Source organism: Pseudopipra pipra, chromosome 1 (assembly GCF_036250125.1).
Source record: "Pseudopipra pipra isolate bDixPip1 chromosome 1, bDixPip1.hap1, whole genome shotgun sequence".
NCBI lineage: Eukaryota > Metazoa > Chordata > Aves > Passeriformes > Pipridae > Pseudopipra > Pseudopipra pipra.
The window spans coordinates 65,515,228-66,562,029 of record NC_087549.1 but is presented as its reverse complement, the minus strand read 5'-3'; the positions used below and the strand labels follow the sequence as shown (position 1 = coordinate 66,562,029).

The 1,046,802-nt window shown below is 38.9% G+C and overlaps 11 protein-coding genes and 4 long non-coding RNA genes across 50 annotated transcripts; 6 read left to right on the top strand and 9 right to left on the bottom strand.

Moving 5' to 3' along the window:
* Positions 1 to 26,001: 26,001 nt before the first annotated feature.
* Positions 26,002 to 243,451, bottom strand: MOCOS (molybdenum cofactor sulfurase). 2 transcript variants are annotated; one of them, XM_064659925.1, is made up of 16 exons: positions 243,141 to 243,451; positions 216,697 to 216,786; positions 214,016 to 214,082; positions 152,212 to 152,850; positions 118,458 to 118,534; positions 80,372 to 80,571; positions 64,724 to 64,840; positions 60,987 to 61,430; positions 54,136 to 54,298; positions 48,014 to 48,095; positions 43,724 to 43,848; positions 43,085 to 43,190; positions 39,112 to 39,238; positions 36,737 to 36,841; positions 29,496 to 29,685; positions 26,002 to 29,329 (listed from the first exon to the last, which is right to left on the bottom strand). In XM_064659925.1, exons 1-15 carry the CDS (start codon positions 243,274 to 243,276, stop codon positions 29,539 to 29,541), a joined length of 2,625 nt encoding a protein of 874 aa, XP_064515995.1. In that variant the 5' UTR covers positions 243,277 to 243,451; the 3' UTR covers positions 26,002 to 29,329; positions 29,496 to 29,538. The 2 variants fall into 2 exon arrangements, with proteins under 2 accessions (XP_064515995.1, XP_064516000.1); XM_064659930.1 differs by lacking the exons at positions 214,016 to 214,082; positions 243,141 to 243,451 and having other exon boundaries at positions 26,002 to 29,685.
* Positions 243,452 to 263,967: 20,516 nt separating this feature from the next.
* Positions 263,968 to 277,020, bottom strand: LOC135416639 (uncharacterized). The gene is made up of 4 exons (XR_010431636.1): positions 275,438 to 277,020; positions 273,532 to 273,582; positions 265,987 to 266,072; positions 263,968 to 265,353 (listed from the first exon to the last, which is right to left on the bottom strand). It is a non-coding gene; the product is annotated as an uncharacterized LOC135416639 (long non-coding RNA).
* Positions 277,021 to 366,747: 89,727 nt separating this feature from the next.
* On the top strand, positions 366,748 to 370,104 carry LOC135418101 (uncharacterized). Of its 2 annotated transcripts, XR_010432324.1 has the most exons (3): positions 366,748 to 366,877; positions 367,817 to 367,919; positions 368,257 to 368,470. It is a non-coding gene; the product is annotated as an uncharacterized LOC135418101 (long non-coding RNA). The 2 variants fall into 2 exon arrangements; XR_010432322.1 differs by lacking the exons at positions 367,817 to 367,919; positions 368,257 to 368,470 and adding an exon at positions 368,477 to 370,104.
* Positions 370,105 to 373,966: 3,862 nt separating this feature from the next.
* On the top strand, positions 373,967 to 877,039 carry LOC135416490 (poly(rC)-binding protein 3-like). Of its 22 annotated transcripts, XM_064659698.1 has the most exons (17): positions 373,969 to 374,441; positions 477,319 to 477,456; positions 567,988 to 568,044; positions 644,134 to 644,284; positions 701,500 to 701,596; positions 814,387 to 814,537; positions 827,967 to 827,990; positions 828,086 to 828,118; positions 830,798 to 830,914; positions 836,272 to 836,403; positions 839,078 to 839,206; positions 841,315 to 841,458; positions 846,131 to 846,187; positions 846,674 to 846,749; positions 848,538 to 848,590; positions 856,496 to 856,665; positions 862,438 to 864,647. In XM_064659698.1, exons 6-17 carry the CDS (start codon positions 814,460 to 814,462, stop codon positions 862,784 to 862,786), a joined length of 1,362 nt encoding a protein of 453 aa, XP_064515768.1. In that variant the 5' UTR covers positions 373,969 to 374,441; positions 477,319 to 477,456; positions 567,988 to 568,044; positions 644,134 to 644,284; positions 701,500 to 701,596; positions 814,387 to 814,459; the 3' UTR covers positions 862,787 to 864,647. The 22 variants fall into 22 exon arrangements, with proteins under 22 accessions (XP_064515807.1, XP_064515810.1, XP_064515768.1 ...); XM_064659737.1 differs by lacking the exon at positions 644,134 to 644,284 and having other exon boundaries at positions 373,967 to 374,441; positions 841,315 to 841,389; XM_064659740.1 differs by lacking the exon at positions 644,134 to 644,284 and having other exon boundaries at positions 373,968 to 374,441; positions 841,315 to 841,389; positions 846,131 to 846,172.
* Positions 847,595 to 854,429, bottom strand: LOC135416633 (uncharacterized). The gene is made up of 3 exons (XR_010431629.1): positions 852,061 to 854,429; positions 851,689 to 851,810; positions 847,595 to 850,830 (listed from the first exon to the last, which is right to left on the bottom strand). It is a non-coding gene; the product is annotated as an uncharacterized LOC135416633 (long non-coding RNA).
* On the bottom strand, positions 871,943 to 882,799 carry ZNF830 (zinc finger protein 830). The gene is made up of 10 exons (XM_064659858.1): positions 882,668 to 882,799; positions 882,435 to 882,534; positions 881,238 to 881,358; positions 880,664 to 880,697; positions 879,491 to 879,696; positions 879,054 to 879,144; positions 878,341 to 878,404; positions 875,808 to 875,888; positions 874,381 to 874,457; positions 871,943 to 872,616 (listed from the first exon to the last, which is right to left on the bottom strand). Exons 1-10 carry the CDS (start codon positions 882,787 to 882,789, stop codon positions 872,433 to 872,435), a joined length of 1,080 nt encoding a protein of 359 aa, XP_064515928.1. The 5' UTR covers positions 882,790 to 882,799; the 3' UTR covers positions 871,943 to 872,432.
* Positions 882,800 to 882,923: 124 nt separating this feature from the next.
* On the top strand, positions 882,924 to 896,620 carry LOC135416626 (uncharacterized). Its single transcript, XR_010431628.1, has 3 exons — positions 882,924 to 883,010; positions 890,167 to 890,278; positions 896,153 to 896,620. It is a non-coding gene; the product is annotated as an uncharacterized LOC135416626 (long non-coding RNA).
* BAG1 (BAG cochaperone 1) lies at positions 883,573 to 898,732 on the bottom strand. 3 transcript variants are annotated; one of them, XM_064659883.1, is made up of 7 exons: positions 898,623 to 898,732; positions 894,734 to 894,862; positions 894,499 to 894,581; positions 893,684 to 893,797; positions 893,078 to 893,185; positions 889,117 to 889,179; positions 883,573 to 886,897 (listed from the first exon to the last, which is right to left on the bottom strand). In XM_064659883.1, exons 1-7 carry the CDS (start codon positions 898,663 to 898,665, stop codon positions 886,808 to 886,810), a joined length of 630 nt encoding a protein of 209 aa, XP_064515953.1. In that variant the 5' UTR covers positions 898,666 to 898,732; the 3' UTR covers positions 883,573 to 886,807. The 3 variants fall into 3 exon arrangements, with proteins under 3 accessions (XP_064515953.1, XP_064515963.1, XP_064515971.1); XM_064659893.1 differs by lacking the exon at positions 898,623 to 898,732 and adding an exon at positions 896,137 to 896,227; XM_064659901.1 differs by lacking the exon at positions 893,684 to 893,797.
* A 248-nt stretch (positions 898,733 to 898,980) lies between these two features.
* CHMP5 (charged multivesicular body protein 5) lies at positions 898,981 to 909,100 on the bottom strand. Its single transcript, XM_064659871.1, has 8 exons — positions 908,934 to 909,100; positions 904,296 to 904,400; positions 903,509 to 903,555; positions 901,844 to 901,937; positions 901,692 to 901,763; positions 900,561 to 900,669; positions 900,065 to 900,177; positions 898,981 to 899,578 (listed from the first exon to the last, which is right to left on the bottom strand). Exons 1-8 carry the CDS (start codon positions 909,000 to 909,002, stop codon positions 899,528 to 899,530), a joined length of 660 nt encoding a protein of 219 aa, XP_064515941.1. The 5' UTR covers positions 909,003 to 909,100; the 3' UTR covers positions 898,981 to 899,527.
* Positions 909,101 to 909,902: 802 nt separating this feature from the next.
* FH (fumarate hydratase) lies at positions 909,903 to 929,417 on the bottom strand. Of its 2 annotated transcripts, none has more exons than XM_064659671.1 (10): positions 929,236 to 929,417; positions 920,580 to 920,714; positions 919,714 to 919,824; positions 917,342 to 917,518; positions 916,358 to 916,540; positions 915,454 to 915,619; positions 913,459 to 913,662; positions 912,728 to 912,855; positions 910,649 to 910,802; positions 909,903 to 910,110 (listed from the first exon to the last, which is right to left on the bottom strand). In XM_064659671.1, the coding sequence occupies exons 1-10, from the start codon at positions 929,356 to 929,358 to the stop codon at positions 909,968 to 909,970; spliced, it is 1,524 nt and encodes a 507-aa protein (XP_064515741.1). In that variant the 5' UTR covers positions 929,359 to 929,417; the 3' UTR covers positions 909,903 to 909,967. The 2 variants fall into 2 exon arrangements, with proteins under 2 accessions (XP_064515741.1, XP_064515750.1); XM_064659680.1 differs by lacking the exon at positions 929,236 to 929,417 and adding an exon at positions 928,824 to 929,056.
* Positions 929,418 to 931,149: 1,732 nt separating this feature from the next.
* SDHA (succinate dehydrogenase complex flavoprotein subunit A) lies at positions 931,150 to 947,237 on the bottom strand. The gene is made up of 15 exons (XM_064659635.1): positions 947,083 to 947,237; positions 943,408 to 943,494; positions 942,944 to 943,105; positions 942,057 to 942,200; positions 941,760 to 941,924; positions 940,403 to 940,551; positions 939,024 to 939,148; positions 937,799 to 937,967; positions 937,035 to 937,230; positions 936,062 to 936,233; positions 934,626 to 934,744; positions 934,166 to 934,277; positions 932,954 to 933,084; positions 932,273 to 932,386; positions 931,150 to 931,494 (listed from the first exon to the last, which is right to left on the bottom strand). The coding sequence occupies exons 1-15, from the start codon at positions 947,146 to 947,148 to the stop codon at positions 931,408 to 931,410; spliced, it is 1,998 nt and encodes a 665-aa protein (XP_064515705.1). The 5' UTR covers positions 947,149 to 947,237; the 3' UTR covers positions 931,150 to 931,407.
* A 545-nt stretch (positions 947,238 to 947,782) lies between these two features.
* Positions 947,783 to 952,528, top strand: CCDC127 (coiled-coil domain containing 127). 2 transcript variants are annotated; one of them, XM_064659649.1, is made up of 3 exons: positions 947,783 to 947,859; positions 948,170 to 948,298; positions 948,945 to 952,528. In XM_064659649.1, exons 2-3 carry the CDS (start codon positions 948,178 to 948,180, stop codon positions 949,616 to 949,618), a joined length of 795 nt encoding a protein of 264 aa, XP_064515719.1. In that variant the 5' UTR covers positions 947,783 to 947,859; positions 948,170 to 948,177; the 3' UTR covers positions 949,619 to 952,528. The 2 variants fall into 2 exon arrangements, with proteins under 2 accessions (XP_064515719.1, XP_064515729.1); XM_064659659.1 differs by lacking the exon at positions 947,783 to 947,859 and adding an exon at positions 947,862 to 947,898.
* Positions 952,529 to 961,495: 8,967 nt separating this feature from the next.
* Positions 961,496 to 983,784, top strand: LOC135416422 (sodium-dependent neutral amino acid transporter B(0)AT1-like). The gene is made up of 12 exons (XM_064659562.1): positions 961,496 to 961,869; positions 969,959 to 970,099; positions 971,585 to 971,722; positions 972,774 to 972,955; positions 973,684 to 973,794; positions 974,551 to 974,663; positions 976,979 to 977,107; positions 977,872 to 978,028; positions 978,607 to 978,811; positions 979,443 to 979,602; positions 981,808 to 981,970; positions 983,103 to 983,784. The coding sequence occupies exons 1-12, from the start codon at positions 961,668 to 961,670 to the stop codon at positions 983,307 to 983,309; spliced, it is 1,908 nt and encodes a 635-aa protein (XP_064515632.1). The 5' UTR covers positions 961,496 to 961,667; the 3' UTR covers positions 983,310 to 983,784.
* A 1,994-nt stretch (positions 983,785 to 985,778) lies between these two features.
* On the top strand, positions 985,779 to 1,013,034 carry LOC135416425 (sodium-dependent neutral amino acid transporter B(0)AT3-like). Of its 2 annotated transcripts, none has more exons than XM_064659577.1 (12): positions 985,779 to 986,257; positions 995,890 to 996,030; positions 997,565 to 997,702; positions 999,423 to 999,604; positions 1,000,009 to 1,000,119; positions 1,004,774 to 1,004,886; positions 1,005,176 to 1,005,304; positions 1,005,956 to 1,006,112; positions 1,007,443 to 1,007,647; positions 1,009,240 to 1,009,399; positions 1,009,863 to 1,010,025; positions 1,011,095 to 1,013,034. In XM_064659577.1, exons 1-12 carry the CDS (start codon positions 986,101 to 986,103, stop codon positions 1,011,305 to 1,011,307), a joined length of 1,869 nt encoding a protein of 622 aa, XP_064515647.1. In that variant the 5' UTR covers positions 985,779 to 986,100; the 3' UTR covers positions 1,011,308 to 1,013,034. The 2 variants fall into 2 exon arrangements, with proteins under 2 accessions (XP_064515647.1, XP_064515655.1); XM_064659585.1 differs by lacking the exon at positions 985,779 to 986,257 and adding an exon at positions 986,402 to 986,651.
* A 2,355-nt stretch (positions 1,013,035 to 1,015,389) lies between these two features.
* TERT (telomerase reverse transcriptase) lies at positions 1,015,390 to 1,046,480 on the bottom strand. 8 transcript variants are annotated; one of them, XM_064659519.1, is made up of 17 exons: positions 1,045,775 to 1,046,278; positions 1,043,668 to 1,044,684; positions 1,042,800 to 1,043,466; positions 1,039,634 to 1,039,829; positions 1,035,208 to 1,035,397; positions 1,034,040 to 1,034,222; positions 1,032,616 to 1,032,777; positions 1,032,133 to 1,032,228; positions 1,030,137 to 1,030,222; positions 1,027,628 to 1,027,741; positions 1,025,808 to 1,025,879; positions 1,023,771 to 1,023,956; positions 1,022,113 to 1,022,239; positions 1,021,767 to 1,021,828; positions 1,019,950 to 1,020,074; positions 1,019,461 to 1,019,598; positions 1,015,390 to 1,015,895 (listed from the first exon to the last, which is right to left on the bottom strand). In XM_064659519.1, exons 1-17 carry the CDS (start codon positions 1,046,000 to 1,046,002, stop codon positions 1,015,792 to 1,015,794), a joined length of 3,753 nt encoding a protein of 1,250 aa, XP_064515589.1. In that variant the 5' UTR covers positions 1,046,003 to 1,046,278; the 3' UTR covers positions 1,015,390 to 1,015,791. The 8 variants fall into 8 exon arrangements, 7 of the variants coding, with proteins under 7 accessions (XP_064515589.1, XP_064515561.1, XP_064515608.1 ...); XM_064659491.1 differs by having other exon boundaries at positions 1,042,800 to 1,044,684; XM_064659538.1 differs by lacking the exon at positions 1,045,775 to 1,046,278 and adding an exon at positions 1,045,341 to 1,045,603 and having other exon boundaries at positions 1,042,800 to 1,044,684.
* Between the last annotated feature and the right edge of the window lie 322 nt (positions 1,046,481 to 1,046,802).

The window sequence follows — 1,046,802 nt, the reverse complement described above, 5'->3', positions numbered from 1 at the left end:
GATCAAGACCTGTATCAGCTTCACATCAGGGCACATCTTGTAGTACCCCCACAGCAGTTCTCTACTCCTGCTGCTTTTGCAAGCTGGTGATACCATCATTGAGTGCAAGTAAGGCTGTCGTAAGTAAGGCTGTCGTTAGCAAGGAACCAAAAAGCAGGAGACGCGGGATTTATGCCCGGCTCTGCCTCTAATTTGCTCTGTCACCTCGGGCAAATTGCTTTACCTCCTACTGTTTCTGTTTGCCCATCTCTAACACATGTATAATTATAGTTCACTTTCTTTGGAAAATGCTTTGATATCTCTTTACAAAATGCAGCATGAAAGAGGAAGCTATCATTATTGCACACTTGTAAAATATTGGGATGAGGCAGAAAATAAACAGCAAGCATGTGAGATTTTACACATGTAAAGTGTTTTGTTTTAAGAGGAACATGACCTTATGGTAATAATGATTTTAAAAAAGAGAGACTCCTTTGGCAAAAGTTCAGATTCTGTTTTTACAGTGGAATGATGAGAGAAAAATCTAAATCAATTCTCACGTCTAGGAACACTACACCCTCCTGGAAACAGCAAGTCCACCACAGGTTCCTCAGTGGAAAATGACATAATATGGCAATTTCCTGCTTTTCTCTCACCTGGGTAAATAAAATATCTCGTTTTACAGCCTGTGAGTACTTACATTATACTCAATAGGTCTAAATCCTCACCCTCTTTTTCTTTCTCTCTCTTTGAAAACTATAACTCAACAAAGCTTGCAAAGATTGTGGGATGTTTTTTCTCATATGCAGCTAAGCTTGAGCAGATTGATTCAAAGTTGTATTTCCCAGAGGTTGAATTCACTCACGTGGGAGCCTTGTACTTATTTTAATACTTCAGTAAACGAAACGAAAGAGGAACTCAGAGAAGTTGTGGATGCTCCACCATTGGAAGTGTCCAAGGTCAGACGGTCAGTGCTACACCACTACCTGGTGTAGTAAAAGATGTCCCTGTCCATGGCAGAGGACTTGGACTAGATGCTCTTTAAAGGTCTCTTCCAACCCAAACCATTCTGTGGTTCTGTGCATGTATTCGGCCCACTTCTACAGAGTTGCTCACTGAGGAGCCTTCCTCGATGAAAAGAATTGCAAAGGGCACAACAGTGAACTAACTTTCCTCTGGAGTGTAGAGAATATAATTTTTCACCTGCTCTACTTGGGAAGACAGCAGCTGCAAAAGCTTTCAGGAACTATATTGTCTGTGTGGTCTGTGAAGAAGTGAAGTTACTAATTTGTTCCCTCTGCATCCTCTTTCTGTAAGACAGTTCTCAATAGATATTTATTTATCCATGCCCTCCTTAGACTGAAATCCTGGGTAGTCCTTAACATGGGTGATAGCCCAGAAATTAAGATGGGCAATGCTGAATTGGAGATAATTGGATGTGGGGAAATAGCTTTTAACAAAATGCCCCTTGATTGTGCATTAATACTGACACATTCTGAAACCTTACCTGAGTCTTAAAACGTAATTCTCTACATGACTTAACATGGCCAGCCAGCTTTATTACAGACCAGGTTAATAATGTATATAATAAATGTATAACCTACTTGCTTCTTACTCCATAATACATTAACTTCAGAGTCATGTTCTAGGATGTCCTAAGGATACTGCACTGACAATTTACAGTAAGAAGTGAATCACTAAGAGCTGTAAGATCAGAAACTCTTGGAAGTGCATTTGCAGAGGCGTGTGTATTCATTTGTATTATCTGAATACATACAGTTGCAGTAGAAGAGTTCTCAATAATCACATTCTCAAATGAGTGACATTATCAAACTCATATTGGGCATCAGATTAGCGTGGTCTGATTTGAATTTCAGTGGAAAGAACTCAGAGGAAAAAAGAAAGGCTTCTTGTAGAGAGATAATATAAAAATTGCACAATAAATAGTTTGGAATTTTTTTTCTCTCTCTCTCTGTGTTGGGCTGTAGTTCTCCCTGTGGATGGAACAAGTAAGGAAATAAAGCTCTTAGCCAGCCTTTGGACATGGAAGGCACAATGTGAGTTTATTCCAACTTTTTATAGCACAGAAGTGAAAAGTATCAATTGAAGCTAGGCTGTTTGGTGCTAGAGATAACATTTGGATGAGTGAACATGTTTGATTAAACATCAAATCCTAAAATTTGAAAACTTGCTAATAAGCTAAATGAACCAGCACTGTCAACTTCAGCAAAAACATTATGAAGAGTTAGGTTTGTACACAACAGCATTCTGTTGTAATCATGAAATTAGAGTATGAAGTGGTATCAGCCATGTGTCTTTGGACAGACTCCAAACATTCAAACTGATGCATACATTTGTGTGTGAGTTATTGCAAAGACCATTCAAATGACAAACATCTCGTAATTGTGGTCCTTGCTCTTCCAAGAAGCTCATATCTATAATTATAATCATTGTCTGAAAAAAAAATAGTGCAGGTTTACAATAACTGTGCAATTGATGCTTGTCTCCACTTCTGTCACCGAAGTGACAAAATAACCAAGTCATCCTCTCATCTGCTTCCTTATAATGCTACATTTGTCTTCACCTCAGTATCTGTCTGTAACCTACAATTATGTGTCATTAGCTTTCCACAGAACTGATCAAAGTTTGTTCAATGTAAGACTGATTTGGGAATATGCCAAAAGTATGAGGGCAGACACTAATTGGCATTTAAATGGAACAGGTTTAAGCAATTGTTTCTTTAAACACCATAGATTTCCCACTACAGGTAATAATTCTGTTAGCCAGTGCAATATGAAGATCAAGTCCTGAATACGTTAGTGCAGAGAGGCATGTTATGGTGTCATCCAGACCATTTGGGTAATCTTTGCTTTTCTGTTCTGACCAAAGGACCTTAAAATGCTCAATTCAGTAGAATAATGTTTGTTTGAAAAAGGCTTCCAGGTATTGCTGTAAACATCTGCTGTAAAGCAAGTGTATAGGACTGGGGCAAGGAGGGGAAAGGGAGCCAGTGCTCTCTTTGGAAGGGATGAAGCTCACTTTTGAGAGAAACAGTGCTGAAACTGCTTCCTTAACCTGGAAGAAATGAGCCGTGAGGTTATGAAACACAAAGATACCAAGCATGGCATTAGTGAAGTACACACCCACAGCAACTGCATGCAGATGAGAGGAACAACACATGCTGGACCCAGGACTGCTATGTCTAAAAGGCTTTAGGAAGTGTTCTCTTGTTACATCCATGTTTTTAGAGTAGAGGTTGTACTGAGTTTTGGACACCTGTTGTGTAAATCCCTGTATGTGAGGTGGTCTCTACAGTCAGTGGAGAGAACTAGGCACACTGAGGGTGTAAGTCGCCGAGCTGTTCCTAACTTCTCTTTTAGGGGGGAACCATGCCCTAGTTCCCTTTGTGCACTGATTCACTCATCGTTGTCTGTAAAGGGGACACCTCATGACCAGTTCTGAGGTGAACATTTACTGATACAAATTCTGCTTTCCAGACACTGCACAGAACCAAAAGGGTTACATTTGTTTCTCTAGCTGCATTTTTCTATTCCTTTTCTCAGACAGGGGCATGAACAGTTTGCATTAAGCTATGCCCTGCAGACTCCAGGATGACCCTGGGACATCATCTTCCTGAGACCTACTCCTTAGAACATAAAAAGCAAGAGGAGCCACAAGGTGATACACAGCAATGACAGTGCTGAACATATGACTGCCTAGAAAAATTGGGGGATCTGTGTAGACCACTTGAAATTTATCCCAAAACAAGATTTCCTGATACAATACTAAACTTTTAATGTGTTGTTGAGGTTTTTTTGTTTTGTTCTGTTCTTTTAAATTAAATTAAACAGTAACTCAACATTTTGATTTCTCAAGATCACAAACCAAAGGTCATGGCATACTTTTAGGCAAAACATAATTCAAGCATCCACTGGCAGGGTAATTTCTGTGTGACATGTAACTGCTGTCAGACACAATGCAGATTTCCGAAAAGCAAAGGGTGGTAGGATAACTTGGCACACTAGCAATTTTAGCTGGAGAAATTTCAAGGAATGCAGCTTTAACTACTAGCCTATTCAACATTGCTATCAAAGTTTTTTCTCCTAAACTGCCAGTTCCTTTAAATTAATGAACAAAATCCATCAGGACGAAAGGACCATGGGAGTGAAGTTAGCTTGCTGAGCTGCTGCAGAAACCTGAAAGGATCCACGGACTAAAGGCTGTGAGGAAGTGAAGTGCTTTCCCACTCTGAGGATGATGCAATGTGTTGTTATCCAACACTACTTTTTTTTCTAGCTTCAGCTCAAGGGATCAACAAACACACCTGAAGGCATAAAGGATGTATTTAAACAAAGGAGATGTGAATAGATTCAAACCTTAGACTTAAAAACAGGCAAACAAAAAGACTGCAAAAGGCAAAAAGGAGGCAGTCGTAGTAACTGCAAGGGAAAAAGCATGCAGAATAAGGAATCCAGTAATACGTTGCTGCCAGCACACACAGATTTCCAGTTAACTCTGTGAGGTGTTCCACTGCCAAGTCCTGCTCATTCAGAGGGGCACAGTCAAGTAGAATTTTTTTTAAGGATTGAGTTCTCTTTCCAGCTTGTTTTCTCTCCATATTTGGTTATGCTGTGGTGTGACTTCTTGGTTCATGGGCTGGTGAAATCTTGGTTCAGGCTGATGCCTGCTAGTCTGGTTCTGCCATACACTCCTGCTTACAGCAGTTTCCCTCAGAGCCCTGCTGACTGGCTTCACTACTTTTGGCTTTGAATCCAGAATCAGGATTTCCCGGGGTTCATATGACCATTACAGATGAAGGTGTACTGAGGTGCTTGGCGGGCTGACATCGCTCAGGTCTGTAGCTGTTTGTTTTGTCAGTAGTGGATCATACTGGTCTTATACGGATAAAAGAAAGTCAGACGTAAACTGTGAAAGTCCCATGTTAAAGTAAAAAAAATCATACTCTGGAGGTAAAGATTGTTCTTGCCAAAAAAGTAGGAAGAGATAGATACTCATGTGTCAGCCCTGAAACTCCTTATAATGACAAATAAAGACAACACTTAATAAGTTTTGTTTTAATACTTCTACATTTAACAGAAAAGGAAGGACTTCACTTGTTTCCATTCAAAATGTATTGATAGAGAGCAAGGTGTCCACCACTGGTTGTGCTTGGGCCCTTTTCCACAGTTAATCTCTGCAGACCATCCTAAAACAAAGGAGTCAGGAAGCACAATTAATGCAATTCAAAAGGAGAGAATAGATGGAGAAAAGAAGATATAGATAGACCCCTTGGTTGTGAAGACCCTCAGTTAGGTGGCCTCCTCAGAGCCCATCTGCAGCTCCTTCCATCTCTTAGAGCATCTGAGTGTACATCAGGGACCAGAAGCCCCCTTGAGCAGTGTGGGGTCAGTGAAGGCAAAGCTGGCTAAAACCAGTGTTGGCCACATGTTCCTCTCACTGCTTGTCTTTTGAAGTGATTGCTTAGAATTTCATCTCGTTTTCAACTACAGTTAGCATAAACTGGCACTTCCTCACCATTAGTGCTGAAACTTATTTTTGTCACAAACAAAAAACCCAGAAAGGTATAATAACAAGAGGAAGAGGATAGTCTTGAGTATTAGTCAGTGCATGTAGCCAAGTTCTCTTAGAAAACAGTAATTGAGCATTAAGATTAGATCATAGAATCATAGAATATTCTGGGTTGGATGGGACCCCCAAGGATCATTGAAGTCCAGCTTCTGCCCCTGCACAGGACAGCTCCAAGAATAACACCATGTGCCTAAGAGTATCATCCAAATGCTTCTTGAACTCTGGGAGGCTTGGAGCCATGACCACTTCTCCGGGAAGCCTGTTCTGATGCCCAGCCACCCTCCAGGTGAAGAACCTTTTTCTAATATCTAATCTAAACATCCCCTGACACAACTTCATGCCATTCTTTTGGGCTCTGTCACTGGTCAGCAGAGAGAAGTGGTCAGTGCCTGCCTCTCCCCTTCCCCTCATGAGGAAGCTAAAGGTAGACTCCAATGAGGTCTACCTTCAGTCTTTTCAGGCTGAACAAGCCAACTGACTTCACCCACTCTTCTTATGTGTTCCCCTCAAGGCCCTTCACCATCTTCGTTGCCCTCCTTTGGAGAGTCTCTAAGAGCTTAATATCTTTCTTATATTGTAGTGCCCAAAACTGTACACAATATTCAAGGTGAGGCTGCACCAGTGCAGAGCAGAGTGGGACAATCCCCTCCCTCGACCGGTTGGTGATGTTTTGCATGATGCCTTCCAGGACACGGTTGGCCCTCCTGGTGGCCAGGGCACTGCTAACTCATATTCAACTTTTCAGCAACCAGGACCACCAGGTCACTTTCCATGGCACTGCTCCCAAGCCTCTAGTTCCTCAGTCTGTACATATATCCAAGGTTGCATTGTCCTGGGTGCAGAATCCAGCACTTTGTTAGGGTTCGTACAGTTGGTAGACAATTACAGTCTTTGCTGGAAATGATAGGTTAAAACTAAAGGACACATTGAGGGTATTAAATGTACAGGAGATGCCTAGTATAATTTTATATGTCAACTGAAGGAAGGGGAGGAAAAAATGTAACCACAAACATTCATTTAAAAAAAAATCATAAAACTGATCATTTAGGGTGTAGGAGGTTGCTCAGAGTTAGTTGGAGGGTTTAATTACCCTGCATTTCTTGCATGAGTAAGCTTCTTGACTTCTTTTCAATGTGCTGACCAGAGGCCATGTGTAAGCTTCACTGTATTTAGTAAACACCTTGGGGTAGATGAATTCCAAGAGACATCCACATGTTCTCATGCAGCAAAATGGTGACATGTCATCACCGTCAAGTTATCATCACGCAAGTTGTCAACAAAAGACATGGCCATGTCATTTGCTAGCGAGTGTGCAACACCTTAACAACATGGAATCACATTTTCCTTCTTTTCCTCAGTTATAAGTCTCGTAAATGAGGCTGCCTTCCTATTTAGTTTCAAGTCCAGTCATTTCTTTTGTATTGACACACAAGTATGACTCTTGCAAACCCACTACAAAGCAAGCAACCTATTAACCATATCTCCAGATTTTAAGAAGGCCTAATGCAGAAGGAGCTGGGCATCAAATAAACCTAAACAACGAAAAGGTCCTGCAGAAGCAACCTAAATTTAGGCAATCTCTGACAAAAGTTTTAATCCTACTAGATTATTTGTACCATGCCCCACAGTTGAAGTGAATTTGAAGCTCCAAATGCATTAAGCTTTATGCTTAAGGAAGAAACTAGGTTGGTGCAGATTCAAAAATCAGGCAAGTGCTCAGTTAGATATTTGTTATACTTAGATGAAAGGAAGCGACATGTTTGGTAAAAATTAGCTTAGAGAAGAATAGCAAGAAGCTGTTTTTAACACTGCATATGATCAGTATTTCAAGAATATGATTTTTGGAGATATGTTGCTGAATTTAATCAGTCTTCATTTATGTTCATTATATATAGACAGATGCTGCTTCATCTTCACATAAGACTCCAGATTGCTCACATCTAAGTGTGATATGGTTAATAACTCATCACTTTGAAGTGCTGTATCCATTTATGTCTTTGCAGCCAGCCATAGACCTACAATTTTAAGTATTCTTCTATATTTCCAAATGTTTTCTGCATCAGGAGATGACATTTAGCTTATTATCTGTTCTGCTACTGATTTCCCTGTCATCTTACTGGGGATCAGGAGATCCAACCAAAGATGTAGATAAAAAACATAGTCTAGGCTCAACTTTATTTTCTTCATTCAGATACAACATGTTGCATAACAGATGAGGTTGTTGGGCAAAGTAAACATGACAGTTTAAAAGAATATTTTAATACTTGATCTGACATTAACTTTCAAAAGGTGAAATATTTATTCACATAGCTATTCAATTTAACTTCACTAACAACACAATTTCAATTCAGTTTCTTACAATTATGATACTGGTTTTATGGTAGCATCTGAAGGAAATAAGAAAAGTTACAGCTCTATTTTTTATGTATATTTACATAAAAATATATACTTTATGTACATATATAGTTCTAATATTATGCTTCAACTTACCAAAAAATGTCACCCCTTTGTGGTTTATCAAAGGAGATCTGTGATACAATCTCAGCATATACCCCTCAGTATGTCTGCTGTTAATTTCCCTAATCTTATTGATCTACACCCATGCCATGACTAAATCTTCCTGTTCTTGATGAAGTCACACACACCAATATGGAAAGTAAAGGCATTAGCTAGTGGGTCTTACAACCATTTCATAAAAATCTTTGTGAACACTAAATTTTAGGAGCTAACAGAATGCCCTTAAAGCAGAGGATGTTAAAATTTCTTAGAAAACAGATTAAACTTGCTTATTATCCACACAAGTATACCCTTCTGCCTTTGAAGAAAGTGCCTCTAAAAGAAAGCACAAATATAACGCTGATGAGTTTGAAATACATTGTCTTAAGGTGCTTTCTCACAATGTCCTCATCATCTTAAAGGTAATTAGTGTTGCAAAGTTTCTTCAAAATTTGAAAATTAGAAAGATTTTGTGTTATCTGGAGTACATCTGTGGTATGGTCCAAGTGATGCCTTTAGTTAGTTGTTTCGAACAGTATGATATTTTGTGACTTTGTAGAACAGCTTTAAACTTCATTAGCAGTGCTGCTGTTGGCAGTCAAATAAAAATAAGAGGTGCTTGTTCAGTTTGTTGTATTAGTTTTGTAAGAGCCACCAGGTATTAAAAAACAACCCTTAGTTTTGAGACAGGCACATGAAACTTGAGTACTCATCACATAGAGTGCAACAGCTGATTTAAGCATGAAGAAGCATAAGAACTCAAAACAAAGGCAGTAAGAAATCCAGCCAAAGATGTTTTGAGCATGAGGCACTGCCATGACAGAATGAAGACAGATGTTTTAGTATCTTTCTAAGTATGGCTGAAACAGACTGTTAGGATGAGGAAACTTCAAACAACACTTGACTACCTGTAGTCAGAAGTGATGGGGGGAGGATGTGTTTTCATGTGCTAAAGTGTAATCTCACCAGTATAATTAGGATAAATAAAAAGATTTGATTAAATTCAAATCAGAAAATTGTTAAACCGTTATTTCTAACCAAAATACCTGATAACACAGGTTAATCTGTGAGATGATGGAAGTGTTTCATTACTCTTTCTTTGATAATTTTCAGTGCCTTGCTCTTACAGTGACAGTGTCGATTTTCTGTTAGTTGTGGGATTTTATTATTTGGGAGTTTATTAATTTTTAATTATTTTATTATTTAAATAGTTTGTGGCTTGCAGTCTGATCTTTTTTGATATGCCCCTGAGGATCAGGTACAGTTTGTAATTGAGTAAGTCTGAAAAACAGAAGTAGAATTATGGTTATGGTCCACTGGTAATTGAGTAAATAAAGGAGATAAAGTAATTAAGAGGAAATTGATTCTATTCTTATTTAGCATATATTGTATGCTTTAAGAAAAAGGAATCTTTTTCTGTGTTTGCTGTTAGACATAAATATCAGTGATCCCTGAAGTCTAAGTGCTGTGTAGTAAGGCTTTAGAAAGAAGAGTAAACTACCACCGTGTGTTGTGCATTTCTGTTTTTAAGGCTAGATATTTTGTTTGGTGATTTACATCAAGATAATATTCGTTCCATTAAAAATATTTAGAGTGATACAAAACCAGATATAAAAATATGAGGTAATACGGTTGATACCCTGTCTTTGAGAAAAATCCATTAACCAAAAAATCCAACCCTTTTATAGGATTTTTTTCATACTTTATTTTAAATTGACTTGGTTCCAATTTCTTACAGGAGTCTAGCTTTTACTGTATATTAAGCTAAGAATTAGAGTATTTTAACTTTATAAAAAAAAATTTCAAAATTATTTTTCTCTTTCTAAATGAGAATATATTGCCTCAAAATAAAAACCAACCAACCAACCAACCAAAACAATTTATCACCTAAATCCATGCTAAAGCTCCCATGCTTTTGAAATACCACAGTTTCTTATAGGACTAAATTTCATTTTCAAAAAAGCTCTTTTTCTCAAACTATTGCTGAACTGGCACCAGTATACTGGATACGGCTGAGCACATTTCATAACAAAACCATATACTCTAATTCATTAGCTGCTGCTACCTTGCAGTCCCTCTATCTGTTGTGAATCATTATTTTCCAGGAAAAGGCAGCAAAAAATTAACCTGTACATCCAGACTTGTGGTAAATGCCCGAGGAGCCTCACCCTTGCTCCCGTTAGCTTGTTCTCCTGCAAAAAATGCTACAGTGCTCTGTATTAATGAAATTTTGTGCATTTGCAAAGAGTCAAAGGAAAGAAAATTTCTTTTTAGTGGTGCCAGGCTCTGTCGCTTCCAAGGAAGCACATTGCTGAGCAGGCAGAACAGCAAATATTCCCTTTCTTTCTGTGCCTAATGCCCTGCCATCACCCACAGCATTTGGACTCCTCCCAAGGTCAAAAATGACAGTCATTTCTCTTCTCAACCTGAAAGATGTGGCATTAAAAACATTAACATGAAGGTGTGTGAATCTTGGAGAGCATGGAGCTTACCTGCTCTGCCAAGGCAGTGGAAAGATTTATAGTTTCTAATTTATTTGGGTTGCACCACTTTTAATGTGGTAAAAATTATATTGCTTTTTTAATCCTGCTACTGCTGTTCCCAGACAGGAATAAGTAGATGGTATAATGCATTTTTTAGGATAGTTGATAGCAGTGTGCACAACCAACTTTGGGCTTATACAACCAGTTGATTAGTTGTCTTGGTACTAAATCTCTGTGCAAGGTTTTGGACATTCTGGTAGAGAATCTTGGATGAGAAATGGGCTTTCCGATTGATCCCAGTTATGGCTATTTTTCTGCAGGTATTCTGGTTTTATTGGACACTGTCTTAGTTTCTGTGCAACTTCTCTCTCTTGCTACTCAGCAGATGAGTTAACATTTTCAGTAAAACAAAATCCTCCTGTTATTTCAGCTTGGACACTGAGAAAGAGATGGCGAGAGGGATCTCCTCAATGAAGCAAGGCCTTGGAGGGGTGAAAGATGTTCAGGATTAGGGCAGTGATGCTCACCTGAAATGATTCAGGCACAGACAACCTAAGGGAAAGCAGAGGATGTTTTTTATCATCATAAATACAAACTCATCATCATGAGTGATGGCAGCTGAGGCTTGATCTCACGAACATGAGACTCAATGGCATGATCAGAGACCGTAGAGGGCCTGATTCAGTCTCCTGGTCAGCAGGGGTGGAAGTGCTGGGGCCAACCTGATGCAGCTGTTCGGGTAACCCAAAGGCAATAACCTCATCTGGGTAATTCCAAAGCTTTCAACAGTTTCCTAATCTGCAGGCAGCCACCCTACTGTGGCATGCTATTAATGAGAGAGAGGCATCTTCTCCAGGAATGGCCACCTTCCTTTTCTCCTAGTTAGTTTCAGCAGCTGCTTTTCCTGCCTTTGCTGGGCATGGAGAAAAAAAAATTATCTGTATGAAATAGCTGTTTACACTGGAGAGAAAGGAGAGGGTTGATATATTAACAACAAATTAAAGAACTTCCTGAAGATCATGTTAAGACATGGTTCCTGACACCAACTTCAACTAGTGAATGGAGTCTCAGATTGCTTTGGAAATTTGCCCATGTCTAAGAGCCTTGTCTTAATCCTTGGCTTGACTAGTTTTCAAAAATCAAATTACAAACAAATAAAATCAGTTTGCCAACACTGAGGAAAGCAAATGTTCCTGCGAACTCTTGCTAAAGAACAGCCAATCACAATGCCCTGTGACTCAGTTATTAATGAACTGGTCTAATTTTCCTATGAAAAATATAAAGAAACTTTCAAATTGCTCATACACCTCAGCAAATGCATTTTTGATTAGCCCAGCTCTATTTTTGAATAAGCTCTTATAAGCACATAAGGAGTCAGTCCTTCTCATATTTATATTTTTCATTTTGTCTGAGTTTAGGGGAAACATGTGTCATTTATAAATTATCTTATTATAGCCCTGTGCTGAGCTCATATGGAGAACACACCAATATAAATTAGATTCCTTCATTATTTTAAATTGTAGCCCTAACAGAGAAGCTAGTAGCTAAGTACACAATTATATACTCATAATAACATGACTCTGGCCAAAGGGCGGTGAGACGATGTAAGATGCTGAATGAGCCAACTGGTCAAACAGCAACAAAAGTCCTTTGTACAGTCAGCCGTTTTCCCAAGGGCTTCCTTGAAACCTAAAGAGCACTGCTTACATTAGAAAACCCTCTTACAGAGGAAGCCCAGTATGGGTTATGAGCACTGGCTGGCCCTAGGTGGGGACTTCCTTCCTTCACAACTCTAGCGGTACCTGTCGGCCCTGGCTCAGCTCTGAATGTTGGACTGGCTTTTAGATGCCAGCTCCTGTCCATGATGCCCGCCTAACCCTATGTACATGATTGTGATAGTGCAACTACTGATAGTTTTCCAACAGAATATTATGCTGGGTCCCTGAGACTTTGGGTTAAAATTTATGATGCTGTTTTTAATGAGATCTGGGATGGTTCTGCTCTGGGAAGCTGGAATATGAGCTCAAGCAGGCAAAAGCACTTGATACTTACTAGACATCCTGAAAGATAGGTCCTTCTTGGAAAAGTCTCATGACCTGAGAGTTAATCATTCAAAGAAAAAGGGGAATAATAGCAACAAGATGTAGTTCGTGCTCTGGAAGAGCAGATTAGGGATGGATCATTTCCAAAAGCCATTCTACTGGAAGCCATTCTTGCCCTCTTGGTAATGAAATACACTCAGCATTTGCTATCAGTATGAATACAATTTAAAATTACATATAGGCTGGACTTGCAAAGCATGACTTTTCCAGAGGCACAGAATTTTTTACCTTGTCTTCATTGCACATTTAGAAGTATGATATACAGCCATCAATATATACTGAAATGCAGGATAGGGTAAGACATCCATCACATTTGTTATTGAGGTGGGTAAAGAAATTCTTTATTCCAAAGCTCCATTTCATCAGCATTTTGAGACATTTCTGACTTGTGAGAAGTCTCATAATATACCTACACACATGCATTTATTTAATGTTCTTAAAATATATCTCTCCAAAAATTTGGTGATGAATCCAACTCATGAAGAACTGCAAAACTCCACCCTACTGCACATTTAATGAAGGAGACAGCAGAACATGAGCTCAGATTTCACTCATGCTGTGCCTAAACTGCTTCTCAGTTAGAGCAATACAAGGGAGATTAAAATGAGCCCAAATTGTCACAGATGCATTGCCTACTGTTAAGAGGAAGAAGGGGATTGTAACACCCTCCCAATTCATTCCTCCCTCTTCCTATCGGGCTCAAAAACTTACCTACGCACCCCAAAAAAGGACAATACAGCCTCCATGCACTGAGATCCTTGCGAGAGATCCTGTTCTCTGCATCTACTCCAGCCCCAGGGAACAGCCTGAAGCAAAGGATGTAAAGGTGTTTAGTTTGCATGACCTGCTTCTTTGCAACTAGGCTAAAAATAATTTCCTCAGGGTCTTTCCATTGATTCTTACTTGAAGGTGCTGTAAAAATACAATTCAAGATATATAAATATTCGAACACTGCTCACAGATCCACTTCCAAATGGCACGAAGAAGAGAGGAAATAAAAGCGCCTAAAAAGATGGGGCATGGATTACACAGGTATTCAAAGCACCAATATGAAAAAAGTAAGAAGGAAAAGGAGAGTTTAAGCTTGAGTAATGCTCAGCTGCAATACACAGCAACCACAGCATATTTCACATACAAATCCATGAGGAAATATATCTTCTTCTGAAATCCCCTAGCTGGCACATTGTCAGAAGCCACTGTTTTCTTCACTGCGTCTTCAGCATTAGAGTCAGTAACATCACCATTTTGCTCAGCAGTTACACATATCATTTGAAAAAGATTTTCCAGCACTTATCTGGATACTTTGGGACACTCTGAACTTGAAAGAGTAGGTCTACATGCACCTACTTGTCAGTCAGGGGCATCTTTCAGGTGAGGTGAAAAGAACACCTGTAGTGGGAGAACAGGCAGTTCAGGTGTTGGGGATTCCTCTCTGCCATGAGGTAAGATCAAGGCCATCTTGCATAAGAGCACATTGCAGGGACCTGTGGAAGGTTCAATCCCACAGCACGTCTCCACCTAACCCCTGGGAGAAGGGGTTAGCTCGTCGCTTTTCAGTCACGCTGAGGAGCTGAGAGCTGGAGGGCAGGAATTCCCACCATGCCATGTCAGTTTAAAGGGGTATGCTAAACATATGCAAAGGCTATGAAATCAGATGCAATACGGAAAGGGAAGGCCGATTATCTGTGGGCCTTCTAGAAGGCTGCACTATGCCATTGCCTCAGGGAGGAAGACTAAGGCTCCTTGGGACACTATATGCACTGGGTCACTCTTGCTGTGTCCTCGCTTCTAAGCAGAGCCAGTTAGCCTTTTCTTTTTTTTCTCCTTCAGCTTTAAAACTGGAGGGAAAATCAAGAGAAAAGAAAACCTGTCGGCTCAGATCAAGACATTAAGTTTTTATAGCTTTCTTGTCAAAATAGGGACAAGTAATTGTTGTGGACAATACAAGAATTCAATCATATTTATGGATAACGGTGGCCAAAATTGTATTGTCATGCATTTTATGTGTTGGCATTCAAGGTCATGGCACATTCTCCTGTTCATTATCAGTCAAAACTCTGATTCAATAAAAGCTGGAAGAGTAAGATTAATCCACTTCCCCTGCTATTTTGGAGGACAGTTGATGTCTGATCACAAAGTACTCAGAGATGTGTGGTGACCCTAAGCAGAGGAAATTGAGAAAACAGGTCTCTTGGTGCCCTGACTGGAATAGGTATGCAAGAACCAGGCACAAACCACTTCATTATGTAGGGCAGGCACAGTCCCTAGGGAAGGGAAAGGCAAGGAGCTCAAGGCAAGAAGGAGAGGTGTTGTCAGCGATGGGAGTGTGCGATGCAATGTGGCAGCAGAAGGCAGCCAACCAAAGAGGCATCTCATCAGGAAGGCAGGATGAGCAACTCCCTCCAAGTGACTCGGCTGAGGTGTGATCAGCACAACTGCACAGAGGTCTGGGCATCCCTCTGCTAGGAAGAAAATCTTGCTTTCTAATTTATGTCAAAAATCTGACCAGAGGGAGGTCAATTGGTGCCAGCAATGATCTCTGGACTGGGAAGACCAACTTGAGGAAAATTAAGAGAGCTTGGGTAAGCTATAGGCGATTTCTGAGACAAAACTATTTGAAGGGTGAGGGTGAAAAAGGGACAAAAAATCACTTAAGGCAAGCAGTATGAGCAAATCACTATGTATTTGTGCAGCACTTAAAGAGTGCTCAGACATTCTATAGAACAAACAAAAATCTATTCAGAAGCATGACAGGATGCATGATTGAAAGAGTGGAAGGCAAGAAAATAGAAATTGTAGGATATAATAACAATTAATGTGCTGAAACTAAGACAGGACAAACTTAAACTGAACAGTAAAATTAAAATAGATCATTAGGGCCAAAGCAAAATCACCTAAGAAAATTGATTAAATATTCCATTTATCACACCTGAGCACAGTGTCATGTACAGTATCACCTGGGAAATGTATGAAATGTTCTCTCCCTGGAGGAATTCACAAAATGTTTCATGTGGGAAGCTCTTTCTGTTGTATCAAGCATAAGGGCTGAGACTGTTCTGATTTCCAGAGATATGGGCTTGATTCTTTGTCATCTTGCTTCCCAGTAAATCATCTAATACCATGAATTCTGTAATACAGTTCTGTGTTCCAACACTACCAATCACACTTAACTTTGTAGCTGTTCAAAAACAACCTAGGATGCAAAATAGCTGATCATTACTATAATTTTTCTATAAGATGTAAATAGTGGATGCACACAAGACCAGACATCCTACAGTGATTTTATGCCAGGAAGTCCACTGGAGTAATTGCTAATTACACAAGAGCTACATCAGGATCAGTCTCAGGGCAATTTTATTGATTTCCTTATTCTATTTTTATTTCTTACACTCATTCCTCACTGGCTTAGCAACAGTGAAAGTAATGATCAGCTTTAATACCTAGAAAAGAGAGAGAGAATTTCCCTACGTTCAGCACAACAAAATGCCACTGGAAGTAAATTGGTCAACATATTCATCTCTAGGTGCATTAAGGATGTTTGTAAAGTATGTAATCTTTCAAACAGAATTTCATTATTGTAGTTTCTAAATCATATTCCACCAGTAAACATATTTCTCAAGAACTTGGTGAATCATTCACGATTTTGTTTCCCTACAGAAATTTGCTTAGGAGCTGATGTTCCAGAACTGACTGAATGGTCTGAGTAGGATGTTTTTTGCCAGTGTGGCTGATCCTGAACATACTCATTTTTGAATAGATAAGATAAATATAACAGATAAAGCTTGCCATCTAGAGGAATTGTACAGAAATCCACTTTTTACTGAATCTGTTCTTGCAGTTACTCATGTGAGGGTGAGCAAAAAAACAAAAGCAAATGACACATTTTGGTATTGATTATAACTACCTAACTATCAAAGAGATTGAAACAAGATGATAGGGAGACCTGCCTTCAACTCACTCTTTTTACCATCCAACTTCTCCCTCCTTTCTCAAGCAGTATAAAGATCCGGGCTCCATCTCGTTCCCAGAACTACTCAATGGTGATATCCCCTTCCTACCCCTTTCTGTGCAATAGTGAGAGGAGGCAACAGAGGAGTGAATCTCTGCCCTGACATTTTGGTAAGGTGGAGTCTGAAGCATAGGCAAGATGCCTCTCCTTGATATACTGAATTATCCCATGGTCCGATGGAGTCCTGAGGATGTTTCCCAGACAAGTGATATGAGAAGCTCTGCTTTTCCAGAGCTTGCCACTGCCAATACTGACACTATGAAAGCTTGGGGCTCAATTTCCTCATCTGCTTCAAGGGACTGAAATATCAGTCTTTCCCTTTTCCAGGACATCACTCTATGCTCACCACAGAAAGACAGTCTTTACACCATGTAGGGGGTCATAGGAATAGAAGAGGATCCAGGCCACGAGGAGCTGATGGGATGTCCAACCCTGCAGCAGTGCATGTGGGATGGAGTGGAAGGAAAGTGACTATGGTGGGCGTGCATGAATGCATCCAGTCAGCAAGGCGAAGGGAAATCAGGCCTCCTGCTCTTGAGGTGAAAGCAAGCTGCCCTGGCTGTGTGCAGTCCAGCTGAGGTTGCTGTGCCACTCACCCTTGCCAAACACGCAAAGTGACTCCCAGCTACTTTCTCTTGCATAAGAGCGTGTTACGTAAGCACTGGCATGGAGCACAGTGGTGCAATTATTTGTCTCCATGCAGTGCTGGGCACAAGGTCATTGACGCTGTTTGTTAAATTGCCTCAGTCTCAGACCTTGACTTCCGCCTCGAGCATAGATGCTTCGAAGAGATTATGAGAAGAGTGAGTACCACTCTCATTTCACTGGATGGAAGGCAGTATCTCCTTCCAGATTCAGGCATAACAGGGTAAAACAGTAAACAGAGCTTCATGTTAATTTCCATTAGATTTGGTAGGGAGAGCTTGGTGTAATTAAGTAAATGGCTCTGTCCTGCTTCTTTTGAAATCAAAAGGAGTTCTGCCATTTACAGAAATTAAAAATAGAAAAATGTTAACTGTGCTTTTGCCTTTTCACAGTCACATTGATATCAGAAGAGTCACGTCTTGATGGAAGTCAGTCAACTTACACCAGAGGTGAACACAACTGATCATGAGTTGTCATCCCTCAGGCTAATTATGAACTTGTCTGTTCAAGGATTCTTCTCAGTTCACTTCTAGGGATCAGTGTGGTTAATCCTCTGAACTGTAATTTTTATCCTTGCAATGACATACCTCAGTACCTATGTTTAACTTCTGAATTACCACTCTTTCGGGCTAGGAAACTGATAACAATTAGATGAGTAGTCCCAGATTAGTACTGACCTCATACGTCACCCATCCTGCTGTACCCTATTGTTTAATCATACCTCACTCCTCTTAATAAGACTCATTTATCTTTTTCTCAAGTTTCATACTATTTCCTGCTTTACTGAATTTTGTGATGAAAAAAGGAGAAACATTGCTAATTGATCCCCTTCAGGTGACATTAATTCTTGCAAGAGCCTCAATCAGTGGTGGCAAACATCTGTTTGACAAGAAATTTGCTTTTTATATTCCACTTCGGAAATTTTTAGAATAGCTAAAGCTCTGCTGATAAAGGATGAGCAATACACAGGCTTCATCTGAGAAATTACAGGCACAGGGAACATGGCAATAGAAATCTCTCAGATCTCTGGTGGCTTGGTGGTGATTATAAGACCTAGTTGACCAGACTGACAAAACCTTTTCATCTAGAGCTGCCCTTTGAACATTAACCTACATGTGCATAAGCCTGTGAACACAGTATTCGTAATAGTCTGTGTGTATGGCTGTGTCAGACTATGTCAGCCCTGAGACAAGAAGAATTTCCAACTTCAGATGTTTATTGAAAGGCAATCACCTTGGTCCTTGGCCCACATCAGTTACTTGGCAGACAGAAAAACACAGAGAGAAAAGCAGTGGACCATGGCATCCAGGCTTGTGCAGAGGCAGACTAATGGCTTTTGTCCTTAATCAGAGTAGTTATTGCTGCTTTATGGACCAGATGGAAAATGATCCTCAACGTCAGAGAGAGAGACTTGAGTGTTTTAATCACCAATTGTCACTAGGTTCAGGTCTTGAGAGCATTGATATGTCTCGGTTGCCCCGAGCATTCTCCCAGGACCTCCACTATCCCTGCTCAGCCCAAGAGATCTGTGTCAGTTCCATCTGGGCACCCTGTTCAGGCCTCCCCTATATTGCAACAGTAAGGGGCTGAAGAATGCTGAAACTAGGGAATCCTTTTTGATCTCTTTGTCACCTGCCAGGTGTTGTGCAGCTATATTTAGAGCTGGCCTAGGGCTGAGGGTCATATTTGATAACCTCTCAAGGACTCTCCTCCCTCCATTTTGCTGTTCTTCCCTAATATATTGGGATGATGTTCATCCTTGAGATCAATTGCACTCCACTACAAATATTGAATTCTTGGGAATCTTCCAAGTCATCTGCTGCAACTCTATGCAGCTTCTCTGTAGTTCAGCTAGGTAACATGCATACAAGGGTATCGCATCGAAGGGAAGAAGAGCCCATAAGAGTAAGAAATAATGTCTGACTTACTAACAATCTCTGCCTAGTTATAAAGGACTTGGGTGAAGGATTTTCAAATTCACAAACCTCAGTCGCTATGCTAGCAACATTAGCCTAATACAACAGAAAAAAAAAAGAAACTAAAAAGTTGGAAATTATTTCAAGCTTTGCAGTCTCAGCAGACAAAGGATTTTGTCTCTAACAACTTCTTCCCAATAAAACCATCCTACTGATTCTGGATCTTCATCATCTTGGAATTAATGTAGGTTATTCATCACCAAGCATGGGGATTTCAGAATGATATTTGAGAGAGGATTCTCTGCTCCCACATGATTATAGTTTTTATCCATGGGTTGCACTGGGACAAATAAGCATGTAAGGTGTCAGGGAGAGAAAAATGAGGCTGCTCAGTGGTTCAGCCCTTATTTCATTCCTGTGATTGCCTGAAAATCTCTTTGACCTATTCTGCCTGATTCACATTTTTTGCATTGTACATGCTAAAGAGAGAACCACAAAGATACAGTTGTGAACAGCTGTCAACTTCCTTTGCCTGCTGGCAGTGAAACAGCTGATTAACTGCTTTCGGATGCAGTTAATTTACTAAATTAGAAACTGGTACATCTTTGTCTAAAATTTCAGAAGTGCTTGGGCTGCATAGATATTTGATCATTGCACTGCTCAATCAACCCAATTTTTATTGAGTGTCAGCTCATACTTCTAGAAAATCAAATTTGTTAGGTATCCAAAACTAGGCATACAGAAATGGAACTGCGTCAGTCACACAGCAACTTTCTGATTATTGTGGAGATCCATTTAGGGCATATTGAGGGAAGCAAATATTATTACTGCCAACCTTCTAGATGAAATGTGAGTTTACCCAGCAGAGAGTTTAATTCTGCTGTTGACTTTACTCAGACCAAGATTTCAACCACGTTCCAGCTTTGCAAAGAACGTACTAAGCATTCTTGAAAATAAAACTTTTCCTTGACTGAGTAAAAAAGAGAATCAGCTAGTAAGTCAATGGTAATAGACTTATACTCTAAACTCAGTGTAAGGTTTCATTTAAAACGAAATTCAGAGTCACTCTCTGAGGAGAAAAAGTGGATACATCACAGCCAAGCCTCTAAACCGAAAATAATGTAACTGTTTTGACCCAGCTTTCCAAGATGAACTGCATGACCTTTCTCACTCATTCACCGAAAGAGTGAATGGAGAATGCTGTTCAACCTCGCAGCTCAGATGGCAATTTGTTGAGTTCTCTGGTTTAAATCCTTCAGCATTCAGCAAAGGATTTTTGAAGTCATTTATCACACTTCTCACTGGAGAAGAAGGTTTGAGGATTGCAGCACATGAGGTATCAGGAGAAACTGAGGGAGCAGGTTTCTTCAGCTTGGAGAAGAGAAAGCGAAGGGCAGGGTGTACAATTACCTATGCTTTGAGGGTAGAGAGAAGATCAGAGTCTTCACAAAGATGCACAGTAAAAGGGTAAGAGGCAACAATCAGAAGCTGAACTTTAGCCTAAAGAAAGATTTCTTCATCCAGGAGAGGCAAAGCACAGGAAGAAGTTGCCCAGAAAGGTAGTTGGAGAGACTCAAAACTCAAGTTGGATACAGCCCTGAGAGACCTGATCTAGTCCTGAAGCTTAGAGCAGCATTTTGAACTAGGGGACCTACAGAAGTCCCTTCAAAACACAGTTACCCTAACATTGACAGCTTCATAACCAAGAGGCTAATCATAAATTAATGAATGTTAATAGCATTCAAAACAAAATTTCGCATGAATGAATTCACATAAAGCCCATCATATGATTTTAAAAAATATTAAGTTGCTATTGCATTGCAACACAGGTTTTGGTTGATTAGATGCAAAACCAACTCACCTATAATGAAAAAGGAATCACAGTGAAATCCACATATTTTTAGTCTCATGATGTTTTCATGCAGCTTTATTTTTAGACAGAAATGAGAAATAACTGAAAGCTAGAGGCGAGAGCTCACTTTTAAGGCAGCATTTCCCAATTCTCCAGTCCATTCATGAATCTGTAGCTGCATTTCCAGCTAGATTACTGGACTCATGGCTCCTAGTGTCCTAAGGGCACCAGGGAGTCTTTTTCTACTGACAGCCTCTTAAGTGGTTTCATCTTCTCTGCCGTTTGTGATCACAGTTTCTGTCAGCTGCAGTTACTTCTTTCACAGAAGATCCAGGTTAAGAAAGGCTGAGTGTATATCAAAATAATGCCAGCATCAAGAGGTCAAAACCCACGATGTTTCTTAACCAGTAAGACTTGCTATAACTGGAAAGCTTTTCAGCTTTTCATTGCAGGATTAAGGTCAGAAGTTATCTCTTTCCTTCCTTTGTGAGGTCTCCTCCTTATGATTTTAAGGTTTACTTTGTCATGTAACTACACTGATTAGCAGCTTTATCACGATCTCCATATCCAGCATGAGTTTCTTTGTCAAGAATAATCTGATAACAACATTATTTTGGTGACTTCTATCCATGACCTGGCACTTACGGGGCTGTAAGAACAAGAATTGTTAGGATGAACTATGGTTTAGACATGCAAAACCCAAGGAATTGCTTTTATTTATATTAATGTGTTCTAGAAGGCTTAGATAATTTTATTTAGTTCCATTATTCATTTTTATATTTATTTTCATACTATTTAAACTGATTTATTTTTCTTCAAAAAATGCTGTAGAAAGTTAAAGTATTCAATTTATTTTCATTTTAAATATATTCCATTGTTGTGGTACTTTGAATCTGATACCACTTTGCCTCTCAATCTTTACCTGTTCCTTCTGGCATAAAGACCAGAGACTTCAGAAAAATAACAACACATACTTAAGAAAATTTCCTAAGTTGGGCAGTTTCTGAGAGATATGTGTGTGCATGTTAAGGGATTTCTCTCTCAGCAAGCATTCCTCTCTACATGTTAAAGTAATACCTGAATACCTCTCCTCTTAACTGCTGAATCACTTTGAATTTTCTTCTCTTTGACAAGTGACACAGACATTTTTCCAAATGACCTATTGTGCAATATCACCATATGGCTAACTTGTAGCCTCTCAACTCAGAAAGCTGTGTCTTGTTTAGGCTTCTTCAAAGCTCAGCTTCTCTTACAAAATGCAAATTAAAATTTTGAAAAACATTTTGTCCATCGGTATTTTGGAGCTAATGGATAAAATTAGACATACAACACGGGTTATAATGACCCTCCCAATCCAAACATTCTTATTCGAAGTAGAATATTTAATTATAAATTTGCTAATTGCAATACTTGACAATCTCATTTAGATCATATATAGCTTTTTAAATATGTGATTGAGGGTTTGTATGGTCTTTGCACTATGCAAAAAGGTCTGGTAAGAATCTACTTGCATTTTTTGCAATGTTTCATGCATGTTCCTGATCCAAACAGCTCTCAGTCTTGCTTGACTGAGTTAACCAATTGTTTCAGATTACCCACTCAATGAAACCTCAGATTCTTTCTTCCTTGACATATTCTTCACTTTTCATGTAAATAGCTCCAAATTACCATGCTGTGTCAGGGAGAGAGGCAAGTGAGACTGAATGAATACCAAGTGACTCCATAATGTCAGTAGGAGACATAAAATAGCATAAATACGAGACATAAAATAGCAAGGACTTGACAAAGTCCTTTCTTCAGATAAAACTATGCACAACTAGTTAATGAAAAGTCCTCCAAGTCTGGCAAGCTAAATCATCAATGTCTGTTGGCTTTTAATTGTTCTAAGAGTTTCTGGCCACAATACACAACTCCTGTGCTACAGAGTGTGCTAGCAGTGGCAGCATTCAAACAGTGTCCCTGGGACACTGTGCTTTAATATTCATTTATTTCTCTCTCATTTATTATCTCTCTCTATATATATATTTATATTTGTTTAACGAATATTTGTAAGCTCTGCCCAGATCCTGTAGCTTAGATCTTCTTTTCTAACTGAGCAGACATCACTGAGGAATACTGTAGCTTTTTTCAAAGTATTGGCTGACAGACAAGAACCTTCTCTTTTCAACTGTATTAAATCATTGCATTGAGCTTTGGATAGCAAGTTAAACACAGAAATCTTGCATTCTTAGAATCATAGAATCATTTAGGCTGGAAAAGAGCCTTAGGATCATTGAGTCCAACCATTAACCCAGCACTGCTAAGTCCACCACTAAACCATGCCCCTCAGTGCCCATCTACATGTTTCTTAAATACCTCCAGGGATAGTGACTCCACCACATCCCTGGGCAGCCTATTCCAATGCTTGATAACCGTTTCCATGAAGAAATTTTTCCTAATATCCAGTATAAACCTCCTGTAGCATATTTTGAGACTTTTACCTCTTATTCCTTAAAGCAGAATAATGACAAACATTTGACCTAAGACAAATTTAATTTAATTTCAATATTAAAGGGTTTGCTAGAAGAAACTTTTCGAATATGACAGTAAATACAAAGGCTCCGAGAATAAGAAACGATTCAAAGCATTTGGCTAAACCAGTGAAAACACAAATATCTAATACATGACTAATTGGGAATTACATCCATGAAATATGGATACTTCAGAGGCTCTTCTCCATTTGTAGAATGGGTCCAGCAGTGCAGGGCCTTCTGTAGTCTTCTAGTTTTCTGTAGCTTCTGGAAATAATAACTTAAAAACTTTTCAACAGCTTTATCTGATTCAACTATCATATGTACCAGGAAACAACAGACTTGATATTAGATCATTGCTGGCTTTTCATACACAGCCTCATGGAAAACAGTTCCTTCAGAAATTAAAAGCTGATTTCACTTCTGGACTGAGGAATAATATCTGCATTAACAATCCTGGCCAGAGTACTTTAACCCTGATGGGACATTTACCTCCAAAAACCATCAAAAAGCATGACGGGGCTCAAATATGGAACATACTGTTTATCTAGGAGAAACTGATGTTGAGGACCAGATTTAGAGTGTGCTGACAAGTTTTGGACGTCAGTTTGGAATAGATTGGCTCACAGAAGGAACTGAGTTTAACATAGAAATGCACCTACTTATAGGCTATGCATGAGCCATGCAAGGCAGGAGGCTCTTCATTTGAGATCAGTGTCATTTCAATTTTGCCATGAAACTGCTGTACTAAATCAAATTCCCTGATTTCTTACATTTTGTCTTACTTGATGGTTATTTAAGAAACCCTACAGCAATTCTGAGTGGCAAATGCTACAACATGCATTTTTTTTGTTTGTCCTCTTTCTGCATCCTGTCTTTGCCACGGTCTGTTTTCCAACAGCACAATTTTCTTGTTATCACCCTTTCAGGAAGACTTCACAGTGTGAGCAGAAAAATGACTAGGTTTTCTGTAGCACATATTCATGGGATTATTAGGGCAGTTTCTGATGCACCTCTTCAAATGGCAGTGATGCTCAAGGATGCCCCATCTCAAACCTCTCTAATATCTCTTCCTGTCCATAGTCCTAAGTTAATCATTTCACTCCTTATGAAGGGCACCTGCTTATTTTCTTTTCCACTGAAAAGGATCCACAACCACCACCACACTGAGTGAACGGCAAAGCAAGCTAGTTTACATGAAAGGGAGGGAAGAGAGGCCTCTTAAGTGGTGCCTTGTTTAAGAGGCACTTCTCTGTCAATGACTTACTCTGAGTTCTGAGCCTGAAGATACTACATCCTTTATTTCCTGAAAAAAAACCCCACAAACTGGGTGGTGAAGGCATGTATATCAAAACTTTCTCATAAACTTTGACTGTAGGAGATGCCACTTTTCTTTTTCTACCACATTTTTTCCTATTCACTCTGCCCTTGCCATTAGTACACCTAGAAAGAAGTCAGAAACGTGGATTCATCGCAAATTTTAGCTTTTGTGGGCTTGAACACATTTCCTCTAATAGCCTATTCCAAAACACACTTGGGGCATTCTCATCTGCTCTTGTTGAAGTTCCAATCTTGTACTTAAACACTGGTGGCCAAAAGAAAGAGACAAGCCTGCTTCTGTAAATGCACTGTCTCAAAATGCCCAGTGGAGAGGAGCACTCTCCCTTCTCATCACTTCCCTGGGGGCTGTGACTATGTTTTCCCCAAGCAGTTGCCTCATGACATCTGTATAATCAGAGAGACAGGGATGTACCCACATCTTTCACCTCCGTAAGAGTAACCTACCTGTTGGGTTACAGAGTCATGCTCTTCTTTCCCCACCCCCCACCAGTGAATCCAAAAATGCATGAACAAGCAGCTTGCAGTCGCATGTGGATACTGCCTCACTGTGCTTGTGTCCATCTCTTGCCCAGTGAATCATAGATCATTTCTATGTAAACCTCAGAAGGGAGGGACAAACATTCCCTGAGATTTCTACACACAGCCACTCCTCTTTAGTCCCCAGTCTCACCTACTGGCTGATGGGTTAGGCAGGGGAGAAAAACAGTGTTGGATCCCTCCAGGCAAAGGAGACAGAAACAAACCTTCTCTTTTCTGACACTCTCTGTGAGAGTTCCAACCTCTGGATAACAGAGGCAGCTCCAACAGGACTGACTGGACATATTTTAAAGGAAACTGGTGATTATTCATTTTGTGCAGGGCCTAGCTGAGTGTGCAGCTGATTGGCATGCTGGCCAAACAGACAGAGGCTGTCAGTGCAGTAGCTGGGGGAACACCTCACCTGTGAATCCCTGCAGCGATGAGACATCCCTTCAGTCCTAAGCCACACACTCACTCTGTGAGCCTGCCAATGCCTCCAAGCAGAATTTAGCATCTCATGAGCTCAAAGGTCAGGAATGCAACCACCACCAGTAGACACATCAAGCACAACATATATTTTATTGGTTTCATTTCCAAGATAGTTAAAAACTAGATTGAAGATGAGTTGCATAGCATAATCTCTACAATTTATGAGGAATAATCACATTTTTTATGCAGTCCTTTATTTTGATTTGTGTATAATTTTGAGGGAAGGATGACCTAAAATTTTGGCCATACTTTGAAGGAAGCCATTGAAAGTATATAAATCATAAACTGTATCTGAAATATCTAAGTCATATCAGAGAACACAGAGCTCAGAAGCTTCTCCTAAAAATACTGATTTCTGTTTTGTGATTTCAGCCTCCTGGCTATTATTAGAGCTTGTAATAATCACTATTTTTGCCTTGAGATTTGAGAAGGAGATAAGTCCCACAGAGAATAAAATGTGTTTGAATAATTCATTGCAAGGAAATATGGATTTGGTTTTCAAATATATAGAGGATCTTCTACATACAGCACTCTGGAAATAGTGTATTAAGTACATTTATTATCCATAGAAGGCAAACATATATCTGCAATTAGTCCAAAGACTTAATTTTGCAGTAATTGGAGTATTTAGATGAAAGAGCCTGCATTCATATGAAATGCTCTTTTTTTCTATATACTTGGAAGGTTAAGAAATAAATCCATATAGAATATATAATCCTTCTATACAGTGTTTCAAAGTGTTTATGCCCTTTTTGTACCTGCATGACCTGGAGTTGCAGTATGTTAAATTTCTTCTTTCTTTGAAATTTATTTCACATGATGGGAGGGATGTTCTTTTTACAAACTTACAGTGCATGTCATTTAGAATTTACTCTTCCTATTTCAAGATTTTCCACTGAGTTTTGGCACTGAGAAGAATTTGTCTTCATTGATGGAAAGACATATCAATACTGGCAGGAACACTCCACTTACTAGAAGGGAAATATTATTCTTTGCTGAGATGAAAGATTCCTTATGTATCTTCCATCAATCTGAAGCATTGTGACATTTCCTATCACTGCACCACAAGAATGTTCCTTCTGGGAAATGCATAGTCTATACTAATGAGTATGTTCATACACCAGAGCAAATCTTTCTTTTCCTCCTATAAAATGGCAAAATTATTCTTAATCTAATATTACTAAGCTACAGCAGAGAGAATGTGTAATTGCCTGTAAATAATAGGTCAAAATGACCAAGCATGACATTTTTAAAGTTCAAATCCTCTCATCCGTAGTTATCATACATTGCATTACAGCTATTCACAAACAGTATTTGTCAAGCCACTGTGTGCCAAAGTGACTTATTTTGTAGTAAATCAAATAACAAGTGAAACAGAGCTTGTTGAGGTTTGCTTTCAATTTCCTCTTCTAACTTCTGTGTCATTTTAAATAAATGGCATAGTGGTGAGGTGAAGAGGACAGAGTAAAAGCACAAGAGATCACCTGAAGGTCAGCATACAACAGGTCTCTTCATATTAAATCTGTCAATGCTGAGCTGGCTTTCTATCCAACAAGGCAATATTCTGCATAACAGAAAGGCAAAGAGTGAAACAGTTAAGACATTTAGATACCAGGAAACTGCTTTTCAACGTTCCAAAAAGCCTGCTCATTACAACCTCAAATAATTGACTATTAGAGAGATAAAACTCCTGCTTTTCAAAGCAGACATCAAGGACCAGACCTTGGGCTCTGAAGTAGAAGGTACAACTCTGAAAATTGATCCTCAGTTTACATACATATGAAAAACCTCTCTCTTTCCATGTACTTTATGGCAGATGGTAAGAAACTGATAATGTCTCTTCTCATTTCCATTACAAAGCTCTACTGAGAGACTGTTCCAGCTCAAGTGAGTAAAACAAGTTCTTCAAAAGAACAAAAGAAAGAAGAAACCATTATATTAAAAAAAAAAGAGAGAGAAAGAAGAAGGACCATTTTTGAATTCTGATTTGTGCTTCCCTTTTCCCATTGTACGCTGCTCTGTGGTGGTTGTCACTCCCCTTTCAGAGTGACTGTTTGACCAACTTTTTCACAAAGCCACCTGCCTCCCTCCAGGGATATGCTCAATCAACTCAAGGACTGTTTCAGCCAGAAGCAGTTTCACATAGCTGGAGCCAAAACTGCCCCAAGGAAGTTCTAAATCTTGGATGAGAGTTCTGAAGGTGCTTTTAATGGGGTCAAAATTTCACTTCCCAAATGGCAAGAGCGCAGCCAATTTAGGAGAATTTTTTCTTCCAGAAGGACTTTCTGGAAGCACAAAATCATCCCATGGCTGGCTGGATGCATGCTGAGGGTCATAAAACAGCTGCCCTCAATGTATTCAGGCTTACATTACTTTTTTTTTTTTTTTTTTTTACTTTCAATGTGGGTTTTTTTGCTCTGTGCCTTCCTTTATTTATTTTTTTAATTTTCACAATAATCAATATTCCAGACTAAGTCTTAGATTTCAGACATTTGCTCTCAGAAATCAGAAAGCATGAGTCTTATTTAGGAGCTTTCAAGAGCCTTCTAAAGAGGGCACTATCAAATGAACCAAGAGTAAGAAAAAAGAATACTTCGAGCTATTCATGATGGAGAAGCATCCAAACTTTTAAGAGTTCCCTTAAGTGGCCAGTAGAGACTGCTCAGGATAAACAAAGTTGGTATAGAAAATTACTGTTTTGGTTGAAAAATCTCTAATTAGAAATAATGTGTCAACATCCACAGATATGTAGTAAAACAAGAGTGGAGGGATCATAGAATCACAGAATCATGGAATGGTTTGGGTTGCAAGGGAACTTAACAGATCATTTACCTCCCAGTCCCCTTCCAGGGGCAAGGACACAAAAAAACCCCCAGGGAAGTCATCACATAGAATAAATCAGAAGGAAAAGGAACAAATGGAAATGAGAGAAATAAGTTGAGAACAAATGTATGGAATTCCTGCATCAGGAATGTGTTTTGCAAATGGCATCCTGAATCTTCATTGATCTTTGAGCCTTGTTGACATCCTCACACATCACTTCTGAAGGAGAAGACACAGGTTTCCCAATAATTCCCTCTTTTCCGGTGCTTTCATACTGTCTACACATCACCTTCAGTTTCATTTTTGAAAAGGTGAACGCACTGCTACTCTCACGCCGCTCTCCCACTGTTCCTTCCCACCCACATTGTTTCTAAAATATGTCTTGCATCCTCTCTCCTCATTGTGGTTTTAACAAAGCAGCATAAGGAAGTAGTGTATTGTTGTATTTACTTTCCTTCACTGAGATGTGGCTTTCTGACAATGAAGCTGGGCTTGTTTTGGGAGTCATCCACCAGTAAAACTTGATCAAACCTGTTGCATCCTGAAGCAATTGTGCAAAACAGAGGCTGCTGTAAGCTAATCACAAGCAAAAACATGTAGGTGAGCTGTAATTATCAAAAGTTTTGCCATCTGATAACATTTACAGCAAACAGAAATTAAAAGACTTAAACAAGAAGCAAATGAGTGGAAGCTTTTTCTTTTTTTTTTTTTTTTTTTTTTTTTAGAGTAACTGACTACTGACTTTTCCCTGAAGTTGCATAAACATTTTGTCTCCACCAGAGAATCTATCCTGAACATTTTTCTTCACTGGATGTTGGAGGCTGAATTTCTGTATTCTCCTTCAGCACTGGCAGTACTTGAGACCCAACTGATAAAATGTCTGAAAAGGATGAGTGCAAGGGCTGGTTCATCAGGTATATGCCGAAGTTTGTCTGAAAAAAGCAAAATATTTATTAAGATGCAACGCATGTTAGAGTAATCAGATCAATAGATGATCTCACAATCCAGATATGCTTAGAAGAACAATATTGCTTTAAGAATAAGGAGGTATGTACGATGTCCATGTAATTAAAAACATTCTTAACTCATTAACTATAATAGACTCATAAACAAAAGCTAAGCCCATGCTACTCAAGAAGAATACCTTAAGTAAGTGGATAAAGAATGTAGTATTTCATCATGAGCTCCACAGTATCATGTATATAATTTACACTCACTCACAATCTAGTTATTTAATGACTGTTCTGGCTTCTTGACAAACACAGTTAATGCATTATCACAAGTAAAGGCTATGCAGCGCGAGGACGCACGTGTGTTCCAACAGCAAGGAAGTCTTGCATCTTCTACCATGAATGATTCGCTTTGTTAACAGAACTTTTTTCTGTCTAGCCTGTGTGAATTTCCCTTTATTTGTTTTTATGAATATTTTAGTATGTTTTACAGAAAATATTCAGAAAGTTTGTTTTATTAGGTCTCTTCTTATCTGTCGTTACCCACTATCTGTGAATACATCCTACATAAATATTAGAAATATTTAGAATGTGTCTTTGTGATACTGAGTAATAAAGAAAAGAAGAACAGAAAAACCACTTCACCCATTGACCATGCAACCCTCAGAGGCACCAAAAACCTGATCTGAGCGTCTGCACACTTATGTGTGCTCTTGATCTGAAGCAGTTGAATGTTACAGTTGTAGTTGTGGACAGCAAGGTGTGATCTGAAAATGTGACAAGAGACTGGTGTGGTTTTGTAGTTTTGTTTTCCAACAGCGGAGAATTTAGAAGTATGCAAGAAAAAGACTTGTCATCTCATGATAATATTTTCCAAAGGATTAGATAACAGTTAAGATTAAAAAAAAAGTAAAGTAGGAAACAAAGAAATGCTGAAGACCATGTTAAATAGATAACTGATTTTTAGACTTCAGAATGTCTTTGATCCTCGAACTGAGGACCTTGGAAACCCAATACTAATTTTCTTGTCCCTTTTTATGGGCTTCAATAAAAAGTATTTTGTTTTGCTAGACTACAGCCAAAATGTACACGTGTAAAATAAATAAATAAATAAGCAAATGAAATTATGTAAAAACAAAACTCTATTATCCTTCGCTATTTCCTGATTACATTTACTACCACTGTTCAGATCAATGATGTTGAAATCGAGGGAATTACATTTAGAGCAGGTTTAGAAAAAAATACTAGGTAAAAGGAATTGAAATAAATTAAAAAAATAGTGTTAGGTGAATTTTATGAAACATATTTGAAAAACTAAACACAAAGGCAGTATGTATTTTTCTGTTCTTCCACTGTATAATTAAATAAAGATACAGCTATGAGGTAACACAGAACAGATTTTAGTCTTTGAAGAATTAGCAAGAGGTAAGACTGAGACTTATGCCCAAGTAGAGAAAGATCTATCAAAAATTGCCCTCAGACTCTGAATTTGGGTCTTTCTGTTTAATTTTTAATCCTAAACATCAAAAAGAAAAACAGGCCCCAAGCTGAGGGGTTTTCAGTTACTTCAACTATTCCTTCATCTCACTGGCATGTCACATATATAGGATATGAGTGGACCTATCAGACCTACCCTATTACTGACACTTTTTGGATACCAGTGATCATAATAGTGCCAATGCTTGGTGGACACAGGGTATATCCTTATGGTCAGTTTTCTAGTATTTAATGCTGAGGAATGACTGCAGCACAGTAAGATCCCAATCATCCAGCACAGTGACTGTTGGATTAACCATGAAGCTAAAATGGTAAGTTAGTAACAGTTTCATTTAAAATATTAAAGTATATAGTGTTATTTTTCCATTCTTGCTTTTCTCTTATTTGTTAACAAGCTGTGGGTTCTCTATTGGCATAAATGATGTGTTTCTCAGACTTGTAGTTAACTGGATTCACTTCTTGTACCCTAGTGCAAAAATGTCAGTTGCTATAATTCCATTGTTTTAAAAAATCAGGCAATCATAAAACAAATATAGTAAAATTACTATTAGTTCATGCTACACTGCATTTCACAGAGGAAGGAATTTTATAACTCACGCATGGAAATCAACTTATTTGATACGTGAGAAGTTTCTATTTATATTTACTGTATCATCATGCTGATTTAACTTAAATTGAGAATAAAATAAATCTGGGTAGATTGTTCACTGTGGAGAACTTAATTTACCAATTTTTCTATTATTGTGAAAAATTTTTTATTATTATTATTATTATTGTGAATAATAATTTTTTAAATGCACAGAATTATTGAAGAAAAGGCATGTGTGGAACTGCTGAACTCTTTTTTTTTTTTGATGAATGTTCTTAAGACCAAAATTTAGCTTGTGATGACCAGAAGAGGATTTAACATCTTTTAAGTAAATTTCCTTGTTTTTTCAATAATTACAAATAATGACTCAGCAGGTACTGATAACAGCAATAACACACAACCCCACCCCCCCATCAAAAAACCACAAAAACTGTGCATCTGCCACTTGAGCTCTGTTTCAAGAGAAAGATAAAATGCAGAAATCGGCCCTTCTCACATTTCACTGATGAAAAATGAAGCTTTCAGACTCAGAGATTACAGCCTGCAGAGTTATTACAATGAAACTGCATAATCTCTCCCTGCTGCTCCTACCTTTTCCTGACTTCAAGAGCATTTTACTCTGCATATAATCTCCCCAGAACACACCAAGAACTGGGCAGGGAATGCTGGACTGTGAGCTCCATGGCTTTATCTGCTCAGTATTCTGATGGTAGTAGAGACTCTTTCCATCACTGTTAAACTTCAAAGGGACAAAAAATGTAAAGTGTCTTGATTAGGAAAAAGCACAGCATTTCACTGCTGGGAGGAATAGAGAAAACATACTTATTCTTGCCAACAGTGAATCATATGATAGTCATCACACTCACTTAAAGGAGGAGCTATGAAGTGCTGTCATTCTTGCATGTTGTTTCACGTTCATTTACTGGATCAACAGCAACATGCTCTGCTCAGATATTCACTGACAGAGAAATACCCTGGGTGCACTATCTCCTTTTGTAAGATAGTAACCTGAGGTGCTATATCTGACAAAGGCTGAGGTGAGATGTCTTTAAGCTACAGTTCCTGAAAAATCAATTAACACGGACCAGAACTTGGTACCCTGACAGAATGTGTAACAAGCACATAAATCATATTGCGTGCTAATACTTAGCTTTGGATGGATAAATTCTGGATTTTGCTCCCAGATGTAGCTCTTAGCTGCCACCTCCCAGTAGATAAATTTACCTGTTCAGGTTTGCTCACTTATTCATACAATAACGTAACCTCTCTCTCATGCAAAGGTTTGGGAGATGTAGTTATTAGAAGTGGGGTTTTTTTTAATGTAAGGATGTTTTATTAGCTTTAGATTGACTTATTAGTGAAGCCTTACAAAATAGGAGAGCGGAAGTATTCACTTTCAACACGCTGACTTTTTATATTGGTAAAAAGGAAAATTTTTAAGTTGGTGGCCAAAAAACCCATATTGTTAAGTCAAAAATATCTAGACAGCAGAATGTTTTCTTAAGGACCTATTTTCCTTTGCTCTACCTTAAATAAATGCATCTTCCAGTTCAGCCACCAATAAGAAAATACAGCTATATTATTTCAGAGGACTATTAATTACAACAATCACTGTTTTCAAATGTTCCAGATATTTGAAGGAAAAGCATTGCATAGTTAAAGCCCTGCATCACTATGAAAATAATGATAATGATGCATAAGATATGAGAAGTCATTTGCTATCCTTGCTAACATCTCAGTAAGCAATCCAAAGGCATGGCATCTAATTCTGCAGGATAAGAAACTCTCCCAAGGCACAATGAGACACATAAAGGACTATCAACAGCCCACTGGGAAAAAAAGAACCACAAGCCTTTTAGTGCATGAAAGCATGTGCAAACATAATGCAAACAATTTCCCTTGATGTACTGCTATCCATGCATTTAGACTGGGGCAGATTGCTAATGCAATTCCCTTTGCTACCTTGACTCCAATCCCACCTTATAGCACTGCTGAAAATCCACAGGGCTTCTGCTATTGTTAGTGCTGAACTGCATCTGCAAATTCTCGAAGACAGACAAGAGTTCAGTGTTCTCCATTTTCCATCCATGTGTGTTTTGCATCAGGTGGTGAGGCATGTGAAACAGCATGTGGCTATTTTTATGCCATTTGCTTAATGTAGTTATCTAGTCTTTTGTAATCTCCTGCAGTAACAGAGAGCACTCTGTCACACAAGGAGAGCTTATTTTCCTTTTCATCAAAAATTACAGAAGGAATCCTTAATGAGTGTTTCTTCAGAAAGCAGAGCTCAAGTTCACTTTGTGGAGGTGTTTGCAACTTATTTCAAACAATGACATGAAAGGTTTCATAAAAAGCAACTGGCTAGGCTTCAGCACCATGCTTTACATATATCAGGAAACATGCAAATTGTCTCTGTGACTAGTTACAGTAGCTGGTTCTGACTTTCCGCTGCAATCCATCAATGCAAAGTTCCAATCTCTCAGCTTGGAGCAACAGGATCTCACAGTCTCAGAGGGATGGAGAAAAACAGGATTTCAGAAATAAATATTGAACTACCTCTTACTAGCCTTACATTATTTATCTCATTATTGAAGTTCATTGGCGGTGCTGCTATGTGGGCTACGAGTTTGATAAATTTCAATGTATTTGTACAGACTGGTGTTCTTGGAAAAAAAAACAAAACAAAATGGTAAATATTGACAGCTGGCTCAGTCTTGTATGTGCAGAATCTTTAATGTTTTGACAACCTTTCAAAAAGCTGGGAAGTTAGCTTAAATGTTATTTTGCTGCAATAGTTTTTTTTGTAGTTTGAATCAGATTATTGACAGATGGAAGCAAACACTGCTAAATTCCTGCACTGAATCTGCATCTGATAAAAAAAGACAATGAAGTCTATTAGATGCCTCCTTAGCAGAAAAGCACATCCTAGATACATGAATCACCAAAGCATTAGCTCTGCAATTTAACACAGTCACATGGACTCAGTGTTCTTTCTCTCTCCCCACTGTGAACTGTGAAAGTTTTGGATCAATGTTCTGCGCTAGGCCTGCTGAGCACGCTGAAAATGTCATAGTCCTCTGGTGCTGCTCACTGATAACCAGCTGGTGATCATCACCCCACAGATGACTTGCAGCAGGGATGGGCTCTGAGGTCTTCTCAAACTAGTTCAGGCAAAACTACCAGTCCAAACTATCTCTTTTAGCTGCCTGCTAATAGAGTGAACTCAGCCTTATGCAGAGCAGGGCATGCTCACAGGATCCCATCTACCAGCAGCACTGAAGGCTGGGAAAAATTAAAAAAGGCTGAAGGTCTGTTTCTTTGCAGCGCGAATACTGCCGTGCTGCTGAGGGAAGCAGAGCTCTCCCCTGCGGTGATCAGCAGCGCTGTGCTCTGCCTCGCCTCGCCAGGCGGCTTTTATCCAGCGCCAGCTTGTTCTCAAGAGGCTGGATTGCTCTTTTTGCCTTGTCCTGTTTGAACGAGTTACTTGGTACTAGGAGTGCTTGTATCAAGAAAATCTTTGCATTGCTGAGTTAATCAGAATGAAAGAGGAGCTCATATTTGCTGAGGGAAACATGCAGAAGGTGCTTTGCCTGTCCTGAGAATCTGTATCCCAGGTAAGGTTTTGTAGCCATTGTCTCCCCGAGTACAGAGTGCTTTCCCTCTACAGAGGATTTAAGTCATGATCCAGTAAAACCCATAGGGGCAGAAAAAGTCCTCTGCATACCACACCCCACGTGGCAGCTGAGCAGTGTCCCTGCCCAGAGCGTCCAAATGTGCTCTGAAGTGTCCCAGATGTTCCAGCTGTGGCTTAGCATTACCCAGAGAGGGATGTTGTCCTCAGACTACCCACCATGGCACATGTACGGTGGTGATCTGGATACCAGAGCCTGCTGTGCAACTCTAGGTCACCTCAGGTCAGTGGGAAGCTGTGCCTAGACAGCCAGCCCTGCCTGCGTGCCTCTCCCCAGCTCACTGCACCAGGCGCTGGCTCTGAGGCGGAGCCAGAGGAGCTATTCACCAAGGATAACATTCAAGGAAAATGTAGCTCTTTGTTTGCTTAATGAGTCACTGAGACGAATCAATTTATTATTTTTTTTCCCAAACATATAATGCACTATTTGTAAGTTGTTTGTGCATTGTTTGGGTGAATGATTTTCAACCTATTTGTTATTGCTTTGCTCCAGTGCTGTGCCCAGTCTCTGGTGTTTGGTGGGTACTGGTGAGGCTCCCGAGCCCTGACTGGCTGAGGAACTTTTACAACACAGGCTTAAAGAACAGGAAGCAATGAATTTTGAATAAAAATTTTCAGCTAAATAAATACTTCTGAGGAGATTTGTGAAGCTTTTGGGATGTCGAACTGTCTAGCCATCTAGCTGTCTAGCCATCTGAGCACTCTCAGTTCCAAGAAGCAACACAAACTTAGGAAGCAGAAGGACTCCAAATGAACTTCTGTATTTCACACTAACTCTCCAGTCACTTTCTTACATAATTATTCTCCACTTTGACTACATTTATATCTGCTCTGTTTTTCCTGTTAACTTGTTTCTCATGGTAAGAATAAAGTTTAGCCTTACAAGCCAACTGTATAATTTCAAACACTTTCAGATTTTTCTGCATATTTCTTTTCTTAGAAGATATCAGTGCATCAGCTTGTGTTTTTAAGACCAAAATAAACACATTGTAAGGAGGTACATGCTGAATAAAACAAGCACAGTTAAAAAGAATGCATTTTAATAGTCCCTTTCTGAATAAAAATGTGTGAGTATTTTATGGAAATAAACCAGGTAATATTTGGGTTGTAAGTGCATCCTCTTTTTACAGAAAAAACAAACAGTAGCCATTAGCACAACAACTTAACTGTGAATATTCTCTCAGCAGATATTTCATTACACATGCCATAAATTCACTACATCTTTCATTACAGCCATTTTGAAGTACTGTACTGACCTTTCTGCCTCTGGCAGCAGACAGAGACTGCAGAATTTCTTTGTTTCGTTCCCCAGACTGTTGATCAATGCAGATTATTTGACATCTGCTACATGGACCCACAACCTGAAATTTTTGTTAAAGAAAGTTCATGGCTGTATATCAAAGCAGTACGACATTGAACAGTACAAGCTTCTGACCATCATAATATCTTAAATGCATACCTTTTGCATACCTGTCCTGTGGGCTTTTTATGCTTTCATTATGTAAAAGGTCAGGCCTGTTCATGTAAGGTGGTAGGCACATTTTCAAAGGGTCTACTTGCAAAAATCTCACAGAATTTTTAATTGACTTTTTTCTTTTTTTTAAGGAAAACTTTCCCAGAGACAGAATCTGAGAAATACTAGACATTTACATGTTTGTATTTCCTGATGGCTTCACTTCATCTCCAGGGCTGCTCATCCAAAGGAGAGCTGAATACAATATTAAGCTAGTGCCTCAGGATTTTCTTGGGACTGTTTTAGTGCAGCCGAGATGCACAATATCTTTCTTATATGCATGGTGCTTGTAGATAATCAGAATGTAAAATGTGAATTTTCATCAGTTTACATAAACAGAAGCAATAATGGATCGATCCTCCATCATGTATTACATGTGGTGTTAGCATCCATATGTAATCATTCTTAAGTTAATTGTTGTTTGAACTAAGATATGCTTTTAGGGTTAAAAAAAGAGGAAACCTGCAACAAATTTCTTAATAAGGCATTAAAATGAAGAAGGATGACATATTGCACTTTCACTTACCATTGCATTCCTAACTTTAGCAAAGCTGTACATTATAGAAACTCTTACAGTATTCTAGTATACAGATTCTATTTTTGTAAAATGTGTCATAAATTTCAAATAAGGTAAATAAGATACTTCGGTTTTTTGAGATGCATCTAGAACTGCTTGTACAACTCTTCAGTGTAATCATCAAAACCGTACATCAGCTTTTTTTCAGAAAATTATTTTCCACAGACTTAATTTTTTAATTAAAAGAGCAACAAGGCAGAGAAGGAAATATTTTTCCCTGCTTTGCTTTGTTCAACAGCTTCTTTACCATTTTCCTCACATCAAGGAGTATTAGCATAATTTCTACTGCTACTACATAAGTATCTAAACAAGGACCTAGCAGAGACAGGAAAAGACAATACAAGTTCCATAAGCCTTTCTATTTTTGGCTTGTGTTCCTGAAGTATATCAATGCCAGAAACAGGAATGCCTTTTTATTTTGCAGTTTTAGAGTAACTTCTCAACAGGATCCTCAGCAGAGCTCCCTAGTGTAACTCTAGCCTCCAACAAGCTATACACCAAGGATTTTGTCCTTTTTGTTCCTCATCTCCTACTTATAGGAATTTTTCCTCAATTTTCTGTAACTCATCTTACAGCTTACTGATCAAAGTACACATAAAAAGAGAGCAGATCAGCCATGCTTTCCACCCCTGCTCAAAAAATTTCTTACAGTATGCTGATCAGAAATAAATAAGAGTGATTTCTATCACAGCTTCTAGATTTGACCTTGGCACTTCTGTAATTCACACCTTAATTATCATCTCTAAGAAAACAATGAATAAGCCACTTCTTTAATTTTGGGCAATGACTCTTCAAATACACATTTCATATCTCAGGGCCAGACAAATTCAACAGAATATGTAATACATATGTAATACATGTGTACATCATTCCCTTAAGTTTCATGTGTAGCTTCTACAGATTTTTTGTTAAAAGGTTTTCTGAAGAGAATGCATTTGCAAACAAGTCTGACTCTTCAGCATTTTCCTCACAGTACAAAGCACATTGTGTTGTTAGATATAATATAAAGTACAACATGACAAAAAACCCTACCAGGCTAGAATTAGAAACATTCTTTTAACGGGGCTTAAGGCAAGATGTATACAACAGAGGGCAATAGACCATGAGTGTTCACTGGAATTCATGTCCAGTCTTTTGGCAATAAGTTGCTTGATGTGCTTGAGGTTGCATTTGGACTACTGTGCTTAGCAGCAACCAGTATTCTCTCATGACATGCTGGCTAACTATTTGCTGCAAACTCTACCTCAAAATAGTGATTATTATTCAGTTTAGATGGACAGAGGTGGGAAATGTTATGAATTATGAAATTTAAAAAAAAAAAGGTGTGGAGAAATACGTCAAAATCTCTCAATTGTATTGAATTATGTTTGTCACAGGTCGCATCACATTAGTTGGTTTTTTTTTCACACACTTCATAAATTTCATCTGCACAACCCATGCTGCCCATGTTTCAGTCAAAGCCTTGCAAAAATTAGTCTGTCTCCAGGGGTCAAAATACTTTGTGATAGACTGGGACAAGGACAAGAGAAAAAAGTTCACACCTGGAATTGCAGGGCACCTATTGAAATTTCAGCCCACTCTTCTTCCTCAAAGGACTCTGGTGCACTGACGACAATGTTGGCACGGAAGCGCTGGATTAATTCCTCTATTTCCAATGGCTTTTCCAATCTGTCTCATAGAGTTGACAAAGAAAAAATAAGATTTGTTAACTATTTCTGTATAGATGTGTTGTAAGAATGAAGTGCCTCATACGATTAAGTAAACACTTCTCCAGAATAATCTGGCCTGTTTTATTACAAAGGCTATGGAAATGGCACAAGGTGTTTAACTATAGCTTTTAATCTTTGATCTATGATATGTAACCCTCTAGGTGGCTTTTTCAGAGGTGTAACCTGGAACTGCAGGTATGAAAGCATATAGACAGGTGACTGTGAACAATGCTTATGAGAAAATTCCTTATTAATTATCATATGTAAGGATAATGGTAACAAATGAAAAGATCTTCTGAGTTAGCAATCATTTGACTTGTTAATTGTTCCTAGAAATAGAAGCTTCTAGAATAGAAGGCAAATAGAAATTTATTCTGCACATGCTGCAATGGCAAAAGGGACAAAACCAGCAATTGCTGAAGGTAAAAAAGGCCAGTAAAGTCATTTTATGACAGAATATATCCCGCATATTATTATTATTATTATTATTTGCCTTTGGGATGCAGCATATTGCACCAAAGGATAGATGTTTAAAAAAAAAATTAATTTCTGTGTGGTGATATTTCTGCCTCTTTACAAGCATTTGAACTGCCAGAGTGTTGATTTGTGTCAGTGTGGAGAACATATATGAGACAGACAGAGCAGAGGACTGCATACAAATATCAGAAATCTGGTTGCATCTTTGAATTGTCATTCATTTTTCTTCTACAGGAGAATTTGACCAATACCAGGGAAAAAAGACAGCCCTAAAATTTGCAAGAGAGTTCTCTCAATGCCACTGTTAGTGGGGTAGAACATTTCTTTTTGCATTATGTATTAAGGACATGAACAATTTTTGATACCCCATCAGCTGTAGTTTGACAACTTTTGGATATGACACCCTAAAGCAGAGGCAGAAACCTGGATAAGTAATGAAGAGAGAAGTTTCTGTCCCCCTCCCCAAAAAAAAAAGAAATAGTAAGGACATACATTAAAATGAGGAATAACATGCAAAATCAAAATAAGAGGGAAAATAAGTCTTGGCAGAAATGGCATGTAAGGTGAGAAAAGAGCTGGGTTTTATTTCAAATAGTCTGGATGATCTTTAGGAGACAAAAGTGCATAAGGATAAACTGCCTGTGCAGACTTAGTCAAACCACAGAAGCCCAGCCCCACCAAGCCTCTGCTGTTCACAAGGGCTCTAGAAGTGTGGAAGGTAGGATGGAAAGCTGAAGGGCTACAGCTTTTCCCTCTGCCACAAGTAATCCCACCGTTGAGACACAATCCATAATAACTGCAGGAAGTGGAAGCCAACAGCAGGTGTAGATTATGCCAGTCATCATACAAACAATAGCAGTTACTACGTTCAGTTATGCTGCTGTGCTTCCTGGCTTTGCTGTGGGCTCTTGGAGCTTGGGTGTTATCTAGCCTCTAGTTTTGAATGTATTTTTTAAAATATAAGTGCCTGCCACTCCAGCCTGTACTAGTATGGTCATCAAAAACCCCAGTAACCTCAGAGCTGGGCCTACAGTGTCCTAAGCCAGCCGACGAAAATTGCTTCTAACTTCTACTAATTTATCCCCTGCTGCTGAACTCAAAGACTGCAATGCCCCTATTCTTAGTCTCGCTGCCTTCAACCTGCTCAGGTTCACTGCCAGAATACTTCACCTCTCTTGCACCTACCTCCACCCCTCAGAACTGCTTACAATTACTCAGCAACATGTATCTGAGTAAATTCCCATTATTTCTTCTCCCTCAAAGTAGGCATTAGTTGGATGCAGTGACAGGCACCTTCATCCTTCAGATCTCAACAAGAATATGCTTTGAAAATCAGTGTAATTTGCCAAAGTCAGTCTAAGTACCTTGGACTTTTCACGGCAATGGACTCTGCAATGAGGAATGCACTAGCTATATTTAACAGGCAAACTTTAAAATAAATATGTATATCTTCTAACAAGAACATTTGAGCATTAGGCCGGGCCATGGGGATTTTCATGGAGGTGATCAGTAAATGAAACACCAGAGAGACTACTGTCTGCATGTACATGTAACTCTCCAACAGTATGATACGTTCTAATTTTTAATTGAATTGCTGTTTCTGTTTTAGGTCACCTCTCAAGAGCCAAGTGCAAACTGGAAGATTCATTTTTACTTATGGAAGATGCAAAGAGAAATTATGAAAACTTATTTGGAAATTGAAATGGTTTTACAAAAATTAGCAACTTTCCAATGAACAAAAACAAACCCACATGCTGAGAAGCTAAATAATACTTTCCACAAAACCTCTAACTTTTAATGCAGACCCATATGTGCAGATTCTTGAAAGTATATTGCCCAGTTCAGTATTTGGAAAGCTTATACACTATGATTTAATAGCAGTTGCAGAATGAGGATGCTGCATATCTGAATTCATTTCTCCAGCACCCTGAGAATGGCAAAAGAGGCAGGAGATTTCCAACTTCTGCTGCAGAGCAGGAAGCAAGATGCATCTCAGTCACTATGGCAGCTCTAGTCACATCTGGAGTGTCCTTTGAAGAAAAGGAGATTACAAGCCTAGTGGTACTGGAAGATATTAGGTGTAAAATCAGTGGATCATCTGACATTGCATGTTTTACCAAAGTTCCTTGTACTCCTTCGTCCTCACTTGCTGTTCCTTACTCTTCATCTTTGCACTCAAATCCCACATCTGGAAGGTTCCTCACTGAGTCTCACAATGGTAAAAGTCCAGTCTGAGTAAGGTATGACTGTAAGAAGTGTCCTCTCAAGTAGGTGTAACCCAGCCAGTCAAGAGTTAAAAGAAGGCAGTAACTCTCACTGAGCAAGGGTAGTCAAAATGCTGAGATGGACAGATTCAAACCTTTCCCATACATTTTTCCCCACAATATTCTAAAATTGTCCAACTGTCTTCTCCCAAAGTAGGAAAACCCTCAGACCTCCAGTGGTCTGTATTGATGCTTCATTCAGTCAGTGAAGATACTGAAGACACACACATATCCTACAGATATTCCTTTTCTACTCATAGCAGAAACTTCAATGCAGGGGGCATGTTTGGTGGGTGACTAAGAGGAGGTAGGATGGCTCCAAGAAGAGGCAGGGAAGTTTTGTGAGACAGGAAAAGAGGGCTCAGAGACAAATTCCGAGGCTGTGGGATGCACAGCTATGATAGAGGCCTTGAGGGAAGATTTTCTGTGGAATTTGAACCTGTCTTAGTTATATTCAAGAAACAACAATTTCCTATTTTCATTGTGTGAAAATTTGGTTGGTAATGAGTTTGCTGCCTTTCAACTGTGGGCTGACAGTGTTTCATTTGCTGCTTCTGTCTCCTGCTTTTGTATAAGTAATATCAAATTCAATTAAGAAATTAAATTATTCCAGTCCTGAAAGTAGTTTTAAAGTATTTCTGTTGTGCATGTTTACTCTAAATCCTAATCATTCCCATAGGAAAGAAATAATTTAGCCAGTAGTAAGATCTTGTATTTTTACCTGCCAGTTTTTTTATGCTGAGAAAACCTATTTATCCTTGTTCTTCAGACAAATAGAAACTGGCTGGTTCCAAATAATCTCTTGCCACCAAATCATTTGACAAAAATTTCATTAAAGTTTTCTTAAAGATGACTGGTAGACAGATTATGTTCATGGATTTAATCCAAATTTTCAGAAGTCATAGAAGAGTTAGTAATTATAGAATTTTCGTAGCTGTATATTTGTTGACCGCTGAAATGTAACTATTCATAAATTTCCACATAAAACAGCTATATTGGCATCTTATGAAAAGATTCTGGAATCCTACATCACTAAGAGATATTTGGAGACAGAAGGCTCTTACCTTGCAGAAATGTGTTCTTTCAGCTGCAGAATGCTTGCCACGTTTATCAGGAGGTATTGCGCTTCATTCACGAGCGAGAGTGAGATGTTTTTAGCAGATGACAGACCTAAAAAAATCAATCCAACATTCTAAAATGACCATTAAAATTAGTAATTTCACCTCATCTTTCCTTTGACCTTACTTATTCTCATTAAAAATTTATTCATTGATTCCAGATACTAAGGAAATACTCCAAGAATCTCCTCAAACCTGTAAATGATAATGATGCAATATATTTAGAAACTGACACAGAGCTGAGATTTTACCAAATTTGTGAAACAACTTACAAGAGCAGTATCTATGTATTTTCGATGCTCTTTCATTTCAATCGTCTTTCAAAATGATCATGAGTTTCCAGACAAAATCATGGTCATGATGATTACCACCCCCACTGCCCCCAGACTGGTGTATCTGTACATTTTCACCAAATTTAAGAAGTAGAAGGGCAGCAAAAAGTCAGTTTTGGTATAAATGTACCTACTAGATCAAAAGTGGATGACTCTTTCAGCCTTTATCAAGGTAGTTATATACTCAGTAGGAAGTCCATGAGCTTGATGTTTGCATGAGGAATCACAAATATTTTTAAGAATGACAACATACCTTTTGTATTTTTCTGATGTGACTTGCTTTTCATGTCTGAACTTTGTCTTATCAAACGACATGGACGACCAAGAAACATAGAGAACCAGCCAGCAATTCTTTCTCCACAGTCATATGTTTTTACCCTATCATAAGAAAAGGGGAACTTCAAACTGGATTGCCCAAACATTAATTTGTAAAACAGAAGGCAAATTGAAAAGATGTTTATTCTGCTTCTTCCAATACAAAATAGAGAATCCATATGGTCTGATGAGTGTCTGATGTGAAGTTACTCTTGAAGTTAACATGCAGGAGATCTAATTTAGTTTTATACAGAAAATTACTATGGAATAAAGGATTAAATAATGATAAAGTACAAGACACTGACTCTCAAGTACAGGAAGTGGTAGCCCATATAACAACATTACAATACAGTACTATGAAAAAGTCACACTCTAGTCTGTGCTTTTTACTAAAACAGAGAGGAGTGATCTGAGGTGAATTTAAGATTGTCCCTCTGTATGTAATTTTTAATGATCACATCAGGTACAATGATGTCACTTCCCTAATTTAATTCATGCCAGTACAGACATTCCACTCTAAAACATGGCTCCACTTACAGAGCCCATGTATTTCTCTGTCTAAAGATGATTTACATTACTTGTAAAATGTTTAGTGAGTTATGCAAGCTAGCAACAAAATTGCCTTCTTTATCTGGATGCAAGCTTTCCTAGAGGGATTTTGAGATCACCTCTCTCAGTCCAAGGAAGCCACGGATCAGACATTGGGAAGTGATCCTATTTGACATTAGATTCCTCAGCCCTGAGTAAACTTACTGTCAATCTTCCAAAATTCAGGCATCTAGTTTAAGTCAGTTGTCTGGGTTCCTCCCACGGATAATGGAAAGAAGTAAGTAGTTCCCATTTATATTAGATCTCAGGATGGGATGACTCACTGTGGGAGTGTTCAGCTCTCTCTACTGACTACAAAAGGAGGTTTGACTGATACTGAACTTTAAAATTGCATAGGCAGGTAAGAGGAATGCAAATTCTAATGCTGATCTAGGGAGGAAGCTTGTAGCAAGGAAAGAGAAGTAGCTGTGGTCCTATGCTCACCTTGTTGTCCTATCCAGCCAAAGAAGTTAATCTGCATGGAGACCATCTGCTCTGTGAAACAAGTAAACAGCTACTCACAGCAAAAGATGCTAAGCCCAGGATTGAGAGAGGAAGTAGCTTGGCTTTACAAAATGCTTTGTAGGGTTCAACTGAATTACACTGGTAGAAAGCCAGCACAAGTGAAATCAAAGAGATTTTATAATCCTGCAGGGATCAGGTATCTCTTCAGAACTTGTTCTGAATTTTGAATTATGGTGTAGCTTTGTATTCCTCTCCCCACTCTGAGACTGGACAGATGTCAACCACAGCTGCAACTAGCCAGTGATGTCCTAGAATGGAAATGGTACTCTGATACTATGAGATATAGGGACTGTGTCAAGAAAGAGGCCAAAAGGTGAATGTTCATATGAGATTTCACAGTCTGAATTGAGTGGTTCTTGTGTCCTTGCCAGTCACTGTGCTAGGGAGAAGGCTGCTAACGAGAAGACATGAATGTTCCATGGTAACAGTACAAGTGGAAAAAAATCCCCAAATATTTTTTCCCACCCTAACAGAGGTGCTAGGGGTGTTTAAACTATCCCCTGAGCCAATTGCCCCTAGTAGCCTGTTGAGGATTAATACTGTATAAATCAGGAACATAATTTTGCCCTCTATTTGTATACTTACTATTTTGAGTCACTGTGGCTGAGTTATACTCACACCATTCTTGGTTTTTCATCAAATGCCATTGTGTAATTTCTGTATCCCAAGACTCCTGTGTTTTCAAATTGCTTTCCCTTATTGTCAGACCATTTTTTGAGCATGTACCATCATCTCTTCAAGGTCTTAGTCAAAGTCATTCTGTTGTAGCTCAATTCTACTTGTTTTCTGCTTGTGTTTATTTTGCAGAGTATAACTTTACATCTGTCAGCATTACATTTCATTTGGCACATGTCAGGCAATTTATAAAGGAGGGCCTATTTCTCTCAGATTTTACTTGCTCTTTGCCTTGAGTTCCCCACTCATCTTTCTATTATGTCATTTAGTTTCAATGCGTTACAACTGGTCCCTCTAGCAGGGTAATTTACAGAACAAGAAACAAGGACAGATGAAGTCTGAATATTGATCCCAAGGGATATAATACACACAACGGGCTCAGTTCACCTTGTTCTTAACTACACCTTTGTCTTCTTCTACCGCTCATACCCTTCCCTATCTCTTTGATATTGCAGCCTGTCAGAGAGAGTTGCGTAACTATTTCAGTAGAGCAGTAACCTTGAGCATTTAGGGTTTCTGCAGCATCAATAACCTTAAAAACACTAGCTTCTACTTGCATCTGTCCACTGTTAGATATTATACCAGAAAGCCATGTCCCTCTGATGTATCACCTGCTGATGGACAACCCCTGCTGAGACTAACACTGATGAACTGCTTCAGAAGGGAAATTTGGGCTCATTAAACTTTAGTGGCTGCTGTAAAATTACACTTCCTCACATGACTGCTTGCAGATTCTACATCACGTACTTTTCTCAGGTATCTCAATCTAAACTCAGAGTAAGCTTACAGAACCAGACGACATCATAGCGTCAGAGTGCAGAATTAATAAATGGAAAATGCCCTCACTAGGGGTTTCTTTTGAATAGAAGCCTTTTAAGAAAGACTTTTAGTCCCACTACTCACCTCAGACACTTTGCAGAAAAGACCCCAGATCACAAATCACCTCTTGTCCTACTGCAAAGCACTGCTTTTCTCATTTTTTTTGGCCCTGGAGGCTCCCCTGCTGAAACACTGGAACCTGTCACCAAGTACTGTTGGATCTCTGAGGAGTTTCAGAGCCTCATCAATGTTGTCCACTCATTCTCCCTTACTTCCTGTTTATTTATTTGCTAATCATAGTCCAGTCTCTGCAATTTGCCTTGCATATCCACTTTCTTAATCACTCTGTCCTTTTCTTCCTCTTCAGAACTCTAAGCAGTTTTCCATGAAAATTTCCAATTTGATACAATAAAAATGACACAGTCAGTTACACGAAATAGAAGCTACAATAAATAGTATGGCAGCAAATTTTATGCACACAAAGAGAGAGAGAACCTAGGCTATTTTACAGCCGGTAATAGATGGGTTTACCATGGGGAGGCTAGGGATGAGTCAACACGAAGGGAAGTGGGACAGATGGTTAAAACAAATGACTCTTGGGTGAATTCCACTACCTGAGGAAAATACATTTCTGAGAAAAAGATCCTCTTTATCATCTGAATAGTTAGTAGAAAAGAAGGAGAAGATAATTTTCTGCATGGCTCCATGGGGAAAATGCCAGGTCTTCTGCTGGTTTGTTTATGTGTTACTCTCAGAGAAGCAAATGTAGAGGGTTAGAAAGAATTAGTATATCTTGGTTAAAGGAAGACATAAATCTTTAAGTGGCTCTTTAAGTGGCTCTTTTAGTTTGAGTTACCAAGAGGCTCGTTGAAAAGAAACATAGTAGATAATGCAAATGTACTTTAGGAGGGCACTTGATACACTGCCACTCAGAAAATGTAATGAGATCGGGGGAAGTTCTTACAAAATGTGATGGATAAACACTTAAGTTCACTGATAGGAAATAAATTTATTCATAATGCTATATTTTAGTGCAGTGCTATGTCTCTTGAATAGAATTAATGTTATCTAACATACACATCTGCAATCATCCCAGGATTGTTAAGGGAACACTGATCAATATGGGTGGTCAAAAAAAATTAAAAAGGGTTGTAAATATGGAAAGTTGTTTATAACTTCAGAAGGTTCTAGCAATTATGAATCCATGTAGCATGAAATGGGCAAAGTTGCCAACATCATTACTATTGAATGAGGGAACTGAATTCAAGTCCTGATGAGGCCCTCAGTTGGCATTTGGAAGTAACTGGGGACACCTCCTTTTCTCATGCTTGGAGCAAGTGAAAAAAAAAAGATTTCCCTCATTCAAGTGAGTACTAAGTCAGTTTATTGTACCATCCTTCTTCCCCTTTTCCATTTTTAATATTTTTCACTGTTTTCTATCAGACATGCTGGGCATGCCAAATTACCTGTTTAAATGTCTTCTCATAGTCCACTAAGACATTCATTGCTTTCCACTTCTCTGCCTCTTTTTTAAGGACTTCTGCTCTGTGTGTTCATCTGTTCATATCCTGAGTGTCACTACAGTGATTTTCAGCTTCAATACCTCTCTGTTCTCACTCACCTGTGTGAACAGACTTTACTCTCACAAACCACAGCCTCTTTTTCAGTATTGTCTTCTAGCGATACAGATACTGGGTCCATGCCTAGATGGGCAGAGAACAAATCATATTTAAATAAAACTTTTATGAAAACTTGTAGGGTCATGAAAAAAATTCTTATTTTTGTCCCTGCTCACAATCACACAGCCTCACAAACAGCAAATCAAAAAATCTTTTTTTTTTTTTTTGCCAGAATTATATTCTCTGCCTGCAGGTGGCTCCAAATGATAAAGCAAAGTGTAAAGGCTGCAGATGACCTTGGTACTCAAAGCATATTAAGGAATATACAATTTCAGCTTTGAGTAAATTCATTCTCTGTTTATCTCTGGCAACAAAACTGGCACAGAATTACTACCTCAGCTACAGATTCTGTTGAAAGGATGAGTTTTCACTGTTTTGGACCCTCTAGCAAGTCAGGAGATTACATTAAACACTGATGGGTTGGGGGTTTTTTGGAGTAGTGGGATTGAGTGATCCGAAAGATGAAAGATGGAGGAAGGGGGAAGAGAAAAAAGCAGCACCGTCTGTTCAAGGAAAGAAATATAACGTGCCATAAAACTACAATAATTTAAAAACAAAATGTATGGAAACTGCTAATTAGAGAATTATTCCAATCTATTTATCTCCAAGTTTAAACCAGCTGAGAAATCCCTAGTAATGGTCTACATTAACAACTTCTTCCATATTTTTCTTATCTTGAACAAAATGAGCCAAAGAGATGGAAAAGGTACTGTAGAAGCAAAAAGAAAAACTGTACTATTTTTCTCTCTGTTAATTGAAAATAATAATCTTAAATAAAGAACAAAGGGTTTTACTGTGTGGCTGCAATGAATCCAGCTTTTCCATTATACTGCAACATATACCAGCAAAGACTCTGATCCCCATTTCCCAGCATTGTAACAGCATGCTTCGATTTTACTTACTTCTTCCTGTTTACACTATTGTAAAACAAATAGGAATCAAGCCCTACCAGCTCTGCAATTTTGTGAAATAAAGTTGTTTTATTTTCTTCTGAAGATTAATGAAACATAGTTCAGATTCACTATAACACAACTATCAGCTTTGTACCATGCATGTTTTGCAAAAGAGAAAGCAGTCTACTTCTTTAGTTAATGATAGTATACTTCATAAGTGAAGACAGAGGGGGAAAAGTTAGGTTCACTCTAGAAAATAATACATGTAATAAATGCTTTGAACTAGCCTGCAACAACCTGAAAAAGATGCCAATGTTATTATTTTATTGACTAGAATTAATGCTCTTGGACTTTGAAACAATTAAACATTATTATTCCTTTCAAATGATTCTAATCCCATTCAAACTGGAAAAGATGAGTTTGAAAGGTTCCATCCTGTATGCACCCTTAGCTGTTATATCTTTTAAAAGTAGTTTCTAAGAAAGGCATACTCACAAAATTTCTTAAAATAGAACTTCAGGGCTTTAAAAAGACCTGTTTTCATACACCAGCAAGTGTGTTACATTTTTATTGAACAGTACACATTTTACAGTGATGTTTAGGTCAGTTAAACATTGTTAATTACAATTTTATTCTATCTTAAGGCAAAAAAATAAAGTAGAATATTGCCAGTTAGTAAAATGTAAAAGCTGTCATTCTCCATGGTCATTTGCTTGATAATAAAATTCACAGATGTGCTCACAGTATTAATACAAAAAATATTCTTATCTTTATAGCTCCTATTTTCAGTCAATGAGAAAAATTAGAAGTGTGTTATTTCAATAGACTGAAATATAAACTATTCATGTATATTCTTTCATCAGTGTATGCACTTAATTCCCATTGTTTTTATTGGCAGTAACACATGACTATTTGAAGGCACAATAAACTCCACAAAGTGTAATTAGTTGCTCAGTTTTGCTAGCATCTTTCTACTTCAATATTGTAAAGAGCCTCCTCAACACTCAAAATTTCTCCCACTATGCAGTAGCAAACTAAGGCCCAACACGCCAGAGTAATGCTGATTGTCAGCTAAAATGGAAAGAGAGAAATTAGTCTTTTACAGTAATGCATGCTCAGTTAAATTCTGTTTGGCTGACTTTTGCGTAGGTCAAGAAGAAACCCAGCGTAATTTGTGCCCCTATGTTTTTGATGGAGCAGGACAAGAAGATTTACCTTGATTCCCACTCAAGTAATATGACTTCTGGAAATAAAGGCACTTTTCTGGCCACCTTTAAGTTGCTGGGAGCTAACCACTAACAACTTCAGTTGAGATACAAGAAGTTGTTTTTCTCCACAGGGGCTGACTTAGAGTTAGGTACACTGATTTTCTCTAAATGGGTTCTGTTGCAGCAAGGGTTTGTTACACTCTTCACATAAAAAAAATAGGAAATGACTGTTAAGAACCATATAACCTAAGAAAATAAGTCTTACAAAATTAACAAATGCAGTTTCTCAAAACTAAAATCTCACTCTCTCCGCTGAAGAAAAGTACAGCCAGTGAGAGACTAGGTGCAAGCCCTTTCTCTCTCTGTGCTCTCACCCCCTTCCCAGGGATCAGGGAGTTCCCCAGCTGCCATGCGAGCCAAGTAGTTTTGCAGGCATGCCAGGGAAAGATCCTAAGCCTCCAGGCAGTTTTGGCCTTGTGTAGAGCCTCACTCTGCTGTTCTTGCTACTCACAGTGGCGGCAGGATTGCACAGCTGGGTCAGTTAGACAGCCAGGCTGCTCATCCAAGTCTCCTTGTCAGATGAGCTACACCGACGCCCAACATGCATGGGTTAAAGAAAGAACCTGAAATGGTGTCTCAGCACATAGAGGATTCAGCAAAAGGTATTAAAGTAGCTACTGTCACACTAAATCATGCTGACAATTTTATTTTCTTGGACAGAGAAGACAGAGAATATTAAACCATATTGAAATAAAATAGCCATAAACAAATTTTCCACTAATGAAAAGTTCTAGAGGAAGAGGAAGGCATGTGCCTGGAGGGGGAGAGAGAACAGACTCATTATGTTTTAAAAGTGGCACAGATAAAGTCTTCACCATAATCTAACAGTGTAACAGCAAAATGTGTTTAAAAAAGGCCCCGGCTACATGGGATTTGCCCCACTTGTCTTTAGGCACTTACCAGAGGCACCTATTCCAGCAGCACAGTTGCCTAAGGCTCTCACTGTTGGAGAGAGACACCTCCAGACAGCAAAGCACGCTCTAGATGGAGATCTGTGCCAGAGCCTGCTCGCACAATGAGAAAAGCGCAGATGACAGCAGCGAAACTGGCAGAGAAAACAGAGTCATTACAGCCTCCTTGCAGAGGAGCAGGAGGGAGGCAGCTGGCTTGGCTGCAGTTGTCACCCAGTCAGCTGGGAGCCTCTGGATTTTCACATTTGCTGGAGTAAGGGGATTCAGTAAATGAGAAGAACAGAGAAACTCTGCTTGGGGACTGTGAGGGCAGGGAGAGGAGAGATGGAGGAAACAAAACTCATCTTGGAAAGATGCATGCTGCTGTAGCTGAGGAAAGGCAGTTTGGGTGGGAGGCATTCCATGGGAGAAATAACTCACAAAGCAGCCAATCTGGAAGAGACTGGAGGTGGCTGTTAGTCAGCAGGCTAAGTGCTACAAATCTGAACTAAAATTAGCCACTGACACAGGCCAGTAAAGGCTCTGAGCTGCAAAACACCCAGGCTGGCTCAACCGAGTTCTACTGTTCCCTGCCACATGGATCACTGCTCCAGCTTCACATGCAGTGTTCAGCCTCAGGTCCTAAATTAGCAACAAACTACTGACAGGCTGATGACAGTGGTGACAAAAGCAGTAGTGATTAACATGTGATTTTCAAGGAAAGAGTCAACTTATTAAATTAAACTTATCTGTCATGAAATGATTTTAAGTGGTAGATATGACACTGACACACGTATGTGAAGGGATAAAATAAAAAATTATTTAACAGTGACAAACGAATCATACATTTAGACTGCTGGAAAGAGGAAAGAAAACAAAATAAATATTGGAACAACTTCCTGCAGATTTATCTGCTCAGTCTTACCCTGCTGGTTTGTATGTGCTCCCATCACTGTGCTATCTTAGGAGCAGTAAGCTCTGGAATAGACTCCCCAAGGAAAAGAGAGCCATTATCTCACTGTCAAGCATTATAAAAAATGCTGCAGGTTGCAAGAACACCATGAGAGTAAAAACCTGCAGGACTATTATAAAAGAGGTCCCAGACCACCTCATGGGCTAGGATTTTGGTATCTAGCATCATTATACAAAGAATAAAATTACTCCACTCTTATACACTGGATGCACCTAAGCAGGCTATAAATAAATGCCAAGGACATTCTTGTTAGATCACACTGGAGATCTGACCAATTACTTTTGGCTGGAAGAATAATCCATAGACTTGGACAATCAATTCTGTGTCGAAATGGTTCTCACTTTCATCAGAAGGAAGGTGACCGACAGTGAAAACTCCAAAAATGACACGAAGTAAAATGTTGGATTTAAAGGCGAATTTCACCCTGGTCCAAACTGCGGCAAGACATCGCAAATCTCAGTGAGAAATGGGTGCCTTGACTGTCATTTTTATCTGAGAAAACTTCTTTCTTACTCTGAAGTATGTCAGTACAGGTGTTATTGACAGGTGAACATACTAATGGATATGCACTTGTCTGAACAAGCACTAGCAAGGAAAAAATGAAGGACAGACTTAAAAGAGCAGAATGAAGCAATCAAAAGGCCTAACAGAGATCAACTTCTGAAAACATGAAGGACAAATGGAGAAAGTTTTGATAAGACATCACACTGTGTCTGCAAGAAAGCAGTATGTGTAGAAAGGGAGATGGTAGGGAACTGAATTTCTAGAAATAACTAATTCTTAATCACTTGATAATTTAAAAGGTTTAGGAGAAGGCTGTCTGTGCAGCTGTACTACAGAAATTTGAGGTGCAAGGTGCTCCACACAGAATTGAAATTAATTACTGATAACTTTTCAAAGAAATACAGAGGGAAGAGTAGAAAGCAGTACTGTGTGTGCCAGTGAGCAAGTCTGGAATCCCTAAGAAGAAAGTAGATTGTGTTTGGGATCGGAAGCACACAAAAAAATCACATGATTAGTGGAAGTATCCAAATGTACATTCGAGAAACCTTTTTCAGACAAAGGGAACCAACTGGTTAGATTTAATTCTACAGAAAGTTCTCAGACAATTAAAGAGGACAACAACTGTAAGGTACAAACAGAAAGGAGACTGTAGCTACAGGTCCACTCATATAGATTTCTAATAAAGGTTGAAAAATCTTAAGATAGGTTCCCTTGTTTTGCTCTAGCTGCTGAAAATGTGGGCACTTATATATTATTAATGGTTAAGATATACACGCTGAGTAAATGTTAGACCCCAAGGAAATGATGAACACCATTCAGACACATGCAAACTCAGCATTAATAATGACTTTTGTGGACTACAAACCTGCTCCAGTGTTCAGTGCCAATGGCATTGCTAGCAAAATAAATAATTTTCAACCCCAAGCAGCAAAGGGCTTTCTGTAACATTTTACATAGTTTTTTTTTCTTTTTTTTTTTTTTTCCCTCAGAAGGGAATAACACCGGTTTTGATAAATCCCAAGAAGCTCAAAAATCATGAAATATTTGCCCGCTAGTGCAAGTATTTAACTGAGCTAAATAATGTCTGGTCCTTATTTTAATTCATACTAACTTCTGCTGGACTCTACCCATCTAAACTCACAGATGGAAGGAGGAAGAGAGACACAAAATGGGAAAGTCTTTGGCCAGGGTGTTTAATGTTGGACTTCTGTTCTATTCCTTTACCTTTGCAGCAATAATAATCCCTTCAGGCTTTGGGACTTCATGACACTAGTCAGTAAATTTTCACATCTATCTGTTCCTTTTTCCATCCTGGAGCATCCACGTTATGATTGCACACAGGGAATCACTGTCTACTCTCTGCCCACCCCTACAACAATTTAGTAACTCCCCTAGGGCTGTATGTTACAGCTTGGGCTTTTATTGCCCACAGCTGGCACAGAACTTGTCCCTGAAGTCAGTAAGCATGCACAGCATTCAGTAGTTTGGTGGGTGCATGCCAATAAAGAAGGGAAGAAGAGAATATTGTTTACTAACCTTCTGCCTGAATAACCATAATTTTTTGCTTCAGATCAATCGAGGGATTTATAAGACACAATCTTGGCTCCTGCTTCTGAGTCATACAGACTCCATTCTGGTTTACAACCATCCAGTTTCGGTCGTACAACAAACCCTGATTTCCTACTGGCCATTCTGTAACCTGGGAAAGCATCAAGAAGGGATACAAATGTTTAGAAAATGTTGGTTTAGAAAATATTTGCTATATTAATAGATTCATGCTAAAAAGAAAAAAGAAGGAAAAGATTCCTTTAATGAAACTCTTTGCAATTAGGAAAGTTTGATCAAGCCAATGTCGGCCTTTTATAAGAGAAACCTTAATTGCAAATCAAAGATAAAGATATCACTGCACAAAGCTGACAAAACAAAATCAAATCACTCTCATTTGTTACATACACTTTGATTTAACAGAGCTATAAGAATAAACAATCTCCAAAACACTCTGAAAACTGTCTTCAGTTTTATACTCATCCATTTTTAGGACCTCTTCCCCCAACGATTTTCATTTAACTTAAAAAGCACAGACATTTCACAGGAGTTTTATAAATTAAGGCAAAACCAAACAAACAGAAAGCAAGAAAAATGTGCAATTTAAAATTCTAAAAAATCTTGTTTTTCATAAAATGGGAACCACTTATCAATGAATCCATTTTAGAAAACCTCCACCACTGAAGCTTCTGGTTTGGCTGGGAACAGTTTCTCCAGATCCCCTTATAACAAAACACATTGACTTCTTTGTTATCTGTGCTTCCATCACTTCTATAACACTTTACATCCAATAGCCCATACAAGCATATTGTCCTTGCTTTCACATACATTTGTCTTGTGAAAAGGACATCTGTTTCTGATGCTACACAGATGGTAATCTTGAAATCCAAAAAGACAGCAATTTTATTAATGCCTTTGGGTGATAATAATATCTGCTTTCTCCTCCAGAATGTTAAACTATTAATACCATTCTTTTAACATAAAGCTGGCCACTTAGACATATTCTTCAGCTCATGTATGATTTCTAGTCATATCGAATATGGAGAAAAGTGAACTTGGTTGAATTCTTGTAGAAAAGCTTAGCTCCCATGAATTAGCTGACAAAAGACTTTAGCAAAAAATATTGAGTAAAAGATATGACAAGCACAGCCTGATGCTCTGAAGAAAAGCATGACTGGAAGCACTGGTTAGATTAATTAAAAATCACACTTTTGTTTATCATGTGCTCTATCCAGAACTCCACAGAACCCAAAATATCCCATAAATTTTTCCAGTTTTTATAGAAGCCTGCAGCAGTAGCTTGACACTGACAGCCTGACTAGAGAAAACTGATGGCAGGCATTCTAGGACCGAAAACTTAATGCATCAAAGCTGAACTCTAAATAATTTGGCCACAGTGCTACCAATCATATTGAATACAGAAAATACATGGAAAAAATTTTAAGAGAAGAAATGTGTTTTATCAACCTATTTGACTTATTATTTGGCAGTTTTTTTAAAGCAAGCATGAATGAAAAATTCAGTGATAAAGAGAAACTTTATGTCTGACAGTGTCATCTGAAACCATATCGTCCAAGCACCTCAAACTGCCAGCACCTAAGTTATGTGAACCTTTGTTCTGTCTTTTTAGGAGAGAAATCATAGCCCAAACACTGCAATACCAGCTGAAGAACAGATTTTTGTTCTTACTGGAAATTATTCTTTGGAGAGACCAGTATTTTTGGTTATCCTATATAATTAGACTACAAAATGCATTTGAACAGCTGGTGATCATCTGAGAGCTGCAAGAATTTTCTGCTAACAAATCTCCCTTCCAAAACAGAAGATCACTAATTGGTAATAAATCCTCCCATGGATCCAACAGATCTCTGTAGGATTTACAATATATAAAGAACAGAATAAACTAAAAAAGCAGAAAAATAGAAAAAGAACACACAAATTCCTAGTTCCCTATTGTAATATTCAGCTCTTTTGGGTCCACTTCAGGACAGCAGTCTTATTCAGGAAATAGCTTTAGTGTTTGCTTACCCTTCACTGAAGGCAAGAAGTTGTATGAGCAAAACAAAACATTCTCTTTAATCAAAGATTCAGTTACCTTTAACATGCTGACAGGTATTAAAGGGTAAGCCCAGCTAACTAGGTAGCCGATATTTCAAAATAATCAACACCTTCCACTCAAAATACCTCTGATAGGTCCAAAATAATGGCAACTAACTCCATGCTTCACTCTGAGATGCAGCACATGACTTTAGGTCCTCAGCCCATTTTTCCCCTTCCTCTGGGTATTTGCCACTGTAGTAATAGTCACACATGTGCCCTGCAGTGAGTCCCTGTCCTCTCACAGATGTCCTCTGTACACTGTCAAGTGCTGTATTCCTCACTTTTCAACTTCCTGTATTGCACATGTTGCTAGAATCCCAATAAAAAAAAGTTGCAACGACAAAATAACTGTGTGCTCTGCCTTGGATGGAGAGTTGCAGATGGTTCTAAACAGTCAGGGTTGGTTTGTTGCTAATACTGACACTGGAGATGAGCATGGAATAACACACTCATGTCTGTTCTCAGCACTTAGCCTTGAGACCTGTGCAGACCATCTCCTGCTATTATTTCAAAGAGGCTGAAGGAATTGTTACATAATTACAAGCAACTGAATAGAGAAGTTCAGACAAAGTCTGCCTGCTCTGCTTTCATCTGACACATGAGAAGAGTGGTTCAACTTGGCTCCCTCTGATTACACCTGAGTTCTCTGCTGAAGACCCAGCAGATATGACATAGGCCGCAAGGAGAATCCACAACCCACTAGTATCAGCAGCAGCAGGACAGGCAGGGCACTCAAATGTCACTGAATACCTATATTCAGGCAACCAATACAGTGCAGTAAAGCAAGTGATGACACTTACTACGAAGTAAAACGACGCAGGTTAGCATATGTGGCAGTGAGCAGTACTGCATTACCTAGTTTCTAACATGATTCCCAGAAGTTGTCTGGCTGTCTCTGAGTACTGAGACAAATTAGAAGAGGGAGGACAGAAAGAAAGCAGGGAGACCATGATTTTACTGATAGATGCTAGCATACACCTTCATTACCAGCATGGCAGATGGTGATGCATCCCAGCATCATTCAATATGAGGTTCTCTACCTGTCACAAGCAAGGATCATTGCACAGTACAGACAGTACTTGGCATTGTCCTATCCACTTTAGTCCATTTTTCTTACTGTAAATAAAAATATCCCCTGCAAAAACAGTTTGGTTTTTTTTTTTTTAATTTCAGAATTTTCTTTGAAACATTTTTGGCTGCATTTCTCCCATTTTTCACAGTAATGTCATCATGAAGGCTAGCACAGTTTTTGAACACATTAAAGGAATCACTGAATAGGTTTTAAATTATGTAAGTTTAAAAATGTTAGTGGTCTTACATGTAATTTATCCACTGATCACCAGGAATTTGCATTCTATTTTAAATTACAAGCTAATTTGTCTTCTCTGTTGAGATGCAATTTTTTTTGTACTCTCCTGCAAGAATAATAAAGTTAATAATGTTTAAAGTCCTAACCTCTTTCACTAGGCACATTGCATTATATAATTATGCAAAATTCAATGACATGAGAGATGTTCGTGTTTAAAAATGCATGTTTAAAACACATTTCTGTGTTGGAAAAGTAGAAGAAAGTGGTCTAGGATAGAGGCTACTCCTGTGCTTCTCCCCATTTAATAAAATAATTGTAGGGAAAAGAAAACACATTTAAGAAGTTGAGTTAGAATATTCTGCCCTCTGCTTCCTGCATCATGTGTACAAAACCCATGGAACAACACTGAATAGAGACTGTCCCATGGCCAGGAACACTCTATAAAATGCTGCAGGAATTATCTGACCTGCAGTGAGCTGATGATCTTCATGCCAAGCTTCATCCTTCCAGCTGCCAAAGCACTCTGCACTCTCATTTTCTCTGGAGGTCAAGCACCTCTCATACTAAATCACTTAGAATAGAACAGAGAAATCAGAGTTTAGCAGAGGAGGAGATTATGTGACTCTAAGAGGAGATCAAACAGCTGGGAGTTTGTACTCACATCCTCCTCAAGTTTGTCCTCCTGTCACTAATCATCTGTCCTGCAACCAGCAAGTCAGTGGGCAGATTTCACTGGCAGATGGGCTGGGTCCTGCCCACATGGCTAGGTGGAATTTTCCACTGCACATATTATTTTAGGAAAATGCAAGTGATCATGAAGATACAATAAAGCCTATTTACTGCATGTGCTAATGCTCTGACCCCCAATACCAGTTGGAGGCCTGCACTTGAACCTACAGATCTATGAGCTTCTGATCTCAAGTATTGAAGTATCACAAGATGAATGAATTTATTACAGCCCAGTATTTAAACTATTTTCATCTTTTCACATCATCTATCTTAGAGTTACCCCATAACTGAAAAAAATGGAGATCAAATTGAAAATATTGTTCTCAATTTCCAACAACTACAAAGAATCTAGAGTTATTTTAGATTTAAAACATGAAACTGAATTTCAATTCTTTGATTGCAACCAAAGACTAGGTAACAACAAGTTACGTGATTAATACTTCAGAAGTTTATGAGTTTATTGAAGTAAGGAGATAATAAGTGTGAAGTCTGTATGACAAAGATGACTAAGCGAATGGCAAAGGAATAGTTTTGTATACAATTCAGTCCTTTCAAGATAAAGCCTAGAGATTCTGGTATAATCATTATTTTAGAAGGCAAAATGATTTTCAGGACTTCATTCCCTTTAATTGTGTTGAGGTTTCTCTAGCACATTTTGTTTCAAACTCCAGTGCATGTAGCATGGGTTGTTTTTCCTGTTTCAAGGTGGTTTAGGCTGAAGTTGCAGTAATGATGTATATAGACATATATATAGTGTGTGTATATATATATATATATATATATATATATATATATATATATATATATATATATATAGTGGAGGTTGGTACATTCTGCAGTTAGCAATGGCATGGGTATATATATATATTTGTCTATTACTCTTTGGCAATACAAGCTCTGACAGTGCTTAGCTTAATTGGTTCTAATGTGTTTGATGCTTTGTCAGAAAAAAAAATGGACTTAAAAAATTACTCTAGGGCATGAAAATTAAGCCTCATAATGTAGTTGCAGTTTTAATATCTATTTTTAAATTATTCAGATCAGCTAGTGTTAGCTCCACAATCCAAGTTGCCTTGGGTTCCTCTTGTAGTCAATGAAAAGAGATAGAAATATCCAGGAACAATTTATGTTTCCTACTGCAGATGCCTATTTTATGATAAAATGAATTAGCAGATCTGCATCTCTCACTGCTTACAGAACAATGTGCAACTTTAGAGGCATAAACTGAGGTAAGATGAACCCTGTTTTCATTCTAGGCCCATTAACACATGCCTAGCACAAGAAGTGTGCAAGAGGCATGGGGATTTTCCCCCTCCATATAAAATTGCAGTTCTGTCTGTCACGGGGTAGTACCAGGTTTGTGAGAATTTATCACTCAGAGTCATTTCCCCTCATAGAGCTTGAAGAGAAGAAACCTGGCTCAGCATGTGGGGAAACATAAGCTTTCTTTCATGCTGAGGTATGTCTTACCTGCTCCTGGGCAAAATCACTTCAAAGCCTTCTTAGCACTGAATGTTGTGGTATGTATCTCACAACACCAGCCTGCACGTTAAAAATAGAATTTAACCCCAAAGGGGCCTGAATAGTGTTACAACTTATTTCAGCAGCTTCTGTAGTGGGCTTCTGTAACACAGCTATAAAATCTGCCACACTTAAACAAAGGTTAAAAAATTTTCACATGAAATGGGCAATTAATTTGATTTTCTAAACAGTTTGATCTAGTGGGAGGTTAATAAGGGGTGGAAATTGCTTGTTCAGGTCTCATTTAATGCTCAGGATTGTGTCTCTGAATTAAAGACATCATAAGCCAAATCAAATTTAAGAATACAGATGTTTTGTTGATCATTTAACAGTGTTTAATTGCCCAACCTCTTTTTGCATTAAGAAGAAAAAAATCAACCCAAACATGATCAAATCAGCTGAGAAGCCCTATTTGAAAGGCAGAGGATTTGTCTCTGGATTTGATCCCAATTCTCGCTCAGATATGAGACAGTGGCCTACACCAGTAAGTTTCCGTAAGAAAAGTTATATCATTATTGACATTCATTAAATCATTTTCCAGCATGGTACTAAGCAGAGTCACATTTCAGGTCATGTGTGGGCCATACACCTATTTCATCGTGCACTATGTAAAAAAAAAAAGTCACTGCTAAGGTGATGATATTATTAACTTTGTAAAAAAGCAATTAAAATCTTCAAAGAGTGAACTTTCAAATAGTGCAGCAACACTTAAATGTCATATTTCTGTATGCAAATGTATTTTTAATGATAACATTTCTTTGTAATGTAAATCAGCAGCCTCTCAATTATAACGTGTTAATCAAGTTATTTCTCAATTGCTGCCTACCCATCAATGCCTACAAGTCCATCACATGTCATTCTGTAAAAGCATACTAATTACTTGATTATATTTTAGTCAAGTTTTGCAAATCCAACTATTTTCTTCAAGACAGTATATTATGTGCAGATTTGGCTCTCGTGGGGGAGGAGAAAGCAGAAGATGTATTTGCACTCTGTAACTTCAGCCTACTTGAAAATCCTTCAAAATAGCCTAACACGCAGGACTTGATCCTAGAAGTTGGAAAAAAGGAGACATGGGTAACCACACACTGCTTCCGAATATCTCATGCACATGGCCAAGAGGGGTAAGGAAAAACACTAGGTTGAGCTGAATAAATACTTCAGAATGATTCAAACCACATACCTCAAATGCAGAGCAGGATTTGATTGGGTAGAGGTAAATGCTGGCAACAGTGATGGGCTTGCCACCTTTCCTACATGTTGGCACTGCAGTCTCAGAAACAGCTGCCCTTATGCTTTCAGCCTCAGTCTCCAGTGGCTGCCAGTTGACAGTTGTCTTTGTCGCAGACAGATTACTCCTGAGTTCTCCATCTGAGATTTGTAGTATTGGAGACAATTTGTCTGCATTGTTAAAGCAAGGGAGGTCATCTGGAACAGACTCTATTGTCAGCTTCGTAACAGACTTGAAAGGAGTCTCAGTGTCCAATTTGGAAAGTCTGGTGGCTATGATAAAATTCAAAAAGGTCTGTGCATCTTCAAAAGAAGACATGTAGCCAAAGGATATTCTCACAGAACCAGTGGGACGTCCATCAACTAGGTCTATATCATCTCCACAGACATGGCCAGCCTGGTTTGAAACAGGAAGAAAAAACAGAGAACTGTGATGACACTTTGCTTTATTTCCCTCTAATTTCACCTAGCTATTAATGAGTCTTTTAATTCTCACCTGAAAAACTGTTGTAAAAAATACAAGGCTAACTCATGAATACAGAGAGAAAATGGAGAAAAAAAAATCCCAACTATCTTATGATTTACTCAAATTGAGAGAAGATAATTTTGAGCTGCTTGTCCTATTCTACTCTAAGGAAAGAGATGTTTCTCACAAACATATCAATTATCACAAAAAGGTTGTATGTCCCATGATTGCCTACTAGCTACAGCAGTCTCCAGGGATATTCCAGTCTCACCTGCATAGTTCACTGCAGTTTAAACTGGGTTATTATATTCAGATAAGTGCACAAACCATGAGACAGCTGATTTTTATGGGTCAGTTTTCTTGATATTCACTGTCAGAACAGTTCCATTTTATACCACTAGTGGCTTATTTATGGCTTGTGTTAAATAGTCCAAATGACAGACAACTAGTCTGGGATATTACCAAAGCAGAGACTTGAATCTAGAGCTCAAACATCCAAAGTGATATTCCTTGTCATTGGAATATGCAGCAAATCTCTCTTGCTGATCCAGTCAACACATTGCTTTCAGGATGGAGGGAACTAGCCTTTTCTCTAGCACTTCCTCCTTTGAAGAACACAAATTTCCACTTGCAAAACTTTTGTTGAAAAATCCCTATATTGTCACTTCTATTTGATATGTCTTTCATACGACACTCTATGGAAAACTCTCCCTTAAGAGCAGAAGTTTCTCATACCATAAGTCAGTCAGTGAGTTCTCCCACTCACTACCAGGGAAGTAAGCCAGAGTTCCCCTTTGTTCATCCATCTAATATTAGCTCACCAATGAAAATAAGATTTAGTCCTAACTCAGCATCCTATTCCTCTAAGTGCAGCAGCAGTTGTTTTTTTTCCTCAGAATTTAATTTATTTACACATTTCAGTTACATTAAAAATGGATGCATAAATAGTTTATTTATGTGAGGGGTTTTTTTTAAGTAAAAAATGTCACAGTACAATGAACACAGGTCCCATTTATGCAAAAAGAAATCAAAAAATCTACATCTATGTCAAAGCATGCAATACAGTAGTAAATATTTTAGTGCAGTGTGATGTAGTTTTTATCCTTGACAACAGAGCAGAAGCAATATTTGTGAAATTAGGTTGCATCTGTTAATATACTCTTCTGTAACAGTTCTGCCAAATATTGCTTGATTGACTAAGGGGAGAGGTTCCTGCTGTGTAAATAAGTAAACAAGTTCATATGTTCATCATGGCTGGGCTTCACGAATGAAGATTTGGGAAGGGTTCTACCCACATTTGCTACAAGCGCGCTGGTGGCTAAAGAGGCCAATGCGAGATAGACAAGATCGGTTGCAAAAGGCACAGCAGAAAGACTCCTTGGATGGTATCGGCAGGATATGATTCTTTCTGTGTTGTCTTTTCTCCTCAAGGGTGATCCTGTCTGTGTTCTCAAAAGAAGCAGCAGCGTTATGGATTGTGTCTCCAGACCTCCCGACTGGAGGCCAGGGTAGACCAGCGATGAAGATCAATGTGGCCAAAGCTGAGATGTTGCTTCAGGGACTCCTTGTATCTCCTCTCTTGTGGCAGCAAGTGGCAAGTTCACCATAGAGCAAGATCTTGGGGAGGTGGTGGTCCTTCATCCTTGAGATGTGTCCTGCCCAACACAGCTGTGTTCTCAGCAACATGGCCTCAATACTTGTTAAGTGCTGCCTGTTCTAGAACAGATGTGTAAGTTCCTATGTAACACGCTAAGAAAATTAACCATGCTTTTCCAGGGACCCTTGAGGACAGAAAGTCCCCCATCACAAGCATTTTATACACGTAAATCTTCATCAGGGAAGGAAGAATTCAGTCAGCACGCTGGGAAAAGATGAAACCGAAGTATATGTGCAAATAATGTGATAAAAAGATGCCCTCCACTACACAGTAATGTTGTAAATAACTCATCCTGATACTTCTCAAAGAACTGATGGGAATGGAATGTCCCAAAATAATGACTGTATGACTGTATAACCTCATCATACAACTTTTTGCAGTTTAAGTGTCTCTCTATGAAACTTTGGCCTATCCCCATTTAAATGATACAGACCTAAAAGAGGTCACTCCTTAGCAAAATACTCCTTGTATTAGGACATCTAAGAGCATGGCAGCTGATAATTTGGCATTTTTCACTTCAGCAGAAGGGTAGACCCTTTTTTCCTTTCTCAGAGGAGAGAGCTTCCATGGTAAATCAAAGCATCATTTTGTCAAGGAATGCATTAAAGACCTCCCTGCCTTTAAAGAACTTATCTTATCAGTCCTGCATGTAAATGTATTTGCAAAAGTTATCTAAATGTCTCTGGGAAATTATGAGGGAGCTATAATATCAGTATAGCCATTAGATTTATTTTTTTTACCTTTTTAATAACATCATTAATAAAATTTTTGATTGCTCTGAATTAATTTAGTGTAATTTCAAACTCTGACAAATATGCAGACAGGAAGCCTCCCCCACTTCACTGTAATACATCCTGCTATAGATCTTTTAATGAGTATTTATGGAAAATATTAGTAATATTGAAAACAGTCTTTACATTCATGTTCTAACAATTACACCAGTAATCTAAGTAGATGTCATCTAAATTTGCTTCATTCTCTGAGATTTGCTGTATGTTCCCATTTATTGTTTCTTGTCCAATTTGCATACGTATTTTAAACTGTAACACCCAACAGCAATAGGCCTACAATGCTTGAACATTATGAAGTACAATTAAGGATACCTAAGGAACAACATGAGATGAATTGTCTAGGAATTTCTGTTCCGCAAGAAGTCTGGATTTCATGGTATCCCAAATCAGAACAAGTACAATTTCCTATTTTCCAATGAAATAAGCAACAGATACTTCTTTGGGTCCATCAAATGATTTTGTTTCAACGTCTAATTTCAATGAATTGAATTTCAGTTAATTTAGTTCTTTAACATGGCAGGTGAGTCAAAAAGTCAGAGAAAGCAACTCAAATTTACCTTCATTCCTAAAAGTCACAGAGACTTAAAACCATGGAACAGGATGCATTTATTTTATCTTTTAAATACCTTTTTTTTACACAGAGGCAGATTTTCTGCTCCACTTCAAACCTCCCACCTTCAGGAAATTCAGAAATGATAGCCAGAAGATGTCTTCTGGGTCACTGAGTATTCTCCACGGACAATATATCTATCAAGTAATCACACTGAGAAACTAACCTGCAGGTTCCTTCGGATGTCCTCATTGCTTATATCCAAATGCATCTGGCAGGCTCCTGTGTTACAGAAGCAACCCGTGCGGACATGTATGTTGTGGAGACTGGCCATCTTGTCCACCTTCCCAATTCAGCAGTAGATATAGGAGCAGAATGAAAAATAAACATTTCAAAATTGTGGTCAACAAGATACAATGTTTTAAAGGTAGAAATCAATGAAGGTAAATGATGTCTCTAAATTATTAACAACTTACTGTAGCTTTTACCATTCCCATACAGATTTAGGAGTTTTCAGCTCTGTTATTTCAGCTAGAAGAAAACAGTCGTAGAAGCAGAAATGCTTACCTTGGCATTGCGAGACTACTACATACAAAACACACACAAACAGGGCATATAGGTTCAGGTCACGATCCTGTAAATGCCAATACATTTGCTTAATTTTAAACCTGTGAACAGGTTTATTCACATCAGTAGTGTTAATTACAGACCTTCAGCAAAGTGTCACTTGGTGTCTTGACAGAATCACCACCTACAACTGCTTCTGCGGAGACTGAAGAGAGGCCTGGGGCACCTTTTCAGTTAGCTAAAGAAAACTCTATTCTCTGGTGATCTGAAACTGCAATCCTCATTACATAAACTGACAGTATCTATGGGATTTTGGAACACAAGTGCTGGAAGGATTGGCCTGTCAGTAGGCAATAACATCTGACATAAAAGACAGTGAACTAGAATGCCTCCTTGAGTCTTGCACATACAACCACCAAGTCTACCAAGTCCCTGGTGCATTTTCCCCTTGTGCTGTGCTGTTGGGTGTTACACCATTTCTCTATCGTCCACTAAATAATGAATAAGCAGAAATACAGTACTTGATGACAAACTGGCATGAATGGGAAGGAATGAAAACGATGTGCAAAGAGAACAGAAGCACATGTCCACGCGTGCCTCAGAAGGAGATGCATATACGGGAAGACGGCACTGCAGAGGATACGAATTATCAGGGTTTCATAGCACAGCTAAGAAACAAGGGAAGCACACCACAGGGATCCTCTTAGCACAGCTAAGAAACCATGGAAGCTCACTGCAGGGAACTGCAAATGCTTTATATTGATTTCAAAATGCAACAACAGCAGTTGGTAAGGTCAGCTGAGCTGCCACCAGTTATTTCTTAGACAAAAAATGATGAACATTCCTGGTCAGGACTGACAGAAAGGACAGTCAAATGCATGAAATCTGACACGTCCTACCTCTACCACAGACTTCCAGAACAGTCTTGCACAAGTTGCACCCTCTGTGCTTTTTGCTCCTTTTCTACAAAATGGAATGCTGAGACCTCCAAGAATAACCATGCTGCAGACTGAGGGGACCCCACTCTATCAGTGACAGAATCCTCCTCGCAGAAAGCTTGGGCTCAGTTGCATGCAGAGTGACAGCTCAGCCTAGAAATGCAGGAATGGAAGTGTCAACCACCTCATACTAACCACTTCCCTAACTTTGAGCTCATGCTTTATCTGTCTGAGGTATCAAATCAACTTAGGTAAATATTCAACTTAGCTTTTCTGGCCGGTTTAATCCCTATTGGCTTTTATTATTTTTTACATAAATTCCCTCTGTACAGGATAGTGGCCCAATATATATAGCAAATACTTTCTGGTATAATTTAGTCTATCTTCTGTCTCAACATCATCAATATTTTGATGTCAGTCTATCTTCTGACATCTCCAAGTTTAACTGTCTAAGACACCAAGCACTTTTAAATTCACTATCTTGGCAGCTCGAAAAACCAAGACGTCTGCTAGAATTTACTCTGTGCTGAAATAATTCAACCTAAATAGTATTTAGCTCTTGGGTTTTTTTGGTTTCTTTTTCATGTGTGGAGCACAAGGTTCCCTCTACAAAAATGTGCTGTATATACAGTAGAAATCCTACATTGCTGTAGTGCACAAGTTCTCAAGTTCAAACTTATGTATGTTCAGCACCATTAGTTCAGTTCAAAATGGTTTGGTTCTCCAACAGAGATACAATCAAAATAACTCCATGTATGCAGACTTGGAAAGCAGAAAAAAGAATCAGTCCCAAGATCTCTATTCATAATTAATGCCTTGGAGAATATCCTGTGTTCAAAGCATGCTTCTCAAACTGAAGTTACAGTAAAAGGCATCTGTTGAGAAAGACTGTTGTGGTGTCCCTAGCTTTGTTTTGTCATAAGACTTCAATCTGGGAACAGTGACATTTTCTTGATGTCTTTTTTCCTTTAGATAAGAAAAGTTGTCATCCTGCCATAACATGTTTTGTCATGGTGCTAGTGACTCATGGGCGGATCTATCATTCTGTTAATGATGACAAGCAAGGAAAAAGTCATGACAGACACTTCACTACTGAAATTGTACAGTGTTTGGGTTTATTTACTTAGTATACAAAAATCTTTAAAATATACAATCTTTTTATTATTAATACTTCTTTGAAGAAACATTGCTTGGGCAGCCTTGCTTATCGAAGTGTAGGTAGTGTAATGAAGTTTCCATGACACAACTTCAAGAAATTGCAAATGAGATTTTCTTTTTAATTTTTTTTTAATTTTGGCAAATAAATAATTACTATTCCTTAGTGAACGGTAATTTCATTCTAGCCAAGCAACCTAATACCCTTCTACAGTAATACTTTAATTGCTGTATACATTAATCTGTACAGTAGACAATGTTTATTGATACATTGAAACATATGATCATTAAAGGAATATGGGAATTGTGATTCAGGATGTCCTCGGTTACGCAAAAATTCAGGTATCCACTTTTTATCTTATCCCTAAATATGTCTACTAATTTGGACTGTGATGGGAACTTGAGATAAGGTGGTACTATTACCCTAGGAGAAGAATGTATCCACAAGTGTGAAAGACTGGAATACTGATGACTGAGACAATCCAGGTGCAAGCTGATGATGTGCAAAGTAGTGACCCAAGTGTTGAGGGTGTGCACACCTCAGGCTACAAGCTGGGTGTTGTTTCTTTGCCCTTACACAAATGACTCAGCTGTAATAACTCCCCTGTGAGGAAGCATCAGGACAATTCACACATGGCCTGAAGACATTCATCTCTGCTGATGGACCTTAATGGATCCATAACAGGCAGCTGTAATATCTCAGAAGGTGTCAAAGACTCCTTTGATCCTGTGATGCAGTATTACATCATCTAGTGTAGAAATCCCTGCTCCAGAGGAGGTACTGGGTACATTCCCAGTTAGCCTAAGCCAAATAAAAGACCACACTCGAACTTTACTCAACACTGGGGTGTCTTCCCTTCCACACAGGACTTTTTCCTTACAACCCTGGGCTTCTACCACCACCGTGATGGATCCGAACTACGACTACAATGTCGACGGGACTACAACCACCACTTCACCCAACAGATATCGAGGTTGCAGCAGCCAGGTCTTGTCGCTGAACCCAGCAGGTGTCTTGCGGGTCCTTCCAGCCATCTGGGAGCATCTTCAGCCCTGCTCAAACTGCCTGTACCAGCACTGCAGCCTCAATCCAGCAGTGACTCTTCAGCTGTTCCTGCCAGATTTTCTGGGCGCAGGGGAGGAAAACCATATGGAAAGGCGACATTCTTGTCTCTGTCCCTTTGCCACGTGTGTGTTTTCCAGGTAGGGGAGGCTGGCCACCACCTTGATTTGATCTGCTGGGTGGGGCTTGGGAAGTTTCTCCTCATTGGTTGGTTTAACCCAGTTTTATCACTATTGTTATTAACGTTTCTTCTTGGTAAAGAGTAATTTTTTCACTTACATCCAGGCATATTTGGTGGCTCTGTATTGGAGAAACCCAGGGCATTGAATCCAAGGGAGGAGGCTTCTGTCCAAGACCTCTGTCCCTCCAATTGTCTCAAACCGAGACACAAGAGAACAAAGATAAGTTATGCATAGCTTTAATATTAACTGAACATCATTATCACCAATGTGATAATGTATGCAGGTCTTGGGAATGTGATGTACATACTGGAAACAATGACACTACATAAAGAATCAGTAAAGGTGGCACTGCAAAATGTCTGTCCCTTGCATGCATGCTTGGCTTTCCCTTGGACATACGTTTTGATTTCTTCTTCTTTAGCTTCACCCTAGAAATATGCTATTTGGGCAGTTAATTTAATCTCTCTCTGCAGTGCTACCACATAGCAAAACAAATAGAACATAAAACATCTGTTACAGTTATTCCAATGAAGAAAAGCTTACTTAAATAAAGCACATCTTTAAAATTGCCATAAGGAGCAATAATGGATATTGAGTTCAGAGTTATGAAATACAGAATGTTGCTTGCAGCTCTGTCTGTAACAGTGGTAGCTGACTTTTGGGAACCAGTAATACATTCATTAGTGAAGGCACAGAAGCATGAATGGTACTAGTGGTAAGTACACAGCTTAATGTACTCGTATCGTCAGTTTTGGTGATTCCCTGGGTATGATATTTGGAACTGTTGGGCCTTAGTCTTTCAGAGCTTAAAGGCAACAATTAAATTGCAAAACACATGCAGAAATCTTGCAGTATTTTTACTGATTTCAGTCAATGAGGACATGATAATTAAGACATCACTATGTAAGTCCCTTCTGCCTCTCGGAGCCTCTTGACACTCATTACTTTTTCTGAAGCTCTTTACTGTGGGCCTGGTCCTGTAGGGTGCCTCACACCCCAACACTTCTGATGTCACATAATCTTGACTTTTGGCAAGCAAAAGGTGCTTTTCACACTTCCAAGCCACGGTCTTCAATTCTAATAAAGATACGTTAATAAAGCTCACCCAAACCAATTTTTTAAAACAGTTGCTTTTTTCTCAGTGAGCTTTCTTTTAGTATTGTCAGATTGATCAAATGTTAACATTTGGGGTTTCTTTCATAGTTCCTTACCTGACAAATACAATTTTTTTTTCATATAAAAAATATTGAAGTGGAGAGCTTTCCGCCCTCCTTGTTTTAATGCATTACCCTACAGTAGTCCCCTCTTGAATATCTGGTATTCTAGTTGACACCCAGCAGCTGGAAAGCTCTGAAAATAAATGAGCTTCTGGTGTGTTCTGCTTTCTCATTCCCTGTCAAACAGCTGCACCGGTGACTTTTCTGCTTTTGCTAAATGGCTGACTTCTGCTACCCATTTACTTCAGGGCCTCTGGGACAGTCAGCTGAAAGGTGTAAGGTTTTCTCTGGTTTCAGGTTTCATTGAAATAAATTTGAGAATGATACTTGCTGTAGGAATATATATACTAAGTGAAAGTAACTATTTACAAACAGCACATAATTTTGCATTATTCCTAATCAACTAAGTCTAAGACTTCCACTAAGAGTGATGATTTCTTCAGAAACCCTTGCTGAAGTTATTCCCATAGGATACAATTCTGTAGTTCTTATTCAAGCAAGTACTTCTTATTTGTGTAAGTTATTTTACTGAGTAGCACAAGAATTATTCACATGAATAAAGAAACTTTTTGTAATACATCACAAAGTGTCCTGAAAAAAACCAAACATATAAGTCAATACTGGCAGGTACTGTCCTTCAGGAATCGGGATTGGGATTTCTCATTCTACTTTCAACAGTGTCCAAATATCAGAGCAGTTTGTATGTCTGATGGATTTGCTCATTACAAGAATTTCACTGCACATCACTGATGGCTGGTTATAAAACAGGCTTCATGACGCTGTTCTCCACATCCACTGGTAAATTAATTCACTGATTCATGGCATGGAATTGGAAAGAAAGTAAGCTAGCTCTTTCTGTCATCCAGCATTTGACTGTGAAACACTGTTGCTGATGCAAATGCATACTTAATCTTGTTTAATACAATTTAATAAGAAGTAGGTCAGAAAAAAAAATCAGCACTTGTTTCCAAATCGTTGGGGGGGGAGCATTTTAGTTGAGTTACAGTATCATTAAACTGTTTTAACTGCATTGTTTCCTGCAACAAAGGCATTTTTTCCCATCTCAGGGAAATAATTTCCACCTGGGCAGGTTCCCTCAGTATTGATGAATCTGATCCTCTCAGTTTTGAGTCTCTAGTTGTTGAGATAGGTTTAAACTAACTGAAGAGTGGATGTAAATCTCTCTTCGGTCTACATCTATTCATCACTCACTCTGAACAAAATCTCCTTGGTAGAAGGCAGTTAAGTATTAGACAGAGATATTGAAATTTACTGAAATTTTCAAATTCAGTGTCCTGATAGTGTAAATGCTAGCTTATCGGGAACCTTGCAGTTGATGTGATAATTTTCTCTGCTAGTTTTAAACACAATCAAATACCACGTAAGACTGCAGGGGAGAGAAGCAGCCTGGAAATTTCAGCATAATTCAGAATGTGTGAGTTGCCACTCTGCAGGAATTCTCACTTGGAAGATGCGATATACATAGCAAACTGCAGATCCTCCATGCTTAAAGGAGTGACAATAACTTTATATTTCTGACAACCAGAAGCTAGAAGATTTGGGGATGAGGTGGCTCATCCCCAAAGAATGAAAGGGAAGAAATGAAATACAGACTTTTTACTGGATGATCTCACATTTCATCTGTTTATTTTTTCCAGCAGTACATGCAGTGAATTAAGGCATGGACTATTTGAAACATGTAAACTTCATGACTCCAAAATCCAGCTGTTTGAAACTGAACAAGCTGATGAGTAGGCTAAACACCTTGATTTTGTTTCTTTGATTCTTTGTCTCAATGGCCATAGGTCTCTCCAATCAATTACTTTTTTTTTTTTTTCAGTTCAAACTGTATTAATTGACAATGAAAATCTGGTTTGCTATAGTGACACCACGAAAAGGATGGATTCCAGGAAGAAAAGAAAACAAAAGGAACTTGAGCCCTCTGTGGTTTCCTACCTCTGACTTCAGCAGAGCATCCCCCTGTGAGTCATAGGAAAAGGTTCATATCTCTACATCCCATTGAGCATTCCCAGCTATTTTGTAGGCTAAAGGCTTTGGGTCGAACTACTGCTAGTCAGAGATGTGGAAGCCAGAGGAAAACCAAACAGAAGAAGACTTAGCTATAACTCATATCAAGAGAGATAAAAGGGAATGTAGCAGACTAACATAAGTAGAAAGAATGTCTAGGAATTAAAATGTGCAGTGCATGATACTAAGAGTCTAGTGACATAGATTTGTGTCCCAGTCAAAATCTTTTCCACCTTTTCCTCCCTTTAAATCGCTTAAATTCTGTTCTGTCTGTATTTATCCCCTGAAAATGGGATTGTAAGGTTAAAATCCCATGATGGACCATGTTAGAATATTACTTTAATTATGGCCATACAGGGTCCTATACAGTATTGGAAGAGAGGGCAAGGGCAGGAAGATGCAAGCAAGGTAATAGAGAAGGTGGGGCCAGGCTCTCTTTGTTTTCAAAGGATTCAGATGGTGGACTGAAACCAGACACTGCACGCATTCAAAGGCTGCTGATCTGCTTTTACCGAGATGAAGAAAAAGGGAATCCAGTGGAAACTGCCAAAAGTGCAGTCCTTTTGCTACTGCCATGTGGTTTCTTTTTATATTTCTCCCATGTGATGAGGTCTATAGATTAGAGCCACAGTTTGGCCCTGCTACTAAACAGAAAATATTTAGCCTCCCTCATTCATCTGAGATTCTTTCATCCAAACAACTATGAGCATCTTTCTTTTATCTCCTTTCGTTTCCTTAGCAACATGCAAGGACACTCCAGAGAAGCAGTGTTAGGCAACACCTTCAGTCTAGGCTTTCATGAAGCTTTCTAACTTTCATCAGCTCTGATGAGCAGTTTAATAGCAGGCAATTTCGAGCATACTAACTCACATGTGTCTTTGTCTCCAGCAAGGAGATATTACAAAAAGCAAGTCAGCTTATACTCTGTCACTACTACCTCAGCAAGAAGAGAGCTTCATTACCAATTAACTACTACCAACAACATTTATACATTAAGTCTCTGAAGTATAGCACTTCCTTATGTTCAGCCACTGATTCCCAACCTAGATCAATGAAATTGCCTCCTGTATTGTGAGCTTCTTTTTGTGTTTGAGTACCAGTCCCACGTAACCAAAGCAAAGATCCAGATTGTAATGATATGTTTCCAGTTTGAAGCAATAAGGTGCCATTTATTGACAAGACAATGTTGTTTGCTGCATTGCTGCTATCTCCCTGCTTCAAGACATTCATAGTACAATTGAAAACTAATTGGAAGCAAGGAAATCAGTGGATGTTCAACAGGAATTTTCATAACAATATTTTTATCTTTATAATCCTATTTGCATTCTATTGTGCAGGTCCATCTGCCATCCCTGGCTTCCTGAAATCAATGGCTAAATCCATAGCTAAAATCAATAGCGAGTAATCACCTCAGCAATTTTTAGGTAGCTATTGGGAAGACAGCCAAAAATCCCATTAAGCAAGTTAGAGAACACTTTTCTTTCCCTGAGTCATCAAAATTAATATAATGAGTGGTTATGCTTCTAAAAGCATTAGTGTAACTAGCTCAGAGTCATATGGCCACCACTGCAAAGGCACTCTTAGCTGGAATTAACAAATGCTGTATTTCCATTTTCTGTGGCCCAGATGAAAAAAAGCTGCACATGCCACTTGCAAAACTGAATAACTGTTTCGCAAGGAAGTAAAAAGAAACTGATGGAAAAAAGAAGAAAGGATTAAATTTGAAGAACAACAAAGATCTCTTGCTTAATAACTTTCTATGAAAATTTATTTCACATAGATTAAATGAATTAGAAAGTATCCCTCCTCATTGCTTAACAGCTACCCACTTTCTCCTGTAGAGATATGGTATGAATTTCCAAAAAAGTACTGCCAGCTACCATCAGGTTCTGGTCAGTAGTCTGATCTAATTGACCTGGTAGCAACTTCCTGTGCCTGTGAAATGCTGTAGCTCCTTTCCCCCCCCACTTTTCTAATTCTCATCTTGTCATTGCACTAATTCCATACCTACACACCATACGTACAGTGAGCTGGAGCTGATCTACTAGTGAAACCAAGAGTATTATCTAAGACACAAACAGCAAGTATTGCATGGTCCCTTTTATCATGTAATGATTAGCAGTGATATGAATATGTATTGAACCAGCTGTGTGTATATAGAAATGTATCCGCCACTTGATATCTGAAGATTTGCCAGTATTTAACATATCTTCTCTCTACTCCTGTGAGGTTAGAATAAGTGGGGAAGACAGACATTGAATCCCTCAAGGTGACACTGAAAGCCTATAGCAGAAGTCAGGCATTTCACCTGGCCATTGCCAGGTCCTGGCTATGTATCTAAGTCCAGCTGAAACAACTCATTAAGACAGTACCTAAGGAAAAGGAAGGTCTTAAGCGAACATCATGACACTGAAGCAGAGAAAGTGTACTTTCAGTATGAAAGTGCTTTCAGAGCTGGCTGTCACCATGTTATTTACCTAGAATAACTACTTTTATGTGCATTTCCCAACCTGCCTCACATCACTTTGTCCCATGTTACTTTTGTTTTTAGACCTGTCCAAATACAAACAGATGGAATAACTTCTACCTGCACATACTGCTCTGTTTCTTCCCTGGTTACTCCTCTACCATACAACACTGTTTGAGGCTGCTTGTTCAACTCTTCCACTACCTTGGATGTTTGGAATCCTCTTTGGTTCTCTTTTCCTGCCCAAACTGGTGTCTCTTTCTTTGCCCAGTCCATGTAATAACAGACTTCAGCCGCACTGTGAGAAATTTAGGTTAATTGCTTGGAAATATTTTGTAGTACTGAATATAGCTGAATTCCAGAACTGAATTGCCTCTGGAGGCTGCAGGAAGTTCAAGTAAAGATGACCATGCAGTCCTAAGATCTATTTTCCCCCCTCCACATCTTCTCAAACCACAGGGATGAATTCAGCTTGGATGCTAAGCTGCTTACAAGGCAATTCACTAACATAGGATGCTTTGGATACAGAAGGATAAATGGGGTTAAAAACAAAACAAAATTTCTTTTGTTTATTGGAGGAATCTCATTCTGGTTTTGTCCTCTTCTTATACTCCTAGCGTGTACTGAGGGCAGAAAGAGGTTACCAGGGAACAGAAGTTGTCACAGTGAGTGGCTGGATGTAAGTGATTCAGGGCCACACATTCTGATGGAATACACTGATCTTCACTTCAGAATGATAGAAAGCAAAGGAATGAATGGAAAAAAAAACAACGGTGTGTCATTGAGTTGATCCTTCCATTAATTTAAGGGCGGTTGAGATAGAGAAAGGTGAGTGAGACAGCAGGCACACGCCATAATAAGAGCAGTCATCAAATTGCATTATGGATTTATGCTGAAGGGACACACACTAGAAGTTATCTGCTGAGAAATGTTGATTTTTTTTCTTTTAATTGAGAAATGGGTGAAGAAAGTAAGTTCAAAGTCTAGACCTCCCTTCCCTCTGTCTGGATTGATGAGAGTGAGCCAGGACATGCTAATGTAGGCTCCTAGACAAAACTGATTATAATCTTTGCGAGCAGGGTTCTCAGTCTAGAGAGGCAAAACTCATTCATATGCAACACTGCAGAAGAGTCTTCCTTAGGCAAACCAAAATGTTTACACTCTCTATCTTTGGCAGCTGATTCCTGTTTTAGCAGCTTGTCTATCACACACAAGTGTGAAGTGGTAGGCAAGAAGGCTGAGACTGCTAATGGACTGATGCTCATTCCCTTCCTGACAGGATTTTTAGGAGACATGCAAGCATATATACATATACCAAGACACTTTTGCAGGTGAGCCAATCACAGCAAGTTACTCCTACTTAGGCTCAGGCTCCAAGTAAAGGAGGCAGTATGAAAAAAACAGAACATGTATGGGTGCTGGTAATCCACAGATGAAATGTGAAATTATGGCCATTTTTCAAAAGGCAGCTATGATGGTTTCCTGACTTTTTAAAGCCTGTTAGGTACAGGAGGAGAAAAAAAATATTATCTCTGAATACCAGAGTGAAAAAAGAAAAAGTTTGATAAGGGAAGGGCTATTTTTCACTTGGGGCAGAAAACACTGAACTGGAAGGTGTGACTGGCTAAGAGCTCTCCAGTGCATGCAATTCAACAAATGTTTCAGGTGAAATTCCATCTGCCCATCTGTGCCTCTTACCCCCTTCCCCTTTTCCAGCTTCCATACTTACTTTACAGAACAAAATGTGAAAGGATTATAAAATTACTCTGCAATTATCTACTGAATGTACAAAGAATATTTCACAGGTCTCTGTTCCCTATCAAAGAGAAAAAATTTATGAATAATATTAGCACAAAAGGTGGTTGTTTTTTTTTTACATCCGCAAATGGAAAAGAACATTCAACAACATTTTCACTTCGACCCAATTTATAAGAAATCTACTTTTTGTATGTGTGTATGATTGATGTTTCAAAGCAATGTTGTTTCCTTACACCTCTTTGGCATTCAAACCAGGCTGGAACCTTGTAGAGTCCTGTGCAAGGTTTTGATAAAAAAGATGGCCAAGACGCAAACTGAAGCTGAGTCACTGCTGTCAGTGTTCCAGAGGTTGGAAGGATATGGGGATGTATAAACACATGACATTCATGTATGCTAAAGGCTGCAGACACTCATTGTTAATAAATGAGCTAATAATGATGATTCTGTGTGAAAAGTCTGCAGTATTAGCTCACCACCAAGCATATATGTAATGCCATTTTTTGTGACATCACAAATCTCCTTTAGTATCTAGGTCTAGTTGCTTCTCTTTTTCTGGTAGCCTCACAGGGAAGCAGAAGACTGACAGCTTGCTGCTTGAATGTCAGCTCTGCTGCTTCCATCCTGTAGCACTGAGTTAGCTGAGGTCCTTCATCTCTAGCCCTGCACCTTCACACCTTTCCAAACCACCAGTCTCTCATCTGTCCACACTTCATTAGCAGCAAAAACTATAATGCTGGAGAATTATCTATTCTTAGCTTGACAAGAATATATGAACAAGCCGTTTGGCAAAAAGGCCATCGTTACGTCCTGGGCCTGTCAAGTATTCAATTTAACCCCTGTTCATAAGGGGCGTTTTGGTGCTGCAGTGCAAATAAACACATACCAAAATGACAGACGTGCTGCTGCAGAGGACAGCCAGCTTCTGTGAAAAGAATACAGATGTCCTCCTAAGTAATTTCAAGAACAAATTGCTACCAACAGTAGTCTATGAGACAACTTTACTGACGGAAATAATTTTCATCGGAATTATTTGGTGCAGCTCAAAGGAGGAAATTTAATGCAGTTTTAGTGCTCAAAGACAAGAGGTTTATGGAAATTTCAAAACTGTAGTAGTTTTATTTCTAAATAAAGAAATGTTTAATGAAAAATCTGAAGAAAAACCAAAGCCTTGGAGTGACTATTGATGTTTAGAGTCTGCAAGTCCCTCTTCTTTAATTGTTTTAAATTGTCATTTAGAGAAAAATAGCTGAACTAGTAATTAAACTGTCAGTTCAACCAATGATACACATAGTGTGCAACGCAAGTTTATTCCAAGTATAATATTCTAAAACAGTGTTACCCTTTATCAATAACAAAGGAACATTTAAAGGAAAAAGTAATAGCAATTCAACTAACTTCCATAATTATTTCAGTCCCACCCTATCACATCTTTACATCCAAACATTCTATATCATATATACTGGGACAAGAGGCTGTAAAAATTGCTGCCACCCCTAAGAGTGCAAGCATGCTATGGTTCTTTGTGTATCTCACTTTAATGAAATGCTTTCCTTTGATCTTCAGCTGCAATGGTGGTTTTACTCAAAGATGAACCTAAAATTGTGGCTCTTTCCTGTTGATGCAATTGACCCCATGTATGTGATTCAAGAGTGTTTGTGTTTAGTGGCACAACCTTGTTTGCTATGGTAATTAAACCCTGATAACACTGAGAAATGGATTTCAACCATATGAGCAGGTAAGAATAGCTTTCCTCCCCATTGCTACACAGATGAAAGACACAATTTTTTCTCAGGTTTCGTTTTTCAACAGTGGTGTTAAATGTCATGTATTTCACTACACGCCTTTCACATCCTAAATATCTTGGGCTTAGTTCAGAGTTTTGAATATCATGCCAATTATGTAAATCTTGAGGCTTAAATGTAAGCTTGGTATCCTCTGAAGACAGTGTCTACTTATGAAGTCGTTCTTGCCAATCTCAAATGTTCCAAATAAACTGCTGCAAGCATAATATTTTCTCTGGAATCAGTTAGTCATATTGTCCTTTTCAAGCTACCAAATGTTAATGTCTAGTCACACTGTGCCTTATAATAGGCAATGGGCACATAACAATTGCTTGTCAGAAAGACAAATAGAACTGGTTTGATGCCTGGTTATAAGTAATTAATTATAGGTGGAATATCATCCATAAAGGAATAGGACATTCTGTCATTTCTCTTTTAATATACTAGCTGAAAAACAACCTGAGTCATTAATTGGTGTCCACTAGTATTGGGCATGTCAGATAGAAACACCATCCAATTTTCCCTTCATTAAAAATTCCCAAAAATGTTTTCTGGGAGCCTTCTGAAACTGTGTTCTTCTAACTCCATTAGATTGCATTTGTAGACTACCCAGTAAATCCACATAAATGTGCAGAACACAGACGACCAAACTAGAGGACACTATTTCACTTCCAAAATATTAATGAAAGTAATGGATTTAACTTTGATTTGAATAAACATATCTAATTTTAGAGATGCATACAGGTATAAAGATGGGATTGTATATTGTTATTTCAATGAAGCTTACTTTCTGATGTATGTATTTTCTTTGTAATCATAAAGAAGAAGTAGCAAAGATTTTTCTTCCTCATAACTTGTATAGGATGTCTATGAAAGAATTTCATTCCATAATAAAGACAATTATATATACATCACACATACTGTAGCTTGGGAAAGAATAATGCTGCTGCTTGTTAATCTCTAAAAGTCATTAAATTGCACATTGCTTTAATTAAACAAAATAATCTAAAAGACACTGCGTATGCCAGAAATTACAAGAACCTGGTGAACAGTACAATTGAGATGATAGAGATCAATAAAGAAGCTTTTTATGAGCAGCCACTGCAGCAAACAGGCACAGTAGAGGCATAAGACTATAAAAGAATTTTTTCTTCAAGGGAACAGTTGAGTTTAAAAAAGTGAAACAGGGATGAGCCATTTTTACTAAGAAATTGTGAAAATCAGAAATCAAAATAAAGGCTTTGGTTTTAACCAAAGAATAGAAACAACATCAAAGCATTTTACGAGTGTTTTACAAATGCAGTTGTGTTAATATCTCCAGTCTTTTCGGAACATTGCCATACATATTAAAGATTACCTAAATGGCTAATTCATTCCTAAAACATGGAATGCTTTGAAACGAAATGTGGTGAACATTTGTCACTGTTTGGTAGCATTTTCTGAACAAAGCTGTATGTTAAGAAGAGCATCTTGAGTACTGTATATGTTTGCTCATCCCATGTTCATCAGGATGATAAATGCCTTAAAAAAAATGTAAAACTCCACACTGACAGGCTACCAAGTAACTGCTTCAATTCTGTTTTCCCTTGTGTATATAAGGATCTCTTCTTGTATTTTCATAGATGTCTCCATGTTCCACTCATTATCCCATTCTTCTCCTCTCTGGCAGAATAGTGTTAAACACCTTTTGCAGCACTCCCATTCTTTCCCCACTGGTCCAGAATTATCAGCTCCAGGAGTAATGCAGCTCTGCCACTACTGCTGGCAGAGGGGGGTAATTCCCGAGACAGATGTTATTGGCAGTTACTCAGTTACTGACAGTTTTTAAAAAATCAAGGCCATACACTTGAACTTGACTTGTGGGTTTATTCAATCATCAGCCAATGAAAAGAAAAGAAGAATTAAGCAAAACTAGAGCTCTGTGGTTTTTCTGACTTCTGCTGATGAGCAAGTGAGCTACTCCATCCTACATGACCCACCGCCTACATGGTGCACAGCCATACACACAATTATGGTCATACACCATTACCTCTCTACTGAAGGGAGAAAAATTTAATGAAGTTTTATCTCAAAGATACTTGGTATACCTGATGGATAAAGGCTAGAAAAAACTGCTGGGAAAGACAGCATTTAAGGATTTTTTGAGCTTGAATCTCACTCTTTACACTGATCATTTAACTTTATTTCATGCTTCCTCAGGAATATTACAAGAATGTAATTATCAGAACTGAAGGGAAAAGAGAAGTCCTCTTTCATTGGTGACTGCAATATTCTGAGATATTTCACTTGTATGTCAAATCTCCAAGGTAGTCTCTTTATCAGCTTTTCCAGACTTGGTCTTCAATTCCCAATTTTGAGTACTCAAGAGAAGGGAGCCAACAAGAAATCAAACTGCCTAGTCAATATATCCTGTTAAAACAGCCCACTTCCAAACTTCCTACTTGTGGAGTATTAAATCTGTAAGATATTGCCTTTGGCTATTATGTACTTTTTATTGTACTAGCACCATTTATTGGATTTTATTTCTGCTGTAAAAATGGTGTGTATATATGGTGCAGAACTATGAAGAAACAAACCCAAAACCTCAGAAGGGAGTACTATGAATATTTCTTTTATTTCTTAGTACTACTAAATATTTCTTTTAGGATAAAGAACAATATTGTGAATATGCTTAAAATACAATCATAACACTCAAGTTAAAACAAGAGAAAAACATACCTGTGAAAAGCCGAGCACTTCTCCGTTTTCATCGAGCACGTTAAAATTAATGATTGGACCCTGGACATCAGGACTGCTGAAGTCTGTATCACTGTAAATGTGAACTACAGGAGCCCCATTGGCATATTTTAAGTTAGAAAGCACAGTATAGGTATAGTGAGCTAATGTAAAGGTATGCTGTTTTATTTTCTCCATTCCACCTACAAAAAAAAAGTGCATGTACATGTCAGATGCATTATTTTTAGGGCAATGTAAAAATAGGATGATTTTTCAGAATGGGATTGCTGTAAGGTAATTAGCATGAAATTGGTAGTTTCGTGTTTCTTTAAATGCTTATACAATTTGCAAATGTTTCTTTCCTCATATAGAAGTTTCAGAAGTACTGTTGCACCAAGGATTTATCTATAATTAATCTACTGTAGAAAGCTAGAGTTACAATGAAATGAATTCACATTAATTACAAGATTTTTAGTTCCCGTCTATACATAAAACTAAGATATTTTGGCACAAATGAATTGAAAAGCAAGTTTTTCTCCAAATCTAACTCTGGAGATCATGGGAAGGAGACATCAATCCTAACACAGCACAGAAAGCAAACTGCTATGTCTAAGATAAAATAATAAAATTCTAAATGTAATGAAAAAGTAAAAATGTAATTCTACAAGGAATTTACTTGAATAATGAAGAACTATTCTTCCAAGACTGTACTTTTTTTTGTAGAAGAAAAAGGACATTGTAAATGCTTCATGGACTATACCCACGCAATCTAGTTGCTCAAGAGAAACTTTGCAGAGAAGTTTTCACAGAACTTGGCCTGGAAAAAGCATAAAAAGGAAATATGTGCCTTTTGTTTTGTTTTTTTTGTTTGTTTATTTGTTTGTTTGTTTTTGTTTTTGTTTTTGTTTTATTCCCACTCTACACTGAGTAGTTTGGAAAAGAGAATTGCAGAGAATTCCTGACACCTCTGCTCTCTGAGGAGAGGTTGTGTCTTTGCTAGACATCCCTATTGAAGTGGCTTCTATTATGTACATTATGCATTGCGCTATGGTGGGCCTACATCATGTAGAAAAAAAAACAAAATAAAGAAACATTTCCTCAAAGACCTCTTGAAGTAGAACAGCATTTTTCTGCCTGGGTTTTAGACACAGAGTATTTTCTGTAATGCTGAGCATCCTATTTGAGGCACATGAGCATTTCTGTAACTAAAAAGATGTTTGACATTTTATTTTACTTTTTTCTTTTTAAACTATGAATCTTACACTTACTTTTGTGCATGCCACTTTTATATCTGAGTATCTGAAAACTTCTACAGTCTGATACAACCACCCTTCCTAATTTGCTTGTTGACTTTTGTGCCTTTATTCATAAAAAGACTGTGTCATTTATGAATGTATATAAAGGAAAAAAAAAATCTTTCTCCAGATATACAGAAGAATTGCACTGATGTCTGTTATTTCACTTTTCTTCGAGTTTCTGTATTATGTGTTATCTCCTTTAGATAAGCTAGAAGAACAGACAGTAAAAGCATAGAAACAGAACAGATATAAGGTGGAAGTACATTTTTTGTGCTAAATAAAGAGGAATAAGATATTTAATGAGACGCTAGCATGCAAAGCACTTGCAAGGAACCATGCCAGAAGCTAATCAGTACAATTTCTAAATGTTAGCCACAGTAAACTTGGCAAGCATCTCTAGAACATTTTGGTCTGAAAGATGATTTGTATTTTCAGAGTCTTTGAGAATAAAAGATAGCCTAGTCAGAGACGTCCTAGTCATTGTTTGGTAGAAGTTAAGAGTCTTGAAACAGTAAAAAGGAAAACCAAAACCACACACACACACAAGTTATTTCTGAGCATTTGCCAGAAAGTAGCTGTATTAAGAGAAGTCACTGCCTTGTCAGTTTCTGAGACGTCTGTAATCTCCTGATTCAGAGCTTTTCCAAATTGTCAGGAATCTTTTAATGGAAGATTAAACTACCATCCTCATGATTTGCTGAAGAAATCTGTTATTCAGAAATTTCAGTTGCTCATTCACAGCAATCATCCTGCTGTCATTTCTATATTGTTTTCAGCTACTCTCCTTTAAAGTTGCTTAATCACATTTCCTTGTTCATTAGTGAGAAGCTGATGAGCCTTTTAATTATTTATTCTGACAAATTCCGATGCAATAGCCTGCAGTTGCTTTCCTGCCCTGTGATTGGAGAGAGGAAGCCATGTTGCCAGGGTCCCGTATTTTTAAGTAGCAGAATAGGTTGTGATTAGGTCTGATGTCACAGAAAACCTTGTGGAATAACTCTCAACAATTTGAAGTTTGTTCTGATGGAAAAAGGGATATATTCAGAAAGTAGCTCTGATTTATTTTTATTTTGTTCAACAAAATTATCCATATTATGTCCTGCATAAATCCAGTGCTTACCTCATCTCCCTCTCCCTTCTAGGTAAAAAAATCTGAGGAAGAGAAAATAAAAACCAGAACAAATCTTTGGTCTCTAACATGATCTAAGGACTTGCATTATTGCATCTAGTCCCATATTTGGGGTGACAAATTAAAACTCATTTCTTGACTGAGCCTGTCTAAGTTAAATGCGAAAGTGATTTTCTGTATTATGTTTTACTTGATATTTATTAGCTTATTGCGTTCCTGCATTTTATCTTCTCTCTATACAGAACTCAGGTTTTATGAACAATTCCTTAACTCTGAACCCTTAGAGACCCTTTCCTAGCTACATGTTTGGGAATAAAAGCAGTAGCAGATCTTAAGCCTTTTGGAAGATTTACAGCTTGCAAAACCATTGATACATCATCTTGAGAAGGTGCTGAGAAGGACTCAAGTGCCCTGGCACCCTCTCGATTTATGGATTTTATTCCCTATCACTGCATTGTTTCATTAAGATGAGTTGCATGTAGTTGCTCCTAAAAATTATTTTAAAATTAAGAACAATTTATGTATTCTATAATTCGGATCAGAATTAATGTGATTTCTAAATTACACCAAATGAAGTCCATCTAATACCATTCACTGTATTTATGTGTGTTATATGTATAGGAACATATTCAGCACAAAGAATGCTCACAGTCCACAATTTGGACTCATTAATGACTTACTTCTTCCCATGGCAGAAATGTAAAGACTTCTCTGTTAAAAGGGAAACTCCTGCATTTCTGTTGATTAATAGGCCCCTTATTAATTTTTCCCCACGTGTATGTTTTGACATTACATTAAGCCAGACACGATCATTTAATTAATTCTTCTTCCTAATAGCACCAAATTTTTCAGTGTTTGTTGCCACGATAAATGCCATATATTCTTGCAGTGGCAAAGTCTTCAAGCAGAAGAGACTGACAAAGGAAACTTGTGCTTCTGTGTACTTGTACTCCCTGCCAAAGTATTCTAGCAAACCTGTGGAGATGCTGTTAAACCTCCTGTTGCTGATGAATGTTTGCACACTACAGCATCCTGACAGGTTAGCGCCATCTCAGACCTACAGTCCCATCCTATACCTCAGTTTGTATATTGTTACGGAAACTGTTATGTATACTATTCCAGTATGGAAAATTCAGAGTGCCAGTGCACTGACTAACCCACAGATAAATTTACAGTGTCAGTTCTTCCATAGGACTTGCATGTGTGCATATGCCTATCCACCGAGACTGTGGGACAGTTCAGCCATCTGGAAGAGAAGGGTAAGTTATGTCCCATTTTCAACAGGGTGCAAACTGTGTGCATTCAAACTATGCACAATTGTCATCATGGTATTGTAAATCCACTGCTTGGCTTGTCTGGTGATAACATCTTGTATTTGCATTACCTCTAATCAGTGAAGAATGAGATAAACAGATGTCCAATAAGTATTCAGTAAAGAATGCCTTTGAGTTAGTTTTGCATTTGAGTTGGTTTTGCGTTATGTAAATGGTAAACATGTAATGGCATATAATCTCCTCTCTGAAAGAACCAGGATTCCAGCAGCCCAAATGTTCAAATGCTAGTTCTTCCTGAAAGAACTGTAGACAAATAGGTATATGTCAACATCTGTAAAAGATTTTGGATAAAGAGATTAAGATAAAGCAGATACTGAAATTGAGCCTCTAGAGTGAAAGCTCTGATGTTTAAGGTTTTCAGACCGTACTCAGAAACCTCTGTGATCTGCATTCCAATACATTTTTATCTCTCTTATTATGAAAAACTAAATACTGGAGATAAGAAAGAAGAGAGCCATAAATCAAACATACACTTATTGTTCTAACTTGCTGTGAAAAAACCACAGAAATCAAGGTTTAACTGAACAAATTCTCTGTCACTCCAGTAAATCCACGTGTATGTTTGGATAAGAAAAAGATCAATCCGATTCACTATTCTTCAATATCACCTAACAGAAAGCAATGAGGCAGAGAAATGATAAGCTGAAATCTTAGCAAACCAATCAACAGGAAGTGAAACCAAGATGTAGCCACCTTCTAATAGATCCCAAACAAGACAGATCACTGTGTGGGACCTGTGAGTTAATGTGCTAATGAAGCCATGGAACCTGGAAATCCTGCCAAACATTTGGAGCCCTTCCTTCACTTCCTCCAAGAAGCGTACATTAAGATTCATTTCTGAGCTTTTCTTGGTGTTCTTTTATGCATAGAACTGAATGTCTCTGACTGAAATCTGTCATCTACTTACTGTTATTCTGCCCAAAAAAAGAATATCTCTTGAGGATGAACTTGGCAATCATAGCTTCATATATTTCCTTCGCAAATGTGAGTGCTTTGGCTTAAAACCACACAAAACAATATTCTAAACTTTGCTTTTTTTTAGCAATCCTGTTTCAAACGAAACACTGCAAACATAAAAATGAAATATTCATAAGATGATCCAACCCCCCACCCCCAAAGTGCAACCCTGAAATGTTATAAATAGACTACAAGAAAAGGAAATAATGAGAAGAAAATATAATCAGCTTGATAAAAAACATTCATCACTCATCCTTTGTTATAGCTCCTACATTCATCAATAAAAATAATAAATTTACACATTCTTGGTGGGTTTTTCCCTCCTAAATTATGAAAATAGCTGTCCTAAGTCAGACCAAATCTTGCTACTGCCTGTTTCCCAGAGTAGGAGTAGCAGATGTCTAGAGGAAAAAAATATATAAAAAATGTATGTAATTTCTATTGTAAGTTACCACGAAATAAAAAAAAATATAAACAAAACCACATGAAAATGAGCTCACAGGTAGGCTAACAGCAATTAAACATTACTTTTAAAAACAGAACTAAGGGTAGAAGAACACCTCATGGAACTTTAGCATTAAAATTAATACATTAACATTTCCATAGAGTCAACAGAAAAAAGCTCTTCTGGTGTAATAGCATTGCAGTATTGGTCATTACCAAATCTCATTCACTAAAATTCAAAATGAAACACTGTAAATGGCTTATCATTCAATTCATAAAAATATCCATCATCTACACTCACAGAAAATATATAAGGCATGAACAGATTGCAAACCCATTGTTCACACTGACTCACATGACCTATAATCAACTAGATCTATAAAACACACATCATAAACATTGGTTTGGGCAACACAAAGTGGGGTGAACCACGACCCTTCCTTCAGCTGAGGTGACTGCATGTGTGAGCAAAATGCGTAAAATCTGTGTCCTCAGATGTCATTGGTATTTGCAAAAAAATAATACCTTGTCATGCAGGCTTCTTTCTAAAGTTAAGATGTAACAAACAGAATTACAGAAAAAGAAAATTTCAGTTATGAAACTATGGGGTTTTTTTCTAAAAAGTATATAGTTCTGTTCGAAAACACATAATGAACTGGCAAGAATCCATCTCACAAGATCAGTGTCCAAGTTGAAACTTCAGAGGGACTCCTGCAACCTAATTATGTACCTTCTGTGTGTCCAAAACAGAGAGCCATGTTACACTCTCAACAGTACTAAATCCATGCAGAATTCAATGGCTAATAGGGGGGACCTTTTACTCTCTCAACACTAATTCTTTGCATAATAGCTTAAATCCTTTTATTCTCCTCGTTCTCCCACACCATCTCAATAGTTTAAGACTGTGGGAAGCAACTGCTTAATCCTCTATTCAGAATGTTATACCGAAACCAAACATGAAACACATATTCAGTGTTTATCTTAACGAACAGAAGGCTCTTTGATGCCTCATCTCCCACTTCTTTAGAGCAGCTAATTCAAGCTCTGTTTTCACACAGTGAGGGAGTTTGAAGCCTTTGTTCTGAATAAAATCAGCAGCAAATTCTGAAAGAAGCAGCTCCTGATTTTCAAACATTATATGAGGAATACTTTGCTTTTTTTTTTTTTTTTTTTTTTTTTTCAAATTTCTTGGGAGTAGCATAAGAGCAGGGAAGTTGTACATGCCAGCTGTCTGGTTCACTTTTAGTATAAATATCTTAATTACAGGTACAATTCAATTTCATTTAACTGCTTGTTAGACTAATAGCTATCTAAGTATTCAGGTAGCTCCGGGTAAGATAAATTTAGTTTACTGTTTGCTATTATGAGATTTCTCTTTTGAGCAAGTGGAGGGTATGTGTATCTGTCCATCCTTTTTTCTTCCATGTGCCCAAGCCATACTCTCAGCATAGATAATAATTTCAGGATGACTTTACAAACCACAAAACTAGCAACATAAAAGATGACTGGGGAGTCTTTCTTAAAAAGGCAGAGTGCTTTGCACAACTCATGGAAGCAGCATTCAAACTGAACCTCTGGAGTGAGCCCACAGAGGATTCTGTGAGAACAACAGAATCATCCCTGAAAGTATGTATTTATGTGATACTCACATTTTACCTCTAAAGGCTTTATCTCCCAAGGTTCTTCTCAGTCCAGCAGAACAACTTCTGCTTATGATTTTGTCATCTTAAGGACAAAATGCAAGAGAAGCTTGTACTATAAAAGCATATGAATTCTCCTGGCAGCTGTTAGAAACCTGAATGTTACATACAGGTCTTTTTTCTGCTTTATTCTAGAAGTGTCTCTGTCCTTTGTTTAATGGAGTCTGCTATGCACAATTCCTTGAAGTCCGCATGTGAAAGCTTTAATACTGCTTTTTTCCTGATATTTTTAACTCTCAACAACTAGTCTGCTAATGTAAAGCAGAGCATCTTTGTCTCAAAGCTACGTAAGATGGGGCAGTAAGTCTTATGTTTTCAAGTCAGTAAGACTAATTCAGGTCTGACTTTGCATGAACAATTATTTATTTATTTATTTACTTACTAACTTACTTATTCGAGTCAGCAACAACTTTCTAAGCACTGCAAAATAGCTGGAACAAAACCTTTGTCATCTTCTGCTCAGTCAGAGACTGATACTATCATCAGACCTGCAGTTAAGCATAATTTTTCCCTCAAATAACTTTTCTGTAAGACCCAGCCACCAGTGCTACTTGATGGTCTCATGACTTTCTAATGTCTCCACAGTTTTGTGGGTTGTTTTTGTTTTCCCCTGAGGGGAGCTGCAGACCAATGGATAAAACAACTTGCACTAAAAATAAGCTGAATATAAAGATAAATCCAAATTTTTTTGTGGAAGGAAAACTCTTCCTCAGCACCAAGAGAATTCTTTCTTTAAAATATTATGAAAACCCAGACAGCTTCTTTCTTTTTCTCTCTAAGATGAGAGATCCCAATCTAAAGCCTCGCTAGGACATAAATCAGTTCTGCATCAAAGCTCACCATGCCTGCATTAGGTGAAGAAGAATGGTTAATGCTGTGCCCAGAACTCACACCTCAGTACCCATTGGTTTGACTCTACCTCCCTATGGGTTTTGTATTAGTAAAACTTTTAAAATTTCTGGAATATTTCTGTCAGTGAAACACTTTGGTGCCCAAGGCAGCATATCGATTTGCAGTACAGATTTTCCCTAACTCGTAATTTTGGTTGGACACCTTTCCTCCTTTTCTCTGACAATCTCTGAACCAAGGCTGTTGCTGCCAGTGTATGAAGTAGTGGGGATACTCCATGTCTGCTCTTGTGCAGCCTTTGAATCCCACTCTCTCTAAGTCCCCACAGAACTTTCCCATCACAGCAATACAGAAAATACCATAAATTCATTTAATCAAATCAAGAATCACAATACACTAAACGAAAAGTTTCCAAGGACAACTTCTAAAGCATGATGCTGACTACTGATGGAGCAAGGAAAAAAAATCACTCAATTTTCCCATTCTCTATCTGTAACATTCAGGAATACAGGAAGTCAGTAAAATAATTTTTATCCATTATTATTAAAAGAACAATATTCTCCTTAGTGAAATTTTGTATTTATTGACATTCATAATTTTCTGATAGCCTGAAAGGATGTTTTGCCATTTGTTTTGCATTCTCAGACTAGGTCTCTGCTGGTACTGTTATTATAATACTACCACAGAAGGAATGGTGTCATTTATGAAATGGAGGTAATAAAGCAGATACAATGAATTCTAAAAACTGCCCCGAAATTTCCTTTATTTGATGCCTTAATCATAAGTAAACATGCAGTCAATATTGAAAAGTGCTCTGGGTTCTGTGATCTCATGCTAAATTGAATCATACCAAGACTTGCCCCAGGCTTTTCAACCAAGACTTGCCCCAAGCTTTTCAACCAGGCCAATTATTTTAATAATTATGTATAATAACACCACAAAAGAGACCTATAGCTAACATTTCAGGAATCCCTGAATTCTTTAATTTTTCTACTATGATTTTTATTGACCCTTCCCTCAGGTCACAGTATTAACTCTGCTTTGTTTCGGTCACTGTTCTTGTGAGGACCAAAAGGTGATCCACTGACACACCTTCCCTCATGTGGCTATCTTTTCTTACTGGACATGGAAGCGTCAGATCTCTTGAAGTTCATTGGTGACTTTGTGAGATGTGTGAACACACATACCATTTCACAGACAGTAAAAGGGTAAACTGAGAGCAAAAAGTGGCTACTTTGGCACAATGTCACACACTTTCAACACACAGGTTGAAGCAATGATTTTACAGTTCCAGACTCACTTCTCAATAGCTAGTTCAATAAAAGTAAGATGCCAGTACTTCTTAAAGTATACCCATTGCTGTGGGACACTCACTAATAACTTCTGTAAAACAGCATCAGAATTTTTATAAGCAGAATGTCCTGCAGTGTTAGCAGGCATAAATCAACTTTTGGCAGGTTGTCATTACATTGCTCTTTCCTATGAGCTTCTGAAACCCACTGCACCTAGAAGATTGTATAGTCTTCGAGTCATGGGGCTGATGAGCAATATGATAGTGTGGTGGACAAAGACTGACCATCTGTAATTTTGTAAGCACAGAATAGGTATTTTATCAATTGTAAGTTCAGTGAGCAGATCTACTAAACAAAAGATTGGAAGAGAAATCTAAGGCAGAAAATATTAACATTATTAAGTAATTTATTGTAGTTTTTCTTCCTTTTAAAGACTGTAGGTAGTGTGCATCAGAAAAAATAATCACTCTTGGTATTATATCAGCTTCAATAAGCTATAACACAAAAAATCAGTCAAAATCTGTACTTCAGATTCAGTTCAGAAGAGGTGAAGTATTTCAAGACATGAGCGATTCTTATGTGTTCCACTTGCTGCCTCATGCTGTAAATCAGGACCTACGGTAAACTAGGGAACTGCCTCTGAACACAGACTTAGACAAGGTTAAAAGAAAACACTGATGTGAGGAAGGCATAGGTGAAGGATGAGTGCTACCAACTCAGAGGGAGCCACTGTGAGGGAAGAGAAGCAAGGCAGCATGCACTTAGGAAGCCTTGGCCTTTTCCTATGGCAATCCATCACACCTGAACTCTGCAGAAGAGAGGCAAAAAGAGTAGAGGCTGCTGCTGTTCTGTCAAATGAGGGACTTCGCAGTTAAGGTGTAAACAAATGGTTTAAAAGAAACCCTTTTCTCCCATTGTTTCCATTTCAGTTATGTTTTACAATAGCAAGGCTTTAGAAATGAAGGTCCAGCTTGAAGCACTGTTCACAAAATTCCCTTTCCTTCAGGTAATAAAGAGAAGGCAAGATGGCAGAAGTTCCCTTCCCACCATGTAGTGATGAAGCTACAACCCTCATGAGGAGTGGGGGTTCCAGATTCACTTATGTCTTCCCTTGAGGGTCTTCAGACTCTAGTTTGACACCAGGTACAACAATAAAACAATTTATTTTACTTCCCTGGCTTCTTTGGAGCTGTCAGTTTTTTGAACACTTTTTCTTACATCCTGACACATTATTACTAAAGTGGTAATATTGGCTACTGCTCTGCAGACTGTTCTATGAGATCCATATTTTAAGATGTTACAGAAAACTATCAGGGCTAATGAAGGGAAAAATCAGAAATACAGCTCTTCTTGTGGTTTTTTGTTATTTAGTTATTATCTGCCCTGTATTTCTTTCTTTCTTTTATACAGCATATTTGCCAAAGATATCTAGAATGTCTTTATTTGATAAATGGAAATATTCAGTGAACAAAGCAATTTAAGGAAATAAATGCACAGATAATCCTTATTACTTTTTTTTTCATTCCTGCCCCACCAATGAAAAGTGAAGTCTTGCTATAGTAAATTAAAAGTATGACCATGAAAAGACTTTCATATTTAAAGTATCATGAATAGAAAATCTTCAGAAATTACTCAGAGTATATACATCCATTATGCCTGACAGACACTGAGTGTTACTACTGTCAGCAAAGAGAGTTGACACAAGCTTAGCTGCATAACCTTTGGCTACACAGAGATGCTGAGCAACATGAGATATGCAAATTTCATAGCATGCAGCAAAGAATCTGCTTTCATACCTTAGCTTTGAATTACAAAAACTTGTTGATGAAATACATTCATCTCTTTCTTTTTTTTCCCGTTCTTGAAGGATGCTTATCTCAATATATGAGATAATTTGAATGGCTTCAATGGCACACAAGACCTCCTCTTAGGCAACATTGTCTTGGCTTAGAGTCTCTAGCTGAGCAGTCAGGAGCCCTGTTGTGCAGTTGAAATGACTTAAGCCTATCAAAGACTACTATTTAGTCTATTTCATTTATTAAGTGCAACAGATATTCTTGTCTGAGTTGAATTAAACAGAATGGCTATTTCAGCCTGCCCAAGCTTCTAATATTTCTCTTGATTCAACCTCTCTACTATTCTATTGACACAACCTTTCTGGCCTTATCAGGCCTCTGGTAGTCTTACATACCTAGATGATGATCCTACAGGCATTACATCACCCTACTGAGGCACTTCACAAGAGACAGAAGACACCTAATTCAAAGCAGCAGCCAACTTCAGACCAATTAGTACTACAGTCATTAATCAAACTGTTCAAACATTTGACTGCAAACCCAACAGGAAAACTTTTATAATTAAGAAGTGTGAATTTAAATGCATGGCAATGCATTTAAAGGCTGCATGTATCAAACATTTGTGTGGCTGCATTTCATGTGGAACTAGTATATTCATTCACCTCTCTGAAACTCTTCTGCCTTCTTGGATATGGCAGGATATGGGGAAAAGCAATATGCAAACAATCAGCTCTGTTTCCTTTCATGAGAACAATAACAGTCCCACAATTTTGTGGGTTCCCATCTGCAAAATCTTTTACTAGTACTCAGTGACATTTTTCCATGAACCTCCTCAATAATTTTTAGAGTTCAAGAACATCTTCTATTTTATTATAAATGGTTTGAACTTACTGAGCAGTTTTCAATAGGAAAATTCTACTAAATCAGTGAGATGAAGGGACATCAACCTTAGCGTATTACTTTATTTTAAGGTGTCCAAAAGGGACACCATGATCAGATGAAGCGGTTATCGGATAACATTATCTTGGATAGTGATATGGATTCTCTACTCTTTTCCATTTCATTGCAATACCCTTTATGACTCTCACTGGAGATCCTTCTCAAAGGAGAAGGCATCGATACAAATACAAAGAGAGGTTAGAAAGAAGCAGGATGAGCTGGCCTTCTGTGACCATGGCAGGCAGTCAACTTGAACTACCCAGGAGACACAAAGCAGTACTGACAGCTACATAGCACGTCCTTTTTTAAAAAGGTGCTGAAACTTTAGTGGTTGGGAACTGGTCTGGGAGGTTTTTTACACTGGTTAGCAATTTTCCTTTTTCTTGTCTTCTTCCCTACTTCTTAAGACCATGCTTTCCAGAGTATGAGGAGACATCATGTGACATACCTCTTGCTTTCTAATAGTATTGTGTTCTATCTCTTTTTTTTTAATTTCCTCCTAGCTATTCTGATATCACAACCTCCACATAGTGTTGAGAAGTAATACAAAAAACTATTTTTTTTTCTCAAGAGAGACTCTCTACTGCCCCAGAAAGTTTTACTTTCTCACATGCCAACTTAAGTTAGATGTTAGATTAAAACACTCTACATACAGCTGAGGAATAAACAGATAAATAAATAGATAAGTAAATAAATGTTGGCTCAAGCACTTCTTTCCTTCTGTGTCTCTGAACGTGAAAGAAATAAATTGATTAATATCCTGAAGTTATGATGAATCACACAATTTTCTAGGATCGGGAGAAGTGGGGTTGAAACACTTCACCTCTCTTGAATAAAGAAGAGGAAAAGAAAAAGAAAGGTACTATAAATTGAAGAGTCAGAAGCATTACAATTTTACGGTCCTGCTGAGACTTGACTCACTTGTAAGGTCAGACCAATCAATCGATCAAAAAAAGCTTTCTTTTTGAGGCCTTGACAATGTGAGTCTTGCCAAAGGTACTCACTCACTACAGTTCTTCCCTTTTTCCTTTCTTTATTAGAATGATGCTGTCAAGTTCAGTATGTGATCTAATATAAAAGCTTAGATCCTTCTTTATCAGAGCAGATAACAAGAAGTGTTGGTAACAAGACAGCGTGTTGATTATTTTTTATTAAATGCTGAACCTTGAAGGCTCACTTTTTTCAACAGCCAGAGACAGGAACCACAGTCTTTACTTTCTTCGGCAACCATCAAACTTTGATGTTCTTGTAACATATGATGAGCTCTGTCACAGAGGATTTATTTGTTTCCCGTGTGTTAACCAGCTATTTCTTTTCCCTCATTTCCACAGCTCTTTATGAATAATATTCACTGAACTTGGGTATATGTTTGTTATTTTATCTGAAAATATTCTATAAGACAGAAGTTAAACACATCACTATACCGCCTAGCTATTTTGGCTTTTTGGCTACACCAGTATTACTTTCCTCCAGATTTTGTCTCTTGATCTACAGGCAAGGAAGAGATGAAGGCACATGTAAGGGGCATCAGGCAGTTTAACATCAGCTGCTTGTAAGCCAAGTTAGTCAGTAGTGTATTCAGAGCCTATTAAAGCTGACAGTATTCTTGACAGCTGTAAAGCTCTCCTGCAGTAACTAGCAAGAATATCTTTCTATACCCTCTGTGCTGCTGAGATGCAGACCCACCCTTCAAGGTGTTTTGAAATTCTTCCACGCTAACCAAATGCACCCCATTGGACTTCAGCTCTTTAGTTTTTGTATTTCACTGTTTGGCAGCACAGACAATGAGTATTTGACCCAAAGACAGAGGCCATATCAGCCTGTTTCACACAGCTGCTTGTTGAGCGGACATTTATTTAAAATTCTTCCTGTCAGTACAGAATGATCTATTAGCGCCACAAAATGGCACAATGCCCAGAGACAGATTTTGAGAATTTCTGCTTTCATGAACAGGAAGATATTTTCAAGACTAATCTATGAAAAGAAGAGCAAAATATATCTTTAAAACCACTTAACACAGCAATAAAAAAAATATATTGATTTTAAACACCTATGGTGTTATTTAAGTAATGGATTGGTATCGCTACTCTCAATTTAAAAATTCCTATCTATAAAATTCTCAGATGCTATTTTCTACCCTTAGTTTTACCCCCTTCTTGTTCTCATGCTCCCCCTTTTATTAACCTCCAGCTTTTATAGATTATTAAAGAAAATCAGGGATTTCATCAGAACCCATTGCTAGGGCCTAGTGCCACGGGACACCTGTGCTGGGAGCAGTTGCTGGGATCAGCTGCCAGGGCTTTGTGATGTGGGGCTGCATCATGTCCAGAGAAGACTGTGACACTGCGGGGCCCCACCCTGGCCATGTAGGATTTGAAGGAGAAGAAGTAGAGCCCTAGGGTGCTCAGGTCCCAGGAGAGCATCTCCCACAGGAGGCAGCATCTCCCCTTGGGTGACCCGGGACTGTCTGTGGCAGAAGATGCCAATGACAGCCATGGAGATTCTTTTGGAGAATGCCACTCCCAGTCTTGGCCGAGGAGGACAAGGAACACAATATTGAGAAAGAGCTGTCCCATGAGATGAGGGAAGAGTACCTCAAACGTTCAATGCCCTTCAAGATTTGGGAAGATTACAGCAAAAGCCAAGTGTCCCAAGATGTGTCAGAAGACCATGGTGGAAAAGAGCTGCTTCAACAGGAAGATGCAGAGGGAACAGCCACAGCAGGAGAGGTCATCAGCAACCTGCAGAGTGCATCTTCTGCCCTGAGGGGTACTACCAACACCAGGGATGACCCAGCCACACCCCAGAGTCGAGCACTGCCCCAGCCAGGGCAAGTCTGGCCCAGCCATTCTGGAAAGCAACACCCAGGCCACGCTGGCAGCACCACACACACCAGCGCTGGCCGTGCACCTTCTACTCTTCCCTGGGAAGAGCCCTCAGTGCCAGGGGTGCAGGCAGGAGCTTGTCTGGTGCCCACCCAGCTCCTTGGGGACAGATCTCCTTCTTCCACAGGCATTCACGCCCCAGCCCAAAGGCCACAACGCTCCCTGTCCAGGCGGACGCTTGGGGCTCTGCGCAGGGCATTCCTTGGCATGTGCAGCCCATGGGAGCAGGAGCAGCAGTGCCCAGCTGCCAGCACCAGGCAGGAGCCTGGAGATGATCACCCTGAGCTTGAGCAGTGTTCCTCTGAGAGAGCAGCACAGGGAGGCACGGGAACCATGGATGCAGGGACAGTGCCTCAGGCACCCAGCTGTCCCAAGGGCATCCCGCTGCCAGACTACTCTTGGCCATGGCTTATTGAGACCAGCTTATGATTACCCTTTAGACACACTATGATTAGACCTGGTTCATAGTTTTACCACCAATATTTTGCCAATATATTACATTATATATATATATGTAGTATATTAAACTTTTTCTTCAATAAAACTGGCAATTTGGCCCAATTAACTGAGTTGTGTGCATACAAAAATGTATTCAAATACAAAAAGCTAAGATAAATCACAGTTTTAAATTTCAGAGGATATTTTTATTATCTCTAAGCAGGTGACAGCTACTGCAGGTATAAGAACTATCTTCCTTTCTTGACTCCAGTCTTTAACTTTTCCAAGCTTTGAAATTAAGATGTTCTTAATACCAGAGAAAGAGGCTTTGCATATGAAATGAATTATTAAACTCACATGAGATGCAACCATTTTGGAGATGAGGGATTGCATGAAAGAAAGACAGACTGTGATCTTTCCCTTCTTGTCACTTTCATATTAAAACAAACGCTGTATCATTATTGGAACTGGTTTGTCCAAGGTCACTCAATTGTTCAGCACTTACAAGCTGGCAGCTCATCACAGGCAGAAGCAGCATATATAATCATCATTGATGCTGGCAGTCTCCACCCTTGCTAATGCTACTTGTTCTGTCAGCCAGACCCTGGCTTGTTGCAGGCAAACGGAGTTATTTTTTGAGCTGTGCCTCGGATCTGCAGTTTAAGGGAGCTGTTTGATGCTAGACCACAACTAAATACCAAATGGTGTCATGCCTATTACAGAACATGCAAGTCAACGGCTACTGTTGAATTAGGTTTAAATCCTCCCATCCACAGCTCGGCATGAATGCCACGCCATGTGGTGGGGATCTCTGAAGGAAAGTACTTCACCTCCTCCCACATATGAAATGGCTGAAGGGCTGCCTTTTCCATGTTATTGTAGCCCCTAGAGGGGGCTCTCTCTTGGATGGCATTGATTCCATCTTCAGGATATGGGTGAATGACTCAATTACTCAGCTTCTGCTGCTATCGCAAAGCAGAACTACACAAGTTATAGGATTTCTCTAGAGCCTCACAGAAAATTCCCTCTGCTCTGTAAACTTCAAAAACTTTTCCCTATTTTATTAATTCTCTTCAGAATTTGTAGTTGTAACTGAAACTGCTGAAACTTGACATCATTTAAATGACAATTAGATTTATTAACATGAAACCAGGTATTTGAATTTTCAGCCCAAAGCTTTAAATAACTTTAAAAGATGAATATTTTGGATATAAAAATGAATTCTGTTTAAAAGACTCATGACATTGCACTATCATTCTGTCCCCATTGGTCAAAATATGTATCACCTAGTACATCCAAAAACAGAAGAAATCTAGTGTTTCACAAGATGTGAAGCCCTGAAAAAGTTTTTTCCAGAGTTTCAGCAACAATTATAACATTCTCTACTTTCAAGGGATTTTATCCCTTTATGAAAAACTTTTTCTTGAGGTAGAGATGCTTCCATTAGTTGACCCGAATATATTTAGATTTTACTCCTGAAAAATTCCAGAGGTAAATGATTTAATACTATTTTTAAAATTACTGAATGTTCTTTTAGTTAATGTGTAGCTCACTGAACATGCCAAAGTGACAAACACATCTGGAATACCACACAGATGATATATAGAGGGAACAAAGTATGCACTGCTGAGCTTGTTTGTCTGCTAGGAACTGCTGTTCCATCAAAAAAAAAAATCCCATAAAGTCCACTTCCTGATGTTAGTAGAACACACAAAAGCTATTGACTACTAATCTTACAGCTATGCTTCTTTGCAGTATCTTGACAATTCAAAATTAGCATTAATCTAAACTTTCTTGGTAAGGATCAATATATAAAACATATCTCTGTAAGTATTGTTTGCTAAAGGAAACATTAAAAAGCAATAACAGAGAAAAAAGCACCTGTTTGATGAAGGTCTGCTGGACTGCTTTTAACAAGACACTTTTATAAAAAAGAATTTCTGAAAGGGACGTAAGCATACTTATTTAGATACCTTCACACTTTGCAATTGTGTCCATTTTATCATTATATATTTTACTTAGTCTGAGGAAAGCTCACTATCCACAGACCGCTCCTTTCCCCCCTTTATTATGATGTACATAAGAAATTTTAAGTTTGATGGATAAACAGGTGTATATTGCAGATAAAAGTTTAATAAATGTGCTCTGAAATGAAGATATTCTGCTTAAGAAAATTACTGCATCAACAATATACCCTTAAATTTCTTGAAAATAAAAGCTGCATTAAGACCTCGATCCTGGAAATAATTTATTACATGTCATTAATAGTTATATTCCTATAAGAGACTACTTATAGAAAAGCCCAATAAAATCAAATCCATTGGGCTTCCTGGCAATTACTGTGGAAGTCCAGATAGTTTAACAGAGAAGTTTTCCTTTTTAGAGTTTGGGGGTATTTTGTGATTTCATATGGGATTCTATATCCAGCTCATAACTCTCTTCTAATTGCTAGCACATGGTTACCAATGTAATATAAAAGCTTTTATTTTCTATTAAATCCTTGACAGCTTTTTCAGGAAGGGCTAGACCCTAAATATTTAAGATTAATTTCAATAACCATTTTTTAAATGCCCATAAAAAGCTTACAGGCTTCTTCCCTTGCTACCATTCCCATATGTGTAGCATAGATTGATTCTTCCCCAAATGGTACAATGACCTCATGAACCACAGGAATAACCCACCTCCTGATGCTGTGTTCATGGAAATAAATTAGAAAAATTTGTAGTGATTTAAATCAACCCTGAAGCAGATAGACAGTCTGCATGCATGAACGCCCATTTTTACCCCGGTACTGATACCCTTGTCCAGCTTTTCAGAAATGCACCAACTCACAGTTAGGGTTAGTCACTGCAAAAATTTTGTTTTAACCTGACAAGAAAAATTCAATTTCAGGTGAAAAAAAAACGTTTCAGGGATCACCTTCTTCAAGCTCAAGAGTGATTCATCCCAGCAAGCAGGAAGCCAAGTAAAGGCAGCAGGAGACTTTCATGGATGAACAAGGAGCTCCTCACTGAACTAAAAGAAGTAGAGAGGTGGAAACAGGGCCAGGTGATCCAGAAGGAATACAGAGACATGGTCTAAGCATGCAAGGATGCAATTAAGAATTTGGTGAGCGATGTAATGGGTAACAAGAAGGACTTCTGCAAGCAGAAGTGCTGTTGAGGAATGACATAGAAAAGGCTACAAGTCTTGATGTCTTCTTCAACTCATTTTTTACTGGTGAGCCTTGCCTTTAGGAATCCCAGGCCCTGAGATCAAAAGGAAAGCCTAGTCCAATGACAACTTACCATGAGTGGAACAGGATCATTTTATGGAACCCTTAAAATAAACTGGGCATAAACAAGTTCATGGGTGCTGACAGGATGCTCGCATGAGTGCTGAGGGAGCTGGTTGCTGTCACTGATAATCCTGATAATCTGTGAAAGAAAATGGTGACTGGAAGAAGGTCCCAAAGACTGGAGGAAAGCAAGTGTCACTCCTATCCTCAAGAAGGGCAAGAAGGACAATTTAGGGAATTACAGGCTGGTCAGCCTCACCTCAGTCCCTGGGAAGGTAATAAAGCAAATTACTCTGGAAACCATTTCCACATACATGAAAGACAAGAAGGTGATTAGGAACAATCAGTATGGATTTACAAAGAGGAAAACATGCTTAAATAACCTCACAGCCTTCTTCAATGAGATGACCAGTTCAGCAAACGGTGAGAGAGCAGTGGATTTTGTTTATCTGGACATCAGTAATTTTCTACACTCTCTCCTGTAAAATCCTCAAAGACAAACTGATGAAATATGGGTTAGATAAGTAGACAATGAGGTGGACTGAAAACTGGCTTAACTTCCAGGCTTACAATGTTATGATCAATGGCACAAAGTCTAGCTGGAAGCTAGTCACTAGTGATGTACCCTGGCTGTTTGCAATTTAACAACTTCATTAATGATTTGGACAATAGGACAGCATGCACACTCAACAGATTTGCAAATGATACAACTAATGATTGTCCTGCCAACCAGAGGGACCTTTACAGGCTGGAGAACTGGAAAGACAAATTCATAAAGATCAACAAAGAGAAAGGCAAAGTCCTGCATCTGGGTAGGAGTAAACCCAGGCACCAGTACTGGTCAGGTCTGACTGGTTGGAATGCAATTTTGTAGAAAAGGAACTGGGTATCCTAGTGGACAATAAGTTGCTCACAAGCCAGCAATGTGTCCTTGTGGCCAAGGAGGTAAATGGTATCCTGGGTTATATTACACTACTGGAGGTGATCCTTCCCCTCTCTTCAGCATTGGTGAGGCCACATCTGGAGCGATGTGTACAATTCTGAGCTCCCCAGTACAAGACGTAGTGAAATGAGTCTAGTAAAGGACTATAGAGATGAATAAAGGACTCGAGAGTCTCTAATATGAGGAGAGGCTGAGAGAGCTGGAACTCTGGAGAACAGATGTCTTGGCAGGGATATTCTCAATGTGTATAAATACACAAATGAAGGGTTGTAGGGAAGATGACGCCAGGCTCTTCACGGTGGTGCCCAGTGACAGGACAAGAGGTAATGGGCACAAACTGAAACACAGGAGATTACACATTAACATCAGAAAAAACTCGCCAGGGAGCCCTCAACCTAGAGCTGGGAGGGCTCTTGGTTTTCATTCCACTGAGCAAAGCAATTAGTCCCTATGTGGGCCTAGAGGAGACATACAGACTCATTCAAGCAAAAGGCAAAAAGCCTATCTATTTATGCTGCTAGTTTAATTTTCCAATGATATATTTGTTGTTCTTTTACATGGACACAGTGACTAACAGCTTTAATAACCTTTGAGTAGCCAGACTTAATTATAAAATTTAGCCTCTATGAAAGGAAAGCAGGTTTTCTACACAACTGATCAGGAAACAGAATTCTGTCATATATGAAATTCTAAGATACTAAAAAGTAATTCTGTTTTGAATTGCAAATATAAAGTCATGCGAAGTGAAAATTTTTAAAAGTCACTACACAGTTCATGCCAATGAACAAACATCTTAATAACTTACAAAAAGGTTTTAAGGATGTAGTTGCCAGAGTTGCTGAAGATGTTGCACTCACTGGCCTAGAGAATTGTCTTTTCATCAAGTATATTCTGAGTGATGTAACTCAAAAATTCACCATGTTGTTTTGTTTTGATTACTGAAAACTTCTAAAGTTAGTAAAAAACATCTCATTAATTACCTTTGAGAGCAGCTAACAAGATGTATGAAAATTAATATATTTTAAACTATAAGAAAACCAGATGAAGCAAAATATTTCCATACCTTCTAGGTACAAGATCAGTGAAATTTTTTACAAAAGAAAACCCTAAAACCTCAGAAATTACACATTTCCACAAAATATTTAAATTTCACAAAAATAAAATATCAGAGAATAATTTGGTAGTAAATAAATTTCTGTCCAATACATCTGCAAGTGAAGAATACATCAATGTCATCAAGAAGCTTTGCAGCAGATTTAGCTCTTTCTGGAGTTACCTTTCTGAGATTTGGTAGACTCTTAGTTAGCCAGAACACACAAAAAGAAGGAAAATCAGTTTCTGGATTGAACAGTTGAAGCAAAGGTCTTACAAGTCCTTGGGAATGTGCCTCATCACAAACCACCATGGGTTGTGGGACAAGGAAGACTGATGTCAACTTTTCTTTCTAGCTGTATTCTACCAGGCTTATCAAATAGAAAAGAGGCTCCTATGACTTCTTATGGATTTAGTGGAAGAAGGGAATCACCTATGTAAGATATTAGCTCATAGCAAACCATGTGGTCCTTATGTATTTTCCACATTTCCTGGAAGTATAGCTTCAGTAAACAGAGGTTGCTTGAACATTTCTCTTCACCCAGAGGGTGGTTGGGCATTGGAACAGGCTCCCCCGGGAAGTGGTCACATCCTGACAGAATCCAAGAAGAGTTTGGATGATACTCTCAGGCACACGGTGTGACTCTTGGGGATGGTCCTGCGCAGGGTCAAGAGCTGGACTTGATGATCCTTGTGGGTCCCTTCCAACTTAGTATATTCTGTGATTCTGTGGTTATTGTTGAGTTAAAGGGGAAAAAAGGTTTTTCTGGAGAAAACAGTTACAGCTCAGTTAAAGCCAAGAACAGAAAAATCTGAGACTAATAAAGTTTCTTCCTTATAGAGGAATCCTCCCCAGTGGTGAACTATAGAGTAAAATATCTATTTCCTAGTAAAACCCTTCTCATAAAGATCTGTAGGCTACGGGTAACTGGATATAAACTACGCTAGTTCCAAGGTTATATAAGTTGTAATAAATCCTGTACAGCTTCAAAATACAGGTGTCCTAATCTCATTTTTGCCTTTCTTTTTTTTTTCATTTCATATGCTCTAAGTTCAGTGCTAAACACAGGTCATCCAGACTTGTGTTCTACCTACATCAGCTAACTAAAACTAACCTGAGGTTTGTTATTTATACATTAATTTATGGAAATAAGTAATAAGATATTCAAAGTATCGTGAAACTTTGGCATTGAGCAGGCTCAATTAAGATGTGAATACTAGTTTAACTTGCCACAGTTATTTGGAGCAGAGTGTTATAATTTAACTGCATAGGGCAGTATGGTAAATCCAAAAATTTCTGCTACTGCTAGTCAAGTCACACTGAGATACAAATAACTAATAAGAACAAAAATAAAGTAGGAACAGTAAGGACAGCTGCAACAAATTCTTAAGGTAGTCTCAGGGCTCCTGGCAAGAGGAAGATGCATCTCAGCAGTTCTCACCGCTGGAAAGCAATGCCAGCCTCTGTCACCAGACAGTGCAGAGCCTGGCATTGCACTCAGCAGTCTCTGCTTGAGCATTCTCTCCAAGGTCCTTACAGAATTTAAATGCTTGTTCCCTCACCATTAGCTGATGGACACTGACAAAACCTGACAAAATCTGCTGAAAAATCCACTGATCACAGACTGTTGATGCACTTCACCAAAATATCTGCCTAGTAAAGAACCACATGCACACAGACCAACACAGATGACTCTCAGTCATTGTTTATCCCTGTTCTTCCCAAACATGAACCCTTTAGCCCCAGAAACACATAGGACTCACACAATTATTAAACCCTGCTATTTCATCTGCTTTATGCTACTCCTATCTAATCTCTCACAAACATCGATAAATCCAATCCAAGTATCTCAGATTATATCCATTCCCTTTAAAGGAGGCATAGAAAGCAAGTGAGAAGAGGAGACAAGGTCCCACTGCTCAGCAGCTCCTCTGGGGAAAGTAAGTCCTGCAGCAACTCAAGAGAACACTGACTGGTCAGTGGAGTTGGAAAAAGTTGGAATAAGAGTTCATAGAAGCCCTTTTGTGAGACACAGGCACACACCATTCTTCCCTACTCATGGTTTGTTGGGGTTTTTTTAGAAGTATGCAGTGTTACACTGGCTTTGAGGTAGAAGGAAAACATTGATAACATTGCCAATATTTTAATTTTCTTCCCCTTGGTCCCCTGCAGGTCTCAGTTCCCTTTTAAATTTGAGCCCAGGATAAGCTTGCAAAAATTGCTTCTAACTCTCTTTTGACATGAATGTAAGTCACAAAGACAAGAAGGTACTAAAAGATTGTTAACAGGAAGAATGGGAAGTAGTCTCCAAGTATCTCCTCCACCCTATGCTGTAAAGCAGATCTGGATGTTTTCTTTAAATCTCAAGGCACTAACACTGCTTCATAGCCATTCTGCCAGTTTCATTAATTGCACTTCTATTCCAATCACTTCATAAGCGTACTGTAGTTATAATCTGGCTATTTATCCTAATGTTTGATGTTTCTGACTCACATAAATACATTATGTTTGAATGCAGAGAAGTACTTTGCATGACAAATTTGAGATTTCTGCTGGAAACATCTGACTGAAATTTATTTTTGCTATCCATAGGGAATAAGCCTCTGCATTATTTGATTGTTATTCACATTTTGGTAATCGCATTACGAACCTCTACTAAGAAATGAAATGGCAATGTGCCTTTTTTTTTTTTCTCCTCTAAGAGCAAATGTCTCCCTCCCCCTCCCAGATGCACAAACCTTGAAAAAGCATTAGAAAATTAAAAAACCAATAGAAATAAAGTAATGTATCTACATTTGAATATTCATTAAAATACGGCTTTGCTTAGTCACTGATTGCCATTTGGATGATGCATGATACTTAGGCAAGCTTAATGCAACAATGGGAATTCGGTCTTGTGTTTACAGGATGAGTGTAGACTTTAATAGACAGATTCCTAATGGTGCTCAGCTGCCCTAATTGCATTAATATTGTTAGGTCATAAACCACTTTACATCAGTTGGTGATATGACTTTTTGTTGTAAATAAGACCTCAGAGAAATAGTAATAGATTTCATTTCTGCATTTTATTTAGATCCATCTTCGTATTCCTCATTCTATCCAGCAGCTGCTCTACCTACAATATTTTATACTAAGCACCACATGTCTGAGTTGTCCAATGGAGTTATTTGCCCTTGGCATTGTTTGCCCTTTGTTACTGTGTTGTTATATATACTCTTCTCTCCCAGAGACTTCCTCTAGCAGATCCTGCACTGGCAGAAAATTTACTGCATTTTATCTCATTCTGTATAACCATTATCAAACATCACGAGCACAAGAAAGGATGACACAAAAACATCTCTGGGCTACTAAAACTCATGAGTCAAATTCATTTCTTGTTTCACCTCACAAATCACAGCGATCTGTTAATTGTGTCCCCCACTGCTTTTAGATTTTATGAGCATCAAATCACAGCAAGTTTTTTCTCTGGAATTTGTTGAAAAAAAACCCAACAAAAACTAGAACTAAACAAAAAATGCTGCCTCTACTCTTACCCTTTTTAACAGTTTTCTAATCTGAATATCTGATGTTCTTCCTGCCCCTTGACCATATGGCAGCAGCTGAGAATCTCCTTTGCTCTGTTGTACCATCCTGAAAAACCTATTGATTGCTCTTCCACCAACTAACTAGCAGTAAGCCCTCATTTTCTGTATTCAGAAGAAAAGTGAACACAAAGTCATGATGGAAATGGAAACGAGGCTGCTTTGTCAGTGTGTGATGAGTGCACAGAGCTATCTAGTTTGCTTACCTGATACTTCTTGACTTGTTATCAATGTAATGTCCACTAGTCATGTAGTGCGTATTAGTGCCAAAGACAGATAAATGGCTTAATAATGCAAAGAAAGTGATTAATAGGAACATGTCAATCCATTTAACTGGATAATAATTATCTTCACAATATGTTTCTCACAATTAAACTAGCACAATCCAAACATCCACATGCATTTCCCATACCAAGAAAAAGATATTCTTGAGTTTGAACTTCATTGTTTTTCTTAATAATTGGATGTACTCAGCAGTTTGACGGCCCAGATCAACAGTGCATGTTGGCTAGTGCAAGGGCCCCTCATCGATCTTTTGCACACATGGTAAATTAGTCAGACAAGAGCAGCTTGCAGCCCCCAAATCCTTTTAATGTTATTGTTCTTATTGAATTAAGTGGCATTGAACAATTGGATTGTCCTCACAGTTCCTTTTCCTGTTTTTCCTCCCCTTTCTTGAACACCGGTCTAATTCTCCTGATGACTTTCTTCTAAGAATAGCAAAAGCCCTGCGGAACAGCAGGAACATCAGGCACTATGGGAATGCTTTAAACTTTGCAAACATTGAGAAACCAAACATACATGGAAAAACACATTTTGTGTTCTGCTAAACAGGGGTTTAAGTTCATACAAGCATTTTCTTTTTTTTTTTTTTGTTTTTGTTTTTGTTTTTGTTTTTGTTTTGTTTTGTTTCTTTTGATAAGCAGAGACATGTCCCTAAAGGAAGTCATTGATTATTTTAGTCTCTGTTCATGTGTGCACTCATTTGTGCTGCCACTCATTGCTGAGCACCCTCCGTTTCTGTGGACATACTCATGTGATGAAGTAATCAGGACTGCCTTACACATTTTGGATTTTATGAAACAACTGATTTATAGGGTGACACTTGAGTATCTTCCACAATATTGTCCAAGATAGTCCACGGAGCTTTTGTTCTCCACCCTCCACCCATACCATCTTTATGTCTCTAATTCCTTTGGACCTGACTCATGTTTTTTTAGATTATAATAATATGTAATTCAAGCCTCTGCTTAGCAGCCTCTGTCAGCCTACACAACACACTGCCTATAGAAGAGACTAAGGGGCCAGAAGTGGACAACTGTAACTGTCACCCATAGCCCTAACAAGGATTGTGAATTTGAGCATTCAGACACAGCATTTCATGATTTTTATTTATGGAGACAGGGGTGGATGAAATCTCCGTTAGTAGGCTGGACTGCCACCTTCCTGAGCTCAGAAGTAGGTACACTGTCTACTCAGCCTCTAGGCCAAAATTTGGGGTGTACATCTGGAAAGAGAAATCTCTTAATCACTTAATCAGCAGTGATGATGGTGAATTAGCAGATCATGCAAACCAGAGCCCAAGTGAAATCTAACTAAGTTTCATTTCCTTCTAGAAGATTATCTTATATCAAAATAAAAATAAAAAATAGATACTCTCACACCAGATAATAAAGACAGTGGAGAAGAAAGAAATTACAACAACAAACAAAAATCCAATGATACTTGTTCCAAATGAAATTGGGTTGAAAAAATAGTTGAAGCACCTTCATGAATGGAGACGATCCTTGTTTCCAAAACCCAACAAAAATGGCAACAACATAACTGCCACTAGTATGAAGAGGAAAAAGGGAAAGATAAATGTAAAAAATTAAAAATAGGTGCCTGGATGCACCCTGCAAAGGCACTGGTCTGTTGCTTTCAGTTACCCACATAACTTTTCGGATACTTTAAGAAAATAACTCACACTTAGGTCCAGGCTCTCTACTAGTTAGAAGCTGAGTTTCACTGCTTAAGATATAGTCATAAGAAGGAAAACAAGTTATTGTTGTGATTATGTGACCTATACTGAAGAAAAACCCCTTTCAAAGTAGACCTCCTCTTCCCTCCCAAAACAGGCTCAAATACAACTCTGAGAAATCAATCTACCCTGTTACCTGTTCACTCATCTAGAGTCAATTTGCTCCAATTTTTCATTATACAGAATGAAAAGAAAATCATGCCACTGTGTGTTGCCAAAATTAATGAAAACTTATTTGTATAAATCAAATCAGTTCAATAATTCTGAATGATCCCCAGCCTTGCCCTTTAGTTTCTGGAATGAAGTTCTTTTATGGTGTGAGCTAGCCATGTCCTAGGAGTGAAACTAGCTCTAGTATTAGGGGTCTGTACTCTGAAAATATTTGTCAAACCCACCTATAAATGGCAGCTTTCAAAACAGCATCTCCATGATCTTGGCCAAAGATGTAGGGCCAGGTGCTATCAACTACCATGTCTCCACTAACATCAATAAACTATGACAGTTTATATCATAGAATCATTAAGGTTGGAAAAGGTCTCCAAGATTGAGTTCAACCATTAACCCAGCACTGACAAATCCACCACTTAACCATGTCCCTGAGCACTACATCTAAGCATTTTCTGAACACTTCCAGGGACAGTGATCCCACCACTTCCCTGAGCAGCCTGTTCAAATGCTTGCACATCATGACTGAAATACTGAATTGTGCTGCTGAACACTCAGAAGTAAACAACTTATTTCCTAAAGGTTTGCCAGGGAGGTTATGGTATTGAAGTCCTTCTAACATAAATAGGGTTTATGTCAGCTCCTGTGACAACAGCTCAACCTAGTTTGCTTGGTGAAGTAATTACATATATCTGAGCAGATCTTCTGCCAACATCTCTTCTCTAAGTTTGTAAGTTTGTAAGTTTGTACTTTAAAGGAGAAACTAGACAGAAATTTTACTACCCTGGGGTTTCAATTAATAATGTGAGTAAAATACAAAAAGTAGTAAGTCTTGGTCAAAACAGTAATAAACCAGAAATTTTAGACAGAACATGAGACAACACGCTCATGCTGAAAGACCGTAAGAAACAACAGAGTTAAATCAAACCTTCATATTAAACACAGTATGTTAGAGTACAATTTTTAAGATGTTTAACAAAATACATGTAATCTCTTTAAAGTTAAAAAAAAAGGAGAAAGACATAGAAGAGAAATTTCATAGAAATTAGGATGTATATGAAAATGGGGGAATAGGAGATGTGATATGGGTAACAGATGTGTGGATCTCAAATCTGTAATTAGGCTGAGGTGCACATAGAGTCCTGAAAGCATAACAGACCTGAAATAGCCATTACAAATACATATGAACTTAGAGTAAATAAAATAAATGCTTTAAGGAATGTAGAACACAAACATACAAAGTAGGTTCAGTGAAATTTTACTTCAGATAATAGAGACATTTTACTTGAGTAAAGCTAACCTGAAAAATTTCACTGTTATAGCAGGCCTCTTATAAGAGGGACTCATCCCTTTTAAAATGATTTAACTGCCCCCTGAAAAACAAACATTAGAAGACAGGTACTTTTTAAAATATATTTTACCAGTAGCGATTGTGGGAAAATGTTCCCACTCCAACTGGATGGAACAGTGTCTTGAACCCATGGGCTACCTGAAAATGCAAAGGCTGATTTTGAAATATTTAATGACCTCTTGTTGGGGGCAGGTAATCAATTACCTGTGTTCTTTCAGTTCTGCTTTTGCACCTCTGCAAGGCCACGCTCACCCCAAGCTATGTGTGTGTCTCCTGGGAGGGCAGCAAGGCTGGACTGGAGAGGAGAAGCAGGGCTGCCAGGTGGACTCCCAGGGGCTCCTTCAGGGTCTAAGCCCAAGGAGAATTTACTGGTATCTCTGTCTGTGTGAGCCTCATGGCACCCTGATGGCCTCTTAAGTGTTTAAACTGCAACTAGAGCAGCCAGCGCACAAGAGTTGAAACCCCATCTAGAATGGCTCTATTGAGAGCCATCAACAACTGGGAAAAGGTGACAGCTGAGGTAGATGTTTACTGAAAAAATATACTGTGAGTGTGGAGCAAGCATTACACATGAAACCAGCCCCTCTAGGCAGAATAGCTCTTCTGGTTATATCCTGTAATTTCTTTCTTTCCATTCTATATTGACTGAATCAAAATCAATGGAGACTAACGATGATTTTCACATGATTTGCAATTAGTTCTGTTCATCTATAATGGATGACAAACTTCTTTATCATCTTCTTCTCTGATATGCACATTCTTGCAGAAAGTAGCCTAGCCATTCAACAGGAAGTAACCTTACCGAGAAAATAGGAAAATTTTATTTTGCCTTTATTGATTTTGTATCTGTTGATATAATGCTTAGTGCTTCTTCCCATAAATAATAGATTTAATGCCGCAGCACATCTAAAAGCTTCAAAGTAATAATTTCTATGTTACTAAGTCTCCCCTTTGGAGATGTAAGAAATGGCAATGTAGGACCTGAAGAGGAGAATGTCAGTTAACAATTTGCCAGTAGATGTCTCTGCTAAACACAATGAAGGGAAAATACTCAGTTTGAAACTTCAGTGAAATGCGAGTGGCAGTTTGCATCCTTCAGCTGAAGAGTAGGGGTAGAACCAACTAGGTCACTAGCACTTTCTGAAGACTATTCTTACATAGTCACAGTGTAAATGGCATTTACTTAAAACTTAGTGAGTCCCAACTTAATTAAATATTAATTTTGTCTCCTGATATTATCTCACCGAGTAAGAAGAATTCAATAAAGGCTAAACTTATGTATTAATATTCTTGGCAGAAGTTATGAATATGGAGTCTTGGGGAAAAATATTTTTATCATTGAAATTCTAATTTTTGTGAAAACAAGCAGTCCATTCCTACTTCCAACAGAGAATTTCTTTACTAAGTATTTTGCCTCAAACTAAAATATCATTATGTGGAAAAATAAATTTTCGTTTTAGGCTGAAATATTGCAGTACATGGTACAATAATTATGCCCCTGATCGATAACGTTCAAACGTTCTTATATTTTCTTTACATCTATATGTTATTTGGAAATGGTCTTATTTGCAAAAACACAGCTTCTAAGCAAAGAAACTAATATTAGTTTCTCATAATTGGCACTTGCCGTAAACATACAGCATGATTTTCTGATTAATAACGAAAAAAAAGATCTCAAAAGGCACAGATCAGCTGGAAAAGCATCTGCTTAAAATACACACACGTAATTAGGAGAGGACGTCAAACAGACTTGATTACATATTTCATGGGTATGTGTCAAAGAGTGTAAAGCATTTGACTTAACCCCAGGGTGACTTCAAGAGGATTTACTCTATCTAGTGTTTGTGATTAGCACCATATAATCTGGATCTGCCAAACAAGTAGAGTTTTACACAATATGCAAATTTCATTTTGCTTTAATTTAGCCCCTTTGGATTTAGCATAAAATCTCTATGTTGCATGAAGGGCTGAAACAGCTGGATCCAGTTAGCTAGGAAATTAAAAATGTAATAAGGTAATCCTTGCCATGGTAGCCAGCACACACTAGATGGGACCCTGAGATCTGCTGAGGGATGGCTGCTGAAGTGTGCACCCCTAATGCCAGCCAGACCTCCACAAATAGCAAAATGCTGACCCTTTCTGTAATCTCAGGGTGCTCTAACCTTTAATGAAACTAAATTTATCTCACCACCCTGTCAAGGCTCATTTTCCAGACACATATTAATAAGAAAACTGTTCACTTATCAGTTAAGAAAATTAGTATCCACAAAGTAAGATTTTATTTTCTTGTTAGTATATCAAGATGTGGCAAAAAATAATTAGCAATACATCGCACTGTTTAACATGTAATGGAATTAATTTATGTCTAATTTTATTTGCCATTTCCCCTTCAGTTCTGGTTTTAGCTGGAACTATATAGAGGCAATTCTTGAATACTTCTTATACAGGTTTTTAAGAATACAGCCGAACAGGATTTTTATTTCTTTCCCATTTTAAATGGGTATTTTAAGAATAACAAGGTCCCTAACCTCATCAATCAATTTAGGCATCAAAAAGTCTTTGGAAGGTCTGCACCCAAGTCTAAAAGCCCTCACTTCTGTTCTCCTTTGAAAAATATTATCTCACAGGTCTTTATCTCTTAGCAATGAAAATGACAACTTTGTAGTGAAAATGATGATTCCTTCACATCCTAACTATATCTGACACAGAAAATGATTTTGGGAGAAAGGTATTATAGACAGAAAGTACTTCTTCTCCAAAATATCCTTTGACCATGTGTGGGCAATGCTGGATCGCTGTAGGAACAAGTGGATCTGAGATTCATTAGTCTTGACTGCTGTTAATATTCCTGTGGCCTTTATTGAAGACTTGGTCTTACAGCTATTCTCTCTCAAAGGAGGGTACAACAATTTCTCCCATTTTATTTATTGAAAGTGAAAGTGACAGATTTCACCATGCTTCCTTAGGCAGAACTGGGAACAGATCCTGTATCTACAGTAAAAAAGGTAGTCCCCATCCATTAATTCAAACTTGCCTTCCAAACGCATTGTATGTGCTTGGCTGCACTTCCAGGTAGTTGCACAAGTCTGCCTCACCTACTTGCTCATTTTGTAATACTGACCATGTAATTGTTTTAATTTCGTCTACAGCCATTAGCAAATGTGTGCTCAGTTGAGCAGGCGTTTGAATAAAGTAACAACAGTCCCAACAATGGCTTTTTTTGTTGCAAAAGAACCAATTGAGCTTTCTTTCCTCCTAATCTGATGTAACCAGTCATTTGAAAATGAAAATCATCACAGACTTCTGAAATAATTTGTACATACACACTCTTTATATAAGACATCTGTTTGACTATTTTACCATAACAGGGACATTCTCACCCTGGAGACAGAATTTCTTTTTTGCCTTTGTGAGATAGTTTGCTGTCAGACTGTGAGCCTTTCCCTGTCAGAGAAAGCAACATCTATCTGAATAAACTTGGATTTGAAGCATGAAATGTGTGTTGGGAAGCAGAAATCACTCCTAGAATAATGGACAGATATGGGTTTCACAAGCAGAAAAACTCACTTCACGCTCCTCGGAGTTCTTCCAGCATGTTCCCTGTTCTGTTTGACTGGTGCATTTCAACCACAGGAAATGTAGAACCTGCCCTGCTCAAACCAAGCTGCAGATCTAAGGGAAGCAAAAAATCCCAAATCACTATTTCTACCTTAACTAATCTGACAGCTCGGCTTTCTAATCCCAAAGGGATCATTAGCAGGAAAGTTATGTAAAAGTAAAGAAATGTCCTATACCACACTAAGCTAATCATCTAAGCTCCTTTGATAGACAATGAGAAGAGCTGCTATTGCTGGCTGTAACTCCTCTCATACTAAATTTCAAAAAATTCAGAGAGATCAAGCTGGTGAAGTTACTGCCTCTTCCACTGATTTCAACGGGAATCTAAATAGTACCTCAGACATAGGTGTTGACATCAACATAAGGTAAATCCCACCCAGAGATTGAATGCAGATCTGAAAACATATACAGTCACCTAACTCCCTGTTCCCCTAATTAGTATCTAATAGATTAGTATCTATGCGATTTAATAAATGTCGAGTAAATTTTGTGGCCAAGGAAAGGAACTCAAGTCTCCCAATTCCTCATCTAGCTCTCAGGCCATCATGTTAGCTTTCTTTTCGTGGCCCCATTGACGTCAGTCAGAAGGGTGTGCACACAGATGAGGTTTGCATAGTGAAACAGAATCTCATGTTGCAAACCTGAAAGTGAACAAGTGTGGGTAATTACTCTGTGGAGTAATTCTGTAATTCTGTAGAGGTTCTGATCAGTAGGCCATGATTTAGTTTTACAGCAACCATCTTATGTAACGCAGGAAAAACACCTGTCTTATATAATCCACTATGCAGAAAAAAAGCTACACACACTTGCAAGAAATTTAGACCATACAATTGCTGTTCACATTAGTGAAACCTTGTTCAATGACTGATCTGAATTGGAAGAAGGTTCCACGACTTAAGCTAGGATTCATAAACAGTGTAATAAAAAACATATACTAGTTGCTTAGTCATTTGCTGTAAAAAAAAAGTCCATATCTTTGCTTAGGAACACAATTAGTTTATTTGGAACTAAATAAATCAAATTAGATATGAAAAAAAGATTAATCACTGCAGTTTATTAAATGTTCTCTCCTCTTGTTTTCCTGGTTGTATACTACCGTATACCTCTCCTGATTTCAGTGACAGGGAGAGAGCAGGCTCAGGATTTATCATTCTTGTTAGATCACCACAAACTATCTTGAAGAAACTGAACAACTAACATATGGACAACTCTACTCTTGCCAGCTCATTAACAACTCTGAGTCATAGCTACCCCAGCTCAATGGGGATGTCCATATTCTTATGTTACCAATCAGGGCTGGGAAAAAGGATTAGCAGAGGCAGAAAACAGACAAGAATGTGCAATTAATGGCTGTACTTCTGTGTTAAAACCTGTAATTGGGAACAATCAGTGTAGGAGTGAATTTTGCCACTCCTCATGGTACAGAACAATAGTTCTTATAAATTCACTGTCTCTTTGGCATTTCTGCCAGCTTTATTAAGTCAACACAATGACCCACAACACAGTACAGCTGAGGATACTACCATGTTCCACAGCTGTCTTATTTCCTGTGCAAATACTTCTCTTTCTATTTCTTCCCCATATCTGGTTGGTCTTGTGTGTTGTTCTGGTTTTTTTTCTGTAATGATTTAACCAACAGTTGCATGAAGGTGTATAGATCATTCTTAAAAGCAACCACATGCAGTGATCTTAATTATTATAGGTTTCAATAACTTCAGAAGTAATACCTGATCCACAATATGAAACCGTGATTAGTAGGATACACAATACTTGTAACTAATGTCTCCTTCATCTAGGGATGAAACTAGACACATATAGATGTATAGATTAGACACATAAAAAAGGATGAAAGAGGAAAGGCAAATGCAGGACATACTAACTGGCACACATGAGAGTCTTCTACTGCCAACAGGATAGGGTTAAGTCTTCCTTGGTGATAAAAATGAGATCAGTGACTCCAGCAACCTTTCATATGAAAACACATAAGGCCCCCCAAAACAAAATTATTTCAAGTTTCTCCTGTATTCTTTAATATTTAGGACTTGCAATATACACAGCTCTGCAAAGTGAGACCTCAGTAGCTGCAGAACTCAAGAACCTAGTTACCACTGATCAAGTAAAAATCTTGTCAGTGTTGGACACTGATGCTCCCTGCTATTTCTTGCCTCAGCAAACCACAGCCAGTGCAAGAGCACCTGCACAGATCCCTCAGTTATTAGCTGCTCCAGCTTCCTCTTTCCAAAATCTCCCAAGGATTGAAAGGAAAGGACCCTGCTGAAAATCTCCCATGTAATAACACTGGATGCCCCCAAATGCCTTCACTACAGAAGTCTTGTTAACTTTTGTCTGAACACAGAACAATTATCTCTTGCCATGGTGTCCTAGTTAGGACAGCTGAGACCAGTTCATCATGGTATGGGTGTAACCCAAAACTGTGTATTCTATAGTCTTTCATGCCACTTCCCAGAAATTGTTAGCAGTAGAGGCCTGTAGATGTTCCTGTCCTCATACCCTTTTATGGAATTCCCCACTCTGAGGGAAGGACTGAGCATCCTCATACCCTTTTATGGAATTCCCTGCTCTGAGGGAAGGACTGAGCATTCCTGCCTGAACTGGAGAATATATAAACTTGGAGTTTTGGAACCTTTTTACCACTCGTGGGATCCAGAGGAAGACTGCAGCTCACCACTCTCAACCAGACTGCAGCTCACCACCCTCAACTGGACTGCAATCACCACGTTTGACCAGACTGCAACAGCTCTCCCACCAGCAGGTTTTTTTTCCCCTCTCCCTTTACTTTGGACTTGGGGGGGGGGGGGCAAGAAACATCACTTTGTTCATGCCCCAGGGTGCTGGATTATACATTTGGGTTTTGTGGGTTAAAACCAAATTGCTTGTCTGTATAATTGTTATTATTGTATTATTTTATTAAATTGTTATTCTGACTTATAATCTCTCTTTTGAGTTGAGTTCATTTCCCCTGCTGGTTAACTTTTAAACCAGCACACATGGGTATATTTTCTGTTAGTTGTGCTGTGCTTTTTCTTCATCAGTTCAGTTTACAATAAAGACATCTTGTCTTTCTTTTATTTCCTGAGAAGCACATTTTCTCTCTAGCTATATTACACAAAAACCACCCAAAACATTAATGTGCAGTACTACCTTTTTCTGGGTTATCTCTACAGGTCTGAGGAATGACCGTTTCTTTCTTTCACAGATTTTGGCCTCTTCACAGATTAGGGAGTTTGTGAATGCAATCCATGTCAATATTAGCAAGTGACTATTAAAAAACCCAAAACATAAAAGCAATTTTCAGAAAGAAACCTTGTATACAGCTTAAACTCTTTAAAGGCAGCCTTGGCAGGATTTCTTCTGGCAACTCACAAAGCTTCTCAAATCATGCTTTAGCTGTTCTGCTCTGCTTTCAAGGGTACAAATGATGCCTAGTTTGCATTAGTCAAGTCACAAAAGAAAGCTAGGAAAACCTGGATTGACATAACATGCTAGCAGCAAGAGCTGTTAAGCTGTAAGTAAATAACATCCTTGTTTGTTCTCTAAACCAAGTTCATCTTGGCACAAAAAGTTAACACCAGTGACAGTTCATCTCACTATTGATGAAAGGAGAATTTTGTCTTTCGACATACCAGCAGTGTCATTATCCGGGAATCCTTTGGATTTGAAGCTCTTATGCACTCCCTTCACATTTAGAAGTCAAACTTTTCTTTCTGATGCCAGCAATTAAAGTGCCTTCTCCTTAGTGTATTTGTATTTACCTATTAAGAATGTAGATGAAGCATTTTCTTGCTACTGTAAACTCATCAACCATTTTTCTTAGAATGCCCCCCCAACACATAATCTCAAATACAGTTAGAGAAGGTGTTAATTATAGGCAGTGAGGTGACGATATTAGTACAATTAGTATTGCCCAGGTTTGTTTTATGCTCTAGTACATCTTGTCACAAATGGCTGACATAGAGAAGGTAAAAATTTCACCAATGATTCCTTCTCTCTCTTAAAGCAAGGGAAGGTTTTTCCCCCCAAATGAAGCATTTCTTAAACAGCAGCCAAAATGAAGCATCCATTTTGAACAAACCTGTATATCACATGCCAGAACACATGTATTAATGTCATCTTTAAACTCATGCTTTTTAAAAGAAAATCCCAAATCCATTAAAATTATGAATGAAAGCAGCACTGAGGATATAAGCAGTAAAGTACAGAAGCCTCACACCCATGGTCCAGATTTAGGTGACATACCCAGACAATGGTAAGATGAAGTCACAAACTCCACACAGAAGAAATCCCAGTAATCTCTGCCAATCTGATTTAGGAAAATTTTTTTTCTGGTCCCTAATCTGGATGACTTGCATAACCCTAGGTGTTAAAACACAACGCACAAGAAAATCTGTGCAGTCCCACCAAATGCAGACTGCTAAACATCCTATCACCCGTCTCTGATGTACCAGAGGACAGTAAAAATTATTACACGGCAAAACGCAACAACAGTTCCAAAGATTAAGTTAAAAAAACAAGTTAGCCTCAGCCTTTAACATTCTGCACTGTATTTTGCTTTACGTGGTAAAATTGCCTTTATGAAAGCCAACATAACCTTTACTCTCCAACAAGCAATCAAGCATCTGGTGAATTTAAAGACAACTTTCAATTCATCGTCCTTAGGAGACTTAGTCTGCATTTTAAAATTTTTCCCAATGCATATTTCCTTCTAAAGAGAATTAATGTTTCCTGAACAGACATTATAATTATAATTATAGTGCACCTTACAACAATTTAATGAAAATTATGTGCTTTAGTTTCTTTTTTAAAACAGATGAAAATTTACTCATAAAATTACATACCAGCTGAGGTTAAGTTTAAAAATCATATAGATACAAGACCTCTGAAATTGTTTAAATACACACACATCATGATGCAACTCTGGCACGAAATGTGTTTTATTGTTAAATGAAAGTTGATACAGGTCTGAGATTAAGTCAGATGGTATTGGACTCAACAGATCTGTATGTTTCACAACACTGCCTAACATCGAAACTCTGAGTTACCTTCCATTAGTGATCTCCCTCCCAATCTTCAGTAATTACACTGGTATAATCCAGGTACAGCACACCCCAAAAGAACTTCAGCAGTGTTGTTATGACACATTAGGATAGAATTAATAATAAAATTAATTTATTATTATTTTAAATTAACAATTTTAAATTAACAATAAAATTAATTTATTTTGCTTGTTTCTACTCCAGGCTATTTCCAACACAGAATGAGAATCATTGTGTTCAAGGAGTGCAAATCAAGTACTCCAGCAGCTACAGCAAAGTGAGATTCAGAAGTGATTCACATTTGACAGTGCATTTTGCCACTGAAAACTCTGACAGTTGAAGTGGAAGAAGTATTTGTAAAGAGGCCTAAAACAAATCTGCAGCCCTTCTGGATTATGAAGTGCTTCTACAGCATGCAACAGCTCTGTTACACAGAAATGCTCATAGTCTCTGTTCAAAGGGAACGGTGGGCTTTTGACAGAAATTAAATAACCTGCAAAGGCCTATGTTCTCAATGATGTTCACGGGGGAAAATATGTTTTTCAATGTTTTATGAAAGGATTATAAGTATGAAAATTTGAAGCCAAATTCACACTTTTGGCAACTGAAAGGTCTCAACATACTATTTATTCATGTCTGTTTTCTACCCTGTCCTCCACTGATATCCACTTTATTCCGGCTCAGTGCTAAGTGTTCCTTTCAACCTAGTATTAAGAGATTTTTCAATTGTTTAGCTGAAATAGGTACCAATAGGAGGTTTAGATGGATGAGAAATGTAATAGAGGAGATGATATCATCAACTCTCACATTTATGGCAGGCAATGCTCCTATACATTAAACCAAAGCCCTCTTCACAAAGGAACACTCTTGTTTAAAATTGCTCATTTTTCAGCAGCATTCTATAATACAAGAACATGTACTAAAGGCTGGTTTCTGATCCTTAGTCTCCACATAGACCAACATCCTTACTTTTTGGGTCTCCTATTGAAGTGGATGAAAACTGCTATTGATTTCCACATGAATGGGACCTGAAGAATCTAACATAATACTCCTCACAGAAGTCTTGCACTGTGAGGAAGAAGAAACTAGAATCCTTCAGATAAATCATGACAATAAACCACAGATATTAGCCAAAATTATACTAACTGGAAAAGTACATAGGCAGTGTCTCTCTGGACTCACGCCTCTTTTACATCACAATGCACTTTATGCCTTTATATAGGAAATCAAAGAGTGGACTGAAAATGGGAGGTTCAGACTTTACACATTAAGTGTGCGCATACATGAGTATGAAATCCATTCAGGAACACGCTGGCACATTCCACATGTGGTAACATGCCATGGTGCAAGCTTGCCTGGTCAGGTGCCACCTCCTACCCTTTTCAGGAGAATCATTGACCCATGGCAGCAAACAGAGAGAGACTGTTTGGGGTGCTGAGTCAGACAAGCAGCAGGCTATCCTGAAGTAAACAAGGCACATGACTGTCGCTCTTCACATACAGGTTCTGGCCTGAAGATCAGCTTAAAGTTTTATTTGGGACTTTAGTGTTAGCTACTTGTTACGGGCTTCAAAGATATCAAAAAGTGCAAGCCACTCAGTGGCTTTCAGCCACACACTACTTTCTACTATCACTTTCCTATTGCATCTTTGTGAGTGTGAGGCAGACTAGAAGTGCTCGATGTACTCAAGTCTTGCACATCCAAAACAGTCTGGATACCTTTTTTTTTTTTTTTTCCAAACCAGGCTGGAATAATCCAATATGAGGAGTAATTCAGTTACACTGAAGTCTCTTCTTCACAATGATGAACATGGATAGTAACACTAGAAATGAAAATTAAGCTACAGCCATAAGAAACAGATCAGACTTGTGCCCTGTCTATAGATCTGGAACTTTAGTTTTCAGTATTAGAGTTATATTAACTGACCTGTGAGTTTTTCCAGAACATCGAATCCATGTTTCAGAGCAATGATATCAAGAAAAGAGACTGTGCCATCTTCAAACCTAAAGAATGGAATAAATGAGCAGAGTAAACAAAACACAGAGCTATGGTAGAGACTTTAAGTCTATTGTAAGAGTTACTATTTTGTATTCTGTGACTCTAACTTGCAGAGGGGGAACTCTTCTCTTAGGGATTCATCTTCCAGTCTTGTAGTGTCCTGTAAATCAAAAATATGTTCTTCAAAGCTATAGAGGTTCATATGAACAGTTGCTTGTGCATGGAAAGTTATAATTTACCCCTGAATGGGCTACTTGTGAGTTTTTAATTTTAAAGTAATGCTTAACAGTTATGTCTTCCTCCTGGAAATTAATTTTTAACTGACCTGTAACAAGAGCACTATAAAAGAACTGGGGGAAAAGTGCAATCCCTATCATTATCTTTTAAAGGAAACACCAAATGGAAACAAAACTGTCAGATTTTATGAACTACTGCAGCCATTCCCACAGTTCAAGAGAAGAAGGTGCAGCTACAAGGTGAGATTGTATTCAGGAAGTGGTGCATTCAAGGGGTCAGAAGGAACACCATATCAAGTATCAAAATATGGTCCATTTAGGCTTTGTGTGTACCGCAGTCCACAAGAAGTTTTAAGGAGTGATTATTCATCTTGCTTCACCACAAAGAGGAACATAGAATAATGAAGACAACTGATGAGGCTGGAACTGTACAGAGCCGTACCATGTAAGATGGAACCTGGGATCACAGCAAGTCTCTAAGAAAGAAGAAGCTGTCTCCAAAATTGTAACAGTTAATGCTGTAAATGAGCCCACCACCAACAACTCCAAATCTCATGTTTCAAGTTTAAAATTAAACTCTGACCATGAGGATGAGACCTCACAGGGAGCTGGTGTTCCTTATAACTTTTTCAGAAAGGTCTGATGATATCCACATTGAAGAATGACTGGACGAAATAGAACAAAACAAAGTTTCACACTTTTGAGTAAAACACTTTACATACACATTTTTTACCAGAAAACAGGGGATTAATTTTTTTTTCTGGATGTATAATTTTTCATAGTGCATGTTAAAAGCTTTTGGCACCACAATTAATTATGTATTGTGAAAAGGGTCAAAGGTTAAAAATGTCAGAATTCAAATGCTTTTTCTTTACTAAAATAAACTTCAATAGAATAGCATAACAGCTCTCACTTCTCACTTCTACTGTAAGTTTTCTTATTTCTATTTTATTTTTCTATAGTTATCAAATAATTTAAATACTGCAAGTGACATCATCAGATGAAGGACATATAAAGCTTCCAAAATATTTGGCAAAAGTTCACACAAAAAAAAAAAAAAAAGCAAGAGTATTGTGTATATATGATAATATGTTCAGCTGTGATGAAAGAAGACAGATAGACATGGTAAATAATTACAAACCAAGTGATAAGAAAAAAGTAGTGGACTGCTACAGGGACGAACAGCCCAAGAGATACTACTCATGTTCACATATTTTATCATAGCATAGGCCAAAGAATCCATCCTAGGAATTTTTGAATCTTGCCTACTAACAATAAACAAGTGCTCCTGAACTTCAGAGAAGAAGCCTCACATGTTGTCAGTGATGAAATGTAAAATGACCATTTGTGATTTGAAAGAGACCTACCACCAGCAATATTTTCACAGAGACCTGTGGACCGGTATCTGAGGGAAGCATTACTCTATCCAAAAAGCCATAAAAAATGTGGGAGGAGGAGGAAGAAAAGGTGCAGCAGAGGCTAACAGTTGATTTGAAACGAAATACAGAAAAACATTATAAACTTGCACTGGTTGCCAGGAAATGTCACAGTGGTCCCACAAGTCTGCCCAGGAGAGATTACACAGAGGATCGTGAGGGGGAATTGACCTGCCCTGCTCAGTTACTTGCAATGGTCAGCAAAGGAAGTAAAACACTAGGAACTAGACCAGAGCAGAGACACTGGCACTGAGCCCATCAAGAAGACAGCACAATCCTCCACAACCTGATCATTATCAAAGTAGAAGAGCTCTTGAAAGGGCAACAAAGGTGCTAGCCTAGATTGTCAAAGATCTCCAAATCTTACCTATAGTAAAAGGAGAGGCAAAAATTGTATTTCTGTTCATTAGATATGATTATTAACTAAGCAGACAACTACAGTACATCCATTGCTACCCAATAGGAGAGTTGTATGAACCATGTCACTCTTCTGAGATTGTAAAGATTTTTATGGAAATAGTTGAGAGCTTAGGTATCACTTTCCATTTGAAAAAAAAAAAAAAAGGCAAGCAAACACAGTTCTGGGGGTGTGGTCAGATCTTATGTTCCAGAACAGCACTGTTCTGGCAGTATATGCATCCTTCATTGTTTTTGCAGACTCATGTTATTTAGTCTTTCTCTATCACAAAAAATTGCCTCCTTGGAGCTCCATTGCAAGAACCAGAAGCCACAAAAGAATTGAAAATAATGCTAAAAAATTTTGCTCAAAGATATGGGCAAGTCTCTCTACAATTTAGATATGGACTATTTCCTCTCTTGTATTTTGTTTGTTCATATGGCTCCTTCTATTCATACATTACCAGTTTTCCATTTCTGATAAACAAAGTATGAATATTTATTATTCCTATAATATGTATATTATATATATAATATATATAATATTTCCAGTGCACTTGACTCTCACATATTGCTGATGAGCAACTTCGTGTCAAAATTTTCAGGAATCATCTATAAATTATTATATTTAGCAAATTAAGCCTTAAGTGTTATAGCAATAGTGCCATGGCAAAACATGATGCTAAGGGCAGCTATTCCCTTCTTGAGACACAAAGAGCTGTCTGTCAGAATATTTAAGATTGGGAGCAGACATGCTTCTTGCATTGCAAAACATTGGCTTCAATGACTACTTTTCTATTTCGTGCAATTGATGCTTCAAATAAACTGTTTCCTCACTCAATGGCAGTTTCAGTGTTAGAATAATCAGTCTAGGATGATGTTCATTTGCATGCTGGTCTAGAAGCCATTTCCTGTAGTAATCAAGGTTTTACAGCTGATGATGTATAAAGGATACTTACAAAAGCTAATACTGCAAATACCAACCCAAGAAACAAGAAGCTTACCTCTCTTATCTCGATCTTATTATAATTGATCTCATTTAATCACGTCTGGGATGAGCTCAATTGCTTAGCTGATTGTGTTTGTGAAACTCTAATAGTATTTCACATCAAATTGCTATCTGACAAACTGGTTAAACAACTCATGGCATAACAAAAACCAGAGCAGCATGCCTAAAATCTATCAAGGAGTTATGAAGCTGATGAGCTGCTCTCCTTTTCCAGGTCACACAAGACTTCTGCTTCTAGAAGGAAAAATTTTTGTGTCATGAAAGAAAACTATTGCTTTACAGAGAGCAGTCCTGCCTTCAGGATCTTCTTAGGGATGGTGACAGGCTAGTCTTTCCTTGAATTCTTGTTCAACTGCTTGTTGCGACACTTCTCTGTTAAACTTCGCATAGAAATGCTATTTTCTAAAGTCATCATCCCACACTTCAGAACAACTGAAACATGGGTTGGACTTGATGATCTCGGAGGTCCTTTCCAACCCGGCTGATTCTATGGTACTATGATTCTGTGAAAGGAAATGGTGATACCTTGGGCAGATTCAATTCATCCTCTTCTTAGCCAGGTAACCTTTACATGGAAATATGATGACGAAAACCTTGGCCTGGACAAATGTGATTGGAAATAAAGTGCCTAGGGTCTATAAAAACAACTTATGTTTAAAGAGAGGACTTAGAGCTAAAATTGGTGCAAGGCAAAAATATTACCCTGGTGTTGGACAGCACTGACTTAAGTCAGGAGCCCAGAAAGACCCTCAAGACCAATCAACCAATGCTGAAGTGGTGAAATACCTTGCATAACATAAGCTATTCCATATATGGAAAGTATACAAGGCATGGCTTTTAGGGTTTTGGGTGGAAGCACCTGCTGTTGGATTATGAGAAGGCTGAATTGTTTAGCAGGCAGATGAGTGATTCAGCTGTTTGGGTGTTTTTTTGTTGTTGTTGTTGTTTGTTTGTTTGTTTGTTTGTTTTCAATTCATTTGTCCGGTTAAAGTAAATCTAGACACAGAGCCACTGGGCACAGAATCACAGAATACCAGGTTGGAGGGAACCTCAAGAATCATCCGGTCCAACTTTTCTTGGCAAAAGCACAGTCTAGACAAGATGGCCCAACACCTTGCCCATCTGAATCTTTAAAGCGTGCAATGTTGGGTAATCTACCACTTCCCTGGGGAGATTATTCCAATGGCTGATTGCTTTCATTGTGAAAAATGTTCCTCTTGTGTTCAATTAGAATCTCCCCAGGATTAACTTGTACACATTACTCCTTTTCTTTTCCATGTGAATCCTTGTAAAAGGGGAGTCTCCACCTTTGTAGACACCCTTTAAATACTGGAATATGGTGATAAGTTTTCCCTTTTAAAATCTAAAACTTTAGTCTTACTATTCACCTACAGCATGCTCAGCAGGATCCCAAACTCCACAGTATTGTGATCACTGCAGCCAAGGCTGTCACTGAGATATTGCAAAGTACATTTTCTTGGTTTGTGTGTAGCAAATTCAGCCTCATTCCTGGCTGACACATCTAACATATGTATGAGAAAGCAGTCCTTTGCACATTCCCGAAACCTGACAGATGATATGTGAGGTGCTGTATTGTTCTTCCAATAACTGTTTGGGTAGTTGAAGTCACTCATTCTATTGATTTGAAGCTTGTTTAAGTTACACTGATACTGCTGCATTGGCTTTACCGCCCTGGCTTGGAGGACAGTAGCAGATGCCTACTGTAAGATCTTCCTTGAAGATGACACCTTTCATCTTGAACCACTCATTAGATAGAGCTTCCATAATCTCTGTAGTTGACTTCTATAGTATTCAAGGTTCTCTTTAACTTCGAGTGTGACTCTTCCTCCTCTTCTTTCCTGCCTGTCTTTCTAAAAGAGCCTATAACCATCTATCACAATGCTCCATGCATGCCAGTTGTCCCACTATGTTTAAGTTATTCCTATGATATCATAACTTTCTGATTGGGCATGGAGTTCCAGTTCCTCCTGTTGGTTCCCCAGGCTGCATGCACTGATATATATACACTTGAGGGGATTGGTGTTCTAGTTCTCATCTTGGGAGGTAGCTAAAGAACTTTTGCACATCTGCAATTTGCATCCATAACACAGCCCAGAGCACTGAAACTTTGCTAAAAATCCCATCACAAGGGCAAAAATAATACTGCTCATTTGAGAGCATTGCTGAGTCAATGCAACTGCAATGAAGGAAGGTGGGGGAGAACATCACTGGCAGCCTGCTGCCACTCTCCTTTACACCTGGGTAATGACTCCATTTAGGTCAAATGAACAGAAGTCATTCCTGAGTTTCTAAAGCAGGTAAAAGAAAAACCAAATCCATAGAGAATGCACATTTCTTGAATAAGCTGCTTTTCTTTTCTTTTTTCTTTTTCTTTTTTTTTTTTTTAAACACTTCTCAAGAGTGGAGCTGTCCTTTGAAGTGAGATGTTACATGAGTTCCTTTCATCTTTTCAATTCATTTATTTTCATCTAATTAAAAAGTACAACAATACAGAGAGATTCTTGGTATGCATTTAAAAGTAGTTCATTCAGATACTATTTTTCAGCTCATAGAGATATTTCATATCACTGCCACATGAAACAACTATCTTCGCAAATTCAATTTTTACATTTTATACATTTGCTTGTTTATTCTAAAGTGAAATTTTATGGAATGACACTAGCACCTAGGGTATAAAAAGTCAATCTTATGATTGTAGGAAAAGACTGTTTTCAGCCATATTCATGTTCTTAGGTTAGTAATTGCCATCTCTCATATTAGCAGGGGAACATATTTTAATTGGTCTCACTGCTTTCTAACATCAAAAAATAACATTTGCAAAAGGAGCTATATTTGTTCTGCTTTTCTTTAACTTAAAAAATATCATTACTAGGCTACAAAACCTTTAGGGCCCTGTTTTGCTCTTTAGAACTTCCATCAGCTCTTCCTGAGACAAAGTCCTCAGGTACCTTTCCAGGGTGTTTATGTCTCTCCAAAGGACATGATCCCCTTGTCCGATTTTGTCTCCCACAGACGATACTCTTCAACTTTAGCAATTTGCTGGTTGTCTATATTGGTCACTTTCTTAACTGGGTGAAACCCTGGTCACATTAACACCAACAGCTGAACTTTAAGAGAGCGTCTCTCAAGATTAGGCATTTTCTTGTGGGCTTTTTGATCCTCCACTAGTAAATTCTTTGGAACGGTATACGATCCAGAGACCACTAACCTCAGATAAACACATCATTTTGACTAAATATCTTTGTTTCACACAGTGGATGCCACTGAAGCAAGTAAATAAAATTAGGAGATAGCTTGTTGTAACAGACATATATGCTAACATTAAACTATCCTTTCATAATAATCTAACTTTTGTGCAATTGCCTGCACAGAAGCATGCTAAAGTTAGCCAAGAATTTAGTAGGTAGGAGGGCAGTAATAAGTTACAGATCTCTGAATAAGACACCTACTCTCACCATTTCAGCAACTCCTTTTTACCTCTGTTAGTGTTATATTATATGATCATGAGCAATGATTGTTTCTCATAGAATGAAAGGAGATCCAGTGCCCTAAAAATTGCCCCTTGTGGAGGAGAAAATTGAATTAATAAGTCAATCCATATTTATTTCTCCAGTGTCCCTGTGCATCTTTCCGTTATATACAATTTGATGAACTTCTAGCTGATAACTTTGCTCACTATGTATATCTCTAGTAATCTTCCCCTTTTGCACTAAAAAGATTAGCAATCCTTGAGTCTGTTACTCAAATTGGTATGAATGACACATTCTGATTTTGCAGATTATCAACTCCACAGGACTCTTCCTTTTGACAAAAATCACACTTCTTACGATATGTATCACAATGACTTTCAGCTATATGCAATTTTTAAATACAGTTCAATTTCTTCTACTAATATAATTTTTACAATTAATAGTTTACAATATATCTAAAAAAGTATTTATACAAGAGCTTTTCCATAAATATTTAAATCACAAAACAATGAATGAGTTATATCTCAGGGATAACATACACACCCTACCTACCCCTACAAGGACCCCCCAAAGTAAAATAATAAGAACATTACTTTTTTTTTTCCTCACCAGAAGCCATTGGTCACAAAATAACCAATGCATCGCATGTCACTGGCCAAAGGTTCCCTTCCAAATTCACAAAACAGGCCAATATGTTTTCATTGCATTGCTATGGCAGTGGGGGAGAAACATAATAATCTTTCTCTTTTAAATTCCATCCTGCAAAGGGATATTTCCTTGAGGTATATTAATTTTAGGTCTTTAGGAACATGAGGCCTGCTGGTTAACTGGTCTCAAAGAATAATATGTTCAACTATCAGCTAGTTAGCTTGCAATTTATACTCATTCATCTTAACTTGTAACTTATTAATGTCAACAAGAACTCCATTAAGGTGCAATTCAGTGTGAGCAAGTGTATTGCAAATGATTTCTGTATCTGTCTGAGTATTTAACATTTGATATGCATTATACTCCCATGATTATAGATCAATAATCCAAATGTTCACACCTCTGCTTCTCATGGGAAGGCAATATCCAGATATAACCCCAAGTAATGGTTAAAGTGAGCAATTTGCAAAGTGTATTTGCATAAACTCTTCATTGGTCTGTTATGAGTAGTGAATCATTCACAAAAAATCAAAACCGTTTCTTTGATTTTCTCCTTAGGAGGCAGAAGATGAAAGACATTCTGAAAGTAAATTTTTCATAGGGAAGACTGACCAGCTGTATTTATTTGTCCATGTTCAGTATAAACAGATTTATTTCCTCATGAAGATTGAGATGTAATCTTTCATCCTGAAACAGGTGCATTTGGGGATAATTAATAACTTTGTAATGACCTGTTAAAGATTTAAATTGAAATACAATTTAAAAATTGGCAGACAAAAAAGGCTCCACTTGAACATGAATTCATTCTTAAAAATCTGCACCTAAAAATACCACTATCTAATCATGTGTGCCAGTGAGGCAGACCCAGATCAGTGACCTCAGATAAGGTTAGCAGTAACTCATCCTCAGATGATGGAGAAAAATCCCTATGATTGCTTTCCAATGGGTGGTCTCCATTCTGTAGAAAGGTCTGTGCCTAAAAGTACGGGTTAGTGCAGTGAATGAGCTTTATTTCCACTGCAGATAAAAGTGAATTCAGCAACCCTTCTGAGCACTTTATTCCCTCATCTGGGCTGTGTGTGTGAAAAGACTTCTTTGATATCATCCAGAAAGCTTCTTTCTCTAGCAATAAAATTCTTTCCGGATGTAATTTTCAGAGGAAATGTATACTCAAGATTAGCAGAATGCATTGGGAGCTGTGAATTAAGCCCGTCATGTTAAACCACTCTGTGTTGAGCCACCATGTGGGGAAGATGTGCTCTACCTTCATGGCAACCTGAAAATTAACTTAAAGAACTTCAAATGTTGGTACTGTCAGTAAGACAGAGGCTTAAAGTGTTCTCATGAACATGAGATATCTGTACAGGCCAATTGTATGAGATTTAACAGGGCAAAGTGCCAGGTCCTGTGCTTGGGTCACAACAACCCCAGGCAGTGCTACAAGATAAGGGAGTGTGGCTGGAAAGCAGCCCAGCAGAAAAGGGAGGGAGCTGGGGTTGTTTAGCCTGAAGAAAAGGAGGTTCAGGGAGACTCTTGCTCTCTACAACTACCTGAAAGGAGGCTGTAGCCAGGTGGGGGTCAGTCTCTTCTCCCAAGTAACAAGCAATAGGACAAGGGCAAACAGACTCAAGTTGCACCAGAGAACACTTAGACTGGCTATTAGGAAAAATTTCTTCACAGAATGGATTTTCACCATCCCTGGAGGTATTTAAAAGATATGTAGGTGTGGCACTGAGCAACATGGTTTAGTGGTGTACTTGGCAGTGCTGCATAAATAGTTGTACTCAATGATGTTAAAAATCTTTTCCAACCTAAATGATTTTATGATTCTATGAAAGAAAAAGAAGTTGGGGAAGTAAAGGTTCTTAATAGAAACTATTTTTTTTTCCCTGGAAGGCAGGAAGTTAAAAAAGTAAAAAGAAATAGAGATTTTTTTTTCCATCTTACTCCATAGCTGCCTATCAAAATAGCTTTCCAACTAAAAAGAAATAGAGAGAAGGTTCCTATCTATATTTTTATGATGCAGCTACAAAACAATCTAATTCAAAACTCAAAAGGAAAAACCCTACTGTTTCTGCCCTATTCTCATGCTTGAAAAAAAAATTACATAGAAAGATCTGCTACACCAAACCAGGTGCATCTTGGTAATTAACTGGTTTACTGCAAAACCTATCAAGCTAATTTTCCACTTTGGGACTATAATATGCAAATTTCTTCTAACGTTTTTTTCATTTTTCAGCATTGTTGTGAAGCTTGCTGAGACTTCACACTACCCTGTGAGGTCAACAAGTAGCATCTCAGTGATGAGGGAAGTTGAAGAAGCAAATAACTTTTCTTTCCAAAGACCAACTCTAACTGATTTTCCATGCATGGACTGGATATTGGGAGCTATCAAATCTCCAGAAAATTGAACCCACAGCAGTAATACTGAATTAGCAAGTATTGCTAATTTCTCACTTTTATAAGTAGCTTGCAGCTTATACTGCAAAAAGCCAACAACCCTTTCCATGCAAGTTCCTCTCCTCTTCAACAGGAGTGCAGTGATGGAGACCCTGAGAATATCTTATGGTCATGTTATAATCAAAGGTACCTGCTTTAGCTTTCACAGGTGTCCTGCATTGATAAGGTCAGTAACTGGAGGAAGTTCTGGAGGTCTTCCAGTTATCTGAATCCAGAAGAAAGGATCGTCTTAACTAACAATTCCTTCAAGAACTCAGGAAAATTCTGGTATGTTACCCAGCATTGCTGATGCTTGAAGTAGGGAGCACAGAGAGATGATTCCAATCCCTAGCTTTGACAGAAAAGAGCATGAGGCAGGTAGCTGAGGAGACAGCAGGGTAAAGAAACAGCAGAGGGTCAGAAGTGTCAGAGGGTTAGAAGAGTGTACATCAGTAGAGAAATAAAAGGCTTAATATGCATAGAAGCATTTGTTATGTAATAATATCATCCCAGCTCTCATCCAAACAGAAAATAGGATAACGAGTGGGTGAAAGAAGCAGAGATGTTTATATGCTAAGACAAAGTATGTGGGCTACAAAATGGAGGGATTAGAGCCTCTGTAGGATGCTACCACATTAGTATGTGGTAGAAAAACAATCATAAATGGAAAATGTGCTAAAGAAAACATAAATGTAAGAGAGACAGTGGTGAAGAAAACAGAAATGTTTTTAATTGGAACGTCTTTGGTGAGGTGTTCAAAACAAGAAGGACTAGTTGCTGAGATTCTGCTGTTGGCTATGTATGTATGTTGGAAAAAAAATGTTTCTGTGTCCAACAGATACTTTTCTGTCACTCTCACAGAAATGAATGTTATCTTAAATTTTCTTCAAGCAAAACCAAGATAACAGAAATGGTTGAGTTCAATAAATACTTAATATCAGAACCAAACCCCAAAAAACCTGCTACAAATAAAATAATTACTGCAAAAATGGCTATTACAAACATTTATACAATACACAATGGAAGACTGACAGAAATCCTGGTCAGAGGGATTACAAGTTTACATGGCAGAGACAGATAAGCAACCTCAAATGAGGTTTTGAATGTTACTGGGGCAAAATGAGACATTAATGAAGTTACTTGGTCAGGAAAACTGAACTGAAATCATCAGATACTTACATATAGAGGAGACCTAAAATTACTTGAAGCTAGGTTCAAAAATATATGGAATTTATATCCCAAAAGTATGAAAGAAATCAAGAAAATGAACTTTTAGAGGAAGCCTCCAGCAATAACATGCACTAAAAAAACCCTCTTACAAGAGATTTTAGCATTGTTTATGAAATCAGAAAAAGTGTTGCTCAGGGAAGGAAGCTATTTTTGGAAAAATAGAAAGCACAGGGTTAAAATGAGAATTCCCAGGAGCCAAGCCCTAACAAAACAAATTAAACTGAACAGCAAGCTATTCTTTATACAAAATCAAAGGAAAATATTAATGCTATATAATAACACATAAATATAAAAAAATAAAGACTATAAATAAGAAGTATTATGATCATTATTCAAGAAGCAAAGAGCTGAAAGAAAAGTCTGAAAACTAACTGAGTACTTCTATTCAGGTTTTAACATGGACCGGTGAAAACCACAGGACAAGACAGGATGACTCATGGCTGAAAGTGTGTGGAAAGTGTGAAAACTGAAGTTATTGCAACTGCTGTGGAAACTCACTTCAAAGGTTTTAATGTGCTTGAACACAGGCAGACAGATGAACTGTGGTCCAGAGTTGCAAGAAACTGGCATTAAAAACTCTATAAGCCCAATAACACAGGCCAGTAAGCAAATTTGTCAAATCAGGAATGGAAAACAGAAATCACAATATTTCTACTGAAGAAAGGGAAACAGAGTGATCCAGAGAACGATACATCTGTTAGCTTGAACTCAGTGTTATATACATCCTGAAAAGAAGTTCTGAATGAAAGCACAATTAAATGAGTAAATAAAAGCATGTTCAAAAGCCCCATGGATTGTGCCAACGGAAAATCAAACCCAGAGAGGCTGCCATTTTAAGAGCACATTATTTTTCTAGGCAAAGGAAATGCAGAGCTAATTTATCTGGATTTCAGTAAAACATTACTTCTAGTGTCATATGAGAAACTATTACAGAACAAGAAGTATTAGAACAGGCTACAGTAGGCTAAGCAATTGTGCTTAAAGGGGAACTATTAAGCTAAAAAAACGTTTCCCATTTAATTCCTCAAGCACTGCTTTTGGGACAAGTATCTCTTTTAGTAGTTTCACTAATGATCCTGGCATAAAACGTAGGAATGTGAAGATAAAATAGGTTGCTGAAGTGAAATCTGGATATCATCAGTGCTGAAGATGGGATGGTATATTGTGTGCAGTAAGAAACAGATAATGTTGAAAACCCTAAAAACAGAAACAAGATTAAATGTATAATATGCTATAATGTATGATAAGTACATCATCATGCATAAACCCTATTATGCACTTAGGGATTATTGACATTAACTTCTGCCATGAACTGGAGGACTGTCATCCGAAACATCAGATTTACCAGTCAATAAGCATGACAAACAGGAAATCATGCTAGGACTTATAGATAGAAAAATAACACTGTTAAAAAAGGTCTGATAAGATTTTCTGTGGCATACTGTAGATGATGATCAGAGGAAAGTAAAGCCCATCTTATAGAAGTGTTCAGTTCACTTAGGTATAGTAATACAAAGTTAAGTAGAATTGCCTGGTAGGTCTAGAGATGGAAAAGGTGAGTAATAACTAGGAAGGAAAAACAGCTACAGGACAAAATGCAGATAAATGACCAAACTGACCACAAGGTAATACAGACTGCAAATTAGAAGTCTTGTGTCCATGCAAGATATGAGATTATAGAAACATTTTCCAACAGAAGTATCAGGAACAAACCAAAACCAACATATCCTCCTTCCCCTGTGCCAAAGTTGTCCCACTCATTCTGCACACAAGCTCAGTATAAAGAGGGGTTTATATAGTGTGGGTGTCTTTGACAGCGAATAGGTTGATTACATGACCCAGAAGGTTTTTGCCCTTCCTAAGAATCCAGTAAATGAACACATCAAAATAGGAACTGCTCTTATCTTCTGAAACTGCATATGAAAATAACATAAATACAGAAGTTTGTAACTTTGTGAACCTCTGAAAACCCTTTTGATTTTCCCCTGACCAAATCAGTTCCATTTGACACGCAATTAAGGTGACACTGTCTTGCTCAACATCAGATGTATTAAGAAAGTACTGAGACATAAGCAAAAGCAATGTACTTATTGACAGCTTTTTTTTTTCCTTATAAATTTCCATGCATATTCTACCAGCTTGACAGTATGGCGTGTTGACTAGTTCCATATGCTTCCAGTAAGGAGGGTCTCTGATGATGGTGGTGAGGAATAAATAGATACTTTTATTTTGATTAATCGTAACAGAAGTAAAAGGTGATCTTGAGAGCTGTATGATTTTATAAAATTATGTTAACACAGTAAACATAGAAATACCCACCTCCATTAACTCTTTTTTTAACATAAGAGTACAGAAAATCTCTCTGCCTCAATCATACCAGACATAAAAGAATCATCAAGAAAGAAAAGCTGTCCTGTGACGTTGTAATACAAAATACTCATTTGAAAAACTCAACATGCACCAATACTGTAAGTAATCCATTCCCTCTTATCAATAAAAGCACTTTCAAAATTCAGCTCTTAATGAGTCTATAATCTCCTGGATGAAAATATATTGAGTTTTTGTAAATGCTACAGAGAGCATAGCAGTAAGTATAACACAAAATGATTGCATGCAAGTTTCATTAAATTGCATCCTCCCACCACAGAAAACTAAGTATGTTTTCTGTAAAAAGCCCACTGGAGAAGACTTTCTCATAGTTTATTTACTAACCAAAGACTAACCAGGACTGAAATGAAGCTCCTTGCTCTTCCACTAGTTTGACGTTTCAGGTGCAATCTACAGATATTTCAGGTACATCCAGCCAGGTAACTGATGTTTGTAAAATAAGAGGCAGTGAAGATATCTGGTATGAGTAGAAATATCCCATAGGAAAACCTGGTGACATCGCTTCAAATATTTTCTATTTGGGCTCACTAACCACTGGAGAGAAGTAAATATGGCAGAAAGCAAGTAGCTTTGCATGCAGGGAACTCAAAATATACAGAGGAAAAATAATGACATTTGAAAAAGTATGCTTTGTATACTGCACAAGTAATGAAGTACTTTGCAAAAACAGCATCCCAGGAAGATAGCAAAGAAAGCACAAAGAGAATTCACATTCATTGAGTTGACATAAGCCCTGGCTCAGCCAATTGGGTGCTGTGGTGGTGTATCACAGTGCACTGCTGAGCAGCCCACTGCATTGCTGCCCACAGGAAAAGAGTTTGCACTATCAGAATGGGAGCTCCACAACAACAGAAAGTTTCCCAGTGGAAAATGAATATGAATTTGGACAGAAAAGGTATGTGGAGTTGTCATGCACAAATACCATATACAGTCTTTAGGGAAATAAAGGAAGTATAGTAGTATGAAGACAAAAACACCACCCTTACAGCATTTTGGTGGTCAGAAGGATCCTTGATTTTAAATTTAGTTCAATACTGGTCTTCTACATAAGATAACAGAAATCTGGAACGTCATATGGAATATCTGGGATTGTTACATGCCACTTTAAAATGACACATCCATTATGTCACTGAAAAGTTTTGCCTTCAAAACAATTATTCACATAATGAATTCCAAATGTATTCCAGATATTTAATCTCTTAATATATGTAGAAAACTCCATATAAAGACCTAATAAGACTGTCAGACCCTTCAGTATTTTGATATATCAGCTGTGCTTTTGGAAGACTTCTTTTCTCCACCCTCCTTTCCCCATATATGTTAGTGTTTGCTTTAGTGGTTATAATTACTGAAAAAAAATCCAGTTGGGATTAGATTTCAGTTATAATTAATGATGAATGTGTCAAAGTATTATGATGTTGTTTATCACACTGCTTGCAATGTAATTCAGTGCAATAATACTAAGACTTGCTATGTGACAGTTATTTAGCATTTAAGTCTTCTTAAGATGCTCTGCAGAGTATCCTGAATGTTAACTATGGGAAGATTATTTTATACAAAAGCAGCTTCAGGCAAAATGTAGAGACAACTTGCTAGAGCCCAGCAAAAGCTCTTAAATCTTATGTCATCTACAAGCTGAAAGATAATAATTAAATAATCTAGACATGTTGTAAAGCTAATGAGAAATCCAAAGGATAAAACTAAAAATTGACATTAATGGGGCAGCTTAACCATATGAGGAAAAAAACAGTCTTTTTTCTTTCTGATACAATTTCTGAAGAGATATCTTTCTTTTCATGTGTACATACACACAAAAGATTGAAACCTAAGATCCTGGGGGAAAAAAAAGAAGTAATAACTTTGGATGCCACAGACAGACAGTTCAGAGTATTTTAAGGTAAGTCTTTGCTGTCCTAGTTTGTTATGGGTTTTTTGGTGTTTTTTCTTTTCCCGCTTTGTAGCCACTAAATTAATTTTCTTTTCACCTCAGAGATAGTCCTAAGAATTTCCTACTGTCAGGAGTCCCCATTGTGCATTTACTTGTATGCTTGTAAATCCTACTGCTGGACTTGGGCCTTTTTCTGCAATGAATGTGCAAGTTGCCCTGAGGAGCTGTGTCCCAGCACAGCAGAGAGCTGCTGTACATGACCTCAGATCTAAAAGGCAAGTAGTAGTTTTATATGTATTGTCCGGGATGACTAAACAAAGATAACTGATTGCTACATATCTTTACCAGGAAAATATCAGGCATGGTGGGAAACAACAAAGAAATGTTCATTATTTTTATAATAATAAATTAATAAAAAATAATGTTAAAAGTTAAGATTTTCAGTAAATGTATGGGAGTCAACCTGCTTTTGGGCAGATACACAGCACTTCATTCAGTTTATGACCAAATTAAATCCCTGCAAATCATCCATTGACGTGAAGAACTGTGACTTGAGTAATTTCAGATTTCTTTCCTATATGCCCATGAGATGTAAGTCATCAATTTTTATCCTAATTAGAGTAAATTTGACACTTTCTAAGCAATTACTCACAAGGATCTGCTCAGGAACACGTTCAACCATTCAACCTTGCGCCATGCTTCACAGTTGGTCAGTTCAGTGCTGCTAATCACAGTGAGCAGGTTATCACTTAATACCTTGTGTCCTTCCATGGACATTTTTCCCATAAAGAGATGACAATGAGATTCAAGCAGTGTACACTAACTTAAATGCAAATGTAAGTTTATCTTCATTGACATGTTCTCCTCAGTCACTATTTAAAACCAAATCTTAGTGCAGCTCTGACTGACCTTTCTGCAGTGCCCATATACAAAAAAATAGATACTGCTCTCCTGCTTTATAAAGGTGAACTGGAGCATAAGTAGAAAAGAGCTGCAGTTCCCATTTGAGATACTATGCGTTCTGTTTTCAAGTGCTGGGAGTAGCTATTGTTCTACCAACTAACATCAGTGTTGGATTTCAGAGTTTAACACAGGCTAAGGAAATAAAATCTGTGTCTTGTTTCAAAACCTGCGTTAATCAGCAAAGATACATATCCTATATTAAAACAAATAAAAATTTTATGGAACTTGAAAACTAAAGATGATCCATATATCTAAAATTCTAAGACTTTCCTTTAGTCACAGAATGATAGAATCATTGAGGTTGAAAAGGACCTCTAAGATTATCGAGTCCAACTCAAGCCAGAACTACCACCACTAAACCATAGCCCCAAGTGTCACATCCACGTGCCTTTTTAACACTCCCAGGGTTGGTGATTCCATCACTTCCCTGGGCCACCTATTTCAATGCCTGACCATTCTTTCAGTGAAGAACTTTCCCCTAATATCTAATCTGAACCTCCCCTAGTGCAACTTGAGGCCATTTCCCCTGTTCCTGTCACTTGTTACCTGGGAGAAAGAGACTAAATCATAGGTTATTACTCCTTTGTGGAGTCAAAGTACACTGACAGATTGCAGGTTGAATACCAAAGAGCAAGTGATCGGCATTATGTACATCTAAGACACACAGCTATGCAGAGAGACTGTCTAAAAACAGAATGTCATTTGGAATAGGACAAGAATTCCCTGAAGTGAGTAGAGAAATGAAAATATTTGGTCTCAGAGTCTCTGAAAAGCACAAATTAATACGACTATTTAACATGCGTGAGAAATGCTTAAATACCCAGGGACTATTTGTAGGCAACATGAAGAAGATACCAAATAAAATACATTATAAAAAACAATGGCACCATACACACTGTGCTGCAGGTAGTCTCTGTTGTCAGTAAAGCTGTGTACTGTTTCAGAGACATGTGACCAGGTAACATGGTCTTGTTAACAGTTGAGTACTTCAAGTCAGAAGCAGCAGCAATGGACCACCACAGAGCATTTCTTAACATGAAATGAAAAATAAACAATCCTTTCTTTTCTAGTCACTTGTTCTCTTTTTCTTTTAATAAAAGGCTAATGAATCCTTCCAAAACAAGACAATGCAGGTTCTTGGGAACAGCAGGTACCTACATACTTGCTTTAAGAAAACAAAGAAAGTTGGCACATCTTAGTTGTTCTACCTCCTGAAGTGTTTTGGTACATACTGATTAGACTCCTACTAATATTTATGCTAATTAAGGGCCAAGTCTTTGCACTCCTACCTCTCAGAGACACTGGGTCTTCACTCAGTGTTCTGGAAGACTCTGTGCTTCTCTGGAAAAGCATCTTCTGTGTTTAGCCAATCCTGTGACCATACTTCTCTCTTACTGCACAAGTACAAATTACCTATGCTTGCCCAGGTATAAATAATTTATATTTTAGGAAGCATTGCTAGGAGCAAACAGTCTCTATAACCCAAAGGAAGGTAAACTTCACACGAGAAAAAAAAATCTTTGCCTAGGAGGCTGCTTTGTAGTTGAATAACCTAAACTGCATTATTTTCCGGTGAGAAAACATGCTGATAAAACTCTTCATTTAAGCAAAATATGTCATAAATGACAGAAAAATCCATGTTTACTTCCAACACAGTCAGCTAAAATCTCATTCTTCAACAATGGCAGGAGGAGGTTTGAGATAAACTAAATTGAATACAGCGTAATTATATATAATTATAATTGTATTGGTAATTATTTTTCTTAATTTGAGTCTTTATCAAATGGCTGAGGAAATATTTATAATGTAATTGTTATGCACACTGGCACAATCATAATTCACACTGTAAATACAGGGCATTCTCTAAAGCTTTTCTTAAGAGTCAAGTATAATCAGGGGATTGCAAAACAAAACCAAAAAAACAATGGAGTGAAAACAGAATAATAAGTCAACAGTTCATTGAGATAATCTTACAAAAAAGATCATAAAAATATAATTTATAAAAAATCCCTGTAAAACTGTCACACTTATTCTCAATGTTGACATTTTCTACCAGTGCAGGGGTTCTGCAAACAGGATTATTACTGATGCATCTCATATATGCCAAGGAGGTCTTATTCTCTTAGGATGCTGCTATAAGGCAATGCTGAAAGGGAAAAGACAAACTTTGAACTTTTCAGTCATAAAGAAATCCTCATTTTAAATGGTAATCAAATTGCCAGGATCAAAAGGATTCAGGGTTCTATCACTCTGTTGACTATATTTTTCCTGCAATCAGGGAAGTAATTGAAATAAAAATATTAAGACAGAATGCTGGAAACAGTACAAGGTAACACTGTCTTCTCAGATATGCCCAGAGACTGCAAGAACGCCCAGCAGGGACCTGAGCTTCCAAACCTAATTGGGTCTGTAGATATGTACATTATTAAACAAATAGAGAAAACACGATAGACACTATGCCTCACCGATTATGTTGTTGCCCGAGGTAGCAGATCAAGTTCATCTCTGAGTGAAAGATGCTGTCTAAAAATCTAAGTATATTGAAATTTAAAACAATCCCATAGATATAAAATACTACTGGTAACTATTTTTTCTTCCTTTTAGGATTAGGGTTTATTCAGAGGTATTTTATAAAGGAGATTATCTTTCTTTTACTGTGCAGTTTAGCTTAATGTCATGCAAAGACTGCTAAAAGTATTTTCTTCCTTTTTTTTTCCTGCAAACTGAAACAGATGCCAAAGATATTTTTCCCTATGGAAATCTGACAAATAGTACTGCCATTGCTTTATTTTTTTCCTGCAGATCTGTAATGCATATAGTAATTATATCACCATGGGATGTCAAATCACTGTGGTATATGAAGCCATAAAGTCTCTGATCCAGTAAAAATAAAGTTATATTGTGTTTTCCTTCAGGTTTAAGAACTAAATTTCATCCTCTACAATAAGGTTGTTTCCTAGAAATTAAACTTCAAAGAATTCTGGTTTTGACTTAGGGAGAAATGGACAAGAAGCAGGAGGCAGTGACTGGATGTCAATTTATTTTCAGTGGAGTACCAGCAAACACTCTCTGATTTAATGTTGTCTAAAGCTTGGAAGGCAAGTTTTATAAAAAAGGTAAACAGATTTCCCAGCTGTAGCAGGTAGTCCCATAAATTATGTTACTGCAACTTATGAGCCTTGCTTCACTTGCATTTTAGACATTGTGACTACAAGAGGTCCCACGTCCTTGGATTCTCAGGGGCAAAAATTTGGCTGAATTCTTCTGGCTACAGCACTATGCACTGTCTGCAACACAGAAGCAGGCTTAAAACCTCCTACTTGTGAGAAGAAAACAGATGTGTTCAGTGTTTGGGTTTTGGCCTCTTCCCTAAATGAAAACTTTGAATTAGAGAATTTTTCATGTATTTAGGTTTTCAACGGAAACCGAATGGGCACAAGAATAGTGCAAATAATCTCGTATGAACACTTCAAAAAAGAAGTGTATGCCTGGAAATTTAGCAGTTTGAAATTAGGTGATTAATTAACTATTATTATAGACATAATTAAGATTCACATTATTTTTTCACAGGACAGCATCACTCGAAGACTTTTTGGATCACAAGGAGCCCTAAGACAGTCAAGCCATTAGAAGTTTACAGAGTTGATATGTTGATGTTTCCTTTAACATCAAGTTCTTCCAATGTTTTCTAAACTTTTATCTGTAGCTGTAATCAATAGGCACCTCAGCACAGCCCAGAGAAAACATGAATAGGTGACAAGGCTTCTATTTTTACCTTCTGTACAGTTAAATCTACAGACATGCTGACAGCAAGGCAGGGCAAATCGTCCAGCAAAATTAGAAATAGTTAGGAATAGAGTATTGTAGCTATTGCTCACCCTCTGATGCAGCACACTGATCAGTCTTGTTTGCCAGGTCATTGGCTCAGATGCTGCTTGGCCAGCCAGAATTCAAAGGCAAAGGTCATAAAATAGGGCTTACACACGGAACCATGAGGAATTGAAAATTACCCTGTCATGAGACACAGAGTCCCACACCTCTGTTACTCCGGATATTAGCTACAGGCTTAGATCTTCAATAGTCTTGGAAGGAGAAAGAGTTCTGAATGTAAGCTGGAGGAAAAATATTCGTCAATGCAATATGCTGCGTCCATCCCTATGGCTTAGATATTGTTTGGTCAGTAATTCTATGAAAAAACTCACTAGTGGCATACTCTCCCTCTAGTTTGTGTGTATACAGTTTTCCTTTCCATACAGATCATTTGCACCTGGAAAATGTGTTGACAGTGCAATTTGCAGACATGAATATAGTGAGTGATTATTATTCTTCCTCCAGGACACCCACACAAGAGCAAATTTGACAGACTTGTCAAGTACTTTCACATCGTTTCATATGCCACTGTAGATTAAAAAAGTATCTGAATGAACCCCACGTGGTATTTAATGATGGTTGGGCTTTCCTTTTTAAATTCTTTATGTACCTGAGGAAAAAAAATCAGAAATGTTAAATTAATGGATTATTAATCTTTAGCTTGGGAAAGCAGCAGAGATAAGAAAAATTTACTTAAATAAGATGTTCTGCTGAGAATTCTTCTGATTATATAAGTTTTAACATTCCTGTGGCCATTAAAATAGCTGAAGGTAGATCTTGTTGGTTATAACTGCTTCATTAACTACAAAATGACTTCAAGATTCACATTCCCATCTTTAGCTCATAATTTAAATAAACCAGGCTAGGATAAGAAATCTTTCTTTATCTTAGACTTACAATTCTGCATTTGAGTTCATCAGACAGGAAGGGAGATTAAATGAGAATTTATTCCATACACCCTGCATGGCAGAAGTATGTGTAAATTTACATTTTATTGCACACGGAAACTGAAATAAAACCCATATTCCCTATACTTTAACTGTAGTTATACTCTAAGTTTGATTTGTCAAATAATCTGTATTTCTGAAAATTTCATGTAGTTGATCTTAAAAGGCACACATCCACTACAGTGTGCACAGTATCACATTAAGGATTTGGTGACAATGTTAATAGCATGCAGGTATTAGAGAAATTTTCAGGGAACACAAAATGAATGTATCTACATGTATATTCCTATACATAGTTCATATGAATGAAGATCACAGGTGTGTTTATGTTGTGGGCATTAATCTTCATATACTTTATTCCATAATAGAAGTATTTACAGAAAATATTTAGGATGTCTGCTACAAACTGGCCCACTAAAAATTTAAAAAAACACGTTCCTTTACCAAGAAAAGTATAGTACAGTTTGATTAACATTTTGTAAAATCTGAACACATTCATATGTGTCTACACGTCTTCTTGGATGGAGTTAAAATTTTACATCAGTTCTATTCATAATGTTTACCTGTACTCTGCTGTGAACTTACATAAGCAACACAATATAAAGAATACAAACAAGAAAAATTACAAAGGAACTCAACCTTCTTGAAAATGCAACATGTTATTAAGACAAAGCTGGCTTCATTATGTCCTATTGTTTAAAACATTTTGCATGCCAAGTCCCTTATCAAGTTTTGGTTAACCACACCACAGCATTTAGTCCTCACTAAAATTTAAAACTGCATCTTGTACTTCTATTTGTAAAACTCCTTGTAAACCCCACCAGCTGGTATCAGACAGAAGGAAGAGTTACAGCTGCATGAAGTTGACATACAGAATGTACACTTACATGCAGTCAAAGCTTGCCAGGAGGAATTCTTCCATAGTCACCTGTCTACTGGTAAGTCTACTATGGCTTCTTGCCTATGAGTGTCCTTATTCATACATATAAAATGCCAGATTCTTTGGGAAAAATCAGCTGAAGTGCATGGTCTTACTTGGTTTTGTTTTAATTTAATCATTAAATGCCAAAACTGTAATTCTTATGAACATTTAGAGAGTGGTTTTCCTGTTCATCAGCAATTCTGTAGCAATCTGCCTAGGAAAATCAGCTAGGAATGTCTATATAGAGAATCAATGAGAATTCATGGGTTTTTTTAAAATCAATGTAAATTATTTAAATGGATTATATTTGGCATACAGAACATAATCAAAGGTGTCCTGTTGAGTCCAACAGGAGGTGAAATGGGCCAAAAGGCCCCTACACAGCAGTTTGGTAACTCTCCTCTGAAAGAGCTTGTGGCATTCACATTTACTGCATCATGTTTTTGAAAGCCTGGGAAGGCTCTTCCTAGGCTTTTAGTGCAACAGAGTACAACCTCTCTGACACTACATGTGCTGTGCTAGCAAAGGGCCATACTAAAGTAAGTGTCTGATGTACAAAGGCTTATCTTGAAGGATTTCTGCCACACAGAGGTGTGATCCGAACTGTACTAGAAAAGTGTTACAAATGTTTATCAGTAAAAGATGATTAGAGATGACTTGTTATTCACATATTGGTATTCGGCAGTGAAGGTTTATATTTCTTATATGTACACATATCCTTTCTTTAATTTGATAAAAGCTCATGCAAGGTTTATCTTTTATCTTTCTCAAGACAAAGTCAGAAAATCTAGGGCTAACAATAACTGTGGCTCTTTATTTTGATACAGTCCTTCTAAACTAACCCATCAGGATGAAACATGGGAAAAATGTATATACACAAAACTGAAGATCTAAAAAAAATAACATGACCAACATCCTTCTTTGAGGACTTCAAAGCAGTTGCCTTCATTCATATAGTGACAGCAGAAAAAATTTAAAAAAACCCCAAACAACTTTCTTTTGTAGGAAGGGTTAACTGGGTTCCTGTTACTTAGAATCAATTTATCGATTTGCCCAAGGGGACAGATTATGCTAAATCTGTCACTGACAAAAGCAGCACAACATTTTTCTCACTTAAATCGGTCACATACTAGCTACGTAGCTAACTTCAGACCAACCAAGACACCTCTAATTTAGAGCAAAACTGAGTGATAGGAAGAGTTAGATTCATAATAATAACTTTTTAGCAGTGGATGTTATGGAGAAAATCCATGCAATCTACATTGCTGAACTTACAGACTGTTGACATCAGCAATAATTTAAAAAAAAAAAAAGCGGCCACTTTAGAGTACTACCTGAAAACATAACTGCAAAATGTCTGCCATAAAGTATGAAATAGGAAATACAATCCTTTCAGCATAAGCACTATTCCTGCTGTAACTCTGAAACATTTTATCACAGAATTCACCAAAAACAAAGCTATTACAATCATTTGACACAGTTATTAAGTCATAGCAGATGTCATTTGATAGTTTAAATGCCTAGATATTAAAAAAGTAGATTATAATAATGCTAGAGAATCCCTTTGAATTTTTTAATTGAACATGAACAGACTGAAATGTGACAGCCAAGTGTTTAATCAAATCTGTGTATTTCCTGTTTTGGAAACCGTTGCTTATATGTAAAAGTCAAGAAAGACTGTAAAACCTTTTTTTCTCAAGAGCATCAATATTTTCCTTTTTCTTCTAAATTAAATCTGTTTGAAAAGCCTGTAGATGTTTCTTTCGCGGGTTCCCAAGAGCACAACTGCCAGATGTACTCTTGCATATATTTGACTAGTAAGAAGGTTTAAAAAAAAAAACAAACCCCCCAAAAAACCAAAAACAAACCCGTGCTTGTACTTGTAATCTTCAAATACAAGCCTGAGTTGTGTAATCTAAAGATTTAAACTACCCTGTTTCAATATATCTCTTTTTTACCACTAGGAAGCCACTGTTCACTAAACTTTTAAAATATGGAGCTCTCTGTAGCTTAGCTATAAATAAAATATAAAATAATACAGGTATCAAATAAGAAGTCACATAATCTTAGTCATTAAATTTAAGATAGTTTTGTGAATCTTCTACAATTAATAGAGAAACCTTTATGGCATTTCAACTTGCTTGCTTGCATTCTGATATTATTTAGACTGCAAAAACATATCCTTTTCTTAAATAAGACTTATCTCTGATGGTACGGACAAGAAAAAGTCTAATCAAGAATACCTTTCAAGAACGGTTTTAGAAGCATAATTGTGAGTGGAAGGAAGTCAGTGGACTAGAAAAAAGTCCAGTGAAGGCGAAGATCTCTTTCAAAAGATCAAATCTATGATTGCCATGTGATATACAGGGATGTCTTGATCTCCTTTGGTGAAGCCTTTATGGTGAGTTAATAGATCTCAAGGGATTAATGCACAACAGGCTAAAAACCTGGTTTTAGTCCCTTCTCCCTGGAATAGGCTAATAAAAGCAAGAATGATTACAATCAACTCATGATATTATGGTGTATTAGTATATTACATTAAAGGAGATGCTTCGTCATTTGTGGTCAGGCATTTCCTGACATAACCTCAGTATGATTTTCCATTAGAGGAGTATACTTTTTCATTGTCTAATGATTATTTGCATTAAGGACAAAATGTTAAAGGAAATTACCTAGTCCATCTTGGAATAACCAAATTTGGATGACATTCAGTCAGTAATTTTAATTGCCAGGTACTTTACCATGAATCCCTCTGCCCACTGTTTATGGAAAAAAAAGAATAAACTAAATTCACACAAGTAGTAGGAGGACAGGATCTGCTGAGAGAAGGCAGAAAGTAAGTATTTCCTAAAAGTTTTGCTTCCAAAAGGATCAACACAGAAATACAGCACTGAAATTAGCATAAACTTATTTACTTGAAGTACAAGCTGAAGTCCCTGTCAGAAGGACTAGGTGGTATGGCAGCCATGCACAGCAGTATCCTGCAGTTTGAACTCATTTACTCAAAAACCCAGAAAATCTGTGGAAACCACAGATTGCAATGGCTGCTTTGGAGCCCACTGTTGCAGCATCCATGCAGAACAGATGCCAGAAGCTTTGATACATGCTCACAGGAACGGTCCAGATCCAAAACTAATGACAGCTTCCAATGAGCCATCACTACTCATTTGCAGGTCAGAGACACAGGAAGAGACAGAGACATTGAGCTACATTTCATGAATTTCCCCACCTACTCCTAATGTCCCAGGTCTTCCCCATCCTGCCTGAAGGAGCTCCCCTCATGTGGATGTGGCAGATCTGACTCTCTCCAAGCAGAGCTGCCACCCTCACAGAAGGCACTATCATCCTCACATCACTCTATCTGGGGCTTGGTGCTGCCACTTACAGATGTTGTTTCAACTTTTCCTCCATTTTTGCCATCTCCATTCTGCTTTTTCTAATTTCTATTATCTCATGCCTTTCTCCTGCTCACATTATCTCATGCTTTTAAAAAAATCCCCAAATGGAAAATATAAACACCTTGTCATGGTCATTTCCTTCCCTGACGACCTTCTTACCACTCATTCCACTGTTTGGGCAGCACAGCTACTAGAGGACAAGGAAGGAACATGGAAACACACACATACCCACACACACATCCTCCCTTCCCAGCCCTCCCCAAAAGGTTAGAGAAAGCAATAATTGCTTTCCTGGGGAAGGAGGGAAGATGTGAGTAGGATTTCTCCCTTTTTGGGAGGTTCTGAAGACAGAATAAGGATATCCTCTGTGCAGGACCAGGTCTGCAGGCAGCATATGTTGCTTTCTGCACATCTCAGGCTGCATTATGTAAACCCAGACCAAACTCACTCTAAAGGAGCCAATAAAGCTTCAGCAGCCAACTCAGAACAATTTCAGCATTGCTGTGGAGAGTATTTAAAACACATACACACACACGCCAGAGGATTCAGAGCACACTAAAAGTAGGTTAAAATAATGTTAAATATCTAAATTGACCCCCTGATACTAGTTACAGCTCTTCCATATGCCTGCCTTAGCACATGCTTTTGTCTCAAAGACTTCAGAAGTCAAACAAAGAGCATTATACTAATTATATACTATACCGTAGAGTATTTACAGCAATTCCAGTTACTAAGAACTGCCTGAGGTAAAATGAGAGAGCAAAAGCTTTAAGTCCTGTGCTTTAAAGTAAATCAATTCCCTAACATTAACTGAACAGGACTTGTATATTGTAAATACAGTCTGGGTCAAAAAGCCAGCCTCACCTTTTTACATCCAATATCAAGATACTCCAAGTACACAGTACAAATGGTAAATAAAAAAAATGTGATTTTTATGCCAAACAAGTTGCCATTATTTTTCCTCATATGTCAAACAGGCTAATCAATCACACATGTAAAATCTACAAAGCGCAATCAAAAATGTACCATAAATTTCTCAGCAGAAGACTAATTCTATAGAATCACAATAGCTGGTTCTAGAAATTCACAAAACCTTTTAGAGAAGTCTTAGGGAAAAGGCTGGGAAAAGGTTTGATTCTAAACTTGAGCACAAGAACTCCCTCGGGTAAAACTATGTCATGACAACTTTTTAGCCACAATGACTGCAAAGATATGTCCCAGTTCAAGCAAAATTTTTACTCTATTTGATCAAGGGCAAAATCAAATCTTGGTATAGAGCAAATCTTTGTTTTATACCAAGAAAGAATTACTTTCATTCTTGCTAGCATCTCAAACACTTTATATTTTAAGAAAAATGCATTTTATAATGAGATCCACATTTCTCTTTTTACAAAATGAATGCATTGTAGCTCTCTAGAAGTTTATAAGGTTTTTAAGGTTTATTTAATAAATTAATAATTTGGTTCCAGCCATATACTGGGATGGAGTTTCCTAACAATAGAGACTGGTGCTTGATGTGATTTACATGAGCCTCTTTGCACTGGGCATGTGGCTAACATTAGGCTCATGATTACTACTGGCTTTCAGTAAGACGTGAACAATGAAAGAAGAAACATGGTTAGTTTGGTTCCTACTTCCAAGTAAGAGAATCCACAGTACAGTTAAAAAATTCTTTGCATTTCTATTTTTTATTAATTTTGTTTTGCTGAACATTTCAAAAAAGCATGCAAAATCCACTGCCTCTCCTACCTGAGGAAAATATCTTCCTCTGTATTCATTTCCTTACTGCAGATTGCAGTTTAGCACAAAGACACTCCAGGAGTGTACAAATAAATACAGGTGGAGTTGGCTAACAGAAGCCACCTCTGCCAATTGTATTGCCTCTTCAATGTTTTACCTGTATTACTGCTTTTCTTCGGGTGACTGCCCACTAATCCAACTTAGCAAACGTGTTTTTAAGTGGCTGGTTGCACTCTACAAGCATTTATCAGAGGCACTGCTTTCAGTTTATCCCAGAGTCAGCATTTAAGGTGAATCATGGTGAATCAAGATCAAAAGTGATACCCTCAGGATACTGTTTGGGTCTCTGGTGTACAATTTTCAGTTTATTATGACTATGCTGAGTTTTTGGGGAATTGGACAACTTCAGTATTAAAAATAAAAAGCTTTCTTTTGCATCAAACACTGAAGAAGCTGGCTGGCTGGCAGCAAAACATATCAAATGTCAACTGCTACCTTGGATGTGTTGAGAGGTAATAAGACAGACTGCACGAAGCTTTCCAGCAGATACTTCCAGTTCAGCAGAAAAGAAAAAGAAAAACGGGTTACTTGAACCTTCTTATAGTTACTCAGAAAGGGAAAAAGCCCCCTTTTATTTTTTCACAGCTCTTGTTTTGAAAAACAGTTGTAAAAGTTGTCAGAATTAAGTTTTATCAGTTAAATGAAAGGATTTTGTCTGCCTTTCAGAAAGGAAGAGCAGCTGTGTGACGATCCTACACAGTCCTCCTTAATGACCTCTGTCCTTTCATCTCTGCAGAACGCAGTGGCACTGGGGGCTGAGGGGAAGGAGGAGATTTGTTCACCCTCTTCTTCCCTGTTCAAGCTTACAAGTCTCTGTCAGTGGCTGCAACAGCTCTGTAAGGTGCAGAAGGTAGTCTCACGGTGCAAACACCTATTAGAAATTAGATGAAGACCCCTGTCACTTCCCAAGTATCTTGTCTGAAAGTCATCACTGCTGTTTGAAAGGGTGTTTGTTCAGGAATTTTACAGATTTGGAAATTCCCCCATAAGTGGTCCTGTTTGGAGATCTCTAAACATCATAAAAATGTGGAAGCAGCATAAAAAAATGCCTGAAAAAATGTACTAGTAGATAGGTTAATATTTAAGTCCACCTATGACATTAAAGTAATCATGGACAGGCAGAGTCCTTGTGTGTGGAGCCAATGGGTATATGCTAGACTACCGGGGGAGCTTTTACATAAAGACTGTGCTCTTCTAAACACAATTCAGACCCTAGGTGGTTTCTATGCACTATGAAGAGCTTCTACGGAACAAACCAGCACCTGTCACTATATTCTTTCTATGCTGACAGAAACAGTCAATCGTGCTAAATAGGCAACTTCAACCAAAGATCAGCTTTTTTGCCAAAGGATTCTTGAGCTGCTCCATATCCACCACCCAGCCTCAGGATTTTGTCTCAACTCTCGATTTTGTCTTGGGATCCTAGTATTCATCCTTACCTTTCTGCCTCCATTTCCCACTCCTTCCTTCCTTTCCCTTCCCTGCACCAGGCACAAACTCAGCATGCAACTGAGAATCTAAACCGTGTCACTAAACACATACCTGCACAAGCATGTGCAGAGTTGTCCCAGTCATTTCTAGCTACAGCGTCAAGAATAAAGAAACCTGCTTTGGTTAAGTACAATGCACATAGACTACAAAAGTGTGGGTGTTGCTTTGTGACTGTCAAATCATTCAAGAAGCAGAGGCAAGAGCCACTAAAACTCATCAGGGACAAAGTCATGCCATCTGGATTTCCAAAGCTTTTGAAAATGCATTTGGAAATGAAAAACACACAACAGCTAATGCACTAGATATTTCACGCTGGTAGTCTAAGATGCAGATATCCAATTTACAGATAACACAACAGCTCCTTTTCCCTTAGTCATAAATTCTGGGATGATCAGATTTTGAACAGCACTCCCAGTTACAAAAGAAAAATAGGACAGATGATGAATATTTTATCGCTGAATTCTTGCTATACATAATCATATTATTTTATTATCTCATGCTGTGCAGAAAAAAAACCATGGGAAATGAGGTTAGATTTGTGAATGATAATAATAATTTGTCAAGCTGTTTGATATAAGGATGAAAATACAATAAACATGATTTTAAAGGTTGAGATAGGAAGACTGGCTACTGACATGAAATGGGAAAATGTGGAAGTGATTTAAGGGTAATAAAGAAATGTAAAAGAGACTGTGATACAATAATTTATACAGCAGGAATCACAAAATAAAGCACAAGAAACACTAGCAAAAGCTGTATCCATTAAGAAAAAAGGTAACCATTTTGACATCCCGGGAAGGAAAGAGGAATAAACAACTTCTCATTACATATCTCCACTCAAGTTTCACCTTGACTTAGAACAAGTTATTTCCTTAGTACATTGCTCTTAGATTATGTGTGAACAGGAAACACCTTCTGCTAATGGTACTCAGATACAGATATCCAAATCCGCTTTTCCAATGACATTTGCTAGAATTCAGGTTTCTTACGAATTACCACATGAAATTACATGTTTCAGTGTATTCAATCTGAATGTTAAATACATAGTGTAAACAAGCTTTTTTTTTTTTTTAATTAAGAATAAAACCTTCTGGAATCACAAAGAAATGCCTGAAGAGAGAATGCAGATGGAGCTCAGAAGAGGTGCACAAAATCAATTACAGAAGCTGCAAAGGACCCCATGGAATCTCAAATCCCACCTCCTGCCTAAAGCATGTCCATCCAGTTGGAGCAGTTGCTCAGGTTCTTCTCCAGTTGTGTTTGAACACCTCCAAGGACGGAGGCTCCTTACTCCAATTTGACAAGGATAAAACCTGATTAGAGTTGCTGTTTATATGAGAAATAATGACCCAAGTGTTTCAGTCACTAGCAAAGAAATGGAAACATGGCCCTCAGATAAGGTAATCGTATTGTCTTTGGCCACGGTGACCTGGCATTTCATTTGAAGTGTAGTAGTCCAGTTCCTAACTTCTCTGTATTTTATTATCAGGAAAACATTTGAAAAAACATAATAAAGCAAACCCATAGCAGCTGAAAAAAAAAAGTATTGGATGATATAGCTTGGAGCACATTGACTGAGAATGTCAATACAACACATTTTTTTTTTTTTCAAGAAAGTGAAAAAAAAAAGGTCATTCCTAACTTACCTTGAAAACTTCAATCCTCTCCAGTTCTCTAGGGATTATGGACAGCATCAGTGATGCTCTAAACATGAACTTTTAAATATTAGGGTTTCAAATAACAACCAAAGGATTAGATGAGGTCAAACATAAATATTGACCTATGAACAATAACTCAGTCCGCCTGTGTGACACTTCGGTATCTAACAGGAACTAGTATCCAGCTGTCAGATTTGATTATTTTAGTTAGTATCCCTCATACCAAGATTAGACACTCTGTACCCAGCCTGACTTAGAAATCAAATTCTTTTGTTTATAACTCTGTAGTAGAAGGTTAAAGCAGGCCCTTCTTCTGATTCAGTAAAGAAAGCCCTTGAAGCAGTATGAGCCTCAAATTCCTGAAAGGTTTATAATTGATCAACCTCTGAAAACTTTTGACAAAGATACCAGAGACAGAGTACCCCTCAAGGTTCCCACATTGTTAATTAAAAAAAGTGTAAAAGCAGAATTCAGATCTAAACCACATTTCAGATATTTTTATCTGCTATGCAATCTTAGGAGTTGTGTATCACTTTTCTGTAGAAAAGCTGCTCAGAAATTAGAGCTGCCCAGATCAGATTAAAGCTGGTTTCCTCTTTGGCTTGCAGGTGATCCAGGAGCACCCCGGGATCCCATGATTTCTGTGCTCCTTCATCCTGACTTTCAGTGAGTGCTGCACTTCAAAGACTTTTTGGTTTGAAAAATCAGAAACAGAGGTCAGAATGCTGATGTTTCTCTGCTGTTTTTATTTCTAAATTAAAATATTAACTGGACATCATCTGTGCCAACATGCAATTCTGAAATGATGCATGGCCTTCACATGGCAAGAGCCACCTGAACACGGCCAGCCTCTGCATTTACCAGTCCAGGACCAAAATGCCACAGCAGCATTAAGAACACACACCTAGAAGAGGTGCAAAACACGAAGTGTCATTTTGCATTACTACATATGCAGTGAAAGGTCAGACATTTACATCTTGGGAGATGCAGGACATTGTGCTTCTGAATACACATCCATAAACAACTGAAAGGAGATTATATATACATATATTCAATACTTGTTTGAATACTATGGGATAAAGCCCTGGAAGGAAGAGGGGCCCAAGAGAGCTGGTTAAGATTCAAGGGTCACTTACTCCAAGCCTAGGAGCAATGCATCTCAACAAAGAGGAATTCAGATAAAAATTCCAGGAGACCTGTATGGATGAACAAAGAGCCTCTGGACAAAATCAAACATAGAAAGGAAACCTACAGCGGCTGGAGGCAAGAACAGGTAGCCTGAAAGGAATACAGAGAGATTGTCTGAACTGCTAGGGATCAGGTTAGGAAAGCCAAAGCCCTGATAGAATTAAATCCAGATAGGGACATCAAAGGCAACAGCAAAAGCTGTTGTAGGCACATCAGTAGTAAAAGGAAGACTAGGGAAAATGCGGGCTCTCTCCAGAAGGAAACATGACACCTGGTTACTCGGCATATGGAGAAGGCCGAAGCACTTGATGAATTTTTTGCCTCTGTCTTTGCTGGCAAGTGCTCCAGCCACACCACCCAAGTCACAGAAGGCAGGGACTGTGGTAGGAAAAGATCAGGTTTGAGACCATCTAAGGAACCTGAAGGTCCACAAGTCCATGGGACCTGACAAGATGTATCTGTGGGTCCTGAGGGAACTGGCTAAAGGTGCCTTCCATTGTATTTGAGAAGTTGCGGCAGTTCAGTGGAGTTCCCACTGAATGGAACCCCCATTTTTAAAAAGGGAAAAAAAGACCTGGGGAACTACACACTGTTCAGTCTTACCTTGGTGTCCAGCAAGATCACGGAGCAGATTCTCCTGGAAATTATGAGCAGCTGACACACTAAAGGGAAGGGATGCCATCCAGACGGACCTTGACAGACTTGAGAGGTAGCCCCTTGCAGACCTCATGAAGTTCAATAAAGACAAGTAAAAGGTCCTGCACATGGGTCAGGGCAATCCCAAACACAAATACAGGTGGTGGAGAATGGATTTAGAGCAGCCCTGGGGAGAAGAATTTGGACATGTTGGTTTATAAGAAGCTCAACATGACCCAGCAATGTGTGCTTGAAGCTCAAAAGCCAACCATGTCCTGGGTTTCATCAAAAAAAGAATGGCCAGAAGGTCAAAGGAGGTGGTTCTACTTCACTCTCATGAGACCCCACCTGGAGTAATGCATCCAGCTCTGGGGCCCCCAACATGGGAAGCACATGGAGCATTCGAGTGAGTCCAGAAGAGGGTTATGAAGATGCTCAGAGGGTTGGAGTACCTCTCCTACAAAGACAGTCTGAGAGAGTTGTGGTTGTTTAGCTTGGAGGAGAGTTGTGGTTGTTTAGCTTGGAGAAGAGAAGGCTCAGGGGAGACCTTACAGCAGCCTAACAGTACCTGAAGGAGGCCTACAAGAGAACTACAGAGGAACTTTTTACAAGGGCATGCAGTGACAGGACCAGAAGCAATGACTTCAAACTGGAAGAGGACAGGTTTAGATTAGATGTAAAGAAGAATGTTTTTGCTGTGATGGTGGTGAGGCACTGGAAAAGGCTGCCCAGAGAAGTTGTAGATGCCCCATCCCTGGAAGTGTTCAAGGCCGGATTGGATGGGGCTCTGAGTAACCTGTTGTAGTGGAAGATGTCCCTGCCCATGGCAGGGGTTTGGAACTAGATGATCTTTAAAGTCCCTTCCAATCCAAACTGTTCTATGATTCTGTGATTAAATGCCATTTTTTTGTGCAGATGTGAGACAGGAAGGAAGACCCTTTACTGCATTTATGTAAGTTGTTGCTGGCACGAAGGAGAGAGGCAGAGAGACCAAACATCACTATGAATGGTACTTCATGGTGTTAAGGGACTGGGGAAGCTTATTCATTGCCCTGCATTTTCTTATGTGTATATGTTCGACCCTCTGTAGGTGTCCTTTATTTTCTGTTGGAGAGTTTTGCTGTTTCTTCAGAACCTCATTCAGGGAATAAGAGCACCACAAATATCTGTTATATGTAACAACACTGCACATGTTATTCTGATAATGTTTCTCTTGAGAGTAAAGCATGCCACCTTTCCAGTGAAATAAATAGTCCTTACTTTGCAGTTTCACTGAGGGTCGTTACACTACTTGATCAACCTTGGCCTGGCTGCTTTGGATGCAGTGTTTCAAAAACAAATCAAAGTTCCACTGAGGTGTCTTAAATACCAACTAAAAAATGCATGGACTGACCTTTATGTCAGTGAATGAAGTCTTATATTTTTACAAGTTGTGACAAACTAGATCAGGAGAAGAAGGCAGATATTTCAGATGATGTTCTTTAGACAGGAAAGAAGAATACTAAGACAAACTGAATGAGATGTGAAATACCTATCCAATTTCATAAAAAGCACAGGCATCACAGTCCAGTGCATACACCAAGCCTAAGACATTTGTCTGATGCAAACAGTATCAGCAAAAAATCTGTTTTGTTAAACAAAGCCTTACCTTTCTGCTATCGATTTCCTTGGGAAATAAAAATCCTCTCCTGCAAGGTAGGCAGCTGCAGTTCCACCTCCGAAATAGGTTTTCCTCAAGAGGGGAGCAATCCGGTTGTTTACCAATAATGCTCCTAAACCAGTTGGGAATCCAAAGATCTTATAGAATGAGATGGGAATAAAGTCAGCTTGATGAACTCCCAGGTCTAATGGAGAACTGCTCACGTATGAAGCTGCATCTAGTAGAATAAACCACTTCCCTGGTGTTTTGATGGGGCAGAGTTTTCCAGATTTTATGTCCTGTATCCATGAAAGGGGATATTTGGTACCAGAAAAATTGCTCTGAGCTGGATAGGAGAAAAGATGAGGTGTCGTGCAGTTTTGTTCTTCAGCTGGTAACCTGCTTTCCGCTAACGAGATTTCTTGTGGTGTTATTGGAACAGACAAGACATTCATTGATGCAGTTATCCCCCTCATACCCACCACAGATGTATGGCTGTCAGTTAAGTAACAAAATCGACTGCTGGGTTGCTTTGTGCCTTCAGGTATCCAAGGGAACGATTCTGCTATCAGTTTAAGCGCAGCTGTGCATCCAGATGTGAAAATGATGGTGTAATCCTCAGAAGTAGTGTGAAAGTGTTGCAATATTCTGAAAAATGAAAAAATAAAAAGATCCATTTATTTTCTGATTTTTCTCTTTTATTGCTGTGTGATATATTTTGGTTTTCCTCAGCATAAAGTCTTCTACTCTGACACCCGATATGAATAGAAGTAGACACTTTTTGTCAAATAGCACAATAAACTTCAAAAGGAGAACCCAAATCATTTTGCCCACAAGAGACTCTTTCTAATGCTACAGTGAACGTGGCCGTGTTCTTAAGGATAGAAGCCAATTCTGCCTGGTCCAGAGTGGCCAGTCTGGTCTCTTAGTTGGATCAGAATCAAGCCTGCATATAGTTAAAATTACACTGTCCTTGAGAGAGACCTGTTCTATTTGCAAACTATTAGGGTTTTCAGTTTATCAAATATTTAGAGCAGACAGAATATGTTTCAGTTAAAATAATCTACTTAAATAGCGGGCATCGAAATTAAGGGTCACAGGAAACCTTAGCATACAGCTTTGCTCCTTGCTTATGCTATTAACAACAGAAAAAGAAGGCAGCAAGAGGCAACATAACACTTTTCATGTGCCTTATGCACATAAGGCTGTAATCTCTGTAGTCCACAAAGATAGCTCAAGCCAGAAGCAACTAATGTCTTCCAATGAGCCAGACTATGAAAAGCAAACTGCTCTCTTGAGTCATGTCTACGCTATACATTTTTTGATGTCTGAACAGCACCTTGTTGGCTCTAAACTACCTTTTGTGAACACCATCTAATGCACCTTTTGGTACCCATGCTAGATCATGCATCTGTTAGTGTTTTGCAGTGTGCAAGATGAGTCTTTTCAGAGGCTGAGGAAGAGCTTCAATTCAGTCACCTTTCTTAACTTTTTTCACCTGATGAACTTTCTCTGAATTAACATTTAAAAAAAATAGGAAATGTAACAAACATCTGAGAGACATCAGTTTCAGTGCATGGAGCAGAGCAAACAAAATTGAACCAGAGCATACACGCGGCAGCTCAGAAATGCTCTCCAAGCAGCTGGCATTCTGCTCTGTGTAATTCCAAGGTACAGACCAGCATTTGGAGAGTCTGTGAACTCTGGTTTCTAATGTGTAGCATTAAAAGTTTGCATGTTTTATGTAACAGGTTATTCCCTTACTAGAACAGACAGAAACGGAAGACACAGGTGCATTTAAATGTAAGTTGTACAAAAGGTTATGTGACAAATTCAAGCTAAGAATCCTGAAACATAGGACAGCAGTGACATTCCTTAAAATTTTAGAGATTTTTAAGAAATTTTAACATTTTCAGACTGTATCCAGTCTGAAACACAAATGCTACAGGCAAAGAGTGTCAGAGCTGGGTGGTGGGTGCAGCAGTCAAATACTAAACACTAGAAGAGAACCAATTGTAACGACTTTGACTATTTGCACCAAAAAAACACCCTGTAAAGGCCCACTGAAATGATATTATTAGTACTTTTTTTGGTTGAAGAAGACTGTTATGGTTCTGGGAAGTACAGAATGCAACAGATGGATTCCAAGGCCCAAATGAGACTTGACTTTCTACAGAACTTACATTTTTGAAAACTGATGCAAATGGTATTTTATGTCTTCTGGAAATTAAGAAAGAATTGCAGCTTTTACGAAGGAGCAGGTCATGGATTTATGTTTTAGACATTCTGAGAAACCATTTGAAAGAATTCATAAGGATCTTTCTGAAACAGACCTGCCACCGGACAGTTGCTATAAGCATTCACAGCTCCAGACATAATTTTTAAAATTGTGTTCATAGAAACCAAAGCTTTCCATTAGATTTTAGAAACCCTCTTAGGGATAAAGACAGGAATGATCACAGAAGTTTTGGCATCGGGTATCAAACTTGACAGCCTGCCCTATTCATCCCTGTGACCTGCTTTCTCTGGTCACTGAACCACTCCCCCTTTCCCAGCAGCGAGCTGTACAGCCTTTCCCTCCACCACTTGCACTACAGTTTGAAGCACGTGTATGTGACTGAAGGAATCTGAAACCCTCAACCCAAGCAGTGGCCTCTGTTGAGGACAAGCTAGCTGTAGGGTTACCTTTTCATAAGAGCAAGCTGACAACAGCAGTAACAAAAGGTACACTGAAGACTATTATCAAGTCTGCTCCTCTTTTAGTCTCTACGACTTCTCTGCTCTCCTCCACAGTCAGCCTCCCTGTGGCACACAGGCTCAGTGGGAGGCAAGACACACCTAGGTGAAATGCCAAATTTTGCTCAAGAATAACAACCTACAGTTCTCCATAGGAATTGTACACACTTACCACAGCACTTAATTTGACCAAAAGGTACTGTAAAATGACTACAGATGCGATGCAGGAATGGGATTTAATAATGGCATGCTGTTGCCCAACCAGGAATATCAGAGCCAGTGAGTACTTTCATCAAACATTTTCACAGTTTTACAAGACAATAAATACTATTTTGGGTTGGTTAGGCTCACAAATAGTGACAGCTCTGTTTAAGTCATAATTGAGCTTATTGATATTGATATTCTAACTATATTTAGTTTTAATTATTTCAAATTCAGAAATAGCTGAACAGTTCTGAAATAAAATACATGACACAACACTCATGTATTTCTCTATTTAGCTCAGTACCAGAAATTGGCTTTCACATGAAAAAAATCAAGCTTTAGGGTTAAATTTTCAAAAGAGTCCCAAAAAATTAGAGCCTTTTTTTTCCCCAAAGGCATTTAAGTTCCTAGAGCTAGATAAACAACCAAGTTATATTTCTAATTGACTTAGATAGGAAATAGATTCTTTTGTGACTCAAATTAGGTACTTATTGTATTTTGGGTCTCCAAATGCCTTATAAAATTGCTATGACTCCAATACTTGCAAAAAAGGTGGGATTTTTAAAGTCAGATTCACATTTTGACTGAACTGTTTCTAACCTCAAAAAAAAGAAAATAAATAGATAAAGCAATAGCAACTGAGTTCAGGGAATTTCCTTCTCCAGAATGGCATCTGATGTGCGGAGCAGAAAAGCTGCAAGCACCTCAGAATAAAGTTTATAAAATGAATACCACAAACTCCTGAACTAGAGCAGCACCGCCATGATAAAATCAGAGTACTTAGGGATAGAGAACTGCAATACGTCTCAATGACTTTTGCAGTCCACTGTACGACATCCTCTGTTTTGACATGAATATTGGGAAGCACTGGCTATTACACACAGAATTCCTAATGCTGTCTGTCTGCATGTAAAACATACCCCATTACAGTGAAATGCAGTTACGCTCCAGCAAGATTTATAGCCACATATAAGGTCGTTGTTGGCAATAGGACTAAAGACTTGTGGTAGAAAACTGATAACTTGATCTGCTATAGCTCACAGCTGCAAACAGAAGCAGCATTTTATAGTATTACAAATTTCCACTTTTCACAAAGGACTCTTCGGAAGAAACGACTAAGAGGGTAATTGTTTCATTAAACATATTGATACAACTGTGCCTTCATTTGGAAGACGGCAGAAAGGCTGAGAAACTTGACCCAGTACCTTTCTTTCAGGCTGGCAAGGTGGGGGAGGAAGCTGCACACTCCATCTTTGCAGAACACTGAAGACCCACCATGACTGGCCACCTCTTCTCCTTCTCTTCTCACCTCCCCAGGAGCTTACAGATCACACATAGACCATGAAGCCTGTCCAGAGAGAAGGGACTGAAAATGCCCCCACTTGGCCGCAATTCCCCATGAATGCTTATATTCTGAGACCTCTCTGTTAGCTGGTGTTTAATAATTTTAAAAAGTTGCCATAAGACTTGTATCTTTATGACAACAATTGAGCCAAAATGCCTTTCCACTCTGAAGTGGAAGGGAAAGTCAATTATTTTGAACCTAGCCAAGGCTGCTGCCTCATTTTATATATTTAGTACACACATAATTAATAATTTCTTTATATTTAAAGATTTCTGTAATCAAGCCATATATTTTGAGGGAGGAGTCATATTATCTAACTTACCTAATCCAACAGCCTGAATTAATAGTTTAATTAGAACTATCACTCCACAGTGCCACTGGCAGCTCTGCAGAAGGTGAAGGCTACTATTTGTTCAGCTGTCTTAGGGAAACTATTAGATGAAAGGGATGCCCTCCAAAGCTGCTGCCTGGCTGCCATTACCTCGTACAAGAAACCCCATGTTCCTCCTTATCCCCAGATCTTTGTAGCTTTCAGCAGCAGATCAGTAGCAGTGCTCCCAGAAACATAGGCATGTCCATACTATACCATCTCCATTACAGTCTCCAGAAATTGAGTTGATTGAAATGGTTTTTCTTTCATGCTGCTAGACTTCAAATACTTATAAAATATGTTTTATATCAATTTCTCTCTATTTAAATCTACCATTTTGCAAACAGTTCTAAAAAGCTGAAGAGCAACTTATATTGCTAGGTTTGTTGCCCTCCACACTTTAATTCCAATTGGTGCAAGCATTTCAATTTCTAGTTGGCAAAATCAAAATATGACCAAGGAGTTTGTGGTTTACATGTTTTATATTTGTATTCACATTTTTATTTAGACTCTGTATGAGTTTTCATAAATATTGCCAGTACAATGATTTTCTAGTTAGTAGCTGATCTATCTAAAAAAACCCTTACGAAAATGTAAATATTGTCATTGTAATGAGGGATTCAGATTTGAAGACAGAAGCATAGTTATCTACAGTTATTCAATGGTACAAGTTTAGGTAGCACTTTATAAAGGAAACTCTTCAGTTGCACATATACATCTAAAAAATATTTTTCATTATAATATTTTTCCAGTGTCATGCTACCCAGAAGCACAAATACATTTTGGACTTGTATTGAGAGATGTTTACCTTGGGCATCAGAAATTTCATCACATTGTTTTGTGCTCTATAGAAACACTGAAAAGATGTAATTATGTTGTTGTTTAATTAATAGGTTTTATGATAATGACAATTTAAAAAATTACTTCTGAGACAGAAAATATTTTGTTTTGTTTTTTTTTTAATTTAAATTTCATAACTGGCATTTTAATCCTTTCTGCACCCAAGTGTAAGTGACAAGTATAGACAGTGGCTGCATCTACATTTCTGGATAAGAGCATTTTAAACTTACCCATTTATTAATTAAGGGTCACCACCAGCTATCAGAACAGTCAATTGAAAAACTCCCACCAACTGTAGCAAGGGCTCCTAGGGTCTTGTAAACTGTTGTGGCTATTACAGGCAGCAGAACCCGCACTGTGATTTAAGCTTAACTTCATGTGCAGCAGCAGTTCTTCTGCACATGTTTTTCTCTCTATGTATATGGAGAAAAAAAGGAACAGAAGATGTGGCTATCCTCATTCAAGCCAATGCAGAAGGATACCATAAAAAAGGATACACTTCTTAACACAAACCCCAAATTTCTTTAACTTCTGTTGCTGACAGAAGTGACAGCTTACAGCTACATACGAGGGAATGCTCTGGTTTAACAAACTAAAAAGATAAGCCTTCTCGGTAGGAGATGTCTTATACCTTATTTTGTAAAGACAAGGTCTATTCAATCCAGTATGTCACAGCAGAAAGTTATATTCTCATTGTCAATTTGCAATCCAAACAATAGCTAACTGAAATCTATAAATATTTTAAAGAATCAAATATATTTAAGCATGAAAAAAATCTACCAAATCTGTCTTCCTCCAGCAAAACATTAATTTAATGAAAAAAGCCCTTGTACAGTTTTAGTTTTGGAGTTTTTCTTTTTCTTTTCTTGAAGAAATGTTTTCACCAGAAATCTATACCATATCATCTCTGCAACCTGTGCAGCTAATCCAGTGGGGATCCACCAAATTGAAGGATTTGCCCATGGATTAATACCTGCATGAGGAAGAGCACTGGGATAAATAATCCTTATAGTTCTCTCTCAAAGTTTCCTCAGTCAGTCCACTTTTTTGCTTCAGTTTCCTTTCTCATAGTGACAATGCATAAATTTAAACCTTTCAGAGCACATGTTAACTGTGAAATAGCTGCACACCACTCTATTTATCCTTGCTAGTTACAGACACATAAACTTCTTTTCTGACCATTTTACTTGAAAGGCACTCAATATGAACCTGTTTTTTTCTCACTGCTGCTTGCATAAGAGTGATTAAGATCTCGCCCACTGACATGACTGTTGTTTATTTGCTCCGTGGATGCAAATTAAATAATTAGCTGGAATGCACCTCATAAGCTACACTTGGCATAGGTAGGTGATGGAAAAATCCCCCCTTTCTATTTGAAAGTATTACTTCCTCCAGGCATTCATGCTTAGCCATCTGAATTGAAGCATTTTAATCCCTTACATTTATTCTCCTCTCCAGTTCTCTGGAGACACTGTAGAAATACCCGTTTGCTTACAGAGTCACAGACGGTACCAAAAAAAAAACCCTCTCCAATTCTCTAAAGCTATCAGCACAGCAGAATGCCTGGAGTTTCTCCCACATAACAGCTTTAGAAGAGCAGGAGCTCTTTAATGGCCACAAAATTATTTTCTATAGGAAAAAATGCCTTGATGAACAAAGCTTATGAGAAGCACACACCCTGATTGAGAGGCATTGACCCTCATTACCCATTACAAAGTGCACATCCAGAAGGTGTTCAGTGTCACACCCAGCACACTGAGAAACTACAAATAAGCGTGGTATTATGGCACCACATATAATCAGAAGAGCAAAGCAGTTGGAAGGACTCATAAAATCTACAGGCTACCTGTTGGTACAGTTTGTTCTAGCACACAACTATAACTCCTCTTACCGACAGAAGCCTCTAACACCTATAACTTTCTAGATGTGGCAGAAACCCCATGGTAACTGTTTTCTTTGAAATTAAATGTTATTTTTCTGTGTAGAGAGGGAAGACCAATAGCTACATGGTTTTAAAACCACTTTGTGGATATTTTTTCTAAGATCAGCGAGATCTGTTTACTCCAGTTCTTGAACAACTGCCAAAGATTTGTAAAAACACCCATGAAACCTAGTATTTTCAATAATTAGGACACAAATGGCTCTGCAAATTTATACCATAGGTTCTTCAAATGAAAATTCACCACTTGCTACTGAAGTCAACCAGGAAGGAAATGGAAAAAATAACCCATATTTTAGGCAACCGTTTCAGGTGGACTAGCCATAAACAAATAACTCATGAACAAATCATTCCAACCACATTTGCACAAACTAATTACCAAATAGAAAAACTACAAATTAATATGAATCAGTATCATTAATGTATTAGAATTCAAACTATTTCTGTAGCAAATCTTAGGAGTCACTATGAGGAAACAAAGATATAACCAAACATTTTGTAGATTTTGTACATGGCCTAGCATGTCACCTCAGTTGCTCTCTAGGCAACTTCAGCATGAGATGTTTCAATACAGTATTTTCTTCATAAGTTAACTTATGAAGTTAACATATGTTCATAAGTTAACATAACCAAACAACTAAGGTCACTGTATTTTCCCTTTCCAAACTTTTCATACTTAGCACAGTTCGTAAATTTTATATTTAGGCATCCCCTGAGCAGAAACAAAATTCTCTTCAACAAAAAAGAATGCAACAAAATTCTCTTTGATGGTGAACACTCGAGACAGCACAGTGCCAGTCAGAGGTATCATTTCTACCATTAATAGGCTCAGTATCCTATTGACAGGCTACATTAATAAATTAAAGGGTGTGCGTATGGAAATTCGTATCACTGTAAGACATCTACACTGTGGACATCAGAGCACATCACCTTTTAGAGCCACCCAAAAGCCACACTCTACAGCAAGAAGCTCATCTGACCTAAGCTAGAGATCTACTTCAGGCTGAGATGTCTCACCCCGGACATGTCCAACTTCTTTCACTGTGTGCCAAAGTGCACCATACACAGCCATACTTATCCACCTTAACTTCAGCATTTTTGGAGCACAAACCTTCTTCCCAATCGGACTTAGTAAGTCCTTATCTCTAACCTTCCCACATGCCCTGAGCTCCTGCTGGAGAGACTCAGTGTTGCAGCATCTAATTAATGCTGCTAAGGCCAGCAAGCATCACCGGCATGAGGCCTATCTACCTGCCCCAGAGATATTTGCTGGTAACTGGTCAAAAGTTACTACACATTGCTTGCCAGTTCCTGGAAAGTGAAGCATAACAGCTGGCTATTTTCCAGCAGCATAACAAGTATAAATTTTTAAAGGCTGTTTCAGAAAAAAAAAAATATATATACAAAAGAAAGCACACCTAGGTGTTCTGATGGTTCCATAATCTAAAGTTTTTACAGCGGCTAACCTTAAGTAATATCAGATAAGAAATTAAATATTCTTTAGGATGTTAAAAACTCCTTAAGCTAGCTTTTTTTTTTTCTAAATACCATATAATTGCTTTCAATCTTTTTTAAACATTATTCTTTGTTTAATTTTTATTTAATGGAATTTGTTTCTAGATCAGGTTTGGCCTTTAAACTATGTACTTCTGTGATCTCTTCAGCTATGGTGGTTTATTTTTTTCTTTTGTGGTGGTTTTGCAACCGTTTAAAAAACTAGAGCAATTTTTTCCTGAAACAATGTGTCACATACCCCAGCCACTATGACTCTAGTCAATCTCTTTTCCCTGTAGGTGCCAGGGAATGGACCTTTGACAACCAGTAACTATCCATGACCCATTTACAAAATGGATTTGCTACAAAGTTTGACTTACTTGAGTGTTGTCTGGTATTTTAGACTGTAAAGTGTGAGTAATGAAGTATAGCTTCAAAAGCATAACCCAGCAGTTCTCATACTATCCAGCAAAGTTAGACTTATTCTGTGGTGCAGAAGTCAAACACAGACACATGAGTCTTCCATTACTTATTTAGTCTTTTTGGGGTGGTACTGCCTGAGACTAAGGTAGGTTTAAAAGGCAGTAGGAGAGCAGTTGTGTAGATGAGCCTGTGCAACTCCTGTGTACTGGGGTTTCTCTATGCCAGCTACAAGCAAGTCCATCCCTGAGTCATCCTGAGTGCCACAGATGTAACCACAGTAGTTGTGACCAGGTTGCCAGTCTCAAACACTCCCACATGGGTAACAAATTTCTTCCATTACCTTCTTTTTGAAGGTTAAGGAGTCAATCACCCTTACTTGTGGTTATCAGAAGATGGATATATTGGAGTCTATAGCCTGTGAAGAGTATAGCTGCCTACCTCCTTGCACCACTTGGCAGACATCTCCCGATGCTGAAATCCGTCTGATGGTTTCTATTCCAATCCTACTCTGAAACAAAGCCTCGATCTTAATTTTGAAACATATCAACCATGAATAAAGTGTGATCACATTAGTGATCACACATGTATTGCCAACTCTTTAATATCAATGTGTTTCCCCGGGAAAATTGCAATACACAAGATGAAAGGAAATAAAGACAACATGCTTTCATGTCAGAAGGAGTAAACTACAAAAAATGGACCCATAGTGGTGATGGAGTACTCTGATCCCAAATGTCCAAATGACCATTTCCAATATAACCTTTTAGATCCACCTCTACAATGTATTGCCACAGTATGACTGATGCTCTAACTACAAAAAATCATTACAGCCCCTGCCAGAGCTTTCTTACTTAAAGGGAAAAAAAAATGAAGATAATTTCTTGCAATTCATAAAAGGCCTGTACAGTGAGTTCACATTTACTTGAGAAACAATTAGGCCCAGAACTTCAGAGGTACTCAGGCGCTTAAGCGGGAATTACATGATATTGTGAATCTGGGTCTCAGTTACTATGGTGATGGGGACTACGGCAAATGCTCACACATAAACAGGCCTTATTTCATCAGTGGTAGCTTTTCAAGTACTATGCTTTTGCCTGGAAATCACTTAGATGAAGATGTTAATCTGAAATCACTTCAGTCTGCTTTCAAAATACTGAGGGCTTACATAAATCTATTTATGCATTTCAGTAGCATTTTACTTTATATCGCACAGGTACCCCTGCAAATTAGATAAATCTTCAACAGCATTTTGTACTTCACCTTGCTCTGGGGAAAAGCCACAAGAGTGAAGGCTGGAAGACTGCTGGCCACCATTTATTTGCCATGTGTTTTTCATGTGATCTGATGTCCCACTTAGAGCATACCTCTGATTTTGCTTTCTAAGAAGAACATTCGAGCATTTTACACAAAACCACAAAAACCTTCTGAAGGGTAGTGGCAATAATATGAAAAGAAGAGCACAGCCAGTAAGTCTTGGTGCACGAATTCCTGAAACCTGCAGGACTCTCATATCTTGGTAAAACAGTAGACAATTTGATTGCTTATGAGTTAGAAATAACACGATATCATGAATTGTTAGTGAAACCATCCTGGTGACCATAATTACAGAAATACTCAAGAGTGAAAGGCTTTTCTGATTGTTTGTTGAGCTGACCAAAGGATTCGTGGTGTCAGTGTGCATTTGCTGCAATTTGTTTACACCGAACCATGTTCTTGTGTTGACTCAAACAGCCCCGAGATTTCCCAGAAACTATGAATGAATGTTTGTTTGTACGGGAAACATCATTTCTGCTTGTCAAGTCGCTCTTCATTCACCTTAAATCCTGACAATTGTGCTCCCAGTGCTCCTGGCAGTTGAGGGGAAAACTATTTGACATATGATAGATGCAACAAGGCATAAATGACTGTTAAGGGATAGTCTTGGCTTGCCTTAAAACAGAACTTGTTTGCAATCTACAGCAAACACATTCAGGGAAAAAGCAACAATAAAAGGATTTTAAGGAGCTCACAAGTGGCATTTTCAGAATCATGAAATGAAAGCAGCTTACAGGAAACTTAAAACAAAACCCAAAGGATCACAAGACCACCATATAAACATCATTGTTTTACTAATTGAACAGAAAATATGAACCAAACTCAGGAACCAGTCACTGTATATGTGAGATGGAGCTAAGAGAAATACTTTGTGACTTGGTGGAATTCTTCTCATATTGTCAGAGAATCATTCTGTTCAAACCAAAATAGACGCGAAAACTATAAACTGAAAGTAAGTAATGCTGTTTTAAAGTGTCCCATTAGTCAATCCTAGTATAAATTAAAGCTGCTATTGATTAGAAAGTTCACCCCGTAAGATGCATATTAAATAGCCTTTCCTTTTTGCAAACCTCAAGAAATCAAAAAGTAACTAATAACCACATGTGCTAACAAACGCGATTTCCTATAATCCTTCTACACTGCATCCTCATCTTGAAGAGCTGCTAGAGAGAAAATCTGAGCCAGAAGATGTAGTGGTTGCCCTGAATTTTTCTTTTTGTCCCTATCTAGCTCCTAGGAGATAGAAACCTGACCCCTTATGCCAGGAAATCCATATGTAAAACGGTCAGTCCATATGTGGGAATACCTAAGTCCCATATATGTCCTGGGAAGTATTCTGTTTAGCAAATTTACCACTACAACTTCACTGGAGCCAATTACAGCAGGTAAGGAGCAATACTTAGGAACCTGTTCCAGGCACCCTAAGTATGCCACCCTGCATAGTAAAGCCACAAAAAAATCAGATCAGGCAAAGATTCTCAAAATGAGCAAAGGATTATTCACAAGCGTAGGATATATTGCCATGCACAGGATAACACACTGTGCTCAGCTGAAACAAAACACTCAGCATCTTGTGGGAAGAGAACCACAGATCACACCTTGAAAACAGTGACAAAGTTGACTTTTTAAGTTCAAGGTTTTTTACAGAGCAAAACCAAAAAAAAAAAAACAACCGTAAACAGGATGGAAAAAATCTCATCATGTTTGAATTCTTTGAAGTGTTTTTTCTTATGGGATGATTAACATTTGAAAAAAATTCTATTTCCCACTCCAGGTATCAGCAACCTTAAAAAACTCCCAAGTAAGTAACATGTTTCAGCTGACAACTGAAATCTGACTGTAGCCTTTCAGCACTGGAGTTGACACCTACACGTGTTGAGCTAGAAAAGCAGGAAAACTCATTCTTCTTGGTTACATGTAGACACACTGAAATTGCCTTATTCAGACTTGGATAACTTCACAATATTGTCCATGTTCGTGCACCAACAAAAATTTGTTCCTCATCACAAGATTATTTAATTTTCTTGTTTAGGGAAGGGGTTAATTATTCTTGTTTTCATTTTTAAATGTGTGGTCATTGCAGCAGAAGTAATAGTTGTGGCAACACTAATGCAAATCCTATCAGTGTATGCACGTGTTGTTACATACAGTTGCATAAAAGGAAGCCTTTTACTCTTGATTAAATTTCAAGGTAAAATATGGTCTAGATTTTATTGCTACTGGGATACAAAAGTCTTGAAAGTGTATTCAAGCTAAAACAAAAGACCAGGTACATTCATTCATTACCTTGTACAGTGATGAAACACTTTTAGGAAAAATATAATTAAGTGAATAAACCTTAAACTAGACATAGATATCTCATATAACCCTCTCGCATTAGTGAATCTAGGCATTCTACAAATTCATCAAAATTGGAAAACTTTATTAATGGCTGGAAAAAATTCCACAACAACTAGAAATTGCAACAGCCTCTGTGTTACTCTGCAGCACTACATTACAATAGGCTAGTCCTTGTGGAAGTGATCTATTCTCAAATACAAACCCGAGGGGATGTGAGCAGTAAGATCTGATCAGAGTTTTAATGATCTGCCAAAGCTGTTCTCCCCAGCTTTGGGCTCGCATTCCAGCAGGATCAAGTAACATTTCATATGCATGAAATAGGAGAGCAGAATACCAAGACGTTTACTTTACAAAGTTTTTTCAGTTAAAATCTACTTACTTTCTGGTCTCTACTTTTAGACTCTACACATCATAATTTCAACACCATTTCTGAAGATTCATCATACTTCTCATGCTTTGATATTAGCTTTGGTAACATCGAATATCATGAGGAGCAGAATGAAAAGTGAATACATTTGATGAATATTTATTCAAAGTTTTAAAGACACTCAGGATATGTATGTCTGTGCCCTTTGTACATTGCTTTCTGCAAACATTCCAGCAAATGTAGAGCAAGTACAAATGATTACAGAATGTTCTAGGAAGGTAAATACTGAACTTGTAATTGTACACTAAAAATTTGATTCTAAAGGCCGAAGGCAGAAGTTTAACACACAGTCTGTATCTCATAAAAGGGTTCAAATTTTGAATTGCAAGAGCTCAAAATCAATTGCTGGTAAGCATTCCCTCAACAAGGATTTCAGCAAATTATTTGGTGAATAACAAACCACACTGAAAAACAGACTAATTTTTATGGACAATTTCCAGAGTAAGTGATATGAAATTCCCAACACAGAACAAACAATTATGTTCTTTGCCCAACTCACTGTCATCAGCTTACTAGGAATTTGTCCAGAAATGAAGCCAAAAGGCAACTTTTTTTCAGAAACCATATTTAAAGACAATTAAATCACAGAAGGATGTGTGAAAGTCCATTGTATTGCAGTATAAATTTTTAGCTATTACACTTTAGATTGCATTAAGTGTTTCTTCAGTGTGACAAAGCAGCAGGAGATAAGTGCTCTGGTGTATTATTTCCTACTTTTTAATCATCTGTCTAGACCATCTGGCTGCAACTCAACACTGCATGTCCCTAACACAAAGGTAGATGCATGAATTGTCAAGAGATGCCATCAAAGTAAGTTACCTATGAGTATTAGCAGAAGGAGTCAGAAACTGTAAGTGGTCTGCTATAAAAAGCAGAAGGGCTCATTCCAAATGTACTTTGCTTGTGAGTCAAAGACAATTAAATGTGATGGGTACAAGATACTTTATGTGTTGCTGCTCATTTACATTATAGATCTACTGGGCTCTTTTTCATTATGCATAATTTTTAAACAAGTTTTTGAAAAGGGCAAAAATTGCATACATATTTTCAAACTTACAGTTTAATTGTTTTGAAACTCTGGCATTCCTTTACATAAGAATATTTTCATAGCAATATAAAAATAAAGGTATAGTTACAGTCTGTTGCACAAAACCTTCAAGAAAGCAAATTAGTCCAATTAGCACTAGTTAGGCCACACCTTGAGTGCTGTGTCCAGTTCTGGGCCCATCAGTTTAGGAAGGACACTGAGGTGCTGGAGTGTATCCAGAGAAGGGCAACGGAGCTGGTCAAGGGTCTAGAGAGTAAATCACATTTGTGTAGCTGAGGGAGCTGGGGTTGTTTAGCCTGGAGATAAGGGGAGACATTATTGCTCTCTACACCTACCTGAAAGGAGGCTGTATCCAGGTGGGGGTTAGCCTCTTCTCCCAGCCAGCTAGTGACAGGACAAGAGGAAACGGCCTCAAGGTGAGCCATGGGAGGTTCAGGTTGGACTTTAGAAAGAATTTCTTCACAGAAAGGGTGGTTAAGCATTGGAATGGGCTGCCCAGGGGGGTAGTGGAGTCACTGTTCCTGGAAGCGTTCAAGAAATAGCCGGATACGGCACTTAATGCTATGCTTTAATTGGCATGGTGGTGTTCAGTCAAAGGGTGGACTCAATGATCTTGGAGGTCTTTTCCACCCTTAATGACTCTGTGATTCTATAAGTCTCTATGGCTCAGAGTAGCTTTGGCCACTTCTGGTGCTCCACTTTTGCAGCTCATTAGAGAGCTGCTATGAGGCTCACCAGCAAAATGTTAGAACTGGGAATTAGCACTCGGTGATTCAATCAGCTGTCGTACCATATTGTTTAGACCACTGCCCCTACAGAAATATTGCTTAGATGTCAGTACATTCTGGTTAGGTTCCCACATGTAGAGGTAGGAAGCTAAGACCCCCTGCTTTGCACCTCCTGTTCTAAATTTCCTGTTCTAAAAGAACCTAGCTGTATTTTCGTTCATTTTTTCATTCCCACTAGCCAAAATCAATAGTTACCTTTACAGCAAAACAGTAGATACCAGAAGCAGTGGGATTCACTTAGCAGACAGCCCTGTTCCAGGGCGTTGCACTTCTCAGGGAGCTTCTGAGGTTAAAAAGGTGTTTCTACACATTACCATGAGCTGGGCAATTGCTGTGCTCTACTGAGACCTCTCTCTAAACCATTTACTCCTGCTGAAATAACCACCACCATTTCTAGTGTACTCACTGTACATCTTGGTTAGATGTCCACTTGTATCAAAGTGTCAAAGATATAAAGCTCTGTTTATATTTATTTAGGAGTTACTGCTTCAAATATGTGTAGGGATGCAGTGCTGCTGATATTCCACCTTTGTACCGTGTAAAGAACCTTAAACAGCTCTCTGAATACATCTCTGAAGGCAGAACACCCACAACAGTTGGTAATAAACCAGATTCTGCTGCAGCATGTCGTTTTTTTTCTGACAGATGTTGGGCAGGATCTCCAATTCCCTGCATAGAGATGCTGATTGATTTGTATCTTTTCTTGAAGCAGGAAGGTTGCTGCTTCCTGTGCTACTGTCTGCCCCTCCTCCCTCCCATTTGGCAGCTATTACAGAAACTCCTGCAGCAACAGCTATCACTTCAAATCCTGTCTATTTTTCACTGGAAGCAGCAGATGAACCCATAACACTTCACTAAAGTTAGAAAGGGAGTGTTGACATATCTGTACTACAAGAACACTCCAGGTTTATTGGGTGCTTAAGCCTTGGTTCAGGAGAGTATTTAAGCATGTCTTTAACTTTCAGTGTTTACCCATTGTTTTCAATTTGTCTGCAATTACACACACACCTAAAAACCTTCTTGATCAGAAATATTAAAAGTAAGCTTCTCACATTCATCTTACTTCCTCAACCCCCACAAATTATTCCAATGTCATAAATGTCGTAACAATTTTATAAACTATTCAATAATTCTTTATTCAGTGTTGAGCTGAATATTTTGCTTAAGCACAGGGTCAAGCAGCAAAATGAAAGTAGTCTGCCCTCCTATTGCCTGTAGGCTGGCAGTACAGGAGGAGATGTTGAGCAGACTTGTAACGGTTTTTAGCATAGCTTTTTTTGTTTCTCTCTTCGCATCAATGTCCTGTTCTGGAGGTCTCTAAGAAACACAGTTAGAGAGATTCTAGATAAAAAAAGCTACTTTGTTTATAATACTCCTTCAAGTTGCAATGCAGATGTCTTCCAATATCTCTGTGCCTACACATTTCTTTAAATGTAAGATTCAAGGTTAGTTTTTATAAAAATAACTCCACATACTAACTTCTATTATTATTATTTTATATTATATTATTAATAAAATATTTCAATTAATATTTTTTATATTATTGCTATTTCAGTGCAAGTTTAAAAAAAAATGTAACTGTTTCCATTGCCTTCATACTTCCCCTAAAATGATTAAAAGATAAGGACTGAGATTAAAAAAAAAAACAATCCCCAAAGCCATCTCCAGAATCTCACTTCCTCTTACCATGAACCAGTAGAACAGACACACACTTACTCATTGTTTTTGTTTAATTATTTGCATTCTTTTACTACACAAGAAGCTCTGCTCACTCACAGGATCCCACTGTGAGAGAGGCTGTATGCTCACTGTACAACTAAATTCCCCAGAGAACTTTGGGATGGCTCTGATCACCTTCTGAAAGCCTGTATGTGCTGCAGAATCAGCAAGGTTTACAGCACAGCCTTGAAAAACACTTTACAACTAGGTAAACTGCACAAAGCAAAATCAAACAGAAATCTTGTTTTCTTAGATACACATCTGTGTGCATGCACAGTGACAAAAAAGCCTTTAAGCTAGGGAAAAAGATATATAAATAAAAAAAAATATTACTCCAGATTAGTTGTAAAGCTTTACAAGATCTTAAAAGTTATGCAAGGAAAAAGAGCTTCTATGTGCTCCCCAGACAAAGCTAATTGACTGTCGATTTAAGAGAACCTTATAATCTTGTGATATCTACTTTATTCAGTGCATAAGACTTCATAAGGACATATGGAGATCATTTGTGACTTTATTGTCCTTATTGTTCTCATGAGGATTAAGCTTATTGTTAGTTTCTGATATTGCTTAGCCATATAACAAAGAGAGAAAAAAAAATACATCTGCTGCCAAGTTGCATTCCTTTATTATCAACAGAGGTACTGTTATTTCACTTTGAACGTGAAACCAAAGAGTGGTTTGCTTTTAAGCCATTATACATAGGTGCTAAAAAAGTTTATATATTAAAAAGGTTTATATATTATGTACAGTAACTCAATAGCATTTTTATTTAATATATTAACAACTAAACAATCAGGGAATTCAACAACTTAAAGGTTTTTTCTCCCCTTGATCTCTCTTTTCCCCTTATGCTTTTGCATAAGTACTTGGTATCTGATGCTCTAAAGAAGCACTCCAATATACTTGCGCATATTCTGTTGCTCTTGTACAACCAGTGCTATCTGCAGCAATCAAGGTACGCTGCACTTTGATCCTTTGCTATTCTTTAGAAAGCTAAAGTATGAAGCCCTTATGCAAGATAAATTTTTGCCTTTTCTCTGTAGAGGTGTTAATATTTAAGCATTTACGCTATTAAGTTTGATATCTCAGATGCTACAAACTGACACCCTTGCTAGCAATTTCAATAATTTTTTACCAAATAAAGATTGCTAAGATAAGACAGCGTTGAAGAGTGTGAGTATTTACTTCCCTCAGACTTGTCCCAAAAAAATTACCAGTATTATTTCATTTCAAACATTTCTTTCCACAAAGTCTTTTGAAGATAAAGAAAGAAACAAATAAATAAATACATACATCACTGCTTTGAATCCCTCTGAGTTTGAGCTAATCTACATTTCCACAATTTACTATAATTTCTGAAGGCGTGCCTGTTTCTATCTCTCCACAATGACAAAATTTCTAATGTAACACATTTTTCTTAGCATGCTCTTCTCTGCCTTTGACATCACTCCCTTCTCCCATTGTCTGTTATTCCAAATTCTTCTGCAAGAATCAGTTTCCCCCTTTGGCACTTTGACCAACTCATTGCCCCAAGTACTCTCCCCCATCTCAACTGAACCAAAAAGGGAATTTTGTTCTCCACTGCCAAGGTTTTGACTCTTGATTCTGTCCCACAAACCTATCCACTCACCTAGATAATAAATTTTTCAGGAAAGAGACTACATTCCCCAGACACTACCTAACACATCAATTACCACAATATGCATCAGTGGTTTTATGCACTATCAGAGCAAAAATATAAAGAGATATATGGTAACCATTTGTACCCTAAATGTTTGAATGCAATCTGAAATGCATGTAAAACATGAAGACTTTGTATGCCTGATTTGGTAACACTTCTGAAATTCAGGCTTAAACAATATACCTCTAGCACCTGTGAATGTTGATAACAGTTTAACACATTTAATTATATTTTAATCAATAATTGATTATTTTTTAAACCGATTTTACTTTAGCTTATAATTTTATTGAAGTGATTTACCCAAGATATCACAATGAGAAAGTGTGAAAATATAGATCTCCTCTCTTCAAATTACTATATAAAGCCTGCTTCTGTCAGCAGTACAATCTGAAATGTTTCATAATTGGCATGATGCTAAAGAGGTACTTATTAGTACCCACAAAAGAAAACAAAATGGTTTTATGTGAAAGTTACCCAGAGACCTGTTTCTTAAACCATGAAACATAGCTACATCTTTGCTCTCAATATCAGAAAGCAAGAGAGTAAACTAATGGGCACAGCCAGAAACTATTAAGACAAATTATTATAAAAGAATTCAACATTAATAAAATAGGAGTGTCTCACCAAAAATCACACACAGACACATGAAAAGGAAAAGGTTTGATAAAGAAGCTTAATTTTGAGATTACAGCATAGTGGTTTCAAATGATGTATTATTTTCTTTGTAAGTAACAAATTGTACTGCTAAAATGAGACATCCACAGGGAAAAAGAAGCTTACTAATGATAAATTATTGTTATATAAGAGCAACCAGATTAAAAGAATACTCCATTAAAAGATACGCTTTTTTTTTCTGATAAGACAAAAATATAATCAGAATAAACATTCTGCAGTACAGAAAACCCCATCTCTTCCAAGAAACCTCTGAAATGCTAAACTATTATTTCTAGATACGAGATGTAATGAGAGTACAACCACTTGAAGTGCAGTCTAAACTGGATTAATCAATAATGCATCAACTCCATGCTCAAAATAGCAGGTCACTGTCACCGGGGATTAGCAGGTATCACATTCAGGAAAAAGTGAGCACAGAACATTTACAATTCACCGAATATATGGGTGACCAAAATACACAGCCTTTAGAGATTCCAGGATCAAGCCAGTCTATTAGGAGAATAATGGAGCGCTTTGTTGCTTACTGAGGTCAAGCATGTATGTAGTTAACCACCTACATCCCGCCACATGTAGGCAGTTAACCAGCTCCTACTACCGGGGGGCTTGGTTAGCTCTATAAAGTTTTAGTGACTGAGTAACATTCCCTTTCAGATAAAGATATAAATCCACAAAACAGAGTATGAGCTAGCAGGATGCCCCAACAGCCAAGAAGCCAAGAAGCATCCTGGGCTGGATTACCGGAAGTACAGCCCATCATCCTCCTCTACTGAGCAATCATCAGGAGCACCGCAATTTCGGGCCTCCAGCACAGGAAGGACAAGGATCAAATGCAGCTAATTCAGTGGAGGGACATCAGGGTGGAGCACATGACCTGCAGAGTGTTTAGCCTCTAGAAGTGAAGACTTCCAAGGGATCTAATAGCAACCTTCCATTATCTGTGTGAAGGTCATTAAGAAGAGACAGGCACTTCACAGTGGTGCAGCACGAGAGTGTGGGACAAAAGATATCAAATAAAATGAGAGAGAATCAAATTGGATAGAAGAAAAAGCTTTTTTCCCATGAGGACAGCAAAGCAAAGAAACTGTAGAATACCTGTGGAGAGGTATTCTACGGAGTGGAGCTCTTAGAGGTTTTCAAATGGGTATGCCTTTCAAGAACTGTATGGCTTTCACCATATACCAAACACCTTCTCCTTCCATTCCTAAGGTTCTCCAAGTTAAAGTATAAGGAACTACTGATATTTTTGGCTGTTTTCTTTTGCACTTTCCAGAAACAAGAAAGCAAGAAGTAGAGCAAAAACACCTCCCAAAGCAGACACTGCTTTCCTCTTTGCAAGTGTGAAAACTGGTTTGATATATGTCACATAACAAGAAAAATAAAAATAGTTAACTCTTAAATAATTAAGAACCTGAATTCTGGCTGCTAACTCCAACTGGATGTGCTGCGGATTTTTTTCAAAGCTGACAGTGCAAAACACTTGTCTAAAAATATTTAGGTTACAAGACATAAAACAAAACAGAAATTAAAAACAAAACACCTCCATGCTGTTCTTCCCTGTGTTTGTGTAATTAAAAAATAAAGCCTGCTAATAATAAAACCCTGTTCTGAAGAGCAGTTAAACACGTACCTAGTTTTAAAGGTGGCCTTTGTGCCAATGAAGTAGAGACTTGAGATTTTAATGGATGCTTACATGTTATCCCAGACAGCAACAGATAAACAGAATTATTTTCTGTATTGGAGGCCTGACAGTGTTGACCAGAAGGGAAGTTAAAGCTGGCTAACAGCAGGTTATTAAAATCTGTCCGTATCTGTGTGGGTCCTTCTGGCATCTACCACCAGAGCTACCTGCAAGTCCTACAGGAGAAAAGAGAAGGCAGTAAAAAGGCCAGTGGATCTAGTCTTCCAAACCAAAGTATTTATTATCATAATTTACTTCCTGTTCACCTCTCTTTCCTTTCTGATGGCTTCAGCTCTGTTTGCCAAATATAAAATCCAAGGTAAAGGGTTTTCTATGGCCAGAGGTTCATCTGTGAGTATATCTTTCTTCTTTAGTCAAGGAAAAAAATATGCTACTAATCCATATTTTGTATAATAGCTTTTTAATGTATTTTTCTCAGTTTCCCAGAGTTCCTTGTATCAACTTTGTGTATGCGTATTGTAAAAATTTGAATCCAAATACAAAAAAGCATGGTAATTTTTGCATATGTAAGATGAGGGTTCTGATAGCAAATGGATTTTTAAATACAGACCATTACAGATTTGCAAAAGCCAGAAGAGCTTGTCACTTCGTGTACTTTGGAGACAGATTAAAAGTTTACATCCTAATCAGTCTCTGAAATACAATTTCTATGGTTTTTAACCATTTTTCAAAGGAAAAAAATGGATGTTTTTACTGCACATTGCATAGCTTTCTCTGAAACAGCTTATCAGTAGGCATGATTGACTGAATTGCATTGTTGCTGCTAAAGAAACTGAAATGAATGGCTGATTTTAATTCCTAATACCACTCAAAAAAGTCCTGGCTAATTATAGTTTTGCAAATGTAGAAAACCCTCATGCAGAGTTCTAAAGGTATTAAGTTGTAGTCTTATTGCACCGATAGCTTATTGATTAGAGAAATGTTTTACAGAAAAAAATGTATCTGTTTGTAGGATAGAGTCCTACAAGAAATATTGGGGGTTCTTTTAATATAACTAGGAGGGAAGTAGCCAAGAAAATAGCAAGCTATATTAAGGAAAACTTTACAAGAGATAGCACATGAAAAGATTTTTTTTTTTAAAGAATGCCTAGAGCAAACACCACATATTATTAATCTACAAATCACCTCCAGTTTACAGACTGTTGTACAATCACTAGGAAAAAGCACTATTATCAAGGAATAGACTTTTTATTTAAGAGATTCAACTAACAAAGTTTTCAGACTAATAAATTTTACCTAAGTGCAGGACCACTGTTGACAGAAATCAAGCAGGTCCAGTCCTCAGATCCAGCAAGTCAAGCACAAGTTATTGGAAACAAACCTCACCAAACCCCACAGGCACTGACGTCAGTTGAGGATGTGGCTTTGGTTTGCACAGGTAAGCAAGAGGCAGAAAGATTCTGCAAGCATCTGTGTTGTAAAGATTTATGAAACAATCCCATTAGCATAAGGTAAGCTGTGTCTTCTGAGTTTCAAGGAAGTTTGACAGTTAGGAAAGTCAAGGAAGATGACAGTTTAGCTGTACACATTCTTACATTTGGATTATATTATTTGCTTTTCATTAAGTAAAAAACCAATAAATCTACACTTACAGAGACATCTTGACATTGCAATAAATTCCAAACTGCTAAAAGTTTCCCTCGGTTTCACCTTCAGAAGAAGTTGGGTAAACCACTAAGTATTTCATCAAGGGCTTTGGCAGCTGGACTTGCTGGGAGATACAGGAATACAGGATCCACAGAAAAGTTCAGCAAAAAGAGGCAGCATCTCTTTCTGTAGCAACTTTAGCTGTGTAGTGGATACCAAAGGTGTGTGTTTATTTAAAAATGTGTTGTTAATGCCACCAAAAGTTTGTGTTAACAACAACATGCTTTGGAAAGTAACATGTTAAAAGTTTAAAATTATGAAGCCCTACTTCCCTGTATTCTGTTGTAGCTTACTTATAATCAGCACCACTATTTACCCATGTTTAACTAATTGGTAGTCCTATTCAGAAATGTCAGCAAGAAATACGATTACTTGAAAGGTATCACATTTGTATAACATTAAATCAACAGCTAATTAATGTAGCAAATAACCATTTTTATTATAATCATGCAATCATTCTAAGTGTATTGGGTACAGCAACAGTAAATTTTATTGCACAGATATATCTCCGTTTCGATAACGTTGTTAAAACCTAATGATCTGGCTGGTTGTTTCATGTATTAGAATATGCAAAAGCCTAATAACATGTTAGGCTTTTGCATAACATGATATCATAACCCTTCCACCTGTTTGGGTTACGATATTCATTTAGTGGAGCTTTAAGATGCACCCCTGGAATTATCACAAGCATTAGCTGATAAAGGAAGAGAACAAGACATATTGATGGAAGACAGAGTAATGCAGTACCACAGCATGCTCATGCATAATACAAACAGCCGTTTATTTCCCTCAAGTAATAATAAAAAGGCTCATAAAGATGCTAAGCTTTGCTATTGTGCCTGTAGAGCCTATTTTAGTACATGTATATGTAGCCAAGACTCCTGCAAAACTTCCAGAGGAACCAAAAAGGCCAAATCACTAAGAGTCCTAGAGATAACTACTTTATCATGCATAGGCCAGCTGCTCCAAAAGAACAAGATACAGACTTGCCTCCCTATTGGTACTGACCAGCACTGAGACCCACTGTACTCTCTGGTAAACTGCTTTTAGTTGCCCAGAACATCAGGACTCTCTAAACTCACGTCAAAACATCTCCATACTTCCAAGTTGCTCAGAACTGCGGGCATCTATCCATTACGCCCTCCATATCTGGAGGGATATAGCATTCTCCTGCTACTCAGCAGTGGTATTACGCACTTCCAAGCAAGAAAGAAAATGCAAATCACAATTTCAGTCTGCCCATGTGTAGAAGCCAAGAAGATAAGAGGGCTAATGTGTATGTCTCAAACACCAACAGCTGGATAGATGTGGAGCCATCCAACTGTTATTACCACTGTGTTGGTAATAACACAGTGTGGGAAAGAATAGGATGTGGTTGGAGACAGGGACCACATGGAGGTAGGGCAGCACTTCTTTGGGACACGCATTCTTTTTCTGGCTCCTGGAGATAAGCACAAAACAGTACAGTGCAAGCTCAGGAATGAGGTTGAGAAGGAGGCATGGACTGTCGACCAAAAGCCAACCCAGTAGAGTGGAATCAAGATCACCAAAGACACCCAAAGCCCTCCAACCCAGAAAGGTCTAGAAGAATGGACTTTGCATGATAACTAATTTGCATGGAAAGCGAGATACTTATCTCCAGGGTGGGGAAAACTTATCTATAGAGAGGTACCCCCATGAAGCCTGGGTGTGCATGCATCCCAGGACCCTGGACACCCCATCAACTGGATTGATTGAGCCAGGACTGGTGACCTCTCTCTCTCTCCCCATCTTTAATCTATCTCTTTCTCTCTCTTCTCTTTCATGCTACCCCTATACTCAAAACCCACCACCACGTGCTAGTACTAGCAGATAAGGGACTAGCTTAGACCAATTTTCATGCCAAGTCTGTAATTTACTAATAAAACTTTGTAAACTTTTGAAGACCCTATGACTTTGATCAGGACACATACACTTCTCAAAGTCTGTTTATCAATCATTCTGGACTTAGTTCAGAAGCTTTTTTCAAGTAATACTGCATATTTTACGTGAACAAATTTCTGTCAATGGCAAAAATTCTCTACTGTTTTATAAAAACTTTGACTGTTCTTTACTTACAGGATTGAGTTCAGTCACCTGAGCCACCACTGTTTCTACAAAAGAAAATAGTTAGCTAGATATACAAAAGACAATCAGGGTCTATGACCTTGTCTGTGGACTTATTGCTGCATTTACATGGGGTGACCAGCATTTGTACAAAATGAAAAACCTAGATCATGCTCCCTTTAATTTAATTAATTTAACCACTAAATACTTGATGGAAATACAAGTAGATATGCTTCATTTCTCATGGAGCTTTGGCAAGGGTTCTTAAGGGTTCCTTAACTTCTTTTCAGAAGAAGCCATGGGGAGGTGAGAGGCACAGAACTTGGTCTCCTGAGCTAAAATTCACTTCTAAGATGTTGAAACAAAAAGTACAAGTTTTCTGGTTTTGGGTTTGTTTTTTTTCAAGTGTCTAATTAAATTTCTTGCACACACAATTCCAAAACATTCTGCGTTTGGAGAACTCAGATAGTCACCTAGTGTCAGATTCATGACAGGTAGCATTTCTACTGCCCGTGGAGAAAGAACCAAGGGCAAGAACAAGGGCAAGAACAAGAAAATAAAGGTAGAAACACTACAGAATTGTCATCAACACACTTTCTGTGGTGCTGCCTTTTCCTGTGGCCAACACGAATTTCCAGTATATTAGGAAGTAATTCTTCCCAATATTTTCCCATGGTTTTCGTGTTTCTGCCAGGAGGAAATGTAGCACTAAAGCTGCATTATATGGGAAAACTGTTGTTTAAACATGTCTTAAAATGGCTTTTTGGTGGTCTCTTTGCAAACACGTGTTTCTTCTTCCCAACACCCCCCACGACAACTGTTATCTCCCATGCAGGAATGTCCTGGGAAAGGTGTCCTGAGGTGTTTCCCATTGGTCCCTGTTAACCCCATCCTGTGATTGGGTGTTCCTGTAAGCCCCCTGAGACTTCTAATTGGTTAACCTGTGATTCTCCCTAACCCTATAAATGTAACAATCCCCAACAATAAACTCTCTCTTGCCTCCTCTCCACACCCGGTGTGCTGTCTCTGTTAACAGCCATGGGACCACGTAGGTGCGGGGGGGAGGGGAGGGCACCTCTCCCCTCCAGGCTCAGGGCCTGAAAAACCCTATAGCTGGAGTTCCCTTTCCCCATCCCTCAAGACGTCGGAATGGTTCTTCAGATGGAGATGGAACTAGAACCGGGCTCCCCCACGTTGTGGGTGGGGAAAGGGATCCAGAAAGGAAATTTTCTTCTGTGCAAACATAAACAGCCAATTCAACTCACAACAATCACTAAAAAGATACACACACAAAAACTGCATGGGAAAGAGAGAAACAATTAAAAACAACAAAAATGTTCATTGCTTGCTGTGATTGTGATTAAATTACACATTGCCACACTGCATTGAGTAGACCCAGGATATTCAGCACAGACAGAGAGGTCAATATCTGTCCAAATCTGTTTTCATTTGGCACGAGACATGACAGTTCCGTGGGATTGAATTGTCAGGTACCTAACATTATTACAGAGACCTCATAGTCATACCTACCAGGTAAGCTGTTCCAATGAAAGAAGCAGCTCATTTCAAAATCCACTGCAATCACAAATTGTTCCCTTATTCTTCCCTATATGTCTGCTATTTATACTGAGTCAATGCCTTAAAGTTAAACCATTGGTCTGGTCAAATGGTGCAACTTTCATTTTCCATGCACCTTTCAACAAACCATGTGCTCTCTGTGCTTTCTCTCAAACATACCTAGAAACTATTCAATTATCGGCATCATATTCTTTATCTGATAAGTAGAGAGTAGAGCATCTCAATAATGTTTACAGTACCAAGGCTCCCATCTCTAAACCTAAGCATTATAGATCTGTGGATGCAACACAAATCGTTGCCACTTTCTCTACTTTTAAGTAGCCACATTGTGATCCACAACTAAATACAGAATTTTAGTGCAAAGTGGGACCAATCTGAAAAGTTTGTTCTCAGTTGTATGTCCCCTTTTTATCTGGTTTTGATGGAGACATTTCCAACCCATATCTTAATACGATAGCTCAACATTTGTAAGACATTAAAGTTTATACTGATGCAAGATTATAATTACTATAAATAAACTATTTTTCTCCTACCAAAGTGTGTTCAGCTCTAAGGAAACACTTTGAAACCTGAAAAGAAAATATCAGGATCAATAATGCCTAACACCCATCAACAACCTGGAGAATGTGATGGAATGCATCCTCAGCAAAGCTTATGAATGATACCACAGCAAAGAAACAGGCCGGTATGTCAGAAGGCAGAGCTGCTGTTCAAAGGAACCTTGACAGGCTGAGGAAAGAGGCTGACAAACCTCACAAACCTCAGAGATAAATAAGTTCTGCTCCTCAGAGGGAACAACATGGTGCATCAGGACAGACTGAGGACCAACTGGCTAGGCAGCAGCTCTGCAGAAAGTTACCTAGTCCTGGTAGAAAAGTTGAATGTGAGCAACTAGTGCACTTGTGTAGAATGCCACCCACATACGGCACAGTACTATCAATTGCAAGGATAGCAGGTCCAGTGGTTATTCCTATTGCCCAGCACTGAAAAGGTGCCTGGATTACTGTGTGCAGTTTTGCATCTTTAGTCTTCGCAAACTGCATTGAATTCAGCAGGGGCCCACTAAAATGGCCAGGAGGCTGAAGCACATGTCCTATAAGGAAAGACTGAAAGATGGTGTTTGCTCAGCCTGGAGAAGAGGCTTCAGGGAAACTCCTTACTGTCTTCAGTTATTAAAGAGAGGGGAGTCTTAGATAAAGAAGAGCCAGACTCTTCTCAGACATACAGAGTCAAAGGATAAGAGGAAACAACCTCAGATGCAGCAAGGAAAATTATGATCAAACATAAAGTCTCCCCCATGAGCACAGCCAATCACAACAGGTTTCTCAGAGAGGCTGTGTTGTCTCCATCCTTGGGGATTAGTCAATACTTGACTGGACACAATTCCAACCTAGCTTGGAAGCTAGGCCTGTTTGGAGATCCAGCCTGCTCCAGAGGTCCCTTCCAATCTGAATTATTGTATGATACTCTGTATTTCAAAAGGGAAACTATGCAAAATCATTATAAAATGCTGTAAGGAGGTGGGACATTGCTGCTGCTTTGTAGAAGAGCAATTAAAACTGAACTGATGCAGAGGAGACGCAGAAGGATGTATCAAAATTTGGGATTCACATAACACTTTAAAAAAAATGGCAAGAGAAAAAACACAAAAAGATATTTGAGAAGAAACAATTTACAAAACCACTGTGGCCACAACAACAGAATTCCCGCCAACCCATAAACTCTGACTAGAAAACAACTAAGAGGACTCAAGAACCAAAAAAATGGGGGAGGCTTACAGAAAGCCTGTTCCTTCTACGGTAAGGGCTTTAAAAGTCAACAGGGTCAGTTTAAAATTGATCCATTGTCATTTTACAGGCAGTGAGTGAAAAGACTGCTGGGTGCATGTAATGTGATCACAGCTGTTCAGTCCCATGAGTAGCATGAGGCTGCACTCTGCAATGGCTGGAAGCAGCAGGCAGCCTCTTGCTGGAAGCCCTACTAAGAGAAAATTGCCACTGTTGATCCTCATGCTGCTGCTCAATTTGATGGGAATTTTTACTGCATAAATGACTGCAGGATCATAGCCTACATTAAAACAGCATAAACATAAAAAAATCCATGCTTTAACTTCAGAAGCATATGGCTCCCAGTGGTTTCTAACCAACAGTTATGTGTCAGAGGGCAAATTTGGCTCCCAGCTTATTGTTGCACTACCTAGTTGCTGTTATAAAAAGTAGGAAACAAAGAAAAAAAAAGGAAGAAGACATATGCACTCATGGATAAGTCTGACCTGGAGATGACCTTTTATTGTGATAAATTGCTGTTTTTTCAAACATTGGAAACAATGTATTTATTACATGGAAAGTGACTGATGTGTTGGCAACATCTTTTTAAAAAACCTCCGTGCCAGCCAAATGTCACAGTCTGTTATTTCATGTTAAATGATTTTATTCAATTCTCTTGCAAGTCAGTGCACAGCCTGACCTTAAGTAGGAACTGCAGTAAGGACGTCTGAGAACAAGCACAAGTGAAGTACCAAAAGTTCGTAAGTTCATTATGTACATTAAGTTCATAACTAACCTGCACAAGACAAACGTGTTGATAAATCTCTAATGAATATTCCACTAATATCCTACTTTCGTGAGCATTCTAGGTAGTTAAGCATTTTGCTGCTACTTTTCTTTTATGCAGCAACTATAAATCTTGGAATACAAAATACTCCTTTTGAAGGCAGCTCAACTAAATGCACAGTACTAGGCTGTGCTGAGCTTCCCTTGATATATCTAGTCATCTGATTATTGGGAGCATTTCATTTCATCCTACATAGAAATTTTAAAATTAACTGTTTTCTTGGGTGCTGCTTCAATATCAAAGAAGGTGACAGTTCTTGTCACACTTCTTTAGACACTGTTCTGACATTGGGACTAGAGGGAAAAAGAAGAAATGAGAAATTTTGCTGTTCATTAGATTTTTTTTGCCCCCTCTGGTGTCTGCTTCATCACTATCCTTGAGGGAAAACATCTGTTACCTGACCAAGAGTTTGTCTTCCTTCTTAGATCTGTTTCCCTCTGAAATATCCTTCATTTTGCTGCATTGGCATTTTAGATGCCCTTTATTCTTTCTTTCCTTTCAATATGCTTCGGTTTTAACCTACACAGCTTTATTTTTCACTTTCACTCTAAAAAAAAATAAAATAAAATAAAGAGCAGTGAAATGTCTTCTTAGGGACAAAATTTACATTTTTTTCTAGTCAGCTGAAGGATTTCTATCAGCATCTAGAGACATTTCATGCAAGGTATGCATGCATATACACTGCATGCAAGTTGTAAATTTCTTGTTTGCAAGAAAAGCTCATTAAACCTTTCACCTGAGCCCATATTTACAAATACTTTGCTCTGGTTTTTTTCCAAGCTTAAAACTTCCTCTACTAATAACCACAAAAGTTGAAATAAGGGACCAAACTGTAAGACTGTTTTTCTTTAAATTCAGAATATACGGAAGATATATATGTGAATGCTTTTGGTAGCCAAGAAGAAGATCAGGACAGAAGATCAAAAATCAAACTCCAGCAACGATTTTCACTCTTATGATGGATTTTAGTTCCCAGCTACAGTTGTATCAAGTCCTTCAAAGTTATTAAAAGTTGTTCCTTCCAATCAAAAATAGTAATTTATTAATTATATTTTGCCACCAGCATTGATAGCTATCCTAGCCAAATCTAAAGGCTCAGTCATTTTACTTCAAAGCTCTAAGGTTCCTATATTGCATAATCAATTTGACTTGCTTGCAGATAATTAAATACTAGCAAGTGACGTAAACTAGAAAAGATGTATTGATTTCAATTGGATAAAAAATCAGCCATGTTCTCCGAGATTGTTCAATATATAAAAACCTCTCACAACACCAGCATTGTCTTGCAGCTTAAAAATTATGGTAAATGTTTAGATGAAGGCACTGAGATCAGCATCTAGCAAAGGCTACATGGCTAGTTAACACCAGAGGCTCCATCAACCGAGCCGGCCCTGCCCAATCAGAGTCCCTCCACACCGTGGATGGAAACAAGGTCCCAGTGATTCACATGAGGGGTATGTTAGGGAAAAAGGTTTGGATTAACCCTGCCTCGAGCAAAAGCAAACCCATTCGTGGGACTGCTTTTGCCCAAGGGCCCGGTTGCACCTGGTGGATGATGTAGGAAAATGGAGAAATCCGGTGCATACCCCAAGGGGACCTTATTCTTGGGTGAACTGGCTGTAACCGTATATTTGCATCTGTATGTAACTTTGTATCTGTATCTGTTTTTGTATATATTAGTAGATGTGTACATAGTTGGAATAATGCATGTACGTATGAGGATCAAAGATTTAATCTGATAAAGTGTAGTAGCATGGGAAAGAAAAATTAGGGGTGGATAATGTTATAGATTAGGAACTCAGGGGAATTTTTCTTCCCCTGCCCCACTCCAAGGGAAAACGGAGTGAGCAGGGGGGTAAGGGAGGTCATTAGCTTTACAAAGGATGTACCCTGGCTCTGCTGATGGGCCATTTAGAGAGGCTGGAGAGAGAGGAGGGGGCTGGCTCTGTTCTGAGGGGAGAGGGGCAGACTGCGTTGTTGGCTCTCGGTGTGAAACGGGGGTCTACGTGCAGACAGGCATTTGGGGAGGGGGACTGGAGGTCTAGTTTTCTTTTGGCTGCTCATCCCGGTCAGTTCGACTTCGCATCCTGCTGGCCTCGACCTGCCTGACTGTCCCGCTCCTCAGATCTACTTTGTCTCATCAGAGAGTTCACATGGCCGCGGGAGAGGAGGGGGAGTTTTTGATACGCCATCACCTGAGACAGCGGTGAGTCCCCATCACTTGAGACAGCAGTGGGTCCCGTGGGAGTGTACTGCCTGCCTTCCCTTTCTCCCCCACGGAGGGAAGGACCCCCCATCTCCTTCTTGGCTTCCTCCCGCGGTCCGGGACCGCTCCCTCCAGACTCCTCTTCCCACGTGGTGACTGCCGGAGCCCAACAGCGCCCCCTGCCGACCACGACCGGGTACTGCAGGCTCTGCACCTCCAGGGATCCAACAGCGCCCCTGCAGGCAACGATTAAGACTGCGCTAAGGGACAGAGAAGTATTCCTTCAGACTTTTTTTTTTGTGTGTTTTTTCCTAGGACTACTGTCTAGTTTTTTGTGTTTTGTTACTGTTGTTGCCAACATACATATATCTTTTAATAAAGGGTTGTTATTTCTTCTGTTTTTTTCCCACACTTCCTCGATTAAAGCCCCTTAATTTTGGATTTACAATTGCTGAGAGAGAGGAGTTTGGTCTATCTCATAACTCATCCTCTTTAGCAAACATTCCAGTCTCATCAGACTGAGACAGTCTCGCAGCTTGAAAATTATGGTAAATGTTTAGATGAAGTCAAGGAGAATATGTGCATCAATCCTTGTCTCTTTGGAAAAAGACCATAGTCCTGTAAGTAGTCCCAAGGCAACATGTAACTATTAAATAAGTGTAGATGGTGGCTGACTTCAGTCCAAGTGCCAGATTCAAAAATCACTAAAGTTCATGGCACTGACAAAAGGCAGCTTTATTTACCCATAAATTAATAAAAGTTCCAAATATCTATTTGGATTATTGTGAAAAGTGAACAAAGTGTCTTGACATTCACTGCAAATCTATGAGGCAAAAGAATTGCTTCTAACCTGCACCTCTGAACTTTTATTTCCAGCTCAGCAAAAATAATAGAGAACTTTTCAACATCTAATACTCCTGTCACCAGTAAGTAGACTTCAGTGTTCCGTGAAGACACATCTGTTCCTTGCAGAAAGAAATCACTGGATTGATATAAATAAATAAACAACTGTACATACAAATATAATGTAATCTCATTACTTGGGCAAGTCTTAAAGGTAGCTCTTCAAATTTTAAAGGTATTTTACCTTGTTACTTAGACAATGAATAACATGTTTATTGGTTATGACTGTGTGGTGAAGTTATAAAATGGTAAACCCCCAGGGGTGGTGACCCTTGAGGTTTGAGCCAATGAGCACTTCTGCAAAATATAAACATATCACACTTAGACCAGAAAAGAAGTTAGTTGTAGTTGTTGTTGGAGAGGAGCCATGTTGTGAAAGCCACGAGTTGAAGGGGCAAGAGCCCCCTGGGGGGCCATGGCCCCCCAGCCCCCAGCTGGGGTCATAGAAACTTGGAAACAGTGTTAAACTGGACTGAGATCTGTGATTGAGAAGCTGGAAGTTTTTTTTCCTCCACCGTGAGCAGCAGAAGCAGCGGCAAAAACAACACTGGCCGGAGACAGTGGCAGAGAGCCAGAAGATAAGGAGCAGCAAACAGGCATTGCAGCCGAGGAAGAGAGACACAGAGTTCTCTGAAGAGAAAGAGAGCCAGCAGCAGAGAGAGCAGAACTAAGCTCTACAGAGAGAGAGAGAGTTTGGGTAAGAACTGAAACAGAGTCCCCAAACCCCTCTGAGACCTCCTAGGAGGAGGATGATGGACTCTTACTTGAGAAGAGTCTTAGAGTGCTACAGCACTGCAGAGAGGAGCTGAGAAGCTCAGGCGTCCTGGAAAGCTGGACCAGGACGGTCAAAGGAATGCAGAGGAGGGTTTTCGCCCCCCCCGACCGCTGCCTTGAGATGGAGCACAGAAGCTCTGTAGGGGAATTTGAATCCCCTGAAGATAGGGACCATCACGAAGACCCCTGCACTTCGTTGATATGATGTGGTGAAGTGAATTTTGTCCCGGTGAACACAGCCTACGGAAGAGAAGACCCTCGCTTGGAGTCGAAGGGCCAATAGGGCTTGGATACCCCCTTGTGTGTACTGGCAGAGATCCAGCTACAGCTGCTGCATGAAAGAGGAGAGCCTGCTGCCCTAGAGACACTGCTGCTCTGAAAGTAGAAAGGATCTCTTCCTTCTTCCCTCCTGGAGAGAGAAGAGATTTGATCCATTGTAAATACTGCTTTATCATAATAGAGATAGTTGAGATTGTATATGATGTATTATACTATTTATTTGTACAGTGTTTGTAATATAACCCTTTCCCCCCATTTTGAGTCTTGTGTGTTGTCTGGAAAACCCATCTCACACTGGGCTGAGATGTGGGAGGGGGGCTAGGACTCGAGAATTGGATTTTGGGGCTCTCAAACCATGACAGACTGGCCATGGACTTCAAAATCACCACTCCCAAATACAAAAGAATTAAAAATTATTTTGAGGAAATGGAAGTCCTGTGTCATTCTGAGTGGACCTGTCTACATAGTGATTAAAAGATGTTTTTAATTCCAGTTAAGCTAAAAAGAACCCTCCTCAGGTGTCAAAAGACACCAACTACTTGCTCCTGATGCAACATGAAAAAATGTGATTTTCATAACATGTAATTTGGACATGACATAAGGTGTAAATTATAAAATCCATCTCATTTAATAGACCGTATTAGAAAACAAAAATATTTTAATGAATATGGGTCAACTTCATTTGCAAAGATGACAACTTTTGACTTCTTGCATTCTTATCCAAATCCAGTAACATTCAAATTGTACTGAAATTCAAACAATTCTCCTTTCCCAGCCAATGTCTTCCTTCCGTATTGAATGATTCCATTACACTACCCAGAGAGGCACTTCCAGCAGTTTGTTAGAAATAAAACAAGAGAAAATCTTACTGATCATAGCTGGCTAGGAGGGAAAATATTTCCTAAGAATGCACTGAGATGTGTCTTCTTCCACACAAAGGGAAGAGGTATGGTATGCTTAGGATCTTCAGTAATGGTTTCAGGGTGTCATCTGAAGATGATATTTTCTATTTATTTACTTCTCTATTAAAAAGCATGTCAGGTCAAGCCTAAAGTCTCACAGAGGTACACTGTGTTAGAGAAGAAAAAGTTGCGATGACCTCCAAGGCATTAAGAAAAACAACTTGTCAATTGCTACAGAATGCCACGGGACTTTCAGTGGTCACCAATTTATTTTTTTTCCTCCTGTCAACAGCCATCTGCAGATGGCCTTATTACATCCAGAAGCTTTCCCCAACTTTCAGAATATATCAATCATTTAGCAACAGATACAGAGCATCCTCCCTGGTGAAAAAGACTCTTTATTGATGGCCATATGAAAACAACATTTATTTCCAGATAGATCCCTACAAATCTATGAGGCCAGATGGGATTCCTCCCAGAATCCTCAAAGAGCTAGATTATGCCATTGCAAAGCCTCCCTCATGATTTTTGAGCAATCCTGGGAATCCAGAGAGGTACCAGCTGACTGGAAGCTGGTGAACATTGTTCCAGTTTTCAAGAAGGGCAGAAGGAAGACCCCAGAAACTATAGGCCTGTCAGTCTCACTTCAGTGCCTGGTAAAGTTATGGAGAAGATTATTCTGGGAGCTATTGAAAAACATCTGAATGAAAATGCTGTCATTGGTCACAGCCAGCATGGCTTTATGAGAGGAAAGTCCTGCTTATCAAACCTGATTTCCTTTTATGACAAGGTAACCCACCCAGCTGATCAAGGGAAGTCAGTTGATGTAATCTTTTTGCATTTCAGTAAAGCTTTCAATACTGACTCTCCCAGGATCCTTCTGGATGAAATGTCCAGCACACAGCTGGATAAATACATCATGTGAGGGATGAGCAGCTGGCTTAGGGGTTGAGCACAGAGAGTAATAGTGACTGGGGTAACATCAGACTGGTGACCTGTCACTAGTGGGGTTCCACAGGGCTCCATCTTGGGCCCTGTGCTCTTCAACATCTTCATAAATGACTTGGATGCAGGACTGGAAAGGATACTAAGCAAGTTTGCAAATAACATAAAACTGGAAGGAGCTGTTGACTCCCTTGAAGGCCGGGAGGCCCTGCAGAGAGACCCCGACAAATTAGAGGACTGAGCAATCACCAAACATATGAAGTTCAATGGGGGAAAGAGCTGAATTCTGCACCTGGAATGGGGTAAAGATGTTCGTACACACTGAGGAATGAGATGCTGGAAAGCAGTGCTGCGTAAAGGGACCTGGGGGTCCTGGTCAACATCAAGTTGAATATGAGTCAGCAGTGCCCTGGCAGCCAGGAGGGACAACCGTGTCCTGGGGGGTATCAGGCACACCATTGCCAGCTGGTTGAGGGAGGGGATTGTCCTGCTCTGCTCTGCACTGGTACAGCCTCACCTTGAATATTTTGTACAGTTTTGGATGCCACAATATAAGAAAGATATTAAGCTATTAGAGAGTGTCCAAAGGAGGGCAATGAAGATGGTGAAGGGCCTTGAGGGGAAGTCGTATGAGGAGCAGTTGAGGTCACTTGATCTGTTCAGCCTGGAGAAGTCTGAAGGGAGACCTCATTGCAGTCTACAACTTCCTCACAAGGCAAAGCATAGGGGCAAGTACCAACCTCTTCACTCTCATGACCAGTGACAGGGCCCAAGGGAATGGCCTGAAGTTGTGTCGGGGGGGGTTTAGACCAGATATTAGGAAAAGATTTGTTGAGTACTGGAACAGGCTCCCCAGGGAAGTGGTCACAGCACCAAGTCTGACAGAGTTCAAGAAGCATTTGGATGACACTCTCAGGCACATGGTGTGACTCTTGGGGATGTCCTGAGCAAGGCTGAGTTGGATTTGATGATCCTTGTGGGTCCCTTCCAACTCAGACTATGCTGCGATTCTGTAATTCATTTCAGGGGACCGACTTTCAGGACTGTGGTATATTTCTATATATACTACTTACTGTAATTGAAAGAAAAAAATTAGAAAAAAAGAATTATTACAAGATAAAGCTTCTTTTGACAAGAGGCTTAAGTAGGTGATTTGAGATTTTGACCTTTTCAGTAAACTTAAAAACAAGCTTTGCACATTCCAGTGTTTCATCTGACACATTTTTGTATGGTGTGGATTAAGGCACCCCAGCTTAAACTGGGTATTATCTTTCTTCGAATACATTTTTCTTGATTTCAGTGGGGACATAAATCCACTGGATTCCACTATTAGTGGAAGTAAACAGTACAATACATGTATCAGGTTCTCTAAAGTGACTCTACCTCTTAGGAAAAATGTTTTTATAAAGATGTGTGTTCCACGGGAGTATCTTCTCTACTGTTTATGAAAGTTTTAACATACTTTAGTCCACACCTTTGCATCTCAGATACTGTCTCATATCCTGTAAACTCAGCTGCTGCTATTTAACTGTCTACATTGAAGACAAACAAAAATGTAAACTATAATTGTTTTACATGCACCCTTTCTTTCTGGAATATGCACAGGTCAGTTTTCCTCAACTGGCTGAACAATCTCTTTTGATTAAAATCCCCCATTTATTTATGCCAGCAGCAGAAATGCAGCATATGTCAGTTATATTCATGCATCTTGAGCCTTTTTGAGTCACTCATTCCAAGTTAAAGATCTATATTCTCTAGAAGGAAAATCTGTTCCTCATGTCTAGGTGCAGAACCTTTAAAATATAAAAAAAGACACAACAATTCTGTGCGGTGTTAAGTCAAATGCCTATCAAAAATCTACTATGTCAAGAACTCTTTCTCCCAATTAAATTGACAAAACGGTCACTAGCTAACGAGACTTGTTTTCCATGAGTTTGATGTGCATATAGATTTGCATTAATAAAGTTGCTATCCCTTAATATTTTACTGATTGAATCTTTTATATAGATCTCAGTACAGGTGTCAAGCTAATGGATATAAGTTACTTGAGCTTCACAGGAGAACAAATACTTTTGAACAAAGCCTGGACACTGCAAATGACACATTTGGAGTCCTCCAACAAGCTACATAAATGTCAGAATGGTACTGTACATATTTTCCTCTTTATTAAGTTATTAGCTTCACTTTTTGTCTATCCAAGTCATCTGTGAGTTGGAGAATTAAGTTCCAAATATGGGTAATTTCAAATCCTTAATTATCACAACGTGTGCAGTCAGACTTGAATTATTTAGAAATTATCAATGCAAGATACCTCACTTTACCCTTTGCAGTGTAAGAACAGAAAGGAGAAAAAAGTATATCCAATCAGTGGACTAAGTAATTGAAATCAAGGTACGAGAGGTCATGGTGAAATAATGCTGACCTCATCTCACTGCCAAGATCAAAATGCCCAGGTCACAGAGACAGTGCAAATTAGCTCACAAAGAAGCCATTGTTACTTGCAGTGTGGCTGTCAATTATTAACTTGTATCACTAGTCATAACCCTAGGTTTTCACAGATAGTGTCCAACTAACTGTGCACCCTTCTCCCTGCATAAGAGAGGGGAAAAAAACCAAAAAGTACAAAAAAAAAAAAAAAGGCCTATTCTAGACTGGCTTTTTTCCCCTCTTAACAGTTATAAGAAAGATGTAATGCATTTTAGCAACATCAATAACAAGACAGATCCTTCCAGTCAACCTCACTATAAACTAGTAAACTCCTTAAAGCAAAACAATTTACACATACATAGAGCAGTGGGCACAAGTCCCCATCCTTTTTTTTTTTTAAGTGTGGAAAGGGTAGAAAACTTCACTGATGAGGAAAGAGAAAACCCAACACCAATATACTTTGCATATCTTGTCCATACTCAAAGGCACAGAGCTTTAAATATAGTTTAAATATTTAAATATTTTATTTAAATAAAATATAAATATTTTATTTTAAAGGTTTAATTAAAATAAAGTAAAACCAGTACTCACTTTGCTAGCTTAAAGGACAAAATGAGGGGAACAAGGTCCAAGAGTTAGACCACTCATTGGGAGTTCAGAAAATAGTGGTTCATTTCCATGAGCCTCCTGGAAGCCTCATGCATCACACTCTGTTTTAGTCACTTCAAGCAATTATTTCAGAAGGGCTATCACAAAGGCAAAAACATTACCAGTTGTGAAGATCCCTTTCCCCCAGACTTCACAAGAATAAACAATAGAAACAAACTGAGCTTAAACCTCAGCTGTACATTTGATGCTTTGCAAGGACACAGCACACTCTCAAATGACTTAGCAATTTTGAGAACTGACAAGGTCCTAGGTCTTGTTAACCGACAGTGTATAAACTTTATAGAATTTTAGGAGCATTTATTTCACAGCAAACCATCAAAAGGAATATGCACTGCTTGTATAAGCATGAGACACTTATCCTAAGAAAATGTCAGTCTGCAACCTTGGTCTTGAATGGTCCAAAGATGAAAGACACACTCCTTTTATATAGCTGATCATGATAAAATTTGGCTGTACATATTTCCAAAATTAAATCCAATATATTATTCTCCAATAAAATATCTTAAAACTATAAGTATCCTCTTATTAAGCCTCAGAACACCTCTGTTTACTCAATATTATCTTCACATTTTACACAGAGACAGGTTTCAAGGAGCTAAAACAGAGACGTAGCAACACATAATTTGGTGTATTAGGAAGAATCCTAATTCCTGTAAACTCCAAACCTATGATGAGCTCTCTAACTTTTAATGTAAGTGATTTTTTAATGTTGTTAATCAACAATATCATAGAAGATTTGTAATACCTGGAATATTACAAGATCTAGAAACTGTAAACTTTTAAAATATATAATAAATAACAATAATAATCAACTGAATATCTTGTGCTACATTCAAGGGACAATGTAAAATAAAAATCTCAAAAAGTCTGAAGAAATAGATTACTTAAAAGTTTGATCTAGCATGCTACAGAAAGCAAAACTGGTTCAATACAGAAACCTCACTTAAGACTACAACAAGATAGTGTTTTAATTATGTAATACAATAGTTATTCAGGTTTTGAAGATTTAACCTAACAGAATTAAATTTCAGTAACACAGTGGAGTGTACACTTGCTAAATTAAAACAGGTTGTCCAGAGAAGTTGTGGATGCCCCATCCCTGCAAGTATTTGAGGCCAGGTTGGAAGGGGCTTTGAGTCACCTGCTCTAGTGGAAACTGTCCCTGCCCATGGCAGGGGAGGTTGGAACTAGATGATCTTTAAGGTCCCTTCCAATCCAAACCATTCTAGGATTCTGTGACTTTATACTGAAGTTCATTTGCACTGCTGTGTTGAATATATTACCTACAGTAACACATTTCTGGTTTCTGTCTTAACTTCACACATACCCTAAACCTGTATTTTGAATAGTCTAGCTTGTGGATCACCATCAATACAGCTGGACTACACTTTGCTACTACCATCAGAACACCGCAGACAGATGTATGCTAATAAGATAACAACGTATTCTCCTCCCTCTCCAGTAGTTATTATTCACCGAAGTACATTCCTGCTTTACGATGTTTTAGAATATATTAAATATACTAACAATCATGGCTGAGCTTCGTGAACAAAGATTTGGGAAGGGCTTTACCCACGTTTGTTGCAAGCATGCTGGTTGCTAAAAAGGCCAATACGAGATAGGCATGTCCGGTTGCAAAAGGCACAGCAGAAAGACTCCTTAGGTGGTATATTCTGCAAGGCACGATTCTTTCTGTGTTGTCTTTTCTCCTCAAGAGTAATCCTGCGTGCTTTCTCAAAAGCATCAGCAGCGTTATAGATGGTGTGTCTCCAGGCCTCCCGACTGGAGGCCAGAGTAGACCAGTTATGTTGATCAATATGGCCAAGGCTGAGATGTTGTTTCAGTGAGTCCTTGTATCTTTTCTTGGAGGCTCCTCTCTTGCAGCAGCCGGTGGCAAGTTCACCATAAAGCAGGATCTTAGGGAGGCAGTGGTCCTTCATCCTTGAGACGTGTCCTGCCCAATGCAGCTGTGTTGTCAGCAACATGGCCTCAATACTTGTGACTGCTGCTTGTTCAAAAGCAGATGTATTGGTCACATAATCTGACCAGTGCTGTCTACTGTCTTATACGGATCTGAATCATGGGTCATCTACCGCCACCACCTGCGTCTCCTAGAACGCTTCCATCAGCACTGCCTCCGTTCAATCCTAAACATCCACTGATCAGATTATGTGACCAATACTAACAACAATACAGCTGGCACATTAGTAGCTGTCCCATGGATGAATTTAACTCTGAGTATGAACAGCAAAGTACACATGACGGAAGTTCATATTTACATGCACAAACACGCCTGATTTCTTGCAACATTTTCTATTCTACATTTCACCAGTGTAGGTGAGGCTCCTTCACACTCACTTGTCTAAATACTTTCCTTTAGTAAGATTTTTTTAGGTGAGAAATATATTCCCTCTCTAAATTTCCTTCCCATACTTCTCAGAAGATAAAATCTACTCTCTTTTTAAATAGACCCAAACACAGGTAGAAAAATTATTCATTACATATATCAATGTCTTTGCTTCTGATAAGAGAACTGTCCTATGCAAATGAAAGATTCAGCTGAAGCTTTCCCTGTTTTATTAATATTGGCTGAGGTTCAGCCCTAAGAACCAAGTTAGGAGCCCCAGTACAGGTAAGGTTATCTTTCCTCTTTCCCATACGTGCTTGCTTCAGTTACACCAAGGAAGGTGTCTGTGAAAATAAGTGAGCAGACAGACCTCTTGGTTTAATTTTTAACACTAAAATCCAGCTTACACTGTTGAGAGCTGGGGTAAAAGTTTTACCATTTCATGGCTTGTACAGCTAAGGGTAACTGCAAAAAAGTTGCCCTTTCCCTTATCTTACACCTCCATTAAAAAACTGTCTAGTACAAGGGAAGAATATTGTAATGTATCCTGAACTCTTTCTACAACTTTAACATGTAGGAAAGCTTCACTATATGAAGCTTCACATGTAGGAAAGTTCAGCTATACTGAACCGTGTATAACAGCGTCTGATTGTTTAATAAGTTAATAAATAGTTTTATTTCTCCAATGAATTTGAGTTGTTCCAAAAATTTGTAAATTCAAAGAAAGCTAAAGAACAGGCTGTGTAACACAGATATGCTGCTATCACCACTTGTTCTCCCCTGAAGGGGCTACAGCACAGAAAAAAGCAATCGACAGGCTTCTGCAACTAAGAGCTCTTCTCATTTTCACTTATTCAGCAGAGATGCATGGTAACGCCATATATTTCCACCTAGCTACTTAAATCATCAGCTCTGCACTGAGAATTATATTGTCTCTTACTAATCTGTTATTTCACAGCCTCTGTAAAAGTAAGTTCTAAGTAGCTTTGTGAAGAGGAACAAAACTCAAGTTTTACACCTTCCTTGTTGCACCTGCTTTATTGTGAACAAAAGGCTAGACTCCAAATTTTCTGAGCAAAAGGGTTTTGAGGTCAGACTCCAAATTGAACAATGTGCCAATCACATAATTTGTGAAGGACTGAGTGTGCAGTACATATTGACTCCAGTCACATGTACCACAGTGGTTAAGTTTAACCATACCACAGTTGTTTATACTTACAGGAAACTTACTGCCCCACAGTTGAAAGGAAAAGAAAGGGACAAAGAACAGCCCAGTTTTTTCCCTCTCTTTCTCCATGAAAGGGGGTAGGACTGATCCTAAATCTATCAACTTCTTACAGTTTCCACTGACTACAATGAATTATCTGTCTTTGATCCTTGACTAGTAGCAATGGTACTTGGGATGACTGTTTCCCACAAACACAGACAGGTTTCACATCAAAGATTGCTTTTCTCAGATGTAGGCTGCTTCACATAAGTCACTGCTCCCCTGTAATATGGTAATATGACTATTTCTGCCACTTTTAGAATTAAAACAGTAATAACAGCTGTCAGTATTGATCTTGGTTCAACCATTTGCCTGTCATCGGAAAAAAAAAATCCTTTCTTATCCTCTTTTTCTCTCCACCATCCTGCTTTTGCACTTAAGTTTTGCATGAATAAAAGGTTACCATGTCCTGGATCAGGCATCTAATAAAATGTCTATTTTCTTCAATAAATACAATTACATCATCAGAAATATATACAGAAAATAATCTTTTTTTGATTCCGTGACTAGATTCACTTCATCTAAGCTTAACATCTAAATGTACACTAGTCATCCCTAAAAAATTAGATTTTATGCTGCCTACCTTAGATACCAATCTCAACCTGAGATAGTTAAAATTAAGTAACTGAACTGACCAACTGTTTTACACAAACAGTGCCAAAACAATGCAACCGGTTTAATTAACAGATTTGTTTAGCAGTTTATGTCCAATAATATAGGCTGTCACACACACACAAAATCTTAATACCCCAGCATCAGCATTTGACAAAAATTAATACCATTTCCACAACCCCCTCAGCATTTAATTGTATCAAATGAATGTGACTTTTAAATGTCTTGATGGGAAAAAAAGCTAAAGCTTGTATATTTTCTTTATGTTTCTGGTAGGTGATGGGAGATGAGCGCACACTTGTGCACTGTGAACTCAAAAAGCTACACATAAAATCAACAAATAATGGGCAGGATTGCTGCTAGTTCTGAGTGCAGCAGGGAAGTTCACATAAGGTTTATTTTCATCTAGTCACAGCACTATAATGTCAAGTTCTGTCTGAAGAGACAGGACTTTGACTTCTATGAATGAAAAATTACAATCTTCTGGTTTGCCTTTAAGAGAACAAAAAATAGTCAAAGTAAAATATTCTCAAATGATCCAAATAGCGTTTATCTTCCATTTTGAAATTTTTCATGATTTACATGGAAAAGTGAAATATGGGCCAGGATTTTTGATTACCCCAAATCCCAGAAGAATGTGGAACCCAGTCTTTACTTTGCTAGTCATTCTTTCTCCCTCAAGAGAACATGGTCTGAAGATATGAGTCTTCTTTGTAGCATTTTATATTTTTAAGTTATATGGATACAATGTGATTCAAGCATTTCAGTTCCTCAGCACAATTATTTGGTAATAAATTTACCTAATATTATTATTGGTTAGAAACATAAAATATGTAATGACACCGATGAGTTCCCTGGTAAATTCTATGTATATCTACATATCTATATGGAGACACAAATCTACACACGGGGGGTGTGTGTGTGTGTGTGTATATATATATATAAAGCAGGGGTACCTAAACAGCAGAGAAAGGCACAACCCAGATGACTTTAGGAAGGCAGTGCCAAACCCACCAGATTTCCACTTCTGTTGCCACCCAAGTGATGGTGTGAACTGGTATAATCACCAGTTCAGAGAAAGTACTGATAAGCTACAGAACTGGGATAGGAAAGATGGTAAATGCCCAAGAACTACAATGAAGTGGAGATGAAGACCCCTTCTCTCCTTTAATTGCTAGAAAGCTTCTCCAAGGAGAACAACTGTTTTTTCCCTCACTTCAGGACAGGCAATAAGGTGCTGGAGCGAGTCCAGAGAAGGGCAACAAAATTGGTGAGGCGTCTAGAGGGTAAGTCCCATGAGGAACGGCTGAGGGAACTTGGGTTGTTTAGCCTTGAGAAGAGGAGGCTCAGAGGTGATCTTATCACTCTCTATAACTACCTGAAAGGAGGTTGTAGCAAGGTGGGAGTCAGCCACTTCTCCCATGCCACTAGCTATAGGACAAGAGGAAATAGCCTCAAGCTGCACCAGGGGAGGTTTAAGTTGGGCATTTGGAGGAATTTCTTCATAGAAAAGGTGGTTAAGCATTGGAAGGAACTGCCCAGGGAGATGGTAAAGTCACCATTCCTGGAGGTGTTCAAGAAATAACTGGACATGGCACTCAGTGCCATGGTCTATTTGACACGGTGGTGATAGGTCAAAGGTTGGACTTGATCTTGGAGGTCTTTTCCAGTCTATATGATTCTGTGATTCTGTAACTTGATACCAAAAATTTAAAAAAGGTGGGGAGGGGGAAATCCCTCATGGCTAGGCTTCGCGAACGAAGATTTGGGAAGGCTCTATCCACATTTGCTGCAGGGAGGGGGAAATAATGCAGGTATTATTGTATATCAAATGTGGCTTTGGTTAAAGAGAATTACTTTTGTGCATATAGACAAAGAGCTGTCTGGAGATTAAGCTGAGTGAGACTTTTGGATCTACAGACCTACTTCCTACATCAGTTTCTTGGGTGATCTTGAGCAAGTCTTTCTGCTTTCTTGTACCACAGTTGCCTGTTTGCAAACTAAGGGGAAAAAAAACAGTCTCTCTCCTCTTCTGTCACCATTTACCTCAAAATATTGAGTGTTGAGGGAATGCTAAGCTATTTGAGTCAAGAATTGATCATCAATCTCCCATATAAATAACTGATATGGTAGAAGATGGCCTCTACCATATTTGAATTTAATCAAGGCAGAGATTTTGGCAATAGTGATTTAAAATAGCTTCTCTCACTGAAACACAAACCCTAACAATGCCAAAACTGCATAAGATTCAGTAATGACTTAGTAATAGCTTTTGGAAAATCTACAGGATTCCTCCAATACTCTGTCTTTAAATTCTTTAAGCTGAAGAAAGAAGCATATCCTTGATTTTGATGGAACTTTTTCCTGTTACTGTGCAAAATCCCCCTTGAAAACTGGGGATTCCTCAACCCCTATCTCTGCAACACTCTGTGGCTCCCAGACACTCCCACACTGCTCCATGAGGCTAAATACTCCCTGTATTCTTCCTTGCTCAAATCAACTCAAATATTGTACAGGAACAAGGAAATGAAAGTATTTTCAGATAATGCATATAGTTGAACATTCATTTGTCATGTGCTATTGCTTTCTTTCTGGGTTATGGTAATAATAAGGAGCTTTCATTTAAATTAATTATTATAATTTATAATATCTCTTGCTTCAGCTATCCTGCAGAAAGAAACCTCTTCTTGGTTCAAAGAGCTTATGAAAGATAAGGAGAGCAGACGAAAAGGATATTAGTACATATTTGGTACTGGTAACACATCTCCATGCATTTTGGGAGACAATCCTTTGCATAACATCTGCAGAGATTTCAGTGCAAAAGTTAAATGGAACAGCCCACCTCTTATAGCATGTCCAAACTACAGTGGTACATAAACAAAAAAATACTATCTGACAACTAAACCCAAGTTATCAAAAGAAATCAGAAACCACTTACAGCAGTATAGACTCTTTAGCTTTGTGCATATAGAATAGACCATAAAACTGAAGCGACCTTTTCTCATTAAGGATGTGCATCCTTCCTGATTTACACACACAGATTTCCAGCTATTATCAAATAATCACAGAATATGCTCAGTTGGAAGGGACCCACAAGGATCATTGAGTTCAACTCCTGGCCTTGCACAGGACCATACCTAGAAGTCACACCATGTGCCTGAGAGCATCGTCTGCACACTTCTTGAACTCTGTCAGCCTTGTTGCTGTGACCACTTCCCTGGGGAGCCTGTTCCAGCACCCAACCACCCTCTGGGTGAAAAACCTTTTTCTGATATCCAACCTAAACTCCCCTGACACAGCTTCAGACCATTCCCTTGGGTTCTGTCACTGGTCACCACAGAGAAGAGATCAGTGCCTGCCCCTCCTCTTCCCCTCATGAGGAAGTTTTAACTGCAATGAGGTCCCCCCTCAGCCTCCTCTTCTCCAGGTTTCCTGGCAGTATCATGAGTCTGTGCAATTACTAAAGTAAGAAAACTTCACAGGTAACCAGGTAACTTCTCCAAATGCTGAACAGGAAAGAGTTTAGAGAGAAGAGGTTTTCTTGAATCCACAAGTGTTTGTGATTTTTTTTTCCATTTTTCACAAAGGATAAACCCAAAACCACTAGGAGATATAAAAGGAAATCCCAGAAGAGCTAAAACCCCATTACAAAATGAACCACAGTGTTCATTATGCAAGTTTGAGACTGGAAGTTTGAGACCAGTATCACACAATCTAGGTGAGAGAGACAGAGAAAATGTGCATCTATTTTCTTTCTCCACTTTGTACTTCTTTCCCATATAACTAATATTACTTGGATAAAAGAGGTATTTTAGGGACCAAGTCTCTTGACCAATGGTTAGTGGCATCCTCAGGGGAAAAAATGAGATTTCAAACCCTTGGCTCAAATCAGATACAAAAGACTACTTAGGAAAATATATTTGGGGGCATCTACTAGACATGCACACATAGGATCTACCTGATATTTTTTTACTTCATACATTTCTTTCCCTCTGATTATCCAACTCAGACTCTCTGTTGTTGCTGTAACTTCTTCGTCCTGTTGTTACAAGCAAATCATCACAGTAAAAACTCACAGATGACCAGAAAGCCAAACCACAGTGATAATTTTAGCCTCTTGGGGGAATAGGGAGTAACTTGATGCCATGACACAACCTCTGGTAGCACCTCTACCTCAAGCTCCTGCTGAGGATGCTGTCAAACTTCAAACCAGTACGACTAATGGGAAGAGGTCTCAGAGACCTTTGGCACAGGGAAAAACAGATACTGAATTTCTCAGTTGCAGTTGAAATAGAGCTAAGTAACTACATCCAGTGGGGAAAAAAGTGAGCAGGTTCCTGCTATGAAGCATTCCACCTCTCAGGAGCCAAGCCAGCCCATCAAGCAAAATGCCCATTTGAGCCCAATAACAAGCTACAGTGCAAACAAGAAGCTTTCAAAAATGAAAAGCAAGACACTGCAAGTCTCCTAATATTTACAGAGCCCATGTCGGGTTTTCTCTTGGGAGCAGAAGTCACAGCTGTAGACTTTGACACCCACAATCTTACAATTTTAATTTCATGGTCAATGCAAGCCCCATTCCTCATGTACACAAGAGAGAGATAAACCTTTGCACAGACATAACATACAGGCCCAGGTGCAGAACCCTGGAGTCCCATGGAGGCACAAAGAGCAGGAATCTTAAATTCTGTTCTGAGGTTTGAGTTTGTTTTGTTATTACTTGGTTAGCAGTTTATTGAATGCAGAGTATTTTTTAATGTTTGCTGCCATTACAAAATTCTCATGTCCACAGTAGCCTTGTCAAATTTTTTCAAGGTAGGCACTGTGCAAGAAGCTAGAGGCTGCTGCTTTCCAGCAGCTCTTCAGAAGACGATTTCATATAGGTGCTTTTAACTGGAAAATATGTCATGAAGTAAAGCATCTGACAGTGAAATTGGTGAAGAGGGGTTGAGGAGTTAGGTAAAACCTATGCAGTCTATGAAATGAGAAAATAACATCTAGAATAGAAACCAAGCAAGGAAAAAAAAATCACAGAAAACAGTGATGAATGGGAGTATGTCTTTTCTCCTTAAAGTGTAATTCTTCCCTGGGTAATAATAGTACACGATCAGTCTTATCCTGTGTCATGAAGTTAGAGGATAGAAAAGAATGTCCAAAGTCCTAAAATGTGGAGCTCAACAGCAAGAAGATGTGAAAATGGCTGAGAAACTTCTTAACCAGAATTTCTTGCAAAACTTAAAAGGTGTGCTAGTGGAATGGAGAAAAGTATAACCAATAAAAATAAAATCATGGCAGCCACATAGTATAAGAACCCTCTGGGGTTTCAAAATTATTTTGGGGCGTCTCATCTCAGTCTGCTCCACAGAAATAAAATTGCATATGTAAAGACCAAAGAGTTTTCTTTCTCAGTAGCCTACCACCCACAGGTTTGAATTTGTTGTTGGTATTTTTTCTCTTCACATTACCAGCCTCCTAGGCACATCACAGGCACTACACAGGTATAAAAGAGCACAAAAATAGGGTTCTGCATGCAATGCTGCTCTGCCTTACAAAGTTTTTTCCTGTAGCCATACCACTTGTCCACAGTAGCAGAATAAAAACATAATAACCCCTTTGCATTGTTATGAAATCAGCATAAACCTGTAAGAACATATCTAGAGAAGAGAGCCTGAGGAAAAAGAAAGAATCATTTATTCAAGAAATGTAGAAAATATATGATTAAATTTGCTAGAACCCTATTTCCAGTCTATTAATCATTTTGGAAGGGTACAAGCTGCTGCTGGGACCCAGAAGAAAGTACACAGACCCACTGTTTAATTTTGCATCTGACTAGCAGTTCTCCTTTCCTGACTTGCATCCATTTCTCTGTTCTTAGTTTTATTTCAGAGAACTCAGCTATATGATTTGGTGGTCATTTTTATCAACAGCCCTAGCTTACTGTATCCACTGCAGGTAGCTTATGTAATTTATGTTTTTAATTTTTCTGCAAAGCACCTAGTACAATGGTGAGAGGCTCCATTTAAAATTACCTACATAAATAAGAAAATATAACACCATTAGCATATAACAGATCGTGTTCAACAAACTTAAACACTCTAAGTTCAGAAAGTTTAGTGGCAGTATGACTATCAATGCACTGGAGGAAGATGCATTCATTTTCTAATAGGTCTAATAGACCTTAATATGTTGCATAACACAATAATAATCTCCTCACGATTTTCCAGGAAGAATTTAAGATTCTTATTTTCTTCTTTACATTGTATCAGTAGCATCACACTTCCTTGTGCTAGACCCAAGAACTTTGGAGCCAAAAGCCATCTATCACAACTTCTCCAACGCCATTAAGAGTGGGAACAATGTTTAAGACCAGTTTAGAACAGTATGTCCAGATGTAAAGCCTTCTGAAAGCTGTTCTCTACCAAGTCATACCCAGGATTCTGGACTCTCCAGTCCCACATCCACAAGTCTGCAAGTTTCAAGCAGTTTGAGCATCCACTCAGAATACTGACAGAAGGCCATGTTCCAGGGGAGTACTTGCCATCTTACAGACTCACTTTCAGAGACAGGACCCCAGCCTAGCAGGGACCTTAGGCATGCCACATGCTATAGGCATTATTATGAGCTGCTCTGAGTCTGGAAGCAGTGGTTTGACCACCTCCCTTTGCCTGCCCTGCTGCCTGCACAAAACTACCCGTCTTTGCCACAGCTGACACTGAGTGTATGTGTGTGTCTACACTGCTTCAGCACCATATCCAGCATATGGACTTAAAACAACTGTCAGCAGCTCCAGTCTGCTGGCTACAGTACCATGAGTGTACCTCTGGAAAAGGCCTGGAAGGAGACCATGGGAAATAGTAACAGCACGTGACCAAAGCTGGTAGAGCATTATTTATGTCACAACTCATCCCATGGCTCCCTTAAAAGCCATCTGCAAACACAGAATGCCCCACCAGGTAAGTCTGCTGACCTGTGTTCACCAAATAATGTTTTGCTGTTTTTTCTTTTCCCTTCTAGAAAATGGTACTGATCTGTAGGCTATGCAGAATAAATCACCAGGGTGATTCTTTCACTGTGGTAGTAAAAACAAGCTTAGCAACATTTATATTTTGCTGTGATTAAACCTTCCCACAGAACTCCCATTCACAAATTTTAAATGACTTACAATATGCTATGCACCTCAGTAATTATACTCTAAGTCATCAAGTTCACACACACTCTCCTTTTGTAGCAACCCACGTGTGCTTGAGAGAAATTACTTCTGAACATGCTTAATTTTAAAGTCTTCATTTTACATACTGTATGTAATCAAACTTTTTATTAAACATTGCCAAGCAATCTGTCTCATTTAAAATGAGCTGCTAGAAGAGGTAAAGGTCCATTAAGCTGTTAATTGCATGCTATAACTCTGAATTGTTAAAAAGTTATGTTGAATATTGTTTTCCCAAATGCTTAATTCCATATTTACCTAAGTCTACGACCATAGTTACTGTATTGGCCAGGTATATGCTAAGAAATCAACATAGCCACATCAGAAAAATTCTCTCAGGTAGAAAGAGGGAATGAAAAGAGAGAATTTAATTTCCATTTCTCTTGTTTGAGTTTGATACAGGGAATTTTACAATACAGGTACAAAGCACAAACCCACTAATGCAGAAATACAAGTACACCCTAAAGGCAAAGTGCTTCTGCTACAGTAATGGCTTAAGTGATTTGATAGCTCAAATTCATTGCAAGTAAACCTCAATTAGACTTGAAAATGAAAGTCAAGCAAGTGTCATAGAAAATATTATATGCCACTGTTTTTAAATTACTTATAATAGAGGTGCAAAAATAATTTAGGCCGTGAAAATAAAATTGAGATGGCTCCAAAACACATAAACCACATATAAACATTTTTGAAAAAGATTGCTACCTCTTATATATGCCTCTGAAATAGTCTGAATGCAGGTATTTGTATGCAAAAAACCTTTCATTAAAACATTTAAATCTGACTATTCCAAGCTCAAGAAACAGCAACTCTTTTTTACATAGTAGCTAATTAACTAGACCTTACTTCATATCATGTACCCTTGTCAAATAAAATTGTATTTCTCATCCCTTAAAGACTTTATATCTATCTTTGTTTTAGTTTGTAGTAACTTCAATCATATGATAATGAAAGTAGACACAGAGGAAATGAATTAAGTACATATTAATTTCTCTAAAAGACTTGTAACTCAAAGCACAGTATTACATGAATGTTGATGTTTATTTTTCCTATTTTTGCCCCCCTATTCAATTAGCTGTGCAGACCTTCTCACTACAGTGAGAATCAAGTAATTAGCAGTGGTATGTGCAAATTCATTATGTCTTGTAGAAGACTCTCTCCTTCCAGCCTTATGACCTGTCTATAGGAAGGAACATCAGCCAACATCTTATCAAGGCCAAGCACTTTAAAAAAGGCAGGGAACCTTCCCAGCAAGAATTTGTGGTCACACCCTTTCCACTTCAGGTTTGTGACAGCTCTGAATTGCCAGGCAAGACTACTTCATGTACAGCAACATACTTCACTGCACTGTGCACAAGGGACAACCAAAACCACCAGCTACTCAGCAGAAACACCAGAATCCAGGTGCTTTAGCAATTGATACTTGTGTGCTTACAGCTCTGATGTTCGTGGGCCGCAACAAGGAAAAAGGTTACCTTAGCTCTTTTCCACACAATTTTTAAAAAATAACCACAGAAATCAAAAGGGTCCCAAATTTACAAAATAAAACAGCATGAGTATTTTGATAAGTACAAACAGCCTTGAAATATATCAGCATGATCTTTCAAATTACAATAGCTGTTCAGGGCCTGAGACTTCAGATTAGGAGAATTAAATTTCCAAAATGCAGTGGTGTGTGTGCTTATTTAATTAAAAGCAGGCAGAATTTCATTTGCACTTCACTGTTAAGAATGTCACCTATAATACCACATTTTGGCAGTGCAGCTTAAGTCTAATTTATACTAAGAGCATACTTCATCAAACTCATTCTGAAGTTCATTACAAACGCTAAACACCAGTACTATTTGCTATAGTGATCCCATCCCATTTGGATGTTTAAATAGGCAAACACAGTCAGATAAACTCGCAGTGGTTTGTGAATGTTCTATGGCTTTTTCAGTTGGAGCCTTTTGTATCTGAACTGCAACTGTGAGCTACATGATGTATCCATGATTTTAGATTTTCACAGGTATAGCTCAAGGCATTGAAAAACTATCTTGCTTGTACCTATGCCTATAAAGTAAATTAATTTATTTTATTTTATTTTTCTCCCACAAATGAAGCAGCATGTTATACTAATGACTGGGCTACATCCCACACAAGGGTTTTCCACTGACTGACAGAAAGTCACCCTTGTACACCTCCTTCAGACAATGCATATGGCCCAGACCATGCCCTGTAAGGCTGGCACATGTAAGGCTGGTAAAACTTTCTCCCACACAAAGGAGAGAGAAGGAGACTTGAATGCAAGCAACAGCATCCTATTTACTGTGACACCCACTCAAGACAGCTGACAAGTGTAACTGGAATGTCAGAGGCCTCTCTCTTTCCTCTAAGCAACTATGTCAGCCCTGTAGGAGGGAGGAGAGGCATTGCTACTACCTATTTTGGCTCAGGCAAGTTTGATTAACCAAACTATACCATGGTTGTTTAGGTTTCTTCCTTAGCTGAGGTAACCTATTGCTGACAGATTTGCAAACTCCTTTCAATCTACTACAGCAGCACATTTAACTCATCACAATCAAACACAGGTGGTTTGTGCTGGAGTCATGGACAATAATGCAGAAATTACGTGCTTGTAGCACACTATTTACGTAGGAGGAATATAACCAAGAAGGGTTAGAAGGTCTGTTTTAATCCAGGCTCAGTCACTGCCTTTGTACACTGTCTCAACCACAACACTTCAGAGGTCTGTACAGTTTCTCAGGCCAGTTTCAAAGCATGGCAACACCTGAAGTGCTAAAAATGAATGCAAATAACAATCAAGTGATCAAAATCATCCATAAATAGTTTTTGCAGGGGAGGAAACATTTCCCAAGTATGTTACTGAAAATCTCCATTATACTGTATACAATATTTACGGAGTTCACATCAAGCATTTTGGCACAATTAAAGTTCTACATATATAGTAGGCTGTTTAGTCCTTGGAAGGCCAGACAGGTACTTTCCAAATAAGCTGGTACAAGAAGACTTAAGGGTTTGGAGTGTCTCAGTGTGGGACTAAAGACTTTCCAGCCCTGAGAGATGAGCAGGGCAGCTATTTTCTAACAGACCATTTTGGACTCTCATTTTCACCTTCCACAGAAAGACAGATCTGTGTGAAATAAAACAACCTTCAGCTTTTATGAATTTACAGCAAGAGTGTAAGCATCTTGAGACAGCTCTTACTGGCAGGCAGATCGCTTTCTCCTATTGCAAGTTAGCATGGACAGTCATTGAACTGGAAGTTTCACAGTCAGCTCACCAGAGAGTCAGGCTCCTAAAAGAAGACTGAATTGGACACCACACAGGATTTTGGCACCAGGATTTTTGAACGAATAGGTCAGTGAAATTTTTCTTAGCAGGGCAAAATTAACTAGGATTGTGCCTCACACCTCTGCTGCACTGCTTCCCTTGTTAGCTCAAAAGCTTCAGCATTATATTCCAGAGGTCAGTTTTAGTATTGTTCATCATCTTTCATCTTTTTGTAGTTTTGTTTTTGTTTGGTTGGTTGGTTTGGGTTTTTTTTTAAGCCCTGCAAGACAACACCGTTTTCATACATAGTTTATCACAAGTCAGAAATATCTGTGAACATTAACAGAATTTCCAAAGAAGTGACTCATGTCTCTAAAACCTCCTCTATCACATGAAAGGTATTTGCAAAAAAAAATTTATTGAAATACTAAACACCTTTAAAAGAGTAAAGACAGACAAACTAGAAGTGGTAAGAGGATGGCTAAGTGTTGAAGAGCTCTTATGAGCACCATGGTTGTGATCACTAGATTCATTACAAGCCTAGGGATTCTCTGTAAAATCCAAAGCATATACATCTTACTCCTCTAAACAGTCTCACCATCCAAAAGCTTACAATAAATTGTAAATTATTAGCAACACATTATTGAGCTGGCACTCAGTAATATTAGTGATGCAATTTTCTTCTGCCTTGATACATACCAAATACAGTAATAAAATCTAGCAAATTAAACCTGGATTCACTAGTTGTTATTAACCTTAATATAAAGGAGACAGTTCTATTCAGTCTTGCCTCATTATCCTTCACATTCCTGTATCTTACCATGACTTGTGCTGCTTCTTAAAGGCACCCTTTAATTTCAAGGACATCATCTTTGCTTACAACATTCAAATTAGAATAAAGTTTAAAACAGGTAAGAAACTTGAATCAATGAAATAAGCAGAGAAATGAAAGAATAATGAAAGATAGAAGGAACTCACACATATTGCCAGCATATATTACAAAGGTCCATCTGAGTTTTAGGTACTTATTTGCTATAATTTCAAACTACAAAGGACAGTTAGTGTATTTATCTTCAAAGAACTAGATGTTTAAAGTGATAAAGTTAATAAAATCATTTTCTCTCCTATAAGTCAATGTGATCTCCCTAAACAATAACCCTCTCTACAAAATCTCAGAATCTCCTTTCATTTTTGCTCCATTCATATAAGTATCAACCAGTTTATGGACCACATTATCACTTTCAGCATAGCATGAAATTTCATAACAAAAACAAGAAAGATCATGTTCCAATAAATTTATTACATTCTAGCAGAATCTTCAGAAATATGTGCTTTCTTTCTTACTAGAAATCCATTTTGCCTGCAGATTTCCTCTATTCATTTGAAATGCTTGTGCCATTCCCTTAGTTTTATAATATTTTTGTTTTCTCATAGCACCCAGAATATTTGATGAGGTCACATCACCATTTCAAGAATCTTTTATGCTGTCTCAATTACCATACACTCAAGTGCCATACTGCAGGACTTACTTCAACAACCCCATTCTATTTTGGCTACACATTTCAGAAAGATTAGGGTAATCCAGATCAAACCCAGAGACAGATTGGGGCGGTGGATGAAGAATGCACCTTGGAAGTAGAATCTAGAGGAGTTTATCTTGTTCAACCTATGAAAACAGGAGAATGGAAAAGGACTCCTCTACATAAATGCATCAGAAGGGGTTAATGGTAGAAAAGACCACAAAAGCCTATAGGCAACATAAAATTTTGGTGTAGAAACAGAAGGATACTAGCTTCTCAAGGATTCCCATACTCTTGAACCATACCAGTTGGGATACATTTCTGACCCAGCTGTCCTGAAACCAGGCTCCCTAACACCCTTACTGGGCCCACACACACTTGTTTCATCCCCGCTGGAGTTAAGGTGGCTGCTTTACACCAAATCATCACCTGTCATCTGCCACCTGCCATCAGTCACCTGCCATCCTTCTGCACTTCCCCTTCTCAGTTTCTTCTGCTTAACTCTGCTGCTGCAATGCTCCCACCAGCTCTGCTCCCTCTGGTGTTTAACACGATCTCTGAGCAATCCGAAAGCCATGCAGCTGACTGCTTTTTTGCCATAGAAAAGTTTTCATTAGGGCAGCAATGACCTCACTAACAGGGTGGTATATATATAATGGACACAGTTGCCTGCAGCTAAGTGCTGTCTCAGTGCCGGGGGGGGGGGGGGGGGGCGTGGGGGGTGGAGGAAAAAAGAAAACAACTGCTAAAAGACATGGGATATTAACTGAGAATTCAAGCAAGATAGCAGGTTGCAGAGGGCAGAGGAAAAAAAAGTTTTAGGACTACAGAATCTAGTATTGCCGCTGTAAATAACCTACTCATTAGAGAAAGAGAGCTGACAACATGCATTATCACTTGACAAAGCAAATATATTTGCTCTGTCTGTAAGAAGACTGGATGAGCTACAGATAGCCTGGAACAATGCACAGAGGAAATGGCATTATCAGAGATGAGAAGGCAGCCACATTTACACTTGATGTAACAGGGATAGAAGATAATTCTAAGGCTACATCACAACTGAGAGGAAAAAAAAAGTGATGAAATCACTCAAACACAGAGTCAACTGCCCCAAAGTTACCATTACTTGCAGATCATATCTGCTTCTGGAGAAAAAACCCAGAAGATCCTGAATACATCGCTATATTCAGGAAGTGAGAAGTTCACCAGCAGTTAAAAACATATATACTCAAAATTCAAATAATACATCATGAACTAACTATCCCCCTTATATAGTGTTATATAAGTAACACTAACAGCTATTCACTTAGGTCAAGTTTATAATAAAACTACTTCAGTGGATATCAGCACTAAAAATCATGATCATTCAGGATCATCAACAGTGGGCAACAAAACCAGTACCAAAGTGCTGAGGGAACAGAACATTAATTAGAGTCAGAACTGGCGGTCAGAATTTTGGATGAGGGGAAAAAAGTCATAATACAAATGATGACCATTTAAGGATTCAAGCCTGCTGGTAAAAACTGCAGCAAGGTGGGGCTCAGATGGTAAATAAAGGATGAGTGCAAAAAGCTGTGCCTTGCAGCAGAAATGACACCAGGAATTTCAGATTCATTGAGACACAGATGCCACCAAGGAAGCCCTTTGGAATGCTTTAATGTGTCTTCTACAGCTTAATTATAACAACAGATGAAGTACTCATATTGCTTTACAAGTGAAATCAGCAAGATTCAAAATGGAGCTCAATACTGGGTTTGCTAACTTCACAGAAAGACTATTTTCCAAGGCTATGATTTTAAATATAAGATACAAGCAGCACAGGTTAAACTTTCATCACCTGTGCATTTCTTGGTAGAGGATCATTGAGTCAGTTTCAGATGGAGCAAAACAGAAAGTGTCCACAGTCTTCAAAAAAATTAGGCATGAGGAAAAATATCAGCAGAACTTTGGACAACACACATAATTGTAGATGGCATTCAGCATTTCTTTACTTCAATCAGATGGAGCACCTCTCCAATGCTACATAACTTGTGCTGAGAAACAGAAGTGCGCTGAAGTCAGAACAGAGTTGTCAAGCACAGCAGGTGCACACAGGGGGACGGCAGAAATTTTATTTGTACTGGTATCTGGTCTGCCAAAAGCCTTACTTAAAATACAAATAACCATCTAGGCCAGTAATGAAGTTGTCAGGCTCCCCTGGAGTTGGCAAAGGAGATGCTAGTGTTCCCAAGAGCCAGTCAGGACTATGTTACTGCTCACTGAACAGTCAGGGCAACAGGTGTTACCAGAAAAATCACAGATCGGTGTCTCACTGAACTGCTTCTTAGGAAGTAACTGCAAATCCAGAAGAGGGAAGAACACTACTTTCTTCTATAAATGTTGTACAGCCTAGAGAGAGGAAAAAAGCTTCCATATAATCCCTGAAAAAGACAAAGAGATGAAGAGAAGGGGGGAAAAAAGCAATTTGCATTGGGGAAATCTCACTATTTTTATCAATCAGTATTTTTATTAATCAGTATTTTGTTCCAATTGGACTATCTCATTCATCGGCTCATGTGCCCTTTCATAGACTTCCCCATGGACTCAGAGGCCACTAGTCCCCCCTAAAAAAGCAGCTGAGGAGGTAGGGAGGCTGTGTGCGTTTTAAAAATGTGATTTAAAACGGTGGCCTGAATCCAAGTAAGCCTGTACCACTCTCCCTACTCTGTTATCTAGAGAGCAATGGCACAGAAAGATCAGTTTTAAACTTAGTCTCCATAGCTCCTTTGTCGCAGCCATATTAAAAAAAGCAGATTCCTGGGGTTTTTTTCTGAATCAGAAAGAAAAAAAAGTAAAGGTTGTATCCAGTCTTTTTCAGACCTCTTTACAAAACATTCTAACCACCCATACAAATTAAACTCAGAATTGCCTAGAAGCATTTCATCCTTTGTGTTCATAAACTAGCAATCTTGACCTCCAGACTTTAATTTACTTTACTGAAATATTTATTTCCTTCAATAAATGAAGCATTCCAGATTTGACTCTCTTTGTAACAAAGATTAGCCAGAGAGCATGACCATCAATGTACCAATTTTATTTACTGCAATCTCTTTATATAAACCATGAAGGTATAAAACTGACTACCAGAAGAGTACCAGAAGGTATTAGCAAACTCATTTCTAAAGCTTCAGCTTATCAAGTTAATGATTAATGAATTTATTAAAACAGAGATGAAAGTCCAGGAGCAAAGTTCCAAAGTAAGACAGATTGATTTTATTTGTTCTTAATCCAGTCTCTCATTCAAAAATAACAGTACCTATTACTGTGACCAGAAGCTTTTTAATACCTTGCATAGGATTGCTAAGAGTAAAGCCAGCAAAAGTAATGATTGACTCCTGGAAACAGCTGTTCATAAAATAGAGTCCTTTGCATAAAAGGCTAGGTGTGGCCAAGGAGAAAACAAGAAGCATCTGCACCAAAGCCACTGCTCTGTCGTCATTCAGTACGTAACAGAGCACAGAGTGGGGATATCAGCCACCTCACTGTGGCACACTGGGATTGTTTCACTGCATGCCTAAATAATTTTATGAATCATGAGAAAAAGATCACCCTCTTGCGTAAACTCTTCCAAAAAACCTATCCATTATCTATAATTGTCTTCCAATGCTTCTCCCATTTGCCACGTACAGAGTCACCCCAGTCCTTTTGTTGGACTTCACCGACTGTGGTATTTCAGACTTGCCCCCCTGAGCAGTGGGATCAGGAAAAGGAGGAAAAGCAGGATTTGCAAATGGCATTATAAAACAAGCATGCAAAAGGGCTGAACCATCCTAGTTTTAAAACAAGGTTTTCAAGTTGATAGGTGCCATTAAGGAGGACAGGATGCGGTGCTCAGATGTCACTCATCCGTATGGTCTCCTGTCAATGACCTTTGCAAAGGGCAAATCGATACTAAGCAGATACTGTATCTACTACTTCCAACTGTGTAGGAAAGGTCAACTCATTTTCATGTATGTATCAATTCCAACACTACTGTTTTCAGACACAGAACTGCTTAAATCTGGGAATCAATAAAAAAATTCTTATCTTGCACGTAGCAGCATTTCAAAATATGCAATAACTTAAAAAACAAGACTTGGAATGAAAACATTTCATAAGCAAGGTATGATGCGTATAGAAGGAATGTAAAGCTTTACCTTGCTATCATGAAATGTTCTCTACAAATAAATGCAAATGAAATTATAAACAGCATTTATGGGACTGCTTCCTCAGAAAAATTTAGTACCACCTGTATGTTTTACCACAGAAAAAATATATTTTTAAAATACTAAGACATTTATAGTCATTTTATGCATGCCTGCTGCACCTTTTTTTGTTTGTATGACAGGCCACAGAGATTATTCTCCTCTTATAGTTCACTTAGATGGCATATTTTGAGAGGAGCCTTTATAAAAATGCATGTTTTGGTTCTATATTTAAACTTGATCCCATTTAGCTCAATGTCCAATCCTTTTAGCTTCAGCAACAAAATTCTGTAATACGCATATTACTGCAATCTAGGAGATGCTTGGTACTGAAATCACAGCTGAAATTTCTGGCCTTTTGAAATACATATTTGAATTCCTGAAGTAGGATTCAGTTTAACATACCACAGTACCTGAAAGATCAAGGATGAACATCAGAAGTCTATTACAACAACACTGTGTTTAAATGAAAAAGTATCCTGTTGTATATTCTAAACACACTAGAAACTTCAAACAACACTAAAACTTCAGTCTGGCTCTGGTTAGAAGACACTGCTGCACTATTTGATATTGCAAGGGTAAGATCCACAAGGACAGTGTTTTAAAATATTCAGAAAGATAGTATTTTTAAATGCTTGCATATGGGAAAAGGGTTATTTAATACTCAATGTAATGAATTTCCTAGTTGCATTAACTGCAACATCATAAGGAGATACTGTACTCCTGTTCTTTAGCTGTATTTAAGTGGAGCAATGGCACTTCCATACATCCATAAGCAAAGTCATAAAAAGGATCTATAATCTTTTGATGCATACATTTAATACATTTTGGTAAGGTTTATTACAGTTCTTGCTTCCTCTTCTCAGCATCACTCATGGTTAATGTGGAGATATGCACAATGTTAAAAATCACTCAGCAGTTCCACTTCAAGAAAAGAGAAGCAATGTTTTTAAGAATAAAACAGCTATTTCTACTTTTATTGCACTTGAGTTGGTCAAGAGGTAAGCCATCTTATTATAATTTTGTAAATCTTAGAAAACATCCATTGACTCAATTATTTAATTATTTACTTTATTTTCTTGCAAATCCACATTCTAAGAGTGGTTTCTCTCTGTCAAGCAGATATGAAGGTAAAACCAAATCATTCAGCTTTGTACCATGAAACAGCGTACACTGCCAGATTAGGAAAGTCTATTCTGATGCTGCTATCAGCAATGTTGACAAATAGAAACCTGAAATTAAGCTTTGTGTTTATTTTTAAATAGTTGGTTGTGCCATTCCATTGAAAAATCAAAACAAAAAACTAAAAGAAAACCCCCCCAAAATAAAATCATATTTTCTTGGGGTCAAACACTGAAAAAAGAGCTATACTTCTGACTGCAGCCATGTGCCAAAATCAGAATTACACGCAAGCAACTAATTTTAAGGTTTCTGAAATTACCTGCTGAATTATTTTTTCACAGAGGATATACAGTCTATGCACTGTCATGCAGGATAGAGCTGCCTGTCTCCCTGTATTGTAACATTTCATATTTTGATTAGCTGCAATGGCATAGAAGTATAGATTTTTAATATACTTTTATTGCCTTTTAGATAGCTGACTTACTGACAGTGGTTTTAGGGCATTTTCTTCCTCAATTTTTATGACTGCGCCTTTTTGATGACTATGCTTTTTAAATTTTTATTGGGGAATAATGGCTGAATTTTTATAGGGACAGATGACAAATTCTATTAGGTACGATACTGAAAATGTTCATTTAGATGCAGAGGGAATTTAAAAAAAAAATCAAAACAAACAAACAACCACCCAACAAAACCACTAGTATGTTCTTGTCAACTCCCATCCTGCTCTTAAAAAAGTCATAAAGCAGGATCCAAAATAATACAAGCTGAGGATGTAAGCTCTTTTAAAGTAATCTAGGTTTCTTACAAGGTGAAAATCTATTTCCTTACTCACTAACGACAAAGAACAGAGAGTACAATAGCAATTATTCTAGAAACAGTTACACTTCCTACTGTGCCTTCATAAGCAGAACGATGAAACAGCAACGTTGCAATAACACTGAGAGTAAATGGAAATCAGAATGCTAACACTGCATATGAGCACACAGGTCTGCTCAAAAGACTCTGAAGGGCTGTAGGTATTGCTCTATCCGGCTATAAGTGGCTGCTTTTGAAAACAGCTCTTCCTTGTAGGTAGTCTCTTCCATTTCCATTTGGCTATAGGTTGTCATCCTGCACAGCATTAAGAGACGGTTGTAGAAAAAGTAAAAATAAATGCTTTCTCCAGAAAGCTGGTGGTGGGGAGGAGTGAACAGGTTATAGCCAGCAGCAGCAAGCAGCTAGAAATCCTGGGTTTTTTACACTCTCATAAAAATGTAGTCAGAGAAAAAGGAGCAAAGAGGTGTAAAACAGATTTTCTTCATTACAACTATGAACACTACAATGCTATTGTGCTTTGGAGAAATATTTGCTTTCAAGGAAGATGATAAAAAAGACGAATCCGTGACGCTTATTTCCTTACACTAAGAGTGCCATTAAAAGCAGGCAAATAAACTTGAAGCATACATATTCTTCCATAAAGACATATTTTATAAAATAGCAAGAATTACCTGGAAAAAACCTCCAAAATAAATAAACAAGTATCTAAGTTGTATATTTTGTCATGATGTAAACTAATGGCAGGAAGTATACTTCAGCACACTCCATCCTGAACTTTAAGGAGAATACCTTTTTTAGAGAATCAGTTCATTTTCTTACCTGTACCCAGAAGCCCCAAATCCAATTTTACCTTTTCTTTTTGTTTTTGCTCTTAACAGTTTTACTAAAACTACTTTCAAAGGTATTCTATTACTCCAACAAAAGTAAGTACCTGCTGTAAAACAATGTACACATTTCCATAAGCCTTTTATTAATTCTGACAAGCCATTATGCCTTATTTAATTTTATTTGAATTTTAACCATTTCCTGGTACCTAGTCCCACCTTACTATCTTACCATATCATCTTACTAATAATCACTTTTTAGATTCCAACTTCTATATCTTAATTAAAACTGTGGATTTGTATTACAGCACTGAGCTAACTACAGGACTTTAAGAATTGGGGCATCTGGGAGAAAAAGAACTGATATGGTCCAACACTTGATTGTCCAAATACCTTGTGTTTTAAAAGTGAGGTGTTTTCTTTAGGCATGACAGATGACCCTCAGAAAATGGCATCACATCACACAGGCCTAATAAAAATGAAAACTATGAAGGGCATTATACAAGATCTGAAAGAAAGATTATTCTACCTGTATCGGACATGTTCGATTGTGTCATATGTCAGCTTGCTGCTGATATTCTGACTATGAGGGTTGCCTAGGAGACAACAGAGACACAGAAGTTAATCATTAATCACAATTTTGCTATTAAATTTCTCTTTAATGAAAATATTACACCAAGCCAGCCCAAGAGGTGACAAAGAAAGATTCAATGTATACTTCATAGCAATGCCCTGAAGCTCCTTAGTTAGTCAAGAGAAGGGACATATAACAAGCTAAAGCAATTATGACAGATCTGGAAACTTCACCTGGAACTCTTTTTATTCTAACAAGGAAATGCAACTGCATATGCACAAACGTACTAGGAAAAACTACAGACAGAATGTACATTCATAAATGTATTTGTGCAGTAGTTAAGAAGCAAGAGACAGCATCTAGAAACAACGGACATTAATGATGGAACACCTGGATTAACCCTGGCGGTTTTAGTGTTTGAAATTCACATAATTCATTAAAATATACATTTTATTGCAAAATTAGTAGCCACCTTAGACCAGCTCAGCACAAGCATGTATTAACAAATAAAACAGCACATAAGGAATTGACAAAAAATTTGAGAAAAAAATTCTTGAGCAAAAAAGATTACAGCAATATCCACCCAGGTACAGAACACTTTCGTATTAGTAAGTACCCAAAAATTAAGCCAAAAGAGTTTGGAAAGGGTGTAAGAAAAAAACTGCTATACAAATACAGTTTTTGCAGTAGGCTCAAACATAAGTTACTCTATTTTTAAAATTTAAAAATCACCCTGCTGAAAGCCATTGAGCAAACACATTGAAATTAATAAATTTCAAGCTGAAACCAAAAAACTAATACTTGCACTTTTCATGTCTGATATTGCATTTCTGTAATTTCCAATTCAAATATTCTCAATTTAGAAGTGAGAATATCTCTTACTTATATTACTTTCCCTCACTGACACATGCAACAGTTAAACTACAGTTCTTTTGGCCTGTGGATTACCACCAAGAAAATAAAAAAAACTGCAAGTCAAACTCCCCTTTCAGTCACATCTGTGTTTGTTAAATTAACTCTTTTTATACAACAGTTGCTGTCCTCAGAGTATGAGATGTAATTTAAAAAAAAAGAGAATTGACCATACTAAAGCTCTTGTAATCATTTTAGATGAAAGCACTAATGAAAAAGATAAAATTTGTTCTCCTATAGCATTATAGGTACTATGCAAATCTGCTCCAAACTGGCAGCACTACTATTTCTACTCACGAGCACTCAATTGATTCACAAATTATTTTTTTTTCTGCCACAGATGGTACTTATTATAAGGGTTGAGCCCAATGTTGCTTGAAATAACTAAGATCAGAGCATACATTTCACTTTACAATGTCTGTTGTGAGAAAACATTAATTTTAATATCACTGACATGCACTTCAATAGGAGATCTTAAATGTAATCAACATATTTTGTTATAAGAGAAAAAAAACTTCTATGCCTATCAAGAATAACATTATTTTGCAGTGGAACTTAATTCCATGCTTTGGATCCTGGCCTTGCCAGCATTCAGGAAAAAAAAAAAAGGGAAAATGGCACATTCAATGGTACATTGAAAATTAGACTACCCAAAACTCTGACGTGGCTTGCCCAGTTAGTAAGCACAAGTGTGCCAGTGCTAGAGCGAACAGTTTTCTTGTAAAGCAGTGATACCTAGTTCCCAAGTGAGGAATTCCTTTGTTCTGTGTATCAGGGAGCATAAGAAAGACACAAAGCTAGCAAAAAGGACACATGACCACAGATAGTAAAACACAATAAGAAATTTTGATTACTTCAGTGGGACTACTCACAGCATAACACTGTACAGTATATTTTTTTCTGTTTGAGCATGACTCACTTCAATGTAAAGTGTCTCACACAGTAACAATATTTCCTAAACAGTGGATTCTGCTGCCTTTGTATAAAATCACTCTCACTTATCTTGGCTAGATAATAATGTTAGAAAGAAACAAAAGGTTTAGGTAGAGGATTTGGGGATGAAGTGCTTAGAGGTGGTGCTGAAGTGGCCTCATTCACAGCTGTAATAGCTAAATCTCCACCCAGATATAGCATAATTTTGTAGATATTTTTACTCACGTTCTTATGGGCAAGATTGCTTTGGCAGTACACATCTTTTTTCTGAGTATGCACCAAAGTCCAATAGTCCAAGAGAGGTATAGCACCTATTCCCTGCCTAAATTCACTTGGGATCTTCTGAGTTAGGCTTTCTTCTAAATAAAATATTTATACTGAGTCCTTATACTTATAAGCTCCCTGTGATTACTCTCACTGAGAAGGATGGTGGTTCTAGATTTTGGTCCTTGCATAAGAAACTGGTTTTGCATTTTGTGTGGAAAAAACATAAAGACAGAACAAAGAATGCTTATAGCTACACTGTATTTCTTTATTCCAAGCATGGTGCACTAACTCTGAGGCAACAGATTTCCCTTTGATTTCTCTTCTTCACCAACACCAACACATCCTTGGTCACCAAAGAATGAAATTACACAGAGGGCCTATGCCTCCTTTGTAAAATCACTCATCTTCCAACTACTCTATTGCAGTGTTAAAAAACCTGCAGAAGGTCTCTGCCAAGAGGCAGAGTTTTAAACTATTTAGATGGAAATTTGAGAAGACTAACGGGAACAGTGTTTTGCACTTACCATAAACGTTGTTTCGGAGGTCATCAGTAAAAGCTTTAAGTAGACTCTCTGGGAAAAGTGCTGAACCAGCATGGTCAAGGTAAGTAATCCCTAAAATACAAACAAAATTACTAGAGTCAGTTTTTAAAATATTAAAGTCCATTTTCTCCCCCAGACTACATTCTGAAGTGTATCATTCAAACAGCCCTTTTCACTCACTAGCAGAAAAAAAAAATAAAATAAGAATGAAACAATAGAAACCAAACATTTTGATTACCTGTGCATATTTTTTTAATTAAAAGCAAAGAGGTCCTTCCTTTCATGTTCAGATTTCCTTCAGAAGGGAAATATCTTTTTGTTCGGCCTGTACAAGACTGAGCAAGCTGGTGTCTTCAGTCACAGTACCTTGCTACTCCTATGCACTACTTACTATGAAAACTACTATTACCACAAAGATAGTAATTATTATTAATAGCAACAGCAATAGTAGTATTGCCCCTATGCTGGCAGGTGAAGCAATTCTCTAAGAACTGACAAAGCCTAAATTATGCCTGAAGCCCAAAGACAGGACTAGTATAACTTTTAATGTATTTAAATATGTCTCACCACTCTGCTGCACTTAACATTCAATTCATTTTTAAAATCTCCTTTTATATTATAAAGATATTTCAAAACTTTTAAATAAATGCTTATTGGAAATGAAGGTTTTTTCATGTTTAGCCATTTTAGATTTCTTAATCTTTAGCAATTATTCTTCCATTTCTCCAGTGCGTTTCATGCCCTTTATTAGTTTTTTCATTTCACTTACCTTAAGTATTTCAACCTATTTCAAATTCTAATAATGATGAATATGATTAAGATTAGAATTTATTAAGTATTTTAAAGGTCTTCACTTTCCACAGGGATTTAAAGCTGAGTTAAGCTTTAAAGGAAAAACCTTGACACTTGGAAATACATATTATTATATATTATGTTACTGTAGCAGTGATTCAGTGGGTAAGCTGTGAGGCAGCGCTAATGATAAAACCAATCCAGACACCCATCCTTATTTTTAAGAGTCCTCTCCTGCCTTAAGATTTCCCCACTTAGAGTGCCTAGCAAAAGCAGAATTTCTAATGATGGCTTGAAGTCAACAGAGTGTTTTTGAGGTGCTTCCAAGGATGGAGTCTGGGTCAATTTTTTAGCTGTACAGGCTTTTTAGGGTTTTGGGGGGTTTTTATCCTGGAAAGTCTCTCCCAGACACTGTGCAACAGCACAAACACGAATACAGTAGGTCAAGATGCATATAGGCGTCCGTCTTGCTCAATTTCTGACAGCTGCTCAGCTCACCACTGAAATGCAGGGGCTTTGGAGAGAGAGAGGCACGCTGCCTTACAGTAGGACACAACCAGGCCCTTCCCAGCACTGTGGCATGGCTTCAGCCAGCTAAATGACAGCAGCTTTCCCTCCAGCAGGCAATACACTCACCATAGCCATCCCAGGACCTGCAGCTTGGCACCAAAAACCTCTGCCTTGAGCTGGGGCTGATGTGTGGAGCAACAGCCACAACCACCAACACCAGGTCTTCTGGTCAGGGCAATAAACAGCCCACGGTCACTGGCTACAGCTGCGAGAGCTGGGAAAGGTAGGACTAGAGCTAAGAACAGGAAAAGGCAGCCCTGAGCCAGACACCAGGGGAAGGATTGCTGTCCTGGAGGTGACATCCTGGCCAACACTCTCCCAATAAAGCCCACACAGAGGTGCCATTTGGCTCATTAGCTTTCATGGGCACCAGGAGCACAGACAAGAGATGCTCCTCTGGGTGCAGAGAGCTGCTGTCTTTGGACCCTTCCAGCCCTAAGGAGGGTGACAGCACTGAAGTGATTACACAACCGTACAGCACAAGGAAACCACCTCAGGCAACCACTTGAGGCTCCTCAAACCATCCACTGACACAAGAATGGGTGCTTCCCATCCTGACCAACACTCCTGTGAGGCAATGTGGACTAAAAGATCTCTAGGTAAAGGCCCCGTAAGCGGTTTTTCAAATCTGATTCCTTACATAGCTCATGATGAAGAATAATACTGTGGTTCTGTGAAATGGAAGTAAAAAAAAAAAACAACAGGGTATAATGCTTTGGAAATCTGTGAGGAAATTTGGCTGAGGAAGGAAAAATTACTAATTCTTAAACTTTTATTTTGTGTTTAATGCTGCTGTTTAATTGAAAACAGAGAACAGCATTTAATACTCTCTCTCCACTACCCAAAAATGAAATGGGACCTTTCATCATTTGAGACTGCACTGAAACAAATATCTTCATTGCTATTGCACTTTTATGATGTAGTTTTTCCTTGCTGTCTTATTTCAACAAAATTGTATTTTTAAAGGAAAGAAAAAAAAAGTGGCATGTGTATAACACCACCAAAAAGCATATTAATAACTTTCATTGTGCTTTTCCCCTGGTTTAATAACATTTGCTATTTTATCTTTATTGAATGCACATTAACCAAAGAAATTTGTCAGTATACAGAGAATAATACAGTTCCCCCTTTCACTGTGGTATTTAGTATAAAAGCTGTCAGCACTATGAAATTATACTGTTTACAGGAAGTAATAGGAGAAAGAAAATATAATATGATCAACCAAAAGAAAATTACAATGCAATATCCATCAGGACATGGTTTCATTGCTCAGGGAAAAAGTACAATTAACTTTTAGTTTAATTTACATACTATTATGTTTGGATTGTGTAACTGACTTCACTGATCTAATAATATACCAACTATTTGATAAAATCATATTTCAGAAGTAGGGTTTTTTTTTAAAAGGGTATTGAAAACCATTCAATGTGTTGGCATTAGTTATGGAAAGTTATTCAGTCAGAGTATTGGTTCAAAAGCTGCAATATTGATATGCTAATATCCTTGCAGATTAATTTTACACAGGGAACTATTTGGGTACCAACACAGGCCAGTCCTGAAGAAAGTCCCTGCTGAAGAAAGTCCCAGCCCAGCTCTCTGATCTTCTTATGTGCTACAAATCACTCTTAACAAGCATTCACCATGTCCAAATGCCTACCCTGGCTCTTTGTAAAACTTCATGAGTGCACATGTACCTACAGCCTCAGAAACACCAGGGGACCATTCAGTTTAACTGCAGATTTCTATCTCTTAAATGAAAAAAGATAATTTAATTTGGAGCTTTTCAACATTAAAGTTTAGGACCAAGTGACAATACTCAACTGCACAAAGTCTGACAATGTGCAAAACATACAAGGCAAAAAGAAACTACCAGATTAATCCTTGGGAGCCAAAATATCTGCTTCTGACAAAAGCATACTTTCCTAAAATGTGACTCCACCTGACTTAGAAGAAATTTAAAGACATCATTTGATGAACTGCATGTAGAACAAGGCAGTTACATCTTCACTAAATCTCTTAGTAACTACTAAGCTATGTATACTTCTACCACCCAGAGGATGGTCTAGAGGGGAAGGAGCACGAGAGACCATGGAGGCACCCCCTAAAATGGCCTGGTGGCACATGGAGACTAAGCTTTCTCCTTCACAACCCTTGTTGAGTGACCCAGTTCCTATCTGGTTTAATTATTACTACCTTGGCATTATGTATTTTGTTCTTTTAATCCTTGAAATTGTTCTTGGTGTTACACATTTCTGAACTTTGACCATCACTTCCAAAAATAACCAATTTACCTATATACCATGTGACTGCTCTATGTTCACCTCCTTTACCTTTTGTTATCCTGTGATTCTACCACAGTCACCAAAACAAGCCAACCTGCTCTGTGGCTTCACAGATTATTTCTCACAGCCCTGAAACATAAAAATTCCTGCACTCCAACTGATTACAGGCTGCCAGTTATATCGCCAAAAGTCTCATAATGAAGAATGAAATGTGTAGTTACAAGGCAGCAACTCTACAGAGTCATGAATTTTGATTGGTGGATATAATTGCAATTCAGTAGTATTATCTACACAATATTACTTGGGAAGTAATGCCCTGGGGAGACAGTATATATCTTAAGTACAGCAATATTAACAAAACAAGTATGAAATAGATTATATGAAAACAAGCTGAAGTATTATCTGTTAAAAGATAAAGATGAGATTTTCATACGTGAAAACAAAAGAAGGAGAAAAAACAAAAGACGAAATAGGGTGGAGAGGGCTCTACAGAGGTCGTAGACAAGTATGATATAATTTGGATACAGTGACATTTTAACAGGTAATTTCACATCAGCTACCTCAGATTCATGGAATCATAGGATGGCCTGGGTTGGAAGGGACCTGAAAGATCATCTAGTTCCCACCCCCCTGCCATGGGCAGGAACACCTGCCACTAGACCAGGTTTCTCAAAGTCCCATCCAACCTGTCCTTGAACACTTCCAGGGATGGGGTATCCACAACTTCTCTGGGTTCCAGTGCCTCACCACCCTCACAGTAAAGAATTTCTTCCTAATATCTAGTGTAAACTTATTCTCTTCCAGTTTGAAGCCATTCCTCCTTGTCCTGTCACTATATGCCCTTGTAAAAAGTCCCTCTCCATCTTTCTTGTAAGCTCCCTTCAGGTACCAGAAGGCCATAATTCGGTCACCCTGAAGCCTTCTCTTTTCCAGGCAGAACAAACCTAATTCTCTCAGCCTTTCCTCATAGGAGAGGTGCTCCATCCCTCTGATAATCTTGGTGGCCCTCCTCTGGACTCACTCCAACAGATCAGTGTCTTTTCTTTGCTGAGGACTCTAGAGCTGGATGCAGCATCTCAGGTGGGGTCTCAGAGAGTGGAGTAAAGAGGCAGAATTACCCTCAACCTGCTGGCCACGCTGCTTTTGATGAAGCCCTGGATATGGTTGGCTTTCTGGGCTGTGAGTGCACATTGCTGGCTCATGTTGAGCCTCCAGGTTATTAATCCAAGTCTGATACTCTTTAGAGCCAACTCCCTCCTTCCAGTGACTGCATAAGAACTTAGCTCCCCCAAAGGATGCTCCTAAATTAAATGTCAAAAGTATCTTTAACTATGTAATGTAATACATATAACCTTTATAAAAGTGCCTGAAATCTCACGATGACACAGGGCATGATATGTCCACACACTGTAAGGACAGACAGACAGTAAAAGATCTCATTATGCAAAACCATTAATTAAGTACATTAAAAGAAAAAAAAAAAAGAAAAAAATACCTCCTACTAGCTTGAGATTTGCCTTTGCTGGATATTTTGTAGATTAAATGTTTAATGAATATTGCTACCTGTACCTTCAGTTTCTTTTTGGCATCAATTTACACAAAAACTATCAAAACCAGAGTATGTTTTCTCAATAAAAACATGCCTCTCACCTGAACAGTCATTTTCTGCTAGATAAGGTAATGTTTTATTACCCTTGTTTAGGGCCGAGGAGCATTTCAAAAGACCGCAAAAGCATAGTGCCGGATGGACAAGGCCATAGATGCTCAAAGCCTGAATAGTTACCATGCAGTTAAAGAAGACACTGTTCCTCAGCATGATACGACTTAATTGCTACAGGCCTGGTGAAGTAATGCAGCAGTCAGCCTGTAGCCCTGGGCACATTCTGCTTTCTGCTGCCAGTCCACCGAGTTCATCAATTTCAGTAATCACAGCTTGACCTGACTGTGAAATGCTGATCCACACTGGGCTGAGACCAACCTGGATAATGGTACCAATATTCTAAGGGCTGCTAACCAGTTACTCAGTCCTGTGGAAAAAGGTGTTTAATTAATGTATGTTAGTGTTTGACTTGATGGACTCATTACAAAAAGCAAAGCATGAAATGTGCAATTACATTTATCTGTAATAAGTTCCCATTATTTTTTTCCACTTGCTATCGGCTTGCATTATTTGGTCTCATTGCATTATTACCTACAGCAAAGCAGGCAGAACATTAAAACCCTTTGCAGTCAATACCGTACACCCTCTTCGCTTGCTGTACTCCTCAGCAGGGACATAGCAACTCCACAAAAGCTATTTAGGTGGCTAAGATTATTCAGTGTCAGTATGCATACTATTCTGTGTACACGAGCCCCTACTTGCAGCTTTCCGTTTACAGCTTCCTGGTATTGAGGTAGATGTGAGCTCAAAAGAAAGTAAGGATTTCACATTTATTAAGAACTCACATCCAAGCCTCTGAAATGTATCTTTCACAGCTACAGAAAAAAAAATAAAATTACATGCCATCAAATTTCTTCATTTGCCAACTCCTGTGCTAAGTGGGACTGCAGTAAAGAGATCAGTCAGCACCCACTTTCATCCATTTGGCCTACCTGTAAGGCACTGCTTTATTCAGTGCATCATTGGGGCGTGATTAAATATCAACTGCAGTCAGTGATGTTATTTCCAGAGACACCTTTAACAGATTGTGCGAGACCAATTGAAGTCTTACTTGTGGGCATGAATCAGAGGTACCTCAGCTTCATGTGAATAACATACAGCAGCCTGCTGTCTTGCCGTCTTTGGATGAAATATAAATCACAAGTGCTTCATATTTATGCAAGTCTTCAAACAACTGTAACTTGCTCAGACCGAAACCAGCTCTCACACCTCCCTAGAAAAGATATGACCATCTTTTAGTCTCTTCCTTTTTTCCCTTTCTCTCTGATGCAACTGATCAAATGAAAGAATAGTCAAAAGAGAACATATTCCCCATTCTTCTGTTACTGGAAAATGCTTGCATTGATTTTGCTGAAAATTTCACAGAAACATAAACTTTTGTGTAGGCAAAAGGCAATTAGAATTCCCTCTAGAGATGAAAACACGATGGTAAAAAGCAATGTTTAAGGAGTCATAATAATAATTGTTTATAACAGCTGTCATTAGCTACGTATTCTAGTAGCGTACACCTGCTCCTTTTTCCTTCCCATTCTTTCCATAAAACAGATCCAGACTTTCAACAACATGCCAAGATGTTTGAAACTGTCTTTTCTAGTCAGTTCTATTTCTTGCTCTGTGACCTGAAACAATGAGTTTCATATAAAATCTAGGACAAAATAGTGACTCTAAATATTGTCTCCAAAATATATCAAATTAAATTGTGTAGGGATATATAGAAAGCCTTTTAAATTATTTTTTGGGTTTCCAGAAACACTAGAAGACAAACTAAGTTCAAAACAGCAGAAATCAAAAAAGTAACCCTTTTCTTCACCCTTTTCCCTTAAATATCATTTCATTACATAGAAATAATTTACTATGAGCCTCTGGCAGCTAGAGCCTTGGGGTGAACTTGCAACCATAGCAATAATTAAACACCCACATGAGAACTGCTACACACAATGCAGGTAAAATGACAGCAAAAATCAGTTATCCTCACTGTTGAGGCCCTACAGAAGTACTTCCCAGACATCATTCCTTCCCAATGACAAGACCACGTTACTACCTTGTTTGGTGAATGCAACAGCACTTCACTCTGCTGCTTTTTCCGGTGAAGAGTTGAGGCTGATACTGCAAACCAGTAGTAAATTTATTCTCAAATAGAAGTTCTTCACACAAGGTTCCCCACAGACACTTTCAGCTCTTGATTTACTTATACCATCCAGCAAAAAGTCCATTGACAGAAACAGGTAATGAAGATCAATTTCAAGAAAAAAAGAATAAGGAAAACATAAGTTTGCCTTCAGCATAAATTTTATCTTTCAGGGATAAAACCCTGTAAACCAAATGACCACATTATCAAGAGGAACCGTGCATAAATTTGAAGAATGTGAAATGAAGAGTGGGAGGACTGTCAGTCAAAACCACCCTTTTGTAAGATGAGAGATCTGAGAAGATTCTCCTGGCCCTCAGTCAGTGGCAGTCCTTTGCTGTAATACAGAACTACACTCATCAACCAAGCTAATTCCATATGAAAAACAGGTAGGTTGCTAGTCTATATTGCTCAAACCAGAACAGTGACTCAGAATTGCATCTTCCTAGTAAGAAACTACATCTTAAACTCTAGACTGTGCTTTTCCATGATCAATGTATTCTCATATCTCCCATGTCAGTGTTGTTTTGCTTTAATATCTATCTTCACCCACTCGGTTTCAACAGAGATTTCTCTGCTTGACAACCCCATAATTTCTCTCCACCTGCACCGGCTAAAAATGTCATCTTCCTTTATTCTTAATGAATGATAATTCCAACAACCCATTTCAGTCCCAGCTGTAAGCCCTTTCTCTGGGAGCAACAGGGGATTGGAGAGAATGAGGTGGGGGAGAAGAACCCACATTCCAGAAGATGATCTCAGAATTTTGGAAAGCTAGAGTAAGTTTCCCTAACTTTACTGGAAAAATACCTCCTTAGACAACCACATCCATATCTCTTGGCTTACACTCCTAACTGTTACTCCTGACATGATTTACACTCCTAACTGATTGCAGTGCAGTCAGAAAAAAACCATCATTATTAAACCAGGGAGAGGTTCAATGCTTGAAATGTCCCCACACAGTTCTTGACCAAGACCTCCTGTATCACCTTTTCACCAGTGAGAAATCACCAACATAAACTAAAATCACAAACAGGAGACAGCAACAATAGCACATAAAAATGTTAGGCATAGGAGTTTCAGTATCGCTACTGAGTAACTACTTCATATTTAATACAAAGAATTTAATTTTAATAAGACAGAGAAATACAGAGATTTTATTACAGAGATAGTAAGTATGCATGAAAAACTACGTATAAGCTTTTCTTCTGCATATGTATTGGGTTAATCTAGACATTTTTCCATCATAAAATCTTTTGGCACCAATCCCCCACAAAGCAAGACAGTTTAACTTTTACTTTATAGTAGTTTGATCCAAGTTTCACCTCAGGTGAGACTATTCAACCATAAGCAGACCAATCTAAATGGTAAGATTATACTCAACTGCTTTACCTGTACTGAAGTTCATTAGGTATACAGATGTCAATAACATAATTCATTAAATAAATTACTTCTTATTTAGGGACTTTTTAAAATAAGAATTATTTTTCAAATTTTTCCAGGATGACTGTAGCTTCCTGATACCTCCACAAAATAATAATACTTCAGCACAAAAAGCATCCCCTAACTGGAAAACAAAATTTTTCCCACTCAAAAAAAAAAAAATCTAACAAACAGGTTTCTATCAATAATTTAATAGGTATGCAATTATACATTGATATAAATGTTCTGTATTACCCTAATATACTTGGCCTAAATTAGTTTCTACAAGTTATTTTCCATTTATTAGGGGTCTTCCTGAGCATGGATTAAAATTCTTCAACAACCATTTTCAGGAAGGTATTAGGAATGAAAAAGTACATTTATCAAAAAATACTGTTATAGGAAACCACGGTTTTTAAGTCTGAAACAGTATGACAACTGCAGAGACTTGTTAACTATTTCTGACAAAAATGCAAGCTTCCTAATGAGTAGGTCTGAATGCCGCAGTATGTGAGAGAAATCCTATCCATCACAGGCCTGCTTTAAATAGGAACAACAGCATGCAGCTTCCGGATACGCTATTTTTCTTAACTTCACTGATGTCCAGCTTGTTAAAGCTTTCTAAAAGAAAACCAAATATCTCTTGAGCTGTTGACACAAACACATCATTTAGAACACATGACACAGCTTTTGGAAGCCTAGTCGTTACTTTGAATTTGACTTTGGACAGCAACAATCCGCTGCTGGACACTGCCATAAAGCTGTTCAGAAGGAGGAATTTGTGGCTCTTTCCAAAGACATTACCTTACACTGGGTACAGATATTACAGTTTCAAAGGACAGGCTCTCTGAACTCGAAGAGTTGCAACCTGACAAAAAAAGTCTTTTCTAAAGTCCAGAGAATCTAAAGGAACCCATGAGAAGTCTGATTGCATTTCTGCTGTACTACAATGAGTAACCAAAGCAGAACTTTGCCTTCAGGTCACAGAGACCTCAAGTCTGCAAAGAGAAGCAAACTCTATTCAAACATGAGAATACAAGAGAACACACATCAAGGTATCCAGAGCCTTTGAAGTAATTATAAGGCTCTGCTGAACTCTGAGTTAAATAATTAACAAACACACTATAATCAGCACTTTCTAAATACACGGCACTGATCACCTTTCTGGTCCCAGGCCAAGTTAAAGAGCTGGGTTATGATCTATACAGTAGCTTAAATGACCTTTGAAACAAATGAAGCTTTCCTTACTTTAATAAAATATGCTGGACTGCTCATATTGCTATATCCTCATCTGGCATCTACAGACGTCTTCAGTCTCTGGGGTATGCATGAAGTCTGTAGAAGTCCAGGTATCATTTTTATAAGTGCAACATTTGTAATAATAAATTGACAAAAGGAGTAGGAGGGCTATAATAACAGGCAACAGCAACAGAATCTCAAAATTACATACATCAGCTTACTAGTTGCATCAAATGAAGAACTGCTCCCGAGGTGTATTCAAGGCATCTAGGTGATTAAGTGTTTCCTCCAAGCACATATTACACACCTTTATTTACAAATATGCACAAATATGCCTGTGTATGCAGCACTGAGATGGGTATATGAATATAGGTACATAAGTATCCCCTTAAGAGGTTAATTAGTGTTTTCATATTGCTTCTCGTAGCAGAACATAAGGCAAAGCAGATGTGAATCTGAAGACTCTCTTCCCTTACAGCTCTTTTCCACTTTCTCTTCTCTAAAGCTTCCCTTATTGTACATTTTGATATTTTTTGGCAGTGATAACGTAGAAGTCATCACATCTGCTTTCAATCTCAATCAAAATTAACATCTACAGAACAGCATCAACACTCAAAAAAAACAATATCAGCATGTGGTAACAATACTTTAACAATAGTTATCAGTGGATGTCTTTGAAGAGAGTCAGGCACAATTCTAACTTGAATAAATTTGCATTCACTAGAGAATTCCAGTACTGGGGACTGAGTTCTAATTCTGTTCATCTCAATGCAAGTCCACTCAGTCAACTACTTCTCCTTTGCAGCTTTACTTTGTTTATCAGGATGCTCTATATTTAAATAAAGGTAGTATTTGGGGCCACCTGTGAAGTTAGTCTGATTTATGTTAGTACTAAGAGACATAAATATCTGAGCATCACAAATCCAGTAACAGTTTGACACTACTGACACAAACATACAGAATTTTATATTTGGTAGCAACCTTCCAGTGGATACTTTTGGCTACAAAAATGAGTTTTACAGTTGTTCCTTTTTTTTTTTTAATGGACCCAGCAATAAAGCAATTACAACATTATCCCGATTTTATAAGCACACACCTGAAGAATATTTTGCTGTGCTTCACTAAATCATAGCATAATTTCTCTCAATTAAAGGACTTCTTTCCATACTAACGACTTGAGAAATTAAAAAGAATTATAATTTCACCATAAATTATTCAATACAAATGGCCTCAGTAACACTAGACTAGCTTTGAGAATGAGTAAAATATTATGCACAGGAAAACAAATATTATAGCTTCCCTAATCTCTGAATTCTGAGCTTAAAATAACAACTCTGCCACAACATCAGCTATTGCACTTTGCCTCAAGGCAGCTGAGAAAACGTTACGTATTTAAAAATCAAGGTCTTTCCCCACAAACTGTATAATATTTGAATAAATGACAAGACCAGATGGAACATGCATACAACATATCTTACTCAATTTCTGACACAAGACATTTGAAAATAGTATCTAGATAAAACCACGCATAGCACACTCTGCCTCCAGAACTGACTACAGGACTGGATCCTGAGTATGGGTAGCAAGGTCCTATGTGGAGCCTCCATGGCTAGCACAGCCATACTGAAGTGCTGGAGTTGCTGGAGTTCCCTGGCCAGGCCAAAGCCTGTTCCCTCTTTACAGACCACTTCTACCAATGCTGAACAAACCAGATGGCTGAACACATCTGTTCCTTACATGGGCAAAGGATGTCAGGTGACACATGGAGAGTGATACAACCTAAGAAACTCAGGAATTGATTCTGTAAGATGAAGTGAGGGTGGAGAGGAATTTTAAGTGAGGTGAGCATTATTTATGACAATGAATTATCAAATTAATAATGAACAATATTATCGTAATTGGAAAAGTAATAGTGATTTGCTAATATTTCAAAGCTAATTTATGCACTGTTAATTTTCAAATACTTCCTTAGACTTGCTATAACTAGAAGTAACATCTCAGAATAGAATTGAGGTATATATATTTCTGTAATGAGCTCTTATTATATCCCAAAACTTCTACATTTTGTTGAATTTGTGCTTGTGGACATAATATTACCCTATTCCCTCAAAGCAAGTATGTTTAAGGCAACAATAGTACATTTGCATTTTAAAGCTACTTATTTGTCGGTAAGATGAAATTAATTTGTAATTCCTGTTTACTTTTTAGCAAAACTGCATGAACATTTTTCACCAAAAGAATACTCTGGAGATATAAAAATGAAACCCCTAAACACATCAATTCTAAAATAGTTAGAAAACATTCGCAGTGGAGGCATTTCCAGGAAGGCCAAGGTATGGGTTAGGGCTCTGGAAAATGTAAGAGAAAGGATTATAACTCTAAGCAAAGCAACAAGAAAATCAAACTGGTTAAATAAAAATTTAAATTTTAAAATTAGTATCTTACAGTGCCGTCGTTTGTGTCCTTAGTTTCAGTTACCTCAAGAAGGACAGGATTTTCAAAGAACTGTAAAATCACAACTATTGTAAATCAGATTCAGCTAGCTGCCTCAACCTGCCCGCCACATTTCAAAGTAGAGTACCCAAATTTCAAACAACTAAAGGGAAAAAAATCTGGGTCAAAATATTCTGACACAACGATAACTCAAGGAATGCATCTAACTCAGTGCATACAACAATTTCAATATGTTTCAATCCAGATCCCTTTACTTCTAAGAACTCCTTTCCAAGTTTGTGCCATAAATACTAGAATGGAAATGATCCCTATTATGTCATGTAATCACCACCATAATGCAATTAATGGCTCCCCACTGGTAAAGCTAGAATGAGCTCAGGCAATTAGCTGCACAGAACACAATACAGGTTTCATGCGAGATAACTGCTTTGAGGAAGCTTGTTTCCAGATGGAAAGCATGTATTCCTCAATATTTTGTACAGACACCAGGTATCTCATATTTTGCTTCCACAGAAAGTCAGGGTACAGATATACAGTGAACCGTGTAAGATCAGTTATTGCATGCTGTACTCAGACTATTTTCTTTCCTACAGAGCAAATTATGGGCTTCTGTTCTCCCACTTTTGCTCACAGACGGACAACAAGAAAGGCATTAAGGGCAAATTTTTCCCTATGCCTACTCCATGCTCTTTTTGCCCCTGTCCCCCTTTCAACTTGAAACACTTTTCTTCCTTCTGCTATGAAAGACGACGGTTGGGCACTTTGTGTTTGCATCATAGGGAGAGTAAAATTCCTGGATTTATATAGGGAGAGCCATTTATTTATATTTATTTATGTTTAGATTTGTATATATACCCATTGTAATAACTGCTCAGTGGAAAAACAATAAGAAACAATCAGTTTTGACAGGAATAGATTCTTCCTTGTATAACCTTTTTTCTCTAGTGTTTCATTTTTCTCATATATTCCTGTCTACAAGCTGGGAACCCCAACCAACATATATCCAGAGACTATATATATTAGACTCGATCGCAGTTTTCTTCTGTGTCGTTCCACATGGAATACACAATGCAGTGAAGTAGATTCAATGCGTGCAACACTAGCTATAACTCATTTAAATTATGGGCCTAAACAGTAAAATTTCTCCTCTAGATTCAGCTATTTCTGTTCTACAACTAAGCAGAAATTCAATCTACAGCCAGAAAAAAAAAAAAAAAAGGAGACGGGTAGAAAGACTACAAGTCATGTAGCCATATAGCTAGATTATAAAACAAACAAATAAACAAACCAAAACAAATCAATTCCACAATGCCACTCCCCCAGTCTCTTGTCCTAAAGGAAAAAACCAAGAGGCTCCCTTCCATGCCCCACCCCTCATACCTAGAAGATTTTTTATAACTATATTATAAATATCAACTTTACTCATTTGAGAGTTCTCATGCTGTTTAAACAGAACCCATGTAAAACAATCCAGATACTTTTTAAAGACAAAATACATTTTCTAAACATAAAGTTTAAGAGGCATCTGAAGAAGTGGGAATTAGCTGAAGGCAGGTTTTCCCCCAAACTTCCCAATACCCACTCATTATAAATCATTTTACATGTAAGATTGAGTTCATTGTAAATTAACTGCTATTGGATTAGTTTAGTACCTAATCACATTTCTACCACTAGAATGGAAGAAAACAGATGCAGAAGTGACTGGTATTAGAGGCTGGATGTACACAAGGTATCTAGTATTAAGATTTGAAGATCTGATAGAACACTTTTAGAAACATAACAGCTGTCATGAGATTATTTGGTACTGTTTCCCCCTCTTCAGTGGCACTGAAGTTTATCCAGAAGCGCTGCAGTGTAATCCTTGTGACACTTTACAAGTACACCTATCCTTCCCTGTACTTGCAGAAATGGAAGAAAAACTGATTAAAGTTCTGATGGTAACAGCTATTTAATCTCTCAGGAGCTGTCATGCTCAGTGATGCAAAGCTTTGAGAATTGACTGAGTGCCTCCAAACAAGCATTACACACTGTGAACTCGGCAACAGTCCACCCATCCAAAGGAAGAGGTTTTCATAATGTTTTTTAAATGGGTAGCTTCAGCTAAGAAGCTGGATTTGCCTTTATTATTTCTAATCAGGATATAAATATTCCAGTGAAAGCAGATGTTTTTAGATTTGACATATGGGGGGAAAAGAGGGGAAGATTTCTTCCAACTCTTGAAAAATATCAGGTAGAAAGGAAACTCACTAAAATAAAGTATTGATGTAATTCACTAGAACATTTTTATCATTCACAAAATACTCAACCTCATACTATAGGCTTCTAAGGACAACCAAGAGGATGAGTTATAAGAGGGAGAAATAGATGGCGTCAACCCCTAGAAAGCATTTCACTGAGTAGCCCCCATGCTTTGGGAAAGCTGATATTGAAAAACAGGGGATGGAGGGAGCATTTGTTTTTGTACAGCCTATATCGCAAGGAGGGTTCCTATAGTTCCACAGGAAGGCATTTTCTTCTGTGCCCACATCTCTCCCAGTGGGTCAGCAGAAGCTGGGGCCATGGCAGTGCTCACTAGAAGGCAGTCCCGGTTCCACAGCCATGTGGTGCAATGATGCTTTCTGCACTCTTTACCAAGCCTGAACATAACGCAGCTCCTGACAACCCCATTGTTACTGCTTCCCTCACTCCCAAAAGTCTGGTTTCTTTCCAAACAGTAGCTTATACCTAAAGATCACTTTAAATTCTATTTTCCAAGCAAAAACACCTAGGCCTCTACAAAAAAAAAAGATGGAAGGTTTAAAACTAATCTTGACAATGACCTATGAAAGTCACTATAGTAAGAGCTTATTGTAACAGGAAAAATTGATATTAAAGAAGCTTATTTTTTGTCCCAGACATCTGCCTCCTTCCCCCTTCCTCATATGTCACCTCTTCATTCAGCCCAGTGTTTCACAGACAGCAGAAGCTTTAAAGAATGCAACTAAACTGGGAATCGCCACTCATGATCAACCCTTCTTAAGGAAAATATTTAACAGTAACAAATCCTAAACGGTTAGTATCCAAAAGATAAAAAGGGTGCTTCCCAAGGAGTAGATTTCCTTTATGCTGCAGTTATAATTGCATTGTTTTACTCATAGGAAAACCACTTCAATGCATGGTAATCCCTTCAATGCTGTAGAGCCATTAGCTAATTTGCGAGTACATCAATAGCTGCTATACTAATTAATGAAAAGCTAAATTTCCACCTAAACCTAAAATCAGAGCCTTTATTCTGGTTTTAGTCTGCAGAAGCAAAACATATTATTAATTTTCTGATCATTTGAGAAGTTAATCTGTTACTCTGGAACTGACCCTGAAGGACAAAGAGCAGATAAAACTGCTAGTGCCATAAATTTTTAGTTAAATCTCACTTTAGAGAGTTTCATCTGAGCATGAATTTAGAATAGTTTCACTGAAATCCACAATTAATTTACAAAAAAATTAGCAGATTTATAACTGTAGATTCAACAAGACCTACATCAAAGAGAATTTGCAGGGAAGGGAGGGGAGTAGGAAGGAAGGCAGGGAGAGAGGGAGACAGGAAGGCGGGCAGGCAGGAAGGGAGGCAGGCAGGCAGGTAGGCAGGAAGGGATGGAGGGAGGGAAGAAGGAAGGGAGGGAGGAAGGGAGGAAGGAAGGAAGGCAGGGAGGGAGGGAGAGAGGAAGGTAGGGAGGGAGGAAGAAAGGAAGGAAGAGTGATCCTCACAAAGACTCCAGCTTTGCAATTTAAGATGGCTTTTGGGGACATTTAATGTACACAGAAAGTGATTTTCCCACTACAACTGTCATAGTTTTCTTCCTACTGTATTTCTGCTCTTGGTGAGTTTGGAGAGATACTAAGACAATTCATTGATATAACATTAACTAGACAGCTACCAATCTATAAAATAGAGGGCTTAATTTCATCATCCAAAAAAAATCTGGCAGGGACATGCCCCTCAGTCAAACCAGAAATAGTTGTAAACGAATGGAAAGGAGAGTTTGTAGGTCCCAGTCACAGGGACTGCACGTCCCAGGAAAAAGTGAGCTGCAGTGCAGTTCAGAGGTGTCACGCTCTTATTTCCTTAATCTACCTTAAAACTACACCTTTGCAGCCATCCCTTAAAAGTTATTTATACATTTTAATATCCCTTCTATGTAATTTCACATTACCCAAAATATATCCTACATGGTTTTTAGTTTATTTCTTATGTACTGCAAGTCTTCCAAGTCACTTCTAATGAATTTAAATGGCATATTTTTTATGCACTTATACTAGTATTAGATTATCTCCTTTTTAGAAGGGCAAACAGTCATCCTGCATTTGTTATGTTTAGGCTGTCTTGGCAGCATTGTACCTGTCACTAAGCATCTATGCTAGGTTGGTAAGAAGAGGAACATTATCATATTGCCACACTTAATGACGACCTTCCATGATATCATAGAATCGTAGAATCTTTACAGTTGGAAAAGACCTCTTAGGTCATTGAGTCCAACCTTTGACCGATCACCACCTTGTCCAATAAACCGCAGCACTGAGTGCCACGTCCAGTTGTTTCTTGAACACTTCCAGGGAGAGTGACTCTACCACCTCCCTGGACAGCCCATTCCAATGCTTGACAAAAATATGTTACTTCTGAGGCATTTACAGTCTTATGGGAATTTATAAATCAATCAAATATTTCATTTGTTTGTGAACACAAACTCTATGACCAACAACAGAATGCAATAATATACATACAGTTTTGTCCGAACACCAGTTCAGTCACCTTCCCAGCTAAGCTGGGAATACTACTGGGTTTATGTGTGGGGGGAGGAAGAAAGCAGCATGTCTGCAGATGGTAAAGGCTTCTTTTTCATGCAGTCTTTAATTCTGGGCCATTCAGTCCACCAGGTAGGGAGTTCTTGCTAGTTAACCACTTTCACTTATCTGTTTTTTATCCAGTCTCACAAGAAGAAAATGTGCATTATCAAAACAAATTATCCATCACAACTGAGATTGGACAGGGTATTAAGAAAAGTCACCATTCTGCTCACTGGGCTTACACACTCCTAAATTGATTAAATCTGTAATGAATATTTTCCTAGTGTGTGATGAATCAAAAATGACGACATTTGTAAAAAGTTGCATACCGCCAGAGCAGCCAAGTAACATTTTGCTTTTAGTCAATTGTAACTGTTTACCATTAAAAGAAATTATAGGTACGTATACAAATAAATAAAAATGCAACTCCAAGTCACATATTTAATAAGTTACACTTCTTAATAAGTTACTTGGGAAATGAAAGTCAGAGCAGACAAACAGTGTATTTTACTCAACAGCAATACAAAGTCCTTTTTTTTAAAGAAAGGCAACACACGTTGGAACCCATTACTGATACCGTCAGTTCCAAACTACTGAATTATGACCACTTAATGTGCTGTGTGGCATGAACATAAAAATGTGGAAAATCCTAGTCTTCAATTTCTTCCTCAGGAAGATATTACTGGACAAACTTTCTGATGACTGTGTAATTTCACCTGACCTGTTCATAAGTTTGCAAAGGGGTATAAACAGTGATATTTGGTGTTTAATTGTGCATTAATGAAATTGATTCACACAACATTAATTTAATTAATGAATATTTCTTCAAATAAGCTTCCTGTCATCTTTCCAAATTTTAATTTAGAATATTATTCTGCATATTTCTAGAAGAAGTAAGCTTAGTTGTGCAATCATTTTTCCTCAGCTAATGATGTCACCAAAATATCGCATCCTTGTGATCACATCTCTCTCTTTTAGGAAGACCGTAACTGACAAAAACCCTGTCCAGTCATGTTCTTAGCTTTCTTTTAAAAGCGTTTTAGATCCTGGTGCTCCAGGGATTAATCTGAATGAACACAGAAACCACATCTGTTTTTCACTTCTCTTGTTAAAGCCATATTCCCCCCGCTGTTACAAGAAACAAGGAGTGAGTCAGGACAAGGATGAAAGTAAGAAGGGGGAAATAAAATAGCGGGTAGAGAAAGACCTCTCCCCAAGTTCTGCCTTCCAATTTAATATGTGTATCTCACGTAATGGAAAAAGAGTGACTTAACAGTTTCCTGCATGACGGTCTCACAACAGCTGCCTACGTGGGGTCATATCCCCATCACAGGCATCTCGCAGGCAATCGCTTCTCTATAGAAGGACAGAAGGTGAAGGGGCAAAGAGCACCATGGCACAGGATCTACCTGGGCTGCCACAAATACTGCCAGGAGCGTAACAACTTGCCTCATTAGCAATGAAACTAATTAAGTCTGACTTAGTGAGTCAGGTTTTGTGGCCTGCCTTTATGCCTTCCTGCCCTACTATACCCCTGCTTCTCCATAACTCTTGACATCCCCATCCCATTTTTCCTAATGCCTCCACAAAACACATCCCTTCCGACCAAGTGAGATAGGAATCAATCAGTGTTCCTCAATACACAGACATGGTAACAGCAACAGCATTATTAAATTAGGAAGAGAAAAAAATATACCAACCCTAAGCTGGCATATTCCTAACAAGAATTTCTTTTTAGTTCTCTTTTTAAATTCAGGGAAGCAAAAAAATTTTAAAAACCCACCTTACTAGTACTTTAGTGTCACATTAAGGAAAACATCTGCATTGATGGCTTGGGCCAAGACAACCTACTATAAAAAGCCTGAGACATTTGGGAGCTCATTCCACTTCCTAAATTTCATCTCAGAGTAAAGCATGCTACTAGCCTCTTGCTGTGCAAACATATTGTGCTGTCTACCCATTTATCACCCTCTCACATTAGTGCTTTTTACTTTGCAGCACTCTGCAGTATGGTCTTCTTGAATTCAATGACAGTCTTTTCACATCCAAGCGATGCCTTTGCAGCATCTCTCTGATACCAAGTATGCACAGAATCAAGTTGATCAACAAAATCTCACCTCCCACCTCTCCATTTCTTTGTCCTTACACTGACTTCTGACAAGTAGCTCAGATACAGGAATTGCTAACATAACATATGATGGAAATTTCAAGAGCATCCCATGCCAGGTTCTGATTTTGCAGAGAAAATTCCAGTATAAGTGCAGGAACACTAGAAGCAGATCACTTCTGTCAGGAAACTTACATATAGTCTTTTATCAATAATCTTACATTTCAAATTTTAAAAAATTAAATGAGATACATCACACAGAAATAGGCTGGAAAGAAATCAATACACATCTCACGTGTAGCAACATCAGAACAACAGAGGAGGACAAACAGCAGAATTTACGGGGACGCAAAGGTAACAGAAGGAAGGAAGCTCCACTGATGAGGGATTTTGTAAGAACAAGATTTTGGTGCATTTCCAATTTTTAAGTAAGAGATAAGAAGCATCTTGTGCTTTTCTAAGTAGAACATCTGCCTGTTTCAATACTTTCAAATACTAATATACATCTTGTACAGAAATTAATTTTAGAGATAATGTATCTTTTAATTGAAAGTGCATTTTTTTTAAAATGGGTGGCTGATACCCTGCAGCATCTGTGAAGTTCCATAAATTATCTTTCCAAATCTAATTTTTCTTTTTATGTCTACATATTGATTTAAAAAATCTAATGTCCACACCACATATGATTATTTCCTGTTGTAAAGAATCCAGCTCGAATTGATTGAATACTTATTTCTAAAATACCCCCTGAATATTCTGAGTTCATGTCAACTGTATCAGGTTTATAGGGTTTGGGACTTTGCTTTTCTGCTCCACATTTCTGTATTCCAGGGAGAGTTTTAAATGCCTTGTTGTGACACAGGCGATTACAGAGTCAGTGTAATGGTGCAGTGAACATCTTTATATGGGTATTACAACATCAAATCTCAAGCTAAAAATGCATTATATCTATTACTCTGAATAATACAATTCAAGAAAGAAGAGAGATAACCTGTAACTTTCAGATAATTTTTTTCATCTAACTAAACTTTAAAGTAACTAAAGCTGTATTCGGTGCTGAAATATTATGACTTTTCTTCATTTAGAGCTAAGTCCATCATTAACAGCAATTGAAAGGTCAGTTCTGCATAGAGCAGACTATCTTCTGAACCTTGAAATGCTAACGAATTCCCTAACAGTACCTGTTACTTCCATCTAGGCAGACAAAAACATCTGAAACTTACACACAACTACTGTTACTAAATCCACTTTATGCTCCACACATGCTTCCTCTTTGATATCAATTTTTTAGACAAGAGCTTATGTAGATAAATGCAAATTTGAAATCAACAGGAAGCATTAAGGCTTTACTTGAGCACGTTTTTTTTTTAAACAAAATAATTGTCATGTAGTTGTGTGGTTGCACTTCCCATAGAGCAGTTTCTTTTTAAGATACCTTCCCCACCCATTAAATACACTTCCCAGTCGTCTTCTAGAATTTCAAACTGTCTGCCAGCATCCTTCTTCAATAAAGATAATTACTTTTGCTTTCTTTTCCCTTCTAAGTGGAAAAAAAAAAAAAAAAAGGTGTTCCACAAAATTAAATCACACTGTGACAGAGAGGCTACTGAGAACAGGAGCAGGTCACCAGAGATCTCACAGTCACTGAGGAAAGAGCAAACAAGCTTGCAGAGTGGTAGGAAGAGGAGCTTTAGACACCAAATCAAAAGGTTTAGAAGATTTTACCTCTGTTCAGGATGAGCTAGAGATAAGTTAACTCAGTGAGACTTATTCTCCAGCCCAATTAGCAGTGCTTCTAGATATACAGAATCTTCCAATGAGGCAACAAAAGCAGTCTCATCCTTCCCCTACACATTGCTTTTGCTGCCATCTTGGTAGGAGAGGTAAGCACTGGATTAACATTAACATACACTAATCTCTGCATGTGGGTGAAATAATTTGTCATTTCCAGGAGATGCTATCTCTCCTGGGACTGTAGCTGCCTGGCTTAACTCTGGCCAGCAATGGGTGGGTGGGCATCATGGAATCACAATAAGCATTGTATTTGACCATAAAATGGCACATGCCTGGTTCAGCATAGACTTTAGACAAAAATGAATCAAAATAAACTTACCCCTCATTATCAAACTGGTTTATAAACAGCGTGATCAGACTTGTATATCACTAACTTGGTCAGAGAAAACTATCGCTCAAAGAACCTAACTCTAAAAGGTTTTGCCAAAAATACAGTCACTTAGTCTTCAAGAAAAAGAAAAAATGAGATTAAAAAGATTCTTCCACAGATAAAAATTACTAATAATTATGAAGTCAGCAGAAAGTAACATATACACATGCAGAAGATAGCTACCAGATCAAACAGAATACTCTCAAAAAATCCCCAAAACAATAAAAAATAAACTAAACAAACACCAAAAACCTCCATAGATGTAAAAAATCATAAAATCTCTAATTATTTTAGGATACAAAAATTATTCCATTTTTTTTTTTTATTTTTCAAAATAAAGAAAAAACCTCAGACATGAGGCTGGTAGAATATCTGGTTTGACAAGGCAAGCAAACTGGCAAAGCAGTAGAGAATCTAACGTCCCGCCTACATTTGCAATCATGAGATGAGCACAACTCTTCAGGCTCACAGTACACTCATCTTCACAAGTTTCATAAAATGTGAGCATCAGCTACCTATCAACAAAATTACTCTGAGCTGACACATCAGAATGTATTTCCTACTTTTGAAATTCAGCCAAAACACCAGACTATCCCAAACGTGACAAAACAGGCTTTTCTGTTCTCAGAGGACAGAGCTGACTTTTGCTAACCAAGTCCCTGAGGACTAACTGCAGCACAAAGAGAAGATTTCCTACTAACAGGAAAATAATTACTAGCAATATGAGTAAAAGGACTTATTTTTGTGTAAGGTCAGATCCAGTACCCAGCTATTCCTTAACTGAACAACACAATAAGCTCTCGTACAGCTGACTGGTTCACAGGACATCATTGGAATTCCAAAGAAATAAAGGCCAATTCTGTTACTTAAAGCCTAGTTTGCTTTTTCTTTTTGTTTAACAGGCAAGTTGTGTTATTATTGTTATTTGCATGTAATCACACATATCACAAATATTCATGCTATTAAGGTAAGATATGATTTGTCCTGACTGTTGTTGAAGTACAGAACAGCAACTGATTTGACTTTAAGTGTGACAGTCCACCTCACCTCAGTTAAAGACTGTCTTCAAATAGTCAGCAGTCCTTAAAGAATACATACTCTTAAATATGTGTTGATTTTTATTTGGGGATGAATATCCACTGCTTATGAATATCCACTCTTGGAAATCTCCCACTGAACCACCATAGCTATATTAAGAGAACACTGGCACACAACTGAAAGTGGAAAGGTATCTTGGGATTAAGTGCTGCATCGAAATCACATGTCAGCTTTTTCTTTTTTAAAACCACAATACAAACTAAAGCTGATATTTTCTTTGCTATGATAAACATCACAGAAGTATATTCATCCCCCTTACTTAACAACAGAACCTATAAACTCCTGCTGATTTCCTTATCCATTTTGAAAGCGCAGTTTAAAATCCTACACTGCAGAGAAGGGTATGCTGCTCACAAGATTAAAGTCAAGGTCACATATTGCACATACGCTGCTGCCTGTGAAACAGGGATCCGTTTCACAGACTCCACATATATTTTTAGAAGGGGCTGCTCTAGCCATCAGCTAACAGCCCTTGAATTACAAAAGTGAAGATAAACTGGCTTAAAAGGGAAAATTTAAGGCTTCTGTGCCAAAGAGACAGATCCCTGCTGATTTAAAGAAGTAAAGTACTTCCTTTTATCTCTTCACAAAACCTGAAGGGGAAATCCCCAACACACACTGAGTATGAGCCTTCCTTTCCTTCCAATGGAGCTGTAAGTGAAACTCCCCAATTCTTTGTTAGGACCACAGGTAGACCACCTTTGAAAAATCCTGGTGTCACAGTACACCTGGTAGCCGGTGTTCCCTATAACACATCTGTTGTGCCTTCTTCTCAACAGGCATTTGTGCAACTATTCATACTACAGCTAAAACAGAAGCACAAGCACCATGCAAGCGAACACTGAAAAAATTTATGCCTTCCCCAGAGAACATAATTTGCACAAGATGTCCTGAGAGGATGCCACAAAACATCAGCAATCAGGAAGAAGTGAATAGATTGATATGCAATAATTATTATCACATGGTGCTCAGAAGATTACACTTCCAAAATTGAACATTAGGCTTAATTCATGGATATATAGACAGGGACTCAAAAAATTCTGTTCACATGAAAAGTGAGTAGCAAAATCTGGACTTCTATCCAGCTTTAATGATGGCAAGATCTTTAAGGCGTGCCCCAAATAAACAGAGCACAGGATAAGAGAGTTGGGGTTGTTCAGCCTGAAGAAAAGAAGGTTCCTAGGAGACCTTAGAGCTCCTTCCAGTACCTAAAGGGGACCTACAAGAAGGCTGGAGAGGGACTTTTCACAAAGACACGTACTGATAAGACAAGGGGGAATGGCTTCAAACTGAAAGAGGACAGGGTTGGATTAGATATTAGGAAGAAATTCTTTACTGTAAGGGTAGTGAGACACTGGAAAAGGTTGCCCAGAGAGGCTGTGGACTCCCCATACCTGGAGGTGTTTAAGGCCAGGCTGGATGGGTCTCTGAGTAACCTGGTCTAGTGAAAGGTGTCCCTGCCCATGGCAAGAGGGTTGGAACTAGGTGATCTTTAAGGTCCCTTCCAACCTAAACCATTTTCTGATTCTATGACTACTGTTAACTCCCTAAAATAGAAGTCATTCTCTTTTGCCTAATGGAACAAGTTAAGATTGCTTTTTACTAGAAGGGATAAACTTGCAGAAACTTGGTGCAGTAGGGAGACACCCAGCAGAGATAAACCCCATGAACAGCTACAAGTTCCTTAGTGAATCACTGTTTGTACAGTCAGGACTTATCCACAGAGCTGATCCAAGGCCACTAGAGATGCAAAACTTCTACCTCATTTCACAACCTGCACATTCTGATAGGCCACTGAAAATGGTTGAGCAGCTAAATTCTCATTTTTCCTAAGTCATCTGGAGAAGGTTCCTTTACTTACTATTGCTACTGCCAACCTGTACAATCGCCACCTTTCCTTTGCCTTAATTCCACAAGGCAACAAAATCTAGAGCTTTAAAAAACTTTTTATAACATCAACATTAATGTGCCAAGACCTTCAGCAAGTGGGGATATATCTACATGGGTAAATAAAAGGAGTCCAAGGTATAAATACAAGCAACATGCTTGTCATACACACTGCTCCACTGTCAGTTAGTTCCTGGAGTCCATCCTGGACTTTTAGTCAGCTTTGAGACAAAAAGACATGTAAGGCAGGGGACATGTGGCCTAGGAATCTGTCCCTGGACACCTTTCATTTGGCACTGCTGGTAATTTTTTGAAGGCACAAGTTCTTGACTAGAGGAGATATGCCACTGTTTTTAAGACAAAGGATACCACATGCAGGTACAGCAACCAGTTAAGGGATGTTGAGTTTCCTCACAGAGGTGACAAGCTTTCAAGATGAATGGATGATGGGTTTCTGAATTGGATAATGCTAAAATTTGAAAGAGGAAAACAAAGGGCTGAAGGAATTTGCAATGTAGGTCATCTTACCATAGACAATTATGTGATTTCGATTAGCTAATAGTGTTGCAGATTCTATTTTATACCTATTTATCTTTTTCTACAAATACTCTAAATTATCTATCATCTACATCTTATTTTAGTAGGTTGCATAACCAAAGTGTAACTCAGTAGCCTACATTAGCCAAAATATTTTCAAATGGAAGAAAACTCCTAATGCTCTGCCTTTGCAGTAACCTCTCTGGGAACCAAACTGATTTACCAGACATCATTCGTTACCAGATACACTTCATTTCAAAACTGGGGAGCCTCTGAGAAATGAGTCTGATACTTGGGAGTTTTGAAAAGTCATTAGCTTAAATGCCTAAATAATGTTTGAGTTACAAAACACCCACTCTTCAGAATCTAAGTCTGAATTTAGAACAAGTAATTTCTTGTATTCAAACTTTCAGTGACACAACTAATCTGTCTAAAACCAGACTGTGAAATCAACTACTGAATCTTAAGGCTCTTCAAACTGTTGCTTAATTTTTATCCACATCCCTCTAGAAGCAAAGTGTAACTCCATTCTTTATGAAACACCCCTGTGTGAGAAAGCCCACTCCTGTATTTGATAACCAAAATTCAAAGATACTACAAAAAGAGAAGTAATATGAAACTTAACAGAAAGAGTGGCCTAAATAGCAGTTTCAGGACATCCAAACTGATGTTATTTACTCCACTCCCCACTTTGTTTTTCCCCCAAGTATTCTGAAGTGCTAATATCACGGGCATTGATACCCCTTTAAGTAAAATAAATTGCTGTTTTATAACCATCACGATTAGATTTGACGTAGCATGTGCAAGGATGCTGAATGCTGGGGGATGGGAAAATCCATACAAATCTGCAAAAGTAGATCACAAAGGCCTGTCTAACCACAAACTTTTTCTAGCCAAGGGCTGTTTTACCATTTTTATTTCTCCCTCCCCTCCTTCCCCCGCCCTGAATCTCTCTCTTTGCATTTTGCTGCTGTATCAAAATGCTGTATCAAAACACTGGACCCACGGCACCTCTGGGGCATCAGGGGAGAGGGAGCGAGTGAGAGGGAGAAGAGCGCCCCCTTATCGCCTTCCTATAGCTGAGAGAACTGCAGCAAGCTGAGCGCGTCCCTTCCTCCCAGCATCCCCGCCTCCGGTTCCTCGCACCAGCGATTTCAAGGCCAGAAGACGAGTCGAGACGGGAATGGCCCGGGCGTCCCCCGCCTCCGGCCCGCCCCCCGCAGTCCTGCCCGCCCCCTCCCGCCCCTCGGGGCCGCCCACGGTACCTCGGAGCCGGGGGAACTCTCGCTCCCGGAGCCCGCTCAGCCCGTCTCCGTGCCCGTACCCGTACTCGCACCCGGCGGGCCGGGCGGCCCGGAAGGCGCGGAAGGAGAGGCGCTCTCCCTGTGGCACCCCGGCCATGCCGCGGGCACAGAAAGTCTGGAAAAGGACAGCAGCCCGAAACTCCGGCAAGAACAGTAGCCGGGCAGCGGAGCCTCCCCGCGGGCGGGCACTGCGGGCGGGCACTGCGCGCTGTGCCGGCCCGGCTCGGCCGCGCCTCGCTCCTCCCGCCGCCCGCCCCGCCTGCCCGACCTGCGCTGCTGCCGGGGCGGCCGCGGGGGCGGCGCTGGGGCCGGGGCTGGGGCCGGGGCAGGGGCCGGAGCCGGTCTGGCTGCTGCTGAGCCGGTGACTGGGCTAGCACAGGGAGGCGTTTTCTGTAAGGAGAAGTTTCCTGAAGCACAAGGACATGGGTTTGGGGATCACGGTAACAAGTGTTCCGCTACTCACGTCCCCTGCTATAGAGGTACGCTGTTTAAAATACCTCGCGGAAGTCTCTCTTCCCTAAAATTTTCAAATTCGATGCTCAAATTTTCCTCATTACCTCTTCCACTGGTGCTAACAGTGGAGGTCACTTTTCCCACACTTCGCTCTTGGTGTACGATACTCCTGCATCACGCTGAACCGGCTCTAGTGGCCACAGATGCTATGTGGTCAATGTATAGTACCACAGACAAAAGCCAGGTATGGGCTGGTCATCAGGTGTAGAGGGAACGTTCATGTTCGCTTATGTAAAAGCCATTCATGTAAAAGCCTTTGCTTTGTGGGATAAGCTATAACCATACACATTCATAAAAAAAAAATCATAGCCAAAGGAATCTGTTTGTTGGGGTGGGGTTTTGCTTGGTTGGTTGGTTTTAGGGTTTTTTGGTTGTAGTTTTTGTATTTCCTTCTTGTTGTGGGATTTGGTTGTTTTGTTTGGGTTTTTTGGGGGGGTGGAGGGGTGTTGGTTTGTTGTTTCCATATTAATTTTTCCCTGACATACCACTTGCAATGAATTTTTCTACTTACAGCTCTGCAATCTGCAGAGTGTTATGTGACCTCCAGTTTTAGTTCAACACTAAAATACTGCTGCACATGTTAGGGTGGACCTACATCCAAATCCTGGTAAGGCAGACTCTTTGAAGATTGTTTTAATTGCTATTAATTAGTCATCAGTGAAATAGGAAATTACAAAGAGCAAACTTTAGCCCAAACTGAACCATAAAGATTTTCACTTACAAAGTGGTACTGAAATGAAACCATATATAACATTATAAAATAAGCCTGATATGAAATAGCATGCTAATGTGTTCCCTGCTTTATATACTAGGAATTTTTGCCTAATTTAAACACATAGCCCTGGCTTCAAGGCATATATTTCTATAGCACTATAAAAGTAGGTTTGTCCCCAACTGTATTCATGATTGGGGCAGGTATATAGTAATTTATGTCATTCCCAGATGTAGTAGTACACTTTTTGGCCAACCGATTCCACCAAAACTAATTACCAAATGAGTTATGCCCTATGCATTTCCTTCCAGATGAGCAAAACACCTCTGACAAAAATAAACAGTTGCCATCAAGTGGAGGAATGTTTTTAGCTGATCTCCTGAAGTTACTTTTTTAAAACAAACAAACAAAACCAAGAACCCTGCACCAAATACCTCTTTTATTTTAACAGTTTGTGCATTGCAATTTAGAAGGACCTACGCCCTCACTATGACCTCTTTTTTTTAATTCAGGTATATGTAGAAAATATCTGCTATGGATTTTCCTTCATATTTCTAGCTTCCTGTTATCAATTTGCAGAGCAATTTTTTTATATTGATCACTATGCATAGTTTCCTCACTGTTTTCATGTTTTGTTTATATCAAATAGTTGTTTTCACTTCCTTATTGAACCAAGACTAGTTTTCACAACAAAAACTATCTTAATGACAGAATGTATCTTTCTGCTCTTACAATAAATGCATCCTGAGGACCTAATTTCCATTCACATCTTTTGTATAAAAATGTTTCCTCGTAATCAATTTCCATCTCTTTTTTTTCCTCATGATTTTTGAATATCAGCCCTTTGGAAGCAACACATGCATGGAGAAAGTACTAATTGGGAACGTGCTCTGCACATTCTATGTAGCCTGGAGATGATCAATGGTCATTGGGCATCTATGAGTTTCCAATAAAGAGCTTAGTTAATCCATCATAAAGGCTGAATAGAATCTTTAAATAACAAGAGTCATGAAGGTCACTCTGTGTCAGTATGGAAGTTTTTGTGTTTGAAAATTAGTATGACTTGTAAAAACTCACTAGGCTTTACTGCTAACTCTATTTCTGAGGTTAAAACTGGAGATTTCATGGAATTTCCACATGAAATCATAGTTTTCCCCTCTGTACCTCACACATTTGTAGTTACAGAATAACTTTTCCTCTTCTCTGGTTACTAAGTGAAGCCATGGAATCGGTCCATGCAAGCATATTAATTAAATTATGTGCACTGGTAGACAGCTATGCCTGGAGAGTTATGCTCACAAAACTGTGAAGTGATAAAATGCTGTTATGGAAGGCATCAGTGTGCACAGGTACTGGGCACACAAGTTGCATGCACTAACATGCACGCATACACCCGTGCAGCTCTGCAGGTTCTTTCCTTAATGGAGGCTCAGTAGCAGAAACAGAATGATTTAACTTGCTCTTTCCAAGTTTTAGCAGAGTGAAATAATACCTCCAGGTAATCTAGTCAGTAGATTTCTTGATTCATGAATGTTAATGTGTAACACTGCTGTTCCTTGGAAGATGTTAGAAAATAGGAAAAAGTTTGTTTGCTGGGGTTTTTTTCATGTCCTTCACTGCCCTGTGACAATGCTGCTTTTTTTCTGTCTAGCAACTATTCAAAAACAAGTTTAAAACAAGAAGAAACAGCATCTGCACAAATGCTTTTCAAACAACTAAAAAACCATATGCCTCTCTATTAAGAGGTTTCACTGTCCTCTTGCAGCTCTGTGGAAGAGCTGGGACTGCAATATTGCTTCTTTAGGGTCTATTTCAGTGCAAATAAGAAACAATGGTCACAATACAACTATATGATTGCAGGGTACAGAGAAGATGGTACTTGGTGGAAAGACAAAAGGCAATGGTCACAAGGCTGGAGCAAGAGAAATTCTGACTAGATATAGGTTTAAAAAAATAATTCCCATGAGAGTGGTCAAACACCAGAGCACATTCTTCAGAGAGGCTGTGGAATCTCCATCCTTACTGAGATTCAAAATCCACCATGACACGGCCCTGAGCAACCTCCTCCAGCTGAATGTACTTTGAGAAGGATATTTGACAGACCTCCAGGTGTCCCTTCCAATCTCTGTGGTTCTGTCATAGAATCACAGAATGGTTTGGGTTTGAATGAACCTTAAAGATCATCTAGTTCCAACTCCCCTGCCACGAGCAGGGACACCTTCCACTAGATCAAGTTGCTCAGGGCCCCATCCAACTTGGCCTTCAACAATTTCAGGGCTAGGGCATCCACAACTTCTCTAGGCAACCTGTTCCAGTCTCTCACCACCCTCACAATAAAGAATTTCTTCCTAATCTCTAAACCTCCTCTCTATAATAAATAATTCTAATGGTCACTAAAATCATCAAGTAATCAATATTTGACTGTTAGCACCAGCTTTCAGATAGCTTGGCAGACAAGAAAACCTTGTTTCAGGGCAGGAGCATGGATTGTATAACCTTTCTGTGTCGCCTCTCAAGCACATTTTGTGACTGTATTTCTCATACATCCTACCTGTATGCAAACCAGCTTAACAGCACTGAATGTGGGCCACATCTCTACCAGCTGTAAATAGCAGTAAAGGCAATTCTGCTCAAAGAGAAAAAATAATACCCTGCCTGTTTGGCTTATTTGACAAAGCAGTGAATTATTCATATCAACAAAATTATTTAAGAAACAGTTTCTTAAGGTTGAAAGGAACCCCTGGAGCTCACCAATTCCAACCGCTTCAGTCTGTTTATTTGTGGTTACTCACCATTAAGCCACTGATCTCCAGTAACAATCACGTCTTTTATAATTATGACACAGCATTTGACAGCTACTATACAAAAACATTTCACATCACATTAAGTCCAGTCATCAACTTTCATCTCTGATCTCTGTCACACCCATCTTGCTTTATATTGCGTGACTATCCCAAGGCACATCTTACAGTCTCCTGTTTTGACAAAGCTTTTCTGACAGGGCCATGTAAAATACACAGACTAATGACATAGAAAGCCATGAACTTGGCTTTTGTCTCTGCAATTGGTCTACTGTACAAGCAGGAGAGGTTATCCCGTTATCCCTTCTTTGAAGTAGCCTTAAGTATAAATTAATGAAAACTAAGAAACAGAGCTTGTGAACATGACCGGATATTGTTTTAAAGGGTTAAGTAGTTTGGAATAATATAACAGGAACCGTGCAGAATATTAAGACCCAATGTAATGCAGTATATGTGAAAACTGCAAAAAAGGTCTTGGAATAGAGAGGCAGAATTTTTGCCAGCAGAAAACCATCATCTGCTTTGATCCTTCAATGGCACTGAAAACAGTAGTGAAAATGAATGTTACAGCACAGAGGTTAGTACAGGCACATCCTCCCCTTTGTGGTTATATGTTAGGAAAGGCATTACTAACTCATCGCAGCCCAGATTACACTTACTACTTGTTTATGAGTGACACAGCCCTTCTTGTTTGTTCATTATACACGAAATATAATTCACCTTCCTATATTCTTTTGCATGTTGTGTCATAGAAAAATAAAAAAAAAAGAGACTATTTTGCTGATTGTAGAGCACATGTCCCACTGTATGCACACAGTGCTCTAGTCTCTGATTGACTGGTTGATCTGAAGAGATGTGCAGGACCAGAAACTCTAATGCTTACTAATTGTAAACAGTTGTTTATTAACTATAAGGAAAACTTCATCTAATTCACCACATGCTTACAATTAGTTATAAATATTCCACTTATATGGCTCTTTGAGACCACTAGCTGTAAAAAGCTGCTAGGTCAGGCATGGCAAAAGTCAAGATTACAACTTCTAATTTATCCCTGTGAAAACAAAAACAAACACAAAACCCAAACTACACAATAATAAAAAAAAAGGTTATTTTTTCACTGACAGATGGTATTCTGTTTTGCACATGGATGGTTGTATTTAGTAACAAAAATGGCAATATATCTCCTCAGAATTAGGGATGATCATTGTGAACTGTTTAGATTCTTGGTTTGTGGCAATCTTCCACTCAGGGGAAAAACAAAAAAAAACAAACAACTAAAAATGAGTGTTTTACATGAACAAAAACCCAGCAATTATACTCTAGTTGCAGCAGAAGCAAGCATGAAAATATATTTTTGGTGGCTTAAGTGGAAGGAGGCTATTGATTCAAATCACAAGAATATGCTTCAGCACTCAAAGGACTAACTCCAGCTCTGAAGCAGGTTCATAAAAGCATTGGCATGGCACTTGGGATTTGTTCCTAAATATCTTATTAGAAGAAGAATCGCTGAGAAAGCTGTACCTGCTTGATGGCTTGCTGTGCGTCCCCCGACACTGTCAGGGCTGTGACTAATAACACCCATAGGTGCTTAGTGCCACCTCAATAGCTGAGGAAAAGCATTTTAGGAAGGGAATGTGAGAGCAGATAGGGAAACAGCCCCTCAGCCATGGCCGAGTGGAGTGGGAAAGACACAGCCCTGCCAGAATTATAACCCTGTAAGCCTCTGCATCCTCCAGCCCTTTGTGGTCAACCACTTCCAAGACAGTATGGCCATACAGCTTAATACTTCCCCTATTAGGGCCAACATTTCTAAACAAATCCAGATCAGCAGGTTGAGAAGAATCCTGACCCTTCAGGACAGGTCACACAAGAACCTTAAGCAGAAACACAGGTGCTGTGGTGATTTGGCAGAACTAACCATGCATCCAGCAGGACCAGTTGCCTCTCAATGCCACGCCCCTTTTGCCCTCCCATTCCACTAATGCTCACCATTTCTTTGTACCTTCAGTCTGCGTGTGCTATCCACTTCCTCCTCCAGTCTATTTGCAGCACACCTTCTCTTATAGTTGTCTTTAAATTTGACTAATTCTTGCTCACCAGTGGTGATTCCTGAAACAGATCTGATTCCTTACAAAAATAGCAACTTATCAAGAGATGGGAAAGAAACCCTTGATGACACATCTGGCACGTTCTGCCCCATTTCCACACTTGACTTCAGGCCTGGGTTTTTAAATTGTAAACTCTAGAACAGAACCCTTTTTTTTCTGCTGTTACTGACTATATTTATTCAGTGTTCGTTGCAATCAGCCCCTGTTTTGAGGCAAATACCAGTCCCCACCTTAGATGTCAAGTGGTGAACATCTAATGGGTTTAGGCCATAAGCACGGATGCTCAAGGAAAGTATTTAAGTCCTGAAAGTGCTATTATTAAACTTTATGTTCAAAGGTTTTAACAGTTATTAAAATATGATTTATTGCAACAGCATGACAAAGCTTTGTGCTTCTAATGAGAATCCAGAAGTTCAAAGGAAGACTTGATCACATAAGCCTCTGCTTTCGAAAGGCTGATTGTGTTGCAAATATGACATGCACGAGCTTGACAAACAGTAGGTAGGCCTCTTTCATTAAGTCATTCTGACATTTCTGGATGGAAATGTGAGAAAAACTGAAGGACTGAACAAAATGCCAACCTAAAAGTTATTTTAATAAGAGGGACACACCTCAATGTTTTTGAAGAACCTCGTACCCCATATGGAGACCATAATATTGCTTGGAATTCAGGTTTTACTATTTGACCTTACCCATATCACCTGCCCAGGCAGGACAGTTTTATCATGAGTTGCCTGTTACAAATCAGTACTGTGCACAGAAATTAACATAGTGGTAATGCAGGACTAGGTTCAAAATTATAGTCTTCGTATCGTAGCACATCCAGTATGACTAGATTTGCAAATGCATGTGGCATACTAATACGTTTTGCTTTTAATGTAATGTATCCAGAAAATATAAACACCCTCTATCTCTGACACAGCTACAAGAGTCAGGAAGATATTTTATACTGAATTATTAATGTGGATTGGAGAGTCATAATCTTGCTGGTTGAGGCTTAGTGATACTGACTTCAAATGGCAAAACAGCTTTTTACAATTACAAAATCCAAAACATTTCATATATCCACATGCAGAAGCGCAGAGAAGATTTCTGTATTGCACAGTAGATGCAATGCAGTCATGTATGTGTTGTTTATAACCATGAAGCTTACAATTTACACCTGTTATCACAAGCTATCCAAAAACATTCCCAGCAGTTTAGCTTTAACACACTGGCAACTTTGTAAAAAATTTAATTCTCTTTCTTTGAAATAACTTTGCAGACTTAAAAATGTGTCTAAATATGCAATAATGTTTCTCATCCAACTTCCCATTCTTAAAGGTTTTCCATTATCATTTGATTGTTTAGCTTGAAACATTCAGCATCTTTTGTGCAGACTAAAAACCAATATGAAACAAATATATGATGATCTACTCTTACCAGTTGAGCTTCCTTACTTTCAATATATTGCTTTACTTTTAGGGTACTCACTGTGTTTGTAGGTAATATATTTGAGGTCTCTCTTCAGATACAAACTTACAGTATATTTGATACCATTGATCAACTGTCACAGTTTAACCCCAGCTGTCAACTAAACTACAAACACCCACTTGCCCATTCCTTCCAGTGGAATGAGGGAGAGAATCAGAAGAGTAACCCCAAGAAAACTGATGGGTTGAGATGAAGACAGTTTAAAGCAAAAGCTACACATGCAAGCATATTAAAACAAGGAATGCATTCACTACTTTCCATGGGCAGAGAAGTGCTCAGCCATCTCCAGGAAAGCAGGGCTCCATCATGCATCACAGTAACTCAGGAAAACAAACTCCATCACTCCGAACATTCCCCACTTCCTCTTTCTTTCTCCTGCCTTAAATGTTGAGCAATATCAGCCCAAGTCCATGGAGCCAGATGGGATGCACCCAAGGATACTGAGGGAGCTGGCAGAAGAGCTCACCAAGCTACTTTTCATCGTTTACCAGAAGTCTTGGCCAACCAGGGAGGTCCCAGTTAATAGGAAGTTAGCAAATGCAAGACTCATCTACAAGGAGGGTTGGAAGGAGGATCCAGGGAATGACAGGCTGGTGTTGCGAGCAAGTGCACTGACAAGTGATAAACCCTGAAAGTTAGTGCTTATATGGTTACATAACTATGTCCAAATGCCTAATTCAAAAGGGGGACTTAAAATCACACTACACAGGGCTCCTATTAATACTGAGTTCATTAAAACTGAGTTCACTGGGTTTTGTGCCATAGAGGTTCCCTTAGTGCTTATACTCTGTTTTCCAGATTAGATGCCACAGAAAAATATTTAATCTTAATGCACTGCATTAAACCTGATCATTCTGACTCCGGACTATTGTGTGTCCTGAACCCTCTTCCAGCTCTGTATTCACTATCAAACACATTTTGACTTTGCAGATTGTCTAGAAAGGGACTGCATAATTTCATTGAATCATAGAATTGTTTGGCTTGTAAGAAACCTTTAAAGTCTTCAACTAGACTTCTATCAGCTAGATCAGGTGGCTCAGAGTTCCATCCTACCTGGCCTTGAATTTTTCCAGGGATGGAAAAATGCCCACCTCTCTGGGCAACTTGTTCCAATGTTTTGCCACCCACCCTCATTTATAACAAAAGAGTTGAATTTCAACACCACTGGTGTCAGTGAAGGACACTAGAAGCACTTTCTCACACTCGAATGACTTCAGTCTGTGCTTTACAATAGTAAAGAGATACATTGCTTAGCCAAAGAGAGGAATAATCACCTCCTGTTGAGTCTAAGAAAAAGATATTGTAATTGAAATTAAATGACTGCACAGTGAAACTTGTGCCAATTTACCGTTAGAATTTGGAGCCAGATGCACTGCAGCAACACTGCAAACCTTAAATTTCAAGGTACACCCTTTAAAAGTTTTCACTTAAATTTTTTATGCTTAGCTTTATAAAAAATTAAAAGAGAGTTTTCCTGCAATTAAGAGTACTCCATGTACTTTTAGAAGGGACATTTTTTAAAATGTTGGGAGGTAGCATTTTGTAATTGGAGTTGACACTTAGCAAAGTGAACATGCACACTTGACCCTGCTACAAAGTCCCTCATCTTGCATGTGGAGACATCCCTCTACAGAATTTGACTGGCAGGCAGCAGCCCTCAGTCAGCTCTTTAGCTTGCTGAAATATCTGGGTAAAGCACTAAAAACAGTCAGAATTTATACTGCACAACAAAGAATAAGGGAATTTGTGAAAAGGAAGTGAAAAAGGAGTAATTTCTGGCTTTCTTCAAATTCATAGAAATTCATATTAATAGCATAAAGAAATAAGAGAATGTTGTATAAAAGTGAAAGGGCAGGGAGAAGCACCAGGCAAGTATCCTTTCAAACAACAGAGACACCTACCTGCCCCCTATCATATAAGGAAAAGGAGTTAATGTCAGACCTTGACAGGCAAGACTGAGAAATTTTTTACACTGAAAGTGCTCAGGTTTTGGGGAATTTTTTGTCTTTACAAGGCCTCTGAGACAGTAGCAAATGAAGAAATAGGAGGAAAGTGAAGTTTTGTAAATAAGACAAAGAGGGAAATCAAGTCAATCTCATAAAGGTTATGACATGAATATAATGAATATAAATCTAAATCTATTACCCACAGCAACAAGAAGCTACTTCTGGGATTTCTCTTTGAATGACATACCAAAGACTATCTCAGCTTTTCAATATCTAGCCAAAACTGTGGATAGATAAATCTCTGTGCTGGCAATCTTCATATCATTGCTGCGTGGGTCTGGCAGCAGTGCTCACAGCCTTGTGCTGACAACACTTAAAGCTCACCATTTCTAAAAATCAGAGATTCTTGAATTTATAATGAGAAGTTACTGTCACTTCAGAAAAATGCTGCCATGCAGCTTCAAATTTTTCAGCAGCCAAGTCGTCCAAAATCACCCTATGCCCATCATATGAGTTCTTGAGTCAGAAGTCTGTGGCTAGGTACTGACTGAAAAGATAATCTGCTTTGCTTAATGAGATGCAACCAAGGCTTTTTGTGTTAATTTGTACTCTGAGAATTTCTTGATAGCAGCAACTGTACAGTAGTTAGTGTTAATAAAAGCATCGATGCACCCCTCTGCATCTAGTCAGAACTAACACCGTGCAAATCCTATAAATTATAACAAGTTACATTTTTGTTCATTAAAACTCTGTGTAAATAAAGAAAATGTCACTTGTCCACATTCCGATTTTTAGTATGGTTAATAAAAAGAAATATTAGCTTACAGCAAAAGAGACAGCACCATGCCAACATTTGCAAAACTGTTATTGGCAAAGCAAATAATTTATTTGCAATAACACATGCTCAACATTTTTGTCTCCAGATACATATCCAAAAGCTGAAGAAAGGAATGTGCAGAGTAATTTAATTTATTTATGAAATATGTATGATTAGAAGCTTGATTCTAATTAGGTCATACAATTACCATAAGTCTCTTTGAATCAAGACCTTGCCTTTGATAGTAACAAATAAACATTCAAGCATAAAGCACAACAAAAAAAAAAAAATTCAAAAACAACGACTAACTTATTTTTAACTATTTCTTGCCAAGAAAAGCAATGATTTAAAAACTGCCATGAACTACATTGGTGTACAACATTTATTTATGTATAGATCATAAAGACAAAACTAACAACATCACTGGCTTTGTATGCAGGAATTAAAGGAAGGATTTAGCCTTAGAAGATCTAGACCTCCAACCCACTGCCTTGGCCCCTCATTTCTCTGCTCTGCATCTACCATACATGAGATCAATTTTCCTAAAACCAAGTGAGCAGAGACTAGGAATACTACAAAAACATATGAGGGTTTTCAGGAATTTAAAACAGGGATTGTGGAAGGCAAAAATCATTTACAGGCACTCTTAGCAAACTGCAAACAAGCCAAATGGAAGAGTTAAAAGGACTATTGCCTCTCTCATAAGAATGTACAAATTTATAAGATCCAGGGATGGTGAAGAACTGAGATCAGGACGACAGCATTTTCACTGTGTCAATGGTAAAGTTGACGTTCAGGAGCAGAACAGGCTGTTTATCGCAGGAAGGGTATGCATATTTTTGTGACTTAGTAAAATATCAAAGGCTTAGCAGATCCTTGTAGTTTTATTCTACTATTGTAAACTTCCATTTATCTTATGAGCAGTTTAAAACAATATTACAGAAAGAGACGAGTAAAATTCTATGAAATCCAGACTGAGACTTGTCCGAAATTTTGAAATTCCCACATCAGTTTACTATTTGGTGAGTTCAGGTGGGGAAACACAACAAAATACAAGATTTGGATTCTTATTGTTACACAGGACAGCAGGAAAATGTTAAAAAAAGTGTTTCAAGGGTCAGAGACAACTTCATGATAGTAATAGATGAAGCCAGCCTCTCTCCTCACTTCACATGCTTTCTCCCTTTCTAGTCAGGAGAGAGAGATAGTTGCTCTTGTTTCAGGAATACAGAAGGAAATCTCTTCCTTGCTGTAAGAACTTGAAAAGTGAAAATCTTGAAATGTTTTTTTCTGCAAACAACACTTGAAAAAATTAAAATTTCCAATCCTGTCATTCCAGGTTACATAAACGCTTCTAGACCTGTGGCTGACAAATGCTGCCTCCGCACCCCACCCTGCACCCTCCGCCTCCATTATTTATATTTCTTGACATGTATGAGCACTGTATAATAAAACAATTAGTAATAATAATATTTTAGCTTACATAATGTTTCTCAACCGAAGTTATCGAAACATGTCACAAAGCTTAACAGTCACAAGGGATTTAAAGCCTCAGTACTCCACAGTGTAAGCCAGCCTCACTATGAGGCAAAAAGAACAGCAGGGGGAAATTCTAAATTATTTCAAAATCTCTTTGATTTAGTGTTCATGAGCCTTTCTCTGGAGCATATATATTACTGATCTTTCTCAAGGGCCAAAGAGTGTTGTGGTCAATAAGATAATGATTTTTGTTCCTACTCCGTTTTTTAGACAGGAAAGCCATGAGGTATGGCTGAGATACCATTGTATCTAACCAAGCTGCCTTTGAGTTGATCAGATAGAATGATTTAGATACGGCCACAAACACAGACTGGCAGTATAAATTTTCCCCTTCTCAGTCCTATACTTTGACCAGTAGATCACACTTGTGCTCCCTGAAGCCCATTGCCATTCAGCATTTTCGGGGCTGTGGTGTAAAATATTGTAACCAGGGCTATTTGTAGCATAGAAAGAACTGAAGCATTGCTACATATATACCTCAAAGATGTGTATATTATTCTATTATGATAATCTTTCATGACATAACATGTTGCTTGTTTGTACTGTGTACTGAAAGAGGTTCCATTCTTAAAGTAGAAAACCAAAATAAAATGAAAAAAAGTTGGGGTATATTTCAAATGACTCTGAAATTAGAAAAATACTAATTTTTAAAATTACTGATGTTCATTGCTGCATTGCAAAAAAGTGAAAGATTAAGGACATTTTTCACCTTCTATTAGGAACAAAATCTGTTAAAATAACAAGAGACTTAGTTGTCACGGTATTTATGATAAGTATCACACTACATCCTAACAGAATAATGAAAAACAATCATCTTCTGCTTGCACACATGCAATAGTCATCCCTGAAAGCTTTCCAAATCCCAGTGCAGGTGATGTCAATAGAAAGGATCAGAAAGTGATGAGGGATGTGAGAGGATACAGAGAAGCTGTACTGGCAGACACAGTCAGAAAATTTTGAACAGAGCTTTATCCCCCTAATGCACAGTTCTGTCCTAGGTTTCCAACCTACATATGACAGCCAGGATAAAGCCACTGATTTAGGAAATGATGCAGAAAATTTGAACATTGTGAAAAAACTCCTTTCATAGATTCACCAGCCCTAGAACCACAACCAGGGCTTCAAATCTTGTAAGAATCTTGGCATTCCTGAGCCAACAACATTAATACACTTAAGCTATTACCTATGACTACTGTAAAAAACATTATAATTTTAATTTGGGACGAGTGACTCCATCTCTCATTCTTAGTTTAACTGCAAAGCTATGTCTGAAAAGCATATGTGGCAAAACTGTACACACTAACGTCATAATATCCATTGTTGAGCAAGCTACTTAATTTAAGTTTCTATACAAGCTGGGGGAGCAACTCGCGGGTATAATCTGTTTTTCTCTTTTTAATGCTATTCCTTCATTTTTATTTTAAATCACAACTCCAGCTACTCTTAACTGATCTTATTCCTGATGCACAGCTCCCCTTACCTGTAAGCTGTTGTCCTTCCTTCAAGAGGTGCTCACTGCACATACAGAATCTTGCAACTGGAGCTCCTTTCCTTTAATGGGATGAATAATGGACTCAAGACAAGGACATTAACATCACTTCCAATGAGATGTAGTATAAAGCAGAAGGCTTACTCCTTACTCATCAAGGCCCCCATGGCCTCAGGCAGAAAGTGAAAATCAGGCCTGGAAGTACAACATTCAAAACTGAAAAGCCTCAATAACATATGTTTCATTAGAGACTAAATATCTGTAAGACTGACAAAATCAACATTGTACAGCGTACTGCCATGTACTGGGAAAATCAGTCAATGATACTAGAAGAGAAAGAAATTAGCCAAGTGACAAAGGCTGTACCTGTAGTACGTCCTCCATGTCAGGCTGTTGGCAAAGCTGCCAAAGCTGTCATCCCGCAGAATGTTGCCTAGTGCATGCTCTAACCCACATCCCCTCCCATCTGAAGAGCTGGGTGACCTGGTGTCAGAAATCACCAATTGCTTGGCCTCTTCAAGTGATGTGTGTATAGAACCTAGAAGAAAGCTTTTGCTTTTTTCGTAGCCTGAGTTTCTCACACACAGCCTGAAGATGTCATTATCAGTTCCTCTGAACTCATCTATACTGAATTGTAGAAAATGGTGTGACATTTTTGGATTTCTGTCTGATGTTAATTGGGGTTAATTGATGATAATGGTAAGGGTAATTAGTTTTAACAGGCACTAAGTCCCATAACCCAAGCCTCTTATGTCTTATAACTGAAATAGAACAGCAGTCAAAATGTGGCATGAGAAATAACATGGCAATATCCAGTTATCTGCAAATGTAGGGGGGGTAGAGATTGCATATGCATTTGTATGAACTTACATATGTTTACATGCATCAAACTACTTTAGAAAAGGTGTAGTCTTGTCCAGGGTGCAATTCATTGCATTTTTGTTATTGACATTGGCTGAAATGCAGCAAGCTGAGGCTTGCCAACAAACACTCCAGCATCACGTTGGGAAGTTACACCACTTTGTCCAGGAAGAAACAATTCCTTGAACTATTATTTAAAAATAGATTCAGGTGTCAGTGCAAGTTTACTAAAAGTCAGCTAAATCTTGTACATTTTTGGAGGATTCCTTCCCCCTCCCCAAGTTTGGTGAAGCATCCCATATGACAATAGAAGAGAAAGCAAAGTCAAAAGCAAAATTTACAGTTCTTCAGACTAGTGCAATGGCTTGGAATCTCAGGCAGGAGCTGTCACACTGAAAACTGAGATGACAATATGCAAAAATTAAAAGACTATCTCACTTGATCTTCCCACACATCCCTCCCATTTCCTCTCCTATCAAAGGTTTTCTCATTGTAAGGCAGGCACCCCTTGGGTTGGCTTCAGGTTGTTTGGGGTTTGTCACCCTAACAGTGCATTTAGATGACCCACGACAGCTGTACCAACCAGGCATCACCCATGTTCCTGCTGATCAGCTGAGACTGGCCTACACATTGTATACTGGGACCCAAGTTATTCAACTTATTCAAGTTACACAATATTCAAATTTTTTATTGCAATTTCGGGGGGGTGAGGGAATCACCAAAAATCAGTGTTAGTTCTGTTTTTACTGCAAGTACAGTAAAGCATAAAAGATGGGTAAAACTATTAGTCTGTGAAATTTGGCAGAATGTGGAGAAAACCACATATCCTGTTTGGGCCTCGTAGTGGGTTTCTGTGGCTGGGTTTTGGTAGCAGGGGGGCTACAGGGATGGCTTCTGTTAGAAGCTTCCCCTGTCTGGTGGAGCCAATATCAGCAGGCTACAGGATGAGCTTCCTGCCGCTGGCCAAGGCCAAGCCAATCAGGAGTGATAGTAACACCTCTGTGATAGCATATTTAAGAACCAAAGGTTGTTGCGCAGGTGAAAATTCCAGCCAGGGAAGAGCAGAGTGAGAACATGGAACAACACCAAGATCAGTGCAGCAGGAGGGAGAAGATGTGCTCCAGGCACCAGAGCTGAGGCCACTCCAGCCCATGGTGAAGATGGTAGTGAAGACCATGGTGGAGCAGGTAGATATCTGAAGTAGGCTGTGACCCTGTGGGAGGCCCAAGATGGAGCAGAGTCTTGCCAGGGACCTGCAGTCCGTGGAGAGAGGAGCCCACACTGGAGCAGGCTTTCCTCAGGTAAGACTTGTGGCCCCTGCGGGGGACCCACACTGGTACAGCTCGTTCATGAAAGACTGCACCCCATGAAGGAGTGACTCACAGGACAGCAGTTTCATGAAGAACTGTTGCCTGAGGGATGAATTCATGCCACAGAGGTCCATCAAGGACTGTCTCCTGTGGGAGGGACCCCATGGGAGCAGGGGAAGGACTCCTCTCTCTGAGCAGCGGCAGAAAGAGCAGCTGACCATAACCCCCATTCCCCATCCCCCTGCACCACTGGGGGGGAGGAGGGAGAACATGGAAGGAAGGAGGGTGGGGGGGAAGGTGTTTTTAAGATTATTTTATTTCTCACTCTTTTGCTCTGACCCTGTTAGTAATAAATTCAATTAATTTCCCCATTTTGAATCTGTTTTGCCCATGATGGTGATAAGTAACTGACTTCTCCCAGCTCTTGTCTCAACTCATGAATCCTCTACTGGGTTTTTTTCTCTCCTCTGTCCAGTTGCAGAAGGGAGTGAGAGAGCAGCTGTGGTAAGTACCTGACATCCAGCCAGGGACAACCCACTACAGGCCTTATAAGCAGCTTTAATTGTAGAGGCAGCACAGAGTAATGGTGTTGTTGCCTAAAGACTGGGAGCAAAAAAAGCTCCAGGTGAATTTACTGTAGATAAGATAGAGAGCAGGTCTTTAATGAAGGCCTTCTGGCATAAGGAGTACAAAGGTGCACGCCCATGTCCAGTGGTTCTACAACTTTATAGTATTATACATCCAATCCGAGAACTATCCACCCTCCAGAAGCTCCCCAAATCTACCCCTTGGCACACCTCCCTGGGATAGTCAGGGGTCCCAAGACCCCTTTCTTCCTCATCTTCCTCTTCTTCACAGCACGTGCTGTCTTTGGAGCTTCTCCAAGGTTCTGGGCTTGAAGGTTGCTTTGACTATGATGGTGTCTTCTTGTTCAGGCCTGGGGTGCATATGTTCTTAAACCAAGTGTGTTTACTATAGTCCTGCCTTGAAAGGAGCCTAAACAACCCTAAAGAATTTAGAAAATTCAATATGAAATGGAGGAATAGGTTTTGGTAAGTGTTATCTACTATTCTAAAGTGTGGGAGACTATATAATTATACTAAAAACCTATATTTACTACACAACTACTTTAAAATCTACAAAAATCTAAAAATCCTAAAAATTCTGAGGCATCCTCTATACTGAAATTAATGAAATCCACACTTATAAAAATCACCGTTTCAGAAAGCTTGACAAATATTTGAGATTGAGACAAAAATATTTGAGAAGACACAGGACTGTTTCTCAGGTTGCAAGGAAGATGACCATTCCCAGGACTACATCATAAAAGTAATTTTTTAGACTTCTTGGCTAGGCTGATGGAAGATGAATGGGGGTATAATCACAGTGTGACAAGGAAAGCTTATGGTCGGATGACATAAAAGCCTGATCTTAAGTTTTCCTGAAGTCTCTAAAGCAGATATTAAAATAATAATGCAGGTAGCAAGTACTTGTAATCCCACTGAGCTCAATTACTTCTGAATGTGCTCAGCACTTTTGAACACTAAGCTATTTGTTTGCTTATCTATGTGTACATCCAGGCACACATTTAGGTACCTTGTCTTAGACAACAAATTTGACAACACAGGGTTTAATCATTCCACTTTCTTATCCTGAAATGCTACTATAAATCCTTTAAAATGAATAGTCTTCCTTCAGTTCTGTTTTCATAGGAATAATCTGTGTTTCAAACATCAGTAGAAAGACAAACCAGAGACGACATTTTACAATTTCAGTATCACCTGCTTGAGGCTGGAGCATGAAAGCTGGATAGCCACTTCACTACAATTTGGGTTACAGAGCCGACATGAAGGAAAGGTGATTGTGAGTCCAGTTTAGCCTTAAGAATGAGAGATGAGGTGACTGTTAGCAAGATTCCTATCTCTCACCCATCTTGTGTGCACGTTTTTCCAAACAGCTTTCAGCTGCACATAACTAAGTTGCATTACTCACAGCTATGTTATATCCCTGCCCTACTTACAGGAACAGAATCCAATCCAAGGATTTTTAAGCATTTTGTGAGTGCTGGCATTGTGAGCATCATCCCAATTGCCCAGTAAGAGGAACTGGACTTCATTACCATACAACACATTGCAAAGTTACCACAGGACTTTTTGGGAGGCCTGTGTGTACTGCCAATTAGATGTATAGGTTCATCTAATATACTGTAAAGTAATAGGTTTTAAGATCAAAAGTAACTGGCTACAATCCTGTAACCACACTGTGCAGGTCAGAGGAATCTCCTGAATGAATTTATTTTCTGTCTAAATAAGGTTTCTCTGGGGGGAAACATCACACAATCTTGATACGCCAACTTCCAGCTACGGGCAATCTACAAAAATCTTTGGCGACTTGCTCCAATTCTCAATGACCTCAAGGCTAAAAATAATGGAACAGATCAGCTCTGTCATAGTAAAATATAATCAAGTATTATCTCTATTTTCCAAAATACTCACAATAATGTTAATATCCTAATTTAATAGACAAAATTTCTATATTTGAAAAGCATCTGTATCTCTAAATCATTATTTGCTAATGAAAACACCATAAATAAAAAGCTCTGTTAAATACTGTGAGTTACTATTCAGGTAAACTCCCTACATAGCTTAGTGTCACTTATTCTGTAGGAAAGACCTTTTACATTATTGCTTGTGAAAAAAAGATATTAGCAATAAGAATCCTTAGAAAATGTCGTCTTGATGCCACCTCTATCCTTCCATCTAGCACAGCATTAATCTTTCAATTCGCTTTAAAGGCTACTTCATAAGAAATATTTTACAGGATTTTTGTGGATAGAAAATAATATACAGTAGTGACTCTATTAATAGTTATGATTCCAGGAATTTTGTGGCAGAAGAGGTTTCTAAATTAAGCTAAATGTCTCCTTGAACCAGGCATCAGAAACATCAGCAGAAATGTTAATATGAACCCATGCCAGTGGCATAGTCATGAACCTCCAGGCCCAGTTTGAAGAGAATGAGCCCTTTAAACATATCTAGGAACGTAAGGCTTTGTGGCACGTTAAAAAACAAAAGTCCTTTGTACTTTCGATAAGATTAAAGCCTTTCCTTTCACTAGTTATTTCTGGTTTTCAATCTGGGGAAGAACATCCCTGCAGCATCCTATTTCAGTGTTTTTCTGAGCCTTCAGGAACTCCAGGAACACCAAACAATGCCTGGCAGGATCAGAGGATCACAGAATATGATGAGCTGGAACAGAATACAAGGATCATCGAGTTTTGTGTCATCTGCAAACTTGCTTAGTATCCCTTCCAGTCCTGCATCCAAGTCATTTATGAAGATGTTGAAGAGCACTGGGCCCAAGATGGAGCCCTGTGGAAACCCACTAGTGACAGGTCACCAACCTGATGTCACCCCATTCAATATTACCCTCCGTGCTTGACCCATGAGCCAATTGCAAGATTTGTTTATCCAGCTGTGTGCTGGACACTTAGTCCAGAAGAATTCTGGGAGAGTCAGTATTGAAAACTTTACTGAAATCCAAGAAGATTACATCAACTGGCTTCCCTTGATCAACTTGGTGGGTTACCTTGTCATAAAAGGAAATCAGATTTGATAAGCAGGACTTTTTTTTCATGAAGTCATATTGGCAACACCAGTAACAGCAACTACTATTGTCTTTCAGGTGTTTTTAATTACCTCGCAGAATAATCTTCTCCATAACTACCAGGCACTGAAGTGAGACTGACAGGCCTATAGTTTCCAGGGTGCTCCTTCTTGACCTTCTTGAAAATTGAGACAATATTGGCCATCTTCCAGTCAGCTGGCACCTCTCTGGATACCCAAGACCACTCAAAAATCAAGAGAGGTTTTGCGATGACATCAGCAACTCTTTGAGGATTCTCAGATGAACCCCATCTGGCCCCATAGATTTGCTGGTATCCAGCTGGAGCAGCAGATCCCACACATCTTCAGGGCCAACTGGGAGTTGATTATTCTTGCACTCATGGTCCTTCAGCTCAGGGCACTGAGACCCTCTTGATCTGTCATCCATGTTGAAGACAGAGGCAAAGAAAGCATTAAACACCTCTACCATGTCTCTATCCCTGTTTGTGAGGTGACCATCCTCATCCTGTAACGGGCCAATGATCATAGAATCATAGAATCATAGAATCAGATGGCTTGGAAAGGACCTCTGAGATCATCAAGTCCAACCCTTGATCCACCACCACCACAGTTGCTAGACCATGGCACTAAGTGCCACGTCCAGCCTCATCTTAAAAACCTCCAGGGACGGAGAATCCACCACTTCCCTGGGCAGCTCATTCCAATGGCTGATTACCCTCTCTGTAAAGAATTTCTTTCTAATATCTAACCTAAACCTCCCCTGGCACAGCTTAAGGCCATGCCCTCTTTTCCTACTGCTGATTGCCTGGGAGAAGAGACCAACCCCCACCTGGCTACAACCTCCTCTCAAGGTAGTTGTAGAGAGCGATGAGGTCTCCCCTGAGCCTTCTCTTCTCCAGGCTAAACAACCCCAGCTCCCTCAGCCCCTCCTCATAGGACTTGTGTTCAAGTCCCTTCACCAGCCTCGTTGCCCTTCTCTGGACCTGCTCCAGCACCTCAACACCTTTCCTGAACTGAGGGGCCCAGAACTGGACACAGTACTGTAGTGCTGCATGGGGTTGTTGTGGCCAAAGTGCAGGACCCGGCACTTGGCCTTGTTGAACCTCATCCCGTTGGAATCAGCCCAACTCTCCAGCCTATCCAGGTCCCTCCGCAGAGCCCTCCTGCCTTCCAGCAGGTCGATACTCCCTCCCAACTTGGTGTCATCTGTGAATTTGCTGATGATGGACTCAATCCCCTCATCTAAATCATCGATAAAGATATTAAACAGAACCGGGCCCAACACTGATCCCTGGGGAACACCACTAGTGACCGGCCACCAACTGGATGCAGCCCCGTTCACCAGCACTCTCTGGGCCCGGCCCTCCAGCCAGTTCCTAACCCAGCACAGAGTGCCCCTGTCCAAGCCATGGGCTGCCAGTTTCTTCAGGAGTATATTATGGGAGACAGTGTCAAAGTCTTTGCTGAAGTCCAGATAGACCATCCACAGTCTTCCACATCCACAGCCTTCCCCTCATCCACCAGGCAGGTCACCTGATCGTAGAAGGAGATCAGATTGGTCAGACAGGACCTGTCCTTCCTAAACCCGTACTGGCTGGGTCTGATCCCTTGTCCATCCTGTAGGTGCTGTGTGATTGCACCCAGGATGATATTTCTATACTACCTATTGCCATTAATATGTTTGAAGAAAACTCTTTTTATTGTCCCCCACGTTTCTGTCCAGCTTCAATTCCAGCTGAGCTTTGGCTGCCTGATTTTTCTCCCTACAATGGCAAGTAGAATCTCTGTATTCTCCCCATGTCACTTGACCTTGCTTACACTGGGCATATACCTTCCTTTTTTGCCTTATTTCCAAGAGAAGATTGCTGCTTAGCCGAGCCAGCCTTCTGCCTCTCTTGCTTGACTTCCAACTTTCAGGAATTGCCTGCTCCTGGTGCCCTTAGGAGGTGATGTTTAAAAAGTGCCCAGCACTGATGGACCCCAGCACCTGCAAAAACACCTGCAGCAACAAGCTCTCGAGCAAAACAACCTACTGCACGCACGTTGTTCTTTGTATCCTCATTTTTGAGGACCAGCTTTATGTTAAAATAAAGTGTCACTTAAAAGCTAAATTGAGGAAGCTTACTTCCTCTGGAAATAGTTCAGGTCTACGAGTGTCCTTAAAAGGAGTTCTTGACACATTTTCACTAAATGCCTTCTCTTTGAAAGCTTTACACCAGGAACTTAATGTTTTTTCATCTTTGACTCATTTGTGAGGGTAAGGCAGGCTGCTAAGGGGGTCTGGGCTGGGAAAAGCAAAGAGAGCACTAGTACTGGTAAGAGTTCAAGTTCTCTGATTTTGGTGAGAGAAGCACTCACTATGCAGAGAAGGATGTAAAGAAACCGAAAACATTTATAGTGCACTATTTCATCTGTGAGTTGATTAAACAATTTCCAGGGAAGTAGTTTTCTACTGAAAGATGCCAAGTCAATGAAATTTAAATGTATGTCAGGTAGTATTATTATAAAATGCTGACAAAAAATTATCACAGCATCTTGATACAGTTGAAACAGTTTGTTTTTAAACACACACAAAACTCAGATGCGCATTTACTCACAAGATTACATTTTCACTATGGATTGCATTCTTTAAATTTCTCATCCTATTCTAGGAAGAAATTAAGTTTTGATAAATCCTACCATTTCCTACTAAAATAAAAAAAAAAGTCATTCTGTTTTTTGAGTAGCTTAGTTTAGTGTATCTCCATAAATTCATTGCAGATTTTTTGGTTTGAAAATAATCTCTCCTTTCTTCTTTTCTTATTAAATTCTTCATAATCCTGATAGGTTCTTTTTCAAGAATACAAATTAGTCAAATATCTTTTGCTGAATCTCATCCTGAGGTATTCTCTCTGGCCTAAAAGTTTCTGATTGTGCTCTCTGTAACAGTTGCCCTCTCACTTGCCTCTGATATGTTCCATGGATGGTTCTTAAACAATTCTGCCGATAAAGTACAAGATAAAGAAATCAAAGCATCTCTCAGCAGTGGTACCTCTGCAGGGCAAACAGGAATAAAGCACGGTGAAGTGTATTTGTGTCACTCAAATTAGCAGATGGGAATCTGCTCTACAAGAAATGCAGTGAGAAAAACTCCCTCTTTAATGTAGGTTCATTTCAGAAAAGCACTATACTTTAGGAAAAATATCCCACTACAAGTGTTTTTTGAGATCTAAGTGGCTATCTTCTGGCTTGTCAAAGTTACTCTTACACTAATAGATTGCAATTTTTTAAGAACAGGTAGAAGTGCAGAAGAAAGTGGAAATGTAGCTAAACAATTCTTCTGAACAGTGTTTGTGATGATACTAAATACTGCAAATACAACTATTTCTGCAGTTCGTAGTTGCCTTTTTGAAAAGCACAGTTGATATGAGAAAAAATTTAGGGCTGTTAGCTTTGAGACCTCTGTGTATTACTGGCAAAAAATAGTATTAAATATGGTATCAGCATCCTATTTGGTGTGAAAGGTTGAATTCTCTCCCAACAACATTAGATTATAGAGGAAGAAATAGCTCAGTTCATCATCCTGGAAGAAGTAAAACAGAGGGAAATTGAATTTTTGAGCAAGCAACTCACCTCATCATGTTATTTAAAATCAGTAAGGAATGCTTCATTTCATTGCAAGCCTCATCACAGCAGTCCTGGGACATCTGGACAGGCGTCTGGTAATAAGCACATTGAAGAAGCTTAACTAGAGCAATTTTAATCAATATTATTTCAGATATAATCTATCTTTATATAGCATTAAAAGACTAGGAAAATAGTGAAAATTATTTACACTAATCTGCAGTCTGAACCACTCTGGTTAGTCTTCAGATTTTAATATTGTGTGATTTAACAAATCTGATACCATTGAAATATCACCGTTGTGCTACAAAGAAAGACAATACACAGGCAGTATTTTAACTGACTGATATCAACCCTAGATTGTAAATTGTCTGCAACACAACAGGTTCAATGGAGGGAAAAAAACCCAAACAAAATCAATAGTTTGATGCTGAGCAGATGGTTAAGAAGCAAAGTATACCACAGGTAAGTAGTATGGCCCCTTTTGTTCAATATCTTCATCAACAGATTTGATAGTAAGAGAGCACACCCTCAGTACATCTCTAAGGAGGTTCCATCCAGAAAGACCTTTAGAAACTTTAAGACTGAGCCAACACATGCCTCAAGAAGCTCAGCAAAAAGCCCAAAGTATTACACTGGGCATGAGGTGACCCCACCTGTCAGCACAGCTGGAAGAGAACTGGTTTAGGAGCAGCCCTGCTAAAATGGACCTATTTCAGTCAGAACCAGGTCAAACAAGCCAACTCTGTGCTGTCACTATCAATGAAGGAAACTAATGCTGAGCTACATGAGGTGGAACTTTCCTCTCATTGCTATTGAGACTGCAGTTGGAATACTGTGTCCTGTTTTCAGCCTCCCCATTAAAACAGGATGCTGAGGAACTGGAGAGGGTCTAGTAGATTGCTGTCAGGGCAGCTGGAGCCAAGAGCTGCTCCTCAGAAGCTGCCTTCTAAGACAGCTGAACTTTGTCTGATGAAGAGAAGACTAAGGGATAATTTGCTAATAGCCTACAATCACATGAAACAGTTAAAAGACAATGTAATTGACCTCTTCTCAGCAATGACAGACAGTATAAAATAAAGGGAAATGGCTAAGACCTACAGCTTGAGAGGTCCAAATGGCACAACAGGAATAATTTCTTCATGAGGAGAACAGCGCAGCACTGGAATAAATTACTTTTGGAAATGATGATGATTTTTGGAGGATTTTCTTACTTGACTGCGGAAAATCATTGCTAAAATATATGGAGATGCATGCTTTTGAGTGGTTGAAGTAGATCGTTCTTTGGCAGTGGTTGAAGTAGACAACCTTCAGAGGTCCCTAATAATCAACACTTCTATGGCTGTGCCATCGGTTGCTGATGATCTGTCTGCAGCTCTTAGCAAGGACATAGAGCTGGCTTAACCCAGTTCTCCTCCCTCTTTTCCAGTTGAGAGAACTGTCATAACAGACAACTCTTCTTTTGTCTCTCAAGACTTATTTAATTTTTCCAACACTAACGCCAGCCTACTTTGGAAGCATATGAGGCAACACTTATGGAGTGCCTCAAAGCAGACCTTGAAAAGCTCACAGTCAGCAAAACAACTGCACATCTATTTCTACCACCTTCATTAATATGCTCTAGATTTAGTGAATTCTTTCTGATTTTAGCGGGAGTGTTCATTATAGATCTAGGGTAATAAGTAGGCCTTAATACCGATGGCCTCTCTTTCCACCTTCAGCAGAAGTGCATGAAGGTTTTCATGTATAGCATTTAAATATCATAATAAAGACTGCTTTAGAAACACTCATGTTAGAATAGAATTTGAATGCATCTTCAGTTCTGTGTAGCTTTAATTTTCCCATTTCCCTGGGGGATTCTTAACAGTCATAAAAAACATTGTTTGAGAAAAACATTTTTTCTTTTAAAGATTCAAACTTTTCAAGTGTGCTTTTTGGACACTTGTCTGGGAAACAAGTTTCCATAATAGGGAAGCAAAGGGGGATTAATACACACTAAAGAGAAATTTTCTATTCAAACTACCGAATAATTTTTATTTTGGAAATTTTCCTTTATTTCTCTTAGGACTGACATCAAAATAAAGGATTGAACTGAACACAGATGTTTCAGTTGATCCATCCTGGAGTCTTCTTTGTGGATGGAAATTTTAGGCATTGTCTCTTGTTACTAACATGGATGTCATTCAATTTGAAACTTATCCTCAGACAAGAAAATCCAGCTTCATTCCACTTCAAAATTTCAAGCTCGTGTTACATATGCCTTCATGAGGAAGGCAATATTTATGGACAGCAATACATAATTGCTAATTATTAAGAAATACAAGGGTTATACTATAAGCTGTATATTTTCCTGTTTCCATTGCATAGATTCTGTTCATGTATGTCTGAGCAGGAGTGGAAATACACACTGTAAGCAATGCCAATACTCCTTTTCCTTCCTGTTCTGAGAGCTGACCTTGCTCTTCTGAGGTTAGAGAAACCGACAGCTTCATGTCCTAGCAGCCATATGTGCGGCACAAAGCAGCCTGACACCTGCTTTCTGCAAGTTTTTATGATACAGTGCTCCAAACCAAAACGGGGGGGGAAAAAAATCCAGTTAGTCACTGTGCTTAAGCTCAGAAATACATTTCTGGTGTGGCTTGACCCCAGTCAGACACCAAACCCCACACAGCCGTTCGCTCTCTCCCCCGCCATCAGGATCGGGGAGAGAATCGGAAGGGTAAAAGGTAGAAAACTCATGGGTTGAGATAAAGATGGTTTAATAGAGAAAGCAAAAGCCACATACAAGCAAAGAAAAACAAGGAATTAATTCACTGTTTCCCATAGGCAAGCAGGTGACTTGAGAAGACAAACGCCATCACTCCAAACATCCCACCTTTCTTCTTCCTCCCACTGAGCGTGTCATATGGTCTGGAATATCCCTTTGGTCATTTTGAGTCAGCTGTCCTGGCTGTGTCTGCTCCCAGCCTCCCATGCACCCCAAAATTCCTCACCAGTGTGGCAGTATAAGAAGCAGAAAAGGCCTTGGCTCTGTGTAAGCCCCGCTCAGCAATAACAAAAAGATCTCTGTATTATCAACCCTGTGTTCAGTACAAATCCACAAATTCAAACCATTAGATAACTTAAATTTAAAATTTAAATCAGTTAACCTTAGTTTCATGATAAATTTAAGGGATTATTCCACAAAAATAAAGATAATTTTTATGAACCAGACATCAGCTCAGCTGGTACAGGTCCTCAATTATTTAAAGTTTGAACACTTACTGTGTTCTATTTTTTCCTACTACTCTTGAAAAAATCATATGATTGTAAAACCCTATGCTTTTTTGCTAAATATATCCTGAAAATGGAAAGCAGGGCCTCAGATTGTGGCAATACAGTAATTTGCCTTTTTTTCTTTCCAATTCCCCTTGCTCACGTGCAAGTAGAATTAGATTCTCCTATTAAAAAAAAAGTCTAAATGGCTTGCTCTGTTTCAGAGGATAAAACAAAGTCAAAGAATTACAACCACAAAGCATTCCTTTGCCCTTCATAACGTATCTCATTCTGCTGCAGCACATATCAAGTGGACCGACAGTGTCTGCTGATGTTCAGTGTCTGCTCTGGGCAGGGGAATTCAGAGCCTGGCAGGGCTTGTTGCCATGCAGAGGCAGAGGAGAACATTTGATCCAGCATTATTTCAGTTCTACATCTACCTTCTGCTAAGCCTGGTATGTGTATGATAAAAGTATTTTAATCAGCTGTTTATTTCTTTGTTTCTTGTTTTATTTTTAGCTATATAAGAGAAAACTTTGAATTAATAAAGGCCAGCTACTATGATACTACTTTACTTGTGAAGATAGTATTTCAAATGCCTGTTGTATTCCTTCATCTGTGATTACAATATTTTGTGGAGTCTCAGTTGCTACAACACAAGCCTATAATTATGATTGTTCAATCAATATTATAGATTCAAAGAAGTAGCTTTTCTTCTGTTCCCTATCTTGTAATCAGAGTAATGTTCAGTTTGTATATACAGACACATACTTTGCTTCTGTGAGGCTTTTCTTCCTCCTTTCAATACTGCATGCCAGCTCATCACAGGATCATTCCTGTTTCTTTCAAGGTGGAAAAATGCCTGCCTTATTAGGAAAAAAAAATCCATCCCACCAAAAAAACCCCAAACCAATGGACTGAGTCAACAAAAAAGCAGTATATATCACGACAAGCTGGGAATAGCACAAAATAACTTTCAGTCCTCATGATACTGTGGGGTTAGCTGTCTTGAGGAGTGCAGACTTCAGGTAGCAAAGGGTAAAACATACACCTGCTCTTCGCTGTATTCATCTCACTACTCTAAGGAATATCTTGTTGTGAAGATTTGTTATCTCCCTGTGAGCAAAGCACAGTCCCATTACACCTCATAAAGCTATGGTCCTCCTCACCTGTCCCTCAGCTCACACTCCTCTGATTGTAAGAGTCTTATACCAGGCAGTCAAGGTGTTGTCACAGTTCCTGAAATTGCTTCCCCCAGCTTCTACCTTCACTTGAGTAGGAAACAAAGTAATTCAGTGGGCAGTGAAGGTGGATTGAGCCTCCTTCCCTTCTGCCCAGCTAGGTGATGGATTCTTTTTGTCCACACAGTAAATTCATGCTGTAAACTATCCATTGTGAAATGTTACTTGAGATTCTAGCATAATAGCTATTATTCTGTTACTGATTCATAGTCAGCACATCGTAGTTAGGAAAAACATGAAAGAGAGGTGATTCAAGAAGGAAACAGCACAGGACAAGGATCAGGAGTTGTGCACCAAAGACTAGATTCTAAGTTCTTTATCCTCATTATCATCTGTATGCTCATAAACCCAGAATGGTACCACATAAAGGAAGGATTTTAATACTGATCCAAACAACTGGATGTCAAGATTATGTAGCAAAGTTCCCATGGATTACATTGTCTCATTGAACAGAATGTAGCTACTTTTGAAACTCGGAAATAAATAGGCACAGCCTACTGTAGCTTGAAGTTTTGAAGTAATGGGGAAAATCTGCAATACTGCCCCTAACTAAAGGGTAATACAGGACTCTTCACATAAAAATGGGACTTTTGTGTAGGCAACCAAATGGATAAAATATTTAGGGGTTGGAATAAAAAGAAACCTGAATAAGAGAGCCAAATTTATTTTAAAAACAGGGGTAAGTATGGTAAAAATGGATATAGGCAGATGGAACAGAACTGAAAATCTCCCTAGAAAAAGGCCAGTATTGCTAAGATAAAGATTCTAAACTACTCTGTATTTTTAGCTTCTCCTCAGTATATTTATCATATGGTTTCCAGTAACGTGGTGCTGTTGCTCTACTCTCAAAGTTAAGTTCTTTTTAAAGAGTTTTCAAGATCTGACATTACCAAAGATGTGTTCCATATCAGGAAATGAATAGGGATTGCTTCATTTGTATCCAAATGATGACTGAGAATGTTTGCAACCCAGGAAGTAAAACACCATGACAGAATGAAAATGATAGGTAAAATAACTAGAAAACTAAGTAAAGAAAAATAAGTGGATTTTTTTCTATTCTTTTCACTGTATGAGGCATCTAGCCATTAAAAAATAGTTAGCAAGTAGAAAGGGTAATCAATAGTAACGGTGCAAGGCAGTATTAAAATTTACTTGATGTTGTTTTGACTAAGTTTTAGTAATGCTGGTAAGAATTTCTCCATTTTACACTTAGCCATTCTATGTATTGTCTGTAACACAGCATAAAAGTCTTTCAAAATGACAGAGTAAGAAAGATTCCTAGCTGTCTGGGAGGTGATGGGAAGTGCAGTTCTTAACTGAAAGCTGGAAGATAACAGGTCTGCAGAAATGCCTAAGAGTTGATTCTTGATAAAAGTCTAGTCTTCGTTTTTCAAAGGAACCAAATTCTTCGCCCACCGCATCCCACTTGGTGTTTCTCCACTGGAGCTTTTAGCAAGTTCTCAGAATATTGCATCTGGCCCCGCTGGGAGTAACTAATGCAGGCAGAGCATCTGGCATGACTTTCTGAGCATAGTCTATCTGTTTTCTGGGTAAACAGCTTTTCCTTCTTTTCCTGTTTCTTTGTGGTGAAATAGGCGAAGGATTTATTCCTCTGACTCAAGCAGCCTAAAAAGTGTTTGATGGAAACCTGAAAACTAATATCCCTGACATTCCCAAGATGGCCTTACTCAAACAGAAGTTTCTGTATTCTACTCTGGAATTACACAGATCTTTGGCTTCTCCTAATGTGATTCCATTGACCAGGGCTTCTGTTCAAAGCCATTCCAAATGCAGAGATAAAGGTAAATTTGGCCTTAAATGCTTTCTTGCCTGGGGAAGGCAAATAAAAGCAGCATGGAAATGCAAAGGCTTCTCCGATGAAGTGGAAGCACACAGAAAACAGTGAATCCATAGAATAGAAATACACAGAATCTATGTATTCATAAAGCTGTATTTCTGAGGCATTACTCCTGATTTACACATGTGTGTAATCTTAAAACACATTCCAAATCAGGTATAGAAACTGTGGACCCAGTTCACCCCTGTATTACACTATTTTGACATCTGTATCACACTATTTTGACATCTGTATCTACCTACACCAAGAGACTAAGGTAGGCGCAATGAGGTAACACAGTCATTAAGTTCTTGGATGCTGACTTTGCTTCCTCTCCCCTCATCTGTGGTTTTCTTAAAGAAAAAAGACTGATGAACTTTGAGATTGTCCAGCTTCTTAAAGTCTGAAGGGGTTGAGAAGAGAAGATTCTGGTTTGGTCTGCATCTGTGTTGAGTTTCAGTTTTGTTTTGCTCATAATATGTGAAAGTAAGTTTTTGAACAGGCAAATAAAGATTCTTCCAGTACTTCCAATGTTGTCCATATCCTCCCCACCCCACTTAGCTTTCCCAGTCAAAGAAATAACCTGCTATCACTGATCTTTCATTTTAAATTTGGGTTATTTATTTATAGTCTGGATTTATATAACAGTACTTTTTACATCTTTGATAATGCAGTTCTTTCCACATTTTCAATAACTCCAGAGCTGAGTGATATGGACAACAAATATAATTGAGCACCCAAATATGTTACTGCCTGTCTGGAGAAATAGTTATCATAAGCACCTACTGAAAAAAAATCACACTTCATTAAGTACGTGTATAATGCACTAAAGATTATATGAACATGCACATTTAGTAAGGAACTTCCAAATACTCAGAGGAAATGCCTACAGAGACAGCCGAAATCATCCTCTGCTTGCAAAAAATTGTGCCTAAAACTGGTAGCAATATGTCAATCAAAAATCACCTGCTGCATAGAGCAAGAAGTGCATGAAGTCTGTATTACCCGAATCCCCACAGGATAAAAGGCATTTAATTGCCAATTCTGTCCTTTGCTAAACATATATCTCTCACCCTTCATGATAAAACTTGTCCCATCAGTCAAAGCTTTACCAGTGCATCGTTCTGGCACCTTAGATTTCGGCAAGAAAAGCTCAGAGGGAATCTCCTGACCACACATTTATGCCCAAGGTAAAGAAAGGCAGACAGAATTCATACTCACAAAGTCACTGTCCAAGCGTTTTCAGATCTTTCTGCCACTCTTCATTTCCTGCTGAAGAAAAGCAATCATTTCATTGATGGCTAAGGAAAACACAGTGTATTTTACCTCAGATATCACTGGGATAAATAAGATTAAGTTATTCACTCTGCCACCTGAATTCAAGACATAAATCATAAGATAGGTTGGTTAGCTTGTGATTAGTAATGTATTATATTTATTTATACATATTTGTGTCACTAAGAAATGTGCATGCCTTTGGGAGAGAAATAATCCTTGAGTTTAGTTACTCTTATTTATACTAATATATGCAGATTCAAAGAGTTTATGTGGAATTTATAGATAAATTGCATCAGGTTCTCCAGATGTTGGAAATAACTTACTTTGCCTGTCCTGCAGCATTACTATTTGTTTATCATTTCAAAGTTCACAAGGTAGTGGCCTCATTAGCTGTTCATCTAATTTCACAGAGAAATGACAATTTCTAGCTGCTGAGGTCATGGCCCATCAAAAATTATACTGTCTGTAATTTTATATCCGATCTCTGGTAGATTTTAATTTGCTTATCTCAGTTCTCATATATCGACTAAATTGCTGAATTCTATTAAAATCTCTACCAGCTCTCCAAGATTTAAGACTGAACTACTGAATTGAGACTTATTGAATTATTGAGACATTATTGCCAATGTGAGTCAGTAAAACAATAATTAAAATATACAAGATTAATATGCCTTTTCGTTTCCTGTATACCATTTGAAGTCAGTCTGAATGTGTCTCTGTACACCATACATATGATATTCTATCATTCCAGAGACAAATCATGTCTCTATATTTTTTCCTTTATATAATTACTGACCTTAACTGCAAGAGCCCTGAGAAATAAAGATATTAAAACTATTTTGCAAATTTTCTTGGGTAGATAGTGCAGTATTTTTCAAGTTGGATTTTCCTGTATAGTGCTTAAAATTGAAGCCTTTAAAATGTTGTTCTGCAGTATACACTGAAGATCACTTCCTCTAAAGAGTTAAACTTAGCACTGTATTTAGCTTCCTACTCTAATGTCCCAGTGGCAGATACTCTTGTGATTGGTCAATCTTGGATTCACATTTTCCATTTTTGGCACTGCTGCCACATTTCTGTTGCTGGAGGAGGGAAGGAGATTGCATAAGTAGCAAATATAGTATTTAATAAAACCCTGTTGACTACTCATTGCCTAGGTCTGGCAAGTCATGGTGAAATTTGTATAGCTTCACATCACCCTTCACCCTCCTGCATCCTTGCTGAGTGAGACTGTGGACCCTTAGGAGATCCCACTTGAATAGGTAACTCCTCAGAAGTATTATCCCACTCAGCTATCTTGTCACTCTAAGAACTACACTTATCTACTCCTATTTCCACAAAACTATTGTTTCTGACAGCAGTTGCATTTTCACCACCACTGGGATACCACCAGTTAAAAGCATTACCAGCATAAGTGAGAGGCAGTGATAGTTGCTGCATCTTCTTCCACTACTCACAAATCTGTAAATTTGCAAACAAATATGTTTCAGCTAGATTTGTGATTTCAGTGCCTGTTGACCAGCACCTCTGCTTTACCACTTCATCACAGCAAAACTAAGCTAAGGCATGTGTCTGAAAGATGATTTCCTCTCTGAAAAGCAGGTTCCCAAGGTGACATGCAGCCTTATTTTCTACTAGGGTACAAAGGTAGCCTCTAAATGAAAGTTGTAATAGAGAAAACAAATTTTCAAAATATACCCAGAAAGACTGATTCTTCACTAGAAGAAAGATTTAACTTCTCATCACCATTTTTCTTACATAGCAAAAATGCACTCAAAGTCAAAAGATTTTGTAGCATTCATCACCAAAGGGAAAAACAAACAAACAAAAAAAGACAAAAGATGCTTACCAGCACCTCCCACAGTGCTGCTACTTGTGGATGCATGGAACTTGGGAGATGATTAATCACAAGGCTGAAAGATCAGGTCATCATAAGCTGTTTCAGATATCCTTGGTACTTCATCATCAGCTTGGTATGGTACAGCAGAGAGGAAAGTCGGCATCAGAAACAATGCACCCTGAGGTCACTTGCCTCTCATGCCTCTCGTTGCCAGAGGTAGAACTCTGATTACTTTTGTTCTTGTAAGTCATTTGCCAGTTTGTTCAAAGTGTAGTACTGCATCACTTTCTCTCTGTGACTTCACTTGTGTGTGTCTAGTGACAGGTTCAGAAGTACCCTGTTATGATGCTTCTCATTGGCCTATTTTAGCAAAGTGAGGAGGTCTTGCTACATGCTGGTTTGAGTAACCAGGAGAGGAGGGAGGAAAAAATCATAGAATGGTAAAATATGCTACATATATAATCCAGCATTCTGTATTTTTTATGCCCTGGTATGTTGTTCCTTCAACACATATCAGGGTGTTTGAAGTCACCCATAAAGACATGGGCTTGTGAACATGAAGCCACTCCTCTTTGTCTATGAGGGCTTCATCTGCTCTGTCCTCCTGGTCAGGCAGCCTGTAGCAGACTCCCACTATAATGTCACCTGTCCCTGTCCTCCTTTAAACCTGAGCCTTAAAGTTTCAGTCAGCTCCTCACCCATCCCAACGTGGAGCTCCATGCACTCCAGCTGGTCATTGACATAGAAGGTGAAACCTTCTCCTCATCTCCATTGACTGTCCTTCTTAAAGAACCCATCCATTCCAGCATTCCACTCATAGGAGCCATCCCACCACATCTCTGTGATGCCAGTAAGATCATAGCCCTGGAGGCATGTGCATATTCCTAATAAGTCTTGTTTATCTCCCATGCTGCATGTTTGTTTTCATGAACATCTTCCAGGGCAGCTAACAAGAGACTCATTCCATACAAATATTTAATTAAAACTGAGTGAGTGTATATTGACTGGGAACAAATTCATTTTTTTGCTTCAAACTGACTATGAGCAAGTAATCATTTCTATTAACATATTCCCTAATGGAAAGTACTTGCCAGATAGTTTGGACATACCATTTCTTATGTCAAACTGTTCTATTTTGTCTGCTTGCTGTTCATGGTTCATAGAATCGACCGAGTTGGAAAAGACCTCTGATATCATCAAGTCCAACCTTGATCCAACACCACTAGGGTTACTAGGCCATGGCACTAAGTGCCACGTCCAGCCTCATCTTAAAAAACCTCCAGGGATAGTGAACTCACCACCTCCCTGGGCAGCCCATTCCAATGTCTGATTACTCTCTCTGTAAAAAATTTCTTCCTAATATCCAACTTAAACGTCCCCTAGCAGAGCTTAAGACCATGCCCTCTTGTCCTACTGCTGGTTGCGTGGGAGAAGAGACCACCCCACCCGGCTACAACCTCCTTTCAGGGAGTTATAGAGAGTGATGAGGTCTCCCCTGAGCCTCCTCTTCTCCAGGCTAAACAACCCCAGCTCCCTCAGCCTCTCCTCACAGGACTTGTGCTCAAGTCCCTTCATCAGCCTTGTTGCCCTTCTCTGGACCTGCTCCAGCACCTCAATATCCTTCCTGAACTGAGGGGCCCAGAACTGGACACAGTTCTCAAGGTGTGGCTTCCCCAGCAGGAGGAGGCCTTCCCTGGTCCTGCTGTCCACACTGTTCCTGATCCAGGCCAGGATGCCATTGGCCTTCTTGGCCACCTGGGCACACTGCTGGCTCATGTTCAGCTTCTTGTCAATCCAAACTCCCAGGTCCCTTTCTGCCTGGCTGCTCTCCAGCCACTCTGTCCCCAGCCTGTAGCGATGCATAGGATTGTTTTGACCAAAGTGCAGGAACCGGGACTTGGCCTTGTTGAACCTCATCCCATTGGAATCAGACCATCTCTCCAGCTTGTCCAGGTCCCTCTGCAGAGCCCTCCTGCCTTCCAGCTGATTGACACTCCCCCCAGCTTAGTGTCATCTGAAAATTTGCTAATGGTACACTCAATCCCCTCATCCAGATCATCAATAAAGATGTTAAACAGAACTGGGCCCAACACTGACCCCTGGGGGACACCACTAGTGACCAGCCACCAACAGTTCACCACCACTCTCTGGGCCCGGCCCTCCAGCCAGTTCCTAACCCAGCACAGAGTGCCCCTGTCCAAGCCATGGGCTGCCAGCTTTTCCAGGAGTATGCTGTGGGAGATGGTGTCAAAGGCTTTCCTCAGGTCCAGATAGACACATCCACAGCCTTCCCTCATCCACCAGGCAGATCACTCGATCATAAAAGGAGATCAGGTTGGTCAGACAGGACCTGCCCTTCCTAAACTCGTGCTGGCTGGGTCTGATCCCTTGTCCATCCTGTAGGTGCTGTGTGATTGCACTTAGGATGATCTGCTCCATAACCTTGCCAGGCACTGAGGTCAAGCTGATGGGCCTGTAGTTTCCTGGGTACTCCTTCCAGGCCTTTTTGTGGATCGGTGTGACATTCACCAACTTCCAATCATCTGGGACCTCCTCAGTGACCCAGGACTGTCGGTAAACAATGGAGAGCAGCTTAGCAAGCTCTTCCACCAGCTCCCTCATCACCCTAGGATGGATCCCATGTGGTCCCATAGACTTGTGAGGATCCCAGTGGCTCAGCAGGTTGCTAACTGTTCCCTCCTGGATTACAGAGGGGCTATTTGGCTTCCTGTCTCTACCAGCTCTGGAGGCCAGCTGTCCTGAGGACAACCTGTCTTCCTGTTGAAAACTGAGGCAAAGAAGGTGTTAAGTACCTCAGCCTTTTCCTCATCTTTAGTGACTATTTTCCCACCCATGTTCAACAATGAATGGAGGTTTTCCTTGCCCCTCCTTTTGTTACTGATGTATTTGTAGAAACACTTCTTGTTATCCCTAACAGAAGTGGCTAGATTGAGTTCAAATTGTGCCTTTGTCCCTCTAATTTTCTTTCTACATGACCTAACTATATTCCTAAACTCTTCATTAGTAGCCAGCCCTTTTTTCCATGGTCGGTAAGCTCTCTTTTTTTTTCTTATTTCCTTTAAAATATCCCTGTTCAGCCAGGCTGGCTGTCTTCCCCACCAGCTCGCCTTTCGGCACACTGGAACAGCCTGCTCCTGTGCATTCAAGACTTGCTTCTTGAAGCATGTCTATCCCTCCTGGACCCCTTTGTTTTAAAGGGCTGTTTTCCAAGGTACCCTCTGAACCAGTCTTCTGAGTAGGCCAAAATCTGCCCTGTGGAAGTCCAGGGTAGTAGTTTTATTGATGGCCCTCTTTGTGTCCCTGAGTATTGGAAACTCTATTATTTCATGGTCACTGTGCCCCAGATGGCCTCCGACCACAACATCTACCACCAGCCCCTCTCTGATTGTAAACAGCAGGTCTAGTGGGGCCCCACCCCTGGTAGGCTCATGGGTCAGCTGAAGCAGGAAATTATCCTCCATACACTCTAGGAATCTCCTAGACTGCCTCTTCTCTGCCGTGCTGAGTTTCCACCAGACATCTGGCAGGTTAAAGTCATCCACAAGAGCAAGGACTGGCGATTTTCAGACATAGATAGTCCTGAGTTACCAGACAGTATTTGTGCTTCCTGATTAAAGATATGAAACTTTTTAAACAAAAGATGACGAAACAATAAATAGCAAATACTGAATTAATAACACACATCACATTTCTGATAAGAACCCATTGATGAAAAATCACCTACACTAAGGAATCAGGAATCATGCAGAACTCATGAGCACTTTCAAAAGTATTTGGCAATTGTTACAAACAACAAATAATACAGCTAAAAACAGCTTCCGAATGAAGCAAGCCTATTTATTCAGGTTGTATGGATGAACCTCCATTAATCCATATTTATTGTTCCATAAGGATCTTCCTCCCCACTGCTGCAAAAAGTTTGGAAATATCTGCTTTACTCTCTCTCAAGCCCCAGACAATTACAAACAAGCATGATGTTATCCCTAGCACAATACAATTATTCAGAATCTGCTTTTATACATTAATAATATGTTACAGGGCTCCCCAACAACATGCACTGTCTTTATTGAAGTGTTGAGTCTGTCCAGCTGTTACCTCAGCCACCTGCTAGTTATGATGTCTGCTATTTACATCAATGTCCTGGCTAGCAGGCTGATGAAAACACTTCTGATTGTATTGGGAACTTACAAAAAGAAAGCATACACATCAAGCACATGTTAACTCCTCCTTAATTCACCTTTACTTCCACTTCATAACATCTGGTTGTCCTTTTGCTCTTAATAGTTTAATAGATTGTGAGAAGAGGCTGCATGTTCTTATAGGGACTTTTTTTGCTTTCTCCAAAATTTTCCTCTTTTTGACAACATAACAGATTTTTCTGCCCTGAAATTTTGCTTTGGAAATCAGTGGTCATAAGAATACATAAAAATGTAAGAAAACCCATACTGAGAAGATAAAAGGTCTAGGTAGCCTATCACCAGCCTTCAGTCATATGATAATAACTCATGCCAAAGGAAGAATTACGGGAGGAACATAGCAACAGTGGCTCAGCATCCTCTCCTAACCTCAGGTGCTAGCTGCTTTAAGGGCTTCCTGAAGCGGAGATGGTGCCTTAAATATTTAATAACCTTAATTAGCGTTTCACCCAGTAACATGCCCAACTCCTTTTCAAACTTTGAAAACTTTACTGTCTGTTGCACTCTACGGCTGGGCATTCCACAGCTCAACCACAGGCTTTGCCATGGGGCAAATCTTTATTTGGTATTAACCTGGTCCATGCTAGTTTTAATTGATACCCTGTAGTCCTCGTATACACAAACCATTTATTCCTGCAAAAAAAAATACAGATTTTATATATCTGTATATATATATAAAAAAATATTAGATCAAAATTCATATTGTCAATGAGATAATTGTCATCTCTCTATTATCCAAAGGCAAATAGAAAGTACAAGAATAGGCTGGGAAAAGGTAATAGCAGGGCTCCAGCAGAGATTCTGCCTGGTGCTCTAATATAAAGACTGTAACCATTGCTTTTCAGCATTAGTCATGCTTATGGCCAAAGACAGCCTCCATAACATCACCACTCCTTGCAAAGCATGCAAAATTCCAAAATAACCCCATTCATTTATCTGCGCAGGAGGAATCCAGGCTATCTCAGGTCCTCTCAGGATGACTCTGGATGCCTGGCAGACTGAAGAGCTCTGCAGAAGCACGATGTGTTCCTTGCAAAGGAGGAAAAGCAGAGCCACCTGAACCCACTTATAAATGGGCACAGATCCATCTGTCAAACCCTCTGGGCAGCAAAGCTGATGAAGACCGGATCCTGCACTATTATTACAAGTTAAAGCATCAACTATGAAGTAGTCCAGATCCTGAAAAGACTTTCCTAGGACTGTTCAACTGAGTAAATGTAAGCTATGCACAGGGCTCTCATCTATCAAGACAAGCAAAATTTGAATACAAGCAAAATCTTCAGGTCTGGGTCAGCATACCCCTCTCCCATGTTTGAAGACTCCCAGACACTTCTTTTGACAATATAAAGTATTAACTAAGGTTATTCAGCTTCATATATAACTGAAAAATTTCCAAGGATAAATTTCTCAAAATCTGCAAGGTGATATTTTTTGAAATGGAATATCTCACAGAAACAGAGCTGGCTGCAGCACATTCGGGATGCTACCAATGACCAAAGCAAAAGAGGTCGAGCCAAAAACTCTACCACAGAAGGGCCAGTGATTATGATTAGGCTGCAGGAAAAGCCTAGGTATTTGGCACAATTTTGAATCGGGGAGGAGATTTTAACCAGTATTTCCTTAGCAGCCAACATATTGCCTACTCTGTGAACAGAAGCTCTGTTGCAGACAACAGCTTTTCATAAGATGCTGAGATTTTACTCAAAAGACAGCAAGTGGGCCAAGACCGAATCAGAAAACTAGGTGATAACTTGCACATGCATAAAGTCACTCAGGCTTAAATAGTTTCCTTCTTCTTGGAGAAAAAAAATCCTACCACTTTTCTGTCTAGGTTTTAACTAGATAGTTGCAAGTCATCAAAAGAAGATACTTCGAAATAAACATGAGTCATGCCAGACTTAATGTTGTATATTAAATAAAGCAGTTCCCACTATGTGTACGTTGTGTAATATTGCTGAAAAACTGTCAAGGGATGGAGATCCTACAAAGCATCATTATCTCTCCCTGATGAGGAGTCTCCTATTTAATTCCTCTAGGATCCTACTGCTGGAAACATTATTGCTCTGATTAGGCCTGTTTACATGTTAGCCATTTTCTGCAAATGGAAAGATGAAAATGTTTTGAAAGTTATGATTAAAGCTATTTGCTTTAACTCTAGATGTTCATTCAACTTGTGATGTATGGCCTGCCATAGTTCTGAGGTATTTCCTGCAGAGATAAATCTGGAGGAAATGAGTATTTTATCCAGTTTGCCATGGGAAGTTATAAATGCATAAAAAGCAATCTTTGTAGCTTAACCTATATGAACAATGTGCCATCCTAATTCTATGCAGCCATGTGGAATTTGTTTTTATGTAGATTACACTTCATCTTGTTAATTACCATCATATAAACAACATCATTAGCAATCTGAAAGAGTTGTTTAATAAGAAATGTATATCATATTGTGCTGCTTTTATCTGTGTTCAGAAATCACAATCATTTAATTTGCTATGGGAGTTGGACTGTTGCTACCATATTACTGTACTTGAACTTAATTCTACCGCTGTCTTGCCCTTGGAAACAGTCCCACTAGCCTGGCTGAAAATGGCAAAGAAAGGATTTTGCACTTGGACAAATATCACTTTGGTCAGAAGGAAAGAAAAATTAAATTTTTTACTACTGTCTCTGAAGCTAAAAGGCACTTTAGTGCCCAGGCAAGTGATTTTGCTCTTTCGGGAAGGTGGAATCAGATAAATCAATTGCATAAGTTCAGAAGTTCTTCTCAGGAAACTCACACGAGCTTAGCCCATCCCACTAACTGGAAGCCAGAAAACCCTGCTCTAGGTCTGCACATAACTAATTGGTTTGATGCAAGTTTCATGCATTTTTCATTTTGAACAAATCTCTGAAGTCTCATAAATCTAGGTGTACCGTGTTTATAAAGCTACAGAACTCCCAATTTGTACTCTAATTATGTTTTGTTATTGTTATTATCAGCTTATTCTTGCTATGAATGTTTTTTTATCACTTGAAATTGATGCTAATACTCCCTGACATACAGCCTGACATGTATTAAGAATGCAGGAAATGAAATGACAGAACTAATTAAAAAACCATCTGTTCAGTTAATTTAGAGGTGTGCCAAACAGTTCAAATGAGACTTGGTCAGCAGCAAATCACATCCACCTGTACCATTTGCTTAACAGCTACTGTCCCAAGTAGTGTTATTTCCTTAGAAACACTTCTGCTATTCAGTCCAGAGACTGCACACTGAGCAGTGAGAGCATGAAATCATAGCTATTATTCTTGAACAGAAATAGTACACATAAAAATGTAGTATGAGCCTACTAAATGAAAAGAAGACATACAACAAAATGCTGTATATCATGTTGACTCACTCCATTAATTGTAATGACTGTGCCTCCAAGACACGGAACAATCACATCAGTATTACCTATAGAGATATTGCAGCTCCCTATCCAGGAAAAATATCCCCCTTAATGTCAATGGTCTGTGCTTTTCTCTCCTGTAAGCCCATCAAAGTTAATAGAGTTGTACCAAGAATACATTTGGTCTTATCTGATTATGGCACACTGAACATGTTATCTTATAGTCTGGCTGCTGTGTTACTGCTTTACATGCAAAAAAACATAATAATTCAAAAAGCATTCAACTGGCAAGCTACATCTTTTTTCTTTTAAAAAGAAAGGAAAATAAGCATGTCTCAGTCTGGTGAGCAGCAGTCCATCATGTGGCAGAACTATATTATCAAAGATTAGGTATATTTCCTCTATACCAAAGAAATTTTGCTAGATTAAGGAAAGTATATGTAAAATCAGCTACTTGGCATTTTCTTCCTTCTAGTTTTGCAGTCAGCTTCCCTCCAGCATGTACCACTTGGATTTACATTCCAGACTCCAGAGAAGGCAGTGTGTGAGCACTCCCACGCACAGAGGGATTTCCTTAGGTGGTCACTTTGATTTTTGAAAACTGCAACCAGTGGGCCACTTAAAATTGTTTAAAGCAGACAGCTTCAATTGGAGGCAAAGCAGACAGCAGCCATCTGCCTTTAACATGAAGCTAATAAAATAGCCATTAAGGAACAGCAAAACAGCAGTTTCAATTACATGAACGAACTATTTCTCACCAGAAAAGCTTGTGCCATTTCCTGTGCTCAGCATGGTTTCAGGTCAGTATTCTTATTATTGTTCTCCAGCTTCTAATTTTTGTCATTCTGGTATGCTCAGGAATATGAGCAAATGGATGGGCAAGTGCAAAAACACTGCAAACTGCAGTAGAGCCAGGAAGGGGAAGCTCACCAGAAGTAGGTTATCAGTGTACCAGCTTCCATGGACAGACAATTTGAACATTACCTCCCTAAACACGGGCCCAAGGATGGATGCACACCTTTTGACATGCTTTTCTACATTTCTACAATCATGACAATGAGGGCAGAGCTGGCTGAGGGCCACAGTATCAGTGTGGGTAGACAGAATCCAGAAGGCATGAAGAGAGGAAGTGGAGAGAGAATTTTTACTGAGACCAATTTGGGGACTTTAAAACTCATGACTTAGCAATGGCAGCAAATACATTGAGGAAAAAGTGAACAAGAGAGATGAGCAAAAAAGGTTGGACAAACTAAGATGGAGGGATGCGAATCAGGATTCTATCAAGGTCCCTGAGCGAGTGAAAACTCAACTGCTGTCAATCATTCAGCTGCATTGAAAGTATTTCTCTCCTGTTTATTCCAAAATCGCTAAGGGGATCATATGTCCCTAGTTATATTAAGCCTTCAAAAGTGCAATGTCCAAATCCATGAAGGTTTTTATTAGGGAGTGGGGTGTTCATTTCAGAAGCATTCGCTGAGCAAGGAAGCAACCTATGCCAGAAACCATATTTCACTAATTTGCTGGGATACTAGTTATTGTATCAAGTGATGTCTGGGACAGCAGGAATCTGACTATGCACAGAGGTGTAAAAGACAGTCTAGTAAGAAATTTAATATTGATCTCAGAATGTGGGATCTGATTAGCACTTTACTTCTATTGTTAACAGAAATAATAATTTATCATCCTTTCCAGTGACAGCAACTCATCGAGAGACAAAAAAAAATAAATCTCACAACTGATTTATATCTTACTAGGACAAAATTAAACTCCAACAACCAATCGGGGAGGCATCACTATTATCAACTAACAAGGACAGATTGCTAAAACTCTGTGTTTCAAAAACTGTAATGATCTGTCAGTCATCTGAAAAGAGCATCTCAGCTTCCTCTCTGTGTGTAATGTGACTTTTTGGATTGAAAGGGAGAGATTTACTAGATGCTGCTGCCCTTTGGGACCATTATTTAGACAGGTCTGTAGGAACATCTAAAGTTACAGCTACACCTTTGATGTTTCTGGTCCAAGCCAGAATAATCTTTTCTGGGCTTGCTCTGCACAGTTTTAGGACAGAGCTCACCCCAGCCTGTTCTTAAACACCCACATCAAGACCCAGCTGTGAGAACACATGGCCAGGCTGTGGGAGACTTCATTTTGGAGCAGAATCTTCACCCTAAGCACTGAAGCTTAGAGAGGAATTCTTTAATTATGGAGAAACAGGGAGAGCAGAGAGTTTGCACTCTCAGTCCCCAGTGTGGAAGACTTCCATGATCATACACCATGTTAATGAGCTTGAGTGGAAAAAAGCAGACTGGTTTTGTTTTGTCTAGTTGGGTAGCTCCTAGCAAATGGGAGAGCTTCAACAGGAGAGACTGAGTCACTGCGGTCTCATTGGAGCACTGTAGCCAGACCGTCGGTGTGTAAATAGATGGTTGTTTTAGATTCACATCCCAAATGGAGATTAAAAAGCTGGGCAGCACAGGAGTTCACTGTCTTATGGATGAACACATCGCCTGGGAGTCCTTGCAGGGCTTTGTGTGAGGCTCATGTCGGCAACAGGTGACACCAGCATAGCATTGTCTGGTTTGGGGATCTCTACATGAATTTATCTGCTGAGGTGTTTGGCGCCAGTTTTGTGTTTGATTATGTCCACCAGCAGATGTGGAGAAATATAGGTACTTCAGAGATTAGGCTGACTCCAGGATTTGGAGCTGAAACTAATGGTAGCTACTAGGCTATCTGATTCTAAAACCTTGTTCAGACACAGTAGGATGGGAGAAAATTTTATATTTTTAGAAGGTAAACTAACTAATAGAGGTGTAAGAGCAGAGTGAAAACTCTGTTTACAGAAGGGAGGATGGAATAGCTCAGTCAGAATTTAGGTGAAGATCACTGAGGTTTACTAAGAAGTGTTCAGTTACATTTCTGTGGTACCACTTTCCAAGGAAAATTCTCACTCCCTAAAAAAAATACAATCATTAAGCAATATATGTGTTACTTTCCCACAACGATAGCACTTTTGTAATTTCTTATCAACTCTAGAAGATTTGCACTATGACAAATCTGTAATGTCTATATCCCCAGGAGGAAATTAGCATGCCATTACAATTTGTGTTAATATTTGTTTTAATTCCCAAACATTTGCTGTTTCTTTTTTTTGTTGAAAATCTGGGATAAATTAAATCAATAGCATGGGTGCTGTATTGTTTTGTAGCTTTAAGTTAACTTCCATGATCACTCTTGGAACCTAGAAATCGTCTGAAATACCTACTACAAAGTTGTGAAGCTGAAGGGCTGCACTCATAGCAGCCCCAGTTTCTAGACTCCTTGAGCTGTAAGCATATTCATATTCACTGCTGAAAGTGAATGAAAAGACTCCATTTGGTAAGCCAGTACTCCAGGAAAATGTTATCAAATATTTAGGTCTATCTTAGAGCATCTTCTGAGCTTATTTCCGGCACAGTTAGTTTATCACAGTTAGGTCAAGGCTATCCACACCCATTGCCTCAACTGATCTCAAATGCCATTTCCAAGGCTTTCCAGGTTTGCATGCCAAGACCATTGAATTCTGACGTTATTTGAAACCCATTTGGAGAAGCCCCAAGACAGAGGAAGCCAGAACCATCACTATTTAACCCAAACAATATTGATAGATTTACAGTGGTTGTAAACCCATGAAACATTCTGAAAAGAGAGATTAAAGCCAGTTGAGTGAAGAATTGAGTTTAGGGTTCATTTAGCATATTATTCCCTGAAAATTCTTTCAAAATATTTTAAGTATCCAAGAAAAGTTATGTCCCCCAAATTGCTGGAAAGTACTTTGCACTTCTAAAACACAGGTTATAGTATGCATATCTTTACCCTTTGTACATTGCTGACATCGCTTTACATTTCTACATCTCACAATAGACTGAAATCCAAGTTGCTCATTTTGTCTCTCCATATGTTTATACCACACAGCCTAAAAAAATTGATGTTACAGTTATTAAATGTTAGATGCAATTTAACATTTACTCCCCAGAACATATTTATAGCCGCAAATAGGTTATTTTCTCTTCATTTATGCAACATTTTGCCTAATGAGCTAAAACTTACTGATTCATTTTATTTTACTGAATGGAGATATTCATATGCAATGAGCCTCATTTTGTTAAAAGGGTAAGCCTGGTAACTGAGATTCACTGAGCCAAGAGGTCAAGTCTATGTGCATAGCAGTGTAATTTAGCATTCAGTCAGCGGATATATGATCAAAGCAAGTTACCTATTATGAAGACAGCAAAGACTAGTGAGGTAGGAAAAACAGTTTTGCATATTTTAACTTATACCTTCTTGTGTTTCTTTCTTAGCAGCTACGTTCCTGACTGTAGGACCTAGTGTTTATTGAATTATAACCAAAAAGCTTAATTTCCTGTTTTAAAACTCTCGAATTCTAGTGTCCACTTGCTAAAAAGCATAATGAAAAAATTAAGACAAAGAAGCAAAAAAAATACCAAAATTTGAGAGAAAATGCCCTTCAGTGAGGACCTTCATCTGTTTATACTGTCAGAAAGAAACATAAGACATAGTTTCACAACATAATCTTATCTCCTTTGCAGGGAAAGAAAAAGGGTTTAGGTGATGATTCTGCCAATACCTGGAAGATGACACTCAACAGATTTGTATTTGAACTAAGATGTTCTTTGAAAATTGATCAACTACTGGAACAAGTTTCAAGGAGACATGACTTCACCCTTTCTTGTTATCACTGTCAAGCACAGTGATAACGGAAGCACTCCGAGCAATATCATTGCTTAGAGGAAATGCCTGGAGGCACTCTGCAGTGCCCACCATCCTCCAGAGAGCACACAGGCCACCTCCACACTGTGTACTGCTGCCCTAGAAACACACCTCAGAATTCTGCTCCTATGAGGCAGACTCATCTACAACAATTTCAAAGCACAGATAGAGCAAGCTCCAGCATGCTGCTCGACAAAGCAACATACCTTTCAAACAAAAGTTATTCACCTTGGTACAGCAAAAGAAAACTAGACAAAATATAATGCTCTGATATTCAGAGGTCAGGCAGCCAGGCTTCCCACCAGCCTCAGTGCACAGCTAATACCTATCATACGCTAGCTCCTTCACAGAAGTGTGCCTTCTGTTACACCAAAATATTATGTCACTCACCGCTTCCTTACAGGCTGCAAAACAGCTGAGTAGTTTACCCAAAATCATAGATGTCCAAACAATGTAAATACAAGAAAACATGCTAATTCCAGTGTGGAGAAGTCAACCCTAAAAACGTAATGTCCTCATTTTTATACAGAAACACTGAACATGCAGAGAGGATGAGCAAGCCAATTTCTCAGGACTCTTCTGCTGAGGCTTTCCCTCTGGGTAAGTGTCTGCCCAATTCTTTCTGCTCTATAGACTATTTAAGTGGAAAATGGCTTATTTCCAGGGGAACCTGACTGCAAATATAAATTTTTATTTTTTTTAAGATGATAGAAGATTAAGAGCTTGAGAACACTGTGCCAGTTCCATAGCAGATGGAAGTTTGCTATAATTGCTGACTTGCAGAGCTAAAGTGTAGACAAATTGACGTCTAAATTAGGGGCTTTTTCAATTCACTAAAACATGAAAAAGACAGTTCATCATGGGCTAAAGATGTCTAACTGTCTCTGCTGCAGTTTGTTTCTTTTCAAAAATCCCAGAATAAACCTCACGAACCACAGACACATATTATTTTGCATTACCCCATAACATTTGTGTTCCAGGATTTGGCATGATGGAAGGGGAAGACTAACAAATCTTAAATCTTGCTTCCATCTGAGACAACTTTCTGTTTAAGTTTGGGCAAGACACTTAGAACAAGAACATCGGCCCTTAGTAGCTAAACTAGGCTCCTAGGAAGTTTCCTGTGCTTCCAAGGTTAGACCTAAATCCAAATTTTTCTAACGCATTATAAAGCTTAAAGAGTTTATGAGCTGAAGCCTCAGATGAAGTTTGCTTAAAGTGTTCTAGGATCCTCAGTAAATTGACACCAGGGAAGCATACCACATCACTCTTTACTCCCATTTTGGTAATTTTTAACTTTGCATTCATTTTAAACTATTTTAAAAAATATATCTCTGATGCTCTTATTGTTAAATATTCAGCCCAGCTGAATATTCTTCAGATGGATAACTGATCATTTTACAGTACTGTAAGAGAAATTAGCAACATTGAATTGTAGCCGAAAGTGATTTATATATTTGAATTCCTGACCATGTTCAAGCTTATTACAGGGACAGACTTGTTCATCCTCCTGTTCCATGGTTCTAAAAATATGCATTTCATTTTTGTCTTACTGGCTGTTTTCACAAGGAGACAACTCTTTTACCAGGGATTCCCAAACATTAGACCAATGGATTCCTGCATACTCTCAAGATATCCCATGGGGCTCAATACAGCCTCATTGTCTAAATTATAATTTAGAAAAATAATTTTTTCTGTTCTGTACAGTTTCATAAGCTATGCCACCACTGCCTGCTGGATTTGTTATGGAGACAATCTCATGAGTAAGATCAATAGCATTACTACTTTTGACAGCTTTCAGGGTTTTGTTCCAAAAAGAGGGGGAGAGAAGGTTTTTGCAATACAGGGTGGTTTTCTTTGTTTTGATGCTTCATTCTCATGTTGGTCCTTGTGTTCCTTTCTTGTCCCTCTCTCCCTTATTTTCTCTAGCTGATAATAATATGGGGAAAAAAAAAAAAGCTGTACAGCAATGATTCCCTGCTAAAAAGGTCGGACATGCAAGATCCTTGAGGTACATTTCAGATACCTCCCCCACTCCTTTTCTCTCTTGCCAATTATGATGTACTTAAGATTAAAGTGTGATTTTTTTCTTTGAAGGAGAGATGAATGTGTTTTCCCACTTTACTAATTACAACATGATATATGTGGCAGAAAGCCTTGGAAGAGGTAGCACAGCATGCAAGCGCAGATGAATAATAATTAGGCTCACATGTTTCAGAAATTAAGATTTTATTAGAAGGTTGTTATTTGAAATTTTTAGTGCTGTTTGTAAGTGCAGTTAATATAAGTGGGCTTTTTAAAAAAAATCCAATCAACCAAGTCTTGCTTATAATGTAGAGGCCTCTACTAACTCTCAGTAAATTCAAAGACTTTCACTGACTTCAAAGGGAATTGACTCAAGCCCTAGAAAAAGGATTTGTAAAAGTGATTAGTGTCAGGGCTTTGTTTTAGAGCTAAACTGTAACTAACCAGAAAAAATGTTTTTATTATAAAGATTTAATATGCATCTGGGAATAAGGATTTCTCTTCCAGTTACTGTAAGACACCCAACACTGAGGAGAAAGGAGAGTCCTATTGCTTTCTTACAATCCATGATTTCTTCATTGTTGATAAGTTTGTGCTGATACAACAGCATATCAGAACAGTATTTGCGTTACCGAAGTGTACATTTCCAGGAACATACTGGGAGAGAAGCTCTAGAAAGATGACTAACCAAATTATGCAAAGCCATCTTTTCCAGCAGGGCATAGGACAACATGTATCCTTAGCATCACTCATCTAGCACTAAAAAAAAAGTAACCCAAAAAACATTGCTGTTTATAAGTAAAGTCTCTATAATAAATCACCTTTATTCTTACAACTAAGTATTTAATTTAATATGTCGGTATGGACATATTCAATTTGCAACCTGTGGAGGGAACTTCTGCAAGCCTTTTGTACCAACCCAACCTTCAATGAGGAGATCAGGCACCAATACTGGTATAACGATGGTGACACAGAGTTCAGAGTGTTCTTTGTTGACCACAGGGAAGCCTGGGTTGCAACATGCAGTGTTACAGGGATCCATTTTAGTTTAAAACAGCATCTTTCACAACTGCCCAGATACAGCAGCTGTCAATAGATGAAAAAGTGCGGCTCTATCAGTGCTTTATTTATACTGTGAGCATTTCCAAGTATTTAGGGTTTTAGGAATAAAAAGGGTCTGCAAATAAATTTAAAAATTAAGCACAAATGATAGATATGTGCTTAAGTTACCATGTTCAAATCCAAGTTCAAACCTCAAATTCTGGTGATGTGTCAGTTTGGGATATGGGTTCAGTTTAAAGATGCAGAAGTGAGTGCATGGGGAGCTGACCAGAGACCTGCAGCCACAGTGTGAGAGGCACCGTATGTGAAACACCAAGTAGCGAGCAAGGTGAAACACCTGTGCTTGAACCTGAAAATGCTGGAGGTGCCCACATCTTTGTATATGCTTTAGTTGTAAAACCAGATTAGCATTGGAGTTCGCAAATGCATTTCTTCCTAATAAGGTCTCCAGGAAAGCATGACATTGACAAGTATACTGACACAGAAGAGCTTTCTAGCCACTGCCCCTTCAAAAGGAGATGTTTAACTCTGTTGCGAACCAAGGGCCTCTCTGTATCTGTTTGCAGTAGGTTATCTATTGATTTTACCTGCTTAAAGTCTAGCAGAGCTTTAGTAAATTTCATACTGATCTATTAAACTTAATCATTATTGGTTTTATGGGTTCTGTTAAAACATATAGTGTCCAGGTGTCCCAGTCAATACCTATATGCTGTTTTCAATCAACTCTCTTCAAGGGAAAAAAAAAAATCTGTGGAGCATATCACTGGATATTTATTTTGCTAGTCCATGTTTGGACTGCTTATGCAACTGACCAAATCAATTTTTAAAATAATGTAACACAGATGCAAAATATCATTGAAATTCAGGAGGAGTCTTCTAGTATTAACTGCTTAAGACTGCACTAAACATACAAAGCAATGCAAATAACAATAACCTGTTTTAGTTTCATTCCCAGTTTAATTTTCTCAAAATATTATGGGGTCCACATTTGTTTGCACTGCACTGTGGATCCTTCATAAAAAGGGTTCTGAGCATGCCAAGAGGAATTAAAAGATGGAGCTACACACTGCATCAGCTCTACCAATAACAGGAAAGAGAAGGTTTGCTCAGCATATAAAAAGTCTGAATGGCATGAGGGAAAGGAATCTTAATTTTGCAAGATACTGTGCCAAATTATTATTTTTTTTTTAGAGACCAGATTTCTTTGCTAGTTTTCATAGAGAATATTCTCCTTTGTTACAAAAATAGGAAAAAACCATTCTTTTCTCTCATTCAGGACCACACTAGTATTGTCAAAGATCTTTTCTGTGGTTTATTTCCACCAATCAAAGTGTGTCCTGCCAATTTTACATCAAGCTTATCACAGCTGGTACAAATCATTCCTGTCCATCACAGCTGCAGTATACCTCAGTCATCCCCTGAAATCTAGAGAGAATGCTTTAATCATTTTACTGACTTCTGCTGGTGTTCTGACACTGCAGAACTATTAAGTAAAGGAAAAGTTCTAAAACTGGGTCAGATGAATTGTTGGCATAATAAATGAGTTTGTTTAAAATCTGGTGTTATTCCACTTTGCAGTTTTGGAAAGTGCTAATGGTACATTCTTCAAACTTCACTATTTAAAAAGCAACTCCTTCCTATTTTTCTCATTTCTTTCCTCCAGATTATACATGTTTTGAGTTCCATGATGCAAATTGCCATAGGCTGCTTCATAATTGGATAACACTTTTATTCAGAAGAGTTTCTTGGACAATTTTAGTGAAGAAAATCTAACATAATCTGAACCTAGATTTTAAAATAGCTACTTTCCAGACACGTATTGTACTCATGGGTAAAGTGGGCAGTGCATTTAATTTAGGTTATGTCTTCTGTATTTGCAATTTATCTATTCAAGTTTTGGGAATAACATTTTTAACCACATAAGTAAAATAAATTCAATTTTGAATGTACAATGCATTTTGAAAGGGAAAGAGATGTCAATTTGGCCTACCAGCCTCGAGGCAAACCTTACCCCCATTAAAACACACTTAGAAAGTCTACTTGTCTAAGTTGTATGAAAAAGTTTGTGTTGCCAGCACAAGAAATAAACTATAAAGGAATATCCATTTCTTCAGGAAATCAAGGAAAGAAAGAAGTATAGAAGATGCACAGAGCTCACAGTTAATCCTTTAAAACAGTGATTTAGCAAAGATTCCCCCCTTTTTTTTAAAGAGATGAGTTACTAGGTTTAGATTGCAAGTACATCAGACACATTCCAGTAAATCCATTTTGCCTAATCTCTACAGTAAGAAAACGGAGAAAAGAAGAGATAGATCTACTAGTTAAAGTTCTTCTTAATTCTCTAAAAGTCTTCTTATGTAGTAGATTTCTGGGTTTTATTATGTTTTGCTCACATATTGTGATCTCTGTTCTGCAGTTAGCTTTCTTAGCTGCTGTGTGATATTTTTATGTTTGTTTAATCAGGAGCTAAAGTGAACAAAAATATAAAGTTGCACCCACATGTGTTTTCTGTAGAAAGAAGTTCATATTGCACAGATCAGAAAGCCAAAAAGTCAAACAGAACAGCCATCATCATTCAAATCTTTGTCTATCGGGGTTTTCATTTACTTTCTTCTAGAACTACAACTCAGCTCTCTTACTACTTTCTAAGGAGTTTAAAATGGGTGTAGATTTGTTTCTAACTTGAACACCACCCTCAAAATGACCTCAAAATGTGAAAATTGCTTGTCTGAAAAGAATTGCAGCTTTCTATGGCAGATCCAGGAGGCAATAAGATAACAGTGGGTTAACTTCTATTAATGTAGGGCACAAGTTATTAATGCAGCACAACTTGCTAATTTACTGGTAATGGTTCTTTCAGTTTTATTTTCACAATTTTACAACTAAAACATTAATTTTGCTAAGTGTATGAAATTTTCAATTATTATTCCTAAATAAACAGACAAACAGGAGGGAAATAAGAGGGATGAGTAAATTCTTCAAGTTAACAGATGAAAACAAAGCATGATAGAGTTAATTAGTATGGGAAAAAGGACTTCTTTGTTTGGTAGGGTTCCATCTGAAAGAGGCAGAGAATATCTGAATTTAGAAAACCCTCACTGGAGCTGAATATGAAGGATGTGAACAGACTGCTGTGGAAAGAGCCTTGAATGTTAAAAGCACAACAGACTACTTATGTCTTTCTCAAAGACAAAATTTCCAAAGCTCATGATATTTGTGGGTGGTTGGGGTTTTTTTTGTTGTTTTGGTTTGGTTTGGTTTTTTGTGTGTGTGGTTTTTTTGTTTGTTTTTAAGAAAGCAAAACAAAGAAGCAGCCCCTCATGATATACCTATCAAGATCACAGAAGTTACTGCAGAAAATGTGAGACAAAGTAAAGAAGTTTCTGAGCAAAGGGTCCAGAGAAATATTTATGATTGTTTCCTTTTATGAAAATACAGTTCTAAACAAACCTTTTTAGGTAAAGACAATCACAGGGCCACAAAAACATATCAGATAGATAATGACATGTAAGGGCAGTTAGTCTCAGCCTGGTTTAAAATTTTTACAAGAGGAAACTATACTGCAGGCACAAGAAAAATGACTGTCAGTAGTGGAAAAGGGCATTTGAAGACTTGTTGACAAGCTGTTGCAAATAAACTATTCAATTAATAGGTTTTCTCTTTTCACCTACTCCTATGGCAGGATAACTTCTGAATACAAACCAACAGATGTGCATTTCTTGACTTAAAAATAAAAAGTGACAATAAGCTTATGCCCCCCTTTCACCTGTTCTGATTCCATCACGAAAAAATATTGCATGCTCTTTTTAATGGCACAACTGATTGCAGGAATCAAAATTCTTTGCTAAGAACTGAGAAAAGATCAGGCATGTTTTCTCTTGCAGTCTAAGTTTTAAAGGCTTTTAAAGACAGCCAGATGGAAGATCATGCATATAAATTAGATGATCTTTGGCCTGTTTCAGAAAACAGTGACTCAGTCTATCATAGAGTAACTCTCCAGATTATTTATTGGGATGCTTGTCTCCTAACAAAAACATCAGCAAGCTTCTAATTGTGTTAGGTTCAGCTAAAAAGAAGTTCCACGTTGGCCTGAGTGAGAAGGCAGCTGACGTCTGCTCTGCATTTCACAACCATGAGCCACAAAAAAAAAATAAAATCTTATGTCTGTTTCACAAAGGGGAATAAGATGCTTTAGCCAGTATTAATGCAGATTACCTTCCTCTTTAAGGAGGCATTACTTACAGCAAATGCAGTTGACATGCTTATTATCTAAGGTGGCTCCCCACTGTGTCTCTGCTGCAGGGCATTGCCACCTCTCCCAAGGAAGGTGTGTCACCCTGCTTGTGCACTAACACAGCCCTTCATTTCAAGCTCTCTGGAAGCTAGGCCAGCCTCCAGCAGCACAGCAGGTCACATCAGTCTGGTACGTCTGGTGCATGAGTTGAGGGTGTGAGACAGGCACTCTGCTTCTGTGCACTCAGCAGGGCTGCATCACCTACCTGGAAAGGCTGAACCCAAGGGAGCCTCACTACAAGGTACAATCCACTCCTGCAGCCTGGCATCACCCCCAATACCCATTCCATGGTGTCCATCACACACTCACTACTCAAAAGACAGATGCTATGAGACTGCTGAAATATTAAATTATGCATCAGATATGTGCATTAAATAATCAACAATAAATAAAAGAAATACTTATCTCCAAAACCCAGAAACCTCTCTCCATCATTATTGTCAACTGGTTAAATCCCATACCCTCTGCTCAAATAAACCAGGTGAAGATTTAGATTTTTTTTTCCAGTATGAAAATCTACAAGAGGAAACAGACAAGCACAAATATTGCCTGCAAATCCCTGGCATGCTGAGAGAAACTCTTGGGACTATGAGCAGCTCATACTGTGCCGACCAAATAAACTGAGTCATCCTCTCTCTAGACATTTATCTAATTCAGCCTGCATGATTTGACCTTGGAGTTCATAAAAGTACATCAGAAAAGAAAAGATCTCAGCCTATAAATCCAACAGAAAATTTCTGAGTTTTGAAAAGAAATTTCCCTTGTCTCTCTGGAGAAGAAATAGAACAGTTTGTGGGAGTCTTGTGTTTGCATACAATTGCTATCACACTAATTATCACTTATAGATGTACATCTACAGATGTACAGCATGTTTTACAGGCAAACAACAGTATGTCCTGAATACACTGACCCTGTCTGCAGCACAGAATTCTGCCACAGCAGTAGGTACAGGATGGTTTAACCTTAAGTGGGTGGGCAGAGTGCTGAAGGAGCAACAAGGCTGAGCACATGACGTACAACACCACTACTAAGATTCAAACCATTCATCTGCAATCTAAAAATATTTTCTTCAGCACAAAATATTTACCCCTTAATTAAATTTGCAAAATAGTTAATTCTTTGCATAACCTTTAACAGCTTGTTCTTAAAAATCTCTGCAGCCGAGATACAAAGCCATTTGATTAGGCAAATCTACATTCATTCCTATTCACCACAAACTTCAACAGCACCTGTCTCACTTCTGCTCCTCCTATTTCCATTCAAAAGGTCAACAGGATTCAGTTGGAAGGGGGCCTATAACACCTTTGGGGCTTTAACATTTTGTGACTTTCTTCTACCCTTGCAGAATTTATGTTCCATCCTGCTGAAGCTGGTTGTTACTACACAGACCTGAAACACCACGTGTTGTGTGACTCAGTTTCAAGCAAAAAAAAGCTAGACAGAAAGCTTGTTTTCTATAAGGGTAAGAAAGGATGCCATGACAGTGCTATATATCGTTCAGTATATATATATAGCCTTTTGCTTTACCTTGACACAGGCCAGACTTGTGTTGTTTGTTTTGGTTTTTTTAAGAAAGACATATGCAGAGGTAAACCTCAGGGCTAGGAAGACTTTGTACTAACTAGCTAACAGTTCATAGTCAGTTTAAATGAAAGCATATCCCACCTGGTTTGGATTGGCTTTTTTTTTTTTGTAAACAAGGTTTCAATGCACAGAGATAACATAATAAGGGATGTCTGGAGTCCTGTGAATAACTTATGCAAAAGCTATTAAACAATTCCTCTGTTGGTGTGCTTCCTAGGATGTTACATATATTTAAATGCCAGCATCGCATTTGTACCTATATATTTTTCTTCAATGAGAGCACATTTCTCTCTATTATTCTTTCAGAAGTTATATTTGAGCCTCAAAAGTGTGACAGTAGTATACATAGCTTAAGCAGAATCAGAAAGCTTGAAGTCATGTTTTCCTGTAAGTCCATTAAGTCAGGTGATAATGAACAAGGGACAAAAATGTTTGGGAGGAGAATTATTACCTTCTGAAGGAGGACAGAATCCCAGCAGTAAACCAAACATTATCCAGATGGGCAGCTGGTGTACTAAGGAACACCAGAGCAGCAACTTTATCCAAATAATACAACTATCAAAACTTAATACTGGACCTAGAAAGCTGGAAAGGTAAAGGAGAACACCACCAGCATTTGTAATGTTCTCTCATGCATCTGAATTTTATTAGAGCTCAGAAAATGGTCAGGTGTGATCTATCAACAAGGCTGTCTGTTAAACCCCATTAAGCAACTTGAGGAATTTCTATAGGGCATGTCCATCAACTGCCGAGTGTTCTTTCGGAGTGTTTAAGTTTCCTATTTATCTGAATTTCACTGGTCCTTGCACACTGGTAGAGAGAATATTCTAATTTCTTTAAGCCTTACAGATCCTAATATTTAATCCTATGCTAAACAAAGCTAGTGGTTTTCATTAAGACAAAAACCCAAGATAGGTTACCTGTAAGGATTATTGATTAGAACCTTTTGGAAGTAGATTAGGGTTTGGGTTGTCCTCCTCAAGGGAAGGTATGATTCAGTTGTTCTTAACTGACATGAAGTAGATGAGAGTCTCTCCTCTGACCTTGAGCTTCTGCAATGATAACAATTATGCAGTCTTTCCTGACAGTTTATTCTTTGTCAATTTTCTTTTATACTGGAAAGTTTTCCCTAATATCAAAGTTACATTTTCTCTCTCTGCTTGAAGCCTTTGGCTTCTTATCTTTCTCTCTAGATTAATCAACCATGACTGTAACATGTTTAATATAGAGATTATATCTCCCCATAATCAACTTATTTCTTGACCAGACATGCACGACTCTGTTTTTTCCTTGTACATTCTTATTTTACACACCATTTACTGATGCTTTGCTATCTCTAAATTTTCTTCAATTTGTCTGTCTTTCAGAAAATGTGGCACCCATAATCAAGTGAGGAACTCTGTGAGAGCAATGAATTCTTACTTGTAAAATTGACAGTGTGGCATAATATCACTCTTGCTTTTCATATTATGCTGACAAAGAATTTGCGTGTTGTTTTGATCTATTATCATCCTCACTGCTCAAACATCTTGTCACTGTGTGTCTTATGGCTGATTGAAACTCAAAAGGTATCAACAGTGTATTGCAGGTAGAGCTGTCAGTGCAACTGGTTGTCAGGATTTGATTCCAGAGAGAGCACACTATCTCTGTCTTATAAGTGAACTGAAAGGATGATAGAAAAAAATACAGCAGTTCATCAAGAACCACAAAGATGTGGGAGACCTGCAACCTATAAGATTGTTTAGAAAGGAAGTAGGAAATAAAGATGAAGATGGAAGGGGAAAACCAAATGGAAAAGACAAAATTTAAATAAATCTAAACCAGGTAAAAATGCAAATTTAATTTTGGAAAATAAAGCCCAAATAAATTGTGTGGGCTTATTACTTCGATTAATTACCTCTTCCCTAGAACTTCCATCCAAATATGCCAACATACCTCCTCACTTATGTTGTACTTACATATATATATAAATTAGTAAGATTGTTCCTCTGGAGTTTAGAGTACAGGTGCTTGTAAAATAAACCTCAAACATGGAATGGGAAACATTTGTGTTTATTTTATCTCAATTTCTAAATTTAGGTTTTCATATTATTGATATTAAATCCCAGTCTTGTAAACTCAACCAGCTTCTGTGGGTTCTAAACGAGGAAATTAAGCTTGTGTTGAATAAATTGGGATGTCTGTTATATCCACAGAGCTTCCATTGTTTTCAAGTTATGTTCTCAATGACACTGAGGAAAATTAGCTGTGCAACTAAGTGAATAAGTCTTGTTGATGTGCAATGTACCCAAGGTCTAGAAGAATATTAGGAGAATAAAGCGATTTTTATTTTTGCCAGTGAACTTAGCTGATAGAGACTGCAACGCAAAGATCTGCACTCAGATCAAGGGAAGAGGGAGTATTTTAGGTTCCCATTTTTCCAAACTAAAATACACTTAAAGATTTCATTTCACTTTCATTTTACTGTCTTACAGTTTGTATTTAAGTCTTTCTCCCAAAGCATGTTAAACTCCACCTTGATGTGTATTCTCACTGCTTTCAGTCCTCATTCTGTTCTCCAACTTTGTATTTCAGCAAGATGCTGCTGAAATTGAGATGCTGTGGTTTTTTCACTATTTTCCAGTTCGATGGTGTTTAAACAGACAGGTATGTAAGCTTAATGCTGTTTCAAGACATTTGGTGTCTTATTTTCGATGATGCTAAACAAAAACAGAGCTCCTTTTCTGTCATCTTTGCACTCTCTGGGCTGTAAAGTGGATGTCAGAGTGTCTGGGCACTCTGCTCGCTGCTCATGTGTCCCAACGTGGAGAATCACACCTCAGATTTTTTGGCTACCAATCGTGTATGTTTAGATGACAGTTGTTTCCTGCAAGTAAAGTCACAGGAACAGACTGTTGGTACATGAAGATCCACCTCCTTGTACAGCGTGGAGTTATGTGGGTCAGTAAAAAGAGAATTAGTAAAAGCAGCTCTCCTTTGAATTAAAATTTGTTGAAAAATTCTCTCCATAAAATTCCTGCAAGCCTCAACATATGAGAGATTGAGACCTGTGCTTTTATATCCATTTCTTGTTATGAATCATTGATAATGAACAGCTAATTCACTAAAGGGAATTGTTGTATCATGTGGTGCTTTACTGTGGCTAAATACTTTACTCAAAGTAACATATCCCTTTGGAGCTTCTGTGCCAGTTTTTGGACATAATGTCAATGTTTTACTGATATTTACTAGACTTGCTCAGAGAAGTGACAGATTTTAAGGGACCACACTCAGCATCCCATTTTACCTTATCTGTAATCACTCGAAATCACAGCTTGTGCCATTATAATTGAGACAACTGTTTGTGTTTGCTTGCATTTTGTTTTAAGGTCTCCCTTTCCCCAGGTAGCTCCGTCTGAGTGGTACTTTGATAGAGCAATAATGCGTGGTTTGGGCTGCACTCTTGCTCTGAGGTCAGCACAGTGGTGAGGCACTGAAAGCAGTTTTCAGAAATGAGACCATGATAGACCTGGAAATCACAAGGTCTTGTGAGAAAATTTCCACCACTAGAGAATGTTTAAGCCTGTAATTGCTATCAATGCAGGTTGCATCAGTTCATAAATTTTCAGTGGCTTTTTGAAAGAGACATGGACTTCGTGACTTTTTTAGAAATCTTGCAAACAGGCTCATGGCGTGTTACTGCATGTTCCTGTGATTTTTGTGGTCTTGAGAGGAGAATTTAGTAGTTATAAAAGAGCAAATTATTCCACCCACCCACCTCCACCTCACCCTCCCACCTTGGAATTTTTTTGGGAAACCACTCAGCCTCTGATTTGCAAGGTTAGGAGTTGTTGTTCTCAGTGAAAATCTTTTCACTCCAGTGGGCTAAAGATTGTGCCATTGTGAGGAACTGGACACTTTTAATTGCCTTAAAACGTTGTGCAAGCTTCCTGCCAGGAGAGTGAGGATAAAGGCTAAGGGGAGGAGGCCATAGCCCACAGACTCTTAACTTTGTAGGCCTCCAGCCTCTGCAAAAACTGTCCCCCATGCGCCCATGGTGGAGGCATCAGAAGGGTTTCTGAGGGTATATAAACCCATCTAACTTTATGTTTCATGGGCTTCTCTGCCCCACCACTTCCTGACGGACCAAGACACCAGCGACAGACAACAACCAAGTTTTCCAGCAACTTTTCATTGAAGACTGTGAACTTTTTATTCTTTTTCTCTCTGTTAACTATTATTCTCTCTCTTTCTCTCTTTCGCCTTATACATTTTCTTTGATGATACCTTTATGGTACTACATTGCTATATTACAACCAAAATAACTAAATACCTGCTTTTCTTTGCCATGTCTTTGTGCTTTTCTATTGCCATGTTACTATAGGTAATAACAACCAAAATGGCTGCATACCTGTTTTTCTTTGAAATCAAATTGTTCTAAAATAAACCAAATACATATATCTGTAAACACTGACCATCTAATGTCGACTTACTTTAATTCACTCCAAGGGATATATTAATAAAGCAAAAGTTAGTCCTGCCTGGCAGAGTAGGTCATAACAGCTATAAATAAAAAATAGTGCTGAAACATGGGTGATATGGACACTATGGATAAACAGGTCATTGGAGCTTTGATGAAAATTTACTACAAATCGTTAACTCTATTCTTTGCATTCTCTTGTTTTAGTTGTATCACCCACAAAGAACATGTTCTTTAGAGACTACTGGAACAATCACAGTAATTTAGATGAAAACACAGTGTGAAGAAGGTAAGCAGTTGGTAGTAAGCGTGAGTAATTTACTACGTATTCCCCTCTCGGCATGGATATAGAAATAAACGTTCTTTATTGGAGTAGTTGGCACGCACAATTTTGATATTAACTCCAGGCCATTCTGTGTTACAGTTGCAACTGTTAAATCATTGCTGTCTTGATGGTTCTTTCAGTACATTTTTCTTTCTCTAAAAACTGTGTGTCTTCATGCTTGCAGCTGTAGAAACTCTTTTGCTCTCTCAAATATTCTGGTCAGGATTTTCAAGATACCTTTATGGATCAAGCCCTCAATATGAGAAATGAGGAGAACTGCATACCTCACTTTCATAAGCACACTTGAAAATTCCACTTTTCCATGCAAGGTCAGGGCTAAAAGGGTAAAAAACATATACTTTCAAGCCATAATTGTGCAAGCATTTCTGTACACAAGATGAATTAGGCATGTGCAGAAGCATTTGCAGTACATAGATTTAAATGCGGATTTGATTAGAAAAGGACCTTTATATTTGCAAGGAAATGACATTTTGAAGGAACATTTTAATACACTGGTGTGTCTGTGTTTCCTGGATATTTAGCAATGGAAAAAGGAAAACTTTTTAGCTCCAGTATAGCTTTGGATTAGCAAGCAGGTCCTGTACACACATTGTATTTTATATACCGTGAACAGTTTCCTCTGTATTAATCCAGCATGCAAGGCTTTCATTTCTTACTGAGGCCCATTTTTTTATTTCTTGCAGATTTGAAAATCTGTTGTGTTGGCACTTCACTTCTTGGAGACCACTGGTGTCATTTGCTCCAAATTGTTACAGTAAACAGTCTGTAACTCGAGTAAGCCAAATGTGGGTGTATTAATCTTCCTAGTGCCAGCTAAGCAAGCCTGGCAAGGCACAGTTTAATTCTGATATCAGAAAAGTAGTAAATAATAATCATTTTTTCCCCCTTTTTGGTGCTGAAAGACCTTGATCCTTTTAAGTATATTTGGTTCTTGTAAGTTAGAAGATGAATAGAAGATGAAGGAAATTCTTTTTAGAATCATATACGGGAGCAATGGTGAGCAAGTTAGGAGAGGAAAAGAAGGGCATGGAATATTTTAAATAGTGGACAAAAAGGAGACTGGCATATACAGATAGTTGGCATCATCAGTATGAGCTAAAAGCTGACTCCACTACATCAAATAAAGCAACACATGACTTAGCGAGCGTTCTGCAAGAATATTAAGCTAAAACTGGCTACTGTTAGACATTTAAGATATCTGCCACTCTACTTAGGGAGAAACCTGTCTGACAAGCCAATACCTCAACTTCAGCATATGGCTGCATTGTGAGATACCCTCCTATACTGTGGCCATGGAGTAGTCCAGGTCAGCTTCCTGCAGGACGCTCAAGCCTGACTTTCAGAACTGAGGGTGTAATTCAATCCTCAAAGCTTGCTCTGTGTTAGCAGAAGGTGTGGTGACAGATTTCCCACTCCTTGAGTTGAATGTCAGGAGCTGTTACTTCCACAGCAATGTTCTCCTTGCCCTGCAGCCCACAGACAGAGCTCACTGGGTTTCTGGATCAGGATATATGGCACAAAGGTAAAGGAGAGCAGGAGGCAGGATGAAGCCAAAGGAAGGATCCAAACTGTCCTGGCAACAGCATACTTCAAACAAGAAAATATGGAGAGCCTCAGTCAGTAATGCCATATTTGCAAGGGCATTGCTGGTGCTTCAGGAATGTACACAAGCAACTCACTACCCTCAAAACATTTGAAACATCCAGGGAGATTATCAGCATTCTGGAGCCAATTTCATGCTTTTTCCTAGGAGGGTAAATATCTCTCCTTGCATTTGTAATCAGGAAGCAGAGAGATCCCATCGCATGTCCATTCCAGCAAAGCTCACATGTAACCTGAATCCCCATGGAATTATTAAGCAATATCTTTGTGTATTTTGTATTCATATTCCACACTGTCTTTAAATGCCTTGCTGGGAGAGGGCCAGAGCTCCCTGCCATCTGAGCATGGGTTACAGGGAAAGAACAAGCTAACATAACACCAGCTTTAGCCTCATAAAAAACATCATGGATCAATTCATCTGTAGGCTTCAGTATGACCTCAAATAAATCACCCAAAGCTTTTGAGATCCAAGCACTCTTAATTACTGTTGATGTGAACAGGGTGAAATGGGTTGCTTAGTATCCTACCATCCCTAAAGTTTCAATATTTACATCTAATGGAGAGGTTTGCAAACACACAGAGTCCTGTATTTCTGTAATATGTTTTCCTTTACAGGAGATAATAAAATTCCTCAGGAAAATAGGGTTGAGTAATCTGTCCCAGAAGCTTTGCATGCAATAATTTACTACTGTGCTTTCAGGTTTCTCAGACACACACAGTATTCCACCCCATGGAAAACTACTAATACACTGTCAGAACTCAGGTGTTGCCATATGAGGTCAACAACATATCTCAGAAAGGTTCTGAAATGGTTGCTCTACTTTGTTTGTTTTGGTGAGAAGGAGAATCCTCCCTGATCTGCAACGGCTGTTCTGTTCCTTACAGAACAAAATCCAGCTCCTTCCTTCCAGACATAGACAGCCAGCTAAAATCTACTGCTCTCTGCTCCCCACTAATAGCAGAGAATGCCATAGTTGCTGCTTTTCTGTGGACAACAGAACAGCAGAGAGAAGAATGGTGGGGCTGCTGAATACTAACAAAAGCATTTCTGGATTTGTGCAAATAGGTAAACATACACTTTAAAATTTTACTTTAAAATTTAACTGTAGCCACAGAGATGTTTGTAGTTAAAAGAAAGCATTGCCTTTTCCTGCTTAAAATCAATAATTAACATTGCATTTTCTCTGACATTCCTGAAATGAATGCAAATAATCATAAATGGACAAGCAAGAATAATTTGTCAGTCACAGTCCATCACTACTTGTTCTAGAAGTGAACAAGTCCAAAATATGGGACAAGAGCCAGACAAGTAAAATAATACCCCAGGAAGCTTTAATGCTTACTGTAACCACAGCCTGAAGCATTAGCATTTCGTATATCAATAATTTACAGGAATAGATAATGACAATGGTTTGATTCAACTTCTCATATGCCCCACAGGGAAAAAGCCAACTCAGGTAAGTGGAGATACAAAGCAGCGAATTCTGAAATGCCAGATTCTGTAAATTTGGGTCTAGTACTGTTTCTGAAGCTACTAACAGATGTGAGGGGTGGGCTCAAGTTTGTTGATGTAAGGGAGAATCTTACCATTTGTTTCAAGAGGCTTTTCAATGAGGCCCTTCATGGCATTTCTCAAGAGGCTTTAAGAATTAAACCAAATCACCAGCTTAGTCTTCTAAGAGAAAATGCTTAATTTTGTCCATTCACAAAATTTAGACACCTCTGGGATGTCAGGCAGCAAACATTAAACCCAAGCATTATTGTCCCACTGAAATAAATGGGCATTTCATCATTGGTTCTGAGACTAATTTCCTATGGTGCCAACATGCAAGCACAGAAACAAAAGGAGGATCTGCAGGTGATTTAAAGAAAGTCTATACCCACTTTTCTTAAGTGAAAAGTAAAACCTACATTAAAACTGAGAAATTTTGACATTGAGAGAAAAGTACATCAGCAGAAGGCTAATGTAATTGCATTTTTCTACAATGGCAATGTATTTTTAAATATCTTCAATTCATTCTCTTTTAAATAAAATACAGTGAGATAATAGAACCAGAACAAAATGCTATCAAATTATAACGAAACCAGCTACTTTAATCTGCAGGTGACAGAACCAATACCACCTTCATGCTTTATTGAAATGTGTTATAGATGGGCTCAATTTCCTTATTCCCTCCGCTTCAGGACAGTTCACTATTTAAGACTAAGAAGCATGGTATGTATTGGATTGGTACTGGGTAAAGGAAAGTCATTAGAACTAGACAGAAACTGAATAGTACACAGTCTATATTATGTTGTTTTCCATGTCTGACATATGCGACACTTTTTACTAATCTAACATCTACATTCTCATCACTATGAATCAAACTTTTTTCTAAGTCCCAGGTGTCCTAGTTAGAACAGCTGGGACCAGTTCATCACTGTGTGGGTGTAACCCAAAACTATATATTCTATAGCCTTCCATACCATTTCCCAGAAACTGTTAACAATAAACCATTTACAGCAGCTGCCCAGAGCAGCCTGACTCCTCAGGCTATAAGTTGGTGTTAAGAGGCCTGTGAGACAGGAGGATGCTCCTGTCCTCACACCCATTGTGGAACTCCCCGCCCTGAGGGAGGTACTGAGCATTCCTGCCTGAAACTGAGGATATATAATCTTGGGGATTTTGGGACTTTGGTACCACTCGTGGGATCCAGAGAAGGACTGTGACCACCACTCTCAACCAGACTGCGACCGCCGCTTTCAGCCAGACCACGATCACCACTCTCGACCAGACTGCAACAGCACTGTCACCAACAGGTTTTCTCTCTCCTTTTACTTTGGACTCAGGGGGCCCAACGAACACCACTCTGTTCATGCCCCAGGGTGCTGGGTTATACATTTGGGGTTTGTGGGTTAAAACCAATTGTTTGTCTGTATAATTGTATTTATTGTATTATTTTTATTAAATTGTTATTCTGACTTATAATCTCTCTTTTGAGTTGGGTTCATTCTCCCTGCTGGTTTACCTTTAAACCAGCACACATGGGTCTCTTTTCTATTGATTTGTGTGGCACATCATTCAGGCCCCGGGTAAGTGTCAGCCCTATATATTAAAATGCCAGGGGGTTCAAAGTACGTCATGAGATTGTTTTTTACATTGTAAAAATCTAAATAAAATCAGGCTGTGGGGTTTTTAAACATATTTAGCCTCAATTTTTGTGACTTTCAAATGTTGATTTTCAAAACATATCTGCAACTGTGACAGCTAGAAAGTATTTCAGAATTAAAATGGGTATTATTTACTTGTGTGACTACTGATGCATTATGAAACACAAGCCATATCATGAATACAAGAAACATCAAAAAGCACATAACACATCTTAAGTTTATAAGACAAGGCATGTTGTGAGAAAATCCCTATCTAAATAACCCATTTTGCCTGTCTGGGGGCTTCAAGCAAGATCTTATGATTTTTCTGTCCAAAACTAATAGGTCTTCTGGTTCATATTGAAGATGTGTTCACATGTTTATCAACAAACAGGTATTTACCAGTATAAAATCAGAGAACACCTCAAGAGGGCAGGACAGAATTTTTGACATCTCAAAATTTCACTAACTTTTATTTCTGGACTGAAATCATTGCCACTGTGGCAATGCTGCCAGGACATATCCGATGGAAGTAAAGGAGGGGAAAAGACATTCGTGACAGCCTGAGTAAGGTCTTTCCCAAGCACTGCCCCAGTGGTATGAAGGGGACCAATATCATCCTGTAGTTGTGATAAAATCCATAAGTTGCTGTGGACCTAAGCTAGGATGGAAGAGGAAACAGAAGCAGTGGGCCCATTGACATACAACTCTTTCTAGTGGACTACCTATGCAGCCCAGCCTTCCCAAAGGCGAATGTTATCCCACCAGCTTTCTGGCACATAAGAGTCACACTGGGAAGCCATGAGTCTCACAGACTCATTTCAGGCTTTTTGCTTCCCACTGTGGCTAAAGCAGATGCCCAAAGGTGTCTGTATGCTCTTCTTCCTTAGATTTGACTGTCCATCAAACTGAAAGTAGCTCAAGAACAGCCAGCAACACACCTGAACCATTTGGTACTACTTGAATCATAGGCTGTACATGCTCCCATTACACACACGGAACAGAGTATTTGAAAATCTAAGAAAAAGCAGTGGACTACAGAGGTCAACACAGAAAAGATGTGCATCGTCAGGGCTGTTCAACACCCTCCTAACTCAATGCTTGTTCCCATCTCCATGTGTTGTCTGTCACCACAACTGAAAGCACCTATGAAGGAGCAACTCTCTCTTAGGTGTTCAGGTAAGCTCTGAAATATTTTGAAAATCTGTCTCTAACAAAGAATACAAGTCCTTTGAAAAATCTAATGTAAAGGAAATAAGGATCTCTGTCCCACAGTCTCTACATAGAAGATGTCAATTAAAAATGGAATAGGAAACAGGTTTCACCTAGCCATTTATTATCAATCACAAAGGTATCTTCTAATAAATCAAGTTATTTCAAACACACTGCATTTACATTTCACTTAATTTCCTTTCAAAGATGTTACAGGTAATATAACAACATGGTCATTGTTTTAACTCCACAGGGATGTTGTCAAGACAGTATATCATTATACAGGAAGTTAAAAACCCCATGTTGCAAAATTTATATTATCATGCAATTCAGTTCCCAGTGCCATAAATTTCAGGTAGCAAGTTTAGCATTTTGAGCAATTCATCTGAAAAAGTGATAGTATATTTATTTCTACCTTATTTCTCCTCTGAGTTAACATAGTAGAAGTAACTGGAAAGCTATAGCCGACTTGTGATGTAGTAAATATAGCACTGCATAAGATATTTGGGAGCCTTTGACAAGGCAAACGCATAAATGTAGCCCTCAATAAATTTCAGGTTTGGTATAGCACCTGTTGACCAATGTCATTTCCTCTGCTTAAGTATTGTGCAAATGAGTTCTGGGGAAGATTTACTGGGAAAGGGAGAGAACTGAGAAAGGGTTTTTAGTCTCAGCCATTAATCTCAGCGGTGCAATGCCCTCTCTTTTTTTCAGATGACTTGGGGTAAGTCCAAAGATACTTTACCAGTTATACTGAGGCTCTGCCTGACTCTTGCATGTGATGTGCACCATAGACATATATATCATAAGCACATTGTTCAGTGGCAGCTCTTATTTGTGATAAATGCAAGTGGCACACATATATATTCAGTTCTTTTTGCTGGGTGGTATAAACTGACCCTCAGTAATTCGTTATTAGGAAGCTCCAGCTTCACAGAACTGACATTATGACACCCATAATATTTTCATAAACTGTGAAGGCTAATAAGTGTTATTATGGAGTAAGTACTTCTGTCTTTTCATGAAGTGCTTGATAGGATTGGACCTTCTCTAGAGGTAGGATATGATTAATATAACCTTACCTCCAGATCTAAGAATACTTTGATTATTTGCCCAGATAATTAAAGCTGTTTACTTGTGCAATGAAAGGCCAGTTTAAACAGATTGTGAACCTTAGCCTAGGGAGCACTGAAGAGTTCTGCACCTTGTTACTGGCAAAGGATGAATTTTAATTCTAACATAATTATTTCATCATTATGAACATACTGAAATTGGTACAGATGCTTCCTAAAAATGGGATTATGATCCAAGTGTGCAGATATACAGAAAGCTGTCAGCTATTTCACGAGCCTGCCTCACGTCTAGGAATAAATTATTCTATAAAGAAAGATGGAGCACTAGCTATAACCTTTAAACAGCTAAGGTAATTATATTAACAAATATAAATATGCACATGTATGTAGTGTAGCAGAGTAACCAAGTTACCATCATTTGGAGCATCTAAACATATGTTAAGCTATATTATTTCTTTCCCTGCAGGTTCTGGTAGCAGGGTTTTTTTTCTTTGTACTAAGTTCATCTGTATTCCCTTAGACCTCATGGGAAAATGGATTATTAGAGGCAGGGATGATAGCCAAAAGTTATGGGCTGTAAAATCTTTGCAAAGGGCTGGCAGGAAAAGAAGAGGATGTGTTATAGGGCCATGTCTATGTTAGGAGGTCATGCCCTTATCAGGTACAATGGAAATTTAGCAGGCATTATTTCTGTTCCTTTAACTCTCTCTTCAGGCATTCATATTCAAAACTAAGAGAGAAATTTTTGGCTTGAGATTAACCAGAAAAGCTGCTGGGGGTTGAGGAGGAGTGATATCAGGAGTCACTGTTTCTGAGAAGGGTGCCGTGAGCTGCAAGGATGACTTGCATTAACAGACTGAGTGGATGCTCTTAATCCTCTTCAGTGCAATTGCCAAGGTTAGAGGAAGTGACCACTAAGCAGTATCTCCTGTCTTCATGTGGTTCACAAATTCAATGTTTTCTGTATGTTTGCAGAACTAATGATTGCCTTAAAATAAGTAAATAAGTAAGTAAGTAAGTAAATAAATAAATATTGATGCAGGACCGTGGAGAGGTCCAAAATGTCTGTCTGTATTCAAACCTATGTATACTTCTAGTGCCTTCTGAGGACTTTTATTTTTCACTTGTGGTGAAAGTTAACTGATTTTGTATGGAAGGCTTTTTTTCCAGTTTCCAACGTGTTGTGGATACAGACAAACATCAAACTGATTTTGTTTTAAAGGCGAGAAAAGAGTGGAGGGAATCCTGACTGCAGTCCATTTGCAGTTCCAATAGGAACTCTCATTTTCCTCCTCTAATTGTAGGTATAACCTCCAAACTGTGATGTCACTACTACCTAGTGGGAGGGAAAGATCTTCTGTGGAACAGTATACTCCCACAGAGGGAAATCACATAGACAGAGAAAAAGGAAAATGGAAACAGTTAATGAGATATAAAATAGTGGAATGGTAGCAAAAAATACATTTGAAAGGGAATATGTGAGTTCATGTGGGGCCTATTTGATATAGTTTACACATCCATTGATATTTTAAAAATATGTACTTCTGGTCAATTATTATAATACTAAATTTCACCCAAGTCTCACGTAGATATATTTTTTTGGCATAAAAATACATTACAGGAAACAGTTTTAAAATGTTCCTCAATTCAAGAAACTGAATTTCTTCTTTGAAAATGTTACAAAAAAACTTGCTAAGGTAGTATTTTGACCCTTCTACTACACTTAACTCTATTTTCTTCAGCTGGGTATAGGTTAGATGAAGCACAGTAAGCTAAATCTTTTCTATTCTTGACAGTAGGAAACAAAACAGCAGGGAGAAAAAAAAAACAAGCAAAAACAAAACAAGAAATAAAACCAAAACCTGAGCTCTTAAGAAAATCAAGAACTCTCTGCTAAATGAGTCAGCAAGATCTAGATCCTCACTCTTCACACAGTCATGTGCAGAAGTGACTCTGTGACAAGAAATCCTTTTAAATAATTACATTTTTAGGTAGAAGCATGAAAATCAAATATAGGGTTTAAAAGCCATTTGATCTCTTCTTCAAAATACTCTAATGCTTTGCTAGAAAGCACTGACATGCCGAGATGCTATCCCCTTTGATTTTAAAGTAAATAGGAAATGAGAAAAATAACAGAAAGTATCCTTAACCTCTAATTGTAAAATCCACTTTTTCTTTTGTTCAGTTATTTAACGAAAAATTAAAAATCAGAGTGAACTTCTGATACATTAAATGTTTTAATTAAAGTAGGCTAAGGAGGTATCTGTCCTCAGAAGACCATATGGCTTAGAAGTAAGTAATTCCACATCACTGATTTGCTGGCAATAATGGAGTGAGGCGGAAGAATGAATTAATTTTAAATCATATCCATAAGGGAATGGATTTTTCAGAATGTTCTTTGTGCCACACAATGACTGTAATTTTAAACTGCTAATACCTTACAATAAAACCCATAAATGGGTTATTTCTTGCCTTTCGTAGGGCCAAATTCTTCTCTTTTGATGTTCTTGTATAGCTCTTATTAAGATCAGTAGAAGCCGAGCCAACTTTTACAAGTGTGGGATTTGTTTGAAGTCTATTTGGACACAGATAAAGCTGGGCTGCCCAGCTCAGCTGTTCCTCCCCACATGCCACAAAGCACCTGCAGCATTGTGATGTGCAAATATGAGGTTCTTGCCTAACTACCCTCTCTCCCCACTTACAAGGAGTCCTTTAGGTCAGGGGTTTGCATTCAATTTCTTCTTTGCAGACCTGGTTAGCTCAATGGGTCTCTCTTTCTCTATCACAAGTTGCAAGCGCTGGGGCCAACGTGCCTCATGAGCAACTTTCCTGGAAAACATAAAATGCAAGGATGTGTCTTTGAAGCAAAGGATGCATCAGACAAAGCAGAAAATACAGTTATTGATTTAAATAGTTCAAACTATTGCACCTTCATTGCCTGTAGAAGAAATCTATTGTTGTTTTGGTTGTTGCATGTTATGCATGGTACAGTCAAGCTGGAGGCCTTGATCTGCAGGATCAATAGGAGGTTAAAATCCTCACTGTGTCTGGAGTGGTTATTCACCAGCAGCATCTAACACATTGGCTGATATTGGCTGATTTATGTATGGGAGCGTGGATACAGGTACTTAATTAAATATAACTGAATTACAATGATCATATCCTTGAAGGACTGAAACGTAAGTGATAGCACTGCAGGGCTTTGGAATTTTCTTCCTAGTTTCAAGCCTACCTGAAGAGAGAGGGACTATGTTGCAGCCCCAAGGGCAGCTGGGCAAAGGGTATGAGCTGTGATGCACACAAGGACAAACTGTCCTGATGTAATAACTGCCCACAATCTCAGCAAGACACAGCCTGGCCCTGGGGCTACAGCCTAAATGTGCCTAAATCTCCATGGTATTACCAAAGGGCAAGCCTCTCAAAGTCTAGACGCTGTTTAATCTGCCAAAGGGTCTGCCAAGCAGACCTACAGCCATAACTGAATCTCCACATATCTTGCTTAAGTTGGCAACCGACCCTGAAGACACCTGAAGCCCAGAGGTGCTCAGCTTCTCATTGACAAAGGTCCCACAAACCCACTGATGATGCCCTGAGCAGCTGCAATCTCCAAACCAGGAGCTGCCTTGCTGATGCTGCCTGATTGGCTGGGCTCCGTACAAAATAAGAGGTAATGTGAGGCAGTTCTCTGTTTTTGGAAAAAAGATCTACAGCTAGAAAGTCTGGATGTAGAAGACCTCAGTTAAATTCAGTCCTCTCTCTGAAGGCATCTGAGTCCACTTCTAGGAACTTGCGAGGCATTATACCATGCAGTAGGCAACAACGGAGCATTAGTCTTCTTCCCTGGCAGGATTGCTCCCTGTCATGTGACATATCTAAAATACCTAGACCACGATGAATGATGTTTTAACTCTGAAATCTATACTGTTTCACTCAGTATTAAACTAAATAAAGCCTTTACTGGTGTGGGTAATGGCACTCAGGTTTCCCTGATTCACATTACTAAACAACAGGACCAGGCCTGAAACCCTTTCTTTGTATGCTGAATATCTAATTTTTCTGTGCTGGGCATTAGACCTCAAATCAGAATAAATCTAAGGAAATCATCTACTGTCAGAGGACAGAGCTATTCCTTTTGTACCACTTCAAGAAACATTTTTAGGGGGAGGTACTCTGTTGAAACCCTGCTAACGAAGCAGCTGCGCCTCTGCGCAGGTATGGCCTTGAGATCTCTTTTCTACAAAAGATGAATGTGAGATCAGGATTATTAACTGTATTAATGTAGAGAAGCGGACAGAGAAAGATGGCATGACCTAAAGGGAGGTCCATAGGAATCTGACAGGAATTATACTGATGCTTTCCTATATCATTAATATTCATGTTCAGGTGTATTCTCCTCTTAAAACATTCATCAGCGATCATATACCACGCAAATGTACTTCTTTTTTCCTCATATGGAATCAGAAAACATGCACTTGCACATTTCTCTTTCCTGTATTGTTTTCCATTAAGTACATTTGTAAAAGAGTAGAATTGACTAGAAGAGCTCTGCAATGCTGTTAGTTCAGAGATAAGCATCCTACTCAATTCCTTTCTGTAGCTAGACATGTCAAAATGATGGAAAGAGGCAGAAGAACAGTGGCAGAAATAGAAGTATTATGGGGTAAAGTAACAGAATAGAAAAATTGGAAGAGGCTTAAAAAACCTTCAGTGATCTTTGCATATATATAGGCAGTTTAGAAAATATTGTCCTAGTTGGAATGTATCCACTGAAGTCTAATCAGCCTCTGAAATTCTATTAAGAACAGCCCAGAGCAACAGCTAGGTCATAAGAAAGGAGATAAGCTCAATTTTTTTGAGTCCTTACAGAGACTGAAATTTCAGCTCATGTTCTACAGAGCAGAGAACCTAAACAACAATGGAGGCCTGCTCAAAAATGAGCAATACTTTTCTTCTTATAAGCAAGTAAGCTCTGTCAAGAATTTTAAACAAGCAGCTCCTCAGAAAGGAACCCCAAACACACCTACAGCTTAGCCCAGCCACAGGAGGAATGGGTGCCAGGGTGGGTGAATGAGAGCCTGATGTCCTGGGAGCATGTATGCAAGCCTAGGGCAAGCTCACCTCACAGGACAGCACTTGCCTCCTGCTTAGAACTGACTGACCTACATTCCACTGCTGCTGTGGAATCTCTGCTTTCTACCTCTGCAGCTCCCATGGGAGAGACACTGAGGTCTGAAGCAGCTATTGTTTGTGTCAGCTGGTGTAAATTGCTGAAGGAGAGGGCAGCTTTTGGATCCTGTTTCTCCCTTGCCTGTCTCCACTCAATTTTTAGTTTTCCTTATAATTGTAATAAAGATTCACCTTAGTGATCACCTCTAGCCCAGTTCCAGCAACAGAACCTGTCACCTTTGTGAAGAAATTACTTCAACCATACCAAAATGTGATCAAAACAAGAATGACCTGGCCTTAACCAGTTCTCCTTGTTCACAGTGAGATGATTACAGAGCCTTCTTTTCTCGGCAGGGCATCCACAATTTTTTTTTCCTGGAATCATTGAAGTACATGAAGGCTCTCCACAAAGAAGTGAGTGTCACAAAGGAACTGTCAGGGACAGAGGGAATGGCTCTCATTCTCTTATGCCCTGAGATTGATTTATGTTCTGCTGCACATGTGATGGACCTCAGAGTGTACCTGAAAAAAAGAAATCTGTTCATATCTCCCTAGCACTTCTAGGATGCTACAGCGGGTCATCGCATGAGTTGAAACAGGTTGTCTGTGTGTCATCTGGGGCTTGCACTGTGTTTTGCTTTTACTATGTACAGGCAGTGTCCTAATGGAAGAAAATTTTAATACAACTGCACTGAAGAGCTCATGGAGGAACAAGACGCTTACTGGAAGCAGAATAAAATATCTCAAGTCCAGCTCTCGGACATGCCTCCTGTATTCTCTGCCAGTGCCTACCTGACAGAAAAACTGCCAACCATAGCAGTCAAATGTGTAGCACTTTGTCTTGCAGAAGCTGTTTCTGCCACACTCTGCAAACGTAGTCTCCCCAGGCATCAATTGTGGTAGGTATTGTACCAATGTAGCAGCCAGCCCTAACTAACTTCATTCTGTTCCCAGATACACTTATGCAGCTGTCTTTGTTTTGCTCTGCTGTCGTTTTACATAAGAGAACACGTAGAAGTTCAAATCCTCTGAAACTAGCCAGTGGTAGAGTGGTGTGATGGTAAATAAAAGTGACAGCTGTTGGACATCTTTGACTCTGTTCCTGATCTTGACTTATTTTGGGGCTGTATGCAAGTCATTCTATCACTTTGTGCACTTTCTGTCCACAAACTTTGCTTTGACTGCTTGGATGACTGCTTGGATATTCCTCTTCCAAATGAGTCTGTTCATTTAGATTCTAGTTAAAACTACACGATAAACAAACAAACAACAGTAATAAATGCCATTTCTTGGAAACTGTGTTAGCAACACAGGAGAAGATCAGATAAATCAAGGCTCTCCTGTGCACTTTTTCCAGGGGAGCAGTACATATGAGCTAAGACAGATGTTGACCTCCCCCTTGGTGAATGAGGATGGCTGCATCACCTGAGAAAGATCTAGCAACCTCTGCAGCTCTTGTGACTGCACTGCAACACTAGCCAGCCCTGGACACAATGGGGAAACTATTCAATAGCACTGAGCTTCAATTTGCTGAGAGGGGTAAACACTTTTAAGGTAGAGTGCTGCTGCCACATGGTCCTGCCCTAGCTGATGAGAGCTGAAGAGCTGGCCTTGACTGTTACTCCAGGTAACACGGCTGCTCCGAGTCCTCACTAACCTTCACACGGTACCAGGAGTGCTGACACAAATCCTAAAGAGATTTTTTAAAGGCAACCAGAAAGATACACCGGAAGAAAAAGATAAGGACTGTGTGGCAATGAACTTGCCATATGCAGTGTGGAAAAAGTCCTGTCAGAGATGGACTGGTGAGGAAAACAGTTCTAACCCTATGGAAACAGAAGCTTTTACTGTAGTTTAAACATGTCTCAACATGTTTGTGTATTTTTTGCAGTGTCACTGCCTCCCTCTTCCCAACACCCCCCTGTGAAGCTATTGTCTCCCATACAAGGTGTCCTGAGGTGTCCCATTGGTCCCCTGTTAACCCCTTCCTATTGACTGTTGACCCCTTACCTGATGGTTTCTTTTGTGTGACCCTGAACTCGTGATTGGTCCCCTTTGACCCTCCTAAAAGCCTCATAAACCCAAACCCCACAATAAACCCTCTCTTTCGTCCGTCCCTCCCAGGTGGTCTGTGTGTGCTCCTTGCGGGGTCACCGGGCCACGTGCAGGGGTGGGGGGAAGGGCATTAACCTCGCAGGTAATGGGGCAAGCAGCATAAGGCCTGGAGGTCTCCCCCAATATCCCCAATCCGCCGTAATTGGTGCCCCGTGGTGAGGCCAAGATTGTTTGAACTCTTCTGTGAAGACTAGAGCAGTCCTAACGCACAGACTGGGGCGAAGTCTTGTGTGCAACGGCGGACCGGAGTCTAAGCGGCAAAAGTACTAGCGGGCAGCATCACCACAGGAGAGCAGCCTGTTTTGAGTACTTCAACCTTCCTGAGGACATTCAGGTAAGGAGCAGACCCGGCATATTCCCTTATATAAAGAAACAAACAAAAAGAAAAAAAACAAAAATGGGAGCATCCCTCACTAAGACAGAAAAAGAGAACTATAAGCATTTGAAAAATTTATTAAGTTGTAATGGCAAATCGACTAACAAAAAATCCTTAAAAAGCCTTTCCAAAGTTATGGTTAAAACTGACTTTAAACTTCCTTTCTGTCTGACGACTAAAGACTGGGAACTACTAGGCAGACAGATTTGGATAGCTGCAAATTCCAACGATAAAGCAGCAATACATGCCAACATAGCTTGGACTCATATCGTAACAATTCTTGAAATGCAAGAAAAAGATTCTGAGCCCCAACGAGAAAGCAGCGCAGCTTCCCTCCGGGGTCTAGGAGAGGGTGGGAGATCGAAATCGCCGCGGGAAGCAGGGGAGGAGAGAAACAGAGATCACGAACGGCAACCCTGGGCAGGCACCCCCTCTCAGCCCCCCCCATCGCGGTCAGCACATGGCGGAGCCGCGCCCCCGGTCCTTGATACAGCAGGAAGCTTTGGAACTGGCCAGCCTCAGCCCCCTGCGCAGATGGGACCCGGAGCGGCAACCCCCATCCCGGGCATTAACATCGGGGCAGCCCCTGCCCCGTCCCGGGATCCTCTGCCGCGGCCGCCGGCGCAGCGAGGGGAGGAGAAGCCGCCCGCGGACAGCCCCAACAACGGGGAAACTATTCAATAGCACTGAGCTTCAATTTGCTGAGAGGGGTAAACACTTTTAAGGTAGAGTGCTGCTGCCACATGGTCCTGCCCTAGCTGATGAGAGCTGAAGAGCTGGCCTTGACTGTTACTCCAGGTAACACGGCTGCTCCGAGTCCTCACTAACCTTCACACGGTACCAGGAGTGCTGACACAAATCCTAAAGAGATTTTTTAAAGGCAACCAGAAAGATACACCGGAAGAAAAAGATAAGGACTGGGAGCTAAATCAGAAGCAATCAGGCCTCCAGCTTCATTGTTTACTGTAGAAAATATGGACTGTCACTGGAAAAGTTTTAAGTTACATCTCAACAATTTTTGCAAATTATAAGCCTGATAAACACAAATTAGCCTTGCTTCTTACAGTTTCAGAGTCATTATTGATAGTTTTAAAGCATTACATGGGTAGAATAAGAAGAAATATGATGGTAAAAGCGTTTGGTATCATTTATTTTTATCAACTCACAGCAGCTTTTATTTTGGGGTAAATACAATGCTGGAATGTTTTCTCATATTTCAGTTTTACATTTTCTCAAAAAGTAGTTGCTAATTTTCCATTGTTAGGCATCTGAAAGGTTCTTATTTCATATTTAAGTTAAATATTTTATTTGCAGATCTCTTGCAATTTTGTCTTTACGCACATATGCACCTAATCGTGAATAAAGGTCATAAGTGTTAGTCATTTATGGAGAATGATTAACCATTATGCAGTGGATTCACATATCTATTCTTAATATTCCTGTAAATTTATTAATTTTATGGTAAATTTAAGAAGCATCTACATTGCATTATTTTATTTTTTTTTAGATAAATGCTCCATAAACAACCAAGACTATAAAGCTAGCTGAAGTCTACACTGTTTGGTCTCAAAAATTCAAAACACTGCAGTAAGCAAAAAAGATTAAATGACTTGAGTTCAGTAGTTTAAAAATATTTTCCAATTCTCCTCTGAGAGGTTCGAGATTGTTCACATGACTTTCTCCCACTGAATTATGATCACAGAAAGAAAGCAATTACTCTTTCATACTCAGTCCAGAAAAGAAAACTTGCATTGAAAGAAAACTGCTGAAGTTTTACAGTTCAGCACTCCAGCAATAAGAGATAGATACTACATTTGCCACGCATTAGCATCGATATATCAGTATCACCATTTTACAGATGGGAAATCCTAACACAGAGAGATTAAGGTAAAAAATACCCACTTATTCTGGTTGCTGTGTTTGAAATACTCTGGACCTACTTTTTCAAAGGATTTACTGTATACAGCAACTATATCAAAAGACAGCTTCCATGGATTTCATCAGTATTTGAAACTTATCACTATTTCTGCAAATGAGACCCTGAGGTATCAACTCAGATATCCAGAAAATGAAGAACACACAGTAAAAAGACTACCAGTGAAATATCTGCTTTATATGATTTTTCAATGCCTTTTTCTGCATTTTCTTTCTGCGATGCCTGTTTTCCTTAACTACACCTCTTCCAAATCCTGAATGTCTCCCAAATTCTGTGACTGGTTTCCAATAGAAAAGGAAGCCACATTCCTAGAAAAATTGCACACCACTTGTAAACTGAAGAAAAATCAGTTGATGCTTTCCTGTAAATTGGTGATGTATTGAAAGGAAATAACTTTGAGGAATGTGCTGGCTTGAGTTCTTTGAATTTATTTTCTTAACTACAAAATGTTAGATTATCATAGTTGCAGAATAATACAGTTATATCTGTAATTAAAAATCACTTGTTTTGGATGTATTTTGTTTTGTGGTGTAACAAAGCTTAAAAGGATAAATGTCAAAACTTTTTGAACATTATGAGTAAGAAACGTGTCGCTTGACTTTTTTTTCCCCAAATTAGTCTGAAAAATGTTTGGGTTTCTATAATTCTTTGGTTTCAGAACATATCTCTCAGTCCCAGTCACGGAATTTCAGAATTTCATACAAACTGGAAAAACTAGATCTTGCAAATGTCACAAGGCACTTTAATATACATATGTTTTTCAAGTTGGCCAGTCTGGGCTCTTTTTTCCTGCTTCTTTGCTCATCATTTCCATTTTCCTCACCATATTTATTTTCCAGCCTCCTTCACCTTCTTCATCCCCTTCTGTTAATCCTTATTCCCAGTCTTTGCATCCTGCCCATCACATCTTTTTCTCCTATTGTTTATCAACCTCCTCCCTTATTTCTCTTTCCTAAGGAGTTCCTTGACAAACTCCCCTTTTCCCCCCAGTCTTGGTTTCCTCTTCTCTTTCTCTGAGAAGAAGCAGATTTTTTTCTGAGCTCCAGTACAACAGCATGGACAGCTCTGAAACAACCTTGTTACTCATAGTCCAGTTGGCCAAATGAAGCCAAGAAAGTTGCTGCTTAAAGCTGTACTTGCCAGATGCTGTACAGCATCACACTGGACTGTGCTCACCAGAGATAGAAAGTTTGGGGAATTTTGCCCATTAGCAATGATGATACACTAAGATCCTTTCTAAAAAGCTTGCTCCTTGTACAAATACAAGATGTACCTCCCTGTCATAACAGTCTCTCCTCACAAAACTTCTTGACCTTACTTCAGATAATGAGGAATAGAAAATAAAAATTACTGATGCTTAAAGAAAAAGACTGCTAGGTACCATTTTGTTTTTTAACTTGTGTAAAATAACCAAAGCTTGTCAGGCATTATTGTTTAATACAGCTGGAATGTATTGAAAATAAACACCTAAATAAACCCCACAAATGCAGACGGAGGCAGAAGCCTTATCAGCATGAAATTTTAAACATCAGTAGTTAAAACCTTGACAAAGTTAAAAGAAACTGAGAGGAGTTTCAAGGGCAACATCCACCAATTTTAATAGTAGGCAGTGCTATCTGCTCCACTGATAATAAAATAAGAAGTGAAATTACCCATGAGTAAAGCAATATGTTAGCAACAGTGTTAGCAGATATTAGTCTCCCTCTAGTCAAATCCTTCTGGCCCAACATTAAACCTAGAGGGTATCAGAAAAAAGTTGGCAACATGCTTTGGGATTGAATTAGTCTTCTAAAGTTACCTGGCCTTTTTTAAGCTCAAATCACACAAGTATATGCTTGAGTTTCCACTGCTAGTATGAACCCTGCTTGAACCTGAGCTGATCTGTAGAGAGCCAGATAAAATGCTTAGGTATTGATGTTACAATTTCTAAAGAAAATCTGGATAAAGCATCACCCATGAAGACGAAGGAACCAGACATACCGACACTGGTAGTGAACAGGACTCACTACAAAACAGTTTGTGTTACATGAAGGATGCTTTAAAAGGTGCTAACACTGTATGACCAATTATTAAAAAAAAAAAAAAATAAATAAAAGAGTGACTTAGGTATGGTTTGCATGAGGTTTGCTGAGAGTATTCCCTTTCAGCAGAATCACAGTGACTGATGATGACTAAAATCTTATTTCTCTTGTAGCAGCATTTGGTTTTATTTTCATCAATCATGAGATTGACTTCATTCATTGTTTTTTATTGGGTTGAGATGTAACGAATAAAAATTGGCTGGCAGTTAACTTGGTCTACTCTAAAGGAACAAACTGTGTGGGATGAGTCTCATCAAAGCCATTGTGCTGATCATTCAGACAATGGTTAATAGCTGCTAGAAAAAAGAACTTTTTATTCCTTTTGGGGGTTTTTATTTTTAAAGAGGAGTGAATGTCTTCTGACTTGCCTAATACTCTACTCACTTGTTGGAAAAAAATAGTGCTTTCTTAAATTTGGATAAAAGAGGTATCTAATGGGGTTCTCCAGACAGGATAAGGATCTCAGTGTCCACTCCTCACACTGAGTTAATTACAGATCTTGGACAGCTATTAAAGCAGTATTTGACTATGGACAAGTGCAGTCATCAGTGCCTGTGCCCTCGAGACCACTACAGTGTGTGTTTTGGGATATCAGGGAATTTTGACAAAGTGGTCCATCCTTTCTGAAGCTCATTTGTGATCTGCACACAAATCCACACACAAAGCAGCCCCAGCTTATATTAGTCGCATAGACCTTCATTGACTGTTTATAAATTGGCACCGATATTTGTTAGCTAGCATGTTCAACAGAGGAGGAAAGGCATCATGAAACTAGACAAAAGGTGTCAAATGACAAAATGCAACATCATATTAACATACTTATTGCATCTAGAATTTTTCACAGATACAACACACCCTTGGTAGTCATTCAGGCAAGAATTTGTTTTCTTCTGAAAGGAGATGAAACTATGGAAAAACATAGTGAGATAAGGGTCTCTCTCTAAATATTTTTACATATTGGGGTCAAACAAATCATATTTGCAGGATCCAGGGCTCATGTTTCACTCGCCAGCCTAAAGCCTGGTGAAAGAGAACAAGCCATGACACAGATACAGAAAATACTCCCCTCCCCAAGAAAGAAGGCCTTGTTTATGAGATAATTGGCTTCATATGTGAAATCAAAAAGGAGAAATTTTTGAAGCATTTATAGCAGACTTCACTTTGGCAAGTCTGACGTGCTGTTTTTAGGGTTTGTACAATCTCTAATGCAAGATCAGATTGTAATGGGCCTCAGAGACATGGAACAGAGATTTAAAAAAATACTTCTGAGAACAGGCTTAAAGATATCAGAATAAGAAATTGAAATTTGCCAGCCTGCAAAATATACTCATATCAGATTACAAGTTTTGATTTCTCTTTTTTAGGCTCCTTGGTGCCACAGTGGACTAGGTTTAAAAGCAAAATAAAACAAAACCAGGAATATTCAGAAGCAAAAAATAAGTGAACCTGCAAGAGGAAACTGTTTTCCAGATATGAACAAAGAATGTCAAGAGGACAGTGATAAGCACAGCACTAACCTGCATTTGGCAGAGTTGCTCTCTCTGCAAAGAAATAAAGCCATTACCCCACAGACTCACTGACAGCACCTAACAAGAAAAAAAAAGGCATACATATCTAAGAAATACATTAGTTAGTTGTAGAAATTGATCCAAAAAAAGTCACATCCACTGTCTGGAATACTACCTAGAAGCTTTGACATTCAGGAAATCTCACAAGTGAGTGTGATATCTGAAGTCAAAGTGCAAGGTTTGGAGAGAAAACATAGGTATAAGGAAAGCGACAACAATGATGCATTGCAGAAATTACTCTGAGAGTGGGTGGATATGAATGGGGCATATAGGTAAGATACATTCTTGTAAACAAAAAGTTTGAAATGGTTTCAAAAATTTTTGGGCTGAATACATGTAATATACTGAATACCAATTACAGTTTATTTTATAGAAAGGCAGGCAGCCAAGAAGGTGGCAAACATGGATATTCAAATAAAAATAAAAAAGGAAAGAGTAGCCATGGTTTCAGCAAGTAGCCATATAAAGGAGAAAGATTTCTCAACTTTTAGAAATCATGGTAAGAAAGAAAAACACATAGAAATGTATGAAAAAGAAAAGATATAAAAAATATCGGTTTGTATCAGATTGGTTTGGAACTGTTAGTGCTGGAACATTTGTGAACCCCTTCTTGATTTATATTCCCATTAAACACAAACAGCACTGAGTCTTCATGTATATCCCCATCTATACAACCAAGCATCACATTAGGGTATTTTAGTTGTAGAATTTTTCAGGATGTTTTTACTGACCATCTTTTGTGAAGTTTCTGCTTTTAAATTTTCATACATTTTGGCTGGTCTTTCACCTTCCTTTAGATTAAATGTGGGAACTGTGTCTGTGAGACAAGCTATTTTGGAAACAGCCTGGTGTACTGAACAGTAAACTTTTCTTTTGGGCTGGCACCACTTAATTGTTACTTTTCACTTAAATATTTGTGCCACCTTAAAATGTCATCACTGACATTTATATTAGTTGGTAGGTCATGGATAAGAAGGATGGTTTTGCCTCTAGACACAAAATGCCTGCTGGCTCCTACAAATCATGAAAATGTTACATTATTTTATGAAAGAAAAGGGAGAGACAAGCCAGGAAAAAAAAAAAACACTTTTAATCTTTTATCGGGCACTCAGATTCATTGATGGAGAAATGCAAATGTGGAGAATTTATGCTTAATATGAAGAGAGAGCGTAATCTGCACAAAAAAAAAGCCTTTGGAAAAATCCTAGAAGTCACAGAGAATAGATCACTGGCCTTTTTTAAACATTTACGACATTTAATATGAGGAGATTTTAACAGACATGGCATAAGAAAAAGCTAAAAGTAACAGATGTTATGGATCTCTTTGTAGGGAACATGGGGCAATTTTTGATAAAGCAGGATACAGTACAACTGAAAAACATTATTGAGGAAATAGACATTGACCACAACTTTGAGGTGGATCTGTCCAGGCTTTCATCTCCAATGAACTCTCCCTCCAAGACAAAAGCTTTTAAAGTCAGACAAGTCAGGTTTTCTTGTAGTATTAACTAAGATTCTTAACTTGTTTGAAGAGAGAAAATCTGAAGTGACTATGCCAGATGGAGTCTAAATACCAACAATTAAATTAAAAGGTTCATAAATAACTTCTCCTTCCCACTGTGTCCTTGCAGGTGAGTCATTTCCTCAAACCTACTTTCAGTGACAATTCAGAAACTCTCTAAATTGCAGCAAAACCACCTTGCAGCTCCTGGTGCCTGGGATGTTTTTCAGCAAAACTTGCCTGCTGCCTGAGCGAATGGCAGGCTCCCTGCTCTGTACTTATACCCTCTTTTCTATCATGCACAGCAGACCCCAATATTTTGGCCCCAAAAACAGGCTCAATTCTCCACCACACTCCCCTCTCTTCTGGGAATTTCACTCAATTCAGGCTTTTTATAGAAACATAACACTATTGCAAATATATATATATGACAAAAATTATAATATTATTGTGCATCACTGATGTGTCTGGTGTCATGAAACAAAGCTGATAGAAGCTTGATGCATACAAAACAAAGGAGGTAGCTCTTCACATGGAATGCAGCAGAGCACTCAAATGCCTTCCAGAAAGACCTAACCATTTTTGATGGCTGGCAAAACTTTTGCATGGCTACAAGCAGAAGCTAAACAAGTATTTGGAATAAAACTCCACTGAAGGCTACCAAGCTCAAGAAATCTTCAGAGCTGCAAGTAGTTGAATGATGGGAATGTATGAGAGTAAATATCATGTGCTTGCCCTGTTCTTTGCCCTAGGAATCAACTTATGGCCACTGCTGAGACAGAGTACTGGACTAGCACTCTGGCCTGAATCAGCACAGCTCTTCATAAACTTTTGAATAACAAAGAAAAGCTTACAAAGTATTGATATTCCAAACCAAAGATATGGATGCTTACAAGCTCAGCACACAGGCTGTCTCGTGCTTCTTATGTCTCAGTAGGACTTTATTAATACAGTACAGACCACTGACACATCACTACAGCAGATTCTCATCAAGAAATCTAGACAGATATATCTGTATGTACCTGTATGTATTTGCATGCATATATGTATGTATATATGTCTGTATATAAGTACATGTCTATAGCTCTTTCCATCTCTCTTTCTCTCTCTCTCTCCACCTATCTAACTTTTTTTAGTCCATCTTTCTGTGTTCTGAGAAATGTATTCTTTCCTCTGTTGATCACAACCAGCATCAATCTCAGAGTGCAAAATGCATTAAACACCAATTACAGCTCTTTATTCTTCAGGTAATCTTACTTGTTTAGTTTTATTTTCTTTCCAGTCATGTCCCATTTCGTGCTTTTATTCCTCAGAATACCTAGCTTGGATTATTTTTCCTTCAGTTTGCTTCACATAAAAGCAGACTGCAAACATATCATTTTTAGATGAGCTACCCAGATATTTTCATTGCTGTTATCATGTCCCATTTTTGTATCATTGCATTTCTTTACCAAATGTTTACAGAGTCTCTGTGGATCACCTTTCTTACCATTTGCTGAAAGATTGAGCACCAAACTCCAGTTTAATTATTTCAGGGCTGGTCACTTCTTTTTTTCACTAGCACCTTAGAAGATTGTCAATAACCTTCTAATAAGGATGGATTCTCAATTTGAAAATTTCTCAATATGAGATCTTTCTCTCAGTGAATCAGCAGCTCCACACTAGAGTTGGGCCCCAAAGAGGGAAAGAAACCTGGTGCATAATGAAATGAGTGTTATATTTTTGAAAATATTCTTTATATGTTTCATAAATATCATAATGATGGACCAGATGGGGACGTTTCACTGTAACGTACAACAAAACATAGACTTCTACTATGTATTATTTATTCTTATTATTTATCTATTTTTATTTGAAGCTACTTATCACTCACTACCCTGTGAAAAGTGTAGCTCAGAGTGACATGCCCAAGATCCTGACACCCCTGCAGAGACTGCAGTCTGCATGAAAATAAGAAGGAGTTGATGGTGGCTGGGCCATCAGCACTGAGTACTTATATCAGGAAATATATGTAACAAAAAGCAACACACAGGAGTGACCAGCACTCAAATACCAGGAGATTAAATCAGCACTGCAGGATCCAGGACAAGGAGCAAACACCAAATCAGGGGTAAATTTTTGGTCTGAAGGCACAACAAGCAACATCTAGGCAATGCCTATCTGGATCAGGTTTACTTACACTTAGTTATTAGGGAGAAGACAGTGAAGACTTGCTACCACCAGCTGCAAAGGGCCAATGACCTCAATAGGAACAGAAACTATTGACTGAGGTTCCTCTTGAGGTAGCAACTGCAGAAACTTCCGAATCCCAAACAGACCAGATAGTCCAAAAGTAGTACTGCTGTAATTACTGCTTGTTCACAGAATCACAGAATCACAGAATGGGTTGAAAGGGACCACTGCTCCAACCTCCCTGCTCAAGCACGGTTCCCTAGAGCACTTTACTCACAGGTTTTGAATACAGCTCAGTTCTCATGGGCCTTGTAAGGTAGTATCAATAAGTTGTGCAAATGGTACAAATACTGAATTTCACCAAAATCTGTCTTTTTTTGAACTGAAGTAACTCATTATAATCAGCAATTTGAAGGATATAAGCAAGGGAGATATTTAGCGTCTCTTAACTACCTAACTGTGACAGAAGCCAGAGTCAGCCAAGGTTTTGCAATGAAACTACCTAGACCTTTTCTTTGTAATGAGATCCCCAAAGAAGACTGAAAGACTCTGAAATCAGAAAGCAATTTTTTATTAAACCTTGAAGCAAAAGCACAAAATTGAAAACCAAACCACAAAATTACCACTTCAAGCAGATTAGCAATAAATAAAGATTTCCTAAGCATGTCTTCCTCAGTTACAAGTTTGCTTTTGGTCAACTCAGTGACTTTCTAAGTTTGTCACAAACTTGACTAATCCCCTCTGATCTTAGGAACTCTTTTCCACCAAACCCTGAAGTCTGCCTGTCTGCTCCTCTTGAGCTGCAGGATGCCAGCTCTGTGCTGTAACTCTTCTACATGCCACACTCAGCTGTCTTGCAAAGTTTTTCCACCCACATATGCCCAGCTGCTGGATAGACAGGAACCATCTGCTTTACCCTCCAAGGGACTGCACCTGACCTAGCCTTCATAAACAGACGTATTACAACTGTGAACAAAGGAGAAAAAAAAAATCCTGTCCAGTATGCAAATCTTCAACAATTTAATGATAATCTGTTTATGGCTTTTAATATAAAGGGGAATGCTACCCCTAACAGATGCAGCACCACCCTAAAATTACTGTTTCTGAAATATAAAACTTAGACAAAAATACAATTACCTGCCTTGTCCACATATATTTGACAGTAAGGCTGAATATGTTAGCCGTAGCCTTTTTAAATATCTGATAAAAGAATTACAGAGTCACAGAATATGCAGAGTTGGAAGGGACCCACAAGTATCATCAAGCCCTGCATAGGACCATCCCCAAAAGTCACACTGTTTGTCTGAGAGTACCATCCAAATACTTGAACACTGTCAGGCTTGGTGCTGTGACCACTTCCCTGAGGAGCCTGTTCCAGTGCTCAACCAGAGTCTGGGTGAAGAACCTTCTTCTAGTATCCAAACTAAACTTCCCCTGACATAACTTCAGGCCATTTCTTTGGGTCCAGGCATAGAGCAGAAGTGACTGGATTTTACACTTCTTTGTGAGGTTGATGCAACACAAAAAAAAATGTGTTCTTTAAATGGTATAACACAGTAAACACATAAATGTCTCAGCTGTCACCATTGTGGAAGTGGAACAGAAATGGATACCTGAATGAAATGTCAAAGATTAGCACAAGACACTGATACACTGGAGAGGAAAACATTGTAAAGTTTTGAATATGGGTATAAGGTGGTTAGAAGGGTGATGTTGATGGCTGAACATAGGCTAACCGTGGCAGTTCTACTGGTTCAGCATGAAGTATGAAGGATGAGAGCTCTAGAAAGGCATAGAAAAGCATAGCTCATGGTTTAACCCCAGCCTGCCACCAAGACCCATGCAGCCAGTCTCACTCCCCCATCAGCAGTATCAAGGAGACAATCAGAAGGGTGAGAGGTAGACAACTCATGGGTTGAGATAAAGACAGTTTAACAGGGAAAGTAAAAGCCATGCACGCAGAAAAAGCAAAACAAGGAATTCATTCATTCGCTGCTTCCCACTGGCAGGCAGGCGTCCAGCCATCCCCAGGAGGGCAGGGCTCCATCACATTTAACAGTTGCTTGGGAAGACAAACACCATCACTCCAAACATGTCTCCTCTTCTTCCCCCCCAGCTTGATATACTGAGCATGATGTCATATGGTAGGGGATATCCCTTTGGTCAGTTTTGGGTCACCTGTCCTGGCTGTGTCTCCTCACAGCTTTGCACGTACCCCCAACTTCCTCACCAGCTTGGCAGCATGAAAAGCAGAAAAGGCCTTGGCTCTGTGTAAGCACTGCTCCGCAGTAACAAATGCATCTCTGTATTATCAATCCTCTGTCCAGCACCAATTCAAAACACAGCCTCATACTAGTCACTGTGAAAAAAATTAACCAAAACCCCAGCCAAAACCAGCACACATGGGCATGGGAGATAACGAATAAGGACAAAAGGACCTGGATCTCATATGGAATCAGACCCAAGCATCTTGCACATGCCTTATGCAAAGGAGTTATTCCACTTAAGTTTAAGGGTAGTGCAGAAAGTATATAAACCAGTCTGTCAGACTCTGCACAGGACTTTACAGAGCTGATGCTAATAGGAAGCCTATGTGCCCTCCCACTCCATGATGATTTTTGTGATCAGGGTAGCACTGGCCTGAAGAAAGCAGAGAGATGAGCTATGACCTGGTACCATTCTACCTCTTGCATATGCTTTAGCTTTAACTGGCAGGAAACTAAAAGAAAAATGTAACATTATGTAACAGCCTATGACCAGCTTATATGACCAACCAGCATAACTGTCAAGACTGGGAAACAAGGGGGTTCAAATGCCAAAGATACAAAGGAACAGCCAAAGGTTTTAAATTTACCTGCCTTGTATGAATTAAATAATCAAAATGATGTTCCAACTTACATAGAATCAACCTAATTTATTTCAATTTCACTAAGTTATACAATCAAACATTTAAAATCATGCTACAATATAAAAGAAATTAGCATATTCATAGGCTCAAATTTTAAATCACCTAATCAATATAACATATATTCAGATTCACAACAACTGTTTCATTGAAACCTGACACTGATAGCACCATTTAAAAGTGGGTACATTTGCAATATAATGTAAGTGACAGAATCCCTACATGAGGCTGGAGTAGACTAGTAAGATTTGAAGATCTGATGATAGGGCTCTCCATAGCCAGTAAAAATTTGGCAATAATATTGAATTAAACATGTCTTGAGCTTGGCTCACTAAGAACATTTCATTTCAGCAGAATACTATGTTCACTAATGACTGAAAATTTTTTTGTTAAAATTGTCTAGTATTTGACTTTATTTGCTTCAGTCACAGGAGCTCATTCTGTCTTTCTTTTTTATTAGTTTGGGATATAAGGCCTAGTAAAAGCTCTGTCAGCTCTGGAGGAACAAACTGTGTGGGCTGAATCTCATCAGATTCACTGATGTTATGCTGATCATGTTTAATATCTGTTCAGGGATGTAAAAAATTTTTCCAGGAGTGAAATTGTACTGGCTCTGCCCAGTTCCTATGAAAGAAAGCTAATTTAAGGGCAACTGAGGGAATACTATTCACTTGTTAAAAATTCCTATTTTGAACAGATTCTAAAGCTGGCTCTAAGCAAAGACACTTTTTCCAGATTAATAACCCTCTCCTTTCTCAGAATACTGAGCAGATTTACATAGAGCCCTAAAGTTAGTTCATAAAACATGTTTAAACTGATGGAAGAGAATTTTATAAAAGAAGTAAGTTCACTCATTTTGAACCTGTACAAAAATGAACTCGATATTTCTATTAGGTACCTACGGATATGTTTATTATTTATTGCCTCCTTCCAGTTAAAATATCTTTAAATGCAGCCCTCCCTTATTCTCAAATATCAAAGAGCTGAAAGAGATGCCTCTTTTTAAACCTGTCCTTTAAACAAAATAAATCAAGAGGCTAGAAGAGCGTCATATAGCAATTCATTCACAGCTCTGACTTTCCAAAAGATGTAAAATCAAGATGAGTCTGAGACATGCATATGCAAATCCCTGAAGAAGTGAATCTTTAAACCTGCTTTCTCCTTTTCAGGTGCTTGCAGAGCTCCTCCGCTCTTCCTCTGCCCGATCTTCTCACTCTGAGGTCTCTGTCTGCCAGTCTCCCTCCTTTCATTTTGTTGCCGCTGTGGGACAGGTTTATCTCCCCCACTCCTCTGCCGCTACCCTTTTCTTATATCTTCCAAGGATCTTTCTTGTTTTTAGGCATTCCCTCACGCACAGCAAAGCCTTCCCACTTACACCTGCAGTTGCCCACCCCAGCAGGTGCCTGTCAGTGGGGGACTGAGGGCTGCTAGTGGGCAGTCAGCCACACTAACCAGCTATGAGATCTCCCGAGTCCTGCTGAGTCTCCCCTGTTCCCTGAGTGTAAATGAGAAAATGCCTCCTGGATGCGGCAGGAGGAAGGCTGGACCATCAGTAAGGCATCAGAGAGCAAACGATCTGATTTCTGAGATCCCAAAAGCTCCTTGCAAGGCACAGGGTGACCTTGTTGCGCTCTGCCTTCTATGGAATGTTGACTCTGTTCAGTAACTTTTTGGGTCAGATATATACGGCAGCTAAAACTTCTAGGCCTGTTCGGATAACTCATTTAACAGAAGTAGAATCTCAAGTGATTAGTTTTCTGAGGAAAATCTTCTACTGAAATATTCTGTGTCACATTCCTCCTATCCTTTAATCTACGGGCAGTGCCTTGAAAACTTATTTGGGGGTAATTTGAATTTAAAAGAGGAAATAAATCCACCCAAATCATCCCAACAGCAGCTGACTTCACTAATGAGAAAGATTTTTACATAGCCATGGATCTTTCATCAAAGACATCAGGAAACCTTCAGTGGAGTCACTCAGGATTTTGCAGGATATTATAACGTATCTTTCATTCAAGCACTGTCTAAAATTCATTATTAAACTAAGACTGTAAAAAAATGAGGGTGAGGTTGGGCAAGCCTTGTGTGAACATAAGAAGCTCTCTTGCACAGAGCCTCAAACAATTCCAGCACCTGTACTCCACTCAGACACCTCCTGTGGGCAACCCTGGAGGATGGATCCTGCAGCTTTCACCTGTGTTGAGCCGTGCTCACTTGCTACACAGCACAAACTTTCAAGAGTGCTGTGAGGTGGCATGTGAGTTCTGACCATCTGATTTTCATACCCATTATATTCAATTAATGAACTAGAGTTGCCTTAGTTGCCTTAGTTTGCTTTTGATTTTGGAAGTGTTCTCTGTGACAGACAGAACTGCTTCAGTTCCCAGAGTAAAATTTCAGAAACATCTCACTGAGTGGGAGGATGTTAGCTTGATCTCCCATTGAAATGAGGGTACTTTCCTTATTCACTCTGCACATGTAGATACAAGGTGGTTGCCTGATTTCTAATCAATTGCTGAACTTCAATGAAATTTGACAGAGATTCTGTTAGTTGGTGAAAACAAGGCAACAAGCTAAAGAGCTGTTAATTCCCACTGTGAAAAAGACAAATAAAATGACAATCATTTTTCTTAGGCAATCAGAGGCTCAAAGAGTTGAGAGAATGAAAGAGTGTAAGAGAGATATGTTGAAAGCCAGGTTTTTTGCTTCTTCTGCCCAAGGAACTGCTTGTTCCATTGGTTTTTTCTATTCGTGAAGGTAGGACCTCCATCATTCCTGCCACACCAACCATTACAATTCCAAGTTTTTTAGGGAACACAGTGCATTCTTGATTCCAAAAATTTCTTTTGACTTTTTTTTTTTTTTATGTACAGTTGGAGAAGCAAGAGCTGAGAGAAAGAGAACCTGTTACTGCTTATGATGGGATTTGTTGAAGTTGTCCTGCCAATATCTTATATGTCAGCAGTCACTACTGTGTGAATTATTGGCAGTTCCTGCTCTGCACTATTTTGTTCCCATCCACTGGCTCTGTAAATAGTGTGGCAGGTGACAAACTGCATGGTTCAGTGCTCAGCTCTTGCTAACCAAAGGGCTTCCAGGAAACATTGAGTTGCTCAGAGTGCTTGCTGTGAGGCAAGTATGAATCATATTTGACAAAAAAACCCCACCAAAACCTTGATTAATAGAACAAATGTGATCTTTTCTGCTTAACGTTTCGGGTAATCCTTTGCGTCCTTGAATTAGGAAGGCCAATGTCATGCCAGCTGTATTGGCATGGTTTAAAATTCAGCCTTTAGCACAGAATAATGATGAAACTTGGCTTTAAATCTGATTGAATTCCAAAGATGAAAATACACTCCCCCAAAATAGAAATAATGTTAGTAATTAGCTAAAAAATAGTGAGATTCAATGACTTAATAGTACCATTCACAGTTTTAAGCTCTTTATAATTAAGAAAAAGTTTAGAAGAACAGATTATGAACTCTCCTGTTATGAATGGAGGTAGTTTGCTAGGGGTGTTTTGGCAGCAAAGTAATTCCCAAAATAGAGTACTGGATTCACTCCCAGCTAAAAGGAGCAAAACTTGCAGATGTTGCTAATGCAGACAAAAACCAGAACATATATATGTGACCAGATGCGACAATTCTAAGAATTGCATCTGGCACAAAACATGTGGCTGTTTTAGCATCACACCAAGAAGTGTTACTCAGTACTTATGTACTATATCTTTCAGAAGAAAAACCTTTTAAATACATGCTGAACTTTAATATGTAAGGTATCCTGATGGAATTACTCAGGTGCAGAGGGACAGGTTTAAGCAACTTACTGAATCAAATAATAAAACCCTTAACAACCTGACCTGACTATGAGTCAACTGACTAACAATATTCACCATTTTTCCTGGAGACAAAAGCTCTTTCATTTTTTCTGTACTTTATTTGCCTCACTCTATTTCCTTCAGATTTATTTCTTCTCTTGGGTTTTGGATTGCCTGCTTCCTATTGTTATTGTTCATCAAATATTTCACGTACAAGTGCTTTCCAAAACAAGGCAATCAATCCAGAGCAACATATTTCCAGTAATATATAATTAACTGAGTACTTTTTCTGTCATGCAATTGCTCTAGGATTTACAAAATTATTTTCTGCATGCATTTATGCTGATAAGCTAGAAAAGTAAATAAAATTTCATGCAAAACCCTAAAGAGAGCAATAGAATGATAGCTATTTGGCCTCACTTTATGCATAACTACATTTTGGATTTTCAATTATATTCATGACATGATGAGGAGTTGTTGGGAAATTATCCACTTCACTACTTTCTTCTTCAGCTTCTTTTTTCAGCTCTGGACTTTCCCATCTGTCTTGCATTCATGAATTTTCTGTCTGAGGACTACCAGAGATGGTGCAATGCAAAGGCTTGAGGGCATTGATTGATCATGGGAAATAGCAGATGCCAATGTTTCCTTAAATAAATAAAAAAGCGTAACACAAAATTTCCTACTTCTAACAAAGGAAATAAAAGACCTGTTAATCAAACATTATAATAATCCCTTCTACTTTTTTTTTTTTATCCTTACTTTATTTCCTTCTTTCTCCATGATTCTTTTCAACACTGGGACTTCTTACCCTGGCCGGTGAAAAGGAAATGACAGAAAAGTGTCATTTGTTTCCCATCGCCACACAGAAGAACTGACTGGGAGACATGTTTAGAAGGGGTATTTTCTTCTTGCCTGGTGCTGTCCCTGCCTCCTCACTCCATGGTCTCTCTCCTGATTGCCCAGATCTCTCATTCTCCCTCATGCCAGCTCTAGCATTCTTCACTCTTTTTCATGAGGCAATGTAACATGCTAACACAGCAGTTAGTTAGCCAGAGTTGTCACTGCTTTTGCTTTCTGCTGTCAGGGAGGCCCATGGCAGTTCACAGACAGGCCTGGCAATCGCCAGAGCCAGCCCAAGACAAGTGGTGGGAATGCATAGCCATGAGCAGGGTGGTATGTGGGAGGGGAAAGTGGGAAGTCCGTCACTGAACACTGTGCAGTTCTTCAACTGATCCACAAAACAGTATGCTTAAGATGATGCAGGTTTCCCAAAGAACTTGAACCAGAACCACTGGCAGTATTCACTTCTGATGGATAAAATTTCCATATGTCGTCAAGGGATAAAATAGCGCCATATCTCCTACGGAAGATATTCTAGACATCCCAGTTCCACATGTTCTGCAAAGACTCCAGTGGAGAGCTGGGTACTGGAGGGAAAAAAAACATCCAAGCAAGTGCTTCTTTAAACTGTTGACAGCAACTTATTTACCTAGCTCTAATGCTTTATCTACAAGAACATTATGAGGATTAGCTGTTGTCTGTGAAGTGTTTTATGGATGAAAGTGCTAAGTGTCCATGAAGGAGGCTACTGACACCAACTGCTTTCTGGCATTCTGCAGTATATATGCAAAGAAAGCAATGAATTAAGATAGGTTTACTAAAAGCCATTTGATTAGAAAAGAAACCATTCCTGAAAGTGCTCAAAGGCAAAACTTCTTGCAGGGAAAGAGGACAGTCTATTTCGCCATTCTGGTGCAGAAGGACACAGTAGCCCTCGTCATCTAAAAAACATGCTTAAAATCTTCTAGGTGTGTGAGAAAACTCATTCACTAAACAGAGCAATGCAGTGAAATCCTTTCCTTGAGAGCTAAAAAGCAGAAGACTGCAGTTAAGTATTTCCTGATGCCTCCTTGAAGACAGCCCTTTCAAAGCTGAGCAGAGGGGTCACTTAGGCCATTTGCCCTGGGAGCAGGTCACCCAATTAATCCCTATTTAGAAGAGCAGAATAAGTGGTCTCTGAAGTAAAAGGTGCTCATTCAGATAAAATCTAGATGTTGTAAACTTTGAGATTTATCTATTCTTAGTTATTAACTTTCATCAAACCTAATTAAACCCTGTGGGTAAAGCTCAAGCAGTGAGAGATTTTATACTCATGTCATGTTTTCAAAAGGGAGTGTAAGCACAATATCCTTTACCCCTTTTGCTTTGCTAAGTGGGAATTCTGTCATCCAGTAATTTTCTGCAAATAGTGGAGAACATCAGAAAGTACTCTGTCTGGAATAACCTACATTTCTGCGGTTCCCATAGAACATTAGGCATCAACGCTTACTTCAGGAACCCTGATTACTGCAGCCATATAAGTCTGTTTACCTTAAATGTCCTGTGTAATTCCTCCATCAGCACTACATATATGACCAAGTGTGAGAAGCTCCCTAATTTAGAGAGAGGAGCTATAGCCCTGAACATTTTGTTCAGTGTCTCAGCAAACAGAGCACGTCTGTATATCAAGTTTATCTGGATATCCATTGTCAACGCAGTGATGGATACTGAAGCTACTGTGATGGTAGAGCCACGCATGACCTAAATCTCAGTTCTGCAACAGTTCAATTGTTTTATTGGAAAGACGTATAAAAAGACATCTGACCCTTTAAGATTCACAGCTGAGTCACACATAGCTGAGGTGAAGCTGATGTGAGAGGTTCATATTCTACAATTCTCATTGGGAAACTCTGTTCCAAGAAAAGCCTGTAAGGACTGTGGTTTGTTTGTCTATACAAAAATAGGGAAACATTTTTAAAGTAAGTATTGTGCTATGCCACAAAACTGTAGAGACTGTAAAATGATGGAGTATGTTCTTTTTTTTATTGCAGCAGTTCCTGCTAGATTTCTTCAATCCCTGGAGATTTTACTGTGCTTCAGCGATTCATTTATAAGTTCCACGTTTGCAAGTGGCATGAGTGCAGTATTAAAACCTACAATGGTGATTTTCAAATTGTAGGCTTTTTTGTCCATAGGGAGCCAAGTAGCTCCATGATATTGCTGGCAAGAATGCCTTAAAGCATGGAATTGGAACTGCCGCTGCTGGGACTGCTACATCAGACAGAACCACCTCAAGCCCAGCAGGCAGAAGCATGTACCACCAGAAATTCAAGAAGATGGGAGAATGGGAAGTACTGCTGCCATAGAAATAGCCACTGAGTGGGATTTGCTATCCTCACCAAGAGACTGGAAAAAAGATCAACCACTACTGTGGTATAAGGCTACTTCTGATGAGATCTCCCACCCATTTCATGAGAAGGGATGAGTTTAAGAGGACTGCAGGAGGATAATAAGGTCTCTCTCCGCAGTTTATCTCTCCCTCTCCTGAGATGCCCATCTGATGCCGCACCAGATATCCAGTCTTCACCTCCTGCAAGGTGCAGCATGTGGTCCCTGAACAGCTGGTATGTACCATGACATGCCTTCCCAGCATTGCAAATGAGGGTGGTGGTATAGTGGCGAGTACAAACCAAGAAAAAAAATGGGTTGTTGGACTCGTTGCCTAGATAATCCCCTTCACAGACCCCAACAGGAGCATAGATCAATGGAAAACAAAGGCAGTCCTTTCAGCATGAGCACTAATCTCTTATTGCATAAGCAAGGGAATCATTCTGTCACTTAAGGCTAGAAGGCAGAGTTGATTCAAAACCTCTCTCAGATGGCAAGAAAAACACACATTTTTGCTGAAGATGTCAGCCTTCCAGAGCCTCCTTCCCCTGAGGTTCAGCAGAACCTCACTTTGTGCATGCCAAACAAAACAGGGAGCTTTGTTCACCGAGTGGGAATTAGAAATGTTTTCAGGAGCACTGTCATCACTATCATTTTCACCCGCAGGTTCAGAGATGACTCAGTGCATCTGAGGATGCCACTTTAGGAAATCAAGCTCTGCCACTCATGCCAGAGACGGGGCTGATGTCAGGCTTGCTAAACAGCCCTGGCAGTCATACACTAGTTTTAGGTGTTGAGGTTATTTGGCTTCTTTAATTGAAGGGAAAGGGGGCTGTGTATTACAGTTTTGTGGCTAAAGTCATTACAAAACAGCTTAACCAGATCTGGCTGTGAATCAGTGGTCAGAAATTGTATGAGTATATAATTCAAATTATGTGAATGCATTGTGGGACTGTATTTGAATGATCATGCAATTTATTTTCAAAGGCTGATATGTAAAATTTCTGCAGCATCTTCAGGCTTCAGTGAGGGACATAGAAAAGATACACCTTTTTCTTTGAATGCAATACTATTTCCATTGCTAAGATGGTACTTCTTAAAGAGGTAAAAATTGGTTTCCTTTAAGCTTAGTTGATCTTATTTCTTTTATACTGGTAAAGATACTTGCTATTTCTAATAATCGTTAAGGATCAAACTCAAAAAGTTCATTTTTAAACAAAACCACATTTTTCCTGATTGTATCTGAAATGCTAGTGATGAGATAAAGACAGAAAAAGCAGCATGAACTGCTTTAGTGTAGCAGCAGAAGAAAAGAAATCTCCTAGGCAAGATTTGCTAATACCAGATTGGGCGGCATGGTACGATCCAAGTGTTTAAAAATAGCAATATGACCTTACTGTATCAATGGTGTAAAATCAAAGGACCGCTGTCCTGGTTCCTAGGTCAGGAGTCTGGCATACACTGCTATTTTAAGTGGCAGTAAAGTCTGCATGGTGACAGTATAACCAGGAAAACTTTATTAAAAGATACACTGGTCAATTGTACCAGTGACTGAAGAAAAATTTTAGTTGCAAGGCTGCCTGTGCATTGCAGGTTGAATCTGTCCTACTTGTCATGTATTTATTCTGGTAAAAAAAAGTGCACATGTAAATGTTCACAAGCAATGTGGACATGATGAAGGATGCACAGGCACTTGAGTAAAATCCATTAGTTTGAGCAAGACAGCATGCCTGGGTCTAGTAATTATCACTTGACTCTGGGGCCAAAGTGTGATGATCGTAGAATTGGCTGCCATGGTAATTATTCTATATTTGTCACTGCATTTGTGACTTCCATGTTAATACCAGTGAAATTAAAAAGCTTACAGAATTAGGACCCTGCTCTGTCAAGCATATCTGGATGAGAAGTCCATCCAGGTTTATACTTTGTTCTTTCACATATATATCAAATCACTCAGATTTTTCAAAGGTAATGAAATCTATCACCCATCTTCAACAGTCTTAACCTAAACTTTACAAGTCTTCTTTCCTTGGTTGCCAGTAAAATGGGTAAATTTCTCTCATTAAGAGATTCACAATCAGAATTTTGTGAACAGTGTGAATTTTCTGTCAATGTTTTACTATTAGTTAAATATAGAAATGGCAGAGTAACTCTCTCGGAGTGGATCATTTTAAGTCTTCTAAGAGGATTAAAAGATCTGATTCAGAGACACGGCCATTAGATGGATGACTTTTCAGAGCACAGCAAAGCTCAGCCCTGCTCTGATGTTTATCCTGAAACTTCTATACTTATTAAAGTTTACTTTGAAGGTATGTTACCAGTATGTTGATTCTGTATTTCAGTAATACTAAATGTGATTGCTTATACTTTAAGTGACTTTTACTTCATTCAGTAAGACATGCAAAGCTATAAATAAGGAATGAGATTTTTTTAGCTATGCTTCCCATTGGCTTAAGTTTACTGGGAATTTGAAAGCCTTGCTGATGCTCTGCTTTAGGATTATACTGGAAAAAGAAGTGGACTTTTCCTCATTCTAGACCCAAAATCCTAATGCCAAAAGGATGAGTATTACTGCTGCTATTCCTATTGCATTGCTACCTACAGCTCATACCTGACCCTCGTGCCCAGCATAGTGCAAAGCCTCAGCATGACATGTCTTTCACCTAGCAGCTCATCTTGTCTAGACAAGAGATGATGTATCTAGGTAACATCTATCATTTACATGTTTTCTCCAGTAGGGATGGCCATCATTTTGCCCAAACACTTTGTTGATACTACATCAATTACAAAAAAAAAAAAGTGTCAAGAACCTTGTATTACTCCTAAATGTTAACAAGCTAAATTAGCTGTTGAACTTCCAGTGTTATTTCCACTTCAGCAATAAACTGCAGCACATTGTCCTCTTGAACTGTATGCTATGTCCTTTTATAGAAAGATATAGTCAGAAAGACAGCTTCATGTATCTGAAAGCATGGTTCCAGATTTTGTGCTGAGACACAACCAAGGTATGCCAGTATGCTTGTGCTATGTCTGTGTGCTGCTTTTTTCAATTTTTGCATAAATTAAAGCAAGTGAATAAAACTTAAATATGTGAGACAAAATTGGACATCTTTAGATACCTGCGACTCAGCACTAAATTAGACTCTGATCCAAAAACAAGCATTGCTCCAGCAGTCTTAAATAGTTCTTTGGTAAACTTCAATCAAACCAAGGCAGAAGTTTGTAGGCTCTGGCCTGGAGCACAACTTAAATTAAAATTGTGGAAAAGTTTATTATTAAAAAATAAAGGAGCAGACACTCCTTTTGAATTAACTGGGAACGAATTATTACCTTCTTGGAAGTGACAGCTGGAAGAAAGTCTTCAGACTCTGCTCCCCGTGGTTTTCCATGGAGATATGACAACACAGTTTATCAGAGAATGAGTCGAACACAGTAACTTTATTGTATGAACACAGGAGACTACTGTTTACAGTGGACAGCTGGAATTGGGAAATACTTCATGGTGCCACGACTAGACTGGTACCACTTGACTCACTCTTGATCTGTCTTTCTTTTTCCTTATAGCACGCCCTTTCATCTCAGAGAATCACAGCCTTCTCAATGTGCAGGGGTCTTCAGCTGGAGATGCCTAGGCTAGCACTGGCTTGTCATGTAGTTTTCTCAAAAGCATTCAGCCTAACAAGAAATAAATAGAACTGAAATGTTGAGGTGAATTTACCAAGCTATGGTGCCATTGCATTTATATTAATTCATTCATACAGTCATTCAATCAGCTCTTCAAGTTACTAGGTTACTTGCATGAGCCTCAGTAATTTAGTTTACAAACAGAGTATCAAACAAAGCTTACCAGTTACATAGAAAAAAAAGGTGCAATCTTTTAGGGAGCCTCATATTTTAGAATATCTGCTGTCTGTTTTGAGCTTAGGACTGAAAAGCTATTTTCAAGGCTGAAACAGTAGAAATTAGTTTTGTGCATTCCTTCTTAGAGCGCATAGATGGAAATGAGATTTTTTTTTTCTTAAGTATGTCTTTTACTTAGCCAAGGGGCAAGCTACATGATGTAAAGACTGTCACACCCTGAAGGCATGTCTTGAGGCAGATGCATAGGATCCAGCCCTTGCAGATGAAATTGGGTTCTATAAAGCATGCACTTGTGTGAGGCCACCTGTTTCTCCCTGCTCTATTTCTTTTCAGAACTTTCCAGGAGGAGATTTGCTAAACGGTGAAGAAGGAAGGCAATAGTCCCTCCATCTCTGTCACTAACTTTCTGAATTACTATTGCTTCCTCCAGTCAGACCTGGCTATGTGTTTTGGATGGACAACGAAACAGGTCCTTGATTGCTAAAACTCAGCCATAGTAATTGATGGAATTTTTACTGATAGCCACAGTAAGAGTCTGTCCCACTCCAGTGGGTGTCTGGTGATGTGTGTTGCAGAGTGAATGCATGTGAATCTCTGTAATTTATATATAAAACACATTGGTAGAGCTTACTTTCAATAGGTATAATAATCCTATTGTCTCCAGCTTTTTATGGTTCATAGCATGCACTAAATAGTTTGCTCATATGAATAAGAAGCATTGAGAGCAACTGAGTTATTGAAAGATTTTGTCTTTTTACAACATTACTGTGCTAAACAGCCAGATGCATGTGATGTTCTGTTTTTTTCTAACACATCCCTGTTTATTCCCATAGAAATGCCAAATCATCTCGTCTAAATTTGTAGTCTAATCACCAACATAATACAGGTCCCAACATTTCTAAGGTTATTTAAGTTGCACATTTTTCTCTGATACAATATTAAGAAGTTAGGTTCAAGTTAATTAACAATCAATATTAAAAGAAAGAAAATGAAACCATTAAAAATAAATCGAAGTAAAAATTCACATTCAATATCATCACCCTTAAACATTCTCCATTGCACTGAAATTTATATTTTGAATCAAAGTACGTGGTTCATGTTTACTGTTTTCTTGTAAAAACAGAATAATTTTGCAAAAATAAGCAGAACTTAACAATGGTTAATTGCATTTCCATACCACATGTCATTACAAAGAGAGTAATACTGATAAGGGTATTCCCTTGACATGACTACCTATTCCATCCCATGCTTTTCAATAATGATTCTTTAAATAGTGAGACACTCACAGGGTTTAATTTTCCCAAACTCATTCTATCTATGTGGAAAATAGAAATAGTGATTAATTTTTCAAAAGGCTTTGTTAAAGCCTTCATTGTTGAAAAATTAGGCAGTAGGATGATAACGCAAAACATGATTGTTGCTGTTGTCTTCATAATGGTTTCTCTTCTGAAGTATTGGATTTCACCAACTGATGTGTCTAATTACTATGTAGAAATTGGCACCTGTTGAACTGAACATCGGATTTTTTTAAACTGAGAAATAAATATTGCTAGAATTGAAGTTTTTGTCAATAATGACCTTGTTAGAATACAAATCTCTATACTGATAAGTCATCATATACATGGAATTTTTTTAATGCTTTTTATTATTATTTTTGTAACACTTTATAACTACAATTTTGTGCAACTGAGCAATGGAATGTACTGAGGAAGAAGGCACTGCCTTTCAGAAAGCAGTAATCAGATGTCCTAGAGCACACTTGGGAACAGGACTGGCATGGTGGGTTTTTTTCCCTGAATTTTATTGCACAAGAAGAAACACAGTAAATAGGAATCATGGCTGTAGCAAATCAATAAGCACCAGAGACAGCGAGCAGAAGACAATTCCCCATATGCCCTTCTCATCCAATTTTCTGTGCATTTGGCACCATTTGTAACTACTTATTCTGAATCTCGTGACCTAAATGCACAAGGGGTACCTTTTCTTTTTAATCATCTAGTTGTAGAAGGAGGAAGTGGTTTAAAACAGCACAACCCAGTGCCAGAATTTTAGGAACTAATCTTTCCTCTTGGTGATGTCAATGACAAAACTAATGTCCTGATCTTTAGCCACTGAATATTATATCCATCAAAATGCAAAAATAAGGAGAGGGAGAAACCCAAGCAACACTGTATAACACAGGATTGCCAAGCTATATGGATTTAGTACGCAGGCATAAATACTTTGAGCAGGGCAGGGCAGAGCAGGAAAAGCTACTTGAAAAAACTTCCTCAATTTCTCATTCAGCTTTTAGGTTGAGAACAACTAAACTTATTCTGTCTGGTTAGCACAGGCCACACTAATGAAGACACGGGCTAGCAAGCAAAGTCCAAGTCTAAGTTTTGCAAGAAGTTTATATTTAGTTTGCCAACCCACAAATCAACCCTTTACAGTATATTGTTACTACTATTATATGCAGTCCCTGAACCAGAGTTCACACGTGCATGTCTACTTGCCATGGAATTGCATATCAATTTCCTACACTTATTCTTGACACGAAGCATGAAAGATAAAGTCCAAAAAAAAACCGGATCAGATGTCTTTGTGTTTCTCAACCCTTTTTCCTCTCTCCTCTTTATATTTCAGACCTTATTTAATCAATTCATTGACCTATCTGCAGGATTGTGCCTCAAGTTATGTTTGTGCCACTCATAGGATATCACTTACACTCACTGATATCCCACCTTTGTCAACAATCTTTAGGAGTAAGCACTACCCTGGTGTTCTGTTATCCTTTAGTACCACACTTAGAAGCATACTTTATTCCTTTCTGTGCTAACTCTGATGACAGATGTCTGTTGTATCTCTTCCTTTAGCATGCATGAAAGCAGCAACCGTTTTGATTTGCCCTTTGATTCTTTGAGTTTTACTTTGCTTTAATCAAAGGCTGAAAAAAACATTTTAGCAAGACAGCAGGAGAGTAAGTGTCCAGGAGAAACATAAGTGTAGGGTGTGGCCTCTGTGTTAAGCAGTATCAAGATAGCATCTCTCTCAAAAATGAAGATAAGTTTGAAGACAAAAAGGATAACAGACCATTTTATATGTAAAATGGGGACATTCATAATGTTTCTCTAATCACAGAAAAGTAATGTAGGTACCTATAGCAACTAGATATTTCCATTCTGCTCCAGGTGATCATTTAGAAAAATTAAAACTGTCTCACATAAGTATGTGAAGATTACTAAAATAGAAGGTAACAGTGCAAAGATAGAAATAGAAGTAAAATAAAATTATTTTAAAATACACCCTCTATGCAAGATGTCAAGTCCTAGTCAGATTATAAAAGGGATTAAATAACTTCAAAGGAAAATTAATACATAAAGTTGATTCTTAATATCAGAACCTGGTCTGTCTAAGCACAAACGTTAGAATTTCTTTAGATATCAAAAACGTTAATTTCTTTCTGCCTGCTAACAGTACAAATCGCCTTGCTGGCTAAAGGACAAATGCCCATCCAGTAATTTGTCAGTTTTTACCTGGCTAAAACCTCTGTGTGTCTTTATAAGATGGAAAAAATATAAGGAAGGTAGATGCTGACATATGATAAACTGTCATCGCTTTACTGGATATATTCAGTAATTCTCTTGTGGCTATTTTTAGTCATGCTGGAATTTAGGAAGATTTACCAACCTGCTGATATTGCCTGCCCTGTGGAAAAAAATAAAACCTCCTTAGATGTCTCAAATGTTTTTAAAGCAGTGAATAAAAATGCAGTAAGAACTGAATGTTCAGAATTTTTACAGCATCATTTTATCTCTCCAATTGTTTGTGGTTTATATTTTAATCGCAGCCATTTTATGTTGCAGCAGGTTTGCATTTTCTGAACACAATCCTGAACTAAACTGCAGCTAACCTTACTCTTTGCCAGATTCCACTCATTTTGGTTAGTCTATAGAATGTAACTGCCCCGTGAAAACTGTGCGATTTTAATTAAAATTGGGTTTGGAGCACCAGACTAAGGACACAGTGTAGTGCTCAAGAAATCTAAACATTAAATAGTGCAACTAAAAGCTAGACCATTTTAGTGTTTTTGGTTTGAAAACAAAATAGGACACCAGAATGCCCAACTCTCTTAATATTGAAGGAAATATTTTATCCTAAACTAATATAATTACAATTAAGAACAAATGGATATTTTCCACAATTCACAAATTAAACGAGAATTAACTGCGAGTTATTTTTCTTACATCAGATTTTCCCAAGCCTCCAGGATTTTTTCAGAGGATCCTGACTTCAAAGCAACTAAAATAACTATTCAGTATGTCACTACAAGTTTTCTAGTGTCACTTTCTAATGAGAGTCTCCTGTTGGCCTTTTTTTGGTTTCTAGTCTCACCCAGATAAATCTTTTTAATCAGAAGCATTGTAGTGACAGTTGTTGTGTTCACAGTTAGGACAGGATAATGAGGATTGCTGGCCAGATCTCTGGGTTTAGGGGAGTTTTTGATGTACACCTGCAGTTCAGCATGAAGCAACTGGACGTTTCACAGATGCTTGTGTCAACACAGGTATGGCAGGATTCAGGAATCACTGCTTCCTTTCTGGTCTCAGAGGAGAGCTGTTGTATGTTGGCCACAGTCTATTCTATCTGTTTTGCTCCCTATCTCTTTCTCACCTTTTATCCATTGTTCACAATCCTTTCCTTTCTTCAGGTTGCTTATCGACATCCTCATTGCATACAATCTCCTCACCTCACTGTTGAGGACCAGGAATCGGAATGGGAACAATTCCGGAAATGGAAAAATATGTACAGCGATTGAATGGACTTTACACATTGTGTGTTTCCCCCGAATTTGTATCTTCCAGGCATGCCCAGGCCTGCTCACCTCCCCGCTCCACTGTCTTCCCTGCCGATTGGCTGGAGAAGCTGCGGCAGGAGACAGCCCCCATTTGCCCTTTCCTCCCTTTTTTCCCACGGCCCAATCCTGGTTTGTCCCCCCGCCTGTCTGTCTCCTGCTCCACCCTATGTTCTGGCCCTTTCCCTCTGGATAAAAACCCCGCGTGTGTGCTGGATTAAACATTCTACCTGCACCCCACCTTTGTGTCCGGGATCCGTGTTGTGTCGCGGCCCCATTCCCCTCCCCCATTTCGGACTGCGACACCTCACCTCAGTCTTTTCTCCAGACTGCCAAGATCTGATTTCCCCATGTGTTGTTACCTCTGTACAGATGCCATATTTCATTATTTAGCTTTGCCAGCACCTCACAGAAATATCCCTCCCAAGTCTGTGAGAAGTTCTTGCCTTCCTAGGCTTTATCTTGATGCCTAGTTCCAGACTAGGTGTCCTGCAGGGCGTTATAGCTAGTGTCTTCTCACAGAAACAAAGGGATGGGACCTTTCAGCCCATATGACTTTCTCTTTTACGGTAGGAAACTGTTTCCTAAAACAGAAAAAACTTCAGACAAAAATCAAATATTGTCTGTTCCAGATCTCCCTTAACTTCCACACCAAACTTCACCAGATACAGTTTATGTTTGTACCCTTTTCCTTTGTGCCAATATTGTTCACACTCCATGTTGGCTGATTTACTTAAAAAGAGCAAGTATGTCCTCTTTTTTTTTTTTTTTTACTAAATTAAACAAGATATGCTCTAAAATAAATGATTTCTGCTATTCTAATTTCCCTCCTCTAGGTAAAATTTTCCATTACCCACTCATTTTAATTCTCTTGCTCTGCACCTGTTCAAGGCTGGATTCATCTTCATTAAACATTACCACCCAGAATAGAACAAAATATTGCAGACTTGGTCTTAGATATTAGCACTAATACTTTCTTTACTGTACTGGAGATGCTACGTCTTAAGCTTTCACATATATTTTTAAGGGTATGTGAGACTGATGTCTCATATATTCCCATAATAGACTTAGATTCCCTGTTGCTTTATCCTCATCAATTTTTAAGAGTTGACAAGTTCCAAATTAATTGATGAAATTAGCATTATTCATCCCTAGACCCACTTCCAGCTACTGTACTGAACCCTATTTGTGCCACTCCAGTTGTCAGTGATATTATGAAGTGTACCCTGAATGATATCCTAACTCTTCTTGAATATTGTCAGTGCCTCACAACTGCTTGTTATCATATTTAGCACACTGCCATTTTTGGTGTCAAGGTCATTAATAAAAGTATTTAATGAGTTCTGTCTCAAGACCGATCTTTGAGGAGTAATCACTCTACAGCCAGATAAATGCTCTTTCAGCACATTCTAGAGCTCCCTCTCATTTTTTTCCTTACTAATCTTATAATTCTTCTATAAAAACTGCATCTTCTACAGTTAAACTAATAGTTTCCTACATGACATCAGGCTGAAGAAAAGACAGACGAAGAAAATGCAGTATCCTTAATCTGTAAAATCAATTCCCTAACAAAGAAAGGTGTGAAGTTGGTATAGTGTGAGACGTCTTCAGCAGAATCAAGTCATATTTTATTGCATTTTCACTTATTTTATGCTTTTAGTTATTCTCCCCACAAACATTTCCACAAAGACATACCACGCCTAGGAGACCAAACACATGGAACCTGTTATGATGATCATCCCCCCACCACACACTTATTTAAAAGATTTTTATTGTACTTGTTGTCAGTTTGTTATACAGTCCAAACCCACAACATAATAGCTCTGTTCAAACTCCTTGTTATGAACCGTTCAAACTTGTGTGTCAGTTCTTTCTGTATTCTGTAACACATGGTGTATCCAACTACAGTGGCTTGAGTGCCCTGTGCCCTCTGTATGCTATTTCCAGTTCAGATGAGCTTACTTCTACTTCTGAATTCTCACCTCCTTTACACTTCCTGCCTTTGACCCTGTACTAAACATCCCATCCTCCTTATCAAGGCTGGTATCTATTAGCCAGCTCTGCAGAGGTTCAAAATCAACAACCATTGATTCACCTGCAATAGTAAATATTCAGCATATTTGCAAACCAGACTACAGTAGGATGTGAAAAAGGGTGTGACCCACAGCTGGCAATTATTTTCACACAGGAGGAGAGTGAATCCTGCTTCCAAGGGCAGAGAATTCAATTATTATTTATTTTCTACTCAACTCGTGACTCTCAGTCCAAGGCTATGTGTCTGCCCCGATGGCCCTGTTCTCTTGCCAGTCCTGCCGGTTGTTATTTCCTTATGCAAACTGGCAAGTTAGCTACACCCAGTCCACCACTAATTTTCTGTGCAAAGGGATGGCTTGAGGGATGTTGCAATGCAAGTGGCATTCAGGCTAGAAGTAACACACCTGGGAAGGATGTGGCTTTCAGCTGTTAGGCTGGCTCTCTAGCTGACACTTAACAGAAACCAGATGAAACTGAGGACAAGATCATGGTTTCGAAAAATGAGTTTAAGGCAACATGATGTGTCTTCCAGCTGAGCCTAGGATTTAAGGACACACCAATGTTACCGTTTTAATTTGGGGTGAGAACACAGAGCCTCAACCTGCTGAGCACCCACCCTGCTTACCTGCTCATTTGTAATCTAGTACATGTCAGCTGGCTCTCCAAGCAGGGGTACAGGGCTAGGGTATGCCAAAACTCCGCTGCACTGACCAGCAGTTGGCACTGGCAATGCTCAGAATGAGGTTCCTTGTGAAAGAAACTCAACCCACTTTTCTGCATAGCCAACTGAGGAATATCATACACCTCTGGACTCCTTTAAAACCACAAATAGTGTCGAAATAGTGGAGAAATCTTTGCCACTGTGATGCAGTACAGCAGGCTCTGACTATAAATGGTTTGTTCAAAGTCAAGTAGGAAACCTGTTGGCATAAAAAGGAAGACAACTCAGTTTTTCCAAATTTCAGAGATAATTTCAGCCATGTTTTTTCAAAATTTAAAAGAAAAATTTAAGCTTTACAGTTGAAGATGGATGAACTATTCATAGCAAATAATGTAGCCATCAAACAGAGACTTTTAGTCACTTGATGTATTATCAATGAATAGACTGATTTTTATGAATATGCTCATTAGCCGTAATTGTTTAACAAATGATTTATCTGAAACAGTTTCATCCCCTGAGTTGTCTCTGATCTACTTGCTCTTTGATTATTCACTAGATGTGGTACATGATTATTTTGCTCCCTCATAGAATAAGTAAAATATTAGCAGTGCCTGTGAACACTTGCAACATGAATATTCCTCTGTGAATGCACATGTTATATGACCTGTCATTAAAGGTATCCATTATCCTCCTATGAAGAGTAGTTTGACTCTTTTTAAAAATAAACGTAATTTATTGTGGCATTTATTCATTAGCAAGGTTACTTAAAATATAACTAAATAATTACTTTTAAATGTTAATTTATCCCTTGCTGCAAATATTTTTTCTTTTAAATACAAATTTTAAATGCTGCTATAAACATAGAAACTGGCTTCTTAACTCTTGTGCTGCCAAATACACATTTTAGCATGGGTTATTTTCAGAGAACAGCATGTCTACACAGAAACCCATTGAATGATAACAATTTGCATTCACATATACTACATTTTCCTAAAAGAATTTACACTGTAGGAGACTGAGAAAAGTGGCATGCAAAAATTAGAGAGAAAAAAAAGAGAGATGGGGAGAAATATGAGACACTCACATGGAAAACTAAATTACCCAGGAAACAAAATATTGTCATAAAGAACACAAGTTGAAGTGCTGTGGAAGAGTTAAAAACTCAACAGCATGTAACAATAAATAACTCAGGAGAGGAGGACACTGAAGCTGGAACCTCTACTTGTAATTCAGGCATATTAAAGGAAACTTCAGATCTGTTTAAAAGGCTGGCATTAATTTATTTGCTTACACTGGAAAATATTATAAAAGCTGTGATAAAACTTTTAAAAAACAAAACTTCAAAAGCCATAGAAAGAAATTCAGATCCCTGCTTGGTGCCACAGAGTTTCACTGAATGGTTCACTGAATAATTGCATAAAATGCTTCCATACACTTCAGTAGGAAGTTGACAGCATCTTATGTTGTCACTATTGCTAATGAGAGTATAGACATTTTTTATTAACTATGAGAAAATGAAGCAGACTATGTGATGAAATGCAAACTAAGTTAAAGCTTTTTCATCTATAAGACTGTGAATATAAAAAGAACAGGAAAACATGGGTCCAGAAGCAAGTGTCTCTTTGAAAGATGTTATCTACTCACTTATTGCAGCAATTGCTGAGTAGATCAGCAGGAGAAATAGGAGGCCTTCTCAGACATGTCTCCAAAGGAAGGAAGAATAGAAGCTGTACTCTAAGCCTACAAATAGTAAATCAGAATGAGCCAAAAGGTACCCAGTGGATCAGACACCACCATGGGATGTGCTGTGTAAAACCGTCCAGAAACTGAAACCCAGGACCTATTGTGAATAAATACAAGACTGGAGAGACTGAGTCAGACTGCTGTGCTTTAAGTACTGTATATCTTCAGTCAGGAAGATGGAGATATTTTACAAAGCAGGCATTTAGAGCTGGGGCTTGGCATCCATGGAAAATCCTACTAGAAGTCTGACTCTTGCTCTTTGCATTTTACCTTTAGTTTTAAGATTATGAAGATATCTGTGGGATTCCACAGAAAATTTTCATTATCTACAAGTGGAGAACTGTACTTGTTACCTGGAAACAGAAAAAAAGAAGAAAAGATAGTGGAAGAACAGAAGGGCAACTAAAGAATCCAGTGTGGAAAAAAACACAGATCTAAACAGATATCTACTTTTGGATAGAGTTCCTATAATAGTGAGAAAAGAAATTGTTTTTCAAAAGACTGTAAATAAGAATAAAAGGCACTGATAAGAAGTATATGCATTTTCAAAAAAGAAAAGTATTCAGGAACAATCAAGATCATTATAATAGCATCATTAAGGATTTCTAGTGGAAGAATTAGGTCCAGCAACTTGAATAATACCTTGAATATAAATGAAGCATGTGTTAATTTTAAATTGGATGGCAGAAATCAGGTCCAGTTGCACATCAAAATTACAATTAAAAGCTCAAAAGAAAACCTAGTCATGTGGAACACAGGTGGTAAATTTAACATTCTACAATGGAAAGGCTACTTTTAGTGTGAATATTTGTGAACCGGTTATTAAGAGAAGTAAAATCCTGAAAAATTATGTAAATTGGCTCTGGTTTTCCTTTCCATGCTCCACTCTATGTAACTGAATTTGATTTTAGTACTAATATCCTGAAAATTGTGCTGCTTATAAAGGTTAAGGTACCAAAGGTAAACCAAGCTATTCGAATGTCTCACTTTAAATTATTCCTTTCTGGTTCTTCTGTCTTCATATAGATGTTTGAAATTTCAAAAATATAACTGAAGCTGTTCTGCCTATGCCCATCTTTTTATTGATATATTATTCATACAATACAGATTGAAGACAAATTGCCTCAATAAATTGTGTTATTTCATGCAATAGTGGGTATAACGTTGTTCTCATTGCACTGGCATCATTGGAAAGATATTTGATTTTTATAATGTCATAGAGATTTTTATTTTTTATTTAGTTTAGCCCCATACAGTTTATTGCTTTTAGCTTATGCTTTGATTTTTATTCCCCTGCCACCAGATATCCCATTCAAAAATCATAATCATATGACTTCCTTTATAGTGAATGAATAGTACTTTGTAAAAATCCCTAATAGAATTTAATTGGATTCATTGGAGTTTTCAGCAGTTCATTCTATACTGCTAAAAGAATAGATAGAAAATTCTCTTTCTCTAAACTAATGGTGAAAACATAGTTGTTATTATAATATGAGATTTATGAATAGAAGATTTTCTTAGATTCCCACTTGAAATACTGCACCATCAGTTACTGGATTAAAAATTTTTAAGGCATGAAGTAGTTGCTGAAGGTACAGGAGCCTGCAGGAAAACCTGAATACCAGTATTTGTGTCTCAGGTTTAAGAAAAATCTCATCTGAAGCCTGATTGCTTTTATTAACTGATTAATTTTGTCCAAAATGGTGATGTGGTAGAAGAGCTGCAGGAGTAAAATTGGGAATTTTCTATATTTTGGCTAAATATATTCATAAATGTTGTCTGTCTAGCTGGTGTGTTGGGTGTCTATTCACTGATACTGTTATCCTATGTGGATATAGTTAAATGAACAGGATTCAAAAAGGAATAATATTTCAAGATTTTAAAGTGCTAAGGCAACTTGTACTACTTTCTCCATGTGTCAGCATACAACCCAAAATGGATGGTGACACCCTCTCTCTAAAATAATTTCTCATCTTTCTTGTGAGTTTCCAAATATATGACAAAAGAGAGTGAGAAAAAAGAGACAAATATAGATGCTGATAATTATAGGAAAAGCCTTCTGGCACGTCCAGAAATAGAATGCAAACTTCTGACTCATAGGTCTGCATCCTTGCCACTGCACCACACTGCTTTTCCTGGAGACTTATTTTAATGGAGTACATGCATATTTCATAAATATTAAAATTGAAATATATTGTAAAATTGTCACAAAAATCTCCTTCGAAATAGTGTTATGAGTTTACTGTGTCTATACACATTTTAAAATAATGCCCCAGAAAAAAGCCCCCAGACTGCAAGATGTTATTACATCATTTCATTACTATATGCTTAATATTTTATAAATCATCAGTGTTAATCTATCTGAGCTGGGCTATAAAAATCTTTCAAGCGTAAGTAATTGGAATTTTGCAAGGGTCTTTATTTTATGAGGAAATACAAAAATACCAAATGATTGAGGTGTTTTCATGAACAGAGACATTATGCTATTGTGAATGAAATTAGTTTTAGCTTAACATTTTGTCAACATAGAGGAAAGCTGTGTGTCTCTGATCTTCATTATTCACTCTCTCTGATTTCATTGTATTTAGGAAGACATCTTGTAAACAGGAGATTTTAATTAAAAAATCCTAAATATAAAATATTGTGGTCTCTAAGAAACATGTCTTAAACGTGTGTTCTATGTAGTGTTTAGTGTGTTAACTCAGTTCACTGAGTTCTAGAAGCTCCTTTGGCACTTTTTGCATACAAGTATCACCCTGCTTCCTGGATACATAAATTATACAGAGAGATTTCAGTACCTGAAGGGAGCCTACAAGAAAGATGGGGAGGGACTTTATACGAGGGCATATAGTGGCAGGACAAGGGGGAATGGCTTCAGACTGAAAGAGAATAGCTTTAGATTGGATATTAGGAAAAAATTCTTTTCTGTGAGAATAGTGAGGTAATGGAAGAGGTTGCCCAGAGAAGTTGTGGATGCTCCATTCCTGAAAGTGTTCAAGGCCAGGTTGGATGGAGCTCTGAGAAACCTGGTCTAGTGAAAGGTGTCCCTGACCACGGAGGGAGGAAGGGGTTGGAACTAGATAATCTTCAAGGTCCTTTCCAACCCAGGCCATTCTATAATTCCGTGATTCTCTAATACAGGTTGGGGAAGCACAAGAAATACAGATCTAGTGTCTCATATTTATGCGGATTTGTAGAAATAATATACATATATAAAAACATTCTTTACATGTTATGGCTTTTGGGTGCGGGAAAATCAGCACTGTCTTATACTTTAACATATTTTAATATATGGGGAAGGAAAGGGCTTGAAGTTTGTAGAATGTTGTTTTCCATTCTGCGTGCACAGGCAACCAAGCAGTTGGGATGATCTACTTGGCACACATGAAACTATCTGCAGAAGAATAGCCTAGCTGCAGCCAGTGGTGGTACCTGGGCAACAAAAGGAGACAGAAATAAAGTCAGCTCATATTTAGTTCAAAATCTAAATGTTGAGAACACAATGAATCAAAATACCAGAAGAAATGCAGATTCCTATACGCTTATGTAAGAGCAACAGGTGAGAGATATTCAGACTGCTTCCTTATGAGCACACATTTCAGTTATTCACTGGAGCGGGAAGGGGGCATATTTAAATCCTAGATATATTCTAATATATTCCTTCTAAGGAATGAGACAGCAAAAGCAAAGGGGGACAGAGTGTTCTTGCTCATTCACCACTCCCAGGACGTTCAGCACTTGAGACCAAGAAGTCTTCAGTTGTTATGCACCCCCATTCCAACCAAAAAATCACAGTATGAATAAAGTAAACATGTTCCTCCATCAAATCTGAGTGCAAAGTGAGTATCAAAAGTAATTTTTAATAACATCCAGGCAGGGAAATTAATTATCGTGACTCCTTTCTCACCAGCTGACAGATGTTTCAGCAAAAACTACACTTCTGCCCCTGGAACTTGTAAAACTATAGATGAATATTCCCTGACCTGCAAGCGTGTTTGACCTGAGGACATTGTGTATCACCGAACGTGCTCAATTATCAGGTTAGTGATGTCTAATTCAGTGAAAGTGATGGACTCTGATTTACATTTCTTATGTAGAAATAGAATCAAATATATAACTGTGTAACCAATATGTTCTAGACTTGGTTCTTTAATAGGACCAACTTAGAAATGCTGAAAATAATTACGAATCACATCAGTCAAGAAAAAAATATAAACAGAAGCATCTGAGAGATGACTGGAACTATTTCACATTTTATTCAAAATCCACAATCCAAAAAAGTGGAAAAATATCCACACTGCCTAAAAAGCAATTTAATAAGGGGGAAAAGCAGGTAAAACATTATATTCAATTTATAGATGTATATGTATTTTAAAAATGGAAGAGAAGTAATATATCCATAACTGTTCAAAGTGTTCTGACTGTGTTCATTATCTTAAAATGTGTATAAACATGGCGTAAACTCTCAACATAGTGCTCATAATAAGCTTTTGATGAGAATACTGTTCATTCCTCTGTTTAATATTTATGAAATAAGCATTTACTTAGTGAAAGTAAGCCTTTAACTGAAGCAGTGTGGTTCTGTGACCAGAATGAAATGAATATAAATAACATAAGTTAGAAACTAAGAGCTGTAGAAAATATATAAAAGTAGGAAACAGGAACATTATGAAAAACCTCTAGTCAGCAGAGTTAAAAACAATGCAAATGAGACTTTTAAGTAAACTAGGAACAAAAGAAATCCTGAAAACAGTGTCAGTCCATTGCTTTTTAGATAAAAAATTCTAGTCTCTATCTTGACTTAACTCAGAATTACACTGTGACAATGATGCAGTCTCAGTGCAGGGAGAGGTGGTAGACGTATCCCACTTAATTCAGGGAATTACAAGTGATCTATCAGAGATGTGCTATCCAGCAGTGGGATGCTGCAGCAAAGCCCTGTGGTGATGAGGACACTGTAATAGTTCCCACATCACCAATACTCTGGTCACTGCCACTTCACTGCTTCCTGAAGTGAGGTGTTTTAAATGAGCACATTCTTGTAACCTGTATTTTTGTTGTCTTGATCTTCCAACTGGGAGCTAAGTCTTTAGCTTTTGTTTGTTTGTTTTCTCTGAAGACTCCCTGGAAGGCTGTATGAAGAGGATCTCTGTAAGATCTTGCATTCCCACCTCACCTATAGCATGCCAGTCAGACGGCTGTAGAAGAGCCTTGATAACCTTCCAGAAAAATGGTGGAGAGTCAGAAACCTAGAAGCTCAAAGATTACCAACCTGCAAACTCTAAGTACCTGGCTACTTTGCAATTCAAACTCTCATGGGAATCTGGAAGGCTACTAAGGAGCTAGGAGCAGCAAGGGCCATAGGGTCTTCAGTTATGGGTCAGAGTGTCACATGAATTGCCCCAGAGTCATGATTCTTGGCCTTTCCTTTTCCAAAAGGATTTCTTGATTTGTCAGGGCTTGACTGTATACTCTAAAAGTGAATGTATTGCAAATCCTGTGCAAAAAAATTGTCTACACAGGTCCTGACATTGGCTACAATAAAAGGTAGCCTAGGAGAATGTTATATCAATGGAGAAGACTTAGGTTCTAGTTTCTGTATTGAGGAGGAGGTGAAAAGAAAAAAATCCCAGCACAGGGCACAAAGAAGTCTTAGGCAGTGTGAGGTAGAAGAAAACAGCATATCATCAGAAGTATGCTATTGGAGATGGAAAAATAAAATGGGAATTGTATTGCTAGTCCCACAGACACGGGAACCTATTGATGTTAATGCACTCAGGCAATGTCACTATGCCCCAAACAATTATTTATTCAGGCTGGGGTTTGAGGGTTGAATCATTTATCAGTATGGCAACATTGCTTGTGAAAGTATAGCAACACGTTTATAGCATAGCAGGAAAAAGGGGAGGTCATAGGTGTTTCTGTAGGATCTGTAACCAGAGGAAGGCACTACCTAGAATTTCTGGATAGAGGTTTGGGAGCTGGTCTCAAAAGCTGTCACAGTCTCTGTCATCACACTGTACCTACCAACATCCTCTTTAGTCATATCCTCAGTCTCACAATAATAAGGTCTAGATATCTTGTTTCCATTCTGATGGACAGTACACATACATAAATGGTAGACGGATTACTGTGTCCAGAGAAGTTTGGTAGATACAAAGAAAATCATTAAATAGAAGCCAGTTTTTTGTTTGTTTGGGAGTTTTTTGTCCTTTCTGGTCCACTAAGAGCATTTTTAAATTACTTTTATGTAAGCTGCCTTTTCCTTCTCCTAAACAATGGAATGCTGTTAGGGTTACTTACAGTTTTGCTTAGTCCCCTCTCATAGTTTTAGTACCTCAGTCCTACTGAGGTTCTGCACCTACACCCATCTGTCGGCAACAGATGTGCTTTGAGAATGCTCAGCACCTTTCCAAGTCAAGTCCTTCTTTTCGACAGGCCCTTTTCTAATCACACAAAGTTGATTGTCACACTGCTGTGAGTCCCATGGCAGAGGCAAGTTTTCAACTCCATTCCTCACGACATGCCTGGACTAAAACCTGCAGTACAGTCTTCCAAAAAAGGCACTATCCCAGCTTTAATGTGGCATACTTAGTTCTCTTAAAGCCCAGGGCATTTCAGCAATGTTGGACTGGAAAATCAATGCAGTTTTACATTGCATTGAAGGTCACGTCTGAAGTTTTTTTATGTTAAGCAGTCATAGACCTGTGTTTCCAAAAGCAATGTTATTTTGGAAGTTTCAGTTTTACAGGTGCTTAATCAAAAAGGCTTTAAAGAATTAATTTTCTCTGAAACTCCTGAGAATTTGCCTTAGGAATCAACTCTTACAAAAAGAAGAAACATTTAAAAAAAAAGAATAAAAGAGGCAAATGACAGGAGAAATGGGGAGCAAAAATTTTGGGGCACTATCCCTTTGCTTTCCCTACAGTAATTTGTTTTCCCTAAGTTTTAAAACAAATTGATTTTTTGAAAATGCATCAAATCTCTCTTTTCCTTTCTATATCTCTCTTGGAATATGGTTTGAACTAATATTTTAGACACATGTATTTTAAAATATTTACTTTAAATTGTGATTTACATACTGCCAAGTATTCAAATGTAGTTGTAATTACGGTGGTTGGGAGTGACAAACACCAGGAGACCATCTATCTAGCTAATTAATCTCCCTATCTGTATCAGTATCAATCCACTCACTGTTCTTCTTTTACAGTAACAGAGATAATATGGTATTTACAGTGTTACATGTTTGCCAGATGCATATTAATTAAGAGAGGAGATTTAAATGTATCTTTGAATGGTTTCTTCATTACTCAAAAGTAATTTCCAATAACTGCTGTGCTATTTACTGGAGAGGACAGAAATGGTCATTAGTGACTCCCTGCTGCTGAATGCAGCCCTCTACTTCTTCATCATAATTCTTGGGGAAGGTTTGTGTTAAAATAGGAAAAGAATGCCAAAAAGAACTTTATGTATCATTGTTCCAAACTTGCTGCCTTGTCACAAATGCCAGCATAGACTGATATCCATTTTTCACCTTAGGATGTGAGTTTTAACAGCTGAAGCAGAATCTATACATAAGCAAAGGGAATATGTTCCTAACAGAAACTTCAGGAAAAGGGGAAAAGAGCAATCTAGGGTCCAGCTAATCTGCTATTCTCATAAAAACCTAGGCCTGGATTTTCAACATCTTAAACCAGGAAAAGTTTCTGGAAGATTTCTTTTACATCTTTTCTGTTTCCTTCTTTTTGCCAGTATTATGTGCAGAATTTCTGGAATAGGATAGGGGTGGCATCCCTGCCAGTTAAACACAGGGAAATGACTTACCGTTTACTGCCCTGTGCCATTCTATGCTGTAGCCTCCATAGAGCTGAATTTATTGAATGAATCATTTTAGGGCATAGCGACCTTGCATGGTAGGCCTTCCTGGGTTATATTTTCACATGGATGAACTATTCTTGAACGGTTTCTCCATTCTATAGGACAAAAATAGACTTTTCTTCAACAGCAGATGAGTACTGTACATACTCTTGTCACACCCAACTATTTCACAACCAGTATATTTATTGCATAACTAGTATATTTGTTGTGGAAGTTGGGAGAAAAATCAACTGGCATTATTTTTATAGTTCCCATATTTTTCTCTCACTGAATCCCGAGGTCGTAGCAGAATAGAGTCTTATTCTCCACCAACATTGTGACAGAAAAACGCAGTAAGTATTTGTTGGGGTTTGGTTGGGTTTTTGTATAGTATTTTTTACCTTCCCCACAGCATTTTGATTGTTCAGGGACATGACAAACCTTATCTTTCTGGGAAGTAACTAGAGGGTGCTTTTTTGTGGGAGTTCAGCCCTACTTAAGAAATACAATGTGAACACACACAAGGCAGCAGTTTTCAAATATCATAATTAATGGGCTCAATACCATCAATAAATCAATCCATGATACGGTGAAAAAAGCAATACAAGCCATTTCCATGATCACTGCACTTTTGGCTATCTCATGTGTTCAGTCACTTGTGAGGGTTGTCTCTTTTAGGTAGACTGTCTTGCAGAGCTACCAAACCTTTCCCTCCACACAAAATTCCCTGTTATTCTTTTAAATAGACTCTCCTCTCCAAAAGAGCATATGAAATATCCCTATAAATATACAGACACCTAAAACCTACCCATAAATTGATGCTAACATGCATATCAAAGTTTCTCTACAGAACTGCAGAATGCCAGAAGCACTTTTCTTTTTCATAAAAATCTTAATGAAGCTTAAAACAGCAACTTAAAACCAACATCTTTACTTAGAGATATAGAAGCTTGGAGGTTTTTTAATAAACATGTTCACTGATTTCTTTAATTATATGCAATAAAGTGTCTAGGTTTATATACACATCAAATGAATAAAGTGATGTTATCTAGACAAATGATGTTCTGGCACATGGGGAAGATCTATTAAAATGGGAATGAGTACTCCATGAACTCTGACTGTTCTGAGAGGAGCACTGAGATTTATGACTTACAAGTGAGCTGTCCTCTGCACCAAGAAACTGTCTCTCATTCCAAAAAGCATCTACTCTCTTCAGGATTTTTTTTTTCTTTCCAATTTGGGGAAATTTTCATAAAGCATTTTAGGTTAGGAAGTACTGATCAGATATTGGTTACAGATAACAAAAAAATACAGGAAAATTCCATTTTTTACCCACACAATTGTGGCCAATGGGGAGGCTTGTGGTTTGCAATATTAAAGGAAATACACAATCTTTGCAAGTATAGGGTTGTAGTTATTTCCTTTCTTTGGGGAATGATAATGCAGTAAATCATACACCTATGAAGTTTTATCAAATATTTATCACAAAGATTTACCATTCTTATTAGTTTCACCTCTGCCAGCAGTGGAGCTTTCACAAAATGGAATGTGATTTCTATTTTCCACTTCTCAGCCTTTGACTACAATGTATTTATTTTTCCAGATGTGTTTTTCTTTCTTTGTGCTTAATTTTCTTGTTGGTTTTGTTTAATTTTACACTTGACTGAGGAGTATAAACTGAAAGAGCCGAGGTAGTTTTGAGAAAATACATATGTGAGTAAAAAAATGCTTCAGTTATGATTTTGAAAAAAAAAAACCAGTTGCAGCAATAACATAATTGTCTGGAGTCTGTGTACAATTTACTTAAAAAAACCCCATGATTCCTAACAATGGCACAGCAGTGGTGTAAGAAGCACTTTTCCTAGCTTAGATCAAATGATGGATGGAGGTATGTGCTCCATTTCTAACTTGACCTTAAGCTTTCTCACTCATGTTGAGACTCAATAAAGGCTACCTAGAGCTGGTTACCCAGAACTGTGTCCAGATGGCTTTTGAACATCTCAAAGGTTGGAGACTCCACAGCTTCTTTATTGAACACTGTTTGAGTGTTCAACCATCTTCACATGAGAAAAAAAAAAGTGTTTTCTGATGTTCAGGAGGATTTTCATGTGTTTCTATTAATTCCCATTGCCTTACATGCTGGAACACAGTAAGGGGACCTTGAGGACAGTGGAACCTCACACTCCATTTCACAGTGAAAATCCAAATGAGAAAAAAAGTCCTCAAAAATGCCTGAAGTTGCAATTATGCTAAATGTGAAGTGAGATCAATGAGTCAGAACTGGAGTTTGGATTGTCTGTATATTACAGATAGTCAGTTTACTATTTCAGGTCAATATTCTAGTTATGTACTGCTCTGTCTGGATCTGTCCATCTTCCTCCATCAACCTAACAAGATTTCAGGCTTTGTTCAAGGCAACAGTGCAAGTTTGCTGTGCGCTTCTGGCATTTTCTAAATGAAATCAGCACTGAATTATTAACTAAAGCCATTCGTGATGTCAATAACCTGAAATATGGTCTCAGGCCTTGCAAGCTGTGCTCCCCACAACACTGTGTTTAGTCGCTTTTGTTTGCTACTATCACAGCTGTGATGCCTCCCAGATAAGCATATGCCATCTCTGGGCTCCTTAGCTCCATGACTCTGTCTTCCACTGACTTCTAAAAGATTGACCCCTGGACTCACTCACATTTGAGCACAGACAGGTTGCAGTAGAAGCCTGCTGAGTTTCCACCAACCCATTTGTACCAGCAAAGCATGTGGCCAGCATTCCTCCTGTGTACAGGCGACTGTCTAAGGAATGTCTGTTCTTTCCTGGCTTCAGACTACCTCATGTTCTCCAAACCACTGTGGTATTCCCATGTCTGCTTAGGTATAAACTCCATCCTGTTCCTGACTAATACGTTTGTTTGCAAAACACCTGACAAGCAGCATTAAAAATGTTTAAATACCATTACTTCTGCAGAAGAAAATGACTCTCTGACTAAGGAGATCTATCTTCACAAAGACCTTATGCTATTTCCTAGACACTGATGTAGCAATAAATGTCCTCTCTTTCTAGGTCCCCCTCCTTTGGAAGGAATATGGCATGAATGTGCAGGAGAGGAGAAGCAGTCCTGGTTGTGTCCATGGCCCCAAGAAATGCATCCAGGTAAAGATACCTATGCAAAGGTGACAGAAGCTGTGAGAGTTTCCCCTGCAATGACCTTGCTCACCTACTGGCCTTGATTTGTATTTCCTACTGCTCAGCCCCATGCCACCTCCTTGGGCCTTGTACTTGTCAAAGCAGGAACAACACAACCCCTACTTCAGTAATTATCCAGTGACTCCCAAGCCTATGCCAAAGACCACCAGTCTGTATCAAACCAACTTAGGGTCAAAGGCCTTGAGCTGCTTTATTGACAAAAACAAAAGACAAAACCTACCAAACAAAAAAACTCACCCAAAACCAAATGAACAAAAAAAAAAAAAGAAAAAAATAAAAGAAAAAGAAAAAAAGAAGAAATAAAAGCATTGTTGCTGTACAAAATTTTACGGGTCATGTGTGATATCTTGCTCAGAACCAACTCAGGTATAGGCTAAGGGATCATCTCTTTTTATTACAGGAAGGCATACTAAGTTTCCCTTGTACTGTTAAAATCTGTATCTTCGCAAATTCATTTACCCACACATCCAGAAAACGAAGTCACTTAGTGGGGTAATTCTCCTTCTCTAAGCCTTGAATTTCACTTCTTTACCTTCTACTACCTATGGCTTTTCTTTCAGTCGGAAAGTAACTGTTTCTGACAGCTCATTAATTGGTCTCCTGTATTGCAGTTAGGAATAAGAAATGTCCCATTTGCTTTCAGTTTGTTCTGCTCTTATGGTATTTATTTGTGAACTCTCTCTTTGACGTTTTCATGCCTTTCTAGCTGAACCTTCCATTCCTTTAATGTTTTGGATTTTCTATTATGTCCAGACTGCAAACCATCCACAAATTAAAGGCTTGTATTACATTACTTCTTTTGCTTGGTAAATTCTATTTGCTTTAATGATGGCTTAATTCTGCGTCTCCTCTTTTCAAGATCTGTTCTCTTATCCAAGGTACAAGTACTCAGAATTGCAAGTCTTATATCAGTCAGAAACTCCTCTATGTTTTTCTCTCCTTTAGGTAATCTCTGCTAAAATGCATCTCTCTATATATGTATTCATATTCAAATGAAACACAATACTCCTCAGATTTCTGCAATACAGTTTCATAGTCAGCCTCCCCTGTCTGGGATAGCTGAAAACTATGAAAAAAATTGCTGCTTAAGAATCTATTATCAGAAATAGACCTACCTCCACCTGCCTTCTACTACTGGTGGGCACTTTTTAAAATCTCCTTTATCTCTAGCACCGTGTGCTGTCCATTAATCACTCTGACATGGATTTTATCAAAGAAATGTTTCTTACTACATCCAAATTCCAATAAACCATCACATTATATTATGGGGTTTGGCATAAAACAACAACCCATTGACCAATTCATACCAGAAAATTCTAAGGCTTCCTACACGCTCTATAGTAGTAGAGCTCTTGCATTTTTACTCCTTTTTTTTTTTTTTCCTGAAACTATTCTGAATTGGTCTCTATGCTGTTTGGTGGTGGTGGTGGTGTTTTTAAAGTAGTAAAACAGCTTTACCTTAAATAATACTCTCTCCATTGATATCATTAATATATTTCCTCTGGGAAAGGAATGGAAAATTCACAGAAAAATTGTATCTTAAAAACCTTCAAGTTTTTCACTATTGCTTCCTCATGACTCTTTCCCCCCCATCCCCTTCTTGTAATAGCTTTCACTATATATTCTGAAAATTCACAAAGGGTTCTTCCAGATAAGAAATTGTCACAGTGCAATTCAAGTCCGAGGTTTTGCACATTCCAGAAGCTTTTAATGTTTTTCCACCACTGACTTTCCCATAGAAAGGAGATAGCGAACATCTCTTTTTTATTACCACACACAGAGCAAGGGAAAAGAATACCCCTACTATTTGGTGAGCAAGGACTACAGACAAGCCAGAATGACAATTCAATTTTCAAAGTTTTATCAAATTTCGTAGGTTAAATGCTAATTATGGTTTATCTGCAGTTATTTTGAAGCTGTGGTGAGCTTCTTACTGCTTATCATGTTTGAATCTGGATGTCAAAATCTCACAGGGCAGACTCAGGAGCCCTAGTACAATAAAAGGTAAGAAGAGTAGGAGCCATTCCATCCTATCCAGAAGTTTGCAGAGGTGCACTGCACCAACCTGCATTCACATGCCCACTACTTTCCTTACTCTTCAGACCTCTCTTTGGCAGGGAAGGAGGAATCTAACTCTCACTAAGCCCCACTACAAGGCAATGCCTCCCTGTCAGAGGTTGTTACAGCCAGTAACCTGCAGATAGAAAAGTTTGTAGGCTCTATCTCACCAGAGGGAAAATGCATTTAAACTATTTACACTAACCCAGATGATTTTGCCTGAGGCAAACTAGAGAGCATTCACGTCTGCTGGTGGCTGTGACTCCCACCCTGTCCCCTGGCACCTGGGACTGGAGAGGCTCCAGGCTCAGGGCCACAGTGAAATAACTCTGGGACATGGTTGGAAGGCTGTATTTGTGCAAATGAGACTCTTGGAAGCACTTCTAAATGATCCAGGATGGTCCCTGTCTCAAGGGACACTGGACTTTTGGTTCATCTGCCTGAGGCACGTTTGTGCTGAGGAGTCACCAGTGAAAACAATTGGTATTGAGTGCCAGTAAAGAAAACCTTCTGAAGAAGGTCAGATTGGTGAATAAAGGTTCTTGTAGAATGGGGATCAGCATGGAAAGATTCTTAAAATATTGAAGGAAGTTGATATGTCAAGTGGAAAATAAAAACAATTTTCATTGTTGGTTGAAGCAAAAATACAGAAGATTCATATTATTCACAGAAAGAATCTGCTTCTTCCTTGATGACATAATCAAATAATACAAATGAATACATATACTAATTCAATTCATTTGGCAAATTCCATGCTCAACACTCCATATTTAACAACTTCAAATAATAAATATAATTTATTATTATTTAAATCAAAGTAACTTGAGTATGTGCCTCCCATTTCCATACTAAAGGACTACATCCTGTGTGTTCTTGTTATCACATACTAGAAATAGTAACACACCTTCTACATGTCAGTTTAAAAATAAAAAGGAATGTTTTTCCCGACAGCCTCTACATAAGACTTGATTTAAAGTATTTAGGTTCCATAAATGTGATGCTTCACGCATTATTATCTGAAAGGAGAAATTAATTGTGGTAACTTAGATTATCAAATCTGTCAGACCACGCATGAATTTAAATATAGGAGTAAGAGTAAATTAGATTATTGGTCAGATTAATAAATATTAGGGTAAACTACACTTAATATGGTTGATTTGACTCTGATTAATTCACAGATAGCTATCTCTTTTCAAATATAGCCAGAAGAGACTGTCCACAATGTGTGCAATCATTAAGTAATATCTATGTTCCATTGAAATATTTTTTTATTTTGCTTCATATTTTCACTCCACTTGTCTTGGTAAGTAGCATTTTAATTCATGCTGTGGTTCAATTATTTTGAAAGCAGGATGGGTACAAAAAGAATCAGAGCTAGGAGTAATTTTTCTGTTGTAAAATCTTGATAAGTTTTCTACTTTTTCCCTGTATGCTGTTTATTAATTGAATTTAGATCATGAAACATGAAAAAGGTAAAATGATGTGAAATACTAAAGTGTTGTCAGATATTTTAACAGAACAGAGTAATAAGAATTTACATTTCTCTTAAAATACACTTCTGAATGTGGAAGTATAAAATGATATTGCAATTGATTCTCATTTTGTGAAATTGCATATTGGTCCAAGGTTGACAAGGACAATGAGAATTGTGCCTAAATCTGTGATTAGGAAGCAGGAGGAAAATGGCATTGAGAAAATCTGAGTTGACAGAAAAATATCATAAGAACTAATGATGGAAGGGCTGAAGATGCATGAAATGGGAAGTGGCATCATTAAATTGAAAGAAACATTTTAAATTGAGTACATGGGTTGAGAAATCATTAGGTCCAAGTAACAGTGATCTGATCTAAGCTCTCCTGATGTAAAACTACACTCACATCACTGCAAGTTCAAAGTTTGACTTGCATTAAGTCAGTAGTTCCTTTCTAATAGAGTAAACAGTGAGCCAAATACATACCTAAGGAAAGAGAGCAAAATGCAGTCAGCTATAGATTTGATGCTACTCTGGCATTAGGAAATTCTTGGCACAGCTCAGGGCACAGAAGTTGGAAAACAAAAGGTAGAAACAAAGGGAAAAATAGCCATCTTCATGGGAAATCCTACAGATGCCCATGGCAAGTAGAGACACTTCCATCAGAGCAGAAGAAGATGTAGCAGAAAAAATGAAGGCAATTTGAAGGAAAGAACAAAGAAATGGAATATAATGACTTAGCAAAATCTTCTTTTCCCCTTTTGGCACAGTCATAAGGGCAAAGCTCCAGCTGCCCCTAAAAATAGGTAAACACGTATACTCCAGCTTTTTTCCTTATTTCCATAAAATTGTCTTTGTATTCTATAACTATATTGTTTTCATGGGAACCACATTTTTCTCCTTACTTTTTTGTTCCATCCTTTTTTTCTCCTTCCAATTCTCACACATCTTGGGTTGGTTTTTTTTCCTTTTTCTCCAGTTTATAATCACCCATCCTCTACCTCCCTCTTTTTATTATTTCTAGAGTGGCTTATTGCTATACACCTAGTTTGCATCTCCTCTCTTTTTCTGTGGCCCAGCCTGTTAGCACAAAAACACACAAAGGAGCAAGCAGAGTTCCTTTCACCATCACTTCTCCACCTCCTCTTGGCTCTGAATGCATTAATAAGCCTTTCTGCTGCTAACCAGCCTTACCAGAGGCCTTGACTCACACCACTGCCCAGGGACACAGAGGCTTTTTAAAGCTCTTCATCTCTTTTTTTGGCTATGCTGTAGGAGTATTGGTCTTGAGCTCAGCCACAGCTACGCCTGGCCATGTATAGTTCTGATCTGCAGCCTGAATATCCAGCTTAATCTCAGACCTTCTCTCTTATGATGGACATGCCCAGAAGTCACTGGACTTGATCTTGTTGTCCCTGACTTGTGGATTGATTTCATGCAAACTTGCCTGATGATCTGGATTCTTGCTTGAACCTGACCATGGATTCTAGGCTTGTTTTGTTCAACTCACTTGGCTGTTGTGGAATGAGCGCTGCAATGGTGGAAGGGGTTATCCCCCTTGGTTCCTTGTTCCTTGCCCTTCAGGGAGTTGCTGGACCTTGCTGCTCCTTGACATCTGGTCTGTTGAGTTCTAGGATATTCTTAACCCCTACATAATCCAGCTTTATCCTAGAAGTTAAGAAATTGCTTCCATTAAAAAAAAAAATCTATGGAGTAAAAAAAAAAAAATCTTCTATTGCACCTGGATTACTACTTCGAGGATTCTCTTGGGTTAGGGCTCTAGAAGTTAGGGAGATCCAAGAGAGCTGGCTAATACTCAAGCATCACTTCCTCTGAGCTCAAGATCAGTGCACTCCTATGAGTAAGAAATCAAACAAAGGAGGCAGAAAACGTGCAGGGACGAGCTGGGAGCTTCTGGCAAATCCGAAAGAGAAGAAGTAAGTTTACAGAATGTGGTAAAAGGGATAAGCCACTTGATACAAAACTGGGAGGAGTAGCTGGTACACCAGAAGGCTGTCCTGCCACTCAGCAGGACCCAGACAGGTTGGAGAGTTAGGTGGAGAGGAACCCAATGAAACTCAACAAAGACAAGTGTAAGGTCCTGCACCTAGAGAGAAATAACCCTATGTATCAGTACAGGCTGACCTGCTGGAAAGCAGCTCCACAGAGAAGAACCTGGGAGTTCTGCTGGACAATAAGTTGTCCATGAGTCAACACTGTGCCTTTGTGGCCAAGAAGAAAGCCAATGGTATCCCGGGGTTCATTAGGAAGAACACTGCCAGTAGATTGAGGGAGGTTATCAATCCTCCCCTGCTACTCAGCCCTGGTAAGGCTGCCTCTGGAGTGCTGTGTCCAATTCTAAGCTTCTCAGTTCAAGAAGGACAAGTTGCTATGGGACAGAGTCCAGAGTAGAGTTGTGGGGAAGATTACAGGACTGGAGAACTCTTTTGTGAGGAGGAAAGGCCAAGATAGTTGGGCCTGTTTAGCCTGGAGAAGAGATGACTGAGAGGTAATCTTGTCAACAGACACAAGTATCTTAAGAGCAGATGTCAAGAGGATGGGGCCAGACTTTTTTTCCATGATGCCCAGTGGCAGGACAAGGGACAATAAGCACAAACTAAAATACAGGAAGTTCCACCTGAATATGAGAAAAAACTACTCTTAACAGTGACAGAGCACTGGAACAGGCTGCCCAGAGAAGTTGTAAAGTCTCATTCTCTGCAGATATTCAAAACCTGTCTGGACACGATCCTCTGTAACCTGCTCTCAGTGAACCTGCTTTAGCAGGGGGTTTGGACTACATGATCTCCAGAGGCCTATACCAACCCCAACCATGCTGTGATTGATTCTGTTATTCTGACTGCTTACTATCCTTGGTATGCAAAAATTTAAAAAACTCACTGGAATTTAAAAGAATTCTTCTGCTGTTGATAGTTTTTTACATGCACAATGTCAGAAGAGGAGAAACTTCATGTCTTTCTCTCACAAGCATGAGAGACAAAGAAAACAAGGCCAAAAAGGCAAAGCATGTGTATCCATGAGTGGAGCAGGGCTCTTCTATATGTTGCTCTTCTATTTTATTGAGTTGATACTGCCAGTGGTGTCCTGTAGCACCACTCAGCTACTGTACATATCTTGCAAAGTCAAGGAATCCCATTCTTATTGTTCCCAGCATATTTGCTATAAGTACTTGAGATGAGTTGTAATCTCTGACTCACCGTATATGATGGGAAAGACAGATTTGACAAATGAAGAGCAAGCTTTGACTTTTTTTTCTGACAAATGAAGAACAGAGACTGACAGCTAAATGAGAAATCCATTCTAGTCTCCCTTTAAAATGGATGAATCTGTCAGTAATCTTCTTGGTCAGATAAGAATTACCAATAAGTCTGAACAGATAGCCTACCAAAGTTTAATAAATAAGCTAATAGTATGGGGGAAGAGCTAGTATAATCCTGATCCATTGGAAAGAGCTTGTAGAGGTCAGCCTTGTAGGTATGGTGCTAGGTGCCAAAATAAAAAGCATGCTCACAGGCAAACAGAACACGGTGCATTGGCCAGGACATGGCGCAGCAGTTCACACAGGCAGGGCGAGCAGGAAGGGCACTGAGGCGCTGTCGTTCAGGCAGTTAGCTCAGTTGGTGGTCCATCACCCTTGCTGAGAGAGCTCCGGTATGGTGTCCACTTGGAGGGGAGCCAAATCATCTACACTTGCCAAAAAGGATGCACCGATCCAGGTAGAGCTCCCAAAAAAACAGGCAGCTGTCCAGATTTCAGGCTGTAGGGAGTGCCTAAGACTTTCACTGGATTGTAGCAGAGATAGCTGTTGTGTCAAATGTGACCAGGTGGACAACCTGCTATGAGACACTGGATTATTATATTAATCATTGGCTTGGACCAACTCAAGTGTGTGTGTGGGGAGGGTGGAAGGGACAGGTCAAATTTCATGAAGGTGGAATAGTGCCTTGTTCCATACCCCAGTCCCTTCAAGCCTCCTTGGGCAGCCCCAGAGCAGCTGTCAGTCACTGGCACACTGGGAGCACTGCCCCGTATCACACCTCAGAGCCCCTAATCCAGCCTCAGAATGGCTGGCACACCAGGAACACTGCCCCATACCCTTCCATAGTGCCCCAATCCAGCCCCACAGTGGCCAGTGGGCCAGAAGTCCCACATGGGGGGGTGACCACAGAGGACAGAGCTGATGTGTGGTCTCCATGTTGTCTTGGCCTTGCCATTTCTTGGTCTTCTGGTAGCTGGATCTACACTGGACCTAGGGTGCAGTCTCTCAAAGTATATAAAGAACTGAAGGCCCTTTTAATAAATTTGGTGGGCAGATCTTTGGATCCTTGTATATTTTCAATGTAAAACCTCTTCGATAAGCTCTTAGGGCGAGCCTGGGGTCTTACACCTGCTCAGTGTGGTAGCAGAGCTACGGGATAAGGTAGACAGGCTAAAGGTATACTACAGAATCAGAAGGGGAGATAGACTGGTGGAACCAAGCTCTGGCCTCCCTGAGACAGAAGCAGACACCAGAAATAATTCAAGATCAAGGGAATCCTCTACTTATCCCCCAGCAAGAAGAAAGTAGCAGTTGTAAAAGAAGGCGTGCATGGAGGGTAGTCCGTGTTTGCTCTGAGAGGCAAGCAAAATCCTTCTTCACCCACCTCATCCCCCAGGTGTCTTGGCACAACAGGTATGAGGCTTTGTATGTGGAAGGCCAGAAAAAGATGAAGAGGATGAAGGTCCAGTTACACCAGAGGTGCCTCCATAATCAGAAAGGTCAACCCCCACCCTATTACAACCACTTCCAAGAGATAGAAAAGATGGGTAATAGTTGTAGGCAATTCCCTTCTAAGAGGAACAGAGGGCCCATTATGCCAACCAGGCCCAACCCACAGGGAGGTCTGCTGCCTCCCTGGGGCCTGCGTTAAGGACATCACCAAGAAATTTCCTAGCCTGGTGTGGCCCTCAGACTACTACCCATTACTGATCTTCCATATAGGGGACAATGAAGTGGCAACACGCAGTCTGAGCATGATCAAAAAGGACTTCAGGGCCTTGGGATGGTTGGTAAGGGAATCTGAGGTAGAAGTTATTTTCTCCACTATACTTCCAGTTGAAGGCAGCAACATTGGAAGAAACAGACAGACTGAGTCTATTAATACACGGTACTGCAGCTGGTGTGACCACCAAAATTTAGGAATTTTTGGCAATGGAACAATTTCCTCAGCACTGGCCATGATGGGGGGGGGGGGTTGACACTAGATGACCTTTAAGATCCCTCCCAACCCGAGCCATTCTATGATTCATCTTTTAAAATGCAATTGTAATCTCAGAAATCAGTGACGCAAAACGTCATTTTGAGAACTTGTCGATTATTTGCTGGAAAAGGTATGTTTTGTGGTGGGAGACAAGTAACTTTGAGTAGCTTCTGGTAAGTTTGTGACATAGCTGTTGAAACATTAAAAGTGAATGGGAGTAATGCATCTTTCACAGAAGCCCAGTAGTTCTAGTCTATGTGACATCCTCGGAAGAATGCAGGAAATAGACCGATGTTGTTATTCAATAGTAAAAAAACAATTAACTGGTTGGGGGATGGGGGCAGGTGGGGGGGAAGTGCTCATTGCTGTCATTTAGCAATTTATCCTAGAAAGGACTGTTCACGGCTCACAACTTACGTGACCACAGTATAAATGGATGCGGAAAAGTTAGGTATGACAACTTTCCACAAAACCCCTTAAAAGCCAAGGTATCACAAGTAATCCTTAATACTTTGAGCAGTTTTGACAGGAAGCAGACACTTAAATACAGCTGTGTCTCCAGACTAGTGATCACAATAGGCATTTTCTTGGATAGAGGGTAGAAACTTCATATTAATAGAGAACTTAAGATAACAGTTACTTCTCTGTTGAAGGAGAAGGGATTTCCCTCCATAACTCCATCATTTGTCTGCCTGGTTTCCAGCTCAATTGCTCTGCCTCAGTCTGGAACAAAAGATTTGCTTGCAAGTGCACATTATTAGGCTAGTTCATGTTAATTCAAATTGGTATGTAAAATTGTATCCAGATTTATCACAATGTTAATAATTTTAGAAGAAAAATATGATAATGCATGTCATATTTATATTAATATGTAGTTAGATATTTAAAATTGCTGACAGTTGCATCAAACTGCAATCAAATACCAAATAAAACTCATTCAACACCACACAGTATTAGGGATGTTTAGCATTTTAAAGACATGTAGGATAGAATAATTCTAACATTTTAAAAGAAGTCTTTGATAATAATTGGCAAAGTGCATAAAAATATTAACAAAGCAATAACTATAAGATCAGAAGACTTATTCGTGTTGGTCATCTATTCTGAAGTGTTTCATTTCAGTGTTGTTTTCTATTTTTTTTTTTTTTTTTCAATTCAAAAGCCTGTTTTATTTCCTGGTCACATTTTCAGAATTTTAACATCACATTTTAATATCACTTGTGAAATAAATCTTCTTTCACAAATGTGGTAAATCATACTATTAAAACCCATGGAACATATGCTTCTATTGCATTGTACAAGAGAAAACAAAGTTCCAAGGCTACACCCCTTATAGAGCAACAGGTAACTGAGAGATCATTTCTTACAGGGCACAGTGTGAAGTAATTGGCTTTTGTGATCTCTGGGAACTTCCCAACCATCTTCAAGTACTATTGCTTGCACATTCACACTAAATTTGACAGTGTACATTAAATGAATGTTTTGACATGCTCCATGAAAAGTTCCCAAGGATGTCTATAATCTGTGAAGTGATGAGTGGACTTCCCTCACACCTGGCCATGATTCATACACTTTACCATACTCAGGTGAAACAGAAAAAAGTCTAGACATCAGGAACAGTCAGAGGATCTCAAATGGACTGAAACAATAAATACATGTATTTCCATTTGCGTGAGATAATATTATTAAAAACAGTCTACTTATTGGTCTGAAATTCACTTTCTAACTTACACTGATAAGAACAGCATCTGCATATACCACTAGCAAGGACAGAGAGACTGGTACCATGCCTCTTCCAGACATATCACTAACATGCACCATTCAATTGATGCTTGGTGATCTAGAAAGAATTTTTTATTATGTCTCTACCCACGAGAAGAGATGAGAGGAGATGAGATGAGAAGAGATGAGGGGAGGGGAGAGGAGGGGAAGGGGAAAAGGAAGGGGAAGGGGAAATTTTGAACCATTCCCACATGGCCTGTTTTTGGGTACCCAAGAGAAGAGCTGAGCACTTCTCTCCCTGTGTCCTGTCCTCAGGAAGCTGTAGAAAGTAATGATGTCACTCCTCAGCCTCCTTTTCTCCAAACTAGAGAAACCTAAAGTCCTCAGCTGCTCCTTGCAGGACAGCTTTTTCACCGGCTTTGTTGCCCTCCTTTGGAGGGGCCCAGAATCACACACTACTCAAGGTGAGACTGCACCAAAAGTTCACCTCGTGTTGGATACAGCATGGTTTTGAGGGAACAGTTCTAGTCAGCAGAGGAGATCTGCAGACATCTGCAACAGGTTGAATGCAAAGAAGGTGCTTTTCGGCTAGGTCTATCCTGCAGCAGATAAAATTTCTGCTAACAGGTACTACCAACTGACAAGGGTCCCTATTGGCCTGGTTCATACCTTTCAACAGTATAAGGACATAGTTTTTATCTCTCTACCTCAAAGACTTCTTTGTTGCTCTGTCAACATACGTGATTTGTGTGTTTCATATTGAACAAAACGCAAAGTATGTCTTCCTCTGGACAGCCTGAATGAAAACCAGAGGAAAGCTGCCCAGTATTAACTGTTTGCAGCAACAGTGACACCCTGAAGCAATATAATGAACTGTGACAAATGATTTTGTTTGTGTCAGTTTAGATGTTCTGTCTTGTTCTCTCAATAACCTTTCTGACTAGGTTTGAGTCATTTGAGCAATTTAGGCAATTATCTGTAATGTAGATATATTGCCTTCTGGAAAAAGGATTTCTACAGTAGCTCTGTAGATAACAAAAATCTCCGATTTTAACCCTTGCCATGATTTTCATACATTTAAATGTATGCTTAAGCTGTAAAACTCTCTGCTTCCCAGCATGCAAATAACTTGAGTGCCAAGTTATGCTTGTAAATCAGACATTAAATATGCAGATCCTATGATGTGGCAACTGAAACGAACGTTTTAAAAAGATATGCTGGCTTTTAAACATTTTGTGTTTAGGTGTTCCTTAATACTACCAGTGTGTGTGCTTTTCATTCAACTATATTAATCATTTAACTATAACACCATTCATCAAAGGGGTTTGGGTTTTTGGGTTTGGGTTTTTTTGATTGCTCATTTTTTTTATTTTTTTTTTTCTGGAGAATTAGAATTAAAAATAATAAGTCTGTGCAAATTTGGGAAAGTCAATAGGGACAGAGAGTTATAATTTACAGTATGTACTACCCCAATATTCCTGGGCATAGAGCGACTCAGGGAACTGGTAATGGTCAGAGCCTTGTACTGCATACCGAATGCACCCGTGGTTTACAGTAAATTTATGCTTTTCTAACAGTGCAAGATGACTCATAAATATTAAAAAGAAAGTTCATGTAAATACATGCTAACTGAGATGCATTTTCTTGAAAATGAACTGAAATTAAAGAAAATATGTACTAGCATAATAGATAAAACATTACCCCCATTTCAATGTATAAAATGTTTCCCCAACTTAGTTATTGCAGAAATCAAGACTCAAAGTAGCACAGAGTTTTTTTCCAATAGCTTTAATCTCCTTCATGGGGTTGTGAATATGTTTGCATATATTTTTTAAAAATCGAGACACATGATCCAAACCCTGTAAACTCTTGGATTCATCCTTTAGACTGCTGAACAATTTAGTTCACAGATGAAACTGCAGAAGAAATGGGCAGAAACTGAGCCTGCAACAAGGCAGAAGAAGATCTTCTTCCTCTGAGTCCTGTGAGAAGCTCACTAAAGGAACTATATCCTCTTATTTTGTTTATACTTCATATGAGAGGTTTGTATATTTTATTATTCCTCCAGTTCCTCTGCTGTAAACCCATAGGAAACACCTCTTTATCTGGAGAAAGAAAAAGAGTTAAAATACAGGATAGTGAAATTGTTGATTGTTTCTTAGAATGTATTTTTCTATTTAATTTAGCGAGGATGTTTTGGTTCCAAGAAACACTTCAGTTCAGAAATATTTTACCTCCTCCTCTATTTCAGCTGATAATGACTGGTAAGCCAGAGCACAGAGATAACTAGTTTATCCCTGGGAGCCCCTATGGGAGTGTTCTAAAGGCTCCTGCAAGGCCAGAGTCACTCTCTGAATGGAGAATAAAACTAGGCTCTCCACATCCCTTGCCATATTGCACTAATGGTATGGTATCCAACAGTTTGGCCACCATAACCTGTTCAACTAGATTGCCTGCAGAACCCACATAAGCAGCTAGTACATGTAACATCCTCTCTGTGGGTACTGAGGCCAATATTTAGGAGCAACCATTACATACCTCCACAACACTCATTCCAGATAGCTTTATCTACTGCCAGGTATCAACAAACGATACTAGTGTAAGTGTCTTTCTTAGCATCACTTTACATCCTGGAACATATCCTTTTACTATTTACTATATCTATTTACTATATATACTTATGGAGTAAGTATGTACAATTACAGAGTTTACATACTGGAGCATATCTTTCTACTGTTTACTATATATGCTTATCTCAGTGTAACAGTGGTGCTGAAGCACAGCTTGTATATCAGTTGCAAGTTGTGAATCCAACAGCTTGGCCTGCATTTGCTCTCATCATTTATGGGGCAATGCCAATTCAAAATCGCAAGTCATAAACAGACATATTTACTTACTGTTGTTAATAGCACTCAGAAATAAAGCACTTTTTAAAGCTCAATTATTTCTCTGCACTTAAATTTTCCATCTCTTCTCTTTTTTTTTTTTTATTTCTTTTGATCTAGACAATGAAAATATAAAAAGGTGTCTGGAGTTTTTATATTTATCTGCTTAAAAACAACTTCCACAGGATTTATTTTTAGTCACAGAGTATTCCTGGGGGTGATAAGTCGGGTAAAAGCTTCCTTCGGTAACACCTAAATGTTTGCTGGATTTTATCAGCTGTTTGAGATAAATGTGACCAGCTGATAGTCCTCATCAACAAAATGCTGTGAGTGGCTTCCATTTGGACCAACGATGAACATCATCTGCTGGCGCCGCTCTCTGTGAGCCACGCTTCTGTATTAAAGGCAAGGCTGGATGCAGTTTTACTACTTTTAATACAAATAAGTGCAGTTCTCAGCCTCCTTGGTTTGTTGCTGCTGCTTTTCCCAACGATACCGAGCGCCACAGATGTGCCGCCGATAAAACAGCATTTAGCTGTCCAAACGCCGGCCGCCTTTCACCATGCCCAAGTTTCGCTTCCCAGCCCCGAGCTCCCTTCACCCCACGGGCGCCGCGGGAGGGCTGGGCGCAGGAGCGGAGCCCGGGCTCCGCACGGAGACCGCGGGCAGGGACGGGGCTCCCCCAGACCCGCACCGGCACTTCTGCCCCCGCAGCCGCCCTCTCGGGTCTCTCTCGGCGGCAGCAGCCGCCAGCACCGCGAAGAACGCCCGCCCCGCCGCGCTGCCGCCCGCGGGCGCGGCTCTCGCCGCCGCTGGCCCGGCCCCGCAGCCTCCCCGCGCCCCGGCCCGCAGCGGCGGGCGGCGGGGGGCGCCCGCGGGCGGCGGCGGGAGCGCGGGCGCGGGGGTGGCCGAGGAGCGGCGGCGTGAACGCGGCTGCAGAGCCCCAGCGAGCCGCGGGAGCGCCGCAGCCGCCGGAGCCGGGCGAGGAGCGAGCCCGGCCGCCCGGAGCCGCCGGGAAGAGGCTCGGGCCGCGGCAGTCCCGCGGGGAGGCAGCGAGGGGACCCTCACCGAAAGCGCGAACAACACCCCCCCACACACTCCGCCGCGCCGCCTCTGCCCGCCCCCAGCGAAGAGAAACAAAACACAACCCTGGCACAGCCACGCTCTCCCTCTTTCTCCTCTCGGCATTTGGTGGTTGTTTTTTTTTTTTATTAAATTTTTTCTTTTTTTTTTTTCTTGGGGATTCTTCTCTCTCTTGCCAGACTGACTTACACCTTCTTGATAATTTCTCTTCCCCTCGTTTTTTTTATACTCTTCTCCCTGCTTTCAAACCCTGTGTCTGTGTGTTTCAATACTATCACAACCTCTGCTAAAAATAGATCTTTTTATATACCCTTCCTCCTCTCTGACCCCATCCAACACCCCTTGTTAAGGTGAGTTGTGTCTTTTCATCACTTTTTTCCTTGTGTGTTGTTTTTTTGTTTTGTTTTGTTTTAGTTGCTTTTTAGGTATTTTGATTTTGGTCGTCCCCTTCGCCCCCCTCCCCCATTTAGAACAGGTTTTAGGGAGAAGGGAATGTGGAGGAGAGAATTTCATGGGGAGTCAGGCATGTTTGCAAAGCCTTATTTTGCCTTCTGCAGCCTCAGCATCATTACGGACTGCTCCCTTTTATCCCAAGGATGTAGCTAGCTGATGAAAGTGGGGAACTACTCTTCCTTAGCTCTGCATGCTTGGGAGCCACAGCAACAGCAGGAAAAAAAAAGCTTCTCTTTTTTACTTCGCCCTCTCCCTCTCCGCGCCCCCCCCCCCCCCCCCCCATTCCCTCCTCCTTTCTGTGTTTTGTTGTTTTTTGGTTGTGGCCTTTTTTTTTGGGGGGGGGGGGGGGCGACTAGTTTTTTTTGGTGGGGTGTTTTTTATTTGTTTGGGGTTTGGTTTTTTGTTGTGTTTTTTTTTTTTTTGGTTAATTGGTTTTTTTGTTTCGTTTTTTTTGGGGGGTTGGTTTTGGGGGTTTTTTTTGGTGTGTGTATGCTTGGTTTCTGTTTTTTAAGCAATACACAGGGGACTTTGAATGAATTGCATGTGATGCCGGGGGAGTGAGTGTGTGTGTGCACGTGTGTCTTGAGAGCGAGCGTGTGTGCGCATATATGTTTGTGAAGTGCATTTGTATTTCGTGTTCATGGGATGATGAGTGTTAAAGCTTCCAAAGTCACTGTACATAGAGCAAGGAGCACAGCAGAGACTGCTGATGGAGAAATCGGTCAGGGATGCAGAAAAGCTACAGAGCTCTCCACAGAGTTCAGTTCCCTGTGCTCCAGGACATCTTTCCATAGATCATTACTGGCACCTTCAAGGTGATGGCTCCCATTCCTCTCCTGGCTTCTCAGTAGAGGAGTGCTGAGAAGGAAAACTTTACAGCTAATGTGAATTGATAGCATTTCTATTCCTCCAGCAGCCTGAGACAGTATTATTCCAGGGATGAGTGGGGAAAATAGCATTGTGATCCAAAGCAAATGGATCATTTGCTGTCACATATTGGTATTCAGTGAGAAAAAGAGAGATGAAACATCATTTTGGCCAGCCAGCAGAAGCATTGCAGTCCGACTTACTTCCCAGTTCCAAAGTTGTTTTAAACCATTTTTCATTCTTCAGCAAACTGTGCCTATTGATGTCAGAAATGTGTTTCTACAGTAAAACAGTCTATTATAAATCTGCTGGGGAACAATTTATTATTCAGAGGCAATCAAGTAATTTATATGTTTCATGGATTTGCCCCAAGTCTTTTAGTGCACTTTCAATTATGTACTTTACCTGTGTGTGTGAAGTGGAGTAATATAGATTTTAGTTGCATTTTAACAAGGAGTTAAGGCATAACTTGCAGGATGCCATTTGCAAAGTGTCACTTAATATAAAGCAAAATAACAGCCTCTAGCTCTTTTTCATGGATTTTTCACATCTCTCTTGTTTGTTTCAAAACATGCGGTGATTTTGCTTAAGAACTTGGAAGGAAAACTGGCTTCACAATGATACACGATTTCAAGTATTCAGAGCTCAAAAGCAGTACACTTAGTCTGACTGTGAAACTTCAATTTACTTATGAAATCTAGTGTGCAAAGTACATGAAAGAGCACTTTGTATAAGTGGTTTTCTAACAGATTGAATCATTTTTGCATCTAGAAGTTTACAAATGAGCTAAAACAGTTGTTTTTATCTGTGTTTGGGGGCCTTCATGTATACAGGAACATCAATGTTTCCTATCTAGTTAATGCAATTCCAGAATAACCTGTCTTTCCACATGTTGCGTACATCAGCAAAAATGAGCAGTCATGGGAGTAGTCTTGTGCTATCAAGGGTGATTTCATAATTTCTCGTTAGCCTAAATTAAAATATTTTACACAAGTTTGCCTTGGGATTTTTTTTTCCTGCTGTGGCTGGCTGATGTTGTGAAAGTGGGAAGCATACTTTGAGTGAGTTGTGGCGTTCCTAACGCTTAATAGCAGTGAGGGGAGAGACACCTGATGTGCTGTGTACATCATCCCTGAAGGTATGCAGGGTAATAAAAAGGGATGGAAAACGAGCACAGTGCACCAGCAGTTTAGATAAATAAATATGGGTGATGCATGTTACCTTGTCAGCTGCTGTTCTGCTGAACCCTGATTACTAGCTAAACACGTTTTCTTGGTAAGCGCTGCGATGTGATACAATTTTTCTGATTTGAGAGAGTTTGCTGTTAAAATCACATGTAGCACTGAGCAGCTCTTGTTCTGTTGATAAAAATCATGCCTCCTCGTTTTAATCCACAGAAGGCTGAAATATCCACAACTCCTACTGAAGTCACTAGGAGTTACTTGTGTTCGGCAGTCGTCAGGATTTTTTCCTCAACATGTCAGGATTTAGGATATTTCCAAAGGATGTAATTGTCAACAGATCTGCAATGCCTCATTTTATTTAGACTTTAAGTTGGTGCATATTGTATGTTTACAGATAAATGTTTTCTTTTACAACAGCAACACTAAAACATGTCAGGAAATGGAAAAATTTTAACATTTTTTTTCTCATGAGCTTTTAAAGAGGACTGTCTTGGTATCCTTTAACTGTTTCTGGAAAAGCAGCGCTCACTTCACAAAAATACACACTAAGTTCCCTATGCTGGTTGTTTAGCTGTTGACAGTGGTGAAGAAAAAAAAAGATGGAGCGTTTGACAACAAAAAAGAGCAAGTCATGTGTTTGTCTTTTTTTATCATAACAACTGAAAGGCAAGAGTGCTTTCAGCTGGATATGAAAATGTTGAAGCAAGGTTAATGTTGAGTTCAGTCTGGTGGTTATTCCCATTGACATGAGTGGCAGCACACCAACACTTTGCTTATTTAAAAGTCCCTTTAATTTATGTTTTGAGTCTTGGATAAAACCTCAAACCTTGGATTTATTCACCTCTAAAGCTTTTTTTGTTTGTTTTTGAAACAAACCTTATAAAGATGTGAGTTGCTATAACCAAAGTAATGGAGTGTTCAGAAGTCACTCTGACTTTGTGGACCCTGTTGCTATAAAAGTAAGGTGGAATTTCTCTATACTGTTAATCAACTGAAATGATTTTCTTGTATTATTGCACCTTACTATTCTGCAATATCAGTCTAAAATACTTAGTCCAAAGAGTTTTTATTCTGCAAATGTGGAGGGTTCATAAAAGAAGAACATATATTTTGTCTTGTCCTACAACTACCGATCAGATTCAGCGACATTTTGTTGCAGGGCAAAATTGCTGTTACATTTGGATATAATTATTGAGGAAACTGTATTGATCACAGATTTTTTTAAATTTTTAGCAAAGTAAATGAAAACTATCACAATGTTGCCTGGTATTTTTTTGGAATGGGGTGCAGTGATTTTATCTAGATCCATGCAGAGTGCAGTCCCCATATACGTTAAAAAACAGTAGCGTAATCCACCTGAAAGCAAATTAATCCATTCCTCTCTTTCAGTACCTCCTTCTTTACTAGCTTTAAATGGTACTATGTGAGTGTGGTTTCCATCTGAGTGTATATTTGTAATTCTAAAGTGTTTAGATGAATGAGGTTCCTTATGTAAAGATGACTATTTGTTTGTGTTTTGTCCACTGATAATATAGTTTTTGTAATAAAATAGTTTTTTTTTTTTCTGCTGTACTTGCTCACACATAGAAGAAAATTAGTATTTTCCTCCTGGGAAACACGTTACTCTGAAGAGCCAGACACTGAACAGGTCTACAGGTAGTTAGCTCCTCAGTCTTGGTGAATGTAGATGAGCATCAGCAGTAACAAGTGCTTAGGCATAGCAGGGAAAGGAGAAGTGTGCCTCTTCGGAAAGCAGAGTGTCTGACTATCTGGTGCTGGAGTGGCTGAGTTTTTCAGCGCTAAGGTAGCAAGGTGCTCCCTCACCCTTAACAATATTAAAATCCTCTACCTCGTGGTTGGCATTTGGCAATTTGCTTGGTTTTCCCTTTCTATGAGATACGGAAGACTTAATTACAGTCTGATAGTGCTAACACAGCTCTCTGATGACAACTGTTTGTAGGAGGTCAAGTGGAAAATAATTGTTGAGAGGGGTCTCCAGACACAGTGTTTCTTCTTTGTGGTATGTTTTTATTTACTCCTGTTTTCCCTGGATTTGCATCCAGCTATTATACCCTACTTGCCCGCATAGGCTGAAGGCTGTTTTGTATGGAGAAAGTGTTCATAGGAAAGGGAAAAGAATATTATTGTTAATTGTGGACAACACAATGCAGCATCTCTACCAACTCCAACCAAATGCAAGAACAGCTGTGGCATTGTAGGTAAAACATTCAGAATGTGCTTGACATGAATGTGAGATTTCATGTCTCGTGAGGGGAGACAAATTTTTAAACATAATTCAAAGGGAATGCTTTTTTCAGAATGAGAACTCAGCATAAGTCAGTCCCCCGACTCCTGTCTTGTGGGATCTGCTTGAAGGAGCCCAGTTAACTCCTTGGTTGAAGTGGGGTGAGGCCAGTTTCTCCCATTCACTCCCCTACTTGAACTCCATGCTTGAAACTGGGTACCTGTTCCAGTGTTCCTGTCGTATCAGTAACAATTTAAGTTTTGTTTATAGAGCAAAATATATAACACACTATTAATTTCTGCTAACGGGCAATGCTTTTAACAGGGTGTATGAATCCAGTAATTTTGATTATGGATCTATGTATCTTGCAACATCTGTGACTTTCTCATCTGTGCATTAAATTTATTTAGGTGCTGTGGACAGTTAATAGATTGCAGGGAAGCAAAATGCTTATCTTCCATAAGAGACTGATAAAATACTTAATTTGTTAATTCATTTGTTTTTCAGAGGTGTGGATGGTTCAGGACTACACCTTATTTGATTACAATTTGGCTCTTGGTTTACTTATAAATAGTCACAGAAGGATTTATGATTAATATGTGTAGACAGTCTCTTCTGTATGCATTTTAAAAAATGGTTAGTTTTATAGCAAGGTTTTAGGACAGACCACTGAGGTTTGATGAGAACTTTTCCTCTTAATAACTAGTTATTATCATAATTTCATTAATATAAATGAATATGGTTGTGGTTTAACCCCAGAGGGCAACTAAGCCCCACATAGCCACTCACTCACTCTCCCCCCACCAACGGGATGGGGGAAAGAATCAAAATAGTAAAAGTGAAAAAACTCATGGGTTGAGACAAAGACAGTCTAACAGGTAAAGCAAAAGACATGCAGACAAGCAAAGCAAAACAAGGAATTCATTCATCACTTCCTATGCGCAGGCAGGTGTTCAGGCATCCAGAGGAAAGTCTGGCTCCATCACCTGTAACGGACTTAGGAAGACAAGCACCATCATTCTGAGCATCACCCGCTTCCTTCTTCCCCCAGCTCTATATGCTGAGCATGATGCCATATGCTAAGGAATATCTCTTGGGTCAGCTGGGGTCAGCTGTCCCAGCTGTGTGCCCTCCCACCTTCTTGTGCACCTCCAGCTTCCTCGCTGGCGGGGTTGGGTGAGAAGCAGAAAAGGCCTCGATGCTGTACAAGCACTGCTCAGCAGTAATGAAAATATCCCTGTGTTATCAACACTCTTTCAGCAAAAATCCAAAACACAGCCTCATACTGTGAAGAAAATTAGTTTTATCCCCGTCAAAACCAGTGCACATATATGGTGACACGGTCTATTTCAAATGTATTGGCACTTTGCATGAAACAGTATATTTTATAATGAATCATTTGAAGTTTCCATAAAGATTTTTTTTTCATCTGAAGTGAAAGTATGAAAATTTTAAGCAAATCAAAGTGGTAGAGTTCTTTGAGCTCTGGTAGAATAAAACACCCGTGACTGTATGATTCTCTTATCAGTCATACTGTTGGTGTTCTTTCACGTGGGTGAGCTCAGTATAAAACAGCTACAAGCCAACCTTAGAAATTTGGAGCAATATCTTTAGGTCATGATGGCTGCTTCAGTATCCTTAATGACTGCTGCTTCAGCGTGGTGAAAGACAGGGAACATCAGCTGGGAAGGAAATGGCATCCTGAGGAGGGCTTAGAAAACCCCTCAGGATAAACAAAACCATTTGTCTTTCTGGAGGAGAAGACAGCACATGGCCATGACGTACTTGTATGTTTCATTGGACTTCCTTGAGTGACAAAATCCCAGTGTTTATCAGTAGTCCTGAAACTTAATGAAATTTCATAGACTGACTTGGGGTTGAAAGAGTCTTTAAAGATCATTTAGTTCCAACCCTCCTGCCATGGCCACCCTCCAGGGACACCTTCCACTAGACCAGGTTGCAGATTTGTATAACCCAGCAGAAGCTGTAACAGGAACAGAAAGGAAGAACTTTGCAAGTGTAAATACTTATATTTAAATCAGAATGTGAACGGTTATTTTCTTGTTATGATACCAATGGAGAAGTGTGTTCTGTTTCATTTGTGTACCTTTTGAAAACATTTATACATTTTGCCTTATAGTATTGAATGGGGAATGATTTAGACTATAAAAATATGAGAATTCAAAGTTAAGGCTTATCTCTCACTTAGGAACTATTACAGAGGTAAGGTCCATGTCTTGGGAGTTCTTGTTGCAGGTCTGAGAAACATCTCCTAAAGTGGCACTGAGTGTGGGGTTTGTGTGATGCTGTTCCTACCTGTAAAATAGGGTAGCATAGCTAAGGCTAAATTCAGCAATTCCTATTTGTGTTAAATAGTTGCTTAACTTCATAAGGATTGCTTACCTAAGCTCCTAGAACAGTGACAACAGGGAAGGTGTGAAGTATCTATTATTATTACCTCAGAGGAGCTTATCTTGTATGAGGTGGCTCATGTTTCAGGCAGTCTGCATCACTAGACCAAAATTCCTTGGCACTTTCACTTGATTTCTGCAACATGTTGCTGCTTGATTCTGTGGCAGGATGAAATAAATTGAAAGTCCTTTCTAAAATCTGAGGTCTGAAGAAAGCATACCTCAAGAATAGGAACATTTTAAATATATTAATTCTATATGATACAAAAATATAATGTTTTAGCTGTATATTTCTGGATGTCCGTCCATGTGCAAGAAATTATTTTGTCTATATTTGGATTTTTCACCTAATATAAAAATGTTTTATGAATTCTGGAAGCAGATGGATACTTCATTGGTAATTCTTTACATGTCACAGATGAGACGTTGGTGAGACACTGGAACAGGCTGTGCAGAGAAGTTGTGGATGCCCCATTCACGGAAGTGTTCAAGACCAGGTTGGATGGGGCTTTGAGCAGCCTCGTCTAATGAGAGATGTTCCTGCCCATGGCAGGGGGATTAGAACTAGATGATCTTTATGTTTCTTCCAACCCAAACCGTTCTGTGATTCTATGTTACAGACATCAACTAATTAGTCATCTCAGCAACCCCTCTCTTGGGTTTTGTAGTACATAGACAAAATTTTAAGAAGCAGTAATAGTAAAATGAAAGAGCAGTAGAGGATAACTTATTTTCCTTCTCTTTTTATAGTTAGCTTTCAGTGGTAATGTGGGGTAGAGACCAGAAAAGAATTGTAGATTTGACTGTTCCTAGCCAGTGGCTTAGTTTAAGACTGCTTTTTGAGTGGGGATAGGTGCTTGTATTAGCATTTGGGCTTGGCAGGATTCCCCTGCCTAGCAATACGCAAGAATCTGGGAAGAGAAGGATTTTGATTCTTTCAAGTCTGAAGGTGAAATCTGCAGTGCCATATGGATAATATCAGATCATCCACTCCTGTGAGATCTTTTCAGCACATATTGCAAAGGCAAACTCAGGCTCGATCTTCAAGGCTGAGATCTTAAAAGCAACTTCTAAATTTGCACTCTCAGATTTTGCTTGTGTATGACACCTATATGTGCAGTCTAGAGATATAAGCAATGGAAGGCAGAATCGGGGATAGTAAAATACCTGGAATCGAGAAAAGGATTGAAGAAAAGGGTAAGAAAGTACCTCTATAAGCAAAAATGCCAAATAAAAGGTAAGTTTGGGGATGTAGTCCTTGCTTAGGAGTGAAGATGGAAGAGAGAAAGGCACTGCACAGGAATGGGATTAATAAGATTTAACAGAACACAAGAGATAAAAGGCACAAGACAAATATCAGAGATGGAGGCTGGATTGGAAGAAAGCGCAACTAATGTTAGAAAGCAAAACCTCAGGCTGAAAGGGAACTGTACACTGTCAGTTTAAAGTATAGTTTCAAGATCAGCTTAAGTTGCTCTAAATTCCAGATGCTTCTGCAGAGGGAGTCCTGCACACTCCTCCTTCCTTTCTCCAAATGGTGTGCTGCAACTAGTGATATGAAAAAAGAAAAATTCATCCCAATCAGATCTTTGATCCATCTGACTAACTGCTCATATTAACATTACAGCCTCCTCAAGGCAAAGAGAAGGGGGGGGCACAGGAAAGGGCAGCATAAAATTCATTTAGGCTGATGACAGATCTGTGCTCTTGGTCTGAAAGTCCTGATGAAATTCTGAGTTATAAATTATTTAGAAGAGAGGCTGGCTAGGAAGACATGGAGTGATAACACAATGGAAAGAAGAAGCCACCTGGGACAGTGCTTACAGTGAACAGTTAAAATGGCTACATGCAAAGGAAAAAAGATGCTAAAAACACTTAGGAGGCAAAATCAAGCACTTAAAAGTTACAAAAAGCCAGTATTTATATTTTCTTTGTATTTATCTCATCATTCATAGGCACACCTGCTAATGTAGTTTTTAATTACATGATCAAGTAGGGCTTTTTTTCCTTGGGGACAGCTTGAACAGTGGCAGAGGGTCCTGGAGTACCATACTCCTCACAAATGGGTGCCCTGTCTCTCATTACCCCTGCTGAGCAGAGCGGTCGGTGCCTGCGAGCTGGGGCTGACTTCACCTCCTTGGATCATGACTGACAAAGTCCAGTGCTCAGCATTCCCACCAGCAGCTTCGCACTTCATCTCACAACCTTCTTGTGCATTTCCTTCATGGGCCACACATATTCCATACTGACTTGTAACACTATTTATTAACCCAGTGTTTATGGCTCCCAAGAAAAACATCTTTCTGCCCCTTTTTATCTCACAGCTGCACCTGCAGTGTGCTATACATGTACAGACCGTGTAAAGCTTAGTTTTAAATGGTAACATATGCTTCAGGTTTCTCTTGGAATAAGAACAATATAGAAAAATAAAAGTAAATTCAGAATAAAATGCCTTCAGAGAAAAGGGGGCGAAGACCAGAATATGTTTTGTAATAAATGAAATATAAAGCTCCCAGGTCTTATTGGTTATCTTTTTAATCATTTGTTTTAAAATATTAAATGGGGAAATCAGACTATGCAGAAATACACAAACGCTAAACCACATTATGGATTCCACTTTTTAAAGGAGAGGGTTGAAAAAGAACAGTGTACCCAGCCCTGTAAGAAATAAGATGCTGGCAGATGATGTCATGCTGTCTAGACTGGAATAAAAGATGTGTTTTAAAAAATCTTAGCTAACTCATTTAAATAAAATATTTTGAAAGTCTAAGAAATCACAAGTGCTAGCTGATGATCTTAGATTTTACTTTGATCATGGTCTATGGGTTCTGGTGTCTTTTCATAACAGATTTTTTAAAAGCTTTGTTTTCTTCCTTTAAGCATACCTATAGAGAATTGCATGCTCCTAAGAAGATATGACTGATTCTTCTGGGTTATCCAGTTCAGTCACTTGCTTGTGCAGCCAAGATGTCATACAATTCCTTTCATGTACTGATCAAACTCTTTCTTACAACTATTTAGGGATTTTTTTAGTTCCCATACTCTGTTTGGAGGCTGTTTCAGTTTTCTGGTTTCTTTTCCCCTTAAATATGTTCACATGGCCTGCTTTTATTACTTTGTTCTTAGACTAATTTTGTACTTGAGCTTCAGTGGCCTTTTCTGTATGATGTTTACTGACCAAAAGTATGGAGCAGTCCTGCTCACTGCTAGGCTTAAAAAGAAAAGTTCTTGCCAGACAGGGTTCAGCTCTAGTGATGACTCCTAAATTCTTGCAGAGGGTGGACAGTGGTCTAAGGGTAGACACAAGAGTTTTCTGATCATGCTGCTCATTCATGGATGACTAATCTTAAACCAGACTTCACTACTGACCCTCAGAGAGTGTCAGAGATATGTTAAGTGCCTTACCCACACTTCTCTTTTGGGAGGTTTGGTCTTCCAGTGCAGAGTGTTCCACAGGGTTTTTAGCAGATTCATTTTCATTTGGCTTAGTTCTGGTTTCTTACTATAAATAGTTCAAGTAAAATAGAAGAAACCTTTGTTTTTAGCTTGAAAAAAAGTCCGGTTTCCCCTTTGGATTAAATTTCAGTTGATGAGAGTTGATATTTTAACACTTACACAGATGCAATATTCTAAGCATTAATCTTTCAAATAGGAGGTAGCCATTATGCTCTAAGCAAAATTATTTTCCAGTCAGACTATCTAACAGTCTTAATCAAGAATGCATTGGATTTCATGTAGCTTTGGCATGAGTACTTCATTTGTGAAGCTGGAAATTACTAACTTTTGATTCTGCACACATTTTTTAATTTTAAAATTACTGGGACAGGAAATAAAAGTGTATTTCGAAAAGTGAAGGGCATCAGTGTTGGTATAGCCTCACCTTGAGTACTGTGTGCAGTTCGGGGCCACACAGTTTAAGAAGGATGTGAAGATCCTTGAATGTCTCCAGAGGAGGGCAACAAAGCTGGTGAAAGGGCTGTAACACATACCCTTTGAGAAGCTGCTGAGGACTTTGGACTTGTCTAGTTTGGAGAAGAGGAGGCTGAAGGGTGACCTCATTTCTTTCTGCAGCTTCCTGAGGAGAGGACATGGAGAGGGAGGTGCTCAGCTCTTCTCCATGGGACCTGGTGACAGAACTCATGGGCGCAGTTCAAAACTGCACCACGAAAGGTTCAGACTAGATATGAGGAAGCATTTCTTTATTGCAAGGATGGTCAAACACTGGAACAGGCTTCCTACAGAGTTAGTTGATGCCCCAAGCCTATCAGTGTTAAGAGACATTTGGACAGTGCCCCTAATAATGTAATTGAACTTTTGGCCAGCCCTGAATTGGTCAGGCAGTTAGACTAAATGATCATTGTAGGTTCCTTCTAATTGAAATATTCTATTCTATCCATTCATGTTATTTTCAGTTTGCTGTTTCTGCTCTTTTTCAGAAACCAAAGAGAAAAGTTGTAATATTGAACCTTTTAAATAATTTGCAGCTTTAAAGTCATTGCCTCTGTGTGTGAAATATTTTAACCAATATGATTTTACAGGGAAATGTGAATGCTTCATAGTTAGATTGATATGACTCTCACTGTCATTATCAAGTTCAGCCAAATGTAAACTATTTTATATATTACTATGTTATACAGGTAGGTTAGTAGCTACCTAGAGTGGAATTACTGCATTTGTCATTAAAAAAAAAACAAAACACTCTTTCCTATATTACTTGTCATTAATCTTCTGGTGGAAATGTAGTATGGATGGATAAGATACAGTTCTGCTATATTTATTAGATATTTTAAATATAACAGTAAGCAACATCTACTACAAAAATGCTATAATACTGCTACAGTAAGCATTATCTGAATACAGTAATATTCCACAGTGAATGAAGCAGCTGGAACTGCACTCATATCAGCTGCATGACACCAAACACTCCCTTCTGCTTTCTCCTGGGGCCACTGACATTTGTCTTGCCTGCAGAATGACTGTGCATGTTATCTGCAAGGTATTAGCCCATTAGTAATGAGCCATCTTTAATCCTGGTGTAGACATCCTCTTTATGGAAAAGGGTGTGTGTCACAGCATTAAAGACTTCTGTATACCTGGGTGTGCAAATAACTTTACTCTCTGGATTTGTCCCATTTAACCTAGCAGGGCTGCTGTTTCGCATTTCAGTGTTTGTAGGTGTCAGCTCCAAGTCATATTTGTCCTGCAAACCTGGGCATGGAAGGGATTCAAAATCTGTGTAGGGGAATAGATTGCCATTGTGTGCATGCAGAAAGGTTGGGGCTGGGAAAAAGCCTGGAGTCCTTAGCACTAACGATTCATCAAGCCAGAATGTTTATGCTGGCTGAAAAGAATGCAGCAGTGCATGCAGAAATGTTCTTTATGTTGCTGTTATTAAAAATAAAATAAAATAAGGTTTTTTTAATTAAAAAAATGAACTCTTGTCTGGGAAAAATTTATAGTAATATATCCTATCACGGTATGTGACCTGTTTTCCTGGGATGGTTTGAATGTTTTTTGATTTTGAATTTCTTTTTTTCCACGTGCTGTTGCTATGGTAAGAATCAGCACATCAAAGAGAGATATCATAGCAAATAATATCATAACAAATAGCCTGTAAGAGCTTTGTATTTCCTGGGACAGCGTAGGGTTAGTTTGGAGTTTCTATTGAAGCCCTATCAAAAGTTTTCAAACTGTGAGTGTCATTCAGGAACTAATTTTTCATGACCAAAACAAGAAAGTTAACCTTTTTATCAATAAGGTTATATTAACTACAGATTAATTCTTACCTCCTTTAGGAAATGTTAGGTCTTCCATAAATCAAGGAGGAAAAAAAACCAACAAAGCAGCCAGAAGGAAATAATATAGGGTAATGGAGATGAAGCTGAGAAAAGCAAAATCAGAGATTTTCAGGTTTTGCAGGATGTGGGAGCGGAGAGGGAGCAAGAAGGGATGATGTAGCCCAAGGTTTATTCAATTTGACTTTTAGTAATCAAGTCATGATAAAATTGGTTGAGTACAAGAACTTGGAAATACCAGCTGTGGCCTATAATGGCATGCCAAGCTCCTACATAGTAAAGATTGATCAAAGTAGTTGAGTATTGAAAAACAGGTGGCATCATCAGATGGTTTCAGACTTAATTGCTGCAACTCCATTACCAAGAGTACTTGTGTGCCACAGCCTGCTGAATAGAGAACCTGTTGAAGACAAGTTTTGAATTTACTGAACAGAAGCTACCTACATTTCAAAATGTGACGAATCAAACTTATCATGAGATGAAGCTCTACATGGTAGATTTTTAAAATAGTAACTGTAGCTACAGGTTAATTAGATGCATGAGAAGAGGTGGAGAGGGGATTGGAGACTCCAAGTTGTCTAAATAGCTGAAGATACAGGAAGGTCAGGAGATCAAAAAAAGAGTACTTATTCAGCATTGGAAGAGAGCAGGTTTGCCACACAACAAGTCTAACTCCAATTTCTGCAACGAGATGCTGGAGGAAAATCTATGAGAAGACTGTTGGTCCTCTCCAGAGTTATGGAATTGAATACAGGACACTGCAGTCTGACCTGCCCATTAGACAGCCAGAACTAGGGAGATTGACCAAGAGAGTTTAGTCCAAATTTAATGTTTGTCACCACGAACCTGATGGGGTTTTTTATATAAATCGTTCCATCAATCCAGATGTTGCTCTAACCATGTGATCCAAATGCCACATAGAAGAGTACCTCTGTAAAATTAAACCATTTAAAGTGGAAAGTATAAAAATATATTTATTTAGATGTTTAATTAATTCTTAAGACTGTAATGACTTCAGTTATTTTTCAAGCAGACACCTCCTAAGTTACAGTCAGTGGCCTCATGCCGAGCCCATCATCCATTCGGAATCATGCAGAGTTTGCATTTCAGTAGTGTTTTAGCAATGTGACAGGCTTGCCTTCAAATGTCCTGCCTGCACTTTGCTCACAGTAGCATCGTTCAGACCCAGCTTTGTGTCTCAAGAATTTAACTTTCTGCTATTCAGCCTGCTTAATGTTTTGATCCAACATACCAGAGCTCACTTGCAGAATGGTTTGCAAACTCATGGAGCAGCAAAGTTGTGATGAAGGTGTCTCCTTGGCAACAGAGAGACTGTTTTTCTCCTGAGGAATGCTGCTGAAGGCCAGCAGGCTTGGCCATCCTGAGATTGGATGGTCCTGCTGCCTGTAAGCATAGGTGCTCTCACATAGTGTGATGACGGTGGAGTTCAACTAGAGTTGAGGAAGCAGAGGGATAAGCTGTATAAAAACTTACTCCTCTTGGAAAATCTCACTGTGACATGTTTCAGTCACTAACTTCCATCAATATTAAAACAGATTTTATGCCAAAGATCTCTGAAAATCCTGCTAACCTTCTGTCTTTGTTGGTATTAAATGTGGCTATTTCAAGTCAGAGTGCAGAATTACTGTTATTTTTAGACTGATTTTCTGAAAGGCTCTTGGCCATGTGCTTTTTGCCTTCCTCCTCTTGTCTCTGGTAATTCTTGTGTTCTTTTGTTGATATCAGCCACATCTGCCATGAGACTGTAAAGCTCAAAATACAATCCGGTCCCTAAAAGTTTCTTCCAGATGTGTGCCTGGATAGATGAGGAGGACACTGTGATTGTCTGTGTTGGGCTCCAAGCAGACCCTTGACATACTCCAACAATAGAAGTCAGTCAATGGCTGGACCTTCTGAGACAACTAAGACACTTGAAATCAGTAAAAGTTTGTAGGTCCTCTCTGTAGTGCTTTTGTTCATAACCCTGACTTGATAACCATCCATATGTTTCATGGCTAACCATGGCATTTAGGGATGCGTGGCACTGTGAAGACCTTTGTTTTCTGCTGCAACTTTTGTTAGAATTGTGTTGATTTTCATTGTTATTACAACTTCTGGCGCATTTCGAATAGTCATATATTTCACTAAATAGTTTATTTAATATGCTTTTTTGAGAAGGGTAGCATTGTGAGATTCTAAATGTGGAAGGTCTGAATAAAAAGGAACATTCTTCTTTGAAGCCCTGTTTTGAGGATGTCTTCTGACACATGAAACTTTCATTATACTTTAATTATTGATAGGAAGCATTTTCTTACCAGCATAGCACTTAAGCACAGTGAAATCACTTTTCAGGAGAAATTACTCCAAGCAATCTTTGGATGAGTTTCAGTTTTTGCAAATTGCTTAGGTTTTTTTACTTTGTTTTTTCTTAGTACCCTATAAATTAAAGCACAAATTATAAGCAAGATCATTATGCTGTCATGAATCACTCAAGTACTAATGGCCTAATGCACTAAGCCTTAATTAGTAATATTGTATTTTTAAAAAGACAATATTGTGAATGAAACCTGAACATGCACTGTTTTATGACTGGGTTTCCCAGAAGATTTTAAATGGATTCCTCTTCTTAGTGCGTTTTTAAATAATTGATATGGCCACTTCAAGCCCTTAGTAGACAAACAAATTATTGGCTGCTAGTGACAAAATTTGGTTTGGGCATAATAACTTCACAGAGACATGGCACTGCATACATCTGCTGCTCTAATTAGAAAGTTTGCCTAGGGTGCTTGTATCAGAAAGAGTGGGAAAAAATAGTGCTGCACAATCTGTTGTAACAGAGTGATTCCTGAAGAATGTGATTTATACAAGATTTCTGGTTAACACTTTCACTTCTTGCTGGAACACTCTGATACCATTTCAGCAAATTTTATATAGGCAGAACTGTACTGGCCTTCCCTGCATGGCCTGCCTGCTTAGAAATGCCACTGTTGTATGCTAGATTTAGGGACTGCAAGTGCATTGTTCCATGGTGCAAAAGACCATTTTGTTGTCTTCTGTAGAACAGACCATTGAGACCATTGCTGCTCTGTCCTACAGAAGTCTGCTAACAGGCTGTGAGCTGCTCCAGCCACAGAGAATAGCAACCAACCCTAGTGCTATGTCCCTTTATTCCAGATAGGCTTTCAATTTATATTTTTTTAACACAGGTAGCAAAAATAAGGACTAGCAGCTTAAAAGGAGTTTTAGTAGCCCAGTGACAGCCATGCGTTTTAGAGGGGAAACTTTTTAAGCTGGGATGAAAAGCAGTTGCGGTGACACAACAATTAAGTGCATCTTGTCTAACCTGGAAGCATCCAGCACTCAAAACCAAGACCCTTCTTACTGGAGCAGCTGTATCTCATCCAGCTGAACAGCATTCAGCTCAAAATAAATAGCTGTGGTTATGGGAAGAATTAATTGGAAGTGTACAAGAGTGACTTTTCTTGTTGCCGACTTAAATTCACCAATTCACCAAATATTTCCTGGGAAAGGATCAGTTTCAGCAAATACCATATGAGTTCCATGACAACAAACAGCAGGAGTTTGGTATCATGGAACGATAATTTATTGCAGCTTTCTGCAGAAACATGGTAGGCTTGTTGGAGAGTATAGAGAACCAGGTCTTGTTTTCCTTAGACTCCACTTGAGTTAATGAATAATTTGAGAACAAGACCCTTTAAGGGCACAGAAAATAAAGCAATACAAATGTTTCAGAAAATAGATAAATGTCTTAAAGGCAAGTACAGGTGTTTTGGGAGATGAAACTCGATTTTACATGTCAAATTATCTGTTCATACTATACTATTGTGAAACAAGAAAGAGTCAGAACAGGCCTTCAGATGCTAATGAAATGTCTATGAAAGCAAAATATGATATCGGAAATCGGAGAAATGTAGCAACCTGGATGAAGGTGTATTTCTAAAAATCTGTTGTTCTTTTGAATTTTTCTTATTGATATCTTTACAAAGAGTCAGAAAGGATGAAGCGGTATGATGCTGACATACATTTATCGACATACACCACGACATACAGCTGGATCTGAATTTATTTTTTTTACAGTTTTAGGCTCTAGCTAATCCAAGTACTTAAGTATGTTGTTAACTCAATGGTTGATGTAACTATGAAAGTCTGTCTCCTTTTTCCAAGGCCACAAATGATATTGGTAGAATGGTATATAGACTATTTATACATTAATAAATCTGTGCATAAAGAGCATAAAGTCTTTATATTATTTCCATGAAATATCAGAAATTTTCTAAATAATGGAAAGGTAGTGGTTTTGTGCCAGGATATGGGGGGGAAATTAGAAAAGAAAGGAGAAGAGGAAGCCAGAAATTGTTGTCATTTATTTGTTCGCCCAGCAGCAAACACCTAAAAATCAAAGAAATCTGACTGGAATGATGAGAGACTTTAAATCATCTGGTGTTGAAGTTAAGTTTATTTTCCCTGTCAGGTATGCTTATAGTGTTCTATTTATGGGTATTTGAGGTTTTTAATTTTCACTGAACTGCAATATATGGTTCTAGGGAGGATCTCATAAGGGACGACTGTATAAAATTCCTTTCTTCTAAATGATTCTTCTTTTTCAGTGGGTCATTACCTTTCATACAGTGTGCTCTGTTCATTTTTGGACTAACTTTTGACATAAGTATTATTCATGTTGTGACTGGTATTCAAGTTTTATCAATGATTTCACTGTCCAAAAGAACATTAGAAAGAATGAGGAACATAATTTTTAATGCACTCTACATACTTGTTCATGTTGGACATAAACCAAGACTTTTTGCATATCCTTTCTCAATCACTCTTAATACACAAGTGATATTGAATTAAGTATAGAATTATTATTTCACCTTCAGCAAAGATGCATTTTATTCTCATTTGTCCTGCTTGCCTCATCGGCAAAAAAGACCGTATATACAGGTAATTTCTTTTTTGCCCTTTCAAGTCCCCAGACAATGGCACAAGTCCAAAAGCACAACAGGAGATAGTTTTTATGCTCAGATTGCTTCCTCATTTCAGAAATTATCACTCTTCAAAAACAAACAAAACAAAAAAAGAAATGAAAATCAGAAACTAATGGTCGAAAAGTACAAAGGCGGCTAAAACCTAAAATGCGATAGCTTGAAGATGTTTCTATGGCATCTTCTGTCCATGGCCTGAAGTTCAGGGGCCTTACATCTTTCTGTGATTTGAGTTCCTGACCAAGCAGTGTCCCCTGGTGTAAGGAGAAGCCTTTTCCCTTTTCTAGTGGATTATGGGAATCTAATGGCAGACAGCATCATGGAAGATCTAGTCAAGACAGAGAAATGAATGAAAGTAAACACATTTCAAATCACATGTGGGAAAAACTGTTACTTCCAAGTGCAAGTTTTCCAGCTTTGACTAACGCTGGAAGACTTTTTCGGTCAGACATTTTCATGGACAGCAAGTTTTTCTCCTGAAATGGGGTGAAAAAGGTGGGTGAAGATGGGAATGGAATATTTATCACCAAAGTATTTTTCTGTTGAAATGAATTTCTGAAACAAAGTGTTCAGTCTAGCTCTTGTGCCATAGCACCACATGAGCAGGATAACACAGGATGTGTCATAGCACCACATGATCAATATAAGAAGGATGAGCAACCAAAACCCCAGCTAAACATCTTTTTGGACACCTGTTAGTAGACCTTGAAGGTTCCTTGGATCTTGTGTGTAGCTGTAACAGAGAGCTAAATGAAATACAGTACCTGAAAACAATAAGGAAAAAAATCACTCAAAAATTTGAGTGTAGTAGAACTATGTGCCAGCAGGCAGCAGGGATTCACAGAATGAAATTCCTTATTAAGCTGTTATATATGTATTCATACAGATAGATATATGAAAAAAAAATTACAAGAATTTAGAATTTATGTGATGTTCTTAATGGAAAAGTAGACAGCTCTTGTTAAAAAACTCAGGTAATTATTTTTTATGTCACATGACCTAAAGGTTGGATGAAGAAAAACTAAAAAGTGCTGTCAGGTGACTGAAAGGATCCTACAGTTCTTGTTTTTTAGGCACACTTTCTTATCCACTACCAATTTTGAAGTTACTTATTGTTGGCAATCTTTTGAATGTCTGAAGCTCTGTCACTTTGTTGCAGTGCAACTTATTGCAGGATAAAGAGCTGGACTACAGACTGGAATAAGCTCTAAGAAAAAGGATAAGATCTCATTCTTAATAAAGTAGCTCTCAAACAGAAATAGTGGAAAGAACAACAGAGGAATCACTCAAAAAGTCTAGTTGCATATTGTTATTTACGCATGTTGCTTCAAATTATACCTAGACTGAGTAGATATAATTTGACACCTACCCTGGTCTCAAATATTTGTTGTGTAATAAGCAACATTATCTACAATGTCTCTCTTTTTTTTTTGTTATTAGAATATCATTGTGTGTGGCAGACTGTAGGAGTCACCTCAATATATTTTCATTAGCATTTCTTTCAGGGAGAGTTGCTACCCTGCCTGAGCTCCTACAGATTCCCTCTAATACTTGAAGCATATTTTCTGCTGGTTGGAGAGTGGGTTGGGTAGTCACACTGATATGAATTGGGGACTTAATGAATAAGAGTGTCTCATACAGATGCTTAAAGAAAATTTCTCCTCCTGAGCTCACTCTTGTGAGATTTATTATGGGGAAGAATATTCCAGGCCAGTATTTGCTAATTGCGTAGTTACAACTGAGGTTTTTTTCAATCTGCTATCTGCCTAGATATTCACAGTTTTCATAAAACTCAAAGCTTGAGAAATGCACATATGTGTGTAGTTACTCTGTGCTTTATTTCTCTGCAATGATATTGCATGGAAATGCACTTGTATATTCTGTGTAGAGAATCAGGTTGCAATTTTCTTATTCAAGCCCCAATGTAGTTACAGTCTTCTATGGTTTTGATTTTCGTTGTAGAACTTCTCACAGACAGCTTTACTGGGCTTTACTATGAGTCATGGTAGTCTGCTAGTCTCATCTGTTTCTGCCTAATCTCATCTAAAACTTTGAAAATAATATTGAGTTTCCTTTTTATTGAAATTTTAACCAGTGGGATAAAATATAAAACATTACTAAGATATTGCCAGTCAGCATAATTCAGTTTAGCTGACATACTTCCTTCGAAATCTACCCCAATAGCTAACATGTACAAGCACTGAGGTTTCTGACCCTCTGGGTAAGCTCGATGTTGAAATCCCTTGTATTTGTTTCACCATTTTGAACACTTTAACATATTCCACCACAAGGTCTCTTGCTGCACAGAAGTATTTTAAATAGCTCTGTTAGAGCAAGTTCAAAGCATGATATCTCTGACATCCATTCTTCAAAGCAAGACTACTTTTCTCTGCAACAAAAAAAATGTGTCTTCCCTCTCCCCCTTCCTACTGTGAGTTGTGCCAGAGCTGTCATTTTTTCCGTAGGGATTGTTTATAAAAAGGACCTATATTTTACTGTTCAGCACAGCAGAAACCCTTGAGTTTTCAGTTTCAGTGTATAAATATTGATTTTGTACCTCACCGGTTTTGTTAGTTAACTCAAAGGTTATAGCATTTTTTGTTGAATGAATGTCTTTAAGAAAACAGAATACTGTACCTTCCTGAAGAATAAATGCTTGTTTCAGAAAGTGACCATTTAATCCCAGCAGCTAACTACAGTTTGTTTGGGGTATTCTGTCTTGAATCCGATGTGTTTTGTTGCCTAAGGAAGCCACCCTCAAAAACAACCACGGATGGCTGTTCATTCTTGATGCATTTCCTATATCACTTTACTCAATTCTTTTAACATAGCTTTAGATTAAACGTAATTATTATTCCTCATTGGAAAACACTGGATTTTGCAGGCTTTGCATTTCTGTTTTCAGTATTTCAAGAAATTAGGAACAGAGGATAAGTTAGAACTGAGAAGGGTCCCATGCTTTGATCCAGTGAAAGTGATTTCCATAAAAAGCCCTTAAAGCTAGTTATCCATGGAAAAACTGCACTTTGAACAGCAGGCTCAAGCTATGGGACTTGATTCCTAGAAGTCATATTTGCAGCTCAGTGACCAGCCTTCACTCCTCTTCCTGTGAACCTGACTTCAGAACTCCAGCCAGTTGGAAAGCACTTCTGTAACCAGAATGAGAACAGCCTCAGGCTTGCAAAGATAACAGATAGAGGATACTTGGCAATGTGAAAAATCACCCTCACTGGTGTATATTTCAACACTTCTCTGGAAGCTCAGTTTTTTCATGTTATTGGACATAACTCATCTGCTATCAATTCCTCCTGAAACCAGTGGACCAAACCCTCAGCTTCAGAAATCAGGGAAACTGCTACTGTCCCAAATATATGCTTGATTACTACAGAAAAAAAGTCACATCAAACCTGAAGATGGTCTGAATTCTCAAGTCTGCCTATTTTAAGTCTTCAGTTCGACACAGTGCTATTTGGTAGGAGGAAAAATTTCTGATCAAACAGGTTTTTGGAGCATAGATGAGGAAGTTCCTTTATTTTTTCTTTTGAGAGAGTAGTTTTTTCCTTTCCCTTCTAAGCATTGTGAATCACTTCTCCTCCATTGATTAGTAAGATATGAAAAGCCATCTCTTACTTATCAGCAATTTTTCTCTTTATTTGAGTACACTCAGATGATGGTTGATGAGCATCACCAGTTGTGCAAGTAGCACCATTTCTGTTACTCTGGGCAGGTATTCTCTGCCTCAGACTTGATGAATTGAAGACTTGATGGTGTTCCACAGCAAATGCAAGAAACAGATCTTCTTGTGTTTAGTTTTCCTAGGAGATTATGGAAAAAAACTGAGGAAGAGTGAACACAGCAATTCACATAACCCAGTAACATCTCCTGCTTTCTTCAAAAATGCCACAAATTTGACAAACACAGAAAAGAGCAAGGAGGGAATGGGAAATGAAAGGGAAACAAGTATTCTTGTGTCTCTACTTGTCCTCCTTCTATAGTCTTCCAGAGAGTCTCACAAAATGTTCAACACCACGCAAGGTTTTTCACCCTGTGAGCCCTGGAAACTCCGTAGAGTTCCCCAGTAACTCTCACAGTCTTGCCCATATGGAGAATGACAGCTCAGGGCTCACTGTCAGAAGGCTTTTTGTGCATTAATGAATCCCAGTACTTCAGACTTGCAGGAAGGCACTCCCTGCTCAGAACCACTACTTTCTTAATGTTGTTCCTTTCATATTTAATTTTGAAGCAATTCAGCAGGGCATCCACTCCTGACTGTCTCCTTCCTCTGCTAGGCTTTCATGCCTTCCTGTTTCATCCTCATAATGAAAAAGACATTTCACATGCACTTGCAGCACCTGCGTGACTCAACTGCAGACTTTATTTGGGGCAGCAATCCGACCCTAGTTGGGCGATCATGTCTTCACAGGTGCAGTGGTGGCAACTTTATGTGTCTTTTAGTCCAAGTTAGGAGTGAATGTTCTTGCTATGCTATTTATTTAGTTAGAACCTGAGTATTACATCTTTGCCTTTGAATTGTACCCGGACATAAAGAAGGCTCGATTTTTCACAGCTCTTTTATAGTTTAATGTACTGCAGTTTCTTTGGTCACTGAAAGTGTCAACTTTGCTATAGGGAAACAACACCTTGCAAGCTATCTTAATGAAGATGAAGATATTGCCTCTCCATAACTGTCTTTCTAATCCTTTAAGCCTTTCCTAGCCCAAATTCCTGTCCAATTCATAGGAATACAAGAATCTAGGACAACAACTTACAACAATTACCAATCTGGTCTCTGTTTGAATAATGCAATAGTTGTATAAATATTGAAGTTAGGAGTCTACATTTCTGTTTGCGTTATTTCTAGCAACTAATCCTTCAAGAAGCCAAGTGGTTCATAAGTGAGAAGTGCTGCTAGCTTACATAACCTTGTTTTGACACTTGTTTTCTTTGTGAATACTTGCCTGGACATAGAAAAGAAAATGCAGCTAAAATTCCATTCGCTATATACAAATTTTTAAAAATTTTTAATTGTCTTTTATTCGTTGACAATAGCTAGCAAAGAAGCTGTATCTGCATTTATTATTTGAGACAAATTTCTACTTTTAAGGCAGGGGCTGTGTAAAATGAGATAACTTTCTATTTTTAAGATAGGGGCTGTGTAAAAATGATTTGAATAATGTCTGTTGGGGTATGGCAGCACCACACAAATGTTACTGTCAATAGAGCTAGTAGGAAGAAAAACAATTGAGAGAGCACATTAGCATTCCAAAGCACATACTGTTAGTTCCACAAAAAAATACTTACAGAGCTGACAAACACTGGGCAAGATTTTCCTTGCTGCACTTTAGGTAAGGGCAGCTTCTCATTCCCATTTTAAAACAATACTTGCAATTAAATGTGTAATCAAAGTGTATATACGGAAAGCAGACATGCTGATAACTATTGGCTCAAACTTTCTCATCACGTGTGCACCCTGATCTCCTTCTTTCCAGAGTCTTTGCATTGTACTACTAGCATCCATTTCCTGTTATGCATCAGTACTCAGTATCTCTGAGAATTAGGGAAGAAATAACTTAGAGAAAGAGATCACTTTTCTCCTTCTTTTAAAACTAAAACTGATATTCTAAAGCAAATGTGAAAAACTCAAACAAGCCAAAAATTAGTAGTTTGGAACATGGGGCACTGACAAGGCTATAGCTCTGTGCTCCTCCCAGGTAAAGGCAGAGTTCCTAGCAGAGTTTTCACAAATGATGTGCCATCAGCAGTCAAGCTACCAGTTCTCTAAGAGACTGGTGTCCAAGTGGCAATATTCTTGACTACGTTTGAATCTTCTGATACAAAATACACTGCTTGTTTTGATTAACATAATGCCTAGAGAAATCTATATGGGAATCTGTTTTGAACATAACCTGTGTGAGAAATTGTTATCTTTGCCTATTTGCAGTGACTTAAAAAAGGTATGTACAGGACCCAGTCTCTCAAATGCACCAAACTCCCATGATGTTTTCTATGAATCTTGACATAAGTACTTTTGAGGATCTCAGTCTTACCCTTTTGATAACCCAACCTGAACTGATGTAGCTAAGCCTTTAAGCAACTACTGCACTGAAATACTATTTTGTGAATCAACATCTGTCACAATAAGTCTTATTTTAGTATCAATGAGATATGCATCTTAGGATGAGAAGCCTCTCCAGCCAACCATTTATTATAAATATCATGCATTTCCCTTCTTTAAGCTCTTGAGCAGCTGCCTTAAGCACATCTGTTAGTCAATGTAGAGAGCAGGGAACTTTCAGAGAGGCATTCAGTATTAAATGGATCTAGTTACCCCCAGTTTTAAGAGGATGATAGGCCCCTGGTAAATGAAGTGTTTTAATTTGTCCTGCAAAGACTTAAGAAACATTTCTGGGGGAACATAAATAATAATTGTTACATGGATCACAGTAGTTTTCATTTGTGATTTACAGACCCTGCAGGTATCTGTGGACTACTGATGGATCAGTGAAAGGCGATTAACAATAACAACCCACTGGTAGAAAATTTTATTTTGTTATCTAGGCATCCATTCATCATAAAATTATTGAGGAATATAAACAGAAAAAAATGTTGAAAAACACAGAGAGCTGCTTCATCAGAGCCAAATGATATTAGCAGTTGGATGAACATGCTAAATAATGATACAAAAACATTCCTTGAATAGCTCAAAATTTTAAAGAGGTTTTATCAACTTCTAGAGACAATAGTGATCTTACACTATTTCCGCCTGGAAGTTATATTTCCTGTATGACTACGTTTTCACAGAGCTCACTGAAGCTGTGTTTCTCCTAAAACCAACCATCTTGAAATAGGTCTATGTTTCGGAGGCAGTTCTTCCAGCCTTATATTTATGAGCGAGAAATTGGACGTTTGAAGTGAAATGTTGTGGTTGTCCATATGCCTGTCTGTGGCATCTGGTTGCCCAGCAGGCAAAGGGTGAGACCTTTCAAGAGTCCAATTCTTTGAGATCATTCTGTTCACACTGATGGCAAAGAATACTAATAAGATGCCATATAAAGAGAGAGAAGCAGTTCAACTCAGAAGACCACAGCCAGGGAAAAGAACAGGAACATTTACACAAGTGTTGCAGGAGGTTTTGGTTTTAGGGCATACTGTCAGAGGGGGGATCACTGATTCACTTTTATTTACTGCCCAGCAGCATTTGTAGAGCATTTCTCTTTCTCTTCCTTGTATTTATAAAGATTTGTGCATAATTACCCTGCCTGAGGTTCTCATGACTAACCAAGAGGGACAATTTACATTAGCAACTTTACAGAGAACTGTGTAGGTTCTGTGCAGGCAATTGAATAAGAAGAGATCACACAAAAGGATTTTGTTCAGAAAATGAAAATCTACAAAGGAAAATAAGCCACCACCCCAATAAGTAGTTTAACCTGAAGTGAAAATTGTGCTTATGCATCATTTGGGTGTTTAAACTTTTCAAAAGAAATACAGCTAGTTTTACTCAGAAGCAAACATTAGAATGATTTACAACTCCCTAGATTCTTTTTCATACACAGACCAAAAAAACCCAAGCCTTTTTACTGAATTCATTTGTTCGTGGTGAATTTTGCCAGGGCAGGCCCATGGACTTTTTTTTCTATGTCCTCAGGAGAGTGGCATGTCCAGACCTAGTATCTGCACTTTTTGAGTATGGCAAATGCTAAGTTTGAAAAGGTCTGTGATTTTTCTTTTCCCCTTTTTTTTCTTCAGGGAGATGGAAACGTTTCTGATGTGATTGACATTGTCTCAAGACGTCAAATGCCCTAGAACTGGAAAATGAGAAATGTTTGATATAGTAGTCTGAGTCAGGCTTCGTGTGTGCTTTGTAAATGGGTATTTAGTTGTACAGAAATAAATGGAGACTTCAAATTCATATCTTGTCTTATTAGCACGTGTAAATTATATTCAAAATATGCAAAAAAAAAAAAAAAGACCATACTGCCTTGCCCATAAAACGCTCTTGAGGTATGGTAATCTGATAATAAGCAAACCCCATGGAATAGTCTTGTTATTTTTTATAAAACCTTACTAGTTATGTGAGCAAAAGTATGCGGAAAGAGATGAGATTGCTCATTTGGAACAGCTTCTCTTCAGGTTATTAATCTCTTCCCTGAAATGTTGATCAGCTACTCTTGAGTTCCTCAATGGAATCACTTCTGGGAGTAAACCCACATTATCTGTAAGCAGTGTGACTTAATGGAGGTAAGGAGAGTGATCCAAACTCTTGAATTTTCTTAAAATAGGGAGTGACAGAGAGATTAATCATTTTGGTGGTGACTTTTTCCACCTTTCCTTTTGCCATATGAATTTTGCTTGAATTTTGGGCAAGTCGTTAACCTTGAGCAAGTTGTTAATGAGTTGAGCTGTCTGCATGTGTGTGCGTGTTAGAGTTTCAATGCATGTGGTGAGTTTTTCAAAGGACCTTAACACCTAAAACCTTTTCATGTGTCTCAGGCTAAGATCAGGGCTCACTCTGGTGAGCTTTTATAAAAAGCTGGACATGAAAGTAAGCAGTCAAACTGAGGTCTCAACTGGTATAAAATCACGCTCTATAAATTGATTCTGCAGAAAGAGACCCAGGAAAACCATCAATAGGCAGATGCTTCCCTCACAGGTAACCCTTTAACAAGGGGTTAGATTTTCATGGAAGTGGTTTCTGTAAGCTATTAAATCAGCAAGCTATTCTTGTCCAATTGCCATTCTTGGTTGTCAGAAACTTCTCTTTGAGCATCAATATGTAATGCTAGAATAAAAAAGAGAACAGTAAAATCAGAGTTCATGTGGCTCACATTTCTATCCCTATGTCTACAAGTTATAGGATGTGATCTCTTTGTAGTCATTTGCTATTCCGGCAGAAATTTTCTGAAATCTTCTATTTGTGAGATGATTGTCCAGTTCTCTATCCTACAAAAATATTAGGATGGCTCTGCTGCTACACTGAAGAGCTGACAGGAAAAAAAATATAGTCAATCTCTGCTACATGTTGATCCCTACAAAAGCAAGGAGTTCCACGTTCAGATTCAAGAATAAATCAGGGCTGGTGGTCTTCAGCGTTTATGGCAGCAATTGCAAGCTTTCAGGTGACATCAGGAGCATGCTGACATTTTGAATGATGAACCCACCTGTTAATTCATCATTCAAGACTACCTGTTCTTGAGCAAATCTGGTTTGGGATCTAGTGTGTCTCCTCTGAAACCCATATATGTTTGTATGAAGGTATGAACAAAGTCAATGGACAACTTTTTCTTCCAAATTGGTTTCACTTAAAGGGAAGGCTCACTGTAGACCAAACAACTACTATGTGTATTTCAATCAAGTAAGGCACTTTAGTCAGCAGTTCCAAGATGCACTGAATGAAGGTCATTGACAATGCTAATTAACATTAAACATTCTGAGCACTAAATCTTTCCACCTGTAGAGAGGTTCTTCATGAATCATGTTTCATCATTAGAAATCTTTAGGAGTGAGTTATGATAGTGGCAGTGCTGCTGCCTCTTTTATGCATGGAGGGTGCATCAGGGATATCTCATAAATAACCAGAGATAGTTTCACACCCTGAATTTTGGCAGATGGGATTACTGGTCTGAGGATTGCCTTTGTCACAGGCTGGTTTTTGTAAGAGCATCATGTTTTAGTTTTCTGGCAATAAAATACTAATTGGCATTTTCTTGACTGAAAGGCTTATCAAGCACATGGGAACAGGCTGCCCAGGGAAGGGGTTGTCACAATCCCTGGAGTTATTTAAAAGACATGTTGATGTGGCACTGAGGGACATTATTTAGGGATGGACTTAGCAGTGTTAGGTTAATGGTTGGACTCAATCATTTTAAGGGTCTTTTCCAACCTAAATCATTCTATGATTCTATGATGTATTGTGTGATCATAAGTAGTTATCAAAACATATATAAATATTTACAGTAAGATTAATAAACAACTGAAACAAAACTGAATGGAGAAATTCATGAAGAAAGGCAGTATTTAAATCCTCAGTACTACATTTATGTTGTATAGTTTTATCTCCCAACACATTCAGCATAATCTTTTAAAATACTAAATTGTCTTCGGAAAATTATTTCTCAATCATTATTATTCAACATTATTTAATCAAACTCATGTTTGTTCTTATTTGATGCTTTCACATGTAATTTTCATTTTAGGTCATAAGAACCATGAAATTATTCTACCCCGTAAAATAAACATATAGGAAAAAAAATAGCACCTGCACTCACATACTTACTTAACTTATTAGGACACGTGGTGTGACTTCTGAGGATGGTCCTGTGCAGGGCTAGGAGTTGGACTTGATCCTTTTGAGTCCCTTCCAACTAGCATATTTTGTGATTCTGTGATTATTACCTATAGATGTTTCCATTTGTTCATAAAATTTTGAAAAAAGAAAATTTGTTGTAAATTCGAGGATAGGGAACAACTTTTCACCTTGAGATGGTGTACAAACATAACTTTAAAGTTTTGAAACATTTTTGGAGGGAAGGGTTAAAGCTTTTGTCTTGAAGTCTTTGAAAGGTAATGTGGTAATAAAGCAGAACACAGCTGAGCAAGCGCTGGGTAAAATATGTTTCGAAGTGACCTCTAGAAGATACAAATGTTTTTTGATGCTTTTTGTGGGTGGGGTTTTTTGGGTTTTTTTGCTTTAAACATTAAACTTTCACATGTTTAATCCTGTGTAATCAAGATAGTTCATGATTGTGAGGCACTGAAGCTGCATGTCCAGTCCTGAACTCTTAGTCGAGTTGATAAGTATGTGTCCTGTTGACTGTTTTTTACTAAACAACAATTAAAAATTATTCATTGCCCTGAATAACATTTTTTTCCGTTCATATACTTCTAATTTTTAGCATCCAAGAAGAGTCTAATATGAGTGAATGTAAATATAAATTGCATTTTCTCTTCCCAAACTAACCCTTCTGCAATTCTGCATCATGGGCTTTCTCTTCCATCTTCTGTACTGTTACTGCTCGTACTTGCTTAATACTGGTGGCTTTCTCCTTATATGTCTGACTAGGTATTATTCTGTCTGAATTTATGTCCATTCCCTGTTCAAAGGAGAAATATTTGCTCTTCATATTCTTACACAATTTCACATCTTTAGGCAGTGTAATAATTGGAGAGTATATTGGGACACCACTTAGACTATGAATAATTCATGCCAGCGTGCTTTCTTTCAGTGTACATTTGACTCAGTAGAACAATTCAGTGATAGGGATGCTAAGATTTTACTGACACTTCAAGAAGAGCTGTTAGATATGGCTTTTAGGGTACTTAAAAACATTGGTTTTATTTAACTTCTGGTCAGGTACCTCACCTCAGGTTTCATAACCTGTCTCCCTACTGTATTAGTCTTGCGCTGCTAGATACCATCTCAGTGACTCCAAATAAGTTTTTCAGTGTACAGCAGGTTAATATAGCAGTTAATATATCCCAGCTAGGTATGACATTTGACATAAAGGGTAGAGACCTAGAGTGTCTTTATCTTAAAAGATTTTTATTCATTATTTTTATGTGTAATAATGCTTTTATTGTTTCACTGGGTGTAGTTACAGTATCAGTTACCTAGGGTGGGTTTGTTGGTTAAAATCAGCTTTTGCTGCAGTGCAGAGTGCAGAGTTGTGATCCAAGTACTATGAAGCGATACTTTAGGTTGAATGATTCATCACGGAAAACAGTATTTTAGGTGAACCAGAGGGTGGAATGGTGTGATGATAAATGAGCTGATTCATGGACCTTGTTCACACGGCTAGCTAATAATACCTCTGTGATGGTCTGCATTGACTCCTCTCACAAATACAGCCAGATAGGGTTACTGCTTTTATGTGGTTTTGGTTTGGTTTTCTTCTTCCTTTTTTCCACCTGCTTGTGAGAAATACTGAAAATTATACACTGGACTTAAAAACTTGTAAGAGGAAGTTGGTGTCCTGTTTGTCAAGAATACAAAAGTTAACTATTAAATAGTTGTTTGAAGCTCTGATACAAGCTTTATCAAGCTTATTTTTCCTGCCTGCTGTGCTCAAGTTATTACTGATGTCCTGTGCTTTAAATGACGTAGAAAGTATGGCATTTTCTTGGAGGAAGCCTCTGTGAGATGAATTGCTGGATAGAGCTGACTGATTTAGGAGCTTCAATACCATCCTTTCTCTGAAACCTTATCAATCTGCTGAAATGAATGACTGAAGGTTAACCGTATCCCCCCCTTTAATCCTTCATCGCCTATCTCTGCTTGCTTTTCTGCACTAATTTGGAGCACTTCTTCTGCCCTTCTGAGAAACTCTTAACTCATTGATGACACTTTTGAAACTCAGGAGCATCACAGGGCAGTGTAGTTAGTAATAACACCTTCCTATCTCATGGATTTAGTACTTTTGCTGTAGCCACTAGCAACTTAATTTGCTAGGTATATAGCATAACAAGAAATCTATCTGTCTTTTGATCTGTCCAGAAATTAACATTGTCAGCTGGATTGACTAGGAGCATGCTGCAGTCCTTGATGTCACATGTGAATCTGCCTTTGGAGATCTGAAAAGTACCTTGGGAGAGAGAGGGGTACAACATTGAAATTTTTTTTTTCTTCTCTTTCTCTAAATATTCAGTGTATTTAGCTAAATGTGTTTTGATTTTCTACGTATTTCCTATTTGTAGAACTGGGAATTACAGGTTGAGTACAATCTATGCTATGGCCAGAACTTTGCTGGAGTCATGTTTTCACTGGCTGGTTGGACTACATCTGGCCTGTCAGTCCGTGCATTTGGCTTATGAGAGCAAGAAGTGACTTTTGATTTTGCAGCACTCACCATTTCACAAGGAGCAGACAGAAAGGGTCTTCTTGCCCTGATAAAGGCAGCACATCCCACCACCTGTTTCACCAATAGCTCCTCTTTCTTATGGTTTTCCCCAAAGCTGAAGCCTTGCCCATGTCTCCTCTTGCTTTGGTGTGTTCTCCCTCCTGACTCTCCAGCTGCCTGCCTGTGGCCATGGCAGGACACTAACTCCGCACTGGCTTCTAAGCTTATAAGCCATGAAGCTTATTACCTCTTATTGTGTTTCATGTGCCACTTGCTGGCAACCCAGCTGCCCAGAGACATGTATGATTCACGGGTATCGCACGTAGCATGAAGATCTCTTCCATTTACATAATGACTTTTTGTTTTTCTTTTTGAAAACAATACTGCTGGTATTTTCCATGAGAAAGCTTCTGAATAAACACTTTTCCTCCTATTTTGGTTTTGATTCGATAGAATTTTCAACAAAATATGAACACCAACAAAGTTCAATGTCCCTTTACTCTTCTTTGCTTTCCACCTTTTTTTTTTTTTTTTTTTTTTTAATATATGGTATATCTTCCTTCTCCCACAAACAAATCCCAAATCCAGAAGTTAGGAAAATATTTTCAATTTACTTTTTGTCACCATCATAGGTATGGTTATGTGTAACAGTAGTTTACATGATGGAATGTGCAGACTTGTCACTATTTAATTTTGAATAGGAAAAAGTTCTAGGGGGGAACCAGTATAAAAGTTGGCACGTGCAGTGATTCTCTGTTGTTAAAATACTTTGAAAAATAACTACATGTTGAAAGTAAAGTAATAAACAGGAAGTGGATAAGTATTTTCAACCTATAGCCCCTGATGTTTTATGTCAACTTCATTGTGACTTGTAGGAAATGGGACATATTCACAGCACCAAAATGAAAATTCCCTTCTTACTGTGGCAAAGAGAGAATGAAAAAATGTAGGGAGGTAAGATAAACAGAAAATTTCACTGCGGCATTAGGCACCAGGAATAGTGAGGTACTCTTTGGAAGAAAAATGTTGCAAATGCTGTGATAACTGGCATTATCTTTGAGTTAGTATTCATTAAGTTTATAATTAATTAGAATGTGGTGTTACTCTTGCACCTGAATTTTAACTCTACAGCATTTTAGCATGCTCTTTTTTCTTTGACCTAAATCCATCTAATTTTTTGTCTTTGTTAAAAGCACAGAACAAAAACACTATTGTGTCTCGGGTTGTGCTCAAGAAGATCAAGTAAGTTTGCATTGCTAAGCAAAGCCATATACATTTTAGTCATCCCAGAAATGTTTGAGCTTGACATAATTAAGTGAGATGAGTGTCGTGATGAAAATGTTAACTGTTTTTGCTTAAACCTGTTGGTAAAACAGACAGTCCAATAAGGGAACAAAAGAGGGGGACAAATCTGAAAACGTAATCAGGCATAATAACACTTAAGTTTAGAGAGGCGAAAAGTATTTCATTTGTAGATGTAAATGAAATGTCATTACAATTCAGTGTCTTCAGAAGAGTTCTTCATTTATGTTCATTAACATTATCATTTCTTAAGGATGATTTAATGTATATATTTGAAAGCTTTTTTTTTTTTAACTGAGAGATTATTCAGAAGAGCATGACTACATTCTTGCAGATATCATGCAATCAATACTTTCCAATCCTGTGATTAAGATTTCCATTCTAACCAGAAGAAAATGGAATACATTTTAAAATGCTGTGAAAAATAACAAAACACCCTATGTGTTAACACATTCAAGACAATTGCTCATGGTGTTATTAGATTCTGTTTTGTTATTTGAAAGTTTGTTCTATTTACTCTCTTTAAAAAACTTGATTTTTATTAAAAACATTCTGTGGGTTTTTTCACCATGAAAGCAGAGATCTTTGATCAGTTAATAGAACAGGACAATCTTTCATCCAGGCATGTCTTGCGGATGCCTCATGGCCCAAAGTGAAAGAAATTGTCCTCACAGCCCAGTGGGTATGTCAGTGTGTACTCACAAGGCTTGTCCTCTAAATAAGCTGTGAACCTAAAGGCCATGTAATGCCAAACCAGGAGACGCTTCTGCCTGCTAGGAAATGGGGTGGCCACAAAGTCTTTTTAATATGAATAATGGGCTGAGATTCTAGGAGAAAGGCTGATGTGAAGATATGAGTATTTCTCATCAGCAGTGTGAAAAAAAACAGGAGGTACAGAATTCAATAAGTTTTGAAGCCTTTAGAACTGAGCAGATCCTGCAAACTACTCTTGCCTATTGCAATCTTTATTGAGGAACCTCCAGTCTTGTAACACTTGCGTGGACCTCTGGTTCACATCTTTTGCAAGATGCAGCACTTAGGTCCTTCTGTAAATATGAAAAGTTATCAGTACATTTTAGACTTTTTAATAGGTTCCATTTTTTTTTCAGTCTCCAAAACTTCTTAATGCACTGGCAACTTTTCATGAAAGGTTTTTCTGCACTTCACTGTCAAATGTACAACCAACAACTACCTATGGAATTTTTTTTAGGAGTATCTGTAGCCGCCAGACACCTTGTTTCTGCATTTCATTAGCTTGCTACCCTCCTACAGATAAAACTGTGGACAAATAAAACATCCTTGAAATGCAATAAACGTCTGAAGGGGGAATTGTGCGTAAGAACAATTGCATATGCACGATCTCACAGCAAAGAGAAGACACACAAGAAGCTAGAAATCCTGCTCTTGATGTCTTCCCTTCTTCTATCTGAATCAGTTTCTGTGGATTGAGATGCAGAGATAGTGGGTTCCTTTTATTCCCAGGAGAAGATTTTTGAGGCAGATTTAAGAAAAATGTAACTCCAGACTGAACTTTCTGGTGTCCTGGTTGTACGCACAAAGCACTGGTGGAGCTATAGCAGAGTGAATTCCAGGAGGTTGATTATTTCTGAAGGCAGGCAAAAAGAAACAAAGGTCTGCTCACCCTATTTCAGGATTGTTTTATCACATCTTTATTCCACAGTGAGGAATGCGTTTATACACATATGATTTAAACTGATGACCCAGATAGAAAGAGGTATGTATCATCTTGCCATACCTAAGCCACCCAGTCTCCTCATAGCTTTTATTATTTTTTTGGACCTTCCTCTTTCACATTTCCTCTGTTTAGATGTTTTAGAGGCATGTAGTTTTTTTGGATGGCTGGGTTTCAGGTGTGCTGATGATCAAGGTGTGCTGATTAATTTTAAATGTTGGCAGTGCTGTTTCAAGTGTGATTTTATGATATTTGTTATGAATGTTTGTTATCATGCTCTATATTTTTTCTTTTTTTTTCTTTTTTTTTTTTTTTTTTTTTTTTTACCAGTCCCTGGAGGTTTTCAGGAGTTAGCTGAGCATGGTCACAGCTGACATCATCTTGTGTTAGTGGTAGTCCTTACTTTGAGGGGGAGGTTAAACTAGATGACTTCCAGAGGTTTTTTCCAAGCATTATTTCTATGATTCATCATGTATTAGTCACTCGTTTTCTGTGTATCAAACATGTCCTTAACTTTATATGCTTCTTGTGACTTCTTAACAAGTTTGTGATGGTAGGGAAAATAATTTTCTGTTCTGCAGCTGGTTGAAATCCCAAGAGAGACAAACTCCTGTTAGTGACAGAGAACGTCACATTCAGATGGCATGCGCTGTTAATAAAAATCTGAGTTATTCTGTAGTTGTTGCCTGATCTTTCCCTCATGGAAGAATCGTTGCACACTTGCAGTGATGGGGGAGACCTCAGAAATTGTGTGTTCAGACTTATTTCAGTGGTTGTCTGAAGAGCTTCGCATTTTTTGCACAGATCTGTGAGGGCTGAATTTGAGCAGATGGTTAAATAGCAGAGAGGAAAAAAAGAAATTACCTAGTTGGAGAGGAGGATGTAGCAGTGGACAGTACACCTGGAACTTAATTAACTAGTGTTTCTCCCATGCTATGCCAGATGCAAAGTTGACAAAGCAGTGGGGTTGAGACCTAGACACTTGATATTTGCTTGAATAGACATTTGCAGAATTGTAAATGTGCTACATGTATTGCTATATTTGTTGGGCCAAGGTGTGGTATCTCGCTGAAACCTCCAGCAGACCCTGTACCCATGCACTTTAACATGGAAAGAGATAAATAGATTGGCAATGGGTAATGGAAAAATGAGAATCAGTTGGGGAATGAAGAAGGTTGTTTAATGAGCTGAAGATAAAAAATGAATAAAATTTAAATACATATCTTGGCTAAGTGAGAAACAGATGGAAGAAATCTACAAATTTTGGGGGTGTGAAAGCTCTCCTGGAAAATGCAGCTCTGTTGAAATCAAAATACTTCACAAAGCAGGTCAACTGCAGTAGACTTTTGCTTCAAAAAAATAAAAAAGTGTGCCAGACAAAACAGATTTTAATATTTTGGAATACATATTTTTAATTCTTCGTTTTGAAGTGATTCTTTCATTTTTTTATCTTCTTTGATTTATTTAGAAATTAGTGTGAACAATAAACAAATAATCAAAGGAGCCATTGAATTTTCCTTCCAAGATTATTTGAAGTGTTTCAGTTTTGCTATAATTTGGAGCAAAGCCAGAGTATAAAATCCTTGGAAATTGCTATCATCCAATCAGTTCCCAGGGGGGCCTGAGAAGGACTCTGTTCTGCATCGCACTTCAGCTAGTATCTCTTGAGATGCAGAAGCACCAGTAATTGCCTATAGCTGTACTACAGCTCATTTGCTTTGCACTCTGGATTGCAAGGGCTTGACTGTACAAGTGGTTTCAACATCACACTATGCCTGATGCCCAGCTGTAGTGGTAGTGCTTCTCCTGTCACACTGCACTGAAAAGTAGAAGCCTTGTTCTTTTTCCCCCACATGCTGCACCTAATCTCTTTCAGGATCAAAATATTTGTAAGGGAAGATTTTCCTATTGACACTTTCTGGGGACTATATAAGAGATTTAGCAGAGCTTTTCTTTCTCTGACATCCTTTTCCTGTAAAATCTAGTATAAGGTGACTGAGACAAGTGCTGCTTTTGCTGTCTTACAAAAAACAGATCAGTTGTGCTATTGGCTATTAACTAATTGTTGTATACCATTCAGAGATTCTTTTTGTGTTTGTGCATGAAGGGTTCTATGATACAATCTTATGCTTGAGTGTTTAAGGTGTCTTTCAGTACTGAAAATGTTACTGTTCTTGTGGGAATTCACAGAAAATGTGTCTTGGAAAAATATTTGCTGTCCTACTTAACATAGTCAACAATAAATCTTTTGCATTATGGCAAGTTGGTTTGCTCTTTTTTTAAGAGACAAATTTCATTGTTTTTCATTATGTCTTGTAGGTAGGATATTTAAAGAAACACATAGATAGGACCTCATTTAGAAGTCAAACAATTGTTTGAGGTTCTCAATTGAGCATGAAAACTGAAGAAAAAAAGACTTGTAATTTTCATCCTGTTTCTGGATTCATGTGGTTTGAGAAATTTAGCATGATCCATTCAGCATTTTTCTGTCCACTTCGATGCAGTGCTGTTGTTACTGTGAAATCCATGTTCGAGGGCATTTTTTCCTCTCAGGCATGCACATCGCTCTCACTGTGGATAATTGGTTATGTATGGGAAGCATAGGAAGAAGACTTTTCTTAAGTGTTTGCAAAGACACTACTTCACAGAACTGCAGTAAATAGCTACTTTAGCAAATGGTTTTAAAAACTAATTTATTAGTTTGTCCTTTTTAGACATACTGACCTTTAAACTAGCAAATACAAATTGCTCTATGGTTTAAAGACGTTATATGACATTTTGAAGTGCTACTCAAGAGCTTTGTGTGCTTTTAAGATCAGTGGCCAATTTACTTTGGGGAATGGAGGAGCTAGGTGCTCCATCTATCTATCTTTTCAGCAGATTCCTTACTAGAAAAGAAAGTAAATTTGTCCCTGTAAAAACTTTAGTTCTTCTGTTTTGTTCTCTGTAAAACCAGCTTTGCTCTGCACAATAAGTAATGCCACTCCAGTCTGTGTGACAGCTGGGGTAGGACGCTCAGAAAGTCTTTGGATTTGGTGTACTGTGTGAAATGGAGAGTGATGAGTCTTTCAACAGAAATGCCTTTATAAGGTACTGTTTAGGAAGAACTTGTATGTTTGTGCTTTGTACCACTTTAACTGGGATTCACTGTATTTCAAGTAAAAGGTTTTTATTATAAAACATAAAGAGAATATTCTATCATATTAGTGGGGTTAGATATTTTGAAATTATAAAGTGTTTTTAAAATTCAAATAAATTACTTGAAGGTGGGGAAGCAAAAGAAAGATTTATCATTTCTATACCTATGCAGGGAAGGTATTTAAGAGCTATTGTGTCTTTAACAGATAGTTAACATATGTAACATGGAAATTCGCAAAAATTACTGGCCGAATTGCAAAGTCCAGATTAGAGCTACAAATGTAAATAGTGCAAAAACTGGAGCTGTCTTCAAAAGAAGATGTTAAGAAGTTCAGATTTTTAGCTTTGTTATTTTGGTTTGGTTTGGATTGCTTTGTTGATGAAAAAGACCAAGCTGGATGTGAAATAAATAGCATTATGTACAAAAAAAGCATCTAATAGCTTTACATAATATCTACTGAGTGAATTGTTTAAGTGCATCATACAAGCTAAATTTTGTCAAACTTCAGCTCTTTGTGTGTGACAGAGATTTTCTAATAGTAGATGCAAAGAAGTAGCCAGAAATCTATGCCGATCTAATGACAAAGCAGGTTATGAACTCAGCTTCATTTAGGACGGAGATCAATGTAATACCAAGATGAGGGCCATTATGGTTTATTAAATTTGTCTAACAATATCAACCATGCTTAGTTTAAAATAATACATTTATTATTTATGAAATATGTACAGTCTGGAGCTAGTTTGCTTTCAGATCATTCCTGTGAAAAGTAGTCCTTTATGATGATTTCATAAAGCCACTAAATGGCTAGACTAAATATATTATTAAAGTGCTTAAGGAGATATTTCATACAGCAGCAGGAAGCAATGTGTGTTCCTGTTGTGATGCTTTTCCATTCCTGAGACAAAATGTTCTTTTTTAATATGTAAATACTGAATTTGTAAGATATCTGTAGAAAAGCTCTAGTAAGATCCTAGGAGCTCCAGTTCAAGGCTTAGCTTGTAGAATGTCTACATGAGGTGCAGATGAGTCCTTTGAAGACAGATAAGCAGAACAATGGTGGTTCATCAAGCATGATCATGGAGGAGGCTCTTCGAAGTGATGGAGGCACAAGCCACCACCTTTCTATCCAGTATGGTGTTTGACAGACATTTACCTGTCCTGAAGTAGTCATCTGGGGTGGGAAGGACTGCTTCTTGTCAACACTGGGAATGCCCACTGCTAGCTGACTTTGTCTCAGGTGACCACAGACCTGAGAGCTGGCTGTGCTGATCTCTCAGAGGGGCAAGATCCAGGGCTGATGGGTAATACACGGAAGTCCTATTCCTTGGTCTTCTAGTGCTAATTGGGCTCGATCTAAAATGCCTTCACAGAGCAGACCCTTGTGACTCAGAGTAACATGGTTCTTGAATAATCTTTTCTCAAGATGTATTTTGGTACTCCGTTATGTAGGCAGAAGCCAAACTTTTTTGCAAATATTATACAAATGTGTCACTGCTGACTTCTCCTGATGGCTGGCCTTCAGAGCTCAGTGCCATGCTTATTCAGGTGTAGCCTCATAAACAACCAGTCACAAAAACACCTACACTGGAAGGTACAATGTGAAGGTGGAAATAGATACTTAGTTTAGATCTTCTCAAACATTCAAGAAAGCAATTAGTTAATGGCATTTTGACCTTTTAGGAGACATAAAAAAAGATGTCTTCTCTTAGTGATTTAAGATTTCCCTTTTTGAACCTGTGTCTTTTGTATCTTGTGCTGATCTTTTCCAAGAGTCACTTAATTGCTGCCTCACAGGAGCTTTTGTGGAGTAACTTGAAGCTGTGCAGCAGTCCTGAAGCCCATGGATAAGCCAAGGGAGCATGCTGAGAGGTTATAATAATAGAGATACCAACTACTCTGTTAAAAACCTTGGCTTGCCCCTGAGCTTGTCAAAGATTTCTACACTATCTTGCCTCTTTTCAGTACCCCTAGAAAAGCTCAGTAAGCAACATTCCTTTTCAAAGCCTTGCTAGTCTTGCACTGCTATTTTTGTATTGGAGAAGCCCTAAAAGGAGCGCTCAGAATTCACTAATTCTCTTTTTTTTCCCTTCCCTGCAAAACGTGTGGAGAGATTTTATTACATTTCAATATGTTTATTTAGTTAATCATACAGACAGAAACCCACATTTCTGTCAGGCACATTTCCAGTTCAGTGGTCCATCATGGAGAGTAGAAAAATATGAAATAGATTTACTGGAATCTATGGAAGTGGCACAAGCATCTACACCCAGGTAATCTATCTCATAATGTCATCTTTATTGCTATTTGTACATGAGCATCAGACATACTTCAGGCGTCATGCATTGTGAAGACAGACCCATCGGATGTGAGGTTAAATAGCTTGTGTTATTTTTAAAAATTTGAGCATCACAATAATAGTAATATAGCTGGCTAATTTTTTAATAGGTTCAAATATAGTATTTTTGCTTATGTTCAGCGGTGTTCATGAATCAGTGATGAGTTGAAGGGGCAGCAGTTTTCAGAATTAAAAACAATTTCTTTGTAGTACGCTGAAGAGTCAGCATTCTTTATGGAAAGAGTAACCTTTTTTTTCAAATTCAATTAATAAATACAATACTGATTTAATTACAAGAGGAACTTGCCATCCCTTGGATATGATGGAATACATTTCCTATTTCACTTGTTTCTTGCTGATTATGGAGCAAAGAAAACCCTAGACATGAGTGCTAGGTTTTACAGAAGTGCATAAAGCAGTAGTGGGTCAGATCACTTTTGTTGATAGTTGGATGAGACGTGTGTTCTAATTTACAGACCCTTTAGCTATTAAACTACTAATTCAGAACAGTTTTCTTCTTAAAGGATTAATTTGTTTGTAGATGAGTGTGTTACTGATATAACTTTTTGATCCTAAAACAACTGGACACATAGAACAAGTAAGGAGTTCAAAAAACTGCTTTTAGCTATAGAATCTTTCAAAAGAAATAAAGCAGAAACAAGTTACAATTGTATTAACAAAAAATCATAAAATTAAAATTAAATTCATTCATTCGGTGAAAAGCACTCCCTGATGTACAAAAACCTCTCATAAAAATTAATGAAAAATATATAAGATCCATGATTTTGCTTGAGTTTTGTGAAGAGGCAATTCTTCTTCACAGGATAAGGAGAATTCCTGTCTTTTTACATACATAAGCATCAGTTTTGGAAACTGATGTACAGTAAAAGAAGTGGATGAATAGGCCACCAAGTAGAGAATGTATTGCACACAGAGTCTGTTAAAATACAGTGGTTTACTCTTGACTACAGCTATTCCTTAATTTATTATTATGTTTACTTATTTCAGCTTGCATCATTCACACAATCTACAAAAACAATTGTCTGTAAGGAGCCTTTTTTGCATAGAATAGATAGTATTCTAGATAATATGAGAACACAGTAATCCTGAAACACCATTTATTGTGGGTGTGGCCAAGTGTTGTATTCTTTAGTTAGGGTCAGCTAGGTTTGTTGTCCTAAAAACATCTGTTATGGATCATGGAGAATTTGCGGTGTTTTTTGACAAGAACAATTCAGTTGTTCTATATTAATGTTGATCATCCCTTCTAGACTTTCAGAATTGTTTTAGGCTTTAGAATCTGTTTGTCAGAAATGCTGTAGGAGCTATGATAAGATGTTTTGCCTGACGTAAGTTCCATTTTTATACCTTACTGTCTTAAAAACAGCAGGAGAAAAAAAAAATCATCCTCAAACAAAACAAATTGTCATGCAGTAAGATATACCCTAACCTATCAGTTTAAAAAATGAAGCATATGACTTGTCTTACAAACCAAGAAGCAGCATCATTCCTACCTTAATTTTTATCACTCTTTCTGCATGTTTCTGTTGTTGTGGCAGTAAATCTTTGCCGGTGTGATCTGTCATGCTATCGGTTATCTTCTCTAGCTTCTGGGATTTTGAAGCTTATTGTTGTCTTCATCCATGATTCAGAGGACAGTGGGGCCTGCAGCAGTGAACAGAGTTCTTTCATAACTGGCCATCTGTGATGAGTTGCTGAGGAAGGCAGTACACACAATCCACCGTCATCATGGGCAGATGAATAGGAGTAATAGTGAATGGGGATTAAACAATCTTTTTTTTTTCCAGTTCTGTATGGAAGGTTTCTTTGTTATTGAAGAATCCTCAGGGAAAGACATTTCCCTGGCTGACATATCCTCTCCTTCATTTCCAGGCAGCTTCACAACCATTTCCAAGCTGGAGAGTTCCTGTGGAGCACAGTCCCTTTACTCTGCTGTTTCTTTGAAAGTAGTGACCTTAGATCTGCAGTCCCTAAACATATACTTGATTATAGGAAGCATTTCTGAATGGGATAATTCCCCCCCTGCCCAGCTGTAGCATCAATGAGATTTGTGATTTACATTTCATGACTCTAGCTGCTAGGAGTAAATAGCATTTGCACTTTTTACTTTAAGAGCTTTTTGGAAATCTGAAATTTTGCTCTTCCTTTTTAGACTGACTTCTGAATCCTTCCCTTTTCTAAAAGAGATGTAATTCTTGTTGAAGTAATTTTTTTGAGGAAAAAACCTCTCAGTATGTCCTCTTGTCAGTGAAGTTTTTTTTCTTCCATCTTGTCTGGCCTTCAGATATCTGTGGATCAATAGCTGTATATATAATTATTATTTTTCAACATTTTGTAATCAGTGTGGTTAGTGTATACTAGTTATAGAGCTGGAGTGGGTAGACCCATGCAAGATCCATGCAAAGCTAGCCAGGATGATGATCATTACATTTGCAAGAGGCATCCTGTGATTGTTCTGACATTGCAAGAACCAGTTATTTTATATTCAAAACATAGTAGGTGTGGTTCTCACTCACCTGAAAAAGATGTTTTGATGACTCTGATTCTAGTCAAAAGTAGAGTATAGTAAAAATATCTCCAGAGGCAGACCTGCAGATCTGGGGCTCCCTGCAGGATATTATCCTCAGGTTGGACCATTATGGCAGTTCTGCTCCTACAGTGAAAATCTTGATCCTGTCTAGAAGTTTTGTAACTATTAATCAGACTGGGATGAGGCAGTAAGAACTGCTCTTGGTTAAACACTGCTGTCGTGCCACTGAAGCTTACAATACACGTTTTTCTCCCCAGGAGCATAATTGGATTGTAGGCTTTTGTAGCAAACTACAAAGTGGTCCAAACTTCCTCAATGAATTTCTGCTAAGATTTTCATTTCACACAACAAGAAGAGTATAGAACATCAACTAATAAGCCTACATGGTATGACCTTGCCCATGGAGAGCAGCTGAGTGTTGCTGTCCAGGAAATTTTACTTTAACAACAAGACTTTGAACATTAGTGATGCTGAGTCTTATCATAATATAACCTCTCCAAAATCTGTGAGATCTTTTGTATACTGAATACTGAAGTAGACTGCTGCAGTAGTAGTGCTGTTTTATATAAATGTTAAAGCTACATATGTTGCTAAATAAAAACTACTCATAGATTTATAAACATATCTCTATAGAAATGTGACATGGAAATTCTGACGTCTGTAAACACAGCATTTTTTTATTTGTTGTTTCTTTTCACTTGACAGATACCTCAACTTAAAAGTAGCCACACGGTTCCCAGCTGAATATGAATTTGAGAGGGCTGATGCACATTGCTTAGTCTAAAAGTCTAAAATAAGATACTCTAAAGCTATTTGCTCTGAAGTTGCCAGACTTTACAGGATATACATAAATAACTTTGTGCAAAACTTGAATCCACTCTCAAAGTTAAGCCATATGCCAGTATCAAGATCTCCAGCACAAGAGCATTAGACATATGAACCATTCCCTAATATTTCAGTGGAGCACATGTTTTATAGGAGGCTGCAGCTCATGCCTCCTGGGGCTTGAGTCAATGGAATGACTTCTGTTCACCACCATAGACTTTTGCTCAGGCACCATCTGTCTGGATTTTTCCCCATCTTGGTAGTAGACATCTGCTTATTTGAGAACAGGATCAGGTCTTACATAATATTGTCATGTATTTAACGGGCCATTGAGACAGGCAAAGTAGAGCTGATTGTCTGGATAACAGTCTCAATAAAACAAAGCACCCAAAATGTTTCATTAATAATGCAACATTAATAATTAATAATGAAAGAGTAAGCTGTTTTCTCAGAGAAAAGCATTTCCTGAACAGATAAATCCTTTGGAAGAATGTAGGACTTACTTATGAGAAAAAAATACTGGAAAGTTCAAGGAATTTAAGAAAGGAGGATGAAAGGAATAAAAGCCCTTTTTCCTCCCTTCCCCCATTTGTTTTGTTCAGAGGGACACTGTGAATCATATGCCTCTTGACACTCACAGGAATGATCTTACTGTCCAAATGGCTTAAAGAGAGCTTCACTGGGAAAGAAAATAATCAATAGCATGAGATATTAAAAGGGATTTTTTCCCCTTCTTACTCCAGGCAGCACTGTCTACTCTCTATTGAATTTATGATCTACAGGAAATTAAACACTGACAGCATCACTAGCAAAGATAAGCATATATTGCTTAGGGTTAATGACTTGCTGAATTTTCTAAATCAAGCTATGTATACATTAGTACCTCAGATTTTTATCAAGTGACTGTTGGCAAGTAACCATGGATAATGATAGCAAACGAAAATTCCTTTTATAAATGACAAAGTCGCGCTGTTGCATTTTAAACTCTGGATTTCCAAGTGTCTACCTACTGTCCTGGCAGAACTCATTTACATGTGTGCAGCATTTTGTTTGAATAACATAATTGTTGTGTCATCCACTTCTGCACACACTTATAAAGCTCTAGAAAACGAATTAGAGATGCCAAAGCAGTTTGCAGTCTGGCATATTTTGAAACGTGCCCATGGTAGACTCTAATTTCATAATTAGGCATATAAATTAATGGTTCTATTTTAAAAAATGGTGGGTTCCCAGGAGTTCCTTTATTTGCTTGAGATATACTTATCCTAAAATTTGGCCACAGCTCATGGTCTCTGCAGCTCTAATCAGATGTTTTTCTTAACTTTCCAGCTTCCCCAGAGCTCTAGGCTCTTTCAAGCTCAAGGCATAAACAGATTGATTAAGCCTGGAACTTTTTAGTTTGCTTCTGTTTTAAATCACACAGTAGGGGCAGGCTAGTGGCAGATCAGTATCCTTTTCCTTTCAGTAATACCAAAGACCAGTTGCCTTTCCAGACTTGCCTCATTGACATACCATGAGGAGACGCCTTGGTCACCAGGGCTGATGTTCTTTGTGAAAGCTACCCCACAAGACTGGTGATGATCAGTGGGAACTGGCTGATAAGGAAAGGGCTGTGTGATACATACACAAACAGAGAGCCTTGCTACTGTCAATATTTAGGTTATCTATTTGGTCACAGGGAAAAAGAGGCAGAGAAACTCCACGCAAAATGTTCTGAATACTCTGGAGGATCCTGTGTCTTTCCACTGGTCACAGGGGGAACCTCATTTATCAATCTAAACTAGATATCTGAAATTCGTGCAGCAATTCTCTACTATGGCTGAGTGAGTTACTGTAGATAGTGTTAACTCACTATTTTCTGTATGCTACCTATGTGATGTATTCATTTTTCACTAGAATTGAAGGAGGCAGTTGCAAAACAGGTTTATTTTTTGTTTTAATGAGGAAACATAGTGGCAAAGAAAAAGCAGTTCTGCCAAAACTGAAGGAAGAATCTGCAGAGCAAAGAACATTTTCTTTGGGATGCATAATGTGGTACATACATCTCCTTTACTTTTATTCTTTTGAGGGCCTCTGTTGAGGCCCTGGTCAGACACAACATACCCTTGCTTGTGTGAGCTGAAAAGATTAAAGCATAGTTAGTTTGGTATGCTTGATTGGTATTGGGTTTGGTTTGGTTTTTTGTTGTCAGGTTCTTTCTTTTTTTTTCTTTAAACTATTACTTGAAGCCTCTGGGGGTGACAAAATGGAAAGAGGAATAAAATCCGGGTCAAGTACATAACATTACATTAACAGAACACTGGCACTGGGTTATCAGGAGGAAAAACCAAAACCATAAACATTGTGTATGAGTAAATTTTCCTTAGAAATTATATATGAAAATGAGAATTTTAGCAATAAACTTTTCCCCCTCATGCTGCTTCATATCTAAAGCATTTTGTGGCTTGCTCAGTGTTTTACAAACAAAATTACAGTTGTCAGAATTCGTGGTAGACCAAATATAGTTAATACAGACAAGAAATAGGCCTTTCCTCTCTCTCTTCCACCACTGCCGTTCCCTCAAATTCCAATCAGGCAAAGCCACAGCCAACAAAATAACTCAGATCTAGGATTAAACAGAAGAAACATTCTTCATTTCCTGCCTTATTATGAAAGACAAATGCCACCACTCTAACACAGACACAAGCCTACTGCTTGTAACATCTCTTCCTGGCCAAGAGTTAATCACATTCAAACCATTTTGGTTTATCAGCCAGATGAAAAAACGAATTCACTTTGCCAAAAAGAAGAGTGGCAGTCTAACCCTTTTACATTAGCTATCTGTTAGTGAGCCTTTATAAAGATCTCTCTGGTAAACTCAAAGTTGGCATAATTACAAGACTGCAATTTGTCTGCATCGCTGATAAATGCACTTTGGCACCAACAGAAAAAAAAGGCAAATAATAGTATATGAAATTCATTAAATTTCAGAAGTCTCCCACACAGGTCTTTAAGTGAAGAACAGATGATGAACAAAAATGTATGAATCAATTGTCATGTGGCAGATTCAAAGCAGGTGAAAAGCCAATATTTTAGCACAGTTGAGATTTTGGTGGCAGTTTAGACAAAAGCAGACGTCATGAAGAATTAAGCATTTATGGAAACACAACCATCAGAGTAAAAAAAGTACTAAAAAGAAAAATATTTATAGTAATGCAATTTCTTCTATTTCAGTCTTTGGCTGTTTTTCCTTTGGGTTTTGGACAGGTTAACTATGTATATTTCTATTTAGGGGCCATTCAGGCAAGTTCTTTCTTAATTAAACAAAAGTACATATTTGCTGGATAAAAAAAGAAAGTGATACTTCATATTGAATCCAGAATCCATCTGTGAAGACAAAGACTGATATACTATTGTGATACCTAAAAACAGGGAGACTCAATTTCTAGTCTCACAGAAAAATCCTGAGAATTTAGAGGGAAGAGCATCATTTGTTGAGTTGTGGAACAGATGCTGTCTTTCCTGCTTTGTCCCCATGGTGTCAGGGCTCCTTTTTCTTCTGAGCAGAAGCTCTGGTAGGCCCCCGCGTTTGCATGCTGCAATCCTCAGGGAAAGGCTTTCCTTTCAGAACACATACATTGTTGAAGAGAGAACTAATTTTTGTATTTTTGGTAGCTGCATGCAACAGGCTAATCATTTGGAAATGGTACATGTTGAGTCTTGGATGACCAACTTATGAAACGCACTAGTTTTGTAACTAGTGAGTTTCATAACTTGGTCACACCAGACAGGGAAAATTGCTATACTGTACTTGAACGCATAATGTAAAAAAATGAAAAAAAAAAGGCATTTCATATAAGTATTCAGGCAAAGAACGTTTTCCAGATGTTCAGGATCAACTTTTCTGATAGGTGGATGATCACTGAGTTTTTACAGAATAGGTGTGTGGAAGATCAACATCTAAAAATTTGTTTGTAGGGAAATTTCAAGTTGCAACCAGTCAGACTGTTAGGATATTTTGAGTACTCAAAGAAGCTGGTGGGACCATAATGAGAATCCAAAAGTAAAACAGTCACAGAATTGAGTCCAAGTTAGGTATCTAAGTTCTGTTAAAAATTCTAACAAACACCTACACACTTCTTTTGGCAGAAATAAATGCCTCTTAAAATCATGCCTGAAATTACAAAGGAATATCCTAAACATCTATCCTACTGTATTTTTATCAGTGAACTTAAACAAAACAAGCAAACAAAAAAAAAAAAAAAAAAGAGGGCGAGAAAGTGGTTTGATACTCGTAAATTTTCAGAGATTAACAACAGATTTTTCGTCTGACACCCGTTTTAACTTCAACTTTCTTTATAAAAAAGCTCGTTTCTAGCCATCCCTGTTACAGAAAAAAAAAAAGCTTGGAAACCTGATTCCACATATATTTTCTTTTAAATTACCACAAAAATATCTACTAGATATTATATGTATTATATGACATTGGATATCTATTAGGTATTTTTTATGTTATTTTAGGAAGTCAAAAATGTCTTTACAGCTCAAAATCCTTTTCTTTGGCTTTTTGCTACTTTGAAAACATTATGTAGTGTCAAGGTGAATAAGGTGTGAATCACAGTAATAACACAGCTATATCTAGAGACACAAAGGTCCATGGCATTCCTGTTTTATTTTGTGGTTTACTTGTGCTATGTATTCTGTCAGTAGTATGGGGTGACATATAGTCCAGGAAAATAATCAGAGGTCTGAAAAGAAGCAGAATTCATAGTAGCTAATTGTTGTTGGTTTTTGTTTTTTTTTTAGTTACTGTTTTCCATAGCAACTGTTAAAATAGAACAGAATTTCTGATGAAAGTGTGGAAGGCTATGTGTCACTCCCTTCTCCTCTCTGGCAGAAAGAGAAATTAGGACAGGGTACTTTACACTGCTTAAATTACACTGCTCTGTCCTTCTAGATTATTGTGTAGAACAGAAACTTAACCAGGTGGTCAGCAGTCCATTGAAGAAGTATGCCTGTCTGCATTAACTGTGGATGACAGCTGAGAGACAACAGCTGCCTTAAGCTTTGGTGTGCTGTATACCATATCCTCCCTCCCTCCCTCCCTTCCTTCCTCCCTCCCTTCCTTCCTTCCTTTCTCCCTTCCTTCCTTCCTTCCTCCCTCTCTTTCATTTTCCCTCATTCCTTGCATTATGTCTTACATACCTTGGAAGTTCATGCTGATCTAGGTGATGAATTACAGACTTATGTAAGAGATTTTTTTTTTACTGTATCACCTCATCTGTTCATGTATTACCAGTTCATCTTCCTGAGCACTAATTTGAGTGTTCAGAACTTTGGAACTGCTTCAGATCACTGACTTAGTTTTCAAAATAGCAAGCAGTCTAACCTGATGCTATTTCTTTTGTTTAAACTATGGCCGCTGTATCTATATTCAACAAATACCAGAAACCACTACTTGCAAGCGATCTTCTGGCCCAAAGTGAGGCAGATTGGGCTGGCAGCACCACCTACACAGCTGCAAGTCCACTGCATCACTGCTCACAAACAACTTGCTTCATGAACCAGTCAGCATCTTCCCGTTCTCCTTCGGCTCTACCTCATTGATTTCAAAGTGCCAGTTCCTTTTCAGGAACAGCCTGTTAGGGGATTTGCAACACTTAGTTGGGAAACTCACTGTATTAAAATTATCTTTGCCATGTCGTACCACTGGTTTTCAAGCAGGCCTCTCCACTCACCAGGGTGTCTGATGTAAACCAAGGGCATAGTTTGGCTCTTTAGCAATAAGGTTTGTTCAAATAAGAGCAATCTCTGTTGCAGTCAGAGGAATACTTCCACACTGAAGGAATAAACGTGCTTTCTATTTTAAGCCTGACTTTGAATTGCCATCCTGCCCGTCTCAAAATAAAAGTTTCAACAACTCCATATTTCTTACTGCCTGCCTAACACATTTGAGGGTAACTGGGACAAGATAGCATTGAAATGCAAAAGCTTGGTGAAAGGAGATGATATTTTCTTTCTCAGAGCAACGGCAGCATTCGTGCCAAGAAACAGCTTTATGCCCCACCCCTAATCTCAAGAGATAGTACTGCAGCTCTGTGTCATGAAGTCCTGCATGCATCAGATAATTTGTGATTTCCTTCAGTCTTTACAGCCCACTATAAATACATGTGTTAACAAAATAGTGCATTCAGGAGATGGTCTTCATTGTTTGTTCTCTTTCACCACGCTGGCACTCTGCACATACGTCAGGTACCCTGGAGGCACAGAAAACAAAATTTTTCTCTGGGCATTTGTTCCTGGGCCAAACAAGACAAATTAAATGTTTTACTAGACATACACACTTTCAAAAGCAATAATTCTAAAGGAATCACCTAATTTTACGTAGATAATGGCATGAAGGACTTCTAGCAGCATGTGTAAGATCCAGTGCAGTTCCTGAGAGGAGTACGACATAGAGCAGCATATTGATGGAGAAGCAAGCAATCTGTTTGCAGCCTTATCTCAGCCCCAGCTCCTTATCAGGCAATCTTTTATAGACATGCCGATCCTGCAGAGAAAGGCATAATTAGTAGCTGTAATTGCTTCCTGTGCTGGAGTAGACCATTTAAAAAAATACTGTATAGAAAATATAAATATCAGAGCTGCATCCGAAGAATAGTGACAACTCAAGGCATCCTTTTCCATAGCCAGACTGTGATTTTATGTTTAAATTATGGAAAAATCAGTAATGTTTTAAAACACATCATTTCATGTATTAAGCAGTACATATTAAGGTAGATTTTAGACAAGACAGAAAGGTTAGACACTGATTATTTATGGTTTGGATTTGTAATTTTACTGGGAAGTCCTGTCCACCTGTTTGGTTTTGGGTTTTTTTTGCTTTTTTATTTTATTTTTTTTTTAGTCTTCTCTTGGCAGTGAACATGAAGGTCTGTTTAAATACTGTTTATTAAAATGAGTGGGTATTGAAATTTTCTGTTCAACCAGCTTCCTACCACCATTTTTTAATTTTTTTTCCCCAAAATATGTTTCTTGGCTGGGTTAGCAAACACATCAAAATAGCCAGTTTGTTTATTTGAGATATGGCTTAAAAATGAGCAGCAGTATCCAAATTGTCTGTTGGATAAACTTTGACATTCTGTTTTACAAAGTTTTTTGGATTCCAATATTGACTCACAGGTATAATTTAAGATAATGACCCAAACACAGTGATAATTATAATAAGCAAGTACTTCCTTAGGAGTTTCAGAAATAATTCTCCTCATTTCTGTCAGCTAGAAAAATGCTATACATACGTTGCATAATAAACAGTGTAATATCTAATAAACCTTTAATGAAGCTCTTCAAAAGCCATCTAGATTAGTCTTGGGCAACCTGCTGTAGGTAGGGGCTAGACAAGATGACCTCTAGAGGTCCCTTTGCACCTCAACCATTCTGTGAGTCTGTGATTCTGTAAAGATGTGTTATAACTCCCTTTTTTTCATTGGTGAGCCTGTCACCACTTGGCATCTAACATCCTCTGACCTGCTAAAGTATTTATTGCATACTGTTGAAATATAAGGATGGCTTGTTTTGGATTTCTAAAATATTAAAACTATGACATTATCTTATTTTAAATAGAAAGCATACATATCTTCACTTTATAGCTCAGGAATAACTTACTATTTTCTAGCATTGCAGTAGCCTATAAGCTGAAGGGCTATGGAATGTCTGATGTGCATATTTTTCCCTATGTCATAATTAAAAAAAAAAAAAAAAGCTGTTTGTTGCTCAGAAATCATACAAGTCCCTACCATGGTGGGGGGTTTTTTCAGATTTTCTGGGCCACCTTCAACAGGAAGGAAGACTGGTGTCCTTTGTTTACCTCATTTGGGTTTTCTGTATAAAAACTGGAGTTTCTCTATAAAACAAGCAGATTATACCTATAATCTAGAGTGATTTTTTAATGTTTTTAACTATTTATTTACTCACAGGTGAAAAAAAATTAGTTTCTGTTCAGTAGTTTTACCTGTAAGGAAGAGATTCTCTCTGTGAAGCCCTGAGTACATGTCTGTACTATAGATTTTAATGTTGTGAAGAGATACTAGGATGAAATTTAAATATATAGGTTGGTTAGTCAATGCAGTCTTGTCACAAAAACACAGGTCATAACTCCATTTTTAGCATGTGTGGAGTTTCCACTGCTTAGTACAAATTCTTCTGATGCTCAAAAAGCATATTTAAAGCAAAAGTGTAGCTGCACCAGATCTTGTTACAGAAGTGAGTGTCACAACTGCTGACATGATTCCCCAAAGGGAGAGCAGCTGACAGCCATCCAAGGAACCTCTCCAAATACATTGATTTGGGGAAAGAGTTCCTTTTCTGCAGTTCTCTGTTCCTATAGTGACTGAATAGCCTACTCATAAGTCCAGCCCTAGTGGTGCTGCTTTTAGTGTGATAGATCATACTTTTGCTTCTTTAACAGGCCATGGAACTGTGTCTAGAAAAAAAAAAAAAGGCATTTTAAAGTGTGTTATGAAAATCAAGGAGCAGAAATATTTATGTTCTGGTCCTCTGAATCACAACTGGATTTTGGCAGAAGGCCCTAGAATATGGTGGATACAATGGCAATACAGTAGGTGTGACTTTCAGCTGAGGAAAATTTAACGCTGTGGCTGAGAATCAGATGGAAGTGTTGGTTTTCACTTGCCTTTTCATCACAAAAGCAAAGCAAGGACACATTTCTCAGAGTGTGCCAGACTGGGCCCTCATTAGAGGACAAAAAGATTCAGCAGTAAAATATACTGGGCAGGACAGAACAGGAAAATAGAGAGGTGAGAGTATTTATAGAAGCCATAGATTATCATTCCTGGTTCATCTCAGAGTCCAGCCATGTCAGTGGAGGTAGCCATGCGCTTCTGTACCCAGACAGACAGTACAGCTTCAAGTCAGAAAGACAACACTGTGCTTAACCTGCTGCTCTTTCTGCAGAAATCTTCCTAAAATAAGAACTTTCCCAAATCTCCAAAATGTTTGAAGATAACAGCCTTGCATCTCTTAGCCATTAGTCAGTACAAATATGCAATAGTGACAACTCCCTGATATTTCTGACATTTAGGTGCCCCATCACACTTGTTCTGTGGTCTTCTCAAGTTTTGGATTCTTTATGCTTACTTTATAACTATTATTTGCATTTTACCATGTCAGTCATTGCAAACCTCTAAGCTGAAGGCAAATTTCAGTCCAGCCAACTTGCCATGGCCTTGATACAAAAGCTTCACATTGCTTCTTCAGTATGAACAGACGTGAATCTAAGTCCTGGCTACAAATATTTATAAGTTCTGGAATATTTGACATCCATATATTTCACTTGGGGCTTGTTTTTTCCACTTTCTCTTTGTGGTTCTTTATGTGAGCAACTAAGGATTTTTCAGGCATCTGTGAGGTTTAGCAGTACAAGCAGGATCCTAGTCCTAGGGGAACTGAAGAACCACAGGGCTGTGTGCCAGTGTTTTTCTTTACTAAGGTGCTCCCCTTACTGACTCCTCTTTGTAAGTTCTCATCTCAGGCCATTAAGGGAAATGACCTACCATTTTTTTGGCAGCTGCATTAAAATAAGACCTTACTGTATATTTGTTAAGAGAAGGGATAAGTTAAATGGGAGCAACAGATAGCCCAGCAAACTCCTTGGCTAAAAAGAGAGCTCTTCATAGCTTGAGTCAGCAGTGCTCCACTTCACCCCAGCAAGTGTCTCCTGTTTCTATCTCTTTTGTTTCAATATTACATTTAATTCAATGTTGTAGGGGAAGGCATGCCCTTGTTCCTTTTCATGCCATTAAGTCACTACCTTTAGAAATAGTACAAGATTATCAGTGAGATTTCAAGGTGTCATGAAACTGTAGTCATAAATGCTGCACCTCCAAATTTCCTATGGTAAAGTAGTAGTATTTCAGTTGATTCAGGGTCCTAATTGTTGGTGGGTGGCACTCAAATATTTTACAGGGATGTGGAAGTAAAATATCAGGCACTTCTAGTCTTGAGTGCTGTTGTAAACCATAGATCTTGTGCTCACTGGGAATACACTGCAAATGCACTTCTCCTTCCTTACATTTTGAAGCCACTTTAGAAATTATCCTACAAATTCCATGCACTGCAAGTTCATTCTGGCAGGTCACAATTTGTGAAAAAATGGAAAAATTAATTTCTTGATCAAGGAGGAGAAGAGGAGGAGCCTGAACTGTCTCAGTTTTACCAATAATTCCTCATTTGCTAAACTTCTAAGCTTAGTAGTACTCACGTTTATCCACGCAGATGAATTTTCTTAACATTAGGTATATTGGAAAGTATTGGAGCATCAAGCCTGAATGAGCACTTAAGAGACCACGGAATTACCATGGGGAGAGTTCTGTTAATGCTTCTTTTCACTTGGCAGCAGTCTTTTATCTGTGAGGGTATCCCTAGCATTTGTTGTTGAGAGGAGGAATGGAAAGGAGAGATCAGCTGTTGGACCAAGGTCCCTCATCATTGCCTATTAGAACAGAGCTGGATTTTATATGCTAGGCACCAATAGAAGCCATTCCCTTAGTGAGTGTTTTTACGTTTTTTTGGGGGGTAGTCACTTTTTCTGGGAGAGCATTACTGGGAGTTGTGTAATGTATTGTAAATATGCCCATTGGCAAATTGGTCTACTTCAGCAGAAGGCAGATTAAGGTTTAAAACTCTTTAAGAGGACATGACTGTTCCTTTTTATGATTATTCTTTTCCTGTTCCTTCCTCTTTTTCCTTTTCAGTACCATTTCCATATGGACTTAGTCCTGTTCCAAGTCCACTAGCCACTAATGCTGCATTAATGTTGACTGTCTATATAAGATCCTTCCTGATGTATGGTCCTAGCTCCCATGGCATGTATAACTAAAGTGACTTGGTCTCCCATGGCTTCTCTCATTCACTCCTAATGTATTAACCCACTCTTCCTACTTTTTTGAATCAATTTTATCACTGGCTATGTTAATGCTGCCCCTGAATAATGAGTGGATTTGGAGATATGAAGTATTGAAAATTGACTCTAAAAGACCGGAAACTGGAAACAAATGGAAAAATGTTGCTGAGGATGATGTGTTCTTCTTAAGAACTGTAATGTTCTTAAGCACATTTAATGATTTTAAATTGTCTGAATATCAAAAAGAAGAAATGGTACTAATAACTATGTGTTTAAATGATCTTAGGGATACTTTTGTCCTCCCTCAAGTACTGTAATTCATTCATACTACTAAATTGCTTTAGTAACTTTTCAGCCTGCTCTTTTCATTTGGCAGTTTTCCTTTGTGACTATAACAGTAATACTTTAGCTTAAATACTTTTTTTTTTTAAATTTTATGAAAACAAAGTATTTTTCATTTTATATTCGTCTACAGAATGCAATATAATGTTTCCTCAGTACTCATATTGAAATTGTCAGATATGCATGTGCACTGTCAAAATAATTGTAGAATGTTAAATAAATTGTGACATCAGTGAGCAGCCTAGAATGATAAGAAAGGATGACTCTGTGGAGAATAAATGTAATGGCATGATGGATAGCCAAGGAAACATGAAATAATTTTTTCCCCTATTCCACACTGTACACTCTTGGCTGTTCAGAAAGAGCTTGTGTTATTTAGGTATTGTGTATGTATGAATTTGTAAAATACAGAGCTGATGGGTTTCACTCAGGAAGGAGTTATTCCTTTCAAAACATTTATATTTACAGGGGAAGAAGAAAAATTTAAGACATTGTTTGGGTAAATCACCATAGTCTGAGGTGGTTGTGTGTAGCCAGTTTGCTTATTCCCTTCAGAGGACACTGTACCAGCTCCCTCTGCTGAAGACCAGAAGGTCAGGGAGTGACGGTGGGGGACAGGGACCAAATCTGGCCCAGTGTCTGGTTGGTCTCAGGCAGCCCCTTTGCAGGGTCCCAGTCACTCAGCTGCCTGATGGATTGTCATTGCTACCCAGTGCTGACTACTACATCAGAATTCTGCCAGGGAGCAGTGTGGGGCTTCAGCAAAAGGTTCCCTGCAGGCCCAGAGACAGAAGAGCGGCTGGTCCCATCCTCCAGCAGTTCTTGAATTGTCAAGTTAGCTGTTATCCTTTAACAGGAGTTAATGCAGATGGGATAAGACTCATATGCATATGTAGGGTACATGTCTGTAAAGAAAATGAACAGGGAATTCTGCAAATTGCATTCAACAGAAAGCTTTAATTCAGGACATCTTGTTGTCCAAATCCAATGAGGAAATTGTGTTTTATACAGTTTATCCTTCCAGTAGAGTTTTCCTTATAGCATAACCCAGGGGAAAGCTAAAATGAAAGCAATTCTAGTAGGTGTTTTGTATAAAGACATTTACTACTAGACTAAACAAATCTAATATATATTTTAGCAGCTCCTTTATTAAAGTTGCTTAACCTATGAACTGCATTCTGTTTTATTTTATTACTGAACAGGATCCTTCTGTTACTGAAATATTTAGTGGAATTGGTAACCTATTATATTTTCATATTGTAAAATTCACCACGTACCTACAGTAGGGGATAATACTGGTTATTCATATGTACATTTGTTTAACCTTCCCTAAGTTGTATGTAGTGTGTCTGTTACTGCATCGGGGACATGGTTCTTTGTTGTTCATTGTCCTAAAATAAATGATGAAATACTGTCCCAAGGAATGATATGGGTAAATTCCATTTTGTTCATGCAAGAAAAATGGTCATTTAATCTTGGAAAACCTAATTTCTTTTTTTTGCGGGGGGTGGAGGGGGAGTGGGGTGGGGCAGGAGGATGAAGGAGGGGGCATGGATACTCCTAAATGCAGTGTGTTCTACTTACAAAAAAAGACCAGGCAAAAAAGTGTGACATTGAAGAAATAAAAGTAAAATAGATTACTTGTAGTCTGAAGCCGTGATCTCATATGCAGAGGGAGGAACATTTTCTTATTTTAAATATGCAGAGTGGATGACTGGAGGCTAATAGTAATAATTATTAAAATAAAATTCCACTGTGTTCTAACCATTGCAATCATTACAGTCTTACCGATGACTGAAATCAACCACTAAATGCTTTGAACAGGGCAAAATTATTCCCAGGGAGTAGTTTGATCTCTAGCACCACTTTGTACTCTGATACGAATCTGGATCAAGTTATTACCTATAATGTCTAGATAATGCTATGAAAACCTATGCTAATGCTATGAAAGGTTTCAAACAGCACTAGGTGTACTTAGTAGCCAAGAATGTGGCCTTGAGCACTTTTGCATGAATGGTAGAAAGCTGGTACTTTCAGGCAGGTATTGATGAGACAGGATTTGGGTCATACTTGTAGGAGGCTATGGAAGAATTGTCTCTACCAGGCAAAGCCTCGTACAGCAGCCTGTTTGTTAAGGTTACACTAGGCTGATTTTTTATTTTCTTTTATGAAAAATGACTCATGCTGTCACAAGGTCAGTTCCTTCCTTTGCAGTGCCATCTGCAATATATTCAACATTTTTTGTAGTCACTGAAAGGTCTTTCTCTGCCCATTGCACCTAAAAAAAAAATAAAGAAATTGAAATATTTACACTTGGTTCACTCCGCTCATGAATTACAGTTCTTATTCTATCTTTTGCCTGTAAGACTTTCCAGCTGCATAACAGAATTTCAACATTGTGGAACTGAAGATGGATGACATATAGGAAAAAAAATGTAATTTTACATATACCAGAAGGCAAAAGAAGATTTGACTTGGAGATGTTCTTAATCAGATCTGAAGAGCAGAGTAAATGTGGATCAGCAGTATAAAGAAGTAAGGAATAGCAAATTACGCATAGTTTTCATAAAGCAATGTTTAAGCTCTCCTTCTGGCTGAAACAGGATTGTGTGGCTTAATAAATGAAAACACAAAATAATATTTTTAATTTATATGCCATTTTTCAAATTTCTGTCACACTCATTGCTTTACATTGCTCAGTCTATGCTTACAAGTTTGCTCAAATGCAGCCACCTTACAGACAGGCAGTAGGTAGCAGTTTCATAGCATACTGCAAAACAGTGGGAAGAAGGAGGAATTTTGCCAAAGATATTGACATAAATGTCTCAAGAAAAATGCTGCAGAGCAAGCAAGTAACACAGTTTTTAATACATATGGGTGCATTCACACATGGGCAGGCTCTATGTAATCTATTTCATCTGTAGTAAGCTGGTAGGATGAAAAGCTACAATTTTACTGATTCTAGGCACCTCATGCCTAACATATACATCTTCCTTGTGGTGAAGTAGAGGCTTTAGAGAAAACTACTTTTAGGGCAAAGAGATTTTTAAAGGCTGTGAATATCCAGCCTGGAAGGCTTAAATTTATAGATGAAACTGTTATAGCTGGATATGGAAGAATAACCTGCAGACAAAAACAGTGCTCACAGCCTGGTATTTCAAACATACCGCATTGCCGGTCATTTTTTCAACAAGTGGGGCTATAGCCAAGTGTCAAATTTAATTGCGGTCACCATATATTATTGGTATGGGACTAGATGATGAATTTTTCAGTCATGATTTTGAGCAGTTAATCAACTGCTAAGTTGTATTTGCAGTGCATTCTTGTGTATTTGTTTTAAACTTGCAGATCCTTAAATTTCTTCAGTTTTTCAATTGAAAATTATGATGGCTTTTGTTCACTTCTTTTTTGCATTTACTGTGTCTCTTAACAGAAAAGAACAGGGTAATAAAAGAAAGCATAAATGAAGAAACATCCACTGACATTTTGTGTGTTCAGTCATTCAACTGAAATCTAATAATCCAAGGATATTGTCCAGGCCTTTCAAAATAAGTCCCTTTTATTGAATAAGGAATTTTAAATTATTTTTTCCCAAGTACTGTCCACTGTCCTTCTATGACTCACTGTGAGGCTGGCTTCAGCACCACAATGACTCAAAAAATGCCTGTAATTCTTTTCCCATAGTAGATCATCAAAGACTGAAACACTGAGATGACAATTGCTGATCATGTTTTCCTCCCTCTGAATTGGGTGTGATGATAGTACATGCATTGTGGAAATAACAGGCTTCATACATGACATTTTGCCATGGAAATCATAGAATCACAGAATATGCTAAATTGGAAGGGACCCATAAGGATCTGAGTCTGAGCCTTAGCCCTGCACAGGACCATCCCCAAGAGTCACAGAATGTGCTTGAGAGTATCGTCCAAACGTTTCTTAACTCTGTCAGGCTTAGTGGTGTGACCACTTCCCTGGAGAGCCTGTTCCAGTCCCCAATCACCCTCTGGTGAAGAGCCTTTTTCTAATTGCCAACCCAAACCTCTCCTGACACAACCTCAGGCCATTCCCTCAGGTTCTGTCACTGACCACCACAGAAAAGAGACCAGTGCCTGCTCCTCCTCTTCCCCTCACCAGGAAGCTGAAGACTGTGATGAGATCTCCCCTCAGTCTCCTCCAGGCTGAACAGACCAAGTGACCTCAGGCACTTCTCATACAGCAAATGGCCATGGACTAAATTGGCTGACTATTTGTATTGGTTTGTGGTGATGGTAGTGGGTGGTGGTATCATTTTAAGCAAGCGAAGGCTGAATATCTAATTTGTTTTGTCTGGTTTGCTTGATTCTCAATTCAATCAACAATGACTCAGTAGCCTCAGCATAACAATGATTACTGGAAGCTACTTCAGTGTGCACTTTGGCATATGTATCTGTATTCAGAGTTAAATAATCACAGTTTATATGGATACTCCATGAAACTGAGAAGGTGAATATAGTTCCGACCTTATTCAGGTCTATGCGAAAGCCTTTACCAACTTCCCGGGGACTGAGAACTGTCATCGCATTATACATGATGATATTTTTAAGGAATTACCGCTAACTCTTCCAGAAGGCATTTTTTAAGATCAAGTGCCCCTTTAAATGTGGCATAGATACTTAAAAGACTTCACTGAAAAACTTCAGGACCATGCGTGAAAAAATTGACACACTTTTCCAACATTATCAGAACAAATAAAGCCATAGGCACTTGTTTCTATTGGCCTGACATAAAGCATCATAAGGGAAACATTGCATTCACACTAGAAAGTGGTAGGTGCAAGAACTTAATTTGGTCACCATGAGCTAGAACATCTGTACTTTTTGGAGGTGTCCAAGAAATAATTCTTGCTGCTTATTGATGGACACCTTCATCATTTCAAGTAGTACTTTTCCCTGTTTTCAAGTGTTTGTTCATGTATCATAAAAGATGAGTTATGAACAGGCTAAATTGAGTCAGTTACTTATATTTCCACTTTATATATCACCTGCTTTAAAAAAGAGCCTGCTATAATTATTTGATTTCACAGAATATTCAGATATGACAATGACAATCTAGAGACTAATTCTGCTGTAGATATGTTACTCTAAGGACCAGAAGTCAGATGAAATTCAAGGTCTTCTGTGCATTTTACTGGAAATCCATTTCCATCTTAACATAAAAAATGCATTTCTGTCTCTGTAAATGCTCACTCAATACTAGGTGACTATCAGGTGATTTTTAACCATTTGAACCTTTTCCTATCTTTGTTCTCATGAAGTGAATAAGACAGATTGGAAAAGTTCTTAGAAATGTTGAATTTTTCCCCACTATTTAAAAATCAGAAGTGTCAGAAACACCTGTTCTGATTCTTATTTTTGGAATACTTACCGGAAATCATGAAGATGTATATTGCAAGTTCTCACACTTAAACTGAGACAAAAGTGTTAACAAAAAATCTCTTCTCCAAGCTGTCAGTCATTGGAGTTGCAGAATTTTTTAAAGAAACAAAAAATTTTTATGTCTAACAGCAACAACAAATTCTTTTATTTACCCAACTTTTATTTCCTTTTTTTCATAATGTCCCTTTTTTAATGAGTTACCTTGTCATTGTAATTTACTGAGGTAAACAAACTTTTAATTTTAAGTAGAAAAAAAGTAGGAAAGTAAAACTAATTCTTTCTCAAAAAAAAAAAAAAATCATATTCTTGATTTGCTACACAAGGCAAGTCAAAGAAACAGGACAAAATGCCAGCCTTGTTCCGTGCTCTTTGCTAGTTCCCTTTACAGGTAGGTCTTTATTTATTGGAGGGTATCCAGAATGACTTTGAATCCAATTTAAAATGTTTTGCATAAAACTTCCCTTCCTCTTTTGCACATCCAGCTTTGTCATAATTTGGTTCCCTAAAATGTTAGGGATTTGGATTTATCAGTTGCTTTTTGCCTCCCAGGTAATAGGCACTGCATATTGGTTATGTACTGTACTGCACTGGTATCAAATACAATACAAGAAAAAGTCATTATTTGTTCAAAATTAGTCACCACTACTAATAATTCCTGCAGGAAGAAATTTACACTTTTTCATGGATGTTTCTGCCATTGAAGTGAACCAAACAGAACTTTTATTTCTGTGGGATATGTGCTGGACTGGACCCTTTCTGATAGTTACTCCTGTACTCTCCCAGAAACTGAACTTTAGAGCATGTCTGTATAAATGTGATAGTTAATGGATGAATGGGTAGAAGTTAATCCTGTAGATATTTCACAGACTGCTATTATCCTATCTGTTTTAGGGCTATAAAGTTGATGAGGGAACAGTTAGAAAACAATTTTATGTTAAAAGCAAGACAGAGTATTTGTAATAAATGATAATTCGGATCTTTTACTCCAGATATGAGGCAGGTAGTACGTAGTCTATTTGACCTGTTTTTGATAAAATGAGGAAATGATAGTGCTGGAAAGAATATCTTGATAGTGTTCATTGCCTGAGGATTGATTTAGATTTATGCAACATGGCATGTATTTCCTAAGATTAACTTATTCTTCTTAGTATCAGAATTAGCTTTTTACTTAGTCACAATCACAGTTTCATCTCTGTAAATAAAACCAGCTGTAATGTGTTCTTCTATCCTTTCAAATATTATCCTGCAGCTCCAATTGTATTGGATATCAATCAGTTTTGCCCACTTATTCTGATCTTGCAGCAGTTTATTCAGATTGTGTGTGTTATGCTCATTATTTTCCTGTATTGTTCATGTTTCAACAGCTCATTCCTTATGTTTTCCTTTTAAATAGTGTGACTCATCTGTAACTGTCACACCAGTTTACTAAGAATGTCATTTTATCTTTAGAGAAAATAAGCCTTAGAGAAGTTGCATGATGCGGAGGTCAAAGGCAGCAAGAGACTTCAGGTCTTAATTTGCATACACTGCCTACACACTCATGCTACTTAGATATTATATGGTAACCTTGGAATGACAGTGAAAATCTAGGGGAGAGAGAAGGATTCAGGAAAGAAAATCATCATCATGGCTGGGCTTCATGAACGAAGATTTGAGGAGGGCTCTACCCATGTTTGTTACAAGCGCGTTGGTGGCTAAAAAGGCCAATACGAGATAGGCATGTCCGGTTGCAAAAGGCACAGCAGAAAGACTCCTTAGGTGGTATATTCTGCAAGGCACGATTCTTTCTGCGTTGTCTTTTCAAAAAAAAAACCAAACCAAAAACAAACAAACAAACAAACAAAAATCCACATTGGCTTTCAGGTAGAATTCCTTCTGCTATAGCAGGAGAGAGAAAGATTCAGGAAAGAAAATCATTTAACCCAGAACTGCATGTTTCTGTATGTTCGTGTGGATATGCGTGTGGAGTTGAATAATCAGGAAGAGGTGCACCTTCCCTTAACCTTTAACAGTTTGCAAAAGATTCCATGGAGATATAGAATCAGGGCGAAAGGATATGTTTAGCTTAGTTTGGGCTGGAAGTGGTGTCAGCATGCGTAGAATTTTTTTATTACAATTATGGACTGATGACACTATTTGTGGCTACTTCTAGCACAGCCAGGAACTGAGTGGAGTGGGTTTTTTCTCACAACAGAGACATAGTGCATCTCAGGTAGAAGTGACCACAGCCTCTGTGGTATCATACTGCATGGTGACTTAAGGTACGAGAGTCCTGCAGGAATTGCCTTCAGATCACCAGTCACTATTCTCTTCTGGCTGATATTGAAATGGGAGGGATTTTTCCACCCCCTAAAAACCAATTAAGTACTGGCTGAGTCCAAATATTCTTAATTATTTAGGTTTGTGTTATAGCAGAAGAAAGACTGAGTCAGAATACGCTTATGGATGCTCTGTGTGTCTTTAGAGGAAGAGGTAACTTGGTCTTGCTTAGATTAGCTATGTCTTGTCATACATTAGTCCAGCACCTACCAGCAACTCCAAAATAAATTCTCGTAGAAGCAGAAGTAATCTATAGTTGGACTGTGCAGAAGAACTTTGGAACTAAGTTGGATTTTATGTGTTCATGCTTGTAATACTGGAATGATTCCTTTTGTGTGCTAGATTTATTTACAACTCCAATCTAAAACACAGTATTACCCCTTTGAGTATTTCAAGAGGACCACTCACAAAAAATTATGAGGTAGCTAGAGATGGGATTTATGGTCCACATTCACTCTCTTGGCTAATACGTTTTTCAGACCTATTTAGGTTATGCAAGCTCCATGTAATGTGCCATTTTATTCCCTGTCAAATCGACATAGAAGAATACTACAATTTTAAGGCAGTGTTTGAGGTATTCTACATTTTTATAAAAAAAAAAATATTAAATTATTATGTTTATATTATGTCCCATAGGGGGCATTTTTGATTAGCAAAGACTTGCAAGTGTGAGTTCCATGGATCTTAACAAATAAGAATATACTGCAACTGAAAACAACCAGAACTTCACCAAACATCTAGTCAACACTTTGCAGAATGCAGAAAAATGTCTCTGTTTCATTCAAAGCCTAATTATTGTATTACAGAATTTTAAGACACTAATAAGAATGTATTGAACTTCTGCAAGCCTATTGCAAGTAGGCAATTTATTGCTCAGTAAATGCTCCTCCCGTGATCAGATAGCTAATGGAAAGTGCTCCAGACTTGAAATAACAACATGTTCTTTCACTATTAGCCCAATGTTTGCATTTAAAAGATCAATCAGAATTTTTATTAGCACAATATCTACCGAAGAATGTTCAGATTGACCCTGGATCATTGAAAAATTATGTATTTTACATCAGGCTTTGAAAGAGTCCCCTGGACTTTGGTCATGGGCTAGTTTTCCCCTAGTTTTATTTTCAGGCCAACATTGTGTTTGTTTGGGTATTTTTTCTACATCTATTACTGATGGATATTAAAGTTCTTCCTCAGCACTAAAAATCTGAAGTTTATCCTTAATGTATTCCTTCTAGACATATGCTGCTTTGCACAGTACCTCTCTATAGCTTATTTAAGCTTCTTCTCTGCCAACTGCCTTAGCTGTGGGGTCAACTCTCATGTTTCGTCAAGAGTACTGTCAAGACAGAACTGGAGTCTGGGGCTGCTCTGTAGAGACGTTTGTGACTCCCTTGTGGAGATAAATGTACAAGGGTGTCATGATGTTGTTGAAATCACGGCATTGTACTCACGGAGTTAGTTTCTATATATTGATGAGTAGATAGATTGTTTTGATTTTTTTCCCCCACTAACGTGGAGCTCACCATTTCATCAGCAGAAATACCACATGGCTACAATTAATTGTGTTAAATCCTGTATTTCAATATCCCTTGTTTGCATAGGCAACCTTTGCCCACATAAAGTTGAGAGCACAAATCTATTTGTTGACCAGTTCTTTCATTAGACTTGGCTACATTTGGCATTAATCTGCTATCTGTGTTGTGTCTCATCTTGCAGCAGGTAGTCCAGAAACAGACAAGCTGGAGTCTAAAATTGCATTCAACTGTTAATAGGTACTTTATATTTATATCTGAGCCTACAGCTAAGATTGCTTCTGTATGAAAAGTGTTATAACTGCACTTGCCACTAAATTACTGTGGATATTCCTCATGTATTGTAAAGAAGAATATGTATGCCTGTGCTGTCTTTTGGAAGTTGACCTGAGTCAGCACACAGTATTGCCAGATTATTTGTTGATCCAAACAAGGTCCTAGATATTTCCCGAGGAATTTTCCCTCCACAGAGTGCAGGACCCAGAATATGCACTGGCTTGGTCAATGCAACATCTACAGCATTTCTTTAGTTATGCTACGGTCTGCCTATGGGTGGATTTTGGAGAACTACTAACCTCCTTGATATTTCTGAGATATAATTTCAGACTGTAACTGCCATGGAAGTATGATGACCTCTGATGGCTGGGGACAGAAATGGATGAGAAGGAGGTCGTCTCATACCATTATGAAAAGGTTTTGCAGACACAAGAGAGGTGTTACCAAGTTGCCAGACACAAAGAGCAATGCATGCTGTTTTCTTACCCACTATTGATAATTTTAGATGCCTAATATAACAGGCTTCTAACAGTTTGATATCTCCTCTATTTGTAAATATTCAATCTTTAAATAACTGAGAAGGGACCTTATCGATGTCTGTAAATATCTGAAGGGAGAGTGTCAAGAGGATGCAGCCAGGCTCTTTTTGGTAGTGCCAAGCAATAGGACAAGAGGCAATGGGCAAAACTGATGCAAAGAAAGTTCCAGGTAAGCATGAGGAAAAGCATCTTTACTATTGCAGACAACCGAGCACTGGAACAGGTTTGCACAGAACATCTGTGTCTGGAGTTTCCCTCATCGGAGATATTCAAGAACCATGTGGACACAATTCTGTGCAACATGCTCTGGGATGGCCCAGCTTGAGCAGAGAGGTTGGTGACCCACTGTGGTCTCTTCTAGCCTTACCCATTCTGTGGTTCTGTAATTCTTAAGAATAACCTCTTCATTCTAAATGAATTCTCAGTAATAATAGCATAGAAAAGAAGTGCAATGCTAACAATTTAGACTATGGCTTCATCATGAACAAACAAAAATGACTGTTTGGGACCTGCTGTATTGCCATATATATATAAAGTGTGGGAGTGAGTTTTATAAGTCTTCTTATACCTGAGCACACAACATCTTGAAAGTTTAGAGATAATAGACCTTGTATACAACAGACCTTGTGCAGGATATGTTTTGGTTTCCATATATCCTACAAGCACTTGCTTTTAGGATGCCATTTATTTGCTAGGCAGCACCGAGGGAAATAAGGGTTCAAATTCTTTCCTTAGAAAAAGAGTTACTCATGTCTGCATAATAACAGTCTTTTATTTCATTAGAGTGCACCAAGTAACCTGATGTATATAATTTAATTTGCCAGAATTTTCAACATGCCAGTAATGATGATAAGAAAAAAAAAAAAAGAATAAAAAAGCAGGGATGAGAACAACAAAAAAAAAATCAATGATGAAAAATGCGAGAGGAAGTAAATCTTTCTTCTTATTGTGTTGCAACTCGCTGAGTCACTGGGCTTGAAATGAGATCCCTGGATCTGCACTTCACTCTCGTGTCTTGCTCAGTTGAGATGTGAAAGCTTCACAATCTTGAGTTAATTAAAGAACTTCCATTAATGCAATTTTGTTTGAAATTACCTTCCATGCTGCATGCACAGGGTAGAAAAAAGTGGCTGAGGGGCAGAAATCTATGAGTGCATCTGTGTGCATCTTCAGAGTCCTAGGTCACCTTTGGAATCCAGCTCTTCTGTACATGTGGAAATCATCATCGCTGAGGTACAGTTCTCTCATGGAGTACTCATTTCGGTGAGGTCCTGGTCTGCACATCCATAAAAGCTTTTTCTATTTGGATAGGACATTTAATGTGAACTGCAGAAGATGTAACAGTTTGCATTAGCTTGCTACTAGTTGATTATGTCCCTTGTGCAAGAATTTCCAAAATCATCTTGGTACTAAGACCGTGTGGGTGGTTTTTCTGCGAGCCATTTCTCAGTCCTAATTTAATCCTTTCATGCTCTGTATTAGACCACCAGGACAGAATTTTCCTGCTGCCCCACAATGTGTATTCTTGCGTGGGTATTTATTCACTCCAGCTCCACAAGTAAGTGTGGTGACCTTACTAGCTAGCCAGTGTCTTTGGTCAGTGAGGGATTCATTTTACAAAGTATGTCAAGTCATCTACCAAGATGAGTTTACCTTATGTTATCAGAAGATAAGGTGAGATGCAAATTATGGGCAAAAAGACTCTCAGATCTCTGTTTGAAAACCAGACCCTTTTTCATTCTCAGACTTAAGTGGAGGGAAAGAGATTAAGTGTTGTCACTCGGATGAGGATACGACTACTATACATCTTTAACAATTGGACTGCTTTTTCTTCTGTCCTCCATTGTTGCTTTCTAGGGTACCTCTCCTGAATATATTGTAAGCATTAGTTATGTTCATTGGGGGATATAAATTGCAGGCACACAGCTAACAGTGATGACCTAGATTGTTTTTCTGTGCAAGTAAGCTTCCCATTCAGGATTATTGGAATGTAAATATGACATGTCCTCTGATCAGAATAGTGAAGACTTTGAAAATTCATTTACCTATCAAGTATTAACGGAAAACCCACACCAGATAGAGATTTTTCATCATTTACATTTTAAAGTACTCCCTCTTAGAAAGATTATACTGCATCAAAAGACTTGCACTTAAGACATCATTTGAGTAAAGTAATGCTGCAAAAAATCTAATTTAGTTTAAAATCAAATTAGAAAAGGAAGCTATATTTTTTCTCTAAACAAAAATGAAAGGTAGCAATTTGTAGATAGCCTCCCACATATCAAACTGCTGATCATGTAGGCAAAATGCTGGGGAGAGCATGCCTTTCTTATTGAACATAGATTATAGGCTTGTAAAAATGTTATAGTGAAGGTTAATGGTTTGATAAGTGAAAATGTTAACCTTTGCACTGCTCTTTCTGGGCTGGACATGCACCATCCATGCTTCCTCTTAACATTGCTCTAGTACACACCTCTTCATCACTAGATGAGATTTAAGTTTTCATTTCTTCAGTATAGCCTCTGATCAATGTCACAGCTGCCTTCAGCCCTTGAAAATGCGTTCCGTAACTAAGGAAAAATAATACTTTTGAGATGAAACATATAACATGAGCACTGTTGTCCCCTCTGACTAGGGGAGTAGGTTTCAATGAGTGTACAATGACTGTAACGGAAGCAGAGTGAAGCCCTTTATTTGACAGCTTGAATGAAAGTGTCCTTTACACAGTCGCACACTCAGAAAGATGAACTTCCTTTGGCCTCCAGGAGCATGAAGTGCAAGGAGATAAACTTTTCTGTAAAGTGGACCTGTGGGATCTGACACAGTTCTTCCTGTCCATAACATACAGATACCCAGACTACAGAAAGGGGATTATGACTAGTTCTGATTAGTTCTCTAGCTTCTTGCTAGGACCTGTGAGCATCTGGTGTGCTGTGGGGCCTGAATTCTCCATTGTGCTCAGAGATGGGAGCCTGATTCCCGTAGCTTTGGTGTTACCTGATTCTCTGGTATCTGGCTCAAGCATCTGTGCTAGCAAATAACTATAAAAATTATAATTAGAAAGAATTTATCATTATTTTGCTTAGTTTAGTAACTGACAGCAAAAGGCATAAATTAAACAGATCCAGGTCTTGCTGAATTTGGACTGGTCATAGAAGTAGAGCATCTGTTGCTGTCATTGCTTTTGATGTGTCCAGCATGGGTAAAAAGGGGATATTGCACCAAACACTGATACAAAACCCAAACAGAGTTTTATTCACTGGAGCTTTCATACCAGCTTAGTTCTTGATCATTACATTCATAAGCAATAAGAATAAGAAAAGTAAATTAATGGATTAAAGCGAGTAAGTGGAATATAATGCTTGAAGTATTGAATTATTTAAAAGAAAGTAGGAGATGAACTATGATGGCTTTATTTTCCTTTTTGAATCAAAAAAATTCATTGAGCCACTAAATTAGACAAGCAGATTTATGTTTTGTTTCTTGTGTTTTTATGACTGGCATTAGCTACATGGGCATTGAACCATTTTGGAAATTGACAGGAAAAAAAAGTACTGAATGACAAATGCCTTTATTCCTGCTGAAATGAACTAAAAAGAAAATAATTCTTAGATTGTAATGTAGAACTGTTGCAGTGCTATCTAACCAATAGGAAATAGTGTCCCAAAGAGGGTAAAAATTTTAACAAAACATACAAGCTTTTTGTTATCATCTAGGAATTCTCAGTAGTGCAGTACCCAGCAGTACTTTTGTACATTAAAACAGATGGTCATACCGTAGGTTTCTCTGCAGCATAGCTTAAAGATGCTGACTAATTTTGCAACACAGCATTTGTGTCATGTTGCAAAAAAAATGGAGAATATCTTTCTAATGTGATGTCCTCATGTTGGCCATTGAGACTAATCAAATCATATAAAAAACCCCAATTTTTTCCTCTTTGCCTTTCTCTGTACAGCAGTTGGCCATCTATGATCCTCATACAATGCATTGAAAATTTTATCTTGGAAGAATCATTGTGAGGTTTTGTAGGAATATCTTTTTTTTCCTCAGTGGGCCAGTCTTTCATTCTGTCTAACAATAAAATAGCACATTTATACGAACATAGACTGCCTTGTGTTTATAGTATTTTCCACTGAGTTATTTTTTCACTGAATGTAAGTAAATAGTCTTTAATGTCACATAGATAAGAAAAAAATCAGGTCCAAATACCCTGTTAAAAATAAGGAGAAAAGAGGATGCTAAGAGCTTAAGATTAGTTGTTGACATTGTCAATGAGTCAGTGTGTTTGGCAGAGATTGGGAGAAATTTCAGCCAGTGTGAATTTGTTAAGTCCTGTCAATTTGGTTAATTCATCTTGTACTTCTTCTTTTGCTTTCTGAGGAGTCATAATTTCATGCTGATCTGTGCCAGCAGCAAACTATAACATGTTCAAACAAATACATTTCCTCAATAAGTTAGTAGAGAGCAAAGCGCAAGCCGTTTGTCAATACTTGCTCAAGCCTTTGCCAACAGATCATGTCTTCCTCAACGCTGGGGGCTTTTCCTCTTTTGAAGGGTACCATCACAAACTGTTAGATACGATTGGTCCTGCTGTAGGTTTTAATGCTTAAAATGACAAATTTAATAAGGTCACAAGTGGATCAAGCTTTGCTGAATCTTGCTCCAGCACAGCAGTGTGAAAGGTTATAGCATCTTTTGGGCTGTGCCTTCCATCCTCCAGTACCCAAGGGCCCTAGAGCAGAAATAACAAAAGAAAGCATGTATCAGCTTCTTGACCAGTACAAATTAGAGTCTAACATATCTACTTCCACTGCCACTGCATTAATAGGCTGTCAGCTGGAGCCTTTAAAGAACAGCCAACTTTGCTACAGGAAGATTAACATCCAGAAGTGGAGAAAGAGAGGGTTCAATCAGTTGACCAAGAGCAGAATAACCATGGTGCTGAAATTTAGATCGTTGTCCTGTTTACTTCTTTTTTTTTCTTTCCCTATCTGTAGCTTTTTGTTGCTTCTGTACAGTAAAGGCTGACTAACAGTTTTTTTGTTATTGTGACTTCTGCTTGTTTGCTGAGCAGATTTAATCCCACAAGAATCTTTTATATATTCTTCATAAGTAGCTAGAGGAGTACCATCTTCTTTAAGGCTTCAAAATACACTCATCAGAAATAACTGAAAAGATTTTTATATCTATCGAGAAGAATAATTCCCACAAATATGAGAAGTGTTTAACAAAGCAACTTTAACAGAACTTTTACAATAGAAAGTTTGTGTGTCCATCATGGTTTAAGACAAAGGAATTTAAAGAATACAGTAAACACACTGAATGCAGTGAAAATGTACATTTCTCCCAGTATCTGCCAGTCCAAGCATTGTATCCAGCATATATGTACTGCTGAACAGCTTATATTTTTTACAAAATATAAGGTGTTAATGATACAATATGGCTTTACTTAAATATTTCCTTAAATCTCCATTCTTACCAATATGGTATTACTCAATAAATGTATGAAGATTTGAACATCTGTTCTAGAAGTCTCTCATTAGGCTTCAGATTCACTGAATTATTAGCCTGCTTGAGCACAATGATAACGCAATGGTGTTTTCACTGAAAAATTCATCAAAGAAAGGAGTTGTTTGTTTTTTTTTTTGCAAATACCAGCATGCTGATTTTACCTCATGGATATTGACATGACAAAGTTTATGAAAACGATACTTCTAAAGTACTGCCAGGCTTTGTGACTGCAAAACTTCAGGGCTATATTTTGTGCCTTGAGTGAACTCAGGAACTCCAATGGAAAAATCAGTGGATCCCTCACATGTAATTATGGAAAGATTCCCATATAAGAATATATTCCAATGAGATTTTTTAAGGTGTCTAAAGGAATGAAGTGCCTTGTTTATATATCTGTGTAAAATTTTATTCTCAATCAGTACTTTCATCCCACAGCTGTTAGAGAGCAAAGCTCCCCTTTGATGCATAAATGCCCTGTAACTTAAATCACAGTTTGGGGGAACACATATGTCAGTCAGGCATGGCTGATCAAATTACTGAGCACAATGGCTCAATATGAATTTTGCATTTTTAAATTTGCTATTAGGCAAGCAAAAACTATGGCCTCTCTTTTTTGTTGCATTTGCAGAGTGAGAGTGAAAGGTGAAGGCTGTAAGAGAGAACTTCACTTGGAGCTCAGCAGCCCTTGGATTTGGCATGGGATGCTTTTCACTCTGCTAATATTTTTTTAATAGAATACAAGTCACTAATACCTTGTGTGTGCCGGATTAGTAAAGCAGCCCTGCATAGCCCTGCCAAAACGATTTCTTCTATGTGATTCTCTTGTTTCAGTCCCCTCTCTGTTTGCTCTGATGTTGCCAAGACAGAAATGCTGACAATGATGGGGGAGTAAGAAAGGAGAGGTGGAAAAGGAGATAGAGAATTACAAAAAAACCCAACAAACAGTGATCCTGAGGTGTTGATATAATATAATACAGTGAGATATTTAGCCCTGAATTTATTTAAGCCATCTTATAAAGTTCAATTTAAAATGTCCTGTTCCCATTTACATTAACGTGGTATTATGTTTGGCTGGTGTTCCACCTCTTTGCTATCCCCTTCCTCTGTTCTTCTCCTCCTACTACTCATTTCATTACTGACTGATTGAAGATCTTGCAAGCTGGTAGGTGTGGATGAGACTAGCACTGACAAGTGCGTGTAACTGGCCTTTTCATTTTTGCTTCTGAGTGCATGTGGATTAGCTGTCACTCTTTCTGGTATTTATATCACTGGCACTGATAAAGATACTAGGCTTACTGCTTGAAAGCTTTTCCATTTGGGGGAGTTTTTTTTTTAAACACTGTAACAACAATGCAGGTTTCTACTAATAAAATAAGAAGCAAACAAGACCCTCAGTAATTACAGTACAAACAATAATCCAAAGATAATTTATATTACTGTGTCCTTCCAATTTGTGCTGCTAGATGGGCAAATTATGAAACTCCTGTGGTAATCCATATGAGCCAGGAGACATTTTCCTTTGAGCTCTACAGTGCAAATTTTTTCACCTTTGGACAGCTCCATGAAGAAGGCAGGATGCTGCAGTCCCAACAAACCAGCCCAATTTATACAGGCATTCTTGTGCGTAATGGGTCTTGTTGAACAGCTCAATATATGAGTTACAGAATCCAGCCCATTCTGCAAATATTTAGAAGGACTACTTGACTGCAGTATGTTAATTCCAGGTTTATCTCATAGTATTCAGTCTAAGCTGTTTAAGTCCTCTCCAAATTAATATTTTTTGCTTTTTGCTGGTTGCAGCCACACTATGCAGTATGAAGAGATATATATATATTTACAAGTAGGCATTCACAGATTATTGGTAAATTTAAAAATAATTTTTTCTGTATTTAGTTATTGATCATGTTCAATGGCAGCTAACGAGGTTTATTTTTGAAGGGGCTATTATAGCTTGGGATTTTTCTGTGCATCAGCAAAGTGAAGCAGGTGAAATCTCCCCACTGAAATAATAGGATATATCAAAATTTTTAATCACTTTTCTGAAGTGCAAAAAGCAGTTTTGTGTTTCTCTTATATCATTAAAAAAAAAAACCAAAACAAAACACTGAAGGATTTAATTGGATTACAGCAATAAATATACATACTTTTATTTCACAGAACCACAGCATCGTTGAGTTAAGGTTGGAAGGAGCATCTTGGGATCACACAGTACACCCCTTCTGCTCAAGCAGGCTCAACTAGAATAAGCTGACAAGGACCCTGTCCAGTTGGGTTTTGAATATCTCCCCAGAATGAGACCCCACAACGTCTCTAGGCAATCGATTCTAGTGTTTTTAACAATTCCCATTGCTAGCAGTTGTTAAATAATGCAGTACAACATATGGTAAGGATAAGTTTTAAGGATTTTTTTTAAAACTTAAATAATGTCTTCAAATGTATACAAGATCACCTGATGGAAACTAGATTTAAAAAACTGCAGATCTGAACTTCTCCTTGCTCTCAAAAAAGGTATTATAAAGTATGAGTACTGAACATGGTTTTCTTCTGCGTTTTCTACATTTCCTGTGGTTTTGGAGCTGGGGTTTTGCTCCTGGCTGGAAGACATAATAGCTCTAGATATTTCTTTGAAAATAAAATGTGGGATTTAGAGCAGGAGAGGGGGCTTTTTTTACCTCTATGAAGGTTTGGGTTTTTCCCCTGGTATTTACATTGTTTTTTCACATATTGTATTTCTTTCACTACATGAATAAACAGTTCACATGATCTATGCAATATAAGGATTTCTTTGATGGTAAATAGTTTTCCATATCCTACAATTCCTATCGATATTTGGACATTTGAGAATGTTATATGGGTTTGTAACATTTCCTGGAGATTGTAGGTCCATTAACAGTATCCACGAATATTTTTCTATGATATCTATATATAGGTCATATTAATCTTGCAGCAAATAAGAAAATGTAATTTAATTTAAAATAATTTGATTGATCATTTTAGGTTATTCTTTGTGTCCTTATGTGAATATGTCAAAGTGGAAACTGGTAACCAAACTGTACATGAAATTTTGCAGGGTACCAGGTGTCTTTTGTGAGGCATGAAAAATATACTCATATGTACTGAAGAGAAACATGCTAAAACCAAAAAATGAAGTGTTCATTTGGGCAGTAAAGATTTTAAGTATAGGTGATAAAATTTTTGCTAAAATAAAATATTTAATGACAGCACTATGTCTGTAAAAGCAGATTACAACAGTCACCTAAGTAATGAAACAAGAAGAAAGCACTAACAAAATTTGTGAAGATTTGCTAGGACAAAAAAAAAACAAAAAAGAAAAGAAAGAAAAGTCTTAGAAACCGAGGAAAGTTCGTTCTTTCTAGAGAGGACAAAGATGACCAGGCGTGTGTTTCAAAAGCAGGTGTTTTATGTTGTTCAGACTACTTCTCTCAGGACTACACAGGTGATCCAAGAAGATGTGGACAGATAGCGGATAAACTTGGAGGGAATTCACTGCCGTCCATTAGGCAGGCAGTCTCATATTCCAGTGCATTAATGCACCTACACACTAGTGGGTGTACAAGGCAATACTTCTCAGTGGAAGCAGGAATAAACAGACCCTGCATGAAGCTAAATGGTCCTAGTTGAAAGCTTGATCTGAGGCTTTGGGCAGAATGAAATGTTAGAGGGAAACTGGCTGGACAGTGGCTTGTGCGGTAGCGGAAATGCCAAGTTGCAGGAACTAGCTATGGAACAAAATGATCTGGGAATCTGTGACTGTGACCCTGAAAAACAGGAAGAGGGGAGACTTCTTGGGCACAGGGCTTGTTGTAACAGAAAACCTCATCAGAATAAAACCTGTTTGTTTTTTTTCTTTTCTTTCTGCTGCATTCAGAGAAACAGGACTTGTCTTTTTAATTTTTTTCCTTTTGTGTGTATGTAAGGAGCATTACACAACCAAAATGCTTACTTTAGGAGAAAAATCATTTTAAAGGCCACAGTTTTGCGTAATGTTCAAGCCAAGGAAAAAATGATTACAATAACAATATTTTTGTCACCACTGCACATCTGTGAAAATCTCTGATCTGATGGTCAGATCTGAATAGCTTCATTGAATGACATTAGAATTTTATTGAGAAAATGAAACCAGTTCTTTCTTCTAGGAGTAAATCTCTGAAGTCAGGAAGGGTTATACAATAACTAAAACCCAAGAGCTGTATTCAGAAAACTTTACTCTGGTTGAAAAACATTGTAAATAATGTCACTGAGTTCAGATGAGAAACATGAGTGTAATTCAGCTAGCCTCTGGGTCAAGGTGGAAAACTTTGATGACCCAATATTTATTGTTTATCCCAAATCTTCATTTGCGAAGCCTAGCCATGATTTATTTGTTTTTAACTCTAAGTGCCTTAAGTATATTCTTTAATCTTTCTGAATAATTAGAGTATAGGTCTGTGCTGTGCATTGTGCTCCACTTTGAAAGGAATACGCAGATATTAGCAGAATGCATCAGAAAAAAATCTCCAGAGCATTGTGGTTGTTAACTGGCAGCTTGTAGCCCAGTAGATTGGTCAAGAAGGCACACTTTTTCCATCCTGTGGACCTTGGCATTAAATGATATGATAAGGTAAGATGGCAAAAGACTGCTCTTGAATCCTACCAGGTAACCAATGGTAACTGGCCTATTTGGGCATTGCATCTACTTGGGAAAACACAAGCAGATTACTTTTTTGTTCAGAAACAGAAGGCAAAACAGAGAAGTGTCCATTAATAGATGTGCTTATCCAATGGGGCTGGGCTGAGGACAGTCTGAAAAGACAGTGTGCATTTCTGTTTAGCAGAACTGGTGCCTTGAAAGGCAAATACAGAAAATGAATAGTTCAAGGACAGTGCTTATAAGCCAGAAGGACTTTTGTCATGTTCCTCTGAGGTAGCTGACAACTCAAATTCAGTAGTTTCATTCCTGTCAGACCATTGTAACTGGGACCGAAATCAATTCTGCTTTGTTTAGGAACAGTTCTGGGAATGTTTGATTGATATTCACTTCCCCTTTTGCCTCTGAACAGTTAAGTGATTTGTACCTTTGTTCTCCTATATAGCATTTGTTATGCACAGACCTCATTGTGCAGTGTTTATCAGCTGAGAAGTCCATGACTTAGAAGAACACTTTATTTGATCCACATGGGACTGTCAAAAAAAAAGAATACCTTTTTCTTCAGAGCAAGATCTAAAGACTCATTTTATAAAACAGTCATGTAGAATTACAGACAGAAGAGATGGCCAATTTACCATTAACAAGTTAACCACAGTTGAATATTTTTCCCCCTGGAATGCAAAGGATATGTAAAGGACCATTCCCTCTCTTATGGATAGCAGTACAGCAAACCCATTACCTACGTTCTTGTCCATTCTTGAACAGCCTTTAGTCCTCAGCAGTAATATGCCACTGTCTGTAATCACTTTGGGTGGAAAGCAATAGAAACATCTAAATAATTGTTAAAAATCACAGAGTTGTGAAAACTGGTCTCTACCTACCCAAGCGCCAAGTGGCACAAAACAAAGAGGATTCACGTGCTCCATTCAAAAGTACAGAGCAATTTAAGCTTTCCAAAGCCCACAGGGTTTAGAAAGGAAAAGTTCTTGTGACTCAAGTGTGTATCAGCTAACAAATTCCTGCACAATTGACACAGAGCTAGGAACTTCTCCTATTGTCTTCATTGCACACAATGAAAACACCTCTCCCCTTTCTCCCAGAAGTATGTGATATGTTAATGGGACTTTAGCCTCATCAAGGGGCAATAATATTCTTGAGGTGGCTACCAGTACAGCAAACCTGTCATGAGGCTACATTTATTGTTTGAATATACCTTTCTTCACAGGCTTAGTGAAAGGGTGACCAGTCTTTTCTCCTCTGAGATTTCTTGGTTAGGTAACAGCCAGTCATTCAATCATGTTCTCATTTGCACTGAATTCACTGAAAATAGAATCATCATAAAATGATAGAATGGTTTGGGTTAGAAGGGACATGTCATCTAGGTTTAACTCCCTGCCATGGGCAGGGACATCTTCCACTAGACCAGATTGCTCAAAGGCCATCCAACTTGGCCTTGAACACTTCCAGGGATGGGACATCCACAGCTTCTCTGGGCAACCTTTTCCAGTGCCTCAACATCTTCACAGTAAAGAATTTCTTCCTTATATCTAGTGTAAAACTACCCTTTTTAAGCTTAAAGCCATTTCTCCTTTTACTGTCATTGCATGCCCTTGTAAAATGCACCTCTCCAGCTTCCTTGTACGCCCTCTTTAAGTACTGGAAGGCTGCTAGGAGGTCTCCCTGGAGCCTTCTCTTCTCCAGGCTTAACAATCCCAATTCTTGGCCTTTCTTCCTAGGAGAGGTGCTCCATTCCTCTAATCATCTCTGGCCCTCCTCTGGACTTGCTCCAGCAGGTCCATGTCCTTCGTGTACTGGAGGCCCCAGAGCTGGATGCAGTACTCCAAGTGGGATCTCACGAGAGCAGAGTAGATGGGGAGAATCACCTTTGTGATCTTCTGGTCATGCTTCTTTTAATTCAGCCCAGGACACGACTGGCTTTCTTGGCTGCATGTGCACATTGCCAGCTCATGTTGAGCTTCTTGTCCATTCATACCCCCAAGTCCTTTTTCGCAGGGCTGCTCTCAATCCATTCTTTGCCTGAATTTGTGTTTGGGATTGCCATGATCCCCATGAAGGATCTTGTGCTTGGCCTTGAGGTTCGCAAGGAGCCACCTCTCAAGCCTGTCAAGGTCCCTCTGGATGGCATCCCTTTCCTCCGGGGGGTTGATTGCACCCCAAAGCTTGGTGTCATCAGCACACTTGCTGAGTGTGCACTCAATCCCACTGTCCATGTCATTGACAAAGACGTTGAACCAGTGACGATCCCAGTGCTGATCCCTGAGGAATACCTCTCATCACTGGTCTCTCCTTGGACATTGAGCCACTGACAGCAACTCTTAGACTGCAACCACCCAGCCAGTTCTTTATACACTGAGTGATCCATCTGTGAAATCCATGTCTCTCCAGTTTAGAAACAGGATATCATGTGGGACAGTGTCATATGCTTTGCACAATTCCAGGTAGATGATGTGAGTTGCTCTTCTTTCATCCACCAACACTTTAATCCTATCATAGAGGGCCACCAAATTTGTCAGACATACTTTGCCCTTACTGAAGCCATGCTGGCTATCACCAATCACCTCTTATTTTCCATGTGCCTTAGCATAATTTTCAGGAAGGTCTTTTGAAGGTATCAAATCCTAGAGTATCAAAATACTGTTCCCTTTAGCAATGACCATTATATTTTCCATCACGTGTCGAAGTAATTTTGAGCTCCTGCAACCTGTTGGATCTCCCTGAAAAAAAAAGAGACTCTTAAAAGGCTTCTCTCTATATTTCCATCTAGAATATATATTGTTTATGGTGTTTGTATCAATATTTACTTGACTGAAAAGATACTGCAGATAAAATATATCTGCAGAATGTCTTCCACTTATACATTCTTCCAGCATCTAATGCACCATCTGTATTTTAAGATAACTCCAGAGAGCACAGGAGTTCCTTATAATTTTCCCATCTTCTTTTTTTTTTCTTCTTCTTTTCCTTGGGTTATTTGAAATTAATTCATGAACTTTTGGATCTGATCTCCTGCCAGCAATTCCAGACAATTAAAGCCTGAGCAAAAATCTTGATCCAGTTCATCTTCTTTCAAAGTAAACTTTGCTGAAATGGGACACTTTTGTTCAGAGTGTCTTACCTGTGTACTACCTGTGCTTCTCAAATAGATGACTCTCTTGGGATGGGAGCAGGGGATCATACAATGAAAACTGCCTTTGAAATTTCTCAATTCCCAGGATTTTGAGGGGTAGAGTTAGTCATGCAGAACAGTCATTTTGTCATTGCTCTTCATGTCGCCTTTCAAACCAAAGTCTTCTCTGGTTTAGCTGCTGCAACAGACTAAGAAATTTATGTGGCAGTAGCAATCCTGTGTTGAAATCCTTCACACCAGACTTATTTACCTATGTGACTTGGCTATTGATGCTGTCAATATGATAGCTTGATACATGGCAGTTCTCATAAATCTCTATTTTCTAAGATTGTATTTCTATCGAAAGTCAGTATCACTTCATGAAGGGAGCAGTTTAGTTATGCACCAGAAGAGAAACACTAAAAATCTTTGAAAGGCAGGTTATTTGCTAAACCAGAATAAAGCAGTGCTTCACCATAACTCTTCACATGCCACTTAAAACCTACCTTTTGAAGTAGCCCCTTTTGAACAGCTGCAGTCTGTTCTCTAGCAAGTGTGACTGCAGTCATTTGCACTTATAGTTTTCAGGTGTTGGTCATAGGCAATTTTATTTTCTGCAAGATTATAAGGTCAGACATTATTCTCATTATTGTGAATCTAAGATACTTGCCATAGAAAATTATTTACTTACAAAGTCCAGAGAATTATTTTCTTTCTCCCAAGTAGAATTTTTTCATTCACTTAAGTAGTGAGTCTTCTGGACTCACTCCAGCAGGTTCAGTTTTTCCATTGCCATCGAAGGTTTTCAAAGACAGAAGTTTCCTCTAGGTCTTTGAAAACCTTCCACATGATTCTTTTCATTTTTTGTGCAACCATTTCCCTATGTCTGCTGCTTTTCAAGCCTCTATAGAAACACTCATGTGAACCTGGAGGAAATATGTGTTCTATAGTCAACTCCTAATTGCCCTACTGGGTCCATCTCATTAAATGTTATGTTTTATTATCCATCTATATCTTAGCCTTCAAACATAAAATGTGACCTTGGGCTGTGCTTCAGCCCAAGATCAGATTTCACTACAGCTTGTACAAGAGATCTTCAAGGGGAAACTAAGATATCTAAAAAAGGGGTTTAATGATTGCATAGGTGACCTCAGTGAGCCACAGTATCAAAGGACCTGATACGTACTGTCTCACCATTTTGTGAAAAAATTGCTGCATTTTATACCAGTTCTAATCATTAAATGCTTGATGTCATTTTTCCCAAGAATCAGTTAACAAAGAACCTTAACTTTATCTCTGCACATCAAAGCACTTAAACTCATGTGCAATGAACTCAACTGCCAATCTGTCCCTTCCGGATAAATAAAGCTGATGACCAAGTCCCATAATTGCCATGGACTTGGCAATCATGAATCAGTAAAAATTATCAAGCATTGTCTGGTGGAAGGAAGTTCCTCCGCAGGATAAACAGTATCCCCAGAAGTCCATTTCTCCTTGGGTTTGGTCATATAAAATGCTCACTACATGTAATTGTACACATATGATACTTTCATGAAATGGTATTCTAATGAGTCTATATTTGGCTTCTGGAGATTTAAAATATGTAAAATTATGACTTAGGAAAAATTCTGAATGTTTTTATCGAACACCTACTAATAAATGGTGAATCCCTCCTCCAAGTGACATACTAAACACAATACTGTTCCTTTATGCAAGTGACAAGACTGATAGAGCCAGAAAAATGCCTCCATTGTGACTGAGATTTCTATTTTAGTAATAGAAATTTTCATAATTTTCATAATTTTTCTATTTTAGTAATAGAAATTTTCATAATTTTCATAATTTTAAACATCTGAAATATTTCCATATGAAAAAAGCATATGATGATAATCTGTTAATCTAGGCTAAGAACACAAGTATTAAAAATAGTATTTATTTTTATGTATAAATGCATACCCATATCCACATACACATACAGACAGACATATGTTCATATAAATGCAACAGCTGTCAAAATGAAAACAAAATGGAGCAGTCAAGTATAAAACTGAGGAGTAAGATACAGGGAGTTAGGGGGAAAAAAATCACACACCTGACTCACCATGGTTGAAAAGTAATGAAGCAAGATAGGATAATTTTCTTTTCCTCTTCAATCAACTAGCCAAAACATACTGTTAAACCAAAAACGTGCCACTCATTAAAAATGGTGTTCCAGGAAGGAAATATTTTCCTTGCCTCTCTGCATAGCAGAGAATAACATCAGAGGAGAAAGGGGTAGTAAATTCTTACAGGAGATAATTCTTTAATTACTCCTATGGTACTTGCAAAACTGTAGACTCAGAGTCATATAGAAGAGAACCATGTGAATCTGGATTAACCGCATTTGTCCATACCTTTCCCATGGACTACTTCTTCCTCTGTGGTCATGTACTTGCAGAAATCCACGCACTGTTAAACTCATGGATGACACAGTACAATTGGGTTTTTTTCTGTGCCTCTTAGATCTTTCTTTACTTAGTTTCCTTTAAAGGTAAGAACAGATTCTGTTAGAAGTCATGTATTATAGGGAACTACAAAAAAAAAAAGTGAAGGGTTGGTGGAAAGGTCTGCTTGAAAGGTGAGTGAAGCATTCTCTACAGTGGATACTTTACTGTAGGCTTCTTGAACTCAGCAAAGTAGGGGATGTTCCCAAATTAGCATATACACCTTAACAGATACAACTGGTCCAATTCAGATGTGACATAAATAGGAGCAGACAGAGGGAGTAAGCAACACTCCCTGGTGTTCGTGCTAGAGTTAGAGGTGGCATCACTTGAGTAGCAAAGCAATTGGAGAATACAGCTGAAACAGGCAACCTGACTTGCAAGAAGAGAAATACAGAGCATAGCGCAGGACTCTTACTGGTTTTGGAAGACAGACAGATGGGAAAGAATATATGCACTATGTAGGCCAGAGACTGAGCCTTCAAATGTTGGATGCTCAAGCCCAGGTAGGACGGGACTTTGAGTAACCCTGTCTAGTGGAAGGTGTCCCTGCCCATCACAGAGGAGTTGGAACTAGATGGTCTTTAAGGTTTGTTGTAACCCATACTATTCTATGATTCAGCGGTGAGTATCTCCATGGGTTTTTCTGAGTTCCAGTTTGTATCAGTGGTGATCTTAATCAATGGCAGTTTCTCATGGATCAAGTTTTAGCTCATGGGCTACCACATGAACAACCTGGCAGAAGGATACGAAAATGTGTCTGTGTGCTACTTATATGGAGACACTTGTGGTACCAGTAAGTGCTGCAGGTAGTTGCAACCTACTTACTGAAATAGCCTTCCACTTTCACTGAGGAAGAAAGCCAGATTTTTTTCTACTGTTCTCTGGAGCTAAGATCTACAACTGTTTCCAAATTTATTTATGCATATCACAGGTCAAAACTTGTACCCCCTGCTAAGTTTGGAACTTATAAATTACCTAGATACAAGAAGAAAAAAATCAGAATGCTTCTTCAAAAATAGGAAAGATATTTGCTCAAGTATTAGTTTAATTTATGTTATGTTATGCAATTAAATCTGCCTGGAAGAATGAAAAATAGAGTAGAAAGAATGAAAGCAAATGTTACATGTGAGCATGCAAGCCTTGGAAAATATGTCCAGTGGAAATGGATAAATCATGTGTTCAGAGAATATTCTATAAGACTTCTTCCTCAATGTGTTGTTTACTTTCCAAGATAGTCTTCTGTGTGTCAACGGAAGCATTCCCATTAGTAAATTTATAGCCAATTATATTGTAAGTCCTTAAAACATAAAGTATTTCTTAAAAGTTAAAAGAACTGGTTGAAGAAATTATATGTAGATAGTTTCTTCCTAATTTCAGTTACATAGCATTTATTATCATACTTCAATAATGCATGGAGGGTCCTTTCCTTTGGTGCGGTATTGCGTCTGACAGCACAAGTGAAATCTGCCTATAGTAGATGTTGCCTGTTCTGGATGGAAACATTTATTAGGTCTAGTATGTGCTGCTCCAACAGACAATAAAAAAGATAAACAATTGATTGCAATCAAAAGCCAAAACAAAAACATTACAATAATGCTACTTATTTGCATATCAGTAATTTATGGATGATAATACATGTACAAGTGTCTACACATTTTAAAATTAATATAAAAGCCTTTGTACCTTATCAGTAACACATTCCACATCAAAACAGTCCAGCTACATTTCTCCCAATATATTGATAGCATCAGAGGTCACACTCCTAAATAGTATCACATGTTAATTTCTTTACAAATAACTTTTATGGAATAGTTCAAGAAAAACATTTACTGTATAATTACTTATAAATAATTTCTGTCATTTAGATCAAAAGACCGCCACAGGATGTCCTTGATTCACTGCCCCCATGTATCAGAGGAATGGGCTCAGCTGAGCCACATGTCTTGTAGAATTCCAAATCGATGTTTCTACCTGTTTGCACCTATAGGATTCTATGTGCCAAAATCTTATTCTTTCTCCTGCATCTGTGAAGAGCCTCTGAGAAGCAGCAGCTAGCGAAGCATTTCTCCTCTCGCTGTCATGGTTTAGAAATGCCGATGAGCCCTCCTGGAACTATTCAGCAAGTATACAGTTGCTCCAAAATTTGAGACAGGGAGTTTTGTTGCCAAAATGAGAAAATAAAATGGTAGCACTAGAGCTTAGAGAGATGAACTCCTAGGTCATGTTTTTTTAACTGACCTTTACATAGTGAATGAATTTAAGAAAATGGCCTGGGGAGATAGATACCAAACAGTATTAGATTGTGTGGTAACTATTGGCCTCTTTTGTGCTGAATATGAAACTCATAACCAAAGCCTGGCAGAAACAAAAGAGGAAACTTGATTTCAAGCTTGGTGTTGAATGGGCAACTAAACTGCCTAGTTGTGGGTAAAAATGGCAGTTTGTTCTCAGATGAAGGTTTTGGTGGAGTTTCTCTATGAAATTCTGCCTCTTTAAGAAAGATAAGTTTCTTTCTCCAACATAACTGACTGGCAGTAACAGTCAAAGGCAAAGCCTTCATGGTAGTTATTCCTCTTCAGTAGTCTTTGGAAATTGTAATTTCCATTTCACCAAACATTGTGATTCCAATATTTGAATTTCCAAAATAGAATACAACACTAAGTAACACTTTTCCATTTTGTCTCTGAAACAAAGCTGATGGAGGAAAGAATGCAGAGACATATTAATATAAATAAATATATTATCTTTTTCTGTTAATGACCAGCTCTGGCTTTAGTATGTACACATCATTGTATGTTGCTGTGCAATGGAAGTGCTCTGAGGACCTGACCATTTTCTACCTATATTCATTAGGAGTATAGGGCATAATTCTGGAAATCTGAACCTGTCCCATCTCAATTGTATTTTTTTTTTGTCGCACCAGAGTCTTAATTGAAACTCCCAATGACTTCAGCGGAAGCAGCACTGAGACCCAAATTCCATAAAAAATAAATTTAAATGAAACTCAAAAAGCAATACTTCACCTGTTCCCAAAATGGACTAATACATTGATTTTGTAGCCATGGTTTGGAGAATCAATCACAGATTAAGTGGGGCTTTTTTTGAGACGGAAATTAGAGATATAGCAGTGGGAAAATACTTTAAACGAATTGTTCATATTGGCTGCCAACAACTACTTGTTTTTTGTAATTCAGCATTACTGATGGTGCTAAATTAGAACTACATATTGTAAAATGACATGATATCTATTCTATGGGGGCAGAGGAATGCTGATGTGAGACCACCTTGTAATGAGGAGCAATTAATATATGTGAGGGCACTTTTAGAGTTTTGTCAAACAACATAAAAGTGTTATTCTGGATTTACTAGCAGGAAATAAAATCTAAATTGAAATTAGATTTTTAAATGGCATGAAGTTCCAACACTTTTCATGTCACCACTAAAACACTCACATATCCCGTTAAATATGGAGCCTTAAAGTTGCAGTCGTATCTTGAACAAAAACCAAAGAATATTATCTTCTCAAGGAAAACTTCTTTCTGTGTTACTTCCACTGGAAAATAAATAAGTATTATTCTCTATATTGTCTTTCTTATAATTTAGTTGCAATTATTGATAGAAACACTGGCTCTGCCATATCCTTTAAAATATGTCTGTAGAGGGTTCAATCCTGACATCTTGTCTTGCCATCCTTCCATCTTGAAACCTCAGTGAGGGTTTAGCTCTATAACAATTGACATGCAATTTGGGGCAGTTTCAGGACACATACTTTTAGTGTTCAAATCTTAGAAGTACAGTCCTGAATAGTCTCTTGAGTCAAACTATGGTTATTGACTTTTGAAATAGAAGTGATAAGTTTTGTTCCTTTTTTTCCATTTTGGAATGGAATATTTATGGCCAAACTCAATTTCTCCTTATTTGATCCATATCATCAACTTTAATGGAGAGAGCAAGAGACAGGGTTCGGCCAGTGGGCACATAATATTGAAAAACAGGCAATTTCATCTTTATCATATTTCACATTTTTGCATCGGTGTCTGCAGGGCAGTCAGTTGTTTACGCTCAAATTTTGTGGTTCACCATTGCTTGTAGCTGCATATAGTCCATTTTCTGTTCCTTTTCAAGACTAATTCATCTCTTTCAGTGTTGACTCTTGCTTTAGCTAATTTTAGGACAGAGGAAGGTGATGCAGGCACTAAACTTTATAGAAGCAGGTCTGCTTGTTTGATATGTTGCGTGTTTGTCTGTGAAAAAGTAAATCTATTTACAATGTCTTCAAAGCAAGAAAAAACCCTCTTTTTCTCTTTCTCATTAAAAGAGAACCTCTTTGTAGAGTGTGAAGTGCTTGAGACAAGATAAATGATGAGGTTTTTTTAAATTAGTCAAGCAAACAGTTTTCTGTAGATTGGGTTGCATTAAAACATATTTTTCTTCCTAAAAGACAAGTGCAATGACTCCTTAATCTAGATTTAAAATAATTTTAAGTATTATTGACATTATCAACAGGCAAAGAAGAGAGCTTTTCTGACAAGCAGGAGTTCACTGACTTCAGCATGTAAATCAACATGGTATAGTCGCAAACTGATGAAGATCATCTCTTGTCTGGGAAGAAGAGCTCAGAACGACTACAAAATTGCAGCGCAGGATTTAGAGTAACCTATCTGAATTATATTATAGGTATTCTTCCCTTGAGCAGTAAAAGGTATTTTAAAGGGAAGGGAAGCAAAGCCGTATTTAACCTAACTGTGCTCTGCTGTGATATCCCACATTGTGGGACCAAAGTCTAGCCTGTATCGTGCTCTCCTTTCTGTCCCTTAATGCAGAAAAACAAAAAGGCACAGTTCTCTGGTATTTCCTGCTGTTGTAGAAGGAGGAAATAAACTCAGTCCATGGAAAGACAGTAGTTCTGAATTTGAGGCAAAAGTGTTGGCTTAGAGACCTTGAGATGAGGTGATCTGGGGTGAGAAAAAGCAGGGGTTTGCACTCAAGAGCATTGTGTTGTTTGCTATAAGGATTGGTAACCAAAAATGTATTTGTAACTGGAATGTAGCAAAACTGTGTGATCTGAAAACACAGTAAGGGTTGGAAGGCCAGAAAATCTGAGCAGAAAAATTTACTAATATCTCAGACAGTAGTCTGAGTTCAGTCATTATTTTTGATAGCTGAGAGCAGGTTAACCTGTTGTCTTATTTCAGCCTCAGGTTGCCAGAGAAGGGAAGTGCTGAAGAAAAAACAGTCAAACAACTAATGACTGGGAAATCTTGGAACTGCGCTATTTTCTCTGACAGGTTTAGACAAATGGTGCACTCCCAGCCAGTGTGCCATCAATTTATTTCATATGGTCATTTCTTGCTGTGTGGCAAGACTGGATTAAATTGTGCTACTAACTGCAAAGAACCAGCTCAGAAATCAGGGAAGCAAGAGTGCTCCTGCTCAGACTGTTTACTTCATCTGTTCCTCTGATTTATGGATGTAGTGGGGGATTGACCTTATCATGTTTGAAAACATGAAATCCCATAAGAAATGTCAGGATACTGAGTTGCAAACAGGCCAGGATGAAGTAGAATTTTAGATGCTGTAGATTTCTGTGAACGTGCAGGTAGGATCTATCCTGAAAAGATATTAGATCCTCCAGTTACACTGGATAAAGGAACCAAACTAATGTATGTATTAAGGCTTTTAACTTACACTGATCAGAATTTTATCAATTTGGTATGGCAATTTTGAATATAGAAATCTTTCTAAATTCACAATATAGTGTCCTAGGTGATTTGTAAAAGTAAAATACCTAGAAATATTGCACATTAATGATGCATACATTTTTATATGTTTTAATATCAAGTCTGAAAAACTGATTGTGTATGATCTAAATGCACCCGTTGTTTTAGAGTAATCAAGCCTGATTATAATTTTCCCTTTTTAGTCTTCTTAAAAAACAACCCTAAACCCAAACAAAAATAACAATTTTCTCATCTTCTGGGGTAATATGCAAATGAACTGCTGACTCGTAATTACTTGTGTTTTGCACAGATTGCCAGCTTGAGAAAAAATTAGGAGAGACTGCAGAATTTTGTATCTAAATATGTTTTACTGCTTTTGAATTTTGTAGATGCCGTTTGCTAATATGTATATGGGGTTTATGTCAGTAAAAAATCAGTATTTTATCCTCCAGACCTTCAATTTAAAAAATTAACCTGTGATCAATAGCTTCAATTACTGCAATGTAGAAGGATTTTGAAAGCTTTTTGACAAAAAAGTGCACCTTTGGACATTTTAAATGCAGCAGCTGTAGAACACTCAGTAGTTTTATTTTGTATTTTTTTATATTCATAGTGATTGAAAAAGCAACTTCAGTTAGGATCACAGTATAATAGCATCAGTTTTATTCTTCTCCAAAGTTTGATTTTCTATTTGTGTTTAGGAAGCTGACAACCATGTCTGAAACTCATTGATTAACTGCTTATAATAGCTCATCGTCTCAATGGAACAGATCCACAAACGTTTTCCTCTCTGTTGAATGTATTCTAAATAACAACAAAATGGGGGCTAAGATTTTTTAAATTGAATTAGAGTAATTATAATCTAAAATGGTTTATTTATTCAAAAAAGCATTTTTTAAAGAATAATTTGTGATCCATTTAAATGGAACCATTTAAATTAATTGTTCTCTTCAATGATCCAAAAGAGTTATATTTATCTGTGGGTTATAACATTGTCTCATAATAACATTGTCTCATAATTTTATTTGCTTTTTATCATAAATTATAAACATCTTAAAACAGAGCATGTGTTCAATTAACATTATTTAATGTACTGAGTCTAAGGTTTTCTCTCCTAAATTTTTTAAAAAATCATATAATATCCATTGCCCCATGCACCAATATTTTATAACTTGATGTTTGCTACTTCCTTGTTAAATCTCACCAGATTAACGTTGTTATTCAAGTGGGTTGGCTTGGATGGATTTCTTTTTAACTTTGTATTTAAAATCCAGATAATCTGCTGTGTATTCTTTTTCCAGTTCCTCAGCCTTCCAAACATGCCAGAAAACAGAAATGTATCCTTTCTATGATGAAACCAAGGCAACCCAGAGAATGTCTCTGCTGAAGAACACAATTGACTATCACAAACGAAAACAAATTGATAAATTACAGTTTGCAAATCCCTACAATAGAAAATTAATGTAGTGATGTGGAATAGAGCAAATTTCAGTGTTTTCAGACAGTTGCTTACCACTATCTGCAAAAGAAAATTTTGTTTCTTTTTCGTTGAGTGTACAGAAATTTTTATATAAACAGAACTGAATCCTTTCAAGAATCTGTATTTGATCACAAGAGAATGAGATGATCCTTCACAATGACCTTTATATATGAACAGGCCCCTTGATTGACCTCTGATTTTTGAAGAACTTTCAAAACGCGAAGTAGAAAGAAATGTAGTTCTCTGATGTTTATTTTGGGGAGCAAGTTTGGGTTGAGCCATGTGCTGTAAGTGACTCAGTCGTGGATGTTTGAATTTCTTATCAATATTTTGACAGAATGGATGTAATGCACAGCCTTAAAACCTGTTAAAATGGTAGGCCAGGATGCCTGTGAACATAGCTCAAAGATGTGTATCAGCCTAGGATACTGTCATTTGGTTTTGATAATTCAGTGCAGCAAAAAAAGCAGCAGTGAAATGTGGACCTATCAGAAACAGATTTTGTTTGAATTAACAATTTTAGTGTTCAGTCATTTAACATTAGTAATGTGTAAAAACCAAAGAAATTTTGACATCAGTGTGCCAACCCTACATTAGTTCATAGAAACACTTGGAACAGGAAATTATGGCATTCTTACATTGATCCAAATGCCATGACATAGAGACCTATGTCATGGCAGTTCCTGTCCTGTACTGTTCTTGCCGAGGCCAGGCAACTTAGCTACCCTGAGTTTGTGTGACGGGGAAAATAAACTAACTAGAGCTCTGCTGCTGTGGAACAGCATTGCATCATCATGTTTTGAGACTGCTACCAACAAAATGCATGCGAATTCATCTTTCACTTTTAGATGAGTCAGGTTTCCCTTGGAGCCTTTCAGTTAGAAGAAAGAAATAAATACTTAGCAAAGGTTACTGATAAAATCTACAGTTTTACTTCTTTTCTTTTTTTTTATTTTATTTTAAATAGGAAAATGTGCAACCTCCCTTCTAGCAAAAAGATGTAAATTGTGGATTTTAAGAAACAAATCCTGCTGCACAGCAGGTTTAGACAGTCTGCTACAGTTGGGGCCTTAAGGCATTCTGTGGCTTCCCTGTGGTAAGCCATGATTCTCATTTGTAAAGCCAGGAGAATTCCCACTGTTGCTATAATCATATGCATGATCCTTCTTCCATCTCAGTGCTTCCAGCATCAGTTAAAAAAAGAAAAATAGGGCAAATGTCGGTTGTCATATAGCCTTTCCATAAGCTTAGGAACTTTGTGTGTTTTGCAGGATTTAATTTTGTCCTCAGGAAAAGAATTAAGCCTTTTAGTGGAAATCTGTGAAAAAAACCAACAAAGCACCAATCAACGAATCAAACCAAACCAAACAAACAAAAGAAAAAAACCCCAACAACAAAATCATACCAAAACAAAACAAGTGACAAGCCACTGAGCTGGTGAATGTTTTCCTGATTCAGACATGGCAGAAAAGGTGTGAGAATTTTTTTCATTGAGATTTTTTTAGTTAAAATATTCTCATTTTTCCTGAACTCCAGTTTTCCAAATATGGAAAATCCTTTCAGAAAAGACCGAGTTCATCCCGTGATCCCTGCTGTGGTATACTTTCTGTGTTCTTTATGCCATTACAGCTTGGTGACTTCCTGCCCAGTGTTTGATTCTGCAATTTTTCTATTAACAGCCCTTGATGAACTTCTTTCAGCATGTCTTTTTGATTCTCACTATTCTTTTGATACCCAGAAAATATAAGTCAGTGTGTTTCACAGGTCATTTATGATTTGTGCGTAAAAATACTTTATGGTCTTTCAAGCCAGCCTTCCCTTTGAAAATTTCACTTTATATCCTCTTCTTCCTGTACTGTGAAAAAGGCTGAATATCTGTTCCCTACATACCTTCTCTAGGTCTTTCATGATGCTGTAAACCTGTCTTCCCTCTTTCTGTCCTCTGTCATTTTCTTTTCATTGATAAAGAGTGCTAGTCTGCTGCTTCTTGCCTGCTGTGGAAGCTACTTCGGAAATTTCATTGTGCCTGCTGCCATTCTGTCTAGAATCAGGGAAAAACCTCGACTGCAAGGGGCCTCTGGGGGTCATCTTAGCCCACCTACAGTTGACAGCAGGGGTTTGAACTAAGTTAGCCATTGGCCCAACAAGACAAGTCTTGAATTACTTACAGTAAGGGACATTCCACCACTTCTCTAAACAACTTGCTCCAATGTTTAGTTGTTCTCACTGTGAAGAACTTCTTCATATATATGCTTTTCTTCTCTCTGCGTCTTGTGAAAAGAGTATCATCTTCTCTATAACTACTTTCTAGATATTGAGAGAATGTTTTAGTTTAGCAAACCGAATTCATTCCACCTTTCAGCAGGCATCAATGTCTCCTATCAGGTTGGTGGCCCTTCACTGAACCTTCTCCAATATTTCAATGTCTCTTTTGAAGTGTGTGACTTAACAAATGCCAAAGAAAACAGTCATAATCTTTCATCTGCTGGTTTTACTTTGGCTGCTGAAGTCAAGGCCCCAGGCTGGTTTCATTGCTACAAGGATGCACACCCAACCCAGTCAGTCCTTGGCCTGTACTGCTGTTTGGGATTATTCTGTCCCAGATGCAGAATCCTATAAATAGATTTGTTAAACTTTTTGCAGTTCCTGTTGGCCCAGTCTTCCAACCTGTTGAGATCTCTGTATGGTTTAGTGTATAATATATACCTTGTTGTGTCTTGCTGTATTTTTTTCTCATAGAGTGTGGAGCAGAATTCTGTGCATCAGTGGAGGTATGGACCCATGCTAGTTTTACACATTATCATAGTAATAACAAATAAAAACAACAACAATAGTAGTAGTAGTAGTAGTAATAATAATAATAATAATAATAATAATAATAATAATAAATAATAATAAATAATAATATATTGTTTATTATTGTTATTGTTTATTATTGATATTGTTTTCTGTTTTGTTCTCTGTTCCTTTACACATTATCAATAATTATATATTTTCCTTTTTGACCAACAGTGAAAGTGACTGGATGTTTTCACAAAAATGTCCATGGTGATTCTGAGATCTGTTTCATCAACAGCAATAGCTAGTTGTATAGCAGTGTATTTGATTAGCAAATGGGCATTTTTTTCTCTCAATATATGCATTTTAATTTGTGAACACTGAATATCATGTATTATTTTATTACCTAGTTTTTCATCTTTGGAAAAAGAAAACTGAGATGAAATATGGTCAAATATGAAATGGTAACATTAAACAAAACCAAGCATTCAGTGTTTCTGGCAGTGCAAGAAACAAAAATCTTCAAAACAAGTTGCAGAATTTTGAAAACACACAGAAATACTTTTGTTTCTACACTATTTTCAATGTTGAAAATATGTATGATTTTAATACAAATTTTAAAAATTTATTTTACAGTGATCTCTCAAGACTGATTAAGGTCAAAACAGTCCAGACTCAGAAACTCCCAATTACAATGATCACAAAAATTTCTTTACTTGACAGATTCTTATATGTTTTTCACCATGAGTATCTGTTGTTAGCTATTATCAAAGTTAGAGTACTGAACTATATGTTGTGATCTAGTACAGCCATTTCATGTTACACTTCTGAAGATAACCTTCATCAACTGCTCAGTTGAGCACTGACGAATAACATGTATTTTGAAGGAAATGATGGTGAGAAAGTTCATTGCAAATAGCCAAAGGAATGTGCACAGAAATGTGTTTGAAAGACTCATAAACAGATGCTCCTGTACAAGAGCTTTTAAGTGATGTATAAAGAGCAAGCTTTTCCAAACTCACTGAAGTTTGAGACAAATACTAGATATTGACATAATTTTATAAATAAACCATTGGGAGAGTCCACAGACTGTGTTGGCAAGCAGTATATGGCTAAAACATCTAGTAATGTGTACATGTGTTTATATTTTACTTTTGGGCTTTTTCACCCAACAAATTTACACCCTGTGTCTCCATTTTTCGTTTACACAGAGCATCATTCTATTTTTAAAATTCCCATGTGTCCTCACAGACATAATTCTCTTTAATTGCTAGATATTTGTCACTCATCCTTTGGTATGCTTTCCTATTAGAAGGTCTTCAATTCTAAAGTGTTTGTTGCTATAATTTCTGACAAGTTGTCATATTTTCTTCTTTCACTAGCAAATAATGCAAATACATTCTTGGTTGGGTGTGGCAGATAGTTCTGGAATGTAGAACAAAAAGTTCCTTTTGTTTCGGGTTTGCTCCCTTTTCTGCTTCTAGGAAAGAGAGTGGAGATGAGATCAAGCACTTTAAGCTTCTACTGCCACTGAAGGCATCGATCCTGTCCTCCTTCCAACCCCACTGCTTTATTTTTTTGTCTGCGTTTTCTCTGGTGTTACCACAAGTGTTTCTGGAAGGAACCGGCCTTGGTTAAACCCACAAAGGCAGTAATAACTGAAAGATCCAGGACTACATTTGGAAACAGCATCTGTTCGTGCCAGCTTAAAGTGTTAACACTTTAGCTTAAACAGGTTTTATTTGCTAATATTTGCAACTTCAATGAGCAGCTTTTACACTTCCAAATGGCTGTATATGGGTAATCGCACATATCTACCTCACAGCTAGTTCCTTAAATTGGTATTGAATGGCTAAACCAGCTAATTTTTGTTTTCTCACCCTTTGATAGAGAAATTAAAAAAATGTGGCTTTAAGAGTAGACCTTGCAAGACCTTTAAAAGTAGTATATAATAGGTTAATTCCTGATTTTTCCCCATGAAATTTCTTGAATGTTCCCCATTGAGCTACTTGGTAGTGTAGAAGTCAGCTTCTTACTAAAATAAAATGGTATCAGTAAGTGCTTGTTAGCTGAAGAGATGGCCTGGAACTGCACATTTAAGTTAATTTTAGCAACTATTCAGACAAATTCTCACCTCCTCCCCTTCACAGATATGTTCTAATTCCCAAGGAAAAAGGCATAAAAAAAGCCTGAAAATGATGTTTCCAATTAGTGTAGCTTTCTCATGTTTAAATTCTGTGTGTCTCTGCCAGATAATTGAAAAAAATGTGATACATGCTTTTGATCTTTATTGAGATGATGTAGGCTGTAAATATTGTTTTGTTATACCGTTCATGTTGACATATATTGTATTGTGCCACTTATAGCTTCTTTGGCACAGCTCTGGAATAAAGTGTTCAGCAGTGATTAATGACCAAGAATATACAGACCTACTGTTGAGTTTAGGAGCTCTCTAATCTCTGCTCCTGTTCTTTCCCTCAATTCTAGCATTACTTCATGTGGCTTCTGTGAACGCAGCATTTCTGATGACTTGTCATACAGCTTGTACTGCCAGCAACTAGCTTAGTGGTAGCATAGAGCTAATGATCATTAAAATCTCAGTTTTCTTAATTCTTGCTTATTATTGTATCTCTGATGCCCTTTCTCACCCTTGCAATTTTTTATTTAGTGTTTAATACAGAAAAGGCTTTTAAACTTGTGCTAGCCTTTTTTTTTTTAGTCCTTACACACTGTACAATCATTTAATAGCCTTTGATATGTTATGCCAATTAAGTGATATGTGTGTTAACATAAATATTTAATTTTTAAAAGAGAGATCACTTTGGCCTAAAGCTTTAATTAAATTAGATGCTTTTCATATGATTGCCAAGATTAAGCAGTCCATTATGAACATTTGCCATTGCAGGAGATTTCTTCTTATTGAAAGACAAAAGGGTAATTTCATCTAGGATTGTTGTAAACTGTACGAGTCCTTCATACTGATAAGGGAATTCTCCCTCTTTTAACCTTGATATGTACTGTAGTAATGAATTTGTGAATCTTTAAATTCAGTCACATCATTAAAGTGGGGATATGATATTAATACTGTCAAGTAAATTAGAGGGATGAAAATTTATCTACATAACAGTTAAAGAGATCAGAGTCAATACCAATTTGTCAATAATTACCAATGCTTTAAAAGCAAAACCAACATGATAAAAATAGGCAGCTATGGATCTTTAGGCAGCTATGGATCTTTAGGCAGCTATGGATCTTTATTTCATACTAACTGGAGTTTGATTAGTTCCAATGACTGAGGCACCTAAACTATAATTCCCACGAAACACACTCATGCTAATATGGAATTCAACTGTTTCATTATCAACCCAAAATATTTCTGGTTTGGGGCAAAATGTTCCTGTATTGCAGTTTTGCCTAATTATGTGAACATCTTCCACAGATCAGAATCCTGGTTTTTTGATATGCTGTAGACTGTAGTCATGTGTATATCTCACACTGAAAACACGTCACAGCAGTTTCCTTCAAAATACAGTACAGCTATGCATAATGCATGATAAGACTAGAGAGATGTGCAATGTGAATCAAAGTTTTAATGTCCTAGTTTTCCAGATATTATTATCTATTCACTGTGTTTTTAAAGGAGCTCTGATTAAGAATCATGTCAGCTGTGACAAGCCATAAAGCCAAGCAAGACTTCCAGTGAGAACCTGAAAAAGACTCTCTCTGAAAAAGTTTTAGTATTAAATCATTATTGAGGAAACTCATTCTTATTTTGTTGCATCAGTAGAATTCCACTTGCTGGCAAGGTGTTGTCATTAAAGACCTTCGGGCAAAGTAATTCAAAGCACAATAGGTTTTCTCTTTGTGTCCGACACAGCTGTCCTTACTCAAATGTTTGGTCTGTATTGGCTCCTTTGTATTTGCTGACCAGGTCTTCAGAAGAGAGGATGCAAAATTTCAACCAGCCTTGTCATCCTGGGACATGTTCTTAAGTAGCCGAACATTTGGCTTGACTTGAAGTCTTATCCGCGTCCTTGATCTGCAAAGCATACAAATGTCTTAAGGGATGTTTGAATGTAAAACAAACAGCTCAGTTTCATGTTTGAGTGCAATCCTGTTGTGCGACTTGACCCTCTCAGGCTAGCTGATGTATTATCCTTACCCAATATCAGACTACTGGAGTCTACCTGAAATTTTAGGCTAAATGAGGTTCCTACATAGGCTGCAGCCTTATGGAGAGCCCAGCCATATCCTGAGTCGCTTACTGTTCAAGGCAGACACAATGAAATTGTGAAGGGCGACTAAGATTATGTCTACACAAGTAAGGGAAGTCATATCTAGAATAAAATGGAAATGAAAATCAAACACCTTGCTACTTTTGCAGGAATATTGGGAAAGGTTCTCACCAATGTGAGAAGCTCTACTTTTTTGCTGTAGGGCAAGATTCTTAAGCAGGGATGATGATTTTCTCTTTTTCCTCACTTTGTGTCCACAGAGATAGTGAAAGAATAGATTTGTGGAGGTGCTTTTAGGGTTCCAGTCATGTAACAAGTCTAAAATTAATTATTTTAGGTACTTGGATAATTCTGTTGTCATGTTGTTTTCTTTAATAAAAACTATTTACTGAGCAGTATATTATTCAGTGTATTTATTGAGTCATAAGCAACATTTATTTGGTAATTTCTCTATAATTGATGGTAAACACAGAAAAAAAAAGACAGCAGTGCAGAACTGTTTTCTATACTTTGAATGGTTGAGAACTGATTCTGTTTTATTTAAGAATTTTAAGTGTTATTAAAGTGGTAAGCTAGAGAAGGTACTGTTTGGCTGAGTGCTTTACTGTCCACTAGTAAGGCAGATGATGAATTTCTATTGAAAAATCATTTGAAAACCTAATACATGGGATAAGTGCTTACTGGGTTATGGATGCTCATTGATCACTTTTCTAGCTGTATTTTTTTACTCTACTGGGAACCATAAAAGGAGAAAAAGACTGGTGGGAGTGCAGGAGGATGAGGGGCAGTATGAGGAGCAGGTTGAGAAAGTGGAAAGGAATCAGACCACTGAGGGAAAATACAAAGATTTACTTATAAATGTGTTGGCAGAGACAGGAGAGAGTGTGCTGGAGGACACTTCAGTAGGAGGTGCTTACAAAATAAAGGAGCAGATCTGTGTAGCAGGGAGGGATCAGGAAAAACAGGCGCTGCTTAATGCCCTGTTTCTCATTGGTAAAGGTGGGCCTTGCTGCCACATCTCTATCCTTGCCTTCTGCTCTGTGACTGGGGCTGAAGCAGAATTGACAAGAGCAAGGGGGTCAAGGAAAACCTGGTTTTCATCCCCTGCCATATTCCCTTCCTCCTGCTGCCCTTGTCCATGCCTGCCCTTACTAACGTGAGTAAAGCTGAAGAGCAAAGCATGTCCGTTTGCTTGAGGAGGTGAATCTCACATATCAAGAGCAACATTTTGCGGCTGGTTTTGCCAGAGAAATTGTGTGTAATGGAAACTGAGCTGGGCAAGAGCGACCAAGAGTAGTCTTTGAATCTAAGTGTAGTCTAAGTGACAGTCTGTGGAGAAGGTTGTCCAAGGTCACTAAAAATACCATTAACTTGGACATCTCCTTTATAGATGACTTGACCTGTTAATGGAGATACCAACCTTTAAAGACTTTGCCTGCCCATACCATGTGAAAGGCTGCATGGGACCTGCAGTAAGATTGCTTTTGATGCCTTCTGCCAGTGGATGGGAGGACACAGTGCACAGCCTATTGTGTGCCACTTTTGTTTTCCCTCTGCATTCCTCTCCAGTATGCTGATGCTCAGCAAAGCACCGTAAGGGTTAGATGGTGTGGATTCAGTAAACTATCATTACTGTCTCCAGACTGAGTGAAAATGCATCTACCCAGGGAAAATTATGCATAGGAATGGCTCATGCTCCCCTTCCTCATACCACATTGTCCTGGGGCTGTGCTAAACATCACAGGCAAGCATACACTGCATTTAGCTCACTGCATCATCTAATGCCAGCTGTCCTGTACTGTATAATCATAAGATGTGGGAAAAACATAGTGTTTGCTGTGTTTTAAGAAAAAAGTCCTTTTAAATTCGAACTTTATCTAGCTGAAAGAGGTGAATTCTGTGAGAATGAGCTTGTGATCCTAAAGCAGATGTGCATACCCACATAGTGAATTGGAGTAACCGAAATAAAGCAAAAAACACAACTCTGAAGAGAGTTTGTTTTTAGAAGCATTATTCTTGCACATGTAGATTGGTTCAACTTACCACATAGAAGGGATTTTGTGAATACAGTTTTTGCAAATAACTGCAAAAAACTTACTTTCTTTGCAAATTCGGAAGTCTGCAGAAAATTCAGCCTTAAGCAAATATCTTCATAGCTGTATACGAAAAAATTTGTGATGGCCTGTAGATATACAACGAAGAAGCTCAGGCAGAACATTGACCTGCACTGAAAACCTTTGTGTTTTTACTACTTACCTCGGTGCTGGGCTTGTGATTTAGTATGATGTGGGTGAGATGTTCATACTAGTACACAGGAAACCCTTGAACATGGGGAAATAGTACTTACTAAAATAGATCACATTCCCAAGGGGGAAATTACATGATATTTGTAGAATAGGGAATAAAATTGCCCAATTATTTAATCCGAGGTATTTTTCTATCAATATAATATCTTGCTGAGCTTCTGGATCATAATTTAGAGTAGGCATTTTGCCTCCAGATCACAATATAAATATTTTATATGATCTCCCACACTATTAGAATTATAGATGTAGTGTTATTTAATCCACTTCTGGCAAAGCAGATGCTTGCCAGAATGCATAAAGCACTCAAGGACCTGGTTTTGTTGTCACTGAAACTGGTTGATAGAATGATTTATCTGAAGTTAGACTTCTCATTGCGGAAGTGGATTTGATGATGCTTGTGAGACATAATTTAAGATTGTGTTGAAGTCTCATAAAAAAAATACATTGTCCATGGAAATGAGGTTAATAATAGGAGGATGAAAAAAGCCTCTCTGAAAGGTAAGCAGGTAAAGCAAGAGTCTTGTCTGGGTGGGAGGGCTTGAAAATTCTTTGAGTCACTCAGTAGAAATTGTGACCACAGATAGTGGAGTTGAATACACCTCTTGAAAAGCAGCTGCAAGCATAGGAACTATGAACTTTAGCAGAAAGCATGCAAGTGCTGTGATATCTATCTAGTGGTCTCATGAAGTATGTTGCAAGCCAAGAGGGGTGGAGAACTGTAAAGTTTAATAAAGTTTTTCCTAAAAATACATTTGGAGTGTAATTTAATGCCTCTCTTGACAGTCATTGTCTCTTATTCTTGACCAGCAACACATGTTTCAATATCGGCTATGGTTACCTATAGTTGATATGCTCCGACTACAGTCCTTGGGTCTGAGGTGGGTGTCACAGGAGGTAGGGTAGATGGTCCAAATACTTCTCTAGCTTCCATTTCTACAAAGTGGATGAGAGATGAGTATTGATTGCTAAGCATCATAATTTTGCACACTTGAGGCAGGGTTTAGTAATCAGAATTCTAAAATCCTATGGAAAACATTTCATGCTATGTCCTTTTTCCCCGGGGTGATTCTGCCTAAAAATGCTTTGCATAGGGAATGATAAAAAGATGACCATTTTCGTGTGCATTTGTACATTTATGTGCATTTGTACATCATATACTATATCATTCAGCACTTCTACTTATTTATGCTTTATTTTTCATTCTTATTGTAGCTTTTATTGATATGTTTGATAACATGGCATCAGCTGCAAGGCAGAAATGTTTACTCTGTTGGGGTTTTGTTAAACTTTTCAGTATAGATTAAAAAACTTCAGCAGCCCCTGGATGGATAGACTTAAGTTGAAAATTTACATGGGAGTAACAAATATTATAGTGCAGATGAGCCAGACAACAGAAAAGGAAATTTATAATAAAGGACTGCTTTGGCAGTATTAGTCTGCTTCGTGTGTATTGTGTGATGAATCATCCCATGTCACCACAAGGACTGCTGCTCCTGCTGTTCCTGAGCTCTGCCAGCAAGTGGGACAATAAAAAGTGTGTGTGGAAAGGTGGAGGGGAGGGCACACACAAGAGAAGAGAAAAGGGACAAAAAAAGAACAGCTATTTAAAACTGGACATCCCAAGCCTGGCCTGTAGTTCATGTTATATGTAATTCAGCCAATTCATTGCGTAAATTATTTTATATGCTCCATGAAATGCAATTTGCTTCCATGGCCAAGCATGACAAAGGTTTCACAGAGCTGCAGCTGGATAGTTAATTCAGGGCCTGTGAGATTGCTAAGGCATCTTGTCAGAACATTAAATAATCACACAATGTCATAAGGGAATATCTAATTAAGAGCTCAATTTCTCGAGGGTCTGAGTACCTGTTACAATGTTCTGAGAACCCTTAATTCCCACTGACAAGAGCACCAGCTTAGGGTGTTCCCAGCAGGAATTTAATAGGATTGTGCCCTTACTTCATTTGGCCTGTGTAAGACCAGGTCAGTCAGGTGAAGAGACAGTAATCAAACACGACAAGATAATGACAAATAGGGTTACATCCCAGCAGGCATGTTATTACTTGCAGATGATGAAACATACCCACGTGAAGTCTCTGTAAAAAATAGGGACAGATTTAAGAATGCACTCTTAGGGGTTAAATTTGTGCCTTTGAGAAAGATCTGTCTGTATTCAACCCATGCAAAAAGATCTGCAAAAGGCAAAATTAATCCTTTATCACCCCAGACTCTCATCCTGTGTAAACAAGTGACGGAGTTTCCATTGGCAGTTTGGTCCCAAGAACTTCAGTGATTTAGACAACCTCGTGAGGGCTGTCTGCCTTACAAAGGCAAACAACACTTCATCCAGTGTTGGGGAAGGATAAAGCTTGAGTAGAGTTGGGAAATGTGGATGCTGAAGCTTCCTGAGTAGCTTTCTTGTGACTTGAGAGATACAACAAAATTTGAGGTGGACAGATGAAGACTTATCAGTAAGACTTTTCTCCCCTTCTGGTATGCCTGCAGTTATATAAAGGAGAATAATGTTAAATGCAGCCAGAAGAGAATAAACATTGGATTTTGGCTTATGATGCTTCTTTTAGTCAGAGATGAAGGTAGAAATAATATTCTTTTTTGTCGTGAAGTGTTACAAAAGAACTAAATGAGTAAGGAACACAGCATTATGTTAAGCACTTTTGGGAGAGTGAAAAATTAAAATCTATCTTTCTGCTGTCAGGCTCTTAAGTAAGGAATGATGCATTAGACTACATGATTTTATTAGATTTGTTGCTAAACCAGAACTGCGGTGCTGTTCCTTGAACAGAATTACAGGCTTCATTTGAAGAGAGATGCAAAGCACACACATCATTCTGGAGTAGATCAGCACAAGCATTTTCTATATCATGAGTAATGTTTACTGGAAGAAATCAAATTACTGTTACACAGACCATCTGTTTTCCTTGCATGCAATCATGTAAGTGTTTTAGGACAAGCCATCCTTTTTAATCAATTGTAAATCTCTTATCGGAAAGCACTGTTTTGTGTAATAAAATCTATTTTTATGATAAATGTAAGAGTTTTAAATACTGGTTTCTTCTGCATAAATATATATTATGTTGTGAACATATTGTTCATAACATAAAGAGTAGGGGTGTACAGCATTATTTATTATCTGTCAAGAACTTAATGTTAGGGCTTTTTGCAGAGCCATTTTTGGATATTTGTTGGATCTGCAACTCATTGGTGTTCAACTATTATAACAGATAACATAATGAGTAATAGTTGGGAAGTTGCTTCCTATCTGCATTTAGTAAATGTAGTATAAGACAGTCTCTATTTTGTAGTATGACTGCTGTGATAAAAGTGAATACTGTGGAAGATCATTGTCCATTGTCTAAATTCTTACACTTGGAAATACTGAAGAAAACAAGGCATGGCTTATTAGAAAATGAGCCTTTGGTATGACATAATGACATTAAAAAACTTGAATTTATGGTCCAAGAAGAAGTCAATGATAGAGTGTGAGATTTACTTCATGTTTAAGGGTATCACATTCATAGATGTACATGGTCCCATTCATTTTAGTGGGTGCTAAATTAAGCTCGCCGTTTTATTTTTTCAGCACCGCTGTGCACTTCCCTGATTCATATATTGTCTATGGGTGCACATAGATTGCTCTTGAATTCAGAGGAAGCTGAAGGTCTGCATCTTAAGCAAAGTCTTCTCTGATTTCAAAAGAAACTGTGTAACTGCAATACCAGAGGTTGCTCTGTATTGCATCAAATGACCCTGAAATAAAGAAACAAGCATTGTAAGTAACGCAATTGGAAAGTCCCTGAGCAGGTTGGCTGTCCTTCTCAATGAAGTTGTCAAGCCTGAATTTCATTTGTTCAGACACTTCCAAATCAATGGTATTTTGTCTGGATAATTAACCTGCTTACTGAGGCTTGAAAAGTGTATGAGGGTAAATTCTTGCACTTGTTTTTGGTAAACATGAAGAGGCAAAGAGGGAGAAACTGATGGACCATGCACCTGGAGAAATGATAGTGCCTACAGTCTGGTGCCATCCCATGGTACAGTGGAAGTTTTCTGATCAGAGAAACATCACATGAAATGAAGGGCCCCTGTAAGTCCTTTTGTGAAGGCCGGACTCATGACCTGTGTATTGCCACTTATTAGAATGTCTCATGAACTGACAGTATGTGGCACAGGGAAAGCTGCCTACCAAACCAGGCTCATCAATCCTAACACTTACCTAGACTTGATCAGTCAAAAATCTGCTGAGAACTAGGTCATCAGTGATTTTTTTTTAGTCAGTCTGCACTAATTCAGTAAAAGGAAAAAAGCAGAACAAGGTGAATGGCTTACAAAATCGTATAGGTAATAGAGAGTGAAAGATAAAAATCAAACTGCAATTAGTAGTGGTCTAGTAGTTTCACCTGTTTGTTTGTTTTGTTTTTTTTTTAATTCAGTATTCTTTCTTTGAAAAAATTATTAAAAATGAGATATTTTTTACTTTTTTTCCCCCCTGGTTTTTCTTCTTACTTTTGCCCTTCTTTTATTCAGAGGGAAGAAAACTGCAGGCAAATTAGGTATGACAGAGAAACACAGCATTGTGTTGGTTAGAACAGACCTCTGGAGGGCATCAACAGTGTCCTAACCCAGGCAAGAAAAAATTACATAACATCACTCACGGCCATGCTCAGCTGAATTTGGAGGATGGACATTCACCAGCCTTTCCCAACAACCTATTCTTCAGTTGTCCTTTTGTTCCCCTAGATGCTCATCTGGTTGCTTCTCGTGTTCCTCAGTGTTCCTCACACATTTCAAATCCAGCTGAGCTCTGGCTTCCCCAATTTCATCCAAGCAGGCCGGGACGAGGAAGTTCTGCTTTGCTCCCAAGTAGCCCTCACAGCCCCTTCATCCTCTGCTGCCCATCTGCTGTGCCTGCATGACTTCCCACTTGGCGAGCTGGGAAGTCCCAGTGTGCTGGGGAAGCAGCTTCCTCTTCTGGGCCTTTTTGCTGTCTTGGCTTTCAGGAGACACATTTCAGTTTGAACTGTCAAAAAAGTTGATGAATATCCTTGGTTTAGATTTTTCATACCATTCTTCTTACTTTCATCTTCACATCCCCAAGTCTTTTTCAGCAGGATATATCAGGGTAATGCGAAGGATATGAAAAAAGTCTACTTCCACAAGGTTTTATTTTTTAGCATGATTTTTCATTTCCATGTGAGTAAATTTACTACATTTTTTGGATTTTTTTATCTTGAATTTTTTTTTTAACCAGAACTTTGGAACAGTCACCATAAGTTCTCTAGCAGCTTCAGTAGAATAGGCACTATATTTTCCATCTGTACGGTCTGGTTTTATCCAGTAAAGATATTGATGTATTTACGATTGTCATAGAAGATATTAGCCTAGTTCTAAGACAGTAAATGCTAATAGTACTGCTTGCAAATTATCACATTTTTATTATCAAGAAACAGTTCGGCAAAATTACTTAATTTGCTTAGTGGTAAAGACAGTGGTAAACTATGAATTACTGTTGTCATAGTTACAGTGTATTTTGATACAGTAGATTTGTTCATCTAAACCATAGTAAAATAATTTGCTCAATAGCAAGTACAATGCGTATCTTAAATTACAATTAATTACTTATTGCAATGAATATCTTAAAATATAAATGCAGAACTCCTGATCCTTTTTAAGTGCAGTAAGGAGAGAATACTGATGTTTATTTTAGGAATTTCCTGTGTCTGCAGTGCTGATTACACTGAAGTGCGAATCAATGACAATGTGCAATATAGAAGACTTTATTTATAGTGGGTTTATAACTGATCTAAAGTGAGACGATAGGTTTTGATACCCATGACCTTTAATAGAAAACTCTCTGAAGAGAAGTTTCCAATTTTACCTCCGAAGTAAACCCTAGTGAAAGTCCTTTGTATTTGAGACTTTGTGAGACAATTAAAATAATAATCTATTCTCGGTTTCTTTTTTTTTTCTGAATTATTCCTATTTTGGCTATTCAGTTGGCAAAACAGAAAAATTATTCAGGGGAGATCTACAAAGTTAGACAATTTGCCCATTTCAGTTTTTTTATAATATTCTTAACTGCAGCATGTTTGGGAGTTGGCGCGTTTGCTTTTCTCCCCTTGACCTATCGCAGCCCAGGGGCCATAGAGGATATCATCTGTGCATGTGTTCCAAATTCTCCTCTTCTGCTTCTTTACCAGATGCATAGTATTTCTGAAGGAAATGGAGCAGAAAAGTGCCATAGACAATTATCAAACTTGACTTTGAACTGGTCTCCCTCAGCTCACTTGGTGGTACCGGAAGCAAAAGAAGGAAACAGAAGTGATTGGTCACAATTTTGAGATATATTAGGTCTCACCAGTTTGTCCTTAAAGAGGAAAAGTCTATAGGTATTCCACAAAAAAAAGCAAATAATCTTTAAGGAAAACTTTCTGGAGTGAAAAACAAGTAGAAAAGATAGTTTAGAGATGGTACAGGGAAGAGATTATGTGTAGAATGGTGAGATTAAATAAATATTTCAGAAAGAATCTTGGCCATTGCTGTAATATCCGAACAGTGGGATAGAAACTAAAAGTAAATGCATTTAACATTGACAAACAAAACCCCAACTTATTATCCGCTAGTTAACAAAGTTAAAACAAAGTTGGGATAATACGTTGGGGTTTTTTTTAAACTGTTAACTAATGGAATTAATTGAGTAAACCACTGAAAACTCTCCTCACACATATTATTTCTTTACAACTAAATAGGTCAGCATAAAAGGTTCTGGCCCTTCCTAAACAACAATCCCCCCAGGCTGCTTATTTGTAAACCAACTCTTGGGGTTTTTACTCCTCCATATTGGCTACTATTGAAGGCAGGAGGTAGGAACTGCTTGAATTACAGTATGATTGGAAATGTTTGTTCCAGTGCTTTCATATGCCACATTTGGTCTCTATGTCCTCTCTGTCACAGGTAACCATCTTACACACAGAGCAAGAAACATAAATTCACTTGGCTGTCCTGTATCTCTAAGGAACCTGATGCATGACTGGACTAGAGAAGGGGAAGACAGAAAAACTCCAAAGACCTACATATCATCTTGCTGGCAGGGTGAGTAAATGTCCTATCATCTCAGTCATTTGTTGTCAGGTACAAAATGACTGAACCTGCTTTAAGTGTTGGCTCGGAAATTTCTTATCCAGTAATTATTGAGAACAAGATGATCAAAATGTCTCATGTTTCCAGGACTCTGATGCCCCACATGCATTCAGAAGCACTAAGCCAGACACCTCCTATATTTTCAGGTTAAGCCTTGAACAGGGATTTAATAAATAGGCAGTTCTGTGTAGTAGGGTTTTTTTATGCACACTGTGCTGTTAGGGCTTTTTTCAAATTGGGTGGGTGAAACAAAAATGTCTAACTATTACTGAATGAGTCCAAACTCCTCATGATTCAAAAAGAGATCCAAGAGAGGAAAGAAAGGAAGAAAACTCATTTTCCCAGTGCTGATTGTACTTAAATTCCTACAGATGTGGACCTGTGTTCTCTGCTTTCCCTAGGCAACTTTTTCTTGCTTACAAAACACAATGGAAAAAATTACCTAGCTGAGAAGCAAGCATGTAGTAGCTTTATGTGATAGTCAGAACCTAATTAAATTATCCCCTTTTCTCTCTGGGTTTGCCTATTCCAAAAGGTGGTAGAAGAAGAGACTGCAGCAGGTTCTGGAGAATTTCCTCCAGTTCACAGCAGTGAGCCAGGGGTTCTGTCAAGTAGCAACAAGCCAATTCAAGAGAATCAAGAGTCCCGTGTACAGAGGATGACTTATTTTTCAAAAAGTTGATGCAAATTGAAGCAGATGACTAATATGGCAGAAAATCCAAACAAAACTTGAAGATTACCTGAGATTCCTCTGTCTGGTGGTTTGTGCCTCTACAAGAGACATAATAAAAATGTTGCCCTCCTCCATTGGGATAGCTGTTGTTTCCCCACTGTATTTGGTCCTGCCCATTTCTGCACCCTAAACATTGGCAAGGCCCTATATGCTTCTGATCGCTCTGCTGGGGAAAAAGCATGAGCACAGCAAAACCATCTTCCCTGCACCCCAGGCCCAGTGGACACTTCTTTTTTAAAGGAAGATGTAGAGTACCTGAGTTACAGTTTTAGCTGTGTGAAAGTCCACCCTGACTAGGAATTGTAAGACAACTGGCCAAAGCCTTCAACACAATAAAGCAAACAAAACAAAAGGTACTCCAGAGGACAAGCACTTTCCTGTCAACTGCTCTCTGATAGGGAAAGAAATACCTAACAGGACAATAGTACCTTTACAATTGCTATTATTTGATGTGTTTAGTATCAAATGTTTTTTTCTTAGCATATAAGCAATATTTTGGCTCTTTCCTACTCCGTATTCTTTGAGGGGATCTGTCTGAATGCAAAAGCTGTCTGGACTTTGCTTTATGCTCCAGTCAGAAGAAGGGCAATTATACTATTTTTGCTTTTTTTTTTTTTTTTTTTTTCCTTTTTTTTTTATTATTATTATTTTCAGTAAGTACTCCTCTGAGTGTGCTGGAAGATGAATTTAGTGTACAGAATTTTTACAGAAATTGGGTAATTCCCTTGACCACTCTGAACCCAACAGCAACATCAACAACCAGCTCTGCTCTCTGTTGCTGGACTCTGGAATCGATAGGAGAAGGTGTTCATATGCTGAGGAGACGCTTTTCTGTTCTAGCAGCTGCTTCTTGCCTCCCTGTGGAAAAGGCAGTGGTGCAGATACAACCTGGGGTTATAGGTTTGTCCATACTTCACAAATAACTTGGTGTCTTCTTCAGCAGTGGAATTACACTCTCTTATTTTAATACAGTATTGTACTTTCTAAGCCACCACTTATTTGCCCCTTAGTTCTACTTTATTTTATATAATATCTGTGCAAAGGGTATGGGCTTGATGTGTTTTGACACAGGGGTATCATTAAATGAGGATCATTGTGACTGAGAGAAATAAAGGTGTTCAATAAGATGTCGACATAGTTGAAGATTAAAGTTAGTATTATTTTTATTCTTAAAACCATTTCTATGTGTATTGCATTTTCAATTCGCATATAAAATAAAGTAAAATCACCCTCAAATTAAAATCTTATTGACACTTCTTGAACGTTACTGCAAGGAAAATAAGAGGGTGGCAAATGATTAAATGTATAATTAAAGGTTTCGCATTTAATCCTGTCACTGTAGTGATTTATGGTTTATTATTTTGTTTAAGTAATACACTTTTTTTTCCTAGTGTTTTTCTTTCCTTCATTGTTTTTAGTGTCTGTATTATTATGATAAGGAAATTTATCTCAAGGACAACACTTTTGTTCTCAGAAGCAAATACAGAGGAGAGTTAAATCAATGCATAGAAGATGCAATACACTTCCCACTGCAGTTGGTGGGGGAATTGTGACGTGTTTACAGTGTTGGGCCACAAATGCTTTGCTTGTAAGAACAAAGGGCAGGATGTAGCCTCTGTGCTTCTCTGCTGTCATATTTAGGGCTGAAACAGGTGTCTTCAGTAGCCAGTCCCAGAAAGGCTCAATAAAGACATGGGGCTGAGACACACAATCTCCCTCTGTAGTGCATGCCAGAATTGGGTGGAAACATGCAAACGCAGCAGAAACAGCCTTGAAATAGCCCATAGCCAAGCCTGAGCAAAGTCCAGTGCCTACAGGCTGTGGCGTGCAGGCTCTTCTCCAGAGGTAGGTCCCCATAGCAGGATTTTTTAAAAGGACTCATCAGGCTTTGTGGTCACCATAGCTGCCTGACAGATATGTGGGACCTCACTGTTTGCATGAATTGATGGCTCTTCCCTCCCTTTCTAAGTTGCCCAACCACTGGGCTGTGCTATCCTCTTGAAAGATTTTCTTGCAGCTACGTGAAATTTGCAACTTTGCTCTGGCAGGGCTGTAGTATGCCTAGTGGAACAGTTCCAACTCCTGTTTTCCAGACTAGCTTGTAGTTCTGCTGGAAATGGGGTGTCTACGCTTCCTCAGGGTGGGGAGAACCTGGAAATGAGATCCCTCACACTCAAATGTGAGTGTTCCAGGTTATGCTCGCGTAGTACAGGATATTACTTCTTCCATCTGCACCCTAGAAAACAAGCCTGAGCAGATCTGATGTTTTGGAACTTAGGTGTTGTTTCACTGTCACATGGGCTCCTGAACTTGAGATGAACACCTTGTTGCTGAGGTGGAGCTGTTTGTGGGACTTCAAAGGAAGAGTGAGAAGTCAGTTTTCTGTTGAAAGTTTTCATATTTAGATATGTAAATTTTTATGTGCTCCAAAATTCCCCTTGATTAAGAACCCACTTAAAGAAATAAGATTTATTCTCTTACCAACATATGGCACTAAGATTCTCCTATTCAAGTGATTTCGCACAAGAAGTGTTGTTCTTTTCCAGAATATTGCAGGATGAAATAGCTTGGATTTTATTTCTGGTTAGGAGTTTGAATTCACACTCATATTAACTTCACCTAGAGCTGTTAACCTAAGCAGAAAAAATATGTTTTCGTCTTCACTGTTTTAACCTAAACATGACTAGTAGATACACTTCACAGCAAGGTTTAACAAAATTTAATTATGCTCTGTTGAAGGTATTGTAATTTACATTCTCCATACTATTCTATAATATTATTGTGATTCTTCATATTCTTTGTCTCACGGAAAATACTGGGGCCATTTCTTTCAATCCTCTGCAGCAATTACAGTAGAAACTTCTGAGATATCTTTACAGAATTGTAGCTGAATAGAAAGCATAAAAATAAATTTTCTTGAGAAATAGTTATGTAGAAAAGTTTAGTATATCTCTTTGTCTTTGAGCAAGTTTTTCATTGCCCTAATATTTTTCAGCTATTGTTTCTTTTTTGTTGTTGTTTCTCTCCTTTTTTGTTTGTTTTAAGGTAGCAACCAGCAAGAAAATGCTGTTCCAGGAAGTTATAAGAAGTCATAACTCGAGTAGTGCCTTTCTTAATATTTTTTGAGGCTGATATTGCTGCTTTTTGAGCAAGTGTGTGTTTGTTTTAGGGAAAGACTTGTTCACATGAAACTTGTAATTTTTCCTGGAGTTATAATAGCTAGTTTAAGATCTAGCAATCAACGTGAGAAGTTCCTGCTAATCTACTCAATCACCAGACCTTTAATTGGCAGCCTGGCATTTTCCCTGCCATCACAGACTACATTTGAATCAGAGGTCACTCAAAATTTCATAACAGCTTTCTTTAGATCTCACTGATTTAATTAGTGCTTGGTTATTATCTCTTCTTCAGAATAGTAATTAAATATATGCAACAAATCTAGGCCTACACAAGTACTGTGTTTTACCATCTTATGCTGATGATACAAAACTGGGGGGAGTGGCTAATCTACCTGAAGGCTGTGCTGCCATTCAGTGGGACCTTGATAGGCTGGACAATTGGGCAGAGAGAAATCTAGTGAGGTTCAACCAAGGCAAGTGCATGGTCCTGTCCCTGGGGAGGAATAACTCCAAGTACCAGTACAGCTTGGGGGCTGACCTAGTAGGGAGCAGCTCTGCAGAGAAAGACCTGGAAATCTTGGATAACAAGTTGACTATGAGCTGGCAGTGTGCCTTTGTGGTCAGGAAAGTCAATGGTATTCTGGGGTGCATCAGGAAGAGTGAGGCCAGCATGTTGAGAGAGGTGATCCTCCCCCTCTACTCGGCCCTAGTGAGGCCACATCTGGAGTACTGTGTCCAGTTCTGAGCTACTCAGGACAAAAAAGACAAGGAGCTACTGGAGAGGGTCCAGTGGAGGGCTACAAAGATGATTAGGGGTCTGGAGCATCTCTCTTATGAGAAGAGACTGCAGTAGCTGGGCCTGATTAGTCTAGAGAAGACTGAGAAAAGATCTTATCAATAAATATCTCCAAAGCGGGTGCCAGACTCTTTTCAGTGTTGCCCAGCAAAAGGACAAGGAGCAATGGACATAAACTAAATCACAAGAAGTTCCACCTCAACATGAGGTTCTTACTTCTTTACATTGGCAGGGGCAGAGCACCCTCTGCCAAGGGAACGCACTGTTCATGGACATTGTGAAGTCTCCCTCTCTGAAGACATTCCAAAACCACACATGTTCCTGTGTAACTTGCTGTAGGTGACCCTGTCTTGTCAGGGGAGTTGGACTAGATAAACTCCAAAGGTCCCTTCCAACCCTACTGATTCTGTGATTCTGAGATTCCCACCTTGCTGTTGTTTAAAATCTTTTGGTGTAATCATTTTATAGGTACAAAAAAAAAAAAGTGTGGTATCAGCTACCCCTTAGGATGCTTGATACTTCTAGCCTTGCACTGGGAAGCACAATTGTAGGTCACCTCACAACAAGGTCCTGGTGATTTCAGTGGTCTTCCTTGCGTGCGTCACAGTTTAAAGATTGCAGCATTTGCCTTTCTCATGAGAAGCTTCCAGAAGAGCATGACATGGATAGCATGTCCTGCTATCCATAATATTTAGCCTTTTATGTGCTTAGAAGTGATAATTTATATTTTGTAACTGCCATATACGTGCTTATTTTGAAAATACTCTGTTTGGTTTTTTCATTTATCAGACAAATACCTTCTTTTCACAGTAGACTGAACAACTTTTCCTTCTTCTGAGCCATAGAAACCTAGTGTGTTAATTCACTTGAGCTTCAGGATTACTACCCCTTTAGGGTTTATGATGAAAAGCGTTAGCAAGACCCTGGGGCAAATTCTTTGCTGGAATGAAGTGGCAGAGGTTATTCAAAGTCAACTGGTTGAGCCGATCCATTACACAGCAGAAAGGAATTCGGCCTCTGGTTCATATGCCAATGGACTATACTGGAGTTTTTGCATATACTACTAGCGTATAAAAGAGTACAAAATTTGTAGGCAGAGTACTTTTTTCTATTGTCTGCCTGACTCAGTGTTAGAATTACAAAATCATTAATGTCGGAAAAGACCTTTAAGACAATTGAGTCCAACCATTAACCCAATACTGCCAAGTCCACCACTATACCATATCCCTCAGTGCCACACCTATATGTCTTTTACATACCTCCAGGGATGGTGACTCAACCACTTCCCTGGGCAATCTGTGCCAATGCTTTCAGTCAAAACAATGTTTCCTAATATCCAATGTAAACCTTCTCTGCTATAGTCTATAAGCAGCTGGGAGAATATTTCATCAGCCTCTTCATCTTGGTTGGGTGGCCTATAGCAGAATCCCCCCAGGATATCAGCCCTGTTGGCCTTCCACTGATTCTTACCCATAAACATTCAGCCCTATAGTCACCGTCATTAAGCTCTAGACACTCCCTATCATACAGGGCTACTCCACCACCTCTACTTCTTTACCTATTCCTTCTGAAGAGTTTATAGCCATGTTTTTTTGATTTTTTAGATGCTACAGTGTTACATATGCCATATTTAAACTTAAGAGATAGAACGGATATTTTCATGGACTGAGAAGCTATCTGCAAAGTTTGAGGTCTGTAGTCTAGCATGCAAAAATTACGGTTGAGAACCCTGAGAATGCTAGTTCAAAACAAACTTTGCTGCTCAGATTGGAGTTCTGTTGAGGTAAAAAAGGTCCTTTTTAGTCTCATTGTACATCTTTTTGCCTTTTTTTAGCATGGAGCTGTTATGTGACATTACAGCTGTTTCTTCAGAAAACATTGCCAAAATCTGCTTTCCCTAGATCACAAGAAAGAGGAGACACAAAGGAGGAAATGGTGCTTGTTTTCTAAAATGTATGTTTTCTGAAAAAAGTGCCATTCCCAAGAGCTGCTGTAGTCAGACTGTTCTGGAATTCATGGCAGGGACCCTACTTTCTTGTAGCACTACAATGCACCAGGATGAAGCTTTTTAGCAGAAAGGATACACTCAGAGAGAGAAATAAGCGATGGTAACTTTGACAATTGTATAATGTACCTTGAATATCACTTTCTAGATTTTCAATAAAAACCCTATAAAAATTATTGCAAATATTATTGGGTTAATCTGGACTGTCAGTATTCAGAAAAGAAGCATGAGGGTTCTGGAACTTCATCACACACCTTCTGATGTAAAAGAAAGGCAACATTATTCTTTCTAACCACCAATTCCATACTGACTGAAAGACTAAATTTATTTTCCACAAACTACTAACAGTTACCTCTTCTTGCTTACCTGCTGCTGCATCTACTTTGATGAAATAATTGCATTCATTCTTTTTGAAATATTAGAATGAAATTATTAATATTTGCATCTAAAGCAGTGTGTGTTTAAGCATCATAGTTAATATTGTGTTAAGGGGGAAAAAGATTCACTGTGATATTATATATTTTGGCAGCCCAATGTTGTACATAGAACTGAAGTTTATTAAGCCGCACTTCCAATTATAAGCAACAAAAATGCTTCTACTTTGCATGACATATAGTGAACTTGGTGTACCATATGTAGTATCTTTTAAAGATTGACAGAAAATTGCTCTATGGTATTATAAAGTTTTACAGGACAGGCTGTAATCATGTTTTAGATATATGATAATGGTTTTTGATGGGTTTGAGAGATGAATTGAGACTAGAAAGTATGGCAGTTTTTTTAGTGAGGCTTATTCCTTTTATCTTGTTACACATTTTTGTGTATGGTAAATGGGAGTCGGTATGGTAAATGGGAGTCCCTGGGGAATTTTTGAGGCTGAATGGAAGAAAAACAATTCCGGTGGGCTTGAGAGTAGAATGACTCGTTTCCTCACCTGTGTGATTGCCTCTGGTCGTTGTATTTAAGAGTCAGTAAACTTTATATATAGGCAGAAAAGATGCTTTGGAGCAATAAAAATTGAAGATTAAGGAAAATGAGAAGTATCTTAAGTAAATGAGGAAAGCCTGTGGGAAAGAGCAGAGTGACTAAAGCAATATTCAAGTGAAAAAAAGTTATTTGGGAGATGGGGAGAAAGAAAATTGGTGTGGTGGGACTGATTATATCTTTGTTCTTGCAATCTTTGGGATTTATTCACTGTTTTGTCTGTATGCAAATAAACAAATCTCACACCAACCTGTGTTTCAGTGTATCTGACTCCACTTACTACATTAAATTTTTCTCCATGCTTACCAAAAAGTTTTTGAGAAAAATACTCTAAATAGGAACCCAAAGTAACTTAAATGGATTTCTGTTAATTAAGTAAAAAATTGAATATTAAATCCATATCTACACAGTTTCCTAGCCTTTTGTTTTTTCCTCAAACAAGCCTGGAATAACCTGGGACATTTTACTGACTTCAAATGCATTAAACATATTGATTTGCAGAAAGCTTTGGCGTCAGGCTGTCTGTAGCCTGTGTCATGCTGTCAGAAAGTAAATGCTTTTGATTTTTTCTACAGAAAAAAAAAAAACAAAAATGAAAAGTATTATCAGGGTTTCAAATTACTCTGGAAGCTGGAGAGGCCAGGGGAATTGGCTAATAACAGCTGTATTGCAATTAGCGGGGAAGAGCTTGGCTAAGAGCAGCAATGATTCTTTTTAGCATCTCAGAAAACATTAAATGTGCAATTTTGAAAAATCATTTGTTCAGAAATAACCTATATATAGTCACTATACACCTTCTCACCAGGGTCAGCAGCATTTTGGAGGGGATGTTTTACTTATCCTTTCCTATTTATAACACCATGTTCTTTCTTCATAATGAGGTTCCCTTGATGTCAGTACAGTCTTCTTTGAGCTCTGGACTAGTTTCAAGCTGTGAGTGGGTCATATAAAGCCACTCAGCTTTGTCTCCTATTTTTCTTTTCTTTTTCAGTAAGTTGCCTAGGTTCAGTGACTTGCCCCTTTGAGTCTCTTAGTGCTTAGTCAGGTGAAAGGTTAGTTATCCAAATACACTCCCCCTGCAATTACAGCTCACACAAATTGTTCTCCACCATCTTCTCACAGGGGCACTAAGTCAAAGCTACAACAAATGTTAAATCATTGCGGTTTTCCTGGCATAGAGTTTAACTAAAAATAATGTGACTTTGGTCATCAAAATCAATCTGGGTTCACCAAAAATAGTTAGAGGATATGATTGCTGTCCCAAGTCACTTTCTACTCCCTCGATAATGACTTTTTCCATCAGTAATTGCCTGAAGAAACTTTTCCTTTAATCAAGCCTAAATAGGACTTCTAATGATCTTTAGCTACACTACATAAACACATCCCCTTAGAGCATCCACCACTTTAACGCCACACACTACACAAAACTCCCCTGCCCCCATCAGCAGCCATCCACATTTCCCTGGTCCCATCATATTCCCTTCTTCCCTGCCAGAGAGTACTGAGCTATCTACTGCATTTTGCCACACAGGACATCTTCTACCAACTGTTACCAGCAACCCTTGCATATGCATCTGCTTAATGTGTGGGTTTCTGCAGCCTCAGATGCCTCAAGTCCCTGCCTCTTCTCTCTTGAATGTAGTGTAAAGCAGTGCAACTGGGAGTACCAACAGGAGGAGAACTGGCATGGCATCTCTCTCCTGAGTTAACCACACTGGTTCTGAAAATTAGGCATGCTTCTGGGTGCTGTTCATTCTTCAGATAGGGTAGTTGGTTTGAGTTTTGTGGTTTTTTCAAAAAAATGTTGCTATATGAATGTTCATCCTTTTTTTTTCTTTCTAAAACATTTTTGTAAGTATTTCCACTCTTACAGTAGTCCACACCTCAGTGCAGAGATTGCAGCTGGTTTATATTTATATTTTACTTAGGTAACATATACTCTCATCAAGTACCCAGTCTTGCCTAGAAACTTTCTACGGATTTTTCTGAATGTCAGTGCCACCTTCACAGGTGCTGCTGTTTTGCTTTCTTTATTCTGATATTCAATTATCCACCCAAAGAGAACAAGAACCTTCCTTTATGGCCCAGGGTAAAGGTCTCTTCTCATTACAGTCAGTTCTTATCTGGTGCCTACCAGCTAGCACTAGGGCTCATTTCTGCTGTGGAGCTCTGCTGGAGTAAGACAAGGAAACTCTTCTGGTGAGATAAACCTGCATTACAAATGAAAATAGGGTGTGTCTTCTACATTATATCTAATGGTTAGTTACCAAAAGTATGTATAATAATATATAGTTTCCTAAAGGAAGTGTTTTATTGGTGTTGTTTGTCTGGGTTATCCTTCAAGTTTGAAATGCAATATCATATAGTGCATGAATAAAGGTGCTGCTGAGGTGAATTAAAGTTATTTTCTATCGTGTATCTGTAGAGTATTCTATTCTCTCAGTGGTAATGAAGGAAGAGGGATTGGAAGCTGTCTTTTTAAGTTTTCACTATCAGGACAGAGGTGATTTAATTGAAGAAAACAATAGGCCTGCTTATTCTATCTGGTACTAGAGGCTTAGGGTCAGATGAAGGCAGAGGGAGTTGTGATGCTGATGAGATGGGGAAAGGAGAGATTTGAAGTTGTATCTTGAATTACCTGAACACTGGTGCTGTTTTGCTCTTTGATCAGCTTGACCTCTGCTATTTAGTAGAAACTGAAATTAGGAGCATAGGATTGGAAGGGACTTGCTGAGTAATCCTGTCTTTCCTCTTTCCATCACAGCTGCTGTAGTATATAAATCTCTGAGAAGGTTGTTACAGTCTATCTTCTGTTTGGCTCTTTGCCCTGTTATAGGCTGGCTGTTCCCCAGTTGAGCTCCTGTGAAAATTGAAAACTATTTTTTTCATTAAGGCAAGTTCAAAGCCACTTTATTTTGGTTATTTTTTTTATTTTGTTTCATTGTTGTTGTTATTTTACTGCTGGTGATGTCCTTTAGCTTAAATTGTTTCACTTCTTTGTTGCATGTGAGATTTCCTCAGGTTTTATTTTTGTGAGAGTTGACAAACTAAGGCCTTTTTATGTCTTTTCAGATAAGTGAGGTGGGGAAGGTAGGTTTTGTTGTTTGGCCCTTTCAATTAGGTGTTTAGTCTACTTTCTCCATTTTTTAAATTGTTTTTGTTCTAGAATGTGTAAAGCTATAATCATGCTGTATTTCAAATCACTTTTCCACCAGTTTCTATGGAATTGATGCTTCCTAATGTAAAAACATTTATTGATAAATCTTGGCTCTCCTATGGAGAGAGACTTTATTGGTAGCTTGTAGACTTCTTGAAGAAGATGAATCTCCCCTTTGTATACCTGTGTCAGAACTAGCCACCTTGGGCTGTCTGTATAGTCACTAGAGAGAAACAGGTAGGTCTTGGCTGAGATTAATCTGACCTATTTTAGGCATCCAATTTTGGATGAAAGGAATTGCACCCTAAATCTCTGAGAACCATCGAAGCCTAAGGTGACTTGTGTTGATTATAATTTTTGTACTTCATCAGAATAATCCTACTTGTTTTGACTGACAGATTAGCTCCTGGTTTATAGTGGTAATTCCTGTTGCTTTCTATGAGTGTATGTACTTCTGTTTATAATGGGAACATGCTAGAATACAATGTTACTGCTTCTCAGTTCTTAATGTATGATGTCAAATGCCAAAGAGAAAAACTAAGACCTGCTACAGACCTACTTGTACAAAATTGATTTATTTTCAGTATGTTTCTGAAATAGTAAATATGGAGGACTGATTCTGCTCTGAGTCTTGCAACTCCCTCCAAGACTTGAATGTTGGCAAAACAGGAGTTTCTCAAACAAAGTCTGGGAGTATTTTTTCTGACATCTAACAACTTAAAGTTGTTAGATTTTAGACAGGACAGAGGGATTTGGCTGCTGTCAAGGAGTGGGAAGGCAGATGGAAGACCTCAGTGTAAAACCTTCTTTTTAATGCTTTTAGTAAAAAAATGCTTTTTGCTATATAGCCCACTAGATAATATTCAAGTAATATTATCGAGGACCTAGAGCAGATTAAGAATTTTCAAGGTTGGTCAGTGCTACACAGGCCTTGAAGGAAATATAAAGGTGTTCAAAATGCTTGAAGACCAGGTTTGAGTCTCACACTGAAGCCAAGGATAAGCTTGGACTTGTATTGATTTAGTGTTCTCAGTCAATCTTTTTCCTAAGGAGGCAACAATGTCTGTAAAGTCTTGCTGAATGATAGTTATTCAGAATTATTTGTAACAGTCTGTTTGGAAATGCTTCGCAGCTGTCTGCAAGCCTTGTAAGTAGTATTTCAGGAAACATGCTCAAAGCTAGTACAAGGCTATCAAAAAGTGACTTCTCCAACACACATACAGGTGGTCAGTGGGATCATAAGAGCTACTGAGTCAACTTGTACTTAAAAATTTGTCTAGCCTGCCACTCTTCCCCTGCCCAAAGTGGAATTCCTCACCTAGAGGAATGACTTAATTCAAGAAATATTAGTTCTTCAGGGCTGGAGGGCAGTTCAGGCTGGGAAACACTTTCCACTTGGCTGGGTAAAGGGGAAACGTTCCTCCGTTTGCAGACAGCATTTGTTCAGAGCTGCTCTTACACAGAGAGAAGAGATGGATAAGAGGAGTAAATGCAACTGAGACAGTCCTAAGCCTTTGGATGAGCTGATGGTCTGTGGCAGATAATGGCTGATGGTCTGTGGCAGAGGGTGGGTCAGATAATTGTGTTCTGTGGTAGGTGCATTCGAAATGAATGGAAATGCTGTTATTACTATGAAATGTAAAAAGAATGAAATTCCATGGAGGATGTTGAGGGAGTTTAGGATTACGTATTTTCTCTTGCTCACACCATCCAATGTAACTGGAAGTCCCACTGATAGATTTGTCTGTCAAGGTAGAAAATGAAGTGTACAGATTTTGTGTCTTGCCACTTTATAGGTTTTGAAATATTGATATGTTTATTTTCGTGGCAGAATTGCACTTTCTGAAATAATAATAACTTTCATCTAATTTACATCTGCCAATAAGATGTCTAAGCATCACCTTGATGGTTTATGAATGGACAAAACCAATTTTATTCCTGAGTCATCCTTACTCACAAGTCATGCTGCTGTTTGACTTGGCGTGCATGAGCTTCACTGTACAATTGCTCTTTTGTGGGTTCAGAGCTAATGCCATCCGAAGTCTGTGTTCCCACTGAGAAGCAGATGCCAGAGCCTTTTCATGTCACTCCAGAATTTCTGTACTTCTTTATGCTTGCAGTTGCTCCTGTGGTTATAGAACTGAAGAATTATTTTTACGGTAGTGTGGTCTATATAATACTATATTTCATATTGAAAGATTGACCCATATGACCCAGTACCTTGGATGTCCTACAGTGCCTTCCTCTCCTTCTTCTTCATGGCATCTGCAGTAGCTGATACAAGAGCCAATATGGGAGGAGTTTTGGTGTCATATTTCAGTACAGGGGATTGTTTTAGACTGTATACCCGCTGTTTCTTTCAACTGTGCTGGGTTACAGGAGTGCTCTTAGTGGATGCTGCAGGCAAAGCCTCTGACATGGCTAGTATGAGACCAATATGGTAAGAGTAAGGGAAGGATTTAGAAAACAAGAATCTGAAGGAGAAAGTTCCAACTTCTTATTTTTTTTACTTGATGAATGGACTGGGATACTCTGTGTGGTAGGAAGGGATGCAGAGGAAACAGAGATCCAGGTGGTGAAAATGGAGTTGTATCTAGCCAGGGCACTACAAAAGAATTTGTGAACTTTTCCTCTGTCAGACTAGTACATGTCTCATTTGCTTTGTTTTAACTGATTCCTCAGCCTGTAATCTCTGTAGATGTGTATTTTCGACTACTCGTTTTTCTTAGTTGTACATATACTATTGTAGTATCTAAGAACAGAATTTTTTCTATTCTTTTTTTCAGAGTTAAAATATTTCCTGTGTTCTATTTGAACTACATGGTATATTTTGGATAGACTTCGGCAATCAGTTGGATTCAGTTTTTTCCTGATTAAAAGAAAAAATCAATATCTGAGTGAAGATAAAACCTAGTCATATAAGAAATTATTAAAAAACTTGTACAAAATATATGTTAGATGCATGAACAAAATATTTTTCAGCCTTCTCCTTCTGTACCTCACTACACTTTGCAGCTCTTCTGTACCTCTCTGTGGAGAATTTGTCCAGTTCTATGTAACACAGAATATAGTAGTCTGACTGTTGCTGGAGAGCGTTTAATTCCAAAATATCCTTCAACTTATGAGACAATAAAAAACTAATTTCAGACTTTTGAAGGCTAATGCAGCATAGTGTATACATGTGGATTTTTGAGCCATGCAAATCCTTAAATGGTGCATATGTTGCTGTTAGTACAGGTAAAATGTGTTTTCTGGAGGTTCACGACCTGCATGTGTCTTTGTCTACATCAACCAGAACCATATCACGACAAACAAAAGCTGTAATTCTTTCCTGTTCCTTTAGAAGCTCTGTGACCATCACTTGAAAAGCCATAGTTCTCATTTTTTGTCAGTGCACTGGAAAGGGTGATGTCTTGAGAAAGGCTATGTACCAGGCAGTGGAAAGCTAGTACAAAGCTTCCATTGCATTAAATACAGCATGCCATTGTTAATGTAAAAGAATTCTTTTCTATCAATACCAGGTGACCCTAATGACCATGAGATTTTTAGTTCCTAAATATTGTTGTATTAAAAGTCCCTCTATATTTTATGGTCTGGCCCCATATCAATTTTTAATTTAAAAATGCAATTTTTAGAAATGCATCTTAAATTACAGTCTTTGCCAAACAAACAAAGGCTGAGGTTGCTTTGCTGGGAAGAAGACAAGCACTGATACCTCTGTTGCTCTGTTATAACTCCTAGAGCCACCTTTTGCTCTTAAAACTGGAAATGTAAATTTCTCTCAGCTACAAAAGATGACTTTGTGTCATGTTTGTACAGCATCAAATATGATGGGGTCCAGGCCTGTGATTAGGATCTCTAAATGCTGTGATGTATCAACAAAAATGGTTACAAGTGGAAATTTCCAAATTGGTTGTAACTTAGCCTCATTCCTAGTAGCAAGGCTTATTGAAAATGTTCATCCTGTGTTTCTGAAATATAAACATATGGTTCAAATATTGCTTAGGTCATAATTGTGAATGACTGGCTCAATGCTAGTGAGCAAACCTAAAGCAAGGCAGACCTTGTATAGGAGCAGGCTTTCAGTTTGTTTAGTCCGAAGAGACATTCTGGGGCCTTTATCAAACTAGCCACTGCCAGTTTCCCTCCCCTGAGGAAATGAGAATCCTCAGTGAAGGAAGAAATTACTTTTTGGAGGTGTAAGTTGCATCCACCCTGCCATAGTCTTTGCCTTTCAATGAGCAGTTTGGGACATCGGAAATAACATGTTAAAATATACTACAATTTCCTCAAAAGATCCTGAAAGAAAATGTAAGCAGAAACAAAGACATCCATTTCAATCATAGTTAACAGAGAAATTCTCACAAAGTATGCAGACAGTTTGCATTTGGGGATGAGGAGGTGAGTATTTTGGGTTTCTTTTGGTTTTGTTTTTTTAGCAGGTGCTATATAGCATACTTCAGGGACTCAATAGAGTTTTCACACATTTCTATTTTCCTTCCCATTTTGAAGTACCAAGAAAACAATTGCCATCTTTTTCTCACTTCCCTTCCGGCATTATTATAATATATTTCCTGGGCAGCTTCTGAGATAAATGTAACAAGTGTTAGCACATAGCTATTAAATCTTCTAACACTGCGAAATAGCTGTTCCTGTCTGTCCATTTGCAGCCTAGTAATAAAGCACCTTTTAACTACAAAATCTATCAAAGGTATAGGAACGTTCTCACATTCTGTTTTCCCATTGTACTCCCTGTTAAGCCTTGAATGTACAAAATAACATCAGTGTCAGCTGTTACTCTAGATTCATATATGCACAACTAAGAGTGTAATAGAATTTTTTATTTTTCTGTTTTCATCATGAGAGTCAATTGATAAAATCTTCACTGTTCAATACTAATTTTGATTAGATATCCCAGGATGAGATCTAGAATACAGATGCTGTTTCAATCATGTTTTGTACTCGATAGTATAAATTATTGACTTTGTTTCAAGCTTAGAATTCGTTCTACCTTTAGGAAGGTTTAAAACCTATTCCCCCTGTAAGATCTGTTCTGCACTTGCACACAGCTCATCTTGTCTCTATCACAAGCATGCAGCTTGTTATTTCTGGCCCATTACTCTTAATAATACAATACATGTGACTGACATTTTGGAGACAGGAAATATTCTAATGCTAGTTTAAGACTTTTTTAGTGGTGAGGTTTTTCTCCTTCCATTAATTCTACTACAAAGATTATGTGATTTTCAAAGCAGTAAGATGAGAATATAGATGAGGAACTTAGTCCTGCCGTATCTTCAAACACAAGCATATCCTTCTTTCATTTAATTTAAACATCTTCCTAAAAACATGGTCCACTAAAAATGTTCCTAGAAGATGTGAAAGTATCTGCTAATATTTTTAAATTAAAGTTTGTACAACTTTGTTTTCTTTCATTCTGCACCTTCAGATCCACATATGGTTTTATTACAATTCTTTTATTCCTTTGGGTAAGCTAAACAGTTGTCTTCAACGTTATCTCCCAGATTTTCTTGTCTTTCTGTTCCCTTCTGTGTTTATAATTGAGAAACAAGACACTTGCTAAAGTTCTTGAAGGGAAATTTTTATTTTACTAATAATCTCCATTTTAGGAAGCTTTAAAGTCATATTCCCTTACTATTTTGTAAAAGAGTAATGCGACTACTGCTGAAACCAAATAAAATGTTATCCTGGATTGAATTTCTTAAGTCAGTGTTCCATTAGTAAATTGAATAATTCCACAGTACCTTTTTGCCTTTTCCTAATGCACTGTTTAAGGCCAGATGTTGTGTGAAGGGGGCTACTGTTGTTCACTATACTTTTAGAGAGTATAGCAGTGTATAAATACAAACTTCTTGACAAATTGTAGCTTTGGTGCTTGCAGGATATAAGACAAACCAGCATTAGATTATGAAGAACAAAATAGTGCTGATGCCACAGTATTTTACTGTTGTTAGAAATAAATTATTTGGAAACATTTCTGGAAAGAGATATATTAGTCTTGATTTTGTGCCTGCAGTGTTGTTGTTCCACTGATTAGACACTGAATATTCCCTCTTACTTATTCCAGAACCGAGCATTGAATTATCCTCAGTGTGGTCTGAATTGGTTCATTCATTGGAGGTAACCCCTGTGAATTGCTTCTAATTTTGATGCATTTAATGTAGCTACTAAGGTGTTCTTAGAGTCATCTTATTTGCCCAGTCTGGCCCTAAACCTTGAATAAAACCTCTAGGTCTGTCTTATGATATTGTTTAAAATAATTTAGCAAACTTACACTGATACTAATTAGATCTCCACTGGCACAGAACCTCACAGAATGGTTGAGGTTGGAAGAAACTTCTTGAGATCATATGGTCCAACTCCCCTGCTCAAGCAAAGTTTGCAAGAGCAGCTTGCCAGACCTGATTGCAATGGTCTTAAAGTAGGACAGGATGCTGTTGGACTTCTTTGCCATGAGTGTACACTGCTGGGTCACAGTCAGCTTGTGGTTCACCACAACCTCAAGATTGTCCTCTGCAAAACTGTTTTCTAGACACTTTTTCCCCAGCATGGTTACTGGTGTTTGAGATGATTCCTGCACAGATACAGGACTTTATACCCCCACTTGTTGAAGTTAATGAGATTCCTCTCTGTCTGCTGTCCTGGTGAATGGCAGCATATTCCTGCTGGATAGCACACACTGATACCATCTGGTGTATCACTCAGTCCTCCCAGTTTTGTATCTTCTACAGACTTGTTGAGAGTACGGTCAGTTTTATCATCCAGGTTATTAATGAGGGTGTTAACAGTATTTGCTCCAGTGTAAGCCTATGGGATATACTACTAGTAACTTTCCTCCTGCTGGACTTTGTGCTACTTATCATAACCCTCTGGCACTGGCAGCTCAGCCAGTTTGCCATCTATCTCACTGCTTACTTATCTAATCCATACTTTGTCAGCTTGTCTGAGGAGGTTATGTCCATTTGGAAATGGTTTCCAAAGTAAGTTGATCTATCACTTCCCAGGACTAAGGTGAAGCTGACTAGCCTGAGCCCAAGCCCACTCCCAAGTGTGTTAAATATTTCCTCCTGTACATAAAGCACAGATCACACCAAGTGTTTTGACAAAAAATAGTAATAGTAATAACCATCAAGTATTTAAGCATAGTGACTCCTGTTCTTCAGGTTAGAGGCTTCTGCTCTGTGATGCAGCACTGTGGATCGATCTAGTCTGGCAGCAGAGAGGCACTCAACCAAAGGGAATTTTAGATGTTCCTAACATTTGACAGCATATATGAGAAGTAGGCAGACTTCATCAGTGATAAAAGGTGACATTCCTATCTTCATTATGGCATGTTCTTGTTCCAAGAAGAAAAAATGGTAACAGGTTGTTCTGACCCTCCAGTCCTATCTGTTGTTACCCCTAAGTGTGGAGGTTAGATCAACTGCAGAATTGGCAATGAGTCAGCGAGGTTTCCTTGCTTCCTCCTTGTTTCAAGCTCTTACAAGTCTGTCTTAAATGTTTTCTGCAACTGTAATTGGCAAGTTGATGTACTTGAAGGTAACTTCCCTTCAAGTGGAGTATCATGCCTCATTATAATTTATTTCTAGCCCAATGCAGCTGTTCCTGATGTTAAAAATATGGAATTTAAGAGTCTTCTGATGAATAGTGCTCCTTATACAATGAGGGGTGGGTGGGGAGGAGCTTTTTAAGGCAGCCATTTCATCTGTGCTCAGTTTTACCACAGCAGCATGCTGTAATATAAAATTTAAGAGGTCAGTAAACAACTTGGCAGTAACTAGCAATTAAACAAAAGCTTCTCCTCAGTATTTGGTGGCTGGGGAGAGAGGAGGAGAACCAGGGTTCTGTTGCGTAATGTGTTACCTGAGTTGCCCCATTTTTGAAGAATTGTGTTTAAAAAACATAGTAACTTTTGTGTTAAAATAGTAGAATTTTTTTCCCCAGATCATCGTTGAATTTGTTTTTTGAAAGTGATTGCTGACATATTGCTGCTAATTTGTCCTGTATCCTCCAATGAATGTAAAAAATGTAAAAAATTCTCCACATTGGAGAATTTACAACTGAGTTACTTATGTCACACTTTTTAGCAATTAGAAAGATATACAGTCTGCATGCAACTAATGAAGGTACTGATTCATGTTATTTTTTTTCTTTAAGGCATTTATGTGCTCTTTTCCTGACCTAAAAATATTTTAAAATATTCAGTCTATGATAAAACTTACTTTCATTAGGGAAGCTGCACTAGTATAGTGATATGGCTTATTTTATGCAGAAAACATCCTGCATGTTAATTATTAGACATATGATTGTTTTGTTTGACTACCAGGTCAAGACTTTTTATAGACTATTGAATAATGCTATAATCCTCTAACAAATGGATGGTAGATTAGCAAAATATGTAGATCTGAATTCTTCATCTATGTGCATCTCCTCCTGCGGTGATGAATTTTTAGTTACTCTTTAACTATCTTCAAGGAAAATTTAAAGACAAGTTTCAAATTCTGATTATAATTCAATCAGTTGGATATTTTTTGTGTAATAAGTGAATTCATACCAATAACAGATGTGAATTTTGGCATAATACACCATATTTGCTTTTGTTATTTGGACAGAAAGACTAGCAAGAATCATGGACTAAATTAAATATCACTGGTTTTGGAAACAACCATATAAACTGTTCTCAATGAAATTGAGAACTCAGTAATCTTTGACTCTAAGGTTTTTGGTCTTAACCTTACTTGCTGTTTCACAGATCTGCAGGCACAAGGTTAGCATCATTCACATCGGTCCTGTGCATGTGCATGTGTGAGTGTGCATACATAGGCATGCAGGACAGCATCTGCTGGAGCAGGACCAAGCATGGAGATGGCACCAGGATACAAGTGATGAGGGGCTGTCAGTCAGGGCAGGTAGACACTGCTGCAGCACCAAACCTAGCCAGTGGCAATGCACAGCCATCCTAATACCGTACAAGCATGCCAAGCCTTCATCTTCTCCACGCTCAGAGCACTGTGCAGAAGGACCAGTAAGGGATATGGGGCAGGTCCAGAGCCATTACTTTCAAATTGCTTCTTCAGCTCCAGATTTTGAGAGAGTAAGTTTGGTGCAAAGTGTTGCTCAGGAAAGTAGTGAGTGCTGTTGCTTTAGTCCATATATGCACATGCATACATACATATATATACCTTTTTAAGTTTCATACCTGCTATTGTCTCTAATGATTTTTGTTATATGATTGGAAAAGAGCAGCATAAAGTGATACAGGTGTGGCAAGTTGATATTGGTCAACAACCACTAAGCCAGTTACTTGCTCACTCTCTACTCCTGCAAAATGATGAGGAAAAAGAAGGAAGGCAAGTAGATGGATAGGGATAATGATAGTTTAATAGGAAAAGCAAAACCCATGCGTACAAGCCAAACAATAGGAGGAACATTTGATCCTCCCATCCCATTCCTTTTTTCCTTCTTTCCATTTTTATGCCTGAAATTTCCTCTCACCAACACTTACAACTTACACTCCATGCTAAAAATGTATTTACACTTAACATTCAAGTTTTTATATCCTCATTAATCACAATTGTCTGTTCCTTTACCTATACACAGATATGGTCTTCATGTTCCGTACAGCTCTGTCAAAAGTTCTTAAGAACATTTGATGGCTCCATCTGTCAAGGTGGTCTCAAGGCAGGAGAGTAGGCATGTTGGGTTGTTGACTTTGAAGACCAGTTTGTGTTGAGTCATAACCATGCTTGCCTGTTTGTAGTGATGTTCATTCTCCTGAGTTTTGAGTAATTCCTACTGTAGTATTTTCTATAGCATTCAACTCAAATCGTGGGTTGTTTTCCCTCAAGATTAAGTCTCCTTGAGGTACACACTGAATTTCTTCATCCTTTGTGTTTTCCACCAAGTGTACCTGGGTCCTTGACAGAAGGCAATCTCAGGAATGGACTTGACTTTTCCCAAGGAAAGAGAAGCCCATGCTGCTTTTTCCAGCCACTTTCCTACTTTCACTATGAGATCTTTATCTGTTCCCATAGTATGTAAGCGCTTTGTTTGGGCACCTGCCTAGGATGGACATCTCCTTTAGTAGCCTGAAGCTTTACACTTCAACAGCACTGAAACCCATGATTTGTTGAGTTAAAGCTGAAGAGAGAAGGTATGATAATGCTTTTCTCAGGCATCTGTTTCTGAGAGTATCACAGAATCACAGAATATCCTGAGTTGGAAAGGACCCACAAGGATCACGGAGTCCAACCCTTTTCCCTGCGCAGAACCATCCCTAGGAGTCACACTATGTGCCTGAGAGTATCATCCAAATGCTTCATGAACTTTGTCAGGCTTGGTGCTGTGACCGCTTCTCTGGGGAGCCTGTTCCAGTACCCAACCACCCTCTGGGTGAAGAACCTTTGAAGGAGGGCTGTACAAAAAACTTCTTTCCAAATGTGGTTCAGCCTCTAATGAGGATAGAAGACATTGGTGGTTCCTTTCAGCAGCTTGGAAATGCTTCTCCACTGGGAAAACCTGTCCAGGTAAGCAGGAAAAATGTAGTTTCAAGTACAAATGCTGGCTACAGATGTAGTATCTTTGGTGACAATTGCTTCAGTGTACTACTCTCTTCAGGTAGCACTAATTTCCTTATTAATTTGAACAGAGCTAGAAAGTACTGCAGAGATTGCCAGGAGGCTTAGCTGTTGGCATGGTCTTTAAGCTGGGGTTTTCCCTGAGGCCTGGGAAAGTAACTTAACTTCATGTAGATGAGACCTCAGAGCAGCATTCAACTTTTACCTGTGAAGGACTCCAACCTGAGTCCCTCAGAGAAGTGGAGGGGTGCTGTGTTGACAATTCTTACCTGTTAATTTCTCTGTGATGATAATGTACTTGCTGCTGTGTGCCTTGGATGCTAATTGCATTACTGTTGGACCCACTTGAACTAACTAATCACAACAAATGCAAAAGTAATGGTGATTATGCTTTGGATGATCTGATACCTATTTGCATATTGGAGGATGTGTAAGCATTGAAAGAAAGGTTTTGCCAGGCATGAGGCTGAAGGGAAATGGTATAACTCTGAAGTTCTCCTGATGTGACACAGTGGTTCAAGTAAAACCCTTTGAAAGGCAGAAGACTGGAGGGCTGACTGAGCATGCAGCACTTGTGTGTTGGGCAGCTGTGACCTGCCAAGGCACACAGAGCTTCTTACATGGAAGGTACTTGCTTCCCTGGAGGAAAACTTACTTAGCATTCCTTTGTGCTGGTTCAAATGCAAGGATGAGGCAATTTTAAGAAAGCATAACTTTGCAACCAGTGGTGAACAAATCTGTACAATGCTTTGCTTCGGAAGGCTTTCTTTGGTCTGAGTGCAGGGCACTGTGATGGGTGGCTGTAATGTGATCACTGCAGCTCTATCCCTGTGGCCAGTATACTGGTGCATGCCACACTAATTGTGTGAGGTAGGAAAACCCTGTGAGGAAACTTAATACGGAGAGAATTACAATAGCTTGTCTTTGTGGCTGCAGGGGCATGTGTTTTGCTCTTGTGAGACTGTACAGGGATAAATAAGGGGACAACCTGTTCAAACTATGCAGCTGCACGAACTCTTTTCATGCTGCATCTGATGCTGTGCCTTTTGGTGGAATGGGCAAGGTCAGAAGTATTGTAAGGGTTCCTGAAGTGCCACATGGCTTTCACATATCCTGAGTGGCAGGTATGATGCTTCATGTCACGTTTCCAGGGGCAGGGTGTCCCTCCACTGAGGATGGCTGCTTCTTGTTATGGAGATGTCTTTTGGCCAAACAACTCCGTGGAAGTGGATCCAAGTTAAGCAAGTGGTTCAGAATGAGGAATATCTCTTTTTAATACTCATATGCTGAAGATAATCTGAAAATGAGTTTATTTACACACTTTCCATGATTCTATGAAATACTGCTTCTGATGGGAGGTGGGTATGTCTCTCCAGTATCGTAAGTTCTCATTTTGTGGAAGGAAGGGAAGTTTCACAAGCATCACACAAAACAATAATCAAATGCTTCAAGGTCATGGCTAGGCTTGGCGAGCGAAGATTTGGGAAGGGCTCTACCCACATTTGCTACAAGCGCGCTGGTGGCTAAAAAGGCATATATGAGATAGACACGTCCGGTTGCAAAACGCACAGCAGAAGGATTCCTTAGGTGGTATTGGCAAGACCTGATTCTTTCTGCGTTGTCTTTTCTCCTCAAGAGTGATCCTGCGTGTTCTCAAAGGAAGCAGCAGCGTTATAGATGGTGTGTCTCCAGACCTCCCGATTGGAGGCCAGAGTAGACCAGTTATGTTGATCAATATGGCCAAGGCTGAGATGTTGTTTCAGGGAGTCCTTGTATCTTCTCTTTGGGGCTCCTCTCTTGCGGCAGCCGGTGGCAAGTTCACCATAAAGCAGGATCTTAGGTAGGCGGTGGTCCTTCATCCTTGAGATGTGTCCTGCCCAGCACAGCTGTGTTCTCAGCAACATGACCTCAATACTCGTAAGTGCTGCCTGTTCTAGAACAGATGTATTAGTCACATAATCTGACCAGTGGATGTTTAGGATTGTACGGAGACAGCATTCCATAATAATGTGGTAGCCAGTTAGACTGATTTTTTTTTTTCTAATCTGAAACTGAGAAAAAATCGTTTCAATGTAAAAAGAATCCGTTTTCAGTTTGAAATTATTAGTGAAATAGAAGAAATGCTGAGATTTTCCATTGATGTTTTCCTCTCCTCCATCAAGCTTTGTGACTTCTCCCTGCTTACACAGGGTGTACACAGCACATCACAAGCAGGTGATTATTGCCAAGTGACACAGATTGTTCATTTTAGTCCAAAGGGGTGAATGTTGTTATAGAAGTGCTCCCATTCACTGTCAGGCAGTGTTATCATTAGCTTTGATTAACTTTGCTTCTTCTCTGATCCTCTGGGATTTTTTTTTCCACATGTCTGACTGCTGCTGAGCAGAGAGCTGAACGTATTTTTCCTGATCAATGCCATGCTGAATCTGACTGCTGACAGTATAAGACCTTTTGCAGCTCATTAAGTCCTTTCATTTCTTTTTTTTGCTCCCCTGTTTTTTGCATTTCATAAGTTATTTGTATGTCTGTGTTGGCCCTTGTTAGCATAATCTCTGTCCCAGAATTTCTCACGTATGCGAAGAAGGAGGAGGAGAAATTAGGCAAAGTCTACAATGGTTTTCTTCATCAGTCTAAATATAATTTTTTTAGTTTCACAATATTCTGTGATGGATAGGACAGCCTCAGGGCCACAGCCTCACCTCAAATACATGAAAAGTTTTCACTATTCAGAGAGTTTGTTATTAGACCGTGCCTGTTTCATTCCCACTGCAGGAGAACTTACTACCACAGTGCTTCAGGGAACAAATCGAGTACAGGAGGTCAAATATGGGTGTCTGAAGAGGAGATAAATCATGCAATGAAGACACAATTTCCTATTTTTTCCCCCATGTACAGTACAATGCATGTTCTAGCAAGGCTAAATGATACTAACCTGTAATGTAGAGTGGATTTACACTTATGTACCTTGTAATGTCATTACTACTTCATGCTTGTATGCACCTATTATATATGGAAGATTTGAAGCTTTTGTATAAAGATGAATTTTATAGCTTGCTTTCCTCTTGGTATTGGTTGTACTAATTATCCTTCAGTTCCTCAGGGCAGTTTGAAAGAACCAAAGGGCATAGGTGGGTTCAGTTTTAACTATGAAAAATCTGGTTCTTATTGAATGGTGATCTGACATTTGAATAATTGTAGATTAGGGATTGAATAGGAGAATATGGCTTACTTTGTTGTGTTGCAACTTTAACTGGTGGTCTGGGACTGAGGTTTTTTCCAAGTGGAGAGTTAAGAAGGATGAGTTGAGTGGTGAAACTTCCACATATCTAATAGTCATTTTCTGAGGACAGAAGAGGAAGTGAACATAGGAATAATGCTGTGTCTCTCTAAAGCTGCAAAGACTAACCTCTACTCCCTTCTGTGCCTTACCACGTGGCCTAACCACTGACAGATGGAAACTGGTTTGCTCAGTTTTGCATCTAAGTCACGTTGTGGTTTAGGAGTGGTACTCTCCAATTTACAGAATCACAGAAAAAGCTGAGCTGGAAGGGACCCACAAGGATCAAGTCCAACTCTTAGCCCTGCACAAGACATCCCCAAGAGTCATACCACGTGCCTTAGAGCACGTGCTTCTTGAACTCCAAATGCTTCTTGTACTCTGTCAGGCTTGGTGCTGTGACCACTTCCTTGGCAATCTTGTTCCAGTGCCCAACCACCCTCTTCCTCTGGGTGAAGAACAGTTTCCTGATATCCAACCTAAACCTCCCCTGACACAACTTCAGGCCATTGCCTTGGGTCCTGCCACTGGTCACCACAAAGAAGACACTTAGTGCTCCTACTGAGACTCTCCAAACCATGCTGCCACTCACTCCCCCCATCCCCCTTCTCCTCCCACTTTGGCAGGATGGAGGAGAATTGAAGCAGAAAAGGAAGGTGAGGATCATGGATTGAGATAAGAACAACTTGCTGGAAGCAGCAATGAGATAAGAAAACTAAGAGTAACAGCAATAGTATTAATGACAGAGGGTACAAGAAAGAAGTGAACAACTCACGTGGAACCCCCCAGGGCAATAAACAATTCTCAATTGCTCCCTCCATCACGCTACCCCAGAAAGGATCCCTTCTCCCTGAAAGAAAATCCCTTCCTCCCCCCGCAATGATGTGAGGTGGTATAGAATAACCTCCATGTCCTAGCCATGCCCCTCCTGGCTACTGCAAAAATTAACCCTGTCCTGGCCGGAACCAGGACAGTTGCTTCTTTAGTTCCTCTGCAGAAATCCCGTATCCATATAGAATCATAGAATATATTATTTATATAGAAGTATAAATATAATATATTTATTATATAAATACTTTAAATGTAAAATATAATATAAATATAATTATAATATTTATATGAATAACATATAAATATAAAACATCCATTTTCATGACCATTTGCTAATGCCTCTGCTCTTGTAAATTTTCCAGTTTCATTTGCTTCTATGAACAGACTCTTACTGCAAAGATGGGATATTCTGAGCTGGGGTTATCTTTCCAGTTCTGCAGCTCTGTCACACAAAAGAAAGGTACTTATCAAGCAAGACAGCAAGTGTTTATGTTGTCTGAGAGACTGAAGATTTTTGTTCACACGTCTGCTCCAGTGCATGTATAATGGCAAAATTAGCAACTCTGACTTAAGTTTTACACCACCCTAGAAAAATTGATATGCAAGCAGTGAGATTTCTCCTGGCATGTAATTGGTTTAATTTAGTAGGACTAAGGAAATGCTCTATGCAGTAGGATATTGGTTAAAAGGGAATGATTAGTGCTTTCTACTTCTGTATGTGTGTGCATCCTTTCTTTCTTTTTAAGTGCTCAAACTTGTATATTTAATTTTGGATTTAGTGGAAATTTTCATTTGATCTGAATACAAACAAAACTGTTGTGAGGTTTGTATGTTCATGTTTGCTTTTGTTCAGTGGTCAAGCCAAGAGATGTTATCTACACAGTCTTACATTTGACTTCCTTTGCAGGGACGGTGGAATAGATATGTGATTAGATATGTGGGAAATGTGAGAGCTCTCTCATTGCAGTCTTTCACCTGTGTGCAGAGTTCAGCCAGGGTTACAGGTCTTAAGCTGCTGTAACGAGTTCCTTGGGGTTTTTTCCAGATTGGATCCAGATAAGGTGTGTGACAGCTTCTGAGGCAAAAAGTGGCTTAGATCCATGTTACATTAAGCACAAGGGCATGAACTTTAGGGTAACAATAGTTTCATTACATCCTAAAAAGAAAGACCTAGTTGGATAGCTTGTCTAAGACATAATTTACCTACAAGGACAGGAAAATTATTGTATGATAAACCTGTTAACACTCATCTTCAATTTACGTTTTGGAATGTACTGTTAGAAGGAAAATTCCTAATAGTATCTTTGTGAATGAGAACTTGCATTACTCCTCAATTCCAAAGTTTAATTGTGAAATTGCTGGTGAAATGTTTTGCTGTCAGGGCTGGTTGCATAGAATTTGTCAGTTTGCCAAAGAGCCTTTAATAATTTTCCTAGTTTTAGGGCATTTCGCTTCCAAACTGTTCATGCTCAGAGAGAACACAACACAGGGTCTTGTAAATCCAAGTCATTTCTCAGGCAGAGGCATCCAGAACAAAAGGACCCTTTCGGTTTTGTTTTGTTTTTTCTTTTTGGCAAGATGCTGAATGGTAACTGTGAAGCAGTTTGGGCTACTCTTTGTAAGCCTGAAGTATCTTTGCACTGGCTTTCATGCATTGGGAATATGAGAATAGATTTATAAAGAGGATACAGCAAAGCTGATTTGAGTATTGGAGCAAAGAACTGCTTGAAGTTCATATTAATGCTCACTGAATGGTGTTCTCAATTTCAGTTAAGTATTCTTGTTTCATGGAGATGTTACAGAGATTTCTTTAACCCCATTCCCTACTGCTTTGCAAATGCCACTCAACTGATGCAAGAGACTCCTGTTTATCTGTGGTGGAAGGAGACAGAGCAGAAAAGGGCAATTACACTGTGTGGCTGTGGAAAGCAAATACAGATAATAAAAAGCATATGCAGATCACAATATAAAAATATACAGTAAAATGGAGATGAGATGTCAGTGGGCTAATACTCACCTGAGCCAGCTGGACAATTGCCATGTGAGCCTGGTTATTTGGGTACTTAGTCCAAGCTGGCTCTGCCTGGAGCCAGCACAAAAGACTCTGTGCCTGCACCCTGTGTAATCCAGCACCTGAGTACTCTGACCATGGTATGTAGTGAGTTGGCTGGGTTTGATGTAAACTTATTTGCCTAATTTTCACTGAGTCCTTTAGCACTATATTTTTTCCTTAAGTGTTTTTAACCCACTTTTAAGCCTATAAAACCCTTCCTCTTTGGTAGAGGGTTTCTTGTCTTCGGATTAAAATTTGTGGCTTTTCTAGGACTGCCATGAGATTGCTTTCAACAGGATGGGCGATATCCCAAGATTTCAGTTTTGAATAGATATAGATCTATACAAGTATATGGTTTTTCATTAAATTATCATTAATAATATGTAGATCTTCATAGTTGATTTTAGTAGAATAGGACAAGTCTTCTAAATTCACAAAAGAAAAACAAGTCTTTTAATGATAAACTAAGGCCAAGTATAAAATTGGTGTGAGCATGAGCACATCTCTTTCTATAGTGCAGGTGAAATACTCAGTAAAACTTCCTGACTGAAGTGAACTGAAACATGGGATGGAGGGAATTCATCCCTGCTCCCCAGCATCTGCTGCAGACACCTGCATTGCTGCCAAGTGTAGACATCCTCTGACTACTACAGCCACCTTTCACTCTTTTATTTCTTTATCCTAGTAAGCTGACTTTCACCACAGTTTTGGAGCAGGTGGATGGTAGCTTGCATGAAGCTCTTAGTGGCCTCTCCCTCACTTTTAGAAATAATGGTCTTTCTACCATTGTATAAGCCAGGATAAGATTTTAGCAGAAGTAAGGCATAAGCTATGTCTCATGCCTTTGAACCACAGCAAACATCCATGTTGTTTGAATGCCATTTGGAAAGCTTAACCTCTGCTAAATCCTGCTGCCTTTGAAGTCCATGGAAGTCTTGCCACTGAGACCAGTTGGCATAGAATTTAGATGACAAAATTTCTATTTACCTTTGTTTCACATAATTTTTACATAGATTCTAACAGACGATAATATCTACATATGATCAGGACTGGATGAGGGAAGAGGGGATTTATAAGCAATAAGTCTCTCTGGCCTAGTGATGGAGAATTTTGTAGTTCACTGATTTTATGAGGTTATAATGCCAGTTAAGTTTTGATCCTGTCGTCTTTTCTCATTCCCTTTTAGGAATCATTTACTAGTGGCATGTCCTGACAAAGGGAAATTTAATTACATGAACTCGGTCATCATACCAATTATCTAAAAATCAATTATTCATACAGTGCTGCTTTTCCTGAACGGTGAAGAAATATTTACCCTTGTTAGGAAAAGCAGATGAATGATTTCAGACACTCTTGTAGTGATTGATTGTATGAAATATTTATTCTTTTGGTAATATGCAGTTCCACACTGGTGGAATGTCTTTTATTTCTGGATCACTTACATGCTTGTGATGTGTAGTATGCCTTTAAGCATCTGCTTAGCTATTGCCTGCACTTAATATTTTCAGGATCTGTGATTATACCATGTGCTGTCATGGAGAGGATTATACTGTCAGTGTTGTGTCAGAGTAGCATGGAATTGCAGTCTGATGCATAATTAGAAGGATATATTCAGGAACGTTTCTTAGTTGGCTGAATTGATATTGATTATTCAGAATAAGCGCACATCAAGTTACAGACTTTGCATCTATGTAAGAAGCATACATACACTTCAAATTCCACAGGCTGAGAGGACACTGAAAAAATATGGAAGGATGAGCAGAAATGGATGTGGACCAGATCAAGTGCTCAGAACAGATTAGGGAGAGGTGTTTTGTGCAAAATGATTTTGTGCTTAGTGGCTCCTCATCTTTCTTAGTGCTAGACTGTTCCTGTCACACAGATGGCTGGAGGGTGGATTCGGGGAGCTCTGAAGGGCCTTGCAGCAGTCAGCACCTATAAGACACAGCAGCATGTCCCTTTGGTGCTGGGATATACAAGGAGAGGCTGGTTTCATAGAATTTTTTGCAGATGGGAAGAAACTACCCTGTTCTGGTACATGCTAGATTTATCCATGGCAGGATACATCAAAGCAGCCCTAGAGCTTTGGGAAAACTGGCCCTATCAGCTGCTGCAGTTCTGGTGCCAGATAAAGAGGAATAAATGGTCTAAATTGCCCAAGATAAAGGCTACTTTGCTTTTTGCTGACCAAATAAAAAATAATGGTTGAAGAAAGTCTCCCTTTTGCCCTTGTTTTTTCTCAATCCAGAAATGCAAATAATAACAAATAATGTGAGTTAGATTTAGAATCTCCAGCTGTTATTTTAAGGATACCTGGGGGGGGCTCATATTAAAAATATAATAGATAATATTATAAATGGATGATTTCTTATTGTATGAAACCAAAGCGCATTATTTAACATCAGACATAAGTGAACTTCCAAGTGCTGTATTTCAATGCCTTGATGTCTGTCCCTCACTGATGAGATACAAACCCATATAACTGAAGAGCTTGTTCTTATATTTCGTCTACCAGACGCTAGATGGGAGTTTTGGATGCTTATCAATGTACAGTTTAACCCAGAAGAAAACATATGTCTTCAGTGAGAAATCATTGTAAATGTAGAAACAATAACTATTACTAATTTACATGGGATTGTTTATACCAGATGTGTTATCAGAATCTTGCCTGATTTTTGTATCACTGTAAAGCTGTAGAGCTCACTGGAGTTTCTGATTTGCAAACCTGAAAAGAAAAGGATGATCATGACTTCTGTCTGTAGAGCTGTGTGTAAGAATGAACACAGCACTTGTTATGGTTGCCCTGCACAACTACTCAATATTTTATATGAAGTACTATTTTGAGTATTCTATTAATTATTTAAAGCTAAACATGGTTTCCCTTTGACATATGAGAGATTTGTGAGTGTCAAATGCTAAAGTGTATAGAATATTGTTGCCAAAACTACTTAGTTTTTGCGGTAATCTGCTAAAGACGTATGTATTGGAGCAGCGATGAAGGTAAGATTTATCTCTTAGATAAAACTAGTCACTGTAACAGGAATTTATAAATGCCTTTATCTCCATATATTGTTGATGACTTTCAGCTGTATTCTATGCTGCTGAAATTGTAAGTAAATAACACAGTTTCTGTTTATTAAAAATGTTCCCTTGAAAAGCTAAGATAAAAACTATTACAAATATATAAACTATTGCAGCACCAACCGTGAGACACCTACATGAAAAAATCCCTGATATTTTAGGGCTGAGCGATCTGGGGTTGTTTAACCTGGAGAAGAGAAGGCTTCAGGGAGACCTGAAGCAGCCTTCCACTACCTAAAGGGGGCTTACAGGAAACTGGATAGGGACTTTTTACAAGGGCTGAAGGATTAGGTATAAGAAAGAAAGTTTTTACAATGAGGGTGGTGAGATGCTGGAACACGTGGCCCACAGAAGTAGTAGATGCCACAAACCTGGAAATGTTCATGGTCAGGTTCAAAGGGGCTCTTAGCAACCTAATCTAGTTAAAGATGTCCCCGATCATTGCAGGGGGTTTGGACTAGATGACAGTTAAAGTCTCCCTCCAACCCAAACTATCCTATAAGTTATTTCAGTCCTAGTAACCCAGCCTGATGGTCTTTTTTTAGCTGTCTTTTATCAGTAGCGTCATTTATTGAGAGAATTAATAGGTTACATTATATTATTGCTTTTTAAGGTTTCTGGTAACAACCTTTTCACATGGGTACATCACCTAATTTTAAACTGGTGTACTCACAACACTTGTTCTATATACCTTTTCCATCATACAAGAAAATATCTAAATTTTTTTATTCGATTATTTTGCTTTATAGTGCATGCTTTTCCTGTTTAAGAGGTTTAGGGATTTTCTTGACCAAAAAAAAAAAAAAAGCTAGACAGTAGTAGTATACCTAATGATGTTTAGAATTCTGTTCAGTTCAAGGAATTGAAAACATGCATAATCTGATCTAGAGTTCATGTAAATAAATCAGGCTTTGAATACTGTGGTTAAATTCATGCTTAAGACTTATGAGAGACTATGTATCTGGTTTTAGTATATTATACGGAAGCTTGTAAAACTCATTCTTTCTTGTCACAGTCAGTGATACTTGGATGTAAATTAAACTGAGAAGCATCATTGCATTCACACATTTCTGTTCTTTTAGTGAGGGCTTACATTTATCTCCCTGTTGTATCATAGATAATGATTATGTGTAGGTCTAGTCCCATGGTGCTGTTTATCAGATCTGTAACCTTGCTGTAATATTGCAAGAAGAAACAAGGATGCAGCACTGAACAAAAAGTTCTGTGGGTCTGTCGCTTCACTTCTGAGTGGCACTTAACAGCTTGTGAAAGTGAGTGAGTAGACTCCTGGGATCTCGCCTTTCCCTGCCCGCCTTGGTGGCAGGGTTCTCTCCATCCTTCAGCTCTGGGAGGCAGGCAGGCATGCCAGAAGGGAGATGTATTGGCCCCTTTGTTGACCCATAAAAAGAGAACCCTATATTTCTTTTGCATTAGCCTATGTCTCTTTTGATTAATTTTCTAAGTGATTGTATCTATGCATTTGAATCCTTAAATTTAATCTCATAATCTCTCAATTTTTGGAATTGTGACATAGGATTTGCAGGTAAGCAAGAGTAGTTAAATAACTGTGCAGAGTATAACTAAAGCATAAGTTTTGGACCCTCTCTTCACAAATGTTTCCTAAGCTTGAAAGTGAGTATGAGTGGACTCCCCAAGATTCCTTTATACATAATTTGTACCGTTACAGAAAAAAAAAACTAGTCATATGTATTTGTTTATTAGTGTACAAATATATTATGGTTGTCTGTGGATCTCCTTTTTCTCTGAATATATTTGGAGACATTTGAGATTTAATGGATATATTTGATATTATATGCTTAAGAGGGGCTTAGAAGAAAAAAGTCGACTTGGATTAAAAATTGATTTATTTTTTTTTCTTGTAGCTAAAGAAGCCATGTGCCTTTTTTTCTAGGCAGCGGTGGTGCATACTGCTTCTCAGGGCTGCTGCGTGATGGGGTGTTTCCTCTCTGTTTGAGTTTGAGATTTTTAATAATATTTTTTAGAGAAGCTGTTTGGATCTGAATAAGTACTGTTTAAAAGTCTCAACGTATCTCCTATCCCACTTCCGAAGAGCATGACAAAATCAGGCTTGCATACTATTCTTGGGATTCAGTGGCACTGTCTTGTACTTCATTTTTCATTCAAAGGGTGGAAGTCCTTCTGTGAGCAAGGAATTCTTCATTGCACTCTGATTCCTACAAACATGTTCAGTGACAGTTAAGTGGTTTTGATGGTAAGATGTGGTGGCTGTGGGGTTCGTTTGAGAACACAGGGTTGCTGCCAGTCAGTGTTTTATCTGAAAATTTTCTCTGTGGGGAGGATGCAAGTCTTCTGAAGCTTTCATACATTGTAGTAACAGCCGTGACTCATCAATATTGAACTTAATCTTTTGCCAAAGTTTGGTTTTATATGTCAAAGTGTATATATCTGACAGCCTTTAAAATTTAACCCTTACTTCATCTAGAAACTATGTTGTGCTTGCAGTATCTGCATGGTCCTATTATACAAAAGGATGTTTTCCGCATCTTTGTTCTCTGCCTTTTCTACTTTTTTTTGCTTTTCATTTTCTCTTCTAGCATTTTTCTGACACTTTACCCATGATATTTTTTTGCCTTCCTTTAAAGCAAATAATTTCTCCCACTGTTTTCCTACCAACTGACTATCTGATTTTGAGGATGGGGCAACTATAGGTGAGATGGGTGAAACTGTTAGGTGTTCCCATCCTAATTTTAATGTCATGGGAGAAAAGAAGCAAGGCTATTATTTGCCTTGACCTCATAATTGGTCCCTTCAGGATCAGGAACATGAAAAGATTTTGGTCCCTTTTGTTTAGGCGGCAGTACAGGGCACACTATAAAAGCATGTTCAGGTTTGGGTTGTGTCTAATTTCTTGCCCACGAGACTCTTTGCAGCAATCCCTATGCTGAGGATTTGATGTTCTTCTCACCTTGCCTCCTTCTCTTTCCTGCTTCTGCCCTGGAAGGACCTGGATACAGCAACTGCTACCCGCATGGGATGCCGGCAAAAACCCAACAGGGGCTTTCTTCATTAAAAGCAGACAACCTGTGGATTAAGAGGGTTGTACAGTGGGGGTAGAGTCTAACACAACGAGCCAGCTTTCCTCTTATTCTATGAATTCATTAAGTCTTGCCCCAGAAGCACCAGCTGCAGTGGTGTGTTGCTCACTTTGAAACACAGCCTGCATCAGATCTTCCTTTGCCTGGTTGCAACTGAGGCTTCCTCTGCTCTTTACAGATGGCTAAAATGGATCATTCCAAAGGTGAATGTATTTAGCATGTCTTATGCCTAATGCTAGCTGTGTTTTGTACTGTCAGGGGAGGTGGTATGCTTGGGCTTTTTTTGGTTTTGGAGTTATCCTATTCTGTTACCCCAGGTAATTGAGTTGGCTAAGTGCCCTCTTTTGTAGGGAATTGTGCCAGGATTTACTAATAGCAGTAGGGCATCCCTGTTGGGTGCTGTGGGTACATCAGCTTAGGTCTTGTACAAATACATCTAAAGCATCAGTGATGCTAATAGGAGTATCATCACTGACTTCTGCCAAGTTCAGGATTTTCTATGTGGCTCTAAAGAGAGATCTGACTGTGCAGTTGTTCTCCATTTTTGTACTTAGCTTGTGTATGACCTGTATTTAACCTTGATGCTCTTGATACCAATATTTCTATATATGCTCTCTGGTTTCCTATGTCTCAGCTTGGCTGCCTAATCAGGAAGAGGATTTTTAAACAATTCTTTAGTAGGCATAAGAAACAAGTGTGCTTAACATAACTGCAAGTGTGAAATAAGCAAGCTTCTGCTGAAAGTTCACATGCCAAACACAGCTAATCCACCATATGTGTGACCTAAAAAGTACAGACATATGGATATTCTTCCCTCCCCCAGTTTCTCAGTCTTTTCATGGCTGCTGCAATTGTAAGTAGCCCAGTAACAGTATATGCTTGATCATTGTATGGGATCTGTGATGGTATTTTGCAGTTAGGGTTGCTGCATTGCATAGCATGCCTCTCAGTGAAATGAAAGGAATACCATAAGCTTTTCAGCTGTGACATGCCACCTCAGCAGTCGTGTGCCGTTGGAAAAAACATAGAAGTGTTACAGCCTTTCAGTAGCCCAGGCAGAATGCTCAGTACCAGCAATTACTCTGTTCTTGATTCTTTTTTAAACAGTTTGTATATTGCTGATGAGTTTTTCATACAAGGGACACAAATCTGTCCTTGCCTCTGACCGGATCTACTGTAGCCCTGGAGTTACCCTGGTTCCAGTGTGAAGTAGAGAATAAGACTCATGGTGTCCTGGACTATAGGAAAATAATAAGAATACATGCTTTTAGAAAAGAGTCTCTTTCTTGGCCATAAGATGGGGAATATATGGCTGTCATACCCTTGGGATTTGTTTTCTTGCCTCCAGTTACAAAAGATTAAGCAGAAGCCGGTGCTGCAAAGTCATTTGAGGTCTGATCCTGCACGGATGTCACATAAATGGCAGAGTTTTTACTCATTTTCAAATAGTTTGGTACTCATCATGTGTCCAGTTTTGTGACACATAACTCATGTCACTTATTATGTAGATTGGAAAAACAAGCACAGTACGTACTGCGTCATAGCCCAAGTGTAAGCACGTGCTTCACATCTCTGTTGTAGGCAGAACACAGTGTGGCCAAAGTGAGTATAATCAGTTCATTTGTATGCACAGCTAAAATTACTGAAGTTTCCAGATAAGGATTCATTTAGAGAATGTGGCAACTACCTAATTATCTATAGGTATGGCTTTAATTGCAGTCTGTAGCTGATAAAGAATATATTTGGTCTATAGAAACAGGCAAAGAAATAGAATATGTGCATGAGACGGTTTAATATTTAAAATACTGTTTGCAAATACAAGCTATTAAAAAAGTGAATCATACTGTAAAATTGTCCCAAGCTATAAAATATTAATTGATCATTAAGTCCTTGTAAGAGGCACTGATATATACCCTGTATCTAAATGTGTCCACTTTTAATTTCCATCTGCTGTTTGTGTATACCAGTGAGGGGGAAAAAACACATTTCTTAAGAATTAGAACAAAACAAAATGACTGCATTTTACAGAGAGTAGGGTGTACAAAGGTTGACCAATATTTCACCAATAAAAGATTTTGTTTTAATGGAATGATTGCATTAATGTTAAGGTTTTTCAAAGCAAGAGAATATGGATAACCGTGTTTCTTTGTCATCCCTTCCCTCCAGTGCATCCGCGCTTACAGCATGGTGACATTAGCAAAATTTGCTGAGGTTGTGCTCAATCCCACTCTCCATGTCAATGACAAAAATGGGTACCAATGCCAACCACTGAGGAACAACACTCATCACTGGTCTCCATGTGGGCCACTTCACATGAAAATTAGATCTCCCAGCTTAAAATGTCACTATGAGCTGTCCAAGGGGGTCGAGTTAGATAGACGCAAAGGGAAGGAGTCAGTTAGCCAAAACACGTAGCTGTGAGTCTGTAATATTAATTGACAGTATCAATTGTAAATGGTTGTATTGAGCTGCAATACATGCATACATGAGGAGAAAAACTGCAGAGCACATACTGAAGTGTGATGGATTTTTCTTGTGCTTATTGTTTTCTCTGTCTACTTATCTCTCTTCTGGGAAAATCTGAGTTTTTCTGCTGTGAAAACATACACAAAAGAGGATGCTATCTGCATTACTTAAATATTTAACATGCTAGAGCAGCACTAAAATACTACCAAACAGTACTATATATACCATCTTGCTGTACCTTTTCCGAAACTGAAGTATGGTGGCCATATGTTAAAATAAAGGAACAGGGATTTCCCTGAAAGGTAATATTTTTTTTGCTTTTAACAACAGATGCATGTAGTGCTTTCTGCCAGTGAGAGGGAAACATCATAGCTGGGAAAGGGGATGGAACTGGGACCTGTTTGCCCACTCACAAGACTAGATTTCTCTTTACTTTTTTTAATTTGTGATTTCTAGCCTTTCTGAATACAGACTAAAATTTCTGATACATTCTAGTGGGAATTTTTGGTCGTGTTGATCCTTCCATTAAAGAAAAATCTTGTCAAACTATTCTAGTGTAAATAATTAACCCAAGGAATATGAAAGTATGTATTCCAAAATTAATACCTTAATTTCCTAAAGTGCAGGAATATGTACCCTCTACTTCAAAATAGTCTCTTGGGAGGTGGGGGGAGTTCTTTTTTTTCCTTCCTAACTTTTTAAAGAAAGTTATTCCCCAAATTAAAGCACAGATGAAAATCAAGGAGGAAATGTCAACTTCACCTACAAGTGTTAGATACTGCTTCTTTGCATTTAAATTTTGTGTTTTCTCTGACCTGATGACTATCGGACAATTTATTTTAATATTTGTATCATGTATATGATACAAATCAAACTATTGCCCCCTAGAAAGTGAGTTTATGGAAAGTAAAAAGCATGGCCAAACAACAGTAATATAGTTGTCTGCCTATAAATGGTGCACTATAGGTACCAGTTTCATTGTATATTTGGAATTTTTGTAAAATGTTTTGCAGAATTATTAAGAGAAATTCTTTACTTACCAAAACAGTCATATTTTATTCACTGAGTAATAGTAATGGAAGTGGACTCCTCAATTTCAAATGTTTTAAGTGTTTAATTTTGCAAACTTTAGATTTGTTCAGTTTCTCACTACCGGAATATCTTGGTCACTGCTTGAAGCATGGTAGAAAAGGAAATGCCTGGCTTTCTCCTTGTTCTTTTAGCAGGGCATGCCGATGTATCATACTTACTATATTGTATGATGTGCACCTGTCAGTGTCAAAAATAGTGCAGGGAATAGTGGGACCAGTACTTTTTCTCCTCAAAGCTGGACCAACTGTACCCATGGTACTCCTCTGTAGGTCTCACTTGTCTTTCATGGACAAATCAGCTACTCTCTGTGTTCTCAACTAAACTAGTTCCACACATGTGCTACAAATTAAAACCTGTAAACCCCATGGATTTCTTTATTTCTTTTGCTTGTTTACACTGATAGTCATGGTAGTCCCTTTCATCACCACATTCATACCAATCCCCACCCATCCTATGACATTGCAGGTTAATTCTTCAGCGCTGTGAAGCCCACAGTATCTATTGCCTGTGGGCAGCCTACAAGGAGCCATGAAACATTTATTTGGTGACAAACTTAATTTAAAGTTAAGATAAAAACCAACAAATTCTACTGTCCTTTCCCACAACAGAGTCATTGCCCAGAGATGCTGTGAGGAATTGAGGTCATTATAAACACCCAGTCTTGCTACAGCACAAGACTTGGTTATAGCAAAACTCATTGCTTTAGACATTATGCACACTTTGTGTTCATATACTGTGTTATGTGGAGACCGTTTAGAGCTGTCAAGTCCAGAAGGAAACAGAGAAAGGGTCCTGAGGGAGTTTACAGAATGCTAAAATTAAGGGTTAGATGTTTGAGGACTTTGTTATTATTCAGTATTCTGTGTTGGAAAGACAGCTAGGACTTACTTTCTCTGGAATTTGAAAATAACCTGTAACTCTCTTCCATGGTCAAGTAGGGATGGTTGTTAAGTTTCTCTAAGTGGCCCAGTAGCTGGAAGGACTGATGCAGTGAGGTCTGAAAGTTGGTGGGAAATTGAGTGGCTGGCTGTGGAGAACTGGATCCTTTCTCTACTGACTTTCTGCTGTGTGAGAATTACTAGTGTTCTTATATTCTTACTGAGAGCAGATTTTAGAACCATGAAACACAATGCCTGAGACTGTCATCAATCTAGTGACATACAGAGAAAGAAGGATGGTTTCTCTTGTGAAATGCTGCTGATTACAGGCAGAAAATATTGACATAGTTCGGCTTTGCAGATTTTTATGCATCTACTCGTCACTTAACTAAATTCCTCACCTGAAGCAGGGATAAAAAAAGTTGAAATAACATTCTGAAATTTTCTCCTAGGTTGGACCTAGTTAAATAAAGCAGTATGGCTTGATTTTTGCCCTTATATTTCCTTTTTTTTTTTTTACCTGAATGCATACTTGTTCTTCAAAAGTTTTGGGGTTGTGGTTTGTTTGGGTTTGTGTTTTGGGGGTTTTGTTGTTTGCTTGTTTAGTTGTTTTGGGGGTTTTGTTTGGTTTTTTGTTGTTGTTTTTGTTGGGTTTGGGGTTTTTTGGGTGTTTTTTTGTTTTTTGGGGGTTTTTTGCTTGGGAATGGGCACCCTAAACTTGTAAAATTTTTCATAATTTATTTTTGCTTAAAAAAAACCCACACAAAACCCAACAAAAGCCCTTATGTAAAGGCATTCCCTATAAAATGTCAATAATAGGTTCCAAGCAGGCCAATTGTATTCTAGCTGTGTAACTTTGTTTCTGTGACTCCAGCTAGATGCATTGCACACTTCTTGCTAATCAGAAAGAGAGATCATAATGAAGGACTATGGAAATTACTAAGGTAGTTTGAGTACTGGCATCACTGTTGCCATATTAAAATAGTGCTGCAACATGTTTAATTGATGCATCTGTTATCTCTCAGACAGGTAGCATTACCTGTAGGTCAAGTAAGTTTGTTTAACTTGATGAAATCCCTATTCTCTGTTGAAGGAGAATACTTTTCTGTTCTTTATTCAATGTTTAAGCTCTTGTTCTGAAACGTGGAGGTCCATAGGAGTCCCTGGTGCAAATTAATCTTCTCTAGTCTTCTTTCAAGTGAAACTAACTTCCATGCTAATCTTTTCTGTGTGGCTGTCAAGCCGTTTGAAGACATATTGATCCTTGCCACAATAGAACAGTGACACTTGAGCAACAGCAAACTGCTTTTGAATGTTTTCTGATGTATTGCTGGCATTAATGTTTTTCAGGCTAGTAACTGGGCCAATTATGTTGTTTTGTTTCACCTGCTGTTGCTCTGTTCTTTGTATATTGTCTTTAAAAATGAAGATGCTTACAATCTAATTTACAAAATACCCTAAAAACAGACCTCCCTTTTTTAAAGTAGATTGCTGTGTACTACTGTGAGTTTTATGAATAGAGAAGCAAATACACCCTAGCGTTGTAGTTTGTTCCAGTTCTGAAAAAGGAGAGGAAGACTCACTAGAATCTGTATTACACATGAAGCCACGACTGCTAAAGTGTATGGGTCACTAAAATCCTCTGGGCATGTGGAGGCAGGGCAAGTATGTGTATATATACTCTTTTTTTGAGTATATAGGTAATGGAAGCCATTTGGCTGCGCTAGTCTTTGGACATAAATGAATTGGAAGCAAGACCTGTTATAACTGAGACCTGTGAGCATCTTATGGCAATTTAGAGAAGCAGAGCATTGCAGAGCTTGTTTCACATGGCCTGTTCAGAGATTTTTTTTTTTTTTATTGAACTGCACTGAAAGGTGCACGAGAAATTTAAGGAGGCTTCATGGCAAAGGGGGAGGAATGTATGGTAACTACAGCAAGAATGCATATGACAGCAGGAACAGTGGGACAGTTGTCATACTTATTTGTAGGTGTCACTTCTTTCCAGAAAAAGAAGCTGCATAATATGTCAAACTACAGGAAAAAAAGAGAATAAAAGGGCAATGTGTAGAAATAGGGCACAAATCAAAAACACTGCAGTTGGACACAGTTAAACTTTATTCTAATATGTCCAATATACTGAAGCTTTTATGGATAATCTTGCAGGTTCTCTGGAATTTCAAGCCACGCTTTTGGGTGGGATTTTTGCTCAAGGGCAGTCAGGAGGATCTTGAGATCACACACAAATAGCTAGGTTTAGATAGTGCCTATGCTCAGAGAGGCACATGAGAGACTTACAATTTCTTTTAGAAAAGTAGTCATTGATAAAATACTATTGAAAAGCCATTTCCAAGAAATACATCTCAGGGTAGCAGTCACACAAGTCAGGTGTTTGATGCAGCTATTTTTATATGGCATGCGGTAAATGTGCTGAGTAATATTCTTATTAACCAGCCTAGTGTCGCTCCAGACCTACAAGAAATGTGTCTTTTGTATTATGCCCAGGGCTGGAAACAGTCTCAGAGATGCAATTTGGTAGACAGGAAATAGGTGAGGGTTTCAGCATCTTCTCCAATGACCACTCAGAAATGCTGCCTGCTGTCTCCTCTGGCTGAAAAGCAAAGATAAAAGGCACAACTGGTAGCCCTTACAAATAGCATCAGTTTGACAACAGCTTTTTTCGCAGGAAGTGATTGTGGGGGAAGAGGAAGGAAGAGGAAGATTGCAAGCTCTGCTGCACAACAGCAGAGCACAGGTTAGAGGGTAAATTGAAGACTTTTCTTGAGGCCAAGGTGAAGCCTTGTAACATGAGGAGGGAAGAGGGCCAGGCATTGTCAAGGGGACCAGAAGATGATGGGGACAAAGAAATAGTCTTTGAAGGGTCCTGAAGATGGTGCTCTGGAAAAAATAAAAGTACGGTTTATCCCTCCTGCCTCTTTCCCCCCGCCCCCCCCCCCCCCCCCCCCCCCTTTGTGTGTCTTTGTCAACATATGACCAGAAAGTGGAACAGCATGGATATATTGTTTCTAAGTTGTGACAAAGCAGGTTGCTTAATCTTCTTATGAAGATGTAATAAAGAGTTATTTCCCTTTCCGTTATCCTGAGGAACTCTGAAAAGTGATTAAACATTGGAATGGGACACCCAGGGAGGTGGTAGAATCACCATCCCTGGAGGGGTTTAAGAAAAGACTGGACATGGCAGTTAGTGCCATGGTCTACTTGACGTGGCGGCTATAGGTTGGACTCCAATGGTCTCAGAGGTCTTTTCCAGCATAGTTGATTCTGTGATTCTGTGAATTAAAATACGAAATTTTTTTTAATTGAGTTTACGATTTAAAAGTCTTACATCACCCACATTAGTGCCAAAGTGGAAAAGAGAAAATCTGAATATGTATGAATGTAATGCATGAGAGGTGACCATCGCTCCGGGGGTAGCTGTCTGCTAAACTCCATATTCAGCTGTCCAGGCTAGGCTGCACCCACCAGGACATGCTCACTAGGAAAGGGCATTGCAGCTGTCACCTGACAGGGCCAGAGGGGAGCCATGTCTGCATTTGATATCCTGTTGCTGATGGACAGACAACACAATGTGGACAGACAGCACAACGTGGTCCTCCATTCCTTTCAGGACCGTGAAGGTCAGATCGTGGTTGGTGGAGGCCCTGCCTGGTGATATGAAGCAGAAAGAGCCTTGCTGAAGGAGCAGGGAGATGAGAGGCTCTTTGTCTCCCATAGCTTGAAAAAAGAATCCCCTTTACACTCCTTAGAACTCAAATACTGTTTTCACTCTGCTAGGAAGGATCCTGCAGGCACCAAGAACAGGGAAGGTGCTTATCAAGTAATAAAGAACAGCAATAACAACTGATTAGGTCTGGGAAGGTAAGAAGAGGGGGAATACTTTGTGAGTATTTAAAATCTTAAAATGTATTGCAAGCAAGTTCCTCCACGCACTGTTGTTAATTACCTAGACAACAGAAGCTGTGCAATCACCTTCAATCAAAGTCTTCTATTTAATAAGCTTATTGTAATGTATTGCAATTAAGGCTCTTCTAACAATTTGTGCAAATTTTTGGTTTTTTCTCCCAGGGCAGCATTGTAAATCAGGCTATAAAATTCATTGGTAAAGCTACTTTCCCCCTATTAAAGTAAGTGGATGAAATTACCTAGTGGGAGAGATAAGAGCGGCATCCTCTGGGTGGTGCAAGGCATTGTCAGGCAGCACCGGACAGCCACAGCTGTGCTACCCAGCACGGCATGGCTTAGCCAACTAATTGTGAAAACTCTTGGGGGAAATCTCACAAATCCAGTAGAAACATGTGCACATTCACACTTTCAGTGGCAAGAACAAGATCCCATTTGTTGCTCATGTATAGCTAAATCAACCAAATTCCTGCTCTCTTGTACCAGCTCTTTTCGGAGCAACACCATTATGGGAAGAAGTTGCTCCAACTAACATCAGAAAAATGAGAGTAAGGTTTATCCTGACAAAGTTCCCTCTAAGATTAATTTGCAAGATTATGGATTTGGCTGAATTTGTTTCTTAGGTGTATCTACAACATCCAGAAATATCTGTATGCACTCATGAGATTCTGCTGGCAGACAGCTCTAGTCTGTGCGTATTAGTAGTCACAAAAACTAAGTAATGAGAGAGAACACATGAGAATGATTCTGCAAATATAATACTGCCCAGGAAACAATTTTTACAGGCCAGGTAATACTGCCTAGGATATTATTCCTTGGCTATTTTTGACCATAAACTTCCTTTCTGATATTTTTTTGTTCCAGGTTAGATTTAGGTGGTGCACTAGAATGCTGAAATAAAAGAAGCAGTGCAGTATTTTGACACCCTCCACCCTAGCAATAAGCATTAAACTCTGAGAGATGTTTCTCCTGTCCTAATAATTTGTTTAGACTATTTACAGGGTTTGCAAAATATTTATGGAGGTGAAATATCTGCAGCACAATTATCAACAGTCAGATGAGATATTTTACCATTTAAAAAATGTGTATGTGTGGTATCTGAAGATACCACCCTGTGTATAACTGGACAATATAAATGCCCTATGTGATGTTTATATCTGTATGACTCTTCAAGCTGGAGGTTGAGCAGGGGAAAGAGAGGAAATTCTAAAGAGATAAAATACGGGCAAATAGAGGCAGTTGTCTCTGCTGCCTCTTCTCTCTTTTTGAAGTGTTTTCTAAGCAGAGAGTATTTTATTTTAGAGATGATTGGGCCTTTTATCGAAGAACTTATACAAGGGATGGTACTTAAGCTGCTGTCACTAGTTCTTGTAACAGGTTCTGGTGCCACACAGGCTGTCCTGCGGAGAGTCTGATGTTCAGAGTTCCCCCCATCCTGGTTGCCTGGCAATTTTGGGAAATTCTGCAGCTCCTTCTGATGCCTCTGCAAAGGTCTCCTTCCTGGAGGTGTGGGAATAAAGGAGGCTGAGGCATAAATGGAAGGGAAGGAGGATGCAGGACCAGAGCTCAGGTCTGAGCTGGAGGGAGGGTGGTAAGAGGAGCGCAGCCAGCTCCCACAACAAGCCAGCCAGCCCCTATTGGATACCCACTGAGGGAAAAAAATTCCTCCTTCAGGAGGAATATGAAAACTTCAAAATGAAAATATTTGGTTTGTTTCCTTTTAATACCTGTCTTCATCTCCAAGTAATCAGGCTTTCAAATTAACTTTGTTGGTGGGGGGTTTTTTGTTTGTTTGTAAGTTATTATTCTCTCCCCTGTGAAAGTTCTGAGTCAGTTCTGTTTTAACAGTTTCTTTTCTGTATAGAGATGGACAGGAGGCAAATGCTTCAGTTAGAGGGAACAGCTATAGCTTTAATCCCATTCGCTTCCCACCTCCCTCCCTTTTTTTATAGTATTCTTTCTTCTGCATTTTTGCATTGGTAAGAAACAGGCAGATAATAGCTTCTGTTGTATAGGGGGTGGCTGCAACTGCAGCTTGAATGTGGGATGCTCAGAGACTCTGAGCCGGGTCCTGCTGCCTAATTGGTGATCACAGAATCACAGACTATGCTGAGTTGGAAAGGACCCACAAGGATCATTGAGTCCAACTCCTGGCCCCACACAGGACTATGCCCAAGAGTCACATCATGTGACTGAGAGTATTATCCAAACGCTTCTTGAACTCTGTCGGGCTTGGTGCTGTGACCACTTCCTTGGGGAACCTGTTCCAGTACCCAACCACCCACTGGGGCAAGTTTCTTCTAATACCCAGCCTAAACCTTCCCTGACACAACTTCAGGCCATTCCCTCAGATCCTGTCACTGGTCACAATAGAGAAGAGATTCAATGCCTCCCCTCTTCTTCCCCTCATGAGGAAGTTGTAACTGCAATGAGGTCTCCCCTCAGTCTCCCCTTCTCCAGGCTGAACAGACCAAGTAACCTCAGCTGCTCCTCATACAGCTTCCCCTCAAGGCCCTTCACCATCTTCATTGCCATCCTTTGGACAGTCTCTAAGAGCTTAATATCTTTCTTATATTGTGATGCCCCAAACTGCACACACTATTCTAGGTGAGGCCACCCCTGTGCAGATCAAAGTGGAAGAATCCCCTCCCTCAGCCAGCTGGTGATGCTTTGCCTGATGCCCCCCCAGGACACGGTTGGCCCTCCTGGCTGCCAGGGCACTGTTGACTCATATTCAACTTGCCATCGACCAGGACCCCCAGGTCCCTTTCCGTGGCAGTCTTAGGGCAAGCAACATTTTGGTGCAAGCAACCACGGCCTCTGCCAGGCTGTTGCTCTTTGATCTGAATTACAAGAGCTTCTCTCTGTAAAGTTGAGTTTTTACACATCTATGAAATATTTTGATTTTTCTGGGTTATGGGACATCCAATGCATCATTATTGAGTTCTCAGCTAGTAATAGTGATGCTGTGTTGTTGTTATGAATGTGTTGTCACTTTGATTAATGGGCTTAAAGGGCTCAGCTGCATTCCACTTCCTGTAATATATATTCCTATCACAAATGTTGTCTCAGGTTTGCAGGATAAGTCAGGAACATTTTTAACTGCACAGACCAATGAATGTAAGAACAAGGCAAACTGTTGGTAGTGTTGAAAGACCTACTGGGTCTTAAAGTTCGTGAAATGCTACAAGCTGTCTGTTGAAACCAAGCCCCGAGCTGAGAAATAAAAATGAATATTGTATAGATTAATTTTGTTTTCATGCAAGGCAAATCTGTTCACTATAATGCCATCTATTTGTGGAAATTAAAGGCAGAAAACAAGTTAATTGAGGTAACTACTACAAATGTCCACTAAATGCAAGTATGAATAAACCACATATTCATCTTTCCTTGAGGTGAGAAAAGAAAAGATTTCAAAAAAAATATTAGTTTTGCTTTTTTTGGTTTTGTTTTTTAGTTAAACTTATGGGAGAAAACAAAAATCTAAGGCAGAATTTGGGGGAGAAAAATTCAGAGAAAAGATTTTCAGAAATAATAACATTGAAAACAACAAACTCCAACCAGAGAAATATCTTCTGTAGGTCACAATTATACAGCTAATATATTTTGGACATTTTTTTCTGTGCTCGTATGATGTTGTTTGATAATTGATCTTTTTCCATGTGCCCTTCATCATGTATGTAGTTTGAAGAATATCTAGATAATTATTCTCTTTCCTTTTTTTGCTTAAAAGAAAAAAAAGCAACAAACAAGTTTTTATAACATAAGCAAGAAATATGGAGTAGGATATCCATAAATTAGGAACCCTTATTTTTGTTCCATATGACTGGGTTAACATTTTGATTGTAATGTGTCTGTCTTCCAGCAGAATCCTCTGAGAACTTTAACACAACTTCATTCAGTGATGTTTGATACGTTTAGAGGCTTGAAGGGAAACTTTAATTAAAAGAGGTTATCAAAGCTTAGAAGGTATCACTTGCAAGATATCTGTGCAGATGTGACAACTAGAGTCAGCCTTCACATATCTGCACAATAAAAACCTTTCCTCAATGATTCAGACACCCTATAGATTTGGGAAGGGTACGGATGCCTTATCCTCAGTCATTGGTTAGGCTTGTTTCCACTGCAAGTTTTGTTATTTTTGCAGTAGAGTTACAATACATTTGCCTTTTCTCTTACATAATTTCTCTCTAATTACTTATACAGAGAAGTCATACATAAGATGATACAAGTTCTATAAGAGACAAGGAGGATTTGGGAGAAAGAAAACATCTATCAGGGAGTCTTGAGAATTCTGAGATTTCAATGACAAATCTTTCAAGGAGTTCTTTCATCTTCCAGTTTCTTAGTGAGAAACAATGGTCTTGAAGTACAGACTCTACGTCTGTAACCAAGAATGGTGACTACTGAATTGTGCTAAAATTAGTGTCGTAAAATGGTGGGCGGAAACTTTCACAAATCTTGTATGCTTGGATTGGAAGTATGGGAGTTGATTACTGTCAATATTTAACAGATAACTGTTCAACTTACCTATACGTAAAGTCCCTGAGATCCTGATGTTGATGCACATAAATATAGAATGCTTTGCTGCTTAGCAGAAAAATAAAATGTAGCATTATGTAGGTTTTTAGGACATGTCTCTTGATACATAACAGATGTTCTGATTTCTGAGAAATGCTGAAATAGTTTTGATTGTGCATCTTGCTAAAAGCAAATAAATAGACAAAGATATTTTGCAGATTCCTAGCTGGGAAGTGTATGAAAATGTGTTTAGTGCCACTGTCCTTCTTTTTGCAGTGCAGAACTGTCCTTGAGGTCAAGCCATTTTTTGAAGGAAGTATACCCACATCAACTCCTTGGATATTGTTCTTCACAAGCTTATTTGCAGCTGAAAGATAAAAGGATATTGGGAGTGCAAGAAACAGTGATGCTTGTGTGGTCTGTGGGATGTCATGATTCTTTATAAGTAATACTGACTAAAAGATCTTTCACAGGTAACTTTGTGAAACAGCACTTTGATACTGGAATGATTTTGGAAATTGTCTTTTAACTTAAGCCTCTGAGTAGCTGCACAAAGAGATGATACTTGGGAACAAGCTTTATATCATCAGGAAAAAGAAAGATGACATCTGGAAGTTGAGGGAACTTCAGACTGGGAATGTGGCACAATTTCTCAATAGTGAGGGTAGACCACTATTAGAATGCTGAAGTATGTGGGTAACTTAGCACTTCTAGACCTTTAGATCAATATCAGATGGTTTTGGGAAAGATACCTTTTGTCCAAGTGTATCTTTTTACGTGAAAGGTACTCTTATTAGGCATATTAAGATTGAATATGAGAATTAGGAAATAAAATTCTCTGATAGCATATTAAGAAAGGGTGACTAGATAATTTCAGTGATACGATAAATTTTTATTTCCATCAAGAGGTATTGGTAAGGAGCTTTTTGTTTTACAGTTTAATAGTAGTTTTCCATACTAGATTGTAATGTATACATTTCATACTTGTGAGTTGGAGGCATATCTTTTTCACACAATGCCATTAGTTCTGTTAACATCTTCACCTTTTGGATGCTAGTTGCTGTCTTACTAAGGCTTTGACAGAGATTCTGGATTTTCCCTCAGCCCTAAAGATGCCATTTTTCTACCACCAACAGCAGAACTCAAATGTTCTCAATACAGAGCAGAGGCAAATGTTAATCAGTTTTTGTACTTCTGCCACTTCTCAAAGTGGAACATCATTAATGAGAAAAGCTTTTCTGTATTATTTTTTCTAAGGCAAAGGTATTCACTCCTGATACTGAAACCTCCTCTATGTTATGAATATGACTGGAGATGGCAGATGTTTTATTTTCAAGAAGTCCATTCAAGGTCTAGTTCTTGAGCAAAGAGCACAAACTGTAGGTAGTGCAGTAGGGCAGAAAGGCTAAAATGTGTATCCAGTATCTTTGTCTCTTCATTATAACAAAAATCCTCTTACTTTTCTGTCCTTTTGAGAAAGGACTTGGCCTAAATCTGCTCTCCTGGGTAAAGGTAGGGTCTTCCATTTCTGAGAGTCATTGGTTTTCTTCCCCTATTCAATTTCCATGGACTCCTCACTTTGGAACTCAGATGACAAGAATTGATTCAGGGTAAGATAATTTTTCTTACCCTGATTACTACTTCTAAAGTCTTGTATCTGTTGATAAATGAAAGTATCTATTGGACTGTAATCTGAAAGGGACAAGAATTATTGTGATGCTTTGTGGACAGTCATGCAGTCTAACAGATTCATTGCGTATATTCCCAGCTATTTGAGTATATATTAAAAAAACAAACCACCACCAAAAAACAATACAAGCTTTTATAGGCATGAAATAATGTTATAATTTATGTCAACACTTATAGTATATGGCATTTTTCAGTATAAAGGAAACCTCATTTGAGATTTACTATTGCCAGAAATTTGGTCTGCAATGTAGGTTTTCAGTCAAACATGACTAAACAACACTGGAAATATAGTAGGTGGAAAAACTTAATTTATATTGCCAAGAATTAGCTGAATATGCTGGGGGCACCATGGAAAAAAAATGGAAGAGAAATAGAAATTTCATATGCATTAAATCTGTGTTGCCAGAAGGTATGCATCTTGAATGCCACCGAAAATCCTTACTATCATTATATAATGAGGTTTCAACAGGTTTGGGGGTTTTATTACACTAGAGAAATTATCCTGCATGGAATTAATTGTTGGTAATGATGAAAGACAGGAGTTTGAATTTCTAGGTGTACCTGAACAGACTTCCTCATGTCTAGCTTGCTATAATAAGGTCAGCCTAAATTTTGTGGAAGGAAGTTGATGATGCTCATAGGGAAACTGGGAGAAACAGTTGCAGATCTAAACAGAAATCAGTTTGTAGCAGTATCAGAGAGCCTGATAACTAAAGAATCCTTGCTATAGTGATGAGAGATTTATGTTACAGCTTTTTCTGAACATTCACATTGACTTGATTGCACACATATCCTTGCTCAAGATCATTTTCCTGAAAGGGCACTTTTCCCTTTCTCTGAGCTGGGAAGAAGGAGAAGGTTCAGCTAGTGAAGTCCTAGAAAAGAGAGAAGGAAATGCAAAACAGCTGTCCGTTTCTGTGGGTGAATCGAAATATCTGAGATCAATAAACGTAACTCCTATCTTTATTTTAATATCTATTAAAATAAATTTTTTTGTTGTTTTTATGACCTGAGAATTGAACCATGTGTTATGAAAAATGTGAGCCTGTTTAAAAATTGCATTTTCATTTAAACTAGTGGAATTGGAAGGTGGGGGGGAAGAGTCATCTTTGGAATAGAAGTCCTTTGTCTTCACGAGGTTTTTATTTTGGTTTTTTTGGCGGTGCTTTTTATCTGTTCAAAAATAACACATATCCAATATTGTAAAACTTATGCCCTATGGTCAATTTCAGGAACTTGTTTAGTTTTACATCTAGCAGGCTACGTATAAGTATCACAAAAACAACAAGGTTCATGTGAAAAACTGAAAATTAGAATATTAATCTTCACCTGTCAAGTTTGCTTTTTTCCCTGTTTCCAGAGAGAAGTGCTTTTTAAAAATTGCCTATATATCCAGAAGAAAACCTAAAGCCCACTTAAACAGCATGGAATTAATCTAGATTCCTTTGTTTTCATAAAGGTATTTATTGCTCTATACGGAACACAGCTATAAATATCAAACCGTGAATAAAATATTATTGCACTGAAAAACTCATTTGCATTTTTATAATGATTTATTTCAGATATTAGTTAATCTACTTTAAGTGCAAGTATGCATTTACAACATCCATATACTAATGAATTATTTATTCATCCATTTGTTTTAAATGTATCATAGTAATTTTATTTTTCAAATCACCATATTTTAAAAAGATGTAAATGCCTCCAGCAATCAACAGCAGGAACAATGGCTGTGGAATCTCAAATTCCTCTCCCAGTCCGAAAGCATCCTTGTCTTTGGCTTATAAAATATCTTTCTAGAGAACAGGCAGGTTCTCTAGACATGCTCATTGGCCTTGCAGTTTTGGAGTGGGCCAGTGACTCCCAGCTGTCAGAGCTTCTTCACGTAGTACCTGCTCATGTGAGTCTGGGGCCAGATACGATTTGGGAGCTCAAGTAGGAAAATAAATAAAATAATATTTAGCAGAAGTTCCATTTAGGATTTTTGCTTTCCCAAGGATATTGAATGTCACCTGTGGCTTGCTATGGTCAATTTTAAGTATTTGAGACTTGATCTCTTAAGCTTTTGTGCAACTTAAGTAAGTACTGGCTTACAGTAGTGAAAAAATCAGACTAAGCCTCTTCAGGTGGTACAGCAAGACATTTGTGTAATGAAGTTTTACTGAACCAGCAAAGTTAGAAGCTTATCCTTCTCAGAATGGGACTTCTACACTTCTTACTGCCTTTGGATGTGACAGAGAAAAACAGGATTTTGTTTGTGTCTGGTCAATTCTAAGTTTATGCTAGAATGGGCATGACTGAAAAATGGGACAACAGACTTTTCAAAAAATATCTGCAGACTGTGATGCCCTCAATTTTAACAAGAGATTTACAAAGCAAGAGGTTTACAAAGGAATCTTGTCTTAGCTCATTTATTCATCAAATGAATTCAAATTTATTTTTGTCTGTAACCCTTCCTCACCCCTTCTACTTCCGTCAATTGTGATGAAAGCATAATTTGGCAAGATCTTTGAACTTAAAAAGTATTCACAAAACATTTCAACTAAAATTAACCATTCTGCATGGCTTTGGGGGGTATTGTAGTGGATTTTTTTTGTATCTGTGTTTTGGTTGTTTAGGTTCTTGTTGTTGGTGAGGGGAGGGGTTTAGAGGGGAAGGGTAGAGGTCTATTTAATATAAGGTCAGTTTGAGATCCTTGTCTTTTAAAAGAAATAGGTGCCAACATACCTGAAAGGGTCAATTTAAAATATGTAAATATGAGAAGTCAGCTCTGCTGCAATGAATGAACAGCTTATTCCAACTGAGAATTTGCTCTAGTATTTTGTTTTTAAAATTCTGTAAGCCTGCATGAAAATATGCTTATTTTTACAACCCAGAATAAACCTTTTTGCAGATGCCCTGCAGGCTCATAAACAGCTTAAAAGCAATTCTGAGAGCTGATGTTATTAGCAACTGAAACTCTGTTTTGATTGACTGGGAGTATTAAATCAAGAGCCCTCCGCTGAACCTCAGAGCATTACATCAGTAACTCTGAGTAAAAATGAGATCATGCCATCATCCTTCTGCAATCTCAGCGTTGTACTGTACCTACTGCACATGCACTTTCTGGGTTGGTTAGAATTGCCATCTCTTTGCTTTCATGAGAACTGATTTCATTAACAAGTTTCATATACAGTAATGAAGCAGACTTTTTTTTCCATTGCCTCGTGTTGTTGGTTTTTTTTTTATTTGCTACCTGAACCATGAAATGTGAAGGTAAGACTACTGTATAGTGAACAGGGAGTGAAGAGTAAACATGTTTCTGATTTTATTTATTTTATTTTAGAAAGATTAGTATGAGTCAAAGGATGAGCCTAGAAATAGCTGATTTGGGAGATAGTCTTCTCTAGCACTTCAGGAATGGTGTAAGCAGAGGAACTTGAGATCCAACAGATGGTTATGTGTCTGTGATTCATTGTCACAGCTCAGGGTAGAGCAGCCTGAAGGCTGGTTTAATTTTTGTTCACTGGGTACAATGACTAAGGGATCATTAGTATTGGAGAAGACAGCAATAAAACAAACTGTTTGAATCCTTTCCTGGTTTCACTTTCAATGGGACTTCAGAGGCAACATCTGAGAGAGAGTGCATTTATTACATGGCTTCATTGCTTCTTTCTTTTTAAAAAACAAAGCAGGATAAAAGATTTTTACCACTAAGTATCGATTTTTTTTCATTGGTTTTCAATATTTTTGATCCTCAAGTAAATACATGGAACACAACAATTTCAGCTTACTAAAAAAAAAAAGATATCCTATTTGATATTTCCTCAGCACCAAGTTTGGTGGTAGGGGTGATAGCAACTGAAGACAGGTAAGTTGCCATGCTTTCTAAAGTAAGTTTGCCACACAACATCGAAAAGATTTTTCACCAAAAGAATTTTTAAGCCCTAGCACTATTATTCCTATTATATTGTTCTTTTTCCTTCAACAATTCCAATAAATTCAATATTGGATTGCATCTGCTGTACAACAATAAAACATAATGTAGAAATTGATTTTTCACCCCCAAAGAGCTGTACCTGTCTCAAACATTATATTTGGAAGTCTTCCATGGCAGTCTTTTTTTGTTAAGTTTCTTCTGTTGCTAGTACACAAATTTTTTTTCTACTTTTGCATGGTGTCTATGGCCATTTTTAATAAAGCTGGAGGAACTAGACGCTTATTCCCACATTCGTGTTCATCAGGGATCATTTCTTAACCAGAGATTCTTAGATGGACTTTGCTACTGAAGAGCATTTGAGGCTCAGGTAATTCCTGTGGTGATGAACAAGTGAATTGTATTTAAGAACTCATATAGCTGGAGAAGTTGTAATAGTTTTCATTGTGCATAAGAAACAACGTGATGGCCGGTGGCTGTCCTGCTGGACAGTTAACTTATTTTGTGTTTTATACTTGTTAAGTTGAAACAGTCGCCACCATTGAGCAGTGTGCCGTGTTGTTGTCCGACCATGGCTAGTCTGCATTGCTGCTTTTCCTTTATTCCCTGCATTCTAGGGTGTAAAAGAGCTTGACTGCATAAGAGCTCAAAGTAAACTTCAGGAAAATTTTAGAGGTCTGCTGTGGCTGTGTTCCTCTTTTGCAGGGTCAGGAGGAAAAAAACCACTGCTTCAGTTTATTCCTGCAGTGACTGGGAGAGGAGAACAGTCCTGAGGAGATGCAGAGCTTCACCAGTCCCAGGAGGAACTGATATTCATGCATAAAGCTATGCAGTTATATGTTATAGCATAAAGCTATACGTTCCAAAATGTTCCCCAATCAAACTTTTGTTGTATTGTTCTCTGGACAAAGAGGAAGTCTGTCCTATAACAGTGCCATTTTTACTCTCAGGAGCTCTGATTAATTTGTTTTCATCTTTCAGAGAGTAGTATAAAGGTCTTTGGGGTTTTTTTTCTTCTTACATGCATGCAGTACAGCAACGTGCTTAATAAAGCAGATATTCCCAACTGGTGCCTCTACCTTCTGTCCTAATGGAAATGTGAATATTATCTAAAACTTTCATTTTGTTTTTTACTCCAGAGTTTGTTTCTCCTAATGATGAGTCTTTAATTAATGGTCAATCTCTCACTAAGTTGTTCATTTTGATTAGCATATTGCATCCATCAGCCTGGGTACGTTACCTGCTTGATTAGTGACTATTAAGGAATCCTGTATTTCTTAGAATTTTTTTTAATAAATATATGCTCCAGTAACACAGATCACAGGGTTATTTCTATTCCTCTTTGTACAGTTCCGGCTGTTTTTCAGGTTGATCCCTTTGTCATCAAGGGATGTAGGAATTTTGGATGTGGAGTCAGTCCGCACATACTCCCTTATCCAAAAATAAGCAGCAGAAGCATTTGCTTATGCAGGGGTCCTGGCAAATGCCTGCTATCTACTCTTGCAAAGTAAACATATCATTTCCATAAACACTCCAGGTATGCAGCTTCTACTCAGTTTGAAAGGCATGGTATTTTAATACGTAGAGAAGAGGCATAAAGCAATCTTCAGGTTTCAGGACCATGGCTCTCTGCCTGATAGATACTTTTTGTGCTTAGTTTGATGAGCAACAGGTTATATTGCACACTCAAATATGAAAGTTTCTTACCAGAACATGGCACTAGACCAAAACTGATATATTTGAAATGCAACCAGGAGACTCATTAGCATTAAACTCAGGGGATGATCTGCTCTAAGAGGAAAGGAAATATAATGCCTGGATTGCATTTATGAACAACAGGAGTCAACTATTTGTATCAACATTTCAATCCTTGTTCTTTTTTTAAACTGACCCTTTTTTAACAGAGTAATCTAGAGAAGAACAATGGCTCTAGGAAACCGACATGAGAATCATCAGCAGAACACTAGCTATTGTAATGGGCACAACTGTAATTAACTTCAAGGGGATTGAATTCTATGCATCACTTGGCAGCAGGACAAGGACTTTACCTCTTAGAATAAAATAGCGCCAAAGGTGGGCTTTCTAGTCGCATTTCTAATGTGGTTAGAGCCCCTTCCACTTCTCTGTGTTCCATAATCCTTGCTTGCATTTATGCGCTACTTGTTTTTAGTTGCCATTAAGCACATCATAGGAAGCTTTATCTTTCATAAAACTGCTATATATACTTTGCTTTCCCCTTGTCCTTTGTATTTTCTAGCCTCAGCACTAGGAATTTTTGCCACTTGCCTTTTCAGTTGATTGCTGATTTATCGTGTAAGTGTAATCAGACATGATAAAACTGGTAATTAACAGTAACCCCCTTCTTCCATTCTGAGATGTTTCTATCACAAGTACTCAGAGCTATTTATGACAGTTCATTACATGCTGATGTAATGAACTATTGTGTTCTGTAGGTTCTCTAGAAGTGCGTGTGCATACATATGTACACACTGTTATAGTATTAAAGTAAAACATGGTTCTCCATATTTTAAACTGATATATTGCAAGTTGTACTTGCAAAGAATCTATGAAAAATACTATGAAAAATAAACTTGTTTTTCTTATTGTTACTTTAGTCAGACTGGCTATCTCTTCTGTCTAGTGATATCTGTAGTTACTTTTTTTTCTTTACACTCAGCTCAAAACTTGGGGTTAGTTGAAGGTTACAGTTAAAATTTCTGAATTTCTCTCATATTTTTCATGTGATATAAATTTCCTCTTGAATGTGTCTCTTACATGAGAAGTACTGTGATTATTTTTTTCTTCTTCATGCTGAGTTTAATCACTTTTGTAACTATACAGAGAGTTTCATAAATTTTAATGAATGTCACTGTTGTGCTCAACTTTCTGAATATCAAAATTACTTTTTCATTAATTTGCTTGTGTTTCCAGTATATCTGTTTTAGAGGCAATAATGAAGGTTCTACATAAGAACTTTCATGAGAACTTCCATTGACTTTAGAATGTATAGAATCATAAAATATCTCAAGTTGAAAGAGACCCATAAGGATCATCAAATACAACTCCCTGGTCTTCACAGGACTGCCTAAAAGTAAGCTATCTTACTGAGTTACATTCAGACACTCTTTGAACTCTGTCAGGATTGAGGCCATGACTACTTTCCTGGGGAGCCTGTTCTAGTGATCAACCATGCTCTCAGAAGAACCTTTTCCTAATGTCCCATCTGAACTTGTCCTGACACAGCTTCATTCCAGTAGGATGTGTCTAGGGACTATGCTGACAACTTTAAACCTTTCTTCACTTTCCACTTATCTTTTTACATTTGCATTATGCACGGCCAAACTTTGCAGGCCCTTCTGTAAATAAAAATCTCAGTTTTAAAATTGCTGTTTAAATACAGTACTTTACCTGCTTCAATGAGTTAAAATTCTTAAAAATCTGATATCTCTAATGTGCCTCATACATTTGAAAATTAATTAGATAAAATATGTCAGCTTCAGGGATGGGTTTAGGTTTTTTATAAATTTGGATGTCTTGTGAGACTATTTGAGTAGGCTTGACATCCCATTTCAATTTATGTACAGGTGTAGTCCATACAGAACAAGAAGAAGCCTGTCTTTTACAGACTAGTCAAAAGGTGTCCTTTATTATCTTTCCCATTTCCGTCTGTGTTGTATTGAAGTGTGCTTAATCTGAAATTAATTTTACATCTCAAACTTATTCTATGTCCAAATTTAAAGAGAGGAAAATTCTTCAAATTAAAAGGACATTATCTAAAAGAATTTTTTTTTCTACACATTTTTTGAAGGAAAGACAAAGCAGACGGCACATTCTTTAAAAGTGCATGGGGGGATTAAGAGACCACCATGTCTTTGCTTGTCCTGCAGAGGTTAAACCAGCTTCCTAACCTTTTCTGAGTGATGTTTCAACAGTGACACTCAAGAAGCAGACCCCACTCTTTGAAATAGCTTCTCAGGTTGCAAAAACTTACTGACCTAATCCAACAGCTGGCTGTCATCTAAACTGGTAATCCTGTTTCCGCCTCCATCAAAACTGGCTAGGTGGTCTTGTCTTCTCCCTTGCTTTGACCCTGCTATTTACTGGTCAGCCAGCATGCTTTGCCAGCAAAACAGACAATGATGGCTTTTTATCTTTTTTTTCCTTTCCCCCTCCCCACCCCCAACTTCTGGTTTAATTTTTGTCTTAACAGGAGGAGATGCTTTATTATGTTGTTAGTCACTTAGCACAAATTCAAGGTGGAAAGGAGGAATGCTGGTGAAGGCGTGAGATGAGGAAAGGGTGCAGACGCACATCGTGTCTCTGTCAGGATCTGTCGTGTGCCAATCTGCCCTTGTGCTCCAAATCCATGGTTGTATGTGGTGATCTATCTGCTAGGCATTGTAGACTTCTGAGGCAGCATAAATCCGAAGCAACCAAAAATTGTTTATTTCCAGCTTGTTTGGTTTTTTTTTTTTGTCAGCCTATTTACTGAGGTAAAATGTCCAGGCACTGGCTCAGACAAGTGCTTATGTCAGTGGTGAGGAGGCAGGGCAGCAGCTGGCAGTTGGGCTGGTCTGTTCCTCTTAGGACTGCAACATGTCCTAGAACTTGAAGTCAGAAGATTCTGTCCTACTTGGAAAGGGCTGATCTTTCCCAAAAAAGGCCTTTAAGATTTGTTAAGTTCTTTTTTACCTAACGCTTGCCCTCCTGTTAGCTTGATCTACCAAACCTTACATCTTGATTTGCAACATATCATTGAGATGGATAAGGGTAATATTTCTGAACCAGCAACCATAAGAGCCCATCTCTAGCCAGATTTCTTCAGATGCAATTCAAGAACCACCTTCTTTATGTCTTAATTATGCAGAATTCCCTGGGGCTTCAGCAGGAGTTTTTACTGCACAAGTGATGCTGAATAAGATCTCTAGTTTACAGGTCTAATTGCCCCTAATTGCCCCAGAGTACTTTGCTTTGGCTCAAAGTATGCAATTACTTCTGGAGAAGGTAGTACTGTAAGAAACCATCTCAAGGCAAAATTGGTTTAATTAATGTCTTTATAAATTAACACTAGTGATTCTTTGCCCTGTTTCTTACTATCCTTTTTGCACTCTCCCAAGACAAAATTTGTATTCAACCCGGTGTGAAAAAAACGAAAAAAATCTATACTTCATACTGCAACATTTGCCTCTGTTTTTTGTTCACAAGTGGTATCTGTAGCTGCAATGACTGTTGTCATGACTTTTTTTTTTCCTGTTACATGTTGGCTTTCCCAGTAGACTTTGACTTTTGGTTTTCCCAGAAGGTTTCAGTATATTTTTCAGCATCGCTAGCAATAAAGAGATCTCCCAGAAGGACAGATTTTACTTCCAACTGGGATCTGCAAGTGACTTGAAAAGTCTTAATAACTCATGCAGAAAGTGGCTTATATTCCAGAGGAATTACTTAAATTACTTCCTTTCTTACTTCAACTCTGAGTTCAAAGTGGATTCATATGGCACCCACACCACAAATTCTGTCTTTAATTCAGAGGCCAAAATGACATCAAACAGGAATGAAAAGCCCCTCTGCTGTCCTCACCAGCTGTGCAGTGAACTTTCAGCTCAGGGGAGCTATGATAGCCGAAAACCTTCTAAGAGGCCAATTGTTCAGCAGCTCTTTCAGCTACCTGCAGGAGCAGCCCACAGAGCAGTGCTGCTGGATGCTGGAGAAGTCCTGTTACAATAAATTATGCATGATAGTGGTACCTGCTGATCCCATATCTGATGCACTTTGAATTCAGCCGGAGTATATTTGAGGGACTCAGTACCTCTTGCAAACTCCACTTTCATAAATTATTGCTAATTAAAAATAGCTTAATGTTCAGTGGTACTTAGAACTGCAATTCCCATTGAAGTCAGTGAGTATACTTACAGCATTAAGTAGGTCTCCCAGCAATGCTTGTGAATTGGGTACCAGATTCTGATTTAATTCCTGTATGTTTTTTGCCTTGGTGAGTAGGCATACTCGTCTAAGAAAAATATTTTGTTTTCAAATCTTTTGTGACTTTGTTTTTTAAGAGTATTATATATGCTACCTTTTTATGTGGTTAGTGAATGCTTTTTTCCTCCTCATTTCAAGGTGGTTAAAGATGGTCAAAGTAAATGCTATAAAGGACTTATATTGGAGTAACTGTGGGAAAAGTGTCCCTACCCTACTTCTTCATCAATTAAATTCTGGAAACTGAAGACACTAACAAAGCTAATGATCTTTATTCAGAATTTTTTTTGTTTAGAATTTTCAATAACAGGATCTTTTCCAAATGCTTGCTTTTCATTTTTTCCTTTTTTTTAATTAAAAAAAAAAAAAAAAAGAAACGAAAAACGGGGAAGCTGTAAATTCCAATCCAATTCTTACCCTTTTGTATTGCTCCTTCAATCCTCCTCACAGATGTCAATGATAGATCTTAGTGTCTTTAAAAAAGGCAGAATTTATTTTTTTAAAAAAAATCAGGGTAGGAGTAGATTTTTTGTGGATTATGATTTCCTCTTTTTAAACTTAGTTAACTGGCCCTTCGTACCATGCTTCATACAGACCTCTTACAACAGAAAAATTATTATTTTGACACATGGAATATCTATCTACCTAATAAGTTATAATAATTTTACTGTTTTGATTTAGTTTAGATAAAAAACTAGACTCCCTGAAGAAAATAAAATGTGATATGTTGCCTAGTGTAACTGACTTCCACAGAGTTGGGTACACAAACACAATTTGAATTTTTCCTTTCTTATTTTTCTCTTTCTCTCTCTATCTGTCCAACAGGTTGCTGTTGGACAGAGGATAAAATAGAATTGATGGCTGTGATGTGTCAGTGGTTGATAAGTGAAATGCTATTTTAAAGGCCATTCAGCTCCACATTGTTTTTCTAGTCAGTTGTTCCTGTCATTCAAATTATGATTACAGTAGATGTTAAAACAATCCCCACAGATACTGCTGCTCACTTGGTATATTTAACTTGATTTATTGTGGTTCATTGTCAGGATGCTTTGAGGGACAATTACATCTTCCCTTAGCATTTTAAACAATGTAAAAATGTATTAATTTACTTCAATGAATTCATACCGAACTATAATTTCTAGATCAATTGCAGTTAGCTATTAGGGAATACTGTGAAGATTTATTTTAATGCTCTTTTCTCTTGAGCCTGATGAAAAGCTAATGGATCTTTGCGAGCAGGACAAAACAAGGATTTAGCTCTTTTGTTTTTTGTCGTTTTCCTTCTCGTGTCTATGTGTTTTGGCATAACATGGGACAGGCAAAGCAGCATGGGTGAAATGATGAAAGAATCAGTCTCTGAGCATCTGCATTGCTGTCAGTGCAAGGACAGGCTCTGGTTCGCTGGGGGATGCTGCTGCTCTTTTACCTCGTTCCCCAAGGCTTCTATATTCCATTTTTCTCAGGTACCATAAGGAAAATTAAATATATCTAAGATTTTTGTATTGGTCTGTTGTCTGACTGTCAGTGTGTTTCCCTTTTCAAATACAAAGCATGTGAGTCTTGGTTTAGGAAGAAATAAGCAGCTTGGTCTGTGGTGAGGGGTCGTTTGGTGTGATATGGGATACCTCACCTCAGATTTTCGCTCTGTTCAATTCAAAATAGTTTTACATCCTCTATCACTCACTGAGACAGCTCAGACACTTGAACCTGGGCTTCCAGCTTCCTAGCTGATGGTATTTGTCTTAGTTTGCTTTTCTTGTTCCTAAAAAATAATTTCACTGAAAGCATTGTTGAAATGGAAGTGTCTGCATGGAACATGTTGAGTTTGATGAGTTAGCATATATTTAGCAGACTGCACAGATCAATCTTAGTGTCTAAAGTTGGCAGGGTAGAGAAAATGCATAAACAAAGTTGCAAGCAGACTACAATGGAGTTAATGCTGAACAGGGATTTTTGTAGACAGTGAGGGAGGTGCTGTTTATTTTTAGCCAACTCACGCTTTGTTAATTCAGTTACTGTCAACTGGTCTGGGATTTGAGTCTCTCCATTTTGACTCATGAAAACTTAATTTTGCATGACAAAAATGCAGAATGATGAGTATGTGTTTCCAATTTTGAGAATATTGTTAAGGAGGATCCAGTCCTCTGCTAATGGAAGTCCTGCTGCTACTCTTGTGTAGTGGAAAAGCAAGACTTGAAGGGTTGCACAGACAAGTGCTCCACTTAGCATTACGTGGGGGATAGCATTTCAGCTAATGTACTGGGCTCATTTCCTGCCAATTCCCACTCCTGTTCTTGGTTTTTCTCCTCTTTTCCCTCTTGATGTAAGAGGGAAGGCTTCAGAGACTTTTATTGCTCATGACTATGGTCTAAGCCCACCCCTTGGCCTTCCTTGCACTTGGTTACCTTGTGCTGGTGCTGGCATGCATAAACTAGAAAATATGCTTATTCTATTAGCTCATAAAGATTACCAGAGTCCCTGGTATCCTGCCCACTAAGGCATGGAGGTAAAAGTGATATTGCAGCATTCCCAGAATTTGATATTTTTATATATGAGTCCTGCATCTGTTGCTGAACTGGTGGGGGTTATCTACTCAAACCATATTATGGTTTGGTGTACATTTGAGGGCTTTTTCTAAGCTTAGTTCTACATTTTTAGCTATTGGGCCAACTTCTATAAAATTGAGAGTTTCAAACTCAGATAATTAATATGCAAAACAGAGCTCTGTTATGAAATGTATCTCTGTTGTAAACATTGTATGTGTAGAAGAAAGGGGAAACTTTTGCAGTCTGGGCCTTACGTGTTTTAGAAAAGCACTGTATGTGTTTATTTGAGCCAGTAATATTTAAATCAATTTGAACTGCATGTAGAAAGTCCTGTAAAGAATATGAGCAATGACAAGGCCACATGCTAAACTGTGGGAGAACAGCTTGAAGGATGCTACTCTCTGAGGCTTGTTTTACAGTTTCAGTTTTGAATGTCACAATTTTATTTTTAATTTTGGGACTCCACGTAGAACCTCCAAGACTTTTATTGTTTCACTTGCCAACTACCATCATTGTTTTCCTCTGTTCATTTGCCTTTTTTGCGGCATTGGCTAGCCTGTTCAGTGCTATGAAGCTAATCAAGCATTCTGCTCAGTGAACACTCTGAAATGTTCATTCCTTCAATGTGGATTTCCTCCTTTGCACTTGCCAGTGTGTAGTGGATTACTATCAAGCCATTCCCTTCTGCTGCTGGTTCTGTGGCTATGCCCACCTTGGGCTTTGTTCATCATTTTTGTCACAAATGATGCTGCAACTTCTGATAAATGATTAGAAACTTGTCATAAGTATGTAAGAAACAGGAAATCATCAATCTTGATGCTGTTCTCTTCTGGCTTCTGTTGCATTTGCTGTTCTGACTTCCCTCCAAATCAAGAATCCCTTTATATCTGTTAGTGGCTTTAATATAGATTAACCATGCTTTTAAATGGAATCAGGATTGGGCCAGTTGTACATTGGCTTTGCATCTTAAATGGTGCTACTAGACTAATAGGGATTTCACAAATGCTAAGGTTTCTGGGGTGGGAGCACTCTAGCCATATTTGCCTTATGAAGTTCAAAATGACAATGTACAGAATTCCTTTAGGTTGCAGCTGGAATTCCTGCCTTTGGAACTATGATCCTGCCTTATGTATCTTGTGAAGTTGCATTTTTAGCACATTCATTAAATTTTTATTCCACTAATGCTCAGATAGCATTTTAGAGGAGTAGTGTGGAGCAGTATTTGTAACCAGTCTTGAGAGATAACAATATGTATAACTTGGAGTATAATTTGAGATGTACTATCCCATTATTAAGACAGAGAAACTTATTTTAATAAATGCCATTTGAAATATTTAAAATACTATCTTTAAGCTTCTATAGGGTGCCTCAACATATCATGGTTTTTTTACTTTGCACTTGTGAAAAATAAAATAATAATTAAAATCCTACTCAGATTTAAAAGATTAAATATCAGCAATTAACAACAGAGAACATTACTATAAATCTCATTCCTCAATGAGAAAACACATCATTTGAAGAAGCTAATGTTTCTAATGGATTTCCTCTGATCTGGTATCAGGGAATCAAACAAATGCAAGAGCTGCTAATCTGGTTCTGCTCATAGTATAAGGACCCCTGAAGAAAACAGTTTTGCTGCTGTAAAATTGGGAAAAATAAAAATAGAGACTAGTTTAGTAGTGCTTGGGGTGTTAGGTCTCGGGGGAGGGGGGATCCTTGTGATCGGTTTCCCCATGGTTTGCAGGGAATAGCCCGAGTCTAGGTGGGGACAAGGGAAGAAAGGAGTTCCTGGGAGATATGGTTGCTTTTGTGAACTGATTAACAAGATAGGTAGTTAAAATTACTGAGTGTTATGTAGCTTAGAGTGAGAACAGTCCATCTTTTCAGCCAGGTATGCATTATTCTGAATATACACTTCTGTGGCTTTGACCCTATGTATTCATTCCTATTAAAAAGCGCTGGGCTAGCACTTGCTGTAAGGGTACTGAAGGTTCTAGAGAGGGAGCTAGGGTGACTGCAGACGGTATTCATCCCACAGAATGAAGAACTAAATAGGCATTCTTGAGCTCCACCTACAGTCAAATCAAAGCTGTGCCAAAGCACGTGTAGGTTCATGCCGGCACCATGCCCACAGCTAAATTTGCTTGCATTTTTTCACAGCATGGTTATGTTAGAATGGTGCTCTGGGGGCTGCTATTCCCTGTTTCTCAGTGTAGTCTTGAGCATTTTGCTGATAACTTTATATTACTGGCAGTGTTGCTGCTGGCATGTTCGTGTCTACCTTGGGTATCTGCATCTGATTTCCTGCTGCACATAAATGTGCCCAGCCTGGACTGGTTTGTACTGAGAGCAGGTGCAGTTTGAGAAGCTGCCTTGGACAGATCACTTCTATTTTTTTTTCCCTGCCTTTCTTGTGTGTGAAAGGAAAATAATGCTTTTGAAATTGCTTTAAAAATTTAGGTACAAAGAGTGCTGCATAATATCCTCAGCATGTTTAAATGAAATAGTTTACATGGTGAAGGGGTGGAGATAGAGGCCTAATGTGCAGCTGGGCTGTGTCCAGCTTGGATGATGAGCCTCTGAATTTAGAGGCACTGCCTTTAGGGAGAGACAGTGCTTTTCTTTCTAAATTGTATGGTGGTTCTTAGACACAGTCTTAAAGGCTCAAAATGCAATCAGACTGTAACTCTCCAACTTTCTGAAAATGTCTCTCTTTACACCCTTTTGAACAAATTTCCTTTCCCCGCCTCCATTTCCAGCATGTACCAAGCAATAGTCATACAAGACAAAAAGGAAGTAAAAGTTTAAGTTTTTACCATTGTCTCCTTCTCAGCTGGTATAAAGATTCCCCATATGGAGTCAGACAGAACATATTTTATTCCCTCTGCTGCTGTGTACCCTACTGAGGTTAGTAAGAGTGATTGCTCTGCTCTGAGCACCCCAAAACCCCTGGAGAAAGAACAGGTTGGTGATTCCTTCTTCTCAAAGTCACTAGAAGATGTTGCTCCTCAAAGTGAGGGAGAATGGGTGGGAGAAAAGAGGGGTTATCCCAGGGGTTGTGTACTCACTTATTGCATCAACTGCTGTCCTATCATCCACTTCATCTTAACAGACTATTCTAGGACTTCTGAGGATTATCACCTACTTTTTCTCCCCTCCCTCTCACAGGCCCACAGTAGGGTGCTTTACACTTCACCCTTGTCTTTTGCCTGCTCTGGTGCTTTCAGGATTAAGCTGAGAAATGTGACTCTAGAATAGAGATCTTGAAGGAAAATTCAACTTGCATTGCTGGGATCTTCTGTTATAGATGCTGGAAATAACAGTTTTGACTTAAGTGGGGGGGGTTTTACGTTTATTTAGTTGCTCTAAAACATATGCTTAACATCCACTGCTATATCCAAGACTTGTTCTCTGTTAATCAGCAGCAAAAAAAAAACAAGCCAATGTGGACCATGCGTGTAGAGAAAAATCAAATGAATGAAGACATAATCAGAGCTATTCTTCTGTTAATATTCAGAGTGAATATTAACAAGTGTTTTATGATAAACTATAATGAGGACATTAACTTACTGGGGCAAATAACAGGCACATGTTGCTGTTTCATCAGATGCTGACTTAAGCAATAGTATCTAGTTTTCAGTAAGTCTGCCTGCATGAATGTCTGTCTATAAAAGGGTGTTTTATATTTATGATGCAAAAATTTTTGTGAAAGTGTTCCTGATTCCAATTTGATTTTCCCACTTGCTTTCTCTTCTTATAGAGTTAAACAGGTTTCATCTCTATTCACATTTTTGCAGCTACAAGCGTAGCCTATATACATATTTATCTGTACCCATGCATATTTAGTTAGATGTGCTTTGCCAATTGCCATACTATCAGAAGCTTTTATGCAAAGGTAAGCCTGATTTTTGGTCCAAATTTATATTTAGATTATGCTGTCTTTTATTCTTGCATGTTTGAATCTGTGTAATTCTGTTGGAACCACTGTCAGTGCATCTCAGATGCACATTTGAAATAGAGAGAGGAAAGCTATGACCCTTAATCTGTTCTACTGTTGTGTTGTATTTGTAATAGAGCAAAGAACTTCAGTCTAGACTATGGCAACAAAAATGGAAATGTTAACTTAATTAAAAAAAAAATCACACCCCTCCCCCTTAAAAATCCCCCCACATTGTTCACTATCAGCAGTGGAAGTAAGCCGGGATAAAAAAGCATTGGTTCCACTTAGGATTATACAGAAGAAAAATGATCTGTGTGATTTTGGAGGGGATTTTGTTTGTTTGTTTTCCAGTGGAATATACTCTATGCATGAAAATTATTTTGTTTGCTATAGCAGCAACAAAAGTGGGAACTGATCACTATAAATTCATGTAATATCAGAAAGAAAACAAGCAGAAAAACACATGCAGTAGATTAATGCAAAGATGGAAATGGGCAAGATCCTTGTTCCATAAAAAAAATCCCAGTAATCTTCAATTTTATTTTGGCTGTGGTGATTCATTTTTCTTCATAAGTTTCTTAACAGCAACAACTGTTGTATGCTGTCTTTGAGGATGTCTTTGAAACCCACATGCTCCCACTGAAGCAGGGTTTGAATTAGCATGGAATTTGGCTTATCAGACTGTGTCTGGGAAGCCAGCAGTTTTTGTCATGCCAGATTGCATCTGGATTAAAAACTGAAGAAAAATGTAGTGACACATTGTGAAAAGAAAAAGACAAGCTTTACTGGCTTCAGTAAAATCTCATAATCAGATAAATGTTTCATACTTTGGATATAATAGTTATTTAAGAAGTAATTATATTCATTAAACATATGCTTTAAAGTTAATGTTGTTGGAGATATTTCAAGTATTAGAGATGTGCATATAAGTCACTTTCCATATTAAGACATCTTCTAATCCTCATAAGAATTTCATGCTTTTTGATGTGTTTATATGAAAATCAGGATGGAAGAACAGACTATTTTGTCTAGAAGCCACAAATACAAAATAGTTTTATTTGTGATCATGTCTTAGGAAGACTGATGCCATGTCCTAAACCAGTATGGTTTTAACTGAGCAGTGGCTTATTTATCTCATTCTGAAGAAAAACTAAATGCTCTTTAAGTGTACATTAGTAGTCTGGACAGAAAATGAGTAAATAAAAGTTCATATCTTTATTTACAGAAGGTTAGGTAGGTTGAAATTGATTCTTTTTCCTGGAGGGAGTCTGACCAGCAGTCTTGTACCTCTTTCTCAACAAGTATAGAGAGCACTTCAGTGGCTGCAAACTGAATAATAACCGAGGAGAAACTGATTGCAAACTAGATTGCGAACACCCTCTCCTGAAAATTCATCAAAAGCATAGCTGTGGAAATTGGCCATTTCTAGCTAATCATAGCTAGATTATCAAGAATGTCCATTTGATGGGGATGAGGGAAGAAATGGGCAGGAATGGGACTGTCAGAGTTACTTCTGCAAATGACATCTGGCACAAAAACAGTTAGGGTTATTTGGACAGCTTGCCCCAGACAGCATACTTCTAGCCTTTGTCATTAATGGAAGGAGTAACTGCCTGTACTAGATGTGATTTTGTGTAAAAATATCAGGATTGTGCTGCAAAAATAAAAAAAGGTCATGTTTAAGCTTGCTGTTGTAAAGTTTAAAACTGAATGGGTAATCCTAGTCTAATCTAGTCATTACAATACTAAACTTTTATTAAAAAAAACTGGCAGATCAATCTGCATTTTATGTTAAATCACAGCACAAGACCCAGTGAAATCTGGCTTTATCACTGCCAGCACTATGTGCACTGGAATACTGAAGACTGAGGTGTTTTGACTCTGAGAAAAGAGTGTCAGAGTTGCAAGGGTCTTGAGATATGAGAAGACAGAGAAAGAAAAATGTAAACTCATACTAGTCTGAAACTTCAGCAGTTTGCCCCAGTTTTATAATAAAACAAAACAGAATGAGATGACCAACTCCCACAGCATACCACCACCAGAGTTAAGTTAGTATGTTACCAGCTGATGACAGTGATAATGATGTTAAAGACTGCCCATATAGACCCCCCTAGGATTAATTTGCAGATAAAGTTATGGAAGTTCAGTTCTGTGAATATTAGCTGGGAAGAACAGATGAAAATATTGGCTTATGCAAGGGTTGGCTGATGGGGGTGGAATAACAGCTCATATAACCTAGAATGATCTGGGACACCAGAGGAAGCAGATCTCCCTTGGTTTCCTTGTCACCAAATGATGCCTGAACATAGCTGCCCTATCCATGTGCATGTAGGTTCCTCCCCAAGTTAAAGGATTTGCTCTGGTACTTCCCTTTAGTTCTAAAGCTCTTCTGAGGCTTTCTGTAAATGACAGCAAGGTTTATCAGGTTCTTACTCAATTTTTCAGGAAGATGGTAACTATCGGGATGCATTAAGATCTGAACTTGTCTCCCACTAACATTAGCTGTAATGAGACAAGGCAAACACAGGTCATAATCTAACACTAGCACAGTTATAAAGCTTGAGAGTTTGTTCTTGGTTTTTTTTTCAGATGTGTTTAACATGCCTTATCTTTTTTTTCCTTTGCAGTAGGGGCAGATTTTCATGCTGCTTTCCCACTAACTAGATGGTACTGCAATCACGGAGCATGCGGGCTCACGTGAGGTTAAATGGTTTCCTCCATTTCAGATTTTTTGCAGACCAGATTTAAATTCAACAGTGTTTGTTTAGGATTCTGTGCTCAGCACTTCTTTATTAGATGAGAAGAAGCTCTGCATTGAAATTATTCAGTCTCTAGGACTGATGAAAGTTGTCAATCACCTTCGAGCATATTTCACTTATCCTAAAGGATGCTTACAGGTGCAAAAATTCACATCTAGTTTCATTTATATATCATTGGGTTTATTTTGTCACTAAGTGACTCCTTGCCTTCTGGTGTATTTTTGTGTTGCTCTGCAGACAGTGGACAGAAATAAGTTTTTGGGTATAAAAATAATAAATTCCATTTTCCTCACATTGACAAGACTGACAACAAAACAAATAACATGGAAACATTAAACATTTTGTGACATTAAAAATGGCCAGCATGTCTTGCCTATAGTAGGAGAAATGCCACTGCAGAAGGTTATTCACTTGGTGCTAACTGTGGAGTCAGTAAGTATTATAATTATTTCTGATATTTACATTCTGTCCAGGCATAAGGAGAACAGATGGTGTTAACTATGAACTGACAACAGGGCTAAAGTGAAGTGGAGTTGGGGTGGGGAATCCGGCAGTGTGTGTGCAACACACCTGAACTGGACACCCACCTTTCCCATTCCGCAGTGCCAAAATTCTTCCACCCCACATCAGGATAATAGCCAGAGCCTCACAGTGTATGATTAAAATAAATAAATAGGTAAAAAATTGGCAGGATCCTTCCAGGACCAGCCTTTTCAGAAGCTACATGAGGCTGCATGGCCTAGGCCTGCTTGGAATGGCAGAGGGACATGAGGGTGGCTGCCTGTGACAGCGTGTCCCTGACATCCAGCCATCACGGGGGCAGAGGCTGGAATGGGGATTGGGGACAGTGGGGATAAGGTGGCACAAAGTCCCAAGTCAGCACCTCATGGCTGTCCAGGGTGCAAGGAGTGGCACGGAATGTGTAGGCTGCCAGTTGAAATGTCTCCTCATGGAGGAGTTGGAGGCAACACTGCCCCTGAAACAGGGTGGCTGTGGGGTGCTGAAGGCTGGCAGGCACTGTGTTTGCTGGCTTGTGGCTTGGCAGAGTAGGGAATTCTTCCTGACGTGGGTGTGGTTTCATTAGGAAACTCCCAACCTGCTCTGCCATTTGTGAAAACAGCTTGGTCAGGGCAGCTGTGTTCTCCCTCCAAAAGTAAGCCCTTGTGGGCACAGTGAGCAAACCACAGAGGGAGAGGTTTGTGCTTTTGAGCTTTTTCTGGGTTTGAGGCTATTTCAGCTAAAAGAGATAGTCCCAGAGAACTGGTTGGTAGCCTGAAAGTCATGTTTATTCATTGCACATTTACCCTTCTGCAGATGAAGATCAACCAAGAGAAAACAGTTGTCTTTATGCCATTTCCCAGTCTTGAAACTAGAAGGATAAAAGCCTGTTGCTAATCTCCATATGGTAACAGCCTTTATTAAAAAGATGCTTCGAAGGAGAGTGATGGTTGAAGTATCACCATTGAGAAGTGATTATTGAGCCAACACTGAAACTCTTTAAGTAAAACCATCTAAGGGAAATTACCACATCCCATGTCCCTCAGAGTGTACGGTGGATTCATACAGCTTGTTATAGGTTAGAAATCCGAGGAGGGAAATTTTTCTTCCCCCTGCCCCCACTGTAGGAAAGACAGAGTTTGAATGGAAAGGGGGGGCGATTAGCTTTACAAAAGAACCTAGCTGGCCGGACCGCATTCCTAACAGATGGCCCGTCAGAGGCTGGGGGGAGAGGGGAGGAGTTTTGGGGGAGGGGTTTGCTGGCTCTTCTCAGAAGGGAGAGGTCAGTTTTTGCAGAGCTCTCGCTCTGGGACGGAGACGGGGGTCTTGCGTGCCTGCTTTTGGAGAGAAGGCCTGGAGGCCAGTCTTTCTGGTTTCTTGCCCTGGTCAGCTCTGACTGCTGGCCTCGACTTGCAGGCAGGCTGTTTTTGTCTCCAGCCTGGACCTGCTGCGTTTTCATCGGAGAGTTTTTGTGCTCACTGGGAGAAGAAAGGAGGAGCCTTGAAACAGCGTCATCTGAGGACAACAGTGAGTTCCGTGGGGGTGGACTGTTTTCCTTTCCCCCTTCTTCCATTGGGGGAAGGGTCCTCATTCTCTTTTTGGCTTCTCCCTCGACCCGAGACACCCCCAGACCCCCCTCCCACGCGGTGACCGCCAGAGCCCAACAGCGCCCCCTGCAGGCCAACACAGAGCACTGCAGGCTCTGCACCTCCAGCGATCCAACAGCGCCCCCTGCCGGCCGTGATTAGAACTGCGCTAAAGACAGAGAAGTGTTCAGACCTTTTCTTTTGTTTGAAGGGGACTTCTGGGTACAGGACTGTTGTCTAGGTTTTTTGTGTGTTCTGTTACTGTTCTTGCCAACATACATATATCTTTTAATAAAGAGTTGTTATTTCTTCTGTTTTTTCCACACTTCCTCGATTAAAGCCCCTTAATTTTGAATTTACAATTGCTGAGAGAGAGGAGTTTGGTTTGTCTCATAACTCATCCTCTTTAGCAAACATTCCAGTCTCTTCAAACTGAGACACAGCTTCATGCTGCAGTGCTTTTAGTGAACCTGTGGTTACTTTGTCCTTCCATGATGATATGGATTTCTGTGAGAACCTCTTTATGGACTTTCAAAAACCCCATCCGTAATGAGGAGGTAGAAATACCAGCCTCTGACCTGACCTGCATGCATATACTCCCAAAAGGACAGTATAAATAACATGTTTTATTTCTTCATATCTAGAAACTTTCCCGGAGTCTACTGAGTGAGGGAGTTAAATTCTAGGCTATGCATTTTTTTTTTCTACATCCTGCAGTTCTCTGTACTCTTTTCCTTTTTTCTTCTTGTGAATCAGGATCACTTTTTTGTAGGATCATTTTTTCGTAATATCATTTTCTGCCTGACTCAGCAGTTGTCTGTATGATAAATCTGAGGGACAGAGGAGGGGACAGCTTTTTATCTGGCAAAAATTTAATGAGGTATGTGTTTCTTTCAACTCTCAGTGGGAATAAAACTTTCTTTGTAAAAACCTCTGAGAAATTTATCCAACTGAGAGTTGTCAGATTTATGTGAGCTTTTTTCACTGGCTTAAAAAAGAAAAAAACCATGCCTAACAGTCAGGTGTACAATGTAGATGTGCAATACACCCTAGAGGACTACAAAGCTAATGAATAGTTATCTATAATGCAAAGTATCTCATCCATGATATAAAATAATCCTAATTTTTTAATGCTTTCAGAAATTCACATGTAAGGGAGATCAGCAAAATCAAAGCATCCATAATAGAAAACAGAAAAACACTTTGTTTAGATCTCTCTTTTTCTTCCTTTATGATAAATAGATGGGAGTAATTACTTCTTTTATATAACTATTTATGATGTTTCCAACTGTAGAAGGATTAGAAGTACTTAACTTGAATGTAAGATTGCAGTTTCCTCATCAAGGTTCAGTCCTAAAATATTGTTTGGATGGTTTTGAAGTTTATCAGGTAAAAAGGAAGAAAGAAATAGGGGATTGAATCTTTAAAACTAAATTAACAAGATGTCTTGGGGGGAATAACTGATTAATGAAAGTCAATAACATCATGTCAAATAATCATTTATTGAAGCTACAGATGTCCAGCTGTCAGATGGGTCACCACGTAATTACTTACCCACTTCTGAAGACCTTTGCTTTTGTTGTTGTTTTACTCATTTGAAGTGAGGGGATCATGCTGTCATTTTTATCACTGATACCTGTATTCCAGTTTGGAGTGTGCCTAGGAATCATAAAAGAAATAAATCCTTGCAGTTTATCAAGAACCTGAAACTCTCACTTCTGATAATCTGCCAGTCATCTGCAACTAGGGAGATGTCCATATGAAAGGCAATTATTTTTAAAGGGCTTGGGAAAGAGAATAAATTCCTATCTCTTGTCCAGCTGGTGTGTGAAGGCACCAAATAACTTTGAAGATACTTACATTGTTTGAAATCAGTTTATGACTCTTCTGTGTGCTTTGAAGAAGAGTGCCCAAACCAAATGGGTAAGCTGTTACGTAAACCATCTTATCAACTGTGTATTGCATAGTTACATTTCACTACCATCCATATCTAGGCCTTAGTACTTATATCCATTCCCTTATTTTCATAGCCTCTCTTTCCAACACAAACTTATGCACTCACATTTTCCACCTTTTATGCAGTGTAGCAGTGCTAACACTGACTCTTAACAGTCAAAGGGTCCTGTCTATTCTCTGGATTTACAATTCAAAATGCCACTTTTTAGGACTCTGATTTGCCATATCATTACAATGTGTATACCTGTTTACTTCTCTACTGAGGTGTTACCCATGGTGGCCTTACATAAACATGTATACTGGGGCAAGGTTCAGAAGAACCAGATTGTGAGGAAGGAATGTGAAGAAATTATGGTTTCTTGGGGAAAGTATTTGTGTGTTTGCAAGCTGTTTGGGTGTTAGAATTGGTACGTCAGGATGATCAGTTGTGTAACTAAAATAGTCCTAATGCTTGCTGAATTGGGACCCTTGAAGTGGTTCACTGATGTCACTTCAGTAAGGGGTAGTGCTTTATCCCTTGTTAGCCCTGATTATTTTCTGAATGTAGAAATACAGATTTCTCCCCATCCCTGTACTTGTCAGCTTCATCATCACCACAAGGCAGAAAATGGTCTTTTTGTTTTTAAGAAGATCCAAAACCAAACCTTCAATGTCACTGACACACAGTCAACTTGCAGAATTGGACCAGAGCGAACAACTTTTCTATGTCCCTGAATGCCTTGGAGTCAATTGTTCTGTGAAATAGGATCCGGATGCTTTGTCTGCGTGAAAACTGAGGAACTACATATACCTGCTGTGGGCATTTCTCTGCTCAGTGCATATTTACCTTACTTCTCAGCTGCAGGGGAAAAAGGTCTTGGTGAAAAGATGCAGGTGCAAAGATATTCCACCTGCCTCTGCACAATCCAGCTCCATGGAGAGATACCAGCTAGGGCAGGCTGGGGCTGTCGTCTGGCGACGGCGGTGTTGTTCCCTGTAAGGTAGCTGGAGTTTGCTGGCAGGGCTCTGCAGCTCATGCTGAGCTCTGCTGTGGTGGTAGTGTGGTTACTGATCCCCAAGTTAGCATAAGTGTGCCCACAGAGGGCATTGGTTGCACTTTTGGGGTATAGTCAAACTGCTCAGACATTTGTGAAAGTGTGTGTCTTTGCATATATGCGAGAGCAATTTTCTGCAGCAAATCACAGGTGGACTAATAATGAAAGTTGCCAGCACCTCAGGATGCAGTCAAACTTTTCTGAATTTTTCTCAGAGGTATGCTCACCATCTCTGTTCAGAGATTTATTAATGAATAAAGAGACTTGGAATGTTTTGGCTTCTACAGTACAGATGTAGTCATGAAACTTGAAATAACAAAATAATTGTATCCCTAATTTTGTTTGCCTGGAGTATTTTTGTTTTTACTCTGAGAGAAAAAATATATGTAGCTGAAGAGTAGCACAGTATAAAGTATATATAAAAGTATCTTTTTCTTTCAGAATAGTTGGTCTGTGTGTAATTTTGCATATCCCTGGATATTTTGGAAGTTCATTAAGGAATTTATTATCTGCTTGAGGGAATTAAATAGGACTATTTCAGCCTAAGTTGTTGTTATTTTTTCTCAGATAGTTGGGTCTTCAATGAATTGTCCCCTCCCTCCTAGTCCTCAAAAAGCACAGTACTTCAGGATAACTCTCAAGACACAAATTAAAATGCTTTTTTCACAGTGGTACTGCCATCTAGCCTATGAATTGCAGCTTGTGTCTTTCTGTTGCTTCTATACTCCACTACAGACTCTGCTCTGTAAGCAGGGTAGCCCTAACCAGACTATGCTGTACACTGTAGCAAGGTATCCCTGTGTTTTGCTCCTGTGCTGTTTTTGACTGGGATAGAGTCAATCTTCTTCATGGCTGATATGGGGCTTTGTTTTAGAATTGTGCTGGGAACAATGTTGATAATATAGAGATCTTTTAGTTTCTGCTGAGCAGCACTTGCACAGCATCGAGGCCCTTTTTGCTCCTCACCCCACCAGAGAGGAGTCTGGGAGTGCTCAAGGAGCTGGGCAGGGACACAGCCAGGACAGCCAAACCCAGCTGAACTCAAGGAACGTTCCATACATACGGAATCATGCTCAGCATATAAAGCTGGGGGAAAAATAAGGAAGAGGGGACCGTTCAGACTGATACCATATGTTTTCTCAAGCTATTTCACTGTTGGGCATGATGGAGCCTGGCTTTCCTGGGGTTAGCATCTGCCTGCCCATGGGAAGTGGTGAATGAATTCCTTGTCGTGCTTTCCCTATTAAACTGTCTTAATTTCAATCCATGAATTGTCTCACTTTTACCCTTCCAATTCTCTCTGCCATCCCACCAGGGGAAGTGAACAAGCGGCTGCGAGGCGCTTAGTTGCTGGCTGGAGTTAAACCATAATAGCTCCCTTCCTGTCTTTAGGTAGTCAGGGCTACAGAGCAAGGCTGACAGACAAGTGCAAGTGCAAAACGGGTTGTGACATGGTGAGTTCTTTGGAAATGTTCTACTTTCCTTGGAGGGGGGAAAAATATTGCCCAGTCAAACATAGTGTTGGTGATGACTGTGACTGCAGTGCAGTGGGAAATTTGTCCACCAGAATGCCTAAATTTTCACTTTCTTGCTGTATTATTTCTAAATTTTGGTTCTGTATTTTGCTTGCCATGTCAATTTTTTTAAGTAGGCATAATGGATTTTTTGTAATTTAATAGGAATTACAAGGAAAGATATACTAGCAGAATTTAAGCTTCTCTGATTAGTAATTTGAATTACATGAGGCCAGGGAAAGTTTGTGGGTCTATTTTTTTTCTGAAGTATAAAATATTTAAATTGAGAACTTCAAAAAATGAGCAGATTTCAGATGATCTGGAAAATGGGAAAACAATAACAAGCCCAGTAAAGCTACATAATCAGAGGACAGTGTTTGTTGTCTTAAGGTAGAACTATACAGATGCACAGGGGTTATTTTTAAGCACTTAAACCAGAATGCCTACAACAGATTTACGTGTTTCAGATTTTACGAGATATGTTCACATATTGTTCATTCTGATGACTCCTGTTCCAATTAACATCATCTTTTTTGTTTTAATGAACAATCTATTACTCTAGAGTTCTCTCTAGCAAGACACAGAACATAAGATGTGGTTTGTTGAGTGATCCTTGCAAACTCAGACCTTTCCCAGTAGTATCAGACGTTATTTGATTTACCTTCAGCTATGCATGCCTCTGAAGTTTTAATGGAAATCTGCCAGAAACTGTTGACAAGGTAAAGAACTGCATTTTTTCAACATCTCGCATCTCCCTGCTTTATTTATAGTTAGATCTTCATGTTTGGGCTGAGAGAGTCTATCTAAAGTTTATGGTATGTGATTTGACAACAAAAATCTACAACTCAGTATCCCAAAGCTTTAAACATTAAATCCCAAAGCTTTTAACATTAAATATAATGTTGAAATCACCCCAGGATACTGCCAGAAAGCAATAAAATGGCTTGGTTTTCCAAACTCAGGTGTTATCATGGTGCTCTGATTGCTCTGCAGCAATGGTGGGTTATGACCTTACCAGTAACTAATGAGGGATGCATTCACAAACAAAAGCATGCAAATGTGTTTTTGGAAAAAAAGGTTTTGGAAAGCACTAATTCAAATCAAACACTCTTGACAGTGGAAAGTCTTCCTTATGTCCATCTCGTAGCTGTCTAAAATTGCACCAAAAAGAATAGTATTTTTGGCACTGAGGCTTTTATCACCAAGGTTTTGACCTACAATTTTCAAAATATATAATATCAAAATTCACCTAATTTTCACAAACATGTCTGTGATGCCTGAAAATTATTTGTGAAACTTTCTGTTCTAGGAGATATTTTATTGGTTTTATAACTTACTGGCGCAACTTTGTAGTTCTTCTGAGAAAGAATTTATGGAGCTGTAGACCTTAGCTGGGTAAACATTCCTAATTTTTCTTTTCTGATACTGACCAATGCAAATGTAGGCCAGAGGATAGACAGGACAGAAGAAGAGACTGAATTAATTTTCAAATGAATTTAATGATATTTTTATGGCACCATAAATACTAACAATAATCATCGTTACTAGAAACCTTATAAATCAGATTAGGAGAAAAGTGAAAAAGAGCCCTGTGAATTTGAAGAATTTGGTTTTGCAAACTACAGAGAGAAACACCCTTACATTGTATCCAAAGACCTCTTTCACTTAAAAAACGTCACATATAAGATATTAGAAAATATTTTAAAATCTTTGCTTTGGTCTTGCCCTTGAAGTGTGGGGTAGAAATATCTTTATTATGCATTATTACCATTTTATAGGGAATCGATCTTCCTTGTTAGATGCTGCAGCCTTTCTTTCAGGGAAAAATTGTACTGAAGTATCCTGACAGATATTTTCTCTCCCTCTTGCCTTTTCAGAAGCATAGCAAAGGTTTTGGGGCCAAACAGAAGGAGAAATAAGAAGCCATTTTTGTGTTTTCCTAGTGCAGAGATGCCTTGGAGGCAGAAGGGATCCTTCGGGTAAACTGGCCAGCTCTGGCCACCTCTGTAAATTGTGATAGTCTCTCTGGAAACTGGCTGCAGCTTGATGAAAGCCATAAAAGATTTCATGGTGCCGAATGCTGTGGCCCTTTTTTTCACACCACTGCTTGTAGCAGCATCTGTGGAAGACAGCTTATAAGTCATCTTCCAAAGCACCTGGGAAAGGGAAAATTTTCCACTTTAACCTAAGGCTTTGGGACTATCTTTACATCACTTGAGCTTGCTTAATTATTTTCAAGTAGTTTTGTGTCAACCTTATAAATAACTTCTGTAGCAATTATTTGGAAAAGTTATTCATTAACAGAGCCGTATTTTCAGTTGCGTTCAGCTCCTCACAGTAAACACAAAATGTCTTTGTTTATGGCTAAGTTTGCTGCCCATGGTTTCTTAGCTTTTTTTCTGTTTTGGGCCAATCTCAGAATAAGAAGAGATCAAACCTTTTGTGTTTGATGATGGGATGTAGAGGGACTAAATTGCTTTGTGGATAGGGATAAGAGATACCTCTTATTCTAGCAGTTTCAATATTGATCTCATAAGTTGGTTTATATTACACTGTCACTTGTGTTTAAAATATAAAAATAAAAAAACTTTATTCAATCATTAAGGACCTGACTTTGCTTTTTGAATAACACATGTGACAGACCAGGATACAGGTTACGGCACCTTCATCTCTAGTCCAGTGTACAAGGTTTTAAATTAACAGTGCCAGGTTTTCTTCATCTTTGTTTTGTACTTTCTAGGATGGATTTCTTTTGGAAGAGATAGTAATAAACTACTGACTTTGCATAGGTCTTGTTTCTAAATTTTGTATCTTGTTTAAGATTATCTTAATAATTATCTTCTTGAAGTAGGAGGTGTGAGACCAGCAAGAATGTTCCATCAAGAAATATTGTGATAAATAAACATTTATGGGACACAAAAACCTTGTTTGTCTTAGAATTTGTATCTTAAAATAAATCTGATCCATTTATATGTTTCAAAATAGAATTAACTAGGCTGTTACCTGAAGTATAGAAAAGTAGCATGGTTTTAGGGGATTCAGAATCTCCTTAAGCCAAGATGTTAAAAAAAACCCTAAATATACTTGTATTTATAATTTCTAAGTGTACCATAACTGTGCTACATTATCCTGGATTACTATTTTCCATGTAGTAGTTTGCCTCAAAACACAGACATCCAATCCTATTTTGTAATAAATTAATGGGGTCTATGACCTCATCAGATCATTGCATTTCATATTTTCTTTCACTGAATGTTCGCGGAAAAAATATCTCTGAGTATACATAAGATACAAAGGAAGAAACTTCCCTTCTTCCTGCTTTCCTCATGAAAATATGGAACTTGTATCTGAAGTGGCAGTGTGGGTGCAGTATCAGTTCCAGTGATTTTGCTGATGTTCTCCCACCATTAAGGCAGAGAATAAGTGCACATCCCCATTCTTTCTAGCCTTAGTGGCATGAGATTGGGTCCCCTTAGGGTAGTAATGCTTTGGTGCAGGGCAGGAGGCAGTGCTGTCACTGGTACCATTACCCACAGGGAGCCAGCTCCCATCTGACAGATCATGTTCAAGTACGTGTGGATGTGGATGGATTGCTTCCAGGGCTAGATCTGGGGTGGAAGAACTGTGGGGTGGGTCTTGCAGTCTGAGGTCTGGGGAAATAAATCTCCCTGGGAACCAGCTGGTTCCATGCACATCCATGGCAGGTGTGTCTGTGCTATACTTGTTTTCAGAAGTCCGGGAGATAGCGGTGGTCCTGAGCAGCCCATGCTCATCTCGGCTGCCTGATTGGACCCAGTCTTGTTCCTCAAGAGCTACTTAAAAACACAGGCATCCTGCTTTCTAGCTTTGCTGTTCCTTGATAATTTTTTCATTCATGGAATGACTTATACTGTGGGTACATGGGACATATCAGTTCCTATGCAAAACCAGGCTGGACCCTTTTGTTAGGTCAGTAGATGTAGAACAGCTAAAAAAAAAAAGAAAAAACAAGTCTCCTATTTCATACAAGGGTGTCCTGCTAAAAAGTCCAAGCAGAATCCATAAGACTTCAGGCAAGGAAACATTTGTATGAGGGAACAGAGCTAAAAACTGAATCAGTACTATTAAAAAGGAAAAAAAAAAGGCTTCAGATGAATGGTTTTAGCAGACTGATGAAGAATAAGTATAATGATTTAAGAACCGGAAAGTAACAGGCAGTTTAGGCAAATGCCTCTTTTTTTAGACTATCTTATGTTTTAGAGCTCGAAACTTCCCTGGTTGACAGCCCAGAGAAATACTGATGGGCCCAGAAGGGAAACTCTGCCTGTCTTAACTGCGACAAAATCTTTGAAAGGAGACACAGGAATAATGTCAGCATTTTCAGAAAGGAGAACAACACTCGAGAGTCCTGAAAATGCTTCAGAGCAGCTTCCCAGTGGGGCTTTGTGAGGAGTTTAAAGAGGCCGTGTGAATTCACAGAAGGGAACTAGGTTGCCCTTTGTCCTTTCTGTCAGATAGAGAGTTACCTTTCTCCCAATGAGCAAATAAATTGCTTTAGGAGGTGAATAACTAATTTCAGGGGAGAGAGCAGCATTCACTGATGGATCTCAGTTCCTGCAAGAAGCAAACACTTCCTCCAAAAAGCTGAAGACCCTTTTAGACACAGAGTCCAGACATATGGCTGTTGGCATTTTGGGCTCTTGTATAACTGCCAGAAAACCCAAGATCTGATTGCATAGATGAAGCTTGAAAATAATCTTATAACCTCCTATGAACAATCATTGACCTTTGAAGTAATTCTCCTCATTCATGGCACAAGCAGAGGGCTCTGAAAGCATGGCCAAAATCCAGCCCTTGTTAATGCTTCAGAGGCAAGTGAGAGTCCTTTCTTTCTAATAGGTAATGGAAGTAAAATATGTCACTGTGGAAAATGGAGATCCTAGAATGACATTGCCAAGCTTTGACACTTCTTGCAGATGAATCTCATGTGGAAAGACAGCTGATCATGATATCAGTACCACACCTAGGAATTTAGGCTTTGGAATCAGCCATGTATTTTACATGTGAAATGGAAAAGCTGTTCACTTTCAAGTTCTTTAATGTTCGAACCCATCGCTGCCTGACATGCAAAGTCAAAATGTGTGTGACCAATGGCTGAATGATGTATTATTGTGTCTTGTGGTATCATGAATGATAACTGCCTGATACCCTACAGCCTTAAAAATTATGATAATAACATTTTCATTGGGTGCTGTAACTATTTTTTCAAGGAAAGAAAGGATTGTGGGGAGAAAGCATGGAGGGCAGGGCATTTTCAGCAAAAGCAAAATCATTTTTGCACATGTCTGTGTACTTTATAAAGATAACATGAACATTTAAATTCCTGTTGTGGACTTACAGTGTTTGATCAAGGAATGTATATTGGTTACCTGCAGTAATGTATTTACATGGCAGCTGTCAGCAAGGACATGAACCTCAGCACACACCAAAATTTAATTTTGAGGGAAAGACTTCTGTTCTACCTTTATCTTTATTCATTTCCATTTCTTTTAAGAAGCATTTTAGCATGTTCTGTTAAAATGAGTCTTATTGATTTTCTTTTTACTTTTTTTTTTTAATATTCTATTATGAATTCAAATACATACAGGCATCTACAGGCTCTTTTCATAACCAGATTGAGGCATACCATGCTTGATGAACCTGTAAATAAATACTTTTACTTTCATCGCTGTTTTAACCAGGGAATAACTATTAAATAGGGGAAGAAAACAGAACACAGTTTTCCTTCAGTTGTGCTGGGTTGTCTGAAAGATAGAGACGGAAAAATGTGTTTGAAACCTTTTTGTGTAAAACTAAATAAATTGAAAAAATCTTTTCTGAAAATTTTTGGTATGAGACTGTTCAAGGAAAGGAGAAAATTTACATTCACATGCATCTTAAATGAAGGTAGATTTTATGATAAAGCTGTTGAAGCAAGAATATTTTACCCTCTTGTAATACTTCAACTTTGTGAAGGAAGCTAATGTATATAAAATTTGGTAACAGTTGAGAACTTTTCCAGATTGTTTGAGATAGAAGTCAAAATAACTGATAGCTACTATTATATGTCAGCAATACAGTTGCTGGGTGTGCAACCACACACAACTGCACAAAGTCTTTCAGTTGTGCATTTCTCCCCCCCCATATTCTAGGAGAAATAATACATTATAGAAGACTCTTATTGCTCAGATTTCATTTAAGTTTTTGCAAATTCAGGGCTTAAAGTGTCTATAGTCTGGCATGCTAAACGTACATTTTCCTGGACTTTTTAAAAGATTAAAAAGAAAGTTTTTTTTTCTGGAGTAACTGGAAAAGCCAACCAGAAAATTACTGCATATGTTAGCAGTGCCTGTGGAAGCAACAGTTCACACATGTATGTGTAGTAAGCTGATATCCTTTTGAAGTGTTTGGTATGTCTAGTATCTACAGAGTTGCAGATTTCTATTTCTCAGTAAAAATTCTGATATCTAATGCATTTTCTTTTCCAGATGCTTTCTTGTCCGCTGTCAATTTATACCTCCAAGTGGTAGAAAGTGGCCTTTATCAGTGGTTAGGACAAGAAGACTCTTTCTTTCCTCCTAAATTTGATATACTTAACTGTCTGCTTTTGTTTCTACCTTCATTATTTTTTTCCATTTGAATTGAAATGTACACTATTGTTTAAACATACTTGCTTACAAATACTTTTTGATTTCTTTTAAAACCATGACTACTTCAGTTACCAGTACCACTTCTCCAGAGAGAAGTAGTTAAAATAAAATAAAATAAAATAAAAAAAATCTTCTGAAGCAGTTCTTATACAGCTGACAATTTCACGTGTTATTTGGATATTCCGAAAGTTCAAAACAACAAAATTCAGTAATTTCTGGAGTCCAAGGAGTCCATATATAACACTCAGAAAAACAACCTTTAAATAACGTGGACAAAATCCAAATCACTATGACAGTTCTGACTTTGCAGAAGTGTGAAGCAGAAAGGAGTGCAGATAGATCTACTGAAAAAGCCTTTCAAAGGTAATGCGGAATATGTGTAAAAGAAAACTGACCCAAAATTTAAAACATAACCTGCTTTGACTTTTTTTTTTCCTGATATCTATTTTTTCGTCAGCTGGTAACAAATTTTTACCTGGTTTGTTCTGTCTCCCGAGCCAGTTTTAAATTTGCCCCTGCCCTACCTTTCCATTTCCAACCAAGTGCTTCCTCTCTCTTTTGATTGGACCTAATTTTCTACTTGAAAATAAGCCAGGTGAGACAGAGTTCAGATGCCTGTTTATTTAAAATGCTGAAACACACAGGGTGTCATCACTTCATGCATCAGGCACTGCTTATGAACAGTGAGTGGGGTCTTGTAGAGCTAGTCCCAAGTAACATACTCAAGATACTGCACTCAGCATGGTGATTTCTCCTTAATGCAATGCTCACCCTTCCTTCTCCTGCAGTGAAGTGGAAAAAGGATGAGGATAACACTTGGTACTTGTTAAAAAAAACCAAAACAAAACAAAAACATGTCGCCATAATTTTTGCAGAGGAAAGCTTGTAAATGTGGAAGAGTAAATCCCAGAGACTTGAAAACAGGAAGGCAAATGAAAGTACTCAGTTTTAGAAATACGCTATTTTATTTAACAGCTTTGAAGATGTATATATGCTCTCACAGTTTAGCAGAAAGCATCTCTTCCATCAGTGGTATCATTCCTGTTCCTGCAATGAGCACCGGTGTTCAAGGCAAAGTGCACAGTTGCTCACCTTGGCTAAGCACCTGAGGAGGGCACAGTGAGAAACTCTGCCAGTTACTTTAGTTAGGGTAGCACAGCAGTTGGAGATGAGGTGGGTATGTTTGAGTAGTTTGGGGGATCTGGAAGCTGTGCTGGGAATAAAAGTGGTGCTATGTCCTGTGCTGACAGCATGTTCCTTTTCCCTGTGGCCTCACAGTCAGACCCAGACTTCTTTGTAGTGACCAAGAGAAACAGTGGTTGGGATAACTGTGTGGGCTGCCTATTCAATGCACATTTTCCCTCCTGCCCTTGGATGTTTCCTTTAGTTGGCTTCTGCTTGGATTCTGTTTAACAAGATGGCTTGTCTATAGGAAAGTATTTGCTAAATCTAAATGCAAGTTAATATTGTCATTTATGTGGGATTTTCTTGCTGTGAAAACCAGTTTTACAAAACTATGAGATAGTGGTCATATTTTTCATTACCTGATAGTTTTCTATTCAACACATTACAAACACTTGTATTAAGGTCAGTTTGAAGATTTTATATAAAAAATGGCATATAAAAGTGGGTTGTTTGATAAACAATGGTGAAACATTTCCTCAAGATCAAAGAAAGTCATGCAGTTATTCTTTTAAAATAACTGCATAATTATAATTACATGTTGATTTTTAATTTATTCTACAGTTCCAAAACAGCATCTAAACTGAAGAGAAGTCCAGGTCCCTTGCTTTTCTATAGTCATTGGCTCTAGTTAAGGGATTGTTTAGGAACCGATATGCAATATTGAAGCTAATTGACCTGAGAAGGTGTTTGCAGTAATTTTATTGGTAACACTGAAAAAATTAATCATAGTTTTAAACCAACTTCCCCCAATTTGGTAAATTGTTCTAAGTTGTTAAAATAACGATAGTGGTGGATTTCAGAAGACATTTATTTGAGTCATCAAGCACAGGGAGAGGCATCCTGCTGTACATGTGCCTCCAAGTGCAGTAATTTTAAAGCTGTATAAATGCTGATCAGGGAGGACTACAGACTGAGGTAGTTCAGAAGATGTGAAGCCTTACACCTGAAGTCCCTTTTAAGGTCTCAACTACTAGCCATGTAATGACTCTGAAAACATTAGAAAGATCATAGTTTCAGATTGTTAAAATTCAGTGTACTAATTTGGAGTAAAGCTAAGCTGCAAGCGTGAAAAGTCAGCTGAGACCAACTCAAAGTCAATGCTTTACAGGCAGCCAAGAGCAAAAGAAAAGAGGGGTGAGTGTAGTAGGAAGTTGTGTGCTGCCCTGTGCTGATGAGAGCCTTTCTGACTGGGAGTTGCTGTACTGGAGGTTCCCTGATTAAAAAGGCTGGGAGGTGTGAGTGTGGGACCTGTGGACTAAAGAGAAAAGAAGAAAATCCTGTGTGGAGACTGTGCTTGAAGAGAGAAGGGAGGCAGAGGGCTTTATGCCACATTTAAAAATGAGAATTCTGTTACTTTGAAAGTTGTATCCAACAAGGTTTCTCAAAACAAAAAGAAATGCTGTCCCTATTAAGTCAAGAAGGAGTTTTATGGATGACTTTGGGGCTAAAATTTCTGTGGCAGGAATTATTATAATTATATGCTGAGTGCCAGTGTATTAAATTGCTGATTAAAAGCTGGGCTAGTTTTCAAATGATGGAACAGAGAGCACAAATGTTATTCTTTGAAGGTGGAGAAAGAAGAGAGGTTTGTGTAGGTGTTTAACGGCATAATGGTGTGTTTGCTAATAAGAGTCTTGCTAATTTTAGTGCCATTACAGCAAGTGCTGCAGTATCCACATAGGAGTAAGAATAATGCAAAGAATAGTGCCTCCCAATGTCAGCTACTTTGCTCTGAATCTCATGAGTATTTTGGATAGACATGATATTTGGAAGCATCTGCCAACAAGAAATACCCTAAGAAACAAAATTCATAAACACTATGTATGATTTTTAAGTAATTATTTTTTTCCTTTTTGTTCCTCCCTCACCTCCTTGTATAGACAGTACCTTTCTTTCCCCTTTCATCTTTGTGAGTTGACCACTTCCATTACTTTCTTATTTCTGCTGAGGCTGGTAAGCTGGTTTGATGCATTCAGCAGTCAAAAGTGCAGTTCTGTGTGCATTTTTGTTGGCTGACTAAGCAAAATGAAAGAGGCTGACTGTGAAAGTGAAAAGGTGATTTACACTGGTGTCATAGTGCTGTGCAGTAATAACACACAGGGACTGTTGGACACACATTATATTGTACAATTATATAATTATAAACAATATAATTGGAGGCAGTTGAGCTTGAATGCAGCAGGTTGTTATTTAGCAATCATCTCTTTCAAGGCTCATTAAACGCAGATTTATACACAAAATAAAAGGTCTGCTCTATAAAGGCTAACTATATAGTGGCATTTATTCCCCAAAATGTAATACATAGATCTAAAGCTGTCAACGTCTGTAATGGATTTAGTCAGTGATTGTGAATGAAGTGTTTCAGAAGGTATGAGAATCTCAAACCCTTTGCCTTTACTTACAGTATTATTTCTGAGACTTTCTTTGTATGTCTGTTTTGGAAGGCTAAAGAGCCTACACATACACCTGTGATCTTAGATTTTGAAACCTGACAAGCAGAGACACTACAGATGGTAAAGTGTTCTGAAAGGTAACAAAGATCTCTTAAAAATAGTCCATATTTTGGTCTTATTTTAGCCCTTTAAAGTTTTATAATTCTGAAATTATGAATGAGTTTATGGGGAAGAAAATTGAGAAGCTAAAATATTTTGTTGCTGCTGTCCCGAGGCATTTAGTTTTATTACCTGATATAAAATAAGTTTGTATTAAAACAAAACAAAAGGATAAGAATCTTATGAGCAAAGAAGAAAAGCCACAGAACTAAGAACCTTCTATGATGTGGAGATCTACAACACATATAGTGGTCCAATCTCAAACTTTTAACAGTTGGCAGAAGTTTGGAACAGAAATCTATATTCAAATATATATATATATATATACAGAAATTTATGCGCTTAAGTTTTTTTTTGTTTTTTTGAACATCTAGAACTCCACCTGACTTTTAAAGCAAGTTGTTAAAGAACAGTATAAATAAGGAACATTCTTGAAGAAGAGCCTCCATATTCTGAGTATGGTTCTGTGAGAGTACAGCTTGACACCATGAAGTATTTGGCCCACATGTGCTCAAGACACTTTTGTATTTGTTATTTTACACATGAATTTTTAAATGCTCCATTTTAATGCTGCTCCTGGCATGTCATTAGCACCAGTCTCATTTTGTAATTCTGTGAGGTGTGCTTAATTTTCATTCCTTCTTTAAGTGATTCACAGGAGCCTGATAGATGCAAGGCTCCTATGGATTCCATCATTCCTCTGCACGGTTGCTCTGGCATGGTACAGGTGCTGCATCACTGTTTCCAGCACGTGGTACCTGGCTATCAGCCTCTTAATAAGTTACTGCATTTTGCATCACTAGCTTTCACTTTGCTACATCTGAAATTTTTCTGCACAATAATTGCATAAATTCACTTATTATACTGGAAAATATTAATATAGTATGAGTAATTGTAGCTAAATATTTTGAATGTATGTAAATCATGTCTTTAGCAACTGTATCTTAGTTTTAGCTTTTGGTAGTTGTGATGCAGAGCTGTGTTTCAGAGCTGTTTTCCTTCCCCCACTTCTGCCTTGTTTGCTCATTTATCTAAATGTGTTAACTCACAATGTTTCTCAGAGTCACATTAGTGAATTAACAAGGTCCATCTTCTTGTAACACCATTTTAAAACTATTTAGTCTTTTTAAAGTTTAGAGATAAAGCATTCCAAAATGCCAGCCATGAAATTCAATCTTTCTGGTGAGGCTGATTTTGTCTGCTTTTTATTCAAAAAAAAAAAGAAAAAAAAAGAAGTGAGTATTTTAGGAACAGAGGGAGCATAGAGCAGTCTTCACTGGCTCCACTGTAAAATGGTCTTACAACATTATGACAGTGGTTTGATAGAGAGGTTTGGGAGGGGGGAGGGGGTTGTATCCCTTATGCGAATCTACACAATCTAACTAGACAATCTCTTACATTTGGGTAGTTGGTTTGGTTTGTGGGCTTGGGTTTTCTTTTCCAGAAGTCCATAGATAATGAACTTCAGCTGGAAACAGCCTTGGAAAAGCTTACGCTGCTCATGTTCATTCAGTATCTTCTGAGTGCACAAGGAGTGCATAACTCAGATCCCCAAACTTTCAGCTCCTCAATTACATTTAAAAAGAAAACCCTGAGTTATGTTAATCAACACTCCGTTTTTTGTTTCTATTTAAAGTTCTCTCCGTTCAGATAAATTCCCAGTGGTCTCCTGGTGCACTGGATGAAAGAATTAATCCTTATCTAGTGCTTACAGCATTTCATGGCTAGAACACAGATCAATGTGAAAATTTGTCCTGGTTGATCGCTATAGTAGGGTGTGCAGCCTTGTATGGAGTTAGAACCTAAATCAAGAGCTCATCTTTCCACATGTGTTTTGGGTTTTTTGTTTCAATTTTGAGTTACTGTCTCCTTATGCTTCATGGCTATGACACAGGAATTGCTAAATTACGGGGTTTTATGACCCTATGTGGTGGCATAAAAGAGAGGCAGTGTCATGGGATTTCTCTTAAAATTCATGTTAGCAACATCTCCCCAAGGTGCCCAGTCCCTTGAGAGCCACAGACGGGGTGATCTCCACCACAGGAGTCCCACATTGTCTTTGCTTTGCGTGACTTTGCTGTCTGTCTGTCCTTTCCATGAAGGGTAGCAGTTTATTCTCTAGGAAATCTAGTTTTGCTCCGCTTATTCCATCATGACTTGCCTATTGGGAAGCTCTGCACAGGGCCAGAGCGGTGGCTGACCAAGCCTGTGTCTTTAGAGGCTCTGTGATATCTGAACTGTTGCTGTTAATGTCTTGTCTCAGACATTAGGGAATAATAACTTAAAGTTGAGGGTCTTTAAATTGCCATTTGAGGGAGAACAAAATAACATATATGCTGTAAATGTAAAACAACCTTAAGAGGAATATAGAATAACACTGCATGCCAAATAGTTCGTATCACTCACTGAGTAATCGACTCTTTTTGAAGCTTTAACTCTTTTAAGAAATTGTATGTTGGTTTGAATGACTTGCATGTTTTCCTACTCTGACAGTTTAGTTCAAAGATAAAATGTTCTCTATTGTAAACAACCATATTGCAGAAAAACAGTAAAGAGCACATCTAATAGGATTCACTCAAGGACCTTTTCCCTCATTAGTATTGCACAACTGTGTGTTGTGCACCGTAAGGTGATGGTCTTTTGAAAGAAAGAAGCAAAGAGAAGGTTGAGTCATGAACTCCATCTTGATCTAAAAAAGGAAATGGTACTTCATTTCTCTATATGAGGAAACACAATATTGGAAATTAAAAGAAGAAAGGTGTTGTGTATTAAACTTACTGTGTGAATTTTCAAGGTAATTTTTTTTATCTAGATAAACATACGTATCTATGCTTCAATAGGTTGCTAATATATTTCCGTTATACTGAGGTTGATACATAAACCTTCCTCTAATCAAAAATACAAGTAAAGGCACTATAGGTTGAAAATATGATGAGTAATATTCTTAAAGATATTATGGATCTGAAAGTTTTAAAGAAAAAATCTTTTCCCTTCAAACTTTAGCAAATAGATTATAAAGATTAGGTAAATATGTGAGTGTTTATCCTGCCACTCGCCTTTTAAATGTTTTGAGATCCTCATAGGAAGAGCTGTGAAAGCCCTTTTCAGTCATGGCTGCTCAAATGCCTGGACCACCCACTAAAGTCCACAGAAATTGTGCACCTTCAGAGGAATGTAGAGAGAGACCCTTCTGAGAACAGCAGGGGACTAAAGGAGCTAGTTTCATTTCCTACTCCCAATAGTTTCAAAGACAGAGGTTTGATTGCTTCCAAGGACCTAATGCAAATACTACTTCAAAGGTATTCAAGCCACAGGAAATGTAAATCAAAGGAAAGTATAGTTCACAAGGTTGGGGGTTGTCTCAGTTTAAGGAGATTGGAGTGTTTTGTTAAGGAGGATGAGTTATGAGGTAGACCAACCTCCTCTCCCTCAGCAATTGTAAATCCAAAATTAAGAGGCTCCAATCGAGGAAGTATGGATAAAAGGAAGAAATAACAACCCTTTATTAAAGGATATATGCACATAGGCAAGAACAGCAAAAGAACACAAAAACAACTAAACAATAACCCTGTACCCAAAAAGTCCACTTCAAAAAAGGAAACAGTTTGATACTTCTCTGATCTCTAGTGCAATTCTAATCACTGTCAGCAGGAGCGCTGTTGGGTCACTGGAGGTGCAGAGCCTGCAGGGCTCGGTGTTGGTCGGCGGGGGGGCTATAGTTCTCTGGTTGCCATCTGGGGGCCCCAGACCACAGGGGAAGCCAAAAAATGGAGATTTCCCCACACACACCCCAAGGAGGGGAAGGGGAAAAAGGGGGAAAGAAGGGCAGTTTCTTTCCCACTAAACTCATGCTGTCTGCGGCTGGCTGTAGACAGGACTCCCCCTTTGTTCATCAGTGAGCACAAACTCTACGATGAAATCTGAGCAGATTCGGGCTGGATACAGGGCAGCACACAGGCAAGCCAAGGCCAGAGAGCAGCCAGATGACCAGGTCAAAAGAAAAACGCCTCAAAGCTTTTCCAATACACATACACACCTTGCCTCCATCAAGGCAGAAAGTGAAGTGCCCTGCATTTGCAAGGAGAGGAAAAAAACTCCTCCACCCTCTCTCAGCCCCTATCAGGCTGGAATGTAGTTCTGCCAGCCAGCTCCTTTGTGTAGGTAATCACCCAAGGCAGAAAACTGTCCTCTCCATTCAACATCCCTCCCCCACATGCAGCAGGGGAAAGAAAATTCCTGTTTGTTTTTTTTAGAACAAGTAAACCCATGACAAGGGTGGAGGATCAGCTTTGAGTTGTTTGTTTGAAAGCAGTGGATACATTTAATCTGAGCTGCAGAGCACTGTCCAGTTGGCTTGAAGCTAATCTCTTTTATTATTGAAATGTTCCCTAGGAATATTTTGTAATAGCAAACAAGTGATGCAAATCAGCACAAAGGGCTGTGTAACTCTTCTCTCATATGGAAGGTGTAAGTGTGTGACAAGGCAATTTGCTGGCAGGCAATATTAGAAACTTGATGGTCTGCATCTCTTTCCTCTTTATGCCATGCAAGCATGTGTGACAGTGTTATTCCAGAGGAAGTTTCCTGATACAAAGCAGATTGCTGGTTTTTTTCCTTGCATCATGTAACAGTGCTAGTTTTTACTTTCTTGTTTGTACTTGGCTATGTGTAAATGTGGCTCACCACAAAACAAAACATGGAAATAATCCCCTCTCTCAACTCTATCAAATAACTGAATTTTTTTTTCTTTTTTTCTCCCTCTTATATCCTAAAATATTGATGGATACAATTGTAGCCCAAGGCAAGTAAAAGGGACATGCAGGATATCTTTTGCCATTCAGGCACTGCTACAGCTTCTAATCAAGTTAGTGGAAGTTCTGCCACTCAATTGAGTAGAAATGGGATTCAGCCTTTGCTTACTGATCTCATTCTGATGCAGTGGAGTTTCCTGCATTCATGTGACTAAGGGAAAAATAGGAAGGCCCACGTAAATAGATATTGCGTAAAAAAATCAGTATGAGGTGTCATAGATTAAATGGTCCTGACTTGGCGTATTTTTTCTTAGCCTAGTCTGAAACAAGATTTCTTGTGTGCTTAAGTGGAGTCAGTGAAACAATTTAAGTCAGTAATGGTGAATTCATGTTTTGTGCTTCACTTGGGAGGCAACTAATATAGCACACTTACAGTTCTGTACACCAGAAGATTGTGTACTGTGTCATCTCAAACTCAAAGTTAGCTAATAAAAATTAATGTTATATTACTGTCATACTAGTAGAGACTTTAAGCTTGACTTCTTTTCTTTTCAATAATATTAGCATTAGGAATATATTTTACATATATTAATGAATATTGGGCACCTCTGATATCTGCCTACTTTCTAGTGAATGTAGGCTACTAAAGAGTCTTGTTTGCCTTGCTTTACAGATCAAGAAATTCCAACAAAACTGTTCAAGATCTCAGTTAGGTTGTGTGAGTATAAGAAAACTAAAAACTTGACAGCTACGATTTTCAGAGAGATGCTTTTATAAAAATGCAATTGATATAATGGTACTTTTGGCATAAAAGAGTCCCCTCATTTCCCCGACAGTCCTTACTATTTCTTTCCATTTCCTTTCTTTTCCTCCCTTCTTTTGACTTTACTCTGAGAGAGGTAAAATATATAGAAAGGAGAAAAGATGAAAAGCAGAAGTAAGGGAAGAATAGCATGTTTTGTTTTCTGGTCTTTGCAGATTTGTTCAAAGGGCACCATAAGAATTTGTGTGTACCAATTTTTAACAATCAGTAGCCTTCAGGGGTTTTTGTACATCTCTCTGAGATACTTCCCAAAACTAAATGCTGTATCCCGGTGAACATTGTATAAATATTAAAATGACATAGGGTACTGACTGGTAAATCTAAGTTATCTGTAAGTATTTGAATTGCAACAGAAGATGGAAACAAATTTTGGGACTCTAAGTTGTCTCTAGTGCTGAAGTGCTTTTGGCTCTTCGTCACAAAAGTTGGTGACCTGTTAGCCTGTTCTAAAGAGTGCAAGACTTCATCATGAGTGAAAATGTGTTGCTTCATATTCAACAGGTCAAGTTTTCTTCAGATTGAGGCAGAACTGTGGCTCGTGAACATCTGATGTGATAGGTAAGTTGAATGTGACACATCTTTTTACATTATCACCACACGAAAAATATTGATCTTGATTATGCTAGTGTAAGTGACTTCAGAGAATCTGGTGTAACTGAGGCATAGCCCACGTGTTCATAAAACAATAGATAAGTGTTTGGGTATATTAGTGGTAAACATTGCTAAATAACTTAGTGGCACTGTTTTCTTTTCAGCTATTTAGTCAGATGGGCAGTGTTGTAAAAAAGGTATCCTAGCATGTCATTAGTGCATAAAAGAGAGACTAAGGTAAGGGTAGAGTTTTATATTGTGGTTTTTTGCTGAATTTTATTATTTGTGGCAACTGTTCAATACCTAGGGCATACATCTATAGACTGGTTTAGTCTTATAATCCTGAAACAGTGGTGTGACCAAGCAGGAGTTTTGCTTACACTGAAATATGTGAGGCTGCTCCAGTTCCAGAGAAATGGTGAAGAAAATGTGAAAAGATTTCAGTTAAGCTAATGTGAGGCTCTAGAAACCCCTTGTCACAGGGACATCCGCCATGGAAATGATTCCTAGAAGGGTTTTGGCAGTCAGAAGCAGGTAGACAAATGGGAGTGTTCTGCACTGCTTGTGTCAATAAAACAGATGCCTTGTGGAAAAGTGTATTTAATGGTACAGAGTTGATCCGACAAATAAATACAAAATTTCTTTTGAAGTAGAAATTTCTAAGTATGTGAAAAAAAAAAAAAAAAAGGAAACGACATAAAGATATTAGTTTCCCATCTCTGGAATCCAGTTTAGGAGACTCCTTAATGATGTAATTTTTCAAGTTGCAGGGTAACTTTTTCTGAAGTAATCAAGCCAAGATATATATGCTAGTAGGATTTTGAGTCCTATTTACAATATATGTTGTTGTCTACATTCACTTTTTTATGGTTAGGATTTAAAAATGAAGGTAGGAAAAACCGTCAGTGCTTTCTCTACTAGTCTGAACATAATGATAAATTTCTAGAACGTCAATGTTGATACTTCAGAGTTTTCTTTTTACGAAGCTATGTAGGAAAGAGTTTAACTCCTTTCAGTCTGTTTTAATTCCATTACTTCTTTCAAGGTATCAGATATGTTTCGGTTTTTTAACTTGCATTTTTCGTTCATTTTGATACAAAGGCAAGGGTAGTCTGGTAGCACCGGACTAACACTGGGATGATGAAGTGACAGTAAATGTAATGACAGGGAAGGTAAAACATATGATAATATTTTTAGGACCAGAAGAGTTTACCATCCAGACCTATGTATCACACATAGATTAAGCAGTTTCTAAAACATCAGTACTTTGTGATTTATATTTCATAAACTAATCCTTTCCTAGATAAAATGAAACATTAGTTTGTGTGTGTGTAATACCTTGCAATTAATTATACAGGCAGACACTTAATGGAGTCTGATCATGAATGCCTCAAATGGGAGGTGCATTCATATTGCACGAGTGCTTGAGAGAAATTGGTGTTGCATGTGTATCTTATGTAAATGTGATTGGTAACACTGGATCAAATGAATATCTTTTTCCATTGCTGTGTAGCCTTTCATTATGGATTGGATAAATCCATTCTTACTTGTGGGAAGAAGAAAAAGGAAAAATGGTGCTGCAGAAATTTGTGGATATTTCCTTCCTTGCAGAAAGGGAAGGACTCATCTCAGAGGAGAACACTCCATGAGCTCACATTTTCAGTAGAGATTTTCTTCTCTGTGTGTGTGCTTGTGTTTGTGAGTATCTCTTCTGTAGCATAAAAGATCAAGGTATTTTATAAATAGATCTTCCCTTAAAAGAGGCTGCGCAAAGAGGATCAATTTTTCCCTAAATGTGTCAGGAGCAAGTGTCCAGTGTTTTGGAAGGTCTGATCCTGAGGAAACGGAGTATAGATAGGCTGAAACTGGAAACACAAGACAGAGAATACAGTCTGTAATACACACACAATGCTCTCAAGCCTTGAACACACTTAAAATTTTTTGAGGTAGCATAATCACTGTTTTAAAAGCGCACCAGGAATATAGATGTCAGCCAGTGGATTTGATGTGTATATAGCTCATTATGTGGGGAGAGGGATAGAGAGACTTTTATTGTTGCAGAAGGAACAGCAATTTGCTGAAAAGGGGAAGCAGGCACACAGGTAACTGTTTCAGGAAAGGAAATTCCAGCAAGTTGGAAATATGGGGCTGAGAGAGAAATGAAGAGCACAAAAGTGAGAGCTCAGTAGCAGATATTATAATGGAGGAGCTACAGTGAGAAGCTGATGGGGGTGAGAAAGTGAACAAACACAATGAAAAACATCCTTCATTATCCCTGGCTCGGTGGATTGGGTTCTGTTGTTGCTAGTGCTTAATTACCTGTTGTGATGGTAGCTCCCCATCTTGATTCATTCTGCTTTAATTACCAGTTGTATGGCTTGAACAGAGCACAAGGACAAAGGGAATGAAGCCGAATCTGTAATGGCCAGGTTCAGACAGGTCCTCTAGGGATGGCAGAAGAGAATAGAATCTGCTGAAGGTATTTGTGAGAAGTTGCTTCTCTGTTAAGGAATAATGCTGACAACTGGTGTGTTGAGAAAATTAAGGAGTATCATCCACATGTAGTTCAAATGTATGGGAGAGGTAAATTTTGCAGTGAACATGCACTATATGTGTAAGAACTCAGAGCAAACTCACCTTTAAAAATTAGTCATATTACTTTGCTTTTAAATTGATTATTAGAATTATTTATTACAGTGACATCATTATTTATGGTTCAGCAGCCATACATTGGATAGTGTTCCACACAGAGATAAATTGGGAATTGAAAAAAAGTAAGATCAACTTTCAGTGGAGACAGAGCTGAAAATGAGACTATTTCTGTTCTGGCAGTGTTGTTTCTATTAGAGGGCATTGCAATGTGCAGAGGCTCAGAAAGATGTCAGTAAAAATAACAACTTGACATTATATGTGTAGTAAATACTGGAGACTGTTCTATTATTTTTGTTTTATGTGTGGGTTGTTTGGTTTTTAGTTAATGCTAATCTGCTTTATATCTCATTATTTTTCTCCTTTGGTTTCATGGCAGTGTAGCAGTCTATGTTAGTGCCTATTTCTTTATCCAGTCTCATAAGGTCACCATTTGACAATGGTAACTTAGTTCACACAAATATTTCCATAAGTTAATATCTCTTTTCATTTAATATGGGCAGACAGGAAAATTTGGGACCACTTACTTTCAACAAATTGTACTAATAATTAAGTCCTTTGAGACTAAGGTGCAAAATTCATAGTCTATTAGATTGGATACCTAATCAGAGTTCATGACAATAATATAATTATTTGTGATTAAAAAACCAAACAAAAAACCCCAAACAAAAACAGACAAAAGAAACCAAAAAAATCATTCCTGGTGAGGACTTGGCCGGTTTAAGAAAAGCAAAAGCCCTTCTTCTCTATCTCAAAAAACCTCCAAAGCTAGAATTGGTGCCAGTGTACTCACTCCTGCAAGTATCAAGGTACATAGGTCTTAAAAAGCTGTATTGTAGTAAACACTGGACTGAATGCTTTAAAAAATGTGGGGGTGAACGGGGAGTGGAAGTGGTCGCTGAATAACTCAGGTGACTTTAAGCAACTATTTGAGAAAGTATTTGATTTTTATGATGAATGTTGACTAACTCTTGGATGTAACTGAGGAATCCTAGCCACATGAATGAGCCACGCAGTGCTGACTAGGTTGTACAAGCAGGAAACTTACCAGTGGACTTGGCTAAGGTTGGGAGCCACAGGGTCAGCGTAGTATGCGGAGCAGCATACTGAGCTAGCTGATCATCAGCCAGGAGGTAGCCCTTGCTGTTCTTTCTATTTTGTGGCATTAAACATGGAATTTGGAGCAAGGCCACGGTTAGATTTTAATAAACAGGGTTAGATTTTAATAAACTGTATTTCCTACAAGGAGGGCACTTACTGCAGTTTAGTCTATCTTCATGTTGTCTAGGAGGACATATTTGGTTGAGCCTTTTTTCCGTCCCTCCATTCAGGTCTACGTGTGTGGCAATGCTTATACTATACTGAATTAGCAAGAGATCTTTTATAAAATTTTGTTGTCTGCTCTAGCAGTAATTTTAAAGTAAAGAAATAACAGGATATCTTGTAAATTATTGTATGTCCTAATAAATTCATCACAGTGTGAGAGAAATCTTCCTGAATAGTGGAGATAATGTGATTCACCTTTTCTCAGTCCACACCTTGCTACTGTGGTTGTTCTGAAGATCCTTTGAGTTTGGCTGGTGGCTCATGCCATGGCTCAGCAAACCATAAGGCTCACATTCTTGAGACCTTAATAAGACTTAAAGATATGCTGAAATGCCTTTTCCTGAACAATCGAAAATTTTAATGTGACCTTAACTGTTATCATAAAACTTAACTTTGTGTTAAAATATTCTGTGTTTGAAAATTGAATACATTTTAAAAGCTCTAGCTTTCACTTGCCCACGTATGTCACATGTATACCTCATAGATTGAGTTCGAAAATATTACTGTTAATACCTTGAGGAAATGTCATTTTACAAGTCTGATGTTGCTGCCACCTCTAGATCATCATCCTTCTTGTGCTCTTTCATTAGTTCCTGGTAGGAAAAAATGTCTTGTGCTATTACGTTTTGGTATAATTTGAGAAATCAGAATATGCAAACAAACATATGACTTTTTGTCTGTAACTGCACTGAAGTTTCCTTTCTGCAGCTAGAGAAGAGGGAAGCAACTGTGGGAGCATGTGTGTTTGAAAATGTGTAGTTTCACAGTGTGGTAGATTTGGTTTGTGACAGGAGGGTCTTTCCTAGAGTGATTATTCTTGTGCATAAGGCTTTCCTTGACCTGCTGCTTCTCTTGGATGCCAACTCACTTCTGATAACCTCAGAGGAAGGGATGGGGGAACTGGAAGCTCAAGTCCTTCTGAGCTTGTGGCATTTATATTGTGAGACAGTTGAGATCGAGTTCATTTTGCTAAGCTGCTCACCCATAATGGATCTGTCACAGCAACTTGACAACATATTTGTATCCATAGTGGACATTTGTTGCTCGGCGTTCTCCCTGTGAAAGTTTCCAGGAGACCACTCAGATTCAATGTTAGTAGCTGCCCTTCTCTCCCCCTCAGAATACATCTCTGCTTTTCATAAGCTTAATAGGCAGTTGCCTGTTCCAGCCATGCTTTACCTTTGAATTAGTACCATGTAGCTGAGAGCACCTCTTAATTTGATCCCAATTTTCTATTGTTCAGTTGGCATAAAGATGGTCCAGCCAAATAATAGAGGGTATTTTGTGTCAGAAACTCTATTATATTTAACTATATTATTAAAATAAAAATTTGTTTGATTTTCTGGTTTGTTGGTAATTTACAAAGACTTTTTGGATTTTTTTTCTCATGTAAATATGTGGCAAGGCTGGTGGGAATGAGAGTAATGGTATCTCACATACTGAAAATCTGACTTTCCTGCCAACTGTATCTGGGGAACCAAGTTATCTTTCAGAGACTGGAGCTGCTAACAAATGAAGAAATAAATAACTGCCTTTTTGTTTCCAACCACTAATGCTGAAATTATGTAATTGTATTTACCTCCAAATTCTGATTCAAAACTGGATGTCTTATTCTACTGCTGACTTAGTTGATTCTGAAGTATAATTTCAGTCTTAACAGCACAAGAGGATGTTTTCACCTTGCCCTTTCTCTTCCCCCAGTAAGAGAATTTTTTTCCAGTTCAAATCACTGAATAAACCTGCAGGAATAAATCCATTTCTAAATATAGGCAGCTGTACTATAGGTTTTACCAAGGCCTGGGGAGCCAAGTGAAAATGAAACTGCTGAAAATGAAACCACTGAATCTCTTCTCTACTAGTTCATCCCCTGTCTCTCTACTTTTCAGATTTCTTTTTTCCCCTTCCCCTCCTTCTTCTTCCCCTTCTCCCTTCAGTACTGCTTTTTCTTTAACAATAGTTATATAACGCTGTCTCTCCATTGGGATGCGTCCTATATAGTATAGCTTGTACATGTATTAGTAGATCTGTGCAAATCCTTAGGTTTTCAGTTCATTGTAGAGATTTGTTTCCCAGCTTGAGTTCAAATGAGCAGTGGTTTTCCCGGAGAGCGCCAGTTCTCACAGCAATGCCCTGGTTCCAGGTCAGTGCGTGGAGTTTAGGTTTAATAGGATGTCCTTGTATTTTCTTTGTTCATTCTACGCAGCCCAGTCTCTAGTATGACAGCATCAAAAGTGCTCTTTTTGTGTTTGCTGAGGCAGATAGAAATAATAATACTGGTCAAAGGGTAATGCTTGAAGGGGCATTTCTTTTAAAAACAGACTCAAGTTCAATGAATTCTGCCATCAAAGGGTGGTAGTTGAAAGTTAACTATGAAAAGAGAGTGAAGCTGGCTTCATTCTAAACAAGGTCCGTTTAGCAAAGCTGATCTTGCTCACTGGTGAAACTCACTGCAAGTAGTAAATAAATAAATTTTGTATCTGGTGCTTCTTTGTGGGATTTTTTTCTTTTTTTCTTTTTCTTTTTTTTTGGTAGCATTCTCTGCTAGAGCTGTCCATCTGTGGCTTTCTGATTTGCACAATGTTGGTATACTTACTGTTGGTCTTCCATTACCCCCCCTTGAAAATGCATGTGGGAGACAGGGAGAGCACTTGACAAATCTGCTGGTCTTCTGAGATCTTTCCATCACTTCCAGTGTGTGTTATAATTGTAAACGCTGAAATGAAATGAAATACCTTGGGCTGCACTGACCTCTTCATCTGTTTTTTAAATAGCATATCCATCCCATAAATCCTCTTAGAGATAAATTAAAAATGCCTGTAGAAGAGATATAGCCTGAATGTAATAATTAAGCAGGTGCTAAGCAGCAGTCCATTATTCATATATCTGGTTTTCATATGATAAAAAAATTTAAAAAGTTATTACTGCTTGAAGAGAGACTTAACTGATCACCATCTCCAGCTGCCAAAGTGTAGAGCTGAGTGATTGGAGAAAATCTTCTGAAAGGGACCAATCATCAGCAGAACAGAAGTTTCCTCCTAAGAAAATCAATTTTTTGGAGTTGCTTCCTCCTTGGTAAGCAGTTCCTTTACATTTTTTCTGAATGCCAAATTAACTCTGGAGGGGCAAAAACGTTCTTTGAGTACAAGGTGTAGATGGAAACAGTATTGCTTCTGTACTAGTGTCATTTAAAATCTATTTTTAGTTATGCATACAAGATAAAAATGGCAAGCCTGTGGTTAAGCAGTGGTGTATCAGACACTGCTGTTCATGAATCATTCAAACTAAGGATTACAGGGTGGTCCCAACTTGCAGATGAGAAAACGTGCAAAAAATTTGATACTATTTCTAAATTGGAAGGTGGAGAAAAAACAAAGGCATTTATTTAGTGTCACAGTAAATTCAGATATTTAGCAAGCAACTTCTGCAGCAAGTTTACTATTTTCTACATAAAGAAAGTAGCCAGCTTGGGGGTTTGATTTCGTTGGGTGTTTTTATCTTTTTTTTCCTTTTCTAAACTGCTTCGCATGAAATTATGATCACTAGCAATTTGGGAGTAGAAATACCACACGGGAAATGAAAAGCCTCAGCTGCTTTTTCAAAATGAAATAACTGTGTCTAAAAGGACTCTGCCTAGACAGCTTCCAGAGGGTTGTGGAGCACATTGGCTCTGTGTACGCTGCGCTGGCGAGAGGAGAGCCTGGGTAACAGGTGGCTTCCTGAAAAGTCGGTGGAGAGATTTCAAATGCTTGATTGTCTTCAGAATAAAACCTTTATGCATGGAGTTGATAAACATTACTTTAAATCTTTGTGTGAAATTGCAGCAATGTCACTGGAGAAGGGCCCGTTTGCTGGCTATGACTGTGCTATCACCAGTAAGACACGTGTCACGGCCACTGGATTATAAGCAATTTGGGGCAGATAAAACATCTGCCATCGTGCTTTGTACTGTGGTTGGCACAATGGGGCCCTACTGCTACCTGGCTCTGCTGGGCACTATCAGTCTGGGAGCATTACAACAGCCAGGAAATTTGTAAAATGCACAGACAAGATAATTCAGATAGAAGGGGTACTGGAGCTGTGTGAAACTGAAAAAGCTTTTGAGAGATTTCCTGGTTAAACATTTGCTACTCTTCTGTGTTGTTTCGCTACTCTTCTGTCCTTTGTCATCACCCCCAAAAATGTAATTCATTAAATTCATTTAAAAAAAAAAAGAAAGAAAGAAAAGGTATATCTTTCTTTCTTTCTTTCTATAGGGAATGCTTGCAAAGTCCAAGTCAGGACTCATTCAATGTGCATATTTTTGTCTTATTTTTTTGTTTAATCCAAAATTGTTAGCAGAACTGAATCTGAGCATTTGGGTTTGAAGTGATGGAAAGGTTGAATACCCTCCCTTCTTTGCCTTCCAAAAGATTGCATTGCTTTTAATTAGCTGTAGTTTTTTTGATAAGTAGAATGAAATTGCCCAGCTGTGTAGGAGATGTGGGCCAGCCGAAGGTGTTGGAAGCTGGAAGCACTGAGACCCTGTTTCCAACAAAAGCATTCATGAGCCAATCTCATGTTCAGAATGAAAACATCAGTGCAGTGCTTTGCAGTGCTGCTCTGTTTGCAGATCTGGACTGTAACCACATCTTTATCTGGCCAAAATGTGCTGGTTTTTGGCTTTTAAACTTAATTGTAGTAAAACATTATTATTGAGAGTTTTCATATTTCCCAGTGCAATTACACACTGTGATCTGAGCAGCAGTGCCAGTCCTGTGTTTACCAAGAATACCAGCTAGTTCTTTAACTTGATCCTTCCCTGGTGTTTGCTTGATGGGTTAATTTGGGGCTTTCTTTAGAATTATTCATGGAAGATCAAATGGTAAAATTAATGGGGGCCCTTCTGCAAGCTGATGATCATTTACTGTATGCATAAATTAGTTTTTCTGCTCTGTTATGTAGTCCTCCTAGAGCTGCCTTCAGGGTGAGACCACCTTGTCATCTCATGCTTACAGCTGATTCTACTGTGTCATGTAACTTATGTGTAAGTGGGCTGCTTGTTTAACTTTTCAGTTGCTTTATGCCATCTAGGACTTAGTCTGGAAACATGAGCTGGAAAAATGGGTAGAGTGTGATGTAGCTTCTAAATTTAACTTTGAATTATGATTAAACTGTTACATTTTTTCCTCCTTTTTTTTTTTTGGTTCACCTCTGATGCCAATTTTATGCCCCAAAACAAGGCGCGGAGAAACTGCTCAGAGACAGAATTTCAGTCTATAAGCAGGAGGTATTTATTTCACGGCCGGGGAGCAGCCAGGTCGCCCTGGACAAACTGCTCCAACTCGAGAAACACACAATCCAACTTTTATACACGTTTTGCTAAGCAATTACATCATACATTATGAATATTCATTACATTGCAACATCTACTTTTAATATTCATAACAGGTGGAGTTGAGGCGGAGTTAGAGGCGTGGTCCTTAATTTGGGGAGAACTTCGGTGGGAGTTCCGGTCTTCCTTCATCATGAACCTCATGTCCTTTTCATCATCATCCTCCTAAACTTTTGAACCTTCCCTAATTTGGGTAGCTTCCTTATGAATTTGGCAGAGAGTTTCGGTATTTGGCACCAATACCTAATTTCTTGGCATGTCCCTCTCTTTATCTCTTTGGTTTCCTCTCCATATGTCTCTTTTTGTGTGTACTAGCATTTTCTGTTCATGTTTATGTTCTCCTGTGTCAGAGTGACCTGTACCTCAGTGAATTTATTGTCTCCGCTTTCCTAATGCTGAATCCTATGTGCCTTGCTAAAGCTTGCTTCTACATTTTGTGCTTAACTCTTTATATTGCTTAAATTCGCTTTTCAGGTGTTACCTGGCTTCATTTCCCCCCTTTTCTTAGAACTTACGAATTCCTTCGTCAAGTTCTAATCCTAAAGGGCGCTGATATGCTTTTATCATTGCCCAGATCATTTGGGTTCTCTTGACCATGGACCTTAACTCACACCACAGGCATATGTTCATGAGGGTTAACAAGAACATGCCTATAGCTATAATCAATATGGGGTGTACTAGGTAGTGAAAGACTTGAGTTGCTGTTGGAGAGTACCCTGTGAAAATGTCCCACCAGTGATGTTGACCTACTTGTGCAACTTTCGTCAAGATATTCTTTATACCTTCTGAATTATGCTCTACTTGCCACACCATGCGTTGGGTCGTTTGATTCACCTTTTGAACTAACTTTCTTACCTCAGGATGCATAAGCATTTCTTTGAGAAGCTTAGTATCCATGCCTATCTGTAGTTTGGGTACTTCATGATACAAAGTGTACTCAGCTTCGATTAACTGCTGTGTAGTTATGGGTGCAGTATAGCTAAAGTCACAACCTACAATTTTGGTGAAGTTACATATACAAAAGTTAGTATCATTAGTCACTTCAAGACAATTATCTATAACTACATCAACACAAGGGGTTCTAATACAAGCGCATCCATTTCCTATATAGAATACTTGTGATCGGGTTCTATTGTGCGGAAGCATTTCAAAAGTGCATATACTGTCTTCAGCATCTAAGCATAAGTCTTCAGCTTCTACTATGGCATTTTCGCAAATATAACCTAATTGTCCTTTAGGAATACATGCTTCTGTGCTAATTGATTGCCACTTGTTCTTAGTGTTGTCATAGTTTGCCCAGACATTATGATCTACAGGTCTGACAATGACATCTTGATGTATAGTTCCTAATGTTAGAATGGGGAAGATAGCTCTTTCTTCTGCAGCGCTGATGGTGAGGACATAGGCCTCAACATGTTCTTGTTGTGGATCATAGGTAAAATTAACTAATTGCCACCAAGCCTGGTGGTCTATTTCAAATCGTGTAGTGGAGCTATCTCTTAATATTGTTTCTCTTATTTCTTGAGGTAGTATACCTGACATCCCTTCTCTCAATATTCCTGCCGCTACTGACTGTATCCATTGTTGTGTTTGAACGCACTGGATAGCAAGTGCAACTTCTTTGCTAATATCTCCAGTGTAATCAGCAATTTTGACAAAATCTTCAGCGGTGTGGTCAGCTACTAGAGCCATCAATTTAACTACTAAGGATTGTGTTTCTGCTAAAGTTAGCATAGATGAGCTTAAAGGTACTTTAAGCTTACCTAGATTGGAAGTGACGGTACTCAACTTATTTAGTATTACCTCTTGGTCTATGGTGTTCATTATACCAAACCCTGTGCCAACCCATCCACTTATGTCTCTTTGTGTTCGTTTGTGAAGTGACCTAGTCGCTAACCAGGCATTCCAGCCTTTGAGACTTTGCTTTACGAACGGCTGGCAATCTTCTTGTAAGTGTGTAATGTCTGTCTGAATGTTCATTTGTACCTTCTTTAGAGAATATGTAGGGTCTAGTAGTAACTTCAACTCGTTTGACTGTCTTATTACTTGAGGTCCTATCAAAGTGAAATTATGTATTCTTCTACATTCTACTTGTGGAGTGATTTCACGAGATGGGTTCACAATTGGGTCTTTGGCTAGTGAAATTCTTTTTATAACGGTGTAATTACCTGGAGGGTTTCCCTCCCTATTACAGGTGAATGTCACTGAGTGATTTAACTCGAATAGAATTTCACATTGTGCTCTGCCCCCTTCAAAACTATCCCACTGACATGAGATTGGTCCCGTCCGTTGAATCCAAACAATGGGCTGACCTCTTTTTACTTGGCTATAAGTGATTAAATCCTGTTTAGATTCATCTGGCCAGAATTTAATTATCAGTGTTAATTTATCTGTTTTTCCTATTAGTCCCTCAACTTCTCGACACCCTATTTGAAATTGGTCTCCCTTTTGTGCTATGAGATAGCCTTGGTCTGGCGTGTAAGGTTGCTTGTTATGTAAAATATAAACCTCCATTTCTGGGAAATCACCGGAATCACCGACATGTACTTCTATGTAAGCATTAGACCACGGTCCTTCAGAAGTAGAGCTTTGGGATAAAACTATACTTATCAAAAGTCCAACGGTCCAGGTCGAAGTAATTTGGAAGGACGTCGGCTTCATGATGTGGAGTTTTCTTGCTTATCTTCTGGAGCTTTCTTGACTCGAGAGTAGTGAATCTATGTAGGTCGCTCCTTGATCCTAACCGCGGTGAAGGTGGTCAGCAGCACTTGGAAAGGTCCCTCCCACTTTTCTTGTAGGGGTTTTCCTAAAAGATTCTTAACATACACCCAATCACCGGGGTTAAATGGATGCAATTTACAGTCAGGTTGCTTGGGCTGGTGTTCTATTACTACTGCAGCATTTTTATCAAAATGTTTTCCTACAGCAATTACATAATCATATATATATTGATTGCCTATTTGGTCTACAGCATCACTATTTACAACTTGCATAGCATAAGGTCTACCGTACAGAATTTCAAACGGGCTCAACTTTTCTTTTGATCGAGGTTTGACCCTCAATCTAATCAGAGCAATAGGCAGAGCTTGATACCATTGTAAGTTAGTTTCCTGCCATATTTTAGCAATTTGTTGTTTGATGAGATGATTCATCTTTTCTACTTGCCCACTAGCTTGTGGCCTGTAGGGCGTATGTAATTGCCATTTAATCTGCAATGCTTTGCTTATTGCTCTCACAACTTTTGCACAGAAATGTGTACTTCTGTCTGAGGATATACTCCTTGGTATTCCAAATCGTGGTATAATTTCGTTTAGCAAAACTTTAGTTACCTCCCTCTCCTTGTTTGTTCTGCAGGGAAATGCTTCAGGCCACCCAGAAAATGTATCAGTTAGTACCAATAGGTACCTATACCCCCCTTTTCTTGGGAGTTCAGAGAAATCAATTTGCCATGCTTCACCTGGGAATTTACCTCGATCTATTGCCCCTTGGTGTATCTTGGTCCCTGTATTTGGGTTATTCTTCAGGCATCGTTCGCACTGGGATGTAACCTGTTTTATGGTAGTGAATAATTTTGGTCCTGCTTATTCTAGTTTGTAAATACTGATAAAGTGGATCTAAACTCCAATGTGCCTTCTCGTGTTCTATTTTTACAAATTGCCACATTAATTTCTCTGGTATTATTAGCTGTCCTGTTTCTAATTGGCCCCATCCATTATCCAACAATTTACCTTTGTTCTTTTGAATCCACCTATGATCTGAGTTTTGATAATTTGGTTGGAAGTCAGTATCTAGTTCCCCTGGTATTAGAGCTGTTATAACCACTTCCTCAGTTTTTGCAGCAGCTAATTTAGCTTCTGCATCAGCTCTCCTATTTTCTATTTCTGGAACAGTGTTACCTTTCAGGTGTCCCTTGCAATGCATTATGGCCACTTGTGTTGGGAGGCTTTCCTTGTGCCGTTTCTTTTAATGAAGTTTGCACCCTCTGTTTTATTATTTCCTCCTTTTTCATGTCCTGCTTTCCACCACCGTCAGAAATGTCCCAATGGCCTTCTTGAGTGGAATAAATCTATTCCTCTCCCTTAGGACAACTAAGTCCCAGCCTGGTTCCCCCTTTTATTAATTTTTGCTACCCATAGTTGCCGAGAACCCGTGTTGCAAGTGTTCAGTTGTCTAGAGCCATAGCAGACTTTGTCGACAAATGAATGGTAGCTTAAGCTTTGAATCATACGGCCTTTATATCGTGTAACTTGGTAGCATTTTGCACACTCGTCAGACAGGGCATGAGCCCAAAAGCAGCAGAGTATTCAAAAGGGTCCAGCATAACTTAAGCCTCCACGGCCCATGCCCAAACGGGGTTGCATCCCGTGGCTGGCTGTCAGTGGCAGGTTCAGAGGTTAACCTGGTCTTGCCCCTTTTAGATTTTCTAATTTAATTAAGGCCCAGTTTTTTCGTTTCTAGGTAAAGGTTCGCTTTATCTCACAACAACGGATTCTGTCAACAAAATTATTCCCACTAATTAGTCAATATATAAATTGCTAGCCATTGTGACATTCTTTACATGGGATCTATAAAGTTAAAGTCATCCAGCAGGCAGTCAATTTGGGCTGTTTCTTTCCCAAGTCTGATTCTAAATCAATATCAATATATTTCCTAACGGCATCTTTCAATCTGCTCAAAACGTCTGTGGGCTTTTGCTTTTGCCTGGTTTCATACATTTTGACCCAACTTATTTCTCTTGTCGTTTCCTCTACAACAGTACAGCCCGCGACAAACTTTGGGGTCTCTCTTGCACTTTCTTACACTCTCTTGCACTCTCTTACACCCTCTTGCACTTTCTTACAGCTCTCATATCAGTAGCGTCACCAACAGAATCAACTGCCTGAGCACTCATCAGTGGTGCTGAGCTACTCGTTCTCAGAAACACCTCTACATTTGGGGCCGTCGCCCCCCCCTGGGCTGAAAGCGGCTTCAACAAAAGTTGATTTCACTTGCACCTCTGTGCGTACTCCAACTAAACCGACAGGACTCACTCCCGCTGGACCCGAGCTAACTTCTCTAGAGGCTTTAATTTGCCTAATCCCTCCCGGTGCAGCCAGATCCACACCAGGGGGTCCTTCAATGGCTCCTTCCTGCTCAGCCAGAGCCGGTCCAGGAGGAGTAACCACCACCCCGGCAGCTCCAACTCCCCTCACCGCTGCTGCAGCAGGGAGTCCAATTTGTGGAACTCCCGGGCTACTCTCTCTCTCGTCAGGTGATATCAACATATCTAAATCATCCTCTCCCTCCTTGTCCTTGGTTCTCCGTTCAGCAGTCCTGGTACAATATGAATAGCCAATCCCTTCCTCTCGATCGTTCTTTAAGCTTTCGGTATCTGTTTTATCCTTATGCTTTCTGTCCTCTTTTCTTTCATCCCTTCTTGGTTTCTGGCAGGCTGCTTTCTTTACTTTGCTGGCCTCTCATTATTATAGTAGGGCCTGGTGATGTAGTGATGGATAAGGTTTGTGAGAGGTAGGGGCTTATCAGACAGACCTATAGGGTGCTCTTCCAGATTTTTCTACTATCTGAGCGTCAGTAATATACCAGCTAATCTGGGGATCGTGTTCCCAAACGGGTGTCCAACCGAGAAGCTCTTCTAATACTAGAGGATCGTATCCCAACCTCCCACTCTCCTTTTCTATTTTTCTTATGAATTCCTTTACGTGATATTCTATTATGTCAAGCAATTCTTGTCTCTGAATCCGTGCTTCTATGTCCAATCGGGCTAGGCTTCCACTAATGTGTTCACACTGTGTAGCTTTCGGTATGTCAGTAAATTCTACTTTAAATCGCAATACTTTCCTTATCCTATTCCACCGTCTTAGAGTATTTCTGATTCTGCCCCAATACTTCATGTACGCAATCTCCAATCGCTTCGTCCGTTTCTGGCCTGGCTCCTCGCGGAGAACAGGAACCGCAGAGCGGGACTCCCACTCGCCCCGCAGCAGAGCCGCGTCTCAATCACACTCACATTCACACTTGCACACTTGATATAGGAGAACTTTCCTACCTTCTGGTTTCTATCTGAGCAATCTGCGTTACCAAGCAAGGTCGCGAGATGGCGCCGCAGACCGAGAGATATGGCTTTGCTGTCGGCTGTCCGATTTATGTTACCACAAACTCACAGGATGTTGCTGCAAACTATAAAACACACTTCTTACAGAAAATGCAACCAAGATGTTACAAATACCTGTCTATGAGTGTGGCAGCAATAAAATCTCACCCACTTAGTTTCTGCCAAATCTTGATTTGACCAACAGCGTATACAGTAGAAGGTAAGGGTACGATTGAGCGCTATTTCTTGTGTTCCTCTTGGACCCAGAATATATTTACCACAATTGTTACACAAAGCTCTAACATACAGTGAACAATAACAGAAAGGACAGATTTTAATCCTAGGATTTATACGTGCCGGCAAGAGCTTATTCACTTTTATAGAACTGAGATTGCAATCATTTCCCATATAGAGTTAAAAAGACGTCTCAAGGACTATACCGTATATGAAAAACACAACATCTAATTTTTTTCAACAGACAAACAAACTGCTGCAAACAATGAAATCGTAAATGAGACTCTCTCTCAGTACCTAAATAGCTTATTTTAGTTTCATTTTACTCGTTGACAAAAACCAGAACAGTTTGCAAGAGAAACCGCATTCCAAGGATTCTTTGCTAGTACAAGGAGCTTTTCTGGGTCCTAAAGCTCCTAGAAACTCTCAAGCAGTCTCGGAAGAATTAAAAATGGTTAATTTTCTGAGTCGAGCACAGTTTCCAATGCATTACCAGACAATATCTTACACAAAACAAACAAACAAAGAACGATCAGGGTAAATTAGAGCAAGAACATTTGCAAACAGGACACAGAAACATAAAGGGTGAACACAGCATTACAAAGAAAAGACAATTTTACACTGCAGTGCCGGGACTCTAACCCGTTTAGGGACTCTAACCCTTTCTTGGCAGGACTCTAACCTGCTCTCTGTGCAGGACTCTAACCTGCAACTTTCAATACCTGGGACTCTAACCCAGCTTTAGGGCTAATGCTGAGGCGTCCCTCAGCTCCCTTTTGGGCGATAGCGTCCTATCCCCACCAACTTAATTACTTTCCTTTATAAACTGCAGTTCAAAACATAAATACCTCTTAATTTGAAGCAAGAGATTCTTGTCCACCGTTGCGCAGATCCAAGGGGTCTGGGAGACTCTGCCGACAAAAATTCAGTCGGGGGGCCCTGAGAGCGTCCCGGCCCCTTGGGTCCTGGCTCAGGAAGACCCCCCTCTCCTGCCTGGCTCGCCAAATTGATGCCAATTTTATGCCCCAAAACAAGGCGCGGAGAAACTGCTCAGAGACAGAATTTCAGTCTATAAGCAGGAGGTATTTATTTCACGGCCGGGGAGCAGCCAGGTCGCCCTGGACAAACTGCTCCAACTCGAGAAACACACAATCCAACTTTTATACACGTTTTGCTAAGCAATTACATCATACATTATGAATATTCATTACATTGCAACATCTACTTTTAATATTCATAACAGGTGGAGTTGAGGCGGAGTTAGAGGCGTGGTCCTTAATTTGGGGAGAACTTCGGTGGGAGTTCCGGTCTTCCTTCATCATGAACCTCATGTCCTTTTCATCATCATCCTCCTAAACTTTTGAACCTTCCCTAATTTGGGTAGCTTCCTTATGAATTTGGCAGAGAGTTTCGGTATTTGGCACCAATACCTAATTTCTTGGCATGTCCCTCTCTTTATCTCTTTGGTTTCCTCTCCATATGTCTCTTTTTGTGTGTACTAGCATTTTCTGTTCATGTTTATGTTCTCCTGTGTCAGAGTGACCTGTACCTCAGTGAATTTATTGTCTCCGCTTTCCTAATGCTGAATCCTATGTGCCTTGCTAAAGCTTGCTTCTACATTTTGTGCTTAACTCTTTATATTGCTTAAATTCGCTTTTCAGGTGTTACCTGGCTTCACCTCCTTAAAATAGTCACATGGAGTTACTTAGCACTTCTGCATAGAAAGAGATGTGTCTTTAGTATTAAAATCAGTGACCACATTCTCTCAAATGTGCAATCCCAACATGACAGAAACAAGATAAATGCCACGTTTCAGGGTATCTTGTAGGAAAAGGACATCAATGAGCCAATTCTTTAATATCCTTTTTAACTCATAAAACACATAGTTTGTATATTTGGGGTGGGGAGTCATATGTGTATTTATACAATCCTACAGTAAAAGAAAGCTACAATAATTTGCTGATTTAATATAGCTCCAAGAGCATTTCAAATATTATTTTTACTTACCTTCTGCATATTTACTTAAGCAGGATTAAATACTTATTTACTTTAAATCCAAACAAATTGCTTGAAAATGTTAATCTTGAGGGGGTTTATCTCTTTTGATTAGTTATAAAAGCACTGTAATCCTAAAAGAAGTGTGGTTTTCTTACTGTACCGTTTGATCAGCAGAAATTGGATGCTGTCCTGTTGAAGACAAAGCATTCTCATATGTATGTGTTATCAAAATTTTTAGCTCACTAGTTCTTTATTCTCTTCAAGGCTTAATTCTTTTTTTGCTAGGTTTGTCAAATTATTAAAATGAATAGTTTAAATGTGGATAGTACAGAAGTGGCCAACTTGGCTGATGAGACCAAATGATTAAGGGCAATGAGAGCTAACTCTTGTGGCAAAAAGTTCTAGGAAAACTTTACATTATAGAATGATTTTTCAGTAAAATAGAACATGAAATTTAAGATTCAAATAGTAAAATTAATTCATATTTGGAAATAGCCTACAGTATACATATTGTATTCATGGTTTTGAAATTAACTATTAGCATTTAGACAGTAGGTCTTGGTGCAATGCCTTATATCGGTCCTCTCTTCAAACTCAGCAACAGTCAAAACTGGGCACTATTGAGAAAGAAGACTAGGCAGAAAATGTCATTATGGTGTTACGTATATACTTACATAAATCCATGATGTGTGAATGTATTGAAGTTTTCATGCTGGTGAATGTTTCCTTCTCAAAAGAGAAAGAGGGAAATTACAAAAGAATAAAATGGTCAGCAATTAAGAGTACAAGACAACTTAAAAATAGGAGATGAAGTTCACTTTATGAGAAACATATCTGAACAATAGCTCAGGGTTTTATATACCTTTATATACCTTAACAGTGTGGAAAGGAACAGAAGTTACAGGCTATTTATTCTGTTTCTTATGGTGGTGCAATGAATCAGGGCATCAAACACAATTTTTCAACCTGAAAGCTTTCAAAAAATTTTAAAACTGTTGGAAATTCTTTTACACAAGCAGGCTGTGAAATCATTTAATGAATTCTTGGCAAAAGCCCCCTAAAGTGCTATCAGAGCAAAGGTATAGACACAAACTTTGGCTTGGGAATTCCCTTGACTATTGAGAAAATATTGCTGCTATTCCCTCACTCATTTACTCTTTCCTTAGGTGTCAGTTGCTTATAGTGGTAGTCAGAGACAGAGTAGTGAAAAATGGACATTGCATCTGACTGATTTTTTTTTACTGCCAATGCCATACACCATGCATATATAATTTTTTTAAATAAAAATATATTTTAAGGTTTGTTTACAGTGCTTATTTGATTGATTTAGTAGATGAAGGGAACTGGTTTTCTTTAAACTGTGACATCTGTATGTGTTTCATGAAAAATTCTTAAAATCACAAATACACTGAATGTGTTTCCAGACAGAATTTATTTGTTTTATTAACTAGGGAATATTTGTTATTAACCTGCCAGTCCAGGTTCTGATTTTCTTTATTATCAGCTTCACTATACTTGTTTTACCTTTTGGGCACACAGAGACCCGCTTATGATGAACAAATTGCATGGGATACAGTAGGAGCTCATTCACATTCCGGTTGCAAAAGGCTGCAACTGCTATCCTGACTGTGAGAAACAATAACGTTTTACAAGACTGATTTTTAATTGCATCTTCTACTTGGGTGCAGAGCAATCTCTGGAGAATGCCTTTTCCATTCTTAAAATGAAGAAAAAAGCAGTGCAAAAAGATCACGTTCAAGGTAGAAGCAGTGTATGTTTGGAACTTGCTTGCTTGCTTATCTTCCTTGTTTGTTTTTAACTGAAGAAATACTATATCTGAGACAACCTTGTAAAAAAACCCAGTAGGTTTTGAAGAGAGCTTCCAGTTTTTTAATTCTAGTTTTACAAAACAAGTCACCATGATTATGATTTCCTAGCTTTGGAGTGAATTAACTGAAGTTTTATTCTATTTAGGAGCTCTTGGATAAAGAATTTGTATGTATAATATCATTATATTTGATTTCATTAGTATGCTTAGTATTAATAAAAAACATAATGCATGTGACGTGTCTTGAAAGCAAAAGGCCTCCTAATTCACTGTGATTGTATTTCATTACCATGCTTGCATGGAGATCCATGAGCTACTATTAAAGCCTAAAGGAAAAAAGCAAGTTTTTTGTCAATGAGATTGAACTTGCAGTGCTTCCACTGTGAAATTTTTAAAGGTTAATCTCAAAATAGTTGGGAAAAAAATTTGAATTTGGGCACTTTCTGTCTTCAACTGTTCTTTGCCAATAACTGGCAAAGTATGTTATGTTAGGCAAGAAGTAGCAATGGGGCTCTCTGTTATTGTGCGTATCTACACCTTCCTTGGACTCAGTGGGGTACAGTGCCTGCAAGCCACACATGGCATTCCTGATTCTTTGTTTTTAAATACTTTTTAAATACACGACCTGCCCGGAAATTGGAGCAGCAAATATGTTAGAAGTTTGTGTGCTGTGGGTCACCTACGCTAGAGTGTAGGTCTGGATTGGCAGCACTTAGTGAAAGATGATGCTTCATCTGAGAGTCAGCCGATCATGGCTCTCTCGTATGGTTGCTGGTATCCACTGAATTTAGTGAAGAGCTGCCCCAGGTACTCTGTAGGTGACTGAGATTTGCTTGCTTTCATTCCTGTCAGATACTTATGCTATTCAGAAATCAACTTTCTTCCTTTTACTGACTGTATTCAGAGTGCAGGATGGTGGGTTGGTTATATCTCTTATTTCATCTGATCAGATTTGGTCTACTGGGAGTTATGTTCTGCATAGTGCAGCAGAAGGAAAAATTTTTCCCTAGGTATCTGTACATAACTAATCCTGTGGGTATTTAATTACTTGGGAAGTTGTTGGATGGTATTCGAGTTGGAAGCTGGAGGTGGCTCCAGCAGCTTTGTTCCTTTGCACTGGTAAAAACCTTTTTTGGTTTTGAGAGGAAAATGAAGGAAACACAGGATTTATGGTAGTGATTATTCTTCTCTGAGATTTCATTTTATGGCTTGGAAGATTATTTAGTGGCCTATGCCAAATAGAATAGCTGCAGTGGAAAACAGAAAAGCAAGTAGATTATTGATCAAGTCAAAGCAGCCTGGAACATACTGTTTCATAAAAATTTCTCAACTGAAAAAAGCGTTCAAATATTTCCCCCCAGAAGGTATTGAAAGAAGAGAGAAAGATTGTTTGTTAATGGGTTTTTTTAACTTTGGAAGACACTTTTGATGGGAAGATGAGGCATATTTTGAAGTAAAAACCTCCAGTGAAGTTTGATAACTGATGTGTGAGGACAGTAGCTAAAATTTGTGCCTCTTTCTGTCCAGACTTTTGAGGCTTTAAATTTAGAGTCATAGAATAGTTTGGGTTGAAAGGGACCTTTAAAGGTCATCTAGTCCAACCCTCCTGCAATGAGTAGGGTCATCTTCAAATAAATCAGGCTGCTCAGAGCCCTTTCCAGTCTGATCTTGACTGTTTCCAGGGAAACCACCCCTCTCTGGGCCACCTGTTCCAGTGTCTCACCACCCTCATTGTAAAAAGCTTCTTCCTTATATCTAATTAAATGCATCTATATTTGGTGCGTTTAAGTCTGCTAGCTAAAGTTCTGGAGGATACTGTATGTATTATAATTATAAAACTTTTGTACCAAAAATGTAAATGCTAACAAAATTTTGAAGAATACCAGCTTCTAACTTTTACAGGAAAGAAGTACTTCCTGGGTAGTTTTGTCAATGCTTACATATTTTTTTAGCTGTCATATTTCAGATACAGTCATATGTGTATGCCTGGTAACACTACAGCTTATGTGGTGACATGAATTACTCATATAGTATTCCATAAATTTATGCCACATAAGATATACACAGACAACTGATTGTGACTGTATGTTTTTCAGTCCAAGATGGTTCCCCGTAGTTGTGCTTATAAGGACTCCTATTTGCAGGTTATAAACTGTCCATTTCTGTCTGTTTTGTGGTATGAAGAGATGAAAGTGCACCAGTCTGGCTGCCAGGTAATACTGCAATGCACATTGTTGATATTAAATAAGAGGTGAATGTGCAGCTAATATTTTCCCAGTTCTGCCCTTTCTTGTGTTAAATGGATGAGATCAGCTCTCCCTGCTGAGGCAGGCTCCTTGGAAAGTCAGTCAAATGGTGTTCTCAGAGTAAGGGAGAAAGAAGAGCATCAGAACTCTGTTCCCATTCTGCAGATTACTAACAGGGAAAACATAATATGCCATCAAGGGAAGACTCCGTGGCTGATGCTTAGAAAATCAAAGTGGGTTGAAAACTACATGGATGCAGCCTGACAATCTTACTTTTTAAAAGCAGGGCTGTCTAAGAGTTTATGGAGTGTACCAGACTTAGGAAGGGAAGCAAAAACAAAACCAAAAAACAAACAGTCATTATGATTCTAATAAAGGCTACAAACCTGTTGTCTTAAGGAGAGAATGAATAAGTATATGGGAATTTAATTTATTTCATAGTTCTAGTTCTCAACCAATCAGGTTCTGTGTCTAAATTTTGTAAGCTGTTAGTAACCTAAATGTTGTCAGAGATTCCTAAAAATGTTAAAAGTTTTTGATAGTCACTAGCTAGTATGATCTGTATTTATTGCAAATATTTTCAGTTGTAATTAAAATTAAAGACTTTTTTTAGAAACTGGAGGTGTTCACAAAAATGCAAGTTCTGAAAGCTATTACTATTTTTTTCTCTGTTAAAATCGTATCTAACTGGAAGTACAATATGATTTAATGAAATTCCTCTGATATTTGAAACTGGAGATAGAATGTCTTTTAGTTCTAATTCCAGTATTTCATTGTGGTATGTAGCATGTAGCAAAGGATTTCTGCAAGCTTAGAAATAGTTGTAGTAGTATCCTTCTATAATTTGGTTTCCTTCTGATTACACTTGTTGGAATAGCTGTACATTTTCAGGAAGGATTTAATAGGATGGAAGCAACCCTCCCCGCCAAACTTAATTAATCAGTCCTTTAGGTGACTAATTAGACATGCAGAATTTTCAGTGAGGTGTAATGTTTCATCCTAGGTCTTCACGCCTATCTTACCCAGCTGATATCTGCAAACTGAAAGAGGATGTTGTTACAGTGCATAGTTCCTAATAAAATTCAAATTAAATAATCACCTCAATTTTAGATTAAAAACTCAGGTTCAACAATTACCCAAAAAGCTCTACTTCATTGAAAACCCATAGTCATGTAACTACTCCTTTCTCTTCCTGTCTAAATTTATAGCTCTCTCACACAGACATAATTTAGCTTTAGCTTAAATTTTGCCCTAAATTCTTTCCATTATCTCAGCCTGGAGCAACCTGTGTCTATTTCTGTGGGTACTGCTGAAGTATTAGATACGTGCTACTGACAATATGCGTAATGCAAAAGGTGTATATTGGCTTTTGGGTGCTTTCAGAAGAAAAACTTGCCTTGGACTTCTGTGGAGGTACAATGCTAGCAGTGCCATTAGACTGAAAAACTCAACTTATTGATCCACAATGCAAACATAGAATCTTGGAATAGTTTGGGTTCAAAGGGACATTTAAAGGTCATGTAGTCCAACTCCCCTGCTGTGAGCAGGAACATTTAACTAGATTAGGTTGCTCAGAGCCTCATCCAACCTGACCTTTGGTGTTTCCAGGGATGGGGCATCCACACAAATTCTCTGGGCAAGCAATTCCAATGTCTCACTATCCTTATAATAAAGAATTTCTTCATAATATCTAATCTAAACCTACCCTCCTTCATCTTAAGGTCATTCCCCCTTGCCCTATCACTACATGTCCCTGTGAAAAGTCCCTCTCCAGCTTTTTTGGAGGCCCCCTTTAGGTACTGGAGGGTGCTATAAGGTCTCTCAGACCTTATGTGGATCTCTCTGTTCTCCAGACTGAAGAACCCTAACTCTCTCAGCCTGTCTTCATAGAAACAGTATTCTATCCCATCAGCCTTCTTTGTGGCCCTGCTCTGGACTCACTCCAACAAGTCCATTTCCCTCCTGTGCTGAGGACCCCAGAGCTGGAGGAAGTGCTCCAGGTGGGGTCTCATGAATGTGGAATGGAGGCATCTCCAAGGGACTGCTAAAGCTTTGGCCCTACTGGTCAAAGGTGAAGTGCTGAGGCTGGAGCAGCTTCCGAGGCTGAGACCAACCTCAGGAGAATGCAAATGAAGAAAAAGTTGAAGGGCTAATTTAATGTTCTGACTGCAGCTTGTGCCTCAAGTCTGTGTTGGCATAGTCACTAGGAACAGGAGTAAGGAAGGAGAGGGCTATCACTGCCTATCAAAGGGATAGTACAGTTAATTGGAATTTAATTTACAGGCAGAGCTAGCAGTCCATCAGTGCTGCCATCTGCATAAGTGACAGGCCAGATCATTCAAGACAGAATTACTTGTCCTGGGGCCAGGAGGATGAGTGCAAATGTGAGACTAGTCTTCTTTTTTTTCATAAGAGGGCAATCTAGAGAAGCTATAGAGTTTTTCCAAGTGTCCCTGGAATTTCAGGTCTGTTCACATCCGTACCTGGTTGTTCTTGCTTCCTCTTCCACTTCAGAGAAAACTGGACAAAGAAGTATGTGGCATCAGGAGGAGTCAAGAGGCAGGGCAATGGCCTGGTGCTGTAGAGTTGCTGCTGCAGATTTTCCCATCCCTTTTGCCAAGGGGAAGGGGGCTTTAGCTATGGAGCAAGCCAGAAAGATTAAAGAGCTGGCAGAGTTCATGGTGTTAACTGGTGTTTCATTGTGTGATTTTCAAAACCTTTTAAGCTTAAGATGTGAAACCTCTTAAGCTATCCAGCATGATGTGGTGTTTGTAAAGATTTCTCAACTTTTAAGTTTCCATGCTTTCCCCTCCATAATTCCATAAGGATTTCGAAAGAGCAAAAGGAGTGCAATCTGAGTGGACAAGAAAACCTATTTGCCCTACCAGAAAAGACACAGAATTGAGGGTTGTGCCTGAAATAACTTAATCTGGAACTCTGTCATCTTTGAAACTTATGTTTGTAACTGCCTTTTATGTTCACATTGTCTTTTATGAGAATGTGGATGATCTTGTATTCGGCATCTTCTCTTAAGCTCTTGTCATATATATTGTTCCATGAGTTAACCAGTAAGAAATTACCTGTTTATAGGAAGGCAGATAGAGCCCATGTACCTTCTCACATGTTATATTTACTTCACTGGTTGGTTGAACCACAATGTAATAGCAGAGATCCAGTTTCAGTAGATTGCTCAGGTATGTCTTCATGACCTAATGACCATGAAGATGGTATCAAACTAATACTAAGCATGAATGGGAGAACTCCAAGATTATGAATCCTGGAAAGAACGACTTTAGAAACGGGTCCATCACAGCAGCAGCTCCCCAGAATCGAGCGGAGTGAAAAAAAGCAGCAATGATTCTTGTTCTTTATTGTAGAGTTTTCCCTTGGTCTATGTAACCACGTGGCCTCCCCCCACTCGGCACTATATTGTCTCACCTCCTCAAATGTGGTCCCCGCCTCTGCACAAGCAGGATTGGTCATCTCCCCAGTCCCTAGCCTGTTATGGGACCTCAGACCTCCTGTATCCCCCGTTGGTTAGCAGAGCCCTCAAGCCACTCCCTTTCCCCCGGACCTTATAAGCTGCAGGAGTTTCGAATAAAGGACTTTTCGCCTTGAAATCCAGAGAAGAGATTCGGTCGCTCTCTCCTCCTGCCAAAGGAGGACCGTGTGACTGAGACCCTCTCTGAGAAACCGCAAGCGAGGAGTCAAAACTCACCAATCCTGTTAAGCATGCACTTATGTACTTTGCTAAATGAGACTTATTGGTTAAAAGCTGTCTGGGATGATCAGATCTACTGAAGTTGAATCACTTCTACTTCACTGTCAAGTGATAGGTTTTTTGTTGATCACTGAAAATTGTTACCTTTATTTACCAAGACTTCTGTTGATTACACAGATTTTTATATTATATTACTATTATTTACTTAGCTTACTAAGGAGTAGAAAGGGTTATTTTGGATTTTGCACAGTTGACAGAGAAGAAAAATAATTACTCTAAATGCAGGAAAAGATTCTATTTTCCTGATATATTTAAAATGTAATTTTGTCTGGCAATTAGAGCCTATGAGAGACTGACTGCCTCGGTATATCAGGTTATGGCCATGATCAAAAAGAGTCCACTTTAATTAATATGATTATTGTACATTTTGTAGTACTCTAAAATTGTTCAGATTCCCTGACATTTATTAAGAATAAACTTCTCTTTTACCCAGGGATGATTGCATGATGCAGAATTATTAATAGTTAGTCATAAGAAACTAATCAAGTTAGAGGCAATGTGAAGTAAGGGAATGAGCACAGAACCAGTGCCTAAGTTCTTATGTTAATTTGATACATGGTCTTGGAAAAAATCACTTACTGCTCATTGCAGTTTCTTGATTTTCCTTCAGCTAAGGAAGGAATATTAATACTTATCTCCCTACTTTACCAGTGTTGGGAGAATTAGCTAATGCACATGTTTATAATCAAAATGTCACTGTTTCAAAAATATCAAATTTTTTTAATCAAATATTTATATATGTGTTTATGTGTGTATGTGTGTGTTCAGATAATTAATAATGAAACTGGAGACCCAATTATGCTATTTATACCTTTAGTCAATCCATCCATTAGGAAGGAACATTATTACCTACTTAAATTGCTTCTATCACTGACAGGAGAACTAAAACTCAAGGAGAATCAATGCTGGGTTTTGGGGCTTTTAGATGTACCTGTAATTCAAAATTGTACTTGCTCTTAACTGCTCACTGTTTTAGTTGGAGTGAAAATTTTTCATGTTTGTTGAAGTACCAATGTTTTGATTTTTTTTTTGATTTTTTTTTTTTAAGTTGTTTGCTTAAGGCGATACAGTGTAGAAGGAGTCTAGGAATAGAATTTGATTATATTGGACTCCTCCTCATTTATACCATGTAATTGCAAGGCTCTGTCAGTGTTAAATAACTTGGGCTCACCTGTGGTGTAAGCTTATTTAAATTAAAGGCTCAAGCTCTGAGATAAACCATATGTATTTGTGTAAAAACCCATTTACTTTCACTCCAGCAAAGCACTGTAATCTTTTGGCTACCAGAATTCTTTCCTCCAGGGTATGAAATGCTGTTTGACGAAAACACTGAGCCTTGAAACAAGAGAAGGCCTCAGTCACGTTGTGTGTTCCTTATCAAGCGATTGTACATTTATAGTAACAAATATTAAAAATTGTGGAGTCATAGAATAAGTGAAGACAGAATGGACTTCTGAAGGCCATCTGGTCCAAGCCACTGTTCCCCTCAGCACCTGCACAAAACAGGGCTATCTTCAAAGTTGGAGCTAATTTCAGACTTAGATCATGTTACCTGGGGCCATCTACAAAATGTCTACCACTTCCATGTTCCTCATAACTTATTGTGATGGGGTCTCTTATCTGACATCATCTGGGTACTCCTAGAACTTAGTCTTCTCCTACTAAACTCAATAATGGCACAATCCAGCTGAGTCAGTCCTTGATTGTCTTTACATTTTCCTGGACACTAAGCTTTCTCAGATATGCTTGTGATTTTGGAGGTAAATTTTAGGCAGGTGACAAAATCATAAGGAAATGTTTGCCTTGAACAGTTCCTAGACCATTTGACTGGGCTACAAATAACAACCTCCAATGTTGTTCTGCTATAGTACTTTTAAAGGCAAAATTTAGTATCTTATGTTGAAATAATGTTAATGCTCAGAAAATTAATATTATGGTTCTGTCCCTCAGAAAAAGAGACATGGGGGGGGGGAAGAAAAGAAAAAAAAAAAAAGAAATAAATTTAAAAAAAAAAAAAAAAACCTAACAGATTCCAGGACTATTTCAGACCCTTTTTAAGCCTACAGTGTATGCACTGGAGATACAGGTTTATCACTTACATAGAACCCTGCAGGTTATACATTTTCCCTTACCCTGGTTAACCTTTATCTCAGTTTAAGGAGACTGGAGTGTTTTGCTAAGGAGGATGAGTTATGAGGTAGACCAAAGTCCTCTCTCTCAGCAATCGTAAATCCAAAATTAAGAGACTCCAATTGAGGAAGTATGGAAAAAGGAAGAAATAACAACCCTTTATTAAAGGATATATGTATATTGGCAGAAACAGTAACAGAACACATAAACAACTATACAATAATCCTGTACCCAGAAGTCCCCTTCAAAAAAGGAAACAGTTTGATACTTCTCTGTCCTCTAGCACGTTTCTAATCACTGCTGGCGGGAGCGCTGTTGGATCACTGGAGGTGCAGAGCCTGCAGTGCTCGGTGTTGGTCAGCAGGGGGCGATGTTGGGCTCTGGTGGTCGCTGCGTGGGGGCCCTGGGTTGCAGGGGAAGCCAAAAACTGGAGATTTTTACCCTCCCACCGAGGAGGGGAAGGGAAAAAAGGGGGAAAGAAGGGCAGTTTCTTTCCCACTAAACTCACGCTGTCTGCAGCTGGCTGTAGAGAGGACTCCCCCTTTGTTCGTCGGTGAGCACAGACTCTACGATGAAATCTGAGCAGATTCAGGCTGGAGACAGGGCAGCACACAGGCAAGCTGAGGCTGGGGAGCAGCCAGATGACCAGGTCGAGAGCAAAATGGCCTCAAAGCTTTTCCAACACGCACACACCTTGCCTCCGTTAAGGCAGAAAGTGAAGTGTCCTCTATTTGCAAGGAGAGAAGGAGGAAAACTCCTCCCCCCCTGCAGTTTTTTAGAAGGGCTATTAGCCAGGAATGCAGATCTGCCAGCTAGTTCTTTTGTATAGTCAATTACCCCTCGTTTGACCTCCTTTTCTTACAGTGGGACAGGGGAAAGGAAAATTTCTGCTTGGAGTTTTAGAACAAGTAAACCTATGACACCTTGCTTCTCCTTCTGCATTATGTATTTTAAACTTGTTTTATATGCACTCAAAATATAGATTTGGTGAAAATTACTGCATCTGGCATCCATTTCTTACCTCACAGTTTATCACTCTACTAAATTTGAGCTTGAAGCTTCTTTCACAGTCTCTCTAATGTGTTGTGGCTTTATTTGGACAATAGTTAGGTGTAGAAAAAGCAAAGAATTGTCCCATTTTAGGAGACTCATCCCAACAGAAAGATGACAGGTCAGGAGAATCAGAACATACTGAATAGCAGTCACAGTGGCTTTCTGTATGTTTACTGAGGTCTTACTCCAGTGTCATCACTTGGACTGAGCTCTCCTTAGCACAAGGATGCACTAGACATTCCTGGAGCACATGTTTTGGTTTATAGAATCATAGAATCATTTAGGTTGGAAAAGACCCTTAATATCACTGAATTCAACCATTAACCCAATCCTGCCAAGTCCACCACAAAACCATGTCCATAAGTGCCACATCTATACATCTTTTAAACACCTCCAAGGATGGTGACTCAACCACTTCCCTGAGCAGCCTGTGCCAGCATGGTTAAGAAATCTTTCCTAATACTCAATCTAAAACTCACCTGGTGCAACTTTAGGCCATTTCGTCTCGTCTTATCACTTTTTACCTGGGAGAAGAGATCGACCACTACCTCAGTACAAGCTCCTTTCAGGAGTTGTAGAGAACGATGAGGTTCCCCCTGAACCTCCTTTTCTCCAGGCTAGATCCTATTATCTGTACCCTTCACCAGCTTCATTGCTCTTCTTTGGATGTGAAGTCAAAAGTATAGCTTCAGCCCAGAAGGAATCTAGCTCATCACCTCTGAGATTCCTTTGTGATGTGAACCAAAGTGCAAAGTGAGGGCATTTGGGAGATCTGCATAGAAAAGTGCACTAAGACACTGTTTTAGATGCACTCTTAGTCATCGGACAGATTTGCTTGAAAGGTTCTAGATACTTTCCTGTGAGGTAGTCTTAGGATTCATCACGAGGTAAACTAACATGATGTATGAAAGGATTCATCCCCTAGATTTATGTTAGATTAAGTGACATCAGAAGTAGGCCGTTTGGGTTTGCTGTTATGACAGATCAGAACTACTGGAAACCCGAACTTTTGTGCAAAATAAAGCAGGTGAAACAAATAATTCTCCATAGCAATTGTGTCAAACTTTTGGTTAGAATTGAAATGAAAGGAAGCTGTACCAGTAATGCTCAATGAAACTGGTACAGAAAACCTAGCTTTCAGACTTCTGCCAGAACGAGCCCACTGCACCCACATGACATGTTTTCTAAACTCACTTAGATAAGCTCACAAAACATTGACAGGAGCTTTGTTCCAGCAGGCTTCATGCCCCATTGCATATCATCTGTTCTTCCTCAGCCAGCATAAACACATCTACAGTGTACAGTGTGCCTCAGTGGATTTCAGCACAGTGCCGCGGTCTGTCTGTGCCTGATTTGGAACATGCCGCTACTGCTGAGCAAACCAACAGTGCACAGCTCCAGCCCTTGGGACCATGGCAGTATGACTGCTGGACGCTCACATAAATCTGCTTCAGTTCTTTGGTAATGCTGCTTATTAAAAGTAGCGTTCTAATTTCTCATAATAAGGTTTGTTAAAGTAATTTTTAATCACACAGGGATGGGCTTTTCTTTCCAATTTTTCCTTCTGTGGCATTTGCAAAATGGCTTTTTAATGACTTCTAAGACAGGAAACTATTATGAGTATTAGTAGTACTCAGAAAACTCATTCTTTGCCTGAACAGACAACATGCTGCTTTCCTCAGGTGTGAAAATTCAAATCAATACCTTACTTTCAAAGCATAAAATGGTCTCTGCTCTGAGACAGAAAAAAACCCATGGGATAGGCATAATAAGCAACTTGAATGTTGAATAGTTTATAAAGTGAATAAAATTAACATTTAAATGTATATTTTTTTTTCTGAGCTGATTAGTTTCTGAAGATATGGTTTTAGTCTGAATTGTCAAAATATTGAATATATGTATTAATCAGTTTGGACAGATTTTTTGCCTTTTACACACTAGCTGGCTTTATCTGGTTACATAGTTATACAAAAATATATTTTAGTATCTCCTGTTACTTATATTGGAAATAAAAGGTTTTCTGAGGGCTCTTATAACACTATAATTATGGTACAGCCAACACAATGACATCTTTCCGTGGTAATGGTTTGACAAGTAACTTCTCTGAAATCAATGCAGTAAGTTACTTCTTCAAAAATACACTAACATATCTGTTGTTTTTTGGGCACTGACCTGTGAGCACTCATAATAATCCTATGCAATGGCTTTTTAAAAGAATTCCATGAACTATTTACCCCTGCACTGAATTTAGCACCACAGACACATGTGGTAAAATAAAAGATGATGCTTGTTTTCACGGTAATGAAAATATTGTATGGATATTTAAAAAAACACCTAGAATATATATTTTTTTCTTACTGACCACTTAAAAATCAAGGATTTGTTTTCTCACTTCAGGAGCAGCAGGAAACAAAAAAAATAAATCTGAGATTAAAATATGTTTCATCTCTGTTAAATGATACACATTGAAAGAAATGGAACATAAGCAAAAATATCTTTTTTCTCCTGTTACGTAAGTTTTATGTAGTACAATATTATAATATAATATCCTAAGGAGGAATTGTAATGCTGCCAATTAGGTGGTGAAATGACAGTTGAAAATAGAGACAGTAAGCAACACTGTGCAGAATTAGTAAGTTCAAGGGAAAGACTATCCTTAAACTTTGGGCAAATTTTAATCCCTTCAGAAATTAAAGACTTGTGGCCTCTGCAACACAATTAGTGTGGATATGTATTCCACTTTCTGCTGATTTACAGCAATATAGCCACTTTCTGACAGTCTGGTAATTGTGTATGGTTTTATACCTGTAATGTCTGAACAGTTTATGATTCTCAATGGCAGCTTCTATCCCTCTGAGTTTGGAAGTGCAATTTTTATATTAAGTCAGGGCACACATAAAGCAGGGTCATTTCATGGAAATATAGAAAGAATATACAGTCAGGATTCAGAGTCAGAGACTCAGCAATCATCAATAGTGTTTCTGTATTTCTCATCTTTTTTTTCCCCTTCTTTTTGCTCTTCTTTCTTTTTTTTTTCTTTCTTTTCCCCTCCTTAAACCTAATTTCCTAAGGAAACAAGACTCTCGTGATCATTCTCTGGTTGTATTTGATAGTTATCTGCTTTTTAAACCAGCTTCAGACAAAGTTGAGAGAGGGGTGGATTTCTAAAGCTATTGAGCTATGGTGACTGTCAACTGTCTGTGCCCTCACTGAGCAAAAAACAAACAAAAAGATCAGTTTGTATTGAAAACTAGGCACTGCACAGTCACCTTGAGAAATCTGCTTATTGGTACTGATTCCCATGATTATTTATTTTATTTTAATATTAGTTGCATTGGGCATTTTCTTCTTGTTGCAGACAAGCTATCAATTGTACAACAGTGTTGAGTGTGTTTTATATATACATGATTTTACATATGCATACATGTGTATATGTCTCCTGACCAAAGTACGTTCAGAAAACGGAAGAACCCATCCTATTTTCTCTGTAACTTCAGATATTCATAAATAAATTTTCTAGTTTCCAGACTGAAAGGAAGCTAATGAGCTTTCCATGAGCTCGCTGTGTAACCTTATCCAAGTCCCAACTCCTTTGTGCAGAAAATGCATATTTTCATTACACATATTTAAATATGGTTCCAAGTGAGGAGCAGTGGTTTGGGTATGCCAGATGTTGTTTCAATGATGGAACTAATGTATTCTTGCCATTAAAAAGAATGGGGCTAATAGCATAGAAATATTTACACCAAAAAGCATTGGTGGTGGGACAAATAGAAAAAAAACACCATCAAAACTAAAATTTGGAGAGATTGCTGTAACCTCTTCGTTCAGATGTTGAAGCAAAGTACTGCCTAAACAGTTGCTTGGATTAGCAATATTTATTATGCTTTTTTCCATTTAAATCATTGGAAAGTTGTTCTCATTAATAAAGACTTTACTGAACAGCAGAGCACTCTTGTAAGGTTTGCAGGTTTTTTGGTTGGAATCACTTTTGTGTTTCAACCTGTATTGCAGGTCTGGTAGAATTAACGTTGTACTGTGTGTGTGCTGAAGGCTGAAGGTAATTAATAATCTCTAAGAATATGTCAGAGCTCTATTAGAACGGTCAGATGAAAATTCCTCTGTCACAGCCTGTCAAGAATAATATATGTTTTGGAATAGACTGTTGCTATTTATCATTTGTATTTGTAACAATACACTCGGTTCGTTGCTCTGGAAAAGAACCCTCTAGAACTATAAATGTGTCCTCAAGACCTTTGGTGTAGGAGTCTCCCTTGATGTCTACTGGGACATTTGCATGTGATAGCACACCAAGCTATGTTCCTGCCTGTTAGATTTCCAGCTCTGGATTGAATCCCACCCTCAGAGCTGGTGAATATTTGAAAACAGTCTGTTTCTGTTTTCTCTTGGCTTTTTGCTGAGCACAGTTCATTTTCTTCCTGCCATGTACCTATCCAAAATGCTCATGCTGCTCATGCATGGTTGGATAATCTCTGAAGCTGGCATGCTAATGACACTCTTGAGAACTGCAGCTGCATGTCCAGTCATGACTGAAAAGGGTAAGAACTATGCAAGTGGTTCAATGACTATTGTGGTGTATATTAGGATGAAGAGAATTAGATATGGTTGGGTTCCGTTCTTAACATTCCTGGCTAGTGGAAGGGAATGGGTGCCAGACTGCATTTGCAGAATAAAGAAGGGATGCTTGAAATGGGATAAAGGCTGGCAGTCAGGCCAACTGGAAAACCCTGTGCAAGATGCACAAATATCTAATGTGCTGTTTAGAAATAACGGACAGGGGAAGAATCACATGCACATTCTCTGGATCTAAAAGATCCTACATCAGATCAAGGCTGATGCATCACTGGTGCGGTGCCTGCTCACTATATAGTCTGCAAGCACAGCTCAAGGCACAGAATGGAGACAGACCCGAGTGGCTTCCTTTTGGCAACAGACCTATGGCAGTAGTGCTATACTGGATAATGTTCTCCAAAGTTTTTTCTTAAAGAACAACCATGGTTTTGATTTCCAGCTGATTATAAGATGATACAACATTTATGACAGACTGTCAAACAATTTGTGTGATTGGTGGGTGAAACATTTTGAGTTACTTTTTTTTCCCCTAACCTTTTTATGTGAGCATGCACAAAGACTATATTTTTGTTCTCATAGTAAAGAAAGCAAAATATTAATACCCTTGTTTGTAGAAAAAAATAAAAAATTAGAAGGTTGTAACACTGCAAATAACCTTTCTCTTGTCAACATTGTTGCATCCCTGGTTTACAACTGATTCAAGGTAGATGTTTTCCAAGAAAGGAAAACAAGGATGGGATCATGCATGCATGGATATTGGTTGGGTTTTACAAGCAAATATAAAACTCGAGTGATTTGTGTGTTCCTGAAATGACTCATGACTTTGACACTTTTTAACAGCTTGAATTAAAGTAAATGTAACATAGAAGATTGCATGAGACATATAAACATAGGTAGAATTAGATGCAGTTTAGACACTGAATTTAGTTGTACCATAATTCTCCCTCATAATTCTCCTGTCTAAGTAATCACTGCAATCGGTCAGTTGCTTTGTGTGGGGCTTAAATCACTACCTAAAAATATCGAAAAAGAAAAGATTTTGTAAGTGAGGTGAAATTTTACAAGAGAGAAAAAAAACATCAAGTTTACAGAGAAAAGTTTGATTTCTGTCAAAATACGGAGATGTTGGTATTATGTTACATGGTTTTTTTCACTGAAAGGCACATGTGAAAGACATCAAGGGCATGGCAACCTCTGCTGCAGTAAACAAAATAGTTCTAGCATGTGTCTCTCTAATTTGTAATTATTTAAAAATGAAAGATTATGTTGAGAATTTTTTTAACTCTTTCTCAGATTTATGGCTGAACAAGATGACATTAGTGCTCTTGCATGAATGAATGTTGGGGTTGCTTTACAAGATATCTGAAAGTGGCTTCCATTAGCACTGCTCCCGGTCAGAAATGAAAGGGTTTGGCTGTGTGTGTTACATATCCTAAAGTCAAGGCATTGCTTCTCTGGGATTGTGTCCTCACTCAGGACAACCAGTGTGTGTGGAGGGGGGGGGTATTACTTTGCATAGCTTTGGCCGAATCCCTCTTGCAGAACCAGAAATTTCAAGGTCTGCAAAAAACCTTAAAAAGCTTAAAAAAGCTTTTAAAGAAACTCATGCCCTAGTCTGGTAAAGCAAACAGTCCATATCACCAAACACTATATGGATTCACAAACTGTAACATGATCTCATTGACACTGATTTCAAACTTTTAATGAGTTAGTCTTTATCACCTATAGAACAGTTCCCTCGATTTGTTGTGCCTGAAACAATCTCATGCTTATCCTCTCTCTCAGGACCATTTCCTCCTTCCTGCATACAGGAGCAAGCACTGTCACACTTGGCACTTGCACTTAAAATCAGAAGACCACGTGAACCTGCAAAGGTGACGCAAATTACAGTGGAAAAATCAGGCTGTCAGGGGAGAGTTGAGCAACATGAAGGCAATGGGTTTATCTTCTCAATAGATCTGCTGCCTTCATTGACACAGGACAATGGTTTGATAATTTTACTCCTCAATTCAAGTTTCCAACTTGTCAGGTAGTATGCAGCCTCTGTGCCTTTGGACCAGCTGTTCGATAGACTGCACACATAAGGCTTGCGCAGGTGTTCTTACAGGAGAGGAAGTAAATCTCTTCCTAAATAGGCCATCCCACAGGTTCTATAAATGTGGCACTCTGTGTTAACTGTACTTTAAATAATTCAACAGCAGGGAAGATTACATTAGGATCTACCAAGAAGGTTTGGTAATTTTATTTTTTAGTTCAAATTTTATAAGTTTTTCTCCTATTTCTGTCATTATCTTGTTGTCTTTTCCCATCACGTGCAGTTTCTTCCTATTTAGAGAGCGGTTGGGGGTGTCACACCTCAGGATAGCCTGGGAGTTACCCTGTTGATTTGAAGGCAGCTGGGGACATCTCATGCCTCTAGAAGAAGCCAATGATGAGTGATGATGTTCATGTGGCTGAGTGCAGTATGTTGAAAGATTTCTGGGGAGCAGGAATTCCTCAGACTCTGGGGAGTGGACCTGGGAATATAGAGTGGCAGATGGGCCTGGCTTCCCCAGCAGGATGCAGGGACGAAACTTTGGACTATAGACTGGAAGGGCTGATGAAGCAGGACTGCAAGTCATGTCTGCTGTATTCTCAAGTTATGGAGAAATTATCATGGTACTAGGATGTTGCAGTGGGCTTTTTGATATAGAACTCCCTTTTCCACAAGCTTCTTTAGGATGAAGTAATTTCCAATGGACATTTTAGAAGTATGAGCTTGCGGACATAAAATGTCTCTCCGTTCTTAAACCTGATCTCTCACGTAACTGGCTTACTGTATTTACTCACAGTTCTAGAAAACTTCTTAGCAAAACCATTTTCTGGGTTAGCTGCATATTATTTCTCTTTCTTACTGTGAGGCTCCTCACATTGAATCTCTCACTGAAGGGATGTATTTGTTAATGTTTTTATTCTGCTAAGAGTTCCCTCTCTTTTTTCTAGCTCTCTGTTACATGACACCACACTTTTGCTGAAGCATATAACCAGCTAGAGACGCCATTCTGAGCTGAACATATTTCTCTGTCTGACTCAGTATTTCACTTCTTGTGACACAATAAACGTTCAGGTGATTCTTTGGAAAAAGCAAATGCAGTATTTTCCCAACTGCCTCTGCTTAATGGATGAGTCACTGTCTCTTCTCTAGAGAGAGACAGTTTTATCCTGTTATATACAAAATTACCTAAAGGCAGATGGCTTTTATTTCAGTAGTAGTTAATTCTTACAGCTATTTTAGAGATTCCCATTCAAGTTTTGAAACATCTGCAGTAGGTTCTTTACAAGGCCACAATAGATTTATTGCATGCCTTGTTTGTGGTCTCAGCTTAAATACGTAAACAAAGAATGATTCTGCTGAGATAAAGGATAAGTTTCTGTGCCTTTGAGCATGGTGCTATATCTGTCACTTGTCCCAGGCACCTCCCAGTTTGACCAGAAAAACAGAGGCACTTTCATGAGCAGGATGAAAAGAAATGAAATGTGTACTAAACAAGGGCTAAAAATCCTACAATCCATATTTGTTTTTTATGGTAGCATTTGCCTCACTTGCAGATGACTGCTGTAGCAGTGCTTCTTAATAAGCCCTGTACCTGAACTACTGATGGGTTTCTAATTTCAATTAATCAAGCCTCCTTAAGATAGCGAACTTCCTTTGCAACTGTCTGTCTCTAAAAAATTACATGAGTGAGTGATGTAGAGGGAGTTGGAGGATTTTGGTTTTATTTTGGAAAATAATGTGACTGTTTGATAGATTATTTTTTTCCTTCTTTACTATCTACTTTGCTTCCTCTCCTGCTATGATTTTCTTTGAAAAGCAATATTGTGTTTACCCAGTGACAGTGAAAGATCGGTTGTTCTCAGCTGTCAAACAGGAAACTTCAATTTGGGTTTGACCGAGAAACAGTTAATGGCAGTGTCTTTTTCAGTGTCAAATAGGAAGGCTGGGGAAGTTGGGAACGATCTATGAGATGTTAAAAAGGGATCTGCTTCACAATGCATGGAAAAATAAAATTTTGTGAGAAGTAAAATAGATCTTTCATTGTTTGTTAGAAAGCAATACGAGAAAATTTATTTTTTTTTTTTTTTTTACTGGTAAGGAGATATTTATAAATGCAAAGTAACATAAGGTAGATTTTTATCTCAGGGTACCAGACGCTGCTTCTTCTCCTAAGTGTACAACGTAGATACTACTGTACAGAAATTTGCTGTCCGCAGAACAAGTTACAGAGGCTGAGGTTACTACACACTCTGCCTTAGATCTTTGGGTTCAGACATGCCCAAGTCTACCATGAAGCACCTTACCATATTGAACAGGTCAGTCTGGCCTTTGCTCAGACAAACACTGGTGGACGTTAACACCCTAGATAATTGCCTATTACTATCCCTTCTTGTTTTGAGTAAATATAGGGAGAAAGTTATGTATGGGGAACTTTATGACATTTTTCACAGCGACAGACTTGGTTTTGGCTTAGTAATACATCTTGAACATTTTGTTAATTTTTCTCTTTACACCATGAAGTGTCATGGCATGTGTTTATTAAAGTTTTGACTGAACATAAAGAGCACTAACTAGTCTACTTTTCTTGCTTGGACTGTGAGTGGTGTTGCAGCATGCTGCACAGCTGAATTGCTAGGACTCTTAACTGTGATAAAGTTGTAGATCTTGTGTACATAATATTGGTCAGACATAGTAGCTGTCTGCACTAATTTCTGCATATTAGCTTTTATAGTCTACTGAGTGCTTATTCCTCTTTAAATTAACCTTAACTAGCTGCTAGGTTCACTTTGTTCTAGTTAAAAACCTATTTTTATACTGATATCTAATTACATAGCATAAGGTGTTTGGGTTGATTTTTTAATATTTTTTTTATTTCCTGATCATATAAATATCAGTGTCCCTGGCTGTGTGGATCCTGTACATTTGATTGTGAGAGTTCTAGGACTCATTACACTCCGATACTTTAAGGCATCTGTATATTTCTCTTCTTTCTCAAGGCTATGAACTTTATACCCTTTTTATTATAAAAAATTGATGGCTTGTGCCTGTAGACCTAGACTTACATTCCATATATATGGATATCATTACAGGTTTTTTTATATTTTGTATTCACTGAAAGGCTTTTGTCTTAAAACGCAGTAGCTGTTCAACTGATATTCTCAAAAGAACAGTCAGTCTCCCAGACAAGGAATCTGATTTTTTACAATGCCATTGACTGTCCATGAATAATGTATGATTATGTCAGTCCACCATGAAGGCTGAAGTACTTGAGAAATCTATTTAATGACATTTTTAGCCAAGCTGCATTGAATGCTGTTGTGGATTAAGTAATGGTTCTTGATAGCATTTGGAAAGTTACTGTTGTTAATTTCTGTTTGTACAGATTCCAGCCAGCCACTATGTTTAAGTCAGCTTGGTTATCTTACGGTCAGGACTTCTGGCAAACCACAACAATCAGGATTTCTAGATGTAGTGCAAGCAGACTCTGACTTCACTGACACATATTTAATTCTAGATTTCATTAGAGTTGCTCTCCACATATCTATCATATGACTGAAATCTGACTCCATTTACGCTGGTACTTTTGTCAAATAAACAATAAAAATTGCAATGCAGTTCAAGCTAGAATTTTGTATCTTTATGGTACAAAGTCTGAAGAAAACTAGTGATTAGAGGTAGTGTTTACTTTGTGGATAATTTATGGATTTCACTAGAACTCTGTGAACAGTAAATGATACATCCATATCTTCAGAGCTTACATTATAAATGTAAAATAATTTTTATTAGTTTTGAATTGAGCACATATAAAGATGACAGCTTTAAAATGTTAACAATTAGAAAAGAATAGTGACATTAAAAATGGTAAGTGTTGACAAAAATTGTATTAACAGAAAAATGAATGACAGAAGAGCTTCACAGCACCTAAAGCAGTGATAGGGACTGCTATGTGAGCTTTTGAAAATAATTGAGAGATAAGTGATTTTTAATGAAAAAGTCTTAGTCTGAGTTTCCACTGATGATGAAGATTTAGAGGTATTTATCAGGAACAGGACAATTATTTTAAAAAGATGCCATACTTACTGTTGAGAAAGTTCTGTTCTGGAGCTTTGCAGAGCGTGCATGGGCATAAAGATTTCTTTGGCAGGTAACAGCAGAGAGAACAGTTTGTTTAAAAAGACTGGGGAAGAAGGAGGGGATTTGACAATCTCCAGTGTCCTAAATAAAGAACCTTCATTATGTTCGCCATAACTGAGTTCTTTTTCTTCACTCTAAATAGTGCTGCAGCTTGCATTCATCTAATCACATAAGGAGACAGGAGGTTTTATCCTGCTCATTTCCTTTTTCACTCAAGTGCAGTTTGGCCCGAGATGATGATGATTCCCAATACACTTTTTTAGAAACCTTTAACAGAAAAAAGACAAATTCACATCCCTGTGTACAGAAGCCATTAGCAACCGATTCTCCAGGAGCCCATGAAAAGAAATAAACAGGAACAGAAGAGAAAATTCATTAAGATCTCTGAAGTGAGGGAAATCTGATACAGTACAGTAAGGTGCAGATGCACTCAATATATGTCATGTGCGCTGAAGGTGAAAATATTTGAAATTCATTTCTCTTCACTAAAAGAATTAGATCTGAATAAGGGTGATCTTCTTGCAGAAGTTAATGTTATTCTGAGACTGGAGGTAACCAATGAATGGTCATGCTTTTAAAGGAGCATGCAGAGACCTGGGGAGAATGTGAAAGTCTCTGAAGAAACACATGCGATCAACTAGGTATTTTGAGTTCAGTATGAGTAAGGAAAAATACACAAAAAATTGCCTTATTGCTGTGACCTTAAACAAGGACCTTTCAGATGAAAGCCTTCTTTGATACCATCAACCCACTTTGGGTTTGCCTTAACTTTAACCTAACAGAAATGGAATATTCACTACTCTTCTTGTGAAGATCACAAGATCTTCTAAAAGATCTAAGTAAGAATCTATGCCTTATGATATGATAAAATCAAGGTTGAACCCTCAAGTCCTGAAAAGTGCTCTTTACTACTGGCAGACAGATATATAGCGATTGTCCAAGAAATAAATTTTGCTTGTGTAAAGAAAAAATCTTATATAGGATTGCTTGTGATCAACCTGAAGATCCTTAAAATTACATTCCTATTAAAGATGACTACGGACAGGGAATTGGAGATGCCTGGGCCTCTGATTCAGTGATGTTAAGCAGCTTGATTACCCTTCCCTCCTCAGTGTGTCTTGTGTGTATTTAGCACTCACAAAAGTAAAAAAAAAGCCAATAGATCCTACTTTCAGCAGAATAATAAGCCTGTGGCATGTTCGGTGAATGAGGTTTTTTCCCCTTGTCCTGTTAGAACAGTTGAAATAGCGAACTATTTTTTGCTGTAAGGTCTTAAGAGTAATTGTCAATGGAAACAGAACATCAATACTAAAGATTAAACATTGCTTGAGGTATAAGTAACTATTTATCTTGTTTTCCTCCTTGCTAGTTGTTGCAGTTAATTTTTCTTACAATTGGATGTAGATACTATTTTACGTCTATTAGCATGCACTTCTTGCACATCTTTTCCATCTCAAGCATGAATCAAATTAATCTATTACTAACGTCCTTCTTTTACCTGCCTGGGACTGACTATGCTGTCATTGTTTAAGTATAGGATTTGAATGGCTCTAGTAGAGATATGTAGCATAGTGTATTTAAGCTATTTCTGATCCTCTAGGAAATCACTTGTTTTGCTACGGTGATGCTATTCTTGGCACTGCTTTCAGGAGCACCAAACTTTCAGACTCTGTTCTTCGAAGAAACTGTTAGCATCAAAAGGGATAGAAGAGGACTAAGCAGCATGTGATTGAGAAAACTTGGTGGAGAGGAAGCTGCTTGTGAGTCATCAGTGTGCCCTGGCAGTAATGACGGCTTGTAATAAGTGAGTATTCATTAAACAGGACTGCAGTTAGATCAAAGAAGGTGATTATTCCTCTTTATGTGGCCTTTCTAGGCTATTTCTTTAAAGCTGTATCCAGTTTTCATCTGCTAATAGAAGGAAAACTATAAACAGGAGCACACTGAGTGAAGAGTCACCAAGATGATTGGGAAACTGATGTATTTGCCCTGTGAGGAGAGGCAAATGAGGGAATGGGGCTCGTTCAACTTGGGGAAGAGTGGAAAGCTAACAGTGGCTTGTCAACACCTCTCAGGAAGTTAGCAAGGGAACAGAGCCAGGCTCTTCACTGAGATGTATGGTAGGAGAATGAAAGGCAAGAGTTGTGAACTAAAAAGGGAAGATTCAGGCTGCTATATATAGAAAGAAACTTTTTCACCTTGGAAACACCTAAGCATGGGGAATTTCAAGATCTGCCTGGAAAAAGCCCTGAGCACCTCAGTCTGGCCTTATGGCTGACCCTGTGTTGAGCAGGAGATTGGATTGGACAAGAGACCTCCTGAGGTCCCTCATAACTTGACTGGTCCCACAAATCTGTAAAATAAAAAAAATTCTGCAGACCTGGGAGACATTTCTTGGCCATCTGAGTTCCACTTTCGGTATTCTATTATTGCCATGTGTAAGAGGAACTAAAACTGTAGACAGCTGAACTGGTCTTTAAAACTTACACCTGAATAAAAACAAGAGGGCTTGTTCAATTCTGGAACTAGATATGCTGAAGGATCTAGGCCCTGTATTTTCTGGCTGCTTCCTGAAGGCAATTTAGGCAGAAGTAGACAAAGTTTGAGTCTGACTCATCTTCCTTGCTTGCTGTCTGATCCTTTCGAGCCAGAGAGGGACCAGGCAGAGTAATGTATATCAGTGATGCATCAGGATAGCACATTAATGCAACAGTCCTTACAGAGATCAGATTACTTGAGATGTGACTGGACTGAGAATTTTTGAGTGTGATCAATTTTGAAATACAAAAAGTATGATTGAACAGACCAGTTGTCAATTTTGGGACCACGCTTTTCTACTTGGCTATTAATGTGTCATAAATGAGAAACTAAGAGTTACACAATGAAGTTAAAAGTTTGCAAAGAATCAATTAACTGACTCTCCTCCCACCTCTGCAGAAGGTGTAAAGCTACCTTGGAAGGCAAGGTAGCTTTCAGAGAAACTTGATACTCATTGAAAAAGACTCCCTACTCTTGCACTTTTTGGTTCTCTGTAGTCTTAGCATCCTACTCTGGTCATACTCACAGCTCTGTCCTCCTCTGACATTTGCTATCTTGCTGACTGCATCTTCATATTCACTTTTTTAAACTCTTTATTTTTTAGAACTGAATTAATTTATCAGAAAAAACTCATAGGATTTGTATCCTATTAAGAAACAATGAACTTGGTCTTCACGGTTGGTTAAATGGTGACAATCATTCTCATTTGCACAAAAATTCATTTCAAAGCTTCTAGCAAATTGGTATACGATGACAGGTGAAGAACCGTAATTCCATTACTAAATTGCGGTCATTTCAAAGGGTCAAACTAAGCAGCTGTTTAATAACCTTGCTCTTGCAGAAAGTGATGGGGAAAGTTTGAATAAGAGATATTGTGTTTCCTTTTTAATGCATCTTAATAGAGAAAACAATCTTCAACTGAATAATAGTTTTCAGAATCCTTAGTTGATTAAGTCCTAGCAGGATATAAAAATGCCATACTGCATAGTTATTTGCTGGAGATATTAGTGTATCTGTCTTGCAGTACACTTGGAAGAGAAGCCACTCACCAACCTCAGATATCATGATTTCTCTGTGTAGTGCCTTCAGTCATATGCATCTGGATTCAGGGAATCTAAGTAGAATAACTGAGGAAACATGAAGGTGGCCTGTTTATTCATAATCTTCACTCAGGAAGGAATTAAAAGCAAATGTCATTTCAGTTTTCTTTGTCTAGTCACTGGGAAATTATGCTCAGGAGTGATGTTTTGAAGATGCGTTTATAATCAGAATGTTGTTTCATTTCATCTGCTGAAAGGTTGATTACAAAATGAGTACAAGGATGGAAAGAAGAGACAATCATCTTAAAACATCATCTCTCTGAGCCAGCTCAAGGCTTTGTAACTGTAGATAGAGCTTGCTACTTCTGATACTGTCAGGGGCAAGACGTCAGCTGCAGTTGCTTAGGGGGATCTTTTCTTCCTTGCAATATCCGTGTTCTCCAGCTCAGCCTTGCCCTCTGTGGTAGCAGCAGGGCTGAAGGGATGTGCAAGGGAGAGGAGTTGCATGTGATGTTGACATTGCTGGGTCTTCTCCAGCCACGGCCACCTCAACAGTTTACTGTGACAGGCATGTTTTACTTATATGAAGAGTAAGGTCCATGTCTCCTGTCTGGCTGTTGCAAAACCAGTGTGGACTGAGCATCATGGAAAAATAAGAATAGATAGTTCTTCTCTTGAGGATATCTGGTTTTGATGACACTCCCCGTAAAACATTTGGAGGAAAACTAACCCTATCAAGCAGCAAGAAATCCACAGAATTCTCATGACATGACTTATCTCCTAGTTAGTGTTGTTTCACAGAGCTTTATTAATGCAGCTTGTACATTTGAAATTATGAATAAGTGGGTAATTTTACTTCCCTCCATGTTATAAAGAAGCCTGGACATTTTTCTGCTACTCACATCAACAGACATTGTTCCAACATAGTCACAGACTGTTTAGTTTGATGGAAATTCAATTTCCTAGAGAACTTGAGAAGTTCCTAGTTCTGGAGATTAACTGCCTCTAGCTAGTCAAGGTTAGATTTGTTTTGTCACAATGCTAATCATATGCTAGCCAGCTAATTTAGCAAGCATCCTGTGTCTGAGACAATTAAAAAAATGGTATAATTTCAGGATAAGAAGCAGTTTCTGTACATAGATGTGTGTATTTATACCTATTTAAAAATCCATACGCAAATTTGATTTATGTTGTTGAAGAACTCCTCAGGATGATAGAGCTATTTCTCCATTCCCTCTCTTACTCCCTCTACTTCCTCCAAGGAGAAACTACTACTCTTTCTTTTTCCCTGCTGAACTTGATATAAAGAGCTGAACTTGATATAATTTAGGCTCTAATGAGGCTCTGAAGCATTAGTTTGTCTTATACTGCGTATAACATCTAGATTTTCAGATGCAGGATTTTAGAGCAACAGTTTTGAACTAGAGCAAACGATCTTATGTTAGGAAGAAGCAGTTGGGCAAATTCATCTGGTGCTTCTTACAGTTTTTGAAAGCAGGATACTTCACAGCTGCTCATCAATGCACTATATTTCTATGTCAGGGTACACCTCCTGGCTATTAAAATAGCTGCAGAGCATACCCAACACAGTGTTCAAATACTTTGAACCTTACTAGGTCAGAAGTCTTTCAAAGGATCAAGAGAACTAAGCAGAGACCATGTGCATGGGAAAGGGCCATGTGCATCTCTCTCATCCCATCTGCTTTTGAAGTAGCTGTGTTGAAAAAGAGTAGAATGCACAGTCTGGTGTTCTTCCTCTTTCATATAAAAACAGATAGCAGATTATTTTTTTTTAAAGTGTCCCCAAAATGTATAGATTTTACAGCTTAAGCTGCATTAGACAGGCTCACAGCTTAACAAAATTGTTTTTGTCTCTAATTTACAGGTGCATGCTGTACCTAACAGCACACTGAGGGAGGAGGCAGAAACTGGGGAGAGAACTGGGAATTGTGTCACTTCAATGATCTTCTCTGGAGTTGTGTTGATTTTCCTATGAGAAGGACGTGACATAGCACTTTGGAAAGAATTTTGTTTTGCTCTTTCCAAATTTCTACTGTAAAGAGTAGTCATAAGCATTAGAGCCACATTTCACTTCAGCAGGGATGCAGTTCAGTCTCGCACTATATTTAGTCAACTCAGAAGGATAAAACACAACTCTACTTGTCTTTTATAGCTGACATCCATAGATGCTCCAGCACAAGATGTAGTTACTGCTCCTGATAAAAATTGACAGAGCAGTAAGATCAGGCCAAGAATGAAAACTTCTGCATCTACAAATTTGTTAGTGCTTTCTTTACATGGATTCATATTGGAGAAATTAATAGAAGAAAAGCATCAAGGTTTGCCAAATGGAAGATAACATATTTGGCTCAGGAAGCTCTTGAGTTGTTAAAGTCTGGCAGAAGTATGTTTGGCCTTTTCTTACAGTTTTCTAGACAGCTACTGCTGGCAGTGGTAGCAAGCTCTTACATCTTTGTTGGACTTCAGTAAGATTATTTGCAAAATATCAAGCATAGAAGAAATGAACCTTTTTCAGGTCATAAGTATATGCTATTCAGATGTACATAGCAGTGTATAACTCCAGCTGTAGCATTTGGAGAAAACAGTGTGCCTGGACGAAGAAATTATGCCTTCATTGAAATACCTTGCTCATTTTTAGCAAAACAAAACAGGAATAGGCAGAGAAAATTTCCCCCAAGTGTTCCTTGAAATGTCCAGAAAGCAATCAGAAACTGAGCTGCTGACATTTCTATTAGCAGTTTCAGATATGGCTTCTAAGGCAAGATAGAAAACATTCACATCCTTAAGTGAATAATTGGTTATCTTCTTTGCCAATTGTATAGGAAATTAAAAACAAGTGGAGTGTCATTTAAAAAGACTGCCAAGAGGGTAGTGGTATGTGTACTTCTAAAGAAATTCTGTCAATCTAAGAATTAAGATGGAATTGGAATTCATAACTAAATGAAGACATGAATAAAATAGTGTATGTCAACATCTTACTGGAAAGAAGGTAATAAAAAAGATACTAATACCAAATATACAAGAAAAATAAGGTGGAATACTAATAATAAGTGAAAGGAGATAAGATTCAAATTACATTAGTCAACTCACTACTGCAATTTTTAACATCAGAGTTAATGTGGATTGAAATTCTGAGTGTGGACAGGAAGAATATAACACTTGGGCCACATTGCTGACTACTTGACCAGAATAGTAGAGCATACAACTTCTCAATGGAGAATGTTACAAATACAAAATGTAGGCTCAACAGGACATTGGAAAATTACTTAGATGGGAGATGTGTCGGAGATTGCTTTTGTTGACATGTTGGTCATTACACAAGTTCTGTTGTGTCTCAGCTAGGATTATCAGCACTTCGCAGAGTACCTCTTTTTATTATTTATACACTTCATCACAAGTTTTTTAATTTCCCTCCTACTTTATAAAACCAGAAGAACTCCTGCTAACATGATGTTGAACTGGTGATAATCAAGTTGATGACTGATTTAAACAGAGACTGCTGGTAGCATGATTTTCCTGTGGGTAACAGAATGAAAGCTCTTGGGATTACATCTGTTCATGAATTTTTGTGTAATCACGTCGGGATCACCAGGGAAGGGGTCTTTGCACCCCCATCAGCTCCTCAGCTTCTGCTGAGGTCTGTTCCTGGGCTACAAGGGAACACTTGCTTTACCAGGTTTTCATCACGAGATCCAGGAAGTCAGCTTTTGAGTTCTTTCTCCCTGGTTCGTGAAGGTTCCTCTTAGAAAGTAAGATGTTCACTCTTTCCTCTCCAGGTTGCAGGATTTCTGGGTCTTGCTCAGTCTTTTTGCCCCAAATAGTTTTCACCAAAAGTCCTTACCCAGAAAAAGCCAGCTTGGTTTGGCTTCTCTCTGTTTTAGCTGCTGAAGCTTCAGCTTCCACGTGTTATGGGGAGGCATTCCTCCCCCTGCATTCTTCTTTCAGTTTTCAGCTGCTCCCACCCAAACCTCGCATAGGGCCTCCTCCGAGCCTCTTGGCCCATCTCCCATTTTGCTTCAGTCTCAGCTCAAGGTCGCTACCTCTCCCCCACCATTATAGGGTGGGAGAGGGTAGCAGCGAGACTGCTTCAGTGTCTCTCCTCTACCTGGAGTTCTTCCAACTCTGCACGCTCGCAGCTGCTTCTCTAGACTCCACACCACCCCTCGGTCCGTCTCTGGCTCAGCATAGCTAGCTCCAACCTCCTGACTGGCCTCTCAAGTCCATGCCACCACCTCTTCTGCGCAGTGGGAGGGAAAAAGCCCCCTAGCCTTTTTGTCACAGGAACTTGATCCAGTTATAATACTGTCCCAGGCTCCCCGCAGCCTGGCTGGGGGGGAAAGAGGGCCTGGCCCCCTGCAAGGGGCCTGCCGGCCCCCCTCCTCTCACCTCATGGCTCTGAATCTCTCTCTCACACACTGCCAACAACTTCCTCCTGGCTGTTGCAATACGCTAATTTCACAGGGGCGAAAAAACAGCTCCGATCGGTCCCTCGTTGGAAACTCACCTGCGACCAACCACTTCCAGACCCCCCCCGGGGTCCCAAGACAGTAGGGAAGTTAAGCGCTATTTGTTTACAATATGGTAGGTACGGTTCTGATTGTTTGTGCTCTTTCAGAGGATTTTATCTTAATTTCATTGTGGTAGAACTAGATCAAAATCTAATTTTCAAAGTTTCATCTTTTATATGATTGGAATGTGCTAAAAAGTGTTTATATAATTTCTGATGTGTGAAAAACGTGGCATTTTAAGGATTTAAAGGGCGTTTTTAAGCAGAATACAGTTGTATGTGGTGCAACTAGGAAAACAAATTTTTATAAAATTTTATTATGATTCAGGATACATTCCTTTTGCCAAGAGAGGAAGAGCAAATGGATTCATTTAAAAGTGAGTAAATCAGGAAAAGCAGTAACATGTTCTGAGAAAAATTGTGAAGAAATAAAAAGCAAATGTAAAATATGAGGATTTGGATTTGGGAGTGAGGAGTTGTCAAACATCTTAGAAAAAATGGAACTGATTTAGGAAATTATACCACTTTTTTTATGGGTGGCTGAGAAAATTCTAATACCACTAAATCATTGAAAAAGTCATTACACCAAACCAACCACAGTGAGAAACTGTGGCTGCTATGTTATAAAGAAATAGAGTCACTTATGAGTCCGCATGTAGGGTTTGATTTGAGGTGTGGGGTTTTTTGACAAATCAAAGCTCTGTCTTCAGAACACCTAGAAGCTGTAACATACAAGCAAGTTCCACTTAGGAAGAATATAACTTTTATTTTTGCAAGTTCATCACACCAAGTTTTTCTTGGGTTTACATTAGTGCTTGTTTTCTTGTAGTTTTGTCTTGATTCTCCTCAGTTATTAATGTGTTTTTTCACAAGGTCCTTTTCTTTTTCACAGATCCAAATTTCCATTTACTCATATCCATACCTTAGGAGGCCTGTAGTTCCCAGAAGGAGTTCTTTTTATAGTGTTTCTCTCTGTGCTGCTACATTGACATTTTTATGTCTAAGCAAAGTTTAATAATGGAAATTAGGGGAACAGAACACTGCAGTGTGGGAGGACGAGAGAGAAACACAGTGTTGTATTCTGAAAGGAAAAAATTTCTTTGTTGTTGTTAAAAGAATGAGGGAGAAGGATTTTTTTCAGTTGGTCCCTATTTATATGCATCTTTCTTTCCCTGGTGTTCTAAAGAAGGTGTTTATCTACAGCCCTACTATGTCCTCTGCCATTGCCAGTCAGTTGCTTCTTAACATGCCTGTCATATGCATAGATAAACTTGTTCTACTCTTTCCCCAAAATTTCTGTGACCAAATGAAAAAAAAAAGAAAAAAAGACCCCCCCGGAGGGGAGAGAAGGGTGGAGAGGAAGGAAGGAGTATGAAAAAAATTTCAGGATCCTTCTGCCAGGGAAGAAAATAAAATTCAGCTTCCCATAGGCATATTCTGGGTAAGACATTCTTTGCTGGTGATTTTTATGAGCATCTAAAGTTCCATTTCCCAGATTCCTATTGGTAGGGAGTAACTTATATGAACTTGGACTGTAACCCTGGTGGTAGCACAGAGCAATTTTTAAAGCAATTACAGAAACTCAAAACCTAGATGCAGCTATAAAGAACTCCCAATGTATTATTTAAAAGGCAGGAGAATCTTGAATTATTAATTAGTTATTAGACATGAAAATACCTATTTAGAGTAAGACTCAGGTTTTGACTTTCCAGTGGTGCCAACACCGGAATCTAGTGAAGCTAGTCTACAATCCCTCCCTCATGCTAAACACTAGCTGAAAACAAAACGCCAATGAAACCACCCTCCCATGTGAAAAATGTTCTTTGCCTGTTAAGTCTGTGTATGTAAACACTGAACTAGTGAAAGGAGTTTGAATAATTGATTTTAAGCCTAATCTTTGCAAGGGAGTCCACAAAGATTTTTGCTGATGCAGAATTCATTCCATTGTCTCAGAGTGTTTTCTACTTCAAAAATGTCAGCCATTGTCTGGTTCCCAAAAAACTCAATGTGGTTAAGAAATTTTTAACAGAAGTTCTTCTCGGCTATAGGGAAATAAATGGAAAAAAGACTTCAACACAAAAAATTATAAAAAACACCCTCTCATATCCTTTTTTTTCACACTGATAAGATACTTAAGTTTGTTTGTAAATGTTACCGGAAAGACTTAAAAACATTGGCTAATCAAAAGTCCCAAGAAATCCATTGGATAGATGGGGGAAATATGTAGTTTCCCTGACTTCCCCAGCAAGGTAGTGATAGGGATGAGAAAAGAAGGGCATAAAATTTCCACAGACTTGCTGAAATGGGGACTAGAGCTCTAAGTCAAATATTTGTTGAAGGGACCTACTTTTTTATCTGTGCCTTTTTTAATTTTATGGTTTTAGTAAGTACTGCTTAGATAGGATATATCCTGAAATACATTGATTACATATCAGAAGCCATTTTAAAGAAGAAAGCAAGATTGTGCATAATTTTCGAATTTTCATGAGTAAAGAGGTTCTCTAATGATTATTCACTCGCTTTCTGTTTGAACATGCAGGAGCAGTTATACTTTCTGCTTGTCGACATTTACACAAAGTCCATTTTTTCAAGCTGAAATACTGATTTGTAGTATTCAGGCTGATTCTCTTGCAAAATCTCATGACAAAATTGCTCTTGTCACCTGTAGTGGAAAGATTAGGAATCATAATCTAGTTCTCTGGTATTATAATGATGCAGGAGTTATGATTACAGCTGTTTCATATGAGGGTAGAGTGAGTTAATTCAGCCTTTTCTGAGATACTGAAATGACAAATATATCACTTATTTCGAAGTATAACTACAAAGAATCCCGTGCCTCATAAATACACAGCGTCTCTTTGCCTTTCAGGGGCTTATCAATGTTTGTTAAACAGCGCTTCCTTTCTTGCAGCATTGCATGTACTGTAGTTCATTTTTTTAATAACACGTAATCAATGGGTGTTTATTGCGCTAAGTGTCTGATTTACTGGATATGGATATTGTCTTCCAGTCCTTTCAGACCTCTGATCTCTGCATATTAGTGTGTTTCTGTAGCATTGCAAAAAATAAATCAGAAATCAGATATTCTAATATTATAGTATGCTGTACTATCACCTTCTCAGTTTTTAACTCTGTCACTTACTGTAAGCCCAAATTGAATTTTCAGTACCAGAATGGATGATCCTAGCACTCCAAATCTGAAAATATTGTATTAGCAGATTGAGGTCAAGAATTAGCAGTAAGAAGCACATTAATAGAATGCTAATCGAAGCAAACCTTTCCTCCCTGCCTATGACTTTAAGATCTTGGTCACTCCTCAGTCATTTAATCAGCCTGTGTCACTGCGGTGTTATACAATGGAGACCCAAAAAGTGCTGCTTTATAACAGCACTGGAAACAAGAGATATATAAACTTTGGACTTAAAAAGCTCAAAGGGAAGGTGTGGCCATGATGGCTCATGCAGTCCAGTAAGTAACAGTAACAGGAACAGTAATCAAAGGATGTCATTGAGGTAGGCATCATACATAATTAATGGAAAAATCCTGCCATTGTTCAAGAACCTGAGGACTTGTTGCTGTGTCTGCCAGCTCAGGTGGCTGCTGTTTAGGTTTTGCTTCTGACTGATCTTCCAGCTGATGCAAGGGTGCAGGAGAGCACACGTGTATGCAGTGTACTGTGAACCGTGCAATTTCTATTCTCAACAATGTATGGAAACGTGGATCAGACATCCACACAGTTCTCAATCTGTGAGTCATGCTGATGGATGTGGATAGATAAGCTTTAGGGTATTCAGCACTTCCTATTACCAATGTGGTTGGACTGGATGGAGGGGAGCTTGCAGCCTGGATGAAGGCAAGGGGTTTTGAGTACTTTTCTGTTCTGGGTCTGAGCTGCAGCTGAGTATGTGGATCAACATGTGAAGAGAGATTGGGTGTGTCTGGGCTACAGCGAAGGCCTGAGTATGTAGTATAAATGCATAGTATGAAGCCAATAGCATAAGCTTTTCTATAGGGTATTCTCAAACATCAGCAGAAGAAAAACGTTATGTTAGGCTTAGTCTGATGACATAAAATTCTTTTGGAAGAATTCTATGGTTTATTATTTAAATAATAAATAATATTCCTGTTGTCTGTTTTCCCGTAGAGGTGAATCTTACCACGTCCTTCATCATCTTTTCCCAGAAACATCTCTTCTTGTTTTCTGTTTCTTTGTTTTCTTAGGGCAGACTTTTAGATTCCATTCACTACATCTCTGCTTTCATTTCGCTTTCCTGCTATTCCCTCTTTGCATCAGTCTTGAATATAAAAAGAATTTTAATACTGTAAAGTTGCATTTAAATCAAAGGAAAAAAAAGAGATAATAAAAAAAGTAAGAAGATATTTGGAACACCAAGACAAATGAGTATTTGTCTGAACACTCCTAAAACAATATTTCTTGAATGCTGTGCTCTGCCTTCTCTGCATATGAAAAAAAAATACTCACTTTTCTGTTTTTTCAAGTGTTCCCCTTTGGGTGACAGTGAAGTGGTTTGTGAGGTGACTTCATTTCTGACACCAAGGCATGCCTCGATGATCCACCTGTGCTCTTAGGCCTGGAGACACCCCAAGGAACGTGGGAAGGAAACAACCCATAAGCATGTTCTCTAAAATACCAGCAAACATCATTACAGATACAGTGCATTAGCTGCAAGGATGCAGCAAGAGCAGCTTGGGGAGTCATTGGGGAAATGTTCTCATCCATTTCTCCCTGCTTCAGTTCTTGCATGATATAATTGCAAATTGTCTCCCTTTCAGTCCTGTCCCTGAGGCTTTTGAAATAAGTCTTTGATAGGCAATGTTCTGCAGGCAGTTTTGGTTTCAGAGTAGCTGTTAGGAGATCTGCAGTGTATATAGAGGCTTTCAGAAAGGATGAAGGAATAAGTACAAAACATTTAAGAGGTTCAGATAAATAAGGTTTCATCCCCCTTTGGCTATAGTTCAGACATGTATTTTATTGCAAGGCTTGAGTATCAACCTAGAGGCTAGCATCCTTTCCTGCCTGTGTATGTAAAATGAATTCAATAGGCTGAATTAATTTGGTCTACAAAAATCAGTATATATCTCTTGCCATATGGTAGGACATTAGCTGAATCTCTGGCTCTCACATTGGGTAGGGGGTACTGATCTGTCAGAAAATGGAAACATGTTGACTAGTAAGCCTGTATAAGCACAGCACATTCCTGTTGCTGAGATAACATACTCTTTTAGTCTTTCCATGAGTCAGACTTAATGAACAAATCTGATAGGTTCACTGGCTTATGTTCACCAGCAAAAATCCTCAGCGATAATAGTTGGTTATTCCGCTTGTCAAATAATTCAGTAAATACGCTGTTGGAGAAAAGGTTTTCCTCTCCAGTGCTGCTAAGGAAGTTAAAATGTTTCTCTTTTATCTTTGTTCAATTTTCATTCCCTTAATGAAATAATTGAGAATCAGACCTTAAAAGTATGATTGCTTTATTAATAATGGATGGGCAACATTAGAAAGGGCTAATCAACCTGTTAGACTATTCTTTAATAATGTGTGCAACATGATGTTAGCATCGTAACACTCTCATTTGAAGGGATATTTTCCCCAGTGGTTGCATTTTCTTTGTAACTGATTCATTTAGTGCAAGTGGCAATTTTAAATCCACTACTCGCCTTATCATTGCTGTCAGCTGAAATACATCGAACTGGATTTGTAACAGGTGTAAGGTAATATATCTATATTTAGGTGAGATGAATACACCAATTTATATTATCCAGAATCTTAAAATGCAGTTTAGGCTAGCTCTCAGTGGGACTCAGGATCACTCAGCCACCCTTGGCTGTCTTCAGTGTACTCCTCGTGTCCCATGGGCCCGTTTCCTCTCCTTGCCTGACATGTGGGGGCACTGCCTTTTTGTTGCACAAGTCACAGGTATAGCTTTTCTGTTTTTCTCTCTAGCTTTACTTTCAATTTGAGTAATTAAGCTAAGCATGGTGCCAGCTCAAATTTAATTATAATAGCCTGCGACTGGCTTTTCAAAATAATTTTTCTCATATGTTCTTGTGTGTTAGCCTCCAGCATGCAGCAGTAGTTTTGAAACACTATATATTCAACAGTTTGGAGATGGAGCATTAGTAAACTTGATCAGATCTTTATGATGTGTTTATTTGCTAGAGTGGGAGCTGGATGGCATTCCTGAGATCTCCACACTCTTCCCATTAATGTCATTTTTTTAATAAACAATGCGGGTTAATTGCACCTCGTGTAGCAACAGCATAAGCTGGGGCATGTCTTTAAGTGGAAATATGTAAAATTGAAAAACAGGATGAAAGATAGTATGTGCTGAAAGGTGATTTGGTAATGGATGTGTGTTTTGTCAGTCTTGGTTTTATTTGCAACAGTAGTTGAAAGAGACCTTGTCAAGCAATATATTGCAAATGTGCTGGTAATCTTGTGATTTCCTGTTGCTTCTACTCTAAAATGCACCCTAAAGTTCTGGTAATATAGCTCAGTAATAATAAAGCCTCATTTTATTTTGTATAAATATGTATATAACATAAGTGTAATTAAACACACACGTAGTAATATGTGCAATACATATGCACACATATATGCATTCACTGTATGTGTGCACTCACTGTATGTGTCTTTATAAATATCTTTCCTATAAATACAGTCATTACAAGAAACTCTGCAAATCCAATTGGTAAGATTTTCAGAACAATTTTCTTGGTATTAGTATTTTTCTTTTTGGTATTCTTAGGCCACTGAGAAGAAGCTGTTCCCTAGAGGTATCTCTGCCAATGAATTGGTCTTTTTTCAGCTCCTCTGAGCACTGATAAAAAACTGCAGGATCCCATAATGCACTGTCCAGGAAAGGTAAGGAAGGACATCATCAGGCAGTCAACACTTCTGCAGCCAGAGCTAAGTCAGAAATGACATTAATATGTACACACATGTGTGTGATGTTGGCCCTGGGAGAATCCCAAGCATTAGACTCTGTTAAGGTGTGCAGAGTGACCAACAATGCAAAAAAGTTAAGTGCCTCCTGTCAGTATGCCTTTTGTGTTGACATCGTCAAGAAAGGATTCCTTAGGAGCTCTTCAGATTACACACTGAAATCTTGCCTCCTTTAACCTTGGTCACACCACCTCTCTATTCTGTCCTCCATGTCAGCCTGAAGGTTTCCTTACACTTCAGCTCAGAGGTGAAGACTGAATACTGGGAACCTCAGATTTCCAATACAAGGTGTATTACACAAAAAAAAGTTGTTTAGCTACCAAGTTATAAATCCTGTGAACTAATAGGCTGGGTGACTTTGTAATCTATCTACACACTCACTTGTATGTCAAATGCTGGGAAAAACACTTGAAACTCTGCAGGAGGAAACCATGAATTCACATGAAAATGTGCTTTTTACAAAGTTGTGTTAAAATAAAACAATGAAGGAAAGCTTTTCACATCTTTCACAAAAGAATATATTTCTGCCTGTATTAATATTCCACTTTTACCCTTGCCTTCTGGCTTAACCTTTTCTTAGGCTGTATAAGACAGTCTTTTGTTGCAGCAGATGGTGAAAACCTTTATATCAAAAGATAGTACCATAATGAGATACAGTGTTATATCTAGCCCTAATTTCTTTCTACTTACTCTTTCTTTCCTTCTTGTGTTTTCAGTTCTTCCTTACCTCTATTGCTGTTGCTTCTACCATTTTTTATCATGACAATGGCTGAATGTATGAATTGTACAGGCTAATAAAATAAGTTCTTTCACAATCTTTTTCACATTTTTTATTCTTCAGCCCTCAAAAAACCCCCAAAAAACAAAACACCAAACTTATTTGCTGCACATGTAATACCACAAGATGAACCCATTTATGAATGCTTTATTTTGTTTGCAAACACCATTCTTCCCTCCCCTTCCTTCTACACAGATTCTGCACTTGCACCTGCAAACAGTAGCAGCAGCATGAAAAAATGTTCTTTTCTCCCTTTAACAGTCTTTAAGATATTGCTGGGAGAGGTTTTCCCTGTTAAGTAGTGCAGAACATAATTAACACTGCTAATACTTTATGACATTCTAGAAAAACTGAAAAGGCATTATGTGATATCAGTCTCTGTGTTTCTCTCCTGTTGTGAAATCATGGAACAGTGCAAATGCTGCCTGGCCTTCCTGCAACGCACTGTAAATCTCTATGCAGTGGGCTTGATTTTTTTTTCTAGAGGTCACTGCATACTGCTCAGCTGAGAGCAGCCACCCTGACTGTAGCATGAAATGCCCTCTGGACTGCTCCATTTCTCCTTTTGATCCCGCATTTTCTGCGCAGAACATATCTCTGCGGCTTCAGCTTGAGACATGGAGATAAGGATGAATAGTGCAAAGGAGGGTTTCCAGGCTCTGGAGAAAAATGTGTGCCTGGGGCTAGAACCAGAGCCAGAACCGCCTCTACAACACCCATACTGTTAGTGAAAGCTGATAGATATAACATGCATAACAATATATTTTAGTATTTTCATGATTTTCTGTCTTCATACAGTTTGAAAAGCAGTCCTCGAAAAACACTCATTTAATCTTATGCTGCCCTTTCCAAGTACACACATCTAAAAACTGGAAAATCAGCATGTATTTCTGTGTCCATTCATTCACCCTATTTTGATGTCTCTTCAGTGCCTCTGCAAAGAGTCAAGTACAAGCAAGGAAGGGCAACAGCAAAACATCACCTTCCCAGCTGTAGCCGAGTGGTAAATGATTCTCATCTTATTTCATCTTTCTTCTTGCATACACACTCTGCATGTGTGCACATCTGATGTGCACCAGCAGCTACCAGAATCTGTCCCTCCACTTGTTTCTGAAATGATTTTCCCCCATTTGAAACAACAGCTGCTCTTCCTATTCCAAAACTTTCTCGCTGTTATTTCATACTCCTTCTCAACTTACCTGATCATTACATGCTTTTATACTGCATTTGATTTTTCTCTCAACTTACAGTAAAAAGTCTTTCAGCTGTAGTTGGAAAATTGAACCTCTTCCAGCTGTGGGTAGCTCATATAGCCAAGATATGTTTTGCATGTAAATGGAGCATATTACATGTCAATTGAATTGAAAAGCAACTCTTAAAAGTCTTTTAAACTTTACTAAGTTTCAAAATTATTATGCCCTATGCCTAAATTAAGTTTGGGAGCATTTAATTTTCATTTTTGTTTATCTTGTTATGTGGTCTTATTTGGCTAATTAATGCCTTTTTGGCTTATTTGACATTCCCAGCAATAATTTCTCACGCAGAATATAACTGAAAAATGAAAAAGAAAATTCCAATTAAAGAAAATTAACCTTCTTCACCTATTATTTTCTAAATTTATATATTTGGGGGATTTTTTTTACCTATTTAAGCAAAATAATTTGTGACTATAATCATAAACTGTGAGGTTTTTTGCATTGGTTTAAATCAAAAACAATGCTATGTAAATTCTTGAGTTTACTTTTCTGGCTTTTCTACTGCAGTAGCTACATACAGAATTTTTAGAGCTTTGTAAATTATCACTTAAGGATGTGGAAATCTCTGATGGTTAATGCTTTATCAGAACCTCAATGGGACTTCAAACAGTAATTAAAGCAGTTTCAGTACTGTCCCTGCGTCTATGTTGTAATTGGTGACATCATTAGTTGATTAGAGTAATCAGCTTCTCTAAAAGAGTCTTGAGCTCAGTTTTGGTTGTAATATTGAAATGAACCTGAAATTCTGAATTATGAGTACTTTCTGAGCTCGGTGTCTGAATTTAGATCATGAAGGAAGAAGAGACAACTGAGACAAAGTGTAATAAAAACGTAATAGAACAAAAAAAAAAGAAATATTGCCTGAATATAGTCTGGGTTTATAGTTAAACAGGATCAAATTTACTCATTCTAAGAATCTGATTTTAAAATCAGGAGTTCATTTTGATATGTTTCTGCATTATTCTTGCTATGACTTGATTCTTGTCTCTTGAAAATTTCAATGTGTCTATCTGTTAAAAATAATGGGATTGGTTCCATTTAAATATTGTATGATTTGGTTTCAGATTTTAGATGAGCTGAAATTCTGAGTCTCGTTAGGGATGTGTTTGCATGCCGTATTGATTGAAACATTTAAATCAAGATTGAACAAATTTGTGGTAAATATCTAGTGCAGAATTTTTCTAAATTACTTTCTTCTTCAGCAGAAGTTGGTGTTTAAACCTATTTAAGGTTATAATTTTTATTTTTTTCTAAATTAAAATTTAGTACTTCAGTGGAATTGATGTTAATCTCCTTGAAGTTGGAATACATTTGCCAAAATGTAAAGCAGGACAGAACAGGTGCATCCAGTATGGTATCACACTGGTATTTTTTATATTTCATAGAAACCTGACATCAAAGAGGTTGTCTAATACCTAGACTACAAAAAGATATCTCCATATTGTTTCTGTGAATGAAACTACTGTGGTTGGCCAAGAGGGTTGGTTGGTTGGTTGGTTGTTTATTATTCCTTTCATTTGTAGAGGCTTTAGTTGCAAATATTTCCTTAAATCTTCCTTCCAGGTAAGTGGCAGTAACACACATGCACAGTAGTCAGAGTGCTGCACATTTTGATTTTGTCCCAACTTGGGGTAATATCTGACCACCAAAATGACCCATCTGAAAATGGTGTAGCTGATGCAGTTGTTATACTTGACCCTAAGTATCTATTTACTTAAGGTGCTACAGGAGCATAGTGATATTTTCAGTTCGCATCTTCAGGAAAGTCCTTTTCATGTTCTGTTGAGTTTTAAGATTGCCCATACTGTTTGGGAGTAATTTTTGTAGCCCTCGTCATCTCCTTAAATGCAAATATTTTCATTTTTCCCTTGATAGCTGATCTTCAAATCTACTAAGAATTCATTTTATGTGCTACCTTCTTTTTCTTTCAAAACTGTTTTTAAAGCATGCTTTTACATCATCCTTTTTATTCCCTATTTCCATTTTTAGATTTTAATTCCATAAAATGTCAGCTCAGTTCACCTGCCTCCTACAACACCTCTTGTTTTAATTTAAAGCTTGACTCTCAAGTAGCTTCTTTCTCTCTAGTCATATTTTCAGCTTTTCTATCAGCTGATCTCTACATGATCATTATTTTCAATGAGTTCTCCCTATTTTTCAGATTCCTAATGTTTATGCTTATAAAACTGAAGTTAACTTCAAAGGAAGCATTTAACACTCTGTAGTATGTACTGAGGTTGAAATTCTTCTTGCTCTATTATATTGTTTCTTAGGCTTTATATAAACACAATTAATCAGAATAGCATGTATATACAAGAGAAGACTGAAAGTTGGGGGGAAAAATTCCCATAAATGAAAGTTCGCTAGAATGTGATAGTCAGAAGAAAAACATGTATATCTCTGCCAGGTCGTGCATTTGGCAAGTTTATGAACTCTGAGAATCTTTTATTTTGAGTTTAACAAAGATTTGAACTGTTGTAGTAAATGATACACTTTATAATCTCTAGAAACACTTAATTTCAGGGATCACAGATTTTAAAGGATCTATGAGGAAATCAGCTGAGTTAGTATTTAACATCTTGCATCCATTGCCACTGGTTCTTCTAATTTATTTTAAAATAATGTTGTAATTTCTGAGGTCATTGATCTTGACAGAAATTGGTAAATCAAGGTTCTGTTAGAAAAACAGTTTTCCTGGTACTTGCAATATTTGCCAATTAGCAGATCTGTGAAGATAGCTTGAGAGTTCTGGGTAATCAGAAGATATCCCATGCAACAGTCACAGACTGAAACTACCACAGGCTGAGTCGTGAAATTCGAACTGGAGTCTTTCAGAGCTCTTTCAAGTTTGTTTTTGTCGTTTTTTTTCCCAAATCAGAGATGCTGGTAACAAATGTTCAATTTTTACAAGTTCTGGTCATATAACTGAGGTATAATGTTATTTCTGTGAAAGAAAGATCTGAAGTTCATATGACATAGCCAAACACAATCTGTTGTTCACTGTGAATATTTAGAGATGCTTCTGTGTGATGCTTATCAGCGTAACATTTGAATGATACAGGTACATTAATATTTTTATAGTTTATGGCAGAATAGGTAAGTGCTACTATATTTATTTTTGAATGAAGAAGCGAACAGTGTAGATGAAATGAGATGCTCCAGGGCTCACAAGAAACACTTTGGTAGGGCTGGGAATCAAACCCTGTTCTTTCCAAGTTCCCCTCTGCATGGGACTCTGTTAAAACTGTGTAAACAGCACGTAGGCATGTGCCCAAAGGCAGTCAGCTGCAGAAACTGAGCCTGAGGAGGTAGGAGGAGACTGTGACCACAGGCATGTTTTCTCTTTTAATACAGAAGAGAAATTCCTCTCTGAATTCTTCCTGACAAGTGTCAGCAAAAGGAATCAGCTACCCTGTTTCAGATATTGTTTCTAGAAGAATGTAAGTGCTTTGTCCAAACTCATCACAAGTTTCTATTCATACCCAGATTCAGTAGCTTTAAAAATCTGTCACCTTCAAAGAGTTTTTTCTTCTTACTTGATAAAACTTGTTGCCTCTTGTTTTACTCAAATTGAAAAATAACACAAGCCAAGTGGTGCATCGTAGGTGGCACAGCCATTCCTGTAGCCCTGGCTTTAGCTGCACAGATCTTCAGATGACAGTTCTCCCTCCAGAGTTTCCACGCATTTGGTCCAGATAGGCTCAGAAGAGGGCGATTCGTTTCTCCTTCTCTGGACACTGACTCCAGATTGGTTTTCATATGGAAGTCCATCTCCTCAACCACCTGCTTCAGTTTTGTGAAATGACTTTTATCAGTGAAGCTGATGCCTCATGTGGTCTACCCACAATCTGTTGCTTCGCTGCTGATCATGTTTGGAAAAGCCAGCCTTCTCAAAGAAACCAAAAGTCTCTAGGAAAAACTAGAGACCCAGAGCAAAACATGATTGCTAACTAACTTTCTGCTTTTTCCAAGAGAGACCCTGGTTTTTGTCCTGCCCAGTGTAGTTGACCACCAAGTTGGGGATATTTTCCCATATTTTGTAGGTCAATCACTAATACAGCTATATTAGGAAATTAATTTTAATTGTAGAATTATGTCATGCTCCAAGTAATGCATAACAGCAGCTGCATTCTTCAGTAAAAAATGTAATTAAAGTGTCTAGAGAGGAACTTTTTCTTTGTTCTGTAGAGGAAAACAGTTAGTTGTTTTGGGGCTTATGCTTCTCCTCTAGCATTCACTGAGGAAATCTGTTTATATTTATCATATCTGTCTTCTTCCTGTGCATCCCTTAAGAAAAATTTTTTTCAAGACTAGGAAAAAATAATACTAAATATGGCACAATAATATCCTCTTTTAAGCTCAACACAGTAATTTTTATCTATTATCTAACATATATTATTTTAAATACCAGAAAAATTATACCCTAGAATGAGCTGTGCTGCACATTGAGTTTTAATCTCCTTCTCCCTAGCAACCATCAAAAGGAACAATAAGGGCAATAAATAGCCAAATAGTGTATCAAAAATGAATAAAAATAGTGTCTCTGCTGGGAGAAATGCGTCTTTAATTACTTTTCCTCTGATGTCCCTAAAATTGAAGGTTAGAACAATTAGCAGTTGGAAAAAGCAGTTTCGAAATAGCGTCAGAAATGGTCTTAGTCTCCAGAACAATAGGCCTTTTCTAAAATAAACATGATAATACCCAGGGGATCTCGCTGACTTCAGGAAGTTCAAAAGACATCTATGCTTCAACACACAGAGAAAGGAGAAGTAGCAGCCTCGGGCCGTGTCTTCACTGAAAAAAAGGGATGTCTTTACACTGCATTAAATTGAGATGGCAGAGGTGTTGCTCTAGTATGACAGTGGAGGCAAGAGTAAGGTAGTTTTACCTTTTGCATGGGCAATTTGAGGCCATACTTGAGCTGAGGTACAAAGACAACCTTGATGAGGCTCAGTAATTGTTTAAAGTTGGTGGTTTAGCGAGTTTTAATAGCCATCCTGGGTTATTTATCTAAATGAAAAATGGCACTGATTCACCATATCCATGTGAAGTTGAGTCAGAATATGTTGTACACCATCAAGCTGACTGCAACCCTATAGCAGGAATTAAAATTGCAGCTGCTCTGACTTTCTGTGTTTAACAGAGGTTATGTTAAAATAAGAGATGGTGTCTCTTTCTGTGCAGGCCAGAGTACTGTGGGGTTTGTATTTCCAAGGGTCAGTCTCCAATTGAAAGGGCTGAGTAGCTGAAAATGTCTGTATTTGGGTAAATAAATGGTAATCTAGGTAGTTCTCTACTGCATTGCCTTTTGCTCTCTATGCTGTGCAAGAGAGATGAAGCATGTTACAGAGGTATGCTTCAACACTGCAGCTGTCTGTGTTAGGAGAATGAAATGCCAGCCCCAGCAGCTCTGTTAGGTGGAAGCAGCAGCGTACCAGAACTGTGCCTGGAATTTTTGAATTTTAGACTTAATTTGCTAAGTGTGAGAGCAAGAGGAACCAGCTAGGTGTTATATATCACTATTACCGGACTGTAAAATGAGTCTAGGAAAACTAGTTGTCTAGGTTTGCTGGCTAGCATCACACGGCCCAAACATATGCTGCTCTCCAAGCGAACTGTAGGTTTATAGATGTCATTTTACCACTCTGAGTAACTGACCACAGTGTTGTGCCTCCTAACACTTTAAGTGTTCAGTCCCTCAGACTGCTGATGCATTTTTTTTACAAGGGCTCATAACAGCTCACAGGAGTCATTGGAAGTTTTTCAAAACCCCACTCCCAGTAGATCTGAAAGTGGTGACTTGCAAAGTGAAATTCAAAGATATGAGGATGCAATTTATTCTTCATCCAAGGCTGTTGTATGCCTAAATGCATTATTCCTTGTGGGGGTTTTTCCTGGTCTATAGGTGGGAATTGATGCTGCATTAACTGTGCGGGTTATCTGGAACATCAGCCTGGACCAAACAGGCTGCATCATTGGGCTTCCACTTGCACCAAGGAGGATGAAGTTTTCAAAAGCATACAATGGGAGCTGGGTACTAGTTGCAGATTGATTAATTTTTTTGCTTGTTTCAATAATTTTTGTCTGTTTGTTTTGTTGTTTTTATTTATCTATCTATTTTTTTATTTATTTGAATTTAAAAGTAAATGAGTCAGTAGATTCATGGTAATACCATAAAGAAATTAATGAGCATTTCATGTTTTTTAAGAAATACAGTTGAGAGAAAATCAATGTGCTTGCTTTCAAAACAAAAAATTCTGGTTTGAAAGGTTCTTCAATTTGTAAGAGATTTCTTACCCATAAAATACTGTTGTGATAAAAAGATTTTTCAAGGAGAAATGTTTCACCAAAGGCAATTTTGTATTATTGTGTATTCTGTTGTGGTTTTTTATGAGACTTGAAGCTTTCTAGGAGGAGAAAAAGTCTAAATAAAACCAAGAACTAAAATTTTTAGCTCATATTTTTAGAGAATCTTCTCTCATTTGTTGTTCTGAACTCGATATACTTTTTTTTTCCTTGGTTTTGAATTTAGTCTTGCAAGTTCACAGGAGAAAGCTGGCACAGAGAGCTCTCTTAGACTGCTATTTTGCCCTTGTGGGTAACTTGATGACTTAGCGTGTGCATTTACATTAAAGGATGTGATCCTCAACACTTTCTGAAGAAAAGTGGTATGGTGCAGTCAAATGCACTGCTGGGAGATGTTTCCTTATCTAGTATTACCCCCAATTTGCTTCTTGTTAGGATCATTCAATAATTATTAATTTTTGTCCTTTAAGTGAAAGTATTTTCTCTCTCATTTCATTGCTTATGACATTCTAATACTTGAAGATGATTTTCATACACCCTATCTTTGTAGTCTTTATTTAACCATGCATTAATATTTTAATCTTTACCCAGAAATCAGAATGTCCTCTGCTTTAATAATATTTTCCTCTTTTCAGTAAATTTCCTATATTTTTTGTGATAAAGACTTTTCAGAAACAGGAACACAATATTTTAGATGGCATCTCAGTGGTATATTCATTGGGATTTTCTTATATCTTGTGTCAGGGGTAAATAATACCATGTTCCTTTTTCTACTATAAAGTGCTATCTGTACTGTGTAGCTGAAATACATATTGTGTTTCTTCTTTTCTTTTTAGCATTGGGCGTTCATGATATAAAATAGATCTTGCTGACAGAATCCAGCATGGTCTTCAACTGGAAACCATTACAATAGGGGAACATCTCTTACCTCCACCAGTCACTGACTGGTGAAGCAGACACACTACACTTCTCGGAGAACATGCTGTCCCCCCAGGGTCATTTTTCCTCACTTCTATCTGTACAAATGACTGCAAAAGAGGAAGACCAGACTCTGTTTGTATGCTGTATGGTTAGATAGCTGTAGACACTGTATCTTTAGATAGCTGTGCATGGAAATCTCTAGTATAACCTCTGTTTCAGCTGAATATCATTGATGAACCAGAGGCAAAATTTTGTTATGCTTTCCTACAAAGAAATTAATCAGAAACATATGAGACATGTAAATGGATAATTGGTTTTACCAGTTGAATATTGTGTTCTTAGGTAGCTTTTTGAAACAACAAAGCACACTATGCACAACGTTTGCAATCAAACCTTTATAGCTATCCTTACAAAGGGTAAATTTGCTAAAAAAGATGGAAAAAAAGAGTACAAATTTTTACTCAAATTCAGCTTTCCTTCTCCTTTGTGAATCATTTGCAAGCAGAACTGAATTTCCGTAAACTTGTATGTTGTTAAAGGTTGTGTCAAAAGACATTTCTGTGTATGTACTATAGCTCTGTGGCAGCAACTTGTATTCAGAAAAACTAAAATTTTGAAGATTTTGGTGTGACTGCATTGCTGTGGGACTATATAAACACTTCTAAGTACATCAGTGACCAAGCTCTTTGATGCACACAGGGAACTTGTCACGAATGTCTACTCTCTTGTTAGCCCTTCAGGCTATTCAGAATTCTATTTTTCTCACCAAGCGCACACTTCTGGCAGAAGCTATGCTCTCTCTTGGAAACTATGCTTTAGCAGTCACATCTTCTAGTCTTCACCTCTTCTTATTCTCTTGTCTTTTTCAAAAATCATCTTTTTCTCTGAAGAAATAGTGTTCACTTGGCTGGCTAGCCCCACCCAAAGCATTCATGCTTTATTCTCCTTTCTCCCTCATAAACATCATTAATCTGTAGCACATGACTTCTTTGCATATGGGTTTGGAAATGTTTAAAAAGCTAGGAGGGAAGAAGGTAATTGCAACCAGGTACTACTGAAGAAAATTTATTTGTCTATATATGTTATTGGAGAGCAGCTCCGACACCAGTCAGAGCTTCTGAGGAACCAGAAAACTTTCGTTCTGCAAATTAATTCCTACAGTCCTGCTGAAATGGTCAGTGTGATGGAGCAATCAGGGCTGACAGATGCCCAGTGCCTCCCAGAGCAGTGATTTTGTTTCATCTAAAGAGATAAAAAGCAATACTGGCTGACAGAGCAAGGTCTTTGGAGCCTTTCTTAGCAGGATACGTCTTTCTACACTTTGCTCCTAAGCGCTCAGTATCCCATGGCAACCTCTTTTCTTCAGGGGGCTTTAGATTTTGACATATCATTAATACATGAGTTCAGGAAGCAAAGCCGCAAAGCTGGAGATTGGTTCATGGATTAAGCTGAGGTAAATAGCAAAGAAATGTAAAGGCAGGCTGAAAACAATTTTATGGTCCTTCCTTTGGGATTAATGCCTAAATTTGTTTGTCTGGTAATGAAGAAAAGTAATCACCTGCAGATGCAGGTAGAAATTGTAGAGGAGAGGTGTTTTTAAAGAGGAGACCCGCAGGATACAAATGCCAAACAGTTTTTAAAAACTAGGGTATTTTAAAGCATTAACTGCTAATTGAAAAGGAAGGCTAGTGTAATTCATTCAGTATGGAAGTATTACACCCTGTTTGACTGCAAAATAGATTTTAACAAGAGGGCAGCAAGACCACTGGTAAAAAAAGTAGGGTGAAGTATAAACTTCATATATACTTTGGTACATAATAGACTGAAACACTGCATGGAAATTAGAAACTGACTCAGTTCATCCTTTTAGCATGTTGGGTCTTCAGCTACTGGAGAGTAGTTTTGCCTCCCAGTTGCTCTAGCAGAGGCATTTGCAAAGTATGGGACTCATTCACAAGCTGTGAAAGATAAGGATCCTTCACATGTGTAAAAGGTAGTATGAAGATAATAAGGAGCAAACACTACTTAGCTGACTGTACTATTCAGGATTATTCATTAACCAACCTCAGTCTTTGATTTCTGTCAAGCTCAAAATATGATGACTGGTCAACAACATCCGAAACCCCTTTCCTCTGGAGCGCGCAGGGCCTTGCTTGGCAAGAAAATGAGAGTGTGTTAGCATTTCCAAGTGCTTATTGTCTGCCCATTATAGGCTTATATCAATATTTGGAGTGTATAGGGAGGAAAGATACATAGATGCAGCTATGGAACCAGATTCTTACTTTTTTTTTTTTTTTTTATTTATGAGATGCAGAATCTTAGTTCCACCCAAGGTGCTTGCTAGTTTAACTGAAGGCAATTTCTGAAGCATGAGCTACATCAATAAAGGAATACAGGGACATAAAATACATTCATGAATTTTGTCCCCAGCTGTCTCTTGGTGCAAATTTGTCAGAATATGGCTTCAAACTTTAAAAATAGTTGGTTGTGTTTGTGGGTGAAAGAAACTCAGGAAGAAAGTCAGAGAATTCAAAAACTAATACCTTGTGGAATAATTTTTCATGGATTGGTAGAACTTCATTTATTCCAAAGTAGACATGAAAAGGATGTATATATGTATACTTCATCTGGAGAAAATAAATGGTAGGTTGTGTAAATTCTCTACTTTTATGTCTTATTTACCACCACTGACACACAGCAAGGTGTCTGAATGCATTCTGGAAAGACAAGCTGCTTCTGCACATACTTTATTGCAAGGACATATCTGAAGTTGCTGATATAGTAAATCAAGCAGAAGGTCCTGCTTTGTTGTTTGTTATTAATAGTTTAAATGTAAAATGGTGATCATTTGTAGGAGATAGCATTAGCAAAGACCATTCCATCCGAATGCAGTTGAGCTACAGAACACCTGAGAAATGGTAAAAATAACTTTTTAGATGCTGAACTTTCTAAATTAGATCTGACATTTTGTGTTAGTTCTTCAGCTTTAGATTTTGTAAATGCATCTAGAAGATTTTGGGAGAGAAATGTCATCATCTGTTCTGATCTCTTGCCCGGTATAATTTTCCCGGTATAATGTCTTAGACAGTAGCACAGTTAATTTTTCTATGTCCTGTCTGAAACATCAACTTTCAGATGTTAGGGAAAGATCACAGAGTGATACTTGATGAAGTATTCAAAAGCCTGTCAGAAAAATACACAACAATAATAAAAATGGAAATCTGTATAGAAAGCCTTACCTAAACTGGCATATGGTTTTATTGAGCCTGAAAAAATTGCATGTCCAGTCAGATATGAGATCCTCTCTAGAGGCTATGGAAATGCTGTGGCTCTTCAGAAAATAGCCATCATACTTAGGAATGAAAGTGCTGTACACTTAAATAGATGAAGTGTTACTGCTATTTTTTCTTTAGTTCACCATGTCTGCTTAACCATAGCTCTGATAGACTGCTTAGAACATTTGAACATTGAACAAGTTTTCTGCAGAGTGTTGTCTGTTTGTATGGCCACAATCACACAGCATGCCTTGTTCATCCTTCATATCCAAACTTTTTGTGATCAAATGGTACAATACCATGCTATTAATTCTGGAAACTTTACTGCAAGACATATAGTTGTAGTTTTTCCTTAAATCTATAGTTATTGGGAGAAGCCAAAAAAGAAACTTAATAGCCTTCATGATAACAGGGGAAAGTGTGAAAATACGGTCTTACTGCACTTTGGAGGTTCAAAGCCACATTTAAAACTTCCAATTTTGTGTTTAGCCAGCTCGTGTTTGGCTAAATTACTGTCCTGTTTGGAGCTGATGATGCAAATGAGATCCTCAACTGCAGGTTGATGGTCATAAATGCCACTTCGAGATAAGCCATGATAGCTACAATAACTTGGAATATGTTGATCTCAGAACACTAGAGGTGAATTAGCTGTGATGGCTGTTATGGTCCAATATTTGCCCTTCTTCCCATGTCTTTCAAGGAGTGATTTCTCATGAAGAAGATGGAAACAGATACTCAGGAATCCTTCCACTCTCTGGGGAATGACAGCTTTTCTTCCCACAAACTGAACACTCAAGCCTAACCTAATGAGATGTGGGGCACTGAGACTGTTCATGGCTGGACATATGTGGAAGATGTGGGACTAAATGGTGGAAGATCTTAGATTCTTGATTTAGAAAAATGTACTCTGATTGTACTTTAATACACCTCTAACATACATTTCTCAGATATTTTATTCAGCATGACTTCCTGCTATTGAGAGATATTTAAATGAAAAAAGGCCTGGAAAAATTGCAACAACTGCAAGAAATAAGTGTAAGTATGCTAGTTTTGTTGTCAAGCCATCAATATGAATTGCCTGTACATGAGATGATTTTTATACGGGTGTTAACAAGCTACCTCCTACAGAACTTGATCGCATTAACATCAAACAATCCTACAGCTACTGGGGAAAAGAAGGTGCAGCTGTGAGTGAGTAGTGCATTTCATAACATTTTTAAGAGGTAGATTCCATCTCAGAAGCAGCAGAAACAACAACGACAAAAAAAGGGCTTTTGGCTGTGACCAGGCTTAGGTGAACGGACTGACTGCAGATGGTCTCACAAATAAAGAAACAAAAAAGCGATTAGAGCAGCTTCAAATATCCTTTCTGTTTTAAGAGACATATACTTGAGTGGGTCTTACTGTCTATACATTTTAGTTTCCCAGCTACGGTATGTAGCTGAAACTCCCTTGTTATATGACTCCCTTCCCATGTGACTGGGAATTTTTAATTTAAAATTAATTTTAAAGGTACTGCAATGCAAGCACAGAGAAGGGATGAGAATGCTGATGTGTCACACATCTTTTTCTTCATCCCTCACCACCCCCTATCATTGGAGATTCTTAAATAAATTTTGTTACATTAATATTTGTAATTTATGCTATTTTTCCATTTGATTGAAAGCTGCTTGCAGGTTCTGCAAGCAGAATAAAGGAGCTGATGCTTGTTGCTCTCACAGAAGTTGCAGCTGGAAGATGCTATGTGTCTCTGTACATGTACAGAAGGGGAAAGGCTGCTGATTCAAGTATCTATCTTGCCATGGTCCTACTTCACCACCATGTCCCTAAAACTCAGAAGCTGATTCATTTGGAGCTGTTAAACAAGCATTTAACTGTTAGTATTTGTTCTGTACCCTTTCTCCACCCTCGTATTAACAAACTTTTTCTTCCCATATCCTTTCTGATACCTATATGACGCAAAAGGGAGCATGTACTGTGTGTGGTGTAGCACTTTGTCCGCTGGGACTGTCCCTGCAGTGGATTCATGTTTGTGTAGCAGCCTAAGGCTCACTGTCTCAGGTATTTTTGCAGCAAAGAACAGTTAGATTAAAGCAAGATAGCAAAACAGAGTGCTAGGGGTAAAAGTTATCTGCATTTGTTCTACAGGTCCTTCTGATCTCTCCTCTGAACTGCTCAACAGTTATAGGACTTCATAATACTCCTTGTCACTGCGTGCTGCTCTTGTTGAAGTGGCTGGGCAGTGACAAGACATCAGAGATGTTTTCTGTCTCTGACCACAGGACATGTGTGGCCTTTCTGTATGAATGAATACATTCATTATCTTTATCTATTATTTTTTTAATCCCCAACTCTGAAGTTAGCTCAGAAACTACACAACAAAATATTTTAAACTGTTCAACATACATAAATATTTGAATTTGGAGTGGCTGCTAAACTGGGTTTTAAGCACCTTGTGTTTTCTTCAAGCAAGTGAGCAGTGTACTTGTGGCACAGATAAGTAATGCAAGGTGTCCAAACAGGGTTAGTGTCTTCCATCAGATCACTAATAAAGTCAGAAAGATGGACAGGCTTTGGCAGTATGGTCCTTTATCTATGTCATATATACATATGAGTACGCAATAAGAAGTGCACGTAGCCTTAGTCTTATCTTTTTATTCTATAATTTTAGTAGGCTGATATTAAAGGCAGAATACAGTCCTGTTTCTGTCTGACAGAACTGTATCATCTAGTAGCTTCATTTTTTCAACACCCTCTTGCTCTTATATGGCCCCTACCTGGTTTTGCATGTAACAGCATCCCAGTGCAATTTTACAGAATTCTGATAGTTATGAAAGCAGGCCTACATTTTACAGCTTTTTGTCAGGACAGAAAGGTATAATTTTATCTGTATCTTAGATGTGTAGAACCAGAAACCTAAAGAGAGGGGAAAAAAAAGAAGCATATAACTTTCTTAAACACATATAATTGAAAAAACATACTTAGACTCAAGTGCTGATTTGGATGGGATATGTAGCTTTGTCAGAAAGGCCCTGGCAGTTCAGCCGTTCTTGTACTCTGATATTCTTTAGTGGTCAGTGTCAGCCCTATGACCCACACCAAGACAAGAAGGAAGTAAGAGGTAAATACAGAAAGGAAATAACAAGTGTCTTCATATGTCTAGGCATTCCTTTCTCTCAAGGGTGTCATTGAGTAGGATCATTCATTATTCTTCATATTTTTGTAATATTAGAACAGTTGTCACAGAAAGACTTTTAAATTATACTATATCTGATTCTGCATCCTTCTTTTTATCTTAAATAATGTTCACTGTCTCAAACTGTCAGTTAGTTTTGCAGAAGATATTTTTCATGTCTGATCTTTTCAATGACTTTATCATTTACCTTCATTCTCTCACAAAGGTCTTCGGAGCTGTTGCAGTTAAACACGCTTACAATTTTTCGGAGTTCAGTAGAAAGAAGACAGGTAGCAGAATTAAAACAGCAATGAGAAATCAATTTTACAGTGCTAGACTCCTGAAGATCTATGGACCAGGGAATCAAGAATTCTCTGAGGTGCTGTGCAGACACTGCACTCCCTCAACACACGTGTTTTGCCCTGTAGCTTCCTCAAAGAGCCGGATGGGAAACAAAGCCCAAAGGTCACATTCTGTTGTTCTGCAGGCTTGAAGGCATTCATCACTGTGCCGAGTCTTTGGTTGTGTTGTGTCAGCACTTCATCATGTTTCATTTCCTTCCCCTGTCTCTCCTGCCTGTGTGTGTGGTGGGAAATATTTAAAAAAAAAAAATGGCTTTTGCTTTCTTGCTCTTGTCCTTAAGCATGGCAGATGGTAGCTCTGTTTCAGAGTGTGCTCTAGCAGACTTTGATTAACAGTTAGTGGGCTTTCAGGCTTTGCTTCCAGTCATATGCCAGTTCCCCACTATTAACTGTTACTGTTTTCACTGAAGTTCTTTGCTGAATTGGTCAAAGCAAATTCCACAGTGACAGGCTTAAAAGTGGAGAATATAGCTTTAAATAGAAAATAGTAGTATCTTTGTATACGTCACAGGTAATTTAACATCTGCTCTTGTATCTAAGGTAATGACCTTTTGTTAATTGTTGAAGCTAATGATTGCATCATCATTAGAAAATAATGTCTTTAGCATACTTTACTGCTAGCCCAGTTCCAGTTTCTTTAGCGTGTTCTGACATCCCACATCACTGATTTTCTGGATAGTTAGAAGATGGTATCGGTAGTCTCCTGAGAGTCCTCTTTCAAGCTCTGCACGGTGGTAGCTGATAACTTTATGAAAGTAAAAGGGACAGTATAAAACAGGAAGAAGATCACAGAGCTTTAAATGTTTCCTTGATATTCACTGGACCTCTAGAATGAGCAAAAGTAATGCCAGAAATATTACCCAGGAGGTCAGTTAATATCTTTCCTGCCTTAAAGTCTCAACTGTTACTGATGCTTCATAAAGCTATTCATTTCTCTGTGGAGTTTAATAGCTATGGGGTTTATGGTTATTTTTAGAGAAAACATAAAGCAAATGTCACCTGCTTTCTCTCCCTTATTGTTCACCAGTATTGCTCTTCAATGCTCTGTGCTGCTGACTGCAAAGCTTAGTGTTGATGGATACTTGTACAGTCCAATACTTGGTTTCCCATCATTTTCACTAAAGATATTCCCCTTCAGAGGAATGGGCTGACAGAAGTGTCCTCCTGCAGTTCCTTTGAGTTACACGGCAGCAGCCATGGTGAGATTCTCATTGAAGAGGAGGTATGTGTAGACTGTTGAGGGATTCGTCATGCCAGGAGCATGGTAAGCTTCAGTGGTGGCATCTTTGCTGCTGAGGATTTTGCAAACTGCCCCAGCTTTTCCCTTGGGATTCATTGTACAAAGGTTGTGAAGTGCAGTGGAAACCTCAAAACTTTCTGGTTTTCTTACACACAAGAGTAAATATTTCATGTTTCCTAGACGAGTAGATGGATTTAGTCTCATGTAACTAAAAGAAATAAACATAGAGTAACTTGCCTTCACTCTAAAACTGTAATCTTTTTTTCTTCTCATAAGCTATGCACTCAGGCTTGCAAACTGAAACAGCTTGTAAATATACTAATGGGGAAAGACACATTGTGAAACATTTCTCACTCAGCTCTGAAACTTATATTCCAGTTAAGTTTGTAGAGCATTTTAACTGCATATTCAGAAAATACTAATCCCGAGGTCTCAGTTTTCTATTAGGCATAAGTAAGCTAAAATTGTTTAGACTACCTTATCATGCCGATATACATGAAACTTCATATGCATTTCAGATCAGAGAGTTTTGAAACTTGGAGGTATTTTGATGATGTTATTTTCCTTTCTCACCTATTTGCACCTTTGCCTCCAGGTTCGGGCAATGCCTTGGTGTTTCTGAAACAAGATATTCCAGCTCTTCTTTCAATTAAAATGGTGGGGGGTTGGCTTTTATCTCAAAACTGTGTGTTGTTGCTGGTCAGGTCAAATCAAAATGCAGCTGTTTGGGTAGAGCTTCAGAATATGCCTCTTCTTACTCTTAAATATCTTAAGAGGGTTAGACTAGAATGCCAGTCACTTGAATTAACAGAGCATGAGATGTAATGAAACTATAACACAATGATTATATGTGAAGCAATGCTTTTCATGCTGTCCTTTTATTATATTTCTCAGATAATACTAACAATACAGGCTCACTCTGAGAAAATGTCAGTTTGGATGAAATGGGATGTTTCTAAACTGTCCCATAAAGATATTATATAAGTAATTAAGCAAAGCTAGATGTCAGGATGACAGATACATTCACAGTGTAATGACTGTGACTCCTTCTTACTGAGAGCATTGTCACTCCTGACTTTCTTGCTGAATGTACATATTCAAAATTTATTATTTTCTCATATTTGAGTCTACATATGTAGATGTTCCAAAAATAAGATATGCTGTTGAAGAATACAGATTGTTATAAACTGAAAACTGAATTAAGATTACAGAGTAGGGGTTTTGTGTTTTATCAGCATGTGTGTGTTTATATATCTTTCAAAGGTATAGAAGTAATGCATTCAGCTTGTTGCTTATTAATAAATTCCTGTACTGGATAGAAGTCCAGTCACTTTATCTCACAGAATTTTTCCCCTTTCATCTCAGCTAAATTTATACTGTTTTCATTGCTTGCGTATGATGAAAAGGTTAAGACCTAAATGCAATAATGAGGTCAATGAGAGTACTTCAGAGAACAAGAATTGTGGAATTGGTCAGTTTTATTTAGGACAGTGATTTGTATTCTCTGATTGACATGGTGTTCATGGACCTGGAGTTGGAAAGGACAATGACAGTTCTTCTGTAGTGCAACACCAGCAGCCTGGGAGGCATGACTGAATGAACATGTAACATGTCGGTCAGTTGACAGGCACTTCTACCGCTAGAAGAACCTAGTGAAGACTTGCAGCTTCTCTGCTGCGCTGATCAAACCCAGCTCTCCTTTTCTTCCCTTTTAGTTCAAGCCCTGATAATAACTTCTCAATTTCTGAACAATCCTACTACCATGCCATTCATGGCAGGAAGCAATAAAATTTGCTTTTCTTATGGTTACTTTTCCTTCCGCAGGGTTCAGGGAAGCATCTCTACCAACACAGTAGCAGACTGGAGAAGAACAGACTGAGCAATGAGAAGTTTTCTGGGCCCTTTTAATTAACAAAAGTTTTAAGGATACAGGCAACTTGTGAATCGAGGGTGTTTAAGTAGGTGCTGGGCAACTATAAGTTTAATACAAATTTATTCATATCTGAAAACTTCAGTTTTAATTTTTGCTACCCATTTATGTATCACTTCAGCTTAAGAAAATGAATCTGCAGAATAAATCTAATTAAGAAAACTCTCTTTAGGAGTTAGTTTCTCTTTTGTGTGTATCACCAAAAAAAAATTATTTCCAAGTGATCTGGCTAGGTGATATCCTCTTTTGGCTAGTTTGTAGCAATTTGATATGTAATTCAGTATTGCAATTTAGACCAGCACAAAAATCCGAACTCTTGGAAATCAATAAATAGAAAATGATGATTTAACGCAATTCCTCAATGATGCAAGATATGCCAAGTGCAAATTAAAACTGCCTCTGCTTTCCATAACTTTCCTGAGAATTTGAAATCAAATTCAAAAATTACAGTAATTTTCTCTTGTAGTGATCCCCCGGAGGCAATTGGTAAGCTCAATCCTAGGGAAAGAACCTGTCTCAAAAGTACTGTTCCTTTGTGATGCAATTTCTCACTCCTTTTAAATCAAAGTAGATAACTTGCCCTATCAGAAACAAATCCAAGAGCCACAAAAATATTTTTGAAAACAACAGATGGACAGCATATTAGTTGCCATATTTAATTTACAACTAAACAGAAAAAAAGGTTGTTTAAGGTCCCTTACATTATTATTTCCCTGTTTCTGTTTGTTTACTAGTAATGAGTGGAAACATGCATGCCATGTTTTTAAATCTTTGATTAAAAACAGAAGGCTTTTTTGATTACTTGTTGGACCAGTTTCCAACATCTTTTCAGTCACTGGTTGAGTAACATTGTTCTAAGATACGAGTAAAGTGCAGCTGGATGAAAGAGAATTTGGGAGAAAACAGTTCTTGGTTGTTTTTTCTTAGGAAGTGAGAATGATCACAATCTTATACTCGCCTCCAGATATGGAAACATGTTTTTCAGACTACTTTTTCTAATGAATAAACATTGTCTTTTATGGTTATCATATTTTAATCTAAGGAGAGGAAAATCTGTTTCTGAACTGGGCACCCTGTTGCACTAGGAAGATGATAAGTTAATGAAAAGAATATGTAAGATGTTAGTTATGTTATTTAATGCACTGTTAAAAAGTGTTGGCAGCATATTTGTGATTTTTTTAGTTTATTTTTGAGTCAAATCATTTGAAACTCTAAATATTTAATTGATTTTTTTAAAAAAATCACGAAGCAGCTTATAATTGAAAATCACTGGTGGATCATACCTTAGTCAGTTCTTATTGTGAACAGTCAAGAACCATAAGCTTAAAGAAAGACTGTAAGTTTGCTTTCATTTCTCTTTGTACCTGAGTTTCCTCTTGACCTGAAGTGCCTACTACATGAAACTGAGCTTTCAATTTTCTCTTTCTGTTCTGCATACTAGTGTGAGGAATAAAGCAGCAACTTAAATATGTACCTGTGAACCCTATTCTTTCTGTATGAAAAGTTGGTTGTTACAATCCACAGATGAAATCAGAAATTAATGCCCTGACTGAACTCTGTTTAATATTTATGATCAGATACAAAATAGTCTTTAACAGAATTGTGAATGCGAACAACAAAATAAGTAATTTAGATCGTGTTTTAAACATTAGATTTTGGGACGATGTCAGGAGATGTCTCCACACCAACCATGCTCCTATGGTTAAATTTTTTAATAAATTCATCTGTGGCATAGGGATGGTGTCTGTTTGTTTGTTAAAGGAAACAAAAAGTATGTGAATCTGAGAATTATGCTTGTTTGCCTTGTGGTATTAAGGTCTGCGGGTGTGCACTTGCATGGCACTGTATTCAAGACAAGCAATACGTCATACTTACCACTGAACAAAAGGAAGTGAGAACAGGTGTGAGACATGTTCCTGAGAACTGTGAGAAAATCAAAATTCACCCGGGAGAAGGGTGTGAATTTTTAGCAACATGGTAGAGCATGGAGTCAGGAGGTTCATCCTTCCTTAGGAAAATGGGAAAGGTAGTGCTCTATTATGAAATAAAGGCACTGAGTAGACAGCCCTGCAGACCAGATGCTGACTGCTATGGCCATCCCCAAATTTGTGTGATAGAGTGGAAATTCTGGCACTAGAATGGTCCCTGGCAGTTATCTGAAAATTTTCAGTAACGTGGCACTGCCTCTGGCAGGTGTTTTCAGAGCACAAGCCAGTACTTTTAGTTGTGCAATGGTAGTGTTCTAATACAGGAATCATATCTCACTTTCAGAAAGAATGACAAGAACTACATCTCTTTGACAACCCTTGGGATACAGAGAAATGAAGAGTGCTGCTTTGCACAGCAGGAACCAGTGACAATGTGAAGAAAGGCTAAAGACAGGCAGAGGAAGAGAAATCTTTTCTCTAAAATCAGGTCCAAGGTAGTGAGACTTTTATGATTCCTTGTGCATTAATCAACAAAACTGAATTTCTGATCTGGTGCTAGTGATGGTAATCAAAAGCTTTTTCTAAATAAGGTGGATTTAATTACCGCTTTGCACTCAGCCAGGCATTAGGAGGCTGCTCTGTGATAGCTACATCAGCATGGAGCAATCTGGCAGTAGTCTTTCAAATATCACAGACCATTCAATGCAAGAAACTTCAGTTTTTGAATGACTTATTGGTAAAATGATCAAGGAAAGAGTGTGGCTGGGAAAGACAGGTGAGTGGATGCGAACATAAATGTTTAGACTGCAAGCCTCATAATGTTGAGGAGGCAAGCACACCAGTATAAGTGAAACATCCAAAATGTAGTAAAACACCTGTAAAAAGGAATGCCTTTGAACCACAGTGTCAGCTCATTCCAGTGTTTTCATGAACTTGCAGCTGCTGCTGAAGCAAAATTGTTGATGAATGTGTAAAATATGGATGGGGATAGCAAATAATAGTGTAAACCATTAATGTGTAAAGCATTTCTTGATTTCAGAGCTTAAGCAAGTCCTGTGTCTTGTGATGGCAACTATGGAAATTTCTCAGATCCAGAGGCTTTACTTTTATTTTGCTGTTTTCTTTAACACTAGGTAATGGTGTAGACAAGTTTTGTTAGTGAACGAGTTTTGTTAGTTTGTTTAAGGAGGTGATGAAAACTCAGTTTGCTTCTGGTTTCTTCAGGAAGGCTTTGCAGTTCTACTCAACATAAATTTTGCAGTGATTGCAGGAAATGGTGGACTGTGAAGTCCAAAAAGGGTACTTTTATATCTACAGAAATATGAGACACTTTTGGTAAGAACTTTTCTTGCCTCAGAAGGACCACTGCTATATGTGATGGAATTGAAATGTGTGCTGTTTCAGCCGCATGAAGCTCTGCTTTGATGATCATGGATCGTGTCTTGTGCCTGCTATCCAGCTAGTGTGTAGAAAATTATCTGTCCAAAACTGGGAGGGATTAACAACTTAACATAGTCTGAAAAAGAAAATGGCTGCTAGGTATGAACATTTGGCAAAAACTAGAGTAAAAACAACTTACTATAGATAAGCTCTGCCATTAGCAATAGGTAAGTTTTAAACCACTCAAGAAAATAAAGACCTGCTTATGAGGCATATATCAGTTGTATTTTACAGTTAACCATTATTTATTGTACACATCAAACTTAAGACATAAGCTTGACTACTTGCTTCTTCCAGGTCAATACAAGTATGTCTCAGCAGAAAATGTCTATGGTGATAATGAAACTGCATTTTACTGTCTTTTCTACAAGCAGCAGAGAGAAAAAACAAACCTGTTTTGCCATTGTCTTTCAAATTCTCCTTTATAAGGGTAATTCTAACTCTGTAGGGAGTGGAAGGAATTATTTAATGGAAGACTGAGGGAAACTACCAGATTGACATCAAAGTTTTGATTTTTATTATAATTAAATTTATTATATAGGTTATCCCCATCTATCTGTAGGTATACATGTGCACATACACTTGCTTTTATATAGTCAGTTAAAAAAGCAAAATAAAAGCAAAATATTTCTTTTTATTTTATAAATAAACCCTCCTCCTCTGGAGTCATGTTCACCATAGAACAAATATGTTTATTAGAAGCTGCTGGTTTACTTATTTTTGTAGTTTCCATCTGGTGACTTCAAAGTCCTCAATGGATTTATCTTCACAATAAACTCTAGAGATAATGAAGAACACCCTCCAGCTGCTTTTAAGAACATTTAAAAAAAGTACCCAAGAGGTCGTGGTGAACAGCACAAGTAACTTTTACAATGAGACCCAAATAAACCTCTAACAATGTTAAATTTGTTCTTTCCTCATATTTAAGTCCAGAAGCTTCTGTATGCTAAGTGATGGTGAAGAAGAGGTAGGCTCAATGTCATCCATTACACTGTCCTGTACTACTTCAGCTCAAGGCGGTGAAGGAGGTTTGTCCCTCTCTCCCCCTGGTGGAGCAATGACTCCTGCAGTGCTCAGGTGGATACATCAGGTGGTAAGTTCAGTCTTCAGTCGTAGACAGGAACAGGGAAAGAATGGAGCTTTCTTAGTAAGAGCAAGAGGTTCAGGCATTTTACCTAGCTCTGAGAAACCTCCTAGAAGTGCGTAAGCATTTTCATAGCAGTAGTTCACATTTTCATAGTTTGGCCAACTTTGGGAGGATTTGCATAAGAATAAGGAGCATATTTCTGACACAAAACTTTACCCACCAATCTTGCAAATTGCACCTTACTCTTCCAGTGTATGAGATGCTACAATTTCTCAGGGAACAATCACCTGAATTGCCTGAAATTGCAGACCCGTGAAGTTTTCTTTAACTTCATTCATGGAAATATCTGAACAGTTGTGTCTGAAATTGGGTGATGTGATTGTGTGGGGGAAATTCAGCTGCAGACTGGCAGAAAATGACAACCCAGTTGTTTATTTTCCCTTCTCTTCTGGGCTTTTTAAGAAGAATTGGCAGGTAGCCCTAACAATTGGGAAAGCTGTGAGTTCTGCCAGTTACAAAGTTACTGATACAGCTACCAGCATTATTGGCTTTCTAATAAGGCACATTGGCTGAAAATGACTAGTTCTTTCTGCGTTGTCAGGATTCAGTGTAGGTTTTTTTGACTGCTAACCAAAGACCAATCTTAATAATGTCTGACATATAACATCTGGCACACAAATTCATCATTTACATGGGTAATAATGCTGGAAGTTGAAGGTTCTTTTGTGTTTCTCAACTGTTTATGTTGTAGGTATGCGAATGTAATATATCCACTGTCATGATACAGTTTGCTCCTGAGATGTACATGAGAGTTATTCTAGAAAAATGCAGGAAAGCAGAGTTTGGCAACTACTGTAAGTGGAAAATTTAAACGTGATTCAACTTTTAATTAAGAGAGTCATTCTCTTTCATCTCTCTGCTAGACATGTAATTCTAACTGGTCCTTCATTAGTACAGCTTTCATCAGTATAAAGACAAAGCTGTGTTTAAGAAATTACTTAAGATTAGAGTTCAGTATGAATTTTGTTTACTATCTAAAAATGTGTTGCATTTTTCAAACTGTAGTTTGACTGAATATGTCACAAAAATGTGTTTCTTCTGACTTTTTTTAATTTTATTTTTTTATTTGAGGGATGTGGTAGTGTTCTGGATGCCAGACTCACTCTGAAACTCTTCAAATAGACATGATATCTGTCACACACAGTTATGAATTAGTGGAGGAAAGGTTGAGAGTAATTTGTATTAGCAGAGGTGCATGTACTATTACATAATTTATTGCAAGCAGTGTTTTGTAAAATTAATATAAAATCTAATGTAGTCTTTAAAGGTTTAAAGTCAAAAGACTAATTGAGTCAGATCCATTTTATTCTATTTCCTGCTTAGTGAATTCCAGCTGACAGCCTAGGAAACCCACACCTCATTACCATATTTTGAAACATCTGTTAAGGAAAACAGATCTGGTTGCCAGAATTCATCTTCCTTTCAGAAGTGCCAAGTATGTGAAAGAACCATTATTGCTTAGGCAAAGACCATGTTCAGCTTTGCTGTCATCAGCCACATAAGGCTGTTTTTGATTCAGAACGTAGGTAATATACTGAGGGAAGCTATTCATAGAATGTTACCGTAATTACTGAAATATGAATATTTCTCCCTTGTATTTCATTTGAGAAATAATCCTTGAGTATCAGGCACATTCATTTTAATTCCTCTTTTTAACAGCTTACTACCTGTTAATGTTGTAATTACAACATCAAAGCTGCCACTCTGTAAATGAGCTTCCATCAGAATCCAGATGATGAAGTTGTGTTATACACGAAGGGAGATGGTGTCCTTCAGTCCATGGTTCCGGGCCAGTGGTTCAGACACTGCTTGTCTCTCAAAGTACCCCTTGCAAGAACAATACTTCCTTTAATTCTAGTCATTAAAAAATCCAGTAAGTCTTATAAAATGTACTTATTTAAGACACTTCACAAAACCAGCGAAATGTTAGCCTTTTATATTTGCACACTTTTTTCTTTTTTTGTTTCTCTAGCTTTGCTTATTTCAAGTCTCTGTGGCCTTAAAGGGATTCAGTTATTGACATGTAGGCAAGTAGAAGATGATGAGGTTCTGGAAGTCATCAGTTTTCTGCTTATTTCACAGAATTTCAGAATATGCTGAGTTGGAAGGGTCCCACAATGATCGAGTCCATCTCCTAGCCCTGCATAGGACCATCCCCAAGATTCACACCATATGCCTGACAGTATCATCCAAACACTTCTTGAACTCTCTCGGGCTTTGTGTTGTGACCACTTTCCTGAGGAGCCTGTTCCAGCACCCAACCACCCGCTGGGTGAAGAGCCTTTTTCGATATCCAACCCAAACCTCCCCTGATACAACTTCAGGCCATTCCCTCGGGTCCTGTCACTGGCCACCACAAAGATCAGTGCCTGCCCCTCTTCTTCTCCTCACAAGGAAGTTGTAAACTGTGATGAAGTCTCCCCTCAGTCTCCTCTTCTCCAGGCTGAACAGACCAAGTGACCTCAGCTGCTCCGCATACAGCTTCCCCTCAAAGTCTTCCACCGTCTTCATTGCTCTCCTTTGGACACACTCTAATAGCTATGTGTTAGCTTATGCTGGCATGAGAAAAAGGAGAAGAAGGGCAGTGCATTAGCACCCAAAAGTTTATTTTGGTGGTAAAAGCTTCATGGTACATGAAGATTGGTTTTCAGATGTTCTTTTCACTTTCCTCCTCTGTATGCATTTATGTATGCTTTTGTAGTGTTTTTCTCTTTGCTATTTCCCCTTATACTTTCATCTCTTTCCTGCACTTCTTGATCAGTCAGCTGTACATCTGATTGTGAATTTATCCCATTAGCTCTCCATATATCTCTGGTCCCTGGTAGAGTACCTTTCTTTATACCGCATGTTAAATTCATGCCCAGACACATTGATTACTAGCCCTCCCCTGACCTTTTTCCACTTGCTTAAAACCCTGTCACCTGTGCATGGGCATCATCTGCTCTGGAGCCCTCAAACAGGGTCAGCACACTGTAACAAGTCATGTCTTTACATTGTAATGGAAGTGTATTTGAAGGTGTGAAAGAAATAAGCCTTGAACTGATCTAACAGCTTCCCACAGCCACTGAGAGGGGATGTTATTGTACTTTTTTTCCTTCATCTTCCCTTGTTGTCCTGGTCACACAGTTCTGTTCAGTACCTTGGGCCAGCTCTACTGCCTGCCCAGGCACTCCTTGAAATGCTTTGTTCCCCTGACCTGTTAGAAAACTCACCCAGCAAAAAGATAGACAGACCCAGTACAAGGAAACGAGATGAGTCACAGGGCTGGCTGTGGGATAGCGGATGAAAGGAGCAGGGGAGAACAGATGGGAAGCAAGACCTTAAACTTGGCAGCAGTTTGGTTTGAGCATACTTATTGCCAATCTGACCTCACTGCTGGGGTCCCATTTAAGAAATTATCAGCTGACTGCTGAAGCAATCAGGTGCATGATATTTGTATAGATTGGTACTGACTGTTAAGCCCATGGCCAGGCCTAACCTACTCTATAACTGTGCAAATATTGGTGACGTGTTGTCCTACTGCTGTTAGGAAAGCTGGTGACACTAGGAGTTGTCACTAGTCCTTGAAAAGGCCAGCATACTGTAATCCCAAAGTGCCCTGCCCAAGCTCTTAGTAAAGTAGTTGCACTACTCTTTTCTTTCCTTGCCACTTTTCCCACTGCTGGCTGAGTAATTGCTGCTTCTCCTAACTCAGCCAGTGCTTTGTCATGTGAAGTACCTAAAGCAGCAAGTGTAGTAATCACAAAGTGCCTTTCTAACTGCACAAGTGACACTCATCTGTCACTTGTAAATTATTGTCCAAACATCTACTCCGTGTCTGCGTGTGTGTGTGTGTGTGTACTCTGCCTCTGCTGTTTGCAACCAGAGGACCTGATACCACCACCACAGTTTAAGAGAAAGTGTCTATACTTGCAGATCAGGTGGGCCAAGGTTGAGGCTTCTGGCCTGAATTCAGTATGCCATGCAACCACATCTACCAACTCGTTTTTCAAAGCTCTGTGTTTGAACTTCTGAGTCTTTGATCTCCGTAACAAATCCAGAGGAAGTTTGCTAATCTCAGATTTGCTGTTTGTGTGCAAATCAAGCATTTTGAATGGTTTAGCAACACATTGTTATGCCATGTCTTTATGTTCTAGTTTACAGTTGTTAAAAAAATTTACCCTTCTTTCGTAATCCTATTCTGAAGGCCTTCTTCCTATGATGCAAAAAAGTACTGGTAATTAACTGCTGCTCCCACCTTGTCCAGCACCACAGGAAAGGGACTCCAGTTCACTGTCACAGATGTTGGTTTGCCTTACTTTTCTAGGCTTGGGACTTGTTTTGGAATATTATTACTATCTCTGTTTCACTAACATATGTGAATTAGATCACCTCTGGCAGCATCTTGAGCATTCAGATACCAAAAGTTGCCAAGACAGTGCAACTTTCATACATCTTTCCTTCTTCTGTATTAGTGGTGGACCTTACTTGTAACTCCGTTGATACTTATAGTAAGGATATTTCACTTTTGTTTAAGAGATATGAAACACAGTGTTAGACATTCCTTAGAGAAATGTACCTTGATGATATAAGATAAATGAAGAAAAAGGGCATAAGGTGAGAATGTGTCCATAGCAGGGGGTTGAAACCAGATGATCTTTAAGATCTCTTCCAATCCAAACCGCTCTATGATACTATGATTTTTCAGACTTCTCATTGCTCAGGTATGTGATGTAGGAAAATGATTTGGGGATGGAATGTGGTGGAAACTTCTAGGTGAGCATTTATCTAGAAGGAAGTGTGGTTAAAAGGGGCTGGCTTGCTTACTTGCCTGCTTAATAAAAAAAAAGAAAAAAAAAAAACGTGCTTTGTTGGTTTGGTTATGGAGCTGGAATGTGAAAAGCATAACTCACTAAGAGCCATGTTTTTCCAAAACTCTTTTTTCCAATAGAAGTCGATTCTTCATCCCTCTCTGCCTGTGGGAGCAATTAATCTTCATTTGTCTGCCTATTTGGGGTGAAAATTCTTCTCTCAGTGAACATTTTTGCAATTTCTCCCAAAATGGGACTCCTGATTCAAGAGGGACTCCTTAGTGAGACTGCTTTTTAAATACAAAATAGGGCTAATAAAATCAGTTTCATGGAGGATGAATATGAAGGCCGGTGGAATTTCAATAGCTTGATCTCAGCTGTATCGAAAACATAGAGAATCTGAATGTTCAGGCACATATCTGAAAAAATGAAGAGGTTACTTTCCTATCAATGCAATCCTGAGGCGTGGGACTGGCAGAAATTGTTACTTCTGCCTTTTGGACATTTTTTTTTGTTTTCTTGGAAGAAAATCCTTTTCATTATCTCTGCCTCTGCATCCCAGTCTTATTTTTGAGAACTTTCTCTGCCTTCTCCTGTGCAACTCTCAGGAACATATTGCATGGAGAGCACATAGAGCTGACAAGCTGAGGGTGTCCGTTTCACCAGGAGTAAGGAAAAAATGGGCTTATATGCAACACCCCAACCCATCTTGGACCTATTTCTTACACCTATAGGTAAGGTGACAAATTCTGCCTAAGATGATGATTTCCATCCGTTTCATGGCTGCTATTTGATTTCTTGGAGGCTGGACTTCGTGGGAAATTCCCTTTGATTCTTCCCTTCTTACTCGGATGCATGACAAAAGTTTGGCAGTAAAATGTTGTTGCTCCTTTTTATATGTCCCCCATCTCACATTCACATTACCTCTCTCTCCCCTCTTTTTGCTTCTCTCTCTAAAGGTTGAGAGTGTCTGAAGTAATTTATGCTTCTGCATTTTGAATTTTTCTGAACTGTTTATAATGTGATTGCCAAATGCTTTTGTGACTGAAAGAAACTACAGAGAACCCAAGGGTGTAATATAAAACGCTCTGAGTGTCTTAAAACCAGAAAAGAGTTGGGTTCAATTTACCATCAAGATTTGACCTTTCTGTAATTTTACAGGACTGTGAAGGTCTTCTGGGACAGAAACTTTTTTTAAAAAAATCTCTTTGTAATCCATTCAGCACACTAGGGTGCAAGTCCATTCCAGAGTATACTGCAGCTCAAATAATAATAACCTGTATTTGTATATGTCTAACCTGCAGGTTACCTGCTTGAAAAATAGAATGTCATTCAGCAACAGAATGGGTTGTATATGTGTGTGAGTAATAAAAAGACAAAAAAATTTCCCTAGAGTCCCTCCCTTGTCTGTTCCCTCTCCCTCAGTAACCCCAGCTTCACCTTCCTTGCCTCATATTTCATTTGAGTTATCTCAGGGTGCAATGTGTATTTTTAAGGAGGAGTGCCTTTACAGGTATGTGTGGTTATCTGAGCACAAAAGCTTTACATATTAAAATACAGTGCTACTAATAATATTATCTGAGTTTGTTTTAATCTCATGCAATGAACTATTAAATTCACTTTAAAAAAAATCTATTCATCCCTTCCTCTACTGGACTGAAATCAGGAAGGGGTTGATTTCTTAGACATGGCAAAAGAAAATTGCTCTGAGTAAATTTTCATTACATGCTTAATTGCTAATACATTTGAAATCATATTTTAACTAGCTAGTACTTGTCTGCCCTGTGCAATAAAAATCACATGATTACTCAATACAACAGAGCACCCTGTGGTAAACTATGTCTATGGGCATACCAGAGCTATGTCCATACATTTCCTCCTGCAGAAGTGAAAGGGACTTTTTTACTGTCTCCATCACTATTTGTGGCCACAAGGAGTGGGCTTCTGTATGGTGGAGTAAAGCAGTGGGCCAGACTACTTTCTTTGGGTATAAGATTTGGCTTTAAATACAAATATATACAGTTTTTACTAACATGTTGAGAATTGGAGTGGAGCGAGATGACAGTGTCCTGTGGTAAAGGAAAAATTTGCCACTACTTTCTTGGGAGTGAGATTTATTCCTTGTTAAAGAAAGCAGAGCTGTACTAATCTTATCTAATACTAATCCTTATATAATCTCTGCAAAATGTTATTGTCGAAAGGATACTTCAGAGCGCCTCACACCTTGTCTAAGCTCCATGAACCCTCGAAATTTGGATGCTCAAACTTTTATTGTGTTGGAGACCATTAAAATTCAGCTGTATGCACTGTGTGAGAAAACAATAAAGATGTGTCATAAAGCCCTCTGTTCTTTCTCTGGAAAAGTTTCCGATAGCTTAGGCTTCAGAGGGGTGAGTTGTGCTGGATTAAGATACAGCAGTAAGGACATTATTGCTTCCAGGTGTCCATAGACTGAGCCACGAGAGACTGGCAGGTATGTGGTGGAGAGGCAGAAGGGAATGCTGTGCTCCTCAGCATCCTGCTGAGGACTGCTTAAACGCTAAATCCAACAGACTGAACGTAGCTTAAACTAATTCACTGAACTTGTGAACTCCAGTGCCCAGAGAGACATTGCTTGTTTTGCATGCTGTTTCTGCTGTCCTTGCTGTTAAGACAGTAATTGCTAAGAGGGTGGATGTCCAAGAATGTAATATCTTAAGCTTCAGCACTTTAATCCCAGACAGAATAACTGTGGGAACACTGCAGGAGATCAGATCCTCAGTTTAGAAACATGAGTAGACTTTTTTCTTTTGCTTATAAGATCATGACTAAACATTTATATCCCTTTTGGGTGTGTTTGTTGTTGTTTTAATTTTCACACTGGATATATAACTTAGTGTGCAACTCTATGATTGCTTTCTCTTAAAACACATTCAGTGTATTTGCTATGAATACAAATGTACAATGCAGAAAATAAGTGCCATACTAGATAAAAAAACCAATCTGTCATTATTTATTCACTCAGCAAAGCTATAAAAAAGTTTACTACATAATATACCAAAGCTATTCCTTTTGTTCCACCATTTATTTTAACTGATTTATATCAGGGGTAAATAGAAACCAATAAATCTGTGTAATAGCTCCTCGCCTGCTACAATATAACATGATTCTAAAATTATTCTGATGCGTTTCAGTTGATGACACAGGACTTTGCAGTCTCTTACTATGATTCTTTCCTAACTGTCGGATCACGCTTTGCTTACTTTCATGGAGCCAAATGACGATGAATTCTATGTTACTGGTTCCACTGTTAGGTATCTTTTTATGGTTACCGGCTTACTTACTAATGCAAGATAAAATAAACCATGAAACTATAGGGACATCTATACCAAAAGTTACATCAGAGGAACTAAACCTTAAAGACATCCTTCTCCACTCTAATGCATTTACAGCTGTGATTAGACTCCAAGAAGGAGCTTTGTAGTACAGCTGTTGTCCAAAGAAACCTTATTTCAACACTGTGTGTTTTCCTGGAATATCCCATGTATCTGCCACTGAGATGGGGTTAGTACAGATAGCAAGTGTTTAGAGAGAAAGACTGAGAGGTGCTCAAGCATTAACATAACATACACTGTAGAAGAGCTTATGATGCCACTTTGTATTTTCTCTGTTTTGTGGAAAAATCAGAAAGGGGATTTATGCCAATGTGCTTGCAAAACCTGGCTGCCGTACATCCTATTCTTTTAGAGCCAGCTAGACACCAGCCATGTGCATGCAAGATGCTGTGATTGTTTTTTCTTCACTATTTGCTTGGAAGCAGAGATCCCTAATTTTATCTTCATCACACGCAGAAATTCAAGATTATCTTCTGTTTTCCCCATTAGAAAATTCTGCCTGTATTCACAGTCCTTACAGACACAGCCTTGGTGTACTCTTTTTGTCTGAATTCTTGCCTAGAATAACAGACACTCTATGAAGCTGGAGTGTCAAAAAATAAAATAAATTTTAAAAAAATCAAACCAAAACACCATTCAATAAGAAAGGAAGACAAACTTTTCATGTGGAAAATTCTCCCTTTCAGAGCTTTTTTTTAGCATTTCTTTGGAAGACATGAACGGCTGGTAGTCTGTCAGGTACCAACTGAAATATCTAACTTCTTTTTTGTAGGGACCCACCAGTTAGTTCACTAAGGCTTATCTTATTACAGTTCTGTGTATGGCACTTAGCTTAATAAGGTAGGAGGCTGCATTTTTTTTGAGTATTTTATTCAGAGACAAAGCCTCTTTCAGTTGTGAATCTCCCCACTCAACTTTTGTGAAAGTTGTATGCGAATAAACTTAAATTGAACTGTCTGATCTAATAGAGAGCACAGTGCTAACACTGTTATGTGAACACAAAGCCAAATGCAGAGATCCCTCTGACTTCATAGTCCCTGATGCTACTTAAACTTTCCAAACCACTGGACCTCAGAACCTGTAAGGCAGTCCTTTTGAGCACATGAAATTACAATGGGTTATCAAATCAAAGCCCAGAGAGTCTGAAAAGGAGAAGTGAAAATAAATCTGACATACCCAAGCCTCCAAACTATACTTCAAGGTATAACCTTACTGTAGATAATAAAACCTTACTAGGAATAAATGAGGCCCATTACTTCTTTTTTTCCCCATTGTCAGTATGAAATTCTGATGATAGTCACTTTATTGCTCTGCATGAAGCTGCATATAGTATTTAACTAGTATGAAAGATTTCCATCTATTCAGCTATGTGGGTAGCTTTCATGCGATAAAGTTTTATTCTGGCAGGGGAGTGCTGCCAAGTTTTACTTTGGTTAAGTATATTAGAAGAAATTCTATCATCTATGTGATTCTGCATTGTAAAATTCTGTTTTGCTCCCTGAATATCATTTTTACTAAGGTTATCAATGCAAGAAACCTTTTCAGTAATCTTTAGCACATGTTTGCTATGTACATCAAATTATGGGCAGCAGATAAAACTTTGCTAGGGCTTCTAAAACTGAAAGTGTAAAGTGTATTTGAATTCAACACTAACTTAAAGAGTGAAGAGCTTTGCTGTCTTACAAAATTCTGAATATACAACTGTTAATTCTCCAGTTCATGGCACATTCTATTTCGGTGTCCTTGTCAATAAAATAATTTCCTCATGTATAGGCACTACTATAAACACTTCTTTTGTTTACTAGCATACATTTTATACTGTTAAAAGTAACATCAAGTCTTATTAAAAGATTGAACTGAGATCAGTCTTCTGACAAGGATATGGGAGAGAAAAACTTCTTACATGTCATCCTGCTATCAATAGTTATCCTGACACCTATTACTTTGGGGGTTTTGGAGGGAAGGAAGTGAACGTAAAACATTTTCAGTCCCAGTACTAACTCCAGGTGTGTTCTTCTCTCCTGTAAGAATCAGTAGCGTATGATTTTCCAATCTTTTTTACAGTAAGGTAACACGCTGAGGCACTATCACAGTGGGAATGATAAGCAGGAAACACTATTTCAGAAAACAAAGGGCTCAGACTATTTTCTTATAACGTTCTAGGAGGCAGAACTGTTCATCCTTGTAAAATCCTGTTCTACACTTTGGAAAGAAAATGTTGATAACGGAGCAGAATGGCTTCATTTTAGTTCTTTTGAGCTCAGGATTCAGGTTTGTCTTGACTGCAAGGAGGTAGTTCTTGGTACATTTGATCAAATAGACAGGTTTTTTTCTGAAAAATTGAGGAGTTCAAAGGCCTCTGTTCCATTCTTTCTTGTCATGATAGTTGCTTTGGAGGCCATAGTGGGATGGCTTAATACTTTTCAGGTCTTCTAGAGCTACAGATAGTATAGATTTGATATTTCAGAAGTCCTTTTGCACTCCTTCCCTCATTCTTTTCCAGAATTACTTTACGTTCAGGAACCTGATACATCTTTTCAGTATAGCCTAGTTATCACCAAGATCCTTGCATATTTTGAGATGGACTGTGCTTACCTCCATCAGATTCTGATTCCTCTCAGCATTGACCATGTTGCACCTACTTTTCTACCATTTACTTTTCCACTTCCTCAGATTATTCATGTAACTTCATGGCTGCTTCTGCTCCGCATTGCCTTCAGTCCTTTTCTTGACCTCTTCTTTTCTTGGTTTCCCTTCCCGTCTTTGGCTTCTTCTCTTGGCCATAACTGTTGTCTTCTCTTCCTGCAGCACCCCATCAGCCCTTGACTGTGGCTCTGGACTTCTCTTTGTAGGCAGTTCTAGTATTGCCTGCTGCTTCTCTGTGCTGAGCCCTCATTTATTGTGTCTCTGCACTTCTGGTAACACAGTATTCTCAAACACTCTGGTGCAAGTCCTTTTTTTACCACATGTGATTAAGAGTCAAACTTTACTCTTTAAGTGATTGCCAAGAAGTATGAAGAGCAGCGATTAGTCAGCAGCTCTATAAAGCCAGGTGCATAGTATTTTAACTGTTCAGTCAATTAGAACAATGGGAACAATCATAAAGCCTTTAGTGCAAGAATGGTCTTTTTGTCTATAAACACCTGCCACAGTGGAATTTCTCATTTCATGACTGTAGTGCTTTGGCTCTTTCTCATTAAAAGATAATAATTTTTGAAAATAACACAAGCACTCAAGTTGAAGACTGAGAGAGTCCATGGAGAAATTGCATTTAAATGAAGAACCCTAGATAGATAACACACTCTCATCTTCTTTTTCTTGTTTTACATTCTCTTTTGGACTTTATTGGGATGAAATAAAAGAAGAAGGTAAATTTTAGAAAGTTATTGCTGTATTTCTGAAATAGATGCTTATGTGTTGCTGTAGAATCTGTTCAGAGACCTGGATTATGTCAATCCATGACACTGGAAAGTGAATCAAGGCTTGGTAGAGTCTCTAATTTTTCTATAAATGTTGGCTACATAGCATAACGTTAGCTGCCCTACATATCCCTCTATTTTAATAAGTAGAATTAGTAATGTCAAAAATGCTTCAACAATGAGCCGCAGTATGGATCATACTGATGGCTTAAACACTTTGAACAGTGGTGAGGTTACACTGACAGCCCTCCATTTTTGGTTTCTTCCCTGTACTTTTCTAGAATAGGAATTAAAGATGTCTTTAAAGAGCATAACAGGCATGTCTAAAAGAAGTTTTAGCATTTCCAAAGACCCCCTAATTTTCCTGAGAAAATAGAAAGAAGTAAAGAAGAAAAAGCCACTTCAAACTAGTAAAGTACATTTTAAAAGTTTAATTTCATCTCAGTAGAAATATCACAGGCAGCTATAATCAAAAAGAGCTTGACTAACACAGCAGTAATCAACTTGAAAGAAAACACATTTCAAGAAAGAAAACATCCAAAGAGAGAAATAAACTTAAGATCAAATACATCGTTAATCTTCCCAGTTTGTGGAAGAGTCACATAGGAAATATTTTCTTCCAGAATTACCAGGAAAATCTGGTGGAACATGCAGTCTTATTAAGCTTACCTTAGACGTTAGACACTGATAGCACCATACTGTTCTAACTATGCCTTCCCAAACTTCAGGCATGCGCTTAGTAAATCTCGTTGAGAACCATGCACATGATTTTTCTAGGGTATGAATGAAGACTATTGCAAGGGAATATTGCAGACAGTGAAGAAGTAACACATAAATATATATATATAAGTATGTTGAAATTCCTTGGATCAACCTCTGAATTTTGCCTAATTTCCTTCTGCTGCAAGTTTTCTGTTCAGTGTCTCATAGTTCTCTTTTACTGATACGTTTGCATGTGCAATACTGGCAAGCAGCTATAGAAACAAACACAGAATCATATGAAAGCTCAGGAAGCAGCTAATGGCTGGAGCAGCTATAGAGTCCTTTACAAGTATGAGGGAGCCAAGAGAAAGCAGAAAGGAAGCATCTCTCATCTGACCAACAAAATACAAACAACCTTGAAGAAAAACTCTTCTTTCCAAGTTGGAAACAGACACAATAGCAACTGCTGCAGATTAGGAACAATTTATGTTGATTTAACTTATTGTACTGTTTGATAAGATAATTTGAAAGACAATAATAGCTGAAACCTGTGCAGCAAAGGATGACATGACAGTGTTTTGTTTTTTTTCTAGAAGGGAGAGAAAGACAAGTGTTTATCGCTTACAGAAGGAGATCTGGATAGGGGGAAATTTATACTGCACTGTAAAGCATAATATGTGCTCCTTACAAGGGTATACTCATTCCCAGTTATTTTGCAGGCTGTTCTCTTGGAGCTATTTCCTGCATCTTCCTACAGGATCAGAACAAAGCTAGAACTGGAGCTCTATGGTGGTGCTGTGCTGTGCTGTAGCTGTCCTCTATCCATTTACCTTCATTTCAAAGTGTAGAGATAGTTTATTTTTGCACATTTGTTTTCTTTGAAGGCAACGTAGTGAATAATAAGTGCATTATATTTGGGAACATTGATATAAGATACAGGAGAGCAGAGTCCTTCCCATCTCCATACTCTACAAAGTATTTACAGTGATCGGTTTATGTAACTTAAAACACCTTAAAGTCATCTAAAATCTCATTCAGAAGTTGTGCTCTGTACAGCTTAAGCCACATTAAATTGGTCACAAATTTCTTTACCTCTTGCAAGACAGTCTCCATATGCTAATTACATGAAGGGGCTTCACATTTTTCATCAATTTTTTCATAGTTGTCCTTGTTCACCCATAGACAAAGTGTTAATTTTGTAACTGTGGACAGTTGTGTGAATATATCACTGTAAAATAATTCCTAAATTTAAAAGACTAGCAAATCAAATAAAAACATACACAAACACAAAGACCACTGAATATTTTTCACACTGACTGCAAGCTAACTGCAACTATGAAGTATGCCTACTTGACAGACCCAAGCATCTGCTGATGCTTCTAGCAGGCCCTCCAGGTTTTGCCCTAGCGTAAACTGGATTGTAACTAGTGTAAGGAGGTAGAAGTATATAGAGAGATCTGTTCTAAACTTGTTTGACCTTGACCTGCAAACCCGTCATGACTAATAGAAAAAAATCCCCTTTACCATTGAGCGTGTATTTCAATTGAACTCTTAAACAGAATACACATTTTTAGAAACCTTGTCTCATGTCATCTTACATTAATGTAGATTTTTGCATCTATGGAAGGCCACTCAGCAAAAGCAGATAACTTTCTGCACAAGGTTTAGCTGGAGAGCAGCTTCACATTAAAGTGATATGTTACCATTTCGTTGAAGTTTTGTGGTTGCATTTAAATTTCCCAGACACTGTAACTCCTTATCTTTTCTGAAAGGTGAGATGGAGGAAAAAGTGTTTCACTCTGTAGCGTAAGTATGATTTGGTCAGATGGGGGATGTCTACCCCATCTATGGCTTTTCAGTTCAGATTAGGAGGGCACTTTTGATGCAAGTCTCCAAACTCTCCCTACATGCTGTGCTTTGTTTGCAGTGCAGAGCTGTCTTAGAACATGTGAAATGCTTTCCCTCAGGAGGAAACAAAGCTGTGAGATTTTCTCCAGAAGTGTTCATAATATATTCCAGTTGTAAGGAATCATTTGGTCAGTGGAATCAGACCAGGGCCACTCTGAAGTGAAAACCTGCAAAATGGGAAAATAGCAGATGTGGGATCTCCAGTTACAAGTGTTTTGCTGCACAGAGCCACTTTTGCTGGATTACACAACTGGCTAAGGTAGGGACAGCCCTTGCAATTCAGGTGAACAGTATGATCATCTGGGCAGATATTCCCCTAACTTTCTGAGTAAGAGAAAATTATTAATTTAAATCAATGCTGGGACAAAGGGAATATAGACATATATATATGCATATGTAGACATTAAAGATGTCTATAGGCACAAGGAAGATGTACAGTATGGATTGTTTGAGGTACATTTTTAAAAAACAAATATGTGCTATAGGGAGCTGCTTGTCCTGGTTTGACACAGATGAATCGTTCCAAGCACTGGAGGCATCTGCAGACACCTAATACTAGCAAGTCAGTTCAGCAAAATTAAGACCTAGTTATTAAGTTTAATCACCAGTGTTTATAGAGCAGATTACTGCTTTTGGGTACCACTGATGTAGATATCTGATATACCCCCAGTGACGTACCAAGTGAGAACTTGATTTTTCAAGGCTCATTATGTAATTAGTTCATATTTTTTCTGGGTGTTTTTTACTGTAATGTCTCCATATCAGCTGCAAAATCTGTAATGTAATTTTCACAGATAATTTATCAGTGCAGAAATTCTGCTGTGCTAATTAAGTATGAGAAATGTACTCATTGCATTTGTGAATATGCATATCATTTCATATGAGGTTTCTTGCAAATGTATTAAGGGAATTTTTATAGGCAAGTATGTAATCATGTTTTGGAAAACTTACAGTTGTTTTTCCCATATTCCTGTGTTTCTTTTTCTGTAAATGTGTAGATGTCTTATCCATGCATGGAATAAATTATTTATTCATATGAGAGTAAATTCTGCTGCTCCCTCAAACCTCCAGATAGGAGTATATTGAAAAGGTAGTTCACCAAAAGCAAGACAAATTACTCGTGGACTTGATGCTCTGGCTCTCCTTCAGTCTGTTGACCCGCTCAGTCCTTCCTCCCATCCATTCTGCAGGTGACAGCAAGGAGTCGTAACAAGATATCTTGTTACCACCATGCAGGTGGTCTCCTGCATGGCCCACTGTACAGGCAACTCAGCAAATGGAAGTTTTGGGCATCTTCTCTACCCTTGCACTTTTGGCATAGACCAGGTCAGGAGAGGAAAAAAAAGTTTCTCCTTGCAACTTATGATTAAGGAGATTTTATTCATCCTTGTGGGCAACTCTGTTGTTGTTAAACAATCCAGACCGGTTACTTGAAAATGTCCAGAGTTACTGCTCCCGTCCTGTGCTGCAATGCAGGTGCAGAATGGACACCACATGGCCAGTGCCTATTTCTTCTTGTGCTTTCTTTGGAGAGGGGAAAGGGTGTGGCAGGGCAGAAGGGTAGCCTGTTACAAAGTGGACTCTGGCAAATCCCCTTGGGCTCGACCTCCAAGATGAATGTAATCATGTAGCTTATTTACTCCGAGTAAATAGAGTCAGTGTTTAACATTTACTGTATTTGATTAATGAAGGTCTTGCTGTTCCTTTGCTGAAGGAAAGGACAGATGTGTTTGTGGTCCACTGCTTCCACTTAAACAAACACAAAATTTAGTTTCAAATCTTACTCAAGGGCATGCTGCATCAAGGGAACAATATATAGTCTTCAGTTCTGAAATCAGCTGTCAGAAGCAGAAAGTACTGTGTTTGTTTTTTTAATCCTAGGTGAGAGAGTAGCTGTGCTTGAGCATCTGGCTCTCCATACCATTGAACACTGCCCAGTGTTCAGAGCCAGTGGAAGAAACAATAGCCCTGGAAACCCAAGGTTGGTTCAGCCTTGGTATTCTTCATGTCCATCAGCATATTATCACATATCTCCTGCTTCAGGTTCCCTTTCGGATGCCCAGTGCCCACAGCAGATACTGTCTAATCTGAATGATAGCTATCATGTCATGTTTAGTTTGATGTACACTACTAACTCTCAGAAACCACATGTAGTTTACTGCCATTTATAGCAAATCAAGTCCTGTATATCAAATATGCAAATGTTTTAGTCCATTCCTCCCTTAATCTACTTCATTTACAGATTTTTTTATTATTATTATTTTCCACAGCAAAGTGTCCATATTAAGGATAGAGTAACTATTTAAGTCTTGAAAACTGAGACTGCTTTATACTGTATTCACTGGCTTCAGCGAGATGTCAATACCCTGCACACCTGCCCTTTATTCTCCAGCTACCCACTGCTGCTGTCAGTACATTGTTTGCTTCTGAATTAGAGGCAGGCTCAGTCATTGTCTGTACATCTATCCATTTGCCATAAGCACAGCTGTGGTCTTTTGACATGCAGGTTTATTTGCCCACTCAGGGCAAAATCAGAGGAAGAATAGCAAGATTGCTTGCTTTCAGACTGACTTAAAAAAAAGAAAATTGATGTGAAATAGTTAGACATGATTTTGTTTGTGAAAGAACAACAGGATGATGAAGTATTTTAGTAAACATTAAGCATATCTCAGAAGCAAAATCTCTTTGTTATCAGACTTTTGTCATGTGTAGAAGCTGAGTATTGTAGTACAGAAGCTTAGTATTGCAATAAAATCAGTAAAAATACATGGTGATTTGCATTGCTTGCAGGCAGATGTCCCCATTGGCCACACTTGAAAATCTTACACCAGTGGTCTCTCATATTTGTAGCTCATCTAGTAAATACAGACACTGTTACTAAAGAAGCATCTTCAACATTTTTGTTTAATTTGCTAACTCTAATACAAGCTCCTTAAACTGAAGAGGTTATGACTTTATTTACAAGAACATAAGCAGTGTGCATGATAGTGACACCACTGCTGACTTTTCAGTTGATGGTGCACGTAGCAGAACATTTGGACGTAAATGTTTTTCAGGACAGAAACTCTCAGTAAGATGTGCTGTTCTACAGAATGTGTGTATTACTGCTGCTGAAAAAATTAAACCAGAAATGACAATTGCTTGGCATTTTTCAGTTATTACTATTAAGGAAAACTTGAAAAATAGCAGAAGGATGACTTTGTGCAGGCTTGTGCTGGATGGAGTGACTTACTCTCTCTGCAGAGATAGCCTACTAGTTTGTCTAGATAGTCAAGGCCCTGAAATGGCATCTATTTCTCATATGTATCTGGCAAAGTGACAGCTTATCCAGGTCCAGTATTTAGAGGTCAAGAGATTGACCTGGAAATTCCAGAGCAATGAAGTTACGTGAAGAGTTCCTATCAGTAGCAGCTTTTCTCATGGATTTTAACTGATAAAGGCTCCTCCTACTGTTTGGTTTTATCTCAGCAGTGTTATGCATGTGGTCACGTGAGGCTTATGGGGCACACAGCTTCCTCCACTGAGGTGAAACTATCACAGGGCTTTACGTTGTTGAAAGGAAGAACAAGCTTGCAAAGTTTTGTCCTGTGGTACAAAGGCTTTTTTTCCACCTGAAAAGAAAAATATATAAAAGATTTTCCTAGGAAAAAAGTATGACCTACATTCTAGATGTGGCCAAGGGTTTTCACATCAGTATAAGGCAAGTGTGCTTAAACAGTCTTAAATTTATTTCACTACAGTTGGGAACATGGGATAGACACATAACCGTACTGTCTCTACAAATTGTTCTGGGTATAAGTAACTGCTAGTTCAGGTTTGCACTAAACTCTTCAAATCATTTCAGCAGCTGTTAAAGCATGGTAATGAATTTATTTAGGAAAATGACCGTATTTTCACTTTATGTATACTTACAAGAATCCTTGTCACAGGGGAATCAGTTAGAGGACTTTCTGATTACATTTTTATTCTAAAAAAGCTGACTGTAAGTAATATATCCTTGGTGTATTACTGCATTACATATCAAAAGTCATTCACCAGCAGGAGAATCAGCAAAAAATGTAAAACATTATATGCAGCTTTATTTTCATCAAGAATTTGAAAGCGGTAAGCATATTTACTGCTTCATCTTCCCATACACCATCAGAATAGCTTTTGAGGAGACCAGGTTTCCAGACAAATTCAAACTACCAAATTTTCAGAGGAAGGCATGCTGAAGTTATTGTTTCTAGTGTTAATTATTAAAATTAATTTAATAAATTCTTCGCTAAAAATATCAGCAAAGGAAATGGATATACAGATACACAGATACTTTGGAGTCTTCCAGTGAATAGAATCTGAATGAAATTGAGGATGTCTGAAAGAATGGGAAAAATTAAAGAATCAACAGAAGTATTGATGGCAAGATGGAGGAAAAAAGTTCTTGCCCAGTCTCTGAATACTGGAATTGTATGTGTGAGCTCTCTGTACTCGGTGCAATTATTTTGTATCCTGCTTATTCAAGACATGCAATTTATGTTATGCAGAACTTTGGAAGAATGCAAAGAAACTTAAAAACACTTCTTAGACTTTATTCAGCAATACTTTTCAAGATATCCATTTTTCCCCCTCTAAAACATATGAAAAATAGGAGAAATTACATCCTATCAATAAGAAAAGATAGAGCATTGAAACTGGTTGTTCAGAATCATTTCCTAGATTATTCAGAACAATATATGTTTTCTACATCCTTTTAGTATGATAACAGGAAAGTTTTTGAAGCAGAAACATAACCCAAAACCAAAATCACCAGTCTGCATGTGTAAATTTGTGTGTGTTTCTTTATATGTTTTAAAAGGTTGTATTTCCCAGGTATTGCATTGCTAAGGAACTTGTAATTTCTATACACTTTCAAATCAAAATCCTCATCGGAAATAAGGAAAAGCTTAAAGCACCATTTTCTTGAATGGGTAATAAACCAGTCTAATATATGGCATTCCTACTTTAGACTACTTCTCTATTGATAGTTTCATGGGATTTATTCAACTGTGAAGGCTTCTTTATTTTGTTCTGCTTTTTCTAATTTTTAATGGTGAATCCCAAAAGAGACTGAGGTGTAGAGACACAGATAACATATGAAGTAATATACTGACAAATCTGATAAACTGCTTTGTGCTACATTTGGTCAGACCTGGACAGATACGATTAGCAAACGTTCATTTTTAGGGATTCCTGCCAATTGTCAATATGCAGGACATCTGAGAACTACCTGTTCTTGAACACAAATGCTGCCATAGTCTTTGTTTTCGGTTTCTGGCAGAAGAATATCAAGTCTGTTCTGAACCTGCGGGCAATAATCTTATTTTACCAGAATGCCACATTCCAAAGGTTCATAACAGGATTCCCAACTGCTTTTAGTGCTTAGAGCACTGCTGTACATTCAAAGCTGGCGTCCACCCAGCAGCTCTTTTCACAGTGTGTAGAATACCAGAACAGCCTGCACTGAAAGATGGGTTTGTCTGAAACTCTAATCACCTCCTGCATTGCCACAGCAGTACATGCTGCAGACATCATGTGTCTCTTGCTGGAACTGTAGTATAACTCCAGTGTACCTGTGAAGGTGTTCTTGTATTTATGCATTAAAACCCAGAAGCAGTGTTGAATCAAAGCCACTTATGTTTTTCCGATTCTATATATCCTGTCTTAAGAAAAGAGGACTAGAGTCAAAATAATTTCCCTTTTATGGTAGACAGGATTTCTTTTGTTTCTTCTTTAAGCATCACTCTTGTCCCTAATGTACCTAATACACTATACTTGTGCTTGCATCCAGGAGGATGCCCAACTGTTGTAGAATTCTTTAAAGGTTTCTTGAGAATCTTTATGATACATCCATACTCCATACATGTTTGCACTCTAAGTCTCTTACACAGCATCTATCTAAACCTCACCAGAAAGAGGAAGAGCATAACTTTGCCAGCTGCATAGAACACACTGAATTTGGAAGTGTGATATAGCACAGATATTTCTTCAGATAACCTGAATGCAGGGAAATCCAGTACAGGATGACCTTCATATTTAAATTTTCAATAAGTGTATTTCTGGTGTTCCAGAAGCTGGCATGCAAATCAGGCCATATGATGCAAAAATCCTAAAGCTACTGAAGTAAATTTTTATTATGGTTTGTGTTTCTCTTGAGACAAGCTTGTCTTTGAACCTAAAGGCATTCCGTGTCAAAGCAGAGGTTAATTGTCAGCCTGCCACTTCAACATGTACCACAGAAACCACTGCACAAACCAATGCGATGGTCACTGAGTGGCTCCAGAGCCAGAGTACATTTACAAGGCATGTCTTGGAAGTGTTTTGATAGCTCTGTGGTCTGGAGATGCTAGTCAGTTCATCTGTTTCTTAGTCCTAGTCATCTTTCTTTAACCGAATTATGAGAATATTCTGAGCGTTGACCTACTTTTTAGTCTCACAGAGGACAAAATATCCTAACAGGTGTGACTAGCATGACCTTAGTGCTTGGGTATGAAATGGGCAATTAGAGTAAGTAAACTATAAAATATTCATAGCACATGATATTGTTGTGATTTTCTGGCAGATTGATTGCTTCAGTCAGGCTGAGGGGACTGACTGCCAAGAACTTACACTGGCTAGTTAAAGCACTCATGATAATAGGTCCTCCTGGTAAAAATTACAGAACCTGGAGGTCAAAGCACATTAAAAAAAAGAGTGAAATAAAAATGTCTCTTTTGTACTTCTATTCTGTCCTAGGTGGGAGCAAGCAGATCAGCATGCTAAAATACCTGGCAAAGGGTTGCTTGCTTTTCCCTGTGCAACATTCCATTAGGAGTAGGGAAAAAGCTCTTCTTTTAAAATTAATTCCTGATAAGGAGCTACTAGCAGAAAGGTTATAAGGTTATACTAAAAGCTACTTGACAGAACTTGTCCTTACTAAAGAATTAGTTTAAATTGCATGCACTCAAGCTAATGCCCCTCAAGTTAATATTGCTTGAATGAGGAAAGCCAACCTGTAAATTAACATTATAGCAATACAGTGTAGCTGTGCTCATAGCTGATGAGTTAGTAGCTGAGCTGATTAGCTCAGGAAATCAATCCCCTGAGCTGATTTCCGCTGATGGGCCAGACAACTCCATGGTTGAAAGCATAACTATTCTTGAATGAGAGTTACTGGCTTTTTTGGTGGGTATTTTTTTCATGAATGGGACCCAAGTTATCAACAGCAACAACATTAACTGAAGCTAACTCTGCAGTGAAAAAAGAGTCATGTATGTCTTAGTGATCTGATGCTTTCAGATAAGTCAGTGAGCAATAGGTCAGAACTGCTGTTTACATAGATTGGAGAATCCAGCCAAAGGCGACAGGTATGGAGTTGAAAAAACAAATGAAGATCTCTGATTTTGAAAAGCATTGAACATCCTGCCTCCCTGTAAGATACTGGCTCTTGACTTCATTGGAAATCAGACCACTTATTTTGTTCTCTGGAGCAAAGCTTTTTTGAAGAGTTTGACTTGAAGACTTGATGACATTGTGTTTTCTGGATGAGAAATATTAAGAAGTCTCAGGCTCCCCTACGGCTCTCCTCTAGGGTCCTGTAAAGTCCCCAGCTCCCTTCACAGGCTGGGAGAGGAGTTGTCTCTGCATGTGGCCAAAGGCAGATCTTGGGAAGGATGTTCCCACTGAAATTTGCATGTTTCTCTTTTGGCTTTTACACTTGGAAATTTAGCAAATGGGACTTCATCCTCTCACTGAAGTTCACAGGAGTTTTGCTCAAGTAAAAGTGAGAAGGCACAGCCTCAGCTTTGAAGATAGGCTTATGCTTAGATGCAAGGGAAAGATATGCTTAAATAACAGAATGGCTGTCACAGAAGTGACAACAGACAGACAGGTGTATGACACAAAGGAGTAACTAGCAAGTGAGATATTAGCTACTGCTGTAAAAATACAAAACAAGGGCACTGCTGAGGCATTGAAGGACAATGTTACTTTGCATTTCTTTCTCTCAGTGGCTACTGAGTGGTAGTAGTTGAAGATTTAAATTCTCTTTACAAATTCTTTATGAAATTATATAAATTGAAAAATATTTGCCTGTGAAGAAGAAATAATGTATTTGGATGCAGTCATGTCTCTAGAGTAAATACCCAGTTAGGCAGTTGTTTGAAATGTGTATAATTTTCCTCCATAGCTACTCAAATCTGACAGTTAAAAACAAGTTTACAAGCAGATTAAGGGCACTGCTATAGAAATTAGATTTAAAAATGAATGTAAAAAGGACAGACGGGAACCACTCTTGTTAAATTTCCATATTCAGCTTAATTCAAGTCAGGCCAACTTTCCACATCAGATCAAAGAGAGGATACTAAGCTTCTTTTTGCAATGACAAGATACCCAGGCTACTTCATGTGCAAGGTCAGAAGGTAATTTCCTTCTTTCTGAAATACTGAGGAGTTGTGTCTGTGCTCGGGACAACATGGGGACCACAGCAGCTTTAATCCAGCTAGTGATTTAGCCTTTCATTTCCTTGTTCTCTCTTTTCTTTTGTATTGCCTTCAGAAATTAAGTAACCACATTGTATCTTATATCCTTTTAAAAAACTGGCACAGTTCTGTGTAAGGGTAGAAAATCTAGAAGAAGGAAAATACAGACAAAGGTAATCTCTGAGGTCTGGCAGCTTTTCCCATTGTCACTACTTCAGTTGAGCACAAAGACTTTTTTCAGGAGGGGGAGATTTTTTATCTTTTTATATCAAATAATTTTACTTAAAAAGCTCTAACATTATATTGTTGTAAAACTCCCTAATGCTAATGTGTTCCACATCCCGTTAAAGTACAACACTGTTCATTTAGGCAACTTCATACTGATATACTCTGTCCCACTGATGGAACTACTTTAATAGGGACTATCATCTGTTATGTGTATAAATACCTGACATGCTGAGTAGAATTTGAGTCTATGAAGTGTTGCTTGACCTCTGGGTTGTGTCATATTTATATATCACTTCCAGTGTGTGAAGTTACCTTTCTACTCTGCATTACCTTTGGTGTTCTTACTCAAAAGAATGCAAATTGGAAAAATTACAATTTCCCTCCAGTTCTGTCTTACTGTTTATAGCTATGGAAATTGAGACCATGAAACTCTAGGACAAATAATTTTCCTGCATCATTCTGTGGTCTGGAAGAAGGAAGAGCTGCAATGCTCTGCTGTAAGCTCTGATTTTTAAGCATATTAACCAGATAGGTTTTCTCTTCTCTTTATGAGACAAATAGTTCTGTATCACATTTCACCTGTTCTGTTAGAGTTCCCATTGGTTGGTGAGAGAATCTCGTTATCATTTCAGAGTGTTTTATCTTACTGATCTTTTGCAGGTCACTGTTGTAACTTGGAAGCATGGCAAAGTGGAAAAAGATTCAGTAACTTTATATCTGTTCTTTCAGGGCTACAACTTGTGTTTCTTTTTGGGGCAGAAGCTCTCAATGCTCTTTTTAGCATTTTATGGAAATTTAACAAGCCAGTAGAAGAAAAATCAAATAACATGTAAACTTTTTTCTCTTACAAAACTAATTACAAGAGAGTAGTACAATCAACAAATAAAATCTGTAGTTAGAGTTGCATTGATTGTGCTTAGTTGATTGAATTGATCTGATAATGAATTAGTATCTGTGTGAAATTAAATCAACAGCCTCCAGTTGCAGACGGAAGGAAGATTCAAATTATGAAGCTGTTCAGCACAGCCAGAGAAGTGCAAAGAATTTAACTCCCAGCTTTTCAAGGCACAGCTGTAACAATCAGATTTGCTTCATGAGTTACTTTTTTTTTCTTTTTTTCACCTGCTTGTTCTGCTGTAGAGAAGGTGGGATTCACAATACCAAAATAAATGCTCACAGTGTAAATGTTGATGTAGCCAGCTTCTCAGTTAGCATCTTTTTAGTTCATAGAGAGTAATAAGTACTTGTAGGATATACATAATTCCATTCCAAATTATGTGTTTAAAAATGGTCACATAAATCATACCTTCCAACTTTTTATTTCTCTTCATTGACTCTAAAGAAAGTGCAAGGTATTATCTTGACTGTAGACATCTGCATTGCAGATATAAAATATTAGGTGGAAATTATCTTATTAAAATGGCTCAATTGCTTTTTTCCAGAAGATTAGTTTCATACAAACACACTCTGGCTGTATCCAATGAAGCATGCTTATTGAAGGTAACATTTGCTAAAATGTAGATACCGAAGTGTTACTACTTCCTTATGCCCACAGATGTGTATTCACATTTTGTGAAGTGTTACAGAAAGATCAAAATAAGGAGGTAGAAAATCCTAATGGTATAAAATACAGAAGAAAAGGAAATAGTATTTAAAGAAGAAAGAAGAAGCTCCTCTGTTTGCATGGAATTGAGCTCTTCAGAAGTAGTAACACAGATGAGGGTGCTCCAAGAATGCCTCTGGTTTGCAAAGCAAGCTTGTAGTTTTCTTATTGCATAGACCATAAAACTACTAAGCTACAGCTCATTTCTGGTCAGAGAGGTCTTGAAGAAATGCACCATCTCTGGAGCACAGTTGGACATTTGTGGTTGCAATCCCGTATTTCCTTCTCAAAGAGCAGCTAAGGAATTCATATGATCTGGTAAAGTGGACCAATTTGGAAAACGAGCTAAGAATATAAGTTAGTTAAAGAATGTCTTTGGTTTTCTTCTCTCTGTAAATTAGATATCATATGCTGGGTGTCGGTTTTTATAATAATATAAATGTATTCAAATAATTATCATAATCAAAGTAAGAAAAGATAGTCTTATCAGTGGGAATTTGCAAGGACTACTACATCTTGGATGGGGAAGGACAGTTGGAGCATCAATGAGTTCAGTTTCTTTGATTTTCTCTGGTTTTGGTATAGCCAGTTACTTTTCCGCCCTTTTGGTCATTTCCACAGCTACCTTTTTAAATTATCCTTGTTTTGTAAATGGGAGACTGATACATTCCTGATAACATACTGAGCAGTGGAGGCTCCCCTTCAAGAGTGCAGCCCCTGCAGTGCTGGCATGCTAGCACTCTGGGAGAAGTTCCCATGGGATCTCCTTAGTGAGTCAGTCCGGTGCCTGAGATCCTCCACAAACCACGTTGTCCTAGTGTCTTTGCTCGTGAAACTGCCTAAGACATTTCCCCTTGTGCTGAGCCCTCATCTGTGGGTCAGGCTTTTAATAGGGCCACCCAGCAAGAACATAAGGAGGCCTCTGGTTTATATCCCATTGCAGCAGGAGCCCTGGTATACAGCAGTGATTCTAGGAGAAAAAGAAATGATTCTATGATTTCTTTTATGTGACTTGATGTATTGACTGTCAGCTGTATTGGCAGAAGGCTGCTTTTCCAGTTCAGCCGTGCCTCCGCAAGGGAAGGCTTACAAGCTGTATCAGTATTTTTTCAAATCTTAAATTATTGAAATAAATGTATTTAAATTATCAGATACATTCAAAAGCTCGAGAGTAAATATTCATCACCCCAAAGATTAAGGAATCTAATCATGTTTTATAAGAGATATGCTCCTGAACTCTAGCTCTTTCTTATCTGGTACAATAACTTAGTAAATGATTCTGAATAGGAGGTTCTTATTCATTTTTTTTAATGCACTCTCTCTGATACAACCATCCTTTGTGAAGGATGCTTACATTTTCCTTGACTGTCATTCAGCTGGTCAGCAGATAACCTCCTTATCCTAGCATTCTCCAAAATTTTTCAAATGGAACTTATCTAAATTGGATGCTCCAAGTGCTGCTCTGAAATCTTTTCTTCATGCAGCTGAGAGCTAGTAGCAACACCTTGTTGCTGAAGCATTTTTTCCTTAAGGAAAAATAAATGATCTGGAGAACAAAAACATGATAAAATAATACAGTATCTGAAACCTTCAGGACTCAAGTACTATTTAATTCACGCAGACAAGTTTTATTAAAAGAATATTAATAATGTAACCTAAGGAAGTGAACGCTGGGAAACATAGGAAAGGATTAAATAGCAAATGAGTATGCATGACAGGTAATGTTATGCAGATTTTCCATCATTCCCGGCCATTGGAGATCTATCCATTAATAGTTTTGTGTTTAATGATAAATCATAAAATTTATGGTTTGTATGGGAATGCTTCAGTTTTAATTTATTTTACAATTTTGACCTTAAGCATGAGACAATCAGGACCAAAACTAACTTCCAACAAGGAAACTTGATATCCCTACTTTACTAGTGTTGTAATGCTACTCTGAGTTTGCAGAATATTCCTGTGTTGTGTTCTCTCTCCTCTTTTGAAGCAAAGATCCCCTTATGCCTCTGTTGAATCATGTCACTAGGAACTAAAGAAGCATCTACTGTGAGCTAAAGACCCACATATAGTACAATTTCTGAAAATGACATAAGATTTCCTTTTACATTAAAGAAAAATATCCAATCATGTTTCTTACTTTTAAAATAAACTTTTATGCCCAAAAATTAGGGAAAACAAACAATATATTGAAAGCTCATATATGTGCATAGATGTACTCTACTCAGTTTAATTAAAAAAAAAAAAACTGTAGCTGTCTAGCCTTTGTATGAATTACTGTATGTTCTTCCTTTACAATCTTTTTATTCCTGTGTAAGGCTGAATGGAAACCTTGCAAAGAAAATCTCCTAATGAAATGGTTTTTACTCTCTACCACTGTATTTTTGCTCTACCACTATATCATTCTATTTCCTTCACTTATAGTTCTACAGTGCAGTATCTCCAAGTGTTTGTTTTTCAGATTATTGAAGTTCTAGAAAAATTGAAATAGATCTTTTTAGTATACAAGAATTCCTTCAAAGAAAAAAAAGTCAACAAATTGATGCACTTTTTTCTGCCTTTCTAATAGCAAAAAAATGTATTTGAGGTTATTTCAAGTTGTTTAGGAAGACTGCAAATTGTATTCACAGAACAATAGCTTTAACAGAGGATGGCTATAATGTACTCCTCTGTGTTTATAAGCCAGCCTGCAGAGCAGGCTGTCACTTGGGAAATTTCTACCTGTTGTTCTATTAACAAGCAAGGAAATAACAGATCATTGCAACAAGAGGAAATATTCAGAAAAGGTTATGGGTAAGACTTCCAATTAACTTGGCTAACACAGTTATTATTGAAATTTGGAACCTTTGACTGTTTTCCCCATTATTAGATTTACACGCAATATATAAATATTCAGGCTTCTTCACAGTGTGTTTTCAGATACATTTTTTGCTTTGCAGTAGCTAATTTACTCCTTATAATGAGGTTTCCTGTGAGCATACTACTCATGAAGCATTGGTTTAAACTAGTTTGTAATATGGTATGCTGGCATACATATATGGAGCTTGCCTGTCTTGGCACAAGAATTTTATATGGGCATTTTATTGACTATTATCTAGTAATCACAGTTTTCAAATCATTAGTTTGAGTGTACTAGTTGTAATAACTCCACTACAAATTATTAAAAATCAACAAGTTGATGTTAAATTTGCGTATCTATGTGACTTGGTGGGGAAAGAGTGTAAGACCTATGTTCATGTAGCTTCTTATGCAACTTTTGTATGTAACTGTATGCAGTATGATCCAATCACATGTTTTCATCCCTATGCCCAAATTCAGTGATTTCACATTTTTCCTTCTACAGGAAGATGTCTCTGTGTACATTACTGATGCTCTTCCTTAACAGGCTTTTCTGGTTTCTATTGCTAGGTAGGGCTGAACAGAAACCTTAAAAAAAAAAAAACCAAACTCGTAATGAAATGTTTATTTCTCTTTATCTGTCTATCCATCTATATTCTTATCTTATGGCTCTGCTATATAGTATCTCTGAGCTAAATGTATTCCCTTGCCTTGACTATGGTGTTCCTTGAACTCCTCCAGAGGACTCTTCTGTGACACTTAAACAGAAGAAAAAAACCTCCTCTAGACAGAGTTTCAGACTGTATCCAGACTGTCTGGTTTGTTACTGCAGAGCTTCAGTTCTTGCCCATCAAAGCCTAATGTCTTGCTCACAGCACCCACCTTGTGCCAACTTGAGTGCCATCCACAGCAAGCCAGTTCAGATCACTGAAATGGCACAAAACTAACTTGGTAAAATCCGCTTAGACAGACGTTGCAACTTCACCCTTTTCACAGTTCCTTGCATGCATCCCTCTGTGAATAACATGTAAGAAAAGGACTTCTGACTTTTGGTAAGTTGCCTTTTTCACCTTTGCCAATGATGCTGGGAAGCTGTGTTGTGCATATAATGATTGATGAAAAAAATAGCAAAATATGGCAAAACAGGAAAATATAGGTGCTTGTCCCAAGCCTATCTGGAAGAAAAAATCTGTGGCAGTCTAAATATCTAATGTAAAAATATTCTGAATTCACCTTACACTTTCAAAAATATAGCTCATAATAACACAGAATCTGTCTCAGCATTTGTTATTGTCCCCTGAACTTTTACAAATAAGCTTGATCCTCAAGGCTTACAGGATTGCATCCCACTGATTTAAGCAGTTTAGACATATACAAGCATATACCTCCACAGCTATAAAACATTAAACCTCTAAAGCTCTTAGGGCTACTGCCTGGAATCAGTTTCATTTCCTAAGGTCTGTAGTAACTTGTATATTTTTTGACTAGCCTGGAGTGATGCAGATTGCTCATGAAGTATTAGCTGCTATAATATCTCTTATAATAAAACTATCCTATTAGTATGTGGGAAAACAAAGTGATTTAGTGCTAAATGTTTTTTTAAAAAGTCAAATCAATAAAGAGCAATAGCAAAAAAGTAAGAAACACTATATGTTGAAAAGAAAAAAGGTCTGTCCTTCAGAACATGGACATGTTTTAGATCTCCAGCTGGTTTAGATCTATCTAAGGGCTTTGGACAGCATACATTGCATGAGCTAGTGCTGAGCCTGTTTACATTGCATGCAGTTATAACCATCCCCATTATCTTACCTGGGGCACAGACCTGCACTATGAACCTCTTCTGAGCCCTATAGCAACATGTCCCTTCCCTTTCCTTTTGGAAAGACTCCAGAGGCCCAAATGGGGCACCAGACTTAGGTAGTGCTGGGTTGCCATACTACTGTCCTGCTACTCATGGCACCTTTCAGCTTGGTAATCCCATCATCGCAGAAAACAGTACAAAAGAATCTTGTTCTCACCTTTAGCTGTAAGAGAATATTGAAACATACTGTAAGCATTCAAGAACATATGCATTTTGAAATGAGAAGTAATGTATTTTTAACATATTTTTAGATTATTTTCCCAGGGCAACAAATTGCGAAACTTAATCACACGGTGAATGATGACAGTGCTAGACTGTAACTAATAAAATTCACTTTTTTGTGTTAAGGCAACAGTCTGACTCCTGCTGATAATCATTTTTCCAAGCTTGATACGCAAAAGGAATGGACAGTTCTGCAGTCAATACTTTCAGGATCTGATAAGCAGATAATAAAAGTTAATCTCAATAAGAAATAGGCAGATTTTGGCATACCTCCAGGTTAACATTAAGGTCTGTCAGGTCTCTAACGTTGTCTTTGGTCTGCCAAAATGTAGTCTGTCTAGGACCAGCTAATATGACGCAAAAAATACACTGTTTAATTTGTGAAATTTAGGCCTACAAGCTATTGGTGAAGGTAAAGGCATACATAAAGGATTTTTAGTATAGGGCAGCAATATCTGTTCAATTTTTATATTGTATTTTCCAGATAATGTTAGACATGTTCAGAAGCTTATCTGTCAGACAACTGTGGACAATCATTTAACTTTGAAGCATTCATCCTTATCAGAGTCACATTCATCCACTTGGACATTGCAAATCAATAACTGGGAATGATTTGGGGAACACTGTGGCAAAACAATGTTTTGTTTGTTTTTAAGTTTTCCATCAGGATTACTATTCAACCTCAGTCTATCAGAGGTAGCCCTTAATGAAGTAGATATTGTGTATGTTTTTTCAAGTTGGCTAAATGTGTTTGATGCTAGCAACAAGTTGCTGCTAGCTGTGTCTTTTTAGTGATTCAGATTTCTGTAAGCATCTTTTTAAATTCAGGTTTAGGCAGAACCCGTTTTGAACTAAAGGGCTTGCTATATTGAGAAATCCTAGCAATTTTTCTCAGTACAACATGTTGATGACTTTGTTTCTATAAGTTCATTCTGTGTTATTTATATCTTTCAGTAAAAAGCACAACCTGTACCCAGTAGCTATGCTTGAACTGCAGTACAGTCCTTCAGAAAAGCATCAATCCTGATTTGACATTACTGGCAAAATGTAGTGCTTTTCTTTTTTCTCTTTTTTTGGTAATTACCCTCCCTGGTTAAAATGAAATACATTAGTAAACAAACCTGCCTTCTGTCTTTTCTGAATGTATTTATATTTGGTTTTCAACCACTGGACCTCTGATAACTAGGCAGAAGATAAACTCCTTTAATGTCAAACTTCTGCTCCTCGTATTAGATGTGAGACTATGATTAAGTCCCAACCCCTTAACCTTCTCTTTGATGAGCTAAGTAGATTAACCTCCTGGAGTCTTTCACTAGTCTTCTAATTCTTTAATCATTCCCTAAGCTCTATTATGAACCTTGTCCAATTCCTTAGCATCCTTGAAATTTGGATGCTTGAAATAGGCACAGTGTTCCAGCTACAGTTACACTGGTGCCAAATACAGAAGTAATATATTGTACTTCTGTCCCCCTCAATCAAGTCTTACGAGTAAATTGGGAGTTGGCCTGCTTCATTTTATACAGATGAAACACAGCGACACCGTCTTACCCTTGAGACTTATTGTCATCCTTTTTGCCATGCTGCGTCTGTGGTAGCATCCAGATTCTTATTCTCAGTACTGCTCTTCTGCAGGCTTGCTGGAATGGGACTTGGTGGGTTTGGCAAGCTTCAATTTAGCTTTCACATAGAGCTCTCCACTCTGTACAACACATAGAATTTTTTTTACTTTGATGACGCTCCATTCTGGAGAAGATGTGTAATCAGCTGTGGCAGCAAGCTGGCATTTTAAATAGCCGCACTGAGCTTCCCTCCAGTAGCAGGAAGTGGGTGAGCTAAGAAAAGACAGCACACTAAGCTGTTTGTAGCTTTGCTCATGCATCCCGATGTGTTCCTGGATGGGGGCAGTAAGAAAACAAAACCGCTGCATGTTGGACCTCTGTCAGCCTCACACTTCAAGAGAGAGGAATGGCTAAATCAATACCTGGGATGGCACAGAGAAACAGACTGAAGTTAATATTTTATACTTCATTTTCTTTCTAAGTTCTTAAAGAGATGAAGTGCTTCGTGGTTCTCTTTTCCAATATTACCTCCTATTTTTTAGTAATTTCCATTCCCATAGTGTTCTTACCACCCATATATCTGTTAGCATGAATTGTTTGAGAGGTATGGTTCAGTCCCTGCTGTTGCCACTTGACCCTTTTATATCTTGGGCCAAATTCCAAAGTTACTTTATAAGTCTGAGGATGAAACCAAAGCTTTGACAAAGTCAGAAGGTACTCTGCTGTCAGTATGGCCAGGGCTAGACTCTTCCCTCAGGCTTTTTCTGCACGTTCTTAAAATAAAGGCATTTAAGTAACTAGATGCCTATGGCTCTTTATTTTTTTTCTCCTGTGCATTTAAAAATTGAAGACAATATTTCAAGTGTAGACTAGTTGTTTTGACCCTTACACTGCCCCCATCTTTCAGGGGAGTGATGTCACTCAGTTCAGTGCAAAGGCCAAGTGTACAAAAGAGTTTGTTACTATTTGTTGACAAATAAGAGTGTATAGTTTCATAGAGAGAGCTCAAGGAAGGTCATTCATTGGCTTCAGTTAGCAACAAAGGATTGTTCCTATTGGAAGGGAACAATAGAGTAACTTGCATCAGGCTTACAAAAATCTAGGATAATAAAATCCCTTTCTTAAAAGCTAATATATGCAGTTAGGATCAAATTAAAAATACCAGCATGAATTGAATAAATTATGAGTAGCTGAGGGATATTACAAACCATTTGGTTAGAAGATGTATTGTGGTAGGATTTACTTCAATGAAGGAAAGTGTTCATTGAGCTTCTAACGTGTCCCGCTCTGCTCTGTACTGATGTGGCCTCACCTCGAATATTGTGTGCAGTATTGAGCACCACAATGTAAGAAAGATATTAAGCTATTGGAGAGTGTCCAAAGGAAGGTGATGAAGATGATGAAGGGCCTTGAGGAGAAACCATGTGAGAAGAGGCTGAGGTCACTCGGTCTGTTCAGCCTGGAGAAGAGAAGACTGAGGGGACACCTCATTGCAGTTACAAGTTCCTCATGAGAGGAAGAGGAGGGACAGGCACTGATCTCTTCTCTGTGATGGCCAGTGACAGGACCCGAGGGAATGGCCTGAAGTTGTGTCAGGGGAGGTTTTGGTTGAACATTAGAAAAAGATTCTTCCCCCAGCGGGTGGTTGGGTGCTGGAAAAGGCTCCCCAGGGAAGTGGTCACAGCACCAAGCCTGACAGAGTTCAAGTGTTTGGATGATACTCTCAGGCATATGGCGTGAATCTTGGGGATGGTCCAAGATATGGACTCGATGATCCTTGTGTGTCCCTTCCAACTCAGGATATTCTGAAATTCTGTGGTTCTGTGACTCTGTAATTCAGTTTTTCTACATACACGGTTGTACAAATGACTTTTCAAAGTTTTGTGAAAACATGTTCTTGTTTTGAGGTTGAACAGTAATCCTGATGGAAAACTTAAAAACAAACAAACAAACACCAAAAAAACCCACCAAAAAATCACCAGAACCATAAAGTTGAAAAATACAGTTGCAGACACAGGTGTATAAGTGTATTTATTTTTTCAAGCTTGCAATGACTTTGAGAATGAATGAGTGAATCTATGACCAATAACACAAAAAGGGAACAGACACCAGATTTTCGGATGTATTTTTGAAGGATAACAGGAAACGCTATGGAAGTTTCACAGGTAAGAGATACTGCTAAGTGGACTATTATTTTTCTTATTCTCATTTCTATATATGGATCATGTTCACATTTACTGTACCTCTTAAACATGTTATGTATTTTTAGGAAAGCATCTGCTCGCCCTGGTTTCCTTGCCACTTTTCATTAGCAATAAAGCAGCAATATTTCTGAGTGTTTCATTTTATGGTTTTCTTCTTTCAATAGTAATTTCTTATGAGAAAGCAATCAAGGAAAAAGCTAACAGTGTTCATCAAGTCAAATTAGTCTTTGCAAGTGGGAATGGTCAATAGTTTTACAAGAAAGAAGTCCACATGTGTGACAATGAACTGTTGATTAAGTGACTGATTATAAATTGCACGATCATCGTATTTTAAGATTATTTCATTATTCAGAAACTGATTAATTAGTGCTGCTATTAGAATTTACGCTGTCACATTTGTAAGATACTCCAGCAAGGGGCAGTGCAGGACACACAAAGCAGTCTTCACAGTAAATCAACTCTTCCCTAGGGAGGTTTAAGCATGTTTATTTCAGTTATTCTTTGTGCTTATCATAGAAATTTAAGCAAATGAAAATAATTTTAAGTTGAGCAAACACTCCTGTTATTGGTCTATATATTATTTCTGAAATGGTGTTAAAAAGGCAAAACTCCTTCTTTAAGGCAATTAATGATTGTATCATTCCTTGACATTTGTATTCTCTATTAAGTCTATCTAAGACAATGGCACAAAAGATAAGGGCTGCAGAATCAGATGTGTATCTTACTTTTTAGCTTTTAAAAAACAACTATATGAAAGGTTTTTCATATTCTTCCAGATAGATGAAATTCATAAAACATCCTGTATATATATCCTGTCACAAGCAGAAGACAGGCAATGATTTGCATCTTTATGCAAATCAGTAGAAAACATCAATCAGACCAAAATGTCGTTCAGAAACTTTTATGGAACTAAACAATGCCTGCAAAGAAATTTTCATTGAAAAAAGCCATTCTGTATAACAGAAAGAATTTCAACCTTTTCTTATTCCTCTGTGATTATATCAGTGGGGTAAAAGAGGACATAAGAGAGTGCAGAAGTTGTTCTAGGGTATTTTGCACCTTGGCTTGCATTTGTCTCCTGATTTTCTTAGAGCAATAATCAACCTGATGATTGATAGTGAACTGAAACACAGGTGTCAGAATCTGAACTGTATTTCTCTGTTAAATACTACGTTTGACAGATCCATTTTGTAAAAGTAGCAACCTATTTGCTAATGGTACAGCAGTCTATGAAATCAGATTGAAAAGATGGAACAGAAAAATACGAGCATGTTCTGAGGTAAATTGGACATCCAGTTTATGAAAGCTTGGATAAATTCACCTTGTCAGAACCAGTGATATTATTGACCTACTAATCTAATTCTAGTTGTCTCCTATATATTTAGTTATACTTGTTTCCCTTTATTTACTGTATGAATTAAATTTTGCAAAGATTCTGCATTCCTCCAGTTTGATTGAACCTTAAATTTTTTAACTCAAGAACTTTCATTTTCCATTTGAGAAATGCAAGTGATATAAATTTAGTGTAGTTTTAGGAGCAACAAACCCCAGTGCCTCATTTTTCAAGGATGTGCAAGCTATTTAAAGCATTTGGGGTTTGTATACCATTTGTAAATTTAAGATAAAAATAATTAGTCTATCAAGGTTAGCTGTGTGCTAACCATGCCCAACGTCCTGCTCATCATGAAACTTCTCCTGTTTAAATTAAATACCTTGCAATATCTGGGTTTTAATAAGAAGTGTAAATGTCCTCAACAGACTAGGTTTTAGTCCTGTGTGTTGGTACAGTAGGTTTGTACCCACTTCTACTGTCATTAACAGGTAGATGGGCCTTTCTAGTAGCAGAGCATTAACACCATTCAGTGCTTCTGACCCCAAAAAGGAAAAAACAACAGAAGTCAATTAAATTTATTCTTAGCATTGTGTCAGATCACTAACATTTCATATTTAAATAGATATTGAAGATCAGTTAATATATAAAGCCTTAATGGATTCAGTTAGGCAAGCTCCAGGCCTTCACCATGCTTGTACAAAGAAGTTGTCTCAGTCTCACGGTTTTATTGAAACAAAACACGACCTGCAGTGGAGCTGACAGCTGAACAGTTAGGTTACAAATCAGACTGTGATGGTAGGGCACACAGAATGAATATTGCCAGGCAGCTTGTCAAAGGCAGAGTGAAAAACAAGGCTCGATGAATAGCGGAGCTTGGTGTATGTAGTGCAAGGATGCAGAAGCAGCACGAGGGACCCTGGCCGACAGTACCTACAAAAAGACATGCCATGGCACATTAATTTTCCCATGTCATGTGAGTGTGAGGCTTTCATTAACAAAAAACATTCCAGAAGTTGAATTATGAATATTCAAAAGGAGAGGTATTTAATTAATATCTGTAACAGTGACAAGCAGTGACTAAAAAGAGAGTTGAACCAAGACCATGAGCTTTTTCTCCCACCATGTGAGTTAATGGGCTAATGACAGCCTGTCTGAATGACATTTGTGTATGGAGTTGTAATCAGAAGGATGATTTTAACCAGAAGTCTTTTGCTGTGATCAGTTAATGCTGATCAAATGAGTTCCCAGCACCAATTTGGATCAAGTGATAGGTGATCCCTTTGAGTGATTCTAGCATGTAATTCTGGCTTCCCAGGGAATGCACTTCTCTGCAGCCTTGCCTGGCAAATGTAATTGGCAGGGTAGTACTGGTGTCTTCCAGTTTTGCTTTCTCATCTTGATACATGCCTACAGCAGGTCCTCTGGAATAACATTTTGGGCACTCAGAGTCTGGGAAATAATAAATATGTTTGAGAATATAGAGATTTTTAATTTTATTACCAGGGACATGCACAACTGTTTTCCAGATCAAAATGCTTCCGATACAGAACTGCAACTCTTCACAACAATAGTAAATGCTGTCACTGAAAATAAGAGCAGATACAGGTTAGAATAAAGGTATCAGCACTGTGGAGTACAATTTGGGGTTTTTCTTTTTTAATTAAGGTTATTGGAAAGCTACATAATTGTTACTTGCACATGGAGGAAAGAAGATCAATGTGTGCTATAGAGGAGTTCAAGAAAATAATCTATCTTAAGAAGCTATAAAGGTAGACTAATTTAAAGAAAAAATGAACAGCAGTGGAGAACAGTAGTGAAGCAATTATGGGAGTCATTGCAGAAGACTGTAAGAGATGTATGCTACTGGCCTTGGTTTCTCTAAGTTTTAGCATTTGCAGTGGCTCTGAGATAATTAAAATGCAAATGTACAGTTCTGCCTGGCGAGAGAATGGCAAGCACCAGTCTCTGCTTTGGGTTAGTAATCCAGGGCACACACCCAGCAGATCTACAGTGCCACCTTCATCACAGCCCATCCTGTGATCCTGTGGACAAGATGCCATCAAGTCTCTCTTAGGCTTCAAATCAGATAAGCCAGCTTTTCCCTGTTTTGCAGCAAGGCAAAACACCGTCACCTCCGTTTTCATGTTTTCCAGTGCCCTTGGAAATTGGCAAACACACTGGAAATGTCTCCGTTCCTTAGAATAATTATTTTAATATCAACACCTTAGGAAGAAAAAAACCAATCTCCAAGGTGGTTTTGCCTCCCTCCATCTGGGTTGTCCTCTTAGTAGAGGAAGGAGATGTTTTAATATTTTAACAGCAGAATATCTTAAAAGTAGATCAATAGATAGAAACCTTGATTGACCATTGCCCCTTTAGCTAGTACACTGTTGCCTTAGTAGCATGTTTTTAATAAAAACCATTGTATCAAAAAGAATCTAGTTGAATAGGTTGCAGCTATTAAGATGTTGTACATAAACATGTATATCTATTTATCTATCTATCCTCTAAACTAAGTGTTTTATAATAATTATTTATTTGGTTCTAAGTTGCTGTAATGTAAAGTTAATTATAAGATTTCACTGAATATTTCTGAATACACTTCAACAATTCAGAGATGGCACAATAGTGTTTTATTATAATACTAATCAGAAAAAATGTATTTCTATTCCATATGTTCAATTTAATTCCCTCAGACATGTAAAATAATAAACATTAACATCTACCCCTTCAACAGGATCCATTCACAAGAAGAAAATATCATGTTTGTATTGGTCTTTTTAGGTGTAACAATAAAAATGGGATTTGTTGCAGTTTTTAGGTGAAATTTGATTCAAACATATAGCGTACTGTAAATAAACATGGAATGTCATGCATCTGTCTGACTGCAGAGACTGTTAAATGAAATCTTCCTCATTTGTGGGGAGATTTTCAGAAAAATTTAGTTTGAATGCTGAAATGAGTTGAAAGTAGGGAACAATGTGTTCGAAGCCTGTAGAGGTTGATATTTAGTGAAATGTAGGTCAGTCAGAATACACCATACAATCTCAACTGCTGTGTTTTGTCATCTGCCTGTAACAAGAAGAACCAGCATAGGTAGCAGTTATACTAGAGAAACGTATTTTTCTCCTAAGGAGAAAGGAGTGTTTGCTAGGAATGTAGCCATGTTGAATTGGAGTCTGATGTCGATGCTGAGCTCTGAAAAACAAGGAATAGTGAGTCAACACAGGTCAGTGAAGGAATAGACGGAATAGCACAGATTTACCTTTTTTCCCCCAAAGTATCCTGTGCTAGAAAACTTATTTTCTTTGACTTAGAGGAAAATAAATAAGGATCAAGAAGTAAAAAACTAAACTCACAAAACCTAGCAAAAACAAGGAAACAACCCTTCCCCCAACATGATCTCTGCTTCTGAATGTTCAGGCTCTCAAGTGCCAGTAGACAATTGGGCTCTGACATCATGAGGCTGCACCAATACATGCACACATCATCTTCCTTCTCTCAGAAGTTCAATGGTAATTTTCCTCAATAAAGTGGGTGGACACCACCATAGGTAATGCAGCAGCTGATAGGTGCTATTTTATATCACACTATCATATGTGTAATGTTTCCCATCAGCAAAAGCATTTAAGTCATAAATTAGAATGGCTGTTAAAATATTTCTGAAGTTATATCAGAACAAATTAATTTGTGATTGCAGTTGCTGAATATTTTGAATGTTATCATTTTTCCTGAAACCTGACAGTCACACATGTTAAACCTTAATACACAGTTTATGACTCTTTAGGGATTTTTTTTTTTTTCCTTAGCGAGTAGGAGGTTGTATGTGCACTTGGTAACAAAAGACACTTCTTAAGAGCCTCTCAGAGTTTTTGGAGTTTCACAAATTCTCTTGATTTTTTTCATGTAGCTTTCTACAAGTCAAATATATCTTTTGGCCATAATTATTCAAGAAGAATTCAGCAGCTGAATCTGTGTTTAAAAAGGTAACCTGCTTGCTGTATTCCTCCAAAGAGTGTAGGAAAGGCTGCTGCTTATCTCTGGGAAGGAATTTAAATGATTTTCACCTGTGTTCACATGATTCTAGAAAAGTCTGAAGGAAGGAGATACTGGACATAATGAAATATGTGGTGCAGGTGAAAGGGGATGTGTTGCCAGAGATGGTGCTAAACCTTCTTACAGTAAACTGATGGTAAGGAAGAGCTCAAGAGGGACTGACTTGCAAGGGGAGAGAGCTTATGTAGTGTGATACTATTTCTAAGACTGAGGTTGTGCAGTCAGTGCTTTCAGAGCCATAGGCTTTCTCAGGCATAAAGCACAGTAAGTCTATGGCTCCACAGGCACCAGCATATGCTTCACAGAACTTCTCTGGATCTTCACCTTCACTGGGTGTCCCATGCCGAGGCCCTTGTTCCTCTGTCTTCACTAATGACAACTACTATGTCATTGGCAAGCTGGCTGAGTTGATTAAAGGGTATGTTTAGAGGTATGATTTCACCTTCAGTTTTGCTATAGCCTTCCTGGGAACAGGGAACAATGTACCTGTCTGTCACCTTCTCTGCTGACAAATTTTTCTCCCCTTGGCAGCTTTGTTTCCCCTGCCCTGTCCCCTTTGGGAAAGGAGCTAAGGGAGTCAACTTCGGCCCACATCTCTTTGCTGGTACAGTGTACCCCCCTTGTTGACTGCTCACATGAGCTAGAGGCAAGAGGACAGACAGGTTCCTGATGTCAGACTCAGGGCTGCAGTGTAAGAGATTTCTTAGAGCTCCCTCTGTGTAGTCAGGCTGCAGGAGTCACTGCTATTGCTGCCAAATGTCTAAGTGCTGCACAAGAGGCATGATATTTGGCAGCTCTCTCCGTTAAAACAGAAGGGGGGGGTCCTGCTGCAAGTAGACCCAAGTAAAGGCAAGCACATCATGATGGTACTGATTCATATCACAGGAAATTCTTAGGCTTGCCCTTGAAATGGACACTTCTTCAGCAGAAAATTATGGTATCTAGTCTATGTGTTACCTCTAGGGACTGAAAAAAGTTATTCATTCATTACACATTTATGAGACTGGTTATTCATCTGCTAATGTGTCTAGGAGTAAAAATGCCTATTTACTTAGATGATGTCTTGAGGTATTAAAGCTCCTATAACAGTATATTTCAGTCACAGTGGACTTAATGGTCTTATAAGTTCTACTAGTAGCAGAAATATCTGTTTTAACTCCTGTTTTCCTTTTGCATATCACGGAATTCATTGGGGATAGAACTGAATGGAGATTTTCACTGCTTGTAAAGGTAAAGGCACTCAAATGATCAAAAAGCCCATGTTTGTTGCAGATTATTTGGTAACATTTCTAATGGACTACTCCACTGTTCTGCATTTATCCTCTTCAGACACTTCAGGAATAATTTAATCAAATAAACATAGTTTTTTCCTTCACTTGCTACATTATGTGAGAGTCATAGATCTAAAAGGAACACCAGAAGTCAGTTTCCTTGTCTTGTTGAAAGCTCATCTTTAATAGAAGTTTAAAAACTTTAGGGAACGTTTCAGGTAGCGATAGAAAATCTGTCACCAGAGTTCTGGACACTCTGTTCAAGAGCTCCAGGATCTTTCTTTCAGAGGCAGTTTTTTCTTGTTTCTAACCTGAATCTTCCTTGTTGTGGTCTATGTTCATTATTTCCTGTCCAGCCTATTGTAAACATGAAGAACTCTTTTTTTCAGTTTTATGTGATCAGCTTAGTCTTCCTGTATTAGGAGAAGCAGAAGGATCCTTTTGAATGCTGTTCTTCTGTTATGTATCTCCAGACAGAATTTGCCCTTCTTACAGCAGAGTGAAACTCATATAGTGACCCTCTATGAATCTTATACCCTTTTTCCCTCCATATTGTTGTGCAGTACTCCTATAACATCAGTAGTTTTCCATGCTGGTATTCCATAGGCAGTCAGAGAGTGATTGATACAGAAAAAAATTTGTGAGGATCTTATAATGGGGTAATAAATGCAGGGGGAATCAAATCTCCTCAGCAGAATGGTTGGTGTCTGTCTGGTGGTGATAGGAGTCTCCATTGCAAGGGCACTTGCAGCAGCATTTTCAGCTGTATGGGGTGAGGCCCTTGAACCACTGCTCTGCCCACTCATAATCCAGTCACCACCCAGCACTTGTGTAATTGATCACTATTTATATATCTATATATGTCTTAACCACATACAAAATTTCTCTTAAATAACTGTACATAAAAGACTGTCCTACATGATCACTTCTGCAGGAACAATTTGTATTAATTACTTACAAATATTTTACCTATGTAAAGCTCTGCTGCAGGAACCACCAAGAGCAGTCTTTGGGACACTCCACCCAGGGTCTTAACACAACCATGTATACAAATTGGACTAGACACAGCATGACCCGGAAAGATGGAGTAATTTCCAGAAGTGTAAATTCTCACCAGGAGGCCTCCTGTAATATCAGTCAAAACTGGACTGTGAATGATCATGCCATCATCTTGTTGCAGGCTGGTCCCTGGTCTCAAACCAGTCCCTTTGTCTCACCTATTCAGGTGACTGGTTGGAGAGTTCCTGGATTAAGTAAGGATTAAGTGAAGTGCACTGGGTGTGCATAAGCTTCAGCCTTGATACCCACTTACACCCCAACAATATGTATGAAACAAACTTGATTTTCCTACCCATAACTCATTTAGAACTCTCGCCACATCATACTTTTGCAGTTGAACTTTTCTGCCTAAGAATAATGTATCTCACACTTTTTCCATACTGAGTAACACTTTTTTCCCACGTAATTTATCCAACTTATTGACATTGTTTTAGATTGCTATCTTATTTTTCAGCATCTTTGCAGTCTTTCATAGTTTGTAATCTGTGAACTTGACAAGCACACTTTCTTTTGTTGTCTACATCACTAGTGAACATGTTGGGCAATACTGGATGCATGACCCCTGGATAACCCTGCTTATTCCATCTTTTGATTTCACAGTGCTTCATTGACCAATCTGATAAATTCAGTCATGTTTCTATCTATTGTATGAACATTTCATTCAGACCTAGTGTTCCTCATGTTACTTGTAAGAATATTATGTGAGACAGTGTAAAAATCTAAGCAGCTAACATTTCTCTTCTAAAAAGCCTGTCATCATGTTGTAGAAGGAAATTAGTTTGGTTTGACAATATTCTTGGCAAACCCAAGCCGTCTTCTAATCATTGCTTAATCCACATCCATTGTCTTTACAGTTTTCTGAACTAATTAGTAGAAGTTCACATTTTTCTCATCTTTTAACAATCTTTTATTTTTTTCTCATTTTATTACCATAAATGTGTAAAGATACCACCAAATAAGTCCTAACCTGAACTTTAGGCATAAACAGAGTAAAATGTTGATCAGCAGCATTAGGTGTTTACTGCCTAAGTAAAAGATGAAAAAACAGGCAAGGGAGATACAAGGTGACAGTGAAACCTGTGTAAAGTTAATGGTCAGCACTGCTAATGGTCTAGCATTGCACTGGCTTCACCAGTTAAAGACGGAAATGTTGTTCTTCATTTCCACAGTGGACTGCAGCAAAGGACATCATCTTTGACTGCTTTCTTAAAGGAAAAGTGTGGAAATTGAGAAGGGAATATTCAGAAAGTACTTGTATAGATCACTTTGATCCAGGCAGACATTCTGTCACTGTGGAGACAGCAGCAGTCTTCAGGAATAATCTGCCACTGGCTTAGGAAAATGGATAAATGACCTCCTATGGTCTTTTCCATATCCTTTTCTGTATTCTGTATTTATAGGCATTATGGAAAATAAGAATTTTGAGATGGAATTTGTAGGATAATTGAGTAGCTTCAAGTCTTTTTGTGAAGCTCATCTTAAGTATGAAGCAGAGGGCTGGAAGAAGCAAGTGTGGCTGCATATTCAACAAGTAGTTAGATAAGAGGATTTCCATTCCTTTAAGCATTTCATTGTCTGCTCCATTCAAACTTTAGATGAATGTAGGTGCTTTTTCTCCAAATAAATTGTTGTAAGAGATCATTGTGACTAATAAAATGTGAAGTCTTTAAAATATTTTTCTTTGAAAAGTGAATGTGTTTCGTGGTTGAGGCGATGCCATCTGAAATTTTTTAAAAAATGCTTCTTTTTAAACTGATACCTATTACTTCATCATTTCTAAGTCTGTGGGTGTATTACATAAATTAATTTCTTTCCATCTGAGCAGAGGTATGAGTACAGTTTATTTTCCTTTGATATGCCTTTGCAGAAGCTGTAATTCCCTCCCTTGCTCCCCCACGCAACTCCTTACACTTTCTCTGGGCAGAAAGGGAGAGTAGGAGGTTCTGTGGTGTAGTAGCATCTTCTCTTAACAGCTGAACCAAAAAGGGTCATCTGGATGCAAGCCTTGGTGCTCTTGAATTTGAATCTTTTCTCGAGCAAATAAACATTGTAACCAGAGTGAGAGTTTTGCATCCAGAAGGGGTCCCAGTTATAAAAAGTTTTCTTCTTATATTTATCTTGCAGTTCTGATGCTCAAGGAGCTGAGGTAGACTTAAGAATATCACAGACTCAACACAGTATTACTTGACCTGTAATCACTCTTCAGGCTCCAGGCATCTCTCACTGGCACTGGCATCAAACTGGTAGGAGTGGGATGGATTGCACTTCCCCTCCCCTAGAAACTTTAGTTTCAAGCCCTCTTTGCCAACTTGCTGCTGGTTTTCATTTTTTTAATTTAATTTTGAACATAACAACCTTTGATTTTAAAGCCACCTTTAGCTGATGAGCAATGTCATAGTTCCAGAGAGTAGAGCATCGCTGTGTTTCTCTTCCAAGAAAATATGGACCTCAGAAAATGTATACAACACAAGCCACTACTACAAGAGTATGTAGTGCTGAGGATACAGGTTTTAATCCATGATCTGCCATAGTTTTTAACATATGTATTCAGCTTTGACTTGACGTTGGTGAGCAAGCCACATACCTTGAAGTACTTGATAGAATCTAAGCTGTGCGGAAATAGCTCACTGGTTGGCTGAACCTTAATTACTTTTTTATTTAATAAATTTATTTTTTTTAGGGTCTGGAAGCATGGAAACATTGATATGATTATATGATGAAAATAAAACATGGCTTAGGTATGGATTCAATACCTTAGAAATAAGGTACAGCAGAGAAAAGGTTAAATGTTTCAAATGTTCTGTGGAAAGAAGAGTGAATTCTGATTTTCTGGTCTAGTTTATTTTCCTGAAGGATTTGCTGTGATAGCTGGAGATTTATTGACTGAATCTGCATCACTGAAAGAAGCAAATTAGTGCTTTGCTGTCAGATTCTGTAATAAAGTTCCATGCTGTGATTTGGTCTGTTTCAGCAAGAAAACATCTTTTTTTACTGTCTTGTCTTATTTGTTTTACTCCTGATGCACAGAAGTAGTCTTCCCACCCTGCTTACAGCAGTGCTTCAAAATATTCATTGCTCAAGTGATAGAAAAAGATCAATGCTAAGGGATGTGTTTGCTTCATTTGTGCTGTAGACAAACTGCAAGTTTATATAAAAGACTTTATCTTGATTTCTGTTAAGTGGATTTGATCAATAGTTGAAATCTCTGGAAATGTCAGTTAGTGACTAGTGGTTGTGTGGGCACGGGGTGGTCTGGTGGTCAAAACACATGCAGGTCCTGATTCTGCACTGAGCTAGGCTGGTGTGGCACCACATCATTATGGGCTTCGGTGGGGAATCCTCAGAGCAAAAATGTGCTCCTCAGTGAAGTGGTAAGCCCAGCATTTGTATCTACTTTGAAATAAATGGAGTTTTGTTGGTATCAAATCACTATATTAAGCAACTAAAGCAATCTTTGTGAATAATATTGAAAGGCACTGTGCTTTTATTTGCCAGCAGCGGTGCTTATTTCCAAATCTAGCTTGATATAGATGCCCTTCTGATAATTCCGTCTTGATATTGTGAATCTAGCAAAACTAGACAGATTAAACTCTTACTGTAATCAATATATATCTTGATCCAATTATCAGTGCCATTAATATTAATTTCTCTTTGTATTATGTTGACTTGCTCAGGTTCTCTAAGTGGACAGCTTGTAAAATGCTAGCAACCCCTCATGGTTATTTTCTCAATTTGTTTTCTAAAATATACAAACCACCAAAGCTTAGCAATGAGGGAGCACAGCACTGGATGCTTTTTGACTTGTACTACATCATTAGCAGGTGAAAAAGCAGTGTAGCTCTGAGATTGGTCTTAAAGTTATTTCTCCCAACTGAGGATGTGACCTAGCATGTTCAGGTATGTTTTGACCATGCAGCTCAAAATCTCTTTTATTTAACTGCTCACTTTTTCCATTTTTGAGTCTCTCACTTTAGTGCATCACTTCATACTTTCTACCCCACTGTAAATTTCGAATTAAGTATTGGGGGAGTAGCTGGTCAGTACCCAAAATAATTTATGTGTAAAGCTATATGTGTGCAGTTGCACAAATAAATGAAATAAGCTTGCTCAACAGGGGACGTGTGAGTCAACAAAAAAACCCAAGGCACTGTGCTAAAACAAAACTTAAATATGCCTTGCCCATTGCATTCCAAAGCCAGTTTTTCCAGGTTCTCTGGATAGCTGAGAATAATTGAACTCACAGTGCCTGTCTGGTTTCTGTTTATCTTAAAAGACCAGAGAGAAATTACCTTTATTTTTGAAAGGTCAAGAACACCTTAAAATAGGCCAAGACATTGCACATGAAAATCTGCATCTATTTTCAGATGACTAACAATGTTATTTCATATCTGATTACTGAAAAACTGAAGCTCTTTGTTTATATTCATGCTCCATAGAAATGACTTCTTCTGTGTAGTTAAAATTAGATGTTTTCATCTCTTTCAAATGGTATCTTTCTGTTTGTTCCCTAGTTTCCTACTCAATGATATGTCAGCCACATAAAAATTTTTAGGAGGTATTTGCAATTTGTACTCTTTTAAGGGATGATCTTCCATGTGAGCATGAACTCATGCAAATAAAAAGGATGGTAAATACTTTAACAAAACTTATAATTTTATTCAAATGAATATATTTTAATAATTTTTGCAATATTTGCTCAAATATAGTACAGTGTTCTACATGCAGATGCATATACAGGTACATGATCATTATCCCTGACCTTCGGATTTCTCTTTTTATATTGCCATTAAACACCAATTTGTTACTAAAGCATACTTTGCAATTAAAAATTTATTGCCTAAAAAGAAAAGGCAGCTTCCTGCCTAGCTCTTAATTAATCTTTATTTAAGACACTTAAATATTTATAGTGACTTACTTACTTCTCTTTTCATTATAAATACTGTATTGATTCAAATAACCTTTATGTTTCTGAAGAATTTTCGCTTTTACTGCAATGGGTACTCATAAAAAAAAATCAACATCTCAATCCATAGACTGTGATGTTATTTCAGCTTTAGGTACAAAGACGTGAGGTTTAATGGTGGCGGATTGGTGCAGAAAGGCTCAGATTTCCCTTAGGCCTCATTGTCTCTCACTGAAAAGTGGAACGAAGTGCAGGTAAATTATTGCTCTTCCTGCTAGACATAAGCAAGATGCCACTGACTTCAGTTCATGTAAACTGCACAGATAAGGGAACAAAGAATTATTGGATCTATGGGCTTAACCTTCTGCCTGCATCAGCATATGTTATGCCAGAGTAGCACACTGCTCTCCTGAAGGACAGCAGCAGTAACTGGCAGCAGGTTTATGCCAAACCACAGCATGGTGTTTCCTGGTTCTTGTGCTTTATGCAAGCCACAGTCCAGTCTCTGCACAGACGGTTGGGTTATGCTTCAACCCCTGACCAACCAATTGCCTGTACTGCAAACCACTCGACTCAAATCCCAAGACAGTTTTTTAGAGCTTCTCAAATCTGCTGAACCCCTGCTTATCTTGCAGATTTTCCCAGGGGTGCCTCAACTGAGGCCTTTTTAGTATGCAATCTTTCAATTCCCCCAACTATTCAGTGTTTTTGGTAATGATGTAACTGATAGAATAGACTGTGCTTCCTTATTTCACAGACAAACTTACTCTGGAGCTGGATGGGAGGAGCTGGTCAGCAGTAATTACACAGTATACTGTTTCTGACCTTCTTTCCTTCTGTAGAACCATTTTTCACTCTATCACCTTTTCTTTTTTTGTTGTTGTTGTTTTTGGTTTTGTTGTTTGTTTGGGTTTTTGTTTGGGTCTTTTTTGTTGTTTTCTCTTTAGAGGAGAAAGGAAAGCATAATTTCTAAGAGGAATCCCATTTTCATTGACTAAAACCAAACAAGCAGGTTTGCTTTTGAAATGGTGGATAGAGGTGGGAGTAGTTTAGGCTCATAGTCAGGGACTTACATACCAAGTGGAATTCTGCATCACATATTCTGCAGGACGTCACAGTGATCAAAGAGGACCCACTGAATTTTGCATAATAAAGTCTTAATCGTGGAATGGAAAATGGAAAAAATGGAAAAAATCATGGTTTTTGTTTAGCAGAAGGAAGGGTAAGTTGGATTTGTGCATGCAAGTTAAATTACAAAAAACATCACTGTGCTTCAGCATGGTCAAATTGCCTTCAACAATAGGATCACCACAGTGTTCTGGGAAACATAGCAGGTAAAATTGCTAAGCGGTTATGAGAAAACTGAAATCCAAGTTGCAGCACAAGCAAATGACCTGCTGCTATAAACTGTACCCTTACAGATTTGCTTACTGATTGCAACATGATGTTTATTGTGTGTATAAGCTGTAGCTTGCTCGAAATTATTTGTTTCCATCTATATCTTGCTGGAAAGTGATGGGAGATCACTCTTTGAATGAGGTAGATTTCTGCCAATCATTCTCATATGTAGAATGAAGAAATTGAATAAGAATTGGTTTTGTAGTTTTCAGCTGAGTTATTTAACTAGAACCATAGCTGAAAGGGTGGGATTTTTCACCCTGCTTAACTGGAAATATTTAATGTAGCCAGAGATTGATATTGATGCTTGAATGGATGAAATATCATTTAAAGTAATGCAGTGCTGAGTAAGGATAGCATAACAGTATAACTGGTGATGTGGAATATGCATCAGGGATGTCAGCTGACCATATTAAGTGAAATCTTACTCGTCTCAATCATGTGAATGATTTCAAGCATGTCCCTGAATAAGATTCTTTTCGAATGTAAGACCATTGATTTAATGTATAAATGAAATAGAACTGTGCTCACAGATTCTTTTAATAAGATATGCATCCATTTATTCTAGTCCTGGAATAAAAATAGTGGATTAAATTGATACTATGTTAACAATTTTTTTCTTCCTAGTATACTTCTATTTCTTGTACAATGTGTTCTCTATGCAAGCTGTTATGTTTGTGTTATGATTAACCTGTTTCTTTTTGCTGGAGAGTGGTACTTTAATGGGTGTCATTTCTGTGATGCTAGAAACAACTTCCAGAAATTCACAGTGAGACTTTTCTTCTCAGTTGCCTTCTGATAGCATCACCATTTCATTAGCCTTAGCTAATTCCAGAGGTAGAGCAGTTTATCATATAATGCAACACCATGAAGGTTGAGTAAGCCTCACCTATGTGACATGGGGCATCTGCCCTTACCTCTTAGACATGTATGATCTATGTAAGTCTGCCTGTAGTGAGGGTACTTGCATAGCACCTACAAAAGCTGACATAAATTTTATTTCTAGTTCTACCCCTTTTATTGCAAGGCCTGAGGCAGGTGACTCAGCCTCCTTGTACTTGTCTAATACTGCACCTCAAACAGTAAAGGATTTCGATACCTACTGTGGAGAAGAATGATAATTCTGAAAGTTTAGTATTCCTACTGAGCAATGTGCCACAGTAAGCATACCAGTATTTTCTAGGTTGAGATGGTGTATGAACCAAATACAGTCTCTCAGAGATGCCCTGTTCTTAACCATTGCTGATCAGTGTCTATTGCATAGAGAAGAGGTTATCTCCTACAGAGTGTGTCTCTGAAACAACCCTTGTTCTTTGCTATCTGCACATTTTTCCCTAGCTGCCAGTCCAAGCTGGTCAAACAAGGATATCGTGCTGACCACCACACTCCTTTTTGTCCCTCCTCCCAAAAGCAATACTTACTCAACTGTGTGACGTTCCTCACATGTATCTTTGCATTGTGCATGTTCTTATGAAACTAAGCTGAGGCAATTAGAAAAGTTTAAGCATGAGTATCGTTTCCTGACACATTAGGATAATCTTCAATAAAATACCTCGTCCCTCCTGGACGAGGGAGCACAGTGTCTGCTGCCTAGGATTACCTATGTGCTTACTGATTGGAGTATTGCTCAAAATACAAGGACAGAACATCACAAGCAGGCAGGAGATTTCTCTAGCGCAGCAACCATGAAAAATCTCAGTGCACTATGGACAGTTGGGACCAACTGAACAGTCAGTATCGAATTAAGGAGACAGCTGGGGGGACTTGCAATCTTTTCCTCTCTTGTCATAGATACTGTGATATTGCCTGTCTCTCTAAATGAAATAACAATAGGGAAGCCCCAGGGCAGATTGTCTGCTTCCCCTCTCTTGGGGAGTCTGCCTTTTTTCCTCTCAAAATATTAGAGGTGGCTGATCCATTTTAATGCAATGTCAAAGACCTTTGGGACTTAAAAAATGATGTGTGTGTGGTATTGGAAGGGCAAAGAAAAAGCATTGACCCTACTAGATGTGATATTTTCAGGTGGCATGTAGGTTTTAAGGAAAATCAGGAAAAAGGAATGCACTTGGGTTGACCAAGCTTAAAGCAAATGAAATCATTCCAGGTGGTTGTCCAACCTTACTGCAAATATAATTATTCTAATTGATTGCCCCCATAGCTCTTTTACTCAGAACTCCTTGAGGAATATGGGAACCTTTTCATTGTAGATTGCATGAAGGTCACAATAAACTTATTTTCTTATAAACTGATTCACTACTACTGTAACATTTGACAAAAATGTTTGTTAGATCCAAACAGCTATTTGTTTTGATGATATTTCAATTCATTTCATGAAGAATGGAGAAACACAAGCATGAGGAGGCACTTTGCCTTGCTGAATGTTTTGTACTCGTATACAAACAACAAATCCAGGTCCAAACTAGCATGGTAGCTATTTGCTTTTTGTTATTCCTTCATTTCTTAACCACCTGTGTCTTGTTGAAAGTTGTTCTCATCTGTTCAGTAAGTAGAAACATTACTGTTGCTATGAGGTGGCCATTCACGAACAATATAATTTTTCCTCCACCATAAGGCACATAAGGCTGAAGTAGAAACAATTATTAACAATGCATAGCCAATAGCAAACAGCTGACAAACCACCCACACGCTAAAAGTACTTTGTCCAAATAATTCAATGCATAATTAACAAACGCGTCTGAAGATAACTGCCCATTAACAATTTCCAAGTGGAAAATAGGGATGGATAATGCATTTGCATTTGCAGGGTTGCATCCTGATGCTCCTAGAGAACAGAATCATTCTTTGTCTATATAAGGATTGCTCAGAGCAGTTCAGTTTAAGTTAACTGAAGGTATGGAACTGTTGTATATAATTGAGGTGCAACAAACCCAGTATGGACACTTCCACTGAAAGCAAAGTAGCATAAATATGTTGCCTGTTCCAAGGATCTGGTGGGTTGACCTTGGCCAGTGGCTAGGCACCCACCCGGCTGCTCTCTCGATCCCTCTCCTCAGAAGGATGAAAAAAGCTCATGAGTCAAAATAAAGAAAAGTAGATCATTTACCAGTTACTGTCACAGGCAAAACAAACTCAACTTGGGGAAAAGTAGTTTAATTTTCTGTCAATTAAAATAGATTCAAGCAGCGAGAAACAAGAAGACAACATTAAAACAACACTTCCCCCCATCCTTTCCCAGGCTCAACCTCAGTCTTTCACACCTAAGTCCTCTGCCCTCTATAGCAGTAGTAAGGGTTGATAAGAGTTATGGTCATTACAAAGCAGTTTTGCTCTACTTCTGCTTCCCTCTTGCTCTTCTCTTCTGCTTTTTTAACATCCCACAATAAAAAAAAACAACAAACCAAAACCAAACAAACTAGTTTTTTTGCTGGGGAATCTGTCAGCTAGTCAGGGACTTGAATACCTTGCCTTAGACCAACACAACTCTGCTAGCTGAAATATCAGCGTAAATGCAATGATGTCCTGGGGCTCACAGCATTTTGCTTCTGTGCCACTGGAAGATGTTCTGAGTGTGCAGTTAACCTGAGCAGCAACCCTTATAGAGTGGCCAGGCATTGGAGTAAGTACATGCCTGCATAAGAATGTCTTTTGGCTTGGCCAAAATAATGATTTCATGTTAATTGAGGTAAACTGTTGAAGAAACTTTTGCAGACACACTTACTTGTACATAAAACTCATTTGTTTCCCATCAATTGTGAATGGTTACCATTTCTCAGTATAGAGTATGAATTTCAAGAGTAGTCACTATTTCAATGTGGGTAGTCAGAAGTAGCTTTCTTCTGCAATATCTCTTCAGTCTAGTTTCCCTTTTTTGGTCAAGGTTCTTAGGAATCACTCCAGCTAGTGTGCAAGAAAATTTTTGAGGGCAGAAAATTCTGAGTTTTTGGTATTTTCTGGTACCCCTCTGCAACTTCACATTCTAGGGTAATTAGAATAAATGAAGGGGTTTATTTCTGGAGATCTTACAAGACCATCCACAGTTTTAGAAATAAAAAAAATTAAAATGATAGTTATAATAATACTCCATACAGACCTGCTATAATCTTTTAGTGTTTTGGTATCTTGCATAAATGAGTAACTAAAAATATCTATATTAGGTCAAACAATTCGTCTACCTAAGCCAGTATGCCACATACAACAGTGGCCAAAATACCAAGTCAGTTTAGGCTAGCATGACACATTCAGCTTTCAGGATATTTAACATTTTAGGACAAACATTTTTCACCCTGAACAGACATTGAGTAACCACTATGAAAGTACCGGAAGAAAATCCTCCTCAGGCCCAAACCGTGGTTCACTTTCCAGCAACTTGGGATACAGAAGCTATGCCCCATCCCTCCTCTCACATGCTGGTTTTCAATGAAAAATAACATGGGTAGGTAGCAGGAGGGAATAGTGATAGCAACCAAGTTAAGTGATCTGGGCAACCAAGACTCTGGGCACACATGCCTCACAACTGAGTTGCCACCTGCACAAGCTGAGATCTAGTCAGCCAAGGTCAATCAGAGCATTTCCTTCACAGTGTTCTAAAAGCAATTCCTGAACACAGCCTTTTATCTGACAGGAAGCATCGACCCTCCCATAGTGGAACTGGCAAGCCCTTTACTTGTAGCATGACAGTTAGCAGGGCAAAGTCTTTAATGAATCTGCATCAGATGAACAAACGATGGATACAGAGTTAAGCAACCTGGGTTATTCAGTAACACAATGGTATTTTATCACAACAATAAGTGAAAAGTGACAATTTCATATGTCCTGTGTCTATGTATTTGTCTGGAAAAATCTGTCTCTATTCCTCCCATCATGAGACAGATGAAACAGTTAAGATGAAGATCATTAATTACAAAAGAAAGACTGTATACTTCTGTTCTGAGGGGAGAAAAGTCAGTATCATTACTTATTTCCATAAAATGACAGTTTTGTGTATCAATCCCTTTAGTCTTCAGTAGCAGTTGGATGCCAGACCTGAGGATCCTCAGAAAACCCTAGCCTAAACCCGCATGCCTGAGTAGGCTGAACAATTTGAACTTAAAATGGTATGTTAGCCCCTCTGTAGAGGGCTGTATGTTTATACAAATCTTAAATCACATATTTGCACTAACACTCTCTAACATCTGCATGTAGAAAGAAATTACTAAGAACTCAATAATAAGGACACTGCAACAGCTGTATTTAAATCAGACCAAAGGACAACCTCTCATGGAATCATCCTAGAGCAGTCCATAATGCTTCTTAACCTGAAGGTTTATACTGTGTACCTTTGTGTAAAATACAGATTAGTACTGGTCAATGTTTCTTTTACCACCACAGTGAATTGTTTTTTGAAGCCTATCATGTATGTGGTATCCACCACATCCTGTGGCCATGAGTTTCGTCCTTTAATTATGATTTTTGTGGAAAGCATCCTTTCTTGGGTTTCATATTTTAAATTTGCTAACTGCTCATTTTATTGTGACTGCTTCTGTGGTATGAAATACAGTGAATAACATTCTTTATTCCCTTCCTTAGCTCTGCTCATGATTTTCCTGAGGCTCTGTCACAGTTCTTTCCCTCATTTGTCCCTCTTCCATATGAAAATCCTAAAGCCTTTCTTTTTCCTTTCCTAGTACAGAAGCCATTACATACCTTTGATCATCCTGTCACCCTTTTCTTTATCCTTCTATTGCTATCCTGTCATTTTTGAGATGACTGGAACCATATTCAATCTTTAAAATGTTAGGTGGGCAATGGATTTTTATGGCAGCGTTATCATGTTCCTTCTGCTGTTTTCTATTCTATTCCTAATATTTCCTAATACACCATTTTAATTTTTGACAGTTGATGAGGATTTAGGTGACATTTTCGTAAGGCTATTTCCAAGTTCTCTTTCCCAACTAACAGTTCATTTCACTGTGTGTTTACAAATTTCCCACTGTACAAATATGGGACCTTAGTTATTTAGCCTTGAAAATACAGCTAAATTACAAGAGTTGTTAGGCTGTAAACAGGACATTGTTGAGAGAATTTAATAGTTGCTCAGTTCTACTAGCAATTTTTATTTTTCTAGGTTTTATTATACCAGTAGTTTCTCACAAGTATGTGAGGCAGTGTGAATGTTTGCCGTGGATCTCATCTTTTTAGTCGGTTGTTGATTATTTTAACAGAATATGAATTCTAACAAGAAACTCATTCAGGAAAGAATTCATTCAATGAGATTTAGAGGGAGTGTTGCTAATTTTGCCACTCTAAGGCATATCCTGATCAAAACCAATGGAATCCAAACAAATGCATAACCCTTTGCAGTACTAAGGTGATGGAGATTTCATCCCATAGCCTGCAATATCAGGTAGAGATGCATAGCACTTCAATCTTTTTCATAGATGAAATGTAAGATCAGTATCACAATTGCTAAAATGGAGTTCTGGAGCTTAATGTAATCTGGAATTAAATAAATCACTTCAAGACTGTTAAAACAACTGTGAAAGAACTTTAAGTAATTGTTTCTAAAATAAGTGTTGGTAGAATAAATATATTACTGCAAGTTGATCAGTTTCATCTTTAAACACTTACTATGTTATATTTCATTGATCACTGTCAAAAATTCCTTAACAGGCCAAAGAGACCTCAGTATCATATCACAAGCAGAGCTCTTTTTCAAATTAGGTTTTCAGCACTCTCCTTTCATCGAGTATGAGTCATTTGACTTGATCCTTGTTAATGTAAGCTCTTGTTTTCAAATTTGTGACTGCATTACAGAAGCATAGAGAGCTATGATTTTTTTCCTGCTACTGTAGTTTTCTCTGAGAAACAGTTCTGTTCCTTACTAATTCTGTTTATTCTTATGTGTTATAGACAGAGTTTTATTTGTATGGATTTGTTTTCCATTCCAGTCTCAGTCCTGGGTATCTTGGAAAGATCGGCGATGGAAACATTATTTTATAGCTGTGGTGGGCTGACCTTGGCCAGCAGCCAGGCACCCACCCATCACTTCCAGCACACCCAGCACTTCACCCATCTCACTTCCTCTTCTCAGCAGAACATAGAGAGAAAATATGATAGAAAATCTTATGGATTGAAATAAAGACAAGGAAATAACTCACTGATTAACATCTTGAGTAAGAAAATCCAGACTCAATTTGGGGGAAATTAATTTAATTTTTGCCAATTAAAAAATAAATTAGGAAAGTGAGAAACAAAGACAACACTAAAACCACTTTTCCTCTAACCCTTCTTTTTCCCAGGCTCAACTCCACTCTTTAATTTCCAGCTCCTCTACCTCCTCCCTCCACAGTCTGCACAGATCGAAGCACTGGTCAGCTCCCAGTCTTTCATTTTGCTTCGGAGAGCTGAGATGATTCCTTGACTCAAACTGCCCTGTCTTTTAAGGACAACTGGAAATTACAAAGCTAGACTTTAATGCAGAATAGCATTGTGAGTACAAAGGGACATCTGCATCAACTAGATTACAAATCAGGAGGCCAAATAGATGAACTAGTCCAAAAGATAGACAAGGAACACTAGACAATTGTTTGAAAGACATTTAGGAACATGATTTTATCTGCTTGCTTTGGAAAGTCATTTACTCCCGTATATTGGTTTATTAAAACAGAACGGAGCAAGAAGACTTCTTTCATTTTCAATTTTCTCTCTCAGCTAGAAGAGCTTGGGAATGTAGGTATGCAAGAGGATAAATTAAATAATTACTCTTCTCATTGTTCTGATTCCCTGTGCGCTGCAGGAAGTTTGATCTGAGCAGTTCAACTTCTGGAAGCTCATAAACTCGCTACAGATTCAGTGGTGAAATCAAAACATATTCTATGAATTAATAACCTCATAATAGGGAAAAATAATCTATTTTGGACAGGTTTTATTTTAGCATTTGATACGTGATGAAATTACTAAATCCTTGATTCTTCTTCTTTTCAGAACATACTCAACACTCTTAGATATCTTGAGACCTCAGAGTGACTACAAAAACTGACCAACGACAGCATTTTTTAAAATATCACTGGTCTTCTGACAAGTAAGTTTTTCATTCTCAGTTTTGTTTTCTCCCTGGTATTTCTGACTTGTATTTTATCCTTGAATTTATTATACAGACTACCATATTCATTTTCTGGGCCAAGTAAATATGACTGCAAATTGTACAGTATGGAACTGCCCTTAAACTTTCCCAGCTAGAATGAAACCTATCAATATTACAGATATAATTCAGATAAAGCACTGACTCATCTAATTATTCCAACTTGTAATGTCAGTGGGACTATAGTCACATTTCTGGATGTTTTGGGGATTTGCCTGCTAAAAACCTCTTTTCTGCAGGAAAAAATAAACTTGTTTAACAATTTGGAAGTTCTTACTGGACTTAGGGAAAGGAAGCTGGAAGAATTTGGAAACTGTTGCAAATAACAGTGTCTGAGGATAGCCTCTACAGTTAGAGGAAAGAGTATTAGAAGGACTGGTAGGATAGGGAAAAGTGGAGAGGGAAAAAACCTTGCATTGGAAGTGGGGGAAAGAGGATCCTTACTAAGAAGAACAGAAAAGAAAGCTCCTTTCCATTCAGGATCTGTTGAAGGAGAGCTTCAGAACTTACTAAAATTTAAGTTTTCCTGTTCATAAAGTTTAACTTTGATAAGAAACTACATTTTAAAACACAAAACTATTTCTAAACAATGGAGTCCACTCATCCTAACTTCTTAAGTGAGGGATCTTATATATGCAGAGACTGCTCCTCCAAAATAGCAATGAAGATTCTCATATCACTACTAAACTGCATCTTTTTTTGCAGTTTCATACAGCTACATTAAATATTATGTTATTTGCTTCTTGTTGGAATATATTCCACTTCTATGAAGCTAACAGATTTTATGAAATCCATTGCCTGGTTACAGGTTGATTCAGCTTTGACAATCATATTTGATTACCCTCTGGATGATAGGTATTGAAATTTTAGGACATTGTCTTTTTTTGCCACTGCATATTTCTGAGATAAAGAAGAAGATAATACATTGAATGTAATTCATACAGTATCTAATATTCCATAACCCTATATATCATAATTAAGCAGGTCTAGCTACCAGTAGTCTCCAAAACAAAAGACTTCTGATGTATCATTTGTTATAAAAGAAGAAAAAAGTGATGTAAAAAATATGCAATATTTAATAACTGCTCACAGGAATAAAAATATTGAACACCTGAAATTTCACATTCTATGGAAGGAACTGTAAAATTTTTCTTTGTTTCTGTTATTTTTACCAGTGCAAAACCAGCTTCCTTCTTTCCTATTGCTTGCTTGGTTGCTTTTCAAGATTTTTTTGCTATAAGCATATAGTCAAAGTTTTGAGTCTTATTTGGGTTCTGAAAGGATCACAGGGTCATGACTTCGATTTCTCTCTCCTCAGAAAGCAGATGTACTGAATATATCACTTGTTACTAAGTGATCTACCTGTCTGCCCTTCTGTGTGGTTCACTTTCCTGTCAGGACCATAACATGTCAGATATATACATAACAATACAACGTTCTATATCTACCTAATCGACCATTCACTTGGATTTTACTAGGAGGACAGACAGGCTAGAGCAGAGAGCTTCAATTCTTCTTGGATTTGTCTCTAAGACGCAGTTTTGAAGCTCTGTCCTGTTTACCATGAAAACCAGACCGTAAGGAAGTTGAGACTGTTTGACACAATGAATTCAAGCCTAATAACTGAATTACTGAATCTCTGTGGCGTTAAGCATGTCAGGACTCTGCATGAAACTGATTTATGAGTTCATCAACCCAGGAAATAAATAATAAATAAGTCAATCTAAGTGGAGAAAAGGGAGGGTTTCATTTTGAGATGGATGGAGTGGGAGAGGGGGCACATTTCAAAGAAAAGGATCCCTTTCTATTTAGACAGATTAATTCTTTTTCATTAGCAACGTTGTGGTTTGAGGAAGATGCTACAAAACAGAAGAGAGAAGGATAGGCAGATTCACAGCATATGTAGAAGTAGTGATGGTCAAATCTCCTTTTATTTTGTATTATAGCATTGTAATAGTCAGAGGGTCAATCCCCTCTTCTACTAAGTAATATTGGAACCCAAATCCCTCACCTCTGACCACAGTACCTTTCAGCTACCTTAGCTCTACAGTATTCCCAGCAAAGTATTTATTAGAGTTTACTTCCATCTATTCAATATTATAACATTAACCCTACACAATATCAATGGACACATGTTAAATGAGCACATCACAGAAAACACCAGGCAAGACAAGTCGCAATTGAGGGAGAGTTTTTGCAGAAGGTTTTAATGACATTCACAATTAGATGTTTTCAGTATTTTTCAGACAACCTGGAAGCTGACAGAATATCATTGTCAATGAAATTTGCAAAGAATACTAACAGTCTGGACCACTTGCTCTATCAAACAACTTGGGTTGCTTGGTAACCTCAGTCCATGTATGTATAACAACATACCGAGTTAAGGCTGAAGAATACTTGTTTCATTGAGAGCAAGAGGAACTGTATTCTAGGGGGTCCTAATCTTCGAGGGAAATATTTCAGGAATCACAGCAGATAAGCAACTTGAGCAAGAAAATTGGTAACATAGAATGAGGGTTGTTGCTTTGGTTGTGAGTCTGATGTTGGTGAGTCTGATGCTAGTAGGCTGTGTTTTGGTGCCCCTGCTTTAGGAAAGTGTGTTGAAAATAAAAAAAACACAAAGAGTCAGAAGAAATCATCACTGTCTTTCTTTTGTGCATTTACTTTGTAATTAGCTTTCTGGAAAAGGGTTTGTTCCTCTCAGTTGGTATCATTCAAGTATTTTGATTTTACAGTGTAGCAGTAAATAATATGGTGGCTGATCTCACTTGTTTGATAATCTAGATTGGGAAGTACATTATTACTCAAAAAAGAGTGGGTAATATCCTTTTACATTATATTCTCCCTACTTACTATATTGTTGATTGGCAGCATAATTCCCATGCTCAAAATGGTGATGGGTGAAAAGTCTTTGATCACTATAATCAATCCTGTTCCACTGTTGTGAGAAAGTCATACAACAGATTATTTTGGCTGCTACTTTGTTTACATTAGGTACTTCTGTTGGTAAAGGTGGAGATACATTAAGTCACATTTAGAGAATTACATAAAATTTCCTGATATATTTTTTCAGAGTCTTGATATTTACTTTTTATCTCAGAAACCAATGAATGACATTTCACATTTACTTCATATTTATTTCTTACTTATATTAAAGTGATTTATTAGTCAAATTAGCTATTCGTTCTACTGTGTAAACAGAACTATGTGTTTCTTTCTTTACTGTGCCCTGCAAGATTTTAGATTAAGGAGATTTCAGTCTATGCCATGGAGTTTTTACCGACAGTAGAAAGTAAGATTTTCTGCCTTTATCAGCTCTCAAGAGATAACTTTGAATGAACTAGATATTGCATAAAGTTAACCTGAATAAAGTGAAGAAAATACCTTCTCTGAGCCTGCAGAGGAAGCTACAGATATCAAACTTGGACTAAACACTTCTGTCAGAGGCTGTTTTCTCCAGTCACTTAAACTCTCCCAGCTCAGTAGTTTGATGGTCAGCAAATCTCTATCAACAGATACATAATACGTGAATGCTGCATGATACTTAATGCAAATCAAGTTATTGAACTTAAGAAGTTTGGCAGTACATTGTTAAAATTCCGTGTTTAATTTTAAATTATCCTATTTTAAATAAAAAGATAATTTAAAATAAAAATACATATTTAATTTTAAAAAAATGCACCTGGTTAAAAGAAAAAGAAAAATAGTTTGAGCAAAACCCATTCTTGTATCAAAAAATGATGCATGACTTTCTGTACAGGCTGCCAGCAAGACAATGAAAAATGAAGCAAGCAGCTCTACTTCACATGGCTATTTGGAAACCCTTGAGGTGTTAAGGAAGTAAAATAGTGGCTTGCCTAAGGCAACAACTGTGTTAAACTTAGATGTTGATTTGTTTATTTAATAAGCATAACAAAAAGGCAAAATACTAAATGCATTATCTTATGGAAATAAAAAGAATTCTTATCATAAAGAAAACAAATATTATTTCTCATTTAGGGAATTTCAGAATCGGATTATATGGACATTAAGATATAAAGGGAACATATATTTTTTTTTTGAGTTTTTAAAGACAAGATAACATCCAGGCAAGTATATTTGAATCCTGGTTGGTAGTTACATAATATGAGGAAAAAATAAGCTAATGTGGACTTTCTTTTTTCCTAGAAACGCACCTTGAATCTGAGGCACTACTCTAGCTCCTTAATGTAAAATTCTGTTCAACTGAGTGTAATGGATTTACTTTCAGGTATTTTTTTGCAGGTTTCTAGTACCCTTTCTGTAGTATGAAGCCAAGTAGCATTGAAATCTTTGTTGTAGGAAAAGGCACAGGAAAATTCAGATGAATGTGGAACGACTATAAGTAAAAAATGTTATCCTCTGACCCAACAATTGTCCAGAAACAAGTGCAATTATGTAGACAAATTGTGCTTTCCCCACGGAGTGGCAATTGCTTGGCATAGAGCATTGCTGAATGGATGGATATGCTTTTGACATCAGCAGGATGGAATACACCTGTCCACAGTGAGATAAAGCAGTCATTGACTGACAGGTATAACAAATAAAAATCTTGGCCATGGGAGATGTTGAGCACCTGTGACACTTGTCTTTGCTAATTCAGAGTTTTGCAGGTGAATGCAAGAGTGAATACGAAGGCTCACATTCGCCTGGTTTGGAGGGCAGCAGAGGGAATATCTGAATGAGGAATTCAATTTTAGGGAGCCTCTAATCAGGCAAGAAATACCAGTGGCACTGGACACAAAAATTCACTGCAGTTGATGTGTTCAAACAGTATTCAGGGACTACCTTTCCCCTCAAGACTTTGTGCCAGAGCAGGCATTGTCTGTCTTTGCCCCCTGATGCTGAACCCACAGGCAACACCTTCACCCCCTGCAGCAGTGGGAAGCTCTTCATAGCTCTTCCTTCACTCCCAGTGTCTGTGGCCCCAGGCCTGATCCAGGAGTGCATTTCTGCTGTGGCCAAATAGTACCTGGGTGAAAGGGATCAAGCTAGTCAGGGCAAGTGAAGCAGCCTGAGCTGCAGTTATGTACACAAGGGTGCCCTTTGAGGGGACCTCTGCAGGGGTGCTCAGGGCTACAGGAGGAGATAAGTGGGAAGGTCCTGTTGGGGTGTTGGGTGCTGTAGTCACTGCTCTCATCCTCACAGATTCTCATTCCTCAAAGATCCCATGAACACACGTCGGTCTAACTTCTGGCTTCTGACAGTGGATCCTAAGTTTAGTGGTACCTTCATCTCAGACTCTTCCAGTTAACATAGAGGAGTGATAGGAGGGCAAGACCTTGAAGGATCATGGTCCATTTAAGATCTCAGTGAGCCTTGCAATGTGCCTCTTTCTCTCTGTTGTTGGCCAAAGGCAACTGTTCTCCCGAAACAGGAGCTTTGGCTAAGTGCCTGAAGGTAGGGAGTATCAATGTGAACTTCAGTCCTCATTTCTGTAAGTGAAGAAAGTGGTCTCTGCTCCTCACAGTGCACAGGCAGGCTGCTGCCCCTGCTGCTCTGTTCCTGCTCCCCAGCAGGCAGAGGGAGCTGAGCCTTACAGATTTGGATTCCCCCAGCCTCCTCCAGTAGGCAGAAATCATGGATGCCCCATGGCAGCCCTCCCAGTGAGCACGGGAGTCTGTGCTGAGAGGGTTTGCAGGGTCAGTGAGCCTGGCTCAGCCCTTTGGCTGAAGAACAGTGCTGCATCACCCACAGCATTAAAAACAGAAGAAATTGATGTCGCTGCAGCTGGGATCCCTGGGGCTATGGTGTATGTCTGTGACACCCTGCCTACAGCAGCTCCTCCTGGGGCTCTGGCAAAGGGCTGCAAATTCCTGACAGCCCAAAGAATTTGGGGCAGAGAGCAAGTGTTTAGTGTCTTTTTAAGGAGGAGTGTCACTTCCAAACTATGATTCTCCCGTTCTGATATGACAGGGCAAACTCAGTCCAGCTTAAGAACAGTTTGGCTTACATGCATTCTTATGTAGCTCAACATGAATAGTATTTTTGTATTGTAGTAGTAATAACCAGTTAAAAGATAACAACACTTATTAGGCAGATACAGACATATTCTTCGCCTGTCTTGTCAGGGTGGAAATGAACAAAAAGCCAGAAATACAGTAAATACGGGTCATTAGGAAGGAACTAAGCCATTTAATTATCCTAAGAAAACTGTCTTCCTAATTTATTTTTGGGGGGGGCTAATGGTTGCAGTGTTCTTACTATTCACTGAGATGCATATATTGCAATAGAAGTGCAGAGTGTCTGTATTCTGGCCTTTCAGTTTCATCAGACTTGGGGAATAGAGGGGAAAAAAAGGAAAAGAAAATATGTGAATATAATGGCAATAACATTGAATTATTTTATGATGCCTTATGGAGTTAAACTGGTTTAAAAAAAAAAAAAAAGGAAAAATATTTCCATTTCAATGCAATTTGTTTTATAACAAAAAATTCCCTTTCCTTCACACTTCTATTTCCAGAGGATTCTTATTCAGTGTACTCAGTCCTACCCAAAAGGTCACTGCTGTCCTACAAGAGAGATCTCCCTCCCCTTCCTGTCACTTCTGGGTGCTGTGAATAGAGCTTCCTTTCTCTGAGGCTGAGATTTATCAGTGGCAAGGTGCACTGGGAGCAGCTGAGTATCACCCTCCCCTCCTGAAGGTCAAGTGTGTCACCCCTGGGTGCTGCAGAAATTGTGGAAAGAGAGGGATGGGCAATCCCACCAGTCAAACTGGCTCTCACTCTACAGCACTCAGCATTCTGACCACCTTTACACTGCATTGTGCCATTAATTTAAATTAATTCACCCTCTTTGACAGAATGTTCCCTAGATAGGAAATTTTTAGTTTTATATTAAATTTCTCAATCTATGCATTTAACATTTGTATTTGAATACACACTTTTCTTTGTAGACTCCTGACTTTGACAAGGCATTGATGTAGTAACACATCCTCCAATAGGAAGCAGTTGAAGGGGTGTTCATTCCAACCAAATTCTGACACTTCTAATCACAGTAAATAATATGTTTCATTTTAGTTTTGTCTTGTGGTATTCAGCCGGAGTTCTTATGGAGTGACATTCAAATCCATGTGAATAATTCTCTGCCTGGACTGCTTTCTGTGATATTGAGAAAGGATGTGCAGGAAGGCTGTTGCCGTTCCAGCTTGTGCTGTGAAGAAATGAGAGACTAAATAACCAGTATGAAATGCAGACAGGACTCTATCATAAGGCTACTAAACTTGGTGATTTTGCTGGTTTGTGATCAGGAACCTTTGGTTGCACTGGATGGTTTGAGTCAGAGTAGAACAAAGAGCAACAAGCCCAACACTGGAGGAGGATTTGAGCTTTAAAGGAAAGGACAGCCTCAGACCACATGGCAGACAGGTTTATGGGGAGATGGCCTGTACTGAAAGAAATGGTTGTGAGGGCATAAAGGGACCTTTTTCTGCTTGTATTTTCATACTTCCTAAATTAAACTGTGTGTATGTGCCTTTACAAGCATCCCTCTCTCTTCACTTGCTTATAAGAGCTCAGACCAGCTCCAAGATCTTGCTATTCACAGGAAACAGAAAAGACATTTGAAGAAAATACTCATTACTTGCAGGTGAAGGCTCAGAGGGAACAGGATATAAACAGTGCAGAAGAAATCTTTAGGGAGTCTAGCTGCCAGTGCTTGGCATGCTTTTACTCAGCGTCTGCAAAGGGAGATTTGGGGCAAAGCTGGAAACACTCAAGCGACAGAGCAGAGAGTGCACATATACCATGGGGGACACTTCAGCCAAAATGCAGGTCTGTATTCTGAGTGAGCAAGTAGCAGAGTTTCTTGGGAAAAAAAAATAAGAATAGCTAAATACTGTTTTGCAAAACAGCTACATCAGTTTAATTGTAGCCTTTCAAAACACCTAACCTCACACAGGCGAAGAGGACTTAGAGGTTTCAGACTGAGGATTTGAAAGTATGATAAGGTTGCAAACAATCTATAAACTTTGGCTTAACTGTAATGTTTTTTATACTTTATTATTGGCGATGTTTTCCATGTACTGCCATAGAAAAGGACAGACTAGAGGCTCCTAAAACATGACTATCATAAGGCAGTGAGAGTGTACATATCAAAATGACCAGAAAGGGACTAGATCAGTCTCCAGCAAATTAGGAATGTATATTCATTATGCTTGCAATAATGATAGTATGTTTTATAACATTACACTTAAGCAATTGTAATTTCAGTCTTATGGAGCAAAGAGCACTGAGATTTAACTTTTAAATAGTAGATTTAATTGACACTGCTTGAAAAATATTCATAGCCCTTCAATAGTAGGCACTGTCTTTCCCCTTATCCTATATGGTTTTTTTAATTTAAACTAGCTCTCTGCTTTGTGCATAGAATTATTGACAAAAATATGTCTTTCTTCAGCAAATGATTAGCTAAATCATCCTTTTATTTACAAGCAGTGCTGTGTCCCTGTGCCCTAAATCTTGCTAGTTGGAAGAGTAGGAGGGAAAGCAATTTAATTAAGTTAACTTTATTGACCCACCGGAGCTGTTGTTTAATAGCATGGCTCCCTGGAGTGTAGTGCAGGTAAATTGAATGAATGCCACAGAATATCACTTCCCTGCATTGCATATTTCAAACCTCTGCCAGGCAGTTTGGGATGAGCAGCCAATCAGGAAAAAAGTTTTTCCAGCCTTGTTCTGTGGATGGCATTTCCCGTTATGCTCAGAATGAGGTGCCGGGTGTTACCCATGCGTTCCTCCGAGTGTATCGAGAGGGATAACTCAGTACTGTGTGTTGTGCTCAGCTGCTGCATTTGGAAGTCAGCTTTGTGGATTGGCTCTTCAGCTATGTATCCAAAAATACCTTTTTATGAAGGAGGAAAACTAGTCTGTGAGTCTGAATGAAAGTGCTGTGAGTAAAGTATTTAATATTAAAATCTCAATACATTCATTCTGCATGAGAAATCAGAATCCAGAAGGATAAGAGAGATTTTCTGGAGCTGTGCTTGTCATTAAATACTTGGGAACAAAAAGAAAAATTACAAAACTTGCTTGTTTAACTGTTATTTGATAAAACAAAAGCTACAATGTATACTCAATGTATATATTAGCATCTGGTACTATTTCAGTTACTGCTTCTGTTGTTAAAATATTTATCCAAATGTCTTATTAGTATATAAAATATGTACAACCACTCCTCTGCAGCTGACTGGAACACACACAATTTTCTGCACTGTTCTGCAACACTGCCCACCAAATGATAAAAGACAGTATGTCAGTCTGTTGAATCTGTAGTTCCAATAGTTTCTTTTAAAAGTCAAGCCATACATGTAGTTCTGTGGTGTAACAGCAATTTCATTTAGGTTTAACCCTTGAAGAATTTAATTTTTCTTTGATTAAGGCTGAGACATGAAGATCCAGTCCTAAAGCTTTGCTTAAAGAATTAAATACAGCCACTTAGCTAATTTTTGTTTTGCTTGGAATATAAAAAGAGGTGCAACTTTAATTATAATTCATAGTTTTCTCATATTCATTCACAATTCAACGTTTCAAAACCGTTTGTGTGTGATTTTTTTCTTTTCTCTACAAACAGATTTTTCTTGATTTCAAACTGCTATTTCTAATTTTAAACGCCTGCCAGATGAGAGACGTGGGTTTCTAAGGTAGGGGCATCATTTTTCCTGGTGTGGAACAGAATAGCTGGGAGAAGCAGGCAAGTTTGAAGTGTGTAGCTCCCTTAGGTCAGAATTGTTGCTTTTAAACCATCATATATAAAGAATTGTAGTCATGATTGCTGCTCCTATGGCAGGTTTACACCGGTGATGGACCAACTGTCCTTTAGAATGCAGTTTCTCATGACAATGAGTCACCCTGGGGGGTGGAGGGAAGGGGTCACCCTTACCCCGCGATGTGAAGTCCAGAAGGGAAAACTGCCTTTAATTCAATATTAGATTAACACGGCTTTTGGCTGTCACTGCATGTTTGTGCGTTTGCAAAAAATGATGAGGTCTTGTGTGAGTAACCCTGAGCAGTTTAGTAGCTGAGAGTCTTTGGTGCTTGAATACTCTATCTACATTTAATATGTGTGCTTTGGTAGCCACCGCTTGAAGTCCATATTCCATATCTGTAAGACAAGTGAAGTTTCTGTGCTAATGATTGTGTCTTGGGTCAGAGGCAGGCTGTAGCAAGCAGATGATTTTCAGGTATTTTTTGCTTTCCTATGGAGTTTTTTTTCTAAATATTCTGAAAGCTTTATTGTGTGTCTATTAGAATGAAAGCATATATCCGTGATGCCATCCCACAGTTCCTTCCAAATGCAACAGAGGAATCACACTGAATGGCAAGTGACTGTTTTCCTGCATAAGAATGCATACTGTATTTTTAGGTGAAGTTCTTTAAAAGTGTTAAAATACAAATACATTATAAATACCTGAATTTCAGTTTTACTTGATTACAGTTTTAAAGAACTATTAAATCAAGGTTTCTAATATTATTTCTTTAGCATGTTTAATATTTGCCTGAACATTATTTAATTTATGTGTATCTTAGTATTAATATAAATTAATATATGCTAACTGGCAATTCCGAGTGGGGCGCAGAACTCATGCTTGACACCATTTTAGAGTTTTATGTGCATAATTTTTGGTGGAAAAATTGAAGCATCTCCCACTCCTGTCCACAACCTTCCACCTATTTCTGCCCCTTTCCTTCCCATTGTGCTGGCATCGTTTTTTGTAGGACTGAACACTGAACTGGGCTAGCAACCTTGGAAGATTACCCATCTCCTTTCTCTTTTTCTCAAGGTCTCTTATAAAGCAGAGCAATGTGCTCATCTGGTTTGCAGTGTAGCCTCCAAATCATTGCTCCAGTGTAACTGAACATGCATCATAGGGAAGGGAGCCTCAGTTCAGTTAGGCCAGAGAAAAGTGCCCATCAAACCACCACTGGATTTTAAGATATGCCATTTGCTTGATGCTTTAGCCTGTAAATTCTACATAGATACACAGATTAAGTACTAGTAATGGTGTTTTCTCTGAAGTAAATCTTTGCTGAAAACTTTTGCCAGCACAGAAACAACATTTGGGGTTAGATTTAGCTCTTGAAATTCAAAGGTTTTACAAGTTTGGAGATCTTCAATGCCAAAAGCTAGGAAAAAAACTAAGTCAGTGCACTTATACCACAGATAAGTGTTGTTTGTTTATCTGAGAATTGGGTACAAAAAATTTTGCTTTCTATACTTAAAAGAGTTTGCTGATTTACTAACTAGTTTTGTGTTGAGGTTTTTTTTCAAGTTTAGCCTATATCAAGTGGATAGAAGTAACATACTATAACTTTTTTTTTCCCAGATACTAACAGAAGCTTTTCCTGGGGTTGGTCTTTCCCACACCTAAGGGACACTGAGGCAGAAGTTTTACAGCTGCAGAGGGATGGCATCTTCTAGGCTCTGGCTGTTCTGCTTAAAGACATTCCTGCTTTCCACTGTCATTGGCACCCAGCAGCTGGCAATGCTGCCCCTGTGGTTTTGCTAGTGGAGTGGCTTGCATGATTGCTCATTAGCCTGAAACGTCCAAACTCAGCCAAGCCAGTTCAGATACACAGTTCACACCACTTAAAATAAACCAGCTCCTTTTACCTTGAGCATTTTAAAGGGTGCCCATGCAAACCCCTCCACTGGCACAGCTGTGGGGCAGAGTGTGAAAAAGAGGGAAGAGTAATGTTGTCAAACCAGAGCAACATTGTGTGCAAAGTGAGTGTTTGCTATTCCCCAAGTCTGAACCACTCTGCCACCAGAGAAGGCAGCAGAAGTGGCTGTAGCATGATTGGGTCCAGCAGACTTGCATTCAGGTGTGAGGTTAAGCACGCAGCCATAAGTAAACCAATATGCAAATATTTTTGTTCACACTGATATTCAGATATTCATTCATGGTTCCCCCCCCCCCTCTGAAGACTAAAGCTGGCTTATGCCTGCATTTCGAGGTTGGTTCTGCTCTACTTCTCATTAATTGATTGTTCATTTATTTCAGTAAATAGAGGTCAATGGGATGTGTCAAATCTTTGCTACACAGAAGACAAACCTTTGATTTAGACTACAACATTATGTCTAAGTCAACTAGTTAGAAACATAACAGTCAATTAGGAGGTGCTCTCAGCAGCTCACGGAGCTTAACCTGGCAGCAGACAGCTAATGCTCCATAATCCCAGCTATGGAAAGGCCTAAGGAGTTTGAAGAGTTCAGTTTGCTAATTTACTAGGAAATCCTTGATCATTCCTTCAGAAGAAAAAATTAAGTAATGGAGAAAATAACATGGCCTGGACACCTGAGGATGCTGAACAGGATTCATTAGTCTCTGCCCTTAGTCAGAAGCCTGTTGCTGCAAGATCTAAGTGTATTGTCTGCCTTGTTGTGTACTTATGGAAGGACGGCAGCACCAGTGTTACAATGAGAAGATCTATTCTCTGCTGTAATGTGTATCACCAACAAAATTGCTGTTTAAATTCTCTATCAGTAGATTACAATAACCCTTATAAGTAGAATTAACAGAAGAAGCGGGAGAAGAAATGCAGTTTCTCAGCTTGGAAGTTACATATGAGAATTAATTAATCCCAGTGGTTTTTTTCTTAAATAAGGGAGTTTAAGTAAAATCACTGAGAGGAACCTCGTGCCCTTGAACAAATGCAGTGTAGCATTTCTAAATCCTGACCACAGGAAGAAGAAAACATTAGGAAAGAAACCTTGTTATTACAAAATCTGAAAGGAACTCTGTAGTTAATTGGTAGTAGAGGTACTCTGATTCAAGAAACTACTTCAGAAGCACATCAGTCAAGTCAGAGGTGATACTTTAAAGACTTTTATTGACGTACAAAAGGCCAGCAATAGCCAACATCTTAATTTCTGCCAGAGAATAGGAATTAAATAGTCATTTCAGTATTTTATTTTATGAGCATCATTAACCGTCTTCTGCATCCAAGTTCTTAGATATTCCTTAGCTGTCTTCTGCACCCACAGAATCACAGAAGCAATTAGGTTGGAAAAGACTTCTGAGATCATCGAATCCATCCTATGTCTGAACACCACCATGTCAACCAGACCACTAAGTGGCACTAAGTGCCACGTCCAGTCTTCCCTTAAATACCTCCAGAGACAGTGACTCCGCCACCTCCCTGGGCAACCCATTCCAATGTTTAATCATCCTTTCTGTGAATGAAGGTTAATTGGACACGAGGAGAACTGCAGTTTAGTCCAGGAAACACCCCAAGCATTATGTGTCTGGATTTTATGTTTTCTTTCCTTCATGATCGCTGTACCTTTAGCAAAACTACTTACTTTTGTATATCGTTCTTACTGTTTCGGGAAAGGGGTCAGATAGCATTATGAAATGCCAAGGCATACTGAAAAACCACCCTGCATTAACATCATAAAAATGTGCCTCTACGTAATGTTTGCTCATATGTATTTTCAATGGGGATATTTAATAGGCTTTCTGGAACAAAGAATTCCAGCATAATTGCTAATATAACCCATGGCAGAGGATGACACTGGCTTTACCCTGCTGTGCTCGCATATGGTTCCACATAGATGTACTAACCACTTCATGGGGTGTTTCCATTCAGCTGTTTGTCAGCTCCTGAATTCCTCACTTAGCATGTCTTCTCTGCAGAGATTTATGAATTTATGCTCTACTTGGAGGAACCCAATTAACTAAGCCAGAGAATGAGTGTCCATACTGCTCGCCCCTGTTTGTGTGCGAGTGCTCAGGTCACAGTAACCCAGTTCAGGACTCACAGTACTCAGGGCTGGATGCCATAAATTATAACCCCTAATTCTACAGTAACCCATGTAACCCTGTGAAGTGTTTCATGTGGCATTGTACAATAATAAGGGTGTCTGGCCCAAACCTCTTGTTGTGAAGCTATGAACGCAGCGAAATAGATCATCTCTGCTTCTCCATGTGTGATCACAAAATATGCATGGACATCAGGTAGGAAAGTTCCTTCTGAATTGTTCAGAGAGTCTGGAGAATTACATAAATACCAAAAATGAGACACCAAATGAGACATGTTGGTTTTCTCAGGGGCCCAGTGCAAACGCTCACATGCTGTGTTAGCGTGTCCACCAGCACTCTTAATAAACTTTCAAAAGCCTTTTCCTGTTTCTCTTCTATCCCCAATCATTTCTAGGAGCTAAGGAGTCCTGTTAGCAGAATAGAACCCTTAGCATGGATGCTGAACTCCTTTAAAAATCTACCTCAGCTTTTATTGCATTGGGTTGGCTGGCTTTATTTTACTTTCCATCTTTTTTCTCTTTTTTCCTTTCTCTATGGTTGTTGTTTCTTGAGTATGGGTATCGCTAATAATTTAAAATTTATCTGGAAGACTGAAAAATAAAATTTCTGGTTTTGCCATGGTGATAGTGGATAATTCTTTTGTTAATTCTTTTGCTAGTTCTAAAACATGGCTAAAATACGGCTTGCATTAGCCTTACGTCTAAAGCATAATTTCATTACAGGCTGTGCTGGAAAAAGTTACTTGTATTATAATTGTTTGACATTTATTGATTTTTCAGTTAAGAAAAAGGTCCTGTGGGTCAAATTCTACTCACAGTGACACTGGTGTATATTACATTTTGTAGTTTCCTCACATTCCTGCTGTGAAAGGGGAGAACACAAACCCTGATTATTGTAAGATTTATGGAAAAGCATATCAGTGTTCCTCTAGCCCATTCCTGGAAATTTCACTGATTTCTGGAAGGAAAAGGGAAAGAAAGGAAAAAAAAGTGGAAAAAATAAACAAACCACCAAACCAATCCCCCAGTTACTCCAAGGTTTTCCTGGAGTTAACAAAGCCTCCCTGTCGCTTAGATGACTTCAAGTGCTGCGATGTCTGTCAGCAAGGAAGCAGCAAGGGCAGAATTACATTCAGGTGTACCAAGACCACATTTTGTTTACATGAGCAGTTCTCACTGAAGCTAATAGAAAGTGTGACTGTGATACTTGTGAACTTACATGAAGGCAGCACTGATTGCACTAAGAAGCTAGGGGTTTTCATTAATTGCCAGAGGTTTTAAGGGTATTTTGTCACACTGCTGACAATCATATTTCTGTTGCCCTAGTTTTACATAGTGAACAGAAAGTGTTTCAGATTTATTATAACCCAGAGTCTAGCAAGACAGATTTGTTCCAAAAGTGTAGTGTGGAAGTCCTTCTCTGTGCCTTTTCCAAGGATGGGATTTCAAAGAGTCATCGATGACTGCTATAAGCAACATTCACAAAGAAAGGTGAGAGAAAGCATAATTAAGGTAATTTCAGCAAGTTATGTCCCTGCAGCCATTGTGTTTCCTTGCAGGCAGAACTGGTGTGGCTGTATTGAAGATGGAAGATGAATTTGGAGGAAGTCCTTCTCACCATTCTTTATGCATTAGACATAGTTTTGGACATGCCTGGTAGATGGGTTATCCTTAAAACCTATCCCATTCCTTGGCCTTGAGGAAAGGCTGAGAAAATGGGTTGAGGGAATAAGGTCATATTCAGATAGCCTAATTTTCATGTAAATTCCTGTGTCAGGTATTACCTAAAGTTTTAAAGTCAATTAAGCGGAAAGAATTAGGCACAGAAATTGGTGTCCATACATAGGATCTGTGACAATGGCTTATAGTTGGTACATAAAGGATACATTCTTACTTACATCTAAATGTAAGTAAGAATCACACAGCCACTTTCCTCTTGGACTAGTTCATTTATGGAAAACATGGTAAATGTAGGAATATCAGTGGCGGCACGTTAGCACAGCAAATTCGCAGCTTTATTTGTGCTCCAGATTACCAGTCACAGAGTATCATGGTCCCCTGACTGGAAACAGAAAGTAGTTTGTTAATCTGTGTGTGCTAATAGATTTTCTATGTTGCGGAATATATATATAACTTTGAATAATTCTGCTCTTGTAACGTGTACATTTTCCACTATAAGTAACTACTCAGTCTTTTAGCATTAATTGTTGATATTTTTAAAGTTATGGATTATAATCGATATCTGAGAGTTATAACTATTGATTGAAAAAAGAGCCCACTGAAATAACTAGCCATTACTACTCAATACATTTCATGTGGAGTGGGTGCAATTGCCATAATTCTAGTTAAATAAGAGGTTGCCTACATACTGGCCTATTTAATGGGTTTTACATCTAAGGAAGAAAAATCAAAGAGAAAAATCTAGTGGTCTGTCTCTAGATTTTCTACTTTTTATTTCAGGTTCCGTTTTATGGCTCCATTGTGGCAGAAAAGAGATGTCTTTATTCCTGTGATATAATTGTATTCTGAAGCCCCAGGCCTTGCCCAGCAGAACTAGCTCTGATGAGTAGCTTCAATAATTTAAAAGGCAAATCTAGCACTGGGAGAGGAGGGAGAAAACACTTTTTGTGAAGTTTGACCCAACACATGCATCCAGCAGTCTGGAAGAGTTTCAGGGAAGAGCAAGACCTACTGTTTACCATGGAGCTGTAGTAGTGCATATCACTTACAGGACCTGTCCTTGGCTAGAATAGCTTTGTAGGTTACAGGACAATCAAAAGAAATGGTGGCCCTTTGCTTCTAGGGCACCTGGTGAATGGACATTGCTGTAGACTGGGTTTAGATCCTATGTGATGGCACAGATTTTCCCTACAGGAAGTACTGGAAAATTTGAAAGCTGCTGTTTTTCAGCCTTGTATATATACTCCATGAAAAGGAACAGCATAAATAAAAAGAGGCTTGATGTGAATAAAAGGAGAGACTGTGAATGACTGGCAGTGTTATGTAGAAGTAGCATAGCAGAGACTATAGGAAGAGTGAAGATGAACAGGAGGAAGGGAAACTATATGAGTAGCAAAGAGGAGAAAAGAGATCAACAGACTGGGAGAAGGGAAGTATGCAATGATAGAAGGGCCAGAAAACTGTTAATGGAAAAATGAGAACAGGGAGAAGAAAGAGAGATAGCACATTTTGTTATTTAATGAAAAGCTTAATGTGCCAGGTACTCAGAAGAATTTTTAATCTAAATACGGCAACTGAGTCATCTTCTTAACCTGAATTCTCTAAGCGTTCCCTTATGACCAGATGAATGTATGTGTCATCTCATAATGTGATTATAACAGAAGATGCAAGCAAAGCAGGTTTGAACCCAATACCTGTAGCATATAGGGACAGCTCTTAGGAAAGTTGAGAATGGATGGAAAATCAGTGAACCCACCCAAATTTTAAAGTACAGTGCTAGAGAAAGCTGCTTTTTTTGTTTAAAATACTGCTTAAGGATCAGGACACCTCCTCTCCCCCCTTAATTTTCCCCTCTCAAAGAGAGAGAATTGACAGCTTAGTCCTTTGGTTTTAGCTACATTTCAGCTCAAGGAGCTAGGCAGATCTTGATCCTGTAATAATTTTTAAGCCATAAAAGATACTTTACCTACTCACCTTACAGGCAGCTGGGTGCAGCACAGACATTGTTCAGTCAAATTTTTTGCAGAGAATATATCATAAATTCATGCCAATGAGCAAAAACAAGACAACATCCGATTACTTCTGTGTTTATTTAGTATGATTTTATAAGACACTGTACAATATTACAGCTTCTTGTTCCTCAGTAGGTTGCATATCTCGTTTATGCTGTAGGGGTGAACTTCATTTCTCCATTTGCTGCCCTCTCCTTGCCCCCATGTGTGACATTGAACTGCATTGCTTTGGCCAAAATTGACCAAAGTAATTTCTGTAATAGAGTCCAAAATGGCGCTCTCAGATTTACAGTGAGACTGTTTCTAAAAATAGTTTTAGATAACTTGATGGAAAAAATGTTATAAAAACTGAAATTTAAAAATTTAAAAAACTACATGTTTCATACAGGTTTCCTTACTCTAAGGCATACAGGCTCCATTGTTTGCTTTTCATGAAAGAAATACTGCACGAAGTATAGACACAGATTAGCTCAAATAATTTTATTCATCAGCTATGTGTGGAAACACAGGATACTGAGAGAGCCATCAGTAAACTAAGAGATTATTTAAAGTGATACTGCCAAATTCTCAAGTGCCACTTCAGTATGTTAGTGGATTAGTGTTTAATCATTACTTTAAAATGTGTTGCAGACTCCAAAGTGGTCTGCTTTACAAGGGGAGAATTTTGAAAAATTAAAAATGTGAAGGCTAGATAAGAAATGCTGCCTAGATCCTGTACAGGTTGTAGGACAATTCAGAATCTGAAATCAGAGCTGGCTTCCTCCTATCTGTGACCAATGAGGTTTGTGTGCCTGTGTGATATAACAATATGTAGTGAACTATAACATCCAGGAAACTAAAGTAACAAATTAATGACTATTGTGATTTTTAAGCACATTGATCTTTCTCCCTGTCCAAGATGATGACGGCAATGCGTGTATCAGGAAAAGCTATTTTCAATGTAACATTTACTAGGAAAAAGCAATGCTAGGGGACGTTAAAATCCAAGCAAAGTCTTCAGGTTTTGCAATATTAAAATACAGATGATGAATCACAGTCGATGTAGATAAACCACTTACCTTCGCAATGCTGATGTGGAATGGGAGCAAACGCTCCCCATTCAAATATCCTGTTGGATGCCTGTATACAATCCGACAGGCAGTAATCACAGGAAAGCACTGCTGAAATTAATTCCTGTAATACTGAGGGTTTTAATGAAAATCCTGATGACAAATTATCTTAGTTGTTCTCTTCAGCATTTTATCCCTTGTATCCTAGGTTAATTACATGGCATTTTAATAGAAGCTTTTTGAGCATACTATACATGTCGGAGAAAAAGTAAAATGCTGTCAGTTTCTGGAACATGCCTTAACTCTCACAAATGTATATGAATTTAATTTTGATAGTGTTTTACCTTTCAGGTTCATCGTTTATATTTTTACCTGTCAAACACTCATTCAGCTTCTCTTAGCATAACAGGTGGGAGTAAAAAAACAGTATTCTCTCTCTTGCTTGTCTTTTGTGAATAAATTGAAAGAAGCAGTAATTGCACATCTCACAACCTCATGATTTAGGACTAAAAAACATGATTACAGAATGTTTAAATTAGACACTGCTGTGAGTTGCAACAGAGGCAAGACAAGGTTGCTGAAAAGTGAAACAGATGTTCACAGGTAGCAAGAAAATTTGTGAGATGCTGAGCTGGGAGGGGTTCTTTGTAATCTCTCTTAATTTTATTTTCCAGCCATATTGTCATGGATCATTATTTACAAATTAGTATTTAAAATTACAAATAATCTAAATTATTTATAGTCAATAAGCATTAAGCATCGCTATTCCATTAGTTTTCATTTCAGCTTAGTGAATGAACAAAATTTAGTGATTATGGTTCCTTGTAAATGTTCAGCTGTATCTAACTTTGATAAAGAAAAAAAGTTTCATTTAATTTTTTTTTTTTTTAGATTTTAAGTAAACTTGATTTTTTGAGAATTTTTTGTCTGAAATGAACAAGTACTTTGAGCAAAATTGGAAAGTTTTCAGAATGATAACAGCAAATGAAAATAGAGGGTTCAATAGCTCATTCTGGGAACTGTTTGGCAGGTTCCCATGAGAAACTGCCCTGAAGGGAAAGGGGAGGGGAAAGAGACCTGGAGAGGATGCTAGTCTCTGAGGACCTTCCCAGACCTGGGCTTAGCCCAGCCCACACCCTAGGCAGTCACACAGGCACAAAAGACAGGAAGGGAGCTCCAGCCTGGTCTCCTGTGCAAAAAGGCAGAGAAGGCGAAGGATGGCTACTCAGGAGCAGTCCAGAATTGTGTGGTCATGTAAGCAAGGAATTAGGAAAGTCAGAGCTCAGCTAGATTTCAAATTGGTGAGGAATGGGAACAGCAGTAAGAACTTCTGGAAGTAGAATCAAAAGGATGTCTAAGGAAGATGTGAGGCTGTGAAAAAAGGCAGCAAATTTGGTAATGAAGCACACAGAAGAGGCTGAGCAATTCAGCATCTTCTTCTCTTTGGTCTTTTCTGGCAAGTTCTGTCCTCACATCTCCCAAGCAGAATTTGGGAAAATTGAGTTAGTGACCAAATAAGCAAACTGTGCGTACACAAGTCCATGGGACAAGAGAGGATGTATCCAAGGATGTGCAGAGAGCTGGCTAACATCACTGCAAGGACTGCTTTTCATCTTCTTCAAAAGGCCCCTAGGAATCAGGGGAGATTCCTGAAGGCTGAGAACAGACAAGTGTTACATGCATGTGAGCAGTAAGGCAGACCTGGGAAACTATTTGCTGATAAAGCTGCCTCCAGTTTCCACATGGATTTTGGAGAAAACCCTTCTGAAAACCATGTCCAGTCACTTGGAGGACAAGAAGGCAATTGGGAATAGCATGGATTCACAAACAGCAAATTGTGGCTGAACAGTCTGAGTGCTTGCTGTGAGGAGATGGCTGGTATGGTGGATGAAGGAAGAGCACTGGTTAATTACCTTGGCTTCTGCAAGGCCTGTTACAAGGTATGCCTGCAGCCAAATTGGTGAGACACGGACTTGAGAAGTGCACTACAAGGTGAATGCACCCCTGGCCATATCATGATCAACTGTATGAACTGAAACTGATGATTGGTTTCTAGTAACATCTATCAGGAGTCAACACCAGTGCTGACATTCATTCATACCTTCACTGGAAACAAAATACACCCTCAGCAATTTCACAGATGATACCTGATTAGGGGAGCAATTAATATATCAGAGTGCAGAGCTGCCATTCCAAGCACTCTTAACAAACTGGAGAATTAATCTGGAAGAAACTTTTCAAAGTTGAGCACAGGCAAATGCAAATTCCTGACCATTCAGCAGGCCAGGCTGGGCACCAACTGGTTCCAGAGCAGCATTGCATAAAACATCCAGGGTGTCCCAGCAGACAACAAAAACTCCAAGGTGAGTCAGCAGCGCATCCTGAAGGTCAACACCATCCTGGGCTGCACTAGCAAGAGTGTAGCCAGCAGGCTGAGAAAAGTGATTCTTGCCTGTCCCCTGCTTGGCACTAGTGAGACCCTACCTGGAGGACTGTGTCTTGTTTTGGATTGCCCTGTACATGATGGACATTGACATACTGGAGCACCAGGTACCTGGAGCACAGGATATACATGGAGAAGCTGACAGAAATGAAAGGTGAGAATAAGGGGGGTAATCTAATTGTTTTAAATTTAAATTGTTATAAACTACCTATTGGCAATGTACAGATAAGATGAAGTCAGACTCTTCTAGGCAGGGCACTGAAATACGACAAGAGGCAGCAGTCACAAGTAGCAACAGGAAATTTTGTCTAAGTATCAGAAAAATCTTTCCTGCCTTGGGGGGAGTGAGTGTGTCAAATACTGGCACAGGTACTCACAGAGTCTGTGGCACCTGTATTCTTGGAGATAGGACAGAGTTGTTTGTGCAAGCCCCTGAGCAAACCCTGAACTCAGATGTAACCTCAAAGCTGATCTTGTTTGAGTGGGCCCAGATGACCCCCAAAGACATCTTCCAACATGATAATTGCAACAGAATTTCATTTTGCTTACCTAAATGGCTGCTTTAACAATTTTAACAATATTCCTGGGACACTCTGTATTTTGAAGAAAAAGAACAGTGAAAATGCAGATCATTATTATTACCAAAATGTATCTCATTGCTGCTAGGAAATATTGTAGGAATGGTCATGTATACCAGCATGCTGGAATAGATTGTGGGATTTTATTAAATGAACAAAAAAAATCAGTGAAGCATATTTAATCCACACAGGTGAGGAGTTCTGTAGACCTTGTAAACAAGTACAGTGTAAAATTAGGTCAATTTGGGTGATTTACTAGCTTGGAAAAATCCAACAAATATATTTTAATATTTTTCTGTATTGCTTCTTTCTTCTGCTTGAAATGGAAACTACTTTCTTCACCAGTTTTCCCAATCTTTGCAAGACTTTATGCTTCCTCTTATGGTCCCAAAACTCCTCCAAGGAAAACCTACACAACTGAATGAAATAAATGCCTAGCTTTGGTGACCAACAGAGTGGTGATCATCACTTCTGAATGTACCAGGCTAATATCCAGGCTCAGAGTGGACTTAGGCTTGGGTATAGATGGTGTAGAGCACTCAGCATGAGATGAGAAGCCTTCTGCCCCACTTTTGCTGTCCTGACACATGTTGTTAGTGGTTGGTTGGGCAACCCCGCGCCTCCTTGATGAACTGTATGGGTCTTCTGCTCAGAGTACAGCTCTCCTGAGGGCAAAAGCAGGAAAATGGCTCTGCTGGGTGTAACCACTAGACCTGGTGTATTTTTCTAAACATATATGATTATATATATTTAAAGAGCATAAGATGGTAGCTTTAGGGGGATGCATTTCCCAGTACTTGTCTCAGCCTTTCCTGGTCTGAAGTTTAGGTTCTTGGCTAGAAATTATACCTTTGTTTCTAATAAATATTGGGGAGGGGGAGCGGGATGCCCCGTGAATTGTTTCATTGCTTTTTGAGCCTTTTCAGGCTTTTAACATCTGCAATATCTTCTAATGCTTTACTCTTTAACTTAATTATTCAGTCAGTAAAAAAGTGTATTTCCTTTTATAGGCTTTAATCCAATATGCTAACATTTCATTTGCTGCTCTTTCTTTCTTGTATAGGGGTGAATAGTCTGTACTGTTGTACCTTTCTCGGTGTGACACATGATGGCATGTGACACAATTTGGGCATGTTTTTCTGAACTATCTGTTTTCCAACTGAGTTATCCCAACCTGCTTATTGATTCTCACACAAATACTGTCCCTCACCATTAATTACTATCTATGCATCCTTGTCTATATGTTTTCTACTTCAGGTGAGTCCCTTGGGGCTTAGAAGATAAGGTTCATTTTCTTTGTGATCATAAAATCTCTCTCCCATTTCATTTTCCTAATAATTCATAATAATCCTTTTGCTTTAGGCTGATAGTTTCATAGAATGGTACATGGTTTCTCCAGTTGCTGTATCCATAATTCAGGGTTGTAACAGCTCACTTAAAGCTCATCACTGAGTATGTATAGTTAGGACTCTGTTTTTTTTATTCCAGTTTCAACATTTATCAGCATTACTTTTCCTCCACGGTTTTATCACGCACTGAGATTATTCTGCAATTTTTCAGTCACCTTTGACTTTAACTACCCTAAATAATCTAGTGTGATTCTCTGTCACCTCACTATTCAGCCTTATCCAAATTTCCGATGGCTATGTTGAACAGTGCATTTCCCTACACTGATCTACTAGAAATCTCTCTGCATTGTGAAGAGTAACCATTTAATTTTCTGCTATGTATTTCCTATTGTCTAACCAGTTTTAAGGGGCTTGTGCCCTGTAAAGAAAGGTTTTGGCCTGGAAACCTCCGAAGTCTGTTCCACAGTGAACACCTCTGTAAAGAATTCTTTTAACTTTGCTGAGGTAGAGTCTGATCCTGTTTGGGTTCCCCTTTCATACTCCAGTTACTTATCAGCCCTAAAGACTTTCTAGCAGAATTCCTGTTTCTGATGTGCTTAAAATCATTTTATATTGGTTTTATGCCTTTGGAAAATTGCTCTTCAAAATCTTTTTTTGGCTGGACTTATTAAATTTACCTTGCCAGAGTTGATATTCTTTTCTATTTTTCTAGTTGGGGAACAACTTTCACTTTCAGAACAACTTCTAATAATCACCATTACTGTGCTGTGTATTGAAATGGTGTAGAAAAAAAAGAGAACTCTTGGTAGTTTCTCTTTCTACATTCCTTGCCTTTTCCCCAAAAATGACTTGACATTAACTGAAAGAGGGTACATTTAGATTGAATATTAGGAAAAAATTCTCTACTGTCAGGGTGGTGAGGCAGTGGAACAAGTTACCCAGAGCAGTTGTGGATGCCCCATCACTGGAAGTGTTTAAGGACAGGTTGAATGGAGCAACCTGGTCTACCAAAAGATGACCCTGCCCAAAGCAGGGGAGTTGGAACTATGTGATTACTAAGGTTGCTTCCAAGTCAGGCTATTCTATGATTCTATGAAGTTAAAGTTATAAAATACTTTTTTTTTTCTGAATTGCTTTCTCTCTCTTTAGTGCCTCTTCAGAAAAGGTACTCAAAACATGAAGGAAATGCTCATAAAATTCAAACCAGGGGGAAAAACATAGAGAAAACATTTGCAAAAATGAATAGAGAAAGGAAGGGTTGGTGTGAACATCCCTACATGGATAAGAGAGAAGGAGTAGAACAAAGAAAGAATGGGTTGGGAAAACTTACACCGACAAATGCAAAAGTGATTATACCAAAATAATCACCTCTGAAATACTGAAGATTTCAGTGCATCTTGCAGTACAGTTCAGTTGAGATAGTCCTAGAAATATTCTGAAATTATGAAATAGTGTGTTTTCTAAAAATTATACCCAGATATAGGCAGAGGTGTATATATATGTGCATGTGTGTGTGCATGTCCTGCCTCAAAAGTGAGGAAGACTGAGACAGCAAAGCTTCCACATGCTTTGATGGGATTTGAAGAGCAAGCAGATCCCCCAGACTAGAGGCAAATTTCATCCTTGAGCAGCTGCCCAGATTTCATCAGCAGATTCCAAATAGCAGGCTCCATCTCCTGTAAAGACCCAGGTGTATACAGATGTGATTCCTGGGTATATCCTGGCAGTGGCCAAGCATTGCACACTGAAGCAGCAAAGTATGTTACCAGATCATGTCAGTGCCTTTGTAGGATTGAGTCCCACAAGTTTTTGCTCATGAGCCACTCCAGGAGAGCTGCTGATTTCTCCCTGAGCTTGCTGCTCTGCACAAAAATATCGGGTCTGTTTAGAGTCGTAACAAGGTAATGTATCGCCAACTTCAACAGTTCTCCAGATTTGCAAGGAGAAGATATCTTACCTCTTGGAATTGAGCAATTATCAAACTTTTAAAATGCACTTAACACCCCTGAAAAGGAAGTAAATACAAAAATTACTGCCACTATACATATAAATAATGTATCTATTCTTACTCTAGGAGTTCTATTGTATTCTGAATTCTTTCTTGAAAGGCCAAGTTGCAGTTGCAGTATCATTTTTTAACTAGGCTTAACAATGAGACTTTTAATTTACTTTTCTGAGGGCAAAAGATTAAAATCAAGGTAAATTACAGCACTGGTTGGTTCTGATTTGCACTTCTTGAGAATCCACTGCAGAGGACAAGGGAATAAGCAGGTGGAAACCATCAGCACCTAGGCTGCGATCAGCCCATAAACCACATTTTGTGCATGCAACAGCTTTGATTTTTTTTCCCAGTTGGGTCCAAGATGTAAAACTTAACCCATTAAGCCTCATGGGGTTTGAGCTGTAGCAAACTCGAAGCAAGATTAGCAACTTTTTGCACTGAACACTGAAGAAATGCTTATTTCAGGCAGATACCCTGAAGCTTTCATTACCTCTGAGGTGTTTTACACATCACTAAAGGTCTACATGTATTCTGAATAAAAACCCTCTGATCAGTCACTCTCCCTAATGTCAAAGAATGCTTGTTGGTGTAAAGGCTCTCCTTCACCTCTGTAAGGGGAGAAAATTCCTTCAGGAGGCGAAGCAGGATGGTTCACAGACAGCTTCAGGATGGTTCACAGACAAAGGAAAGGCTAAGAGTAATAAGAAAGAAGATACAAAGATGTGACTAAGTTTGCAATACTTACCTATTTTCAATCCAGAGAGCCTGTCAATATAGGAGGAATAAGAAGAATGCAACAGTGTAGAAAAGAAGTACTGAGAGAAACCTCATCACAGTTATATGACACAGAGAAGTGACTGAAGCAGGAAGAAGACACAACACAGTACAAAGCAAAACAAGGCGACAGAAATTAAAAAAAGAAAATGAAAAAACAAATGTTCAAGAGACAAATTTAACTTTTTTGGAAAAAAAAGCTCAGTGGAAAATGTACACATAAAAGGGCACATAGATAAACCATTTTTCTCCCACAATGCTGTAATGCTCCAGAATCTAAATGGGCTGTACTAATAGCAGCTCTGTGAGGTAGGATAAGGTTATTATTTTATGTTCTTGGAGCTAAGGCGCTGAAAGAAAAAGTGAATCTCAAGAGGGCACAGTGAAAATCTGCAGGTGGAGAAGGGGGCCTGAATTTGGTGAGCATCACTGAAGCATTTCTCCCTCTGTAAAGTTTTATACGGTAAAAAATAAAATGGAATGAAGTGCGATAGGGAGTTGGATATAAAATGTCATTATGGTATAGCAAGGTATGATTTTATGTTGAACAAAATTATTGTTCTCGATTTTTTTCCTGTTGTTGCTACACTAGTGGCCAACAATAGTATAATCTGTCAGAAAAGTTGTAGCTAATAGGCTTTAATAATTCCAGCTTGAAACACTAATATTTACTGAAATTTGAGTGTTACCTGCCGATATTGATGCAACACATGTTCTGATGGTCCTGTAAAATGAACAACTGCCAATATATATTTCAAAGCGCTGTTCCTGCTTTTAAATCTATCATTTACTCTACAGCTCTTCCGTAGTTTCCTGATCAAACTTGTCAAGTTCCTCCCTAACACAGTGATAACTCTTATGTTGCATCAGCATATTGAAATATCTCACAGTAGCCTTTTACATTAAGAATTTCACTGCAATCAAACCCTTTCATAAGGAACTTGAAGAGCACAAAATGGACAGCATAATCATTAGAGATGAACTATTTGTTTTTTGAGAATGATTTTTTACTGATGACCCTTGAGACGGAATTAAGATTGACACAAGGTGGATTTCGTATGCTCAAGGTCAAGGCCCCTGACTCTCAGAAGCATTATGACACCAGTGAATTTAGCTTTTGTTGAATCTTCTGAGAATGCAGAAGAAGCCAAGTTAAATTGAGTCTTCAGCTTCCAGCAGCAAACTGGGCTGGCTGTGAGCACAGGCAAAGCAGAAATTGTCTAAGGTAGCAGGCTCCTGGAAAGACAAAGTGCACATCCCCTAACATCTGCACCCCCTAATTTTGTCCTTATTAGGACAGGGAAAAACAGGTTGTCTGAAACTGCTGCTGTCCCTAAAGCAGGAGTGGAAACTATTGGTAGAATGCCCAGTGCCAGCAGCTGTGATAGCTGACTAGCATCAGTCCCTGGAGGCAGCCAGATTAGCAGCATGGATCCTCTAGATCTCTCTATTGCAATTCCTTGCTTTTCTGTGGCAGGCAGGGGTGGCCCTGTCCCATCTGTTATTTTAGGAGGACTGACTGTCAGTTGTGTCTGAGCTGTTCAATAGTGTTATGTTAGTTCTAGAATAAAAGGCATGCAAAATGTTTACAGTCTTAAATGAGGAATAATCATGGCATTACTTATATTTAGAAATTCAGGGAGCGTCCTTGGTCTCAATGTCATATGTACCATGCTACCCATTCCAAAATGCAGATGACATTATCAGTTTTATTCTCCACTCTTGGCTTTGCCAGTTTCTCCTTTTTCTGCCCCAGGTTCTTTGTGAAATGAATAGTTTAATGTTAAAAACACTTTGTATTCAGAATGGATGGATGGATGGTCTGCCATCACTGCGTGCATTTGAACCACAAAGGTGGTTCAGTTTTGACTTTCCAACTTACTTGTGTTTTGGAGATTTTTGTTTGGTAATTTCTACAGCTTCTACGACTGGAATTTCCAGACATTACCAGTAGCCAAATTCAGAGACTGGAAGTGGAACTTCTGAAGTCTCTTCCACAACTGTCTGACTGATTTTTGTGCCCTGGAGCTTTGTTCCTTCAGACTGGCAAACCTCAGACTTTAAGAGACGGAACACAACTATTCCTTTAGATTTGTGAATTGTTCTCTCGAGCCATTCTGTGCTTGTGCTATTCCCTCACATTTTTCAAAGTGGCAGAATTTTTGAAAATAGTTGCTTCTCTGGTTTTACAAATCAAGACAGCTTTTTGTTTAATTAATTAATTATTTTTTACAATTGTTCATATGTGTCACAATGAACATATCACATATTATACCCCTCCTTTTTGTCATCTGTATTAGGTCATCAAGAGCTGTATTGTGAGGCTCATGAGGACCAGATTTCTCACTCCTTATTTCATACCCCTTATGGCTGCTTCCTTGCTCTTCCTATTTCTGGCATAATTCTGTTTTTTTCTCAGGCGCAAGTTATTTTTCCAAGAGTAAGCAAGCTCTGATGTTTGTATGCAAACATCCTTGCCCTTCTCAGTGAAAACCCTTTGGGCATTGTGGCTGGATGCTTACTTCAGCTTTTGGGTTGGACAGTGGCTCCCGTTATTTCAGTTGTCATTATTGTCAAGGAGCTTGACTGGGTTTTATATTACTCCTCAGTGAAGACTGGATGGTTGCTTCCAGTCTTTGATAAAATATTGGGAAAATGCAAGAGAGCACTCAAAAAAAAAATCGCTTCTTTGAGAAGAAGAAAATGCTGGGTGATTTTAAATTATTTTCAGCTCTGTGATTAGTAGAGTGTAAATGTTATTTAGACTTTATACAAAACCCACAGTATTCTCTTCTTTGTGTCAGACAACTAGCAACTCCTTTTACACCCACTGGTAAACTTAGTCACAGTTTTGTAAACCTTCACAAGCAAACTTCCCAAGGGCAGTTTTGATAAACTGGCACACTCCCCACGCCAGTGAAAAATTACCTACTGCCTTCCCTGTAACAACCAAACACAGAGTCAGAGCCTGAAAACCCAAGGCTCACCCAGAACTGTGGAGTGTTGCTTTGCCAGCTGCTTTATGCAGGAGAAGAACTAGTTCATGCCTGTTACAGATAATCCTCTCACTGCTAGTAAAGTCATCCCAAGCCAGTGACCCTTTGAAAATGGGAAGGAAAGACTTGCCATCTCTAGGCTTCTATGACCCTGCTGGAGGAGGCATTCATGTCTCAAGACAACCTGTGCACCCTTCTTTGATTTCTGCTCACAACCTACTGGTTTCGCTGTGTTTCATCTTGTCTCTCCACTGCACCAGAATAGCTGGGTGGTGAAATACTGCAAAATTATGTTAAGCAAGACTTAAGGGCAGACATCCAAGTGCAATATTGGGAGCAAAAGGGTATAAATAAAACAATGACAAATGCACTTCCAGCCTATACTTAACCATGGCTCCTCTTTCAAGTATCCCATGAGGGATTTCTTTTGCACTGCTCTGCAGTGAGAGCAGAAGATGGTGGATTTGTAGTCAGACTTCTTCCCAGGTGGTGAGCTCACTTCTGCATGGCTTGCATTTCTAAATGCCTTGTATTCCTTTGGGGCTGTGCTTTTGTATGCACATGCAAATACTGATCATGTCCTGTCTTGAGAGGGACACTACAGATACTTAAATGGTTATTTCCATGTGAGCCTGGCCATGATTGTTAGCAAAATCCTGACGATTTTGCCTCCTGAGGTCAGAAGTATTGTGTACCAAGAGTATATTCTCCCTTTGTCCTCCGGCAGTCTGCTGACTAGCTGCCCCTGCTCATAGGATCCTTTTCATCTCATCATGCTCCACAGAGATAATTTATACAATCGTAATGTCTCTATTATGAGATATCAGTTGTGCATGTGTTCAGCAAGGTTCGTGATCACTGGTACCTTAGTGACATTCTGTAGACATCACACTTTAATGACATAGATATCAGATGTCGTCAAATTCACATGGTAAGAGTATTAATGCAACTCGTACCTAATGTTTCAGATACAGTGTCTTTTTTGAAGATCAGTTCCTCTCTGTTTTGCTGTGTGTCTAGGTACAAAGTGCATTTTCTTCTGATATAACTGCACTAGAATTCCAGGCAAAGGATGTCACTTTTATAGAGCTATACCATAATTCCATTAAAAAAAAAAACAACTGGTTTTATCTTATCTTGGATGTACAGTGCTCCTGGTTCCTTGTAGATACAGTCTCCCTTGATACAGAAACCCAGACACTGATTTTCAAGATAGAGTTCATTTTGGTCTTTATTGAGGCAATAGACCTTGGGTTTGGCTGCCTTCAGAGAACAGAATTTCAGTCAAGCAGAGCTGATGTTGTAATCTTCAATGATGATGGCATTTGTGATTGTCCAGTGAGCCTTCCAAGGGATCAGCCTACATCTCTGGGTTTGGACTCAATTATTATCATTCTGACAAAATTACTGGTGGTGTGGAAGGAGAACACAACTATAGCTAGATTTAGATATTTAGACATATAGATATTTCCCAGCCATAAGATGTTTTATTGTTTGCATCATGTTATGCTTTTTCTGCTTTTTTAAAATTTTCAAAGTCAGTGGAGTAAAAGGTCTGATTTTTTTTCAGAATGGTGCATGAGGTCAGCTGTGCAGAGGTATTTATCTCTTCACAGTATTTTTAGGAAAAGAGGCAAACGTGTTGATTTTTTAAATTATGCTGAAAGAGACATCACATTGAGATTTTAACTTTAGAAAAAACTGGCTATGAATGAAAGACTTCTCTTACCTTCATTAATTCATTTTAAAAAATAACCTGGTGGTTTTGTTCTTTTTTTTTTCTTGAAATGATACTTTGTCTTCATCCATATAAGATAGCTGTAAACTCACCAAAATTATGCATTTAATTGAACTACGTGATTCAAATGCCATATATGTGGGGTTTTATCCCTTTTCTTCCTCCCACTAATGAGGGAAAGAATTCTATGTTTATGGGATTATATCATGAAGCTCATGAGTTTTATGTGAAGCTCAAATAATTGGCATTGACAGTCTTATCAAACAAGAATAAAATTAGGATGGTATTGTAAATGCAACATAGAAAAATGGGACAGAAAGAAAAAAAAGAGAAACAGGGGTTTTCCACCACTAGTGTTTTTGTACTTGGTGGCCACAAAAGCATCTTTTCGAGATGTATTGCTTGCTGTGGTGGACTGACCAAAGCAAGGAGAGAGCAACGATCAACAGCTTTCTCAGGCTTTCCAGCTACAGATACTCGCTGATGAACGGGGCTCCTAATCACTCGATAGAGCTTTATGCTTTATGCCTCACTTAGTACAGCTTCCTGTTACAATCTTTGGTTTATTCAACAAATTATCTAACAAATTTCATTGTGCTTACATTTTTTTTGAGAACTAAATTTTTAGTGTTTATATATTCAAAAGCTAGTTCCTGTAACTCTTGATTTGGAGTCACTTGAACATGGGCTATTCTTGCTTCAAAGATTAGACCTTATTTCCAAATCTTGGATAGCTTTTTGATTTTTTTTTTCCTCCCTCTTTTTTTTTTTTTTTTTTTAATGTGGTGCGTGGTACTACTGTATTTGCATAGCTTGATCCAGAAGAATTGAACCACATGCTTAAGGAAAAGAATGGCATGTGGTTCATGAACCCCATAATTAGTTCCCCTTCCTAGCTCTAAGCAGTAATTAAATCTGTCACTTCTGCTCTGCTGATTCATTTATTTAGCTATTTAATTGCTCAGCTCAATATGTCTTTATCTCTGGAACTGCAACATTTTATTCAGGCAAAGGAATAGCATAAGCCATTATTATTTTTTGTCCAACGGCAGGGACATGTAAAAGAAAAGAACACTAATACTAGATGATTTGGTGGTGTTGTCAGTTTTCACTTACCAAATAAAACAGTATTTAAGGAAAAACTTCAGCCAGTGCTTGAGAATAGCTTTTCAAATACAGGCTTGCTTCTCCAGGAAATTATGTCAAATTCAAGGACCCTATGCATGTGATCCAGGTTTCCATTTACATAATGGGTTAACTTAAAGCACTTCCAGGTAATGCATAATTTTCTATAAAACGAGTAGTCTTAGACTGATCTGCTGGAATAGTTTACAAACAGTTTAAAATTGCAAATATACACTAAATTATTTACAAACCAAACAGTATATTTTCTTTATACATTTTATTTTGGGGACATTGCTCATGGAGATTTCTGTCACCTGTCTCTCAGATTTAACATCAAACACAGCATTTTGACCTGTAAAGCAAATGGCATTTGGAATACTTTCAAGCTTGCAAAGACAGCCCTCCGAATGCCTCTCTGTGAGGCATATTTCCATACATGCAGTTTCCTTCCTGTTACATCCTTAAGCGACGTTGCAAGATTCCTCCACTATTTCTCTCCATAGGTTGGAAAAGCTGGTGTAGGAAAGCAGCACGCAACACAGTGACAAGCAGATCAAGACAGATTAACTCAGACAGGGCCTTTTGGCAAATGAGAAAATATTTTTTATTTTTATAACCCTTTTTTTTCCCCTCTCTGAACTCCGCAATGATAGCTGATCCAGGAAATGAAACATACAAAACTCACCCAAAATTCAGAGACAAGGATATTTTTCTGACACTTCTGGCATCAGTGGCTCACTTCCATCAATTTATTCATCTGCCTTGCTGGCTAGATTTTTATACTATACACACAGTCTCGCATTTCACTCCATTCGTGACTTATTTTGCTGTCTTGTTATTCAGTTACAACCATGTAGCTATTTAAGTCATAGCTCATGTTTTTCCCAGGTAAGCTCATTATTCTAAAAATCTTTTTACTGCTTACCTGGAGGGGGTTTTATTGTTGAGGATTATGTCAGGTTTTTTATCCCTCCAGCGAGGGTTCTGTCCACTCCTTTGCAATGCAAAACATGTCTGTACTGCTGCTGTGGACATCCAGCTTGGCCCTGCTTGCAGTAAAAGCAGGACCCTGTGTAAAGATCAGTTGGTGGAACTGCCAGGGTTTATTAGTCATATTGCATGCAATACCTTGAAAATTCATCTGGACGTGCTGCCATACCTCTGACTGCTCTGCTGGGCTACATGGACCTGCACCATGCCTGTGCCAGAATGGGGATCTGCTTCCCTCTCCCTCTACCACCCCACACTGTCATCAGGGAGGGCTTTGTCAACCCATGGGCTGGCAGCTTTGGCCTGACAATGCTCAGTCTGTGTTGTTCATGTTGGTGTTACTGTTTTGCATCTGTGCAGTCCGGGTTACTCAAAGCTCTTTGTTGAAATAAAGAATATTTCTGTCCCTGCTAAATCTAGGAAGTCTAGAAATCTTGCAGGCAGTTGTCTTTTTGCAAGCCTGTGCATGCAATTTTTGGTTTAGCTTTGCATGAGCTTCACTTAAATATTCTCTCTTTTAAATGTGTTTCTTCAAATTATCTTCTAAAAGTACACTCTTTATTATGTTGAGCACATGCTTAAATTCAGGTAATTAATAAAGCCACAAAAACCCTCCGTGGACATACTTTGAGGATAAGGGTACTTTGAGGATAAGTCTGTATGTGAACGGGTTTAGTTTGAGAAAGTAGCCTTCGTTGCACCAGCACAAACAAGCATGATGAGAGGAGGGCATGGGAATGAAATGGAAAAAATAACATTTATTTGTAGTAGAAGTTTATTGTTGAGTTGGTGGAAACCAAACAGTGGGAATATAGGGTTAATTTCAGACAGCTTTTATCTCAGTTCTAAAAGAGCATGAGGTTAGTCAATAGGATTAACTACTTTTGCACAGATTTGTACATAAACATTGAGGCACGAGACTAGGAGGGACATCCTAGTGCCCTCCCTTTGCAACGATTACATTCTTGAATGTCTGGGGAGGGAATTAGGTGACAGTGACTATTGGCTTCCCCTCAGATGAACCTAGTTGTTGTCATCCTGCCATCAACAGACTGGAAATTACTACCTCAAAGGCACTTCAGAGTTTACAAGCAGCCTTATGGGCCCGAAACCACTCCCTTCTCCCACTCTGCTCTCCCCATGCTGGAGCCAGTGGCATCCGGCAACTAGCACGGTGCAAAATGACGGGTTGTGAAGTGGTGCAGGAGCTCAGGGTCTGGGCACTGCTGGTGGAGGCACTCTGCTTGATCAAGGGTGGTTTTATTTGCTTTGTTTGATTGTTGTTTGTTATTAGGGGTTGTTTGTTTGGTGGTTCTGTTTTTGTTTTGTTAGTTTTCAACTCTAACTCACTGCAGTTAGAAACCTCAGGCTGGAGTTTCTGCTCACTCACAACATGGCATATGTTAGTGTAAAATGTGTCTAAATCAAATTAGACTAAATCCCTCAGTCTTGAAACAAATGTACCTCAGTCTGTACTGTATTCAGTGTATTGACTTATTGGTCTATTGGAAACTTCTTGTTTTATTTTAGATAAGTCATCGCTTGTTCTATTTGTGCGATGCACCATATCTGTGCATCTGGGGGTTGGAAGCTACCTCTGCCCAGCCCTGGTCAGTCTACTTGGTTATATAAGGTGCACAGACTTGGGTACCTATAAATATTAGCGAGCAGCTGTCACAAAGGGATAGTGAGTGAGCTGCTCAGGACTTTGAAAACACAATAGCTTGGCACCCAGAAATACACAACTTTGATAACATATTACAAGGTTACGTGTTGGGGGGAGAGGGTAGGGAGGTACTTTTAATCTTTGTCTCTTTAAAAACAAATATTTTTCTTCCTTTGTACTTTTGGTATACATCGAATCTTTACAGTTTTTATCACATTAGGATATGACATTCCTGGCCTTGCCAGTGCTTTTGTTTGTGTATTTATAACAGCTTCTGGTCATTGTTGAGCAAAGGCAATTGCCCTGCCCTCTGGCCCTTTCTTAAGCAGATTTTGGGCAGAAGCTCCTCTCATGTGGCACTAATTGAAGTGACTGGCGGAGGGGGTGTTGTGAGCACGCTCGGGCTGCTCTGCCAGGGGCTAAGCCAGGGGAGGAAGAGAGGAAAAACGGGAAGAAGAAAGGGGGGTGAGGGGGGGGGGGGAAAGAAGGGAAAGGGGGGGGAGGGAAAAAGGAAAAGGGAAAAAAAAAAAAAAAAAAAAAAGCCGGTCTTTGCTTCACTGTGTCAGAGCGGAGGGCTGCCGGCCATCTGTCCGCGCAGGGCGGCACGGAGGGAGCCGGCGGGTGCAGCCCCGCGCAGGGCGGCACGGCGGGAGCGGCGCACCCTCGGCAGGCGGGAGCGGCGTGCGGGCTCCGGGGCTCCGGCGGCGCGGGTCCCGCTCCGCAGGTGGGTGTGCGGCCCCGGGCGCGGGAGGGCGGCGGGTGCTGCCCGCGGGGGTGGGCGCCGGGGCTTCTTTGTTGTAAGGCTGCGGGAGCCGAGCTGCCGCCCCGGCTCGAGGGTGCCTGAGGAGGGGCCGCGTGTGGCCGCTGTGCCGGCCCGGGGCGGGCTGCGGCGGGCGAAGTCGGCGAAAGTCGTTGTGAAAGATCGGAACCAACAAGTTGCTGTCGAAGTGCTCCGTGCGGAGATGGGGCTGGATCATCGGCCGCGCGACTGAGCCGCGCGGAGAGAGATCCATCAGGGACTGTCAGTCGGGAAGTGTGGGCTTCCCTCGGGTGAGTAACCCCGCCTGAGCCGCAGCTCCAGCGCTCAAAGGCGATAATATCATCCGGAGCCTGCTCCGTATGTGTCCGTTGTCCCGGGCTAATGGTTTCCTGCAAGTTTAACGTGAAATGGGGAAAGGCCAAGGGAGACCGCAGGGGTTGCGGAGGGGATTAGGAAGGCAGAGGCTAATAAGTTTGTGACATGGTGTAAACCAACATCGCTGTCGAAACCAGCCAAGATGGAATATTGTCCCGTATTTTGGCATTTTCATTGGAAGTTATCACCTTTCATTTAGCTGTTAAAGTTTCTGGAGGCTTTTTTTTGTTGTTTTAAGTTGCTGTGTAAACAGCCTGAGTAAACAACTGTCGCTTTGTGAGTTGTGTAGTGGGGGGAAAGTGAACTTTGAAAGTGTTTCTTAAAAAAAAGTTAGACAATATATGGTAGCTCTGAGTTAACAGTAGTGATAAGAGGAGTCTGGACATCATACCTCATTACTATGGCTATTAATATTACTATTTTTAAAGATGCAAGAAATTTTGTTACTATGCGCCTAAAACTATGCATCTGCTAGACTGTCCTGTTAGTGGATATGGTTATTTTTTAGTGAACAACTTGAACTTGTGTTCCTGATAACCCTATTAGTACTACTGGAAAAATAAATAATCAGTTGTCACACGTTATCTAAACACATTTCAGCAGCTCATGTGTACATTATAGGCAGCAAAATGCAGTCATAACTGGAAATTCTGTTGTGTGTCTATCTTCAAATGTTAAAAGAAAAAAAATCTGTTACAAGTGTGCATACTATCCAGTCTATCTGTAGGTCGTGTTTGTTTCTTTTCTGTATGGTTCTAGATGTAGAACAATAGTGAAAAATGGAGTCGAGCAGCTGGTAATCCATTTGTCCTTTGCTTATCCCTACAAAGATTCCTGGTGCAAAGTTCATGAACTATCACTGAGAATGGTTGAAAGCAGAGTCCAGGAATTGGCCATACTAAAATCCGTCAAGACTTTGTGAAAATAAAATAAATTGAAAAGCTGAGGCTTGCTTCCTCATAAACCTCTCAAGAAATTGTCATCTATCTAGTATGGGACTTTGTATTCAAGAAAAGGAAAAACTTGATCGATCAGGTGGTTATTACTCTGTACTGTCTTAATCTATAATCAGGTGAACAAAAATATTTTTACTTTCCTTACAATCTGAAATAGCTGGTTTCTTACGAAAGACCTTGTCCCCCTTCTTTATCTCTCATCTGTGTCCTTGCTGCAAAAACAAGTCCTCAAGAATATAAATATTTGTTTTACTGGTTATGTTCCGTATCATTCTTACTTTCCAATTTATGCTGGTTTGAATATTTCCGTAATATTGAAGTCAGTCACCATTACTTCCTTCAAAGACCCTATTTAAACACATTTGTGGAGTGTGTACAGTATGATAACGTGTAGCACCATGGATAATTTTATTCTTACATTAATTTTATTCTTACATGGCTCAATATACGTTACTTCAGAGAAGCTAGGAACATGATGAACACTCCATTAGTGGTATTGGTAAGAAATACATTACCGCAAGTGCACAGTCAGTAAGAAAGCTCTTTTATTTGAAAGCGTTCTCATAACAGACAGTGTACTAATAATCATAACCTGTGCCGCATATCTTCAGTGCTAGATTACATTTGCTTTTAGATTCTTTGTAAATACAATTTTTATTCAGGATTGCCGCATTTCTAACAGATGCCCAGGCTCCTGTTCCTTTTCAGCCTTTGCAGCCTCTGAATGCTGCAGGAATTTGCTGGGCAAAGGACTGGGTGTCCGTGTGGTAGACATTTTAGCATGCAGCCCTTCTGCTTAGGAGCCAGCCTTGGTATTGTAGGGCATTGAGGTCTGATAATAATGTGAAGTGAAATGTGGTATTAAAAATATAAGTCAAATCCAAAGACTGCTGTGTTGGTTGGATACCCAGGAGCAAGCTGGAATAGCCTTCTCTGACAGATTACTGAAAATACGGTGAGCGACTTTTGCAAGCCGTGAGGGGAAGCGCTCAGTTTTCTGCATGTGAAGCCGCTTGCCGCAGAGCCATCACAGGGCAAGAGGCTTTCCTGGACAAAGGGTGAGCGTTTGCAGCCCTCATGGTGCTCTGTGCTGGGGGAAGAAGGACAGGACATGGGAAAGCACATCTTGAGTTGGCCCTCCTGCTCAGACAGCTGGGAGTCTTGGTCCAAGAATGCTGGGCAGGGACAAATGCAAAGGGGCCCTTGCAGTAGGGCAGGGGTGTATCACTGTGGTGGAAAGTTGTGGAGCAGCTTGCAAAGCTAATGGGGGAATGTGACTGCAGTCACAGGTGTGTGTGTAAAACAGATATTTGTGGGAGGGAAGGGTTTTGGAGCGTCAGATGCTCTGGCCAAACACATGGTGGTCATGGCATGATGTTTTGGGGGAAGAAGAGAGGTCAGAGATCTGGTGGAGCAAGGAGAAAAGGCAGGCTTGTGGCCCCAGGAGCAGCCATGAGCCAAAGCTTTTAATGCTACCACAGGGAGACTTTGCAGCTGGACAGATAACCCAGTTTGGGTGCTTTGGGAAGAAAGAGTCAGGAGCTGAGAAGTGACCGTGGAGGATCCTGCTTGTCCTCATGGACCAAGGAGGAAGCATTGGGCAACTGAGCTGAGGGGAGATTAGGTGCAGCCGGAGGTCTGGCAGCCAGGAGGCAGGGGAAGAGTGAATAATCTTTAGCCTTTTCTGTGGCGTATGTGAAATTGGGAAGACATACTTACTGTTTGAAACACAACATAAGGTTAGTAACCCAAAATGAAGCTATTTACTCTCATCATTAGTCTTTCCCAAAGATTTTCAGTTAGTGGGGTCTGCGTCTTCTGATGTTTATAAGTGTCATGATTGGAGATTGTGCAATGCACAGAAATGTAGTTTCATAGACTTTGCCAGATCGTTTTTCTTTAAAAGAGACCTAGTTGCACTTTTAATAACAGATGCACTTTGCTGTGTTCACTTGCTAAGCAACAGACTCCCTGTGCTGCCTATGAAGCACAAAAGCAAGGGAGGCTTTGACACACCAAGTAAAGCTTACGTAAAGTTTGTGAGCAGCAGCAGAAAGAGTGAGTGATGAATGCCCTGACTTTTGTTCCTTACATTAAAATAGTTTAAGATTGGGTATTTTTCTCTGCTGGCTGCCATCAGCAATAGAAGTATCAACAGGAGAAAAATGGGTCGCTTGGGTTTTAGCATTAAGCAGCAAATCCAGGGCCAATAGGATTTAGCTGGGATGTTAAGGTTTATTCAGTGCATTTAGTTAATGAAGTTGGGGGGAGGAAGAGGAAAAAGTCAGTGTCTGGGCTTGGGGGAGGGGATGAAATAGCCTGCTGCCACCGGGTGCATCCTGCAGTGACTCCTCCTGATTGATAGCTGCTTCACAAGACAAAAAAAGACCTGAGTGAAGGAGGTTTTAATTAAAAAACTCCAGCTCTTTTGGATTAAAATCAAGCAGAAAGTCTTTGTAACAAACATCCACCTAGTCTTAAGGATGTATGTGTTTACCCTTAAGGGTGTAGTGTCCATCGGCTAGGGGAAGGGAAGAAGGAGATGGTAATACGTCCAAGCATCTGTAAAGTGGTTATAGAGCCACAGAGATAGTCAGCAAGCGCAGTTGTATGTTAAAATTTGCCAGACAGGCACAGAAATCAAGTTCAGGCTAACAAACTCCCATTTGACCACTATGCCGGATTTCCAGCAGACAGCCCCATCGTCCCCTAGGCACATGGGTGGCCCTTTGCTGTGCTTACCCGTATTCTGAAGCCTTTGTGTCCCCTGCCAAAGGCTGTCATCTTGTGTACACACATGCTGTTCAGCATCTTGACTTGCCTTCTGAGCCCGGAAAGCCTTCAGCACAGAGACACGAAAAACAATTAGTATAGAAAGTCATTGTCATTTAAAATAAAAGATCTGTACTTTCAAAAAAAATTGCAAACCAACGTCAATTGATCTTTTCTTCCAAGAGAGCTAGTAGGTTTATTTTTTTGTCTTGGTTTGGCTTTTTTTAATTCTGGTTCTCTACAGACCGAGCTCCTACTCGAATCAGACTTTGTTTTTTCCAAAGCTGTAATGGTCGTTTAGAGTTTGATGAACTTTCTTGTTCTGCCCACCCCCTCAGAGGTCTGTGCTTGGTGCAATATCTAGATGCTGCTGGGAGTCGTTGAGCAGCAATTAATACTGTCAAGATTCAGCCCAGTGACCTCAGCAGACTTTCCTCCAATAAAGGATGTGGGCATCGATGGCAGGATTTGACTGTAACAGTATGGAATAAATAAGCAGCAGGCTTATAAAGTGAGTAAAAAGAGTCCATGTATGTGTTGTTCGTGGCATAATCTAATTGCTGAGACAGCCTATATCTTGATGTAAGTGTGTGAGGAGGACGGTACAATATTTCTTAGTGTTTATTGCAGTGACACCTGAAAACTTCTACAAAATGGTCCAGAGAAAAACTTGAATGTGTGATTTTCGGCTTTGTTTCTTTTTGATCTTACAAATATTTTAAGATAAATATTTTCAAATACTTTTTTTAAAAAGCAATGAAAATGCTTGGTAAAACACTGCAGTTTTCTGCCTTGTTTTATACTGTTTTATTTCTGTTAAATTCACAGTACATTTCCTGAAAAACTTTTGGCCATACTTACAGAGTAGTTTAGGGACATGTCTGTAATAAGAAACAAAGAATAATTTCACTGAAACTAAAAAAAAAAACAAAACCAAACAACAAACCAACAAAGGCACTTCACTGTGATGCTTACAGCAGGACTTTATGAATGTTCAGCCAAGTTTTAGGAAATGAGGGTGGCTGTGTCAGAACAGCAGTCCCAGGCACAGCAGCAAGAGTCTGGGCAGCAGCACGCAGAGCATGTGGAGCTCGAGGAGAAGACTCCTGTTATCTTTTATATACAAATAGATATGTATTTGTTGGTAAGCAAATACAGATATTATTGCTGGCCTTAGGATTTCATGAAATGAAATCTGAACAGTGTGGTTGTCTCAGTGGCAGCTAGGGAAGCAGAATACCATCCCAGATGCAGAGCATGCCACGAAAAACTACGTCTCTCAAAAAGAAAGAATATTTTTGGATGTATCAACATAGTAATGAAATGCTTGGTGCAGTGTCCCCCCCATCTAGTCCTGTATTTATGATGCTCTATTACCTTTACCCCTGATGGGCTTGTATTTTCTCATCAGTGGGCAGTAAAGCACCTATTCAGTGTTTGAGCCTAAACGACTAGAAAGACAGAATCTGAGATTTCAAGACCATAAAATTACTTTTCTGTGATTTCATTCAATTAACGAAACTATGTGCGTACCTCATTAGCATGATTCTGGCTGTGTGCCAGCATCTGGCCAGAAGAGCTAATGGAAAATTTGCTGGCTGTATTGTAACATTAAACGTACCATAGAACAACAGCAGAGATTTTTAAATGAAAAGGCTGTGAAACATTGGGAGCTGATGCAACCTTTGCAAATGCTGTAAATCCATTCAATAATTATTGTATAACCTCAATAATTACTATATAGTACTGGATTAAATACTGAAAGTCCCTGAGCTGCATGGATCTGGTGGAGATTTGCTTACACATGATCAAAGTGATAAAAAAGACTGTCTTTTTTGTAAATGTATGTTATACCTGTGATGGACAATTTTATAGTTTCTATTCTCAGTGATGAGAATCAGGTTTGGAGTTGCAACTCCTTTTAATTCAGGGATGTTTAAATCAGCGGATTTTGTTCAAGTAGTAGGGAACATCAAAAGTTAAACTGTTAGATTTCTCCATGAAGAGCAAGGGCTCTGGGCAGACACTGAGAGAGAGAGAGAGAGGGAGATACACTTTGTTTCCTGCTTTCTCCTTCCCCTATCAGCATTCACACTGTACAAGTACAGATGCCTGGCAGGTAACGAAGAGACTGTCACTGTTAATTTACTGTGAGCATCCCATGATGCTTACTGTGGAGGGATAGAGGAAGCTCAGTAAAAATTATAAGACCTATCAAAACTTGTTTGCAACAAAATTTAATGTCCTTCAGTGTTTGTAATGTCAGATAAGTAAGATTCTCAGAATCTGACCCTGTGTTTTACAATACTTTAATTTGAAATGCTTAAGTTTTGGAAGCCTCTCTTGTTTGTGCAGGGGTGATACATTTCTGACAAAAGATTCCAACATAAGCCCTGGTGGTGGAGCCTCCTGAGGCTGTATTTTCCTGTTGACTAACTAGAGCAGCTCCCCAAACAGCCTCCAATCCTGACAGAAATGCATATGCACTTAGGGTTGCTTCCTGTGACCGTCAGGTGCTGGGTGTGAGTCCTTCCCACACTTGCAACCAGTGTGGCGGTTGGGTTCCTGTTTGCTTACAGGAACTATAATTGCCAGTATATCTCTAGGAGCTTCAGTACCAAGTAATCTGTTGGCATATTCTATCATAACTTAGTATGTGACATCATGGTATTCAGCCTCCTATTGGCAGGTAAGTGTGAGTAAATTAGTGTTTGTGAGTAATTTCACCCCCGTCTTAAAAAGCATGCTTTTAGAAGACCCTGATTTTCAGCTGTGACATTGTAACTTTAGGGATACCTGTTCCTGTTCCTGGCTGTGGAGCAGAATGCATTAGCTTAAACACTAGAAATGCAAATTCCTTCTTTCTGTAGCTGCTAAGACTGTCATGATGGTGTGTAAGGGTAGCTCACCTGTTACTCTCCGTGTTGCGGTTGCGTAGGATCACATCCATGACCAGGTACTGAGTGCCAGCTGATGAGTGATGTTCCTCAGTGGTACTTCCTAGCTGGTGGGTGAAACAATCTCTGTGCAGTTGTGTGAATGTACTTTAATGTACTTGGAGGATGCTTTTTGATTTCTCAGAAATGTCCGTCCTGCTCTCTTGGTTTCCAGTTTCAATGAAAGATAAAAGGCAGAATTATGGCTGCTTAAGTGACCTGCCTTGATATTTCCATATTTTCTGTTACTAGCCTTTTTCTGAGAAAGGTAGTCTTAGCCTTAACTTTTAGAGGGTCTTATTTGCATACTTTGTTGTTTGACTGAGCAGTTGTATGAACACCACTTGTGGTGGATTACATCTATATTTATAGCGAGTTTTGTTGGTGGTTACTTCTTGACCCCAGACTTGTGAGGAGGAGTTTGCTGACACACAATTTGGTCTTTGGACTTTGCCTTCTCATTGCTGGGTTTCGTTTTAGGGTATTCTGCTCGCTGGGATCTATTCACTTCTAATCCTGTTCATTGTCTGTAAAGAAGTCTCCTAGCACTGTGACCTTTTCTTGCCTGTTGTACCTCCTGTTAAGAAACAGCCCTGATCTTTCTTTGAGTGGGTGTATGCAGTTATTGTGGTGTTGGCAATAAAATGCAGGCCAGGCTTTACAAAAAAAGCATACAGAAACTATCCTTTTTACTGTGCTTTTATTACACTGGATTCTGCACATATGGATGTGCTTTTAGTTGGCTCAGGTGTAAAAGGCCCACCAATATATATCTAAACCTTTCTAAAGCAACTTGAATTCCCTCATGAGAAATGCATTAAAGTTCCTAAGAAAATGGAGTTTTCTTTTACCTTGTGACCTTTCTGATTTCCCATCACTAGACAGGAATGACCCAGTCTCCAGTGAATATTATTATTATTATTAGTCAATAAAGTTAAAAGCAGCAGATCATATATATATTGGTAAATAAATAAAAACATAAGTAGCCAGAACTAGAGTTACCTACGGCTACTAATAAAATGTCACCTTCCTTTTAGCTCTGTATGCCTCCAAGATCATACTTAAAAATACATCAAAATGTGATCCTCTCAATGAGAATATGGCTGAGTTGACAGATAAAGAGTTGTATTTCTAAATAACAGCTTTAAAATATACAGGACAAGCTTAAAAGATTGCAAATACACCTAAAATCGGTTTCAGTTCTATTTCGTATGCTGCTAATGCAAAGGGGTAGGCTACAGTAATAAACAAAAATGGGGTTATAGCTTGTTGTGAGGCAAGCTTACATGTCTGCAGCTTTGGATAACTGCTGCCTATAACAGTCTCTTGCCTGTATACTTCTCATACAAGAAAAGGACTTATTGAAATGTATTTGTTCAAATAAGTGGGTTTTTTAAAATGATGCTTAATCAACAAAGTATGGAGAACATCTATAATAATTTTAACCTAATATTATTCAGTTAATATTTGGTTAAAGTCAGTAGTTTTACACAAGCACTGAGCGCCTAATCTAGGTACTTATCTGTGGTTTGTATATATGCATAGTGATTTTGTGACAGAAATGTTATTAGACATAAATGTCTTCTGTTTATTGTCAGTATGAAGTGCTGTTGATCTTCATTCTTAGCCAATGATGATCTTATATTTGTAACTGCAGTTGTATTTTAATACAGTTTACCTGCTTACTTTTTGCAAGTTGAAATAGCTATTTCTGTGTATTCCACTCATTTGCTGCCTTAATTCTTTGGGACAGACTGTGAAGGTTGTCCTGAATTTTAACATGTGTACAGAAGCCCAAATGTGATAAAGTCTGAGCTGGAGATAGCCTTGCCCTGTTGTAACATCCAGGGAAGGAATTATTCACTGAAAGAGCGATTGGACACTGGAATAGGCTGCCCAGAAAAGTGATTAAGTCACCACCCTTGGAGGTATTTAAAAGACATGTAGATGTGGTGCTGAGGGACATGGTTTAGTGGTGGACTTGGCAGTGCTAGGTTAACTGCTGAAGTCGATGATCTTAAGGGTCTTTTCCAACCTAAATGATCCTATGTTTCTGTTGTCCCTGGAAATTGTTTTCACAGGCTCTGTCTTCTTTCTCGATCCATTTCTCCTGACTTTTCCTCCCCTCTTCAGAAGTTTTAAACCTGGCTTTCTCCTTCTGTTGGGGTAGAAGAAGAAAGGATAGGGTTTGTGAAGATATCTCGTCTCAATCACGGGACCAGTGCAAAGTGAGTCTGGTGTGTCCATGAGACTAGAAATACAGAGTGAAAGTCTTTGCACTATGTTTGGATAGAAAAAGCGTACCTTGGTATGTGGATTTTTTTCACATTTCTAAGAGGAGATAATATTTTTATTGACATAGGAAAGCTCTAGTGGTTAGTATGGGACTACACCATAGCAGCTATTGATTGTGACCACCACCACTTCATTTCAGTAGGAATAGACTTTCCAAAGCTTGTGCATTTTCATTTCAGTCCCTTGGAACATTCAGCAGTGAAATAATAACTAAAAGATCATATTTTAGGCAAGCTTTATTTTACCCCATTCAAATTAGCCTTCTGAATCTCATATTAATCATAAGGCCAGCCTCTTCTTGTCTTTTTATAGATCTCTGCTACTCTGTTGAATGTATTTGCCAAGTCAAACTTCCCGTTTTTTTCAGTTTTTGAGGTATATCTCTACTTATTCCAATTCATATGAGAAGGTATGGCTTTACATTGACATTATTTGAAAATTTGCAAGTTGGATTAATTGGGAGCAAGTTTTCTCTTGCTGTTTGAGACGCATCCTGGGCACTTGCTGTATGTCCATCTTTACCTGTTATGATGGGTCATTTTGCCATGTTAATGCCATTTTTTCTTTACTGTGATTAGTATTAACGACCTGTCTTCCATAAATTGCAGGGGAAAATACTTTTTTTGGACAGCCCTGTTTTCTAAGTTTAAAGTTATTCTCAACTTTGATGTCTCTTTTGAATTCATCTCTGCTATTGGGTACCCAGACAGCAGAACAAATCCCAGTGCATTCGGTGGGCAGATGACCATAGGATCGGGCTGTGTCCTGTGAGGCACAAGACTTGTTTGTTTTACTTGGAGCTGCCACATGTCTGAAATTACTCCACCTTGATTAAAATGCAGTCACATGTGTGCTGCCGTGGGGTATTAAGTTTTGTAAATATCTGACCTACATTCTTCTGTTCAGTTTTTCCTTCTTTAGCTAAAGGAAGTTGCTTCTCATCTTACCCTCTACCAGGACTCTCAGTAATTCTCTTCTTTCATCTATATTGTTACCTGTAAGTTATTTATAGACTATGATCATATCCTGCTCAATCCTCTTTTCTGGATTATATAACTTTAGCTTCCTTAGTCTGTCTTCATATTCAGTAGCTTATCCTCCAATTCCTGTATCATTTAAGTCAGCCTTCTTTGTATGTGCCTAGTCATTTTATATCTTTTTTTTGCAATATGTTGAGATAAGAGCTGCATGCGATATTCCGTTTGTGGTCACGTCATGGCTTTATACTATGGAATTATTACCTCCTTGGATTTATACAAGACACATGCACATCAAAGACCAGCAGCTGCTTCTTCTGCAAACAGATCAAACTTGCAAAATAATCTTCAATCTCCAACCAATTTTTGACCCTACTTTCCGATGGCATCACTTATATGCTGCTTATATTCCAAGCTAAAGGAAGAATAAGTTTGCTTATTAGGAGTAAATATTGCCCTGTTTTCTACGTCGGCACATTTCAAGTGTTTGTGGATTACTGTCCTCTTTTGTAGAGAAAGGCAAATCAAATGGCAAGATGCATAATATTTCCTTGAAACTACATGAACTTAATGCATATTGACTTAAAAAAATAATAAATAATTCATATTTACTTGATGAGTATTTGAGTTTTGGTTAATTTTCATGAGTATTTGTCATTTTTTATTTCAAGAGAGCAACAAAGTAATAGTTCTAAAATAGAAAGAAACAAACTGCACGTAAGACCAGCTGCTGACCATGCCAGGAGTCTTAGAAAACCAACTTCAGTTTCTGTGTTTAGGAGGCCTCTAAATTTTTAGAAGCTCGATTGGTTTTGTTTTCACTCCACCCTCAATGCCCCACCGTACATCAAATCTCTGAACTATCTGATTTATCTTTCTTGAATTCAAGATGTTTTCAGTTTGTGTGATCCAACAATGAATTAAATATATAAATAAAATTCCATAGAAATATCATGTGGATCTACTAATGACATCTTTATTTCACTTTCACTAAAAAATCATTATTTCGCTTTCCTGTACTTTTCTTGTAATGTGCTTTTTGAAGTCAGTAGTCTTTTTCTGCTAAATTTATCTTACTTTCCTAATTCTTTCTCTACTGCTGTTTCTCCTCCCCTGATTAACATTTAGCACCCTTTACTTCTTTCCAGAGTGACTTATCTATGAAAAAGCTCACACTGTACTGACATCTTGTATTATTCTTGCCTGAGTGAATGGTAGAATTTCAGAACTAGTTTGTTGCCTGATTATCAAATTCATCTACTCATTCAGATGTAAACACTTAAAAGATTTTGTTCTGATTGTATCACCATTGGTGGTTTCTTATTCTTCACATCCATATTTATCATTGTCATAAGTGGCCACATTTCTTATTTGCTTCCATGCTAGTCTATGCCAGAGATTAATTTGTTTCATCATCTTCAGTTGGAAAAAAATTAAGTGTTGCTGTAATATTGTACGAAATATTTTGATGTGTGGTTCTGGATGACACTTCGTTATAATTCAGGTGAAAGCTGAATAAGGCAAACTATCTTTAAAATATGTCTGTTTTCTTCCGTGATGGAGGTCGTTTCCAATTGTTGGCAAATCCGTTTTGACTGCTTGGTTATATTGGTTATTTAAAGTAATAATAAAAAAGTTTTAAATGCATTAAATGCTTTAAGATTAGTGCCAAAATGAATGTCATTAAGTAGTCTAATGAACCAAGTGTGCTCCCTTTTGAAGTTAGCAGTCACTGAGATCTGGGAGAACACTGTTAGTCCTGAAAAGCTGAAATGCAGTCCTGCTGTTCCAGGGGAAGCCCCAGGAAAGGGGACTTGCTGCAAAAATTGAACTCGAATCAGAAAATACCAGGATTTAGGGAGGAAATTTAAGCCATTTGAAGGCATCTTTCAAACCCTGGAGCTGGAATCTTATCTCATACCTCATTGCCACTGAATCTGCAGAGATGTGGCTTTGATTACCATCTGGTTCCTTCCTAAGGTCCGTCTCAGGCTATTAGACAGGGAGTTAATCTTCACATACTGTGCTGGGAGCAGAGGGGTTCAGGATGGTTATTCCTGGTTTGCCTCCCTGATCTGTAGAGGAGGTCTCTTGAATGCCCTCGACATTACTGTTAACAGAAGGGTGGTGAGGGGCAGCTGGGGAGGGGGGGTGGTTCCATGAGTGCCTGAGTTTGGGATGTTGGAGAGACTAGTTATTTATTTATTTTACTTGGTGTCATTTAAGATTAGTAGCCTGTCCAGGAGGTTTGTGTTGTAGTACATAAATAGCAAAAGAAAAAAGTGCAATGAAAGACAAGATATGTAGAAATTCCAGGCTGTCCAGATCATTTAGTTCCTACTTATACAGCTGAAGCTTTCTGTATTGTTTGGTTTCCGAAACAAATGATGCTGCCATGTTACTGCGGTAGGCTACAAAAGCCTGGAGGTGCCCTTGCAGCTCTGCAGATCTGTCTGGCATCTGGCAATGAGACCAGAGAACAGAAAGACAGTGTGAGTGGGCTCCGCACCACAAGTGTGCGTCCCCATGGTATTTATAGGCTCTTACAGCGCTGTTGGTGGGCAAGGCACAGAGGCAGGGAGTGCACGACCATGCTGCTTGTGGTTGCATTGTCAGCAAGAGAGAATAGGTATGTGCTTGGTTTTGGGGTTTTTTTTGTTGTTGTGGATGACTTGGTTGGGTTTTGTTTTTCTTTTTTTTTCTTTTTTTTTTTTAAGCAAAACCACCCAGGTTGATTAGTTTGCTGAGAGCAGGCAGCAGGGCTGCATGGACTAGTTGTTGTCTAAGCGTCTGTGTGCCTTCTGGGATGAGCAGAAGTAGCTGTTCCAACAGTTTCAACTCACAGACACTGTAAATGCAACTACAGCTGCTCCTGAGCCAGCAATGTCTCTGTGTGTTTGCAAACAAACCAGATTTTCAAGGTTTGAGCAGTAAGTTGTACTAAGTTTATTTGCATTGTAATCAGCTACCCTTGCAAGGTTAAATAGGAAAATGGGCTCTTATTCATAGAATTTCCTGATGTCTTGGAGTAGGGGGAAGTCTGTATGCACTAGAAGAGCCAGAGATGAGGAGGTCATTGGACATGAGTGACAGCTGCGTGTAATGCTCCCTTTCCTGTTCCCACATCTGAGGCCATGCCTCTTGCATTCACAGGCTGTGGGATGCATCTCAGGCTGAGCTGGGACCCAGCTGCATTTGGGACATGAAGTCCCTAAACGTTGCTGGCGCTGGGATGGTAGTAAGGCAGCTGGGACGCACTGACAGAGCATTAATCCATTTTGACAGGGAGTCAGAGTTGGGAAGGGATGATTTTGTGGAAAATTAGGACATCAGAAGTTGATACCACCACGCCACTGTGGGCTTACAGTTATTGTCTCCAAACTGCTTTTAGTGGCTGGGTAATCCTTGCACCTTAATTGCTTTGTTCTTTGGCTTGCAGTGAACATGACCACCATGGTGCTTGTCATTAGGTCTGTCTTTAAATTGGAATGGCGCAGGGAATGCTTACAGAAGCATGCTCTCTCTCTCTCCTTCTACCCTCCTTTTTTTCCCCTCCATTTTTTCACCTTTTTTTTTCCTTATCTGCCGAAGAAAATGTAACACACAAATTGGAGTAACAATCACTTTGTACACTTCTGACATCAAAAAAGAGATCAGCTCAGGACAGTTAAGTGTCAAAGTGCTGTGAAATAATCACGTTTTAAAACCAATGAAAAGTGCGTTAGTTGATAATGCTCTGAGGGCTAAGTCACTTGGGTTAACTCTCAATTTCTCCTCTGTATCCACTGATCAGGCAGTTATCAAATGGTAAGGAAACCCTTTCTGGTGTGACCTGAGTTATTTTACTCCTTGTCTGGCGGTATTCTTTGCAAAGATAAGCCTGTATGTTTCAAATTCACTTTCAGTTTTCATATATTATGCACCAAGGGTAACAAATTTTAGTGCAATTTTCAACAGCATGATTATTTTGGTTTTTTTAGTAGTTTTATTAACATTACTTTAAATTTTCTCTAGTTAAGCAGACTGATTGCCATTGTGTGAGGTAACAGAGATGCTCAGTAAGGTTTTATGGCCACATGAAGGAAAATCTTACGTTTTATTTCATCCGAAAATATGTCAGAATTTTTTCTGAAGTAGTCAGTTATTCTTTGAAGCCATTCTGGACCACTGATTCTTAGCTCATCAAAATCAAGTTTTTATTTGAGTACTTTACAGATTTATAGTAACACAAATATGAACATTAGATCTGCTGGGATGTTATTATACAACCTGTGGGAGAAAAAAAGTGTACCAGTCTCTGTTCTGCATCTTTTGTTCCACAATCAAGATTTCTGGTGTTGGGTGATCTTTATTTGTATTTCAGGTACTTGATCTGGATCTCTCTGAAAGCATGGTTGCTCCCACTTACAAATGAGAGGTGTTGACTCAGCCACAGTTGTTAGTCAGTCAGGCAGAGACTAAAACAAAACAATTTTATTTTTGTTGATCAAGTGCAAGAGTACATGCATACAACTCTTCTGGTTGATATGCTTGTGAATTCCTCTCCCCCCTTTTTGATCCATCTTTGATCCTCACAAAGAATCTTGAATTTGAGCCAGATTTCTCTGGGAAATTGTCCCCTTGATGATGATATTTGCCAGGAAAGGGATTTCCACAGTGTGTTAGCACTGTTAACGCTCTGTAGGTGGGGGAATAGGTAACGTGAAAACCACCGTGGAAAAAAAAATGAGATTATTCTTTTCTGCATCTTATAAATACGTAAGATTTTTTTTCTGGTGATTCTATCAACCTGTCAATGTTTTGTCATGTTTTCTATTAAATTGCACTATCCCTACATGAGAATTATTCTGAAGATTTTTTTAATTATTGTTTCCTGTATAACTTATTGGGGGGGGATGCCATTATTGTAAAGAGCCTGCATATTCATCTTGACTGGGCCTTCACCAGTGCGTGGTGGCTGTATTGTTCTTTCCTCTCTGTAATACAGAAGCTGTGAGGTCCCGCTGCCAAACACCAAAGTTAGAGGTGAAGCTCAGACCTTTAGTTGAAATTTGGAAAGTGACTGGGGAAGAGAAAGTACGTAGGCAGGAACAATCCTGTTCAAATTAATAATTTCTTTAAACGCCTGCACCAAGAACACTCTCTAAGGAGCAGTAGGGATGCTTATGTTCAAAACCAATGTGTGTACAAAACATGGATTGAACTAAATGCTCCAGGGGCTTTAATGATCAGTGGGCACAAAGATGCTTTTGTTTCCAAATTTGTGCCTGAGGGGATGTGCCTAATCTGTCATGTAGAAGAGTCTTCTCATAGGCCACATGGTCCTGGGCTGGGTCCTTTGGGTGAATCATATCTGTTGCTAAATAGACACATGAGAGTCTCCCAAAGGAAATATGGAGAGGACTATACATAGTGTAAACCACTGTCAGAGCAGCAGCCCCTCCCCTTGCTCTAGTGGAGCTGAGGAAGGGAAAGAATTCTGCAGGCAACTAAAGATATTTTAAAATAAACAAAAAATAAAATTGTTTTATAGGTTGTTCTCATGTCTGGTAATTCTTGGGCAAATGTAGGTGACACACAGGACTTCTCCAGGGTAGCACTTACATACCTCCCCGGGCCCCAGGTCCTGTATTGGCATTTCACTTTGTGGTGTAAATTAAGTCCAGATATTCTGACTCTGAACCAAGACCAGATGCAGATTTTGCATGCTGAAGGTCAGTCTCAGACATGGGTTCTTTCCTTTGTGATGGAGTGCTAATAAACTACAAAAAGAAGGTTTGTAATGCAGTTTGTACCTAAATCCATCTACAGTGAAGAGACCTGAAAATATAAGCCTCTGTGATTTCAGTTCAAACAAATCTTGTTTACAGAACATGAGTAGTGTGTCTCTTCTTCCTCCTTCCTTTAGAGGAAAGCTGTGATAGTATTCTAAGCAAAACAGCTAAAATGTGATTAAAAGATGTCTGTTAAAAAATGTTTTCCAGCCTATGGTCTGAGAACCGTATCTCAGAAACCCGTGGCAGGTAAAGATGAAAAGCAAGCATTTTGCCTTGGGCTTAATTTTGCTATTCAGAGGTCCGCATCTCCACTGGAAAATATTTAGGGATCTGTGAATTGAAAGCAGTTGAAAATCACTGACCTGAAAATACATTCCCCTGTTTTCAGAAAACCAGCAAGTCTGAGTTAGCAGAACATTTCTCTATGGTGATTTTGATGTCTTTCCCTCCCACCTCCCATCCTACTAATGGATCACATGATCTGTAGCTAGAATATAGCCTTTCGTTTCTTATCGTCCTTCTCTAATGAGATCTTTCTGTGTTGAAACATCAGCACAGAGCTTTCCTAGACTGCCTATACAATTATCCAATGTACTGCACATTTAAATGGAAATGAAAAGTTAGATTAGTTTAAAAAAAATCATGTTTTCCACTTAATTTTAAATGGTCAGTCTTGCCAAAGGGATCTCCCATTATAATTAAGATGTGGTATAGTCCTGGGATCAAGGTTTGTTTCAATTAGGCTCAAAAAACCAAACAAACAAAAAAAAAAAGACTGCCATAAATGAAACAGATGCTTCTACACTAGATATCATAATTATCCATGACACTGCAGCCTGCCTTTGGAACTCATGTACTACAGGCACAGCATTCATGTATTACAGACCTCTGACCTTAAGCAGATGTCATTATTTAAGTCATATGGAAAAGCCAGAAGGATGGTTAGAGCTCATTCATATGTACATAGTTCTTTATTTTATGTATACATATGGTATTTTTGCTTGGAGTTTTATAGGAAGTTATCCCTAAAAGGTGTTTAGGGTGCAATTGGGCTTCCTTCTGACAGAACATGGTGTTTTTGCTGGTGTGGCATTGTTTTTTTGGTGTTTGGGATTCCCCGTTGCCTTTTATTTTTTTCAGCGTGGAATATGTAGGAGGTTGCTGTTCCCTAAATTATGCACTGAAATCACTAGGATTGCCTGGAGTGAACATCAGCCCAGACTTTCTTTCCCTCGAAGTAACTGCCATCTAAAGTAACTGTCATCTTGATGAAATGTGCTCATGTCTGATCATAGCTGTGGCAGCAGTCTTAAACAGGAAAACACATTCTTTCAGTTCACGTGATTGTGGCTGGTATTTGTTGCAGACCGCTTCTAATGCAGGTAGGGAAGCTGCAGCTCACGGAGTTAGTTGAACTGCATTTTACTGGAGCAGTGCTGTGATGTTTGTGACCTTACTCCTTTCATTTAACTGAAACCATATAATTTCATTTTGTGATATTGCCTGAAGCTACCAGGTTATCCAAATAACTTGCTAGGCTCAAAGCAAAACATCAAACTGTTTCCAAGAGACCCTTTCACCCTTCGCTACTATCACCAGCAAACTACTTTTTTTTTCTGGGGGGGTGGGGGGAAATGCAACCCCAACCTTGAATGATCTTGCAATTACTAACGCAGAAAATGGGTCTAATTCAGCTAAAAGGACAACTGAGCTACACAATAAAGTCCACCCTGAAAGGAAATGGATAGATGAGTTCCTGTGTGAAACTGCACCCTCTTCTTACATTATGTGTATAAGCTGACAGCTGCTTTTTAGCTGAATAATTGAAGTCTGGGGTACGTGCTTATGATTCCAGGAGAGCAGAATGACCTATGCTGAGAATTTCTCACGGTTAAGTCACAGACCTATTAAAGCTTAAGCAGCAGCTCAGCAACACTGCAATGCTATCTTACTGGTAAGAATAGTCGCAGGGATTCCTAACACCCACAAATTTATTGAAACAAATGCTGCTTTCATCTCTTTAAGGCACCTGCCTTTATGCAATGGCCAAAAGATGCTTATAGGTTATGAGACGTGCTTCAACTGCGTGCTTTCCTATCCCTTCAGAAGCCTATGCAGCATCAATATGACCTCCAAAACACAAGTAAAAAAAAAAATCTTCTGTGTATATGACCTCAGTTTTGAAGACCATGGAACTGCATGGTTGCAGCAGTCGGTATGTGGAAGCTAATTCTGTCCATCATCCTGTACAAAGTCTGGACCACTTGGTCCTCCTGGGCTCGGTGCTCAGGGAGAAGCCCAGGCAAGAATTGTTGAGCTGACGCCAAGCTGCAGCTGCCCTCCGGCTTTCTTACAGTGTGTGCTTCTTAATGCTTTTCATAAAGATAGGGAAGAGAAACTTGGCTTACTTGTAAAGGGTTTGTTACTTAGTTATATGTATTTTAGGGAGGAAAAAAAGCCCTTATAACTTTGAAAACTGTAGGAATTGACAGCTCAATTCCTCCTTTTACCAAAATTCTTCTCTTTTTTGCATCATCCACCCTCGTGTTGTGAATTGGGGCTGTAAAGTTAACAGAGCAAGATAGGAGCGAACATTGGTACTGTCTGGATCTCTCAGGCCTTAAAGGAGCCAACCAAACTGTGTTGGGTTAAGATCTATTTTATTGTGCTTTTTGACATAGTGCTGTAGAACTTCTATTCTGTAAGACTCAAAACTGTTAAAGTTTAAAGAAAAATAGATGAATTATAGAGATGTAAGAGTTCACTTACAGTTAGGAGTATTTGACACCTGTTTCCAACCACAGGTGGAAGGCTACATAATTTGGCACAAAGATACACAGAAATAACCCCAGGCATTGTTTCTGTGTGGCACTAGACCACATCAAAATTACTTAGGGCATGACAATATTTAGATCAAAGCTTTAGAGCTGAAAGGGCATCCAAACCTCACTGCACCTAAAAAAAAATCAAGTAATCCTTGTAAAAGCTTTGGCACAGCATTCCATTGGTGGGGGGGGGAGATAACTGTTGAAAAAACCTGATGTTTGCGTTGATTGAAAGTAAAAATTTAGACTTGTATATTGGCAAAAGTCACTTTTAAAGGATGAAATTGCATTGTCTGTTCTTTTTTTATAGAGAGATTATTAGTAATCTGATATGAAAATGTCATTTAGCTTCTTTGTATGATATGCGAGTCAACAAGTGTGCACTATGAGTTAGCCATGCAATATTCAGCATTGCTAGTACTGCTGGGTATAAGTCATTTAAGTTTCAGAACGTTCTGGGGGCCAAAGTAAATCGCGTTTGAAAATCACTAATATTCTAAAAGCCCCTTTGCTTCCCAGCTCATGCAGCTGAAGTTCTTAATATTGAAGAAATGGAAGTTAAGGCGTAGTTTGTATTCTTTTATAAGTGTGATGGGCATTACAGTTCCACCCAAAAAAAAAAGAGATCCACGGGTGGAAGGGACCTTTTGACCTCCCAAGCTCCTTGCTGATAACAAAACTGTCCCTCTGTATCCAATGTCCTCATTAAGGAAAAAAAAACATTTAACTGAGGATTTGCTTAGGCATAGGGGCTTAGGAAGTCTGAGCTTTTCTGTAGCTTAGCTGTTTAAGAGTATCTTACTAGTTTGACCTAATAAGAGTAGGAAGTGATTTTTCACCTAGAGGAAAAATAAAGAAACTATAGGGGGCAAACCTGTAAGTTGAAATTGGATAGGTCCTTTTAACAGCAACTTTCAATTTCTGTGTTAGCCTGTGGAGAGACATGTCTCTGTGTCTTTACTGTAAACCTTCCAGTCTTGAAGCAAAAAATCTCTTTTCTGGGCCACATTGGAAGAATCCTAAATTATGCTTTAAAATTAAAGCCAGCTACAATCTGCAGGGACCACGATCCATTCTATAAAACAAATGTTAAAGTGGGAAGGATCAAAACAATGTGAGTGACTTTAGTTCCAGTTGTTTGTTGATGTCCAAACTATAACAGATTTTGGTCTGACTCTGCAAGATAGGTATAAAATATTGCTGTTACAAATTGACGATGTTTTGCTCTCCTTTTCAATGTTACATCGTAAGAGAACAGAGCCAACCAAGTTCTGTTATCTGTGTTGCCGGTAGGGAGATTTTCACTGACTGAAGACAAATGCTGTAAAAGCTTTAGCTGGTGGTAAACCCATCACAGGACTGAAGGCAAACTGCTTTATCTGTACTTTGGCACAGATGCCATTCTTTTCATGAAGAAGAGCATGGGGCATCTCTTGGCAAGTGAATTTTTTGGATGTTGCACCTCCTAAGATTTCTCTCATTTTGATAAAGCTCAAAGGACAAGTTGTTTTTTTCTGAAAGGGATTTATCACTGCTATCTATTAACTGCCTCTAAACACTGTGTACTTTAAATATTTTACAACTACGTGAAGGGATTAGGGCTCAGGACACTGTGGTTTTATGCAGCTTATCTGTCAAATGGCTGTTATACCTTCATTTTCAGAATATGTTTTACCTAGAAATGTGATTATCAGAACACATTTTTAAAGATAACTCCTTTACACCGGGAGCAAAAAATGGATGTATAAAGTCACTCCTTGTAGGTCTTTTCATGTCGGTCCTTTGTTTGTTTGGGTCATTGAAACCTTTAGCAATGCATAAGAATAATCTCATTTAATGACGCGAACAAAGAACCAGCTCCCTGTTTTCCAAAGTTGCAGCAGAAAATAAAGTATAAACAATTTTCCAAACATAATTTGTAAATTCACAGCAGTGACATCTTGCCTCTTGCATAAGAAATACAGCATATACATACTAAGCAGAGCAGTTCATGGTAACCAGATGCAGGGTCATCCATTAGCAATACTTTATCTGATTAATATTGTTAATGGAAGGGCTTATCCAGCCATTTCGTAAAAGCAGATCCGCTGTAGATCATGGTTTCTTGTCAATACAATCATCAAGGCTATCGTGGTTGCGACAGCCCAGTTATTAACCTGCTAGAGAGAACAGGACAGAAAAATCTACCAAGCAGTCAGTGAAACAGAGACCCTTCCATTTATTTTTCTTCCATGCATAACATTGCCCCCTGCACTGCTACCTTCTATGTCATTTCACTTGGCAAGACAGATGATTTCTGCAACTTTCTTTGCTCAGCTTCTGATATATTCAATGGCTTTATTGTGATAATTTATGATAGTTTTGATTTTTGTATTCATCATGGTCTTGATAAATGAGAAGATAGTACAAAGAGAGCATACTTCTGGAATAGGTGGAAGTACCATAGTTACACCATAGATTATTCTAAAACATGTAGATTAGGAAGCAAAACAAAAATTCATCTTCTACCTGAGAAAAGAATGATCTTGAGATTGGAAAATCCTACATTAACTTTGAAGATGACCTATCTAATATTTTAATTTTGTACAATACAACTTCTGTTGTTTGTTGAAGTATTTCTGACAACGATCACAGTATTTAATGATCTGTCTTCATTAAAAGTAATATGGTTGGATATTAACAATTGAGCATAATTTTAATCAAATAGGATTTAAGTAGAAATCTGTTCAACAGGTAATATTTTGTTTGGAGTTATCTATAGTATTTTTGAATTTGGTTTTGAAGTCACTGTTCAGTTAAAACATAGTGGATTTCTTGTTTATTTTTAATAACCTGGGGGGAAAAATCTTCTGTTTAGACATAAGATACATGTTTTTAAACAAAACAGGATTTCCTAAGCTATTTGTCTAGCTCTGAGAAAATATTTATTTTTAATTTAATACAGTGATACGTTTAAAAAGCTGCTATGAGTTTAAATACATTAAAAATTAATCCTAAAACAAGTGAGGACATACTATGACTTACATGCATGGTAGCAGACGCATGAACTAGCTTTGCTATTGCAGAGCACTGAAACCACAGAGCTTGTCTCGGTATTGATCACGATCCCAGCACTGTCTTTGCAGCTCCCATGTCAGACCCTCGCAGCAGGAATTCAGCTCTTTGTTGCCATGGTTGTAGAACTGCGCCATTAACTTGGAGTATCTTCTCAAACCAAACCCATTCTTTCCCTGTTTTCAAGAATAAGATAAGTTTCATGAAAACTTTGGAAATATTTTGAATTTTATATACCTCCTACTAAGACAAGGTGATTTTTCAGTGACATTTGATTATATGAGGGGATAGTGTTTCTTTTCCTAAAATTATAAGTGAGCTTACCTACTTAATTTTAGGGTTTTTTAAATATCCTTTTAAAAGGATATTTTTCTCTTTTTCTGTTTCTTTCTTTATTGCACGCACTTTTTTTTCATTCATTCTTGTTTTCTAACCATGCTTGCATTTCTTTGTCCTTTTCTTTATTTCCCTATCTTTCTTATTTTTACTTTTCTGTTTTTTCCCTCTGTGTTTCCCTCCTCTAGATTGGATACAGGACCTTATGTCCCTTGCTCTAGGTGTGTATGTCCCTTCCTGTTCATCTGCTTGCCTCTTTTACCCTTTAGATAGGGGTAGGGAGTAAAACCTGAAAGACTGAACAAGTGTTTTATGGCAATAAATGCATCTAATGTTGTCTGCCATAACCACAATAAGATCACAATTCTTGAATTGCTGCATGAACTGAGAAACACTAAAAGCTTTAAAAATTAGCAAAAAGACAACAGCATGCAACTTTTAGCAATGAGGACAAATAGAAAAAGGTCTATCTCAGACCTTTTTGCAAAATCAGGATATAGCTAGAGAACAAAAGTCACACTGAGGGTAGAGGATTGTGTGATTGGCGAGATGGTAGACCCAAGGAAGACCAGAGCAGGAAGGTCTACTGTGTTTTATCCCTGTTCTTCTTGAACTTTTTAATTGTTACAGGAGGTGTCAGAATGAAAGTTCAAAATACAGACTAGAGAAAAGAAGATGACTATGTGTGGGAGAGGTAAATCAGTAATATCAGCATAGTAGTCCAATTTCTTGATGAGTTTACCTGGAGAGTAAGACGCAGAAGGTAAAAGAACATAAGACAGGCCCCTGTCAGATCTTTTCTAAAAATGATGGAGAGAAGATGAGGATTATTGTCTTCTGTAATAATTAGAGGGGTAGGAAAAAAGTGCATTAAACTTCTTGGATAAAAAGCTTCTGACTGACTCTACAGAAAGCAGTTGGAGGGCCAGGGTACTGATAAAACACCTCACCAAAAAGAAGATACTAAAGCCTTCAGTGAAGACAGGTGTTTGTACAAGAAGTAGAAGCCAGACTGCAAGAGGTCAAAAAATGGAGAGAGTTGCGGTCATTCAGCCTGGAGAAGAGGTGGCTCTGGGGAGACAATAGAGCACCTTCCAGTACCTAAAACAAGGGTGCAAGAAGGTTGGACAGGGATTTTTTACAGGAACATGGAGTGAGAGGTCAAGGGGTAACAGCTTTAAACTGAAAGAGGGGAGGTTTAGATTAGATACAAGGAAGAAATTCTTTACTGGGAGGGTAGTGAGGCAGTGGAACAGGCCATCCAGGGAAGCTTTAGATGCCTCATCCCTGGAAGTGTTCAAGGCCAGGTTGGATGGGGCTTTGAGAAACCTGGTCTAGCAGAAGGTGTTCCTGCCCATGGCAGGGGGATTGAAATTGAAATTAGATGATCTTAAAGGTCCCTTCCAACCAAACCATTTGCTAATTCAACAAATAAACAAAAGATGATCAGGTGGAGCAGATAAGAACCAAAAAGGAGTTAACAGAAGAAAGTGAAGAGAAAAGAGCAACTGGAGTTAGTGTAAGGAAAGGAAGCAGATGCTATGAGGCAGTAAGGATTGTGGTGAGAGCCCTAGGAGACTAACAGATGGACTGTGTTTTTTTTAAAAAAAAACAAAACCAAAACCGAAACAAACAAAAAACCCCGAAAGCCAAAGTCCAACAAAATAAGACAACAACAGAACCCATTAATGACATTCAGGGAACTCATGGGCTTAATCTACCTTCAAGAAAAAAACTCTTAAATAGCTAGGATATTGTAGTCAAATGGCTAAAATGTTGTATATGGTTGTGAACTGCAGGTATGGATCCCCAGATGCTGTAAACTGAAAGGTAGCTGGCTCTGAATTTTTAGCTTGGCAGAGTTCTTCCTGTGTACCAGAGTGTGAGTGCCTTGCTGGAGCCTTAAAACTGAAAAGCAGTAAACTCAAGTTTACATGCTGCAGAACATGTGCACAGTAGTGAGTTTAAACTCATGCTCAAATGTCTTTTGTATCTAGTACCTCTCGTATCTTGTACCCTTTGTGTCTTTTCTGCATTTTGTTTCATATCTGAACGCTTGCAACTATAGTTCCCAAGTTGATTCTCTGAAAAACTGTGTATGAGGTGAGAATTCTGCACACTTAACACAGTGTCTACTTGCATTTGGAGTTACCAGAGATCTAATCAATGGGACACACTCAACTTTCAAGTCATATAGTTATAATCAAATCAGGAGATATCAGCTCAGTCAGAACTGGTGTGCTTTTGATGACTATGCTCTGAATTTGCACTGGTGTCCTTCAGAAGAGAATCCAGCCACTTGGTCTGCACAAATATAAACAGGATAAGAGTTTTTCTAAGGGAATGGATTACTTATTCCTTGCTAGACACACTCATATACCAATTTCCTTCAGGTTTTTGTATTGTAAGCTTAAGGGACTGAAAGTGACACAGCAGTCATCCATGCCAAATTATATACAGCGTACAGCACAATAGCATGACACCAATGCATCCTCTAATGTATGCTTAAACATCCTGATGCCATATTTGACTTAAAAGCTATTGTTGTCCTGTTACTGAGAATGACAACTGTGCACTTCCCCTCCCTACACAGCATCTCAACTGAACAAGCTACTGAATGGAATATGCCCTAAGTGGCCATATTTTATATTAAAATTTGATTAAATCCATTCTGTAGGCCACTTCAATGTGAATCATAATTATATTATTCTGCCAGTAACTGAGGTAATATGATAAGAAGAATGTCACATTCTCTGGACTGCTTTTAATGGAGTATATATTATAGCTTGGTGCTTGCTGTATTCAGCAATCCTCACTTAAGAAAGAAATTTAATACTAAATGGCAGGTTAGAGCTGTAAAACTTGGTGGGTCACACTCTTCCTGCTCATGCATTAAGCATCATTAGGTGTAATGGAAATCTGCACAAGATGAAAAGTCCGGTGCAGGATTTGAAAAGAAGTGAGGGTGGTGATAAAATATCCTCATATTATTAAATATTTTTCATATACACTCTTCATTATTGCAAGGCAAGTGGGGGCACTGTACTATCTTGGTTGACCTCCTCTGTGACTTATTTTCAGCTCATCTCCTTCAATAGATTAGAATGACCGTGTCTCTCTGTGGCAGTTTGTTTTACTGCAGCAGAGCTAGCAATAACATTTCATAGCCTTCCCTTAGAGAATGCAGCTCCTCGTGTACTGGCATTGTTGTGTGGCTTTGTGTTTTCAGCCATCTAATACAGTTTTGGTTTTAAAGAGTGTCCTTAAAAGAACAAAAGGGGAAAAATCTTGGTGAGAACTGAGAAGTAGGTAAGCAGTTAGCACCTGTGTGCCAGGTTAAAGAATATAGTTTCCAAGTAGGTATTGTGTGTTGTGGCTTCTACAATATGCAGGGTGCAGTAATCTATTACAAAATAATGGTTCACAGTTGCTTATGTGATGCCAAATGGCCTGAAAAATCACACCTATAGTTGTAGGTTCCTGCATGTACAACATACAGTTGTAGGAAAACAGAGCCTTAAAAAAAGATAACTCCTTTGGAAAATGTATTGACTTTAGTGAATCAACAGCTTCAGATGAGCAGTAGGGTCATTACAGATCCCAGATTTAGAGTTTAGTTTACTATGCTACTGTTTCTGGGAGGTCATTTTGTCTTAGTCCTCTCCACACCATTGTTCTCTTTTCTTAAGCCTTTTGACAACATATGCATTGTGCAAGCATTCTTGGACAAACTTCCAAGAACAAAGGGTTTGTGCTTTGTATCCAAAGAAGAGCCACTCCAAGTCCATTGCAATTAGTCTGTGATGGCCAAGGCACTGGAAGTAAGTAGGGAGGTTAGTGGGATGCTTCCCAACGGACAAAATTAATTTTCTGTGTATTCCCAGTCAATGTACCTGGCTACTCTTTGGCTTGGGAGCTGCACATGCAAAAATTAACAGCTGTGCTCTGAGCTTGGATGAAAAAAATAGTATGTTATTGTTGATTTGGGTTGTTTTTTTTCTCTGTGCCAAACAAGCTAGAAGTGTCAGGAAAAAAAAATTAGTGACCTTGTCCTGTTAAGCCTTGAAATGGCATTGGATCAGCAGCTGACTTTGGCCAAGTTCTCTTGTAAAAACACCCTCAGTAACATTGCAACATGTGAATAAACAGCAAGTGTCATTCTAATAACAATGCAAAGATTGAATATAAAAATAAATAAAAACAAGGATAAAAATTGCTGACCTGAGGCCCAGTTCTCAATCACAGAAGTCAGGGGACTTTTCAGTATGTTTCAAAACAAGCAGTATGTTATGCTGACCAGGATTAGTACTTTTCTGGTCCCACTTGTATTTTCTTTCAATGCCACCTTACAGTGATCACTGTTTACACTGCGATCAGATATTAGTAGCTGTACTAGATGTGGATCTTCTTTCACTGCAAATTTTTAGTTGTAGTGAGTTTTATTTTCACCTCAGCAGCGGATTCAACTTTTGCAATAATGAAATTGTCTCATTGTGTTAGCTGTTGCCTCTTGTGGCTGTGTCTCTTCTTGTTGGGCTAGGCTCTAAATGTGGGATGTCACTGAATTCATTAATACATGGAAATGATTCATTTAAGGGAGGTTTCTCTCCCCTCTGTACACGCTTGCTAATTAGCAGATGAATTTTGATGTTCTAATTGATCTGCTGCAGGGAGACAGCTGTGCGCCCCAGCTGTCCTCCGCTCCGGTGGGCCTCCTCTGCAGAAGGGAGGCAGCAGCCCCGCTTCTGACAAATTGATTTAACTAGAGTGCAGTGCCTTGGGGGAGCCGTGCACCACGCTGTCGCTGCAGATGATTGCAGCCTTTGCGGACAGCAAACACTGGAGCACTGTAATTGCCGAACAACGTCCTTTCCATTGCCTTGCTGCTGAAATTCAATTCTTCATGCCTCGCCAAGCTTTTCGGCCCCCCTCTTGCCCCTAGTGTGGAAATACTGTATTCTGCCTGACTGCCATTTTAGGTAAAAATTCAGATGCTTGAGAATGGGGCTTAAATTGTATTTAAAATGCTAATAGAAAGTAGTGTGCTCACTCAGTCACATATCAAAGTATTTGCATTTAATTCGTAAGGAAATATTCTCTAGTTATATTGTATTTAGCAGGAGCCTTTTGCTAGGAACCTTTCAACAGTAATCTTAGTGCATCACCATTCTTCCACATGGTGTACTGCATCTGTAGGAATGGTGGTTGTGGTGCCCTTTAAACATTTCCTCTTTCAATTTTAAGTATAAATTTTTAAGGCTTCATGTCCACTTATGCCCTATTTTTTTAAACCTGGTAAATACTTCCATGTAACAGGTACATCTCTGCAAAAATGACAACTGTGGCTTAGAAAGTACCACTAGCTAATTAATCTTTTGTGTCACCCTCCCTCATGAGTGGATTTCCAAGCCGTGCACTGCATCATCTACATTTTCTGAAGGCCGTTGATTTGGCCTGAATATTCCTCCTGGGGGGGGAAAAAGGCACTACAAAAAGTGCATTCGTGGATTCTAATGTGTGCCACATCATTACCTTTATGCATATCTGATAGATAACCAAGCGCATCCAGCACATTTATGGGTGTACAGATTTATAGACTACTAATATGTAGCAGCTGTTCTGGAAGTACACAGGTTTTGTGTGTAGAGGACATACAGGATTCATGAGAAATGGCTACCCATTGCATCTGCAGAAATGTAATGTCACTACTTATGATTATTATTTTCCCCTGTATGTTCCTTTTTGTGTGAGTGTGTGCAAAGTGATGGGCAGTGAGCAGGAAGGAAAAAAGGTATGGGTTTATACCGCTGCCTGTTGAGGCAGGTATTAAGCAATAAGGCTGCTAGAGATTTTGTCAAAATGACCATATGTTCAAACATAAGTGATGACCACTAAAAGTTTTCAGAAAACTACCCTTCCGTATTACACTGAATTGTAGTCCCAAAGTCAGTATTTCATAAATGTTGTATGCCACTGTTCTCCACTCACGCACACACAAACTGAACCAAATGGGTTAAGCTTAAGGAAATAGTATTTAGGTAAATGTGTCTTCCTTGATGTAAAACGGACAATTTTCTTAATTAGCAGTGCTTTTCTCAAAACTGCTGTTATAATTTACATATCTTCAGGATAATTCCTCTCTCTTAGGGTCAACCCCTGTACCACATGTTGCCACTATTTTCATTCTTCATTAGCCTGTCTTGTTTTCTTTGTTGTATTTCCAGTGATATAAAATGTAAGCAATTAGGCATTTCTCCCTCAGAGAATGACAAAAACATATCTTGCATAATGAGTAAGGCACTTTTGTGGCTAAAAATATTGCTTGTTGGTCATTTTATTTCATTTTATAGCAGCAGCTGAGGATTTACTGAGTACTGCTTGGTGATACTGCATGAAATTCATGGGCTGAGGAAGCAACCTGAACTCTTAATCTTTGACTGCATGGAAAAAAGCAATGCCCAGTGGACCTTCACCAGGAGGACTGGATTATGTTCAGCTCATTTGTAAGGCCTTAGTGGGCAGAAGGGTATTCCTAGGCACGATGTGTGCATCCCACTACTGTATGCTGTAGCCCCAAGGGGTGTAGAAAAAGGTGTGTTCTCCAGACATCCCTGGGATCCCAAAGCCTGAGAATTTCTCCTTATGGACTTCTGTGTCCGTGGCTGTGCCTGCAGATGGCTACAAGTCATGGTTGCTGCTTCACTGGGATGGGAATGGGATGGATGCTGTATCTGCTCATCTTTGTCCAGTTATCTTCTGCAGGGCATTACCCTGCCAACCTGCTTGTAGCTTTTTACCAGCTGTGTAGTTATGGCTGCTAATAGAAAACAAGAGGCCATAGTGGAGAGGTGGAGAAATCAAAAGGTCATATATCTTCTCTGAATGCAAAATTGCACTGTGAGGCAAGTCCTGTTTATCCTAGAAAGGCCTGAATTAATAAGGCAGAGAGGCACCCTTTTGCATGTTGCTCAGAATGAAAGTTCTCATGCTCTGACAATGTCTGGCTGTATGAGTACCATGTCCTAGGTGTGACCATCAGTCACATCCACTGACTCAAGGTCTTTGCATTACAGTGTATTATTTGCTGCAGAAACTACTGCAGGTCCTGGGGTCTCCATGGAGGGTCAGATGTTTTTCTCACCTAATGTATGACTCTTTTTCATTATCTTACCTCGGAGGGGGAAACATTCTGGCAATCCTGTTTTGTTGTTAACACTGAGCATATGCTCTCTAGACTCTCTAGCCCATATTCTAGATTCTGTCACTGGGAAAAGCCAGTCCTTCCCTCCTTTCCCTCCAGTTGAGGTAAAAAGCCAGCAGCTATTGGCATCTGGCTGATGCCAAACCTCTCTTTGCTCAAAAGCTTTAGTACACACTAACAAGGCAAGCTGTTTCAGAGCAACACTGGAAATTGGAAAGATGCAGGGGTTTTACCACTTTAAGGATTAATTTGCTGGGATGGGATTTTTTCCCCACAGCCAAGGTGGTTTATATTGAACATTTTAAGCTGTCGCACCACCTATTAGGTGCTACTTTGCGAGCAGCAGGGTACCGAAGATTGCCCATCTTCTCATACATCTGCATTGTAATGTTTAGCTGTTGTGGATCAGAGAAGTGTTTATTCCAATATATATTGCAAAGTACCATTTTGTGCTGCCTTTATTTAGTTTTGTTTCACAAGAAGCAAAGAGAATGGTAAAGGTACATCTGGAATACAGCCTCCACAGTATATTATCATGGCTAAGGCATTAGGAACTGCCACTTCAAACAGGCAAATGAGTACAGACACCGAAGAAAATGCAGTGCTTAGCTCTTTTATTTCTACCACTGTAATGTAATTACTTATACTAATCTTTTATTATATTCCCATGACTAGCAGAGACAGAGACCTAATTGTGTCTCTAGCTGTTGCTACTCCAAAGTACCTTTTAAATCATATTAACATCCATACTTGATCTTCCTACTGGTTTTGACATGTAGATCACAATATACTGTTAAATTACTCAGCAAGAGCGACTGGCTCACGTTGTATCCAAGCCACAGCATAGCAATGCATCTAAGTGTGAGTGATTTGATGGAACTAGAAGAGGCAGTGACCCCTCTTCTCTGGGAAGGCACTTGACCTTCCTTTTTCAAACCATTGTGAGTTCTATGCAGCATTCTACTCTAGCTGGTACTTCAATACCAAAATGCCAGAAATAGTGAGAAATTTAATTATTCTCCTTCTGGCTGTTCAAGAAACTATGCTTCCTTTGCTTTGGCACAGATCTAGCAGTAGCGATGAACATGTTGTGCACAACCAAGCTGGATTATTGTAACTCACTGAAGCTGAAGATAAGAGCTCCATATAAACTTTAGCAATTGCAGAGCGCAGCAACCTACCTCATTAAGTAGGTATAGCACTGCGAGCACACAGAGCCTATGCTGTGCATCATCAGCTGGCATCCCATTTGCTTTAGCAGCCAACTGGGGGCTCATTCAGCACAAAGTCACCAAAGGACTGGTATGGATGCTGTTGCCATGCTAGCTTCATGCCTCTGGTTCAGTGCTGCCAATCTCACACAGAATTAAAACTCCTTGGAACTGGACATGGTGAGTTTTGTCCAAAGACCTTTTCCAGAATCTCAGAGGCAGCTACAAAATTTATAACCTTCATGTTCTTCTGAAGGAACCCTTCTACAGTAGCAGAAGAGACATTTAAAGATGTGTATGTCTGAAAGAAAGGATATTGAAACTTGGGAAAAGTGTAGAGTCCACTCTGGAGAAGTGTGTGAACTTCCAATTTTAAAATTACTGTTCTAATGATGTAGCAAAAGATGTCACAGAAATGCTTTAGCTAGTGTTTTACTCATAAATACACCATAGTGTACTGTGGGTAGAACTCAGTCTTGCTGTTAAGTCAGCCATCAAAAGGTCGTTTAGCTCCTCTATGTAGCCTGGTTCCTCCAAGAGCAGCAGACTGATCCCCATAGTCCAGAGGGAGCTGTTGCCCATGCAAAGGTGTGAGAAGGCTTGGGAGGCCATGGCAGAGGGTCAGGGGAAAAGCAGCAGGGAGCACCAGGAGTGGCTACAGAAACACCAGGAAGACAACTCCCGGAAACAGCAGAAAGCTTTTGGATGATGTGCTGACAGAGGGACTTGCAAAGAAAGCATATTGTTTGATTCCTCCAGCATGCAGGAAAATGGAAATTTTGTCACTCAGCCCTGTTACTCAGCCCTGTATTCTCAGTCTCAGAAATACAAGACTGGAGGGGTAGAGCACTGTGAGGGTGACTCCTGCAGGCCCTTGGAGCACTGAACCCTCCCAGCCCTTCCTCAGCTGGCATGAGAAGCTGGGCTACAGGGGAAAGGGGCTCATCTCTTCCTCTCTACTGTGTGGACCACCACAGTTCTTACACTGCTTCTGCTAGAAGGGATCTCTAAAGGTCACATAGTTCTGCTAGGGTGGAGAATTATTTATAGCTACATTATCTCCTACAGAACTTTTTTCTTAGAAATCTGCAGTGAAGCGGATTGCATGCAGTGATCTATTTCTCTGCTTTGTGGTCCTTTTAATTACAAGGTCTGTCCTCTTGTTAATTAAAATCGCAGAATTGTTGGGGTTTTTTTCTTTTTTCCTTCCTTTTTTTTTTTTTTTAATTGCAAGTTAATGTAATTTTTTGTCCGGACATGGAGGAAAACAGCACAGTCTTCATTTATAACAACATCTTCCTCTCGGAAAACTCTCATCTTTTTCTAAGAGCAGGAAACCCCACCTTTCAGTCTCCTTACTGATCAGACCTTCAGAAAGGTCTTATATATGTTGCTTTTTTATATATGTAGATTCTCTCCCATTACTCCACATTCCATGCAAGTGCAGAGCCCCAGACACCAAATGGGGCCTCCTCAGTGCTGAGCAGAGCCCAGTAATTGCCTCTTGTCTTTTACCACTTCTGCTAAAATGTCCCTCCCCTGCCCAAACAGCCTTACAGTATCGATCCTTGTGAAAGTCATAATTCATTGTGGATCTCAAGTGTTTTTGTGGGTTTTGTTTTTTTGGATTTTCTTTTGTTTTCTAGTTATACCCTGTTGTGTATTCTTATATTTTGTACCATAACTGAAGGTGCGTGCATCTAAGAATGTCTGATTTCATTTGAAATTTTTTGCCTAATGAAAGTAGTCCTCTGAATTTCAGTGTATTGTTAAGGTCAGAAAGGATATCAAGAATTTTTCATGAGGTACAGTGGTCTTCATGTGATGAATAACACAGTCATTAGAGCATCTGGCTTTACAGTTGGTGAGAAGAAGGATTGATTCTAGTGTTTTGTACCATGGTACATATTAGTGGAGTAGAAACAAATGAGGATCAGCTGTTGTTTTCCATGCAAAGCCAAACTGTGGCAATGAGTCAGAAAGCCTTGCGGAGGCCAAAGCAGATTCTGTGGGTTTCCTGCTGAAATAAGTGGCATGCCCTGCAATGTGTGACATGTCTTCCAATGACCTAGGACACCTTGCTTTTAGCAGCATTCATCTCTGCAATTTATACAGGCATTCATATTTCACTTTCTCCAGTTAATCCTAATAACCAGCTTTTAGAAGAACAGGACAGCATAACATATGGGTGGTAAAACTGCTCATAAACCATAATAACATGGCCAAAAAAGATTAGATAGATAGATGCACTATGCTTATTGTGACATTCGCTGATTAAGAGGTCTAGCTACTTATTACAGCCATTACCTTGGTGACTTGGAAGCAGACTGAAGCTGTTATTTGAAAAACAGGTTGTAAGTCCAAATTTAAAACAACTGTGTACTTACTACATGTAAGAGATATAATTATGTTTGCAATTCTGTTCTTCAGCGTGCAGATGGTAATTTTGTTCATTTATGGTTGCACACTGATGTTTTCTGTAGAACCAGCATTGGCAGGATTAAGTGTGTGTTAACAGTAAGTAGGCAGTTTGTAATACATGGTTATAATTTTGTTGATAGGATTCTGGTGGGATGAAAACCAACAAGAAACAGAAGTTCAAATGATTCCTTGCTGTAGCACCAAGACAGGCTTCCTCTGTGTGTGTGTATGTGTGTGTGGTTTTGGATCTTATTATTTATTTTTATTCTGTGAAGAATTTTTTCTTTTTTTCCTTTTCATTTGGAAACTTTTATGTTAGCTTCATTTTCAGTGTAGGCAATAGCATTGGGCATCTGTGGGTTTGTGCCTGTAGGAATAAAATTCACTCGAAGTAATTTGAAGTTTTCAATTAGTTTTTTAGGGGTTGATATATTAGCATACACTTATGAATGAGTATATGAGAGAGATATAAAGAAAAATCATCCGTTAAAGGTACCCTTTGGATTTCATATTTTCTCAGTTGTTTGAGGGCAATTTACAGGATATTTTCAACAGCTACTCCACTTGTCCAGATTGAAAGGGAAACAGATAAATATGCAGATCAAGTCTGTAAAATGCTTTTAAGATATTAAGGTTAGGTGTTAGAAAGTCATGGTACAGTAAAGTACAGTTCATTATTCAGGTTTTTCCAGTTTAAGAATTGTGTGGCACTCTCACTTCAGTTTAATTAAAAAGATGTAAAAGGGGAAAAATCCAGTTATGTAGCAAGATGCATAACAAACATCCTCTATTGTTACTTGTTGTTTAGCCAGTACAAGGAGTTTTGCAATGTACTGTGAAAGGAAAAAGAGCATATTACACTACACTGCATCTAATCATATTTGTATATAAAATGTATTACATATTGTATGAATTATATGTAAGTATATGTATTAAAAAAGTAGACTGTGTATTGCAACTATCTATGCATGTTTATCTGTTAAAAATTCTGTATAATATGCACAAATTTTATGGCAGAAAATACAAGTGCCATGAAATGTATTGTCTTAGAATGGCCTAAATGGTGTAAATTCTCAGAACAAATGGAAAAGCTCAGTCTAGGCTTTAAAATTATGCTTTAGCAACTCAAGATTTTGCCAAAAGCATCATAGTCACCAGAACCATAAAGCAAATATGATTAAAAGAAGATCTCATTTAGTATCACAAAAAACCCTGACTAGTTTATGGTCTTTTATTGTCCTCTACATCAGTAAGTTTCTGAAAGCAGCATTATGGCTAAATGGGAGTGTTTTATGACAGTTTTCCATGGTTATGGGAGGAGATAATTACTCATGGAGCCCTTTGAATCCTGTTAGGACCAGCTCTAAAGGATCTTCCCTTTTTACCTGTAACTTGTGGGCTGCAGCCTGATGTGAACAGACCTTCCTACACGTGAGGCTGTGACTGGCACTTCAGGAAAATGCACTCTAGTAATTGCGTTGCACACAAATGTGTTTAGTAATGTGTGCACAATGTTTCCTGCTGTCTTTCCACTCTCACTTTTGTCTCTGAAGACTGTAAGCCTGCCAAGGCAAGGATTACATCTGTTCTGTAAAGAACCTAGTACTGTTGTTGGCAATGTAAGTGTAAGGAATATTAAAGATCACTCACATTAGCATGAGCAAACATATTCAGTACCTAACCAAAGCTAATTCTTTCTGAGATTGAAATGGTTATAGTGATTTCAAGAGAATATATGCTTGTTTATTAGGCCCTTTGGCTCCTCCATTCGAGATGTGTTAATAAGTCCTTTATTGGGTATTATTAGCACCAATTTATTACATTCTTCATAGATGTAACCATGCCACTTAGAATATTTTAGGGTGCTTTACAGGCAGATTGAGTAATTCATGAGCTTGGAGACATGAGTGGAGATTGTCATGGGAGTCATGAATTCTCCTACAAGGCAGTGCCATTTTAACATCTAGAAGATAATTTGGGCTCCTTTTTTTTTTCTTTTTTTTTTTTTTAATAAACCAGCATAGTTGACTATCTATGAATCAAAAAATCCATTAATTAACCTGGAATAAAATTCTGAGAAAAACGCAAATTTATTTTTAAAGAAAGGAATGTTTGTTAATTTTGTAACTGAGAACAAATTACACTTCAAATATAGTATAGTTAAACATTTGAGTATGATTAATAGTACACAAACATACATTTGTTTTCTGGTCTGTAGGTCAACTTGCCTTTCCCTGCCCCTTGTTGATCCAATTGTTGATTAAAGGCTGTTGATACTTCCTTAAATTGTTACAGCTTTGGGCAAATACTCTAATACAATTCTTGTTCTTCCACCAAGCAGCAGCATGGCTGTCCTGATTTAGCCCCTGAAGAGTTACAGCTTTAAAAATGCATCCTTGAACATATATTACAAGTTTCCCAAAGAGTTTTTTCTCCTTCGATCCTAGACTCTCCTGGAAGTCAAGGCACCTACCTGGGTGGCTTGCAGACCACCCTGCAAAGTAGCATCTTTGGAAGACATAAGGCACAATTCTCCCAGTTGGTCCTCATGCATTTTTGCTCCTCTCAGTCACTCACCTTCCCATTTTAGAACCATAAGTAATGCTTTCTTCCTGCCCTCTTATTCCTTCCTTGCTTTTGCCTCTTTCTGTGAGAGAAAAGTCTTTTCTTCAGACAAAACTGGGACTTTGATTGCAGAGAAGGATGTGACCTCAGAAAAAACTCAAACAGGATGTGATAATCTGTTTTCAAACTGTCGAAAGAGATATGACTGGTTTTGAAACAGTCAGCAAAACTGGCTTTGACAGTCTCTGAGGTCTGAAAATGTTCCCTGAGAGATACTGATGACTGATCATTAAAAGAAAAGATGAATTTTATGAGGCAGCTCCCCTCCACATATCAGGAGCAGATACATTTTTCCCTGGATGTCTATGCGGGGGAAAAAAAAAACTGCAACATTTGAATCTGGAGATTTTTGTAGCATGTTTATTTCTTATATAATCATTAGCAACCACCTCTTGTACAGTAGGTTGCTTTGTATGGCAGCAAAAGTGAAATGTTGGAAAGCAGTCTCTCAATAAGACTCCAATGACTTATTAGTCATTGGCTAATAAGTGTCACTTTTTGCATAGTTAACCTGTGAATAAAATTTTAAATACTGTTGGAAATTAATCTGAATTGTGTGTTAGTGACGAGATAACATAGATAACCTTACATAAGTAACAGATTAAGTTAACAGACCAATATATTGTATGTACTACCTAGGGACACAAGCTCTGTCTTTGCTACAAATGCGATCTAATAAATGGGGCTTTGCAAGCAGAGTCATAGGAGAGAGTGCTGCAAGGCACCTCAAAAGGTCATCTAGTGCAGACCCACTGTCAGAAGGATCAGCTTTCCTTAATCATACCCTGAAGGTCATCATGTTCTAGTTTGTTTGAAAAATTTGCTCCCTGCTGTGGTCTACAGTTTGTTGCCCTCATGAAGAGTATTGGAGTTGCAATCCCGGAGGTTTTTTTGTATTATAGTGAGAATCCACTCTGCAGCTGTGACAAAAATGTGCATGGAGAGGGGCAGTCACTTGAATGCCAGAGCCCCACTGTTACTGGAGGTGGTGAAGCCATGGAGTGTGAGTAGCAAGGCTAGTGTCTCTGGGTGGAAAAAGTTCATCTGCTCAGGTGCATGTAATATGAGGTTGTCTGGACTAGTGATGTGAAATGATCACGTACCAGCAGGGGATGGGGAAGGAGGAAGTAAATAAATCTATTCAGTATGCATTGGAAAATGGGACATAATCTGGTTTCCCTCAGTTGGTAGGGTTGATGGGGACTCTTACAGCAGGGAGCTGTTGTACAGTGGGGTGGAGGGCAGAGCATTGACCACTGTGTTGCACATGTGCTGTTCTTCAGGACTTGTGGCTCTGCATTGGAAATGTAGCAACCCTTCTACCTCCTAATGCACATTATCCATAAGGGCTCATAGCTAAACTCCAGGAGCTGTCCTTTCTGCATTGTGGTGGAACCTACAGGTGCTCTGTGTATTAGGACTATGTAGTGCTTTGACACTTATGGAAACTCCTTCAGCAGCTGCAGTCGCATGGGAATGGTGCAAGAGACTATGGTGCCCTCAGGGAACACTGCTATTCAGCTTGCAGTACCTTGGGAGAGCGGCTGTGACCTTCTTGCTACTGATTGTTCCTCATTACAAGAGTCAACTGGATTTGTGTCATGTGAATAGACAGGAAGTTAATACATGGTCTCTGCAAATGCACTGCTGGATAAGGAAGGACACTGTGCGTGACCAGTGGAGATACTAGGGATTGTGAGATTGTGGAAAGGACTGTTATTTAGAGCCAGTCGTCTATTCCTCTTTCAGTCATACTCCTCAAGGCAAATGCGGTGAATGGCTTCAGTCAGCTGTGCCCTGTGCCACAGGCTAATTTCTGTTTGAATGCATGATGTATGAGTGAATAACCACCGTCTTTCAGGAAGATCTTGTGCATTCCCACGGAAAGGGCCAGAATCTGCAGCCTCCAGCTGAAAGGGCAGTTGAATGCCTTCCTCCTTGATATGGGTTACGTGACCTTGGCATTGAGAAGGAGCATTTTTCTTGCTGACCATCTCCTAGGCTTTGTACACTATCAGGTGCTCCAAGTAGCCTTGTAGGTTTCTGGTCTATATCTCTCAGGCGAGCAGTGCACACCTAATGGAAAAAGTAATACTGGAAGAAAACAGTATGAAAACAAATGTATAGTAATTTAATCAGAGTGCAGCAGCTTAGTTGTTCACTTCCCCCTTCTAGTGGGTATTTGAACAGTTTCGTTTTTCTGGAAATAGAATTCTGCACAAGTAATTTCTAGCTTTTCTTTTCCTACAAAATTTTTTTTTGCTCTTTGTTCTGCCTTCTCAGACGTTTCCTGATGCCCTTTCAAGCCTTGGTGGTTGCCATATACTTGGTTGTGAATTAGTATGTATGAAAAAGATTATATGGGCATGCTGCCTTTGGTATGTAAGAGGTCTTTATCCCCTGCAGAATCTAAGTGGCCTGTGGTAGTTAACCCATTTCTTTCAAAGACTCCAGAGAAGAGCAATCCATCAGCTTGTAAAACAGATAAATGAATTCACTTGCTGAAGATCAAGCTAAAAGTCTTTAGGGTAAGGGACACAAAGCAAGGTCTCTTCTAAGCCTAGTTTGGTAATGTGTGTTCTAGACCAGCCACTGTCTCTGATAAAGGCAGTCAGAAGCATTCAAAGGGATATTTAATTTTGGAAACAGCAGAGGTCATTTCTTGGAAGCTGTTATTGTCCATATGGTTTATTTTTTTTTGTATTACTGTCCACCATTGCTTTTGATCACAACTCTTTAGGGTTTTATTGTTTGGATTTTGTTTTTATTTCATTATATGAAATGTTAGTGGTTAATCCAAAGAAGGGCTAATTCTGGTAGAAAGGACTGTAGTAACTTTCACAGCAAAAGTAGCATCAGGTTCCCAGTTGATGGAGATCACAGGGGGGCTTCAGAATTGCATCTGAATTAGGTTGCGTTCTTAACCAATACCTTTGTTGCATTTTCTTGTTGCAACAAGCAACTGGCATTGCAAAATATTTGTTTTTCAATACAAATGTGATGGGCTTGTAGTTTTCCAGACCTATCAAATACTGATGGTTGTCCTAAAGGCATCACCCAAGGACCTGCTAGCCCAGCGAGTACACACTTGGTAGGTTTTGCAGTGCTTGTGCTTGTTTCAGGGAATCTGAGGTAAATTGGGAGAGTCCTGAGGCTTCAGTGCATTACCTACACATTGGCTGCAGGACATCATGGTGGAGGAACAGTAAAAATAAAAAGGCCCAGCAAGGGTTAATGTACTGTAATGACTGACTGAAATGAGCACTGTTCAATAAATACTTTATGTAATTTGTAAATACCTTCTTCTGTTAATAAAATGAAGCTGGGGTGGGGTGCAGCTGCTTGGGGACAGGGAGCATTGAGAGGGGATTTGAGGCTCTCTGTCAGCGCACTCAGCGTCTAGTAATCTCTTAGGCCATTTTTAATTCACAATGGTTTTTCAGAGTATTTGCTGTAGTCCTTTTTTTGTGCTTATTCAGAGTGCTCCTAATGTTTTAATTCCCACCCCAGTGGAACAAAAAGTGAATAAACAAGGAAATGAGTGGAGATGTATGAAATGATGATCTTAAACTTAACAAGACTGTTTGTTTTTTCAAGCTGCTGAATAAATCCTTGGTGGTGTGCGCTGCAGAGGTCAATGTTCTGCAGTAGGAAATGACTGGTTACATGTCAGTATTCTCCAAGAGTTCGTCTCAATTACTGGATTTGTCAAACATGACAAGCCTGAATGACTGTGTGGTGAAAATAGCGCACAGTTTGACTATTAAAGTAATTGGAGCATTGACATTTAACTGAACTGCAAGAGAATTGCAGTTAAGTCTGAGGAGCACAACCACAAGCAAAGTGGAGAATAATATTTTTATAAAATCCCCAGTGAAACTGATGCTTTTTTTTTATTAAGGTAAATTTCAATACCTTTTTAATTTAAATTATAAGATTAAAAAGGAAAAGATAATTCCTTTTTGCTACTTTTTTGGAAGAAGTACTAGTATTTGTATAATTGAAAATTGCATTGAATTAATACACAGCCTGGTGCAATGTTAATATTGTTATGAATAATCCATGTATGTATTTTAATGCCCTCATAAAGTATGTACACTATACAGTTAAAAATTTATGAATGTTTATACGTGTATATGGAGATCATCATGTGACAGTCATCACAGAATTAGGTTATAAATGTGTCTATTACTTGATCTCTACTTGCTATTCTACCTTCCTAAAGAGATACTTCCAGGCTTTCAAGCCTGAGGTGTGGGAATTAAAACTGATTGCTTTGGCAAATGCAAAAGAGCTTTTCTAAAATAATTTAAAAGTCATTTGCTTGTATCTGTCTGCAATGAGATTTTCATTTTTTTAAAAAGAAATTATTTCTGATGGTAAATTCTGCACACATCAACTTTTCTGAGACCTGTTAAGACTTTGCAGAACAGTATAACTATCAATCACTGTGGATAATTTGGATTTATACTTGTGGATTGGACTGGATTTTACAGTCACCAAAATTGTGTTTCAGACAATGGCTTAAGCCACGACCTCCTCTGATGTCTCTGGAGCAGGGATTGAAGTAATAATGATTTACGACATTAGTCTGAGGGGGCTCATCCTTGCATGAGTTACCTACATTTTGGCACATTAATTTTACCTTATCGGAACTTTAAAATTTGTTATCTCCCAATGATGGGAATATGTCTTCCTGTGGAAATTGGCACTCTCCTAATCCTGGTGAAGTAAACCAGACAGTAAAACAATCCCAAAAGACAGATTCAAGAGCATGGTACAACCAACAGTATGTTTGAAGTACCTCAATTACATTAATTTATAAGTATATTTTTTGTGGGGTACAGAGTATGATTTGCCATTTCTTCAGCCATGTCTTAATTACTGTGCAATCACAGGAGCACAGAGCAGTACTAATTAATTTGATCTGTTACTTGCCTTGTCTTACTTAAGTCTCATCTCCACAAAGCAGTTGAACATTATGCTTATGTCTGTCACCCTTGTGTAAAAGTAAGTATATGGTTTAAATCCTTTTGATTTCAGTGAGATTATACATATAGGTAAGCCTTTAGCTCAGTAGAAATAAACCTAAGCATATATTCAGCTGGTTTATTGAACTTGGGACTTGAGTGATCCAAAGCTTAATATACTTAGTGATAGCCTAAGTACAGAATTTGGGTAGTCTTCTGTAAGGACAGACACTCCAGTATTTCCCTATGGAAAAAAATAAAGAAGAATTCTAGGAAATAGAGTAGATGCTTGGGTATCTGTTTGCTGACTTTAGTGTGAAAATAGACTACGTGTTAGGACCAGAACAATATCTTGGGAAAAACAAAAGGTGCTGGTAACAGTCTTAGTTTTGGTTGGTTGGTTTGTTTGTTTCCCCCCTGAATTACATCCTGCAAGTCTGTGTGGACTGGAGAGGGTGTGTTGGGGGGAAGGATGACAGAACTGCAGACTGCTTCAACTTTTTGAAGTACATTCTATAAAACCAGTTATCTCCTTCTCCTAGGTTGTTGCTGTAAATCTAGTGAATGTCCTGAAGTTGCTCCCAATTTGCCTTTTGTGTATTAGAGATCAGATACACATTCCCACAGAACAAGCTTCTGTTTCAGAGCTGAAGTGGCACTATCCCTACCTAATTTAAGCCCATTTGCTTTGAGTGTTGTGACACATTGCATTTATCCATCTCCTACTGTTCTTGCCAGCTTTGCCTGTAAATTAGCTTTGAAGATCCAAACTCATACTGAAGTGTTCCTCACAAGAAGTGGCTCAAATAAAACGAAGTAAATAAATATAAAGGAACAGCAAGCTGTGCCCTTTTCTGGAGTTTGAGGATCTAAAAGTGGAAACCTCAGATTCATGCATGCAAGAAGAAACTCCCTTATTAAACATTAAACAGTTCAGACAATTTTATGTGCAAAGGTTAATTGTAGAGTCAGTCATTTGAAACATTAGGTGCGGAGTAAGGATTTTTTGACTATGTACCATACAGTGGAAATGGTGTCCTCCAAAGGAGAAACATGCATCCAGTTACAGGAAAAAAGAGTCATGATTCTGATTGGACAGTAAAATAGCAAAATAGTTTGAAACAGGTTTTTTCAAAGCTTCTGGATTGGGAAGTGATCAGGTAAAAACTGGAAGCAACGTTAACTTTCAACTCTTGGTTAGAGGGATGAAGGCAGTGTGCACTCTTACATTAGGGCAGCATAGCCTGTGTTAGCCATCCAGCCCATCAGCCATGTTTTGAACTTTGAGGTGATGGAAATAATGCAGAAACACCCGATAGCAGAGTAAATCAGCATCCAGCAAAAGGTTTCTGCCAGAGATCTTCGAAGCAGCAGGAGGACCTTGTAGCAATTTTACATTATGTATAGGCTTAAAGTCTGAATACAGTGAATTATGTATTGCTCTTAAGAGTATGAAAGAAAATGCTAGGGAGATCTTGTGGATGACTGCCAAGGAGTCACTGTCACTAGAGACACTTGGACAAGTGCCAGTTGTGTTAGGACTTCTGAGACAATCTGCATAAATCCCAGATGGAAGAGCATTGATTCTAAGGTACCAAGTTTTCCTTTTGATTACTGGCCCTGTAAAAAGATGACAGTCTGCAGGGCCTAAAAATAGTAACTCTGAAATGCAAGAGTTACAAAAGTATGCACAAAATTCTTTTAGTCAGATTTCATTCTGATAAGTGTGCAAATTTACCCAAGATCCAAAGCCACCCAGGCAGCTGCTTTACTAGTCAGAACTGTCTGTCTAAGAAGAAATGTCACCTACTTGGTGAAATGAGTTATAAAAAGTTTAGTTCCAGAGATTTTTCAGTGATTTGGCCAACAAAAGAAAGCAGATTGCAATATACTTTAGCAAATCCTATTGTAGGTAATTTATATTGAGCAGATGAGGAGCAGGGCTGGGTTTTGCTCTGTGGACTGTGATTGAAGAGCTCCATTGGTTCAGGCTGAGGCTGTTTAAGAAGTTACTGCCATTTACTTTGCCCTGCCTCTGCTGAAATTCCTTATCATTGAGGTAAAAATAGCAAAAAGTAGTATGCCTGCTCCCCAGCCACTGCAGCTCCTAGTTTGAGGGCAGTGTAATCCACCTTCGGGTTTTATTTGGTGTTGAGGCAGTGTATGAGCTGAGGTGGCAGGAAGCTTTGAATCACTAACTCATCAGATTTAACTGTGGCAATGGCGTGGTGTGGGAATAGGATGCAACCTATTCAGCGACGTCTTCAGTCACCACTGCTAAATCCAGTAGGAATTGTTTTGCAGAGTGCTTACAGTCCAGATTGCAGAAGTTGCAATGAACCATTTCTTTCCTGCAGCATGGTTGACCAGTGGTTTACTATCTTCATGGGATAAAGGAGCCCTCTATTATCTAGTCACTGTAATCATCTTCTAATTGAGCTCCTTTAATGAGTTTTCTCAGAAAAGCCTTGGTGGATAGGAAGTGAATACTAAATACAGGTAGTAAGTAAGTAACTGCTAGAATGGAGTGCACTCATCTACCTACATGGTTTTAGTGTTTTCTAAGGGATAAGATCTTAAGTTTCAATCCAGTAGCTGATTTAGGGCAAAAATAAATACTCTCAAGTGACAAATGGCTAACCATGCAGTCAGTAGGTATAAAGCAGTTGTGCAATTCAGAGGTGCTTCTGGAGTAATTTTTAAGAAACTGTCAAACTCATTGAATGTGGTGAGCTTGAAGGCATGTTTACAAACTATGATACTTCTCTTTAGCAAATTTTAAACTAGAAATTAGATTATTGTTTTTATTGGGTTGGGAGAGTGTCTTTGAAATGTCCAGCGGGCCTTCTGAAGGGATCTAAAGTTTTGAATTTAAACTAGAAAATATTTTGTGATGCATCACATTATTTTTACAGAAAAAGATGTATAGGTTCATCCCTTTATTCATGCTTATACAACAGTAAAGCTTTTAAAGTAGAAAGGCACTTTGGCATTGGTATGATGCTTAAGCATATTCTTATCTTTGAGTCTAGAAGCATTCAAGTACTTCCTTGGAATGGAGAGGTACAACTCTGAAGCTTTCTCAGAGAGGAAAGGGTTTGATTCACCTTTTTTCTTCTCTGTGAGGGGACACAACTGAGCCTCCTTTTTTGAGAAGGGTTTTCGCTATAGCACTCAGGGAGAAGCAGGGAAGTATGAAAGGCTTGGAGGAGATTTCTTAACATGTCTAACACTCTTCTGCCATGGGACAGCATAATTTAATCATGTTTTTTCACTAAAATAATGTGAAAATGCTTCAGTTTTATAGTATGGAAACTTCAAGACTTTCTACTGAGTTGTGCTTTTGCATTTAGTATTCCTTTGAAAACAGCACTCAGGTTTGTGAGCTCATCAGCTTTGCTCACAGCCAAAGACAGCATTCACTCATAACACCCTACAAAGTCATTATTAACTCATTATTAACTTCTTAATGGCAAAACTTGCAGCTTTCTTTGTTATTATTTTTTGGTAAGGGAAAAAATAAAAGTTGCTTTCATTTTTAGCTAAGTTGGGTTATTTAAACTGAATATGACACTCAGGCTTCAAAGAATCCTGTGCAGTACATTTTTAATCTGTTGTTTTTAATGAATTCTAGTCACTAGGAGATACTGTTATGTAGGTCAGATTTTTTGAATATTATTTTTCTGTGGCTGCACATCCTGCTGTGCTTTCTCTAAAATGAGCTCCCCAATGAGGTCTCGTTGTTTTACCTTCTCACAGCTTCCTGGAGTAACTTTCCTAACTATAAATGTAGGTTTTGTGCTTTTTTTTCAATACAAATGTACCGGTGGCTGAACCACCACTGGTGGTTTAAGACTCAGTCTTTAACTTTCTTGGGGGACAAGGGGAAAGGATGTAAAATACCTCAAAGTTTTATCACTGATATCCTTGATCCCTCCTACTTGGGAGGAATGGAAAAAAGATGAACAAACCAGAATTTACTATTGAATTTCAAAGGTGTTGTTATAACTGGTTCTCAGCTACTCACAGCAAAATGGGCTTATCCATGTGGCAGAGCAAGACATCACTTGTCATGGAGAGGGACTTAGAGGCTTCTGAGCATTTCAGTTCTTCTGGAGCTTTATCATGACATCCCTAGCTATACCCTAAATTACCTCTTAGTATGTTTCTCCACGAGACTTCTCAGTACCTTGAACAGGAAAGCATCAGGACTGTTAGCCATGCTTACAGGAGGGGACACTCAGCAGTAGTCACCTTAGATCATCCAGCACATAGTGGCAGAGAAAAATTACACCAGATTTTCTTCGACTGGCTGTCATTTCCTTTTCTGACACCACGTTTTCTCCAACACGTTGCATGGATTGGGCATGTACCTCCATGTTTGTTGATAGAATATCACTACTCAGCTCCGTAGTTTCTTTATTTAGTTGATTCTTTACTCCTGGAAAAATTATTACTTCCATAATGACATTTCCAGGGTTGTCTAAACAGGTAGATGTTTTTAACTTCTGTAATCAGTGATAATTTTATTTTTGTTTGTTATTGTGCTAAAAAGAAATTATACAGACTTACCTGGTAGCAGACACTGTGTAAGGGCTGATATGAAGTTCTCATGAGAAGTTCTGGTTTAGAGGTGTTCAGCTGGAATCCAGGATGGCAGATTAAATCCACATAGTTGTCTCCACACTGTTATTTACACTAAATATTTGTGCCATCAGTGCCTCCCAGTGCTAAGTATCAGTGCTAAGCACAAACAGTGCTGCAACAGTGTGTTGTCAGGAGGGGACACTTTTTCATCTAATAATGATGGGGTGGAAACATACTTGTGCAGCATGGAAAGAACTAAAGTCCTTCCAGTGAAATCCTGTCAACTGCAGAATTTCTACAGAAAGTGTTACGTGACTACATAAAATTCCAATAGATAATTAAATTATTGCATGCATTTTCTTAAGCATATCTTGGACAGGGAGATTGTTTTCAGCTCACTGAATAAAATAGGGTGTCATAAAATTGCCCTTTTTACAGACACAGCTGTAAATAGTAGTCTCAGTTGTGTCATAACAAAGTATTTCATCCCTCAGGATTGTTTTCTTCATCAAAGAAATATTTAAACTTGTAATTGTGACAATTTTTATGTGGGGTATGAGTTTCTGACAGTGATGTAGCAGATCAGCTTGTAAGTAGCTGAAAGGAAAAGCCAGTTTTATGATCTAAATGGATAAGAAGAGGAAAGCAGAGAAATTATGTGGAGTGTATATCAGAATAAGGATTCTGAAACTGAAGAGATGAGAAGAAAGCTGGATGACAGTCTGCTGAAAGCACTTCTAAGGCAACTCACTCTGTGCTCCCTCTTCTGGAACTCAGGGGTTCTGGACTGCCTGTCTCACTGAGATCTATGGCAAACCTCAGCAGTCTGAGAACAGGGGCTGTAGCAGAGCACTTGAGGAGCAGTTGCTCTTAAAATCTTGAGCTTGGGTTGATGGATGCTTTCTTCTTGATGGAGAAGAGAAAGTCTGGACAGTCACTGGTGCCAAACCTAAATAAAGCTGACTGGTCCCAAGGAGTTCTGAGCTTTGGGAATGGTAGCTTGGATTACTTTTCAGTGTTAACAGAAAGCTTAATTCAAATAAATAAACAAATAAACAAATAAATAAAAAGAATACTGCAGCTTTACGAGATGTTTGCAGCTAGCATTGGAGTACAGCCAAAAAAAGAGAGATGTGGACTTCAGCCAACAAGAAATCCAGCTATTTAAACTGACCTGACCTGGTGTAATTTTATTGTCAAGTAACACAAGAAGGACTTCAAAAGGCCCTTGAATAGATGGTGGATAATTGACTCCTAGCAATGAATGCTGAATATGGAGGTGCCTGTGCTGGTTATTATTAGATGTATTGTCAGCCTTTGACACCACTGATCACAAGGCTTGTTGACTCATGTGCTGTATGATCTGCTTCATACCTATGTTAAGCATTCAGGCAGGTGGTCAACATAATAACTATACCTCTCACAAGTCTTATTTAAACCCTAGTTTGAAATTTCAAGAGGGACTTAAAGCTGGCTGGCTCTCTGCAAAAAGGGAGATTACTGAGGTGAATTTTCCTGTCTGAAGGAGCCACTGACCGTGGATTTGTATTTCAGTAAGCACCTGTCTCTGATTAGGTCTTCTGACACTCCTTATGGAAAAGGTAATGCATTGGGACACATCTATGGAAATGGAGGCTCTTTTTAGTAGCAGTTTGAAAATAAAGTCTTTTCAATCCTTTGCCAGGTCCATAAACACTCATTTCTGGTTTTGTAATGTAAATTAAGTGTCATTAAAGACCAGCTGTGGTGCTGGATTTGTTTTTATTTGTATACATTGTATTTGTGCTGAAGACATATATCCTTAGAGGGTACTTGTACCTTTTTATTAAAGGTTACAATTCTTCTGAAGCATATTTATTTGGACATCTCTGACCAGTGACATTTCAAGATCAAGACCTTTGAGATTCAGTGTGTAGAACAAAATGTTACGATTCTTTTCTTTCTACCTTCAGATTCATTCACTGAGATGGCTGAAACTGTGCCTGGTGAATCCATGGAGAGCTGTATCTTGCCCTCTTCAAAGCTGGTGGGCAGGGATAGGAGAGGACAGCAGGGTGGCATTTAGAGAAAAATGTCATCTTCTCCACAGCATTGGTTGTCTTGCCCTAATGGAAGTGCTGGTACTGATAATTGGCCTGGTTTTCTATGGGAAAACATGGGTTCTTCTTTTCTGCTCCTGTATCTATGTAATCATGCAATGGGAACAGTCTACCTGTCACTGTTGGTTAAGGAATAGGAGTGGGATTCTTGAGGACAATAAATGCACAAGGTCATCCAAAGAAGTTTTAGAGAATTTCAGAAGTGTATCAAGCCCAACAGCAGGTCAGGGTCCCACTTTACACGGGGCTGTCAGCACACTCCATCTGAGTTGATAGAGCATCTCCTTCAAGTGCAACAGCATGGTTGTTCACCGAGCAGCCTGGGCTGCTGCATCCCCTCTTCGAGGTGTGTGGGAGTGGGAGCTGACAGGCATCCAGGCTTTCTGTGAGTTCCCAAAACCTATCGCCCCTTTTTTGGAGGTGGAGAAAACACCCAGATATAAAAAATGTCCAAGTTCAAAATCTTCTCAAAGCTAAAGGTAAATCAGCTTGTGCCTTTCGAAAGAAACAAATGATAGAACTTTAACAGATCAAGATGATTCGTTGCTCAGAGCCCCTCCCTGAAGAAGAGACTGGGAGAGAAAGCAAGACAAAAGACATTGGCACAATGTTTAAGCAAAAATGCTCGGTCCTGCATTTGAGTTGTTTAATACACGCTAAAGCAGCAGTACGGACATGGGCTTTTTGCCTAGCAGTTCATCTTTAAAGAGGAAAATAGCCTGTTAAAATGTATATATTATTCTAGCATTATGGTGACAGGCTAATGTTCACATATAGAGGGTGACTAACAATAGCCTAAGGGTAAATGTCTTTACATTTGTAAGAATGCCAGGGACAATCTTACATTTAATACATCTTAATTGACAATGATGGATTTACTCTAACTTTTTATTTCACTAATTGAGTCTGTAACACCTAACATCTATATTATAACAAATGAATCTTATGCTGACTTTTTTTTCAGTAAAGGTGTGTTTGTAGACAATTAATTTATCTACGATTTCCACTACCATTGATGTAGCTCCCATTTGTTCTTATGGCAGATCTCCCAGTGATTTCCACAAAAGAATTCTTGGACTTTTAATTCATGTTTTCAGGACTTAACTTTTGCAAGAAGGTGTGGATTTAGAGGACTTTAAAAAATTGGTTTTTTTTCTTTTAAAATAAGATACTTTTTAAATGCCTACAGCAAGTGTACTTGGCTATTTTTAGCATTGTAGATTGGAACCTAATTTGCCTTACTCTTCCCTATGCAGTAATACCAATAAGCTAAATTAATTTACTCTAGACTTTTATTAGTCCCACTGAAAACATTTAGTGAGATTGAGGAAGTAAAGGCTTTATATATGTAATTTGCATATATATTTTCAGGGAAAAAAGTAAAACCAATTCTCCTAGCTTTGTTTGACCAAATTTGTGTACAAATGCAACTAGCAGACTAACAATGCATAATGTGCTCTGTGTGGGGGGACTTTGAAAGAGCCTCCAACTCTAGGTGTGTGACATTTTCAAATAGGGTAACAGCTTCAACAGATAACATCTATATCATCGTATGTGTTTGTCTATTGAATTATTTTTTAAAAAAGGTGTTGATTGCACATTTCATTGAAAAAAGGCTCATCCGAATGCTCAGTTTCAAGAGACAAATTACTCTTTTCAGGTTCTGGTTCAGAAAGTGCCACGTTGTTTGGATAACAACTGGATATATTTTCTATGATGATTTGTTATTTTGGAGAATGGTGACTCATTGTAAATTGTTCTGGAGCTCTCTGACTCCTTTGTGTTTCTCCATGCCTTGTTCACTTACTCATCGTGCACTCCAGAGATTCTCTTCACGCAGTGGCCTGGTTTTTGTCTTTTTATTAATATTGTACAGTCTCCCACCACTTACACATGGTCAAAAATTGCATCATCAATTTTATTCTTGTTATAACATTACCCTAGAATCTTCCAGGCAGATTATCATGTGTTATCAGTATAGCAGCTGCTTTCAAAATAGAGCAGGGTCCCTGGGGCTTCTCTTCACAGGCAGTTTCCTAATAATGTGTTCTCTGAGGCATCTTTTCTCTCTGTTTCTCTGTCTGGCAGTGGACAACTGTTTTGAAGAGTGCTTCTTCCAAGAACTACAGGTCCAGTCCCCTGCTAATTTGTTTAGCAACACAATCAGTGCTGCTGTTCCTAGCAAGACAAATTTCACTGCTGCGTGGATGCAAAAATAGGAGCCACAGATGCCTAGTTCTACTGTAGAATGAAGCCTGAATTCAACAGGAAACAACACCAATTTTTCTTACTTTGGCTGAACATTTAAAATGTCTTTATAAAAAAAATATATCATCTCATTGAAGCAGTTTCACACTGGTTTTAAGCTAAATCTTGCCAATTTCCCAGCTGCCTGCTATTCAGTACAAAGACAGGTAGCATCCTCTGTTGTGCTTTTTTGACCCAGATTCTTTATTCAAATACGTCAGTGTTTGCAGTAAACAGGAATTTGCAATAACCCAGTGCTGAATCCTGTTGTCTTGTGACTAAGTTTTTCAATCTTTGAATAACTATCCAGCAACAGGGTAAAAATAAAGCAGAGGAATAAAGTTTCAAATACTCAATAAAAAATACAAGTGAAGATCATTTAAAAAGTGAATATGCAAAGTTTATAGGAAGCTACACTGAACGATTTGCATATGTTGCAATTTACAGTCACATCTGCTTTGCACAGTCTGCAGTCACTTCTCTAACCCATTCCCATCATAGCCAATGCAGACTATCTACATGGAAAAAAAAAAACAGAGACGTCTGAAGAATTTTTCTTCCCAGCCGCCTCCTATCTGTTTTTCTTTAACACTGTTGTAAACTGAAGTGGGTTACATGTAATTTCATAAAGCATATCTTAGTATTATCACTGTTCTTGAGCTGGATTTGTGCAAGTTTGCAAAAATAAAACAAATTCTGTTTTTTCGAAGTTGTAATAACAGTAATAAAAGGAAATCAACTAGGAAGCCTTTAACTAATGCAGAGTAAGCTCATACATCTCCCTGGGAGGCAAAGCTGCGATTAGCATGTTTGAATGCCTTACTACAAGTGATACTTTGTGGAAATGCAGCACTTTTTGTGGGAATGAAAAGTGCAGTTGCGAAGCAGGCTGTTAATTAACAGAAGAGTTAGTGTAGTGTTTGCTGTGATTTCATCCTAGCTTAACAGAGCAGAACCAAACTGAAGAGCCAAAATATCAGGCAAGCAAGAGCCTTGGTGGTGGTGGGTTTTTTTACATCCTGAGAATTTGACTTTATGCATTATTCTAGTTCCCTGTACATTAGAGTAGGGGGCAGAAAATAGTGGCGCTGATTTTAATTCAAGCTTCCGTGTGTTATAAGTAGGTACTTCTGTTTTTCTGAGATGTTTCTAGTTGTTGCAAAGCTAGGAAATTAACAAGGCAGTTTTATGTTGTTGAAATCTTATTAACATTTTAGTCTTGAGTTTTGCAGAGGAAATAAGGCATCAGAGTCTTCTCTACTGTTGCCCACTAATCCCTCTGCCTAAGCAAAGTATGTGAATGCTCACCTGACATTGTGTCTGTGACATGCTCGGAAGTAGGCTACAGATTAAAGTGAGTGGACTTTATGTCTTTGGATGTCTTTGCCACTGACCCAGTGAAAGTTGTTGTGGTCTGCCTGTTTGAAAGGTTTTATAGAATTACTGTGAACAAATTAGGTGCATTCTGACATCTCTTGATACAGAAAATCACTAAATACATACAGTCAGTGAAGATCAGTATTAGCAATACCAGAAAAACACTTCTAATTTTATTAGAAAAGTCCTTCAGGTAGGTAGTCCATTCCAATTTTTTAATTGATACCCTATTTTCTCACATGTAAAAAGCAATAATATTACCGTGTCCTCTTGTCAGATGAGAGTAACTGATTAATGAATTTTCTTTCAGTGTTAAACTGTGTGATAAAGCAGGGTTGACAAAATGAAGTGAGTTATAGGTCACTGACAGCTGAAAAGTGCTCTGTCCAAATTGTATCTGATACCGTGCTGTGGCAAAAAGACCATCTCCGTATGTGCTGCTTTATGAAATTGTTTGCACTGCTTGCTATTCCTGGGTTACTAAATCACTTTGGTGCCTTGCATTATATATGCTCATGTTCCAGTAGAGAACAAAACAATACCTTCACATCCTGGCAGTCTTAAAGCAGACTCTTAGCAAAGTACTTTTTTGGGGAAGGGCATCAAGAAATTTTTTCTGCCTCTTTGCTTAGCAGTAACTGAATAAGGGCACCAATAGCTGATTTTCTTTGATGCTAGGTTAGTGAAGATGGCAGTTTGTTGTGGTCAAAGAGAAGATAATACTGTTCCCAGGTTTTGAATGTATTACTGAAGACCCACTCAACAGCAAGAAATGTTTGGGGTTTTTTTACCTCTGCTCCCAAAGTAGCTTCACGTATTCATGGCTCTGTTTCATTTATTCTTAAGTGAAATATGCTTTGTAAATTAATTTTCCTTGGCTAAAGGCCCATTTACAAGTAAGGACTTAAGCCTATGTGACTGCAAATGAAACACCTCGTGCTGTTGAAATGCCCAGGTCTGGTCTGAGGCCAGAGAGCTCCTTTGACTGCTGGTCCACACTCACAGCTGCACAGCAGACTTCCAGGGTTTGAGTAGGTCTTCTCTGCCTCCAACTTTATCACTCATGACACAACTCTGCCCTGAAAGCATGGTTTCTCCGAGGCAGCCTTGCCTTATGATATGGAGAACATCAGACCATGTCCAAAATGCAAAGTAAAAGGCCTTGGGACAGCCTGAGCAGGTCTGGGATGTGGCTTGCTCCATGTGAACTGGCTATGAAGAGGCACAGCTGGACAAACTGTAAACCATCACCCATTACCCATTGCTGGTACCACTCAGTGTCTGAAATGCTAAGAAACACTATACAAAAGACAGTCTTTCAGCCCCAAAACCCATAAAGACATGTCAGTTGTATTGCAGTTGTATATTAATTGTACAGCACTGAACATTAGCAAGAAAAGATTGTTTCATTAGTAATACTGGTGAAAAATCAAGTGGTGTCTTTGTGACCACTCTGAACAGGAGTGCAGTTGTAAGCCCAAAAACTGCAAACTACAAAGCTTTCTTGTTTCCTGTGATCAAGTTATAGTCTCACATCAATGTGCATAGCAGCAACTTCAGAAAACAAAGTGTCTTTGTTCGAAGTAAGTGATTATTCAGTCCTTTTTAATTCAGCATAGAGTGACCCTTTTTATTCAGAAGCTTGAACATGTCTACAAATTTTTGGAGTGCCTGAAATTCTCGACATATTAAAATAGCACTTTTTAGAAATGAAAACAGTGAGCATAGCAGGGAGAGGACTCTGGCTTGCAAGGAAGAAGAGGGCAGAATCAAAGGTAGTGCTGCTTTTTCTTGGCGCTGGTCTCTTGCATGCAGCTCTGACTGTCGTTTAAAAAAATGTCAGTGTGTGATGTTGTGTGATGCTAATTGTAAGGCAGAGCAAAAGTGGATGTGATATTGATTAGAACAATGAAGGTTAATGAAGTAAATGCTAGGGCGTAGCCTCCATACTGAGGAGGCTTAAAGTGCAAGTTGTTTGCTCAAAAAACAAACCTACCCAGACTGTGTTAATAAATGAAGATTGGTTGGACATGGGAAATTAAATGTCTTTAGTCTGTGCTGTAAATGCTGCCATACTCTAGACTGGTAATAGTATAGACTTACTGTTGGGTTAGCTTTATCTCCACCTGAAGGAATTCTCATGCATCACCTAGTACTGGTACAGGGTTATGATGCCTGTAGGTTTCACTTTGCTGGTGGTGGGAGGTGATCATGAAGTTCTATGAGGCCACAGGGGTTCAGGCTCTTTATGCATCTTTTTTGCTTGAAAGGATATTCCTCAAGACAGAGATTCTCCTTATATTTGCTTCTACTGTGGCGCTAACCCCAGTATCAGTGCTTAACAAAGAATATGTAGCATTGCACTGAAAAACAACATGAAAAGAACTTTAAAGTGGCAGAAACCTCTTGGAAGATAGGAAAAGCCAAATGTGTGATTTCTTTGCCTCTGATTTTGCCTTATTATTCATACATACTGTGTTACAGTCATGAATGACATCATTGCAGCCGTTTTTCTAGTGGAGCAGCATTCCCTTTGAGCATGACATGAGCAGTGTTCAGGACATGAATCAGTTTGGTGTGATGAATGAGGATGTTGTCGAAGAAGTTAATCTAGGAACTGACAATTGAGTGATGAAGAGCCAGGATGACTTCAGGAGAGGAAATGATGGCCTTGTGTTTAAATCAGATGAACTTGAGGCAGGGGACTTCACTGCTGGCACTGCCTCAGAGTGCCAGGGAGAAGGACAGCACTGGGATTAGGAACTGGCTCTGGGCAGTGCAGGAAGGGAGAAGTCCAGCCAGGCTTATCCTTCCCTCTTGGCTTCTGGCCATGGGCAAGACAGTTGGATCTCCTCCCCAAGGTTCTCAACACAGTGTGTGCAGCTGTGATGGCAGCAAGTGGAAGTGGGAGACAGCTGTAGGACAGGCTGAGTTTTGGATGTGCTGTCATGCCGAGTTCCCAAGTCTGGAGGGTGCAAGCCAATGGTGAGAAATGATCATTCTCTGGTTTGTTATGGAGGGAGAAGAGGTGTCTGTCCAGGTTGGAAGTTGTAGAAAAATCCAAGTTGGTCCAAAGGTATTGTTGGCAGGAGGCCACCAGGCTACCACACCTGCAGAAGACAGCACAGGAAAGTTTGGAGCCGAGAGCCAGGAACAAGTGTCAATGCAGGGTTTGTTTCAGTGGGCAGGATGTGGTCATGAGCTTGGATCAGTGGGTTACTGAGGACAGCAAGACCTCTGGGGAGATGTTAGGAGCATGCAGTCCTTAGCTGCTTAGGTCTTTGTGGTTTTGTGGTCACTGACGTGTGCTCTCCAACTAGCAAGAAGTAACAATCCTTTAGTGATCTAGAGTCACTTAAGGAGAAACTGCAGGTATTTTTCAAAGCCTTATTTGTATTGGGAAAGGCACTGCAGATTATTAAATTATAATATAGGGAATTATATTTTTGGATGGAGAATAAAAACAGAAAAGAAAGATAAGCCCCAGTTTTGAAGCTTAAATCTTTCTGTTGGGGCTTGGTGGAAATATCTGTACTTGTCAGTAGGGTTAGGAAGAAGTGCCACTTCAGATTTCGGCATTCTTAGCTCAGGTCTTGATTTCAATCCATCTACAAAAATCACATTAGCAAAATAGTCGGAATAAGATGGTTGCACAAAGACGTGCCACGATACTTGCATAGAAATGGGATGGTAAAGTTTCCTTCTGGGTCTTTGATAGGAAAAGCAGAAAACTTGCTGGTAGTAGTTGTTGTTCCTTGCCGCACACTTCAATATGAGCATCTTCTTTATTCATTCTAGGAGCTTCTAAACTAATCTGATTACTCTTGTGTGGTTCTTCCTGCAAGACAAAAATGAGGTTAAATCCATTCCAGGTGAGCCAGGAGAATTCAGTTAATAACACTGAGCCATTTACACTGCAGTGCCAGCAGATCACTAAAATAAATTCAACTGGCTTGGCATGCCTTTGGCAGGACATCTGCTGCTGAATTTCACCTGGTAACATCTGGGCCCAAGTGCTTTTCTAAAACGGGGAAAAAAATTGTCATAGAGACATAGTGTCTGCCTTTCTACTGCATTAAAATTCACCATAAGCATTTTGTGTACCATTTTTCTAAGGATGAGGAGGTGGTAATTTTAACAGTAAGGCTTACACTTTATCTTCTTTCTGGGGATCTCAAAACATTTTTGAAATGTGAAAGAACATTTTCATTCAGTGATCAAAATGTGTTTGCAATAAAGCTTTCATTTTCTTAGAATGTTATAATTAATATATAAGAAGACACAATAAATACTTTTTTCTTTTCTTGGCTTTTCAGTCTGTATTGAGCATTTACCTGTCACGGCTTACTGGAAAACAATATATGCTGCTCTTTTCAAAAGAAAAAGATCACACCTGTGATTTGATGTGTAAATTGTTGAAGAAAATTTGCAGGTTAATTTAGCTTCCCCATTTGACACATCTTTCCAATTTGGTTAACTAAGAACACTGCAGCTCCTAAGACTGATAAAGGCAGCGGTAGTAAGAAATGACCGCTCCTCTTGTTTTGCTAACACAAAGGCAGTTGCACTGCACATTGTTGAGACGTTCAGCTCCGCAAACATGTCGCTCCTTGTATGGGGAGAGTGTGATTGAGAAACAGCAAGGAATTAACAGACAGATACCAAGTTGTCACCTCGTCCATTGGAAAGAGCATAAAATTTTAACCTAGCCAACTGGAAATGGGCAAAATGACTAGGGAAAAACTAAAACATCTGATTCTTCAGTGCCATCCATTCTGTATAGCCAAGTATGGTTACACAAGCATTTTCTCAGCCAGCAAAGCTAGTTTAATAAAGCACTGTTCCTGCACTGTTTTCACCCACTTCTGTGTTGTGCCAGATGATTATTTACGGGGTTGTGCTATAAACCAGATCCACATTTTGGATTTATTTTTTTGGTTTGGTTTGGCTTTCAAGTCAAATCAATTTAATACAATTTTCTTCAGTGTATGGTTGCATCAGCATGACTGAGGGGATAGAGGACTGCAGGAAAGAAGCAAATATATAGAAAGAAGGATGAGGACTTCTTAAACTGCATTTGTCATCACATAAAATGTTTTCTGTATCTCCACTTTCATTTTTACAGGGTAAAGGTGTCCAGTGCCGCTGTTCTGTTGTGACAGCACCTTCTTAGGAGCTTTGTAATGTAAGAAAGGTGAATTGTCAGAAATAGCGTTATCTGCCGCTACCCAAATAGTTTGCAGAAACAAAGCAGTTTCAACAGGTTACCAAAGGGGGCTGCTGAGGATGTGAAAGTAATAGCATGTGTACTGGAGATAAGGATGTGCAATGTGCACGTGCGCTTGCCTGCTGTGGTAGCAGGAGCTTTGGAGCCTGAGCTGTAAGTGGCTTGGGGTCACTCACAGTTTTTAAATATATATGTACATGGACAGAGGGAGAATTTTTGATTAATTTGAAATTATTTTTATTCCATATGCATGGAAATTTTAATTCGGCTTCATGGCCACGTTTAAAGACCTTTCAGAGTTTAGAAGGGCTAGTTACATTATGCATAAAACCAGAGTCAGAAACTAGCAATCTCTAAACAAACTTTTGTTAGAAAGTTAGAAACTTTTTATTTGGATCTAACAATGCCTTTTGAAGGTACTTATAAACCAGGTTGTATTAAATTAAGTAATACTATTTTGTAATATTAATTTGAGCCAGATTGGCCTATGGAATAAACCAAGTTTGGCGCACGCACAACCGTCCTTGAATACCAAATGTATGTTGTCCACTCAATTTGTTATTCACCACAAACAGTTCAGGATAAACATGTAGGTAGATAAATCAAACCCAGTATCCCTGAGAATGGCAAAGGCACTTACAAAAACTTTATTTTCTTTACAGATAATTTACCAGCAGGATAAAAACATGGTATTTGTCAAACTGCTTTCAAGGAGTGGTTGAACTAGGTCCGGTGTTCATAGTGATCACTTAACTGCCACAGAACCTCAAGATTTTGGATTTAATCTCCTTCAGTGCCAGTATGTGATAAATTGTAACGCTGTCACAAAAAGCGTGCACTCATAAAGCACCTTAAAGCCGGGACATGTACCAAAATAAATGGATTAGCTTTTTACATACCAGGAACAAAAGGGACACAGAATCCTCTAAATTAAATCTATTTGAAAGGCAAACCAAAATGAAGCCAGCAGCTTTAATCTAGTAAAGATGTAAATGGCTCTCACCTTGCAAAGTTCAAGGTAATGTTACCAGCATGAGGATAAGGCCCAGTCCTGTATACCTTCAGTCACTTAAGCAGTCCCAATGGAAATAAGGATACCTACTGTGTTTACAGTTTGGACTGCCAAGTGAGAATGTTATAGGTTGTATATAATCTCCAAGCATTGTAAACTACTTCTGGTAGATACATGATTTTGGCCATATATTGGCCTGGAAGGTTGCATCAGCAGAACTTTAGCATCCAAAAGTTGCGTATTCCTGTCCCTCAATAGCCCATGCTGGCAGAAACTTGTTGATCTAGTTAGCCCTTACTAGAAGGCAGACATGCTCTCACAGCTAAGCCTACATTTAGAACTAGACGTTGTTTCCATTTGCTTTGGTCCTGTGTAGCTGTGGCCCCTTGCTCTGAGCTAGGTAAGTCCCCAAATAGTCCATGGGATGTTACTGTCTTCAGTGGCTGCAGAATTTGGTGCACCATTTTTGGCAGTGAGAACATATAAGTTTGTGAGTCTTGAGGCTGCAGTCATAGGAGGTATAGGTCTAAATAGCAAGGCTGGGCTTGGCCAGAATTCCTGTAGGATCTGGAAGACAGCTGCAGTGTAGGAAATGGCATGAGTAGATGGATTGACTTCAGCTGCACCTGAGACCTTGGACTCAGTTTCTGTATACTCTGGCAGCACCCACCAGAGGAAATACTGGACACAGGGACTTTCACCCATCTGAACCTGGACTTCAGGGTACCTGCCATTGTCTGTAGTGTGCGTGATGTCAGTGTAGGGCTTCATGCCTGTCTTTTGTCGTTGCTAGTGTTTGCACTCCAGCCACCCTTCCATACCTGTGTCTCATTACTCATGCTGAGCTGCTCCTCTGTGGAGTGAAAGGACAGGGGACAGTAGGGTGTCCCTCTTCCACATGGAGGCAGAAGTCCTCCTTCCTTTCATAGTCCAGAGAAGTGCATTTGCGTTCAAGCAAGGGAGAGAATGGGCTGAGGAAAGGGAGTTTTCCCTGAAAGCTTGGGAGAGAGTCTGGTCAGTGGGTTCCCATTTTGGTATTCTACCAGCTACATGATATCTGCTAGCTGCCACTTCATCCAGCAAAGACCTCTCCCTGGAAAGAGCCATTGTTATTCTAATACATGCTGCAAGCGTATTTTGTGAGAAAAATTGGAAAGTGGGATTTGGAATGTTCTTCATGCAAAAAAATAAGACTCTTTGTTTAAAATTAAAAAGAAAGGAGGAATAGAACAACTCAGTTTTCCATGAAAAAGATGTTTTCATGATAGTCTTCCAAGTAGTCTGTCACTTACTTAGGGATTTTTGGGAGAGACCACAAAGATGCCTTTTGTAGTAGGCTGTGTACAAACTTACTTCCAGCCAAACCTACATGTCTCAAAGTTACAACCCTCTGTTTTGCTAGAATATGTGAGTCATTTTATCCTCCACTACATGGATTCTTAATTTTTTTTTGTATTTCTGAAAGAAATTTCTTGGCCACAAATAAGAAACTCTGGTCTGATGACTCTGGTGGCCAAATTAATAACTCCGTACCTTGTTTTCTGAAAGAGTGCAGCTGTTACTATATTCAGTCTACACTTAAGTCAAGCCAGGTTATGTTAATAGTCCATCAGTAAGGAGGTGGTAAGACCCCACTGAGTTTTACATTATGTATTTCCAAAAGGTGGATGGCAAAAGAGTCATTTTCAGAAGTGCTGGGATATCAGCAGCTGGGGAGTGGTTTGAGGGGGTGGGCGGGGGAAGAGAACATGTAAGCTGGCACTATTCCTCTACAGCAGCTTCTGTGCCTCTGTGATTCAGGAAATAGAAAGACTTGCATTATGTATTTGCACAACCTGAAAGGTACTGCTGATGTATTTAGTCATCTTTGCATTTCTCTTTTGTTGTTCTGTTATTATTTTTGCTATTACTATTAAGAGTACAGTAACATTTCAGTACTGTGGTTATCTTGGTTATCTGTATTCCTGGAAGAGCTAGCTTTCACTGTTTTTCAATTGCTGAAATGTCTGGGAATGGATGATATTTGACATATTGTTAGGTAACAGAAATGGGACTTTGCTGAAATACCTTGCTGAAATTCAGAATATTTTTATTTGAGTCTCTAGAACTAACCAGCAGAGACCTGATGCAGGGAGGAAGGCTTAAAGTGAGGAGAGGCACTATCAGCTTGCCCAAGGCTTGGGGAATGTCACCAAGATGTCCCTTTATAACCCATACACACCTCTCATAAAAAACATGATGCCTTAGGTTTTATGTAGCATTTGAAACTTCATCTTTGAAGAAGTACTCTGGGAGGCAGTGTTGTGGTTTTGGAGGTTTGGGAGGTTTTTGTTCAGCTAGCCATAATAACAAACTACCTGTGTAATTCTTTTCTAAGGTCCTAATGTTTCAACAGAATTTATGCTTCTCAGACTTTAGAACAAAAAAATTCCAAAACAAACCACAAAATTATTAGGTTTGACATTTTCAGACAGTCTACATCTTTTTTCCTCAATTTTGTCATTAATCAAATCTGTTTCAATGAGAAACCGTGAAGCACAGCCATTTGGAGGCTGATGCAAAAGCCCAGGAAATCCTTCAGAGTGGTTCACCACCATTTCTGTTTAGAACACAGGGAAATCGAGGGAAACAAAGGGCCACAATTAACACACCAGGTATGTCTAATACTTCCTTTTTCCTAAAATGCCTTCTCTTTCACACTCTTAGCTCACAAGCATCCACCATTAACATTTTATAATCAACAGGTTGCTGTAGAAACAGTAAAGGAGTGATTCTCTGTAGAAGTCATCCACCAAGGGTTGTGCTGTTCTCCTTTACGTGTTTTTTAGATGACTGACATGCTCCTTAAAGGTCTAGTTTGTGCCCAGAAGAGCCCTACCTGTGACTTTTCGCTCCCCATTCACCTGTGCTCACAGATCAGAGAAACTGGATCATTAATTTTACATATCCACAGAAGTTGTCCTGCCCTGCTTTTTTTTTTGATGCTGCAATTTAGGGGTTAGAAAGCATGGACTTAATATTTTATTTGTACTTCTTTCATGCCAGAAAGGCAAGACCAGCGTACCCCTTTTGGGAAAGGCTTTTCCTTCTGTGAGGTGCTGAGAATTCATGTCTCAGCTCCAAAGGAGACTCAGAATAACCTGGGGCATGTCTGTAGCCTGTGAACAATTCAAACTGACATTTGCATTGCCAAGAACAATACATAATCTGACATTTGTGTATAGAATGACTGTGTGATAAAACAATGGTTGCTGCTGCATTTTATGTGATCAAAATATTATCTCTGAGCACTGGATGAGCATTGGGGCTGATGCAGGCAGTTTTATGTGGAATGAATAGATATATATATATATGTATATGTGTATTGCATGGCTGATCTCTCAATTATCTTGATTTTATATTACAGTACAGGCTGGGAAAACTAGGTAGTGTGACTGAATGCTGTTGCAAAGACAGAGCTTCCGCTTTATGGAAGCAATTGAAGACAAAGGAGATCCTGCTCATGAGCTCAATATTAAACAGGCTTGAGACTGTTGCAGTCTGGGAAAATCGTGATTTGGTTTTGGAGTAACACTGACTAGTTCCTCTGGCAGTGTTTTGTTGTCATTTCCCAATTTATAGAAAATACATCAATCCCATTACCACTGCACATTGGTTTTATAAGTACGTGTGTGGACATGAAGGTGCACACTGCTGTGTGTTTCACATACTAAACAGCAGCTAATTAAGTAGAGACCAGTGAAGCCTCCCACATAGATCATTTTCCTTTTGTATCTTATCACTTCTCCTGTTGAGTTGAAGGACAGCGACAGACAGAAACTAGGTCTGCCCATTGCAAACAGAGTCCATTTTCATTTCAGCCACTTTTAATTGATTTCACTTCAAGGATGTATATGTAAATTGAAGATGAAAATCAATTACATAGCTGAGAAATGGAGCATCAGAAAGCAAAGTTAGTTTCCTTAAGTGCTGCAAGAAAATGGTTAATTTGTCTGGAGCATGTCAAGGGGTAAGGGGTAAGGAACAGTTAATATGTTATAGTGCTTTGGTGCTGTACATTGAGCAGGTTGGCTCTTCTGATGTAGCATGGGATGTAACCAGTTGACTCCAGACAGTCTTGGACAGCCTCTGTGGGTAGTTGCTGGGAGATAACTGTCCTATAATTACAATCTTAATTTTTAAGATAGAATGACTGCAGTCAATATTTTGTTTCATGGTAGCAAGGTTTGGTGGCATGGTGGTTTGGCTGCTGCTGTGCCCACAATGGGCAGGCTCCAGGATCCTCCACTCAGGAGGCATCTCTATTGTTTTTACTGACACACAGGTTTTACTTTTGGAGGGAGCTACTCCCTGTTACCAGTGTAGCCTTTATAGCATCTTCAAAAAACATTTCTGTGCCTTGCCTAAGACAGGGTTGGTGGGTAAAAGGCAGGTTGTACTTCTGAATTTCTCTTGCTGATGGAGTTTGGTGGAAATGTCTTGGACAGAGCATGAACTGTTCTTCCTGCTGCTTCCTGAGATGTGTCTTCAGTGCTTTGGATGAGCCAGTGGTGACAGGAGGAGGAGAGCTCTTCCCCAGTGAGGACTGCTGACTGTGTGACAAGACCCAAACCAATTTCCACTGAATTTCCACTCTTTCCAAGCTGGTTTTTCAACTTTCCTCAAAACACAAGTTTGACTTCTTAAAAAATTGCTTTTAAGAGGACAGACACATTATCCTCACACTGCCTGTCTCAAGTATTTATGAGTCAAGTGTGATCATACCTATACCCGGACTTCAGTCAGGACTTTGAACTCTGTGCCAGAGCACCCACCCTCGTGCTTTTTTCAACTTTTATGCTTACTTCATTGTTAATATTGATCATGGCTGATGCAATCCCAGACTCTTAGCACCAGTTTGACTGGTCTCTTCCCTCTTGTCAGTCATTCGATCTCCACTGACTCTTTGCTCTCTATGCTCCCTTAGAAAAAAAAAACCAGCCAAGTTAGCTGGCTGCTGTGTTCTCTGCTTTTTGCATCATGGGGCACCATCTTCCCTCCACAAGTGATGGCAGAAGTACCCTTCTCTGACTCAGTGCCACATTTTCACCCTTTCTCCTTTGTCTTCTCCACATGTCAGCTCCACATGGCCCTCTGCTCCCTTGGCGTCAGGGTGCAGCTCCCACTCTTTTCTCATTCAGCCTTCCTTCTCTGCGTCCTGCTGGCAGGAGAGTCTGTCCGACACTGGGTTAGTTGTTTACCGAAGTACATACCCAACCTCTGAACATCCGAGCAGGTGCTAGCACCAGCATCCAAACTGGCATCAGCACAGGCAACAAGGTTACAATTGTATTGTTAAGTAACCTGAGTAAAGAGGCACTTGCCCCATGCTGCCCTGTCCTGGCTTGACCCTGACCTTATAAACTGCTTTTATTACCAGTGCTTAAAGGATTGCATTGCTTTCTATCTCTTCAGAAGCTACCAGTGGTTTGAAAGCTTCATCCCAAGTTCATGTGACTAAGCTAAGGTAAACATCTGTATGTTCAAACAGTTATCCTGTCTTTAGGGACCCTTTTTATGAAACAGAAATGCCGAGCCATGTCTGACCAGCAGTACAGCACAGACATCTACTCATTGTCCAATAGTGGTCACTAGCTGGTACTTCATAGGCAAACCTATTTTCACATTGGCTGTTAAACAGTAAATTCCTACAAATTCTTTAGGGAGAATTTCTAGTTAAGCATGATGGCTTTTGTTCTTTGGTAATACTGGCAAGACGACAAAGCCTTGTCAGATTGTAATAACCTCTGTGTGTCTTATGCTGTGTACAGTTTACTTCAGAACTCTAGAAAAACAATAAATAATTTCTTTGCCATTGGCCCTGCACAACTGCTGTGTTGCAGCCCAAGCTTGTGAGGTGGAAAATGAGAGGAGGAAGTAAATTTGCCTAATTTAAAAAGAAAAAATAAAAAAAGAAACAAAATAATTGTTAATAATCTCTGTTAATAGGATTTTCACAGCGTGCTCTACCACTGGAGTGTATTACTCTTCAGGGCAGCTTCCCTATCTGATTTAGCCAAATAGAAACCTTCTGTGAATAGCTGGTATCTTCTATCAAATCTTCACCTTGCCTTCAGACATCAGAGAGATATTGGTGGGGGTTGGTTAGAAACAAGGGGAGAGAACCTTGTTCTCCAGGGTTTCAAATAATTCATCAGCAAAATACGCTGATGACTCTTTTCCTTTTTGCTTGCTGTGAATTTTTGTTTTGGTCTGTTTCCTTCCAAAAGTCTGAGTTGTTTACTTTGGGGATTATGTCTTTCATGAAAATAACCAGGCTTCCAAATGCAGTCTGTCAAGATTGCCAAGTTACTAGATACACAGGTTGCCAGTGGAGTTTTGCTTCTCGTATTGCCTGTAAGTAGATCAGCAATGTGGGAGCTTTGATTTTTTTTCATGTCCTCAGCTCACCTGCCATATTTTGCTGAGGAAAGGTGAGGCAGTGCAATACAGAAGAAGTGGAATTTTTTGGTTTTCCCTTTTGTGACTTTCTGGTAGGGACAACAGTAAAGTGCATGGGCACCTCTTAAGAGCATGTTACATGCCCTAGATGGATGAAATCCCAGAAGCAAGCTGGGATCTTGACTGGGACAAGAGTCATTCTGGTCATATGGGAAAGGAAAGCCCAAGTGTTTGTTACAGTTAGTTAAGGCTACTCAACCATGGGAATCAGGCTATTACAGAATTGTTTGGGTCCAGCTATTGTGCATTTCCATGGTACCTATTACTTCTGGGGACAATGATTTTTCTTCATTGTTTTTCTGAGAACTGTAAGGCCTCCTTTGGGGTTGTTTTTAAGTAATTCTTAGTAAAATATATGTGTTCAAAGCAGCTCATTTCTGACGTGCTTGCTAAAGCAATATAGCCCAGAAGACCAGCAAATAATACAGAATAAATCTCCAAAAAGAAAGGAGCAGCATGACGGGCAAGATTTTAAACTCTCAAAAGTAAGACCATGTTAGGGATTGTTCTGCTTGTTATCCTTATGGTCTGCTCCCTCCAGTGCTTTGAATTTTAGTGGCCCTGGTCCTTAAAGCCATGTTGTCTGCTTCTGTTGCTGGAGCTGCCTCCCTGCAGCACTTTCTTAGGGAGACAGTGGATGTTTCTTGACAAATATCTGTTCATCTTCTGAAAAAAATAAGCAAAAAGAACTAAAGAACGAAACAAAACACAGCCAACAGCTGTGATCTGTTAGAGAATATTTCTTTAAATGCTTATAATGGTTTGTGTGTTAACAAACCCGTCCATAACACAAAAGTAAACACGAGTCGACAATGGTGGTTTTCACTGTACTGAATAAAAGCTCATGCAGGCAGGGGCATGTTACAGAGGCCTTGCACTTGGCCATCTGATACACAGGTGACCCAGTTCATGACTGGTAGTATGTGGGAAGTTATCCACCAGAGTGACTGCTAAACTGTGCTATGGCACTCTGCAACAGGTGTTGACTGTAGCTGCCTTTGGAAAGATGTCAGGTCAGGCTGGAGCCTGGGTTTAACTCATTTATTATAAGGACTTTTGTCAACTGCTACGGATCATTTCAGACTGCTTTGTAATTCTCAATGGATGAGGTTGCAAATGTAATTCCTGAAAATTATATTAAACTGATCAAGCACAACATGAAGCTTTGGCTAGAATGTCTTATGTATTGCGGCTATGAACTCCTCCTAAACGTTAAACAGAACTGACTTAGTGACTCATCTTTCCATGTATCATATCATCCATCAGATAACAGCATTTTCAGAAGTACAGGAAAAGGAGAGATTATTTTGATGTCTTCTAGGGCATGCAGCATAGATTTGCTTTCTCTTTTCCCTCTGTCTCTTCCCTGTCTCCATCTCTGTCTCTGTGTCTCTCGCTTTTCCAATTTGTGTGGATTAAACAAGTCTCTGATTATTCTTTATGCCACTGCAAATAAAGTCATTTTCAGAAACAGATGTCGAAAGAGCCCAGTGAAATAATCCTGGAGGCAGATGCAGTCTTCCATAAGCTGCCAAGTGCATGGTGCAATCAAAGTGATGAAACAAAATGGAACAGGCTGCAGAAAAAGTAATTAAATTATAGTTCCATTGTAGAAGCACATTTTAAAATTACTGAGATTCAGAGCCCATAATGCTGGTATTATAGTTGAAAGAATACTTGCCATGGGTCATGAGCATTTTTTTTTTAACAGTTATTAATCATGCTTGACTGGAAAGACATGTGTAACCTACAACAAGCAGTGGCTGTAGTTGTGCCAAAGGAAGCTTTTGTTCCCTGAAGAGAATTGTATCAAAGGCCAGTGTGTCCTATTATTACGTGTGCAATAGCAACGTGCAGAATCTGAAACGGGCTTTTCAGATTTCAATACAGGGCACTGGAGGGGAAAAAAGAAAACAAGTATTGTATCTTTTTGAATACTATATGACCTCCTTTTCCTCTTACCAAGTTAACTTACTTATTGACTAAATAATAGTAAAAAAAATTCTAAAACGTCCCTCTCCTCCCTAACTTTAGTAAAAATAATGCCAAGACTCTGGTAAAAATGGAAAAGAGACAGAAAATGTCCAAAGTCTTGGAGACTGGAGATTAGAGACCTCATCAGTTCATGTGGCTCTGTTTGCTTTCCATTACAAAGTGAGTCTATAGAAGATAGACTGGACAGTGGCTAAAATTCACCTCCATCTTTCTGTCATTTTTAACTGATAGGTGTTTTCCACTCTTCTCTCATAAACTCCTACTTTTTCTTTTTCCACTTCTTCAGGGAAGGGGGAGGGGGAGTTGGGGTTCTTTTTGTTTTGGTTTGCTAGGGTTATGGAGTGTCCAGATACAAATATGAAATAGGAGATGGTTATGTGAACATAATTGTTTTCTCTTTCCCCGCTTCAAAGTGTAAGTTTTCAACCTTTATTTTGTAACTTTATGTCATCCCCAGGCCTTTTGTATCATCGGAGCCTTCCAGATTTGACTAATTTTTAAGAACTGGGTTTCCCTAGCTGTTGTATTTGTGTTGTAAATATATTACTTGTGTTGTAGATTTATTGTCACTTTCTTTTCACTGTGTTACTTTTTGGGTTATTATCTTTCTGCTCCTATTTGAGCTCTTTTCTTTTTTTAACATCTGCAGTCCTTCCAAATGACTGTCTTTAATGTGTTGCTAATACCCTCTTCTAGTTATTGATGTAGATACTACCAAAACTTTAGTAATGCTTTTTTTTAATTTTGGGGGGTTTAAAATTTATTTAGTAGTAGCCTATTCCTCAGCACATCTTTGGAGTCTCTGCAGTAAGTCAGTAATTACCTTCTCTTGATCTTTACTTTTTTCTTTTAAATGAACGAATGGACTACTTTGTGGTCCCAAGACAAAGGTGGGAAGCTAAGGGCAGAGTCAAATCATTCTCATTAGCAGAGATCCCGTCTTGTTTTCATAAAGAACATAGAGGACCGAAGTACACATCCAGTTATGTCCATGAAACTCTGTTAAAGGTAGTGGGATTGTGTATGAGTCACAAAGCTACTGGACCAGTGTGTGTGGGGGGGGAAATCGAATATTTGTCCTGTGTCTGCTTAAAGCACCTTTTGTTGGGAGTTTCTCTGAATATGGGAGCTTTTTCAGCAATTGTGTTAGTTGACTTTCAGAGTCCTCTCCTCCCACTTTGCTCTCTTGCAATTATCACTATGAGAGGAGGCTACCACATGGCGTGGCTGGCTGTGAGCTGCTGAGCTGAGTGCCATCAGTGCCACATCTACACCTCCTTTAAATACCTCCAGGGATGGTGACTCAGCTGCTTCCGTGAATAGCCTGTTCCAATGCTTGACAACCCTTTTGGTGGAGAAATTTTTTCTGATATCCAATTTAAACCTCCCCTGGTGCAACTTAAGGCCATTTCATCTTGTCCTATTTGGTTCATACCAGAACTTTTCTGTCGAACTGTGACCTTGTGCCTCTAGTTTGTGTCTCAGTGAAACTTGTGTGAACCTGACGCATTTGACATCCCTGTATGGAAAGGGACTAAGTTTAGACAGAAGGACAAATACTTCATGAAACACTGTTTCAGCTGAGTTACTGGGTGAAGCAAATGAGTGTTTATTCAAAAATAGGCTCCTTCCATTCTAAAGGTTGCAGAGAAATAACAAATGGATGGCTTTAGTACTGTTTTTTTCCCAGTGCTAGAGCAAGATATAGTGACTGTCTTTGCAACTAGCACTTTGAAGTCACTAATAAATAAACTGTTTGATTTTTTTCCTTTTTTTTTTTAATACTTCATCAATTAGACTGGCTTTTGAGTTTTAAAGAGTATCCTGGTTTAAATCAGTGACAAAAATATTGATTTAAGTGGCTTAAATCTTGGCACGTGTTTGGCTCTTTACTCTGAGTATTGATGGACGATAAAAGAGTCATTTATTGTGGGCTGGTTGTTGGTTTTTTTGATTGGGGTTTTTTTGTTAAATCTTATTTCAGATGAGGCCCTGGAACTTACTGGGTTTTTTTATTCACTGCACAGTCCTGGGTTTCACAGTAAAATCGGTATAATGCTGTATGTTTTGACTAACCACCGGTGACTGAGAACTTAAATATTCAGTTTGTGACTTTTGAAGGCAACAAATCCTGGCAGGACATGGCAATGTTGCTTCTTGTTTCCCTTTTATGCCCATGAATGATGGAAGTCTTTGCAGTGCTTAGCCATATTTGCAGCTGTTACAGCTGTGCTGCTGTTGGACCAGTTTCTCAGACAATTCCCAATCCATCCTTGCCTCAAGGAAGCATAAGTGTTGTGTCCCAGGAGGGAGCCCATGACTTACATTCCAGAGGCTGGTACCAATCCCTTTGTGACAGAAGGATGGGAGCTCATCCTCTTCCCTTCATTAGATGCTGTATGAATTTTCCTTTCTTTAAATAAGTATTTATTTTATTCATCTAGGAAACGTGAAAGGATTTTCAAATCACAGCCTTGTAAATAACATAATTAAGGTGATGACAAAAGTGATATTTTTCTTGTTTGTGTCAGAGATTCAATTAATAGATAATATTTTTCTGTTTAATAAGGTGAAATATATTATTATTATTAACCTCTTTTCCCTAAACTACAACCATGTTTGTGGTTTGAATGAAATAACTGACCCATGTTTATCAAACTAAATATGTCTAGAAAGCCTTTAATTTACAAATAGGTTGGACAAAGAAATATTCTAGGGCAGATATCATTTCAACACTGATGAAATTATAAAAACCTAAAGATATTTAAATATCTGTTTGTTCTGTGCCCATTCAGAACATACTTGATGGGTTAATATTTCCAATTAAGAAGCTTCCATATTTCTTGGACTATTCTACTGCTATGAGGAATTTTTTCCTTTGATCAATAAGAAACTTATCTGTACTCCTGTATGTACTGACAAAGAAAATTACAAATCTCTATGTCTGTGAGACTGTTTTTACTAAAGATAAAAATCTCATTTTTAAAATCAATCTATTCTTAATATTTGCTCATTAGATTATACCCCGGCAATCTTTTATCCTTAGCCACATATGTCATATAAAAAAATATACCTTACTTACTTCCTAGCATTTAACCATATTGTATGCACATATGCATTCTGTAATGAAATGTGTCTTTTCATACTTGTATGTAAATCTAGTTCACTTACAATATCTTGGAAACAGACCATATGAATAATTTCTCTGTTCTCTCAGAGATTTTAAAAAATGGAAAAAGTAACATTTTTTAGGCTTGACTTTCCTTTGGTGCCAAGTGGATTTATTTTTAAATCAACAAGCAAAGTTATTGCTTTATTTGTTTTAAACTGTATTAAGGTAAATGTACAATTTAAATGCTGTTTAAAAATAAAACCATTTAATTGAGGAAATGTGAAAGTCATGCGTTTGACTTTAGTGGGCAGAGATAATTTAACAGGTATAACAGATGTTTACAATGTTTAGGTTAGAATGTAGGGTTTTTCCAGGAACAAGTGTGGACCAAAAATCTGTTTTTATACAGTAGGCCATTCTTGTAAACAGCTCTGTGCTGGACAGACCACTGTGCTACTGGTGGTGGTGGTGGTGGTCTGCTCAATTCTTCCCCCACCTTCCCTGTGGGGGTTATCTCACACCATATGGAATGATTAATTCAAGTTTGTTGGAGTACCTGTTTCTTAGTCGAACATAAGCAAGTAAGGCCAAATTTCTTTTTGAAACAAGCAACATAAAAAATCCCAGGGGTTTGAGAAACATGGTACCTTGCTTGAGGATTTTGGAGCCAGAGGATGAAGTGGCAGGTAAAGCTGATTTTGTGCTCAAAGCTATGATTAGAGCTTTAGATTCTTTGGTAAATAACTGGTCTACCATATGCATACATTCTCTTCCCTTATATTGCAAACTGACAGGTTCATGATGAAGCTTACTGTTAATTTCATTGCTGCCATTAGGAAAGGAAAGATAGCCACTTTCTGCTCTGTCTGTCCTGAACTCGTCATCGAATCCTCCTGGAGATTATGTCTGCGGAGTAATTTATAGTGGGCTGCCACAATTTCTTATTAGTGGAAGCATTTCTGTTTCATTAGTCTAGCATGGCAGCTTCTATCTGCAGGAGCTTTTATCTGCCTGGCTTTTTCACATATGCAGAAGTGTTAGTTGGCTACTGGATCTGTACGGAGTATCGACATGCACACTGCACTGCTTGTTTTTCAGTTCATGGTGAATTCTAAAGATGCTCTCTGCATTCCTGCCAAGGTAATTCTTTCTGAAATAATTACAGAAAGGAGAAAAAAAAAAAAAGAAAGATGGAAGATACCTTTGGCAAAATAATCACTGTTTTTTCCATAGGCTGGAAATGACTTACTTCGCTCAGATCCCAGATCTGTTTGGCATTTGCTAAATGCCATGATACAGTTTTTCTAAATTTCCTGATACTTGATTTCCAGGCATCTAATAGCATTTATTAGCTGTTTGACATGTGATGTTTTCTGAAGGGATGACTTTCTTTATTTTTGCAGTGTGTAGCTGTCTATTCACACACAGAATAATATTTTGACATTAATTTATGTTAAATAAACAATTTGTCATTGAGTGTTGATAGTAGGAAATAGTTTCATGAACAACAAGACAATAGCCTTTATTGTGCTTCTGTAATTTTTATTCCTGTAATAAATTCACAATACCATATTGTTTAGTCAGAAGGCTTTACAAAAAGCTTTATAACTAGAAGAATTAATAAATAGGTTGCTGTTTGCTTCCTTCGATAAATCAAAAAGGAAACAACCAGTGCCATTGGCTGAAGCGTATGCTTTTTGATTAGCATGAGGAGAAGTGGTCCACTGAAAGAATGGGACTCATATACATCAAGTTCAGCAGCTAAACATTCATGAGTTGAGAATAGAAAAAATAAGTCTCTAATCTTTTGCTATTCTCTTCAAAGATTATTCGACATCTAGTGATCTTCAGCAAATGAGACATCAGTTGTATGGAGTGAGGGCATTTCTTGTTTTAGGGAGAACACAAGACAACTTCTTCTATAGATAGGATAGGTTCTTCCTCTGGCTAAATACCATTAAACATATCTGTCAAGGAAAAACCAGTGCCGCTTCACAAATTTCGTAAAATTACATTCAAACGACTGGAGTCTTGCCAGTTTTTATACTTGCTTTTGCCTTTAAAAGTTGTTCATTTTTTCATTATGTTCTTTCCATGTCAATTTTACATCTTTGGCAAACCTCCTACTTCTGACTCTCTTTAGTAACACAGATAAAGACATCTTTACAATAATTAGTAAAATAAGCACATGACTTGCTAAGCTGTGGAACTGCGTTTTGTTGGGAGCTGTTAACTAGTGGAATAACATGTTGCTTTTTAATCTCCTTTGACTTTTGAGCTAATATTTTACCACTTAAAAAAAAAAAAACAAACAACCCATATGTATTTTTATATGTGTTGGTGTACTCAGTTGCTGCTCTCTGTGCTCCATGTTCAGCTTACTATCCTATTAGTTGTTATTTAGATCTATTTGAGCATAGGATTTATGAATTTCCTGAAACCTTCTCTCTAGTGTTTCTTTAAATTTAGTTCTTGAGCTATTCCTGTATCTTATCTTTTTCCCGTTTTTCCAACTGACACACACACACACACACAGGCTTTGTTGTGGTAACACAAAGAATTAATTTTCTCATTTCTGGATTTTTGGATCCCTACCAATGATCAAACTACTTAGAATGGGTCATGATACGACATTTTAAGGGAACCAGGTTCTGCAGATCTTGTTCACTTCATGAAAGAGTTAGAGATTAGCATTAAATCTATTCTGGGGATATAAATTATAAGGATGTGAATAAAATGTATAATCTCATTCCTTTCTGTACAGTCCTCTCTAGTAATTTGGGAGATGGAACTGGTGAAGTAGAAGGGTTCATGCTGCACCTGCTTCTTTAGCTATTTCTCATTAATCAGGTTCTCCTGGTAAGGCTTCTGTATAAAATGAGAGTGCTCCAAAGCCTGATTTCTCCTTTTGCAAATAGCTATTATTGGGAGATAAATCCTTTGAAGAGTTGTCATTGTTATATTACTGTTTGATTATTGTAGGCTACCTGTGAGCTTTTTGTTCTTGGTAACCTCACAACAGTGTGGTTTAGTAACACTAGATTTCTTCATCCTTCAGTTAACACAGAAACTGAAGTGTGGGTTTAGCAAATATGCAGTCGTCCTCTATTGTTTCAGATGAGACCATAAATACCAGCTGATCATTATCCCTTTTCATGCTCTCTGAGAAAGAGATTTTTGAAACAAAATAATACAACTGGATCTGAGCTGGTTTTGCTTTGGATTTCACTTAGTTGTGATTGTTGGATTTTTTTTAACTTTTGCCAATGTTTTTCTGTATCATAACCCTGTTTAGTCCTTTGACATCCAGAGATGTTGCTTTCAAGTGAAAAATCATAAATAATAACTGCTTGGCTTATCAAAGAACTTGAAAGCCAAGCAGTTATTTCTTCATTTGATAGCACGAACTTTTCCATGGCAGACAACTTATTTTTAATTTTAAGCCTTACATATATGGCCGAATGTGTTGATTTCTGTTGATAATATCGTCATTTCTTGTCCTGTAGTAATTTTCCTGTGTTCCTGTATTCCCTCCAGTTTAAATGAAAGATTAAAATCATGTGAATAGCATAAATCTGCCTCCGAAGAACTGTGCTCTGCTGAAAGCACAGGCCCTTTCTTCTCATCTCGATCCCTGGCAATGTGTTTCTTCCAATTCCTGGGAGGTCTCCCACCACCCAGAGGCTTCTGATTAAGAACACTTAGCTACAGCCTTTTCATGACTTCCTGTGTTTCAGTTTTCTCTGTTCTTTTCTATCCACTCTTCCTATCTTTTTTCTTTTTTTTTTTCTTTTGGTAATAACTTTTTTTTAAGAGTTCTTGCTAAAACTCTGAACTATTTCTTCATAACACCAGTGTGTTACTGTCCAACTTCCAATTCTTCATAACTCCTGATAATTCTCTTTGTTCATCTTCAGGTTACTCTGATCTTGTCTTAGTCTCCTTATTCATCCCATCTATTCCTGCCCCCGTGCTATGGCTTGATATTTGCCTAGCTACCCCTCCTTTGGTGTGTTTCCACATATTGTGAAAATGACAAATTTACTGTGAGAATGTTCTTATGTTTCCTTTATAGAAGTTATCTTTTTCTAAACCTACATATACATGGAAACCATATGACTGAGTTTAAATGTCCTCATTTAAATTAGACGTGACTTCTCCTGAATGTCAGTCACTATACTTTCCCCATTCTTTTATCTTTTTTATTTTTTTTCTTCCAGTGGAACAACTGGTTTTTTTTCTTTCGAATTTCATCTGTAGATTCTTTCTTGCTTTCTACATAATGGCATTTTTCAGTTGGTGGCGATGAAGCATCATAATTAGGTTCAAGCGGTTTTGAGGCCCAAGCACAGGGAATGCTGTGCTGGGTGCTCCGACCAGTTTCATTTTTCCCAACAGGCTCAGATTTAACAACTGTATAATCAAGGTTTCAGATAACGGAGCAGGCTTCCTCCTTTATGTTTCCAGGTGATTCTTACTTCCACATTGATTTTTCTCACATTATTCCCTGTATGAGCTATCGGAAGCTTCATTTCTCTCTTACTCCCTGCCTTTCTCCTTCTCTCCTCTTTGCATCTCTTTGCTTTCCAGCACACCTCTGTGACTGTGCAGCTTCATCCCATATCACCCTGTACACATTCTCTCTCCCTCCTCCCTCCCATCCCTCTGGATCATCCAGATGATTAACTTTCTTGGCAGATTCACGGATGTCACGTAATTTATTTGGACTTTAAACTCAGAGATCAATTGCCTGATGTCTGCCTTGGTACTATGTTGATTTTATTCATCATTGGCATCCTTGCCTGCTGCTTTCTTATCCTGTGTGCCTGAAGTGGTCACCTTAGAGATTTAAAACACACATATATTTTTTAAGCACTGTGCTACCATATTCTCTGCAATGGTCTCTTTGTTTTCTTGGAAGGGATTGATAGGCTTGAGGGGTAGGAAGAAAGGAGGTCATGAGGTTGATTTTCCATGTCTCAGGCTTCAGGCAGCCATCTCACACTACCCCCTTAGCCACATGGATTCCTACCTTCCATGTGTGAGCATGTGTGTGGGATGTGACACTGCCCTTCAGTTGTATAGTTCATTTTGTAGCTTTTATCAATTCACTGAAATCCCTAAGGAACTGAGTTGGTTTTTGTAGTAGTCTGATGAACATGTGGCTTATATGCTTATTGTTTTATTCGCCCAATCTACCAACAATTGTAGAAAAGCCGTGTTAGAAAATTGCACGTAATGAATAGTGAGCATATAGGACATGCGGTTTTGTGCCAGCTTGGGATAGCTGATACTAAAAATGTGTAGAAACACATACTTACAGATAAAAGGCATTTGCATAAGACTACATGCCCATTTTATTGGAGTTTTTAAAAGGTTGTGGTTTGTTTTTTTTAAATGCATTTGCATGTCTTTTTCTACCTGAAGAAAAATGTTCACCTTTTACATGATAAACAGCAGTGAAAATGTCCACAGGACAGTGTAAAAGCCCCACAGGAAGCAAAGATTTGCAGTTTGCTGGGAACCGTCTGATGTGGGCATGATAAGTTTTGCTTGTCACCTGGAACTTCAGAACCCCAGATCTTGGATTTTGTCCATTCTGGTCCAGAGTCCCAAGGTCAGAAAGATTATGTTGTCCAGCTGTCCTCCTGTCACTACCAGCTCTCTGCTGAAGGCAGGCTAAAATGCATATACCCTCATTCTTAAAATTTAGCCATGCCAGTGACTGTATCTGTCTGCACGATGCTCTCTGCTCACCTGTGGAGTCCTCTGGCATTCATGAAAAGTGTGACATACTGATTTTTTTTCAGTCTAAGACTCAGCTCTCCCAGCCTTATGTATTTAGCCTTCTTTTTGCTTGCAGAGAGACACATGTAAGCCAGGAACGTAGTAAATTGTACAAAATACTGATTTTGCAAAGGAGAGGGAAATTATTTTACTGATTAGATATTAACAATGAGCATTTATATTACAGAAGTAGGTTTATAAATACACAGATGTATTGCTGTCTGGTAGGAGGCTTTGTGGAAGAAAACCATTCCCTTCCCTGTGCCATGATCTGACATCTGCATGCACACAGAGATCTAGATCAGCACATTTGCGATGTTGTCTGCAGAAAATTTTGCTTTAATTAGTTAAAAATAATGAAGTACAACAATGCATTTTGTTTTAATCTGTCTTTAAAACTGAAATACCCAGGTAGTTAACAGTGCTATATGTTTCCTTTATAAAAGCGTAAATGTTTTATCCAGAATATTTGCACTCTCAGGATGACTGAGGCAGATGTAAATGACCTGGCATAGTAAGTCTTCTCTCTTCATGGTATCTGTACAGGTTTCACATATTTCCTTATCATGTGAGACTGCCTTTTTGAATTAATTCCTTTTGTATCTCACACAGCTGCCTAACTCCTTGCAGGCACACACACTCTCAACCCTCCCCCAGACATCTGTTCTGTTTCTTAGTACCAGGTGCCAGAGTTTAAGCTTGTTTGGGGGAGGGACAGTAACAAAAACCTTTAAAAATTAGGTAGCAGTGATATTTTTAATTATATTTGTGATGGAATTTCATTTTTAACCTCTGGCTGTCAGCAAAGAGCCGGTTGAGTAGCGTGAGACCATTCCCTTTCTTAGTCTGGAAACAACCACAGTCATCTACTCTGCTCCTCGCTCTCAACTTGTTGGAAGGGACTGTTATGGTCATCCAGTTGCAGGCTTTCCTCTGAGTCGTGGTCTAACCTTAGAGAAGCAGAATACAGCCTGATATCTTTCTCTGCCATTCCCTACCATCTGCCTCATTTTCCTCTCACCCTCTTGCGCGCATAATGCATCAGAGAAACATGGCCAGGCTGCTTCTGTTTTCTGCCTTCTCATGCAGCCACCTGTCTGCTCGTCTCCCTTTTCTCCATCAGGATAGGGAATATGTAATGTAAGCAATAAGCCTAGAAATGTGGCATAAATGGATTTATATCAGTGTCTACAGGCTGGGTGATGGATCATGTGGTATTAAATACACTGAGTCCACATTGGGTAAGGGAAAATCAGGAAGGAGGAAAGAGGAGTTTAAGTTGCTCTTTCTTCTCACCTCTCCCCAGGCACGTCAGCTACTTACTCTTCTAGTCACTGAAGGCACAGAAATTCTTTGTGGTCCTTAGTACTCCTACAGAGGTTTGAGAGAAAACTCTGCATCTTCCAATGTACTTCCCACCGGCAAAAATGTCAGGAGTGGTTTGGCCACTCACAGGCTCAGGCTGAAGTGAGAAGCTTCAGCAATCAGATGAGTGACTTTCTGGAATGGTCTTAAGATAGTACTCACAGGGCAAAACATGTAATGAGAGCAAATTTAAGGCAGATGGAGCGGAGCACTTTTTTCCACACTAATAATGAACGTGCGAGACCAGAACTTTTGCAGACCAGATGTATGGATTCAAGAAGGCATTAGACAGATTCCTGGAAGAGTGGTCTGCCAATGGCTTCTGAAAATGTGGATCTGGATGCAGTCTCCCAGAATACCATGACTGCTGGCAGCTCAGCAAGTCCATCAGGAATGACTCCATACATGTTTCTTGTGCTCTTTCTTTAAACATTGCTGTTGATTGCTCTCACACATAACATGTTCAACTAAGGTGGGCTTCACTTCAGTCTAGTAAAGCGCATAGTGGCTCTTAAGATGGAGCTTAATCAATGGATGAAACAGTCTGCATGATAGTTCCTCCAGTCTTTTTAGGGGAATGATCCCATAGGTCCTTCCGATAGTTTTGTCCCATGCCTGAGCAATCTCCACAAGGGTACAATAGCCTGCCACCTTAATGAAACACTGCTGTACACTCTGAAACACAAAATGGTTGTCCCTAGGAGTGCTCATTAGCCAGTGCCCGAGCATGGCAATTTTTTGGGAAGCTCGAAAATGCAAAGCTAATGTGGTTGTTAGAGAGGATGGGTAACAAAAGGGATGGTTACTGAGAGGCACGGTCTGTTTAAGGGTTTTATGCTCTATGAGTTAAGTCTGAAAAGGACAAACTGAATAAGGAGTCGCTAAGCCTTTTCTACTGTGGAATTTGCCTGCCCTTGATAATATTCCTTCCTGCCCCCATTTTTGTTTGTACTGATAAATTTCCTTGCATTAATAAACTCATAATGCATCTTGTTTATCCCTTCAAAGCCAGCCCTTGCAGCTTTCATTAGCATTTTAGGATATTTATGGCTTTGTAGATGACTGAAAATCTGCAATTTGTCATTAGGAATTAAGAAAAATCTTCCTTCTACTGCAGGCTGAAGCTCAGCTTTGGCCTTTGAGGGACTGAGCCACCTCTGGGCCTCATAGACAAAAACAAAGTCAGACAGTGCCCAGATTTACAACAGCAAGTGGTTTTTAGTTATTCAGATGTCTTTGATAATGTGTCATCCGCTGTTGCTGGCAGGGATCAGTGTTTAGGCTCAGAATTAATTTCTCTCTAGCTGAAGAGAAAACAAAAATATCCCTTTTGCAAGAGCAAAAAGAGAGAGAGGTAGTAACAAGGAGAGAAATGAAAACCGCACAAGGCACATGTAAAAAATACATGCATGTATATATGTTTCTCATATACCCACTGCAAAGGTTAAAGTGCTGTTCACAAGAAGACGTCGTTTTTCACTCTGCTGTGCTCTGTACTTTCAACTTTGAAATACAGGAAGTTAAGAAAATTTTTTAAGGTTTCAGAAAGGAATTTATCTTGTAATTGGTGAAGGGCTAGAGTTGGATGGGGAGCGATAATAATCAAAGGAGCCTTTTCAACACTAAGCTGTAGTCCAGAAAATCAAAGGGAGGAATGTTAATTGGTTTGTACAACATGATATTCTCATTTCAGAGTAGCTTCAGCCACTCAATGGTACTTTTTTCTTTTTTTTCTATCTGTCTCTGTAGGTTGATTAAGTGAATAGAAAAAATAAAAAAGAAAAACGAAGCTACTTTCAAGTATTGAAGATACGAGGCCAGGATGAACACGAAGGACGGAAAAGTGTCTGAAGGAGGTCTCAATGTCACGCTTACCATACGCCTTCTCATGCATGGCAAGGTGAAGCATTTACTGTGTGTTGAGTGAGTTTGTGCAGTTACCATCAGAGCCTGAGAGTAACACTGACAGAGGGTCTGCTCCTCCTCCGACTTGAGTCAAAAGCACAATTGCCATGACCAAGAAATCACCCCCTGCCTTTCAAGGGATCCTGCTGAAGTTCACACTGCAGCCCAAGTTCATTGAAACAAACCCTGCCTGTAACAAACCCCTTTTGAGCAGATCCAGAGGCGAAAAAGGGGTTCTTTCACTGATAGTTAGACAAATTGGGCAGACCCTTGCACAAGGCTGACTTGAATACAGCTTACCTTTCTCGTCATTTGCTGGGTTTTGCAGGGCTTTTTTTGAGATACCAGAACGTTGACTTGTGTGAAATAATTGCGACAGAGTTACTGTCTATTTCTGTTGAATGCAAATAGGATAGTTCTTCATTATTCTGATGTAACATGTTATTAGAGTGAACCCCCTGATACACCAAGCGTTTGTCCAGATCCCCTGTGGGTTTGTTTTGGAAGACTGAGTGTCATTTTGTTTCTGTCCAGCACAGCACTTAAGCATGCAGATAAGTGTGAAATCTGTGCCACAGAGAAAGTGTCAGTTCAGTATTGTCAGACTTAGCAGTCTGATCGCTGCTTATTTTACATTGCCAGATCACAAAATGGGCTTTTAATTAAAAAACACATTTCATAGGTTTGTTTGTAATATTTGCATCAGGCAACACCAGGCTTAGTGAATGAATGTTATATAAAGGAGGTGGTTTGGGTGCTTTCTTAACAGGGAACAGTGAACATATATATGTGTTAATCTGGAGATTAAATTTATATATATAAATCTAAAAAAGTATTTTTACTCCTAGAATTTAATTTTAAAATAAAATACTTTTACGTTTTAAAATAGTGGAGGTTTTTAACATATAACATGAACACACGTATGATTACTCATAGCACAAATTGGAGACTAAGGTATCTCCCTCTGTATTTTACTTATGGAGAAGTATGAGGGGGTACAGCTTAAGTTTGCAAATTAAAAACCTCGGAAATTAGGTTATGTCAGATCAAATTATGTTTTTTCTCAGAAATGATCTAACCATTTTGTTTGATTTTTTTCCCCTGAAATATTCAGCTTCAGGCAGGCATCTGGTGTGTAAATCTGCATCTTAAATAGGGATCTGTCAAACAAATTTAATAACACTCTCTCTCTTAGAAAACCCACCTAAAATCTGTACACGTATCTGCTCAAAATTAGGTCTTAGGGATTGATTCTACTGGGTTCTGGTCCCAGTCTATGAAAGCATTTGAACACATGCTTATCCCACTGGGTATAAGCAGCCCTACTGGTTGCAGTCAAATTCCCATGTGCTTAGTTGTGTTTTGTTTTTTGTTTTGTTTTGTTTTGTTTTTAACCACTATCTGACAGCTCTGCTTCTTTCAGAATCATGTGTAATTTTCAGGACGTTTTACTTAAACAGTGGGCTAGGATTATTAGTTTTTTTTAATCAGAAATTAAATCAGATAATGCTTGTTTTCTCTGCTAAACATCATTGATTGTGTGTGCAAACTCTTATAACAATAATGGATATTATGTGTCCAATCTTCTATGCATATGTAGCCCCAATCCATAAAAGCTACCAAGTTCAAATTTTGACTGGAACTATACCATGCATCCTAACTTAACAAGGCATGGTGGGTATACCACTAGCTCCACTATGCTCTAATCATGTATCCTGTTGTGCCTAAGTATTGCAAAGAGTACATTAAATCAGAATTTATTTTGGTGATAAAAGTCAGACCCTTATGGTTTCTTTGATGTAATTTCTATGATTTAGGAGTAATAATACAGAGGAATGAAGGATGTCTGAGTCAATATGAACTCAGTGTGAGAAGACACTCTGAAAGCTGTATGTGCCTCTGAAAAAGAAGAAACAAGTTTCTAGGCTCTTCCTCAAGATTTGTTGTGGTAATGATATAAGTGGAAATTGCTGATCTCTAATTAGTATTTCTAGACAAAACAATTAGCTGAGGCAGAGCTTGGTCTGTAAATAACTGGTCAAAGCTTGAGAGAGAAGAGGGGAAATAAAAGGTTTTTAAAAATAACAGTAGCAAACTGGATTCAGTTATTTTTGAATTAAGCTAATTTTAAAGTTACTTATTTATTGATGTCTTTCATGGAAATATGAGGATCTCTCTCCACTATCCTTAACTCTCTGTTTGTAAACCTTTATTACCAGTGTACCTTTGCATAGGGAAGTTCTATGTGTTTTGTGATATTTGCATTCATTTTGATTGAAAATCCATAACTTGTGCTTGGTTATCTCAGCTGTAAATCCTGCAGACTTAGGAAATTTTCAGTGTGTACTTTTAATGTGACTTGTGTAGAGGCATAATGTCAAGGATGGACATCTTAATTAGGCAATTAAGGTAAATTCTATACCTGCAGACAAAAAAATTACAATTTGTATGAATGGACAGACCTCTGCAAGATGGCAGGGAATTAAAAAGCAACAACAGCAAACAAAATAAGTAGCAAAAATAAAAGACATTAGTGTCTGGTGAAAGGAAAACAAATGGGAACAGTCCTGCAGTCTGGGAGAACCCAGGGCCGGTGCCTCCCCTGTGCAGATAGAACACAACTCATCAGCACCTTTGCTTTATCTTGCTTTGAGGGAAGAAGCAGCTGTAGGGCCAGCTGAGTTCCTGCATAGTTTTGTGCAGCCTCCGACTGAAAAGGCTGGGTGGGAGGACCAGCTGAGCTGCTCACCCACAGTGTAGCAAGGTTTGGGAGTAGCCAGCTGGCAACGAGGCAAGGCACAGCCATGATATTCTCAGAAAATGTGGTGTTAAGGAAGGGCAGCAATTGCTTTATCTATGGAAGTGGAAAAAGGGCTTGTGTGGGCCCTGCAGAAAGCTAACCACTGCAAGGTATAAAAGGGCAACCTCAGGGTAACCTCAGTGTTTCCAAGGTCTGATATAAAAGGTGTCCTGCTCAGCCAGGACTTCAGAGATTTTGTGATGATGTAAGCTGAAAGGCCTAGTTTCGTCTTGTACCATGTTAGATCAGTAAAAAAATTATGATAGTTTGACAGCCCTGAAGAGAAACCAGGAGCAGCACAAAACATTTGTAATACTTTCTTGCAGTGAATTAGAGGGCAGGTGTTAGGGAGGATACTACAAGGGCAGTGCTCAGGCATTCTTTGCATCTGCAGAGAAGCAACTGTCAGTGTTTGCAGGAATTATTAAAAGCAAGATTAGGAAAAACTTGTTAGGTGGATTTGTGAGGCTGTCTGGGCATGCTGCAGCATCCATCACTGAAGGTTTCTAAGGACAAGTTAGACAAAACTGAATTCATCCTGTAAAGCTGCCATGGCACTGCAGCCTTTTCTGCTCGAGACCTTTTTGACTGAGTTACCTGAATGGTGCTTCATAGAGGTCAGGAAGAGGAGAGCCTTTTGAAGCCTATGCAGAAGTTGGATATATAGAATATACTAAATAATGCAGATATGTGTTCTCATCTCTTATTAATGAGAAAGATGTACCCCATTTAGAAATAAAGCTGTTTAATGGATTTCGGTAGAGAAAAACAGAGAATATGGATTGGAGCTATTTACAATGCCTACTTCTGTATTTTCCATCTAATTCCTGCTGTTTCTTGAAGTAAAGTAAGTAAAACCTCTGTGTAGGACAGAGACATGAGTGGATATGGGTATTTTATTTTCTTTGTCTACTTCAAAAGTAGGCAGGATTGGAATATTGCAGGGATTGCAAGATTTCTGCTTCCAGCAAAGGCAGTATTTACCCAGATCAGATCAACATTTTTGAAGGACTTAAGGAAGACAAACTGCGTGTATGCTGTCAGAGCCCTCTGTATGGAGAGGCAGAGCTCAGACCCCAGAAGAACTGTCTTTTTCTTCCTTTTTAAATTTTTGTGAAAATAGAAATTCTTTTGGATCTCAGCATATATGGAGAGAGAGAGAGAGAGAGCGCTCCATATTTCTCTCTTACCATTCCTTGCTCGCCTTTTGCTGAATTTTCTATTCCCATGACTTGTGGCTGTCTTTTTAACTTGCTTACTGCCACAGGTAATGAGGTTGGAAGACTGTGGAAAATTGTAGCCTTGCCCACAGGTATCTGCCAACATACCTTAGTACTTGGCATCTGCAGTGCTCTTGTTCTGATTTTGGTCAGTTCATGCCCAGAAAGAAATAGCACCTACTTTGACTATACTGGATCATGATTACATGAATTTGGGCTGGTTGGGTTTTGTACGCAGTCAGTGTTAACAGACTGGTTAAGACCCTAGAGACTCACCATTAAAGGTTAATTTTAGATGTGGATGGTAAGCGATTGTGCTGGTAGAAAGATCTTAAATCTCAGGAAAGTAGCTTAATGGAGGTTTAAAAGCCAGGTCCATGAGGTGGAACCCGAGAAAATGTTCAAATGGGCCAGCATAGAAAGGCCAGCCGGGTCACAAATCCACTCCATCTGAGTCTCCATCTCATAGCAGTGGCACAGGAGTCTCTGCTTCTTCTCACCAGTACAAACCTGCAGAAGAAATAATGCATTGTTTCCGAAGGCACTGTGTGAACATGAGCATTGATGAAACCGTCTTACCGAAGACTGTAAGAAACCAAAGTAGAATATGGTAATGTATGGCATCTGAGGAATCTTTTAGAGAAAGGGAATGGAATTCAGAAATAAAAACTAAAATGAATTATTGAAGTTGGATGGTTAGGAAGAACAAGGAAGTAATTTACAAGTAGGATGCAGGAGGGAAGGGAAAGCTGGCAGGGAAGCAGGACTCTTGCCAAATATTGAGAGGTGTAAATTGGCGAGTTGAGGCAATTAACTGGAGAAGGTAATTTAGAAGATACATGTACAGTGACAGGAGGAAATCTGGAAAGCATGAAAAGTTGAAAAGCATCAGATGTGGCAGTGTCTAGAGAGTGGCACATCTGGGATATGCCAAGTTGGAGAGTAAAGCTATTGCAGCAAAAGTATATGCAGTTTTGGATGTATGGCATTGGTGCATCATGGGACAAAGAGACAATAATTACCTTACTGTTCTTCTGGCAAAATCACACCTGCAGTTCTGTGCTCAGCAGCAGATGCCACGTGTATGAGTGATGTTGAAGACTGAGCAGAGGGGGAATTCACAGAAAAAATAACAAAAGTTTTATGAGGCTGAGGAGACTGTGTCTAGCTTTCTTCACACATTCTCATAAATACCTGGAGAGAATAAATACAAGTGTAATGGAGTGTAGTTATTTTGAATGCTGCAAGTGCTTGTAGCTGGAAATAATGGGATAAAATAAAATTTTGAAAATAAATCCTAATGAGAGAATACCTATAGAAATTCCTGGTATTGAGATTTTCATGAGGTTCTGTAAGTCTCCCATGCAAATTTTAAACATGTCTGGGAAAGAGTAGCATATGTACTATTAGATTGTATAATCTGCATTGATGGAGGAAAGATATGATGGCTGAGTGGAGCTTTTCTTTCCCTGATGCCATTTGCTCAGTGATATGTTTCTCATAGATTCAACAGTAGCGAATTAGAAATATGTACCTTCAGTCAAATGTTTGGGTTTGAACAAAACCCTATGAGTACCTTGATTTTTAGGCGCTAAACTTACAGCTTAGTTTTAGGTTCCCTGAGGAACTCAGAGTATCTGAGTTCCCATTGATTTTAGCAGGATCAGTGGACTTGCAGCACTGAAAGTTCTGGTTACCGTGGACTTAGATCCAGCTTCAGTGGTGACTTTCAGACATGTTGGTGATTACTTTATGGTGTTCTATGTAGAACGTTTTACAAGAAAAAGAAAAAAAAAATTAGATTCATTAAATGATTGCTCACACTTAACAGCTCAAATACAGAATAAAATCATGGAGAAAATTGCCATTTTGATCAGTACAGATAATACAATTTTGGTATCAGGGATTTCTTTTAGTGGGCACTTTTTCATGTCTCCTTAATTGCCTCCCTGGAAGAGTTTAAAGCATTAGAGAAATAAATTTTCTCCTTCTCCTTTCCCATTTTTTCTTTTATTTTTTACTTTTTTAAAATACAGAATACAACAAAGTAACTTCAAGAATCACCTTGTCAGTAATATAATCCAAGCAGTAAAATGCCAGTCAAGCCAATGTTTGTTCTGTTCTTTTTGGTTTCCATGAACGCTGTCAGGGTATTATGAGGATTGACTGTCCTGCCTATTGCTATTATAGTTCTTGTTTTGTTTGCTTGCATTACTGTGATACCTAAGAGGTCTAGTCATGGAACAAAGTTCTGCATGCAAATACGCAACACGAGATGAATCTCCTCTCAGTGTGTTTGAAGTTGCAGCCGAGAGCCTCTCACTAGCCTAAAAAACCAACAAGAAAGGAGAGAGAGAGTTCCCCCAGCCCTTAGGCACTGTGTATCGCTGAAAACAATCTCTGTAGCCGAATGTTCCCACTTGTACCAAACAAAATCTCCTCATCAGTCCGCAGTTGTAACAAAGTGAGACTGCAGAAGGCACACGCCCTACTCAGTGCTGCTGCTTCAGCATCACACGTGCAGGGACAAGCAAAGGGACAGAACTGCTTTTTGGGTTGGTTTTGCAGGGGAAGACTGTGAGCTTTGGTGTGAAATTGAATGTAAACTGGATACCCATCTGCCATAAAAAAGCAAATAAGAAACATCCATTTGCACAGCAGCCCAAAACATGCTAGATGGACTTGTGAGAGATGCATAACACTGGCATTTCCATCAGGAAGACCATGATTTGTAGGTTTCCTCATACACTACCGCATTTATTAGCATAAGATTTGTCTCAATAAGGGCTTGGACTGCAGTGCCTTACTAAGTTAGGGCTGTTAGCATCAGACAGTGACTACTGAAGCATCACCTAGGAACGTGAGATCTCCCATGTCAGTGAGGCTAATCCCACGTAATCCCAGAAGACAAATCAGATTCTCAGTTTATCTGAGGCAGCCATTTGTTCCCTGAGGTAGACACATTACGTCATGTTTCCCCAAAGTGACTTTTCTTCTAGTCTCTGAAAAATACTGATGCCCCGCATGCTCCATGCAAACACAGTGTTCAGAATGTCTTCATGAAACATGTTCCTGGAATCTTCCATGCAAGCGTATTCATGAGTTTGTTCAAGTATTGACAACTCTATCCTCAAAACAAGGTGAAGAGAGAGAGTTGAATTATGTTATGCCTCTGTATGGAGGGGAGAAAGACAACTGGTCTGGGTCTAGAAAACTTTATCAGCCCAGTGGTCATTTGCTGTTGCCAGGGCCCCTCCTTGTCCCGTGACAGATGTTTTTCCCCACTATGGAAGGCTGTATTGCTTTCCTTTCAATGCTTTTCTAGTAGGCTTTTTTGTTTGTAAAGTCCAGCCGTAATGGTTCTACCTTATCCTTGCTCATAGAAAGCACAGAAAGCACATGCAATCAAAGCATTGCCTGAAGGAATTGCAGGCTTTAGGATGGGCCCTGTGACTTGTCAGATGCTTTGGGATGAAAGTGTGTATTGCTATACTATTTCTTAAACCCGTTTCCTTCTAGATGTGGCTTTATCTCAGGGATTCTATGAAGCTTTTGTTCTATTTGCCCCCTAGCACTGATAAAAAAAGTTGTATGCCCATGACAATACAGCAAGACCTGTGCTCTTCTATGCTCCCACAATGGCTACCTGGTTTTGTTTTGATTTTATGGGACACAGTAATTATTAAACTAACCTCACACTTTGAAAAAATTATGGAATTTCACACTTCATGCTTACTGACCAAAGGTTAATCTTTAAACCGTGATTTGTAACCATTTGTTAAGCTTCTTGTTTTCTTAATATGACTGATTTCTTTCTCTTGTTATTCAAAGGACACACCAAATAATTGACTAGGAAACAGCTTTCTTCTACAGCCTGTTTTGTATCTTTGGTTAGTTGTTCTCAGCAGCAAGAGCCCTGCAAAAGCCTTGGGTCACAGACTTTGCTGCTGCCAGCTGGTGCTGCCTTGCCTTCACCACAGATAATGTAAAAACTGCACAAACAGCTTTCTGCTCTTTGATGGGCCCATCACTCCCCAGATGTTCATTAAAAGCAAAATTTATCTCATTTGTGTGAATAAGGTGTGCAAATAATATTGTATGCTGCATTCCACATGAAAGAAACCAGCCCTTGTTTTTAGCATTGCTCTTCCTCAAGATATCTACAATATATTGGCTGGTTGGCTTGCAATATACTTTATTGATGCTGAACAATCTCCCAGTGTTTGTTCTTGAAGTTCACCCCTTGTTGTTTTATCTGTTTTATTAGAAATATCATAGTAAAGAAAACTGTAGTGACAACTCACGCTCCCAGGCTTGAGAATTATTTTCAGGCTATCTGAAATCAGCATGTAGATTTTCCTGGGGTTTTCCAAAGGGACTCTTGGAGCACAAGTGTGAGACTGCCCTGCAGGAGGTGCTCTCACCAGGAGATGATGCCCTTTGTAAGGCACTACCTGGGCTGGGTACTGAGCACAATCTGAAACTTAGGCCCCTTGCATGAATCTCAGGCTAGGCATCCCAAATTGCTGTCATTTCTTGTAGGAAAGTTGATATCCATCTGTTTAGTGCCTGCATGTATATACTGACTTTACACACAAATATATGTGTGTGTGAGTATACATATGTATCAGTGGATGTAGATAAACACACACTTGCAGCTTTTTGGAATCATCCCATTCATCCAGCGTAGTTGCTGTGCCACATCTGCTTCTGAAGGGTGGGTGTCTATATGCTGAGGCCAAGGAGCCTGCATAATACTTTTAGCTCTGGCAACAGTCTGCCAGGTTGGCTTGGACCTGTCTTTCTCCCAGATAAGTTTTAATTCCTCCCTTTATAATTTCTTTGTGAGAACTACTTTTTGATCTGCCGTTGAAATGTGATTATATGAAACTCAGTGATTGTTGTCATATAACTTATTTTTCTACTATATTTACATGTAGATGGTTAGTCAATGAATAAATCTGAAATTGATCATAAATAGTTACCATTAGCTTATATTCCTGAGCACTGGAAGACAGCAAATAGTTCAGGAGTTATTAGTATATTCTAGTAGGCAATTATTTGCTAGTGCAGCTAAATCAAACTCCTGTCTGACCTGCACTGACGCTGAATTTCACATCATCTGTAGGATTCTGCTCACCAAACTTCGCATATGTTAGTGTCAGTTTAGGCTGCTTCTTCTGCAGATGAAGAAAGCCAAAACTTTTGGGAGCACACTTCTCTCCTCCTTCTTTAGGAACAAAATGTCCTCCATTCTCTCTCTCCCTGAACTTCAGAAAAGGCTGGGTGCCTGACTTACTTGTAATGAACCAGTGTAGGTGACATACATCTTAGGCAGTTAACTACAGCACATTGGTGTCTGGAAAATTTAGAAGCATTTTCTAAAGGAAATAAAACCCTCAAAATAACCTTGTCTAGAAATATTGATAAAACTTGAGTGTCATAAAAATGGTGTTGGGTATCTCATTTAGCAGTAAACTTATTTCAAGGTGATATAAGAAGTTATATGAAACAAATACTGAACTGTATAAAGAAACATTAAAGATTTGATGAAGTAGCTTTGGTAGTTTGAAGAGTGAGGTATAAAGAGTCTTTTGATTTAATCTGTGGCTGAAGCCCTATCGTAATTGAAGACATGATCTGTTGTCACCAGTACTTCCTAGGAGCTTTCCTAAAAACAGCTAGGGGCCCAGAAAAAAAAAAAAACAAACTCTAAAGTGACCCATTTCAAACCATTTTGCATTTTTATTTTCTTTAGTAATTTGTATGGATCAAAATTCTGAAAAAATTAGAAATGTCCATGTAACGTTATTGCTTCTCTGTGTCCCTGTGACCTTACCCCACACTGCCAAGCAGAATCCCAGTTTCCAGTGTAGAGGGAGAGGTGGCTGTTGCTTGGAAGTTTTGAAATTGCCTGTTTATAGAATAAGCTCTGAAGTCGCCCTTTGAGGAGGAGAAGGTTTGAAGTACTCCATAGGATTACAGTGACATTTGCTAGCATGTTCCAAGGAATTCATCACCAGTCTTACTGAAATATTTTTTTCTCAGTGGGATTCACACTGTTCATTCATTCAGTCCTTTGGCAGCTTGTACTCTTTGTTAATAAATACCAAGGTGATAATCAGTCAGGTAGAATTCCTGTCCCCTCTGAAATCCATAGCAAAAGTCCCACAGAATTGAATGGAACAAGCAGCTTGAAAATCCTAATATTTTGTGCTCTACTTTGCTTGTTTTAATACTCTTAATCTCTTTGTTGGAAATGGACCATCTTTTTTTACCAGTGCTACAAACAGTTTATTGCTTTTCTGTTTCTAAGGCAAAGTATGTTTTCCTATTTCCAAGGAAGATATCCTTGTATTTATTAGCCATGACCCATCCATACATTTCTGAAAGAACAGCATCTGTCATTAAGACCCACCCAAGATGATCAAATGGGTTAGGGGAGATTTCATACTAAGTTTATGCTGACAAAAACTTGCAGGTTCAAGAGCAGGCCTAAAGATTCTAATGAAACTTCAGGTATACAAAAAACCCTGAAGTTATACCATGGTCTGAAATACAGTTGCTTGCCCATAGCAACTGAAACCCAATACACTCACCCCTAGCTAAAGGTCCTTCTACCTCCTAAGAATCTGTTTTATGAAAGTAATTATTTCTGAAGGCTGGGACTGAGAGAATGGAAAAAGTTTTCAAGGTAAAACTGCTGAATGTGCTAAGTGGGGAGATAGGAACTGCCAGACATGGGGACTTCCCAGGCCTTACTCCCTGTATTGTTTAAGCCCATTCAACAATTACAGACAGGTTGGCAGAGTTACAGTGACGATGTAAAAAAAATAGTAAAATCTTAAAAATTTGGGGGAATGGGTCTCCCAGATTTCTGTCACTGCTAACAAAAAAGCTGCATCTCATTTTAGAGCCTACACAACATGCTGGTGTAGCTGTCTCAGCCATGTGATAATAATGCCACATATTAAGAGAAAATATTAAGATAATTTAGTAACAAGACAAACTGCAGTGAGTCTGCCTCATTGATTCCCATTCTCACAGAGCTGCTGCTTTGCGTTGTGTGTGCAGATGTACAGATGTCTAAGTCTCAGATGGAATCAGGAAGCTTTAGCAAAAACACTCAACGGCTGTGTGATCTGTAAAGCTCTCCTGTACATCAGCCTGCAGAACTATAAGTTTGCAAAGCAGATACATCTGGAAGATTTGCAGTGCCTGTCTGGACAATATGTGTTCTCTGATCAGTATGTACAAGAGAGCAGAATGCCATCTTGGAAGAGCAGTTGGAAGGGAAATAAAAAAGGGAAATGGGAAACAGAAAAAGTAAAGTTTGAAAATAAACGTGAAAAGGGGCCTCACTGGATTGAGGAATTTTTTGGCAATTAAGGCACTGACTTCAGTGGGTATAAGGCCCTGATTGAAGAATCACAGAGCCCTGAAGGTTGGAAGGGACCCCAGAGGTCTCCAGTTTGACAACCTGAATCAAGCAGATTCCATCGGAGCAGGTTAATCAGGACTTTGCCCAAGCTGAGTTCAGCCACCTTCAAGGATGAGGATTCCACATCTTCTCTGGGTCCCTGTTTCAATGTCCAGCCATTCCCATGGTAAAAAATATTTTCCTCGTATTGAGTAGGAATTTGGTATTGTAGCGTGCTTTCCTTGTTGCACATCGCAATGAGACTCCCCACTCATTCTCTTCTTAAGAACAAATGCAGTTCTCTTAGCCTCTCCTCATGTGTCCTGGGCTCCAGTCCCCTGACCAACTTGGTGGCCCTGCATTGGATTCACCTCTGTGTGTCCTTGTCTGTCTTGTATTAGGAGCCCAAAACAGGACACAATCCTCTGGGCATGGTCTCACCGAAACAAGAAGACAAGAATCATTGCCTCAGCCTGCTGGCTACGCTCCTGCTAATAAAGTCCAGTTCTTTCTTTGATCAGGGCTGCACTGCTGATGCAGTAATGTATTCAGGTTAAAGTTGTGCAATGGGACCCTCAGGACTTCTTCTGCAAAGTCAGTTTTAAGGTAGCGAGTTTTTGTCCTGCATGGGCTTTTTCCATCCCAGACACGGGACTTTTCATTTGATTTTTTTCCACTCCCTGAGGATTCTCTCAGCCCGTTTCTTCAGTCTGTCTAGGTGACTCCAGGTAGGAGCCATGTCCAGCAATGTGTGGACTATTCCCCAAGTCTGGTGTTACGTGCAGACTTGCAGAGAGTGCAAAGAAACCATATGCCAAAGTTCTTCATTGAGATAGGTAACTTCTCACTGAAGTCTTTACATCTTGTGAGCAGGATGTGAGGAGTTGCAAGCACAACAGCTTCATGGCATGAGCTTATAAGCAACTGGTGAAAAATAATTATTAACGTCACTGCAGTTAGTTCTCTGCTGCAGCATGAACTTCGTACCACTTTATCGCTAGTCCATCATTGGATAGAGCAATGGAGGACAGTTTCTAAAATCTAAACTTTGGGCTGTGTTTTAGGATGAACCACACTTAAATATATAGACTGAGTAGGGGAAATGGTGTATCGTATGTCTGGGACAGCTCAGCCATCTGAGACAGTCTTTAACGATTGAAGTAGATTTCCCAGTCTGTGTATAGGAGAAGAGTTTATTTTCCTTTATTTGGTCTCTCCATCAGATGATTTCCAGTCTGATGTCACAGCTGTGTGATTTGTGTAACATATCCAGACTACTCCTTTTAGAGTTAATAGTTTCATTTTTGCTACCTTTCGGTTTTATTTCTCAAGCTTTTAACCCTTGGGGTGCTGCCAGAACTGTCACATTGTTCCCCTATTCTGTGTTCACAGCCATGTTTCTCAGTATTTTCTTTCCCTTCAGAGAAAATAGTAGGAGCCTAGTAGCAATTCCCAAATCCCTAAAAAGTGATTAGCGGTTATTGTTCTGTAAGCGCCTAATAGGGAGATTAAAACAGGCCACCAGGTGTTTACACAATAACACTTGGTAGCATGGAAATTCAGCTCTAGTTATTACATGGTGTAAAGGGGGTAAATGCCTGCCCTTGGAGAAACCAGCAATTATTTTGATGCTTGTATTACACCTCATTTTCTCTAATAGATTGTGCGGTTCGGTTATTTCTTAACTTTTCATTCCCTGATAGGGATTTGTCTGTGTTTCACTGTAGCAGGATTGATCTGTAACCACAAGATCAGTTTCTATTAAAGGTGTTTTTCTTGCACAGTCAGTTGACTGCAAAGCTGCATTTTTAGTCCACCCCTTTGTATCTAACATGGCATATTTGTATACAGAAACAATGGAAGGGGGCTATGCTTCACACTGCAGGTTTTGAAATAAGTGATGGCAAAATAGCTTAGAAACTAGAGCTTGCTGCTCTTCTGCAACAAATTGTATCATTCACAATGTCTTTTTTTTCTGTTTCAGGAGGTTGGAAGCATTATTGGAAAGGTCAGAAAATTACTTTATTTATATTCATGTCAAAATATTGCATATCAGTTCTCTTTTTTAGCCCAGGCTAACGTTTTTTTCTGTTTCTTTAACAGAAAGGTGAGACAGTGAAGAAGATGAGAGAGGAGGTAAGACAAGCCTTGATGTCTTCACTTGCCTTTCTTTCCAGCTCGGAGAACAGGGAATTCAGCATATGCAGACTGATGCTGCCATCAAGTGGGCAGTTAATTTAACGTCACCATTCTTAGCAAGCGGTGGTGTATAAATATGCTGGCCTCAATTAAACATTGTTGTTAATGTAACCTCCTTATCGCAGCAGCAGTCTGGAGTCTTTCATTCCCACAGCGATATGCCTGCTGCTGTCTTATCTCAGGAACAGCTTACCTACATTATTCTGTGTGTCAAGCCCATTATATCTTTCATTAGCATACCAACATCGGTCCTGCATGGGGCTTGGCCTCCTCCTAGGCAGTTTCCAAAAATCTGAAACCAAGCATTAGACTGATGCACATCAAGTTTGGGGGTAGACACAAGCTTATCAGAGCTGGAGACAGACTTGTGTAAGCCAAAGCATCCCTCTGCCATGTCTTGGCAAAGCCTTAACTCTTCCTCAGTTTGCATCTTTGAGTAGGATGTGGGCAGGGTAGACCTGCACACCTGCCATTCACATCCTTTGAAAAGGTCATGGACACAAAATGATTAACTAAAACAGGGCACTGCATAAACCTCAGTCTCCCCATTGTCTACAGGTTTCTTTCCCTGCCACAGAGCAACCTACACTGTCTTCAGAGGGGTATGTGCAGGTGGAGGTTACAGACCCACACTGGTCTGCAAGACATCACATCTTACCTGGAGATCTGGGTCATTTTTCTTCTTTGAAGCTACTGTTAAAAGTCAAAAGACTAAATCCTACTGTTTAAAACTTTAGGAGTAGTGTATAGAGAGGATGCCTCAGGAAAAGTCAGTTTGGTTCTAGTAAAGCTGCAGTACATTACTATGTCAGCTGCTTTGTTGTTTTATCCACTGATAGAAGGTCTGTGGCAGGAAAATGTCAAAGTATTTTAGTAAAGAAAATTGCGGACATCCATCTTTAAATATACACAATAGGGATTTCATTGTCAGGCTAATTGAGTTCAGAGCTCCTTTTTTGACCATAAGAGCTTTCACCCATGTTTTCATACATAAGTACATTTGCTAAGACTTAAAAAAAAAAGGTAAGAAAAAATGTTTCCAATATACTAGGTAATCCTACCAGTTGATTAAACACATTTTAGTTTAATTATTAATTATGACCATGATTATTGATTATGACCAAGATATCTGTGGATATAAATTACATGCACAGAAGGGAAGCCGTAATTGGAGAGTGTTCCTGACTTCTGAGTTAAACATCTTAGAGAAGAGTTATGATCCTTGGTTTGTCTTTCAAGATAAATATCAAATGTTCTTCTTCCAGTCCTGGAAAACACTGTCATGTATCTGTGGTCAAAAGGCGCTGTATTTGTTTGGTTGTTTTTTTAAAATAATGGAATTATAAGCATCTTTATATCAGCAAAGCACTAAGAGGCTATGTCTCCACATCGTGGTAACTTGGTCCCCCTTTAAATTACTACTTTCTTCAATACTTCTTTAAAAGAAAAAAGGCAACCTTTCTTTTGGCTTTCCTGACAGATGTGGCATATTGCATGCCATCTTTATGATATAAAATGTGACTCCGTCTTACTCTGTCATTCGGGAAATGTCAGAGACAACTTCAGGCCTAAAGAAAAGTACAAAAACCGCAGTTCTGTGCCCAGGTCTGTGGCAGCACGATTTTTCTATCAGTAGTCTTGGGCTTCATTTTGTTCTTATTGTGTGTGGGTGCTTACATATGGGGAAATATGGTCTTTTGCTGTAGAGAAGCAGTGAGGGTGGGAATAAGGTCTGGGACACACAGCACATCAGGTGCTCATGGTGACCCTGAAGGCAAAGGGCCATATTAACCCAGGTTGTTCCACATTTGCTTCGGGCCCTGATCCCCAAGGTCAGTGCCTGTGGATGACTTGAGGCTCCAGTGACTTATTAGGCTGCATTAACACATTTCCATGCCTGAAACCTCAGGGAACATATAGAGTGGGTCTTACCTGAACTGGATTTTATCATTATCTACACCAAGATCCTCTTAAATAAATATATATCAAAATACAATATATAAAACCCTGTGGTTTAGGGGTTTTCTCTGTGATACCACAGTAGCATAAAGAGGACTGAGTATACCTGAGAGCCATCCTGGCTGTCTCCAAGGCTTATCAGTGCATATTGATTGACTGCCTTCACATGAGACACATCCCTCTATAAGGAGCCTTCTCCATAGTGTAAAGTAATGCTCCAGCTGGAGAGGTCAAACCCTGCCTTTGAGGCTTGAAACCTGAGTGTTGCATCATTCCTGGGAGATGTTGATGCCCCCTGGAGACAACCACCTTGTCCTAAATTCTGCAGCTGCAGTCCTACTTGAGGTTAATCCTCCAAGAGGGAAGGGAAGAGACCTGATTATGCAATTATTTGCAACTTTTGAGTTACAGAGGTGTGATTTGCATATTGCAAAGAAGGCTGTGTAAGTATTTACTCTGACAGGATCCTGCTTCCCGCAGTTAGATGAATTTTTGAAATGAGATCAGTTTATGCTGAAATTATATGATGTTGGGGCTGCAGTTGTAGGGGAGGGAATTATATGCCTCAAGATATTCCTTCCCAAACTATATCCCTAATCCTGCTTAGTTTGCTCCCTGGGAAGTATAACTTTGAAAAATATTTGTTCCTTTTGACAGAGTGGTGCTCGAATCAATATTTCAGAAGGCACTTGTCCAGAGAGAATTGTGACAATAACAGGCCCAACAGATGCAATTTTTAAAGCTTTTTCTATGATTGCACTAAAATTTGAAGAGGTAAGCAAATAAAATGTGAGGGGGGCTCTCTCTTCAAGTTGAAATACAAACACTGTTTGAATTTTCTCATGTTTGCTTTAATGTTAAATAGGATTTGTTTAATGTTCTATTTAATAGCAATGAAAGTGGTTGTATTTTTATAAATGCTTTTGGCAGCAATGCTGAAGAAAAATAATGGGTCAATTTACAAGCTGTTTGATCATTTCTTTTGCTTTTTGGAGGCTTCAGGGAACAGCAATTGCTTTTAGTAATGTGCACTAATGGTAGGAAAAATGTCTTGTAAAAATTCTAGTCCCATTGTGGGTTTGATTTGAAAAGAATAATTGCCTAACTTTTAACTTTGTTTTTATGTAAACCCAGCTGGTATTGATGTAAATTTTAGAAACGTCAAAATGAATATATAACTCATTTAACTAAAAAATTTTTATTTTAAAAACAAACTGTATGATTTCCACTTACTATATTTAAAGCTTGGCTTTTAAAATCAATTAAAATAAAGGCACTAAGAGAAAGTAAGGCAAGAGCGCAATTCACTGTAGAATAATTGTTCTGTGCAGATACGTACGTAAAGTGCTGAGATCTCCTTCAGTTTCATGGACCAACTACAATTAGATATGGTCACCACTTTAATCAGGAACCTCACAGAAAAGACAGTAGAGTACAGAACACGAACTCTGGTCACTCTGGAGAGGATTTAATTCCCTCTACTTTTGAAAAGCATATGTCTAGTCCAGGCATCTCTCATGTCATTTCTGGAGAGACAGATGCTCTTGCAGAAAGCAGTTCACCTTTTCCTAAAGGAAGAGCCTGCAGACAGGTGGACTGAATCACCTACAGCAGAAGAAAGGGGCTGTGTCTGTCCAGAAAGGATTAAACTAAAGGGATGTTAATCCCTTTCTTAAGAGTACTTATTTTTCTGAATCAGTGAGGTTAGTCTCCACATCTCCCCATAGCACTGGAAGATGCTGACATTGATGAGAAATGTCAATGTGTGCCTTTATTTACCCATGGTGATTGCTGATGTTTAGAACAACAGAAGAGAGCTTATAGGCCATCAGATGCAGTTGTCATCTAGCATAAGCCATATGACTTGCAACTTGCAACTTCACAACATGATTAAAAACTATTTTGAATTTTTACTACTTCCTGATCCTGGATCCACGACTTCGGGTCTCTCATAATGTGACACTTTCTTTTCACTCCTCACCTGAATTTATTAATGAACAGTTTATGCAGCTTTGTTTCTGTGCCAGCACTGGCCACTGGTTTAAATAATTCTTGCCTTTCCGTCCCTGAGGATTCCTCTCTTAGAAGTGTTTTTAGAAATTGATTTTATCCCCTCACATTCCCCACTCCTCTCATGACTGTAGTAGTCCCTCTCTACCTGTTTCCAGTTACAGTTTGTGTTTAATGTGTGCATTAATTGTGGACAGGTTACAAATGAAGTTCCACAAAGGCTTATTTGATTGCACTAACAGTCTGCCATCCTAGTTATCATGATCACACATCTGTACCACTGCTGGAAATGCCTCGCCTCTTACTAGTGTAATGCTTTGCACACAACCATGTGCCTAGTGGGTATCCCCAGCTCCTGCTCAGGTGTTTTCACCTCTTCAGTCTTGGCAAACATTCCTGTCAGCCCCCAGACAAATGACCTTTTTTTTTAATATTGCAAATGTTAATCCTATTTATATTTCTTCCATCCTTCATGGTTTTTCAGATCTTCCTGTGTGATATCCCAGTCTTTCAACATGTTGATAAGATATCTTCGATTTGTGACATGGCACATTTTACAAGAATGCTAATTTTTTTTTCTTGCCTGTTATTAATAAAATAATAATGATTTTGAGGTTGAATCCTGCAGAACCACACAAGTAATTCTGTCTAACCCAGTTTTAGTACCACCTATTGTCATCTCTTCCTCATCTCTTATCTCCTACCCATCTTGAACCAATCCCTGTTTCTTCTAGCTTAAGAGGTAGCTTTGTGTACAGTACCATACCCTCCAGTCCACAGAGTCCTGGAGAGAGCCATCTCTCTGCTCTTTACATGAAAAACATGTTCTGCATAGGGCCTTATCTTGAAAAGTGCTGAGGGAATCATTAACACAGATAATCCTTGCCAGTTCCCACCAAAATGAGTACCCAGTGGAAATAATGCTGCATTTTTCATAAAAACATCAAACACTGCACAGCATCAGATCCCCAGCCTACCACCCAACGCGATGTAGTCTTTGAAAGTGCTGTAGCTAGCAGTAGGAGAAGAAATCTGAAATTCAGTCATCTGGATGGATTTTATGCATATTTGCACTAGCAGAGTTTAGAAGGTAGTCTGGACTCTTCATATGAGTATTAACAAAGGAGTATTGACACTCCTTGCAAATCAAGTACTGCCATTATAAGTTTTGAAATATCTGTATTTAGTTTTAAACATAATTGGTTTGTGGTATATTTAAAAGAACAGCAGTAAAGAAATATGTTTCATATAATCAGTTAGGTTTCCTATAAATCTTTCTGTCAATAAAATGAGATAACTGTAACACTCTAGAGGCAAAATAAAGTACTGATTCAGAAATTACAAATAAACTAGCTACCAAATGCTATTTTTCATGCATATCTTTTTGTTGGAGATTTCTTCAGTCATTTAAAAAATTCAGTCCAGCTCTGGCTATTGCAGCTACATTCAAACAGAAAAAAAAAGGTGCATGTGTGAGACTGCTGCTTTGAGGAATTTTTTTGGTATTTTTTATGCACGCCCCAGGAAGCATTTTGACATGAAGCCCTTGAACCCTTAATTTCAACCCCTACAGCTGTATACCTGGGGATAAGGAAGGGCCTAGGAAGACATGGAAGCCTTGGAACGCCTTTCAACTGTCAGTAAAAATCTCAAAATGTGTCAGATAGATAGAAAAAAAAGAAAGGTTGTGTTCTCGTTGAGGTTGCTCTGCAGCCTTATATCACTCTGCTTTGACCACCTTCCTAATAAAAGATGATTTTCTAGCAGTCTTAGATGAATTTACAAGCTCGGTAGGTAATTACATAAATAATTTAAGTATCCACTGCAAAGGAAAAAGAGAGTTGTTAAAAAATGACACTAGCCCAGGCAGACCACTGGAATTCCAAGAGAGGACATTTTAGAGCAGTCATTTCTAGACTGGAGGCTGAGACCTGAGAAATGCAGCTGGAACTTCACTGGTGAGTGGGGCAGCTCTAGCTTTGCTTCGAAGTGTATAATGCACAGGAAGCACGTGGTAGTTAAGCACTGGAGTAACCAGCAGGTACAGCTCAGCTGGCACTCCCAGCACTTCCAGGCTCCCATTTAGCCTGTGCAGGCTGAGGAGCAGCCCACCAAGCAGGCAGAAAGCCATGCGAGGTCCAGCTCTAGTGTCTGACAGAGCCTTGAGGAGATGGATGCAGTGCCACAGAAAGAGCCCTATTTGGGAGCCTTCAGTTCTGAAGGGGATTTTTTTCTGCTCGTTTCTCTTTTGTCATGTTTTTAGGCTGGGCTGACTCCTTTATGCACTCCACGCTGCTGAGCCTGCATATTTAGATTTTGCTCTTTTTAAATGATGAGGAGAAAATAAAGAGAATACTGGCTTTCAGTTTTTGCAAAGTGCTTTTGAAAGCAGCAAGTGCAGCAAAGGCTTTGAGGCCAGGCCACAGATTGTATGGAGACATTATCAGGGTTGTGCTGTGTGGCTAAAGAGGGTTATTTACCTACATCTGGATGATTGTGTGCCTGCACCTGCCACAAACATGATATAGTGAGATGACATCTTCCAGCTGAAAAATCCGCATGACTTGGCCTTTATTTCAGATACGTGGGTGCTGCAAAATTTTGCTGTCCCTCTCACTTTATTTTGGAATGCAATCTCTCACTGACACAGGCACTAAACAAAATGTGAGTTACTGCTGGCTGGCAGAGGAATGATTGTCATCTGCAGCAGTGCTTCATTCCATGCAAGATTTTTTTTTCTTCTCTTTTAAGCTGAGCAAGGTCATCCCAAGCCATTTCTTGGACAGAAGAATGCTGCCATCAGAGTTGGGGAGGTAGTGTAGTGATCAGTGCTGGTGTTACTGGGCTTCCACACCAGTTCAGTGAGACATGCAGAGTTGCTTGAAGTACTAAGTAGTTTGTTGGATATTTTTTTTAATTTAAGGTCCTGATTGCACAGTATAGGCACTTTTTTTTGTTTTTCTAACAAGTGATAAGTGAGAATGTAGGGAATCATATCAGTTCTGTCTGCTGGAACTCGTGTTGCATCACAAATGAGTTAAATTAGTACAAAATGCACGTTTTCTCATTCCTGTCCAAATCTCTTGGGTAACATTTCTGTGAAAGGTATAATAGCTGTGCCCTGCCACCTCACAGATGGATGAGACAGTCTTTCTAGTTCATAGCTACTGTTACCAAAACACATTGAGATTCTTAGGAGTTGTTGGACAGGTGCCATGCAGCTTGTGGTTTTTTATTTCTGTGATCCTAAGTCCCCTTAACAGCATCCCATTGATCAATGGGAAGATAAGCCTTGTCTTTTCCTCTGTGATGAAGCCTTTAGAGGGATTGTTTTGTATTGCCTAGAAGATTTTCAGCAAAAAAAATATATTTAAAACAGTTTAAACCTTGCAACAAGTAGTATATTGAGATGCTCATGAGAACGTATAGCGTAGTCTCATTGGATAATGAGATACACAGATACATGTTACATTACCTGGATACAGGCAATTGCTGTTCTGCTGAGCATTTTGTACTCTGGTTACATAGCCATGATAGAAAAGATTTTGAAACTGGGTAGCTCTGCAAGTGCTTATGGATCTGCTACAAAAGAGAAATTATATTTAGGGGGCAGCAAAATATTTGTCAAACTAACCTGATTTTCTCTGCTTCATATTATTCACAGGTTCATTGTCATTCCCTTTTTTAATCTTTGTCTTTTGTACCAAATCTGAGAAGAAACTCTGTGAAATGTAAAGACATATCATATAGTATAAACATTCTAATTGAGGTGGTGAAAAAGAGACCAAAACAGGACTTGTGAACACAAAAGCCTCTTTGCCTTTTTCATCTCTTTGGGCTGGTCTAATGACAGATACCACCTCCTCCTCCCTGTCTTGCCCTCTGACCCCACAGCATGGACTTGCAACGCCAAACAGCTGAAGGGTTCCTCTGGCACAAGCCGCTTGTGTGGCTCGTGCTTACGGTGTATCACCACCAGAGCCAGTGGTTTTACCCACCACAAAACAAACTAGAACTGGTTGCACGCTCCCCAGGTCTACATGGGCATTTTCTCTGAGCCCTTCAGTGCTTACCAGGAGTGACAAATCCCCCGCTAACGCTCACTGACATTGTGATTACAGGACATAAACGCTTCAATGACGAACAGCACGGTGACAAGCAAACCGCCCGTAACGCTGCGGCTCGTCGTCCCGGCAAGTCAGTGTGGATCCCTTATAGGAAAAGGAGGTTCCAAAATCAAAGAAATCAGGGAGGTAAGTAGGTCATGGGATGTCTGCTGGGGACACTGGCTAGCTCAGCATCCTACTGCAGCATGCCCTGCCAGCATCACCCACTGCACTTTGCTCATCGCACCAGCATGAGCGTGAGCGAGTGAAAAAACTGTAAAAACCTTGCTGTAGGAGAAGCAGTGGGTCCAGCACAGCTGGACCCTTGTTCTGTCCTTGACACTAAAGACCATGTGTGAAATAGAAAAACAGCTTTACAATACACAAAGCCCTTGATGCACAATTTAGTAAAACAACAGTGACAGAAATGGATCCTCAAGTTTCTCTTCACAGGCCCGTCCCCAGCCATACTCAGGTTATCCCAAGTCAGAGAGTTGCAGCCATTTCCAAATTAGTTACCGTGCTTGCAGACAGAGAAAGACCCAGGTAGCACTGGGAAGTCCAGATTCTGCTTTTTAGAAAAATATGATTTTCAGGCTCCTGTTCTGTTTCTCCCTAGTGTTAATGTGCCACAGGTGAACTGGTTTCATGTATTACAAACACATATTGGGATTTTTTTAATCCAAACTTTAGCTAAGGTATTCACTTAATGTGCTAGCAGCCACTTTTTCCTCTAACCAAAAAATGCAAAAATTATCGTACTTTGCCAGTTTTAATTCTTCCATGCATGACTGTAACAATATGGCACATGCCAAGCCAAGGATTTGGTGTTTGTAATCAGTCATACAAGAAAATTAGGAACATGCTTAGTTATATAGAGAAAATCTGACTTGGAAATTTTAGAAAAGTGGATTATTAGTCTGAAGAAAGTGACAGTATTCCGTCTAAATTTGTATTCATTCCAACAGAGGATGAAGTGTTGAATATTAAGATAACGTGTTGATCCATTTTTTTTATTTGCCTGTGTCAAAAAAAAACACTTTTGACAGGCTTTACGGTGTTCCTTTTTTATCTAAAATGTAGATTCAAGACAGTAGGTTTTATGAAGCTTTAAGTTGATTTTTTAGTTGTATTAAAATTGGAGCAGGCATGAGTGTGAACTGTGTGCTAGTGAGTACTTAGCTCTAGGTTTTGCAGCTTGGATTTTATTTTAAGTATGGGTAACTCCATTGAGAGTACTGAAAGAATGCATTTAGGACATAGGATTTTAAAGGTAAAATTGGTCTGTTGGTTAAATTAAATGACCGAAGTGATTATCCTGGTGAGCATAGTGTCATAAGCAATTACCTTTAGTCTAGTACAAGGAGGTAAAAGGATAGTGTTTGGCCAAATAGGTGTTTTGATAAGGCTAATGTAGCAAGAAGTCACACTGCACATTTTCTTAAGCATAACGGACAAAATATTTTTCATTTTTTCATTTGGTCATGTATGACCAAAAAGACTGGCACTGGAAGCAAATGCATGAATGACTCTGGCAGTCTTTTGTGCTAGATGTACACATACCCAGAAATGTGTGTTAAAAAGCAATTTCATCATCACACAACACACAGAATAGCAGTTGCATGAGGGATGGTCTTTTGTGTTCAGTCGTGCATCCAGAAACAACATGGAGGGTTGCAGTACTATTTTCAAGATAAGATTACAAAAAGAAAAAGAAAAAGAAAGGCATGATGATTGATCAAATTATGGCAAAATTCCAAAGCCTATTACAGAGCAAGGAATTGATATTTTGGCCTTAAAAAGCAGTAGTGAATAGAAGATACAATCAGTAATTTAATCAGTCTTTGGAAAGAAGAATAACATGTGTTGTGTGTAACCAGCAGGAACACAAATTAACTCCTTGCTGACTGACATGAAGTCAGTGGTTACTGAAAATACTTTTTTTTAAAAGCCCCAGATACTGCAGTACAACAACAGTCAGGAATAGATCTTTTTTGCAATATGTGGAAGACCTAACTCAATATCAAATGCCTGAGTTTTTTTCTAGGGATTAAAAAGGTCTTCCATGTTTGTGAAATAATGTCAGCGTTTGTTTTGGTTGCTAGTAGTTTTTTCTTTCTTTGGTTTTTTGTTTGTTTGTTTGGTTGGTTTTTTTTTGGTTTTGGTTTTGTTGGTTTTTTTTGTTAACTAACACACATTAGTGCCAAGATCAAATTTTAAAAAATAAAAAAACTCAAAAGTGTCTCATTACCTCCTTGGGTTCATTAATGAGCTAAAAGTTGATGATATGCATATATTTAATCAACACTAATTATAATTTAGAAGTGGTTCTGTACCATCCTGAAATACAGCATAAGGCAGCCTCAGATTTCAACAAGCAACACAAATCAGCCATCAATAGATTAAAGAGCCATTTATCTGAGACACATTTGATTAGCCAATCTTCTTCAGTTATTGGTATTTTTTTCCTTTCATTTTTTTATTATTGAAAAGTACTTTTTATTTCATGTTTTTAACTTTTTAGTCAGCATTACAACTGTCTGTCTTCAAGAGGGTTAAAAGACTTCTCCTGAAATTCAGGTCACAATTTGATTCATTAACAGCTGCTAAGGACTAATCCTCCTAGGATGGGAGTGCTGGCGAATTGGCTTGAACAGGCAAATCCATGTCCTACCAGACCCCAGTGTGGGGATGAGTTTTACATACACGCTCTACCACGTGTCTAGGAAAGAAAAGACAAAAAGTTTAGAGGTGAATGACTGGGTTTGGAGAGGTGCCATTTCCTCGTGGTGACACTCCCTTTGCTTTGTCTCTGCTCAAGTCCACAGGAGCCCAGGTGCAGGTAGCAGGGGACATGCTGCCGAACTCGACGGAGCGCGCAGTGACTATCTCGGGCACTCCCGACGCCATCATCCAGTGTGTGAAACAGATATGTGTGGTTATGCTGGAGGTGAGTGAGCACTTGGCATTTCACCTCTCACTCGGGAGCTGCTCAAACACAGTATTAATAATTTTCAATTGCCATGGGCTCCCCTGGGGTACTGCCTGCCCTTCCTGTGCTGGGAATTTCCAGAGGGCTCTGTTAGACTGTGCCCTTCTGGGTGTTTGAGATCCTCTCGCAGCAGGGATTAGCAATCAAAGATCAAGGCTGTCATGTCACTGTCAAACAACAGCCAGGTCCAGCACAGAGCTACAGCTGTTCTGAGAGAAATGCATTTTATTCTGATGCAGAATAGGGAAGAAAACCCCTAAGTCTTGTTTAAATAGAAATAATTCTGACTAGTCAGGACAGTCCTTAGGGTCAGGTCATTGCATAAGGCCAGAATGTTTTATTTTGATGACAGGTTTTTTAGCTCTTAGTTTAAATGATACAAAATTAATTTATGTAAAAATCCTCTTGCTGAAAACGCCCATAATTTCATGCAAGTACATTTCTCAACTGAATGGAAATTTGTAAAAAAAAATTTTAGCAAATCAAAATTAAGTATTTTGACCTAGTAATTTTTGACAATGAACGTGAAACATCTCTGCTTTTATCACATTTTCCACTGGAAAATTTTCTGTGGTTTTTAGGTTTGTTTTGCTTTTTACATAATCTAGTCAAGAGCTGTCTCATGGTGACCTCTGACACCCTACTGTTTTGTTATTCTTTAAAGAGGAGAGAAACAGTGGAGTATCTGAGACAGCACTACAGCTATTGGCTGTTCAGAGGTATGCAGTGCATCAAAACGACATAGAGCCTTTGCGTTAAAATGTCATACAGCCTAAATGCAAATAAAAGCATAAAACCCTATAAATCCCCAGTGTTTTACTGGGGAAAACTTACTCTTCCTTCAGTTTTTGCTGGACTACTGTGAGGAAGGCATTTCTGTATAAAAATACAAGAGAATAGAAACTAATATTAAGAAATAATTTTAGTTTCTTAGAAATCTTTTACATGAAGGCAACAGTTACCAGCTTTGTAACTACTGAATGTAGTCTACTGTCTAAGTGACATTGATGGAATAAATAGTTATTTAGTAAAGAAGAAGAGAGAAGCTGCTTCTCAAAATCAGAGAGACACAATCCTATTTCTCCACGGGTAGAGCCACTTTTTAAATAGCCAGCTTTCACTTAAGAGTACTTAATTTTAGGGTTAGGCAAATAGCAAGCAGTACAAAGAGGACACTGACTTAACTGCAGTTTGCTGCTTCAAACATTTAAGAACACATATGGGCTCTAATTTGTTGCATATATTTAATTTGGCAACAGGCACTTTCATTGACATGCAGTAGCTAATTATATGATACCAATTCATGGACACACAAATTGTTGTAACCTTCTCTAGTTGTAGTCAGCACACTGAAATCAGGGTACCATTCTGCTAGGTGTTCCACAGACAGCTTGAAGCCTTTTTTGCAGACACATGCTCTTGCTTTACTTACGAGGATAAAGTTAGCCTCAGTCAGGGGTTTCCCCTTGGGTTCTTGCCTTAGGCTACAGGGAACAGGTCCCCTTTTGATGCATTACAGACCATTGTTACACTCCTGCTGAAGGTGAGAGGATTTTTCTCCAGCCTTCCAGCTCAGTCAGACGAAAGGCCAGGATCAGGCTGATCATTTGCAATGGAACAGCTGACTTAATTGAGTTGGTAAAAAAGAAACCTTGAAGTGTAAGCAGTGTGGGAAGGATTGATAAGCAGGAGATGGGCTTTCTGTTAGCAAAGCAAGAGGCCAGGCTGGACTCTTCCAAAACATTGACAAATTTCAAAATTGTGCCCGTGTTTCCTGAAATGCCTTGGCATGCTTAATTAAGCTTCATAGCTTCATCTGACAGTGGCAGTAGTGAACCACAAGTGTCACCACTGCCTGTTTTGGCTGTGGAGTAGGTCCTCGGCTCTTCCCCTGAAAGCCCAGACAGGAGGCCTCTGGCATTCTTTTGATCTGATGGGGTGGAGGACAGGGTGGGCTGGGTTATCTGCATGCCTTGTTGTCTGAGGTGACCAAAATAAAGAGAGATTTTATTAATACAAGATCTGCCTCATTCTGCATTTTGATTGCTTTGTGTTTTTGTCTGCAGTCCCCACCCAAAGGTGCCACCATCCCCTACCGTCCCAAACCTGCCTCTGCACCTATCATTTTTGCAGGTGGCCAGGTAAGAGCAGACACCATTTTGGCTTCAGCTGGAAACCACACCGTCTTGGCCCAACCTCAGCCAGCGCCTGTTAGTTTTCAACTTTTACTCTTTCTTGCCTGGTATAGTATTGATGTGCTTTGTCTACTCTGCGTGCTTACAGTTTGCAGGATGGGAGAACACTGCATTGCAAACTTGATGCAAAATGTGATGACTGGTATTTTACCAAGATTTAAAATTGAATTCTGTAATTAAGAAAAGTTTGCCCTTCTGTGAATTGGGAGGTGTCCAAATCAGATGCTCACTGAGTGGGACAAATCTCCTTATTGTAGGGTCAGTTTTTTGACTCTTAATTTGTAGCTCCACTAGCAGTATAAGCAGTTTTGTCAGTTTTCAGAGATAATCAAACAGCAGGACATCTCTGCTCATGAAAGGCATAATTTTTCTCTCATAGTTTTCATATTTTTTGGGACCAAATAGTGCGTTTTGCAGTAAAAATTTACACGCGCACAATGTCTGCTGTTTGTAGTCCCTTGGGACCAAGTAGCAATGGGTTTCTGAGGTTGCACGAACTACCTACATGCAAATGTAGACCTTACCAACCACGGCATGCAACAGCCTGATTGATAACATAAGAACAGTGTTCCTGTTTCTTTTTTATGCAAGGAAGTTTTGATGATTCCCCCTTCATGTTAAGCTATATCAGTCAGGATTCTCATCTGCCTTTAGAAACCCATGTGCAATGTGATTCTTCTGTGTCTTTTGGTAATGCTCTGAAATGAGTGTTCAACATGTGGCTGAGACATAGCAGAAATTTCTCTGCCATCATCCATTGCAGGGGGAATGCAGCTGTAATCACTGATAAGCCAGTGATGAGCACAGGTGATAAGTACTCTGGAAAACACCGTGGGAGGCTCACAAGGGAACCTGTATAGCCACCAGACTACGGGCAGTGGTGGAGCAGTGAAATGCTGCAACCCTGTCCAGCTCAAGGGGAAATTGATCCCCTAAACCCAGCCTAAAGGAAGGCAGCCATCTCTCTACTCAGGATTCGCATATGTAAAGCTTCTTTGGAAGTAAGGCACCCCCACCCAGCCAAATTTTTTCCCCATGGTGATGTCAAGACCTATTTTTGAGCAGTTACCCATTTACTCACCTACATGGTGGAACATCTGCAAGCAGGTTCCACCTCCCATCCCATCAGCCCACCTCAGGTCATCACCCTGTTGTGGGGTGTGAGCTGCTGTGACAGCAGCCCTAGAGACCATGTCCCACCCCAGGCAATTTGGAAGTCATATGAGAAGCTGGACACTGGGTTCCTGGTGGGGCCGAGGGCACAAGGTGCTGCTGGTATTATTGGTGTGATGACCTGTGCCACCACAATCTGCTTGTATAAGGAAGCTCCTGCACCTCTCAAGCGAACACCAAAATGCTATTACTTCTGACAAGCCTTTATCATGAGCTTTCTCTGTATTTTTTTGTTTTGGAGTTTTACTTTCTAGTCTGTAAGGATACGTTGTGATGTTTATGCAGATTTTTATAACTTAGGTGTAGTATCTTTCCTCATGTTCAAACCTGCCAATGCTAATTGTCTTCAAAATAAGAAATCTGCTTCCTTAGTTACCGAAGTTGAACTGAAATTTAAAATAGCTTGCCAGAAATTGGTCTATGACTGAAAGTTCAGAATAATTTACTCCATATATATGTTTACACTGCAGTGCTTTCCTTTAAGAAATATGTGTATATGTATGCAGCAACCCATTCTACCAGTATTGTAATTGCTACTGCCATCAAAGACTGTCTGCGTATATGACTACTCAAAAGTATTGAAACTGTTTGCTAGAGTGCTCCAAGCAGTTTGTATAAATAATTGAAAGTATCCTATTTTCTGTTCTTAATACTCTTGTCATCTTCAGTTTTATCAGTTAAAAGAGTGTTCTCACTTTTCTAATGCAACCTTGTTGATGTGAGAAAGAGTGTTAAGAGACAGACACTTTCTCTGTGCTTTGACTTTCTGTGTGCTCTGGCTAAGCAGATTTTTTAAGAAAATGCTTAAGGTGTGTTTGGACATCAGTATGGAAAGACATTTTAACCATGTTTCATAAGTGGAAATAAACACTGAAAATAAAATTTTATCAGCACTGTTAATTACATTCAACCTTTTAGCTGCACTATCAGAAGTTATTTTTCTGTTCTATATTACATCATGGCTGTCTCAAAAGGTTTTGGTTTCTTTAATACTTGCATATCAAGCAACATCAGCAAAATAAAATTTTTAGTTTTCTTTAACAAATTGGGGTTCTTCCACTATAAGTATTGTTTTTAATTCTCTTGTGCTTCTTTGATACTGCATTGCATAAAAAAAACTAAAAGGAAACTGAACACTGCCCTGCTCTGCCCCTTTACCAATACTTAGCATATGCAGTGGTTAAACTGGAAATTTCTACCCAGTGTGCTACATTGGTGTTCAGATGGGTACTCACAGGGTGCAGCTTTGCTTTATGTCCCATAGCAGTTTTATGGTTTAAATTGAGGAAGAGTTGAAGATCGGGTTATCCCTGCTGTTACTTACATCAGTAGGAAAGTTGCCCTTGGCTTTAACATTTCGCTGAGACATGAGCTATGGATTCGTTTCCATCAAAGGACAGATGTCTCAGCAGACTCTCCCAGGCTTGTGCTGAGTGTGCCTCAGCCCCAGAAAGACATGGTTCCCCTGCTAAGGGGTAAAGCTGTCAAAGACTTTTTTCTCAACCTAAATCAATCAAATGACCTTTTGGGAGCCTAAGAAATTAAGAACTTCCTTTTTTTTCTTTTTTTTTTCTTTTTTTTTCTTTTTTTCTGAGAAAGAAAATTCAGGTCCCATATTGTCCATGCTGCTATGATGGTTTTCATTGACAACCAAAGTGACCAAGTAAACCTAGTCCAAGCACTGAATGTTTTTGTTATTTCTCCAGTCTGTTTGCTTTCTTGTATATGTACATGGAAGTATGAGGGAGCGGAATGATAAGGGCTGAATTTCGCTAAGTTCACTGGTGATTTTTGAGAGATTCTTGCTGGTTTGCAGACCACTGCTTGGGAAACAGCCATGTGAAAGATGTTCTCTCAGCTAGGTTAGAAGTAAAGCTGAGACCAGAAAGGACACTTGTGATCCAGCACAGAGGGTCAGACACCAAAGTGGAGTTTCCAAACTTGAGGCTGCTCCTGTGCTTGGCTAAGCACAGAGCCCCCACTCAGCTTGTCCTCATTTGGTAAAACAGTTAAACATGTCTTGTTTGCTTGAACACGTGCTTCCTTTAGACCCACTGATGGCAGTGATCACCTGTTTTGGTGGACTGGAAGCTTGTCTTTTGATACATAAACCCTCATTGATGGCCATCTGGTATAGATGCACATGAATATGTTTGCCCATGAACATCCCATTGAGCCCCACACTTCTGCCTGAAAACTGCTCATGTGCATAATGTTTGCCGGATTATGGCCTGGCTTTATAACTAATTTAAAAACTAAATGAAATGTTTCTTCTCCAGAAGGGAAATTCTGCTGCAGAAATGTGCATCACGCAGTTGAGACATTAAAGGTTTTAATATCCAAACTCCATTAAATGAATTGTTTGATCATTTGCAGAGGATTCATTGCTTTCTAAGAGGCCTTTTGTCAAATAAGCGTTTTGCAAACTAAGCTAATCAGCTCTGTTCCTGCTTATAATTCTCCCACTACAAATATTTATGTTATAATTTGTCCTTCTGTTTTCCTGCCTGTCTAAGCACAAGCACATTAAAATTTTTCTGGCATGCCATACCTTTCAGATACAATAGAAAATCATAAACTCTCTGTAGTTTGTGGGCCACTACAGAGAGCTGAACAGAACCAGCAGAAGAGACAAAGGACTGTGTTAACTGGTGCCAGTTATATCCCTCCTCTCTCACATGCTTTTTTGCCTCCCCTGCATCAGCCCAGTCCTGCCAGAAGTGATGCCAGAAACTATACCCCATGCACTGTTCTTGTGGTGCAGAGTGGCTGAATTTGGAGGGAGGATATTTGTTTTTTTGTGGAAGATAAGACCACCATGCTGGGGGTCTCCATCATGCTCCTATCTCCAGGTTGGCCTGCTGGCCCTGTGCCCTGGCAGTGCAGGACAGGCTGCCATCCAGCACATGTACTCTCATACCCCCTGGCATGGCAGCCTGGAGTGCAAGCCCCATGAGGTGTCCCAGGGCACGTGTTTGCTGGCACTCAGCATCTGTGGCTGTCGATAACCAGAGGAGGTGACTCAGAGCAGACTGGCATGTGTCCATGCACACACATGGCAGTCAGGAGCTGGATGGCAGGGCAGGGCAGGGCATCCACTGGGCACATCTGTCCCCTCTTTGCTGTGCCCCTTGCTGCTTCGGCATCAGCATCTCCCTATGTGCATTGGTGTCACTGGGCAGATGGAGTAGCAGGGAGGGGAAGTGGCCACCCCCTGTGCTCCTTGACCCCCTCATTGTCCTCAGCTCTGAGGTCCTGAGGGTCAAGGTTCTCAGAGCTCAGGCAGCGGCACTGGGCATCCTCTGCATGCAAGGGGTACATGGACAGCCTGACAGAGACCTTTCTGTTCTGTGCCAAGAGTTATCAAGCAGCACAAGACAATTAAACTTCACTCAGTGTTGAAAGCGATGCAGGTAGCCTTTACCTAAGGGGCCAGGAGAAGCTTTTCTGATGAGAACAGGAGCACTGCTTGTCCCACCTGACTAACCTGTGTCTTAACTGTGCTTGTTTTCAGGCATTCACGATTCAGGGGCAGTATGCCATCCCTCATCCAGACGTGAGTCCAGCACATGTAAATTACTCCCTTTTTGTTCCTTTCCCTCTTATTTGTTCTGGGCAGCATTTGCTTTCTACAGGTAGCAATAAAGACACGGCCTAAGGACACCTTTCCTGAACAACACACTGTATAGCCAAGTGTTAGCTCAGCTGCATCTCTTACCTTGTGTAATAATTGCTAGAAAGTACAATGGCCCAGGAACAAATGACAGTTATCTTGGTCTTTTTTCGCATGTGATATATTTGAGTTCTTTTAATATGTAATCCTACAGTAATTAGTTAATATTAACAACAGCCATTACATGTAATAACAGTAGAGATGTCATTTATAACCAGTTTGGGTTTTCTTTTTTTCCTCTACGGTAGACTAGAATGAATTATTAAACCTTTTTTTTTCAATATAATTTTAATTAATCCAGTTTTAGAACATGTAAGATGGTTTCTCTGCTCTGAAATAATTCCATTTGATTGGTTAGTTCTAATTTCCCATCCTGCCCTGCAGTTGACCAAGCTTCACCAGTTGGCTATGCAGCATCCCCCCTTTACTCCCCTTGGGCAGACCACCCCTGGTTTCCCTGGTACGTACCCATGACCCCCTGGGGATGTCCTTCTTCTTAACAGCTTTGTTTCCCGTGGTCATTACATCATTTTAATAATAAATGTGGTCAATGACCAGCAATCCTTCCGTTTTTATACATTAACCTGTCTTCTTCCCCCCCAAACCTCTGTTGCAGTTCCTGTCATCACTACTAAAACATGCTTTGTTTGTTACTTTTATTAATCACAACTGCTTCATTTGTGCCATTGGCTAAAAGCCCTGAGTTTCTTTTGTTCAGTCCTCATAAAGTTATTATGGACCATACAGTATGTACCAGTTGCTTACAAGTGAAGTACTTGGGCATGCTTCTTGTCCAATTTAGTGACATAGTTCAGAAAGAAACAAAAATGGGAAAACTATGTATTCATGGTACAGAAATACCAATTAAAGAAATTATGGCATGCTGAAACTTGAATTCCTGTAGAGCCAAATCTCTTGAGAGCATCTGTAGTCATCACTGCTGGGACAAGTGCCTCACTTCCTACTAGATAACACAGATAGCTACTAAGTGCAATGGCAGTTTAGCTAAGGACTACAAATTTGTTCTATGCTTAATAAAGCTGAGGCTGAATTCTTGATTCAAGAGTGAGAAGTCACTTAACCCTGCAAATAAACATTTTTACTGTGCTTCACGACATACATGCTTGGTACCTAAAAACTTCAGAGAACAGAAGTGCATATGTGCTGGTACATGCTTTGTATGGCAAATAACATTTTATCACATACATCAAATTCCGTGAGCAACTTGTTTGATATTTTTGTAGAATGTGACTTAAGCATATGCAACTCATAATTGAATGTAAACATCAGTAAAATGTAGGCAAGTCACTTTTCTGTAGAGTATTTATTTTCCACCTTTTCTAGTTGGAAATTGGTATTTTTGGCATGTCTGTACAGATAATACAATAAACAGCAAAAAAGAGAACATAAGACATGACATCCAAAATATTCTTTTGTTTCTTTATGATGTATCTGATAAAATACCTACAAGTAATACTAAACTGCCTTTCCTAGCTTTGTATTTTCCTTATTCTTGTCATTAACATGCTGCTCCCCGATCTTTTCCTGGTTATATTTGTGAGATATACGTTTCTGTAATGTCACTGTGTGTTAGAGCAGTAATTCCATTTTTCCTGAGCATTTTCCTTTTGTCCACCCAATTTACAAACAAATGTATGCAGCTTAGAGTATTTCGTCCATTCCCTTCCAAAATTACCCTTCCCAACATTTCTTCAGCAACTAATCCCACATATATAATTTCCAAATTTTCCTAAGTTAGTTTCCTTGTCCTTACTTTGTTATTTTTTTATTTTTCATATCTATGTATTATGTTCTGCTAATTGTTCATTTGACATCCACTTTAATTTTCCATATTCTAGAACTCCTGGTAGACAGGTCAAATTTCAACCATCCATTAATTTCTCAGTTGATGTGTTTAGAACAAACTTTGGAGACTATTTTTAGGGGAAACCCTTCATTTTCTAGAAGCTTTTTATGACCTTGTGGAATCTCATGTAACATTTGTTGCTTTGGTGGGTTAAAGGTTAATTAAAATAATACTCATTTAAAATTAGTCCAGCCCTCAGAGTTTTGCATCCTTTGCTTTCTTTTCTGTTTCACTAGCAGTTCTCTTTTTTTCTTTGCTCCTCTCTTCTCTTTTTTTTTCTCTCCTGCCTTCTGTATGTTTTCTTCTTTAAAATTTCATTTGTTGTGTCTTGCCCTTCTTGCAAACAGCTGGCGTAACATTTTCCCTCTGTCCCCTGAATAGGACTGGATGCCACTACTCCAACCAGTTCCCATGAACTTACTATTCCCAATGATGTAAGTGGACCAATAGTCCGTATCTCTTTCTCTTCTCTCGCTCCTCTGCCACCAGAGGGGAAACCTCCCATCTTTGGCTGATCTGTAAACAGTAGCCCCCAGAATAAACTGTACAGCATTTAGTCTGTTGGGGAGAGGGTGCTTAGAGGTTAGTGAAATGCTGGATGGAAGCAGTGGAAGTGACTGTCCCCTCTCGTGTCAGGTCTCCAGCAACGCTGGGTTGGTTGCCTGATGGTGCTGGTGCCGGGGTGCTTCACCGGCTTCATTAAAGCCTGGGTGCCTGCTGCTTTCCTAGATGAGTTCCCAAAACTCATCTCTCAGGTGGCAGCAGCACGGGTGGTCTCAGCAGAAGGGCTAAAGGGGGTGTAAGAACATGCAGCCCCATGTGCTCTGTGTTGGGCTGGAGTCCTCTGTGCCAGGGAGTGGAGAGCTTGCACCACAATGGCTTGTGCTGTACCAGCCCCCACTGCACCTGCACTTATCCAAGGCATCATTTGTCCTCAGCAAAAAAGCTACTTCGGTTATGTGAAGGTCCAATATAAAGGGTTATTTGAAAAAACAAGGGTTAGAAACGCACCTTCTTCAGCTACTGGGCTGGCTATGATCAACAGGCCCAGTGTCCATGAGCAATATGGTGCTGAACCTTAAAACAGCTACTCAAAAAGCCCAACTGATATACTGTGCATCACGTAAAAATGCCTTCCCCTGTTACTCAATTTCATTGCAAACAGGGTTGGGGTTTTTTTCAGTTTTCATTGCAAATGAGTCATTTGGAAAATGGAAGTTTTCCCCTCTAGTAAAAAAAGCTTTCAAGCATGAGTGGGAACACAAATAGCAATTAGACTATTTAAAAGATACTTACAATATTGTGCAAGCCCTATTAAACTCAGTGGCAATGATTTACAGTAAGAAAAAGATACAGAATAACAAAGAAGCAAAGGTGTGAGTGCTGTGACTTCATAAGCTTTCTGTTACTTAAAAGATGTGATTTATCAGTACCTGCTTTACAACCCAATTTGTTGTATGTTGAGAATTTTATAGGAGCAACCTGTTTGTCCTTACAGTGCAAATTTTTTTAATCTCGCTTTCAGGCAGATCTTGTTCTTGCCATCAGAGATATAAACCCAAGGTCACTCTTTTGACTTCTTTCGAGGTTCATAGCAGAGAAAAAAAGGAGGAAGTTTGCCTCGGGTCCTGTAGTGGAGTAGAAGATTTAAAAAACCCATCAGTTTCTCATGTGGGAGGTGTGAAATGCCCCAGCTCAGCACTGTCAGTGAAAAGCAAACACACGTCCACGCTTTGCTTCTGACAGAAGATTTTTATGGCTACGCCGTGTGAGTCTTGCTGTTGTTGCTAAAGGAGCAAAGTCAAGGCCAAAATGGGGTTAGGCTTAGAAACAGCCTACATGGGCTCTAGAGGTGGTAAGAGGGAGTTCTGATGTTCACGGGGTGTCAAGGTGTGCATTAAAGCACCAAAGGACATTAGTGCTGCCCACCAGTGCTCTGTGCATACCCGTGTCTGTGTGTGCACACTTGGTGTTGCAGTGCCAGCACAGAGGGGAGAACAGGCTCCCATGTCTTATCAGGCATCTGGAACTGCTTGGGAATTTGCAGGGGGACAGCCAGTTTCCCTGTGCATTTCCCCAAGGCATTTGCTCTGCCTGCGCCCCAGCCTATCAGTGGTGCCTTGCCAGGCTGTCCTTGGGCTGCATCAGCAAGAGGGTACCTTCCCTGGGGTCTCCCATTTATAAGGTATCCCATCACAGCTTCAGTAAGGCTGCTCTCCAGGCAGCCCAGTGCCAAAAATTTTATATCAGAAATGGTGTGACCAGCAGGATCAGGGTAGTGATTGTCCCCCTGTACTCAGCACTGGTGAGGCCACGCTGTGCATCATCCTGTGTTGAGTTTGGGTCCCTCAGTTCAGGGAAGACACTGAGGAACTGAAATGTGTCCAGAGAAGGGCAAGGAAGCTGGTGAAGAGTCTGAGCACAAGTCCCATGAGGAGCTGCTGAGGCAGCTGGGGTTGCTTAGCCTGGAGAGAGGAGGCTCAGGAAGGACCTCATTGCTCTCTACAGCTGCTTGAAAGAAGGGTGTAGCCAGGTGGAAGTACTTACTTACTTCCCAAGTAAGTAAGGTTGTGCCAGGGGAGGTTTTAGGTTGGATATTAGGAAAAATTTCTTCACCGAAAGGGTGCTCAGACATGAGAATAGGCTGTCCAGGGAAGTGGTGGAATCATCATCCCTGGAAGTTTTCAAAAGGACAAAAGAAAGAGATCAGGGCAACAGCAGTTGGGTAATTTGTCCTTGCTTTCCCAGTAAGCATCTCCTAGTCCCAGTCTTGATAGACAGGCCATCAGTGTGGTATAATGGTTATTTATCTGATTGAAGGTGAAGGAAGCTGCAGGCCCTGGCACAGAGCTGCAGTGCAGCCCCAGAGTTGCCCATGGCCAGTCCCCCTGCCTGCCCCAACTCCAGGGATTCCCTGTGCTGCACGAGTCCCACAGCTTTCTTGTTTTACGTGCTGATTTGTGTAAAAGTCCAGCACACATGAGAACAACATGAGACTTGCAGATACATGCTTTGCAGCTACTACGGAAGTCAGTGTATATCTACATGGGCTACAACATACTCTTTAAAACCAAGATAATGATAAGCACGTAAAGCCAAAGCCTCAGTGAGAATAAGGAGCTGAGAGTTTAGCCTAGTCTACAGCAAATAGATATTAAAAGCCATTTGCAAATTACCTAGCTTCCTATTGAAATAAATTTTCCTCATTCCCTCTGGCATTAAGGCTGTGACAGAATTTTTTTTTTATGTTATTAATATTTTCTGTAACAACAGTGTCCTGCTTTCTTCATACAGTATGCTGACAGTAGCACCTAACCTGTTGCTTGATAGCAAAGAGATTCTGGAGAATTAAAAAAAAAAATGTTTTACAGAAGGTTATTTTCCACATGCTAAAAGCTGAGGCTTCCTCTCCAAATAATGAATTCAGAAGATTTGACTTTCTAGGGTTTTTTCATAACCTCTGTGTAACTCCAAAAAGAGAACAGAAAGGAAATTTCTCTTGGTCCCTCTCAGAAGTCACTTTGATCCTTACCTAGCATCTCCTTTTGCTCATCAAAACCTCTTACAGGGGCACTTGGTTGCCTTTCTTTCCTTGCTGGGATCTTGATTGTCCTATCACTGCTGCCCAAGTTACTCAATATAAGTGTGTTTCACCTAAATCCGAGAAAAAAGTGGCATTAACAGTGGCAGGTCCTTAAAAGAATGGAAGAAATGGCATCCATGGGTTTAGGGGATTGGACACAGAAAGTAGATGTCTTAAGATTTCATAATTCAATCTTCCACAATGCCCATTGACAATAAATGAACAAACCAATAAAAATTAAACAATCTGTCTGATTAAAAATTGGCCATATTTTGCATATATGTGGGAGAGACAGGGACAAGTAACGGGAAAGCAACTTACCCCTCCAAAAGCACCAAGAAATGTTAAGATCAGTATTCCATAGACAGAAATGCCAGTCCATCCAATTTGGATATGGCTCACTTGAAGAACTGCCTCTATTTCGCCATGGTGCCTTAAATACTTCCCTGCAAATAACAAAGGGGGACCCACATCAGCAAAATTTTCTTGGAAAATACTGAAAATACCCAGTATCAGCTCCACAGGGAGCATGTGGCACTGCCTCTTCCACCAGCAGTCCCTGGAGGACTGAGCTCTCGTCTTTGCAGATTCCCAATCCACTGCCTGCAATGGGGAGAATGGGCACAATCCATTGAGGAGAACATTAGGGCAGTATCCAACCCTAGCTGTGACTTCCAGCGGGGCCACTCACTGCGAACATGTTACAGGAAAAGTACACCTCACCCTCCATACAGCCCTCTTCCAGAAAAGTCCTGAGAACAAGTGCCACGTTCTTACAAAACTAAGATGCTGGCTAAGTCCATCCCTGCCTCAGAAGCTTTCCAGTTGTATGAGAGGATTTAGAATCAATGGTTAGGCAAAGACTTAATAATCAGTACAAGATGTGCCGGGAAAGGTTCTGCAGTAGTGTAAGTCAAAGCACTTCTACTGAAGGCAAGGGATTTCTGGATTCAAGCTCAATAAATTTACCTTACTGCCGACAGCTTCCCATGTAGTAGAGAAATAATGCTCAGAGGAAAAACACAGAATTAACCAGATTCTGTCAGTTAGCAATGCCTATGAGGATAGTTTTTGTATTTTTTAATATGTTTGCACATGGCCTGATTTGCATCTCCGCTTAATCTAAGAAAATGGCATTGGATTCCTCAAGTAGACCTGTCCGAATGAGCTCAAGAATCAGTAGAATGATTTTGCAGACTTAATATGTATCAGAGGCAAAGTGAAACCGTTTATGGGATAAGGCACTGTTTAGCATTGAAAGTAATTTTCCCCAGAACCACCTACTGCTCACTTTAGGGAATGAGATGGAAACTGGTGTTGGGCCCTCAATAAATTGAAATGCACAACAAATATTGAGTTATAAAACCCAATAAGTAATAAGAAGGCTCATTTCTGAACATGGGTTCTCAGTTTTCTATGTCTTCTTGCAAAGTCTGTGAAAATTGTTATAATCCAGATTTTGCATTATCCTAGCAAGGAAAGTGACATTTCTTTTCATTATTTTTGTTTTGTTTTTAAGAGATACAGAGTATTTAAGCATCTTTTTCCAGGCCCTGCTGTAAGTCTGTAAAGAACTGTAATCAAACCTCAGGAGATTATTTCTCCCTATAGAGTACTATGCCCTGGACTTTCTAATTAAAAAACCACAAAACAAAAAAAACTCAAACCTGAAGCTAAGAAAGCTTGTATAGCTTTCTGAAAAGTGATTGAAGAGTCTCATTGATGATGCTCAACTAATGAAGAGGCTTTGCCAAAGCAAATGGACTTGTTCTGTGTTGACAGAGGAGAACCAAGGGAAGCCATGTGTACCTGTGGACAGGTATGGTCAACTGCTCCAGATAGCAGATACCAAGTTGCAGAGGCTAATTCTTTGCCCTTTTTACAAGCATTACATTATAAAAATCCTTTTGCCTTTGAGAAAAGCAAAAGGATTTTTTTTACCAGTATTTAAAAAGAAAGTGATCTCCATGCCACTTCCTGTGGCAATCAATGTTCTGCAGCATTGGACTGTTACTATTAGGCTCTGTCAGTTCTTAAGCATTACAAGAAAGATATCTAGATATATATAGATAGATAGATAGATATAGATATTTAGCAGTTATATTTACCATTGTGGAGAAATAAAAAAAATGGAAGAGAGGGACATGAACCAGAGATGACATAGTGTATTGGGAGAAAATGTCAGGATCAAGAGTTTGGGAGGACTCACAGCAGACTTTTGAGTGCCACTCGTTAAGAGTCCAGACTCCTGATTCAGTCCAGTTTGCACTCGTACCAGCAGAACTTTACTGAAGAACGGAGTAAAGCTAGAAAAAGGCAAAAAGCAGAACCTCTGTTTTACAGTTGTTTGGTTTGGAGTTTTTTTGGCATGAGGAGAAACTGAGGGTAAGGGAAGATGGATGGAAGTGGTATAGAGAAAGTGAAAAGGGAAACATTTTTACCTGGTGCTCACAGTCCAAGAAGGAGGGTACATCAGGTGAAATTTTGAGTTGTGCAAACAAAGGTGATACTTACGACACAGAAGCAAGCTCTGCTCTGTGGCTCTCTCTCATGGCCCTTGGGCAGCAAAAGGAGAAACAAGTTCAAAAAGAAATTGTCAGACACATGAACTATAGAGCATAAAGGCAGAGATGCCAGGTGCTGCTCAGGTATGTAAGCCTTAGGTGGAAATTTGGGATACCAGTGGTAACTTTTTTGAACCCTGGGGAACACCGCTAGTGACAGGCCTCCAACTAGATCCTGTGCCACTGATTACTGTAGTATTATACTATAGTGTATAATGGGCTTTTTAAAATCTATAGTAGGTTTGGCTCCTCTCCCAGGTGGGACAGAGATAGGTGTTTGGATGCAATTTGACATGGTTTTATCTCAAAGCAAGGCTAGGCAGGTGTTTTTATGTGAAACCAAATGTTCGTGGCTTGATTGATCAAAGCTTTTTAGATGAAAACTTCTTCAAGAATTCATCAGCTCTTGATTGTTAAGGTACTGCACAAATTGCAATGTAAGTAACGTGTAATGGGAAAGGCACCCCAGAGAGACCCCCAGCACTGCTGTCCTTCCTGCATGGCAAATGGAGTAGTGTATTCTGCATGAGCAGAATACATGCAGGTTGTGTCATGGATTGCAGAGTGTGTTTAAGCAGCTTGATGTGACAGCAACAAAGGATGACTTTGGAGAGCTTCAGATGAAAGGTTACCAAACCTCTCTTTGAGATGCTTGCATCACCAGTATCCATGACTGGTCTGGACTGAATCCTTACTCCGTAACTCAAAGTCAGCTAGGAGATTGCAAATTCTTTGCACTGACCCACCTGGGTTACAAGCTGGGGGTCACTGGAGGACCTCCAGCACATAGAAGTGGCAGCTTCCTGAATGACCCATTAAGTGCCTTCTCTGTGCTCTGGTTGCTCTCTTGTCCTGCATTACCTTCACTACCTGCAGACCAGTGAGACTGAGGTGTAGGAAGTGGAGGCTTAGGGATCCCTGTGCTACCAACAGCTGGCCAATGCAGGCACATTTGTGTGCACAGACAGGCTGGAGGCTCCCTGGTGAAGCTCAGGTCAGTCCTCTGCACCGGCATGTGCAGTCACACTCTAAGACAGGTCCTTGGGATAAGGACAGGGAGCTCAGCGAAGCCCTCCTGTTGTAACAGGATGGGAAATCCTGTGTGCGTTTCCTGCCACCCCATTTCCCCACCTCGTGGTTGCTCCTCTTGTGCTTGGTCTTTGTTTCGGCTACCCAGGTACCCACTTCGATTTTCTGTTTGTCCCTGAGTGTGAAGCAAGGATTGCGTTGGGAGGCTTTTCTTCTTTTGATAAAATGTCTGGACAATGTGAATCTGTTTCTGGCAAGTTACTTCAAGTACTACAGTACCAGAAAGGGGAACGTGTCAGGGCCTGAAGCAGCAGGAAGGGTTGGAGGGGAAGGCAGTCTCTGCATTTTGGCACGTCCTACTGCAAAACTGGCAGCAACATCCCAGTGTCAACAGATGTGTAGAGCAAAGTTTCCGTTTTCTACCCGTTCTGGCCATTGCTGAGCTTCTCAGCACCCATCCTTCCTTAACACAGAACAAAAGCCTCCTCCTCACCCTTACAGAAACCAAAACATCTCTGCCTCACCTGCTGGCTCAGTGCCTACTTGCTGGAGGAGCAACACCCCGGTACACACATGCCCACACAACACACAACTCAGGGTCAGTTTTATTCACAACATATGAGTTTTGGTAAGCGTCTGTAAAGGAAAGCAGATAAATTTCAGTCTCTTCCTATGCCTGCTTCTGCCTGCAGTTACAGAGCTGTAAATCCCACTGACTTTAATCATACAGTACCTGGCCAAGCAAGAACCACATGTTCCCAGGGAGGTCTAGGACTAGCAGTGCACTGGAAGGGTACAGAGCTGCACGTGGCAGCTTTGGATGGTCAGCCTGACTTCCAGCTGGTGTTCTTGGCTTGCTGCTATCACTGGCAAGTCAGGCTGGGCTGTGTTTTGTTTTCCTCAGCACCATGGCACACTGCCATTTTCTGCCATGGGAGATAGCAAAATAGTCTGATAGTGAGCTAATAATAACCACGTAGCAGAACTAGATCTAGAGCCATAGAGCCAATAGGCTGCACCAGTTACCCCTTCCAAACAGCACAGCAAAAATCTGTTTTGCTACTGAGCTTTTCATAACCATGTTTTTAGCAGTACTACAGATTGCAGTTAAGTGGTTTTTGCTTGTGTCTGTGGCACTAATCTCGGTCTTTGTCCCACTCCAGTTAATAGGCTGCATTATTGGCAGACAAGGCAGTAAGATAAATGAAATCAGGCAGATGTCAGGAGCGCAGATCAAGATTGCTAATGCCACAGAAGGCTCCGCAGAACGACAAGTTACAATCACAGGATCCCCTGCAAACATCAGCTTAGCACAGTACCTCATTAATGCAAGGTAAGTTTGCTTTGTAAGTGATCATGCTTCTGCGAGGTTGCTCTGTCTGCTCTCCAGCAAATGTCTGTCCTGGGTAGATCCAGAAAGTTGCTTTGCAGTGTCCATTTCGCATAGTATTACTCAATTCCTAATGGGTTGTAAAGCCTGTATCATTAGAAGCTGTGTTTGCTGTTGGTTTATATGGAAAGGAGCTTAATCTGGTGCAATTCCAGGTACACGTTGAATGACAAAAGCTGCAAAATCTGAATACTCATATTATCATCCACCTAAAATATAAGCAGATAAATTAAATTAAATGACAATCATAAATGCTTTAGAAGAAAATACTTTTCACAGACGCATTTTACTGTCCTAAATGGCAAATATAGTGAAACAGATTGCAAAACAGATTTAATTTACCAAGTGGAAATTGCCACTCAGAGTTGATTTCAAACTGACATTTGGTTGCTCAAAAGGCATGGGATTTATTTTTTCAGAGGCAGCACCACAAATTTGTAAGAAGCATTCCCTAATGAGACAGAGTGAAACTCCCTGCTTCTTCACTTCTCGGTCCCAGAATTATTGAAAGCACTGGCTGTTTAGCTAAGCCATGACAATGGTTAAAGTGTCTAACAGTTTTTATATGATTATATAGAAAAATATTAAAATTGATACCGCCTTTATTTGCAATTATCCAGAGAAGAAAGTGCAATGGATGTAGCACTGTCTCATAGATCTACTTGCAAACAGTGGACTGAGACAATATATTGTGGGGGAGGGGGAGTATCTACGTATTTTATGGCTTTTTTTCTTTTATTTTTTTTTCCCCCACAAAAATACTGTGATATGAATCAAGCTTTGTGTTTAACTATGTTTGCTGTTAAGGTAGTACAAAGCATGTGATTTATGTGGGGGCTGTAGTCATAGCAGGTCTACAGCTTCCTATGGTCCAACCTCCTCTCCATCCCAGCTGTGTAGTGCACCAGTGAAAACTACTGTAAATGGAGTGGAGGACGTTTGTGCAGCTCTGTGTTACAGCAAACAAAAATACTACTTTTTATAATTCAGTCTGAAAGCAGTTTCCTAGGGAAAAAATATATTGAGGGGTGGCACTGTGAAAACTAAGATAAGCCGTTTCCAGAATCTTAAAACAACCTACAGCTCTTTTGATTTATATTCTTTGTAGCAAATATAAGTCACTTCCGTAAGCCCTGTAATCAAATAAAAATGTGTTCCCTCCTTTAACCCTTAAGGATATGTTCTTCTCTTGGTGTTCAGGGATTCCCCACACATCGAGACGAGAATAGACCCCTTCATTTTTAGTTGCACAAACACCATATGGCATGCATCTGGATCTCGGAAGATAACAATTTAAGATCTTCAAGACAGCTAAAGCATGCAAATAAAGTAATGCACTTATTAATGGAATTGCAGTGAGCTGCTCACCAGAGACAAACTCTAGTGAACAAAGCTGTTTGACTCACTTTAGAAAAGCCTGTGAACTCTCACACTTCTGTTGATTACTGTCTAATGATTCTTTTGACGGAATGGGATCTATATGAGGTCTTTTAACATACTTTCGCAAAGAAGAAAGCTTCTCAGCAGTCATATACTACGGATACTCAATACCCTGTGAAACCAGAAACAAAATATTTTCTTCTTGTTAAATTTCTAGATAGAAGTCATTTGTTACCATCGTCTACAATAAACCATCATTATTATGTACCATGTGTTGAAACTGTATTTAGATGAAGTGACTTCATTTGTAAATGAAGACCTTAAAGTAATGTTTAATAAATTAAGCTGTAAGGTAACATAGGAAATTAAGGTGGCTTTTTCATTTTAAAAAGTGACACTGTTCCAGATCTCTCCTTTCGCAAGAGACACTCCTGTCCAGCCAGGTGCCACCACAGCAGCAGTGCTTGGTGGCAGCTGCACTGGAGAAAGGACTGAGAAACTGTCAGGCAAGTGGGAGGTTTGCTCTAGCTGGGGTTTAGGTGCTCAGGCAGGTGTCCGAGGGTCAGAGCCAGGCGGCTGCTGCTGCTGCTGCTTTTGCTGCCTCTGCGTGCTGGGGACGTCTCAGGGTTATGTCAGTCCTAAACCTGTCACAAGTGATGCCTTCTCTTTTAAAGATGGTGGCATAAAACAGCACTGGGGAAGAGATGAGTACAGTATAGTACTGCCCAAAGTATAGTCTCGTATGGGAAAATAATAATTATAAAAAATAAAAGCCATATAAGCATTCAGTGTAAGGTAGACTTTTTCTTTTTTCTCCCGCACCAGATCTGTTGTTTATGGAAATTTGGTTTCCAGGGCCGGTATTTCTGCATAAACCAGTGTCTTTCAGCAGCATAAGATGTAAAAAATCAAAACTAATCTATCCACAGTAATCCTGAAACATTCTGCGTGTATCTTTAAACTATCCTCCAACCAAAGTTGCTATCTATAGAATAATTTATCAACTTGCTTTAAGACTTTTATTGCAATCTGGTGTTGGATATGTACATAGTATACTCTAAATTATAGATATATAAATATATTGATACAATATCAAGACAGAGATATAAATATTTCTAAAGTATTGTTTTGATTCTGTGTTGATTATCTGAGCACTGACCTCTGTATGAGTAGAACATGTCCTAGTTTGTTTGCAGTAGAACTGTCTTATTTCCTGTAAAACCTTCTGTCTCTTAACTGGTCTCCACTGTAGTAACTGGATTTTCATTACCCAATTCCATCTTCTAGCTTTTATTAAGAACGAACCGCAGTTTAGTTTTCCTGTGTAAGACTCAGCTTTGGATTATAAATGAACTGTAGCCAGCAGCACTTGCTCCTTGTTGAAGGGCAGTTTCCTGAAAGGTATTTTTTTACTGTCCTTTTCTCAAGGGGTTCATTCATAGAGCTAATAGGACTGCCAAAGCCACATCTGAGCTCTATTCTTTTCAACAATTTTGGGTGATGCAGGATGTGGCCTTCAGTGTATATATTCAGAAAGCATAGCTCTTCAAAGGGACAGTGTAAAATTGTATGAAGGCTGCCTCATCCACTTTCGCATTTAATTTTATTGCATCCACAACTGGTTTGGGAAACTGCCACTGCCATGGGACAACTGACAGTTAACCTGATGAACTTTCCCCTTATGTGTTGCCCTTATGTTTCCAGTAACAAATGGGAAGCAGGGCAAATTACTGCTACAATCATACCTCTGTGAGTACACCAGAGACAGGGAGTTTGAATGGCTGCTACCAACACCAGCGTTTGGTCTGTGGGATCTGTTCTCCTTGCTGGTGCAGGAAAAATCTCAGGCTCAAACACCTTGCCATATCAGTAAGGATTTTTTTTGTTTCTGTTAAATGCATAGTAGGCAAATTTGGAGTCACTGAAACACTTGAGTCCTGCATTATCTTCCTATATGCCTCCCTCCCAGAATAATACTGAGTCATATTAAAAAATCCAACTGTATAAACTGAGTTTTTCAAAACATACAGGGTATCACATATAACTCCTGCACCCCCAAGTCGAGGATGTACACTGGAGTTGGATTCACTGATTCAGTGGTCTTGATGTAAATCCCTCAGTCTGAGTAGACTGCAAGTAGCATGTGCTGACGGCACAAGGATGCTCTTCTCTCTGCAAAGAACAGCTCTGCTGCGAGAGTTAGAAAAATTCTGAGTTGCTCATCCATGGGGACAGATAAAGACCACCAGGGAGGAAAATAAAAACTTTACCTCCCACAAAGCAGTCTGCATTTCATGCAATCACCCTCCTCCCCTCCCATCTCCTCACAGCTAATGCACCCCTTCCAACTTCCCAGCAAAAGCCGCTGAGGAGTTAATATTCCAAGAGCCCTCTTTCACGAGAAAGAGAGAAGCTCAGTGCTTAAGCTCTCCCTCTCTCTTCTCCATTTTCCTCTCCCCAGCTCAGAGCCATTCCAAGTATCCTTTAGACTTGCCCTCAGCAGCAGTGCTTTGGGAAGCTCTAGTCCCATGTCCCCATTCCCTACGTAGCACTGGTTGATCGCTTGCATCCTTGCAGGAACCTTTCTCTGGCTGCCAATAGCCCAGGGGCTGTTACTCTCAAAACTGCGTGTAAGTCTAAGGTGAGGAAAAGCGAGGTTCTTGCAAGCCCTGCGTAGGGTGATCGTGCTCCCCTCCCAGCCTGTAGCCTGGCTACAGCTGCTCTGCAGGCCTGCACACCCCGTCCCCAACAGGGACCAGCACAAACCCTATGCTAGGAAGCCTCGTAGGGCCTGATGTGGTTTGGTAAGAAAGGGGCAGGTCCTCTGCAGACACAGCTAGCAGCTTGTTTGCACTCCACTCTGGAGGGGAGGAGCTTCTGCAGCTCCTCAGATCACCTAAGCAGAAAGCCCAGGAGCCTGACAAGTTAGTAATTACCACAAAGAAAACCCCAAACTTAATAGGAATATACATATAACTGTAGCTAGCAAAGATTTCCTAGCCCATAGTCCTATTTATATGCTAGGCTGCCATAGCTCACAGCTGGTCACCTGCAAAATGCATCCTGAAATTAATACTCAGGTTATTTGCTGGCCCAAAAGCCAGTGCACAAGCTGCAACAAACAAGCAGCAAAGGGAGGATTTATTTAGGCAAACATTTTGTCATCTGAAAAAAAAGATGCGTCCTTGGAAATACTGTCTAAAAATGTACAGAAAAGCAGGAGTATGTGGGCCAAACTCATCTCACTGGCTGATGGGTGGAGTTAGGCTAAAGTGACGGTGGTTTGATACCTACATCCTCCAGAAAGAGCCCATTGCTGCCTTGGGCTCGGAGGTTGGGTCAGTCTTGAACTTCCTCATGCTGTTGGGGTCTGTCTGAGGATATGTATGTTGTATCCATGTAGTACCTTGTCTGTCAGCTGGTAAGCTTTTTCATGTTCACTGTAACCACTGCCACAAGCTCAGAAAGGATACCACTGCTGTGTAAGCCGGGGTGTTTTTCAGTGTTCCTTTTTTACTAATTAACTTATAATTAGGTTGCATAAATATTTTGTTGTGATATTAAAAAGTCTGGGGGAAGTACAAACCGAAGTGAGCACACTGGCTAATCTGGTTTGTTTTATATGAAAAATGCACACTGACCTCACAGTGAATGAAATGAAAAACTAACTTGCTTAAAAAAAAAAAAAAAAAAAAACCAAAACTTAATGCCTTAAATGGAAGCAGCAAAATGTTGCTCAGTCTCCTCTCATCCTAGCAAAATGACAAAGGGTACTATTTATGTCACAAACTGACAAATTGAAAAAATTACCAAAACCCCCCGCGTCCCCCTTTCAAAAATAACCTAATTATGAAAAGCAAAATTCACCATATCAGTGCTGGGGAGTAAACTTCATAGTTATTTTAAGTTTTCTCTTAAGTTTCGTTTTTTCCATCTTTTTGCCATTACCTGCATTCCTTAGATTTCTTTTTTCATGCATAAAATGAACTAGCAACCCCCCCACCCTCCTTTTTTTTTCTGTTCCAGAAGAACTTTAGAGTCTCAGTAATGTTTTCACCATCGAATCATGGAAAACCCTTTTGTTATTTCTCTTCTTTAACACATAACATGTTCCTCCTTTGACCCTCATTTTCCCTTTTTTTCTCTCTCTCCCCCTTCTCCCTCCCACTCGTCTGTCCCCCTCGTCCACCGATCTAATCCTGCCCTTTCGTGGTTGCTGTCCTTCCCTCCTTCCTTCTCTCCCTCCTTCCTCCTCCTCCTTTTCCTCCTCCCGGCCCCACCGCCCTGGCTGAACCCTCCCAACCTGTTTGTTCCTCTTCCTCTCTTCGTTTGCAGCTTAGAGATGGCTAAAGTCAGCACCCAGACCGCTTCCGTCACGACCCCTGTTGACCTCAACATGAACCTCTCTCAGTCTGCCACCCCTACCTCCACCCCCACCTCCATGGCCGTGCTGGCGGCCGCCTCCGCCGTTACCGTCAGTACCCCCCCTCCCCTACCAACTCTGCCAACCACCCACTATGCCGTTCCTGTCTCCAGTCTGCTTGGCATGAAAACTGTCCCACTCCTGGCACTAAATGCCGCGGCCGCTGCGGGGGCCACGGGGAGTTTGTCCGCTTACACTGCCAAAATTCCTTCGACGAGCGGGGTTAAGAAATCTGACCGCCAGAAGTTTGCTCCATATTGAAGGGATGAGACACACAATGCAAGCTTTGCCAGCTCTACCAAGAGTCTGTGGTAGATCCTAGTTATCAAGGAAACAATACGGCATCTTTTATTTTCTGTTAAATTGCTAGTGTTAACTTGTTGCCAACTCAAGTCGTCTTCTGCTCTCCATAACAACTAACACCCAGGCACCACCTACCAACTAGTTCCAACAGCGAGCAGACACCAGCCCGGGCTCCTTCTCCCCCATCACTGTCCCTCTGGCAGGGCAGCAGCCAGGCAGGGTTGCCCCCACCCCAGCAAGGAGAAATGTGAAAGAGACAGAAAAAACATAAATGAGGCAAAATTTTGACAGCCAGGTCCTGCTCCAGCAATACTGCCCGGCATATAAATACACTTATTTGCAGGTATTCCTCCAACTCCAGAACAGTTCCTTATGGCAAAGTGGCATCTCTGATGACTTTTTCTCTTGCTAGGACCTGCAGATCTGGCACTTGTGACGATCACTAGCGCCCCTGAAATCCCATATGAAGTGCTGTTGGCCCCCTCAATCGTTCTTCTGCTCCCAGTAGGCCTGAAAATCCCTGTCCCCTGCCCTGAGACCTGCCTGCGAGCAGGAGAGGGAGGCTACAAAGTACAAACATCAGGTACTTCTGCATACAAAAAAAAAAAGTACAGATGAAGCTTTCTGGTCTGACAAAAACTGCTAAATTAAAATGATTGGAAAACAACAAGGAAAAAAATATCGGGTACCTGTGCCATTCTTTTAAAGGGTGCAACAATTTTTCTCTGCTTTGGAAAAACATATTTTTAAGAACTCTGCTTTAGGAAGGGAGAGTGGGAGGGAGAGCAGGCTCTTTGTTTTGCGGTCAGATGTTTTATATATACTGACAAAGTACTTATTTCTTTAGGTACTTAAAAGCAGGTGCAAATCAGATATGCAGTCACTATTCTGGTACCTCCTCCCATGTATATTTTATTCAGCCAAAATGACCTTTTTTTTTTTTTTTGTTAGGTTTCTGTACAAAAGACATCCCTGTCTAACTCACCACCAATAATGCAGTCAGGTTGTATTGTAATCATGAAAATGATGTAGCACTTATCAAAGGTCATTCAGAAGTTGCTGCTTGGACAGATACCATCCCTTTAACAAGAACTTAAGGATGTTCTGATTACAGACACCTAATTGCAACCAAAGCCAAGAGAGCTGGGGGATGGAGTGGCTGGTTGCTAGCTGTTGGAACTAGTTCTTAACCGCATTTTCTGTTTGTCCATCCACCTTCCTTTTAATTTCTGTTGCATAACTCAGTAATGCAATATTGTTTTCCTCACCACTTCCAAATCCAGAATCCCATTAGCCTGCCATGTTCATCCACTTTGCACTCCTTGGACACAAAAGCTTTAACAATTGAACTGTATTCAGTGCATTTTAATATAAACTAAAAACACAATGCAAATGCAATACTTTTTAAAACATGGTATTTCAAAGTGTGTTATTGTATAGGGCTAAGTACTATCTCAGTATTTTGTGTCATTTCTGTATTCTGTGGGCTTTTCTTCACCTTAGCACCTTTGCACTAAGTTTTGTCACTGTAATCATTTGTAGACCTGCCATTGTTACAGTTTGCATTTATCCAAATGGGGTTTTTGGTTGCTTTTGTTGGGAATTTTTTGTTTTGGTTTTTTGTTTGTTTGTTTTGGGCCTTTTTTCGGTTGTATTCTTTTTTTTTTTTTTTTGATTGTATATAATGAAGGAAAAACTGGAAATAATTTCAAGGTACCACAACTATTCAAAAGCTCTAGAAAACTGCTGTAAAACTGTTCTGGGCTATTGTAACTGTTTCAGTAATTGACATTTAAGAAAAGAAAAAACAAATCACCAACCTGTGTCAGAAAACTTGCCTGCACTGAAATGCTGTTCTATGCTGGTTGTACTCAAGTGGTATTTTTTAATAGTGAGAAGATTTTTTTCTTTTTTTTTGCCTTTTTCTTTTTTTTTTTTTTTTTTTTTATTTTCCTCATTTTTGTTCCTACATTTTAGGCTGTCTTCAGAAGTTACTGGCCTGGGGGCTCTCTAATGTATCTCTTCATGCCCTAGTGCATTAGCCACCAGACAGGACTTTTCCAAAGCCCCATGAGACAATGCTTTCTATGGACTAATCTACAGAGGAGTTTCTGCCATTTCTAACTTTCTTATTATTCTGAGACATCAAAAGAAAATACTTCTTTACTCTTTAAGCAACTGTGCTTCCTAACTCTTGTGTTGCTTTCATTACTGTTCCAGTTTTAACTCTGTTGTGGCTCATAACATAAAGACAAGTTATTTTCGGGGGTTAATTTTTATTGATGTTCATGCTTTGGCTAATCTGTATAAAAGCATGGGCCATTAGTGTTCTAAGCCACTGTATTCAGCTAGAGACTTGACAGTAAATTAAATGAGACGTTTTTATAAATAAATTTTTTTCCTGATTAAAAAAAAAAAAAAAAAAGACGTGGTAGCTTTGTGCATACAACTGTTGTGTTGTTTAAATTCTGTTCTTTGTAACCGAGTTGCTAATTTGTCATTTAAGAAGCACTATTTTATGAATTGTCAAACTAAGATCACAGACAAATTGCTTGTTTTCATTAATGATTAAACGTTCATATTATCACGCTTAAGGTCCCACTGCTCATTGGGAAAGAGTGTAACACCTGTGCAAAACAGGCAGTGTTAGAAAGGATGTTAGCCCGTTGTCAGGGATGATGAGGCTTTTCAGGAGTAGATGGAGCCAGATTGTGTAATAGTAGAGTAAGCAATATTTCTCTAAAACTTTTTTTGGTGTTTAACAAAGTTGCTCTTTAAGAACCTCACACAGTGAACAGAAAAGACAAATTTGTCTTCTTGTTACAAGCAGCCCCTGGTTTATACCTCCAATGTTTTCCCAAACTGGTTTATAGATCAGATACTGGGGAAAGAAAAACAAGAACAAAAGAATGAACTTGGGTACTGAGTACAGCATTGCTAAGACCCTTCGTTCTTTCCCATTCCCAGCAGCATTGCTGAGCGAGGCTTCTAGACAGCACCTTCCATTCTGCCAGGAAACTAGCCCAGCAGCTGGGAGGAGCATGGCAATTTGCATTAGAAGAGGGAGAATGGAGAGCTGAGGAGGCCAGGGGACTGTCTCATTCTGCCCTGATACTCTGCTTGAGCAGTTCAGGTTCTCCTTTAGATCTGCTGAAGCACTGCAGTCACAGCCTCAAATTCTCTCTTCACACACAGGCAAAAGAAAGGTGCTGGCCCTGAGCTGCTGTTGCGATCCAGCATCTCTGGCTGCACGCTCTGGCCACCTCTCCTCTTAGGGCACTGGCAGTACTTCCACATTTACTGCTTGCTCTATCTTCATGAGAAAAGCAGTTTTCTGGCAGTGCAAGTGAGTAGCATACTTAATGACATAAGCCTGATTCTACAACCTTCATCTATTAAGGCCTCTACTTGCTTCTGGGAATTTAATTTGGGGTCCCACTTCCCTTCCCTGCCCCAGCTGAACTTGTGAGCCATACCACTATTATTTTACACAGTCTGCAGGATACAGACAGCTCTAAAGTGTCTGGATCTTGAGTCTGAGCCTGGTACTGTATGACCAAGATGTGCATACAGACTTGCAGATCTCTGTAGAAGTCAACAACTTTTCCAATGCAGATGCAGCCACAGAGCAATTCTTGACAACGAAGGCTGCCAAGGAAGATTACAGAAGAGCTCTTTGCATCCCAGCATCCAGGAAGCCTTACCCAATGTTGACAATTAGCTATTTCAGCCCTTAGGTTAAAAGAACTATAGGCTGTAGTACTAACCTTGATAAAATTCTGTTGTTATTATTACTTAAAAAATATTTATATTACTTAGAATATATTTAAATTCGTACTTTTGAAGGGAGAGCTGAAGCTGCTTTTACAGCAGAGACCTCCATAGTCTTCATTTCCGCAACAGCAGAAGCTATTTCTATGGCTAGCCTGGCTAATGCAAATGAAAAAAAAAAATTATTGGAGCTCAACACTAAGTAGGTCAAGATTTTGCTCTCCCAGTAGAGCTGCCAGGCAAAGGGCAGCAGCAGCAGCTCTGTGTTGTATAGTATCTTTCACATTAATAATTCACGTATGCCTTGCAGAATTGGCTAGAAAAGACCGAGATTTAAATGAACTAGTGTAGGGACGCGTTTGTGTATGGAATGAGGAGACATAAAAGGACAAAGGAAGAAAAAGAAGTCTTTTGAGAGGGTTTTTGCAAAAAAATACAGGCACAAGTGTGATAAACTCTAGGTTCATTTTAATTTCATTATTTTAGTTGGAAAATATTTCTGAATGGCAAGAAAAAGCTCCTGAATAGCTTTAATATATAAACCGGGCAAACAAAACACTAGAAGGTATGTCTGGAGAGGGGGGAAAAATGCAAAAAATAGTACTACCCAAGACAAAAATCTAAACCACTCATGCCAAAGGTAGAAAAGAGGAAGCATGTACCCAATGTGAAAAGGTCACTGCCCACACAATTGTGAGTTTCCAGATGAAAGACAGCACAAGTTCTGCAGCTTCCGCATCATCAAATAGCTGTTAGGTTTCTGGAAACATCTCAAATGAATTCAAGCAGCTCTGTTGTGTTTCTCGAGTGAAAAAAATTGAAATTATGAATGCTGGCTGGAACAGTCAACCAGAAGGAAAACAAAGTTAGTCCATTGTTAATATGCAGAGTGCTTTGTGTTCTCAGGCATAGCCAGAGGGCATCTGTGGGCCCCAAGGTTCATATCTGTGCCAGTCAAAGCTCCTAGGAAGCTAACAGCATAAATCTCACTGGTGCCATCAATGCAGGCACCTGGTAAGGGCCTCAGCCTCAGAAGGCTTGCATGGACAAGGTGGTGGTTGTCAGGTTTCACAAGAAAGTGTTAAAGCGTGTGCTGACCCCTTCCCCACCCAAACCAGGCAGAAATGGAAACACTGCGGTTGCTTTCATTTTTAAATACCCAACAGCATGAAAAAACAGCGTTTCTCTCAGATGGGAAAGATCCAAATCCAGTTTATTCCACAGCCTCAATATCAGCTGAACGTATTTCAGCACTATTTATGTACTTGGAACAGGACCTTCCCCTTCTTGGCTGAGTGCCATGATTATCTAACAAGAAAGTCACATATACTCACTAATTCAGTCATTTTACAGGGGCACAGCTTCTACAGAAAAGACTGGAATTGTTAGACTGCTCAACTAGGTCACACAAAGTGGCCGTTCAAAGGACAGCATTGAAAGGAGGGATTTGAACAGAGATCTCTTGTATCCTCCGTAACTGCTGTAGCCACCAATTGTGCAAGGCATTTGTTCCTCCACTGTATTTTTGGAAGACCTGGTTTAGATGTCTGCACAAAGGAAATGCTCGCATTTCTTTTCTTAGCTATCAGGCCAGGATAGTTGTAACTGAAGTGATGAACAGAAGATCAGTTGAAGGCAGATACTGAAAAACTGCTTCACACCTGAAATTTCCAACTCTTGGCCTGAGCAATCCTTTCTAGGGATACAAGTACACACCGCCCTTCCTGGCACTGCAGTGTACTTGATCAATTCACTCGTTCTATGAAGGAATGCAGGAATGTTGATTAAAGCAGTGTCTGCATCTGTCCTGTGTCCTGGATGCATGTGTCCTGTCACTCTACAGACTGGCATGTATCTTAAGACAGTAACTGAAATGAAAGAGAAGTGTCAAATTCATTTGATGCTACCTAACAAAAGGGAATTTCTTTAACATTATATACTCACATTAAGGTTTCTAATGGCAACAGCATGATTCCTACAGGCCGAATGTCTGATTTTCTAGTGCAAGCTTTCTGAATTATAAGAAAAAAAATCGGAAAATATTGAAATATTTGAAAATATTTGAATATTACTTCTCATTAGAGTTATTTCTAGCTCCCTGTTTTAAAGATGATAAAATGCAGAGAATCTAATTATAGTGGTATGAAATAAGCAAAATCTGTCTCTCCTCAAATTGAAATTATTGGCAGGTGGCCTGGCAAAAGCTAATGTTAGCATTCTTTTTAATCAGTATTTGCAATTCTGAAGCAAATTTTTAAATTAAATTCTGTGGTAGAGGAATAACAATCATGTTAGCAAATGAGAAAATTGTTTGGTTTGTTGTTATTTGGGTTTGGTTGTTTTTGCACGGTTGCTTCTGGCCTTTTTCCACAATCTGTTTTCCAAATACAGACCTTTTTCCACATCTGCTTTTAAGTAATGACAGCAGCAGCAGCTTATTTCTTCCAGGGCAAGAGAGAAGGTAGCACACCAATTACCATTTGTGACTGACTGCACTCACCTGCCAGAGAAGAGCTGATCATGAGCAGCTGGCAGCTGTAGCTGTGGTAGCTGCGCCTGCAGAGCTGCGTCTTGGAACTCCATTTCAAACATTCATGCACCTACAGGCACATACATCCTGGCCCTGCAAGGCACTTAACCAGTTTCACAACCACTGAGCAGGGGAACCTCAACTACTTTTTGGTGGCATGAAATTCCACAGTTCTTAAGTTTGGACAACACTCTCCATTATTATTATCAATCAACGAGGATTACAAATGTTAAGCGCCTTCCCCCTTAATTCTGATTCTTCAGTTTTCTGGAAGTCCTGGAGATCAAAGAATTAAAATAGTCTTCTCAATTCCAGTTAAAATTTCATTTTTAATAGTGGCTATGGACAAAGCTAGTTATTAGGACTACTTTAATCTTTATTGTTTAAAAATAGAATTCAAGAAAGTTAAGAAATGAGAGAAATTAAGGAAGTACACATTTTTAAAACAATTATTTTCTCTGATTAATAATCAATCTAACTCAACAGCTCATCAGAAGTACATAAAATTGTTTTCTAAAGCTGAAGATGTATTTAGATTATAAACTAATTATGCCTATGTTTTTCTAAGACACAGGAGATTATTTACCTTGATAAATTAGCTTCACTACTGAGTAAGGTTAGGATATATCCCTCTTCTCCCTTATAGCCATGCTACTTCCGTTGCTAAAAAGCTGGATGATTTCTTGCCTTCTTGACATAACAGCACACGTACATCAGTGGTCACAAAGGACAAAGTCACTACTCCTCCCACCATCTTCACAAAGCTCTCTAAAAGCTTTGTTCCACATGCTAAAGAAATGTACAGTTACACAGCAGTAAGATGGGTAAAACTTGGATACAACATTATTTGTAGATCTCTGAGATTCCTCCAAGAGCGTCAACCCCTAAACAAGAAGCAGCCAAGAGGGACCAATGTTGTCACTTCCCCAGCAATGCGTACACGCACTGGCCAGTCCATCGTCTTTACTCTTTCAACAAGTTCTGCAAGGATAATGAATAGAATGATGAGTGATCTGGTGTTTATTCCTGCCATCTCTTCCTAATAATAACAATGGGCTGCACTGGTTTGGATTTCAATGTACAAGCTCCACGCTCTGTAACTAAACTCCCTGCCTTTAGCTTGTTACCACAAGATACCCCTAAAGATGAGAGCAACTGAACTAAAACAGCTGAACTGTTTTAATGCTCAGTTCATTTCCTGTTCATCTGCAGCTGAAACCATGATTTGCAGGTTCATGTACAAGATGAAAGTAAAACTACAGAAAAATGTACAAAAAAAGAGATGTCAGTTATAAACTCAGAGATTAACATTTTTATACTGTCAAAACACGTATGTTCATGATGCTCAGTGTAACCTGACATTAATCACATCCTGTTTCTCTGATGTTAAGCCAAAGGCAGAGTGGTTCTAAAGTTCAGTGTTAACAAGCTAGGATGCTTTTGTGAGTGGGATCAGTGAAAAGCAAATATAAATAGAACAGTTAGAAACTGAGCTTAGCTCTTGTCAGAGGGAAAGTGGGGGTCTGTCTTTCATTTTGTTTTGAAAAAGACTGTCCATCTCTTAAGACTGTAGCACTCTCTCAGCTCAAAGTTCTCTTTACAGTGATAAATGGATCTAGAGATCTTTCACTGCAGCGTGCCAGGCACCTTAGACATCAATATTCAAGTGTTTCACGCTATAAAAGGAAATTGTATTTCAGTTTTGGTCCAACTAAGTCTTCTCCAGCTTGTCCAAACATTCTTATTTATTTTGATATTCTCTGAATGCTTATTCTCTATTTCAGTACTCTCTGAATATTGCTATTTTAATGACAGTACTAATTCATGTAAGACTGCAGTGTTTCATCAAACATTTTAGCAGCAACAGCTACTTACATTTAGGGTTATTAAATCAACCAAGACCCAATGGCTGTAATCCAGCACATGTGAGCAGGAATAAATGGATGCAATAAACTGCTAAGGACCATTGCTTGAATTTTGACAGCTTTATAAATATAAAGAGCTGAACCCAAGCATCATGGAAATCGGGAGTGATAAAAAAGCATCTCTACCACTATACGGAAAGGGCTCCCACCGTATCAAATCGTTCTTCCAAAACAGGCAAATCAAATATCTAACTTTAGTTTTAATCTTTATTGCTTGGTTCATAAACATCTCTGAGACAAGTAATGAGAACGCCCTCATAAGAGTAAAGCTTGTTTTCTCCCTTTAAAATCTAGTTTTGAAAGTAGAATCTTAAAGGAAAACGTTAAACTGCTCCTTCACAACTTTACTTTTTGATATAAATCAAGCCACACATCTCCTATTTTTTCCAAGTGTTCAGCAAATTTGAAATGTTTTAAGATTTGCTTCATTAAAAAAATAAAAAAGAGACACTTACCCATGCTTAAGGTAGGTCTGCTTTTCATGTCCCAGTCTCGTCAAATTTGTTGGTTCTTCATTTTACTTAGAATCTGTGTTTATCAGAACAGAAATTAATTTTAGATGCTCTCAGTGCCTAAGATAATATTTAAAGAAAATTTCCAGTATTTACAGCTAGAGAAATTATTTTACCTTCTCAGTGTCCAGTGCAGTACCTTCCTCTCTGGCATTTTGTCACCCTTTCATTTAATGCAGATATGTAACTACTGTATTCTTATCCCTCTGGTTCAAATGTGAGGTATGCTACATGATGGCTGCACTAAGCAAAACAGGATACTATAAAGAAAAATATTTAGCACTGCCTATGGCACATCACAGAGTATACACTGTGGAGAAGCTGTAACTCAGCATTTCTGAGCTAGTCCTTATATACACAGAGAAACTGTAACAGATCCTGAAAAAAAATGTACATATTTTATTGGAAGCTGGGGCAATGGACAAAAGAGCACTTAAAATTTTAAGAAAACATAAATGTATAATATTTTCCTTTCCCTAACCCCCCAGTCTGGAAAAACTCCATAGACTATTCAAATCCTTTACTTCTATACACATTAAGCCAAGTCTCAAAATTACCAAATATAGTTAATGCTTCCAAAACCTCAGAGATTCTTTATAAACTTATTAATCCCACTAAAATACTTCTGGTAAGAAACCAATAATTTTAATAGGAAAGGTGCATTCAATATTGTAAAACATTTGCAATGTACAGTTTTTACAACAAGTAATACACCACTTAGATCTACAAAGATTTTTTTTCTTAAAACACTTGGCTCTTTACCATCTCACAATCCTCTTTAAATAAATAATTAACAAAAGTGTCTCACTTCTAATAATGGAAGTAACATTACAGATAAAAAGAGTATCAACCATGTTGCAGAAATGCTACAACAATGCCCCTTTCACCCGCCAGTCTTGAGACAGCAAATCCTGCAGTTCTTCTTCATCTTCACTACCAATATCCTCATCCTCTTTCTCTTGTGTTGCTCTTAACCTCATGGCTTCCTTTAGCTTCTCCTTCATCTCGTCTTGGCGGTTACGCAAAAGCTCGACACGGCGATAACATTCACTGTTGAAAAGTAAACCACCTATTAACACTTATGGCCTTTTCACATTAATTTGATCATCTACAGTGCTGGATTTTGCTTCTCCAGCTTTGGATAAAGAAGCTTTACAGCTTCCAATCAATCCATTAAAAAAATAAGCTTTCAAGATGCTACTGCACCTTCTCTGTGTTAATCAGGTGGAAAGAGACCGGAGGAGAGGAACGGTGTGGGCAATCTCTAGCAATGAGATCAAATCCAAATATTTTAACAACTGCAGTACCACCACAAATCATTTTTTAAAGAGCACAGAACCAATATTTACTTCCACACAAGAAGATACACCATTCTTTCCTCAACTTATGGTTTTCATATGTGATAGAAAGGTGAGACATCAATTGGTTATCAATTTTGATAACTTAGAAGTGGCATCTCTGAAAATAAAAAAGCAGCACAAGTGTTCAGATTCTTTATCTGCTTCCTATGTGCTACAGCAGAACATTTTAAGTAAACATAATCCAAAAGTTTCAGTTTTCCATTTACTTAAAAAGTTCTGTCCTTGAAATATGTTCTGTAACAATTATTCTAGCCATTTTAAACACTGTATTTTGTTGAAAATGCCAACTAGTACCTGCCTGATTTAAATACATCTTTGCTAAGAAAAGACACCAGGGAAAGATTACAATCCAGATCCTGCTTCCCCTTGTATATCTCAAATACAATTACTTACAGGGAGTCATAGCTGAAACTTTGAAGGCTAAGGAAAACATTAATGTCTCTGGAATTAATTTGATTTTCAGTTTAATTTGAAATAGCCTGCATTTAAATACAGTCAAAAGACAAAGCTACAAAAACTCTAAAAATCTATTTGTAACTTTTATTTTGGGGAAAATTAATTTCAGTAACAAACTTGAAATTCTCTACAAATTTCTGAATTTGGTTCTGTGTATTATAGCATCCTTAGCTACTGAGAAAAGTGAATCCTCAGAGAGGCAGGTTTAGCTCTCCCCAGCCCTCTGCAGAATTAGATGAACACTGTTAAAAGACACTCCTGTAATACCAAAGCTCAGTTTGAACACAATGCTATTGTTAGTATACACTGATGTGTAGCGTGTAAATCTGCCCAGATGTCTTAAGTGTTGCTTTAATTTTTTGTGTCTTCTTTTTGTTGCAAGGTTCATCAAAATCAGAATTCATCTTTTCAGTCGCTACTACTGCCATTATCACTATTAATCAATGTGTTAAGCTACATGATAATGGTAACAAACTGTTCTACAAAGCTGTATTTCAGGTTACTTGAGTTTAAACTAATGCTTATCCAACCGCCACATCTACCATTTCAGCAAAACAAAACAAACCACTTCATTAAATGTAGTACATTGTTCAACGTAAACTTTAAGTAAACTTTTACTAGAAACAAGCAGAGTTGGTCACAGAATAGAACATTTCAGTACACCAAATGCTTTTTAAAAATGTGCACAGAAATACCAGAAAAATACAAATTAAGACATTTGACAAGGGAAGGGGGGACAGTTTGTTCCAAGAATTTGCCTTCTGTACTTTCAGTGACTCACGTGTGTTTTTTCTTTGGAGAAAGTTACATAACTTTGCACCAGAACTCATGTCTTTATTAGGTATAATTCTGCAATTTGAGGGAGTCTGTCCTTCAAATATTCAGGTGATTAATGAAAGGTAGTATCACAGATAAAAAATGTTTTTATCACTCTAGTCAAGTAGCAGTCCATTACTGCTGGAGAACAGAGAGTTTGAGGAAAAATTGATCTACTTACATCTGCTCATCAATTTCTCCAATCTGGCGATCTAGTCGTCCCTCCTCATCATCTTCTGCCACTATTGCTTCTGAAATCTAAACCAGAAAAGCACCAAGAAAATTCACCTTCATCCTGAATTCCACTTTCGTTCCTTTATGATGTCTGTCTTTCCCTCCTCCCTCCTATCTCGAGTTAGTGTCAATCTCCTATATGTATATTCCCACTTTCACAAGGGCAAATACAGAAAAAAAAATGGTGTGGTTTGATATGAAATGGAAATGTTTTTTCATAAAAGCAAAAGTAGATTGGCTGCTTTGGGGTTAATCTTTTGATTTTTTTCAATACACTGCAATTTGAAACTGAGCATAAACAAACTACACACATCCAAAGTCTGAGGTTGAAACAGGAGCTATATCCCAGTGCTTAGGACTTAATTACACACACTTGTTGAACATATCACTTAAATATTCCCGCTAGATCCCGAAGTGTTTCTAACCTGTTATTTTTTTCAGCATATACTTTCTCAAATCTGAATGTCTGGGAGATGCTATGCAATCAATGGTCCACGCATAACTGAGAAGATTCCTCCTAAGCTGAAGAATATCTGAATGGCTTATGCTAGCAAAATGTATCCACCACTGCTTTTGTATGAACATTCGCTCTGTTTATAGTGCTGACGGCTTTAAAATGAGCAATGATAAATTTTTCTGCATCACTTTTCTTAGCAGTTGACAGATGAGTAATTATTTACAATTAAAATAATTTTAAAAAAAGCAAATATTCTAGGGGAAGACTGAGAACACCAGGTATTCTTTAGTACAGTTTTATATTGTACAAAAGGGCAGATGAAAACCTGCTGCAGGAAGACTTTCCATGCAATGCTAAACAGTAAAAATTGAAGTACAGAAAAACTGTGGCCAATTTATGTGTCTCACACACAAACTCCTTTGTCACTTTCCCAAATTTTGGGGTTCCTTTCCAGTACATTTAAATTAACCATGAAACCCAGGTTACCTACACTTTATAGATACATTTTGAAAAAGGCAGACAAATGGGTGTGTTTCGTTCTGTGTTTTTAGAGGTTAAAATATACATATATCTCTAGATCTAAAGAAGAGTCCACAATCATGTCCTGTTTGGATAGAGGACACTGATCTGAGGTATAGGTTATCTAAACAGTATTTAAATAAAATACAGTTTAACAAATGTAACTAGATACACACTGATGACTGGATCCTGATCAAAGGTTTTTCAACTTAATTTCCTTTAAGTGGAAAATAGAAGGAACCCTTTGCTCATTTATACAGTGCATTTAACCACACACTGCATTGAAACAAACAGCTGACAAATGCAGATGTCAGTCATTCTGCAGAGCTGCATGAAACTGTTGTTTTCTTTATTGTGTATAGTATTTAGAATCAATAAAAATAGATTCCATTACTTACTGTGTTGACCTGTCGCATTGCCTTTTGAAATTCATCCCATTCTTTGTCCATCTGATCCTTTGGAGCATCAACTTTTCTCACCTAAGGAACATGAAAATTTGTAAGTTAACCATTTATGTCTAGTGACTCCTTGGGGCACTGTAAAATATCAGGAGAAATAGGAAAAATTATGCTATCAGAAAAGTCTGGTCGATGTACTTCAGTTTAAGTAATGCATATGAGTAAGAGAGTGCACCTGCACAATGGTTTTGGAGGAAAAATCTGACTCCTGGATTAAAACAACATCAGTGACTGTAGCATTAAAGAATAATCAAGCATGGCTGGTGTGGAACATCTGGAGTAACAAAAGTGACTAAGTCTGTTAATTGGATGGACTGGAATTTCTCTGTGTCAGGTGATAACTTCTAAATTCTTCTGTAAACTGCCTGTTCAATTGCATACAGTAGCCATTTCACAAGCCAAAAAGCAGTAAATTATTTGTCTTTGGCATAACATAGAACATCAGCTTTTTCAGTCGCTGTTGTTGTTAGATAGTCTGACTGTATTTCAAATCTAGTCTAATTTTGTTGGCTAACAGAAGAAAATGTACAGCTACAAATCAATTTTAGTGGCACGTAAAGCTTTTTATTCTGTGGTAGATGGCATTAGTTACTAAGACATGAAGTCTGAAAAAGCAGTAGCTGTAAGAATGTGTTTCAGATCTACAACTAAGGTAATCAAAACCAGATTGTGCTTTTAATGCCAATAAATAAACAAGATTATCTACCTGTGTAATCAGAACTTTCACAACTCAAGACTGGAAGATGTGGCATATAACACGTTAGATGACAGATTATGCCTGACTCAGGACTGGGTAGAAATTATATAGCTTGGAGAACTAAGCAGTTTGAACACAGTAATTCATGACACCATCTTTTTGCATTAGTTTTATTTTTCCTTTATTTGTTCTGCTCTTTTGGTGACACATCAGTCATCACCACGGTAAAGAAAACAGTTTGGTACATTTTGTTCCTGAGTAATTATACAAAATCTAGTAGTATGAATTAAGTTTATAGAATAAATTAGAAGCTTCCAAGCAAATTCATACTGGGAAGTAATAGTCATCATTTCATTTTTCTGTTCTGTGATTATTTCTATCATATGTGTATGTACTGTGTTATTATGCATTGTGGTTGTCTTTTGTAATTCATAATTATTTGTATTTCTTACAATAAATTTAAACACTAAAGTTATTTTTTCTTGAAATATTTATCTAATCTAGAATTTATACACTTTACAAATACCCGATGTAAATAACAAACATTTTTGATGCCCACAATCTCCCTTCCAAATGCTCAGATAATTTTTAAAATAATTATTTTATGTTATGATTCCAAAACAGGACCACTGCAGCCATCTCAATTTAAGTGATGTCCTTTTGTCTGAGTATTAGCTACACTCAGAAAGAGCTCATTAAAAGGAAGAGCATCTGCACCAGTTCCAGGAAGAGCTTGTTGGAACAAGTAACTGCTTGTAAATTTTATCAGTTGAGGCAATAACCAGAACAAAGATCACTAACCAGTGTCCTCACAGATATAAGCAGATTCTCCTCTGCCTGCTAGGTATTCCCAGCTTTGTACAAGCTTCCCAACTCATGATGAAACTAAGTATTTGAAAAATTTAACACTTCAGTTAGTCATACGCGAAGAAAACAAACAGAAAATGAAAAACACCCTCCCCCCCAAAAAAAAACCCAACAAAAACCCAAAACCAACCAAACAAAACCAAGAAAATCAAACCAAAGCAAGCAAAAAAAGAAGTCGCTTTTTCAGCTACGTATTTCAGTATTCAGAACATCATTGTTCAAAAACTATTCACATATGGCAACATGTGGGCATGAGTGGTGCCAAAAGAATCTTGTCAGAGTAAATAAGACACCTAAGCTTGTTAGCTGAGACATTGGGACTAAACATAAAGAAGCATTATTTGGAAGGTCTCCAAATTAGATGTCATGGCTGGACCTCACAATGCAATTTAAATACAACAGTAGCCTTCCACAGTGTGAACAGGGAAATATACTCATGGAAAATAAAAAAGACTTGAGCCTATAGCACTATTATTTCAATAAAGAAAGCAAGAAAGTCATCAAATCTGTGGCAAATTTTACAAAACAAAACAAAACAAAAAGGTTGGTGTTTGAAATATCAGTGTTTGTTTTGGTCATTTGGCACTGTGCAAGTTGAAGGAAGTGTGAGGGTGGAACAGGCTTCCTGGAGAGGGTGTCCATGCCCCAAGCCTGCCAGTGCTCAAGAGGCATTTGGACAATGCCCTCAATAACGTGCTGTAACTTTTGGTCAGCCCTGAAGTGGTCAGGCAGTTGGACTAGATGGTTGCTGTAGGTCCCTTCCAACTGAAATAGTCTATTGTATTCTAAATAGTTCAGTCATTTTCTTTTATTCTGGTATGACTGATTATCTGGAGAAGCATCTACTCAGAAAATGATTACAACTGGCAGAAATAAATCTTGCAGCATAAAAAAGAGTAGATCACTTACTTTTGCGTCCACTTCAGGATCATCAAAGAAACCTTCTGGCAAAGCTTCAGCAGTGTTTTCTTTCCTGAAATATTTGATTACTATAAGCCCAGGTTAACAGTTTACAACCTGATTTACTGTAGAGTTAAAAAGTCAAGAATAAAATCCATAATCTTTTATAAAAGTACCTAGAAATGGACCACGTTTTTTAAGACCCAAATTTTACCTATAATCATCAAAACTTCCTTCTTCAGCTTGGTCTTGCCTCACTGACAAGGAAATTCACAAAAGGGTTTAAATCTCACTGTGAAAACAAGCACTACAGCTTATGCTTCTTAAGTATTCTTTCCACTGTGCTGAGCATCCAAACATTTTAACAGCACAGTCACTACTTCTGAAAGACTAAACCACTGTCTACAAGTGCTCAAGTGAGCTGAACCATTACTACAGAACAAGCAGTTATAAGCAGTGGCTGACATTAAGCTTCCACAGCACCCTGTGTTAAAATTTGCAAATAGACATGTCTAACAGATATTGTATGGCATTCCTCCATGTCTTATTCTGTCCCTAAGGTGCAAAATACCTGTCTGAAATAATGCCAGAGGGTGGCATATATACAAACTATTCTGAATGCAGCTTAACAACGTGACAGATTTCTAAGTGATCATGGTCTGTACTTCCTGTAAGAATAATTACAACTCCTAAAACTATCAATATTTGATTCGACTGCTTACCTTTCCACTATCTTCTCTTGTACCTCTGCTTTCTGTATGGATCCTGAATGGGAAACTACAGGAGCAGCAGGAGTTTTGCTGTCAAAGAAGTCTATAGGGAAGGACAGAAGTCTATGACAAAAAGAAGAGCTATGCAAGCAGTTTCTAAAATTCTGACTAGACAGGAATATCAATTAACACCCTACTGAATCAAGGGAAAAACACCCAGGCATTATCTCACTTGACAGCCTCAAACGATTAGAACATAAAATCAATAATCATGCTGACAAACCACCACATAATAACAAACTAGCAAAGAATCTCCTTCCTCTAATTCCAGTATTACCCACCCTAACCAGCTAATGGCAACAATTAGAAAAATAAATTAAAACCCCTTCATCATCAGTTAAAATACAGCTTTTCCTTACTGAATCACTTACTATTTCAGTCAGCATTACCTGCAGGCAGAGAATTAGCTATTGCTTCTTGAGTTGGGATTTCAGTTTTATGCATAATGGAAGATTTGCTTGATTGTTCTTGTTCCTCCTCTTCATCATCATCGTCATCATCATAATTTCCTGACAATAAACTGGGACCTGGACCCTTGGAAAGCTGTACATTTGCACTGTCTTGCTCCGCTTCATCAAAAAAATCTGATGGCAGCCTAGTAAAGAGCCCACAACAGAACGATTTCAAACTTCACAATAAACCTTGATAACTACATGTAACACAACTACTTATTTTGGGTACCTACTGCTGCCCAGAACTGCAGCTTAGAAAAGCCACACAGGCTCAGCAGTAAGAAAACCCAGATTTGCTTAGAATAGCTACAGGCCTCCAAGCCAAACAATTTTCCTTGTTATATTTTAAACTAATCACACGGATGAGTTCAGAAATCAACAAACCTCTCAAGTGTTAATTTTGCACACAAACTCAAAACTTCTACAAGGTAACTGTATGTAATATCTATGCAAGATAATAATAATTCAGCCTGTGAAGTGTACCCTCAGGTACATGAGACCTTCAGGTCTCATGTGACATCTACCAATCCTGCAAAGATGTCCAAACATATCAGAAATTTTTAGTGGCAGTAAAGGTGCTTAACCCACTCCCTTGAAGTCAAATACAGTCCTTTATTTGTTAGAGGATATGCACTTACATGAATTTTAAGTGACAAAAACCATCTTAAACAAAGATCTACTGATGACATTTGTTAGCTGTTTTTGTAAATATCATTTAATTATACATTCAAAATTTGTCTTAATTTCAGACTACCACCTCTTCTGCAGTACGCTAGCATTAAAGATTAGAGTGCATGCCGTAATCCAGTTACATTCATTATAGCAAACTGTATAATACCACCATGATAATCCCTAAAAGTCTGATAGTGACAGTAAAAGAATTCCTGTTTTCCCAGAGATTCTAAGAGTAGATAGGATTTTCTCATCTGCACTGAGGAAGATGCTGCCATGTTCAGGAATATACAACCCCATTAGAAAATGAGCAGAAGCAGGGATCTGCTGACACTCTGAACCTTTACCCTTGGCTAGGAAAGAGTGACAAGGAAGAACTGGGCGAAAATGCAGCTGCTGGTAGTTACAAAGAAATCATATGTAATAAGATCTACTTACCCAGCTGTAGATGTATGTGGCTTTTCGTCTGTACCTGTACAACAGCCAAGAGTCACTCCTTAAAATTCATGCTTTTACAAGAAACAACCCTCAGACTCCCACTACAGAGGCAAGTTCACAAATGCACACTTTGGTGTATTTCAAGGGTTTACATTTCTACACCAAGAGAAAAAAAATTAACTAGCTTTCCTTTAGCAAGAACTTTGAGGCATGGTTTGAGGTAAAACAGTGGCTTGATCCCACTGAAAAGGATTAACACCACTTCTGGGCAAGTGCTTCTACTGTTTAGCTTACACTGCTACTGGTTCTGTTTGGGCCAAGCCCACAGTTCTGTGATGTACCAAAAACCCAGAAGAAAACTGCCAAAGGCATTGTTTTCTCCTGACAGTGAACTCACAGAGAAAGACAGATTTCTTCCTTTTCTAGCCACAATTGGCTGACATTAACTCAACAGTCTTGTGTATTCATGTGTACTCACGCTCACTTCCAAAGGACAAAAAATAAACCAAAAACACTCAGGATGTAAAATGGCTGGATTCTGGCAGGTACTTGATAAGTATTTTTCTCTCCTCACCTTTTACTCTTTTTAGCTCTGTATTTTCTGTGTCAACAGTTTTTCTCTTGACAGGATGAGATGATGTGCCAGCAGCTGAACCAGTTGCAGTCTGCTTTGTACCTTTTAATTCTGCAACTCTCTGTAAAGAAGTAAAAATTCAGGACACTTTCCTAGCAGCAACTTCTGGATCGCATCTTAAAATACAGTGCTTTTAGAACATTATAAAAGTGAGCTAACATCTTTCTAGAACAGGATCACTGAAACAAAGACTGCCAACCTCTGGAATGATGTGACATGGGGACAGGCACCTGCACAAGGGAAACTGTATGAGTAAGAAAGGAAAGATACTGACAGCAGTAAGGCACTGGAGGAGAAAGCAGGAGGGCTGGACTCATTCTAAGGGCCTGGGATATTAAGTGTTTTAAAATTAAAACACAGCACTAGCGTTAAAGACATGTCAGTGTGCCTTGCCATGGTCATCTAGTCTGAATGCAGGCAATGAACTAGGAACCCCTCAGTTCTTTTGGTGTTTTCCTCGGTACTTGTAAAATTAAGCATCATCTCCCAGTTTCTGCTAAGAAGCAGCAGCAGAACTTAGAAGGATTAAAATCCCTCCCCCAGATTTAAGGCTGCATCCAAATTACAAGCTCTGTGAATCATTTTATAAATTCTTCATCTTTACTGCTAAATTACAAAGAAAAAAAAAAGGCATATTTTCTTAACCTTAATATATTTTCCTAAGCTGTCACTTGACAGCACACAGGTACCAGAGCAACCCCCAGAGGGGTTTCACAGTCCGAGCTTCAGACAAGTGACAGCCAAAAGCTGTGGCTTAGGTGGGAACTGCTTCACCTTACGGGCAGGCCAATTGAAAGACACAGGACCCCCCCTTTTAAGCGCTGGCCTTTCAATCCCTGCACAGCTTTTAAGAAAACAAAAAGCGGACGAACCAACCAGGCTTGTTTTCACACTCTTCCCGCACCCCGGAGGGTGCTGCGCTGCTCCCATTACTGCGAACCCTCGGGAGCAGCGAACCCCCAAGCCCCCGTTCCGGCGGGGGGACCTTTCCCCAATAATCCCTCCCCCTTCTCATGTGCTGCCCCGGTGCTCCCGAATGGCAAAGCCCCAGACAACGCCGAGCCGAGACCCGCATCCCCCGCGCCCCCGGGACCAGCGGCACACCAGCACCACCGCCCCTCCGCAAACCCCGCTCACCTCCCGGTGCTGCTTCCCCAGGACGTGGGTCTGCCACAGCAGCTCGCTCTTCACGGGCGCGTTGCACAGGGAGCAGCTCAGGTGCCCCAGGCTGTTGTACGTGTCGGCCACGTTAAGGGAAGAAGCAGCGTGCGGGCGCGGACTCCCTCTCCCTCTATCCCTTCTTTCTTTCCTCCCTCCCTCCCTCCCTCAGCCCCCAAGCCGAGCGCCGGGGAGCCCGACGCCGAGGATATTTGGCGAAGGGCGAGTCGATCCGCTTCTTCCCCGCGTTCTGGCGCTGCTTCTCCCGCATGAGGCGCCGCAGCTCCTCCTGCCGCACCTGCTTCCGCCCCGCGCCAGCCCCGGCCGCCGCCATCTTCCTTCGCCCGGCGCCCGCCGTGACGCGCCAGGGAGGCGCCGGCGGAGGAGGAGGAAGAGGAGGAGGAGGGTTGGATTCTCCGCCCTCGTCAGGCTGTTCGTCGGTTAGGCCTTTGGAGCGCCGTTAGCACTCGACAGACCCAGCAATGGAGCTGTGGGACGCGTCTCCGAATAAATTCCCTAAAACACATGCCCCCTCGCCTCCCGCCCCAACGCCCAGTAAGTAAAAAATAATAAACGGTACGTCCTGTACATCCAGATCCAGAAACCACAGAATGGGTCCGGTGGGAAGGGTGAGTCATCTGGTCCAACCTCCCTGTTTAGGCAGGGTCATCCTAGAGCACATTGCGCAGGATTGTGTCCGGACGGTTCTTGAGATCTCCAGTGAGGGAGACTCCACAGCCTCCTCTCTGGGCAACCTGTGCCAGACCCTCGGTGCACAACGTAGCTGTGAAAGGAAAAAGAAAAAACAAAACAAAACAAAACAAAACAAACAAACAAAAAAAAAAACCAAACAAACAAACAAAAAAAACACACACACAAAAAAAAACCCAAAACAAAACAAAACAAAACAAACCTACCACAAACCCCCACGGCTTTTCTTTAAGCTTTGGCTCACTGCCAATCCCAGGAACGTTCCAGGCCCTGGATCACTGCGCCCTTCAGAAGGCCCCCCCAACCCGGTGGCTGCTCCCAGTGCCAACACTGAGAGCATGTGCACCTTCCCCACTAAAACACAGCCCATCTACAGAATTTAGTGACCACAACATGACCAAGGACAGCAGAGAACTCTCCTTATTTTATTGTCACCTTTTCATTTATAATAGTAGATAGTACAATAAAGTAAGTTAACAAAAAAAATCTAGTGCCAAGTTCCACTCCAAACCATGAGTGTCCATTAGAAGTCAAAAATTGTTGCTCCAGGTTTACAGCGACATTAGAGGACTTGGTCACAGAGGATGCCACTAATTTTATGCTGTTTCCAGAGAGCAACCCGTCCCATGGCTCAAGACTCCACAGCTCCCTGAATGTTGGGTTTGGTTCATCTCACACCAGCCCGTGGGATCTGGGGAAGAAAACGGGCCAAGGGAGTGTGTAATTCAATTTCCATTTTCCTAAAAGACAAACCATTTTGCCCAGATGGCAAGTCCAAGATGTGTAAACACAGCCAGAGCAACACAGCAACTGGAGGAAGACAATGGGATAAGTGCAACTAAGGCAAAAGGGAGTAACTTCTGTTTTGACATGATCAGGGCAGGTGGCTGGGGTGAGGAAATGATTCAGTAGCAAAACAGGTATCACAGTACACCTGGACTACAGAATCATTGAGAATATAGCTTAAGCTTGCTTGAGATCTATATTTACAAATTCTAAAGAATATTTAAAATCTCTTCCTTCCCCTTTCTCCCACAATTGTAGTCTGCTGCACTTTTCAAAAGCATAGATGCTTGCTTTTACCGAAATTTAAGGCTATTATGACAAAAAAGTGTAAGACTCCTCTTCGAAAACTAAGTATAAAAGTCAATCCACTCTAGAATGTCTTAGATAACTCTAAGTACAACCATCTGTTTTCCAAAACAACTCATTTTTGTATTTGGAAGACAAAAAAATTTATACTGCAGAAGTTGGTCTTCATACACATTCTTTTGTCCTAGAAATCAGACACCAGGAGTTATCACTGTAAGGTAAGTTCAGCCCAGGACACCCACTCTCTGCGGAATACAGATGTGCTGGTGGGAGAGGTTCACCATCACTCTCTTTGCCTAAAAGTACCAGATCATCAAAAGATCTGCTACAGAACATCCTAAAATTAATTCACCTTGCTTTGAGACAGGCTGAGGATGTACTCACATAAGCACACCTCGAGAAGCAGCAGCTTCTGGGAAGAAGTGCTGGGAAGATGATGTCTGCCTGCAGCCTTAAGTGTTCTCGCCTGAGAGAAATACAAAGGAACAGCAGAAATGGACATAGTTCTAGCCATGACCACAGCTCCCAGTTCTCTTTGTGGGCACAAGAGGATTATTTTGCTTATTATACATGCACCTGTGAAAGCTCAATGCATTAGAGGACCTATAGCTGGGAGGGTGAGGATCCTTTCCATCACAGGAAAGTAGATGATTCTGCATTCCCTGAATTAGGCAAGTGTTGCTGGTGGTTTAAGAGTCAGCTGAATCTGGTCCAGAAGCAGCAACAGGCTAGGCAAGGCTTCACAAAAATGGCTACAACCAACGCTTCTTCCTCTTAACCCTAAAGTGCTGGGAAAAATGCAGCATGACCAAACTAGTAGCCTAGGATAAAACCTCCACAGTCCTACGATACCATTTCCTAACATAGATAAGGTTCCTAGGAGTTTAGACCACGAAATCCTCCACAGATGCTGATAAGAGAATTTCATAAGGAAAAAATACAAGCTTGAAATAACTGGTTAACAACATGGCAACACAAATCTTGGTATGGTCAACCAGCATTTTTAGAATAGTGACCCTTTCTAATGCAGGACTATCACTTCACTTGTCCAATGGCATTTTTCACTAAAAAGAAAATGCTCCTCCAATTACAAACATCAAAGACAATACTTTAATAATAACACTTTAGGCATTGTTTAAGTTTTATAACTTATTAGAAGTTAAGATCTTTTTACATACATTTCCTATTTTTATCTTGAAAGGACAGCTAACATTAAAACATATGGATAAGGGCTCACTACCTAAGGGCCATTTCTAAACATTCTCAGTCTGACTCATTTGGGATGAAAGAGCTTTATTTTCCCCACAGAAAGAGGCTCCTTACCAGTCACTACTTCACCAGCAGCTATGTGTATGACTGACCTACCAACCAGAAGCATCAGTGAAAAAACAACTCCTATTACAGTTGTGTTAGCTACAGGCGACCATCTACAGTATGGTCAGAGGCTCTGACCGTAGGCTACAGCCTCTGACCAACAACTGCAAAGTTGGCTGCACCCACTCAAAGTTCCTATCTCTGGCAAAAATCTTATTTTTCACCTAACAGAGAAGGTTAAGCACAGCACATATGACTGTGAGAATCAGACAAATGGCATTGCTAAAATAAAGCTGTGTCACTTTGCAATGTGTTATAAAAATTCACTGACTGCCTTAACATACTAGAAATAATCACTGCATTTTTCCATTAAATATAGCATCGTGAATTCAGTAAAATCAGAAAAAAGTATAAAAAACCCTTTCAAAATAGCTCCTTAATTATACCTTGCTTGAACTGAACCCTTGGTATTTGAGCAGCACGAGTAATCTCATTTCATTTCCCAACATATTTTAAGACAGAACACAAATAATAAAAATACAAATAATCTATAAAAACCACAGTACCTCAGAAATCTATGTAAAAAACATACATCTGTATCAAGGAGCTCGGTAACAACTTAAAGCACCACTCAAAATTAAGTACCATACATGTTACAGTACATTCCATTTATTATGACAATTTAAGGCTAAAATAGGTACAACTCCCTTATAGTCAAGCTTTCTTATATTTATAAATGCATACAAACATTAAGTAGATACAAATGCGTAGGGTTTTTTATTGCTCTGAACTGTCTACTAGAATGTTCAGCTTTCCCAGATGTTGTCTCAGTTTGCCTTTTTCAATCAAGCTGAAGTCCTACAACTGCAACTTATGGCACTTGTACAATTATACACCTTCTTTGATTTGAGCTGTAAATAAATTCAAAGATACATCAGACAAAATTGCCCATCATCAAAAACTTCATAACTTAGTTAACTAAACATTCATCCATAAGATACATAATTCATCACAAAGATTAGTTCTGCCATTCTTCAGGAAGGATTTTCTTTTCAAAATAATATTTCTAACCAAGCGGCAAACCAGCAAGAAATGATTGACTGGTACCAGTCTAACAGACTGGGTTTAAAAAAGAAAAAAAAAAACGGAAGCTGGATATGTGCTCCAAAACAAAGAGCAAACTTTTCTTCTTGCTCATAGAGCAATTATGTTTCCTAATTATGTAAGGCGATGCCTCATTCTGCCAATGCCAAATTCTTTGACTGTAGCTTGTCCATTTCTTGACCAATATTTCCTTCAATGGTATCACACTGGGCAAGAAAAACCTAAGAATAAGAAACAAACAAATGTCACTGGTTATGCAATTTAGCAATGGAAGGTGCCTCTTAAGAACAGAAAGTTCCTATCCTGAATCTGAAGATGCCAACTCAATAACCACCTTCCAGCTGTTTTGATAATAGCTTATTCACAACTGCATTTACCCAGAACCCAAAAGAAACATGACATTTGATAAGGCAACAGCATGGTTGCCCATCAGCACCAGTCCTGCCACAGAAGTACTTTCATAAACAATAATGAGAAACATAAAGGTTCAGACAAGTTAGTGCTTCATTCAGTTTGGAACATGACTTTTAAGCTCCTTTCCAAAACACATACTTCAGAGGCCAAGGGGTGGAAATGACAAACCTACTCAGTCAAATCTAAAATGAGCTTTCATTAAACCAAGACCTCTTCTATTTCTCTGGACTACAGGGCACCACTGAACCTTCATCTTTATCAGTAAGTAGCATTTAAGCCAATAAACGATTTTAGGCCAATCCTAAGGTAAGCAAGTACACTGCAGTTTCTGAGAAGATTCTTCCACTAGCTATTCAAGTCTTGCACTTGGTTTTGCTATGTCTGCACCAGACTCTAACAGTCAAACCAGATATTTCACATGATTTACATTAAAATGACACTAAGAAACCTCTTTCCCTCTAGAGCAGCAAACTGTTGTGCTAGGTGAGTGTTTCTCAACCATCGCACTGTTTTCAACCAATCCAATCCCTTGAGCCATCATCAACTTACATCATTAAGGACTTGAGGGATAAAAAATCAAGGTGATAACAACTGCTGCTGCTGGCTGCAAGTGTTTTATACTTATCTCCACATCCTAGAAGATATATGACTGCCAGCAATAGAAGGCAGTTAATAGCTCCCCCTTGCTTTCATGAATACTTAGGAGTAACAAGCATAACTTGCCACAGTTTTCTTGTTCGTGCTCTGGAAAAACAAACTGTTGTTGACTGCTCTGGTCTGCAACCCCTAAAGATTCTTCTGCAGTCCTCAAAGGGTTCGTGACCTACAGCTGTAGAACACTGTGCCTATAAAAGCACATCAGTAATTCTGATCTCTGCTCAATGGAGTATGTTTTATACTTTAACAGCAATTCTTATTCAAAGCCCCACTTATTTCTGCTGTAACTTCACCCAGGAGTGGAGGTCTAGTAGCTTGCCACAAAATTTATAGCCATCAGTCCATGCTGCCGTGGTTAGGCATAAGGAATCAAGAGCACGTTCAGAGCCCCATATAACACAGCTACTCCAGCAACCATCTTCATTCCAATTTGCATTGTCTGAACTTATCTCAGTAACTGAGTACAAATGCTTTGTCCCTAAAGCTTTAACTAAAACCATTTCTACTACAAAGTGCTTCTTCGTAGGCCCTCCTCTAAAATAGATGGCTGTTTTAAAAAACTTGTGAAACACCAATGTGAAGTACTTAATAAGGTTACAGTAAAAGACAGAATCTTTCAACTCCATATTTAAATGCCAGGTACTTACACAATTAATTTTTAGGAGTCTAACCTGGGAATAAAGCTAGGACAATACAAATAAAACCAGTAATACAAGTAGCATTAGCATTCATTTATGTAAATTTGACTGGAGGGGGCTGAATTCCAGTATTTATTAACAAACCTTCAGTTCAAGGTCTCTAAGCCAACAATGCCTAGGAATTTATAAGCATCACACAAAAGCAAAGCAACTTAACCCCTCGCCCCCAGCTGCTCTTCGGTACAGATTTTATTTTAAAGACCTACTCTCCATACAAAGTTGGTACATTGCAATAGAAGCTAAATTTTCCAAAGAACATCTCTGGCAAGGTCAGGAGTAGGTCAGCAGGAGTTACAGCTGACTGCATCCTTGTGCCCAGACCTCAGTCATTACTCCAATCCACCAAGATGCCAAAAAGAAGGAATGAACAATCCTGTTTTCCTTACTAGTTATTTAACATTATCACACAGCAAAAAGGCCAACCACTAATGTAAATGGCAAGCATTATCTGAAACCAGCATGAACAATGAAAATCCGTATTGTTGTATGCTGTTTTATAAAGTATTAAATACCTCTCAAAGGGAGGTCATAAGAAATATCAATGTCAGAACAAACACTGAGAAAATCTAAACAGCTCATTTTCACAAACTCTTGTGTACAAGTGCCCAGCATTAATGGGGAAAAAAAAAAAGGAAATAAACCGCCACCAAAAACAAACCAAGAAAACTCACCTGAACCCTCTTCACTAACCCCTTCTTTTTGAGTTTGCAATCACTGAAATTCTCTGGCAGATTCTGCAGTAAAATAAACAAACAAGTTGATGAAGCTTAATGGTGAAATTAACATATTAGCAAAAACTGAAATTATCAAAGAATCCTCTGAACAGGCATCCTGAATGCCATGCCTGCTTAGTGAGGATGATTACACAAGAAAGAATTTATAAGAAAAAGTAATAAAAAACATCAGGGATGAGGCATGCTGACTGCAAAAAAACAGAGCTAGCAAATTTACTGCTTGTCTTTAGGTAGCATACAGCAATAAACTACATAATACATTAACTCAATCACTTGCCATCATTAGAATGTATCATCAGTTATGCAGACATTGCCAGTCTGTTAAAGCTGTATATCTGATCATCTCTGCAATGTACTCATGGAAGGCAACAGATGTGAGGTGTTACACGCTGTCAGCTTTTAATTTAATTAAAATTGCATAATGTTCTGTACTCCTACCACCCAATATATTCATGTATTTCATCCTGGCAAATGTTACATGTTTTGTCCTTTTCAAGCTATGTGAAAGTGGAGTGTTGCTGGGGAATGGTGCTCAGGTTTATGATTTTTTTTAACAGTTAAAATATCCATACAGATGATTATCATTATGTTTACATGTTTATGTAAACATGTTTAGAAACATTGTGCTCTCACTGTTGAAAATGCGTACAATTCTTGGAGTTTCTCATTAGTACACCTTTTGTTTTCTAATCTAACTCCGGATTAAGAACAGAAGTTTCTTTATAGTACTGTTTCATTTCAGCAAAAAATGTGAGCCCCTCTGCATGGTTTAGAGACTATAAACTTTTCTAACAATCAAAAACCAAAAAAAAAGGTTCTCTTTTACTGTTCAGACAAATGGTTTCTAATCCTCCTGTTTGTTGGCCGTGCCACATGCGTTGTTGTGAGGCACTTCAGCTGGGCTGTCAGCTGTATGACCTTCCTAGAGGAATACTTCTTAAAGCCTTTGAGGTATTTCACTGGTGTTTCCCTCTTGATTCCTAACAGCAGGGTGTCTGGAGTAGAAAGCTACAACTTAGTTTTCACTACTGAAACTTGGTGGGACGAATCCATGACTGGAGTCATGAGATGGCATTGCAGGGAGGCTGGACAGCAGCAGGTAACATATTCAACTGTGGAGACCCGTGAGGGGGTCTCTCATGCTGTTGGTGTGTGTCCCTGAATCTTTCCTGGGGTGCCGACAGACTAATTAAAGGTGTGGAGACTCAGGAGGGAGTCCTTCTGTCTGCATGTCACCCTGAACAGGTTAGCTGAACCGCCCTCCAATCCACCCTGCTCAGTGAAGGGTCCCCATAACAGGACACTGCAGACACACTGGTTGGGCACAAGAGTCTTGGCTCACCTGGGGCAATGACAGATTAATCAAAGGGTTTGAGAAAATCTTCCCTTTCATGTGGTGATGCTCCTTGAGCTTTAGAAAACTTGTCCTCTGAAGCTTTAATTTTATGTTTATGATCCATGCTAAGGGATTGAAGGATTATACTAAGGAAAGCTTATCAAATGCTTATTGATCAAGATAAATTCAAAAGTTTAGTAGTAAGTTCTCATCTTATTGTATGTGGCAAAACTTCCCAGAAGTCTGGCAAATATTTGCTACAGGCACAATGATGGTTTTTCAGAATACTTCTTTCTTTTAATCCTTTAAATGTTAATTTGGTATAGATTTACCAGATGACAAGTATAGCAGGGACAAGGAGAAGTTAAGTTTCATCAGAACAGCACAGTAATTTAAGTTCTAAAGAAGAACTATAACCCAAAAAAATCCTCAAGAAAGGAGGATGGGCCACCAGAGCATAATTATGAGTCAGCAACACTATCAATGTCCTCACTCCTGATACATGCAGTTTGACAGATTTGTCATGAACTTATGTAAACAAAATCAGTGACTGGTATTTAAGAAGAGACAGCTTTTTTTTCAATTGTTAGAACAACCTGTTCTCTGTAATATTGTCTTTCTAGATTACAAATCTGCCATTTAATAAAAAAAACATAATGGGAACAAAGTAAACACTCAGATAGCAAAACTGATGACAGAGTTCCTGTAAATTGGAGCAGGCTCAACAAGTACATACTGCCATGACTATGAATTTCAATTTTCCTACTGATCTCAGAAAAACTTTATTTTCTTGAAAAAGCCTTTCAGTTATTTAAAAACCTGTGCCAGATGATCAAGTCAAGCATTTTCTGTGTTCTACTCACCGACATTTGTAATAAGTAGTGTATTTTGACTTTTACTCCTGGACCAAATGTTTTAACTGATGAAATAAATAGCATTTCTGGTAATGCACACACACAAATCTTCAACTGTTGAACAAGACTCAACTGTATTCCTCCTGAAGAAAACTCCAAAGAGCTATGGCTTATGGCACTGTCTGACTGTGTCACAGCATTAAAAATTTGTAAGATGTGCCTAACATCCCTCCACCTTTCCTATGGTGGAAGCAGTAGCTATTTAAACATGTTAAAATGTTTAAGTTACAGCTACCCTACTCAAAAGCATCCCTTCAAGACTTTTCTTTCACACTTCTGGCAGTGACGACATTGTATTTTTTTCTCTCACACTCCAATACTGTAGGACTACAAACTTACTTCTCCCCAAATCCCTTCTTTTAAATTTATAGCTGTTGAACACACACAGCCTAGCAAAACTGAGTATTAGTTCCAAACTCAGTGCCTCTAATTAACGAGCTTGCCTGCTAACAGTAAGAAACAATATGCAGGATTCCTCACCTCTGTAACCATCCAAATCTCATTTTGTATCAAGTTACTCAGTTTTGAGTGATCCAAATAACACACGAAAGCCAAAACACTTTAATGAGCTTTCAGAATGATTCTGCCAAAGAAAAAAACTAGAACATTTACATGTGAGCTTGCTAGAGTGTTCCACTTTTACAATGCATCATCCATTCTTCTCAGTCAGTCATATTTTTCTCCTTTTAATTTTTTAACATGCTGTTGATTGAATCAATAGCACCTCTACACGTTCAATAGCATTTAACAGATTTGTCTGAACTTTTGCTTTTAACTGGCTACCAGCTCTAAGATACAGACAAAACCCTTTCTGGAAGCTTTACACTTTACTGCTTTGCATTTCTGTTTACCACTTTTTACTTCAGTGGAACCCATTTATTGTTCCTAGATATACCTCATTACCATTCCCTATTGCTGCCTCCGTATATTGCACAACTGCAGTACAGTCAAATACTACCTCAGTTGGCTGGTGGCCTGTTCATCTGATCTGGTGTAATATCAGCACACTGAACACCTGCATTTTAAGATTCCACCCACCTACATCTGCAAGATTTCACAGAAGTCCAGTTTTCATGACAAACCCCACAGCCAGCTTTGTATATTAAAACAAATAAGTATGCACCTTCAGTCAGTGACAATGAAAACTCTCACATATTTCTTAAAAAAATGAGGTTTATCAATGTCATAGGCTCTTATACAACAAAGTAACAAACGTCTGTTACAAATTTTGAAGGACACTAATTATACTTAGTGGCTGCTCCCCTTTCACAAGAAACACCCTGGTTGTGACAATCTTCTATTTACCTCTGTACAAGTCCCTTATTCTCATCCAGCTCTCAGCTACTACACGATACAGGAAGACATATACTATACTCTGGAAATGTTAAGGTTATGATCCATTAATGACTGTAAAGCACTTGGATATAACCCCAGTACATTCCAAAGAAATAATCCAGTCCTCAATATGCAGACATCTCAGATAAAAGTAGTCAATCCACATGTGACTGACAAAATGAGCAAAGGAACTAACTAATTTTCAAAGCCAAACTAAAATTTCTAGTATGTTTAAATATCAAATAAATTATAAGATATTCTTAACAGCAAATTTCTGTTGGGATTTGACCCTCTTCTGTGGTTAGTTACTTACAATGGCATCGATCTGTTCCAGGGTCTTCATGAACTGCTCTGCAGTTCCTTTTATCCTCTTGTCCAGCTGTTTTAGTGCTTCTGCTTGGAGCTCCTTTGCTAAAAATCCCTGAGGAAGGAAAAACAAAATTATCCCATACCCTACAGAATACTCATCTTAGAAGATCTGCCAATCCACAACAGCAGAAAACATCATTTACTATTTGTGTAGTTTCAAGCATGGTAGGGACTTCAATCTCAATCTGTATTCTATCAGTCCTTGACATGGTAAATGTAAGATGTGCTAGGTTTACTTAAAAGATAAACAAGTAACAGATAACTTTGGACTTTAAGTGAATTCTTTAATGTTTTTCCAGATATAAAGAATATAATTTATCCCACATGGAACAAAATTTACCTTTTTCCAAAGAGTGCCATGTCTCTATTTTGCAAACTCATAAATGGCATTTGAAGTTCACTAAGAATTATACAGGACCCTTGGACAGTTAGGAGGGACAGCCTATTACTGACTATTCAAAACCTTTAAACTGTTTTGGTTGGGTTTTTTTAATACATATACCTACAGAATTGTTTTGCAAAGATATAAAGTGATACAAAACTGGCATACCTTCTGGATACTTGTGAACTCTTTATTAACTTCCTCTAACTTATTAGCTATTTGCTCCACTGACTTCTCCAAATCTTTTAACTTCTTTAATTCAGCCTCTTCTTCTGGACTATTCTGTGTATTCAAAAGTACAACATTCACAACTATGGAACAAGTGGATACACGATGCAGCTAAAAAGCAGCAGCAGTGGCGATACAGACATAAAGGCTTCTGTTGGTTTACATACTACACTGTGACTATCCTTTTCATATTTGAGAATATGTAAATTCTCATGAATAAGTTTCTTCCAAAGAAGAAGAGTAAGGTATATAAACACACTAAATGAAATTAAATTGAAGGAAAAAAGGAAAAGTGCAAACTTTTTTTTTTTCTTATTATTAACTTAGCATTTTTAAAGTAGAGGTAGCATTTACATCACAAGATTATTACCTTGTCCTCTACCTGACAAAGCCAGCCACAAGTCCTTTCACCAGAAATAACCCAGCAGACTCAGTAGCTACAGTTGGGGGAGGTTTTTTTTAAACCAGAAAAAAAAAGATGAGCAGATAAGGTCATCGGTGCACAGAAGGTTTATGAGCACTGACAATAGATTACGCAAAGTCTTGTCAATAACGTAAAGCAGAAGCCAGTCAATAATGTAATTTCAGAAATGTACAAACTGCAGTTATTTGCAGGGTAACATGAGATTGAATTCAATTTTGTGGATAGGTAACACAAAATTAGGTTAATGCTGTAACCTGTTTCTGTGTTCTGACTTACTGACAAAAATTACAATAATTTAAGGAAAAAAAAAAGGTCCAAAGGCAACACTTACCCTTTTCCCAATCAACATGACTTTGCAACCATTTTTAACGCCAAGTGCTGATAATGGTTGTTCCAGTTCTTTCAGAGACTTTCCTAAATGAAAAACGAAGAGAGAAAAAAAAACAGCTGAAGTACAGCTAGTGGCATAAGAATGTCTTTTTGAAGACATTCAAAACATTGACACTTGAAAGCGACTAAGATGAAATCTTATCATCTATAAGAAATGTTGCAGATTTATAAGTTACCTTTGTATATCAGTTTCTGAAAGGGAACTGGAACTCCAGTGACTTGTTCAATAAGTACAGCCATGTCTTGTAGTGTAGGTTCACCGTCTTCTTGTTGAGAAGCAACCTGAATACTGTGTTTTTCGTTGCCTAACAGAAAAACAGAGTAACAGTAATACCTAGAAATACCTAGGAAACATTACAGAAAACCCATTTCTAATATTTATTTCCATTAATGCAAAAAGTTCTCAAACCACTGATTCTCATGTACAATCATAATTTTCAATCTTTCCTCTTGGAGTGACTGACCTGAGTTGAAAGTTTTGGTTTACACTGTAATAATCTGAAGAGTTCGATTGGGTGTATTTTACTGGCATAATGCTCCCGCTAAATATTACTCCCTATCTCTTTTTTAAGAATACAGATAGTCTCCAGACATTCCACAAGCTGAAGCATGAAAGCCCCCACCTTAGTGATGTATCCCATTTCCCACTTGTAGGAACTTTTAATAGCATGAGTCTTGGTATCTGAGACAATTTATCAGTTCCTTTGCTCCCCACTCCTCATACGTGAGAAACAAGCAATCAATGTCTACCCTGTGTTGCCTCCACACCAATTAGACAGAATTCTCACAGTCCAAAAACTACTCCCCACTACTACTGATAAGTAGCCTTAACCACTTTGAGAAGTCCCAGCTTATCTGTCACAATCCACTTATGGAGCATCCTATTCAGACTCCCTAAGATCACTTGCATGCAGTAAGGAGGAAGTTCTTAGGAAAAAAGGAGTATGCCTATTAATCTCTGCTTTGCAACAGACCCTTTCTATAACCCTCTGTTCCCATGCATTTAAGATCTGTCAATCTGAAAGCACCCACAGGAATCAACCATCACTGGCTGCATGGGAAATCAAGACAGGCATTTTTTACTCTGCAGGAAGAGAAAAGTCCTGAGCAAATACCAGAAATAAAACTATTCTCATGCCACTAATTTTAAGTGCATGTATCTTTGATAAAGAAGATTAATATTAATATTGATATTAAAATACTCCAGCCTCCCACAGTCACGTGAAAAGTGACACTCTGGTCTCAAAAACTTTAAAGCTCTAACAATACTTGTTAATTCTAAGACATTTTTAAGCTTAAAATTACATTATGCCCCCCTCACTGAAGCATTTTCCATAAACAGAACTTCCCGATTTGTTGTGGAAAAAAAAATCCCACAAAGCACAATCTCAAATATTTCAAACAGTTGTTTTGATATACAACTGCTTTGCATAAGGGCTCTCCCTATGAGCAGTTGAGAAAAAAAACAAAAACAAGCATTAACTGAGGAAAAGAACAGATGAAGCCTGTCTAACTAGAGAACCGGTTTAATTAGAAATTATAAGTACCACTTTGGGCAGACTGTAAAAAAAAAAATTACTGTAAATTCACAACAGAGGTCCTCAGTGGAGCAGAGATCCACCTGCAGCCTGTGGAGGAGACACACACCAGAGCAGGTGAATGCCCTATGGCCGCTTTGGGAAGCCTGCACTGGAGCTGGCTACTGGCAGGACCTGTGGCTCTCTGAAGAGAGGAGCCCACGCTGGAGCTGATTTGCTGGCAAGGCTTGTGACTCTGTGGGGAACCCACACTGGAGCAGCCTGTTCCTGAAGGACTGCAATCACTGGGAGGGACCGATACGCTGGAGCAAGGGAAGAGTGTGAGGAAGAAGGAGAAGCAGAGACAGAGTGTGATGAACTGACCACAGCCTCCCTTCCCCTGCACTGCTCAGGGGGTAGGAGTTAAAGAATTTGGGACGAAAGCAAAGCCCAAGAAGAAGGGAGGGGTGGAGGAAGGTGAGTTTTTCTCTTTTAGTTCTCATTATTGTACTCTGATTTGAATGTTAATAAACTACGTTTCCCCAAGTCGGGTCTGTTTTGTCCGTGACAGTACCTGGTAAGTGATATCCCCCTGCCTTTATCTCAGCCCACCAGCCCTTCCTTGTATTTTCTCTCCCCTGCCCGGCTGAGGAGGGGAGTGACAGAGTGGCTTTGGTGGGCACCTGGCATCCAGCCAGGGTCAACCCTCCATAGTTGCAGATTCTGAAGTGATGCATGTGGGTCTACTGCTGTTCTGTTTCTCAACCCTAATTTGCATCTTTCCCCACTTTCACTCATGCATGCAAAACTTTACTAAAAACATTTGTGCAAAGTGTTAAACCAGCATCTGACAGCAGCAGGTGTAAATCAGCCAGCTGAAGCCCAAGGTGAACAATGGCTTCTATTTGCTATTTATTAATAATAAAGTAATTACCAGGTAAGAAAAAACAGGAAAGATGAAAACATTCTCACATAAGATGACTGATGGCAAAGAGCAAGATGTTGGAATTATAAATATGTCAATATCATTAAGTTATTGACATCTTTGCAAATGAAAACCCCCCAGACCAAATGGAGCTCTCTGAAGGCATCAACGAGCACATGAATAATGACAATTCAAACATATTATTCCACAAAGTTCTTCACCAAAGATTCTTAAATAAAACTACCAGGTGATAAAGAAAACATTTTAACAAAATAATGTAACAATTTCAAAACATGAATGAGCAAGCAGAAATAAACTCTAAAGATAGAAAGAATATCACCAGCACGGTGCAAAAGGAACACAGGCTGAATTTATTATTCGATAATTTAAAAAAATCTAGTAAAAAAATTAACAAGTTTTGCTAACAAAAATGAGCAGAATACCTTGCTGATTTAATACCTTACTATCCTCTTCAGTCCTCCTACTGTCTCACTTCACCAAAATTTAACCATGGTATTTCCATACTGTGGAGTCAGGGCTATTCTCACCTCTTCACACTAACTTTTTATATTTTTTTGCAGATATAAGACCATCTTCCCTTCCACCTCCTTCTCCCTCCTCATATTTCTTTTTTTGAGGGAAAAAACCTCAAGCCGGCCTTTGAGTGATCCATTCCACCAGGTCAGCACCCATCTGTCATACTGAAGAAACCACACTCTCTGTTGCAGTCTTGCAGCCCACTAGCTGCGAACATCCAAGTATTTTTCAACAAAGAAGAAGAAAACCTATCAGGTAGCACCTGCCTTTAACATGCAGTGCTGACTTCAGCAATACATTGCATCTAAATGAAGATTACTACCGAACAATAGAATCACAGAATGGGTCAGGCTGGAAGGGACCACAGTGGGTCAAGCTGGTCCAACCTCCCTGCTCCAGCAGGGCCATCCTAGAGCAGATGGGACAGGATTGTGTCCAGATAACTTCTGAATATCTTCAGAAAAGACCACTGCACAGCCTCTCTGGGCAATCTGTTCCAGTCCTCAGTCACACCCACAGTAAAGAAGTTCTTCCTCGTATGCAGGTGGAACTTCCTGTGCATCAGTTTCTGCCCATTGCCTCTTGTCCTATTGCCTGGCACCACCGAGAAGAGCCCGGATCCATCCTGTTGGCATCCCGCCTTTACACATTCATACACATTGACAAGGTCCCCTCTCAGTTGTCTCTCCTCGGGGCCGAACAGGCCCAGCTCCCTCAGCTTTTCCCCGTAAGAGAGATGCTCCAGCTCCTCCATCATCCCCGTTGCCCCCCACCGACCCCAGCTCTGCGCTCCCTGGCAAAGGCCGCCCTGTCCCCTGCTCCCACTATCCCCCCTCACAGCAGGTCTACGCCTGCGATCCAGCCGGAGAGAGACACTTGGAAGCGGTGGCCAGCAAGGAGCGAAACCTTATGGCAGCAGCCGGGATGGAGAGCGGGCCGAGCGGGGCCGAGCCAGCTCCGGCCGCTCCCCGCTTCGCCGGGGCAGCCGCGGCCCGCCCGCCCCGCCCTCCACACCGAAACAGCCGGCCGGAGCCCCCGCCGCCGCCGCCGAGCCCCCCGGCCGCTCCCCTGTCCCGGGGCTCTTACTGTAAGTGACGGTGACGGTCACCGGCGCTCCGGGCGCCGCCATCTCACCCCGGCACAGGGAAGCGTCTGCGGCACCTCCCGGGGCGCGCCCGTAGCACGTCACTTCCGCACCAGGAAAACGGGAATGCCGCCTTCCCGGTGCGCTGTTATTGCTTTCCCCCCCCAAGCAGCAAGGGTACGGCCGGGGCAACCCTGCCGTAAACGGGACGGGTTTTATTTGCCACCCTAGATGCTTCTGGGATCAGATCCAGACCCCGCCTCTGGCAAATCCTGTGCTCGTGCCACACACTGCGCTGATAACCTGCCCCCGCCCCGTCTGAAAGACCAAATCAGTTACCAAAAACACCACACAGAGGGATCTGCTAATCTACGTGGTTTTATGTCTCCATAGAATACATAAAGTTAACGACGACCCGATTCGGTACAGTTTTCTGAAAGGTTACAAGTACAATCGCATAAAAGTCTCGAGACTGCAGTAGTTTAAAAATTGCGTTGAGTTCTTTTATCAAATAAGCATAGTAATAAGGGAGCTATTTTACAGAGAGTAAGCAGCAACGTACAGTCTTAGTCTCAAGAAAGAGAAACATAATACAAAGTCAAAATAAACCTCAGCTATCAACAGCCACCACTACTCTTCACGTTTTACTCTGTCCATTAGACACGGAAATCAAAACCTGTAAGACTGACTGCTTCCACCGAAGGGAATTGTGATGAGTTTTCCATTAACAGAAAAGTCAGTAGCAGAACAACTTTCTTCAAAGAAAGAACACCACCAGCCATTCATATTGCATTCTAGGATGTAGTGATATTAAGGTTACACTGGAAGGACAAGCTCTCCAGGATTTAAAAAAAAAAAACCAATTTGTAAAGTATAGTTCATTATATCCATTGTGCTTTTGAAACATTTATGTTGCAGGGATCTTTGGCAATCCAAATTCATCCACCAATACACCATCCTGTAAGAAAGAAGAAGAATGGGTTAACAACGCTCTACCAACCAGAACGTTTCACAAATGTTTCCTTACCATTTCTATAAAGTTTCTATATCTGCACTTGTCACTGTGTGACAGCTGGAATCAAACTGTACTTCCTCCATATGGAGCTCTATTAAAGCCCCAAAAGCAAACATAGAGAAGACTTTCTTACGGTTTTAAGAATAACTATTACTAGAGTTGTAACGGTACACTTAAATTATACTTGCAGTCTGAAAATGTTTGATAGGAATTACAAAATGCCATTTTAGTTATTTTCTTTAAATATAATTAAGAGCATTCCTGTACCTTTATTCTGTCGTATGTAGTATTCAAAATACATAAAACATTAAGCACACTTTTTTGTTCAAAATATTAATGGTCCCAGATATAAAGTAACCAACACAAATGTGATTAATTCAAAACAAACAAACAAAAATGTAATTCACTTTTAAAAAGCAAAGGACTCACTTTGTTTTTTGTGTCTGTAGGAGTGACCTCTGGGATTGCTGGTGCAGATGCGGCTTCATCTAAGTAGGAATTGTCTTCATCAGCTAAAAGCTCATCACCTAACGCATCCAGTTCTGAAAGTGAATTATGCTGGTTGAAAAGTTATGCAAGGAATTCCTTTTGCAAAAGAAAAGCTGCTCTTACAAGGAAACACGGTTCATACTGAATGCTTACATTCAGACTTATTTAGCATTAGTCATCGGTCAGAAATACACACACACATACACACTAGAGAGAACCTCTTTCCCTGCCCTGCAGCATTCCATTGGTGAGTACCTCATGTTTGTCTCATGCTCTTGTTACTGCTCTTAAAGGAAATGCAGATTTAATGTTTAAAAAAAACAATTTTTAAAAAATACATTTAAAGCATTTGACTTATCAAATTAAACCTCACTGTATGACAGTATGATGATTTTTACATTTAGGAATATAAAAAATCATCCTCTCCTTTCCTCACCTGCTTCCAAATCATCTTCATCAATATCTGGTGTTCCATAGCTACGACTCAGTGCCTCCTGGACTTCATTGGCTTCTTCCATCATATCCTCCAACTGATCTTGTATGTCCTGAAGCAACAATCAATTTCAATTGGTCCATATTTAATCAAATTCTGTTTAGTAATTCCAGCATACAAAGCACTCAATTCTTTTAATGCATAAACCATTTTTTTGAAGCAGGATTAATACAAGTCAAGGCACATGCATTCAGTGCTAATGTGGCTTTAACTACTATTAAAATTATAATGTATGAGATAGAAAAAGAGGAACCTTGAAACATCTCTGCAAAATCCTTTTGTTTGAAGTATTCTTCAGGGAAAACTAAAAACCTCTAATAAATTAGCCAGTCCACCATTATCTTGAAAAGCAGAAAAGGTATGAAATCTAGACAAATTAAATCTACCATCTGGAAAATAAGCACTAAGCTAAGTTGTGCCACAGCAAAATTTAGAAGATACTTTAGCACACTTATGGGCACTGTACTTGGGTGCAAGCAAGGAGACAATAGTTGCCTAAAGGTTTACAATGCACGCCACATAACTGCATAGGAAAGAGAACTTGAAGGAATTCAGCACTGGCACTGGATAAGAGCTTAAGTGCAGCATTTTTGAAATTATATTTAATGATCTTATCAGGGGGTTTATACATTGTCTGAAGTCAGGGCCAGGCCTTGCTGATTTCTTGAAATTACATTTTTTTGTTTGATTGGTGTTTTTTTGCTTTTAGGTTTTGTTCTTTTTAATCAGGCACTTTCTTAAACTGGGGGAGTAAAGGACTAATCTGCATGGGGGAAAAAAAAAAGGACAAAAAAAGCCATAGCAGGAAGTATCCACTACATTTATGCTGAAGTGCAGAGAAGAGGAAGGGAGAGAAGGGAAAGTTCAAAGATTAGCTCAGCAAGGAAACAATAATCAGTACAATAAGGCCAACAACTGATTACGCAGTACCAGAAAAATCAGGAAGGAATTATGATGGTGGTCTCATAAAAAAAGCCAACTAAAATAGTCAGCTTACCTTCAAGTCAATAGTCCATTCACCACTATTTCAGTACATTATTTCTGTTCTTTAATCATTTAACTATAGAAGCTCACCTCAATTTGATCAATCTTGACTTGCTTGTACGCTTTCTTCATTTCTTTCACCCCCAGTTTCATTGCATCCACCTAAAAGAGAGTCAGACCACATGCTTGTATCTGATGTAGCACACACAAATTAAACAAGTGTGAGATTCATAAACTGGTACCGTTGTCTTTGTATCCTTCAGTGCCTGAATAGTGTAATTAGCTTGTTCCATATTAAAAGACTGCTGTGACAGATTATCCCTCTGTTGTTCATACCTGTTAAAAACAATACAAATAATGGCTTTAAAACACCACACTAATTATTACACAAACATTCTTAATTTTTTTTTGAAAATTGAAAAATCAGCAGAAGTAGTCTAAACATAGGAACAGATTTGGGGTGTTTTTCATTTATTATAAACAACTGCAGAATAAACAGCTTCATAAGAATCTAGCCATTATGCATTTCTGTTTATTTGAAGCTGACAAAGCTATTCCTGAACTAAGCTTCTGTTTTAACTGACAGCAACACCAAATTTGCCTAGGAGTAGGTGAGCATATAGGAGGAGTTTAATCACCATAAGCTTGACATGCATGCCATGCTCACTAATGCTCTAAGCAGAATGGAAGAGTTGCCAGGTTATCCAAACCACGATGGCTCTGCACTGGAGCTTTGCAGGGCAAGGAGGAGGGGGAGGATAGGGTACCAAAAGGAAACCATTAAGGCTAACCAAAAACAAAAGGGAGATTTTAAAAATCAAGAAACCATTCTTCTCCAAGGTAAACTTGTATTAAATCAAGAATGTAAACTACGTCAAGTTAAGCAAAAGAACAAAAGCATAAAAATGAACAATGAGTCCTTCAAACATCCAAAGTGGGAGGTCTGCAAGGCAAGGATGATCCAAATACAAAATCTTCTGGACAACTAATAGCTAAATGCATTACTGTTCAACAAGAGGGAAAAGAGATGACTGAGGGATATGACAATAGCCTCTTATGAGGGGCCTGGTAACTGTAAATAGAGGAACAACTAACAAGGAGATTAACAGACAGCACAGTCAAAATACAGAAAAAAAAAAAAAAACATAAACCACAAAATCAAGCCCTCCTCACAACATCTAACTAAACTATTGCATTCCTTGCCATATGATATTTTGGATGGTAAGAGTTCACAAATACTTAACAAGTAATTGAGTAAATCTATAAAGGTACAATTTATCTGAAGGACATGAAATACAAGATGACACAAGCTTTGGCTTTGGCTCAGATAGCATCTAAGATTTGCAGTTCATGGACTGTACGATATTGCAATGAAACATTCACGAATACTTGCTTTGTTCTGACATCTTTTCTTTGGATCTGTTCAAGATACTTTTCAAGACAGTATACTAGACAAGACCAGAGCACATGATCACCCAGCCTGTCCATTTTGGTTTATTTGCATAAACACAGTTACCTTCGCTACATCTGCTCAAGTCCTCAAGTCCTCTCTGTCCCCAGAGAACAGGTAAATTTCCAATAAACCAGAGCAAGGTCTTCAAGTACACAATTTACAGTAACCAATTAATGATATAAAATGAGGCAATCTCTCAGAATGTTTAGGAGCCAAACACAGCTACACTAATGAGCAGATTTCAGTCACCTTGTACCAATATAAATTTATAGACTGACATTTAAATGCTGATGCAAAATCTGTAAGAAGATGCTTCTGAAAGGCTTGTTCTTTAAGGGCATTTTTCTTTAAAGAATGCTCAGAAGAGTACTGGAAAGAGAGATGAAAGTGTGCCACCCCTCCTTAAAGAAAAAAGGCTTTTATTAATCACAAGCTGAGAAAGGCTTCAACTTACATTCGCTTCTGCTTTAACACTCTCAGTGCTTTCTGCTTTACTGTATTCTGAAAGACACAATATTGTTACATTACAAAAAATAACTGACTTTACACTTGATTATACTGTTTAAACCTAATGCATTAGATTTATGTTTTCTAAAAGATTCCTCAGTTACTAGTGCCAGGAGTTTAGCAATAGTCACATTCAGCGTTTGTCCTGCATTAATGATTAACCAAACAGGTGAGTACACGAAGCTTCTAATAGAAAATACTTTCAATTCCAGGCTTTTGAATTATGTTTTCAATAAAAAGAATACAAAATCAAGCTTAGTCCATCCGAGCCATCTTTCATTAACACATTTTAATGGTCAGCATCAAGTAATACTGCAACAAGTGCTTTAACAATACTGTTTATATCAGATATGTTTATTATTGGATACATCTTGTATTGTAAATCCATCCCCTTTAAAAATGGCTTGTCCTGCTCCCTTTAGGCATAGTGCAGACCTTTTGGTTTTGGCTGATGAACAAAACAGACTCTCTGTCAGACTTAATTAATACAAGGAACAAGGCAAGCAAGTCACTTCTGACTGAGGAATTACATGACACTTTAGAAGAAATAAAAACCAATGAAAACACTGTTCAAAGACACATGTCTAATAAAAATAATCTTGCAGAATCTTATATCTCATCTGCAGGGCAAGATGCATTTCTAAGAACCCGATGAACTGGCTAAATCACTCCACTACATGACATGAAGTGTGAGTCACATCCTCTCATGCTTAAACCCCACAGAAGATTCTTACCTTTGCAGGTCCCTCTCTCATCTTCTTCATTTGATCCTTATACTTCACTAGTTCTGCATCAAGCCTGGCGATTTTCTTGTCAATTGACTCTGCTCTGCTATCCACCTTTAATATATGATGGGGAAAACAAACAAAACAACTTTCATTAAGGTTTTATTCAGGTATTGGACAACAAAATGAACAGCCTCAGTTTCAATATGTTTCTAACTGAATTGTTTCTTCGCTCAGTGGTTTTATAAACAAGTGAAGTCTAGATTTTGCAGAGAATCCAAAACCAGAATCAAGTGAAACAACTTGTACAAGGAGCACAAGAAGCAACACACTTGAGGTTACAGGAAGCTCTGCTATTGTAACATGTTCTCATCATTTCGAGATGCTCCCTTGCAAACCCACTCAAGTCATGTCTCCATGCAACAATTTCTAATAACAACACAGTGCCAGGGACTAAACTGGAATGGAAAAATGTATAAGTGTACCGTGGTAGCAGATCAGGGGGTGATGCAAAAGTGAAAGGTGCATGTTCAGCAAGGCTTGGGGTTTATTTTTGGTGGGCAGAGAACATTAATCCTTCAGAATGATATCTGGATTACAGGTTACATCTAAGAAGCCCAGACTTAAACAGTTTTTCAAAGGTGCCTAACTGCTTTGTCAGAGAGAGATGCTGTTCCCATCAGTTCCCACAAAGGGTCCCAGGACACAGCACTTTGACCTGGTAGCTACTCTGAATTCTTACTGTGCTTTTGCTCTAAATCCCAACAGTAGTTTCATAGCTCAGTAAGAGACCCCCAGCAGCCAACCCTAACAGCCCTGGTGCAATGCATACCACAGGGCTGTCATTAGGGAAATATTTTAATCCTTCACCATAAGAGGGTTAAAGATGACAATTACATAACCGAGAATGGGTATAGGTAATTCGAACAGCATACACAAATTCATAAAAAGCCTTCTTAACATGAACTGACTATCACAGCATTTCTCTGGAAACAACAGGATAAAGCTTATTCACTTCTCATTCCAAGGAGCCCCTCTAGGGATTAGAATACAATGACATTCCAATTATAGCAGGAGACATCAGTGCAAATTTACAATTCTGACTTGCTAATGCTGTGGCTAAGCACATACAATTATGTGGATTTTCATTCTGGTGTTTCAATGACCCTTCAAAAACTGTGCTCTGTGACAGCAACATGCATTTGCCAGAGGCATCCTGAGTGGAACGTTTGATATGATCCCTTCACACAAGATAGTGAAGTGCCTGGGCACAGCTGGCATTGAAAAATTTGTATTAAGCTTTCTATTATGCCAAATATTTTACTAATAGCAAGAAAGAGAGATATTAGTGATTTTAAGACTCTTCTATGTTCAAAGCATAGCACCTCCTCAAGATCTTCATCAGCTAAATGCATCTTTGAGGTCAGCCTCCATAGGGGAAAAACAGTTATTTGGTTTATTATATAATGATTCTTTTAAGAAGTACTAGCAGGAAACCGAGAGAGAGCCTCCTACATCGATTAACTACATAAAAATTTCCCACACACATTACATGGGACCTCAGCTTTTAAAAATGAGACTGGACAGAAGAGGGGAGAATGGATCTAATCTATCCTGAAGAAAATGACACTGTGTATTAGGACTTGAACAGTTGCTGTATACGATTCACAAATAAGGCACACCCAGGTATATTTCATTGCTACATATTAGAAGGGTCCCAATCTACACAAAAGAAAGTGACCCTGAATTTTAACACTGTTGTCACAACTTTTGTTCCTATGTTTTCTGTTTACTACTCTGAAAAACCCTAGGTTTGGAGTGTTTTTTTCAAAGAAGAAAAAGTAAAAACACTACTAATGCCACACTTCCTGATGCATCCTTCCTCCTACTGGTCTCGTGATAACTTTGAGTCATCTGACTGTGCCCTGACAGCAAGCATAAAAAATCCTGCCATTAAGTGCAATGAATTTCAGATATCTAAACTTGCCTACACAGGAAAAAACATCCAAAACACAGGCATGATTACTGCCTAAGAGTTGTCCACATTTTTACCAAATGTTAACTATGAATATAAATTGTTAGTCACCACATACAAAATTTCCTAACTGCCATTTAATGGCTAATTACCACTGAAGTAGCATGGTAAGAGATTTCCCAAAATAATTTGACTCTTTCAAAAGGTAGAGCAAAATGTGTCTAAGACAGAAAATACCACAGAACTGACATTACTTGAGCCTCCAAACTGCCAAAGTTAACATGGTAAAGAAACAGTGCACGTTTTTTAATATCTCAAACAACTCTCTTCAACAATAATTCACATGTAATTTAAGAAAAAAAATCCAATCATATCTGTAGTTCTTTAGCAGAAGCTATACTAGAGACTTCACTATAGTGAAAATGAACTGAAAATACAGCAAGTCTTTCACAAATCAGGTAGATTACTGCATATAACTTGGCACAAAAAGTTAATTCATAAGCTTCAAACTTGTAAAAGGAAGCATATTACCCACGTTTACTAGTATACAGAGATGTCTTAAATTTTAATTTCGTCCACAGAAATTGAGAGGATCGAAACAGGGTGGTTTATAGACTTCCTGTGATGACACACCCTTAACAGGTATGTTTGCAGCCAGCCCTTCATCTTTCAACAGCTGACCAACACAGGCTCTTGATTTCATGTTTTAAAAACCACCCTGTAACTCATCACTGGTTGTCAAAGTCATCACATACCTAAAATAAACCTAAAACTCTACTTTTCAGTTAACCTGCTGTCTTGCATAGTCAAATTTTCAGACAATGCAATTACAAACAACAAGAAGATCAAAACTGCATTCAGCAGATTTTGGAAAAAATCCTAAAATTTACAGCTGTTTAAATTACACTTTGATGAATCCAAAAAATCCAGTGGGATTGACCAAGCTGTTTAGTAGAAGACAAACTGCAGGCATATCTAAATTGTCTTTTGATTTGCTACAACATTAGAAAACAGACATTAACTTGGAACTGGCAAAATCAGCATGAAAAATCTAACAGACTAATATAGGAGTTGGTGGTTGTGAGGAAAACAAAGTCTCCTGGTCTTCAGCTGATACTGCCAAAATGACAAATTTAAGTATTAACAGCAGTATCTCAGATGTATTTTGGAGTTCAAGCCGTCCAACAAAGTGTTTACTGGCAACAATGGGAAAGCTAATTCTGATTTTCAATCAGATAGTTTATTCATTGTTCTAACTAAACATACTTGGACTTATGTTTGGGCTTAATACTGCTAAAAAGCAATACAGATTCTCTGCCAGTAAAATAAGGTACCAGAAAAACACTATGACCACTTCTCTCCCTGTACCACCCAGTGGCATACACAAGAAGCCAATGTATAGGCTTGTGTAGGTAGCACTGACAAATATTAATTAGCTATTTTACTTAGAGAGTCTCTTCACTGGGTAGCAAAATAAATCTTCTGTGAGGAAAACTGTGATTTTCCACAGAAGGTTTTGTTGTCAGGTTCCAGTGACAATGCTTAATTAACATCCATTTATACCCCCACCATTACTGATCTTTCACTGGACTTGTTAACTACTGAGACAAATACGACCTCTGTGTTCTTTTTTAACCTTTTAAAAGTAGTTTACAACAGAAGGAGCTGCAAAAACATCCTACGGTTTTCTTCAAAAGCTTTAAAGTCAAAAAAAGACTATGAAGTTACAAGACAAATCTTCTTAAAATTTCTCCTTAATCTTCTTTTCAGGCAGGCCAAGATTACAACAGTTATAAAGTGTTCTGCCGTGCGTTTCCTCATCATTTCTTACTTGGTTATCTTGACCTTGTTTATCTGTCCATCTGCACACACCTTTGGCAGCAACCCTACAGCAATCCTACTCACCAAAAGAGACAGAACACTCTTCATTAGAAGAATTCATCACAAGAGGGAATTGCCCTTCCACCCTCCCACCTTCTGTATTGGACAGAGAGGATGGTTTTCTTGCTCCTGCCCCTGCCTTGCCACAACTTGGCATGGCAGGAGTTAGCTACTGGAATCAGAGGAGGGAAGTCCTCAGATGGCAATACTGAAAATATCCATGAGGATGTCAAGAGAGCCATGCCTTACATGCACATCATGTGCAACTGCTTATGGGATGTGCTCCTACGCACGGGAAAAAAACCACAGGCATAGGTGTATATACATACAAAGGTACACGCCAGTGTACAGGCACAGGTTCATGCTAAAATACATGTATGTATGTGTATATATATATATATATATATATATGTATATACAAACGCGCTGCACCAAAACATAGCCGTGTATCTGTGCACACTGAAGGACACTGTTCAAGGCCAGGCGGGACAAGGGTCCGAGCCTCCAACTGAAGGTGTCCCTGCCTACGGCGGGGGTTTGGAACTGGATGATCTTCAAGGTCCCTTCCAACCGACCCCATTCTGAGGTCCTACGACACACACACATCTCCCAGGGACACACAGGCAGTGTCCACGCCAGCCGTGTCCCCACACACCCAGACACCCCTGTGCACAGGTGCCGTCACACGGCCCCCCCCCCCCGCCGCTCCCGCCCCTCCCGAGGCGGCGGCCGGGCCGCGCAGCGCCCAGGCGGCTCCGGCCCCTGCCGAGTGCCCCGGGGCGGGCACTCACCGTCCCGATGCAGTCGGTGAGGCTGGGCGGGGGCGCCTTCGGCTTCGCCTTGCCGAAGAAGCGGTTCATGGCGGCGGTGCCTCGGAGTCGCTCCCGGTCCCAGCAGCGGCAGCAGCGGCGGCAACAGCGTTCCCACCGACCCGGAACCTCACGGCCGGCTCCACCCCGCGGAAGAAGGGCCGCGGGAAGCAGGAAGCGCTCTCCCGGCGGCGCATCCCTGAGCTCCCGCCCCCCTCCGCTGGGTGCCGGTGGCCCTGGGGGCCGCACGGAAGCAGGGCTGTTCCGCACACGGAGACGCTTTTCTCCCTCAGCGCACCCCGTGTAAGGAACTGCTGGGCTTGCACCGCCTGCTCGAAGTGTAGAATCATCCCCGTAAGGTCATTTGATCTGATCTGTTACAAACGCCATGAAAACAGTCACAAAAGTGACTGTCCCCCTATACTCAGCACTGGGGAGGCCACACGTCAAGTTCTGCGTCCAGTTCTGGGCCCCTCAGTTTAGGAAGGACATTGAGGTGCTGGAGCAGGTCCAGAGAAGGGCAACAGAACTGATAAAGGATCTGGAGTGCATGTCCTATGAGGAACAGCTGAGGGAGCTGGAGGTTTTTAAACTGGAGAAAAGGAAGCTCAGAGGAGACATTGTCACTCTCTTCAACCCCCTTAAAGGAGGTTGTAGCCAGTGGGGGTCAGCCTCTTCTCCCAGGCAACTAGTGACTGGACAACAGGACATAGTCTTAAGCTACACTAGGGGAGGTTTAGGGTGGACATCAGGAAGAATTTCTTCACTGAAAGTGTGATTAGACATGGGAATGGACAGCCCAGCGAGATGGTCGAGTCACTGTCCTTGGAGGTGTTTAAGAAACAACTGGATGTGGGACTTGCTGCCATGGTCTAGTTGCCAGGGTGGTGGTGGGTCATAGGTTGGACTTGATAATCTCAGAGGTCTTTTCCAACCTAATTAATTCTGTGATTCTGTGATATCATATTTGGTTTATTTTTTTATATTAAGAACACTTTTTTTATTTTGTACAGGAGTTACTGAGGACCTAACATATCTTTAGGCTTCACCCACTGATCAAACTGGTCTGACGTAAGGAACCCCAGCTTTATAGCAGCTTCTTTTAACGTTGTCCCCTCTTTGTGTGCAGTTTTGGCAATCTTAGCTGCTTTATCATATCCTGTAACAAAACAAAAGCAACAAGTTAGCCATTCGCAATTTCAATGATTCATTAGAGGTGAGAGAAAAGTGGGACAGTTGGTCTTTGGAGAATTATTTGCCAGGCATTGCTATTACTATTTAACTCAATTTGCAGTAAATGCACACCAAATGTTTACACTAACTCCTTATTTAAAGTGAAGGTAAATTCTGTTATCCTGGTCTTAATTTACTTAGATCATTCTCCTTTAAAAAAAAATAATCTCATAACATAATCTTTCACTTATTAGCGGTCAGTTCAGGAGAACAGGTTCGCAAATTCTCCCAATCCCCTTCTGATTCTAATCAGAGTTATTTTTCTAATGCACTGGTATGGCCACTGCAAGGAGGACATCTGCAACAGTAACAGCAATTGGTGATGTTGAAGTAAATTAACTTTTGACCTGAGCCATGACTTGGTCTCCTAAACATCGTGACAATACAGATAGCATGTGGAAAATAATGTTGCCACAAAATATTTCAGTATAATGTTTTGAGAACTTTCTGAGCCTCAAACCTACCTATATGTGGGTTCAGTGCTGTTACCAACATCAAAGATTCATTCATCAGTTTGTTGATCCTGTCCGTATTGGCTTGAATTCCTACTACACAGTTGTCAGTGAAAGAAACACACACATCTCCAAGAAGTCTTGCAGAGTTTAAAACATTTTTAATCTAACAAGACAAAGAAGGAAACACCAATTACTTCATTCAGATATTACTAGTTGCACATTCTGGCACATTTATTCATAACCAGTCTCCCCCTTTCAATATCAAATTATTTAACAGGCTATTTTCCTCCCAGTATCTGAAGGTGGTCTACAGGAAAGCCAGAGAGGGACTCTTCATCAGAATTGTAGTGATAGGACAAGGAGTAATGGGTACAAACTGAAAGAGGGGAAATTTATGCTAGATGTTAGGAAGAAATTCTTTACTGTGAAGGTGATGAGACACTGGAACAGGTTGCCCAGGGAGGCTGTGAATGCCCCAACCCTGGCAGTGTTCAAGACCAGGTTGGATAAGGCCTTGAGCGATCTGGTCTAGTCAGAGATGTCCCTGCCCATGGCAGCAGGGGTTGGGACCAGATGATCTTTAAGGTCCCTGCCAACCCCTTAACAGCAGTACAGTAAATAGTACAACCTCCTCCTTTTGCATTCCTATTTAAATGAATTTGTGAGAAGCAGAATTCCTGCGTAAAAACAAGCACAGTATGTGTAATCATTTTGTTATACCCATTCACAAATAACCAACTAAAAAATACAAGAAGGCATTTGATTTGTTGTAATTTTCCCCCTCAGGTACCAATTACAAGAACATATCTAAAAATATTAAGGACAATAATGTCTGCCATTAGTTGTCTTCTTTGATGATCCATAACATGCCACCTCTTTTTTTTTTTTTTTTTGAGAGGTGACTGTTTCTATCAAATTTATCTTCTGACAGGTACACCTCTTGGCTGTTCGATATAATTTTTTTTTCCTCTTCAAAACCAGGTGCTATATGCTTAGAATAAATATATTCAGATTGGCAGAGAAAAAATTACCCTAACCAGACAGTAATGAAGAGATCAAAAAATGCTTTTATTGTAAAATATAAATTTTCTTTCGATCATTTCTAACAAGCATAATAAAAATGCAGCATCAGTCAGTACAGGCTGTGCAGAAAAATTACATGCTGCTTCTTTTGTGCCTCTTATTTTTAACAAGGCAACAAAACCTCAAAAACTTTCTTTTTATTTCTATTTAGTATCTTCTCTAAAAGTCACCTTAATTCTTTTAAAACTATCACCCCACCTTAACCTCTATGCCATTCTTTCAACATCTCATATACAGTTCTCCACAATCTTCTGATTTGGTGCTTTTGTTTATATTCTTGTCCTCAATTTCTCCTCTGTTTAGTTTACCTTCTCAGTTTTAAGGCATAAAAAAAACCAAGAAAAAAGTCCCAAACAAACCCAAAGTAGATACTCCAAAGGAAAAAAATAAGAATTACGACCTCTTGTCAAACCATACAAATTTCAGTTCAAGGTGATTTGTAACACTCCACTAGCTTGATTTTTTAAAATTAAATATACAAAAGCAGCAGCATGTATCTTGGTATATCCTGCTCACACTGTAGAAGGCAGACATTATTTTAAATACTGAAGTCTAAGGCTAATCATTTACAATTTTATATGCCTCACTTGCAAAAAGCATGTAACCCTTTGGTATTCAGCAGTAGCAGAAATGAGTAACAGACAGCTGCTAAAAAAAATAAAAATCCTTGTTTTTAGCTAAAATACCAAATTCGCTGTGGCTTTGTACAAAAATCTTGCCTCGTTTTGTGTCTCTGCTTACTTCCTTAGGCTGATGATATGCATACATCATTAAGGTAGAAGCTCATCTGCATAAGATAGTTTCACATAAAAAAGATTCTCAGCTCCCTGTCAAAATAACAAGGGCTTGCCGTACAAAATAGTAAAATTTGTTCTCACAATTTATTAGCTTCTCTAGTGCTTGTATTGACCAATTATTCACTGAGGGTTTTTCTGCCCATGAATTATCTGACTACACAAACAATCACTGAAAAAGTCCTAGACGTTTAAAATTTCATGAACTTACCATCATGGGCTTAAAGACATTCAGTTCAAAGTGTCCATTGCTTCCTCCTACAGTAACAGCAACATGGTTTCCCATAACTTGGGCTGCCACCATCGTTACAGCTTCACACTGGGTAGGGTTCACTTTTCCTGGTTATGAAAGGGAGAGAAAAAGGGTTATCAAAGAAGGAAGGAGAAAAACCAACCAACCAACCAACCATCACCAGTCAGAAACCAATGGTTTCCTCATCTACCAAATCACATTGAATAGAAAATGATTTTTAAGAGGTAACAAGTCTTACTAACTTCTGTGCACCACAGAAGAAAAACTATTTCCATAAATGATATTAGATTGACTGTAAAGACTATTCCAGTATTTCAGCTAGGATTTTTAGAACAGCTCTGGCTGCTTTAGCAATCTACCAACGCTTCAAGAGCTTGATCAACTGTGCATGAGCTAAGCAGCTGTTCATTACCATGGTTCTTAATAGTCAGGAGTATATAACCTTACTTACCAACATACAGCTGTGCAAGCAGGTATTTTTATAAATGCAAATTCTGGTATAATACATAAGAATTGACAGAAGGATTGAATCATGGACTTACTGACATTTGTGATCACAGAATCATAGGATATACTGAGCAGGAAGTGACCCATCAGGATCATCAGGATCCTGTTTGGTAAACATTTGTTAAGAGACAGTGGTCCAAAACAAAAGAAACAGGTAATAATTCTCTCTGCTTTCTCTGTACCTGGCATGATGCTGCTTCCTGGTTCATTTTCAGGCAGGATGAGTTCTCCAAGTCCAGAGCGTGGTCCAGAACCCAGGAAACGAATATCATTAGCTATTTTCATCAGACTACAGGCCACCGTGTTCATGGCTCCACTGAGTTCAACTAGAGCATCATGGGCTGCAAGCGCTTCAAACTTATTTGGAGCAGTGACAAAAGGCAAACCTACATGGAGGAGGGGGAAGTATTAAACCAGTGAGGCACTTCCTTGCAGACATAAACCAGCTAATCAAACACATGATTAGCTTAATAAAAAATAAAAATTAATAACACTATAAGATCACCTCTCTTCTCTACAGCTTACTTCACTTAGTTCTTAAACAAAGTCAATACGAAAGACACAATAAAAGTCATTAAAATACAGAAGAATATGACATTTTAGCATGTACCAACAACAAAGGCACAAATGTCAAGTTTTCATTCTGTTATATCGCTTTTCATCACAGTATTTTGTGAATGTCAAAAATCTTTCAGAATTTAGCCCAAACTTATGTATTTCTTCCAGTAAATCAAGTTAGATAATTCAGATTGTTAGTTGCTTTGATGGGTTCTCTCAGTTATAAAAATAGATGGTTTTGCAGCATTAAGGTAAATGCAGGCATTAAGGTAAATAAGAAGTAATCACAATGGAATTAGCTAATTAAAGGAAAAAGATGCACCTGAGTACCAGCACTGGAAGCAAACAATACACCACTCAGAATACATGAAAGCTGATTCAGACTTAGGAGGATGCCTGCCAACAGCAAAAGCACAGCAGCAATGGAAGTAACAGCTCTGTTTATGTTAATTAAATGCCTGAAGATTTAAGCCTAGGTTCCGTAATGAAAAACATTTCTTCAGGACCTTGCCCTGGAAGGAAAGTCAAGCAGAATGCTATTAGTGGGAACAGATATCATTAGGGACTGACTGTGGGCTGGACTTCTGCCCCACAGAACTACTGATCTGAGCTTTCATCACCCATTCAAAGAAGAGCAGCATAACCTCCCTAATTTCTTGTGTTTGGCAGCTCCTGACAAACAACACCAAATCCCACCCAATCTGCATGAGCTTCTGAATTGCACAGCTGCCTTCTCAGTTGCAGAGATCCAACCAAACTTTTCCTCTTGTCCTGGCCAATAAACATCCTCTATAAGAACATATGGATCTTCAAGAGTCTGCCCTACTCGTTTTAAACTCGTACAACCTGCCATTAGGACACCTAAAGAGCACCAAGATGGAGAGCTTCATAACACCACCAAAACATGCCCTGTACTGCTCCTAGCAGCTGTTGTTTACAAGAAGTTACTTCTTCCCTCTCAGGGTACAAGAAAGTATTGACCCTCTGCAAGACAGTGAATAATAGGTCCATTAAGAACAAAATACTGTTGATAAGCAATTTTAGATTTTACAGCAAATGTAAATGACGGATGTGCATGTTTATTTTGGGGGCATTTTAAAACCTTATATTGTGACACAAGATCTGGTTTGCAAATCAAAAAACTCAATATCATTGTAAATTAAGTTTTAAGATGTATCAAGACAGCATTGAAAGAATTAGAAAGCTAACCTTTACTCTTTCACATGAAAAAAACGGAGTGGCTTTGGGAGCTTTTTTTCCCTTCTTTTGTGCTGAGTCACTATAAATTAAGAAAGCCAGAGGAGCAAAGATCAAGACAGAAGCATTATAGTTGGGCTAATAATAGAAGTCTGAAACTGTATCCATATTCAATGAGCCTTGCTCAGAAAAACACCATAATTTCCGTCACTTTCAATCCACTGAGTATAATTACAAAAATACACTGCAAGAAAAATCTGAAGTAGAAGGCATATAACAAATAGCATTAACAGAAAGTGTCATGTTAAAATAAAAATACAATTTGAGCTTATTAGAGGTATGGAAACAGAAAGATTTAGTTTGAATTTGACTGTGTGTTACACATACCGCTTTATTGGTAACTCCAAAATATCATTCCTCACCTGTCAGTTCAGCCACTTTAGCAGCAACTTTCTCAGCAAAGCCAATTCTTGTGTTTAATCCTGTGCCAACTGCAGTCCCACCAGCTGCCAGCTGATATACTCTTGGCATGGTTGATTCAATCCTAGCCACACCGTATTTAATTTGTTGCACATAACCACTAAATTCCTTTGAAAGAAAGGACAAGATAAAGGAACAAAGACAATAACCAAGAATAAACACCTAGAATCATTTAGATTTTTTACATGATTTGACTTATTTTTTAAAAAACATGCAAGCACTGCATTTTACCCAAATGCTACATCTTAGCATGTTGTCAGTAAAAGTATGGAAATATTAGATGACTGTTCCCACACAACAAACAATTATACATAAAACCAATCTGAATACATAAAATAAAATTATGCATAATGCCTTTTATCTCAGGTGTGTACTTAGTAGGATCTGAATCCACATTAAAACAGCTCCAAGACTGAACTAATGTTCTCCAAGTACAAATAAAGAAATGGATCTTGGGCTTTGTTCACTTGACTTTAGTTTAGTAAAACCCACCTGTGCATTCTTAGAGAAAAAACCACAAACTTTACCTGGATATCAATTCACTTTAGTTCATTACCAAATTATTGTCATATAAGCCATTCTTGACAATATGATAAGATTTGCCATCTTTTATATTTATACACACATACACACACACATACACAGAGGATCATATATCTAAGCTTTTCATTCAAAATACCTAGTAGTTTTGTTTGTTGGCAAAAACCTCATTTACATAAGTTTACAGATTACAGACTCTCTTAAACTATCAACTTAATTCAGGCGTTCTCAAGTTGGCCTCAATATCCTCCAGTACACATTTACAAGAATTGTCCAAAGAAATGCCTAATTTTTTTTTTTTTTTACCTGTCCAAGTGTAAGTGGAACAGCATCTTGCGTATGAGTGCGCCCTATTTTTATGATTTGGGAAAACTCTTTGGATTTCCCTTCAAGTGCATTCTGTAGCTTCTTCAGTCCAGGTAACAACACCTCATTAACCTCCTGGGCAGCAGCAATATGCATTGCTGTTGGGAAAGTGTCATTTGAACTCTGTGAAGAAAGTTCAAGAAATTTATTTACAAGCTTTTCTCACCACTGTTGCTGTAAGATGTACAGGTATGGCTTTCTTCTCTTTATTTTAAAAACAATTAGAAACTAAACTAAGAGTAAGCAACTTAGGACTGTTCCACAAGGCCAGAGTCTTATTGATAAATCAACTTTTTATAACTATACCTTAAGAAAGTTAAACTGAATATAGATTGTTCACAACAACACTGGGACAAAAAAAAAGAAAAATAATTACTACAGTAGTTATGAGAGACAGGTAAAACGGATGGATGATTTTAAAGGAATTGTAGGTGACTTTAAAACACCTATGTGTTGCTTTCATAATGTTAAATTCATAGTTCACTGGATACTGAGTAAGCAAAAAAGATCAGGAAGGGAAACAACCAAGTCAGTGGCTAAGTATTTTGTTCAGATCAGCTGAAGTTTAAGAAGGAAGTATAATAAAAACATCTACCATGATCCAACATTTAGAAACTGGATCTATATTTAAGTTCTTTTAAGGCTGCAGGAATAGTCATTGTCATAAGGCCACCTCTGCCCATTCATTATGTGTGAATTTTTCTGTCATGAATGAGTTCAAAGTTTTTAATCTCAACAGCTCATACTGTCACTGACAAACATCTTAAAGTTCATTTAAACTGAAAAAAATGGAAAATTGTTGCCAAAGGTGTACCCAAAACTACTTTTTTTTTTTTTTAATTTAAACAGTGGATATAAGAGAACTCAAAATTCAAAAATCCAAAACTTCTGAAGTTCAAAGAAGTATAATACAAGTATAACAACCTGGCTTTTGTTAACATGGTCATTAGGATGTACTGGCTTTTTGCTCCCCAGGGTGCCCCCCATTATCTCAATGGCTCTGTTGCTGATGACTTCGTTGACATTCATATTGGTTTGAGTTCCAGACCCAGTCTGCCACACTACCAATGGGAAGTGATCATTTAATTTTCCTTCAGCTACCTATAATGGAAAAAGAGAGAAAAGTTATTCTACGAGAAAATAAAGTAAAAGCATAAACCTTAATATTTTATAGCTATAATTAAAATCATGCTCTCTATTGTATTTTTAAATCTACATATAACAATTGTGATTGTTTTTGATGTAATACCAGATATTAAAAGGGAAAAAAACATTTGCTATCTTTTTGAAGATGCTGAATTGTGAAACACGGAGTTACACAGAACTTGATTTCATATTCTACAGTTATAGAAAGAAAAGATTTTTAAAAGGTATTTTAAATTATATCTTCTCTTTCCCAAACACTGCAGCTGATTTTACAAGTCAAACACATCACTCACTTTACCAAATTTTAAAGCCATTTGAATTCTAATCCTCCTGGATAGGACTAGAGGTAGTACATGCTGGTTCTCCCTTCCAGTTATTTGCTCAAGTTAGAAAAATTTTTAAGGCAAGAGAAATATCTTAAGAAGTTTTTCAATCAGAGCACATAAGGTACAGATTCAGTGTGGTGTGTCTCCTTCAGTTTTGACCATTTCGACAAGGCTTATCTGTTCCCAAACTTCTCACCATGGGTGCGCTGCTTTCTTCTAGGAGATCAAGATCAACAGCTGCACAGTTTCATCATGTACACTGATCACAACTATCAGCTTGAATTAGAGGCACTGAGAAGTCAGTTCCTTTGGGAAATAGTCCCCCAGAAAAGGTGTTTTTGCCAAAGATCATCAGCCATCCACATGCAGTACATGAAATCTGTGTAACCGGACTGTGATATTTCACAAAAAAAGAAATTTCATACAGGAAGTTCCAGACCTCTTACACCTGTAGACATAACATTTTGCATAGACAAAGCCAGCAGGTGGCTGATAGTAGCAAACACCTTCTTCCTGTAAGGCACGCTCCTCTTTGATCAACATTTTTTAGAGTCTATTGAATCTTATGCACATTTAGAGAGTTTTCTAAACATGTGTTTGTGATAGCATCAAAATCTGTGCTCAGAAGTATCACACCCGTACATATGAGCCTCAGAAAAACAAAGGATCTGTTGTCACAACTCTGAGCCTAGATAACCATCTCTGGATTATCAGGATACATCAGTCCTCCTGGAAACATGTTTTTCAGAAAAGGATCTTACGTATTCCCCATCTTATATAGGGGCAAAGTTCCCACCGCCAGGAGTAACTTGATTCCTTGATGTATCTCTTTAGGTTGTATTAGAAAATTATTTTGTAGGTAAGAGAAAGGATATCATTGCAAGGATGTTTTTAAAACACAACAAAAAAAAGCCCCAAACAACTTTCAGAACTTATGAATCTAAACTAAGTAGCCTTTAGCCACCAAAACTTCTAATCCACCTTTAACTAGGGGAACCCTAGAAACAACAGAAAGAGCCTGGATATATTCTGGAATCCCCCACAGCTATTGGCTCTTGGGACTTGGGCTGCTACAGCTGGTAGAAAGAGGATGAGGCTTCTGCAAATACTGAAATATTTTTAAGCAAGTTAGAACAAGAAAACTCTGTTAACAAATGCTTCTAGATAAACAGATCTGTTGATTTATACAAATCAATGCACTTGGTATTACCACACCTCAAATAATGGTCATTTACAACTCTGCACTTGGGTGGCATTTATCCTAAGAAAGAGGAAGATGCCCATTTGTCTCATCATGTCCTCTTTAGCAATAAAACTGATACTTACAAAGCACAGATTTACTAGTAAGCCTAAGTCTGGAGAGGAAATAGACCAGTAACAGATAAACTACTCAAACTGCAGACGGTCTTCAGATTACCAAGATCCAATTGCTTTACAGATTAGAGACTTCCAAAACTAAAAAGCTTTGCTTGGCATATCAGACTTCATTTAGTTAAATGAACTGAGACTCTATTCCCCTCCTAGGTTCTTTTATACTGTTCATCTCGTAAGAGTCAACACTATACAAGTAATAATTATTCTTAATAGACGGAGAAAAAATCACATTGCTTTAAGTATCAAAATGCATTTGAATATTCCATAATTTCTTTAAAAGCAAGAAGTAAAATACTAAAATTATCATATAAAGTAAATGATTTCTGAAAAACAAAATTCACTGATAAATGCTTTTCTCTAGCAATCGGAGAAATGCAATCCCTCAGGCTCCTGTGAAAAGCTTAACAAAAATACAATGGCAGTTCTAGTATTTTAACAGTTTGTTCCTACCTCATTTGCTGCCTGTACAATAGCTTTAGCAATCTTTGGGTCGAGACCATAATCTTGATTTACTTCAGCAGCTGCTCTCTTCAAGATGCCAAAGGCCCTTATGACTTGAACCTGAGACACAAGGGTAAGTTTAAATACACAATTTTCTTCCCCCAAAGGACATGTTAGGAATTTATAGTGCATGTCTAGTTCTAAACCAAACTCCTTCTGATCATAAATCCAGCAGTAGTTCATTGAACAAACCAGAGAGCAATCAGGTCCTATGGCCTATGCTACCATTAACAGTAACATTCATCCAAGCAGGCCAGAGAGCAGTATACAGCTTTCTTTGCAAGTCCATGTATGCTCTGTGCATCAAAAATTACATGCATTAAAACTGAACTGGTTCCATTTCTAAAATAGCCTTTTGAGGGAAAACTGACATATGTTTCAGTACATGGAAAGTCAGTATATGACAAAGCGAGTGCACACTAATGCTCTACGCACAGCTACAAGTGAAAAAGCAACTTTATATCAATTCATGCTCTGCTTAACAACCTCAATAAAAAAACTATATAAAAGACACAGCAAACAAATTATTCCATTCAATTTTTCATCTCTGGGAAAACGAAAGATAGATTTCCACTCATCCTGGTTATTAAAAAATTAAGCAACACAATAAAAATTATTCAAAAGCAATATTCAATTTATTTCAGTGCAACAAAAAAAGGATTTCTACCACAGAATGATATATTGCTATGGAATTTCTACCTTTAATTAAAATTCAAAGTTGCTTACACTTCCAGCAGAAGTCTAAGAAAAAGGTATTCATTTTCACATCCAAAAAGCACTTAAGAAAGAAATTTACACATATTCAAATTACTTACTGGCATCCTTTCTGAAACACCTCCAATTTTGAAATTCATTGTAGATCTTACAGTTTGGGCACCATAGTATTTGTCACTTGGGACCTTAAGTTCACCAAAAGTATCATATTCTATCCTAAAAGCCTCTTGAGTGGACTGTAGAAAAACAAAACAAAAAAAATTCAAACACTGGTAAATGGCACATCCATTTTCAAAGCAAGCAGTCAAGAAAAAAAAGCCAAGAAGGGGGAAAAAACACAACCCTTAGGGGTGAGCCCTTGGGAAAGCTCTATCAATAGAGTCAAGTCAGTGCTGCAGTGCAGTCAAAGGAGAAAACCAAACCCAAGGAACTATTGGGAAAAGCAAAAGATATAAAAAGAAACATCGCCTTGCCACCATGGTTCATCCATAGTCCAGGGAAACAGTTCAAAGAAAGGCAGTGAAGTTGATAAAAGGTAGGGAACACCTTTCTTAAGACAAGTGGCTTTTTTGTTCAGAAAAGAGGTAACTTGGGCATTGAAGGAAAACTGAGGTCAATAAAAGCACCAGTATTAGCTGTTCACTGTCTCTTCCAATACAAGAAACAGGACCACAACATCAGGCTAGTAGGAGTCAAGTTCAAAGCAAGGGAGAGGGAGCAGCTCTTCACACAAGTCACAGGCTGATAAAACTCCTTGCTGGCTGATGCTGCAGATGAAGGAAGTCCGTATGAGTTCAGGGAAGATGAGATAAGCACTCAGAAGAATAAACTGGGTTATTACACAAACCAGGGAGGGTGACTTCACCACTTCCCTGGGCAGCCTATTCCAATGTTTGACAACCCTTTCAGTGAAGAAATTCTTCTTGATGTCCAACCTGAACCTCCCCTAGTGCAGCTTGAGACCATGTCCTCTCATCCTGTTGCTGGCTGCCTGGGAGAAGTGGCCAACCCCCACCTTGCTACAATGTCCTTTTCAGGCAATTGCAGAGAGCAATAAGGTCTCCTCTGAGCCTCCTCTTCTCCAGGCTAAACAACCCCAGGTCTCTCAGCTGCTCCTCATAAGACTTGTGCTCCAGACCCTTCTCCAGCTCCGTCATCCTTCTCTGGACTCACTCCAGCACCTCAATACCTTTATTGTAGTGAGGGGCCCAGAACTGGACACAGTACTCGAGGTGCAGCCTCACCAGTGCCATGTACATGAAGAGTTTGGGTCAGAATACAGGGAAAGCATCATACATATTAGCACAGTTCCTACTCTTCCCCAGGAGCCCACTTCTGAAGTCAGACTGTTCCTCTCTTTTCTTGGTTCATTTTACTCACTCCTTGTTAGGTGGGTCTCAGTCTTCTTGGACAGGAGCACAGCTGTGTATTGGCCAGAATGCTCTCTCCAGCAGCCCTGACCTTCTGCAGCAGCTTGCCCAGGTTTGCATCACCACGGATGGCATGTTGCAGGAGGGGAGAGGGGAATGTCTCAGCCTTTTTGCTGACCTAAGCATCATTCCCAGCCAGATGGAGACACTCTGCCATCAGGTATTCCATCAGCCTCATACCAGAGACACTAGCCCTGCTCACTTTTGAGTACTCGCAGAGCAGATGGTGCACATGACCCAGAAGAAACTGCAGCCCAGCCCCCAGCAAGGGTTAGCTCTCACACTGCCATCCGCTCCCCGTATCTTGTGTTTTGGCTGATGCTCTCCCAGACATTGACTTCACAAGAATAGAAAGATTAGTGTGACGTGGTACATCATTCCTATGTTCTTTAATCTTCTTTATCCTATTTGAGACACTTAGCATTCATTTACATGCTAACAAGAAACAGAACATAGTAAACGCATCTTCAGTATCTTACTGCCAAAAATGTTTAATAGGGATGCTTGTGGGCCTTACTGTACATGTGCACATATTAATATTCCAACAGTTGGGAAATCCCTGTTTTTGATATTTTGGCACCTTGTATAAGCAGACAATGTCAAGCTTTCACAGAGCTGGATAAGCAGAACCAATTCAGTTCCAAGCCCAGCTCTCGATATGATCAGTGGTTCAATCACCAAAAGCATCCACGCTCAAACGATATAAAAAAGATAAACTACTTGTGACCTTTTAGACAAAAAAGCTAGCAGTTGCACAACGGATTCCTCAAACTTACATAATCCCAATGTCAACAATGGTGAAACAAAGATAAATAGGATCAGTGCATACTTGTACAAGTACTTTCTAACAATGAAATCATTATTAAAAAAAATTACTTCCCTAGCAAATTCCACATTACACATTTACAAACTCCAATGACGTTAACAGGTTAAGGTGCTTTAAGATGAATGTAATTTGCTGATTCACAGAATAAGAAGTGACATTAGCTAAAAAAGCAAAGTGCTATTTTTCATACATACTGAAGTAACTAAACTGTAGCACCCTGAAGAAGCCTTGTCTGAATTTGAATGTAACAAACATGCTTCCCTCACTCCTCAGCCGGAATTCACCCTCTTGAGTGGCTTTATGAGCGGAAGGTCCCAGTTCCTGTATGTAAAGCGGTTTCTGCAGCCACTCTCTGATCTACAGGATCTGCTATAAAATGGTGCATAATCAGCACGCTCTTGTCAACCCTCTACTCCCCCACCCCCTGAGCCATAGAAGCCAAAAGCAGACCTAATCAACTCCACCACGAGCCAAGGCAAACTCCTGTGCTCTCACCTAGTTTCTATCACAGCTACAAGCCTCTGCTCAGAACTACTACTCCTCACCTTTACAAATTTATTCTTTTTAAATTCCTTAAAAAGGCCTGACAAGGCATGCTCTGCCCTCCAAAATCCCTAGAACCCACAGTCCAAAGCTAACAGAGCTAGACAAACAGAACTGCACTTTTGCCTTGTTGGAGGGAACTAATCAGCTAGAACTGATTGCACCGTAACACGCTGGAGATACTCAAATGGCACAACTGCTGCAATATTGCTTCCCGTGGAAAATTACATTCTGATTTACAGATGGACCAACTTTTGGATATAAGTATTTCAATTCAAAGAATCATTGTTTTTAGCCTGTCAAAAGCATTTTCTGAGGCCATCAGAAAATGCAATCTGTGCTCAACTGCTATGCTTTAGCAGATGAAGGATGTTTCCATTTTTAAACATCATTTGTCCTTTATATATCGGGCTTGGCACAGCGTGCCCAGCTTGGCCCCAGGCACGTGTGCTCGGCCGGCCCTGGGCACAGAAAGGAGCGAGACAGGGGGAGCTTCGCCGGTGTGGACAGTGCCCTCGTGGGAGACGAGAGGGGGAGCCCAAAACACACAAAAGAGAAGGACAACTCCAAACCCAGGCAGATGGAGCTTGTTCAGCCCTGTAAGGCCATCCATCTAAGAGAAGGTCACTCTAATTAAACCTATGTCCTGAGGACCTCGCTGCCACCGTCCAAGCTCGCTCGGCCCTGGCAGATGAACCTTAGGATTAAAGGGTGGGTTCAGTTCCGCGCACACTGTGTCTCACCTAAAAAATCCATTGCGCAGGCTTGAAGGCCTTACCCACATTTGCAAAGCCCCGTAGCGACATCTTCTACAAATGTAGTCACACAAGGATCAAAAGACAAGGGCATATGCACCTCCAAAGGTGCAGTCAAATTAACTCTAGCATGCTGGAACATCAGAACCATGCTCAATTCTGCAGACAGCGGACGTCCTGAGCGTCAGTCTGCCCTGATTGTCCATGAGCTGGCTCGTCTCAACATCGACATTGCTGCTCTCAGTGAAGGTCGCCTTCACGAGCAAGGCAGCCTCAGAGAACATGGTGCCGGTTACACACTCCTTTGGTCAGGTAAGCCCAGAACCGAAAAGCATCTCTCGGGAGTACGCTTCATGATTAAAAACTCTATTGTTCCTAAACTCGAAAATCTGCCGACAGGTCACTCTGACCGCATTATCTCCCTACGCCTTCCACTACACAACAACCAACACGTTGTCCTCTTTAGTATATATGCCCCAACTCTCCAAGCTGACCCTGCTGAAAAAGATAAATTTTACACCGACCTGCGCCGCCTTACCCAGAAGGTTCCTGCAGATGATAAGATCATTATCCTTGGTGATTTCAACACCAGAGTAGGAAAGAATTTTGAAGCCTGGAAAGGAATATTAGGCAAGCATGGTGTTGGAAGCTGCAACGATACTGGTCGACTTCTGCTAGAATTCTGTGTGGAACAACAGCTCACCATTACTATCTTTCAGCAGAAAAATAGTCTGAAGACAACCTGGATGCATCCCAGATCCAAACATTGGCACCTTATTGATTATGTCTTGGTGCAACAGAGAGATGTCCACGATGTCCACCACACCCATGTGATGCCCTGCGCAGAATGCCAAACAAACCACGACTGGTGCACTGTAAACTTAACCTCAGTCTTAAATTCAAACCTAAAAGGGGCAGTATCCCAAGGAGGAGACTCCAAGTTAATGATCTCCAATCAGCCACAGTGAGAAACAAATTCCAGGCTAATCTTCAAACTAGGCTTGATAACCATTCCACAGATTCTACAGATCCCTCTCCTGTAACACTCTGGCACCAAATTAAAAACAGCATCCTGCAGTCCTCTGAAGAAACCTTAGGGTTCTCCCTCAAGAAGAACAAGGACTGGTTCGATGAAAACAATCAAGAGATCCAGGAATTGTTGAGGAAGAAGAGAACCGCCCACCAAGCACACCTTGCACTGCCTTCCTGTCATGCAAGAAAAACAGCCTTTCACATCACATGCAGCAAGCTCCAAGAGAAACTCCGTGACATCCAGAACAAGTGGTGGATCAATCTAGCTGAAAAAACACAATTATGCACAGACACAGGTGATCACAGAGGGTTCTATGAAGCCCTGAAAACAGCATACGGGCCTACATACCAAGCTCAAAGTCCTCTACTCAGTGCTGATGGGCAAACACTTCTGACAGATAAAACCTCCATTCTGAATCGATGGTCTGAACACTTTCAGACCCTTTTTCAGAGGAGAAACCCTCAAGGCCATACAGCAGGTGAAAATTGGCAAGGCAGCTGGGGTTGATGGAATTCCACCTGAAGTCTGGAAATAGACTGGGGGGGGGCCTTGCACTCCATGCTAAATTTCACGAGTTCTTACTAGCTGTTGGGAACTAGGCGAGCTACCATCAGACCTTTGAGATGCAGTCATTGTCACCCTATATAAGAAGAAAGGTACTAAATCAGACTGTTCAAATTACTGTGGTATTACTCTGCTCTCCATTGCTGGCAAAATCCTGGCAAGAATACTCTTAAACAGACTAATACCCACTATAGCAGAAGGAATCCTTCCTGAAAGTCAGTGTGGTTTCAGAGCCAACAGAAGTACCACAGACATGGTATTTGTTCTCAGACAACTGCAAGAGAAGTGTAGGGAACAGAACAAAGGTCTCTATGTAACCTTTGTCAACCTCACCAAGGCTTTCAATACTGTGAGCAGAAAAGGTCTATGGCAGATTTTGGAACACTTAGGTTGTCCCCCCAAGTTCCTCAAAATGATCATCTCACTCCATGAGGATCAGCACGGCCAAGTCAGATATGGCAATGCACTTTCTGACCCCTTTCCAATAACCAATGGTGTGAAACAAGGCTGCGTTCTCGCACCAACCCTATTCACAGTCTTTTTCAGCATGATGCTCCAAAGGGCCACTGCAGACCTCAATGATCAGGACGGTATCTACATTCGATACCGTACTGATGGAAGCCTTTTCAACCTAAGGGAACTGAAAGCCCACACCAAGACCTTAAACCACCTTGTCCGGGAGCTGCTTTATGCTGATGACGCTGCCCTTGTCACCCACACAGAAGCAGCTCTGCAGCGTTTAACATCCTGCTTTGCAGACACTGCTGAGCTCTTTGGGCTGGAAGTCAGCTTAAAGAAGGCAGAAGTTCTCCATCAACCTGCACCTCAGGAAGTCTTCCATCATCCCCATATCACCATTGGCGTATCAGTGCTCAAATCAGTCCAACAGTTTAATTACCTAGGTAGGATCATCTCCTCGGATGGTAAGATTGACAGAGAGATAGACAACAGGCATATAGTTCAAAGGCATATAGTGCTTTTGGAAAGCTTCATAAAAGAGTTTGGCAAAATAAACACTTGAAGAAAAGTACAAAGATCAGTGTTTACAGAGCCATTGTGCTGTCTACTCTCTTATAGGGATCCGAATCATGGGTCATCTACCGCCACCACCTGCGACTCCTAGAATGCTTCTATCAATGCTGTCTTCGTACAATCCTAAATATCCACTGGTCAGATTATGTGACTAACACGTCTGTTCTAGAACAAGCAGCAGTCACAAGTATTGAGGCCGTGTTGCTGAGAACACAGCTGCGCTGGGCAGGACACATCTCAAGGATGAAGGACCACCGCCTCCCTAAGATCTTGCTTTATGGTGAACTTGCCACCAGCTGCCACATGAGAGGAGCCCCGAAGAGAAGATACAAGGACTCCCTGAAACAACATCTCAACCTTGGCCATATTGATCAACATAACTGGTCTACTCTGGCCTCCAACCGCGAGGTCTGGAGACACACCATCTATAACACTGCTGATGCCTTTGAGAATGCACACAGGATCATCCTCGAGGAGAAAAGGCAACGCAGAAAGAATCGTGCCTTGCAGAATATACCACCTAAGGAGTCTTTCTGCTGTGCCTTTTGCAATCGGACATGCCTGTCTCGTATTGGCCTTTTTAGCCACCAGTGCACTTGTGACAAACGTGGGTAGAGACCTTTCCCAAATCTTCGTTCACGAAGCCCGGCCATGATGATGATGTCCTTTATAACATCGAGTCAAAAATTCTGAAATTTACCCTTTAGAAACCAAACCCCAATACTTTACAACATTCAGCTACAGAAGAACCATTGCAACCACAAATCCATTTCAAACATCCTGCATAGCTTTAAGTTAAGTCATACCATAGTCATGGCCAGTCTTCGCGAATGAAGATTAGGGAAAGGTCTTTACCCACATCTGTTACAAGTGCGCTAGTGATACAGGGCTTTGCAAATGTGGGTAAGGCATTCAAGCCTGTGCAATGGATTTTTTAGGTGAGACACAGTGTGTGCTGAACTGAGCCCATCCTTTAATCCTAAGGTTCATCTGCCGGGGCCGAGCAAGCTTGGACAGTGGCAACGAGGTCCTCAGGACGTAGGTTTAATTAGAGTGACCTTCTCTTAGATGGATGGCCTTACAGGGCTGAACAAGCTCCATCTGCCCGGGTTTAGAGTTGTTCTTCTCTTCTGTGTGTTCCGGGGCTCCCCTCTCAACTCCCACGATGGCACTGTCCGCACAGGCGAAGCTCCCATTCTCTCGCTCCTTTCCGCGCCCGGGACCGGGCCCCAGCATAGTACAGCATGAACATTTGGTTGTAGCTACACAATGTGTAGCTGAAGGATATTTTGTTATGACTACTGCTGTTATTTAAACCCAAGCAACTAACAGTGCACACAGGACAGGTCATATTTCTGACCTGCAAAGAGCAGGTGTTATCTTTCTTATAAGATTGCAGCCTTTCACAAATACTGAGTCTTCAGCAAGTAAATGAAGGTTATGATCTAGAATGTTTTTCTCAGATGATGCCAAATGGGAAGATAAAAAAGGGAACCATCTCATAGGCCAATGGTTTGAGCTACACAGTCTGCTTTGACACCAATTTTATTATGCAGGTAAGATTCAACTGCCATGAAGTTTATTCACTTGTTGGAAAACTTGTTCTTTTAAATGCTATTTTCTACACCTTAATCAATATCACAGATTGGAAACCAATGTTCTCATTAAATTTACTAACTAATTTGGTAAACTAAGGAATTGATAAAATCCTGAACACCCCACTTCCTGCCGAAATTCTTCTGACAGTCTAAATTACCTCGTTTTAAGGAGTGAGCTCACAGAGGTGCACGTGAGGCTAAGGCTTCCATGCAACATCCTAGGTGTTATTACCGAGATTTGAAGTTCCTTATTCGAATAGCAGTTTTGTTTCCGTGTTGAACTGTGTGCAGTAATCAAATCCCACTCATGTCTGAGCCCAACAGTCTGTACTTGAACAATTACTGCGGATGCCTCCTAGAGGCCACGGGCTGCTCTCTCAGCTAAAAGCTCCCTAGTTTTCAGACGGCCCCAAAGATATTCCAGATATCCGCACTCCTGTGAGGACGCAGCTTCTCCTTATTTGTACCTCAACAGCTCTAAGAAAGGCTCTCAAATTCCTGTGGGAGCAGCTGCCGCACGGTAGAGCTCTGTTAGACCAGGTCCTGCACCAGCACCTTTCCTACCTGACTCCCCTCGCCGACCACAGCAAGGCGGCTCAGGGCCGTGCTCACGGCGTCAATGTCATCCCCCGGACAGCTGCACATCCCGGCCCGCCCCGGGAGCAGCTGCCGCTCGGGGCCGCAGATCCGGGGCCGTCAGCGGGGCCGAGCCAGGCCCGGCGCTGCCGCAGGAAGGATGCGGGAAAACGGCCGCGCAAGCCCGGCAGAGAACGGCGGCCACGTCCTCCCGCTGCCGGCGCGCTCCCGACGGAGCAACACCCCGGATTAAGTCCCCCGCACCCGGCCCTGCCCGCAGCCGCCGCTCCCTCTGGCAGCGCACGCTGCCCGTTCCCCCGGGGCGGGGGCGGAGCGAGGGCGGCGGCGGCCGGCGGTGGCACTTAGAGGTCACCGCTGCCCGCTCCCCACCCGGGCTCACCATGGCGGCGCGGGGCGGCGGGATCCAGCGGGGGCCGGCGGGATCCAGCGAGGGCGGCGGCCGGGAGAGCAGGAGCCCGGCAGAGCGGCCGAGGCGGCGGCAGGCGCGGAGTGATCGGTGCATGGTGGAGGGGGGCCGGGAGCACCGCGGGGGTGGGAGGCGAGGCAGCACCGCCCCGGACGAGCGTCACGGGCCCGGGGCGCCCATCCCCGCCGAGGCTCCGCCGCGCCAATCGCGGCCGCGGGGGGACGGGCCGGGACAGGACCGGGATGCCCGAGCGGGGACGAGGGCGGGAGCCTAGCACGGGCCCGGCGAAGGGCAGCGGGGGAGGCGCCAAACAGCGATTTTTCCCACGCTGGAAAAAAACTTATAAGCTTGTCCTGCCTTACTGTAACCTTGTCAAAGATGCATAGAGCGTTATTTCCTGTCGCCCGCGCCCCCCCCAGCGACAGCCAAGGCTCCTTCTATTAAAAAAAAAAGGCTTCTCCCTTCCTGCCCATGCAAGGGTAGTTCTTCGACATGCTACGTCTCCCCCTGGTGCAAAGTACAGAAACACTACAAGAGCGAAGTAAGGCGGATTGAACTTTTCCACCCAGCACCAGCAACATTTCAACACTTAGGAATAATGAATTCCATGCACATAGTACTTCTCATACCACAAAACTGCAAGATCCTTTAACAGATGGTGTTTTGCTTTGACTCCAGTGGGAGCAGAGCTGGCCATGTGCATATATTTCTATTCAAAGGATGCACTGACTCTTCAAAGAGGACACTGAAGTCCAATTTTAAGCACGGAATGCTTAAAATTCTCCATGTCAATGAGACTTGAAAGCACACATGCCTGTTGGGAGTACAGGCTCTCTGTACAACAGCAAACTCGTTGTTTAGGACATACAGTAGCAAAAATAGTTACTATTGAAAATATAAGATTTGCAGTGTCTGTAATTCATTCATTAGGTTCCAATCTGTCAGCCATACAGGAGTTAAAGCATGTTTTGTTTTCCAAACTTTTTTTTTTTTTCCTAACAGCAGCCAACATTCAGCAGTAAACATTTTTTTTTTTTCAAACTTCGCAAAATGCTTCATTCAATTGCAGTCTGCATAGTTACACTTCCAAGAACTTTAAGTTATTCACAGAAATGCTGCTAGAAACTGCTCTATTAATGCCTTACAAGTTACATCTTGGCACTAAATGCAATTAAATTTGAGTTTGGTAAGTTTTAACATCTAGGCAAGTCTTCTGCCCCTTGATTCCTCTGACAGTAAAGAGGAAATACATACACAGGGTATGCCACAAAAATGGCTTCAGAAGTTCCAGAGTCAGTAAAGATTACTATTACAGTCTACATTATATAGAATATCATATTATTCTATTATGGAGGAAGTAAGCAGAAGCCTCTTGTTTTATTTAATAAACAAAAAGTATTACAGTACAAAGTTATAATTACTAGTGCATCATTCTTCTTTTCTGCAATGTTACTTATAATCATAAATTATGATGTTTAGGTCCCCACATCACGAAACTCAATATCTCCATTGTGTCTAAAACTAATGCGATGCGTTTCACAGAAAGGTTGGAAGGGCCCTCTGGAGGCCATCCAGCCCAACCTCCCTGCTAAAGCAGGTTCACCTGAAGCATCATATCCAGGCAGGCTTTTAACTTTAGAAGGAGATTCAACAACCTGTCTGAGCAGCCTGCTCCAGTGCTCTGCCACCCACCATGTAAAGAAGTTTGTCTTCATATTCAGATGGAACTTCCTGTGCTTCCGTTTGTGCCCATTGCCCCTTGTCCTGTCACCAGGCATCACCTTTCTTGTTCTTAAAGCATGGAAATTAACTATACATTCACGATAAAAGCACTGTAATTATATATATATATATATATATATATCAGCATATTCAAACAAATACGAATACAAGACTTGTAATGACTTTATTTAGACACATTTTGTGTTGTCCTTGTCAGTTTTGACAGATTGGTGAAAGAACATAAGCTTTCCTGCATTCTATTTTTAATAATTGTACAATAAGCCACAGCAGAATACAAGCTGGAGAAATGTTTAGTCAGTATTTTCCATTCATTGCTAGTGATAACATTGTTTCGTTTTGCTTGTGCTATGCTTATGTACACTGGCCCCGTCTGGGAGAGGGCTTCAAGTGAAATGCAAGTTGCTAGTAGGAGCGGATTGCAGGGGGGACGGTCTGGCAGTCTTCCTCGTTCAAAGTTCTGTCGATCACAGGTCTGTATTTCAAGGTAACCTGAAGCAAAAGGGAAAAAACAACTTTAGGACAAACAAACATCCTGCATCTAAACAAGACAGTCTAGCTAATAGGAATGGCCAAATAACACAGATAACAGAACGACTTCATGGATGTTAAGCTAATTTCTCCATTAATTTCTTTCCATAGAAAATGAACAGTTTGTAACCTACGAGGAACGTTAAAAGTTCCATCACATTACTACTGACTAAATTCCTTAAAAGCAAAGCCTGACGAGAAATGGTATCAGAAGACTGACTTTAAAAAGGCCTTTGAACAAAAGTAAACTTTTGGCTAAGACTGCTAGCTCCTAATTCTTTCATCTAGGAAAGCCCTGCAGGTGAGAACCCAATGGGATCAGTTAGGAGACAAAACTGTGTTTCTTTCCATTCTCAGCAGCTATTCAGGAAGTGAAGTGTTCTCACTTGTCCTCAAACTAGTTTCAAGGAAGTTAAAACTGGCTGGAGAGGAAATTAGGAGGATTCAGAACATGAGATACAAAAAAACCCCCCAAAGGTCAAGACTTCTATAGGGTCACAATTCAGTTCTATCTTTGAAATACCATAAAGCCACTATGCTAAACACCAACAACAGGTTTTGTCACCATTAGAAAAGAAAAGCTTTTGAACTAGCCTACACAAGGGGAAACACAATTCCAGTTCAAATAGCAAAGTCACTCAGCAACAAAAGTTTTGTGACAGTATTATCATGATTACAAAAGCTGTCTATGCAAGCGGCTGTCTGTTGACAGCAAAAAAGACCCTCAAGCATCATGTACCTTCCCAGATGGGATATCCACGTATGAAAGGGTGTGCTTTCTCCAGTGCTCTTCAAATGGCTTTCGCTGTTGGCCTTCGAGTGGCTTGGAATAGTCAAACTCATCTACCCGTAACTAAGAAGAAAATTAGGTTAGTTTTGGCCAGAAGTTATATCTGCAGATCACTTTAAAACCACACAATTAGTTGCACTTCAATTACGACTGTAATGCAGCGTGTCTCCAAACAGACAGCAAGCTTTATCTTAACACTGCTCGTGTCCAATTTTAAATCCTCAGGCTTAACAAGGGCTTTAAGGTAACTTCCCTTGCATAGGACAATTATTCTGTGTATGCAAGCTTATGTCCTGTTTATGCATTCATAATGTTATTACTACAGTCCTACTATATTACTATAAAGTCCTCTGTATTACTGTAGAGAGCTATAGAGGTCTCTAATCATTCAGATGCACACACTGAACAACTCTTCTCAAGACTGTTGCCCAGTGTTGCATATATTGGTCATTTTATATATAACAGATAAAAACAGACAAAGCAGAACAGATGGGACCCCAAACAAATACTACACTAATTATAACACTGAAGACTGTACTTAGAAAAAAATTACTAATTTAAAATAATCCATCTGAGGACACATAACAAGGAAATTCAATCCTACATGCAGGTCACAGAAAATATTTATACCTTATAATCCTCTCTGGCATGGGCACCCCGGGACTCTTTGCGAGCCTCAGCACCATAAATGGTTTGTAGAGCACAAAGCATCAGGTTTTGCAGTTCGAGGGTCTCCACCAAGTCAGTGTTCCACACAATACCTAGTAAAATATTAAAATACTATGGGAAAATGGTCTACAAACAATCATTCCTCAATTTACTTCTGTCCTATTGTTGATACTTAGAACTGAGCTACCCAAAGCTCTACATACTGCAGTCACAGTACTCCACAACACTGAATTACTCACATTGCTTGCAAAGCTCAGGAATGACTCCAACACCCTAACAATCATCATGAATCTTAGAAAAATTAGAGTTCTACCAGTCCCTGTTGCATGTGTACTACTGAGACAAAATTACACCATAGATTTTTGCCTGAAACTCAGTCCCCATACCTCATTTCAGACCCTAAGATCTGACTAGATGATAGCTCTTTAAGTATATCCCTAGTAGATCCACACAACAGGGTTTTCCCTTCCTTCCTACTAGCAGGAAAATAAATCCTGCTAGTCATACAAGGTTCTTCAAGATGGACTCAAGTTCAGTTACACAAATGTATCTCCATTCTAAGCTATTTTAACTTTTCTTGATGCTTAGCAAGAGCTGTCCAAGAAACCCAGTTCTATTTTTAGTGTTAGAAAACATGTCCAATAGCAGTAGTTGAAGAGAAATACATGTGAGTGAACAAAAGGTACATCATCAGTTGTACTTAAATAACCAAGTTCTCTTAAGATACATTGCCAGACATGGCAGTATCTGCATGCACTTTGATCTGCTCAGATGAAGAATGAAAACTGAGTGTTAAGTCTATGAATAGTTTTGCAACTCCCTGGCCTTTTCAGAAGATACTAACAAAGTTCATCATTCATCTTAATATCAGAACAACTTCACCTCATGTTCTGAGAGAAGAGCAGTTTGTACCTCACACAGTTAAATCCAATTTCAGTCTCTGCTTCTTTGAAAGATAATGCAACCAGAAAATGACCAATAAGATCAAGTATTTTACTGATTACCACGTTTAGTAAGTAGGGCTCTACAAAATATTTTGAAAGATTCAAAATGGTCAAAGTCTTCAGCCAAAGTTTCAAGAAATACATTAAGTTTATGGGACAAAAACCCCAAACACCAACACTTTTCCCAGAGAGTACTCTGGCCAAGGTGTATTGTTTGCTATCAAATTACCTCTGTCAAAAGTCTTTAGATGAGCCAGATCTCTATAAATTTGGCTAAGTTTTTCACAGCCTTCTTGGAGTACAGAACCAGTACGAAATACAGCAGCATGGTTTTGCATTGCCTGCAACACAGTAAAACAAAATCAGTTTGATATGCTGCATGTAACGAACCCATGTAACCTCCTTAGCTCCAACAGAGTTTGCTACAGAGCTGGTTTGACTCCATTCTTCTATTCACCCCAAACAAATGAAACCCCACTCCATTATACAGCAAGTAAACCACACAAGAGGAATGACCATGAAGGGAAGAAGAAATTAACAGAAGACGTACAACCTTTGCTGCACACAATCTTATCACACACTTTTTACTTCTGCAAAGCAAATCCTGAAGTGCACTTTGCAAGGTGACCGAACCCCACTGTTGCTTGCAGCTTCTCCCACCCTGTACTTGACAGCTCCACCAGGCTTACCTTCTGCATGTTAAGTCGCACTTCTGAAGTTCTTATGCTCCCGTTAGCGAACCTTAATTTGTCAAGATTAGCAACTGACTCTTCACCAGCATTTGGTTTAATGGGGGGAACTGGCTCTCCTAATAAGAAAGTGTCAGTAAGTTTAGTAGTTTGGCTTGGCTTTGGTTACTGGCAGTTTCATAGACTAACGACTACTGAAAGATTTGACTAGAACACCATATGTTTGCTTCCTCTGAGGTACACATTAACTGTAACTTTCCTGAACTCCCACCAACAGTATCCATACAAAAATAAAGTTCACAGAGGAACATATGAATCCCATTCTTTACTATGACAATTCATAGAGATTTTATAGGTTTGGCTAAATTCTGCTGTTCGTTCCTTAGAATCAGCACTTGATCAAAATTCTTCTAAAATACAGAATAAGCTTGTGGTCCTTAACACCTTTTCCTATACTTTCCTTGTCTCCTCATTCCCAAACCTTTCCCTTGGATCTGTTAAGGGACCAGTACAGGTCCATAAGCTTGGCAGTTACATGAGCTCTGCTTCTTAGCTCTAATACTGGAATCCACGTGTTACTGGGTAACAAACCAAACACAGGATCTTACCAGCACAGTTCACTTCACCTGTAGCTTTGCCTTCAGACTAATAAAACCCTTTCTACAATTTCAAACTCTAAGGAGCCACAGAGAGATTCAAATAAACGTTGGCACAAAGCCAAACAAGAAATACCACATGATCTAAGCCAATACCAACAGGAACCATCACTCTGCACCTCGTGCAGTCAGACTGAAAAAACAATCTGTCTTATTATTTTGGACATTAAGCAATGAGAAAATAGATGATGACTGCTGGAATTCAGCTGCTCTGGCAATATAACTGCCATTAATAGTATTTTGTTGGGGGAGTTGTTTGTTTTTTCAGCTCAGTAACTGTTGCTGAACCAGAGTATCTTAAAATATTTAATATTCAGCAGTGAATATTAAATCTCATCAGGGAATGAGATGTTTAGTATCTATCTCATCACTTGCATGTAAGTTCTTCTTATAAATCAGCAAGGTGGCAGCAAATTGCACTACACAAAAGTGCCAAATGTAAGACAGACTACATTTTGACATAGAAGATAGTGCAGGATGTAGAGAAGTCAGTCTTCACATTCAGTATTCTGTTTTAATTTGTGAAAAAAATAACTGTTTTTGCCAATAGCACTGACCCAATTCTAGTTTTAAAAGTATCAACTTACAAAGCAAATGTTAATGTCAAAATATTTTCACAGCAAAGAACATGCCTATAAAAAGCATCAACACTGATTTCTTTCTTTTCTAACAAATAAGAGCCTATGTCTATCATTCTAAATTTGATTCAGGCAGCAACAACTCTGTATTGGGCAGAAATAAAATCATAAAGGTAAACGTCTCTAAAAAAGTGAGACTTACCAGGCTTGCACGTATTTGCAATAGTAAGGGCACAGGCACGACCAAACACCACCAAATCCAGAAGTGAGTTTGCTCCAAGTCTATTTGCACCATGGACAGATGCAGAGGCTGCTTCCCCACAAGCATATAAACCAGGTACCACTTTATCCTGACCATTCACATGTGTAATCACCTGTCATTCCAGACACACAATTAATACTCATTTTTCAAACAATTTATAACATTGCAAACCTCCTTATTTGCAAAGGTCATGTGCATGTAAGGATGAAACACAGCAACCGTAAGTTTTCTCCAACTCTAAACCCATAATTACCTTACTTCTAAAGGGTAAGTAGTAATACTATACGGCAGATGGAACTAAACCCAAATACTTCTTTATGCATGCTTATGAAGAGTACATGGCCCTGTTTCCCGACAATTTTGCAGTGAGTTGGAAATGCACAGGAATAGTCTGATCTGCACACATTTCTAAGGTTAAATTTTACAATAAAATTTTACAAGTACAATACACGAACAGAGGAATTTAGCTGACATGATCACATTGACTTCTAACTCGTGTCAGTTGGAGGAATCTACTTTAGTGTTTAGATCACATGAACTGCAGAGAATTAATATATATTAACTCAAGTTATAGATTGCAACAGAGCTCTAGTTTGATCAGTGTTCAACTATACTATCTTCAACTTGATAAACAGAGAATTTTTGTCAGATGTGACAGTAACTTCATTTTAGATGTTTCTTGGAACTCCCACCTCTCCACATGGACTGGAATATGGTTTTCAGGTTATTTTTAAAAACAAACCAGATTGTGTGTTTGAAGTATTCTGACATCATCATTATATTACTATTAATAATGGTATTAATCATCCTTACATTTATGAAAAACATTCTTAATGCTTTTATATTTGGAAAATAATTTCCTATTACAATGATGATGAAAAAAAAAAAAACAAAAGTGATGTATATTACTTACCTGTCCTTTGTAGTTAGTAGGAATACCTCCCATGTTATAATGCACAGTAGGCAGAACAGGGATAGGCTCTTTAGTGACATCAACTCCAGCAAATATCATAGCTGTTTCTGAAATCCCTGGGAGACGGGTTGCTAGCTGCTGCGGTGGCAAATGGTGCAACTGCAAGTATACATGGTCTTTTTCAGGACCACAACCCCTACCGAAAAAAGGGCAACACTGGAATACATAACAGGAATTTACAAACACTAGTAACATTTCTAATCCAGTCTGTTTTGCTTGTGAAAATAAATAACTTTTTTTTTCAAATGTTATCTGACAAAAATTAATATCTAGGACATTAATATCTAGGACTCTTGCACTTGGCAGAATTAAGACCATTTTCCAACTCCCAGCTTTCTTTTCATAATTCACACTGTTTAAGACTTTAAACCAGTATATCTCTGCAGAAATATGTACAAATAATTAGTCAAGAGAAGAGAGCACCAAATTATGTTCATTGTTTGCAGTAAGAGCAAATACATTAAGAGCAATTGTCTCTAGACACATCAAATTCAAACAGGAGACTCCTAACATCTTCTGTTCTCTTTCAGTATCATTAGGAATTAACAAGAAAAATTTCAGCCTTACACGAGGAGATCAGCTAACACTTACTAAAGCTCACTCTCACAAATTATCATGTGCTTATCAAATGAACTACTGCACCGCATAAAGTCTAGCATGATTGAGTATTTATTCTGCAGCTTCACTAAGAGTTTGTAACTAACCTTCCTTCACGGATTTCTATGGTCATAGAACGAGACACTACATCCCTGGAAGCCAGATCCTTAGCAACAGGTGCATATCTCTCCATGAATCTTTCACCTTGACTGTTAATTAGAATTCCTCCCTCTCCACGACACCCTTCAGTTATAAGGCAGCCAGCCCCATAGATACCTGTTCAACAAAGAAAATATCATCAAATGAGATATTTTCTACACAGCTTCACAATCAGGATGACAAACACTGAATAAACAAGATCTTCCGAATAATAATGCAAGTAAGTCAGATGGGCAGACTTCATTCCACCCTAAATATACCACTAGGAGTTGTCCCCCAGGACTACATAGAAAAAAGTGTTGTTATTCCTTTCAAACACCCTTCCTGAAAGGTAAGTAAGTTGATTTGGAACACCCACAGTATTTAAAATATTAAAACTGGAAGCGATCTGCACCCATCAAGGTGCAAGGAGAATTTTACAGTTATTTGCTTATTTTTGTTTCCTCTTCTCCTGGGCTAAAGCAGTACAGACTGACTTCAAATTGTGTGGAATAATCAGTTTTCTTTTCCTTTAGAGAAGGAAGACCCATCTGTTAGCCTTCAGCATTGGTCATCACAGAAAACAAAACCACAAACCAACTCATGCACTTGATAATTATCTTAAAAGCTACAGAATTATCACACAACCAATGAAGCTTCTTTAACTGGAAAAACCTTAAGTCAGTCAAATGAACATTGGATGTCTATGATTGTAAAATTAAGCAAACAGTTAAAAAAACCCCCACAAATTAAAACAAAGGATTTAATCAGCTACAAAAGAAATCTAGTTTGCAATCATTGTTCACAGTTTAGATACTGATTCGTGCTATAAAACTACAGTCCTAAATATGTACCTTAACCGCTAAAATATTAAAGAAAAAGGAGATATAAGTTTAAGAGGTGAAGTGGTTTCAGCTTTGAATTCATAAAACCTGTTAGTAAAGACAGTACCTCAAGATATTTAACACTGGTCTTTAAATTGGAACAGCTGAGACCTTTCCCACACTGTAAGTCTGACTCTCAGATTTATATTCAACAGGAGTTGCAGACAAATCTAAACACATCTCAAGCAACTAATGAAGTGCTGCAGAAGAGTGCAAACTGACTTGAGCACATTTTAAAGCAAAGAAAAGCCTGTTGCTTTCTTCAACTCGTTAAAAATAGTGTTTGTGAGTAATATTTCATATTCTGTACCTGTAGGGTGAAACTGAACGAATTCTAAGTCCTGGCAAGGAAGCCCAGCTCGTGTGACCATTGCAGTGCCATCACCTGTACTAGTGTGAGCAGAGGTACAACTGAAGTAAGTGCGGCCGTACCCACTGCGGAACACAAACAGTAACAGAATCAGCGGGAAGAAAAATTAAAACATCACCAGAACATATCACTCAATTATGCTGTTTGTATAACAGTGGAAATAGAGCAAAGGGTTAGTAAGAAAAATGCATAAGGTTTGCCCTCTCCTGCACTAAGTTCAACCAAAAGAAAACAAAACTGGTATCGCGCTGTTATGCTCAACCATATTTGAAAATGGCTGGTGACGGAAGGTCAAAAAAAAAAATACCAACTCCAAAGCAGGCTAGTTAGGGTAATATCAGAAGCCTTTCTGCCAGCAAAAAAACCCAAGTTATTTCAGGAAATTCTATCAATCCAATACCATTCAACTTAATTCAAACTATTACTAGCAGTTTTATAAAAAATTGCATATAACAATGGTTTATATCCTCAATATGGCTCCTAACTTTATATTCCTATATTTAAAAACTTAGTTTTCTAGGTATTAAACATGAATTCTTACGCTGAAAACTAGGTTAGCCTCCAATGTTATTGAGAACTGCCAATAAGCCAAAGTTCAGGACAAACTCTCAAAAAAAATATCAATGTACATATTGTATGTACCTCAAAGTACACAAGTATGAAAACTGCCTTAGCTTTAAGAAAGCAATATCACATAGGCAACCAAGCTAAATATTTTTCTTTGACATATATGTTTATAAATGTTTTATATACTGAAATAGATAGGAGACAGCCATAAGCAGCAAAAGATTAATGCATATAGCACTGTAATAAACATATACAAACTTTGCAACCAAGTAATGTTAGGTTACACTCATACTCTGCTAATTTCATCCTAGAACAGTTAGAATTACAATGGTAACATCTTAATGTCATAGATTCTTCAGAATTTTGACAATAGCTGTTTTCTAAAGGAAATTTGGGACTCTACAGATATACATACACATTTGTAGCATTGCAACAGTATCTGCTTTAAACATCAAGTTTTAAAAAACAAAGACCAGTTTAATCACACATACCACTCTTATACATTCCTAGTTTATGTCAGTGTTCTAGAACTCAAAGTTAGATCTCAAACCAAATTTATACTTGGTCACAAAATTAGTACGTGCCATCTTTCAGAGGGAATGACTGAATTCAGTTATATTGCTTTCAGGGTGGAGGGAACGAACCTATAACGTATCCCCTCCACACTGTGGATTCAAACACATGCACAAACGCACAGACTTCCAACAGTAACACTCCCAAATTTCTGTCCCTCACCACAAACATTACATTACCCAGTGGCAATGACCGTGTTCTTTGCCCTAAAACGATGTATGGTGCCATCTTCTATGCACAAGGCAATAACACCACGACATTCTCCATTCTCCATAAGTAGGTCCAAGGCAAAATATTCAACAAAGTAGCTTGTATCATATCGTAGGGACTGGGGGAAAATTAAAAAGGGAACTTTAAGAAAAATTGAGACAATTAAGTAACCTCTCTTCAAAACTGTCAATGTGTGTGGGCTGTACCAGTATAGCAAACACCACCCACCAACTCTCAGGGAAGACTGTTTGCACTCAAATATTCATAAAAAATTGCTAATTAATCTATTCTAGCTTAGAAAGACACAGGTAACTACCAAATCACTTAATTCTGAGAAGCCATAGCTAGCCAGCAGACTTGTTATTTCACCTCTACATTTGGCAACAGGCTACCCCAGCTGCAGTGCTGGATACATGTACAAGCACGTTGTACTTAAGCTCTCCAGGAGGAATGGAATATATCTCTGGGAGCCTATTATACCAGCAGGAGCAGCGGGCACCAAGTCAAACATTTTTTCATGCCCTCAAGGATCAGAGCAACGTTTGGCAGCACGGAGCATTTGAATTGCAGCCGCACACACAGTGCAAACCTGAGGGACTGCAATTAGCTGCCAAGTAAATAAAAAACAGTAGGTACTAGGTACTTAATTTCAGGTTTCAAGCAGCTCACTACGATTTTCAAACAAGCAGAACTTTCTTCAGTTATGATCTGTAGAATTAATAGGCAGAAATGCTGGAACACCAGTCACTTACTTGCCACAGAGCAAGCTCAGAAATGCACAGTGGGCCTTAATCCAGCTACACCTCAACTTCCCCTGGTCCTCGTTTGAATAACAGTGAAAGACAATGCTGTCTTGTACTTCTTTTCAGAGCTCCCCAATGCTGCTGTCTCAAATGTTTTGAAAAAACAGGTTTTTTGGGGAAAATTTACATAAATTCTCTTTGAGTCTATCAACAGATAAGAAAGCACTAAGAGTGAAGAACTACTCCAGACCACAAAGCTAACAGTGTACACTAATTAACACCCATTGTCTTCATGAAAGCCATCATATTTACAATCTTTCTATTTATTCTGCTTCAGCTTATTCCTGACAAAAAACAAGCATCATCTAGGCTATATCCTTCCACATTGCCTCACAAAGGAAGGAAACCCAGAACTGTTATAAGCCATTCCCCTGGATTCCTCATTCATATGTGAACAGCTACAGGTTTTGTTTGGGTTTGGGTTTGATTTTTTTCTTTTCAAACTCTAGGGGAAAAAAGGAAAAAAAAATCATTAACTGTAAATGCAAAAAACCCAAACCAAGTTTACTTCACCACTGCTTACCCTGCCATACAGAGTATGTAAGAGTGAGTGTCCTGTCCTGTCTGCAACACAACAGCATCTGTGAGCCTGTCCTCCTTTTCCAAACTGAAGACTCTGTCCACCAAATGCACGCTGATAGATTTTTCCTTCTTCAGTTCTGCTGAACGGCATGCCATAATTTTCCAGCTGTTGAACCCAAACAGAAGCATCAGAAGCTCTTGTGCATAACAATCCAACCAGTTATTTTAAGGAGATCTCCTTGGGAGCTAGCCTATGTAATAAATAACTACAGCTGACATCAATTCCAGTGGGTCTCACCTCTATCACCGCAGCTGGGGCTTGCTCAGTCATGTAGTGTATGGCATCCTGGTCACCCAGCCAATCGGACCCTTTCACTGTGTCATAGAAATGCCACCTCCAGTTGTCATCCTCCATGTTTCCCAGAGCAGCATTGATCCCACCCTGAAAATGAAAATCCATTTGCCTAGAATTACATTACTAAAATACAGCTTTAGTAGGTTTATCTCATTTCTATTTAAAAAAAAAAAAATCACACACCACTTATGCATCTGTGTACATGAAATACAGTAAAGTCAGATTTCATGTAGCTCTGAAAAACTTGAAATTTCTCAGTTTCACAGTGACTCATCTTGCAGTTTTGTGAAACATAGTGAATCACAAACTTACACAGAAGCAGCACTGCATTTTGAAAATCTTTAGAAAAGGGAAGAAAAAAGAGGCAGTATGGTGAAATGAATACATAAGTGAGGAAATAAAAATTATAAGAACAACTGAAAGGGAAATAAAAAAAATGTGTCTTGCAATGTCATTAGGTTGGAAAGACACTGAAAAGTACCTGTTACTTAATATAAAGTTTGGCAGTGTTTGCATAATGGTTGGACTGTATGATCTTAGAGGTCTTTTCCAACCTTAATGATTCTGTGATTCTACGATATACTGCCCTCCACAAAAGTTTCAACTAAATATGCAATATTTATAAATAGAAGTGTGGCCTTGAAACATGATGTTTGGGTGGGACTCTGAGCAACATCATCTAGTGGGTGGCACTGCTGCCCATGGCACAGGTGTCGGAACTGGATAATCTTTAAAGTCCCTTCCTACCCAAACCATTCTATGATTCTATATCCAAATCAGCTTTCTGACAGCAAGCATTTTTTAAACATTTGTTCTACCTCATTTCTCACCTGTGCAGCAACTGTATGAGATCGGGTGGGAAACAGCTTGGTAACACAGGCTGTATTAAATCCAGCTTCTGACAAACCAAATGCAGCCCGCAGACCTGCTCCTCCCGCACCCACAACAACTGCATCGAATTCATGGTCCACTACTGGGTATTGTGTAGAAATCTGGAAAAATAAATCAGTTTGTTATGATCACAAATAGTTCAAGATACATCAAACAAGTTTCATAGAAACACAAGCAGTATAAGTTTACTGTTCTTCATAGACTCTTGCAGCAATTGCTACATCTGTTATACGCTCTTGGGTGAAAACTATCATTAAAAAAGGCAGGCATTTCAGCAACTCAGTGTCACTAGGTACTTGAACACAACACTCCACTAGAAGCCAAGTACCTGGCTGTTACACACTCTCAAGCATTAGGTGTATTACTTAATCTGTTACTCATGATATAAAAACTACAAACCCACCGAATCAGAAACCTTCGTAGAAGCGTTTTTCTTTCCATAGACGGTGAAGTGTAAGTTGCGTGCAGGAATCTGGCATGCCGCTGGCCACTGCGGAAAGAAGCCGAGACAACTGTTATAGAACAAAGGTTTCCACAAGGAAGACTCTGGGCATTCTCAGCTACCCTACGTTCATAACAAATTTTCACTTACCACTGACGCCATGCACACAAGACTATTGTATGAATACATTTTAGAGCTACATGCAATGAAGTTCTATCTTTCTATGATCACACTGAGAATAAAAAGCAGGAAAGTATCAAGTTTTGACTGGATGAGAGAACACCCTGCAATTAACAGGATGTCACAGACTATCCCTTATGTACTTCACTAACAGTGACCAGTCTCTCAGACCTATCTGAGGCAGCACCAACAGAAGAATATGTTTGTAAATAATGCTGTAGATTTCTTCCATCTTTTTTCATAATTAAGCAAAGATGAAGACAGCATAATAGGAACCACAGGAAGTAACAGAAAATACCTCTCATATTGAGCAATCATCATAATTTGAATTATTTCAGGTAGTCAGAATAATGAAGACTGAAAAAAATAGGTTGTAGGGAATGCTGTTCCAGTTAAGCATTTCTTCAAAAGTCAGAGATATTTCTCTTTTCTCATGCTCTTATTAAATTAGTGACACACTTAAAAACATTTATTAATACTTAAATGAAGCACAGGGGCATGAGTTTTACCCTTCTGCAATGTCATTCCCTCTCCCCTGACATATTCAAAAGCAAACCAAACCAAAAGCACCCACACCTACTCAGTACTCAGCCTTTGCTTCAATAGATTAAAACAACTAGAATTTTAGTCTCCTCCTCTCCAACACATTGGAACCTAGTATTCCTTCTTTACGCAGCCCAAAAAACACACCTAAATCAGCATGTATGACTGCTGAGAAGAGCACCACAAAGCCATACTAGTCACCTGCCCAGTGACATCAGCACTTCCCTATTTGAAATATATCCTAAAATGCACTGGAGTGATATCTGTCTTTTCCAGCAACTGTTACATTCATAGTTCCATCGCCCTACACTACACCACCAAGCAGCTCTTCCATCCTCATCACTTCCAAATGTCCACCTCTTTGCTCATCTCTTACATGAACTACAGAACACTTTCCTCAACTTAGTTTTGTCATTTCTCATACCAGTTTCCTCAAATTATCTTCTTGCATAACAGCAAGTTACACAAGTCTCTGTACTCAGACTTGCTAACATATTTCTGGTTTTTACAGTTATCTTAGAATAAGAGCAATCTTAACACTGCCCTGTTATCATGCCTTGGGGCAATTCCATGACCATCTTAACCTCTGTATCAATCTTCTTCATTAACATTCTTCATTCACATGCAAAAACAGATCAACTAGTCCACTGACAGCCAGATGAAACCTAAACATCAGACACAATTTACCTGAAAACCAGCTTTCCCAAGTCACAGCTCAAGCAGAAATGGGGTCTCCTCTTTGCAGCAAAACTACTTTCACAGGCCTGGAGGGAGACCCACAGAACTCTACACCGCACACTTGAAATGCAGCAGCCACGCATTCTGTAGCAGACACTACCTGCTTGTTCCCAAAATATTGTTCCAGCAACAGTACAGCTCCTTTCACTGCAATAAATTATTTCTTGCACGTGCGCAACAACACATTCAGTTATTGGATTAAGTGATTCAAACAAAATCTTAACTGTATGTGAAGACAGCACACAAAGAGAGCTGTACATACTTGGTACTGCTTAAAGAAAGTGCAAATGACTGAAGGGAGAAAACCATAACTGGTTATGCTCTAAAGCCTCAAAAGAAATTGAATCATTTTTTTTCTCCCCTCAGACTAAACAGTCTACCTCAATCTCCAGTCAGAATTCTGACACAATACCTTGCAACTGATTTACTTTCTAAAAACTTTTATTATTTTCTGAAGTCACTATCAACAGTTATCTAATACATTTTGCATCAGAGAATTCTGGAAGTATATTATTAAAAAAAAGCCACAAAATACACAACTGTTTAGCAGATTGCTTTTCTTTTCACACCTAAGCTTCTGCAGAACAAGTCTTCAGAACTGCTATTCCCACCCACATACAATTGTTTTGTTAGAGCCATACATAAGAATTTCTCTTGCCACTGAATTTTGTTAGAATGAGTCTGAACAAAAGTCCGCAAAGCAGAAGAAGGTGTTGTAATAACTCTGAAGGAAACATTGATCACAGTAATCCTGAACTGTAATGCTACAGGGAAGACTGTGACTCATGAAATTAAAGGTCCCATCAGGGCTATCTCACTGTTATCTAAAACATAGAGACACTCTTTAAACTTTTCCTCGTCTCAGTAGGTTGTATTTTCTGCACTTACTTTGTAAGACAGGGACAAGTACAGTTGTATTTACAAGGCCCTTTTCCCACATGTTTATCTTTTGTAACCCCAAACTCATTAGGGACACACACAGGGTGAGAACAGGGGAAAGAAACTGAAAACTCCCATCTCACCACGGAGAAGAAAAAACCTTCCTTCAGGACCTGCAGCTTACAGCCCAGCTACCGAAACCTACCAGATGCCTCAGCAGCCCCTTCTGGCATAATCACCAGCAGTTTCAAGCAACACGAAGATATACAGTGGCTTCCTATGCAGGTCCAGAATCACAGAATCTGTTAGGCTGGAAAAGACTTCTAAGACCATCAAGTCCAACCTACGACCAAATACCATCACTGTGAACAAGACCATAACACCAAGTGCCACATCCAGTCTTTTCTAAACACCTCCAGGGGCAGTGACTCCACCACCTCCCCGGGCAGCCCATTCCAACGTTTGACCACCCTTTCTGGGAAGAAATTCTTCCTAATGCCCAACCTAAACCTCCTCTGGTGCAGTATACCCTCTCATCCTATCGCTGGCTACCTGGGAGAAGAGGCCAAGCCCCACCTGGTCACAACCTCCTTTCAGGTGGTTGTAGAGAGCAATAAGGCCACCCCTGAGTTTGCTCTTCTCCAGGCTGAACAATCTCAGCTCTCTCAGCCAATCCTCATCAGACTTGTGCTCCAGACCTTTCACCAGCTTCGCTGGCCTTCTCTGGACCTGCTCCAGCACCTCAATATCCTTCCTGAATTGAGGGGCCCAGAACCGGACACAGTATTCGAGATGTGGTCTCACCAGCGCTAAATAGACGGGAAGAATCACTTCCCCGGTCCTGCTGGCCACGCAGTTCCTGATACATAAGGAGCCTGCGGCGACCTTTTTACCCCGATGCTGGGGCTGCACCTGCCAGGCCCCTCCGGGACCTTTCCCCGGCACATCCCTTTCCCGCTGCCTCCCTCATTCCCTCAGGACTCCGCTCACGGCCTCAGGCTACGGCGTTCGGGAGGCGCGGCCCGGCCATGCCCACAGCCACCTACTCCCTGGTCTTCCCCTCAGGAGTAACCTGCCTTCAGGACACGAGCAGCAAGGTCGGCACGGCTCCAGAGAAGACATCAGAAAGACCGAGCCTGCCGAGGGGGGGGAGCCGGGGGCACCAAGCGGGTCAAGGTCACGGGGGAGACAGCGGGGTCGGGCCGCCGGCGGCGGCGGCAGGAGGACAGGGCCAGGGTCGGGCAGCGGCACGGGCAGGGGCACAAGCAGGGGGCACAAACAAGGACAGGCACTCACCGCCCGCGAAGCCGCCGCCGGGCGCAGCCACCGCCTCGCCAGCCCCCGCGCAGCCGCCGCCGCCATCTCGCACCGCGGGCACGGGGGGAGCGGGCGAGCAAGACGCAGGCGCGAGGCTCGGCGGAACAGACCAACCCTGCCGGGGGGGCGGGGGGACGAAGTGACGGGCTCGATGCCGGCTGAGGGATACGACCCGACAGCTGCGTGTTTGCTTTGATAAAACCTGCTTGCGGGTGTGTCTCTTCCGTGAGGAAAGGTTCCTAAACAGCTTCTGTTTTCAGAGGAATTAAAAAAATAAAACAAAACAAACAAACAAACAAAAACCAGAAAACACACACGAACCTAGAATTCTGTTACTGCCATTATTTTTTTCTTGGTGAAATACTGAAAAATGTAGTTCTCCGGCACTGTAGGATTCGGCCTCTCCTCTCTTTGACAGTGCTTGAAATATTGTTGCTTAACGAACAGGCCACAATTATTATTGCTTTTAAAGCTGTGGGAAAGATCGCTTTGTAAACATAAGGTTTGGGCAAAAGAGTGAGGAAAAGACTGTGAAGCATTTTCTCTATGAGACAAAAAACAAAACTAGATTCAGCCAATTCGGAGGGTTTAGATGCCACTAATATTTGTGTTCCGTAGCCGATGTTTTTGGAATAAAAAGGGCCCGTCTGGGGCGGAGACGGACGCCCAGCAGCGTCCGTTTGTTGCCGCACCCCCTCGGCTCCCCCCGCTTTGTCTCGGCTGATGGGCCGGCCCGGGAGGGGGCGGGGCCGGCAGGTGAGTGGCAACGCCAGGGCCCCGCGCGCTTCCGGACTCGTGCGTGGGGGTCGCGCTGGAGGGGCATGGGGACGGAGATGGGAATGGGGATAGGGCTATGGGGATGGGGACGGGCCTGGGATGCCGCCGCGGGGCGGTCCGGGTTGGCCGTTCGGAGCACGGCCAAGCTCCCAAGTGTCGGGGCCGCCGTCCGAGGGGCTCGGGCAGAATTCCCAGCCCCGCAGCGGGAGGAAAGGGTAGCAGAGGGAGCGGTCCCTGCCCCTCTGCGCGCTTCGCTGCTGAGGCCGTATCTCCCCTCTGTACGCCTCAGGTGCCTTCATGAATAACTTAAACAACCCTCCCCACTGGAACATCCAGCCCAATCGGCGCGATCCCGGTGATGACGGGAGCAGATGGAACTACGCTCTGCTGGTCCCCATGCTGGGCTTGGCCGCCTTCCGTAAGTAGCGCCGGAGCCGGGGCGTGGGGCTGTGCCCCGGCCTCGCCCCCAGTCCAGGGCGAGTCTCTGCAGCAGCCCAGGGATAAAGCCATGCCCTGTCTGGGGATTTCCTCAGGTCGTCTTGTTTGTAAACAACCAGCACTGCTCATAACGCTAAGGCAGTGGCCATTTCTCCTACATGGAATAGAATCTATGTTTAATAAGATCCAGTTTATAAAGTTTTCTCGGAGGAGTGGACACAGCACGTACTAGAGAGTCCCAAGGTAGCAACCCAAGAAGTTGCTGATGTATATTTATTTACTGGACCTGAGAGGTTCTCAGTGCAGTACCTGCGTTGGAAACCTCCAGTTTGTTTCTGCGTGACTTTATTTTCTTTCTTTAATCCGAGTGGTGCAAGTATTGGCAATAAAGGAATAGGGAATATTTTACTTCGGGGAAAACATGATTATTTAAAGTGACTTACTGTGAAAGAGGGACCTCATAAATACATTTTGTGGGGACATGTAAATAGAAGTGAGTATCACTGGGAGGGCAGGAGAGAGAGTTATTTACCACTTAGTAACTTCCTTTGAGGCATAGTTAATTAATCACACCTATCACTGTTTTATGTTATACTCGTGTCTGAAGTCTCATTTATATATGGTAGGTTGGATCTGGACCAGAGAATGTCAAAAAGAAATAGAAAGAGAAAAACAAGAGTACCATAAAAAGCAGTCATCTTTACAAAAAGACCTGGAAGGCAAATACCGGGATATAATCACGGAGAACCGTCGCGCTGTTGCTCACTTGGAGTTGGAGCTGGAAAAGGAGCGCAACAGAACCCTGAGTTACCGCGAAGCCCTCGTGTCCCAGAGCCGCAAACTAGTAGAAGAAAGGAGGCTCCTAGAACAGGAACAGGAGAAGTTGGAGCAAGAAAAACAAGTCCTCTTGCACTCAGGAGCAGAAGGTAGCTTGTACCAGAGTTGCCTGGCAAAGGAAGAAGAGTGGCAAAAGAGAGCCAATATTTTACTGAAAGAATTTGAAGAGGGACTTAAAGAAAGACAGGACATCTACTGCAGTCTCGTTGTACCCAGAAGTCAGAGACTAGAAATAGAGAAAAATCTGCTAGTTAAAGCAGCAACTGATCCTGTTGCTATGGCTTTACATGTGGAAAGTGGCTTAAAAGATATTTTCAAATATGATAACTACTGTGGTAATATGCTGAACAGAAACAAAAGTCAAAATGGAAAGCTTATGTGGCTGTATCTGAGAAACTGGGAACTAGCTGTTGAACTGCAGAAGTTCAAGAGGGTAGAAAAGGCCATGTTAGGAAAACGCTAAGTAGGGGAAGTAATGGGATTCTGTGTGATCCACCGTGCATGGTAGGGACAATCACAGTTGTAGTCCGAAGCTGTTAAACTCTTCTACTGTGTTGCCATCTCCCCTCCTCACTGCGCTTGTGTTTGCATGGGACATGCGGTGCTGGTGCCTTTCCTTTCACTAACAGCGGACGCTCCGGCGAGCTGTGCATGCTCTTAAACTCTGTGAGTGTGTTTGTATTGCAGACTGCAGTGTAGTATAGAGATAGGCCAGCTTCCACAGGTATCAGAAGCAGCAAAATAGAACTGGGTTTAGAGGGATTCACCTATTTGGTGGTCACACTCCATCAACAGAGAAGTGTGGTTTGTCTCCCCCAAGTGCAGTAGCACATTGTGCTCCTTATCCCTGACTTTTTACATGGTATCATAAGACTATCTTTTTTTATTATTATTATCATTACTGCCATTTTTCAAAGTTTGTTTAAGCAAGACTGATTTTGAGGCAGATATTAGGAAGGGACAATGTTTGGGCAAGCTGCTTGACACAAATCCTACATGTCTGTACATACATTCATACAAGTATGTGTATGTGTGAATGTGTGTGTGTATAAATGTATGTATTAGTATTCTGAGGGGGGAATAGCATGATCCTGTTTCAAATTCGTCAGCCTTTCATTGTCTTCCAGCTTGATATACAAATAGTATTTTAAGAATGAAACATACGGAAGATGCTAATTAAAATAACACGTAAAGAAACAGACTGATGTGAGTCTCATTGGGGCTCAGGATCCATTCTCGAGTACTAGAGTGTATAAACTTGAAGTTACATTCTTATCGTATTGGAGATACGTTAGGAATACTTGTATTTTTTTCTCAGCTAGAGTTTTAGTTGTAACCCAGCAATGTGCCTCCATGAGGGATGATGTCACCATGCTGCTGCCTCTGCCTCCCAGGACACTGGCTGCTACCTGGTTAGCTTGTAGGAACCTCCTTGGGTTACAGCTGTTGCACCTGGCTTTGCTCCTTGGACAGGTCCTGTTTGTTATTTGCAGATAGAAACTTAAAAGCAGCCTGCACTGGTAGCCACAGTCTCCCTCTCCGACTGTGTCCATTCTCCCAGAACAGAAGTACACTTCCCCACAGCTCTTAAATGTTGACCTTACGGTTCACCACTTCATGTACACCTGACCATGATAGCCTACAGATGTACAAGCTTTGCAAACTTTTAAGAGAGGGGACTTTTTAATTTAGTTAGTAAAAACAAAATAGATACGGTAAAAATAAAATTATAGATAGAGGAAAATAAAATAATACAGGAAAATAAGCAGCTCTAGATTAAAAAACACCAACATCAACAAAAAAAGCCATTGCCTGAAATCTCTTAAAACTTTGAGTATACTTTGACTCCTTTTAGCAGTAGAAACCACATTCTTTTTCAACAGTGCCATGTATTTTGGATAACTTTTTTCTTCCTCCTTTGTAATCCAGCCTTAGACCTCAAAGGGGCAATGTTTAACCTTCTGTTTATACTATCTGGTCTTCTCTGTTACTTGACTTTGATTAGTGTTGGTAGGTTGTCAGGTCTTTAATTAGCAGTTCATTATTTCCTGAGGGCTAGACTTGGTAAACAAGTTTGCTCTAGGCAATCATCTAGAATCATGTCTTGGAAGCAATCCAGCTTTGTGAATGCCCATCCAAGTTTAACAGAGAGCTCTTACAGATGTGGGTTTTTTTCTGTTACTGTTTTCTCCTGGTTTCATTTCAGTCTGGGCACAGAAGAAAGCAGATAAATCTTTTGAAATAGTCTGTGCAACCTAATCCGATTACTCAGCAAAAATACCTAACATGAAATGAGATTCCTAAACGAAATAGGTGCTTCCCAACTACTCAGTTTTGCAGTTGTGATTTTGCTCACCTTATTGGTACTAATTATACTGTTATGTTTATCTATTAGTATTTTATGTACTAATTTTTTTAAATAAAGTTGTAGTAGACAAACCTGGAGGAAAGAAAAGAGCTCATCACAAACACCAGAAGGGCCACAGTTTGTCTGGATGCGAAGCGTTATGTGGGTTGGGAGATGAGAATGCAATTGAGTTACTTCTCACGTGTGACTGCCTGAGCCAAGCTGCTGTCCCTGGCCATATACACACACCCTAACTGCCGAGTAGAACAAACCAGTTTGAAAAACTTACCCCATGTGTAATTCCTTCTGAATGTGGAAAGTGACCATCCAGCTATGGCGCCTTTCGCAAGTCGGTACAGGCAGTTCAGCCACTCAGCAGACAAATGTCAGATGAGAAATCAATGCCAATGTATTTGAGATTCATGCCTTGAATTTGTACATCTTAGTATTAAAAGAGCAAAGATTTTACGTTTTTACATTTTTTTGTAGTTTGTCACTGACATCACTCAAAATGTTTAAAGAAATTGTAATCAAGAGGGTAAAATATTTTTTCAGTATAAATATGTATGCTGAAGCATCATACGCTCAGTTGTACAGGGTTGGATGCAATAGAATAGATGCACTTCTTTTTTAGAAGTGTCGGTTATTTGTTCAACTAATCACTGAACTATTGTTCATGGACTTTGAAGATCACTATATAAAGACTGAAGAGTTACGTCACGAGGCTTTTTAAAAGTGTGTAACTGGTTTAGAAGCACTGGTCCTGTTAGTTTCTACCCAAACCCATGTTTGTATGTGTGTGATGTATTTTTGAAACATTCCCCCTTTGTAGGTTTTTATGTTGAAAATGCTAATTTAAGTTTTATCTTGCCCAGCACTGTTATTCTGGATTGGTTAATTGTTTGGAACTGCCCATATATATTTAGAATGCAAGAAAAATTTTAAAATATTTAATGAACTTTTTTTGTTATGAAAATTGTCACTCGTTAAACAATAACAATTAATAAAACCTTACATATTTCTGCACTGTTTTGTAATTTGGACAAGGTGGGTGGGAGGAATGGAATTTGCTACTTTATTGCAACTTTCCAAGCTAATTGCACCATTTTAGGTTTAACAAATTGTACATTTTTTATATTGGCATGTAAAAAGTATTGATCTTAGGGCTAAGAGAATGTGTTTCTTAGGAAAGAACAGCAGCATCAAACAGATAAGTGCACCAGCATTAACTAAAGATATGGGATTAAAGATGACGATCCCTCTGAAAGACTGGTGTCATCCTTCAACAGAATGTTGTGTAGGATATTCTGCCTTTGTGCAGAATCCCTCAGATGATCTCATTCTGCATGTCAGCTCTTCATTTCCCTCCTCTTCCTCCTCCCTGTGAAGCACTTACAATCCAGCTGCTCTAGGGTAGTGTTCAGACACTCCGGAAATCCTTGTTCCCATCGTATAAGATCCTCAACCTATTTGTATTTGACACAATCCTTTGCCACCTCCTGGCTCTGTAGAGCATGCTTTTGAGCACTCGTGTGGGGATGAGAAAACAGTGAGTGATACAAGGCAGAAACTGGTCAGCGGTTCAGGTATTGTGGTAAAATCAAAGGAATTTGAGTTATTGCTGTGATACAAAGATGAAAATCAAGTTTATATTTGCAGTTTTGGTGCAGCTGGATATGAAGGCTTTGCTGGTCTTCATGCCAAGGGCACTTGGTCATTAACTGACTGCCTGGTCCAGGAGCTTTCCAGCTAATCACTGCATAGCTGAGACAACAGATGGATCTGCTAAGAAGTAACTCGTTGGAATTTAGTAGTTTGACATTGAGGAGATCAATGGCCATGGCCACGTCACAACAAAACAAGCAACTGATTGCTGCAGGAGCTTTCCCAGCAGCAGGGAATATGCAGGGTTTTCCCCAGGTAGCTCCTGCTGATAGGCAGGAACTCTGCTCTGTAAGCTGATGGGCTTTATCTGTATGTTAAGATATATTGCTTAATGACTTGGGGTGAAAGATCCAGTACACAGCCCGTGATTTTCCCAAGCACCTCCTGTTGTCAATTCAGGAACTGACCAAACCGTGCATAATTTTATATAACCAGTGGAAATTGTTCCTGCCTATGAAAAGATAGGTACGTGGGGCTGTCTTTTGTTCATAGTTAAGAACTGATCATGCATATGCTGTAATGATCACATAGAATCACCAGAGCAGTTTGGGGAGTCTCAGCCCATGTAGCTGAAGACACCATTGAGGGATATTTGCAAATCAGCATCCAGGCAGTTGTCTTGGTCAAAAGATCCAATTCCCCCCGTAAGCATTACCCTATGCAAAATATCCCAATAAAAACAGTAAATGTTCTCTGTGTGAAAGTGTGCAGCAGTATATTCAGTCAGTAAAGTTCAAGTCTAAGAGCGAGAAACCATTTCTCAACCCAGAGAAACGGAGAAGTTTCAAAATCTTGTAAAGTTGATAAATTGGCCTTTTAAGCTGATAACACCTAAACACATTTTGAAGGAGATAAAAGAAAAGTAAAACCTCAGCACCTGACCTAGACCAAGTAAGTTTAAAAGGCCTTGTACAGACAGACCCCCTAAGGACTGGTATTAGCAGAACTTTGACTTTGCATGTGTACTGGGTAGTATCAAGGAACACAGAACAATTTTGATACTGAAATCAACTTGGATGACAAAACTGAGAGTCCTAAAACAATCTAATCAAGCATCTTAATACTCTTTACGTGGATTCTGACAACCAGGGTAACAAAAGCTCGGCCTATTAATGGTCAATGGGCCTCATATCTGAATGGGCCTTATATCTGAACCTGTTTTCTCTGAGAGTGTACAATCACTCTAAGTTATCATTCAATATGCTACCAAAAGAAACACAAGCCTTGTGGGGAGTATTCATGGAAATGGCCAAGGCCTCCTACTCAGTGGCACATGAGCATACCTTTTGATCCTGAAGTAAAGAGAACTATCTGAACATGTGGTCAGATGAAACTTGATCTGTAAGTGTCACCACCATGACAAAGAATCATACTAAGCCAATTACTATCAAGGCCACTGTTAAACAATGGGATCCAATGTCACCCAATGAATCCATTATTCTGCAGCCTAGAAAAATATGGCTATGGGTTCCTCCAGAGCAAAACCAGATTACCACCTTGGCCTTTGTTGATGACTTGGTCTTACCAAGCAACACATGGGAGAGGATGCCAAACACCTCATAGCAACCTTTTTGTATTTGCACTGATCTAAAATCTCACAAGAGAGAAATGTCATGGCTTTTTCATCAACCCCACCCATGACTCCTGCATGATCAGTGACTGCAGCCACTGACAAGTATTCAATATAAACTGAACACAATTGCTCCAGGAGACTCTGAAAAATCCCCTGGGTTGAAAATATACCTCTGTGTAGGGATATCTAAACCTGAATACTGAAACTTGATTCTTGGTTTTCTAACCTAAGAAAAGCTCTGTCAAAACCTTCACAGAATGCTGACAACTTTGAAGACCTACCAAGTACCAAGAATCACAAATATGGTGAACCATACAGATGTTAAGGGGACAACCTGGATGTTAACGTCAGAAGGGCTGTTAAAAAATTATCACACCTCCCAGCTTATACATGTGATAGACTACTGTGTAACAGCACTAAAGGTGGTGGCTGACAAGTCACCTGTGTGGCAAACTTTATTCCAAGTGGACAAGCACAGTAATAGCATATAATGCTACTCACAAGGTACCACTGTCTGAGACATTACTGTGGAAGGAGTTTTGCAAAAAGACTAATTACAGAACGATTATGGTTAGCCATTGGAGAAAGTCAAAAGATGAAACAGTACTGATAAAATAGCCCTGAAAATGCTAGTGGCTGTGTATAATACTCATGGCAACCACCAAAAAACTGAAAGTAAATTGTGCCTCTGGAAACACGGAGTCTGTGGATAGAAGAGTTTGAAGAGAGCTGAGGGATTGTTAGACCTGTACTGGTGGCCATTTGCGCCCTTACAGCCCTCTGTGCTGATACCAGCCCAAGCTGTCCAGCTGCTGAAAAAAATGCCTCTTCACTCTTCTTTTTATAAGGGTGGTTTATATTCCTCTAAACTTGACTTACACAATCAGAATGAAATCCTCAGGTACAGCGGTTGGTGCTTCGTATCCCTAGTTGCTGCCTCCCCCTTGTGGCTAATGGCTCTTCCAGACAGCAGTCTCAGCAGCACCTTCTGCTCCCATGAGCAATGCTGGAGCACATCTCCGATGCTACACAGTCAGACTCCTCTGGCCCAAACACCACTGAAGCGTAATAACAAGAGATATGAGCAAGAACACGGTGTTCGGTGACCAAGACAGAATGAACTTGTCTCCACCAAAGTGGGTACTGCAGTAGACCTCTATGCAAAGGCGACATGCAAGACTTGGATGTAGTTCAGCACCCGATTAGCATCTCATTGTATATTAAAGCATTGGAAAAGAAAACAGTAACAAACTTGATTCAAGAACACTGTTCATTGCTTAATGCATATAGCAAGCAACAACCTATAGCTGTTAACATGTTCTGCTACCTGCTAGAGAGGAGATGTTTGGTGAGACAAGATGTAGGTGAGACAGATCCAAGCACTTTACTGTCTAAGAAATTTAGGGAGATGCTGGACACCATAAAATTGTAGAATGGTTTGGGTTGGAAGGGACCTTTAAAGCTCATCTATTCCAACCCATGTGTGATGAGCAGGGACATCTTCAACTAGATCAGGTTGCTCAGAGCCCTGTCCAACCTGACCTTGAATGTTTCCAGGGATGGGGCATCTACCACCTCTCTGGGCAACTTCTTCCAGTGTTTCACCACCCTTGTTGTAAAAAAATTCTTCCTTACATCTAGTCTAAATCAACTCTCTTTTAGTTTAAAACCATTACCCCTTGTCCTATCACAACAGGCCCTGCTAAAAACTTGTCCCTCTGTTCATATAAGCCCCCTTGAGTACTGAAAGGCTACAATAAGGTCTCTCCTGAGTATTTTCTTCTCCAGACTGAAGAACCCCAACTCTCTCATTCTGTCTTTGTAGGAGAGGTGCTCCAGCCCTCTGATCATGAGATCAGATAATTTGGTGCTGTCCACTGAAGCATTTCTACACCTATGCCACTTACCTGTACTTTCCCCCAAAGATATTCCAAAGATGAAATGTATTCTTCAAAGATGAAAGGAAGAAGATGATGATCTTCTGACTGTACACAGTGAAATATTAAAAACAGCACATCTCCCTCCCTGCTGTCAACAAGAAGAACCAAACAAAGCAGCATAAGCTGATATTACCTTACTGAAATATTTATATATAACACTGAAGTAAGTATTATGGAAACTACCAGTACAGACAAATATAAAGATTGCACTTCTTTCTAGGAGACAAAAAGGAGAAAAAGGCCACATGGACATCAGTGTCAACTCAGTTCTGGATAAACTACACTAGATATGCTGTTCATAGCTTGTTTCCTTAAACCCTTCTATGGCCAAGAACCCTGCTACTTCCACAATAAACATGAACTGACAATTCCTAGGTATATCAGATTGCTGAAGGAAACTCCTTGACACCATACAACCACTCCAGAATGGGATGTTTGTGGAAGTCATTGTGTATGAAATCCCACCCCTGTTGTGTTTCCAATAGCCTGAGACAGATTTTCAGACAGCTCAGTGCTGTCTTATTTCTCCTCTGCAGTGATACTTGATAGCACCAAAAGACTTCTTTCTCAACTGGAGAAGTTTGCAGTTTCATGGGAAGAGATTTAGCTTCCACGGTTTACTGGATGTCTCCAAAGCCTTCAAGGTATTCCTGCTTGAACTGCTGTGGGTTGATGGCAGCAGCCTTGAACTACAAACATAGGAAATCAAATCATGTCAGCTGAAGAACTGTGTCTTTTGGTTACTTATCAGGTAGAGTTTGAGAACAACAGAGCATAAAACTTAGATCAAGTTAAAGATCTACAGATAATTTATTGGCAAAGTAAACTGCATGACCATTTGCCATTGATTATTACCCTTAAAACTAAGCAACTCTGAAATATTTTGCCTGCATCTCTCCCCTTCTAATATGATCATCAGTGTCCTTAGGCTGGTGATTTTGAGTCTTCTCCTGAGCCTGAGGTTCAGTGCTCCCTCTTTGCACAGCTATTCAAGGATGTGACCCATGGGCAACTTGTAGAAGGATTTTGTGTTTTCTCCAATATTTTAAAGGATGATCCAGACAGGGATGGGCTTTGAATTTTCTTCTTTTTCACTTTTATTACATCTTTACCAATTTACACTTCCAAATGAGAATCCTGTGCTTTAGGCATTTGGCTGTATAGTTATCACCATCTTTACTTTTCCATCTTTTCCTGGTTTAGGCTTATCACATAAGCAAGAGTAATTGCATTACTGTATATGATGCTTCGACTATAAAGTGGAGACTGACTGGAAAGAAAATATGACTAATGCTGGTAAGACAGTGCTATAGAATTACTAGAGTAAGAGATTTCAAATCAGTATCTGCTACAGTACTAAAAAGGGTCATAGAATAATGTAGTTAATCCTAATAGCATGCTATATAGTAAGTCCAGATAAAATTATCTGGAGAATTACAGATTTGTCCTATGTCACACCAGGAAGGATGGAATCACGAGGAAAGGACTGTATTGCATTTCATGCCTGAAACTATGGCTGGATGCAAACTACATATATTGCTGGTCCTCTCTGCTTTTCTCAATGGCTTTATAGCAAAGGATTTGGTTTTTTTAAAGAAGAGGTCCCTGCTCTGTCATGCTGATTTCTCTTTGTCCTCCCCTTCACAGGATCCAGCCAAAAGCAGTTCCCCCAGTGCAGTTCCTTCCAGCCCATGATGGAGGGCAGAAGAATCATAAAATATGATTATCTCAAGTTGAAAGAATCATAAAATATGAATATCTCAAGTTGGAAGGGACCCAGAAGGATCATCAGTTTCAACTCCCTGGTTCTCACAGGATCATAACATTTTAACTGAAGTAATTCAATCTAAGATCTGTTTTCTCCTGCATTTATAATTAGCAGTTTGCAATACATGTCTTGTTTAGCAGCCTATATCATGAAAGGATGGATTTTGTGGAGGTTTATTAGCCATAACAAACCCTGTGGGACTTGCCAAATGTAAGCTCGACATGAACGAGAAGTTTATCTCAGAGCACAGGAAGGGGTTCTGCTGAATAAACATGTGACTGTGACTATGGAAGAGCAGCTCCAACTTGCTTGTTCAGATCCACAGGGGGGCAATATAGACAACCCCTTTGAGCACCTGTGGGGCGTGTAGGAGCTGGTGTCATTGCTGCCCTAGGTCCTTCAGAAAAAAACACTGTGCCTTCCAAAGTCATTAGCTATTATACTGATAAAGAAATTTGAGCTAGATGCTATACCAACACATTTGCTTCTGCAAATATTTAACAACTGATAGATAACTAACAACCACTGGAACCTTGCATTACTGAAACAAGATAAAATTCTTCAGAAAGAGGATTTGTTCGGTAGAAGGCAATCTGGAATGTGGTTTTGGATCCTGATAGAAACTGCTTGCATGTGAAACAGCAGAGAGAAATTTTCAGTAGACCAGTTGCCACGTGACCACAACTAGATGTATGAAATGAACTGAACTGAACAGGAGATACAATATGAACAAAGTAGTGCAGTTGATGCAACAGAAGGAAGGGATGCCATCCAGGGGGGACCTGGACAAGCTTGAGAAGTGGGCACATGAGAACATAATGGGGTTCAACCAGTCCAAGTGCAAGGTGCTGCACTTGGGTCAGGGCAACCCCAAGTGCAAATGCAGGCTGGGTGGAGAATGGATTGAGAGCAGCCCTGGGGAGAAGGACTGCAGGATGTTGATGGACATAAAGCTGGACGTGAGCCAACAGTGTGCTCTTGCGGCCCAGAAGATTAACCAATCAACTCCTACATCCAAAAAAGTGTGACCAGCAGGTCAAGGGAAGTGATTCTCCCCTCTACTCTGCCCATGTGAGACCCAACCTGGAGTGCTGCATCCAGCTCTGGGACCCTCTGCACGAGAAAGATTGTTGGAGTAAGTCCAGAGGAGTCCACAAAGATGATTACACCTCTCCTATGAAGACAGGCTGAGAGAGTTGGGGCTGTTCAGCCTGAAGAAAAGAAGGCTCCGAGGAGACCTTAGAGCACCTTCCAGTACCTAAGGAAGCCTACAAGGAAGCAAGAGAGGTATGTTTGACAGGGCATGCAGTGTTAGGACAAGTGGTAATGGCTTCAAAATGAAAGGAAGTACGTTTAGATAAGATATTAGGAAGAAATTCTTCACTATGAAGTTGGTAAGACACAGGAACAAGTTTCCCAGAGAAGTTGCAGATGCCCCATCCACAGGTTGGATGGGGCTTTGAGCAACTTGTTCTAGTGGAAGGTATCCCTGCCCATGGCTGGGGGGTTGGAACTAGATGACCTTTAATGTCCCTTCCAAACCATTCTATGATTCTATGATGACTCTGTGAACAAAGAACTAGGTAAAGATCTAATTATGATGATAAGCTCGGCTGAAAGGAGAAATGGTGGTCTAAGGGGAGGTTACTATGGCAGTTCCTTAGGATCAGTTTAGGAACAGTGTTTTGTCATTCTTCCACTAATGACTAAGGACAAAAATAGCAGCATGTTAATGAAATACTCATGACAGAATCTCAGAAGTATTGTGAATGCTGAAAAAGTATCAATTCAGGAAGAACTGAGCAGCTCAATGCACTGGAGTAGCAGAAAGTGAGTGAAATTGAACATATGCTTTTGGCAGCTTGAAAGAAGTTGTTCTTCTGCAAGCTAGGAAATCTGTAGTTGAAATCACCAAAGGAGAAGAAAATTGATGATCCAGTGGTTAATCAGGAAACAGCTCATCCACAGACCTGACAGGGTCATGAAAAAGGCAAGTGCTATCACTAGGCAGACTGAGAGATATTTCAGATTAAATTAGGGAAATATTAATACCTATTACAGGGAAAATTCATCTAGGCTACTGTATACAGTCATCCATGTGAAGGATGAAGACTTTTTTTGTAACTTTTCTATTCAAAAGATAATGAACAGCCTTTGGAATCAACTTTGAATCCACATGATAAGGTTGCAAAGGGATGCTGTGATGTGTTCACCTCCTTTGCCACAGGATGGAATTAGAAGATCTTTTCTAGTTCTTTATTTTGACGATCCTGTATAATTGTATGTAATGAGCCTGTAGGGCTTAGCTGAAAAAAACTCTTATGATAAATATAGTGTTAGATTTTATGAATAGTTTTCAGTGGCAAGTACTTATCTTTTGATAACACTGAGGTACAAATGGCAATTCTTTTATCATTGTGCTGAAATAATGAGTATGTGGCTAGTATCTGTGATATTTGTTAACCAGTGTCTCTTTTTTATTTTGGACCAGTGTATCTACGGTCATTTAAAAGGTGAAGGGACCTTTGATTTCAAGACCATTTATAAAAAAGACACTCTGTTCTTCAGACCTTGTAACGATTAAAGGCATTAGTGTAAGCAGATTATGCTTATGACTTTAAAGATCAGATTTTATAATCCCTTTCATTTCCCATCCTTTTGGTCAGAACATTCAGGTCTGTTACAGAGGAACATGAAACATACGATTTTGTAAGTGAACGCTATGAGAAACTGATCGTGATGGTGAGTCACAAGCAGTTTATCTTCCTGATAAGAAATGATACCAAGTTTCTATATTTGGTCTTAGACCACTGGCACCTTATTACTTCTTATTTGCTAGGGCTATGTATGTATTTCAGTGAGTTTAAACAAGGGAGTGGCAAGGGATGTTATATATCCTTATAGGCGATTACAGTTTATAGCCAAATTATCTCCTGAATTACATTAGCTGAAATCCATGTTTTCTACTAGATGAACAGGCTGTTCCATAAAACCTTGACAGATAAAGCATTAATAAGTGTCAGAGCTGACTTGGTCAATCGAATGATTTGCTGACGCTTCTTTTTACCACAAGCCTGCACTTACAAATCTAGTGCCAAAGGTTCACTATATATAGCTGAAGACAGCAAATAGATGGTCTCTTTTTGAGCAGGTTTCTGACTAGCTGCCTGTTTCATTGTTCCTCACTGTGGCAGTGTTTTCAGTCAGGAAATTTAAAATATGGTAAAGCTAAAGTTGCCCAATCCTGGCCTGGAGGACAGGATACCTTCTCATGCTGAACTTGAGGTCCTTGAGAAACAAGAGGCAGACTCCAGACCAAAATGGGATAACAAGGCTCAGTATATGCTGACATGCATAGGGTTTTGTGTGGGCTTAGGAAATGTGTGGAGGTTCCCGTATCTCTGTCAGAGCCATGGAGGAGGTATGTCTTTAATATCTTAAGTAACTTTGGGTATAAACCAGGTTTAATCTCTCTTTTGGGAAACCAATAATAGAATATATTTAGAACTGGTCAGTTCCTATAAGACAGTGATGTTCTCTCTAGAAGACTGTACAATGGAAAAGGTCCTTTCACAGGTAATGAACATCCACAGAAGTCATGTTAGTGATGGAAGAAAAGGAAGGGTCTGTTTTTTGCTTCAGGACACAGGATTGAACAAATGGATCTTGCACTGTTATGTACATAGTATATTTTCTCAGTCTAAAACCAGTGTTACTTTATGTACATATATAGAGTGTATTTTAAAATATTAATTAACTAATTGGCACTATGATTCTGATCATGATCCCCACTGATGTTTTCATCATAGGGTTTTCATTGGGTTTGGACTGATCTGTGTATCACCTGTAGGGTCAGTGTGGGTGTAATTTGTGCTAGGAGTAACAGCATGAAAGTAGTTAACATTGAGAATATGTTTTTAGAAGTTGCTGTAACTAAGTCATTTAAAATCCAAATATGTGTTATTTACTGGGACTCCTTAGGGTTCAGGTTAGGTCTGAATGACCATATTAAAAATTTTGTTTCACTGTTTTGCTGTTTGTTTTAAAAGATGATTTTGAGCTGAACCATTGCTTAAATATTATACGACAACATAAATTTCTCATTTTCCTACAGTCTTTTCTCTCTGCTATCTAGCTATTGTCTGCATTTCAGTTTGGGATGTGTGTAAAAAAAAACTTTGTTCCTTTGTAATGTTTGATCTTGAAAGAAAAAAATGGCTTAAGGAACAGTATTTCAAAGTAATTTTCATTAAATGTACAAGGTGAGTTGTTTAAAAATTGCTCTTCCTAATTAGAGTAGGGACAAATGAGAGTTCTGTGGGAAGTTGCTCCTACAAAGTCAGGGACATGTAATGACCAGTGTCTCCGTTGCAAGAGTAGATGCTTTTAACATTAAGATTTTTCTAACATGGGCTGGGGTTTAGAGTTTCCAAAAAGTGGAGACGCTCTGTTTTCCACGGTAGACTTATAGGCACTTTCCTGCTTTTTGGTATTTCTTTCCCTTGTGGTCTAGTCATGTGAAATGCAGCTAAAAAGCAAACATCCAACAAATGCAAAGAACTTGGTATGGATCATGGTTTTCTGACTGACGTCGGTGAAGATTTATGAATTGCTTATGTGTGTGTTTCAGTACTCTGTTTTAATTTGTCCTTTGACAGCAATTATTTTCCTTTCTCATCATCCTATTGCTTGTCCTTTCTCAGGAACACTAACAACAGTTATCCCTGGGTTTTTTGTTTCCCTGGGACTCCCTCACTCAAATTTTAGGCAGAATTTGAAAGGGAGCAATAACAAAGAAATTATGTAGCTGGGTCTGCACTTAGAGCTAATACACAGATGTGTGTCCTTCTAGCCAGAATTGCTACCTTATTTATCAATTCTTCTGCATAGCACGAAATGCCATGGCTCATATCAATACACAAGAGTTATCAGGAATTCCTTCCTGTAACTTCTTAGAAAGGATTCCTTAATGTTATCATATGTGAGGATGGAGAGCTATTGTGCAATCCCTTCTCCTTCTCTGCTGTACAGTGTGTCTCAGACTCTTCTGGTAGGTCTAAGTCCAACTCCTGCCACCACTGTCATCCTCTCATTACAGTGTCTGCTCTCAAGCTTCTCCCTTTGATCAGGAAAAAAATAAAAAAGACTCTTGCTGATGTTTGGATGGATGGCTTTGAATTTGAACATGTGACACCATAAAACCACTCCAGAATTGGATGCTTGTGGAAGTAAATTTGTATGACATCCTACCTCTCTTGTGTTCCCTCTACCTGGCTTCACGTAACTCCAGTTGGAAACATGTATTTCCTAGATATTTTATACGAGTTTTGCCTTAGTCTTTGCCCCTCAACATGGTGGTCAAGATAATTTATTCATCTTTGCATTTGTGTGGCCCACTCAGGGGCACAGATTTGCCTCTGTAACAGAGTGGGGGGAAACTGCAACGTTACGTACCTTCTTCCAAGTTATCCTTTAGAAAGAATACACCACACTCATGAGTTCACTGTGGAAGCTCTGTTTTCCCCCAGCAGGTCTAGTGCCTTTATCCTGGATGGTGTATGACTTCACACTTTGTGTCTTCAAGATATGTTTTCACTGAATCCTGAGTGCAGAGCAGCAGGAATTCCTGATGCTGCTCTGTCACTGGAAATGGGGATTATGTTCCTGGCATGATCATGGATTATGGCTGTGTATCAAGAGATTTAAAAAAAAAAGCTATTTTCCATGCAGTAAATATCTGCAGAGGATGAGAAAAAGTCCTGTGTGATCACATGGTCAGATACTAGGTACATGCTGAATCAAGGTTGCAAGACTATCTCCTGAAAATTGTTTCTAATTTCTAAGGATTTACTTTGCTATCTTCTTTCTTTTTGAATATGAGTTGTATGGATGAACACTTGGATCATTTAGCATGAGTGAGGTCTGGTAGCAATGATGTAGATAGTATTTCAGCCAAGGACACTCCCAAATGAGGCTGGATGTCCACTTTGTGAACTGGTGTTTGCAAAGTTTATATACCTTATGAAACATAATTGGACCACAGTGAAGTATAAAATTTACCCTTGTGATACTTGGACTTCAAAGAAGGTGGATTTTTTTCCCTGAAAATTATCTGTAGTGAAGATAGTTAGGAGCACTGAGTTTATAAGTAACTCTTATTTTCAGATGTTTGAACTTGAATATAGAATCATTTAAGAGCTGCTTCTTCCTAAACACAATAATGTGATAGTGTTTTAACACTGTGATACCCAAATATAAAAAAAGAAATGGTGTTTACATAATTTACTTACTTTTGTTGTCATAGATTTTGAGTTTGTGGTTTTTTAAATGGAATATTTACTCCAGTGAAATTTAGTAGAGCAAAGCACATTTTATCCTTTAATGGCTTGAAAGCTGTCAAATACGTCATTACCTAAGGAGAACTAGAGTTCGATATGCACACAATGTAAAATGTATGGTGTTTGCCTCAGTGCTTTTACCAGCTTAATGAGATTTTAATTTCCTTTCATTTAATAGCTGTCTCTGACATTGCACATAGCTTTTGTTCAATCTTTATTGAGCAATATGTCATTTAATCAGCTGTTGAGCATTTTGTTTCATCCTTTATGACCATAATATAAAAGAAGATACATATTTAATGTTTAAATCATTGATTTAAAAAAAAATGTCTCTAAGTCTACAGCTTGCATATGGAAACCTTGCTTCTGCATGATAGAGAACTTTCTTATCTCTGTGTGTGCCACACTGAATGAAGTGACAGTAACGACATTAGCAGTCCCTCACTGGTACCCTCATTACAGTTGAGGTCTAAGAATATGATAATATAGTAAAACACCTTTATCTGAAGTCTGCCTGCCTTCCCTTCACGAGGAATTATGTGCAAGCAATAATAGCTTTTTCAATTTCACATTAGAAGCTCTTAGATTAAAGAGAGAGTAACAGCAATATGGACGCTCAAACCAAATATTATGTGTTCCGAAATACAGTACTGAAACAGGATGAGAATCTAATATCTCAACTATAAGGTTTTTAGACTGAAATATTAATCATTATTTATATACAGCTATACAGCATCTATTTTCAGATCATTTGTTTGTTTGTTAGGTTCATAACACTATGACAGCTTCAAAAGTATTGGTTTATTTCTTATGTCCCATATGAACCTGCAAGTGTTCTAAAGTCATGTGGATGTGGCACTGGGGACATGGTTTAGTGGTGAACACTGTGGTTATTGTCAGATTCGATGATCTTAGAGGTCTTTTCCAACCTTAGTGATTCTATGATGCGATATAGCAGCTTTGCAGAGTCAAATTATTATTATTTTTTTCCATTACAGCTTCTTTTGGAAAGATTGGAGAGAAATTGAGAGAAAGGGAAAACACAGCAGAGATGGATTTCTGAGCTGGCTGTTAGAATTGAACCCTAGAAAGAGAAGAAGCCAAGAAAAGGAAAAAAATGTCATATATAATTGAGAACTGTCATTTTGTTTCTCTTGAAAATATAACGATATTCCTGCAGCTAAATACCAGTAGTTTTAGTAATTTGTCCAGTTCTGACATGGCACACCATGGATTTTTACCTTGTCAGAGCTACCATAATATACATGGTTCAAGCCAGAAATACTTTTGTTGTATCTGTTTGTGTATGGATATAGCTTCTGCACTGCAGGTCTATACACACACCATGTACTTCATGTCTGTGATAACAAAAGGGGTGGACAGAGACCCACCTGCTCCACGGGGTATCTTCTTGATGTTGTCTATACCAGACTTTTTGAAACAATCATTATTGCAAAGTCTAAATTTTTTGGGTACTTCAATAAAGTCTGCTAAAAACAATAACACAGTATCAAGTGGCCACTATTATAATGAAATCAGCCAACTGCACTTTTTGCTTTCTACTCCTATGGAATTCAAGTAATGATAGTTACTTACTTGTCTTTCATTGGCATTTTCAATGTTTGCTAATCAAAATCAGCAGTTTTGAATACATAAAATGCTACTCAAAATGCTGAGCCCTTTGTGGCACATGCCACACATCAGGTTGAATGATCAATCACTGATGCACTAGAAAAGATATTTTTTATTGAAGCCGCTTGCCAAAGGTAGCTGTACAGACATAATATTCTCAGACTTCTATAAAGTATGTCGTTTAGCAACAAAAAAAAACCCCTTCTTACCAAAAGTTTATCAGTTTTTAAAATCAGTGTAGTTCATCTTGCATGCATTAAAAACTAGATATTATTGTAAAAATATAGACTAACTGAAAAGGTTTCAGAGGAAAGCCAGAAGAATAACTGACTTGGGACATACTTTTTGTTAGTCAGACTGAGGAACTCATTATGAATTGTTATTTGGAGAGATGTTTGCTAAACTTTGCTGACTATTCCTCTCTTTCTTCTGTGTCAGTCTGCCACTTCAGGAAAAGGAATATGTAGACGTCACCTCCAAGGAGAACAGTATTCTATTTGTTTTCTTCCCCACTTTTCACATCTCAGCTACATTCCCTTTTCATAGCCTTTGCAAGAACAAAAGCCTTACATTAATGTGGAGCAGCTACATGATAAATCTAGGAGCCTCAGGCTGGTACTGTTTCACCTTGGAGAAAAGTGGCTGTTTTGTAATGCCAGAAAGAATGAATTATGGTGATCCACCCTAGTTCTGAGGAAACTGAACTCTCCTAGTTTCAAATTCAAATTTAGCACTGTGGTCTTAGCTCAGATATTGTTACAAATGGTGTCAGTGCTAAAGCAATCGTTTTCTGACTCGTGTCTTTCTGACTACGTATTTTCATGTCACAAACCTGTGAAACATATAGGGCATATTCCAGTTTTTGAGGGACTAAGTTCACTTCCAAAACAAGGTTCTTCCCTCTCTCTTCCCACCACTCCAGGGACTTCTACAAAATTATAGATAGCAGGAGCTACTAATGTCAGATGTAACAGGGCAGCCCTCTCTCATTACTTTGTTGACTGGTGGCTGAAAGGCAGCTATGCCAGAAATGGTGATAGACTCTTCATCTGCCTCTGCCCTGGCACCATTGTTGACAATGCAAAGGTCTTCCCCAGTGTTGGCAGAGGTTCTGGATCTCACTGAAACTGTGTCACACTCAGTCACTGCAAGGAACTGACTCACTCTGTCCTTTCAGTTTCTAAAGGTTTGTCCTGTTTTGTCTCTATGGACTAGCTTAGCTGTGCTGAAACGTGCTCTGGTATGTACCTAAGGGCCCCTCTTCACCTGGTTGGATAAGCAGTGCATGTAGATTTGGCTTCAAATAGTTCATTCGCTACTAATACTGTACCCTCTTTCTGTGAATAACACTTCTCCTAACTGTTTTATTCTTACTTTCATAGAAATTAGGATTTTTGCAGGGTATGCAATGAGTGCCCCCTCACTGTTGTGTTTCACCCCCTTGAATCCTGATGGCTTCTTTCCTACATGGGAAGGTTGGTAGGACAACCTCCATACACAGAATGTCTGGCCTTTTCCAAAGACAAAGTTACTTGTCCATGTGAGGAACTACAGGCAGCCATAAATATGTCATGTTCTCCAACCCCATGTCAGGCTGGCACACAGTTTCCTTCCTGTCACACTCTGACCAGGAGCTCTCCTGAGGGTAAGATGAGAGAAGGACATGATCATTGTGTTTATACCAGCATTTTTAAGTTCCAGAGCATTCTCTCTCTAAAAGACTCGCTAAAGAGTTTGTATGGCTACTTCATCTGGATCTTTTCCTTTTACCTGCCCTTTTGGATGCCATATAGGTCTCTGCCATACCACAGTTTTGCTTCTCTCTGGTGAAACCCTTCTTTGGCAATAGTAAGAGTTAAGTCCAGAAGATGGATCTGTACAGCTACCTTATTCAAATACTCCTTATTTGCACTAAGGATAAGTCCTTGTCACCCTTTGAAACTCAACTTCCAGTAATTTCAAATAATCTCTTGAAACTTAAGAATGGATTTTCAGTTAGTTCTGCTAACGTGCTTCTCATGGAGAGATGTCACTTTTTGTTTTAATCAGGTCACAGTAAAATCACTTAAGGACTTGATTAGAAATTATCTCCCTAGTGAAAGATCTTGTTGAGTAAGGAAATACACAACCTTTGTATTCTATTCAAGCTACAACCACTTGTTTCTTATCATACCTTTCAAAGAAAATATGTTTTGATAGCTGCTATCTCTGTTAGCAGAAGGGGGAGAAGATCAGGCCATTTCCAATGCAGTATTAGAAAGCATTCAAAGGTAGTCTGAACTTTTTGCTTTCAGTAGACAGCAGGCAGATTGATATTCTGATTTGGGCTTCATTTTTCTCACGCTCGAGACTTTCTTGCAAACCTTAACTGCAAAGTACACCTCCACTCACACAGTTCTAGCAGTCTGGGTAGACATCATGGCTTATTCTCCAAGACAGCAAGGTTCAGCAACAGCACAGTCCCTACACCATAACTCTTCCTGTCAACAGCACAGTGGGTAAAATTCACTGCAAGACTCTCAGAATTGAACTACCCTCTGCCGTGGACGTGCCAAAAGTGCTCTGTCAGCCTTAGGGCATTTCCTGAGGCCTCAAGATACTTACAAAGGTACCTTTATAGAAGAAGTCTTCAAGCATAACATATCTATGACAGAGCAGTCAGATGAAGGGACTCCATGACGGTCCTTGCACAGACATAAAAAAGTGAAAAAGGTGTGCTGTGTGCTAATAGCTTCCCAGCTTTCCTGCTACCCTGGAATCATCAGGAAGTAGATTTCAGCTTCTGGCATGGTTTTCATACTCCAAATTTCCTCTTTAAATTGCTATTTGATTTTCATAGCATATATGAGGAAGAAGTCAGCAAATTCCCAGACCTGAACCATTCACACACTGGTCTGCGATTTCTTTAATGCATTTAAATTTTTTACTCCTATTTAAATTGTGAAATTAAAGACATTTTGCAATGACAGATAACCATAATTCTATTATTAGCTATATATAATACGTATGCAATACATAGTTCTATTAATAGCTATATTCAAGCATTTGATTCTGCACTTTGGTAGTCCAGTATGGTGTTCTATGTTGTCTCTGCTTTATCCTTGCTCAGGAAAAAGTTATTTAAAGTACTTGCCCTATAGTAAACAGCTTTCTCATAATCAACAATGTTTGAACCCTGTACTTAGATCTCTTCTAATCAAACATAAAGGCAATTTTGCAGGGAAAAGAAAAAAAAGGAGGTCATTCCAGGAAAGTAATTACCTTTCCTCCACTTACAATAAACTTTTTCAAAGTTTAGCCTTGAGACTATATAATTTCTGTTTATGTTTGTCCTCTGGGAAGAATAAAACTTCCTACCTGAATCCACATATGTAATTAAGTCCCCTGCTTGGGCAATCAGGCAGAAACATTGCTCAGAAAACAGAGAAGGGTTTCCACAATGATGCTTACAACTCACTTACTATGTCAACATCTCACAAACCTGATGTTTGTGTTTTGTTGTAGCACTTCACTGATCATTAGTTTTCTTATCCATTCCAGGAGCCTTCATGATCCCTTTCCTGATTTTGCTAGTCCTGGAGGGTATCCCCCTGCTTCATCTTGAGTTTGCCATTGGTCAAAGGCTGAGGAAAGGCAGTGTGGGCGTATGGAGCTCTATCCACCCTACCCTGAAAGGAGTTGGTAAGTCTGACGAGGATACAAAAAGCCACCTGAGAAAGCACAAATCTCTGAAATTATCATCTGTGGAGCAAATCTTCAAGATTTTATTCTGGCATGCCATGAGAGATTCCAAGATCTATTACTTTTTCCTTCTTGCTAACTCTTCATTGATAGGTCAAACTAATCATGATGAACAACTATGACAGTTTTGTGTCCACATTCCTAAGTACCACAGGCCCAGTTAAAACATGACTTTAATTTCAGACCCGTTTCAGGCCTCAGAGATATTTTCTGTGTTATTGATATTGGCTGTTTTGCCATTAGGATGAATCTTTAAGTGTGCCAAAAACTATTCTGTAGCTGTTCTGTGGATAAATAATAGTTTAATATTTATCTGGTGGACCTCAGCTCCATCTAATGTTACCTTCTTGATTCTGAGAGGTACTAGAAGCCACAGAAGTAGTATTTTGCAGAAAATACTTCTTCACATCTGTACCAGACTTCTGAGTATGGTACTGTAGTAGAAGCAGCATTATGCACACAACATAAGAAACTCTACAGACACCTCATTACACAGAAAACACAGAAGGTGCCACATGAACATCAGGAAACACTGTGAGAATGCAAAAACACTGGCACAGGTTGCCCAGGGATGTTGTGGGGTCTCCAACCTCAGAGATATTAGAAGTCTGCCTGGACATGGTCCTGGGCAACCAGCTCTATGTGGCCCTCCTTGAGCAGAGGATTGCACCACATGACCTCCAGAGATCCCTGCCAACCTCAACCACACGCTTGAAAGGGAAGAAACACAGACAGTTAGTATTGTTTCGTCACCCCCTGCATTTGTAAATCAGTTACAAAAGAAAATTATTCATTGCATCTGGAATTTTTCAAGTTTCTTTAGAACCTAAGAGTTCTTAGGAGCTAATCATTAGCATTTACTGTCTGCCAGAAAAGTCACCAGAGGCTGATTACTTGGGAACAAGTGGAGAAGGAGAGATACCTGCACCTTGTCACAGACTGTTCGTCCTGGCAGCCATCCATCCTATACAACACTCCCTCTGCTGAACTCTGCAGTGACACTGTGGAAGAAGAAGACTATCTGGTCTCATTTAGGCAAAATCCCAAGTCAGCTGAGCTTTACATGTACCCAGCATTCCAAACTCCTTCAATATCAGCTGGCAAGACTGTGAACAGGACTGCGTGGTGTCTGTAGATAGTCAGTCTGCTCACAGTGTTGAGTCCTAAGTGGGAGTCACTTTCAGTCTCAGAGCAGTTTTAGGATATACATCTGCATAGGACTCATTTGTCCAAACTTTAGGTAACAAATTCACAGTGATTAAACCTACACCCAAAACAAAGAGAGGAGAGGGGAAAGGCTATAAATCATAGAATTAGGGTGAAGAGGGGAGGAGGGAATGGTTGAGGCTTATACCATATACTTTGATATGTGTTGAAGACAAGACTGTTGAAATTTACATTGTATTCTGATTTTATTTTTTTCAGGCATAGCATCAATGTTTGTATCCTTCCTGGTGGGTTTATATTATAATACTATTATTGCCTGTGTGATGTGGTATTTCTTCAACTCCTTCCAAGACCCTCTGCCTTGGAATAACTGTCCTCTCAATGAAAACAGAACAGGTATATTTTATGAAATATTGTATTTTGTTGCACAGCACATAGTTCTGTTTCTAACAATTACCCTAATTTAACCTCTTTCTGTAAAACAGCAGTAAGGCATGGCAGTCCCGTTAGGCACATTGTGGTATTTTAATGCTTGTGTTTTGTAAAAATTCACATTGCATAAAATGAGATCAACTCTTAATCTTTCAGGCAAACTTTGACTTTTTATATGAAGCTGCATGGTTGATTGTGACAGATATATTCATACACAGAATATTCACAAAGTGGAAGTCTAACATAAACATTCAGATTTTTAAGATAAGACTGGATGTGGCACTTAGTGCCATGGTCTAGCAACCGCAGTGGTAGTGGATCAAAGATTGGACTTGATGGTCTCGGAGGTCCCTTCCAACCCAGCTGATTCTATGATTCTATGATTTTCCAGATTTAGGCAATATGTTTCGTTCATCTCTTCACCAACAGCCCTTCATTAGCATACTGAAAAGGAAAGAAAAAAAGGAGTTGCATAATTCGTATGAAACACCTGTATCCCTCAATATGCTCTGTGGAGACTGCTTGGTTTTCCATAGTCAGCCCTGCATGAAACTGTATGAAGCAGGTTTTTCCAGTGGGTCAGTGAACAGCTGTTCAGAGCACTTTGCTCCTCTCCTCCCAGAATAAGTATGAAAATCCTCATTTAAGGGAAGACCAGGGCAGAATATTGCACAGGTCAGCACACTGCAGGGAGCTGAGAATCCAACTTGAGCTAACAAGACCTGAAAGGATGTCCCACAAAACAGAAAGACAAAATATTGATGACCTGAAGGAGGTATGGGAGGGAAAGGAGGTGTGGGAGAGGAAAAGCTGCCTTATTAAAATCCCTGTTAAACAATTCTGTTTTGAATCTCTCATTTTACCATGAAACCAGCCTCTAAAAAACTGAAATCTGCCAATAACAAATTAGTTGGCATTAGGTGGTACAATTTAGATCACTGATATTTATTGTTTAGCTTGCTTATTTCCAAGTAAATAAAAGACATACAGAATGATGACCATTTTGTTGTTACAGATTATGTAGAAGAGTGTGCCAAGAGCTCTCCTGTAGATTACTTCTGGTACAGAGAAACATTAAATATCTCCACTTCCATTGAGGATTCTGGCAGTATACAGTGGTGGCTTTTGCTATGTTTGACGTGTGCATGGGGTGTACTGTATGTGTGCACAATCAGAGGCATCGAAACAACAGGAAAGGTAAGTTATTTTGGAGGTCTTTTATGAGATGATATTAATCATGCTGTTGTGATTCCTTATTTATACAGACCTAATAATACTGTAGAAACTGTTTCTTGAGTAAAAGCATATCTAAAACTTTGTGTGTCATCACTGGGACTGCTTTTTGAAGAAGGAAGATGAATGAAATGAAATCTGATTGATTTATGTGAGCAGTTTGTCTTCCTTGTCCTTACAGGTCTTAGTAAAACATTCTTTAGGTATTATCACCTTAACATTAATATTAATCTTTAATGCAGGACCAAGGGACTCTCTTTTTGTTATGCCATTCTCTTCAAAATGTACATATACAGATTTATTTGGGTTTGTGCTACTCGTAAATATTATCTCCTTGAAAGAGTGACCGATGTTCTGCTGCCCAGAGAGTCCATCCTTGCATTCTTGCAATCTGGTCTCAGAGTGTAGATTATTTTTGATGCTGCTTTTGAATGATCTGAGTTGAATTTCAGCAAAGACAACTTGTCTTAAATAGAACACTATTGCTGCAAAAATGTTTGTTGTCAAAATATACCACACATACGGTTTCACTTGAACATTTCCTGTAGTATGCTAATTGTGACTCACTTGAAACTTGCCCTTATTGCTAATCACCATACCTTGTTTACTCTCCTCTTCTCTTCCCTGCAATGCAATTTTTATTCAAATGTTCTGTTTTATTTGAGTGTTTTATTTACATTCTTTTTGTATAGGCTGTGTATATAACGTCAACTCTTCCATACGTTGTGCTTACCATTTTCCTAATCCGTGGCTTGACGTTGAAAGGATCAACCAATGGAATAGTGTATCTCTTCACCCCTAATGTAAGTCACTGCGTGGTTCTCCTGTCAGTGAAACATGATGTAGTTCTCTCTGTAATTAACAACCAATTGAAAATTAGTTCTCTCCACTGGTGCTTTTTCAACTATCCCTGAGACGCCTTGAAAATCTTGATTCTGGGAGGTGAACCCTTTGGATTGGATGGAACAAGTGTACATATACACAGACATTTTCTCTCTATCTTTCTCACTCTCCATCCTCCATCAAAATCTGTTATAAAAAATTGAAGGATCATCACAGAGAAACTGGGTTACCATTATGTAACTTGATTTCTTTTCCTGTATTCTAATTACGAACAAGTCTAAAATTAAAGCATAAATCATGTATTTGGGAGTAGAACTACTCTAATGGCTACATGGACAAAAGACCAAAGAGAATGGTTTAACTATACAACAGTTTTTGAACAAAATTAAAAGGGATTTCATTTTCCATGAGCAGACCTCTGAATGATCATTATTAGTGCTAAATGTTAAACACCTTCTCTGAAAACAGACATGGCAGCTGTCAGCTATGCAAAGTAATTTTTTAATCAATTTTCAAAATACTTGTATAAAAACTACAGATAGGTTTTTCTTTTGGAAGAAAAAGGTAAGTTTGACAAAAGTATTGACATATCTGTTGAAATCCAGTGAGTTTTGCATGTTTTAATGATTTCTTGTTTTAATGATTGTTTTGAATGTCTCATACTTGTTTAAATAGCAGTGTTGGATATGCTTAAAGCTGTATGTCTGATGCTTCAGGTTACTGAGCTGGCGAACCCACTGACATGGTTGGATGCAGGTGCTCAGGTGTTTTATTCTTTCTCCCTGGCATTTGGAGGCCTCATTTCATTCTCCAGTTACAACTCTGTTCAGTAAGTAGCCAGGCAAAAGCCAAATTTTATATGAATATTTCATTCTTCCAAATGAAACATCTCTACTTTTGCCCTATTGTTATGCTACTTGGAACTGGGACAACATCCCCTCAGATGTGTAAGATGTATCTCCTCTGACTGATCCTAACTTTTCTGAGACAAGATTTTAGGTCTCAGTGCTGACTGACTTCCTATAGAAAGATATAGTGGTGCAGGATAGAAAGAAGGGGACTGACTATCCACCCCCAGCTGATGAGCAGAAGTTTCCTCTGTGGGAATGCTTAGTGCATGGTGATGACCTTGGTCTCAGTGCTGTCAGAGTAGGATGATAGTACACACATTTCAAAGCAATTCACACAGAACAGTTTAAATCCTTAGCTTTGAGATGAGAAGATATATCTAGTTTCAAAATTCAAATTCAGTGCCTTTATATATGATTAGTGAAGCCAGGTAGTGTGAACTCCCATCATCCAGGGACTGACCCATCCTGCAAAGTATGATGCAGTGCTATACTCTACACTCTGTCTCACAAAATACTGGAGAAGCCACCAATGCTTCTTGGTGCCTGCCATTCCTTCAGCACTGTCTGTCCTCTTGAAAGGCAAACTGTGTGACATTCTCTAAACCTAATGTTTTTGATAAATGTCTCTGAATTATGTTTTGGGTATCTGGTTTGGTCATGCTTTCAGAAATCCGTGTTTCAGTTTTAGCTTGGGTTCAATTACGCCACACCAGAATTTCAGCTACCAAAGTAGTTCCCTCCCTCCACTCTTGATTTCAGATATTTTTGAAAAGATCATCTGGAATTTTTGGTGCCTGCAAGTCTCGGTGCAAGGCATGAAGCCCTGCTTCAGGTCCAAGTCAGTGTCCCACAACCATGGGGAGCAGGACTGAGAGTGTTCTTCATCTTTCCAAAAAGGCACAAAGGAAAGGAACAATGTCCTCCTGCTTTTCCAACACAGAGGGCTGTGGCACCTGGCCATCCTCCTTCAATGCTCAATCATTCATGACTTAAGGAGGAAACTGCAGAAAGTCATTATACTCCCAAGGAAATGTAAGGGGAAAAAACCCCCAAAACATGCAAATTTCACAGTGTTACACTGTGGTGTTGGGCCACTTGCAGTCCAGCACCAGCTGGACCAAGTGTCAGTGACTCTGCCTGTGGATGGTTTGGGAGTATAAAAATCTCAGAAAATACTAAAAGGTTTTGATGCCATCAAGGATTCACTAATTCATAATGAGAAGGAGCTTGAGAATCTTATTTTCTCTAAAAGGAAGAAATGCTTTTATCAAGCCTATCACTGAGAATCTCATGTTACAATTCAAAAATAGACATGAGACTACAGCAGGAAATTTTCATTCAATACCCTACACCTGGTAAAAACCTATTTGAAATGCTATAAACGGGTAAAGGACACACTGTGACACGTCTTGGCTGGACAGGCTTGTCCTGAACACCTTGAAGGTGTTCAGAAAATTAACTAAGACAACATCAAGTTAATTTCAATAGTCCTATTTTGTCCAGAAGGAATAAAGTATCTACAGTTTTACAGTCTTCTCATAAAACCATAAACTAACTTAATGTTGATGTTTTATCTTGTCCCTCAGATGAAAGTCTGTTTCTGGCTCTGCAATTTTTCTGTCTTAGCACAGACATGCTGGCAAGAAGTGCCTGCAGCAGAGAAGTTTCTACAGACAGCTTTTCTGTCCAACCTTATCAGTGTATAGTTCCACTGTGTTTCCAAAACTTCAGGATATTTTGAACCATCTTTTGTTCAACAGTCAAACAATACTGTCCCAAGTGCTCTTGGCTACTGCAATTTCACCATATCTAAGTGCTATGGAAACTTTCATTCACTTTTCCTTTTTGGTTATCTAATTCAAATCCAAGTCTTTCACCTTGCAGCAGAATACACTAGCAATGTAGATACAGCCCATGGCAATATGTGTCTGCACACATGCATGCCAAGTTTGAAAAGGAGGAGACATATTCTTTTGCCCCTCATACTTTACTTCCTGTGACTCAGATATGAAAACAACTCAGGCAGTTATTCCTTATGAATAGGATTATTTGAAGGGTAAAAAACCACCAAAAAACCCCCAAACAACCAAAGCCATAGCTATTAAATTGTTTAAGACACCAATTTTTAATTTACTAAATCTATCTTTAACACCAGTACTTGTCTGCTCTTAGAAGGTACACTGATGTACCTGTGCATCTGTAGGCTACTCTTTTCTTAGTCTTAGTAGCCAGTTTTAGTATTTGTTTTGGGAATGTGTTTGAAATCCATTGGGTTTTTTTCTTTGAATTGCAGCAATAACTGTGAGAAAGATGCTGTGATTGTCTCAGTGATCAACGGTTTCACTTCCATCTATGCAGCAACTGTCATATACTCCATCATTGGATTCAGAGCCACAGAAAGATATGATGACTGTTTTGACACGTAAGTTATTAGAAAAAGCCCCCACAGAATATGCAGGTGTTTGTTTGGCTGAGTCAGCTCTGTTAGCCTGATGATAATGGATTTATCATTTCTGAATAATTGTAGGGCTTGACCCACATGGTATTGGAACTACTCATTACTTAAAAAAATTTGAATCATGGAATAAATCCCTTGGAAAGCGATAATTGTTTGAGCCACCTGATCTCCTACTTAAATGTTGCATAAGGAACCGTAATTGACATTATTCCCCATGCTGACATATGGCATGAATGAAATATTCCCTGGGGCCCGTGCCAGCTCTGTATTTAGGTTTCCTCTGGAAAGCTTAAATGCGTAGGTCTCATCAGAATTACCTCATTTTACCAGGGCAACCAGACTCTTTTCTAACTGGAACTGTGAGACTATGTGGGTTCCAGTCTAGCTCCTCCACATTCAACTGCAAAAGTGCATGATTCATAACTGCGGACAACTTAGACATTCCCAGAAGCTGCCCAGTCTGGGAACTGGTGCCCAGTCTGCAATGTAAAGATAGACACCTAATTCCTGCACAGGTTCTTAGAGTGTCCATCCATTTAGTGATCATCTTTACCATGAAAGACAGCATCAGACTTACCTTGGAAGAAGAAAGAAAGACTTGCATGTGCACATCTACTGGAATTTCAAAATCTGACCTTGATAATGTGCTCTTAGTAACGTGCTTGATGATGAAAATGAGGATGCTTAAAAATAAATAATTTCAAATTTCTTGCATTTCACTTTTTCAGAAATATTCTTACTCTGATGAATGCATTTGATTTGCCAGAAGGTAATGTAACCCAAGATAACTTTGAACAAATGCAGCAGCTGTGTAACATGACTGATCCAGCAACTTTTGCAAGCCTGAAGTTTGAAACCTGTGATCTGGAAACTTTCCTGAATGATGTAAGTTTAACACCCAGCTCATATTGATACCTTAAATATGGTATGAATGTGTAGTAATTATTTAATTGCAAAATGTTTTTTCTTCTGAGGTTATTGGGTTTTTTTATATTTCCACCGATGGATTGCAGTTGGCTTGGAATGCTCTTGGACTGAAGAATTACTTTTGTTTGCCCCGTTTTTCTTGTGAAGAGATAAACTATTTAATTCCCCTGAAAAGTATCAACGGTCTGTCACAGTGTTCTAGGCTGGCCTCAGGTAGCTGGTAAAATAGCAGCAGGTCTTTCTCTGAAACTAGCTGGTTACAGCTGTGGTGGGACAAGATGACTGGGAAAGAGACACCCAGAGAGAGGTTAAAAAGGTGGTGAGTTACAGATGAAAATAGACGTCCATGAAATTCCATAAAAAAGAATATTAAATAGATTTTGTATTATATTACAGTAAATATATCCCTGCATTAGGAGGTCTTTGTGGAAACAAAAAGCGTAAGTACTATGGTATGTGTAGCATACATCAAGTCTAATGAATGTCAATAAAAATTTAAGTGCTGCATGATGTTAAGGAGCTTCAATCTTCCACAGGGAGCTGAAGGAACTGGCTTAGCCTTTATTGTCTTCACTGAAGCTATCACCAAAATGCCCGTCTCACCTTTGTGGTCCATTCTCTTCTTCATCATGCTTTTCTGCTTGGGTTTGTCATCTATGTTTGGAAATATAGAAGGTGTGCTTGTACCTTTACAAGATCTTAAGATTATACCCCCCAGAGTGCCTAAGGAAGTTGTTACTGGTAAGTGCCTTTTAAAGACAAGTGACTTCCCCAGGAAACAGCTTTTATGCTGAAAAAGCAACTCACCACCCATCTACTTTCTGATCTGGAATGGTCCTAAGACACCCAGACAACCTACTGAAGACTTTCTCGTGTCCCCCAGTGGGGCAGCTCCTGAGAGGTTCCTTTTGAGCCTGCAGGCAGCTCTTCGCCCTTTGGCTTGCTCATCAGCTTGCTCATGATGACCGTCCATCTCCTCCATTGGGAAGCTGGAGGACCCAAGTCCTTCACCCAGGCAGGTTTTCTCTCAAAGCAACAGTGTCCCACCAAGAAGAAGGAAGAAGACCTGTTGTCCCTCCTCAGCTTTCTCCCCTTCTGTTTGTAGCACCTCCCACCTGTGCAATGTTAGGACAGTTTTGCCATTTTGCCTGCATAGAAGCAGGCCTTCTCGGAGTGCTATTAAAAAATAAAGTGGTGACCTTCAGGCTGCAAGAATTACTTATTAAGCTTTATAGTTACTGGGAAAATACATTATTATTATTATTATTATTGTTGTTGTTGTTGTTGTTGTTGTTATTTTCTTTTTGCTTTTACTTTCTTTGCCTAAGTGTCCTGTTGTTTTTTGTTTGTTTGTTTGTTTGTTTCCCCACAGGTCTCATTTGTTTGGTGTGTTATTTGATAGCTTTTGTTTTTGTGCTGAATTCTGGTAATTACTGGCTGACTCTATTTGACGGTTATGCTGGCTCTATTCCCTTGCTGATAATTGCATTTTGTGAGATGTTTGCAGTCGTCTACATTTATGGAATAGACAGGTATGAAATACAGCTTAAACATTATTAGATAGCAGTGTATAAAGTGATTAGTTGCATAACTACAATCTTGCTGCATCTCCGTGCATAGCATTTCTGTTATAGAAATCACTGAGATGATGCAACTGTAGTTTAGGCTTTCTTATATGTTTTAGCTTTGTTAAATAGTTCTCAACAAAAAGAAAAAAATATTTATTAGGAATTTGTACCAGAAACTTCTCCACTTTATTAATACATTATAATAAATAATGCTCTTTAACAACCAGCTCAAATAAACACATGACTAAGATATTGTAAGAAAATATTAGGCATTAATAAGTGCGCTAGAGTGTAATAATATGAGTGCAAATAATTTATATTTGAAGTAGGCATCAGAATGTAGGTGTTTGCAAGTTACATAAGAGCCGCTGTAGCTCACTTACATTTTAAATATGGTGATATTTACAGTAACTCTTCTTCAGGATAATTATATTAAATATTTAGTTAGCAGAAACAAAGTACAAGTGCACTGAGCTCAAAGTTTAAAACAGAGGTATATCCCAGGAGTGTTTACAGCGAATGCTTAATGATACTGTCCAAGGCAGACTGCAGATACTGTTTTACAGCAGGATGCAAATCCAAGGCTACTGAGATACATTCTTAGCTGACAGACTCAGTACTTTATCAGTTGTAGCAGTGAGTAATTATCCTCTCAACTTTCCAGAGATGTAATAAATCAAATTTCAGCATCTTTATGTTTGTAATTAATGTGTAAGAAATATGAAAAAGAGCACGGGGAATTCAATCACCCATAGGATTTGCTTGAACCTGTGCTAGGTCCCCCCGCTGCTGCTCCTGGCAATGGGGTGAATGCCCTTGTGGCCAGTCTTCCCATACTTAAAGATTTATATTACCTGAGTCGGCATGAATCAGCTTAGATAAATTAGACAGAGTATCCTTGAGAAAGAAGGCTTATTTTAATTTGTTAAGGACAGAAAAGTCTATGTTGACCACTTTTCCTTACCTTTAAGATGTCAGAACACTTTACAAAGTAAAATTAAAACTATTCCCAGGACACAAATGTGGGCTGACTTTAAAAAGGGGTGGGGGTTCATTCAAAACAGAGCTTCACACCAAACTTTAGTGTTCCTGGCCAGTACACATCACTGTAGCCCTCTTTGAGAACAGAGCTTATTGGAGCTGCCCAGAAGTGCTCCAGATGAGTTTCTGTGACCTTTTTGTGAGAAAGGGGCACTGGTAAAAAGATAGATCTCTTGCTTGAAGGATAACGTGTGTTATCCATGGCACTCACAGGAACTACACCTGGACATGCCCTGAAGTCGGGATGTGGGGCTCCATATCATTATAGGACACCTAGATCTAAGAAGTTAGGGATGAAAAGATGAAACAAATTTATTTGAGGCTTTGCTGAATTCAGTGTGTTGTTCATAGCTGAAGGACCAAGTGAATAGCCCCCTCAGGCTTATCCCCACAAGATACACAGGAAAGCCAGACAAGAGGACTAAGAATAGAACCCCAAACTTCCAAACTAACTATTTTTTAAGAAGTGTGTGCACAAGGTGTTGTCACAAATTGGTGCAGGACTGATGCAGACAGTATCACTCTCAATGCGCAGGGATTGTTTCTTCTTATAGAAGTATTTTTTCCCCATTGTCCACTGCACATTCTTTGAATAGTCCAAATAATACATTTTTAGATGTTCTTAATAATGTGGAAAGTTAAATATTGTTTCAGTAGTCAACCTGAAAAAACTGGTAGAAATCCAAATTAAGCTAATATTATGTACAGAATCTAATTAGTAAAATTACTGCAATATGCTTTTGTTCTTTTTTAATATTGTGTCATTCCTTTTAATTTATACAGCAACGAGATGCGTACCAAGAAGTTGTGAAGCAATAAAACAATATGTTTTAGGGAAAGTCCATCTGTATTGACTCTTACCTGTTGAAACTATTTTGCATATGCCTCACAGACTTCTAGAAGATAGTACATTTCCCAAAATAATTTTCTTGACTTGTAATTATATGTGCTTAAATTGAACTACTCAGATTTAACTCCTGATGTTGCTGACAATTCCAGTTTCATATTGACATTAGCAAAGTCCTGGGAAGCACAGCTAGGGTTAGTTTGGGCTTTTCTGTTTATGAGCAGGCACTCTTTGATCCTCACCAGTTTTTACACTCCTGAACTTCCTGTTTTTGTTTCTAGGTTTAACAGGGATATTGAGTTCATGACTGGACACAAGCCCAATATTTTCTGGCAGATTACCTGGAGATTAATTAGTCCTCTCATTATGTTGGTTATCTTCATCTTTTATCTTGTGGTGAATGTCAGCAAAGAACTGCTTTACAGCGTTTGGGACCCTAACTATGTAAGTATATAAACCAAAATAGTTTTTAATAATTATGTATTCTTCTTTAATGTAAAAGTCATGGTCAGATATATTCATCTCCCACCTGAAACAGTTTTCTAATTGAAACATAATATGAGAAAAAGTAATATTAAACAATAACACTTAGAAAAATAAGTCCTAAATTCAGCTGTAATGCCTGCAACTGATATATAGTGATACCTGAATAGCTTTTCCAAAGCAGATAAAACCAAAACACTAGTCCAGTTTTCATGCAGGTCTGAAACAGATATCGGTTCCCCAGTAGGGATTATAGAAGATCTGGAAATGTCACAACCTTTCCATGTTGACAAAGGACCAAATCTTTGAAGCCATTTTGATATTGCATTTCTTTCTGCTTGCATTTAAAATCACAGAACAGCAGTAGTGCTGGTTACTCATCACTGACAGAAGAAATTAATATTAATATTCAGATATCTCCTTTCCTCTTCCAAATGTTTTGGTTTGATTTAACTTATGATTGCAGCAATAAGTTACCTACTTTCCCTTTCCTCCCCTTGCAAAACAAAAAGCTGTATGTGGTACAGAGAAAGGAGTATTAGAAAAAATGTGAGTCCCATCATTTTCTCTGTCAACCCACCTCTTCTCTGCCTGTCTAGCTCTGCTTTCTGTTCTATGACCTTATACTAGTCACCATCTTCAAAGCAGAAACAGTCATGCCACACACTTAATTTGTAAAGATAATTTTAATTTTCTTAGGGCAGACACAGAAAGGGAGAGAAAGGAAGATGGGGAAATGGGAATGCTTTCGTCTCTCCTCCTTGACAACCTTACTTCCTTCTTAATAAAGTTTCAACTCTCCTTCACCCTTTGATTTCAGCCTTCCCACTCAAAGGCTGTTTGACCATCAAACTTGCTTCCTTCGTGTCATCTTCTTTCCGTCAATTTTAGGTAAAAATAATTCCAAAACAGCTGAGACTGGAAATCCTTGATCTGAAAGCTGCTGTGGAATTGGCAAATTGTTGCACCATTGTGGCCAGCTACTGTTCCAATTACATTGTTGTTCCGTTGAATTATTGAATGTGAATTATTGAATATGTCCCAGGTATTTACTCTTCACAACTTTCTACAACTTGATTGTTTGCTCTTTCAGGAGGAGTTCCCCAAAACAAAGAAGCTCGAATATCCCCCTTGGGTGTATGCTGTTATTGTGGTCCTTGCTGGAGTGCCTAGTTTGACCATCCCTACTTTTGCCATCTACAAAGCCATCAGAAATCGCTGTGAGAAAAAAAATGACCGTGCAGGCCTTATTGCTACATCTGAGACTTCCATTAATGGAAACTTGAAGTATTCATCATAAATCCACTTTTTAAAGTGTGGAAGGAAGCTTTGACAGTGAGGAAAGTAAAAAAACAATTTTTAAGAATCGGGAGTTTTCATGAAAGGGTAACTGTGTTGTTTCCAGGTAAACATTTACTTGGCAATGCAATGCACTGTAAAGAGTTGATGTCCTGGAAGCAAATGGTGACATTTGCAAGTGATTGGGTCACCAGGCCAAATAGTTTGTCCTCCTTCTGGTTTTGAAGCCAGATTGTTTGAAATGGGCTTTCATCCCCTCTGCTTGGGGAAGCACTGTGCTTGAAATGCTCTAAGTGACTCTTTCATGTGCAGTCATTCTGGTCGGTGGCTAATATGAGGGGTAACTTAATACTGTATTCTCTTGCACATTAAATTGTTTTTGTTTTACATGCCACTGTGTTGCACAAGGCCACCAATATTATTTGTCTCATACATAAGTTTAAAATATTTAATAAAAACATTTCTAAGTAGGAGAATGACAGCTTGATTTATTTAGAATTCTATGTATTTTATAAATTACTTTCAAGTTCCCTGCAGATAGTGATGCTTCTGCTGATGACAGCAGAGGTAAACTTGCAATAGGGCAGCAGCAGTTCAGGAAACAGCAAAATCTGCCTTCTCTGGCATCCCTGAGCAAGGGGTGCACCACTTGCCTGGGAGGTCCAGGCTGATGGGAGAGCCATGGCACCCAAATGGTGCAAAGGTTCTTGCCCTCATCTGTCACAATCAAGGTGGGTGACTCTGGTTCGTGTACACACACAAACACACACACACAGGCACACTTATCTTACAACTATTTCAAGCTTCTAACTTCCATGTGACTCAGAGGAGCTCAGCGAGAAGTCCCACTCCTCATATGGCCACCTGAGAGAGAAAAGGGCACTGTTGAGCACCTGGGCTGAGTGCCAGAAGCAGGCAGTGTACATGTCCCCTCTGCACAGGTGGTCCTTTCCATCCAACTGTCCATGTGTATGGGCAACACATTTGCAGCAATCCCTTGCAGCAATCCCTATACCCACATTTTAAAACAAGAATGGATCCAATTTACACCCTGACACTGATTATAATTGAAACACTCTCTTACAAGAAATAGGTATACTTCAGGTGTATTTACTATAGAATGTATCTTTAGAGTAGTATATCTGTTCTAAATAGAGAGTAGAGTAAGAGGCATTGCATGTGTATTTCATGGAATCATACAATCAATGGTTTGGTTTGGAAGAGACCTTAAAATCATTTACTTCCACCCCTCTGCCACAGGCAGGAACACCTTCCACTAGATCAGGTTGCTCCAAACCCCCTCCAGCCTGGCCTAGAATGGTTTCAGGAATAGGGCATCCATAACTTCTCTGAGCAACCTGTTCCAGAGAATTTGAATGATCAAAATAATTTCCATTCCAATTTCCATTTTTTAAGTTACTCGAATGTGAGTAATTATTTAAACTATTTAAAGATGTTATTATTTAATGAGAAAAACATTTTTGTCAGATTTTTCTGCTGATAAAAAGATCAGCCACCACGAATGGATAAAACTGAGTTTAAGTGTCTGGCTGTAGGTGGCAGGTGTGGAATTCAACATTTTGCTAGAAGGGCTCAAGTACAGCATGAGGCACATTCCTGACTGGAAGTACAGCAGCGGCCGGGGCGATGGTGGTGGGTGCCATGGCAGCACTGATGCTGTGTAAGTGCTGCCAAGCCTCACTGCATACACAGACTCGTGTGGCCTGTGAGACAATCTTGATAAGAGACTGGCAAGTTGAGTTGCTCCATCTATGGATCTGGATACTTGCAGAGCTGCAAGCAGAATGAGCTGTACCAGCCTGGAAAGACTCGTGTAGCCTAGATCTGAAACTGGCTTCTGGTTGCATAATCTGCAACCTGACCATATTTTTGTGCTTAGCTCCAGAGCAGGGCTTTTATTTTGGAGAAAACAACTCACCTTCACTTAGATACTCTTCCCATTTCAAGAGGGTAATCCAGCCACAAAGTGTTGATTTACTGAACAAAGCAAGCAGACTGGCTGCTCTGTTTAGTGTGGAATGAACTGATTCAGCTTGCAAACTAGCAAAATCTTGGTATAACTGAAAGAAAACAGAAAAATATTCTCACATACTTTCAATTGAAGAAAAGTATTCAGCTCTTGCATTCGTCAATAACTATTTAATGAACAATAAAAATAGTCATTGGGGATTCACTGACAAGTGGGAAGTGAAACTTCTAGCAGCTACTGTAAAAATGGACCAAATTCTTATGTTTGAACATACAAGGTCTAATTTTTCTTGCTTTTCTTCCTAATTGACTTTCTGAATTTGCAAAGGTGCTTTCATTCATTTACTTCTATTAGCAAACTAGTAAAGGAAATGGCAACATTTTATTCACAGATTTTTACCAGTATTTTACAGCTTTAATTAGTCTGTTGTAAAGGTTTCTTTTTAATTATATTCAGTGTCACACTTCTCTGACAGATTCTGAGAACAGAAGGAGAACAGAAAATAAAAACCTGTTTGATCCCAAGTTACCCATTAACAACATATTCCCAAGCTCTCTAACTACAGAAGGAGCTGCAAAAAATGCAAGAGTGGTAACTATATAATAACAATTCCTGGTTTTGTCTTTAAACTGCAGCCTTGGCAATGACACATTCCTTTGTATCAGATAAAAAGAGAGCTCCACCTCTCTTCCAGGATCCTCCTGTCACCCTACATAAAACCTGTAGGATAGACAGGTTTTGAAGCATCTTCAAAAGCATCTTATAGGGAAAGGGGCTAAGGAGCCAAGGATATTTCATTAAAATGTCAAAAGATTTATCAGCAACACCTGAAATCCCTAAAGAAGATGGCAGACCCAAGTGGGACAATAAGTTCCAGTATATTTTAAGCTGTATCGGATTTGCTGTTGGTCTGGGGAACGTGTGGCGATTTCCATACTTGTGTCAGATACATGGAGGCGGTAAGATTGAAATGGGACTTTGCCAAAATATTACACTGCAATTCTAATATAATTGTACTGACTTCTGAGAGGTATGGAAGTTATATAGTTTGTATCAGTTACATCACTTTTTTTAAAAAACCTATCTAATTCTCATAAATGTTTTGCTCTAGTTAGATTAGCTTTTTCTATAGAAGTATATTTCATTTTAAAAGGATGCATTTGTTTAGGAAGACCTGACTGATGCTCGCTCTCAGAAAAGGCTATTTTAAGGTTTTTACATTACTACTACAGTCCCAATGGGACCAGGAGACTGAACCTGCAACTGGCTACCTTAAGGAGAAGCGAGAAGTCCTAGGGAGGATTGAGTGAACTGGCACCGAGCTAAATGGCCACTGAGTTTTCCTTTGGGAAGGTGAGCAAGCCATTCCTTCTTTGATGCTCTTAGGAGCTACCTCATCATCTGGACCTGTCCCTGTAGAAAACTAAATTGTGATTTTCGATGTCTGAGAGGCTGTTTAAAATGCTCAGCTGATAGAACAGCAGCAGGAGCCTGTCAGGTGGTGTGGACAGGTGCCCAAACCGGTTCCCAGGCACCAGTTCCACCAAGAATTGCTTTAGAATCAGACAATTTGGTATATATAAATGGATCAGAAAAGAGTGCTTGGTAACTCACCATCCATAGTAGCTTTTGAAATCTGCCACTGTCTAAAGCAGAGTGAGACAGCAAAATGTTTCAGCCCAATATTATTTGTTATCTTTCAATTAATTGGAGAAACAGAAAATTCAAACCTGGAGAAACTGTCGAATGACAGAAAACATTATTAAATCCAAGCTTGTTTTACTAAGGTATCTGTATTTCTTGATGAACTACATATATTTCAATCAACCAAGGAACCAAGAGTGGATGTTGCCTTTAATGGAAGGTGTTTCAGAAAGGAGCAGCTACTTAGGGACTCTGGTAAGCAGCTCAATGAATGAGATACAGCAGGTTGTATCAACAGAAGGAATCTTGGCATATAAAAGCAGAGCACTAGGAAGTAGGTAGAGATACTGCTACCAATACTAAGTCAACTTCTGAATCTTCGACTTTTTCTGAAAGTCTACTTTTCAAAGTCAACTTGAAAAATTAGACAAAATGCAGACAAGCCCCAACAATTATTCAAGGGCTGGAAAACTTGTGGGACAAGAAACAATTTAAGAATTCAATCTATTTAGGTAATGAAATTGAAAATGAAAAAGTATGTCTATCATAGTCTTTAAACGAGAAAATGGAAATTATTTTGGTGGCAGGGAGCTTTTTAACATCGAATATGTAACAACTGAAAGTTACAATTACACAAATATAAATAATAAAAGACAAAATGCAGTAGGTTAGATTCCTCCCGGGAGTTTTGGTGGTTTCCATTATTTATTTTCGAGATGAGAAACCCAGTGAAATTCCCTTAGAGAAGTGTCATAACTGGGTGGCTAGAAAGCCATAGGTTCACACTATTTCTCTGCATTTGTCCATGGGAATGACTGGAAAAAAGCCGGTCATTTCAGTTGGTGATGCTTGCATTAATGAGACATGATAAAGACCTTTAGAGAGACATCCCCATAGCAGATATGGCATGAGACCTGCAATGAAAATGTTCTGGAGCAGGAACTGCAGGTCAAATACTCTACAGCATCTCACGTGGCCTTTCAGTCTTGGAAAGCTAAGGAAGACATGTACATTATTAACAAATAACACAATAAAGCTAACATAATATGATATTTTTGTAATGTAACGAATGATTAACACAAAGCATTCAGTGGAAGGTTTGAAACTCACAGGCAGTTCTCACTGCACAGAGCTGCTTCTGGGGCCACCAACTGTGTGAGGCTGCATGAAATTTGTGCTTCAGAGTTTTGTGCAAATCTAGATTAAGATGAAATATTGTGCTACTGACTCTAAAAAGGCTCTCGAACCTTCCCATGAAGCACCAGTCGTTGTTTCTCCATGCTGGAGGTGGGGGGAGCAGCTTTGGCCAACAGTTTTTCAGTATCTTCAGATCCCAGCCTTGCTTCAGAAGACAGCAATGCTCACCTGTTACTGTGGTTTGATCTCTCTCATCCGTCCTCCGTTCTTGGATCCCCTGCATCCCTGCCCTACAGATCTCACCATTCCAGGAGAAGTGTGAGACCGATTGCAAGGAGACCCATGGTGACCTGTCTAATGGACTGAACAGTGTTCAGAAAGTCTGCTTGCTTGTGTTATCTGGCTCCAGATCTCTGATATTTCCCACAGGAACTGCTGGGACAAAAAATATGGGGGTTAGAGAAGGTTTAAAGATAATAAAAATAGGAAAATGCTGCAGGGATAAAGGCTGAGTTGCTCTTTTGCTCTGTGAATAGTAATGTTGCCAGTGAAAAACCAGTTTAAAATAGCTATCAGATTCAGTAATGGCAAACAGCTACTTTGCATCATCACAAACAGTGGCACAAGACAGTGGTGATTTAAGGTCAGTGTATGGATGTGCAGCCAGTGTTTGGTCACTCAGCCTCAATAAAGGGCTGGAAGAGCTCAACAGCAGGATGAACTCTGTAATAAAGTGCGGTGGGGTTTGTGAATAATTTATCCCAAAGAGATGACATTGGAAAAGTTGAGTGGGTCATGAAGATCACTGAGAAGACAGAGCTGTTGGTTTTACACTAGTGCATAAGGTAGTTGCATTTTTCTTCAGTTAGTTTAAGGCAGTGATGTGATTAGGGGTTGCATTTTTGAAAGTAAACAACTCAGACGCAAAAGCCTGATAGATTTTCAGGAGTACTGGAGCATAAATCCTGTTTGTGTGCATCTGAAGATGTGAACGTGGGAGAGAACAGCAGCAGTGGGAGAGAACAGTTAACTAGGAGCCCTGAGAGCTGCAGTGGATTGTGCCTGCAGCCACAGTCATAAGTGCAGTTAAACCTGGTATGGATATGGCATAGACATGCTCAAAGGCTGAATAGTTTCTGTAGTGCAGTTTCACAGCTGGTTCGGGTGATATCCAAGTGTTTAAGCGTTAGGCAATGTACTTTTCCTCATTTCTACATGTTTTAAAAAACAAGAGATGAAAACAAGTGCTTGCGTTTTTGGCTCATGTCAGCTGTTCCCATCAGACCTCTGGACCTGATTCATTGCACATTAGTGTTACTCAGTAACTCGTATCTAATATAATATCAGTTTTGCTGACATTTATCACCTGCTGCCGTTACTGATTATTTGGATTTATTGCCTGAGTTAAGTTAGTTATTTACTTTTCATGACTAATGGGTATGAAGGTTGTTTGCCACAGTCAGTGCAGACAAACACAAATGTTCCCAGGCAACTGGGATTGAAAAGAAGTCTCTAAACAGCCCAGTATATTGTTGAGACACCAACAAGTGTATATTGACTCAGTATATATTGAGACACTAACAAGTCATATAGCTATATGTGTACACATAGAGTCATCTGAGTATACTTTAGAAAAATCATCACAGTTCTAGCTGAACTGACTGCAATAGTTTACTTTTAATTTTTGCTAGTATATGCTTGCCTAGCTCATGGGCATTAAAAATGTGCCTGAGCCTATAAGATGACTAAAAAAATAACTTTAATATAAAATACAGTTTCTTTCTAGGAAAAGAAATATGCATAAACACTACAGTCATAGTAAAAAGGGAGAACTGTTTACTTCTGGGGCAACCATTTACAGACTTTCATAACCCTACCTGACCTTTTGCTCAAACTTGAACTATGACTTGCTGCTAAATGCCTGGCTCACTGTGTCCTCAGAAAGAAAACAAAACCCAGGAGGAACAACATGTATACCTGGAAGATACTGTAAAGACACACAAGCCCAAACATAGTATGTTGGGAAGTGCAGAACAGTTCACTCTCTGACAGAAAAATTGTGTTACAGCAAGCAACAAACTTAATTTTCTGGATTGTTGTCGTGTTCTCCTCAAGTCCTTGGTTTAAAGGTGTGACATTTGGAGTTGATCCTTTCACAGTTTGTTATATTTATTTGCCCTTTATAGCTCAGGCCGGTGCAAGTGAGTGCGGCTTGCTTGCATCCTTTAGTCATGAGTATTTCAAAGGAAGTTCGCCAAGATTATTTTATAAGTTGATCTATGGGTGTTACATGTTTTTTTTTGAAATGGCTATTGCGCCCTTGGATTTCTGGACTCAGCTTTAGCTCCTTCAGTGTTGCTCAAGGAAATATAGTAATTTACAGGGGAAATTCAACCCTGCCAAGTCTCAGAGTCTGTAAGATGTACAATGTGACTTGCAAGTCAAAATCAGTGCCATCATAAATATGCTGCACAAATATGATGTTTATACTAGCTCATACTTTTCATCTGAATTGAGGCACGTGCAGAAGACATAATAAAGGTCATGAAGCACATTTTCTAGAGAGAGGAGTGAGTGTAATTAAATTGCTTCTTTTTTCCTACCACGTCTTGATGTGATTCCTTGCTGTGTTGACCACTACACTGCTCAGCTGAAAAATGGGACAGGTCTGATAATCCCCTTTCAATAGCTAATAGCTTTTTCTCTGTATCTGAACAAGTAATTACCACCTATCGCAATTTCTTGTAGGTAAAAGACAAATTTTATCTTGCCATTAAGGTATCTTGCCATTAAGTCCTCAGCGTTTCGGAAAAGTGCATCTATTGCCCTTCCTCCTATGTACCAACAGAACCAGTAAAGTGGATCTCTGAATTCTTGTTGCATTGTATCACACTGAGATGTGCTTTCTGAATTTTTCAGACTCTACAGATGCATTTGAAGTTACTATTTTTACACTTTCCAGGTCATTTCAGTCTTTATCATAATTATTTTTTCTATTGCTAAATCTCTATCTGAAGGAAAGTTATTATTCAAGTTCTGCCCTTTCAAATGTTTTTGTGTCTTTAGATCATCATTTCAAATCACTTGCCTTTCTTCTGCAAGCTGATTCACAATCACTGCTAAGATGCAAAATTGAACACACGAGTCAGTTCCCGCAAGTTTTTCTCTGACATTTAGGAAGTCTTCCTTAGTACCCCATCATCAAGCAAAGCTACTAGGTTTTCTTCTCTGCTTCTCACTGAGACTCATCGATTTCTGCTGATCTTGGTATATGTAGATCAGGAGGTCACCTGGCTGATTCTTCAAGCTGCCTTACATTTCCACTAGTCAGGTCTGTTGGTCTCTCTTTCTGAGAAGCTGCAAACCCAGTTAGGTTCTTTCACTCTGTTTTGCTGGTTGATGTGAACCAACTTTACACTGTGCTCCTTCCTGACCCTCCTTGTCATTCTGCCCTGTGGTGCATCAGCAGCTCTCCCCAGGCTGCATCATAGCACTTCTCATCCAGATTGTCATGTGCAGGTGATATAACAAAGATCGTGCTCTTCGAGTGTCATTCTGCTAAATATGGTTGAGCAGTTGCCTGTGCATTGCTATCAAGGGGTCAGGTTAAAAACCCTCAGTGTATCTTGAGTGCACCAGGTCCTTTCTTTTCTACTGCTGCGACTGTGGAGCTACCTCCACTCTAGTGGTTCTTCACCAATTGTGTCACACACTGGTGCTCCTTGTCACTTGGGACTCTATTCTTAATGGAACCAGCTCACCAGTGTGTCCAGTATTTGCAGTTGTTGATAGCCTGATTCGAAAAATTCTTGAAGGCTTTCTGTGCCTTCTCATGTGCACAGGGATTGTTCCACAGCTTTGTGGCATCCTTGTGCAGGATCTCCTTCCAAAATAACTTTTAACTCTCATAGATTTTGAACTGGGTTTTCCCCTTGACCTTCTTTTAGTACTTCATGTATCTACTTGCTTTATGAATCTTCAGTGTCTTTCTGACAGAAGGAATGATGTAGACTAAAATTTTCCTAGGTCATGCCTCAGGGATGCAACTGAATCATGCTCTGGCAATACTCTCAATTTTTATGGGCATTTCTCCAGACTTTAAAAGTACTTAAAAATACTTCATCACTATCATTTTCTTAGTCATTTTTTGAGAGGAAAAATTACTGAAAATAAACCTTTTTTAAAAGAGGTTCCCCCCATCCTTGTCTTGCTTCTTATGTAGTTTATTTTCCTTTCATTGTAGAGCATATAGATCTAGAATATCTAGATATAAATATACCTAGAATGTCCAGATACAGGATAATGTTACTAGTGTTTTATGATTGTTTCTGCTAAGATTTCCTTCTCCCATGCCTCATGGAAGCCAAATCTACAGAGTTTCTCCTGTGCCTGTGCTACGCATCATATGGGTTCTGATGGGGTTTTGCTGTGCCTGTGTTTGAATGCTCTGGTTTGAGATATCTGCTGTGTGTTAGGTACCAGCTTGCTGATTCATTCTGCTCCTTGGATTTTCTGCTTGCTTTTTCCACTGTTAGATTTCTCAGGGCATTTTTTAAAAAACGGTGCTTAAATTTTGCCTTCTTGCACGTCCTCTTCTATCTATTAAACAGAGCCCTTGACTATACAGTACTAGAGGGTTCCTACTCACTATTCCATATATGATACCTTTGTGTTAATGCATTTCTGGTTTTGCTGTAGGTGGGGGACTTTATTGTGGAAAAGAGTAAGCTTCAAGTGCTTCAGCAGGCTGACTGTCCTTCTCCTAACTATTTTCTTTTTGCCTAAAAATAGGGTAATGCAAAGGAATGAATAACTGAAAACTTAATTTTACACTACAAGCTGTTTACTTCAATTAGATTCGAGAAAGATTGGCTTAATAAACTATTTCTTCTTAACCAAATCTTCTGCCATATTTTCATATTTGCAGATAGCAGATTTTTTATAGTGTTCTCATGAAAAACCAGTATCTTCTTTCCAAGTGTGACATTGCGTTTTGCCACGCTGTAAATATGCCTAGAGGTACACACAAGCCTGCACAAAGTAAACAGGTTTTTATCAGCAGAATGTCTAAATGCTTTGCTGTCACTGGCTCAACTAGCAAACAGAAAAGGGGAGAGAGATAACAGAGGGCAGTTTGCACTAATTATTACATAGTTATTTCCCAGGAGATATGATATGGGAGATAGGTTGGGCTCTTATGGAGTGCTCTGTTAGCAAGGCCTCAGCATCGTGTGGCCTTGCAGCAAGACAGCTACTCCCCAGAGCTGGTGTATGGCCAGGCAGCCGGACAAAGAAGTAGAGTGCTCCGTACTGTGGTGCTCTGGTCACTTGCCTGAATATTTTGCTCTTCTCAGGGGCCAGTCCAAGGCATTGGGCTGTCAGGTGTGCTGTGGAGAGGGATACTGCAGCAGGTTTGAAGCAGAGCACAGAACTGAGCATGGCAAGAGGTTACTGAGATCTTGTGGAAGGGACCTCCAAATTCCTTCACATTTACATGGGAGCTTTGATAAGTAGCTCCAGGTGAGATTTCATCAGGTGGCAAATAAAAATAAACAAATTACTGGGTCCTTAAGTCCCTCCGTAAATCTCTCTTGGAGGGGGAAGTTTGTAACAGCCACTTTAGAGCTTCCTCCAAGGACAAGGACTACTGAGCAGGGGTACCAAGGATCCAAATCAAGGATTTAACATACTGGGAATTAACTGTGAGACTCCTTTTTCAAATCTGCTTCTTAGCAGTTAAAAACATCTTAAGAGTTCAGGTCATAAGGCAAGACATTTATTTCCACCTTTGGCAATTTAAGAACAGTCCTCCATTGTGAAGAGCTTTGCTGATTTTTTGATAGAAGGCTCAACCATTCAACACCACACCTTCTTGGGATGTTGTAGGTATTTATTGCAGCTCCTAGGAATAGGTAGTGAAGTTACTGCAATACAACACTAGCCTAAGCGATTAGATTTATCTGCCCAGCCTTTCTAAATAACCAGTGATTGCAGAATCCTGGCGCCACTCCAGGTGGAGACGGCAAATCCTTCTGCATTCCCCAACCTCCCTCTCAGGGCTGAAGACTGAGCATAGAGCAGAGCTACTCTGTTCTGCTCTCTCGGATGGGGATGGTGAGGCTGATCTCCCTGTCAACCTGGAGGAAGAGGAGAAAGTTTCCAGAGCTGGAAGAGCAGAGCTGAGCAGACTCAGATACGAGATTTGGAGGCAAAGTAGAAATGGTAGAACAAGGCACAGGTTTATTGACAAAGCAATGAGGAGCATAGAATCAGTACACATTGGTAGGAGGACTGGGAAGTGGCTGAGGCAGGACTTCTGTCTTTGTTTCCCCGGAGAAAAGAGGTTTCGTGGTCACAGTGGTTGTTGGTCATGGCAATAAACTTCAATCTATTACACCATTTCAATTTGATTGGACATTTGGGCAGGTGGTATAAATATCCTGATGGAACTTCTCCTGGTCTCATAGAAATCAGTATCTGTGCAAAAGAAGGGAGACCCAAACCCATGTCCTTTCTGAGGGAAGGTGTGGGAAACAAGGAATTGCACACAGTTTAGCAGGAAATAGTCAGGCTGCTGGCAGGACTGGTCCCTTCCCACAGGTAACCAACAGCATGTGCTGCTTCTGGCTCAAAGGAGATGCTGTGAGAAAAACAGGAAAGATATAAAGGATACAAACTGGGAAGAAATTGGGTTTCGTTGCCCCCATGTCTAACAGAAAAACTTCAGCCTTGCTTTCAGTTTTTCGTTAGCCAGAGGCTCTGTGCTCTGAGCAGAACTTCATGTAATAAAGCAACCTGGTCTCTTGGGGGTATCCAGCACAAAATCATGCTTTAGCAGTGGAAGACAGAGGAGCACATGCCTGAGAGCTTTAAGAAGGGGAATAAGCCAATGCACTGAAGGGAAAACAGATGGTATAGGGGACTGCCGCGACCCGCTGGGAAATAGGATAGGGTCGGGCACTGCAATAACGGGTTCTCACACGGTGGAAGGTGAACGAAGCAATGCCAACGTTTATTAGGTGGGTAACAACTTATATAGGGTTGGATAAGGGGTGGAACTTGGGCTAGGGAGGAGCATGGGATTGACAACCAGGAAAGTAAGGTGATTGGGTAGCTGGGTCAGGAGAGGAGGGGTTCGGATATCTCCGGGGGGAAAGGACCAATGGGAGCTACCTCTGCACTGCACCAAAACCTAGCCAATGGCAGGCAGAGGAGCGGGAAAGCAGGGAAAAGGCGGGAAAACTCTGAGGGGATGAGGGAGACAATATGGAGGGTGATTTAAAAAACAACAACTGGGGTACATAAAACAGTATAACATCATAACAACAAACTGGGGAACAACTGGGGTATAACAGACATGTCCAGTGAGTGTCATTATTGGTATTAAAGGTCAAGTCCAGTATTTTAAAGTCCATTTAGGGATTATATATCTTCCTCCATGCTTCATAACGCTCCCACTCCTCCTTGTCTCCTCCAACAGGGGACAGGCAAATCCTTGTTCTTTATGAGAATGGGGACAAAAGATGCTTAAAAGAAAGGGAAAAGGATGAAATCATGAGTGAAATACTTATAATGGGCTGTAGAAATGCCTGAGGAGAAGTGTCCTGCAACACTAAGCATCCCAGTCTTTCCTCCTCCATCTTCACCAACAAAATTACCAGTAACAAATTTGGCAAGTGTCCCTAGAAATGATCCCTCACTCATCCTACACAGACTTTGTTAGGTTCATAAAGCAGATTAATGACCAAACGGTAATTTTAGTGAAATGCAGATAATCATGTGACTTAATTGCACTTAATTGTCTTTTCAGGGGCTTTCCTGATCCCATACTTCATTGCTCTTTTCTTCGAAGGAATCCCACTGTTGCATCTTGAATTGGCCCTAGGACAGTGCCTGAGGAAAGGCAGCATTGGTGCCTGGAACACTGTCTCGCCTTACCTTGGAGGCGTTGGTACGTCTCTTTGGGTCCCAGCTCAAGGAATTGCAAATGAGCTCCCATCCAGCACACACTTCCTACACACCTATGCCTGATGCTTTTTAAGATACAGAAATTAATGAGTGTTAGGATTAGAGAGAATGTCTTTTCGATGAGGGTGGTGAGATACTGGAACAGGTGGCCAAGAGAGAGGTGGTTTCCCCGGAAATTGTCATGGTCAGGTTGGGTAGGGCTCTGAGCAACCTGGTCTAGTTGAAGATGTCCAACCCAAACAAATCTATGATTCTATAATTCAATATTGCTCTCATCAGGTATTACTCTAGGCACACAGGAGCCCAAAATGCAAACCTCATAACCTTTGCTGTTGGAAGCATAATGAACGTGAGCTCTGCTAGCCAACACTGTCCTGTTCCTACCATATCTTGGTGCTCACTCAAGGGCTGCCCACCCACAGTGCTTCTTGCTCCTCCGTGACAGCCCCTCCAGAAGCCAGTCTTCTCTGTCCATGAATAGTCAGACTGAAGGGAGGACAGAAAGACATGAAACCAGGAACAGGATCCAGCCACCTCCTAATGAGTTTAAAGCACCTGGGAAAGCTGCCTTCCACAAGAGAGGGCCACAGTGGGGCTACTGAAGGGACATTATTAACACGGCTGGGCACATGGTAAAATCCACATGGCAGTGTGCATCAGATTGGTGTGTAGGACTGTACTGGCAATTCTTTTCTATTTATTGAATATACACTGAAAAAACACATCTTGTGTCCTGCATGAATTGTTAGGCTGTAGAAGTGATTGGGAACAGCTACCATGAGGACTGAAGCATTGACTCTACTAGGTATTTGAGATAGCACCCTTGTGCCTGTAGGGCAAGGATAAGCCTCTGGATGCTCCAGCCAGCCCTGCTGGATCATGCCCTGCACTAAGTAGGTGCTTGAAAAGGGCTTGGCACTGACAGCCATGCCTGTGGGCACATGTGGGAGAAGAAGGGATGGGTGAGAGAAGTTATCTAAGGGCCAAGGGTAATAAGGAAGAAATACCAAGCAATGGGGTGGTGCTTCCAGCTAAGCCCACATCCTTCAATTAGGCATGCCCTTTGTAAAAATACAAGCAAGCAGAAAATGTGGTGATATTCTTCCCTCCTTGTCACAGGAGCAAAACAGAGATCAATTTGGAGCATATGTGCATGATTTGGGACAAAAGAGTGGCCTCATGCAGCTACAGCATGCTGTAAAACTTCAGTCTCTTTTGGTCTCTACTATTAAAGTTGTCCCACGTTATAGAAAACAATGTATTATGTACTAGGGCAAAGGTTTCAATCCTAATCTTCTATGTAAGTAGAGTGTCAGCATTCTTGGAACAGGGTTGATGAGCTGGGAGACTGTGCACTAATGTTTGGCTACTGAGGACACAAATGCCCATCTTTCAGGGGAGGATGGACAAGAAAATCTTGAAACAATAGGAAGTGTGAGCTTCCAAGAGCTAGTGCTGTGACTGACTGATAATTTTTTCCAAAGCTTTTCTAAGCTGAGATCTTGTGCTTTCTGCAGGTGTTGGTTCGTGGGTGGTGTCCATTCTGGTGAGCTTATACTACAACACTGTTTTAACCTGGGTGATGTGGTATCTCATAAACTCCTTCCAAGAACCTCTTCCTTGGAGTGTTTGTCCTCTAAATGCAAACAGAACAGGTAACTACAATGTCATGATCACTGCTAGCAAAAGGAGGATCAGAAACATCAATGTGGGCTCACCAAGAAATCCTGAAAAGCCACATTTGATTTGGCCCTGAGTTGTGCACAAGTCCTGGTTTGATTTCACGTTAAAAAGGTCCAAGAGTCACAATAGCCTACTCAAATTCATCATCCTCACAGAAACAACAAGATCCAGAAAATCCATGAGCCATTTTGCTTGATTTCAAAATGGAAAGCAAAATAACAATGTTAAAAAAAAAAAAAAGATAACTAAATAAGCAGAATAACTACTTAAAGTGGGATTCTTTGGTACTCAGACCAAAGTCATGCTACCTGTTACAAAACTTTAGTAAGACCAAAGACAGACAGTGTAGCTAAGCAGAACAAGGAGGACTTATGTCAGGTCTTTAAAATTGTTTTTCAGCTTTCTTTTTTGCTCAGTTTGAGAGAAAACAAGGTCCAGGCAGAGCAAGAACCATAACCTGAGTTAGAGGCTAAGTGAAGAGACAAAACATAAAGAAGTCAACCTTCTTTTGGAGGCCATAGGACTGTTCTAGAGTAGGAAGACAATAAGACATAGCTCATATTTCTTACAGAAGTAGACAAAATTATTTTGTAGAAGTAGACAAAATTATTATTTTCCTTAAGAAATAGGATTCTTTCATTTCTCAGGTTCAGATGTCCCAGTTAGGGAGTTAAACAGATGTTTTCCAAACCTGCTTTGCAGATCAACTATTTAATCAATATTTGGTATACAAACCCTTGCATTTTTAGTTTAGCATTATTTGAAAATAATGAAGAAATCCCTTAAGGACAGATTTTTCAATTTCAGTGCCAAGATGGGAAGAACCTGCACTTCTCCATCACAAAGGCAATGCTCTCTCCAAGGAGCTGCTTCCTGAGACACGTAGCAGCTGTTCCCATCTACCAAGCTTAGGTGAACGCAGACTCCCCCAGTCTTGATGTGTGCTGGATCTCCTGGTTATGGGACAGCTATCAGCGCTGCCACACTGTGTAACTTCAGCTTTTGGAAATGCACTGAGTGTTCTCAGGATACACCCATTTCTGGTTGGGAGCAATGGCAGGGGCTGCAGCAACCAGGGAACTCGGGTTTCCAGCTAAAGACAGCAGGTCAGTGGGTTTCCTGAGGATTCCCTGTCAACCCCCTCTTCAGGGATTTAGGTTGCTCATAGGCAGAGGGGTTAGCACGGGTTGTGATGTATGTCATGTTCCCCATTCCTTTTTCTTCAGGCACAGAACGTGGCTGGGGAATGTCCTCTCTCCTGGGTGCAGGCGTCTGAGGTTCCCACTAACAGAACTCCTGGATACATAAGCCAAAGAGGCCGATGTCTGGGTCTTTCCCCACTACAGGGCTATGACATCACCAGGGGAGCCTGGCCTTAGAAGTATCCTCAGGTGCCTCAAGCCTGTTATGGCTCCACCAACTTGCAGACATACAGCTAAAAATTCCATAGTCTCTAGTGCCATTAATTTAGATTTTACCTTGCACTGCATGCAACACTGTTTCTATTTAGAAAGTTATCCCCTGGAAAAACGCTGGTGATGTTCTGGTGAAGTTCTCAAGTAAGTCTCAGAGTCTCAGACTGATGTGACAGAGTTTGTCTTGCTGCACTTTACGCAGTGCAGAAAGTCCACCTCTGAATTTGATTTGGCAGTCCACAATTCATTCTAATACTTGCCACATTTTTTTTTTCAGGGTTCAACAAAGAATGCTATGAAAGCACAGCAGTAAATTATTTTTGGTATAGGAAGACTTTGAACATAACACCTGATATCGCCGAGAGTGGCACATTACAGTGGTGGCTCATTTTGTGCTTAGCAACTTGCTGGGCAATTGTCTATCTCTGCACCATCCGAGGAATTGAAACCACAGGAAAGGTACACAGGACAGAGAAATGCATTACCCCAACCTTTGCATCTTGCTCTCCAGATACCGAGTTTTTACCACCAAGGAAAGCCTTCCCTATTTACCACACTAGCACCATTTCACTGTGCTCCTTGTCCGACGAAGCCAGAACAGCAGTACAGGTGGCTTAAAATGATGCTTCTCTCTTTCTCCATTGTAAATGCTTCTGCTCTACCAGCCTTCTCTCACACAGTTTTAAGGGCAATTTTCTCAGAAATATATTATGCAAAAGTACACCCTGCTTCTTTTAAAGATGGCAGTATTCATCTGTAGCTGTCTTATCAAATATTATTAGGATTATATGTTGCAATAATTTAAATAGGTTTTATTGAAGTTATTGCCAGTAACTGTTTGTCTTCTGACTTTCCTACTTTAGGCAATTTATGTAACAGCAATATTTCCTTACCTGGTCCTGACTATATTCCTTATTCAAGGACTCACTCTACCAGGAGCCACAGATGGTCTGGCTTACCTCTTCACCCCTAATGTAAGTACTGCTGCTATAGTCACAAATATTTTTCCTTTTTCTCCCCCTCAGATTTCACACTGTATACTCATTTTCCAGCAACTCTTAATCTAGCTCTCTATCCAAGAGCTCAGATAAGCTCTTTTTTCTGAGATGAAGTGATTTAGTATTTTAATATAGTTCGGCAGAAAGAAAAAGCATCAAAGTATTTAACAATCCAGTAGTAAGCATATCAGAAAATTCTGAAAAATTAAGTATGTTATGGGTGCCTCAGTCTTGAATGGGTAAGTAAACTTCACAAGCACATGATAAAGATGAGATTTTCATGCCAAGGTTATAGAATTTACACAACTTTAATCTTTTAAGAATTCACAAGGAAAACTAATGAGGAGTTACACACTGCAAAGTGGGTTTTTTTTAAGGTTGAAAGTAATTTTCTCCTATCCATGTTTCTCCTTAACTGCAGTTTCCTCCCCTCCATTGTAGCTGTTCCTAAAAGACACAACGGCTAGAGAAGAATGCCTCTCCCATTTTTTCTCGTCTTCTCAAAGGGATGGGAGTTCCAGATCCCTCGTTTCAGAAGGCCCTTTTCACACTCTCCTTAGTGGCATTCCCAAATGAAAAGTCAGACTGTCCTGTTGAATGGTTGCTATAAACTGTAAGATCCTCGCAGCTCTGCCATTGTGCTAAAAAGCCTCATGAAATGGTGAGTGCAGAGGACGAAAGCAGCACCCACTGATAGGTGGTCTCAGAGCATCCACCGGTTCTGCAGCCACAGCAGCACTTCCAACCACAGAAGCACTGGGTTTTTCCCTTTCCTTTTCTACAACAAGAAAACAGGCATTAAGGAAAACATAAGTCAGGTAGCCCAGAGATATATTACATGCCAGGCTGAAAAGGGACAACAACAGGAGAAAGCTCAGAGGAGACATCTCTTTATCCCTCCCTCTGGAAGCCCAGTGGCATGGACAGCCATCTAAATGCTGCCAGAGCTCAAGAAGGACAACCTTGGTTATTACAGATGATCAGGACATACACTTGCATTTTTTTAGGGCCCAGACGCGACAATAAAAGCTTGGTGCAACATCTTAAAGGAAGAAAGCAGGTTAGACAACACAACCAGTAACAGGGCTTAGCCTGTTGTCATTTGGTCTCAGCCTGGCTGTTGGGTTTCTCTGGAAGAGCTCAGGCATCTCTGGGACTTGGGATCACTGCACACTGAACTTAACGCAGAAAGTAGACTTGTTTATATTCCCAAAAGCTTGGAGGTATTGCAGTGCTAAGGAGGAGCGGATCATCATAAAAAGAGCCGGATGGATTTGTAGACTGGTGCCAGAAGTCAGAGTGGAAATCCATCTGCAGTCAACCTGCAGTTAATGGTTAGCTAGTTTGAGGAAGCAAATCCTGGGGACATACTTGACAAGGCATCTGAAGATGGTTCTAGTGATGAAACTATGTTCTCATCTACAAACATGGGAAAGCTGATGCAACAGCCTGGTAAATTGATACCTGCTATGGGTGTTGCCATTGCACAGAAAGTTATAGTGTAAGAGAGAGAGAGATGGCTTTGTTAAACCAACCTACCAACTGCTATGGAGGATTGTGGCACTTCAAGGACTTCAAAAGACAGTAAGCATAACACCGCCCTTCTCTCTTCTTCCCCTTAGCCCATAGCTGCAGTACCAATATTTTCTTTCCTGTTAGCCTGTTTCATGAGGAACTATTGCCACCCCTGCCATCAATAAACACAGTCGTGTTTCCTGTTATGCTTCCCCACAAGGAATGTCCTGAAGTGAGTTGTACAGGGGGTCTATTGGTTTGTGGGTTGGGGTTTTTTTGTTTTGGTTTTTTTTTTTTTTTTGGTAGAGATTTACCTGGTCCATCCATACCACACTTGCTTACAAAATTGTAAAGTGTGTTTCTTAAGTGTATGCTGTTTCCTTCTTCTTTTCCTGTCTTTTGCAGGAAGTTGGTAAAGTTTTAGCAAAATACAGTAAGAATTAGCTCACCTACTGCTTTCTTCACTTTGCTTTTAAAATAAATATATAAATAAATAAAATCAACCTTCTTGACATTTCCACTCACCGGAGACAATATTTTCCAATTTTTTTCCTACTTTGCAGTGCAGTACAAATTGTAGTTTCTGACAGCTGCCACATCCACCTTCTGGTAACTGTGACACCTGACTGTTCTTGAAAATCTGCGAAAGAAGTAACGCCTAGTGCTAAAAGTTATATCTTACCCAGTTTCAGGATCATAATCACCCAAATGAATTTTTTTTTCCAAAACATCACTGTTTAAGTTTATTCACTTTCTAAGTTTGTATTTCAGTTCTCATTAAAAAATATCACAAATAACAACTGCACGCATATGGATTTAAAATGTGGCAGGCTATGCAGAAATATATAGTTTTTTTGCCATCTGACTTACTTTCATACCCTAAATTTTAGAACAAATAATGAATAGTTCTTTTCATTGATTTCAGACATGGAAAAGTCTGACAATTCACTCACTCTTTCTAAACTCTTGGCTACCTGGAAAACGAAGCTGCCAAGAAAATAAAAAAGACTGAAATGATGTTCACAGACACTTGAAGGGAAAGCAGAAGTTGTCAAAGATGAAGTAACACAGGAGTTGGAACAGACTTTTGGAAAGGTTTTTGAAAAAAATAAGTAATGAGAGGCAGCAGAAAAGAGATCCCATCAAGCATCAGCAAGAGTCTGCATGGCACACCTTCAGTGGACATCTGTGCAAGCTCAGGAAAACAAATGTCTCCTTGTCCAGTCTTTTTCACATTTGAAAGAGCTTCAGAGACTGTAAATATTTGGAGGCTTGGCAATGAAAAATTCCAAGAACTTGGTTGGGCAACTGATGCCTGTGCCCAGAGCTCTGCAGCTATTTAACAAGCAGTGAGAATAGCCAAGAAAAAGAAAAAGGCAGCACAGGCACCAAATCCTCTATCCACAGAGGCAATTTGTAACTTTTTCCTCTGTTTTGCAGTTATGATATATTACTATGCATGGACACTTAAAGCTTCTTTCCAGGTACCTGGACTGTCCATACTGTTTCTGGTATTAAGGAGAGCAAAAGCACTGCCCTAATGAAATGCTGACTTTAAGTACAGTGTTACTTGTTGGTCTTATGAGAAAAGCGTCAGTTTTTACACATCACAGGGACCCAGTAATTTTTAATTCTGTTTTAAGAAAATTTTTGTCTGTGTTTCATGTGTTCCAGTATCCAAAAATCTTACCACCCATGAGGTAGCAATTATACTTCCTTTCCTCATTACTCCCATGTTCATTCATTGACATTCTGGTTGTATATCTTCATCTGCATGTTTCTGGCATCAGCACATTTTTTCTTCTGAAGATACTTGTAAAATCTGTATGCCATATTACTTAAAATATAAATAATATTTTTAATAATTTGCTTAAGAGCAGATAATGACATTGCCATGGCATGCTTGCCCACCTGCTATTTCTTCAAGTTTGGGGGTTGATTAGTATCTTTTAGAGTCAATAAATGCATTGCACCTAGCACCGGTCATAACTATCCCCAGACTCATCTGCCAAAGTCCGCAGCCAAAAATCCAGATTTGCAGGAGTTGCATCTGTCAGCACTGACTTGGCAGCACTTAATCAAACTGTGAGGTCATACAGTAATGTGAGTGCCAAGTTTCTGCACTGCGATAGCAATCTAGATCTGTGTCTGCACAAGGCCCTGCCAGGGAGCACTCTGGCCTTTGAGGGTTTGGTTATGATCTTTCAAATTAATCCTCTAGAAAGGTTTGCCTAAGCTGAAGCATTTCAGCCAGCAGTGGTTACACATATCTGCCTGTTATGCTATGTTGTACAAAGGGTTACAATGCTTTTGCTGTGGCCAAAGCACTGACATCCCTGTGGGGAGGGCATCTGCAGTAATGGCATTACCTGCATCCATCCACACTGAGGTGAATCCATTATTCTTGCTCTTCAAGCCTGGGCCAGCCGCAGAGAAATCCAAAATGCTATTAAGGGTCTTTTGACATACTTACCTCTCACTCCTGCAAATGTTCTCAGTCATGTACCAGGATCAGATAGACATGGAAGACACACAAGTTGTCCTGCAAGACTGCGATGCAGACTTGACTCAGACTGATGTAAAACAAAGTGAAATACTCTGCAGTCCCAGCATTACTTTTAAACCATCTCGTTTCTAAAACATTCTTAACTAAATACTGGTTTCTATTCCCCCTCCTTGATAACAGATTGGAAAGTAATTCACCTGGTAGGCTATGAATGTATCATGCCACTTTCTGCAGGAAACTAATATTTATTGACCACATTTACATTTTGCCCACTACTTATGTTTTATCTTTCCCAAATCTTCGTTCGCGAAGCCTAGCCATGATGATGTTTTATCTTTCTTTTAGACAGATTTCAATGGCAAGATTCCTTAGTGCCGCTATTTAAAACTGCTTAACATTCTCTGTAATCCACTTGCTTTTTCATTTAGCTTCCTGTATGACGTTGGTTGCCCTTACATCAAAATTCAAATTTCACTCTGTCAGTTTCTTCTTTTTCCTTATATTTCCTCAAAATTTCAGAACTGAAATAAGAGATGAGCTATGAGAACTGGAAGAGAAAAAGCAATTTTAATTTCAGCCTAATACATGCATTTCTTCCAATTATTTCAGCTGAACACTTTGAAAAATCCCCGTGTATGGCTTGATGCAGCTACCCAGATTTTCTTCTCTCTCTCTTTGGCTTTTGGAGGGCTTATTGCATTCTCAAGCTACAATCTGCCAAAGTAAGTGGAACTACAGCCTTTATTAACTGGTTAAATTCTTGCTGCATTCTGTGCTTTTTTTTAAAAAAAAAAATTTTCAAAACTCTTTCTTTAGAATATTTATAAATTATCTTAATTTTTCTAAAGGATCTTAAAAGATGCTGTCTTTCTAAAAGGCCAAATGGATCTTCTAACAGAAAGGGGGGGGGGGGGGGGATCTAAAAAATTAAAATGCTTGCAGAAATAACTGAATCACAGATAAAATACTGCCCTTTCAAAGTTGTTTCACTTGTTTGAATGCTATCCCTAGAAATGACTGTGAAAAGGATGCTGTGACAGTAGCAATTGTGAACAGCATGACATCCCTCTACGCTTCCATTCCAGTCTTTTCTGTTTTGGGGTTTAAAGCAACCACAGCCTACTGGGACTGCTTGGACAGGTGAGAAAGTTGTGTTCCCAATGTTATAATGTGGTTTCAATGCTTAAATAGATAATGCATTATTTGAAAAACATGCATTTAGAGAATTTATTTTCAATAAAAAGGAAAAGCATCTATGGATGACAAGCATGTATGGAGAAGTCTAATGTAAAACCAGAAAGTATTATGGCACTGAGGCAAGAATGGTCAAGGGTAGCATTCATAAGAAGCAAGACGAATTACAATCATATAAATATATAACCATAACCACATAAATATACCCATTTCAAGTAGTGCATCAAAGTTCACATCTCAGTCTCAGACTAGCACTAGAAGTAGTAAGAAACCAACACATTTTTCTATTCCACCAGATTCACTAAGTTATTAAACATGAGTGGTGGAAATGATCTGGAGAACCTGATAAAATAAAAACGTTTTAGAGACTGCATCTGCATAAAGTACTCAGAGTTTGTATCTGAAAGAGACGACTTTAAATAGTCTATTTTTTCCTGTTTTATAAAAAAACCGTCAATTAATATTTTCCTTTATATTGTAAAAAGCAGCACAGGAAGTAAGCACAACTTTTGAGTAACATCTGGATACACGGCATAGCATTTCCAGTCACATCATCTGCAAACATTTAAACTAATGCTATGTTGGCTTCTCTGGCAGGAACATTATGAGTATCATTAATGAATTTGATCTTCCGGAAGAGAGCATCATGCGACAAAACTATACCTCCTGGATTAGTTTCCTGAATTCATCACATCCAGAAAAAATTGCTGGACTCAAACTGAAGAGCTGTGACCTTCAAGAATTTCTTGATCAGGTACCATAACTGCTTCCAACAGGTAATCCTTAAACAAAATAATGTAGAAGGATTGGTATCTTCCTTTTTCTTTTAAGTGCTTGTATTTTGCTCTACTTGTAATGAATATATTATATATAATCACTGAACAAATCAATTTTTCAACATTTGAAATAACAATACCACTGTAGGGTAGTTTGAACTTAAAGCTGTCTGTTACAGCATGCAAAATTTCACACAATAATCACAAAACTAATCTTCAAGGGCGCTCCTACCTGGAGCCTACCATGGACACTACATTCAGTCGTACTTTGGTTTATAGGAATAAGCATAACAGAGGACACACATCTAGATGAAAGATTACAGAAAAAGGATGCTGAATGGGAATCTCCCAAATCTATATTTTGGAATCTTCCTAAATCTACATTTCCTAAATCTATACTTCTTAAATCTATATTTCCTAAATCTATATTTAGGAAAGCATCAAAAAATCTATAACAATGTACACTTTTTGCCACCAAAACACATTAGGATCCTCTTCCTTTCCTTATTTTCTAATCCTCCTAAAACACTACCCCTATCACTACACATGGATGTTTCTTCTCTGTCTACTTGTCCTACCTCATTCCATATTTTACTCACATGATGGAGAAGTCCAAGGAGGACATTCCAGCCCCAGCACAAGCCATTTTGTTTTGTCTCACTTCTTCTGATGGAACCCATTTCTGATTTATGGTTTGAAGTATCTTACTTCCAAATTATGGCAACCTTAGTATCATTCAATGCTTATATTTAAATATCCTTGTCCTCAGGAGACTAAAATAAAAGAAATTTGTTTGAAATTGGCTTTTTCCCCTATTAGTCTTTTCTGCCTTTGCAATTATGGGGTGCTTTGTAATCAACAATTCACCATTTGTCTTGCTGCTAGTGTAACAATCATATCCTTATTTACATCTCTTCCTTTCCAGCACCATCAGAGATTTTTTTGAAAAACACACTTAAGATGGCATTAGCAAAACAATTGCTATTTCAATTACAACTCTCAGATCTGCTTTATTGTGGACCTATCTCTCTGTGCAAGCCAAAGTTCTGCTCCATGACTGTCTAGACACCTCTGATAGAAAATTTAATGGCCAGTCTTCGCGAGCGAAGATTTTGGGAAAGGTCATTAACCCTTCCAAACTCCCCACAAACACTCCCCACCGCACATGTTCTCAGCTGCAGCTGCCACAGAGCCCCACAGGCTGCCCAGCACCCTTGACTTCAGAGAAGGACAGAAGTGTGTCATAATTACTCATGCATGAGAAATGACATTATAATGTGTATTTTTATCTGTTTGTGAATTCTGCAGAGTGTATCAGGAACTGGCTTGGCTTTCATCGTTTTCACTCAAGCTATCATTCTCATGCCAGGCTCCCAGGCCTGGGCCATCCTGTTTTTCATAATGTTGTTCAGCTTGGGCCTTTCTTCGATGTTTGGAAACATCGAGGGTGTCTTCACTCCTCTTCTAGAGCTTCAAATTGTATCTAAATCAACACCTAAAGAGTTATTATCTGGTAAGGTATTTGCTTTGTTTGAAGAGGGTGGCTTCTTTACAGATGCACAAGCTACCAACTGCTTAGTAAATATCACAGAGGAATTAATAATTCGTAATATTAATTTAGCTTAATCTCACAGTGTAAGTAAGGGCAGTGGACTGTGTTTGCAGAAGATAAGCACAGAGATGAGGTAGCAGTTATGGTAGAAGCTGTCAGGTTACTATTATATTGCCTTTACCATCTTTTTTCTTAAGTTTGCAAGGTAGCCGTTTCAGTCTGAGAAAGCTCGCTAAATTGCTATTCCTGGAGTCAAGTTCACTCTGAACTGCTGTAGACATCAGGAAGAGCTTTGTCTTCCCTTAAGCCTTTGGCACCAATACAACTCACTTTAAGGCATCCAATGACATCGGCTGGTCTGCCATAACCACCTGCACATGAACTTCTGTCACAATTGTAGGAGAGGTCATTCACCCCTCATTCAGGTTTATGATACTACAGATCGTTTCACGTTTACTATAAACATGCCAGAGTAGAAAATTACGACTTGGAAAATGAGGAACTAGTGTGTGTGATCCTTTCTTGCACCACAAGATCTTTTCAACCAGAGGTGGGTACTGAACCCAACCTGCTCCTTAAGAACCAGGCTTGATGAGAGTCTGAGAGATTCTACTGTGAAACTGGTCCAGAAAAATTGGTCCAGAAAAATTTCTGGAAGTTTGGATTAATACTTCCACAATGTGCCCTTTTAAATTCTCATGGGAAATACTGATGTCATGCCTTTATTAGAGTTTTCTTGTGGCATTTAAATTATATCCTTCATTTTACAACTTTTTATGCAGAAACAAATTTATTCACAACCTGATGAGGTAACCATATTAGTTTGAAATTGATTTTCCAATTGTGAACTGCCTTAAGTAAAATTAATAAAATGCCTGGAGCCACCTTTTTACAGAATTGAACCAAAGGCCATCTCAGAGCCAGAAGAAATTAATAACACATTAGGAAGACATACAAACTGATGTGCAGCCCCTGTCTGCATCCAGCAACACTTTCCCTCCTTCCCACTTTTCGCACAATTACCACAAATCTAAATCTTGCTAAAGCAGAACTGACTGTACAGAAGAGTATGCTGAAACACAAACAATACACACTGGAACATAAGGGACATACACCTTTCTAGCTCTGGGCTCTTTGAGGAAATGGGGGACAGAAATTCAGGGAGTCTTTACACTTCTGAGGTGACAACTGCCTGTGCTTTGATTCTATGGCTGCATGGAAATCAGGGCACTTGAAACTCACTGCATCAGCCAAAAATTAACACTGGGCAACAGCATAGCACAGCCCAGGCTTTCTAAAGGATTAACAACAGGAGGATGTTCCGAGTCACACAAGTGCATTCCTTCTGCAACAGTCGTGCCTCTTGGCCAACACACAAGGGAAAACTGAATTTGGGAAGTGATATTAACTCCTGTAAGGTAAAAATAGTTTGTTGTAGCTCCATAGAAGGAGAGAGAATAAAAATTACTAGAACAAGAGCAAAAGTAATTTAGAACAAAAATATACCTACCAAGTTCAATACTCCAATAACAAAGATATCTTTTTTTCTTCAGGTATAATATGTCTAATTAGCTTCCTCATTGCTCTGTGTTTTACACTGGGTTCAGGGAATTACTGGATTGACATTTTTGACAGATATGCAGGCTCAGTGCCTCTTCTAGTCATTGCTTTCTTTGAAGTAATTGGAGTTGTGTATGTCTACAAAATTAAAAGGTACGTTGGAAACAGACGGAATTTTTTTTTCATAAGACATAAACACAACTCAGGTTGCAGTAATTTTGTCCCTGACCTGATTTGATGCTGGTTAATTCAGACTTCTTCCTAACATGCTGTTTGTTCCCTTGATAATTTTGCCTTTTTATTTTAAATATTTGAATAGTTTACAGAACTGCTGAAATATTATCATTTATTTGTACTTAGAAACCTTAGACTAGGTGTTCTGGTAATGTAAACTGACTGTGCAAACTGGTCATTGATCTCTGGTAGGGATCAGTAAAGACCTACTTCATTGATATTATTATTTACTCAAGTCAATAGTGAGTTATTAAAGAATGGTATGGAATAGAAATGATTTAGGGTGCTGTACCGTGTGTTTAAAACTTACAGAAAATTATAAAAAGTGAAACTGTTACCACTCTAGATCTGACATCATCATAACCATGCTCTCTTTTACAAGGTTCAGCAAAGATGTGAAATGGATGACTGGTCGAAAACTCAATCTCTACTGGCAAATCACATGGAGGTTTATCAGCCCTCTGCTCTTGCTAATTGTCTTCATGGCCTTTGTTGCTCTTCAGATGCTGAGGCCGCCAAGTTACGCAGCCTGGAACCCTAAATATGTATGTTCCCAAATATTTTCAGAACCTCTAATAAAAGAAAGAATTATCTATTTTTCTCCCTTACCAGATCCTTTAAAATCATTGCTATCTACTGCTTACCTATGGAATGCAGTCTGAAGTGATGTAGTGCTCAGAATGAGAAGGCTCCAGTATGCAAAGAGGTTACACATACTAAAATGTGTCTCTTCTTGAGGTGTCCTACATACTATGTGCTCCATATTTGTTATAGATGTGTGTAATGCTGAGAAGTGTTGAAGTGAAATGTCTCACAGACTTTCCATAGCTATATAGGGTTCAGAGGTAGAACAAATGCATGAGCAGAACTGCAAAAAGGATGTCAGGGATGAAAACAGTTCTCAGTGAGAACTACCAACATCACTGAGGTCCTGAAGAATATATGAATGTGTACTTCTGGCAGGCAGACAGGAAGGGAGCAGTGGTCTGAGAATAGTGTTGGTTAATTCAGCAACAAAGTCATGGCAATGCTCAGAACAACTGATCTGGGTGTCACTGTCTCATGCCACCTGCAGTTTCTTGGATCCCTCTCAAATACAACCTGTGTAGGGGTTTGGAGATTGATTCTGGCCCTAAACTGTATGAGGATTACACAGGATCAGTATCTCCTCCAAATGCCATTAAGTATGTATCATTCCAAATAAAACCCACAGGCACAAACTTGCAGAAATTGCTTTACCATCATTCCCTCAAAAGCTCTGACAGAAATCTTGCCTGTTTGACAAAGAACATGCTCAGTCATTGCTGACACCAGATAAGCTTTGAGTACTAACACGAATAAACAGACTTTAATCAAGAGAGGGTGAAGGTTTGATAACTCTTTGGGCCATCCTTGTATCCCTAGTAATGTGTCACAATTACAGCTATAAATCTTTGAAACGGTAAAATGCTTATAGCCATCTTTAGACTCGAAGGGTTTACAGAGGACATGGCCACTGAGTGCTATTGTTGACCAAGAGTAAAATGTTGCTATCCTTACCAAAGCAGTGTGAGAAAATGCAAATGTAAGTGTACCTACCAATTATTTCTTTCTCTTGCTTTTTTGTCTCCATAGGAAGGCTTCCCCATGAAAGAGGAGAAAGTTTATCCACCTTGGGTACAGGCAATCTGTGTGCTGTTAGCTGCCCTTCCCTGCATGTGTATACCTCTGGTAGCACTCTTCCATCTGATCAAACAAAAGCGCAGAAGCAAGGACACAAGCCTTGTATCAGCAGAAGTATTTTCATGTCAGGGGGCTAATAGCAACTTTCCTCATCCAAAAGAATAAATACCCATTGTATTGCTCTGCAAGCAAAAATAAGCCTTTGTTAGGCACAACGAGCTGTCATACAGTATTATCAACCAACCTGGTATATGCAGTTCATACACTTACAGCCAATCACTATTACTATATAAACAGTAGTGCTATGTTTCCTTTAATTTCAACCTATTTCACTGCAGTTACATTAATAAAATTGTCCCTCCTGCATCCTGTCCTAAATCCTGCACACTAACCTAATACCAGCCCCATTGCTTTAACTCTTCTTATGCACAGGAGGTTGCTGCTGCAGCAGCTGTGTGAGGGGGATACTAAATCTAAAAAAAAAGAAAAAAACAAAAAAAAATTAAGCTGCAAGATAGAAATCATCCCCTCTCCCTCCCACTTAAGGTTGGACTTAATGATTTTGGAAGTCTTTTCCAACCTTAATGATTCCGTGATTCTGTGAACTAGCCTGGACAGTAAGATTCTCCTGAAGCAGTGATGGGAATAGGAACAGTGGCATCCAATCAGTCTACATCAAATGATGAAAAGCACACTGTGACTCTGCCTGCTAGAAAGAAATGCACAGGGTAAACAGTCTGTGTGTACAGCAGTTGCCAGGCCAAAGCCTCCTGGCTCTTCCCCTATGTGGGATGAGCAGTATCACCTGCAAAACAGTTAAGTGCCTGGGCTACACGTTTTTATTTCCGAGAGCTGTGGACTTGGCCAATGGTCTGCATGAGAATGTCCAGCAATGCCCCATGGTAGCCTGCCAACAGCCCCAGCCCTTCAAGTCAATAGAGGGGCAGGTACCCCAGCAGGGAAACACAGCTTCTGTCAACAGAAACCTCACAAGTTACAAAGGTCTAATCAGAGTTCTTGATGTTCTGCACCTATGCACCGTAAAGCTTTTGACAATGACATGGAAGATTTAAATCACTACTCTGCCTGTTGCAAATAAAATTTGAAATGTTATGAGTAAAAAATGCTTCCAAAAAGAATGAATAACGAAAAAAATAATTTAAATTTTGTGCATGTATTTATATAAAAGGTATGAATACAAACTAAAGCATATACTTTATAATCATGTCTCTGACCACAGATAGCTAGATGTTCATTAAAATCACACATGCAAGTATATGCAGCAGGTTTAAGTATCTGGTCAGAATTCTGTTGTTACACAAAAACACATCCAATCGATGCAGACACAAGATGAGAAAATAATTAAACTACATATAAAAGACTTTCAAGTCTACAAATCCATCTTGCGTCGCTGGCGAGGCACTCACAGACTTGTTGACTTTTGAGCTGCCCCTTCCCATTCAGGAGAAGAGAGACTTCATGGGTCATTGGACATGCAGTTCAGCCTAGGACAGGACTCAGAGAGAAGACAATTTTCAGCTCCAGCAACTACAAATGATAGCAGGGAAACACACTATCTGAAGTTACTGTTTAGCTGCAGGAGACATGTAGAAAACGTGTTGAGCAACTCTCACAGGAACATTGTGTTTCTGTTGTCAGTGCCCTTCCGATGCGACCTCTACCCAAATTCCTATGCCAGAACTGTAGCCTTATTCCAGTAAAATCAGTGCTACAACCTTCCCCTTCCTATTCATGTGAAGCACAGCATCTTATAAGTACTATTTTCACTTGAATTGCATGACTGACTCTGTTACTTGGGGAAGGATGTGCATGTAAATATGTAACTGAACATATTGAAGTCTTACATACTAAATGCTTTCTACTTCTGCTCATTCCTCTTTGAATTTTTTATCTCCATATCCCAACAATTTTTTCTATAATACTCCACAGTGAACTCATACCGTTCTGACAGACAAGACCTTTCTAGAATTGTCTAGGCTCTAAGGACAGACTGGATTCTTTGGGGGTAAATTAATAAAGGACACAGGCACAGCCTTAAGCAGAATCCAAATCCCTAAGACAAGGAGTTCAACTGCCTCTTAAAGGAAAAAGCATCAAAAGGAGCATTGCAACAGCACTATAAATAAGGACATATCCAAATTATCACAATACAATAAATAGAGGAAAGATGCAGAGAGAAAAGCATATTCCTTCTGGAACACAGGCAGTTTCCTAACTTGGAAAACTTGATACCTACCTCAAATTGAGATTCACAGTCCGTAATTCCCTCCTAAAAGGAAGCAGTGTGGAGAAGGATGTGTTTGATGAATGCCTCCAGATACTACAATATCTTCCAGAGGGACTTCTGTCAAATTCCTCCCTTCCAGCCCTGCACACACATGAGGAAAAAATGTTCAGCCCTACCCCTCTTCCTCCCCATATAAACCCTCCAGAAAGCTCACTTACATTGAGTGGCTTACTTCTCTCTACTTACCTTCTCTTAAATGCTGAGACAACCTTAACCTTCACCCCAACCCTCAAACCTTTTGCAATTTTCCCAGCTGTCCAATGATTGCTGAAAATCCACATTACAAATTCAGAACCCTCCTAAGCTAATTCATTTAATATTTCCAGATTCGAGTTATTCAATCCAGCCAAACACTTCCTGTCAGCAGTTGCTGTTTAACGCACCGCCTTACTACCAATTAAGTAGAACATATTTTACCACCATAACATACAGCACTATTTCTTTAAGAACAGTTCTGTGCAGAAGCTTTATGCAATACTTCTACCTTCCCAACAGTATAAACATCTAATTTTAGACCAACAAATGCATGCCCTTGCTATGGTTAATCTATTCCTTACATGTATGCTCACAGTACTGTTTTTCCAATTATCATGAGCCACCGCAGCAAGTTCAAGTTTCTAGCAGAGACTGCCAGCTTTTCTTCAAATATCCAAATTCTCCATTTGCTAAAGCACATACTAGTTTCAGCTTTACTTTCACTTGCCTTCTTGAGTGGAGGATATTTTAAATGAAATAGTCTTCTCTTGTGATTTCTGCATTGTATTTGTATCTGTTTACAAACAGCCTTCAGAAACAGTGGTTACTGTTCAAAACTAACGACTCAGCCAGTAATTACAGGTAAAGACAAACATCAGCTCAGGGAATTGCAGGCATTACACTTTATTCATTTTTATAAAATTGCACCTTCAACTGATACCACATCAGCAGTTTGCACTCTCACAGTATCCACTGTGATTCAGAAAAAATATGTTCTAATCCAAGTCATCAGTGAAGTTTACATTCTCTCCATTCTTCACGTTGGAGCATCTTGCTGTCTCTTCCTGCCCCATGATCCAACCAAATAAAGCTTCCTGCCAGGCCAGGCCTCTCTTATGTGATGTTGTCCATGATAGTGCTCCCTCACACCAGTATCACTGCAGACCATTGTGGGGCACAGGAGTGTTTAAATGTTTGAGCTGCTGGCTGAGAAGCAACTGGGTTGTTCTTCATCTCTAGTAGGAAGAATTATTCTATGCCTTTTTTATTTTTATTTTAACAGTGCCATTTTTTAGAAAGAAAAAAACAAACCTGTATGACTGGCTGTACGTTTTGAACTGAGTTGTGATATTAATGGAGAGATTGCAATATGGCAAATCAGCTTCTAGGACCTGTGTTACCAATCCCAGTATGGTGGTGGTCTGCCAGGGATGACTTCCATGACTTCTTGGGGCAACCTGTTCCAGTGTCTCATCTCTCTCACAGTAAAGAATTTCCTCCTTATATTTAATGTAAACCTACTCTCTTTCAGTTTAAAGCCATCCCCCTTGTCCTATCACTATATGTCCTTGTAAAAAGTTTTTTTTTGTATAGAGGCAAAGATAAACCTAAATAAAAAACAGTAAATGCAAACAGAAGAACAATATATGTGGTATATTTTCTAATCAAGAACTTCTGTTTTGTAGGTATAAATGCACCAGCATTGTTCCATATAACACTGCATTAAAAATATCACCAAGGATTCAAAATATATAAAACGTGCACTAAAAAAATCCAGTCTGGACAGTGAAATTTTGTCATATACTAGCTGTGACCTCCAAAGCATAACATTTCCAGCCTGTGCATCTTGCTAGGTAATGCCATGGAATGCACTTGCCCTGTGAAGGTAACTGTTTTTCATGACATAACCCAGCTGGGCAGAATATTAAAGATTACTATAAAATAAAGGCACTGGAAACAAGTATGTGTTATTGCAATTAACCAGGCACTTTATTATAAAATAGCCTGTAACACAGAGAAGTAAAGAACAGTCCTTCAAAACAACCCACTGAAACATGAAAGTAGATAATTTTGTACAGAACATTATTAATTCCTTCATCAAGAGGATGGGAATCACTGCATGAAACCAAGTAAATTACTTCAAATAGCCTGTGAATTTAAAACAAAAACCCCAACAACAAAAAAAAAACACAAACAAGAAGGTATTAACAAATTGTGTATTCTTCTTAAGTCCTTGTATGGTATCTGAACTTCTGAACAAAGTTGATTTTGGTCCACTCTATCAAACAAACTAGAGAGAAATGTCACCTAAAGGTATAGCATTTATTTTCAAACCTGAAAAAATTATAAAATAAATATCAATCTGTTAGTCCAGGATTGCTTTGAAATCTTGACAAAGAGATGGTTCTGTCACTGTCTTCAGTAGTGCCATAGTATCCTTTGAGATCTTCCTGCATAGTTGCATATTACCTACCAAAATATCAGAAACAATTCATTATAAGTGTAAGTAACTATCAATTGTCGTTTGGGGAAAATGCTAATGAAGTAATGAAATCAAAAATAGCTAAATCCAATTAAGAAGTTGAAACATCTGGAATATGGGGATAAAAAAAGCTGAAATAAAATGTTACCACTCTTCTACCTTTAAATAAGGCTAATAAATAAAAAGGTTGAAAATTGTACAAGAAAATATTAACAAAGAAAACCAAGGAGCAAATTCCACCTACTTTCATTTCTTGTAACACTACTTTGTTTGGATTTGAGATCTTCATTAATTATTTTTGAAAAGTATAAGACCATTTATTCAATAACTTTATCCACCAAAAAAGGCCTTCTGTCAAACCACAGTTACTTTGAAAGACCCTGTTTTAAACAATGCTAAGGACAAGGGACAGGTCCTTATCTGTCGCAGGAAAGTATTCCCAAACTGTTTCTTTTCCCCTCTACTTTCAGATATGTCATCGCCTATGCCTGGAACTGACATATGCAAAAAAGATTAAAAAAATAAAATCATGTGGAAAATGCACCTTTTGCTATAAGACTGGAAACAGTAATTCTCCCCGCTGTGTTTCCATGCAGGAGAAGAGAGGCTAACTGGAAAGCCACCCTTATGGTGGAAAATACTGAAGACTAAATGAGATTATCAGGAATTAATTTTTTTATAGGAGAACATAACAGTTTGAAACACAGAAGGTCAGTGAATGTCCCATCAACAGAATTACAGGCAGTAAAAAGGACTTTTGAAAGATTAGGAGAAACACGTAAAATCCTAGCAACAGTTTAAGTCCGTCACCTAAACAGAGTCAGCAAAATTGTCAATGGTGCAGAAAGGCAGGAGTGCTCAGTAAACATTTGTCCTTTACTTGGAAAGGAGATAAATGATGTATTTATATCTTATCATGATAAAGAAAGACTCTTGCTCCTTTCCCTGCTGGTAATAATAGGAGAGATGTTAAACAGTAACTATGTTTTAAATACTTAACTCTGAAGAATGATGACAACTCGTACTGACAAGCCCCTGAAGCTGATATTTAAAAGGTCTGGGAATTGGGGGAAGAACCTCCTCCCCAAAACTTATGAGCTTGGTATTAATTTCCTGTGGAGAGTAATGGAAAGGCATGTGCAGGGACACAAAAACCCCCATGTTTATAAAAATTACTACCAACAGTATGATCTTACAGGGGTAATAAGTTTTATACGGCCAATACAAACTCAAAAATGACAACAAAAAAATGTAGCTGTTAAGTCAACACAGGGGCTATTACCAGCCTTGGTTATCCTGTGCTACAGATTATTCTACCGTACAGAGATACTGAGCTAACTTTACAGGACCACACCTGAGTCAGTGACTTCCCTGTCACGACTATTCCAACATCTACACGTGCTACCTGATTTCCAGAAGTAAGACAAAAATTTTTGTCTTATTTTCACAGTAGAAATGAGTCAATGCCTGCTAATTGTTTAGGTAGCTATGAAGCAAAGATCTCTAAACCCTTGACCTTTCAGCAGTTTACCTGAAGTCTCAGACATTTACAAAAGAAAATGGGCCCTGCAGATAAAAAGACTGCGTTGTCTTGACACTGTGGATGTGATGAACAGATTCTGCCTTAGATAAGGTAAGATTTATGAAAGAATAGCTGGAAATTACTCTTTTCAAGAAAACATCACCACTAACTTTCTACTGACCTTTGGACTTTTCCTGCTCCACCTCCACAATACTCAGCAAGTAGAGTGTTAATAGGCTTTCCAGGAATTTAGGAAGAAGGATGATTCCATTTCTCAAGGGCAATTCTCACTGCCAGAGAAGCCAACTGATAGATGGTCAGCCTTCCCTCTTTCCCTTCTTGGGTTAGAAACTGTGCACACAGGCTTGGACTACATGCAAGTTTCAGGCCAGTACTGCAGTTAGGCAAGCAGCTGTATGGGTACAGCAGAAGGAGCCTAGTGACAACCACTATTCACACTAGGGAAACTGCACCTTACTTCCCAGCCCATTTTCCCTGCCACTTGTGGTGGAGGGGTTCTGTGGAGGGCAGAAACCATTTTTATGGCAGATGCATGCAGCCATGGAAGACAAGATTCTGCTGAGCAATAACGCTGCCTGGGGCTGTGCCCTCACCCTGAAGTACTGTCAGATTCAATTGTAAAGCATGCACAGAGAAGGATGAGGGAGCTTTGGCTTGGATTGTGGTCTGCCAGTCAAAGATCCCAAGAGCAAAACATTCATCATTAAAGACGAAAACTCAAATGTGCCCTATATGGATCTTGGAGAAGTGAGGCAGCTCCCATAGAAGCCATTGTCCTACAGGGTATGACTACTGCATTCCCTGCTTAGTTTTTCAGTTCCTGCCCTCTCCAAGTGAAGCAAGCAGCCAACCCCGGTACTTCTCCGCAGCAGTGAGCAGACATGGGGCCTCTGGTTTTGGTGTCAGTGAGTAACTCAGAGAAGGAGCTTCTTTGGGAGAGGCTGCTGGAGTTCTGCTCCATACAGAAAGTCCATAGCTGTCAAGAACATGGCTGGTAGAATCTCAATCAACAGTCTGTTTCCTGTCAAAGTTTAAGTGACATCTTGATACATTCACACTGCACCACCAAAAATCAGACTGTGCACTCAGGTATTGCTGCAAGCCTTTGATCTGGGAAGAAAATGCTTCCTTTCAAAAGGAGAACTGCTCTCTTTTGGGGGCACTGGTCCTCAGTACAGGTATCAAAGTAAGCTTATGATACATTTCAAATCAAATAGATGTTATTCTGGAATGAGACTGAAGAATTTCTCAGTATTGTATAATACAACTGCCCAAGCAATGACTCATTCAGAGTGCAAACTACAGAGTCAGCATTGAGAGTCTGGCCTTCAGCGCAGCTAAATTCATCAACAGTACTGAACAGCTTCAGGAAAACCTCCTGCTGTTCACTTTTAGCATCTTAGAACTGAAAAATCTATTATTTCTATGGCTGGCCAACAGACAGACCACACAACTGCTTAAGGAGAGAGCTCCCCAGAAGCCAGGGACACAGGCAGCTTCTTTACCAAGTAGAAGTGTCAGAGGTATGCCAACACCACAACTCTGTAAGAATACAGCACATGAAGTGCAGCCAGTCCTTCTGTTTCTAAGTGACCCCAGTGACACTTTTTGGTAAGAGTTTAAATTGTCAGAGGAGCTTATTTAGTCGCCAGTTAATCTACATTTTTAAAAATCGGAGCCTGAGCATTTGTATTTCATTTAGTTAAACCTGCTGAGAATGCTTATATGATTACCCCAATCTTATTAAGCCTTCTGAACTGTACAAACTTATTAAGTGCCAAGCATCAAGAATTGTCCTGTAAGGACAAGGCTCTAGAACATGCAGTGCTGAAAAACATACCATTTTGATTTGCCTACTTATCCTTAGTAAATTTGATTAAAATCAGAAAGCATATTAATGTACATTTTATAACAACATTTTATGATGAGAAAATTTGAAAAATCCATTACTTGCCAATATTTATTAAAAATAACCTTAGATAAAACTGTAAAAATAGTTGAATACTTACAGATTTTTAAGGGGTTTAGCAGGCATTTGTAAATAACTCTGTGATTTGACAGTTTGACAATGAAGGCATGGTAGCAGAGCCATTCTGCTGCCTCAGAAGGGAACATGTCAGATGCACCTTTGTTACCTAAAGCAATCCCTAGAGACAGAACAGGAAAATAATGTCACTGAAAACGATGAGCATCAGGAAGAATGTTTGATCTCTCCTCTTTTTCTGTAAAACTACTTCAAGACTTTTTACTAAAGACCTATTTAGTCAATGATACTGCTCTTAGGCCAGCAGAAAACTAAAAACTAAAGCCTGAATCTCAATCTTCAGAAAACTGAGTTTAAGAAGAAAAATGGACTGTGATTCTTATCATACACTCATTATTTTTCATTCCTGATCTTTATCTAGAAATTACATTATCAGACTGCACATTCAAGATGCTTCATTTGTCTAAAAAAACCCCCCAAAACCAACTACTTCATTGTCATTAACAACCTATACCTGCATTTTTTGCTTTCAGGATACCATAGCAGCATGACGCAGTCTCAGAGATGATCCTTAGGAAGAAATAAGGATTTTTTCTAACTTGCTGGTTGAATGGAAGTTGGAGAACACAGGCATGGAACCTGTTCACAAAAACCAGCCTATTTAATCAAAAGTCATTTGCGATTTCAAGTGCAACTATGATTACATACCTTAGGCACTATACAACATTTAAAAGCACCCAACAGTCTTTAGCTATATCAACACTGTTACCATATGACACCTCTCCCAGATATACACATTTCTGGAGTGTCGGACACACAGGATTTTTGTTTCTAGGTTTTATGCTGAATGAAGATCTTGAAGCCATCTGCCTTGGTAATAGAATTCTCTTCTGAGGACAACAGCTGTCTTATGTGCAGGGAAAAATAAACTACACATCGTCATCAATTCCATATCACAGACCATGCCACCAGACAACACCCACATGAAAGAGTTTGAGAGGAAATAAAAGCAAAGGAAAATTCCACAACAAATTCTGTTCAGGTATACAGGAAAACAGAGTTCCAAATGATGTGGTGTTCCAGAGACCAGGATACTCTCTATTTTGTGTATTTGGAAGCCAATTCTACAGAAATTATTTGTATCATATGCCTCTTTATACCTGTTCGAAAATACTTTAAAACTGCTGACTTTTTTTCCCCCTTTTTTTTCCTTCAGACTCCGGCATTATAATCCTGCTTATGTGAATATAGCCAATTACAATGCTGACTTTTAATTATTCAACAATGTATATACTTGTTCATTAAATTAGTGTATTGCAATCATTTTAAAAAATTCTGACATTTTCAAATATTTAAAGCTGCATTGAGGTCTCCGGCTGAAGTAACCTGACATGCAGCTGTAGACAGTTTTTAAAATAAGATATAAAGACCATTGTTAGAATGTTACCCTAAAAGCATACAGAAGTAACTAAGTAATCATATCCAACATCAGAGAAAAAACATAAGTCACTCAACACAAAAGTTTGACACATCGTGCTGTACTAGACAAAACCAATTACACTTCTTGGACAAAGAATACAGTTTGAATATAGATCAAGATGATTTTAAGAACAAAACCAAAATGTCACTTCCTAACAAGTACTAGCCTAGCAAAAGATCTGTTAAAACAATAAAAAAAATTACTTTCTGCTGCCAATCATTCAAAGTTTTCAATGCACAGAGTTTAGTATTTTCTCCCAACCTGCTTATCAGTTTTAATTTCTCTCCATTATCTTTGTTTAAAACATTCATTTCCTCTGCTGATCAAGACCAGCCCACAGAGACCAAGATACTACCAGCTAAGGAGCAATTAAGACATTATCAGCAGGTAAGAAACTGCAGTTAACTTGGTAGAATGAAACCTCACTTTACCTAGTTATACTGGCCAAAGTTCTATATGAATTTAATAGATACGAAGTTCTAAATATAAACTGATTAATATTTAACTGGTCTAAATATAAAATGGTTAATAACGCTTCCTGTCATACTCCTGAAGCAAAACAAACTGGTTTTCTTTAAGTCAGTTGTCAATACCAAGAGATATTGAAAATCTACTTAGTGAAACATCACTTAAACACACACATCAATATAATCCTGTATCCTAAATCTCTTACTTAAGAAGTGTTGAAACAAGAATAACTTGACTTGCTACAGATATTTACTAATGCACACATTACACATATATATACACTGCACATTTATATGACACACTTTTTTCTAATCCATAGCTCCTCCATGTGTTAAGAAAGAGTAATGAAATATTGACAGTTACTACAGAAGACCGTGACTTACCTGTAAGCCTGAAGTAAAAATATCTTGTAAATGTTAATGAGAACTGTTCTAAGGCTGTTGATCTAGAACAGAACAGAAACAGAGCCTTAAGAATATTTTAGTGTCATAATAGGACTTGTTGAAGATGTAGATAAAAAACATTTTATGCTAAACTTCAAAAATTTCTTTTATGCAACTACGTTAGCAGGCTCAGTTCTGGAAGACCCTACAATATAGTTGATGTCAACAGTCCCAAATTATATGGATTACCTCTTAAAATAAACTCTTTATGTTACAACTCAAAGCAGTTTTAATGCTCTTCATCCATAATCACAATATTTCCAAACATCCATTTTCATATTCTCACCTGTAAATCAAGAAATAAACCATGACATTTCAGTTTGAGGACTGCAATCAGTTTGTATTTCATGTTTTTCCCAGCTGTTCTACTTGAATTGAAGGAAAGACTTGATCTGATAGAAGTACAGGAGTAACTAGAAAAAAAAAAAGAAAAAGAAGTAGTTAAACTCCATGGGCTAATAGACTATATTAAATTCTGTAAAGTAAGCCTCATTTAACTTCCCACGTTACAGAGATTCCTGCTAATCAACGAGCCAGTAGCTAAAAGATGGCCATAACTAAATTCAGTGTTGAAAAAGACTAGACACTGTGGCTTTAAGGGTATTACCTGAGGAACAGCTTCAATACCTCAGGGCAGAATAACTCACCCTGCTAAAAAAAGCCAAACCAATAACCTTAAACACAAACGAAATGTATTTCTAAAACACATAGTCTAGCCAGAGCATTATTAATTACTCCAGTGACAATAAGGTTATAATCTAGGATCCATGCAATGCAGGATCTTAGGCTTGAAGCCATCTTAGTTGCTGGAACAATACCAGTGTTCCAGTTACTTAAGTCAAGCTTATCAAAAGCAAGGTAGTCCTTGAAACAAACACCATGGTGGACTTGGCAGTCCTGGGTTAATGGTTGGATTTGATGATCTTAAAGGTCTTTTCCAACATAAACAATTCTATGATTTTATGATTCTGATTAGTGTCTCCCAGACCAGTAGCGCCGATGCCATTTATCAACATAAACTGTTTCTTTCAGAAACACAGCTAATGAATAAACCTCTTTGGTTGCTGGTTTTAGTCCTTTGCTATGGAAAATCAGCTCATACAAATTCCTTTCCTACACTGACCAAGCTTTTCTGTTTAGGAAGACTACTGAAGAACTTTACCATTCAGTTGGTGGAAAACATCCTCCTAGTTTCCCACTTAAATGCATGAAGCGCTGTTTATACTAAAAACGGTCAATAAGGCAGCAATATTATGCTTGAGTTTAAACAGTTCTTTCTTTTCAATCTTTAGCAAACATCTAATGCCACCTCTAGCAGTCCATGTAAAGGGTCTACAGAGCTTTTTAGTAGGATACATTGTCCTGTCTTGAGTTCTATGCCACTTCAAGCTGTTTTATGTAGATAGTCAAGAAGTTAACTCTCCCCTACACTACCATCTGAAGGGAACACCTCTGATGTTGAAAGGATTACTAGTCCCTCCAGTCTATACCAAATTAGTCCCAATCTGTAGCAATCGCAATCCCAGCTGAAGCATAATACTTCCTGCTTCTTTTAGGAAGGTACAAAAAATAATAATTTCAAAACTATAAATATAGTTATATGACATCAAGTGCAACACAGTGCATAGTGGTGACAGAAGCTGAACTGAGGTGACTGAATAAAGTTTTTCAGAACCATGAGGCCATCATGTGGTATATGCCTTCTGATCACTAGTGAGTTAGCCACATTTGATGGTTAATGATATGCACATTCCACCAGGGTGGAACGAAGAAAATAGCAAGCTGCACAACAGAATAAAGTGTTTAGATTACTGTATAAGAATCAGAATTGTAAAATATATTTTGCAGTTAATTCAATTACACCATTCACAAGACACCCTTGTGCCTCTCACACTATGTACAACACAGTGCAAAGCTGACACTGGAGTTTACAACTCTATTTACCTGGAGTAATCGCAGTAAACCTCAAGTGTCTGTATATCTAATAATAAACCACACCACGGGATCAAACGACAGTCTGGCAGCTGTTTAAATTTGGGACATCCTGGGATATCATCAACAGGAAAATTCACGACTGTCTTATTTGGGTTTATTAAAAAGCCATACTCGGGAATACCTGCTGCTAGAGTCCTAAAACAGACATAAACAGTTAGCCTAACTCTCCCCACAAAAGCAAACAAGATCTAGCAGAAAAGGTCAGAAATCAAAGAATAAAGGGAACCTTTACTCTAGGTTAACTCTAGGTTAAGGAACACAGCTAGAAATAAACAAAAGCGAAGATATTAGAGGTAAATACATATATGAAATAAACTTTAGGATAATAGAGAAGAAATTTCACAGATTAATGCAAATTAAGCACTTCAGCCATGAAACATTTGAGACAAGCTGCATAAACCACACTCACAGAAACCACTGAGATCATAATCACTGGAAAAAGACAGATAAGAGTTATTGCTTTTGAAAGTTAACAAAACAAAAGAGAACCCATATAACAGTAACCTCATTTATTTGATGACAGGTTTTGAACTTAGTGGAGAAAGTTTCCCCTAAGGATGTTTTCATTGGCAGAATGCCTGCTGATTATCTACTCCTACTGGATTAGTGGTGTCATGGACAAGCAGTAATTTGTCTTACTTGGCAATGTACTTATGTACAGGCTTCGTCCTTTTAAAGAGTGAGAGGAAGAGGTAGGCTCTTCTTCTTGGGGTGCCATAGTTGTAATGCTGTCTCCTCATAATTAATTTATTGAGTCCCCATGTTGCAATACTACACTAGACAAAACTGTTACTACTCCATTTGTGGCATAGAGTTCATAGGATCTGTAAGCAGTTCTGGAAAACTCACAGAAGAGGCTGCTTCTCTACAGAAAATAACACGGTGCAGAAGTTGATATAGAACAAAGATGCAGGTAACTTCAAAGGGGAAGTAGGACAACATCTGCAATGCTACTGCAAATGACATTGTGCTGAAAACATACTATAAAGATTATTAGTTTGAAGCACCCCCTGCCTCTTAGTTCAGTTTATCATTTCCAGAACTGCAAACCCACAGATCCCTAGAAATTCCTTTCTGTTCTGATAAGGAGATGAGGATAAATGAAGTCTTAAAAGTACATTGTCCACTATTTCATATAATTTATACTTCAATCTGTACTTAACTGATTCCTCCATCACATTTCAGGTTCACAAGAGAGCTGCATCTTTCTCGCTATTGAAAAGCATGATGCAACTGACTGCTTTGCAGATCCTAAGCTTCAAGACCTGTCCTTTGGATCCATTACATTGGCTTTGGCATCAGCAGAACTCTCCTTGGACTGACTGTACATTCCTACCTACGGTAGGCAGGAACCTCTTTTGGGTTTTAAAAAGAAATTTTAAAGAAATTTAAAAGAATTTTAAAAGAAAAGGTAGTTCTGAAGCACTCTACAGAATTACTGGTTTAAAACTTCTGTGTGAACTGCATGCTGCCATGCTATTGGTATCTTCAGATACTCATCATGGAATGTTAATGACCAGAAAATTCTTAGCAATATTGGATCAGACAAAAGTTGCACTCTTTCCCAGGGAACAGAAAGTAGCAGTACATCTGCTCAATAAAAATATTTTAGGAATATAAATACAATATCTTCAAAATTTGAGGGAAATTGGTCTTCAAAGACACGTGTCAGCTGCTTTGGTTACTAGTGCACTACTAATTTTTGCTGGAAGCTCCATCAATGTCAGTAGGTAGGTCCCTAATTTAAACTTCAGCAGGAATCCCCTACCATCTGAGCTGCAACAGATTGTAAGCTGGCTATCAAGAATGCAGCTATTAGGATTCTTCCCCAAGCACAAGCTTACTCTAAGTAAGGACTCCAAAACAGCCCTTGACTGTTAACTCATAAAACAAATACACCTATATGCATAAGCATGTATAAAGACTAAAAAGAATTATGTAAAAGGTGTTAATGCTTATTACTTTAAAGACTGTCTAATAGCATACCTTAGAAAAGTTCTTGCCTGCAATAAATGGGGTGTAACCAGCAAAAAGTCATCAATGAGACGTATTAGGACTCTGTAATCAAGAAGAAACTGATATCAGATTTTTTAATATGTAATCCTTTCAAATTTTTGTCATACTCTTTAGAGCAATAATGTGCCCATTTTAATTCACAAGATAGTAGAGGCTAATATGATCTCCAAATCCAGACTCATGAAGAAATTCTCAGTTCTGTTTCTTTCCTAAATATAAATTTAAAAAAAAAAAAAAGAAAATAAAGGGACTGGCTACATGAAACATGAAGGAATTTACAGCACACAAGCCATTCCACAATAGCTCCCTGGATGCAGAGTTGCACACTTTTCCAAGGCAGAATTTGCATTATCTTAATCTATAAGACAAGAAAAAGAGGTGAAAGACCAGGTATATGGTATTTTCAAGAAGAAACCAGATTCTTGATGGGCTCTAATTCTTTATCTTTGTTTACCATATAATAACTTGATGTAAAACATACTGCCATCTACCACTATAAAGGCTGGAATTTTTTTTTCCAACAGAATTAAGACCCCAAGCATGCCCATATTTTTCTGATAAATCCTGCCTAGCAGATCACAGAAGCTCTGGAGATGATCTTGTAAAGTCTCCTCTTCAAAGCAAGAGTATTGTCACCACTATGATCAGATCAGCCTTGCCTTTGCCTACCCAAGTCAATAGCCACATTATTCTTTTGACTTAAAGGATAAAGGAAATTATCAAAATGATTAAACAGGCACCTAAGCAGCATTCTAAAATCTGTTTTTTATAAAACCAGCTGCTACATTAAGGAGTGCATTCCTCTAAATCAGTTTCATAATTTCAGTTTCATAAACAATATCCTTTGAAAGCAATAGACAACTGTTCAGACTCATCACAGAATCCCAGGGCCTGTAAGAACTCTACTAGTTTTGTAGGGATATGTTTAAAATTCTGAGATTTTCCACTGCCCAGTGAGCCTCCCAGGAAGAAATACCAGACAGATGCACTTATCTGGAGTATTCCTACACAATTCTCAGTTTCTTTTTTCTTTCTTAGGATAGAATTCGCAGCAATGAAGGGAGATGTCTGAACACAGACAGGTTTCAGGGTCTAGTTCATGCCTAAATACCCTGATCTGGGATTCAGTTTTACCTCCAGTTCACATGGAGGGAAAAGGGACCCCAATATTTTTAGAGATAATAAAGAGGTAAAGTTTTTATATCAAGCTCCTAAGAAGCAAGCACATGCAGGGCACAAAGACTGAGAAGATTTACCAAGAATCACACAGGCCTTCAAACAAGAAGCAACACCCCTCATAAAAAGTCTGCAATAGAGCTGTGTCCTATGTTAAGATTTACACACAGTGGATTGGAAAGCCAGCAGGCAGAACTCTGGAGTACCAGAAAGCCTGTAACAAACATTGCATCTTGTTTGAGGTCAAAAGACTACAGACGATGTGGGAATGAGCGTGGCAGAACCATAAACTTCTCAGATGTACAAAAGCAGCTTGTCGGACTCTCTACAGCATCCCTAATATGGTTCTCTTTGTAGGAATAATACTCCTACCAAAGATACAGTAAAGCTTCTTTTCAGCACTTTTCCTCCTAATCTTATGACAAAAAGGGAAATTGCCACACAAAATAACCACAGTTTCACTGAAGCTGCAGAGATGTTTGTGGGCACCACACTCCTAACGAAGAGTTGGAAATTCTTGAAATTGAAAATTAAACTTCGGAGAAAATTACTAATGCATATACTACATATTCATATGTATACATATAACAGAGCACAGAACAAAGCATCCCTACCCATCCTGCTGCACTCCAGAGAGCAATTTGTTTTCCATGTCTCCATAGCATAAGCTGCAAAGTAAGGTTGACAAAATGGAGCCCTGTGGAATTCCACAGCACTGGAAGTAGTACCTAGTAAAGAATAAAAGAAAACAAAAAATCAAGCCATGCAACAAGATCACTTGTTGCCATTACTAGCCATTAAATATTTTTTATTTCAAGTATAACATAAGTTTCAATAAGAAATACACTACGTTTGCCAGTTAGCCTCACTTATATTTGTTTGTTCTTTCATCTAAGAATCTACATATGGATCTAGAAGCTTAAAGAGCAAAAAAACCCCAACTAATACACATATTCCTTTCATATTAACAAACTCTAGGAGACAACTGTCATTAAATGAAAGAAATCTTATAGCTGATCTCAAATCACAATGCCTCCTTCAGCTGCAGAGACAGCCTTCCTTTGAGCTTTTTAATTCTTTATGTTACATCTCACACAGCTTCAAAAGAAGTGTTCTTGTACAAAAAACAAAGTGCTCTGGGTAGATCTTTCAAACTATAATGTATTTATTTTTAATTTTTGCTGAGGTATTTATCTTTTTTTATACTTGCACAGCATGACCGGGCCAAGGAAAATATTTTCATGTGGTTTTTGGTTTTGGTTTGTTTCTTTTGGTGCTTTTTTCCCCCCACAAAAAAATATTTTAATTTTAGAGAAATTTCTGATGTCTTAGCCCAATAGAGCACGACCTGGTTTTATACATTCCAGCTACACTCTAAATCACATTTATTTCCTCATTTAGCTCCTCAGGAATGAAGTTATATTACTTCTAGTTAGGAAAAATCACTACATCCTGTGAAATGCTAACCTTTATTATTTGTAATTATAGTCAACCTCCCCGCTGCCCTGCTTGAAAAGTTCACTGAAGTTGTCAGTTGTCATTTTGCAAAGAAGTAAATCTTGATTTGTTTCTCATGGCTTCAAGGAGTTCACACAGACATAGCAGAGGGAGGTTAATTAATACTTCTACTTTGTTGCTTGTGTACACCCCATAAGACCACACAGAGTAATAGTAATGTATCAAATCTAGATATGATACTAAAGACAAAGTCCTCCAAGAACTTGTGCCTTTTTCTGTGCTGGCAGCAACAGAAGGGTTATGCCTCACAAAACACACAGGAATTATTTTCACAACACTTCTTTGAAATAGGGAGATGTTATAATGTCCATTTCAACATTACTACATGAATGGTTTGGTGAAGTTGAACAAAATGAAATTATGCAACTGGATATCAGAGCCACATACTACTTCTGAGCACTGATCTTACCTATGTTTTGAGTCATCTGCAAATTTTCCTAGCAGGAATTTTACTTTTTTACAGACATTTGATGAATGTATCAAATGGTATTCAAAGATTCCTCCTAGGTACCCAGCTCAACAATCAGTATTTTTCCCAAAACAACAAGTGAACGTTGACTGTGATAGCTTTTTGAGAACCATCAGTTAAAGAGTCTATTCATTCACTAAACTTATCTGCAGTTTTGTTTTTTTTTCTGAACAAATGAGAATAAGCTACTTAAAAGGTGCAAATTCGTTCCAGTATTTCTTGTTACAGCTTGACTGAACTCAAGTAAGTGCGAAGCTGGCTTTGTCAGACTGTGCTTTCTGTAAAACCAGTCAACTTTCATGAAACACACTGATGTTGGTTAGTCATTCTTAAAGTCATGCCACATTGGCATTCTTGTGATCCTCCCAAAGTGAGTGTAAGCATCAATGCCAGAAAAACCTATAAATGCTCTTCTGTATGCCTGCTTGAAAGCTTTTCTCCCTCTCCCTCAGTCCTTTGAGATTAAGTATTCTAAAGTAAAGGTATTTTTTCAAGGGCAAGAAGGTATTCATTCTAATACACCTCACTCTGAATTTACAAATAAAGATCATGGAAGTACTTGCTTTCTAGACATGGTACACATTTGCCACCAACAGGTAAAACATTAGCAATGCAAGAAGAAATCTGCATTACTACCCTCTATAACATCTGATTCTTAATTCTGGAGTTGCCAAATTTTAATTCTTATTGCTATTGCCATTGATTTTTACTGTAACTTGCCAAATAGGAAAATCATGCAGAAAAGGTTTAACTTGACACTACAGGGAAATGACTAAACAAGGCTTTTGCTTGGATGGCACCTTGCTTTTTTTCACCACTGTGGATCCCAACATTTTTAAGTATTTTCCCTTTGAATTACACTTAAAGTCTTAGATCAAGAAGGTTACATATCTATGAAATAATGCATTCTGTGTATAGGTAACATCATCCAGGTGGGAAAGAGAAATTTTATTCCAAACTTGATAAATTTGATTCCAAACTCTTCACACTTTTCTGGAGCTTAATTTCAAATGAACATGAAATAAAAATCTTTTAAAAATAGCTATCAAAAGTCTCCTGAGCCAATTAAAAGTATCCTTAACAGAAAACAAACAAACCAAGCATGCTATACAAAGAAAAACTAACTTCTTTTTTACCTGTTCCCAATCTCCAGGACGTTGTTACGCATCATTTGAAGAAAAAAATGAAACAGGCTGGTACTTGACTCATTAAAAGTTAAGCTCTAGAAATGGGACAAAACAAAACAAGATTTGAAACTAAAAATACAGTATAAACTTTGAAGATGCACAGAAATCTTAAAAAAGGTAGACTATAGCAGTTTGAACCTCTAAGTAAATGAAAAAAACAAACCCTAAACCCAAGATCTGGATATATATACTAAAAAGCTGCTCACATCCACCAAGTTAATTTTTTTTTTGGGGTGTTCTTTTTTTTGTTTTGCATTAGGAGAAACTGAATATAACATCTAAACCCACTTTTTAAAGTGCTGGCATATTATATTGGATTATTACAATCTATGAGACCTCGCTCTTTTGGTCAGTTTCTGTCCTGTAGGACAATTTCTGTCACTGTTGTGACTAAGTTAGGATTCTGTTAAGATTTCCCAAGTCTAGATACACTCATTACCAGATCTGCAAAACACCTACTTTGCCAGATATTACCAATGATTCCATGCATGACTGTCCGTCTAATATTTATGAAGCTTTTTGTGTTAAAAACTGTAATAAAAAATCCATTTAGAAGAGTTTGAATACCTTTAACAATGACTTCATGCAAACTAAAGCAGAATTAATTCCTACTTTCATAGATTAGACAGCAGACAAATGCACCCAACTTCTGACAGAGCCGTACAGAACACCTGGCCTGACATGATACTTTTCTCAGAATACTTTGTTCTTTTAAAATAATGACACACAAATTGTTTTCAAATGTAAAATACTTTGAAATAGAATGCTGCTGTTCACACAATATCTAGCATAGTTATCTAAATCAAATGTACACTGGAAAAAAGAACAAAACAAAATGTACTTATACATCAGAGATCCAGCTAGTTTTCATTTTCATCCATGTACTCATTAGGTTTTCTGCTTTTTGTAGGATCCTGGAACTGTACACCAGCCACACTGTATATTCTACACCTACGTCCACAGATGCACAAGATCATTTTACTCGTATGTCAGAAATTACCTTATGTCAACCTTGTCATTTTCCACTGGCAGGTTTAGAAAAGAAAAATTTAAAGGGGAATTATTAGCCTCTTAGGAAATACCTGTTTGGTCATCTGATGCTCAGGTAATCTTGTATGATGTTATTACTATAGGACACTGGGATTCCAAGCAATAAAACGCATTAAGAAACTGAGCATATCACCTACATCTATGCCTTTCTCTGTCATGCTCCTTGCACAGAAGGAAGTCTTGGGAACAAACACTGGCATCCCAAAAATTAAAACAGAAGGATGCTTGCTTCTTACAACAAAGTCTCAGTTGGAGTAAATATAAAATAGAGGTAATTTTTAACCATACTTTATTTCATTGAAAGTGAGGAATCTCTTTAAATAAAAACTGTAAGAGTTTCTTATTTTGTGTTGCATAAATGCTCTAAAGAAGAATTCATTCTTATCAACCTTGGCAGGTAATCTTTAAAATAAGCTCTCTGATAAGGCATAAAATACGCTCTTAAAAAAAAGTTATCTTTCTATTCTGTGAAGTTTGCTATTCAAGCTACTTGGCTTATAAAATATTTTTCTCACTCTCATGTTTTGAAGCAAGTGTTGAAGTCTTTCTTCATTAGATAGTTAATTTCTCACTTGAAAACTCTTACAAGAAACAATGAAGTTAGGAAAAAGAAAACACTGGTTAAAATGAAAGTTTGAGACAACAGTGAGAAAATCTGGGAAAAGTCTAGAAGGACATTTTGTCAGATTTATTGCCTGGTGCACTCCTCCCACTGAACACTGAGAGCCTGTTTATAACCATCACAGAAGAGATGACAAAAGTCTTTCTGCAGAAGGTGCTGGGTAACTAGAAGTGGTGCCACTACATAATATGTACATTCAATCAAAAATCCCAATCTTCTCTAATTCTTCTGTAGCTTTCTTTTCCAGTTGAAAAGAAGCCCCACAATACTTACCTGCTCAACTACTATTGCATTTTGCAATGAGGTACTCTTCTGAAGGTGGCACACAAAATGCTTCATGTCTGGCAAAAAATCCTTGAAAGTAGAAACCTGCATATTTGTATAAATTGTGAAGAAATAAACAACAAAAGCAATAGAAAATTCAATCATAGACTTTTTTATTCAGTGAAGGTCAAAGGGCCAGTTATTTTAAAACAACGATTCTGCTACTGTTAAAATGAAATGTCTCCCTCACAAACTCCTATTTCCACAACACATTTATCTTTATTCTTACTATGAGAATAAGTGAGTAAAAACTTTAAAAAGTACAGAGAAAAAAGAAGCTTTTCTACCTCTGGAAAATATCAAACACTATTAAAAAAAGGGTTTATGAAGTATTCAAATTGCAACTGTAAAAAGCTAAAACCAGCTATAGATAAAATCTTTCCTTGGACCAAAATATATTTACAGCAAACAGAAGAAATCAGCAAGTCATACATGTCTCCTATAGAACCTCCTGGCTTTTCCACTTGTGGTAATCATAATCACAGCATAGCGCCGTATGCAGTAGACAGTTCTTTTCTCAGGCTTTAAGATCCGCGAAATCACTTCCACAAGTTTATCATGAGGAATGGTATCATAAGCCCTGGACACATCAGCCTGAAATACAAGAAATATCTTCCATTATGTATTCATCAGTATGGCTGCAAATATTGTGGTAGCATAAAAAAAAGTATATAAGCAAGGCCAAAATATAAATCATATAGGAGTGAAATTACTGCATTATTCAGTCCAAATCTGTGACAAAACAAAAACTCATTGCTTATCTGAAAAATTCTTCCCCACTCATCAATGAGCATTCCCTTATAAGGGATATCCAAACTATCAGTTTTAGCACAATTCAGAAGATGACACCATATGCAACTTAACTGAACCGTCAATCATTTAAATTAATTTCTCATATTTTTATATGTTTAAATATTTGAAGAAACTTTCCTTGCTATATGATCATGGAGGTGACATCTTAGGCTTTTGGAAAGCTGCAAACCTACATATTTTACCTTTCCTAAACCTCATATCGCAATCCTACCTCTGCTTGCATTTGTCAAAGTCAACACCGAAACTCTTCTAAAGAAGCAACAATCTTAGTAACCTGCATATTATGTCAATGACATGATCCTTTGGCTTGAAAGATGAGACAATCACTGAAAGGAGAGTACGCCAACTAACATATGAGACACAACAGTCATCCCACTATAATATAAATAAATGTGTAATTTACATATATCTGTACACATTGCCCCAATTCAAAGCTATGAATTGAGCTCAAACACAAAATATTGCCCGATAGACATAACTGAAAAGTGTGAAGAAGAAAATCCTTCAAATAGTAGGGTATGACAAGCACTCACTTTTCCAAAGTGGAAGAAGGAACGTGCTGGAAAAAAACACTAGAAGTGTTCATTTTCAACAGAAACTAATGATACTGAGATAGAACAGACCAATTTTTTAAAAGACACCGAATTTATCCAAATGCACATAGCAAGTTTTTCTGGTTTTCATTTGGGATGATGGTTCAAAAAGTATATCTGAGCTTTTATCTTTGTCCCATTTTTATACCCAATGTATAAATGTAACTTCAAAAATCCAGTGCATGTACAGAAGCAAGAGCTTCTACATCACAGAGAGATGGACACAAAAATATCCAAGGATAGGAAGCACTACTACAGGGACACCCATCCACAAAATGCAACCAACCACCCACATCAGAAAACCAACCCGAGTATGTGTCAGGTATGCACAAAAGTTTATTTTGAAAAAGAAATAATTATGCAGTCAGATCACAGCTGTTACAGTTATAAAAGTATCTGCAAAAGACGGTTTTGAAAAGCTAGTGTGAATATGTAATTAAAAATACATACCTTTACACAGTAGAAATGAGGAATTTCACCACCAGATTCAAGAACCTTCATAACAAACTGCTTCCATGTCTTGTAGATATCATCTTTCCCAAACACAGAAGAGCCTATAAAACTGGTGTTTATAGTCCGTTCATAGTTTAACACACTAAATAGATTTTTTAGTTGACTGTTGTAATGATGCATCTAAAGAGACCAAAGAGAATCACCTCAAATTATGTTGGAACATATTAAATTCTGTGAAATACAGAGATTTCATGTTTAGATGAAGTTTGAGATTAAATTTATGTATTTAATATATTATTTTGGTCAACAGAAGCTTTCAGAAAGCCTGAATATCACTGCAGCAACTACTTGGAAGTCATAAAACAGCCTTAGAGAATTTTTTTTTTTGTACAGTTAAATCCTATAGAAAATGTTTTTGTTTCTGTACTTGACTCTTGGAAATCAACAGTTACAGACATAAACAGATGAACACCACCAAATAAAACTGCCACTGATTTGAAGGTAATTTCTTAAATATCATTCATTCTCTCTGCTGGAGGTAATGACTGCAATAAGAATAGCAAAAAGAACATGCGCCCTGAGACTTTTTGCTAACTTTATGCTGAGCCTCTAGAGGTACTTTATACAGGTACGATACCAAAGATTAAATAGACTATACTGTGCACTGCGTGTTCTGTCTCTGTTCCCACACTGGAGTTATTCTCAGCTTCCTTCCTATCTCCCTTCTGTGCTCGATCCAGCTTCCTTGCCCTTCTTAGACCTTCTTCTGTAACACACCCAGTTCATCACTGTTCAGCTTCCTGGATTGATCTGGCTCCACAGACAACTAGTCAATCAACATGCACAATCAGTATTCAGGTAAATCCCAACAGGCCAGACTCATCCATCCCAAACAAAATGGGATTACTTGACAAGCCATGCCATTCTGTTAGGCTCATTTCCATAAGACAGGCTTGCAAACAGAAGTAAGTGATTCTGGAACTGAAGGCTAATGGTAATTAAGCATTGGGAAGGGAGAAGTTAAGTTGTAACAGATCAATTCAGTCATTCTGATTAGAATGTTTCAGTTCACCACATCAAAACTAGTTTGCTGTAACAAAAACCCTTACTCAGTTTATTAGCTGCGTACAACAAATACACATTAAAAAATAACGAAGATAAAAACCTTCTTTTCTCTGCTTTCCCTGCTGAATGCTTGTGCTTCAACAACACCTCTCACTTTTACTATGGGTCTTAACCCATTTAGTTTTGGAATAAACCGGAGCTTTGATGCCATAACAACAAATTTTTTTTGACGGACATCTTCAATCTCCTTTGAAGATAAAGGCCGTAGATGCACTCTGGCAAAATGGTTTCTGAAATACAAATACACCCTTAGTGTAAGCAGTGGGAAAGGCGGTAAGTTAAAGCATGTAATATCTTTATGATAACTGACGCCAAATATTTTTCTAAGATAATACAAATATTAACCTCTGCAGAAAGTGACATGGAAACTCAAGTTTCAGAAAAATTTCACAGTATCTTAATGACAATGTAATACAATAAGAAGGGAGTACACATTTCTGCTTGATGCCAATAAAATCCTCACTTAATTAACACAAAATTTAAGCACAGATTAGCAGAATACATTTGAATGTTATGACACATGTTTTACGCAAGAAGCAGGATGCCGCATATTTCTGATGGTTTCAGAAGTTTGAAAGACATTAACAAAGTTCAACGGAACCTTCTGAAAACTATGCCAGGAAAGCTCCAAGGAAAGACTTACACACTGGAATGGGCTGTTCCACTCCCAACACCCAGGGGACCTACTACTTATTAAAAGTTATAATTAACTGAGATGATAAGATACATACACAACATAAGGGCATTTAGGTATCCAGGACTGACCTGATGTGCAGTTGTCAGCTGAAGTGAACAGCAGAAAATAACGAAAAACCAAAGGCTCCCAAGTCACAGTTCTGAGCTTTGTAAGTTCATCTTACTGGGAAATGTGTTTCCCCCTCAGACACCCCCTCAGGATTTACTGTTCAGTGTAGCTTAGCCCAAATCAATACTTTCCCATACAATGAGTCAGGAAAAGGAGGTGGAGCAAAAGCCCTTGCTTTTACTTTAGATGCAGCATTAAAGTACCCCACTTGCAACATAAAAGACCTGGATCAATCTGCACTGCTTGTATTGTTCAGAATGGCAAAATGTGCCATGCTAAAAAGCCCTACAGTCTACTGGTTATGGCACTCTGCTGTGAAGTGAACCTAGGCAATTCAAGTCCCTGCAAAAGAAGGAATGTGAATATAAACTTGCATGAAGACTTTTCACATCCCTCACTGGGACAGTTAGCAAAAGGAGGCCACACTACCACAAAAGGCAGTTGGTGGATGGTGGAAACCTGGTAAGCATGCACTGGAAGACACCCAAGAAGGCAAGGATGCCGGTATACAAGAGGCACACAAATACTTTGTACACGTCTGTATGCCTTCGTATGCCAGCACAACTCACACACAAGCTAACGATCCAGCTGCTTGGGATTGTTGGGATCTGAGGTATACAACCCAGGGCAGGCAAGCTGAGCTATTACTGAGAAGGAGTTTTGAGGATTTATATTCCAACTTTGGAATTAAATTCCTGGTACAGATGCTGCGCAAAGTAAAGCGGAAAGGACCTATCTGCTTTTCCACAGATAGAGATCACTATTTTTTGTAGAATTCCATTATTTCCTGACCACATAAAACTTCATCCTCTACTACAGTATTAGGTAGATCACCAAGACAAATCAAGTGACTCCAGTTCAATAGAAAAAACTGAATTATCAAATCTCCATCCCTCTTTAGCTCACATTCAAGATAGGAGGGGAAAAAAATTCACAATCAACCTCAATCACTATATAAAAAAAATAAAGACATCCTTTGAAACTGAAAACCAAGATCAGTTATTGGCAGATTTTCACTACTACCTCTAGCCAGCTGTAGAATTGCATGTAATTTTGCCTTCAGCAATATTCATTGCTTATTTCATGGCATCTATAGCATTGCTAATGATTTTGACTGTGTGCTAATCCAGCAGTCACTGAACCGTGCTCTCACTGGCACACTCACAACGCTGTTAAGCACAGGAACTTGGAAGAAGCTGAATGGATGGTCCTGCTGTCTTCTGACATCTCACTGTAGTCTCATGGGTGAGATTCAGAATTTCTACAGCATTTTTAATCCTCAGCAGCCACTGTATATGGCACAGGCAGGGAGGGCATGAGCATTAAAACGTGCTGTCACCACAGTACTGCGCTCACTATTTTTAAAACATAACTTTACATTCTGCAGGCCGTGGAACTTGAAGCAACGTATCATGAAATATTTTTTTCTTAGTAAACACTGTTCTTAATTTGGGGTATGAAGTTTGGTATAGCTTCAAAAATCAACACAAAGTTGTTTGTGTGCAATGACCTGCACACTCACACCACCAATGCAGCAAGGCAAACATGGAGATCGAAGTCCCCTGTCAGAACCACAGCCTGTATCCTTGAGAGGGATTCTGCACAGGATGATCTACTCATATGGACAGTCCTTCAGGACGAGGATTTACTCCCTAATGACAATGCAGTGCAAGGACAAGCTCACAAGTAAGATCCAGGTCCACTCAGTCCACGCTTGTTCCATCCATTCTCTTTTTTCAAAGGAAGATGCAGAAGAAATGGAAAGGAATTAGTAGCTACAAACGCCTTCCTGCAAACCAGCTCAGAACAATTGCTTTGAGCAGCTCCAGCTGAGGAGAACCAGAACAATCACAGAACAGCCATTAGTGAACAACTGAGGCCACCAGATACTCCTCCTCCAGGAAAGATGGAAGCAGCTCAACAGCCTTTGGCACTGATTCACCAACAGCGCCTGAAAACACTGGCTGGTTAAGAGAGGACAGACCTTGGACAGCCTCAAAATGGCCAAGGCAGCCATAAACACTTGTTTCCCAATATCTGTAACCCCCAATTTCTCTCCTCCCATGTGAAGTAGGCAGCTGACCACCTGTATGAATGCAGTAAACTGGACACTGGCAGACTTCACATTGGACTACACGCTGTAAAAAGCAGTGCTGAAAGCCCTAGTCAGCGAAGCTTAAGTGTAGCTGTTGGGATCAGACTAAAAGTCCTTATAAACTATGTATCCTGTAGCCAACAGCAAACATTCCGTTCTTAGAACACGCCTTTGGCAAGCACACAGCAGCACTTCCTTGGAATGTTTTTCCAGTTTCCAATAATCTGCAGTTCAGGGACCTCCCGAGCCAAAGGTGAGAAGGGGCTTCCTTTATGGTGGGAAAATATATGGGGAGGAAATCAGAAGAAACATGACAAGCCTAGATTAGGGTCTTTTGAGTGCAAAGCACCTGGAGTTTTTCTGGGAAACAGGGAAGAGGGACAAAAGAGCTAAACCCCAAGTTACTTGTTTTCTTGAAATCACATACCCCAGTAAAACCAGCAGTATCTCTATTACGTAAAAATTGCTCGATCATACTTCATGACAAAAAGTAGCCTTTAAGTACATTACAACTGCATAAAACACTAATTGCAACACTAAGGCTGTTAGTTTGAAGACAAGACAAACAGAATGTGTGGGACCGAAAATTACATTCTACTACTACTGTTTAAAGTGCATCATCTGTGCTACAACTGCAAACAAGATCGAGGCCCCATTATGTGCAAACATATATGCAAAGAGCTGCACTGGAGATATCAATGTTGAAATCAGGGAGTGGTGGGGCAGAAGGGGAAAAATCACACATATAACGTTGTAGACCAACAGATCACTGTGAAAGCAAAAGGTTCACCATAAAAAACAGCCAGTAAAACACAAGATATCGAGTATGCTCATTTTTCAGTTCCAAAGCTCTCTCAGACACCAACATTTTATAATGAAAACCTGAAAGATGTGAACAGTATAGATGGGTGCACAATACTGTTCATTAAAATTGCCTTCAGGTATTTCCTGTTTTCTCACTTAATTGCTTAAAAATTTACCTTAAATAATGCCCTAACTTAAATCCACGCATGCATTTTTAATACCAAAAACCAGCATGGAATTCCACAGCTGCACTAAAAAAGAAGCTGTGGCTTCTAAAATCCCTTAAAAAACACCACTTCTAAACCCACAAGGCTACTGTCTGAATTTTAGTAGAGTATTACAGGATTTTAGCAGATGTTTGGTTTTCTTGTTTTTAAATTAAGGCACTTGAAGCAAACTGAGTATTTTTAAAATGAACTTCCACAAGGATACTCTGGGGATTCTATCACTATGCTTCACACACTGCTAAAAGGTGTAAGAAATTTACTTATCAAAAAACAAAAACCTCTTCATAATGGATTTTATTATTGCAAAGGTTTCTCCTACCTAAGAATTCTAAATTTGCATCAGTTTTCCCCCACAAAATATTTCTGAAATTACAAACTCTGCATGCTACAATGACAGGTTGAATTTTCTTTTGGGAAGTTAAGCAAATAAAAGGAGGATAAATGGGCAACAAATTAAAGCAGAAATATAACTTTACACGACAAAACACAATATTTCTACATATTCCATGAATTTTAATTAGTTTTCTTGTATTACCTAATTCCAATGTTCTGCAACTTGCCCCAAATAAACTTTCGGTAGTAGAAAAGCATGTTTTTCTGGAACATGGTCTCGGTGATATAGAAAAATGATCTGAGCAACTCAACAACATACGTATCCATCAGCCAGTACAGGAATTTGGCCAAAAGTTCTTCACGGAAACAATGTTCGTCGGCAGGAACAAAGTGATCACCTTCAATAAACAATTCAAAGGTAGTTATAGTAACTATCAACTATTTGTATGAGCAAAGAAACAGATCACACAACCCCCCCCCCCCCCCCCAATATTATTTCCTTAGCTTGAGGTCAGCTGAAAGAAAAGAAGCAAGCTGCCACTCCAAATCTGCACCGGCATTAACGTGACTGACTCAAGCTCAAAGTAAAACACAGAAACTAATCTGCAGTGACAAACGTACACAGAGGATACAAACACATGCCATTAGTAGTCCAAAGACTTACTTTCTTCCCCCAGCATTGACTGGGCAAGACCATTAATGCACAATGGCAAGATTATTGTGAAAGGAAAGGTAAAATAAAAAGAAACAAATCTACTACCACATTAAACTTTTTTTTTAAAAAAGGAAGCAAAAGGCTGAAAATACTTAGGTACACTGTAAAAAAAGAACAAAATTAAACTGGGATGGCTTGGGGATGAGAATGATATTCAGATTTCCCAATTCCCTGAAAATTAATTTCAGGGTTAGGTTTTATTTCAGACATCCCATATAAAACCTATTGCTGCAGTAAAAGAAAAAACCCCAAAAATTCAAATCACCCCAAGTCCATATGCACTTTCAATATGTAGATGGGGGAATAATTATGAACACAGAACATTCCTAACTACTGTCAAATTTAAGGCCACATAGATCTGTAATGATGTCTAAATATGGATAAGCACGGAATAAAACCCTGGGCTACAATAATGATTTTTTTGCCAACTTCCAATCGTAATTTTTCTAATTAAATTTAAACAGTAGAATTTAGCAAAAGACAACAGGACATTTAAAGAAACTGTACAGAAATACTAGTTTAGCTGCATAGCGCAAATCATGATTATGGCACGAATGAGTTAAAAACAGCTTAATTTTGACATAACAGAGCTGAAGCTTAACAGTGAAACTTATAAAATGGAAATAAATTTCCAGTTCTCTACCTTGTTTAGTTTTTGTGTGCTTCAGGGCAGAGACATTTTCATGTATTTACAGCACCTAAGAAACAACTACCATAAAGAGTTTTCACTTCAACAGAAGCCAAGTAACACCAATGAAAAAGTCCAATGACTGTTAGAAAACTCTTTAACTGAAGAGTTGCAATGTGCACTGGTAATATGCAAATTAAATCAGGATGCTGATCTGGAACTAGTAGCTCTTCTGGAACTAGATTATTTGTTTCCTAAGCTCCTGACAACAGATGTAAATGATGACTACAATTCAGAGATTTGACAAGAAACCACTACTACAGCATTTGGAGGAAAAAAACCCCACCTCCAGTGCAGCAAAGTAAATGCGTGTTTAAACTTCAATCACAATGGAGTACTTTCATGAAAATTAAAATCAAGCTTATGTGTTGCTTTACTTGGAATACAGCCAGAGAACAAGAGGGCGTTACATTTTTTAAAGATAAGATGTTCCAAATGACTACGAACCAAGCATATATTTTAGAATAAAACCTTTAAAAATATTTAACTCCTTTTAAATATTTAGCATTTTGAAACGCATGTTTTTGAACCATAGTTTCTAAAGCAAGAAACAACATATTTCCAAGATCTAAGTTTCTTTTGAAAGTGTAACCTCCCCTACTTTTGACATCAGTTCTCAAACATCACTTTTAAATCTCCCTCTGACACTACGAAGAACCTGTAGTAATTTCAGCACTTCCTACACCTTTTAACAAAGGAATACCATTTTCAGCTCACATTACTGTAGGATCCAAGTACAATACCAGCTAAGAATAAATACTGCAAACATACTAGTTAAGGAAGTGCAATCCACATTTTATAGATGGAGAACAGAAGCACAGAAAAATGAAAATACGCATTGGATCCTACAGCAATCAACAACAGAACCACAGCTTCAGCCTAGATTTAAATCTTAGCATAGTGTCTGAAGAACAAACCTGAGGGAAGCAAGATTTACCTGTCATCTGAAAAGAGGACTAAACAGAAATGGATTCACACAGAATTTGGAGCACTCATCTGTTGCCCTCATGAAAGCTTTTAGCCAGGAACCACTCAGTGAGGTGACTTCTGCACCACCAAGCACACAGCCTGAAGCAGTGCTCATTAAGTTCTCTTGATCCTAGAGAAAGGCTCTAGAAGGTGACAGATCTTTTTACAAGGGCGTGTAGTGATAGAATACAGGGCAATGGTTTTAAACTGAAAGAGAGTAGGTTTAGATTAGATGTTAAGAAGAAATTCTTCATTCTGAGAGTGATGAAGCACTGGAACAGGTTGTCCAGAGAAGTTGTGGACATCCCATTGCTGGAAGTGTTTAAAGCCAGGTTGGATGGGGTTCTAAGCAACCTGGTCTAGTGGACTGTGTCCCTGCCCACAGCAGGGGAGTTAGAACGAGATGATCTTTAAGGTCCCTGCCAACCCAAATCATTCTGTGATTCTATGCTGGGCAACCCCTGTATTGAATGGGTCCCATACTCACATCTTTCTCACAGGGCTGATGTGAGGGGGTAAAAAACCCCTGTTTTTTCCCCTCCCATAGCAGAGAAACACATGCCACTGCAAGTGTCTTGATCTGCTTTCAGTTCTTTATGAAGGCTTACGGTGACAAACAGGCAGACTACATTTATTCCTTACGTGCTTAGGTCATACTTCAATGGATTTTCAGTTACTGCAATTTGGATGGTAGGAGTGGATGGGAAGGAGTTTTGGTTTGCTTTTTGTTTGGCCCAGGTTCTGAATTCATGTTTATGAAGACATGATTCTATTAAACACAAAAAGCATGAACGCAAACAAGTTTTGGAAGGAAAACAGGCTTAAGCATGCTTCCACCATCAGTTACAAAGATTATTAGGTTTGCTCTCAGCAATGGTTATTATCAATGAACTCAGGAATTCTGACTCCAGATTCAATATCCTCCCCTTCCCACCTTAAACACGAATACCAGTCATGTGACAGCCCCGCCACTTAGTTCTTTACTATAACAAGTACCTTTGCCTAGACGAAGCCACATGCAGTCATTCACTCTCATCTTCCACATCAACTCCTGCAACGAAAGCTTAGCAAACTTCCCCCTGGAAATGAATGCTTTCACATTTTTTAGGAACCGGCACTTGTTATGGTTTGAACCCCAAAGCTCAGCAGGGATAACCTGCTCCATGCATTCCCTCACAAACATGTACACCTGCCAGTGGCTGCTGTGCTGCTTGAGGAGCTCCCTCAGGGCTGAATCACACACCTCTCCTGGGTTTTGCTCCTCACTCTGCAACTCTCCACACACTGATTTTGCAAGAGGGGCACGTAAGTTGCCTGATACAACACTGTGACCAGATTCACATCTGCTGCTTGTCACACATTTAGTAGGCTCCTTCCCAAACTGTTCTGCTTGCTCATGAACCTCTGCCTGACGAGGCAGATTGGCTTTTCTCCCACTTTCAGATATCCGAACAGGGCAATTTTTTTTCAAGAGAGCTAAGTAAGGACACTTTCCATGGTTCTTTAACAGTTTCTGAAATATATGTCTCATTTGCCAGTAGCGTTTGGGCAACCTCTTCTTTCTCCAGCTGTGATGTGGCAGACTTTGGTTACGCCTTTGCTCCAATAGATTTTTGCTTAAGAATATAATTTCTATAAGCCTTCTTCCACCTGCCTGACAGCCCTGCAAACGATTCAGAGAAAATGATTTAGGAAAACATTCTCGGAAACTCCTGTGAGAATACAGAAGAGACTTCCTGTCAATGTATACAGCAGAACGCAGGAGTCTATTTGGTAACTTCTTTGCCAAATTATGCAGGGGACTTTCCCGCCTTCTGCATTTTGAAGAATTACCCTCCACGGGCTTCATTTGTACAGAATTCACCTGAGATTCACACATACGCATCTCTACTCCTTTCCTATGGGATTCTGCTTGCATTTCAATGCTGGACTTCAAAGGTTTGTTACTCTGAACTCCTTGCAGAAGAAAGCTTTCACCTGCCACAAACTTCTTCCTGTCATGAGATGTGTGAACTAAAGAAGGACCTGACATAGCACTGTTACTTCTTTGAGAAATGTGGTTATTTTTAATGAGGCTTTCAGGATGTGATGCTACATACCCAGTTTCATATCTCTTGGAACTACTTTGGTTTACATGAGGAGTAAGCTTACAAGCCTTTTCATCTCTCACTTTCTCCTCTACTTTTGCTCTCTTAGCTGGAATTTCAAGGTGTTCCCTGTGAAGCTTCCTTTTTAGAGATGGTGCTGTAGATGACAAACATAAACTGTAGCTATTTGTTTTTTCCAGATGTTCAGTGACCACTCTGATCTCTTTGCTTGCTTTAGAAACATCTTTTGCAGAATACTGGTAACTGGACACTAAGCTTCGTACGTTGCTATTTTTTTTATTTCCCATGCTGGAGACATTATCTTCAAGTCTTTGTCTGCATTGCCACCCATGTGACTTTGAAAGATACTTTCTATGAAAACTAAGTCTTTTCTGCACATAGTCAAGCAAGCTATTACACTTATGCTTTGAGACTCTCTGTTTAACAAATACTGGGAATGAGTCTACATTTTGAGAGATAAGTTCATAAACTGGTTGCCCACAAATTTGGTAACAATTACTAGGGGGAACCAGCATAAAGATTGCACAGTGTTCTAATAAATACATCATCACATCATCCCCTATCCTGCTCAACAGTGTTTCCCAGAGGCCGCTGATACGAAGAGTTTCTGTGGCAGTATTGGACAAGTAGCTGTATAAATTTGATAATGGTATGATTTGGAAAGGAGAAGTATTTTCATCCACTAAGGAGTATCCATATGCAAGGACATTCTTCTTTCCTTTTTCACATAGTCTCTGCACAACTCTTGTGATGACTTCATTCTGACTAGATAACTGAAGAAACAAAGAAAAAAGAAAATTAGCTTTTTTTCACCAACTCTTCCATAAACCACAACATATCTATTAAATAAAAAGACAGGCAAGACACACAGCCCTAAACATCAGCTGTCTAAGCAGTATTAGTGATTCCCAAGTGCCATACCCAAAAAGAAAGACTCTTCAAGTGTACCACGAAGTGTTCACATGTAGTAACGTAAACCTACGACTTTAAGGAAGTCTTTTTAATGTCTGCCCTTTTGATCCTGGTTTTCATTCCCAGGAAACACCCTACACTACTCCCCCTGGCTCCCTCAGCAACCCAGACTCCAAGGCCTTCAGGTCACTGTGCCCGTAAATACGCGCTCCTAGATCCAAGTTTGTAGACACGCGTTCGTGGATACGTGCTCGCGCAGGCTCTAACCTCCAGGGAACTAACGCTCATTTTCTTGAGGCCTCCATTTCCTTTTATGTAAAGAAAAGTTCAACTAAACGACTCCGTACGCAATTCTAAAACCCACTCAACAAGCTCGCGAAGGCCGCTTCCTACCATAGCACGGCTTTGCTCACACACGCGGCAGCACTGAGAGAAAAGCAGCCTTTCCTCTCTTAAAAGTTTCCTCTGCTTATAATAAGGCCGACCCGCAACCCTTTCTACCCCGCTCTCCTCTAACCTCTCAAGAGCAGGTCGAGAAAGTGGCACCTTCCCTTTCCAGCCGCTCCCCGGCCACGCTCGGTTTGTTCACCCCGACCCCGCAGCGGAAGCAGGGAGGCAGGGGAGCCCCATGCACGCAGACCTTTTGTGTTCTCCACCCGCTAGCGCATGGACTTTGCTCACCCACCCCCCAGAAGGGGAAGGGCGGTGATCCCCCACCGCTCACCGCTGCCTCGGGCCGACAGCGGCGGAGGCTGTGGGGGAGCAGCCGAGGCCCGGCGGGCAGCGGCCACGAGGGGCCCCGGGCCGCCGCCGCCCCCGCGCTCACATGGAGGGCGGGAAGCGGCCCCCCGGGAAAGCCCCCGCCACTGGCCGGGCCCCCGGCAGGGCTCTCGCCGCCCGGCGAGGGCTGCGCTGCCGCGGCCGCCCCTCGCCCCCCGGGCTCCTTCCTACCTGCTGGAAGGTGAAGGGCCGGGGGATAGGGCGGGCGCCGCGGGGGACGCACACCAGGCATTCCCCCACGAAAGTCCGGTAGAGGGGGGTGTCGTCGTCCCGCAGCACCCTGGCGTCCCCGGCGCCGCTCTCCCCCAGCCGCTGGATGAAGGTCTCCAGCGGGGTGGCCTCGGCGTAGCAGCCGCGCAGCGCGGACACCAGGGCCGCGAAGGGCTCCCTGCCCGCCATGTTGCGGCCAAGGAGCACACGGGGCCACCTGGGGCGGCCGCCGCTCCCCTCCGACCCCTCCGCTCCGCCACCCCGCCGCCGGGCAACGGGGAACGGCCGCTTAACGAATAAATAAATAAACAAATTAAAGCATTAAGGGAAAGGAAAAAAAAATTAAATAAATTGCAGAAAACGCCCTCGCACACCCGCAGCGCGGCTGCAGCGCCCGGACGCCCCCAACGTGGGCGCAGAGGGGCGGCGGGCGGGGCGCGGCGGGGCGGGGCGGGCCGGGAGGCCGCTGTCCAGCTCCACAGCTGGGAACGATCCGCTTGGATTCCCCTCCAAGGAACCGTTTGTTTGTTTTGGTGTTTTTTTTGTTTGTTTGTTTTTTTTTTTCCCCCCCAGGATCATCACTCCGTTGAGGATCTGTCTGAAATGGGAGCCGCTGTAGGAGAGGTTATGGTGGAGATGAACCCAAGTGGCTGCTCCTGGGTTTCTCTCCAAACTCATGAATTAAGAAGCCAAATCACTTGTGGTAGTCTGTAACCTACTACTCAGAATTTTTCTTAGCATCTGAAGACTTCATGGTAAAAAAACTTGATGCCAGACTGTGAGAGGGACTGCAATGGAATTGGGGGGAACTGTAGGTCTATATCCTGATATTTATTCCAGGTGAATTAGTAAAAATCATAGAATCATAGAATGGTTTGGATGGGAAGGGACCTTAAAGTTACAACTTGTCTGCCATGGACAGGGCAATATCTGTGAAATATCTGTGAAATAGTGGAATATAGGATTAGTAGATGCTGGGAGAAATACAA

Bases quoted from the DNA above. Each gene is read 5' to 3' on its own strand.
- MOCOS (XM_064659925.1), bottom strand. From the start codon at position 243,276: ATGGCCGGGGTGCCACAGGGAGAGCGCCTCTCCTTCCGCGCCTTCCGG. The intron at 118,535-152,211 runs GTAAGGCTTTGT...TCCATTCTTTAG, and splicing joins AGGAAATCGATAGCAGAAAG to GTTTGAAGATGGCACAGTCT. The intron at 36,842-39,111 runs GTGTGAACTTTT...CAAAAATTTCAG, and splicing joins TAGGTGCCCTGCAATTCCAG to GTTGTGGGTCCATGTAGCAG.
- LOC135416490 (XM_064659703.1), top strand. From the start codon at position 814,460: ATGAACACGAAGGACGGAAAAGTGTCTGAAGGAGGTCTCAATGTCACG. The intron at 814,538-827,966 runs GTGAAGCATTTA...TTTCTGTTTCAG, and splicing joins GCCTTCTCATGCATGGCAAG to GAGGTTGGAAGCATTATTGG. The intron at 830,915-836,271 runs GTAAGCAAATAA...TTGTGATTACAG, and splicing joins TTGCACTAAAATTTGAAGAG to GACATAAACGCTTCAATGAC.
- ZNF830 (XM_064659858.1), bottom strand. From the start codon at position 882,789: ATGGCGGCGGCCGGGGCTGGCGCGGGGCGGAAGCAGGTGCGGCAGGAG. The intron at 879,697-880,663 runs GTAAGTAGATCT...GCTCTTTACTAG, and splicing joins CCACATACATCTACAGCTGG to GCTGCCATCAGATTTTTTTG. The intron at 878,405-879,053 runs GTAAGCAGTCGA...CAAATATTTCAG, and splicing joins CAAGAGAAGATAGTGGAAAG to GAAAGAAAACACTGCTGAAG.
- BAG1 (XM_064659883.1), bottom strand. From the start codon at position 898,665: ATGGCGGCGCCCGGAGCGCCGGTGACCGTCACCGTCACTTACA. The intron at 894,863-898,622 runs GTAAGAGCCCCG...TTTTTCTGTTAG, and splicing joins GACCGTCACCGTCACTTACA to GCAACGAAAAACACAGTATT. The intron at 894,582-894,733 runs GTAACTTATAAA...TTTTTCATTTAG, and splicing joins TCAGAAACTGATATACAAAG to GAAAGTCTCTGAAAGAACTG.
- CHMP5 (XM_064659871.1), bottom strand. From the start codon at position 909,002: ATGAACCGCTTCTTCGGCAAGGCGAAGCCGAAGGCGCCCCCGCCCAGC. The intron at 901,938-903,508 runs GTAAGTTGAAGC...TGTTTTTAACAG, and splicing joins GTGTTAAAGCAGAAGCGAAT to GTATGAACAACAGAGGGATA. The intron at 900,670-901,691 runs GTGAGCTTCTAT...TTGTTGCTTCAG, and splicing joins TCAAGATTGATCAAATTGAG to GACATACAAGATCAGTTGGA.
- FH (XM_064659671.1), bottom strand. From the start codon at position 929,358: ATGCACCGATCACTCCGCGCCTGCCGCCGCCTCGGCCGCTCTGCCGGG. The intron at 917,519-919,713 runs GTAGGAACAAAC...TTTCCATTATAG, and splicing joins TTGTACAGGCAGCAAATGAG to GTAGCTGAAGGAAAATTAAA. The intron at 913,663-915,453 runs GTGAGGAATGAT...TCCTCCATGTAG, and splicing joins TAAAGTGGCTGAACTGACAG to GTTTGCCTTTTGTCACTGCT.
- SDHA (XM_064659635.1), bottom strand. From the start codon at position 947,148: ATGGCGGCGGCGGCTGCGCGGGGGCTGGCGAGGCGGTGGCTGCGCCCG. The intron at 943,495-947,082 runs GTGAGTGCCTGT...TTCTTTCCGCAG, and splicing joins CGGCGGCGGCTTCGCGGGCG to TGGCCAGCGGCATGCCAGAT. The intron at 942,201-942,943 runs GTGAGAAATGAG...TTTCATTTTCAG, and splicing joins CTCATACAGTTGCTGCACAG to GGTGGGATCAATGCTGCTCT.
- CCDC127 (XM_064659649.1), top strand. From the start codon at position 948,178: ATGAATAACTTAAACAACCCTCCCCACTGGAACATCCAGCCCAATCGG. The intron at 948,299-948,944 runs GTAAGTAGCGCC...TATATATGGTAG, and splicing joins GCTGGGCTTGGCCGCCTTCC to GTTGGATCTGGACCAGAGAA.
- LOC135416422 (XM_064659562.1), top strand. From the start codon at position 961,668: ATGGTAAAGCTAAAGTTGCCCAATCCTGGCCTGGAGGACAGGATACCT. The intron at 961,870-969,958 runs GTATGTCTTTAA...TATCCATTCCAG, and splicing joins CTGTCAGAGCCATGGAGGAG to GAGCCTTCATGATCCCTTTC. The intron at 978,029-978,606 runs GTAAGTTTAACA...AATCTTCCACAG, and splicing joins TGGAAACTTTCCTGAATGAT to GGAGCTGAAGGAACTGGCTT.
- LOC135416425 (XM_064659577.1), top strand. From the start codon at position 986,101: ATGTCAAAAGATTTATCAGCAACACCTGAAATCCCTAAAGAAGATGGC. The intron at 997,703-999,422 runs GTAACTACAATG...TTTTTTTTTCAG, and splicing joins TCTAAATGCAAACAGAACAG to GGTTCAACAAAGAATGCTAT. The intron at 1,000,120-1,004,773 runs GTAAGTACTGCT...CAATTATTTCAG, and splicing joins CTTACCTCTTCACCCCTAAT to CTGAACACTTTGAAAAATCC.
- TERT (XM_064659491.1), bottom strand. From the start codon at position 1,046,002: ATGGCGGGCAGGGAGCCCTTCGCGGCCCTGGTGTCCGCGCTGCGCGGC. The intron at 1,044,685-1,045,774 runs GTAGGAAGGAGC...TTGTTTCTTCAG, and splicing joins GGCCCTTCACCTTCCAGCAG to TTATCTAGTCAGAATGAAGT. The intron at 1,025,880-1,027,627 runs GTAGGGATGCTT...TCTTGATTACAG, and splicing joins TCTGGAGTGCAGCAGGATGG to AGTCCTAATACGTCTCATTG.